Source organism: Dipodomys merriami, unplaced genomic scaffold (assembly GCF_024711535.1).
Source record: "Dipodomys merriami isolate MVZ:Mamm:240054 unplaced genomic scaffold, mDipMer1.0.p SCAF_37, whole genome shotgun sequence".
NCBI lineage: Eukaryota > Metazoa > Chordata > Mammalia > Rodentia > Heteromyidae > Dipodomys > Dipodomys merriami.
This window is the reverse complement of record NW_027205270.1, coordinates 1286800-2377314: the sequence shown is the minus strand read 5'-3', so window position 1 is coordinate 2377314 and position 1090515 is coordinate 1286800. Positions and strand designations below refer to the sequence as shown.

The window sequence follows — 1090515 nt, the reverse complement described above, 5'->3', positions numbered from 1 at the left end:
TTTATAACATTACTCCAGAGCTATACAAAACTATCAATACAAGCTAATGAGTATAGGCAAACAATGAGAAAAATCCCTTCCCATCATGTACCAAATGATTTTATGGGCCTTATAAGACCCCCAGGTCTAACATTCTCCACTAGGGCTTAAGGGAGTGAGTCTAGAACAGCACCACCATGATTGTTCTTGTATTCCTAATCTGTGGTCCTCTTGTTTTTTCCAAATCCTCTCAGAAAGTAGGATACTTGTCTTTGTCTGGGTCAATTACCTACCTACAAAACTTTAAGAGCTTTTAGGATCACAGACCCGGCTACTGACCTCCTACTTCTATGATTTGGAGGTGATTCTCAGACAAAGAGCCATTGTGAACTAAGCAACACCAGGCAATTCCCACCTATAGGTCTGTCATGAGCCAAATTTCTCAGCATCACCTCAGGAGACCTCTGGCTCAGAGGAGGCCAAACCAAACCTTATTCTCTCCTGTATATTACCCTACGCTTCTCTTGTATATTACCCTATACTTCCTTCCTGAAACAGGTTGACTAGAAAGAAAACAACCTTTTCATTGGTCAGCCTTGATGATGCCCAGCTTTAAGGATGATATAAATCATGTTCTTATTTTTTGCCTCATAGAGTCCTTCAGAGCAGCCTTTTATGTGGGAAAAGGCAAAACCCCTCTTCCTTGGCTGCTTCTCACTCCTTTGTTTTCCTCTTCTACCCTTACCCTACAGAATGTAGCTTCTGGGTTCCATTCTGACAAAGCCCCTTGTCAGTATCCTGACAACAATTCTCTCAAACACAGATGGTGGTGTGCACCTATAATCCCAGCTATTGAGGAAATGGAGGTGGTAGGATTGCGGTTTGAGGCCAGTCCAGGCAAACTAAGCAGGGAACCCTATCTGGAAAACAAACTAAAAGCAAAGGGACTGTTGGGTGGGGACTGTGGCTCAAGTGATAGAGTTTGACCAGAAAGTACGAGGCTCTGAGTTCAATCCAAAGTCTCTCTCTTTCTCTCTCTCTCTCTCTCTCTCTCTCTCTCTCTCTCTCTCTCTCTCTCTCTCTCTCACACACACACACACACACACACACGCACGCACGCACGCACGCACGCACACACACACGCACATACACACATATATGTACACAAACATCTACAAAATTTTATGTCTTGCAGATTTTCCACAGTAAAATGTCTGTAGATCAAACTGACTTTTAGCTCACTAATTCAAATCACTTCCCATAATTCATCTTTGTTCTCAGACACCTGTACCCAACAAAGGTAAAGGTAAAGGAAGGGGCTCCTTGATACATGTATCATTTTTTCCATCTCCATTTTCAGTCTGGGTGTGGATCTTACAACTCCAAGTCATTGTCTATAACTGCTCAGACACAAACTCAGTGTTGGGAGGAGTGACAAATGACAGCATGTGTCACCCACCCAGCAGCCACTCAATCATGAAACTAGAAGGGAAAACTGTCATCCAGAAGCCATTGTGTTCCACAGCAGAAGCTGAGGGAAAAACATTAATCAATATTGGAGAGGAGGTGGGCAAGGGCTGTCAGGTACATAATCACTTAGCTGCCCTGTACTATCCTGGAAGAGTTTCTAGAATATGGCAAAAGAAATTCTAGCCAACTTGGTGAGTGATAGATTCAAGATGAATAATGTCTCACCTCTATTTGTGATCCTATTAAACATAAAAAACTATACTACAAGAAATGCCACTTAATCTTAGTTTTATTCTCTGCCAAGTGAGGCTATGTAAGGATTGTTTAAAATGTTAAACCTGCTAATGTAGATTTTCCCTACTGGTCACAATCAGGGCAGAGGAGGTGACATCACAGGGCAGGAGGCAACTACAACCTGATTTGAATATAGCATAGAAAGTCACCTTGGGAGAGGGAAGGCATGGACACTGGACAAGGGACCACAAAGTTACATTTGGGTTATTCCAAAATTCTAGTTTTGTTTTGATTGGTGAGTTTATGGATGTTGATTACATTATTAAAATTAAGAAAATAAAACCCAGGTGCTGGTGGCTCATGCCTGTAATCCTAACTACTTGGGAGGCTGAGATCTGATGATAATGATTCAAAGCCAACTCCGGCAGGAAAAATTCATAAGACTCTTATCTCCAATTAACCACCAAAAAGCCTGAAATGGAATTGTGGCTCAAGTGGTAGAGTGGCCTTTGAACAAAAAGATCTTAGAAAAAGCACCTAGGTCCTGAGTTTAAGCCTCAGAATTACTGCAAAAATAAAAAAGTTAAGAAATAACAAGTGATGGCAAGAATGTGAAGAAAGAGGAATACGTACACTGCTGAGGGGAATGCAAATGAACAAAGTCATTATGAAAAATTTAAAGTGGAGGCTCTCCCAAAAATTAAAAATAGAATTACTTCATAATCTAGCAGTTCCACAGCTGGATATGTATTTGAAAGAAATGAAATCAGTACCTAAAAGAGATGCCTGAACTGCTATGTTTGTTGCCGGATTCTACAATAGCCAAAAATCAGAATCAACCTAAGTGTTGTAGACAAATGTATGAGGAACTGTGATTCACACACACACACACACACACACACACACACACACACACACACACTTACTTTACTCAGCTCTGAAAAGGAAAAAAATACTACCATTTGAACAAAAGGAATGTTTAGTGAAATAGATGAATGGATATACATGTTCAACATATATATTATTATTATTGTTTTTTTTTGAGTCCGGTCGTGGGGCCTGAACTCTGGGCCTGGGCACTGTCCCTCAGCTCTTCAGCTCAAGGCTAGCGCTCTACCATTTGAGCCACAGTGCCACTTCCGGCTTTTTTCTTTTTGCTTATGTGGTGCTGAGGAATCGAACCCAGGGTCTCATGCCTGCAAGGCAAGTGCTCTACCACTGAGCCATCTTCCCAGCCCCAACATATATATTATTATGTGTAAATAGATAATATATAATAAATATATATAAGTATATAATATATAACATAATAAAAATAAGTATATGAAATATGCTTATAAATATATGATAAATATATACAAATAACCATATGTATGTGTGAATGATAACTATAATATATAAATATATAATTTTTATAAAGAATTAAAGAAGAAAAGGGGATCGTTTTAATTCAGTTCAAGCAAAACTAAGATAAAGGGCATTTAATGGGTGATGAATATATCATAGGCCAAGAATAATCTGTACCTCCCTGTCAAGACATCCACAAAGCTAACACCCCAAAGATGAGTCTTGCCATGGCTGGTGCTCTGCTGCTCAGGCTCCAATGATCAAGGGACACAGGCTCTTGGCATCCAGTTACCAGACAGCCTAGAAGCAAAGGGAATGGCCATAGTCTATATATGCAGCTGCTGAGAAAGTAGCTGTTTCCAGGGTGAGCAGCAGAGTCCTGCAAGGAACAAATAGTTAATCACTCACATCAAGACAACAAAATATTTTCAAATACTACTGAGACAAGTCTAATAAGCAAACAAAATACCACTGTATATGTGGTATGTGTATATATATATATATATATATATATGTACATATGGGTATGTTTATGTATATTTATATATACTTAGGACAGGGACCCACTAGTAACTCAGTCTACCTTTGAATTCATGGTCCTCTTGCCTCAGCCTTCCAAGTGCTATGATTGCAAGGGTGAGCTACTATGTTCACCAAATCAAATATATTTATATATACACGTGTGTGTGTGTATGTGTGTGTGTGTGTGTTGTGTGTGTGTGTGTTTATGTGTGCTGGTCCTGGGGCTTGAGCTCAGGGTCAGGGCCTGGGCAATGTCTCTTTACCACTTAAGCAACAGCTCTGTTTCCAGTCCTTCTTTTGTTTGTTTTTGGTAGTTAATTGTAGGTCAGAGTCTCAAGTACTTTCCTGCATGGGCAGGCAAACCATGATCCTCAAATCTCAACTTCCTAAATAGTTAAGATTGCAGGTATGATCCACCAGAACCCAGCAATATTTTTGTTAATATATATATATATATATATATATATATATATATATATTTAAAGATGTTGAAAATGACCTATGTAACTTGTGGGCAGGGATAGGAGGAAGAAACTAGGGGAAAGCAAAGTAAGAGGTAACATTGTCCAAAAAAGAAAATGTACTCATTACCTGACTTAAGAAGTGCTGACCTGGGATGGGAAGGTGGCTCAGTGGTAGAGCGCTTGCCTTGCATGCATGAGGGCCTGGGTTCAATTCCTCAGCACCACATAAGCAAAAAGAAAAAAGCCGGAAATAGCACTGTGACTCAAGTGGTAGAGCGCTAGCCTTGAGCTGAAGAGCTGAGGGATAGTGCCCAGGCCCAGAGTTCAGGCCCACGACCGGATCCATAAAAAAAAGAAGTGATGATCTCTCTGTATAACACCTTATGAATAACAATACAATTATATTTTTAAAAAAGAAGAGTGTGATGGAATATTATGCAGCCATTAGAAAGGACAAAATAATGGTATTTGCAGGGAAATGGATGGAACTAGAGCAAATTATTTTGAGTGAAGTAAGCCAAGAACAAAGAGACAAATGGCACATGGTCTCCCTGATATGTGGATGCTAAAGCCAAAATGTAAAAAGATATGACAAAGTAAACAGGACTCAAGAAACAAAGGACAACCACTCATTTTGTCATATCACTACTAAATGACTCCATGTTCTTGACCATATATATGGTAGATATATGCACACAATGGAGGGAAGACAGGAAGAGGACACAGAATAAGTGGGAAATGGAACAACATACAACAAAGGGACCTATCAGCTGCACTGGACATGGAAGAAAAAGAACTAAGCAACCCAAAGACAGCAATGGGAAGGGAGGAATGAGAGGAAAAGAGGGATCAGCCTACACTAAGCAAAGGGAAAGAAATGTAAACATTACCCGATGTGGAAGAAATAATTTGTATTATCAAAGCTCATAGCAGTCACTGTATAGATCATGATGATGACAATGTGCCTTGTGAAGGTTAAAATGTGTTTGTGACTTTAACTAAGTAGCACTGTCCCACAATACTGTGAAATTTATGTAACCAAAAAAAGTGAGAGAAGGGATGGGTAAGGAGCGATGAGTGACAAGGTTGTCAGACACCTTATATTCATATACCGTTTTGTAGAATGGGAACTTCTTTGTACAACTACTTAAAGATAATTTAAAAAATTAAAAAAAGAAGAGAGTGAGGCTGGGAAGATGAGACCCTGGTTTTAATTCCTCAGCACCACATAAGCAGTAAAAGCCAGAAGTGGCACTGTTGCTCAAGTGGTAGAGTGCTAGCCTTGAGCTGAAGAGCTGAGCGACAGTGCCCAGAACCAGAGTTCAGGCCCCACAACTGAAAAAAAGAAGAAGAAGAGAGTAACATCGTCAAAAAGAAATCTACTCATTATCTGACATATAACTGTACACCACCTTTATAATAACAATTCTTTAGAAAAAAATGCTTTAAAATAAAAAGAGAGAAGGGAAATGGGGGACCAATTAGAAGGCAATTCTGGCTCTAGACAGGAGGAGTCCTCTTCAAAGGCCTTGTGCAGCCATAGTAGCCTTTAGGGCTACTGCTGCTAACCCTGCCAATATCACCCTGCTTTAGAGGTCCTGTCTTGACATGAGGTGTTAACCATTCCTTTTTGGGTTTCTTTTTGGTCCAAGACTCAGATTCAAAGCTGACACTTGTTTATTGACTAGCACTCTACCAGGTGAGTCATGCCTCCAAACCCAGCTGTTAACAGTTCTTATTCAATCTTTGTGTTTGTGCATGCTTCTCTTTCTAATTTTCAGACTTCTAGTCCTACTTTCTTTCTTAGATTTTTCCCTTTCCCTTCTATTCTATGTGTTACCTTTATCTTTTTTATTTTATATTGTAAAAGTAGTGTACAGAGGGGTTACAGCTATATAAGTGAGGTAGTGAGTACATTTCTTTTTGAACAGCCACCTCCTCACTCATTTTTTCCCAGATTTTCCCTTCTCAATCCCTTCCCCCCAGTTTATATAGTTCATAGTTATATAGTGTCAAGTATCACTGCTGAATTGGTTCACCCTTTGTCCCACCTTTCCCTCCTCAAATCAGATAAACATATAAAGACAAAGAGTACAGAATCAAAGACAATGACAAAATGGAAAAAAAAAAACAATAAAAGAAAAGAAAGAAAAAAGAACCACAAACAATAGAATTAAAAAAAAAAAAACAAATCTTGTTTCCATTACTTGGAGTTCAATTCAAGAAGTATTTTTTTTTTTTTTTTTTTTGGTCGGTCGTGGGGCTTGAACTCTGGGCCTGGGCGCTGTCCCTCAGCTCTTCAGCTCAAGGCGAGCGCTCTACCACTTGAGCTACAGCGCCACTTCCAGTTTTCTGGTGGTTTATTGGAGATAGGAGTCTCACAGTCTCTCCTGCCCGGGCTGGCTTTGAACCGCGATCCTCAGATCTCAGCCTCCTGAGTAGCTAGGATTACAGGCGTGAGCCACCAGCGCCCGGCTAATTCAAGAAGTATTTTATACGATCATATGTACATAGCTATTGAGTCCTTGTGATTGTTTCCTAAAAACATCCTCCTTTGGTCTCAGTATGTGAATGTTTGGAGTCCTGTTTAATTAATCGTGTCCAAGTGTATTTCTTTTTCTTTTTCTTTTGTTGATTGTGGGGCTTGAACTCAGGGTCTAGGTGCTGTCCCTGAGCCTCTTTGTGTTCCAGGCTAGCACTCTACCACTTGAGCCACAGCACCACTTTCAGTTTTTGAGTGGTTAATTGGAGATAAGCCCAGGCTGGCTTCGAACCACAATCATCAGATCTCAGCCTCCTGAGTAGCTAGGATTACAGGTGTGAGCTATCAGTGCCTGGCTCAGGTATAATTTTTTTTTTTTTGGTCTTTTACTATCCATTGGGTTTACTTGCAACCTTTATTCTTTAAAAAAAAAAAAAACTATTTGCTTCTATATATTGGATTTTTTTCAATAAAATAGCCTTTAAAACCTTTGACTTTGCCGGGTACCAGTGGCTCACACCTGTAATCCTAGCTACTCAGGAGGCTGAGATCTGAGGAGCGCGGGTCAAAGCCAGCCCAGGTAGGAAAGTCCATGAGACTCTTATCTCCAATTAGCCACCAGAAAACCAGAAGTGGTAGTGTGGCTCAAGTGGTAGAGTGATTGCCTTGAGCTGAAGTGCTGAGGGACTGTGCCCAGGTCTAGAGTTCAAGCCCCACAACTGACAAAAAAAAAGTTTGACTTTGCTTTTATTTTCTAGTATATGCCTTTAAAACATTGCTTGTTATTAATAGAGCACTAGCTTTGAACAAAATATAGCTCTTAAACAACTCCTAGGCCCTGACTTCAAACCCCAGGATTGGCACTAAATAAACTATTACTTGTTTAGATATTTAAAGATTTCATACTTTCTATTTAGTTCTAACCTACTTTTCTTAAGTTGCTTTTTAAAAATCTTTTTTATTTATTGTATTCATAATAGTTCAAGAAAGGAATGTGGCAGATTATGCTTCCTAAAATGGTTCCAGAATAAAAAAAATTCTTCCAAAATTTTGCTACTCTTCTATCAACAAGTGGCATCCAAGCCTCCTCCTCCTCTTACAACTGGATGTAACTGCCTTGAAAATATGACAGAAGTGATGCTATAGAACTTCTGAAGCTAAAAAATAATGGTGACTTTCTGTATCCTTTCTTTCCTCCCTCCATCTTTGGAATTCAGCCACTGTGCTGTGAAGAAGCCCATACTACAGGGATAAATCTGCTTGGATAGGAACTAAGTTGCTCTACTGACAGCCATCACCACTAGACCAGAGAGCCCTCTTGGGCTTTTTGGACTTTTTCTACCTTCAGTAGGGCCTCTCTGTTTTCTACAGCATAGAGCAAAGATGAGCCTTGCCTGCCAAGCCCTTCCAGAACTGTAAATTTATAAGCAAAATGGTATTTTAAGCTACACATTCTGAATATAATATAACTGAAATAAAGAAATATAAATGTGGATGAGGAAGATGAGCTGGGCGCTGATGGCTCATGTCTATACTCCTAGCTACTTGAGATCTAGGGATTTTGGTTCAAAGCCAGCCCAGGTGGGAAAATCTGTGAGACTCATCTCCAATTAATCACCAGCAAACTGTAAGTGGAGCTGTGGCTCAAAGTGGTAGAATGCTAGCCTTGAGGGGAAAAAAAAACAAAAACAAAAATAAAAAACTCAAGGACAGCGCCCAGGCCCTGACTTCAAGCCCCATAATCAACCTAAACAAGCAAGCAAGTAAATAAATAAATAAGACGTTTATTACAAGATATCAGGAACAAAATCTTTGGTGCAGTTGGGATGAATCTCAGAGAATGAAGATTAAGTTCAGAAACATAGTGTGGTAGATGCCCCTGCTGGCCAATGAAACTATATTTCAATCCCTAGGAAGCCAAGGAGTAGATGCTCAAAGATCACTGTGGGAAAATTTCATGTTCCTTGATGTGTCTGATGGCAGAAAAACAATAAAAAGTAGCAGAAAGATGACTTCTACTGTGTGTCACTTTCAAAATCACATGTAGCATTTCTACTCACTATAACCTTGTTTGCATTCAGAATTCTAGCTGCAAAGGATATTGAGGACCATAGCTTTCAGCTTTCCAGTCTCTGAAGGGAGACTTTGGAAGTAAGGTGAAAGGGAGAGTAAGAAAGGCAAAATAATCATGTCTATCTTCTGTTCATTCCTTTATGAACAAAGTGATGAAAAAACAAGGACAGATGTATCATACATGTATGATAAAGAGTATACATTATAAAACTTCCAGCTTACCGGGCGCTGGTGGCTCACGCCTGTAATCCTAGCTATTCAGGAGGCTGAGATCTGAGGATCACGGTTCAAAGCCAGCCCGGGCAGGAGAGACCGTGAGACTCCTATCTCCAATAAACCACCAGAAAACTGGAAGTGGCGCTGTAGCTCAAGTGGTAGAGCGCTCGCCTTGAGCTGAAGAGCTGAGGGACAGCGCCCAGGCCCAGAGTTCAAGCCTCACGACCGATAAAAAATAAAAAAAATAAATAAAACTTCCAGCCAACACTCTACTAAATGGGGGAAAAGAAACCATTTCCCCTAAAGTCAGGAACATAATAAAGGTACCCATTCTTATCTAATATAGTGCATTAATTCTTAACTAGATCAGTAAAGTAAGAGAAGGAAATCAAAGGGATGCAAATTGGAAAAGGAGTCACATGATCTCCATTTGCAGATGATATGATTCTATAAACAAACTCTCAGCTCTGAAAAATACTTTCAGCAAACTGGCAAGATACAAAATCCACATACAAAATTCAGTAGCTTTTCTATATATCAATAATGAGATGACCGAGAATATAATCAATAAAACAATCCCATTCATCAAAGCTCTTTAAAAATACCTTGGAATAAACTGAGATAAAAATACCTTGACCAAAAAAAATACCTTGACAATGAGAGGGAAGAGAACTATTCTCTGAATGTGAAGAGGCCACTAGCAGGAGGGAGGTTTGCTGGTACGGAGGGTAAAGAAGGTCGAATAGTTTAATTTGCATTTATTTTACTATTAATGAGGCTGAATATTTTTTAAATGTTATTGTTTGTATTACTTCTTTAGATTGTTGTCTCTTCTGGCTATTTTTCTATCAAGTTTACATTTCTAAACTTATTTATATGTACTCTTTTGATATTAAGCCATGTAAATTACATTAATATTGCCAAATATTAAATTTTTTTTCACAGCCTTTCTTCTGGGTTTTTTTTTATTTTTATTTTTTTGTCGGTCATGGGGCTTGAACTCTGGGCTTGGGCCCTGTCCCTCTGCTCTTCAACTCAAAGAGAGCGCTCTACCACTTGAGCTACAGCGCCACTTCCGGTTTTCTGGTGGTTTATTGGAGATAGGAGTCTCACAGTCTCTCCTGCCCGGGCTGGCTTTGAACCGTGATCCTCAGATCTCAGCCTCCTGAGTAGCTAGGATTACAGGCGTGAGCCACCAGCACCCGGCTTTCTTCTGGATTTTAAATAATGTTTCCAAAGGCTTTTCTTACCCCAAGAAAATAAAAGTAATCTCATATATTTCCTATATTATTATATTTTATTATTTAGACTATTTTTACACTTTTGCACATCGAAATTTCTTTTGAGCATTATACAATGTAACATTCATTCTACTTTTTCCCACTGATATTCTCTCAATACTACTTATTCAGTAACAAATATTTGCTACTGAGCTAGGTATGATGGCACATATTTGTAATCCCAGTACTCATATCAAGATCATATCAAAAAAGAAAAGAGGGTTGGGAAGGTGGCTCAGTGGTAGAGTGCTTGCCTCACATGCATGAGGCCCTGGGTTTGATTCCTCAGCACCACATATGCAGAAAAAGCTGGAAGTGGCGCTGTGGCTCAAATGGTAGACCGCTAGCTTTGAGCTGAAGAGCTGAGGGACAGCGCCCAGGCCCAGGATTCAAGCCCCAAGACTGACAAAAAAAAAAAGAAAAAGAAAATTTACCCCTATATTAACTTTATCATTCCAAATTACATGTGTATGTGGGTTGGTTTGTCAGCTCTGTTCCATTGGTGAATTTGATAGTCTAGCACCCTATTACCTTAATAAGTTTTGATATTTCATGGGGCAAGTGTCAACATTTCCAAAATTCTCAGTTACTTACAAAGTTTTCCAAACATACTTTAGAATTAATTTGTCAAATTGGGCACCAGGTCCCTAAAACCCCATGTTATTGGCATTGTTCGTGATGCTACATGGAAGCTGCAGATGATTAGGGAAGAACTGACTGTCACAACTCTGGAGGTTGGTAGCTCAGCCTCTCTTCAAAAGCTCACTGGACAGTTGCATGCAGTGTATTCACAGTTTCAGATGTCTAGTCAAGGCCAAGCTGTTTCCACAGAGGCCTCTACCACTGACTGGTTATGTCTTCCCAATGCAGGATTTTCCCAAAGGATAGGTTTGTTCTGAAATCACTACTGGCTGAGCCATTGCAGTCTGAAGCTTTCCTGCCCAATCTGGCTTTTATCTCTTGCATGCTTTAGTTCCAAATAAACCCCTTGCATCTCTCACTCCATCTCAATGTCTGCATCTCAGAAAATCCACCAACATTTACATACTGACATAGTGGAAAGATGTTTTCTTAGATGGGAAGATTCAATACTCTGCTTCTTTTTTTAAAGCTCTTTAGGAAAATGTTATACTTTTCTTCATAGTCATATTACAGATTCTGAAATTTATTTGTTGAAGAAAAAGACCTTTCTATTCACACTTTTTATTTATACATTTTAAAGCTATATTTAAGTCATAAGTATAACTGTGATATCGTCTTGTCATTCATTTCTAAATCATCTTCCTTTGGCTTCCTCAAAACTAACAAATATGAATGCAAACAATAACCATAACACTTACTTACTTTTATCAGAAGGAGAATAGACAAACTATTAGACAATAGAATATTAGTGACTTTAAAAAAGAACATGGCTTAGTGGTAGAGTGCTTGCCTAGCATCCGTGAAGCCCTGGGTTCGATTCCTCAGTACCACATATACAGAAAAAGCCAGAAGTGGCACTGTGGCTCAAGTGGTAGAATGCTAGTCTTGAGCAAAAGAAGCTCAGGGACAGTGCCCAGGCCCTGAGTTCAAGCCCCAGGACTGGCAAAAAAAAAAAAAAAAAAAAGATAATCCGGGCCTAGGGATTTGGCTCAAGTGCTGCCTAGCCAGCACAATGCTACCTGCCTAGCCAACTCATAGCCCTGAATTCAAACTCAAGTTCCAAATAAATAAATAAGATAAACTACTGATACATGAAAAATCATGGAGTGAGTAAATCTTACAGACTATGCTAGGCAAGAGCCAGGCACAAAAAGCAGTTATTTCATTTGTAGATGGTTCAAGAATAGACAAAACTAGCCGGGTGCTGGTAGCTCACACCTTTAATCCTAGCTACTCAGGAAGCTGGGACCTGAGGATCATGGTTCAAAGCCAGCCCAGGCAGAAAAGTCCGTGAGACTCTTATTTCCAATAAACTAACAGAAAACAGGAAGTAGTGCTGTGGGTCAAATAGTAGAGCACTAGCCTTGAACTTAAGAACTGAGGGACAGCTCCCAGGCCCAGAGTTCAAACCCCATGACTGACAACAACAACAACAACAAAAAAATAGACAAAACTAACCTACCATAACAGAACTGATAAAAATGGTTTCCTCATAAGGGTTATCTACTGACTAGAAAAGGGTGCAGGAAATTGGGGCTATTTATATCTCGATTTGGACAATGGTCCTCAAATCATGCATTTAATATTTGCTCCTTTTACTCTATGTAAATTATAGTTCCATGAAAAAAACTACAGTATGTGTGGGTAGAGCCTCTGCCTCTCCTGCCGATTATCCACCTAAATAAAGGCCTATCACACTGTCAAAATCAGAATCCAAGAGTTAGCCCTGATCCCTTCCTTTTCCCATCTATAGCAAATCACCCACATAAATCCATTATAGAAAAGCTGGGGTGTAGCTCAGTGACAGAGAGCTTGCCTAGCATGTGTGAGGACCAGGGTTTGATTCCAGCACCAAAAAGCAGAAGCAAAAGCAAAAGCAGAAGCAGGAGGCGAAGGAGAAGGTGAAGAAATAGTTCATACATGAATGTGACACTAAAGCTTCTTCTGATATCACCATATGGTTCAGGGCTCGGGACCTTTCACCTGGACCTCTCACCTGAACTGCCACTTAGCCTCCTACCTGATCTCTCTTCAAGATACCTTTTTTTTACTGTAAAGGTAAAACCTGTGTCACCTATAACTTAAACCTCTTCCATGGTATCATATTATCCTAATGATGAAGTCCAAATGCCTAAACAGGCTGAAAAGGTCCTCCATGATCCTGAGCTTTGCCTAGCTCTCCAGCTTGACCCATTTCTCCTCTTGGGCCTTGTTCACTTATGATATTCAACTTCGCGTCTCCACTTATATGTCATTTCCTTGGGGAGCCCTTCCATAAATATTCTGACTGTATAACCACCTCCTGCCTCATCTTAGGATCTCAAACCACTGTCCTAAGTATCACACTTTTCCTGTATTAAGTTGGTGGACTGGCTGAAATATTAAGTCCTCAATAAATATTTGAATTAATTAATTAATTAATGAGAGCAAGGACTGGAAGCAGTGACCAGTCCTACCCCTGTATGAGAATATTCCAGAAAGCACAGAACAAGTAGCAGAGTAGCAAGAGTTATTTCATTATTATGCACTCTTTCTTTTTTCTTTTTCTTTTTTTTTTTGTCTTTTCTTTTTTGGTACTGGGGATCGAACCCAGGACGTTGCACTTGCTAGGCAAGCGCTTTGCCACTGAGCTACATCCCAGCCCTATGCACTCTTTCTTAATTAGGTAAATTGTTCTTCATATCACCTAGTTCTAGCAAGTACTTAAGCTTCAACTAGTTAATATGTTTGTGTTCACTTGTAATCCCCAAGAACAGATAACATACTCCCATTCATAGGTGAGAAAATACAAGTACAGAAAAAGTGAGTCATTTGTTCAAGGTTACAGAACATGAAAATGGTGGCAGAACTGAATTAGAATCCATTTCCCTGACTCCTAGGCTTGAAGTCTTTATGCCATAGTTAGATTCCTTATATCTCCTATAGGCCATGTGTCCCTAACAAATGTAAAAGTCCCTGGGTTGGCTCTTGTGGGAACTAGTATTTAGAAGTCCTACTGAAGTTCTTTCCATTCTCTACCTATCCTGTTCCAGAAACCCGCTGCACATCATTGATAAACCCAGTTCTGTTCTGGGCCCCTGCTTGGTGCTGCCTAGGGAGGTGACCACCAAAGCCCTCCTTTTGTACCCTAACTGAATAAAGGTCTCTGCTGGAATCTACCAATGTCACACTGCATGAATGTGTGGGACCCACTGGTTGCCAAGCCAAATGTGGTTCCAGATTATTCTTGGAAACAAATAAATTGTTTTGCTCTGGATTGCAGGAATTTCTAATTAGGGATTTTTATTTCGGGCAGTGTTCCTTGGAGATGACAGACAGATGGAGTAGGCAACTTGCTCTAGGGGGCATTACTAAGTTTCAGGAATCATCATTTCTGCTCCTAGTTAAGAGACTTTGCCAAAGCCCCTTGCTGCCCAGCTCTTGCACTCAGGGACCAAGAAGGCCTCTTGGGAGGCTTCCTGACTCACAGTGACTTTCTCTTCTCTCAACATGGTCCTCAAAATATAACCAAAGCCTCTGGTATTGTTAGCTGTGTATTACCCTGAACACTAGCCAGAAAATCTGCTTCTTAGGAAGAAGAGCAGAAATTTTTCTTGGGATTTTCTGTCTGGAACCAAGAATAAGGCCTCCCATAGCACAACAGCAGATAGGTAGGGCACAGAATCTACTAATAGCTACATTTTCAGTTATTGGTGAGAGTGAAAAGGAAGAGTTAAGAACATTCTGAAAATACTCTGCCTCTGGTTCTACCAGCTTCTGACTCTCAGCTGAAGCCATGACCCCTTGAATGTTAGCTGACACTACCTTGGACCAATAAATTCCTTTGAGAGGAGAGTCTAAATAAATTCAGGGTTGCATTTCTGTCACTTGCAGCCAGAAGCAGTGGACCAGATTCAGAAATGTATAGAGGTACCCAGGTTCTGCCTCAATGGACCCAGCTGTGGATACAGCTTCTGGATATGTTAGAGTTATGTTGTCAGATCCCAACATAAAGACCAATTTACTATAAACAGACCAATTTACTTTAAAGAAAAAAAGCCTACCAAAAAAAATAGAGAAAGTGAAAAGCCAGTGAGATGATCTCAGAAGAGAGGAGGCAGGAGGAGGCCAGGTAGGGGGAAACATCCCAGGAAGGCTAGCAGGCTTGGTTCCAATCCCAGTTATACAGTTATAGACCTGTCTGCACTGTCAGCCTCCTTTTCATTTAGTCAGCACATGACTTGAAAGCCAATTTGAACACCATCATGTTATGATGATGATGATGATGATGATGATGATGATGATGATGATGATGATGATGATGATGATGGTGGTGGTGGTGGTGGCGGTGGTCCTGGGGCTTGAACTCAGGGTCTAAGCATTGTCGCTAAACCTCTTTGTGCTCATAGCTATTAGCTATAACTCTACTACTTGAGCCACAGGACCATGTCCAGCTTTTTTGAGTAGTTTATTGGAGATAAAAGTTTCATCAAGCAGGGTGCCGGTAGCTCACACCTATAATCCAAGCTACTCAGGAGGCTGAGATCTGAGGATTGCGGTTCAAAGCCAGCCCGGGCAGGAAAGTCTGTGAGACACTTATCTCCAATAAAAACCACTAGAAAACCGGAAGTGGCGCTGTGGCTCAAGTGGTAGAGTGATAGCTTTGAGCTGAAGAGCACAGGGACAGGGCCCAAGCCCAGAGTTCAAGGCCCACGACCGACCAAAAAAAAAAAAAGAGTCTCACCAAGACTTTTCTGCCTGGGCTAGCTTTGAACTGCAATCACGAATGCATGCACACATGCATGCAGAGAGAGAGAGAGAGTCTCAAAACTATTGTTGCCCATAAAGGAGGACCAAGTTTAAGTTCCAAGGGGTGGTAGGAAACTAGCTCCAAATATCAGAAGAGGAAGTAGTGGGGAAAAGTCATTGTGCCTGTTCCTCTGATCTTTCTCTGATCCATCTAGAATGCCTTCTAGTCATACCTCTTCCACAGTCATCCCCTCTCAATTCTATCTGACAGAATGGAAGATAGGAGAAAGAATAACCACCCTCTCTCCAATGGGAGAGAAGCTTAAGAGCCTCCTAATAAAAATTTGAGAAGGAGCTGGGAATGTGGCTTAGTGGAAGAGTGCTTGCCTAGTATCCATGAAACTCTGGGTTCAATTCCTCAGTACCACATAAACAGAAAAAGCCGGAAGTGACCCTGTGGCTCAGGTGGTAGAGTGCTAGTCTTGAGAAAAAGAAGCTCAGGGACATTGCCCAGGCTGAGTCCAAGCCCCATGACTGACAAAAAAAATCTGAGAGGGGGGAGGTGAAGAGTAAACAAAGGAGGAGGCTGCAATGCTTGGTAAGAAATGTATGCATTATCCTGCCCATGTAATTGTAGCCCCTCTGTACAGTATGTTCTCAAATAAAATAAAATAAAATTTAAAAAAAAATCTGAGAGGGATTTCCTAAATGGTTATAACTACTTTATTCTCTCCACTTCAGTTACCATCCAAAATAGAAAGAACGAAAGTAAGGAGAGAGCCAGGAATGGTAGCAAAGGCTAACAATCCTCAGCAGTCAGTTGAAGCAAGAGGATGACAAGTTCTAGGCTAGCCTTGTCTACATAGTAAGATCCTGTCTATAACTTAATTAAATAATTTAAAAGGAGGGATGGGATGAGGTAAGTTGTGGTGGGAAATTTTAAAAAAAGGAAGGAAGCCTCTACAAACCTTATTATTACCCAGTTCTTCTCTATCTTGTACCAGAAAACCTCACCCTCAGAGTCAACTGTGGGAACATGAGGAAGATCCCCATTCAAATATCTGCTCAAGACAGTTGCCCCTGGTTGGTGAGAAAAAAAATAACAAGGCCCTGTGAAAATATTTCCATCTTTACTGATAATGTTCACAATGCAAATTAAAACACTATTGGAATATCTCTTTCTGCTTAACATTTGACTGTTACATAACTCTGACCTCAAAATTGAAACCATCTTTTTAGAGGATGGTTTGCCAACACATAAAATGTTAAACATTTATATTTTTGACCTAAGACTTCTACTTCTCGGAATCTAGCCAATGGATGTACTATAGGTTTAAATGTTAGCACTTACTAATCTGGTATATTTGGGAAAAATCATTAACAATTCCATGCCTCAATATCCCCCAACTTTATCAGGATACTGTAAATAATAAATGATCAATGTATGTGAATCTACTAACACCTGACAAAGTGTCCAGGGTACATAGTATACCAATGTTAGCTAGCATACTGAAATTCAGACCATCAGTGCACAAAGTACACAGAAAATATTTGCAGCTTGAGTCTATATGATAGTACAAACAAGGAAAGTATAGTGTTAAAAACATGTAAGTTGAAAGCCAGGCACAGGTGGCTCACGCCTGTAATCCTACCTACTCAGGATGCTGAGATCTGAGGATCACAGTTCAAAGCCAGCCCATGCAGGAAACTCTGTGAGACTCCAATAAACCACTAGAAAACCGGAAGTGGTTCTGTGGCTCAAGCAGTAGAGCATTTGTATTGAGCTGAAGAGCGCAGGGACAGGGCCCAAGCCCAGAGTTCAAGCCCCACAACCAACAACAACAACAAAATGTAAGTTGATGAGCTGGAATACTCTAGAGAGATTGTTAACAAGAGATTGGTTTATACCAGGATGGGAAAAATAAACATAAAATGTACATTGTTAAATTAGTTAACAAAGGATGAATGGTATGATATCCTTGGTATAAATAATGATGAAGAGGATGAGGATGAAATTATTGAATAAGCAAATGTTTAATTTTTATTTTTATAGTCTTATAAAGGTGATATACAGAAGAGTTACAATTACATAAGTCAGGTAATGAGAATATGTTTTTTTAGACAATGTCACCCCATCCCTTGTTCTCTCCCAGGAAGAAGTGAATTTTGAATGAATTAAAAAGCTCTAGGATTAATCTGAAACTATTTATGTGTCTAAGTATATGTGTATGTGCATGTGTGAGTGAGTCAGGATTTTAAAGTATTCTCATTTAAGAAAGGATTATTCTAATATACAATATATGCATGTAAATATGCATGTATGCAAAATAGCACAGTGAAACCCCTTGGAACAATTTAATATACAATAAAAATGAATGACAGGATAGTAAAACAGGCTCTGTTGTGAAGTATGTATTAGCATGAGTGAGGAGGGTGAATGGAGAAGGTAAATATGGTCAAAGTACCTTATATGCATTATAAAAATGAAATCTGGTGAAATAATTTCAAGGGGGGAATAAGGAATATAATGAAAGGGGTAAGGCTGTATGTTGTATGTATATATAGAAATGTCACAATGACATCTCCCTTGTACAACTAATGTACGCTAATTTTTTTGTCAGTCATGGGGCTTGAATTCTGGGCCTGGGCGCTGTCCCTCAGCTCTTCAGCTCAAGGCGAGAGCTCTACCACTTGAGCCACAGTGCCACTTCCAGTTTTCTGGGGGTCAATTGTAGGTAAGAGTCTCATGGATTTTCCTGTTTGGGTTGGCTTTGAACCATGATCCTCAGATCTCAGCCATCTGAGTAGCTAGGATTACAGGTATAAACCACAGGTATGAGCCACTGACATGCAATTAGATCTAATTTTTAAAATATTTAACAAACAAAACCAGGTGCTGGTGGCTCAACCCTATGATTCTCACAATTCAGGAGGTTGAAATCTGAGGACAGAGTTCCAAAGCACACAGACAAATCCAAGAAACTCATCTCCAATTAATCAATTTAAAAAAAGCCAGAAGTGGAAGCATGGTTCAAGTGGTAGAGCACCAGCCATGAATGAAAACAAGCTAAGTAAAAGTACAAAGCCCTGAGTTCAAGCCCCATTACAGGCACTCCCCCCCCCCAAAAAAAGGAGAGTGTTCTCATTTTCTGCATTGTACTTTTAAACATATTGGCCATCTTCAAGTAAGCCTGTTACTTTAATGGACATTAAAAATCATAATCAGGGCTGGGGATGTAACTTGGTTGTAGAATACTTGCCCAGCATATGTGGCATCCTTAACACAGAAAGAAGAGAAGGAAGGAAGGAAGGAAGGAAGGAAGGAAGGAAGAGAGAGAGAGAGAGAGAGAGAGAGAGAGAGAGAGAGAGAGAGAGAGAAAGAAAGAAAGAAAGAAAGAAAGAAAGAAAGAAAGAAAGAAAGAAAGAAAGAAAGAAAGAAAGAAAGAGAAAGAAAGAAAGAAAGAACAGCAAGGAAGGAGATGGGGGGGGGTAAGGAGAGAAAGAGAAAGAATCATAATGACCTAAATGGTAACCAATGACTGAGCATGCTCAGGGCAGAGGGAGGGAACAAAGAAGGACCCTGGTAGTGGGGTCCCTTGCTTCAGGGTCAGATAATCAGATTCCTTTCACCCCAGTGGTCCCTGAAGCCTCGGGGCACTTGGGAGGCAAGCTGGACAGTGCAGAGGCGAGCTGGAGGTGAGCTTCATCTCTGTGGCAGCTTTGTGAACCTCCTTCCTTGTGCTTCTGAAGGCCCCACCCTGCCCCTATCCCTGCTTTTAAATAAATCCTTTAGGAAGAAGAAAGGGAATGGAGGAGTGGGGAGGGGAAGAGAGAAGAAAAGAGAGGAAGAGGGGAGAGATAAGAGAGAGAGAGAGAGAGAGAGAGAGAGAGAGAGAGAGAGAGAGAGAGAGGAGTGAGAAATGAATTGTCCCTACATCTCAGTGGCCCCAGGAAGTGGGATGCAAAACTGCTCTTCAGTTCTTGTCAGAAGTCGCCATGGTGACTGAACACTGGTCTCTTTTGATTAATACTCTCAGGCAGCTGTCTTCTTGGAGTCGTTTAAAATATATACACTATTATTTGAACACAATGATATTTAGAGCAGAAAGATCAAGGTGGAGTATGGAGGAAGAAACAGTAGCATTTGCCAGAGCTGAGGCAGTGGCTGGGTCCTTATCATCAGAGAAGGCAAGTGGCCATCCCTGCCCTCCCCTCCCAGACCATCCCCTGGATGCAGGGCTTCTAGTCTCAGACACTGCTGCATCCTTGCCCTCTGAAGAGCCTGCACAGGACCTAGCATAGTGCTGAGCTCAATGAATGCTTGGTGAATGAATGAATGAATGAATGAATGAAGCAAATATGCAGTGCTTGTCTAGAAAATAAACTCTTCTTACCTTACCTGGCCTTATGGAAATAATGAGATTCCCTCTCACTCTCCTGAAGGCCAGGCACAAACACACACACACACACACACACACACACACACACACACACACACACACACACACACACACACATCTAAAAATTACCAACAACTTCCACAACGCCAAAAGACCTTGTATGGCTCCTTCCTAGCATGCATCTATGTGACCCACTGAGGTCCTGTCCATGATAGTCACTCCAAAGAGTCTTCCCAGATAGTTGTTGTCCAGATTATGCTTGCATCTCACATCCTATTTGAAAAACTAGAGGATGCTCTTCCATCTAAAGATATCTGCGAATGAATCTTTTCATAAAATAATGATCTTTTCTTAAATTATCCACCACTCATACCCACACTAGTAGAAACGGGCCTTGGCAGCTCATTTAACCTTTCTGAGTCTTTTTCCTCATTTGTAAAGTGAATTTGCAATTCCTTATTCCAAGGACTTTCATGATTTTTTAAATGATGTGATGTGTGAGTGTGTGTGTTAAGTGCTCAGCATATGTGATTCCTTTTTTTCCTTTTTGTAAATGTGTGCTTTTATATTTGAATTCTGATTTAAACTGGAGCTCAGAGATCTAAGCCCCTCTCTCTTCTATCCCATTCCAACCAAAGACCTTTATCCCATCTGGGCCCAGAATGTTTTTGAAGTTGTTAAATGCTGGGAGGAGGGGAGAGGTTAGAGGGGCTGAGCTGGAAAAGAAATGTTCAGGATCCTAACCCACCCCCATCCTCTTCCCTATATTCAGTTAAGAAACGAAATTCAAGTGGAGCACTTGTATTTCTAGCTACTCAGGAGACTGAGAGCTGAGGATCATGGTTTGAAGTCAGCCCAGGAAGGAAAAGATATGAGACCCTTAACTCCAATTAATCACCAAAAAGCCAGAAGTAGCTTTTTGTAGTTCAAGTGGTAGAGTGTCAGCCTTGAGCATAAAAGCTCGGGGACAGTGCCCAGTCCCCCCTCAAAAGTGCATATGCAAATTACTCTCCAGAAGCTTCTGTTCTTGTGTGTGTATGTGTTTATCCACTGAAGTAGGACATTGTGATGTGCGTATGTCAGCTACACTCAGAGTGCAAATGATCTCCCCTACTTCTTTTCCTAAACATGCCTACTCCCTAGTCCTGCCTTCAGATCTGACCTCAACCAAGAGCAAATTAGGGTGACTTAGACCCTTGTGCTAGTTCAGACCTAGCCCAACAGTCCTTGGCAGAAAGCAGCAATGGCCTGGCACTTCACCACAGGACTAGAGGAATTATCCATGACTAAGGAGGAGGAGGAATGCTGTGGCAGAGGGAAGAACAGCAGAAGGATGAGCAACCTGGGGCTGGCCAATCTGGCCCGACGGGGTAACCTGGGGAGCCCTGGACACAGGCCCAGCCAAACTTCTCCCTCCCCCACCCTCCTAGGCAGCAAGATGCCAGAGTGGATTTGAGGCATGTGTGCCCCGCATGTCTGGTGTGGGCTCATCTGGCCTTGGCGATGCATTTGGATTAGAATCAAACCCCTAGGCTGAAATAAGAGTATTAAGAAAATAATGTTCTGTGTGTCTAATTCTTACAGACAAGTACTGGGTTTCTGGATTCCCACCAGCACATATATTGTTGCTAATACAGAACTATGTCTCTGGCCATTTACCAGGACACACTGCAGGTGGATTAGTAAAAAAAAAAAAAAAAGAAAAGAAAAGAAAAAGAAAAAGAAAACCCTTTGCATGCACAATTGCAGACTTGAGAAGATACATATAAATATGTCCACATGTATTTTTGAGGGCTTATGATTGTTGTGGTGGTGGTAGTGGGGATAATCTTGCTATAAAGCCACTACTGACTTCAAACTTACAACACTTGTAGCTCAGCTTCCTGAGTGTTGGGATTACAGGCATGTGCTGACGTGCCAGTTTACATTTTGCAGGTGACAGGACATGTGTGAACTCTTCCAGCATGGGGAAGTAAGAAGCTAAGGATAGAGGTGGACTTTTCCAGTATAGTAAAAATTAAAAGCTACTGGCAGGCACAAGCCCTTATGAAATGAATAGTGGGAAACTGAATGAATGGATAGGACTAAAAACTTGGTGGTGTTCAGGCATTCTTGAGCAGTCTCTTTTGAAAAGGAAAATGAGGTATGGTAGAAGAGGCTGGCAGATACATTTCCAATTACACCATAGCCCAACACCTGCACCTGGATTTGTTTCTATTCCAAAGACAATAGAAAGTGATCCTTATACCTGCTCTCCTCACTTGCCATCACCCAGAGTCCCAAGTGCAAAAAAGTGCAATTCCATGTACTATTCAATCCCCTCATTTGGTTGGCTCCCGAAAGGACTGCAATTAGCTAAGATAAAATAAAGATTTAATAAAAGAGAATATGAAATCGAGGTAAGTGTGGGGGGCAGGGGAACCACAGTAGAAGTAGGCAGGCAGATTGCTGGAATTGACTTTGATGCTTTTGCAGCCTTAGAAAAGAGCAACCGGGGGTTTCTATTCTGACATGATGAAGTCTCAGCTTTTTCAAAGGGGAAAATGTATTGCAGAAAAATGTGTATGCCGGCATATGCATCGTTTCTTTTTTCCTGGAAAAATGCCCAAGAAACTTAACGTGTGGCTACCTAGGAATAGAGACCTCCCCTCTTCCATTTAAAATGTACTCTTTTGTTGGGACTGAATCTTTCTCCTTCCCCTCCCATTATTATAAAGTGCTGGATTATGGTACTTTTTAGTTAAGCATGTTATTTTGTAGAGGGCACACATGGACATGCTATAAGAGAAAAAGTTATGTGCAAAAATCTTAAATTGATGCCAATACAGCTTATTGAGAGGGCCTAAAACTTCATGCTCTCGGTTTCTGTCCGCCAATAGATTGGTAGGTAAGGAAAAACTGGCATTAAGATGTATTAAATGTAGTAAGTGGCAAAGGGCGGGTTCGAACTTCACACTTGGTCATCTGGAGGTCCTCGCGATCCAACATCACTACCTCGCGGGCTAAGCCTCCGGGCGGGAAGCACGTGCACCGTGCTGCCCCACGCAGAACAACCCCAGCCGGGGGCTCCCCCGACCCCGACACTCCACTCCCGGGGCTCCACGCTCGGGGAATGCGCGCGCACGCAGCGGCGCGGGCCCGGCGGCGGCGGCGGCGGCGGCGACGTCACCGCCCGAGTTTTCCTTTTCGGGAGTCCCCGGCACACATCCTGTGTCCATATTTGGGCATTTACGTCACGACGGCAGGGCCGGGGCCTCCCAAAATGGCAGTGGCCCGGGGAGTCGGAAGCCCGGAGCCAACGCCGCCGCAGCTATATAAGTGGGGGTCTGTGGGTTGGGGGAGCCCGGCTGTGCTTTGAAAAGGCGAAGAGCCGCCGCCCGAGGCCGGTGCGGGCGGGCAGGGCGCTGCGGCCCCCGAACCCATTTCCCTGAGGTGAACGCCGAGAGCCAGAAGCTCGGGCGCCGGGGGGTCTGCGCGCCGCGGGGCGCCGCTACCGCCGGCCTCCCCACAACTGCGCGCCCCCAGCCCCGCGGGCGAGGCCTCGGGCGCCCCGCAGCCACCGCCGCGCCATGCTTCACCTGAGTGAGTTTTCCAGCCCCGACGCGCTCCTCGACAAGTCCACCGAAGGCTGTGGCGCCGAATCCGGCACCGAATCGTCCCGGCTGCCCGCCAGAGACGCACCCCCAGCCACCGGCTACACCGGAGGTAAGGAGTCCGGCCGCGAGTGCCGGGACGGGGACGCACGAAGCCCGAGAGCGAGCCGGGGCCGGGACGCTGGAACGGAGGGGCCGGGGGCGCTGGCAGGCGCGGGGGTCACGGGGGCGCACTCCCGTTCCCATCCCCCACTAGGCCGCCCGCGCCCCTGCCGGGGCCCGAGCGTGCGTTCGGGCGTCCCTGTGCCCGTGCACGTGTGTTTTGCGTGTGCATGTCGGTGTGCGCGCGGCTCGTCTGCCGGCCCCTGCTTGGGTTAGAATAAGCCATCGGCATCTGTCGGGGCGCGGCGGGGATTTCGTGGGTAGGGCTGCCGATGTCGAGGCGCGCCCGGCGGGGTGCTCCGAGGCTGACTCCTGCTCCCTCCTCGGCAGGTGACTTCTTGAGCTGGGCTCTGAGCAGCTGCGGCGTCGCGGGGGACTCGGCCGACTCCTGCCTCCTGGAGGGTCCGGCGCCCACGCCCCCTCCGGGCCTCAGCTACAGCGGTAGCTTCTTCATCCAAGCAGTCCCGGAGCACCCCCACGACCCCGAGGCCCTCTTCAACCTCATGTCGGGCATTTTAGGCCTGGCACCCTTCCCCGGACCCGAGGCGGCAGCATCTCGGTCCCCCCTAGATACTTCTTTTCCCTCGGGCCCCGACGCCCTCCTTCCGGGTCCTTCGGACCTCTACTCCCCGGATCTGAGCGCGGCCGCCTTCTCGGAGGCGTTTTGGGAGGCCTCGCCTTCTGCGGGCGTCCCCTCGCAGTGCCTGTACGAGCCTCAGCTCTCCCCGCCCGACGTCAAGCCCGGCCTGCGGGCGCCTCCGGCCTCTCCGGCTCTGGACGCGGCGGCGGCGGCGGCGGCGGCGGCCGCCTTCAAAAGTCCCTACGCTCCCTGGGAGCTGCTTTCTGTGGGGGCCCCAGGGCCCTGTGGGTCGCAGGGGAGCTACCCGGCCACCCCCGAGGCCCGTTTCCCTTCTCTAGGGACCAAGATTGAGGACTTGCTGTCCATCAGCTGCCCCGCAGAGCTGCCGACCGGCCAAGCCAACAGACTCTACCCTGCCGGGGCCTACGATGCTTTCGAGCTGGCCTCGGGTGAGCTGGGCGAGGGGGCCGAGGGCCTCCCAGCGCTCCTGACCCCTCCCGGCGGGGAGGGAGGGAGCGGCGGCGACGGCGGAGAGTTTCTGGCCCGTACGCAGCCTCAGCTTTCCCCGCTGAGCCTTCGCGGCACCGCCACGCCGGCGGACTTCCCCAAAGCCCTGGTGACCGACATCACCGGGAGCGGCGGCGTGGCGGCGCCCCTCGGGCCGCCGTCGGCCACCCCTTTCCCCCCGGCCAAGGCGCGGCGCAAAGGGCGCCGGGGCGGCAAGTGCAGCGCGCGGTGCTTCTGCCCGCGGCCGCACGCCAAAGCCTTTGCCTGTCCCGTGGAAAGCTGTGTGCGGAGCTTTGCGCGCTCCGACGAGCTCAACCGCCACCTGCGCATCCACACCGGCCACAAGCCCTTCCAGTGCCGCATCTGCCTCCGCAACTTCAGCCGCAGCGACCACCTCACCACGCACGTGCGCACCCACACGGGCGAGAAGCCCTTTGCCTGCGATGTGTGCGGCCGCCGCTTCGCCCGCAGCGACGAGAAGAAACGGCACAGCAAGGTGCACCTGAAGCAGAAGGCGCGCGCCGAGGAGCGGCTCAAGGGGCTCGGCTTTTACTCGCTGGGCCTCTCCTTTGCTGGACTGTGAGCGGGAGCTGGCTTGCGGATTGAGGCGCCGCCGCTCGGCGCACCCGAGATCTGGCCGGTTCCCGCTTCCCCGCTGTTCTTCCCGCCTCTCCCTCGCACGCCCTGGGGCCGGCCTGCAGTCCTGCTTCCAGTTTTCCTTGAAGCGCCCGATGCGCAAGCCCTGTTCAGCACCAGCTTCGTGGATAGCTCCTGCTGACTAGGCGCTGGCTTCTCAGCCATGCTCCGGGGCAAGTCCTCTTGGGGCACCCACAGTGTAGGCCCTTCCTTGGGACTGAAGAAAGTCATTTGTAACTGGCGCACGCCCCACGCCCTCCTCTATATCCCCCAGAGACAGGCTGGGGCTGCGCTGAGCAGGTCTCGCGCAGAACTTTGTACAGCATTGTCTTTCCAGCAGCCATTGGATGTAACGGTTTGGTTTGGTTTTGGTTTTGATTTTTGCTTTGGGGTTATTTCCTTTTTGTTGTTGTTAATTTTTTGTAAAGCAGACGCTACTCTCAAGCAGTTGACAAAACTGTTTATTTTTGCAATTAAAATTACTGTGCTAAAAGCTAACTGAATCGGCCTTGTCAGCTCCTGACCGTATCCTCCCTCCCCCCAACGCCTCAGGATCATGTGTGCATGGAGGCAAAGGAGATGCACAGGTTCAAAGGGTACAGGACTAAAACACAGCACACTCCTACTGACAAACACAGCTACCAGGTTCTATGACCCATAGTAGGCTTGCTATAAATGTGTGTTGAAGGAAATAATGGATTTGATTACGGTGGATCTAAAGACTGGGGATGTTTCTGGAACTGTAAAACATTTGAAAGGCATGAGTGCTAAACACTTTACATATGTTATTATCCTTAATTCTCAGTCTCAAGTGAAGCAGGCATAAACCCCATCTTAAAGATGAGGACTGGCAAAATGACTCAAATGGTAGGGCACTTACCTAGCAAATGACAAGTCCCTGAGTTCAAACCCTCACCACCTCCCAGACAACGACAAAAAATGATGAAGTAATGGTGATAACTTTCTGGGTGACTTGGCTGGAGACATATTGTCCAAATAGATATAACTCTAAAGCCCAATGCTTAGTTTCCAACCCTGGAATGGAAGTGCCCAAGCTTGGAATAGTTCTAATCAGACAGCGAGAAACAAGTTGGGCACTAGATGGAGCCTTAAGCAGTAGCAACAACAGTAAAAGGCTGCAGTAGTTCAAGTGCCAGTGTTTGCTGTCACAGAGGCCCCCTGGAGTTGCTTAACGGTCATATGCTTTCAGGACCAAAAGGGTTGTAGCATTCTTTTGGGCCAAACTTGTGAATGAGGAGCAGGCCTTGTGGTCACCTTAGTTCTTCCAAAGATCTACTTAACTATCTTTATACTTCCATAACCTATTCCTTCTTGGGGGAATTGGTAAGGGGTTGTGGGGATAGCATGATCCTATAAGGGAGAAGACAGGTCTCCTACTTTACTTTCTGAATTCTACCCACCTTGGACATGCATTGTAATCTAGAACATGTCATGTACTCCATCTCCCTGTTAAAGCAAAGAGTGGCCCGTGTAGGGGGACTTCCTTCTTTCCCTTCTGAGTTGAGCTGTTCTCAGCCTGGTAATGCCAAATCAACTCTGCTTCTGTTCCTCTGGCTTCTTCACCCCCTCTTCTCCCACAGTCCATTGACTAGAGACAAAATGTACTGTCAAAGAATTTTATCTTTTTCTCACCCCAGGTATTATTAAGTGCTTTCATAGAACCTGCAAATCTTTTATCTAATAAACTGATTTGTGGTAAATAACTTGATGTAGCCTCTTCTAGGGGAATTAACATTTTAGAAGACTAGCCTTCAGAGGGCAATATTTAACCCTTTGGAGATGCTCAAGTGACGAATTACTAGGCACTGTGATAGGTACATTGTAGATTGCAGAGACCCTTACTACTTTAAGCTGGGTTCTATTAAGTCCTCTTAGCTCTACTGTTCCCCATCTTGTCTCCACACCCCAATACTGGGCCTAGTATTGCTAATGAGAAAAACTCCAAGGAAGTGACTTAGTAGTAGCCCTGGCAACACAGTCAAGACTAGTTCTAGAACTCCCAGCCAAGAAGTTCCTCCTATGACCTCAGTCACTGGTGCTTTCTCCTAGAGATTTGGAGGGAAGAGGATGTTAGGCTAGCGACAGAGAAAATTTAAATTTAAAAATCAGAAAATCAAAGCAAAGGAAGAGATGACATTGTCCAAAAAATGTATTAATTGCCTGAGTTATGAAATGGTAACCCCTCTGTAAAATACCTAAATAGTAACAAATTATATTTAAAGAATGAAAAATCAGAAAATCAACCCAGGTGGGATATATCTCAGTAGTAGAATGTTTGGCTAACAAACTTGAAACCCTGGGTCTTCCTTACTAGCTGTTCTTTTTCATCTGGCTCTCAAAATGTGAGCATCTCCTACAGACTCAATTTTTAGCTCTCCTTTCCTATTTCTACTCTCCTTGAAGAGCACATTTATTGCCAGTCTTTTCAAACATCCTCCTTATAAAAATACTTTCTAAACCAGCCAGCCCAGAGTTCTGACTTGTAACCATTTCCATATGAGTATCCTATTGCCATTTCAAGTATAATCCACCTAAAACCTAATAATCCTTCCAGATACCCAATCCCCATTAATAGTGACAAGCTGGGTTTCAGTGGCTCATGCCTGTAATCCTAGCTACTCAGGAGGCTAAGATCTGAGGATCTAGGAAAGTCCATGAAACTTTTATCTCCAATTAACTACCAAAACGCAAAAGCCTCTGGGGCTCAAAGTGGTAGAGCACAAAAGCACAGGGACAGTGTTTAGGCCTTGAGGCCTCAGGACTGGTGTGTGTGCACGCACATGAGTGTATGTACACACACACACACACACACACACAGAAACACACAAAAATAGTGACAATCATTTCTTGGTTTCCTACAGTTCTGTGGAAGTCAACTTTGCTCCCTTGTTTCCCCACACACCTGATGAAACTTGCATTCTTCAATGACTTATTTTTTCTTATTCATGGTACATTATTTTCTTTATGTATTATAATTTTTAGCTTGTGAGATAAAATTTGTGGTTTTATCTGCTACTGGCTCTTGAACTTAGAGCTTGAGTTCTGACCTTGTCCCTCAGCTTTTAACACTTAAGGCTAGTACTCTATCATTTAGCCACACCTCTACTTGCAGCTTTTAGGTGTTTAATTGGAGGTAAGAGTTCACAGACTCTTCTGCCTGAGCTGGCTTTGAACCATACCCTTAGATCACAGCCTCCTGAGTAGCTAGAATTACAGGTATAAGCTATGGCTTTGTGTTTTCATCTTTAGCAGCAATATTCTGTGGTTTAGGTTGAAAATATGTTTGTCCTTGCAAGTTTGAGTTTGCAGGCTGGGAAGGTGGCTCAGTGGTAGAGCGCTTGCCTTGCATGCCTGAGGCCCTGGGTTTGATTCCTCAGCACCACATAAGCAAAAAGAAAAAAGCCAGAAGTGGCGCTGTGGCTCAAGTGGTAGAGTGCTAGTCTTGAGCTGAAGAGCTGAGGGACAGCGCCCAGGCCCAGAGTTCAGGCCCCACAACTGGACCCCCCCCCCCAAAACAAAACAAAACAAAACAAAACAAAACAAAAAAAAACAAGTTTGAGTTTGCTTCTGTGAGGCACTCCAAGAGTGTCATCTGATGGTAATTAATACTTTGCTCATTTCTTGGATTGGGAATACTGTATCATGCAAGTATGTGAATTAGAACTGAAATCCAGGGGCTGGGAAGGTGGCTCAGTGGTAGAGCGCTTGCCTTGCATGCATGAGGCCCTGGGTTCGTTCCTCAGCACCACATAAGCAGAAAAAAAAAAAAAAGCCAGAAGTGACACTGTGGCTCAAGTGGTAGAGCGCTAGCCTTGAGCTGAAGAGCTGAGGGACAGCGCCCAGGCCCAGAGTTCAGGCCCCATGACTGGACCCCAAAAAAACCCTGAAATCCAAGTGGTTATGATTTTTCAAAGGTAGCTTTCCCTTTCCCTATTCCAACCAGGTCCCTAGTCAGGACATAAAAGCAGTAGACTCCCCACCCATATCTTCTTTGGTTAGTTTTAACATATCTCATACTTAGGTTCTTGCTCTCAGTCTATTCTTTGTAGAGTTTGTAAAACAGTCCACATATTCTGTAGCAGTAGAGTCTTTGGGTTATCTAGTTATCAATATTGTTGAAAACTGAATCCAAGTGATATGAATTCTTCTACTAAAGTATTTCCCACATCTAAAATCTCTGTTGCCTTGCATGCATGAAGCCCTGGGTTTGGTTCCTCAGAACCACATACACAGAAAAGCCCAAAGTGGCACTGTGGCTCAAGTGGTAGAGCACTAGCCTTGAGCAAAAAGAAGCTCAGTGCCCAGGCCCTGAGTTCAAGCCTCAGTACTGGCAAAAAAAAAATAAGATATTCTGCCCCAAACCTTACTGTGTAGAAAGAACACTGAGGACCAAGAAGTTTGGGGATTTTCTCACATAGTAAGAGATTAAAGTAGGCTTGGACCTGAGCCTTCCAGTTTCAAGACCTGTGCATAACCATACAATGACTCAAATATTTATGGTAGACTGATGGCTCTGACATTTTTACTTTCATTTTTGTGTGTGTGTGTGTGTATGTGTGTGTGTGTGTGTGTGTGTGTGTGTGTGTGTGTGTGTGTGTGTGTGTGTGTGTGTGTGTGTGTGTATTCTAGGGCTTGAACTCAGGGTCTGGGTACTATCCCTGAGCTTTTTCACTCAAGGCAAGCATTGGACCACTTGAGCCACAGCTTCACTTCTAGCTTTTGGGATAGTTAATTGCAGATTAAGAGTCTCACAGCCTTTTCTGCACAGGCTGACTTCCAACCTTGATCCTCAGATCTCAGCTTCTTTTTTTTGGGGGGGGGGTCCGGTCATGGGACCTGAACTCTGGGCCTGGGCACTGTCCCTCAGCTCTTCAGCTCAAGGCTAGCACTCTACCACTTGAGCCACAGTGCCACTTCCGGCTTTTTTTATCTGCTTATGTGGTACTGAGGAATCGAACCCAGGGCTTCATGCATGCAAGGCAAGCGCTCTACCACTGAGCCACCTTCCCAGCCCCTGATCTCAGCTTCTTGAGTAGGGAGGATTACAGGTATGATACAGCCCAACCTTTTTACTTTCTAAAGTACCTGATGAACTCAGCACACAATTATCAGTCACAGAGACTTACTCAAGTCTGGATTCTCACGAGAGGGATGGGAAAGAAAAATAAGAACTTTAATGAGGGAAGATGTGGGGGAATCTGAAAAAGCAACTCCGATGTCTCCCCTTTCCTTTCACTCTATCCCTGTGCACTGTATGAGACAAGCTATGTATATCCCAAATTGCTGCATATTGTCCCTCTGTCTTATTGCCTTCTTTCCTACATTACACAACATTAATGATAAGGTTTTTGAACCACCATTCATGGCACAATAATTACTTATCCCAAACCAATCAAGGCTTGTAGTTTCCCACAAAAATATGTATACCATTGCAGTTAGAACATTTTATATCTGACCCTAATACATCTTCCAGCTGCCTCCATCATCTCTCCCTTAGTATTTGTCCTCTCCACCCAATTATCCTTCAAGGGCAGAAATGTTGTTTGTTCTATATTTACAAGCCCCATCTCACCAAATCTACTGCCCAGCACACTTAAGTACTTTATTTTTATATTTTTTGTTGGTCATGGGACCTGAAGTCTGGGCCTGGATGCTGTCCCTCAGCTCTTCAGCTCAAGGACACTCTCTACCTCTTGAGCCACAGTGCCACTTCTGGCTTTTTTCTGCTCATGTGGTACTGAGGAATCGAACCCAGGGCCTCATGCATGCAAGGCAAGTGTTCTACCACTAAGCCACCTTCCCAAACCTGAGTGCTTAATTTTTTTTAAAAAAGCCTCAAAGGAAAAGAATGAAAAGAAAAAGGGAAGCAGGAAATGAAGATGACTAAAGAACATGAAACGGAAAAAAAAAAAAAAAAGAAAAGGGAGAGAAAGGATCAGGAAATATAGGGGGATAAAGGCCCTAATCTATCTATGGGATCCCATGATTGGGACTATGCTCTTGCTTAACCATGTTTTTCCTCAACTCTGGGACTCTAGATGTATCTGTCACTGAGCATTTCTCCCCCCCCCCCCTTCATTCCCCCTCTCCTGGTTTCTCAAGCCCACATGAAATGGAATTCAGTTTTAACATTTTTAGAACTGTGGTTCCCATAACAACCAAGCAGGAACTGTTTTCTGTGAAATATAGCATGGGCACATGCACACATGCACACATGCTTACACATATACCTATACAAATAAACACGTATAAATACATGTGCTGGATTGGGAAAGTGGCTCAGTGGTAGAATGCTTGCCTTGCATGCGTGAGGCCCTGGGTTCAATTCCTCAGCAGAAAAAGCCGGAAGTGGCACTGTGGCTCAAGTGGTAGAGCGCTAGCCTTGAGCTGAAGAGCTGAGGGACAGTGCCCAGGCCCAGAATTCAGGCCCCACTACGGACAAAATAACAAAAACCATGTGCTTACACAACTATACACACCCTGAATACACACATGCACATACTCATGTATTTACATGTATGTCCACTTGTGTTGCATGCATATTTACAGGTGTCCATCTACATGCATATGTGTTTGTGTATATATACACATGCACACATGCAAAGTGTGAACCAAATTGTTTCCATACATCCACTGGAACCATAGAGTGAGGGCAAATGTCACAATACAGATGGAACCAAAAGGATATATTGATATTTTTGACTATGTACATAAACAGATGCTTCAGGAGGCTTTACTATACCAAAGGGATGGCAGGAGAGTGCTTTAGTGGTTGAGTATACATTGAAATTGAGTAACTTGTATTCAAATCCTAGTCATGCTATTTGTGGAACTCTGAACTTTAACTTCTCCATTTGCAAAGTGGGGATAATAATAGTGGCTACTCAACAGGCCTATTTGCAAGATAAAATGGTATGCATAAGCATAATGTTTGGCACTTGATTAACTGGCACTGTTATTTAAATCTCAGAAGTAATTTCTCTTTTGCTCAACTTGAAACAGACTTCAGGAGGAGGAAAGACATTTAGTGGTTAGGGGAAGGAAAAGAAGAGAGGGAGCTTGACCTGATTGGCCACATGCAATCTCCAGTTCTTTTTTTTTTTTCTTAATATATTTTTTTTATTGTAAAGGTACTGTACAGAGGGGTTACAGTTACATGAGCAAGGTTTTGAGTCCATTTCCTATCGAGCATTGTTACACCCTCCTTTATTTTTCTCTTACCATCCCTTTTCTCCCCCAATCTCCAGTTCTTACATTTCCCTTTCCTCAAAAGCCACCGGACAAATCTGTAGATTAACCTTCACGACAGCGAATCCTTCAATGCTTCTGCCTTCACTTTGGAAGTACGATGGAAGTCCACAACAGCCTTAGATTTACTGGTGTGTCCTGGAGCTAGGCTGAATTTCTCCTTAGGGACTATACCCCAGGGCCTTGTATGCAACCTGGCCCAAGCACTACCCTCCAGAGAAATACTACCTTCCTTTTTCCTCATCCAAGGCTCTGTTCAGTATTGAGACCCCTCTCAAAATCGTCTTTTATCCTCAGGCCCCACTACAGCCCTGCAGATTTCCTCCTAGCCCAAGGTGGCCAAATCGTGCCTGCCTTACCAGTTGAAAAGGCCTTAAGCAGAGGTGGAGTGCTCCAATCTCTGGAAACCTGGTCATTATCCTAGCTAAGTGGTGGTCTGGCTGTGAGAGAACCTGAGAGAGTTCCTAGGCCACACCCTAAGTGCTGGGTCGGGTTCAGAAACAAGACCGAACTGCCTCCACGAAAACTACCCTCTGACCCGAGGTTGTCGGGTGCATAGGCACACAGACCAAGAGGCTGTTTAAGGACCCTGGTGTGGAGCCCACGAGTAGCCCCCGCCTCCTTTCGGTCCACCGAACCGCCCACCTGCCCCCGAGTGGTAGCAGGCCCGAGCCACAGGGGTAGGGTTCTAGCGGACGAAAAGGCCCTGATTCCAGGTGGGTAGCCAGAGCCACAGCTGGAGGTGCCGGGAGAAAGGAGCGCACTGGGTGGCGCCGGGAGCCGGGAAGACCGCGCCCGCGAGCGGGTGCGGCGCGAGCCATCCAGCACCCCCAGGGCGGCGCCGCCGGCCCCTCCCCCACCCGGGCCACCGTCCGCGGAAAACGTGGGGTCCCGGCGCAGCCGCTTCGGGCCGCGTCTGCCGCTCCCCAGCTCGCGGGAGCGCCCGCCCCGGAGGAGGGGCTGGCTCTGCCCCACCCCCTCGCCGCCTCCCTCCCCCTTCCCTGGCTTTCCTCGGGCCGCGCGCCCCCTCCTCCCGGCCCTCTTCCCTCCCCTCCTCCTCCATCCTTTTCCCCCACCCAGTTTGGTGCGCCCCTCCCGCTGCGACTGGCTGGGAGGCTCGGCCGCCCCCGCCCCGAGAGGGAGGCGGGGGCGCTAGCCGCGGCGGCCACCGAGGCTGCCCGGGGGAACGGGATCCGAGGCCCCGCGGCGGCCCAGCGTCTGGACTCGGCACGCGGGGGGCTGCCTCTGCACCCCCAGCCCAGGGCCGCACTGCCTGGCCTCGCCGTGGGGTGGAGGAGGTAAGGGCGAGTCTCGGGCGCGCTGTGGGACTGCTCCTGGAGAGGCCCGGCTGGGAGGACCCCAGCCTCAGCCTCCTCCTCCCCTTCCGTCTCCCCCACTGCCCCCGGGAAGCCTGCGAGGCCGCCCTCCTTGGAGGGATCCTGAGCCCTCCAAGCTAAGGACGGGGAAGGGGTTAATCTAAGGAATTAAAATCAGAACGAGTTGAGACCGGGCTTCCCCTCCCCCCACCTGCCTGTCTGTCTCCTAGCCTGGTTGGGGGCGAGGGGCGGGCTCCCAAACCCCACTGAGACTCAAGACCTTGGAGTACTGAGGCCAAAGGGAAGAGGAAGGGGAGCGCTTTCGTACCCCAGCCCTCCCACCTGCTCCAGAGGACGTGGGGGAGGGGCTTGGTGCTAAGGCCTGGCTGGACACCTGTGCGGGTGTCCCTGCGTGCTGGTATGCACGTGTGGTAGTCTGGAGGTGTGCATGTGTGTACACACATGTTTCTGTCTCCTCACATCCCAGTGCTTGCGCGGGTGACTGTGTCCACAATGTCTCAAAATGTGTGGGCCCACTGCATTGCTTTGCATGAGTGTGTGTGACATGGTGTCTGTGTGCACTGGCCCACAGTCTGCCTTTGAGAAGGGGCCTGCTCTCTGCATTAGGTTGCGCCTGCATGGAGGGGCGCAGATGGTTTTCTGGGTGTGGGATCCAGGTGCTGGAGACTGTGTGTATGACCTTGGGAGGTTTGCAGGAAAAGGGATGCTTAGAACAGAAAGGCAGTGTCAGGGCTGCCAGGAAGCAGAGGACTGGCAGCATGATTCCTGTGGGTTTTCACCAGTCTGGAGTGACTGCTGCATGCAGGTACACATGTTGAGGCCACAGCTTGCAGGGCCAGTGCACAGCCCTCCTGGAGAACAGAAGGAACTAGGCAGGGGGCATTCCTTTTCTATCCCATGGGTTTAATGCCAGCACCCCCAGCTGCCTCCCCATACTCAGAAGACATAGCTCTACTTGCTGGCAGATGCCTCCTGAAACCACCTAGTTTACATCTTCATTTCTTTAGCTTCTAAATGCGTCTAATAACATCCAAACCTTCTCTCTCATTTTTTAATTATCTCATTCTCTATGTCTTTCTTGCATGTGGGCTTTATATGGAAAGAGGGCTGATGAGCTCTCAAAGCCAAGTGGGTAGGAGAGAAGATGTCATGTGCATGGCAGGGAGTTAGGAGCCTGGTACAGGGGGGAAAAAGACCATAAACAAAAAGATTCTGCTAACTTCTCTACTTTGCCTGATCCGAATTAAATAGGTGAAGGGAGAGTGGCAATGATGTCCACATTATTGTTTCTAGATTGCAGAATGCCTAGCTTGTTTTTATTTGAGAATATTTCTGGAGAAGTGGTGATGGTTGTTGAAAGGTAATTGCTATTCTGCCTTTGAATTCCCTGGACCTTCCTACCATTTTGCTAGATTCATTCATTCAACAAATACTTATTGGGTGCTACTTTGAATCCTCTTATGAACATTTCAGAGTTGATATAGCATTCAGTTCCCAAGCATGATAATGATTTTAATCCCACATAAGGGATGGGATTTGGAGTTAAGTACCTAGTTAGTACCTAGTTTCAGTTCTTCACTGTTATGTAAGAAACTACCCCAGGGGGCTGGGAAGGTGACTCAGTGGTAGAATGCTTGCCTTGCATGCATGAGGCCCTGGGTTCAATTCCTCAGCACCACATAAGCTGAAAAAGCCGGAAGTGGAGCTGTGGCTCAAGTGGTAGAGCGCTAGCCTTGAGCTGAAGAGCTAAGGGACAGCACCCAGGCCCAGAGTTCAGACCCCACAACTGACAAAAAGAAAGAAAGAAAGAATCCCAGAATCTGGAGACTTTGAATAATTATCTATCTATCTATCTATCTATCTATCTATCTATCTATCTATCATCTATCTATCTTACTAGAGATTGAACCTAGAGTCTCATGCATACTAGGCAGACATTAACTTTCCTAGTTAGTTCTTTTTTTGTTACTTTATTGTGAGTCATGGTCTCTCCAAGTTGACCTCAAACTTGTGATACTCCTGCACCAGCCTCTTGATTACTGGAATTACAGGCATACACCAGTACTCTTGGTTAATAGTTTATTCTTTCTTTCATTCTTTTTTTTTTTTTTTTTTTTGGTCGGTCATGGGGCCTGAACTCAGGGCCTGATCCCTCAGCTCTTTAACTCAAGGCTAGTGCTCTACTACTTGAGCCACAGTGCTACTTCCGGCTTTTTCTGCTATGTGGTGCTGAGGAATTGAACCCAGGGCCTTATGCATGAAAGCCAAGCACTCTACCACTGAGCCACCTTCCCAACCCCTGATTTATTATTCCTTATGGATCTGTTTGTCAGCTATGACTATGTCTATGGCTGTGCTGGTCTTACTTGGAATCTCTCACAGAGCCACATCAAGATGACCTCTTATACTCTAAAGTGTCTTTGTGCATAGTCTCTAATCAGTAGTCTAGCCCAATTGTTCTTGGCAGCTAGATTCCAAGAGATATTATTTCAGTAGTACAAATAGTAAGGTACAACTGCCTTCATTGGCCTTGCTAATGTCCTCGGGGTCAAGGAAAGACATGACCAAGTTCAGAGTCAACATGGGGGTGGGAGGGAAACCACATAGGGCAAGAGTACTGAGAGGCATTGTACATTGGGGGTCAACATGCAATGATCTGTTATAATCCTTACTGGCCTTGGCAAGTATTTGACCACTCAGCGCCTGTTGCCTAACTCTAGCATTATGACAGTCCCTCTACTTGGCAGAATTTTTGTGAGGACTAAATGAGTAGCGTGGGTCTGACCAGAATAATTAATAAATGGTAGGTTTGTTGTTTTGACTACTGTAAGCACCCTAAGATTACAGCTGTCATTCTGTTTAGTATACCTAGTGCCTGGTATATTGTGTTGGACATCTTTTGCTTTGTGGGTAAGATAGAATGAAGCAGACAAACTCCAAACCTTGAAGTTTAGCTAAAGCCTGCAACAATATTAAGGAGATACGCTAAGTAAGTTTTGACCTCTCAGTAAATGACTAGCAGAGTCTGGTTCTTGCATTAATTTAATTGTACACAGATTAATAAGTTTCATAAAGCAAAAATTGCTTTGACTACATGAAATCTATCAATTCACCTATTCAGTATGATTCCTAACATACTGATGTCTACTTTGCATGAAAAAGGTGTGTGGATGATTCAATTGTATTGTATCTATCTCTGGTGTATGTGAAGATAGGTCCATGATCATGGGTCCAGTGTACATGTTACCCTTGAAGAGCTATGGTAAAGAGTGACTCATGGAGCTGGGTCCTGGTGGATCAAACCTGTAATCCTAGCTACTTAGGAGGCTGAGATCTAAGGATCACGGTTCAAAGCCAACCCAGGCAGGAAAATCTATGAGCTTCTTATCTCCAACAAACTACTCAGAAAAAGTGGGAAGTGGCACTGTGGCTCAAGTGGTAGAGTGCTAGCCTTGAGTAAAAGGAGCTCAAGGACAGGGCCCAGGCCCTCAGTTCAAGTCCCAGGACCAGCACGCACACACACACACACACACACACACACACACACACACACACACACACACACACACACACACACACACACACACACACACACAGAATGACTCATGCTTCATTTGGATTTGTGCTGGAAGAGGGGTCTGGGAAAGCTTCATGGAAAAGGGGGCATTTGAGCTGGGCCTGCAGAACTTACCAAATGGGAAAAGAGAAGACGGACCAGCAGAAGCCTAAACTTGAGGGTGTGACAGCACCTAGTATTTCCCAGTGGAACAAAATCCCACAGAACTTACTGACAGTGTATGTGAGAGAGAAGAGAAAAGTTGAAGCTGGTAAAGCTGAGTGATAGTCAGATTAGAGCTAGCCTTGAAGGCAGGCATGGCAGATGTACTATACCTTTCAGGAGATAACCAACCTTCAAAGACTGTTTGAGAATAACAATGACATGACTGAATTCATATTTGCAGAAAGCTTTGAAAGCCATGCGAATTACAGTCTCCAGTTTGAGACAGTATCAATGGTCCAGATAGGTGAGGATATAAGTCTCAGTTGGACAGTGGCTATAGGAAAAGAAAGACATAGAATCACATATTTAAGAGTGTCATGGTATGTAGCCTGTCCTCCCAGCTACGAGGAAGGCCAGGAGGCTATAGCTATGTAAAAATGTGGTCTGAGGCCTATCTTAGGCTAAAACATAAGACCTTTCCTGAAAAAAAATTAAAGCAAAAAAAGGTTAGGAATGTGGTTCAAGTGCTAGACCAGCTGCCTAGCAAACACCAAAAAAAAAAAAAAAAAAAAAAAAAAAAGGGAGAATAGTGTGGGAATGGAGGACACTATATAAAAGGAAATGTACTCATAACCTGATTCATGTAACTGTAATTCACCTTTATAATGGTATTTAAGTAAATAGTTTTTTAGCAGTCCATCGCCTTAGCCACTCAGCCACCTCGTCTACACCTAAGTAAATAGTTTTTTAAAAAAGGAAACGAAAGAAGAAGGAGGAAGAGGAGGAGGAGGAAAGAAAGGGATCAAATATTTAGATGTGTAGTCAACAAACCGGGAGATGTGAGAAGGACTTTTGAGAATTCAGAGATGATTTAGGAGGGTTGCTATCCAGGGTACTGAGTAGGTGATAAGGATGGGAAATGAGAAAGAAGCCAGTTGGATGGTGGTTTTCTGTGGTATTACAAGTTCAGAATTAACTATGTTAAGTTTTAGGCTGCCAATACAGAACTGGAAGTCTTCTTATCCCTCCCTCCCTACTAGATTCTTGTTGTTGTTGTTGGTTGTGGTGGTGATCATGGGGCTTGAACTCTGGGCCTAGGCACTGTCCCTCAGCTCTTCAGCTCAAGGCTGGCACTCTACCACTTGAGCCACAGCACCACTTCCAGTTTTCTGGTGGTTTATTGGAGATAAGAGCCTCATGGAGGGACTGGGAACGTGGCTCAGTGGTAGAGTGCTTGCCTTGCATGCATGAGGCCCTGGGTTCAATTACTCAGCACCACATAAGCAGAAAAAGCCGGAAGTGGCCCTGTGGCTCCAGTGGTAGAGCGCTAGCCTTGACCTGAAGAGCTGAGGGACAGCACCCAGACCCAGAGTTCAGGCCCCATGACTCGCAAAAACAACAACAACAAGAGTCTCATGGACTTTCCTGCCTGGTCTGGCTTTGAACCACAATCCTCAGATCTCAGCCTTCAAAGTAGTAGAGCTAAAGCCTTGAGTGAAAATGGTCAGGGACAGTGCTTAGGCACTGAGTTCAAGCCCCATGACTGACAAAAAAAATGAGTTTAGAGACTGAAGTTGTAGCTCAAGTAGTAGACTGCTTACATACCAAGTGCAAGGTCCTAGGTCTAGCACCTCTTACCTACCTACAGAGAGAGAGAGGTGGGGTGGTGGTGGTGGTGGTCAATAAATAAACAAACAAATAAATAAAGAGCTTAGATGTTAAAACTTCTAGGGGCTTCCCAGTTCCCCAATTCCTCAAGTAAGGTCCAGTGTAGAGTCTTGTGCAAGCCTCATACATACTATTTGTCTTCTGACCATATCATCTGATTTTCAGTCTCCCTCAGAAGATCACAAGCTGGACCTTGTTTGTGTATGGGTAAGAGCAGATGTTCAGTAAGTGTACATAGAATGAATTTATGTTTGAATAGAGCTCAGATGAAAAATCTACACTAGAAATATAGATGTGGAGAACCTTACTTAAGACTCCTTATTGTGACAGAAATCTTACCCAAACCATTTTAAGTAAAAATGATCTTTTCCAATGTGTGTAACTGCAAAGAAGGGAGATGAGTTTGTCTTGGGTTTATTTGAACCCAGGTTCTCAACAGCCCTGAGCACTGTCTCCAGCTCTAGGCTCAGCTCATTTTGTGTTTGTGTATTTTTCCTCCACCCTGCATAGACTTTTTCTGTATGGTGGATGCAAGTTACTCAAGACCAGCAACAGCTTAATCATTCCAGCATGTGATCCCAGAAGAAAACGAGGTTCTCTGAATCTTTCATATAAGTTCTTGTGAATGACTCTGATGAGTTTGCTTAAGGAAAGTGCCCATCCTTGGGTCAATTACTGGCCAAGAAGGTAGAATATGTTGATTGGCCAGGCATGGATTATGTGTCCACATAGGACTGAGAGGCCTACCAAAGCCACATGGAATAGACAGGCAACTCACCAAAGAAAGAATGAGGTGTTGCTATTATCAGAATGAAATGAAAATAATAATGTCCACTGTAGAAATTATCAGTGTCCATGCTTGTAGTGAAAGTCACCGACAGGCAAGATTATCTGTTTCTGGCAGTGTCAACATGTGATAAGGTGACAGAAGATTGGACACACATCCTGTGAGAATGGATTTGATTGAAGAAGTGAGAAAATGCATCTGAAGCAGAGGGAGGGAGGGAAGAACAGATGGAAGGAAGAAGAAAAGAGAAAGAAAAAGAGGGAAGAAGGGAAAGAAATTTTTGAAAGAGAGAAAAAGAAAGGAAGAGCCAGGTGCTGGTGGCTCATGCCTGCAATCCTAGCTATATAGGAGGCTGAGATCCGAGGACCATGGTTTGAAATCAGCATGGACAGACAAACGGAGAGTTTTATCTTCAATTAACCCAAAAATCCAGACGTGGAGCTGTGGCTTAAGTGGTAGAACACCAGTCTTGAACAAAAAACTAAGGAACAGTACCCAGACCCTGAGTTCAAACTCAAGTAGTGGCACACTACTTGAGGAAAGGAGGGTAGGCCTCTCTGGTTAGTTCAGCCTATAGAATCAGATCCAAAGAAAACCCTGAGCTGGACTTGAAATGAACTATGTAGAGTTGACATAGGTGTTTCAAATGTGAGAAGGAACATAAAACAGCTGGGGATCACAAGGAGGCAAGCCAGTCTATGAAAGGTGGCAAGTCTTAGTGCTGCAGAGGTTGCTGATTGGGGAAAGTAGAATGCAAAGGAAAGCCTCTGACTGTTGTGCTATCACTGTGCTCAAAATAGAGAACTATGATGGAATTTGAGTAGACAATACTTCTGTTTTTCTTTTTCCTGATCTCTGTGCCACCCCCACCCTCTGTCTCTATCACCTTCTTACTTACAACCAGGCAAAGCTTCATGCTTATACTTAAGGGGTGTGTAAGTTGATAAAAAAAAATGAATAGAAAATGAGCTGGGCGCCAGTGACTCATGCCTGTAATCCTAGCTACTCAGAAGGCTGAGATCTGAGGATTGCAGTTTGAAGGATGTTGGGTCTTCGTCCGTCCCACAAAAGACGGACAGGGTCCGAGGAAAGGTAAGTGCGGCGCTCGCCCTTCCCTAGCCTCCCTCAGCCCAGGAGACAATCAGACACAGCGGGGAGCCAAATCCAGCAGGTAGAAAAACTCGTTTATTAACAGAGAGCAGCCCCTTTTTAAAGACAAAGAGGGTGGGTGGTATGGTAAGGGAGGAAGAGGAACCAATCACTGTCAAGGTCACACCCTATCATTCACCTGAGCCTTCACGGGCTGGTTAGGTACTGATCAGAAGATCAATTGGGGCCTGCCCACTCTACCCTCTCCCAGAGCCATCTTGGCTGGCCATGTGCTCTTCAGTAAATTAGGCTCTGCCCACTCAACCCCTTCCCAGCGCCATCTTTGCTGCCCATGTGCTCCACAGATTCCCCCTTTTTTTTTTTTGTTTTAATGACAGACCCACCTAGCACAGTAATAAACATCAGTCCCACCACAGTTAGAAATGTCCGAAGCAGTTCAATTAATTCCTGGGCACCTGGTGTCTTTAGTAAGCCAGTTCCTTGTATGTGCCTTTAAGCTAGCACAGTAGTCAAGTTGACCTTTGAGCTTTACTATCAGCTCCCAATTGCTCCCAACATCATCTCCCCCCCCCCCCCCCCCCCCCCCCCCGTCTTTGCTTAAAGAAGCGAACCCGCCTGTCTTAGGTTGGGTGGATCGCCTTGTCTGCCTTACCCGTCATCGGGAACTTCTTCAGAGCGAAGCTGAAGGCCCTGTCTTAGGTTGGTCAGACTGACACCCCCTCTTACCCGTCTCTGGCTGCGATTCCTCTGGGGGGGGGGGGAAATTCATTCATCTGGAGCTTGATAACTGGCTGGCTAAGCTCATAAGAGTTTTGCAGTGCACGTATAACGCAAGGAAGGCATAGAAAAACCATCAGCAAAAGCATTCCCAGGCCAGGAAATGTCACTACTAGTCCTTTAACCTTAGTGAAGGATGGGATAGCAGTCTTTGCCACTTCAGAGTCCAGAGGTGGGGATTGTTCTAATCCAGCTATTTGCCTGTGGGGTTGGACAAAAGCTAAGCTGGAAGCATAACAAAAGGTGGTTGTTTAACAATAAGTATGGATTCAATGCCGCTATACAAGCAATTAGTAAAAGGACAATTAAAGCAGGTAACATTAAAATAATTAACTCCTACAAAAATATTAAACAGTCCATAGGGTGGTGATCAAAATGAAGGCCAGGCAACCAGGTCGAAGGGACAGCTTCTCTTGTGGTGCTCCTGACGATTTCTTCATTGCCAGCGTTGATCACTGCCCAGGTCACTCGTTGAGGTTGATGCAGATTCCATAGGGCCATTCACAGGATCGGGAGAGTCAGGACAGCCAATATCTGGAGTATCACCATCTGCAATTGTTAGAGAACACAAGAGAGCTTCTCAAGGGCTGGTTGCCCTTGGGGATGGTTAATAATTGTCTTTCTGGCTTTTGTCTTTAGCTTATTCTTGGGCATCCTCCTGTATAGAGGAAATGGGTAAAAACTTAAGGTTCCTGGCAGGGATCCAAATGGGAGTGGACTCCCCTATGGGGAAAACGCATCCAAATCCCCTGCCCATAGTAACTAGGGGGTCAGGTCCTCTCCATTGTTGTGTCAGGGGGTCCTTCCACCTGACTTCCACTTGGGGCTTAGGGTTTAGTTGTCCCCAGTGCTTCTGAAATCTGGATTCAGTTGCCCCTTTTGAAAAATTTAAGATGTTAATGGTAAACAAAGCTATCTGTAACTGTACATGGGGGCTAACTCCCATTTTTTGTTTTATAGGCTATCAGAATACAAATTAAAGGGTTTTTGAATGTCCTGAAGGGCCATAATTATGGCCAGCATTTCCTTATATTGTAATTGTAGGGACAGAAACCCATGGCAACAGCCAGTTGATTTCCCCTAAAAGACTCTGAAGTTGGGTTAAGGTCAGAGAGGCTGGAATATCCAGCAAAGGCTTAAGGTGGCTGGCCTGAGTCAAGGTAAGGTGGGTCCCGAGCACCTTAAAAGGAGCTACCTTTTGAATTTTATTAAGGGCTATGGTAAAACCCCCCTTTTTTAATATGTCCAGAACCTGGGCCAGAAGGCCCTCCAGGCAGCTTGGGTCTCGGTGCCCCAGAATTATATCATCCATGTAGGCATAGGCAAGGGAGGTATCTGAACCCAGCACAGGCTCTAAAAGTGTGGCCAAGTATTGTTGGCAGAAGGCTGGGCTATTGGCCATACCCTGTGGCAGCACTGTCCATTCAAACCTCCGATCAGGCTGGGAAAAATTAAGAGAAGGTATAGAGAAAGCAAACTGCTCGCAGTCATCTGGATGCAGAGGGATAGAAAAACAACAATCTTTAATATCAATCACAACCAAAGTATATTCTGAAGGTATAGCAGGAGTCCAGGGCATGCCTCTTAGGGGCGTTCCTACTAGCTCCATCCTTTACCTTCCATAGATCTTGGAGCATCCGCCAAGCCCCTGAGGCTTTTTGAATAACAAATACGGGTGTGTTCCAAGGACTTAGAGAAGGGCGGATATGCCCTAGGCTTATCTGCTCCTCCACCAGAAGGTGGAGGGCTTCAAGTTTAGGTTTAGTCAACGGCCACTGCTCCACCCAGATTGGGCATCCCGGCTTCCACCTAATGGGAGGTACCCGGGGGGCAGTGGCCTTTAGGATTGGGGGTGCACCCGAGCGGGCCCCCTATGTTCTTCTCTGTAATTATGAAAGTTAAAAAAATCCCCTTCCTTAACCCCCTCTCCATCCTGTTTAAGCCTTTGTGCTTCTTCCCCATCCAGGATATCATCATAGGATGCTCGATGGTCTGTAGTGACCACGGCATCCATTTGTCTTAGCATATCTTGCCCTAGTAAATTGGCAGTGAGGTTCTTTGCCACTAAAGGGCGTATCTTTCCCTGTTCTCCATCTGGGCTAGTCCATGTCATAAGGGCAACCGTTTCTTTGGTCTGGGAGTTGCCCCCTACCCCCAATATCGGGGGCCCAGATGCAAGCTTCCAGTCCAAGGGCACTTCCTCCTCCCTGAGTATGGTTCGGTCTGCCCCGGTGTACTCATTTTAGGGCGGAGTCCGTCCACCAGGGGGATGGTCCAATGGACCTGGGCTGCCCTGCCATGAGGCTGCCTGGGCCTCACAGCAGAGGGAGTTCCTCCTTGAGTTAACGGGGCTGGAGGATGCCCCTCCCCAAGTTTAAAGACTTCCCCTCTAAATCAAACTTGTATCCCTCCATGCCCCTGGGGCAGGATGTAGGGGGCGGTTTGCCCTCAGGCCGGTTGGCAGGGGATTGTTGTAAACAGTCCCTCTTAAAGTGCCCCTCCTGCCTGCATTTAAAACAAGTCCCTCTTCCCGATAGTCTTGGGGTTTCTTGGCCCTGGGCTGCCAGCGCCTGAGTAATAGCCTCAGTCATTATAAACGCCTGAGCCTGTAAAGCTAAAGCTAGTGATTGGGACTGGTGATGTTGCATTCCCACATCCTGTGAGGCCACCACCCATCGGCTCAGGGAACTCTCTCTCAATCCCACGCAGGCCTTGAGGTGGTCTGCATTCATCCCTTCCCAGACCAGCAGCTTAGTAATAGGTATCACTGGTTGAGCCTGCCGGTTACTCTCTGCCCTCACTCTGCATTCCTCCTTAAAGAAAGCACACCATTTAATAAACTGAGAACTAGTAAGAATGGCTTTGGCCACATCCATCCAGTCCTTAGGGACACATGGGTGATAGGTAATGTCTTGTAATAGGGTCTGGGCCCAGGGAGAGTTTGGGCCATCCTCCGCCACCGCCTTGCGGAGCTCTTTAAGAGCCTTAGCTTCCCATGGATACCATTCCAAGGGCCTGTTAGCCCCTGATGCCACATTGACCGGATACGCTTGGGGAAGCGAATCCTGTGGCCAAGAGTCTGGGCTCTTGGGTGGCCCTTCCTTTCCAGAGGAGGTCTCTGAGGAGGTTACTTCCCCGGCCCTCGGCCCCTCCATAGAGGGGTCTGGGTCTTGCAAGTCCCTCTCGCAGGTCTCGTAGGGCGCCGTACCTCCCCTCCAATCAGGAGAATAGGGAGGGGGCCTAGGACCGTCAGTATCAGCTGGGTCAGAGGGGGTAATATCAGCTGGGTCAGAGGGGGTAATTTTTACCCTCGTTTTGACTTCTACTGTGCACGTCTCAGTGCGTTCTCGATTGGATTTGACCCTTTCCTTTTCCTTCTCACTTCCCACATCCTCCTGTACCCCTTCTACGCCTGATGTTGCCTCTTCCTCCTCCTTCTGTGATATAGCATTACCCATATTTAGGGTTTCACTTACCCCGAGAGACCGCTTAGCCTCGGCCGGTATCTTTTCCTTTCGTGCCCCACGTTGGGCGCCAGATGTTGGGTCTTCGTCCGTCCCACAAAAGACGGACGGGGTCCGAGGAAAGGTAAGTGCGGCGCTCGCCCTTCCCTAGCCTCCCTCAGCCCAGGAGACAATCAGACACAGCGGGGAGCCAAATCCAGCAGGTAGAAAAACTCGTTTATTAACAGAGAGCAGCCCCTTTTTAAAGACAAAGAGGGTGGGTGGTATGGTAAGGGAGGAAGAGGAACCAATCACTGTCAAGGTCACACCCTATCATTCACCTGAGCCTTCACGGGCTGGTTAGGTACTGATCAGAAGATCAATTGGGGCCTGCCCACTCTACCCTCTCCCAGAGCCATCTTGGCTGGCCATGTGCTCTTCAGTAAATTAGGCTCTGCCCACTCAACCCCTTCCCAGCGCCATCTTTGCTGCCCATGTGCTCCACAGAAGGAAGCCTAGGCAGCAAAGTCTGTGAGACTCTTAACTACAAAAAAGCTAGAAGTACACAAACTCAGAGGGAAACAGGAAAATAGAGCAGAAGGACCCATCAGCTGCACTGGACATTGATGAAAGTGAACTAAGCAACTGAAGGGCAGCAATGGGAGGGAGGAAATGAGAGAAAAGGGGAACAGCTTACACTAAGCAAAAGGAAATAAATGTACATTTCACCTAATGTGGAAAAAATAGTTGCAGTGTCATAGTTTGTAGAGTCCATAAGCCTTATAGACCATGATAATGACAATGCGCCTTGTGAAGGTTAAAAAGCGTTTGTGACTTTAAATATCACTATGCCACAATACTATGAATTTTGTGACATATGTATGTAATCACTTAATCTCAATAAAAAAAATAACTAGTTACATAATACAATAAAAGTAGTAAAAAAAAATCCAGAAGTAGCACTGTGGCTCAAGTGGTAGAGCGCCAGCCTACCACTTCCATGCAAACATGTATGCCCTGACACCAGGTTAACCATACATTACAGAATAACCTTGTTCTTGAACGTGTATGTGTGTGATAACTCTAATGTCTGTGGTCACATTCCCAACTTCTATTTAGGTTTCTATGTCTTCTTGGGCCAGTTTAATGATTTATATTTTCGAAGAAAAGCATTCAGTCTATCCAGATTTTCAAGAAATTAGGCCAAGAGTTATACCTGGTAGCACTTTAGTAATTTAAAAAAATATGCCAATGGCTGTATTCCTTTATTCCTTTATAATATTATATATACCATTCTCCCTTCCTTCCTCCCTCCCTTTCCTCTTCTCTTGGTTTTCTAGAGGGCTGTTAATTTTGCTTCTTTTCTTTCAGAGAACCATCTTTTAGATTTACTTCCACAGGTTACCTTTGGGATTTTAATTTACTTAAAGGAAGGCAACATTGAAGGAACAATTACCAAGGTTTTTTTGTTGTTGTTGTTGTTGTTGTTGTTTTCCTTCTGGTGCTGTGTGTTGAACCCAAGGCAAATGCTAGGCAAATGCTCTACCACTGAGCTACATCCCCAGCCATTGCTTTTATTTTTTTTTTCCACTTTTCATTTTGAAGTTACTTGTAGAGTTGCAAGATGTTGCAAAAATAGAACAAAATATTCAGCCATAAAGAATAATAAAAATTTGTGTCATTTATAGGAAAATGGAAATCATCATGTTAAGTGAAATAAACCAAACTCAGCAAAATATTGCATTGTCAAATATTGCTCATATGTACAGAGCCCTTGGTTTTTTTGTGTGTGTGTGTGTGTGTATGTGTGTGTGTGCACGTGTGTGTGTGTGCACTTGTGTGTTTTGTCAGTTGTGGGGCTTGAACTCTGGGCCTGGGTGCTGTCCCTGAGCTCTTCAGCTCAAGGTGAGTGCTCTACCACTTCAGCTACAACACTACTTCTGATTTTCTGGTGATTAATTAGAGAGAAGAGTCTCACAGACTTTCCTGCTCAGGTTGGCTTTGAACTTTGATCCTCAGATCTCAGCCTCCTGAGTAGTTAGGATTACAGAAATGAGCCACCAGCACACAGTGCCTTGTTGTTGTTGTTGTTGTTGTTGTTGTTTGTTTTTAATAGGGTATCTCATGTGACTGGCCCAAAATTCAGCATCCTCCCTGCCATTCACTTCTAAGATTCATGCCTGGGATTACAGGCATGTGCTGCCAGCGCCACCTAAGTATATATTGTTTAAGGAAGTTAAGACAAGCCAGTGGCTCACACCTGTAATCCTAGCTATTCAGAAAGCTGAGATCTGAGGATTGAGGTTCAAAGTCTGACTGAGCAGAAAAGTCTGTGAAACTCATCTCTAGTTAACTATCAAAAAGCTAGAAGTAAAGCTGTGGCTCAAGTGGTAGAGTGCCAGCCTTGAGTGGAAAAAACTAAAGGACAGCTCTCAGGCCCTGAGTTTAAGCCCAGTGAATATACTCTCTCCCTCTCCCCTACCTCTCCTTCTCTTTCTCTTTCTCCCTCTTTCTCTTTCTCTCTCTCTTTCTCTTTCTCTCTCTCTCTCTCTCTCTCTCTCTCTCTCTCTCTCTCACACACACACACACACACACACACACACACACAAAGTTAAAATCATCTCACAGATACTAAAGTACTTATAAATGAAATAATATAGGATTTGCTAAAATTTATCCAGTGTCAAGAATGGGGAAAGTGTGAAGCAGGGAGTAATGTTCAGATGAGTTTGACCACTTGTTGACAATTTTTTTAATATGGATACTGAATAAATAGGAGTTCACCATAACATTCTATTTTTAGAGCATGAAGAGAAATGTCCATGCTGAAAAGTTGTTCTTTTTAATGTATCTGAAAATGTAAACCAAAATTTCTAGATTTTGGAGGCATGGCTCAAAGTGGCAGAGCGCCAGTGGCTGACACCTGTAATCCTAGCTACTCAGGAGGCTGAGATCTGAGGATCATAGTTCAAAGCCAGTCTGAGCAGGAAAGTCTTGAGAGACTCTTCTCTCCAATAAACCACCAGAAAACTGGAAGTGGCTCTTTGACTCAAGTGATAGAGCACTTCCTTGAGCTGAAGAACTCAGAGACAGCATTCAGGCCCAGAGTTCAAGCCCCAAGACTAACAACAACAACAAAATGAACAAGAATGAGTCTCTTAATTTCAAGTCTTTGTACCAGTGCACACATGCACGTGCACACGTGCGCACATGCACACACACACACACACACACACACACACACACACACACACACACACACACCACACACTTCTAGATATTAAAAATCCTAATGTAAAAAAGGAACTCATACAGCCTGAAGTGTTTTCATACTTTTACAAGTCTGTGTCAGATTATTTTTTTTTTTTTTTTTTTTTTTTTTTTTTGTCGGTCGTGGGGCTTGAACTCTGGGCCTGAGTGCTATCCCTCAGCTCTTCAGCTCAAGGCGAGCGCTCTACCACTTGAGCTACAGCGCCACTTCCGGTTTTCTGGAGGTTTATTGGAGATAGGAGTCTCACGGTCTCTCCTGCCCGGGCTGGCTTTGAACCGCGATCCTCAGATCTCAGCCTCCTGAGTAGCTAGGATTACAGGCGTGAGCCACCAGCGCCCGGCTGTGTCAGATTATTGTTATCATGGGTATTTGTTTAAAGTCCTAATTTTAAAAATATTCTGGGGAAAATATTCTGGAATTTAACAAAATCAAATCACAGGTACTAAAAACATGTATGTAACTGTTTATAATGTTTGGATGAGAAGAGACTTCCTAAGCATGACAACAAAAACAGGAGTAAAGATTTTACTGAAGTATACTTTAAAACTTTCAGTATATCAATAAAAATCATAAACACAAGTAAAAGCCAATCATCATAGTTGAGAAAACTATTTGCAGTTATTATAAATGACAAAGATCAATATTACAAAAAGCCTTTGCAAATCAATAAAGACATACAAATGTATAAAAATGAGCAAAATTGGGCTGGGAATGTGGCTTAGTGGCAGAGTGCTTGCCTAGCATTCATAAAACCCTAGATTCGATTCCTCAGTACCACATAAATAGAAAAGGCCAGAAGTGGTGCTGTGGCTCAAGTGGTAGTGTGAGCAAAGGAAGCTCAGGGCCAATGCCTAGGCCCTAAGTTCAAGACCCAGGACTAGCAAAGACAGAGAGAGAGAGAGAGAGAGCAAAGTTGTGCACAAGCAAGTCAACAAAGAGAAAAGGCTGAAACAGGTCTAACCATGTTAATCAAATGACCAAGATTTCAGTGAGGCTGAGGCATTTAGCTGCAGTGAAGGAGCAAGGAGCCTTGGAAGGAGTTGTCACAGAAGTCATGGGCAGAAAGGATCTGGTGCTGTGTACAGAGTAGAAGAGAGGAAGCCTAGACACATAACACAAAGCTTGAGCTGAGAGAAGCAGTTGTGGTTTTTTTTTGTTTTTGTTTTTGGGTCCGGTCATGGGGCCTGAACTCTGGGCCTGGGCGCTGCCCCTGAGCTCTTCACCTCAAGGCCAATGCTCTACCACTTGAGCCACAGTACCACTTCTGGCTTTTTTTTCTTTTTGCTTATGTGGTGCTGAGGAATTGAACCCAGGGCCTCATGAATGCAAGGCAAGCGCTCTACCACTGAGTCACCTTCCCAGCCCAAGCAGTTGTGTTAATAAGACCATTGCAAAGAGAAATTCACCAAGTCCGGATGGTTAGCAGAGAGAAAAAACAATCAAGGTGGTCAGTGACTTAGCAAGGATGTGTTGAAGGAAACTGGGATCTTGGGAAATGGGTGAAGGAAAGTCCAGAATTTGTGAGGGTTACTGTGTTCATCTGGAGTCATTACTAGAAACTGGCTACCAACTCATTGGAATGATGTAATCTGCAAAAATACTTGCCATCTCTCATAAAGAACAAGTCCTGGATGAAGGCTTCAGGCACATCTGGAGGTAGCTGTTCAAGGGATATCCAGGAGTCTTTTTCTTCAAGGGTACCGCAGAGAGATCAGAAATAGGCCATCTGTGGGCTTATGTCTGTGCTGAGCACAGGTGCCAGGGTGCCTAGATTGGCTGGGATTGAGAAATGTGTGCATCACTGGGGCTCCTGCAGAACATATTGAGGTTACTTGGGCTTCCCTGGCCAGCTCTGTCCATTCAAAGCGGGGGAGACTGCGAGTCAGTCTACAAAGAGGGACTCAAGCTGAGAAGCAAAATCAATACATGTTTGCTAATGAACACTATGTTCTACCACTTGGCTATTCAAGAGCTATACAGACTCCCCCCTTCCTAATTTTTAGAAACGTTTATCTTGTTTATCATAATGCACCTATCCCTCACAAATCCTAAAACAATGATTGTCTAACCTTCATAAGGAGCCTTGGCACATTCTCACCCTGTTCAAGATCTTGGCAGTGGTCTGTCTGGTTAGGACTGTCTGAAGCTAGCCCTCAGGGTCTTTCAATTTGCTGCCAGACTACAAAGATGGGGGTGGGGGGCAGTGTTGAATGGTTGTGTGAACAATCCAATCCCTCCTCCTCTCCTGCCTGCCTAGTTGTAGAGGGGAGGGGAAGAGAAGCTCTGTGGGCCACACCCTTGATTGAGTGACACACAAGGAAGATTCCCTGGCGCCAACCAGCTGCTGAGATTTTGCAATCTGTGTCCTTAGTGCTGTTAGGTCACATGTGACAGGAGCACTAGGGGAAAGGAAGGGGTGACAGCTTTGGGAACTGAGTAGTCCTCACCTATATTTTCCAGGTTTCCTATAACTTTTTTTTTTTTTGTCGGTCATGGGGCCCGAACTCTGGGCCTGGGTGCTGTTCCTCTCAGTTCTTCAGCTCAAAGTTAGCATTCTACTACTTGAGCCATAGGGCCACTTCCAGCTTTTTCTGCTTATGTGGTGTTGAGGAATCGAACCCAGGGCCTCATGCATGAAAGGCAAGCACTCTTCCACTGAGCTACCTTCCCAGCCCTTTCTATAGCTTTTTAGCAACACAATTCCCTTAATTGATAGGAGGCCTTTCAGTTAGTTTGCATTTGTTCATCCCCAGCTAAAGCTAGAGACCTCATCCAAAGTTAGCATTGTTTTGGTTTGGTTTTGTCTTCATTTTTGTGGACCTATACTGGGGTTTGAATTCAGGGCTTTGTTCTCAATTGGCTTTCTTGGTCACTTGAGCTGGTGTTCTACCACTTGAGCTATATCTCCATTCTGGCATTTTACTGGTTAATTGGAGATAGTGTCTCAAGGACTATTCTTCCAGGCTGTTTTTGGTTATTTTTTTTGGGGGGGGTCCGGTCGTGGGGCCTGAACTCTGGGTCTGGGCGCTGTCCCTCAGCTCTTCAGCTCAAGGCTAGCGCTCTACCACTTGAGCCATAGTGCCACTTCCGGCTTTTTTCTTTTTGCTTATGTGGTGCTGAGGAATCGAACCCAGGGCCTCAGGCATGCAAGACAAGCGCTCTACCACTGAGCCACCTTCCCAGCCCTCTAGTCCAGGCTGTTTTTTGAATCTCAGTCTTCTGTCAGCCTCCTGAGTGTCTGGGATTTTAAGTGTGAGCCACGAGTGCCCAGCCATGATTGTGTTTTTTGAGACAGGACCTCCCTGTGTAACCCAGCCTGGCTTGGAACTTGTGATCTTTTGTTTCAGCCTCCTGTGAACTGGAATTACAGGCCTGTGCCACACACCTGGCCTGAAAGTTATAATTCTTGAATAGAGTCTCTAGGGATGGGGTGGGGAGGAGAAAACAGTTGTCTCTTAGCAACAGGCCCCAGTCCTTTGCACATCCTAGGCTTCTGAGGCTTCTAGCTGGACCCCTGCCACAGGGCAATGTAGACCCCTAGGCCTGGGGTAGGCAGAGCTCCTTTACCCGCTTCCTACCCAAGCTGTATCTTAACAAAAGGCTGCTTATAATGGAAGTCTCCTTAAAGCTGGGAGGACACAGCAGGGCCTGAGAAGTCAAGAGGCCTATGAGGCCTCAGGCTGGTCTCCCATTGTTTCCAGCCTCTTCTCTGCTTGAGTTGACTTTAGCTTGAAGCAGAGAACTGGCTCTTAATTATTTGACTCTCAGGCATATTGGATTATCCACCCCAGGCAGAAAGGGTGCTCCAGGCAAGCCATTTTCTTCCCTTGCTGGCAGATGGGTCTTTTTAGCCAGAAAGTATCTCTTGTTAGATCTGACTGAAAGCACATGAAAAAACTTTTCAGGCTGGTGGTGGCTCACACCTGTAATCCTAGCTACTTAGTAGGCTGAACTCTGAGGATCCAAGTTCAAAGCCAGCCCAGGCAGGAAAGTCCATGAGACTCTTATCTCCAGTAAACCACTAGAAAACCAGAAGAGGCGCTGTAGCTCAAGTGGTAGAGCACTTGTCTTGAGCTGAAGAGCTGAGGGACAGGGCCCAGGCCCAGAGTTAAAGCCCCACGACTGACAAAAAAAAAAAAAAAAAAAAAAAAAAAAAAGACCTTTCATTAACATCCTGATGTTCTTCTACTGATGCCCTGAAGTTCTAGTTTTGGTAGGTACATGGCCTCAGTCTCTGGGGCACAGATGTTTGTGGCTGTGTGATAAGGTCTCCGGAGAATGGTACTCTCTTATGCCCTGCCCCCTACTTCAGATAAATTCCTTTTTAGGGTCTGTTACTTTTGAAGGAAAAAAAAATCTACTTCTGGTTCTAATTTATTTTTCCGGGGCAAAAAACAAAGACTTAAGAAAAAAATTGATTGTTCATGAAATTGAATAGGCCAGAACCATATAGCTCCTGTGAGGAATCTCCATCTCAGTTCCATTTTCTGGGTTAGCTTCATTCTCAGCCAGTTCTTCGCAAAAGGAGATAAAGGTGGCCCTAGCAGCTCTGGCAAGAATCCCAAAAAGCAGTACTAGTAGTTTCAGAACAGTCTTGGGGTGTATTGACTTCCTTTGGCTCTCTGGGCCCATCTCAAGACTCAGATTAGCCAGGCCTATGTCTCATCCTCTAGGTGTTACTTATGGACTATGAAAGTGGTAGAGAAAGCCTGGTTCCCTCAGGTCAAAGCACAGTGCTGATACCAGAAGGACTGGGTTGCAAAGGGGGTATGTTTGTTATATAGAAATGGCAAATGGAGCTCAGGAGTGGATTAGGAAGGAGAGGCAGAACTGAGAGTCACAGCTGCAAGGTGGGAGTGAGTCAGCTTGCTTGGGTTATGATACCCTAGCGTAGGGAGGCAGCAAACACAAGAAATCACAGAATGCCAACATTGTGGCAGACTATGAAGTTAGACAGGTCAGGAGACCAGTTGGGTTAAGACCCTTAATGAGGGGCTGGGAAGGTAGCTCAGTGGTAGGGTGCTTGCCTTGCATGCATGAGGCCCTGGGTTCAATTCCTCAGCACCGCATACACAGAGGGAAAAAAAAGCTAGCAGTGGTGCTGTGGCTCAAGTGTAGAGAGCTAGCCTTGAGCTGAAGAGCTGAGAGACAGTAACCAAGCCCAGAGTTCAGGCCCCACGACCAACAAAAAACCAAACCAAACCAAACCAAAACCAAAAAAGACCCTTAATGACAACTGGATTAGTGTGTGGTCTATGACCCTGAGGAGCAGTGGATGGCTGAGGGATGAGTACAGGCATTTAGGAAAAAGAGAAGGGGTAGAGGACTCACAAAGCAGTGGATGAGTTACAGATGGGGAGATGGACAGCAGGAGTTGAAGGTGAGGACGTCAAATGTGTAGAGCTTGTTCCACAAAAGATGTGAGGCAGACAAGTAAGGGGTCCTTGGAGGAAAGGGAAGTTCAAGGACACTTACTGAAGGAACAAACAGTGACACACACGGGTATCATTAGGTATCATTGTGGTCATCATGATACCAGTGGTCCAGCCTGTATATTAGATACGATTTGCTTGAGATGAAACTTTGTTTTTTTCTATACCAGGTCTGGGGCTTGAACTCAGGGGCTTGTGCTCTTGCTTAGCTTTTTTACTTAAGGCTGGTGCTCTACTACTTAAGCCACATCTCCAGTCTGCAGCTTCTTTTTGAGACTTTTTAGATGCAATGAATATACTAAGGTACATACAAAACACTGATTTTCAGTGTATATTGATGGTTGTTTACATAGTTGTATACCTGTATAAGCACCATACAGATCAAGGCACATAACATTTTCAACCTTATATAAATAGGCTCCTTCCAATCCATAGAGTCCCCATGGATAGCCTCCATTTTGACTTCAGTCATTAGTTCCATCTGATCTTGAACTCCATCTCTGTAGAATCTTTCAGTATGCACTCGGGGCTGGCTTGTCCTGCAACATGGATTCATCTGTGTTGTACATCCTTTCCTTATTACAGAATAGTATGCCATTATAAATATAATAGACTTTCCCTTCTACTGTTGAGCACTTACGTTGTTTCCCGTTTGGAACTATTATGAATAAAACTAATTCCTTAAAAAAATTATTTTTTGGGGGGTCCGATCGTGAGGCCTGAACTCTGGGCCTGGGCGCTGTCCAGCAGCTCTTCAGCTCAAGGCTAGCGCTCCACCACTTGAGCCACAGCACCACTTCTGGCTTTTTTCTTTTTGCTTATGTGGTGCTGAGGAATCCAACCCAGGGCCTCAAGCATGCAAGGCAAGCGCTCCACCACTGAGCCACCTTCCCAGCCCTAAAAGGTTTTAAAATAGAGAATTCTCAAGTGGAGTGCGGTGGCACACACCTCCAATCCCCAGCACTCAGAGGATTTCTCACCAGTTCGGGCCCACCTGAGCTACATAGGGAAGCCCTGTTTCAAAGAGCCAAGAGCTGGGTGTATTATAGCTCCGTGGTCCATCCTTTGCCTCGGGCCCTAGGTTCCATCCTCCAGCCCTGCTCTGGAGATATTCTCACTGTCACACCTGTTTGGGCCCTGGGACGTGTACCATTGGCGTCCCCTGACGCTTGCATTCTGGGAAAGCTGATTTCTTCTGTAATGTGGGCGTGTCGGGGCACAGGGCCTGGGAGGAGTGAGTGGGACCAGGAATACCGTCCTCCTGAGACTTATCCTCTCTCTTCTAGCTTCCTGGGCCCTGGCTGCGGGTGTTTAGAACCTTCCTGATCCCGCCAAAGGGGCTGCCCGCAGCCCCCCCATGAGCGCGCCCGGCTGACGGGCGAGGTGGCCGCGGTGGAGCCAGCGCGCTGCGGGGACAGCGGGGCCATGGCCTCGCTGGACCTGCCGTATCGCTGCCCGCGCTGCGGGGAGCACAAGCGTTTCCGGAGCCTGTCGTCGCTGCGCGCGCACCTAGAGTACAGCCACACGTATGAGACGCTGTACATCCTCTCCAAGACCAACAGCATCTGCGACGGTGCTGCCGCCGCCGCCGCCGCCGCGGCCGCCGCCTCCGGGTTCCCGCTGGCTCCTGAGCCCGCCGCCCTGTTGGCAGTGCCCGGCGCCCGGCGCGAGGTCTTTGAGAGCACGTCTTTCCAGGGCAAGGAGCAGGCGGCCGGACCATCGCCGGCCACGCCACACCTGCTGCACCACCACCACCACCACGCGCCCCTGGCCCATTTCCCCGGCGACCTGGTGCCAGCCAGCCTGCCCTGCGAGGAGCTGGGCGAGCCGGGCCTTGTGCCCGCCGCTGCCGCGCGCTACGCACTGCGCGAGATCGAGATCCCGCTGGGAGAACTGTTCGCCCGCAAGTCGGTGGCGTCCTCGGCGTGCTCCACGCCACCGCCGGGGTCCGGCCCTGGCCCTTGCTCAGGGCCCGCCTCCGCCTCGCCCGCCTCCCCTTCCCCGGCCGATGTGGCCTATGAGGAGGGGCTGGCACGCCTCAAGATCCGCGCGCTGGAGAAGCTGGAGGTGGACCGGAGGCTGGAGCGGCTGAGCGAGGAGGTGGAGCAGAAGATCGCCGGCCAGGTGGGCCGGCTGCAGGCAGAGCTGGAGCGCAAAGCTGCCGAGCTGGAGACGGCGCGCCAGGAGAGCGCGCGGCTGGGGCGGGAGAAGGAGGAGCTGGAGGAGCGCGCGTCCGAGCTCTCGCGCCAGGTGGACGTGAGCGTGGAGCTGCTGGCATCGCTCAAACAGGACCTGGTGCACAAGGAACAGGAGCTGAGCCGCAAGCAGCAGTGAGTGGGCCCTGGGGCCCTGGTGGGTAGGTGTCCACGGGTGTCTCGGTGTGCCACCTCCACCAGAGTGTACGTGGTCGTGATTTTCTACCATGAGATCTAAGGTGGTGAGCATTAATAGTGATTTATGTGGGTCCAAGAATGTCATGACGGCTTGTGTTTGAGATCACGACTACAAGCCAACACATGCATTTGCCAGTAGATCCTCTTCCTTTTTGCCTACTCAAAGACATGCTCAATTCTCCCTTCTTCCTTTCCACGGTCAGATTTTCCCAGTTCATCAGTCCTGACAGCATGCAGACATGATGCTGTTTCTCTGGTATGCCATACTGCACTCCCCCTTTGCTACTACCTTCCCTTTTCTCTCTGCTTCTCACAGAAAAAAAATTACCTGAAAAATGTATTTATTTGCTTATATTTTGGACTGCTGTAACAATTCCATACTAATAATGTGATATTTCAACACATACATATAGCATGCACCAATCAAATCAAGGTAATTAGCATCCCCCTTTCCTTCACATTCATTTAGGATTGGAGGCCTCTAGTTCAGAAAAACCCTTAAAAGTGTTTCTTGTTTTGGTGCTGTCCTTTAACTTTTTCACTCAAGGCTGGTACTCTACTGCTTGAGCCACATTTCCACTTACAGGATTTTGCTAGTTAGTTGGAATAAGTCTCACTGACTTTCCTGGCTGGACTGGTTTTGAACTGGGACCCTCAGATCTCAGCCTCTTGAGTAGCTAAAATTAGAAGTGTGAACCACTAGTGAGTGCCCATACCACATTCTTTCTTGAACCCACTGTGATCAGTTTTCCATGACACCACAATCTTCCTGTCACTGGGAACATGTGGTCTTAACCCGTCAGAAGCAGCTAACACCACTGATGTTTGGAATACTTTCTCCACTTGGCTGCAGTCTTGGCTGCATTCATCTGGAATTTCCTTTATTTTTTTAGACAGGGGTTGTCTTGCTATGTTACTCAGTCTGGCCTCAGACTCCAGATACTCTTACCTTCCTTTCCTGCTAGTGCTAGGAGTACAGGTGTGATCACCACACTTGGCTTCCTTCCTTTTTTTTTTTTTGGTCGGCCGTGGGGCCTGAACTCTGGGCCTGGGTGCTGTCCCTCAGCTCTTCAGCTCAAGGCTAGCACTCTTCCACAGCACCACTTCCAGCTTTTTCTGCTTATGTGGTGCTGAGGAATCGAACCCAGGGCCTAATGCATGCAAGGTAAGCACTCTACCACTGAGCCATCTTCCCAGCCCCTCCCTTTTTCCTTTTTTTTGGTCAGTCCTGGGGCCTGAACTCTGGGCCTGGGTGCTGACCCTCAGCTCTTAAGTTCAAGGTTTGCACTCTACCACTTGAGCCTCAGCGCCACTTCTGGTTTTCTGGGGGTTAATTGGAGATAAGAATCTCACGGGACTTTCCTGCCCGGGCTGGCTTTGAACCAGGATCCTCAGATTTCAGCCTCCTGAGTAGTAGGATTACAGGCATGAGCCACTGGCGCCTGGCTTGCTTCCATCTTTTCATTTGTCCTTTCTCAGTCTTTGCTGGCTTCTCATTCCTGTGGTCTTTAAATATACGATTATGATGCTATAGATGTTATGCATCTGTCCATACTGCCATATAAGCTTCATGAAGGCAGGGTTTTTCTGTTTTTTGTTCACTATGTTTTCCTGATACCTAGAAAGCATCTGGCACTTAGAAAGTGCTCAGTAAATGTTAAATGGATAGTGAACAGTATTGTATGTTTGGAGCACATACTCAGTCAGCTCTGTAGGTATGCTGTGTGTTTGCTGTATGTTTATGCACTCCTGGCATTTGTTGCAAACCGTAAACTTGCTTCTGCATCTGAATATATTTCTCTGTACATTGCTGTAACTTAATGTATTTGTATGTGTGCATGTGTGTATGTGTGTGTGTGTGTGTGTGTGTGTGTGTGTCTATGTGAGAGAGTAGGCTGGTATTGAGACATTAATTCAGGTCCTTGGCACTGTTCTTTAGCTTTTTACTTTTTGCTCAAGGCTAGCTTTTGTATGCAAGGCTAGCACTCTACCACTTGAGACACAGCTCCACTTCTGGCTTTTTGGTGATTAATTGGAGATATGAGTCTCATGGACTTTCCTGCCTGGGCTGGTTTTGAATTGTGATCCTCAGATCTCAGCCTCCTGAGTAGCTGGTATTCAGATGTGAGCCTCTAGCGCCCAGCTACCAATGTACTTTTTAAAATGTTTATGCATGTTTCAGTGAGGGACTGTGCCTCCACAGAGTCTCAGACTCTACACTCATTCTTTTTTTTGCCAGTCCTGGGCTTGAACCCAGGCCTGAGCACTGTCCTTGAGCTTCTTTTAGAAAGTGCTCAGTAAATGTTAAATGGATAGTGAACAATATTGTATGTTTGGAGCACATACTCAGTCAGCTCTGTAGGTATGCTGTGTGCTAGCTCAAGGCTAGCACTCTATCACTTGAACCACAGAGCCACTTCTGGCTTTTTCTGTGTATGTGGTACTGAGGAATTGAACCCAGGGCTTCATGCATGCTAGGTGAACACTCTATCACTAAGCCACATTCCCACCCAGCCCTGTACACACGTTCTTAAGAATGAATGTGAAGGGCTGGGAATGTGGCTCAGTGGTAGAGCGCTTGCCTTGCATGCATGAGGTCCTGGGTTCGATTCCTCAGCACCACATAAGCAAAAAGAAAAAAGCCGGAAGTGGCGTTGTGGCTCAAGTGGTAGAGCGCTAGCCTTGAGCTGAAGAGCTGAGGGACAGCGCCCAGGCCCAGAGTTCAGGCCCCACGACCGGACCCAAAAAAAAAAAAAAAAAAAAAAAAAAGAATGAATGTGAAAATAAATACAAGGGACTGTATATTAGGCTGAGTGTGAGGTATATGTCCTTTGTAGAGAGGTAGTATATTAAGGCCACAGGTAGCTGGAAGAGTCTGTGTCCCTGTGTGAAGCTATGTCCAATTACAGTAATGGATGGCTGTGGCTGCAAATGGGTATATGCAGACCAGGTTTGTCTCTTGTGTAGCTTTTAGATGGAGTGTGTGAGACTTGGGTGTATACCTTCGTGTGTGTGTGTGTGTGTGTGTGTGTGTGTGTGTGTGTGTGTGTGCTTGCATGCCATTAGTAAGACACTACAAGCAGCCATGCTTCATGCCACCTATGGAAAGTTTACCCCCAGAGGGTGGTGGCAGCCAGGCTGAGGCCCTTGGGTAAGAGATTGCTCTGGGCCCAGGGAGGTGGTGCAGATCGACCAGTTCTTGAAGGAGACAGCAGCGCGGGAGGCCAGCGCCAAACTGCGGTTGCAGCAGTTCATTGAGGAGCTTCTGGAGCGGGCAGACCGTGCTGAGCGGCAGCTGCAGGTCATCAGCAGCAGCTGTGGCAGTACACCAAGCACCAGCCTGGGGCGTGGAGGTGGGGGCAGTGGTCCAGGGCCTGGGGCCCGGGGCCCAGGCAGAATGGTGAGTGTCCAGTTGCCCTACTTACTCCACTTGCTCATGTGGTCCCCACAGCCTTCCCTCACACATGGCCTTAGATCCTCTGGAACACTCTGGGCTTCCCTTCTTTGATTCTTAGACCATGAACTAACTCCAGACCTGAAGGAGAGGTACAGAAATAGGGACCCTCTGACTGGGCAGGGATGACAGTCCCCAAGAATGTAGCAGTAGCATGTGTTTCAGTGGCCTATCTCTGCCCATCTATACAAAAGAGAGTCTTGGAACCATAAGCCTGGGTCCGGAATGCTGGAGGTGGGATGGGGAGGGGACTGGTGGGCCTGCCTGTCTGGACTGTCTGTCTGTCCATTCGTCCATCTTTCCCAACTTTTTTCCCTCTTTTTTCTCCATCTTGTACCCACCCTCTCTCTCTTGCTTTTGCCTTCCCCTCCTCTTGCCTCCTCTTCCTTCCTCTTCCCACCCTTCCTTCCCTTCCTGCTCTGGGGGTCCACAGCGAGAACACCATGCGGGCCCGGCTGTGCCGAGTGCATATGCGGTGTCACGGCATGGCTCCTCTCCGAGCACAGGGTAAGCCTCGGAAGAGCCACTGGCTCATTGGGTGCTTGTCCCTCCTGTGCCCCCCTCCTGGGGTCATAATATTCAGAGGGCACTTTTGGGAAGTAGGGTGATGGGTTGCCCTGGCCTGAGGTGGGGACAGGGTGGGGAGTTTGGGTTATCTAGTGCCTCTTACCCCTCATCATCTGATCCACCCTGCCCCAGGGCCTCCAGTCGTGTGCCAGCTGCATCCCAGAGCTCAGGCTGCTATGACAGTGACAGCCTGGAGCTGCCCCGGCCAGAGGATGGGGCCCCTGAGGACAGTGGCCCTGGGGGACTGGGCACACGGGCCCAAACTGCCAACGGTGGCTCTGAGAGGTCCCAGCCCCCTCGCAGCTCAGGCCTGAGGCGCCAGGCTATCCAAAACTGGCAGCGCAGACCTCGCCGACACAGCACTGAGGGAGAAGAGGGGGATGTCTCAGATGTGGGCTCCCGAACCACCGAATCAGAGGCTGAAGGCCCCTCCGACACCCCTCGCTCTGGGCCAGCTATGGCTGGGCCACTCAACAGCTGCCGGCTCTCAGGTAAGTCCTGGGGAAATGGGCAGAGGTGGGGACTCCCCTGGGTTCTTCTGTCTCCCTTCCTCTTGCCCCAGACTCTCTTCATCCTCCTATACAGCACCCTTCAAGCCTAGCTCAGGACTTAAATGGCAGATCAGGGCTGCAGTGGCAGAAGAGAATTCAGGCGATTGTACAAGAATGCTAGATTTAAGGTGTGTGTGTGTGTGTGTGTGTGTGTGTGTGTGTGTGCGCGCGCGTGTGCGCGCACGCGCATATGCATATGCGTGCACAGGTGCATGCAGGTGGTGGGCTCAATCACAGGTATAGGAAAGTAGATGAATGCTGAGTCTGGACTCTGAAAGCCCTGGTACAGAGGGAGGAGCCTCTTGCATCTATCTGCCCGCTGGTCATGCACTTCTGTGGGAGGCTTAGGAGTGTTAGGCTCAGAGGTGACCCTTAAGAAAGTTTACATGAGGGGGCTGGGAAGGTGGCTCAATGGTAGAGTGCTTGCCTTGCATGCCTGAGGCCCTGGGTTTGATTCCTCAGCACCACATAAGCAAAAAGAAAAAAGCCAGAAGTGGCGCTGTGGCTCAAGTGGTAGAGCGCTAGCCTTGAGCTGAAGAGCTGAGGGACAGCGCCCAGGCCCAGAGTTCAGGCCCACGACTGGACCCCCCCCCAAAAAAAAGAAAGTTTACGTGAGGAAGGGGGACTTTTTCTAATTTGTAAAGTTAGGGATGGAGATAGTTGTAGAGGAGGGGGAAGCAGGAGCCCCCTTGCCTTTCCTCCCAAGGCACTGTTCCCTAGCATCTCTCATCCCCATTCCTCCTGTCCATTCCCAGCTCCTCACCCACATCTTTCCACTGGTCTTTGACCCTCTACTGTCTCCTTTGACTCCTGCTATTCTACAGCCCGAACTGAAGGAGGAGGCAGTGGGCGAGTCCGGCGAGCTGAGAGGGGTAGCCCCTCACGCTCCAACGAGGTCATCAGCCCAGAGATCCTCAAGATGCGAGCTGCCCTGTTCTGCATCTTTACCTACCTGGACACACGCACCCTGCTGCATGCTGCTGAGGTCTGCCGGGACTGGCGCTTCGTGGCCCGCCACCCCGCTGTATGGACGAGGGTGCTCCTTGAGAATGCCCGGGTCTGTTCCAAGGTGCCTACTCATGCCTTGCTGGGAACCCACTTTTCCTCTGGCAGAATCTGGCCCCTCGTGGCTGGTCTTTGCAATCCTCATAATACCCCAGCTTTACTTTGGCTCCCCAAAGTGTTCTCATGGGGTCTCTTACTCTGGTCTTGGCCCACCTCAACCAAGTTGAGATCTGTTTTCTCCAAATCACCTACTTTTCCCATAGTTCCTGGCAATGCTGGCTCAGTGGTGCACGCAGGCCCACTCTCTGACACTGCAGAACCTGAAGCCTCGACAGCGGGGAAAGAAGGAGAGCAAGGAAGAATATGCTAGGAGTACCCGGTGAGGACTGCGGGGGTTGGAGGGGCTGCCCTTGGGTTATAGACATGGAATTAACTGGGGATGCTTCTCAGAGGAAGTGGTGACCACAAGCAGCTCCCTGACTTCTTGGTAATCCCCAGGGGCTGCCTTGAAGCAGGGCTGGAGTCCCTGCTGAAGGCGGCTGGGGGGAACCTGCTGATCCTGCGCATTTCCCACTGTCCCAACATCCTCACCGACCGCTCACTCTGGCTGGCCAGCTGCTACTGCCGTGCCCTGCAGGCTGTCACCTACAGGTGGGTTCCCCACCAGAAGCAAGGTCCTCTCAGCCTTAGGCCACAAGGATCCCTAGATATTGCCTTCCCTCAGGCTCTAGGGAGATGTCTCTCATGAGCTCTATTACCCAAAGAGAGCCTTGGTAGCAGAGGCTACCAGGGCGGACCACTCCAGCTTTTGTGTTTTCAACAGGAGTGCCACAGACCCCGTAGGCCATGAGGTCATTTGGGCCCTGGGTGCAGGCTGCAGAGAGATCGTCTCCCTCCAGGTGGCACCACTTCACCCCTGGTGAGTCTATGTAGGGGTGGGTGGGGAGGAGCCATTTTTGGTCTAGTGTGGGGTCCAAGGACTGAGCAAATCTGAGTAGTCCATAGCTACTGGGGAGACTACTCACATAGTAATTCATGTACTGAGGCATGAGGAGCAGGCCTTTAAAAATAGGGCCTGGAGTCTTGTCCTTCCTTGCTGGCAGTGCCATTTGGGGCAGCCTTCCTCTCTTAGTTTCTCTACCTAACAAAGTGAAAGTGTTATTAGGAATCTATCAGCCTTATTAGGATTACTATGGTTGCCAATGAGATCATATCCACAGGGCTTGCAAGACCTGTAGTAAGGGTTCAGTAAACATTACATTAAAATAACCAGACACTGGCATATGACAAGCAGATCAAAGATGTCAGTATATATACTGTACAAAAGAAATGGGGTATGTCCCCCCTTTCCTTTTCAACCATGCTTTTCCACCATGCATGGTGGGGGCAGCAGTTCAGTAAATAAACTTCTTTTCCTGTCTGGAAAAAAAAAAGAAATGGGGTGTGGTGGCACATTCCCTGCTATCCTTGCACTAGAGAGTAAGAGAGCAGAAGGATTGCATGTCCCGAAGCCAGCCTGGAGCCGGGTGCCGGTGGCTCACGCCTGTAATCCTACCTACTCAGGAGGCTGAGATCTGAGGATCATAGTTCAAAGCCAGCCCATGCAGGAAACTCTGTGAGACTCCTATCTCCAATAAACCACTAGAAAACTGGAAGTGGCGCTGTGGCATAAGTGGTAGAGCGCTTGCCTTCAGCTGAAGAGCACACCAAAGTTTTCTGGTGGTTTATTGGAGATAGGAGTCTCACAGTCTCTCCTGCCCGAGCTGGCTTTGAACTGCGATCCTCAGATCTCAGCCTCCTGAGTAGCTAGGATTACAGGCATGAGCCACCAGCGCCCGGCGGAAATGGGCTTTTTTTTTTTTTTTTTTTTTTAAATTTTTTTTATTGTAGAGATACTATACAGAGGGTTACAGCTACATGAGTGAGGTAATGAGTACACTTCCACTTCCTCTTGAACATTGTTACCCCCTCCATTGTTTTCCCCCTACCATCCCCTCCCTCCCTCCCTTCCCCAAGGTTCTTTTTTTTTTTTTTTTTTTTGATCGTGATTAAGTGATTACTTAATTTCCGGAAATTCACAGTATTGTGGAATAATGATGCTCATTTAAAGTCACAAGTTCATTCTAACTTTCCTGGAGCAAATTGTCTATCACAGTCTGTAATATATAACGGTGCTCATATGTTATATACCATATATGTGATCAGCAGCATGGGGATATTTAGTAGTGGTTCAACCAGATGAGTGGGAGTTCTTTGTTTCTTAAGTCCTGTTAGTTTTGTCATATCACCTAACATTTTGGATTCATCATCCACTTATCAGGGAGACCATGTACTGTTTGTCTCTTCGTTCTTGGCTTACCTCGCTCAACATGATTCCTTCTAGCTCCATCCATTTCCCTGCAAATGCCATTATTTTGTCATTTCTAATGGCTGCATAATATTCCATTGTGTATAGATACCACAATTTTTGGATCCATTCATCTGTGGTGGGGCATCTAGGTTGTTTCCATATCCTAGCTATTGCGAACAGTGCTGCAATAAACATGGAGGTGCACGTGTCCTTGTATATTGGTTCCTGTTGTTCAGGGTAGATGCCTAGAAGTGGTATGACTGGGTCGTAAGGGAGGTCAATCTTTAGCTTTCTAAGGACCCTCCAGACTGCTTTCCAAAGTGGTTGTATGAGTGTACATTCCCACCAGCAGTGTAATAGCGTTCCTCGTTCTCCACATCCCCTCCAGCATTTGTCGTTGGCTGATTTGTGGATGTGGGACATTCTGACTGGGGTAAGGTGGTATCTCAGGGTTGTCTTTATTTGCATTTCCTTCACCACCAGGGATGATGAACATTTCCTCATGTGTTTCTTTGCCATTTTTATTTCTTCATTTGAGAAGTCCCTCTTTAGTTCCCTTGCCCATTTAGTAATTGGTGTGTTGGGTTTGGGAGGGATTAGTTTCTTGAGTTCCCTGTATATACAGGATGTTAACCCCTTGTCTGATATATTGCTGGTAAATATTTTTTCCCAATTAGTTGGCTGTCTTTCTAGCTTGGTTGCGATAGCTTTATCTGTGCAGAAGCTTTTTATTTTAAGGTAGTCCCATTTGTCGAGTCTCTCTCCAATTTGTTGTGACCCTGGGACTCTGTTCAGGAAGTTCCTTCCTGTGCCTATTAGTTCAAGTGTCTCTCCTACTCTGTCCTGCAGTAGTTTCAGAGATTCAGGTTTAATGTTAAGGTCTTTAATCCATTTTGAGTTGATGTTGGTGCATGGTGATAGGCTGGGGTCCACTTTTAGTTTTCTGCATGTGGCTGCCCAGTTTTCCCAGCACCAACGGTTGAAGAGGCTGTGTTTCTTCCATTGTATGTCTTTGGCTCCTTTGTCGAATATCAGCTGGCTGTAGGCCTGTGGATTTATTTCTGGATCTTCTATTCTGTTCCATTGGTCTTCGGGTCTGTTTTTGTGCCAGTACCATGCTGTCTTTGTTATTATAGCTCTGTAGTAGAGTTTGAAGTTCGGCATGGATAGCCCTCCCATATTGTCTTTATCCCCTAGAATTGTTTTGGCTATTCTAGGTCTTTTGTTGTTCCATATGAATTTTTGGACTGTTTTCTGTATTTCAGTGATGTACGTCATTGGGATTTTAATAGGAATTGCGTTGAATTTGTATATTAGTTTTGGAAGTATTACCATCTTTACTATATTAAGTCGGCCTATCCAGGAGCATGGGAGGTCTTTCCATTTCCTAGTGTCTTCTGCAATTTCTTTCTTTAACTTTTTATAGTTCTCATTAAATAGTTCTTTTACATCTTTGGTTAGGTTAATTCCTAAATATTTTATTTTTCGGGAGGTTATTGTGAATGGGGTTGCTCCCTTTATTTCCCTCTCTTCCTGTACATTATCAGTGTATAGGAAGGCAACTGATTTTTGTGGGTTTATTTTGTATCCTGCTATTTTGCCGAAGTGATTTATGATTTCTAAGAGTTTGGGGATGGAGTTTTTGGGATCGTGGAGGTATAGTATCATGTCGTCTGCAAAAAGGGATAGTTTAACTTCTTCTTTTCCTATGAGGATCCCTTTAATGTCTTTTTCTTGCCTTATTGCCCTGGCTAAGGGTTCTAGGACTATATTGAAGAGGAGTGGAGACAGTGGGCATCCTTGCCTTGTTCCTGATTTTAGGAGAATTGGTTGTAGCTTTTCCCCATTAAGTATAATATTGGCTATTGGTCTGTCATAAATGGCTTTTATTGTTTTTAGAAATGTTCCTTCTATTCCTATTTTCTCCAGAGCTTTTAGCATGAATGAATGTTGAATTTTGTCAAAGGCCTTTTCTGCATCTGTAGCGATAATCATGTGATTCTTGACCTTGGCTCTGTTGATATGTTGGATTACATTTATTGACTTACGTATGTTAAACCATCCCTGTGTCTCTGGGATGAAGCCTACCTGGTCATAGTGAATTATTTTTTTTATGTGTTTCTGGATTCTGTTAGCTAGAATCTTGTTAAGGATCTTTGCATCTGTGTTCATCAAGGAGATTGGCCTGTAATTCTCCTTTTTGGTTGGGTCTTTGCCTGGTTTGGGGATGAGTGTGATATTGGCTTCGTAGAATGAGTTTGGGATAGCTCCTTCCTTCTCTGTTTCTCTGAAGAGCTTGAGGAGTATGGGTATTAGTTCTTGTTTAAAGGTCTTATAGAATTCTGCTGTGAGTCCATCTGGTCCTGGGCTTTTTTTTGTTGGAAGACTTTTGATAGCTTCCTGTATCTCATTATAGGATATTGGCTTATTTAATTGGTTAACTTCTTCTTTGCTCAGTTTGGGCAACTTGTATTTCTCTAAAAATGCATCCATTTCTGCCCGATTTTCTTCCTTTAGAGAGTATAGCTTTTGAAAGTAGTCTGTTAGAATTGTTTGGATATCTTGGGTACGTGTGGTGATGTTTCCCGTGGCATCCCTAATCCTATTAATATGGGTTTCCTCTCTTCTTTTTTTAATTAATCTAGCCAATGGGCCATCAATTTTGTTTATTTTTTCAAAGAACCAGCTTTTTGTTTGGTTTATTTTGGTTATAGTTTTCTGATTTTCTAATTGGTTAATCTCTGCTTTTAATTTGGTTATCTGGCTTCTTCTAGTAGCTTTAGGTTCCATTTTTTCCTGTTTTTCTAGCTGTTTTAATTGCAACATGAGATTATTTACTTGGTCTGTCTCCATTCTCTTGATGTGGGCACTGAGGGCAATAAATTTGCCCCTCAGGACTGCTTTTGCTGTGTCCCACAAGTTTCTTTGTGAGGTGTTTTCATTTTCATTGAGTTGTAGGAAATGCTTTATTTCTTCTCTGATCTCTTCTGTTATCCAGGCATTGTTAAGGAGTGTGCTGTTCAATTTCCATGTATTGGAGAAATTTCTGCTGTATGCTTTGTTATTGAGAGCTAGCTTGATTCCACTGTGGTCAGATAGGATACAGGGGATTATGTCGATCCCTTTGTATTTGCTTAAGTTCCTTGCATGAACTATGATATGGTCTATTTTGGAGAAAGTTCCATGAGCTGCTGAGAAGAATGTGTACTGTGTTGTTTTAGGGTGAAATACTCGGTAGATGTCAGTTAATTCCGCTTGCAGTATGGCCTCTCTTAATTCGGTAGCTTCTTTGCCAATCCTCTGGTTGGTAGACCTGTCCTTTGGTGAGAGTGGTGTGTTAAAGTCTCCTAGTATTATCGTATTGGGATCTATTTTATTCTGTAAGTTTGAGAGCATTTGTTTGACATATCTAGGTGCACCAATATTTGGGGCATATAAGTTGATGATGGTTATATCCTCCTCTTGGATTGTTCCCTTTATTAATATGTAGTGTCCGTCCTTGTCTTTCTGTACTGATTTTAATGAAAAGTTTATTTTGTCAGATATCAGGATAGCTACACCTGCTTTCTTACTGGGGGCGTTTGATTGGTAGATCCTTTTCCACCCCTTCACTCTGAGTTTGTTTGTATGTTTGGCTGAGAGGTGGGTCTCCTGAAGGCAACAGATGGATGGGTCTTGTTTTCTTATCCAGTCCTCAGTTCGATTTCTTTTAATTGGCGAATTCAGCCCATTTATATTAAGAGAAAGTATAGAGAGATGCATTGTTGTCCCTGCCATTCCGTTTTCCTAAGTTTTTCTTTTTTCCTTTCCTCCTGTGCTTGCTCAGTTAGACTTTGAGTAATGCCTGTTTGGGGCAGGCCCCAGTTCCTGGCTGCTTTCTTCAGGTTGTGTCCCCCCTCTTAGAATTCTTTGTAATGCTGGCTTAATGTTTATGAATTCATTTAGTTTTTCTTTGCTATTAAAAGTTTTCAGTTCTCCATCAAATGTGAATGCTAGCTTTGCCGGGTAGATCAGTCTGGGTTGGCAGTTATTGGCTCTCAGGGCTCGTATGGTGCTTTCCCAGGCTTTTCTTGCATTCATTGTTTGTGTGGAGAGATCTGCAGTAATTCTTATTTTTTTCCCATTGTAGTATAGCTCCTTCTTCATTTTTGCTGCATGCAGGATTGTTTCCTTATTATTCAGATCTATCATTTTTACTATAATGTGTCTAGAAGTGTTTCTCCTGGGGTCTTGCTTGTTGGGTGTTCGATAAGCTTTTGTGATGTAGTTAAGATGGTCGTTTTTGAGGTGGGGAAAATTTTCATTGATTATCTTGTTAAATAGGTGTTGCATTCCCTTGCTCTGGAATTCCTCACCTTCGTCCACTCCAATTATGCGAAGGTTAAATTTTTTAGCATTATCTGCTTGCTCTTGAATATCCCTTTGGTTTAATTTGAGTAATTTTTCCATATCTGTCACTTTTTGGTCCAGTTGGTGTATTCTGTCTTCTGTATCTGACACTCGACCTTCCATTTCATTCACTCTGTTGACAGTGGCTTCTATTGTGGTTTGCATGGAGGAAATGGATCCCTTTATGGATTCAATGTTGGTTCTCAGAGTACTGATCTCACCTCTCAATGAGGTATGCATTACCTCTAATTTGGCGTTTATCTCACTTCTTATTGAGGTTTGTGCAGCTTCTATTTTTGCATGCATCTCTTGTTTGATACCCTGTATCTCTTTGGATAGTTCATCCTTGTGCTCTTTCAATTTCTGATAAATTTCTCGCTTTATTTCTTGAGTCATTGCCTCCAGCAACCCTTGGAAGTAGCCTTTGTCTTCCATTCCTGCTTTGCTCCCACTGGGGCTCTCCCCTGTGTGGCTGCTGGCTTTTGGGGTGAGCTTGCTGTCCTGGGTGGTAGTAAACCTTGTGATTTTTCTCTGTGATTTTCGCATGGAGGTTCAGGAGACTGCTCTTCAATTTTGTTTTGGTGTGTCTGTCTTTGCTTGGTTGCTGATTCTGTATTGGTAGAGAGAGTCTGTGCCTGATCTGGGTTCTGTTGGGAGCCTATTTCCAGCTGCTATTCTGACTTACTTAGGATTCTCAGCTCTCTGCTGTAGATTGCTGACAGTTCCTGCCTTTGGAAGGGTTGAGCAGCCTAGACTGCTTGTGTTTGCTCCTACGGGTGCTCTTGTGAAGAACAGATGCTCTGGATGCACTCTCCCAAATGCTGGAGTCTGCTATGGGCTCCTGATGTGTTTTTGTTTATTTGTTTTGGGCTGGTTGTGGGCTTGAACTCTAGGTTTGGGTGCTGTCCCTCAGCTTTTTCAGCTCAAGGCTGGCACCCTACCGTTTGAGCCACAGCACCACTTCTGACCCTTTTTGCTTTTGTGATGCTGAGGAATCAGATGCAGGGCCTCATACATCCAAGACTATCACTCTATTGCTGAGCCGCCTTAACAGTCTGAGCTCCTGCTTACTATCAGGTGCTGGCAGCCTGTGTTGCCCAATTCCCAGTCTAGGGTATATGGGTGGAGTTTTGGTGGGGTTTGGGCTTCTCTTGTCCTGGGCCTCCAGGTCTTTTGTTGTCACAGGCGTGCTTCCCGGGGGAGTGTTGTTTCCTGGTTTTCTCCCCTCTGTTGAGGCGTATGCTCAGCTTTTTACTTCAATTGGGAGGAGTTGGTTGTGTTGTTCAGGCGCCGGATCCCCGGGCTTGGTTCCGGCCCCAGCCTGGAGCGCGCTTGTTAGGCCTGTGCTGATGTGTATACCCCCTAGGTTATACAGCCTGGGGGACACAGTTCAAATTTCTTCTACTGTTGGTAGTCTTGACCCAGGGGCGCTGTTCCTGGCTTGGGCATTTAAGCTCCCTTCCAGGGGTGCTCTTGCTCTAGCCTGGCCAGCTGAGTGTGCTCCACGGGCTGGTGGAGCTCTCAAACAGTTCCCAGTTTTAGTGGGTCCTGTGGTCCGGGTGCTGGGGTAGGGAGTCTAGGTCAGGGTCTGGGGATTCCCTCCAGCTCTGGTCTCCCTTGAGGGATACACTTCCCCTGTGGGGTACTCACCCTGGAGCTGGTTGTTTCTGTGTGGTGTAGGTCGTCAGTTGTTGTTGCAATCCGGGCTGGGTTGGGCGGTGGTGGCTCTGTGTGATTCTTTTCTGTCTCTGCCTCTGTCGAAGCTGTTGGGTCAAGAGTGTCCACGCTCAGGCAGCTTCTTCTCGGTACCTCTGGGGCCCAAGTGACCCCGCCGGGTTGTTGCGATCGTGATCGGGCGGGCGGGTGGTCTGCAGACAGGACCCTTTGTCGCGCAGAGCCGCTTTGGCGGGATGGAACCTCTCTGCTCGGGTGGAGAGTGCTGGATCGTTGCGATCGCGAACAGGCGGGCCGGGTGGTCTGCAGCAGGTCCTTTTGTCACTCCGCTGATGCCGAGCGGCTTTGGCGGGATGGAGCCTCTCTGCTCGGGTGGAGAGTGAGGGGTGGGGGTGGGATCCTCGTGGAGACTCCCGGCTGGTAGGTTTCTCTGTTCCTGGCGATCTGCTGTTCTGCAAACCAGTACCTGATGTTCTGAAAGTGGCCCCCTGTGTCTCTGCTGTTTCTCTGGGGCTCCCACAGCCCCCGCCGGGCCGGCTGGCCGGCGGCTTGGCGCGCTGCCGCGCGGCCAGTAAAGGTTGGGGGAGGGGTCTTCGCTTTTCTCTGTTTTGAAATTCTTTTCCTCTTTCTTTTTTGTTATTCTCCGCCTCTGGTTTTTCTCTGAGTGTTCGTCTTTTTGTTGTTGTCGGTCTCTTGGGGAGATTAAGCGTTGGAACTCGAACTCTCTTTTTGGTTGGAGAGCGCTGTGGCGTTTCCCTACTGCCCCGTCGCCATCTTGGTCCCCCAGGAAAAGGAAATGGGCTTTTTTAAATAAAAAAAAGAAGGGGCCTGGATAAGGGGCTTAGGTTTTTGCATCTTATCTAGAAAGTAATGGGCAGCTATTGGGATATTTTAGTTTTTAAGAAGGGGATTAAGATCAGGCACTGGGGGGCTCATGCCTGTGATCCTAGATACTCAGGAGGGTGAGATTTGAGGATCGTGCCTTGAAGCCAGCCCAGGTAGGAAAGTCTGTGAGACTCATCTCCAATAAATTACTCAGAAAAAGCTGGAAGTAGCACTGTGGCTCAAGTGGTAGACATCGGCTAGCCTTGAGCAAAAAGAAGCTCAGAGATAGCACCCAAGCCTGGAGTTCAAGCCTCAGGACTAACATAAAAAAGTAGGGAGGGAGGGGGTATTAAAATCAGACTGCTAATGTTCTGTGCAGTACGAGAGCAAGGGACTTTGTATGTGCTATAACACTGCACCCTCAAGGCTTGGCACAGTTGTCTCAGCTGTAGCAGAGATAACTAACTTCTGAGTGACACCATGAGTAGCTGTAGGAATGGTGTCAGCAGTATGGAACAGGAGTTGGCAGGGGCTGGTAGCAATTTAGAATGCCAACGGTGCTCTGACCTGTTAGTCATGAGTTACTCAGAAATTGCATGAGGTGAGGAGGAAAGAGCCAAGGGGTGATTCCAGTTTTGATCTCATCAGCTAGGTAGTTGGCAGGGTATTTCCCTGAAGTGGGTATGGATCCCCAAGGAGGAACATGCTTGTAGTGTCAGGCATCCAGGTTTCTCTGACAGCCTCCCTCCTGTTTTTTGTTTTTTGTTTTTTTAACCAGCCAGCAGCCTACTCGCTTCAGTAACCGCTGCCTGCAGATGATCGGTCGATGTTGGCCTCACCTCCGGGCCCTGGGCGTTGGGGGTGCTGGCTGTGGGGTACAGGGCTTAGCATCACTTGGTAAGTGTTTCCTTGGGGCTGGGGTGGGAAGTAGTCTTGGATAACGCTATCCTGTGAATTTCCACAGGAGCAGGGGATCCAGGATGCTGAGTAGGGTTTGTCAGCAGAGCCTTTCTTCTTTTTCCTAGCAAGAAATTGCATGCGGCTGCAAGTTCTGGAGCTGGACCACGTGTCAGAGATCACTCAGGAGGTGGCGGCTGAGGTCTGCCGAGAAGGCCTGAAGGGACTGGAGATGCTGGTGCTCACGGCCACCCCTGTCACCCCCAAGGCACTGCTGCATTTCAACAGTAAGCAGTGGGGTACTGCAGAATGGGATATGGCAGTTAACTGTCTGTATACCATCAGCATGTAGCAAAAATATTTCCTGTCTGTCCTAATTGGCAAGCACCAGTACTGGGGGTAGACCAACAAGGTTCTAATTCTAGCTTTGCCACCAGTGCTTCTGAGGTTAGTATTGTATTCCAGGTCCACCAGCATCTGGTCTTAACAGCTCATTCCACAGACATGTGTTGCTCTGTAGAGCCAGGAGCTACATAGATCCATTGCAGAGGCACAGGCAGGCAGGTTCTGGAGCTGGACCTCGGGTGCAACTCTTGGATCTGTTAGGTGAATTTTTTTCTGCTACCAGGGTCTGAGCTCAGGACCTTATGCCTGCTAGGCTTTTTGCTGGTCTTTTGGGAGGTATCACATGGATTTTTCTACTCAGGCTAACTTTGAACTGCAATCCTTTGATTATCAGCCTGAGTAACTAGGATTACAGGGGTCACCATACCCACCTTTCTTGCCCTTTGTGACTTTGGACAAATTACCTGAATTCTGTACTACCATCTTCTGACTTTCTAGCTTTTTTTTTTGCGGGGGGGGGGGGGAGGGGGTCCGGTTGTGGGGCCTGAACTCTGGGCCTGGGCGCTGTCCCTCAGCTCTTCAACTCAAGGCTAGCGCTCTACCACTTGAGCCACAGCACCACTTCCGGCTTTTTTCTTTTTGCTTATGTGGTGCTGAGGAATTGAACCCAGGGCCTCATGCATGCAAAGCAAGCACTCTACCACTGAGCCACCTTCCCAGCCCATCTTCTGACTTTCTAGAATGGGAGGGAGATTAAAGGAGATAACGTATGTAGCCCTCAGAATATCTCTTGGAATGAGGCGTTTTCTCTCCTTGGACTCCAAATCATGGTTCCTCTGGCTCCCACCTCCCTCATGCCAACTCTTAAGTCACTCCTCTGACTTCACTAAGATATGCCTAGTCTGGGCTGTTCCTGCCCAAACAAGACCCCCATCTGGGACCATGTGGCACCTAGAAGGAACTTTTACTTTAGGAACTTTACTTAAAGGTCTCGACCTTATCACTGCCAAGACCCTCTTCCCCCTCTTTTAGCCTCATGGCCATGCCCTGCATGCTACCCCCAGAATGTACTGCTCAGCCTCCAAAACCCAGGCTCTCAGGGCCCCTCTCAGCCCAAGACCTTGCTCTGCTTCTCTTGGACTTGATGGCCCCAACTTAAACCCTCTGCTCCTACTTGGTTTGCTCCCTGTCTGTCCTGCTTTCACACTCCAGCCTCACCTCAACCACTTAGTTCCTTAAGTCACTTCCAGCTGCCAGGACATGATAAAAACCTATTCCCTCTGTCAGGGAAATTGCTAGAGCCCCTGAGCAGTTGTCATCCACTCATCTCCCCAGAGTGCCTTTGTCCACTTTGTTCTATCCAGTTGAGTCTCCAGCCAGCCTGCATCTGCTCTCTTCACATTTTGAGGCTAATCTTGGAATATTCTCAAGGTAGAGGAGGTCCGACTTGATTAAGTAGTGAAGAAAAGGCAACCACTACCCAGGCCACTTTTTTTTGCCCACTTTTTACCAGGCATTTGTCGAAACCTCAAATCCATTGTGGTCCAGATTGGGATTGCAGATTACTTCAAGGAACCCAGCAGCCCTGAGGCCCAGAAGCTATTTGAAGATATGGTGACAAAACTACAGGTGAGAGGCTGGGGCTGGTGGCCCGGCGGCTGAGTATGGTAGGTGGAGTTCACCTGTCTGCCTGGCTCTGAGGGACAACTAACCCAGGGCTCTGTCCACAGGCTCTACGGCGGAGGCCTGGCTTCTCCAAGATCCTGCACATCAAGGTGGAAGGCGGCTGCTAACCCGGGTAGGGGGGCGGCAGAGTCCCTGCCAGCCCCACACCAAGGCACTTTTTGGACCTCTGGGAACCTGGTTTGGTGAACTAGTCCTCTGGAGGCCAAGTGTTTATCCTCAGCTTCCAGGGAAGGGTTAAGTATCCTGCCCTCCTGGAACAGCGGGACAATGGGCCAGCCCGGGGCACTGTCTCCTCAAAGGCAGGGGTTTGGACAGAAGCTGCCCTCCAACTGTCATCCAACACCAAGCTGGAGCAGCCTTCTGGCACAGCCAGCAAGCAGTTGTCACTACCAGTACCTGGTACCATCGCCTGGAGGATCTGCAATAACCTCCCACCAGCCCCTCAGCTATTTCGGCAGGCCTCTCCTTCTCAAGGCCCTGCCTCCCAGTCAGGGGCCTGTCAGACCCCAGGCTAGAGTGGACTCCACATGGCAGCTCAGACTTAGCAGGGAGGGGCTCTTTGCCTCTCCTCTCCTGTCCCCGCTCTTTTTGGGGCAATCCCTTCAGCTAGCTCACCTAGGTTCTAGGCCCACATAATCTGAGGCTACAGTCCCAGCAGGCCTAGGGACCTGGGCATGTGGTCAGCTGAAAGCTGTGGAGGTGGCTACAGTGAGTTGAAAAGAGAAGTCCCTTAGAATTTCTTCACAGGATGAGACCAGACCACCCTCCTAAGGTGGCAGCAGAGGGAGGATGCCAGGTGGAGGAAATTTTTTGCTGAGATTTCTCCTCCCAACCACCACACTCCCCACCACACTCCAAGAGCTAAATTGAGAGCTGTAAGGTGCATGTTTCTATATCTCCTTCAATCTCCAGGGAACCAAGGGAGGGTCAAGATCCTAGCCCTGGGAAGCCAGCTACAGTGAGAAGGAAATTCCTCTTAACCCAGGTGCTTGGGTACTCTGGCCTTTGGGACACCAAAGTTGTTGGGGAGGAGGCACTGAGCTTCCCACTGTGCTGGAGCCTGGAGGAGGGTGGCTTACTTTGTTTCCTGATCTAATTAGCTTGTTGAAGCATGCAGCTTTAGGGAGCCAGCCCTGAGACCAAGGAAGAACATCTGAACAGACTCAACTCCCTCCTCTGTCACCAGGTTTCCATCAGTCATGAGCAGAGGCTACATTAGGGTCCTTCTCAGGACTCAGAAACCACAGAACGCTAGTGGAAGGTCTTCACCTTTTAGTTTCCAAAGGATGAGGTAGGTTCCAGCAAGCCTCTGAAGACTAAAATACCCCTAACTCTTCCTCTCAGAACTCCTGTGGGCTTGCAAAATCCACAGGCCTTGCAAAATCTTCATTTGGACGGCTCTTTCCTGTATCTAACCTAAGTCCATCTTAGGGTTTCCTTTACTCCCAGTTTAGACATTTGGTTGCTGGCCTAGCTGGGGTTGGAATCCTCTTGTTTCCCAATCTTCTCTTGGGATCTGGCTGTGCCACAAGTTAGTCTGATATCAAAGATAGCCTTGGATAATCTTCCAACAGTTCCTCTCCTGAGTTTCACCCTGGGGCTCAGCAATGCACTCAGCTCCTGGAGCGCTTCTGGCTCTGTCATCGCTCTGATTTTTCCTCCTGTGGTTTGTAAAGACCTAAAATGCCAAGGGTATCTTGTTGGCTACTCCATGTCCAGCCTTGCATAAAGCCTTGGATGTGTGGCACACCTACCCTAACCCTCATCAGCTGCCTCCATCTGCTTCCCACCTCCCCAGCCCTTTCCCCAGGAGTCACAAGAAACAGCAGCACACTTTTCTTGAGGGGTTAAGAAGAGGTGGAGGTCCACTTAGAGCCGGCTGCACTGTGTGAACTACCTTGCAAGCTGTACTCTTGTAGTCCTGCTCCCTGTGACCCTAGGACCAGAGGTGCTACCCTCCTTGACTCCTGGACAAAGCACAAAGGGATGCCTTGTTTGGCTTAAGCCTGCTAAACAGAAATGTTTTATATGCCCCAAGGAGCCCCCATCTCCAAACACAAGACTGAGCAGTTTCTCCCCAGTGATGTCCACTGGGGCACTGGCTGTCAACCCTGGTGGGGCTCAAGGTACATAGGCTGTGAACTGAGAGCTGAAAGGACTAACAGTTCATCAATCACTTTACAGCAGCCCTGTAGGGAATCAGACTCCTCCCTGGTGCATGACTGCCCTCAGACTGTTTCCAGGAAAGCCAGCAAGTTCTCACCGTGTATTTTCTAACTGTGAACAAAGGCTGTGTTCTCACTGCACAGGCCTGAGCTTTTGCCAACACAAGTAACAGGTCACAATGTGTCCCTTGTACACATACCCCTGGGCTGACAGCTCTGAATGCCCCGGCCTTTCTGCATGCCCTGAGAACCAGCAGCTTTGCAGCCCCCACCCCCACCTTCATTCTGTTCATTTGCTTTCTCCCAAGGGGATGAGCCCTGATGTCTAATGGGGTGCTTTTGCTTGCTGGGGTACCCTATTTACTTTCTTGGCCGCCACACACATGGGTTGCAGACAGGGAACCAGGTCAGGGGGCCTGGCTTCCTTAGGAGCATTTCACTCCATCTCTACCCCCTCAAAGGAGAGTTCTTCCTCCTGTCTCATTCCCAATAAGATGTAAAACAAGAAGCAAACCAAGGCAGGCTCTGTTCCAAGGGACCTGAGATCTATGGAGAGGCTCCAGGCTGGTGTCTACTTGGCATTCCTATCACTCTTACTGCCATATAGCCTGGCTGAAATGCCTGAAGTTTCAGCACATTTGTCTTGATTACTTCATGCTTTATTTAGGCTTTCCCCATGGCACTGGCAGGAAAAAGGCTCTCTCACACACACAGACACACGTGCGCGCGCGCGCACACACACGTGTGTGTGTGTGTGTGTGTGTGAGATGTATGTATTCACATATCTACTATCTCCAGCTTTCCACCAGCCAGGAGAGACCATCTTGAGACCAAGTCATTCATGTTTTCTTTGCCCTGAGACAGCAGAGGTTGAGCCGGTTCCTCAGGGATTGCTTAAAGGGGAAACGGGGGTGGGGGGAGAAAAAGCCTCTCTCCCAAGGCCTAGTGCACCAAGGTTTGGCTCTGCCCTTTGCTTTTGGGTCCTGTCTGTCTCCAAGGTCCCAATCCTTCTAAGGTGCAAAGTTGGGAAGAAACTTTCTGAGTGACAGTTGGTGCCAAAGACCTAGTTCCTGGCAAAATTGGAGTAGAAACAGTAGCAGTGAGTGGAGTATGGCTCAAGTGCCAGAGGAGTTAACCCACTGATGAGGTCAACTTTAGGATACCAGTCACTGATGAATATAACTTCCCTCCCAGGGGCCTGGCACTTCTACTGATGGCTATGCTTTCTCCTCCAGCCTTGTTCCAGGCCACATCTTTGTATATATTACTGTGTATTGTGTGTATGTGTTTATTCCTGGACAAGTGATCTGTAGGCCTTGCCTGAGGACTGGGTGAAGAATAGAATATCAGGGCCTCCCTCCCCAACTCCTCGGGACCTTTGTCAGTCCCAAGACTGCCCTGACAATCAGGCAGGCACCCCACCACAAGCCTACCCTCTGCCACTGCCAGCAGAGGCAGCTTTGCCCTGCAGGGGTCTTGTACCCAGAGGCAGAGGCCTGAAGTTTCCTAGACTTACTTTATGGCTAGTGCCAGTGGGTTTAGCTCTAGAGGGTGCTCCTGGTGGGACCTCCACAAATGGCCCTTAGGCCAGCCTTCCCGCACAGCCAGGTTGCACTAGCCTGCACTGTGTGAGATGGTATTTTCCTCTACCCCAAGCATATCTGGCAGAGGGTAGAGAGCAACTTAGTTTTACTTTTGTTTCTAAAGTGGTGCCTGTACCTCCAGCCCCCAGGGGGCCTTCCTTGGCCCCACTTCTCTGCTCCACCCAGGCAATGCCACCCCAGCACTTTGCTCAATGTTACCCATAGATGCCCTTGCAGAATGTACCTTGTGTATGTATTTAAAAGGACCCATGGGCATCAGAGAATTTATGACTCTGTATCCAATAAAAGATGGTGAAACTGGTATATGTGCACCAGAGAAGTGGCATGTGGCCATATTTGTCAGTCTCTCATCACAGCCTTTCTGTAGCTAATGTATACTGAAGCAGATCACCCAATCAGCACCAGTGGGGTCAATGAAGAATTAGGAAGACTAGTTTTAGGACTACAGAAAATGCTGGAGGAAGGCCATGCAGGTCTGTTCCTATCATAATCTAAATCCTGCTTCCAATGTCTGTATATCAACCCTGGGACAAGACGCTTCTTGACCCTTGGCTGGCAGAGGACATTTTCAAGGGCAAACTCGGCAAGCACAGTAGGAGCAGCAGACATCCTACCCCTAAAGTCATCTCCTCAGGAGGCTCTGGCCAGCCAGTTGGGCTTTAACTGCAGATCAGTTGCCACCAGATTTACTATGTTACAAAATGGGCTTGTGGTACTAATTTGACTACTAGGGTCCTAAAATCAAAAAAAAAAAAAAAAAAAAAGAACAGAAGCTTTGACTTAAACTTCACTTAGAATGAGCATTTAATCCCAGTAACTGTGAGCCAGATGTTCTTACCTTGCAGGTAAAACATTTGAGCTCAGAAAATAACCTAAAGACCACTATGTTACAGGAGGGGTGCTGGGTCTATGCACGGACTTGCGTACTATTTCATTCTCCTTCCAAGTCTAAATAACCCCAAGGTGCAGGTTTTTCCAAAATTGACTCAGCAAACCAAGGCAACAACCATTTATCACCAGCTTCACAAATAACCACAGCTTTAGCTGCAGGCTAGTTAGCAAGGCTAGTTACCTAGACCAGTTTAATGAGGTAGCTGGTAGATCCTGCTGGATTTTTCAGCCATTCCAAACTTCCACTGGGTCATTTAAGAAAGCAGAAGAAATCCAGAAGACCACCCTCTGGCAGCTAAAAAGACAAAGTAGGTAGGTATTCCTCCAGCTACCATCTCAATAGACTACAGAGGTCACCAGAGATCAAAGATTATGTGGTCTTCCCAATACATCCCTCCTAGAGTCAAATCCTGAGTAAGAAGGCTGAGCCAGAAATATATCTTCTCAAATCCATGAAGCCCTGGGCACAGAGCTCAGGCTACACAGAACCAAGTAAGATGTGACAGAACCACCATACATCTCCTAGCCACTTTCAGGACCAAAAAATGTAATCACGGTGAAACTTCCAGACAGGCACCATTCCAGAGGAGCTCACCCAGACCAGAAGAGAATTTTCTCCTACCCACTTGGTGAGTACAAGCAAAGCCTAAATTCTAAGAGGCAGTAGGTTATTTATGAGTAAAACTACTGTCCCAATAGGCTGGTGGCTGGCTCAGGTGGTAGGTAGGGTGTCTGTCTACCAAGTGTGAAGCCCTGATTTCAAACCCCATTACCACCACCACCACCACCAATAATACTGACAGTAATAAAGCAACTAGGAAAACAAACTATTGGGCCAAAACAACTTACAAAAGTTAATTCTAAGCATTCAATTTTATTTAAATAACCTTCAGTGAGTAGAGTGGACCCATTACTATCACTTCCTTTTACACCAATACATCAAGCCAGGGAGGGTGAGTAGACCCACAGCAGCCTGCCAGCCAGGAAGCGCTGCCTCTTAATGGACTCGGCCCCTGCCCCGGCCAGCCGCTGGAGGAGTGTCCACAGTGGAGCGGGGATTCTTGATGGTCTCATCGACAGACACAATAAGGCATGCAGCTTCAGAGGCTGCTGTCAGGGCATTGATCCGCACCATAGCTGGCTCCCACACGAAGGCCTGGAAGTTGTCTGCAATGTCCTCATTGTTGACATCCACCCCATACCACATGCCCCCCTGAAAGAGGAGGAAAAGAAAGGAAGCAATATGGAAACAGTCTCAATTTTCTTTTGTGTTCTTCAAAAGAGTACAATTGCCAGGAATCTCCACTCTGAACATGGTGTCACAACAAAAACCTGTCTGCCAACTATTTCTCTCCAACCCTGGGTATGCTGACAAAACAAAAACTAGGCCTTCTCTCATAAGCTATTTCGAGGCATGGCATCACGGTGTTCCCTGTGACTGAAAAGGAGGCAGGTACTTTGCAGTATTTAGTTCTAGCCATCAGCCATGTTGAATGTACACACCTTTAGTAAGGACAGTACAACACTCAGAACCCAACCCTATACACCCAATCCCTGCACCCTGATAAGGACCTACCTGGGCATGCCGAGCCCGCAGCTTGTTGAGAATGTTTGTGGCATCAAAACCAGCATTGTCACACAACTGGCGTGGGATAATCTCCAAAGCCTTGGCATAGGCCCCAATCAACAGCTGCTGCTTTCCTGGAATAGTCCTTGAATAATCTCGCAGGTACTTGGAGAGCTCCATCTCAATGGCCCCACCACCAGCCACCACTGAATCATTCTGTAGAAATCAGACCACTTTTTAATGCAAGCAGGCCTCTAGTCTAGTTCCAAGCTGGGTCATTCATTTCTTCTTCCACCCCTAGTCTCAGAAGCTCAGATATGGCTATCTAGCACATTCCAACTTCTATCTGTAGAAGAACTGGAAGTTTACCATCAAGGGTCACTATTTGGAGAACACTAGCATCATCACTAGGATAGTTGATACTAGGATAGTTGACTGCACGTTAATAACAATAACAAACTAGCATTTAGGACAGTGTGGCCCACTTTTGGGATGGAGGCTCAGTTTCTCCATGATTTGCGGGGAAAATCATGGCCCACTATGCCAGCGGAGAAGGGTACGTTATATAGAAAAGAGATCAACACAAAAATCCAAGGTCTGGTCAGCCAAAAGGAGGCCAACTAGCCCAGTACCTTGATGGCTCTTCTGACGATCATGATGGCATCATGAAGGGATCGCTCTGTCTCCTCCATGAACTGTTCAGCACCCCCACGGAGGATGAAGGTGCAAGTTTTGGCCTTGGGGCAGCCAGTGAAGAAATTGTACCTACATTCAGGAAATCATACACACGTGAACTCCTTCCTGTCATGTCTCTTCACTTGGCCAACCCCTCCCAACATTTAGCAATTGCTCTTCCGTTCTTTACTCAGGCTACTCAATCCCAGTCCTAAAAGGCATTTCTTTGGGAAGTCCGAGACTGTACCCCTGAGGATCAAAGACCACAGAATCAGACATAAGGTCCAACTAGATCTTTTCCCTCTCCTGTGTACTTGAGCTCTATATGTCCTCAAAAAGGTAGGACCCCCTCCCCCCCAAAAAAAAGGAACAATGAAAGCTACATGCCACATCCAGAGGATAATGCAGAGTTCTTATCAGCTGAGCCTACAGGTAGTCCAGATACACTTACTTACCTCTCCCCTCCAATCTGTGTCTCTTCAAACACCTGGCAATGACCCAACACATCTGGACTCAGAATATTCACACTGGTCTGGATTGAGCCTCCACAGGCCTAAGCAAGGAAAGTATGATAACACTGAAGACTCACAATAAGACTAGTTGGCTTCCTGCCACTGCAACATGGAGGCCTCTGATAAAGTACTTTTCCTTCTCTCTAGGCAACCCCCTCCCACTGCTACTCCCCTAGTAGAAAAAAAAACAGAATAAAACATGATAGAGAAGTACACCTGATTAAAGAAATAGGGACCAGGCACTGGTCACTCATGCTAAGCTACTCATTTAGCTACTCAGGAGACTGAGATCTAGAGAACGTGGACCCCTTTGCTTCAGTTTAAACTCCCCACCTGAAAGCAGGGTGCCTTAGGCCCAGCAAATGAACTCAGGGGTGATAATCTAGACCTAAAAGCATCACATATAAGATACTTAAAGGGAAAACATCAGGCATCACTAGTTGAGTTTGTCTAGCTGTTAAGAACATTATTGCTTGGTTCCATCACAAACCAGATTTACTTCCTGACTTGATAAAGAGTTATTACTAGGCACACAAACAGCAGCAAGTGGGAAACTAACAAACTGAAACTACTCCATTATACCAGGGGTAAAAAAACCCTCATGTTTATGAAATTTTAGTTACCATCATTGTCCTCTTCAGATCCTCCTCAGGCACGCGGCCGGCACAGAACATGTCCCTATCAGCAAAGTACTGCGTGGCCACATCTCCAATGGGAAGTTTAGACAAAATAACTTTGGCTCCAGACTGGTAAATCTTCTCTAATTTGTCATAGAGAATGTTCCATTCGGCATCGACAATTGCTTGATAATCCTGAAGAGATTCAGAAAATTATGAGTACACTTTAGATGAAGGTTGGCATGTATGATAGGCTAAAATATATATTCCACCCCCTGGCAAAAAAGTGCTGGTTCATCTGATCTATTTAATGGGTAGATTGACAATGGCCCTTAAATTGACAGGAACCACTTAATACTTTCAAACAAAATAAAAAAGCAGGCAGGCTTTGTAGCTGGAGAATGCCAGCCAACCCCATTCTCAGAGCCAAAGCATAGGAATTCAATGGGTCTTCCATATCCAGATCACCTCAGGTTCAGTCACTCAGAGAGAAAGTAATGGACCCAGCTTCTAAACACAGAAAAGGAGAAAGACCCACAAGAAGCTCAGAAGTAGAGGTGATATGAGCCAGCCAAAATACAAGGCCCTGGACCATAAATCTGCCTATTTCCACTAGCTCTGCAGGACTGGTGGAGATGCATACCTCTACTGTGTGGACTCTGATTTCAGCATTATCCTTCTCAGCTTTCAGCTCCAGCTCAACATTTAAAAGGGCAATCATGGGGTTTTTGTACTTCTTAGGTTGCATTTCAAACCCAGCATAAGAGAAAGTCTTCTTAAACGCAACACCAGCCACCAGCTGAGATTCCTGTTAAAGAAACAGCCCAACTGCTTGGTACTAACATTAAATCAAATCAAACTAGTATTTGTCCATTCCATGAACCTCGAAAGACCTAACCAATTTTTACTTCACTACTGTAACAAAGTCTTCCCATTACAATATTGGGGACAGATAATTTGTAAAAAAAAAAAAAAAAAAATAATAATAAAATAAAATAAAAATCCCAAATGTTTTATTGTCCCTTTAGTATGAGGGAAATTACTCAAATGTGCAAGCCTGTTTGCTGGCCTCTGAAGCACCTGGCAATGGATCACACTATATTCAAATATGATGAAGAACCAGGCATTAAAAGGCAGAAGTGCAATGCTTTTTCCTTCTCCCTCCAACCACCCACTCTCAAAGTCTCCTCCTACACATGTGCAAGCATACACAAATGCACACACGTATGCACATATACATATACCCCAAGCCTTTGTTCTACGGTCTAGATGTTTCCTCTTTCCAGAAGGCAAAGGTCATACAAATCAAAACCTCTCTGCCATTGTCATTGTGGCTCTTCATGTACCAATTTCTCCAGCCAGGAGATTCTACTGCTGTTCCTTAACAGAACTTCTTCCTCAACAGAACTTCCTATAGATTGGCTGCAAGATGTAACAGAAAGCATGTTGGAAAGCATGTTGCACTTGGTTCTGACTTAGGTTCAAATCCCAGCCTCTCTTTTTTACAAAATGACTGACATCTCCCATTCCATGAAAAAGAAATTCAGCCGGGTGCCGGTGTCTCACACCTATAATCTTACTCAGGAGGCTGAGATCTGAAGATCACGGGTTCAAAGGCAGCCCAGGCAGGAAAGTCCATGAGACTCTTATCTCCAATAAACCACCAGGCAACTGGAAGTGGTACTGTGGCTCAAGTGGTAAAGCGCTAGCTCGAGCTGAAGTTAAGGGACAGTACCCAGGCCCAGAGTTCAAGCCCCACGACTGACCAAAAAACAAACAAACAAAACAACTCAATGACCTTTAGGTTCTCTAACAGTGTAATTTTTAATACTAAAGCTTACTAGAGAATACTATCAACACCTAATTCCTGCATCTTTCAAATTCAGTCTCCTAAAGGAATGATGCCGAGGCTGAATTATGATGGACAAGCAAAATTAGTTAAATAGGAAAAGGATACGCCTAAGAGATTGAGGCAGTGTTACAGAATCAGTAAAGCCTTTTGAAAGCCAGGCACAGGTGTCTCACGCCTGTAATCCTAGCTACTCAAGAGTCTGAGATCTAAGGATTGCAGTTCAAAGCCAGCCTGGGCAGGAATGTCCATGAAACTCTTATCCCTAATTAATCACAGAAAAAGCTGAAGTGGCACTGTGGCCCAAGTGGTAGAGTGCTAGCCTTGAGCTAGGGAGTCCAGGGAAATCATTCAAGCCCAGAATGAGTTTAAGCACTAGGACTCCACACACACACCCTCCCTGCCCTGGCCAAAAAAAAGCCTTTTGAAGTTGAAATGTAAAATAGAGGGGGCAAGGACTGGGCAGTGAGAAGTACGGCAAGCAGAAGGGGCAGGGGACAGTGCAGACGAACTAAAGAACTAACGCAAGATTAAAGAAATAATTTACTGGGCTGGGAATGTGGCTTAGTGGTAGAGTGTTTGCCTAGCATGCATGAAGCCCTGGGTTCAATTCTTCAGTATCACATAAACAGATAAAGCCAGAAGTGGCACTGTGACTTACATGGTAGAGTGCTAGCTCTGAGCAAAAAGAAGCTCAGAGACAGTGCCCAGGCCCTGAGTTCAAACCTAGGGCTGGCCAAGAAAAAATAATAAATTTACAAATTAGTAGATAAACTAGCAACTGACAGGTTATGCCTAGTCTTCAAAGACGACCCTAATGTTCTAAGTGTCTAATATATCAACCATGCATGAACAAAGAATAGAGAAATGGTACTGGCTTGAAGGACCATGTGAGTTCATTAACAAGTAGAAACAGGAATTGAAGCTCAGGAAGGAGAAGGATGAGCTACAGATAGCAATTAGAAAGTCCTTAATTAACTCGGAGAATAATCACTTCCAGCATTTCCTGAATTCTTGGTCAGGTTTTAACTTTTTTACATAAAGTGAAGCATATTGTACACATCTATAACCTTAGCACTTCAGGTCAGCCTATACTACAGAGTAAGACCCTATCTCAAAATAACTAAAGGTGGTCTTCACATGTATTTAATGAGTGGGATTTTTGGGAAAATATGAGTGTGGGGCTGGGAAGGTGGCTTAGCGGTAGAGTGTTTGCCTTTCATGGCTGAGACCCTAGGTTCGATTCCTCAGCACCACATAAACAGATAAAGCTGGAAGTGGTGCTGTGGCTCCAGTGGTAGAGCACTAGTCTTGAGCTGAAGAGCTAAGGGACAGCGCCCAGACCCAGAGTTCAGGCCCCATGACCGGCAAAAAAAAAAAAAAAAAAGAAAAAGGAAAAGGAAAAAAAGAAAATACGAGTGTGGCTTAGTCTCTGGCTTCAAAGCTTATTCATTTTACAGATGGGCATGGTGGCAGTGGCACGTGGCGATAGTTCTAGCACTTGGGAGGCCAAGAAAGGATGATAGAGAACCTGTCCCAAAAACTAAGAAAAAAAGATGAAATAGAAAAAGTCAAAAATAATATGGGGATTGGTATGTGGTTCACATCTGCAAGCCAAACAACTTGAATAGGAGGAGTGAAATTTGAGGCCAGCTGGGGTTAAAAAACAAGAAGCCCGGGCTGGCTGGGTGCCGGTGGCTCATGCCTGTAATCCTAGCTACTCAGGAGGCTGAGATCTGAGGATCGTGGTTCAAAGCCAGCCTGGGCAGGATAGTCTGTAAGACTCTTATCGCCAATAAACCACTAGAAAACCAGAAGTGCACTGTGGCAAGTGGTAGAACACTAGCCTTGAGCTGAAGAGCTTAGGGACAGCACCCAGGCCCAGAGTTCAAGCCCCACGACCTACCAAAAAAAAAAAAAAAAAAAAGGAACCCCAGGCTGGGAAGGTGGCTCCATGGTAGAGTGCTTGCCTTGCATGCATGAGGCCCTGGGTTCAATTCCTCAGCACTACATAAGTAGAAAAACCCGGAGGAGGTACTGTGGCTCAAAGTGATAGAGTGCTAGCCTTGAGCTGAGAGCTGAGGGACAGCGCACAGGCTCAGAGTTCAGGCCCCACAATTGACCCCCCGCCAAAAGCAAGAACCCCTAGTGGGTGTCAGTGGCTCAGTCTGTAATCAGGAGGCTAAGATCTGAAGATCACGGTTCAAAGCCAGCCCGGGCAGGAAAGTCTGTTCCCACCAGAAGACCAGAAGTAGCACTGTGGCACAAGTGGTAGGGCACTAGCTTTGAGCTGAAGAGCTGAGGGACAGTGCCCAGGCCCAGAGTTCAAGCCCCACAACCAACAAAACAAACAAAAAACCCTGTCAAATCTGTAAGCTGGGCATAGTAGTGTGCCTCTCATCCTGGCTATGCTGGAGGCTAGTAAGCAGGATGGGACCAAGGCAAAAAGCAAGATCTCACTGTAAAAAGCACTCTAAAGCAAAAAGGCCTGGATGTATGGCTCCAGTGGCACAGCCACTTAGCAAGAAAAAGGCCCTACATTTTAGTATTAAACTTTTTTTAATTCTAGTATTGCTCAAACAAAGTAGCACAGGCACTAGCATCGAAGAATGTTACATCAGGGGCTGGGACTGTGGCTTGGGGTAGAGTGTTTACCTAGCATGCATAAAGCCCTAGGTTTGATTCCTCAGCACCACATAAACGGAAAAAGTCAGAAGTGCTGCTGTGGCTGAAGTGGCAGTGATAGCCGCGAGCAAAAGAGGCTCAGGGACAATGCTTAGGACCTGAGTTTAAGCCCCAGGACTGGCAAAAAAAGAAAAAAAAAAAAAAAAAGACTGTTACATCATAGTAAGCTACTGTGTTTTAAAAGTAAGGATTAATGGAAGTGGCGCTGTGGCTCAAAGCGGTAGAGGAGCTGAGGAGCCTTGAGCTGAGGAGCGCAGAGGCAGCACCCAAGCCCAGAGTTCAAGCCCCACGACCGACCAAAATAAATAAATAAATAAATAAATAAATAAATAAATAAATGAATGAATGAATAAATAAATAAAGTAAGGATTAAGGCTGTGCTATCCAAAAAGGTAGGTTTCAGCCACATTGTTATTTAAAATGAACTAAAAATCCAGCTCCTTAGTTGCAATTACTAGGATTTCAGGTGCTCAGATGTCACTGATATCGTCACTAAACTGGACAGCATAGTGCAGAGTTAAGAGCTCCACAGGATGATATGGACCAACTGCTAACATATAGTGTTTAGTGGATAAAATTGGTATAGCATACTATCAGAAGCAACTATTGTTTAAAGAATATTTGCGGGACTGGGAAGGTGGCTCAGTGATAGAGCTCTTGCCTTGCATGCAAGAGGCCCTGGGTTCAATTCCTCAGCACCACATAAGCAAAAAGAAAAAAGCCGGAAGTGGCACTGTGGCTCAAGTGGTAGAGCACTAGCTTTGAGCTGAAGAGCTGAGGGACAGTGCCCAGGCCCAGAGTTCAGGCCCCACGACTGGACCCAAAACAAAAAACAAAGAATATTTGCTTATATACTGCAATTGCATACAGTAGTTCTGAAGGGCTATTAACTGGAAACAGTAGCTGCATATAGGGCAGAGGTAGTATAAAGGACACTTTTTACTCTAGACTCTTCTATAGACAGTTTCATACATTTATTATCTACCCAAGATAAAGAAAAGGGAAAGCTTGATGGTATCACTTTGAAGAATGCAAAGTACCTTTCAAGTTGCTATCTCAGAGGGTCTAGGATAATGCACCTGCCCCTATTGACATAAAATAATACTCAAAGTCACAGCCTGTACTGGCATCTGGGAAGCACAGCCCAAGTCTGACCTCCTGTCCAATATGCATTCTCCCTCCACCCCTGTGAAGCTGTGCAGAGGGTCAGTGTGAATAGAAGACAGTAAGGGAGACCACAGTCATCTTACCTCTAGCGCTCCACCCTGGACCTTCTTGATTCCAATCATTTTAAGCTGCAGCAATTCATCCAGCATCATTACAGCATCAACCACCATTTTGGCGAAGAAGGCTTTCTGCTGGGAAATGAGCTTGGAGCTCAGAGCTGTCATGGCACACTTCTCTAGCAGCTTCCTCTGTTCCCTAGAACCCAAGGTTGAACTTGCATCAGGTCTTGAAAACCAATCTCCCTTACCTGATTCTACTGTGATGTAGAAGTGATGGTTTCTTTCCAGCCTCTAAACTCTGCTCCCTTCAATTTCAACTTCTGTTGAATCAGTGCTAGATAGCAGCTGTAGTAAAAGCCCTCATGTTTGACAGCTTTTTATTTTATTTTATTTATTTATTTATTTTTGGGTCCCGTTGTGGGCCTGAACTCTGGGCCTGGGCGCTGTCCCTCAGCTCTTCAGCTCAAGGCTAGCACTCTACCACTTGAGCCACAGTGCCACTTCCAGCTTTTTTCTTTTTGCTTATGTGTTGCTGAGGAATCAAACCCAGGGCCTCAGGCATGCAAGGCAAATGCTCTACCACTCAGCCACCTTCCCAGCCCATGACAGCTTTTTTAAAACTACAGTCTAGAACCTCCTTTGCAGTGTGCAAGTGGAGCACATCCCCAAGGGTCTATCAAGAGCCAAACAGCTGCAGGCCCATGTAGAAACTACAAATTGCTTCTCTATCCTTTGCCATGTAAGTCAAATCTCTAACAAGGCCCAGTGCCAACTTACACTTTATCTTCGTTCTTCACAGTCACAGCAATTTCTTTGATCTTGTTAACTGCCTGCCAAGAACAAAAGTTGAGTAAGCCTCTCATGCTAAAGACAAACTGGTAAAGTGGACCTAACCTTGCCAGTCCTAGCCTGTCTGCTCCCAAACCTTAACTACTTCTACTCCACAGCTTAAACAAAATTTCTAGATCCTTGAGCCATCTAGGAAAATAAACACACCTACCACAACTTTTACCACTTTATATCTAAATTATATGCCAATATATATCAAGCTTTTTAAAAATATTCTCCAAAGCATTCCTAATACATGATTTCATTTTATGTTATCTCTCAAAAAGAGAGCAGAGAGAGTAAGTCCTTGGAGATTAAGTAGCTTACCTGAGGTCACAAAATAAAGATAAAAAGCTAAGCAACAGCCAGTTCTCAAGGCATGCTTTGGGGCACTTGATAAAAATAAACCAGCTCCCTCTTAAGAGTCTATATCTAGCAAGGCGCTAGTGGCTCACACCTGTAATCCTAGTGACTCGGGAGGCTGAGATCTGAGGATCATGGTTCAATGCCAGCCTAGGCAGGAAAGTCCGTAAGCCTCTTATTTCCAATAAACCACCAGAAAACCAGAAGTGGCACTATGACTCAAGTGGTAGATCACTCGCCTTGAGCTGAAGGGCACAAGGACAGCACCCAATCCCAGAGTTCAAGCCCCACGACTGACCAAAAGAGTTTAGATCTAGCTCAGATTACCAGGCTGACTTGAACCGAGGCTTAATGCATCTCATCAAGTAGCTACTAAAATAGTAGACTTCAATTCCTAGGAAGAAGTTAAAAAATTCCCAAATAACTGTTCTGTAGTCTTTCCAAACCCCAGTGAAATTACTGTCCTCACTAAGAGAATCATAAGGTGTCTAGGCACAAGGCTAAATATATCAGTACTGCCATACCAACTGTGTGGCTGTGCGGAAAGCTCGGATGATGATCTGAGGGTGCAGACCTTCCTCCACATATGGTTTCACCTGCTTCAGAAACTCTGCAGCCAGCAGGGTCACGGAGGTAGTGCCATCACCAACCTAAAGATGACAGCAAATACATATTTTCTGATGATCAGACATCTAAGCCCTGAAACTGCATCTGCAGCGTTCTATTCAATGTTCTCCTCATAAATATAAAATTTTTTCAAGATATAAAATATGAACGGAGACCTTATTTATTATGTACAAAGCATTGTGAAGACAGTTATTGTTCTGCTTATATGACACCAATAATCATGTTACCAGGAAGCATGAGAGAAATAAAGAGTAAGAAGTCACAAAAAGCTAATTCAACCAAATCCCACTCACAGAACCAAAGATCTTGGCAAGTGTGCACGTGTGTACGCATGCACACACCAGTACCGCAGCTTGAACCCAGAACTCGGGGACTTATGCTCTATCACTTAAACCACACTTATACTTCCAGCTCTCCGTTGATTAACTGGAGGTAACAGTCTCACAGACTTACTTGCTTGGGCTAGTTCTGAACCAAAATCCTCAGATCTCAGCCTCCCGAGTAGCTAAGATTTTAGGTGTGGTGAGCCCCCAGGCTCAGCTCAGCCAAAAATTATTATATTTCAAAACCTATTTGGAGGCCAGGTATGGTGGTTTACACCTGTAATCCTAGCACTTGGGGGGCAGAAACAGGAGATTCACGAATTCAAGGCCAGCCTGGACTACATAGCAAATGTTACAACTAAGCTAAGAACCACTGGAGTTGTAAGAATAGACAGGAAAATAAAGAATTGTCTCAGCAAGGCAAATTTTACTTCTGCAGAAGAGTGCGCCATTAGCCAGAAATCTGGCAAGCAAGCACATAGAACAGGCAGGCTGCCCCTTATTTATCCCTAACACAGTAGGCCTTAACCCTCCTGCTCAGATTGGTTAAGCTTAGGTTCACAACCTGCTCTCAACTGGTTTCAACAGGGTAAAATGTATGACTCTGAATAAGATTAAGATTATAGCCTAGTACTGGTGGCTCACACCTGTAATACTATAATTACTCAGGAAGCTGAGATCTGAGATTGTGGTTCAAAGCCACCAGGCCAGTAAAGTCCATGAGACTCTTCTCTCCAATTAACCACCAGAAAACCAGAAGTGGAACTGTGGCCCAAAGTAGTAGAGTACTAGCCTTGAGCAAAAGAGCCCAGGGACAGTGTTGAGGCCTTGAGTTCAAGCCCCACGACCAAACAAAAAAAAAAAAATTCTGGGCTAGTTAGGTTATACCACAAGACTGTCTCAAAACAAACAAAAAAACCAACCAACAAAAAAACAACACACACACACACACACACAAAACATCTACCAAACAGATGACATTATTGGTCTGCTAATCTTTCTTACATGGTACTTCTATGATAGGGATCCAAACCCTTCCCCGCCCCCCCCCAGGACTAGGGTGTGAACTCATTTATGTATGTATGTGTCTCTCTGTGTGGCAGTCCTCCAAAATGCAAATCTGTCCCTCATCAAGACTCCAGTGTCAAAAATTGAGTTTTTCTATTATCACACACCAAGACTGGAAACCTCAGAGTTTTAACCCTATTTTATAAAGAGAATAAGTGAGGAGATTAAATTATTTACTTAGCAATTCACACATACACAGGAGAAAAACAAATGAGGGGATAACAATGCTTGACAACAAATGTACTTATTACCTTACTGTAACCCTTCTGTACAGCATCTTTACAATAAACTTAAATTAAAAAAAAAAAAGACCATTGCCACAATGTGTTAAGGGATAGGAAAAGCTACATACAATGGAATTATATAAAATTTTTAAAGATTCAGTTACATGTACAATTATAATCACAGACATAAAATAAAAAATCCTAAGACAGAAGAGCAAGGTAGCAAACAGGCACACATTCCAACTACCAGGGAAATACCTATGACTAGTTCTCCTACCTCCGCATCCTGGGATTTGGCAATGTCCACTAAAGTTTTTGCTGCAGGATGGACAACATCAAGAAGTTTCAGAATTGTCGCACCGTCATTAGAAATTGTTGCTTTGCCTTAAGAGAAACAAACAAAAATTTAAAAGCCCCTTTATTAAATTCTGTTGTATTTGGACCTACAATCAGAAGTACTTTTTTTGGTGGGTAAGAGAGGGAAGAGGACTGGGATTTGAATTCAGAGCCACACATTTGGTAGGCTATACCCTAGCCCTTTATATGATAGTTTATTTTTTAGATAGGGTCTCACTTTTCTTTCTTTCTTTCTTTTTTTTTTTTTTTGGGGGGGGGTTCCGGTCATGGGGCCTGAACTCTGGGCCTGGGCGCTGTCCCTCAGCTCTTCAGCTCAAGGCTAGCACTCTACCATTTGAGCCACAGCGCCACTTCTGGCTTTTTTCTTTTTGCTTATGTGGTGCTGAGGAATCAAACCCAGGGCCTCAGGCATGCAAGGCAAGCGCTCTACCACTGAGCCACCTTCCCAGCCCATTTTCTTTCTTCTTATATTCCTTTTGTCCACTGACTAGCTTTAGACCTCAATTCTCCTACCCCTGCCTCCTGTCTAGCCGGGATTAGCCTAGCTGAAATCACAAATGATGTAAACTTGGTAGTCTTGGTTTTGAGGTAAGGCCTGCCTAAATTTTTCCTTGCCTTCTTCTACCTCTGCTTCCCATAAAGCTGGGATAACAGGCATGTATCTTCATGCCTGACTGCATGTATATACTTTTTTTTTGTCAGTTGTGGGGCTTGAACTCTGGGCCTGGGTGCTGTCCCTCAGCTCTTCAGCTCAAGGAGAGTGAGTGCTCTGGGGCTGGGAAGGTGGCTCAGTGGTAGAGTGCTTGCCTTGCATGCATGAGGCCCTGGGTTCAATTCCTCAGTACCACATAAGCAGAAAAGGCCAGAAGTGGCACCATGGCTCAAGTGGTAGAGCACTAGTTTTGAGCTGAAGAGCTAAGGGACAGAGCCCAGATCCAGGGTTCAGGCCCCACAGCCAACCAAAAAAAAAAAAAAAAAAACAGAGAGAGCACTCTACCACTTGAGCCACAGCACCACTTCCAGTTTTCTGGTAGTTTATTGGAGATAAAGAGTCTCACAGACTTTCCTGCCTGGACTGGCTTTGAACTGCGATTCTCAGATCTCAGCCTCCTGAGTAGCTAGGATTACAGGCGTGAGCCACCAGCCCCACTACATATATATACTTCTTATTGGGATGAGACAGAGGGGAACATGGTAGTAATCCAAAGGAAAGATGCCAATCTTATGCTTTCCCCATGGTGTTTGTACAAAGAGCTAAAGTCACAAACTCTACCTATTTAGAGAGAAAAAAATTAACTAGAACAAAAAAGGTTTAAATGAGCCAGGTATAGTACATGCCTGTAATGCCAGCACTAGGGGGGCAGATGAAGTAGAATGTCAAGTCTGAGACAACCCTGGGCTATAGTAAAACCCTACTTCAATAAACAAATACATACATACATATATACATACATACATACATATACATACATAGACACTTACCTGGGCCATGTTTTCAGCCCATTTTTAGTTTCTTTCCTTTTATGTGGGGGAACACTATGGGCCACATGACAATTTTAACACAGCTAATACCCTAGTATTTCACATGTAAAATAATTGAAAGTATAAAGGGCAATTTTCTTCCATGTCTTGGCAGAGTGAGCACAGGAAACTCCCACTGTATCACATGTCACATTCATTAGAGATCTCACAAGCAGGGTGGCCTATGATGTCAACCTTTGCTAGTCCCAATAGTCCTCAGATGCCTTCCCTTTACACAGAACCCAGGAACTCGCATGCTTACCTCGGCCATCCACAATAAGCTTGTCCATGCCTCGGGGACCCAAAGTGGTTCTTACAGCCTCAGCAATCACCTGGCAGGCACTGATGTTACTCACAAGCTGGGGAATGCCTTGGGAGCTATCGGTCCCCTCTTTTAGCAGGATAACTGGTGTGGGCTAGAGAAGAAAGAACAATGAATGTTTTTAATCATCAATTACATGGGACAGGATGAGGATAGGACAGAAAATATACTCCCCATTCCTTTGTAATAGAATCACCTAGGGGCTTTTAAAGTGCATTCCCATACTATCCACACCCATTCTGCAACTGCCTCTCTCCTGGGGGCAGTAGGGGGTGGGGAGGGTGAAGTCAGCTCTGAAGGTGAAGGTATACCAGATAGAGTAATGAGTTGAGAAGTCCTGATCCAGTTTAAGAAAACAAATCCCATGTCATCCCTACTTAATGACCATGGCTTTTTCAACTTTTGACTTTATTCCCTATGCTAAAGAATCAAGTCATGGCATAGAAGGTAAGCAGGTCCTGTTCAGGACTCAATCCTTAGCAAACACTCCCACTTGCCTGTGTTGCAGCTTAATCTTAGAGCAGCAGATGTGACTAACAGCTTGAGATGCTATCTTGAAGATATCCAAGCAGGCAGCATTACCAGCTACCTCCAGCTGGAGTGTTGGAAAATAAGAATACAAAAAAGCATCTTGGTCCTGCCTCACAAAGTGACATGCCTACTTCATACAGTAACTTTTCCTTCTGTCATACTAGTTCCATAAAGCTTCCCTGTGACACCTCAGTGGAGATTCTCTTTCTCTACCACCAGAGCGGTCACTATCCAAGGCAATGGCTTTCTTGTAGACTTGCTTCGGAAACTCTGGGAAGACAGGGATGTAGCTTATTTCTGAGGGTCTCAGGTGGAAGGACCACAAATTCTAGACCAGCGGAAGGTAAGTTTAAGGATAGCACAGGCTGCATGGTGAGACCCTGTCTAATTCATACACATACATGTAGGTATATACCTGATGAGATTTGGGTGTGTATAGCATAACTCAGCTTTAAGAGATGCTGGCTATTAAGAGGTACAAGTGGCTAGACACAGGAACTAGTATAAAGACACATGCACCTCCATATTGCAGCACTGTTCACAATAGCCAAGATTTGGAAACAACCCAGATGCCCCACTACTGATGAGTGGATACAAAACTTGTGGTACCTACATACAATGGAGTATTATAAAGCCATTAGAAAGGACAAAATAATGGTATTTGCAGGGAAATGGATGGAACTAGAGCAAATCATTTTGAGCAAGGTAAGCCAAGAACAAAGAGACAAACAGCACATGGTCTCCCTGCTATGTGGATGCTAAAGCCAAAATGCAAGATATGACAAAGTAAACAGGACTCGAGAAACAAAGGACAACCACTCATTCTGTCATATCACTACTAAATGACTCCATGTTCTTGACCATATATATGGTAGATATATGCACACAATGGAGGGAAGACAGGAAGAGGACACAGAATGAGTGGAAAATGGAACAACATACAACAAGACCTATCAGCTGCATTGGACATAGAAGAAAAAGAACTAAGCAACCCAAAGACAGCGATGGGAAGGGAGGAATGAGAGGGAAAGAGGGAACAGCCTACACTAAGCAAAAGGAAATATAAATATCACCTGATGTGAAAAAAAATTTTGTATTGTCGAAGATCATATAATTCACAAACTATATAGACCATGATAGTGACATATGCCTTGTGAAGGTTAAAATGTGTTTGTGACTTTAAGTATCACTGTTCCACAATACTGTGAAATATGTGAAATTTATGTAGTCATCTAATCTCAATTTTTTAAAAAAAAGTGAGAGAAGGGATGGGTTAGGAGTGATGGGTGACAATGTTGTCAGACACCTTGTATTCATATACTGTTTTGTAGAATGGGATCTTCTTTCTACAACTACTTAAATATAATTATTTTTAAAAGAATTTTTTTAAGAGAAGAGGTTAGCCAGGTGCTGGTGGCTCATACCTATAATTCAGGAGGCTGAAATCTGAAGGATGGCAGTTCAAAGCCAGCCTAGGCAGAAAAGTCTAAGGAACTAGTCTAGCTAAGCAGCAAAATGGCAGATTGGAGGTGTGGCTCAAGTCAGACCACCAGTCTTGAGTAACAAAGCAAAGAGCAAATGAGCAAGCAAGCAAGCACATAAGAGCAAGAATGTGTCAAGTGAATCAGTTCTAGACTACAAAATAAGGCATCTTTTGTTTGGCTATGAGATAATAAAAGCATAAAGTCAAATTTTAAAAGAAAAAAAAAAAGCCACCTTTTCGTTTTTTACCAAAACCACTTTCTTACCACCAGGTGGGCATTCCCTCAAGCCCAAATTCTTCTGAATAACTGTTCTACTTCCCATTCAAAACTTTAACACACTACTTTAAAAGTATGAACTTGTCAAAGGTAAAGACAACAGTAACCTTGTGTATCGAGTACCAAAGCTACACACAAAGACTATTCTGCAGCTTTTCGTGCTATAATTCAATTGTTACTTAAAAGTGCTGACATAAATCATGAAATAATGATGCAGCACTGGCTTCTTGACCTTAAAAAAAAAAAAAAAGCCTGGTGCTGGTGGCTCATGCCTATAATCCTAGCTACTCAGGAGGCTGAGATCTGAGGATTGCGGTTCAAGCCAGCCCAGGCAGGAAAGTCCGTGAAACTGTTATCTCCAATAAACCACCAGAAAACCGGAAATGGCACCATAGCTCAAGTGGCAGAGCGCTCACCTTGAGCTGAAGAGCTGAGGGATAGCGCTCAGACCCAGAGTTCAAGCCCCACAACCGACAAAACAAAAAAAACCCACTGGCAATAAAGTAACAATGGTTTTGCTGAGACTTCTTTTTGTGTGTGTACATGCTGGTACTGGAGATTGAACTCAGGACCTTGTGCTCTTTCGCTCAGCTTTCTTGGAATCTTGACTTTTCTTCCCCAGGCTGACTGTGAATTGGGATCAGCCTCCTGAATAGCAAGGATTACAGGTATGAGACACTGGTGCCCAGGTTACTGAAAATTAAGTACAGTGCAAAGTATTTGGAAGCAACTGAGGATACATTCCCCAAGACCTGTGTTTTGCAGGCCCTAAAATGGCAGGCTGGGTGCCATTCAAAGCCCAGCCCGGCAGAAAAGTCTGTGAAACTCTTATCTCCATTTAACCACCAAAAAGCTGGAAATGGAGGTGTGGAAGAATGCTAGCCTTGATTGAAAAGGCAAGAGACAAAACCCAGGCCTAGAGTTCAAGCCCCAGTACTGGAAAAAGGAGAGAGGGGAGAGGGGGAAGAGGAAAAAAAGGAGAAAGGGAGAGACTAGGATAGAGGAAGAGAGAGGCAGGGGGGAGGAGGAGAGAGAGGGAGAGGGAGAACATGAAGTGGCAGGCAGGACAGGAGATCCTATGTGGTGTGCAGAGTGCCAGCACTGGAATTACCTATACCAGATCAAGCAGGGTGATTGTCTCCTCCCAGATTCCCAGGGAACAGGTACTGTAAGAGAAAGCTCAGTGTCTGTCCCTAAGTGACTTTCAATCTCACTTTTTTTTCTTCTTTATCTGCTAAGGAAATCACAAAAAGCTTAATTGGAGATTAACCAGCAGAAGTATGACTCCAGTGATCAGCCATGAGCAGAAAGGGGAAAAAGTTAAGCAAGACCATAATGCAGATAGGTGCTGGTGGCTCAAGACTGTAATCCTAGCTATTCTGGAGAATGAGATCTGAGGATTGAAGCCAGCCTAGACATGAAAATCCGTGAGACTCTTATCCCCAATTAACTACTGACAAGCCAGAAATGGAGGTGTGGCTCAAGTGCTAATCACTAGCTTTGGGCAACAAAAGCTAAGGGACAGCTACCTAGGTCCTGAGTGATCCAGGGGATAGCTCGAGGCCCCAGGTCAAGCCCCAGTACCAAAACCCCCTCTTTATTGCTTTTCCCTCTAAAACACCTAAGGATCAAAATTAAATAACACTAAAGTAATATTTGGCTCCACAGCCCTAAACCTCAACTGTTACATTATTCTGCTGCCTATGCACAAAGACAGTGGTGAATTCAAGAATAATTTGTCATTCTCACCCTAGAGATGACCCACTTTTAGTTTACTTAGTGTATTTCTTTCCTATAAAATTTACTATCACTACTTTTGCTTCTTGCCTAAATTCTCCTGCTGGACATCAGGATCAAGGCCGATTAGCTGGATTGACTTTCCAGTAACATTCTTGTTATATGCAATGCTTGATTCATGAATTACTCTTTGTTAAAATAAACTATTAAAGAAAAAAGAAAGGAAGGAGAGAAAAATAGGTACCTTTGGGAAGAAGAAAGGAGGGAAGTTTTGTTCTGAGATAAGGTCTTACTACGTAGCCCAGGAACTCATGATCCACCTGCCTCAGCTTCCCGAGTGCTGGGATTACAAGCACTCATTACCATGCCCAGCTAGGTACAGACAAAGTTGAAGAACTGAAAAAGGGCAGTGCTACGGCTACGAAGAGGAGAGGGAGCATGTAAGTGAGGGGAGGGAAAGTAGTCGACTAGAGAACCCTTCTCGGGACCATCGGCGCGCACGTATATACATTCATGTCACCGCAATCTGAACCCATGTCTGAAACTGTGTCCCCATCAGCCTGACCCATTCTCCCGGCTGAGGCTGCATCTCCAGCACGAAGCTGGGCACGGTACATTCAGGAGATTCTAAAAGCGGATGACGGCATTCAGATATAATTAAAGGAGCCTCTTAGCACGCAGCAGCGACGGGGCAGGGGGAAACAAGTGACCATACGGGAAAACCTTGGGCTCGGCTTGGCTCTAAAATAAAGTCCCCACGCTGCCTCTCTGCGCGTTCTAGAAGCTCACGCCTTTACATCCGCACTTCCCGGAGCACCCAGTGTTCAGCTGCCTAGAGAGTACACGCGGCCAGCCCCCGGTTTCAGACAAATCTCCACAGTGCTGTGGCAGTGGGGACGCGAGAAAAGGGGTCCCCGATGTAGGTTCTCGGTCCGAAGCACCCTGGGACCTATAGTCTGAGGATCGACCTTCCTCCGGGTGCTCCAGAGGTCCACGCCCCGGCCGAGGCAGGCCGAGGCGGGCTGGGCTGGCCCCGAGGCGGCGGGTGGCGACGAGTGCGGACACGGGAGGCCGGAGGGAGGTCTTTAGCGCGGTTCCCGGCCGAGCGGCGCCAGCCGCCCTCAAGATGGCAGCGGATGGCGACGGATGCGAGAGACTCCACTCACCATCATTTTGGAAGCTTATTCAGGGGCCCGCCACTCCTCCGCTGTCGGTGTCCGGGCCGCCCAGCAAGCCCACAATGCCCCTCGCCAAAGAGCTCCCCGGAAGCGTCTTCGGGCTGCTCTAGGAAGGGAAGGGAACAACTTCCGCAACTCTATGGTTAGCTACCACCGAATCGGCGCGGCTAGAAGGGCTAGAATCTGGGCTGTGGGCCAGGGCGCTCTCGAAGTCGTTGGTTATGCAGTGGGCCCCGGGTTCTCCCTGTGCTTCTTGTTCTTGAAGCAAGTAAGGTCTTTATTCGATCCGCGTCACCTACTAACCTCGATCGTATCTCCCTGTGTCCCCGAAGGCTAGATTAAGGGATGCAGTAAATGCTTTCATTGAACGCCGACTGGAACGGCCTTGTGCTAAGTAAGCACCTTACAAATGTGATCACCGGAAGGCTATTGTTTTACAGATAACGATGTTAGATCGGTTAAGAAAGATGTCCACGGTGACAAATGGACACAGCTAGTGGGAGAGAAGCGGGCGTGGCAAATCGCACCAGCCAGCGCCCCCTGGGGGGCGTCGCGCACCGAGCCACGGCCCCCGCACGGCCCCCGCACCCGCCGACTGTGAGCGCGCCGGCGGTGGTGGAACGGAGCCGGGAACCACCTGGGCGCTTGACAAATGCCTTTCCTTAAGAGGATTTGGAGAGGTGGGAAGCATCACCAGGAGAAGCCATGGCTGGTCTAGCCATTGCAAGAGCCAACGGCCAGACCTTTTGGCAGCTGAAGGGACCCCACCTAGCCGCCTACCGGCGCCCTAACCTCTCGGACCCGCCCACTACCAGTGAGGTCCCGGGGAGATAAATCTGTACTGGGAAACTCGGGGGCGGGGCTGCAATGGGGGCCAGCAGTTGCTGTTAGAGTTTGGACCAATCAGCCTTCGACTCCACTTCTCTTGGCCAGTAGGAAGTGGGTTAGGGCGCAGAGGCGGAAGGTGCGGCTACAAGAGCAGGCGTCAAAGCCAATCAGCTGTGGATGTGGTTCCTGTCTGCCAACCAGCAGGGAGAGCGGGTCTGTGGGCGGGAGGCCGGAGCAGCTGTCAGGCTAAAGTCCGGCGAGCTAAGCGCGGCGGGACGGCGGAGGAGACGCGGCGCCCGGCCGGGCCCTGGAGATGGTCCCCGGCGCCGCGGGCTGGTGGTGTCTCGTGCTCTGGCTCCCCGCGTGCGTCGCAGTCCACGGTGAGCGGCAACGGGCGGGGCTTCGGGGCGGGGTTGGCGGTCCAGCTTGCGAGTGTCTCGGGCCAGGGGTCCACAGGTCACCTTGGGGACCCCGCGAGTTCGGAGTGTGGCAGAGGTCGGGACGGGCAACTGGAGAGAGTGGATGACTCCCAGGTCCATGAGCTGGGCGCAGCCTGCGGCTGGGTTCTGAGCCCTCAGCTCCCCGTGTCGGAGCAGCTTCCCCCCAACCCCCTTCCTTTCCTTTAAGGACGACACGGGTGACTTGAGGTGCGCACAGGAGGCACAAGGGATAGATGGAGGTACACACTTGAGAACTATGAGCATTCACATACATATTCAGGAACACACATTCTTACAGTGGACTCATGCACAAGCACTCATTATACAACCTGCTTGCACCTACACAAGCACATAAACGTATACATCTAGACGCCTATGTGAATATACACAATACTCCCAATTTATATAGCTAGCTCATGCAAAGGCCAAGCAAGGGTGTGTGTATGAAGTTTTTTTTTTTTTTTTAAGTGAATTTAGCAAGACTTGGTGGAGATGTAGCTGTATTTGATGGCCGGTCCCCACACTCAGTACAAAAGGCTCTGTGCCACCTCTGTGGGGCTCTACATAGTAGTTGTGATTTGGGAAGTATACAAGGACAACTAAAGACATAACCAGCCCCAGCCTTGGCACACAGGGATAGTGGCTTGCTGGCTGGATGACAGACCTGTGGTAACAATTCATCCTTCAACATTCATCAATCCCCCTTGGGCTAAGGAGTCCACGGACTCAAGTCCCATAAAACACTAAACCTTTACGTTGAGAAGTTCCTATAACCCAGAAAAATCTGGTTGTTCCAGAAATTTTCTTGTTCAGAGCTTTGGAGGTGAACAGTTATTCATTCATTCATTCAATAACCTTTACTGAGTATTTACTATATCTTAGGCACCTGGGGTCCAGCACTGAATGAAGCTACAAACTTAGAATTCTCGCCCTAGTGCAAGAAGCAGACATTAGAAAATTAAAAGTACCATATAATTGTAAATTATATTGAAAGTGTCTTTTTTTTGAAAAAAAAAAGGAAGTACATTCTGAATAGGAAAGAAAAGGACAAATATGCAGGAGGCAGTTTTCTCAGAAAATGACAAGGAAGTTCTAATCTGAAAGATGACTAAGAGCAAGCCAAGTAAAGAAGTGGAAGTGGTTGCCAAGCACTCTTGGCTCTCGCCTGCAGTCCTACTCAGGATGCTGAGATCTGAGGATTGCAGTTTGAAGCCAGCTGGGGCAGGAAAGTCCATGAAACTTTTATCTCATGTTAACTACCAAAAAGCTGGACGTGGAGCTATGGCTCAAGTGATAGAGCACTAGCTTTGACCACAAAAGCTCAGGGATTGTGCCCTGATTTCAAGCCCCAGGACTGGCATCAAAACAAAGCAAAGCAAAAACAAACAGAAGTGGAAGTGTATTAAGAGTAGGGAGCTTTCTAGGGAGAGCGAAGACTCAGAAAAATGAAGACATGGGGCTGGGAAGGTGGCTCAGTGGTAGAGCACTTGCCTTGCATGCATGAGGCCCTAGGGTCGATTCCTCCGCACCACATAAGCAAAAAGAAAAAAGCCACTAGTGGCGCTGTGGCTCAAGTGGTAGAGCGCTAGCCTTGAACTGAAGAGCTGAGGGACAGCGCCCAGGCCCAGAGTTCAGGCCCCACGACCGGACCCCCCCCCCCAAAAAAAAAGAAAAGAAAAATGAAGACATTCAAAGTAGGCCAGTGAAACTTGAACATGGGAAGATACAGATCAAGAAGGCAGTGAAGAGAATTAGGAATAAAGGAGCTCACTGAAGTCTTGAAAGTGGCAAGATGATCATAATTACAAAGATCCCTGGTGATTGTTTGATGTAATGACCCTTAAGGAGCAAGAAGGATGACAGAGGCCAGGCACCAGTGGCTACTCAGGAGGCTGAAATATGAGGATTGTGGTTCAAAGCCAGCCCAGGCAGGAAAGTCCGTGAGACTCTTTATCTCTAATAAACCATCAGAAAAACGGAAATGGCGCTGTGGGTCAAGTGGTAGAGTGCTAGCCTTGAGCTGAAGAGCTGAGGGACAGCGCCCAGGCCCAGAGTTCAAGCCCCATGAATGACCAAAAAGAAATAAAGATGACAGACTGAAGGCTGAGGCAAAAGGACTGTCTGAATCTGGGAGTTGGAAACCAGCTTGGGCCACATAGCAAGACCCTAGCTCTAAATAAATGCCTGCATACATACATACATACATACATACATACATACATACATACATACATACCTGGGTCTAAGTGGCACACACCTGGATACTCAGCAGGCTGAGATATGAGGCTTAAGGTTTGAAGCCAGCCCAGGCAGGCAAATTCCATGATACTCTGATCTCCAATTAACAACCAAAAGCCAGAAGTGGAACTGTGGCTTAAGTGGTAAAGTGTCAGTCTTGAGTAAAAAATCTCAAGGACAGTGCCCAGACCCAGAGTTCAAGTCTCAGTGCCTGCATGTGTGTGTGTGCATGCACACACAAAATAGAGGTAGATAGGGCTAGAAATGTGGCATAGTGGTAGAGTGCTTGCCTAGCATGCATGAAACCCTGGGTTCCATTCCTCAGTACCACATAAACAGAAGAAACTGGAAGTGGTCCTGTGGCTTAAGTGTTAAAGTGCTAGCCTTGAGCACAGAGGCTCAGGGACAGAGTCCAGGCCCTGCCTGAGTTCAAGCCCCAGGTCCACCTTTCTACCCCCCAAAATATAGAGGTAGGTAGACAATTAAGAATCTCGAGGGGCTGGGAAGGTGGCTCATTGGTAGAGCCCTTGCCTTGCATGCATGAGGCCCTGGGTTTGATTCCTCAGCACCACATAAGCAAAAAAGAAAAAAGCCAGAAGTGGTGCTGTGGCTCCAGTGGTAGAGTGCTAGCCTTGAGGTGAAGAGCTGAGGGACAGCACCCAGGCCCAGAGTTTAGGCCCCACGACCGGACCCCCAAAAAAAAAAAAATCTCGAACACTAAGGACCAGAGATGATAGTACCAAACTCGATCTCACATTTCAGTAAGAAAATTTTTGTGTCAGGTCCACTTTATCTCCACTCTGAAACTCCCAGGTCCACTTCAGAACAAATGGGTATTAACCCAAGCATTCCAAGATTTTCTGGTCACCTGTGTAAGCAGTAGCAGACAAAAAAAAATCTCTATAGTTATTTTGTCTGCATTAACTTTTTTTTTTTTTTTTGGCCTGAACTCTGGGCCTAGGTGCTGTCCCTCAGCTCTTCAGCTCAAGGCTAGCACTCTACCACTTGAGCCACAGCGCCACTTCCGGCTTTTTTTTTTCCTGTTTATGTGGTGCTGAGGAATCAAACCCAGGGCCTCATGCATGCGAGGCAAGTGCTTTACCACGAGCCACCTTCCCAGCCCTGCATTAACTCTTCCCTCCTTAAGGTAAAAACCATCTCTCCCAACCTCCCTGGGAACCCAATTGGCTGAATTGGGCCTTTGGACCCAGATTATAGCCAGCCTAGTTTAATGCATGGAGTCTGTGATGTGGGTGATTTTTCATCTATACCCCCTTTTCCTTAGGCTTGCGAATCCATGATTATTTGTACTTCCAAGTGCTGAGTCCTGGGGACATTCGATACATCTTCACAGCCACACCTGCCAAGGATTTTGGTGGTATCTTTGTAAGTTCAAGTATGCATCTGATCTCTGACCTCAACTTGCCCCTTTCCTCATTGAACTGTGGTGACCTTTTCATCCTACCTGAGTGCTGAGCCAGAGAAGGGAACAATACAGAGCAATACAGGAGCCTCAATACAGAATTTTCTGCAGATGACTTCTCTGAGCATACCACAGAGCTAGGCATCTGGGAGGCACGAGCTATCTTATTGTGGGCCATGAAATAATGATAAAAAAAGGACATAGCTTGGTCAGCTCTACCTCTGGGTACCTATGTCTCTCTTCCTGAATTTATAATTAGCTCTCCTACCAATCTCACAGAAAGGCAGAGTGAAGTTGAACAACCAAACAGGCCTTTGTGAGAATTGAAAATGCTCAACAGCAACTTTGAATGCCCCCTACATTTTCTTCACTGTTTATAATGAGGCACCAGTAGGTGGGACTGTCACTGAGTCCCAATACAGATGTGCTTTCCTAACACTCACCTGTCCTAATGTCTAAACATTTTTCAGCACACAAGGTATGAGCAGATTCACCTTGTTCCTGCTGAACCTCCAGAGGCCTGCGGGGAACTCAGCAACGGTTTCTTTATCCAGGACCAGATCGCCCTGGTGGAAAGGGGGTAAGGAGTGGGGTAGGCATGGCAGTAGAGGGCAGTTCTAAGATCATGGCTGGTGGTAGTGACATGAAATAGCTGGTTTTGTTTTTTAAATAATCCCCTTTTAGGGTCTTTTAAGAAATGTTTTAGGAAGCTGGGTGCTGGGAACTTGTGCCTGTAACCTTAACTACTCAGGCTGAGATAGGAAGATCCCTGTTCAAAGCCAGCCTAATCAGGAAAGTCTGTGAAACTCTTATCTCAACAACTAAGTAGCAAAAAGCTCAAAGTGGAGCAAAAAGTTTCAAAGTGGAGAAAATTAAGCAGGAAAAGTTAGGGGTAGCACCCAGCCATGAGCTGAAGCCCCAGTTTTAACTGGCAAAAAAAAAAAAAAAAAAAAAAGGAATGTCTTAAAGGCCAGGCATGATGGCAGACATCTGTAACCACAGCTACTTGGAAAGCAGAGAAAGATCAAGAATTGGAGGCCAGCCCTGGTGAAGTTAGGGAGCTCCTGTCTCAGAAACAAAATACAAAATGGCTGGGAATGGGTTCAAGTGATATCAAGTACCTGTTTATTAGCATATGTGGGGGTCCTGGGTTCATTCTGCAGTACTGAAAAAAAAATGTCTTAAGATTGTCCATGCTTTTAACTATTTACTTAAAGAGCCTTTATAAACAAGTTCTCCATGGTCCTTTCATCCTCAGATGGTATAGGAGAGGGGTAGCTAGCACCTGCTGTTCTCTTGATTTTATCACCACCTCTTCCAGGGGTTGTTCCTTCCTCTCCAAGACGCGAGTTGTACAAGAGCATGGTGGTAGAGCCGTGATCATCAGTGACAATGCAGTTGACAACGACAGCTTCTATGTGGAGATGATCCAGGACAGTACCCAGCGGACAGCTGACATCCCTGCCCTCTTCCTGCTTGGCCGAGATGGGTGAGAGTTCTTTGTCTCTGTGCTGCACCTAGCGGGGTGCCATAACTTTGGGAAATCAAGGGTAATCAACAATGTATTCCCACAGGTCTTATCTTGGGGTACCTCAATTGGAGAGCAGAGTTCTTGCGCTCTGGAACTCCCAAAATGAAAGGGAAAGTTAAGGGAAGTTGGGGTGCTCAAAGTGACCATTTCTACTTCTCTTCATGCCCTCTCAGCTACATGATCCGCCGCTCCCTGGAACAGCATGGGCTGCCATGGGCCATCATCTCCATCCCAGTCAATGTCACCAGCATCCCCACCTTTGAGCTGCTGCAACCGCCCTGGACCTTCTGGTAGAAGAGTTACTCCTGTATTCCAGCTTGAAGTGACTCTGTGCTGGCGAAAGGAAACCCAGGAATTTTGCTATTTGGAGTTTGGGGGGTAGCATCTGAGGACAAGTGGAAGCCAGGCAGATGAAAGGAGACTTGGCCAGGCTGAGGAAGGAAGGAAGCCACACCACTCACTGGCTTTCCCTTCCCCAGGGCCTCCAAGGACATCTCATGCTAGAGACAGGCAAAAGCCAGGCCCCAGAGTCTTCTGGCTAGAATCAAGCAAAAGGAGCTAAAGGCAGCAGCCTGAATCAATCCGACACCTGTCATACCACCTGCTTCAGCCTCCCCAACCTAGGATCTCCTCACAGTGACCACAGCAACTGCCGGAGTTGTTTAAGGAACTGGTGTCTGGGAACTCAAACCCTCATTGACATTGTAGCAATAAAGTTTCTCAACAGGGTTGAGACTATGTCTAGAATAAGAACATATGGGAGGGTGAGGCCTCCAGATTGTCTTAAGGTAAGGCATGGAGGCTGAGAGACAATGACTTCCCAAGGTCCTTTGGTACTGACTTTTGTGGGGAGTCCCAACGTAGTACCTTGTTCAAGAGTTCAGCAAGCCCCAGAGAGTGGTAGTTGAACCCCTGTGAAGATTTATCTTGTAACCTAGTGCTGGGGACTGAGGTGGGACCCCAGGAAACTCATCCTGGCTTTAGTAACATTTGCACAGCATAGTGTGACCAAGGCCAAACATGAGCCCAAGCTGGGAAGCCTGGAACACACATGTTGCTGCCAATGACCAGTCTGTGTCCCTTTGCACTAACCTACATGACTACAGCATGCCGTGTGTGGCCTGACCAGCCATTCTCCACAAAGCATCGCTGCAGAGGCCTGACACCACTCATGTTTTATTGAGAACGGTGGGCAGGCAGGGTAGGAAGGGCTTGGCTGCTGTGCAGGAGTAAGAACCTGCTAGGTGAGGGCACCAGGCAGGCAGGTCCCATCTGTCCTCCCTTGGGTTCCTCAGTAGGCAGGCCCCTCAGGGAAGGCAAGCAGGAAGAAACTGGAAGTGATGGTTTAATTCCCACAGCACCCAACCGGAATGGTTCACCTGTGGCTAATCTCTTAAGTAGCCCAGCAACTTAGGCTTCTGGAAGACTTAAATATTCCCCAGTGGAGATTCTAAAGATGGACATTTGAAGCCAGACTCATTCTGGCCTCAGGGAAGAATAGAGCATCCTAAATTCAGGGGCAGACTCGTCCTCCAGGTCTCAGCCATACTGCTGGAGTCCTCAGTGGGAAGATGGGTTGAGAAATGGTGATGAGCCTCTGCACACCCCTCTTCCATACCTCATGGGCCAGCCACTGTGCCAGGGCCTGAGAAGCAAGGCACAGGTACAGGGATTCTGGAGTCTGGGGAGTTAAATATCCACTTCTCCCATGTACAAACAGTGGGAATGGTCCAGCATTCCCTGGTAGAGAGCCAGAAGTTCTGCTAGAGACCCAGACCCTCCTTCTGCTAGGCTAGCGGGCAGGTTACTGTCTTACAGCTACAGCTCCAAGGCAGAAGGTGAGATGGGAAGGAAGTAAGGAAGAAGGTGAAGTGCTACACCATTTTCCCTTTCTGCTTCAATGAAACCAATGTGTTCTTAGCTGTGCCACTCTGGTACCCCTGAAAATAAATCCACAGCTAGTTGATAGGGGACAAGCCTCAGGTGGATACGTGAGGGTGGGTCAAGGAACCAAGAAGAAACACTGATAAGCCCACGCCTCGTTCCAGCCCCTAACATCTACATGGAGTAACCTCAGTGGGAGGAGGCCAGTTCTAGAAGGCTCAGTGATGGCGCAGGGCCTGAGGCAACTCAGCAGCAGTGCTCAGGGCATGAGGTCTGGTGGGGGATGGGGGAATCCAGCCTGTCCTGCCCTCTGGCAGAGAGTGCTTGAAGGAGGAAAGCAGGCAATGGGAGTAGGGTATTCCTTCCAAGCCTCTTCTCTAAGGGAAGGGCCCCTTTTCTGGCAGGGTCTCGAGCAGTGCCCCATCTGGGTGGGGCAACATCACACATCAGTCATCTCATCCCCTAGCTCTGCATCTTCTGGCTCTCCTTCCTCTTCTTCTTCTTCCTCTTCCTCCTCTGAGGTCACATTGGGTTCATCAGCCTCTGCTAGGCATTTGGGGCAGGAACAGACAAATAGATAGTTCTCCCTGCAGATATGGAAGAGTGAGAAGTCAGGCAGCCACTGGGCTGGTGATCCCTAGAACCCAGCTATCCCATCACAACCCCAGCTGGCACCTGAGGATCTTGTGGCGGCTGTGGCGGCTGCGTTCCCGCTGACAGCAATCTAAGTAGCTGATACAGACTTCCTGTGGAGCAGAGGAGAGTGGGTCTAATAGTCCGTGCCTCCATTCAATAGGACTAAGACCTTCCCAAGGACTGCCCTGTCTCCAACCACTGCCCCTGCCCTTCCACAGGCTTTAGCAGGTGGTTATTACAAGGCTGCAACAATATGTCTGAGATAGAGGAAACTTTTACCAGGCCATGGTAAAAACCAGCCAGTGACCAACATCAGTAGGTGGGATCAAATGTTATCTTAGTGTGATGCTTTTGCACTTGAAGAAAATTCAGCTATGTTCTAGGCACTGCACTAACCACCAGTACTCCCAAAGTATATTAGCCTACTATGGCTCAAGCCACAAAGAGCTACCTACTGCTTTCTTAGAAGCTGCAGGTCTGTTGATCAAAAGGTGGCTGTAGACAAGAACCTGGGCACATAGTTGTCCCTCAAACACTGCTCTGAGGCAGTGTTATTTTTTGGACAATTGGGGTGGAGCTAGAACATACTCACAGGCCCTCAGGCATGGCAATCAGGTTTCAAGGCTTGTGAGGATCTGTCTGAAGGTATCTAAGCACTTGCGGCTCCCAATCTCTATGGAGAGCCCACTGCCCACCCTCACAGCACTGGTCCCCCTCACCTCTCCTGGCTTAATATCCTCCAGGGCAGTGACATGCAAAAGGAAGTTGTTTTCTGGGAAGGAGGTCTCTGCATTGGGGACACAGCTGTGGTTGCCTGGGTCACAAGAAGCAGGTAATGAGAACTGTTGCCTTAATAAAAACAAAACAAAAAAAAACCCCTGCAGAGCACTAGATCCCTTCCTTTGTTGCTCTGGAACTTAGCAGGACTGAGGAGGTATGAGGCTCCCAAGTTTCTTGCCTCCTCGCTAAAACCCTTGAAGACCATACTGCACAGGCACAATATACTCCCATTCTCTGCCTACTCCAGGTTCCTGAGACTGGCCAACTTCTCAGTTGTGTTCCACTGTCTCAATAAAAGAGGGACAGGGCTCTGAAGGGATGTCCATACTAGACCACTGAGCTCAGTTCTCTCTGCTACTAGAAAACTCAGCCTGGAAAAGGGTTGTATAGTGAGGATATAGGGGTGGGAAGCTGAGATTTGGAAGTCATCTGTCAGAGCTGACTCTGGTCCTCCCCAGCAAACCTGATGAGACTCCTAGCCTGGGCCTCCCAGGCTCTCCCATGGTCCCCTAACACATCTTCCAGGACAGTGATGGCACTCCGCTCATGCTTTCCTTTTCAGGCAGCATCACTCTGTGCTTTCCTTAGGTGGGGCCTATAAAGATCTTTGTACGTGTAAAATTTTACATATAAGCAGCTGTTAGCACAACAGAAATCTGAAGGGAATAGCTCAGTGGTATATTGCTCTGCCTATCATGTTGAGGCACTGGTTTTGATGCCTAGCACTGAAAAACCAAAAACCACAAAGAGTTGGATGGAATGGGTGAAAAATGATGAAGTAAAAGGTCCAACTCTGCTTCTAGACTTGACCTTGCCAGCCTAGAAAGGGCCAACTAAGAAAGATGATCTATGGCTCTGAGGCTACCTAACAAGGACAGTAATGTGTGGGTCTAGCCCTCCCCAGTGCCGTGACTCACAGCAGCTCTGAAGCACGAAGAGGCCAGATCCTTCACAGTTAAGAAACTCACCAGTTGCTGTAAGATAGTAACATATAGACATTGTTATACCCAGATTACAGGTGGATGAAGGAATCTAGGCTCTGCTGTCCCGCCACCCCACCATATAATATACCTAAGACCTACCATTTCACCTAAATTTGCTTCTCTGAGGCCAAGCCTTAATCTTCTGTCTGTAACATCACCCTATTTGTCTGGCATGCCCTTCTCCCCAGCATGGAGCCTCTGGATCGATTGCAGGGCCATTTCTTACCTGCATGTCTATAGACAGATCTGAAGGTCTCCACAGGCACAAAGGAATTACCTTTCCCCAACATTAATTTGGAGCTCCCAGGGGGAATGACTGTGTCTGCCATATCACTGAGAATATCAAGGTTCTGTGAGGCCACAGACCCATCTCACCAACCTGCTTCGATGTCCTTGTACAGCTGGTCAATGAAGGCATCTAGCTGCTCGCGATCCTGAGGCTTCAGCTCCAGAGCATCACAAGCATGGACCCACTGACTCAGGGAGCTGAGGGGGTCCCAAGTAGTCCACAGTTGGAGAGAAGGCCAAAGTCATAGGCTCTCCACCTCCAGGCAAGTTAAGTCCAGGCAGAAGGGTCTCCCATCCCACCCTGATTCTTTCTCCAGACCCTATGCTACCCAACAGAGCAAAACTGCTAAGAACAGATCTCATTGCCTCTTTCTGACTCCCAACCACCCTAGACAGGTATTCCCAACCCCTCCATCCATCTCCCACCTGAATCTGAAGGGAAAACTTAATAGCTCTAGAGCATTCTCTCCTAACCTGGTCCCAATTCCTTGGCCATTGGTTCCAACAAGAGCAAAGAGAGACCGGAATCCATCTGGAGTGAACCACTATGGGGAAGAAACAGAGACGAGTGCTGAAGTTACACTCACCTGCTTCCCCTCCAACCCCTAACCTGACTCTGCTCATCAAGACTTATGACAGCAAGGCCCATTCCAATTCCAGAAAACAAAGTTGACGGATGCTGACCTAGCTGTTCCTGGAAATCTGGAGTGACCTGCCCTCTCCATACTCACCTGACTCAGTGCTTCCTCATAGAGGGCCTCTGTAAAGAGCCTCCGCAGAAGTTCCAGTTGGCCCTGGTGTAGGGGAAGCAGAAGAGACTGTCACCCCTGGGAATGTCTCCTTAGCACCTAGGCAGGGCCCACATCAGGTAAGGAAAGAAAAGTAGTCAGCTCTGACTGAGGTTTTCCTGGAGGCAAAGAAAGGCCACAAATCCTTTTCTCTAAACAGATTTGGCAGCCCACTGCGCTACTCCCACACTGGGTGTAAATCCAAACTTTCTCCATATTCTAGAACTTGTACTGACCTGGCTTAGCCTTGTCCATCACCTCTTTTATGGCTCTCCTGACCTGGTCCAGCTCAGCTCTCCCCTCCTTTACTCTGAATTCAATGCAGAAGGGACCATGTCTCTTGCTGTGTACATCCTATCCATACAGCTGCCTCCACCCTCAGGCAGCTTCAGTGCCTCCTCAGTGAGTACCTGTGTTCTAGTTGGGAATGGGCACTTAGTATGCTGGCAGGTTCACACTACTCCCTGACTCTATGGACTCCTAGCCTTCCACTCTCCACCAAGCATGCTTTGCTCACTGCTTCCCTGAAAGTGTTCTTGCCTTCCCACACAATGTAAAGAGCACTGCAGGGCAGGCATCCAACCCTCTTTCCTGTCACCACCCCACTTTCCCACTTTGCAATTTTAGATCTGTATTATGTCATATAGCAAGTCATCTGAATTGATTTTTGGACCCTTTCTGTAGCTGGGAAAAGACCAATATGGAGTTAGCTTCCCACAGGAAGCACAGACTACTTGGGAAGGTATGAGGCAAAGACAGATCATGGGAGAAGACTAACCTTGAATTTGTCTCCCAAGAGTTTGTGGACAATTTCCTCTTCCTCATTGGCTGTTTTGTTGCAGAACTGGGAAAACAGCCTGATCCACCGATCCTTATCTTTAGCCTGCAGTGAACAAATACACATCAGAGACATTCACTGCCTTACTGGCATTCTGGCCATGTGAGACAGAAAGCCCCCCACACTCCCATAAGCAAGTGTCTCTCCAGCCAGAGATGGGCTAGCCAACTCCAAACACTTAGAAAAGTAGAGGAAGGACAAAATAGACTTTATGTGAGAGACAGGATCTTGAAAAAATGGTGCTTATAAACCAAATTTATAAACTGCTGCTGTATAAGACATCTCAAATCAAAGACTATAGGCAAAGTGAGTTCCCACTACCTGTGCCTGACTTCTGATTGGCTACATATCAGCTATCCTCCTCTGGGACACCAAAGGCAAATGCATCTAAGCTAGGACTCTAATATGAGGAGGAGACTGACACCAGGGCTGAACTAGGCCCATCAGCTCACCCTGGGAAGTCACCCTCGGACGTAGGTGGGCTCACCTGCTTCACTGTAGCCACCATCCGGGCCATCAGCATGATGCTTGCAGTCTCAGGGGGATAGTGAACACTCCTGGGGAAAGAGAAAAAAGTTTGGCCTAGAAATTCCTTTCCTAGTAGCTAAGTCCTGGAAAGCCCAGTTTGACCACTATATAGAAACTTTTTTACCAACTTCATTAATTACCAAGGAGAGAGCAGGGCTGAGGCAAAGTGCATTCCTAAGGGCTTAGTGAGTTTTTTTTCGGGGAATGAAAATGCTGACAACAGCAAGACAGGCTGCCCAGATTAAAGGCAAGGGCTTTTTCTTGCCTGAAAATGGAAGGAAAAAGTCTGGGGGATAGTATGCTAAGGAAGCTGGCAACAGCTGATGAGCCCAAACAGGTAGAAAAGCAGAGAGAGAATAAAGAGGGGAAAGAGACCTACCTCCATGCCTCCTGCAACTTATTGAGAGGATGCAGGGGGTCATCCTGGGAGGGGCCTGGGCACAGGACTCGGTGGTATTGCTCTGCAGCTGCCAGCCGACATTCTGCACTGCAGTACATCACCTGTTAGGTGGGGTGGAGGTCAGCACCCTAGGATCTGGCCATGGGGAAAAGGGGTAAGAGGCACAGATATCCCATGGAGTGCTCACCTCCTCTAATTGCATCCTGTCAACCGAAAGGACCCCTGAGTAGAGCTCAGAAGTATTAGGAGATGAGAAAACATAGGGTGCTCTGGGGGCATGTGGGAAGCACCTAACCTAAGCCTGTAAAACCATATTAAAGGGAAAAGGGTGGAAGGGAGAGGCCCTGTCAGGGTCCAGGGACAAAGGCACATTCACACTAAGCCTACTTTCTAAATCTAGGTGACATAACTGGAACATGGAGGATAAAAGTGGAACAATTACCAAGTCCTTTTAATGTCTTAGCCTGCATTGACCCTTGAGAGCCAGGACCCGGGATCTGATCTCTAGTCTCCCCAGTGAGGACTTTACCTAAGACTTCCCTTGCTCAGATCCTTTTAGGGATGCTCACCTGGCAGCTGGGGCAGTTCTGGTGGAGGTCTTTGCGCACAGTGCACAGCTCTGGGTGAGGCAGTACATGGCCTGGCTTCCCAGTCAGCCTCTGGGCATTCTCCTCTGCCTTCTCCAGTGCCCGAAGGCAATGGTCACAGGCTGTAGATGAAGCCAGACATGATAAATGTCTTAAGTGCAAGGACTGCATCTGTCCTTTTCACAGCACTGTTCCTGGGGCATGTGCCCTGGGCACAGGATAGCTGCTCCATGGAGGTTCAGGGAATGAACGGGACTAGAATATTAATGGGATGAATGATTGGATTTCACATGCATCCAAAGAGGGATAATCCCCTCTTACCTCTCAAAAACAGGCCCTCACCATTCCTCCTTCTGATTGGAGTCTGACTGATTCTGCAGCCAAATGGCCCTCCTCTCATGATTTGCCTCTAGCATCCCACTTGTTCTGACCCCTAACTCAGGGTCTTGCACTACTTTTCAGTACAAGGGATCCATTTTGGCACAAAGCCCTTCAGCACGATGTCCAGATTCTTATATTACAGAAGACTGTGTAACAGTCCAGGGAGCACATTGAAAGAACCTCCTACTACAGATGTAGAGCCCAAACCCCAAGAGGGGCCAGAGGTGTGGGTCTTCAACAGGGGGAGAACATTTCCTCCCAACATCCAGAATCCCAGAGTCATAAACCAGAATACATGGCACTCTCTTCCAAGTACAAAACTGACCAGGCGAGGGTGGGGAAGTGGCTCAGTGGTAGAGTGCTTGTCTTGCATGCATGAGGCCCTGGGTTCCATTCCTCAGCACCACATAAGCAGAAAAAGCCAGAAGTGATGCTATGGCTCAAGTGGTAGAGTGCTAGCCTTGAGCTGAAGAGCTGAGGAACAGTACCCAGACCCAGAGTTCAGGCCCCACGACCGACAAAAGAAAAAAAAACAAAACTGACCAGGCCAGTAGCCATAAGAAGCAGGCAAGATGTACTCACCTCGGTAGCGATAAAGTGCATTCCAGAGAAACTGTGCAGCCACCAGAGGCCTTTCTACGAAGATAGTTTCTCCCTTCCGGATCAGCTGTGTGGCAAACAATCCCTTTCCCTAAGAAGAGAGAGGAGAGACAGACCATAGCTCCAGAAGGTCATCCAGCTTCACTCTTAGCAGAGGCCTTTCCCCCTGAAGGCTAAGGAAGAGCCTCCAGAACTGCTTCCTTTGGAAAAGTATCTCTGACCTATTATCAGCTGCACCTCTTTCAGCCCATTTGGAGCAGAAAGCCTGGGCCAGAGGGAGTCAGTTACTCTGACTGTTCAGAGGAAAACCTTTAGTATGCCCAGGGAAGGGTCAAATACTCCGGAGGATTACAGGGAACCCTATACTCTGGGAGAGAGCAGCTTAGCTTGGGAAAGAACTGTCCTTTTTCTGGGTCAGCTGAGTACTCACAGAACCTAGCACAGAATCTAGCAAGTGCTCATTATATTGGAAGTAATGAGCTTCAACCCTAATGTTAACGTCCTGTGAAGCTTTGGAGTCAATTGCTCTACTTCTTTGCATTTGTTTCCCATGTGAGAAGTGAGTATTATAATGCTTGCCAGGTAGTTTCCAGGATGCAATGATACAGCACAAACGAATGTATCTCATGAACTCTACACCCTTACTAGTACATGTGAGGTATATAGATGTCAATAGGGGCATCATTTGGGACACTTTTAGAAATGCAGAATCTTGTGTGCTGGATGTTCATTTGACTACAGAGCCTGGAGGTTGTTGCTGCTACTGATGCGTAACATATTGGTATTATTGGGGTGTGTGTGTGTGTATGAATTTTTGGAAACTTTAGCTAGATGGTCAACTTTATAACCCAATTTATTGTGTTGAGTTGGCATTGTACAGAAATAGCCATATTGGTTTAGAAACATTAAACTTATTTCCCATTTGTACAGGAGGTAAATGCACCATATTAAATATGTAAGGTCTTGTCTGCATGGGTTTGACTACAGAAAGAAATAGAACACTCTCTAAATAATAATAATAAACAAAGAAATACAGAATGCCAGACCCTCCCCCATAACTGCTGAATCAGAATCTGCAAGATTCTGCAAGATGCAAAGGTCATTCCTAGTTTATCAAAGTTTGTGAAGTGCCAGTCTAACTTACTACATGATGAATCATGATAAAGAGTCAGAACATGGAATTGGAGGCATGGCTCAAGTGGTAAAGAGCCAGTTGTGAGCAAAAAAAGCCAGTGAAGAGTGTGAGGCTCTGAATTCAAGTTCCAACACCAAGAAAAGAGTGAGAATACAATCTCTGAACTGCCAACTCTGCATTCCAACTCTGGAATACATAAAATGACTCAGGAGGTAGCTTCAGAGCCCAGGCAGTTGTGGACCTGCTGGCATTTACTGACCTCTCACTTAAGAGAAGGGTGGTACCCTTGCCAACACTGCACTGCCATAACAAAGGGAAAAAAATAAGGCTTGGCACTGCAGGAAAATGTTCTGTCACACTGTTTTCTGAGTAGCTTCCTGTTTCTTTTAGCACTGGCATTCTGGTCAGAGGCAGCTCCTGCCAAACTCAGAATAGCAAAAGATGTGTAGTCCAAGACAGGCTCTGGTCACTCTAAAAGCCACAAATCTCAACCTTGTGAACAAGTCTGAGAACTCTACCAGTAGGACAGGACAGGTGATACAAAAGCAGGGGCAAAACCATGTGTGCAACTCTGACTGTCTTCCTGGAAGCCTCATCCCCCTGCCTTGTACCCCTGGGACTCAGTTTAGCAAAATAAAAACTTAGCCTCATGTCCTCTATAGGACAAAATAACACAAACAGGGACCCATTCTAATAATTTCAAATGCCAATATTGGATAAATAGAGATCTTCCTCTGCCTTTTTGGGAGGACCAAATACAGAAAATATATCAAAACTAAATTTGAGCCAAGTGTAGTTACTCAAACCTGTAACCTTAACAACTTGGGAGATGGAGATGGGAGAATCACACACTTAGAGGCTAGCCCAAGTGAAAAAATTGGAGATCCCATCTCAAACCAATGGCTGGGCTCAATGACATGCACTTGTTATCCCAGCTAGGGGGAAGGACAGCAGTTGGATGCAGTGGCAAGTGCCTGTCATCCCCAGCAACATGAGAAAGGATCACAGCTCATGCTGTGAAAATAACCAAGGTAAAAAGGGGCTGGAGGTGTGGTTCAGATGGTAGAGCATTTGCCTAGCAAGCGCAGGGCCCTGAATTTAATCCCTAGTACCACCACCCTCCCCCCAAATCCTAATTTGAATGAAATAGATCTCATTCCCATGACAGAATTATTTCAAGAAAAACAGCTCTAATCATAATATCATGTAGCACTGGATAGCCTGAAACCTGAAGAAAAGGGAGAGATCATATAACCATTTTGAAAAGGAAGTTTAGATTATACAGAATTCTAAGACCAGGGCTGGGAAGGTGGCTCAGTGGTAGAGTGCTTGCCTTGCATACATGAGGCCCTGGGTTCAATTCCTCCATACCATATAAGCAGAAAAAGCCAGAAGTGGTGCTGTAACTCAAGTGAGAGTTCACCATGAGCTGAAGAGCTGAGTCCCAGTGCCCAGGCCCAGAATTCAGGCCCCACGACCAAAGGGGAAAAAAGGCAAAAAACCGAAGCAGAATTCTAAGACCATGCAGCAAACTTTTGAAAGTCTTGATTAAATATTTTATTTTACCACACTACAGTAAAGAAAAAAATTCAAAAAGAAGGAAGCTCAGTCAGTTTACTAAACTAACAGGCTAGTGTTCACCAGGATGGCATTCCAATTGGCATTGATTAGATCTTGTAAGGTTTCTATTCCAACCGGTTGTGTCACTAGTATAACAGTTGGTAAATTTTTGAAAGCCACTTCTGTTTCACGGTATTCAGTATACACTGTGGAAAATAAACTATGCAATTTGTAGGCAGGGACAGGAGGGGGACACTGGAGAAAGCAATGGTGACACTATCCAGAAAGAAATGTACTCATTACCTGACCGACTTATGAAATGCCAACCCCTCTGCACAACACCTTAATAACAATAAAATTAAATACAAAAGAACCAATCCTGCTAATATCCATATAAGCAATAAAAAATAGTCAAAAACTACCCCACATGAGTAGGCCCTTCATCTACTTTTTTTCAATGAGACAGTTCTCTCAAGCTTTCAAATAAGTAATTCTCACTGTACCTTAAACCAGGCATAACCCTTATGTGGCAACCTGGGGAAAATGAAACAAAAAAAAGAAAAAAAAATCACAAAAATCCCAGGATGATAACCTGGTTATCTAACTGTCCAGCATCAGTGGATTAGTGACCACCTAGGACCTTGACAGAAGACTAAGACAGAACAACAGGGCAAGGAGAATGGCTGAAGTAGTAAAGGGAGGAAGACGTGGAGAAAAGAGAGGAGTGGAGGTGGTCATAAAAGTAAAGGTGATTCCCACTGCAAGCTACAAGTGATGAAACTGTGGGACATGGGGCTGGGAATGCGGCTTAGTGGTAGAGTGCTTACCTGGCATTCATGAAGCCCCACATTTGATTCTCCAGTACCACATAAACAGAAAAAGCCAGAAATGGCACTGTGGCTCAAGTGGTAGAGTGTTAGCCTTGAGCAAAAGAAGCTCAGGGCCAATGCCCAGGCCCTGAGTTGAAGTGCCAGGACTGGCAAAAAATAACAAACAAATAAACAAAAACAACAAACTGTTGGCCATCTAGGATACTAGAGGCTCTGGGAAATGGATGTGCAAGCAGCTAAAGACCAAGGATGTAGCCAAGGTACTTCCTATTGAGGGATAGGTGTACTCACAATGACTCTGGAGCAGAAAGAGGGAAAGGGAAACCTGGGCTGGGAAACTGAATCAATATGAAAATGCTGACAGCAAGACAGATGACTAGAGTGCTAACATTTGGGGCGAGGACCAATGATACACACAGCCACTACACATTATAAATTATTCAACCTATTACCCAAAGAAATGTAAATGAGAATAAAGCAATACAATTTTGGGCATGTCAACTGGCAAAGATATGAAGAAAGAAAACAGTGCTACTGAGAACAAAAGGCCGTCTGCACAAAAATTTAGCTCCAAAACCTCTGACCTCAGGGGTGATAAATAAAATACAACATTAGGGGTAGGGTGTGGCTCACGTGGGAGAGTGTATGTCTGATAAGCCCAAGGTCCTAAATCCAAACCCTAGAATTACCCAAAACACAAATGACAATACAAAGGGTCCATACATACTGGATTGTGTGAACTGTAACTCCCCTCTGAAACAACTATGGACTACTTTCAAAATCTACATGTGCAGTGATAGTCAAAGATGCTGCATCAAAAAAGTAGTGCCTAAAAATGATATACATGCACAAGTATAAAATTATGGGTGATTTATGTCTTTACTTTCCTCGCATGCATTTGTTGCTCTACAAGGAACTTCTAAAACACGACAACAGAAGCAAAATCATGTCACTCTCCAGCTTAAAACCTCTCAAATTGTCCCGAGACATTTGGGTTGTCCAGATGCCCTCGTGAAGAACCCTAGCCTCTCTTCTCATCTTCCCAACAGTGTGTGTCACTCGGAAAGGCCCCTGAGGACCCATGCTGTTTCCGGCTTCAGCTCTCCCTGCCCCTGCCCAGCACGTCCCCATCCCCACCGGTCTCCGGGCCCAAAGCAGCAATGCTCAGAGTCTGGACCACGAGGCCCCGCGCCCCCCAGCTCCGCGCGTGGCCCGGGTTCTGCTGGGAGGGCACGCACACACAGACCCCCGAGGCCGCGGTCCGCCGCGTAGCCACGAGAGGAGCGTGGGCCCGGGGACAAACACAGTCCAGGGACAAAAGGGGAGCCCAGGGCCGTGGGCTGGGGCTGGGCCGCAGCGGCCGGGCAGCAACGGAGCCCATAAGCATGGGGCCCCCAGGACTGTCTCCAAGGCGGGGAGGCGTCGGGACGCCCGGCGGCGTCCGATCTGGCCTCACCTTGGCACTGCTTACGAAACGGACTTCCACGGCGGCCCGGGCTCGGCCCGCCACGCCCACGCAGAAGGAGAACACGTCGCACATGGAGGCCGCCATCTTGGGCGCGCCTCCGCCGTCTGACCCTTGACCCCAACCCGACCCGGGAGGCCCCGCCTCCTTGGAAGCCCCGCCTGCCCGAGGCCCCACCTCTCCATCTCACTGTGGACCAGCATCGCCCGCGGGCTGCTGCTATTTTACATCAGTGCAGGTTGTCTCTGTGACTTCTTGGCTACTGTCAGAGTCCCTGTCTGCGTACTGAAGTTTTAATGTTATCTGAGTCCGAGATCATGTTAATGTGTCTGTGGTTGCCTCTGTCCACACTTAACTCCCCGGCTGCCAGGCAGACTATCCTCTAAAAGAGCGTTTGGATTCGGGCCCTTCTCGGATTCTCCAGGGACCTTGGAGCAGCCTGGGGTGGTGGGAACCGCCCACAGCAGGCATCCAGCCGGGACCCCTTACAGTGAATGCAGAAGTGGGTACAGATAGCTTGTTCTCAAAGTGGGAAAAGTGCCTTGTTTTGTTTCCTTGTCTCTCAGATGACTTGGTTTCCCTTGAAAAGGGTCCTGTGTATCTGGTATGGTCACATGCTGACATCTGAAGATTGATACAGCCCAGTAATTATTTTGATAGGTAACTGGCATTAATTTTTAGTTAAAAAGAGCCATTATTGGGCTGGGAAGTTGGCTCAGTGGTAGAGCGCTTGCCTTGCATGCCTGAAGCCCTGGGTTCGATTCCTCAGCACCACATAAGCAAAAAGAAAAAAAGCCGGAAGTGGCGCTGTGGCTCAAGTGGTAGAGCGCTAGCCTTGAGCTGAAGAGCTGAGGGACAGCGCCCAGGCCCAGAGTTCAGGCCCCATGACCGGACCAAAAAAAAAAAAAAAAAAAAAGAGCCATTATTTCCTAAAAGAGGCAGATGCAGCTGGATTTCTTTGATTACTAGAGTTGACTTTGGTACAGCCTTAGGAAGGATTTCTATGAAGATGGGAACAAGATTGGAACAAAAAAGACTGAGTCTGGGCCCTGGCCACCTCATGCCTTCTGCTTTGTGCTCAAAAGTTCACGCTGTGGGGCTGGGAAGGTGGCTCAGTGGTAGACTGCTTGCCTCACATGCATGAGGCCCTGGGTTCCATTCCTCAACACCACATAAGCAGAAAAAGCTGGAAGTGGTGCTGTGGCTCAAGTGGTAGAGTCCTAGCCTTGAGCTGAAGAGCTGAGGAGCTGAGGGACAGTGCCCAAGCCCAGCGTTCAGGCCCCATGACCGACAAAAAAAAAAAAATCACAATGTTTTTTCCAAGACTGTCTTAGCTCCTGGCCTTTCTTCCCTCCTGTTAGAAGTGCACAACGACTCTCTGGTGTCAGGAATGAATAGACACAAGAGATACAGATTCTGTCAAGCAATTTACTTTTGCTCAAAAGGCTGCAATGCCTTAATCTACCCAGAACTAGGCAGACATACTGGGCAGAGCAGTTTGGTAGGCTTTTATCATAGTTCAAACTGTCCCTCCTCCTTGTCAAGGAGTTAGGCTCACAATCTAAGTATAATTGATTACTAAAGTTAGAAAAGAGGCGATTCTTTATTTTTGTCAAAGGTTTACAGTTTTTTCCATCACAGCTGGCTCAGTAGGACTGAGAACAGAGTGGCTGGCAGATACAGTTGGAGGAGGCTGATGAGGTAGGTCAGTGGAAAGCTCCCACTCAAATGGGGTCTGTGTGTCTCCTTCCTTTTAATTCCATTGACAAGGATTTGTCTAACAAGCAGCATACTTAGTAGTTGAAGTTTCATTCTTTTAACTCCTTTGTTACCTCCCTAACTTGGCTAGCTGGTCACAAGCAGCACAGCTGGTAATTGCAGTTTTATTCTTTTAACTCCTTCGACACAAGATTCACATTCCTCACATGGCTGCTCGTCAGAAACAGCACAGATAATAATTACAGTTGAGGGGCTGGGAATGTGGCTCACTGGTAGAGTGTTTGCCTTGTATGCATGAGGCCCTGGGTTCAATTCCTCATCACCACACAAGCAGAAAAAGCCAGAAGTGTGGCGCTGTGGCTCAAGTGGTAGAGCACTAGCCTTGAGCTGAAGAGCTGAAGGACAGCACCCAGGCCCAGAGTTCAAGCCCCATGACTGACAAAAAAAAATTACAATTGAAATAAAAAAGTGAATAATTCCAGGAAATACCAATACCAAAAAAATTAATATACAAGACAAGCATTTTAGTTTGACAGAAAAAGACTACTTTTCCCTTACACTCTCCACCCCCTCACCCTCAGAAAAGGATGAGAGCAGCTAAGGACCTTGTCTCTCACCACCAGGTGGCAGTGCTGATCTCCTCACCTCAACCCTTGAAGCCCCTAAATACCCTGACTTAACAGAAACCAGCTCTGAAATTGGGGGTGAGGGGCACTGCCTTCACAGGAGTAGACAGTCAATAGGCTTCCTAGAGAGAAACCAAGCAGACTTTTGGGAGAAAAAACCCTGAATTAGGGTCATGCTTTTGGGGACTGCGGGTGGGACACCGATACATACCTGCCTTGTGAAAATATAGCAGAGTTTATGAAAAGTGAGGGTGAATGTTCTCTATTTAATAAAGAGGAGAAAAAGCAGATAGCTGGAAACAGATGCTGGTCAGGTACCTCTTTTGGTCCAAGAAGGCAACTGAGCCAGAGTTCTGAGAAAGGTAACAGAGCAAACAAAACTATGGGAAACAATGAGAAGTTGGCTCTACCATTTACCTTTCCCTCCTCCTTGCTCTCAACTCTACATCTCTAGTACAGAAGAATATTCTACACCCAGACACCAATTCAAGAAGATCCTTTTCCTCCACAGCCAGGCCAAGAAAGGACTAATTATTTCCTGAGAAGCCAGGGCAGGTATAGATACCACTTCCCTGAGGTGAGAGGGGCTTATAAGCCTTAACATTTACAGACCCTTACCGCTGAGTCTGAATGTTGTAAGTGCTTTACAGTCATCTCACCTCTGGGAGATGTACATTATTGAAATACCCATTGTACAGATGAAGCAACATTTCTCAGATTGACTTAGCCAAAGATATAGCAGAAGTCTGGCCCTAAGGGGTTGATACAGAAAAGGGGGCCCTTGCTTGACAGTTCAGATTCATCTGGTGCTCTCTGATCCAGACAAGGCATTCATTGATACATAAGAGCAGCTAGGACAAGAGGGTGTCCCAGGCTCATGCTTGCAGACAGCATGGGTAGGGCTTCTGTCTCCATCTTCAGCTGTCTGATCCTGACTCGGCATCTTCTCTCTGGATGCTGCTATCAGAGCTGCTGGTGGGTTCATCCAGGGAGGCAGCGATGGCAGATGTGGCTGGAAGTTTTAATTTTTGCTGCTTCTGATACTTGACCCTGCGGTTTTGGAACCAGATCCTCACCTATAATTGGGTGCAGTAGGCAGACATCAGACTTGACTAGTTGAGCCCGTTGTTCCCCCAATCCCAGAGTACTCATTCCCTGTCTAGTCAACATTTATTCTTCCTCCTAAGGGAAACACTTCCTTTAAAATACCCAGGCACCAAGGTGGCTCAGTGGTAGAGCGCTCGCCTTGCATGCCTGAGGCCCTGGGTTTGATTCCTCAGCACCACATAAGCAAAAAGAAAAAAGCCGGAAGTGGTGCTGTGGCTCAAGTGGTAGAGCGCTAGCCTTGAGCTGAAGAGCTGAGGGACAGCGCCCAGGCCCAGAGTTCAGGCCCCACGACCGGACCCAAAAAATAAAAATAAAATAAAATAAAATACCCAGGCACTGTCCATCTATCTGAATCATCTCTAATGAACTGCTATAACTTTCTGGAACTATCCGAAGCTGTAGTGACATAGTGGTGAACAATAGAGATATGGTCTTTGCCCTCAGTGAGCTTGTAGTCTAGCAGAAAGAGAATCCAAACAAATGAGAAATGTGTAAACACAAATGGTAGTACAAATCAGGTTTGGGACTGGAAGAATCTCTGAGAAACACACACTAAAATTCAGAGGATAGGAGCTCAGCCTAGTGAGGACAGATAGGAGCAGGCTAGATAAAGACAGACTGTAAGAAGTCTCTGACTTAGAACCAAACTAAGAATATATGAGGACCAGAAATGAGACAAGCTTAGCTACAAGTAAAAGGGGTGTGGGTAGGGGGGCAGGGAGAGAACAAGGTAGAGGAAATAGAAGTTAATGGAGACCAGAACACTCAGCACCTTTGAGGCTTCTGAGTGGCACATGACACAGTCCTATTACATCGTAAGTGAACTGCACACCTGGAAATGAAGAATGGATGAAGAGGCAGAAGCAGGAAGAGAGCTGAGGGGCTGCTGCAGTGATCCAGTGAGAGCCAAGGGTATAAATAGGAGCAAGGGCAAGAAAAAAACCAATTGTGTGTGCATCTTAGTGGAAGAGGTGTCATTGTGTGCTCTGGTTGGAAATGGGGATGGAGGAAGAAAAATATAGAATGACATCCAGAGAGCTGCAAAGAAAACAAAAAGTGTCTGGAAGCCAAGGGAAGAATCTGTTTCAGTAAAGGAAGGTGTGTTCAACCATACAGACAGCTCTGCTGAGTGGTGGTGCTGAGTTGAGAAAAGTAAAGCATCTGTTGATTTGGGTGACATGGAAGTCAGAGATTTTCCTGGGAAGTTTTGATGGAATGGGAGGAAAAGTAGTGAAATCGGAATGAGTTAAATAAAGATCTAGCATTCCATCTGGATGCTGGTGGCCCACTCCTGTAATCCTTGATATTCAGGAAGCTGAGATCTGAGGATTGTGATTCAAAGCCAGCCCGGGCAGGAAAGTCTCCAATAAACCACCAGAAAACTGAAGTGGCACTGTGGTTTAAGTGGTACAGTGCTTGCCTTGAGTTGAAGAGCTGAGGAACAGCGCTCAGGCCCAGAGTTCAAGCCCCATTACTGACCAAAAAAAAAAAAAAAGACCTAGCATTCCTCAGTACGACATCAACAGAAAACAGAAAAGGCTGTAAATGGCACTAGCCTAGAGAAAAAGAAGCTCAGGGATAGTGCCCAAGCTCTTAGTTCAAGTCCCAGGACTGGCAAGTGTCTCATGCATGAAATCCTAGCTACTCAGATCTGAGAACTGTGGTTCTGTGAGACTATTTTCAATAAGCTTAAAAAAAAAAAAAAAGCTGAAAGTGGAGCTGTAGCTCAAGTGATCATTAGCCTTGATTAAAAAGAAGCTCAGGGACAATGCCAAGGCCCTGAGTTCAATTCCCAGGTATGCGCATGGGCACACACACACACACACACACACACACACACACACACACACAAACACACACACACACACTCACACTCACACGAGTGAATGGGATGTCAAGGCCTCCCAAGTTCTTGAGAAGTTTACCTGGGAACTGAGTAGAAAAATGGTACAATTGCTGAGGTGAAACTTGAAGTTCAAGGATATATAGATAGATAGATAGATAGATAGATAGATAGATAGATAGATATGCATAAAATATTTAATACCTTAACTGAGCATCAGTGGCTTTCACCTGTAATCCTAGCTACACAGAGGCTGAGATCCAGAGGATCTAGCTTTGAGGCAGAAAAGTCCTTGATGCTCCACCTCGAAAATAACCAGCAAAAAAGCCAGGCTGGAGGCATAGCTCAGGTGGTAGAACACTAGCCTAGCAAGCAAGCTGAATTAGTGCAAGGCTGAGCACCACCACCACCAGCCAAAATAAATAAATAAAAGTAGTCTCGATTATGATTAATTTTGCTGATAGTTCCTTAGTCAGTATGGAAATACTTTATCACAAAGCTCTAGATAAATATAGGTTGTTTTCCATAATGTGACTCCAAACGGGACTACTTTCTCATTACATAGGTTATTACAAAAAGCTAGAGTGCCTATATCTCCCCAAGAGTCTCATACAGCAGAAGAAAGCCCATGTCCCTGCCCTCCCTTCTTATTTAGAGCCTTCCAGAGGTAGTATGAGTCCTGGTCCAGGCACAGCCCAGCCTCACAGGTGTTCCTGCTCCCACCTGGTTCTCCGTGAGGTGGAGCTTAGCGGCCAGCTGGGCTCTCTTCTTCCCCACTAGATTGTGATGTTTGGAAAACACTCTCTCCAGCTCTTGCAGCTGCTCCAAGTTAAACATAGTTCGAGCCCTCTTTGGGTGTCTCTCAGTTTCTTGAGGATCCTTGGTAGGTACCAAGTCCAGGGGGCTCCAGAGACCAGGAGAGTGAGCCAGCTCCAAGCCTAAATAGAAGCCATCATTAGGGGAGGGAGGGAGAGTTAGCCAGCAGCCCTGGCTCACCCCTCCTTGGGTAGAAGAGATACTGTCTTCTCTAAGTGACACAGTAAGAAGGCAAAGTAAAAAGCAACTGTGCAGAAATAATGCATAACAAATAAATACGAAAGAAGGGACAATGCCATGAGACTCCTATCTCCACTACTTTTCAGCTGAGTGGCTTGACTTCTGGCCCATAATAGGAGTTGTCAACCTTGACCCTCCTACTCCTGCTCTATTTCTTTGCTCCAGGAAACCCCATGAGATAGGCAGAGGAGAAACCTTCAGAGTTTTACACCCTTTTCATTCACTCAACAAATACTTTTTGAAAGTCCGTCATGTATCAATGTCTGTCATGTATCAAGCATGGAGTCAAAAGAAAATAGAAAATCCTAGGCACGAGTGAGGTATAAAATTCTTCCCACCTTTTTCTTTTTTCTTGTGATGGCAGTGGGGCTTGAACTCTGGGCACCTATCCCTTAGTATTTATTTTTCTCAAAGCTGGCTCCCTACCACTTGAGTCATGCCTTTACTTCTAGCTTTTTGCTGGTTAATTAGAAATGAGAGTCTCACAGGCTTTCCTTCCTAGGCTGGCTTCAAACCATCATCTTTACACCTCAGCCTCATGAGTAACTAGGATTCCAAGTATAAGCCACCAGCAGCTGCCTTCTTCCCAGTTTTTTTTTTTTTTTTTTTTTTGCCTGTTTTGGGACTTGAACTCAGGGTCAGGGCATTGTCCCTGAGCTTCTTTTTGCTCAAGGCTAGCACTCTACCACTTGAGCCACAGTGCCACTTCAGGCTTTTTCTATTTATGTGGTACTGAGGAATCAAATCCAGGGCTTCATGCATGCTAAGCAAGTACTCTACACTAAGCCAAATTCCCAGCCCATTCTTCCCAGTTTCTGAAAGCCAAATCATGCCTCCTAACATGACTGGAAAGAAATACCCTCTCTCTTTTTTTTGGCAGTACTAGGATTTGAACTTAGGGCTTTGTGCTAGGCAGGTGCTCTACCACTTAAGGTATGTCCCTAGCAAAATGCCCTTCTCTAAGGGACACAAACGCTCAACTCAGCTCACCATGCTGTGAGCCACTGAAGATACATCAACTAGGGTATAGAGTAAGGGGATGAAGGGAATGGGATTAGAGAGTGAACCATTGAGTTATGGGGAAGGAGAATGTTCTAGACAAAGGAATGACATGACAAGTTTATGAAGGTACTCATCTTCAACTAGCCTTGGGGAGGCCCTGAGGGCTGGCAATTAGATTACCCAGTGAAGGGAGTGAGTGCCAGGATTCCAAACACTGAGCCACATATCTGGTGCCTGCCTAATGGAGGATAAAAAGCCAAGAAAAAGCCCAGTAGGCACATAGTCTCAGCTACCTGGTCTCTCCTGCCTTACTTCAGATTTTGAAATAGTAGCTGGGTGCTCTGGTCACTCCCGCCTGTCATTTTAGCTACTCAGGAGGCTGAGATCTGTAAATTGCAGTTAGAAGCCAACCCAGGCTAGAAGACTCTTATCTCCATTTAATCAGCAAAAAGCAAGAAGTAGGGGTGTGGCTCATCAGCTAAAGCAGGCTTGATTGGAAAAATCTAATTGACAGCACGCAGGTCCTGAGTTCAAGCCCCAGTATAGGTCCAAAGAATAAAATAAAAATCTACATGCTGGGGAACAGTGGCTAATGCCTATAATCCTAGCTATTCAGGAAGTTGAGATCTGAGAATTATGGTTAGAAGCCAGCTGGGGTAGGAAAGTCCATGAGACTCTTACCTCCAATTAATCAAAAAGCCGGAAGTGGTGCTGTTACTCAAGTGGTAGAGGGCTAGCCTTGAGCAGAAGGAGCTCAATGACAGCATCCAGACCCAAAGTTCAAGCCCCAGGACAGGAATTTAAGAAAAAAAAATTCTATATGACAACAAAGTAATAATCCAAGTCGAAAGTCCGATGAATTGAGAAAAGTATTTGTGTCATTACAGACACAAAGGGCTAGTTTTCCCATTATTTAAAAAAAAAAAAAGAGCTACAAATGGATCATTTCAAATGTCCAAAGAGAAAAAAGTCCCCGGCCCCCACTCTCTATCCGTCTGCCCAGTAACCCTTCGTACCTGGGTTGCCAAAGCCCTGGATACCGCAAAAGTGCGCCATGTGCAGCTGGGGCACCGAGAACTGGGGGTACAGCGGGTAGACACCCACGTTCAGGCAGGTGGGCAGCCAACTCGCTGGCGCGGGGCAGGTCCAACGCAGAGCCGGCGCTGCGCACCCGGGAAGAGCGCTCCAGGGGCTCCAAGCCATGCACCGGGTGACTGGCGGCGGGGAGATGGCGTGCGCAGAGGGATCGGGCCTCGCTAGGATGGCCTCGATGGAGAAGGAGGACTCCAGGCGATCAGGAGCGCGGGGCGTGCTTAAACCCGACGGGCAGCCAGGGAGCCCTGGCGACGGGGACGCTGGAGAGCGGCCTGAACGCTGGGCTAGGACCTGAGCGTCCGCGGGATCGGACTGCTGGGGCGCTGGGCTGGGCATGATGTGACCCAGGGAGAGGAGCCCGGGGAGGGAGGGGAGTGTCCCCTACGCTGTGTAGGGAGAGTGCAAGGCGGGAGAGGAGACCCTAACCAGAGGACAAGCTGGACTTGTTCGCTGGGGCTATTTAAACCTGAAGGGGTGGGACAGGGTAAGGGCGAGGGCCCGCCCTTTCTTCCACGGACAGAGGCGGGTCTTCTGGGAACTTTGTTTGTTTGTTTGTTTGTGCCGGTCCAGGAGTTTTCACTCAGGGCCTGGGCGCTGTCCCTGAGCTTTTTTTTTTTCTTCTTCTCCAGGCCAGAACTCTACCACATGAGCCACAGCTCCACTTCAGCTTTTTGAATGATTAATTGGATATAAGTCTCAAGGACTTTCCTGCTCTGGCTGTTTTTTGGGGGGGGTGGGAGTGGGGGGTGGGGTCCTGTCGTGGGGCCTGAACTCTGGGCCTGGGCACTGTCCCTCAGCTCTTCAGCTCAAGGCTGGCGCTCTACCACTTGAGCCACAGCGCCACTTCCGGCTTTTTTTCTTTTTGCTTATGTAGTGCTGAGGAATCGAACCCAGGGCCTCAGGCATGCAAAGCAAGCGCTCTACCACTGAGCCACCTTCCCAGCCCCTCTGGCTGGTTTTTTTGTTTTTTGTTTTTGTTCGTTTTGGGTGGTCGTGGGGCTTGAACTCTGGGCCTGGGCGCTATCCCTGCGCTGCTCAGCTCTTCAGCTCAAGGCTAGGGCTCTATCACTTGAGACACAGCACCATTTTCAGTTTTCTGGTGGTTTATTGGAGATAAGAGTCATGAAAGCCAGGCGCCGGTGGCTCAGGCCTGTAATCCTAGCTACTCAAGAGGCTGAGATCTGAGAATCACGGTTCAAAGCCAACCTGGGCAGAAAAGTCCATGAGACTCTGATCTCCAATAAAACCACTAGAAAACCAGAAGTGGCGCTGTGTCTCAAGTGATAGAGCCGTATCCTTGAGCTGAAGAGTACAGGGACAGCGCCCTGAGTTCAAGAGGCCCAGAGTTCAAGCCCTACGACCGACAAAAAAAAAAAAGTCTCATGGACTTTACTTCCCCAGCTGGCTTTGAACCGAGATCCTCAGATCTCAGCCTCCTTAATAGCTAGGATTACAGGTATGAGCCACCGGCCTCTGGCCCTAGCTGGCTTTGAACAGTAATCCTAAAATCAAATCTCAGCCTTGTTATTATCTAGGATTACAGGCATGATGGCTTAATCATGATGTGTGTGTGTGTGTGTGTGTGTGTGTGTGTGTGTGTGTGTGTGTGTATGTGTATGTGTATTTATATTTTCTTTTTTGGTACTGGGGATCAAACCCAGGACATTGCACTTGCCCAGCAAGTGCACTTAAATGTGCTTCTGGTTAAACATATTTGTGAATTTTGTTGAGTGTATACCTAGGAATAGAATTGTGGGATCATAGGACATTCCTGTGTTTGATTTAAGTAAAAAGTGCACTTCATTTGCTGTGAAATGGTTTGATCAGAATAATGCCATGCTAGCAAATGAGGTATTCTATAAGCTTACAGATGGTAATTTTGAAGGGAGCTTTGTCAGTATGAAAGGCCAACTTAAATCACAGGGAACATATTTTCCAGTGAGATCAAAGCACTTTCCCCTTTCTATGTAACCATCAAGTGTTTGGTTGATTTCCATACTGTGTACTTAGTTTGTCTTTGCTGTTGGGGACTTACTGGTACTTTGTAGTCTGATTTTTTTTTTTTTTAGGTTGTCTTCAAACTTGCAATCCTCCTGTCTCAGTCTCTTAAATGTTAAAATTATATATATATATATATATATATATATATATATATATATATGTACTCAAATGTTAAGAATACACACTACTCAAATGTTAAGAACACACACACACACAAACACATGAATATACCCAACCTAGCTTTTCATCAGTTCTTTTATCCATATGTTGTTGGAATGAGTAAATGCACCTACTTTGTTTTGGGTGATTAAGTTGTATCACTTGGTCATCCAATCCTGGTACCTCATCAGTCCTGAGGCTTGAACTCAGGGCCTGGGCCCTGTCCCTGAACTTCTTTTTCTCTAGGCTAGTACTCTACTTGAGCCACAGCTCCACTTCCAGATTTTTTTTGTTTATGTGATAATGAGAAATCAAACCCAGGACTTCAGGCATGCTAGACAAGCACTCTACTACTAAGCCACGTTCCCAGCCCTTACAGAATTTTCTTAGTGGCTATGAAACACAATCATCTGGGTCTCATCCTTTTGAGCAGGTAGGATTACAGGTCAGAGCCCTAGCTTCTGACTGGTCTTGAACTATCTAAGCAAATGTTTGATTAACCAAAGCTTTGACTCCTATAAATACTTGATTACTCTTGTTTACAGATGATGGTTTAAGGGTTTTTTCCCCCTCCATTACTTAGTATGAAATACCAGTTATCTCTTTACCTTTGGTAACCTCTGCTGAGGTTCTTTCATATATTTAATTCTAATTAGATCACCGAATCCTCAGATAACCAGACCAAATTCACAAAACCCTTTTTATTATAAAAGACTCCTTATCAGTCATGATCTTGAAGAGCAGAAGAACTCTGAGTGACATAGATTAGGGGTTTATTAGGAGAATGTGGCCTTACATAATCTTGAGAACTAGTTGTTACATAGATTTTTTTGTTGTTTGCCAGTCCCGGGGCTTGAACTGAGCCTCTTTGTGCTCAAGGCTAGCATTCTACCACTTGAGCCAGAGCACACTTTTGGCTTTTTCTTAGTAGCTTATTGGAGTTAAGAGTCACAAGGGCTGGGAAAGTAGATCAGTGGTAGAGTGCTTGCCTCGCATGCATGAGGCTCTGGGTTCAATTCCTCAGCACCAAAAGCAGAAAAAAGCCAGAAGTGGCACTGTGGCTCAAATAGAAGAGTGTTAGCCTTGAGCTGAAGAGCTAAGGGACAGCACCCAGGCCCACAGTTCAGGTCCCATGACAGACAAATAAACAAACAAAAACATACTCAGATTGAAAATATTTGAAAACAAAAGCCAGTCACTAATGGATATATGCAGACTTTGGGGGGGGAGAGTTGTGGAGGTGGGAGGGAAGGGATGGTAGGGGAAAAACAAAGGAGGCAACAATGCTCAATATGAAATGTACTCATTACCTTGCTCATGTAACCTTAACCCCTCTGTACAGTATTTTTTTTTTTTTTTGGTCGCTCGTGGGGCTTGAACTCTGGGCCTGGGCGCTGTCCCTCAGCTCTTCAGCTCAAGGCAAGCGCTCTACCACTTGAGCTACAGTGCTACTTCTGGTTTTCTGGTGGTTTATTGGAGATAGGAGTCTCGGTCTTTCCTGCCTGGGCTGGCTTTGAACCATGATCCTCAGATCTCAGCCTCCTAAGTAGCTAGGATTACAGGTGTGAGCCAAAGGTGCCCAGCTGGTTACATAGTTTTTATGAAAGCATTACTTCTTTGGAGCTGGGACTGAAGGCTTCAGACAGGAGTTGGGATAGAAAGCTGGTTGTGAGGTAGGAAAAAGGAAGGATAAAGTGGAACCCAGAGGGAGGAATAAGAATAGACTGGAGCCAAGTTCTGAAGGCTCATGTCTGTTAAGTTTTTAAAAAGAGGTGACCGAGTAAGAACCATATCATGCACATGGTATTCAGGTAAGGGGTAGGTTTATTCAGTAGACCTGCTAGGACCAGGCTAGGTTGGCACTCCACGCGGCTGGGAAAGTCCTGGGAAAGACCTGGGAAAGAGAAAAGAAAGAGCTGAGAAAGAGCTAGAAAAGAGCTAGAAAAGAGAAGAGAGAGCTGGGAAAGAGGGCGTCTGGGCCTGGGCTAGGCCTTATCTAGGGTTTGGGCGGAGAAAGGTTTGGCCACATCAAATTGAGAAGTGACCTCAGTGGATGCAGATGTGACCTCTTCCAGGTGTCCCAGTTGCCTAGGTAACGCAGTTACTGGGTGGAGACTTTGCTGCGAGGAGGGTGGAGTGTGTTCGCCATCCAGGAGCTGACCTTACAATGTCTACTCAGGATACTGAGACAGGGAGGATCTTGATTTGAGGCCAGCCGGGATAGAAAAGTCGGCTGCAGGGTTGGGAAGGTGGCTCAGTGGTAGAGCGCTTGCCTTGCATGCCTGAGGCCCTGGGTTCGATTCCTCAGCACCCCATAAGCAAAAAGAAAAAAGCCGGAAGTGGTGCTGTGGCTCAAGTGGTAGAGCGCTAGCCTTGAGCTGAAGAGCTGAGAGACAGCGCCCAGGCCCATAGTTCAGGCCCCACGACCGGACCCCCTCCCTACCCAAAAAGTCAGCTGCAGCCAGCTGGGTGCTGGTGGCTCAAGCCTGTAATCCTAGCTACTCAGGAGGCTGAGATCTGAGGATCATGGTTCAAAGCCAGCCTGGGCAGGAAAGTCCATGAGACTATTCTCTCCAATTAGCCACCAGAAAACTGGAAGTGGCCTTGTGGCCACTAGCTTTGAGCTAAAGAGCTCAGGGACATTGCCCAAGCCCAGAGTCAAGCCCCATGACTGACAAAAAAAAGTCAGCTAGACTCCATCTCAAAAATGTAGGATTAGAGGCCTGGATCAAGTGGTAGAACACAAACTGATCTAGTACAAGGCCGTAAGTTCAAACCCCAGGCACCTCCTCCAAGTTCTCTATGTTGGTATAGGTGACCCCAAGACAATCAGAAGTCCTTCATGCTGGAACTAAGAACAAATACTTTTCTTAGGGAAATAAAAGAGGGTTGGGTGGAGCTGAAGGAGCTTGGAGCTCAGCAGTTTGCCAGGTTAAGCTACATGAGCTTCCAATAGACTTCTTGGTGGCCACCCTTGCCCAGAGCCTTGCTGGGAATAAAATTTTGAGGAATGTAGCTAAGTTGACACAACATAGAACCAACTCACCATAGATTAAAAGGTCAAATTAAGACAGAGATGAGTTCAGTGGTGAGAGAGGTGATAGTTGTGTATTGTTTTATTTCTTTACAGAAAACAACTGCACTAAAATGTTTGATAAAGCATTGGTGGTAGGATTATGGATGCTATTTTTATTTTATTTTTTAAAATTTATTTTGTGCCAGTCCTGGGGCTTGATCTCAGGGCCTAGGTGCTGTCCCTGGTCATTTTTTTTTGCTCAAGGCTAGTGCTCTACAAGGGCCGCAGCTCCCCTTAGGCTTTTTTAGTGGCTAATTGGAGATAAGAATCTCAGGGACTTTCCTGCCCTATCTGACAGATCTTGGTCTTCTCAGCAGCTAGGGTTATAGGCTTGACTCTGGCTTCTGGCTAAAAGTTTTAGTTTTTTAAAGGCAAAATACAACTTATCAAAGAAATATAATGTATATTAGTAATGTAACAGATGTTGAAGAAAAATAAGAACTGGTTCATAAACAAATTTCCCTAGTATAATGAAGTTTTTGCAAAGCCTGACATGGTGGCACATGCCTTTAATCTTAGCACTAGAAGAGCTAAAGTAAGTAGATAAAATATTCAGTCTTCTTTTTTTCTTTTGGCAAGTCCTGGGACTTGAATTCAGGGCCTGGGCACTGTCCTTGAGCTTTCTTTTTTTGGTCAAGGCTAGCACTCTACCACTTGAGCCACAGCATCACTTGTCCAGCTTTTTCTGTTTATATGGTACTGAGGAATCGAGCCCAGGGCTTCATGCATGCTAGGCAACCACTCTACCACCACTAAGCCACTTGCCCAGCTGCTCACCGTCTTACTTCTCAAGCAAGACCTTGCTTTAAAAAAAAAAAAAAAGAGTTCTTAGAAATCAATAAGGAAGGCGCTGGGAAGGTGGCTCAGTGGTAGAGTGCTTGCCTTGCATGCCTGAGGCCCTGGGTTCGATTCCTCAGCACCACATAAGCAAAAAGAAAAAAGCTGGAAGTGGCGCTGTGGCTCAAGTGGTAGAGCGCTAGCCTTGAGCTGAAGAGCTGAGGGACAGTGCCCAGGCCCAGAGTTCAGGCCCCAAGACAGGCCCCCCCCCCAAAAAAATAAAAATCAATAAGGAAAAGCCAGATTCACTGTAATCATACCTACTCAGGAGTCTGAAACTTGAGGATCACAGTTCAAAGCTATTGTGGATAGACAAATCTGAGAAACTCTTACTTCCACTTATCCATCAAAAAGCCAGAAGTAGAGGTGTGGCTCAAGTGGTAGAGCATCAGCCTTGAACAAAATAGTTAAAGTGTGAGGCCCTGAGTTCAAGCCCCAGAACCCTCACAAAAAAGAAAGTGTCTATAAGGGAAAGGGAAATAACCCAAGGGAAAATGAGCAAAATGTAATAAAAGGAGAAATATAAATTGACACTAATCATATTAAAAGATATTCAGTGAGGACTGGGAAGGTGGCTTAGTGGTAGAGTGCTTGCCTAGCATGCACATACAACGAAGCCCTGAGTTCAATTCCTCAGTACCACATAAACAGAAAAAGCCAGAAGTGGCCCTGTGGCTCAAGGGGTAGAGTGCTACCCTGGAGCAAAAGAAGTTCAGGGACAGTGCCCAGGCCCTGAGTTCAAGCTCCAGAGTTGGCCAAAAAAAAAAAAAAAAAAGCTCAATGATAGTAGTAGATATAAATAGTAGATATAATTATGATAAATGGTATATTTTTCATTATTAAAGGATTTTTTATTCAAGCAAGAATTTTATAATCCAAATTACATTTCCTTGTTTAGTTGTCAATTCTGTTACTTAGAACAGAAATGATGTTCTGAGCCATTTCAAAATTAAGGAAAAGAATGTACTTTGTTAAAACTTCTTTTCCTCAGGGACTATTCAACATTTATTTGCCAGAGGTATATAACTCAGTTGTAGAACACTTGCCTAGCATGCACAAGGCTCTGAGTTCAATCCTTACCATTGCTAGAAAAAAATTAATTTTTATATTTTACTTTGTGTTTTGTTGTGGTTGAGGATGATGATGATTTTAAATCAAGTAATCTAAGATTAGCATTATGTTTGGTACGTAGGGTTCAAAAGTTTCTTTTTAATTTATTTTATATTTTGTGATTTTTTTCTATGATATTTGTGTTTTGCTGTTTAGGTGGTTTTCTCTGATGAAATATGTTTCTTTTTTTTGTTGGTCGTGGGGCTTGAACTCTGGGCATGGGTGCTGTCCCTCAGCTCTTCAGCTCAAGGCAAGTGCTGTACCACTTGAGCCACAGTGCCACTGCCAGTTTTCTGGTGGTTTATTGGAGTTCCATGGACTTTCCTGCCCTGGCTGGCTTTGAATGGGGGTCCTCAGATCTCAACTTCCTGAGTAGCTAGGATTACATGGGTGCCCAGCCTTCTTTTGTAGTCCTTGATCTATTTTATTGCTTGTTTTTAAAATTAATTTATTCTTTTTTTAAAAAAACTATAAGATAGACAGACAGACAGACAGACAGACAGACAGACAGACAGACAGATAGATAGATAGATAGATAGATAGATAGATAGATAGATAGATAGAGTGATTGATTGATTGATTGATTGATTTTTGGTACTGGGGATTGAACCCAGGATGTTGCACTTGCAACATTGAGCTACATCACAGCCCTAATTTATTCATTTTCATGAGCATACATTAATTATACAGGGAGGAATGTTATTGTGAGATTTTTGTACATGTTTATAATGTATTCCACTTACTCTCTCTTCTTCTATCCTTGATCCATTTGTTATTTCATTTTTATCTTTTGTGTGCCATTATTGGGGCCTGAACTCAGGGCCTTTTGCTTGTGTTTGGCTTTTTTGCTTAAAGCTGGCACTCTACCACTTGAGCCACTGGTTAATTGGAAATGAGAGTTTCATAGACTCTTCTGCTTTGGCTGGATTCAAATGAAGATTCTCAGATCTCAGCTTCCTGAGTAGCCAAGAATACAGACATGAGTCACCAGTGTCTAGCCGTGATACATTTTTTAAACAGTTGGACAGCAGTGGCATTGTTAAAGCAGCCTGTCTAGCTTGGTAGGCTGTCAAGCTACAGCTACAACTTCATCCACCTTTCAGATTCAAGTGTATGAAGAACTTATGAATGATCAATGTGCAATAGTATCTAGCAAGTATACCAGCAAGAGGAGGTTGCAAAGCCTGACTAACATTTACTTTTGCTCTTAGGAGAGATGGATGCCAATAAGGAAGTCACCTTTTCCTTGAACCTCAGACCTCAGGCCTTTGCATGGTAACCTGCCATGAACTGGATACTGCTGAGGACTATGAACTCCTCCAGCATGTTTATGCCATGGAATGGTGGGATCAGTAGACTTAGCTGCAACAGCAGCCTCTGCAGCATGTGAGCCATTGTCTGTGTTTGTGACTCATGCAATTGGAATCTGGGCTCACAGCTAGACAGGGGTCTAGGAGTGGTTGGGCCCATAGCACAGCATATATTGGAATGCATGAGCTCTGGCATCCTGAGCAGTCTAGTAAGGACATGATAGTTTTTGAGCAGATTAGTGAATGGGATAGTATGAAGCCCAGTTCTAAGTCTGTGAACTGACCCGAAAGAGGGACTGGATGGTACAATGGATTATAGGGTTGGTCACAGCTGGTGCACTTGCCTTTCTCTGTATGGACTGGCTAGTAAAAGTGAGCCTCTTGGTGGTGAGCTAAAGCTACATATGGTGGTCTGGTGGTCACAGTGCTGCCTACCATTCATTTCTCAAGACTAAAATAATTGATAGACTGGGAATGTGGCTTAGTGGTAGAGTGCTTGCCTAGCATGCATGAAGCCCTGGGTTTGATTCCTCAGTATACCACATAAACAGAAAAAGCCAGAAGTGGCGCTGTGGCTCAAGTGGTAGAGCGCTAACCTTAAGCACAGAGAGACTCAGGAACAGAGCCCAGGCCCTGTGTTCAAGAAAAAAAAAAAAAAAAGAATTGATATTATTCAGTTTTGGTGAAACATAGGGAAGCAGGCACTAATGAAATACAAGTGTGTGTGTGTGTGTGTGTGTGTGTGTGTGTGTGTGTGTGTGTGTGTGTGTATGTGTGTTATATGTATGTATATCAACGTATACATGTGTACATAGGCATATACATTTATATATATTTATCACACAGGTACATAGATACATTCATGTGTTTCTATATCTAATGAACTTGTCCAGGAGCTCTCTTAGCTGTCCCTTAACCCAATTCCTCCCTTCTCCCCAATTTTCTCTCCCCTAAGGTCTCTTCCTCCAGTCTTAATCCATTAGCATGCAGATGAAGGGAGTAAAGAGGAAGAGGAAAGTATGGTAATAACAGTAAGAATGATAGCAGGCTCCACACTAGAGTATGTGATGGGAGTAAGGGACAAGTTTCTTCTCAGGATTGCAGAAAGGAACACAGATGCAGCCTGAGCTTTAGTCCTAGTGGAGCTCTCAGTGCATCCTTTGCCACCTTTCTCCTCAATACTCTGAATCCGTGTCACCTCTATTTTTTATTTTTGTGTAGGGCTTGAACTCAGGGCCTGGATGATATCTCTGAGCTCTTTTGCTCAAGGCTAGCACTCTACCACTGGAGCCACAGCTCCATTTCTGGGTTTTGAGTGGCTAATTGGACAGAAGAGTCTTATGGACTTTTCTGCTCAGGCTGGCTTCAAACCATGATCTTCAGATCTCAGCCTCCTAAGTAGTTTGGATAACAGGCATGAGGCACCAGAGCCAGATAGTTTTTTTTTTTTCTTCCTTCCTTCCTTCCTTCTTTTCTTTCTCTCTCTCTCTCTTTCTTTCTTTCATTCTTTCTTTTGTTCTTCTTTTTATTTTCTTTCTGATCCTCGTGTTGAACTCAGGGCCTGGGTGCTGTCCCTGAGCTTTTTTGTGCTCAAGGCTAGCACTCTACCACTTGAGCCATAGAACCACTTCCAGCTTTTCTGAGTAGTTTGTTAGAGATAAGAGTCTCACCAGGTCTTTCCTGTCCAGGCTGGCTTCGAACTGCAATCCTCAGATCTCAGCCTCCTGAGTAACTAGGATTACAGGCATGAACCTGGATGCCCAGCTACCTTCTCATATATTTTTTTTTTACTGTCCCTTTTATAGCACCTCTTCTTCCCTCCTCTCTTCTTCCCTCTCCTCTCTCATTTTTCCAAGGGAAGCCTTTTCATCCCAAAGAGAGGTGCTAGCTGTCTTAGGTGGTAGAGCTCCTGCCTGACTAGCAAAGGCAAAGCCCTGAGTTAAACACTCAGGACTACCAACACAACACAACACAAGACAGGCATTAGTGGCTTATATCTATGATCTTAGATACTGAGGAAGCTGAGATCTGAAGATCCAGGTTCAAAGCCAGTCAAAGCAGACAAATACAAACCAACATAAAGAAAAGCCAGAAGTAGAGATGTGGCTCAAGTGGTAGAGTCCTAGCCTTGAGCAAAACAGTCAAGTGGGAGAGCGTGGTGACTGGATTTCAAGCACTAGTATTGGCACAAGCAAAAACAAATAACAAAACCAAAACCAAAGAGATGCTAAATGGTGAAGTGCAGTTCTTTGGAGCTGAACTACAAGGTGACACTATCAGGTCTTAAGCAATGACTGCAAGGTAAGAGGGCCTAAGGCCCCATACTGCTTATTGTGCTTAGGCTGTCTCAGTTTCAACCTCTACATGGCCTCCTTCTCTGCTTCTCCTGCGAACCCCTGCACCTGACAGGCCTAGAGCAAACAAGGTTGTTTGTTCCTTTCTCCTTGGAATGCACAGAGTCAGCTAGGGGTGATGTATGCTAACACACATGGCACTTTGCAGTTACTTAGTGTTTCCGACCTCTTTTTTTTTTTTTTTTAATGTATGCTGCTTTGAAGACCCTCTCTGAAATCTATGCTCTCTAATTAGACTGAAGTTAACAAACACATATTTGTTTGAGAACTTTTCTGTGAGTTGTGTTTTATGAGAGTTACAAAGAGCAGTGGTGATTAGTTTCTACCCCAGGGTGCTTGGGTTGGGGTGGAGGGGGGAGGGAAGGGAGGGATTTCGTCCACAACTAAAAGGCAAAAAATAAAGTCAAACCAAAGGGGCCCATTTCTCTGGGAATCTGGATGGAGAAATTAATGAAAACTTTAGCAGTCCAGGCTCTCAGCAGGAGACTTTTCTCTGTAGATATTTTCAAAAAGAGAAAAGCCTGCCAGCCAGGGTACAAGAGCCAGTGAGATGCAGAAAGAAATAATACTAGTCTGGTCCTTTAGTGGTTGCCTACCTTTGAGGATGAGCAAGCCAGTGAAAAAACTTGATCAGAGAGGAAGAGCGAGCAACAGGGTGGGCAACACTTGGGTAGTGAAGAACTTTGGGGCTGGTTGAGGTCTTAGCAGCCAACCTGTCAGAGCCCTGTATACTAAACCAGATCTTCCCATGTCCCCTGCCACCTTTTTAGGGCCTACAAATGAGCTGCCATGATGGGAGCCTTTGCCATCTGCCCTAAGGTGGGAGGGTGAGTCCAGGAGGAGAGCAGGCTGTGAGAAGCCTTGCTGGTGGGGCCCTAGAAGTCCTGGGAGACCTCATTACCCAGGCCAGGTGCAGGGTCTGGCCACCTGCTGAGGGTCTCCAGGCTGGTGTTGAACCGAGCCCTCCCACTTGAAGTTCCTGTGAGGAAGTTTGTGTCCAGACTGAATTTGTTTGCTGTTCACACTTGCATGGAGAACTGCCCCTTGGAGTCCTCAAATGTGGGGGTGGTGTGGGAAGAGAGAGCATGGGCTGACCTCAGACCAATTCCCCCACCCCTGGCTTCCAGAGAATTTTCCAGGGAGGGTCACTGCTTCTGCAGAGAGCTTTGAACCCCACTGGAATAAGATATGGAGGGGCTCAGCCTGGCTCCCTCTTGTCCTGGGAGAAAAGCCAGTGAGGAGTGTAAGGGTTTGGAATTTAGCAGGGCTCCCCAGAGAGGAACAAATGATCAAAATGCTGGCATCCCATCTTTGAGATTTCGGCGTGTTTGGTTGAGTGTGTGGCCAGGGTGTTGGGAGTAGGAAAGGCTTCCTAGGTGATGCTACTGTGCAGCCAGCGCCAAGCATTGCAGCTCTACAGGCCCAACCTCCACCAGTCTGTGAGCTGCCTGCATTCTGCTGTAGCTCCAGCAGCACCTCTGGCTTGGGGTCTGCATCTGACCTGCTCCCAGGGGAGGCTAGTGCTCTGTCTTGGAGTCCTTAGGTTAAGCAGCAAATAAACTCTGTGTCTGCTTTGGCCTCACCAGTTAAGTTGTCCTCACTGCTTAGAGAGAATGTGACAAGGCCATGTCCCTAGGCTTCCTGTACCTGTTCACCTAGCCCACCTTTTCCCCATCACCCTACAATGATCCATAGACATCTCAGCCACTTTTGGCCAAGGCAAGTCCTTTAGGCTTCCTTGGAGTCCTGATCTGAAAAACAAACTAAATCAACGAAGGGTGGAGAGTGTGGTGGAGGGGCACAGGGCAGAAGGCGCTGTCACACTTCCTCTGATGAAGTCAGAGCTGCGAGGCAGATAGGACACAGACATCACATGGTAGGGTGTGTTTCCTAAGATGACTTCCCACATGCTTTGTGGCACAGTGGCCTTGCCATTTCTCCAGCCCTTTTTCTTGGCTCTACCCCACAACTCGTGCTCAATGGGAAGTGGACAAAGTAGTGCTCTGTAACTTCTGACCTTTGTGATCTGAGGTCCTGATCACTTCAGATCACTTTGTGATCTAGCTGATTGATCACTCTTGACTTTTGTGATCAGAGACCTGGCTTCACTGCATGGCATATTTGTTCTTGGGGTCCTGCTGCTATGTCATGAAACCCAATCTAGTCATGTGGAGAGAAACGATTGAGGTCCCAGCCAGACCCTAGATTTGTGAATGAATTTTTTCTGCGTGTTCCAGCCCCAGTCATCATGTGATGGCAGCCAAGACCAACTATATGATTTGTGAAGCCCTATGCTTGATATGAAGTTTGCTGTTCAAAAGCCATTCAGCAAAATGTGGAAACATGAGGATCATTGTTCAAAAGTCATTTAGAGCTGGGCGCTGGTGTCTCACGCCTGTAATCCTAGCTACTCAGGAGGCTGAGATCTGAGGATCATGGTTCAAAGCCAGCCCAGGTAGGAAAGTCTGTGAGACTCTTATCTAGAAAACTGGAAGTGGTGCTGTGGCTCAAGTGGTAGAGCGTTGGCCTTGAGCTGAAGAGCCGAGGAATAGCGCCCAAGCCCAGAGTTCAAGCCCTATGACCAACCAAACAAAAACAAAAACAAAAAACAAAGCAAAAGTCATTTAGAATTTAAAGATGATGATATCAGTGCATCAAACTAACTTCAAGGCCTCTTTGTTTGGGACTCTGTGAGCCTGCACAGCTTCACACCCATGAAGCTAGGGCTTTCTTCAACCTTGTAAGATCTCCTGATTAGGGAATCTGAATCTAGATCTGGAGTGCCCAGCCAGGTCTGTGGGGTGAGAGGGGGTCTTGTCAGACAATGAGGACAATTTTGAGGGCAATGACTTTGGTGATGTAGAGGAGAATGTAGGGCTAGATGACTTAGAGAATGACAAAGAGAAAGTTCAGAAGAATGCCAAAGTCCTCCTCTTGCCCCCATTCTCCCCCAGGAGTAACTACAGACCAACCAAAAACAAAGCACTACCCGTTATATGGCCAAACATGAATGATCTTGGGTGCTAGGCAGCCAGGCACTCCAGATCTCCATGGGTACCCTGGTGATGGTGGAGGAAACAGGTAAACACTCTACAGAAGGGCTTACTGGGTCTAGACACATGTAGGGGGCCCTTGCTACCTCTCTCCCGTCCTATTTGTTGTAGGTAACTCACTCCAAGTTCCCTAGGGCACTGTTCCAACAGCTCTGTGGAGGCTGAGAAAATGGGATCCTGTCTTCTAGGAAACTCAACCCCCAAAGCAGATATAGACCTGATTGGAAATGCAGGGAGTCGAGTCTGTGTGCTCATGTTTTTTGGGAGAGTAGCCTTGGTAGCCTTGGAAGCCTGGGCTCCAGTATTACTGAGATCTCACTTGAGAAGGGAGATGGTACTAAGGAAGCTTAGGAAAAGCCAGTGCTGGTGGCTCACACCTACAATCCTAGCTACTGAGGAGTCAGAGATCTGAGGCTAAGGGTTCAAAGCCAGCCTAGGCAGGAAAGTCTGTGAGACTCTTATCTCCAATAAATCATCAGAAAACTGGAAGTGGTGCTGTAGCTCAAGTAGTAGAATGCTAGCCTTGAGCTGAAATGCTGAGGGACAGTGCTCAGGACCAGAGTTCAGGCCTTACAACTGAAAAAAAAAAAAAAAGGTGAGGAACAGTTACATAAGTCAGGTATTGTGTACATTTCTTTCTTTCTTTCTTTCTTTCTTTCTTTCTTTTGTCGGTTGTGGGGCTTGAACTCTGGGCTTGGGCGCTAGCCCTCAGCTCTTCAGCTCAAGGCAAGCACTTGGCTTGAGCCACTTCTGGTCTTCTAGTGGTTTATTGGAGATAAGAGTCTCACAGACTTTCCTGCCTGGGCTGGCTTTGAACCGTGATCCTCAGATCTCAGCCTCCTGAGTAGTTAGTATTACAGGCATGAGCCACCAGCGCCCGGCATACATTTCTTTTTGAACAGTGTCACCCCCTCTCTAATTTTCTCTCAATTTTTCCTCTCTTGACCCTTGTGGTCCTCTCAGGACCACGGTCTTTAGGTCTCAACCTCTTGAGCAGCTAGGATTACAGACATGAGCCACAGGTACTCAGCTTCACTGGGTTTTTGAGTATTCACTTTTCTCTCCATGGATGCTCCCATGCACATAATACATTGATGCATATTCTGTTAATCAGCCTACCTTCTGTTTATTTTATTTTATTTTTTTTTGAGTCCGGTTGTGGGGCCTGAACTCTGGGCCTGGGCGCTGTCCCTCAGCTCTTCAGCTCAAGGCTAGCGCTCTACCACTTGAGCCACAGTGCCACTTCTGGCTTTTTTCCTTTTGCTTATGTGGTGCTGAGGAATCGAGCCCAGGGCCTCAGGCATGCAAGGCAAGCTCTACCACTGAGCCACCTTCCCAGCCCCCTTCTGTTTATTTTATAGGTTCAGTAATTTTGAGGTCTTGGGAGAGGCAGAGGAAAAGTTTTCCTTTCCTCATGGTAGTAGCTTCAGGTGGTACTGAGCCCAATACTAGATACAGTGAGATTTATATTTATTTTTTATTTTTTTAAAGTGCTGTACCTCCTATGCTATCTATGCAGGGACTTGAGAGCAGGGGGAAATATTTTGCTGCTTAGAACAAGGGCCAGGCACACATACAGTGTCATTCCTCTTGGAGAGCAGTAGAGGGCGCGCTCAGACCGTATGATGCAGCGCATGGCCTCCCCAGCAGAGATGGGCCCCTGGGTCTCAGCAAGTGAGGGAGAGCCAAGGGAGGGGGCTGTGCTGGGAGGGAAAGGCTCCTTTCACAGGAGCCTGGGGGGTGGGCTCCTCATGACCTACAGATCACCTCCAAAGCTTTGGTAATTATGCTGACCTGGGAGACAAGGCGCAGGGTACTTTGTCTCAAGAGCGAGAGCAGGGGATGCACAGGGAAGGAGAAAATCTGCTGTGTGTGGGGGGAGGGGAGGAATAAAGGGGAGGAGTGGGAGGAACCACTGCTTTCCAAAGGCATAGGAGAAACAAGCGCTCGCTGATCTCCTCCCAGGAGGAACATTATGCCTTTTCCAGGAGTTCTAGCAGCTCACTAAGGAATTTATAAAAGGATGAAGAGGAGAGGACACAGAGGGACTACGGAATTGTTTGGCCAGTTCAGAGGTGTCAATGGCTGAGGAAGGAACTTCTGAATCTCTCCAGGAAGAATGATTACATGTGACTTTGTTTCCCAAGGGGAATGTCACAGGAGCCAAAGTGGGGAAGTCCCCATGTAACTCCAGAGATAGGAGTCACTGGGGCACAGGGGCCCTAGGCCCCACCCAACCTACCATCCAACACTGGGGGGTGGAAGGGATGGCATTTGGAGAATACTATCCCCGGCCAAGCCCCCAGCCCAAACAGAACATGCAGCCTGTCTGAAGAAAAGGGAAGTCTGTTAAGGACCCACACAGGGGCCCTGACCATGTGATCAGATGCTAAGCTAAATTTGTTCACATCAGCTCTAGTAGAAGACATAGAGGGCTTCCTGCAGGAAAAGGCTGGGAGCTAACTATTCCTTGAGAGATGGGCAGAATTTGGGAGCAGCTGGGAAAAAGCTCAGCCAAGGGCTGCATAGGAATGATGATGATGATGATGATGATGATGATGATGATGATGATGATGATGATGATGATGATGATGGTGGTGGTGGTGGTGGTGGTGGTGGTGTATGTGTGTGTGTGTGTGTGCGTGTGTGCACACTCAGGATTGAGGCTAGAGTATAGTAGTACCCAGGCAGGGCAGGGAAAACTCTAGCCAGGAATGTGGCCCTGGAGAAGACATGAATGAGTCTAACAGAACTCAGGAGAGGAGGCTGGGACTGTCCTTCCCATCAATCTTAGGAGTTTTTTTCTAGGTCCAAGATGGGGACTCTAACCTGGCTGTTTTCACTCATTTGCTAGTGCTTTATCGACTGAGCCACACCCCCAATCCCATAATCTTGGGAGTTCGAGACAGACCTGTGCCTGGGGCTGCAGAAAACCTGCCAAAAGCTCAATGGTAAAACAACCAAGGAATCAGACCTGCATCATGACCAGTGCGGTCCATCTAGGCTGCCCAGCACTGAGGTGGCTGTACTGGGACACGGGTACCACGTGGGTGCTGGGCAGTCTAGTGCAGCCCAATTGCCAGTCCCCAAATGCACACACACCAGGAAGAAGGGGACCACGGTCCTTTGGGACCCTTGCCTTCCCCAGTCTGGCCAGATGCTCTCTCTGCCCTCACCTAGCAGATAGGGACCTAGGGGTGTGGGCAGGTGAAAGGCTAGAGTTAGAGCCAGGCCTGGGGACCGCGTGCCATGGAGTGTGGGAAGCTGGGATGAAAGGAAACCTCGTTCAAATGTCCTGTCGCCTTCCCTCGGCTTCCTCCGACCTGGCTTGTCCTTCTGACCTCTCTCCTTTCCTTTCTTCTCGCCTCTCTTCTGTGCTAATCCAGGTGTGAAGGATAGCAGGTCTTCCGATTGCACGATCTTTATAAGAAAGGTGTACCGCTGGGAAGAAAACCCATCGTGTCCCCTCCCCTCGGTGCCCCCCCTGTTTGGGGGCTCTCCCGGGGCGGGGTGCGCCCCTCCTCCCCGGCAGGTCGAGTCACGGCGGGGCGGGCGTCTCCGCGGGCGGAATCCAGGCCCGGGGATTGAGGCGGCCGGCGTGTTTGCCCCGCGGGTTCTAATCTGCGATACACTTGCGAGTTGGCTTGCTGCCCCCGGGCCCCGGCTCCGCGAGCAAACAGGCGGAGCGCGGCGCTGCATCTGAAATGAGGCATTTGGGGCCGCGCGGGCGGGCGCAGGAAAGCCGAGCGGCGACAGCCAGTAATTGCAGGTCCCGCTCCTAATCCCCGCACCCGGCCCCTCCCGCCGGCTGCGGCCCATTGATTAGCGCGGGGCCCAGCTCCCCTCTCCCCTCGGGGAGCTGCCCCCCTCCCCGCTGCGCCCGCGAGGCCCCCCACCGCCTCTGATAGCCAAGGTCTTTCCGGACACCAGGTCGCAGGTGTTCCCGGAAAGGCCATCGTGGCTGACAGGGAAAGATGGGGCTGGAGGAAGAGGGGAGCATCCATAACTCAGCCCATGCCCGGGGAGTGCTGGTGCTTAGTCCACGTTGCCCTTACCGTGATGAAGGACAGAGTGCAGAAGACCCTGGGGTGTGCCTGGGCTTGGCACCCTAGGACCTTAGCAAAGAACTGGGGAGGGGGTCCCCCAAAGATCCAAACCGAGTCCACCTCCAGACATGAGCTGATCCACAAGGGGTTCATGAGAGGTCACACAGACAAGGAGAGAGATGGGGTGCTATGGCTGCCATGGAGAGCAACCCACGACGCCTGGTTCACATGGACCAGACCCCTTCCCATCCCGGCTGACTTTCGTTTCAGGCCTCTCACCTTTGGGCTCCCCATCCAGGCCCAGAACCACACAGGGCTGCACCTTCCAGATTTATTGCCTCAGGCCAGGTAAACAGGGTCACTTCTCTGCATCTAGAACCACAGGTTTATATATCTCTATCTATCTATCTATCTATCTATCTATCTATCTATCTATCTATCTATCTATCTATCCATCCATCTATCTATCTGCCAGTCTTGAGGCTTGACTCAGGGTCTGAGCACTGTCCCTGAGCTTCTTTTTGCTCAAAGCTAGTATTCTACCACTTGAGCCACAAGGTCACTTCCAGCCTTTTCTGTTTATGTGATACTGAGGAATCGAAACCAGGGCTTCATGCATGGGAGGCAAGCACTCTACCACTAGGCCATATTTTTTTTAATTTTTAATACATTTTTAAATTGTAAACACACTGTACAGAGGGGTTACAGTTACATGAGCAAGGTAATGAGTACATTTCCTATAAAGCATTGTTACCTCCTCCTTTGTTTTTCTACTACCATCCCTTCCCTCCCACCTCCACAACTACATTCCCCCCCCCTTAAATCGTAAAGTTCATTTTTCAGCATAGTATCTTGTACATCTCATTGTTACAATGGGTCCACCTGTATCCCTATTTAAGCATTTGTTTTTTTCCCTTCCCCTCCCCAAGCTAGAGAAGTGTATATACAAGATGCAGGACACCTACATCAAATCCAGTGAAAACAGGGGAAGGGGGGTAGGAACATGCAAAAAAACAAAAAAAAATCACATGGTACATTATAAATATGTTAGGAACAACAGCAAAACCAAACAAAACAAAACACTTGTGTCCCTATCTTGGCATTCATTTCGCTTAACATCATCTTATCTGGTCATATGTACATAGTTTTTGACCTTTTCTGCTTGTCCCAGACATATACTAGTTATTGCAAATGAGGGAAACTGGGGGAGAGTAAGAGACATGGGAGAGACATGGGAGAGAAACCAAGGTTTGGGCTAAGCAAATAGACTTTCATACCTTCCCCATCATTCTGAACTGGCTAGACTATGGACAGCAAAGTGCCATAGGCATTTTTAGGGGACATGCCATGTCACCATCGCTAAGTATGAGGTTAATACCAGAGAGCAGTGAATGTTTCCCTAAATCAGGTACCCTGGGCACCTCCTTTCCTCAACACAGTCCCAGGCCTGCCCCCAGACTCTCCAGAGAGGTAGCTCCCACACTGCCTACTATCTGCAGATCTGATTCAGAGCCCCCACACCACCTTGCTCTCCACATGGGGCTGCAAAGCATCTCCCAGGTGGAACAACACAAGGCAGGGCCTCGCCTCACGCAGTCACTGTCCTCAGTCCTTGGTGGACAGTGAGAGCTGAATAAATCGCTAGTGAATGGATAACTACCTTCCCACCTACCTCCAGACCTTCCTTCTAGAAGTGGCTGGCTGCATGGCCACCCCTGGGTTGCTCACTTTGCATGATGACTGTGTGTTCTCCCATCCTCTCCTACCAATTCCTACTTTTCTCTCCAGCCAGACATGGAAAGGCAGGTCCCTAGAGGCAGAGACCTGAGAATCCTTATCTGTCCCCAGGGCACCTAGCAGAGGGTGGGCCCTATACACGCTGTATGGTACATCCTTGGCATCCTTGCCCTTTCTGGAGGCTTTGGTTAGACAAGTGCCCCAAATGCATTGTTTCTGATTGAGGAAAGGGTGACCGAGGTCATATGTCTGCAGTGACATATGAGCCAGCATCTTACCTCCCAGAAGCCTCTCTTTGAATGGGCTGTAGGACCTCTGCTTTGTACTCAGTGATCATGTTGGGCAAACCAGGAAGATGTAATTTCTGGGCTGGTGGAGGTTTGTTCTCACAGCAATGAGTTCAGTGAATGTGAGCAGACAGGAGTATATACAATTGCTCTGTGTGTGTGTGTGTGTGTGTGTGTGTGTGTGTGTGTGTGTGTGTGTGTTAGCAGAGGGTGTGCTATTGGATATGACTATAGACTTAGAGGGATTGACTGGGTATGGGTGGGGTATAGGCATATAGGTAGTGTCTCCTGATATGTGCCTGTATCTGTGGTGCTTGCTAAGGGTGAGGGTGTGTCTGTTGTGTGCATGGTGCTGGCTGGGACGCATGCGTGTTGTTTGTTCTGTATGAGTGAGCACAGGGGTGTCTGTGGGCTGCATTATGTTGCTGTAATGTGCCTGAGGAGATCTCCCTCACCACTGGCTCTTCTTCACCAGAGGCTGATGCCTCTTAAAGGGACTCAAGGAGTCTATTGTCTGAAAGGGACAGTAGTAACTATCATGACCAGGGTCTTGGGGACCTGGGCCATGACAGGTGCTAACTGCAATAGACAGAAAAAGACCAGTGCTTGGAGGCCTCAAATCTTGTTAAAACCAGATGATGCCAGGATCCATAGCACATGCCTATATTCCTAGCCCTGAGGAGCCTGAGGCAGGAGGATCAAATCTGAAGTCAATCTGGGCAACATAGGAGACCCTGACCAAATCAAATAACGAAAAAACAATAAATAATAAAACAAACAAAAATACCATGTAAACAGGGCTGGAAGGTGGCTTGTAAAGTGCTTGCCTTGCATGCATGAGGCCCAGTTCCTCAACACCACCTAAGCAGAAAAAGCCAGAAGTGGCACTGTGGCTCAAATGGTGGAGTGCTAGCCTTGAGCTGAAGAGCTGAGGGACAGCGCCCAGGCCCAGGGTTTAGGCCCCATGACTGAAGTCGGTACAGGTGGGAAAGAGAAGTAAGTCAGCTCTACAGTGCTAGGCTATTCCACATGGCATCCTCTAGTTGGGGAAAATGCATCTTGAGGCCAGTAGGCAGTATTCAATGTAGAAAACAAGAGCTCGAATCTCAGGTTATCCTCCCTGTCAGATGTTCCCGTGCAGTGTACATCCTGGCCAATCATACACAGTGACACTGGACCTTGGCCTAGGAATCTGTCCTCTTCTGCTTGAGCAGAACAAGGCATCTGCCTTACACTTTGGTTGAGCAGATGGCTGACTGGGAAGGTACTAGCTGTGGTAGGAAGATGGAGGTCTGTTGTCTGGGCATACTGTCTCCTGAGTCCTGGGCTGACCAGTATACCAAAGACAGGGCAGGGATCTCAGCTAGCCAGGGCCTTTCTGTTTCACAGAGCATCAGCCACCCACTGACCACAGGAGAACTATGAGATGGAGAAAGCAAAACAGTGAGGGAGGTTGGACCAGAGAGGGTGTTTGGAAGGAGTCTGAAAGGAAAGGCCAAATTCCCCAAACAACCCACTTTAACTGTGTAACTTCTAGCTACACACTGTCTTCCAGCTCTGGTTGAACAGTCTTGGAGAAAAGTGAATATATATATATATATATATATATATATATATAATTTATATATATATTATATATATAGTCAGTTGTGGGGCTTGAACTCTGGGCCTGGGCACTGTCCCTCCCTCAGCTCTTCAGTGTAAGGCTAGCACTCTACCACTTGAACCACAGCGCTACTTCCCGTTTTCTGAGTGGTTTATTGGAAATAAGAGTCTCACGGACTTTCCTGCTCTGGATGGCTTTGAACCATGATCCTCAGATCTCAGCTTCCTTAGTAGCTAGGATTACAGGTGTGAGCCACCAACTTAACCCCTACCCGCCCATTATCAATCAATCAATCAGTCAATCTATCTATCTATTTATCTATCTATCTCTCTATTTTTGGTCAAGGGGCTTGAACACGGGATCTAGGCGCTGCTCCTGACCTTTTTCACTCAAGGCTAGTGCTCTACCACAGCACCACTTCAACAAAGTGAATTTAAGACTCTTTTCCCTTGGACTATAGCCACAAGCAGAGCTAGACTGGACAAGGACTGTCCCAGGTTGCCCCCTCAAGCCCTATCCTCCTCACTCCCTAGGGAAGCTGGGCAGGAGTAGTAAGGAGCATGGATGGCTCGGTGTGGCCCATCCTCAGGCTGAACCCAACTTGCCATTCATAGCTTGCTGTCTGAAATACCATGCTCTTTTTGTTCTGCTATGGGGCTTTGACTCTGGGCTTGGGTGCTGTCCCTGAGCTTTTCTGCTCAAGCCTAGTACTCTACTAATTTGAGCCACAGCTCTACTTCCAGTTTTCTGGTGGTTAATTGGAGATAAGAGTCTCATGGGGCACTGGAAAGGTGGCTCAGTGGTAGAGTGCTTGCCTTGCATGCATGAAGCCCTGGGTTCCATTCCTCAGCACCACATAAGCAGAAAAAGCCGGAAGTGGGGCTTAGGCTCAAGTGGTAGACCATTGGTCTACAGCTGAAGAACTGGGGGACAGTGCCCAGGCCCAGATTTCAGGCCCCACAATCAAAAAAAATAAAGTCTCATGGATTTTCCTTCCCCAGCTGGCTTTGAACTGTTATCCTCAGATTTCAGCCTCCTGAGTAGCTAGGATAACAGGTGTGAGCCACCAGTGCCTGGCTATCATTGAGCTCTTTTGCTCAAAGCTGACACTCTACCACTTGGGCCATAGCTCTAATTCTGGTTTTGTTTTTTTTTATTATTATGGGTAGTTTATTGGAGATAAGATCTTGCAGATTTTCCTGCCAGGGCTGGGGGTTTGCTTAACACCTCTAACTGTGACTGACCCTCAGATCTCAGCCTCCTGAGTAGCTAGGATTGCAGACTTGAACCACCATTGTGCTCTTCTGTGAACACAAATGCAGGGTCACTTCCAGCTCCAAGGAGATCTGTGTCTTTCTCAATTCTCTAATCAAATTTGACCCAGCATGGTAAAACCATCTTATAATCTCAGCATTTGGGAGGCTAAAGAATGTAGCACAGGCCAGCCTGTGCTATATCATGAGAGTCTGTCAAAAAAAAAGGCAAATACAATCACACACATGTGCATACATACACATGCATATATACACATGCACACATACACATGCATATATACACGTGTATACATACACATGCATATATACACACGCACACAACCCAGAGGAGAAGGAGGAAGAGGAAAAGGAAGACTTAAACTTGGATCCCACATCTGGTCTTCCAGGACCGAAACTGGGAAATCTCATCAGACTCCAGAACTGATTCAAAGTAGCCCGGGACAATTTTTTCGGTCACTGAAATCTGGAGGACAGAAAAGGGCAAGAGGCAAAGAATTCCAGGCTTTTGGAGGTCACAGAGAAAGTGGAAGAGGAGGGAACTGGGGGCCTCTGCACAGAGCAGGGAGGGGGATATGCAAGATTTTTCACCTTCAGTAAAACAACAAAAAATTATTTCTATTTCCTTCCTTGAGATTAATGATAAACTCTCTATCCCCTAAAAGAAAATGATAAAGACTAATTTTACTTGGAGGCTTAGAAATGCCATTTCTACACAAAACAGGGAGCCCATAATCAGACTTGAGCGGGGCATAGCTTTGATAGAAAATGTTTTCCTCTCTCCCTCTATTTCTTCCCCTCCTAAACCAAGATGCCCGACAGCTAAGAACAATGCTCAATAAAGTGAAATAATATTTTAGTCAAAATAGGCTGAGACTGCTCCCAGCCAACTGTAAATTAGCATTTTGAGGGCAAATATGCAGACAATTTGAGATAATGAAGCCTGATTATTCAATCCAATGAATGTTAACTAGGGAGCAGGGGCTCTACTGCCTTATCTCACTCCCTTCGATTTATTTTTTTAATCGTTTCACATTTGAACTCTCTATTTGTTTCTCTTGTTGGTCCTCCCTCTGACACACACACACACACACACACACACACACACACACACACACACACACACACACATGCACACACACACCCTCTCTCCTCCTCCACTCCTGCCCAGGTTGCAGAAGATCAACCTGAGTCAGGCTCTCAGTGTGTCCACATTGCCTGGCTTCAGACTGGGGTCAGCAAGCTCTGTGGATCCTCACTGGGTACACTGCATGAGGGAGGGGAGGGAGATAAATGCACACTAAGTAGATATATGACACAGATTCTGCATCTCGGGGCTTAGCATGGAGCTGGGCACAGGACCTGGAAACCTATTGCATGTTTATAAAGACATGTGCTGGGTGTCTGTAGGGCTCAGAGATCAGTGGGTAGACGTGAATCTGAAACAATGGGAGAGATGACTTGAAGTCCTTCAGTCTCCCCTTCTTCAAGGCCCGCAAGGAGCGCCTCCTATCCCCAGAAGTCATAGACAATTTCCTTAAATTAATCTTAGGGTGGAGTTGGGAGGGATGGGGGAGAAGGATGAAAGGGGAGACGTTGATCAAGATACATTGTATTTGTAAGCTGGTTGGTTGAATGGTAACTCCTTTGCATAACTACTTAAAGATAATAAAAAATAGGGTCTGGGAAGGTGGCCCAGTGGTAGAGTGCTTGCCTTGCATGCATGAGGCCCTGGGTTCCATTCCTCAATACCACATAAGCAGAAAAACCTGGAAGTGGGGCTATGGCTCAAGTGGTAGAGTGCTCGCTTTGATTTGAAGAGCCGAGGGACAGTGCCCAGGCCCAGAGTTCAGGCCCCACAACTGACAATTTAAAAAAGATAATAAAAATATAATAACAAAAGAATTATTCTTGGCTTTGGCCGGTGCCTGTAAATCTTAACTACACAGAAGGATGAGATTTGAGGATCAAGGTTGAAAGCCAGTCTGGGCAGGAAAGTCTGTGAGACTCTTATTTCCAATTAACTACTAAAAAGGCAGAAGTGGAGCAATGGCTCAAGTGATAGAGCACTGGCAGCCTTAAACAAAAAAAGGGACAGGGCCTAGGCCCTGCGATCAAGCCATAGTGCTGGCACCAATAAATACATAAATAAACAAACCAAATAAATCTTGGTTCTAGGCAGGGCAGATTGCATACTTTGTGGGCTCTAGTACACAATGAAAATATGGAGGAACTTATTCAAATTTCAAGAGAATCATGACAGAATATGATGACAACAGGCCGGAGGACCTGTGTGCTTGGAAATGAAGACCTCATTTCCCAGATTCCCTTGCAGTGGAAGTGAGTTGGATCCCACTGATGAGTTATATTCATCGAATTGAGAAGGCAGATTTGAGGCTGAGGGTCTCTAATGGCGAGCAAGACTAGAAATAAAGCTGGGTGCCAGTGGCTCATGTCTATAATCTTGGTTCCTCAGGAGGCTGAGATCTGAGGATCCTGGTCAGGAAAAGGCAGTGAGAGTCTTACCACCAAAAAGCTGGAACTGGAGCTATAGCTCAAGTGGTAGAGTGTTAGCTTTGCATAGAAAAGCTGAAAGACATTGCTCAGACCCTGAGTTCAAGCCCCAACACCAGCACTCACAAAAAAGACTGTAGAAATACGGGGCTTGTGTGTTTTGTTTTGTTTTTATGCAGGAGATTCCTTTTGACTGTCCTCTGGTTTCTGGGTATCAAGAGGCAAAGGTGGGCTGACAGTGTTAGTAGTCACTTGATTCTGGATTCTTGATTTCTGTGTGATATCTGTATGACAGTGGTTTTTGAATCCATGGCTCAAGGAATGCTCTCCTGCTGTTCAGGCTCAAATCCATAATTGATCCAGTCCAACAATTTTGGAAGCATGTACTTCCCAGGGACAAAGGGTAAAAAAATGCAAAAGTGGTACTTACTAGACACTATGTTGTACATGAACTTTACAAGTTATGGGTAGGAATGGAAGGGAAAAACTGGGGGAGAGCAAGGGAAGGGATGACATTGTCCAAAAAGAAATGTACTCATGGCCAGGCTTATATAACTGTAACCCTCTCTGCATATCACCATTATAATAACAATAACATTTTTTGTGCCAGTCCTGAGGCTTGAACTCAGGGCCTGGGCACTGTCCCTGAGCTTCTTTTGCTCAAGGCTAGCACTCTACCATTTGAGCCACAGTGCCAGTTCCAGCCTTTTCTGTTTATGTGATACTGAGGGAATCGAACCCAGGGCTTCATGCATGCTAGGCAAGCACCCTACCACTAAGCCACATTCCCAGCCCCCAAAATAACAATTTTCTTTAAAAAAATTTATTTCTCTATGAAATCTCTCCTTGCTTAAAATCTTCAGAGGTTTTCTTCTCCCTTCCCCCCACTATACCTAGATAAGTACAGGTGCAAACCAGGCCACATTTTCCTCCTGCACACATATGGCACAACATTGACTCTGGGTCTTCCTTTCTCAAAGCAAGCCACTTCATGACTGCAGACCAACTCAACTCCATGCCCAGAGATTGTCTGGACTTCCTTTTTTACCTGCACAGGACATCTGCCAGGCTGCCTTGACCACAGTTTCCTGTTGATTTCAACCAATCGAAGGTGGGAGATGGGATGGAGGAGGAGAAGATGGATGCATTCTTGTTCTCTTCTCTGTTTCTAGAACCATCTATTCTTAGAGCCAGCTTTAGCACCCCAAATAGCTCCACTTTCCAGTTGCTAACCCCTGTACACGTGGGCTCCTGAGCTCAGCTAAGCACTGTCTACCTCTCTAGGGGATGCGACTTCCTGAAGTGACCTTTGAGTGACCATGCCTAGCCCCATTTACAGAAACATCTGCAAGAATCCTTTGGGTCCTTTGCCCAACTGGGGGGGTGGGGGGTGGGGGAGGAGCCAGAGTGAGTGGCAGCTTTCGCCAACACCTCACTCTTCTTGACATGTTTACTCACAGGCTGTCTGGGAAGTGAGAATCCTCCCTAATGGATGTTTCACCCAATTAAATAATTAACTCAGAGTGTTGCTAAGCATCCTCAGCTAATGTCTTCCAGTCCTGGAGGCTCCCTCCTGCCAGGCTGTGGCTGCTGCCAGCCAGGGCCTGGCCAATGCCAGGGGAGAGGCTGCTGGGAGGAGCCAGGAGGGTAGGAGGGTCCTTGTGCTCCTGGGAAGAATGAGGAGCTGGAAGGCATTAGGGAAAGAAGAGAAAGAGAAGAGTTTAGGGAATGGCTAGGGGGTGGAGGGTGGCTAAGAGTCACAGGAAGGGCAGCAGAGCTTTTCTCTCCCATTTTTACCAGATACCACTGCTGAGCTCTTATTCCTTCAGAGCAGACAAAGGAAGAGAAGAAGGTATCTATCTAAAGCTTGGCTTATGGGGGAGAGCTGAGCTGCTCTGTTCACAAAGTCCATCAGCTGAGGAATTTGCTGGGGAGAGGCTACATGCATCTGGTTCATTTATACTGTGGAATATCACTTAGCCCTTAAAAAGAACGAGATCCCTTGCTTGTATGGGCAGGAGAAGAACTCTAATATGTGGTAAAATGGGAAGAAAAATGCACACATCAGTCCATATAGTTTAAGTGCAAATAGTGCGCAAATGTAGTTGTACACTTGTCCTTCTCTGGAAGGAAGCTGAGAAGTAGGCGCTTAGGCCTTTCTTGGAGTGGCTTCTGTGCTTGGGAATGGGGGGAGGGGCAGAGCTCTGTTTATTCAGCATCCCTGAAATGCCTAGTGCTGACAAACATGTGTTCTCACATCACTGTTATAATTAAAACAAAAACACAAGGAAGAATAGTGTGTGTGTATGTGTGTATCTGTCAGAGAGAGGAGAGAAAGGGAGGGAGAGGGAGGGAGAGAGGAAAAAAGGAGGAAGAAAGGAAAGGAGAGAAGGAAAGATGGAAGGGAAAGGAAAAAAGGAAATGAGAAGAATGTAAGAGTTAGAATGACATGAAGAAAAAATATATAAATATTTATGCCAGTCTTGGGTCTTGAACTTAGGTCCTGGGCACTGTCTCTGAGTTTCTTTGCCCAAAGCTAGACCTCTACCACTTGAATCACAGCTCTTCTTGGCTTTTTTGCTCAAGGCTGGAGCTCTACCACTTGAGCCACAGCTCTATTTCCAAAAAATGGATTCTTAATCTGGGAGAGGTAAGGTTCTCCAATTAGTATTTTCATTCATTTTAGCTTCAATTCACAGTAAGTAGTTTGTTGTTAGATCCCAGGGCACAAGTACGTGATATATTAATGTCATTCTAAGACACTCCACAAAAGGTTTGGATTTAGCACAGTATCACTACCCCAGGAGTTCCTTTTTCTTTCTGTCTTTCTCTCTTTCCCCTCTTTCCTTTTTTCTGTTTTCCTTTTCTCTCTTCCTTCCTTCTTTCCTTTCTCTTCTTTCCTCCCTGCACTCCCTCCTCCCCCTCTCCCCTCCCTCCTTCCCTCCCTCCCTCCCTCCCTCCCTCCCTCCCTCCCTTCTTTCCTTCCTTCCTTCCTTCCTTCCTTCCTTCCTTCCTTCCTTCCTTCCTTCCTTCCTTCCTTCCTTCCTTCCTTCTTTTTTCTAAGATAGGTCTTTCTATGTAGACCAGGCTGGCCTCCCACCTTAGCCTTCCAAGTGCTAGAATCATAGGTATAAACCACCACACTCAGCTCACCTTGTTAATTTTTTGTCTGTTGTGGGGCTTGAATTCTGGGCCTGGGCACTGTCCCTCAGCTCTTCAGTTCAAGGCTAGCACTCTACCATTTGAGCCACAGAGCCACTTCTGGTTTTCTGGTAGTTTACTGAAGATAAGAGCCTCATAGACTTTCCTGCCTGGACTGCCTTTGAACTGTGATCCTCAGATCTCAGCCTCCTGAATAGCTAGGGTTACAGGCATGAACTACCAGCGCCTGACTCACCTTGTTATTTTAAAAAAAAGTTAGGGCTGGGAAGGTAGCTTAGTGGTAGAGTGTTTGCTTCGCATGCATGAGGCCCTGGGTTTGATCCCTCAGCACCACATAAGCAGAAAAAGCCAGAAGTGGCGTTGTGGCTCAAGTGGTAGAGCACTAGCCTTGAGCTGAAGAGCTCAGGGAGAGCACCCAGGCCCAGAGTTCAAGCCCCACGACTGACAAAAAAAAAGTAAGTTATTGTTATTAATAAAGTATTGTACACAGGGGTTTCTATTTGCTACTTCATAAATCAGGTAGTGGACATATTTCTTTTTTTTGACAGTCACTCTCACTCTGTTGTTGTTATTATTATTATTATTATTATTATTATTATTATTATTGTCAGCTGTGGAGCTTGAACTCTGTGCCTGGGCACTCTCCCTCAGCTCTTCAGCTCAAGGCTATCATTCTACCATGTTAGCCACAGTGCCACTTCCCACTTTTTCTGCTTATGTGGTGCTGAGAAATCAAACCCAGGGCCTCATGTATGCAAGGTAAGCACTCTATTACTGAGCCAGCTTCCCAGCCCACTCTGTTATTTTTAATAGTTTCTAATTTTCCCTTTAAAAGTACTTGATAGGAATTTAAAAATGTATTTCCTGAGTGTTCACAGATTCCAGTTAGCCCTGTAAAACGGCCTGAATGGATGGCTCTAGCCTCTTGGGAAAGCCTTGGCCATCAAGTCCTCTGGGACCACCCTGTCATCAGGAGAGAAACCCTGACTGGAGTGATACCATTTGAATCATACTTCAGCCCAGGTGAGAATCCATGTCCCTGCAGGATCAGGGAGTTGTCCTTCAGAACATGGCCGCTGGGTGGCAGCCATGGCTGCATTTGCCGCCAACATTTAAACCATCTAGGAACTAAAATTGAGCTTCTTGTGTATCTTCCAATCCCAGTTCAAGGAGCTCCTGAACTGAGAGGCAGAGTCAGAAAAAGAACCCACAACATCCCAGAAGAGGGGCCCAGATTCTCCCTTCCCCCCACTCCCAAACTGGTACAGCCTGGTAGGGAATGGAATCAAATGCTACTCAGGCTCAATACTAAAATCTGCCCTAGGGGCTGGGAAGGTGGCTCAGTGGTAGAGCGCTTGCCTTGCATGCCTGAGGCCCTGGGTTTGATTCCCCAGCAACACATAAGCAAAAAGAAAAAAGCCGGAAGTGGCGCTGTGGCTCAAGTGGTAGAGCACTAGCCTTGAGCTGAAGAGCTGAGGGACAGCGCCCAGGCCCAGAGTTCAGGCCCCACGACCGGACCCAAAAAATAATAATAATAAAATAAAATAAAATCTGCCCTAGCTGTGTGTCCTGGGACAAGTTCCTTAACTCCCCGGTGTTTGAGTCCCTCATCTATGAAATTGACACAAATATTATTATTATTATTATTATTATTATTCTAAGAGGCAGTTAAAGGGGAAAGTGAGTTTGTACAAACAGGCCAAGAACAGGGCAGGCAGGCAGTCTATTCATAAGCTGTTATAATGGCTTTCTTCTTCATTTCTTTCCTGGGGAGGTGCTGCGAAGTGTTTTATAGGCCAATTAACTGCAGAAATGAATGATAGCCTGGAGAGCCCATTTCCAGCAGTGGGCTGGAGCAGTGGGTGGGGGAGGTAGAGTGTGAGCACTGATCAGAGTGATAAGCCATGACTCTAGTTCCCTGATGCCAGCGGCCTGCAGCCTGCCTCCATTTCCTGCACACCAGCTCCAACTAGGCCTATCTCCATCATCACAGGCCCCCAAGCCAGGCCCACCCTTCTCCTGACCCCATAGACTTCAGGAACATGCCCTGGGAAAGTGGGGTGGCTCACAAAGCTTCTCTTTTCTGTACCTTCCCCAAGGTCAGCCTCCTCTCCCAGAAGCTCCCAACCCCTCTCTTCCCTTCCTCTCCCTGCTATCCTTTCTCAATGAAAAGCATCCTTAATGTAATGTGCCTCTTCTCAATATCCTCTACCCTGTCCAGATCGCTTCTTATTACCCAGAGGCATCTTCCACCCTCCATTTGTGTCCCCAGGCAAGTGTCTTCAAATTCCTAGTCTCCTATTAGAACATGACATCATCTATCTAAAAAAACCTCGATAAAACTTCCAAAATATGAACAGTACCCTTCAAAATGACTAGTTTCAGGACATGGTAGAGTAGCTCAAATGGTAGAGCACCTGCTTAGCAAGCATGAAGCCCTGAATTCAAACTCCACTACTGCAGGAGTAAGAAAAAGCGGATTTCTTCTTTTTGCTTGTGTGCTGGTCCTGAGGCTTGAACTCAGGGCTTGGGAACTATTCCTGAGCTTTTTGCTCAAGGTTACCACTCTATCATGTGAGCCACATTCTGCTTTCAGCTTTCTGGTGGTTAATTGAAGATAAGAAGCTCATGGACTTTCCTGCTCAGGCTGGCTTCAAACCTCAATCCTCAGATCTCTGCCTCCTGAATACCTAGGATTACAGATGTGAGCGACTGACCCACCTCACAGTTTCTTCTGTTTGGAATTGACTCAAATGATACAATTATTTAACTGTGACTACAGCATAAATTTACTTCTTTTTGTTTTTGTTTTTAAAATAAATATAGACAATGTTGTAATCGTCATTAAAACCAACATGTAGCCATATACCAGTGGCTCAGGCTTGTAATCCTAACTACTTAGGAAGCTGAAACAGGAGGATCACAGTTCAAAGCCAGCTTGGGTAGGAAAGTGTGTGAGAATCTTTCTTCAATTAACTAGCAAAAACAAAACAAAACAAAACAAAAAAAACCAACCCAAAAAACAAAACACAGAAATGGAGCTAGGCACTGGTGGTTCATGCTTGTAATCCTAGCTACTCAGGAGGCTGAGATCTGAGGATGGAAGTTCAAAGCTAGCCAGGGCAGGGAAGTCTGTGAGACTCTTTACCTCCAATTAACCACCAGAAAACCAGAAGTGGTGCTGTGGCTCAAATGGTAGCGTGCTAGCCTTGAACTGAAGGGTTGAGGGGCAGTGCCTAGGCCCAGAGTTCAAGCTCATGACTGACAAAAACAAACAAACAAAAAACAGAAATGGAGGTGTGGCTTAAATGACAGAGTACTATCTTTGAATGAAAAAAGGTAAGGGACAGACCTCAGGCCCTTAATTCAATCCCCGGTAACTGAAAAAAAAAAAAAAAAAGTACTTTGGGTCCCAAACAAATCTTATCTAACACATATATATCACACTCGACACAGCAGTATTCCTCTCAGGCCCAGTGATGTCTGACCATCTTAGTTTATGTAAGTGTGTTCTGTGATGTTTACATGTTAAAATCACCCAGGGATGCATTTGTCAGACTATATCCCTGTGGTTCAGCAACTCAGGGCTGTAGTTTCTCTGTCAGGCAATATGAGCCTCTGTGTGCTTAGAACACCAGACAGCATGTTATCACTATACTTGGAGGCCATTCTCTACAGTGAAATCACCAACAAAAAGCACAAAAATGTGGGGAAAAAATACGTGGCACTAAAGAGACTGCAAAAAGTATGGAGTAAGAGCGCCCAGACAGGAAAGCAGAGTGTCACCTTGTTCCACCCCAGCTGCAAATGTGTGCAGTGAGCACCTAAAATTCTTACTATTCTGTGTGTTTGTGAAAGGTTGTGTGAGTGCTTGCTGTGAGCACCAGCTTGGGGTGTGTGTGTGACAAAATGTAGAGGGTAGGATGAGGAAGGAACTTGTAAATACAGACTATATTTGTGGTAGTACACAAAAAATTGGAGTAATTTGTTATATCTTATAAGACAAATAATACACAGATACTAATATGCATACTGGGATTCCTCTCTTCCTTCTTATTTTTTTATTTTTTGCAGAATAATGAATGGACATAGGGATTTGGAAGCCAGGAGATGTTGGCTCACACCTGAAATCTTAGCTACTCAGGAAGCTGGGATCTGAGGACTGCAGTTTAAAGCCAGCTGGGGCAGGAAAATTCCTGAGACTCATAACTCTAGTTACCCAGCAAAAGCTGGAAGTGGAGCTGTGGCTCAAGTGGTAGAGCACTACCTTTGAGCAAAAAAGTTAAGAGACAGCGCCCAAATCCTGAGTTCAAGTCCCAGTAACACTCCCCATAACAAAAAAAAATGCTAGAAGGCTATGAGTGGATGGAATTATGATTTTGTTTGCTAATGTTTTCTGAATTTGTAGAAATTCAGAAAATAGGCAAATGAAGTGAGAAAAATGAAAGAAAATATTTAGCCAGGCATGGTACTTGTAATTCTAGTTCTCAGAAGCCTGAGGTGATATCACAAGTTCAAGGACACCTGTGGAAAGAAAGAATAAGAGAAAAAAAGATTAGAAATTGTATTGTTAGAACTGCCATAATGGTGCATGCTTGTAATCCCAGTACTTGGGAGATTGAGACAGGAGGAATCTGAGTTCCAGGCCAGCCTGTGCTACATAGCAAGACTGTCTGAAAAAGCCAAATGGATACACAAATAATAATGATTTTATTTATTTATTTATTTATTTTTTGGTCCGGTCGTGGGGCCTGAACTCTGGGCCTGGGTGCTGTCCCTCAGCTCTTCGGCTCAAGGCTAGCGCTCTACCACTTGAGCCACAATGCCACTTCCAGCTTTTTTCTTTTTGCTTATGGGGTGCTGAGGAATGGAACCCAGGGGCTCAGGCATGCAAGGCAAGCGCTCTACCACTGAGCCACCTCCCCAGCCCATAATAATGATTTTTAAAAGCCAGGGGGGAGAAATTTTTATATAATATGTATTTGTTTCCATTTTTGACAATTATTATTAGAGGTTTATTTGACCAAACTTATCCCCCATTAGACCATCTCAAACCAAATTAATTTTGACCAAATTGTTTTGGGCCCTGGTGTTATACAATCTTCTCAATTGTCTCCCTTTTCATTCTCATCTTCCCTTCAAGGTTCTTCCCTATCTGTATCTTTCTAATATCAAAACAAACCACACCCACTCCAAGGATGCCCCTGCCTTACCCCTAAACATTCTATCCACCTTTCCTAAATGCTGTAGTCCACTGCTGGCTGCAACCATTGTGATCTCCTTGGAGCGATAGCCTTGAGCTGAAGAGCTGAGGGACAGCGCCCAGGCCCAGAGTTCAGGCCCCATGACCGGACACAAAAAAAAAAAAAAAAAAAAAAGGAAGGGAAGACTGGCCTTGTGCCTAGAGAGCAGTAGGGACCATGCGGTTGGCTAGAAGCTGGGAAAGTAGAGATGGCCAGTTTTCTTACTTCTCATAGATCATCATAGGTGCACCTTCCCGGTGGAGACAAAGTGATTTTATTCTGTATAGAGACTCAAGTCAAAACGCCATTCTTTGCTGGGCACGGTAGCTCATGCCTGTAAGCCTAGCTATTCAAGAGGCTGAGATCTGAGGATGGTTCAAAGCCAGCCTAGGCAGGAAAGTCCCTGAGATTCATCTCTAATGAACCACCAACAAGCTGGAAGGGGAGCTGTAGCTCAAGTGGTAGACAAGCAGCCTTGATTGAAAAGGCTATGGGGCAATGTTCAAGCCTAAGTTCAAGCCCTAGTCCTAGCACCCTCCCAAAAGTCGCCCCACCCCCACAAATCACAAGATAACAACAAAAACTATTCCTGCTGTCAAATTTAGAAGTGTTCCCAAGAAAGAATTGGAGTTTTGCAAATTAGCAGCAGAGGGCGCCTTCAGTTCAGATAAGTCCAGAGCGTGCAAGACTCAAAACCAATCAAGAGGCTTTTGCCAAAGATCTACAAAGTGGTAAAAAGAGCAACAAAGGCCATGGCCTTAGCAGTGGACCCAGGACTTAGGAGTCAAGATGTGATAGTCAGGTTCCCTAAAGTGACTGAGTGGGGAGCAGGCATGCGGGCTAATTGAGTGACTTCCACAGGTTGTGCCCAGTGTCATCCAAATCAGGCAGAAACACAGGTGTGGAGCTCTGTGGTAGCAGTCAGGAAAGTGAGTGGGTTTTGAGCCTGTGGGATAAAATCTTAACAGACATCTATCTAGATGGATACTGTAGTCTCTATATGGTACTGGAGTCCATATACAACACCATAGTCTATATACTGTACTGTTTTGGAGCTCTGGAGAAAGTCGAGATTAAACGTGCTGATTTGGGATCAGCATTGAGATGTTCATAGATAGCAGAGAGGTATGGAATAACCAAGATAGGGTGTGGTGGATGCAGGATGAGAGAGTTTAAGATGGCCTGAGTATTTTTGTTAGTCCTCTAAAAACAAAACAAAACAAAACAAAGCACTTTGCTAGCCCAGTTGCAGACTCTTTTGAAGTATTGTCCAGAGACTGGAGGGAATATACTTTGTCAGGTTGAGAAACAAAGTTTACCATTACAATCCAAGCAGGCAGTGGAAGTGAGGGCACAAGTCTGTGGTCCCAGCTATTCTGGAGGTGGAGGTATTAGGATCACTGTCAGCAGATACGAATGGCTAAGTTAGCTTGAAATCCTATCTGAGAGATAAAAGGACTGGGACTGGGGATGTGGATGGATCAAGTGGTAACATGCATGGCACAGAGGTCCTGAGTTCAATCACAAGTACTGGGGAAAGGCATATTTGAGAAAGTAAATACATGGGTGGGGAGTGACTGCATTGAGAACTAATCATAATTTGAAGGATAGGGTCTGCATAACAGTTCCTGGGAAAAAGAGAATTGAGGGGAAGGGAGAATGCGTCTTAGAAAAAAAATGTGTCTTTCTAGTAGAATATAAATCAAGACTTTAAAATTTCTACTAGAAAGCCAGATAATTTATCTAAGCATATTTTTGTTAGCTTATATTAATTATACATCTCTACACTTTTGCACTGATTTCTAATCAGTCTTATTTCTTCATGGTTCTTCCTGATTCCAGGTGGGGGGGAATACCCAAGAAATTTCATTGTTCCACCTGGTACCAGTGGCTCATGCCTATAATCCTTGCTGTGCAGGAGGCTGAGATCTGCAGATTGAGGTTCAAAGCCAGCCAGGACAAGAAAGTTCAAGGCGAGCGCTCTACCACTTGAGCTACAGTGCCACTTCTGGTTTTCTGGTGGTTTATTGGAGATAGGAGCCTCACGGTCTTTCCTGCCTGGGCTGGCTTTGAACCGCGATCCTCAGATCTCAGCCTCCTGAGTAGCTAGGAATACAGGCGTGAGCCACCAGCACCCGGCTTCCATGAGACTCTTATCTCCAAATAATCACCTGGAAGTGGCGCTGTGGCTCAAAGTGGTAGAGCACTAACCTTGAGCAGAAGAGCTCAGAGACAGCACTCAGGCCCTGAGTTCAAGCCCCACAACTGACAACAACAACAAAAAAATTCATTGGGGATGGGAATGTGGCTCAGTGGTAGAGTGCTTGCCTTGCATGTATGAAGCCCTGGGTTTGATTCCTCAGCACCACATAAGCAGAAAAAGCCGGAAGTGGGGCTGTGGCTCAAGTGGTAGAGTGCTAGTCTACAGCTGAATAGCTGAATAGCTGAGGGACAGCACCCAGGCCCACGACCGACAAAAAAAAAAAAAAAAAAGAAAAGAAAAGAAAAGAAAAGAAAATTCATTGTTCCATGTTCAAGTTGCAAACCATCTATGTCAATCTTCTCCATCTCCTTGTTAGCCCAACCCCTGCCCGCAGTCCTGACCCACCAACAGTCTGTTTCTGTTTCCCCACCTCCACCTTCATTCTGATCAACTTTTATTGAGTTTCTCTATGCTGCCCTCCTGTATACTTGCACTGTGTTGCAATTATTCACCCTCTCCCCACCCCACCCCTTTCTCCTAAGTAGTCTATTTGTTGGATTCATGTGTTCTGTTTAACCACAGATAACCTATCTTTGAATGAGACTGCAGTGGTATTGAGCTTTTGTTAGAATTCCTTAAACTTTATCAATCTGAAATTAGAAACTGCTTCCTCAGAACAATAAAAAGAAACTTCTGGAAGTCAGTAGCTTATTTAAAAATTAAAAGCATTACCATAAAATTTCAGACCAACATACACATCTACTGTCATTCTATCATTTCACCCTACCCTGAAAGTAAGGTGACAAAAAAAAAAGGAAAATAGACATTTAGAGAGAAGAAATCAAAATTATTATTTGCAGACATTATTGTGTTCAATAACAAAAAAAGAGCTCACTAAAAATCTCTTGCAGCTAACAAGAGAATGAAGTGCCCATGAGCAAAATCAACACATGAAAGACAAAAGTTCTGTATACAAGTAATAAGTGACTAAAAAATGTGAAGGCCAAATGTTACTGGAAACACTAGTTTGCCTATGTCTATAGCAAAATTTTTTGCTTATCATTTCTTTTTGCCTCTTTTCTTTTCTTTTCTTTGCTTTTTCTTTTCTTTTCTGTTTTTTATTGTGAAAATACCATACAGAGGATTTACAATTACATGGGCAAGGTAATGAGTACATTTCTTATCAAGCATTGTAGCCTCCTCCTTTGTTTCCCCTTCCCATCCCTTTCCATCTCCACCCCCCCCCATTTCCCCTGCCTCTTCCTTTTCCTTTCCTTTCCTTTCCTTTCCTTTCCTTTCCTTTCCTTTCCTTTCCTTTCCTTTCCTTTCCTTTCCTTTCCTTTCCTTCTCTTCCCTTCCCTTCCCTTCCCTTCCCTTCCCTTTTCTTCACTTTTTTTTTTGGGGGGGGGGTCCCGTCATGTGGCCTGAACTCTGGGCCTGGGCACTGTCCCTCAGATCTTCAGCTCAAGGCTAGCACTCTACCACTTGAGCTACAGTGCCACTTCCAGCTTTTTTCTTTTTGCTTATGTGGTGCTGAGGAATCGAACTCAGGGCCTAAGGCATGCAAGGCAAGCGCTCTACCACTGAGCCACCTTCCCAGACCTCCTTTTCTTTTCTTTTCTTTTCTTTTCTTTTTTCTTTGTGTGCCAGTCCTAGGGCTTGAAGTTAGGGCCTGAGTGCTGTCCCTGAGCTTTTTTTGCTCAAGGCTAGCACTCTACCACTTATGCCACAGCTTTACTTCCAGCTTTTTTGGTAGTTAATTAGAGGTATGAGTCTCACAGATTTTCCTGCCCAGTATGGCTTTGAATCATTATCCTCATTATCTCAGCCGCTTGAATAGTTAGGATTAACAGGCATGAGTCATTGGTGTCTGGTGCTTTCTTTTTCTTTGTTCTGGTAATAGAGCCTTAGCCTTTTCACTCAAGGCTGATCTTCTACCACTTGAACCATAGCTCCACTTCTAGCTTTTTGCTGGTTAATTGGAGATCAGTGTCTCATGGACTAGACTTTCCTGCTCAGGCTGGCTTTAAACTTTGATCCTCAGATTTCAGCCTCCTAAGTAGCTAGGATTACAGATATGAGCCACTAGAGCCTGGCCTTTACCATTTCCTCTTGTACAATGAGTTGAAAAATCCCCAGGATACAGACTTCAAAATCAAATCTTGATTATAAGGAAATTTATTAGTAAAAGGAATTCATCAATAGCCAATTATAACCTTCAGTGACTATTCCTAAGTATTGGAAACCCAGAAGCAGACCCAAATAGTAACAAGCTGAGATGGGGGTGGGGAGTGGATGCCATGTAAATGGAATCTTTCCAACTCTCCTATGATTTGCAAGCCAGGCAAAATACAGAAACAGAATACAGAAGCTAAATATCTGGTTGTCAGAAAAAAAAAAGTAGGTGCCAGGCCCACCACTCAGAATAGAATCAGCTGCCCACAAACTACCTCCTGTCCTAAGTTCTTTTTAGGGGCTTTTGTGAGTTTGTCTAGCAGTTTCTTGCCATGGTTTCCAAGCATCATCACAACAAATGACCTAGCTTTCCAGCACTATCATGGCTCCTCTTTTTTTTTTCACACACACACACACACACACACACACACGCACACACACACACACACACACACACACATATAGTATATATACATATATATGTATATATAGTATATATTGTATATATGTTATATATTATACATATGTTGTAAAAATACTGTACAGAGAGAAGGGTTACAGTTACATGAGTAGGGTAATGAGTACATTTCCTTTCGAGCATTGTTACCTCCTCCGTTGTTTTTCCCCTACTATCATGGCTCCCCTTATGCTGCTGAGTGCCTCATTTTATTTACTTATTTCACTTGAATCTCTGATTTTACTCCCAGTATCATTTATTTACTTTCCTGAAGAACATTTCTTAGCAGGTTTTAGTACAAGTTTAGTGGATGCTAAGCTTAGTTTTTGTTTTCTGGATATGTCCTTAATTTACCTGATTCTTCAAAGTTGTTTTGTTGTTGAATGTGTAATCCTAGCATGACAGTTGTTTTCTTTTTGTCCGTTGAGTGCATTATTTTTTAAATGCTGTTCATTCTTGCTATTGAGAAATCTATCAATTCAATCGTTATTTGAACAATTTGATTTCCTTTCTAGTTGCCTTAAAAGACATCTTTTATTATGGAAAATGTCACATATATTCCAAAGTAAAGGGAAACATAATGAACTTCTATATTCCCAAAACCCAGCTTCAATCTTTTCCAACTGTTCATTTGGGTCTTCTTACCACAGGCTATTTATTTATTTATTTTTATTTATTTATTTATTTTCTGGTCCTGGGGCTTGAACTCTGGGCTGGGTGCTGTCCCTGAGCTTCTTTGGCTCAAGGCTAGCTCTCTACCACTTGAGCCACAGCACCAATTATGGCTTTTTCTGTGATTAATTGGAGATTAGAGTCTCACAGACTTTCTTTCCCAGGCTGGCTTTGAATCTCGATCCTCAGATTTCAGCCGCCGGAGTAGCTAGGATTATATGGGTGAGCCACCAGTGCCCGGATTCACAGGCATTTTTATTTTGCTTGAACATTTAAAGCAAATTCCAGATATATATGGGTCAGGTTGTACCTCATATATATAAGGACCTTTTGCTTTATTTATTTTTATTTTTTTATTCCTCTTCCTCCTCCTTCCCCCTCCTCCTCCCTCTCCTCTTCCCCCTCTTCCTTCCCCCCTTCCCCCTCCTCCTTCTCCTCCTCCTCCTCCTCCTCCTCCTCCTCCTCCTCCTCCTCCTCCTCCTCCTCCTCCTCCTCCTCCTCTTCCTCTTCCTCCTCCTCCTTTTCTTTTTCCTCTTCTTCCCCAGTCCTGGGGCTTGAACTCAGGGCCTGGACACTGTCCTTAAACTTCTTTTACTCAAGGCTAGCGTTCTACCCTTCAGCCACAGTGCCACTTCTGGCTTTTTCTGTTTATGTGGTACTGAGGAATTGGACCTAGACTTCATGCCTGTTAGGCAAGCACTCTACCACTAAGCCACATTCCCAGCCTTATTTTTATTTTTATTTTTTGGAGTCCAGTCGTGGGGCCTGAACTCTGGCCTGGGCGCTGTCCCTCAGCTCTTCAGCTCAAGGCTAGAGCCCTACTACTTGAGCCACAGCACCATTTCCAGCTTTTTTCTTTTTTGCTTATGTGGTGCTGAGGAATCGAACCCAGGGCCTCAGGCATGCAAGGCAAGCCCTCTACCACTGAGCCACCTTCCTAGCCCCTCCCAGCCTTATTTTTAATTTCTTAGTATCACTTAATTCCTTATACATACTCAAATTAATCTGATAGTTAAAAAAAAATTCCTGTGTGTGTGTGTGTGTGTGTGTGTGTGTGTGTGTGTGTGTGTGTGTGTGTATACCTGTACCGGGGGCTTGAACTCAGGGACTCACACTTTTACTTGTTTTTTTTTTTTTTCCTGCTTAAGGCTGGCACTCTACTACTTGAATAACACCGGTATTTCTGGCGTGTATGTATGTGTGGGGGTGAGTGGGGGTTGTAACAAAACCAAGGGAAAGTTTTCAGGACCTGAGTTCAAGCCCTAATACTGGCACACATATACAAAAAGAAAAGTTAGGTAAAATGTTTTACTATCCTTCATAAATAGGAAGTCAGCACAGGAGCTTTTCTTTTTTAAGATGGTGACAATATCTACTTTACAGTTATTGCAAGGATCTCAAAGGAATCACAATTTGAGAATCTTACCATTTCCTATGGCACTAAATATAACAGTAAAAAATGAATAAGGCTGACAGCATAAAATTATTCAGATGAAATTTAGGCTTTCTCTAATGGTGACCTTGGGAGGTTTTGTAAATGCTAATAAGGTATAGTCTAATAGAGATAATAGCTTTCTTTAGAAACTTAAACACATTTGATTATAGAAAAATTTCAAACATACTCAAAAAGTGAGAACAGCATGTTAGTCAGCTTTTCACTGCTGTGGCAAAACACCTGAGGAAATCAACATAAAGCAGATAAAGATTAATTTTGGCTAAAAGTGACCATGGTCCATGGTCACTGTCTCTGTCTCTGGCAGATGGTCATACTGGAGAGCAAGTCTGGAGCAAAGCTGCTCACTTAATGGTGGCCAGGAAGAAGAAAGAGAGGGAGGGGCTGGGGAGAACTTACAGTCCCCAAGGACACTTGCCATCTCACAAAGACTTCCTTCAACTAGGCTCCATCTCCTAAGTCTCCATCACCTCCCAATAACCCAGTAAATTATGACCCATCAATGGATTAAGCCATTGTTGAAGTTGGACACCTCATGATCCAATTACTTCATAATCAAACATAGCTGAACTGGAGCTGGAGTGTTCAATGCAGAGCCTATGGGGCATTTCAGTTCAAAGCCACAGTGTTTTAATGAATTCCCATATATCCATTATCAAGACTCAACGGTTATCAAAATGTCACATTTCTCCATTTTTTTCCTTGTGTGTGTTCTCACATGTACACACACACACACACACACACACACACACACACACACACACACACACACACACACACACACACACACATTTTTGCCAGTCCTGGAGCTTGAACTCAGGGCCTGGGCACTGTCCCTGAGCTTCTTTTGCTCAAGGCTAGCACTCCATAACACCACTTCTGGCTTTTTCTTTTTCTTTTCTTTTCTTTTTTTGTTTTTGGTCAGTTGTGGGTCTTGAACTCTGGGCCTGGGCTCTGGGCCTTAGCTCTTCAGCTCAAGGCTAGCACTCTACCACTTGAGCTACAGTGCTACTTCTGGTTTTTTGGTGGTTAATTGGAGAGAATAGTCTCATGGACTTTCTTGCCTGGACTAGCTTTGAACTGTGATCCTCAGATCTTGGCTTCCTGAGTAGCTAGGATTATAGGCATGAGCCACCAGTGCCCGGCTGTCTTTTTCTTTTTATGTGGTACTGAGGAATTGAACCCAGGGTTTTATGCACACTAGGCAAGCACTCTACCACTAAGCCACCTTCCCAAACCCACATGTATATTGTTTGAATTGTTGCTTTAAGTATTTTGAAACAAAGTTTAGACAGTGTATCTCTCAAATATGTGGACATTTTCTTACATGGATATAATGCTATTATTATATTTAACTAAATTAACAATAATTCCCTGGTATTCTCTAGTACTCAGCTATATTCACATTTTCCCAGTTGTTTCAAAAATGTGTGAATGTGAATGTGTGCGCACACACACACACACACACACACACACACTAGTGCTGGGGCTTTGGGGACTGGGCATTGTCATTGTGTGTTTGCTTTCATTTTCTTGTTTTTGCTCAAGGTTAGTGCTTGAGCACACAGCTCCACTTCTGGCTTTTTTTTTTTTTTCCCCAGTCCTGAGGTTTGAACTTAGGCCCTCGGGCACTGCCACTGAGCTTTTGTGCTCTAGTCTAGTGATCTACTACTTTCAGCCACAGCTCCATTTCTGGCTTTTTAGTAGTTAATTGAAGGTAAGAGTCTCAGGGGCTTTCTTGCCTAGGCTGGCTTTGAATCATGATTCCCTAGATCTCAGTAGCTAGGATTATAAACATGAGCCACCATTGCCTTTTTCTTTTCTTTTTCTTTTTGTGGATAATTGGAGACAAGCAGCTCAAGGACTTTCCTGCTGGAGCTGGCTTCCAATCATGATCCTCAGATCTCAGCCTCTGAGAAATAAGGATTATAGATGTGAGTCACCAGCCCCGTATCCCCATCCCCCCATCAAATATGTCCTTTTAATAGTCTTATTAGGCTCTGCATATGTCACCTGGTTATTGTGTCTTTTAAGTCTCTCTTATTCTAAAGCAATATTCCTTTTTTTTCTAGTTTTCTTTTTCTTCTTTTCTCTTGTGACACCAACATGTTGAGAAACTGATTGAGCACTGGAATGTCCCAGTTTCTGGTTTTGTTTCTTACCTTCCTCGTGGTACCATTTAACCTGCTTTCTCTTCCCTTACTGCTTATATCCTGGAACTCAGGTCTGAAGGCTTGATTAGATGTGCCACATAAGGCCGCTTTCCAGTTTATACTGTGTAATAGATAATACTCAGTTATTTCCTGTCCACTGGGTTTTTTTAAACAATTCCATTTTTATAGAATATTTTACTAGGTAATTTTGTAATTCCCTGCCCCCCCCCACCCCGCTCGCTCTCTCCATTTCATACAAAGGGTTTTCTCCCTGTCTCTATCTCAGTCTCTCTCTGCCAGCACTGGGGCTTGAAATCAGGGCTTCAGGCTCTTGCACAGCTTTCTTGCTCCTGGTTGGCACTCTACTACCTGAGTTAAGCCTCCACTTCCAATATTTGCTGGATAATTAGAAATAAGAGTCGCTCAGATTTGTCTGCCTGGGCTGGCTCTGAACTTGAATCCTCAGATCTCAGCCTCTGAATAGCTAGGATTAGAGTTAGGAGCTACTGACTGGTTCTTTTTGAAAGCATGTAAGACAGCATGTGTTGAGGTAAATAGGGGTACTCTCCAGAAAGAGTCTGCTTTTGCATCTGGAGGATACTGGACACAAAGGGTTCTTGCCTAAAGTAAGAGAAACAGGTCCAGATCCAGGCAGGTTTGAGCCTTGGGGAGTGAAGGAAGTTTCTTGGTATTTGCTCCAGGATTACTCTGTCAATTTCTATCATAAACCATCCTGATTTCAGCTCAAGGTTTTTGTTTGTTTGTTTTTGTTGTTTTATTTTTGTTGCTTGTAAAGCTTGAACTCAGAGCCTGGGTGCTGTCCTTGAGCCTCTTTGTGCTCAAGGCTAGCACTCTACCTCTTGAGCCACAGTGCCACTTCCAATTTTTGAGTAGTTAATTGAAGATAAGAGGCTGCCCAGGCTGGCTTTGAACTTTGATCCTCAGCTCTCAGCCCTGAGTAGCTAGGATTACAGCTGTGAGCCACTGGTGCCCAGATCAGCTCAAGGTTTTTTCTTTTTTTAAAATCACTTTTTATGGAAATGGTGTGTGGCTCAAGCGGTAGAGCACTCGCCTAGAGCTGAAGAGCACAGGGACAGTGCCCAAGCCCAGAGTTCAAGCCCCACGACCGACCAAAAAAAAAAAATCACTTTTTATTTTCTCTTTGAAGATTTTCTTGTTTCTAGCAAGTTCAGAAAAACATCATGTGTTGTTTATGTTCTGATCCTTTTATAGTGGGATGTCCTTTATGAGTATCAAGTAGATCAGACTTCTGAAATAGGAGCCTATACTACAATATATAGGATGAAAATGTAGAAACAGCCTAAATGTCCATCAGTAGGTCAAACATTAGTAAAGGATAGTGCATCAGCACCATAACACTGTGACATAGTTTAAATCAAGAAAACATGGAGTGAGTAGTAGACATGAACTCCTAGCTGTGTGAGAGGCTGATACAGGTAGATAACTTGCTTGTGCCTTGGAGTTTGGGTCAATTTTGGCAACATTCTAAGACTTCTCTCTTGAAATAAAAAAGAAAAAGAAAAAAGGATGAATAGATCTGTATTTTTGTGTGTACCAGCACTAGAGCTTGAAATCAAGGCCTTGGACTTTCAATTGGCTTTTTTCTGCTCAAGGCTGGCACTGTATCACTTGAGCCACAGACACACATCCATATCTTTGCTGGTTTTAATTGGAGATAAGAATCTCATGGAAAAAGCCAGAAGTGGCGCTGTGGCTCAAGTTGTAGAGTGCTAGCTTTGAGCTGAAGAGTTGAGGGGCAGCGCCCAGGCCCAGAGTTCAGGCCCCACGACCGGACCCCCCCCAAAAAAAAAAAAAAAAAAGAATCTCATGGACTTGCCTTTCCTGCTCCAGCTGTTTTCTAACTGTGATCTTATCCTCATATCTCAGTCTCCTGAGTAGCTAACATAATAGTTATGAGCCACCAGTGTCCAGTGTGTTTGTTGTTGTTGTTGTTTTTGCTAGTCCTGGAGCTTGAACTCAGGACCTGGGCACTGTCCTTGAGACTCTGTGCTCAAGGTTTAACACTCTACCACTTGATCCACAGTGCCACTTCCAGATTTTTCTTTATGTGGTACTGAGGAATCAAACCTAAGACTTCATGCATTCTAGGCAAGCACTCTACTACTAAGCCCTATTCCCAGTCCCTGTTTTTGTTTGTTTGTTTGTTTTGTTTGCTTTGTTTTTGTTTGTTTGTTGTGCTGGGTGCTGTCCCTCAGCTCTTCAGCTCAAGACTAGTGTCTACCACTTGAGCCACAGTGCCACTTCCGGCTTTTTTTGCTTATGTAGTCTTGAGGAATCAAACCCAGGGCCTCAGACATGCAAGGCAAGCACTCTACCACTGAGTCACCTTCCCCACCCCTGGGTTTTGTTTTTGATGACATGAGAAATCTGAAATGAAAAATCAAGCTAAGATCCTATGTGGCATGACAGATTTATATATCATTAAGAGCACAAATCAATAGAGAGAGAGAGAGAGAGAGAGAGAGAGAGAGAGAGAGAGAGAGAGAGAGAGAGAGAGAGAGGTGGTAAACTGAAAAAGGCTTTGAAGAGTCTATACAACAATCTGTAATAAATCTGTAATAGAAATAATATTTGTAACTTCTGGAACAAGAGAATGCCAAAGTTGTTGAGGGTGGCGCTAGACTGTTTTACTTTTTGCTTTCTAGAGATTTACATGCCTTATTGTCTTTCTTTCTCTCTTTCTTTTTTGTTATTGGTCGTGGGGCCTGAACTCTGGGCCTGGGTGCTGTCCCTCAGCTCTTTAGCTGTATACTAGCACTCTACCACTTGAACCTCAGCCCTACTTCTGACTTTTTCTGCTTATGTGGTGCTGAGGAATCGAACCGAGGGCCTCATTCATGCAAGGCAAGCACTCTACCACTGAGCCACCTTCCCAGCCCCCTTAATTTCTTTTTGTATCATGAAAATACACCAGCATTTATGTATGTATGTTTCTTTCTTTTCCACAAAGGAAATGATCTACAATGTCAATTGCCTCCCAGAAGCCAAAGGGACCACAAAAGTCCACTGGATGTGGGACCGTGGGGGATGCTGATTGCTTCAGGAAGAGTTGCTGGTGAGGTGGACATCAAACTGCAAAGGTGAGGAAGACTCAGAGGAGATCTGGTGATAGGAAGTTGCTGGAGGATGGAGGAAGAAGGGCAGGATAGACCTCAGATAGGAGCATGAGGCAAGGTAAGCCAAGGTACTTATAGGATGGAGTTTCAGAGCACAAATGGCAGCCAGAGCCAGATCTGAAGGATAGGATGGAACTGTAAGAAGACTACCAACCAGAAGTCAGAAGTCTAAAGAACAGGATCCCATTCATGGGAAGATGACCAGGATGATTTGTTCAGGAAGAAGGTGCTATTTCTCAAGGACACCTATGGATTGTTTCTTTGAGTATATGTGCTTGTGAGTTAGGTCAGGGGCGTTTTTGTTAGATGAAAGGAACCTTGCATAGCAGAATCTCTGAAACTGAAGTCCAGAATCTTGCTTGAGGTAGAGGTTGAGAGGTTAGGTTGAATGTTATGAGTGATAGTAAGGGGCACTCCTAGGAGTCCATTAGAATAAGGAAGGAAGTGAGGAAGGTGGCTAGTAGTGGAACTGACACATAGTAGATAATTAGTTGAATATCTCAAGGCAAGTGTTGCAAGACCATGAGTGTAGAAGATGAAGAGTTAGGGGTTGGTGCTAGAAAACAGAATGTTGAGAAGCTGAGACTTTTAGATATATGTTATGTGTGTTAGTACTGAGACTTGAACTCAAGGTCTTTTTTTAAATTAAGTTTTTTATTGTGAAAATACTATTACAAAGGGGTTACAGTTACATGAGCAAGGTAATGAATACAGTCGTGGGGCCTGAATTCTGGGCCTGGGCGCTGTCCCTCAGCTCTTCAGCTCAAGGCTAGTGCTCTACCACTTGAGCCACAGAGCCACTTCCGGCTTTTTTCTTTTTGCTTATGTGGTGCTGAGGAATCGAACCCAGGGCCTCAAGCATGCAAGGCAAGCGCTCTACCACTGAGCCACCTTCCCAGCCCATGAGTACATTTCTTATCCAGCATTGTTGCCTCCTCCTGAACTCAAGGTCTTATGCACTTGTTTGCCTTCTTCATCAAAGACTGACTCTCTAGCACTTGAGCCAAAATTTCTCCTCAAGATTTATTTATTTATTTATTTATTTATTTTGCTGGCTAATTGGAGATAAGAGTCTCATAGACTTTTCTGCTCATGCTGGCTTTGAACTGAGATTCTGAGATCTCAACCTCCTGAGTAGCTAGGATTACAAGCATGAGCTACCAATGCCCAGCTTGAAGCTGAGATTTTAAACAGTGAGATGGTTTGATCACGACATATTCCTGGCTATGGCTTAGTGAAGTAGGGTAGAAAATATCTTTCAGGGAAAATCACAGAACACTGAGAGTTTTACACAGCTAGAGATCTTAACACTTAGGATGCCAAATTCCCAGTGGTCTTAACTTCTCCAGCCTTTATTTGAGCCTTCCTATGCAGCTAGGAGTAGGTTTGGTTTTCAGAAAAATTACATTTTTATTATTTTTTAAGTAGTTGTACAAAGGGGTTACCATTCTACAAATTAGCTTATAAATATAATGAATCTTGATCACTGTTACCCCTTTCATAGGTGATTTTGGAGACCCTTTGGGTAAGGTCTGGGCTTTTGATTTCTTGAATCAGATACTTGCATTTTGTGGGTTCCCCCAAGTGAGCAAGTACATCAGGACTGATTCATAGTGGCCAACTTGAGAAGAGATTAATGTATAAACTAGACCACCATTTTTTTATTTACAGTCTCCTTCTCTCCGAGGTTGACTAAGAGGCAACCTTACACTGTTCTAGATCCTGGCAGGATGGGAAGTTGCCTGGGCTGCTGGCTCCTACCCCATGTAGGAAACGACAGCAGAGAAAAAGTCAATGCAGAGCTGATAGATAGACTGAAACCAGAGTGTGTGTTTGGGAGTGGGGCTGGGGGCTGCGGCCCAAGGCACAGGTGTCTGGTAAGGATACAAGAAAATACCTGATTCCACTCTTGTCTATCTTGCATCTGCACATTGGCCAGCCATTCCTTGCCCTCACAGCAGAACTGCAAAGGCTGTGGCTCAGATGGACGTCATGGCAGTGCCTCAGGGTAGCACAAAAGCCAGGCTAGGGGGAGGAAGTGAACAGGGTAACAACTATTATTTTTTGTGTTGTTGTTGTTGGTGGGGCTAGAACTCTGGGTGCAGTCCCTCAGCTCTTCAGCTCAAGGCTAATGATCTACCACTTGAGCCATAGCACCACTTCTGTTTTTTTGTGTGTGTGTGGTTTATTGGAGATAAGAGTCTCACACTATGTCCAAAAAATGAACTTGATAATTTAGGTGGGGTGGGGGGAGTGTAGTTGTGGAGCTGGGAGGGAAAGAATGGTAAGGGAAAAACAAAGGAGGCGGCAACAATGCTTGATAAGAAATGTACTTACTACCTTGCTCATGTAACTGTAACCCCTCTGTATAGTATTTTCACAATAAAAAACTTATTTAAAAATAAAGAATCTCAAAGACTTTCCTGCCCAGACTGGCTTTGAACTGTGACCCTCTCAGATCTCAGCCTCCTGAGTAGCTAAGATTACAGGTTTGCACCACCAGTGCCTGGCAACAACTGTTTTTGAGCAATCCCTCACTCTCCATTTTTTTTTGGGGGGGGGTGTCTGGTCATGGGGCCTGAACTCTGGGCCTGGGCACTGTCCCTCAGCTCTTTAGCTCAAGGCTAGCGCTCTACCACTTGAGCCACAGCGCCACTTCTGGCTTTTTTCTTTTTGCTTATGTGGTACTGGGGAATCGAACCCAGGGCCTCATGCATGCAAGGCAAGCACTCTACCACTGAGCCACCTTCCAAGCCCCCTCACTCTTCATTTTTTCCCCCTCTAAATCCCTAGGCTGGCCCACAACATGAGCGGAGAGAGCTGGGCACCAGTGGCTCATGCCTGTAATCTTAGCTACTCAGGAGTCTGAGATCTCAGGATCATGGTTCAAAGACAGACCAGCAAATAAATCTTTGAGACTCTTATTTCCAATTAACCAGCTAAAAAGCCAGAAGCAGAGGTGTGATTCAAGAGGTAGAGAACTAGCTTTGTGAGAGCACAAAGCTCTGATTTTAATTCTCAGTACCAGCACACACACACACACACACACACACACACACACACACACACAAATTGGTAGACAGAGCTTTCCTCCAACTACATGTAGAAAGGAAGAGGAAGCTGAAGGGTCCCTGAAGAGTTTCTGGGCCAGGTGAGGACAGGAGGGTACTGGCTATGACATTATGGAGACTGGAGTGCTCTGCTCCAGATGCAACTGCCTGGACTTTCTTTGAACTTAGCAGGTGGGCAGACACTAAGGGGTGTCCTTCTACCTTTCCCAAAAGGTACTCACTACTCACTACGTAGCCCAGGCTATATAGCAACTATCCCTAAACAATATGAACCAACAAACTAAAAAAAATGATAAATTCAAAAGGCAAAATTAAACCTCAATAAGTAGATAGATAAAATAATACAATACAGGGTATATAACACTAGAAGCAGTGGGACAGAAATGGCTCCACATTAATACAGAAAAAGAGACACAAACAATAAGACATTATCAATGCAGAGCACATATAAGAAAATAGTTGAAAGTACTCAATGAAATTATTAGGTATGAGGAGATAATAGTCAAAATAAATAAATAATGAATGTAAAACGAAGAGAATGATGGAGGATGTGGACCTGGAAAAGGGAGAAAAGGGAGAAGAGCCAGTGATTTCATTAGTGCTTATACAATGGAACCTCCATCAAAGCCCTGTATGTTGAGGTTTGGAGAGTTTCAGGCTTGATGAACATATCAAGGTGTCAGGAAGGTGGCATGCCTGGAAAGGACATGGAAGCCCTGCGTCCTTCATGCCATGGGCCACAGAAACTCTGTGTGCCTCTTTCCTTATACCTTTCCCTGTGATTTTTCTCTTTGGGTGTCCTGGAGTTGGAGCCTACCCTCTTTCTTTTTTTCTTCCCTTGAACTTGCAATCCTCCTGCCTTAGCCCCCCAAGTGCTAGAATTAATAAGCTTATTTTAAAATTAACATGGAAATGTCCAGGGTCCAGAATGTCCAAAACAAACCTGGAGAAAAATGAAACCATAGGACTCAACTACGAAATAACATCAAGTAGGTCTGGGAACGTGTCTCAGTAGTAGAGTGCTTGCCTAGCATGCATGAAGCCCTGGGTTCGATTCCTCAGTACCACATAAGCAGAAAAAGCCAGAAGTGGTGTTGTAGCTCTAGTGGTAGAGTGTTAGCCTTGAGCAAAAGAAAGTCAGGGACAGTGCCCAGGCCCTGAGTTCAAGCCCCAGGACTGGCAAAAACAAAAAACAAAAAACCCAAAGTGACAGCAAGGAAAACAATGGTATAAAGGATGGCTATAGACGGCTATAGACCAAAGCAATAGAAATGAGAGTTCAGAAATAAACACTGACATGTAAGGTTAATTTATTTTTGGCAAAGGTGCCAAAGCATTTCAGTGGGAAAAGGTATTTAATACAGTGTTGGCAAGAACATAGAGAAATCAGATCCTTGTACTTCCTGGGTGAAAAGTGAGATCCCCAACTGCAGCAAGCTGGGTATGGTGGTGTATCCCTGTTATCCCAGAAGTAGGGAGGAGGGCTGGGAAGGTGGCTCAGTGGTAGAGCGCTTGCCTTGCATGCATGTGGCCCTGGGTTCGATTCCTCAGCACCACATAAGCAAAAAGAAAAAAAGCTGGAAGTAGTGGTGTGGCTCAAGTGGTAGAGCGCTAGCCTTGAGCTGAAGAGCTGAGGGACAGTGCCCAGGCCCAGAGTTCAGGCCCCACGACCTGACCCAAAAAAAAAAAAAAAAAAAAAGAAGGAGGGAGGAGAATCACCATCTAAGGTTAGCCTTGAGGCAAACACCCACCTCCCCAAAAGAATAACCCCACCAAAAAACAAAAACAACAAAAAATAGCTTGCCAAAAATTAATTAAAGCAAAAAGAGTTCTCCAACGGTACAGTACCTGTCTAGCAAGCTGGAGCTCAAACCATAGGACTGACACAAATAATAGCTCAGGCCTGGTGGTACATGCCTATAATCTACTATTCAGAAGGCTGAGGCAGGAGGAATCTAGACCATGAGTCTGGCTTCTGACAGGAGGACTTTGTCACAAAACAAAACACTAGGGTAGGGATAGATCCAAGAGCTAGAGTGCTTGCCTAACAAGCACGAAGTCCTGAATTCAGACTCCAGTTCCACCAAAAACAAAGAACAAAGAAAACTGAAACCCACCATTATGGAGGGGGTAACAATGCTTGATAGGAAATGTTCTCCTTACCTTACTCATGGAACTGTAACCCCTGTGTACAGTATCTTCACAGTAAAATATTAAAAAAAAAAAAACCACCATTACAACACACATTGTTGTATGAGCCAATTTAGACAAAGTGGATAGGAATGTAAATCTTGACAGAGAGAAAAGGTACATCACTGATGTATGAGCTAGACCTGGGGTAGAAATTGCAAGGGAATCATTTGGGATGATGGAAACGTTCTAAATCTGGATTGCTGTACTGATTGCACAAGTACATAATCTTAATAAAACACTCAAACTATAAACTTATAATGGATTCAATGGATGCCATCCATGTTAAATGTCAATAAAGGTTTTTAGTTTGAAAAGGACCATAGGCTCATGGCACAAAGTAGTAAGGATGCTTTGGGTTTATTTTGGTAGGAAAATTCCATGCTAGCTGGGCCTTTGTGGAGGCCTCTCAGGAGGCTGAGACTTGAGGATTACAGTTCAAAGCCAGCCCCCAGCTGTGAGATAAGAGTCTCACAGAAGCCGGGCACTGGTGGCTCAGGCCTGTAATCCTAGCTACTCAGGAGGCTGAGATCTGAGGATCGTGGTTCAAAGCCAGCCGGGGCAGGAGAGACTGTGAGACTCCTATCTCCAATAAACCACCAGAAAACTGGAAGTGGAGCTGTAGCTCAAGTGATAGCGCGCTCGCCTTGAGCTGAAGAACTGAGGGACAGCGCCCAGTCCCACGACCAACGACAAAAAAAAAAAAAAAAAAAAAAAAGAGTCTCACAGACTCTTAAATAAGCACCAGGAAACCGGAAGTGGAGCAGTGGCTCAAAGTGGTAGTGCCTTGAGCAAAAAAGTTCAGGGTCAGCACCCAGGCCCCGAGCTCAAGCTTCATAACTGACCAAAAGAAAAAAAAAAGAGAAATATTTCATGCTGTTCGTAGTGTTCTGCTAGCAGAAATGTGTTGTGTTTTTTTTTTGTTTTTGTTTTTCCTTTACTTGGGCTTTAACTCAGGGCCTGGGCACTGTCCTTTGGCTTTTTCCCTCAAGGCGTGTGTTCTACCACTGTGCCACAGCTCCACTATCAGTTTTTAAATTGGAGATCAGAATCTTATTGACTTTCCTTCCTGGACTGGTTTTGCATCTTGATCTTCAGCCTCTTGAGTTGCTAGGATTATAGGTGTGAACTACCAGTGTCTGGCAGAAATGGTGGTTTCTTTCTTTGAAATATAGACCCTTCATTACCCTAGTTGTGAAATGGTAACTCCTCTGCATAACACCTTAATAATATCAATAACATTAAAAAAATAAAATGTAGACTCTTGCCATCACACCATTACCTTTAGCTATAGGCTCACATCTGAGGGCTATGTTCATCTCTATACCTCTGGTAGGTGGGAGAATGGCCTCCAGAGACACTCAGATTTCAAGATCTGAAACACTGTGTATAGTCTTATTTGGCAAAATAGATTCCACAGAATGTCTAAATGCAATGGGATTATTCTGTATTATCCCTAATGTAATCACAAGTATCTTTGGAGAGGGTAGCTGATGGAAATTTGACTAGGAGAATAAGAAGTAGGAGGAGGAAATCGGGTGGAAGAGGGTGGGAGCATAAGAAGGAGTCATGAGCCAAGCAATGCAGGGGCTTCTGAAGCTAGGGAGGACAAGGAAACAGATTTTCCCCATCCTCCAAGAGGAACCAGCCCTGCTGCCACATTGACTTGAATGAAATTTAAGTGATTTCAGACTTCAGACCTCCAGAACAGGAAGAATAAACTTTGTGTTATTTTAAGCCACCAAGTGTGTGATGATTTGTTATACTAATAATAGAAAATTAGTATAATATCCAACGTTAAATATGTTTGATGTATTTTATTTTTATGATGCAGGAGATCAAACCCAGGGTCTTGTGAACACTAGGTGAGTAGTCTACCACTGAGCTACATCCCCAGCCACATATATTTTATCATTTTCAAATTAGTTGAAAACATAAAAAATAAAAGTTTCACAGTTGAGTTTCAGTGTCTCACACCCATAATCTTAGCTACTCACAAGACTGAGGATGGAAATTCAAAGCCAGACTAGGTAGGAAAGTTTGTTGGTGCCAATCCTGGGACTTGAACTAAGGGCCTGGGCACTGTCCTTGAGCTTCTTTTGCTCAAGGCTAATACCCTACCACTTGGACCACAGCGCCACTTTGGGCTTTTTCTGTTTATGAGGTACTGAGGAATTGAACCCAGGGCTTCATGCATGCTAGGCAAGCACTCTACCACTAAGCCACATTCCCAGCACATGTTGAGATCTTTCTCTGTCTTTTTTCCTTTTCCTTCCTTCCTTTCTTTCTTCCTTCCTTCCTTTCTTTCTTTCTTTCTTTCTCTTTCCTTCATTCCTACCTTCCTTTCTTCTTTTCTTCCTTTCTTCTTTTCTTCCTTCCTTCCTTCCTTCCTTCCTTCCTTCCTTCCTTCCTTCCTTCCTTCCTTTCTTTCTTTCTTTCTTTCTTTCTTTCTTTCTTTCTTTCTTTCTTTCTTTCTTTCTTTCTTTCTTTCTTTCTTTCTTTCTCTTTTTTTTTTTTGCCAGTCCTAGGACTTGAACTCAGGGTCTGGGCATTGTCTCTGAGCTTCTTTTTGCCCAAGGCTAGCACTCTACCACTTGCACCACAGTGCCACTTCTGGCTTTTTCTGTTTATGTGGTACTGAGGAATCAAACCTAGGGCTTCAGGCATGCTAGGCAAGCACTCTACCACTAAGCCACATTCCCCACCCCCCATATTGAGATTCTTTGGATCCGGTCGTGGGGCCTGAACTCTGGGCCTGGGCACTGTCCCTCAGCTCTTCAGCTCAAGGTTAGCACTCTACCACTTGAGCCACAGCACCACTTCTGGCTTTTTTTTATTTTTTCTGCTTATGTGGTGCTGAGGAATCGAACCCAGGGCCTCATGCATGCAAGGCAAGCGCTCTACCACTGAGCCACCTTCCCAGCCCGATGTTGAGATTCTTTTTTTTTTTTTTTTTTTGGGTCCGGTCATGGGGCCTGAACTCTGGGCCTGGGCACTGTCCCTCAGCTCTTCAGCTCAAGGCTAGTGCTCTACCACTTGAGCCATAGCGCCACTTCCAGCTTTTTTCTTTTTGCTTATGTGGTGCTGAGGAATCGAACCCAGGGCCTCAGGCATGCAAGGCAAGCGCTCTACCACTGAGCCACCTTCCCAGCCCCCCAATGTTGAGATTCTTTTTTTTTTTTTTTTGGTCGGTCGTGGAGCTTGAACTCTGGGCCTGGGCGCTGTCCCTCAGCTCTTCAGCTCAAGGCGAGCGCTCTACCACTTGAGCTACAGCGCCACTTCCGGCTTTTTTTCGGGTGGTTTATTGGAGATAGGAGTCTCACGGTCTCTCCTGCCCGGGCTGGCTTTGAACCGCAATCCTCAGATCTCAGCCTCCTGAGTAGCTAGGATTACAGGCGTGAGCCACCAGCGCCCGGCTCGATGTTGAGATTCTTATATCCAGTTAACCACCAAGAAGTTAGAAATAGAAGTGTGGCTCAAGCCTTGAGTACAAAAGCTAAAGGACAGCACCCAGGTCTTGAGTTCAAATCCCAGTACTGACACACACACACACACACACACACACACACACACACATTTGAGTAAAATCTAGATTTATAGTTTTGTTGTTTTTCTGACTGGAAAATGAGGCAGTACAAATAGAGCTCTCATACCAATGTAGAAGTGGCAATTGCCTGGAGCTGAACAATGATGACCATTCCATTTTGTTGAGTGTAGGGTCTGGCTTGCTCCTCTGATGGCTGTCTGGTCCTGGGTACAAGAGTTTTCTGCAGCCATGTTTGCATCTGCTTCTGAGGACATGACCCAGCCACTTTGTATGGATGTCCTCCTAGACTGCACGGATTATATAATTGTCTGCTTTTCTAGAGGTCCTAAAAGGGAGCAGGAGGATTGCTTCTGAGGCTGCCTAATTATTTCTTCCTGAGTCATTGATACATCTTCTGGCTAAGAAACCCCTGCCCCTGTTACCACAGGGACTCGTTCCCCCTGTCCTGTTTCTGGTCTTTCTAGAATACTTGGAGGTTTGGAGTCCTTTGTGCACACTTTTCTATGGTTTCCACTTTGCCAACATGCTGATGAATTACTTTCTGGAGCTCCAGCAAAGACAGGAGCATAAAAAGATGTGGTCTCATCCTGGTACTGGTGGCTCAAGCCTATAATCCTAGCTACACAGAAGAGTGAGCTGTAAGGATCAAAGCCAGCCAGGACACACAAATCCAAAAGACTCCTGGAAGTGGTGCCGTGGCTCAAGTGGTAGAGCACTAGCCTTGATCTGAATACCTCAAGGACAGAGCCCACCCAGCCCAGAGTACAAGGCCCATGGCCTACAAAACAAACAAGCAAAAAACCCCAAAAGACTCTTAACTCCAGTTAACCAGCAAAATGCCAGGTGTGGAAGGGTGGCTAAGTGGTAAAACAGCTAGCTTTGACTAAAAAGGAGAACACGACGTCCTGAGTTCAAACCCCAGTAGCAGCACAAAGTGTTGTGTCTCGGGCATGAGCACACACCCATTAAAGTTCATTTTATCTCAGGTGGATTCATCTGGAGTGAATTACCATGCACAGAAAGGAAATCTTAAATGTCTACATGAGAATGTCCCAGCCCTCAAAGACCAAGTTCTACCCCTTGCATCCTTATTCTGTTCACTCCCACTCCTGTCTCTGGAAGAAATGATGCCTGTGCCTCAGCACCTCCCCCCACCCCTAGTCTTCTACCCCTTCCCAGAGGGAAGGTTTTTACAAAAATTACCAACTGACTGCATTTCACTCCCCATCCAAGAATACAGGAAGCTCAGCAGTGCACCCCAGTGTGTGCACTCACCCTCTACATCAGCAGTTTGTGCTCTGCCCACAGAGCCCCTCTAGATCTCCCTTCCCAGAGGAGGTTGGCCTGGAGTCCTGGGGCTTCTTCCTGTCTCTCTTCCTGTGGGTAACCACTGGGGCAGGACATCCCACACTGCAAGCACAGCCACAGAGACGACCAGGTCTGAATCAGAGGTTTAAAAGAAGCATTTTCCTAATCCTTAAATAAGTTAGAGTCATTCTTAGAAAAATCCCAAATTCAGGATGGGAACTAGCTGGAGCAGGGAAGTCAAAAGGAGTGGATAAGGAGGGGATGAATATGCTAGGCTTGGTATCACACCTGTAGTCTTAAACTACTCAGGAGGCTGAGATATGAGGATTGGGCTTCAAAGCCAACCCAGACAAAAAAGTCCATGAGATTCTGGTCTCCAATTAACCAATAAAAAACAAAAACAAAAACAAAAAAAATCTATCCAGGAGTGGAGCTGTGGCTCAAGCAGTAGAGTGCTCGCCTGGAGCAATTAAAGCTCAGGCCCTGAGTTCAAGCTCCAGCACTGGCACACATAACAGAAGGATGATATGATTAAATTACTTTATATATGTGTATGAAAACAGCATAATAAGACCTGTTAAAAAAATTTTAGGGCTGGGAAGTTGGCTCAGTGGTAGAGTGCTTGCCTCCCATGCATGGGGCCCTGGGTTCCATTCCTCAGCACCACATAAGCAGAAAAAAACCAGAAGTGGCGCTGTGGCTCAAGTGGTAGAGCGCTAGCCTTGAGCTGAAGAGCTGAGGGACAGCACCCAGGCCCAGAGTTCAGGCCCCATGACCGACAAAAAAAAAACAAAAAACAAGAATTTCAAAGGGAAGATGAGGGAAATAAGAAAATAGAAAGGAAGAATTTAACCAAAGTACAGTATAGGTACATATGGTAGTAAATCACAATCAAAGCGCTTTGTGCAATTAATAGATGATAATGATGACGATGATGATGATTAAAAATCCCAACTCCTTAAAGTAGTCCCCAAGGGCTCCTGCCTCCATTGCTGTCCCCATCTCTGCTCAGGCCACAACAGCCTCTTTATCATGTGGTACACATTCCCAGCTTTACCCTGTCTCTGGCCTTTGAACAAGTCCTCCCTCTCCATGCAAACTCAGTCCAGAAAGATTCCTTTCAGTCTCGTATCATTCTCTGTATTTTTTAGGTGGGGGCAGGGGGTGGGGTGGGGGATGGGGGGCAGTTCTGGGCTTCAAGTCAGACCCTGGGGTATTCTTTTAGCCTTTTTGTTCAAGACTGCACTCTACTTCTTGGGTCACAGCTCCACTTCTGGATTTTTGGTGTTTAATTGAAGCTAAACGTTTCACTCACATGGGACTTTCCTGCCTGGGCTGGCTTCAAACCTTGATCCTCAGATCTCAGCCTCCTGAGTAGCTAGGCCTACAGTAGAGAGGCCATTCTCTTTCTTACTTAATATTATTTTCTGGGGAAAACTTTTCCTACCCCCCAACTGAAAGCAAGTCCCTTATGTACCCCCTTCGCTGATCTTACTGACATTTGTAGTGTCTTTTTAAACACTAGTGTATTTCCATTTGTTTATTTACTTATAACAGTATTGGGATTGAACTCAAGGCTTCAAACTAATAGTCTTCCACTGGAGTCATGCCCCAGTTTTATCTTGTTGTTGTTTTGTTGGTATTGGGGGCTTAAACTCTGGGCCTGGGCACTATGCCTGAGCTCTTCAGCTCAAGGCCAGCACTCTACCACTTGAGCCACAGTGTCACTTCTGGTTTTCTGGTTTATTGGAGATAAGAGTCTCATGGACTTTGCTGCCCAAGCTGGCTTTAAACCATGATTCTCAGTTCTAAGCCTCCTAAGTAGCTAGGATTACAGGCGTGAGCCACTGGTACCCAGCTCTGTTGGTTTTTCATTTAGGGTTCCATACTAACTTTGTACTGATGTCTATGGATGTTGCTTCTTGTTCTACTTCTACCTTCTAACTAGCTGGGAACAGGGGTGTGTGCGGTTATGTCCAACCTAGATTGTGATATGTTGTTGAATTGATTCACAAAAAGATTGTGTTGTATTTATGTTCATGTGGAAGATGTCCTTCCCACCCCTCATTTTCGATGTAATAATTTGCAATTTAATACTAGTAGTGATGTGAAATATTTTTCTTTTTCTTTTTTCTTTTGCCAGTCCTGGGGCTTGAACTCAGTGCTTGGGCACTGTCTCTGAACTTCTTTTGCTCAAGGCTATGCTTTACCACTTGACCCACAGTACCACTTCCGGCTTTTTCTGTTTATATGATACTGGGGAATTGAACCCAGGGCTTCATGCATGCTAGGCAAGCACCCTACCTCTAAGCCACATTCCCAGCCCTGTGAAATATTTTTCATATGCTTGATTCTTCTTTGTATTTCATCTGTAACTCTTTATTCAAACTCAGTAAGCAGTTAAAAACAAATCCCAAATACAAAAAAATGAGACTTCAAAATTTGGTCCTATTACTTTAGTGGGGAATCTTTATTTTATCTGACATCTTTTTTTGAGTTGGGACTTAATTTTTGCTATTTGTTATTGTCCTTTTTAAATCCTTTTTTTTACAAGTTGAAAGTTGTCTTTTTTCCTATGTATTTGGGGCATTATTATGATTATTATTATTATTGTTGTTGCTATTATTATTAATTTTGAGATAGGTGGCTTCCTGCTCGAGCACTTGCTTGGATCTTGATTCAACTATTTTAGTCTTCCATTCATAGCTAGGATGACAGGCATGTCCTACCATAACAAGCTTCTTTCCACTGATATGGGGTCTTGTAAACTTTTCTGCCTGGGCTGGCCTGAAACTCTCCTCCTTTCCCTCATCTTAGCCTCCTACATAGCTAGAATGACAAGGGTGAGCCATTAGTACCCTTGACTAATGATCCTCTTTATTTCAGCCTCCTAAGCAGGTAGGCATTGGGCGTGAAATGCTATCTTTATCTGATTAAATTTTATTTGTGCAAAGACTGTAGACTTTTTTTTTTGAGACAGGCTTTCATTATGTAGCACAGGTTAGCTTGGATCTCACTATGGAGCCTGGGCTGGACTCTAACTTTTGGTGTGTGTATGTGTGTGTAATGTATGTATATGTGTCTGCATGTGTGTCCTGGGGCTTGAACTCAGGGCCTAGGCATTGTTCCTGAGTTATTTTGCTTAAGGATAGAACTTTACCACTTGAGTCACAGCTTCATGTCCATCTTTCTGGTGGTTAATTGGAAATCTGAGTCTTCTGAGCTTTCCTGCCTGGGTTAACTTTGGACCACAATCCTCACATCTCAGCCTCCTGAGTAGCTAGGATTACAAATGTGAGTCACTGGTGCCTGGCTAGCTTCTAACTTTTTGGTCCTTCTTCCTTTACCCCTCCTGTGCTGTGTTGCTATGCCAAACTGTTATTTATAGATTTTTTAGTTTGTTTCTGCTGATTCTTCTTATCTGTTTCTGGCTGTACTCCACACTGTTTTAATTTTTGCAGCTCTGTACCACAGCTGGTACCTATTAGGCATTTAACAAATATAAATGTACTCTCTGGAATATTTATTTTTCCGAGTTACTTTAAAACACATTGATATTTTTAATTTCTTTTGTTTTCAAGTTTCTTAGGAAATTACATTTTAGATATATTTTTCTTGATAACATGGCAATTAGAAAAACAATATCAAAATTACTTTTTTTTTTTTTTTTGGGTACGGTTGTGGGGCCTGAACTCTGGGCCTGGGCGCTGTCCCTCAGTTCTTCAGCTCAAGGCTAGTGCTCTATCACTTGAGCCACAGCGCCACTTCCGGCTTTTTTTTCTTTTTGCTTATGTGGTGCTGAGGAATCAAACCAGGTCCTCATGCATGCAAGGCAAGCGCTCTACCACTGAGCCACCTTCCCAGCCCCAGAGAAATGTTTAAATTAGCCATAATAGGAGTTGCAATAAATTTCACAGAATCAGTGTCGTATAGATCACATCATCTGAGCAGAGTACACTAAAATCAGACATAGATAGATATATAAGTGAGGCTGAAAAGCACCTGCCTCAGGCCATTTTGCCGACTCCAATGGGCCCCCTGATTTGTCCTACCTGTTCCTCCCTTCCAATTGTTGGACAGCTCTGAGAAACTGAAAATTCTCACTCTCCACAGCAATTCAGCTTCTCCAGCCACTTCTCCCAAACCTAACTGCAAACTCTCTCAGCTGTACCCTTCCAGGTGCTGAGCAGAAACAAAATAGTTTTCTTTCTTAGTTGCCAGGATTGCCCTCCTAAGACAATTTTACACTTCCGCACACATCCAGTATTTATTGACTTTCTACCCACAACTCCATGAAAAATGAGTCAGTGGTATTTGTTCTTCTGCTTTCCCTTTCTCACTCTAGTTTTGGATATGTTTCATGTGTTCTGCTTCTTTCTTAATTCAGCGTATACTCATTGAGCACCTATGGTATGTCAGGCTTGTTGTGTCGCTGAAGATCCAGAGGCCAATGGGTTGATATGGTTCCATGGAGTTTAGGCTCTATCAGGACAAGAGACACAAAAACAATAACCCAAGCCATGTATGGTGGCTTATGCCTGTAATTCCAGCACATGGGAAGCTGAGGAAGAAGGATCATGAGTTCCAGGCAGGCCCCTATCACAAACAAACAAACAAAAAAACAGTTGCGCCCTAGTAGCTCATGCCTGTAATTCTAGCTACTCAGGAGGATGAGGATCTGAGGAACAAGGTTTAAAGCCAACCAGGCAGCCAAATCTGTGAGACCAAGAAATAGCATCCATTTCATAGTGTCCCATGCCAGAGCAAACTGTGGTCCCAAACCATTGCCTGGCCTCGATCTGTGGGCTACAGGCACTGAAGGGGATTGTACAGAGGAAAAAAAAAAAAGAAATAGCACCCATTGGGCTGGGAAGCATGAGTGTTCACTCTGTACACCTGTGTACAGTCATGAGAGGTCATGACAATAGATTCCACTGTGACAGAAAAAAATTATTTGATAATTTTTTATTTACCAGTCCTGGGGCTTGAACTCAGTGCCTGAGCACTGTCCCTGAGCTTCTGATCTCTGAGCCTGAGTGCTATCCCTCAGCTCTTCAACTCAAGGCTAGCACTCTACCACTTGAGCCACAGCACCACTTCCAGCTTTTTCTGCTGATGTGGTGCTGAGGAATTGAACTCAGGGCCTCATGCAGGCAAGGCAAGCTCTCTACCACGGAGCCACCTTCCCAGCCCCACTGAGCTTCTTTTTGCTCAAGGCTAGTGCTCTACCACTTGAGCCACAGAGCTACTTCTGGCTTTTTCTGTTTATGTGGTACTGAGGAATCGAACCCAGGGTTTCATGCATGCTTGGCAAGCACTGTACCACTAAACCATGTTCCCAGCCCTCATTTGAAGATTTTTGCTAAAGGGTGGTAAGGAAAACTTTATTCAGGATGATGCTAGGGGTGCAGGGACCACTACAATGGGGTTTTTGCAGTGGGGCAGAGACTGGGCTCAACTCCAAATACTGCATGGTTGAGTAGGAATTTAGAGCCGAGGAGAAGGATGGGTGGCAGTGATGGGAACATAGAGCAGAGGTCAGAGGTAGGGAGGATTCTGGCTAAACTAACCTTACGGGATTCCTGCTGAAGTCAGTGTAGGGTAATAAGACATTACTGGGGGGACTGTTGGAGAATGAGAAACCCAAACTAATATGAAAGGTGATCAGATATGTGTGGGAGGAAGATCTTGCTAAGCTGACTTGGCTACATTCTTGTTAAAACCAGATTTTACAAGGAAGTAAACAAATGGGCCTAGCAGAAAATACAGAAGCCTCACCAAAGTTTTGTCAGGCAAAGTATCTTTATCAGTATTCAACTAAGGAGGCCGGGAAGGATGGACTGCTAGAAGGAGTCAGGAATAATATCAATAGAGATGTTATCTTAGCTAAATCAGGAAGGAAGAATGCATTAGGTGTAGGTACAAAGACCCAGTAGCAGAACCAATCAAGGGAAACATAAGAGACTGAAAGGAAACCAACTTGACTAGGCTCCTGTGAGGCAGGGAAAGGCTATAGGAATAGGCCAGCACCAGCTGGACAGGACCTTGCTGGCCAGGTTAAAAATGGCTGCCTTTTTTTCAAGAGCAGTGAGAAACCCTTATGATCTTTCTGGTGTTTTTGTTTTTGAGATTGTTAAATATAACACAAATTGACTAAGCCATGTGAATCAAATACTTCATTTAATGAGTAACTATATAAGTATCACAGATATAAGGAAAGCAAGAACATGATAATTAAATGCAACATGGGATCCTGTTATATGTTTTTTGAGCATGGATTTATTTTAATATAACTGGATTAAGGTGTGGAGAAGCAGAGAAAAAGGAAGATTTCCTGCTTCTCATGAAGGAAATGGGAATTTAAAACTCTGAGATTCTGGTATTTGTTCTTGGAACAGAAAAATAGTAATGGAAAACATAATAATGGTATTAAACCACTGTTGCCTGCCTGCCTGTCTTCCTTCCTGCCTTCCTGCCTTCCTGCCTTCCTCCCCTCCTCCCCTCCTTTCTTCCCTCCATCCCTTTCTTCTTTTTTTTTTTCCTTTTTTCTCTTCTTTTTTTTTTCTTTGGTGCCAGTATTAGGGCTTGAACTCAGGGCCTGGGTGTTGTCCCTTAGCTTTTTATGCTCAAGGCTGATGCTGTGATTCTTGAGCCATTTCTGCATTTCTGGCTTTTTGGTGGTTAATTGGAGATAGGATTTTCTCAGATTTGTCTGCCTAGGGTTGGTTTAAACCTTGTCCTCAGATCTCAGCATCCTGAGTAGCTAGAATTACAGGACTAGTCATCACTACCTGGCTTGTTGATTTCTTAATTTGGTTACAAAAAGAAAAAACCAAAAACATAGAAAAAGACCATACCAGTCAAATGTTAACATGACAGAAGCTGTAGGACGTGAATAGTAACTCTTTGGATTATCCTTGCACCTTCTTGTAAATCTAAAATGTCTTGAATATTTTAAGCTGACAAATATCAAAAGCATATTTAAATCCAGAAATAATGTGATTTTATTTATTTATTTATTTTGCCTGTCCTGAGGTTTGAACTCAGGGCCTGGGTGCTGTCTCTGAGCCTCTTTGTACTCAAGGCTAGTACTCTACCACTCAAGCCATGGCACCATTTCTGGTTTTCTGGTGGTTGGTTGGAGATAAGAGTCTCATAGCCTTTCCTGCCCAGACTGACTTCAAACCATAATCCTCAAATCTCAGCTTCCTGAGTAGCTAGGATTACAGGCATGAGCCTGTAATTGTAAAAAGTTAATTGTAAAAATTAACTTCCTAATGCATTTCTGTAATACTTTATCCCTACCTTTTTGTTTCATTTGATCATGTCTTCATATATCAATGGTTTTGCAATCTTTTTTTTTTTTTTTTTTTTTTTTTTTAGGGACTCAAACTCAGTGCCTAATGCCTTTGTTCATTGGCTGGCACTCTACCAACTGATCCAGGCCCCCAACCCCATTAAAGAAAAGAAAAGGAACAGATACTGGGCACTGGTAGCTCACACTTGTAAACTCAGCTACTCAGGTGGCTGAGGTCTGAGGTTTGTGGTTCAAAGCCAGCCTGGGCAGGAAAGTCTCGTGAAACTCTTATATCCAGTTAATTACAGAAAACAAAAGCTGGAAGTAAAGCTGTAGCTCAAGTGGTGGTGATCCAGCCTTGAGTGATAAAACTAAGTGACAGCACCTAGGCCCTTAGTCTAAGTCTTCGTACTCAAGTGTGAGGAGTACGTGCACGTGCACACACACATGCCTACAGACAGAAAGAACAGTGTATAGGAGCATGGTAGTGTACTCTTCTTGTAATCCCGGTACTTAGAACATGGAGGCAGAAGGATAGCAACTACGGGTCTAGCCAGAGCTACTTATTGAGACTCTGTCTAAAAAAAAGGGAAAGTAAAGAAAAAGAAAGGAAAAAAGAAAAGAAAAAGTAGGAGAAATAAAGAAGGGGCCTCGCCATAATAGCTCATGCCTCTAATCCCAGCTACTCAGGAAACTAAGACCAGAGGAATGCAATTTGAAGCCAGATTGGGGAAAAAGTATTTGAGAGAACCCTATCTCAACTAATAAAAGCCGGTACAGTAGCACACCTGTCATCCCAACTATGAGGGAAGCATAAATAGAATCATGGTCCAGGCCAGCTCCTGCATAAATAACTAAGGCAAAAGGACCAGGGAATGACTCAGGCAGTACAACACCTGCCTAGCAAGTGCAAGGCCCTGTATTCAAAGCTTAGTATGGGAGAGATAAGGGGGAGGTGGGGGGCGGGGGAAGGGGAGAGGAGGGCAGGGGAGGAGAGGAGAGGGGAGAGGGGAAGAGAGAAGAGGAAAGGGAAGCAAGCGAGGGGGAGGAGTGGGGAGAGGAGGGGAAGAGAAGAGAGGGAGAAAAGAGAAAAGAAATGAGGAATGAAGGAAGAAAGGAGGGAGGTAGTAAAGAGATTTTTTTAAAAGAGAAAGAAAGAAGGAAGGAAGAAAAAGAAGAAAACCTAAAAGGTAGCATTTAGGGGTCACATTTGTTCGATGTGTTAGGAAGCTAGTCATGTCTCCTTAGTGTCTTCCGGTCTGTGATGTGGATCTTAACCTTGACACTTCTGAAGAGTACAAATTGGGTGTCTTGAAGAATGGATTTGTTTCCGGTTTTCTCTTGATTGGGAAGCAGCTATAGGATTTGGGAAGGCACAGAGGGGAAGTACCCTTCTCATGTCATCCTGTCAGGGCTGCCTGCTATGGGCATGAGGTAGCGCAACTGATGTAACTCGGGATCAATTGACTAGGGTGCCCTCTACCACACTTTGCCATTGTCAAATTACTATGTCTCATTTTCTTTCTGTTCTTTGGACTTGAATCTGAGTCTATCCCACACATGAGGTGGGAGAATTAAGCCATATGTCTGGGAGGGGACAGTTTCTACATATGCCACTAAAAATTCTGTAAGGAAAAATTCATTTTCTTCCTCATTTACTGTGTTCATTCATGCATTCATGGTTTTTTTTTTGGGGGGGGGAGGGGTTAGTCAAGGTTTTTCTGTGTAGTCCAGGTAAGCCCAAACTTACTATGTAGCCAGGCGCTGGTGGCTCACGCCTGTAATCCTAGCTACTCAGGAGGCTGAGATCTGAGGATCGCGGTTCAAAGCCAGCCCGGGCAGGAGAGACCGTGAGACTCCTATCTCCAATAAACCACCAGAAAACCGGAAGCGGCGCTGTAGCTCAAGTGGTAGAGCGCTCGCCTTGAGCTGAAGAGCTGAGGGACAGCGCCCAGGCCCAGAGTTCAAGCCCCACGACTGACAAAAAAAAAAAAAAAAACTTACTATGTAGTCTAGGCTGGTCTTGAACTGTGTGTGTGTGTGTGTGTGTGTGTGTGTGTGTGCGCGCTAGTACTGAGGCTTGAATTTAGGGCCTTGTACTCTCACTAAGTTTTTTTTTTTGCCAATGGCTGCTACTCTATTACTTGAGCCACACCTCCAGTTCAGCACTTTGTTGTTCAATTGGAAATGGAATCTCACAAACTTTTCTGTCTGGGCTGGCTTCAAATCTTGATCCTCAGGTCTCATCCTTCTGAGTAGCTAGGATTATAGGTGTGAACTACTTATGCTTGGCTGGTCTTAAACTTAGCTTCCTGAATGCTTGAGGTTACAGGACACCATGCCAGGCTCCATTCAAACAATTATTGATATCACTATAGACTCATGGAGTTTTATAGGTTATGACTCAATAATATTGTAGTTAATTCTGATTCAGTGAGTCTCAGTTCTGGCCATTGGGAGCTCTTTCTGATTGGCTCCTGTCTCTTCTCCTCTCCTCTCCTTCCCTCCCTCTCTTCCTTCCTTTCCTTCCCTTCCCCTCCCTCCCTCCCTCCCTCTCTCCCTCCTTCCCTCCCTCCCTCCTTCCCTCCTTCCTTCCTTCCTTTCTTTCTTTCTTTCTTTCTTTCTTTCTTTCTTTCTTTCTTTCTTTCTTTCTTTCTTTCTTTCTTTCTTTCTTTCTTTCTTTCTTTTTGTTACAGGGCTTGAACTCGGCCTGGGTACTGTCCTTGAGCCATAGTGCCACTTCTAGTTTTCTGGTGGTTAATTGGACGTAATAGTCTCACAGATTTTTCCTGCCCAGGCTGGCTCTGAACTGCAATCCTCAGATCTCAGCCACCTGAGTAGCTAGGATTATAGGTGTGAGCCACCAGAGCACTGCTTCTTGTCTTCTTTTGCCGTACTGCAATCCCTAGCCTTTTGGTTCCCATAGGATTTTCCTTGCATTCAAGTACCATTAAAAAATTATCTAGGTTGGGCTGGGAAGGTGGCTCAGTGGTAGAGCGCTTGCCTTGCATGCCCGAGGTCCTGAGTTCTATTCCTTAGCACCACAAAAGCAAAAAGAAAAAAAGCCGAAAGTGGTGCTGTGGCTCAAATGGTAGAGCGCTAGCCTTGAGCTGAAGAGCTGAGGGACAGCGCCCAGGCCCAGAGTTCAGGCCCCACGACCTAGGCTCATCTTGTTTGTTCTGTGCTAGAATAGCTATTCTCTAGGGCTGCTATGGGTGGAGTGGGTGGTCTCATCTTCCAGGGCAGGGACTGTGCCTCTGGGTGGCTGAGACCTTACTAACTAGAGTTTCTGCTCTTTCCTGAGCAGCTGGCAGACCCACCCTTTCCTTCTAAGGCCAAGTGGCCAAAAGGGGAGTTCTGCTTGGCTGCACTGCCCTACAGCCACAATCCTGAGCCAGCAGGAAGTTTGAACTTGCCAGACTGCGTGGGCCAGGGCAAGAGGAAGGAGGAGGAGTAGCCCATTTGAGTTCTCTTTAGCCCTTTCCTGAAACCTTGCTACTGCATGGAGGAGGACGGCAGAGGGAGGTGGGAGCAGTAACAGAGGAGAGCAGGTAGACCCAAGGAAGTTTAAGTGACACACTGATTTTAGTTGAAGTTTAGTAAAGATACTTTCATTTGCAATGGCACAGCAGGGAATCTACTCTTTTTCTCCCCCTCCCTCTCCCTCTCCTTCTCCCCCTCCCCCTCCCCTCCTTATCCCCCCCCCCCTCTCTCTGTATGTGTGCCTGTACTGGGGCTTGAATTCAGGAATCAGTGCCGTCCCTAATCCTTTTTACTCAAGGCTGGTGCTCTATTATGTGAGCCACACCTGCAATTCTGGCTTTCTGGTGGTGGTTAAATGAAGAGTCTCAGCCCAGGCTGGGATTGTGACTCTCAGATCTCAGCCTCCTGAATAGCTAGTGTTACAGGCATAAGCTACAATGCTTGACACAGCTACTGTTTTTGCTCAGCAGCTGTGGTAGGAGTCATCATTCCCATTTTCTAGATGAAGAAATGAGAGGTTAGAGAGTTGGCTTCAATGTGGATCTGCAGGCAGATCTTGGGTAGCTGCAAACCTAGGTGCCACCTACAGGGATGTTAAATCATGCAGCATATACCCAGGACTCCCTATCCCAGAGTTCAGAGCATAAACTTGTGGTAGTTCTCCACTGCCAGGTCTGTGGGTTTCCCATATTCAAGTTCTTGGTAGAGAACTTGGCCTGGGAAGTAGAGAGTCAAGAAGTACTGTGGACACCTAGGAAGAATAAAGGCTTCTATTCAGGTTTCCAATAGAGGAACTAAAAGTAACATAATAGCTTAACTATACTAGATTGAGGGAAGTAGGTGTGAGCTAGCTGAAATCATATCTATCAGGGCAATAGATAATGGTCAGATAAATCCAGGTAATACTAGCAAAGCATTTTATGCAGCAATGTAAACTCACCCACTAGTCCTGGAAACACAAGTGGCTGAAGGGGTATCTCTTTTGAAGTTTTACTTTCCATCATAAAAGCTTCTGACCTCCTTGATATTCTTCTATTTGTGGATTACAATTTATTTAAAATTTATATTAAGGAAGTGGAGGTGTGGCTCAAGGGCCATCCTTGACCAAAAAAGCCAAGCAAGTACAGGAGTCTGTATGTTCAAACCTTAGTACCAACACACACATACACACACAATTATATTAGTTGGGCCAAAAAAATCTTCTGAGCTGCAATGTCATCTTCTGGAAAACAGGAAATTAAAGACCATATTCACATACAGGGTGGCTCTGAGGATACAATGAGGTAATGTCTATAAAGCACACAGTGTTGGCTGCAGTACAGCACCGTGATGATGAACCATTATCTTTATCAATAATGAACGCTTATAGCCAAGGCTGGGCACACAGTAGGCACTTAATAGGTGTGTGTAATTATTTAAAACCCTCCAGTCGTGACGCATGACCCACAGCACTGAGTGAATGCTTAAATATTGATGCAGTTACCATTTATTTATTCATCACCCTGCCCTCCGCTGCCGGGTCCTGTCCTGAGCCTGCTCTCTGGCATCCTAGGTCCCATCCCGCGTCGGGAGGACAGGACAGCAGCTCTCTGGCCTCCAGGTCCTGGATGCGGGGCTGTCAGAGGCGGAGCTGGAGTCGCTCTGGCTGTTCCAAGGGCATTTCCCCGGGGCGGGGCGCGGCGGGTGGGAACGTGGGAAGGCGTGTCCCGAGATGCAGGCCGGACGCTCAAGCATCACCCCACGTGCACGACCCCGGGGAGGGTGGGACTTCCCAGGAGGGGCGCGCCGGGACCATTTTAGGGCGAGGGCTTTCGGAGTCAGGGCATCTCGGAAGGGAGATTTGGGATTGGCTGGAAAGGGCCGAGCGGGTATTTCATACCAGGTGGAGGGGGACGTGCCGCGGGCGGGTTAGGCGCGGCAGCATCCGAGGCCCCCAGGCCGGGGCGGGGCCAGAGCGGGGCGGGGCCAGAACGGAAGCCCCGCCCACCCCTCTGCAGAGGCCGCGCCCCGCCCGGCTCGCTCTAGGCGGGTTTGCTGTGGCCGGGGCCGGAGCTGGGAGGCGCGCGCCCCCCCCCCTCCCCCCCAGCACTGCCGCACAGCCACGCGCGCCGGGGCGCGGGCCGCGAGGCGGGGCAGGGGGGCGGGGCGCTGACGTCGCAGCGCGGCCGGCTGCCCGGGAGGCGGGGAGGCGGCGGCCGGCTCGGCCCAGGCCAGCCCGCAGCTGCGGCGGCCGGGTGTGCGGGCCGAGGCTCTGGAAGCCGGCTCCTGACCGCCTGCCGCGCCTCCCTGTTTGTCACTAGGGCCGCGCGGCAGCGCCAGGCCCGGCCAGCCCTTGCCCTCCGCCGCTTCTCCCACCATGGCCCTGGTGCGGGAAGAGGAGCGGGCGGCGGGGCCCTCTCGCTGGCTACCCACGCACGTCCAGGTGACGGTGCTGAGGGCCCGCGGGCTGCGGGGCAAGAGCTCGGGCGCGGGCAGCACCAGCGACGCGTACACGGTGATCCAGGTGGGCCGCGAGAAGTACAGCACGTCGGTGGTGGAGAAGACTCAGGGCTGCCCTGAATGGCGCGAGGAATGCTCCTTCGAGCTGCCGCCCGGCGCCCTGGACAGCCTGCTGCGGGCTCAGGAGGCCGATGCGGGCCCCGCAGCCTGGGCCCCGGCCCCCGCCAGCGCCGCATGCGAGTTGGTGCTCACCACCATGCATCGCTCGCTCATCGGCGTCGACAAGTTCCTGGGCCAGGCCACCGTGGCGCTGGACGAGGTCTTCGGCGCAGGCCGCGCCCAGCACACGCAGTGAGTGGGGGTCGCGGGGTCGCAGAAACGGTTGGAGGCCTAACCGGGCGGGGCTGGTGGGGGATCCAGGACCCAGAACCTCGGCCCGTGAGCCTCTGGCCTCGCGCTCCAGGACGCAAACCGACAGACAAGTCGTGTGCATTTTGGGGTCTTCTTCTGGACTCCCGTTCGGGAGCGCTGGCGGGATTGGGTGTTAGTGAGCCCTGGGACATCTTGTGGAATTTGAGTAGTGGCCCAGGAAAGTTGGGAATGGGATCCTGAGGGTGTGGGAAATTAAGAAGGGCTTCTGGGGCTGTCTTCCTTTGCTCCAAGAAGATAATAAGGATGAAAACTGCAGACAAGGCTGGGTGCCCAGTCCATAGGGTCGTGCCTCACCCTGTGTGTATGTGAGTGAGTGTGAATTCCCCTAACTGGCTGAGATTGCAGGGAGGCACCCCAGCAAGCTTAGAGATCCCTCAGGGCATCTGTCTCTTGTGTATTGTGGAATGGCTATCATGGTCAGAGCATGCCCCCACTCTGTGTCCAGGGTCTCTGGGCTGTCGGCCAGACAACCTCCTAAGTAAAGGAAGGAGAGCCTTGAGCCAGTCAAATGGCCTGTCTATCCTTCCTGCCCTGTCTTAGGTGGAGACAAGAAGCAGTGGTTAATGTGCCCAAGTAGCTCTCCAAGACACTTCCCCTACAAGAACCAGTGGGTTTCATTCATTTATTTGGGTAGCATTTGGCCTCTCTTATGTTAAGATTAAGGCTTCAGACTTGGAGCATCAGAGTCTGGGTGGGATCTAGATGCCAGTCCCAGAGTTGATCACCTGCTGTGGATCTTCAAATAGGTACTTTGTGAGTGACCTGTTTGAAGGGAGCCAGATGTGTGTCCTAGTTGGTGAGAGGCCTGGGGAAGATTTGCCTGAAGGAATGACAGTCTCAGGTTCCTTAGAGGAGTGGAATAAGTCTTGAGTTTGATGCAGACCCAGATGAAAGAAGGATTTGGATAGTAAAGCGCCTGACCATGAACATTTTTCAAAATATAACTTGGGGAAGGGCTTTCCTGGCTGGCTGGCGGCTGGTGGCTGTGGCCTGGGGTAGGTTCAAGGCTGGGCTGTGACCTGATTTCACGTCTCCCACACTAGGCCTTCTCCTTCCTCATGACTTGCTGTTTGGTTGCTGGGTGTGGAATCATGTGGTATAGTTTGGCCCTTGTTTTGTTTTTTTCCTCCTGCTTTCTGTCCTCTGGTTCCTTCCTGGCTCAGGGAGCTCCAGGGGGTGGGGGTGGGGTAGAATGCTCCTCTCCCCTACATCTCTTCTTAGCCTTTTCTTTTTCAGAAGAGGTGCTTGTCCTATCATCCCAGCCTTTCTGCCTTCACCCTTACCCTCACCTGCTCTGACCTGGTATATGACAAATGTGGTGTGTGTGTGTGTGTGTGTGTGTGTGTGTGTGTGTGTGTGTGTGTGTGTGTGTGTGTGTGTGTGTGTGTGTGTGTGTGTGTGTGTGTGTGTGTGAGTGAGATGAGGATCTAGGAAAAAAAAAAATCTCTAACTTGCTTGGACGAGCTCCCCCCACCTCCTCAGTTCTTGCCTTTGCTTTCCTCTTGGCCACAGGATCTTTTTAGTTGAGTTGGCCTAGCCTGCAGGTCCAGGTGTGTCTGTTTTCAGTCAAGAGCAGGGTGTCTGGGAGAATTTGACTTACCACCCCTTGTTCTGAATAGGAGCCTTAATTTACTTTTAGAAGTCATCTTTTCCACAAGCATCACTCCATCACTCCACACCCACCTGGCTGCCTTTCTTCTGATGCATTGACCTGGGTTATTTATAGAGCCTGGAGGGGGCAGGAGTGGGTGGGGCAATTAGAGGGCAGAGGAAAAGTCTATGAAATCTGCCTGCTCCTCTCTCTCAGTGGGCCTTACAGCATGCCCACTGAGACTAGGGTGAAGCCTGCTGCCCTCCTCTAGTTCTTTCTCAGGCTGTAATGGTCGCTCCTGGTGGCATTCCCGGAGCACCCTGGCATGGGTGGCTGAGGCAGTGAGTGAGCACATTGCTGGATAGGGAGAGGGCCTCCTCCTCAGCTTTGGATAGAAGCTTGGATAGCTTTTGGTGGAAAAATGGTATTCACATATAACTTCAGGAGCCGGCTGTGGTTGTTTCAGGGAGGGTAGCTGATGGCCCTCCTGTCATCTAGAGAATTTGACTCAGGGATGACAGGCTATGGATAAGAGGAGGCTGTGGACTAGCATCAGACAGTCCTGATGTCTCTGTTTTCTCATCCTTAAAATGGGGATAACTGGGTTGTGGGGCCTAAAGCCCGAAATTCAAACCCCTACTAATACAGAAGAGGGGGGGAATAACACTCCTTCCCAGAGATGATATGAGAGATAAAATGCAAATATAAATGAAGGGTTAGTAGAGTTTCTGGGGATGGTTGGGGGTAGTGAACTGCAGCCCTCACCTGGAAGATATCTGTTGACTTTGAGCTTCTCACATGATGGGAGAGGTAGATGAGAACCTTAGTGTCTGGGAAAGCCTTAGGGCCATGGGTGGTGACTGGAATGTGAGAATTCCCTGGGAAATGAGTTGGCTCTTTGTGGCTTCTCTGCCATTTGCTCTGCTAGAAGCTGGAGAACCAGGGTTTCGACTGACCTGCAGCCAGGTCATCCTATGGCTCTGCAGCGCTCCTCCTTGGTGGCCTGCTTAGAGCTACTCCTTCCCCAGGGCAAAGCAGGAAAGCATATAGCTGGAAAACTTCCAGACTAGATGGGCTTTGGTTCCAGTACTAGCAATCAGGTTACTTAACCATTTTCCTGTTTCTGAAAGGGTCATGATGATAACCTTCTGTTACACAGGTTGAATACTATACCATCTATACCATTGCTACAGGTCTAGACAGATAGAAGCTTTCACAGTGGTAATTATTGGGGTTGCTCTGGGACTGCCAGCTTCATGGGTTGGTGGTGACCGAGATTCTAGGTGTTCCAGGAGCACCTGAAAGTCCCTTGTCTGTGGGACACTTTTTTTTTTTTGGTTGGTCGTGGGGCTTGAACCCTGGGCCTGGGCACTGTCCCTGAGCTCTTCAACTTAAGACTAGCACTCTGGATGTGAAGGCGATCTGGCTGCGACATCTGTCACCCCATTGATTGCCAGGGTTGATTCGGCTGATCTGGCTGGCTAGGTGGGTGTCCCCTTCCTCCCTTACCGCTCCATGTGCGTCCCTCCCGAAGCTGCGCGCTTGAAGAGGACGACCATCCCCGATAGAGGAGGACCGGTCTTCGGGCAAGGATAAGAGTAGCTGCGCTCCCCTGCTAGAACCTCCAAACAAGCTCTTAAGACTAGCACTGTATGACTTGAGTCACAGTGCCACTTCCAGCTTTCTGGTGGTTTATTGGAGATAAGAGTCTTATCGCCCAGGCCGCTATTGGCTCAGGCCTGTAATCCTAGCTACTCACGAGGCTGAGATCTGAGATTTGAGATCAAAGCCAGCCCTGGCAGGAAAGGCCATGAAACTCTTATCTCTAATAAATCACCAGAAAACTGGAAGTGGTGCTATGGCTCAAGTGGTAGAGGGCTAGCCTTGAGCTGAAGAGCTGAGGGACAGCGCCCAGGCCCAGAGCTCAAGCCCCATGCCTGACAAAAAAAAAAAAAGTCTCCTGGACTTTGGATCCTCAGATCTCAGCCTTCTGAGTAGCTAGGATTACAGGCATGGGCCACTGGCTCCCAGCTGTGGGACAGGCTTTGAGGTGAGGAATTGTACTGGAGGTTTCCAAATAGTTCTCAAAACAAAATTGAATGCAGCACACAATGGCACTTGATCAGAAACTTCCTCCCTCAGGATCAGAACCTTCTTCCCTCAGTGGAACCATGTCTGGTTCCTCATGGTTCCAGTGGGTCTGAAAATGCTCAGATGGTTTTCTGGAATTTATTTTCTGGTGGGTGTCTTAGTGTCCCCTCAGCAGTCCTCAGTGGGTGCTGGGTTTTCCTCTCTGGTTCCTAGGCAGAGCTGCTGCTGGTGGTGATTTGTTAGTTCTCTTGTGCCTAGTGGTGTCAGGTGGGTCATTTGGACCCATGGCCTTTTTACAGTTGATGTGGTTTCCACCCCTAGGAGAATGGCCCTGAGCACATGGGAATGTGGGGGGGGGGGGAGAAGGGAGTGGTGAGAGCAACAAGTTTGGGAGTGGGAAGTAGGAAATCTGCTATGAGACCATTTGGATTGGAGAGACCTGCTGTTGGTACTCTGGGGATGCATTTGGGGGAGGGTAGAGGAGGGAGGGTGCAGTCCTGCTGTGTGGAGCCCCTCATCTACCTTCTCCCTGAGGCCTAGAGTGTGGAGGCCTATTATAGGATCAATGGTTGGAAGCTGGTCCATTGGAAATGCCAAGGTTGAGGGTTTGGTGAGTTGCCATTTTTATTTTTATTTTTTTGGTGAGTTGTCTTTTTTTTTTTTTTTAAATCACAAAGAGGAAAACTGTTGTAACCACAGTCTTTCTACTAATTGTGAATCCTAAAGAGACTCAGCCCCTGCCCAGGCTCTGCCATTGGAGATTCTAGGGAGAAGGGAAGCTCAGGGGCCTGTGGCTGTGGAGGACACATAAGTCTAAGATTAGAGCTTCTGCTCAGCTGCTCAGGAGATTCAGAGTCCTGTTTAGCTAAGGTGGGGAGGGTCTCTGAGGGACCCTTTTCAACCCTGAGCCTTGGTGGGATGCATGACTCCAGCCTTTTCTCCTCTGCTTTCCAGGTGTGAGCTGCTCTTCAGGAAGCAGTCAAGACCTGTCAGGTCCCTAGCTCCGGCTCAAACTCCTGATCTAATCTGGGCCTGGAGTGGAAGGAAGCCTGTGGGGCTGCTGGGTGTGGCTGGGCAGCAGTCATTTGGTGGAAAATCTCTCTTGGTTATGAGGCCATTTTTATTTGGGGTTGTGTGAGCAACAGCATCTAGGAGCAAGAGGAGTGGTAGGAAGTGTGACTCCTTCCTAATGGTATGGCAGCTCCCCCTCCCCTCTGCATCTGCACGGGCCAAGTAGGAACCAGGTCACTAGGGGCCTGTGGTCAGCTCCATCTCTGCCCTGCTTCCCTCTCCCTGTGGGCAGTTGGGGACAAGATGCAACTCAGCAGAGCCACCATCCTGTGCGACCTTGAGAGCTGTCCTTTTCTTCCAGTGGCAGCTGCCCGCTGCTCTTGTTACTGCTGCCATTACAATGCTAGTTCCCCCTCTTCTTACTGCTAAACTGCTGGTCTGGCTTTGTCCAGATGTTTCCCTGCCCTCCCCACCCTGTGCCTGGACAGATGATTAACACAGTGACAGGATCTGTCCTCGCCCTGTGGAAATCAGTTCCCTTTTCTTTTCCTCTGCAGAATGCTGAGCCCCTCCTCATGCTAAGAAGTAGAATGGCATCCACAGCCTGAGTCCTCTGCGCACCTGACAGCCCTGCTAGGAAAAGCTGTCCCTGGTTTCTTTCTGAGCTAGCTTCAGGCTGTTTCTTCCCTCAGGAAGGAGAGGGGCTGGGCAGATGACCAGAGGCCCTGTGTGGGGCCAGGTGCAGCCTCTCCTCCAGCTGGAGCAGGGCTCCCAGGGTGGAGGAGCTGTGGGGGAGGGGGCCGGCCAGGGCTGCCTAGACCTTGGACCTTTGCTTCAACTGAGACTCCAGAATAGGAAGCACAGCCCTTACTCAGGGAATTCCAGCCTCCAGCTAGAGGAGGGCTTGTTTGGACTCCTGGAAGCTGAGGCTGGGGGAGGAGAGGACTGGACAGGCAGTCAGTGAAGGGTATGGTTCTGTGTGCCTTCTGTGAATCTGGCAGTGAAGAAGAGATGGCATTTGGGGTCCTGTGTGTATTTCAGGATGTGTGTGAAATGCCTGCAGGGTTTTAGGGAGTCAGGAGTCAGCTACTGCTGGGAAAGGAGAGGGGTCTGGCTTATCTGAGGCCTGGAGGGGTGGCCTCAGGGGAGGCCTTTCTGGAGTATTGAAAAAGGCCAAGTGTGGGCCTCTAGTGTGGCAGGATGACATAGCACAGAGGTGTCCCCTGCTGTGGAGGGGGCCTCAGCGAGGAGCTGAGTTTGGGGGTCTAGACAGGGAACGGGATGCACAGAGCAGACAGGTCCCCAGAGTTCTCTGGGTGAAGGCAGGCCTCTTTGAGGAGAGGAGAAGACCATTGGATCGCCACCAGCGAGCCCATCTGCTGCCCCAGCTTTTGGAATCCCTACCCCTAGAGCATGGTGCACTGTTCTGGTGAATGATTGTTTGCCTTGTTGGTCTGGGTATCATTATCTAGCCTTTCTAGATTCTGGTATTGACCTGAGGTCAGTACCTTGCTCCAAGCAAGGCCTTGAGGTGTAGATGCTAATGTTTTGGTGGTGCTGGTGTTTGAACTTGGGGACTTGCTGTACCATTTGACTTAGATTCTCAGCCCTCCTTGCTTTTAGATTCTTATACTTTTTGGCCACGGACCCGCCTTAGAAGCTGATCTTCCTAACTAAACTTCCTATGTATCTGGGATTACAGGCTCCTACCACTACTCTCAGCTTTGTTGAGATTGGGGTCTTTATAACTTTTTGCTCAGATAGGCTTTGAACCATGATCTTTTCATCCCTGTCTCCTCAGTAGCTGGGATTAGAGGTATGTATCACCACGCCTGGCCTATAAAGTGTCATTTCTAAAAGGTATACAGCACATGGCTAAGTATGTAAACCCAGACAGTCTGGCCTCAGAGTTTGTGTTCTTGACTATGCCCCACCTCTGTCTTCCCCCAGTTATTCTTTTTTTTGGGTCCGGTTGTGGGGCCTGAACTCTGGGCCTGGGCGCTGTCCCTCAGCTCTTCAGCTCAAGGCTAGCGCTCTACCACTTGAGCCACAGCACCACTTCCGGCTTTTTTTTCTTTTTGCTTATGTGGTGCTGAGGAATCGAACCCAGGGCCTCATGCATGCAAGGCAAGCACTCTACCACTGAGCCACCTTCCCAGCCCTTCCCCCAGTTATTCTGCTGCAATTCTATGTTGCAAAGAGGCTTCCTTTCCTTCCCTGACACCAGTTTGGAGGTTAGCCTTGGGGCTGAGTATGACCTGCTTGTTCAGGGTGAGCTCTGGGTTTATGGGGTAAGCACAGTTGCTCTGCATTCTGCCTGGCTGTGTCTGTCTGAGGGATGGGAATGTTGCCTGCCTACAGGTTCTTCCCAGGGATGGTTGAGGCCTGGGAAACTGGTTCCCAATACTCCCCAGTTGGATCAGCCAATCAATACAAAGATGTCACACACTTGCTTCACCTGACAATGCTGCTAGCCCTCATTTATTCCTCCATAGTAATGCGGCCGTTTACTCCTTGATTTTTGTTTTTGATTTTTGCTTCACTTTCAAGAAGCCATTATGAAGAGGTTGGAGGTATGGCTCAGTTGATAGAGTACCAGCCAATGGGAGAGAGCATCAGGTACCAAGTTGGAGTCCTAGTCTCAGACAGAAAAAGAAAAACAAAATAAAAGCCATTATGGGCAACCACCATAATCACTGTGTCTAGCCCAGTACTAAGGAGATGAGGAAAAGAAAACGGAAAACCCCCTTCTTAGATGAAAATGTGTTTGAGGAAGGATTTACACAGGAAGGATAATGACTCCATAAAGCAGTATATTAACAATCTGAAAAGAGAGAGAGAGAGACAGACAGACAGACAGACAGACAGAGGTGAGGAAAAGGGAAGCTCTCTAGGATTGGGATCAGGGTGGGCTTCCTGCAGGGAGTGGCCTTTAGTGGCAGGTGAGGCCTGATGGGACTGGTGACTTGGAGGCTGATAGACTTCCCTTCTAGAAGGGGAGGTGGTATGGTAGGAGGTGGTAGGCATAAGTAGCAGTGAGGGAAGTACATGTTGACCCTCCTTGAGTCACCCAGCTCCTCTCTTGAGAGGATGCCCATGTTACCAGATCTGTGTAACCTCTCAGTCTCTGTGTCCACAAGCAAACACACAAGGTACTTTCTTCCTTCTCTCTCTGTTTGCTCACATGCGGCATCCTCAATACAGGCCTATGATGGACCACACTTTACCACAGAGACAGGTATCATTTGTCTCCGTCTGTCAAGGGTCTGAACTGAGGCCCTGGAAGAGGGACACTACCATTTAGGTCTGGTACCTGTTTAGGGTGAACACGAGGTTAGGAGCACATGGGAGTGGGGGCTACTGGGGAGGGAGAAGGGCAGTTATGAAGATCCCCTGGGAGAGGCCACCTTCTGGTTCTCTCTGTCCTCCTGGGCAGGATTGGCCATTGCTGTTTTGGTCCTGGCCATCTTGCTCCCACAGGCTGATGACAGCTTGTAAAAGGCACCAAGCCCAGATCTTGATGTGTGGCTGGCCTACTTTTCCTAGAATCACCTCATTTTATTCTTCCCTGAGGGCAGCAGGGTGACCCCCATTTTTACAGACATGGAAACGGAGGTCTCAGGAGGTGGCCTGAGCTGTCCATGGCCACGTGGCTTGTTACCAGCAGATTCCTGACCTCTAAGCCTAGTGCATTCTTCCCTGCATTGTGCTGTGGGCCCTACACCTTACTGTGCTGTCTGTGGGGGTCACATTTGCCTCCTGCTATTCTTCCAGTTTGTTCTTTTGTAGATGAGCATGGGGTCCTTCCAAGGCAAGCTGACAAGGACAGACCTTTGGAGCCTATGACCAAGATAGACAGGTGATGATGGGATGGAGATTAGAGGAATTACTTATGCCCAGGGAGTGGGGGTGGGGCTGGACCTGGCTGGAGTATGAGGTGAGCTGAGCCAGCTGAATCATGACAGCAGGAGTAATGAGTGAGTGAGTGACAGTCTGTAAGGTCTCCAAGGATGGTTAGTGCTAGGCCTTGTGGTCTTTGGACCTGGTAAGAGGCCGTGCCATGCCCTTGTGTCTGGCTTGCAGCTTAACTGTGGAGACTAAGTCAAAGGATGGTCAGGTTGTGGATGTTGGAAAACAGTGTAGGCCTGAGATCCATATACCTCCTGTCTGATGCTGTGTGAGACATTCTTGGGATTGAGAAGAATGGAGGCCTAGAGTTGGAAGCCCAGGGAAAAGAGAAAAAAAGGCTTTCTAGTTGCCTCCCAAACTCTGAGGGTAACAGTTTTACTTGCGATTCTCTTTTTTATAACTTATTTTGCAGAGGCAGGATAACTGTGTGTGAGTGTGAGTATGTGTGTGTGTTACTGGAGTCTGAACTCCAGGCTTGCTTGTTAGGCAAGCACTCTACCACTAGAATCCCCCTCCCCCCCCCCCCCCCCCCGTGGCTTTTAAAGAGCCACTTGAGTCAGACATAGGACTAGAACAAGGTAACCTGTTTTCCAGTCCATTGGAGTTTGCCCACAATGTGCTGAAAAATCCTCCCCCCCAAATCTGGGCCTGTAATCTAGCTACTTAGGAGGCTGAGATCTAAGGATCACAGTTTGAAGACAGCTAGAGCAGAAAAGTTCATGGGACTCTTCAGTTTACCAGCAAAAAGCCAGGAATTGATCTGTGACTCAAGTGATAGAGTACCAGCAATGAGTGCAAAAGCTGAGGGACAGTGTTCAAACCCTGAATTTAAGCCAGCATACATTAAAAAATCATTTTTTCCAACTTCTTTCTGAGATTGAAGCCAATGCTATCTCATTTATTCACTGGGTAGTAGAGGATGGTTTTGTTGTTATTCATTTGCTTTGTTAGGTGGTGGATTTATTGTGGTTTATTTGTTTTGGAAGAGTCTGTGTTGTCCAGTCTGGCCTGGAATTCATGGGCTAGTAGGATCCTTATGTCTCAGCCTCCTGAATAACTAGGATTATAGGCATGTCCTGCCATGTTCATGTATATTTTCTCTATTTGGGATCCCATTGTAGTTAGCTTTTCCAGAAATCACAGTGACAAAATACTTGTGAGAAAACAGCTTCATGGAGGAAGAGGTTTGAGAGACTTCAGTCCAAGGTTGGCTGGCTCCAGTACTTTGGGCCTGTGTGAGGTAGAATATCATGGTGGCAGGGGCCTGTGGCAGAGGAGCATGCTTGCCTCATGACAGCCAGGAAGCAGAGAGAGGGACAGGAAGGGGCCAGGGATGAAATACCCTTGATTGCCTGCAGAGACCTATTTTTTCCAACTAGGCCCCACCTCTTGCCACTTTCCTATAATGCTTTTGAATTTTAAATCAATCAGTGGATTAAGCATTTAATGAAGCCAGAGTCCTCATGATCCAGTCACGATCCAATCCCAGGGGGTCCATAAATCATTTTGAACCTTTCTGGGAACACTTAATGTCTATACCATGACAGGTCCTGCCCTGGATTATGACAACTGAAAGGTGAGTATCTGTCCAAGCCTTGCTGTCAGTAGCAGGAAGAGAGGAATGGTCCAGGGTGGAGTGACTGTCACAGGGGCACAAAAAATGGGCCCCTGAGAGGACCCTTGGTGCTCCTACCTTCCCCACTGCTTCTGTCCTACTTCAGGTTGTTATTATTATTATTATTATTATTATAAGCAGTAGTATTTAGATAGGATCTCACTGAACTAGAACTCTGAATCTCTAGAGTACTTGGAATTTTTTTTGTCCCCGTCCTCCCTTCGTTAATACTAGGATTTGAACTCTGGCTCTACTGCTTGCTAGACAGGTGCTATCTTTATTTTACAGGTACTGGGCTTGAACTCAGGGCCTGGGCACTGTCCTTGAGCTCCTTTTGCTGAAGGCCAGCATTCTACCACTTCAGCCACAGCACCATTTCTGGCTTTGGTATTGGAGAGATAAGAGTCTCACAGACTTTTCTGCCTGGGCTGACTTTGAACTGCGATCCACAGATCTTGGCCTCCTGAGTAGCTAGGATTATAGGCAGCACCCAACTTAGACAGATATTCTTAAAAGCCCTGATTTTGCTTTTTATTTTTAAATTTTTGGTTGTATGTCTGAACTTAGGGCCTCAGACTTGCTCGGCTGGCACAATACTACTTAGCCATGCTACTGGCCCTTGCTCATTATTTTTGAGATATGGTCTCATTACCTGCCTTACATGCACCTGTGTTAGGCTTCCTGGTGGGGATAGCAGGCATATTGCAAAAGGGTCTTGTGGATATTTTTCTACTCAGACTAGTCTTGAACCATGATCCCAACAATCTCAGCCTCCTAAATAGCTAGGATTATAGGCATAAGTCACTGGTACCTACTTAGAAGGATTCTTTTTTTTTTTTTTTTTGGTTGTGGGGCTTGAACTCTGGGCCTGGGCACTGTCCCTCAGCTCTTCAGCTCAAGGTGAATGCTCTACCACTTGAGCCACAGCACCACTTCCAGAATTTATTTATTTTTTAAATAAATCCTCTGGACTATTTGTAACCGCTAAACACCTGCTTTTCTAACAAATCAGATTATTTTAATTAGTTTATGACCAGAAATAGCTGCTAAGGTATATGGAGTTGTTCAGGCAGCTTTGCTTGGGACTACCCTGGGTGTGCTGGCTCTGTGCTGTCCAGTCACTTCTCACTGCCCTGACGATCTTCATTCTTCCTACAATGAAGTATCCATCAGACTCCATCCTTGTGTTGAACCCTGTATGCTTTTCATTGCAGGAGCCAGAACAACATCACAGCTCCTTAGCTTGATGTTGGATTTCTACCTGGAGTGTCTCCCTGATCCCTTGATCCCTTGCTTACCTCTTTCCTACCCACTGTTAAGAGTGGGATGTCATGTGGGCTTCTGCCCAGGTCATTGCCACTCCCTGTCACCTTTCTGTGCACTTTATCTGTATGCTTTTGTGGCACTGATCTCCCTCTTTATTTGACTGTCTTATTTCCCCACCAAGGTGCAAGTTCTACAAGGATATTCTTTTTTTTTTTTTGGGTCCGGTTGTGGGGCCTGAACTCTGGGCCTGGGCGCTGTCCCTCAGCTCTTCAGCTCAAGGCTAGCGCTCTACCACTTGAGCCACAGCACCACTTCTGGCTTTTTTCTTTTTGTTTATGTGGTGCTGAGGAATCGAACCCAGGGCCTCATGCATGGAAGGCAAGCACTCTACCACTGAGCCAACTTCCCAGCCACTACAAGGATATTCTTGTTCCTGGCAAGTACTTGGGAAATACTTGAGGGGAGGCCTGGCTGAGAGGCCTCCTTCCCATGCCTAGGTGGGGTTTCACTGGAGAGAACCCCATACCTTTATGAAGAGATGGTGCTGGTGAGGGTGTGGGGCTGGACTGTCAGGATTCCATAGGGCTGGCCTGTACAAGGTAGAAGAGTTCACAGGTGAGCTCACAATACTGGAGACTCGAGACTTGGGGGACTAGGGAGCAGGACCCAGAGCTGGAGAAGTGATAGGACAAGGGGAGAAGGCCTGTGTCCTGGCCCAGGACTAACACCAACCTCTTGTAGTTCTGAGCCCAGCATTGGCCACTAATGGGATGACCAGCAGAGTGAGTGATTCAGGCTCTCCTAAATGCTCCGATTTTCAGAAGCTGTCTCCAGCAGATTGGTAAAAACATAGTTATAATGCCATTAGCATACAAAACCAGCAGTTCCATGGTAATCACCCCATATCAGTCCACATTCAGATTTCCTGAAATCAGAAATCTCTCTTTGTGGGTGGCTTGTTGAGCCAGGTTCCAAGTAGGCCAGACTGGTGTACCTCTCTCCCCATTTACCTGTCCCCTTCCTCTTTGTTTCCTACCATTACCCCTGAAAGAACTGGATTGTTTGACCTTGAGAATGTTATACACTCTCCCTCTGGAGATAGATTCCTCACTCTGGAGATTGATCCCTCACTCTGGAGATTGATTCCTCACTCTGGAGATAGATCCCTCACTCTGGAGATAGATCCCTCACTCTGGAGATTGATCCTTCACTCTGGAGATTGATTCCTCACTCTGGAGATTGCTTCCTCACTCTGGAGATAGATTCCTCACTCTGGAGATAGATTCCTCACTCTGGAGATAGATTCCTCACTCTGGAGGTTGATTCCTTGTGACTGCCTTCCCCGAAATTCTCAGTCCCACATATTAGATCTCCCTTCTCAGGTGGACTGAGCTATATCACATTAGGGAGGCAGAGATTCAACACTGGGTTCTGGACTGTTCCTATGACCCAGCTATATGGAAATTCCCCATCAATCCTTCTCCCATGGTTTTTGTACCTTTGAATGATTGTACTTGCATCTCCAGTTCTATCTTGTCTTTGAGCAGAAATCCTGGCAGAAGAAAGAGCTGCTACCTGAAGCTGCTGGGTCACTGTATCATAGGATTGGTAGGCTGATGCAACTCATTCAGGGCTGGCAGAAAGGACAAATCTGGGCCATGGTTTTTCAGTTTAGTGATGCCTTTTTTTTTTTTTTGCCAGCCCTGGGGCATGAACTCAGGGCTTGGGTACTGTCCCTGAGCTTTATTTGCTCAAGGCTAGCATTCTACCACTTGAGCCACAGTGCCACTTCCAGCCTCTTCTGATTATGTGGTGCTGAGGAATTGAACCTAAGGCCTCATGCATGCAAGGCAAGCACTGTATCACTAAGCCACTTTTCCCAGCCCTTAGTGATGACTTCTGAATGGAAATCTATCCTGCCTCAATATATTGCCCATGACAGTAGTCCTTGCAGACTGCAGGCCGTTGGAGAGCAAATGATTCCATGTCTACACTATCACTTAAAATGGCTCCTTGCTGACTGGAAGCAGCTGTCTGGAGCAAGCCATGTCATAGGCAGGTGTTTTGTAGGGCATGTTCCCTGATATCTGCTCATTTAGGTGTGTGCCTTCTCTACTCTGTTTATACTCCTGTAGGGAAGCTGGGTGGGAGGGTGAGGCTAGCAAAGGGGAATGGTGTCAGTGTTTTTCCTCTGTGTGCTGTAACTTTAGTTCCCCTGGAGACCCTCACAGCCACTCCTGGGTAGCACGGTTATGTTTACTAAGGGCACCTTGGCTTCCTCTGCCAGGGAGTGGGGTTGGGTCCTCCAGCTGTCAGCTTGCAGGCAGTTCACTAGCTGGGTTCAGATCTTTTTTAGAAGAGGTGGAGCAGTAGCTGCAACAAGGAAAAAAAAAGTTGTGGACTTGAGGCTAGGGCTTGGCTGAGGCCCAGCCTGGGGAGGTAAGTTGGAGTCTGGTGTGGGGGATGTGATCAGAATAGCTCCTGCTCCTGGAGTCACCTTCACTGGTATGCAGGGTGTTTGAGGGTCAGTGGAGCACTGTGGCGTGACTCTGGGAAGTCTGAGGGCCAGCTTTCTGCTGTTCCCTAGGCCCTGTGTGTCGCTGGGCAGGAAGTGGGAACAGAGCTATCTTCTGCTTGGAGACCAGGGCACCTGGCATTCTGCTGAGCTGGCTCCTCTCTGCTCTGTATAAACTGGGCGTTCTCAGTCCGTTGTGTGCCCTGGAGGATGTGGGCATCTGGTGAAGTCCATGGACTACTTAGATTTTGATCTCTAAATAGACAGGGCTACAAAATACACCAAGGAGACTTGTCAACATATTAAAACATTTATGGAAGAAACATGTTTTATCAAAATGCTTAAATAGGGATACAGGTTGACCCATTGTAACAATGAGATGCACAAGACACTATGTTGAAAAATGAACTTTACAATTTAGGCCAGGAGGCTGGGGGTGGGGGTGGGAGTGAGGGCGGAGTGTAGTTGTGGAGGTGGGAGGGAAGGGATGGTAGGGGAAAAACAAAGGAGGTGGTAACAATGCTTAATAGGAAATGTACTCATTACCTTGCTCATGTAACTGTAACGCCTCTGTACAGTATTTTTACAATAAAAAAGTATAAAAAAAGAGTGAACAAAAAAGATTTTCTTCTAGGAATGAAAAAGAAACATTTCATTACAGTATTAAATAATGTGATCTAGTGGTGATTCAGTAACTTAGCAGTTCAGAGGAATGTTAACCATAAGCATTTTGTGACATCTGCAACTGCTATAATTCTGAATGAAAAGATCTGGTTTCTCAGTGACAAACTTACAGGTCTGACTACTATACTGTGACCATTGCAAAAATGCATTATTGGAAGAAATTCTAAATTTCAGAGATTAGGGGAAATAGCTTTTTCAGTGGGCATAGTGGTACATGCCTGTAATTCCAGAATTCAAAGACAGGAGGACCAAGTCATTGGCCAGCCTGTGCTACATACATACTGAGATACTGTCTTGAATGAATGAATCAGGAAATAAATAAATACATAAAAGGCAGAGATGGTAACACACACCTACATGGGAGGTAGAGATTGAGAGGATTGTGGTTGAGGGCAACCTGAGCACAACGTTAAGGGGACTTCATCTCAGCAAATATTCTGGGCATAATGGAGTATGGCTGTTATAGCTATGCAGAAGACCATAGTAGGAGGATCTAAGTCTGAGGCTGGCCTGCGTTAAAAGCTTGAGAGTCCACCTGAAGAATAATTAATGCAAAATAGAGCTGGGGATGCAGCTCAACAGTTAGAGCACCTACTTAGCAAGCATGAGGTTCTAGACACACACACACACACACACACACACACACACACACACGCGCGCACGCGCACGCGCACGCGCACGCACCCACCCCTTGTGTATATGTGTTGCTTTGAATTCCTCCATTAGGCAGAGAAATGGGAGTTTCTGGGCCTGCGACTGAATGTGTGTTGTCCTTGTAAAGGGAAGCAGTGTAGTGTAGTGACCAAGGTCCAGAGCTCTGAGGCCTGAGATAAAATCCTGACTCTCCTACTACTTCTCAAGTAATGACCCACCCAGGAAACTTCTCTGTAACTCAGATGTGGACACATCTGTTCAATATGCTTATTTCCTCAGTCATCTATAGTCAGTGGTGGGTGTGGCATAACTCCAGGCAGCCTCACTCCTCTCTCTCAGTGTCTGCCTCCCATCCCCACCCCTAGGGTTGTTGAGGGAACAAAATCAGATGTAGCTTAGTCCACTGAGTGCACAGTATCTGCACAGCACACATTGAGTGCTGGTGGCTGTAGTTGTGTGGTGGTGATAATGCTAGTGGCCTCTCAGTGCCTGACTCCAGCTGAGTCTGGCATGTCACAGATCCGGTTGTGCGTCTTCTCTCAGAGGAGTTAATTGGCTTCTTAGCTTAGAGCTGGAGCTGCAGTGGAGTTCTGTTTAAAGAAGTGCCATTTTGGAATTCTCTACCCCTCAAGTCTGGTACTCATGTCTCCTGTCCTCTTGAAGCTTCTGCAGGGAGGGTGCTTTGATCTTTGGAGCCTCTGGCTCTCATAGGTGGAAATGGGTCTTTCATGCTAGAAAGAACATGGTGATATAGTCTTGTAATTCTAACACTTAGAAGATTGAGACAGGAGATTTGACAGTTCAAGGCCAACCTGGACTACAAAGCAAGACCCCATCTCAAATAGCTGTTTTTTTCCTGATAGTTTTTTTTTTTTTGTCGGTCGTGGGGCTTGAACTCTGGGCCTGGGCGCTGTCCCTCAGCTCTTCAGCTCAAGGCGAGTGCTCTACCACTTGAGCTACAGTGTCACTTCCGCTTTTCTGGTGGTTTATTGGAGATAGGAGTCTCACAGTCTTTCCTGCCCGGGCTGGCTTTGAACCGAGATCCTCAGATCTCAGCCTCCTGAGTAGCTAGGATTACAGGCGTGAGCCACCCGTGCCCGGCCCTGATAGTTTTTATAGACACAGCAAAAACTGATTACTAAAAGATAGGTTGCTAGATGTCAGTGGCTCATTCCTGTAATTCTGGGCTAAGAGCTGAGGCTGCAGTTTGAAGCCAGCCTGGGCAGGAAAGTCTGTGCAGCTCTTATCTCCCATTAACCACCAAAAAGTTGGAAGTGGAGCTATGGCTCAAGTGGTAGAGTGCTAGCTTTGAGCACAAAAGCTCAGGGACAGAACCCAGGCCCAGTTCAAGCTCCAGGACTGGCAAAAAAAAAATTTTTTTTAAAGCTACATTTCAGTTAGAGATTAGTGGAATAAAGATGTTTCCATTGGGCATGGTGGACATGCCTGTAATCCCATCACTCAAGAAGCAAAGGCAAGAAGATAAGGAAAAGGATGAATGGATGGAGCGAAGGCCAGAGAGCACTTGTGAACTGGGGCAAGCAAGTTCCTGTTAGATTTTTAGATTAATTTGTTGGTTTGCACGATCACTGTTTAAATGTTGGGGATGCAGAGATGAACAAGGAGGAAGATGATAAACAAGCTATGTGCTCATCCATCGTTTTGCTGTGTAGATGTGGATACATGGGCATGTACAATGAAGGAATAGAATAAGGTGAATGGGTGGTTGCAGTTGGGGGACTCAGGGAAGGCTCTGCAGGTTGGATTGAAGAAAGACCTGACCAGAGTGAGTGAGTGAGTGCTGTGAGCCCTGGCTGTATCTCAGAACAGCAGTGCAGTGGCCTTGAGGACTCTTCTTGGGCTCAGGGTAGTCTGAGGGGCAGGAGAACAAGAAATATAGAGATGCAAATGAAGCTGAGGATGGTCATGCATCTCTGATTACTAAGGAGGGTTAGTAAGTCAGGTGTGTCCAGGCCTATAGCTGCAGCTTTCGTGGTCCCCACCACCCCAATTGCTGACAGGATTGTCCTGGTGCTTGCACAGGTGTGTCTGGCCACTGCCATGCCAGGCCTCCCCAGGGGCTGAGCTTGCCCAGTTCTATGTGATATCTATTAGTCCCACTGCATTTGCTGATGAATGTCTCAGGCAAGGTGATGGGGGGGGGGTACGAGACATGGTGACCAAGTCCCAAGTCCACAGCAGGCCTCTGGACTTTGTCAGGCAGACAAGTTTGAGGAGGAGCTTCAGCCAAAAGAGGCCCTTGGAGACCTTTCTCATTCCCTCTTCCAGGAATTCTGGACCTTGTTGCTTAATGGGGCAGGCTGGACTGTTCTTGACGAGGTTTTTTTTTTTTTTGGGTACGGTCGTGGGGCCTGAATTCTGGGCCTGGGCGCTGTCCCTCAGCTCTTCAGCTCAGGTCTAGCGCTCTACCACTTGAGCCACCGCGCCACTTCTGGCATTTTTCTTTTTGCTTATGTGGTGCTGAGGAATCGAACCCAGGGCCTCAGGCATGCAAGGCAAGTGCTCTACCACTGAGTCACCTTCCCAGCCCTTGACAAGGTTTTTGAGTGGCTAAAACAAGACAGAACCCTGGTTCCTTTCTGACCTCTGTCCTTAGATCAAGTCCATTTTTTGTTTTGTTTTGTTTTTGATGGTAGTTTTGGAGCTTGAACTCCTGGGGACTGCCCCTACGCTTTTATGTATTTATTTATTTATTTTGCTGTAGGTTAGCACTCTGTCACTCAAGCCATAACTCCACTTCTGGCTTTTTGGTGGTTAATTGGAGATAAGCATCTCAAAGACTTGCCTATCTAAGCTAGCTTTGAACTATAATTCTCAAATCTCAGACTCTTGAGTAGGATTACAGGTTTTAGCCAACAGTGCTTGGCTTTTTAGAGCTGAATTTAATTTTTTTTTTTGTTTTTTTGGCGGGTGTGGGGCTTCAACTCTGGGCCTGGGTGCTGTCCCTCAGCTCTTCAGCTCAAGGCGAGCCCTCTACCACTTGAGCTACAGCGCCACTTCCAGTGCTTGGCTTTTTAATTATCACCATTATCAGAACCCTGTGCATTGAGCACATGCTGCCTGGCCTTGGAGAGTTGAGGAGTCAAGGTGGGTCCACGCAGGCAGAGCAGTTTGGTTACCATGGGTTGGCAATAACATGCTGTGGGCCTGGTAGGTATTAAGAGGATTGTTGGGTAGTTAGGTAGAATCACTGTCCTTCCTGCTGTCTTGATGAGAGTGTCATTTCAGGAGTCTTAGTTCATTTTAGCACTCTTAATTTATAGGAAGTGCTTGAGACCCACCCACCCTCACCTGTACATTCCTCAGGTTTCCTCTTGGGGAAGGATGGCATATCTAGAGTGAGTTAGCTTTCAAAAAAAGCATGTCCTGCCCGAGCCAGACACACAGTTAGACAGGATTCTTTTAGTTTCCACCTTTGCTCTTGAGGATGAAACCAGATGGAGGGAAATGGGACTCTGACTTGCATAGTGACATGAAGTCATCAAAAGACACTCATACAGTGATTCCCTTCTATCCTCTGTGAACGACCCTCAAATATCTATTAACCTTAGTGTTAAGTAGGTTTTTGGTAGTGTTTTACTAGCCCTAGATAGATTCATAGAGTCTCTGAGAATCCTGAACTGATCATGGCAGGTTGGGGCCCCACTGTAGAGTTCTGTCCTGTGAGCCACCATCAAGGTGTGTATCTTGAGGTCTTACTTGTATCCTGACTGATTCTGGCTGGATGTCAGCACTGGTGGGGGTGATAGGGCAGGTCTTAGATTGGGCCTAAGGGTGCCTAAGGTTATGACGGCGCCTGATGGTAGTCTGGAAGCCTTGGAGACTACCCCACTTTGAGGGAACAGAGACGCTATAGCCAAAGGCCAAGACAGGAGGCTGAAGCTTCTCCTTCAAGCCCCATCTCTCCTGTAGCCAGTCTCAGAGCTCAAGGAGTATTTGGACGTTTGCTAAAAGAGCACACACATTCTCTTGAAGACCAGATATAGTACTCAGAGTTATAGATCAAGAAACAACTACATAGCTGGGGGCTCATGCCTGTAATCCTAGCTACTCAGGAGGCTGAGATCTGAGGATCATGCTTGGAAGCCAGCAAGCAGGACAGTCTGTGAAACTCCATTAAACTATCAAAAAAAAAAAAAAATCCTCCATTAACCTACCAAAAAAAAAAAAGCCAGAGTGGACCTGTGGCTTAAGTGGTGGTATACTAGCTTTGAGAAAGAAAAAAAAAAAAAAAGCTCAGTGACAGAGCCCAAGCCCTGAAGTCAGGCCCCCCAGGACAACACACACACACACACACACACACACACACACACACACGAGAGAGAGAGAGAGAGAGAGAGAGAGAGAGAGAGAGAGAGAGACAGACAGACAGACAGACAGACAGACAAGTCTAGCTAGCTATGATAGAACATGCCTATAATCTTATACTCTGAAGGCTGAGGCAGGAAGAGCTCAGGTTTGAGATCAGACTCTGCCTTAAAATAGATAAATAAATAATTAAAAGGTCTAAGAATGTAGCTTAGTAATAGGGAGTTTGCTGTGTGCAAAGCCTTGGTTCAATCCCATCATCAGAAAGCAAAGCAAAACAAAACTTTGGAACTAGAGTCCTGGAGCTTATGGTTGTAGGGGATGACTAGGGGACTGTGGGAAGTGATGCTTGTGGCCACATTTTCAGGGAGGGAGCATGAGGAGCCTCAGTCTAGGAGGGGAGCTTCCCAGAACCCATTTGCTCTTGGGTCTGCCGGGTGTCCCTACCTGTGTCCACCCCAGTGATGGTTGATGTTTGTGGCTCCATTGCCACAAACCAGGTGCCACAGTGGCTGACAGATCTGTTGGAGGCTGTCTGGTTTCGGTAGGAAGAAGCAGGAGCTTTGCAAGGAAGGAACATGTCCTTGTCCTTGATTCAGGGCTGTTAGCTCGGTGACCATGCTCTCTCAGTCTGAGTGCATCCCCCTTCTTGGGTCAAGGCCTTGGGCTCCTGAAGTGCCTGAGAGGGTCCTGCTCAGTGCTTTGGGGCTGGCAGGCAAGTGGCTGATAGCCTCTGTAGGCAGCTCCTGGCCATTCCCAGCCTCATAGTGCTCTCAAGCACCAAGTTGCCTTAGTAATACTGAGCAAAGGCATTTTTCCTCTGGCCTTCTGTGAGATGCAGGTCTAGAGAGGCAGGGATTCATTCCCTAGGGAAGAGCAGGAGCGGGGAGGTGACCTTTCAGGGGAGAGAGGAAAGCTACCTATTCTATGGCCTGGAAAGCTGAACAGGAAGACAGGAGTTGAGGTTTCCTTTGTCTCTTTTTTCCTAATAGCAGTAATACATATTACAGGAGTAATAATGTGTGCACCTTATAAAAATTCAAACCAGACAAAAATAGCCAATGTCGGAAGCGATAGTTCCCTGCAGCGGCACAGCACAGAGATAACCACCATTACTTCTGCCTGTGGAATGCGGCCAACTGGGGACATGCACCCCTGACACCCCCTCCGCCCTGTCTGTGTTGCTAATTCCAGTATCTCAGGTGGGGCTTAGGTGGATTAGGCAGGAAACAATAAAGTTCCCTTTGCTTCACCTCTCAGGGTCCTGTTCTAAACAGAGCAAAGTCCAGGTTTGGGCAGTGACAAGTGATCTGTAAAGACTTAGGCCGAGTGGCACACATGCCTGTAATTCCAGTTACTTGGGAGGCAGAGACAGGGAAATTTGAAAACTCTATCTCAAAAATAAGCTGGGCTTGGTGCCATGACTGGGTCTCAGTTACTCGGGAAGCAGACAGTACAAGACTCTGTCTGCAAACCTGAAGCAGAGCGCCCAGCCAGGGTGGGCATTGATTAAGGAGATACAGGATACAGACGCAGATGCCGACTGCTTGGTTCTCCCACTCCTGTCCTCACACACTCCCTTCCTTCATCTTGTTTCTCTGCTCACTCTGCTGCCTTGCCTCTCCACCATCCCTCCTGCTGTCTTTCTCTTGGGAGAAAAATCCTGTACTCTAGCTCATTCTGCTCAGACCATCTCTGGCCAAGTTGAGCACCCATGACAGAAAGCTGTTGGAATTGCAACTGAATTAGCCATTTGATGGGAAGGGGGGGAAACAAAAAGAAACGAAAGCTACTGGCAGGAGTGGTGTCCCATACTTACAATGCCAGCACTTGGGAGACAGAGGCTGGAGGATTGTGACTTTTAAGCCAGTCTGAGCTATTGTTTGATGCCCATCAAACCACCACAACAAAACCAAACAACCCACCAACTATCACCAAGCCCTTGCAGTGCTTTTATCTCCTCTGCGGGCCTCTGAGCCTTTCAGCTACCGCCTTGACCTTCTTACCAGGTAGGCTTTCTTTTGCCTTCAAGCTTGTATGGCTGGGCCTACAACTCTTTGTGATGGAAGCTTTCCCCTAGGCACTTGTAGGCCTTACCCTGCTGTTGCTCATGGGGATGGATGCTGCTCTCACTCCTGTGAGGGCCTTCAGGGCTTTCCTTAAAAATTTGTTTTTAGTAGTAGCATTTGAATCCAGGGCCTTGGGTCTTCTAGCCAAAAACTTTAGCCAGGTACCAGTGGTTCATGCCTGTAATTGTAACTACACAAGAGGCTGAGATCTGAGGATCATGATTTGAAGCCAGCCAGGGTGTAAAAGTCCATGAGACTGTTATCTTCAACAACCAGGGGCGGGGGGGGGGGGGGGAAGCCACCAGTGGAGCTGTGACTCAAGTGGTGGAGTGCTAGCCTTGAGCAAAAGAGCTCAGGAGTAGCACCCAGGCCCTGAGTTCAAACCCTAGGACTGGTAACAATAATAAATAAAGTACTCTACACTTGAACCATATTCCAAGCTTTATATCTCTATCTATCTATCTATCTGTCTGTCTGTCTATCTGTCTGTCTGTCTGTCTGTCTGTCTGTCTGTCTATCTATCTATCTATCTAATCTATCTATTTTTTGCTGATCCTGGGGCTTGAACTCAGACCTGAGCACTGTCCCTGAGCTGCTTGCTCAAGGCTTGGACTCTTCTACCACTTGAGCCACAGTGCCACTTCCAGCTTTTTCTGTTTATGTGGTACTGAGGAATCAAACCCAGGGCTTCATACATGCTAGGCAAGCACTCTACCACTAAACCATGTTCCCAATCCCTGCTTTAGATACTTTTGAAAATGGATCTTGCATTGTTGCCCATGTTGGCCTGGACTGTGATCTTCCTGTTTATGCTTCCTACATACCTTGTATAAGAGGTGAGTACTACCACATCCAGCTGTATTGGTTGAGATGGGGTCTTACCAGCTTTTTGGTAGGCCTAGCCTTAAACTGTGATTCTCTCAGTTTCTACCTCCCAAGTGGCTGGGGTAACAGGAGTGAGTCACTGTGTCCAGTCTACATTTTCCTCCTTATGCCTGGTGTGTGGAAACTTCACAGTGGCGTCTGTAACTCTGTTCATTGTGCTGCATACTTGGAAATCTTCTGTTGCTAGCACTCAGGTCCTGAAGGAAATTCTTGTATTACTTTCTTTCCTAGTTTTTTATATTTATGTTTTCTTCTTTTCTTTTCTTTTTTTTTGGTCGGTCGTGGGGCTTGAACTCTGGGCTTGGGCTCTGTCCTTCAGCTCTTCAGCTCAAGGTGAGCGCTCTACCACTTGAGCCACAGCGCCACTTCTGGTTTTCTAGTGGTTTATTGGAGATAACAGTCTCACTGAGTTTCCTGCCCAGGCTGGCTTTGAACCTCGATCCTCAGATCTCAGCCTCCTGAGTAGCTAGGATTACAGGTGTGAGCCACCAGCGCCAGGCTCTTTTCTTTATAATACTATTAGACTCTTTTTAGACCAGTTATAGGTTTACAGAAAAGTGAACAGAAAGTATGAGTCTCCTTATGTCTCTTGGCCCTGCTAGTTTCCTCTGTTATTAACATCCTGCATTAGAGTGCACATTTGTTATAGCTGATGGGTGAACACCAATACATTGTTGTTAACTAGCCTGGGGTTTACGTGGGCCTCAACTCTTTGTATTGTATATTCTTTGCAGTTTTGATAACTGAAAAGATAGACACTACCTTTGTACTATCATACTGCCCTAAACAATGCTCTTCCTCTTCTGTTCTTGGCCCGTTTACTCTTTTCTCTCTCACTTTATTATTTATTTATTTAGTTAGTTTTTGTTTTGGTTGGTTGTGGGGCTTGACCTCTGGGCCTAGGTGCTGTCCTTGAGCTCTTCAGCTCAAGGTAAGTGCTCTACCACTTGAGCCACAGCACCACTTATTGTTTTCTTGTGGTTTGGAGCTAAGAGTCTCATGGACGTTTCTGCCTGGGCTGACTTTGAACTGCGATCCTCAGATCTCAGCCTCCTGAGTAGCTAGGATTACAGGCGTGAGCCACCAGCACCTGGCTTTCTCTGTCACTTTAAATTGCTGGTAACCATAGACATATATTTTCTTGACAGTTTTGTCCTTTTCAGAATGTTATATATTTGAATCATAAAATATGTAACATTTTCAGATTTTTTTTTACTTACATATTTAAAATATTTCATGTCTTTTCATGGCTTGATAGTCACTTTTTATCATTGCATAATATTTCACCATCTATACATTCACCTTTTGAAGGATGTCTTGGTAGCTTCCAAGTCTGGGCAGTTATAGAGTTGCTATATTACCCTTGAAGTTAAAGTTTCACCTATTTACTACTGTAATAAGATGAATACTAAGAAGCACAATTGTTTCTTGTATCAGAAGCTGTCAACCTAGGCAGTAGTATACCCACTTCTCAGTAGAGTGGACTCTGCTTGCCCTGTGCAGGAGCCTGTGTGTTAGGGATCTTGCTTCTTGCTGGGGAGTCTGCAGTGGGAAGAATATGGGCTTCAATGTGATGGGAACCTGTTTCTAAGTCTCCTCTCTCCTCTGTGCTTGTTCTTGGGTGAGTTACTTCCCCTGAACCTAACCCTGTGATCTGTATAACAGGACAGCATCTGCTGTGCTATGTGACATGGGAAACGTGGGGGAGAAGACATGGAGGAAGCAGAGGAGGACCCTTCTGTTGGCTATACCTATGTGGTACTCAGCATGGAGGAGCTCCTCCTCCTTCAAGAGTCTGTCTGTCTGTCTCTGTCGGTCATGGGGCTTGAACCCTGAGCTCTTCAGCTCAAGGTGAGCGCTCTACCACTTGAGCCACAGGACCACTTGTGGTTTTCTGGTGGTTAATTGGAGATAAGAGTCTCATGGATTTTCCTGCCTGGGCTGGCTTTGAGCTGCAATCCTCAGATCTCAGCCTCCTGAGCAGCTAGGATTACAGGCGTGAGCCACCAGTGCCAGGCTTTTCCTGGGTCTCTTGCTTCAAGTCTTAGCCATGTCTCACAGCTGTGTTCCTGGCAGGACTTGGGGTGAGTCATTGTGTGAGTAAGGTGTGTGTGTGTGTGTGTGTGTGTGTGTGTGTGTGTGTGTGTGTGTGTGTGTGTGTGTGTGTGTGTGTGTGTGTGTGTGTGTGTGTGTGTGTGTGTGTGTGTGTGTGTGTGTATGCACACATATACACTAGCATTCTTGAGTTTCTGGCCCTGGGCCTTTGTGTGAGCTGTTCTTTTTTGGTGGCTCAGAAATAGAGCTTCAGCTGAGATTGGCCAGAGTTGATGTGAACAGGGGAAAATGTAGGTAGGTGTGTCTATACCAGGAGCCTGGATATAGGTCTAGTTCCTCCCTGGTTTCTTCTTATCCCTTTGGGCCTCAGGGTTTCCGATATGGAGGCAAGGGCCTGGGATGGGGTCTCTGAGCTCCAGGGGAAGGTACTGCTGCGCTGTTGCACAGCACCTGCATAACTTTCCCCATCATGGAAAAGTGTTGGTTTCTCAGCTGTGCCTGTGGCTTGGAAGCCTGGGCTTATCTGCCAAAGTAGAAGCTCTTGGACAGAGGCTGTCAGTGGCCCCCAAAGCAGGGAGGGGATTTGGGGAGCTGGATACCCTTGGCTACGGTCAGAGCTCTGCCCATCCCCTCTTCTCACAGGTGGTACAAGCTACACTCCAAGGCAGGCAAGAAGGAGAAGGAGCGAGGAGAGATCCAAGTCACAATCCAGTTCACTCGCAACAATTTGAGTGCTAGCATGTTTGACCTGTCCATGAAGGACAAGCCAAGATCCCCCTTCAGCAAGCTCAAGGACAAGATGAAGGGCAAGAAGAAGTTTGAGCTGGAGTCTGCCTCTGCCATCCTCCCAAGCAGTGCTCTAGAGGATCCTGAGCTGGGCAGCCTGGGTAAGATGGGCAAAGCCAAAGGCTTCTTTCTTCGCCACAAGCTGCGCAGATCATCCTTGACCCAGTCCAACACCTCATTGGGCTCGGACAGCACCTTGTCCTCAACCAGCGGGAGTCTGGCCTACCAGGGCCCTGCCTCGGAGCTCCTTACCCGATCACCGAGCCGCAGCAGCTGGCTGTCCTCTGAAGGGGGTGAGTGAGCTAGAACTGCATGCCCTGGAGAGGGGAGTAGAGGGTGGGTGGGAGAGGAGGGGTGAGGAAGGCCTGGCTGGGCCCAAGAAATGGGGTCCTTATCCCCTGTGCTGACCCTACATGTGTCTCCTTTTCAGGCAAGGATTCTACACAGTCCCCCAAGTTGCTCACCCACAAGAGGACCTACAGTGATGAGGCCAGCCAGATGCGTGCAGGTCTTCCCCGGGGTCTTCATGACCTCCAGGGTCACGTGGATGCTGCCTCCCGCTCTTCCCTGTGTGTCAACGGAAGCCACATTTACAACGAGGAGCCCCAGGCCCCCTTGCGGCATCGCAGTTCCATCCTGGGCTCCTTCCCACCCTCTAGCTCCCTGCACAGTGTCTCTTCCCGGCCCTCTGAGGAGGGGCCTCCGACCTCCGATGACTCATGGGGCAGAGGCAGTCGTGGCACCAGCAGCTCAGACGTGGTACCCGGACAGGAGGAGCTGAGCACTCAGACCAAAGTGCTGGCTGTCGGGGCCGGCCGCTCTGGAGAGGAGGAGGGTTCCCGGCCTCCGGAGCCAAAGCCAGTGCAGGTTGCCACACCCATGGTGGCCTCCTCTGAGGCTGTGGTTGAGAAGGAGGGTGCACGGAAGGAAGAGCGGAAGCCTCGCATGGGCCTCTTCCACCATCACCACCAGGGGCTGAGTCGGAGCGAGATGGGGCGCCGAAGCTCTGTGGGGGAGAAGGGAGGTCCTGCCTCCCCCCACCACTCATCCGTTGGGGAGGAAAAGCCTAAAAGTAGCTGGTTTGGTCTGAGAGAATCCAAGGAGCCAACTTCGAAGCCCAGGTATGTACTTGGCCAGGCCAAGGAGGCCAGGTATTTGCTGCCTGGAACCTGGGGCAGGGAGCAGGCTGCTGGGGCTCTGGCTTTGCATGGATCAGAGGGGCACCTTGTGTTCCTATCCCAAGACTGCTTCTCTGCACATGGATACAGGTGAGTTGCCAGGGCACAGTGCTCTAAGAGTCCTGTGGGTAAAGGTTGTCTTGGGCCCTGCTAGGTGAGTTGGTCAGAGAAAGGCAAGGAGGGATCATTTGTGTGGGTCTTGGCTTTCTGATCTCTACCTCTTGCCCTTCTTTTGGCCTTAGGTAAGAAGCATTGGCAGGTGGTAGGATGGAGACCAGAGACAGGATGGCATGCTCAGAAGCCCCACCTGTGTGAAACAATTCCTCTCAGCTGGTCTGCTGGCCCTGGGCTCTTTTCCCTCTGAAGGACTCAAGTCAAATAATAGATGCTTTGTCCCTCCTCCTCATTCATTTACTACCTCGCCTGGCAAGAGGCTGGGCAGTACCCTCAGAATGTGTAACCCCCTCCTTGGGCCTCTGGCCTGCTCTCATGTCTCTTGGTGTTGGGGTACAGTAGTATTGGAAATGCTGATGACAGCTGTTCTGTTATGTTCTCACCCTGACCCTTCGCTACCTCCTCACTCGGAGCCAGAGAAAGCTGCTGCATTGCCTGGCAGGACCCTCCAGGGGTAGGTCACAGAAACCTGAATACGCCCTGCCCAAGTGCCTGGGTCCACCACGAGAGCGGCAGCATTGATGGCAACCCAACTGGTGGTGTTTATCTAGTCTCTTAGCAAGCCTTCCCCTTCCTCCCTCACTGCCCAGTGGATGCAGGGACAGGTGGAAGGCCCGGGGGGGGGTCCAGTAGACAGGAATCAAGAGATCAGTTAGGCTAGGTGCTTGATGGCTCACAGTTGTCATCCTAGCTACTCAAGAGGCTGAGATCTGAGAATCACAGTTTGAGGCCATCCCAGGCAGACAAGTCTGTGAGACTCACCTCCATTTAACCAGCAAAAATCCAGTAGGGGATGTATGGCTCAAGTAGTGGAGCACCAGCCTTGAGTAAAAAAGCCAAGTGAAAGCAGCAGGCTGAGTTCAATCCCCAGAACTGGTGTGTGTGTGTGTGTGTGTGCGTGTACGCATGCATATGCGCACACGCGCGCATCACACACACACCCATGCACGCCCACTCGCACGCACATACAGAACTCCACACCTATTCCCAGCAGAGGAATGTGCCAAAGTTTTTTTTCTTTTTCGCTGTGAAATGCTGAGTGCTGAGAGGTGGGAGATGTACCTGCTACCTTCTGGGGTGCTTACAGTCTCCATTTTCCTTCTGCTCCACAGCCTTTCAGTTTCCCAAGAATTTGGGATGAGTAGGCTAAAGGTGGGGTTTCTTGTTCTGATTTGCATTCTGAGCAGGCTGGAGGGTACCAGGGTACCAGTAGAAGCTGTAGGGAAGATCTAAGACTGGAGTAACTGAAGGTAGCTGCCAGGATCTCCAGCTGGGATGTGGGGATCCTGTCCATAGACCTAAGGGCTTAGGGGGGACCTGGAGCTACTGACGCAGATCCCTGGATGGTTCCAGCTAGCAAGGGCATCAGCGCCCTCTAGTGTCCCCATGTGGCACTAATGCCCTACAGCAATACCTGAAGCAGCAGTGTTGGATAATGGCTGACGGAAGGGCTGATTGCTGGAAGGACAGAGAAGATGGCCCTGATATGTACTGGTCTGCTGGTCCATGTTGTTAGACTAGGCTTCTATTCATATGGGGCAGAGGGGGAATAGGTAGAGACGCCAGCTCTGCTGTAGTGTGTTAGTGTGTGCTTGTGAATAGGAAAGCCCATACATGTGTGTGAGACCCACCAGTAACACAGAGGGCTGTTTTTGTGCCTGTCCCTTGTTCTCCTAGTTTTCTGCCCCTCTCCGTTACACTAACCAAAAATGTACAAAAATACATTTAACTGGGGGTAAATCTGATACGACAGAAAGGCAAGTACATCATTATGGTGGCCCTTAGCATCTCTGTATCTCCCTAGCTCTTCCCCTGGTAAGGTGGACAGCAGATCCCAGTGGGTCTGAGATTGTGCTGTGGTTTCAGAGAGAACAGCTACGTTCTAGCTGCTGTAAATGAGTTACTTCAGTGTATTCCCGGGCACTTAGAGTTAGTGCAGCTTTATGTCCTGTTTGTGACTATTTTCCTAGTATAGTTATATAGTTACCATATTAACAGTGTTCTGCTCTTCCTACTTAGAGTTCATAAGGCCCTTCTCTGTCACCGCATGGGCCCAGTTTCCTGACTTGTTTCCTGGGCATTGAAGTATATCTCAGGAGGTCACAAGAGGGTTGATGGCCAGAGGACACATTGGCTGGGGATTGGCTTGCCTGGGGGTCTGGCTTTGGCACTTTGGGAACTAACTAGTAGAGCGTCTGTGCAGATCCACTGCTGCCACCCTGGGGACTGATGTGTGGAGGAAGGACAGAGAGCTCACTCATCTCAGCCAAAGGAAACAGGCTAATGGTGGAACTTGCTACACTGGTGGCCTCAGGGAGTGGTGTTTAAGAAGGATGGGCGCACTGGAAATGAGGCTTAGCAGTAGAGCACTAGCCTAAGAAGGGTGGTAGGAATGAGCCGGTGATTCTTATTAAGTGCTTCAGAGTTCATAAAACTCTAAAATGGTTGTGTTTCTTTTGTGTATGTGTGTGTATGTGCACGTGCACGTGTGTGCACATGAGACTTGAACTCAGGGCTTGGGTGCTGTCCCTGAGCTTCTTTTTTTTTATGCTTAAGGCTACCAATCTACCACTTGAGCCATAGCTCCACTTCTGGCTTTTTGGTGGTTAATTGGAGATAAAAGAATCCCATAGACTTTCCTGCCTAAGTTGGCTTCAAAGCACAATCCTCATATTTCAGCTTCCTGAGTAGCTAGGATTACACATGTGAGCCACTGGTACTCGGCTGATGCCCTGAAGTTTTATTCCCCCAGGGTAAAATGGTAGTATGGATAGACAGTCTGGATAGGCGATTGGTCTTTCTCAACAATTGGCCCTAAAGGACAAGGCAACTCAGCATATGTGTGCTTGGTGGGAGGCTGTGCTAGGCTGGCATGATGAGTTCCAGGACACAGAGGTGTTTATAAAGTCTGCTGTCAGAGAACAGCCTTCAGAGGCGAGCACACAAGGGGACATGCTTCTGACCTGTGCCCAGAGGACTGGTGGAGAGGAAATGTTTTGTAGAGCTTTCAAGATCTGCCCTTGGTGTAGAGCAGGAAGAAGACAAAAGGTTGGGGGCAGGACATGGTGCTGAAGACCTGGATGGACAGGTTGCTCTCAGGCTGTGCCAGCTCTAGGAAGCCTGTTGGCTTTGCCACCCAGGGCTCCATCCTCCAGGGGAGGCTCTCTGCTGATTCCATACCAACGAGTTCTTGTGCATCTCTGGGGAGCCACCCTGGGGAAGGAGACTGCCAAGCTAAGCCTAGGACTCTACATCTACTTCCCTGGCACTCCTCTATCTGCAGGGCAGACTGCCTGTACTGTACTGCCAGCTTGTAAGGGTGAGTGTGGGGCTAGGCTGGACCTGAGATTTCTGCTGTTTAACACCAATGGGCTTTTCTCTCAGGCTACTCTGGAACTTATCGTGAAGGGGGCTTGGGGAAAGATGGAGTGCCCTAGCCCTGTTCCTGGGTTGGGGCTGAGGTTAGTATGGATCACTGATGAGGCTGAAAGTAGAGTTATAACCCATATGGTGGTGGTGGAGTATTCTTCTCACTCTTCTTGGTTCTTGTAACAGGCATGTTATCTGGCCCTTGGCCTGACTAGAATGAAGGAGCAGAGACATTTGCTGGAGTTAGGGATTCTGGGCCTATTGTTCTTCCTCTTTGAGTCTCCGCATGTCCTTAGAAACAGGAATTGGAGGTAGACAGAAATTTTTACCTCCCTATCCTCCCACCACTTGTCTAGGTGGTGGGGACAGGACAGAATCCTGTCTTGGATGGGGAATTTTTCTAGGGGAATAAAAGGTCACAGGAGTCCCCAGGAGCTGGACTTCCTTCTACAAGAAACCATGTGTTTAGTGCCTTCAGTGTGGCTCTGTCCTTCCATGTGCGATTTTCCCACTTCCTCTGTCCTGTCTCTGGGAGCAAACTGGACTCTGGGTTCCTGGAAGAATCTCGCAAGTTCTAAACAGCTCAGTCTTGTTCTATGGGTGCCCTCCTGCCCCACCCACATTTCTAATGGGTGGCTGGCAAAGCCTGGCGTCTGCCACCTCAGGGCTCACCACTCACATTTCCTGAGTAAGGAACTAACGGAGTGGAATAGATGGATGTGGAGATTTCCTTGGGTGTTCCACCTGGGAAGGCAGGGTCAAGGACTGGGGGCATCTCAGCTTGGAGAGACGGGGAGAAGACTGGCTGTGAGGAAGGAGACTGTTGGATAGCTGTGGGTGAGGCCATCAAGGCCTGGGCTCAGCTGCAGGCTACCTCCGGACCTTTAAAGCTAGAATGTTTGTCTGCTTTGCTTCAGCACTGTCTTCCATTCTTCTGTCTGTGTCTTAGGAAAGCAAAGGTTTTTGGTGCATTTCTGAAGTTTGTAGATGCTGCTCAGAGGTGCTCCTCCTGCAAGGTTCTGGGGGTGGGGTTACCTAGAGGCTGCAGGTTGTCTTTGTGTCTTTGGTATAGATAAAATTCACTAGGGATTTCTTGGGCGGACCTGCCCTGCCCTTGCCCCTAGGGGGAGCTAGAGATAAGAACACATTTTATTTCTTCCTTTCCCCTTCCCTTTTGTCTCCTCTTTTCTCTCATTCTCTCTCTCTCCCTCCCTCAATCCCTCCCTCCCTCACTCTCTCCCTCATTCCCTCTTTCTCTCTTTCCTCTGTCCTCTCTCTCCACCTCTTCTCTCCCTCTTTCCCTCTCCCCTTCCCTCCCTCCTCCCCTTCCTTCCCTCCCTCTCCTCCCTCTCTTCCTCTCCTAGTACTCAGGCTTGAACTCAAGGTCTGGGCATTGTCCCTGAACTATTTTGCTCAAGTCCAACAGACTTTTTTTCCTGGGCTGGCTTCAAGACATGATCCACAGATCTCAGCCCCCTGAGTAGCTAAGATTACAAGCATGAGCCACTTGCACCTGCCTTTGAAAGACATCTAGAGTACTTTACTTGGACTCTAGAAGGCTGCCACATTGCCAGCTTTTATTTCCTGAGGCTGGCCCATGAGGTAGGTGAGGTGAGGTGAGGTGAAGAGGCACTGTTTCTGTGGTTCTTTGCATTAGGCATCCTAGAAGTCTTGTCAACCTTGGCCAGTTAGATTAGCCCTTATAGATAACAGGGCAGATTCTCTTTGATTGGTGATATCCCCATCTTTACCTCATTCTTTGCCTGGGATCGTGAAGACTCATTGTGCTTTGGGCATCTGAACCAATTGTAGGTGCCTAGCTTGGCTCTCTCATGTTGGCTTTGTCCATCCACATACCTATGTTGGCCTTCCTTGTTCTGCTTTCTCTCCCTTCTCCAAGATAGTTCTCCCTCAGGTCTAAAATGAATGTCAGGAATTAAAAGTGTGAATCCAGTGTTCAACAGACCCTTCAGAATAGGATAGTGGAACAAACGCTGGGTTTAGATTTCGATCTTCCCTGTGAGCTAAGATTACTGTTGTCTGGGGCCCGGTGTGAGGATGATGTTCACTTTGCCCACCATCCTTTTCCTTGGATGGCACCTAGTAATATTATGTCTGTGGGGTCTTCTCTCTGTCACCTACCCATGTGTCTGCATATAGCCAATGTGGTCTCACAGCGCCCAGTGTCCAGGTGGGAGGCAGGGGTGTGGTATTCAGTAGGGCTTTTCTAGTCTCAGCATTAACCAGGAGGCTCATGGTTTTGTCTCCCTCCACAGCCTGGACGTGTCTCCTCAGGTAGAATCTGACCCAGCTGCTCCTCCTCACCACCTCCCCTGCTCCCCCTGGGCTTCGGCCCACCCCACTCCTGCTCCCACCGCTGCTCCTATGCTAAGCACTAACCTTTTTGCAGCTGCCTCTCCCGCTGCTGCCACTGCTGCTGCTGCCACCACAGCCCCCGAAGCCACCCCATCTGGATTCTTGGGTGTCACCAACCCGTTCCTCACCTCCTTGCAGAGCAACCCCTTCTTCGAGGAGCTCGTAGCGGACATAGCACTAAACTCTCCTTCACCTGCTCCCTCTCTCCCCAGTGCCTCGAGGGCCAGCCCCACCCCCCTGGCCTCCCCTGGGAAAGCCCTGCCTGAGTGGGACGACACCTTCAACATCTTTGCTGCTGGCAGGCTGCATCCAGAGGCCAGGAGCGAGATCCTGGCCCTTGCAGGAATGGGGCTGGAGGCAGCTGGGCTGCAGGACTCAGGCCATGAGGCCATGACAGTGAAGGCAGCAGAGCTCCAGGAAGACCCTGGGGGAGAAAAAGGTGGGAGCAGCATGTGGCTGGAGCCCAGGGCTCCTGTGGACTCAGGACTGGACCAGCAGAACATAAATGTGTCTGACCCTGGGCCCCTTGGGTCTGTGGGGACTGGGCTGTCCCCTTCAGCAGTCCAGTTGTACCTGAGCGCCTCGGTCTCAACACCAGACAGGGAGCCATCTGCCCCAGAAAGGGGTGCTGAGCCAAGTCCAGCAGACAGTGGGACATCTCTGTTCAGCTCCCCAGAAGTGCTCAGTATGTGGGAGAAGCTGCCTGGTCCAGATGATGCCCCTGAGGGCCAGAATGAGGAGACCCCCAGCAGTGAAAGCCAGCGTTTCCATGAGCTCAATATGGTGGATGATTCCTGGCCTTGGGATGTGGTCACCGTTTCTCCTACAGCAGAGACAGCTTCACCAGTCCCACAGGAAGAGTCTGATGAGCTGTCTGCTTCCCGAGCACAGCCCGAATCACCTAAGGAGAGTGAGGGGCTCCCCTCGCTGGAGCTGGAACCAGAGCCTGAGCCTGCATGGGAGCCAGATGAGGGGCTGCAATCCATCACACCACCTCCCAAGCCACCACGCCTCTTCACACCCTCAAATTCCCAGGTAGAAGTGGAGGAGGAGGAGGAGGCAGAGGAGGAGGAGGAGGAGGAGGAAGAGAAAGAGAAAGAGAAGACTTCAGGGGGGATGAGTAAGAGGGGGATAGGAACAGAAGACACTGCCCCAAGTGCATTGGTTGTTGGTCCCCAGGAAAACAAGGAAGAGAGTGAAAAGCTTGAGTCAGTAGAGTCTCCCAGAACCCTGTTGGGTGGGGCAGGCCTGGAAAAGCTGGTGGAAGATGCTGCCCCCCTTGAATCTGTGGCCTGTCCAACTGTGCCCACTATCTGCCCTGAGAGTCCTGTCCCCACAACCTGTTACTCAACAGGTTTGGCTCTTCCAAGTCAGCAGATCCTGGGACCTCCAGAGAGAGGAGAAGGCCCTGCGGCCCAGAGCCAGGGGTCAGTAGAAGAAAGGCTTGGGCTTCAATCAGCCACTTCCCAGGAGGCTGATTTGTGGGCCTTAGAGGAAGATGCCTTGAACCCCTTCTTATCTCAGGGAAGCCGAGATCCCCCCAGCCTCCCGTCCACATCCCCACCAGTGTCCAGGGAATCTTCCATCCACTCTGGCCCTGAAGAGCCACCTACACCCCCAGAGCCTGCCTTTCCACCGCCCCCTCTCCCACCCTGGGCAAGCCACCGCCGCGGGGGGCCTGGTCCTCCATGTTCTCCTGCGCTTGGAGCCTGGCCCCTCACCTCTTCCTCCCCATCCCCGGGGGAGCCAGCCTCATCCCCTGGCCCCCTTGAGCCCTCCCCTCCTGGAGGCTCCCCTGCCCCAAGCGGGGAGGACCACGCTGCAGCCACCCCAGCCTCCCCGCTTGTGCTTCTGCCCTTGGAGACACGACCAGCTGAGGAGCCACAGCCCAGTGCCAGGTGAGCGTCCATTCTGAAAACTCTTTCCAGGAGGACAGGGAGGAGGGGGTACAGCAATACTGGGGCTCCACATTTTAGCCTCATTCTTGCCTCAGGGCAAGTGAGGATTTCCTCCACCCCAGGATTAACGGGGGCTTTGAAGCCATGAGTTTTCTGTAGCATGGGACTATAGACAGTCAGGGTGGCCCCACAAACTAGGGGTTTGGAGAGGAGCCCTGACAAGGAACAGAGGTGAGCCTGCATGTGCTTGCAAGGGAGGCGATGACAGTGGTGCACACTGTGCAGGGGAGCTGTGGGCAGGGGAGGAGCTCATTGGAGGGTTGGTTCTTCTGCAGGTGGCAGTGGGATCCCAAGCAGTTTTCTGTCCAGAAAGAGTAAGGAAGCTGGCTGGGGAAGCAGAGAGCAAGAAAAGAAACCAGGACTTAGATTAGAGAAGAGGGTATAAACTCAGGGGAAAGAAAGGAATGCTCAAATGCACACACCTTCAGAAAGAGGGCTCTCCAGCCTTTGCAGTCACTTCACTGGCTTGCTTTCTCCATGGTTTTGAGCCTTTTGAGGGTGAGTTCCCAGCAGTTAAGATGCCTGTGTGATTGCTCACTGTGTCCCTGAGTTAAAGGAAGAACAATGAGATTGACTCCTCACTAAGTAAAGCAGTGAGTGGTGATCTGTAAAGTTGAAATTGGGGTATGCTGGGAGTGACTCAGCTGGGCAGCAGAATCGAGGGACAGCAGTGCTCTAGGAGGCCCAAGTGAAGGAGGGATGGGCAGAGAGGCTGCTGCTTCTAACAAGTAGGGCATGGGACTTAGGGGGCTGATCATACTCCACCACTGGCCTCCATGAAGCCCCCAGGCTGCTTGGGTACTTGCTGCTTCATATATTCAAGTCACCTAAGTTCACTGAGTATCTGCTTTATATCAAACCCAGTATTTCCCAGCCCAGTGGGGAAAATAGGGGCGATCTGTTCGTCCTTGTCTTCCTCCTTAGTTGTTGATACTGCTGGACTCCCTGTGGGGAATCTGGTAGCCCCATGGCTTCTTTTTTTGCTATTATGGGAGGATTTTGTTTTTGTTTTTTTGTTGTGTTTTTGTTTTTGCTTTTTGTTTTTATGGTCGTGGGGCTTGAACTCTGGGCTTGGGCATTGTCCTTGTGCTCTTCAGCTAAAGGCTAGTGCTCTACCACTTGAGCCACAGCACCACTTCCAGTTTTCTGGTGGTTATTTGGAGATGAGTCCCACGGACTTTCCTGTCGGGACTGGCTTTGAACCGTGATCCTCAAATCTCAGCCTTTTGAGTAGCTAGGATTACACGCGTGAGCCACCAGTGTGTGGCAGTTTTGCTCTTTTTTGAGTTGGCTTCACGTGCTTATATGGTGACATATAAGTCCACACAGATGTCCTTAGATGAAGGCTGCAGGCTCAGGGTCTTTCAGATATAGGCTGAGAGCCTAGGCCTACCAGCTGCTCATTGGAGGTACATGGTCCTTAGAGCTGTTTTCCCTACTGCAGTGCAAGACTCCTAGGTAGCAGTTAGGACTGAGATGCATCTTTTCCCTACTCTGCCCCTGGTAGGTGCTTGGCCCTACTCTGAATTTGAGTCTGAGTCTCAGCTCTGTCCCAAGAATCAGAGCTGTTTCTAGGTGTCTGCATGAGCCTGCTGCAGTGGCATTCAGGGCTGGAGTTCAGGACTAAGCTGTTTTGCTTCCTACTCTTCAACAGTGTGAAGCTTCTGTAGAGTGAGAGTAAATTTGTAAGAGGTCCCCTAGGGTGGGTTAGCTGATTTGTGGGCTGGACACTTACCGCTTATGTAACTGTGGTTGGTGTAGGGTACTGGGTTATCCCAGGGGAAGGGTATCCTAGCCTGGGAGAATCAAGAAGCTTCCTTGGAAGTGGAGCTGTGGCTCAAGTGATAAGAGCACCAGCCTTGAGTGAAAAGGCCAAGCATGAGCACAAGGCCTGGAGGTCAATTCCTAACACTGGAAAAAGAAGTCCTTTTGGACAAGGTGGTCTTGCACAGTTTTGAAACAGGAGTAGAAACGAGGCCACCGGGAAGAAGGGGTAGTACTCCATGCAGAGAAATAGCTTTTTAAGGTGGCTAAGTGATAGCACTTTCCACTGTGCCTGGAGTATGGAGAACACTGGGCCCAGATTGTATTAAGTGTTTTCGGTCAGGAGCCATTATAGTCTCCTGAACCCTGCAGGGAGCAGTTGGAGGTAGGCAAGACTTCATGGGAAGGCTGGTTAGCAGCAGTGATGGCTGCAGAGAAGATATAGCTAGCACTGCTTGGAGAGGAGGGCTGCCCTGACAGAGAGGGGGAAGGTGGCAGGGCATGATTGATTCAGGCTGAGCTGAAGGGCACAAGTCAGAGGGACTCTGAGGTTCTGACTGGCCCTGGAAGATTCCCTGTTGAGGGAGCACAGAAGAAATGACAGGTGTGAGAGGAGTGAGCCAGCCAGCTTGGAACTGTCCACACAGGTCCAGATCCTGGAAGTGAGGGCTGAGCGGGAGCGAGAGAAGTGGGGGGGGGGGGGGGGAGATGTCAAGGAAGAAGAGAGAAGCTGGAGGAGGCAACTAGTAGTTAAGACTGCGAAGAGGCTGGCAGAGGCTTAGTTGCCATCTGGAGGCCTTGAGGTAGAAGAGAAGAGAACAACCAAAGAAGAGAGTGGTACAAGTGTGGGCTCCACAGAGAGGTTAGGAAGGTGAGAAAGTGGGCTGGTGACTTCAGGTTTACTTATAGTGGGTATAGGGCCCAGGTTCTATTCTAATGGGTTGAGTAAACCAAAGGTAAGAAGTTAGGTGTGGAATGTAGTGTGTGCTGAGGGTGAGTTGGGAAGGAAGGATGACTTGTGAGAGTTAGAGCAAACACAAGATCACAAGAGATGTTTCACAGGCCTGTCTAAATAAATGTACATGGAAGCTACTAGTGGAGAGATGGGTGTCCAAGTATCTTAGTCTTTCCTGGTTTTAGCAGAATTGGGGAAACTGGGACAGTGGGAGGGCTGGGCATGATGCTGGAGAAAGTATAGAAGGGGAGGAAATGGTTGACGGGGATCATCCCTGGCCAAGACTGGGTCCAAGAGAAGATGTTTGTAGATACCTGTGTAAGGGACAGGTCATCAGGTCAGAGGGAGTGCAGTAGGCATGAATAGGAAGTCCATGGCCGAATGGGGATGAGCCATGCAGGGCGCAGCTGTCCAGCAGCCCGGGCGATGCTGCAGAGAAGGTGACCTGATAACCTACCACCATGTCTGTCTTTGCAGTCCTCACCCTGTGAAGCCTCTCAGTGCTGCCCCTGTGGAGAACAGCCCTGAGAAGAAACAGCCCCGCTCCAGTCTGAGCACAGCCCTGAGCAGTGGGCTGGAGAAACTCAAAACAGTCACCTCTGGCAGCATTCAGCCTGTGATCCCAGCACCCCAGCCTGGCCAGACTGTGGATACTAAGAGGCTGAAGGTGAGGCCCCGCAGGATGTCAGGGGGCATCTTGACAGAACAGGTGCTGTGGAGAGACCCATAGTGTCAGGGTAGGGTGTTGGAGAGGGTGGAGCACGAGCAGGTTGTTAGCCCCTTAATTGGAAGCCAGTTATTTAGGCCATCGCCAGCATGGGAGTCAGGCAGTTCCAGAGGCCTGTAACGGGGAAACAGGTGTTGGTGGGGAGGCTGGTGGTAGGCCTGGGGCTGTCCTGCTCACTTTCTTGCTGTCTGACCTCAGGATTCTGCTGTGTTGGACCAGTCAGCCAAGTACTACCACCTGACTCATGATGAGCTCATCGGCTTGCTCCTGCAGCGAGAGCGAGAGCTGAGCCAACGGGATGAACATGTGCAGGAGCTAGAGAGCTACATCGACCGGCTGCTAGTGCGAATTATGGAGACTTCACCCACACTGCTGCAGATTCCTCCTGATGCTCCCAAGTAGTCCCTCTCATCTCTGACACTGGAAGGCTGGCCAGGACCTGCTACCCAGATAGAGCCTATGTGCCCATATGCCTGCCTTTCCTCCCTCCTGCTGAACACAGTTTCGCCTGGGCAGGGTACAGCTTGTCCTCATGGTCACTTCCTGCCACCCTCTCCCTCCTGCTTCTGCTGGAGATGCTGGAAGGGGACCCTTTGGATTCCTATTGGAGGCATCATGGTCCATGTAAAGCTTGGTGACTCTGGGAACCCTGGGTCTTTCCCACCTGCCTATTTTCATTCCCCTTAGCTTTGGGGGCTCTAGGGAATGGGGAGAATAAAGTTAGCTTTCTAGATGGCTCGGGGTGATCTGTGGTTGGATGTGGTAATTGGGATGAAACTTGCTGGCAGATTTAATCATCCCTGAGAATAGTCATTTTCTTCCCACAGCTGATCCATCATCTCTGTATTTACCTTCAGTGTGTGGAGGGTCTTCTAGTATTACAGGGACCAAGCTGCCTGTATGTCTGTTGCAGATGGCCAGGGTATCTATTGTAGCCTCATACCCATCCCAAAGCAGAGAGCCTATATATTCTCATCAAGTCTCTGTCATGTCCTGAATGTTTCCACCTCAAGCTTTTTGCAGAACAAGTGTAGTATGGACAGAAGCAGTCAAGATGTGTGGCTTTAGCTGCCTCCTGCCCCTCTTCTGACCTTCCTACTGAGTGTCATGCTGACTGTGTGGAGGTAGTGCTGGGTAGGGGAAAGTTCTTCCTTGTTCTTTGGGTTCTCTCCTACCTGTGTTATGTGGGCCCCTCCAGGTTGAGGCTTTGGCTGCTTATGTTTTGCATTCAAGCCTCCATATCAGTTCTTGCCTGTCCAGATGCCAAAACTCTGCTGTGGTAGAGTTTGAACTTTTGGAAACCAATTAATATGTGCCTTTTGTTGGTGGGGTCAAGAGCCTCTGATGTAGACCTCTTCTGGGCTGTGGCATCCCCTCTCTCCTGCTGAGCACATGGAATGGCTCTGTTAGGGTCCTGGGAAGGGGGATACTAGCTGGGCTAGTCCTGATGTGTGCTCTTTCTTTGAAAATATATCAACAAGGGGTCTGCCAAGATTTTCCTGTTCCCTTCACCTTCCTGCTGCCTTCTTCTCTTCCCTCAAGCCTATTTTGGAAGATCATAGGATAAAAACCTATGGTGGGCAGTGGGCTTAGGTCATTAGGCCTCAGGTCTTATGATGCATCAATAGCCTGGTCCGTAGATGGGATGTTATACATCTTAAACACATGTACTTAGGAAAATGCTTTTGTTGCTCTCTCAACTGTTCACTAAGCTACTGACCCAGACTGCTCCATTACTTTGCTTGCCCTGGCCACAGTGCACTTTGAACCAAAGTATATGTTCTTTAGCTCAGGCCTTGGTTTGCTAGTAGAGAAGAGAACATGGCAGGCTTCCCCATGGCAAGGATCTCTTGGTAACTTCATAACTTGAGCATCCTGCATTACAAAAGATACGGGATGAGGTGAGGAGATGCTGAAAGAATAGGTTTTGGTCCAGTGATAAGGCAAGAACCCTCTGGGGCTGCCTCTTCTTCATGACAGGCTGGTAGTTTCACTCAGAATGTCTCAGGAGATATATTGTGATGGTGATGTCTTTTGCCAGCATGGAGGAGCCCCACACACAGGTAGTGGGGTTGGAGATTTGAGGAAGCCTCTGTAGAATTGTCAACTTTAGGATTATCGGAGCTAAGAAGTGTCCACGGGCGCCCAGACCTTCAGTCACATGTTCTGGGGCAGCTGGGGGTTGGAGAGTGAGGGAGTCAACCTACTAAGTGTTCCTCTGGGCTCTAGCCTGGTCTCTGATCTTCCACCTATCCTTAATGATGGGCCTCTCACAGGTCCAGGGCAGGGATGTCTTCAGGAGAGGTTTCAAATCAAAGCCCAGGGTTTTTCTTTGATGTTTCTGCTCCTGGCCACAAGTTGGAAGAGAGCTGGGGGGGGAGGGGGGGCAGGGAGCAGGCCCAGTTCTGCTTTGCTGTTTGTCTTCCTAGTTGTAACTTCGGTTTATAAAGAGCTTGTTCTTCATGTTTTGAGCACTTTATGAAGAATAAAAAGTTCACATACTGCAGGTGGTCTGTTGTGATTCTTGTGAAAGAGATTACTGGTGGAAGACATTAGCCTTACATCAAGGTGATGGGATTATTGGACAACATTGCTCCTATCTTGACTTTATAGGGCAGCAACATAGTGTTGCTCTGTGGTCTAGATTTGACTTTTTCCTACTCCTACAGTGTCTGCATTGGGTACCTATAATAGGCATATTTACTGGGTACTATGTGGGGAGGAAGGTACAAGGTTAATCTTGTTCTTAAGTACTTGCTGAGTTGAGTAGAAGAAGGTAAGATACAAATCCAAAAATACAAATTATTCTACCTGGCTAGCTAGGATTCTGCAGTTTCAGGAAAAATCTGTTTTTCATGGTTCAATCATTGGTGAGCAGATGAAAACTCAAGAATACAGCAGCTCATGCAGTGTCCAAAAAGACATGGGTAAGCTCAAGCCAGTCCTAGGCCTCACCATAAGATTGAGACCCGTATCTTGCCCATGTAATTGTAACCCCTGTGTACAGTATTTTCACAATAAAAAAAAAAAAGTAATGAGACCCTGGGCTGGGAAGGTGGCTCAGTGGTAGTGCTTGCCTTGCATGCATGAGGCCCTGCGTTCGATTCCTTAGCACCACATAAGCAGAAAAAGCCAGAAGTGGCGCTGTGGCTCAAGTGGTAGAGTGCTAGCCTTGAGCTGAAGAGCTGAGGAAGTACCCAGGCCCAGAGTTCAGGCCCATGATTGACCAAAAAAAAAAAAAAAAAAAAAAAAAAGAGACCCAAAGTGGGATCTTGGTTGAACAGGAAGGTTCCCCTCCTTCCTCTCTGGTTCATCATTCTGCAGGAATGTTCATTATCTGTCCAGGACTTGTGTCACAACCTGCAGGGCTCATTTAAAAGTTTTTTTGTGTGTGCTGAGCCTTGAACTCAGGACCTAGGTGCTGTCCCTGAGCCTCTTTTTGTTTCTGTTGGTTGCGGGGCTTGAACTCAGGGCTTGGGCTCTGTCCCTGTGCTCTTCAGCTCAAGGCGAGAGCTCTACTGTGTGAACCACAGTGTAAGCCACAGTGCCACTTCTGGTTTTCTAGTGGTTTATTGGAGATGAGTCTCACAGCCTTTCCTGCCCAGACTGGCTTTGAACCTTGATCCTCAGATCTCAGCCTCCTGAGTAGCTAGGATTACAGGCGTGAGCCACCGGCACCCAGCTTCCCTGAGCTTCTTTTGCTCAAGGTTAGTGCTCTACCATTTGAGCCATAGCTCCACTTCTAGTTTTTTCTGAGTAGTTTATTGGAGATCAGTCTCACAGACCTTCCTACCTGGGCGGGCTTGAAACCATGATCTTCAGATCTCAGCCTCCAGGGTAGCTAAGATTACAGGCATGAGCCATCAGTGCCAGGCTAAAGTTCTTACAGCTTGGTACCTGATAGATACTACTGAATCCTAATCCCTGATTACAGACAGCCTTCTTCCACCTAAGCTTTAGGCCTCCTTGGCTGGTGAGAAGAGACTAGGGCTATCAGGACGTTTAACTCCCAACACATTTATTTTAGTTTTGGGTGAGCCCTGCTATGCTGCACTGAAGACAGTAGTGAATTGAAGTCACAGCCTTTTCCTTGTGGAGCTTACAGTAGGAAAGACAAATAAGCACATCCATCAATAGTTACAAATCCAATGGCTGTGAAAAATAAATGGCTATATTTGTGTGTGTGTGTGTGTGTGTGTGTGTGTGTGTGTGTGTGTGTGTGTGAGAGAGAGAGAGAGAGAGAGAGAGAGAGAATTTTGTGAAAAGACAATGTGTAGTATGAGGCCAGAGAGCCAGCATCAGGTGAAGACATTCTTGAGTATAGAATGTTCAAGTGTCATGGCAGCCCAAGTCCAGCTTGTTCCAGGAAGTGAGTAGTAGCAGGAGGGAGGGTGGCAACAGGAGAAATGGCAGGAAAATCCCGCAATATACAGCTTGCGGAAAGCCTTCCAAATTAATCCCGCTTCGCCTAGAGTTCTGGCCCATTGGGTTCCAGGTCAGCCCGCTTGTGCAGGGCCCTTGTCCTGGGCTGCTGCTCCAAGGCCTAACGCTTATGGCCGCGGTCCAAAGTTCTCAGGGTAGGCAAAGACACGAGCGGTCGCCCCGTGCCCCACTTTTGGGACCAGGGCTGCACGAACACTTCCCCGACAGCCACCCCTGCCTTGCAGCCCTGGCGGGCGGCGGGAACCGAGAAGTAGTCTGCGTGGGTGCAACCCTCCGCAGTCTAGGGTTGTCAAGCATTGAGACGGGGGAAAAAAACCACATTCCCCACAAACCCTTGCGCGCCTGGCTTGCTGCGGTTGCTCGTAGCCAATCCGGAGAGGCAGCTGTGGCGGGGGCCGAGGAGGGACATTTTAAAAGGGCCGGGGATTGCGGGCGTCAGTGGCCATGGCGGATACAGCGACTACAACACCGGCGGCGGCGGCCAGTGCCGCTAACGCCTCGACAGATGCACCGCCTTTCCAGTTGGGCAAGCCCCGCTTCCAGCAGGTGAGGACGGGGCTGTGGTCTGAGGGTCTGTGAGTGGCTTAGGGAGGGCGAGCAAACTCCCCTCCCAAATCCCCTTCAATCCTAGGGTCTGCGACCCGCGGCCACCGGAGCTTGCAGCTGGTGCCTCGGGGACCTTGGCCACAGCCACTTTCTTCCCATTGGTCAGTAGGGCGAGCAAGGACTCCCACCTCGGCTTCCTATTGGCCGTTAGCACTGTCGCTTTCCGACTGCCCGCGCCCTCCAGCTATTCCCGCCTGAGGCGCTCTGTGATTGGCCACCGTGGGCCGCGGTCAGCTCTCCCTGGCACTAGGGTCCGAGAGGCTCTTGGCAGGGTCGCTCCAGTTTGTGCAAGAGGTTCGCCCCGGGCGCAAAGTTCGAGTCTGACCCTGGAAGAGAAGTTGGAGTGTCAGGGTTGCCTTCTAACTTTTCTCCCTGAGTAGGACTGAGATTCTTTCCAAGATGTTGGCTAAGTAGCATCTCTACTCCGCAGTCACATCCCATTCCCTCACCCGGAGAGGGGTCCACCATGCTCAGTGGGGTGGGCGCAGATACGGCGTGGGGGGTGGGGAGGGAGGGGTGCGGTGTTCCGACGACCTCCATCCGAGGCTGGGGATTCGCTGACGCAGCCAATCGGCTGGCAGGTGCCCTGCAGGGAAGAGGTTAGAATGTGCCGAAGTGGGGGTGAGGGGGAAACGCTGTGTCATCCCCTGGGGCCGCTGCCCTCACTGAGTCCATCGCCCCTGGAGCTCTCCCCTGCACCTCCCTTGTTGCGTCTTCCGTACCCGGGCCCTGGTGCAATGGAGCGCTTGCCTCTGTCCAGACCTATTTGGGCTCTCTGGGACTTGGTGACTGTGGTCCTTTCTTCCCGGGCCCCTGCCAGGGCATCGCTAACTCGGCCCCAGCCACGGAGCCTGAGATCAAGCCTGCAGCCGGGACATACTGACGAGGCCTTGGAACCAAGAGCCTGTGAGGGGCAGTTCCCACGCCGCAGACCCTGGGGTCCCTGCTGCCTCCAGAGGAGAAAACACACTTTATTAGGAAAAGGGCAAAGCGACTTGGCTGACATGAAATGAGGGTTTGCTAGAGCGGTGGGTGTCAGCCGAGGTACCAAAAAGAACTTTGAAGGAAGAAAGGAAATGATAAGAAGGTCAGATCGGTTTGGTGGTCTTTTTCTTTTCTTTTTGGTGGGAGTGGGCAGGAAGGTTGTTGAGATAGGATCAGGACTTAATCTAGTCCTGAGTTTCACTGATAATTAAAGAGCCGAATTCCTAAGTCTTGTGAGAAAATATCCCCAGGGACTTTAAATGGGACCTGATTCCTTTTTAAAATAGGCAGCATGTAGGTTCTGAGAAAAGACTGGTACCTTCCTGCTAGTGTTAAGATGACATCTATGTCCAGGCTGTTAGGGCTGCTCCTGTCTGGCTTTGGGTGATCCTTCCTCCTGCACCCTCCCACCCCCATTCTGCACATACTCTGCCAGGCTCAGATAGGCCCCTTTCATCAGGGAATACCCTTGTCTCCTTCTCTGGCACCATTATTCACTGGTTTTACCAAGATACTGACTCCTGCAGCCTCTTTGGCCATCTCCAGTGGATCTTTTAGCTCAGCCTTTCCTTACAGTCTTTCCTGTGTTTTTCTAATCCCATGGTCACTTGTTCTTCTTAAACCCATGTAGGCTCTTGGAGAGAAGGGGCTGATCTTGCTCGTCTCTGTCTCTTATTCACCCAGAATCAGGACTAAGGTTTTATATCATGTTGGGTAAAAACGCAGGGGTTGCTCTTTCCTCTGGTTCCTGTTATCTGGGTAGGGGTACTCAGGACATCCGGTTACCCAGCAGACTTTTATTCAATAACTATTAGTGGATTTAATCACTGGGCCATTTGCTGTAATCATTGCTGAAGCCATGAATTAATATTTGAGGTGATTGGGTCCCAGCAGCCATTCATTGTTGGTACCTCTTTTGGCAGTAAAGTGTTTGCAGTAATGCTATTGATTGCTCTCCAACAGCATAGTAGTCTGCATAAAGCACAGTGCATGGGCACATGTGATTCATCCATGTTAAGAACTTTTCTTTCTGCCACACCTGCTCCTCCCACACGGTTCCCTGGCTTGGCAAGCAGCTCAGCAAGCAGCTCAGCTTACCACCGAATGCTAGTCATAAACCTGGAGTTTGTCTATGTATTTCCTTTTCCTCACCTTCTAAATTCAAGCAGAGACCATGATCTCAGCTCTCATCTGCTATCTCCACTGTCCATCTGCACAACTAGATTCTTAAACTAGCCTTGCTCATTCATTTGTTGGGCCATTGTGGAAGCTTCTAAATAGGTCTCCTTGCTTCCATTCTGGCCTTGTTCCAATCCTTCCCTCTTCTTTATGGCCAAGTCCCAACAATGCAGGTCTGATCAAGTGACTCCTAAACACACACTTACCAACACCACTCTGTGATGACTTTGCTTGCTTCTAATGGAAAGCCCTCACCTCTGAAGAGGTTCAAAATTTTGAAGGGCCCACCCCTGCTAATTTCTACTTGAATCATACTACCTACTCATCCCTTATACCTCCTTCCCACCACTCTTGCTGATTTTCAACTTTGTACTATCTTGTTTCCTTCCACCCAGGGCCATCTACAGGAATATCACCTTTCCCTTGTCTTAACCTCTTGTCCCTATCTCCTCCTCTGTAATGTGTCCACTCCATCCCCAAGTGTGTTGTTGTAGTATTCTTGAGGTGCTGGGGATTAGACCTAGATCCTTGTACATGCTGGAAAAGCTTTTTTTTTTTTGGGGGGGGAGTCCAGTCGTGGGGCTTGAACTCTGGACCTGGGCGCTGTCCCTGAACTCTTCAGCTCAAAGCAAGTGCTCTACCGCTTGAACCACAGCACCACTTCCTGGAAAAGCTTTTTACCATTGAGTTTACATCCTAATACTTGGTTTTTAGAGACAGAGTCTTGCTATGTAACTCAGTCTGGCCTTGAACTCACTATGCAGACCAGACTGACCTTGGACTCAAGAAACTTCAGCCTCAACTTCCCAAGTGCAGAGTTGCAGGTATGCACCATCATGCCCAGCACAAATTTGAGTTTTTGATTATGTCCTTCCCTACTGCAAAGTACCTGCATCATTGTTTAGGGGTGATTATTTTATTAGCATCAGTGTCTCCCTCTTCCAAAAGTAGGCTTCATGGGATCAAGGATTATGGATACCTTGATTCTTTGTTGACTCAGCAGTGTCTTGATTTTAGGGGTGCTTTGTATAGATTTGTGAGTAAATGAACATGCTGAAGATACCACAGTGGTTTTTGTGGTCTTGAATTAAATTGCCATCAAGACTAGGCTAGTGGCTTACATCTATAATCCTAACTATTTAAGAGGCAGAGACCTGAGGGCTGAGGTTCAAAGTCAGCCCAGGCAGACAAATCCCTGAAGTTCTTATCTTCAGTAACTAACAAAAAGCTGAAAGTGGAGGTATGGCTCAAGTCGTAGAGCACTAGCTTTGAACAAAAAAGCCTAGCAAGGGCTGGGAATGTGCCTTAATGGTAGAGTGCTTGCCTCGCATGCATGAAGCCCTGGGTTCAATTCCTCAGCACCACATAAACAGAAAAAGCCAGAAGTGGTGCTGTGGCTCAAGTGGTAGAGTGCTAGTCTTGAGCAAAAATAAGCTCATGGACAGTGCCCAGGCCCTGAGTTCAAGCCCCAGGACTGGCCAAAAAAAAAAAGACAAGCAAGAGCTCTAGGTCCTGAGCAAAAACAAAACAGTACAAACTGTGGTTGGGAGAATGGGTCAACTTTTATCCACATTTTTCTTTAGGAATCTTGTAAGATTACAATGAAGTGGGGGGACATATTTAATGATGTAAGAATCTGAAGCCCTGAGGAGGTGAGTCTAAAGATGCAGTGGTCTGCGTTGGATATCTGACAGGTTTCTTCAGGTCTCAGCCATCTTTGTCTGAGTCCTGCCTGCATATTGGCATGTAGTAGGGGTCCAGTGAATGTGCATAGTACCCTGAGCTGAGACACCATTCTGATTCTCCAACTTGTCTTCTACTTTCTGAGGGGTTTGGAACAAGGGACTCCTTGTTCACAGGAGTCCCTTTAGAACTGCTGTTCCTTTCCTCCACCCAAAGGAGGTGAGTCTGTGGGGGTGGGGAAAGAATGAGTGCTGAGCAGTTTCAGGCAGTGGAGCAAGGCTAGGGTATGTGCTGTGGTCTGTGGCGAACTTTCCATAAAATGATGATGATGACTTGAGCATTGTTTTAATCCTTTCTTCCTATTGACTTAAAAAAATGTTCACAACCTGATGGGACAAATACAGTGACCTCTATTTACAGGCGAGAAAATTGCAGTACACAAGTTTTGAAATTGACTAAATAACTTCCTAGGGAGTTCTGGTTCCAGAGTCTATGTTTGTTTGTTTATTGTCTTTGTTGTTGTTGTTGTTGTTCTGGAGATTTTCAAACATACACAAAGTGGAAACAGTCATCATCAGACCATTGTGTACCCATCAGTCAGCTTCAATAACAAGTTAAGACCAGCCTTGTTTCAACCAGTGAGTTGTTTTTGAAGCAAAACCCAAACACACTGTCATTTCACTGACCTAATAGTAGGTTTATCTAAAAATAAAGACTCTTTTGGATTAAAAAAATAACTTTTAAATTGGAATACTTTTAGAGTTACAGAAATTGAAAACAAAACAAGCCAAATGCCAGTGGCTCATGTCTATAATCCTAGCAACTCAGGAAGTTGAGATCTGAGGATCATGGTTGGAAGGCAGCTGGGGCAGGAAAGTCTGTAAAACTCTTATCTCCAATTAATCACCAAAAAGCTGAAAGTGCAGTGCAGCAGTGGCTCAAGTGGTAGAGTGCTAGTCTTGAGCAAAAAACTCCCGGATACTATCCAGGCCCTGAGTTCAAGCTCCAGGACTGGCACAAAAACAAAACAAAATAATTCCTTCCTAGCCCTTACTTAGGATCTCTGCTGTCATCTTGTAGTATCATGGGTCATTTGTCAAGACTAAAAAATCAACTTGGTACATTGCCACTACCTACACTACAATCTCAATTAAATTTTACTGTCTTTTATGACAGTACCCCTTTTGTGCCAGGATTACACATTATAATTATCTTGCCTTCTTAGTCTTCCTCTGGTCTGACTTTCTCAGACTTTCCCTTGGCAGTTTTGGGAAGTGTTGACAGGGCATTTTGTAAAATGTCCCTCATTTTGGGTTTTCCTAATTACAGGTTGAGGGAATTCCACAGAGGTGAATGTCTTGCATCTATTTCATCATTAGTTTTATCTTAACCATAACAACACTCATGCAACAGCCTTACACTTGAAATAATTAGTTCTTAATATACTAAACCATTCACTATTAAAAGTTTCCTGATTGTCACCTCCTTTTTAAAATTGTTTGTTTTCTTGCATCAAACTCTCCATTCCTCCTCCTCCTCCTCCTCCTCCTCCTCCTCCTCCTCCTCCTCCTCCTCCTCCTCCTCCTCCTCCTCCTCCTCCTCTTCCTCCTCCTCCTCCCTTCCTCCTCCTCCTCCTCCTCCTCCTCCTCCATTTCCTTTTTGCCATTCTGGGGCTTGACTTCAGGGCCTGGGCACTGTCCCTGAGCTTCATTTTGCTTAAGGGTAGCACTCTACCACTTGAGCCACAGTGCCAGTGTTTATGTGGTACTGAGGAATCGAATCCAGGGCTTCATGCATGCTAAGCAAATACTCTACCAATAAGCCACATTCCAAACCCTATCTCCCTCTTGATTTCGTTGTATTTGTCTAGAAACTGGCTTGTTTGATTTGCAGAATCTTCCTCATTCTGAATGTGGTTGATGGCATCTCTGTGGTATTGTTTAACACTTTTCCTCTGTCCCTCCTTTTCTCCTGTTAGATACAGTAATGTACTTCCTTATCCCAACTACATGAAAAGGGTAAATAGAAGGACTACAGTTCAGGCTAGACTGGACAAAAAGGGAGAACCTATCTCAAAATTTAAAAAAGACAAAGTAAGGGCTGGGAAGGTGGCTCAGTGGTAGAGCGCTTGCCTTGCATGCATGAGGCCCTGGGTTCGATTCCTCAGCACCACATAAGCAGAAAAAAAAAAAAGCCAGAAGTGGCACTGTGGCTCAAGTGGTAGAGCGCTAGCCTTGAGCTGAAGAGCTGAGGGACAGCGCCCAGGCCCAGAGTTCAGGCCCCAGGACTGGATCCCCCCCCCAAAAAAAAGACAAAGTAAAAAGGGCTAGAGGAGTGGCTCAAATAGTAGGGTGCCCAAGTGGTAGGAATGGGCTATGTATGTGCAGGTTCCAAGATGGCCTAGGTGGGCTGGGTCTGTGCAGACAAGTTGCACAGGCTCCTTCTGGGATGGGGAGAGTCTCTAGCCAGGAAAATGTGCCCTTCACAAGGTTGAGAAGTGGGTGTGATCCTTGGGCAATTTTATTCCCTGAAATAAAATGATCTTGCCAATAGTTATATCTTTTAATCATTTACTTCTAGTAAGTGAGCTGCTCTTGAGAGCTGCTCTTGGTTTGTGCTTTAGAGAGAGGTCAACATTTTATTTTATTTTATTTATTTTTTTGTCAGTCATGGGGCTTGAACTCTGGCCTGAGTGCTGTCTTTGAGCTCTTCAGCTCAAGGCTACTGCTCTACCACTTGAGCCACAGTACCACTTCTGGTTTTCTGGTGGTTAATTGGAGGTAAGAGTCTCCAGACTTTTCCTGCCCAGGCTGGCTTTGAACAGTGATCTTCAGATCTCAGCCTCCTGAATAGCTAGGATTATAGCTACCAGTGCCCAGCTTCAACATTTTTTTTGTGTATAAAACCATTTTAATATGGTATTTTATATAAATAATATTTTTCTTAAAAATTTTTATTATTACAAAAATGATATACATACAGTTACATAAGTCAGGTAGTGAATACATTTCTTTTTAGACAATGTCAACCCTTTCCTCACGCTTTCCCAATTTTTCCATCCCCACCCACAAGTAGTATAGTTCATTTTTTTTTCTTTTTTTGTTAGTTGTGGGGTTTGAACTCTGGGCTTGGGCGCTGTCCCTGTGCTCTTCAGCTCAAGGTTACTGCTCTACCCGGCTTGAGCCATAGCGCCACTTACGGTTTTATAGTGGTTTATTGGAGATAAGAGTTTCATGGACTTTCCTGCCCTGCTGGCTTTGAACTGTGATCCTCATATCTCCTGAGTAGCTAGGATTACAGGTGTGAGCCACCAGCTCCCAGCATATAGTTCATCTTCAACGTAGTGTCTAGTGAGTATTGGTGAGGATTTTATTCCTTATTTCAATGACAGTGATTTTGAGTTGGAACAGAAGTGCTTCTTGGGCCTTTGCTGTCAGCTACTTCTCTGATGGCTTGCTTCTCCTCAGCCAGCCTGTACCTTTGGGGAGTGCAGACTGGGGCTGCAGGCCTATGGCCCTGCGGAGAATCACCTGACTCACCTTTCTTATGAAGGGAAAGGGAAAGAATCATGTGGTTGACTCATTCTTCCAGTAAAGACAAAGGGAAGAAAGAACTTATACTGTGTGATTGGATAAAGATGGGTCCATTGTGTTTGTGTGTGTGTTGGGGGCAAGGGGAAGTGACATATATTTTAAATTATTGAAAAATAAAAAGTTTGCCTGCAATTCATCAGTCAGGGAGAGAGATCAAGCTATTATCTCTGCAAAGAAACAATGTTTCTTGGGAAGACTTGCTCCAGCAGTAAAATATCCATGAGATCTTCTTGAGTAAGGCGTCTCACTGAGAATGGCATTCTCTAATGGTTGGCCAGAAACTCCCTGTTTAAGTCATGTTAGTAGGAATGAAATATGCATTCCACCTCCCCTCCCCCCCCTTCTTTTGCCTTGCTTGGGATGAAACCCAGGGCCTTTTGCATGCTAGGAAAGGACTGAGCTACACTCTCAGCCATATCTACCTCTTGATTGCCTGATCTCCACTTTGCCTCACAATCCACCCATGTGGTTAGCTTCAAATAGTTTCTGGTACCATCCATTCCACACTACTATTCTAAACTTTGTGGTCTCCAAAGAGACAAGACCCTATGTTTACTTCTCAGTCCAGACCTAGGTTGACCCCTATACATACAGCTGTCCTTTGCTGGGAGGGCTGATGGGCTGCTTCATTTCCATCTTATCCTACTTTTATCCAGCATTCTATGTTGAAGCAAACTTTCCTTTTGTCTCATTCTTTATTAACTTGTTGCATGTCAGTAGACCTGAGTGTGTCAGGCCGGCTGGATCTATGTGCTTAGTGTTCCAACTCAGAACCCTCTCATGAATCTTATGTCTACGTCTCCAAATGTTAAAGTTGCACCTAGAAAGCCCTTTAAGTATCTCACATGTACATGACCAATACAGCAATTTTATCTTCCTCTCCATTAAAGGTAGGCTTCTTATTTTCCTTATTTGGTCAGTAAGCACCAGAGTATAACTAAGAAATCCACAAAACATCCATGTTCCTCCTTTCTCTCCCATAGTCACCGAGCCTTGCTGTACTCCCCGGGCCTGGCACAGTGCTGCACACACAGTAGGTCCTCAGTAGCTAGTTGAATAGTGACTGTGTGAAGAGACTCCACACTTCCAAGCGGTTTTGGATTGCAGCTTCACACTGTTGTGTATATTCTCTGTTTTAGCAACTCATCCACTTCTGGGTCCTAACTCCTCTGGGATGTCTCCTTAACTCACTCTGGGAAGAAATAGGAAGAGATTTGAGTGTTTCCATTGTACTTTGTGATGCCTCATTTGAGCACCAATAACAACATTTTGTAGTTGTTTACTTATTGCTTATCTTTCTCCCTCTACCTCCCCCTCTCCTTCTTTCTCCTTCTCTCCCTCTCTGAGTTCTGGGGCTGGAACTCAGTGCTTTGCTTCCTTGCTTGGCTTGCTTGCTCATAGCTAATACTCTTACTTGAGCATGCTTCTAGCCTGCTTTTTTTTTTTTTTTTTCCTGTGCTAGTACTGGGGCTTAAACTCAGGGCTGTGAGCTCACACTTGGCTTTTTCGCTCAAGGCTGGTGCTCTACCAGTTGAGCCACAACTCCTAATTCCAGATTTGTGCTGTTAAATAGTGATAAGCATCTCTTAGATTTATCTTCCTGGGATGGCTTCAAACTGGGATCCTCAAGTGTCTTCCTGAGTAGCTAAGATTCCAGGTGTGGGCTGCTGACTGAACTGCTGACAACTGGCGAGTCTGGCTCCGCCCTCCCTCCCCACTCTTCCCTCCTTCCCCCCACGGTCATAGGCTTGAACTCTGGGCCTGGGCCCTGTCACTGAGCTCTTCAGCTCAAGGCCAGAGCTCTACCACTTGAGCCACAGCGCCACTTTCAGCTTTTTGGTGGTTAATTGGAGATAAGAGTCTCACAGACTTTCCTACCTAGGCTGGCTTTTATCCTCAGATCTCAGCCTCCTCAGTAGCTAGGATTACAGGCATGAGCCAGTGGTGCCTGGCTAAATAATTGTCTTTTTTTTTTTTTTTTTTGGTCAGTTGTGAGGCTTGAACTCTGGGCCTGGGGCTGTCAACTCAGCTCTTCAGCTCAAGGCTAGCTCTCTACCATTTGAGCCACAGTGCCACTTCTGAGTCTGGCTTTTTAAAAATTGTTAACTCCTTGGAACTTTTCTGCATAGTCTGAACCTTGATCCTCAGATCTCAGCCTCCTGATAGCTACAGGTACCCTGCTCAATTATTTGCTTCTTTTGATAACCTTGTTCACTGTGATATTCCTTGAGTCTTCCTTGCTCCATAGGATTCTGTAGAGGTCAATGAAGTAAAATGCTTTATCTAGAACCCTCCTCTTAGCCCAGTGAGCTCCCTTCTGATAGCTTAGCATGCTCCTTCCCCCTTCCACAGCTTGGCAAGTTCCCTTCCTAGGCAACACTAGGCCGATGTAGTAAAGGCAGTAAATAATCAGCCTCCAACCCCCTTTACCTTGAGATGGCACTTCTCTGGGACAACTACCACCAAATAAGGCAGCAAGAGTCCTTTAGAGTGACCTTCAGGTCTGGGCAGCTGCAGGGTCCCTTACCTACTACTTGGGCAGCAGCCATAAATCCTAAGTCTGCCATGATGAAGCCCCTGGCCCTCACATCCATACTGGGGTCTCTACCTCCTGGCCCCTTCTAGCCCCTCCTAGGTTATATAGGTCATCTCAGACAATAGTCAGCACTTCTTCTCACTTCTCACTTGTGAGAAGGGGTCTTGCTGGTCCCTTACTGGCAATAAACCTTTTCTTTGCTCTTTGTACCTGGATGTCTATGTGGTTTTCTGGCAAAGTCTAATATACTCTAACACCTCCCCCAGTGGTATTGGTAGAAAATGGCCCAGTAGAACTGGCAGGATTGGGACAGGATCAAAAGGACAGGCAAGTCAGAGGCTGAAGTGTCTGCTGGAGCATTTTCTAGAAGTTGTTACTCGTAGGTCATTCCCTGCAGGTGCTTACTTCCACCCCTTTACCCTCATCACTCTCAGACCACTAGTAGCCCAATTGTTATCCTTTTCTAGTCTTACCCTCCAAAGCCTGGCTCTGGCTCCACCTCCTTCAGGAAGCCTAAAAGCCATTGGAGGCTCTCAGCCCACTCATTCATTGCATGGTAGGTGTTTCTGTGGTCCTTGAGTGGATGTTTAAGGAGACTGGGAGCCAAAGAAGAAAGTTCAACAGCCCATTTCCTTCAGGAGTTTATTATTCAGTGTATTGGTTAGCATGCCACCTTGGACTTTAATTTACATACATGTTAAAATAGAATATTACTTCTATGTATTATACCTAATATTGGCTTTTCATTTTAAAAGCAATTTAAAAGATAGACAAATTAAATCATTAATAATCCTATTACCCAGAGGCAATCTTTGTAACATCATAATGTCCATTCTGAAAAATGCTGCTTGTAACTAACTTTGGAACACCATCAATCTTTTAGAAAAGTGGCCTTACAACTCTAGCCTTGCTAGGGCATGGGGAACTTCACACTATACATTTTCCCTGGATCTACCAGCTTTTAACATGTTTTTGAGTTTCCTTGTTATTCCCTTTGTCTAGAAAGCCTGGTAACAGAAAATATACCTGTCATAATTACAGGCATCTTTAATCTGTGAAAAAAATAGGTGCTGCTGGCTTACACCTGTAATCCTAGCTACTAAGGAGGCTGTGACCTGGAGAATCACAGTTCAGAGCCAGCCAGAAATGAGAATCCATCTCCAAAATAACCAGCAAAATCTAGATTGGAGGCATGGCTTAAGTGGTAGAAGACCAGCTGAGCAAGCAAGCCAAGCAAGGGAGAGTTCAAACCCCAGTACCAGCATAAAAAATAAAATAGTACCTACACTTAAAAATTTTATGACTGCTCTACATATTTACTCATGTTCTTTTTGCCCAGCCAGTTGAAAGTAAATTATATCAATTCATCCCATTGTACCTCAGTGACTTATCTCTTAAGATCAAGGACATTCTCTTCATAACCACAATACCATTACTACACTTAAGAAATTTAACATGGGGTGGGGCTGGGAAGGTGGCTCAGTGGTAGAGTGTTTGCCTTGCATGCATGAGGCCCTGGGTTTGATTCCTCAGCACCACATAAGAAAAAAGAAAAAAGCTGGAAGTGGCACTGTGGCTCAAGTGGTAGAGCACTAGCCTTGAGCTGAAGAGCTGAGGGACAGTGTCCAGGCCCAGAGTTCAGGCCCCATGACTGGACCCCGCCACAAAAAAAAAAAAAAAAGAAATTTAACATGGGGTTGGAAATGTGGCTTTGTGGTAGAATTCCTGGCTAGCTTGTATGAAGCCCTGGGATTAATTCTTCATATCACATAAACAGAAAAAGCTGGAAGTGGCACTATGGGTCAAGGGGTAGAGTGCTAGCCTTGAGCAAAAGAAGCTCAGGGACAGTGCTCAGGCCCTGCATTCAAAGCCCCAGGACTGGCAAAAAAGAAAAAAAGAAATTTAACATGGATAAAATTCTTTTTTAAAAAATTAATCTAGAGTCTATATTCCAAATTTGCCACATTTTAATAATGGCCTTGAAAATATTTCCCCTCTAATTCAGATTCTATCCCAAACCATACAAGCTAGTAAACTGATTCTTTTTAATGTAGATCCAGTTTTCAATCTTTGTCTTTATGACATGGACATTTTGATGAACAAGATCACTTGTTTTATGGAATGCTTCTCAATTTGGGTTCATCAGATGTTTTCTTGTGATTAGGTTAATTCCCTCCAGAATATCACAGTGGTGTTGCTCTGGACTTATTGAACTGTCACGTCTAAGGCACACAGTACCCATCATCCTCCCTTCAGTGGGTTTTGGGTTGTTTGCTTGTTTGATTGTTTTCTGAGTTAAGGTCTTGCTATGTAGCACAGGCAGGCTGGAACTTGCTATGTAACCAGGCTAGAATAGAACTTGCAATCCTCCTGCCTCAACCTTCTGAGTGCTGGAATTATAGGCTTGTGCCACTATGCCTGGCTGTCTAATAATCCTTTTGACATAGTCCTGTCACTTGTGTGTATGGTTGGGAGATGACACTTCATTACTTCCTAGTATAGCAAAGCCTAGAATCACAAATCCAACCCGGGAATCACTTCCCCAAGGAGCCTTAGTACCATTTAGTGGACTTGGATTTCAATATTATCTCCTCTTTTTGCTCTTCATTTAGCATTTATCTCTAGTTATTTTCTTACTTATTAAGTTCGTATAGGACTTGTAGTGTTTTACAAATTCATAAACATTTTTCATATCATAGCCGTTGTCTGAAAATGTGATTGCATAGTATTCAACCATATGAATGGACTATCCCTTATCTAACCAGCCATTCTTATAGATAACACAGCAGTAGACATCTTGAACATATACTTTTTTTGGGGGTGGGGCAGTACAGGCCTTGAACTCAGGCCTTGAGTACTGTCCCTTAGCTACTTTGCTCAAAGCACTCTACCTGCTTGAACCACTTCTCGCTTTTTGGTGGTTAATTAAAGATAAGTGTCTATGGGCCTTCCTGTCCAGGCTGGCTTTAAACTGTAATCCTCAAATCTCAGCCTCCTGAGATAAGCATGCCAACGTGGACTTTAATTTAGGATTCTAGGCATGAACTACTGGTGCTGGCCTGAACATGGACTTCTGACCACATCTCTGAATATTATTTCCTTAGACAAAATTCTGAGAGCTGAAGTTTTGCCAGGACAACAGTGTGAGCACCATTTTGTCATGGAGTGGTTTAGGCCATTTAAGCTGTGAGAGGTTAGGAAAGCAATTGTTTGGGTTAGGAATGGGGCTAAGGCTTGATTTGTCTCATTTGCCCCCAGAGTGGGATGGAAGTAGGGTGGGCTGTACAGGGGCTGCTAAGATGAGAAGAGAAATGGAGGTGAGATGTGAAGACAAACTTTGAGGTAACCTGTAAGCTGATTATAGGATCTATGCTGGAAGTAACAGGAAAGAGATTAATTACAGAAGCTGTTGCCCTTGTAAGCAAGAGGAGAGGATGCTGAGGTTTCCATTTCCTCCATTATGCAGAGAATGATGCTTGGGGAGCTATGGGGCTTTGGGGAGAAATTAGGGGCAGAATCTAGAGAGTAGTAAGTGAGGCCTGAAACCCTAGCATTTGGAACCTTCCCCCATTCCCAAGCTTGGCACCCTCTCTTTTTCCCTTGAGTTTGGCTTTGCCTAGCTGGCTTTATCCTTAGGCAGAAGGCCCCTCTGTAGCGTTGCTAGGTTTCTTTTCATTGTGCTCAAATGCCTGTGGCCTGCTTAGTACAAAGCCCTCCTTTTCCAGGACTCCTTCTCTGGGACAAGGCTGGGGGATGGGGGAGCTGCCCCTCATCCTGAGGCTCATCACATCTCCAGGGCTATGCATTGAAAGGAGGCCTCTGGGCTGTGAGCTTAGTGCTGCCATGCTTCATCTCTGCCTGGGGAGTAGAGCAGGACCCTGGAGAGGGCCCTGTGAGGGGCAGGGAAGCTGAGAGGTGGCTGGGGCCAGGTCTCACCTCCAGCCTGCAGTGATGATTGGGAGTGTCTGAGGATTCAGAATAGATGTTAGGACTATGGAAGAAAGGGAGGACAGTGAGAAGCACCTGGAAGGGAAGTTAAGCTACTCAGCCATCGAGTGTCTCAGTGGTCTCGCTCTCAGCCCAGAAAAGCTGCCCTCGAGTTCCCTGAATGACAAAAGGCTTCATGGGCCTTCATTACCCACAGTGTGGAGTCCTTCAGAGTGGGGGACCCATCTCACAATGATGAGTTTGGAATGGGGCTCCTCGTGTTCTGAGGATGGTGTACCACATCTGACCTCCTCTCCTCTCCTTTCCCACCTTCTTCTCCAGACGTCCTTCTATGGCCGCTTCAGGCACTTCTTGGACATCATTGACCCTCGCACACTCTTTGTCACTGAGGTGAGTCATGGCCACCATTCTCACTGGAGGACCTGGGGCTGCTGTACCTTGTCATTTGGGAATGTGCGGGTCATCTGAAGGACGGGGGGGTGGGGGGGACAAGGGAGGGGAGGAAAAGAAAGATAACATATCTAAATCTTTATCAACCAGAAAGAGTTCCCTTGCCCTTTGTTTGCTGTGTGCCTTTCCAGGGCATTTCATTTGCACCTCACAATGTTCTTTCAAGACAGGTGGCATTGTTATTACTATTTACAAGTGTAATGAAGCCAGGTATTGGTGGGTCACATCTGTAATCTTAGCTACTCAAGAGGCTGAGATCTGAGGATCACTGTTCGAAGCCAGTCCAGGTAAGAAATGTGTGAGACTCTTATCTCCAATTAACCACCAGAAAATGGGAAGTGGTGCTGTGACTCAAAGTGGTAGAGTGCTAGCCTTGAGCGGAAAAAGTTCAGGGACAGTGCCAAGGCCCTGAGTTCAAGCCCCATGACCAACTAAAAGTAAAAAAAAAAGAAAAAAGTAATGAATTTACTAGAACTACATGAATTATATGCTCATTACAAAAGGTTATACAAGACTGGAACTCCATTGTAGAAAGCTTGTCTATTATGCAAGAGTTCCTGGGTTTGATTCCAAGGACTTCACTGCAAAGAAAAAAACATACACAGAGAGACAGAGACAGAGAGAGAGGGGCAGGAGACAGAGAGGGAGAGGGAGCGAAATGAGACAGACATGAGAGAGATTCAAATAGGTGTTTTCTGTTTGTTTTGTTTTGGTTGTGGGATACCACTTTAAGCCATAGCTCCATTTCTGGTTTTCTGGTGGTTAGTTCAAAATAAGAGTCTAGTAAACTTTCCTGCCTGGGCTGGCTTGAACCTCAGTCCTCAGATCTCAGCCTCTTGAGTAACTAGGATTAGGTGTGAGCCAACAATGCCCATCTACAGAGTGTTTACATAGAATGAGAAGTTATCTTTCATTATCCTCCTTACCCAGTTCCTTCCTCTTTCAGGTAACAATTGACAATTGTTGATGGCTTTTAATATTAGGTCTTTTAAGACCTTTAAAAACTGCACAGTTCTATGATTTTTGACAAATATGTTCAGTCCTATCTCTACAACTACTGTCAAGATGTAATACATTTTCATCATCCTGTTTCTTTATAATCCATTTGCCCTTCCCACAGCCCCTGCGGCTACTCTTCTGCTTTCTGTTTTTATTGTTTTTTTATTCCCAGCCCATTGCATTAGTAGTCTCCTACAGCATGCCATCTTTTAACATAATGACTTGAGATCTGTCCATGTTGTTGCATGTATCAGTACTCATATCTTCTTATTGGTGAGTAGAGCTCCATAGAAAGGATGTTCCAGAATTTGTTTATCTATTCACTTGTTGAAGAACACTTCCACTTTTTCCAGTTTTGTGCTATTATGAATAAAACTGCTATGAATATTCTTTTTATGGATGTTTGCTTTATGTCTCTTGAATAAATAACTAAGAATGGGATTGATGGTTCATATGATAAGCATAATGAATACAATAGCTGACCTTACCAGAAACTGCTACACTGTTGTTCAAAGTGGTTGTTCATCTTACATTCCTATCAATGATCTTTAAAAGTTCTAGTAGTTCCACTTCCTCACCAACACTTGCTATTATCAAATTTTAAATTTTGGGGGAATACCATCCTAAGATGTGTATGTTTTTAAAAGCTTTTCATTTATATTTTCAACTGTGCAAGAATACAGGTACATATAAAATAGCAAGCATTTTATTTTTATTTTTATTTATTTTTTATTTCTTGTTGGCTGTGGGGCTTGAACTCAGAGCCTGAGTACTGTCCCTCAGCTCTTCAGCTCAAGGCTAGTGCTCTACCACTCGAGCCACAGAACTACTTCCAGTTTTTTGGTGGTTTGTTGGAGATAAGAGTCTCACAGACTTTCCTACCCAGGCTGGCTTTGAACTGCTCTTCTCAAATCTCAGCCTCCTGAGTAGCTAGGATTATAGGCGTGAGACACTGGTGCCCAGTGTTATTTTTATTTTTTATTTTATTTTACTTATTGTTATTTAAAGGTGATGTACAGAAGGGTTAAAGTTACATAAGTCAGGTAATGAGTACATTTCTTTTTGAGCAGTGTCACATCTTTCCTCATTTTCTTCTTCCCAACCCCCTTCCCCCACGTGCTGCAGCAAGCATTTATGAAATGCACTCTGAGCAAGGCAATTTGTAGGCAGTTTTCTCAAATTGACAGGAAATAATTATACATATTTGCAGGGTAGTGTTTCTGTGCACATATATTGTGTAATGTTCAAGTTCCCTATCAGTTCCCTAAAACATTGATAACTTCTTTGTGTTGAATTTGCAAGTATTTTACATGTTTGAGCTCATCAGATTAGCTCAAAGCCACCTTAGAAGGGGGATGCTATTATACATTCCATTTTACAGCTGAAGAAATAGAGACAGAAGTGTCATGTATATGGTGCTGGCTGGTGGTGGAGCCAGAGTATGAACCCAGGTAGGCTTGTTCTCAGAAAGTTTGCATTTCCTGTTCAGGTAATCTAAATTACCTGTTCAGGTTGTCCTGTTCAGGGAATTTATCTGGGATGACTTGGCTTGCAGAAGGCCTAACCACCTCATACCCTGAGGCAAGTCATTGAACCTTTAAGGTGACCAGCATTTCACTCACCTCTCTATGCTGAATACTGGCTTTGTGCAACCCTGGAGCTGACCAGTTCTGGGAGAGAAAGGCCATGGTGGAAGCACAAACTTGCTGCACCTGGGCTTAGAAGGATTCCCAGTGTAGCTGGGTGGCAGCCCAGTAACAGGAAGTATGGGAATTACCCAATATGTGGTTTCCTGCTACAGCTTAGCAAGGACGAGGAGTTGAGGTATGTTAGTACTCAGCCTTTTTTTTGCTCCTTAGAGCTTCCTACCCCCTCTTAAGGGTTCACTTCTGGATTTTGTCTGGAGTCATAATGAATATTATTATATAAAAATTGGAAGAAACCTTAAGAAACTATTGAGCCACTGGTGCCAGTGGCTCACGCCTATAATCCTAGCTGCTCAGGAGGCTTAGGTCTTAGGATCACAGTTTGAAGCCAGTCCAGGCAGAAAAAAATCGTGAAACTCTTATCTCTAATACACTACTCAGAGAAAGCTGGAAGTGGTGCTGTGGCTCAAGTGGTAGAGCACTTGCCTTGAACACAAAGAGGCTCAGGTACAGTGCCTAGGTCCCTGAATTCAAGCCCCGGGATTGGCAAAAAACAAAGGAAGGAAGGAAGGAAAGAAAGAAAGACAAAAGAAAAAAAGAAGGAAGGAAGGAAACAAGAAGGAAGGAAACTGTTGACCAAGCTTAGGTAATATGTCATCCTAGGAAGTTCTAGAACTATGCAAAACAAAATGCAATTGCAGTGAAATTCTAACATAAAGGCTATTTGCTTGGTGTCCTCAGTAGAGGCTTGTGCTAATGGTGGACTTCAAGGCATGGTGAGAAAAAGTAGAGAGGAACTTGGCAGGTGAGAAGGTATTTCAGATTGCCAGGACAGGCTGGAGTTTTGAGGATGGATGAGCCTCTTCAGGGCAGCTTGCCACAAGTACCATAAGACTCACACCTTTCTTCCAGTCCTCCTTCCTCTCACCTCAGATCATTTCATTGTATTCTTCTCTTCCTTGATCTACAGCGATGTTCTGCAAACTCTTACTTTTGTGTGTGTGTGTGTCATGGGGCTTGAACTCTGGGCTTGGGCGCTGTCCCTCAGCTCTTCAGCTCAAGGCTAATACTCTACCACTTGAGCCACAGTGCCACTTCCTGTTTTCTGGTGGTTTGTTGGAGATAAGAGTCTGACAGACTTTCCTGCCTGGGCTGGCTTTGAACCGTGATCCTCAGATCTCAGCCTCCTGAGTAGCTGGGATTATAGGTGTGAGCCACTGACACCTGGCTAAACTCTTACTTTTTGAAAGACCTTAACATTTATTTTTTATTTTTATTTTTGTCTGTCTTGGGGCTTGATCTCTGGGCCTGGGCGCTGTCCCTCAGCTCTTCAGCTCAAGGCTAGTGCTCTACCACTTGAGCCACAGAGCCACTTCTGGCTTTTCTGTTTATGTGGTGCTGAGGAATCAAACCGAGGGCCTCATGCATGAGGCAAGCGCTCTACCACTGAGCCACCTTCCCAGCCCCAGACCTTAACATTTTTATGTACGACAAAAACATGTTGACCTATTTCTCTTTATCAGTCAATAAAAAAATCATAGGCTTTTTTGCCCTCTCACTACTAGTTTAAATATAAAAGTAACAGTTGCCACCTAGAAAATAACAAGGCAATAGCAGTTTTAGAATAATTTTCAAATCTTTCCCTTTATCAGAGCTCTGATAGGTTTCCTAGAGAGAACTACCTCCCTTCCCTATCACACCTGAGTTAGGGATGGTTACCAGGGGCAACTGCCAGCCTGTGGGAAAATTTCTGCTCCCAGAAGATCTTATAGCCTCTACAAAGTCTGGAAGGGCCTTGAATGGGACCTGTAGGCCAGAAAGGTAGTAGCCTTCATCTTCACCATCTCCAGCTCAGGAATGCTGTTTGGCAAGATCATCTCTATTGATAGACACCATGAGAAATTACAGCCAGCAAGATGCATGTTTCTGATCTCAGCCCCATCCTTACCCCTGAGTCATGAGACACAGGCAGGCCAGGCTGTCCCCAACTGCTGGTTAGTCCACAGACTGTGGCTCATATTTTTAAAACACTGTCCAGGGCTCATAGCTGGACAGTGGACATCACAGGAAGTGGCCTTGGAAGCTGGACATCCTCAGGTGTAGAGATCCTGGCAGCCTGAATCATCTAATGACCTGGGTTTTAGGAGCAGTAGCTAAATCAATGGAGAGACTCATCTTCAGAGAGTTCTGCAGCTGCTTGTTTGCAATTTATAACTGACCAAGCTTTAAAAAGATTCCAACCCTTGTATGTGTAATGAGGCAGAGGAAATTTTATTCACAGTAATTTCTCTTAGGAAGAAGGCTGTCTTTGTTCTCAGAATGCCTTGAACAAGGCTTCAAAGGAGGAGGAGGAGGTTGTTCTGCTTGACAGAGAGGGAGAATTATGCTTTTTTGATCCTAAAAGGAGAGAGGATAGGGAAGGAAGAAGAGGAGGAAGCAGTGGGAAGGCACATCAGATGCCAGGATGAGCTGGAAGGCCCGCATCAGCACTGTCCCAGTGAGCGCATGCATAGGTCTCTTCTGAGGTTGTGTTGTGCTTATGAAAAATTGAAAACTGTGGTAGGTTCCTGTCTGTGGTCATTTGCAGGAAACAGAGGGCAAAGTCAGTCTGGTTCATGAACTTTATAAGATCAAATTATTTGGGGGACATGAAGGTTGGCGAGTTCCTGTCCTGGGTGCAGTATGTGCAGCATCAGGTCAGGGAAGTAAACCACCAGGAGCTTGCAAAGCCCTTATCATGAAGTAAGGACAGCCTCTAAGTAGCTGGGATTATAGGTCCAAGCCATCCATTTTATTTTTGTGATACTGAAAACTGAACCCATAGCCTTACACATGCTAGGCAATGTTTAAAAGTCACATTTTATGCATAAATAACCATCTCTGGTTAGGCTTTTAGATCTAATAGCTAGGTTGCTTCCCGTCTTTTGCTTCTTTGCAACAAACACTCTTGGACAGTTTGCTTTTAATTTTTGCTAATTTTTTTTTTGGTCGTGGTACTTGAACTCAGGGCCTGGGTGCTGTTCCTCAGCTCTTCAGCTCAAGGCAAGTGCTCTACCACTTGAGCAACAGTGTCACTTCCAGTTTTCTGGTGGTTTATTGGGGATAAAAGCTTCACGGACTTCCCTGCTCAGGCTGGCCTTGAACCGTGATCCTCAGATCTCAGCCTCCTGAGTAGCTAGGATTACAGGCATGAGCCACCTGCACCTGGCCTAACTTTGTTTTTTTAGAATAAACTCCAAAGAGTATAAACAAGCTGGTGATCATTACTGTTTGTGTGTATGAGTGAGAGAGAGAGAGAGAGAGAGAGAGAGAGAGAGAGAGAGAGCGTGTGTGTGTGTGTGTGTGTGTGTGTGTGTGTGTGTGTGTGTGTGTGTGTGTGTGCTACTAGTAGGCCTTGAACTCAGAGCCTGGGTGCTGACCCTGAGTTTTTTCTCTCAAGGCAAGCACTCTACCATTTGAGCCACAGTTCCACTTCTGGCTTTTTGGTGGTTAAGTGGAGATAAGAGCTTCACAAAGCCAGGCGTCAATGGATCACGTCTGTAATCCTAGCTACTTGGGAGGCTGATATCTGAGGATCCCAGTTCAAAGTCAGCAAGGCAGGAGTGCCTATGAGACTCTTATCTCCAATAAACCACTCAGAAAACCAGAAGTGGCTCTGTGGCTCAAGTGGTAGAGCACTAGCCTTGAGCTGAAAAGCTGAGGGACAGCGTCCAGACCCAAAATTCAAGTCCCATGACTGACAAAAAAAAAAAAAAAAGAATCTCACACACTGTCATGCCCCAGTTGGCTTTAAACTGCAATCCTCAGATCTCAGTCTCCTGAGTAGTTAGAATTATAAGCATGTGCCATTAGTGCCCAACTTGGTCATAATTTTTTTTAAAGCTCTTGGGATAGAGCTGATAGACTGATGTCCTGCCTTTACCTGGTGAGCTGGCAGAATGGCAGACTCCTAATGTGATTGAAGGTCAGCCACAGGGAAAATTGTCCTTGTTTTTCATTCCCTTGAGCCTTTAAGAGGGTAGCTTATGGTCCGTAGAAGCCAAGGACCTATCCCAGCAAATACAGGTATAACTTAGGGTATGGAGGAAATCTGGGACTGCCGGGAAGGACAAAGAACTTAGGATAGTGGTGGAGAACAAGAGAAGAGCCCATGTCCTACAGCTTTGAGGCCATACATAATTGTATGGTCAAGTCAGGGGAAGAAGATTACCCTGACCCCAAGCAGACGCAAGACTAGCCCAGGTGCTAGGGTCATAGCTCAAGTGGTAGAGTGCCTGTCTAAGCAAGCTCAAGTCCTTGAGTTCAAATCTCACACCACCAAAATAACAAAAACCCAAACAACCCCTTGAGAATGATAGGCTATTAAACAGTCAAGCCATGAAATGTACATAGCCTTCTGTCCTCCCTATTTCCTTCTCTACCCCACTCCCCAGCCCAACTCTTCCCTATCTCTCAACTCTCTTGTTCTTAGTTCTGTAAGTTTTGGGACTCCCAAACTCTCCACTGTACCTCAAACTCTTGTTTCCATTTTACCTACTTCCTCTAAACATTTTGGAAAAATTCCTCTTTTTTTTCCCCAGTATCAGCCTGGGCTCAGCTTTGAGTGACAGTAAAGAGGGCCTCTTTCTCTCTGTCCCCCTCTTGTCAGCTGTGGGACTTGAACTCAGGACCTGGGCTCTGTTCCTGAGCCCTTTCACTCAAGGCTAATGCTTTACCACTTTGAGCCACAGCACCACTTCTGTTTTTCTGGTGGTTAATTGGAGATGAATTTCATGGACTTTACTGCCTGGGCTGGCACCAAACTTCTATCTTTAACTCTCTGGATTACAGGCATGAGCCACTGACACCCTTTCCTTTTCTTACCTGGATACCTGCCCTGCGGCCATCAGCTTGGGAAGGCTCAGGCCTTGCTGTGGTTTCTTTGGGAGTCAGTTGCTGTTGTGAGTACTGCTCCTAGGCTGATGTCTAGTAGAACTGTAGAGTTGAGGGTTCCTGGGGTTTGTGGGTGACCTTCATCATTCTGTGAGACCTTAGACAAGGAAGTACCCTTTCCTCTTGGCTCTGAACTTCTCAGCAACATGATGGCCAGGATGGTTCTGTCATGCTGCACAGAGGGCTGATCTTTGCTATGTCCAAGTAAACAGGGAGCAATCTCTTGGAGTCCCAGAGTTCTGTGAGACCAACATCACTGCTGAGTGACTTTGGTTTTCTACACTAGAATCTCAACTTGTAACTCTGACCATGCCGTTCACTTTGCCTTAGCAACTCCAATCACTATTTCTGTTACATGTTCATGGCCCTGAGTTAGTGTTAGGTTAGAGAGGTTAGGTTAGGTACTGTGGTCCCGAAAGATTCCTGGAACTAGCTGCTCTGTGCATGTTATCATCTCTCACAGGTAAATTAGGCACATGGAAGATAAGTGGTCAGGGACCTCAAAGAGTTGTAAATGGAATCCTCTCTGTTTAGAGAAGAAAGCAACATCATTTCTGGAAGATTCCTAAAGAAGGTAGCATGAACCTTAAGGATAGATGGGACTGCTGATGGGTGGTTAAGGAGGATAGGCATTCTGGGGAAGGAAACAGAAGACAGGAGTATCTAAGTGCCACCCACAAGGTGAGTTTCTATATTGGAAGAGGGATGAAATACTTCTGGGTGTTACTTACCTCTTGACCAAGTGCTATCACTAGTTGTATTAAATAGACAAAATAGTATAATATGTTAAATATTTAGATTATATTGGCATCTTCCATTAGATGTAACTTGGGACTGTGTGTCCAGGAAAGATTAGCTTTGCGGGGCTGGGAAGGTGGCTCAGTGGTAGAGTGCTTGCCTTGCATGCATGAGGCCCTGGGTTTGATTCTTCAGCACCACATAAACAGAAAAAGCTGGAAGTGGCGCTGTGGCTCAAGTGGTAGAGTGCTAGCCTTGAGCTGAAGAGCTGAGGGACAGCGCCCAGGCCCAGAGTTCAATCCTCATGACCACCACCACCACCAACAAAGTCACTGCTTCTGAATTGCCTTTCCAGACATATGGGACTGCAGAGGACCTTCTAGAAATCACACTCCTGTCAAGGAGACTGTCATGGTGACATTTTACAGTGGGCTGGCCCAATAGAGGTGTTTGGAAGGCAGCAGTATGGGCTATCCTACGCTAGGCCTCAGGCAGAGTCATAGCTTTGCATCCTTGTCTTTGGACCAGCTGAGCTCCTCACAGCTTTTGCATTCAGGGACTGACTACTTTGTTCTTGTTAGAAAAGACTTCCTACAAAGTTCACCAGGCTCCAACCTCCCAGCATCTCTCCTCCTCAAAGACCTGGGCCTTTCTGCCAAGGTTCACAACCCAGCAGTGGGAGAGGATGGTGAAAACAGGGAGACCCTCCTCCTAGACCCCAAGTCTTTCCAAACTTGCCCCTTCCCAACCTCTGAAATAGCCAGGTCTCTCTGGACAGGTGGTCTGGGCCCACAGGGCCTGGAACCCTGGTCTCTTAAACTTGACAGAGGCCTAGGAAGACTGAGGCTAGCCTATAGCACCCAGAGTGAAGAGTCCCCATCCAGCTTTCTTCAATCCTAGGTCCACAGGCTTGTCTTTAGGAACTTTGGATTTAGTTCTCTTTCACTCACACCCTTTGCCAAGCTCAGAACTTATTGGAACTTATGCTTTTGGCAAGAGGGCTCCTTTTGATGACCGTGTCAAATGAGATGGAATCTGGCCAGGTTGTTATAGGAACTCAGGAGAATCCCTGGAGTGGGAGAAATAATGAGAGCACAGAGCCATTCACTATTCATCATTGGAAAGTAGAGCAAGCATTGTCCAGGTTTTGCAGAGGCCAAGGCAGCAGGAGGGAGCTGGCTGGGATAAGGGATCCTGGTGCAGCTCTAGGTTTTAAGAGTGTTGTGGGTAGGGGAAGTATATACAGAGCAAAGATCTGACTAAATTCTGGGTTCAAATGCTAAATTTCCCACTTACTATTTGTGTGACCTCAAACAAGTTGAAACAATCACTATTGCCAGGTACCAATAGCTGTAATCCTAGCTTCTAGGAGGCTGAGACTTGAGATCATGGTTCAAAGGCAGCCTGGGCAAGAAAGTCTGTGAAACTCTTATTTCTAATTAACCACAAAAAACCAAAAGTGGAGGAGTGCTCAAGTGGTAAACCACCAGCGTTGAGCCAAAAAAAACTAAACAGCAGCACTCAGACCCTGAGCCTAAGCTCCAATATTGGCAGGGTTGTGGATGTGTGTGCTCACATGCTCCCGTGCATGTGTGTGTTCGCATACACACACACACACACACACACACACACACACACACACACACACACACACACACACATACAAATTAAAATCTAGAAGGAACATCAGCCCCCTCTTTTGTTTTTGGTGGTGCTGGGGTTTACATTCAGAGTATTTTGCCACTTGAGCCATGCTACTACCTCTATTTGCTTTTGTTGTTGTTTTTTGTCCATTGTAGGGCTTGAACTCTGCGCCTGGGTACTTTCCCTGAGCTCTTCAGCTCAAGGTGAGTGCTACCACTTGAGCCACAGTACCACTTCTGGTTTTCTGGTGGTTAATTGGAGATAAGAGTCTCACAGACTTTCCTGCCTGGTCTGGCTTTGAACTGTGATCCTCAGGTCTCAGCTTCCTGAGTAGCTAGGATTACAGGTGTGAGCCACTGGCACCTGGCTGCTTTTGTTGTTTTTAAGATAAAGTCTTAGTTTTTACCAGGACCAGCCTTGGAATGTACTCCTTTTATCTCCACCTCTTTGTAGCCAGAATTATAGATGCATACTACTATACCTGACCCTCAACTTCATTTTTCCCATGGTTATATCAAGTAGTATTTGCAAAGGAGTTTTAAAATGACTTTTTTGTGCTTTATTATTTTTTTCTGACATTTTCTTTAAACAGAATGAATTGCTTATACAACTGGAGAAAAGGAAAAGGAGGAAGGAAGGAAGAGAAGGAAGGAAGAAAGAGAGAGAAAAAGAAAGAAAGAGAGAAAGAGAAAGAAAGAAAATCCCACAAAGCTATTTACTTTGGAAGTAAGAAGATTCCAGGAAAGGACTCTTTGGAATCTGGAAACTGACATCCATATATTTAAAAGAGGACAGACAGCTCTTGTCAGCCTTGAGGCTATTTCAAGAAAAGCTTTCCTGGTCCCCTGATTGCCAGATGTTTGGCTGTGGTCCAGGCTGGGGTTGCCAGCACTGGCCACATTTTGCTGTCCAGACAAGCTGATGGATGATGGACCTGGCTGTTAGTCTGGGTTGGCAGTGTTTCTTGCTGCAGTAGTGTAGCAGGTGGCTGAACAGCCACCTTGCTGTCAGCTAGCTCAGCACACCCTGTCTGCTGCTGAGTGTCCCTCTGGGTACTGCCCCCTTTCCTAGATCAAGGGACTAGTGTTGAGGTCTCTGTACTGCTGTTCCCAGCCAGTCTTGTCTTATAGACAAAGGGAAACAGCTGGTGTCACTGGGTTTCTTCCCCCATACTTGCCATCCTTGTGTCTAGAATCTTTAATACCTGGACATAAGCTACCCGTTATCACTGTTGTCTGTTTATTGTTCATTCTTTTAGGTATGCCACATATACATTAAAATGCATGATTTCTAAGCGTATGGTTTAATTAATTCTTACATCTGTTTATACCCATATAACCACCACAATCAAGACATGGAATAATTATGCCACAGGATTCTTTGTGTGCTTTTCCCAATCAGTACTGCCTCCAAGTTTAACATTGTAATAATTTCTACCGCCCTAAGCTAGTTTTGCCTGTTTCTGAACTGCATGTGTAGTCTATTGTGCCTGTTTTGTTATTTGCTTTGCTTTTTTTTTTTTTTGAGACTGGCTATGTAGCCCAGGCTGGCCTCAAATTCAATGTCCACCTGCCTCAGCCTTCCAAGTATTAGGCTTACAGGTATATGCCCTGTCTTTTCTCACTTACCATTATTTGCATTGGTTATGTGGCTATGTAACAAACTCTGCCACCACCCCTAAATTAGTGGCTTGAAACACCCAATAACATAATTACTTTGCTTATTGAGCTTCAATTTAGGTAGGGATTGGAGAGGGTGATTTGTCTTTGCCATATGGCAATGGCTAGGACAGCTGGGTGGACTAAGGAGCTGGAAGGGCCACTTAAAAATGGTTTGCTTGGGCTATGTGCTGTGAGGATCACAGTTTGAAGCCAGCCCAGGCAGGAAAGTCTATGAGACTCTTATCTCCAATTAATAGAAAACCAGAAGTGGATCTAATGCCCAAAGTGGTAGTGCACTAGTCTTGAGCACAAAAACTAAGGGACTGTGCCCAGACCCTGAGTTCAGGCCCCACAACTGACTAAAACAAAACAAAAAATCACAATGGTTTGTTCACATGGTAGAGAAATAGGTGCTTGCTGTTGACTGGTGCTTCAGTTGGAGCTGTGTGTCATTGCTTAGTTCTTATGCATGCAGATCTTTCCTGAGCTGTTTGGGCTCCCTTGCAGCATGGTTGCTAGATTCTAAGAGAGTATCCCTCTAGATAACAAGGTGAAAGAACAGGGCATTTTGTGATCTAACCTGAGGTCATATCATTTTCCTTCTGCCATTCTCTATATGTTGAGGCAGTGACAAAGCCCTATCTAGGCTCAAAGGGATAAAAACGGTTCTAGAAGATCACAGGAGATGAGGATATTGAGGTTGCCATCTTTGGAAAAATGCGTTCTTCCCTATAATGTCTGTGAGAGTTATCTACATTGTAGCATATATTTATAGTTTACTTTTTGAATTGTTGTGTAATATCTCTTTGTGTTTATATTGTGATTTACTTATCTACTCTCTTATTAATTACTTGCAGCATGGGGCTATATGAATCATGCTTCTATGAACTTTTTTTTTAACATTCTTATACACGTTTGTAAAGACTACCTTCTATCTGTTGCTCTCTCTTTATCTTTAAAGATTTTAAAAGTCATATGATTCAACTTTCTATTTGTTCTCTCTGTGTGTCAGTTATTGTACAAAATCTCTGCTAGTGCTTTTAAAATGTCGAAAGCATAGTATATTGCCTTATAAAAGCTTCTGACGTTACAAATGAGGTTAAAGTTCCTCCTGACATCCTATGCCAAGTCTAGGCCCTTTCTCCTACCTAGAAGTTCCTAACCCTGTCACCAGTGGGTCTCATCCCAGATCTTTTTGTTACACTTATACCCACAGATGTTCTCATAGAAAATATTGCTTTATCTCTGTGTGTGAATTGTCTGGTATAATGAACACATCATACTACTTGGCAATATGCTTTCTCACTCAACAAAATATGGAGATATGGCTTTGGAATACGTTCCTTACTTTTTGTTTAGGTGCTTGAACAGCCCTTATTTAGGTGCTTGAACAGCCTATACAATCAAAGTCCAGCCATTCCCTGTGGAAAGGCTTTTAGGTGGTATCCTTCTGATGTTTTGTGTGTTCTATGAACTGACGGCTGAGGTCTGATACCTGGTGGACACTGGCACTTTGGTTGATGCTGTACAGTTCCATGTGACTTTCAGGACCCTTGAACTCACACTCACATCTCTTTTCTTTTCTTCACAGAGACGTCTGAGAGAAGCCGTGCAACTACTAGAGGACTATAAGCATGGGACCCTGCGCCCGGGGGTCACCAATGAGCAGGTGACTGGGGGAGGGGAAGGAAGGACCCCTTTAATGAGTACAGAATCTAATGGTTAGTGTGCCAACGTTTTTATTTTTGTTTGTAAACTTCATTTCAGAATGATTAATTTCACACTTTTCAAAGCAACATGCACGAGTAGTTCAAAAGTATTAGAACACTTGTAATGAAAAACCAGCCTCTCTATTCCTGCTCTCCAGAAGCAACTACTTTCAGCTGTTTGAAATAGAAATATAGAAGTCTATGTTTCCAATGAATGTGCTTACCTATACTGATGTTTTTCATTTAGTTCTATTTTTCAGGTGAGATTTAGCTCTCTTACTATCTACCCTGAAAGTATACTTCTTCCTTCTGTTCCATTCCCCTTCCAAAAGAGTGATCATTGTCTGGATGGGTCTATAATTACTTAGTATTTGTGCTGTTACAAATTTTGTTGCAAATAACATTTGCTGGATAGTGAAGCTGATTGTATCATGATTATGTTTCTTCTCTTTTTCAACTTTATGTCTTATCTAGAGTTGATAATTGCTTCATTTTCCGCCACTGGTTTAGTTTCCTTTATATCATTTCTAACTCTTATTGCAAAGTCTAGCAAAATTTCAATATTTTTAGTGTCTTCTTTCAGTTTGGAGCTCCTGTCTTTCAGTTACACTTTTTTTTTTCCTTGAAAATTTCCTTTCTGGGGCCTACTACCAGTTCCATGTCTTTCTTTTTTTGTGGTTTCTACTGTAGTCTTGGTGAAATAAAAACCTCTTCCAGCAGCTCCTGGATACATGAAAGAAAAAAAAAAAAAACATTTGGAGTCTTTTTATGTCTGAACAAATTGTAATTCTGCACTCAGCCTTAATTGATAGTTTGACTGAGGAGAAAATCCTAGGTTGACAAAAGTATTGAAAACCATTGCTCTATTTTTTTCTGGTTTCCAATATTGTTATTGAAAAACAGATGCCATTTCATTCCTGTTTTCTTACCTTGAAGATATTCATGATCTTCTCTTTAACCTTAAATTTTGTTTCTGCAATCTCACAATGCCATCTCTTTTAAAATTCATAATTTTGTAATCTTTATGATCTCTTCAAATCTGAAGACTTCTGTCTTTTAGTTCTGGCAAAAATTATTACACTGTTTCTTTGATTATCACACTATTTCTTTGATAATTATTATACTGTTTCTTCTCATTCTAGAATCCCTGTGAATCAACTGTTGGACATCTTAAGCTGGCACTCAAGCTTTATTATCATTTTTCTCTTTTATATCAACACTACAGGGCAGATATGATACTAGGGCATGGGGATAGAACAATTGAGAAGCTATATGAGGTTCCTTCCTCACAGAACCCCAGAAAAAGACAGTGATGTGAAGATACAATGACACTGTGGGGGAGCCAAGGAAATAGTAACCTACCCAGCCTTGGGAGGTCTAGAAGGATGTTCTCGCCTGAAATTTGAAGGATGAGAAGATGGCTGGTGAGGAGGGGCTGGGGTAGGAGTGGTTTAGGCGGGGGAGGAGTGGTTCAATTGAGTCAGAGGTCAAGAGATCTAGCCCTGCCTAGGAAGAACAAGGCAGGTGTTAGATAGTAGCACTGCAAAGTAAATGGAGGACAAATGTGTGAATGGACATGGCACATTGGCTAGATTCCTTTGTGAAGAGCCCTGGGGAGTAATGAGACACAGTGCAGGGTGAGGTCATGAGGGGTCTGTGTGTCCTAAGGCAGTTGCTCTGTGGGCTGAGTGGTGGGCACCCCTCAGCAGGGAGAGCAGTGACACTTTGTTCTGGCACTGAGCCCTGAAGAACCTGGATGGCAGTGCTTGGTCCCAGAGTCTTCACACCTTGGTTATTCTTCTACTTGTCAGGGATGGGGCCTCTCCAAACCTTTCCTAGTGCTGCATCTCCTATCTCTTAGCCCAAGCTCTGCCCCCATTTTATGTCTTGAATTCAGAGCCTTGAACTTCATAGGCAGGCGCTTTACCACTTGAGCCACTCCTCCAGCCCTTTCTACTTCTATTATTTTTCAAGTAGGGTCTGACACTTTTTCCCAGGCTTGCCTTAGGCAACAGACCCTTTATCTCTACTTCCTATGTAGCTAGGATTACAAGTACTCGACTTGGCCCTCTCTGTCCTGTTCTTGTTGAGATTGGCTTTTGGGGAGCTCTTTTACATCCTAGAGTTAGGGAAACACAAAATCACATCTTCCCTCTTTGCTCAGCAGCTTCAAACTGCCTATCTTGTGTCCCAAACCTTCTTTGTTTTCTCTTCTGAAAGCCTCTGTGTGCCTCATGGAAGCAGAGTAGGAGGGAATTGGGGGCTGGCTTGGCATGGGTTGCCCTTCTTCATTCTGGTGCATGGTGGAGATACCTATAGGGTCCATCTGGTGGCTGGGTAGCACAGTGCTCTAGGTGTGAGCCTGCTGCTCTGGCTTTCTGGAAGCCACTCTTCCCTGTCTTTAGATCTTGAGGGTTGGACTGTACAAGGTTGCCACAGTGCCTCTCTCCCTGGACCATAGTCAGCAAGGAAAGCCACTCCTCTGGCTTCCACAGACAGCAGAACATGGGTTTGGGGAAGCCTCATCCACCTGGAATTAAGGACAGCCCCTAATCCTATTCCTAGCTCTGGCTGTCCATGCCTAAGGGTCACATCTGAAGAGGATAGTTCCTGATATCAGATAGGTAAGTGGCCTCCTCTGTACCTGTCCTGTTCTTTGGCAGGTGTGAGAGTCAGAATCCCTTGCCCTGAAGCCCTGAGCAGTGCTGGGTGCTGTGGGTGCACTCTTTGCTGTACCCAGCTGGCCATCTTAGCTGACAGTGACAGCACTTCAGAAGGTATGCACAGGAAACCAGCAGTGGCTCACCCCTGATGATCCTGCTTCACTCTTCCATTAGTGGGCAGCTGATATCTTCTCCAGAGACTGCTGTCTTCTGAAATGTTTGCTGTATCCGTGAATAGTAAATCCTGAAAAATAAGCACAACTAATCCTTTGGGCTTAGCAGGTAGACACTGGATGTGCTAGTCTTCAGTTAAACAACAAAACCACAATTGAGCAACAACATAGTCATAGGCATGACCAATAAGATTTGTGGATGTTGTATTCTGGGGTCTTGCTGGATGGTCTGCATGGATCAAGGTAGGTAGGGTTAAATGTAGAAGACCCCTCCCAGGTAAACCAGCACTCATTGCATTCTTACCAAGTACCAGTACCACACTAAGTGTTAGCACTTTATTTACTTATTTTGGGGGGGGGGCCCAGTCGTGGGGCCTGAACTCTGAGCCTGGGTGCTGTCCCTCAGCTCTTCAGCTCAAGGCTAGTGCTCTACCACTTGAGCCACAGCGCCACTTCTGGCTTTTTTCTTTTTGCTTATGTGGTGCTGAGGAATCGAACCCAGGGCCTCATGCATGCAAGGCAAGCGCTCTACCACTGAGCCGACTTCCCAGCCCCCAAGTGTTAGCACTTTATACCAATTATCTCAGTTAAGCTAATAGAAATCTATTTGGTGGGTACTTCTACCAACCCCATTTTATAGGCAAGAAAACTGCGACTCAGGGATCACATAGCCAGTATGTGGTGAGACAAGGATCTGAGACAGCCTATTGGATCCAGGGCAAGGGACATACCCTGTAAGTCACAGAAAAAAGCTGAGATATAGAATGCAGTGGGGGACATGTGGAAAGGGAGGGATAGAGACAGAGAAACAGAGATAAAGAGGTGGAATGATGAGCCGAGAGGAAGTAGACAAGTTGGAAGGTTACTGGGTAGATTGTGAAAGTCTTTCGAAGCCCCGTAGAGACACTGTTGCTGTGTCCTGTGGGGCAAGAGGGAACTATTTAGCGCTCTTGAGCAAAGGAGTAGTGTGGAGGTGGAGCCTGGTGGCAGTGCTGGGATGGGCTAGAAGAGGAAGCACAATTATAGAAACCAGCCTGGAAGCTACTGGAATAGCTTCCAGGAGTGGCAAGCATGTTTATGGGCACAATGTAGACTCGTGAGTGGGGTTCTTCCATCATTCCACATTCTGTAGAAGTGCTTTTGCCAGCTACCCATTTCTGTACCAGAGTAACACAGTAGCAGCTCAGAGCCCCCGTGGAGGATGGATTTTTGTCCACAGCCACCAAGAAAAAGGGGTGACTGCAATGGAAGAGATTTGACAAGTCTTCTCCCACTGGCAGAAAAAAAAAAAACAAAACTGGGGTCAGTTGAGTTTGGAAGTGGCAGAGCAAGTACAAGAGGCTTAAAAGTACTTGTACCCCAAATCTTCTGTGGGAGTCAGATTATTAGAAATGCCAGGCTTCAGGCTTTGGGATCCTTTGGGCCAGCCCCAGCTTGGAATTTCCAATTAACACAGAGGGGTGTTAGCCTACTAGCCGAGACATGCGTATGCAGTTTCAGGCATTGTGCTGGGTGCTCTAGACACATCTCTGGGCAGGGTCATGGTGGTGGCTTCCATTCTACCTGGATTTCTTTGTCCATTCCCAGTACAGTAGTCACAGTGACCTGTGAACACATATCATGCTGTTTGCCCTCTGCTCTAGGGTGCCCCACCCTTGGCACCATTGGCATTTGGAGCTGAGTACTTCTTTGCTGTGGGGCTGTCCTGTGCACTGCAGCTTGCATCTTTGTCTTCTACCCACTAGATGCCAATAACAAGCCCTCCCCAGACATGACAACTGGAAGTGTCTCTCTTGCCCAAAGTCCCCTCGGTAGAATGGGGAAGGACCCATTAAACCACACTGAGATTCTGTGTAGCAGAAACAATAGTGTCTGCTTTTCTACTCTGAGTAAAACCACAGTTCTCCACAGGCCTGTAAGTCCTCATTCTTCTCTGACCTGGTCTCCTACTCCTTTTTCCTTATTCAGTCTGCTCTGGCCACACCGCCTCCGGCTGTCTCTCAAACGTGTCAGGCAGGCTTACTTTTGCCTCATGGCCTTTGCCATGAACAATCTCCCACCAGATATTTTCAGGCCTCGCTACTTCCTTCAGTTCACCTGAGACTCACCCTAACCATCCAGGTGCTATAATTTCTGTCCATGCTGCCTCCACATACTCCTTGTTCTCTTACCCTGGCCTACTTTGCCATGTTTGCTGAAGTGTTTATCCTTCTAACATGTCAGAGAATTTACTTTTTATTATTTTCATTGCTTACTTAGCCCATATGCTCCACAAAAGCTTTTTGTCTCGTTTTTTTTTCTTTTTCCCACTGATGTTTCTTTATTGCCTAAAACAGTGCTTAACACATAGTGGATACTTAAGCAGTATTTGTTCACTAAATAATGAACTATTTTCACAATATTTATATCCTCATATTACAAATGAGGAGGTGAAAGCTCAGAAAGATTAAGTAAGTTGCCCCCAAGTCATAAGGCCACCAAGCAGGAGATTTGGAACTCAAACCTGGGTGCAGCTCTCACTAGAGAGGAGCTTCATGGATACTATCACAACTGCTACTGTATGCCATGCAGAGGCAGGTGACAATCCCCCCCTTTCTGATGGCTATAGAATTGGAGGGTGCCCTCACCCCATACAAACTGGTATAGGTACATATTACCTTGGCATCACCATGACAATAAAATTAATGTTAAGATATAATGCGATAAGCCCAACTGATAAATTAGGAAGTTTTTTGTTTGTTTGATGGAGGCATCCTTTTCCTTACAGAAGGATCCCCTTCAGGCTCTGTTTAATTACCTTCTGGAGGTTGTTTTAAATAGGCTCTGTCTTTGCTGCCTTAGGAGATTTGGAGAAGCAGCTTGGAAGGAGGAAGAGGGGAAGTGGAGGGAGCCAAACTGGGGGGAGGGGGCAGGGCCTGGGCAGTTGCTCTCCCTCTGGGTCCTGGGGTGGGTCCTGTCCCCTAGAAACCTGTGGGATCCAGTCCTCCCCCCATCTCCATACTGAAGTTCAGGCAGGTTCAGAGGGCAGCTCAATGGAGACACTGGCTGCTTTTGAAATCAGTGAACTCATGCATTATTCTAGTCATCGAACTGCCCTTTGTCCCCGTTCTCCAAGCTGGGAAATCGGGTAGAGTACACAGCCTTATAGCCCTACTGCTTTGTAGCTGGAGCCAGTTATTCCCGAGGGTCAGCCAGTACATTTTCACATTCAGCCAGGCAGGGAGGAAGCTGGTTGAGCCTAGACAAGTTAAGACATAAGTAGGATCTGTGGTTTGAAGTTGAGATGTTTCCCTGAGCTTTTGAGATGATGTGGAGGCTCCCTGGCCTGTGACAGGCCTTGCTACTAGGTCCCAATTTTTCTCGCATGTGAAGTTTTACAGTTCCGGGATGGGTTTTCTTTTTCACCTGTTTGCAGGACTGACTCTGAAATTTCAAACTAGCTGTTTTACTTGGACTTGGTGGAAGTCCCTGCTGACACTTCTACATCCAGCATTTAACTTGTGTGTCTAGGAAGTATCCCACCCCCAGGGAATCAGACCTAACTCCTTAACCCGGTCTTCCTATAAGCAGGGTCTGGCATGGTGGACTGTTAGACAGAAGGGGCCCTGGAGAGTCTTGCTTCCCACTTCCTTCCCTTTCTCCTTCTTCATTAATTTAAAAGCTATGCAAATCTAAGATGTGAGGGGACTTTCACAAGAAGACCAGGCTGTTTAGTAACTGAGTCAGGCACAAAGTTGTGACCCTGGCTGTTGTCACTGCAGTCTGGAGTCCAAACAAAATCAGGATGACAAAGAATTTTCATTGAAAATGGAGATGTTTTTAATCCTCCTCCACCCCTCTAAGGGCTAGCACACTGCCAGACACCAGAAGAAAAGACTCAGAAACCATTTTGACTGTTATTTCTTTCTCTTCCCCAGCAAGCCTTTCTGATATCATGGCTGACAGATTCCTGTATCCTAGCGTAATATTATTAGAGTTATCCTAGCTGCTATAGCTAAAAGATCTCCAAATACAACAGAAGTTCCTTTCCCTCTTGTGTAACAGTACAAGCTCCAGGTGATCGAATGGCTTTATTCCATAGGATCATTTGGGGACCCAGGCTCTTTCCATCATGCTTCCATTCCCTAGCCACATCCTTGCTCTAGTTTTCAGAAGTGGACAGAAAGCACAGAGTAAAAGGCACTGGAATGGAAAAGACACATCTCACCTAGCCTCTGATGCTATTTGGGGCTCAGTCACATGGAAAAACCTAACTGCAATGAAGGCTGGGAAATGCTGGTAGGAGGTTAGCCATGTGCCAGTTACCATTCCCTGGCTGTGGAAGAAGATGGCATAGATTTTGTTGCACAGTTAATGGTCTATGCCAGAAGAGTCATAGAAGGCTTAGATGTCATGCACCCAACTTCTGTTTTTCTAATGGTAACATTTATTTATTTAGTTAGTTAGTTCCCAGTTTAGTTTTTTTACTAGTTAGTTACTTAGTTAATTTGGAGTGCTGGGTCTCGTGCATGCTAGGCAAGTGCTCTACCACTGAGCTACCCACCTAGCCATACCTATAATTTTTACTTTTTGAGAAGGCAGTATATGAACAAAATGTAGACTTCTAGAGGTATAGAAAGAACAGTGGATAGCAAACAAATCTTCCTTATACCGCCCACAGTTGCTCACTTCCCCCCCAGAGATAGCATTGTTTCTTTGTATTGTGTCAGATACATTGGCATTATTGGCTAATTTTCTTTAAATACTTGTGACATAATAATGATAATGCCATCACTGGCATTGTTGAAGACATGTCAGCTTCTCTCTCTCTCTCTCTCTCTCTCTCTCTCTCTCTCTCTCTCTCTCTCTCCTCTCTCTCTCTCTCTCTCTCTCTCTCTCTCTCTCACACACACACACACACACACCACAAACTCTGATCACATGAGACACCTGGTAAAGTCAAATTCATAGATGTAGAAGGTATGACAGTGGTTGTCAGGCTCTAGGGACAGTGCAAATGGGGAGTATGTTCATGGTATGGAGTTTCTTTAGGGGAAGATGAAAGGTCTCAAGATGGATGATGGGGATGGTTGTATGGCAGTGTTCTCATTGACACCAAGCTACACATGTAACCGTGGTTGGTAAACTTCATAGCTATAGATATAGGTAGATAGTAGATATCTATCTATCCATCCAATCTATCTTACCACAGTCAAAAAAGATGGGAAATAGTCAAAAGTCTACCCATAAGGGCTGTTTATGTTTGTTACATACTTATTTATTTTTCAGTGCTAGAGATGGAACCCAGTGCTTCATGCATGCTGGGCAAGTACTCCACTGCTGAGTAACATCCTCAGCCAAGACAACTTATGATATATGAACTCCAATTTTCATTAAGGACATACTTCTCCATATACACTGATATGGAGAGATATTAAACATACCTGAGGACAGAGCTTGAGGACAGAGAGAGCATTGTGCAGGGGCGGGAAATAGCGTTTAGAAATAGGTACATATGGTGGATAACAGTGGGCACGTGCAGCCACACTTCCTGGGTTCAAATCTCTGCATTACTGTGGGACATTAAGAAAGTCATTGAGCATTCCTGTGCCTCACTTTCCACAACTATAAAATGGGAGAGTAGTTCTCTTAGGGTTGTCCAGAAGATTAAATAGGAGGTGTAGGCCAGGTGCGGGTGGCTTATGCCCATAATCCTAACTACTCAGGAGGTTGAGATCTGAGGATTGCAGTTTGAAGCCAACTCTTATCTCTAATTAACCACCAAAACAAATCCAGAATTAGAACTACATCTCAAGTGGTAGAGTACCAGCTTTGATCAAAAAATGCTTAGGCCCTGAATGCTAGCCCCTGGATAGCATATCACACACAAATTGTTGTTGTTGTTGTTAAAGAGGTATAAAACCCTTAGAAGAACATCTGGCTCGGAAAACTAAATGGGAATGAATAAGTGAGGATGAATAGGTAAATGGATGAGTCAGAGGTCACAGCTGATATTCTGTCCCTATATCTAGGAGTTCAGGCACTGCTCTAAGTGTTGCTTTTCTCATCTGTCTATGGAAACAGGTTTCCAAGCATAACAGTCAGTTCATGGGAAAGAAAATACTTGGCATAAATAAGAAAGCATGGAACTGATATGAAAGGCTCACCTGTCTGGGATCTTGGTAGTGTCCTATGTGGGCTGGGGACCTGTCTCACAGTGCCCTTCCTGTGGCCTTCCCTTCTGTACATCTGCTTTTGATGCTAAGCTAGCAGTTACCCCCAGATGCAGGTAGAGATGGTTGTTTTTGCCTCTGAGGTTCACAGTGCAGCGCTGGCTTCTCAGTGAGGTGCAATTTAGCTGGTCATGGGTGAGAGGGGAGAAGACACTGGCTAGGAGCATCTACTGCCAGGCTGCATGAGGTTCTAGGCTACTAAAACCTCAGAACAAGGCTAAGTACTCACTCTTTTTGAGCCTCAGGCCTGGTAGCCACCCTAGCTGATCTTAGACATTGATTCACCCCAGAGGATCCCCTGAAAACTAGAAGGAACAATCTAGAGGCCAGTATGCCTAGGGCCATGCTTTTATCTTGCTACTAGCCCCTTTGGCTCTGGCTGAGCTGCTAGTCTCTGAGATGAGTTATTCACTCACAGACATGCTGGGAGAATAAGACAAGTGAAGAAGTCATTTTGGAAGATGAGCATATCTTTTTAAAAATATGCTTAGTTGAATTGGTTCCCCTCTATATTAGGCAACCATACGAGTGAGCTCTGTGAGCTCAAACATTTTATATAGGCATACCTCATTTAACCCTCTGTAGCAGTCAGATTAAGTCAGGATCTGTAACAAACAAGCCCCAGATTTCAGGGACATACATAATAAGACCTGTTCCTCAGTCATGTCTGGGGTCTGGTCATGTGCTGTCATTCAAGAACCAGCTTCCTTTCACTTCAAGGCTCTACCATATTCTAGGGGCTTCCTGCCATCTACTGGCTTCTCAATGGAAGGCTTTGAGACCAGGCAAAGTGGTGATCTGTCATTAACCCCACCCATAGTCTGCCTGCCAGCACCCCAAGTCCAAGGAGCTCATAGGCTGCAGAAGTCTGGGAAGTATGTATATAGTTGTGCGCTGTTAGGGAAAGCAAACTGCTGAGACCCCAAGCTACAAACACCCAAGGGGAATGTATGTCTTAGTCTCTTAAGGTACCATAGTGTTTCTAACAGTTTCTTCAGTTCCTGTTTCTATTTTTGTTTGTTTGTTTGTTTGTTTTTGAGATAGGGTCTTATAGGATATCTCAGGCTGGCCCCGAGCTTGTAATCTCCTGCCTTGGACTCCCAAATACTAAGACTACAGGTATGTACCACCATTCCTAGCTATCCAGGATTCTTTTGTATTTAGGTTCCCCAAATATCAACTTATTTATAGGCTGAGATATTACATCATTTTCAGGGCCCAAAGGCAAAGGGAAAAATGCAGGACCCTACTCTGAAGAGTAGAAAAGCTTTTTCCTGTCTTCTGTGGGAACTCTCCTCTTTTCCTTCCCACCTCCATACCATCCTCCTCCTTCTACTCTCTCTTATCCATGTATATGTGCCTGGCAAGGTGATTCTTGTTTTTTGGGACAAGGGGTTGAGCTCAGGACTCATGCTTGCAAACAAGTGCTCTCCCAAGGAGTCATGCTCTTGATTCTTTTGCGTTTCATTTAATTTAGTTTTGTTTTTCAGACAGGGTCTCTCATACTTCTTTCCCAGGCTGCCTTTGAACCACCATCCTCCTATTTTCACCTCCTAAGTAGCTGGGATTACAGGCATAAAATAAATGCTTGGTACCAGGTGTTTTTTTTTAATTGCTATCTACTATCATAATACACTTGACCATGGAGACAATTATAGGTTAAGTGCAGACCCTTACAGGTACCCAGAGTTCTGCCTGCCCCTCAATGTATGGAACTTCCTTGTCCTGCCCCATTTTTGCTGCACTGAGCCCTCTGCTGAGAATAAAAGGTAGCACTGGTCATTAGGGAGGTGCTGAGAAGTGGATGGCCAGTGAAGTGGCAGGAGGTAATGGGACACAGGACTATGTGTGACCTGAGGCTGCAGACCTCCAGCATATACTCTGCTGTCCACCAGTCTTCACTCACACAAGTTCAAAGTCAAGAGAGCAATCACATGGGATATAGCTCAGTGACAGAGCGCTTGTCTAGCATGTGTGAGGCCCAGGGTTTCAGTCCCAGCACCACAAAACAAACAGTGGCAGCAATCAGAATACCAGATCTTCAGAACAGGGTGAGGGCCCAGCCTTGTTGCTGTCTGGGAACCTTTCTGTTTCCCCAGAGAAGAGGTCTGCATCCTCCTCTCTGCTACATCTTGGGGAGTCCCATGAGAACTATGTGTAGGACTCATCCCCTGTGCCTGTGAGCCTCAGTGGGCTGCTTTTATTCCTCCTCTGTAGAAGTTCCATCTCCTGAGCAGGGTTGTTAAGTCTCCCTGCTCTCTGGTCCCACCGTCCCTAGTCCTTCCCATTGAGTCCCATCTGCAGGTACAGGAGTACATTACTACCCTGTGTGGCACTGTCAACTGTTCCTTCATCAGCTGTCTACCCTCTAAAACTTTCACAGTCGATGCTGGTGACTCATGCCTGTAATCCTGCCTACTTAGGAGGCTGAGATTGAGGACTAAAGTTCAATACCAGCCTGGGAAGGAAAGTCTATGAGACTCTTCTCTTCAGTTAACCACCAAAAAGCCAGAAGTAGAGCTGTAGCTCAAGTGGTAGAGCACTAGCCTTGAGCACAAAAGCTCAGAGATGGTGGCCAGAGCCTGAGTTCAGGCCTGGGCACACACAAAAAATTGTGCCATCTTTCACCTGCTTCCATGTCCTTTCCTCCTCAACGCAAGTTTCAGCTGGTGTGCTTCTTTGCCGTGCTTTGACTGAGGGTTTGGAGGAAAGGGAGAGAAAACCGTGCTCCAGCATGGTTGACAAAGTCAGCTGAGTCTTAGGTATACATTTATGTTAGAAAATGCTATTCCTGCTGGGAAGGTGGCTCAGTGGTAGAGTGCTAGCCTTGAGCTGAAGGGCTGAGGGACAGCGCTTAGGCCCAGAGTTCAGGCCCCATGACTGACCAAAAAAAAAAAAAAAAAAAAAAGACACAGAAGATGCTATTCCTTCACCAAACACTTATCACATACCTACTGTGTGCCAAGTATTACGGGAGAGGGTACTGAAGTTCCTGCCTTCCTGGGGTGGGACTGAATCCAGAAGCGAGAGGATCTAGGTATGGAAGGCCGTGATGGAACAGAGGGTGGGGGTCTGGAGGCTGTGCTGGGACTGGGGTGACATGGGATAGAGCCTGGCTGGGCTTCAGGGAGACCTTTCCTGTGCAGAGGAAAGGACTGGTCTTTCCCCACTCTCCCTCTTTGCTGTAATGGTCTCACCTTTGTGCTCATAATGCTTCTGCACTTCATTTTTCTATTCTTGTCCCTCTTGCCCTATTCTTATTCCTCTTGTTCTTCTTCTTCTTGGTGATTACTAGAGTTTGAACCCAAGGCTTCATATTATCTATGTAGATGCTACCATTTTAGCCATTAGCCCCTTTTTGTATAAGTTAGTTTCAAGATAAGATTTTGATACCAAGGCTAGCCTGGACTGCAGTCTTCCTATTTGTGTTTCTCTTTATCACTGGATGACAACTGTATGTCACTACCCAGCCATTGTGTTTGGGATGCCAGGTGTGCACCACTGATCCCAGCCATGGGTTGAGATGGTCTCTCTTAAACTTTAAACTAGTTCTGGCCTTGAACCATGACCCTCTCATCTCTACCTGCCAAGTAGCAAGGGTTATATTTGAACCCTTGTACCTGGCTTCGTTCTCTATTATTATTGTTGTTGTTGTTTTTGCATCTACTGCTTCTATTATTGCCATTAATTTAATACTGCTTCTTATCTTCCTGGTTCTGGAGTAGCAGAAAATTAAGTTTGTTTGAAATATAGCTTAAAAAAGCATTAATTGGACTGTGAGTTAAGGTTTGAGAAATTCAGCTGTGAGCAAAATGTATCAACTGTATCAATTTTATAACTTCTATTTTTACTACCCAGTCATCTTCTTAACTGCTACAGCTTAATTTATATTCCAGATGACCAAGGTTGCCATATAAATGAAGCATAACAATGATACTGCTATAAAACTTGCAGCATCAGCTGCTGACAGCCTCTTCCTTCCAACCCTATACTGGTCTTGCCCCATTAAAAATGCAGTGGTCTTTTTTTGATTTGCTCACAAGGTTGATTTTTATTTATCATGTTTTCCTTTATTCAAAAAAGCCTATGTTGCCAGGTGCTGGTGCTGCATACCTGCAATCCTAGCTACTCAGAAGGCTGAGATCTGAGGATCAGAGTTTGAAGCTAGCCTAGGCAGAAAAGTCAAGATTCCATCTTCAAAATAACCAGAAAAAAAGCTAGGCTGGAGGTGTGGCTCAAATGGCAGAGCACGTATATCACAAGAGCACAGCTTTGAATTCAAATTCCAGTACCACAAAAAAAAACCCACACAAAACAAAACAAGATCTATCTCATTTTAGGAATATTAAAATGTGAGAACACAGGCCTCCATCACTTGAGGCATGTCTCTAGCCTGGCCTGCTTGGTCTGGTTTTGAACCTTGGTCCTCTAGGTCTTAGCCTCTTGAGTAGCTAAGATGACAGGAATGAGTTGCTTGTGCCAGACTACTTTGGTTATTTTATTCAATTCTTTATTTATTTGGTGCTGTACTGGGGCTTGAACTTAGGCCCTGCATACTTGCTTGGCTTTTTCTACTTATAGCTGGCACTCTACCATATGAACATCACCTCTTCTTATTGCTTAGTTGGAGATAAGATTCTTAGGGACTTGTCTATCTAGACTGGTTTCAAACTGTAGTTCTCAGACCTCAGTCTCCTGAGTTGCTAGGATAATAAGCATGACTCTCCAGTGCTCAGATACAATGCTTATTTGGATTTCAATTTTCAATTGGATTTCAATTTTCCTGATGTAGCATGGGTGACAGGCAACCACCACCACACTCAGCACCACCACTCTTAGCTTTTTCTGTTGAGATGAGGGTCTGGCAAACTTTTTGCTGGGCTAGATCTTGATCCTCTCAGCCCCCATATTCTGAGTAGCTAGGATTACTGGCATGATATCCAGTGGGATAGACCTTGTAATTGATGGGAGGTTTGGCATTAGGTCCAAGTTTTCTTTCTTATATAGCACACAGTAATATGTCTTAAAATCATGATGTTTTAAATTCAGTGAAATGTAATATTTTGAAATTGTTATATAGCCTCCCTCCTGCTTTTCCTCCCAACCCAGCTCTGCTGGAGTGATAACCTCATCACCTGTTTGAAAGCAACCTTTTCTCCCCACAACTCCTAGAATAGTAGCAATGAGAATAATAATATCAATAAAAGTAAGCCCTTACAAAGCACATACTATATGCTGTCACTGCTCTGAGCTCTGTGCAGAGGTAGCATGGATGCTACTTCTAGTTCTCAGATAAGGAGACTGTGGTACAGAGGTAGCAGTGGCAAAAATCAGGAATCCAGATAGTCAGTCTGTGAGAAGACTTATGCCAGAGACAACTAAAGGGTCTTCATTTTAATTAGGAGATCTTACCTGGCTCTACCTTAGACTCAAGTGGGAGCTTTAAGAAAACATGGAAAGAAATCTCCAAGCCACTCTAGCATGCAGACCAAGTACAGAGCCCCAAGTCATGTGCTGTTTGGGGTCTAGTACCACTTACCCCCTGATGTCACATCTTCTGTGTGGCTACCAAATTTGGGGGGGGGGGGAGTTCAAGGACAGCATGAGCCTCTTAAGTTTTTATGTTGGTTTCCTAGGTTAGAAACCATGGCTCTGAGAACTTCAACTAATTGATGCTCTCCATTTTTATTTCTTGCTTTCTCTCTCGTAGCTCTGGAGTGCACAGAAAATCAAGCAGGTAATTCCATTCTGGATTCCTTTTCTTTCTTTTTCCATAGTTCTCTCCTGGGTCATTTGGATCTAGTAGAAGCCTGTCCGCAGCTTTAGGGGCCCAGCTTCTTCTTTCCCAATTGCCCCTGGCTACCTCACTCCCTCCTTCCACTCCAGCACCAGAGGGCCTGAGCTTAGCCTGGAGCTTAGACCAGGCTGGCTGTCGCCCTCAATCTTTGTGTAGGAAAGGATTGGGCTGCACTGAGTCCTGATGAGATGTCCAGAGAGTGGTTGTAGTCCTGACCCTAGGGGCCTTTGACCCCCTGCATGCAACTTTGAGGATAAGATACTATATACAACCTGTATTTGAGTTTTCTCTTGTCCTGAATTATTTATAGAAAGGTCTGACCAGCCCAAAGGCACCATACCAACACTGGGGAAGCTGTCCTTTCCCTGTTTCCTGTCCTAACACCTCTCCTTGTCCCCTCCTCTTCCCTTTTCTCCTTTTCTCCTCCCCCCCCCCCCCCCCCCACCACTTGTGCTCTGTTCTGGCCTCTTGCCAGGCTATTCTACATCCGGACACCAATGAGAAGATCTTCATGCCTTTTAGAATGTCAGGTAAGATCCTTGGGACACCCCTCCCCTGCCCACACACTTTTCTTTTTTTGGTACTAGTACTGGGGCTTGAACTCAAGTCCTCCTGCTCTTGCTTGGCTTTCTTTTTTTAATATTTATTTGATGCTCTGCCACTTGAGCCATGCCTCCAGTCTGGATCTTTGCTAGTTAATTGGAGATGGGTCCTTAGACTTTTCTGCCAGGGCTGGCTTTGAACTATGCTCCTTCATGTCTCAGCCTCCTGTGTAGCTAGCATCATAGGGGTGAGCCACTGGCACTCTGCTCCTCAGACTCTTCTGTCCAGTCTATGGTGTTGACTCACAGCTCCAGGAATGTACACACACACACACACACACACACACACACACACACACACACACACACACACACACACACACACACACACACACACACACACACACACACACAGCATTCCGAGGAGGAACAGTTTGTCACACATGGGCCACGCTCACACCTGCATGTTCACCTTGGTTCAACTATGCAAGACACTGGCTAGGCTCAAGATCCCTAAAGCATTCATTCATTTGCCTTTTCTGTGGTTGGGGTGGAGTCCATGGGGTGGCCTCCATGGCCAATCTGGTCCTTGGCATCTACATGCCCCTTTCTTCTGAGACATGTACAATGTGTACTGTCCTTCCAAGGCCTGCTCCTTGCTCCCTTGCGACGGACCAGCTCGGCCGGAGCACTGGGACCGACGGGACAGGGATCTCGGGATAGGTGGGCAAAGGAGTCGGCGAAGTGACAAACAGACACAGACTCAAAAGAGTTGCATCTGAGTGTATCTTTATTGAGGAGAATTAACATTTTTATACAGTGTGTGATTGTGACATAGATTCTTTGTTTATTTAAGCACGTAATCAATTTTTTAAAAGGCAAAGCATTGATGAATTACATGAAAATTAATGACTATCCCACCAACTGTTTAAGCTAAGTGGTGCGAAACAAGTCTAGCATATTGTTTAATAGAATACGTCATCTATTCAGCCTTTTTTATGTTTAATAATTAACAAACCTAAGACAGGGCTGTACTTACATTATACTCTTTTTAATTTTATCCAACTAATTTCATCTTTATAAGCTCCTGTATAAGGAAATGGTTCTTGGTTGGTACAGGAAATATGTTACTAACTTTATATTTTGTGTAAAAACACCATCTATTCCCTATAATGTAAGTTGGACTAAACTTAATCATAACTGTTGGGAGAATCTTTCTTTTTCTTTTATAATCAGAGGTCCCTTCTTTTTAGAACTCTCTAAACTACTGGGATAACTCTTTCTAACTTAGTTTAGTTTATTGATTTTGTCTATTAGACATATCTAGAAATTTTAAGTCTTTATATTTACTATTCATGAGCTGTAAAACCGCTTGTGAAGTTGTAGGAGTTTCTGGAGGCAACGTCACATCAGATGATAGATTGATTGGGGGATTGCCCACATTTAATCTTTGGCCTTAGTCTTTATTACTTTAGAGAAGCCATCTCTATTGGACTGGAAAAATACAACATGCTCTGTTCACGGATCAATGGAAAAATAGCCAAAATGAGAATAAAGGCAACGAATGTACAGCCAAGAAGAATATAGTAAGAATAAAGGTAGAGGCTATAAAGGTGCAGCCAAGTGTATGGGAAGCCTTGAACCAACATCCCCTTCCTGGGGGCATGCTTCCTTGAAGCTCTTTGTCCAACACAATCTCTCACGCAGACTCCGCAGAAGGTGGGGTGGCACCCACTGGTCACAGAAAGATGTCCACTCAGCTGGAAATACCAGGAACCACTGGAAGTGAAGAAACTTAAGTGTTTGACCTTGTTTCTCTGGCCAGAGACTATTCATTGAACTTGCAGTCCCTTATTCTGTTGTCGAGGTCAAATCAGAAGCCATCTGTCCACCACAGGCAGCTTTATGGAAGTGCTCCGCCCACCTGCGCTGGCTTCTCTTTGCTGAACCCAGCTAAGGACTCCTTACAGACACATCTTCATGGCTGCTTTGCCTGCTGTGATCTCTGCTCCTTTCCAAATGCTTGCTTCGGCAGCTTCCTCTCCATTGTGCCTCTCGGACTGGGTTCCCATAGTGGTTGGATACTGAGCTGCTTGTTAGAGGAGGAAACAAGAGTTGTTGTATACAATGGCAGGCCTGAGTTGGCCTGGAGGCAGGACAGACGCTCTCCCAGGTGGGACTTGTCAGGGCACAGGGCAGGCATCCTGCCACTGGGCCCTGGGTCACTGTGGTGAGCAGCAGTCACACTGGAACTTCTCTTTCTCAGAGAACAACGGGTTAATTCTGACCAGATTGTCTTTTTTAGGGAATCCAGTTCTCCACCAACTCCTGGGGGATGCCTGGGGCTTGAGTCTATGCCAGGCTCCACTCCTGTCCAAAACCTTTCATTACAAATGTTTCAACCAAGTGTACGTGGCGTGGCACTCCCTTTTCTAGACTGTCAGTCTACAGATTAGCAATCCATCTTCTAATCCTGCTGTTAACTCTTGTTTGGGATGGATGGGCTCAGTTTACCTACAACTTAAGGAAAAGGTGAGATTCCTATCCTGTAGAGACCAGGTCCAGAGGCGGCTACAAGATCCCTGTCCCCCCCCCCCAGAACTAGAGGAACAGTTCTGTAAATCTAGGCCTTGGACTTAAGCTGTCTAGGGTGACAAGGTTGTTCTGCTCTTGGTTCTGAGAATTCCAGGCCCTGACCAGAGTCACACTGTAGAGGATCATACTCCGTGCAAGTGCAATGGGACATCTCATCCTGAGTTTATGACGGTGGCCTCCTGGAAGGCTGCTGCCTTCTGCCTTGGGAAGGCTTACACAGCTAAAGAAAGGAGGCTCCATCAGATGAGCTAGTCAGGGTCCCCGCCCCCCAGAAAGCCTGACTTCTTGGAGTAGTTAGGTTAAACAGTCAGGGGATGGAAAGTCACATACTACCCTGCAAACTGGGGTTATTTGTGCTGGGTAGCCTCCGATTCCAAGGTGGCCAAGCCTCTGAGCATCCTGGGGCTGTGGCTGTCATTGATCTAAGTTCTGGTCTGCTAGGACCATTCTGGTCCTAGCAGAATGGTCCTAGCAGACTCTCACTTCAGCCTAGCTTCCTTTGTAATTCTGAACCTTCCTGAGTCATACATTCTCTGAGGCCATAACCAAACTTGGAATCACTCCCCAGAGGGAGACAATAGGAGAGTGCTGGCTCCTGCATGCACAATTGTGCATGCTCGGGACATGACCTGTGGCTTTAGATGCAACTCAGATGAGCATGCTCTCAGCTGCTGGAGTCAGTGACTGCCACAAGTCAGATGCTGGGGACAGCAGTGGGGAAGCCTTGCCTGAGGGCCACAGCAGTGAGGAAAGAGGGCCCGGGCCCAGCTGTGCTTCACCTTGGCTGTCTGTTGCTCTATTGAGGCTATCCAGTGAGGACTTGAAAGACTGGCACTTAGGTGTGCATCTCAGGTAGGTAAGGAATTCTGCTCTAAAGAGGTGGTCATGATGTCAGAGAAGCAAAGAAAGATAGGTTAAAGACAGAAGGATGACACTCCAGGTGGCCAGGAAGATGACTGTGGTGAACGGGCCAAGAAGCATTATGCCCCTCAGTGGTCACAGGACCACTGGTAGTCATGAGTAGCAGGCAGCCCTGTCCGCAGGGACCCATCTGGGAGGGGAGGGAAAGCTGCCTGGCTGAAGAGGGACAGAGAGTAGGAGGCTGAGGATGCTGGGAAACCCTCTGTGGTGGGGGGGTGTGGGGAAGGCAGAGCTAGGAAAAGATCTGAGGGGCTGGAGGTAGGTACCTCCTGTTGAACTATCCTGAGCCCTTACCAGGGCCAAGGACCAGACCAAGCCCAGAGACTCCTGGATATCTCAGCTGAGAGTCATATGGATCATAAGACCTGATTCTTTTCTCTCCCCATTCACAGGTTACATTCCTTTTGGGACACCAATTGTAAGTATTACCTCCAAAAAAAAATGTGGGGCTTTTATTCTCAGACTTCTTTGGGGGGGTGGGGTGGGAGGTATTGGGGGCTTGAACTCAGCTTGCTAGGCTGGTGTGATATTTCTGAACCAGGCTTCTAGCCATCTAAAACAAAACTTTGAATGCGTAACTTGACATCATTGTCTATAGATATTTGACTAAGACAATGACTCAGTCTGACTTCCTGGAAGGAATGGTTGAGGAAAATGTATGGATTTCTCTTGCCTTTCCTTGTGGCACCTAGCGTCAGGCTCCTTTAGATAAAGGTCTACTGATTTTCAGCAAGCCAAGTTGCTGAATTAGGAAGTGCCTTTTGTCCCTACATGATTGTCAGGAAAAACAGGGAAGGTTTCCAAAGGAACTACAGAAAGGAATACAAGGGCGTCTTCTGAAAATTGAAGTTTAAAATGAATTCAGAACGGATTTTGGGTGTTCTTTTTTGTTCAGTTTTGGAATCAGGTTTAGCCCTTGTTCGTTATTTTCTTTCCTGTGTTGAGTGCTCCACTTTATGAATATGGATAAATCTCAAAAACAGTGTTCAATGAAAAAAATAGTCACAGAGTAGTAATACTCTCTGATGTCATTTATATCATGTTTAAAAATGTGCAAAGTGATAGTATATATAGTATATGGGTATGTTTTCAATGTATCTGTAAAAGCATTTATGGGAGCAAAAAGCAACAGATTCATGGTACTGTTCATCCTGGGAAGACAGAAGGTGATGGAATCTAGCATTGTGTTTGTACCACTTCGTCTTTTAGAAAAGACAAAGTTTTCACAAAAATTTGAGGAAGTGGTAAGCCTTAACAACACATGAATGTTCATTATTTTATTCTCTAGACTTCTTTGTAGGCCAGGAATATTTTATTGTCCATATGTTTATTTTTAATTTTTAAAAATAGTTGTTACTATTAAGCACTCAAGCTACACCTCTCCACAGCACTCCCCTTGATTACATTTTTGACTCTGTGGATGTGCACACATTCACACGTGGACACACGGGCACATGCACACATGCTAAGATGGAACCCAAGGCCTTAAGTCTGGTAGGCAAGCACTCTTCCACTAAGCTCTACTTCTAGTCCTTGGTGTTTTGAAGCAGAGTCTTGCTATGTAGCTCAAGCTGGCCACAAACTCATGGTCCTCCAGCTTCTACCTCCCAAGTACTGAGATTATAGTATATACTACCAGCATTTAGCTTAAATTTTTAAAAATTGTACATATATAGGAGGTATAATGTGATAATTTTTTTTGATACATGTAGACACTGTGTAATGATCAATTCAGGGTATTTAGCATCTCCATCTCCTTAAATGATGATCATTTCTTTTTGTTAGGAACCCTTAGGCTCCTCTTCTGTTTATTTATAAACTATATGATGAATTGTTTTCTACTGTAATCACCCTACTATGCTGTGGAACAACAGAACTAAGTCTTCCTAACTTTATACATACATTTTAATTATATAAAAATATATATGGAGAGAAGTATTATTTACATCCCCATACTTACACCATTTCCCTAAAACTATCACATAGTTCTGAAATATTCTAAGGAGGATTACAGATTTCTCACTGCAATTGTGTTTAATATCTTTGCATTTCTTATAGTTGTATATTCTTTGTGATAGTTTTATTGGCTTGATGTTTTCCTCTTTAACTTCTCTTTCATTCTCTTATACACTAAAAATATCTGTCTGAGTTGTGTTTACCTCATCACTGTTCCTATTCCTGCTTTGCTTTATCTATTTACCTCATATATCACCACCTATATTTCATGTCAATCATTTAATTCCATGTCATTTTGTGAGATAAATCTCTCTCCCTCCTGCCCCCCCCCATGCTTCTCTCTCTCTCTTTCTTGTGCCAGCCCTGGGACTTGAATTCAGGGCCTGGGTGCTATCCTTGAGCTTTTTTTGCTCAAGGCTAGAGCTCTACCACTTAAGCCACAGCATTACTTCTGGCTTTTTCTGTGATTTAATTGGAGATAAGAGTCTCCCAAACTTTCCTACCTGGGCTGGCTTCCAACTGTGATCCTCAGATCTCACCCTCCTGAATAGCTAGGATTACAGGCATGAGCATCTGGTGCCTAGCTAGGTAAGTCTCTTTGGGGGACAACATTTAGGTGAGTTTTACTTTTTTACTCAGTTTGAATGATAAATGGAACCCAGATATATTTATCTGCCACTGGCTGCTGAGATCACTTATCTCAGCTATCAAGGGTTTTTTTTTTCCTGGCTTGTTTATTGAGCTTTGTTATTATCTCTATTGTCTTTTATTTATTTTTAATTCTTTTAGCTTCTAAAGTAGTTTGAAAGAGGAGTATTGTAACTAATTCTCTGTAAATACTATCCCTCCGTATTATTGTACAGTACAGAGAGGTTGCATTTTCTGTACATACTTTACAAATATCAATACACTACCCTCAGCCCTATCCACACAAGAGACTATTAGTATGTCATCTTTACATTATTATTTTTATTTTCTTTGTGAACAAGGTCTCACTATTTAGCCCTGACTGGCCCCAAATTCTCTACCCTCCAGCTGTTACCTCCTGAGTGTTGGGTTAGCAGGCACATGTCACCATGTGCAGAGGTCGTTCTAGTCTTTATTTACCATTGTACCTCAAGACACTTGCCTCGTTTGTGAGAATAATCTGGAATCTCATCAGATTTATGAAGCTTGTATTAATAACTACATTAGATGTCAGCATTATTTATTTAGGCTTTGCACATTCAATGTTTGGCTAGGGGATTTGCTTAAATCACACTCAATTTGTGACAATACACTTTCTGTGTCCTTATAAGTCTGGGAGTCTTCTTTTTCTCTTTCATACATGAACAATAGTTGGTCTGATCCTCTTTTCCTTTGTATATTAGCTTCCCCCTTCCCCTGAAATCATTTGGTTTTTTTTTTCTCTTATCTCTGGAGTTCAAAAATATCTCTAGGATTAAAAAAAATCTTCTCCGTATATTTTATAAAATTATACAAGAAATATATGAATATGTTCTTGGAGATTCAAAAATACCACCAGGAATTTTTTATAAAGAATATATTAAAAGTTATAGAAGTAATACATGAATATCTCTTAGCCCAGAATTCAAACATTACAAACAAAAGTGAAAGACCTTCTACTGACCCTCCACCCATAGGCTTTGCCTAGAAGTAAGTTCTCTTAGAAGTTTGTGAGGGATTCTAGCTTTCTATTAGAAATATCACCTTCAGGCGATGGCTTACACCTGTAATCTTAGCTACCAAGGAGGCTAAGATCTGAGGATCGTGGTTCAAGACCAGCCTGGGCAGGAAAGTCCATGAGACTCTTATTGCCAATTAACCACAAGAAAACTGGAAGTGGTACTGTGGCTCAAGTGGTAGAGCACTGGCCTTGAGCTGAAGAGCTGAGGGATAGCACCCAGGCTCTGAGTTCAAGCCCCACACAAAAAAAAAATCTATCTATCTATCTATCTATCTATCTATCTATCTATCTATCTATCTATCTATCTATCTATCTATCTATCTCACCTTCAATGGTTCTTCTAGACCCAGGCACCTGTTTCTGTAGTCCCAGCTCCTCTGGAGGCTGAGGCAGAACTATGAGTCTAGCCTGGGGAACACAACAGGATCTATCTCAGAAACAAAGCCAGTGCTGTCACTCACTAATAGAAAATGTGTTTAGTATGCATACAGCCCCAGCATCCAGACTCTAGAGCCTTTCCCAGGACTAGCCTGGACTATGATCTTCCTACCTTAACCTTCCACATTGGTGGGATCACAGGAATGATAGACTACACTTGGTTTATTGATTGAGATAGGCTCTTGCTACTGTTTTGCTCCATTTGGCTTTGAATTGCTACCCTCTTAATCTGTACTTCCCAAGTAATCCAAGTAGCTGGGATTACAGGCATGTACCACCATGGCAGGTGACACACACACACACACACACACACACACACACACACACACACACACTTTTTTTTTTTTTCAGGCTTGAACTTAAGGCCTGAATGCTGTCTTTGAGCTTCTTTAGCTCAAGTCTAGAGCTCTACACACAGCCACAGCTCCATTTCTGGCGTTTGGTAGTTTATTGGAGATAAGCACTTGGCTGCACATTTTTATTTTTAATAGTGCTGACTTTTTCCTTATAAAACAATGTTTCAGGTAGGCATTGGTGACTCATGCCTGTAATCCTAGCTGCTCAGGAGCCTGAGATCTGAGGATCGTGGTTCAAAGCCAGCCCAGGCAGCAAAGTCCACAAGACTCTTATCTCTATATACCACCCAAAACCCAGAAGTGGCGCTGTGGACCCAGTGGTGGAACTCTAGCCTTGAACTGAAGAGCTCAGGGACAGCGCCCAGGCCCAGAGTTCAAGCTCCACAACCACCACCACTACCACCACCAACAACAAAAAAGCAATGTTTCCCCACACCTTTGTGACACTGGTGTTTTTTTGTTTTTTGTTTTTTTTTTTTTAACAATACAATAGGGGCAGGGATAGCTTCTCATGGTTTCAATTTTTATTTCTTTGAACACCAAAAAGTTTGTGCTTTTTAAAATGTATTTGTTGCCATTTCTTCTATGACTTGCCATTCATACCATTTCTCTAAGTATTTATTCACGAGGTTTTTTTCTAATTTATTGTGGGAGATATTTATATATTTTGGATATTAATCCTAAGAAGTATGTATATTATAAATCTCCTGCTTGGCTGTTTTTCTTTTGTTCTCTGACATTTATGTTATAGAAAAGTTTAAAGGGTTGATGTTTTAAAACATACTGCATGTGTGTGTGTGTGTGTGTGTGTGTGTGTGTGTGTGTGTGTGTGTGTGTGTGTGTGTGTGGGCGCACGTGTGTGCATGTGCACTGGTTCTGGGGCTTGAACTCATGGCCTTGTGCTCTTGCTTTTTACTTTAGGCGGATGTTCTAACATTTGAATCGCACCTCTGCTTTTTGCTGGTTAATTGGAGATAAGAGCCTCTTGGATTTGTCTTCCTGGGCTGGCTTTGTTGAAGCCTCATCCCCAGATCTTAGCCTCCTGAGTAGCTAGGATTACAGGCATGAGCCATTGGTGCTTGGCTAGAAGAACACATTTCAGTGTTTGGGTTTTTAAAAATATATTCTCTTGTTATTATCTAATAGATTTTCTTTGCTCTTCGGAATTTAGTGTTTTCTTGGTAACATAGGATGTGCTTATATCAATATGAATGGGATCGTCGGCCTTTAACAGAAACAAAATGACAGTGGCTTAAACAGAATAGTTTATTTCTCCCTTGTGTCAGAGAAATTTGGAGGTAAGGGGAACTCCACAATGACTTTAGGAACCCAATTTTCTATGCTTTTACCACCCATTCTCAGTGCCATTTTCTCTTATAAAAGTCATTTCATAGCCCATGACAGCTGCTGGAATCCCAGCCATCATATTCACATTCCAGAGAGCATAATGGAGAGTAGAAGGATGCATTTCTCAGCTGAGTCATCTCTCTTTAAGGTGTCTTCTTAGAAGTCTCACACAACAGTTCTGCTTGTAATTCATGTAGAAACTAGCTGGTATATAATTGGCCCTAATTATATAGAGATTTTATTAATAAGAAAGGGCAATAGTTCATAGATGGACAAACAAGAATCTGGCATAATAATATCTATTAATAAGATGTATTATTTAGCAGTATCATCTCTTTGCTAACCAGAGATCTAGGCATTTGATCTAGCAAGAGTAAATATAGAGTTCACTTCCCTTAACGGGGCAAGTGGGTTCTTGCAAAGGTAGTGGCTGCTACGAGGATGAAGCTGCTAGCTAGGTTAACAGAAGTTAGCTTAGATGTTGTCATGCAGGTTCGCCCTGTATATCAAGAGGGTGCAAGATAGTGCATCATAACAGATCGTGGGCCCTGTGGTGTCTGGGGGTCTTGGTGCTGATACACCTTTGCCCATCAGGGATGCAGTGCTGAAGCAGGTGCTGTGCTGACTTGTGTGAACTTGTCTGCACTGTCTGGAACACATGGGCCTCTGTGAGTCAATGAGTGTGGGATGGGCTCAGAGAGCCTGTATGACTTTGTGTTTGAGTTTGTGTGTGTCTGTGTGTATGCGCGTGCTGGGATTTGAACTCAGGGCCTCATGTTGTCACTTGTCTAGTGCTCTACTACTGAGCCACACCTCCACTGGCTCTTTCCTGGCTAGTTGGAGATAGAATTTAGAAGCTTTGTCTGCCCATGCTGGCTTTGAACCAAGAATCTCAGATCTCACTCTCCTGAATAACTAGAATTATAGGCATGAGCCACTGGGGCCTGGCCTCTGTGACTTTTTTGTAAATTTTATTTTTTATACTTTTTTATTGTAAAAATACTGTACAGAGGGGTTATAGTTATATGAGCAAGGTAATGAGTACATTTTCTATCAAGCATTGTTACCTCCTCCTTTGTTTTCTCCCTACCATCCCTTCCCTCCCACCTCCACAACTACTCCCCCCCCACCTAAATTGTAAAGTTCGTTTTTCAACATAGTATCTTGTGCATCTCATTGTTACAATGGCCCAACCTGTATCCCTATTTAAGCATTTTGTTTTTTATTTGTAATAACTAGTATATGTCTGGGACAAGCAGAAAATGTCAAAAAGTGTATACATATGACCAGATAAGATGATATTAAGTGAAATGAACCCCAAGATAGGGACACAAGTGTTTTTTTTTCTTTCTTGCTATTGTTTCTAACATATTTATAATGTACCATGTGATTTTTTTGTTTCTTTGTATGTTTCTCCCCCACAGTATAACCCCTGTTGTCACTGTATTTGATGTCGGTGCCCTGCATCTTGTATATACAGTTCTCTAATTTGGGGAGGAGAAGGGAAAAGACTTCTTGTTGTTGTTGTTGTTTTCTAATCCTAGGGCTTTAACTCTAGGACTGGGCTTCTTGTGTTCAAGGCTAGGGCTCTACTATTTGAGCCACAGCGCCATCTCCAGCTTTTTCTGAGTAGTTTATTGGAGATAAGAGTCTCATGAACTTTTCTGCCTGGGGTGGCTTTGAATCTCGGTCCTCAGATCTCATCCTCTTGAGTAGCTAGGATTATAGGTCCCGAGCTGCTCTGTGACTCTTGACTGAAACAAAGCAGACAACATGGCCTGGGACATGGCCCGGCAGACCTATGGAGCCGCTGGAGCCAAAATGATGATGCACACCTAGTTTCCTAGTCCCAAATATCTACGTCTCAAAATTCTGAACGGCTAGGCCAGGGACTAGTCCCCAGAGGAGCCATTGAACGTGGAGAGCCTGTGACCTTCCATCTTGACACATGAACATGGACAAGCAACATGGCTGCTCACTGGTCCCTGGTCCTGCTCTGACAGCACTAGGCCACCCTCTGACCTGGTATGCAGGGAACATTGTGGCTGTACCTGTACTTCCAACTGAAGCCGGGCACCCCATGGCCCCTTTAAGGCCTTGCTGTCGCTGGAGCTCCGAACCTTCAGCAATCACCTGGTCAGAAGTGGGAGTTGAGGTTCCCATCCACACCTTAAGGAAGCCCTGGTCAGGCAGAGTGGATAAGAAATACATGCATGCGGAAGCCACTAAAAATGCTCACTGAAATAGAAATGAGGGTGCCAGCGAATGTGCTAGGAACTGGGCCCCTGAGTGATGAAGGGAAGGGGTGAGGAAGGCTGGCAGGTACCTCAGTGGAGAAGCTTCTGGAAGCAACATCCAAGCTGCTTTCAACCCCAGGCGAACATCTGGGCTGGAGATTACCAGTGCCCTGTGTGGCTGAGAGTGGCCCTGCCCCATGCTCTCCCCAGGCCAGGGAGGAATGGGCTGGTTTTCTCCTTCCCAGGCGCCAGTGCCAGTTTAGTCAGCAGATTTCACAGATCCACTGGCACCCGTGTAGTGTCTTATTTTAAGCTTAACATTTAAAGATGGGAACTTTTTCCCCTTTAGTGTGTGGCAAAAAGATCCCAATTTATACATAAGTATGGTTGCTAGGCCCATATACCCAGGCCTCTCGGGGCTGCTGCAGTCCACCTCTGTCTTTCTTGGGGTCCAACCAGAAAAGCACCAGCAGCAGGGCTGCTTTTAATAAACCAGAACTCTGTTCCCCATTTTCCACCAATGGTGTGCAGTGCTGTTCTGTCTATCCACATGAGGCTAGGGGGAGGCAGGGTTACTTGCCCCCCCACACACATATACCCCAGAGGTCCATTCCTCCTACTACCTGTGCCCTGGGCCTTCCTTGGTCACTGAATGACTCAGAGAACTGGATCTCTCTCAGGCCTGAAGCTCTCCCTGGCAGCACTTGTGCCTACTTCTTCACCCCCAACTCCCCACCACACTGCTGCCCTCCCCATTAGGGACCAGATGCCATGCACCTAGCTAGAGGTGATGTGAGGAGAGCAGTGAGTTTGGTGGCCTTAGTTAACCAAAGCAGATTTTGCCTTTCTTGGGACATTAAAAGTGTGATTGTACTCTAAATTCTCACAGTGTAACATTATAGTTAGTCCATGGGTGTAGAAACCCCAAGCATTGAGCTAGGATGTGGCTTAAGCTCAAGGTCTTGGGTTCATCCACTGCAAGAGGAAAGAAAGAAAGAAAGAGGGGCCAGGAAGGTGGCTCAGTGGTAGAGTGCTTGCCTTGCATGCCTGAGGCCCTGGGTTCGATTCCTCAGCACCACATAAGCAAAAAGAAAAAAAGCTGTGGATCAAGTGGTAGAGAGCTAGCCTTGAGCTGAAGAGCTGAGGGACAGCGCCCAGGCCCAGAGTTCAGGCCCCATGACTGGACCCTGAGAAAGAGAGGGAGAGGGAGAGGGAGAGGGAAAGGGAGAGGGGGAAGGAGAGAGGGAGGGAGGGAGGGAGGGAGGGAGGGAGGGAGGGAGGGAGGGAGGGAGGGGAGGGAAGGGAAGGAAGGAAGGAAGAAAGAAAGAAAGGGAGGAAGGGAGGGAAGGAAGGAAGAGAGAGGAAGAAAGGGAGAAAGAAAAGGAAGAGAATGACAGAAGATAAGAGAGAAAGAAAGAAAGGAAAAAAGAAAGAGAAAGACAAGAAAAAGGCACAAAGGAAAAAAATGAAAGGAAGAAAGAGAGAAAGGAAAAAAGAAAGAAAACACATCAGCTCAAGTATCAGAAGGTACTAGTGAGAGTCAGTGGGGGACATGTAGGAAGGAACCACAAAGTGTTCATTTTATGTCAGGACTTGGCTCTGTCCCAAAGCCTTTCTGACATCCCCAACCGTACCATCCTAGACTCTTTTTCCCCGTATTCCAGTGCCAGTTCCAGTTCCAGTTTCCTCTCTGATTCACCTCAAGTGTGACCTGATACCAGTCCTTCTGACTTAGGTCTCATCTTGCAAGAGGTGTTGGTTCAGTTAAGCTAGAACAGACTAATCAGAGGTAGACGTTCATTTGACAAAAGATATTTTCTTGAGCTGGCTGGCATCCTTTAAATAGCAACACCCCTAATACATGGAAGTGTTGCTTTTCAGATCATTAACCACTTAAATCAGAAGATGGAGACAAAGTAGAAGGAAAATCCTGGCAAATCGTTGGGTACTAGGGCCCTGGGGAGGGCTGTCAGAGGAACTGGGAAGTGGATGCGTGAGGTGAGGAGGAGGAGGAGGACAGTCTCAAGAAATTATGCTTTTCCAGTGAGGACCCAGGTCTGTGAACAGCTTTGAACTCTCCCCACTCTACAACTGAAGGCATCTCTCCAGGAAGATAGACCACAAACAGGTACATCTAAGGTGGATACTGCAGAGAAGATAGCAGGTGCTGCAGAGTGGCCCTAACTATTTTGAGGGGGCTTCCTGGAGGAGGCAACAATTAGATTGAAGCCAGAAGGAAAGATTGGCAAAGTGGAAATGCTACTTTCTTGGCAACCATGATAATTTTGTACCTTGGTCTTCTCCTGGCGTAAGTCTCACCACCCAATTGTTTTCACATATACCCTATTTTCTTTCTAGGCTTCCCACACTTTAACAATCTTTCCATCACTGGATTCAGGCTTGTATAGGAGGTTGGCTCAGGACCGGGGGCTGTTCAGTTCTCTCTGAGGCCAGATATCATAGCTCACAAAGTTATGGCCTGTGGCCTTGCTTCTCTGCCCTTTTCTTCAACAGCCCCTGACCAGGAAGCCAGGAGTAATAGGGAATGGGCATGTCACTCTTATAGACTGACACTTATCTAATGTGCAGTGGTTAAGACTTGAAAGGAGGAGGCTGGCGTGAAGATGTGGCTTTTCTTCTTTTTCTTTATGCTTTTTGTCAGACATGGGGCTTAAACTTGGCTTGGGTGCCGTCCCTGAGCTTTTCTGCTCAAAGCTAGTGCTCTACCACTTTGAGCCACATCTCCACATGTGGCTGTTTGGTGGTTAATTGGAGATGAGAGTCTCACAGACTTTCCAGCCTGGGATGACTTTGAACCACAATTCTCAGATCTCAGCCTCCTGAGTAGCTAGGATTACAAGCATGAGCCTGACTGTCCCTTTGCCTGGTATGCTAAGTAGCCCCAGGGCTGGGCTAGGGGCCCTGCATAGGGAGGTGATGAGCAGCAGCACTAACGAAGATATAATGCAAGGAGCATTAGTCACCATACAAAATTTTAGACCAAGGACAGCAGAGTTAATCTCCATACATGATACCCCTAGCTCACTTAGCAAAGGCTGCTAGGGTGCTGTGTAAAAGAACATCCTCAGAATTTCAAGGGTGCTGTAAACACTCATTCTTAGGGACCCACAGTTGACCATGGTCAACCTGATGTAAATAAGTTTTGGCAGAGATGGTTCTGCTTGTCACTGCTCATCTGGGGGTCAGTTGGAGTTGGCAGACCTGCCTGGCCTCTGCTCCTCCTGTTGCTTAGTCTCCTTGGACCTTAGTCTCCAAAGCAGGTCAAATGGTCTGACAGAGTCACCAACAAAGAACACCCCCATCCTGAGAGGCAGTGGCAAAGGTTTTGGGGTGTCACTGGAGTCAGCACCACATATTCAATATGCCCTTCCCAAAGGCCCATGGTGACTGGAATGAGGACGCTATGGATGATGTATCATTGTCTCAGCCCAGCAGCGGTTTTTATCCTGGTCATGAAGTGTTCACTGTAGTTCACACTGAGGTAGCCATGTTCTTCCAGCCAAGCATGGATCCATCCCTGTGCCTATGCTTTAGGTGATAGGAGCCTTGATTCTGTCTATAGGGGTCAGCGTCCTTTCAAGTCCAAGACTTGTGTTCAAAGTTGATGCTTGGGTGTGTCATGCAGGTTGAGGTCTCAGACAGGGTAGCAAAAGCTGGAAAGGAAGAAGGCAAGGGTTGAGGAATGTTGCTCAAACTGCCTTACTTCCTTTCCTGATCATCTCCAGAGGCACCAGGACTATCCTCCATTGAACAGATAAAGAAACAGAGGCACAAAGAGAGCTCAAGTACTAGCCTTGGGTTGATACTGACACCAGCATTTGGTGATCAGAGCCTGAATGTTAGTCTGTAGGGTCCACAGACACTGTTGTGGATGGGGACCACAAAGGTGCATAGGGGACATGTGCATAGAGGACAGCCCTGAAGGGGCTGGAGCTGCAGAGGGGACTTCAGCCATGGTACGAACTATAAATGGGAGCAAAGATAGGATGTGCGATTTGGCCAAGGTCCTGCAGCAAGATAGGGTGGAGGCTGGGTAGAAATCCTAGCTATTGGCTCCTGCTTCCTTCTTCCACTTTCCCTGGTAGCAGCGCATTCTGGGCGCTCTCCACCGTCTGCGCGGCCACGCCTGCTGCGCTTCCCTCTTGGAAGAGGTGCGATCCACTGGCATTGGAGCCGGGTGGACTGGCTCCCTCTCTCTATCCATCTCTTTCTTCCCCCTGCCATGTTCTGGAAAGGGCAGCGGGAGGGAATGTGGGCAGGTTGCACCAGAGATATACATCTGAGAGCTGAAGGGAACATTTATTTTTAATGTAGACTTAAAAAGAAAAAGGAAGTTATAAAATATCTGCTCTTGCTCCTGGGATTGTGCAGATGGTACTGCATTTTGCCTAATAGGGAATGGGGCTGCCATCGCCTGCTGCTGGTGCCCGCCTGGCTGTATAGACCTGGAGGGCAGGTCCCCAGGGCCCCATTTGGACAACACGGTGGGGTGTTTGCTGCCCCCTAACTCACTCACTCTGCCTTCTGCTGGTTTCCCAGAATTCCTCCTGTCAGACCAGGATGTCTCTCACTGTCCCAGCATGCTCTCTGTCTGTCTGTCTGTCTGTCTGTCTGTCTGTCTGTCTGTCTGTCTGTCTGTCTGTTTGTCTGTCTGTCTCTCTCTCTCTCTCACACACACACACACACACACACACACACACACACACACACACACACCTCACCTCCTCTGAATTCTTTCTTTTTTTTCAGAAGACAGTCAGGGTCCACTGAGCTGTCCCTCCTGGACTATTTGAATGTTAGAATCAATCAACTTTGCACACACCTCATGCCTCCTTAAGCCATCTTGTCATTTTCCTAGCTATTATAAAAGACATTCTCAAACACCTCCTTGTGTGGTCTTTGTGTTTACTGTGATAGAGACCATCTAGCCATCTCCCCACTGTTCCCCACCAGAAGCCCAGTGTTCCTTCTCTCTCTCTCTCTCTCTCTCTCTCTCTCTCCCCCCCTCCATCTCTCTCTCTCTCTCTCCATCTCTCTCTCTCTCTCTCTCTCTCTCTCTCTCTCTCTCTCTCTCTCTCTCTCTCTCTCTCTCTCTCTCTCTCTCTTTCTCTTTTTGGTGCGGATATTGGGGCTTGAACTCAGAGCCTGGGTTCTGTCCCTAGGTGTTATTGCTCAGCTACTACTTGAGCCACAGCTTTACTTCTGGCTTTTTGATAGTTAATTGGAGATAAGAGTCTCACAGATTTTCCTGTCTGGGCTGGCTTTGAACCTTGATCCTCTAGTCTCAACCTCATGAGCATCTAGGATTATAGACATGAGCCACCAGCAGCCAGCTTGTTCTGACTTCTAACTAGATGCCAGCTAGGAGGTATATACATGGGTCTCTTATGGAGAGACCCATGTGGAACCTGTCACAGACAAGGGATTCTGAAACCCAAGATCCCATGGCTTTCAGTCCAAATCCCTCAGCTGCCACTGTAGAGAAGAACAAATAGAGATCTTATTCTGGGAGAGAAATCTCATAAGATAATTTCCCATTGGAGCTATGGAGTGGCTTTACATTATATAATTTTATTCAAACTGGTATGGGCCAATAAATAGAAATGTGCGTATGCATTTGCTGTTTTAAAACATTTTAATGTTTAAAACATGATTTACTAATGCTGCTGAGGATGTCTAGAATTTGATTTACTGCATAGTATTGAATGTTTATACTCGTTCTTTACAGAAATTCTTGCCAAAGAGCCATTTTATCTACAGGAATAATAAATACGTCAATATGTGGATGGTTGTGCACATTTTCCCCATATGCAGTGGTACTTGGTAGATGTTATTTTGCACACAAATACTCACTCACAAGATAAACTGGAGAGGCACACGTATGTCTCTGAAGGCCAATATGTGCCAGTATCAAGATCACACAATTAGTTTCAGCATAAAGCAAAAAGCAGTCAGTAAGTCTGGCCTTTGAGAATAACAAATCCACACCTTCATAATCATACTTAACTTGTGTGTGCTTTATTTATTTATTTATTCATTCATTCATTCTCTCACTCAACACCTACTTTTTAGACATTTTCATTCAATAGATTAAACATGGTATAAATTCTTGCTTCATGGAGTCAGAGATAACAGAAATTCTCCCAAATTCTATTTAGGAACCACTTAAAAACCTTTGATATAACTTGTATTTCATCCTCACAAAAATTTTATGGGACAGGCAGGGCATGAAGAAGTTCAGATTTCCTGAGTGGAAGTTCCTTTGGTTTGTTTGCTGCACGTTTACACACACACACACACACACACACACACACACACACACACACACACACACACACACACACACACACACACACACACACACACACACACACACACACACACACACACACACACACACACACACACACACACACACACACACACAAGCTGGGGGCTGGTAGCTCATGCTTGTAATTCTAGCTACTCAGGCAGTTGAGATCTGAGGATCATGGTTCAAGGACATCCTGGGTAGAAAAGTTTGTGAGACTCTTATCTCCAATGAACTACACAGTAAGGCTGGAAGTGGCACTGGGGCTCAAATGGTAGAGCCCCAGCCTTGAGTAAAAGAAGTTCAAGGACAGTACCCAGGGCCTGAGTTCAAGCTCCAGGACCAGCAAAGAAACAAAAACAAAAGTGTGGGTGTCTCTCTTGTCTTCTAAGCTCAGCCTTTGCCTTTCTCTCCCGGTCTCAGGTCGTGGGTCTTCTCTTGCCCAACCAGACGCTGGCATCCACTGTCTTCTGGCAGGTAAGAGTCTCTACAAGCAGAGGGCTCTTGAAGGAAGGGCTGAGCAGGTGCTGGTTAGAAACTCCCCATATGTCTCTGGCTCCATCCAGGCGCCTGGGTACAGTCAGCCCATAGCAGTGCTCCATCCCAGAAACAACAGGTGAAAAAACAGACTTTGATCCTCTGCAAAGGCTCCCAGCATCCCACGCTGACTGTGACTATAACCTTCAGAGGTGAATGGGGGCGATGTACTTTACCCTTGTTGGTGGCTGCCATTCTGCCCTTGGCTGCTCATCTGGTAGCCAGTTGAAACAAGGCACAACCTCCTTTTGACATTAGCCTCACACTCAACTTAATCTACCCCAACCCTGCATCAACGGACATCACATACCCTGGCTCTACCTGTGGAGACAGTGGGGTTGGGCCCCCTAAAACCAGAGGATGTTTTTGTACATGTCTGCACAGAGGAAGAGGGGCAGGAAGGAACACCTGCCTGTCTTCTGGGGGGAAATACCTAAGAGTTTTCCCTGAGCAGAATTGCCAAGTGGTAGTGGCAACTACAGGGCTGGGGGATTTTTGTTGTTGGTGGTGGTGGTGGTTGTAGGGCTTGAACTCTGGATTAGGCACTGTCCCTGAACTTTTGTGCTCAATACTATCACTCTATCACTTTAAGCCACAGCTCCATTTCTGGTTTTCTAGTGGTTAATTGGAGATAAGAGTCTCATGGATTGTCCTGCCCCAGCTGACTTCAAACAGCGATCTTCAGATCTCAGCCTCCTGAGTAGCTAGGATTACAAGCATGAGCCACCAGTGCCTGGCTGGGCTGGAGAATTTAAAAATTGTTATTATAAAGTTGAGATGTAGAGGGCGTTACAGTTACATAACTCAGGTAGAGTACATTTTTTTGGACAATGTTACCCCTTTCCTCACACTCTCCCAGTTTCCTCCTCCCATTGGGCTGGGGAATTTGTGAAAGAGGTGCGGGGTTGTCAATCATTCCATCTTCTCTCCAGCAAATACTATAAAATAAAAGTGATGTGGCAAAGGCTTGTTGGCCAGCATATATCCTGGTTTCAGCCAAGGGGACTGCTGGGATGAGCAGTAACTGCAACCTGTTCTACTCAGAATAGAAGGATTTTCTGAGACTCAGGATGTTGGGTATTAAAACCAGACCAGACATGAGCAAAGTGAGACAATTAGTTGGTCATGCTAACCAACAGGATGGAGGGAACCATCTATGCACTAGAGACAGTTATCTTTCTAGAGCTATGCCTTCCAGAAAAGTGACCAGGCCTTTCCTGACTTCTCTCCTCATTGCTTTTCAGTGGTTGAACCAGAGCCACAATGCTTGTGTTAACTATGCAAACCGCAATGCTACCAAGGTGAGTGTTGTTGCCCTTCACTTGTATGGATTCAGGGAGGGTGACCCAGGTGTAACATGCCACTATGATTGGCACCAAGCAGTACCCTACTTATGTACCTTATTTACACTGTCTTCCAGCCTTCACCTGCATCCAAGTTTATCCAGGGCTACCTAGGGGCTGTCATCAGTGCTGTCTCCATTGCTGTGAGTAACTTCTCTTCCCTCCTCTCCCCCAGATCAACACTGCAGGTGGACCCTTGTTTGAGAGCCAGCATGGGCAAGGGCATGGGGGATGGAATCTATGGACAGACTGCCTGGGAAGGCAGAGAAGAGGCTCTAGGAGCACCTAGGTCAGGATATCTACTCTTAAGGGGGGCCTGCCTGGACCTACCATGTTCCCCAGAACAGCTGGTCTTCACAGCCAGTAATGTAGCCCATGTAATGGGGGGTCCACAGACTCTCCACAAGCTGTATAAGAATGGAGAAGTTACTTATTAGGGGAGTGTTGTAGATTGACTGAATGAGCATAGGATGAATGGATGCTAGGTTTCCAGCATAAAGACAGAGGGCAGACTACCCAGCAATGGGCCTGGGCCAGAGCCAGTGGAGAATCAAGCCTCGGGGATCTTGTCCCACCCTTGATCCCATCTTGTACGATCCCCACTCAGGTAGCCTTCAGTAGCCAACTCTACAGAACAACGCATCTCTTCACAACTTTATCATTTCATACACGAATAACACTATGAAGACACAACATTGATTATTAGAAAATGCAAATCAAAACACATTCGCAGCTAGACACTTGTGCCTCATGCCTGTAATCCTAGCTACTTAGAAAGCTGGAAGATTGTGATTTGAAGCCAGCCTGAGCAGAAAAGTCTGTGATACTGATAAGAAATCTCATCCTAATAAGGTATCTCCTCCACTGATTCCTGTTTCTGTTTATAATTTTTTAGTAGGTAAATTTGTATTTATCAAACAAATTACTATTTTTCATAATGTTTCTTCTAGGTATTTATTGTCAAGGTGTGTTTATAATATTTTATAATAAAAGATACTGCAAGTAAAAAAAAAGTCTGTGAGACTCCATCTCCAATTAACCAGCAAAAGCCTGGTTGGAGGCATGGCTCAAGTGACAGAGCACCAATCAAGCAAGCAAGCAGAGCAAGCACAAGGCCCTGAGTTCAAACCCCAAGACAAAAAATATTTTAAACATATTCACATGTAATGAGAGAAGTTGCATGTACTAAGCCTTTGGTAAAAGTCCTTTCCTCATCTTTTCCATGCCATGAAATAAACACGAGTTCACTACTATGTAATAACCTATTATATCCTACACCATAATTAATGTGCTATCCTTCTAAAGCAGAGTTTTACAATTGTCCTGAAATGGCCTCATTTAGTTTATTCCCATATGGACTAAGTTATTTCCAAGTGGCTGTTATGGGTAGGGGGTGGGGGGGTGCCCCATCTCATGCGCCCAACTTCTCTTTCCTTCCCTAAATCCTTGTTTTACCACCAGTGAGAAGCCACATGTTTGCCAAACTTATTTAGATGGCTTTCTAACTTCTGCCACCTGGCTTGGGACTTTGAGGGTTCCTGAATCTGCACTGAGGCCAGGGCCCTTCTTTGCTTCTTAGGATGAAGGTGCTGAGGGTCTATCTAGCTCACAGCTTCAACAACCTCCTTTCCTTCCTGAGCTGTTGGGATGAGGCCACGTAAGAGCAAGGCTGAGCGGGGCTGGGGCAAGGCTCTAGTGAAGGGGATTACTGCCTTGGTGGGGCCTTCCCTGGCCTGGGTTTCCAGAAACAGGAGTTCAGCTTCTTTTAGTAGCTCTGGTCTCTCTATGTCCCAGTACTCATTGTTCCACCCTAGGTGGTTCAGCATTTCATCCCTGCATTTCCCAGGGCCAAGCTTTGTCCACAGTGGTGACTGGGGGTTCCCAAGACCAGGACCAGCAGTGTTACTCAGAATTGGAGGCCTCTACGGGCTCCCAAAGCTGGAGTCTCTACCTGGCAGGGACTCGGCCTCACATTGGGCTGTGCCCACACTAGGGACACCCTCTCTCTCCTCTCTGCCTAGACCCAGAGCCCCATAGATGAGGATCTTGCTGGCCCATGCTCCTCTCCTCTGACCCAAATCCTAGAAACTTCTGTTCTTCCTGTACTCAGTCATGCCTGTGTTCCTGTCTTCTCATTGTTCCTCAACACGAGCCTTGTTCCCCAGCTGGATTACAAGTTAACCAGGGACAGGCACCTGTCTCCTCCCCCACAGAGGGGAGCACAGAGCACTGCTCCATAAATACCTATTAATTAGGCTGCTGATTGATTGCTGGCCTCAGGAGGCCCCCTCCGCTCCCATCTACAAGCCTTAGAGGTGGCAGCGCCCCTCCGCCTGAAGTCTTCACGTCTTCACGCAGTGAGGGGCTCGCTTTGGCAGATGGAGCGGAGTTTCTGACTTGGAAAATCTGCAGCTTGCTTGCTTTTCTTTTGTGTGTGTAAATCACAAAACCTCTAAAGAAAGAGGCTTTATTTTATTTTCCTTTCTCTTGTTCTTTGGAACCCCAGGCCCCTCGGCCTCATTAACTGATCTCTGCTTCAATTAGTGACAAATCCCCTCCCAGAGTGAGCCTGTTAGGAGGAGATGACCTGCAAACAAGTGTCACGGCCCCAGTGGTTGGCCCAGCTCTGGCATTAATTAAAACGAGTCCCTACAAGCACACGGCCTGGATGGAGGCTGACAGGCTGAGAGCAGGTCCCTGAGACTGAGGGGAGCTAGGGTAGAGGCCAGCCTCCTCTCTGGGCCCTGGAGAGACCTCCCCTACTCCCAGAATTGCTCTTGGCCTTGTTAGCAGTCTCCCCCACCCCACCCCACCTGAATCAGGAACCCCCAAGTTTGCATGTCCCCTAATGAAGCTGAATCCAGGGCCACCGGGGTTCAGAGCCTCTTAGTGAACCTCCTAAATAGATTTGGCAATGTCTGCCTTCTTGCTTGGGAATAAAAAAGAAATTCCGTCTTAAGTTATTTTTGAAATCTAACAGTTTGCTGTCTTTTAACAAAGGAAGCCTCTCTCAGTCCTCATTGTGTTTTCATTCTGGAGTTTGGGGAGCACTTCTGTAGGCTGCTTCTCTGTGTTCAGGAGGTGAAGGCGCAGGCAAGACCCTGCTGACTTCCTGCAGAGTCTGTTTCTTGTCAGACACTTATCAGGGCCTGGGGACATCTACTGATGTGACCTTGGGGATGCCACAAAGGAAAGTGACAAAGACTGTGGCAGTCACAATCATGGTGACACTGACTTTCAGGCACCTATTTTACTGTCACCGGGCTGACTGATAGGACCTATGGAGAAGGCCAGAGGCCAGCAGGAATGGGTGTCCCAGAGAGAGGGTACCCCTCCCCCCCACAAACACACACACACACACACACACACACACACACACAAACACACACACACACACACACAGTGGCATGCAGGAGTTCAAAAACAGACTTAAACCCTGTTGGAAAATGTGTGTGGCTGCCATGCAGGAGTGACAGGAGGTGATGGTGATAGTGACAAAATAGAATAGTAGCAGAAGCTGTCATGACATGCTGGGGGACCTTGCTCAGTAGGTAGAGACCATATCAGGAACCCCAGCCCAGGCTTCGGGCCCTGGACATGGCAGGGACTCAGGCATCAGTGGACTGGGAAAATGGTCATGGATTGGCAGATCTCCCATACAGGGATACAGGCATCCAGGTTCCTAGGGTGAGGATGGGCATGGAACAGAGAAGACAGAGTTAAAGTCCTCCTTGACTCATAAGGAGCTGCCTGATAATGATACATTGGCTTTATGCCGATTCCCCAACTCCTCACCTTCAGTTAGGCCTTTGCTGGCTAAAGTTCTCTGCTGGGGCAATGTGAACCTCCATTGCTAAGGGTCTGGGTCTTTCTTTCATCCTTCCTAGGATGAATTTACTACCAGAAGGGGAGAGGAGCCCTGAGTAAACCCCAACACCTTGCAGTTCTCATTGTCCCCTTGATTGTCAGTCTAGCCAATAATCATAATAGTAACAATGGCTCATGGAGTGGCTACCCTATGCCAGCACCATTTAGGTGTAGGTCCATTTTACAGATGAAGGAAAAAGGCCTAGGGTAAAGTCAGTGACAGAGTCTACTCAGGCTTCCTCAAACATTTTTCTGCTTCCCCTCCTACCCCCCCTCTTATTTGTTTGTTTGTTTCCTGCTCCCCCAGTAGAATTAGGAAGTTAAAAAGCCACATAATGTGTTAGCTCCAGGCAAAAGAACTGTACCTTGCCTCTCTAGCCTGATTCCTCCCCAGGTGCTCTGAGAACAGCAGAAATGGGAAGAAAACTTTGGAGAGGCTTTTTAGACCCTCCATCCACTTTTGTTCTTGATTTCTGAGCCTCTGTCTTCTTGTTAGAGTCAAGTCAGCTGGATATATTTGTTCTTGGCTCCTGGAAGATAGGCCTGGCTGGCTCTGTAGTGATGGGGGAGGGAGGGTACCCAAGCTTTTCTGTTCTTCTCAGAGGATGAGGAGGTTTGGGGAACAGCAGCACCTGTGAAATAGGGACCAGACTATTGTCCCACTGCTTTTGCTACGAAGGGCCATTGCATGGACCCCACAACAGAATCTGAAGTGTTCAAGAAGCCTGCAGATGGTAATGCTGGCAATGGCAAGTCACACATGAAAAGTTGCTCCACATCTATTCTGGGGAGACAAGGTGCTGGCCCCTCCTACGTAGAGGGGTCTGATGTAATCGGTTTTCTGCTTAGTGGCAACTGGGCCCTGTGGGCACAGTCCAGAGGTCATGCATACCACTAGCACCCAAACAGTCCACTCAGCCACAGCTGGTGCTGACTGGAACTTTAGCCTATTTATAACCAGGTCCTGGGCACCTTTGCCCCTTTGCTCCTGATCCCATTGCCCAGCAACAGCCTGGCTGGGGCTGAAGGACAATTGACCTCCACAGAGGTCATCAGTCCACTTGGTATTCAAGTTTTTTTCTACAAAGAGTGCCCTCTGGTGGGTATTTGTGGTATTATATAAACAATTTGGCCCATCCCAGCCTGTAGGACCCACCTAATCCCCTGACCATTTAGTGTGTAAAAAAATTACCATCCAAGACTGGATCTAAATTCTGACCTCATGCTACCCCTGTCTCCTCTTCATCCTTCAGGACCACTCAGACCCCCATAGCACATGCAGTAAGGTTTGCAGATCCAGCTGCAGACTGTCTTCTGAACACTCTACAGAGGCAACTTGGTGTTTCCTGGCTCTGAACATCTCCTGAGCCCCCCTCCCCACTTCCCTTCCCTCCTAACCACCTCATACTCACTACTCACTCTTCAGAACTGTTAGGCAACCTTTATCTCTGAGGCCTGTCCTCCTGGGTCCTCCTCCTGGCTGAGAGGTGAAAAGATCCTCTCAGCAAGTCATTGATCTGGGCTGGGAGGTGTGGTTCTCAATGATTGCTAAGATGGATAGCAGTGCTTCACAAAGAAAATCTCTTGTTTGTTTTTCTTCCTATCTTTTGATATCTGACCATTCATTTTATTTATTCTAGAAGCTTAGGTTACAACCCCCCTCACCCCCACCCCACCACATTAATTTCAGCACTCACTTGGATGTCATGGAGGAATAAGAGAGATAAAAGCCCTGCGTCCCCATGCTTAGGGTTTGTTGGGAGCAAAAGATCATTAGTGAAGAGTCTGCAGGTAAAAAAAATTTCCTATACTATTCAATTTTTAATCAGATCCTTGTTTTTATCTTTATTTTTTATGGTATCGGTGTTTAAACTCAGGGCCTAGAACTTGCTTGGCTTGCTTGCTCACAAGCTGGAGCTCTGCCACTTGAGCCATTCCTCCAGCTCACTTTATACTGGTTATTTTAGAGATGGAGTTTCACAGACTTTTCTTACTGGATTGGCTTTGAACCATGATCCTCTAGATATCAGCTTGCTAAGTAGCTAGGATTATAGGCGTGAAGCACTGGTGTAATCCTAGCTACTCAAGAGGTTGATCTGAGGATCTGAGGAACGTAGTTTGAAGCCATCCCAGACAAGAAAGTCTGTGAGACTCTTATCTCCAATTAACCACCAAAAAAAAAAAAAAAAGCAAAACAACAACACACACACACACACACGCACACACACACACGCACACGCGCGCGCGCGCGCGCACACACACACACACACACACACACACACACACACACACACGGAAAAAGCCAGAAGTAGAGCAGAGGTGTGGTTCAAGTGGTTAAGGGCTATCCTTGAGTGAAGTAGCTCAGAGACACAGGCACTGCCCAGGCCCTACTTCCAGCCCCAGGACCACACACACACACACACACACACACACACACACACACACAAAAGTAAATAAATATGTACTTACTGTGATAGGTTCCAGGCTTTTCCAGAGACTAGAGTATCCAATGGACACCCTGAGGCAGGTGTTTAGGCTAAAAGTAAGGAGGTGAGGGAGAGCCAGGCTGGGAAAATTTTGTTTGTGGGAGGAGCCAAGAGGGGTGGAAATGGGGTGGCCATGGCCAGGTGACTGGAGCCTGCAAGCCATCATGGCCGAGTGATCACACAAGCGTCTTGGTGCCCTTCCGTGCAGTGATCAACCCTTAAGCAAGTCCAAATCCATTCTCAAAGACAACGTGGACTGGTGTGGGGAGGGGATGGGGCAGACGACAGAAGCAGGCAGGTGAAGGGAGAGTGGGAAGGCATCAAGTGTGGTATTCCCCCAGGCCGGCCACATGTGTGGCCAATGGAGGATGCAGCTGGGTGAGACATTACTCCAGTCCCACTGAATGTCTCCTCTACAGCCTTTCTGAAATCAGGCTGCTGTTGGCCTGAGGGATGTTGGTACTCAAGGATACAGTGACTGGCCCCATGACACTAGTTATGTTGTGAAGCCCCCACCCCACCTGTGTTTCTTGGTGCTGGCCAGCCTCTTTCCATTTTGTCAACACTACTGTTGTGATGCAGACCACCAGGGTGCAATGGCACTCAGACACTGAAGCACCACTCCTTACACAGCGCATAGGACATGGTTAAGAACCAAGCTTTTCTTTTCTTTTCTTTTCTTTTGTCTACCATGGGACTAGAACTCAGGGCCTGGGCACTGGCCTTGTGCCTCTTTGTGCTCAAGGCTAGCACTCTACCACTTGAGCCACAGTGCCACTTCTGGTTTTTGAGTGGTTAATTGGAGATAAAAGTCTCACAGAGATTTTTTTTGCCAGGGCTAGCTTTGAACTGCTAAGAGTGAAGCTTTAAGCCAAGCACCAGTAGCTCACCTCTGTAATCCTACCTACTCAGGAGGCTGGGATCTGAGGATCGCGATTTGATGCCAACCTGAACAGGGAAGTCTGTAAGACTATTATCGCCAATCAACCACCAAAAAAACAGAAGTGGCGCTCAAAAGCAGTAGAGGCTAACCCTGAGGTAAAAAGCTCAGGGACAGTGCCCAGGCAAGACCCATGAGCAACAACAACAAAAAGCACAAAGCTTTACAAATGGTGGGCCTTATGTGGATGGGGTGAGATTTAATGAAGTACTTGGATGTATCTGAGAGCAGGCCAACATACCCAAGCCTGGATTGAGACCACAAAGTGTGGAGAGGGCCTGGGCATAGTGGCGGGTTCACGAGGGGGCAGTGTGGTCATGATATCCACCCACCAGTGAGGGGCCCATAAGCAATGGGAACAAGTGGCCACTTACCCTAACTCTTCCTTACTGTCCCATACCTTGGACAGCCACCGCCTGGGAAGAAACCCAGTGTGGACTGCAGACTGGGGACTGGGAGCCCGTCTGTTCTGGTTTCTCAGGTCCCTTTGGCCTGGAACATTTGGTTGAGCCCATTAAAATTAAAAAGCCAAGTGGCTGGGAGCTTAGAATGCCAGCTCGTTTTCCCTGGCATGGTGGGTCCTGTTTAAGGGAACCAGCTGGCATTAATGGCACACAACTCATCATGAACAGCAGCTAGCGATCAGAAAAATCAGAGCTAATAATCAGGTTCAGGAAAGATAATGAGATACGGAACAATCACTGCTGAGGGTCCCCAGGGTCTGTTTTTAACAGCCTCCAAATAAGCTACAAAATAGAAATTAACCAAACAGGGGCTCCATTTGGGCAGAGGGGGAAAACAAACAAGGTACAGATTTTCCTAAGAATTCTTCATATGGCCAAATGTCAGTCCAGGGCCCATAGAGTTCAACAGGGCCTAAAAGAGGCAAGGGATCTTCTCTGACCACTTCTATCTAAGCTCAAACTACCAGCCAGTATGGGTGACAGGAAGCCAGAGGAAAAGGAAGAATGTCAAGCCAAGGCTCTGACCTCAGTGTCGGGGAGCAGAGGCTTCCATGCACTGCTACTGGTCTGGCCACATGCATCTTATTTGTACTCTCTCCACACTTTGCTCGTGTGCTTTTCCCCAAAAAAAGTTCTGGTGGCCTCACCTGCCTGCCTCTCCTCCAACAAGCCCTTTCTAGTCTGTACTGAGCTCTATCCCGTCATCATTTGTTGTCCAATGCACTTATTCTTCAACCATTAGCTAGTTGAGCATATACTACATGCCACTAGAGATGCTGGCCTGGTTGCTGGGCATACAACAATGAAAAAGGCATGTGATCCTGGTTTCATGAAGGCATCAGAGCCATGAGCAGCAGACTGAGTGCAGGGAAGGAGGTTCTGAGGATGTGGGAGGGTAATGTCATTTTCATTTTTATTACATGATAGCTGCATTTATTGAGTCTTCTTCCTCTCCTCCTCCTCCTCCTGTTCCTCCTCCTCCTCCTCCTCCTCCTCCTTCTCTTCCACTTCCTCCTCTTCCTCCTCCTCCTCCTCCTCGAGAGTGGGACTTGAACTCAGGGCCTGGGTGCTGTCCCTGAGCTCTTTTCCTCAAAGTACTCTACCACATTGAGCCACAGCTCCACTCCCAGTTTTCAGGTGGTTAATTACAGATAAGAGTCTCATGGACTTTCCTGCCCTGGCTAGCTTTGAACTGTGATCCTCAGATCTCAGTCTCCTTTGCAGTTTGTGTTACAGGCATGAGCCACCAGCACCTAGCTCATTGAGGCTTCTCATGTGCTAAGCTCATGCTTAACACTTTACATACATGGTTGTCACAGGTTGATGCCTCAGGTCAAATTGCTGGTAAGTGATTGTGGAGGTAGAACTCTGGGGTGAGCAGGAGATAATGGGTGTGGCCTGAATTGGGTGGAGCATCACAGGCCCAGAGACTAGGATTGACAAAGGCCCTACCTAGACCAGAAGACTCACCATAGCTTCTGAGCAAGCTTCTCCCCAGCTTCTAATGCAAGCTGGCTTTGCAGGGCTGTGCCTGGGGAGTGGGGAGGGAGGCTGAGAGGGGATTGTATCTTCTCAGGAAGGTTCACCTGAGGCCCTTGAAGAGGGGCAATGATCTTTTCTCCCTGCTTTTTCTCCAGTTCTAGTCCCTCCCTCCCATGATCCTCTGGGGCACCACCATGCACTTTTTGTTTTTGTTTTTGTTTTGAAGGTGGGCCTTAATGTCCTGGTTCAGAAAGCCAACAAGTTCACCCCAGCCACCCGCCTTCTTGTCCAGAGATTCGTGCCATTCCCTGCTGTAGGTAAGATGTACACAAAGCACAGACGCCATGGGAGTGCGGGGAGGGTGTTTGAGGTTCCTGTCAGCTGGATAGATGGCTCATCCACACCTCTCCTGATGCCTTTTGGCTCTGGGCTGGAGTATCTGGAGCAAGATATGTGCAGGTAGAAAAAGTATGGTTAGCTCTGTGTTTGAGATTCAGCTTTTAGTGCAGGGATTAGCGTATATATGTGAATATGCATGCATACACCAGCATTGTGGCTTGAACTCAGGGCCTATAAGCAGAACCTGTGGCTTTGTCACCAGTAGAAATCACTACTATTTTAATGTCACATGGTTATTACTTAGTGACCTTAAAATGTCATGGATGCTCAACACTAATCCAAAATGACTACTAAATCTCATTTATTAACTCATTAGCTAAAAGCTATATCTCAGCCGGGCACTGGTGGCTCATGCCTATAGTCCTAGCTACTCAGGAGGCTGAGATCTAAGGATCGTGATTTGAAGTCCTGGTAGAAAAGTCCCCTTGAGACTCTTATCTCTTACTAACCACCAGAAAATCGGAAGTGGTACTGTGGCTCAAAGTGGTAGAGTGCTAGCTAGCCTTGAGCAAAAATAGCTAGGGATAGCACTAGAGTTCAAGCCTCACAAGTGACAACAGAAAAAGGTACAACTCTTACTAAATCACAATTTAAATTTTTTTTGATAACTTGTTCCAATGAAATCCCTTAGTAATTCTTTGAATTAGTTTTATGCATTGTTCTGAGGGGGTCTGTCAGCTTCATGGGTCAAAGGATTCTGGCTCCAAAAAGGGTCAAGGCTTCCTCTGGCCTTTAGGATACCACAAAGAAACATACCTTGTTTGGACATAGACACTATGATAGATTTTTTTTTCAAAAGAAATGAACAACTAGTAGCCTAGCTACTCAGAAAATGGTTATCTAGAGTATCTTGGTTCAAAGCCAGCCCAGATCAAAATGTCTGTCAGATTCTGTCTCCAAAATAACTCTCAAAAGTCAAGCTAGATGCATGGTTCAAGTGGTAAGGGATGAACTGAGTGAGTAAGCCAGTGAGTGTAGGGCCCTGAGTAAAACCCAGTACTGGAGAAAAAAGAAAGGAAGAAGGAAAGAGAGAGAGAAAGAAAGGAAGAGAAAGAAAGAAAAGAAGAAAGAGAGAGAAAGGAAGATAAAAAGAAAGCAAGAAAGCAAGGGAAAGAGAGAGAAAAGAGGAAGGAAAGGAGGGAGGGAGGAAGGAAGGAAGGAAGGAAGGAAGGAAAGAAAGAAAGAAAGAAGGAAATGAGGCCACAGACCATATTCTATTGACAGAAAAGTGCTTTAGAGCACCAGTGAAGTCCCCTCGAGAAGGTGGGGGATGTGTATGGGCAATCTCACCTCTTCCATGGCCCAGAGGCTAATGAACCCCCCCCAAACCAACCACTCAGCCAACCCAGATAATTGCTATAGCAACTCCACACTTTTAATGAACTCTCAGCTATTTCTGTTATGGGCCATTAATGGAATAACTCTTTAGATCTAACTTCGTTAAGGGCCTAATTGAGCCAACGTGGCTGCCCAACTGGTGTTCATGGTTATTGGGCTAGAGGGTCAAAAACAGCCTGAGAAGGGGCAGCTCTTAGCTGCCCTGAACTGGATCTGGGACTCCACCAGATGTAATCTGTTCTTGAGCCAAGCTTCAGATAAGAACTTTGCCAGGGGCCTGTTCCAGCCCGGCTCTGCAGCCATCTTGCTGTGTGACCTTGAGGTGGTCTTAACTTCTCTGGGTCTCCTTCAGAGGACAGGCCCTTCTTTCCTTCTGAGCCTTTCTGCCGTGCCACTCTTTGCTCCAGCCTGATTTCCCTCCCATTGTTCCCTTCATACACAGCCTTCAGCCCCCTTACTCAAGTCCAGTATCTGCTGGGCTACTTGAGATTCTGTATATCCCAAGCCAGTTGCACAAGTTACATGCAGTGTGATTTGTTACCCTGACAGTTGTGGCTTGGCCAGGATCTTGAAAGAAGCTGCCCCTTTCTGCAGCTCAGACCCATCTGCAAATAGACACTTTCTAACTGCCCTGCTCTGTGCTGCCACAGTGCTGTGAGGCAAAAAGGGATGCCTCTCACTCACCAGGAGGTCAAAAGTCAGCGTCTTCTCACCACTTGACCTCCCTGTACCTTGTTCTCAGTTGCCATGGCCAGGATAGAGCATCACTGTGCCCCACTGCAGGCTAGCTGGGCTTCCATCCTCATCCTGCTTGGAGTATTCACCCCTGCTTGCCAGGCTAGACCAGCCTACCCTATTGGTAGATGCTTCTGAGAAGCATATTCAGGACATGCTTCACCTTGTAAAAGGATTATTTGTCCCTTTGTGATACTGACATGATAAGGATACAGGATTACATGGAGGAAGTAGAGGAGCAAGTAGAAGTGTTCATATTAAGTCTTGAGGTGTGTGTGTGTGTGTGTGTGTGTGTGTGTGTGTGTGTGTGTGTGTGTGTGTGTGTGTGTGTGTGTGTGTGTGTGTGTGTGTGTGTGTGTAAAAGGCTTCCAGAAAAAGTGCTTCTCCCCACTACTCTGCCCAGATCTTCTCAGGGTTCCTGCCCAGCTGTAAGCCTGGTTGATGAGAGAAGACATCTCTTCTCTGGGCTCTATGATGTTAAGAAAGACTTGTGATCCCCAGGGACAGGATGTCTGGTCCTTGGGTCTAACTTTGCTGCTCCCACCCTTCTCAGACCTCACTTGAGCCCCTTTCAGCTGGGGCCACCTCAGCAGATTTCTGCTGGCCTGATCTGGACCTCCTAGAGACCATATAACTCTCCTCTCTCTCCCTTCCCCACTACCCCCCCCTTCACAATGATCCTCATTTTGTGCTAGGAGGACCCCAAGACAAAGTGTGCCATGCTGGGCTGGGAAGGTGGCTCAGTGGTAGAGCGCTTGCCTTGCATGCCTGAGGCCCTGGGTTCGATTCCTCAGCACCACATAAGCAAAAAGAAAAAAGCCAGAAGTGGCGCTGTGGCTCAAGTGGTAGAGTGCTAGCCTTGAGCTGAAGAGCTGAAGGACAGCGCTCAGGCCCAGAATTCAGGCCCCACGACCGGACCCCCCCAAAAAACAAACAAACAAAGTGTGCCATGCTCATTTCCCAGAAGAATTAGCAAATTCAGACTGGCTGAAAGTTATACTTTGCTAGTCAAAGCCAGGCCTCCAAGGCCTCCTGCCATCAGTAACTGAGAAACAGGGATGTGTCCAGAGGTGGCAGGATCACACTCCCCCCAAGCTGGCCCTTAGCTTTTCAGCTGGAAGTGTGTGCTGTGTGTGTGTGTGTGTGTGTGCTTGTGTGTGTGTGTGTGTGAGTGTGTGTGTGAGTGCATGTGCACACGCACACATGCGCATGCACTGAGTTCATGGGAAGCCCTTGATCCCCCTGCAGCCCCCTCTCTCCCTCAAGGTGGTTTCAGAGCTCTCCATGCCCCTGGTCTAAAACAGCAATCACGTGAGAAATCTCAGTTTCTATTTATACATGGAGATGTTAGGAAAGACGGTGAGCCCAGGAGCATGTGTGCTGGCATCGGAATCGATTGGGGACTGGTAATTAATTTGTTTAGACCTTAATTAATTCTCCAGTTCTTTCTTATTTGTGGACTGTCACGCTTAATTGTGTTCAGGAGCTTGAGCTCAGAGCAGGCCCTCCATTAATTGACGGGAAGTTGCTGTGAGGTGGAAGTTAATGGTTTGGGAAGCTGGGCAAACAGTGTAATTAAAGGTCAATAGAGGAAGCATCGGAAAAATACACACCCCTAGGTCCAGCCACCGGTCTCCAGGAGCAGATGCCATTCTTGGGGAGGCAGTTCCCACAAACAGCCATTTTGTGAGGCCTTAAGGAAAGGCAGAGCCGGGGAAGGGAAAGGGACATCAGCAGGAGGGAAGGACACTGGCCGGGGGACTAGATAAGTAGCTGTCAGGACTGGGCAGGGGTTTGGGGGAAGTAGAGACCACAGAGGTCATCTCAGCACTTCTCTAGACTTGCTGCCCCAAGCTGTGTACATGGATGTAGGCAGGAAGCGCTGGAGGTCACCCTCAGCCTGCATGTGGAGAAGGTAATGGCAATGGATGTAGTCAGCTAATAAACACCTCCATTTGGGCCTAAGCTCCCCCGGTGGGGGAGGCCTGAGCCTCAGCCTCAGGCCTCGGCCAACTCCTTCCACAGAGCAACCTTCCCACATGGACCGGAAATACCAACCTCAGCATCCTCTGCTGGCAAATTGTTTCTTCCAGTGTCATTCCCCAGCAGTCCCTCTTGTGAAATGTCAAAATGTAGTTCATGGCCACAAAAAGATCTCTGTGCTCACTGGTGAGCCATTGAACAGGATATCCAGGCAGTCTTTGCAAGATCTGTTTGTATCGTACCCAGTGTCATCCCCCCACCCCCACCACCATGAGTACCCCTCCAGCCCCTTTCTGCCTCAGACTAAATGGGTCTTTGCCATCTCAATTGCCCTTTTCTCCAGGGATCTTTCTTTGTGTTGTTCAGGCCACCCTGCCTTCCTCATCCAGGAGGTAACTGCAGTGCTACCTGAGCCCCATCCACCCCCAATCAAACCACAGACCCCCAGGCTTGCTGCTCCTCCACTCCTCCTCCCCTGTGAGTAGCAGGCAGCAGTTATGCTGCGCCCTGGGACAGGTGCTTCCACCATGGCAGTTAGTGGCACGTTATGAGGCATTCATTGCCTTTGGGCTCCCCTCTTGGCTACTCATGCAGTGTTCTGGTTTTCATACAGGTTTTCACCATCACCCTTGTGCAGTCTTTTGGTCAGCGGTTGTAGTAGATGATTGGTGGCCCACCACTCATCACCTGATCCTAGCCATGTTACCCAACTTTTCAGGCCGTGGCTGCCCCAACTATAAAAAGGGGGTGCTTGTATCTCTAAAGCAGAGTGTTCATGGGGATCAAACATTGCCCTTCTCCCAACACATCACAAGTAAATTTTAGTCCCCCTCCACCTGCCTTAACCAAGGAGCATCTGCAGACTTGATTGGGGATCAAGGAGTGAGCAAATGCCCAAAACGGCACAAAAAGCAAATATTCCAGTGACAAGTACTATAAAGCTTCATAGAGGATGAAAGCCCTTAGACATAATTTCTAAGTCATCTTCCAGTACTTCCTACATTTTAGGAATCTAACATGAGCTGAATTATTTAGAGAGAATATTTGGAGAGAGAGAGAGAAGTACCCCATGGATTCTGAGGGGCCACTAAAGAGCCCTCATGACAGAATCTTTCTGGAAAAGTAAGTAGATCTAGAATTGAAAAAGTCTCAGAACCAGCATGAGTCTGCAGCTTGTGTCAGGCTTCTGAAGGACAAGACCAATGGGTCCAAATCAGCTGGATAAAATCTCTAGTGGTGACTAGCCATTATTTCATGGCTGCCTTTGATGAAGGAGGCCTATGGCTCTTGTTTAAGGAATGGAGCCACCAACCTGGCAGGGCTGTAAGTTCACCAGCAAGTGTAAAAAGACCGGTAGAGGTGCGCTGATATAAGATGTGCTGGTCTCCAAAATGTAACAGTACAATTGTTAATAGGGCACCAATACCTAACCTAGCTGAAGGACCTAGGATGAAGATCCTGGACAGAGGAGGGTTTCATGGGCTGGATGCTTAGAATGAGTTCACTGGATAGTGTGTATGCTCAGATGTCAACCGTGTTACTAAAAATAGGATGTCCAGCTGGGTGCTGGTGGCTCATGCCTGCAGTCCTAGCTACTCAGGACGCTGAATTTGGAGGATCATGGTTTGAAGCTAGCTAGGGTATGAAAGTCTGTGGGGGGCTGGGAAGGTGGCTCAGTGGTAGAACGCTTGCCTTGCATGCATGAGGCCCTGGGTTCGATTCCTTAGCACCACATAAGCAAAAAGAAAAAAGCCAGAAGTGGTGCTGTGGCTCAAGTGGTAGAGCGCTAGCCTTGAGCTGAAGAGCTGAGGGACAGCGCCCAGGCCCAGAGTTCAGGCCCCACGACTGGACCCAAAAAAAAAAAGAAAGAAAGTCTGTGGGACTCTTATCTCCAATAAACTAAAATTTAAAAAAAAAAAGCTGGAAATGAAGCTGTGGTTCAAGCAAAAAAGTACTAGAACCTTGAACAAAAGAAGTTCAGAGACAGTGTCCAGGCCCTGAGTTGAAGCCCCTAAGGACTAACACAAAATAGAAAGAGGAGGAGGAGGAAGAGGAGGAGGAAGAGAGATGACCATAATGAAGGAAGGAGTCTATAATCAGACTAGTCAAAGTATTTCTGATAAATGGGAGCCCAGCAAGGGTGGCAAGATCTCCTGATAAAATTAATTAATTAATTAAGAGCACAGTCTGTTATTAGAATGAGCTACATGGCCCCCTAGGTTTTAGGGAAGGGTCCAATGACCAGACAGGCCCAAAAATTATACAGGGATCTCATAGGTGTTTCAGAGAAGCTTGCCCAGGACCTGACATACAGTATTTCCTGAATAGAATGGCCTTCCAATTGAGCTTTTTTACCATTCCTAAAATTCAGAAAGCAGAGAAAGTCAGAAGGTTTGCGGCAGAGGGAGGGAGATGCACAAAGGAGGAAGAAGGGGTTTTGAGTATGTGATTTGGGCTTGAGCATTTATCTACAACCATAGGAAACCAATGCAGAGTGCAAAGCCAAGGACACAGCAATTCGGCAAGAGGAAGCTTTTCAGAAGAGGGATGCATTGTTAGTAGCAATCTTCCCTGAAGTCAGCCCACAGCTAGATTTACAGGCTGATTTTCCAGTCTAGAAATTCCTGGTCCTTGCTTGGTACTACAATATGGGTGTGACATGTCCCCAGATTCCCAAGCTATTGAAAAGAAAACCTGTGCCATTCAGCACTGCTTCTCAGATGAAGTAACAGGGACTGCGAGTATTTAGGTATTCATCATCATTTACTAAATGTCACTCCACTCTGCTGGGATTTGCATGTGAAGATGGTACATGCACGCTTGTAAATACACAGATCATCTGGGCAGGACATGAGAACCTAGCTACTGTCGCTGCCTCTGGGAAGGGGATCAAACTAAGGGTCAGGGCTGTGGGCAAACTCCCACCTTTTACCCAGTTGTAACTCTTTGCCCTGTGCAATGAAAGGAGGAGATACCTATTTTATATCATACACTAAAATAAATTCCATAGAGATTATAGGCCTTGGGGCTGGGAAGGTGGCTCAGTGGTAGAGTGCTTGCCTTGCATGCATGAGGTCCTGGGTTCGATTCCTCAGCACCACATAAAGCAAAAAGAAAAAAAAAGCCGGAAGTGGCGCTGTGGCTCAAGTGTGGCTAGCCTTGAGCTGAAGAGCTGAGGGAACTGAGGGACAGTGCCCAGGCCCAGAGTTCAGACTCCACAACCGGACCAAAAAAAAAAAAAGAGAGAGAGATTATAGGCCTAAATGTGAAAAGTAATAGTTTAATACTTTAAAAAATAAGCAGAGATGAACATTGAAGTATCAGTGGAATTTCTTTCTTTCTTTTAAACTGGTACTAGAGTTTAAACTGAGGTACTCACACTTGTTAGATAGGTGCTCTACAACTTCAACTATACCCCTCAGCCCTGAAATTTCTTCATTTTTTTTTATTTTTATTTTTGGGTCCAGTCGTGGGGCCTGAACTCTGGGCCTGGGTGCTGTCCCTCAGCTCTTCAGCTCAAGGCTAGCGCTCTACCACTTGAGCCACAGTGCCACTTCCAGCTTTTTTCTTTTTGCTTATGTGGTGCTGAGGAATCGAACCCAGGGCCTCATGCATGCAAGGCAAGCGCTCTATTGCTGAGCCACCTTCCCAGCCCAGCCCTGAAATTTCTTAATGATACCAAAAATACACAACAGAAAGGGAAAAGGTTTATTTGATATACTAAAATATGTATATTTGATATATTAAAATATATAACTATATAACAGAAGACACCACTAACAGAGTAAGGAAAACCAGTCAAAGGCTGGAAGTAGCCTTTTGTAAACCATTTAACCAATGAGGATTAGGTTCTGTTATGTATTTTTAAAAACTTTTGCAAATTGACTTTTTTCTTAGCTTCAGAAAGTTACCTTTGACCATTCATAAGAATGAGTTCATGGTTTTTTATCTTTATCTTTTTTTTTTTTTTTTTGTGGCTGGCCTCTGTGTAGACTAGGCTAGTCTAAAGCTTGTGATCCTCCTACTTCAGCCTCTATAGTGCTAGGATATCAGAGATGTGTCAATACTCCTTCACCAAATCTTTTTCTTAATAATGTTGAAGCTATTCGATTGTGAGTGTTTTTGCTGAAATAAGAAAAAAACCCTCCACTCCTTAAATAATATTTTTTTAAATGTGTTTTTTACAGACAGCTAGTTTCAGATGAGATCAGCAAGTCTCCCCTTCCTTTTTACTCTGCTTTGCTGTGGCCTAGTGGGCTTCTTCTTCAAGCTAGCTTCTTTTATGGTCATAAGACAACTAAAGCAATTCCAATCTTCCCAATTGTGTTGGGAGGACAAGAAGCTCTGTCTTTTATCTGCCCCTCACACGGGATGGGACCTTTCCCAGGATTCCCAGAAGACAGCCCTCATTCGCTAGGGTTGAGTCACCTGTCCCTTTCTACACCAATCGCTGGCAAAGGGAGAATTGTCGCTATTCATTTCAAATAATTTTTGGGGAATACCATAGTTATTGGGAATCAGTCACCACTGACCTCCATAGCTTAACATTATCATAGCTAATAAATATATTTTCCCAGTCTCATATTTCTAATAGAATGAAAACAGGACTGGTGTTATGACTCAGGTGGTAGAGCACTTGCCTAGCAAAGTGAAGCCCTGAGTTCAGTCACCAGCACCACCAAACAACAACAACAAATCTCTAAGATGTGTGTGTGTGTGTGTGTGTGTGTGTGTGTGTGTGTGTGTGTGCCAGTGCTTGAACTCACTGAGCTTTTGTGCTCAAGGCTAGTATTCTATCCCTTGAGCCACAGCTCCATTTACAGCTTTTTGGTAGGTTTTTGGAGATAAGAGTCTCACAGACTTTCCTGCCTAGGCTGGGTTTGAGCTCTTAACCTCCCAAATAGCTAGGATTATAGGTATAAGCCATCAGCACCTAAGTTGGCTTTAAAAGTTTGTATAGCATGATTACATTCACATTATAAAAATTCAAATAATATACAATCATTTAGTGTAAAAATGCAGAAGCCTCTAAATAACAGGCCCTAAGTCTCAAATTGAGTTCTTTGCTCCCAGGGCAGTGCTCTGTGAGACATGAGGTTCCAAAACATTACCTGTGGATTTATGCACACATATGCACGGGGATAGCAATTACAGGGTTTTTACATACAGTAAATCATCATGCATATACTCAGTAGCTTTTTTCACATAACAGTTTGTTTTGGAGATCTTCCCATGTGAGTTCCCTAATGGTGGACATTTAGGTTGTTTCTAATTATTTGCTCTTACAAACAGTGCTATAATTAACATCCTTGTAAATGTCTCTTTGTGCATATGGGCAAGCATTTCTTTAGGGTAGCTATCTATGGTTTGGCAATTTCTACTGCCTTTAATTGCATTGCCTGGTATCTGGCAGACAATCTTCTGCATGTACAATAACTTTTCATGTCCGTGCACCATTATAGTGTAAGTTTGAAAAAGATGTTTTAGGCAACAATTAGGAATCTAAGTTTAAGTTCAAATTCTGTGTGGATTGCTGTGGTCGGCTGAGGTGACAATTGAATGAAGAGATTCCTCTCCATGTGACAAAGTTCACACAGATAAAGGCAGTTATGGTGGCCTTGGCAGGTAAGATGTCCCCTCCCCCATGCCTTAGGACACAACATTGTTTTGTTCTTGTTGATTTTTGTGCCAGGACTAGGGCTTGAATTCTGGGCCTCACATTCTCCTTTAGCTTTTTTGCTCAAGGCTAGTGTCTATCATTTTTTGGTGATTAACTGGACTAAAGAGTCTCTTGGATTTGAACTTTGATTCTCAGATCTCAGCCTCCTCACCAGCTAGGATTATAGACTTGAGCCATTAGCACCTGGCTCACGTCATGATTTTCTAAACATTAAAATATGATAAAATGCAACTGGGCTCAGTGCCTCATACCCATAAGCCTAGCTACTGAGAGTAGGAGGATTGAGGTTCAAGATCAACCTGGACAAAAAGTTCAAGAGACCCCATTTTGATCAATAAATAGACCAGGCAGAGTGGTGTGCACCTGTCCACTACTCAGGAAGCATAAAAAGGAGAATCATAGTCCAGGCTGTCCTTGGCAAAAAGAGAGACCTTATTAGAAAAATAATGAAAGCAAAAAAAAAAAGCTAAGGGTGTGGTTCAAGTAGTAGATTGTCTGCCTAGCAACTGCTACGCCCTGGAGTTCAAATCTCCAGTACTGGTAGATAAACAGTAGATAGGCTGATGGTGATAGATAGATAGATAGATAGATAGATAGATAGATAGATAGATAGATAGATAGATAGATGTGGGGAACTAGATCTTAGAATTGAAGAGCTATGAAATCCTAATTTCTCAAAATCAATTGCCTATGGCTCTAGTGTTTGAATGATCCTTTCCCCAGTGAGTTGATAGAACTACTTTCCTACCAATCCATTTCCCACACAGGTATGTATGATGCTGGACTGCACTGTGTTGAGCTACTTTATTCTGTGCTGGCTACTGGGACAGACTTCCCTGAAGCCTTCGTACTGAGAATGTTCTTGCACATTTGTCTACTTCTCTTTCTTTTTTCCCCCATACTATGGCGTTTATACTGGGTGCTTCATTAGCTGTTCACAATCTTCATGACGTTACCTCACAATGGGTCAGATGTGAGAACATCTGCAGCAGTCAAGTGCGTTTTCCTCAGGACTTCACACTGAGCTTGCCATCAGTGTGAAGCAAGCGCTCTCCTTTCTCTCTCTCTCTTTTCATGACATTTCCAAGCATTGCTGCTCCAACATCAGTTATGTTGAGTCTTGAATGGTGTCAATCTGAGTTGAAAATGTGCCAGCTTTCTTAACATTATCTCTAACAGACTGCTTAATTAACCTGATGATACTGTCAATAGTATATTTTCCTGTGTTAGAAAAGAGACCTATGATTGCGCTACTCCTCTCCCCTCCCTTCCCCTTCCTTCCCTTTCCCTTCCCTTCATTTCCCTTCCCCTCCTTTTCCCTTTCCCTTCCCTTCCCTTCCTTTTCCCTTTCCTCCTCTCTTTTCCTCTCCTCCTCTCCTCTTCTCTCTTCTCTTCCACCCTATTCCTCCTCTCCCCTCCTTTCCCTCCTCTCTGGCATGTACCAGCCCTGTGTTCTTACTACTCACGACTAGGGATGTTGGAAGCATGCACATATACGAGTTCTGTGTAAATGGACAGAAGAGATTATAGGGCATGGCCATCCACATAGGCAGTAGTTACATGGAGTTACATAGGCCACTATTCCACTAGGGAGCTTTGGAGCAGCCATCATTCAGAAGTGGGCTGTAAGCTTTTTTTTTTTCCCTGTCTTTTTTTTCATCCATCTAGCTTAGATAGGGCCCCCAGTAGTGTCGTAGAGAGGCTGCCTGAGGGGAAAAAAAGGAGGCTGGCTTTTGACTTTGGTCTCATGTGGTTTTGTGTTTGAACCAAGCCCTTCTGTGCCCTGCTACCTCTATAGTCCACATCTGGGAATTATAGAGAGTAAGATGCCACCATGAACCTGGGGCTGGTCTACACCTCCAAGTTGACACACTCTCTTTTTCTGCCAGGCTTTCTCACACATATACATACAAAATAGGGACTGGAGACATTTTGACTGTCTTCAGCTTCCTCTGACCTGGTGTGGGTGCAGCCTGTGCTCAGAGATCACATAACTGTAATCTGGCTCTGCCTGAAGTGGTGGTGGCGGCAGTGGTGGTGTTGATGGTGGTGCTGGTGGCGGCAGTGGTGGAAGGTATTCTCAGGCGGCAGGGATCCAGGTCTCCCAGGGCAGAAAGCCCTTCTCCCCTCCAGTGATTTTCTTGGTTATTCTGGGAACCGAACCTAGCAGCCTCAACTTGGGGATGCAGAGCATAGCTCCAACCACTAGAGGGCGTGTCAGTAACATGCGGCCAGGTGCCAAGACCTTTTGGGGGCCCTTTTAGGGCCCTGGGTGTCCTAGGACACCTGGAAAAACATAAGAGTTAAGACTGACCCAAACCCAGATGGCCCCCCTCCTCCAGGTCATTCCCTGCTGCTCTTTCTTAATTCTCCTGCTGTGGCTGAGATAAGATTTTCTCAATGTGTGCACGGTTGACATATGAGAACCAATAATCTCTTGTGGAGCTGTCCTTGGAGCCAAGAGACCTTTAGCAGCTCTGGCCAGCCCATCTCCTATGCGCTAGTAGCACCTTCATCCGCACTTCCAGATCTTGGGAACCCAAAATGCCTCCAGACGTGGCCAAATGTCTCCCCAAATTGCCCCTGCTTGAAAGCCACTGTTGAGACAGGTGAGCATGTCTGCCGTGGGCCCGGAGGACGGGAGGCTTGAAGGGCCCGCTGTGGTTAGCATTCCACAGTGTGGAGACAGCAGAGATGACATATGTGCTCTAAATACATTTTAGAACTGTGTTTTGCTCTCCTGCTTTTCCTCTCCAAAGACTGCAAAGCCTCTCGGTCTTTGCCTTGGTTTATTCCACCTCCTCCCTTTATGGCAATAGAGACTGAGGTTCAGAGGGCCCAAGCTTTTAAGCCACCCCTCATCTCCAGAGGCCTTGTCCCCCAGCTGTGAGCACTCTGGACTGTGGGGCTCCCTAGCCATTGGCTTTGACCTCAGGAGCATCTGTGGGCTCCCTCCTACTCCTCCGGCACCCTGGGCCTTGCCACCCCTCCAGCTCCCCAAACCCAGTGCCCCCCCCCACCAGAGGGGGGGAAGCAGCAGGTGTTGATGCTAATCAGCGTTCACAGCCCAGAACTGCAGTCGCTCCCAGGCTCACACACTCCCCAAAATTAAACACTCATTATACAAAATTAATTGACATTAATTAGCAAAAATTAAAACTTTAAACACAGCAAGGCGCTTTGGGGGGAGGAATGGAGCAGGCGGGCTCTGCATTTGTCACCCCCCTACTTCCCACCCGCCTACTACCCCCAAGTCTCCCCACTTCCATCCTGAAGCAGGGCTGGAGGAGTTCAGTCCAGATCTGTACCAGCACCTCACAATCAGCCCAGTGAATCCCAGTTGAGGATGGCAAGAAGAGGTACCCTGTGCTAGTCACTAACTGATTCATGCCCCCCCCCCCCAGATTCCGCATCTAGTGCTTTACTAACAAGCCAGGAGCCTCCTCTCAGTCCAAGTCTCCATGAGCTCAGGGACAGGCGGGGCCAATTGAAGTGTCTGAACCACTCTGCCTGGCCCCACATACCTGCTCCTGGGTACCTAGAGGTTTAGACACTGTCGATTGTCTGCTCTGTCCCACTTCTCTGTGTGACCTCAGAGAAGTTCCCCCTCCCCTCTGAATCTCCATCTCCATCCATATGATGAGGGGGTGGTGCTGGGTGAGCACTGAGGTTCCTGCCTGCTCTGGCACCTGCTGTCAGGGATGCAAATCTCTGGGAATTTGATTCACTCTGAGCAGAGGCAGGAGGGGCTGAATATGGAACATGGGAACTAGCACTTCAAGAGAGCCCCGGATGGCCCAGGGAGCTGAGCTGCTGGTGATGGAACACCAGACCTCAAAGAGGAGGGTCTTGAGATCCTTCTAGATTAGAAGCTACTTCATCTGATTATAGGGCTTGCCCCAAAGGAAGGCAGCGACCTTGAGCTCCCTGAGCTTTGAATACTTTCCCCCTAACACCTGTTATTTTTACTTGCCCGGTGCCTGAGGGACTCCAGATCCCTCCCCCCGGCTAATAGGATGACAGAACCACATCCTCAGCACCCTTGTGGCCTGAGCAGGGAAGGAGCCAAGTTGAAAGCCATCCTCCACCTCACCCCTGCTTTTGCACCTCTCTCTCTCTTTCTTCAGCCAGTGCCAATATCTGCAACGTGGTCCTCATGCGGTACGGGGAGCTGGAGGAAGGGATTGATGTCCTGGATGCTGATGGCAACCTTGTGGGCTCCTCCAAGATTGCAGCCAGACATGTAAGTTGGCCGGGGGGAGGGGAGGGGGGGGCAGAGGCCCTGGGAAGGGATTGGTTTTCCCATAACATGTGCATCACCATAGTACGCTGTTTTTGTGCTCTGGATGTCTCCTCCTCACTGCGGCCTACCCCAGCCCCACTGTGTATGAGCCCTAGGCTTCACAGTCTGTTCCCAGTCAAATTTGTCCCCTCTAATGGTTCCTCACTTCAACCTCCCTCTCATCGACACTATGAAAGGTCTCCATTTCTTGTCTCAGCCCCTCAGGACCCAACTCCTCAGTTGAGGTGTTAATTGGTGAGGGCAGAGGAGAATCCCCAGGGCTTTTTCCCCAGTCCAAGGCACAGGACCCTGCCACCACCCTCCCTAGGCCTCCACATCCTCCTGGGTATGAACAGAAAGCCTGAGCAATGGCAGGTAGTGTGATTAGTGGGGACTTTAGCAGTGGGAGCCAGCACTGTGTGTGTAAGGATTTCAGGCTGATAGAGGCCACTGCATGGTTTGAAGAGTGTTCTCACAAGACCCTCATTTACCTATGGCTTCCCTGGTCCCATCCACTCTAGCACACGGGATTTAAAACCCATATCCTGTGCTTTCCCAGCCTTCATCCTGATGGTTGATGGCTCATCCTGCTACCCCAGGCTCTGGCCTGTGAGTGCTGGGGATGGAATAAGTAGTCAGCCATGAATGGACTGAGCGTTCACCTCTGCTCCAGCCCCTGTCTCTCAGCAGCTCCCACCTGAGGCCAGAGCCTTTCTCCTGTCCATGAGGCCTCTTCATAGCCATAGATCCTCCCTCACCACCAGTCTCAGGAAGTTCAGGACCCATCCAGGGCTTTGAAGGGAGAGAGGCTAGGGGTGCCATGCTAATAGTGCATCCTCTAGTCGGTGCCCTAGCTCTAAGGCCTTCCATCCTTTTCTCTACCTGGGACTAATCATGAAAAGTCCAAGTTCCTGAAAGAAACTTTCAGCCTTCCAACCATCATCAGAGTGGATTTAGCCTCAATTTTCTTTTTTCTTTCTTTCTTTTTTTTTTTTTTTTTTTTTTTGTCAGCTCTGGGGCTTGAACTCTGGGCTTGGGCACTATCCCTTAGCTCTTCAGTCAAGGAGAGCACTCTGCTGCTTGAGCCATAGCGCCACTTCCAGTTTTCTAGTGCTTTATTGGAGATAAGAGTCTCACGGACTTTCCTGCCCGGGCTGGCTTTGAACCGGGATCCTCAGATCTCAGCCTCCTGAGTAGCTAGGATTTCAGGCGTGAGCCACCAGCGCCTGGCTTAGCCTCAATTTTCTATGTGTTCCTAGCCTCCTTCTGCAACCAGCCCTTGTGAGAGAGGTCAGCCATAATTCCTCCGCACAGCCCAACCACAAGGCAAGCCAAGCTCCTGCAGCCCTGGGCTTCCTTCAGTCAGACTTGACCTCTTACTTGCTGCCTGGGGAAAAACTAGGGATTGGTGAGCTCTGAGCCATTCCTGGGGCCTCCACTGAGGATGGGAGCCATGGGGCTAAAGGGACTCCCCACAGTGACTGTCCAAACACAGAACTGCCCCTGAGTTGTGATCATGCTATGACCCTCAGGAATCCCATGGGTTCTCCAAGATCAAAGGCCTAGTCAGAGCCTACATAGAGACACTTCAGTTGCTTAGCAGAAGCTTTTCTCCAGAGCCAGGAGATGCCAGGACTTCTGAATCTCTAATAAGTACACCCACAACCTCTTCCCTCTCCTCAGTACCCAGCCTTCAGTGGCTCAGCTGGCTCTAGCTGTTTGTTCTGGCTCTTACAATGCCTGCTTTATTTTTTGGTATTATTGTTTTGTTGGTTGGCTGGTTGGTGATACTGGAGTGGAGTGCTTGCAAGCACCCTACCACTTGGGCCATGTCCCCATCCATGCTTTTATTATATTTCAAAATTAGGTCTCCAGCTTTTGCCCAGGCTGATAGGACCAAAAGCCTCCTACCTCTGCTTCCTGAGAAGCTGAGATTATAGGTGTTAACCACACCTTTGTGTGTGTGTGTGTGTGTGTGTGTGTGTGTGTACTGGAGCTTGAACTCAAGGTCTGGTACTCTTGCGAGGCTCTTTCACTGATGGCTAGTATTCTATCATTTGAGCCATGCTTCCAGTTCTAGCCTTTTGCTCTTTATCTTTTAGAGATAAAGAGTCAGATTTGTGTGCTTAGTTTGCCTTCAAATGGCAATCCTCAGCTTCCTAAGTGGCTAGTGCTATAGGCATGAGCCACCACATTGAGCCCTGCTTCTGCTTTGTTTTGAGAGTATCTCAGGTCCTCCATGGACCTCCTGAACACCAGTGCCTTCCTGGGATGCTTCTGTTACCACCTCTCCCTGCACATGGCAGGTGACAGGAATCTGCTCTTTTCAAATGTGTGTGGTAAGAAGATGAAGATGTGGGCTTTTTTTCCTGGTGTCTAGAATATAGTTAGTGAACTGTGCCATGAATAATTCCATGCTGCCAGATGTGCACACACACCTAAGGCTCCAGGGCAGCAGTTTACTGCCAGGTGGCTGTCCCTCACCCCCACCCCAACCCCTCTCACCACAACCTGTCTCCTCTCCCCCCTCCCCCCCGCAGGCCCTGCTGGAGACGGCACTGACGCGAGTGGTCCTGCCCATGCCCATCCTGGTGCTTCCCCCGATCGTCATGTCCATGCTGGAGAAGTGAGTTGGGCAGCAGGATGGAGGAGCTGTTGGGGAGGAGAGTGAGGAAGAGGAACCAGTGGGCCCAGAGCAAAGGAAGGGAGCTGCTGGCAGCTTGCTCGTTTTTGTTTCAAGGATGGAAAATATCCTGCTCCATTTTCAGACTCCCAGACAGTGAGGCTGCAATGGTTCCTTGAGAATTCATGGACTTATGCTATGCAGATCCCATGTGACTATCCACAGACTATCCCAGAGACAGTCTGTGAACAAGGCTGGCCCAGTTCTGAGGGGTTGGCAGTTTGAGGGAGTATCTGTGTGCCTGAGAGAGAGAAAGAGAAAGAGAGGGAGGGAGGGAGAAAGAGAGAGAAAGACAATGAGAGAGAGAATGTCTATACTCTACAAACAATGCGGGACCACTAAGCAACAGAGGTTGGGGATTATGATAAGAAGACTAGATTTGGGGTTAGCACTACCCCTTGAAAGCATCTACCATGAAGTAACTCAGCACCTTGATGAGACTTAGTTTCTTCTTACAAAACAGGAGAGATGTTCTCAGAGAGATATTCTAAGGATGCATATTTGTCATGACCATAAAGAATAAGTGAACATAGCTGGGTGTCTGTGGCTCACACCTGTAATCCTAGCTACTTAGGAGGCTGAGATCAGAAGATTGTGGTTTGAAGCCAGCCCAGGTAGGAAAGTCTGTAAGACTTTTATCTCTAATTAAACACCCCAAAACCAGAAGTGGAGCTGTGGCTCTAGTGGTATAGAGCACTAGCCTTGAACACAAAATCTCAAAGACAGCACCCAAGCCCAGGGTTCAAGCCTAAGGAACAGTGTGTGTGTGTGTGTGTGTGTGTGTGTGTGTGTGTGTGTGTGTGTGTGTGTGTGTGTGTGTGTGTGTGTGTGTGTGTGTGTGTGTGTGTGTGTGTGTGTTCAGTAATAGTTGAACAAATGAATGAACAAATGAATGAATGAGTGCTCTCATTTAATCCTCCTAACAAACAGTGTGAAGAGATATGATGACATCCCCATTTTGCAGATTTGGGAAAGAAAGCAAAGAGATGTGTGTCCTCTAATTATAGTCACACACTAGAGAATGGTAGAACTAGGATGGTCAAGGATGGTAGGCTAGCCTGGGCTCTTTCTATCACATTGGCTGCTCTCAGGTCTTAAGACCGTGTTAGATCATCAGCATGAATTTGGGTCCTGCCCTCCATTGGGTCTGACATCAGAAAGACAAGTATACCTTGTCAGCCACAGGTGAGACCAGGTAGAGTGTGATGAGGGCCAGATGAGGGCCAGGAGGCAGCACTATGGGCCCAGCAGCAAGGTGTTCTAGTCTCTGGAGAAGAGCCACACTGAGCCTGAGTGTAGGATAGGACTTTGAAGAAGAGTGGTCTTTCTGGGCAGGGTTTCTAGCTTGGAAGGGTCCAATCTGGCAGAAGCAAAGCATACTGGTGCTAAATGAGGGGCCCTGTGTGCCCAGCTGAGATGAACCCTCTCTTGTAGAAGAGGATGGAGCTTCTAGGTATTCCTGAGCAGGGGCATGTTAAGCACTGGAATTTAGGAAAATCTGGGACTGGATATGTAGCTCAGTGGCAGAGCACTTGCCTAACATGTTAAAGGCCCTGGGTTAGATCTTCAGAACTTCAAAATCATCATCATCATCATCATCATCTCATCATGTGGTATGGAAGTTTGCAAGTTTGCTGTGGCCCTTGTGTATATAGCCCCTCATAAACTGAGATTGTCCCCAAATACCAATAACTGAAAGTACTGGCAGAGACAAGGAGTGAATAAGGAAGGCAAGGCTTCTGTCTTCAGTTCAGCTGAATCCTGGACTTTGAAAATGTGAAATAGGTTTGTCATGCACTGGTAACCTAGCACTTGTACCAGTGTGGTAAGACAGAGCATTCACAGGACAGGTGAAACATCCTTATTCTCAAACAGGCACTGAAGGGCATTAGAAGCCTAGGATTTGTAGCAAGCTGATCTTCTGGGGCTCAGGAAAGCCGCTCAGGGAGATAGAGTCCCATCTGCCCATGGCTGGTGTCACACTGCTCTGAAGGACGGAATGTGGAAGCACTTGGCTGGCTGGGCTATCATGTTGCAGGACATCCTTTGTTCATCTGGGATATAGCCCTGCCCTATCTCACAGTATTGCATTCCCAGCCCAGTATACAGGTCTTGGGGGTACCCTGAGAACTAGAACTAGAACCAGGAGGAGGTAGAAAGTTGGTTCAGCTATCATTCACAGACCTGTCCATCAGCAAGAATGTGCAGAGTGGGGGGAGGGGGAGAGGACATGGTTTGTATTATTGCCTTTTCAGTCTGTATCTGAGCTGAATTTTTAGAAAGTGGAATGATGGTTAGTGTCTCTCGTTTCTTTGAGGACTTAAACTTTGATTTGGAAGCCTTAGGAGATGGTACTATGATTATTCTAGTTCTGAACCTTTCCAGCCTTGTGTCTGGGGTGACACATTGTCTGGATCTGTTTGGGCTCCAAAGAAGGCCTCTGAAGGGTAGTGAAAGGTTAGCTATTTGAGGCTCCTGGCAGTTTTGAAAGTGCTTGGTCCGTTCCTGGAGCTCCTGAGAGGTTCTCTGGGAAAAAGAAAGAGTCTAGGCCCAGAGTTCCCCAAAGAATAACAAAAGGAGGTCTAGTTCGTGTCTCAAAGACTTCCAGGGCTCACATATAGTGTGGAACCACAAGAGTGAGTGGAAGGAAAGGTGGGGTGAGCTGAGATTTCTAGTAGCAAATGAAATCTAGACTCTTGTTCAGCCACTTTCTGTCAGTGTGCTGTCGTCATGGAACTTTCCCCAGCCTCAGTTTCCCTGAAAACTATGGATACTTGCCCTCATCATCTTGCTTTTTGAGGCTTGTCATTTTGCATTCTTTGTAGGGCCTTCCCAAGTACCACATTTTCTTCTAGTGGGAGGGGACGTCCCCCCTTACCCCCACCCCCACCCTGTGCCCGGGTTGGGTGTGGGGGTCTGGACAGGCTGGGAGAAAAGACAAAAGAACACTTACAAAGCAGCCTACTTGCAAATTAATGGAGTGCAAACGAAAACTGCGCTCCAAGTGCTGAAGGAATGCACTGCACTGGGAGACCAGCTGTTGTGTGGTGGCTGGGGGAGGGGGGGAGTGCTGGGATTCAACTTGCTTGCCTCTGGCCTCAGTTTATCCTCTCCGGGAGCACTCAGAGCCAAGGAGCCTAGGCCTTCTGCTAGGATAAGATGGAAGTGAAGCTTAGCAAAGGTTTTCACTCCAGAGACATCCTCTGCCCCCACCATCCCTGCAGGTACAGGTTTCACACCCCAGGCCCTCCCCACAGCATCTACTAGCTGGGTTCAGACCCAGGGTTGGATGCTTCCTGTATGTAACCACCACCCAATACAGAGGCAGGTGCCTATGCCAGATCCAGAGGGCCACCGTTTACTCCCCTACACCTATAGCCCTGAGACAGGAAAAACACAACAGACTGGATCTAAGCAATGTGAGGGTCCAGGCAGCACCCACAGTGGGTCCCTGAATCCGCTCCCCCAGCTTCCTTCACTCTCTGGGATCCGGGTCTTTCCTTTCTCCAGGCATTCGCACATCTCTCCATCTGCATATTTTAACTCCCCCAGCTGCCTTTCCAATCCCTTCCTGCCATTTCCCTCTCCTCCTCCCCTCCCCCATCCTGCTGTGTTAGCTCCCTGCTCTGGGCTAAGGACTCTATTTTGCCTGCAGCCTGGGACCTCCATCCTGAGTTGGGAGCTTGGGCTGGGGTTGGGGGGGGGAGAAGGGGAGCTTCCTGAACCCTCACTTGCCCAGAAGGAGACTTCAGACAGACATCCTCTTGAGAGGAGTCAAGGTCACAACCCACTTGAAAGGAGTTCTGTCTGGTGTCCCCTTGGCCCTCAGTAAGAACCAAGGACTGAGCCCAGGTCCTGTCCCCACCTGCCTGGAAGAGTTTCATTCATTTTTCCTTACCCTGTCCTGCCTTCAGTGACCCTCCAAGTTGTGCCTCCAGGAGCTTCCTGTTCCCTGCCACTGCCACTGGAATAGAAAGGCAGCCTTACTTTAGCTAGGGAGTCAACTGTGTGCCCCACCTTCCAGGTTTGGCTTAGAAGTTGATCCCAGCTGGAAGCCCATTTAGGGCCAGTATCAGCCTCTCCCAGTCTCTCCATGCCTCCTGTAGAAGTCCAGGAGGAATGGGGCTAGCATGGATCAGAAGGAGAGATTGGGTATGAGCTTGCTGTAGGTTTCTTTGCCCTGTGGTTCATCTTTGGAAACTGCCTCTTCTCTAGTAGCTCCACTTTGGCTTCAACTCTGGCTGTTGGACAGCTGGCCACAGGGATCTTACCTCCTTCTCATTCATAATGTAGGCAATAACCACAACTATAATGGTAACATAATTACTGAACACTTACTTGGGGCCCAGCGCGGCTGACCCTTTTGTTTTCACAGGAGCGATGTGTAATTCTTTACTAATACCTGAGCGGGAGCATCCTGGCATGGGGTTCCTCAGAAGTAATCAAGGAATCATCAATTTAAGACTCATGATAAGGGTCTAAAACCTAGGATCTTATGGCTCAAGGGCCTCTAAGGAGTTTGTATTTTTAACCAGCCACGAGATCATTCTGGTGCACATGGAAGTGAGAACTACTGCTCCCAAGTTGGGGCTCTTGGGATAAGTGTTCTAAAAGGTAAGGGTGATACAGGAGTTTTGCCTGACCACACACCCACACACTGAGGCCCTGTTCCTTAAGGTAGCAGTTGTATAACAAATGCTTGAGATCATCAATTTATAAAGAGAAAAGATTTATTTGGCTCATAGGTTCCGAGCATTCTACCCATGATCTATTGGCCCTGTTGCTTTAGGCCTGTGGAAGGCAACTCAAACCCAACCTCCTGATGGACAGAAAGTGAAGAGAAAGGGGTGGTGTCTCATTCTTTCAGTGACCTGAAGATTTCCTATTAGGCCCTCCTTTTTCCTTCTTTCCTTCCTTCCTTCCTTCTTTTCTTCCTTCCTTCCTTCCTTTTCTTCCTTCCTTCCTTCCTTCCTTCTTTTTCTGTTGGTTGTGGGGCTTGAACTCACGGCCTAGGCTGTCCCTGAGCCTTTTCATGCTCAAGGTTAGCGCTTTATCACTTGAGCCACAGTTCCACTTCTGGTTTTTTAGTGGTTTATTGGAGATAAGAGTTTCACAGGGATTTTTCTGCCTAGGCTGGCTTCAAACCGCAATCCTCAGGTCTCAGCCTCCTGAGTAGCTAGGATTACAGGAGTGAGCCACTGGTGCCTAGCTTCAATAGCACCATGCTGAAGACTAAACCTTTAACACACATGGCCTTTGATGGACATTTAAGATCCAGAGATCTCTCAACTATGGTCAGGGCCAGGCCTACTTAAGTGGGGAAGGGACAGAGCCCCAACATGTCCCTTTTATACCAGGAGCTGGTCACATGTTTGTTGAGGTAACTATTAAGGTCAGACCTAGTGTCCATCTAATATCCTCTGGCACATAGTCCATATTCCTGGTACCCCTGGGCCTCCCAAGTGGCATGCCAAATAGCTCCTAGAGGTATTGTGCAGGTATGCTGGCTAGCCAGTGTGGCCTCTATTCTGTCTGAGGAACCTATTCCGTCCTGGAGATTAAGGACTTAAGGATCCTTGAAGGGGAGGAATCCCAACTCCAAAGACTGCTGTTATAAAGAGTGGGTACCAGCTGTGATATACTAAGGATGAAGCTGGCAAAGGGTCTTGAAGGTGAAAGCCAAGAGCAACTGTCTCTGGCAGATTTGGCCTTGGCCTTGGCCAGATCACTGTCCTTCTCCATGGCTCTTGAGTGGAAGCTGATAAGATGTTCAGTGGAAGGCCTTCTGCTCCCACTCGTAAGACAGGATCATCTCTTTTGGGGTTATGTGTGTGTGTGTGCCTGTGTGTGTAGGTATATGTGTGCTTTGTTCCCAACTCTACTCCCATGGACCCCCACCAACTCTGATTTGTTTGCTATTTAATTATGAAGTACCATTGAAGGTGATCAATGTGTGTGTCTGTCTAGGAGGAGGGCTGACAGACTTTCTCTTGTCTTCTTGGTGTGTGACCCTGATAGAGCCTGAATGAACACTGTGTGGGTCTCCTACAAGTGTCCATTTATGACTTGAGTAGCTGAAGGTACAGCAGTGTCTTTCATGTCCAGGCCTAGGGAAAGCAGTGATGATTGCAGAAGGACCCAAAGATGGAATTCCACTACATCTATTAGCTGCATGCAGGCACTGGCTACGCAGCCATGCTTCCCTGGTCCTAAGATGGAGTGGGACCCAGCATGGTGGCTAGCACCAGCTCACTCCTTCTTTGGGCCTCATAGGGCTCCTTCTTCTTCTCCTCAACAGGACAGCTCTCCTACAGGCGCGTCCAAGGCTGCTCCTGCCTGTGCAAAGCCTCGTGTGCCTGGCAGCCTTTGGCCTGGCCCTGCCGCTGGCCATCAGCCTCTTTCCACAGATGTCAGAGGTCAGTGGGGACTTCTTGGTAGTAAGGAGGGTGGGCAGATACCACAGTTGGGTCATTTGTTAACAAAGATTTATTCAGTGCTGAACCTTATTACTGTGTGAAGCACTATAGTTAGAAATGAGACTGGCCCAGGCTCTGACCCCTGAGTTGAAGGTTTAGGAATAAACACAATGATGAAACAGGGGATAGAACATGAAGTTCAAGGTTGGCACTGGTGGCTCACACCTGTAATTCTACCTACTCAGGAGGTTGAGATCCGAGGATCACAGTTTGAAGCTGACCGTGGCAGGAAAGTTCATGAGTTGCTTATCTCCAGTTTACCACCAAAAAGCTAGAAGTAGAGGTGTGGCTCAAGTGGTAGAGTCCTAGTCTGAAGCAAAAAAGCTAAAGGAAGCCAGGCAGTGGTGGCTCACACCTGTAATCCTAGTGACTCAGGAGGCTGAGATCTGAGGATCATGGTTTGAAGCCAGCCTAAGCAGGAAAGTGTGTGAGATCCTCATCTCCAATTAACCACCCCAGAAAACCAAAAGTGATGCTGTGGCTCAAAGTGGTAGAGTACTAGCCTTGAGTGAAAAAGCTTGGGGACAGTCCAGGCCCTGAGTTCAAGACCCCTGACTGACATTACACACACACACACACACACACACACACACACACACACACACACACACACACACACACACACACACACAAAGATTTTTTTTTTGTTGTTAAAAAGCTAAGGGACAGTGCTCAGGCCCTGAGTTCAAACCCTAGACTGGCAAAAGGAAGGAAGCAAAAAAGGAAGGAGGAAAAGAGAGAGAGAAAGGGAGGGAGAAAGAGAGAGGAAGGAAGAAAACGAAGGAAGGAAGGAAGGAAGGAAGGAAGGAAGGAAGGAAGGAAGGAAGGAAGGAAGGAAGGAAGGATGGAAGGAAGGAAGGAAGGAAAAAAAAATGAAGTTCAATGGGGTTAGGATGTATCCAGCTGGATACAGGAGAAAATAGCACACCAGAACCTGGAAGAAAAGGGAATGTGCCTGAGCCTGGAAGCTGGGCACATGGGCTAGGGACCAGTTGGTGTGAAGGTCCTGAGGTAAGGCAACATATGGCATGTCTCGAGAGCTGATTGAAGTCTTTATTGAGCATGGCGTGGAACCAGATGAGCTAGACCGGGTAAGGTGTACTAGGCTCAGGAGTGCAACTTGGAAGCTAAAGCAGAAAAAGGTAAATCTCATCCTAAAGACTATCCCAAGCAGAAGCACAGATTCCTGATTTTGAACAGGCCCTGTGGCTGCATCGTGAGGTTGGGTTGCAATTCTGGAGGAGAAGGGAACCATCAGGAGGTGGTGGCGGGTGTCCAAGCGAGCGATGATGGCGGCTTGGACCAGGCTGTTGGCAGTGGTCATGGAGAAGTGGGGCTTTTCAGGGAGAGTTGGGCGGCCGTTTCATGAGGATTTCATGAAGGACTGCATGTGGTGGGAGGAAAAGACAGCCAGCAGCATGTATGCTTTGCTTTCTGGTTTTGAAAGCAGAAGACAGATGTAGGTACTGCCTAACAAGATGGAGCCACATGGAGGTGGCAGGTTGAGGGAGGACAGCTCATGGGTACAAAGAGTCTCTGGAATTGCAAATGGAGATGTCCTGTGGGAAGCTGGTTCTGGGTTTGGAATCTGAAAAAGGGGCCTGGACTGTGGGGACAGGAGTAGAGAGTACCAGGCTTAAAAAAAAAAATCCTGGTAAGGGAAGCACTATGCAGAATGGTATTCGGGTGTTGGAGAATGTCCACTGTCCTTCAGGCAAGGAAGGCCTACTGTCTCTGGGGAACCCAGGTGAAAGGAAAAAGCTTTCCATGGAGAGGAAAAATGAGGAAGAAGCCCATATTGGTTCCAGCTGCAGGAATCTAGAGAGCTTTGTATCAATTCCTTTTTCCTTTTTGACATGTCCAGGTCTGGGGGGAGCTTGTATAAATGCAAAAGGGAAGTACCAGGTGGAAAACTGAGGACATGAGAGGGCAGGGAAAGCAAGAGAGGAAGGGCCCAGGGCATAGAAAGGACCAGCCTTGGCAAGGAAGAGCCTCCTGCCCACAGAGGCAGGCAGAAGAGGGGTTGGTAGCAGATATAGTTGGGGGAGGAGCGGTGCAAATGAATGTAAAGACGAAGGAGAAGGGAAGTCCAAGGAGGTAAAGAACCAGCATGGTGTTTGGGGTGTTCATGGGAATCTTGGGCTGTAGACAGAGAGGGGCATTTCTGAATGTGTGATTTCAGGACTGGTTCTGCCTCAGGAAGGCACCAAAAGAGATGATGGCATCAATCTCAATCAAAGTTGAGAAGGTGTCAATAAGAAGCTGGATGAGGATTAGAGGCCGAGGGCTGGAGAGCAAGAGATGGAGTCCCAGATCTGAAGGTTCTTGATGAGAGTCACTTCCCTCTACCAAACCCAGGAGTTCTGGGAGGAAACTTTGGGGGAGGAGGTGAGGCTCCTGTCTTAGAGTCGCTGTCCTGGCGCATGGTGGCTCTTGAGGGAGGTTCAGGGACATGGAGCTTCCCTGGTGTGTAACATGAGCCCAGCACGTTTAGGTTCTTAGTGATCAGCTTTGTCATGGGGACAAGGGACCTTTTCCCACCTCCAGGAAAGCTGAGAACTTCCAAAACCCAGTCTGCAGGTTGCCTAGAAATTCTGAAGACAAGACGGAGAGTACTCATGAAGATAGCCCTCTGTGGTGCCTGGCATCCAAATCTCCAAAGTTCTGAGCCTGGCATTCCTGGAAGTCACATAGCTCTGTCTGCCTGCATGGGGTGGGACCCAGGGCAAAGAAATCATCCCACATCACCAAACCAGGGACTGTCACAGCTGGAAAGACTACAGGGTCATCCAGTTCACCACTGCCCTGTCTCTATTGGGAAATGAAGGCCCCTAACAGGCATGGGACCAGTCCAAGATCAGAGAAACCAAGTTGCTGACATGATACAAACCCCTGGAGACCACACTCCCAGTGAAGAGAGGCGGTCCAAAGTCAACCTCACTAAGGCTTCACATTCAAGCTGAGGTTCCTGTTCCCTATGCCTATTCAAATAAGTGGTGCATTAATTCTTCTGAGTGTCTAACCAAAGTCCTCCTACGACAAGCCAAGCTTCTTCCTTCAAATTGGGAAGAATATGGTCATTGTGTAATAGGTCTTCATCCTGTGGGAAGGGAAGTTAGGAATATAATTTTTAGAGCTCCCCATTCAGTTGCATTGACCCCTGCAGGATGCAGGCTGACTTGGGTATTATGGGGTGTTTTGAGGCGTGTCTGTGACCCATGGCACCTAGGCTATCAGCCAATTGATTAAGAAAACCTCATTCCCGTATTCATCCTCCCAATTAATTCTAATGAGGTGCTTCTGCTGTACAGGGATCACATCTCACATCCCAGAAGCCAGTGGGATTTGCCACAATAAGTCTGGGCTTGCTTGGGCTGACCCAACTTTGCCAAAAGCCACCAAGGCTGTCAACAGAAGTAATCACTGAAACACTAATTAATTAATTAGGAGACTTGGAGATCAAGTTTAGGAACTGGTTCCTAGATTAGCTGGCCTGTAGTGATTGGTTTGATATTCAACTCACTAACCCCAGAAGTCAAGGGAAGAACTTTAATCCCCCTTTCAATTCCCGGAAGAGAGTTTTGTCTGCTCTTTTCAAATTAGTATTTCTGCCTACTAAAATAGCCCCAAGGGTCAAATTGCAAACAATAATACTGACCATCAACTAGCCAATAATAATTTGCTGATCATCTATTAGACCATTCAGTATGCTGGGAACTCAGCCTGCCTTGTATATTAAATCCTATTGCCATTCAACTCCACTGTATTATTGAATATCAAGTGATGTGACTTAGATGGTTAGAACTACGTATGCATGGCTCTGGAGAGATTTAGCTGGAAACATGCAACCTTCCAGAGCATGGGAGGAATTGAAACCAAGAGGAAATGACATCACTGTGGAAGAAATTCCATCAAGAAAGGACAGGAGCAGCCTGAAGCAGAGAGAAGATGCAGATGGAGTTGATGGAAGCAAGCTGATGAGGACATTTCAGAGGGGATGGACCTTCAGCAGAAGGAACCGATGAGATTTGGTAACTAGAGGACATAGATATACTGTCTAGGAAGTAAAATGGAGGTCAGCTTTCTTTCTTTGTTCAGAAAAGTGAGCTCAGGGATAGTGAGGGAATAGCAAAATTCACTCCCTGGGTGTTTGGTGGGAGGGGATCAGGAGCTTGAGAGAAGGTATTAATAGGAATAAAGTGACCATTGCCCAAGGTGGGAGGGCAGGGCTTTCGTGGTGAGAATAGAGCGGCGAGTCAGCTATGCTGAGAATCTAAGGGGTTCAGAATATGGCATCTTAGGCACAAATATTTCTTGTTTACAAATATGGAAACTAAGGCACTTTAAGGGTAAGCATCTTGTCTAAGATACACAGTGGTAATGATGGCGATGGCTCTGGACGAGGCAGGTATTTACAATTATTCCCAGCCTGCTACATCACTGTAATCAGAAGAGGCCCAAGTTGTATACTATAAACAGCTCACAGATAATTTATCAGTAGGAACACTTACCTTTTATGGGGAATTTGTGTACATTTTCAAAGAGACTTATGGAAGATAAGTCTTTGTTTTCTAACTCAGACTTGATCAATTTGTGGGAGGCAGGAGGGCTACTATGTGGAACTGGGAACCTTCTAGAACTTGGGTGTGAGAACTAAGGGACATGGTCTGATTTCCTGCTGGGCCTCAGTCCCATGGCCTGTGTAGAGCAGGGTTTCTCACTGTGACCTGGAGATTAAGGACAATTGCCAAGGCCCTCTTGGCCAGGCCTGTCCCTTAGGCATGCATGGGCCCATCAGCACCAAGAATCTGTTCCCAGTCCAAGTCCCCATACACATGGAGTTGCTTTCCCTTCTTGCAACTGGAATAGTCATACAGTGGGTCCTGGTTACAGGGAGGCTCCATCCTTGTAGCGTAAACATGAAGTCAATAAGTATCAGGTGAGGGTGAGGCTATGATGAGAGTTCAGCCGAGGACTGTGCTGGTGCTTGCCTCGAGGCCACTTTAGGTCAGGTAGGTTGTAGAACCTCCCTATATCCTGATGAGGCCCGGTTTATGGTGGTTTTTCTGGCCCTGCCCTCTCTAGAGATTGGGGTTATAAGTTCCCAGGCAAATATGATCACCTCTGTCCCTCTTCCATTTACACTGAGGCCTTGGATCCCTCTTGGGAGATGTCCACTCTCCAGGCTCATCAACTTGGCTGCCACCAGAGGCTGGACTGGGTGGTGATTGTCCCTCTAACTCGTACAGCCAGTGTTCCCTACCTGGGAGTGCTTCCAACCTCCGTTGATGAACCTCATGTCTCCAGGGAGCAAGAAGCAGTACCTTGGCCAAGGCCCATTCCTCTCACCCCTGCCTCTGTTTCTTCCTCTGTCTTTCTTTGTGCCTCTTTTCTCTCCTCCTTGATTCCTCTGGGGCTTTCCCTCCACCCCAGTCCCCTTCGTTTCCCCATGGCTGCTCCCCTGGGAGCTCAGGGGCTGGGGAATAGGGCTGCACATACAAGCCGGAGCCATTGTTCAACAATCTGTTTTTGTCCTCATCTTGTTGGCAGGCGGCAGGAGAGGAGCAAAAGGTTAATGAGGCACTGTGAACGGGCGGCGGCGGGCGGGCGAGCCAGCGTGGTGACAGGGAACTAATTAGGAGCAGTTTAACAGGAGGAAAAAGTGAAATCTCCTCTTCACCAACTGTCAATAATTAGCTGATTTGGTGAGGTTGAAATGTGTCCACAGAAGAAGGTGGGGCTTGTCTGGGGATGAGTGATGCCTAGGGAGTAGGGGGCAGCCAGGGGCTTGGCCTTGTCCCTAGGTGGTGGAGGAGATCAAGGGTCAGTCAGCCCATGGCCCCCAGACTTGGCCTCCACCCTTCTGGCTGGCATTCCACAGCCTCAGTCCTCAGTCCATGGATTGAGTCATGACCTCAAAGGCCTCAATCTCCCCAGTTATAAGATGGGGCATTGGAGCTAAGGTTCTTCCTGGCTCTACTCAGTGGGATTCTAGAAGTGAAAACACAAGACCACCCTGGTACTAAATCCTCTGGTGTCTGCCTCTCCTGTGGCATGGGTGTGCCATTGGAGCCACTACGAGCAGTGCCAAAGGGTGAATGTCTTTCCATCTGCTCACAGAGACCATAACAGGCTTGGGCCATGTGAACTGCTCGGCAGAGCTAGAATCCCTGAGTATGTTCTCCTCCCTGCCCTAGCCAGCTGTTGCTGGGGCCTCCAGGAGGCAAGGAGTCAGGTTCACAAGCCAGGAGAGTTTCCTGTTTGGCCTGTTTGCTCTGCTCTGTTGTCTTGCCCTTTGTTGGCCCCTGGCCTTTGACCTTTCTCAACACCTCAGCAAGGCCCCCCTCCCCTTCTCTGCCCTTCTAGTTTCTGCTGAGCACTTTAACTGGAAGAAAAGGCCCAAGAGCCCCTGGGCTTCCTGCTCTGAGCCCCCTCAGCCTTGCCATCCCCAGGCCGCTCCTGATCAGCCTAGCCCCTCCCCAGCTCAGCTTCCATGCCAGGAGGCAAGCTGGGAGGAAGACTAAGGCCCTGGATTTAGTACCAGCACCAACCATGTGCCATGCTTTGCCCTGGCTTTCAAGGTAGCTCCTAGTGGCTGTGCAGGCCCATGCTGTAGAACAGCCGCCCCTTCTCATTTTCCTATCCCTTATTTTTTCCTGCCGCACCCCCCCCCCCTTCAGTATTCAGAGTTAAGAAACAAAGAGAATACCCTCTCTGCTTAAGGAAAGAATTCAAGTACCCCCATGGGTATCAAAACCTCCACTCTCCACCTTTCCACCAGCCCTGAGAAACATGTTGGTTTTGATGAACCAGCTTGGCTAGGCAGCTGTGACCCACAGAGTCTTACCTAGTTATCTCTCTCTGAGAATGCATTTGAATCCCCAACGAAGAACAGGAAGAGCTGGAAATCAACTCTGGTTCAAGCTGTTCTACAAATGTCCCTCCCATGGGGAAGTCCTTCCTGATGTGCCAGGATTTGTCCCATATCTCTGGTCCTGTCTCTTGTCTTGCTCAGGACAACAGCCCTCCCTTCTTCTCTCCACAAGCACATACAGGGCATCCGTAAGTCTGAGAATTGCTGCTTTCCATCAATGCCTCGTATAGAATGGGGTTCATAAAGAACGGGGCTCATCTAGGTCTTGCTTCTCCTTCTCTCCCGGGGTTGATACAAGGCCAGAAACAAGATGGGGGATCAAGGGAGAGGTTGAATCTTTTCTGAGTCTGCAGTGGCTTTCACCACCCCCAGAGCAGGGGCCCCCTCCCCTCCACACTCAAATCCATCTCCTACTTTGCTTGGAGATGTTTGTTTGGGGTTTTTCTCATTTACTGGCTTAATCAGTCCCTACTGAACTCTGAAGCAGGCTATTTTTGCCGTCAGAAATCTGCTGCATTCCCCGCCCGCTGCTTTCTTGGAGTTTGCTCACAGGACCCCCCAGGAGAGACGAATAGGGATGGCAGAGCTGCAGCTTGGAGCCCAGGAACGCCAACGCCACCTGTCATGTTGCCTGTTCCCCACACCCCCATCCCAAACCCAAGCGTGCACACAGGCCCACACATGTGTACACGTGCCAATGTGCACACAATGGGCATGACACAATGGCAGGCCTTAGGAAGGCCATCTTTCAGCCTGCCCTTACCAGCTCTCCCTTCTAGGATCTTCTAGAATACCTCATTGAATTCAGGACAGGGAGGAGGCTTGGTGTACAAAGCTTCCCCTGCAGTGAACATTTAAGTGTTTTGAGCATACCTGGTCCACAGCAAGAACTCTATTCCCATTTGCTGAGTGAGCAGGCCATGGTGAGCAGGCTGCAGCCTCAGCATTGTGATGATCACAAGTCCTGCCTTCTCTATGGAGTACTGCATGGGTTTCTGGGCCTCAAAAGGGCTCTCCAAATCATTTCTAAGTATTATCTTCATCCTAGCCCTAACAGGTGGAAATTTTTCCCATTGTACACATGGGGAAACTGAGGCTGAAAGACTGATTCTAAGGTTGGACCACTAGAGGGCACCCAGGGGCAGTTTAAACTCTAAAATGGGGAGCGGTCTCTGAGCATGTGCTAGGTCCACAAAACACAAGGCAGATAGAAAAGTATAAGGCAGGAGTCCTGAGCTTGGGACTCTTCAGTTCAACTTGATTCTGCACTTATTGGGGCTCATGTGTACAGATACAAGGATGCTGAGTGGTTTTGAGTAGCTCCCAGCGGGGTTGGGAGGGGGTGTTGTATTCATCCCTTGCTTCCACTAGGGATTGGATGAAGATGAAAACACTGATGGGGTGTATGTGGGGGGAGCAGTTGATATAGTCTGGGAAAATCAGGTGAGGCTTCCAGAAGACAGCCTTAGAGAAATAGCATATAGCCTAGATTTAGGTCTCAATTATGCAGGAAATACAAAGCACCTATCAGATAAGGAACCTGGAGAAAGACTCAGAAGGTCTTGAGTGTACAGCCAAGGAATCTGATTTGTTGTTGTTGTTGTTTGTTTTTTGCTTTTTGAGACAGGGGTTCACTTTGTAGCCAGCTGCTGGCCTTGAAGTCACACTCTCGACTCTGCCTCTGGCATTTAAGCATATGATACCACTCCTAGCTGCAAGTCTGATCTTCATTGAGAAAGCAGTGGGAGACTACAACTCCTGACCCAAGAGTCCAAGGGTTCCGTGGTCCAGCCTCAGCCTTAGCTATTCTTAAGCCCCAGCCAAATATCCTAACTCTTCAAGGATGCTCAGGACAGAGTGTCCCCAAAGATGGGCCTGGATGGGGCACGATCTGAGAGGCCTGCTGAGACCTGATGAGAAAGGGATGATGTGGCTGCCCTTTAGACAAGCCAGGCCCATGCCACAGTCAGCCAGGTGCTCATATGGGCTTTGGGCCCCTGTGTAGTACTCTACCACCTGCCAAACTCCAGAGGCTCAGCCCCTTGCCAGGCTCAGGAAGTGGCCTCAAGCTATGTTACAGGGTCAGGCTGAATGCCCCACCCCACCCCCAGCCTTTCTCTTTGAAAATGAGGCAGAAAAGCCATAAGTAGAAAGGCAGGAGGATGAGGGCTTTGTAGTAGGTAAAAGCCCCTGAGAATGGGGCACGGCTGGGGGATCCAGTTTCCTGTTTATGTCTCTCTGTACCTTAGCTCCAGGTTCAAATATGTAAACTATCCACTGGCCCTGGCTGCAGGTGTGTATGCTCCCAGGCTGGAAGGCAGAGGTGGCCCCAAATGCATTCCTGACTCTGGCCCCCACTCCTAATGAGCCTGGTGACAGAGGTAAATAACTCAAGCTTAACCCTTCCCCAGCCACAAAAGAAGGTATGGTTCTGTTCTTAGGGTCCTGGAATTAGCTGGATCTTGAGGTGTTTGGAGGAGATACAGGACCTGGAACCTGTGCTCTGCATATAGAGGTATCTCCTGGGAGGGCTCACAGGGTCTGAGCTGGATTATGGGATGGAGAAGGGACTCAACAGGGAGGCTGGAAGAGCATTTGTAGGCCAACTATGCAGGGCTCTCTGGGGTCAGGGTGCAAGTTCTGCCTAAGTTGGGCAGTGTGCACTGCTTATTTCAGTTCTGGGTCTGGGGAAACCATCAGCCAGTACTGAGCAATACCTTCAACTTCTGTGGTTTCTGCAGCCCAGGCGGGGTCCTCATCCCAAACACCTCAGATCCACTGCCACTGGTTCCCAGGAGTTTAGGAGGAACCCACCCAGTGATGAGACACAGAGTTCTGCCTGCCCCCAGCTGTAGCCAGTGGTGGCACCGCTCCTTCTGAAGGCTGTTTCTTGCCCAGACTCCTCCCTCTTCATCCCCTTCTCTCCAGAGCAGACCTTTCACAGCTATGTTGTAGACACAATCAAGTCCCTACCTTCTCAACCCAGCGCCCAGGAGGCATTGATCTTCATGAGGCTGGTACTGCTGGTCCCTCCTTGGTGTGACCACTCCTCTTTGAGCCTTGGCACCTCCCTTCATCCCTCATAGTCACCATAGCATTTCCAGCATAGAAGTTGACTCTTGCTTCTTCTCCCTTAATCCCTCCCAGTAGCAGAGGACATCAGAGAAACACCTGCCCTTAGTTCTTGTGTCTTAGGACCTGAAGCTGGATAAGGCAGCTGGATGGAAGAGCCACAGTACCCAACCATACCCACCACACTCACCACTACATGTACAAAGGCCACTGTCAGGCAGGGCCCAGATATAATTCCCATGGAGGACCCTGCTCCCCCCCCCCGCCACACCCCTACAGAGATGATTTCCAAAAGAACACGATTATTGCTGAGAAGGGGGAAATAGCCGGTCTGATCACAAGCAGCACAGGAGTCCCTGTCCCAGCTATCCTTAGCTGAGCCCACTCAGAAGTCCCTTATACTACCTGAGGATGGCAGCCCATTGGCCATGGTCAGAGTATTAGAGGGATCCTCACAGATAATTGACCCAGGATGGTAGCAGGAGGCAATACCTAGTATCAGCACTATGTGCGGGACAGAGAAATCTGGACTCTAGGGGTCATCATAGCCCAGCTGCCAAGAGCAAAGTCCTCATCAGGACTACTCTCTGAAAAGTATTTGTCTGGCATCTGTGGCTGCTTGGTATCTGGATATCCCTGTTCCTGCTTCCGCTTCTCATGCTGGTCCCCTAAGGCCTCTGTCATGGGCTTGTTCCCTGCACCACCCCTCAAATGTGCCTGTTCCCCAGGCCCTGGCACCCGCCCCTCCATATGCTCTCCTGGGCAAGCTCCCCTGCTCTGGAGGCTGGCTATGCTCACACATCCGGCCTCCCTCCTGCCCAGAGCTGAGAACCATGGGCCCATCTGCCTCCCAGGCCTTTCCACCTGGAGAACCCAGAGGCACCCCAGACTCAGCGTGGCTGCCACTGAACCCACCCCTCAACCTGTCCCCCTCCTATATTCCTGCCTCTGAGAATGGCATTGCCAGCCACCCCAGCTCTGGAGCTAGAATTAGGAGTCATCCAACACACAGTCATTCTCAACACCTCCCTCTCTCACCCCCACATGGAATTGGTCATCAACTCCCATGGATGTCATGTTCAGAAAGGATCCTCAGCACACTCTACTATTCGCCTCCATGGGTAGCATCAGCAGGCAGGACCTAGCCCTTCTCAGATTCCTACAGCTGCTCCCCTGAGGCTCCCTACCCCCTCACGTACTCCCCAGTCCATCCTCCATACCACTTTCTAAAATTAGTCTGGGTATTGTCCTCTCCTGCCCAGTCCTTCCAATGCTCCTTCCTACCCTCAGATGAAAGGCTCATACCTACATGTAATCCACAAGGTTTTGCCTGTCCCAGATTCACCTCCATTTTCTGCCACATTTTTGATACATCCCAACATTACCCCATCATCAGACAACCCATATTAGCTAGCTAATGCTTCTTCCTTCACCAGCAAGTTTTGCCTATCCTTTCTCATTCCAATCCTCCATATTGTTTCTGGCCCACCTCCCTTGTTCCTTCATCAGTAAGTTGCAACCCCAGCCCCTCCCCAGTTTCCATGGCACTTTGCTTGTCTCTCTGGAATCCATCTGCTTCCATTGTCTGACTCCTCCCCTAGATGTGGAGCTTCTCAAGGGCAGTGAACTGATCTTGTACCTCTAAGTATGCCCAGCCCAGGTACATGGGGTTGGCAGCCATGAGCTGCTCCAGACTTGATGGTAGACTAAAATTAAAATGAAGGGGAGTCTGGAATAGCTCTGTCCCCTACCCCCTGCTCAAGAGCACCTCACCATACTGACTGCCTCTCTTCTTCTACCTGCTGCCCTCAGTTCAGTGGGGGCCCAGGGAGCCTGGCATGCCAGGAAGGGGAACTCTAGGTCTCCCTCAATGCCCCCCCCTCGCCACGCCTCTCCAGTGCCTGCACTTTCTGGGGAGTGGGCACTGTGGGCCTCGGCCCTGGGCCATGGTCCTCCGCCACGCGGTGAGCAGCCTCTCTGATTTTAATGTGGGCCTCAGTGCTTCAGTGAAAGCCGGCATGGGAAGTTGCTAATAATGGCACTAAAATAAAATATGCTACATCTGTTATGGGTAGCAGAACAAAATTAGCTGCTCACACCTCTGACATCCAAGATGTCTTAACTTAAAATACTCCTTGGCTTACTTTACATCATTTACTGATTATATTTAAAAGAAATACAATTTTGCAATTACTGTTCTTTCCAGTGTGATATCTATGCATCATTTTCCTTTTATGTTTATATATTTCTCCTTCATTAGTGCAGTCTGAAGGGTGATTAGGATTCTTCAAACATTTTACAGAGGTTAAACGTTGATTAAGATTTAATTATTACTGTAAATAGCTTGGAATGACATATGGTGCAAAAGCCTGACATATGTGCATTTGAATAAATGAAGTGCTATTTCCCAGGATGCCTCGGTAGCTGTTTAACAGCTTTCCCGAAGGGTTATGTTACACCTCATGGTAAGATTGCTGGGATGTTATATTTTGTTGGTTTTTGCAGCTGAAAGCTAAGAACAGTTTTCCAGTTTTTTAAAAACATTGAATATTTTAAATACCTAAATTGTTTTGCACAAATTTTTGCTAATTTGTCTAACTAGGTTAAACATTTTCAAAAGCATTTAGATTTTTAAGCGTGGGCGCTGTGCATTGTGTCAGTGGCAGCATGGGGACGAGGGGAGCTGGCGGGCTGGAGGGGACTCAGGGTAGAGAGGACTTGGGGTAGAAGGGCACCAGGGGTGGGGAGGAGACAGTGATTTCAGGAGAGGGGTGGGGATAGGGGCTGGGGCCTAGGCCTAGCTCTTGTCTTCTGGGCCATCTCAAATCGATAGTGCCTGAGTGTTGGAATATTAGAGAATACGTGGGGAAGGATCCTCCAGAATCCAGAGTCCCTACTAGTCCTCATCCCCCTTGTCTGGACCCTGACCTGCACAGTTTGGGCTTGACTGAGTTCCCTGATGTCCAGCTTAGTCTGTACCACCTTTTGCCTACTTCCTAGGGATGCTATGTCTTGATATACAGCAAGTCTCTGGACCAAGTCCAACTGAGCTAAATTACAAAGGCCTGATGCTCTCATGACTCTGCCCAGGGTTCCTGTCTGGTTGGTACCTCCTCACTGAGAGACCACTTCCCTTCCTAGCCCCCTTTGGTCTGGGAGCTTGTGTATCCCCTCTAGCTCAATCCCTGGAGCTGAAGATCAACATCTAGGCTGCTTTGGTGTCCATAAGGACATTATCCTCATAGTCACTGGTATCTTCTGTGTTCTCACATTAAGTCAGCACTTACAAACACTAGCACTGTGCTAGGTCTAAAGGACTCAAGAGTGAATGAGATCCCTACATCTACTGCCTCAGGGATGTGGAGAAGCGGAGGATGAATGAATGGTCAGCCCCAAGACATCATGGTATTACTTGAATATAAAAAGTATAGTGGTAAATCAGGGCCAGAGAGAGATGACCAGCCTGGAGGGTAGATGAGGGAAGATGTCTATGGTGAAGCTGTGCAAGCCAAAGAGGGGGGAATGGAATGAGGGCAAGAGTGGGGGTGGGAAGATGCCTCTGGCAGAGGGGACAGCTCAAAAACTTAGGGTGAAAGGGTTAGTGGGCCCGAGGAGCCCAAATACAGTACATGTGTCCTTTGTCTCTGGTATAAGTGAAAGAGTGGCAAAGTGTGGGCAGCAGGTGGGTGGTACCAGAGTTTGGATTTGGTTTCTGAGATCAGTGAGGACCCAGAAACATTTTAGAAGCTTAGAGTGTATGTATTTGAAAGATACCTTTAGAAAATGTAGCCATCAGGCAGTGGGTTGTGGGCCTAAGTCTCAGAGAAGAACTCTGGCTGGAGGCACTTCAGACATTGAAGTCACCCAGGAGCCCCAGCCAGACCAAACCCCAAGGACCCCAAGACTGTGAAATGAGGGATGGCAATGACCTAGGAAAGAAAGTGGTTTTTTTTTTGTTTTGTTTTAGGGTGTTTTTTTTTTTTTGGTGGAGTGGTAGGAAAAGAGGCCAAATTTGCTATGAGTTGAAAGTCAGTGGGAGGTGAGGAGGTGGACAAAACCAGGGTAAACAATTAAAAGAAATGACGCTTCCAGGGAGGAGAGAGTCCAAGCAGTAGTAGAGCCTGTCATGGAGGGGAGGGAGGGAAATTTCCTCAGACTGAGGTTCTTATCTTATGTGGAAGCCAGGGAGGAGGAAATGGAGCCAGGTAGGGTTCTAGCTCCCAAGAAACAAGACAGCGGCTGAGGGGCGCAGGTAGGAGGCATGGAGCCAGGGGTGGACCCAGATGGGCTGTGAGTTTGATGGTGGAAGTAGGGAGGTTCTCCCATGATGCCATCTGAGTTTTCCCTAGAAGTAAAAAGGCTAGTCAGCTCAGGTGGAGAGAGCTAAGTGTAGAGTGGAGCAGATAAGATTAAAGTGGCCTCTAAGGAGAGTGGAAGAAGTTAACCAGGCAGCAGGAGTGGGGAGTGAGGCTGCTATTGCCAACTGTTATGAGGTTCCAGCCAAGGTCAGGGGCATTCTAATAGCTGTCCAGATTCAAGTGGAGGCCTTCAAAGCAGTACTTCCCCCAGTCAGGATTGGAAGGACCCTCTGGGCTAGGGAGTAATAGGAGTAAACTATGGTCCTTGGAGTCCATGTTGCAGAGAATGATATGGAGACAGAGGTGGGGAACCTGGTGCCTGGGGTCAGAGCAGCAGACTATGAGGGCCAACAGGACAAAAGGGTGGGGTTTGGATTTAAGGAGTCTGGGTGGAGCAGCCCAGAGGGGTGAGTAGGTCCAGAGGTATCCTGAATAGATAGGGAAATGTGGGGACAAAAGTCAGAGGCCAGAGTAGGATATTCACCCCCATAGGTACACTAAGAAGGAAGAGGCTAGACTTGAGCTGGTAGGGATATGTGAGCCTCGGGTGGCCAGCAGTAAAGAAGGAACATATTGCCACTAAGTACATGTGGACCCTGGCTAAGGTACAGGGCATGCAGAGGGCAGAACTATGGACACTCGGTAGTCCTAGCTGTTATTCCAGCCTTTCCTTTTACCCCTTACCACCCTTTCTTTGTTTCTATTCTTTCTCCTCAGATCGAAACCTCCCAATTAGAGCCTGAGATTGCCCAGGCCACCAGCAGTCGAACAGTGGTGTACAACAAGGGACTGTGAGTGGTATCCGGCCAGCCTGGGGCCACAGCATCATCCAGGCCAGAGAGTTGGGGGCAGGGAAGAAATTTCATGGGCTGGACTTACAGGGAGGGGCAGGCTGAGCCCACCAGCCCTGGGCCATCCAGGGAGCAATAGTGAGACTAATTATTCACATTTTAACATAGGGGAGAAGAATTCTGACATATTTCCTATACAAAAGAATCAAGTGCATTTCTGGGCCTTATGTGGAGTTGTCAAAACTCCACTCAGCACAATTCTATGTGAAGCTGAAAAACTATAGAATGCCCATAGGGTAGCATTAGGATCCTTTTATACTTTGCTTTCTTGTGTTTTTTTTTTTTTAATTTGTATTTTTTTTTAAAAATCAGAATCAAGTCTGAGCCTTGGTTGCAGCTGACCAGAAGTGGCAGGTAGACAGGTAGTAGAAAGCAGAGCAGGCCTGGGAACTGGGTTGGGTTGATGGCCAGGATAATCAATTTAGGCAATGAGAGAGGCCAGGCCAGATGACTCCTTGGGCTGTAGTGAAGAAGAGAGAGGAAGTGATCGACACATGGCTGGATGAATGGCCATGACTGTTGTCCTCAGGAATTGGCCCAGGAAGTAGAGAAACACTAGGAAGCCCCTGGAAGATTCCATGAGTAGGCTCTGAATGTGGCCAGCTTCACCTATACTACAGCTACAAAATCAGTCTTTCTGAGTGAAGCCCAGTAACCCTAAGGTTGAGGCTACCCCTTGTGGAGCTCACTGATTCCAGGTCCCTAATAGTACCCCAGGCAGGGAGCTGCAAGATGATATTTGGCAAGAACTTATGGGTATGCACTGGCCACTGCAGGAAGTGAAGGCTAGGCATTGGGGCTGGGCTGGAGCTGGATCAACTGCTGCCCAGGGAGACTTCAGCCACCAAAGCTGCCTATGTAGAAAAGGCTCATGCCTTTGAGTGCCACAGCCAGATCCCTAACACCTACCTGAGAGGCATCATCCACCCAGGAACAACAGACCACAGACTCTGACTAAGCACTCCAGTCCCATCTCTGAGCCTCTGGAAGCAGAAGACTGGATCAAGGAGTTGATCTAGAAGACTGGATCAAGAGTTGCAGCACTTTTCAGCTCACCTTTGCCTGCTCAGCTCAGATGCCACTCGTTCCAGGCATATCCTCAAAGTAGATGCTGGACTGGAAGAAGAAGGCTGGTGCCAGCCGTTGGTCTCAGAAACTGCAACTTGTCCTTCTGTATGTGACCCTATCATCTGGGAGCACCTGATCTTTGCCAGTCACTTCTTAGTCTTGGAGAAGGAGGATGTGTGGAGGCCTGGGCCTGAGTGTGGCGCCACACCCGCATGCTGCCTTTTGCCTCTGAAAGCTCAGGGGTCCCTTTCTACTGACTCTGTCTCCATCTCTATCTCCTTTGCTTGCCAGTGAGGAAGAGAGAGTTCCCCGGGGAGAGGCCAGGCCTGGTGGGAGTGAGCAGAGTGACTCCTCATCTGAAAAGTCCACCAAAAGGAGAAGCAGTGGCTTTGAGGTGCCCCTTACCTGACCCTACAAGGACGGAAGCCCTTAGCATGCAGCCCTAGGCCTCCTTCCCCATGTGCCTCCACCTTCGGAGGGATCAGGGCTGGAAGTGAATTTGGGAATTCAGGACAAGAGCATGGACACAGGCGACCTGTCAGCGTCTTAGGGCAGATGTATCTGAGGTGTGGTGGGTCTGACACCTTATGCCCACTCAGAAGCCATGATACTTTTGTCTCTCAGCCATTCCTTGGTGCCCAGCAGTGCCTCTGCAGGACATTCTCCTGAGGTGCAGTTTTCCTGCTGCTCTTCAGCAAGGGGAGAAGATGTAGACCAGCTAGAAGATAGGACAACAGCAGAAAGACTGTAGGGTTGGAGGAACAGGTATTTCTGAGCCAATCCCACCATAATGTGAATGTGCCAATGACTGCTGGGCTGGAGGCCTGCAGGGCCTGGAGGTGGGGCATGTCTGGGTCCTCTTTTCAAAAGCTTACCTTGTCCCTACTTGTCATAGGGCCTTGTTCTTTGTGCACTTTATCTTGGGACCAAAACTGTTCCCCCAGCTCCACCCCTACTATTAGCATAGCAGAGACAGGGCCCTTCTAGGTCCCCTTAAACATACTTGCACTGGCTGCCCTGGCCCAGCCTTACCCCTGTGGCCTGAGCATCTCATCACCCATCTGCTCTGTCTCTGGATGATTTCTATCATGCTTTCAAATTCAGTCCCTGGCTTCTGTGAGGGAACAGTAGTAAAGAATCCTGATAGCTCAGGGTGATGGTAAAAGAGGACCAGTGGACCATGCTGCTAAGCCCTGAACTGGCTTCAGAAAACCCCATAACGGGGAATTTCCTGCCAAGCCCCTTCCCAACTCTTCTGAGGCCATAGTAGGAGAGGATTGATTTGTGCTTAGAGAGGAGGCCAAGGCTGGACCTAGAGTCAGGGTGAGGCTGGCCAGGTTGCCAGAATACAGGACACATCTGCAATTGATTGTCCAGCCCTGATATCCTCGTCCAACTCTCTTCTGGTCACTTTAAACATTCCCCCAGGCTCTGGGATGCTCTTCTGTCATTTCTAGAAAGCAATTTGAAAGTGCAAAAGCCAAAAGCCCAAGATATCAAGATTGCCAATAATTCCCTTTTCATTTCCTAATTGTGAGCTCACTTGTTTTCTGTTCAGAGCCTCTGGCCTGGGAGAAGGGTGGGGTCCTTAGGAGGAGAGAGCCAATGGAAGATCCCAGATGATCTTTCAGCCTTGGGTGGGTATGAGTGAGGCTTCAACACATGTGTCTCAGCATACCCCGGACTTTACAGTGTCTTTTTAACCTCAGAAAATTTCTCTGTGATTTATGTAATACTAATGAACTGTGGGCAATAAACATGGATTTAAAGCATCAGGGCATGGCTTTGTGAATTTTGGTGGGGTGGCTAGAGTATGGAAAGAGCAAGCAGAGGGTTGCAGAGAATTCTGTGGGAAGGCTCCTAAGGAAGGTGTGGTTCCAGAATAGCTCAGGACAGAGTGGAGGCCCATAAATGAGGGAAGAGGAAAGGCCAAAGACCATGTGAGGGCAGAAAGCTGGGCAAAGAGGGTGAGTTGAAACTGTAGAAGGAACCCTTTGCAGAGTGGGGAACTCAGTATCTGCTAAAGACTACACAAGATTTCAGTGGATCCTGGCTGTTTACATTCCTAGAGCTGAAGGAGTTAGCGTGGCCTTCCAAGACTGTCTGTGCCTCTGAAAAGTTACCAAGAGAGAAGGACTGAGTCAAGGGCAAAGAACTTGCTGATGTCTGCCATGTATGGCTTCTGCTCTGGAACTCTGTTCTTCCTAACACCTCCATAGACCAACCAGTACCTGGCTAATATGTGACTATCTTCTAATAACCCTGGCTCTTCTCTTCCAGGAAGATCCCCAGAGGTGATCAGGGAAAGAGACATGGCCTCTTTTCTAGGACTCCCCCCCTCCCCACACTCACACCAAGTATCTTCCAGTCCTACAGGAAGAAGCTGATGGGGGGGGGGGGCGGTGCAGACAAAAACATCATAGTTGGGGTCAGGCAAACCCTGGTTCAGCCCCAGTCTTGCCAATGTAGACACTTCTGTAAATGAGCCTTACTTACAAAATGCTGAGAACAGGGTCACTTGCTGGCCTGTTGGAAGGATGGAGAGACCAGGTAAAGAATTTACCCAGGTTACTTCTGGGAGGTACAGCCTATCCTGGGGCTCAGCTTCCCTTGGAGGGAGGGAAGGAAGGAAGGAAGATGGGAGGGAGGGAGGGGCTGGTGTCTGTTCTCTAAGAAATTCCTTGAGGTCAGGGGGCTTTTGGTCTCTAGGGAATTTCTTTACTAAAAGCCGCACAGGCCACAGCCCCTATCCGGTTGGAAATCCTTGACTCTCTAGACAGACACAAATTCCTCCTGGGAGCTGTTTGTTGTTTTTAGCTGGTTTGGGGGCTCAGCTCCTTCCAGCCCAGAGATCATTAACACTCCAGGAATGTAGCATCTCTTGCCTACCATCCCCACTGGCCTGACCTGGAAGAGAGGCCTCCCTCCTCCTCATGCAAAGGCTAGGAGAGTGACCCTTTCCTGAGGCCCTTTGGTCCCAGCCTCATTTTCACAATGGAGTCTCCCTCAGTCACCCAGGGCTGCCGGGGCTCTACCCATCTCACTCACCCCTGGGCCACTGGTAGACCCCAATAAAGTAGTATTTCATCCACTTCCCACAAGCCCTAACCCCACCTACCTGCCTTTGCCAGCAGCACCAGATGACTCTCAGGACAGTGACTTAGGAGTGGTCCTTCTCTATCCCTACATGGAAGCAATTGCTGGCAGGTTCATCTAAGGCCAGGCCTGCCTCCTTCCTAACAAGAACACCTCCTCAGTAAGAGCAAGAATTTGGTCCCACTGCACCTCCCTGCGGTCTATGGAGGGGTAGAAAGAGAGATGGAACAGAAAGGAGACAGTTAAAAGGAAGGAGCAGACCCCAAAAAATCTAGTGGTAGGGGGGCATTGCCATCAGTCCTGGGCCACTTGATGTTCACTCTCCTCTTTCTTTGCAAGCCTGGCAGAGGAAGGGACAATATGGAGGGCTCTGACTACTCCAGGGGTGAGCAACAAGCTCCAAGACCTAGGAGGAGCAAGGGGCCAGTTGCTGCAGGCCAAGGACAGTCGGAGCCATCAAGGCCTTAAGGAGGGAGGGGCTTCATTGATAGCAACTTGGGAGAGTAGACACAGGTGAGGTAGGGACCAGTCATAGTGGGGAAGATGGGCCCTGGACCATCATGATGGGGAGAGGATGGAATAAAGCAAAAGCACTCGTTGTGGCAGAGAAGAGCCAGATGACCCAGCATCCTGCTTGAAGGAAGTGTCCTGTTCTAGAACCTGGGAAGAAGAGAGAACAAATCTGCATGGGAACAATGACTATTTTGCAAGTTCTTAGAAGGTTCTCATAAGCTAACCAAGTGGAGATTTTAGGAGAAAGCAGGGCTGGCTGTACAAATTTGCATGTAGTCCTTGGATAGAGTGGCCCTAAGGGCTACAAAGACAAGAAGAGGAGAAGTCCTGTAGAACCTCACTGCTGCCACCCGTGCAGAGACAGGAAGCTGCCAAGAAGCTCAGCCAGGGAAAGCTTAATCTTGTCCTCAGACTTCATCTATTGAGGTTCCAAGCCCCAGTACTCCAAATGTGACCATAGTGGGAGAAAAGGTAATTAGGTTAAAACAAGGGCTTTAGGGTGGGTCCTAATCTAATATGTCTAGACATTAGAAGAAATCAGGACACAGACAGCTGAAGTGAGAAGGCAAGTGGAATGTGAAGTCTACAAGTCTGGTCCAGTGCCCTCCAAAGAAATCCATCCTGCCGTTTTCGCGGGTTGGGGCTAGTCTCCGGACCGGATTGGCGTCTAGTGCTAGGGATGACATGAGGTAAACCGTGTCACTTTTTTTTAGGCGACTAAAAGTAATAAAAGTTAATTATTAAGTATAAAAAAAAAAAAAAAAAAAAGCCGGGCGCTGGTGGCTCACGCCTGTAATCCTAGCTACTCAGGAGGCTGAGATCTGAGGATCGCGGTTCAAAGCCAGCCCGGGCAGGAGAGACCGTGAGACTCCTATCTCCAATAAACCACCAGAAAACCGGAAGTGGCGCTGTAGCTCAAGTGGTAGAGCGCTCGCTTTGAGCTGAAGAGCTGAGGGACAGCGCCCAAGCCCAGAGTTCAAGCCCCACGACCGACAAAAAAAAAAAAAAAAAGAAATCCATCCTGCCTTAGCTAGGCTGCAGTTCAGATGTGCAAGACCCTAGATTTGATCTCCAGCACCTCAACAATCAGAATAAAAATCCCTGCCAAGGGCTGGGAAAGTGGCTCAGTGGTAGAGCACTTGCCTTGCATGCATGAGGCCCTGGGTTCGATTCCTCAGCACCACATAAGCAAAAAGAAAAAAGCCGGAAATGGTGCTGTGGCTCAGTGGTAGAGCGCTAGCCTTGAGCTGAAGAGCTGAGGGACAGCGCCCAGGCCCAGAGTTCAGGCCCCACGACCGGACCAAAAAAAAAAAAAAAAACCCTGCCAATACCTGCTGTCTTACCCAGGCTGTGATGTTGTCATGGCTGTCCTAGTTCGTGAGTATGCAGGGCAAGAGGATGATGAGGAGATCCTACCATCTCAGAGAGACAAGAGATGAGAGTGCCATAATAGGACTTATCCCTGGTCTGAACTGGCATTGGGAGTCCAAGGAAGCTAAAGAGCAAGGCGGGGCCCTCGAGAGGACCTGGTAAGTGCAGTTGGGTACAAGCCAACTCACCATGGACTGGGAGTCAGTAGGCCTCCCTCACACTGCCAACAGAGAGAATTTTTTTTTGTTTTTTGGTTGGTTGTGGGGTTAACTCTGGGCTTAGGCGCTGTCCCCCAGCTCTTCAGCTCAAGGTTAGCGTTCTACCACTTGAGCCACAGTGCCACTTCCAGTTTTCTGGTGGTTTATTGGAGATAAGAGTCTCATGGACTTTCCTGCCCAGGCTGGCTTTGAACTGCGATCCTCCGATCTCAGCTTCCTGAATAGCAGAGAAAAAAATTTAAAGGTAAGCTATGAGTTGTGAGATATGGCAGTGGCAACAGCATGACACTAACTCAGAGAAGGCTTAGGCCTTTTTTCCTAGGTTCTCCAGAAGGAATATAAAGGTTATAGGTGGTAACAAGAGGCAGGTGGAGAAGATGGGCTGAAGTGTGGGGTGAAGATGAGGAGTCAAGGGTGGGACCCCTTCATCTACCCTGTACTCTTCTCCCCCTGCTCTCTGCTGATCGGTGGTTAGTCAGGCTTGTCAGACTTGATGTCCAACTTCTGCCATCAGGAGCCCCAAGCAGGAGACTGGAGGATTGGAGGAGCGGAACATGGGGAGAGGGGTAAGAATAGGACTTACCACCCCCACCCCCCCACCCCACTTCCTCTTGCTCTCTGTGGACTTCTGTGTAATACAGGCTACAGCTCCTATCTGGAGCACTACTGCTTGCTGTCGTCTTTGAATCTGGCCACTGCTCCCACCCTTTCAGTCCTAAAGGCCTCATTGTTGCTAGCCCTGGGACATTGCAACATCCCTTGTGGCTTTCCTGAATTTATTCACTGTTCCTTTACTAATGTCCCCCACCCCCCCTCCCCATTTGATGGCCTTGTTTGAAACTACCTTTTCTGACTCATGCCAAGGTGTTCTGTCCAAGGCTATCTTCTTTATCTCTGAAGACAGAAAGCATGTCCTCTTCTTAGAACAAGGGGAAAGACATTTGAGGAGAAAGGTGACGATGTGAGACTTCTCCTGTAGAGGGTGGGAGTGAACTTTTCAAATGAGGGTGAGGCTTCACTGAGACTGAAACCCATATGCAGAGGGTTGTCACCTCACACACTTGCCTGGTGTCCCCAAGGACAGACCAAGAAATGGGTCCAAGCAGGCTACAAACTTTTCCAGACAGGTGCCAACAAAGGCTACTGGGACAAGGGCATGTTGGGAGAGAGAACAGAGGAGAGACCACAGCCAGGAGGGAACTAATGCCTACTGATCTGGAGGGAAAGTGGGAAGCCAGTGTGAACAATCTGGTAGGAAAGGGCATCTTTTAGAGAAGGTGGTGAGGACAGTGGGGAAGGAGAGGTCAGGGAGCACAGTAGGTTATCCTTGCAGATCCCCAAGGTCTTGAGGGGTGGTAGGAAGACTATAAATTGCTAGCCACAGCCTTGGACAAATGAGTGCCGTGACCAGGACGAGCAGCCACACACTGTGCACGTGTACAGCACACACAGGCACAGCCGCACGCCCACACCCACCCACACAGTCACACTCTCACGCACGCCCACAGCCCTCACAGACACTCCAAACACCCTCACATGCACTCACCCTCACACGAACCCCAGACAGCAGATGGGGAGCTCGGGTAATTGGTTAAACCTGTTCTCGATGTCTGGCTCCGCCTTGGCAGTGCCGTCTGACAGGAAAGCTGGCTGGGCCTGCACTGCTCAGCCTGCTGGCCCCCTCCCCTCCCCCACCCCCCACGGCTGCCCTGGAACAGGGGTCTGGGAGAGGCCTGCGGGCCACCCGGCTCCTTCTGGACAGACCTTGGCTCACTCAGCTGAGGACTGTTCAAGATCTCATGGGGAAGCAATCACAGCACCTTTGAGGAAGGGATGGCCATAGAGCACACACCATGCTTCTGCGAAGGCCATGGGGACCAATCCCAGAAAGTTCCATAGACAAGAGGATGCGTAGAGATTGTTTCCCCTGAGGTACGTGTGTGGATTTGACCACAAGACTTAAGCATAACCTGTGCTTGCCCCATTCAACAACTTGGTATTCTTGCAGGTGCTCAGAAGAATTGACCTGTCCTTCTGCAGGCCCCTGGGAGGCCAGCCTACATGAGGGGAGATGGCCTAGCAGGTTCACTCAGGGGAGGCCTGATCCAGCAGCTCCCACGTGCACACTGAGGGGGTCAGAAGGCCAATTTCCCCTCAGCCTGACCATCTGCAGGCTCTGTTCTTCAGGCCGGAGGAGCCGTCCGGGGGAGGGAAGGGAGCAGGCCTATCTTCTCCCTTCTAGGCTGCATCTGCGTCTTTTCGAGAGAGACTTTGGTTTGTTCCCTGGAGAGGACCCAAAAACTCCCAAATTAGCAAACCTGGCAAGCCCACAGCTCAGAAAATAGTTCATCCTGATTCCATGTTTTTCAGGCTCACAGAAGCCTTTATTAATGAAGTCACAACACCAATATTTACCGTCTGCGGGAGAGGCACAACATGGGGGATGGATGGGACTCCCCGCCCGCCCCACAGGCCTGGCTGGGAAGATTGGCAGGTTTCCTTAGTCCTTTCCAGCCCTTTATCTTCAAGACTGGGTGCTCTGCTGCGATCTACTCAAACCCCTCCCCCACGGGGTGAGGCAGGATCTGGAGAAGAAGGGCTCTCCCCTTGCCCTGCCACCCACTGGGGCCAAATGGAGGCTTTTTCTGGCTCTCACGCTACCTGTGTGCGCATGCACTCCTGAGGTTATTCTACCTGCTTAGCAGACGCAGCCACCATAGGTTTAACCTCGACCCGTTCTTTGTTGGTGGTGGTAGTGGTTGTGGGGCCTGAGTGCTGTCCTTGAGCTTTTATGCTCAAGGCTAGCAATCTACTACTTTGGGCCACAGCTTCACTTCTGGTTTTCCATTGGAAGTAAGAGTCTCATAGACTTTCCTGCCCGAGCTGGCTTTGAACCACAATCCTCAAATCTCAGCCTCCTGAGTAGCCAGGTTTACAGGCGTGAGCCACCAGCATCCTGCTCTGGACCTGTCCTTTTTAAGATTCCAGGGACATATTCCTGGTTGTTGGAAGAAGGAAAAAAGGTCTAGGGACAGGACAGAGTCCTTTGGTTTCTAGCACTGACTGGGCAAAAGTAAGATGGGCAGAGGGAGTTAATGATAGACCCAGTGGGACCTAGTTCTGTTTTCTCAGCAAAATAACCTTCAGTCCCTGGATCTCTGTGTGTGGCCAAGGCAACAAGGCTGGGCCTTGAACATCTTCCCAATGTAGTCAACTTTGATCCAGCACCCACCAGGGTGCTGCCCAACAGTCCAGGAGGGAAGAACAGCATAAACAAAGGCACGACACAGCAAGCCATGGCTCATTCTGAGACAGGAATGAGTAAGACAGAAATGGAGGACACCAAGGACTAGTAGCAGAGGCTGAAGGTGGGAAAGAAGTTGGGGCAGAGTAGGGAGCTGAGGAAAGTTGCTATACCATCCTACTTAGGCAGGAGGAATAGATTCCTAGCCAGAGCATGGGTGGCTCCTTGGAAGTGGGTTTTACCCTTGACATTCACAGAAGTCACATGATATCCACCCTACCATTAGAGGAGCAGACCTGGGCCTAGAAGGTGGCAGGGACAGCTGAAAGGGGGTTCACTGAGATGTGGCTGAGGAGTCAGTCTGGACTGTATCATCTAGGAGGGAATGAATAAGGCATGGAAGAGGGAGGAAGCCTGAGGGAAATTTCCAGGTGTCCTCTGCATTGGGGAATGCTCCACAGGACTCTTCTATTTGCCATGGAAGACAATGCTAAAGCATAGCTAGTGTAGGGAGCATCCAGCTGTGACTAGGCTGAGTGCTGGCCATGGAATCCAGCAGGTGGCTGCCTGAGTCCCATACTCAGTAGACTTTAAACTCAGTTGGCTTAAAGAAACAGACCAGAGAACCAAAGAGAAGTCCTGGAAAAGCGACTTCTTCCAACAACCAGAAATATTCCCTGGAACCTAAAAAGGACAGTTCCAGAGCAGGGTCCTGGTGGCTTATGCCTGTAAACCTAGCTACTCAGGAGGCTGAGATCTGAGGATTGTGACTCAAATCCAGCCCAGGCAGGAAAGTTTGTGAGACTCTTATCTCCAATTAACACCAGAACCCCCCAGGAAGAGTGTGATGAGGAAGGAGGGTCCTTGGCAGACAAAACCCATAAAGGGGAGAAGAGGTATGAGGAGAGGAGATGTGAGAGATACAGAAATGATTATAGAGGGGTTGGGGGAATCAAGGAAGGCAAAGACAGTTCGGGGATCAGTTTGGGAGGCAATTGAATCTGGCCACAAGTCGGTGGCTGCTGACCATGGTTGGTGACTATCATTAACATGGGTAGAAAGTTAGAGCAGGTGATGGGAGCACATGGATGGTGAAGAAGTGGGGGTGTGGATGATGCCGAAGTGGGGGTTTGGATGTTGGACAGGAAAGACTTTAGGAACCCAGGTTATGCTTTTTCAAGATCAAGGAGACCTTAATACTGGACAAATAGGAAGGACAAATGAACAAACAAGGATATGTGGACAAAAAAGAGTTCAGCAGGTCTTGCCTTGACACTTTATTGGGTTAGGGAGACCATGAGTCCTTGGGGGACTGGTGTCTCTGAAGCTGTAACCTGCGCAGTGGTTCTCCATGGACATGAACATCCATGTGGGATTAGGACTTAGAGCTGGGAGTATCAGCCCCTTGTCTGGTGTCCCCATAACCCAGCCCAGTACTCCACCCCCCCCCCCATAGCCTTCTCCATTGGGGAAATCACCATTATGTAAGCATGGGGCTCCTCTCTTCTCCCTCTCCCACTGATGAGTTTGCAAAGACCCAGGCCTAGCCTCCCTCCAAACACAGGGTGGTCCTTCCCTATGTCTCACCATACTTTCTCCAACTGTGGAGCTGGCGTAGAGAGACCAGAGTTGACCAGAGTTGATCTCACCCCATCCAATGCCTCAGGATCCTGAACACATTTGCTCTACCAGCACCCACAGGGCCCAGAGCTGAAACTCACCACCCCAGGCTCTAGGGTTGGAGCTGGATGTCTTGTCATTAAGAGAGAAACTTTTATTATTCCCATAGGGAAGGGAGACACAAGGGGATCACTAAGAACTACAGCAGGTGCCTGGAAAATAAATTAAAACAGAAATGCATCGAAACAAAAAGGAGCTAAGAGAATTGGAGAGCAGCAGGAGGCTGCAGTAACAGGTGGCCCACCCTAGGCAGGCAGGCTCTCCACAGAGAAGGCCAAGCAGTGCCAGGCCTTAGCCAGCCATTTCTTGTCCCTCTGCCCATGATGGCCCCAGGCTCCGAGCCCTGTGGAGCTGTGACTGGAGGCCTCCCTGCAGCCTGGCCAGGGAGTGACCAGAGTCCAGCGTGGGCCCCTCAGGCCCTGGCCAGCAGCAAGCAGCACTCTGTCCTCAGGTTCCTGGATGTTCCCTTAGTCATTAGAGGTGACATCGATGTCCTCCCCGTTGGCCTGCTTCGTGGCAATGCGCCACCGGTTGATGTGGTGGGACCCCTTCTTCTTCTGCTCAGATTCGGGGCCTTCCTCCTCCAGCTTCTGCCGTTTGTACTTTGTCCTCCGGTTCTGGAACCACACCTTCACCTGCACCAGGGATGAGGGGCACAGATAAGAAACACCCAGGAGGTCTCCAGAGCAGCCACAGGGCCTCCAATTCTCCAGCTGAGCTGGGAGCCAGATGAGGAAACTGAGGCTACATGGGGTCAGGGCTCCCCTCAGCTAGTTGCCCCCTGCTGGATCTGGAAGACTGTTCTTCAGATTTAAGTGAAGTGGGACAGGAGGACAACACTGGACCAGGGGGAGGGAGCAAGGAAGGGGGATGGGGAACATCTGGTTTCAATAGCCCTTCCTCTAGCAAGCAGAGGTGAGAGAGCATAGCAGGCCTGGCTTCTACCAACTTCTAAATATGAGGTAATTATCCCTCCTGCACAGGGCCTAATGAATAGTAAAGGCAAGAACATATAAAGAGCCACCATTGGGAACCCAATGAGTTCCTGTTGGATTGGCTTTTTCTGCACAGAGGCAGAGCAGATGTGCCTTCATAATCAGAAGATGGTGTCCCTCATCAAGAGTAGGACCCTGGAGCAGCTAGAACACTGTTAGAGCCACTGAACCACCACTGAGGCTTAACCCTACATGCTACATGTAGGTCCCTTTATCAGGGGACACTTTCATAGCACTATGTGGAATTCTCCTCCCCCATGTAAGAGTTGGAGCTGGGTGGCATCGTTAGCCCTGGTCCCTCAGGAGCCAGCTCCTCGGGGTAATCTGAAAGCCTCCAGGGCGCCTTCATCCTCCTTGGACAGACAAAGACAGGAGTTGTGTTTGAGACCCCACCTCAGAGTACTGCTCTGCCCTCCAGAAGCAGTTCTGTACTTCCTGCCCCCACATCACTGGTCCCAGTGTCCAGATGGGACATGGGAGCAAGCAGGAGCCATCCTGAAGGACAGAAGCTTTTGCTTTTGTTTTGGCAGTTCTGGAGTTTGAACTCAAGGACTTGCATTTGCTAGGCATTTGCTAGGCAGGTGCTCTACCACTTGTATTACATCGCCAGCCCTTTTTTGCTTCAGGTTTTTCTTTTTTGTTTTTTCAGACAGGGTCTCTTACTTTTTGCCTGTGTCCAGACCTCTGACTGAGACCCTTCTACCTATGCTTCCCACAGACAAATACCACCATGCTTAGGTTGTTTGTTGAGAAGAAGGTCTCATAAACTTTTGCCTAGGATACCTCTAGCCTAGCTGAGATTACAGGTAGGAGCCACCTTGCCCAGTCATAAACTCCTATTTGAACACAGTAACCCCCTCCTCTGTGTCAGGCAGTGAGCGCCCAACAAGGGGAGAAGTGAAGTATAAACAAACAAGATAAGCAGCCTCTGTGGTGGGGAAGGGCAGGCCTATGATTCTAGGCATCTCCTCCAGAAAGCCTCCCAACTTAGTCCTATTTCCAATCATCCTTCGCCTCTCCTTCTCCAGTGTTTCCAATGTCCAGGACATAGCCTGAACATCTTTTCCTACATCACCCAGGAGCCACTATGGCTCCTTACACACTATGGAGAAAGCCATCCAGTCCTTAGCCGGACTCCATGGCACTGCACCGGCCAGACCTAAGCCCTCCTCAGAGTTGGCAGGAGAGGAATCTTGGCAACTACCTCATTAAGTCCCTTCCCCTCCCTGGGCTTAAATTCCTCATCCACAGGACAAAGGTGTTTTGGAACCCTGTATCTCCAAGGCACTTCCCAGATCTTTGTTCCACGGGGCTGCTGGGGAGGGGACCCAGGGAGGGCTAGTTGCAAGGTCCAAGGCTTACTGGAAATGGCAGCATGTTTAAAGCAAGTGGGTGCTACCCACTGCACGCTGGTGAGTGAGTGCCTCGTGTCGGCAGCAGCAACAGGGGCTGCTGTGGGTAGGACTGGAACCTTGGATAGGGCTGTGTCAGCCCCCAAAAGACTTTCCAGTTTAGCTTGAGAATAAGCATAGACCTAAGCCACAAAACAGGCCTGGCATCTTGGCCTGAAGGTGGTTTCAGTCCAGGATATACCTTCCTCTTACACCCTAGCTTTATCCCCTTCCCCTTCCAGATTCCCCCTAACAATCCCCAAAAGGGGTTCCACTGTGCCATCTGCCCTACCACTAGGTGAAGGCATGGCAGCCAGAGCTCAGTGCTCATGGAGAAATCCACCTAGGACAAAAAAAGACTGGCCCAGAAATTGTTGGACCTGGGGCTGGGAAGGTGGCTCAGTGGTAGAGCACTTGCCTTGCATGCCTGAGGCTCTGGGTTCAATTCCTCAGCACCACATAAGCAAAAAGAAAAAGGCCGGAAGTGGCGCTGTGGCTCAAGTGGTAGAGCACTAGCCTTGAGCTGAAGAGCTGAGGGACAGCGCCCAGGCCCAGAGTTCAGGCCCCATGACCAGACCCCCAAAAAAAAGGAAAAAGAAAAAGAAAAAAAGAAATTGTTGGATCTGACTTTGGTGAATGGAGTGAGGGCAGGAAGCTCCTTCCTTCATTTTTCAGTCTCTGTGTCTCTTCCTGGATAGATAGGAGAAGATGGCAGATGTTCTGGGTACAGGGCTCCTGGATTCCATGCCCACCTATCCTTGGGCACAAGGCTGCCTGAGCCCTGGATGGTTCTCAGTACAACCATTGGCTGCTAGCCCAGCCCCTGCCCTCCACCCCAGAACTCTCTGTGACTGTGCCAGCCAGTGGGTGGGTGAGCTCACCCTACCTCCTGTGAGTGACTCAGGGCTGCATGCAGTGTGTCATTTCTGAGAAATGACAAGTGGACCCATTGCTTGAGATCACCAGGTGATGGTGGACAATACCAGGGACAGAGAGTTGTTTCTGTGCCTTTCTCTCTCTCCCTGTCCCAGGTACACACTCCAAGCCTCCTTCTAGGAAGGAGATACTGTCTCACACTGGCCCATCATACTTCCCCACAGAGGGAAGCAGCACAGTACCCGCTTTCAGGCTATAGTAGGTCCTGACAGCAAGTAAAGGGAACCCTGTTTTCTCCATAAAAACAGGGAGGGCAAGGAGGCAGCTCTCTTGAAACAGGGATACAACCTTCTCCCTAAGCAGCCTAGCTGTCTTCTGCAGAGCAGCCTAGGGCTGAGTGTCCAGATGCTGTTTACAGAACATATAATAACAGGGCATTTATGACTTCATAATGTTAGAGCAAAAACCAGGATGCATAGCACTGGCACAATGTGGTCACAACCATGGAAAACAATATCTCTGCACAGACAAGAAGATGGGAATGGACTCAACAATGGGTGACTCTTCTTCCTTCTACTTTTCTGAATTTTCTCTAATATATTACTGATAACAAAAGTTCTATATTAGCCAGCCACTAGTGGCTCACACCTATGATCCCAGTTAGTAAGGAGGCTGAGATCTGAGGATCCTGGTTCAAAGCCAGCCAGGGCAGGAAAAATCCATGAGACTCTTATTTCAGTTAACCAACAAAAGAGCTGTGGCTCAAGTGGTACAGCAAAAAAGCTCAGGAACAATATCCAGGCCCTGAGTTCAAGACCCTAGATTAGCACATGTGCACGTGCACACACGTTACCAATTAATTGAAAAAAAAAAGGAACTGAACTACCAATGTAGTAGGAGATGATTGTGATCTTCTTAACCCAGTCATGCAACTATAGGGTCAACCAGAGCTCCTTCCCTAGAGGTTAGAAGACCTACAAGGAAAGCAGGTTTTGTGGTGACTCCTGGCACTAGGGAGTAGGCCTCATGAGGTTGTACCTTTTCTGCATGAGCCTCCTCCATCCAACACCAATATGCTACTCACCACTCAACCTCAAGGGTGCAGGTAAACATTGACTGGAAGATACCCTTGCTCAACTTAACCCTTTTGGGTCTGGGGAAATGTCTGTTGTGCTATCAAAGCTCTACTTCACCCAAGTGTTCCTCAGATTCTTCATGTAGCCAGACCCTTTCAAGACACTCTATTCTGGCCTGAATTACCTATCCTGAAACTCCCTTAGCTGTTAAGATATCCATCAAGTGTTCCTACACAGAATCTGAACTATCATCAGCCTGTACTTCCTTAGTACTTTTTCCTCATCTCAGTAACAGTGAACTCCAGCTATCGGCTTTTTTTCTCCAATCTCATCTCCCCACACATGAGAATCCAGAGAACCAAAGCAAGATGTTGCTAGATCCCAGAAAACCTGTTCCATGTGTGATCATCTAGCTGGACCAGTGAGATGACTAGCCCTGTGCTCTAGGCAAGAAGTATCAAGACCAAACCTGGAAAATAGAAAAATCAGTAGAAGAGGGACTGAAGACTAATCAGGAAAGTGGTTGGGGAGAAAGCAAGGGAAGGGATGACATTGTCCAAAAGAAAAAGTACTCTTTGCCTGCCTTTTTGTTTAGCATTTTTCAAATAAAAATAATTTAAGAAAAAAAGAAAAGTGGTTGGGAAAGTACAAAGTGTTGAAGAGATGGGATCCTTTTCTTTTTGGCTTAGTTTAATGGACACTTTTGCAAGAAGGTTAGTTCTTAATTCTCCACCTAATATACCACTTTTGACTCTTCAAATCCCCATAGTCTGGAGATTTACAATAGATTAGTACATAGCTAGGAAGATCACTGTTACTGAGGGAAGGAAAAAGTACTAAGGAACAGTCAGACTTAGGTGGCTCAAGACTATAATCCTATTTACTCAGGAGGCTGAGATATGAGGATCATGGATCAAAGCCAGCCCAGACTGGAAGAGTGGGTGAGACTCTTATCTCCAATGAACAACCAAAAGCAAGAAGTAGAGCTATGGCTTAAATGGTAGAGTACTAGTCTTTTTTTTTGGCCATGGGGCTTGAACTCTGGGCCTGGGCGCTGTCCCTCAGCTCTTCAGCTCAAGGCTAGTGCTCTACCACTTGAGCCACAGAACCACTTCCAGTTTTCTGAGTAGTTTATTGGAGATAAGAATCTCGCAAACGTGGGCTGGGAAGATGGCTCAGTGGTAGAGCGCTTGCCTTGCATGCCTGAGGCCCTGGGCCACATAAGCAAAAAGTAAAAAGCCGGAAATGGCGCTGTGGCTCAAGTGGTAGAGTGCTAGCCTTGAGCTAAGAGCTGAGGGACAGCGCCCAGGCCCAGAGTTCAGGCCCCACGACCAGACCCCCCCCCCCCAAAAAAAAAAAAGAATCTCACAGGCGTGCAGGTGCTGGTGGCTCCAGCCTGTAATCCTAGCTACTCAGGAGGCTGAGATCTGAGGATCCCAGTTTAAAGCCAGCACGGACACGAAAGACCGTGAGACTCTTATCTCCAATAAATCACTCAGAAAACCAGAAGTGGTACTGTGGCTCAAGTGGTATAATGCTAGGCTTGAGATGAAGAGTTAAGAGACAGTGCCCAGGGCCAGAGTTCAAGTCCCTGGACTGGTATGCGCATGCATGCACACACAAACATACTAAGGAAAAACAGAAGAGGGAATTTACCACCTCTGGGGGGAAGGTGATTGAGAGGAGCAAGGCTCAACCAGTAAGAAAAGAAGGAGATATGAAATCACTCTGGATGAATGAAGATATCAGTTCATTAAAGGACTGTTAAAGTATGCATTATGAATGAAGGTATGCCACATAAATACATGAATAAATAGACAAACTGTCAAATGAGCAAACTACAAACCCAGCCATTATTTCAGAGAAACTAATAATGTTCTTTGTATAATCTATTATTTTGAATGTTGGAGGTCTGATCCCTTCTTTTCCATTACTTCCCCCAACCTTTCCTATTGCCAATGGATGAGTCTGGCTCCAGGTGCCTGCACATGTTCTGGGGAGCACTAGTCCTGTCCTCAAGGACCTCAAGTATCCTTATCAAGATCTTAGGAATTAGGAAGTTCCTCCTTTTGCCCCACTGTTATCTCTTCTGCTTTAAACTTGTTGTCTTATTCTGTCATCCTAAGACACAGAAAATCCGCATAATAGATAGCAACTTGGAGATATCCCTTCCTTGCCCTCTTCCCTGAGGCTTCATTTCCTGTCATTTGCTCATGCTGTTTCCCTTCTTAGAACTAAGGCCACCTCCAACTTCATACTAACCATAGCTCTAATTCTTCCTAAGTCTTCTTGTGTCCCCCTCTTTCAACCCATTGTTGACCCTTACCCTCATGTAAGATATCACAACATCCACCTAGGGCTATGTCCCTTGTCCCAGCACCTCTGAGAACCCCTCCTATCTCCCGTATTTCCTCCACAAAGGACTCCTGGAATGTTAGAGGAGTGGGAATTCTTAGAAAAGAGCCAGAAGTTACAAGTCCACAGAGAGAACCACAAAGGGCTAGGGATAAAGATCTCTTGACTTTTCCCTAAAATTCATCTCACTAGGATATCTTTCTTATCCGTCCCCTAAAAGGGCAGAGCACTCTACAACAGACTGGGACCCATGAAAATCCCTTTCCATGTTTTTGTGAAGAAAACCCCATAGGGAGGTGACTGCATATTCTGATCTGCCAAAACCTCCCTCCCTATTTTTAGGCTCCAAGATGACAGCTAAAGTTTAATAGCTTGCTCTCTATCTTAACCTGCCCATCTCTAACTACTCCCTCCTTCCTTCCTTCCAATCTATAATTTTTCACTTCTGTCTCAGGCCTTCCAGGTCAAAGGCCTTCTAGGAGTCTTCTGCCTATTCAGGTTTTCCCTGAACCTGCTTAGCTCCTAGCTGTGACTCAGCCCCTAACTGCTCATCCTGTAGCATGCTCTATAAGTGTCCTCACTTTGAATTTAGGCTTCATCACTAAATGAGACTCTCCAAGGCCAAGGACCACATTTCTGTAGTTGTTTTTTCTTCCCCTCCCAGCTCAGCTAATGTCAAAGCCAGACAAGGTCAAATTATACCTCCTGATTTGTTCAGAGCAGGAGGGTAGCTGGCACACGGACCATCTGGTCATCTAGCAGCAAACAGGTGCTTTCATTCCTCTTAAAATTAATGGACCTGGAACTGGAGGTGTGGCTCAAGTGGTAGAATAACAGCCATGAGCAAAATAGTCAAACAAGAATGCTTGGTCCTGAGTTCAAAAACCAGTACTGGCACACACACACACACACACACACACACACACAAATAATAAACATATATACACAGAGCATGCAAATGGTCTTCATGTCATGTGACTACCAACTAGCAGTTGATGAACACCTGTGATATCACCTGAACTTTGGTCATTAATCACAGTATGCCATGTGTTCTACATTGTGGGCATGCATGTGTGAATGAAGCTCTGAACAGACCCAGGCCTAAGTCTGCCCAACCAGCCACTAGGACTAAAGCGTACATGTTCCCTTCCTGGTCAAATTCCAGACCACAGTGGGAGAAGCAAATAATGAGAACCAGAAGGAAGAACTGACCGGCTGTTGTCCATGGCTCCTCCTTCCACCTGCTGGGTTGATGCATGAGCATCAGTACAAATGCCCACCTAAACTATACAACCCTATGTCAACAAAGTGACAGAAGTTGCCACCTACCTCCTCTGGCTGAAGTTTTGTGAGTACTAAGCTCCCTCACACACCAATCTATTTAATCAAAAAAGTTAATGCATTTAAATAATGCACTTAATAATCAGCTATGAAAGTGCATGGGAAAGATAGAAGAGGAAGACAAGGAGGAACCCTAACAGCAGGCAACAAGAGAAATTACCAATAAAGTGTGTATGGAATCACAAGAAATTTGTCCATTCATTTAATACATGTTTATTGAGCATCTACTCCATGCAGGGCACTGAGTTTGGTCCTGTGTTAAATAGGTTTAGGTTTAGTCTCTGTTTCCCACAGTTCAGACCTATTATCAGAATCACCCAGAAAGCTTTTTTTATTTACTTTATGCCTGGCCCCCACCCTGGATCTCCTAGGACAATATCCTCAGCAAGACCTATGCATCTATTATTTATTTATTCTGTGTGTTTGTGTTTGTGTGTGTGTGTGTCTGTGTGTGTGTGTGTGTGTGCATGTGCCAGTACTAGGGCTTGAACTCAGGGCTTGAACCTTAGGGTTTTGTTGTAGTTGCTCAAGGTTGGCACTATACCACTTGAGCCACAGCTCCATTTCTGCCTTTTGGATGATTAATTGGAGATGAGTCTCATGGACTTTCCAAGTCCAGGCTGGCATCTAATTGTAATCCTCAGATCTTAGCCTCCTGGGAAGCAAGGATTATAGGTGTGAACCACCAGCACCAGCTGGATCTGTATTGTAAGACTATATAAGAGGTAGGATGCAGCTAATCTACAGACTGATGTCTGTGTATGACCATGACATAACAATGAGTAACAGTAAAGTTTGATGCATATTATGATAGGAAGGATATTTATTGTGAGCTCTGGGCATGTGTAAGGAATTTATACAAAAACACAGAAAAGGAAAACATATTATATGAGCCTCAGAAATTCAGGGCTAAAGAGAACCTTGGAGTTTCAGAGATGCAGCTGAAAGAGAAGACAAAGCCAGAATAGATAGGTAACAGACAGCCATTAGCTTCTGAATACATGGTCAGTTACTAATAGCTCTATATAACAGAAGTTTGAGATAGATGATAGACATACCAAAGATAAAAACTAAATAGATAATAAGGAGATAAGCAACAGATAGGTAATTAAGAGTTATTGATAAGAAGAACATGTACTAGAAAGTATAAATTAATCCATTTTGAGGGCAGTTAATGAGAACAGACTGTAGGTGGCTAGATTAAAAAAAAAAAAACAGCTATACACAGCTGGGCACAATGGCTCATATCAGTAATCCTAGCTACTCAGGAGGGAGAGAAATCTGAGGATCGTGGTTCAAAGCCAGTCCAGGCAGGAAAGTCTATGAGACTTTTATCTCCAATTAGCCACCAGAAAACAAAGTGTCCCTGTAGCTCAAACTGCTAGAGCACTAGCCTTGAGCCAAAGAGCTCAGGGACAGTAGTGCCCAGGCCCTGAGTTCAAGGCACTCCCCCCCACTCCAAAAAAACCAACAAACCGCAGCTATACATGAGGGACAGATTATACAGAGTCCTGGGTAGCAAATGTAAATAGTGACAGTAGAAATACGTATCAGGGAGCTCACGGTAATAACCAATGCTTGCCAAATAGTGGGTAGGTAAAAATGACAGGCAGGTTTGTCTGATAATGACTGAGAGGGGAATAATTAAGTAGCTTAGCTCCAAATGGTCATTTAGAAGGGTAACAAAAACATAGCTCAGATGGTGGAGATTGTGGCAGGAAGATTGCTGGTCTAAGGGAATCCAAGTTCAGACATTATTGTGACACTAATTTGACATAAACCCAGGGAAAAGAAGGGACTGGAATATTATTTGAGTTTATATTATATGCTTGAACAATCTGTTTTCTTGATGAAGAAACCAAAGCTGAGAGAGGTTGATCAACTTGGCCCAAGTCACATATTTGAAGTCATATTTACCTAACTGGGAGGCTCTGCCCAGCCCATCTCTCCACCTCGTCTCCAGGTAGATAAATACAAAGAGGACCTGTAGGCCTAAATTTCTCATAGTTCTATTGGGTTTTTCTTTATTCCATATGCAAAATGCTCATTTACAGAAAGTCCAAGATTAGCCACAAGTGATGCTGGAAAAATTCCATCATTCTATCTGTTTTTGTTCTAAATACATATCTGTGATAGTCTCATAATAAAACAAAGAAACAATCAGTCCGTTTACTAACTGGCATTGTTAGGAGCAAATATTGACAGGCAACTAGATTCAGCTTGAAAGTTAATTAAAAATGCTCTCACTGAGCTAAAAAAAATTGTAAGTTTTAAAACAATGACATTGTTTCAACAAGCACTAATCTGTGGGTGGTGGGATTATAAACTGTTTCTGCTTTCTTAACGTTTCTGCAATTAAGTTTTAATAAATATTACTTTTAAATGAAGTTAATTATAAACAGCGCTTAAGTTGACACTTTGTTTTAAACAATAATTTCAAAACACTGTTTGCCAAGAGGGGAAGGAGGTGTTATTTTATTAACTTATTTTTTTAAAACATAGCTTTCTTTAGAACATTTAAAAATTAAGTCCGTTGCATTGCAAGCTTTTTCTTTGCAATTTGGAACCGCCACTAGCAAATCTGAAAACCCCGCAGGTCCTGCGATAGAGCCGGGAATGATGCTGATGCGTTCATTGTTAATGAAGCACCAGCAGATACTGCGACAGCAATACCAGACCAGAGCCCAAGGTGAAAGGAACTGACTGGGCAGTTTCTGGTTCCCTCACTAGTCCAGCTTTCTACCCTAGTTGCTAATAGAAGGCTTCAAGCCGCCCCCCTCCCCCAACCTAAGCGGGGGAGTGCATTTCCTGGTCCTGGGCTGAGGAGCAGGTGTTTTGTGTAGGGGGAGACCAAGTATGTTGTAAAGAGCAGTGGAAGGTGAAATGTAGGCCTTCAAGGCTGTAAAGCAGAGTAGGCAGAGCGAGCTCACCTCTCATTTGCAAATCTGTTAAGTGGAAGGCCTGAAATGGTTTTTCCTTAAACTATCAATCACCCAAACATTACACAGCCATCGTAACTTCACCCAGTGCAAGCTGCCCCCTCCCCCACTCGGTGAGACAGAACACCACTTCCACCCCGCGCCCCATCGACTGTCCCACTTCCGAAGGCCTCGCAGAAACGCCCCGCGCACACTCCGTGCTTTCTGGAGCCCCAGCCGCCGGCCTGCGCGAGGATCGGGGACACCCTCAGACCCCAGGCGGGAGCTGGCACCTTTCCGGGCTCTCCTGATAGCCTGAAGACACCCAGACTCTCTTCCCAGACTACACATGCTGGCGGGCAGCATTGATCTCGCCAGCTTTGTCCGCGACCCGCAGCGCAGCGGGTGCGGGGAAGGCCCAGTCAAGGTCATCTCTTAACACTGCGGCGCCCTACCGCCGCGATGGGAGAGACAGGCTGGAGCAAGCCTGGGGCTCAGGTCGGTGCCCGCGGTCACAGCTCCCCGGCCCGCCATCTCCCGGGGAATCTGGGTCCTCCGCAGAGGCTGTGGGAATCGGCCTCCAAATACCCCGCGCATGGCTTGCATCTACGGTGCCCCCCCCAGCCCCCGCTGGGCCCGCACAAGGCCATCCAAGTCCGATGGCCTCAGCAGGCTAAGCACAGTCGGAGGGAAGGAGCTCTAGGACATGAGCTGCTAGCGCGCCCGCGCGCCTCCCCTCCCCGGGTTCTGGGACAGGCACCGCGCGCCGAGCGCAGGGCGGGCCATGGTTCCAGTGATTCTTACCTGTGTCTCTGAGAGACTGAGGCTGCCAGCCAACTGCTTCCGCTCGGCTCCTACCACGTAGTGGTTCTTCTCGAAGGCGCGCTCCAGTCGCAGCAGCTGCGAGGGCGAGAAGGCCGTGCGGATCCGCTTGGGCTTGCGCGCGAAGGGCCCGTGCAGAAGCAGCCCGTCCTGGGGTACGTCGCTCGCTGCGGGCCCACGGCAAAGGCAGCACACGCAGGTACAGACAGAAAGAAGGGACGCGGTGAGCCGCAGCCCAGCTGCGGCAGGGAGACTACCGAACCTGGCCTCCTGGACAGCCCGCCTCTGCTTCTTCCTTCTCTTTGATTGCCCAAGTCCACCCTCCTCTGCACACTAGAGAGCTATCCCGTGGGGACACAGAAATCCCAAGCAGTCAGACCACTTTTTTGGGCCAAGAAGCGAGCCAGATGCGAGCCCAGGCCTGATGAGACTGGCCCAGGGATTGGCTAAAGACTCTGGGCTTCACCCTTTCCCTTCCCAGGCCACAATAATTTGCTTTCAAGTAAATGGTCCTTCAGAAAGAAAGTTGAGGTGTTGGAAGGTTAAGCAGCTAGCCTGTTAGGCATGCTCATACTAAACACTCATTCAAGAATTAGAGGGTATCCAAGGATTCTCTCCTCACACCAACTTAAACTACTCTTGGAGTTAACCCATTGAAAACTTCTGCTAGGCTCTATCCTGTCTTGTAAAAGCAGACCAGGGGTAGCTAGCATGCAGGCAATCCCAGGAAATCTAAATTCAGATTTCTTTTCACCCTTCCCCACCTTTGACTCCCCAGGCTTTAGACTCTGTAGAAACATAGCATCCAGGAATAAAGCCTGTTCTCACAGGAGGCTCTTACTGCTTCTTGGTGGGAAAAGGTCCTCTCTGAATAGTTCCATGCTGAAGAAGCATGGGGATAAGTATCTGGATGCTATCTTTCTAACATACAGATATAGATGGTATAGATTTATTGGTTTCTATATGAGTGTGGTATAAACATAGGCTCTAGCCATCAGTAATACAGAAAAGAATCAGAAAATTCTTCCATTTGCTGTACAAGGTTTTCAGAGTGACTCTCCCTTGGGAAACTGGACATAGTGCCTGTAATCAAGAAGACTGGACACAGCTAGAGTGGTAGTCAAGAAATACAAAAGCACAACTGGCTTTTACCCTCCAACCCTCAGTGTACCCATAGGCCTTCATGAAATCTTTGTCTTAGTTGCACAGCCTAACAGAGCTGAAACAAGCCCTGACAGTATCACCCATAGATCCTCACACAGTGGCACTCAACAGTCATCTGACCCACCACCAACACAGAGCCTAGATGGAGTGTTTTGACAAGAGTTAGCTGCTTAGATTAACTGATCCAATTAATTTCCTCAGAGATGGCTATGGGTTTGACCTGTTCTTTGGCTCTTAAAACAATGATCTGGACAATTCAGTTGAGTTATGTTCCCATTTCTGGAAACATCTCTAAGTGAAACAGGCCATCATTGAGGTGCCCTTGTTAAAATTCTCCAGGTAAAAAAGTGTTGGTATCCTTTGCTAGTGGGAAATGCCTGGGCTTTGGAGACTTACACAGGCCAAGTTTAGTCCTAGGGCTTTCTTCACAATTGCCTCCGACTGAGGTGTTACTGCCTCAATCCCAGAGATAAACTCACAAACCTCTAGAATCCTTATCCATTTCAAGTGTCTGGGTCTGAGCTACTACCAAACAGGATGGAAAGACATCACAGGGACCGAAGCCTGACCATTGTGCCTTTGTTGGTGAAAGCAGACTTGGAAGTCCTCAGACCTGGCTGAAGGAAGTTTAAATTAGGATAGTGGAGGGTCAGATGGTCAGAAGTAGTCAAAGGAGAAAAATGAGGAGTCTGCTCTAGGAAAAATAGAAAAGAACCAATATGTTTCTACCAACATGGTAGACGAAAGAAGGATGGGAGAGGTGGTTGGGAAGGTTGTTTTTTTTTAATTAAAATGAAATGCTTAAAAAAATCCAACATCATTCTGATCCCAGGGGAAATCTCATCAGGGATTACCTCTCTGGACAAATAAACCGGAGAAGGAGAGAAAAAGCCTAGCTCACCCCAGTATTCAGAGTTTGGTCTCAACTGCTGGCTGGCCAGAACTGGTCAGAGTGAGGATGCAGCATGGAAAGACTTGAGAGAGTTGGATGCAGAGGCACAAAGTATGGAGCTGAGAAAGCCACACCGTGCTCTGCTGCAGTGTGTTTGCTTTAATGGTTGTTTGGTGATTTTCTTGTATGTCAGTCACCTGTGTGGCTAAATGTCACACTCTGTTTTGGGTTTTTTTTTTTTGTTTCGTTTTGTTTTAATAAAGCAAGCGTGCAAGATGGCAGCAACTCACTTTGGTCCTTCTGACCTGCATTCTCATTTGCTAGTTTCAGGGAAGGCTAGGTTGCTCCTAGTCTATTTCCTAAAAGAAAGGCCCCAGTGCATTGTAATGTTCTGGCATGTGGATTTGTATGTGCCCAATCTGTGTCCACATGCTTGTGCAGATACACAGAGCTCCTTCAAATCCAATCACTGGCTGGAAAAAAATATCCAAAATGCTGATAAGTGATGGTTATCTGATTCCAAAAGAAGCAGAACTTTTCCCAGTAAGAAAGAGGCTGGTTAATACAAAACTAAATCTCAAGACATTGATCAACTGCCACATATTTCTATAAGGACAAGGGAACTGTGTGCCTGGCCCCTTTCACACAGTCTGACCTGTGGACTGGGGTTCATCCTTAAGCCCTCCAGCCATCCCTACACGGCTTTGGTTTCCTTTGACTGTAATAAGAGGAACGAACAAGCGGGAGGCTGGAGTGCGGCCTGTTTGGAGGCAATAACTCCAATCGGTGATAAATGGGCTGTCAGACTAGGACAGGTGGGAAAGTAGAAAGGGCTGGCTCAGCCTCCCCTAGAGTTAGGAACTGAACCCACTTCGGTTTTCCTAAAGCCGCTTCAAGGAAGGCTGGAAACTAGCAATAGACACTCCCAGGAATGAGGCTGCCGGAAGCGGAGGCTAGGGATCCCGAAGCTCGGCAGGCTGGAGCTGCACCCAGGCTGGAGGGGCCCAAGCCCGCTGCGGGTGGAGGAACGAGTGACTGGGCGGAGTTGCCGGGGGGCAAGGACCTAGAGCGCCAAGCCAGCCTTGGTAGATAACCTCTGTCCTCCTGGCCAGCCTACGCAGCCTCCGTTCTCCCCTCGCTGCTGCCGGAACAAAGGCTCTCTTGAAAGCTTCAGCCCACAACTGCGGAGGGTCCCGCAGGGCTGGGTCGCCTAGAGTTCCCTCCCCGTGCCTTGTCCGCTGTCCTTAAATTTCCTGATCTCCGAAAAATAAGCACCGACCAAGAAAAGCAGTAGCCTCGGTCTCCGCGGTTTCTTCTCCCCGGGGCGGCCGGGTGCTTCTTGGGGGTCCCGACCAGCCTCGCTTTTCCTCTTCCTCCATCTCACTTAGCGGAAAAGCCACTTCCCGGCGAGCAGGGACCCCGCTGCCGGAGAGCGCTGAGCACGGGACGCAGACACTGCCTTTTCGTTCCTGTAGGGTTTCGTTTCTTGCATTCAAACCGGACTAAAATGAGCATCACAGAGACCCGGTTCTCTAGAAAACGCGGCGCCGGAGGGCCGGGGACCGCGCGGCTGCCAGACCCGAGGCTCGGCGGGGACCGAGGGGCACTTGGCCGCTGGGGCGCGCACAGGATCGCCACAGCAACGAGGGGCGCCGAGGCCACCGCCTCTCGGGGTTCGAAAAGTCCTTTAGAGCCCGTTAGATTTCCGGGTTTGAATTGGCTCCGTCTCCGCGCGTCCAGACACGGTTCTTAAAAGAAAAATCCGACCATTCGCGCAACTGCACCACGTACCCGCTAGGACCGCGGCTCGGGAAGTAGCGGCATTTTTGCTGAGAAATCATCTGGCCTCGCCTGGGTGGGGAGGTTCGGGTCTCCGGAAAGCATCTCTGGCAATGCTTCTCTAGCTCTCGGTGCCCTGGGTCTGTGCGGGCGAGGCCGAGGTGCGAAAGGAGGGTGCGAGGAGGGCGTGGGAGTCTGGATCCGAAACGGAAGAAGCTTCCGGGAGGCCACCTCTGGAGCAGCCACGCCGGGCCGCGGGGCAGGGCTCAGGACCCGCTAGTTCTAATGTCTTCACCACCCCTTTACCCTTCCGCCGCGGGCTCACGGGCAGCGGAGAATCAAACCCAGTGCTGGGCTCTTAAGTTTTGAGATCTAGAGCCAGCCCCCCCCCCCCCGCCTCCCGGTAGTTTGCTAAATATATATAAACAACAACAACTACGCCCAAACCCTCATTTTATAAGTAAGCATTTTTAAGTGGTCGGAACTCTTACCCCAAGCATCTAACACTCAAGACTTCTTCCCCCACCCACACCAGACTTAGATTTAGGCAAATCTTTGAAATCCTCGGAAGAGACAAGTCTGCCCACAAGAATTCTTGTTGAAGTAATTGCATTCTCTGGATCCGTGGGGTCTGCGGAGTAGGAATCTTATTGGTCAGGTGGGACAGATAATGGACTGACAAATCGAGACCCTGAAAAGCAGTTTTGTTTTGTTTTGTTTTCTGAGACAGTCACGCCGCTTTTTCCAAAACGTCAGGAGATCACCTTTCTTTTATTACCTAAACAATGATCCCAAACATCTATTTGACTTTGAGTTGGCTTACTGGCGGAAGCCAAAGCTCCAGCCTCGTGTTTTTCGTTGTTCCACTAAAAGCTGAATTACCTAGCTCCCTCTGGGCGATGGAACCTCACAAACCTGAAATCCAGACTACACTAACAAATTAAGTGGGACCTAAAGTAATTACTGGACAAATCAAGGCCAGTATATTTTTAATGAAGGAAAGAAAAAGTCCAACACATTCCAGAAAACGATCTTCAACAGATGAAACTGTTCTTTGAGTAACTCAGATGATTGAACTCTGTGTGTAAATGTGTGTGTGTGTGTAAATGTGTGTGTAAGGCCTGTGAGGAACATAATTAGCAAGCTGATTTGGGTTTAGACTGGGGGCTCGGACTAGACTGGACCTTAAAAGCCCTCTGCCTCTACTCCTTACTTCCTGCTAGGGAGGATTGTTGTGGGGCCCCTGCAACCAGGTGGGTTCGGGAGGCAGCCAGCCACCAAGGAAACCACTTTGTTCATTGCAAATCTTCCCATCTTAGATCCTAGAGGCACTGGTGACTTGGAAAAGCAGGGGCAAGGTTATGAGGAACAACCCCAGACAGTGGAGCACCCCACACTGAACATTAACTCTGCGGTTCAACCTCCCCCATGCCCCTTGCTTCCCACAGAGCCAGGGCAGCTGGATGGACTTTCGCCTGCCCAGATGCGCCAGCGAAGGATCCCTGGGAGTTGGTGGTGAACTTGAGCGCCAAGAATCACGCGGACTCAAAGCTGGGACCGAGAGAGGGAGCAGAAAGCCCCGCGCTCTCAGGGCTGGGACTGGCTTAGTCAGTCCAGAGGAAAGAGACGAGCCAAGAGAGGGCCAAAAGAGGTTCCCGTTGATGCTCCTGGACTTGGCATTCGAACCAGCCTTATTCCTGGGAAAGCATGGAGGTACCCACCTCACTCTCCGGATGGGATACCACAACAGAACACAGGTGGATCCGCAGGGCTGGGAGAATCCATCTCTGTGGACCCGCAGCCTTCTCCGCAACAACTTCCTAACAGCCCCGCGACACCCCTCCTTCCGCACCCTCCCCAGCGTTCGTCGCGGTGCGGACGCCGGCCAGCCCCGCACAGCGTGGGCACTCACCCTGGAAGCGGTGGCCGAAGAAGCGGTTCCTCAGCACCCAGGGGTAGAAGTGGAGAGGGTCCCGATGCTGGGCGCCGAAGAAAGAGTGCGGAGGCTGCAGCGGGGAGGCTCCCAGCTGGTGCGCCGGGTGCACCGTCAGCGCCGGGTGGTTCATGGCTTCGGGGAACACGAGCTCGGGCCCTCCGTAGAGCGAGCGGCCGGCACCCGCGGCGGCGGCGGCGGCGGCGGGGAAGCCGCTTACGAAGGCTGCCTCGGCCGCGCTGGGGTGAGGGTAGTTGAGTGCTGTGGGCCGGAGCGGTTCCTCTGAAGCGGCAGCCGCCAGGGGATGGGAGCCCGCGCCCCCGCTGCCAGTTCCGCCGCCGGTGCCACCATCCTTGGCCACCAAGGACTCTATGGTAAAGCCCCGCTTGGCCGCGGGCTGGAACATGGTCGTGGCTGCCGGAGTCGGGCGAGGCAGCGGGGCTCCAGGGAGCGCTGGGCGTCCTGGCTCTGCCGCCTTGCGGGGTGTGCACCCAGTCATGCACATGCACACACACACACACACACACACACACACACACACACACACACACACACCGCACCCCTCACCTCCCCCGCCCGCCCGCCTTCGCTCGGCCCTCGCTAGCGAGCCAGGCGCGGAGCGGTGAGGGGTGTGCGAGCCGAGCTAGCTCCGAGTCCAGCCACCGCGCACAGTCGGGAGCATGGGCTCCAGCGAGCGGCCAAGAGGGGACAAACGGGGCTCCGGGAGCCCCGTGCGGGCGCAGCCAGCCTGCGAGGCTAAGAGCTTGCTCTACCGCCCGAGGGCTGAGGCCAGTTCGTTCCCTTCCAAGTCACGCCACGACCGACCCCCGCCCGGGATCCTCTAAGCAGAGCCCCACCAGGCCTCGGCTGCTGCGCTCCGCCGCGCGAGTTAGCGGGCACCTGCCCCGCGCTCGCCCATTGGCCGCCACTCACCTGCCCCAAGGTGGGGGGCGGGGTGGGGCGGGGCGAGGGGCGGCGGGTGGGGAAAAGGAGTCGGCAGTCGGAGGCAAAAACCGGACTGGAGCCTGTGCGCGACGATCTAGTCGCTTGCCCCGCCCAGCCCATAGCCTCTGTTCGAGACTCCGCCCTTTAGTTGAGTCTGGTGGCCACCACCGCCGTCCGAAGCCCAGCGGAGGCCAAAGTGAGTACACGCAGAGCCTGGCGCTTGTGAAGAAAGTCCACGCCCGCTCCGTCAGTGGACCCTTCTCACCATACCTACCTAGCATGTCATTTTACTTCTTAGAAAACTTGGATCCGAGGTCGGGGGTGGGTGTTTAGCTAGGGGGTCCAACAAATAGGTTCTCAGGAGAACCAGCTCCCTGATCTCCTGACCTCCGGGACTGCCCGCTGGCCCGCCCTGGGTCTCCGGACCCGCCACCTGAAACCGCGGCCTGGGTTCTCAAGGGGACCCGGGTGATGCTGCGCGGGGAGCAGCCGCGGGATCCGTCATCCCGCAGCTCTCAAGCCGTGGCTCGAGGCGCTGGAGAGCAGCGGGCTGAACCCCGCCATGGCGCGGCGTCTGGCTCCACACCTACCGCCAGCCTCGAGCGCAGGGCCACCTGCTCTGATCGCGAGCTGAAGTATTTCCCTGGCCAGGGCCGTGTCCTCGAGGACACTGTGTCTTAAATTGTAGCTAGCCGTGCAGCAGCCCGCGCGTCCGGGGAAGGCAAGGGAAGCCCCCTGCGGCGAAGTTCACCCGCGACCTTGGAGCAGCGGACAGGTCTGCTCGGCCAGTTTTCACTCCTTGCACTAATCACTGAGGGTAAGAGGACGATTGACAAAGACAATCAATCTCGGGAAACTTTTTCATCGCAGCCTTCCAAGGCCGCCAGAAAACAGCATGCCCAGGCCTAGGAGGGCTCCAGGCTGCGGTGAGGGGGCGGGAGGGGGGATCCTGGACGCGGCCCTTGCCCGTTCACTTCGCAGAAGGAATGGAAGCGAATGCCGCTTTCCGGGAGCTGCTGGGGTCAGCTGAAGCCCAAGCGCGCAGATCTGGGCATGGGCTTCTGGCTGCCCCCGGGTCCAAAGGGTCTGGGAGTCGCACAACTCAGCGGGGACTCCAGGCCAGGTCTTGGCAGTGGCCCGTCTGAGCGCCCGGAGCCTGGGTGCAGGACAGCGCTCCGGGCGTCCTCGCAGCTACAAAGCGGGTTAAAGTCTATTTTCCACTCCACTGCTCCGTAAAGCCCGTGCGCGCCGACGCCGTTCCGGCCCCCTTGGGCAGGGAGGAGAGGGGGCGTCGAGAGGCGGAGGCGACCCGGAGGCCGCACCCTGCAGCCCTTTTCGTCCTGAGCTACCTAGCGCTCAAGCCAACACTGGGCTTCTCGATTAGGTCCCCCGAAATGCGATGGGAGGGAATCGTTTAGCAAATCAGCACCTAGCGCCATCAGCTCTTGTGGACCTCACGCGATCTTCTGGCTGTTGGTGTCAGCACTCTGTCCGGTTCTATTCCCTGTGTCACACACGCACACCCCACTTCTGCTTCATGGCCCCCCACAGCACCCTGTTTCTTCTCCTTCTCCTCCTCGTCCTCGGATCCATCCTTGGTAGAGGAAATGGGGAAGAGCGTGGGGGAAAGAACCGGGCCCATGGAGAGCTGGGCAGATGCACAAATGGAATGTTATGGCTAGGGGATTTTGTTAAAGCAAGTTCCCCGCTGACATGAGGGATTCATTTGGATAAATGGGCTCCAGTTCTGCGGGTGATAGACCAAGGACTGGGAAAATCGGGGCTGTAGCTATTTGGAGCCTGGCCCCTGGGCCTTGCTTCCCTACCCATTGGTGAAATCCTCTGGTCTAGCCGTAGATTTCTGCCTCTTATCCGCACCGGGAGGCTGCCATAACGGCCAAGAACTATTTAATCGGGCAGGTAAGAGGTCTTGTAATATACCCATCCATTCCTAAACTTGAATTGACAATGACCACAGTTACTTTCATCCACACCTCTTTGTATCTCAATAAATAGACCTTAAAAAGAAAACAAAATACCAAAAAATGTCATCTTCCCTTGTTATGCTTTTGAAAGGCTGACATCCAGATGTCTGTTCTTAACTCCATTTTACAGATGAAGAAGCAGAGCACAGATGATCCAGAGCAAGTCTGCTCACAGACTGGCTCAGCTGGGGCAGCCCAGTGTTCAGGCATGCCTCCTTTCCCCTCTGTTGGGGCTGCTGCAGCCCACTTTCTCCAGACCCTGGTCTGTGGTGTGCTGGTGCTGGCTTTCGCTGGTGCTGGGCTTCACTGAGCAACCTTCTCTCACTTTTCTTCCCATGCCTCTTTCTCTTATTGCCTTCACCATTAATTCTCCTTCCTTCCTTCCTTCCTTCCTTCCTTCCCTTCCATGTGCAGCTCCTTACCCCTTGCCAAGTTTGCTCTACTTCTGATCCCTTTAGATTCTCTTCCCTTTGGCTGTTTCCCTGTAGCAGATTAAGAAAAGAATTTGTCTCCTCAGGGTTCTCTAAGATGGCCATGGTGTAAGGTGGATTCATCACCACCATTGCCCTCCCTCCACTCCTCCCAGTTGCCCTCACTATCACCATCCTCCGCAGCTGATACTAGTATTTACTTTCAGCATTGTCTTCCTCAGTTCTCCAACCTTTCTCCATTTTTGCCTCCTGACTTGCTGAGCTCTGCCTGAGATGGAGGCTGACCAGGCACACTGGTGTCTCTCCCATCTCATACATCTTCTGGCTGCTTATCTTTCACTCTATATATGTCCTGACCCTCCTCTTCCCTGCTAGGGTTCCTCCCTCTCCCTGTCTTAGTGACACTTTTCTGCAGAGAAGCCTGATGCCTACTGTGCTGATGCAACCTGGACCATCTCTACCAATTCTGGTTCCACATCAGTATTTCTCCTCCCTCCTCCATCTCTGGGATAAACTGGGCTCAAATCCTGACCCTTCCATTTACTACTGATGAGATCCACAGCCAAGTTTGAATGTCTGTGAAATGACTGTGTTAACTCAACAAGGATTAAACATAATCATACAAGATGCCCAGGAGCAATGCCTGACTCCAAAGAAACGCTAGATTAAATTGACTGTTAACTATTTTTGCTTATACAGGAAACTAGGGAATCTTTCTCAAATATACCCCTTCTGCCGGAAAGCTGTGATGTATATCCTGGCCCTTCATGCAGGCCAGGCAATATCTCCACTAGAGCCTCTGGCTTTGTTAATTAATTAATTAATTAGTTAATTAAAAAATTTTAAAGTTTTTTTGGGGGGGGTCCAGTCGTGGGGCCTGAACTTTGGGCCTGGGCGCTGTCCCTCAGCTCTTCAGCTCAAGGCTAGCACTCTACCACTTAAGCCACAATGCCACTTCTGGCTTTTTTTCTTTTTGCTTATGTGGTGCTGGGGAATTGAACCCAGGGCCTCATGCATGCAAGGCAAGCGCTCTACCACTTCCCAGCCCCTAATTAACTATTTTTTTTGTGTGCCAGTCCTGAGGCTTGAACTCAGGGCCTCATGTTTCCTTGGCTTTTTCACTCAAGGCTGACACTTTACCACTTGAAAAATACCTTCACTTCTGACTTTTTCCTGTTTAATTGGAGTTAAGAGTCTCCTAGACTTTGATGTCAAGGCTGGCTTCTAATCATGAGCCTTAGATCTCAGCCTTCTGAAGAGCTAGGATTATAGATGTGAGCCAGCAGTGATCTCTGCAGTTGTAGAAAGCTTGGTTCAGGAATATCCTCAAACCTATCCTTTTGGGCTTTCATCTCCCTCCCTCTTCTTAAGATCACATTCATCAGGTCTCCCTACTGAACAAAAGATTTTTTATCCTCATGTTTTCCTCAATTTGTTAACTTTCACTACCACTATTTTGAGTAGTTTTAAGACCCTGCCCAACCTTTTCTCACTTCTCCTTCACTCAAGCCTGTACACCCCTCTTTGCATTAAGAAGTAGTTTGGAGCTGGTCCCAGTGGCTCAGGCCTGTAATCCTAGCTACTCAGGAGGCTGAGATTTGAGGATCATGGTTCAAAGCCAGCCCAGGCAGGAAAGTCCATGAGACTCTTATCTCTAATAAACCACTAGAAAACCAGAAGTGGCTTTGTGGCTCAAGTAGTAGAGTGCTCACCTTGAGCTAAAGAGTGAAAGGGCAGCTCCTAAACCCAGAGCTCAAGCCCCATGACCAAAAAAAAAAAAAAAAAAAAAAAAAGTAGTAGTTTGCAAAACTGTTATCATGATGTTACTGGAAAAGTAACATGTGCTTAAAATGTGCTTAATGGAGATGACAATAATTACAACCTCATAGAGTTTTTGTGAGAGTGAATGAATTACAATCTCCACTTGATGGATTTGAAGCAATGATCAGCATGGATCAACCCTTGATCAATGGTAGCTGCTTTTTTTTTTTTTAATACTTTTTGTAAAAAGTACTGGAATTTGAACTCAGTGCCTCAGTACCTTGGCTTGCTTGCTTGGTTCTCTACCATTTGAGCTACACTTCAACCCTGGCTTTCTGCTGGTTATTTTGGAAATTAAGTCCCTTGGGTTTTTCTGCCTAGGCCAGCTTCCCAACTTTTTGAGTAACTAGGATTACAGGTGTCCCATCAGAGTCTGGCTTGATACTATTTTATAGAGCTATCCAAAATCCACATGTACTTATTAGGTACAGGAAATATTGGTGACCCAGACTGAGATGCGCTGAAAATGTAAATATGCACTACATTTGAACATAAGGGAAAGGAGTTTAAATGCATACTACAGTTGGCATTAGACAGGCATACTGTTTAAAAAGTCCATTTTTTATACTGATTACAGGTCATAATGAATATAGCATAATAAGTATTTTCTGGTTTCCTTTTAACTTCTTAATGTAGTTACTAGAACATTTAAAATGTCACATTGTATTTCAGTTGGACAGATTTATTGTAGAAAATATAGTTTAAATGGGAAACAGCAAAAAGGTATAGGAAAAAGAAAATCAAATCTAATTATTGGATCTAACTACCAAGAAACAACTGTAAAGAAAGTCCATATATCCTTCTTAGTTTGTTTCTGTGTGTCTATGTTAGTACTGGGGCTTGAACTCAGTGTGGATTTCCCACTCCAGATCTGATATTGGAAGAAGATTTCTCCTTGCAGAGCTTCTGCCTGCTTGGAAGGGAAACTTGGGCATTTTGAACTTGGAGTCTACCCAGTACTAAGCTAAACTCTCGAGTGGGAATACTATAAATTAAAAGTTTCCAGTATGTCTGTATAAGATGTGTGATCTTCGGGCTGGAGATGTGGTTCAAGTGGTACCAGTGCTTGTCTAGAAAACATTAGGCCCTGAGTTTGAACCTTAGTAGAGGTTCAAACAAAAATAAATTCCAAAAACAAAACCAATTTGAGAAAATATCCCTTTCTTCTTGGAAGATCTTTCTAATGGATACCTAATAAATTCAAAGATAAACAAGACTTAATTTTCAAATAGATTGAAGATACCAAGTATTTTGTATAACAGCATATTTGCTTCTTAACAGAATATCATTGAATATTAATTTAAGTAAATGTTTCTATTTTCATATAATTTTATTGTTGTTATTAAGGTGTTGTACAGAGGGGCTACTCTTTTGTAAGTCAAGTGAAATGTTTCTGTTTTAAGCTGCTCTGTCCCTGAAAATTAAGACTCCCTCTTAGGAGGTGTATGCATTTGAGTTTCAATCTAGAAGGAATTTCCAGACTTTGGGAAATGTACTCTGGTCAGAACATTATGTCATAGTGAATTGGTAAGCTTCCAAGAAAGGCCAGGACTTAGAAGTTCTAGAATGGACATACTGTGGTGGACAGAAGGGGCTAGAAAGGGAAGACAATGTGATATTTTGGCTTAGAGCTAAAAGATAGTTTTCTTCCTTAAATCTGGAGAGACTGAGTAACTTATGACAGACGGAAGTAAAATCTTGGCATTACCTGAATGAAATTACCAACTAGCAGACATCTAGATCTCAATATCACGGCATTTAAACAGGCCCACTCCTACCTGAATATTGTTATTCTTTTGACATGCTCATGTTTGGGTAGTTCCTCACTGCCTACTCACAACTTCGCTTGTTCGTGTCTGGATCTGAACAGCTTTACATCACTCAGTACACACTTTTCTTACTCTTCCATTGTTGAACAATTTGGTCTAAGTCATTTAGATTCTTTCTTTTAAAATCACAATCATATGAATATGATGTCAATTTTTTTCTAGTAATATGGTAGACTAGATAGCCAAAGATCCTTTTCAGAATAAAAAAAAAAAAACTAAGAATCTATTTGATTTGATTTGACTTATACCTTGCCACCTAGATTTTATAATTTTTCCTTTTGCTTCATCCCTTTCTCTTGGAAGGGTTTTTTGTTTGTTTTTGTTGTTGTTTTGTACTGGTCCTAGGGCTTGAACATAGGGTCTAGATGCTGTCCCTGAACTTTTTTGCTCATGGCTAGTACTCTACTACTGGAGCCACAGCTCTACTTCTGGCTTTTTTGGTAGTTAATTGGACAGAAGCCTCAATTCAAAGCCCCAGTCCTCAGGAGGACCCTCGGTCCACAGATCTCAGCCTCCTGAGTTGCCAGGATTTCAGGCGTGAGCCATCAGCACCTAGCTCTTTGAAATATTTTAAGGTATATCCATCATGATGGCTCATCCTTAAGTATCTCATTATGAGGAATTTTTTTTATTTTTTATTTTTTATTTTTTTTTTTGTCAGTCGTGGGGCCTGAACTCTGGGCCTGGGCGCTGTCCCTCAGCTCATCAGCTGAAGGCTAGTGCTCTACCACTTGAGCCTCAGCCCCACTTCTGGCTTTTTCTGCTTATGTGGTGCTGAGGAATCGAACCCAGGGCCTCATACATGCAAGGCAAGCGCTCTACCACTGAGCCATCTTCCCAGCCCCATGAGGAATTTTTTTAAAATTTATAATTTCAAACACAATTTGTAAAGAGGACACTATAAAGAAGCCTCACATATTTACTTCTCAATTTAAGCCAGTGCTGGGGTTTGAACTCAAGGACTGGGCACTGTCCCTGAGCTTTTGTGCTCAAGGCTACTGCTCTACCACTTCTGGTCTTTTGCTACTTAATTGGAGATAAAAGTCTCATGGACTTTTCTGCCCAGGTTATCTTTGATTGTGATCTTTAGATCTCAGCCTCCTGAGTAGCTAGTATTACCAGGTGTGAGTTACTGGCACCTGGTTTATTTCCAAATTTTAATTAACAATTTTTGCCAGTCTTAAAAAAAAGCATCTTTTGAATGATGACTGAACTAGCACAAAACTAAGGAAAGATCCTTAAACTGTTCAGAAAGCTTGGATTGAAATAAGAAGGCGTGTTCTGAAAATAAGAAATGTGTTGGGACAAATTAATTCCTGGTGGACCAGAACTTTAACAGGCCTCAAAGGAGAGAGAAAGGGGATAAAGCTTAAATCAGAGATTCCTGAAAGGTGATACCTTTACTGAGTAAACAAAAGAAAATCTACCCTCACAAAGGGAGATGATAGGCATATGGAATGGCTAATCTTTGACTCTGGATAGAAGGGAAAATAAAAAGAAAACCTGATTTCCTAAGAACTCTTAACCACTCTATTTAAAATTGGGACCAATATTTTAGAAGGCCCTAAAAGACTCCAAGTTGAACCTGGAAAACATGTTTTCCACATAAAACAAACTATGAACAATATATTTAAAAGCTAAATTTCAAATATCTCCCACAGAGTACCTTCTAAGAAAGATAAACTCACAACCAAAAATCACAAAATATATACAGATAGGATTTCAGGCATGAGCCACCAGCACCTGGCTCTTTGAAATATTTTAAGGTATATCCATCATGATGGCTCATCCTTAAGTATCACATCATGCTATCATGAGAATCAGCAAAAACTGTAAACTGTAGAATCTGACTTCCAAAAAGACCACCTATGTTAGAATTGAAAGGGCTAGATGTCTAGCTCAGTGGTAGAATGCTTGCCTAGTATGGAGAGTCCCTGAGTTTATCTCCGACACTACACACACACACACACACACACACACACACACACACACACACACACACACACACACACACACACACACACACACACACACACACACACACACACACACACACACACACAGATCATAAAATAATCGTATTGAATGGTTTTTTTTTTTTGCAGGTTGTGGGGTTTGAACTCAGCCTGGGCACTGTCCCTCAGCTCTTCAGCTCAAGGCTAGCACTCTACCACTTGAGCCACAGTACCACTTCTGGCTTTTTGTGCTTATGTGGTGTTTAGGAATTGAACCTGGGGCCTCATGCATGCAAGGCAAGCTCTCTACCACTGAGCCACCTTCCCAGCCCCTTGTATTGAATGTTAAGAAAATAAAAGTATTAAGAAAAGGACTAAAAAATACCTAGTAGAGGAGTATAAATAGTATAGCTCTGGAAAATTATCTGATAGGGTTTTTGTGTGTATGCAGTCCTGGGGTTTGAACTCAGGGCTTGGGTACTCTCCCTGAGCTTTTTGTTCAAGTCTAGCTCTACCACTTGAGCCACAGCTCTACTTCTGCCTTTTGCTGGCAGTTAATTGGAGATAGGAGTCTCAGGGAAGACAAACACTAGTGGCTCACACCTGTAATCCTAGTTATTCAAGAGGCTGAGATCTGAGGATCATATTTCAAAGTCAGCCCTGCCAAGAAAGCCCGTAAGACCCTTATCTCCAATCAACTATCAAAAAAGTGGAAAGTGGAGCTGTGGTTCAGATGGTATAGTGCCAAACTTGAGCACAAAACTCAGGAACAGTGCCCAAGCCTTGAATTCAAGCCCAGGACTGGTACACCCAAATAAGAGTCTCATAGATTATCTTGCTTGGGCTGGCTTCTGAACCATAATCCTTAGATCTAATACTCCTGAGTAGCTAGGATTGGAGGTGTGAGCCATGAGCACCTGACTAGTTTTAAATAAAGTTAAATGTAAATCTATTCAGATTTTTTTACTCCTAGGTATCAACCCAAGAAAAAAATAATGTACATTTCCACAGACTTATCTATCTATCTATCTATCTATCTATCTATCTATCTATCTATCTATCTATCTATCTATCTATTTTTGTTGGTTATGGGGCTTGAACTCTGGGCCTGGTCACTGTCCCTGAGCTCTTCAGCTCAAGGCAGGTTCTCTACTACTTGAGCCACAGCACCACTTCCAGTTTTCTGTTGGTTAATTGGAGATAAGAGTCTCATGGCCGTTCCTGCCCAGGCTGGCTTTGCGCTCCAATCCTCAGATCTCAGCCTCCTGAGTAGCTAGGATTACAAGCGTGAGCCACCAGCACCTGGCCAAGACTTTATAATTGCCAAAAATCTTGAAATTATCTATATTCCCATTAACAGTAGATGAATAAGTTGTTAGGGTTATACAATTGAACTCAGTAGAAAAAAAAACACTGAACTATTGAGCCGGGCGCTGGTGGCTCATGCCTGTAATCCTAGCTACTCAGGAGGCTGAGATCTGAGGACTGTGGGTCAAAGCCAGCCCGGGCAGGAGAGACCATGAGACTCCTATCTCCAATAAACCACCAGAAAACCGGAAGTGGCGCTGTAGCTCAAGTGGTAGAGCGCTTGCCTTGAGCTGAAGAGCTGAAGGACAGCGCCCAGGCCCAGAGTTCAAGCCCCACGACCGACAAAAAAAGAAAAAGAAAAAAACACTGAACTATTGATATGTACAACATTAATAAACCACACTCTATTAGGTAAAAGAAATCAGGAAAATAGTATGCACTGTAAAGATTTCCATTTATAATGTACTATAAAATAGGCAAAGTTAATTGACACTAAGAGAAGTCAAAATAGTGTTTACTTTTGTGGGTTTGTTACCTATAAATTTGTACAATGGGACTTTCCAAGGTCTTGGTTATGTTCTATATTTTAATTCAGGTGATGTTAGGTGGATGTTAGGTGGAAAATTCATCAAGGAATACACTTAAGACAGTGTATTTTACAGTATTGAAATTTACTTCAGGGCAAACAAAAGGGCCCTGCTGATTTGGGAAAGTAGTAGTAAGAAAAGTTATATTCACTGAAGTTACACATTCATCTATAAAAAAAATTAGTAGATTAGGGAGACAGTGAATGGAGAGAGTAAAGGAGGATGAATATAATCGTATACTTTTTGTACAGATGTGAAAATGGAACTATGAAATTTGTTGAGATTGAGTTGGTAAGGAGGGAGAGCAGGATGTATATGCACATTGTATGTTATATGGACATGTCAAAATAAAATCCCCTTGTACAATGAATTGATGCTAATAAAAATGTGACAGGAGAAAATGAACAGATTCGATATAGCAGAGGAGAGATTTCATGAACTACAATTCAAGAGATGCAGCACTGAGGGAGTCATAGCTGTAAAATGCATTGATAAAGTTAAGAGACATAAGAGTTGTCAGATAGCTAATCTGGGTTCTAGAAGCAGGAAACCCTAGAGTAGGCTTCATTTGAAGCCAATAGCTAAGCTTCAAAAAATTGATGAATGACATTAATCCTTGGACTAGGAAGGCACATTGGGTTATGACCAAATAAATACATCTGTACATAAACAATATAATTACAGAATACCCAGTGAAAAGAGATCTTAAAAGTAGCAGAGAGAAAGATGGATGCTTAGAAAGTGGCGACAATTGGACTGAGAACTGACTCGCAACTGTGGATGCCAGGAGAGAGTGAGATGTATCATGAAGGCATTGAGTGAAAATAACTTATAAACTAGGATTGTATTTTTAGCAAAAAATGTCTTTGAAGAGTAAGAGTATTGACATTTCAGACAAATAAAAAGGAAAAATTCTACCAACCGAATCTCACTAGAGCAATTTTAGAAAGAAGGAAAATTAGTATGAAGAAAAGTGTGACATGAAAGGATGAAGGATGAGTAAAACTAATATAAATAAATTGGGCCACACAAGACCATAATGTTCTTATAGACTTATAGGACTAAAAATATGTAGAACTGAACATTCAACAATAAATTGGGTGGTGATTAAAAGTAAAGCATATTTGTGCTGAGTGCCAATGGCTCATGCTTATAATCCTAGCTACTCTGAGGATCACATTTCAAAGCCAGCCCAGGCAGGAAAGTCTGTGAGACTCTTATCTCCAATTAACCTCTGAAAAGCTGAAAGTAGAGGTGTGGCTTAAATGGTTGAGCACCAGCCTTGAGTGAAAAGCTAAGGGACAGTATACAGCTTCCAGGTTCAAGTCCCAGTACTGACGCACGCACGCACGTGCATGTGCACAACACAACACACACACACACAGTAAAGCACATTTTTCATTGCAGTTTTTGAAGGAAGGTAATAATGGTGATTAACGTTAAATTTGGGAATGTTAAATATGCCTCTATCTGAGTAACATCCAATGGAATAGTAATAGGGTATACTTCCAAATTAGTAAAAGAGGAAAAAATGAAATTAAAAAGCTAGTATGAGAGATAATGAAATAGCAAGTTCTAATAAAATAACAAGTCAGTAGAAAAACCTTCACTCCATGGTTTCTAGGCCATAGCAGCATAGTATGTCATCAGCCTGAAAGAGCCCCACTTTGGGACATTAATCTGGTTAGAAAATAACTGAGAAAACATGGAAAGCATCTTAACAAGAAGTGTTAGAGAATCTGTCATTGGCATTCTCTTCTTGTAGATGGAACACAATCGCTGAGCAATTCTAAATAAATACTTAAGTCACAGGAATCTAAAAATTTATGTCAAAACAAAAGTTTGAGTTTCTATTTTTCACAAAAATTTCTAAGAGTTTACCATCAAGTTATGATGCCAGTCTAGTAGTAGCAAGGAATAATCAAGTGCTTCATCATGGGGAGTAAATCAGGGTAGATGTGAGGGTGGGTACAGAGAGTAACACATTTTCAAACAAGGCTCAGCACATGGCTTGAAATAGGAAAGAGCTGGGTGCTGGTGGCTCACACCTGTAATCCTAGCTACTCAGGACATTGAGATCTAGGATTGCATTTCAAAGCCAGACAGGAGAGTCTGTGAGACTCCTGTCTCTAGCTGCCAAAAAGCCAGAAATGGATATATAGTTTAAGTGGCAGAGCATAAGCCTTGAGCAAAAAACCTATGCGAGAGCTGAAGACCTCAGTTCAAACCCCAGTACTAGCAAACCAAAACAAAGCAAAAACAATGAAAAACAGTACTGAACTTTATCAACCACAAGCTACCTTTAGTGTACAAAAGGTTAAAAGCAAATAAAAAATAAAATTTAAATCTTAATAACTTGATTCTTTTCATGAATGGAGTAAAGCATTATAAAGGATGTGCAGTTCTCTTACCCTTTCTGAGGAGTTCTGCTAAAGCAATTCAGGAATGAAAGAGCAATCATAACTTTGGAAACATTCCTGGAATTTTTCAGAACACCAGAAAAAAATAAGATGCATTTATAATTGGCTTGATTTGGTAATCATATGCTGGTTTTGTGTTTGGGTTTTTTTTTTTGTCCCATTGTCTTCTGTAAGTTATTACTTGATTAATTCAAACCGAATGAAGAAAGTAGGAGGCATCTGAGTTAAAAATATTTTATTACTGGGAAGAGTGTGTCTGTCGTGAACATAGCTAATCTAATTTGTGACAAAAGGCAAATGTTTTGAGTTGGAAGTCAAAGAGACACAAAGAGGATTTCCAACTAATTTAAGTTGGGTTTGGCAAATTGTTCCAACTTGCTGTAATGCTTGGACAAGTAACATATCAGTGCCAGTTTCTTTAACTAAAAATGGGGTTAAAACACAGAGTCTGTCCTGTAGATGATTGGGGGATTGAATGAGTAGATACCTATAAAGTACTTACAAATACTTCCTGGCATATTGCAAGCATTTAGAATTAATGAAATAATAAAGATGGGCATTGTTTCCACAGATTACTCATGAGATACAATGAGACAACTGCTTATCCAATGATGCCTACCTCCACCTGTGCAAAATCCCTGCACAAAATGTCTGAGGCTGCCTTAATTAGACCAGTATTCATGGGTTCTGGGTATGGATAAGATCACTGGGAGGTTTATTCCACCAGATTATAATGGAAGCTGAATTTTAATAAAACTCATGGCTCTGTCTACACTGGAGCTGCTTACACAAGTGGAAGATTTAATGGTGTTGCTACAACGTTTATGGAGGATGAGCCAAGAGCTTTATACACACATTGTCATGCACGTCTTGGGGATTTAATGGTGTTGAGGTTTGTCGGGATATGAAAGAACTCCAAAGTGATCTCAGTACTGTCAATTCTTTGTATGACACTATTCATGCATCTCTGAAAAGCTGGCAAATTTTCAAAACATTTGTAAGTGGAGTGAAGGCATAGCACACAGGAAACTCCAGGATTGTTGAAAACATGTTGGATTATTGGTTGTGATTGAGGGGCTTCTTGTAGATTGTTCAAACATGGGAAGTTGTATCAAGCTATTCTTGAAAAGCACAGGTGGCTGGTGCAGCAAGGGCTTGGCTGACTTTGGTTTCCAAACATGATTTCACCTTTTGTTTACAAATGTTAGCAAATTTTAAACATTGGGCTAAGCATTGCAGGCATTATTTTTTCCTAAAGAACTTCTAATGGAAGCTATTAACATCTCTCCCCCCCTTCTTTGCCATCCAAGATTGGAACAAAATTTCATGGTTTGTCATCTGAGAGAAGTGACAAATATTTCAAAACCATTTGGGACAGAACAGTGAAATCATATCATAAGCAATCCCCAAAGGTTTTAAAGTGGGAAAAAATTTTTCAAGGAAGAAAATGTTCATGATTATTCAGGTAATACAGTTCCCTTTATATATTATAAAGAATGATTTAGAATGAGTGTTTATTTCCAATAAAGAGTGGCCATAATTGTCACATTTGTGCTTTTCAAAACCTAGTGACAAAATTAAAGACATTTTAGGAACACTGACACACTATATTAAGTGGGGAAAATTGATTGGTATCCCTGTCTACTATGTTCCCATCTCTACATACTCCTTCACTGGTCCTGAATGAATCCCACAGCTTTCCTTCTGGCCACAGCCAATTGCATAGAGGCAATCCCTATAAGACTTACAAGTAAGCTTAATTTACAACTAAGTTCTCTCTTCCTAGGTAGTAGGCAGTGGGCAGAGGGTCAGCAATGAGTACCACAAACCAGAGAGGCAGGCCAGGGATGGAATTGCTAAGGACCAGTCCTTGGGGAACCTCAGGTTCCTGTAAAGAGGCCATCCTGACTTCAACCCTGTATCACCCTCTGGAAGGTGTTTCGTTCAAGGTCAGAAGCTATACTTTGCCAAAATGTGGCTTCTCTGTTTCTTGTGATTGAATTCCCATATAACACTATGGAGCTCCTCTTGAGGACAGCAGACCTTCTCAGGAAGCCTTTTTGGCTTCGTATACAATGCTCCAAAAGTTAATGTCCTCCAAGCCTATTGGTATAAAAGAACAGTTAGGAAGGCTGGCAGGATGAGACTCTTGGCTTTTTTTTTTTTGGTCAGTCATGGGGCTTGAACTCAGGGCCTGGGTCCTGTCCCTGAGATCTTTTTGTTCAAGGCTAATGCCCTACCACTTGGAGCCACAACTCCACTTGTGGTTTTCTGGTGGGTTACTGGAGATAAGAATTTCACCACTGTCCTGCCTGTGCTATTTTGAACCACAGTCCTCAGACTTCAGTCTCCTGAGTAGTTGGGATTACAGGCATGATCCACCATTGCCCAGTGACTCTTGGGATTACATGCATGATCTACCATTGCCCAGTGACTCTTCACTCTTAACTGGATCCCTGACCAATGCCACCAGTGAGTAATTGGGAAGAGGCCTGTGGGGAAGAGTATGAGAAGACTCAGGAGCCTGGTGTTGAGAATAGCCTGCTCTTGTAGATATTCACCCTCAGGAGATTAGCTCCACTTAAGCTCAGTTTCCTCCATCATTGCAATTCAAAGACATCTGTCACCGTCCGTCACTGAATCTTCTCTAACAGGCCATAGGCCAGCCAGTGATCTCCCTATCCCCATACCATGTCATACCCTACTCAGTGCTTTTGCTCTTGAGGTTTCTGCCAGGTAATGTGCCTTCCTCCTCCCTACAATGTCAAACCTGCTCAACCAGTGCTTCCTCTAGGTGGCCCTCTCATCCTCTTTTCTCAGAGCCTTGCCCTTTGAATTCTTGAGACCACCACCTGCATCTGTGTAACTCAGGAATGACATGGACAGCGACCTAGGACTCCTGGGACCAAGGCGTGAAAAGTAAAAGGCCACTACTGACCTTGGTTTTTATATCAACAAGTCCTCACATCCCTCCCCCTTTTAAATCAATTCCAAGAGAAAGGAAGGAGACAGAAGAGGTTCCATTTTGCTACATTTATGTCTAGGTTTCAGTACAAGCTTCAGAACCTCCCTCCAGAGACTCAATGGGTTCAGCCATTCTCTCACCTTCTGCTGCCATGAAGCACAGGGATGTTCCTCCAGTGGCAGCCACTCACTCACCTCTATCCAGCCCTGGGGTACCCCTATCTCTCCCTTCTGATGTACTGTCAGCCCAGGCTTCCAGCCCCAGCACCTTACCACCAACCACCCTTTAATTAGCATGTTAGCATTCAAGCCAGGTGAGCCCAGGAAGTCAAAGTGGCTTCTTGTTACTTTGATGGGCTGGCTGGCAGCCCTCCTCTTCTCCAGGGATGATAGCTCACAGATTTGTGTTCTCTCATCTGCACCAACAGTTCTGCCCTACCTCTCTTGTCTTACTGCTAGACACCAGTCTTTTTAAAATAAAATAAATAAAATGGTTTTATTAGCATATCCTAATCTTTAAAGGAAGTTTCATTGTGGTATTTCCATCCCTGAATATAATGTACATTGATCATGTTCACACCTTCTATTGCTCTTTTTATACCCACTTCACTTTTCTTCAAACAATGTTTAGCAGTTTCATCAGTTTTTCTTTTTTGACGCTAATAGGAATAGTTTTCCTACTTTCTTTTTTAACATGTTCATTATTGGTATATAGAAAATCTATGTTGATTTTTTTCTGTTCCTTTGCAGAAGATTTTTTTCTTTTCCCCCCATTTCTATACTTCTTTCTTTTTAAAATTAGTGTTAGTTTTATAAGCAAGTTTCCTCTTAACATGTTCACTTATGGATACAATGCATCTTGATCAGAATCACCCTATGCATTATTCTCTTTCCTTCCTTCTCATATGTAGATGGAAGACCTAAAATATAAGCAATCACATAAACATATATAACATCACACACACATACATATGTACAGTGGTCTGTGCATGCATAAGATTCCATGGTGAAACCCCTTTGAAAAATTAACATTTACTTAACAAAAATGAATATTAGGAAGTTGAAACCTATCTTGTCTGGGTATAGGTATGAGTGGGAGGAGGACAAGGGAGAATATAATCAGAATACTTTATGTACATGCATGAAAATGGAATAAGGAAACTTGTGCATGGACGTCAGTCTTGCCACCTCCCTCCTTGTGTAATCTGTGAACTGACTGCAGGCCTTGGCCTGATACCATATCCTCAGTCTAGACACTGGAGTTGCTCAGACAAGAACCACAAAACAGGCCAGAAAGTGCTGAGCCAAGCTTTCTCTCTTTGCCATGGAAGCATCAGCTCTCTTCCTTTAGTTCCAGTTGCTTTTCCTTCAGGAAGCCTATCTTGACCACACCAAGTCTAATTCACCAAAATCTTCCAGTCTTTACTAGAGAAGCCTATAAAATGAGTCTATTACCTGTGTTTGCTCCAAGCATCTTGAGTCCTTGATAAATAGAGTGGGAATATTACATGATGCATATATGAACAATACCCAATCAGGCACCTACTCTCTGCCACAGCCATAAGTAGAATGTGATTCCTCTTCCTGGAACTTAGCATAGAACATGTTGGCTGGAACAGAACAGGAGACTGGATATTGACAATATGCTGTTAATGATATGGAGGTGTTTGGGAGTACTTAGTAGAAGCATCATAGAGAAGCCATTTCTTGTTCAATCCAGATGCTTATCAGAGAAATCTCTAGCCCAGATAGATATATCCTGCACTGTGCAAATAGGACATCCTTCACCCCACCCCACCATAGTTGATCAGAACAATAATGGCACATGATCCTTGGAAGCTAATCCACAGTCTGAGTTTGCATTTATAGGTGGGGCTAAGGCCTCATGAACAGGGCTACATGTACACTAAAGTTACAGCAATAGAGGCAAAATGTGAGTAGATGAAGTGCTCTGAGCTGGGAGAGAGCAGGACTGAGTCCTGCGAACAAAGCTGGCACACCCGTTCGTGCTGGCCAGGCTTTCAGTAGTGAACCCCACAGTCCAAGGAGGAAAGAAGGCCCCCAAAAAGAGGCCTATATGTAAGTTAGTTGTGAGCAGGGAGCAGAGTCCCCTCAAGGAAGGGCTGAAGGTGAGAAGGATGAAGAAGACTGAGCTTAGAGTTTCCTAGAGGGGCGAATGTTTGTCAAGGTATATTAAGACCTCCAAGAAACATGGGCCATCCAATTGTCAACTGTGACTATCACCCTGAGAGTTCAATGGTGGGAACTGATATCTAACACAGTAAAACTACATTTGCTTTGGGCAGAATTCCCTCCCTTCTTACCTTCCTTCCTTCCTTCCTTTTTTTTTTTTCCTTCCTTCCTTCGTTCGTTCGTTCCTTCCTTCCTTCTCACTCTTCTTCCTAATTACATTATCTTTAAGCAAAGGCATATTCACTACAGAACAAAATGTCAAGAAAAAAATGCACAAAGAGATAAATAAAAATTCTTTAAAATCCTAATATCTAGAGACCATTAAAACCTTACTAATATTAATAAGTAACATATATTGAGCTCTTTTTTTCCTCTGGCCTGAGACTGTGATTCAAGTGGTAGAGTGCCTGTCTAACAAGTACAAGGCTCTGAGGGTTTTTTGTTTGTGTTTTTTTTAAACTGTTCCAAGACTTCCTATGACTTGTTTTATTGAATCCTCAGGACCCCTTGAGGTGAATATCAAACTAGCATGAAAAGTAGCAAAATGATAACTTGAATTTTTGTATGTTGACTCAGGTATTAACTCAGGAGGCTGAGATCTGAGGACTGAGGTTCAAAGCTAGCCCAGGCAGGAAAGTCTGTGAGACTCTTATTTCCAAGTAAGCAGCAATAAACCTGGAGGTGGAGGTGTGGTAGAGCAGTATCCCTGAGCAAAATATGAAAGGGACGGTGAGTTTTAGCTTTGAGTTCTAGCACTAGTATTGGGGGGGTAAGGAGAAGGGAAATCTCATAAGCTAAGCTTACAGGACTTTTTTTTTTTTTTTACAAAATATGTTTTGAAAAAATTTCAAAAGTATGTAGTCATGTTTCATATACCTTGTGTTGTTCAATAATATGTTTGTGCTAGAGAAAGTAAACAATAACAACAAAATACTTGATTTTACAGAGGATAACAAAAATCCTTTGTAATCCTCCCACCCCAAAGACAACTGTTGACGTGGCAGCATCTCTCGGGCATTGCTGGCGTGGATGTAGGTTTAGGAAAACAGATGCAATTCCTGAACTGGGAGCCTCACCCAGGGAGGCCGTCCATGAGCTAGAAATCACGTGGCCACTCAGCAGTTAGGTGTTCACCGAAGGATGTGAATTGAGTTTGAAACCAGATTGTTTATGTTAAATGTTGCACAAAGTCTTTACAAATTGTGTTGGCTACAGCAGAAAGAGATTTGGGCCCAGGGATCAACAAAGCTGCACACACTTCCCAAGCTGAGGGAAGTCACTTCCTGTCTAGGCCTCAGTTTCCTCATCTGTACAATGAGCTGTGCCAATTCTAGAAAGCAATGAATGAATGTCCAGGGAACTTCATTTCTGGATTATCTGTAGTATCTTGGACGATTCCTGACTCAATTCCCACCCTGCTCTGGCACTTGAAAAAGGAGTTCGGTAATATGAAAGCGCTGAGGTCAGGGCACACCAAAGGCTTAAAGACCCCCAAATGAGGGTGTGAGCGCTATTTTCTTGGAGGGCTGGGCCAGCCAAGCCGATTAGGGGCCCCTGAGCAGCTGTGGGCCGAGGGAGGCCTCTGAGAGTGAGGAGATTCAAACAGGCTCTTTCCCACCCTCTCCCCCAGCAGTCTGCTCTGTGTAAAAATTCCAAACTCCCAATCAAACCCCCTTCTCTTTTCTCCTTTCATTCACCTGCCCATCTTCCTCTCCTCTTCTCTCCTTTTCTATCCAAACTCATAATTAATCGCTCAAGGCAAAAGTAATGAATGTTAATTGGCCATCTGTAGGAAGACTAATTAAAATCTACCACGCTGGGGTTTCAAACATACCTATAGCAACGGAGTGAATCGGGAATGAGGCGAGGAGGGACTGAGGTAACAGCTGAAAGACTGCAAAACACCATTGGGCTTAGGTGTGAGGGAACGACGCCAGAGAGGGGCCGAGATGCTGGAGAGAGGGAGACATGGAGACAGGAAAAAAGCGTCCTTGCTTGCTGCTGCCCCTGCAGGGCCTGGCATTTTGTCACCGTTCTGTTCCGTGTTTAACCAACACACTTCCACATTGCCTTCTTGCTGGACAAGGCTTAAGGGGTGGCTGGAGTTTGTCAACACACAATGGTTGTCTGCCCCTCCCTCTGGTCATAGGCCTGAACACACTCATTTCTCCAGAGACTTCTGCTTCATGTCAAACGTGCGTGTGCACACGCCCCCCCCCCACGCAAACACACACACAACTTAAATTTTATGGATAGTTTTGCATGGACTCCTGCAAAAGTGGGTGTCGCCCTGCCATGTGTATACACACACAGCTCAGGTATGAACTGAGAGCAACCCAGGAACATGTGGTTACATGCAATCCTTCGTAGTCACATGGGTGCGCACAGTGGCTTGACGCATGTGGTTTAAACATAGTTAATCAAATACAACTATTGTAAACACATAGACATGATCAAAATTTCACTCATATTCACACAATAGGCTCACAGGTATGTGCACTCAGTGATATACCCAAACATATACAGGCATGCACACCTCACCATCTGGCAAGTTTTATATCAGAACACTTATACAAAGGGACACATACATAATGACCCCCCCCTCCATGCTTAAAGAAAGCTAAATGTTCAAGCCCCTACACAACTAATACTGAGGTGGAAAAGAGTTATACACATACACGTACACTCACATACACACATGCGGCTGGGGTACAGGTCAGGCCTATGTGTATGTATATGTGCATGTGTATGTGTATACTAATGATTATGCATATATATGCATGCGCATGTGTGTATACACGTATGCATGTATGTACATACATAGATAGGTATAAGGCTAGGCCAGGCCTTTGTGAGACTCACACATTTTGGTAAGCATCCATAGTGTGCACGCACCTGGGATGGTGGCATCTGGCCTCCCTGAAAGGATAGGCCTTGACACATAGACTCAAGATCCTTGGCCTCATCTCCTCCCTGAGAGGCCCCTGCTCTGATGACCTTAGACAGCCAAAGCCTGCTTCAGACTATCTAACCTTTGAGCAGGAAGGATGGTGGCTCTGAGGAGAGCCTTAGAGATGGCCTTAGGGGGACTTGGGCTCAGCCAAGACCTGTGAGCAAGATGGCAGGGACTTTGCACTCACATCTTGAAAGGGTCATTTCCATGGGTGGTGGGAGGCTTAAACCGGTGGGAAGAGCACTGTTATAGATAATGGGACATTTGGGCTGGGACTCCTCTTTCCTTTTACTTAGAGGGAAAAGGGTGCCCTTCCTCCTGGCTGCTTTCTGGGGCCTCCTGTACATTGTTGTAAATTTCTCAATGAGGAGCTTAGGTTAAAGCAGGAGGGAGGGCAAAGACACAGCAGAATGCCCTGACATTTGGGAGTGTGTAGGGGGGCAGTGGCGGTGGTAGAGGTTAAAGCCTGGAAAGGGTCACCAGGAGAACGCCATGTTCTGCCCAAGGATTCTTACAAGACGAAGCATTCCCACCCTCCAGGGGCTGCAATGGCCCTTTGTGTTCCTGGATGCTCCAAGGTCTCGGGAGCCACAGGCATTCTTTCAGAAGCCTCTGCTCACTATATATATATATCTCCAGCAAAGAAAGCAGGAGTGACATGCAGGCCAGTGCTCATCACCTCATCTCTGAGGCCCATGTGGCTGTGCTCTGGGGCACCCTTCTACCACAGGTGAGATCTGGTTGCTCCGAAGATAAGTGACTTCAAGGGCCACCTAGCTAAGAGGTTTGGCCAGATTGCTGCAGAAGTCAACAGGCGTGGGCTACGTCCTAACCCAGGCAGCCACTGGGCATCTGCCAGGGCAGGAGGTGCAGGAGCAGACCTGATTCCCCAAGTATGAACTTCCTGGACAGCCTTTGTGCCATCAGGGATCTTCCCTGCTCAGCTAAGGCCTCCAAATTCTCTGGGAGGAACAGGCCCACCCGTAACCGTGTGCACACATGCAAGTGCACACACATATAAGCTCTCACACTCGCACACACACACAACTCTATGACAGCTTCCACAGTTGGAGCTGACAGATGTGCAAGGTAACAGCTCCGTACCGCTGTGCAGCTGAGGCCCTGGTGTTGCGAACGGGATTATTTCCAGCAAGGCTCAGGGCGGCTGCGTGAGCACACGCTTGGGTGAGTTGTGTGTGTGTGTGTGTGTGTGTGTGAGAGAGAGAGAGAGGGGGAAGAGAGGGAAAGAGAGAGGCTTCTCCCACCATTATCACTGTCCCACTGTTTAAATCTGCCTCATTACATCTCAGGATCTTTTGGGGTGTTTTCCTCTCTGATTTCCTGTTTCTGACCCTTTCTGCATTGTGCTCCTGCTCATCCTCTCTCCATCCTGCATTCGCCCCCATTTCTGCATCTGTTTGCTTCAGAGAGAAGAGGGTGCACTCCTGCTCTCAAACTTCTCCCTTTCTTTCCCGGGTCCCTGTCTGTCTCACCCAGACAGGACACAAAGACAGGCTATTTAAAAAAAAAAAAAAAGTCAATTTTATTTCCCAAAGTGCTGCTGCTGCTCTTGCCATTTGCACAAGGTTCCTGCTTAGAGTTTATGAGGAAATTTATGTGTCTGGGATGTCCTAGAGCAGAGAAAACAGCGCCTCCCCCCCCCCCCAGCTTTCTTTTTACCAGGCTATTTAATTCTGACTTCCACCATTTATGGACAGATTAGCATTTTAAAAGCAGGCCTCCTGGGTCTCCCAAACCTTTCTTTTCTGTATCCTTCCCCTGAACCTAACCATGATCTTTGCTCTGGCCTCACTATAATTTTGATCCTGGATATATTTTGATCCCTGTTCCCTCTTCACCCCACTCCCCAATCTATGGGCCTGTGTCTTGTACTCAGGGACCTGGTGCTGTCCCTGAGCTTTTTTTGCTCAAGGCTAGAGCTCTACCATTTGACCTACAGTTCTACATCTGGCATTTTGGTGGTTAATTGGTGATAGAGTCTCATGGATTTTCCTGCCCAGGCTGGCTTTAAACCCATGATCTTCACATCTCAACCTCCTGCATAGCCAGGATTATAGGCATGAGCCACTGTGCCCAGCTTATATATTGACCCCAATCCTAACCCTGGCTATGTCCCATGAACTTTCCCTCTTAGGAGCCTTGAGGCTCTGGTTTCTACCAAGTACCATTGGGTACCTAAGATCATAGTTCTCTCTTTGATGCTCTGGAAAAAGTGGTTACACTTAATTAGAACCTAGTATAAAGGTTGAGCAATGGGTAATGTCTTTATTCTCCCCAAGTGATTCTGACATATCTTGGCCCCACCCACTCCCAGGGAAAACACAGGGCTTTCTTCTAAGGATGCTCCATGTAGGGGCTGGGTGAGGCCAGTTCAGCTGGGGCTTGTCTGAGCCACCAGTGGTGGCACCCAGTTCTTGTGCATGCTCTCCCACATACCATGGAAGCATCATTTGTTACATTGCTCCCTTGCTCATTCACTGTCACATTCATTCAGTCCTCAATGTGCTGGATCTGGTTAAAGGCTGTGGAATACACATGGGCTCTGGTGACTGAGGCCTTGGGTTCCTGGAAAAAGTTGAACCCCAGCCTCCATTTTAGCCAGAGTAGGAGGGCACTGGCAGCAGCTAAACTAAGACTTGAATGAGAGTGTGGGCCATATAGATTCCTGTGGCTATGAGGACTTTCCAGGTCCTCTTAGAGCAGGTGGTGAGAGCCAGCCCTTTCTCTTCCCTTGTCCTGAGGTCAGGATGGGGGAAGAAAGCCCTGGGACTACATTACTGATAGACAACTTTCAGCTTTCTTGGCTGAGGTACCACTGAACCTCTGGGCCAGTTGTGGGGAGGGCTCAACTGGTAGTGGTGGTGGTGGGTCCAAAGGAAGAAAAAGATTTCCTTCCTCTTTCCCTCACAACCTCAGTAAAAATAAAAGCCCAGGCTGTGCACTGTTGGCTTATACCTGTAATCATAGGTATTCACATGGCTGACATCTGAGGATCACAGTTTGAAGGTAGCCTGGGCAGGAAAGTCTGTGAGACTCTTATCTCCAATTAACCACCCAAAAGCAAGCAGTGGAGCTATAGCTCAAGTGGCTTAACAGAAAAAGCTAAGGGGTGGTGCCCAGGCCTTGAGTTCAAGCTCCAATACTATCATAAAATAAATTTAAAAAAAAAACCCTGAACAAATCAGAAACGTGGGTACTCCTAGCATATATTAAGACCAACTAGGCCTGAGGATGCCATTTTCTACCAGGGAAATGAAGAAAAAGGTAGGGGAGGAGGGTCTTGCTGAGAAATAACATTAACTCCTGGGGATGAGAGGAAAGGTGGGCTCTACTTAGAGACCCATTGTTCCTCCCTGCCACCAGCATGGCAGGTAGAAGACTCAGGACTGGGAAATAGGAGGCCAGGATAATTTGCTCCATTTTTAGTACCCCCCCCAGTGGTTAAGCCTTACTCAGCTGACCCCAGAAGCTCAGACTGACTTTTCAAATAAGTCCTCAGCACATTGTCTAATGCTAGTCTCCTCCTCCTCCTCCCCTGCAACCCAGGTAACTGAGAGATGGAAGGGGACTGGACAGACATCACACTGTTGGGTCTCCACTTTGGGCAACTGGAAATGCTCTTCATCCAATTCTCTAACCACATGGGATCCCCTGGGGAAGGAAGCATAGCTGAGCTATGGGTGTTCACACAGTTGCGCACATTTGCTGCATGCATCAGAACTGCTGCACACACACACACACACACACACACACGTGATCACATATGAGGCCATGAACTGTGGGGAAGTATGTGGGTAAGGGTGGTCAGAAGGGTAGTATGCAGGGCCCATCTCCCTAGGAGGAGACTTGGAAGACAGTAGAATAGAGCATGTCTTGGAGAAAATCATCCCAGTGGATAAATAGATGCTGACACCTCCAGGCTTGTACAATGGGTGTGGAGCATGTGTGCCTATTCATGGGACAGGAATTGGGAGGTGGGGGAAGCCCCTGACTAGCCAGATCCCAGCTGCTGATGCTCATGGACAGAAATGCCGGAGGCCCCTGGGGTGAGCCTGGAATATTCTCTTCACTCCCCAGCTCCCCATAGGCCAGCTGCTGGCCCCAGCTTAGGGGTATTAAAAAACAAAAACAAAAAACTACCCAGCTCCTTTACATCAAAGACAAAGAGAAACCTTGTTTGCCTTTTGGCTAATCTGTGGCCCTACTTGCTCCGGCAGCTGGGCTCTGGGCATGTACAGGCATGTATTTATGTGTCCTTGCATGTGCTCATGTGTGGGGTGGTCAAGGCTAGGATATGAACTCCAGGGATACAGATGGTTAGCCCCTAGAGGCTGGCACAAAAGCCCTTCTGCCCCAGTGATGGGGGTTTCAGGGAGACTAAGTCTGGAGCTGTGATCAAGGCCTGGGAAATCTCTGTAGGCAGAGACCATGGGACAAGGAAGAGGTTTTAGGATCTGCCGGAGATGGAGACTCTGGACCTTTCTGATCTCCCCCAGTTTTTTGAAAGCCCCCTGGAGTCTCAAATCCTGGAATGCAAGGACAGGCAGGCTTAGGGGGATTTCCAAGGCTCTTGAATCTCAGTGCTGGGAAGACAAACAGTAGACATGAGGACCTCGCCACCTTGTGGGAGCATGTGGTACTCCTCACTAAGTCCCTGGTCTGCTGGAGCTTAAGTGGCTGCTGATTACTCCACACTCATGGGAATGATGGGCCTGGGGAGGAAACCCACCCACCATTTACTAGGACAGAAGGAGCATCCCTGGCTGACCCATCATCTCCACCTGTACAGACTAAAATCGATGCCATACAACGCAGCCTAAATATGCTTGAAACATTTTAGATGGCTATAGGAAGGAACCCTAGAGTTCATTTGCCCTAAAGAAACAAGTTCTGGAAGGGAGCTGGGCCCTGTCCAAGACCTGCACTGAAAGTTCCCAACACTTAAGCTCATTTGTTCTCCTGTGAATAAAGACAAGCTGTCAAGTCAGAACTTCAGTCCTCTGAAGAGGCCTGCAATAGGGGCAGGGCAACAAGAATTCTTGCCATAGGTCAATAAGGATAGGATGTCTGGACCTTTGGAGAAGAGGCTGTTCAAAGGGTTCTAGGACCTGAAGCTTAAAAAATACAAATAGTTGGGCTGGGAAGGTGGCTCAGTGGTAGAGCACTTGCCTTGCATGCATGAGGCCCTGAGTTCGATTCCTCAGCACCACATAAGCAAAAAGAAAAAAGCCAGAAGTGGCGTTATGGTTCAAGTGGTAGAGCCCTAGCCTTGAGCTGAAGAGCTGAGGGACAGCGCCCAGGCCCAGAGTTCAGGCCCCACAACCGGACCCCCCCCCAAAAAAAAATAAAAGTGAACTCCGAGCCTGCATTTGCCAGTGGGTGCTCTATCACTGAAGTTACACCCTCACTCAGCCCTACAATCCATTTTTCAGGGACAAAAACTAAGTTCGGAACAGGGATCTGAGTCCAGCCATTTTAATTCTAATGAGGATGAGGCATTTGCTGGGCCAGGTTAAGTCAAAAATTGCTTGTTCCCACTTTGGGAATCCGGTACGTGCTGAATTCCTGCCTAGGATCTGCCCTCTAGCAAGGGTGTCTGCCACTTCTCCAGGAGGTGCTACCGCTTCTTCAGGAGGTACAGCCTTAGTGCGCCCTCTGCTGGGAACAAGGAGAAACAGACTGCATCCTACACATTGAAGTGCAAGAATCCTGACCTTAGCTGGCAGGGAACTATGTTCCCTCCTCCCAAATATGGGACATGAGCCATGGGCCAATAGCATGCTACCGCCACTGCAGAATGCCCAGTCCAGCCGAGGTCTATCAACCAGCAGGATTGGATTTCTCAGGGCTTCCATCTTGGAATCTTATCCATCTTCTCAGACTGCATGCTAGTTCCAAGCCTACCCCACTGAGGACCAGGACCATGGGCTTCATGAACAATGCCAACATGGATTGGGAAGGTGGCTCAGTGGTAGAGCGCTTGCCTTGCATGCATGAGGCCCTGGGTTCGATTCCTCAGCACTACATAAGCAAAAAGAAAAATGCCGGAAGTGGTGCTGTGGCTCAAGTGGTAGAGCGCTAGCCTTGAGCTGAAGAGCTGAGGGACAGTGCCCAGGCCCCACGACAGGACCCAAAAACAAACAATGCCAACAGGGTTCATCACAGGACATGGGATTTGTTTAGAGCACTGCCACGTGTGCAGTAGAATGAGGAATCCAAAGGAACAGCAGGTAAAGGGCACCTTGGAAGGGTTGTGGAGAGGCAGGCAGTATGCTGGGCTCAAAGAATAGATATTCTCTGAATAGTCTGAGAGAGGAAAGGGTAGTAAAGTTGGGTCAGTCAGTGTGGACAAAAGCACAAAGAACAGATGCCTTGGCATATCCACCCTGGACCACTTGGTTTGGATTTGTGCTTGCCACTAAGTAGGCCTCAGTGAGAGCAGCTATCCAGGAAATAAGGGCAGTATTAAAGTTTGGGTTAATTGCTTCAGTAACCTCAAGTTAATTAACATTAGGTTAATTGCTTAGTAAAGCTCAAGTTAGTCCTGGGATCTCAGGAAGTAGAGGAAGCAGGCGTTAATGAAGGACAGCCAATGTTCTGTTTGTATCTGCTTTTGCTATTTTCTTTCAGGAGCAGAAGGAAGGAAAGTGGGTTCTGAAAGATGAAGGCGTCAGAAGAATAAAAAGTTCAACAGAAGGCCCTTCTACCCTAAACACAGGCATCCAAGAGGGAAGCAACTTGCAGTCCTTCCTTCCCCCCATACACAGGCCCTCCAGTTGCACACTAGGTCACCCCACCTCTCTCTACAGACTAGTCAAAGGCAAGAGACCCAAACACCTCTCTTCTGTGCTCACTTCTTTTCCTGCTGCTCCAATCCCTAAAATTCTGTTCCTGGGGAAAGGGAGCTCCAATGCTTATAACCTCCCTTTCAACTCTGTTCAGAAGCTTCATTACCAGGCTGCACAACGGACTTCTAACTGGTAATGCCAGCCACTTCCAGCTGGCAGTGTCTGAGATAGGTCAGTATGCAGGAATGCTTATCTATGCAAGGCAGGATGGGGATGGCCACTGTGGCAGGACATGGGCAGTCACAGGCCACCTGTTCCGGTGGGGGGGGGGAATGCCTGAAAGCAGGAGAGAAAGGCCAGGAGACAAGACATGAGTTTATTTGTCATAGAAGTCCACATGAGCTCCAGACTGGAATGTGTCTGATTGGAGCAAGCTCAGCAGTTTCTGGGCTGATGTCTTGCAATCCACCAGCTCCCCCTTTGACTTCAGCTCCTGCAGACTTTTTCGCAAGTGTGGGTCCACAGAGGTCTCCCGGGCCAACTGCTGCATGTCTGTGTCTAGGGGACCTAGATGATGAAAAGCAGCATCATAAAAATGGCAGGTCATGGCTTCCTCACGGCCTGTGGAGGGCAGGGCTCAGTCAGGTCTGGCCAAAGGCAACTGAAGTCTGGTCTGTCTAAGAAGCTTTCCCACTTTTACCTGTATCTCCTTCCCACTTGCTAATATCTAAGTGACATTGAAAGGTCAATGTTCAGCTCAGCTACCTCTAATACCCTAGTCTTCCCTTGAATTTGTTCGGATTTTTTTTCTTTTTCTCCCATCTTGTCTTAAACTCAGGGGCTAAGCTTTTTTTTTTGGCCAGGGCTAGTGCTCTACCACTTGGGCTACAGCCCCACTTCTGGCTTTTTTGGTGATTAGTTGTAGATAAAAAGTCTCATGAACTTTCCTGCCTGGGCTGGCTGTGAACTAAGATTCACAGATCTAGGATTACAGGTGTGAGCCATGGGTACCTGGCCTGTTTTCTTTTTCTTTTCTTTTTTTTTTAAGATACTAGGGCCTAAACTTAGGGCTTCATGCTCTTACTTGTTTTTTGTTTGTTTTGCCCATGGCTGGCATTCTACTATTTGATCCACATCTCCAGTCCACAAAACCCCATCTTTTACAGTTTTCCTGTCACAAGAGGGTAGCAGACAATTATATACAGTGTGATAAGTTCCATATAGTAATTATTAGTGTTGCCATTAGAAGGTTCTTCAGTGCCATTTTCATATGTATGATCTCATTCAGTCCCCAACTACTCTGTGAGACAGGTACCACCTTACTCATTCACAAAGAGGAAAGATTCAGAAATCGAATTTTGCTCTTCTCTTTAATTCCTAATATGTCAGACTTCCTACCCCACTTTCTAGTCCAATCAACTCCTTACTCTTTCTCTACATCTCCTGTCAGCTCTAACTTCCATGGAGTCTTTATCTCTCTAAGGAGTGAGGAATACTTAGAGAAAATATGTTCTGTGGGTCCTTTCCTAAGGACACAGGCTAGGCCCTTTGGCTAACCAACCCAGAGGACCAATCAGGTCTAGAGGACAAGGATGGCAGTACCTCCCACCTACCTGGGGCATAGCTCAGCACCCTCACACTAGGTTCCTCAGAGGCCAGGACCTGGCACATCATGTTACGAGCAGCCTTTCCAGCACAATACAACGCCCAGCCCTTGAAGGGCTTCAGGGCACAGATGGAAGATATGTTAATCACAGTCCTTTTGAAGCCAGGGCTGTCAGGGAAGGCCTTCAGGATGCCAGCAGTCAGGCAGAGCATGGAGGTCAAGTTCAGAGCCCAGTAGCTGTTCACTTCAGTTGGGTCGTTTGCGTTCAGGAAGCCTTTGGAAACATCTCCTAGAGTAGCTGAAAAAGCAGACCGCAGAAATAATGAAGTTCAGGAGGATCTTTCTGCTCCCTCAGCACTCCCCAAATTCTGATCCAGACCGAGAGGGGGCATCTGCGAGCACTTTGCAAGGCTCTTCCCCCTTTCACCAACTGTGCAGATAGACCAGGGGACCACCAACCATCCTAGCTGCAGACTGAGAAGGCTCCTGGCCTTGCTGGCCAATCGGGGAGCTCCAGAGGCCTTTCGGGGAACTGCTGGGGGCCGCTATATCCCGACTCCGGACGCCGCTAGAGGGTGCTGCGGAGGCGGCTGGGAAAGTTCTACAGGTGATTTGGGGAACCAGGCCCCGACATCCGGGGACCTTCCTCTGCGACGCCCCTCCTCCGTCTGCCGCTCCCGCCGGGACCCCTAGGCGATGGCGATCGCCTCGCTGCGAGTGCGCGATCCGCGGAGAGTCCGCCTCCTCCCCACCCCCGGGTCGGGGGACGGGGACCGCGGACGGGGGGAGGGGGGTCTTACCTGCGTTGTTGATGAGCAGCAGCCGCTGCAGCCCCTCGGGCCTGGGGAGCTCGCGCACGGCGTCCAGCAGCCGCTGCAGGTCGGCCTCCGAGCCCAGGTCCGCCGGCACACTCAGCACGCGCAGGCCGGGCCGCTCGGCGCCCAGCTCGGCCTCCAGCTGCCGCAGCGCCTCGTCATTACGGGCGCTGAGGAGCAGCACCGACCCGGGCGACAGCAGCCGGGCCAGGAGCGGGGCCAGCGCGCGGCCGAAGCCGCGGGACGCCCCGGTCAGCACGCACAGGGCGCGGCCCAGGGCGCCCTCCTGGCGGCTGCCACCCTCCATGCCACCGACGGGGCCGCTCGCTGGCTGGGTTCCGGGAGCTGAGACCGGATCCGGGCGGCCGGAGGGGCAGGGGCGGGGCCCGAGCGTCCCGAGCGCCTGGCCGGGTGACCGACGTCTTCCAATCCGCAGTGGGGGGACGGAAGTGCGGGAGCGGATCGACCCGAATCGGCGCGAAAACGCAGGAAGTACCGCCCTGCCCTTCCCGCGTCATCGCCACGCTCACCCCGTGCTGGGGCACGTGCTCGCCTTTCCTCCCAGGTCTCCACGCGACTTCCTTCCCGGCGGACCTCCGCCAGGGCGGGAGGCCTCGCCCCGGCCCGGCTTCCCAGGCCCTGGCCCGGGACAGCCCTGGAGGGACCGGGCCCAAGTTAGGGCGTGGAACGCTTGGCCCTCTGGGTAGCTTTCTCCTGTGGGAGAGCCACAGTAAGCCGTTTCCCCTCCTCCTCTGCCAGTGGGGTCGGCTCACACCCTCATCCTGGCCGCTCAGGAGACTGAGATCTGGAGGATGGTGGTTCGAGGCCCAGTCTGTGCAGAAAAGATTCCAAGACTGCCCATCTCCAAAATAACCAGCAAAGAACAGGGGTGAAGCAGAGCCACAAGTGGTAGAGCCCTAGCGAACGAAGGCTAACCTCAGTACCACCGACAACCAAGACTTCACACCGTTCCCCACTGATTTGGCTGTGTTGTGCCCTTTCTCTCTACCTCTCTAGGGTTGCTGAGTCTTCTTTCACTAACGCATATTCTCTAGGATTCTGCACTAAGGGATTTTTAATTACCCACCCCCCTCAACTCTCCAGTTCTTAGAAGACAGGTTAGTGAAGGTTCCGTATCAGTCAGTGATTCCTTGGACAGTATTGAACTTCCTTCTGCCACGTGCCAGGCTTTGAAGTAAAAGGATAGCTAAAGAGGAGATGTGTCTCCTCTGAAGCTAGCTGCACCCATGGGGAGCCATTGGGGTACAGCCCAAATCACAGAGAGCCTGGGAAGTTCTTCCCTTCGGAAGAAGATGTTTATCCCCTCTAAGATGCCACACTGCCAGTCTTCAACATAGCCTGCACACGTCTTTTTACAACAGCAGAGTGGTTCACATATTGTCTGTATACTGGAGTCACTGAAGGAGTTCACAGACCGAGGTCTGACAAAGGAGGTAAGTAGAGAAATTGGCTACATTTGATTCAGGATCTGGAAGGCTAAGCCAGTATGGTGGAACACACCTATAATCTCAACATTGAGGAGACAGAGGCAGGAGAATTTTGTGTTCAAGGACAGACTGGGCTATCTAATGAGATGTTCTCAGAAAACTAAGGGCATGTAGTTTGGTGGTGGAGCACTTGCCTAGGGCTCTGGGTTCTCTCCCCAGCATCTGAAAGAAAAAAAAAATAGTCAGCAGGTTATTAATATTGTACTTTCCCCAGATTTTGACCAGTGAACTTGCTGTGTGAGGTTAATGATTAATATTGTAGCTTTCCCAGTTTTCCAGTGACCATGTTTTATAGAAGAGACATAGGGCATAAGAACATGTTATGTCAATGTTATGAGATACTTACCGAAGTATTTAGAAGCAAAAGAGCATCACATCTACCACATACTCTCAAATCCTTCAGAAAAGTGAATGAGTAAAATCAAGTATGGAAAAATTGTGAACATGTAGACCAACTGAATTATTACTGTGCAGTTCCTTATTCCTTCAATCTTTTCAAAGTCTGAAATTATTTTTAAATAACCAAGTTTTTAAAGTGAATCCTATTTACAAGTCAATAATAAAAGGACCAATACCCCACTAAAAAACAGGCATAGGATCTTCATAGACATTTCTCCAAAAAGCGTATACAAATGATAAGAGCATGAAGGCAGGTTCAAAATCTTTATTAACAGTCTCTGGAGGAATAGAATCTATAGGAGGGCATTCATTGGATTGGCTTGCACAGTTGATGGCTGGATAGACCCACAGTGGCAGTGTGCACATAGACAGCTAGAGAACCTGATAGATGCTTAGTCCAAGAAGCTGAAAGCCTCACAACTAGCGGCACCAATGATGCAGGTGTCCACTCCAAGACTGAAAGCCTTGAGAGCGGGGCTATCGTGTAATCCTAGCTACTAGCAAGTTTGAAATCTGAGCATTTTGGTTTGAAGCCAAATCTAAGAGAAACTTATCTCCAATTAACTATCAAAGAACTGAAAGTGAATGTGTGACTCACATGCCAGCCTTGATTGGGGGGGGGGGGAAGCTGAGCAATGCTGGGCACTTGTGGCTCATACCTTTAATCCTAGCTACTCAGGAGGGTAAGATCTGAGGATCGTGGTACAAAGCCAGCATAAGTAGGAAAGTCTATGAGACTCTTATCTCCAATTAACTACCAAAAAGTCAGAAGTAGAACTGTGGCTAAAGTGATAGAGTGCTGGCATTGAGCAAAAAATGCATACACACAAAACAAAACACCTCAGGGATAGTGCCAAGGCCATGAGTTCAAGCCCTAGGATCAGCACACTCACACACAAAAAGGCAAGCAAGAGTGTAAGGCCTGACTTCAAGCCTCAGCATCTACGCACACGTATACACACACACACACACACACACACACACACACACACACACACACAGACTGAAAGCCTGGAAGCTTTCTGGAGAGTTACCAATATGAGTCCTTAAAAGGCTGAAGAAGCTGGAGCCTCCTTTTCACAGGCAATGGTAGCAACAATTCTGAGCAAGATGAACTTGCTCAGAAAGAGTAGAGCTCTAGCCTCTAGCCAGCTTTCTCCTTTTTCCACTTGTATTCTGTTTGGCTCCCTCGCCTACTGGATGGTATTGCCCACATTCAGGGCAGGTCTTCTCCTCTTAGTTGCTGTCTCACCGGGCAGACTCTGGAAACACAGACAGACCCAGAAGTGCACGTTACTACCCTGTCAGGCATCTCTCATTCCAATCAAACTGGCAATACAGATTAACCATCACAGCATCATTAGCCATCAGAGAAATGCAAATCAAGCGCAAAATATCATTTCACATTCATTAGGACAGCTGTAAGATTAGAAAATAAAAGACAGTAACAAATGTTGGCAAGGGTGCAGAGGAATTAGAAACCTCATAAAATAATCAAGTTGCTTTAGTTGATGAGGAGTAAGTTTATTTTTAAAAATTCAGCTAACAAATGTAGAAGAAATGATAGTTTTAAATATCACCATTTTTGCAATTTGTAATGAAACAACTGATTGAGTCAAAGACTGATGATTCATTATGATTAGATGAAAAATTAATGGAGAGATTTACAACAAAGGGACAGGAATATGGAAAACTGAGTTTGTTAGTTTGGATATCTCAGAGTGAGCAAACCACACCTAACTAGTTTTTTTTTCTCCCCTCTGTTACTGGGGCTTAAACTCAGGGTCTAAGCACTGTCTCTTAGCTTTATGTTCAAGGCTGGTTGGTGATCCACCATATGAGCCACAGACCACTTCTGGATTTTGAAGACAAGAGTCTTACAGACTTTCCTTCTCAGGCTGGCTTTGAACCTTGATCCTCAGAACTCAGTTCCTAAGTAGCTAGAATTATAGGTGTGAGCCACCACCTCCCAGCTCATGTAGTTTTAAGGCCCTCTATTACATGCTTTTGGATGTGATACAATGCAATATCTATGATACTACTTGTAGAGTATTTGGATGGGGAGAAAAAATTAAGAAAACAGAAAAAAATCAGAACATGAGATTTTGTCAAAAGCATGCAAAAAAGGTGGGAGGGACTGTTTTGTATTAGGGACATAAGAGCTGAAAAGGGTCTTATTGGATTCTAATTCAACCAAACTGGTGTAAAAATACTTTTCTTCTCCCAGTGCTACGATAAAACCCAGGGCTTTGTGCATGCTAGTGAAGCACTGTACTAATGAGCTACATGCCAGCCTAATAATACTTTGTATAATGGGCTTTGTATGGCAACATGACACTGGAGCATAGATCGAGTGCTGCAGCCACTAGCCAAGGAGCTTCTGGAGCCACCAGAAGTGGAAGAGCCTAGAAATCAACCTCCTCTGGAATCTTTGGAGTGAGGTCAGCCCTGCGGATAGCAGGACCTTGGACTTTTATCCTCCAGAAACTGCCAGAAAATAAAATGATGTTTAGTTGACTAGTTTGGGAAAGGGATAATAGGAAGGGAAAATGATGGAGGGGTGAACCAGATCAAGATGCATTGTAGCACTGGTGGCTCACACCTGAAATCGTAGCTACTCAGAAGTCTGAGATCTCAGAATCTCAATTCAAAGCCAGCCTGGGTAGGAAAGTCCATGAGACTTTTATCTCTAATAAACTAACAAAAAACCAGAAATGGAGCTGTGGTTCAAGTGGTAGAGTGCTAGCCTTGAGTAAAAGAAGCTCAGATACACAGGCTCTGAGTTCAAGCCCCAGGACACACACACACACACTACATTGTATATATAAATGGACATATTAGATGAAATCCCATTGTATACCTAGTTGGTACTAATTAAGCTAAATAAAAATTGGTTAAGTTACCCATTTGGTGGTAATTTATTACAGCATCTCCATAAAACAAATAGGCATATTAGTGTATATACACACATACACACAAAGAGTAGTCAAACTATATGTAATTTATGTATTTTCACAATTTTTCCACAGTAGATATGTTGCTTTAAAATTTGGGCATGTAGAAGGTGGGCAAATTTCCTATCAGACATGATAAAATTTGAGCCCAAAGCTCAAAGTTCTCATGGTAATTCCCTCTGTGTACGCTAGCCGCTGTGGTGTGGGGCCTCTGCTCTTTCTCCCGTCTCCAGCTCCTGGCTTCACTTTACTTGGTGTCTGTGCTTTCTGGTTACACTGACCAGGAATCAGGTTTGCTCTTTTCTCTTACCATCTTGCTTCCTGCCCAGCCTGACCCCAGTTTGCCTCATCCTGGATCCCCACACCAGAGTAGCCCTACATTGTCCCAGAGCACAGAGGGAAGGATAATAAGAAACATGGGATGGAAACATGCTCACACCACTCCGAACGCAATGAGCGTTTTCCAGCCTTCAAGGGCTGGAGATTACAGTGTCGTTATTTGGATCTTCAACCACCTCGAAAGGCCCATAGACTAAAGGGGTGGTCTCCAGCCTGAGGCACTCTCTGAGCTGGTGGAGCCCCTAGAAGGTGGAATGTTGAGTATAAGGAAGTTAGGTCATGGAGTGGAGAGTCCTCCAAGGGGACATTGATCCTCTCGTCTCTTTTTCCCTTTCAATTTCCTGGCTGCTGTGAAATACCACCACAGGCCCCACCATTATGTTTTCTTGCCACAGGCCAGAAACAACAGAGCCAATTGATTCTAGACCCATGGACTGGCCCCTCTGGCACTGAACTGATCCAATCATTTCCTCTTTTTTTTTTTTTTTTTGGTTGGTTGTGAGGCTTGAGCCTAGGCGTGGGCGCTGTCCCTGGGCTCTTTTGCACAAGCCTAGCTCCATACCACTTTGAGCCACGACATCATTTCTGGTTTTCTGGTGGTTATTTGGAGATAAGAGTCACAGACTTTCCTGCCTGGGCTGGCTTCGAACCACAAATCCTCAGATCTCAGCCTCGAGTACTAGGATGACAGGCGTGAGCCACCAGTGCCCGGGCTTCATTTTCTCCTTTTAGTATGACGAGCTGTAACCATTTCCTCATATTGGTAAAGCAGGCATGGAATCTGGAAGTGGAAAGTGGGCCCAGCAAGGAAGGCATCGGACAATGGTGTCAGGGTTTTGGACAGACAGAGGACTCCTCCCCACAGCACTCTCCGCATCCCCAGCACGGTTTGCGCCGACGTCCTCAACCCGCCGCCAGGTGGCACCAAAGCGCAACGGAGACCTGGTGGATTGTCCACGAGTGGGTAGAGAGAGGCTGGGCGGGTGTCCTACTGCGTACCCTGGCTCTTCCCTGGGGATTGAAATTGCCCTGAAGACGTGAGAAAACTGCTTGTTAGGAATGCCAGAGCCAAAGTGGACATTTTACAGGGAGACTTTAAGCGTTGCCCAAATCAGGCCTGGGCAACCTGGTGAGGGAGTAGGGTTGTCCAAGGATTAGAAGAGTTGAGATAAACCCACATTTCCTGGGATCCTAGGTTAATCAGGGAGAATGCAAAGGTTTATCTTTGCCCAGGAGGAGCACAGGTGGCTGGAAGAGTCAAAGTGACCTTGAGTCTGGTCTCCCATGCGTGTGTCAAAACCTGGAAAGTATAGGAAAACCCACTAAACTCTTTCTTTCTTTTCTTTTTGGTCAGTAGTGGGGCCTGAACTCTGGTCCTGGGCTCTGTCCCTCAGCTCTTCAGCTCAAGGCTAGCGCTCTACCACTTGAGCCACAGCGCCACTTCCTATACTCTATCTGTAAAGCCTGCAGCAAACGATAAAAGGCCTGGATGCCACTTGCGTGGGCAATGAGGGTCAAAGACTCTCCCTTAAAGCTACAAATGCACCTACATCTTAGACACACCCCTGGGGAGAAGTAAGAAGGAAGAAACACTACTTGAGAAAAAAAATTGAAAGTAAAAACAAAACACATTTAGACATGACCAAACTTACCTGGTGGTGGTGGTGGTGGTGGTGGTGGTGGTAGTGGTGTGTTTTGTTTTGTTTTGAGTGGACATTTGGAATAATAGATACTTAAAGTAGAGGAAGAGTGTGTCATAGAGTAGAATGGAAAGTTACATGTTTTTACCAAACTTAAATCTGTGCTTGTGAAATGGATATTGGCTATAAAGTTTCATAAATAGTAATCACATAAGAACAAATTCTAAGAAGCAGAAATTATATAGATTGGATTCTCTAGCCACCAAAACACTATGGTTTATGATTGTCAAAACAAAGCAAAATCGTTTGAAAATTGGGATGATTAATCCATTTGCATTAAGGAGAAATCAGGATTATCTCATCAGATTCTGCAGAGAAAGAAAGAATAAGAAATACAGCATATAAGTCTAAGATACACGGACAGATCTAGATCTATATTTAGAGATATTCATTCTTAGACTTAAAATGAGTGACAGTGGCTTACTCCTTTAGTCATAAGTATTCAGGGGGTTGTGACCTGGAGGATAAGATTTGGTTGAAGGAGGGAAGAGTGAGAGACTTGCCCACTGGCACTCAGCCCAATGCCTCCTGCTCAGCTACATGTATAAAAGAGATGCGTATGGTTCCAACGGTGCTGGCTTTATAATTATCATATATTCTCCATATTTTCTCCTTCCTGCTGCATGCAGGGGGAAAAAGTACAGTAATATATATGCTCTTTTTGGGGGAGTGGGGGGGGGGTGTTGGCAGTGAGGGGACCAAAGCAGGAGCTCCACCACTGCATTGTAGTGAAAGTGCCACAAGGTGGCAGCAAAGTCTCAAGCTTTTCTGCTGATCCAAGTGACAGTAAGTAGCCTTCATCCTGAATCTGAAGGGGTGAAGCTACTCTCTTAGCTCTCTCCATATCCTTTGGCCCTCAGACTAGCTTTCTGTCATTCCATGCCTCTGTCTCCCACCAAACAAGCAACATGGCCCGGTTTTTCCTTAAACCACTACATTGGAAGTTCACATTGTGAACTCTACTCAGGTTCGACTCTAGATATAAACCACATCAAGCCACCACTTCATACTAGATAGTGAGGCAATTTTGTTTCATAAAAGATGTATTTCGATTTGTGAGTAAAATAAAGTTTCCTGAGTTGTCACTTCATTTCTTCCTTAGATTTTGGCATCTAGTCTTAAAAGAAATCCATGAGAGATGTCCCAAAGGTGAGGAGATTAACGTCAGATAGTGAGGCAGGAGCTGAACAAGGTAAAGTAGGGAATGAAAGGATGAGAAACTTTACTTATGATCGCAGTAGAGGATCATTAAACGGTTTGAAGCAGATTAGTAAGCTCATTGGATTTTTTAAAAACTTAAAATTTGTTGTTAATATTAAGGTGTTATACAGATAGGTTACGATTTCATAAGTCAAGTAATGAGTACATTTTTTGGGGGGGAGGGGGGAGACAATGTCATTCCTTCCTTCACTTCCCTCCAGTTCAGATTTGTGTTTTGAAAAATGCTTATAATCCTAGCTACTCAGGAGGTTAGGATCTGAGGATAATGACTCAGAGCCAGCCTGAGCAGAAAAGTCTGTAACACTCTTATCTCCAATTAACCACCAAAAAGCCAGAAGTGGATATATGCCTCAAGTAGTAGAGTGTTAGCTTTGAGCAGAAAAGCTAAGGGACAGCACCCAGGCCCTCCCTAAATTCAAGCTCTAGTGCTGGGGCAGTGGGGAGGAGGGAGGGGCAGGGGAAATCTGTAGTCAGATGTTGGTGATTCATGCCTATAATCCTAATACTCAGAAGCTTGAGATCTGAAGATGACTCAAGGCCAGCCAGCCAGGAAAGAGAAGTCCATGAGAATCTTATCTCCAATTTAATCACCAAAAAGCCAGAAGTGGAGCTATGGCTCAAATGGTAGAGCATGCCTGAAGTTAAAAAAAAAATAAAAAAATAAAAAAGCTCAGCTCAGAGACAGTGATCAGTCCCTGAGTTTAAGTCCCAGTACTGGCGCATTGGAGCGCTCGCGCACACACACACACACACACACACACACTCTGTAAAGTGAATTGGAGGAGGCTTAGCATGCTAGGAAAATAACGTTATAGTCTCAGGACAGGACCTCCTGGTGTTAGGGGTGGTGTCCAGGCAGCCATAGAGCCCAGTTTGGAATGTGGGGAGAAGGTAGGCAGGGAAGGAAGCCGTGCTTGTGCTCACCATTCAAGGATAAGACAGTTTTCCCATGTGCATGCGCAACTGCTCACCTCACATCTTCAGCTCCACCTTTCTGCTTCCTTCCTGTGCTATTGCACACCTGCAGGGAAACCAGTGGATGCAGGTCCACATCCTTGCTGAGAAGTTTGCTTTGTCACAGGGAACTCAGGGCTGGCTGGGCCTAGGTAGGAGATAACCCTGCAAAGGTTGAGATAAGTAGAGTGGCAGCCACTGGAGCTCAGAAAGTCTGTGACTTCAGCTAGCCAGGCCCTCCCTAGGAAAGCCTGGAGAAAAGCTACTGGCCGCTCCTCTGTAGACCCAGCTCCCTGGAGAAGCTGCACCAGAGTGCCATGGTGACAGCAGCCCCCCTCCATGCCCCAAGGACCAGCGCACTGCACCAGGGGGGAAGGAGGCTTGGGAGCAGGACCCCTGGGCTTTCTGCATGGCTACTTAGTTGTCTTGGTGACAGACACAGCTGGGCTGTGGTGTTTTCTCACTTCAGCCCTCCACAAAAGACTGGGCTCAGCCAGCCTAAAGGGAAGGGAGGAGGAATAGTAATCCAAAGGGGAGGAAATACCTGAGGCCTGAGTACAAGGAGCCAGGTACAGAGAGAGAAGGGAGTTGGGGATCTTCAAGCAACAAAATCAACAGGAAGAAGTGTAAACAAACAAACAAACAACAACAACAAAAAACAAAAAAAAACAACTCAAACCCCCAAACAGGAAGGGCACAGAAACCAACCTGAAGGAGCTCCCAATGGTCAATGCTAGGACAATGTGAGAAGACAAAGGAAAAGGTAATATCAGATTATTATCTCAAATATATATGTATGTCCACAGTGATAAAAAAGACATGCTCAACCTGGGTGCTGGTGGCTCACGCCTGTCATCCTAGTTACTCAGGAGGCTAAGATCTGAGGAGTGAGGTTTGAAGCCAGCTAGGGTTGGAAAGTCTGTAAACGTCTTATCTTCAATTAACCACCAAAAAGCCAGAAATGGAGCTGTGGCTCAAGTGGTTGAGCACTAGTCTTGAGTGAAAAAGCTAAGGGAAAGCACTCAGTCCCTGAGTTCAAGCCCCAGGACTAGCACCAAAAAAAGGTGGGGGAAATGGTTACATTACAGTGAAAAAATAAATTTGAGGGCTTAGGATGTGGTTCAGTGGTAGAGTGCTTGCCTAGCATGCATGAAGCCCTGGGTTTGATTCCTCAGTACCACATACACAGAAAAAGCCAGAATTGGTGCTGTGGCTCAAGTGGTCAAGGGCTAGCCTTGAGCAAAAGATGCTCAGGGATAGTACCCAAGCCCCAAGTTCAAGCCCTAGGACTGGCAAAAATAAAAATAAAAATTGGCCAATCTTTCTCTAACTGCATCATGTATAATCATCATTTTTGATGTCTATCATATATATATTTTCTGTTTGTTCCTTGGCTTCTCCCCCTCAAGGCTGGTACTCTATCATTTGAGCCATATTGCCATTTCTAGCTTTTTGCTGCTTAATTGAGATAAGAGTATCACAGACTTTCTTGCTCAGGCTAGCTTTAAACTGGGATCTTTATATCTCAGCTTCCTGAGTAGATAGGATTACAGGTGTGAACTATTGGTGCCCTGCTATCATGTGTGTTTGTCTGCTCATCATGCAACAGAAAAGCACCTTACCTCTTTGATTTCTTTCCCCAAATTCACAGTCCCAGTCAAGTTGTGATAAAAACATCAACTAGTATGGTCATGAGAAAAACATCAGCCAATTCCAGATAGAAGGATATAACATATATATACATATATGTATATATACATACATATATATACATATATGTGTGTATACATGTATATATAATCCCTGACAAGTACTACCCTGACTCTCAAAGTTGTAAAAGATGGTCACAGTTTAGGGGAGGCTAAGAGACATAAGAGACATGACAATGTAGAATCCTGGAACAGAAGTAAACACTGATGGGAAAACCCAGTAAAGTCTGCACTTTACTATAGAAATTCCAATATTGGTTTCTCAGTTTTGACAAGCTACTATTTAGTATAAAATGCTAATATCTTAAAAAACAAAACAAAACATCTGACACTGGACACAAGGTGCTCAGAAACTCTGTATTCCATTTCCACAAATGATCTCTGAATCTAAAATGATTCCACAGTCTAAAAAAAATTTACAGAAATATAATCAGGCACTGTACACAACTAATTCCAGCATTTGGTAGGCAGAGACAGGATGATAGCATATCCTACAATATGTAGCAACACCCAGTCTCAAAACAAGCAACAGCGAAAAGAAAAGCATGAAAACCAAAAACAAAGGTAGGTGCCAGTGGCTCATGTCTGTAATCCTAGCTACTCAGAGGCTGAGATCTGAGGATTGAAGTTCAAAGCCAGCCAGGGCAGGAAAGTTCAAGTCTCCAATTAACCACTAGAAAACTAGAAATGGTGTTGTGGCTCAAAGTGGTGGAGTGTTAGTCTTGAGTGAAAAAGCTCTGAGACAGCACCTAGGCCCTGAGTTCAAGCCCCACAACTCTCTCTGTCTGTCTGTCTGTCTGTCTGTCTGTCTGTCTCTCTCTCTCTCTCTCTCACACACACACACACACACACACACACCCCACCCCACCCCACCCCACATCACATCTAGAGCTCACAAAACCTGGTTACCCTAGAACTAGATTTATCAAAGTTCAGAGATAGGATATATCTTAGTTAGATTGCTAATATTTCAAAGTGTGGACAAGGTTTTAGGGCCTAGGCTGAATAATTTTATTTGTGTGTATGCACCAGTACTGATGCTTGAACCCAGGGCTTTGTACTGATGCTTGTTTTTTTTTTTCTCTCACCAATGGCACTCTAACTCTTGAGTCACACATCTCCAGTTCCACTTTCACTGGTTAACTGGAGATAAGAGTCCTTTGGATTAGTCTGCCTAGGCTGGCTTCCAACCTTGATCTTCAGATCTCATTCTTCTTAAGTAGCTAGGTTACAGGTATGAGCCACCAGAGTCTAGCCTGGTTGAGTTCTCACAGGTTGGAGAACTGGCTAGGACTTGACAGTTTAAAACAGCTTTGGATGGGCTGGAAGTGTAATTGTAAACAGTCATTTTAACTGATTCATGGTCTTATCTTACAGGAGCAGGAATTTCCTGGCGCATCCAGTTCTAAGTTATTGTCACTTGGTTTCAGTGTTTAACATGAGGACAGGAATTGTTCTAGTATTGTTTAATACAGGAAGAGAAATGTGCTGTTATCACTCTCACCCCCAAACCCTAGTTGTTATCTGGATTCTATCTTTTTACTTAAACTCTTTAGTCAAAAAGCCTTGACTCTCCTGTGTATGATTCATTCTCCCGTTTATCTGGATCATTCTCACCTTGCAAAAAGTAAAGTAAAATAAAAATCCTTCTACTGATGCTTTAACATCTGTCCATTTGAACCAAAAAAAAGTTCTCTTTTTTGGTCTTATTTATTTACAGTATTGATTTATTTTGTGATGGAGTCTAACTATGACGCTCAAAGCTAGCTTCAAACTCCCTTTTTTATTTGGTCAGTAAAAACTTAATTTTATTTATTTATTTACTTATTTATTTTGTGTGTGCCAGTGTCAGGGCTTGAACTGAGGGCCTCACATCCTCACGTGCCTTTTTCAGTCAAGGCTAGTGCTCTACCACATGAGCCATACCTGCACTTCCAACTTTTCGCCAGTTAACTGGAGATAAAAGTTGCATAAGTCTCAGGGACTTTTCTGTCCAAGCTGTCTTTAAATCTCAATCCTCTTGAGGAGCTAGTATTCCCAGTGTGAGCCATGAGGGCCCAACTCGAGCTTCATACTCTTCATCCCCCTGCCTCCATCTCCCAAGGTAACCTTACAGCATCATTATTCATGATTTTAAAAAGATCAAGTAGCCTATTCCTAATTGAAATTACTAGACATATTCTAAAAGTTTTTTTTTTTGGGGGGGGGGGGTCCGGTCTGGGCCTAGGCGCTGTCCCTCAGCTCTTCAGCTCAAGGCTAGTGCTCTACCACATGAGCCACATCGCCACTTCCAGCTTTTTTCTTTTTGCTTATGTGGTGCTGAGGAATCGAACCCAGGGCCTCATGCATGCAAGGCAAGCGCTCTACCACTGAGCCACCTTCCCAGCCCTTATTCTAAAAGTTTTTATCTTTATTTTTGGCCAACACATATTGTATATATTAATGGGGTTAAATATAAATTATATATATATATGTGTGTGTAGTGTCCACTAAAAATTAAATCCAACCCTGCTTTATCTACCCTCTGTGTCCAACCTCTATTAATCACTATTTTATATGCAGGCCAACTCTTTCTAGTTTAGACCTATGAGAGAACATGCAGTACTTGTCTTGAAAGAGCTGTTCATGGCTATCAAGTTCATGACTTCATCTTCCTTTCCAGCTGGCTCTCCTTTTGCCCTCTACAATCCCTCTACTCTGCGATTTTAGGCCCTGGAATACTCTGAGCATGTTTCTGCCTGAGGGCTTTGCATTCTCTCCACACTTTCCCTCGATCATTCCCCCCTACCCACTCTCTTCACAGGGTTGGATACTTCTTGTCAAGAAGCTGATCTCTGAATGATCATTTGTTGTAGGGTAAGCAACCAGAAGAGACCACACAAACACAGAGTACAGCCAATAGAAAGTCCTTATTACTGGCTGGGACTACACTGGGTGGTCAGGCGCCCAAAGTGCAGTCCTGTGTCCCCTTTCAGGGCTGCTTTCAAGCAAAAATTTACATACTTGCTTGCTCAGGGGTGGAAAAGTCCCTGATGGTTCTTTCCTGCAGGTGCAACTCAAGTGGGAAGTTATAGAAGCTAAACAATGCTGGAAGCAAGCATTGAGTGAGGACAGCATGACCAGTTTCTATGATTAGTCCCTAAGACCCGTTACTTAGTAACATAAATGGAACAGTGGATACATATATCTTTAAATGTCAAACCATAATGAACTAGTCTCATGGGTGAGGGTGCAGTCTTTTCTTTAAGATGGAGTCACAAAAGCAAAATGGAATTCAGAAACTAAGAGTAAACTCTAAGACAGTGAGTGTGACAAGCCCTATCACATGTTTTGGTTGTGGGGCTTGAACTCTGGGCCTGGGCGCTGTCCCTCAGCTCTTCAGCTCAAGGCTAGTGCTCTACCACTTGAGCTACAGAACCACTTCTAGTTTTCTGGTGGTTAATTGGAGATGAGAGTTTCATGGATTTTCCTGCCTGGGCTGGCTTTGAACTGTGATCCTCAGATCTCAGCCTCCTGAGTAGCTAGGATTACAGGCATGAGCCACCGGTGCCTTGCTATAATTAGTAATCTTAATGATTTGATGTCATTCTATCAGATACCTTGTCTGACTATCAACCTAGAAACTACTTGTGTAGGCTCTATGATATTACTCCATTTACAGAACATTTACTTTAATTATTATATATAACATATAGTTTTGCCATTTTTACTCACTTTTAAGTGTGTTCAATGGCATCCAGTATATTCACATCATTGTGCAACCATCCCACAATCCTCCCATATTGAAATTGTCTACCCATTAAACAACGATGCCAAGAGGAACACAGAGGTGCAATGCCTGTTACATTGATCATACAAAATAATATTTATGGAAATGAACTTTAGGAAATGGAAACAAGAGGTTTTTTTCTTTGTTATATTTTTGTTTTCCTTTCTTTTGATCTGGTTTATTCATTTATATGTTTTGGGGAGGGTAAGGGGAGGCATAGTAATGGAGGAACAAAGAGTGAACAAATGCAACAGTGGTACTCACTAGACATGTTGAACATGAACTGTACAACTTGTGGGTGGGAATGGGTGGGAAAAACTAGGAGAGAGCAAAGGAAGGGGTGACCTTGTTCAAAAAGAAATGTATTCTTGGGGCTGGGAAGGTGGCTCAGTGGTAGAGCACTTGCCTTGCATGCATGAGGCCCTGGGTTCGATTCCCCAGCACCACATAAGCAAAAAGGAAAAAAAGCCAGAAGTGGCGCTGTGGCTCAAGTGGTAGAACACTAGCCTTGAGCTGAAGATCTGAGGGACAGCGCCCAGGCCCAGAGTTCAGGCCCCAGGACCAGACCCCCCCCCAAAAAAAAAAATGTATTCTTGGTTGGGCATCGGTGGCTCATGCCTGTAATCCTAGCTACTCAGGAGGCTGAGATCTGAGGATCATGGGGTTCAAAGCCAGCCCAGGCAGGAAAGTCCATGAGACTCATCTCCAATAAACCACCAGAAAACTGGAAGTGGCTCTGTGGCTCAAGTGGTAGAGTGCTCACCTTGAGCTGAAGCGATGAGGGACAGCACCCAGGCCCAGAGTTGAAGCCCCACTACCAACCAAAACAAAACAAAACAAAAACAAAATGTATTCTTTACCTGAGTTATGTAACTGTAACCCCTCTGTATATCACCTTTATAATAACAATAAAAGTTTTCTTCATCCCCAAGCTCCTGGTAACCACTCTTCTACTTTCTGTGTCTATGAATTTTACTATTCTGAGTACCTTGTCTTCATTTGGCATGTCTTCAAATTTTACCCATGCTGTAGCCTTGATCAGAATCTCATTTCTTTTTTGTATGAAGAATAGGTATCTGCCACATTTTGTTTACCCATTTATCTGTCAATGGGCATTTGGGAGGGGCCTCCACCTTTTGGCCATTGTGGACTATAAACTAATGTAAACTTTGGGATACAACTACCTATTTGACTTGCTTCCTCCAATTCTTTAAGTATACATCCAGCATTGGAAATTGCTGGGTCATATAGTAGTTCTTAATGTGTTTTTATGATGATGCTGGCATTGAAACTCAGGGCCTCACACTTGCTAAACAGGCACTCTACCTCAGGCCATTCTTTATCATTACTTCTTAACTTTTTTTGTTTGTTTTTGTTTTTTGGGGTCCGGTTGTGGGGCCTGAACTCTGGGCCTGGGCGCTGTCCCTCAGCTCTTCAGCTCAAGGCTAGCGCTCTACCACTTGAGCCACAGCGCCACTTCCGGCTTTTTTCTTTTTGTTTATATGGTGCTGAGGAATCGAACCCAGGACCTCAGGCTTGCAAGGCAAGCGCTCTACCACTGAGCCACCTTCCCAGCCCCAACTTTTTTTTTGGGGGGTCCAGTCGTGAGGCCTGAACTCTGGGCCTGGGCGTTGTCCCTCAGCTCTTCAGCTCAAGGCTAGCGCTCTACCACTTGAGCCACAGCGCCACTTCTGGCTTTTTTCTTTTCTTTTTTTTTTTTTTTTGTCGGTCGTGGGGCTTGAACTTTGGGGCTTGAACTCTGGGCCTGGGCGCTGTCCCTCAGCTCTTCAGCTCAAGGCGAGCGCTCTACCACTTGAGCTACAGCGCCACTTCCGGTTTTCTGGTGGTTTATTGGAGATAGGAGTGTCACGGTCTCTCCTGCCCGGGCTGGCTTTGAACCGCGATCCTCAGATCTCAGCCTCCTGAGTAGCTAGGATTACAGGCGTGAGCCACCAGCGCCCGGCTTTACTTCTGGCTTTTTTCTTTTTTCTTATGTGGTGCTGAGGAATCGAACCCAGGGCCTCATGAGTGCAAGGCCAGCACTCTACCACTGAGCCACCTTCCCAGCCCTACTTCTTAACTTTTAAAGAATCTATTTATTTATTTATTTTTGTCAGTCATGGGGCTTGAACTCTGGGCCTGGGTGCTTTCCCTGCACTCTTCAGCTCAAGGTGAGTGCTCTACTGCTTGAGCCACAGCACCACTTCCAGTTTTCTAGTGGTTTATTGGAGATAAGAGTCTCATTGAGTTTCCTGCCTGGGCTGGCTTTGACGGTGATCCTCAGATTTCAGCCTCCTGAGTAGTTAGGATTACAGGCATGAGTCACTGGCACCCAGCTACTTCTTAACTTTTTGAGGACCTACCATAGTGGTTTCCATGGATGTGTACCACTTTATATTCTCACCAACTGTTCACAAGGATTCCAACTTCTCATCCTCACCAACATTTATTTATTTATTTATATTATTTATGAAGGTCCTGGGGCTTGAACTCAGGGCTTGGGCACTGTCCCTGAGCTTATTTTGCTCAAGGCTAGTGCTCTGCTACTTGAGCCACAGCTCCACTTCCAGCATTTTTATTGGAGATTTTATTGGATTTTATTGGAGATTAGAGTCTCATGGACTTTCCTGCCTAGGCTGGCTTTGAACCATGATTCTTAGATATCAGGCTTCTGAGTAGTAGGATTACAGGTATATGCCACAGGTACCTGGCACAATAGTGTCAGGTACGTGTTTTAGGATAATCATTCTAATGATAACAATCCACTATTTGTTGTTGTTGGTGGTGGTGGTGGTAGTGGTCGTGGGGCTTAAACTCTGAGGTGGGTGCTGTCCCTCAGCTCTTCAGCTCAAGGCAAGCACTACCACTACAGCCACAGCACTACTACTGGTTTTCTGGTGGTTTATTAGAGATAAGAGTCTCAAGGACTTTCCTGCCAGGGCTGGCTTTGAACCGAGATCCTCAGATCTCTGCCTCCTGAGTAGCTAGGATTACAGGCATGAGCCACCAACGCCTGGAAAATCGACTAATTTTTTTTAAAAACAGCTCCTACTGACTCTGAACTTTTGCATATAGATACACACACACACACACACACACACACACACACACACACACACACACACACACGGATATTTTTTTCTCCTCTAGCCATATTGTTAAGTCTCATAAGAACAGAGATCTTGTTACTTTGCCACTGTATTTCTAGCTTCTAAGAGTTCCCAACAAGTAGTAGCATCATCAACAATGATAACAATAGCTTCAACAAATAAAATCATGGCACTGAAATTTAATGTAAGGATTTTGCATTTGTTAGGTAAGAATTCTTCCCACTTAAGCCAAACCCCTAGTCCTTTTGCTTTTTTTTTTTTTTTTTTTTTTGGGTCCGGTCGTGGGGCCTGAACTCTGGACTTGGGCGCTGTCCCTCAGCTCTTCAGCTCAAGGCTAGCACTCTACCACTTGAGCCACAGTACCACTTCCGGCTTTTTTCTTATGTGGTGCTGAGGAATCGAACCCAGGGCCTCAAGCATGCAAGGCAAGTGCTCTACCACTGAGCTACCTTCCCAGCCCGTCCTTTTGCTTTTGTATTCAGACTTCCACAAAAACTTCAGGCTTTCTGCTGAAGTTGGCATCAGACTACTATGCTTCCACCTTTACCCCACCCCTGCCCCCTGTGCCTGGCTTTTGAGTTTTAATATTGTCTTTTTCTCCTGACTTATATCTTCCATTCCTAGGAAGGAGTCAGGCTTTAGATGTATTCTTTTGGTAGAGCCATTTGCATGATTGTCCGATAAGAAAGTAATCAGAAAGGATATGTTCCCTAGTGGACTGATGCTGCAGGATGGGAGGGGAGAGAGAGCCTGATAGTATATGAAGGGATAAGATTGAAATGGGGAGAGTACAGGGGAGGGATCAGTTTTCTCAGGTGGTGAAGGACAGGGGTCCCCAGACAGATGAGAACTGTAGCCTGCCTTCCACCCCAGAGGCTCCCTGGAGTGGTAAGATACTAGAAACTACCCAGTTTACTCTGTCTTAAGCCCACCATGCTTCCTTAGGAGAAGAGTCATCTGGAAGCTGAGAAATTTGTCATAGGACCATCCGAATTGGGAAGGAAAGAATCTTGTGTAGGGTATTCTTGAATGTTTTCCAGGAAAGCCACTAGAGTCTTTTCCCAACGCTGGACTGAGATTCTTGTTAACCCAGCAGATGAGAGTTTAGAGGTAGATTTTGATTTGGTGAGAATTAACGCAAAGCACTATCTCTCTCACATTCAATTTATAAGGCAAAAGTAACAGTTGCTTTCTCTGTGTGTTATACTTACCATTCATTTGGCCAAGAAATATTTATGGAGTGCTTACAATGAAGCAGTGATTTTAGATAGTAGATATACACTTAGCAATCATACATGGTCTCTGCTCCTCCAACTTGCACTTACAGCCTATGAGGGAGAAAAAAATAAAGAAGCAAACACATATATAATTTCACATTAGGAAGAGTGATATGAAGGGAAAGCTAAAATCTAAGGATTGTGGTTTGAAGCTAGTCTTGGCAGGAAAGTCTGCAAGACACTTATCTCCAATTAACCACCAAAAGTCAGAAGTGTCTCAAGTAGTAGAACACTAGCTTTGAATTAAAAAAACAAGTGAGAGCTCAGGGCCCTGAGTTCAAGCCCTCCGTATTGGTGCACATGTGTGTGCTCACATGTGTGCACACACACAGTTTATCTCAGAGTGCCAAGTACTGGTGTAAATAACTATTTGGTTATTTAATGCTTACTTGTTGAAAGCAAGAATGAAGGGAAAGAATGTATGGAGAAGCCTAAGACCAACAAGATAAAAATCCGAAGGTTTGGGGTTGAAACCTCAGAAAGAAAACTCAAACTTAGTTTCTAACACTATATTCTCACAACAGGATCTCTGACCCCAAGTGTGGGCTGTCATTCCACCCACCAAACAAGTAGCCAACATAGCCCTCCCCCTATTCAACTCAGTTCTAACACAGTCTACCTGGGGGTAGTGCCACATCCCATGTGCCACACAGTGAGGTCTTAGTCCTCAGGACTACCACCACACCCCCTTGAAAGGCCCATCATGGTCCCAGGTTTTTGGTTTTTTGTTGTTGTTGTTCTGTGTTTTGGTTTTTTTAAACTTATGCTTCTGATCCTCTAGCTATAAACTAACTCCTACAAGCCCTTCTCCTCAGCTTTCATTCACTTGCTTGAAGGCTCCCAGAATTCAGGGAAACACACCTACTAGTTGATGATAAAAGCTACAGATGAAGAGACGTATATGGCTAGGTATTGGGAAGGGGCACTGAGCTCCCAGGTCATCTCTAGACATGCCATCCTCCAGGGATCTCCATGTGTTCCATCCATGGGTGTGTGTGCCTGTATGTCTGTGTGTCTGTGTCTGGAAATGAGACATAAGTTCATAGCCTCATGCTCTTGCTTAGCTTTTTTTTGCTCAAGGCTGGTGCTCTATCACTTGAGCCACAGCTATACTTCTAGCTTCGTGTTGATTAATTAGAGACAGAAGTCTCCTGGACTTTTTTTACCCTGGTTGGCTTCAAATCTTGTTCCTCAGACTTTAGTCTCCTGAGGAGTTAAGGATTACAGGCATGAGTTACTATGTGCTCAACTTACTTTTAGATTTTTTTATGCAGGCTTCATTACATAATCATTGGCCACTGAAGACAAACTTAACCTTTGGCCTCCTCTTCTCTCCCCTTGGCATTGAGTTGAAAATGTCAACTCTCTAACACTACTTCGACCAGCTTGCATCCTGAATCTATACATGGGCTGCCAACCATCTCAACTGATTAGCATATCAAAAGCTACGTCACTAGATCTAAAATATCTTAGGAATTGTAAACCATGAAATGGGGGATAAAGACCAAATACGTATTTCACAATGTCACAAAGCCCATTCAGGTTTCTAACTACGCTAAAGTAGAGCAGTGCTAAGAAGGTCAAGCCTGGAGAAGTGGACAAGTTGTCCTAATTTCGTCTTGCTCAGCTTTTCCCTTTTATGGGTGTGACAAAAATCACTGGGGATCGTTATTTTATTTTATTTTTTGTAATCCCTTGTGGATCCCAATTTAGGTTGTTGTGTCAGAGATTCCAGACAGTTTATGAGTGGAACAAGGCTTACAATTTCAGAGGGCAGTTAACTTAGGGTGAGATATGGGAAGAGGTGTCTGAGCAAAAGAGGCAGACCCCCAAATCGCAGACATTGTTTCAGGCAAGGACCTGTGGATGAAACCCATGGAAACACAGTGATGTCAGATTGTGGGCTCAGGGGCCTGGCAGAATGGGAGGCTTACCTCACTGCCCAGGGGACCCAGTGAGCTCAGACTCCAGGGAGGGCTCTTCACAGCCCCCAACGATACTGGAGCAGCAAACACAGCCAAAAGGGCTCTGGAGACTGAGCTGCTTTCATCACTGTTCAATTAGTGTTCCACCCTTCTGCCAGCATGGATCCCTCTTGGGCACAGTAGAGAGAGCCAGAAGGAAGAGGTATGGACTTTGCACCCAGGAAACTTTAGGCCTTATTGGGAAACATACTTCTCCTTAAAAGAGCCATCTGCTGGGATAGACTCCTACTCTCAACAGCTCATAGGTGGAAAGGCAGCTTTGTAAACTTGAAGCTAGGCTATAACCACAATCTGTCACTTAATTACCAGCCATCTGACATTGTGCAAGTTACATGATCACACTGGAGATGCCTTTTCTTTGATCAGTATAATAGAGACAATACTTTTTGTGAAGAGTAAATTAGGAAAATCTTACATACCTAAAACCCAGCAGGTGTTAAATAACATTGGCTGCTATTACTGTCATTGCTTAATCACACAGTGCATCTGGGTACCTGTGCCTTATGCCTGTAATCCTAGCTACTGAGAAGGTTGAGAGCTGAGGATCACTGTTTGAAGCTGGCCTGAGCAAGAAAGTTTGTGAGACTCTTCTCTTTAATAAACTACCAAAAAGTCTGGATATGGAGCTGTGGCTCAAGTGGTAGAGTGCTAGCTTAAGCAAAAAAATGGTCAGGAACAGTGCCCAGGTCCTGAGTTCAAGCCCCAGGACACACATACACACACAGGGACAGGGACAATATAGAGTGACTGGCTGCCTGTAGTAAGAAGGGAAGATGTCTTTTCACAGACAGAGCTTACACAAGCTGGATCTGAAAAATGTACTTACCAAGTTGGCAAGGGAAGGAAAGGAAAAGTATTCCATAAAAAGGTGTATTTGAAGACCCAAAAAAAGCACAGAAGGAAGGAAGCAAGAGAGGGAAGAAGAGAAAAAGACAAGGAAGGAAAGAAGGAAGGAAGGGAAGGGTGAAGGGAGGCAGGAAGGGAGTAAAGAAGAAGGGAAGGAATAAAGAAAGGGAGGGAGGCAGGAATGGAAGGAAGAAGATAGCTCAATTCATTTCAGTTCAAGCTACATGAACTAAATAATTTGTCTTTTAGGTCAACTGCTAGTGGCTCATGCCTGTTATCCTAGCTACTCAGGGATCTAAGATCTGAGGATCACAGTTCAAAGCCAGTTCAAGTAAGAAAATCCATGAGATGTCTATCTCCAATTAACCATCAAAAAAACAGAAGTAGAATTTTGGTTCAAGTGGTAGAGCAGTATCCTTGAGTGAACAAGCTAAGGGACAGTGTATGCCAGGCCCTGAGTTTAAGCCCTAGTACTGGTACACACATACACAGGTGCACATACGTGCATGCACACACACACACACACACACACACACACACACACACACACACACACACACACCAATAACACCCCACTCCAAAAAAACCACACCAAAACCTTGTCTTCTAAGCTCTTTGCTAAAGTGCTGGAGCCACAAAAATGAATAACAGTATTAATTTTAACACCTTGAGTTCTTTGCATTTACTAATTCAATTTAAAACTACAAGGTAGGCACTGTTATCATCTCTAATATAATGGGTAAGGAACCTGAGCATAGAGACTAATAATTTGTCCATTTATACAACTAAAACTTACTAGAATCAATTTTAATCTATACTATTTGCCACCAGAGTCAGAGTTCTTAACTACTGTGCCCTAAGAGACAAGAGTCACCCTGGGGTAAGGCAGTGATGAAATCGTGTGGTAGCTCCAGGGATAGAGGTACACACAGGAAAACTGGGCCTAGAGAGGAGAATGAGATCATACAGCAAAGACTCCTTAGAGGAGAGCATGGCTTTGCAGGTAAGTCTGACATAATGAGAGAGTTGTTCCAGGTGGACTGAACATTAACAAAACAACGTGAAGAACAAGAGGCAAGGAGCCTGGTTCTACTAGAGCTGATGTGAGATGCAAGGAAATGGACTTGATAGGGTAGGGATCGATGGGATAAAGAAGAATAATCTGATGAGTAAATTAAGTGGGGCTCCCTCACTATTAGATGTAGGAGATGAGAGAAAGATCTAGATTCACTCCAAGGTTTCTGGTAAAAACACCTGGGAATCATTTATTAGCTGAGGGTGAGAAGAGAAAGAAATCAATTTCAAAAATACTGAATTTTATGTACCTGGGAGATATTTAAGAGTGGCTAACCACTCAACCAACCAGAGACTGTTATTTCACTTTTGCTCATGGACAGAGCTAGAAATAAGAAAACAAGATAAATAGCAGAAAACATTTTTCTCAAGGCCAATGGGATATATTCTATAAAAGACTGTATTCATTCATTTAAAAAGACTGAAATAATACCAAGTATGTTCTCTGTACCACAATGAAGTTGAATTAGAAACCAGTTTTGTTTTGCTTGTTTCTATCAGTAGTAGGGCTAGAACTCAGGGCCTTGTACTCTCCCTTGGCTTTTTCTCTCACAACTGGCACCTTGCCACTTGAGCCCTCCTACCTCTCTGGTCCAGTTTTTTTTTTTTTTTTGCTGTTTAATTGGAGAGTCTTGACTTTTTCTGCCTGGGTTCACATCAAACTTTAATGTTTATATCTCAGGTATTAGGATTACAGGTATGAGCCATTACCAGGAGATAATACTGGGATTTGGGTGGCCATGGGCTGTTGTCCTTGAGTTCAGGTCCCCCACCAAGGGAGTTCTGAGTCTGGCTCCACCATTGAGATAAATCAGAGATCCGTCTCTTCTTTGGACATGTTTATAAAATGGTTGAGACTTGAGTTTATTTTTTCTCATATTTCTCCACACTCTTGTTTGCTGAGTTGAACCTAATGTTTTTATTGAACTGCTGAATTTGCTATTTTTCCCACTTGAAAATATATAGGCAGTGGCGCTGTGGCTGAAGTGGTAGAGTGCTCACCTTGAGCTGAAGAGCTGAGGGACTGTGCCCAGGCGCAGAGTTCAAGCCTCACTACCGGCAAAAGCAAAAACAAAAACAAAAATATGGAGGCAAATTTATATCATTATCTTTGGTTTATTTCAATTTTGATCAGGTCACATTTTTATTCATTATTTAAAAAAATAAATCCAAAAATAATTTTAAAAGAATATTAGCAATCAGAATAGAAATAAATGGGAGTCATAAATATATGAATTCACAACATATTCCTAATAACCAGTATATTGAAAACTAAATCATAAGGGAAATTTGAAAATATTTTGAGATGATGGAACTGAAAATATAGCACTATGAGAGGCAGATAACGCAAGACCTAAAGGGGAATTTAAAGTATAAAATGCTACATTAAAAAAGAAGCAAGTTCTCAAGTCAATAATATCTTTCCCATTGAGAAATTAGAAAAAGAAAAGAAAAGTAAGGAATCATAAGGAAGGAAATAGATTAGAAAATATCAAAATAGAAAATGAAAAAAAAAGAAAAGAGCTGCTAAACAGAAAATAAAAACAAAATGGAAAACATTTAGCTAGCTTGACCAAGAAAAAAAAGTGATCAGACCCAAATATAAAAGAAGAAAATATTTAAAAATTTAATAAAAAGTGCAAAACTGAAATCTATAAAACATTGTTGAAAATCACTTCAAAGAAACCTAAAAAAATAACGCAATCCCATATTCATTGATTAGACTTTTTTTTTTGTTACAATGGCAATGTTTTACAACTAGAACTAACTGTAGGTTTACAAAATCTCTATCAAAAATATCCTAGCTCACAAAAATTGGCAAGCTTATCTTAAAACCATTTGGGAATATAGAAGCCTAGAATAGTCAAACAGCCTTAGGAAAGAAAAACAAAGTTGGATGGTTCAACCTTCAACCATGGACAGAGCCCAGGCCTTGAGTTTAAGCCTTAAGACTGGCATGCACATGTGCATGTGCATACACACACACACACACACACACACACACACACACACACACACATACAAAATAAGTTGACCCCCATCTCTAGTCAATGCATTAAAATTCATAGCTGAAAACATAGGGTGAATATTCTGTTGTATTGAGTTAGGCCATGATTATTTAGGTATGATAAAAAAAAGTCAAAAATAACAAGAGAAGAGACAGAAAAATTGGCATTACAAAGTTTTATATATTGCTACTGGGAAGGTAATGTTGCAGACATTTTGGACAATAGCTTACCTGTTCCTTAAAATATTAAACAAAATGTTACCATATTACCCAATAATTCTATTACTTTACTAAAAAATTGAAGACATATAAAAACCACACATGGAGAGTCATAGTGGTATTATTCATATGTTTCAAAGGAATATATGCTATAATGTACATAAACTGGATGCTAAATAAAAAAAATTAGAGATGAGCCGAGTGCTATTGGTGCATGCCTGTAATCCTAGCTACTAAGGAGGCTGAGATCTGAAGGTTGCCGTTCAAAGCCAGTTTGGGCAGCAAAGTCCGTGAGACTCTTATCTTCAATTAACCACCAAAAAACCAGACTGGTACTATGGCTGAAGTGGTAGCATGCTTGCCTTGAGCTGAAGAGCTGAGGGACAGTGCCCCGGCCCAAAGTTCAAGCTTTATGGCCAACCAAAAACAAAATTAGATATATTATTCCATTTATATAAAATGTTGAGTGTAAGTAAATCCATGGAGCTTGACAGTAGGTTACTAGTTGCTATAGCTGGGCAGGTTAGACATGTTCTAAAATTAGTTATGGTAAATCACTTTTGGGGAAAACATAGTAGTGTTGTAGTTATAGTAATTCCAGACTTCAAACTTTACTACAGAGCTGTGGTAAAAAAAAAAAAAAAATAGCTTGGTACTGATGCTGAAATTGACCCAATGACCAATAGAACAGAAGACCTAGAAAGAAACTCATAGAACTACAGCCATCTAATATTTGATAAGGGAACAACAACAACAACAACAACAAAAACTAGGATGGAAAAAAAGACAGCCTCTTTAACAAATGGCACTGAAAACATTGGATATCCACATGTAGAAAACTGAAACTGAGTGCCTGTTGCTCTGTATTAATATCAATTCAAAACGAATCGAAGACCTCAAAACTGTATAAGACCTGAAACTTTGAAACTACTAAAAGAAGGGGTAGGAGAAACATTACAACTTCTTGGCACAGGCAGAAACTTTCTGAGTAAAGTTCCAGGGGTTCAGCAAATCAAAGAGAGCATTAAAAAATGGGATTTCATGGCAAAGTATATGGTTAAAAGCTAACAAGACAGCCAACAGAATGGGAGTTTATCTTTGCCAGCTACACATCAGATCATAATCTAATATCCAGAATGTACAAAAAGCTCAAGAAACTAAACTCTCAAAAAACCACCAATCCAATAAATGGGTAAATGAGCTTCATAGACATTGTAGAAGACATGAAAATGGCCAAGACACATGAAGAAATGTCCAACATCTCTTGTCACAAAGGAAATGTAAATAAAAACAACGCTGAGATTCCATCTCATCTCAGAATGTCCATCATCAAGAATACAAACAACAGATGCTAGTGTGGATGTTGGAGAAAAGAAACTCTAATATACTGTTGATGAGAGTATAAACTTGCTCAACCACTGTAAAAAGCAGTTTGGAGATTCCTCAAAAACTAAATATGATCTAGCAATGCGACTCTTGGGAAATTATCCAAAAAATTACAAATCAGGAAACAGTAAAGCCACTTGCACAACTATGTTCACTGCTTCAGTATTCACCATAATCAGGGTGTGAGAACAGCCCAGATTTTCCTCAATGGACAACAAATGGATCAAGAAAATGTGGTATATAGACACTATGGAGTTTTACTCATTCATTGGGAAGAATCCTGTGAAAATCATTTGCAAAGAAATGGATGTACTGGGAAAAAATTATGTTAAGTGAAGTAAGTTAGATCCAGAGAGACAAAGGACACATGTTGTCTCCCATATGTGGAAGCTAGATTCAATGAGAAGATGGTAAAGGGGAAAAAAGTTGAGAATTTCATAAATGGATGGTGGTTTTGTCAATGAGGTGCATTAGCACAAATGTTAAGAATGAAAAGCAGCAGACCTAGCATCTTATGTAGAGAAGAAAGAGTTATAAATGGATGCTGTAAGCAGGAATGCAAGTCCAAGAGTGACTGGTTGTTTCTTATGGAAAAAACGATATTGAGCAGCATATGCTGTGGTGATAGTTGTCACAGTTATAGTTCCCCCCACCCCCACCACAATAGAAGGGAAAGAGGTTGGTAATGTGGCTATGGTGAAAGATTGTGTTAAAGGAGAATTCAACTTAGGGGTTCATGGGAATACATGTAGATAGCAGTTAAAATCTTGTAGAAAACCCTTTTTCTTCCTTCCTTCCTCCCTCCCTTCCTTCCTTCCTAGATGAGCTGGACTGGGAATCTCTTATTTTCCTTGCTAGGCTCATACCTCAAATGTGTCACAACATCAACAGACTTGTCTATATCTTTGGCCCACTGGTCAAAGAACCTCCTACAGATGTCACTCCCACCTTCTTGACAACTGGGGTGCTCAATACTTTGCGCCAAGCTGATTTTGAGGCTCATAACATCCTCAGGGAGTGTGGGTATGTTGGGAAAATCAGCCAGATGCCAGTGATTTTGACACCATTGCATTTTGATGGGGACCCACTCCAGAAGCAGCCTTCCTGCCAGATATCTGTGGTTATTCGGACTTCATTACAAGTGACTTCATGACTGATATACTGGCAACTCCTGGCAATGAGATCCCCGTGGAGGTGGTGCTAAAGATGGTCACTGAGATTAAGAAGGTTCCTGGTATTTCCCGAATTATGTATGACTTAACATCAAAACCCCAGGAACCACTGAATGGGGGTAATAAACTTGGTATTCTGTTAAAAACAAACAAACAGACAAGCAAAAAAACCCTATAGTTTGGGGAATCCATGTAATTTACCCCAAATCACATGATAATTGATGGAGAACCCAGAAATCAAACTTAGATCTTTTTGAATTGTAATTCTAGATAGAAGAAAGCCAAAGTTAGAAGAGGAAAATGCTAATAGTTACATGGAGACTGGCACAAACATCAGGATTTAAGTCAAAGTTCCATAGAAATTAGATAGAGTTAAAGGTGGAGGGGACAAGAATTGAGAGAGAGGGTTTTCATAGTTTGTAGCCTTTGGGGCAGAACAATGTTTATAGAATACATTTTTTGCAGTGCTGAGGTATTTATAGAATACTAAAGTAAAAGTGAGCTATGAACAAGTTGGTGGGGCTGCAGTCTGTCGAATGGATTATCCTTGCTGACTGTGAAGAATCACCCACAGATGATGGCAGAGAATTGAGTGAGGACCAAAACAACTATGTGGCAACATTTATTTTTCACTTTTATTTTTAGGGGAAAAGAAGCATATCTTTATCATTTATTTGTCCTAACATTAACATTTGGCTTCATCATGGAGTTGTTTTATTATGGAACAGATTCATTAAGGAATCAACTACTTCTGTCTGAAATAATTTCTGTATTAAAAAGATTTGAACTTGTTTGGATTGGATTTTCCTTCTGACAGTGCATTTTTGGAAATAAAATTAGAAATACCTTATCTCTAATACTTAAATTGCAAAGGAGTAGTGGAAAAGCCACTATTTCTAGAGTACCTGTCTACTTAAACCACTTTTTTTTTTCTAGGCCAAAGACAATGTCTATGTAACTGGCATGAGAAAAGGAAACATAAGAGGAAGAAAGAATACCGCCCCCCCCCAGCCCAATTCAGTCCCCTCCACTGGTTTTGTCAGAAACTAGGGAACTCTGTTGAGACTTGAGCTGACAGCATGAAGTAGCTGAGGTAGCCATCTATGGGACTTCAGAGGTACCTCCTTCTCCTTCCCCAAATTAAGCATACAAGGCCTGCTGTTCCACATCCAGGTCAAACTTTGTAATTTTTAGGAAACTCTAAACAAACCTTAAGTAAGCATTCTCTCAGAACCAGTAACTAAAAGCCATATATTGCAATGGGTTCTTTTATTTCCAATGGGCCAATATACCTGACTTAAGGCTTTCTCTTTCTTCCCTTTCTGTACAGTGATTGTCCTTCTCCAGAGAAGGCAACAAATCTGCCTCCAGCTTCATCTTCTTCAACCTTTTTCATCAGTGGATATGACTTTCTGATTAAAGTATTCCTACCAAGTTTAAATTCATAATTGGGAATTCCTCTTTTAATGTTTCTGAGTTTGATTGGGGAGGGAATGTGTTCCACTCCTTTCTTTTTTCCATCCAGTCTATTCCCTGAGCCAGAGAAGGCCGAAAGCCCAGCTCTCCAGCACACCACCGTGGTCAGCTTCATATTCTTACTGACTCCTGCTGAGGAATTTGTCTTTCGGGTTCTTTGTAGGCCAGGGGAGCATCAACGTCTACATTCATGTCAGGTTTGGTTTCCATCACACGCACGCAGTTCATAGATCTTCTCATTGTAGTTTATGACAATCCTATCTCCGGTAGTGAGACAGGCAAAGTTTCTCAATGCATTTTCTAATACTGCTTTGGGGTTGGTGATGTCCAAAAAGTCTTGTTTCTAAGGCTGGAATGTGTAATAGGTGGCCACTTGAAGGTTCATACTTCCCACCTGAACCAGGCTACCTTCTTCCAACAACAAATTTTGCATGATCCAGTGGGGGAGTTAAACTCCAGCACACCACAGTGCGTTATGCCGTCCGAATTCTTATCCAACAGCTTGAACAGCATGGGATAGGTAATGTTAAGACGGCAGAGTTGATCGAGGGCTGAGGGATCCGTAATAATCTTCCCTCCTTTCTCCACATCTGACCATCTAACCTGTCATTGGGCCCGGCTAGCACGGATATGGAGAAGCAGCGCTACTGGGGGGAGAAGCGATTCTGGAAGACCCTGCAAATGGGGTGGTCAAACATGTAGAAAGAGAGCATGATGGACATCGCTTTGCAGATGCCGCTTTTCTAGAGAACGTTAGGGGAGCAACCTCCAAATTCCTCCCGCAGCCGCGCTGCGCACTGATAGCTCCTATTTTTCACTTTTATGTTTTTTTGTTTTTTGTTTTGCCAGTCCTGGGGTTTGAACTCAGGGCCTGGGCTCTGTCTCCTGAGCCTCTTTGTGCTCAAAGGCTAGCACTCTACCACTTGAGCCTTACCACCATTTCTGGCTTTTTCTGAGTAGTTTATTGGAGATAAGAGACTGCCACATGGTTCAGGCAGAAAAGAGTTTATTGGAGGGAGAGCACACTGCCAGCCTGCACAAGATGGAGGAGTGCAGGGGTGCAAAGGATGTAGAGGAGGGGAAATGGAAGGAAGCGGGGAAGTGGGGCAAGGGACAAGGGATAGGTTGCAAGAAAACAAAAGCGGGGGAACTGTGATAGGGACTGATAGGAAGAGGCCAGAGGAGGTGTGGCCGCAGGGAAGACCTCAGAACCTGGGGACCTCCCACTACCCCCAGGTTCGCCAGTTACCTGGGTTACCAATGCTGGGCCTATGCTTCTAGGGAAGGAACCACATGTGCACCCAAGAAGAGCAAAGGGAAAGGGACCTTTTTCCTGGGCACACCTAACGCGGACTTTCCTGCTGGCTTCGAACAGCAAACCTCAGATCTCAGCCTCTTGAGCAGCTAGGATTACAGGTGTGAGCCACCGGCAGCCGGCCTCTTGTACTTTTTGAGCCAGAGTCATGCTCAGACTGGATTTAAACTTACCATCCCAGTGCCTCAGCCTCCTACGTGAAATTATATAGGCATGTGCCACTATTACTCATTATTCATGAATAATGAAGCTTCCAAGTGATAGAATTTTTGAGGAACACGAGTATTATGATAATTACAGTGTACTTGATGCCCCAGACCTCAAATGAGGAGAGTGTCAAAACCAGGCTCTTGGACCAACAGTTTATTGACAGAGGAGTGTGGGGAGGTTCCTGATTTAGTCATCTCCAGTGAAAGAGAAAATCAGTTGTTCTAAGTGAGTGAATGGAAGGGTGGGGTTCTGTGAAGAGATCGCCAAGGTGATGTGGAAGGGGGAAATAATACAAGCCATTTTACTCATGTGGAAACAGATGCAGAGAGGCAGAATGATTTGTTTAAGCTGGTGCAATAAACTCCAGACTGTGGTGGATGTGGGTGGGACAGACCAGACAAATGATCAAGAAATGAGCCTTGGAATCAGGTGGATCTGTCTGAATATCAGTTTCATTACTTACTGGATATCAGATCTGGGATACTACCTAAAATCTCAGCTTTCTCCTGTTTAAAGTGAGATACAAAGTATCAATTGTCAAGGAGCTTTGTTGTAAGGATTAAATGAAGTTGGCAGATATGAACTGCATCCTTTGTTTATTGTGCCTGGAAAGCTACCTTGGAGACTGTTTGTGAAGAGTCATAAATACAGGGCAATGAACATGTGCTTTATGCTAATGATTCCACTGATCCAAAGTCAACTGTATCAGAAGCATCTGGAAACTATACAGTTTATTTTAATTTTAAACATTACTTAATTATTTTTGCATTGTTGGGTATCAAACCCAAGGCCTATACATGTTAGGTAAGCACTGGACCACTGGAGACACATATTTAAATGTTTGGGTTAGAAATTCAATATAGACAAAAGGTCCTGCATCTGATACAATTGCTAGCTCCTAATGCTGGGAGTGAATCAAAGGGGCTCTGAGTGTGTGTGTGTGTGTGTGTGTGTGTGTGTGTGTGTGTGTGTGTGTGTGTGTGTGTGTGTGTGTGTGTGTGTGTGTGTGTATGCTGGTACTGGGGCTTGAAATCAGGGCTTGAGCACTGTGCTGTAGCTTTTTCACTCAAGGCTAGAATTCTACCACTTGAGCCACAGCTCCACTTCTGGCTTTTTTGGTGGTTAGAGGCAAGAGTCTAATAGACTCCTGCCTAGCCTGGCTTCAAAATGAAATCCTCAGACCTCAGCCTCCCAAGTAACTAGGATTACAGGCCTGAGCCACCTGGAACTGGCCGGGACTCTGATTCTTAGTCCAGTGTTCTCCAAGTTGCTCCATACTTACCTGCTATTTGTTCTATTTGAAGGGCATTAATTTTGGCAGTCCAAGTTCATCGGAACTTTCCTATGCCAGTCCTTCTGGACTCTTACATATTTATTGGTAAGAGTTGGGTCTTGTGTCCTTGGTAGTTAACAAACAAACAAAAACAACAGCAAAAAAACCCCACAAACAAACAAAAAAAGCAAAACAAAACCCCCCAAAACTGCCGATGTATGTCTGGTCTCTACACCAATCAGGCTCCTGTGATGGGTTGGAGTTTTTTGCTGAGTGAGATAATAAAATGGGTGCCTGAAGGGTCCTTTGTCATATATTTCAAGAGACCTTTAGAACTGTGAGAGGCAGGCTCTATATTCTCCTGACCCTTCCTACATCCATTTGAAATTGCTTTAGCATGAGTAATGGAATAAAATGAGGACACCTAGGGATTACTTAGAAACAGACAGGTTTAGCAACTTGCTCTGTTTCTGCAAACCAGGACTCGTCCTTTCTCTTCTTAGTTTATTTCTTTTAAAAAATTAAAAAAAATATTCTTAGTTGATTACTACTTTTATTAAGCAAGCAAAATATGTCCAAGGGTAACAAAATTACCTCCCTCCCCTTTCAGTCTTTCCCTTTCAGTCCTTCTCCTAACTGCCACTGTGATTAACAGCCTTTCAGAAATATTCTGTATCTGTAATATTTTATGTGCTTATATTAGAATATAGTATTATTCTTTAAAGTTTTTTGGGGGGCTGGGAAGTTGGCTCAGTGGTAGAGCGCTTGCCTTGCATGCCTGAGGCCCTGGGTTCGATTCCTCAGCACCACATAAGAAAAAAGCCAAAGTGGCGCTGTGGCTCAAGTGGTAGAGCGCTAGCCTTGAGCTGAAGAGCTGAGGGACAGCGCCCAGGCCCAGAGTTCAGGCCCCACGACCGGACCCCCCCCCCAAAAAAAAAGAAAAACTTTTTTTAGAGACATGATCCATTCACGTAGGCTAGGCTGGCCTTAGCCACTCATTCCTCTTTCCTAAGTATTCTGATTGCTGTGATTACGGTCATATACCACCAAACCCAGTTAAATATTTATTCTTTTATTTGATTTCATTTTATTTGTCAGTACTGAGGCTCGAACTCAAGGCTTGAGTGCTGTTCCTTAGCTTTTTTGCTCAATGCTGCCTCTACCACTTTTGGCATTTTGGTGGTTACCTGGAGATAAGAGTCATATTGACTTTCTTGCCCAAAATGGCTCAATCCTCAGGTGGCATGAGCCACGTGTTCCCATCTTGAATATCCTTTAAAATATTATTATGTTAAAATTATCTTTAAGTAGTTGTATCAAGGACTTGCCATCCAACAAACAGCTTATGAATACAATGCATCTTGATCAGTTTTACCCCTTTTGTCATTCTCCCCCATCCTTCCTGACCTCATCTCTTCTCTCAATTTTTGTAATTTTGTAGGATGTGCGTTGAAATTTATGACTGCATTCTCCCTCCTACTGTTCTTTAAATATTTATTCTTAAAAATGGAAACACAATCTATATATTGTTTCATGCTTTGTTTTTTTCCTACTCACTAGTGTAATTTAAAGACAGTTTTTTAATATGTTCTTTTCTTTGTTTAAAGATTGCATAATCATTCATACTATGGCTGCACCATTAGTTATTTAGTCTTGTTCTCACAGATCTTTTTCAGTTGATTACCACACTATTCTTTCAGTCACTTTGGTTCTAAACCTTAAGTACTTAACAATTTCCTCCTGGTATCCAGTAAAATCCTGACAATTCCCCTTTTACACTGTTATTCTTATCTGTCTGTTCTCTTTCATTCTCAAGGCTACTCCACTGGTTCAGGCTTTACCATTTCCTACCACATCTATCTCCATCTGCACATCTTGTGTACTTAAAATTGATCAAATTTCCTAAGGCTGTGAGATTCTGGTCAAATTACTCTCCACTTCTTTAAACAACAACAACAACAACAACAACAAACAAAACAAAACAAAACCTGGGTAGGTCTGGGAAGTTGGCTTAGTGGTAGAGTGCTTGCCTCACATGCATGAGACCCTTGGTTTGATTCCTCAGCACCACATAAGCATAAGAAAGCCGGAAGTGCTGCTGTGGCTCAAGTGGTAGTGCACTAGCCTTGAGCTGAGGAGCTAAGGGACAGGGTCCAGGCCCAGAGTTCAGCCCCTACGACTGACCAAAAAACAAAACAAAACAAAATAAAAACTATAATGATTTTCCATTCATTATGTTAGTAAAAATGTAAGCCACTTATCAATAACTTTTATTTTTAATTTGTATTCTGGGGGAGTTTATGACATGCAGATGACTAGACCAGAATCTCCAGATTGGACTTTTGTACTGAAAAAAAAAAATGTAGGTACTTCTGCTCTAGTTGGTTGCTGGATTGGTAGACCCACTAGAATAAAGTGCAAATTTATTTGCCTAGAATTTAAGGCTCTTCACATGTTTTCTCCAGTCTCATTTATTATGACTACTTCTTTACACAGTAGTGCAAATTAAATTCTTGCTGGCTGTCTGGGAGTAACTCGTAGTCACACCCTTTAACCTTCCAAGGAAGACCTGTATCAATGAAACATTCCGCACTGATCAATGTAAGCTATATTTCAGCCACGTTCTGCCTTAGACCATACTTCGGAATTCTGGAGCATTCCCTCCTGTAAGATACACTGTGAGATCTCTGTCATCTAGTTAATCCTTAAAAAAAAAAAATGCGTGAAGGGAGTCTTTTGCACTTCTCAAAAACGGCGATAAGCAAGGGTTTGCAGGTCTAGTGCCATTCACTGGCTTGATTATCCCCATATACAACGATGTCATTAAGCACTCCTGATTTATTGTGCGCTTTCAACAGGTATTTATGGATTCAATGAATAAATGAACGGAACCCAGCTCGCAGCTCTCGGGGAACTACAAATCCCAGCGAACATTGCGCGGGACGTCGCGAGCGTGATGACACCGGGGGCGTGCCGAGCCTGAGGGAGGGTTCATCCTGTGGGTTGCTGGCGGCTGGGGCGGCTGTGCAGCCTTGGGTGAGAGAGGTAGTGTGAGGGTGCGAAAGGTGATCCTGACTGAGGGAGGGGACGCTGTGCCGGGCGCCCCCATCCTATGGAGCGGAGTAAGATGGCGGAGGCGGAGAGCCTGGAGACGGCGGCAGAGCACGAGCGGATCCTGCGAGAGATCGAGAGCACCGACACGGCCTGCATCGGGCCCACGCTCAGGTACCCGGGTTACCGGGCCCTGGACGGGCGGGCACGGACAGGACCCGGGCGGGCTCCTCTGGACCGCAGTGTGAGCCGGCCCCCACAGGGCCGGCGCCGGCCACTCCCTGAGGAGAGAGACCCGCTGGCGACCTGCATCCTGCTCCGGGGCGGGTCTCTGCGCAGCCCGACGTGGGGTCCTCTCCTCACCGCCCGCGCTTCACCCCCTGGTTACTTAGGAGACTCCCTCTGCCTCCGTCGGCGGGGCAGCCTTGTTCTCCCTCCGAGGCTGGCCCCGAGCCGGGGAGCCAGGGAGATCGTCCGACAGATGGTGGCAGATCTTGCCCCTGGGGACATCCTCCTTCCCTATCCGATTCAAACCCCATTCTGCCGTAGCCCTGAGTCCCACTGTTGTGACCGAACAGCATTTCACTCCCCGGTCTGTTGCTCGAAATTTAACTCTTGCCTTCAAATCTTAACTACTTCTCGAGAAAGAGTCCTTGAAAATCTTAGGGCCTGAAAGGAAGTTTCCTTCCGCTAGTGCCTCGTTCCTGTAAACTGGTGCTCCCTAAACTCTGTCACATAGACCGCTCCTCAAGGTGCAACCCATTGTATTCTTATCGCGGAGTACAGTTTTCCCTCCTCACATCCCCTAGTTACTATTGCTTTGCATGTACACCTCCAATTTTATTTGGGGATGTACACATAAACCCTGACCTTCCTCAACTTGGCTTAAATAGCACATCTCTATCTCGGTCTGTCTATAGAGAGAAAGACATTGTGCTAAGTGATTTACAAATTAACACATCTATTAGGCTGGAACTATTATTACAGTACTTTTATTTTACAGATGAGTTATAGAGAGGTTAAGTGACTTGTCCATGGTCAGAGAGAGTAAAGTGGACTCCAAGATTCCTACTCAGGCAATCTGGATCCAACCATCCCTGTCCCCACCCCCTTTTCTTTCTTTCTTTCCTTTTCTTTTTTCCAGTGGTGGAGATGCAACCTAATGTTTTGCAGTATAATAGTCAGCACCCCATCACTGAGCTGTATCTCCATCCCACACACGGACAGCTGTTACTCTGCCTCAGTTGAGGGTTACATCTATTGTACTTCCTGTTGATACTTACTCACCAGGCCTAATTTTGAGCCACTTTTTCCTGTCTCTTCAGTTTCCTGGTGCTTTGGAACTATTTCACCCTCATCTTTTCTTTAATGCATTGTGAGCTCCATGTAGTTAATACATAGACAATTATCTTATTTTCCTTGTAAAGTTTGGGGCCACTGCTCCTGGTTTCACAAAGTACTTACTGTGGACTTTTTCATGGGGAGAGTTAGCTCAGGAAAGAGTGACTGAAGGAAGAACAGACTGAGGACCACTCTACATCTGCACAGCTTCCTTCTCTTGGGGCACAATGTTAGTAGTTTTCTTAGTGCTATCCTGAGTAGTTTGGCTTTTCCTGTGCCTCCCATCTGCTGGAAGGAACCCTGGGCATGCAAGCAAGGGCTGTACCATTGAGCTATATCCCCAACCCCTATTTAAAGTGACTTTCAGCTTTCTTTTTTTTTGAAGTCCTTCTATACACTTGCTTTTTTCCTTCATTGCGTTATGATCATGACTATTATATTACTCTCATTTCCCCTTATTGGGGTTTGAACTCAGGGCCTGGGCACTGTCCCTTGGCTTTTTCACTCTACCACTTGAGCCATACCTCTACTTCCTCATTTTCCATGTGCCTAATCTCTTAAAGGTCAGTGATTCTCATTCATAGACTAGTTTTATAATAAAGGTTTCTCACTAATATTCTCCCAAGTACATTATTAGTGGCTACTAATGCTTGTTTTTCATAAAAGCTAATGTTAGTAGTGTAACTGAGAAAGCTGTGTTCTGTTAAGAAATTTAACTGCTGAGCTTCATTGGCATTCTACCTAAGCTCCTACTGGAGCAATTGGTTTTACCAGAGTTTTTAGGAAACTTTCTCATATTCTTGTTTAATATGATGAATGACTTTAATGTAGTGTTATCTACTTACTTTATTGTAATTTATTTATTTATTTTTAACTGTCAACCAAATAGTAATGTGTATTTGTACCAGCTGAATTTTGACTTTGATTTTGTGGTATCTTGCTGGTGTGTGTGTGTGTGTGTGTGTGTGTGTGTGTGTGTGTGTGTGTGTGTGTGTGTGTGTGTGTGTGTGTGTGTGTGTGTGTGTGTGTGTGTGTGTGTGTGTGTGTGTGTGTGTTTTACTAAGGTTTGGATTCAGGGCTTTGTATTTGCTACAGTTCTACCAGTTAAGCCACATATCCAGCCCATAGTTTTTCTAGTATTTTGACTAAAATTGTCTAGTAAATTTCCCTCAAATTTTTGTCACTATCATCACTGAGTTCTTTTCCACTGGAACATTGGATTTTGTGAATCACTTAAGGTAGTTTTTTTATTTTTTTATTTTTTTAAATAGTCTGTCCTAGGGTTTAGACTCAAAAGACTTGTTTGCTCTCTCACTTTAGTCTCACCACCAAGCTTTTTTTTTTTTTTTTTTGGCTTTTGTGGGGCTTGAACCCCGGGCCTGGGCATTGTCTCTGAGCTCTTTTGTTCAATGCTAGCTAGCGCTCCACCACTTTGAGCGTTAGCATCACTTCTGGTTTTTTTGAGTAGTTAATTGGAGATGAGTCTCGCAAGCACTTTTCTGCCTGGGTTGGCTTTCTGCCTGGGTTGCCTGGCCAAACTTGCTTTTTTTTTTTTTTTTTGCAAGTTTTTGTTGGAGATAGACTGTCAGGGACTCTTCTGCCCTTGCTGGGTTTGAACTTCAGTCTTCCAGATCTCAGCCTTCTCAGTAGCTAGGATTACAGGCATGGGCCCAGTTTAAGGGATCTTTTGTCCTAAGGAGACTGTTTCTTTCTTTCTCTCTCTCTCTTTGTCTCTGTTTCTATCTGTTGGAAGAATCACTGCCAGCTTTAGTTGGCTTTCCTCACTCTTTGTATCTTTATTAGAGGATTTTGATTTATGGTTTCTTCTTTTCTTGAGAGATAACTGAATCTTAGCTCAGACGGAAAAAGTGCAATGACATAAATATCTGATGATACAAGTAGTACTGGTCTTTGTCTTTAGCTTGTCCCTGCCCATAGTCATCGGGAATGATCTCACCTTTTTCCTTAGGTCTTCCAGAGGCAACAGCATGCAAAGACTTGATGTTTAGAGCCCAGGCTTACTCTGATTGAGCCTCCATTGCCATTATCTCCTGTTTTTCCATGACCATCATGTAACTGCCTTTCTTCCATAATCTCCCACAACTCTACCTTTTAATCTCTACTTCTCTTTAGAGTATGTCTTTTCTATTTGTTTTATCTTTTCAGATAGTATTTTTATAGTAGATTCTTATATAGATTCTTTTATGGCATCAGATTCTATCCTGAATAGGTTTTTAAAAGAGAAACTATTGAGAAGTAGATATTAGATATTCCTCAAACTCTTAAGTCTTCAAAAAAAAAATCCATTTGGCTGTTACCTAACCCAACTCTTTCTATTGCCAACTATATTATTTGTGTATTATTGTTTGCTTTCTTTTCTTTTCTTTTTTTTTTTTTGTTTTTGTTTTTGGGTCTGGTCGTGGGGCCTGAACTCTGGGCCTGGGCTCTGTCCCTTAGCTCTTCAGCTTAAGGCTACCGCTCTACCATTTGAGCCACAGCACCGCTTCTGGCTTTTTTCTTTTTGCTTATATGGTGCTGAGGAATCGAACCCAGGGCCTCATGCATGCAAGGCAAGCGCTCTACCACTGAGCCACCTTCCCAGCCCTGTTTGCTTTCTTTTCTTGCTATAATACCAAGTTATTCTTCCAGTCTTTTTTTTTTTTTTTTGTCAGTTGTGGGGACTAAACTCTGGGTCTGGGCACTGTCCTTCAGCTCAGCTCTTCAGCTCAAGGTTAGCACTCTACCACTTGAGTCACAGCACCATTTCCAGCTTTTTCTACTTATGTGGTGCTGAGGAATCGAACTCGGCCTCATGAATACAAGGCAAGCACTCTACCGCTGAGCCACCTTCCCAGCCCTTATTCTTCCAGTCTTATCCTTTTATTTTGTTTGAGGAGTCATGGTAGCTTGACTTAAAAAAAAATATTGTTATTACAAAGGTGGTATACAGAGGGATTGCAATTACATGAGTCAGGTAATGAGTATGTTTCCTTTCATACAGTGTCTTCTGTTCTCTCATTCTCTCCCAGCTTTACTTTTTATGCAATAAGTATTCTTTTTTTCTTTGGTACTGGAACTTTGAACTCAGGCCTCAAGTTTACTCACACTACTTACTCTACTATCCTACTACTTGAACCATGCCTACTTGGTGCTCTACTACTTGCACCATGCTTCTAGCCTGGCTTAATTTTTTTTTCCGGTCGTGGGGCCTGAATACTGGGCCTGGGCCCTGCCCCTCAGCTCTTCAGCTCAAGGCTAGCACTCTTCCACTTGAACCACAGTGCCACGTCTGGCTTTTTCTGCTTATGTGGTGCTGTGGAATTGAACCCAGGGCCTCATGCATGCAAGGCAAGTACTCTACCACTGAGCCACCTTCCCAGCCCTGGCTTAATTTTTAAGTAGAATTTCTTGGACTTTTTTTGCTCAGGCTGGCTTCAAACCTTGATCCTTTGATCTTGGCCTTCTGAGTAGCCAGGATTAAAGGCATGAGCTATCATGCTTCAATAATTTTTAATATTGTAATATTGAAACATACATACTGCAAATGGTAGTAGATTCCCATATGTCATAAGGGAATCCTCTTTTTCCATGGTAGATCTGAAAGACTTATTTCCATACTTATAGATGCTGTTGCTAAGCAAATTCTTTTGAGAAAGCAGCCATCTTTTCCTTCTGTCTTCATTTAAAAAATTATTTTGTTAGCTGCAAGTCCATCTTTTTTCTTTCCTTTCTCTTTCTCTTTGATTTCCTTTTCCCTTTCCTTCTGTGTTTGAACCAGGGCCTGGCCCATGGTATGCAGGTGTTCTACTTCCTGAGCTTCTTGCTTGTCTCCCAGCTTAGCAAGTTCTACTTTTGTAGAGAAGTTCATGAGATGTTAGTGTTTGTCCTGTTTGTAAGTAGCATTGATTCCTGCTTTGTAGTAAAATTAAATTTTGATTGTAAATCACTCATGAACAATACCCCATATTTTCAATTTCCCCTTTCTCTCTCTCTTCTCTCCCTCCCTCCCTTCCTTCCTCTTTCCCTCCCCTTTTCTCTCTGTCTTTCTCTTCTCTCCTTCCTTCCTTCCTTCTTTCCTTCCTTCCTTCTTTCCTTCCTTCCTTCCTTCCTTTCTTCCTTCCTTCCTTCCTTCCTTCTTTCCTTCCTTCTCTCCCTTCTCTCCCTTCTTTCCCTTCTCTCCCTTCTCTCCCTTCTCTCCCTCCCTCCCTTTCTCCTTCTTTTCCTTCCTTTCTTTTATGCTGGTATGGTATGGAGCTTGAACTTAGCCTCATGCTATGCTTGGTCCTTTCTGCTCAAGGCTAGCAGTATTATAGGCATGAGCTACCTGCTCCCAGCTTTTTTTTTTTTTTTTTTTCTTTGAGACAAAATTTTACTTCCTATGTGGCCTCAGGCTGGCCTGGAACTTCTGAGTGCTGGGCTTCTGAGACTTATTCCAGCACACCTGGCTCCTGTTTTAATTTTTCAAATCCCATTTCTATTTTTATTTTGTAATATTTACCCAGTAGAAGTTATTTCCTCACTTTTCTTTTTGGATAATAGTGATTACCATTCAGTCTAATTACTAATTAATATTTTATTTTTAAAACTTTAAAAGTGAAATATATTGCCATTTAAACAATAGCTTTATTGAGATGTAATTCATATATTATGGAATCTACCCATTTAACATGTATAATTAAATGGCTTTTAGTATATTCAGAGAATTGTGCAACAATTACCACAATCTAATTTTAGGACATTTTCATCATTCCTAAAAGAAACCTAAACCCTTTAAAAGTCACTATTCTATTTTCTCTTCCTTTATGGATTTGCCTATTCTAGACCTGTGAACATTTGCTATAAATGGAATCATACAATATACTTTTGTAAGTTAGTATGTTTTCAAGGTTCATTCAATAGTAACATACCAGTTACATACTTAAAAATTATTCTTGTTATTATTTTCCTTGCTGAATAATATTCCATTGTGTGATATACCTAAGGCATAATTTCTTTCCCTTTTAGCTCATGCATAAATACAGTGTTCTATTTTAGGGCTGTTAAGAACAATGCTGAAACAAACTGAAATACTGAAACTAAAGAATACTGAAACTAAAAGAACAAACTAAAATGCTAAAAAAACCCACGAAAAATGTTAAAAACAAACCTTTTTTGACCTTTTTTTGGTGTAGAATGTGGTTTCATTTTTCTTAGGTATATATCTAGGAGTGAAACTTCTAGACTCATGTTTAATACTCTGAGGAACTGTCAGACTTTTACCTAGAGTCTGTACCACTTTACCTTCCCATAGCAATATATGATAGTTTCAGTTTCTCCATATCTTTAGCTATAATTCTTAGGATCTTTGTTATCTTAGCCATCCTAAAGAGTATGAACTTGAATCCTAGAGATCATGAACTTAATTTTTGTAATGCTGGGAATCTAACCCAGGGCATCATGCTAGGTAAGCATTCTACTGCTAAGTTACATCTCTAGCCTTTATCTCATACTCCAAATTTTAAATTTTGAGACAACTGCTCTCACACTCAAGATCCAGCTTAGCCTCCCCTGTGCTGAGATTACAGGTGTATGCCACCACATCTCATCTTTTTGTCAGTCGTGGGGCTTGAACTCTGGGCCTGGGCACTGTTCCTCAGCTCAAGGCGAGTGCTCTACCACTTGAGCCACAGCACCACTTACGGTTTTTTTGGTGGTTAATTGGAGATAAGTGTCTTATGGGACTTTCCTGCCCAGGCTGGCTTTGAACCTCCATCCTCAGATCTCAGACTCCTGAGTAGCTAGGAATTCCGGATTTGAGCTTTGGGCACCAGCTAATCTCATCTTTCTAATTGCTGAATATTGTATTTATGACTTAGAAAGCATAATTTAACAACACTAATGTCAGACTAATGTGTGTGTGTGTGTGTGTGTGTGTGTGTGTGTGTGTGTGTGTGTGTGTGTGTGTGTGTGTAGCTAGGCATGAATCACCAGCACACAGTTTTTTTTGTTTATTTTTGTGGTGGGGTCTTGCTCTGTAGCCTCATCTGGCCTTAAATTCATGATCTGCCAGCTCCAGGAGTGCTGAGATTACAAGCATGTGTCATTAGCCAAGATCACTATAGTTTTGATTTGTATTTTCCTAATTGTCATTCTTCTCTTGTAAAGTTATTGGTTGTTTATCTTTCTGGAAAACATTCAGTCTCTTTTCCTTTTTTTTTTTTTTTTGTCAGTTGCCCTTTTGTTTTTGAGTTGAAAGAGTTCTTTTCCTATTCTGAGTGTCTTCTAAGTGTGTTCTCAGATATTATTTTGCATATACTCTATCCTATTCTTTTTTGTGATGCTTACTTGAATGTTACTGTAGGGTCTGATTTAGCCCATACTCCTTGAGCCATGCGCCATTTGGAAGGACTGATTGATTGATTCTTCTCTGTCTTATCTTAAGGAAATATTTTGTGTCGTACTGCCCAGTTTTAAGATTAACATAAGATATATTAGAACCTTAGCTGTTAAATCTTTGTTGAAACATGATGTCAACATTGTAAGAAATTTGGAAATTAGAGTTAAAAAATACTTCCAATCCTCAAACGAAGTCCTTTGCTTTGGTGTATTTCTTTGTGGATTTTTGCCTTACGTATTTTGTTATTACAAAGCTGTATTCTCTTTGTTTTTACTTAAATTGTAAAAAAAAAAAAAAAAAAAAAAAAGGAAGCAAATTAGAGGATCCCTCTCCCCTTCCCATAACTTATTATATTTAAAGTCACTTGATAATTAAATACAAGGACCTGGCTCTGCTATTTTTTACATCTGTGCCTTTGGCCGCATCAATCCATATTTTGGGCTCTGCTCTGCTGCAAAGAGCAGTTAACAAACTATTAACTCAGTTTTGTAAAATCAGTTAGTCATAGTCCTTGGTACATAACACTCTCTCATTATTGGTTTATGGCCCTCTTTAATCAATTATTTTTACAAATAAGCAATCATTCAAGTAAGTGGCAAGCTTTTCCTCATCTGTAATATGTGATACTGCATAACTGTGGGAAGAATAGTAAAAAAAAAAAAAGAGAGATAAAACATCCATCTAGGAACTAGTCATTCACATAATGAGAGTCATCTACACTTTACTCTTGAATTTGCCATTTGGACCTATGCAGTTTGGTTTTGGACTTAGATTAGTTGGTTCTTATTGTATTTTGTCCTTTTTGCCCATATCTAAAGGCTATATACTCATCAGTAGCCCTGGAATACACGGTGGGTGAATGATAATGGAGGAGGAGAGATAGGAAACAGATTTATGATGTCTTTCAGGTCATGCTGTATATCCTTGGCAATCACTGAGAGGAAAGCCATTATCTCAGCCTTCTGAGTTTTAAATAATAGATCAGGCTAATTAGCATATGATAGTGCTTATTTGTATGTAGTTCCTTATGTGTAAGTCTTGCTTTTTAAATTAATATGTCACATACAGTTTTGCACAGCTTTCCATATTATGTGGCTGTATCACTTTAGTGGCTTTGTTTAGAAATAAATTTATTCATTAAGGTGTTCAGATATATATTGTGTGTCCAATACCTTTCAGGCCCTCAGGATCCTGTAGGGAAATATATATGGGTTTACCTTCTAGTGGGACACTCAGATTAAGTAAACAGATACCTGAGGTAATGCTGTTTCATGATTCAGATCATAGTGATAGGAATGTTGCTTTCAATTAGGCAGTTGCCATTCTGGCAAAAGTTTGAATAAAGAGACGAAACAAACCAAACTGTAGGCTTTTTTTTTTTTGTTTTTGTTTTTTTGTTTTTTAATACCTTTTATAAAGACCATAGCAAGTAGCCATGTGCTGAAGGGCTCACACCTGTAATCCTAGCTACTTAGGAGGCTCAGTCTGAGGATTGCGATTTGAAGCCAGCCTGGGCAGGAAAGTCCATGAGACTCTTATCTCCAATAAATTACTCAGAAAAAGCCAGAAGTGGCACTGTGGCTCAAGTGGTAGAATGCTAGCCTTGAATACAAAGAGGCTCAGGAGCAGTGCCCAGGCCCTGAGTTCAAGCCCTAGGATCAGCAAGAGAAGAGAACATAGCAAGTGCCAAAACCCCCCAGAAGAATAAGGGTTATTTAGGATCTAGGTCATATATATTAAGGGAGAAACTTTGACACACTGGTACTTTGGTTAAACAAGGAACATTCTGGCTGCTGTGTGGAGACAGAATGAGAGAGGAAACAGGGTAGCAGTACTGAGGAGCAAGAGATGTATATGGCATATAATAAGTTGTTAGGTACTAAGGTATGTAGTTGGTTTAGACTTTTTTTTTGGTGCCAGTCTTTGGGCTTGAACTCTGGGTCTAGGAGCTATCCTTTAGCTTTTTTGCTTAAGGCTGGTGCTTTATCGATTGAGCTACAGCATTACTTAATGGCTTTTTGGTGGATAATTGGAGATAAGAGTCTCACGGGCTGGCTTCCAACTTCAGACTTCAAATCTCAGCTTCCTAAATAGTTAGGATTACAGGTGTAAGCAATGAGTGCCTGGCTAAAATGTGACCTAATTTTTAAGAAAAATCAAAATTCTTTAAAATCTGGAAAGCATCACATGCTATACTAACTTAAAATCAGGAGATTTTCTTGGTTAATGCATTGATGCCATTTAACAATGCTGCTTCGTATGGTAAAAAATTCTTAGTAAACCAGGGACACTAACATTTTATTAAATTTCTTACTTTAAAATGTAATGGTATTGATTGGCAGCAGAGGCTCATGCCTTCAAATTTTGAGATTTGAACCCTGACAGGGTGGACAAATTGGAGCAATTCTTATCTTCCTGCAAAAAACTGGAAGTGGAGGTGTAGCTTAAATGGTAGAACCTCCAGCCTTGAGTGAAAGAGCTAAGCGAATGTAAATGGGTTCCAGCCCCAGTACTGGCTTTAAAAAAAAAAAAAAAAAAAAAAAAAAAGAGCAGTTAGAGGATTTGTATCTGGGAACTTGTGAATTTGACTCTAGATTGTCTAGCAGAGAGTATAAAAAAAAGAGGCATGCTTAATTAGTTTTTATTTGAGTTATGGTATTGGGAAATATAAAAGCAGTTTCTTAAGTTATTGTTGATTGTGAGTTTTTAAGGCCAAAACATTGTTTTTCCCATCTGTCTTGACAAAGAAGGCCATGGGGTGTCATTTCATTTCCATCTACTAAATACAGCAGTATGTGATGAGCTGTTTCTTATCTTCTGCTTTAGTGAAAGCATGTGGCATCACCAATATTTAATTAGTAAAAGCAATTTTTTAGACAGCCTAAGTAAAGTGGTTCAGAAATACAGTTCCCTGCTGTTCTTTGTCTAATGAATATAAAGATTTTATAATACTTAGAATGGAAGTCAGAAATGTATTACTCTTCTCTCTCTCTCTTAGTATCATTGAAAATTCTTGAGTCTCTTAGAGAAAGGCATATTGTGTTAACTTCTAATCTGAAAGAATATATGCATCGTGTATACATAATTAATTTTTCCTGGGCTGGGAAGGTGACTTAGTGGTAGAGTGCTTGCCTAGCATGCATGAAGCCATGGGTTTGATTCCTCAGTACGACATAAACAGGGGAAAAAAAAGCTGGAAATGCGTCTTGGCTCAAGTGGTAGAGCATTTGCCTTGAGCACAGAGGCTCAAGGATAGTGCCCAGGCCCAGAGTTCAAGCCCTACGACTGACCAAAAAAAAAAAAAAAAAAAAATTATTTCTTCCTAAGTACAACTTTTAGTAGTTAAGCTTTTTGCTAAAAGTATTGATGATCAGTGAATGTAAGGTTGTATTTTTTGCTTGTTCCCCAACTGATACAATCAACTGATACAAACTGATACTGCCTTTATTTGTTAAGTATAGAACAATACATGCTTTAGAAGTAAACCAACTTTGGGCAGGATTAGTATCTTATGGAGGTTGAAGAACCTGAATAAGCTACTTTATGTCTCCTTAAAAAGTAAGGGAGAGTACTGATGATCTGGCCAAAATTTCAGGTGTGTTCCAGCATTGAAATAAATGATATTCAAACTATAATGATTTTGTTTGCAACAGTTTTAAATTTGATGTTATCCCAATCCATCTATACCATTTAAAACACTGGCAATTAATACATAAATCATAGACATTAAGCTATGTAACATAAAGATATATTAGCTGGAAAAATGAATACCTTATTAAGCATGTAATTTACATAAAGCAACTAAACATACCCTATCCTGGAGTTGCAATTAAAAAAATATGTTAACGCCCAAGAAAAAATGATCAACAAATTAAATATGTAATATATATTTTCATATCTCTAATTTAGAGCTTTAAAATATGCATCACCCTGTGAAATATCTAAGTAAGAAAGAAGCATCCCAGACCTGGCACCCATGACTCACACTTGCAATCCAACCTACTCAAAAGGCTGAGACCTGAGGATTGTGGTTTAAAGTCTGCTTGGGAAGAAAAAGTCTATGAGAATTTGCTGGTGTGGCTAAAGTGGTAGAGTGCCCAGCCTTGAGTGAAAAAGCCAAGGGATAGTGCCCAGTCGGTTTAAGCCTCAGTATTGGACATTTCCACTCCCCTCCCAACAAAAAAAGGGAGAGAATTATCCCAGTGCAATCAAGTAGACTACCTTAGTGCTACTATGATGTATGCAAGGATATTGTTAAAATAACTGTCATGACAGTCTTGAAGATTAACCCATTAACATGCATCTTGCTCTGTATTGAGTATATCTTTCTTCATTTACTATTGTGAGTTATTAACCATATTAATCATTGGATAACCACCAAAGCAAAAACAATAATACATTTCTTTTTCAACAGTTTTAGCATTTGAGTATTTAGATGCCTCTAGTATGCAGAAATTCTAGTTATTCTAATGTTTGTTACATAAATAATGAAGGTGATTTTCCAAGCTGATGATTTGAATAAAAATATAAACTCTCTTGCTTTACATGGCTTTTGATTAAAAAGCTGCAGAGGTTTGACAATAGTTATTTCTTCCACATTGGGTGATATGTACATTTCTTTCCTTTTGCTTAGTGTCAGCTGTTCCTTCTGTAACGGTATTGTCAAAGCTTGTAGAATTCACAAACTTTGTAGACCACGATAAAGACAGTTTGCCCCATGGAAAAAAAAGCTGCAGAGGAACACAGGCTTTCAGTTTTTTATCAGCTTGGAACATGACAAACTCTGTGACTCAGTATTTCTTTGTCACTTCTTTTTTCATATCCCAGCCAAATGTCTTTCTTATTATTGTTCTCCATGTCTCTATTTTTAAAGCTTGGGCCTTTATGTTTTTCTCCCTTACAGATTGTGTCTTTGCTTGTTTCCGTACATGTTTGCATACCTTTGTATCTCCCTTATACTTCCTTTAATTTGTAAATTATAAACACACGTTGTTCAGTGAAACATCCAAACATGCAAGAATCATCACAATGCAACCAATTTTCATTTTCTGGGGAAGCTGTGGTGCTAGTACCTAATAAAATTCTAAAAGTATTGGTATGAAATATAATTTTATTGAGCTATATGAATGAATAAAAATAATAGACATTGGGCTTCACTGAATGTATGCTATCAAACCTTTTTAATATACAGTTTGATTTAGGGAAAGGTGTATTTATGGAGCACATTAAAATGAAGGAAAGTAGTATTGGAACTAGCCAACTATTTTGTTGCTGATGAAGTAAAAGAGTCCTAGCTGTTTGTGGGGAAGAACTGTATAATGAAAATCTTTTGCATCAGAGTAGAAAAAAAAAAATGAAGTGACATAAAAACACTTGAAATCCAAAGGAAAAAATAGGTTATTAAAAGCATTTAAGCCAGGTGCTGTTGGCTCATGCCTGTAACCCTAGTTACTCAGGAATCTGGAATCCGGAAGAATGTAATTCAAAGCTAGCTCAGTCAAGCAAGCTGAATAAGTATGAGTCCTGATTTTAAACCACAGTACCAACAACAACAACAACAACAACAAAAAATTTAAAAAAATTAAGGATAAATATGGACCTCATATAATATATTTGTTTTTGAAAATTAACCTGTTTTAAGGTAATTATAAATAATATTTATAATATAAATAATAAAGAGATACTCTGCACTATTTAGCCAGTTTCTCCCTACAGTAACATTTTGCAAAACTGTAGTAACAATGTCAGGACCAAGATACTGACATTGGACTTTGACAAGCAAGATACTGTACTACTGTTCCTCATTCCCTTTCCCTTTCTCTTCAAGATTTTATTAACATACATTATTTGTACATACATTAAGGATATTAACATATCATTGTAATGGCTTTTAAAATAAGATACCACTATTTATTTTATTTTATTGTTACTTATTTTGGGATGGTGTTGGCTATGTAGCCTAGGCTGGCCTTGAGATTATTTTTTTTTTAACTTTTCTTTTTTTTTTTTTTTTTGGTACTGGTGATCAGACTCAGGATGTTGTACTTGCTAGATAAGCACATTGCGACTAAGCTATTTTTTGTGTGGAAGTGGAGTTTGAATTCAAGTACTCAGACTTGCTGTTTCTTTGCTGGCTGGTACTCTCTCACTTGACTACTATTCTAGCCCTCATTTTTGCTGTTTAGTTTGGAGATAGCATCTCTGCCAGGCCTTTGTTTTGCATTGGATATTTTTGAGATAGGGTCTTGCTTTATGTCAGGCAAGCAGGTTTGGATGGACTGTGATCCTCCAGTCTGTGTAATCTCTGGGATGACAAATGCACCACTGCATCCAGCTATTGGTCAAGATTCAGCCTGAAGATTCTTTTTTTTTTTTTTTTTTGGGTCTGGTCGTGGGGCCTGAACTCTGGGCCTGGGTGCTGTCCTCAGCTCTTGAGCCACAGCGCCACTTCCGGCTTTTTTCTTTTTGCTTATGTGGTGCTGAGGAATCGAACCCAGGGCCTCAGGCATGAAAGGCAAGCGCTCTACCACTGAGTTACCTTCCTAGTCCCTGCCTCAAGATTCTTTTGTCCAGGAATTATGATCCCCACCAGTTTGGCTTTTTTTTTTTTTTGGTGCCGGTCCTAGGGCTTGAACTCAGGGCCTGGGTGCTGTCTCTGAGCATTTGTGCTTAAGGCTAGCTATCTACCACTTGAGCCACAGCTTTACTTTGGATTTGGGTGATTAATTGGAGATAAGAGTCTCATGGACTTTCCTGCTCTGGCTAGCTTTGTACTACCAGCCTCAGATCTCAGCCTCCTGAGCAGCTAGGATTGTAAGCCAGTGCCTGGCACAAGTGTGAACTTTCAAATTAGTTTTACAGAATGAGGAGGAATGTGTGATTATTACTTAGTCATAAAGTGAGCATTTTTTAACAAGTACATGAAAAAATGCTTGGCATAACTAAGCATCAGTGAAATAAAACTGAAATGAGATATCTCCTTATACATATTAGAAGAGCCATTTTATTAAAAAAAAAAAAAAGCAAGTATTTGTGAGCGTATTGAGAAAGGAAAGCCTTATACACCACTGGGTTGTAAATTGGTTCAGCCATTGTGGAAAACAGTATGGGATGGAAATCCCTTAAAAATTTAATTCAAAAATAAAAGAGAAAGCTAACGTGATCCCACTTTTGGATATATATGCAAAAGAAATGAGCTATATACATGTCTATGTTCATTGTAGCATTATTCACAATGGTCAAGATTTGAAGTCAACCTGAGTATCCATTGACATGTGAATGCATAGGAAAATGTGGTGTACATAGGTACACATATATGTGTACAGACATACTTCTAGTGGAAAACCTTGTTATTTGTGATAACATAGATATACTTGAAGGACATTATGCTAAATGAAATCAGCTTGGCACAAATGTTGCATGATCTGCTTTATAAGTGCAATCTAAAAAAATTGAACTCAAAGAAACCCATACAGGATAAGAATAGTGATTGTCCAAGGCTGAGAAAGAAGTCGAGGAGTTGGTAGAGAGGACAGTTTCATTTAAGATGAATATGTTCAGCGATCTGTTGTATAGCATAATTACTATAGTTAATAATAATGCATACTTGAAGACAGCTAAGAGAATGGATCTGAAATGATTTTAACAACAAAAAATTGATGTGTGGTCTGGGAATGTGGATTAGTGGTAGAGTGCTTGCCTAGTATGCATGAAGCCCTGGGTTCAATTCCTTAGTACCACATAAACAGCTAGAAGTGGCACTGTGGCTCAAATGGTAGAGTGCTAGCCTTGAGTAAAAGAAGCTCAGAGACAGTGACCAGGCCTTAGTTCAAGCCTCAGGACTGGCAAAAAAAAAAAAAAAAAAAAAAAGGTGTGAGGTGGCAGACACATTGTTAGTCATTTCATAATGTGTACTTACACCCAAACATATGCAATATCAAGTTATGAAATTATTTGTCAATTAGATCTTAATAAATCTGGATATTATAAAAACAATATTATGTATTACCATTAAAAAAGGAAACTGGTCTCTTTGTCAGTATAGAAAGTTTTGGAAAATTAGAAGCTGGGAAAATTAAGCTTCTAAATGTCTCTTAGATTTAGCCTGTCTTGATTATGGAATTTATGCTTTGGACAGCATGACCCAGAATTTACTCCTGCTATCATCAGACTTATTAAATGAGTCAGAAGTTTATTTTAGTCAATCCTAAAAAAAGAAAAAAACCCCCTCAGATGTCATCTTTGCTTTTTTTTTTTTTTTTTGCTGGGCCTTGAAGCCTGAGCCTCTTTGTGCTCAAGGCTAGTGCTCTACCACTTGTTCCACAGCACTACTTCCACCTGTAGTTTATTGTAGATAAGAGTCTCACAGGGACGGGTTAAAAAAAAAAAAAAAAAAGAGTTTCACAGACTTTTCTGCCCAGGCTGGCATTGAACTGCGATCCTCATATCTTAGCCTCCTGAGTGATAGTATTATAGGCGTGAGCCACTGGTGCTTGGCTCTTTGCATTTTTTTTTTTTTTTTTTTTTTTTTGTCGGTCGTGGGGCTTGAACTCTGGGCCTGGGTGCTGTCCTTCAGCTCTTCAGCTCAAGGCGAGCGCTCTACCACTTGAGCTACAGCGCCACTTCCGGTTTTCTGGTGGTTTATTTGAGATAGGAGTCTCACGGTCTCTCCTGCCCGGGCTGGCTTTGAACCGCGATCCTCAGATCTCAGCCTCCTGAGTAGCTAGGATTACAGGCGTGAGCCACCAGCGCCCGGCTATCTTTGCATTTTTTAAAGCCTTGGTCAGTATATAAACTTGGTCAGCAGTTTTATTTTTGCTGCCTAGTAACTTTTGAAAAACTAGGTTCAGAGAGGTAAATTCTCATGCTGTTTCAAGTCAGTTGTAAGTCCTAAGACTTTGTTGATAGGAAGATGAGAGAAATTTCTCAAGTTATTCAAGCTGGAGTCCTAGATTTTATTTCTTTGTTACAGGTTCCTGGAAAGGCTTTGAAATTCTTCTGTTTCTCCTTGTTTTTCTTAGCTTGGTTGTCTAAGGCAACTTATACATAGAGATGGTGTAAAGTGTAGCTCTTAGAAGTGTATATGAAAGCCAGGCCCAGCTACTCAGGAGGCTGAGATGTGAGGATTGGGGTTCGAAGCCAGTCTGGGCAAGAAAGTCTATGAGACTCTTATATCCATTAATCATCAGAAAAGCCAGAAGTGGAGCTGTGGCTCAAGTAGTAGACCACAAGTCTTGAGCAAAAAAGTGCCCAGGTCCTGAGTTCAAGCCCAGGACCAGCTTTGAGAGAAGGGGGAGGGAGGGAGGGAGAGAGAGAGATAAAAGAGAAAGAGAGAGTGTGTGAGAGAGACAGAGACAGAGAGATGGGGGGGTGGGGGGGGGCAGAGGAGAGAGAGACTGGATTGCTGAATACCTGAGTCCAAATACGTGTATTTTTTGGTAAATGTATTTTTGGTGCTATGATTTTATGCCATTAGATTTTGCTTATCAAATCAAATTTTCAGAGATAATTTCATTCAAGACAGTATGTGCCAGTAAAGTGATTTAGTCATAAAAAACCACTTACTTCTCCCTCCATTTGTTTTAGTCCCTTTTTTATTGTAGTATTCTTGTTCTCAGAGACATAGCATAAAAGTAGGCAGCCAGACCTACTCATTGATGGTCAAGAAAATGAAAATTAATTTCCTTTAGAAACGTTTGAAGAGCTGGGCATCAGTGGCTCACGCCTGTAAACCTAGCTACTCAGGAGGCTGAGATCTGAGGATCGAGGTTCGAAGCCAGCCCGGGCAGGAAAGTCTGTGAGACTCTTATCTCTAATAAACCATTCAGAAAACTGGAAGTGGCACTGTGGCTCAAGTGGTAGAGCGCTTGCCTTGAGCTGAAGAGCTGAGAGATAGCGCCCAGGCCCAGAGTTCAAGCCCCATGACCAAAAAACAAAACAAAACAAAACACCCCCCCCCCCCAAAACAACAACAACAACAAAAACGTTTGAAGAGTGAGTCTGTAGGAAAATACCTGAACTACTAGTTTTGCTTTCCTGTTTTTTTTAAATCTGTGGTCAATCTGGGCACTGGCGGTTCACAACTGTAATCCTAGCTACTCAGGAGGCTAAGATCTTAGGATCTTGGTTCAAAGCAAGCCTGGATAGAAAAGTCTATGAGACTCAAAAAGCCAAAAGTAGGGGTGTGACACAGCGGTAGAGTGCCAGCCTTGATCAAGAGAATGAGGCCAAGTTTAAGTCCCAGTACTGGTATATACACACAAAAGTCCATGGTCAGATCATCAACATCTTGTTTGACTGAAAGCCCAGTGTCAGAGAATAAATAGCCTGCTGTTTGTTATCAACGTGAAGCTGGAACAACAGCTCTACGTCTTTATCAGTAGTTTCTTGTAAAGATGAGGTTGTGGGCTGTGTGCATAATGGGAAGCTCCTGTCAGTCTAACCTCTATGATTCATGTAGTCAGATGTCCTAAAAGATTTCTAATCCAATGTGGTGGTTCAGATCTGGGCAAAATTAGGTTAATTCTTTTCTGTTTCTTGGGCTTAAGCATGCTAGGGTAAGCACTCTTCCAGTCTCAGGTTAATAATTCTTAAGTGTGGCTGATTTGTACTGTTGTCAGGTTGCGCATCTGTACTGTATCTCAAACGATGCCATTCATAGCTTAGTCAATATAGATTTCTACATTCATTAGGACAATTATCAAACATTTCAGTTCAAGTTTCTTCAACAGGGGACAAATGCATTGTATATTTGCCCTCTCTTTTGTGCTTTTGGTTTCTGCTTCATTTTCTTCATTTTAATGCTGATGGCATTTTTTTTCCTCCCCTGGAGAAATGAGCTTTTAAGTGAATTTGCTGGAAAATGTTTTGGGCTTTTATGTTTGATGTTTAGTTTAGTTTGTTCACTGTTAAGAAACTCTGAAGCTTTATTAAGGATGGTTTTGCTATGTTGAACTGACAATGCTAGGCTCCAGTTAATAGCTCCATTGTGTGTTGAATAAACCTCACATTTTTGCCAAAGATTTGCGTATTAGTCAGTTGTGTTTCTGTCATTGTGTAGTCAGCTGGAATTCCAAGTGTGTTTGTTATTGCTCAGAGTTTCCAGAAAGTTGCCCTGGCTAGGCTTTTGATATCGTTCATTATCTGGAGATGTTGTTTCTATAAATGGGTTTGGAAATTGTATTGGTTCTTTTCTGTGTCACAGTATGGGTGGGGTTATTGTTTTATTTCTGATATTTTGAATATTCTCCAGGTCTTTCTTACTTGAAGGTTATCAGCCAACAGCATCTTTTGGTGGGGACATTACCTACATTTGTTTAGCTTTTTTATATGGTGCCAACATAACAGAGGAGTTTAAATTGGCCTTTGAATCACCAGGTTATTTTTATTTGTTGTATTTTTTCCAGCACAGGCTGAGAAGCTGGATTGTATGCTAGGCAATGTTCTAGCACTAAGACACATCGCAAGACCAGGATTTAAATTTATTTTGAAAAGTGGTTTTCAGGGTTCTGCATGGTAGATCATGCCTGTAACCCCAACTATTTGGGAAGCATGGCTGATTTGAGGGTGTGGCTCAAGTGCTGTAATGGGTACTTAACAATGGTGAGGCCCTAAGTTCAAATCTCAATACTGCTCAAGGAGAAAGATGTTTTTTCAATGGACTGTTTTAGCATCAAGTGGAGGGAGGGCTTATTAATGCAAACTGCTGGCTCCACTCCTAGAGTATCTGATTCAGTAGATCTGGGAGAGAGCCTGAGAAGTGTACATTTTTATGTAGGTTTAGGTGATACCTCTGCACTGGCTTGGGCACTACACTTTGAGAACCAGGGCTCCAGGATAAAATTAGTGTATTCGTTTCTCTATCTATACTGTGTATGTAGCATCTAGCATGAAGGGAAGGTAGGTTTAGGTCTTGAGAAACCTATCAAAATCTTAGAATTTTTTTCTTTTGATGAATCAATGTTAACTAAAAAAATTCAGCCATATAGAAAAGCTTGACCAGTGAAAATTATTTAAACCTCATTATCATTACAGTAAATATTTTGGTAAATGTGATTCTAGTCAGCAGACTGTGGAATTCGATTATCTGGATTTAATTTCTGTTCTGATGCTTATTTGCTGTGTGACTTTGGGTAAGTTATTTGCCTATCTGGTGTTCAGGTTCTCCATCTGTGAAATGGTGCTGAAAGCATCATTATGAGAAAAGGTTTCTATTCTGAAGCATTTGCATTAGAATATATTTCAAACAATATTGAGCTTAGATCAAATGGCCACCTATAATAAATAAAATAAATAAATCCATTACTGTAAAACTATATTACTGTAAACTTTTTCTTGCTAGTTTATTCATGAATTTTCTAACTGTGTTACAAAATGTACGTTAAAATTTTTTTTTTTCTTTTGTTTGTGTGACTCATAGGGCTTGAACTCATTCAGGTCTTAGGCTCTGTCTTTGAGCTTCCTTTTTTTTTTTTTTTTTTTTTTTAAATCAAGGCTAGCACTCTACCACTTGAGCCACTGCTCTGCTTCTGGTGTTTTGGGTGACTAACTGGAGCTATGAGTCTCATGGACTTCGTTTTGAACCATTATCTTCAGATCTCAGCTTCCTGAGTAGCTAGGATTACAGATATGAGTCACCAGCATTGCCTGGCACAAAATAAATGTTACAAAAATGTTACAGTTTCATCTATATGTGTTCATGAATAGTGGTTACTGTATTGCTTTGCCTTTGTTCTTTATCTTTTATGGCTCAGTTTTAAAGATTGGAAGTAAAATTTTATATGATATAAAGATACTTTAATTATTATTTGCCAAAATAATGGCTTTTTGGAGTCATTGGGACTCAAGGCACCAAATATTTGAAAATGCCAAAGTTAAAAAATGCAAACACTTTGTATATGCTTTTTTTCCTGGAGAGTCTTACAACCTGGCTGGTTATCAATGACTAAAATGCCTTCTGCTTTACTAACATGCTGCAGGTAAGAACTTAACTTTTGAAGACTTTATTTAAGTTTTGTGCACTATGACGTGATCAGTTTGAATTTGGGTAAGGTGATTATGAGTTAGCAAGAAATGAAGAATTGTATATGAATGAATTGTAGAAATTAAGTATATTTCTTTGTTCTATATAATTAAAGTGAATTTACCTCATTTATGTCTGTTCTATTTATATTGGTAAGTTTGGGGTTGTAAAATGGTTACATTTACTATCCTCAGATGTCCTTTTCTATTACCTTTTTAGTTGATAAACATTTTTAAAATATCTACTGTGGCAATTACTGGGTTAGTCCCAACAAATATAAAGGCAAAAGTAGGGGCTGAGAAGGTGGCTCAGTGGTAGAGCGCTTGCCTTGCATGCCTGAGGCCCTGGGTTCAATTCCTCAGCACCACATAAGCAGAAAAATAAAGCCGGAAGTGGTGCTGTGGCTCAAGTGGTAGAGCGCTAGCCTTGAGCTGAAGAGCTGAGGGACAGCGCCCAGGCCCAGAGTTCAGGCCCCAAGACCAGACCCCCCCAAAAACAAACAAACAAACAAAAACAAACAAAAAAAACCCAAATATAAAGGCAAAAGTAATAGAACATAGTTTCTTGGGAGTGTCTTTGGCAGTATACTCAAGTTCTTAAAATGAGAAGTCATCTTTAAGTAATTTTTCCCTACTGTCAGATGTTTTCCTAAGGAAAATATTAGATGTACAAAATACTAGATATAGAGGAACTGAAATTTGTTGTAGCATCCTTTTTCATGAGTTGTTAGTTTTTTTCTGTTGGGAGTGGGGGTAGGGGTGAAACAAAATTCCCCATCTGTGGAGAATTATGGAAGCTGGATGACTGGTACATAGTAAAAGATCTAATTAATTTACACTTTAATTCAATGAAAGGTATTTGCCTCATTTATGTCTGTTCTATTTATATTGGTAAGTTTGGGGTTGTAAAATGGTTACATTTACTATCCTCAGATGTCCTTTTCTATTACCTTTTTAGTTGATAAACATTTTTTAAATATCTACTGTGGCAATTACTGGGTTAGTCCCAACAAATATAAAGGCAATCTTTATTTTATTTTAATCTTTTAATCTTTATTATAACAAGAGGGTTATTTTGCTCACATTTCTGCCCCATGTCAGGCGATAGCTCTCTTGGTGACAGTCCTACAGGGCATCACATTGACAGACAGGGAGGGCAACACCAGTCTCTGCCTTTATAAAACCATCAGTATCCAGGCATGAAGGTGCCACTGTAATGACCTCATCTCATTGTAATCAGCTCCCAAAGGTACCACCTGTAAACCCAACAGTTTGCATTAATTTTTTAAAGTAGTTGTGCTAAAGGCTTTCAATCCAACATTTCAGATTATGAGTACAATATATCTTGATGTCACCCTTACATAATTCTCCACCATCTTTCCCAATCCCATTCATAATCTTTGAGTCATGTGGTTCCATTTTCAAATACTCACTTTTCCATTTTCACATGTGACATAATGACTATATTGCTCACCATTTCTCTCCATTTGTCTTCCCCCCCTAAACAGCAACAACAACAAACAAACATGTTTCAGCTTCTTGCTATTATTTTTCTTGATTGTTTGGCAAATATCTTGCTATTTCTAGAAAATCAATTTGTGGTAAATTTACTTACTTACTTACTTATTTATTTACTGGTGCTTGGACTCAGAGCTTGTGCACTGCCCCTAAGCTTCTTTTTGCTCAAGGCTAGCACTCTACCACTTGAGCCCCAGCACTACTTCTGGCTTTTTCTGTTTATGTGGTATTGAGGGCTTCAAGCATGCTAGGCAAACACTCTACCATGAAGCCACATTCCCAGCATGTAAATTAATTCTTTATGATTTAATCTTGTGGCTCAGTAAAGGTACTTTTAATTGTAGACTGGATGACTATTGAGATAGAGTAATATTAAAAGCCAATATTGAAATAACATTTCTTATACTTAAGCATGCTTTCTTTTCTTTTTTAATACACAGAAAATATCAAAATTCATTCTGTGGTTTTTAGGTAATAAAATCTGAAGGCAGAACACTTGGTATTATGACTCCCCCATCATATAGTTATCATTTATGAACAATAAATGAAGGGTGAATTGTAAAAATGTTTAGTGAAGGAATGCAGGCTCTTTACTTGATGGCCTTATTTGTAGATCATAAAAGTAAGTGGAGCCATGTGCTGGTATCATGCTTGTAATCCTACCAACTCAGGAGGCTGAAATCTGAGGATATTGATTCAAAGCCAGCATGAGCAGACAAATCTGAAACTCTTACAGCAAAAAGCTGGAAGTGAAAGTATGGCCAGAATGATGGGTGCCAGTCTTGATGAGTAGGGGAAGTTAAGGGCCAGCACCCAGGCCCTGAGTTCTATCACAGAGAGAGAGAGAGAGAGAGAGAGAGAGAGAGAGAGAGAGAGAGAGAGAGAGAGAGAGAGAGAGAGAGAGAGAGAGAGAGAGAGACAGAGAGAGACAGAGAGACAGAGAGAGACAGAGAGACAGAGAGACAGAGAGACAGAGAGACAGAGAGACGGAGAGACGGAGAGAGGGAGAGAGGGAGGGAGAGAGGGAGAGAGGGCCAGTGAATAGTTTAAGAGCACTGACAAGGCTAGGGGTATGGTTCAAATTGTAAAGTGGAGTGTCTACCTAGCAAGCACAAGGTTCTGAGCTCAAACTCTCGTACTATATACACAATAACAACAATTCAGTCTAGAGAGCAGTTATTAAAGGCAGAGGGAGATGGTAGTATCCTTGAAATTTATTTCAAACTCCTCATTTCCTGTAAGAATAAATAGGCCCGAGAAGCATACACGAAATGAAAATTCTAGTTTGTTGGGGAGTTTGGATTTAAGCTAGATTATGACCTAAATCTGCTGTCTTTTCTCAGCACTGGCTGTTGTCAATCCATATTGTTTTGGGCATGTTATCTTTGGCTTCAGGTCTGCAAGACTTTTTCTTTTTTTATTCATTTAATTTTTTAAAATCAAAATTATTAAGTAGTTGTACAGAGAGGTTACAATTCCCTAAGTCAGACTATGAGTTACAGTGCTTTTTGATCAATGTCACCTTTTCCATCATTTTTTCCCATTTTTCTCCCTTCCATTTCTACCCTCAAGTTATATAGTTCAATTTTTATATAATGTACATTGAATGTAACCACTGTATTTGCTTACCCTTCCTGTATTCATCTGTCTTCCTTCATTGCCCTCCTCCCAAAACATAGGCAAAACTTTTTCCTAATGATGCTGTATGTCAGAATGATTTCTTGAGGGAATCCTTAATTGTGTGTTTGTGTGTGTGTGTGTGTGTGTGTGTGTGTGTACACATGCGCGTGTGTGTGCACACGTGTGTATGTTTCACTCTTACAGGGGTTTGAACTTGGGACCTCATGCTCTCACTTAGCAATCCATTCCCTAATAGCTGGTCTTCTACCACTTGAGCCATGCCTCCACCAGCTTTTTGCTAGTTAATTGGACTAAATATCTTGGATTTACTTGTCTGTCAAGAGCTGACTCAGAATCTTGTTTTTCAAATCTCAGGCCTCCTAGTAGCTAGATAATGGATGTGAGCTCTCTGTATTGGATTTAATTTTTTTCTTTTTCATTTTTACTTCTTCTTTTTCTTTTTTTTTACAATGTCCAAATTGTAGAACACTTCATCTTTACTTTTATATTCTTCTGTATAGAGATCTCTTTTCATTATCTCTTTTTCATACTGAACTGAAAAGAGTTCTTCTCATTGTCTGGAGTACCTTTTTTTCTGAGAGGATCCTCTAGTGAAGAGCAAGCAGAGGGCATGCTTTGTAAAACTCTTGTCTTACCTCTTCAGATAACTCTTCCTGTTGAGAATCTAGGAGAAATCCGTTTCTCCTTTAACTTGGATTTTACTACTCCTGTTCTTTTTATATGCAATCTACTTTGAGGCTGAGTGCCATGACTGTGACTCACTCAGGCCTGTAATTTCAGCTACTTGGGAGCATTGAGCTCTCAGTTTATCCTAGGTAGAAGCATGAGTCTCTATCGGAAAAACAAATGCAGTAAAAAAGCTGGGAACATGGCTCAAGTGTTAGAGCCATTGGCCCTAAGTTCAAAACCCTAGTACTGCAAAAAAATGGACATCTTCTTCTTTACTTAGAAGTCCTCTCAGAAGTCCAATTTACATTAGGCCTCTCCACCAGAGAAGTACTATAGCCTGAGATATTTTTGTGTGGCATTAATGCTGGCCCTTCGGGAAATGTACTTTGTAGTATATAACCTTGTTCCCTCTGGGTAAATTGTCTCCTGTGGCTTAAGAGCAATTGGTCTGTTTGCAGATTGAGTTGGTTGTTTCCTCTGGTGACAGGGCTAAGTAGGGAGGCCCAAATCATGACTTCTTGTACATAGAGAATAGTCAATGGCTTGTACCTTGCAAGTGTAAGCCTTGAGTTTATTATTGCCCCTTACAAAAACAACTGTCTTTAGGTAAGGAAGTGTACTCATTTTCTAAGGCTGCTGTAACAAAGTACCACAAACTTAGTAGAGTAAAACAAAACAGATAAAAAAATAGTTTTGTAATCCAGAAGTTTGGTTCTTGTATCATTGGGCTAAAATCAAGGTGTCAGCAAGTGTGTAATCCTTTCTGAAGAGTCTAGTAGATAATCCATTCCCTTGTTATTTCCACCTTTTTGGGACCCTATATATTCCTTGGCTCCTGGCCACCTCTCTCTGCATTCTAAGTGACCACACAGCATCTCTGATCCTGTTTCTGTCCAGCTTTCTCTCTCTTCTTTTGTCTTTCTCTACCATTTTTAAAAATGCTTGTGACTATATTTGGTCTCACCTGGATAATCAGGATAATTGCCCCAACTCACAGCTGGTTAGCAATTTTAATTCCTGCATCATTAATTTCTCTTTGTCATGTGACCTAATGTGTCCATAGGTTCTACTGATTAATGTGAACATTTTAGGGGAACCATCCTATAGCAGGAAATGATGGTTTTTATTTATATATTTATTATATATTTATTTATTTTTTATTTTTGGTTGGTCATAGGGCTTGAACTCTGGGCCTGGGCATTGTCCCTGAGCTCTTCACCTCAAGGCTAGCACTCTACCACTTGAGCCACAGCACCACTTCAGGTTTTTGGTGGTTAATTGGAGATAAGAGTCTCACAGACTTTCCTGCCCAGGCTGACTTTGAACCATGATCCTCAGATCTCAGCCTCCTTAGTAGCTAGCATTATAGGCATGAGCCACTGGCACCTGGCAAGATGGTTTTTATAATATTACCCTTTGGAAAAACTTTTTTTTTTTTTTTGTGACTGTACTGGGGCTTTAACTAAGTGTCAGCTCAGTTATCCTTGAGCTTTTTTTGCTCAAGGCTAGTACTATACCACTAAAACCAGCTCTATGTCTTGTTTTTTTGGTGGCTAATTGGAGATTAGAGTCTCTTGGACTTTCCTTTCCTGTGCTGGCTTCAAGTCATGATACTCAGATCTCAGCCTCTTAAGTCACTAAGATTCTAGGCATGGTCCATGGTGCTCTACAAAACTTTTTTTTTTTGCCAGTCCTGGGGCTTGAACTCTGGGCCTGAATACTATCCCTAAGCTTCTTTTGCTCAAGGCTAGTGCTCTACTACTTGACCTACAGCACTACTTCCACTTTTTTGAGTAGTTTTTTGGAGATAAGAGTAACGTGGACTTTCCTGCCTGGACTGGCTTTGAACCATGATCTTTAGATCTTTGCCTCCTGAGTAACTAGAATTATAGGCATGAGCCACCGGTGCCTGGCCAAAGCTTTAAAATAATTTTTATTTTGTGTTTTTATTGTTTGAAATGAGTTGTACTCTGTAGCCCAGGGTGGCCTGGAACTTCTGATCCTGCTGTCTTTACCTGAATATTCAGATCACAAGTATATACCACCACAGTTGGCAATTTGGTTGGTTTATTGCTTACAAAAGAGGCTGTTAATCTTTTGAGAAGCCAGAATTCAAAGTGTATAAGTCCATTTAGCAAAATGTTTACACAGAAATCTCAATTGTAGTTTTAGAATTACCCACTATAGGATGAATCTGGCTGATAAAGGCCTTTTAGAATGACAATTTTCCGAATCTCTGGCTCTCTTCTTCCTTCTCCTAATACCATCTCCCAGTCTTAGTATTGATCTATCGTGTATCTTATTTATTTTTTTGGTGCTGGTTCTGGTATTCTCCAGTATGAAAGATTAGTGTTTCATAGTGGAAATGTCCCTCCTGGAATGATACTTGCAGCAACTCTTGCTGGCACATCATGGCTTCAGTGGAAGATTGGGCTGCATTCAGAAGCATTCTTTTCCCTTCTGTTTTATTCCAATCTTTGCATATTACTGCTTTGTCATACTTGGTACTCTGGGTTAGCTTATTCTGTCATTATTTTTTCTGTGCACTGTCTTCTTTCTAGTTCATGTTTGTGACTTCCCAAAGGCAAAAGGAGTTTATTCTTCAAATTAAATTATCTTTCTTTAGTAGTTTTTCATGAAGCTCCACTCAACAACTTTTTTGTTTAGGCAGGTCATGGGGCTTGATCTTGGGGTCTGGGTGCTGTTCCTGAGCTCTTTTGCTTTACCACTTGGAGTCACAGCACCACTTCTGGTATTCTGATGGTTAAATGGAGATAAGAGTCTCATAGACTTTCCTGCCCAGGCTGGCTTTGAGCCATGATTCTCAGATTTTGGCCTCCTGAGTACAACATGAGCCACCAGCACCCAGCTTCAACAACTTCTTATGTCCATCTCATTAACCTGTTGTCAGTATATCCTTTCTACCATTTACCACCTAATATTGTGTTAGTCTTCAAGGCTCACTTCAAATGTCATCTCTTTTTTTTCCCCTAACACCTCCAGAGTCACATCAGCTACATCTTTTGGTGTTACCACTATTATATACCAGACTGGCTAGGTAATTTGTCCAGGTTTCTTTAGCTAGGAAGTGATAGAGCTAGGACTTGGTCCAAAAATTTTTATCTGTGTTGTTATTAATGTTATTTATTTATCTATGTTCAGTCAGTACTCAGATACTCTCTGAAGTATCTCACTGAGATAATTTCTGAGAAATTTCTATCAGAAAATATTAGGTTATATCTATTTCCAGAGAAAGGTCCAGTCTTGTATGGCTATACCACACATCTATTTTAACTAACCCTGTTTATTCCAGGCCTTTGGGATTAATTCTAATTCAACAGAATCTGGACTGAAGTGCTGAGAGTTGGTATTTTGGGAAATTATTTGGAATTTAAATTCTAGTGAAATCAAGATTATAGGCAGAGAAATTACATAGCTGGCTGCTGAGTTACATTTCACATTAGTTTTTGGATGTTCATTGCCTTTGCTGTTTTTTTTTTGTGGGGTGGCGAGACTAGATTTGATTCTTTGCATTTAGATTTGTGGTATACTCAAGGGAGTAAGACAATGACTTCATCAAAAATTGCTTGTTCACTATGTATTTAAGATCTAGATCCTTTGGGCATTGGCTTTTTCCTAGCTGTATTCTTGTGCACAGCATCACTTGTTAGTAAGCATTTATATTGCCCCTGATTTTGAATGTATTTTTGCTATTGTTGTTGGTCATGGGGCTTGAACTTAGAGCCCCCTCACTGTCCCTGAGTTCTTTTGCTCAAGGCTAGCACTCTACCACTTTGAGCCACGGTGTCACTTACATCAAATGTATTTTTAATTTTTTTCCCAGTCCTGGGGATTGAACTCAGGGCTTGGGCACTGTCTCTGAGCTTCTTGTGCTCAAGGCTAGCAATCTACCACTTGAGCCACAGCACTGCTTCTGGCTTTTTCTGTTTAAGTTGTACTGAGAAATTGAACCCAGAGCTTCATGCATGCTAGGCAAGCACTCTACCACTACGGTATGTTCCCAGCTCCAAATTCCAAATGTATTTTTGATAGCTGTACTTTTTTTTTTTTTTGGGTCGGTTGTGGGGCCTGAACTCTGGGACTGGGTGCTGTCCTTTGACTCTTCAGCTCAAGGCTAGTGCTCTACCCCTTGAGCCACAGCGCCACTTCCGGCCTTTTCTGCTTTTGTGGTGCTGAGGAATCGAACCCAGGGCCTCATGCATGCAAGGCAAGCACTATACCACTGAACCACTTTCCTAGCCCGAATAGATATACTTTTAATTCAGAGCAGTTTGTTAGTGGTGTTCTCAATTTTAGCATATATATAGAGCTAAGTGGCTTATTAAAAAATCACTCAGAATAGCTTGGGAAGGTCATGTATACCTATAATTCTTGCCTTCTTGGAGCCTCAGAAAGCTTGGGAAGGTCATGTATACCTATAATTCTTGCCTTCTTGGAGTCTGAGCTAGAAGGATTACAAATTTGAGGCCATCTGGACTATAAAGTGAGACCCTGTACACACACACACACACACACACACACACACACACACACACACACACACACACACACACACACACACACACACACACACACACACACACACACACACACACACACCAGCTATTCAATCTTGCTAATAGTAATAATCTCACACACACACACACACACACACACACACACACACACACACACACACACACACACACACACACACACACCAGCTATTCAATCTTGCTAATAGTAATAATCTAGCCTAATTTTTGAAGTTTTTATTTTGTTTTCTATGAGTTTTTTTGGGTTAAAATGGGCAACTTGTGTTTTCCCTTCTCTTTTACTTAAAAAAAAGAGATATCACCAGTTTGCTTACTCAATTTTGCTGTAAAATAGTAAGAGTCAGAGGAAGCTGAAACCATAGCTTTTTATGGGGCTGTTATAGGTTCCAGAAACTATTGAGAGATCAATTATTAAACTTTTTATTTTTTTTTCCTGGTCGTGGGGCCTGAACTCTGGGCCTGGGCGCTGTCCCTCAGCTCTTCAGCTCAAGGCTAGTACTCTATCACTTGAGCCTCAGTCCCACTTCTGGCTTTTTCTGCTTATGTGGTGCTGAGGAATCAAACCCAGGGCCTCATGCATGCAAGGCAAGCACTCTACCACTGAGCCACCTTCTCAGACCCCCCCAATTATTAAACTTTTAACAAAGATCTTATCTTCGTCTTTTTAAAATTGTCTCCTGTAGAAAACATATTGTATACTAGATATCCTTGCAGTTGAAATATTGATGGGATGCTAAATACACAATTTTTTTTTCTCATTCTGATTAACTCCTCTTTACTTAAAGTATAGTAAATACTTATACTTAAATACTCTATACTTAAATACTTATACTTAATATACTTATACTTATACTAAATATACTTATACTAAATATACTTAAATACTCTATACTTAAAGTATAGTAAATCTGCATTCATAGCTTCTGCCTTAATTTTATTTTTCTTGGTGTGTATTTAGTATTTTAAAGTTAAATTAAGTTAAATTATTGTAGTAAGAATTTGTACTGTTTCTTTAGGGTAGGTGTTTTTTGTGCTTTAGGCACAAAAAGGAATTCCCTTATCAGAGCAATCTATTTGATGTTGGCTTTATTGCAGCCAGATGGAAATTCCTTTTCCTAATCAACCAATACTTCCTTCCTCAACTTTTTCATGGTCCTCTGCATTTGGTAATGACACAGAAAGAGGAAAGATTGAAAAGAAATGTAGCATTTATTGCTTGGAGCTATATATATCATGCATATTAGGTCATTTAATCATAATGATTTTATTATAATAATAACAGTGAGCAGATATTAAGATGAATGTGTGTCCCTCTACATTTGTTTATTTGGTACTGATGTTTGAACTCATGCTTTGCACTTTCTAGGCACGTGCTCTATTACTTGAGTAATGTCTATAACCTGAATATCTATTAGAATTTTTTTATTTCTTATAATATCTTATATTATTTTTATGTCACTGTGAGGACAATACATTTGAATTAGAAGTCTTAGGTAAAGTATAATGTTTTCACTGTTTTGTAGTTGGGTAAGCTATTTAGGTGATAGTTGGGGTTTATCAACACTGCTTCTTAGAAGATGGTGGACAAAGGTTTAATTCCTAAGGGTTTGAGAATACAGAACATGTAAGTATAGAACATATACTTCTGCTTCACCTTTTTGATTATTTTAATAAAGAAATGGTGGAAAATGACAAGGTAAACAGCCAAAACACAGCTGAATCCTCCTACATCAGCATTCTCCTGGGAGATGGTGCCAAACATGGCACCACACCCGGAATCAGCCAGGCATAAGCCATGAAAGAACATCAATTAAGAATGCAGCAAGGAAGTTCTGACTCATCCCCAGATCTGGTGAAAAAAACCTACATGAGGCTCTAAAGAGAAAATGAAGCTATCAATAGGATCATAGCATGTTCAAGGTTGGTTAGTGGTAGCATTAGAAATGTAGAAATTCTTTTCCTCATATTCCTTGTGAGCATTACTAATTGAAATTGATTTTAGGTAATTTACTAGTTTCATGTTCAGGCTAAATGAGTAGACTTCTCATTTATTTTTACCTGTATTTGTAGTAGGTCCTTTTCTTTTCTGTCCCTGTCGCTTTCTCTTTTCTTTCTGTCCTTCAACAGAATCTTTGCTATGTAAGTCACACTGGCCTCAAACTTGTGATCCTCCTGTATCAGCCTCCTAACTGCTAGGATTTTAGGTGTGTGCCACCTTGATTGGCTGTACTAGTATTTTTTTAATAATAACAACCATTAACTTTTATTGAGTACTTACTTTGTGGTAGGCCCTAGTCTGTACATTTTTACATATTAACATATTTAATGCAACAACCCTGGGAAGTATAAGAAGAAACAGGAGAGATTAAATAAGGCACAGATCACACCTAGGCAAAGGAGCTGAGGTTTGAACATAACGAACCTTTATTCTTTGCTTTGTCAAAATTGTTGTGTTATGTCAGATAATAACACTATGAGGCGAGTATTATTTCATCTTTTTAATGAATAATTTCTTTGAAGTTGTGCTCATAGTAAAAATGTGAATAATTGCTATTTAAACAACATTTTATTCCTGTTTCTTATGTACCTTAGAGTGGTTTTCCTTTAGTCTGGTGAATGTATGTGTAATGCTACTATGTCTCAGAAATTAGCCCAGTAATCTCTTAAGTAGAATCTTCTAGAAACGTGTTATATTTAGAAGCAAATTCTTATAATCAACTCTCTTAAAACAGTCACTATGAAAATAAAAGAGAAAGCAAAGGAAAACTGGAAATTGAGGTGCCTTTTTATTTTTCTTTTTAGCCTTTTGAGATTGGGTCTTATGTAGCTCAGGCTGACCTTGAACTCTTGATTCTCCTGTCTTAGCCGTCCATGTGATATACCACAGCTGAGTGGAGGTGGCTTTTAAAAGACTTTCTGACTTGAATTCAGAGTACTAGTTGAAAGACTTACTTTCTAACAATATATTACTGTTAGTTATGTAGTAAAGTTTTCTTGTGACCAGATTGCATCATAGTCTGTCTGGCCATTTTTCCTAAGTTCCTAAGATGTATAAGTATGGTTTACTGTTTACTTACCTTGGTGGCATGATGTCATCTCCAGTTCCCTCATTCATGGGCTAATTTAGGTTCTTATTTCCCGCTTGGTCTTATTGGTGTTTGCTTCATTCATTTCAGTTTTCAGTAAATATGTGCTTAGTGAAGTTTACTACATGTGAGATGCTGTGTTCAGCCCTGTGTGTTCCAGCAAACTAGCTGACATGTACTGTCTTAGCAGAATCCATTTTCTATACCATTGCGGGTACTGCTTACAAAATTTCCATTAGATTTTCCTTGTTCTTTTTTCCTCTATTGTGCAGGCCTTTCATAGTCAGAAGGTGGTGGGGCTGACAATTTACCTCACTTTTTCAGTGAAACATCTTTTTTTTTTTAAATTTGAGACAGGGACTTGAGTTTGATATCTGATGCTTTTAGTCATTGGCTGGAGCTTTACTACCGGGGCCATGCCTCTATCCCCAACAGCCTGTTTTCTTAATCCTGGCTTCTAGAACTCTTCATAAAATCCTTACCTAAGTGCTAATCACACTGTATAATAGTTGTTCCCATCAGTCACCATTAGTAGTTTTTTTGGAGCAGGGATAATATTTTATTTATTACTGTTTTATTCTGGATAGAACATTTATTATTTGGAATCATAGTGCTAAGATATTTGCATGATGGTGTATTCTTACTACTTGCTACATACATCATCTCATGTATTATTATTGTTGTTGTTATTGTTTGTATACTTACACATGTAAATCCCAGCTACTCAGGAAGTTGATTGTGGAAGGGAAGTTGAGGGGAGTATTTGCATGATGGTGTATTTTTGAGATTTTTTTTTGAGGGGGGGTCCAGTCGTGGGGCCTGAACTCTGGGCCTGGGCGCTGTCCCTCAGCTCTTCAGCTCAAGGCTAGCACTCTACCACTTGAGCCACAGTGCCACTTCCGGCTTTTTTTTTCTGCTTATGTGGTACTGAGGAATCAAACCCAGGGCCTCATGCATGCAAAGCAAGCGCTCTACCACTGAGCCACCTTCCCAGCTCCAATGATGGTGTATTTTTGCTACTTACTACTCACTTAATCTCATGTATTATTATTACACTTGTTATTCTTTCAATATCTGCATACTGGCTTTGTTGATGAATAAAGCATTTCTTGTTTTGATAGATGTCTTCATTAAAAAAAAAAGTCCAAGGCTGGGAAGGTGGCTCAGTGGTAGAGTGCTTGCCTTGCATGTATGAGGCCCTAGGTTCGATTCCTAAGCACCACATAAACTGAAAAAGCCAGAAGTGGTGCTGTGGCTCAAGAGGTAGAGTACTAATCTTGAGCTAAAGTGCTGAGGGACAGTGTGCAGGCCCAGAGTTCAGGCCCTATGACCGACCAAAAAAAAAAAAAAAAAAAGTCCAACATGTGACATAAAGGGGTCATATTTAATTTCATGCCTAACCTAGATGACTGTGGATCTTATTGGTTCTATGACTAATAAAATGGATCTTGCTCCCTTTTTCTGTTTAGCAGCTAGAATGCCTCAAAGCTATAATGTGGTACACTTTTGAAAATAATATAATTTCTTGTTATGCATTTTGTAGATCATCTTCAAAGGCTGACTAAATTTATCTTAGGATGGGGCTCTTTGTAGTGATTGTTCTCCTGTTTAAAATTTTATTTAATATAGTAGTACTTGTATCTTCTAAGCTACTTCAAAGTTTTAAACAGATGAAATCAATGGGTATTGTCATTGATTGAGCTATGTGCTTACTTTTATATTGGCTACTATATATATACTACCACTCTAGGCAGTCTCAGTGGGCCTGGAACTCAAAATCCTCCGTTGTCAGCCTCCCAAGTATTAGAATTACAGCAATGACCAGCACACTTAACCCCAGTGACTGTTTGTTGAGTCTTTACTTGAGGTCCTTCTGTGGAATATATTAAGACAAATAATATTATATTTGTTTCTGGGATATTGAACTTGTTACTGCAGGGAAGAAACACTGATATATGATGATGAGAGGCAAAGCCTGGGAGATTGTGACATTTGACCTGAGTCTTGAGGACTAAGCTAGCATTTGGACTTGTAGAGCAAGCAGAAATGGACATTGTAGAGGAGATAGTAAGTGGTCAAGAAAATACATTTTGTGCTGTTACCATGATCCACTCACTATTTTCTCCTTCTAGGTATACATGATTGCATGCTCTTTCGCTTTGGATGTTGGGTGTGGTCATCTGAGTTGCTTTGGCCAGTGCTTTATGAGCTAAAGTGACATGTCATTTCCAAATAGAAGCCTAAAGTTTGTGCACTCATTGTGCTTTTTTTCTGCCAGTGACCTACATTTCTTTGATAAACTGTGGCATGTGGGTGAAATGTGTGTTACCTGTTTTTGTAAATAAAGTTTTATTGCAACTTGGCTAGCTGTATTTGCTTCTACTTTGTCTGTAAACACCTTTGTACCTTATAGTAGTTGTGACCGAGACCCTGTGTTCCACAAAGCTGAGAATATTTCTTTTCTTTTCTTTTTTTTTTTTTTTGCTGGTGGTGGAGCTTGAACTCTGGGCCTGGGCACTGTTCTGAGCTCTTCAGCTCAAGGCTAGCACTCTACCACTTGAGCCATAGCACCCACTTCCAGCTTTTTCTGTGTATGTGGTACTGAGGAATTGAATCCAGGGCCTCATGCATGCAAGGCAAGCACTCTACCACTGAGCCACCTTCCCAGCCCCCAAAGCTGAGAATATTTCTTATCTGGCTGTTTATTTACAGAAATAGATGCTGATTTATGCTCTAGATAATTGGTTGCTTCTTAGAGTGAGGGCATTATGGATCGGAGCCTTTTTATGACTCAAAATGAACATGTAATAACAGCTTTGTATGACTGTAATGTAGTACCTGAAGATATTAACTTATACAAAGAAAAAAATTTTTGGCCTACTGTTTGGGAGGTTTCAGTTGAAGATGGGCTTTGTTCTTTGGGCCTCTATAAGGGCAGCCTCATGGCAGGAATACATGGAGGAATGAAGTGCTTACATTATGAACCTGGAAGCAGACAGACAGGAAGAAGCTGTGGTTCTGTAATCCCTTCAGGGGCATGCCCAGTGATCTCAGGATCTCTCACTAAGCTCCATGTTCTAAAGGTGTTAATTTTTAGATAAGGTATGCTATTTGCTCACATCAGCTTTGGACTGAAATCCTACTTATGCTTTCCAAGTAGTTGAGATCACAGGTGTGGTCACCATGGCTAACATTTTTGCCCAGGCTGTCTTTGAACTATGATCCTCCATATTTCAGGTTTCTGAGTAGCTAGGATTACATATGTGTGCCAGTATACTTGGGCTACTATCTAATATTTTTGAGATAGGGGCCTTGGCCTCAAACTGATGATCCACCTGCCTTATCTTCTTGAATTCTAGGATTATAGGTGTTCACCATTTTGCTCAGTTAAGAATCTAATTCTGTGTTCTCTGGTATACCCAACTTGGATCCTAGGCTTATTTCTTTCAGTGTATGTCTGTGGCCTTGTGCCAGAAAGAACTGGTATGGGCAGTAGTGTGTGACCCAAGTAGTAACTGCTATAGTGACTTAATGATGGAAAGTAGGAATATTTATAAAAACTTAACATGCACTGTAACTTTTTTTTTTTGTTGGTCATGGGGCTTGAACTCTGGGCCTGAGTGCTGTCCCTCAGCTCTTCAGCTCTCTACAAGCACTCTACCACTTGAGCTACAGTGCCACTTCTGGTTTTCTGGTGGTTTTTATTGGAGATAAGTGTTTCATGGACTTTCCTGCCCGGGCCGGCTTTGAACCATGATTCTCAGATCTCAGCCTCTTGAGTAGCTAGAATTGCAAGAGTGAGCCACCGGTTCCCGGCTACACTGTAACTTCTAATAGTCACTTACACATTTTGTGTATTTGTTTGGCATTTAAAAAATTATCTACAATTGCAATAGGGTCACACCATGTAGTCTAGGCTGACATCTGATTCTCAGTCCTCCTGCCTCTGTCTCTTGAATGCTGGTATTACAGATATGTGCTACAATGCCAGCTCAAACATATTTTATTTGTATTTTCTTATATTATATTCATTATTTATTTTTTGTGCTTAGTATTGGGGCTTGTCCTTTTTTTACTCTCAGCTGTCACTCCAGTTTCATCAAAAATACTTTAATATTTAAAATACATATATTTTCTTTATAGTTAAAAACCACATGCATACATATTCAAATACATACAAATTAAATCTTGTATGTATATGAATCTTATGTACTTATAATGTTTTATATAAATTTTTTATGGAGGTAGCAAGCTTTGTGCGATTGTATAATTAATGTATGTATAGTGTATATTTATATAATGGCAAATAGAGAAATGGTTGAATATACTGCTCTTAGTTTGTATACTTTACATCCTAGTCATGTCTGTTATTTGGGCAAATAATTCTATTGACTGATATCATGGACATAGTTTTAAGGTTAGGTAAAATAACATAAAGAAGTTTCAAAGCAGTACTTTAGAAGCAGTAAACGTGGACTAAATAGCAGTTATGATAAATAATAAAATGCTTGTATCATACAACATGTTTGTGTATATATTCACTGCATGTATTGATCTTGTGTTATTTGGACAGGTTGACAACACACATATTTTGTATTCTGCTTTTTTTAATTTCCTGTGTTTCCCTTTCCTGAATTGATAGGATTACTGTGTAGCATCATCAGTCTGAAGATGAACCATGGCCTCCTTGACAGTAATATGAAATGCCACCTAGTGTAAGGCATGTTGGTTCCCACCTATTGTGGTACTAGTGAGCTGATTGTTTCTCTGAATCTAGTACATTATTCTAGAAGGAAGAAAGTGTAGAATACTGAATTGAATTCTGTTAATCTTTTTTTTTTTTTTTTTTGGGTCCGGTCGTGGGGCTTGAACTCTGGGCCTGGGCACTGTCCCTCAGCTCTTCAGCTCAAGGCTAGCACTCTACCACTTGAGCCATAGCGCCACTTCCAGCTTTTTTCTTTTTGTTTATGTGGTGCTGAGGAATCGAACCCAGGGCCTCAGGCATGCAAGGCAAGCACTCTACCACTGAGCCACCTTCCCAGCCCTAATCTTTGTTTTTTAATTGGAGACCTTATTCCATTTTCATTTGTTGTAATTACTAATAAAGAATGTCTTAGTTTTGTCCTTTCGGTATTTATTTTACATATCACATTTTGTTTGTTGTTGTTTCTTCTGTTTTTCTACCACTGTTTTATTTTTCTGTTCCCCCATTTCCCCACCCCGGTTGGGATTAGATCTTTTTTCTTGGGGGGGGGTGGGGGGGAGGCGGCGGTCGGTCATGGGGCCTGAACTCTGGGCCTGGGCGCTGTCCTTCAGCTCTTCAGCTCAAGGCTAGTGCTCTACCACTTGAGCCACTTCCGGCTTTTTTTCTTTTTTGCTTATGTGGTGCTGAGGAATTGAACCCAGGGCCTCAGGCATGCAAGGCAAGCGCTCTACCACTGAGCCACCTTCCCAGCCCCTGGGATTAGATTTTTTTTTTTCCACTAAGCTACTTTTTTGGAGTTCATATAAGTTGTAGCAGGAGTTTTATTCCTTTTTAATTGCTGAATGCTATTGCTCCATTCTATGATTACTATCATCTTATTTTGTTGTTTTTAAAAAAAGTATATATATATTTGCTATTATATATATTATATATAATATATATAAAATATGTTATATATAATATATTATATATATTATATATATATTATATATATATTTGCTATATATATTTGCTATTAACTAACATCTAGGTTGTTTCCAGTTTTTGGGCTGTGGATTAGAAGCAGTTGTATTTGCTTTCTGTTTCTGAAATTCCCTAAGGATAGGAGCATCTTTTATTATTCTGAAGAAGTCTGTTTTAGCCCTAATACTAAGGAGATGATTCCTGGTGGTTTTCCTAGATTGCTTCCAGGTCAGGGAGTTTCTGGTTATTTAGCTGGATTGCTTCCCCATTAGGGCTGGTGAATGGACAGAGTAAACCTTGATAAGAAGGTTCTGCTTTCAGAGCTGGGGACTCAAATGGTGGAAGGCCTGCCTAGCAAGTACAGAGGCCAAGTTTAAACCCCAGTAGTAACAATGGGAGGAGGGGAGGGGGTGAAGAGGGGAGGGGGTGAGGAGGGGAGGGGGCGAGAGAAGGTTCTACTTTCAGTTGCACTTCCCAGCCTCTGGACAGAGGCAAGGGACTAGAGACTGAGTTCAGTTGCCACTTGCCACTGATTGAATCATTCATGCTGTGTAATAGAATCTGAAAAAAATCTCTAAAAGATAGCATGTAGAAAGCTTCAGGTTGGTGAACATATGAGCTTTGGGAAAGGTTTCAGTCTGGAAGGCCATGGAAACTTGGTGCTGACTTACCTTCCTGTCACATTTGCTCTGTGCATCTCTTCATTTATTGATTTCTGAGATGTATACTTAATAAGTATTTAATAAATAAAACAATAATAAAGTGTTTTCCTGAATTCTGTGAATTATTGAATATAGTGGATGGAAGGAACACTTCAATTTGTAGTAGGCTGGCCAGGCATTGGATACATCCCCATTTGTGACTGGTGTCCAAGGTGGGGGACAGTCTGTGAGATGGAACACTTTACTTTTGGAGTCTGACATTGATCTCAGGAGATAATGTTAGAATTGAATTTTTTATTTTTATTTTTATTTTTTAATTTGGTGCTGGTCCTGGGCCTGAACTCAGGGCTTGGAGGGTGTTTTTGAACTGCTTTCTTTTATTTTTATCTTTTGGTCCATCATGGGGCTTGAACTCTGGGCCTGGGTGCTGTCTCTGAGTCCTTCAGCTCAAGGCTAGCGCTCTACCACTTGAGCCACAGGCCACTTTCGGTTTTCTGGTGGTTAATTGGAGATCAGAGTCACACAGACTTTCCTGCACTGGCTGGCTTTGAACCTCAAACCTCAGATCTCAGCCTCCTGAGTAGCTAGGATTACAGGTGTGAGCCACCAGCGCTGGCTCCTTGAACTGTTTTGCTCAAGCCTTGTACTTACTTGAGCACTTACTTGAGCCACAGCTTCACTTCTGTCTGGCTTTTTGGTGATAAATTGGAACTAAGAGTCTCATGGACTTTCCTATTTGGGGGGGCTTTGAATCTGATTCTCAGATCTCAGCCTCCTGAATACTTAGGATTACAGGTGTGATCAATTGATGTTTTACTGTACTTGTGAATGACTGAAATACTTGGAGCAGTTGACACACTGGCCATAGAAGTACATTTTAACCACTTTCAGAGGACATTTCTTGTGCTTTGCTGCCCCCCAGTGACTTTTGTGTTCATGAGCAATTTGTCATGCAAATACTGTAATAGGAACTTAGAGCACTAAATCTTCATTTGAATCTAATTCAGCATCAAAAGAAATGATTTCTTGTCAGTGGTGGTTGTTGGGAGGAGATACTACCATTAAGCTGCACTTCCTGGTTCCCTTTATTTTCCTTTAAGTTTCTCTTTCCCTACTCCTCTCCTTTGTTGTTAGAGGTTAAGCCTAAGGCACAATTTCTGCCACTGAACTATAGCTACAACCTATCTGGTTTTGGATGTTTTTAATATTTATTTATTTATTTAGTGCTGATACTGGGGCTTGAATTCAGGACTTGGGTGCTGTCCATTAGGTTTCTTGCTCAAGTCTGGCACTCTACCACTGGAGTCACAGCTTCACTTCTGGTTTTTAGCAATTAATTGGAAAGAAGAGTTTCACAGGTTTTCCTGCTCTGACTGGCCTTGCACTGTGATCCTGAGATCGCAGTCACCTGTTGTAGCTAGTATTAAAGATGTGAGCCACTGGCGCCTAGGTGAAATGAAAAAAATTGACTTATGATTTATTTTCCTGAGTATCTTTTCTTCTTTTGCTGTTCATTGTTAAGATAATGAAGTCTGATGTCTGCTCAATACTCCTGTTTCTCTTAAGGGCCTATTCCTTTTTTGACTATTGATTCTTCTTTTCCTTAACTCGGAGGAATTATCTAAGGATTTCAGCATACATCTCTAACTCACTGAAGCCTAAGGTAAATTAATGTGTTTTTCACTTTTATACTGCCTGGACCATATACTGAAATTCTTTTTCCGTTTACCCTTGCCTTCCTCTTAAGCTTTTGCTATCATGAATTTAAATTTTACGTGTAATTTACCGCCTACAAAACATCTTTATTATTTTTTGAAGTCAGCATTCACTTATGTTTCCCCTTTCATTTGGTTTTCATTTCTTCCTTCATGTTTGTGCATACTTCTGAGACTGCTTTGTTTTTGCTTGAGGAACTCCCTTTATTATTTATTTTTGTGCAGTCCTGCTGGCAAAGTCTCTATTTTTCTAATATGAAAAATGCTTTTATTTCACTTAGTTTTTTTTTGAATTATGGTAAAAATAAGCATAACATTGATTTACCATTTTTTTGTGCCAGTCCTGGGGTTTGCACTCAGGACTCAGCACTCAGGGTGCTGTCCTTGACCTTTTTCGCTCAAGTCTAGTGTTCTGCCACTTGAGCCAGTTCTATTTCCAACTTTTTGGTGCTTAATTGGAGATAAGAGTCTCACAGATCCTCTTGCTTGAACTGGCTTTGAACCATGATCCTCAGATCTTAGTTAGGATTATAGATGTGATCCTATCATGCCTGGCCATTTCAATTACTTTTAACTGTTCAGGTTAGTGATAGTAAATATATTTATATTTTTATATAAGAATCACCACCATTTATCATCAAAATGTTCTGTATCCCCCCCACCCCCACCCCAAAGATTAGCTCCTTCTTCCTCTTTTCAGCCCTTGGCAAATGCTACTCTACTTTCTATCTGGATAAATTTGAATGCTTAGGTAACTCATTATTTGAGTGAAATTAAAGGGCATAGTGGCAGAGTTGCTTGCCTTACATGCCAAGGACCTGGGTTAGATCCCTAGCACTGCAACAAAGAAAAAAAAGAAAAAGAAAAAAGACTAAATTGAATGGAAATGTGAAATATTTGTCCTTCCTTTTTTTTTAGTTTTTATTTTGTGAGTACCAGGGTTTTCAACTCAGGACCTTTAATTTGCTCATCTAATTTGGTTGGCTTTTGCTCTACTATTTAAGCTACACCTTCAGCTAGGCATTTTGCTGATTAATTGGAGATAATCTTGTGGATTTATCCCACTGGCTTTGAATTGTGATCCTCCAGATATCTGAGTAGCTATGTTTATAGACATGGACCATTGTTGTTAGGCTGAGAAATTCCTTTCTTTTTAAAGCTTGAATAGTACTCATTATATGTACATATGTAATTTCATCCATCTTTCTATCACCACATGGTTACTTCCCTCTTTTAGCTAAAAAGGAAGGAATATGGCAGTGCATAATACAGCTATGAAGATGAATGTATAACTATCTCTATGAATCCTTGCTTTTATTTATTTATTTATTTTTTGTTAGAAATTCAGAATTATATCATGGTAATTTTGTTTTCAGCAATAGTTAAACCTCATATTCTTTGCTCTATATTATTATTATTTATTAACTTTTATTTCTTATTATTTTTTTCTGTTAAACAGGTCTTGCTATTTAGCACAGGCTAGCCATGAGCTCATGGATCTTCTTACTTCAGTCTATAGGATGCTTTAATTTTTTAAAATATACTATATTAATGTTAGAATTCTATACTGGATCTCTCCTGCCTTCTCATTTTAAGGTATTAGTTGTTCTTTTATATGTCTTATATTATTTTTACCATTGTTCCTTTGAATAACAGTAGTTTTCTTCTGAGTGCTTAGTTTGTTTCTTTGTTTTTTTGTTTTCAGCAGTTTGGTGTATGTGGGTATCATTTTCTTTACATTTGTCTGCTTGCGGTTTATAGGGTTGCAACTATGTAGAATGATACAGTTTTGGGAAATTGTTGGCTATAATGTAATGTCCTTAAATATTGCTTCTTGTATCAGGTTACAAATATTTCCCCTTTGAGAGGACTCACAAATTCAAAACATTTATTTTTAAAAATAATAAGGTATTATTTGCTCTTTTTATTTTCACGTTCACAAAATACAGAAGAGTTTTCCTACATTGGGAGATATTATTTTAATGGTAAATGTCGCTTATGTTTTATATTCTTCGTGTGTGTGTGTGTGTGTGTGTGTGTGTGTGTGTGTGTGTGTGTGTGTGTGTGTGTGTGTGTGTCTGTCTGTCTGTCTGTCTGTCTGTTACTGGGGTTTTAACTCAGTGCCTTACATTTTCCCTTTGGCTTGACTTGATTTGGCTGGCACGCTACCACTTGAACTTTACCTCCAGCCTAATTTTTTTTTTTTTTTTTTTTACCAGTTATTTTTGTAGATGGAGAGTCTTAGGCTTTTCTTAGTGGGCTGTCTTTGAACTGTGATCCTTTGGATCTCAAACTCCTGAGTAGGTAGGAGCCACAGTCATGAACTTTGTATATTCTCTAATTTTTTTATTGTCTGATTTCTAATATGTCATTATCAACAAATATAGCCACATGTATCAGTTTTTCATTACTTGAAGAAAATATCCTGGAAAACAACTTAAAAGAGGATTTCTTTTTGGTTCATGGTTTCAAATGTTTCAATCTGTCATGACAGGGATGGTATGATGGTATGGAAAAGAGAAGCTGACATCATGGTGGTCAGGAAAGATTTGGTGAGGGGTCAGGAGAGAGAGGAGAGGAGGAGAGGAGAATGTTTATTCTAAGAACTTTCTTTTTCTTCTTTCATTCCATCTGGGTGCAGCCTATGGAAAGCTGCCTGTATTCAGAGAAGGTTTTCTTCCTTCCTCAGGTCATCCTGTCTGGAAATGCCCACAGTGATTCATTCAGATGTGTGTTTTACTAATGTTGGTGCTTCATAGTATAACTGTGTTGGAAAGATTATCATGACTTTGGAAATGTATTTTTTAGGAGTTTAAAAATATTTTGGGGTAGAGATTTAGCTCAGTGGAAGAATGTTTGCCTAGACCAAAAAGTATATATCCATATTTATCTATCCATCCATCTATGTATGTATATTTATATTAAAAAGTTTTGAGAATTGCCTGGTTAGGTCTCTTGACTGTCTCATATGTTTAATATCTTTCTGTTTCTCTGTACTTTACAGTCTTTCATCCTCTTTATGCTTTAATTTGTGTATTTTATGTTGACTTGTTTTAATTCTCTCTCCTAACAATTTTTTTTTTTTGGTTGTGAGGCTTGAATTCTGGGCTTGGGTGCTGTCCCTGCGCTCTTCAGCTCAAGGTGAGGGCTCTACTGCTTGAGCCACAGCACCACTCCGGTTTTCTAGTGGTTTATTGGAGATAAGAGTCTCACACTTTCCTGCCCGGGCTGGCTTTGAACCTCGATCCTCAGATCTCAGCCTACTCAGTAGCTAGGATTACAGGCGTGAGCCACCGGCACCTGGCTTCTCCCAACAATTTTAAGGAGTTCTTAAAACTATTTTTCTAAATTTATAATTTTTTAGTTGTAGTTTTTCTTCTAATTTTTTACACAGCATAAATTTCAAGCTTCTCATGGAATTCTCCATTGTTGCATTCTATTGTGCTCATCTCTTATTTTTCTTCTTCTTCTTTTTTTTGCCAGTCGTGGGGCCTGAACTCTAGGTCTGGGTGTAGTCCCTCAGCTCTTAAGCTCAAGGCTAGTGCTCTACCACTTGAGCCACAGCTCTACTTCCGGCCTTTTCTGATTATGTGGTGCTGAGGAATTGAACCCAGGGCCTCATTCATACAAGGCAAGCGCTCTACCACTGAGCCACCTTCCCAGCCCTTATTTTTCTTATCCTGTCAACAATAGCCATTTAAAAATCATTTTCTGGGTAGCTCAATACTTATATAATCTGTGTATTTTGGTTTTTAGTTATATATTTCTTTGTCTTAGTATGCCAAGTAGTTTTCTACAGGGACATACAAACAATATTGGAGATGCAAGATAGCATTTCACCTTTTATTATTGGTGCTACTGAGATTTGAACTTAGTGTCTCTTTTTTGGTAGGGTCAGTGCTCTGCCACTGAGCCACACCTTTTGCACTGATGTTTTACATCTCTCCAACTGATTTTTTTCTGTGTGTTTGTTTTTAAGATAGGGTCTCATTTCCTGTACAAGAGTGTGTGCCTGGACTGTAATCTGCCTATTTTAGGCAGCCTAGAATGTCAGGCTCCTGACACCAATTATCCCTAACTCCTTTCTGTGGAAAGGTTAAAGCTGAACTAGACCTGTGATCCTCCCAGTCTTAGCCTCTCACATAGTTTAAGATGACAGGTTTGTACCAGCTATGTGTTAAGAAAGGGTCTTAAGAACTGTTCTGCCTGGGTTGGCAGATCAAACCTTCATCCTTCTATTCTCAGGTCCCAAGTAGCTAGGATTACAGGTGCAAACTACTGGTATGTAATGGCATTTTCTTTCTTAAGTGATGGTTTACTTGTTTGTTTGTTGTGATCTCTTTCATCCAATCTGCAACTGAGCTGGCTAAATTTAGGATTTGGCTTTGGCAAAGCTATGACAGCCTTAAGTTCTTTGCTGCTTTGTTGTGTGGTTTTCCAGGCATTTTAAAGAGCATGGAGGAATGTTTAGGACACCTTCCCTCTATTTAATTCTGAATTTCATTGTTTACTTTGTCTTAAGACTCCCTAAAATGGTTCTGCTTCTTTGGGACTATTTGTTTATCTTCTTATTTTGTAGTTTAAGAATTAAGCAAATGTATTGAGGGAAAATTACAAGTATTTTCTTCTCCTTTTTCTTCTGCAGCATTTTAATCTCTTATGTCTCTAATTTAAATGACTTAAGTTCCATTAAACTGTCAAAAGCTGATTTCCCTCCCTTTTACTCATGGCCTTCTGGGTCCTTTTACTGAGGACTTAAGCCTATTTTTTACACAGATTTGGCAAATGCCTTGAGATGGAAAAAGTGACAGAAGAAGCTTGGCTCACCCATTTTTATTGTTTCCTTTTTCTGTAGTATTTTGTTCCCTTCATTTCTGGTTGCCTGAGTAGCTCTGTAAATTAACTAAGAAAGAACATCAGTAACAGATATCCAATCAGTTTAGATTGGAGTACAAGAAAGGAGGAGAGAGATTTCCAAAGATTCCAACAGGAAAAGAATGGCAATCTTAATAGACAGTTTGACCTATAAATGAAGAATATATATGTAAGCTAAAATAATGTGAATGTTGTTTTTAGTTCTCATAGTCAAAGTCTGAACAATCCATGAAAAAGAATTAGGATTATAGAACAGTGTAGTTCCTCTATAACCCTGTCAATATACAATTCATTTATGCAGTTAAGGGAGGGCAGGAAAAGAAATAAAAAGCTAATGCCTAATTTTACATAATTGGGAGTCAAGATATCCTGTTAATGTACAAGAAATAAAGGAATGAGTATATTACTAAAATTATAAAAGTGTTTTTAGAAAAATTAAAAATGATATAAATATATTAGAAGGAGAATAGGCAAAGGGATAAGAATGATTTGGTATGATGAGGTGAAATTAATTAGGCTTGATTTTATAGTAGGAAGTAGGCAATACCTAAAATTGACATAAAAGAAACTACAATATAACTATATTGATTAAGGATATGTTCTTACCTCCAGAAAATTAAAAACAGAAATAATTAAAGTGATTTTCTCTGGAAAACTTGAAAAGCTCTATAGCATTAACAGTTGTTAATGAGTACCTTTGAGGCTTAGGAGCTGGACTGGCAACCCAGAGACTTACCTTTATAAGTTTTGTGAGCCAGGGACCTCCATTCCATCCTTTAGAAGCCAGAGCATTATTGCTGTAGCCACTTAGATTGAAGACTTATTACCCTGGGCTTTGATTACCAGAAGCTTGGCACTTGACTCCAAGCAGCAGTGGGTAGGGGTGACTGATAGCAGGCTGTAGTAGCAGATGGAACCTTCTAGTGTTACAGCTGGCATACAGGCCTCAGGTGCTGGAGCTCAGTAATACAGAAACTAGTGTTAGAGCTGTCAACCAAGGGAAACCCTGCGTCTCAAGTCTTGGGAGTGTTTTGGAACTCTACTAGCTACCAGAGCCCACAGTTTATCTTCTTTAGCTTATTTTAGCTTTCGTTTTCCACCCTTTCTTTCCATATAATAGTTTAAATCTATAATCTTGCTACTTGTCTTTTACTTGTTCTCGTCTTTATTCATTACTTTCTCTTTTGATATTCTTCTTAACTGAGTTAGGATAACTGAATATTCTACTTTTGGCTCATTAGGTATATGTACTTCTGTCTGGATTCATTGTTTATTTTGTAGTGGTTGTTTAAGTTTTAGAATATTTATTTTTAACTTATCAAATGGCACCATGCCTTTTTCACATGTGATGTAAGATCCTTATAGCAATATATTTTTGTTTTCCCTATTGATCTTTGATTCATTATCAACATGCATTTTGCTTCTAAATGTAATGGATTGCATAGTTCATTGTTATTGTTTTTGTTAGTTATCTTTTAAAGAAATTAAGAATGGATAAAAATATATTTACTCATTTTTTATGTGCGTGTTAATTTCAACACATTTTTTTAAATAAGTTTTTTTTATTGTGAAAATACTGTATAGCAGGGTTACAGTTACATGAGCAAGGTAATAAGTACATATCTTTTCAAGCATTGTTGCCTCCTCCTTTGTTTTTCCCCTACCATCCCTTCCCTCCCACCTCCACAGATATCATATTCTTGTGACAATAGAATTTTCTTAGACATTTTTTATTCCAGGTTTGCTGGAATCAATTCTCTTAAAATATTGTCTTAAAAATTCTGTTTGCCCTTTCGTTTTGAAGGATATGTTTTCTGGATATAGAATTCTAGGCTTATCGTTTTGCCTCCAGCACTTTAAAGTTATATTTCCATTGGCTTCTTACTTTCATAGCTTGAACAAGAACTCTGTACTCATTCTTGTTTCTTATGTTTACTTTTGCTTTTAAGATTTAACTTTTTTCCTTTAATGATTTTTGGCAATTCCAACCAGACCTTTCTAACAAATCTTTTTCCTCATTGAACATTTTACATTTTGTATCACCTATATCCAGATTTAAGCCTTACATTAATTTCCATAAGACTAAAATACATGTACTTTTAATTGTGATTTATTGCATATTTCCTTACTAATTACAACATGAGCTCCATTAAAAGGTTTTCTTGTTTTTTTCTTTTTTTGTAAGTTTGCAGTATGTACTTATCAAATTTTTCTATGACAGGAAATATCCCACACCACTTAGCATTTTATTTAATTAGATTAGACTATTGACTTTATTTCATTATTTAATAGTTAAATTGTGCTTGCCTTTAAAAATGTTTATATTTTCTACTTTGGTATAACATTAAAAAGTATTTCCCTTATTTTCTGTAATTAAATAAATGATAAATGTTTCTTCATACAGTGGGGAACTAAAGATGGTAGTAATATATCATAGCTTTAGGAAATTGTCTTAAATATTATATTATATTATTATATTAGATCATCAGGGTTTTGAGGTTAGAGTTGATCTGTATAGGTTATCATATTCTCTGAAGAAAGTTGTATGACCCAAACAAGATTGATCTGGTTGTAATAGATGAATAATAAAAATATGCACTAGGCCAAAGGTAGATAGCTAACAACTTCTTTTTTGAAAGTTTTAGCAAAGATTTAATATAACAACATTAAAAGTAGGGATAAATAGAAAAAGAGAGAAACATTTCTTACCTCACATGCAGGAAATAGGAGTTAAATATTCCATACATTTTAATTATTTAATCAAAAGGAGTGCAATTTGCTTTCTAGTAGTTACCTGGTACGTTTTCTTATATCAAACCAAGTAATATGTTTTAAAATTTAAGCTTTATCCTAAGTTTATGTTTATATTATATTGTTGAATTACTTATAGAACTAGGTAATATTTATATTATTGAGTTATAGTTCCTTAATCTTTAAAAAATTATTTTCTTCTCAGTTATAGTATTTTATAAACTGAGCATTTTCTTTTTTTATGATTAACTTACTCCCCCATTAAAAACTGATAAAGTAGTGATCGCCCTAACAGTAAGAAACTGACAAAGTGCTCTTTGATCAAAATTTAATTTCTAAGTAATTCTTTTCTCAGCCTTTATTTTGTTGCTTGAGTTTTGTATATACCCATCCTATTAAATTTTGTTTCCAAATTTGTTAGAAATGGAGAAGGTTGATGACAAAAATAATTTTCCTAAAATGTCCCAAAAGACTGGAGAAATGGACTATAATTGTAATAGCTTGTAAGTTGAAGATTCATAGAACTAACTGAATGCATATAGTATAAATAAAAATAAAAATAAAATTATTTTAAGACTTTTTTCTTCCCAAGTAGATTCATATAGATATGCTCTTTGTACCAGGTTTTATTAGGTGTGTCAGAATATTCAAAATTAAATCAATTTGATGTCACTTGAGAAGACACTAAGATAATTTCTTGTAGACACAAAATGTGAAAGTTAGGCCTTAAACTAAGACTGTGGCCTCGAAACAATCCTATGGGGGAATGTAAAGGGCTGTATAGCAAAGCAGACTTTGATATGCTAGGGCAGATCGTTGGGTGTATCATGGAAATCATTGGATGCTAACATTTGAAAGTGATTTTTGATGGCGCATCTGTGACCTTTGAGTTATGAATTGTCTTAAAATTTCTTTTCAAGGAAAAGAACATATGAGAGGGAGGGTAAACAAAATATTTTGTTTATAATTTGCTGTAAAGATGATTTATTACAGTTTAATATTAACCAGCCCTGTAGGCATAAAATTTATCTCACTTGGTTCTAACTGGTGTTTCTCTCTGACAGATGGTGTGAATCAACTGTCCTTCCAACATGAAAGAGCAGAGAGTTCACTGACGCAATTCCTTTGTTCTGGGGAATTGTTTCCATTGTGTCTTCAAAAGGGAGGGACATTAAAAGCTTTGGCTCGTGGCAAACTCTTTCCAAGTTGAGCTCAGTTGGGGGGCTGAAAATTGGCTTAAAGAAGTGAGATTGGTGACTTCTTCTATTTCCTGGACTTTAAAAAAAAAAATGCTGAACATTAACTTTTCAAGTCTCATCTTGAATTTATGTGACTGACATCTATCTTTGTCCCTTAAAAAAATGGAACCCAGAACCAGTTTTTGTATGTTCATACTTTCCAGGATTCTCTTTTCTTAGATTGTAGAGTTGTTTCTTTAGTTTTCTGCCCTTGCCCATAATGAATTTTCTTCTGTGAAAATCTTCCTGTACCCATCTAATGAAGAGAAGCATGGAAATGAAAGGTTGAATGACCAAGTCATTGTTCTGAAAGGTCTCAAAAGACTGGAAAAATGAGCTATAATTAAAATAGTAAATGGTAGGTTCACAGTATCAACTGAATGCATATAGCAATATATAAAAAGAAAACATTTTATGTACCTTTAAGCTCAATTATATGGCTATTGAAAATAACTAACAAGGTTGTATGTGTTGGCTAACACCTACTTGGGAGGCAGAGATCATGGTTCCAGGCTATCTGGGCAAAAAGTTAGTAAAACCTTATAGGTTTAGGCCAATAATCTTAGCTGTGAGGGAGGGATAGGTAAGAGGAGTGCCTTCAGAGATTGGTGTGGGCAAAAATTTGAGATTCTGTCTGAAAGGTAGCATAAAAGCAAAAATGGCTGGAGGCATAGCTTAGTGGTAGATGCTTGCCTGGGGGTGGGAGTTAGGAGAATTAGTGTTAGGATGCTTTTAATAGAGGGCAAGCCAACAAGGTTAAAGGCCTTGTAGTTTGCTTGATTTAAAAATTGCTAGTGTTTTTAGAATGTATTCCATGTGCCAGCTGTTGTGAAAGCTTTTACTTCTATTATCTCCTTTAATTTTCACATGGTAGCTACATGAAGTAGTTGCTGTTATTATCTCCAATTTATAGATGTGGAATTTGAAGTATAAAGAATTTTAATAACTTGCCCAAAGCCATACAAATAATAAATTGGAGAAACAAGACTTTAATCCAGGAAATAGAAGAATCCAGAGGCTTTGCAGCATTGGACATGACCACTGTGCTACACTGGCTGTTTTGTTAAAATTAAGAATGGGTTACTGGAATATATCCAACGGGTAAAAACTTGAATTGAAAAGCACTTGAAATTGTTTAATCTGTAGAATGGAAAGAAGAATGGATCAAGGACTCATTCCTTGTGGTCCTTTGAGAGCAATAGTAAGACAAATGATGAAAATTATAAGAAAGCAACGTTGGTTTTAAGAACTTTGCAACAGCTGTTGTAATGGATTGGTTGCCTTGTAGTGAACTTTTTACTACAGATGTTCAGGAGAAGCTGGACTAACATTTTATAGAAATAGATGGGAAAAATGGTCATGTTTGTGAAATTGGACTGGATTATGCAGGAGGTTCCTTGTTTTTTTTAAATCCACATTTTTATGTTAAAAAGAGGTCCCTAAAATGGGTTGTTCTACATGCCCTCAAACAATGCATTTGTGAAAGGATGAGACAGTTATTGATTTCTAACAGAAATGGTTGTATGTGGGAGCTTTTTTTTCCATCTAAAACATGAAGAGCTGTAAGTAGTTCTATAATGTTGATATGGAATTATTTGCATGTCAAGAAAGTGGTCTTCTTTTGCAATTTACAAATCAAGCTACTTAGAATCCAAACCAGAGGCCCATCACAGTAATCATCTGGACTCTTCTTTTTCCTTTTATCTTTCTAAGTGATAATAACAATTAAATTCATTTGAGATCATGAGATCCCAAGAGGATTTTAGAATAGTGAAAAGACACTGAATTTATTTATTTATTTATTTATTTATTTATTTATTTATTTATTTATTTATTTATTTGTTGGTTGTGGGGCCTGGGCCTGGGCTCTGTCCCTCAGCTCTTCAGCTCAAGGCTGGAACCCTACCACTTGAGCCACAACACCACTTTAGCTTTTTCTGTTTATGTGGTGCTGAGGAATCCAACCGAGGGCCTCATGCATGCGAGGCAAGTACTCTACCACTGAGCCAACTTCCTAGCCCCCAAGACACTGAATTTTTTAAAAGATTTTCTTGTAGCAGATATAGAATAAAAAGAAATTCTTCCACATATTTTACATTTATTTGGATTGTTGTTAAAATTAGACTCTTAAGTTAACCTTACTAAGCATATATTATGAACCAATACTGTTTCAGATGATTTTTTTTTTTTTTTGGGTCCGGTCGTGGGGCCTGAACTCTGGGCCTGGGCGCTGTCCCTCAGCTCTTCAGCTTAAGGCTAGCGCTCTACCACTTGAGCAACAGTGCCACTTCCGACTTTTTTCTTTTTGCTTATATGGTTCTGAGGAATCGAACCCAGGGCCTCATGCATGCAAGGCAAGTGCTCTACCACTGAGCCACCTTCGTAGCCCTCAGATGATTTTTAATGTAAGAGGAGATTACATTTTTATATTTATGTTGAACTTTCTACTCAGCTTCAATTTTCTATTATAGTATTCATTATGCTTTAAAAGAATTGAGTAAAGCCTTTTGTGTATAAACTTAAAAACAAATGCATTTCTTTGTTTATTCATATAAGTAGTATTTATTTACATTATATATGAAATAATATAGATGTGGAAAGGAAAAGGTCAGCAATCTCATCATGCAAACATTGCCATTTGTATTATTTTGGGGTTCTCCTTGCTTTCCTTTTTTGTCCACATGGGATGTGAATCAAAATATTTGGACATACCTCCATATTGAATGTGTATTTGGTTTTGTATCTTGTTTTCTTTACCATTGTTAGCGAAATGAGCTCCCTTCCCATAGCTTAGCATACTCCTTCCCTTCTCCACAGCTTAGCATGCTCCCTTCCTAGGCAACTCTAGGCCCATTTAGTAAAGGCAGTAAATAATCAGCCTCCAACTCCCCTTACTTTGGGATGGCACTTCTCTGTGGCAACTACCACCATATAAGGCAACAGGAGCCCCTTAGTGACCTTCAGGTCTGGGCAGTTGCCGGACCCCTTACCTACTATTTGGACAGCAGCTATCAATCCTAGACTGCCATGATGAAGCCCCTGGCCCACATGCCCACCCCGGGGTCTTTGCTTCCTTGCCTCTTCTAGCTCCTCTTAAACCTCCTAGGTTGTAGAGGTCACCTCAGACAATAGCCATGCTTCTTCTCACTCCTCCCTTTTGAGAAGGGATCTTGTTGGTCCCTTTCTCAGCAATAAACCTTTCTTTGTTCTCTGTACCTGGATGTCTGCATGGTTCTCTGGCAAAGTCTAATTTTACCTTATCAACCTTGCTTTCCTTTCTTCTCTCTTCTTCCTCTTTTTCCATCTTTCCTTTCCTCCCTGTCATCTTTCTGCTTTCGTTGTGGCAACCTAGGAAAGGAAATGTACATGTGTACAGGCAACATTGGAAAGGTTGCTCCATGTGAAAAGTGCTGATAAAATAGTATCTCCAGTGGGATTACGTTTGAGGAATAATGGGTTATTGTCAGTCAAACAGTCAGCTGAGGGCTTGACATGGATTTTAAAAGTGCTTCCTTTATGGCCAATAGACATATGAAGAAATGTTCAACATCCCTAGCCATAAAAGAAATGCAAATCAAAACAACATTGAGATATCACCTCACTCCAGTTAGAATGGCAAAAATCAAGAACTCTAACAACAACAGATGCTGGAGGGGATGTGGACAGAAAGGAACCTTACTTCATTGTTGGTGGGAGTGTAAACTTGTTCAACCACTTTGGAAAGCAGTATGGAGGTTCCTCAAAAGACTTCACATAGAACTCCCCTATGACCCAGCAATCCCACTTTTGGGCATTTACCCAAATGTTTACAAACAAGACCACACTAAAGCTACCAGCAGACCTATGTTTATTGCAGCATTATTTACCATAGCTAAGATATGGAACCAACCCAGATGCCCCTCAGTAGATGAATGGATCAAGAAAATGTGGTATATATACACAATGGAATTCTATGCCTCCATCAGAAAGAATGACATTGCCCCATTTGTTAGGAAATGGAAAAACTTGGAAAAAATTATATTAAGTGAAGTAAGCCAGGCCCAAAGAAACATAGGTCCCATGGTTTCCCTTATTTGTAATATCTAGTATATGTATGAGTCAAGCGGAAAAGGTCAGATAATGTGATGTCAGGAAAATGAACCCTTAGATGTGTATTTTAATGTTTTTTTCTTTCATGCATGTGTTTCTAACGCATTTATAAGATTATCTCTTTGTTGCTTTGTATGTCCCTCCCCCACAGTATAACCCCTGCTTTCACTATATTTGATGTCAGTATAACTTGTGGAGGAGATGGGGAAAAACCAGTTGTTTAAGGATACAGGTGGACCTGTTGCAACAGTGAGAAGTACAAGTTGTCATGTCCAAAACGAGCTTTACAACGTCGGTGGGGGGGGGAAGGGGGGGAAGGAGAAGGATTGGGATTGGGGGGGAGGGGGGAGGCTGGGAAGGGATGTGAAGGGTAAACAAAGGAGGAGGCTGCAGTGCTTGGTAAGAAATGTACGCATTATCCTGCCCATGTAATTGTAACTCCTCTGTACAGTATGTTCACAAATAAAATAAAATTAAATTAAAAAAAAAGAATCTGAAGATGGAAAAAAAATAAAATAAAAATGCTTCCTTTTAGAGTCATTTAAAATTTTTGAGTTAGTTTATCTAGTTTTGGTCTCAGTGGTAGAGGTTTAGTAAGCAGATTTCTGGATGGACAGCTGATTAGTTTTTGTGTGTTTTGGGGATGGATAATAATGTAAGTTAACTTTGTGCACTCATGTTCTTGAGCTCTTATTACAAATTCAGACACTTGGGGCTGGGAAGGTGGCTCAGTGGTAGAGTGCTTGCCTTGTATGCATGAGGCCCTGGGTTCAATTCCTCAGTAGCACATAAGCAAAAGAAAAAAGCCGGAAGTGGCACTGTTGCTCAAGTGGTAGAGTGCTAGCCTTGAGCTGAAGAGCTGAGGGACAGTGCCCAGGCCCAGAGTTCAGGACACACGACTGGACCCCCCCAAAAAAAACAAACAAACAAACAAAAAAAACCAAATTCAGACACTTCAGAACATTTTTCAGAATCATGATGAGGTATAAATTGATCTAGCTTTCCCACATGGTATGTGGTAGGCCTCCCTACAAACTCTGTGATAACTCTTTCATGGAGTATTTTATCCAGGTCAAAATAAATTAATGATAATTTGCTAAATAACAGAACATTGAGGTTTGTCCTTTGTTCACCTTTTTATGACTGTATAGTCTAGTGTTCAGGGTTGTAGGAGACTGATGTTTATCATTATGATACAGAGTTCTTGGCTACTTTTACCTTCTACCAAATCTAAGCCTGTAACAAACTCCACCCTTCTTTCTCCCTTACAAACAAACAAAATAAAACTTTGCCAATAATTTTTGCTTTCCTTTAACTTGGTAATTTGGAGGATATAACCATGATGTTTGGAGATATCTGTTTCCATTGTTATAACCTGATTGTCTATGGTTTAATCATCAATAGTTATGAAGGAAAGCAAAAAACCAGACCATAAAAAATTCCCACCTGGAAGCAATTTTTTTTGCAAAAGCCCTGAGGGAATGGTGCCTCCTTTCTCCTTCAGTTGGCAGTGAGGTCCAGAACATCAGTTTTGTGTAGAGCCAGCTTCCATCTCCTAGAGATTCTCGAGAAGGATAGATGGGAGCTAGGGAAAGAACAGATCCTTCTCAGGCACTATTTTTTATCTTAACAATGTTTTCTATTTAGAATATCAGCTGAAGTAGAAATTGGAAGTTGAATTTACTTTTCAGTGAGAGTGTTTATTAACTCTAATGCCTGTCTGGGGAAAGTTGACATGTTGGGGTATTTTGGGGGCTCTGCTTCAGGCCCTTTGTTGCTTTATAACGTTTCTTCTATGAAAAGGTATTATTCCATACATAAGCTCAAGGAACTCATGGTCCTATGTGGGAGAATGTTACAGTATGTATTCATGCTATTCAATGTTGTGCCCTTTCAATGATATGAGCAAATAAACATGTCAAGGCAAAAAGATTTCAACCTGCCCATAGTTAATGTCCTCAGTGGTAATATCTTTCATAAGAACTTTAAGACAAAACAGGATGACAGTATATTGACAGTGTATTTGCCTCCAATTGCACACCATTTTAGAGGCTGAAGGCCAGTTCAGGTTTGTATAGAATTGAAATGAGGGTCATGTGGTAAATGATGATACCATGGCTGTTAAGGAGTAACTTGTCCTATATCCTTATCCTATTATCACACTTTACTTAGAAGAAGGTTGGATGTTTCAACAAATTTAGTTTATTTATTTTTTTCTGGTACTGGGGCTTGAACTAAGGGTTTTAAGATTTTGCTTGACATTTTTGCTTATAGCTGGTACTCTATCACTTGAGCCACTTTTGCCACTCCACTTTTGCCTCCTTTTTTTATTTTTCTGGTTAATTGGAGATAAGAGTCTCTGGGATTCATCACATGTCTATTCAAACTGCAGTGTTCATGTCTTCACCTCATGAGTAACTAGGATTGAGCCATCCAGCTCTTGTTTAATTCCTTCATGAATATAGACTTTAAAATATATTCCTTAAGAAACTGAACTATGGGGGCTGGGAAGGTGGCTCAGTGGTAGAGTGCTTGCCTTGCATGCCTGAGGCCTTGGGTTCTATTCCTTAGCACCACATAAGCAGAAAAAGCCAGAAGTGTAGCTATGGCTCAAGTGGTAGAGTGCTAGCCTTGAGCTGAAGAGCTGAGGGACAGCACCCAGGCCCAGAGTTCAGGCCCGTGACCAATCAAAAAAAAAAAAAAAAAAAAAAAAAAAAAGAGAAAGAAATTGCACTATTGCATACTGCATCAGATTTTTTTTTTTTTTTTTTGGGTCTGGTCGTGGGGCCTGAACTCTGGGCCTGGGTGCCGTCCCTCAGCTCTTCAGCTCAAGGCTAGTGTTCTACCACTTGAGCCACAGCGCCGCTTCTGGTTTTTTTTTTCTTTTTGGTTATGTGGTGCTGGGGAATCGAACCCAGGGCCTCATGCATGCAAGGCAAGCGCTCTACCACTGAGCCATCCTCCCAGCCCTGCATCAGATTTTTATTGTACATAGTATGAGCCTTTTTTGGGAAATGAGAGCTAATATTGGCACACCAACAAGTAGGAGCAAAATAGTCTTCAATTTGAATCTTCAAGGAATGAGTTTACTGTTTGGTTTAGTAAAAATGCTCTTTTGGCTTTTATGAATAGTTTCTCAGGTTCTGCCTTACTTGTAAGAATAGGGACACTTCAAATCATAGTAGCTGTGTTTAGTAGGGAGATTTCACAGAAGAGCTGAGTTCTGAGCTGAATCTTAAAGGATAAATAAGAATTTGCCAGATAAAGAGATAGTAGAGAAATTCCAGGCAAGGGAACTTTTATGGTACAGTTGAAGAACTTCAAGTAGATTGATAGACTGAATGTGGGGAACATTCAGAGATAAAGCTGGGTATAGAGGAGTCCACTTGAGACTTTGGACTTAATCCTGAGGCAGGACTTAATCTACAGTTTTGTGTATATGTATTTTTTGTAATCAAGGTCTCGTTTTAAAAATATTATTGTCCAAGAAGAATTGTTAGGGAAATAGGAGATGGAGGATGAAAATAGTTTAGATGAGAGATAAGGACACTCATGTCTTGTCTGTCTGGAGACAATAGTAGCAGTGGGGGGGGGGCAGGGAGAGGAGGAGACAAGCATAATAGAGACATGACAGTGATTGATTAGTTAGGGTAGGGTAGGTATGAGGTGGAGTCAGAAGTCAATATTTACTTACACATTTTTTGTTGGGTACTGGGGAGAAAGTGACATATTTAATTCAGATAGTGAATATAGGAGGGAAGTGTGAATTTTGAAGTTTGAGTTTAGAAAGCCAATTAATTCAGTTGACACACATAGTTCTTCATCTGTGATGTCATAATCCTTCTCTTCTTCCTTTTCCTTCTATTTTCCATTCCCCAATCTCTCCTCCTTTTCCTCCCTCTTAAAAAATTTTTTTTTGGTGTTAGTACTAACATTTGAACTCATGTTCAGGGTACTTTCCCTTAGCTTTTTCACTCAAAACTGGCATTGTGCTACTTGAGGCACAGCTTCACTTCCAGCTTTTTGGTGGTTAACTGGAAATAAGAGACTCATGAACTTTTTCCTGCTGAGGCTGGCTTTGAACTGCAGTCCTCATCCAGATCTCAGACTCTTGAGTAGCTAGGATTACAGGCGTGAGCCATTGGTGCCTGGCCTTCTCTTTTCTCTCCTCTTTTCTCTCTTCTTTTCTCCTTTTTTCTTTCCCCTTCTCTCCTCCTTCCCCTTTCTCCTTTCCTTCCCTCTCCTAGGAAGAGTGCTTCCCAAGCAAATCCATGGTTTTGGGTTCAATACCCAAGACTGTTTTTTGTTTTTTGTTTTTCCTTTTAAAAGAACTGAGGATGTAGCTCAATGACATAGCAGCACATACTTAACACATTTGACCTTGGGTTCAAGCCATAGGACAAACAGAAAAACAAAAAGTATATTCGCCACATTCATTGCTGATGAAACAGTCACATGACTGAGTTTTGACCAATACAATGTAAATAGATGCAATGTATTATCTCCAAAAAGTGGTTTTATAAGCCACTGACATTTCCTCCTTTCCTCTTCCTTCTTCCTATTGATGTAATGGTTGGAGCTCCAATAGCCATGTTTTTAAACTTTGTATTTATTTATTTTTCTGGTATCAGAGGTTGAACCCAGGGCCTTGTGCTTGTTTAGCTGGCACTCTACCACTTGAGTCACATCCTTAACCCTGCTTTTTGCTGATTATTTTGAGTCTAACAGATGTTAGCCAATCTATCCAGATTGGCTTTGAGTCCCAGTGCTTCAGGTTTTAGCTGCTTGAGTGACTAGGATTACAGACATGAGCCACCAGTGTCTTAACTCATTATCCATCTGGAACTATGAGGTAACTTTGAACATGAGAACTACATATAGATTTCTGATGCCTTTGTCTCTTTCCACTTATTAAGTCTCAAATCTCAGTTGTATGGTTTTTATTCTAAAACTTTGCTTAGTTTTAGACAGAATTTTTTTCTTTTTTTTATTGTGATTAAGTGATTACATAATTCCCCAAATTTCACAGTATTGTGGAATAATGATGCTCATTTAAAATCACAAGTTCATTCTAACTTTCCTGGAGCAAATTGTCTATCACAGTCTATAACATATAACGGTGTACACATATACACCATACATGTGATCAACAGCATGGGGTTATTTAGTAGTGGTTTGATCAGATGAGTGGAAGTTCTTTGTTTCTTAAGTCCTGTTAATTTTAGACAGAATTTTTTTGTTAATATGTAGTTGTACAAAAGAACGGATTTCATTATGACTTTTTCATATGTGCGTATAACGTACTTTGATCATGTTAGCTTTTATAGTTATATTGTATTTTCCCTAATTTTGGGGACTATTAACTATTGAATATTTTTAAAAACATACATATTTATTTTTAATTTTTTTCACATTCTAATTTTTTAAGCCCTAGCAAGCCTTATTTTGCTATTTATGTTTCTTTTAGTTGTTATGTTTTGTGTCCTGGTATGTTTTATTATAATTTTTAACATTTTTGGTAAGTTCCAATGTAAAGAAATGTTAGTTCTAAGAGGTATGGGTTAAAGTGATTTCTCTAGAGACATGCCTTCCTTCAGTTAGTTATGTTACCACTGGGATTGGGACCACTTTAAAAATAAATGCTGGGGCTGGGAAGGTGGCTCAGTGGTAGAGCACTTGCCTTGCATCCATGAGGCCCTGGGTTCGATTCCTCAACATCACATAAGCAAAAAGAAAAAAAGCTGGAAGTGGCACTGTGGCTCAAGTGGTAGAGCACTAGCCTTGAGCTGAAGAGCTGAGGGACAGCGCTCAGGCCAAGAGTTCAGGCCCCACGACTGGACCCCCCCCCAAAAAAAAATGCTTATTTTGAATTTTTTCAGACCATATAGATAATATTAATAGCATAAATATAGTCTAATATTCCTGTGGTTTAAGTAATTGTGAAGGTTTCCATCTTCCCTTAATCAGAATCTATACCAGAAGACGCAGGTTTCTTTGCAGACTTTAAGGGGAGTTTTTTTTTTTTTTTTTTTTAACTTGATCTTTCATTAAGCCTGTTGTCTCCAGATATTGGGGTTTATCCATGTAGAGGACTCTAATTTGGCTTTGGGCTGTAGTTTGTCTTTCTGTCTCTGTATCACCATAAAATGGAAACAATGATGTTTTAGGTAATTGGCACAATTTCTTTATTCCTGTCTGAAGATTTAAATAATTTTTTTTCTACTTAATCATGTGCTTAAAGTTCTACAAACTGCTCTTGCATTTTTAGGAATTTGATAGTAGAAACGTTTTCATAGTATCTGGTCATCTGTATTCATGGAACTTTATGCTACTTTGTGCTACTTTATGCTACTTTATGCTCACTTTCTTTTTGCTTGTGCCAGTCCTGGAGCTTGAACTCAGGGCCTGGATACTTTTTGACTCTAGGTTAGTGCTCTAGCATTTGACCTACAGCTCTGCTTCTGATGTTTTGTTGGTTAAGCCTCAGGGACTTTCCTGCCCAAGCTGTCTTAGAACTGCATTCCTCAGATCTCAGCCCTCTTGAGTAGCCAGGATTACAGGCTTGAGCCATTGGTGCCTGGCTCCTTCATCACTTTTTAGGGCAGAAATGATCCAGATACATCTCATTTATCTTTCAAGGTTTTCTTACATGTCCCGACCCGCAGGACTTCAACGAGGGCAATGAACCTAAGCGAGAAGGAATGAAGGGACAAGAGACACGAAGAATGACAGCAAGACAGGGATTCCGATCAAGCTGCTGCTGCTGCTGCTGCTAAATTTTATTTTTCACACAGCTGTATATATGTGCTTGGAATCATTGGCCGTTAAGGAAGCTTTTTCATTGGCCAAAGCAGCTGTAGGATGTTTGCTTAGGGCAAGGTGAAAAAGGTGGTGGTCTTTAGCAGCTGCAGGGTGTTCACTTAGGGTGTGGTGAAAAGGTGGTCTTTAGCAGCTGCAGGGTGTTTACTTAGGGAGTGGTGAAAAGGTAGGATTCTGTAAACTCAGCCTCAAGATGTTCCAGTGAGATAGTTAAGCCTATTGTTGAGAGACTCAACTTTTGGCTCCCAACACTTACAGTCTTACAGAGGTGGTTTTTTAAATTTTATTTTAATTTAATTAAATTTATTTTTTTTTTGTCATTGGGTTTAAACTCAGGGCCTAAGCTTTGTGCCTGAGCTCTTCTTGCTCAAAGCTACTGCTCTACCTCTTGGAACCACAGTACCACTTCTGGTTTTCTGCTGGTTAATTGGAGATAAGAGTCTCAAGGACTTTCCTGCCCAGGCTGGCTTCTAACTACAATATTCAACTCAGCTTTCTGAGTAGCTAGGATTACAGCCACCAATGCCCAGCTTTAAAGAATTTTATTGCAGTTTCTTTTAGCTTGGAGATGTCAGTAAACAAATATATAGGGTGAAATTACTCTTGGTAGGACTGATTCTTTTTCAGAAAATTTGAAAACTGTTTGTATGTACATATATATATATATATATATACGTGTTATATGTAGTTTATGTACTATATAATAAAATAGATACCGCTATGTATGCATATATGTTTACATAAATATAGTATACATAGCATACATATCTTTAACATTTATTAGCATTTTATTTAGTGTTTCTGGGAAACTGGGATGGACTGTTTTGTTGAGTCCACATTAAATCTACATATATAAATAGATAAGATAATTTGATATTTCGACCATGTCAGTGTTACAGTTGATTTTCTCCATTAATAGCTTTATGATTTCTGTTATTTGAACCATATTAGTAATTTTAAATATGGAGATTTTGAAGTGTTTCAGCCATTAATATCCAATCTCTTAATATTCATTTTTTCAGAGTGATTGTTTAAATTAATGCTTAGTATATTTTCTAAGAAATCTTGAGTAGTTTTGCCAACATACCATAGAATCAAACTCATTATGGTGATGATAGACATTAAGTATTTTCAGTTAGCTCCAATATTGCATGCTTACTCAACTAGACACATTGAATTCTATGCAATGAAGCTATAGTAACTGTATAGGTGCATTATAACTCTACTCCAGCTTCATTACTACTTTATCTTTACCAGTGTGCCAGGTTAAGTTCCCTAGGTATCATTAGCTTGTAGAAGCTCCCTTATTTCTTATAATTGACAGCAACATTCATGATCCAATTTTTAGCTGCCAGATATCACAATAATTCATAAAGGGTATAATGGAATAAATCTTTTTTACTTAATTTGGTAAAAGGACAAACTGAAGCCACTACTACCCTGTTGTGCCTTTGTATTTTCCCTTATTGATAATGATTAGTTGTTCTTACAGGGTGACATCATGGCACAGTATAGCAGTTTGTATATTCTTAATATGAAGTTTCTGTGCTTTCATTAGTCTATTTCTTGTTTTATTTATGTTGTTGATTTGATGTTTTGTGACAAATTCTCTTTCTCTGAAACCTTTCAGTTGCATTTAAACAAAACCAGCTTTTGGTCCTTTGGCTAGGTGCCTGTTGAAGCCTATCCACCTTTAAAAATTAATTTTTTTTCATTGTTTTATTGTTTGAGTCAGGGTCTTGCTGTATAACCCAGGCTGGCCTCACACTCTTTGATTTTTCTGCCTCAACCTCGGAAATGCTGTGGCTTCAACTCAGTTTCTATCTTTTTGACAAAGGCCATCCTTGGGTTCTTTTCCTCTGTTTTGGTAAAGATCTCCCTTCATTTGATTGCAAATGTTTTTTCCTTTGTTGGTCATGGGGCTTGAACTCTGGGCCTGGACGTTGTCCCTCTGCTCTTCAGCTCAAGATGAGTGCTCTACCACTTGAGGCACATCTCCACTTGCGGTTTTCTAGTGGTTTATTGGAGATAAGAGTCTCACAGACTTTCCTGTCTGGGCTTTGAACCTCGATCTTCAGATCTCAGCCTCTTGAGTAGCTAGGATTACAGGCTTGAGCCACTGGTGCCTGGTTTGCATATACTATTTTTTTTAGAAGTTGGTCGTGGAGCTTGAATTCTGGGCTTGGGTGCTGTCCCTGTGATCTTCAGCTCAAGGCAGTGCTCCACCCCTTGAGCCACAGCCCCACTTCCGGTTTTCTAGTGATTAATTGAAGATAAGAGTCTCACGGACTTTTCTGCCTTGGCTGGCTTTGAACTGTGATCCTCAGATCTCAGCCTCCTCAGTAGCTAGGATTACAGATGTGGGCCACCGGCACCCGGCTACATATACTATCTTAATGAAGCCATTTGGACATGTTGAGATCTCCCTGGGCACTGTCCCTGAGCTCTTCTTCAGCTCAAGGCTAGTGCTCTACCACTTGAGGCACAGTACCACTTCCAGCTTTTTCTGCTTATGTGGTGCTGAGGAATTGAACCCAGGGCCTAATGCATGCAAGGCAAGCGCTCTACCACTGAGCCACCTTCCCAGCCCCTTGCTTAGCTTTTTTATCTTTTACTTTTGTCACTCCTTCCTTCACTCTTTAACAGTTTTTGCCTCCTGTCCTCACTCACAAGCTTGCTTATTTTTTGCTCAAGTCTATCACTTGATAAACACTTCGATTTTCATCCTTTTGCTGTTTATTAGAGATAAAACTCTCCAATTTGGTTCTCCCAGTCTGGCTTTGAATTGAGATCCTCAGATAAGAGCCTCTGAATAGATGTAGTTAGTATTACAGATATGGGACACTAGAATCTGGCTTTTTAAATTATTATTATTTCTATTTTTTTATGCTAGTTTTGGGGCTTGAACTCAGTACTTGGGCATTGGGCATTGTCCCTGAAACTTCTTTTGCCCAAGGCTACCACTTAAGCCACAGTTCCACTAATGGCTTTTTGCGGGGAGGTAGTTTATTGGAGATAAGAGTAGGATAGATGGGGCTGGGAAAGGTGGCTCAGTGGTAGAGCACTTGCCTTGCTTGCCTGAGGCCCTGAGTTCGATTCCTCAGCACCACATAAGCAAAAAGAAAAAAGCCAAAGTGGCGCTGTGGCTCAAGTGGTAGAGCGGGAGCCTTGAGCTGAAGAGCTGAGGGACAGCGCCCAAGCCCAGAGTTCAGGCCCCAGGACCGGACCCCCCCCTCAAAAAAAAAAAAAAAAGTCTGATAGACTTTTCTGCCCAGGCTGGCTTCAAATCTTGATCCTCAGATCTCAGCTTCATTAGTACCTAGGATTACAGGCATGAGCCACTGGCGTCCAGCATCTACTTCATCTTTATGTGTTCTAAACATCCACATTATAATACTAAGGTCCGAATGAAAATGATAGTCTTACTGAAGTAAACTCTTTTTGACCTCTTGTAGTTTCTCTTTCAACATCATTTGCAAATCTGTTTTTCCACTTTATTTTTAACTTTTGGAAAAACAAATACAAATGATGCTTTTATGAAGCTTAATGAGAAGAAAATGTTTGAGGACTAAAACCATGACAAGTTAATATATACATACATGTAAAAGAAAAGACCAGAATAAACTCTGGACATTTTTTTTCTAAGAATAACCAAAAATCAAAACCAAAATGTTCTTTGTGTCTTGAAGTTCTCCCTGGTGCTAAGAACAAATATGTTTTATATCATGGATTACTCCTTTGTATTCACCTTTGAAACATTGGGCAGTTCACATCAGTTTGTTACCCTGTTCATGCTCTCTCTTTCTCTTTCTCTCTCTCACTCTTTCACTCTTTTTCTCTCTCTCCCTCCCTCCCCCTCTATGTCTCTATCATATACATGGACTCCTGTCCACTGAGGTTCTGTGATAGCTGCTGTAAATTAAATAATCAAGGCATAGTATTTGCTCAAAAGAAGATTAATGTTCAACTATCGAGAGATTGACAAATAAATGGGCAACCAGAACATAGCTTACTTCTGTGAAGGAGATAATCACAAAGGACGAATATGTACAGCAGTCTTGTGATCACAGAGGGTTCCCAGAAGAAGTAGGCTTAGATTTAAGAGGTGAATGGGAGTTATCATGAACTGAGTTAGAAGGAAAAGGGAACAATCTAGGCCCCAAGGGTCCAGCTTCCTTACCAATGTGTTGCGTTTAACTTACTGTTTCTTTTTGATTTGCCTGCTACCTCTGAAGGCTGAACAGAGTTCTGTCATGAGAAATATTTACCTTTGTAAATAGCAGACTATTGAAAGAAGTTGCCTAATCAATAGGAAAATTACTGTTATGTAGTATGACACCTGGAGATAGGATTGCTCAGAATTGCTTCACCAAGGGGTTCTACATCTTTTATTTTATTTTTGCTGTTTGCAGATTATTGGCAATATCTCCTCTTGTCTGTGGGTGGGTCCATTCTTTAGTATCATACTTTCATAGAAAAAAATTGGAAAGTAGTCTCCCCAACCCCCCAAATCCTTAGGAACAAAAGACATTTTCATTGACATTCACTAACAGTTTTTCCTTTCCAAGTCATTTGTGAGAGTTGTGTGATACACCCTTGCATTAATTGGTCCCTGATAAGGGAAATGGAATTACACAATTGGTTTGCACACTGATTACTGTTAACTTAAGCAATAGTGAGTGCAGAATCAGAGTGAATTTGGTGTCTTCCAATGGGAAGAAGGTATTGGCTGTTGTATAGGCACTAGCTGTTGGCGTCCAATTCATCTTGAAGTAGAAGTTTGAGTCTTGCTCTCTTTTAAACTACTTAGTTTTGTGTCTGGCTTCACATTGCATTACCTTTTTCTAATTATGTTTTCTTTGGGAGTGAATCCTAGCTGTATCAGTAACAAGCAATGTAATTTTGATTAAGGCATTTAACTTTCTTGGCCTCAGTTTACTTGAGTGTACAAAGAGAGCTTTGTATTCCAACTCCAAGACCTCTTTCAACTCTTAACATGTTGGGGGTCTATGTGATTTGCTTCTCCTGCTCTAATAGGAGAAAGATTGATATTCTCTAGAGGATACTTTCTAGCTGTGTGAACTTGGCAAGTTATTTCATCTTCTTGAATTTCAGGTTCCTATTTGTAAAATATGAGTGATATCTAATTTATAAGATGCATACATTTTAAATGATGTTATATATAACATTATTCTTCCTACCTCCCACCCCTGGCTTTTTTTTTTTTTTGGTAGTCCAGGCTGGCATGGAACTCTCAGTCCCCCTATTTCAGCCTCCAAGTGCTAGGATTACAGATATATGTCCCTAGGATTGGCTCCTTTCTCTTCTGAGAAGATTTGAGTTGATGTAGTTAAATTATATCTATTGAAATATAAAGGTTCAATGTAGAATGGTATTTATTGAATCAGTTCCTCAAATGACTTTTTTCTATTTTCATACATTTACGGGGTTCTTTATCCATATTTGTTCCCCCATTCACTCTTGTTTTTGCCCTGTTAACTTCTGCTTGTCCTTACATCATATGTTTAAATTTCTTCACTCATTTCTAAACACTAGATGTCAAGCACCAGAGAAAGAACAAATGGTATTAGATTTTCTCATTCTGGCTTATTTTTCCTAACTTGATTTCTAGTTCCATTTATTTTCCACAAATGAAATAATTTAATTTCTTTTTTTTGCAGCTGAATAATTCTCCTCCTGAATAATACTTCTTCCCCCCTTTCCCCCCACCTCCCAGTTTTGGGGCTTGAACTGAGAGCCAGGGCTCTGCCACTTAGCTTTTTTTACTCAAGCCTTGTACTCGGCCACTTGAGCCACAGCTCTACTTCTGGCATTTTGGTGGTTAATTGGGGATAAGAGTTTCATGGAGGGGCTGGGAAGGTGGCTCAGTGGTAGAGCGCTTGCCTTGCATGCATGAGGCCCTGGGTTCGATTCCCCAGCACCACATAAGCAAAAAGGAAAAAAACCGGAAGTGGTGCTGTGGCTCAAGTGATAGAGCGCTAGCCTTGAGCTGAAGAGCTGAGGGACAGTGCCCAGGCCCAGAGTTCAGGCCCACTACCGGACCCACAAAAAAAAAAGTTTCATGGACTTTTCTGCCCAGGCTAGCTGCAACCCTGATCCTCAGGTCTCAGCTTTCTGAGTAGCTAGGATTACAGGTGTGAGCCACCGGCACCTAGCTACAGCACATTTTCTTTATCCATTCATAAGTTGGTTGGTGCAGAGGTTGATTCTCTGTATTAGCTGTTGTGAATACTTCTGCTAAAAACATGAGTGTGTAGTAGGTATTTCTAATGTATGGGGAGTTACTTTCCTTCTGATATATGCCCAGGAGTGTTAGTTCTACTTAATTTTTTTTTGGGGGGGGGTTGGTCGTGGGGCCTGGACTCTGGGCCTGGGCACTGTCCCTCAGCTCTTCAGCTCAAGGCTAGCGCTCTACCACTTGAGCCACAGCGCCACTTCCGTCTTTTTTTTTTTTCTGCTTATGTGGTGCCGAGGAATCCAACCCAGGGTCTCAAGCATGCAAGGCAAGCGCTCTACCACTGAGCTACCTTCCCAGCCCCTCTACTTAATTTTTAAAGGTACCTATTTATTACTCTTCTAGTTAGATACTAATTCACCTACATGTTCACCAGAATTTGCTGTTTTCTTGATGTTTGCCCTTCTAACTGGACTAAGATGAAATCTCAGTGGTGGTATTTTTGGGGGGAAAGGTGAGCTAGTCCTGGGACTTAAACTCAGAGCCTGGGCAATGTCTCAGCAATTTTACTCAAGGCTAGCACTTTACCACTTGAACTATACCTCCATTTCCAGCTTTTTGATGGTTAATTGGAGATAAGAACCTCATGGACTTTATTGTCTTGGCTGGCTTTCAATTGCAGTCCTCAGATCTCAGCCTCCTGAGTAGTTCTGATTACAGCTATGAGCCCACCAGTACCCAGCCTTAGTGTGTTTGATTTGCATTTTTTTCATAGCTAAGGATGATGAACATTTCTTCATGTATTTCTTGGCTACTTTTACTTGTTTTGGCAACTGTTCAATTTGCACACTTATTGGATTATTCTTTGTGAGTGCTTAATTTTGGGGGCACTTTATATACTTTCCTTCTGATATATGCCCAGAAGTGATAGTTCTACTTAATCTTTTTTTGGGGGGGGCCGGTCATGGGGCCTGGATATTCTTTAGGCAGTGAAGATTTTCTCCCATTGATTCTGGAAATGATTTCCTTTGCTCTGCAGCAGATTTTTAATTTGATGCAGCCTAATTGTGCAATTTTGGTTTCTATTTTCTGAGCAATTGGAGTTCTACTCAGAAAAATGATACCTATGCTGATATCTTCAAGAGTTTTCTGTATGTTTTCTGACAGTGGTTTCAAACTTTTAGATGTACATTAAGATCTTTGATTCATTTGGAATTGAATTTTGAATTGGATGAGATACAGGGGTTGAGTTTCAGTTTTCTACATGTAGATACCCAGTATTTCTAGCACCATTTGATGAAAACACAAGTTCTTCCTTCACTGTAGATATTTTGTGCTCCATTGACATTCTATGTAAATTGAACCCCCCCCCCCCCCCCCCCCCCGCCGCGCGCCCTCTGTCTTTTGAGACAGGGTCTCACTATAGTTCTGGCTGGCCTTGAACTTGAGATCCTTCTGCTTCAGCCTCCTGAGTGTTGAGATTACAGGTATGAGTCAGTATGCCCACCTAAAATCTCTCTTTGAATACATACATGAAATATAGAAGTGGAAGAGAGATAGAACACCATTATAATGTATTGAAGAATGATCTATGGACTCTAGGATAAGTATTTTGTTCTTTGAAGAAATCTCTTTGTTTATTTGGGGTATTTTTGGATATAAGACCCCCTATACCAACACCTAATTTTAAGCCAAAGTTTACATATTGAAAATGATTAATTTCCAAGCATTTCTTGTTTGCTCCTTCCTTCTTGTAGTGATCATAAATGCAGTTTGCTCCATAAGTACTCTTGTTTAGCTGTTATGTATCTGGATGTGCCAGAAGTGCATGAACTTATTTTAAAGATCCTGGCTTTAGAAGGAGTGGAAATTTAAAAATTAGGGTATTTTATGTATCATTTAGTGAATTAGCTATAGGTCCTTGAACCTATAGCGGATATAACATTTTTGGATTTTTTTATGTTTTAATAAGGATTTATTTTAGAACAACAGGGATTAACGTAGAATAGCAAGAGAGAAAAAATTTCCTGTTCCCTCATGCAGGAAATGGGAGATAAAAACTTCTAATACTTAGGTTTTTTTCAGCAGTATCTGGCTATATCATGTTAACTTTTTTGCAATGTTAGAAATTGGCCATCAGTAGATGGCAGTCTTTCTCTACTTTAAATCATGTGCTCTAAAAGAAATCCCAGTAAGCTTCTTCACGTAAGTTGACTGCCAGTATTAGGTTAACTTGAGTTAGATTTTTGACTTTCCCAGAGTTTAAGACTTGTTTATTTTCAACTTTTTTTTTTTTTTTAAATCTTTTCCTTTTTGGTACTAGGGGATCGAATCCAGGACATTGTACTTGCTATGCAAGGGCTTTACCACTAAACTACATCCTAGCCCACTTGTTTATTTTTGTAAATCTCTTTTTTTCTTTCTAAAATGGACAGAGCTGTGCTTGAGTTATGTTGAGCTGTGCTTGAAATGCTGATTCAGAGTGAACTATTAGGTAGTGGTCAATTTACATTTGCCTGTTTCTGTGGTAGGTAATGTGAAATAAATGTTGAAGTAGTGCTTTTTAATGTTTGATAACTCTCTGGACATCATGTGCACTTCTTTATACACAAAATAATTCACAAAATCTAGGAATCATGGATTTCTTGAATGAGACCTACACAAGTCTACTGACTGTGGTCCTTATTTCTTGTTTTAAATGGGTATTTTAGGTCTTATTCCAACTTTTTATTCTTAGAATACTCTCAAGGCCTACTGAAACATTTCATGTTACTGAATATTCTAATTAGAGACAATATTAGATTCATAAGCATTCTAAACAGAAACAGGTGAGGGTACTGTTATGGAGATTAGAATTTCATTAATTTATTTGAACTACCTCCTAGTTATACTGTTCTGAAAAATGTATGATCTTTACATTATTGACTGAACTTGAAAGTGGAGGTGAATTGTAGGAACTTAAAGCTAAGCTAATACTTCAGAGACTTTGTAATTGATTGCTTCCTATTTTGTAAATGAGAAAGCTCTGAGGGTCAGAAAGATTAACTGAATTGGCCAAAGACTCATAGCTAATTACAGTGCTAAAATACCAAGGCCACACAATCAGGCAGCTAAAGTTTATGTTTCCTTTCTTTGATTTTTTGGATTTCTGTTTTGTTTAAAAGGAAGCTCAGGTTGTTTAGGGAGGCATTATTAAAATAAAATTTGAATTTCCTTGAGAGTTTTTTTCTCTCCAACTTGTTATTTGTAATTTTAACATTGGTCTTTGGAGGGAAATAAAATGAAGAAACTGGACTTGTTACTATTCTTAGAAGTCTTTCTTTCTTTCTTTCTTTTCTTTCTTTCTTTCTTTCTTTCTTTCTTTCTTTCTTTCTTTCTTTCTTTCTTTCTTTCTTTTCTTTCTTTCTTTCTTTCTTTTCTTTCTTTTTTTCTTTGCCAGTCCTGGGGCTTGAACTCAGGGCCTGGGCACTGTCCCTCAGGTTTTGCTCAAAGCTAGCATTCTACCATTTGAGCTACAGTGCCACTTCTGGCTTTTTCTGTTTATGTGGTACGGAGGAATTGAACCAGGGCTTCATGCATGCTAGGCAAGCACTCTACCACTAAGCCACATTCTCAGCCTTCTTAAAAGCCACCATGTGCTGGTGGCTCACGCCTGTAAACCTATCTGCTCAAGAGGCTGAGATCTGAGGATCGCGGTTCAAAGCTAGCCAGGGCAGGAAAGTTCGACAGACTCTTATCTCCAATTAACCGCCAGAAAAACCAAAGTGGTGCTGTGGCTCAAGTGGCAGAACGTTCACCTTGGGCTGAAGAGCTCAGGGATAGCGCCCAGGCCCAGAGTTCAGGCCCCATGATCGACAAAAAAAAAAAAAAAAAAAGGTATTTCTGAGTACAGCTGGACACAGTGGATATCTGGAGGATAGAGGCTTGAGGCTAGCCCAGGCAAAAAGTTTGAAAGACCTCTTCTCAACCAATAAATTCTTTGTTACTTAGAAGTGTAAAGAGGTATATTGCTGTCCAGGCTTTTCTTGAGCATGTATGTAAGACCTTGTTAAAAAAAAAATAACAAAGGCTGGGAAAGTGGCTCAGTGGTAGAGTGCTTGCCTTGCATGCATGAGGCCCTGGGTTCGATTCCTCAGCATCACATAAGCAAAAAGAAAAAAACCGGAAGTGGCGCTGTGGCTCAAGTGGTAGAGTGCTAGCCTTGAGCTGAAGAGCTGAGGGACAGCACCCAGGCCCAGAGTTCAGACCCCATGACTGGACCCAAAAAATAACAAAAGAAGAACTGAGATACATGGCCCAAGTGGTAGAGTGCCTGCCTAGTAAGCACAAGGCCCTGAGTTCAAACCCAGTGGCTCCACCCCGACAAAAAACAAAACCATTCAACCAAACAAAAAAGTATTGTTGGGTCAGAACATACCGAAATTCAAAATAAGAGGTGGTTTAGCATTTCAGAACAGCAATTTCTATTATACTTTTTAGCTTTCCCCTGCTCTTCCAGGGACAAGGAGTATGAATGGCTTTGCATAGAAAACTTTTGTTTTCCTTTCCATTTAAATGAGGCAAGTTAAGTTTGTTTCAGATTTGTTGAAATGTCAACTGTAGATTCTACTTTGTTATTCCAAATAATTTCTTCAGGCCAGAACAGTCATTTGAGGGACTGTTACTGAGTTTCCAGAAAAAGGGAAACTAATTTAGGTTGTCTTTTCTGAAGTAGGCATTTAGAATCCTTACTGGAAGCCAATCTTGTATGTGGTTTGAGTTGAATTTGGGACAGTGACACTAACTTGGTGAAGACAGTATGCTTTCTGATTATGGGATGCAGAGGAATGATTTGTGTAAGGTATATTAAGTATGTAGGTTTCATTAGGTAGCCCATGGAGAGAACACCATGCTGTAGGAAAAGTTTATTTACTAAACTGCGCCCGCCCCCCCCCCCCCCCCCCCCCCCCCCCCCGTGCCTGGTAGAACCAGGTGATCCACCCCTGGGCCAGGACTTATCTAGGCCTGGGACCTGTGGCCTGGTGGGGGAAAGGTGTGACCACACTGGATCTGGATGTGACCTCAGGGCCTGGGACCTTCTTATGGTCTGATGGAAGGCCTGACCTGGGGCCAGGACTTGACCTAGTAGGAGGGGGAGGTGACTGCTTCCATGTGTGCCAGTTACCTGGGTAACACAGATACTGCACAGAAACTTAGCTAAGAGGTAGCGGGGGTGTCTTTACAGGGCTTGCATGGCCTGGGGCAGAGCTTACAATCTGGTACCCATAAATGATGATAGAAATGAAAAACATTGGTAATGGAAATACACACACACACACACACACACACACACACACACACACACACACACACACACACACACACACACACACACACACACACACACACACACACACACACACACACACACACACACACATCCATATTTGTTGAATACATAGAGAATGAAGTTTTCTTTTTCTTTCTTTTTCTTTTTTTTTGTCAGTCATGGGGGCTGAACTCTGGGCCTGGGCTCTGTCCCTCAGCTCTTCTGCTCAAGACTAGTGCCTGACCTCTTGAGCCACAGGGACACTTCTGGCTAGACTGAAGTTTTCAAGATAATGTGTAGTCCTTAGTTGGTGGATGTTTACTTAACTGCCCACTACCTGACCTGCACTGTTCTAGACATGTATAGTGGTGAGTGGCAGAGTTCTTGCACTTGACCTTATATTCTACTTGGGGTAGGTTATAGGGAGAGATACATAATAAACCATGGAGGGTCATGATAATAGCTGATTCAGAAATATAGGAGATAAATATTACTAGTATGAGAACAGAAAAACAAAGCCTTGAGGCAGGAAATGACTTTTAAAAAGCCAGTGGAGTTGTTGCTTAAAGAATGGAGGAGGGTTAAAGATAAGAACTGGATAGGAAGACTAGATTATCTAGGTCAATACAAGCTTTGATAAATGTTTAATATTTTATTTTATTTTTTGCAAAGGGAAGCCATTAAGTGGAGGAGAGAGTATGGAAAATGTGTGAATCGTTGCTTTCAAAAGATCAATTAAGTGCTGTGCAGATGTCATTTGGGGCAGGGGATGAGAGAAAGGGGGAAGTGCAGGATGGAGTCTAGTAGGAGACCATTGCATTGGTTTTGTGTGGTGATGTTATGGATTTGGACTAGGATTTTAATAGTTAATGGTGAGATATTGTCAATTTTAAGGTGTGTTTTAGAGGTTAAATGATTGAAACTTATGAGTAGATTAGATAGACATTAGATGATCAGTTACTAAAACTGAGGAGAAAACATTTGAAGACAGGAGAAAGTAAAGCTCTCACATTTACATTTTTTTAAGTTTCAAAACAACATGTTTCCTGTTTTTTTGAGTTAAAAATTTTTTATTGTAAAGATGCTGTACAAAGGGGTTACAGTTACATGAATAAGGTAATGAGTACATTTCTTGTTGAGCATTGTTACCCACTCCTTTGTTGTACATTTAGACGTTTTGAAGAATATAAACTAACTTTTTTAAATTTAAGGGAGGAGAAGAGTTGTACATGTTTGAGCACATTTAATCTGAAAATTTAGAACTTTTGAGTGTCCTTATGGTAGATATCACAGTAGAAAACCTCACATTGATCTTAATGTGATGGGTTGCAGCTAAAACAAAAATGCACTGAAAATGTTGTATCAGATTACCATCAGTATGTGTATAAGTTGTATATGAAACATAAATGGATTTTGTGTTTCAATACACATTTTATCTTCAGTAAACCTCACTATGTATACCTTTTAAAATCTGAAAAAAATTGAATTCAGCAATACTGATAGTCCCAAGTATTTTGGATAAGGAATACTTAAGCTGCAATAGGTTTGTCTAGTGATATTGAATGCCTAATTTTGATTTGTAGCTCTATTGCTATTGTGTATCTAGCCAGATTGGCTATATAGTTTTCCTTCAACTGTGTTTAACTTCTTGGCTATAGTAATGGAGCGATTAGATAGTTAGGTTTAGCAAAATTGATCAAGAAAGGGACAAGGAAAGTATAAACTTAGGCCTTTAATCTTATGGTGAGAATTTTGTAATAAATATTGGCTGTTTTTTTTAAGTGAAAGAGAGCAAAAATCTGTATTAAAAAAATACTCCTTTGGGGCTGAGGCTATAGCTCAGTGGTAGAAAACCTGCCTAGAATGTTCAAGGCCCTAGGTCATTCCACTGACTGCAAGAAAAACAAGCAGAAAACTTCTTCCCCGAAATATTTATTTAGCATTGAGAAAAATGTTAATATTTTGTGGTTCATATCTCATTTCCTTAGAAATTTGCTTCTTGGTTTATAATTCTCTTTCTTTCTTGAAATACATGTGGTATAATTTATGCCATTTCTTTAAAGGTCTGTCTATGATGGTGAAGAACATGGACGATTCATGGAGAAGCTTGAAACTCGAATACGCAATCATGATCGCGAAATTGAGAAAATGTGCAACTTTCACTACCAGGGCTTTGTGGATTCTATTACTGAGCTGTTGAAAGTGAGAGGAGAAGCTCAGAAACTCAAAGTAAGGAGACTTACCAGCTACTTAATTCTCTTTACTATTCTGGGGTTCTAAGTAGCATGAAAACAGTAGGGATGACATTGGTAATAAAGATTTTTTTGTGTAATAGGAAGAATTTATATAGAAACTTAGATTATTGAGATTATAGCGTTTAGCTAAAAAGAGTACCCTTTGCCCCATGCCAGTAGCTCATGCTTGTAATCCTAGGTATTCAAGAAGCTGAGATATAAGGATCACAGTTTGAAACCAGTCCAGCTGTGATTTTCTTCAGTTAAGTATCAAAAAAAGCCCAAAGTAGAGCTGTGGCTTAAGTAGTAGAGCACTAGCCTTGAGCAACAGGGCTCAAGGATAATATTGGCCCAGGTCCTGAGTTCAAGCCCCAGGACTGGCACACACACAAAGAGAAAAAGAAAAAAGGAAAAAAAGACCCTTTCAAGTTAGAGTTTAATTGAGATACCTACATACGGATGTGGACAATGACTTTTCCTGTCATCTGTTAACTTGCTGGGTAAAAGCTGTCTCTATAGGATGACAAAATTTCAGGATATCGCTGTAGACTTATTTATAGCATGTCACCTAGGTTAAGGTAGAAAAAAGGTCTCTGGTAGCTGTGGAGTGTCTTCTATTGTGAAGATTCTTTCTGATGTGACAGATTCTATTTTAGGAAGTGGGCTAGTTACATTGGTCTGGTCCCCTGCTGTAGCAAATATACTTACCTTGGATAACTGACTTTATTTAGTGATCTTAACACTTAGCTCACTAAATTCTTCTGTTATGAAAAATAATTTCTTTTTAGATTTTTTGAGTTTTCTCTGTAAATAGTTCTCATATGAGCGATCTATCTATATCTATATCTTGAGTTTTTTGTGTAAATGCTTCTTATATGATCTATAAGTAATAAGAGTTACCATTTTTTCTAGTCCCTATACTTAAATTTTTTGTTGGAATTTGAATTTAAATGCAAAAATTATGATTTGGGGTGTGATTTGAACGTAAATACAGATATCATCTAAAATAATGGTAAGAAAAAAATAAACAATTTTATTTTGGGCAAAAATAGGCTGAATTATATTTTAGCGCTCTAAAATTATATTTTAAAATAGTTCAAAAATTCATTTGATAGTGAGGCGCTGTTAGCTCATGCCTTTAATCTTAGCTACTTAAGAGACTGAGATCTGAGCATCGTGATTCAAAGCCTGCCCTGGCAGGAAGGTAATGAGACTCTTAGCGTCAATTAAACAACAAAAGGTAGAAATGGAGCTGTGGTTCAAGTGGTAGAGTGCTAGCCTAAAGCAAAAATGGGATAGCATCCAGGCCAGTACCAGTACATACACATATACACACTAGAAAAAGTAAAAAGAAAAAAAATCATTTTGTTTGTCAAACATGACTTAGATAGGTAGGAAACTACTGATTTTCTTAATTTATTATCTTTGATGTGAATTTTTATATTTTGTCATGGGAATATTAATATGTTTGAGTTTGTGATGTTGTGGTAGTCTTTACTGGGAGATGTTGTGTTAATATACAATATGCTTTTATTATCTTTATAAAGTCTCCAGAATGCTAAAGTATAACCCTAAAACATCTTAGCTATAGACTTTTTAAACAGTTTCCAGACATCTCAAGAATAGAATATTGCCAACATGATTATGTCTGTCTTTTAGATCTCTTAGTTATTACTTCCTCTTCCTAGAGGTAACAAGTCTTTTGAATTTTTGCTTATGTGTTATTTGTCCTCATCTATAATTCTCAACTGCCCTTACTGTGGGCTGTCCTTTTTTTTTTTTTTTTGGTTGTTGGTTATGGGGCTTGAACTCATGGCCTAGACTGTCCCTAAGCCTCTTTGTGCTCAAGGCTAGCACTCTACCACTTGAGCCATAGTGCCACTTCTGATTTTCTGGTGGTGAATTGGAGTTGAGTCTCATGGACTTTCCTACCCAGGCTGGCTTTGAATCGTGATCCTCAGATCTCAGCCTCCTGAGTAGCTAGGAGTACAGGTGTGAGCCCCTAGAGCCTGGCCGGCTATTCTTTTTGATGTGCCTTGGACACCTTCTCCCACTTCTTTACACTTCTCCCACAGTTCCTGTAGCCCTGGTCCATGATGGGCCTCATGATATTGAGGTGTTCCTGCAGAGGAATATTTCCTTAGCCAGGTAGTTTTGAGAAAATTGACTGTAGAAGTTACTGACTGATGGTGTGGCTTGCTGATACCAATAATTGCATACTCGTGTACTCTCTTTTCTTTTTCTCTTCTTCTACCTTCAACTTCAGATTGCTCAGGTTGAAAAATATTTCATATTGGTTAAGATGCCTCTGAAGGAACCCCTGACCTACCTACTACTATTTTAGGATGTTAGTTCCTTTAAGCACTAGGGGCTTAATGTCGTAAGTGCACACCTCCTAAGGCTGTGCTCGAGGGAAACCCATTTAAAAGAATATATGAAATACATTTTTTGGAATTCTAGAAAAGAGTTTCAAATATGGAAAGGTTAAGTAGTAACCACTTTCAATACTATTTTAACACAATAATGAAAAGAAACTGTGCTAAGTACTAATTATTTCTGTTTATTCACAGCATACATATATGTTTATATATGTGTGTTTATGTATGCATATGCATATATGCATACTTTTATGCTTTCTAAATCAAAAGAAGTACCTTCTTTGAGGTCGATGTAGTGTAATTTTGATTATAATATGGTGAAATAACTACTGACTAGAATTGAATATTGGTTAGGCTTTGAGGGAATTTTTTTTTTCCTGGTCCTGAGGCTTGAACTCTGGGCTTGAGTGCTGTCCCTAAGCTTTTGTGCTCATTGCTAGCACTCTACTATGTGAGCCAGAGTTTCACTTATGAGTTTCTGTGGGTAATTGAAGATAAGAGTTTCATGTCCAACCTGGCTTCTAACTGTGATCCACAGATATTAGCCTTCTGAGTAGCAAGGGTTATGGGTGTGAACCACTGGCACCTGGCCAGGGGCATATTTTAGACCATAATTTGCATGCATTTAGTTTAGTGGGATTTGGTATTATTAACCAAAACAGAAATTAAATAGAATAGAAAATAAAAGTGTTATCACATATAGTATGGATAAAACAATGTATTAAAAATGTGTGTGTGTGTGTGTGTGTGTGTGTGTGTGTGTGTGTGTGTGTGTGTAAAATCCCTATACTTACATACTGGGTTCCAATGAATGTATTGTATAATGGAATTGAGATAAAATAGTGAGAAATGATGTATCCATAAGGAAAACAAGGCAACCTTAGTAGAAACAGTGATGCTGAGTTTAGTTTAGTGATGCTGAATTTATGGAGGACTTAATTTTAGATTCTGGTATGAGAGAGAAAAGTCTTATTTTGGTATCAAAAAACTATTTTGAGGGAATAGTACTCTGACTCAAAAGTCAACATTTTTTTATTATTATTTTGAGCTGTTTTCTTGTAGTAGCCATTTATTTATTTGAGTATTAAGCTTCGTTTTTAGAGACTCATCTTTCTTCTGCTGGCTCTTCAAGATATTTGAGGGCAGCCATTGTTCAGATAAGTTAGTTATAGAGTATAGTGTTATAGACATTGGACAAAAAAATCTTCCTCCCTTTTCTTTTCATATGGTTCACCTTTGGCCTTTTCCTCAAATCTGTTCATATTTACTCATGCTTCAGCTTGTCAATAGCCTTTGTAAAACATGGTGTCTGAATATAATTGTCATAGTTGGGTCTTAAGCCCAAACTATGCAGGTCAAATCCATATTGCTTTCTGTTTTTGTAAATAAAGTTTTATTGGAACACAGCTATACCTACTCTTTTACATATTGTTATCGCTATAGTGGCAGTGTTGAATAGTTACATGAGAGACTGTGTGGCCTGTAAAATCTAAAATGTGTACTATCTAACCTTTTATGGGAACAGATTGCTGACCTCTTTTTAAAAAATGCTTCTATTAATGCCTTAGGTCTGCATTTTGGGCAGCTACATCACACTCTTAATTCTATTGAGCCTGCAGTCCAATAAAACAACAAAGTGTTTCACATATGGTGTTATTAAGTAAATAATAAAGAGGTAATATGAGTGTTTCTTGCTTTTCTTTTTGATACTTTATAAAGGCTTTTTGGAGGAGATCAGATTTCATTTTTTCTTTGAAAGTAGTGGTGCTTGTGGTAGTTTCTGAAAATGTAGTCTAGGTAGTTAGAGCAACATTTTAAGAAAGTATGTTTTCTGAAAAACAACTTTCTTGAGATGATTTTGAGTGAAAAGGTGTTAAGTTAAATAACTCTGGAAAAGACCCCATATGATAGCCCTTTCTTTGATATTTATAGTGCATGTTGTACTGTGTGTGAGTGTGTGTGCACACATGTGTTAATAACATCAGTGAAATTTCTTGATACTCTAAAGGACATAATAGGAAATACTGGGCTGAGCTGGGGAATGCAGTAAAAATATAAAGAGTAGCTATTTTTATTAGTTGAAGACTAGACTGTATTACAAAAGTTTGGGAGGTTAATATTGCTTATATTTTGATAGTGTCTCAGATGATGGATGAAGAAACTACTGTTCTATGTACTTTTTTCTATGTATTTTTTTGCATCAGTGGACACATCAAAAATAGATGCTATTAAATTTGCATGCTATGCCTTCGAATTAGGAACTATAGATCATTTAAAGGCTTATTCATAGATTTTTAACTTTGATGGCAAAATTAATGGAAATATGGACATGTTGGGAGCTGTTAAACATTAATCATCAGCAAGAATTAAGATCAAATGGTTTCTAAAATTAGGGTAATAAGCAAAGAGTGAATACTGGACTTGAATTAAAAAGCTGAATTCCTATCTAGCCATTTCAGGAATACATTGATGAAGTGAGGAAATGTCTGTGACAAAAAGCTCTGTACAGGTTATTTTTTCTATTCTCTCTCTTTCTCTTTCTTTCTCTCTCTCTCCTTCCTTTCATTCTTTCCAAAGTTAAAGTGTGATCCTTAGTCATTTATATCTTAGGTTGAAATGTTCCAAACTAAACATAATCTTTCCATGATTTTTTTCTTCTTAGCACTACTCAAAAGGTCAAATATTCAGTAGAAGGTAGAGTTAACATTCAAGAGAATGCCATAGGACCAATGTGTGGTAGAATCCTGAAAATATCAGCTACCTAACCCCAATCTTTTCACATTGATCCTGATATTTACCCAAATATTCTCTAAATGTTTGTTTTTTATGAGTTTCAATTGTCTTCTCTCCACAGAACCAAGTGACGGATACTAATAGAAAACTACAGCATGAGGGAAAGGAAGTAAGACCAGTTTACTTTTTGAGAAAAAAACATTTCTGTTTTGTGGCATTCTCTTCTGATGACTGTTCTTCATATAGATGACTGTTCTTCATTCATATGTTGGAAGCAGTAGGATGTTATTGTTGCTTCTTGTAATGTTTATTTGAATTAAATGAACATAGCTACTTCAAAGTGTAAAGAAAGAAGATGTAGCTTGCCTTAGCTGTGTTTTAAAATCATTTGTTATCTATTAGTTATAATATGTACCTTCTCCCTGCCTTGAATGCTTGTTCCCCAAAAGTTAACCTACTTGAAATCTTTCCTCCAATATTACCTTCTTAATCACCTTATTTAAAATGGTAATCTCAACCTCATTTCCTATATTTGTTTTACTTCTTCCCACTGTTTTTCTCCATTGTACCTTGATACATGTTTTACTTACATGGGTTTTTTTTTTCCCTCCTCGTCTGCCTCCTTCCATTACATATTAAGCCCCATAGTGTCAGGAAGTGTCTTTCATTTTTTTCATTTGGGTATCCTTTTTTATCTTCCTGAACAGTGACTGACACATAATGATGCTCAACCAATATTTGTTTGAAGAATGAATCATTGATGTTATGTGATTTTATGATGTGCTTATTATTTAAACCTTTAGCAGTTTGCAGTGTTGTTTTATATCCATTTGCTTACTTAATCCTTAGGAGTAATTAATGACAAACTGAGGATAAAGTACTATCATTACTTTATTGATGGGGAAACTGGAACAGAGAAGATGTGTTACTAAAGCTAACATAATACTTGACAAAGCTGGGACTAAACTACAAATATTCTGGCTGATAGTCTGTTACTTTTTTCTGTATCATACATCTCCATATTCTTTTTTGCATGATATCTAACTAAATATCATTTTTAGATACAGTTTTGAGATAAATGCTGTGAAAGAATATGTAACTTTTGCTTTTTGGTATCACATATTCTAAATTCAGAGCATATAGAGTGATATGACTTCAGATAGAATTCTTTAAAATTGGAACTATGAGAAGAAAAATGACTTATTCTTCACTACACTGGATCTCTTAGAAAAACTACATTTTTTAGGTGTGTTATTTTTTACAACAGCCTAGTAGAAGATCATTTTCATGTGCTTTTGAAGCTCACTGGTGAAAGAAATATGAGATCTTCACATAAGACTGAGGAAACTATAAATCATAAGGAGTTAGACTAGGATTTGGAGAAAACATGCAAAATGTTTTCTCCTGGATAGCTTCTGTATTTTAGGATATCATTTTACCTACTTCTTTCTAGCAGAGTCTATATCTTGGGGAGAAGTGGGATACTATGCAGGAATATTTTACTGGTTGGGAAAGGCAGTTCCTTAGTCTACTTGGCAGGTCTTACTATGAAACTGTCTGGGATTTTCTGATGAATTGAATACAATGTGGAAAAATGAGACTGAAAGCTTTTTATTTACAGCTGTTGGCATAATTCAGTTTTTTTCCCTCTTGCCAAGCTGGTAATAGCGATGGAAGAGCTGAAGCAGTGTCGACTACAACAGAGAAATATTTCTGCCACTGTTGATAAATTAATGCTGTGTCTTCCAGGTGAGGAACTGGAAATGGAATAGGGCTCTTGTCACAATACCTTTAGCTTTAATTAGCCTTTCATGTTCTGTAAATAATACCCGTATGTTCTTTTCTTTCAAGTTCTAGAGATGTACAGCAAACTGAGGGAACAGATGAAAATGAAAAGGTAAGGTTTTTTTTTGCCGTTTTTATTTAAAATTTCTGTTAACTAGAATATTTTTAAGAATATCTTGTAGTCTAAAGTTGTCGAGACTTACTTACATGCATTAGTAGTCTTCTGTTATGTCAATAAAAATAATATTCATAGTTTGATTTTTAGAAGGCCCAATCTTCTAGGGGAGAAAAGCATATCATTCTTAGTGATAATTGATTTGGGAGACACATGTGGTTTAGTATTCTTACAGAAAAAATAATTCTGGCTCTATGCAGGAATGTATTCATCAGGATTCTCTAAAAACCAGTCAGTACTTCATATTACATATATGGGAAGAGAACAATGAAACTTCTTGATGTAAGTTTAAAAAGTAGAGGAGGCTGATATTAGCCAAAGAAAAGAAAGAGATGGGAGAGTAATAGGGTCAGTTGATTAGAGAACATTGTGTGATTGCGTGGAAATACCACAAGGAAGCCGACTACCTTGTACAACTAATATCTGCCCATGAAAATGTTTTCATAAAAACCAACCAAGAGGATACTGTATGTATGTGTGAGTATTTATCTGTTTGTCTGTGGAAGAATTTTTTTTAAGGAATTGGTTTGTACAATTAGGGAGGTTCACAAGTCTAAAATCTGCAAGTAGATAGACAAACTAGAGTTAACGTCACATGTTCAATCTACAAGCTGTTAATTTCATGGGATAGGAATGAGAATGGGGTTTAGAACTGTCTTCAGGTGTGATTGGTGATAGCCATCTACATTATGTATTAAGCAATCTTTACTTACAGTCTATTGATTTAAGTGTTAATTTTGTTTTATTCTTCTGCTGGTACGTGGGTTTGAGCTTAGGGCCTCAAGTTCTTGGATGGCTTTTTTTGCTCGAGACTGGTGCTCTACAACTTAAGCCATACTTCTACTTCCAGCTTTTTGGTGGCTAATTGGACATAAGAGTTTCACAGAGTTTTCTGCCCAGGTGGCTTTGAATTACAATGCTCAGATCTCAACCTCCTATCAATAGCTAGGATTATAGACAAGAGCTACTACCATGCCTCGCTTTTAAGTGTTAATCTTGTCTAAAATATACTTTCACAGAAATATCTAGAAAAATGTTTGACTAAAAGTCTGAGCACTGTAATCCTACCCAAGCTGACAAATAAGATTAACTCTGTCATACAGGACAAGGCCAGGGTTCAATTCTGAAGAGTCTTCTCCTATGTAGTATTTTCTTCCAGATGAATCTCTTGTGTCTTTTTCAGTGTTATTTCAAAAGAGAGTCAATGTTCCCACCTTCTGCTAGGAGCACTGTGCAGTATGAGGTGGTGCTTTATTTTGGTAAATAGTTGTTTGCAGTTTATTTGATAATTTTAGACTCCCTATTTTAAATTCTGCTAAGCCCACCTTCTTTCCAAGGGCAGTACACTTTACTGAGTAAGACTTAATCCCTTTATAATCTGCTATAAATAACTCAGCAGTTCTCAAGAACTCTTGATTTTGGCTAACAGAGTCCTGGTGTTTCTCTCTGCCTTGTCTGAGCTCCTCTAAGTATTCATCTCATCTCTCTCTGTTACTGTTTTCCTTTTCCCTTTCCTTTCTTCCTTTTTGTCTATCCATTAGACAATTTACTTTTCCTCCAATATAGTTCTCTGCAAAGACTCAAGGAAACTCCTTTGCAGATTTTTGCAGGTTTTTCTCCCATTGTTTCCTTCAAGTTGCCACAACCATCTTCTACTTTCATACTTATCTATCAGTGAATCTACTTGGTTCTGTTTTAAATTGAGTTTCTGTCTTTGTCTCTCTCTGTCTATCCGTCTCTCTCACACACATCACTCTTTCACTGTTTTCTGTTTTGTCTGATGTTCAGTGAATGAAAACAGTTGTTTTATATAGTTTAGTCAATATTCTACTTGTTTATAAAGTTGTTTTATATATTTTACTCAGTATATTGTTTGGGTATATTGTTTTATAGATTTTAGTCAATATTCTACTTGTTTATTAAGTAGGAGGTCATGTCTGTCTCTTGTTGTGCCTTCATGGCTGTAAGCGTAGATTTTTTTTTTTTTTGGAGCTGATTGTACTACAGGGTCTTAATAAGGAAAGATATCTGACCATCTTTCTCAAGCACATAGAAGGTCTTAACTATTTGTTTACGATGCTCTCTGATTAGGAAAGCACCTAATACTTTCCTGTGTCAAAGGCCTATATTTCACAATTTTGTCATATTCTGAATTGAAAAAATATTTATAGGTAGTTGTGATTTGCTTTCAAGGACCTCTTACTAGATTTGAAGAAATCATTATAATGGAATGGGAAGAAAATAACATAATTTTATTTGTCTGGAATCAATATTCTTCTCAAGATAGATTCAACCATATCAAGGTTATTGGAATTTTAGTTATCCAGGTATAATATTCAGACATTTTTGCCTTCTTTTTGTTTCATGCTTTATATTTCCTTCATTTCTGCTTATATTTTTATTTATTTTTTTTAATTTTTATTTATTTTTTATTGTGAAAATACTGTACTGAGGGGTTACAAGTAGATGGGCAAGATAATGAGTACATTTCTTATCAAGCATTGTAGCCTCCTCCTTTGTTTCCCCTTCCCATCCCTTCCCAGCCTCCCCCCTGCTTATATTTTTATTAAGGAGCCTGCTCTCGGGGAGAGGAGAGAGTGAACACACATATACATGAAATTTAGGAATTTGACTTTTGACTCAGTCAGTAATGTTTGGAGATTATCAAACAGTATGTCAAAAATCTGGTTTGGAATTTCCATGGCCACAGGAAATAGAATTTTTTCTTTTAGTACCTGTTATTGAGATATTTAATTGACTGTTATTATTTATCTGTCAGTGATCATGAAGTCCAGCAAAAATTTGAATAATCTATTTGATGTTGTAATTTGAACATGAGTATGCTAGGGGAGAAGAGATAATGGGGAAATAAGGTGATACTTTTTGTTGCCAGGAATCATTGAGTTTTATACTAATTAGCCTTGAAAAATGTGGATCTCTTTGACAGACCAGATGTTTTCTGCATGAGCCATGTGTTTCATCAGAGCCTGTGCCTGTGTCTGCAGGCAATATCCTTAGATTTTTCTCATTCTGTAAACAATGTTAGAAAATATAACTAAACCCCCAAATGTGTTTATCTTTTTGGCTTAATTTCTGGCTTTCTATCCATTCTAAAGTTTCTCTCTAGAGGAATTGCATTTTATTATACATAACTCTTTGTACCTAATTTGAGTATAAACACCATTGTGTTTACACTGAACCATGTGAATTGTACTGTTTTTGAGTCTGTAAAATTTTAATAAAACATTTATTTCAGTTTTAACTATATTTGTGCTTTCATTACTAAATTTAGGAGAAATAAACCTTTCTTCTCTCCATAAATTTGGAGTAAGAATTTTGACTCTTGGAACACATGAGAGTAGACATAAAAAAGAACTAAAACCAGTCTCTAGTCTTTAGTGTTTGTGGCACTAAGAGTATTAGAGCATGAAGAACTTAAGTATCTGCTATGAAAATTATTCTTTGTAGGGCTGGAAATGTGGCTTACTGGTAGAGTGCTTACCTAGCATGTATGAAGCCCTTGGGTTCGATTCCTCAGTACCACATAAACAGAAAAAGCTGAAAGTGGTGCTGTAGCTCAGTGGTAGAATATGAACATTGAGCAAAAGAGGCTCAGGGACAGTGCTCAGGCTCTGAGTTCAAGCTCCCCCCCCAAAAAAAAAAAATCTTTGCGTACAAAATAGATCTATAAGTCAGTTTACTTTATAGGGATAGAACTGAATATTTACTCATTATATCATGTGAAATGTGGAAATTAGGGAATTAAAAGCAGGTTGTTCACACCTGTAATTTTAGCTACTTAGAAGTTTGAGATCTGGAGTATCTCAGTTTGAGCCAGGGAGAAAAGTCCTTTAGACTCAATCTCTAGAATATCCTAGCAAGAAACCGGTGTTGGAGATGTGGCTCAATTGGTGGACTGTCATCTGAGGAAGGAAGCTGAGCAAGTGCAATGCTTTGAATTCAAACAGAAAAAAAAATTTAAAAAGCATAAAGAATAAAATTGTAACTCACAAGGTTTCTAAAGAAAAAAAGCTTAACATTTGTGTATTTTTCAGTTACTCTATACTTTTGTGTACATTCAATGATATTCATACACATAATTTATGCATGTGTGCCTATTTATAATTTCTAGAAATGTCAGATGTTATGAATATATTTGTAAAGTCTTCTTTATTTCTTCAACTGGTGCACCATTATTGTAGTTTGCTGTCTACCAGGCTTATGTGTGGAGTTGATGGAGCAAGTTCCCATTTCATTTCTCTGCTCTTAAAGCCTGTTTGATATATTGTTCTTGGATAAGGTGTGAGGATGGGAAACTAGTAAGAGCAAATACTTGATCTTAGTCAAAAGGCTGAAAGTGATAGATTTATTTTTTGAATGTAGCATGTGTTAGTTGTTCAGGAGGGGCATTTCATTGTGACATTTCCACAAATGTATGCAATGTATTCTAATCAGTTTTACCTCCTTTGTCATTCTTTCTTGGCTCTTCCCTTGATCTATTTCTTAAATTTACTATTAAGTAGTTGGACAAAGTGTTTCAATTCCATAAGTGAGGTTTTGAGTACAGTGCTTCTTGATCAGTATTATCCGCTTCCATCAATCTTTCCCATTTTCCCCTTTCTGTCCCTACCCTCACGTTTCATAGTTTTGTTTTTGTTTTTGTTTTTGTTTTTTTTTTGGTCAGTTGGTCATGAAGCTTGAGTTCTGGGCCTGGACTCTGTTCCTGAGCTCTTCAGCTCTAAGCTAGCTCTCTCCCACTTGAACCACAGTGCCACTTCTGGCTTTTTCTGTGTGGTGCTGAGGAATTGAATCCCAGGGTATGTGAGACAACCAGTAAGCTACCTTCCCAGCCCCAGTTAACTTTAATTTTTATTTTTTTACATAATATACTTGGAATATAATGACTCCATTTGCTCACTGTTTTGATTTTGTTTTTGTTTTCCTTTTAATTTTGCCAGTCCTGGGGCTTGAACTCAGGGCCTGCTCACTATCCCTGAACTACTTTTGCTCAAGGATGGCACTCCATCACTTGAGCCACAGTGCCACTACTCACTTTTTTTCTGTTTATGAGTTACTGAGGAATCGATCCCCAAAGCTTCATGTATGCTGGTCAAGCACTCTACCACTAAGCCACATTCCTAGCTCTTGCTCAGTGTCAAGTTATTTTTGACAGGCACCTGTGGCTCATACTTATTATACTAGCTAGATCTCAGGAGACTGAGATCTGAGGGAGTGTGGTTTGAAGCCAGCCTGGCAGGAAAGTCTGAGACTGTTATCTCCAATTAATCACCAAAAAAGCCAGAAATGGAGCTGTCACTTAAGTGGTAGAGGGCTAGCCTTGAGCAAAAAAGCTAAGGGACAACATCTATGCTCTTGAGTTCAAACCCTAGGACCAGCCCCCAAATTTTTCTTTTTCATCTGACAATATTGCAAACATGCTGTTTTATTATTTTGATGTTTGAGATAGGGATCTCATTATATAACCCATGCAGACCATGAATTCTTGATTCTTGTGCCTCTTCCTCAGTGCCTACAATCTAGCAGGTGTGTGTTCATTAGTAATGGTTATATCATAGTGTGTCTATCTAATTACTCATTATTAGGCATTTAGATTAGTTTTATTTTATTTTATTTTATTAGATTAGTTTTATTTGCTAACTGAAATAAATCAAGAAGCTCTATCTATCTATATCTTTTTGTATACCACTTGTTTTAATGACAATTATTTAGAATAATTTCTTTTGCTGAAGTTCTTTGTTGGAACTTATTTATCAGCAAATTGTGAATTCCTAATTATTAGAACTGTCAACAACAATACAAATGACCATTTAAGACATTTTTCATTTTTGTTTGAATGATGCTTCCCTCAGCCTCTCTCAGTCTGCTTTTTCATGCTCTAGTATTTGAGCCACACCTCAAGTTGGAACTTTTTGCTAGTTATTTGGAGTCTTATGACTCATGACTTAGCTTTGAACCAAAATTCTCAGATCTAAGCCTCCTGAGTGTCTAAGATTATAGGCATAAGCCACTAGTACCTTTGCAAAATTGTTTCATGTTTCAAAACTTATATTTTTGTACATAACAGGCCCCATTTAATTTTCTTCATATGTTGCTCCCTTTTGTTTTTTTAAAATTTTTTTCCTGGTAGGTTCAATGTAAGTACATTAGAAAGGTTTGAATTTATTTCCTGTTTGTATGTTCTTTTTATGAGAACATGTTTTGTTATTGAGTCAGCTTTATCCAACTTTATCCTTTTATGCTTATGAAACTATGTATCAAATAAACAGTATCTTTTTTGTTGCTATAAAATGGCCCTCTGAGTTATTTGTTTCTCAGCAATATTCATTGTCTTAAAATACTTTATTATATCTTATACTAGTATAGTCATTTCAGCTATTTTATGGCTACATTTCTGTGGCATATCATCTTTCATTTGTACTTTCAATCTATTTGTATCTTTGAGTCTAAAGTTTATTCATATAGACAAAATGTAGTTGGATTATGTCTTTTAAGTTCTGTTGGCGAATATTCACCTTTTAATTGGCATGTATATATAGTTCATTCACCCCTGATGTAATGACTGGTATGGTTGGAATTTGCTAGTTTTTCATTTCTTATTGTTTCTGTCCCACTTTTACTTCTTTTTTGTTAAAGTATTTTATAGTATACTATTTTAGTTTTTCTGTTGATTTTTTTTTTTTTTTTTTGGTCCAGTCGTGGGGCCTGAACTCTGGGCCTGGGCACTGTCCTTCAGCTCTTCAGCTCAAGGCTAGCACTCTACCACTTGAGCCACAGCACCACTTCCGGCTTTTTTCTTAATGTGGTGCTGAGGTATCGAACCCAGGGCCTCAGGCATGCAAGGCAAGCGCTCTACCACTAAGCCACCTTCCCAGCCCCTTTCTGTTGTTTTTTTTTTGTTATATCTTTAGGTTTATTTTTTTTGAGGTTACTCTGTGTGTTATAAAATGCATCTTAACACATTTTTTAGGTTTTTTAAATTAAAAAAATCGGTGTGTTTGGTAATAGTTTTGTTTCAACATAGTTTGCTTTTTCCTTTTTTGCCATTATTGTCATATATACGATAAACTCAATAATATAGGATTATCACTGCTTTCAATTTTTCATTTTTAAAAGATAAGTAGCAACACTTAAAATATTTTATTTAGCACATCTATATATCTATATCTATACATCTATCTATCTTATCTGTCTTCTGTCTATCTATCCATCTTTCTTATGCTTTTCACTTTTTTTCCTCCTGTGAATTTTCTGCCTGATATAATTTCCTTTCAGGTTTCCTTTGGTCTTTCTTTCTTAAAAAAAAAAAATATATATATATATATATATATATATAGTAAAGGTGATGTCCAGAGGGGTTACAGGTATTGAGTACATTTCTTTTTTTTTTTTTTAATTTATTTTTTATTGTGAAAATACTGTACAGAAGGGTTACAATTACATGGGCAAGATAATGAGTACATTTCTTATCAAGCATTGTAGCCTCCTCCTTTGTTTCCCCTTCCCATCTCTTCCCATCCTCCCCCCGCACCCCCAATCTCTCCCCCCCCACCCCCCCTCGCAACAAAGTTGTAAAGTTCGTTTTCGACATAACGACTTGTACCTCTCATTGTTGCAGTGGGTCCACCTGTATCCCTATTTAAATGATTTGTTTTTCCCCTTCCCCTCCACAAATTATACCGACATCAACTACAGTGAAAGCAGGGGTTATACTGTGGGAGAGGGACATACAAAGCAACAAAGAAATAATCTTATAAATGTGTTAGAAACAAGCGCATGAAAGAAAAAAAAACATTTGAATACATATCTTAGGGTTCATTTCCCTAACATCACCTTATCTGACCTTTTCTGCTTGACTCAGACATATACTAGATATTGCAAATAAGGGAAACCATGGGACCTATGTTTCTTTGGGCCTGGCTTACTTCATTTCTTTTTGAATAATGTCACTCTTTTGGTGTTTCCTAAAGGCAGATATGTGAGCAAGGAGTTTTCTGTTTTTGTTATCTCAGTGTATTTTTTCTTTTATTTTTAAAGAAAAATCATCAGGCTGGACTGCTGGTAGCTCATACTTGTAATCCTAGTTACTCAGAGGGTTGTGATCTAAGGATCGTGATTCAAAGCCAACCCAGGGAGGAAAGTTTGTGCGACTTTTTTATCTCCAATTAACTACCAGGAAACCAGAAGTAGCCCTGTGGCTCAAAGTGATAGAGCAGTAGCTTTGAGCAAAAAAGTTTAAGGACAATACCCAAGCCCTGAGTTTAAGCCCCCAAAGTGACCAAGGATGGGGGAGGGGAGAATAATTATCAACTAACAGCCAGATTTTGGGCTAAAACATAAAAGTCAGTAAGCTTTCTTCTTTTTTGCCAGTGGATTTGTACATGGGTTTGTACAAGCTTGTTGATTTCTTTTCTCCTCTTTCTTTCCTTATTCTCTTTCCTCCTCTTTCTCTCTTTCTTCCTTGGCTCTTCTCTCTATCCTTCCTCTCCCTTCATCTTCCTCTCCCTCTCTTTTCTCCTTTGTCTCCTTCCTTCTCCTTTCTCCCTCTCCCTCCCATCCTCTTCCCTCTCTCTTTCTTTCTCCCTTCCCTTCTCTCTTCTCCCCTCTCTCCTTCCTTCCCTCCTTTTCCTCTCTGTCCCCTTCCCATCTTCATCTCCCTCCAGTCTTCCCGCGCCCCTCGGTGCCCCTCTCCTCTGTCCCCTCCCCTCTCCCTTTTCCTCTCTGTCTCTCTCCCTTCATTTCATCTCTCCTTTCCCCCTTTCCTCTTTGTCACTATGTAGTCTAGGCTAACCTAGACTTACTCTGTATCCTAGATTGACATTGAACTCAGATTTGCCTGACTTGGCCTGAATGATGGGTTTATAGCCATTGTGCTGAGTTGAACTTTTACTTTATGCCAGATTTTGTTAACCCTCCTTTGTATAGTGAAGGGCAATTGGAGGTGTCCTCACATATGTGCATAGTCTCTTAGGTATGGATGTCCAGAGAGTTTAACAAAATTTCTGTATCTTTCTTGTTTTTATGAACTTCCTTGCTAAATTTCTGTTTGGTTCTTTACTCTTTCTTTGTCCCAATATTTTCACATATTTTCATGTTTACTTATTCATTTTTTGGGTTGGTTGTGGGTTTGAACTCTGGGCTTAGGCGCTATCCCTTTGCTCTTTAGCTCAAGGCGAGCGCTCTACTGCTTGAGCCACAGTGCCACTTCTGGTTTTCTAGTGGTTTATTAGAGATAAGAGTCTTATGGACTTTCCTGCCTGGACTGGCTTTGAATTGTGATTCTCAGATTTCAGCCTCCTGAGTAGCTAGGATTACAGGCATGAGCCACTGCACCTGGCTTTCATGTTTATTTTTTAAAATGAATTTTGCTATTTTTACTATCAGTGCTATTGATATGTGTCTCCACCCCTCGTTTTCCAAATCATCATTCTGAGTTACTGAGACTGTTATTTTTCTTTTTCTTTCTTTTTTTTGGGGGGGGGTCCGGTTGTGGGGCCTGAACTCTGGGCCTGGGCGCTGTCCCTCAGCTCTTCAGCTCAAGGCTAGTGCTCTACCACTTGAGCCACAGCGCCACTTCCGGCTTTTTTCTTTTTGCTTATGTGGTACTGAGGAATCGAACCCAGGGCCTCGAGCATGCAAGGCAAGCGCTCTACCACTGAGCCACCTTCCCAGCCCTATTTTTCTTGATTAGCTATTAGGAACAAGAGAATTCTTAGAGAGAGGTGGTGGTGGGAGAATGGTGGCAGTACCCCTAGAGTTGAGTGGGTTTTCATGGACAAACGTTTCTTGACTTATTCTCCTTTGGTCAGTTTTCAGAATCTTGGAAATGGTTGTTTGGGATAGGGTTTTGCTTTAGGTTTTTTTTTTTCCCCTTGGGAGGGTGGTTTAAGGAAACTGGGTCATGAGGTTATTAGGATAAAGAAAGGTCAGAAAGTGAACTCAACAGACCAACAGGCTTTATTTGGGAAATAAGCCTAGGAAGGGTGGACAAATGGCTTACCCTACACCCCCTTAAAACTTGGAGTCTTTAAATATTAGATGGAAAAAGTGAAGTTGGGGAGTGGGCCGATGAAAGTGGGATGAGATGGAGGTGAGATTGGTGACTAAGGAGTTTCAAGGTCTCAGCAGCCTCTGTGTTGATCAGGAGTGTCAGCATCAGATGTGGCCTTGGTTTCAGGCTCTCTTCCAAGACCACTGGCACACTTGTTCAAGGGGAAGGGGAGGAGAGAGACAATTCAGCAGCAATTCTAAGTTATGTCTGTCCAGGGGGAAGTAGGTGCTTTAGGTTAAGTCATTTTCCATGTTTTCCAGGCTCTTCCTTCTGCCATATTTCATTTTATAGTAAGAAAATTTTTAATTTTTAATACATTTTTATTGTGAAAATACCATACAGAGGGGTTATAATTACATGAGCAAGGTAATAAGTACATTTCTTATCAAGAATTATTGCCTCCTCCTTTGTTTTTCCCCCTACCATCCCTGCCCTCCCATCTCCACGACTACACTCCCCCCTCCCCCACCAAAGTTGTAAAGTTCATTTTTCAATATAGCATCTTGTACATCTCTAGTAAGAATTTTTTTGACATTTAGATTATTTGTTTACATTCATTATATAACTAATTTGTTGTTACATATTCTGGACTTTTTGCATTCTTGGGATAAAATCTTTTAAAATTTTGATTCATAAGTGGTAGTTTTTTAAAGTGTATGTTGATTTTTAATAACTTGAGGCTCTTCCATTGATGTTTTTATGAAGACTCAGTACTAGATTTGTCTTTATGTATAGTGAAAAATCAGGCTGAAAGTTTTTCTGAGTCACATATCTGTGATACTGCAAATTAGTAAGTTCAGCTAATGGTGATCAATTCCTTCTGTAGACATTATCCTGCACTGAAAACTCTGGAACACCTAGAGCATACCTATCTGCCTCAAGTAAGCCACTATCGATTCTGCAAAGTGATGCTGGACAATATCCCCAAGCTACGAGAAGAAATAAAGGATGTTTCTATGTCTGATCTCAAAGATTTCCTGGAGAGCATCCGCAAGCATTCAGACAAAATTGGAGAGACTGCAATGAAGCAAGTAGGTCTTGGGTTTACGATAGGTTGTTCAGTGGCTTTGCAAATATTCAGTTAAATATAGACATCTCTTTGCTAAGTGTCTTAAGTGTTTCTTATCATTTAAGGGAAGTTCTTCATGATTAAATTTTTTTTATCTTAATAGAGCAATGGACTACTATTGACTAGTATATTGTTTTGCTCTGTAAATGTTCCATAAATACTGACTGGTTGTGATGATTTATATTGGAGGTTGAAGGAAATTTAATGCAAAAAAAAATTTCACTTGACTTAGAAATATTTATCTATGATTTTGAAGCTTGTCTTTTAATGTTCTGATTCTAGTTACTGACTTAAATTATGTTGCATGTGCCTTTGCATGATTATTTACTATGTAAGTATGCTGTCTTATTTATACATGAATATTTCTGACAATAACTTTTTGTCATTGACTTGAGACATGCTGTGATTATTATCACAGATAGGGACTTATTTATAATTTATACATTAACAAATGTGGCAAAAATATTTAGGTTTGTTTTCCTTTAAATATCATCATGTCTAAGTCACTAAAGCCACAAAGAATGTTTGGCTTTCTTTTTCATCATGAATAAAAGACCAATAATGATTTGGAATAGTACTTTCTCTTTTAAAATTTAAGTAATATTGGTTTTATTAAAACTTTTCAAGGTGACTGATGATGTAGCCTACAACAATAAATAGATGATTTAGTTTATGAAGAGTCGTTTTAGTTTCTATAAACACCAAAGTTCTTGAATAGGTGATTTGTAGTTCTTACCATTCTGTGAGGAATGAGGCAATAAACTGTATTTGGAGTCATGTTTTAGTTTTCAACTAGCCTAGATAATTATAGTTCACATATCTGATCCTACGAAAGAGATTTGCCAACTACCGGTTTCTAAAGCAATGGAGATATTTTCCATCTTTTAAAGTGTTAAGTTTAAAAGTAGTTGATGAAAACATGACAGAAATAATCATAGCACATTTTTTTTTTACAGTGAAAAAACAAAAGTGGTTGGAGGTATGGCTCAGTTGGTGGAACACTAGTCTTATGAGCTAATCAGGGAGGGAAAGTTTCAGGTACTGAGTTCAAGTCCTGGTCTTTGGCCTATAAAACAAGTAACGAGAGTATAGTGGAATACATAGTATTTTTTGAGCTGGTAATGTACTTCACTGATAGATCACTTGCCTTACACACATGAGGTGTCCTGTGTTTGAACCCAACACTAATGTGTATATATGTAGTCTAGGAGACTCTTATCTCAAAAAGAAAGAGCAGGGTGTAGCGCAAATGGTAGAATCAATGTCTGCAAATGTGAGGTCCTAGTTTCAATCCCCAGTACTGCCACCTCCTTCCCAAATATACACACATGATACATACACACATAGTAGACAGACATATACACATATACCTTTGCATTGCTGTATATAGGGAGAAAGATACATTGCAAGACAAACCTTTACTATTGTGAGTAATTTCTGCTTTTTTATTTTAGGTATCAATTTTGGGAACACAGGGCCTTGTCCCTGAGCTGTTTTTGCTTGAGGCTAGCACTCAACCACTTGAGCTCCACTTTAGGCTTTTTGGTAGTTAATTGGAGATAAGAGTGTCATTGACTTTCTTGCTCAGGCTGAGTTTATGTCCCAGTATTAGCATATACGACGGACACACATATACATGTATGTTACATATATTTAATCTTCTGTAGTATCTGGAAAGTAAGGGTAATATGAGACTACTCCATATTTTGTGCATAGCAGATGTTTGTGTGCTTTTTAAAATTCATAGATATTAAAGGAGTGGTGATGCTTTATTTTTCATTTGTATAGAACCTCAAATAATGTTTCTGATTTGTGGGCTTTTCCCCCCCACAATGGTAATTTAGGGACTTAGACTCTTTCCTTTGTGTTGCTGTGCTATCTTTAGTGTATCTTCCAAGGAAATACCATTGAAGATGGGTGCCAGCTTCAGTTACTGGCTCATGCCAGTAATCCTGGCTACTCAGGAGGCTGAGATCTGAGGTTTGTGGTTCAAAGCCAGACTGGGCAGGAAAGTCTATGAAATGCTTATCTCCAATTAACTACCAGAAAACTGGAAGTGGCGCCTTGGCTCAAAGTGGTAGAGCGCTAGCCTTGAGTGAATAAGCTCAGGATCAGTGCCTTGGCCCTGAGGTGAAGCCCCACAACCAACCAAAAACAAAACAAAATAAAACAAAGAGAAAATACACTTGGAGGGGAAAGACCAAAGAGTATTGCATATGAGGTTGGGTTTTTTTTTTTTTTTTAGAGGCAGGTATGGAGACTACACATATTACTTGCATTCACATTTTATTGGTCAAAACTCAGTTACATAACCTCATCTACCTACAAGTACAACTAGAAAGTGTAGTGTTACACTGTCCCAAAAATGAGAATGTAAGTTTGGTGAATAGTAGCTAATAGTCATTAACTTTATCTTCCCAATCTATTCAAGCATAGAACACACTTCCCTCTTTTCTAAGGAAGGAAACCCAGAAGCTCATCTTGTTATTATAAAGAGTAGTATCTTCAGGGATGCTCACCTCTGTGCATCAGATTCAGTGTGGCTATCCATGGGCTGCTGACCACTCAACTAAAATGATAAGTTATCTGCACTGGTGTCAGCATGGCTGAAGGGGAAATGGCACACCCCCCTTACAACTAGTACTCTTTAAATATTAGATGGAAAAAGTGAAGTTGGGGAGTAGGCAGATTGAAGTGGGATGAGATGGAGGTGAGGTTGGTGAGTGGTCAGGGGTGTCAGCATCAGATGTAGCCTTGGTTTCAGGCCCCATACTTGTACCAAACCAAGTAGAGTGAGTTCACATGTAGATGGATCAAGAGGAAATTACAACAATGAGGACAACTAGTGCTGATAGTCTGCCTTCACATAATTAGTGGAGCTAAAGGCCTTGTGATTATTTCATTGGGAGCTTTAGCTTTCTCTTAATTTAAAAATAAACATGACCCACCATTATGAAGTTTTTCCTGAGTTGTTTGTACGCTAACTCAACTTCACTATAATATTCCTGGGGTTTTCTCTTCCCTCAAGTATCTTGAATAAATATATCACACTGATAGTAGAAATGAGATTCCATTCACTAAATTTACTTTTGACTTTGTCCTTGAAACTAATGCTGTATGGTATGAAATTGAAGTATATTTGTCTTTACATGAATTAAATGCTCCTCTATATGTTTTTTATTATATAGTCTAACCTTTAAAATATTTAAGAATATGAAAGTGGTTATTCAAAATGTTGCCTTAAACATAATATAAACAGTCTAAAAGCTTATATAGTATATACCGGGGGCCAAGAACGACCACAGGTCATTATCAGATATAGTAGATTTGGTCATGCACAATGGATCTGCCTTTTTAAAAGATGTATGGGAAAAATGTATTTTTTATATTATCATTGGAATAAACTTATGTTTCTTTAGTAGTTTCCTCTTATTACATGTCTAAAAAAGTTAGTTTTCTTATGTTTGTCTATATAGTTACTATCTTCCTTTGCTTGGGTATTAGTGGTATTTTCTCAAGTCAAACATAGCTGCATGATAGAAATACTAAATAGATTTTACTTCACTTTTACTTCTCATTTCTTTGCATGGTTAGTTTTTTTTAATTTCCTTTTTCTCTTTCTGTTGCTTCTTTTGGTTTTTCCTTCTGTATTTTTTTTTCTGTTCTCTTTCCTCTTCCTTTTTTCTCTTCTAGAAATCCTACTTTATAAGATGTGAGTTTTCAGTTTCTTTCTGAGTGTACTTTCATGTTGCCTACTCCAATTGGGAATATTTATTTTTTAAGCCCACCATAATATAAGTTTTAAAGGTACAATAAAATTTGTATCTATTTATACATATGTATGTGCATAGATACATAGGAACATACATATACATATTCAAAAGTATGGAGGGCATTTGGTGACGATCATATATACATGACATACAAATGTGAAAATGACTGACATGAATAAATCTATTATTTACTGTAACTATTATATGCTAATTAAATGAAAAAATAGAAATTTTGGAGTCAAGAAAGCAACAGCAAGATTTGGAACTCCAACAAATGGACTGGGCAAACTAATACAGACTTTATTTTCCTGCTTTGTTATTAATGGTAATAATATACAGTAATAAATATGACATTTTAAACTTTTTGTTTTGAGACATGTTATTTTCAGTGTTTATTTTGGGGTCTTGATAGTTTGGTATCAACTATTTGCCTTTTTATTATCTCATTAGGGAATGTATTAAGCAAACTGATTTAGGAAAGTATTTTGGAAGGGAAGTTTTTTTGTTTTAAAATTATTTTTGTTTTATTTAAATTCCAAAAGATCTTTATTATTATTTTCAGGTTTTAGTGTTAAGATTGTAATTTAAAGCAAGACAAAAACAACAATAAAAACAAATTATATTTTCAGTGAAGTCTTTAAATGACAATGAGAAATCAGTGCTAGGTCTCTTTGAATAGGTAATTGAGACCATAGAAAGTAAGACTTACGTTGATTGCTTTTGTTGCTGGGGATTTGATTTTGGGCTTTCAGCTGTTGTACAGTATCCTAATGTAGAGATGATATCTGATGTTTCATTTCACTTCTGATGTCTGTTTCATGTTTACTAGGTTGAGGTATGTACCAAGTTTCTCATCTTATATACATCTTGGTATAAAGAATTCATTTTATTGGTAGGCTGTAGTTTCTTTCAGCACCCCTAGATCTCTGCCACGTGTTTAGAATATTATGAAACTCAGCTTGAGGCTTGGAGCTACAGTGTTCCTCAGAGCCCCATGGTGTGCTTCTGACCTGGGTGATAACTCTTAATGGCCCTGAGGAAACCCAATTGAGAATTCCAAGGACTGTTCTGCTCTCAGCACGTGCTATAATCTTGTCCTCTGCCAGATGTTTTCTTTGCTGAGCTTGAAAGCACCATCAAAATAATGCTAAGGGAACTGATATGTGAGGAAATAAAAATAAAGGGAAGAAAAGAAATATTCAGCATGTTCAGAAGAGCTAGAGCAAGAGACCTCTGGATCATATACAAGAAAGGAGTCTTGCTAAGTTATATTTTCTCTTTTAAATCTCTGTAAATTTTAGCAATTATCCCTAATAAAAACTAATTATATCCAATTTTTTTGTATATACATAATTTTAAAAAGATTCATGAACTTACTAACAACTGCTATAAACAGAGTATTCTGTCATCTTCCAAGATTTCTTTGTGTTACCCTTTGAGGACAAACCTTCCCTCCATCCATAAACTCCCCTCTCCCTACAACTATTGATTTTGTTTTCTACTCTTACTTTTTGTTTTCCCAGTTATTGTGTAAGTTGGATAATATGAGGTAATAGAGCTGTTTAGTATCATCATTATGGTGAGAACTATACAATTCTATGTCCTTGTTGAAACTCATGGAACTGTACACTTACATTAAGGTGTATGATGTGTAAATTAATGTTTTCACCAGCTTACATTTCTGTTACTAAAGGGCCATGCTTGAATATGAAAATTCATGAATATTTTATCTTTCTTGCTTGAAGTCTTCTCAAGGAATTATCTAGAAGTGGTTCATTCATATGGGGAAGAAACAGTTTACCAGTAAAAACAAAACAAAACAAAACAAAAAAATCCCAAAAAACACAAAAGAAATATGTCCAATTAGGTGCCAGTGGCTACTCCTGTAACCTCAGCTGAGATCTGAGGAAAACTGTTCAAAGCCAGCCCAGGAAGAAAAGTCCCATGAATTTTATCTCCAATTAACCAGCAAAAAGATGGAAGTAGAGGTTTGGTTTAAGTTGTAGAGTGTTAACCTTCATTGAAAAAGCTAAAGGACAGTGCCCAGGCCCTGAATTCAAGCCCGAATACAGGATACAGATAGGTACATGTGTATACACATAGGCATGCACATGTACATACACACACACACACTCAAATTCATGTTCAGACAATAACTATATAGCATTTTCAAGATAACTTACTTGGATTTTATTCTTCTATTCTAATGGAGTTTGATTTATTCTTTCCATGTTTTTTTAAAAACCCCTTTGTTTATATCACCAGAGAAATGAATCTCTAATTTAAACAGAAAACTTTAAATTTTTGCAATTGAAAAGTGACAGATGGCCACCTAAATTGTTCTTTTTTTCTAGGTCTATGTGATCTTTAGGGTTGGAGACTTTGAGTAAGACTGTTTGGATAGATTCTTTGTTTTTGTTTTTGTTTTTTGTTCTTCATTAGAAGGCGAATGTATAAAGGACTGTACTTAGATGGTTAAGAACTGGCAAGAATGGCAAATGCTCAGGTAATTGGATTTGAATTTTTCACCCATAGATTATTATTTCTTTTGTGAGATGGCAACCAAACAAGGCATTCTCAAGTTTGTACTTTGGCCTGCAAGTTTTTAAATGACTATATTTTATTTGTTTTGAATGCTTGCAAAAAAGTTTTGTTGATAAGTTGAGGCTCTTATACTTTCCTGACATACTTTTCTAATTGCATACTTATGCTAAATTTAGAACAGCTTTCAGTTATTACAATTGTGTGCCTGTGTATATACATGCAGAGGTGAAAATTCCCTTCAGATTAGGGGTTTCAAAGCCTTTGTCAGATTTTAGTGTGTGTGTGTGTGTGTGTGTGTGAGAGAGAGAGAGAGAGAGAGAGAGAGAGAGAGAGAGAGAGAGAGAGAGAGAGAGAGAGAGAGAGAGAGAGAGAGAGAGAGAGAGAGAGTGAGAGAGAGAGAGAAATAGAAAGAGAGAGAATGAGATTTTGTGTATTTGCTTGAATTCAGTACTCAGCTAAACCTTTAAGTCTTTGATTTATTATTTTTATGTATTTGAAGATTTTTGAAAATAGGAAAAAGATTTCAGAAATCCAAGTGGCTTGTTATAGGAGATGATCACTTTCAGTCACAGTGAGAAATTAAAGAGATTGGGAGGAAAGTAGGGAATTTGAGAGCCCTTCTCTTTTATAACTGTCTTGGAATGCTGATGGTTAAGATATCTTCTGTGCTGTGGCCATAAAGAAAGTGAACTTGAACTTACAAGTGGCTTCAGAATACTAGATGTCAAAGGAAATCGGAGGTTGGGGTTTGGAAGAGGGGAGCTTGTAGCTAGAATAGACTCTAGGAAATATGGAACTAAAGATGAAAATCATTTACTGACAGTTTCTAGAAGATGTGTATCTGAATTGGTCTCATGTTTTGTTCCTACAGAATGTAGCACATTGTCTTGTACAAAAGAGGAGTTTGGGATTTTTTTAAATTAACACTTTCAGTATGTATGTATTTATATATGTATTTTGTGCTGGTATTGAGGCTTGGGCATGGTCCCTTAGCTTTTTCCAAGACTAGCACTCTTAATATTAGGCATATTATTATTGGTTAACAAATCATCCTCAAACTTAATGGCTTAGTAAATTATTAGTATTTCTTTGATTGTATAGATCAGCCCTACAATGCTTGGTGCAGCTAGAGAGTTTATCTGTTTGTTTCAGCTGGAATCATTCCACTTGGTCGCTGGCACTAGGTTGCCAGATGTTTAATAGGTTATCCTAGTTCCTTACATGGTTTCTCTCCTCCCAATAGGCTAGCCTGTGCTTCATCAGATTATAGTAGTCTTACTGAGAGAATTTAAACTGTCAGGCTCCTTTTGGCCTTTGCCAAAAGTTGGTAATTTTATCCAGTTTTTTTTTAAGCCAAAATAAGTTACAAAATCAACTGAGACCAAAGAAGATGGAGAAATCAGTGTCTTCTTCCTTTTGTTAGAAGTAGAAATGTTCTCAATGCAAATGGTCCTGGCACAGGATTGTGATATTCATTGGTGACCATTGTTACAATGCTGATTGCATACTTGCAAGAGGATAAATTTTACCCCTATTTTTTGGTTATTTACGTAGGGTAGTATTGTTAATATTCTATGCCAACCCAAGGAATATTTAAAACCATTTATTCATTTTATACAAGTCGACTATAAATGGACAATCTTACTATTTTTTTTTAAAAAAATACTGGTATTGTGACTTGAACTCAGGGCTTTGTGCTGTTTTTTGGCTTGCTTGCTCACAGCCAGTACTTTACCATGGTGCCTGGCTTTATGCTGGTTAATTGGAGATTGATTCTTGTAGACTTTTGAACTGAGATCCTCTTATCTCAGCCTCTTGAATAGCTAGAATTATAGATATGAGACACAAGTGCCCAGAAATTTTACCTAATTTTATTCAACTAAACACATATAACTTAAAATATATTAGAGTAAGCTGCAAGAAAATTACCAAACATTCTGCATTAGCATACTTAGAGTAGTATATCATGTGATACATAAATACATATGGAGAATAATGGTATTGGTGTAATTCCTTAAATCAAACCTTAGTAAAGCTTAGTTAAGATGAAAAATAAATATAAATACTGGTGGATTTTTTTTTTGGTAACCTTAGAAGTACCACTTCTTGGAGATATCCATCTAACTAGTATGGAGTATGTTGGTATTGATGTGTCTGTGTCCACAATGACAGATATAATTCAGTTTTATACTCTAATATACTGGACTGAACCTTAGAGTCCTTCTCAAAGCCAAGTTCTAGACTAGCCTTCACAAACAGATCATAAGCATCATATTAGATAAAATCCATTTGTTTTGCTGGTTATGAGAGACTAATTTTACTTATGGAAGAGGTAGGATGTTCATGTATTATAGATATTTTAGGAAAGTGTGTGTGTGTGTGTGTGTGTGTGTGTGTGTGTGTGTGTGTGTGTGTGTGTGTGTATGTGTGTGTGTTTAGGTACATGTGTACGGACAATGTATATGGAGGAGTTGGGAAGATTCTAGGTTACTATCTACATTTTAGAAAGTTTTCTCCTCAAAAGTTATTAATGGCAAAGTTCCTTTGGTTTCTATATCTAAGGAATAAGCTTAAGTGGCACATGCATATAAATTGTAGATACTCAGGAGGCTGAGATCTGAGAATTGCAGTTCAAAGCCAGCAGGAAAGTCTGTGACATTCTTTTTATTTTTTTATTTTATTTTATTATTTATTTTATCATTATTATTATTTTTTTAGGTCCAGTCATGGGGCCTGAACTCTGGGCCTGGACGCTGTCCCTCAGCTCTTCAGCTCAAGGTTAGCGCTCTACCACTTGAGCCACAGCGCCACTTCCGTCTTTTTTCTTTTTGCTTATGTGGTGCTGAGGAATTGAACCCAGGGCCTCAGGCATGCAAGGCAAGCACTCTACCACTGAGCCAACTTCCCAGCCCAAGTCTGTGACATTCTTATCTCTACCTAACCACCTAAAAGCCAGAGTAGAGCTGTAGCTCAAGTAGTTGTAGCTCAAAGTCTGGCCTTTACTTACAAAGTTAAGAGATAGTGCCCAAGCCCTGACTTCAAGCCCCAGTACTGGTGTGCTCGTGTGTTTATGTACATGCTCACACACACACAAATACACACAAATGTATATTCAACTTGTATATATGATGGGGAAGAAAAACAAATATTCCCAATATTTGCTTTAATCTTCTCCACAAAAAGTATAGTTTTTGTTATTTATAAATTTGCTAATCTACATGGAGGACCTATTGTATGACACATTTTTGCTTTCATTAAGTTTACTACTTGAAAAACCTTACTAAATTTTAGTGTACTCACAGGTACTTCTTTTATGGATATGTCTTTTCTTCATTCATTGACCAAAGAGAATGTTTCTTCCATGCAGCCAGTAGGATTAACAGATGGTCCAGCTGAACCCCAGAGCATCCTGCCTCCTTTCCTGTTTGACCCCATAACCTCTTCCCTGGTTGGCAATGTGCTGGTGTTGACAGTTCTTCTAGTTCAGCCAGAGGTGAAAGATAATTGCTTGTGGAGTAGCGGCTGGGATGGTATGTGTTTTTGCAGCAAGCATCCCCACCCCCGTCCCCAGGCAAAACTTTGGATCTGGTGCATATTTCAAAGCATGTGTTAAACTTTATGTGATACTGATTAAAATGGAGGGCTCCAGGGTGAATTGGCAGAGCCCCACAATTGCATCTGCCAAATGACATACAGAGAAATGTCTTGCTACAAGTGGAAGGGTTGAAATCTGTCTGTCTTAGCAATATGTAAGCCTGCAGAAAGAAAGGTAACTGGTTATTAGAGGCCTGTGGTGCATTCTGGATTTAGTAGCTCCTTTGTTACTATGCTATTTTCCTTTTTCACTTTCCTTTGTCCTTAAAAAAAAAATCCAGTGGCAGTTTATATTACTGTTTCTTTCAGCTCCCCTTTCCCACTGGACATTTGTTTAAAGCCTAACTTAAACTAAAGGCACAGAGGCTATTTTTATGGGTCAGTGAGATGAGACCTATGAGGTTCATTCTTGAAGGATGCACTCTTATTTTTCAAACTGATATGTTTGTATTCAGGTCTTTAGACTCAAGGTCTCCTCAGAATGTCCTTTAAGAACAAAGTTTGTATTTATATCATAAGCATAGTTCAATACTCCCTTGAAGGCAACATAAGCAATATTATTGTCTCACATCACATTTCCTTAGGCCTTTTGCTCTGTTTTTATCACAGAGTTAAGACACAAAAAAAATCATTTCTTTAAAGCAGAAAAGGTAAAGGAATTTGGAGGAGTTAGGAAAGCAGAAATGGTAAGCTATTTAAAATAATAAGAAAGGTGAATAGGTTGAGGTGGATTGTTGCGGCACAAGGTGGAGAGTTGAAGGCTAGCCTGGGCTATATAGTGAAACTGTCAAAAACATCAGCTGGGTGCCAGTGGCTCAAGCCTAGCTACTCAGGAGGCAGAGGCCTAAGGATTGTGGTTCAAAGCCAGCCCGGTTGGGAAAGCCTGTGAGACTCTATTTTCAATTAAATACCAAAAAACCAAAAATGGAACTGTACCTCAAATGGTAGAGTGCAAACCTTGAGCAAAAAAATCTTGGGGACAATGCCCAGGCTCTGAGTTCAAACAAACAACAACAACAAAACAACAACAAATACAACAAAAAAATACTCTCTTGAGGCTGAGGTTGTGGCTCATGGGTCCTGGTGTTCACCCTTGCAAAAAGAAAAGAAAAAAAGAAAGGTTGAAGAAATTGGTAGAGAGAAGATGGTGAATAAACAGGTAGGCCAGCCTTCTAAGATGAGCCATGGGAACAGATAAAAAATTAGGAATTTTGAAATAGACTAGTAGAAACTAAATATCAGTATGAAGTAGCCACAGTTAGAGTGATTTCTTTTTCTCTAGTCCTAGGGCTTGCCCTCAAGGCTTGGAGCTCTGGCTCTGCTTTTTTTTTTTTTTTTCAGCTCAAGGCTGGTGCTCATCTATAGCAGTTTATGGATTTAAATAATGCCACCAAATGTTGTATTCCATCCACTTCTCTGCTCCAGGATGTCCATTTGCAGACTAAAAAATGATTGGATCATGTGTGGTGTCCTTTGTTTTTCGGAATGGCTCCAAATGGCTTTGGTGACTCACTGTAGGACTTTGCTCATGGAGATTATAACTGATATAGGGAGCTTTAACATGAACAACTTCAGAGGCAAGGAGAGCCATAGTAAATATTGCTGGGAGAACAAATGCATTTTATTGTTCAGAACTTGCTTTTATAATTTCTCTTTAAAAAATTGCAAGACTTAAACATATGGAAATGTTCCAGACCATCAGTGTCTATTTTGCTTTTAAGTGTGTTCTGTGACTTTTATTTCTTTTTAAACTAAAATGGCTTCTTTTCTACCACCTTCTTTTCCTTCTCTTCTTTCTATTCTTTATTTTTAGTTCTCTTAAAATAGGGACAAAAAACATGCAAGGAACTGAAAAAGAAATGCTAGCTCTTTGCATTCCATTTTAGAGCTTTTATTTAATTTTGTACAATTTCTCCTTCATTTTTCTCTGGCATTAAAGCTCAATGTTTCAATCACAACTGTACTTATTCCTAAAGCATATTTTGACTTAACTTTTTAAAGTGTGGTTTGGGGTTGAGAGTGGATAATCTGTTTTTCTCTCTCCTAGTGTATGGGTTGGGTCAAATAGGACTTGTCCTGAGGATATTAGTATTGACTTCATGTAAAAGAAGTTTGAAACCTAAGATTCTACTTAGTCTCCTTTTCAGTGCTTTTGTAGAATATTTTGTGCAGAGAAATGCACATCTGGAATGTAGTTAGCCATTAATCCTAGTGAATGCTACTTCTTTCTAAAGATCATTTTAGGATTTCAAGAGGGTCGCTTACTAACTTGGAACTTCATTAATTGAAGCTTAATTAATTAATGAATTGATGATACAGAGGAAGATCCTATATACTTCTTTGTGGCAGTGAATAAAAGAAATAAAAATAGAATTTGGAATTTGTCCTCAATTACATAGTATTCATTCTAACACTTTTACCTCAGTAATCTGTTTTATATGTTAAGGATTGTTCTTTAGTAATAACTCTTAATTTGAATGCAATTTTAAAGAAATATCAGGATGAATTATTTTGATGATTTCTACTTCATTTATACTTCTAACTTACAAAATATCTCTTAAGTATATATTTCAAAAAGTATATCTGTCAGATGATGATATTTACTATGGAAAAATAAAGGAAGGATTAGTGTTTAGTTTGGCTGAGGTAAGATATTCAGTATTTTAGTATTCTTTAGCTAGATAATTAAAAATCAAATAGATGACATTTTTGAGATGGCCCCTTAACAGGCACTGAAACTCATCAGCCTATTAAGAGTTTAGGTCATCTTTGTGGACAGCAGTTGATGCTTTTGTCTTGCTTTTGGACAGATCATTCTGGCTATAAGTAAGCTTGTAGGCATTAAACTTTATCTTTGGTGTTTTTCATACTATCTTCAACTAATGCAATGGGAAATAAAGCAGTAGGTTACCAAATAGTGCTGTTTTTTTTTTTTTTTTTTCCCCTTGGGTCTGGTTGTGGGGCCTGAACTCTGGGCCTGGGTGCTGTCCCTCAGCTCTTCAGTTCAAGGCTAGTGCTCTACCACTTGAGCCACAGTGCCACTTCTGGCTTTTTCCTGTTTGCTTTTGTGGTGCTGAGGAATTGAACCCAGGGCTTCATGCATACAACGCAAGCGCTCTACCACTGAGACAGCTTCCCAGCCTCTAGTGCTGTATTTTTTAAAAAAATGAAAGTATTTGAAATTTTAAGATCTAAATGGATTGCATGCATTGTAACTGTATTATGTGAAAACAATTGATTTTCCTATTTTTGTTTCAGTTGAGGTTTTTGATAGGGTAACTCACTTTTTAGATAGGTTGAAATAACAGATACACTTGTGTACAGTTTTATTTTAGGTATGGAACGTCTTAGATCATTTAGTCTTTTGGTCAATACTTGAGTTTTGTTTTTTTATTTATTCTGAAATAATTCTTTTTATAAAAAAAAGTTTTTAACTCCATTAAACATTCCCCCCCGCCCCCCCCCCCCCAACCCCCAGTACTAGATTTTGAACTTAGAAGCTCATGCTGCTTGGATTGCATATTCACAGCTAGTACATTATCACTTGTGCTTCAAGCTTTTTTTTGTTTTTTGTTTTTTGGTTGGTCACAGGGCTTGAATTCTGGTCCTAGGTACTGTTCCTGAGTGCTTCAGCTCAAGGCTAGTGCTCTACCACTTTGAGCCACAGTGCCACTTCTTGTTTTCTGGTGATTAATTGGAGAAAGGAATCTCCCCCAGCTGGCTTTGAACAGTGATCCTCAGATCTCAGCCTCCTGAGTAACTAGGATTACAGGTGTGAGCCACCAGCATGGGCCTCAAGCATTTTTTAGAAGGGGGGGGGGGTCCATTGTGGGGCTTGAACTCTGGGCCTGGGCACTGTCCCTGCACTCTTCACTTCATGGTGAGTGCTCTACCACTTGAGTCACAGTGACACTTCTAGTGGTTTTCTAGTGGTTTATAGGAGATAAGAGTCTCATAGACTTTCCTGCCAGGCTGGCTTTGAACCACAATCTTCAGATCACCCTCCTGAGTAGCTAGAATTATAGGTGTGAGCCATTAGTGCCCGGCTGAAGCATGCTTTTTTTGATGGTTAGAGATAGAATCCCATGAACTTTCTTCCCAGGCTAGCTTTGAACCACAGTTCTCTGATCTCAAACTCCTGAGTAGCTAGGATTACAAGTATGAGCCATTATGCTTGGCTTCACTCCATTTTTTATTAGAATCAGTTAATATGTGGGGATTTCATTTAGATATATCCATATAGGCATGCAGTATATCTTGATTAGACTTACTCTCTGTTATTCTCCCTTATCCCTCTCCTTGAAGAAGGGTTTTTGAGATGGATTTGGTGGGCCTTGTGGAAGTGTTTTTCACATGCCGTCCTTATTTTGTGTATTTAATGTATTTGTATTTCTCATAGACTGCCATAGTTCTCTCAGTCAAGGTTTAGTGAGAATAGAGCTCATAGAGTGTTTAGTTCCTATAGTTGTAAAATGTTAAATCCTTAATCAGGACTATTGCTTTTGTTTTTCATGAGTTTGAAGTTCACAGGAGAGTGGCTGAAATGTAAAATGAATAGCAAAGAGGGAGAACCATGCATAGATAAGTTAGAACTCACATTTGTGAATTGCAACCTAGGAGGATGGATTGAAATCATTTTATTTCTTGCTGCTTCTGACCTTGATGATAGAACTTTCTGTAGGAAATTGAGGTTTAATCACTTTGATAGAGTTTTTGAATCAGTGACTTTAGCACATAATATGGTTAGAATAACCTGATAGGATACTCTAATTAATGGGCCTAGCGGACATTTAGGTTACACTTAACTTTCAGAAATTTACTGATGCTAGCCAGATACTGGTGGCTCATACTTGTAATTTTATCTACTCAGGAGGTTGAGATCTGAAGGATTTCAGTTTAAACTAAGTGTAACCTAAATAGACGGAAAAATCTATCAGACAGTATCTCCAAAATAATCAGCAAAAAGCTATGCTGGAGATGTGGCTTAAATGGTTGAGTGGCAGCTGAGCAAGCTAAGCTGAGCAAATTGGAAGGAGTTCCTGAGTTCAGATCTTGGAATCAACAACAACAACAAAATTTTAACTGTTGTATCCAGCCACAGAACTTTTAGTTTGGGTTACCATGTTAGCAGCAGAAAAAAATTAATAAACTTTCTTATTTGAAAATTTAAAGTAGGAATCAAGAGTTTACCTTTTCACTTATTCATTTCACTATTGGATGTAATGTATTCATTGGTTTGGCTCATTTTCTTATTGGTAAGTTGGCATAATTAATGTTTATCTGTAATGGAGTGGTAAGATTCTATTAATTACCTAAAATGATGTACAGCTAAGGCTAGATAATTTTGTGAAAATGATTGATAATGTTGGGACTCCATATCATTTACTACTAGGTTTTAGCTTTCTCAAAGACAGGAAAGAAAAGGATTCCAGAATGAATCAGTAAGAGGTAAATGTAAAGCTTTATGCTTAGCTCTTAAGGACACAAATTAGCTTAGTTTTCATGGTGGTCTTCACAGATTTGTATGCTATCAATTGTCCTGTTCATGTTTCTGTGGATCTTACTTTTAATTCTTCAGTTTTTCAGCAACTCTTTGCCTCAGGGCTTCCTGTGGAAGCCAGAAATGGGGAATTACTGCTGCTACTTCTTTCTATCTACTCCTTGCCCTAGTGAACCTCAATCAATAACTCACTTAAGTTGGCATTAAATACTAAAGCTCCCTTGCCTATCAAGTAGATTACCTGTCAATGAGGTATGGCAAGAAATCTATATTATTTCTGTTTCCTGTGGAATTAATTCCCTTTTAGTCTACTTGCTTGATAATATATCCTATTATTAACTATTAACTATTATTAACTATAAGTTAACTATTAGTAACTTCATTTACTCATGTCTTTACTGGAGTCCTTTCCCAAATGATTTCCTTGGACTCAACTCTGTGTTTCAAATCTACTTCTGCTTGAAGATAGTAGTCAATAACTCTGTATCTGTACATACTCAGTACTAAACATGAGTTTTTAAGAGAACATACTTGTATTCTACGTAGTTCTAATTCCCAGGAAAGTTATTCCCAGGGCTGTCCCCTCCACCCCCCTCACCTCTAGGTTAATTTGGACAGTTTCATTTTAGAGAACTTTCTTTGTCATAGTCTTTTGGTGGATTTGGAGGGCTGGTTAAATTATTTCAAGAAAAGACTTGTAGATGTTTTCTTGCCTGGCATCATTTTATTTTTTTATTTTTATTTTTTGTCAGTCATGGGGCTTGAACTCTGGGCCTGGGTGCTGTCCTTCAGCTCTTCAGCTCAAGGCTAGTGCTCTACCACTAGAGCCACAGTATCACTTTCGGCTTGCCATCATTTTAAGAAGGCTAAGTAAGGAAAAAGAATGAAGACCTCAGGATTCAGTTTGTAATTTTTTAAATGATTCCTTTTTTTCCCCCAGTTGTCCTTATAGTCTAGGGACATGCTTTTTTGTTTTTGTTTTTATCTTCCTTAAAAAATTAACCCCTAACCTTTTGCTCTAGCAAAATTTAAGCTAGCTTGGCTAGCTTGGCTAGATTAAATTAGGGAGGTAACTGCAGGTTCTGAATGATTTTTGAGCCGACTATCAGCTAAGCTCCTTTCAATATTTTTTTTTTCTTTTCCTTTCAGAGATTCTTTTTTTTTTGGTTGGTTGTGGGGCCTGAACTCTGGGTTTGGGTGCTGTCCCTGAGCTCTTCAGCTCAAGGCTAGGGCTCTACCACTTGAGCCATAGTGCCACTTATGGCTTTTTCTGTTTATGTGGTACTGAGGAATCAAACCCAGGACCTCATGCATGCAAGGCAAGCACTCTACCACTGCTACCTTCCCAGCCCCCTTTCAGAGATTCTTTTTTTTTTTTTTTTTGTTGGTCATGGGGCTTGAACTCTGGGCCTGGACACTGTCCCTCAGCTCTTCAGCTCAAGGCTAGCACTCTACCACTTGAGCCACAGAGCCACTTCAGGTTTTCTGAGTGGTTTATTGGAGCTAAGAGTCTCATGGACTTTGGTGCCTGGGCTGGCTTTGAACTGTGATCCTCAGATCTCCTCCTCCTGAGTGCTAGGATTACTGGTGTAAGCCACCGCACCCGGGTTTTCAGAGATTCTTAATGTTCCCAGTGTAATGCTGGGAACAAGACTGCCTCTTGACTTTTCTACTTGTTGCTTTTTCTGGTTACCAGCTAGGTCAAGCTTCCAAAATTTTGTTGCTGTTGGTTCTGCTATCATACTCTGATTTTGTAGAGTTTTTCCTTTAAAATAAAGCAACAAAAATGCCTGTATCATTGCTACTCAGGAGGCTGAGATCTGAGGATCACATTTCAAAGCCAACTTACTAAGGAAAGTCTGTGAGATTCTTATCTCTAATTAATCACCAAAAAGCTTGAAGTAGAGCTGTGGCTCACGTGGTAGAAGGATAGCATTGAGCATAAAAGCTCAGGGACATAGCCTAGACTCTGAGTTCAAGCCTCAAGACTGGCATCTAAAAATAAAAAATTAAATAAGGAAAGGAAAAAGAAAATAGGAAAACTATTTTTATTTTAATGGAGTTTTGAGGAAGGAGTTCAGTTGGGTGTACACATTCAATCTGTTAATTTTAACTTGAAGTCATAGAAGTTAGTACTTATCAAAGGAAACATAATAAAATAAGGCTATATAGGCAGGAGTATGAATAAATGATAGGTTGCATAATGGTTGACAATTTGCATATTTCTGAGCAGCTAGGAAAAATACTTAATGTTAATCTGCTGTCCCTACAAGAAATACCTGAGATAATCAGCTTATCAAAAGGAAAATCAAAAGGCTAAATATTTGGGTCTCATGCCTGTAATCTTAGCTACTTGGGAAGGAGAGATTGAGATTGCATTTCTAGGTCACCTATACATAAAAGTGTGATGTGTGTAGATATGTATAGATATTTGTTGTCTGTATATGTAGGATATTTTGTATTGAGTAGCATTGTTTGGTGTGTAAGTGCTGTTTATATGTATTTTACAGATTTGTCTCTTTTTTTTTCATAAGAATTCTTACTATTATGTGAGAAGATCAGGTTTTTATTGTTTTTTTTTTTTTTTTTTCTGTCGGTCATGGGGCTTGAACTCTGGGCCTGGGCACTGTCCCTCAGCTCTTCAGCTCAAGGCGAGCGCACTACCACTTGAGCTACAGCGCCACTTCCAGATCAAGTTTTTAAATATAAATAATGTAGGAATTTTGGCTTATTTTATTTATGGCATAAATAAAGGATTCAGAATCTAGCTTATGGTCATATTGAAGTCTCAAAATAAGAACACTGATTCTTTAACTCTGAAACTGAGACTGTTCCAGATACTATTTGACCCTTGCTAAAAACATCTGTAGGTCCTTTCTTAACTGTTTTGCTTTAGTAGGATTATTAGATTATAATTGTACATTCTAAGAATCTATGAAAATAGTTATCTATCTATCTATCTATCTATCTATCTATCTATCTATCTATCTATCTATCTATTGTGCTGGTACCAAGGGTTGAACTTTCAATATTTTTTTTTCTTTTCCTTTCAGAGATTCTTTTTTTTTTGGTTGGTTGTGGGGCCTGAACTCTGGGCTTGGGTGCTGTCCCTGAGCTCTTCAGCTCAAGGCTAGGGCTCTACCACTTGAGCCTGGATGCTGTCCCTTAGTATGTTTGTTCAAGACTAGTGCTGACTTGAGCCATAGTTCCACTTCTGTCTTTTTGATGGTTATTAGAGATTAGAGTCTCATGGACTTTCCTATCTGGGCTGGCTTTGAACTGTGATTCTCAGATCTCAGCTGCCTGAGTAGCTAGACATGAGCCACAGGTGCCTAGCTTAAAATAGTAATTCTTTTTAAGAGTGTTATTTCCTTCTCCCTACCCCTTAGGTCTACCTTAACAATGTAATAAATATGGCATGTTTGTTAAGGTATAAAATTCTGTGAGTAGTTTTCCTGTCATGACTCTTCTATTCTTCAGACTAAGGCTACCTAAGGACATTCTCTTCCACAAACTGCAGACAACTACAGACTTCATGTATGATGGAACTTGGAAAACTCTTGGCTGAGCCTGAATGTCAAGAACCAGCTAAGTGGCTTTCTCTGTCTGGAGAAAATTGGAAAAAGGGAGTTATTAAGTCCTACAAATGTAGTTGTTGATAGAAATGCTGACAGACTGGTCCTGCTTAGTGCCACTGTCATGAGAAAAGTCAGTCATTATTAGATGTATAATAAGAGCTGCTGCTTATTTACAAGTTATATGTTGTAGGCCTTGTCATATATAAATAAACCTCTTCAAAAAATGTTAAGTGATTTCCATAAAAAACATTTATTCTGTTCTCCTTCTTAAGCCAAATTCTTGTTGTTTATGGCTTCCTGTACCCAATAGTTCCTGATTGTCTCAAAAAGCAAAACATGTCCTGCGTGGCTTAAGCTGCTGAAATGCCTTTCAGGCATTGTTTATGAGTCTGCACTCTTTATTTTCAGAGAGAAAGCGAATGCTTTAATGTCTTCCATATTCCACAAATCTGTCCCATGCCACAATTCAAAGCTGTGTGTGTGTTTTCATTAGAGGTACTTCTGGTTGTACTTAGAGTAGAAAAACTGCCTAAGAATGTTAGTGAGTATTTGGGTGGCAGTGGCAAACTGCTGTATTGAGTGGAAGTGCTGTTGTTTTTTTTTTTTTTTATTCAAGAAAGGTGTTACCAAAGGTGCTCTTACACCTTGTAGTGGGGTAGCTGTTCTTTCACTGCTTTCCACTAGTGAGTTTCTTGTTTGGCTCATCCTTTGGGACCAGTATTCCCTCTGGGCAAAACTGCTAATTTACCACTTCTGACTGTTCTGCTAAGTAGTACGTGGAGTGTGTCAGTGTAGTGGTCAGAGTAGAGGGAAACTGACTCTTCTTGCCATAAAATAGGACTATTTCTGGAGACTGAGAAAAAGGAATTGGAGTTGCAGGTCAAAGTTCACTATTAAAAAAACATTTTTATTTTTAAAAAATCAAGTGTCTGGAAAAATAGGAAGAACTGAGATTCAATAATTAAAATCTTAGAATACTTACTTTATTTTATATCTACTCACCTATCAACCCATTACAACTTTTTTTATGCATTTCAAAGTAAATTTGAGACATCTGTATAATTTACCTCTAAACACTCCAGCTTAAACATTAGAGCTTAGTATTTGTTTGACTGTTTTTTTCTTTTAAGGTTAAATTTAAATAGTGAAATATGTATAAATCTGAAGTGTGTTTTTGACAGATATATAATACATATATATTACACACACACACACACACACACACACACACACACACACACACACACACTCACACCTGTTTAAGCTAAACCTAACACACAGAATGTTACCATAGCCCTAGAAAATTGTTCATTTTCTTCTCACTTCTCTCCCCAGTGGCAATCAGTGTTCTGATTTTTCCCCCACCATAGATTAATTTTGCCTATTATGGAATTTCAAATAAATGGAATCAAGTAACATATATATCCTTTTTATATAAGACCTCTTTCATTCAGCAAAATGATTTTGACGTGTATGTTGTACCTCAAAATGTTTCAATGATCTATTTTTCATCAGTGAATAATACTTCCTTTTATGAAGTTTTAAAAAATTCATTCTCTATCAACAGATACTCAGAATGTTTCACATTTTGGTTATTAGAGATGTATGCAAATCTTTTTGTGGACATATGTTTCTTTTCCCTCCCTTCCTCTCTCCCTTCCTTCGTTCCTTCCATCCTTCCTTCCATCCTTCTCTCTTCTTTCCCTTCCCTACGCTCTCCCTTCTTCCTCCCCCTCATTTTCCCTTCCCTTCATTTTGATTTATAAATAAAAATCTTTTTCTTCTTCCTTTTTTTGGTGAGTGTACCTATCAGTGGAATTCTGGGTCAGAATTTCATACGATACATTTTTACAAAGTAGGTCTACCATATTATACTTCTTCAACATTACATGAAAGTTGTTCTGCCTCCTTGAAAATACCTTTTGCTAATACTCTTGTCGTTATTCTGGTGACTGGTATTACTTTGATTAATATTTATTTCTGTTTTGGTGTGGAAAAGTGAATAAGAGATGGAGGGACATAAAAAGAAATTGCAGTAGCCAACATAGTATCCTCCTGTGAGACATGGGTGAAACAAAACATAAAGGTAGCAAAAGAAAATCAAGATCAGAAGATGGAATGATAAAACAAGTGACAAAGGAGCAAGTGAGTATCTGAGAGATAGCGGGGCTGAAGTCACTTCAGGGATTTGGGAAGAATTGTGGTTTTCCTAGAAAGTAAAATTGAGTTGACTTTCCCTTCTCAATCTGAAAGCATCATTATTGTTTTGATGTCGAGAAAGATTAATATTTTGTATTTAAAATTTTCATATACTCTAGAAAGGTAGTATAGGAATGGTAGACTGAGAACTTCACTGATAAACATTGTTAGATTTTGGAAAAAAGATTTCAGATTTTTATTTATGAATCAATGAAAATCATTAATTCATGCATGCCTGTCAGTATCTGTGTATTTTCAAAAATAGACTTGAGCCATACAAATTATAACCTCTTCATTTACAGCATAGGTATATTAATGTTAGCCACTTGTGAACATCTGTAGATGGCAACCTCTGTAGCAATGTAGGGACAGTAGAGAATCCAAAATGACAAAAACATTCTGGTTCCTCCTAGGTACAGTAAGAATTTCTAGAAACAGAGTTAGATGATAAAAGCTTTCAAAAGAAATATTCTTAGTAGGGCATATAGGAACTATGTGGTGGCTAATTCTAAGTCTCTTAAGTCAGACATAGTATGACTATTGTTGGCTTGCGTTTTGTCAGTATACCTGGCCAGCAAGATTACCTGATTTTAGTGGAGTTAGGTAATTTAAGAAGAAAAGTAAATTAGTTACAGTTGGGAATAGAAAACTGTTTTTCTGGCTTTCAAATGATGTTCCATGGAACTCTTAGAATTGCACAAGAGCTTACAAGATTTGTTGGAAAAAAAGAGAAATAATGTGTCTTTTCTAGTGCTTACATGAATCTCATAATAGGATATAAGGCCTAGTATTTAAAAGAATATCTTAGAAAAATAGATTCATAACTCTGTAAATGCATTTCATCCTTATGGCTTTCTTTTTAGTTAGATTTAAAAAACCATAATCAAGCTACCCAGCTACTCAGTAGGGTGAGATCTGAGAATCCTGGTTTGAAGCCAGCCTAGTCAGACATGTCAAAGAGATTATCTTCAGTTAACCAGTGAAAAGCAGGGACAAAAGATGTGGTTCATGTGCCAGATTTGAGTAAAAAAGCTAAGGAAGAGCATGAGACCTTAAATTCAAGCTCTGCCACACAAAAAAAATGAAATAAGTAAATAGAACTGAAAAAGGCCATAATCAAATAAATTCAAAAAGAACTACTTAGTAACTATCATCAACTTCATTGTTTTCTAATTATTTATGAAATAAATTGCTCTGCTTTTCACCTGTATTTTTCCTTCATCTCTTTAATTATTTACACCTATCATATTTCTTTAAAAATTCATTAAAAGATCATTTTAAAAATTCATTTTCTTTAAGAAGCTTCTTGGAGCCGGGCGCTGGTGGCTCAAGCCTGTAATCCTAGCTACTCAGGAGGCTGAGATCTGAGGATCGCAGTTCAAAGCCAGCCCGGACAGGAGAGACCGTGAGACTTCTATCTCCAATAAACCACCAGGAAACCGGAAGTGGCGCTGTAGCTCAAGTGGTAGTGCGCTCACCTTGAGCTGAAGAGCTGAGGGACAGTGCCCAGGCCCAGAGTTCAAGCCCCACGACCAACCAAAAAAAAAAAAAAGAAGCTTCTTGGAGAGTTTCCTTACAGAAGTGATAGCAACTATAAAAGATGAAAAGAGAAAGTAGAAAATATGTAAAATGAAAAAATTACCTAGTATTCAACACAATTTTAGTGTATCTGCCTTAAATTGTGATTCTTAACTTCGTGGATTTTGTTTTTTGAATGGAATAATATTCTTATATACATTTGTAAAAAAAGGAATCTTAAGGGGCTGGGAAGGTGGCTCAGTGGTAGAGTGCTTGCCTTGCATGCATGAGGCTCTGGGTTTGATTCCTAAGCATCACGTAAGCAGAAAAAGCCAGAAGTGGCACTGTGGCTCAAGTGGTAGAGCGTTAGTCTTGAGCTTAAGAGCTGAGGGACAGCGCCCAGGCCGAGTTCAGGCCCCAGGACTGACGAAAAAAAAAAAAAAAAAGGAATCTTAAGAAGAAAGAGCAGATGGTTAGAGCCATTGTGTTTCTTACCCAGCTGGAAAGTATACTATTTTCAAATTATTTCCATTGTGTTTAATATGGCTCTAGGTCCTTTTTCTAGCACCTTTTTATTTGGCCATGTGCTTTACCAAGTTTGTGGTTGGAAAGGGAACTCTGGTCAAGACTTTGATTCTAGGAATTCACCAGCTATTGTGATTGGCAAGATTAAAAGCCTTCTCAGACAGATTATATTAGTTGTGTGTGTGTATGTGTATGTGTGTGAGTACAAGTGCGCACACGTGCACACACACATGTGTGAGTGTTTTATGCTGTGGGTAGAAATAACTTTATGAACTGAAATTAGACCCTCTTTCTATTTCATGGCTAGTAGAGAGAAAGGACTTAGTAGAGTTGTTTTAGATGATGTATTCTGGCACCAATTGTGTGTGTGTGTGTGTGTATTTTGTGTGGATCCTAAGGCTTGAACTTAGGTCTGGGTGCTGTCCCTGAGCTTCTTTTTGCTCAAGGGTAGTGTTCACTTGATCCGCTGCTCCACTTTTGGCTTTTTTTTTTTTTTTTTTTTTTTTTTTTTAATGCTTAATTGGAGATAAAGGTCTCACAGATTTTCCTGTCTGAGCTAGCTTTGGATCATGATCCTCAGATATCACCCTCCTGAATAGCTTGGATTATAGACATGGGCCACCAACAACTGGCTATATTGTTTTTGTTTTTAAACAAACCAACACTATCATATCATTGTTACTGGTATCTTTTAAGAAATTGATGAATATGTGTTTAGGAGACTCCTTTCTTACATCTATCCTCATTTAATTTTTCTGAATACTTGAGGTGTAAGGCTATTTTTTGTAGTTTAATGTTTAAAATTGCTTGGATAGCGTTTTATATTCTTGCTCAAAAGTAAAGAGTTGGTTGAAGTGCTAACACTTTGCATTAGACAGATGCTTCCATTACTCAAGTTCTATGTGTATTCACATTAGAATTTTAGGAGTAGATTATGATATGGATAAGAACTGGTACTTGATATTGCTTTCTTGTCAAGAGATTAATTTACTCACTATTAATTGAAAGCTTGTATTGTATCAGGTTCTGTGTTTGGGATTCTGTAATTGGAATTTTAAGCCACAAGTCCAAACTCTCTGGGGTTGCACATGCTAGAACAGTGCATACTTCTCTAGTAGTTCATTTGAGGTGCAGAGGAAGGATATATTTGTGGAAGTATGTTGAGAGATGAAAGTAAAAAGGGATACTGCAACCGATTATGATATACCTTGCAATCTAAATTAAAGGAATTGGAATTTAATTTGTAAATGTAACATGGATGGTTTAAAGAAAGGCATGACTTATTAGAATTTTGTGTATAGAGTGCTATGTGCATGAAGATGGAAGATGGGAGGATAGGTTTAAGGAGGCATAACCTGGAGGCTTGGCACTCACACTGAGAATCATTGACCCCTAGGTAAAGATGCAGGACAAGTTTTGCCATTATTTGCTTGCTTTGGTTCCTTCTCCCTACATGATAGCATTTTTTCTTGATGGAGCACAGAGAGTGATGGGATAAAATGGGGAGGGGATGAGTTATGTTTGGAAGGGATTATCAGCAACAATATTGACAAAGATTGGAGTATTCCTTGCTTGTCCTTTACTTCTAAACATGTTTCTGAATTATTATTTTATTTTTTACGACAATTTGGACTACAACAATTTTTACCTCCATTTTATAAATGAGACCACTGACAAAGAGTGGTTAAAGAGTACTTGTCCCTTGTTATGTAGCTAATAAATGGCAGCACCAGGATTTGAACCTAGATTTCCACGCTCAGAGCATAACAGCAGCAACAACTACAACGTTTCTTGACATAATATCATACTACAGAAAAGTTGCAGAAACAGCATGAAATCTATATACATCCAGATTCCTGAAATGTTAATATTTTATCACATTTGTCTAATACTTTTAAAATTATTATTATAAAAGTGATGTACAAAGGGATATAGTTACATAAGTCCCTTTGTACATTACTTTTATAATAACAATTTAAAAAGAATTGGACAAATGTATATTTCTTTTTGGACAATGTCACCTCTTCCCTTGCTCTCTCCTGGTTTCCAATCATTTTTTTCATTTGTAATTATACACACACACACACACACACACACACACACACACACACACACACACACACACACACACACACACACACACACACACACACACACACACACATCTCCTAACATTCTTAGAGCTAGTTGTAGACACACATCCTTCTTTAAAAAATACATTATTTTATATAATCACATCGTTAGTATCAGGAAATTATTCACTCTTTTCTACTGTATAAACTTTATTAACATTTTTGTAAGAGGGGAAAAAAAAACTTTTTTAGTTCAAGACTCCATCCAGGATAGCTTGTTCAGAGTCATTGCTCTTAGTTTTTATTCTGTATAGCATCCTATGGGCCATAAGGGCTGCTAATACTATGGTAATTGTCTTTAGCCAGACAATGACTATATCCTATATCCTATATCCTATTTCTCTTTGCACTCTTCTGTTGCTATCTCTATCAGCTTCAAAAATTTTATAATTTTATATTTTTTTGCTATTCTGAGTTATTGACTTATAAATGCATACTTTACTTTCTTCCTGTTACTACTACTTCATTAATTTACAGCTTTATTGAGAAAAGGAGTAATTTACAAGGTTAATACCATCAATTAAATGCCATGAAATTGCCAATTGAAAAATTGTTATCTCTGCCAAATTTCCTTTCTTCTCTCACTTCTGAAAATACTCTTGAGGGGGCTGCTCAGTGGTAGAGTGCTTGCCTTGCATGCATGAGGTCCTGAGATCGATTCCTCAGCACCACATACGCAGAAAAACCCAGAGGTTGCATTGTGTCTCAAGTAGTAGAGCAGTAGCCATGAGCTGAAGAGCTGAGGGAGTTCAGGCCTCATGACAGACAAATACAATAACAAAAACAACAACAACAAAAAACACTCTTGAAAGATTATATCAGAGAGACCCACATTTCCTTTGTTTAATACAGATACACGCACATACACACACATACATACAGACACTAATGCACACACACACAGTTTTCTTAATGTAGGACCCAGTAAGTACAGGTCTGTTCAACCTTAAGAGAGTCCATATGTTTCAGTAGGGTTTCAAAGTGGTCGATAACCCACAATAATTTCAATGGCTACCCTGTTAATTTTTTTTTTTTTTTTTTTTTTTTTTTTTTTTTTTTGTGGTGAGAGGTTGCGGCTACAGGTATTTCCTGTGACTCATGAAATTAGTAGCCAACAAAATAACAGATCCTTGCAAATTTTAAGAGTATACCTGTGAGAACTCATTGTACATTAATTAACATGTATGCACACTAGCTAGTATATTTATTCTGTTAATTTAAACAGACTGTGGTTGTATGTATTTTAACTATCAGTCTGTTCTAATTTTTTTGTTTTTTGTTTTTTGTTTTTTGTTTTTTTTTTTGGGTCTGATCATGGGGCCTGGACTCTGGGCCTGAGCGCTGTCCCTCAGCTCTTCAGCTCAAGGCTAGCACTCTACCACTTGAGCCACATTGCTACTTCCGGCTTTTTTCTTTTTGCTTATGTGGTGCTGAGGAATCGAACTCAGGGCCTCATGCATGCAAGGCAAGCGCTCTACCACTGAGCCACCTTCTCAGCCCTGTTCTAATGTTTTAATCAATAGCTTTATCTCCTTTTGTGACCTCTTCCAGGGAATGAGTGCCAGTCCAGCCACATTGTTTCACTACAGGAAAGTGAAATCAGATTGTACACTAGCAGCAGCAGTATCTGTAGTCATTGAAACAGAAATTGGTAATTGTTACAAATGTTCAGCAAGCCACATTTCATGACCAGCTTTGCAAGAAAAAATTGAAAGTGTGAACAGCTGTTGGTGCATTACATTTGCATTTCTGAAGTTTCAAGTGAAGATAAAACATTAGCAGCTGGGCTAGATTCCTGCATTTGACCTAATGCCTCAGGGTGTGCAATACATTGATGTCATCATGCTGTCAGGGTCCTGGTGAGAACTGTGGAGAGAGGGAGAATCTGAGATGAGAACAGATTTGTTATTCTTTTAAGTTTTTGTTCTTTCTTTTCTTTTTCAATTAAAAAAATATAGATAGTCCTTTTGGAACCTAGGGAATACCATAGTCACTAACAGAGCCTTTGATTTAGGATTGCAATGGTTGATTGTCTTTTGACAAGGTATAATCTAAAAATATTAAAACAGTTAAGTCTCTCATGTTTTGATTTTATTAATTTTTTTAGTTATATACTGTTAACATATTTCAGTTCCACCTCATTGGGTTTCAATTTCCTACACTAATGCCACTGTTGAGTACTTTTTCAAGAGATCCAAATGCTTCATCATAGAGCTAAACTTTAAGTTCTCCTCTGGTAATATTTATTAATGAATTACATCCTGCCCCTCCCCCATTCTCTAGGAAAATGAAATAAACGGCCAAATAGTACAGTATTCTTTGACTTTCAGGCATAGTGAAGCTCAATGTAGAGTATTTCAGAGAATGTCTAGTTGAAAGTACTAAATAGGACCAAAATTGTAAAGAGTAGACTTGATGATGGTGTGTGTGTGATGCTGTAGAGAAAAGAGAGAACATGAAAGGAACAGTCTTCAAGGTTTTGAGCAGTTCTGTTGTATAAGCTTGAGGGTTCTCATTTCTTTATTGTCCTGCTCTCATTTTTCCCTTCTCTTCTGACTGCAGAAAAGGGAAGGTAATAATCAGATCTGAGACTAAGTGTGGATTCTGAAACACTGAGGTATATTCCATGAAGTAGCAAATTTTAGTTCACTAATATTAAAAAGAAAGGCAAATTAGGCCAGGGATATAACTCAATGCTAGACTGCTTGCCTACTTTTATGCTGCTCTGGATTCTCTTCTCAGCAAATTAATGTTTTATCTGGAATAGCTTTTGGAAGCCCCTTGAAAGACCTTCTAATCTAAGAGTGTATAAAAACATTCTGCTATTAAGTTTCAGTGGACTTTTTGATAAGAATGATATAGTCACCTGAGTTTTTCTTGGTTCTGGCTTGCTTAGGTCCAGAACATCACTGTTATGCTGTCATGTGAGTTTACTATAACTTTTGTTTTTTTCATTTTCTAGGAATCCTTTCCTACTTGAGACCAAACCAATTATGTGTCTGTAGTGTGGTGCTGTCTTCTAGGAAGTAGGAAAATCTTGTGATGTCAGTCACTTCATAAGAATAGGGTTGACATTGATTAGGTAGGGATGATTTCTCTTGCCTTCTTTAGTTAAAGTTATTGTCTCTGTGTAAGAAATGGTATTTGGGGGTTCCCTCTCCACTTTCAACCACTGGGCCCATTAATCTTACTGAAGAGTTCAGATTTTATATGCAGTCTGTGCAGGTAGCCAGATGCCATATGCTGTTAATTTCTGATCCTATGAAGGCCAGATCATACAGCTGGAAATGATTGAAAAGAAAAGCATATTCTTTTGTTTAACAAGACAAAGCCTATTGTGTATTCTGCTTCTGATGTTTAAAAGATGTATTTTTTTCTTACAGCATAGTATGTAGTGCTAAAAGTTTTGAACTCTTCACTTCAGAAATTACTTTTCCAGACAAAAGAGCAAAACAATGTTTGTTTAAATTGTTCTTTGGAACATGACTGATAGTGTTTACAACATTTCAATGACATTTTGATCCAGTGGGGAATACTTGGAGAGGCATTTAAAGTGCTTTTCACTAAATCAGATGCTTTGTAGTGCTTGAACCTTTTTAAACATCATTTGAAAGGTTGAAATTCAGAGCTGAGAAGCAGAAAATGGCCAGGCCATTCTTGAAAGACTGAGTTACTATAAGCAAAACTTAATGTTTTTCCCTCCAAATTTGAAAAGATACTTCTTTTATGAACTAGAACAAGATACACAGATAATGGTTCAGAGTTTTACTTATTCCTATTTATGCCATGTTCCTTCCTAAGAGCTGCTTCCCAAGATCAACTGAAAAAATTTTATTTTTAGTATTGGACCTGGGGCTTGAACTCAGTGCTTGGGTGCTATGTCTGAGCTTCTTTTGCTCAAGGCTAGCACTATGTCACTTGAGCCACATCTCTACTTCTAGCATTTTTTGGGTAGTTAGTTGGAGATAAGAGTCTCATGAACTTTCCTGACCTGGCTGGTTTCAAACCCTGATCTTCAGATCTCAGCTGCCAGTGCCTGGTTTTAAGAGTTAATGAAAAAAAGTTCTGCAGAGAAATCTATAGCTTAATTCAGATGGTAGGAAGTATTAGTAGAACCAAGAGGAAAACAAAACATAAGTACATTAAGCCACAATATGATTTACATAGAAAAATTTGTGTTTTGTGCATTCTTTTTTTCCTTTGGAGGCATTTAACTGCTTGAAGCCTACTCAGGGATTCTGAGAACCATAAAGGTTCCACAAGAAAAGAATTCAAGTAACTGACCCACTTTGCAGTCAATTACTTATAGAGGGTGCAAGTTTTTTTTTTTAAATTAGACTTTTCTTTTTTTTTTATTGTAAAGATACTATACAGAGGGTTACAGTTACATGAGTGAGGTAATGAGTACACTTCCTATTGAACATTGTTACCTCCTCCATTGTTTTCCTCCTACCATCCCTTCCCTCCCTACCTTCCCCGAGGTTCTTTTTTTTTTTTTTTATTTTTTTTTGATTGTGATTAAGTGATTACATAATTTCCGGAATTTCACAGTATTGTGGAATAATGATGCTCATTTAAAGTCACAAGTTCATTCTAACTTTCCTGGAGCAAATTGTCTATCACAGTCTACAACATATAACGGTGTTCACATATTATATACCATACATGTGATCAGCAGTATGGGGATATTTAGTAGTGGTTCGACCAGATGAGTGGGAGTTCTTTGTTTCTTAAGTCCTGTTAGTTTTGTCGTATCACCTAACATTTTGGATTTAGCATCCACTTATCAGGTAAATTAGACTTTTCAAGAGATTTTTTAAAAATGATATCACACTAAGAGAATGTTTACATGTTATCTTTTAACTGGGAGAGATCTTGTTCAGCTTTTTATGTGTGATATGTATCAGCTTATGCCAATTTGTATTACTGAGTTCCAAACAAAGAAGTCAACACAAAGTTCAAAGAACCACTTATGTGATATGACCTGATCTCACAGCATTTATCAATATCTTTCCTTTGGATTGTTCTGTATTGAACATACATCTTTACAAATCTTAGTGGTACTTGTTTTGAATAAAACGGCATGCAACCTGGTACATCTGTTAGTGTTAGTTTACAGATACAAAAGGAATATATTTAGAAAGCCAGTAAGCATTATTATTATACTCATTTATTATTGGATTACTTAGTTAAACTGATACTGTCTGTTCTCTAGTTATATGTAAGTCAGAAGAGATGAACAGTATCTCTTTAATATTATTTTCTAATTAGTTGCACGCACTGCCTTAAAAAGGGCATATGGATTTATACAAGTAATTGAAGTAAATGGACACATATAAAATGTCCCTTGTGTTCATGTGTGTAGTGGACAAAAGTGTGAAAAGAAAGTATGAAAAGAGAAGAGCATGAGTGGTCAGAATTTGCTAGTTCCAAGACCATTAACCAAAAATTGTTTTGTATAAGAGATGGGACTAGATTGAAAATATTACTGATCTGTAGAACATAATCATTTCTGGATGAGACTTTTGCATCATATGGCCAGACTCTAGAAAAATCTGAGGGATGGGTCATTAAAGGAAGATTGGAATTATACTTAGTTGGGTAGTGTTAGAGATCAGATGTTATATGTTCTCTAAAGGTCCATATGTGAAAAGCTGAATCCTAGGGGCAAATGAGAGGTGCTGTGGCTCTATGTGACTGAAGGCCTTATGGGTGATCCTTAGGTTAATAGAAGCATACCTGTAAAGGGAATTGCACAGTGATTCTGGCCCCTTTTCTTCCTCTTCTTGTTTTATTTCCTGACTGATGAGATGAGTACATTTGTTCTGCCAGGTGCTATTGCTGTTGCTATCTAGTACTCCCACCAGAGGTCAAGAGTAACAGACCTATAAAACTCCCTCCCTCCACCTCCCCTCCCTGACAATCACCTAGCTTTTTTTTTTTTCTGGTACTGGGTCTTGAACTCAGTGCATGGGCTCTGTCCCTTAGCTTTTTTGCTCATGGCTAGCATTCTACCAATTGAGCTACAGCTATACTTAACAGCTCTTTGGTAGTTAAGAGTCTCAAGAACTTTTCTGCCTGGGCTGTCTTCTGACTGTGATCAATGAGATCCCAGCCGCCTTAGTAACTGGGATTATAGGCATAAGCCAGTTCTGGGCTTAGAACTTTGTGGTTACTACACAAGTGCTCCAACAATTTGAACCATATCCTTATCCTTAGACATTATACTCTTAATGCTGTTGGTGTAATTGTGAAGAAAATAAATATATTATTTTTTTTCTCAGAAGTCTTAAACCGAGGGTTGATAGTGATGACACTAATTTTTTTTTTTTTTTTTTTTTTTTTTTTTGGGTCCAGTCGTGGGGCCTGAACTCTGGGCCTGGGCGCTGGCCCTCAGCTCTTCAACTCAAGGTTAGCGCTCTACCACTTGAGCTACAGCGCCACTTCTGGCTTTTTTCTTTTTGCATATGTGGTGCTGAGGAATCGAACCCAGGGCCTCATGCATGCAAGGCAAGCGCTCTACCACCTTCCCAGCTGACACTAATTTTTAATATGACATTTCTGAATTCAGAGCCTCAAACTTTCTAGGCAGGCACTCTATACCACTAGTTTTTCACTAAAAACCTAGTTTTAATGGATTTTGAAATTAACTATAGTTGTCCTTTGGTATCCATGGGAATTTGATTTTAAAGGACCCCTGTGGGCAACAAAAATCTATTACATTCTAAGTCTTATGTGTAGTATTTACACATAATCCACATACAGCTTGTATATATGAAACTATGTCTGTGTTACCAATAATACCTAATGTTAAGTGCCATGGAAATAATTGCTTGTTAGGAAATAATTGTTGTTTAGGAAATGACAAGCAGAAAATCTCAGTACAGATACAATTTCCCTTTCATTTTGAGGATTTAGGTTTTTACTGTCAACTCTATCAAATGTTAATAAACAATAGGAGGGGTATGCTCAGGTTGTGCTTTAGCAAGTCTTAGTGGAAAGCATTATGTGATTAAAAAGAAGGGACCAAATTACTACCAGACTTTAGGAACTATATCATCTATATCTGGCTCAACCCTATCTAACCTAATACTGCCTTTTATAAGGAATTGTTGGTATAATATATATAATTTCTAGAGTTGTACAGATTATATTAACTATAAATTTTACTTTGGGATTAAAATATATAATCTGTATAACTCTTGAAATTCCGTTTTAAGGAGAATCAAAGGAAAGTAATTGATAATAACATATATAAAATAACATATACTAATATACATATATTTTATATATGTATTATATATTATATATAACACACACATATGAGTCTGATACTTAAATGTTGGAGCTAACAGTGAGACTCATACCAGCCTGCTGCATGAATTGTACTTTAAACATAAGCAGCATTACCATTGATACCTAATTTTCCTTTTTTGGTAGAGTTCCAAACCAACCGCAAAATATAGTTTTTCCTTAATTCATATGGTTATTGCATTTCTGAAAGTTCACTTACCAAGGCTTCAGTTACACATGCTCTACTTTGTCATCTATACATGATTCTCCTTTGGATATATTTGTTGTGAAAAGGTTAGCCATACCCAACTTTTGTGCCATTCACCTCACTTCCTCCCCTCACACAGCAGTGTATCATAGTGCATCATCACAAAGAGGAGATGATGATGATGATGATGATGATGATGATGATGATGATGATGATGATGATGATGATGATGATGATGGTGATGATGATGATTAGCTGGACCTGGGGCTCTAACTATGGGCTTGGGCGCTGTCACTTAGCTCCATTTTGCTCAAGGATAGCACTCTACCGCTTGAGCAGCAGCACCACTTCCAGCTTTTTCTGTGATTAATTGGAGATAAGAGTCTCATGGACTTTCCTGCCCAGGCTGGTTTCAAACCTTGATTCTCAGATCTCAGCCTCCTGAGCAGCTAGGATTACAGGCATGAGCCACTGACTTCTGGCTGAGAATATAATATTTTATGAGAAAGAGAACAAATTCTCATAACTTCTATTAGAGCACATTACTATAAGCAATGTATTTTGTTATTACTTTTTATTGTTAAGTAATTATTGTTATTATCATTGATATGTATGTGCCAGCAAAAAGATTATATACAGTCAAGTGGTACATGTGTAGGTAGGTTTTTGAGACTGAGTTTCATTTAGTGAAATGCCTTTGCTATTCATCCAAATTATTGTATGTATTAATAGTACACATTTCCCTGACAGTTAGGAAGATCTTACACTTGCTAGTCTGGCACTCTGCCACTGAGCCATGCCTTGAGCCTAATAGTTTACTAATTTTTATTATCAAGTATTATTCCATGTATGGATATACCACAAGTTGTTTACCCAATAAGCTATTGAAGTACACTTGGAATTTGGGTAGTTCTAACTTATAAAGTTGTTGGAAACAATTATATTTTAAGTTTTTGCATGAAAATAAGTTTATCATAGGTAAATATCATGTACTGGAGATTTCTGGATCATAAGGTACAAATATATTTCACTTTTAAAGAAATGGTTAAACTCTTAAGTTGATACCTAATAAAGGAGGGATTTAATTTCACTGTCTGGAGTCAGATTGAGCTTGCTTTATCTATTACATTCTGTTTAACTATAGAGCCTGTACCATTCCATTTTAAACAATAAAATACCATTTGTAATGTTCAACAACAGCAAAAAGAAATGGCCAAACTATTTTCCAGAATAGCTTGTGGCATTTTGCATTCTCACTGTGGATATCTGAGAGTACCTCCAGCACTAGGAATTGTCAACATTCTTTCCCAAGTCTTGGGTGTGTTATCATGTTACTATGGTTTTCATGTGCATTTCTATAATGGCTAATGATCTGGAGCAACCCTCCATGTGTTTATTTTCCATCCAGTGTTCTCTTTGATGGAATGTCTGTTCAAATTTTTTGCCTATTTTTAATTTGCTTGTTTATTTTCTTGTTTTGGAAGTTGCCTGTGTATTCTAGATCCAAGTTCTTTGTCAAATATGACTTGCAGATATCTTCTCCACAGTCTTTGGCTTTTTTTTTTTTTCCTTTTCTTTAAAAAAAAAATTGTCCTAAGGCTGGGAAGTTGGCTCAGTGGTAGAGTGCTTCCCTCACATGCATGAGGCCCTGGGTTCAATTCCTCAGCACTACATAAGCAGAAAAAGCTGGAAGTTGCGCTGTGGCTCAAGTGGTAGAATGCTAGCCTTGAGCTGAAGAGCTGAGGGACAGCGCCTAGGCCCAGAGTTCAGCCTCCACGACTGGAAAAAAATTATCCTAACAGCATCTTTTATAGAGTAAAATAATGCTGATACAGTTCAATTTATTTTATTTATAGAAGTGATACAGCTCAATTTATTTATAAAAGTTTTCACAAAGCTGAGCACTGGTGGCTCATGCCTGTAATCCTAGCCATTTAGGAGGCTTGAGATCTGAGGATCGCAGTTCAAAGCCAGCCAGGGCAGGAAAATCCGTGAGACTCTCATCTCAAGTTAACCACAAGAAAACCAGAAGTGGCTCTGTGACTCAAGTGGAAGAGTGCTCACCTTGAGCTGAAGAGCTCAGGAACAAGTGCCCAGGCCCAGAGTTCAAGGCCCATAACCTCCCCCCACACAAAAAGTATTCATAATTTTGTTGTCTAAGAACACTGTCTTATACTAGGCCATGAAATTTTTTTTCTAAATATAATTATGCATTTAGATTATTTGGTCCATTTTCAGTTGATTTTTTCTATGAGGTATAAGATTCAGTTCAGGGAGGCTGATCCTCTTCTTCCTCTTTTCTTCTCTTTCCTTCTTCCTACTGCTTTCTTTTCCTCTTCTTCCCTTCCCCTTTTTCTTTCTACCTAGTGTTTCCTAGTTATCTAGCACTACTTGCGAAAAAGCTTATCCTTTCACTGTTGACTTATTTATGTGCCTTTGTCACAAAATAGCCATATTCGTGTGAGTCTATTTTTTGAATGTCAGTTTTATTCCAGTGAGGTCAGTGTCACTGATATCTCTATTTGAAGTATAGTTATTTTACTTTACTTGGAAGTATAGTTATTTTACTTTACTTGGAATTAGACTTTTTAAATGAAATATTAGAAAGATTGAGCGAATCTATTCTTTCTTGTATGTAAGTTAAGTAACCAGTGAGTGAATGGAATGAATTTATGATGTTGCCGTAGTTACAACTGAGGACTTTCTATGATAGGGTAATTACTAAGCAAATAGATTGGTAGAGACAAAGTTTTTAGGAGGCATGGAATCAGGATAGCATTTGTCCACTGCTCCTTAATGGAATTTATCAGGACATAATAGTTCTTTATCTGTGTCATTGGAAAGAGTTCTATTTGTGAGTGCTTTTAATATTAATTGCTGTGGGGCTGGGAAGGTGGCTCAGTGATAGAATGCCTGCCTTGCATGCATAAGGCCCTGGGTTCGATTCCTCAGCACCAAATAAGCACAAAAAAAGCATAAAGTGGTACTGTGGCTCAAATGGTAGAGCGCTAGCCTTGAGCTGAAGAGCTGAGGGACAGCTCCCAGGCCTAGAGTTCAGGCCACATGACTGTCAAAAAAATAAAAAAAAATTAATTGCTGAAATAAAAAAGGCAAATTATCTTAGAAATGAGAAAGGCAACGATTTCCTTCCTTTTTCTTTCTTTCTTTCTTTCTTTCTTTCTTTCTTTCTTTCTTTCTTTCTTTCTTTCTTTCTTTCTTTCTTTCTTTCTTCTTCCTCCTTCCTCCTTCCTTCCTTCCTTCTTCCTTCCTTCCTTCCTTTCTCTCTCTCTCTTTCTCTCTCTCTTCCTTTCTTTCTTTCTTCCTTCCTTTCTTTCTTATTGTGAAAATACCATACAGAGGGGTTACAATTACATGGGCAAGATAATGAGTACATTTCTTATCAAGCATTGTCCTTCTTTCCTTCCTCCCCTCCCTCTTCCCTCTCACTTTCCTTCCTTTCTTCCTTTCCTCCTTTCCTCTTCTTCCCTACCTCTCTCCTTCCTTTTTTGGGCTATGCTGTGGTTTGAATTCAGGATCTTGTGTTATTGCTCTGCCATTTGAGCTAGGGTTATTTCTTAACACTAATCTATGAATGCTGCTAGAAAAAAATATGTAGTAATTTTCACTATATTCAAGATAATTAAATTACCACAGGTTTAATTTTACATTTTTGATTTGAGTACCAGCATTGAGCAAAGTTTGAATATGAGGCCCTGAGTTCAAGCCCCAGTACTGGCAGACACAAAATTCACACACAAATGAGGATAGTACTGTTTATTGAATACTCAATCCTTCATTCTTACTATTAAAAATAACTAGTTTAATAAAGGAAGAGAATGGGATGGTGAGAGATACTCCTGTGAATTTATGCTGATTTTCTTATTTTGGGTTTTTTTCAGAACTGGTCTATGGAATAGATTTTTTTGTTGTTTCTAGATTGCCTGACCCTTTGATAAGCTAAGGCTTTTAACAGTTTAATATTAAAAAAATCATATACCTTAAGACCAGGCACTGGTGGCTCATGTCTATGATCTTAGCTACCTAGGAAGGTGATATCTGAAGACTGAGGTTCAGAGCTAGTCTGGGCAGACAAATTCAAGAGACTTATTTCTAGTTAAACAGTAAAATGTCAAAACTAGAGGTGTGGCTTAAGAGGTAGAGCACTGGCAGTAACAAAGTCAATTGAAAGTAAAAGGCCCTGAGTTCAAGCCCCAGTGCCAGCACAAAACAAAGCAAAAAAAAAAAATCCTTTAGATTTATTGGCATGTGCAGAACAAATGTGATTCAAACACAAAAGTGATTCTTTTAAGAATTTTATTTATTGATGTGGTCATGAAATACTACACCATTTACAATAGAGAGCTAAGTGGGATTTTTAGTATGTGGAGAAGTTGACGGCTTTCGAGTCCTGAACAAAATTCTGACTTTTGTAGGATAAAAGAAGATGTGTTCTTGAAATGATTATTTATAAATTATTTGAAATCTTGTTTCACTTCCAGTTCAGGAGCTGTTTGCCAGCATTGTGGTAAGTGCAATAGTGAATTTTGGAAGGAGGGAAGAAAAAAAAAAAGAAAAAAAAGCCCTGTTTGTAGTTTTTGCATTTGAATAACAAGAAAAAGAGCTCTTACTTAGTATGTGGGCTTGGGGAAAATACAGCTGCAACTGTAGTTTTTCAGCTTCCTTATGGTGAAATATTATAGATTGGAATAAAAATAGTAGGGATTCAGTGTGAAGTGAGCTATGGATAGGCAGAAAGGAATTTACCTGTTTATAATATACAGTGAATAAGAGATCAGTAGTCACTTGATTGAAGTACGGAGATCCTATGAAGAGAGACTTACTTCTTGCATGACTTTATTGCTTAGGACATAATAAAAACATTGCATTATTTTCACATTGTGTGTATTTGTTTACTATTTTTTAAAGAAATTTCTATCTGCTTCTAAAAACAAATTGAAGTACCTTCCAGGGAAAAGATAAACTTACAAAAATTAAGAGTTAAGGTAACAATGATATAATAACTGAAAATGAGATTATGAGGTATAAAGAGAAAAAGAAATGATAGTAGGAAACTGATCATCAGTCAATGTTAAGAAGGAAGATGAGTTGCAGGAGTTTCATCATTATTTGATAAAAAAGAAGTATGATTTATTTGTCCATTGCCAATTTCTAAAAAAATGAAAATGGGTCTTGAATTGTTTATTTGTACTGTTAAATATGACTTTAAATTATGGAAAAGAGGCACACAATAATTATGGTAAAAATAATAAAATCAATTTCTTTGGAAAATAATGAAGATGGACAGATATGGTGATACACACCTGTAATCCAAAGCTCTCAGGAGGCATAGACAGGAGAATCCTGAATTTGAGGTCCTATCTCCAAAAAAAACCAAAAACCAAAAAAACCCCATAAAATATGTCCACTTATGATTAAGTTTTTGATTTTCTTAGTTTTTCTGTTTCTTGTCAGCTGGCAGTGTAACATTCAAAGGACCAATTTTGTTATAAAAGCAAACAGAAGCCCTGTGTTGACTCTGTGCACAATATCAGGGAAGTAATAGCAGAGGAAATAGGGAATGGTGAAGGCAATTAGATGCATGGTAAAGGCATTTAGAACACTGCATCTGTAACTAAGCCTTTGCTTTTTTTTCCCCCCCCAGGTCCATTAAATATTTGCCAGAGTGAGAGCTTAGCCATGGAACTAATACAAATACCAATTATCTTAACAACCAGAAATACTTCGTGTACTTACTATTAAGAAATTTCCTTTGAATTTTGAGCTTTTATGATTTTACCCTGTTATTTTTCACTGTACCTTTTATTAGTTATTCATTTGCTGATTTTGCTTTTACTATAATATCATTACCTTTAATATCTTCCTTTCTCTACTCTTTCCTTTTATTCCAATTAACTTAGAATAGTTTGATCCTTTAAAGGCCAAAGGCATCTGGGCACTGGTGGCTCATGCCTGTAATCCTAGCTACTCAGGAGGCTGTGATCTGAGGATCATGTTTTGAAGCCATTTGGAGCAGGAAAGACTATGAGACTCTTATATCCAATTAACCACCAGAAAACTAGAAATGGCACTGTAGTTCAAGTGGTAGAGTGCTAGTCTTGAGCAAAAGCATTTAGGGATAGCACCCAGGCCCCAAGTTAAAGCCCCACCACTGACCAAAAATAAAAAGGTCAAAGGCATAGCTATATTGTTCTTTTGAAGATGTTTTTCTATTACCTTTATACTAGTTTTATGGTGAAAGAGCTGGATGGATAGTATATATTTTTTTGAATTTTATTTTCTGAGAACTTTTAGTTATATAGATATATTTCAATTGGAATAATTATTAATGTACAACATCTGAGGAACATAATATATAAATTTTAGAGCTGTCATTACTTTCATTGTAAGTAAATAATTCTCCATAGTAATGTTTGCGTGTGTATATATACACATATAGTATGTGTATATATATGTATATATGTGTATATATATGTATATACATATATATGTATATACACACACTATATATATTATTATATACACAAACTATATAAACTTAGGGGCCTCAAATTTGTGGGCAGGCACACTACCACTTTTGATCCACTCTGTCAACCTGATAGTTAATATTTACTGAGTGATTTATTTTTCTTGAACATAAAATTCTTGTGGCAGACCCTCCAAGCCTAATCAATGACTTGACAACAAAGTCATTAGAAACCTAGTCTTTTATCTGACTTGCTGCTCTGTTGTCTGTCAATGCTACCTGCAGGTCTAAGAAAACTATATAAAGTTCCATTCGTGCTAGCTATACTGTAGGTTAACAGGAGAAAAGTTTCCTCCATAGAGAAGGGTCTCATGTTAAGTGGTTGTGTTAATATGATTAGTAATTGATAAATATTGATATGGTGAGTAATTGATAAAATAATATTACTGATTTATTAATTAAAAAACAAAATCAAATAACAGACAATATATTTATATAGTTGTGTGTGTGTTTACACACACAAACTAATAGTTTTTTTTCTGGGTGGCACTAATAGTTTTTTTTCTGGGTGGCACTTATATGCATTTTTAGACAGCTCTATTGTGAATGAGAATTTTTGCCTTTTACTAGCAGTAACTTTATTATCTATGCTGCTGGTTGATTGTTCTTTTTTGTTTTTGTAAATAACCTCCTTCTTACTGCTTGGTTTATATTTTGTGACTAGTTTATTTTTTTGTGAACTGTCCTTTATTGTCCACTACATTGGTGTATGGTAGTTTTATATAGTCACATCTTTATGAACGTTTCCTCTGGTTTATTGCTTTGAACTTGTTTTCTAGTCCAAGATTAAATAGTTATTCTCATTTGTTTCCTCAAGTATGGTTGTTTTCGAATGAGACACAAGTCCCTTTCCCCCACCCCCCCCATACTTACAAATAACAACTGTCTTGAATATGGAGTTCTTATGCGACACATCTTGTTCTTTGCAGAATCTATTGGCTCATTGTTTCATTGGGTTTTTGATACAATTCTAGTGTCTACTTTTTTTTTAACATTATCCTTTAAAAATAAATTTATAAATTTAAAGACATTTAAAAAAGTTCATAATTGGAATTAAGCAGCACATTCATAATGTGTGCTTGTAATTACAAAAATTAACTTCTGTATACTTAAGCTGTTGAGGTAAATGATTGTAGTTATGCATATTTCTGCATTACCTCTACCATTTCTAGAATTGTGTAGGTAGTTACTAAAATATATTAATTTATTTGTAAATCATTCATTTATCCAGTAATCTGGACACTGAGTTTGAATGTGGGTAATATAAATATGGTTACTTTGTAAAACACGTATTTAGGTAATCTTTAGACTTGATTCTACATGGGCTACAAGTCTTAAAAAGATAAATATAAGTAAAAAGAATGAGTTAATTCTTTATTACTGCCTACATATGCTGTAATCTGTTTTCAGTTGGTACTGCTATCTCTTTTCTGAAAACAGTCTAAGATAGAGCTCAAGAAAATAGCCCAAAGAACTCAAGAAAACTTTTCTATTTAATAGTAAGATGAAAGTTAATAAATACTCGGGATGATATGAAGGAAGAGTCTAGTCCATGCACATTGTAGGTAGGAATGTTAAGTTAGTGTAGCCATTACAGAAAATAGAATGAGGGCTCATCCAAAAATTACAAAATGATTCCAGCAGTCCCACTTCTAATATCTATTTAAAAGGAATGAGAAAATATTTGAGTGAAAAAACTCTGGGACAGCACCCAGGCCCAGAGTTCAAACCCCATGACTGGCAAATTAAAAAAAATAAAATAGGGACTGTAAAGCTGGGAGTGCCAGTGGCTCATGCCTGTAATCCTAGCTACTCACGGGCTTTAAATCTGTAGATCACAGTTCAGAGCTAGCCTTAGCAGCAAAATCTGCAAGACACTTATCTCCAGTTAACCACCCAAAAGCCCAAGGTGGAATTGTAACTCAGGTGGTAGAGCTCTAGTCTTGAGCAAAAAACTAAGGAACAGTGCCCAGGCTTTGAGTTCCAGCCCAATATTGGCACAAAGAAGGTTGGGTAGGGACTGTAGATTGTTTTATAGCAATAACTGAAACATTTTTATCATTAACTTATTTCTAATAATTGTAATATTTCACCTGTTTATCAGGAAAAAAATGATAAGGATTGTTTTACTTTAGAATTTGTTAGTTTTACTGACTAGAAAAGTAACATTAGAATGGTTGCTGTTGAAGCTATTATGACTGATTTTTAAATAAAATAAATCTAGTCTTTTCTTACATAAATTAAGAAAAAAGTTATTTTGGCTGTACTGGGGTTTGAACTCAGGGTCTGACACATGTTAGGCAGGTGCTCTACCATTGAGCCACATTTCCAGTGCAAATAAAATCTCTTGAAAGTTAGAATTTTTGTGTTTTTCAGAACAAAAGTTAATAAGGTTTTCTGTGTTGTCAAGTGTTATCATATTTAATTTTTCCTCATTTCATTAAGAGTTTCAAGTGCTTGTTAGGCAGAACAAAGTTTACTAAGGAGTTGGTAATGATACTGATTATTAGGCTATTTTGTTGTTGTCTTGGATAAATGCAAATATCACATTGAAGAAGATGGGAGATCCATTACCAAACCATAGATTTTAGACTTCATGTAAGATTATTACACCTTTTGGACAGCCAAGTTCAACCCTTGTAAGATTAGAGAGAAAACAACATATGTAGACTAAAATAATATGTATATGTCATTGATGGATATGAATTCAGTGACTTTTGAAAATATTTTTAAATATTGGAATATAAATCTTTAATATTTTAAAGTAAGACAGTATGCTCCATATCAGTATCATCATTTAACTATTAATATAAATTAATTCAGTGTAAGAATATGAAGTGAATTATGCAAAAATTAAAGAACAGAATTATTTTTAACTTGTAGTATTATTTATGATATACATCAAAGAAATTCAATTGGAAAAATTTTACATTTAGACATAGAGATTAGTGACTGGCTACAAAAATCAAACTTCACAGGTGGGAAATAGAAAACTAAAGTGAAAAAGAGATTTTGTATAATACTTTAATAAGTGAAGAGACCATGTTGATGAATAGAAAATTATAAGGTTAACAAAACTCTAATGAAAAGTTCAATAAAATGAACATTTTGGAAGGTAAAAATTAAAAAAAACATTCAAGAATTTATTTGGAAGTGAAAGTTCAATTGTATTACTTAGTTTTTCTGGTATTTGTGATTTGGTGCTTACATATTAAAATGTACAGAGTAGTTAGCTGCAGTAGTGACAGAATAATAAGGTAGAATATTGAGTTTGTAAATCCTAGTATGTATTGACAAAAGCACTATTTTCAGTAAATAGTGAAAAGAATAAAGACTTTGCATACAAACACTGTATATTAAAGAGGAAAATTCAAATTTCTCAGGACACTGGACAATATGATTAGTTAGCTTAGTAATCTTGAGGTTAGTAGGAAGCTTTAAATAGAGGAAATATAGTAATTATTGGAAAAAATTGGTTAATTCAACTTAAAATAAACAACATCTTGTATTTTCGTTACCATAATTAGAAGTGACATTCAATCAAAAGTGACATTGCCCAGGCTGATACTTGACTTTTTTTTTTTTTTTTTTTATTCTGGTCGTGGGATCTGAACTCTGGGCCTGGGCACTGTCCCTCAGCTCTTCAGCTCAAGGCTAACTCTCTGCCACTTGTACCACAGCATCACTTCTGGCTTTTTCTGGTAATGTAGTGCTGAGGAATCAAACCAAAGCAATCTACCACTGAGCCACCTCACAGCCCAGTATTTCACTTTTGATAAGGTACTTGTATGCAAAATATACAAAGAACTCAAAAGCTCAATAAAACAGATTATCTGATTGAAAAATGAGCCAAAGTTCTGAATCTTTGGCATATCATCAAAAGAAGATATGCAGATGGAAAAGCTGTATGAATAGATGATAAATAGAATTGTAAACAAAGTCAAGGAGATACTGTTATACATACTAGAATGGCTAGCACCCAAAAATTGACAGTACCAAATGTTGAAGATAATATGAGCAACAGGAACTTTGATTCATTGTAGTAGGAATACAAAATGGTGTAGGCACTTTAGATGATAGTTTGACAGTTTCCTACACTGTCTTACCATATGATTGAACAGCTCTGCTTTTTGATAATTACCTAAGTTATGCCACATGCAAAAATCTGAGCTGGAATGTTTACGGAAACATTATGTATAACTGTCAAATGCTGGAAGCAGTCATGATGCCATTCAACAGGTATAGGGATAAATACTGATATAGCCATAAAGTAAAACATTAGAAAAAAGTAAAACTAGAAAGGGAACATCAAGCCATGAAAAAACATGGTGGAAGCATACATCTATATTATTATGAGAGCCAATTGGAAAAGGCAGTATATGTATAATTTTAACTATCTGATATTCTGGAAAAGGCAAAACTGTAGAGAAAGGAAAAAAAATGCCAGGGAATAGGGGATAGAGAAAGGTGAATAGGGTATTTTTAGGGCAATAAGATTACTCTTGTAATATTGTTAATGGGATACATTTGTCAAAGCCCACAGAAGTACAATACAAATAATCTTATTGTAGGCTATGAGTTTTAGTTATTTATAATCTGTCAATATTGTTTTATCACTTTATATTTATGAAGATATATACCACACCAATGCAAAATGTAGGCTTAAAATCATATTTAAAAAGTAAACAAAATATTTATATTATACAAATAAATAAATAACTCAAGTCTTTAGAAAGCACTAGTGTAAGTTTTATAAAATAGTAAAAGAACACCGATTGTGTATAAAACATTAGTAAAATAAGAGGAATATATTTTAAAGCTCCAATATGCTGTCATTTAGCATCTATGATGCTGGCAGAGTTTTTATAAAAGTGATAACATATGATGACTAAGACTGGAAAGAAACATCTGTTCTAGTACAATGGATTAGAGAATTAGGCCATAAAAGAAAATTTAAGAGCGTGCATTTAAGCTTTTAAGCTTTAACATAGAATTTCAAGTTTGAGAGTTTATTTCTGTTAAAATCATTAAGGATAATGATTATCTAGTTCTGGGGATATAACCTGGAGTATCTCACCAAAAACCAGAAACCACCTAAATGGTTAAGTTGTTAAGCCTTTAGAATGATTAAATAAATAATTATACCTTAATTAATAAGTAGATGCATGTGTTGCTATTAATGATGTTCTTCAGCAATGTTTTTCAATCTTAAGTGCATATTGGATCACTTGAGTCTTTGCCTTCAGAAATTCTACAGTTGGAGGCTAAAAACTTGTATATCTCATAAATTATGACCTGAGATCATGTTCTGAAAACTGCACGTTTTTAGAGAAATATATGGGGAAGAAATGCTGATCATAAAGTAATTTAGTATGTGGTTCTACTCTTATAAATGAAATAAATATGCATTTGTAAAAAATATACAGCAAAATGTTTATATGATTATCCTGTGTAACAGCAATAGGGTGATTTAAAATTTATGCTTTGTGTTCTTCTGTATTTTAAACATTTTCTGCAGTAAAGAGGCACTTTTTGTTTTTGTTGTTGGTCCTGGGGCTTGAATTCAGGACCTGGATGCTGTCCCTGAGCTTTTGTACTCAAGGATAATATTCTGCTACTTGAGCCTTAGCTTTACTTTGGGTTCTTTTGTTTTATTATTATTATTTTTAATTGGAGATGAGTCTCATGGACTTTCCTTCCTGGGCTGTCCTTGAACTGCTGTTCTCAGATATGAGCCTCTTGAGTAGCTAGGGTTACAGGCGTGAGCCACTAGTGCTTTGCTAAGATATACATGCTTAAATGAGGAGAAAAATGAAAACAATTTAAAAACCAAAAGATAAGATAGAAGACAATTACCCTTAGGTCTAGTATGAGAATTTAAAAATCTCAAGCTAATCATGGCCATTTTTCTCCTTTACTAGTATCTACAATTTCTTTTTGTGATGCTGGAAATTAAATGAGGAATCTTTAAAAAAATTGTATTCATCAAGTATTAGGAAGTTCATTGTGAAAATTCCATACAGTGTACTTTGAACAAGTTCATCTCTTTTTTAAAATGAATTTTATAATTATTATGCTTTTCTCTTCCAGTCTTACTGCTTGTTGATTAATTCTTTATACAACAGCTTGATTAATCTTTACAAAATTCGACTTGGAAACAGCAAAAGAAACGTTTCAAGTCACTTAATATGTCCTTCTTTCTCAGGATAAAATCCAGATTTGTGCCTTTCTAGCTTATCTTTCATAATTTTAAAGTTACCGTCTCCTTTCCACTTTTGCTCTTTTTACTTTAGGTTGTGTTAGATGCATTTTTGTTCCACAGCCATTCCTGAATAGTCTTTTTATTCTATGTGAGGGTTATCCTTCTTCATGCCTCACCTGGCTAACTCTTAATGACTTCAGCATAAATATAATTTCTTTGGATAGTTTTTATTTTCCCCATATCACTTCCTAATTCTAAGTTAAGCACCTTTCCTGTGTACCTATGGGGCACTTTTAACCTTATGTTATCCCATATCTGTTTTAGTTGCCTGTATTGTCCATTGGACTGTGATCTCTCAGAATGTAAGGATGAGTGCATAGCTTTCATTGGGAGCTTCAGAAGTAATTGCTGATGAGTGAATGAATAAATAAATAAAGAATGAAAAGGATGAAACATGGATGTGAAATAGTAGAGGCTGTTTGATATATGCCTTTAACTATGATTCAAGTAATCCACTCTGATTAGACTAGAATTCCCATTACTCTTTATATCTGGAATCTACCCGATAGTGCTTGGAAGGGATCTGGAAGAAACACATACTGGTTATTAAAGAGGTAGAAAGTAGTGAGGTAATGATAATAGAATTAAAAGGATATGAGCAGCCTAAAGTTAGCAGGATAGTTTAATAACTAAGTATATGATGCACATTTAATTTTCAAAGAATACTGATCAGCTGTTTTTCACCATTTCATGAAGCAATGGTATTTCAAATTCTAGAGCAGATTTAAAATAACATAGAAAAATTTCCTAACAGTTCATCATCCTGGAGTAAGTGCTAAATCAGGCAATGGGAAATGCTAAGTTTTGTTTTGTGGAAGATGGTCTTCAGCATTCTTGGGAAAATGTATTTACTTTGTTAGTAAAAAATATAAAGAAAATAAGTGTGATGTTGATGTTTATTTTGTCAGATGCAAAAATACATGTATTGATAGTGTCTCAGTACCCTGGAGATTTAAGACAAAAATTGCTTTTCTAAAAGAGCTATTCAGAATTGAATATTGTTGGTAGTGAATTATTTTCTAACTAATCTCTAGGTATCCTCAGCAATTTCCTCTCAAGATTTAAGAAATGTTATTCTTAATCTATGAAGAAAATACTAATGTCAAACCCTGAGATGTTAATAATCAATACATGAGAGCTATTTTTGGTGTAACATGAGCCTAACAATTTTGACTTGAATGAGCGATGTATATCCCATATAATCAACAGAATGTAAGGTTTTGCTTTCTGTGCAGCTGCAGGAGACATATTTAATTAATACTGAAGCAATTATCTTGACAAGAAAATCAAACTGAATTAGATCTCAATTAGAACACTAACATTTCCTCAAGTATTGTATGGTTGCCAGATGGTTATATTTTTCTTTATAGCCCTCTGCCTTTCTTTAAAGGGTTACTTTCCTGCTACTGTGTTTATTATTTGTAATCACTCATTTTTTTTCTAGTTTTGGAGAAAAACATTTTATACATTGTATTTTGTAATTCTTTTATTTAGTAGTATGTTTTTATGGAATTTGGAAAAGTAAAACATTGACTCATTTATAAAATTAATGTTTCAAACTAGAAATCATGGATCATTTAGGAAGAGATGTTTAGAAGGCATTTAATATCTTCCACACCAAAGGTAGGAAAAAATTTGAATAGATCTATGTATCATTGCATCTTACTTATATGCCTGCATAGATACTTTTAGGCTTATTAATATAGGTCTTCTAATCAAAAACTTATTTAATGTTAATTCATTAAATAGGAAATGATTGTAGCATCTATTAAAGCAATTGTGTTTTCATAGGTTTTCCTCTCAAGTACCTTTTAAAGGTTCTGACCACCTCATCTCAGTCTTAATTTCCTCCATTTTGTTTTTTCACAAATAAAGATGGAAACAGTATTAAATTAAGAAGACCTAAGGCTTTGTGGTTGGATTGCTTGAATTTGAGTCTTGGGTCTATTACTTCCTATCAGTAATGCTTGGATTGTGGAATTTAGCTTCCATAATCCACTGTTTTAAGGTAATAAACTTATCTCAAATGGTAGTTGATAAATTAAAACAGATAAAAAGTAGATGGAACTTGGTATAATTTTTTGCACAAAAATGCTCAGGATTGGCCATTTTTCTTAGTTAACTAGCTGATTCATCCATATTTTCAATCAGCACTTGAGTACAATTAGTCTTTGGGTAACCTTTATTGTAAAATTTCAGGATTGTGAAATTTGGATTTTATTGCTGACCAGCCATCTGATATTTTTCAGAAGAGATGAAATAGTCTCCTAAGTTATTTCCTTGCTTCTCTTTTGTTTACCTTTTTGTCTATTCTCCAAATACTCAGTATCAGCTGTTGGCATTGTGTGTGCATGTGTGTGTGTGTGTGTGTGTGTGTGTGTGTGTGTGTGTGTGTGTGTGTGTGTGTGTGTGCAAAAAATCATAGGATCTCCAGGAAAGTTAGAATGAACGTGTGACTTTAAATGAGCATCATTATTCCACAATACTGTGAATTTCCGGAAATTAAGTAATCACTTAATCACAATCAAAAAAAAAAAAAAAAAGAACCTTGGGGAAGGGAGGGAGGGAGGGGATGGTAGGGAGAAAACAATGGAGGGGGTAACAATGTTCAAGAGGAAGTGTACTCATTACCCCACTCATGTAACTGTAACCCTCTGTATAGAATCTTTACAATAAAAAAAATTACAAAAAAATCATAGGATTAATTAAATTGTAAAATAATTTATGTTTTGTTGACTACATACAGTGTCACCTTTTTTCTGATTTTTTTATTTGGGAGTAATTATAAGTTCATAGAAAATTGCAAAGGTAGTACAGAGAAGTACTGTATGCCCTTCACATAGTTTCCTCAATGTCTGTATATTCCATACAGGACAATATCAAAGCCAAGAAATTGATATGAGTACATTGTGTGTGCTTAGTTTTGATTAGGTATATGTATTACTACGAATCTGCTATAAAGATACAAAACTACTGCATAACCATGGAGTACTTTTCCACACCACTCCTTTATAGTCACACTTCTATCTCCTATCATTTCAAATCCTGGGTACCACTAATCTATTTCTATCTCTATAGTTTTATCATTTAATGAATGTCATATGAATAGACACGTACAGTATGGACATTTGGAGATTGGCTTTTTATGAATCAATAATCCATTTTTCTTTATTTCTGATTAGTATTTCAAAACTTAACAGTAAAAAAGCAAGCAATCCAGTTAGAATATAAGCAGTAGGCATGGTCAGACAGTTACCAAAGAGGGTAGATAGACAACAAATAAGCACCATAATACCTATTAGAATGGCTACCATGAAAACCAGTGACAAAATCAAATACTGCAGGGGATAAGCAGAAACAAGATTTTCCATAGATTGTTGATGGGAGTGAAAAATATTACATCTACTCTGGAAAACAGTTTTTCAATTTCTTAAGATAATAGATATATATTCAACATACAACCCAACTTTGCACTTTTGGACACTGATCCAAAAAATTTACATGTCCACGCAAAATCCTGCATATCCTTATTTCTAATAGTCAAAAAATACAAATAGGGGCTGGGAAGGTGGCTCAGTGGTAGAGCACTTGCCTTGCATGCCTGAGGCCCTGGGTTGGATTCCTCAGCACCACATAAGTAAAAAGAAAAAGGTCGGAAGTGGCGCTGTGGCTCAAGTGGTAGAGCGCTAGCCTTGAGCTGAAGAGCTGAGGGACAGCGCTCAGGCTCAGAGTTCAGGCCCCATGACTGGACCCCCCCCAAAAAAATACAAATAAAGTATTCCTTAATAGATGAACAGATAAATGAATATGTGATAAATTTCTAACAGAAAAGACTAAGAAGTAGAAAGATCAAAAGAATGTAATAAGACCACTGTGACTAAATTTTGTGCTTACTTTACTGTAGAGTTTTTGTCTTCTACAGCTGTATATTTTAAAATGCATTCTTAACCATGTTGTATATATAGTTATCTTATTTTACATGTTTGCATTTAAATATTTTTCAAATTATATATCCTATTTAAGCATCAGATTTGATGAAAAAATTTATTCATATGGAGAGTCAATGTTACTTTTTATTTTTTAAATGTTTATTTATTAATTTTTATTTTATTTGTTGTGTTGCTCAGGATTGAAGCCAGGGCACTGAGCATGCTGGACAAGACTCTACCACTAAGTAAAATATTATTTATTTATTTTTATTATCTTTAGGTAGTTGTACAAAGGAAATGCTATTTAACAAGCAGTTAACAACAAATGAGGGAAACCATGCAACCTATGTTTCTTTAGTTCTGGCTTACTTCACTTAATATAATTTTTCCAAGTCTTTCCATTTCCTTATAAATCGGGCAATATCAGTCTTTCTGATGGAAGTATAGAATTCCATTGGGTATATATACCATATTTTCTTTATCCATTTGTTCACTGAGGGGCTTCTGTGTTGATTCCATATCTTGGCTATGGTAAACAATGCTACAATAAACATGGTTGTGCTGGTAGGTTTCATATCTCTTTGTTTGTGGTCTATTGTATAAATGCTCAGGAGTGGAATTACTGAGTTATAGTGAAGCTCTAGAATGTGCCTATAAATCTACAAGTAAGCACATTGGTTGGTAAAAGACAGCAAATTACATTTAGACATGATAAATTATACAGGTCTGTAAACATTCATATAAAACAAAGGAGGATATTTTCAGGAGTGGATCACAAAAGCTTAGTAGCTATGTGCATATGATCATATAAAAAGATGCTTACTGAAATGAACTTCGAGAAACGGAAATGAGGTTTTTTGTTATTTTGCTTTTTTCCCCCTTCCTTTGTTGCTGTTTTTTAATTTCTGTACCTTTTGTCTTATATGTAAGTTTATCAGTTTTAGTGAGAGTATGGGGGGAGCACAGAAATGGTGGGACAAAGGGTAAACAAATGCAGCAGTGGCACTTGTTGAAAATGAACTATACAACTTGTGGGGGAAGGAGTCAGGAGGGAAAATCTGAGAGACAATGAGGGAAGAGTGACACTGTTCAAAAAGAAATGTACTCATTACCTGACTTATATACCCCCTCTGTACATCACCTTTACAATAACAATAAAAATTAAATAAAAAACAAAGCAGTTTATGAATGTATCTTTATCAGTGTCATCCCTTTCAACCATTCTTAACCATCCCTCCCCTCCTTACCCCTTCCCTTACTCTTCTTAATTTTGTAGGATACTTTTACTAAATTAGTTTAATTTTTGTGTTTTAAAAATATTAAAAGACCAATTTTGTAGCCAGGTGTTGGTAGCTCACTCGGAGTTTGAGATGTGAGGATCGCAGCCCAAAGCCAGCCCAAGCAGAAAAGTCCCTATGAACCTCTTATCTCTAATTAACCACTCCACCAGAAGTGGAGTTGGGGCTCAAAGTGGTAAAATGCTAACCTTGAGCAAAAGAGCTCAGGGACAGTACCCAGGCCCTGAGTTCAAGCCCCACAACCAAAAACAACAACAGAAGAAAAAAAAACCCAAACCACCACCTATGTGATTTAACTTCTTATGTATTTAAGATTATGTCTTTAAAATAGATTCTGAGACATTTCTTTAAATTATATTGTTGGATTAAGGAATATAAACATTGTTAAAGTTCTTATTGCCTGTTAAAAATTGTTTTCCACATTTATTTTTCATTTACGTTCTTACTGATATTTTCAGAATCTGTTTGTTGTACTCTTTTTTTTGTTTGTTTGTTTTGTTTTGTGTTTGGGTCCGGTCATGGGGCCTGAACTCTGGGCCTGAGTGCTGTCCCTCAGCTCTTCAGCTCAAGGCTAGAGCTCTACCACTTGAGCCACAGTGCCACTTCTGGCTTTTTTCTTTTTGCTTATGTGGTGCTGAGGAATCGAACCAAGAGCCTCATGCATGCAAGGCTCTACCATGAGCCACCTTCCCAGCCCCCTGTTTGTTGTACTCTTGACAGCCCGTATTAGTATTTTCTTCAGATCCTTAAAATTCCATGTGCTGTTTTTGCTGCATTTATCTAATCATTAGTTGACTAAACATTTTTACATGTTTATCCACTAGATATATTTCTCTTTTGTGAATTGTGCATTCATCTCCTTTGTTCATTCTTCTATTCCATTGGGAGGTTTTTTTAATTAGTTTTTAAAAAATTGTCATTTGTACTCACTGTCACAAATCTTATAGTGAGTCTCAAATGTTTTTATTTTTTTCATGTTCAAATATTTATACTATTTTTAGTGTACTATCATATTGTAATGCTAATATATGCTAGTATTTATGCTATTTGTGAAATGATTTGAATGCTTTTTCCCTTTAAGTATAATGCATCTGGAATTCGTGTATACTGTGACATAAATGTCCAACTTGCTTTCTATATTGGCTTTACTATGTAGTGTATAAATCTTATATTTGGTTATGAAATGTTGAGTATTTTCTCTGACAGGTTGGTGCCAGAATTATACATTATAATTGGATAGGGAGTAGAGGGGCTCCTGTATAACAACAAATATAAGATTATAGATAATTTTTAATTCATTGATTTAATTTTTACTTGGTTATATATACATATATATAGGTATACATGCACACTTCTATGGTACTGTTAAAGAGCATTGACTGTGCCATGATACATGTTTCTACACTCATAAAATCCTTTATAAATTGACTTGTAGGATGTTCTGATTAGTGGAGGTAATGCAAAGTCATGATGAATGCTATTAAGTAGTTTGCTATTTTAGAATATCACGTTGGGATTATTTAGTTTAGTTTGGTGGTTTGATATGATGCCAGTGTTTTTCCTTTAGGGTTGACTACTCTGGAGTTAGATTATTATTCACATTGCTATTTCCTCTAGAGATAATGCAGTTGAGCATTAGAAATTTTTTTCCAGGGCAAAAATGTAGTTAGTGTGCTTTAGGTTGGCCATTTCTCCAACTGTAATTGTTTAATTAACTACCTCAGGAGTTCCTCTCTCTTTCTCTCTCTCTCTTTTTTTTTTTTAAAGATGATCCTATATTTCCTAACCTCATGGCATTATTATTTCAAAAATGTAAGCTGCTTTATTTACTTACTTAGGAAAAAACATGTTGATTGTACTGTTGTAGCATATATAGGATGGGTAAGAAAAGAAGTCTTGGACATGCATAGGAGTAAATTACATTGGGGCCTAATGTTGTATATTCAATTTATTTTGGGGATTAAACAGCTATGTAAATGAGTGTACTGAGGATTATGCAGTCTAAGGGGGTTTGCTGTTCTTCAGCTGCAGCTGATTTTTTTCCTCTGGTGCAGTGTATACTTAGTGTTACCAGATCCTTCCTTGACCCCCAATAAATACTAGAAACCTGGCTTTTTGTGTGAATTCTCTTCTAAATCTTGGCTGATACATATTTGTGATCACACAGTTCGGAGACCTAGTGGGCGTGTGGGATAGCAGCCCTGGGGGGGTGATGGATGATTAGAAGGTTAGACTTCAGTCTGGAGGTAGATGGATTTGAGTAAAGATGGAGTCAGTTCTCTCTATCCTAAGAAATGATGGGTAACTAGATCTTTTGTTGTTGTCCTGAACGTTTCCTTAAGGCTTGGCCAGATGTAATGTTGCTTACTACATTGATGGCCCCCAAGGCTTGTAATCTGGTGAATGTTAATGTAAAAAAACAGAATAAATACAGAATAATTCTGAATTCCACAAGAAGTATATCTAATTGAGATTTGGGTGATCAAAGAATTGTTTCATAAAAAACGATATATTAGCTGAGACAAAGAAGTTTGATGTAGGTCAAATGCTGGTGGGGGTAGGGATTTGTGGGTAGATAATAAAGCTACAAAGCCTGAAAGCACGAGAGAATATGATATAAAACATTTTTGACATAATTCTATTTATCATTGCTATCTTAGTTTTTATAGGAAGTCAGCATTTATACAATGTGAATAAATATGAATTGAATAAAAAACCAATCATAAGACAACTGGTTGAATAATGCAGTACAATGATAGTTGAATGTGTAAGAACAGAAGTTTGCTACACTTGTGTAATAGACTCCTTTCTGTTCAATATTGACTTTCCCATTATTATGAAGATGTTAAGATGTTGCCATGCTTTTTATTTGTAGCAAATGAATTGATGAGTAACAGGATCAAAAAATTGAAGGATCAGTGGTAAATCATGCTGCAGTAAACATAGTTGTGCTGGTAGCTTTAGTATGGTCTTGTTTGTGATCATTCAGGTAAATGCCCAAAAGTGGAATTGCTGGGTCATAGGGGAGCTCTATGTGGAGTCTTTTGAGGAACCTTCATACTACTTTCCAAAGTGGTTGAACAAGTTTACACTCCCACCAACAATGCAGTAAGGTTCCCTTCTGTCCACATCCCCTCCAATCCCCTCCAGCATCTGTTGTTATTAGATTTCTTGATTATAGCCATTCTAACTGGGGTGAGGTGGTATCTCAATGTTGTTTTGATTTGCATTTCTTTTATGGCTAGAGAGGTTGAGCATTTCTTCATGTTTCTATTGGCCATCCTTCTTTCCTCTTCAGAGAATTTTCTCTGTAAGTCTTTAGCCCACTTATTTATTGGGCAGTTGTTTCTTTGAGGATTTGTTGTTGGGGGACTTAATTTTTTGAGTTTGAGGTATATTTTAGATATGAGACCCTTGTCCATTGTATGGCTAGTGAAGATCTTCTCCCAATCCATGGGCTTTCTATAACATGTTTATAAGATATTTCTTTGTTGCTTTGTATGTCCCTCCCCCATGATATAACCCCTGTTTTCACAGTATTTGATGTTGGTATAATTTGTGGAGGGGAAGGGAAAAAACAAATTGTTTAAATAGGGATACAGGTGGACCCATTGCAACAATGAGATGTACAAGACGTTATGTTGAAAAATGAACTTTACAACTTTGGCGGGGCAGGGATGGGGTGGGGAGATGGGAAGGGATGGTAAGGGGAAACAAAGGAGGAGGCAACAATGCTTGATAAGAAATGTACTCATTACCTTGCTCATGTAATTGTAACCCCGCTGTATGTTATTTTTACAATAAAAAAATTGAAGGATTTTTACAATAAAAAAAATTGAAGGATCTGTCTTCATCTAATCTAATTAAATCAACTTTATCTTGAGTTAATATGGAATTTTGCTCTTAAATTTCAAATAGTTCTGAGTAGAGTGAAAATAGTTTATTAGCAATTCATGTGGAAGGGAAAAGGCAGAGGCAATGTGGTCATTTCAGATGTCAAGACTGCAGAGAAATTTAGCTCTTAGTCTCTGCATGAGGTTTTATAGTCCCATTTTGATCTGTTTGAAATCCACCTAGAATGCTAGTTAGCATGTAACACTTTCATAGTATTGTAAGTGAAGTAGAATATCTTCATGGGAAAGAAAATAGCTAACAAAACACCATTGCACATGGAAGACTAATGTTTGTAAGCTGGAAAAGAGAACTTTAAGACATAAGATGAATTCATATTTTAAAAGGGTCCAACACAGAAAATTGTTTAGAATTGTAATATTTTGGCCCTAAGAGAATAAACATATTAGGTGATAAATAGAGGCTTTCAGAATGAGTTAATATTAGGATACAGGGAAAAAAGTAAAGTGATGATTTTGAGTACATACTATATGTGAATTCATTCTTTCTTTGTTTTTGTTTTTGTTTTGTCAGTTGTGGGGCTTGAACTTTGGGTCTGCATGCTGACCCTGAGCTCTTTAGCATAAGGCCAGTGCTTTACCACTTTGAGCCACAGTGCCACATCTGGTTTTCTGGTGGTTAATTAGAGATAAGAGTCTCATGGACTTTCCTGCTGGGGCTGGCTTTAAACTGAGATCCTCAGATCTCAGCCTCCTGAGTAGCTAGGATTACAGATTGGAGCCACTAGTTCAAGGCTTTGGTTTGTTTGTTTGTTTTTGTCAGGGTCTTGCTATATAATTCAGACTGTCCTTAAATTTGCAAACACTCTGCCTCTATCTCTTAAGTGCTGGGATGATGGGCATGCTGCTCTGCTCTGCTGACATAAGCATGCTTTATTATATATTTTTCTACTCTAACCATTTGAGCTGCTATGCTTTGTCAAAGTATCATCAATGTATAACAACAGAAATTTATTTCTCACAGTTTTGGGGGTTGGAAGTCTGAGATCAGGGAACCAACATAGTGAGGACTCTTTTCAGTTATAGATTAACATATTCTCACTGTACCCTCACATGGCCAAAAGAGAGGAAAGATCAATCTGTGGTTCCTATAAGAGCACTGATTCTGTTCATGAGTCCAATCACCTCAAGAGGCCTCTCTTGCTAATTCCATCATATTACTGGTGAGGATTTATAATTTCAGACGAACTCAAATATTTAATCTTTAGCACACTGTCTTATATGATCCCTATAACACTCGATTCATTAAATAATCTCTAAAATTACTAGGGTCTTACACTTGGTAGGCAAGTACTCTGCCATTTGAGCCACCTCAGCCTTTTTTTTTCCAGATTCAGTCTCACACTTTTGCCCAGGCCAACTTAAGATGGAGATCTTTTTTATCTATGCCTCCCTAGTACCTCAGATTACGGGCATAAGCCACCATGCCCATCTTCTTTGTTGGGATGGGGTCTTGGTAACTTCTTATCTGGGCTGGCCTCAAGTTATGATGCTCCTGGTATCTGCCTCCTGTAGCTGGAATTGCAGATGTGAGTCATTGTACATACACCCTAAAGATTTATTTTTAAGTTAATTATGCTGTCTACAAAATATTGACCTTTTATAATTATTAAAGTTTGCTAATTCTTTAGTTTTCTTTTCTTTTCTTTTCTTTTATTTGAGAACATACTGTACAGAGGGGTTACAATTACATGGGCAGGATAATGCATACATTTCTTACCAAGCATTGCAGCCTCCTCCTTTGTTTACCCTTCACCTCCCTTCCCAGCCTCCCCCCTTCCCCCCACCCAATCATACCCCCTCCCCCCCCACACACCGACATTGTAAAGCTGGTTTTGACATGACATTTTGTACTTCTCATTGTTGCAACAGGTCCACCTGAATCCTTAAACGACTTGTTTGTCCCCATCTCCTCCACATGTTATACTGACATCAAATAGCGGGGGTTACACTGTGGGGGAGGGACATACAAAGCAACAAAGAAATAATCTTATAAATGCGTTAGAAACACATACATGAAAGAAACGAAAACATCTTTAGTTTTCTTAAAACTACATTTAAAAAGCCAGTCTTACACTTCAGATAGCTTCTGTATTTTGCTCTTACAAAACTAGTTAATAACAACAAATATACCATGAAAACTTATAGACCAGAAAAATAGGAGAGCCCAAATGAGAAATTAAAGAACCTTAACCATTTGTATACTAAATTTTAGTGTTCTTGACAGTGTTTTCATCTTTGGTATTTTCTGATTATAAGGACCTAATAATGTACTAGGGGCACAGTAAATTATCTTCTCTTTAAAGACAGTTTAGGTGGAAAAGATAGACTTCTTCTAAGCCAAATTATTTGTGCAGTTGATTAAGTTTAGAAGAAATAGCCAATACTTTCGTCAGCAACTCATATAAAAGCTGCCATTTTCAACTTTATTGATTATTTCTTTAAGTATAGAAAGATAATATTTTTTATTCAAAGTTAACTCCATGTAAAAAGCTTTGCCATCCCAGGAATTCTTTCTGAGGATAGAACACTGGTTGCCTAAGATTCTGTGCAAAGTAGTTTACTAAATTACAAAGGCTCTGCTATACTGGCAAGTAATTCTCCAGCTGGGTAATGGTCTCTGATATGGCAGCAGGAGAGGACAACTGCTGAAATGCAGAATATTTTTAATTTGTACATTTAAAGTGCCTTAGACTCAATCAGAGAAGGAATTTGGCTTGTAGTTTGCTCTGATTCTCAGTAACCTGAGAAGCAGAGATGGAGAGAGGAACAATTTTGCACAACAAAATCGAGTAGCAGTCAAAACAAAGACAAGATACTAGTTCTCTATTTTGCATACCAGAGGTCTGTGCATAAATTCTGACCCCATTGTTTATCTTCCTAATAACTCTGAAAGTTGTCTGTCCTTCCTCATCTACAGACCATATCACATTTATCTATTGCTGCTCTCTTCTCTAAATCTTCATCTAGTTTACCTTTTGCAGTATAATATTCAACCAGCCTCATTAAATAGGAGAGTTGCATCTGAGTACCAACATCAATCTAATGAGTCATAGACCACAGTCATCTTAAATTAAATTTTCTTTTACTTAAGTAGTTCTTGGGTTACTAAAGAGGGGGAAAGCTCTTCCTTCTTATACTTGCCAATATTTAATAGTACTTATAAAATATGAAGTCAGATGCCCCAACTATTAAAAGGTCATGATTTTTGTCCTTTTTATGGAGTCTGTCTGAGAAGATAAACTAATATACATAGAATAAAACTAACACAGTAATATCTAAATAGGAAGTAAGCATCACAGGCAGTATTTAGCCAAGGTGATCAGAAGGAAATCGGAGATCACTGTTGGTAAAGGGGTCAGGAAAAAATATACAAGAGAATTCACAGCATCTCACAGCTTGAAGGGGGTTCCAGAATCAGAATCATTTGAATTGATAACCCATTTAAGGATTTATCAATCTACAGAAGATAATTGTGAGTTACAGTCTCCCATCTTTACCTGAAATGATGAATTCTAAATTCTTCAGGGTTATTGTTATTCCTGTTGGCCAGGTAGTATTCATTCTCGTAAGTCTAGACAGTTAAATGTTGAAAGAGCCATTCATTTCTGTTGTTGAATGTGAGTTCATCTAAAGAGATGGCCTTAGAGTGGTCTTATATTTCATTTCTTTATATTCTTTATGTAAAAATGTGGTTTGGAATTCTCAAGTTCTTTTTTTTATTAGAGGTAAACTTTTCTGGGAGGTAGAGGAAACCATTGCTTTAAGTTATTTGATTTATGCATTAGTCCTGATTTGGGATAAGAAGGGCTACTGTTAAGTTCTGAATGAGGGTGAATTCAGAAGGGGAGGGGCCATTAGTAGAAAGAAACTTTGAAGGATAGCCAAAACATATAAGCCTAGTGTCTTTAAACCATGGAAAAGTTGCAGTTTTGTAAAAACAAAAACAAAACAAAACAAAACAAAAAACCCAAAACCCACAGTAAATTCACTTGAAAACCATTGCTAGTGTAAATGATGACCAAATGTGAATTGGAGGTAAGAGTATTACTGAAGATAGGTTTGTAATGGGTCTGCTATGGTGGTCTTGTAACAATGGAAGGAGAACAGAAATATTCCTCTGATATTTATGCAATTCAGTAAAAGACTAACATTCTCAAGGGAATGCATGACATTTGGGATCTTGAACAAGAGTGTAGGAATTTGAGGTAATTGGTATAGCCTGGAGCCTTTCTTGGCATATGCTAGCAAATTTTGGAAGCAAAGTTCTTTTTCCAGATGTGTTACATGGGAAAGTTTCTTGTGAGCTGCTGGAATAAAGACAATAGGGAAAAACAAGAAACTGATGTTTCCTTGCCATCTTCATGGACAGGAGAAGGGCCAGAGAGCTAGAGCCTGGTGGTAAATTTTGTGTTAAGGACAACTGAATGGTTGTCTTTAAGGATTTTGGACATGTATCTGACTATATAATTGTAGTCAAATATAAAAAGACTTTCAGTCTCATTTGAAGTTTCATGAGTGCACAAATATTAAATAGCTCTTTCAAAGAAAATCTTTTTATGTTTCTTTTTATTAGGAGAAAAAAATTCTTTATGCTCTTGAGTATGGGAAAAGGTATGGAAAGACAGACCACCAGGCTCCTAACCACCCATTAGGATGAGGAGAGTCTGGCGGTTAACATTGAATGGACACTGTAGCCAATGATCTGTTTCAAATCTCAACTTGGTCAAATAATTTGTGTGACCTTTTAACAAGATACATAACCTGCTGGTGTCTGTTCTTTTTCCTCTTTTATAGAGGTGATAGAAAATTAAATAAGGCAATACATGTAAAGTACTTAGAACTTGTGGTACCTGGCAAATGGTAGGTACTGATTAAAGATTTTAAAAATAAAATACAGTAAAATGGGATTTAAAAATTTTCACCTGTAGGAAAATTAAAGTGGCTTTTTATATCTTGACCTTTTAATTCAATTTCATTTTTGAGGACTAAGAACAATATTAAGTTCTCATATAGTATGTAGTTTTTGGTTATCTGCTATAGAAGAAGCCAAGACAGATATGGTAAGCATTAGCACATACTGTTGGGACAGTGTTGAGGTTGACTCATTGGTATCTGGCTGGAGTTGGCTAGGAAATTATTCATTTGTCCACATGGAGATCACAGGAAAACTGTATATATAATTTTGTAATGTCACTATTTGACTTGGAGTTGAAATTCCATGATGGGTTGTCTCCATTCTCTCTATTCCACCTTGATGAGAAGGAATTCTATTTAGTAACTTTAGGGAGAGGATTTTGCCCAGTGGTTTTCCATTTTTCTTCTTTTCTTCTGTAGTTTGAACTTAGTACTTCACACTTGTTCCTGGTCTATAGCTGAGTCACTCCTCCTGCCCCATTTTTTTTGCTGGTTATTTTTAAGACAATCTCTTTTCCTCCTTGAACCTGCACCACAATATGCCTATTTTGGGCTTCCTGTAATTGCTCTGATCATAGACCCTTACCATTGAATCCATCTTCCTTCCTTTGAGAGGTGATTTCTTGGACTTTTTTTCCTGGAACCTCCATTTTCCCAGTGTTTCCCTTCCATATCAGTTAGATTGACAGGCTCATGCCACTGTTCCCAATTACGGATTGAGAAAAGGGGTATTGTGAATTTTTCTACTGGCCTTAAATTTGAGTCTTCCCATTCTTAGCTTTCCAACTAGGTAGGGTTACAGAAGTAAAACAAATTTCAAAAATTTTTTAACATAGTTTAGTTATTCTTCTTCTTATTAAGGTATTATACAGAGGGTTACTGTCATGAGTCAGGTAATGAGTACACTTCTTTTTTGGACAATGTCACCCCTTCTTTGCTTTCCCCCATTTCTCCCTTCTATTCCTGCTCACAAGTTACACAGTTTATTTTCTACATAGTGTATATTGAATAAAATGATTGTGTTTGTTCATCCTTTCTCCTTTTTTTTTTTTACACCCTACTCCTATGGCTCCCTCTAAAAAAACACAAAGCAAAAACACATATACTACCACCACCACCACCAAAAAAACCCTCCATGTTTCCATTTCCTACAATTCTTTTTTTTTTTTTGGTCGGTAGTGGGACTTGAACTCTGGGCCTGGGCTCTGTCCCTCAGCTCTTCAGCTCAAGGCGAGCGCTCTACCACTTGAGCTACAGCGCCACTTCCGGTTTTCTTGTGGTTTATTGGAGATAGGAGTCTCACAGTCTCTCCTGCCCGGTCTGGCTTTGAACCACGATCCTCAGATCTCAGCCTCCTGAGTAGCTAGGATTACAGGCGTGAGCCACCAGCGCCCGGCTACAATTCTTTTTTTTAAATAAGTTTTTTATTGTGAAAATACCGTACAGAGGGGTTACGATTATATGAGCAACGTAATGAGTACATTTCTTACAAACATTGTTGATTCCTCTTTTTTTTTCCCCTATCATCCCTGCCCTCCCATCTCCACGACTACACTCCCCCCAGAATTCTTTTTGTTAAACAGTATTAATTATTTGACAGTTAAAAAAGTAAAAGTTATGATCATGAAATGAATATTTTAATTAATTAATTAATTAAGCTGGTCCTGGGGCTTGAATTCAGGCCTTGGGCACACTCCCTGAGCTCTTTGCTTAAGACTAGTGCTTTACCACTTGAGCCACAGCTCCTCTAGCTCTTTAGTGTTTAATTGGAGATAAGAGTCTCATGGACTTTCCTGCTCAGCTGGCTTTGAACTTTTATCCTCAGATCTCAGCTTCCTGAGTAGCTAGGATTACAGATGTGAACCATTGGCACCTGCCTAATTTTATTTATTTATTTTTTAAAGCTTATATTAGTGATTCAACGGGGGATTTCATTGTTACATCTCAACATATGTTTATAATGTGTTCCAATCAATCTTACCTCCTTTATCTAAAATAATTTTAATTTATTAAATTGACAAAAGTTCTTTTAGCTTTCATTATATGACATTTTTTATTAGTATTTTTAAGGAAAAGATATGGAGAGCAATCTTGTGTTTGGTTTGATATTTTTCAGTGTAACAAAGATCTGCTAACAAGTTTTCATTTTACTTATTTATTTATGAGTGTCATATCTGGGTAGAATGGGTTGTTTATAAAATAATAAATAATTAAATAATAAATAGTAAAATAATACCACTCCTTTTTTCCCCATCATTGTGCAGAGATTTTTGTCTGTTGTTTTGAGTCTTATATCCTTCTACGACCAGAGTATATGCCCTGGCAACTAACTAGTAAATATCGAGTAAAATATTTGTTAAATGAATGATTGAAGCCCCTGTTCATTATTTTCACAATATACATTTCTCAGCCATTTTCCTTCCTTCCATTTATTTATTTATTTATTTATTTATTTATTTATTTATTTATTTATTTATTTATTTATTTATTTATTGTGCTGATCCTGGGGCTTGAACTCAGTGCCTGGGCACTGTCTCTGAGCTTTTGTACTCAAGGTTAGCACTCTTCCACTTGGTCTGCAACTCCAGTTTTGTCTTTTTGGTGCTTAATTGTAGATCAGAATCTCACAGACTTTCTTGCCTGGGCTTGCTTTTAACTGAGATCCTTAGTAGCAAGGATGACAGGTGTGAGCCACCTATACACAGCCCTTCTTCCATTTTATAAAGAGCATTATAGGGATACATTTCACAGTCAGTTGTGCTCTTGAATATTAATATAGGTTGTTAACTATGTATGTATGTATGTACATACATACGTATGTATGTATGTATGTATGTATGTATGTATGTATGTATGTATGTATGTATGTATGTATGTATGTATTTTGTCAGTCATGGGGCTTGAACTCTGGGCCTGGGCACTGTCTCTGAGTTCTTCAGCTCAAGGCGAATGCTCTACTTTTTGAGAGACAGCTCCACTTCTGGTTTTTTGGTGGTTTATTGGAGATAAGAGTCCCACAGACTTTCCTGCCTGGGCTGGCTTTGAACCACAATCCTCAAATCTTAGTCTCCTGAGTAGCCACCAGCGCCTGGCTAACATTTTTATTATAAAGTGAATACATTATTATTATGGAAAATTTAGACAGTGTTATATAATTTTATTACCCAAAGATATCTCCTCACATTATTTTGTATCTCACATTTTTTTATTTTCTTTAAACAATACTTTTAAAATAATGGATTACACAGTGTCTATATTGTTTTGTTTGTTTAAACTAATTTTTTTATTGTGAAAATACTGTACAGAGGGGTTACAATTACATGAGGAAGGTAATGAGTACATCTCTTTTCAAGCATTGTTTTTCCCCTACCATCCCTCCCCTCCCTTCTCCACAACTACATTTCCCTCCCTCCCACCTCCGCCACTCCTTAAATTGTAAAGTTCGTTTTTCGACATAGCTTCTTGTACATCTCATTGTTGCAGTGGTCAACCTGTATCCCTATTTATACAGTTTGTTTTTTCCCTTCCCCTCCCCAAATTATACCAACATCAAATACAGTGAAAATGGGTTATACCATAGGGGAGGGACATACAAAGCATCAAAAAAATCACATGGTACCTTATAAATACATTAGACACAACAGCAAGAAAGAAAAAAACACACTTATGTCCTTATCTTGGGGTTCATTTCGCTTAACATCATCTTACCTAATTTGTATAAAGGGGTATTCCTTTATTCTGTATTTCTTTATATTTATATACTCTTTATATTTTCTTTATTCTGTATTTTTTATATTACTAAATATTTATTTGAGACCATTTTGAGTGATTATTTTATCATATGGATATGTCAGAGTATATTTACTACTGGATACTTACATGATTTTCAATCTTAATATCAATCCAAATGGCAACTCTTTAAAGATCTAGTCTCTATTATGAAGCACCAAATGTCTTAATCAAATATCCATGCTAGGTTATTTTTAACTCAAACATTTTTAATTCAAAAATTTTTTCTGTTCTATTTTTCTGTTCTATTTTTCTGTTCTATTAATTAAAAATTGGGGGTTCAAGCATAACATACTGCCTATGTGGTTTTGACAAACCTGTCAGCCCCCTGAGAACTGGACTCACAGGCATGTCCTACTAAGCTTGGCTGATAATAAGATTTATAATTTTTTTCCAACTGTTTATTTATTGAGATTACATGACTACATAAATGTCACAATACTGTGGCATTGTTATACTTAGCTAAAGTCACAAACACCTTTTAATCTTCACAATGATAGTCATCATTATCTTAATCTACATTGTTTATGAGCTCTAAAACAATAAAACTTTTTACAAATCAGGTGATATGTACAGTTCTTTCCTTTCGCATAGTCTCAGCTGTGCCCTCTTTCTCATTCCCTCGCTCTCATCACCGCCCTTGAGTTGCTTACTTCACTTTCGTCAATGTCCAGTGCAGATGATGAGCCCCTCTGCTGTATTTTTTCAATGATTTTTTTTGTGTATGTGTGCCTGTCCTGGGCTTGAACTCAGGGCCTGGGCACTATCCTTGACCTTCTTTTGCTCAAGGCTAGCACTCTACTACTTGAAACACAGTGCCACTTCTGGCTTTTTCAGTTTATGTGATACTGAGGAATCAAACCCAGGGCTTCATGCATACTAGGCAAGCACTCTACCACTAAGTCACATTCCCAGTCCTTTAAATTAATGTTTAATTTCCTATACCACATTTGATCTTTGATTTGGTTAGCTGCATAATCCAACTAATATTTTTTTTACTAGCCTCAATTAGTAGGAGAAAGAAAAGAGAAAGGAAGAAGAGGGGAAATTGGTATAGTCTATATCTTAAGTGCATGGCATGACATCTCACCATATTACTCAGAATGGCATGTGATTTAAATCATGTCACTTGTTCATTTCTAGAATTTTCTGTTAAATTTTTTGGATTGTAATTGACCTTGAGTAAATGAAACTAGGGAAAATGAACGTGCAGATCAGTTTTATCCTCTGATTTGTCTTAGGATTTCATTGGAGTAATTTTAACCTTTCAGATGTGTGTGTGTGTGTGTGTGTGTGTGTGTGTGTGTGTGTGTGTGATTTGAGTAGTTGTACCAGAGTTGCATTTAACAAAACATTTTTTATTTTTTCAACCACCACTTGTGGATTTTACCTGGAAGGAAACAAGAGCTGCCAACAGAACCAACTGTGCTGAAAATACTTACTAAATACTTTGAAAGTATGAGGAATTAATTAGCTGATCTTTTAGATCCTTTAGCAATAGTATATACTTAGCTACTCTTCGAAGACCCACAATTAAATTTGCATTGCATTTGCATTTTTTCCTTCTTAGTCTTTATGCTTGACTTACTTTTTTTTCCCAGCTACACCCTGCTTCTTTAAGAAGTATTTAAAATACTTCAAAAAGTATTTTAAAGTATTTTAAATACTTTATTTTAAATTTCTTCTGTGATTTCGTAGTGTCTCATAATTGTGAGACTATAAAATATTTCAGGGATAAAGAGAAGGATGACAGGATACCAATCTGTTTTTCACCTTTTATCTTTTGAGAATGCTTCAACTGTCCAAGTTACTTACCTGTTTGCTTACTTCTTTTTTGTCCTGCATTAAAATGACCTGTTTAGGTAACATCTGTACACAGTTAATTATCAGTTCACACAATATGCTTTTGGGCCATATGTTTTTGCTTTAATCATCAACAGAAGTAAAAGTTGAGAACATATTTTTCTACATGCAATTTTCACTTATGCATATTTGGAATAGTTTGCTACCCACATCTTTTAGTTTTTGATGTAACTCTTGGCTTGAGAGCTCTGTGACCATTACAGTATTCTGCCATTTTTTTTTGCGTGGCTCCAGAGGCTACATTATTGGGACTATACTTATGTAAAACATTAAAGTGTTGTTGTTTTTATTTTTTAAATTACAACCACATTTTTTAGAATGAAAATCAGTTGTGACAATAAGCCCAGAAATTTTCTTAACATTTGCCTGGAGCTATTATTTCTATTTTTAATCTAATTGAGACTAGCTTCCCTCCCTGATGATTTAAGTTAATATATATATATATATATATATATATATATATATATATATATATATCCATTTAAAAGAGTTTCAAAAACACTAAAAGGTACAATGGAGAAAATATACATCATGAATCCTATGTCACTCAGAGATATTAATTGTTTCATCAATAAGTATTCACTTTTTTTTAATAAAGTAGTCAATGTATTCAGATACATAATATACAGGAAACTAAAACAAGTATCTTTGTATGACTGCCTGCTTAAGTAGATGTTAATTGCTTTGAGGCCCCTCCAAGTTGCTCCAACTTCCTCATCTCCCTACTTTTCTCCCTCACCAGAAACATCTTTTGTTGTTGTTTTTGTATTTATGTGCATGTTCATACACAATATATTATTTAATCTTTTCTTGTTTTGATCTTGATAAAAAGGGTCACATATTTAGGGATGACATTTTACAGCCAGTATCATGTTTCTATAAATGATTGTCTTTGTATTGCACTAATTTTCATTGTACTAGGAAAATATTGTGTACTTATTTATTCAAATGAAGATGGCTCTTTGGGGATGGCACTGACCTAGATTAAATGAGAGAAGGTAATGCACATTTAATGGCCTGAAACTCTAGTATGCTTTGGCATATAATATTATATCTATAATAGTTATGCTTATATACATTATATTATGGTCCTTACTATTGCTTTTATTTTATTTTTTATTGGAGCTTTGTTATTAGGTTTTATGTCTTGTAAGATGATTTCTATCTCTAAATGACCTAATGATTTTTCTTGATATAATATATATTATTTAAATAGTTAGCATTTTTTGGTTAGGATTTTATGCTCTATTTTTGCTCATTTTTTTAGATGTGTTTCTAGTAAAGAGTGTAAGGCTGGACTTATAAACCAAAGCAGTGAGACTATATTCACAAAGTATTCAGTCCATTTGCACTAATGGTGCTCTGAAGTATTTGAATTAATATTACTCATCTTTGAGCTTTGCATTTTTGGTTCTTCTGACTCTTCATCTCCCTTTTATTTCTTATTTTTGGATTGATTTAAAAAATGATTTCATCCCCTATCCACTTACCCCTTTAATCATTTTGAAAGTTATATATACTTTCTGTTGTTTGAATGGTTACCCTAGAACTTAAAATACCCTTTAACTGGTGAAATTCTAGTTTTAAACAAAACTATTAACCCTCTTTGTGAATAAGGACCTTACAACACCTAAATCCAGTTATGCTTATCTGATTTATTAAGGGCAAAAAGCAAATGGGGAATGTAAGCTGAGCTGAGTCCTATTTTAAGGACATTTTGGAAAGCTCACTTAAGAATTTTTGCATACATCTCCAAATGTAGGTTTTTTTTGTTTTTTGTTTTAAACCAAGGCACACTCCTACCTCTAACAAGTTTAAAATTCTGTTAGTGAATGGGCAAGCATTGACATCTACTTTGGTTAGATGGTATTTATATAGAAAACATAAAAGAGAGGACACATAGAAATATTTTTCTCCCCTTTCATTTAAAGTATTGTGATGATCATTTGGTGAATTTTAAAACCAGTATGTGAAAAATTTATATTTAAACTTTTTGTTCTTTTTAAAGCATAGTTGTATGTACATTTTATACAGATTAAAATCATACTATTTGTACTGTTTCTATTTTTACCTTTAAAATGTTCTGTAGTAATTTTTTAACCTAGCATTAAAATTGTTTTAAGCCTCTTCATTGAGTCCCTGTGCCTGGTATATAGGAGGTGCTCAATAAATGCATAGAGGCTTGGGCCCATTTTGTCCTTGTTGAAGAGGCAAATTCAGTGTGAAAGAAAAAGCATGGAGTGGACATAAAAATTTTTTTGAAGGATTTACACAGTATCACATAGTTTATTTATCGACTCTTCTGCTGTTAAATGTTCAGTTAGGTTATTTATTTATGTAATGATAATTTAGAAGGAGTAATTTTAGATTTACCAAAAGTTTCAAAAACAATAAAGAGAGTTCTTGTATATTCCTTATGCAGCCCTCTGGTGTTTACATCTTACAGTTACATTTGCTGAAACTCCAAAACCACTATTGGCACAGTACTATTAACTTTAATCATTCTTTGTGGTTCACCCGTTTTTCCACTAATGTCCTTTTTCTGTTCCAGGATCCAATCCAGGGTACACGTTGCTTAGCTGTCATGTCTCTTCATTCTCCTCTGGTCTGGGTCAGTTTCTAATAACTCCTTGTTTTTCATGATTTTGACAATCTTGAGATTGTATTGGTGCATGCCCCCTATCCAATTTTTTCTAATGCTTTTCTTATGACTAGACTGGCACCAAGATTTATGGTAATGATACCAAAAAATGAGATGCCCCTTACTTTTTTTTTTAAAGTCACATTGTCTGGCAGATTGTGATAGGCAGATTGTGATAGTTGCATAACATCCCTGGTGGAATCACCATTGGTGCCACTTGAGAATCGTAGTGTCTGCTAGGGTTTTTCACTGAACAGTTTTCCTATTTTTCTTCTCTTCTTTGAAATCAGGTGACTAAATACAGCTTGTACTTATGGTAGTATCATGGGACAAAATGAAAGAAGGAGCTAAATTTACCTTTTGGGAATAGTATTTTATATAAATTATTTGACATAATTTTTTTTTTTTTGTCAGTCGTGGGTCTTGAACTCTGGGCCTAGGCATGGTCCCTCAGCTCTTCAGCTGAAGGCTAGCGCTTTACCACTTGAACCACAGTGCCACTTCCAGTTTTCTGAGTGGTTTATTGGAGATAAGAGTCTCATGGAGTTTCCTGCCTTGGCTGGCTTTGAACTTCAATCCTCAGATCTCAGCCTCCTGAGTAGCTAGAATTACAAGTGTGAGCCACCACCGCCTGGCTATAATAATCTTCCATAAGGAAGCCTTGTCTCTTCTAACTTCACCCTACTTTCCAGTAATTTATTGATTTTTTTGTTTATATTAATATGGACTTAGGTATATACTATACTTGGATTTTAATGAAATACTTTGGTATTTGTTTTGCTGCTCAAATTGTTCCGGTTTAAGCCAGTCTAAGTTCCTTTAGTGTACGCCTGTCTTTTTATTTTTAGAGCCATTTCTTAATTTCTGCTACCACTGGAAGATGAGAATAACTACTTTTGTGTTGCGGACTTTTCTACATTCCTGTCCTCAAATCAGCATAACAGCATTCAAGATTTCACTAGCTTCACTTTTTTCCCCCCAATGATGTTTCTGTTTTTCTTTTTCTTTTCTGTGCTGGTCTTGGGGCTTGAACTCAGGGCCTGGATGCTGTACTGGAGATTTTTTGCCCACAGCTAGTCTTTGCCACTTGAGACACGCTCTACTTCCTGCTTTTTGGTGGTTAATTGGAGAGAAAAGTCTCACAGACTTTCTTGCTTGGGTTGCCTTTGAATCATGATCTTCAGATTTCAATTTCCTGAAAGCTAGGATTGTAGGCATGAGCCACTTCTGTTTAGCACAACAAGCTTCTTCATTTGTGAGAGATTTACTCCTCTACCTCCCAGTAACTCAGATGTAATATTTTTCAACAGTCATTTTTAGTGGATATGAGTTTCGACTGACCAAGGTTTGACTCATCTCACTCTACCCATCTACATTTCTTCTGCATACCCTTATCTTTTTTCCTCTTTCTTTCTTTCTTTCTTTCTTTCTTTCTTTCTTTCTTTCTTTCTTTCTTTCTTTCTTTCTTTCTTTCTTTCCTTCCTTCTTTTCTTTCTTTCTTTCTTTCTTTCTTTCTTTCTTTCTTTCTTTCTTTCTTTCTTTCTTTCTTTCTTTCTTTCTTTCTTTCTTTCTCCTTCCTTCCTTCCCCTCCCTCCCTCCCTCCCTCTCTTTCTTTCTTTCTTTCCTTTCTTTCTTTCTTTCTTTCTTTCTTTCTTTCTTTCTTTCTTTCTTTCTTTCTTTCTTTCTTTCTTTCTTTTTTTCTTTCTTTCTTTCCCTCCTCCTTTCTTTCTTTCTTTCTTTCTTTCTTTCTTTCTTTCTTTCTTTTTTTGTCCTTCCTTCCTTCCCATCCCTCCCTCCCTCCCTCCCTCCCTCCCTCCCTCCCTCCCTCTTTCTTTCTTTCTTTCTTTCTTTCTTTCTTTCTTTCTTTCTTTCTTTCTTTCTTTCTTTCTTTCTTTCTTTCTTTCTCTCTCTCTCTCTCTTTCTTCCCTCCCTCCGTTCTTTCTTCCTCCCTCTCTCCCTCCCTCTCCCTTTCCTTCCTTCCTTCCTTCCTTCCTTCCTTCCTTCCTTCCTTCCTTCCTTCCTTCCTTCCTCCTCCTCCTCCTCCTCCTTCTTCCTTCCTTCCTTTCTTTCCTTCTTCCCTCCCTCCTTCCCTTTCTTTCTTTCTTTCTTTCTTTCTTCTTTCTTTCTTTCTTTCTTTCTTTTCTCCTCCCTCCCTCCCTCCCCCCTCCCTCCCTCCCTCCCTTCTTCCTTCCTTCCTTCCTTCCTTCCTTCCTTCCTTCCTTCCTTCCTTCTTCCTTCCTTCCTTTCTTTCTTTCTTTCTTTCTTTCTTTCTTTCTTTCTTTCTTTCTTTCTTTTCTTTCTTTCTTTCTTTTTCTTTCTTTCTTTCTTTCTTTCTTTCTTTCTTTCTTTCTTTCTTTCTCTCTTTCTCTCTTTCTTTCTCTCTCTCTCTCTCTTTCTTTCTTTCTTTCTTTCTTTCTTTCTTTCTTTCTTTCTTCTTTCTTTCTTTCTTTCTTTCTTTCTTTCTTTCTTTCTTTCTTTCTTTCTTTCTTTCTTTCTTTCTTTCTTTCTTTCTTTCTTTCTTCTTTCCTTTCTTTTTCTTTCTTTCTTTTATGGGGCTTGAACTCTGGGCTGGGCACTGTCCCTCAGCTCTTCAGCTCAAGGCAAGTGCCCTACCAGTTGAACTACAGCACCACTTCCAGTTTTCTGGTGGTTAATTTGAGATGAATCTTGAAGACTTTCCTGTCTGGCTCAGAATTCAGCCTCCCGAGTAGCTAGGATTACAGGCGTGTGCCACCAGCGTCCTGCTACCCTTATCTTCTTTGAAGTTAGTTTTTAAAATTTTGTTTTAACATTGTCATGAACATGAAGGGAAATTAGCTCCAGATCTTAAGATTGCTATGTTTGTATAAACAATAAAAGCTAGTTATTAAGAACTTTACTTCAATAATGCTTATAGCTATATGGTAATTATCAGGAGGGCAGATGAGTTTGAGTTTATTGGGAAGAATTTGGGTATAGAAGACTATTTGAACTGAGGAATACTTTTCTTTTTAATTACTGTTAAAATTTTAGTGATTTTTTTCATTCTAGGCTTGAACATACTTAGTATCCTAAAATCTTACTAAAATTTATTGTTTTCTCCCATTTTCTGCTTTTTAAATTTGCTTCCTTTGAGATCTTCTGTGTGATATGTGATAATATAGAGCATCGTTTTCTTTTTTTTTATTGTGAAAATACTGTACAGAGGGGTTACAATTACATGGGCAAGATAATGAGTACATTTCTTATCAAGCATTGTAGCCTCCTCCTTTGTTTCCCCTTCCCATCCCTTCCCATCCACCCCCGCCCTCCCCATCATCCCCCCCCCCCCGCATCAAAGTTGTAAAGTTCGTTTTCAACGTAATGACTTGTACATCTCATTGTTGCAATGGGTCCACCTGTATCCCTATTTAGACAATTTGCTTTTCCCCTTCCCCTCCACAAATTATACCAACATCCAGGGGTTATACCATGGGGGAGGGTCATACAAAGCAACAAAGAAATAATCTTATAAATGTGTTAGAAACAATCGCATGAAAGAAAAAAAATTTAAATATACACATCTTAGGGTTCATTTCCCTAACATCAACTTATCTGACCTTTTCTGCTTGAGTCAGACATATACTAATAAGGGGAACCATGGGACCTATGTTTCTTTGGGCCTGGCTTACTTCACTTAATACAATTTTTTCCAAGCCTTTCCATTTCCTAACAAGTGGGGCAATGTCATTCTTTCTGATGGAGGCATAGAATTCCATTGTGTATATATACCACATTTTCTCGATCCATTCATCTACTGAGGGGCATCTGGGTTGGTTCCATATCTTAGTAAATAATGCTGCAATAAACATAGTCATGCTGGTAGCTTTAGTGTGGTATTGTTTGTGAACATTTGGGTAAATACCCGAAAGTGGGATTGCTGGGTCATAGGGGAGCTCTATGTGGAGTCTTTTGAGGAACCTCCATACTGCTTTCCAAAGTGGTTGAACAAGTTTACACTCCCACCAACAAGAGCATCGTCTTCTTAATGACCTTTCCAAGTTCCTTGAAACTTTATCTTTTGCCACCTATATATTAATTTTGAGATCCATGAAGCTCAAAGGAGAGAGAATTCTTAGAATCTCAGATGTTTTATTCTGTTTTCATTTATTAATTTTGTAGATTCAGGTTTAAACAGTGTTGTGTAGCCAATTATATTTATGTTCAGGGCTTACCTTCTTTCATGCTTGCTGACTATGTCAGACCATATGCCTGTCAATAATATGCAATTTGTTCTGTCCTGTTTCTTATAATTTTCTTAATGTCTTTTTGTTCTTTGTCATTTGGAATTTGTTCACTGTCATTTTGTTTCCATTTAGTATCATTATCATACTTAATTTTTCCATTATGCAAATAAATATGAAAATTTAGATTGGCCTTTCACCACTCACTAGAAAAATCTTATTAGGGTGTTTATGAAACTTGGATAAGTAGAAAATAAAGTATTTTGGGTTAGAGTGTGTTTGTTCCCCTTTTAAATTTGTACATCTCGGCTGGGAAGGTGGCTCAGTGGTAGAGCGCTTGCTTTACATGCATGAGGACCTGGGTTCGACTCCTCAGTACCACATAAGCAAAAAGAAAGAGACCTGGAAGTGGCGCTGTGGCTCAAGTGGTAGAGCGCTAGCTTTGAGCTGAAGAGCTGAGGGACAGCACCCAGGCCCAGAGTTCAGGCCCCACGACTGGACCCCCCCCCCCAAAAAAAAAATTAAATTTATACATCTCTTTCTTTACACTGGGTATTTAATTGATGTAGTATGTTTTATAGAACACAAAATTTATTTATTTTTAATCTTAAAATTATATTGTTAATTATCATATTAACCCCATTAAAACAGAGGTCTATTTTTTATGTGAATGACTTGCTGTATCCTGCATTACCTTGAAGTACATTTTTAAAAACCATTCACCCAGTGACTTGATTTAAGATTTAAGCATTATATAGTGTTTGTATATCAATTATCAGTATGAGATTCAGAAATTTTTGATTGTGAAAAAGTTGGGTAGGTAAGGCTATATATTAAGTGACATTTCTATGTGTCAGACTATCCTAATAACCTAATAACCAAGAGAAATAACTTGAGTTACTGAACTAGATTATGTTCAAATCTAACCTTATTTGGGACATTAAAAAATATTGTAATTTGCCACTCCCTCCCCTTTTTGTGCTTGTCCCCTGAGCTTTTTATGCTCAAGGCTAGAGTTCTACTTCTTGATCCTCAGCTCAACTTCTTGATTTTTGTTAGTTCATTGGAGGTAAAAGTCTCACAGGCTTTCCTGCTACAAATGACTTTGAACTGAATCCTCAGATTTCAGCCTTCTGAATTGTTAGGATTACAGGCTTGAGCCACCAGAGCCCAACATCTTTCATCTTTTCCTCCTCCCCCTCCTTCTTTCTCCTTTTTCCTTCTTTCTCCTTCCTTCTTTCTTCTTTCTTCTTTTTAAAAACTGCATCTTCTATCCATCCTGTTCCTGACTCTTCATTTTTTGCTGTTAGGAGAATGGAAATGTGTTTAAAATACTGTGAGTTTTAACAGGAATACCTTTTTATTGAAATACATTTTTTCTTCTGCTCTTGCATTACATTAGCCACAAGGTAAGTTTGATATTTGGAATATTTTATACATTAAATTTTGATAACATTAGGTTGAGAGAATGTGAATGTACTATATTTGTATTTGTGGAAAGTTATTATTTTTTAAATTTTATGTTAGATTCATCACATGTCTAGAATATTTTGTTACTGTTTTTTTTTTTTTTTTTCTTTTTCTTTTTGGTCTGTCACAGGGGCCTGGGCGCTGTCCCTCAGCTCTTCAGCCCAAGGTGAGCGCGCTCTACCACTTGAGCCACAGCACCACTTATCTAGAATATTTTGAACTAGAGATAGGTGAAAGTTGTTACTAATATGCCGGGAGCCTTTTATGTTGTAGACAGCATAGACAGACAGACAGACAGATAGTATGTGCATATATAGTATGGTTGTATACATAAATCTTAAAAAAAATTAGTACATTGAAGGCTTGATAAATGACCTTAGTGGACGCTTTGAAAGGCTTCATTTAAAGACATAGGAGAATGTAAAATATTTGAAATTCATTTACGCTGAAAATGAAAGTAATTATGATTGATATCTGAAAAAGAAACTGTATTAATGCAAGTATGTTTGAGAAATCTTTAGCTCTCTGATTTATCTCACTGGTGGCCTGTAGAGGGCATTACATGTATGGTAAATACAGCTTTTTCATTTCATATTTTAGGTAGTCTTTCAGTTATTTTATTCAAAGTCATATAAGGCAAAATAGGTTCTGAGTTTTACTCAAATGTTTGGTGATATGGTTTAAAATATCAAAATTGTTATTTTTGTGGATGTTAGGTTGAGGTAAAAGACACTTATAAACTAATTGTAATGAAGTTTTTTTTTTTTTTAATCACATTTTCTTTAACTGTCTTTTTCTTCTAGAGGAAGAGAATAGGTTGAGAGGTGCTTCCAGAAGATATAAATAATCTTTCCTGGGAGTTGTTTTCCTGGAGTGGATTAGTTAATGAAGTTAATTTATTGGTGGTAGTCTTATCTTTCCCGGGATTCTGCCACTTGACTGTATAAAAGATTAGAAATTCTTAATTATAACCATTAGAAGTTATATTTTGTTTTCAGATTTTACAGAATTACAGATAAAAGAGAAGCTTGTAGTTTCATATGCATTCAGCTGACTAATTAAGTAAAGGAGCAATAATTTTTATTTTCTTGGTCCTGGGGCTTGAACTCAAGGCCTGAGTGCTGTCCCTGAGGCTTTAGCTCAGTGCTAGCACTCTTAACACTTGAGCCACAGCACCACTTCTGGCTTTTTCTGAGTAGTTTATTGGAGATAAGAGGTTCAGACTTTACTGCCTGGACTTGCTTGGAACCATGATCCTCAGATCTCAACCTCCTGAGTAGCTAGGATTACAGGTGGGAGCCACCTGACCTTGGCTCATAATTGTGTTTAATGGTGTTTGTCAGTACGGGAGGGGGTGGACTGAATAAATGGATAATTCATTCTGAAGAAATGAACAAGTTAGCCTTTATAGGAAGTGATTTCTTCCTCAAGAAGAATTTCTTTTTTCTGTGACGAGACAACATGATAAATTCCAAGTCAGATGTAGGGGAACACACTTGTTCTAGCACTTGCCAGGCTGAGGTAGGAGGATTGCTTGAGCCTAGAAGTTTGAGACTTGCCTGGACAGCATAGTAAGATTCTAGGGGGGAAGATGTGTGTGTGTGTGTGTGTGTGTGTGTGTGTGTGTGTGTGTGTGTGTGTGTGTGTGTGTGTGTCTGTCTGTCTGTCTGTCTGTCTGTCTGTCTGTCTTGTGTACATGTATGAATCAGACTCAGAATTAAATGATTTTGATATAAGATAATGTGGATATGATCCATGAGAGCAATTGTTATGCATTGGAGGATGCAAATGTATATTTTAAGAATGCACTTACTTTCATTAGTAGTCTTCAAATCTTGTTCTTCCACTCTCTGGGATTTGTAACTTATGGTGATGTAAAACACCTCTCTGATCTCCAACTTCTTCTCCTCTAAAGTGGGAATAACAAAAGTATGTACTTTCTCAAAATATTTAGGTAAAATAATCCACATTATAGTGACTGGTGCATAAAGAATTTCACAAGTATGATTGCTAGTGTTAATGGGATTACATTTTGTAAATGGAATCAAAAGAATTTTATAATTTTCTCATTTTAAGAGTAAAAGTGAAAATTCCAAAGTATTTTTGAGGAACTTGAAACCAGGATTTATCTACATGTTTCCCTTTTTCTTCCTTCGTTTCCTCCTTTCTTTTCTTTTCTTTTCTTTTCTTTTCTTTTCTTTTCTTTTCTTTTCTTTTCTTTTCTTTTCTTTTCTTTTCTTTTCTTTTCTTTTCTCTTCTCCTCTCTCCTCTCCTCTCCTCTCCTCTCCTCTCCTCTCCTCTCCTCGCCTCTCCTCTCCTCGCCTCTCCTCGCCTCGCCTCGCCTCGCCTTGCCTTGCCTGCTTCTCCTCTTCTCTCCTCTCCTCTCCTTTCCTCTCCTCTCTTCTGCTCTCCTCTCCTCTCCTCTCTTTCCTTCTCGTTTTTCCTCTTTTCTTCTCTTTCCTGATGGTTTAAGATTATGAATAACAGTACTCTCAGGGGGAAACCTCTAGGCATCTCTGAGATTTATTTCAATAACACTGACTTTGGATTTTATATTATACTTCTTGTGGTGGTTAGAGCCTCTAAATTATTTGGGAGGAATCTAGATCTGTGTGACAGAAACTTCCATCAGCCTCAAGTGACTAGAGACTAATAAATGTAAGGTTTTTTTTTTTTTTTCTGACACAGTTAATAATCATCCAGAAACAATTTTGATGCAATATATAAATAGGGGAAAAAAACCCTATTCTAACCAACTTGAGATTCCAGTCTTGATACTAAAGGTGATGGCATAAACGAAAAATGTGGTGAATAGGGGATGTTCCTGAAAAGTTGTTAAACTTGGATAAGGGAAATACCAATATCTCTGTGGTCTTTCAGAAACAAAAAAACATCTTTTGCAGAAGGCTTAGAGCTTGAGCTAAGCTATAAAGTGACCTTCTTGGCTGGCTGGCTCAACCTCCAGGTTCCTAGGGAGAGCCCATTAGCATTTCTTCAGTGCTTGTCAGTGGGCAGCAGAACACTTAACAGTGGGAAGTAAGGAAATGATGGTTGAAGGGAGGAATGACTGTTATTTTTCACCAGCAGATAGGTACACAGCTCTTACTGAAATGATTCAGCAGTTTAAAGTTGAGAGCTGTGAGACCTAGTGGGTTGCACGCGGGGAGCAGAGGACCCAGGAGGGTCACCTCGGTTGGAATACTTCTGAGATTGTTCTATTCCCTCTTGCTCTCAATCTCAAGTAAATGTATGTCTTTCCTTCCTCTTCCTCCTCCTCCTTCTTTTGCATACCTAATCTATGCCCAAAGTTTCTGAACTATCTTTACGATTATTCTAAACTGTATCAGGTAAAAATTCCATCTTTTGGGGGGCCAGGGGAAAGGAGGGAAGAAGATGCAAAGGTGTTCCATCTGCCCCATCAATGCCTACGGTGATTTCATCCTTTAAAACTGAAGCTATTCTATTCCACTCTCTCCCTGGAGGGGGGCGGGGCAGACAGGTCTCTTGTCTGGATCTTTTCCTTTTAATGATTTCCATGAAAAGGCTTTTACCCAGGCTCTGACATGACTGTCAGAACACACATTTAAATTCGAGACTGCTTAAAAGGCTATTGATATTCCCAGGTGGAAATGAAAGTGCTTTAGAAAACCCATCTGTCCATATACAAGTGGACTTTCTTTTTTCCCCTCCTCTTCTCAGACCCTCTTTTCTTCTTTCCCTTCTCTCCTTCTCCCCTCTCTTTTTCTTAGAGAAAGTCTAACCCCAACATGATTTACATGGCCCCCTCCTCTAAAGCTGTTATTTTTCTGCATTGATAGATCTCATTAATTTAGGTATATTGAAGAGAGAAGAAATATTAATTTTGGTGGTGGGTGGGCAGATGGGGGGGGATGATTACTGTGATTTGAACTCAGGACTTTGTGCTTGCCAGGCAGGTACTCCACATCTGTCCCCATGCCTCCAGTCCTCTTTTGCAGTGGTTATTTACTTTTGAGATAAGTTCACATTTTGCCTAACTGCCTAGCCTGGACTGCAATCCACCTATTTTATGCTTCCTGTTGTAGATGGGAGGACATTTGAATGACACCAAGCCCAGATTCTTTCATTGAGATGGAGTGTTGAAAACTTTGGCCTGGGCTGGCTTGCAACTGCAATCTTCCTGATCTCAGCTTCCCATGTATCACTGTGCTATAGCTACTGGTTAGGAAGGGGTCTGTAGTATTTTTCCTGGCTGATCTTGAACCTTGATCATGGCCTTCCAAACAGCCAGAATTATAGATGTGAGCCATTGGTAACCAGCTAAAATATTAATTTTGATCTAAGGCTGCTGTTCCTTGTCACTATGCTGCTTCTTTTGAATCTGGTACTGTTTTTTTTTTTTTTTTAATGTATCTTGATATGTTAACAGAAGCAAGTAATTGGTGTGATAAAATGATGATAATGATATATATATATATATATATACACATATACACACACACAAATAGGAATTACACATAGTATTTATGATTAAATTAAGAAGTACATTTTGGCATAAATTAATGAAGTATTAGTGGGAATTAAACTTCATGTCAGAGTGTTGTACTTTTATAAACAATTGGTTATAAAAATGGTTCAGAAATACAACAAGTTCATGAACTCAGGAGTTAAACAATGGTGGAAGCAATTAAACCTGAGTTTTTAATATATGCAAGAATGGAAATGTCACAGAAACCCCCCATATTATGTACAATTTAATGTATATCAATTTTTTAAAAGAAACAATTAAAAAGGCCTGTGAATGAACAGGGACAGTTTCAAAAAAAAAGAAATAAAACAAGTACTTGATACATTTTTAATTAATTGATAGGCATATGAAATAGAATTGTGAACATGGCTGATCTGTTCTTGTGGTAAGAGAATAGTATATCTACTAACCATTAACTACTATGTTCACTATTGCTGTCTCTTACATGATGTATGATTGTTTTATTGAACAAGCAAGAGATATAAGCAGTAGAACTCATAATAAGAAAATAGTATTGCTACTGAGAATTAAACCCATTCCTGGCAAGAGTAATATAATCATCCTGATTTTGTACACTATATTCATTCTACCTCAACTCACCAAGACAATCATGACTATTCACAAATACTTGTCATCACACAAATCCTAATTACTTTCTCTGGAGCAACGATTACAGTCTTTCCTCATGTTATTCAGTCTCTCAGATTTACCTTTTGTGTGCATTTCAGCAGAGGTCCTTTTACCTCACTAGGCAGAAGCAATCTAGGCCTTTTAGAATAATATTTTCAAATTCCTTTTTTAAAAAGTCCCACTCCCTAGGTCATCACCCTTCCTTTCAGAGACATAAGTATATGGCTTCTTTCATAGCTACAAACATTTTTGATCATGATTTTCTAAAACTTTGATTCACTAGTAATTCCCTCTCTTATCTGTTCAGTCTTCCCCTAAATTTGGTCTTATACCTTAAAATAACAATAAAACAATAGAAAAGAAAGTTCTCCTTGCTATACTTTCCTCTCAAATGAAGCTGTAGCTTTGTAGTTCTTTTAGGTTGCTTTACAGTTTTTTATAGTTCTTTACCAGTCATTCCTTTGATGCTTTCTAGTTCAGTTCATTATTTACTGAGGACTATATTTTCTGAACACAAAGGCAAATCAAGCATAGTGTCTGTATTCTAACAGTTCTTATATATTTTAGTTTGGTAAAAATTAGATCCACTCAATTTCAAATGTTGAAGTTCTAATTCCCAAGTTGATGTATTGGGGGAGGGGGGAGGGAGACTTTTGGAAGGTGATTAGTTCTTTGGAGTAGAATTCCTACCAACAGGATTAATAATCTTAGAAGAAGCCAAAGAGAGAACCCTGTTCTCTTCTACCACACGAAGAGAGAAGCTGTCTTCCGAAGCAGTACGTATTCCCTCATTAGTAAATCTTCTAGCACTTTGATCTTGGACTTCTCATCTCCAGAATTCTGAGATATAGACTGTTAATAAGCTGCCTGCTTTATGGTATTTTGATACAGTAATCTAAACAGCCTAACACATATGCTTTAGTAGAGATTTGATCTTGGTGCTATACGAATCTGTACTGCCATTCACAGTGTGCTCTCCATGTGCCTTCCTTGTTTTTTCACCTATCTCTTACTGATGTCTGACCTTCCCAATGAAGGGTAATTGTATTATTTCTGTTTTTACATATTCTTGCCAGTATTTACTGTAGTCAGTCATTTGAGTTGTAGCCATAACACATTTGTAATGTGCCTCCTAGTTTTTATTAGCAATGCTTTTAATAGCAGATGATGTTATTATATTGTCTGTTTTGTGGGGTTGTATATTGAGGTCTGTTGCCCATTTTTAAATGGTGGTGTTCTTCCATATTTTGTTCTGCTATGCAGACTGTGGGTTGTCTTTTAGTGCTCTTAATAATGTTCTTTTCAAAAAAGATTAATTTGTTTTTTTGTGAATTCCCACTTACCATTTTTTTTTCTTTAAAGGAAAGTGCTTTTGTTGTTATTTATAAAAATAATTATAGCTGGGCCCCAGTAGGCTCATGCCTGTAATCCTAGTCACTTGGGAGGCTGTTCAAAGCCAGGCTGGGCAGAAAAAGTCTGAGACTCTAATCTCCAATTAACCACAAAAAGTGGGAAGTAGAGCTATTACTCAAGTGGTAAAGTGCTACCCTTGAGCAAAAAAGTCAGGGACAGTACCCAGGCCCTGAGTTCAAACCCTAGTACCTGCACACACACAAAAAATAATTACGGAACCCAAAGTCATCCAGATTTTCTCTAATGGTCTAGAAATTGTGTTTTACATATAGGTTTAGGTTCCATTCGGAGATTTTTTTGTTTGTTTGTTTTGTTTTTGTTTTTGTCGGTTGTGGGGTTTGAACTCTGGGCCTGGGCACTGTCCTTCAGCTTTAGTTCAAGGCTAGTTCTCTACCACTTGAGCCATAGCACCACTTCTGGTTTTCTGGTAGTTAATTGGAGATAAGAGTTGCATGGACTTTCCTGCCTGGGCTGGCTTTGAACCTCAGATCTCAGCCTTCTGAGTAGCTAGCATTATAGGTGTGAGCCACCAGCTGCAGTTATTTAGTGAATTGTATTAAAGTTAGTATCACAATTTATTTTATTTCATGTGACTACGTGTTGAAGTTCCTATCCTTTATTCTTTGTTTTTGTTTTCTAGTCAAAAGATGAGTTGACATTGTGTACCTGGATCTGATGCTAGATTCTCTTTATTTGTTCAACTTGTTTATATGTATCTTCATATCTATATTGTCAATACCAGATAGCTTTAAAGTAAGTTGGACATTTGTCAGTCCTCTGAAGTTTCTTTCCTTTCAGTATTTACTTAACTATTCTATATTTCGTGATCCCCCTTTTTAGGTATAATAATTTATTATAATGGCTTACAGAACTCAGGGATACACTTTAGAACCAACAGCTTATTTGAAAAGATTCAACTTGAGAGTAGACAAATGGAAGATAGGCCATAGATCAAGATTGGAAGTTGGAGTTGAATGAAGGTGTTTTCAGACCACACTCTCAGCACCTTCATATATTCATCAACCTGGAAGCTTTCAAATCAATCTCTTTTGTTTAGTTGAGTTTTTATGGAAGTTTCATTTCATAGGCATCTCTGCCCTTTCTCTGCCCTTTCTGTCTTCCTTCGATGTCAGGGAATGGTGCTGAAGAGAGAAATCTTGTAACCATGTGGTTGATTTGATAGCCATCCTCTGTCCTCTAAGAGTCACTTCACTAACACAAACTCCCTGTATAGTTGAAAGGAACTTAATACAAATAACAAAGGATACTCTGTGCTGGGAACTGGGAACAAAACCGCAATACCTCTATTTTCAGGAAATTAGGATTTTAAAGCCCTACACTAGGTATTGGAGATGAAGATCAAATACCATTTCTTGTTATATCATAACACAATGCACTGTTGTTCCTAAACTGGATTAAAGTCTAGGATGAAGACTTTTTTCCCCTTTTGGTGGTAGCCATGTTTGTTTTTAATCAACCACCAGTAGTATTATTCTCGGATACTGGGGGATACTGGTACCATACCATCACTCCAATCTTGTTTGGTGTTTACTGAGTCCCTTCAGGAGCCCATCTAATCCTGGTGTACTCTTGTCATAGGTTCCAATCCATGATACAGGTCTATTAAGGACAGGTATTCCTGATGGAATTTACTTTTATGCCTGTTTTTTATTCCTTTATCATTGTCAAAAGTATTCATTAGCTGCTATACAAGAAAGAGTACCTATAAATGTTCTCTTTTGTCTCTGCATGCTACTTACATTTCATGGATATTGACTGGATGAGGATGAGCTTTCACTGTCTTGTTAGTTGTCTGGTTAGTTGTCATTGTCAAAATGAATATCCATGTAGAATTGCTTATATTCATATCTGTTTAATAAAATTTTATTGTATATATGTTATATGTTGATTTTAAAATTTATTAATACTTTTCCATGTTACTAAATACTATTTCAAGATATACTTTTTAAAGTTAATTAATATTTCTTTATATTTATGTCATATATTTGCTCATTCTTTTTCCTAATTTGTGAAATTGAGAGTTCCCTTTATATTTCTAGAGTCAAAATTGTTTACAGACTGTATTTTATACATTTATGTAAGCATGGTTATTCTTACTGGACTAGATACCTGCTGTGATAACAAAATTAAATTTTACTAGGATGATGAATAGGAATCTTTAATATCACATGAAGCACCTGGCTTTTAAGTTCAAACTGGAAACAGAAGCTTGTGTGAGTGTATAGTTTTACACCTAGCAATAGGAGAACACATGTCCATCTGATCTTAGGAAGATTTTATAAGTTTCAAATGGGTCTTTGGCCCTGAGCCATTCTTACTGTCATTTTTTATTAACTCTGTTCTCTTTTTTCTTTTTATAGAAAGCTTGCATTTTGTAATATTATTTTTTAAAGAATATGATAGTATTCAAAACCATATTGTAAGCAGTGTCTCTAAATTATGTGTTCATTAAAAGACTCATAAAACATCCTAACAAGACACAGTAGGCAGACCACAGAGTGCCATTCAGACCACAGAGTGCAGCCGTCTTCTACCTCTGTTTCATAATTAGCTTCCAGTGACCTCCCTGGTGCAGCAAATTAATTGTTTTTCTTCACAGAGAAAATTTTGCTAACTTATTTGGTGGATAAGGACATGCCAGTTTAAAATCACATCCATAGGCAGTCTGAATTGGAGGTGGTTTGTTTTTTTTTAAATTGTGCCACTTCTGGGGCTTGAACCTTGGGCCTAGACACTATGCCTGAGCTTTTTTGCTCAATGCTGTAGCACTGGAGCCTTAGCTCAAGATGCCACTTCTGGCACTTTGGTGGTTAATTGGAGATTAGAGTCTCTGACTTTCCTGCCTAGTCTGCCTTTGAACCACAACCCTCAGATCTCTCAGCCTCCAGAGTAGCTAGGTTTACAGGCCATTGCCCAACTCAAATTGGAAATCTTAAGAACTTCATTTTGATGTAACCTCAGCTTATTCCTTTTATGAGATATTTATCAGCATTTTTACATATTTTCATGGACAAGATCTTATTTGTATTGTTTCATCTTTAATAGATTGGCTATATTGCAAGTTTTGCCATTCTTTTTTATAAGGTACTTTTTTTTAGGAGTGGGTAGTTATTTTCTGATGTTTTTCCTATTTATCTACCATGGTTCTTAAATTCATTTTTTATAGATAATTTAGCCAATAAATTGACTAAATTTGATTCATTTTAAGTTTTGCAGGTGTGCCATTTCATTTTTTTTTTTTATAAGTTATAGAATGTTTTTCTGTTAGGCTTTTCATTGATTGGGCTAACGTTCAATTATACTTTATCATTTCAGGTTTCAGTGTTATTTCCATCAAACTCTTCCTTCTTTTATCTCCTCCATTCCAACACAGTTTAATCAGATTTCATTGTTCTATTTTTATGCATGTATATAGAATACTTGCATCATATTTAACCCTTCACTCTGTCACTGTTTAAAGGAATAGGTAATAGAAAGATGATCTCCCTCTTCTGATACTCTCTTACCTGTCTTTCTGGTGTCATATGGGAAAAATACACCTTGCTTGTTAACAGAAACTACTGATAAAATCAGGAAACATTATATTATGGGAAGAAAATGTCTACTTTTGTGCCAGTTAAGAGAATTAGGCACTCACAAATGAAATGAAGTGAAAGATTATTTTTGGATCTCCCTTTCCTCCTCCCCTTGCCTTCCTTCCTCTCCTTTTTCCTTCCCTTCTCTTTCCTTGCTCCCTTTGTCCTCCTCTCCCCCTATCCTTTTCTTTACCTCTTTTCCTTTCACCCTTTCTTTTCTGTCCTGTTTTTCTTTCTTTTCAAGTAGTCTTGGAATGAACTGCAGCCTGTCTAGAACTTTCTTTGTAGTCCATGCTGGCTTCAGACTCACCATCTTCCTGCCAGCATTTTGCATAGTACTGGAATTATAGGTGTGTACCACACCATGCCTGTCTTTTAACATTTGATAGAAACTTTCATTTGAACATTTGATAAAAATTTTCAGTGTGGATAACCTAAGTTTTGAAGTCCATTTTTTGCAGTGGTTTCTTTGTTATTTATGAATTAAGATAGGAACTGAATACAGTGTTACAAGTTACATTATTATTGATATTTCTATTCTCTATAGATTGAGTATCCATATAGTTTTTCTTTAGACATACTATGTGTTAGAATGTAGACGTAAGGTTTGAATTTCGGTAACTTTTTAACGTATATTTATAAAACTATATGGTATCTGAGTTATTTTTTTGGATTGGCCTTGTTACCAGTAGCTTATACAATGGATGAATGGGCCATAATCAAATTCTTCTTTGTATGGAATCTATACACATTTGAATTTCCCCATCTTTGGTATCATTTTTAACCTACATGACCAATGACATATACAGCAACTTTGCTGGAATCTGAAGATTATGCCCCATAATCAAGGTAATTTACAGGGAGAAGTGCTTTTCTAGTAAACTGCACACTAAAGGTATCTGTTTCCTCTGCCAAAAATTGGTTTCTATCATCATTCTCCCTCTTCAGAGGGCAGTTTGGAGTATTGCCCTTCACTTTGATGTGGTTTTTGAATTTCTTCTCTCTATTGGACTTCTTACAGAAGCCTTTATTTGAAACAGAATGTTTAAATCCAAATATGGCATTTTAGCACATCATTTTTTTTCATTCAATGTCATGTGAAGAAAGTTATGTCAGATCTGCTGTCATTTTCTTTTGGTGTATACACATTAAAAATGAAAAAAAGTGGATTCAGTGTCCATGCTTGTAACATCATCTTGTTTTCCAAGTCTCCTTAATTTTGTTAGGGGAAAACTAATTTTCAGGTACATATAAGATCATAGTAGATCATTTGGAGCCATAGAAATTAACATATAAAAATGAATATATTGCTCCTTGAGAAAATGCAAAGATTTTAAAAAATAGAATATGTACCTGTTTTGAGTTTTTTTAATATGCTACTAGATATTTTACCTTCTGAAAATAGTTAAAAAATTCAGAATACTTTGTAACCACCATTGAAGATGGTAGAAGGAAGAAAAAAATTGCTTTTCATTTTGAACTACATTGTTACTTATACTGAAATAGTGTGGAGATTAATTATTATAGGAGCTGTCAAGTTTGCATTTCCATTCCGAGTTATAGTACTCAAAAATTCAAGTCCTGGGGCTTGAATTCAGGGCCTGGGCACTGTCCTTGAGCTTCTTTTGCTCAAAGCTAGCACTCTACCACTTAAGCCACAGCACCACTTCTGGCTTTTTCTGTGTATGTGCTATTGAACCCAAGGTATCATGCATACTAGGCAAGTACTCTACACTAAACCACATTACCAGCTCTAAAGAGTCTTTAAAACAGTTTTGAAGTGTGAGAATCAAGTTTGGACTTTTTAAAAATGGAGTTCATATTATTTTAGCAATCTAAATGGGTAATATAATTTTCCCTTGGTGTTCATGCAGAATTGGTTCCAGGATCTCTTAGATACCAAAAAGTACTGCTTAAATCCTTTATATAAAAATACCATAATATTTGCATGCAGTTGTCACATATTTTCCTTCACACTTTAAGTCTTGTCTAGATTACTTTCAATATAGTACTATTGTAAATGATATGTATAATGTTGTTATATTGTTTTGTTTAGGGGATTGTAAGAAATTATAAGATCTAAGAAAACATGTTTAGTAGAGCTGCAGTAGTCTAAAGCTTAACTTCTTAATACATGCCAACAACAATGTCAACATTTTCCACCTAGAGTTGAATCTTCAGAAGCCAAAAGATTGGATACAGAAGGCAAAGGTATATGGAATTTAAGGCTAGAATATTTTAAGAGGCTTGAGTAGATTTTTTTTCAACACATAAACTAAAAGCACAGGTAATACACATGTACAACTACATAGATGTTGTTAGAACTACAAATTAGACCTCATGTCTCCCTTTCCACTGCTCTTTCTTTCTGGCATAACGCCTTATTATTTTATCATAGCAATTTCATTTTTAACTTCTCTATGAAGATATATCCTAACAGAAAATTCTAAACTTGAGGCTAATTTCTAATCCTTTTCTTATGATTATTTCAGAGAAAACCTAACTGCTTTCAAAAGGAAGTATAATGTAAGATTGTAAACTTCAATATAATACTGTTAGGATTTAAAACATTTCTTTGGGGCTATTAGTAGTGATCTTCGGAGGTTTATTTTCCTTTAGGATTTACCTGACATAGTAATTTTCTTCTTAGTTCTTCATCTTTCTCAGTTCTTCAGCTCCTTTCTGTAAGATTTTGCCAAAAGGAACTATCACGTTGTGCAGGCAGAAAAGAGTTTATTATCTGAACTGCCAGCCCACACAGTGGAGGGTTCGTGGAAAGGGGTTGACATCTGTCTGGCTGGATTGGAGTTAAAGAGGGAGGGAAGGATGTGTGGCCACAGTGGATGCGGATGTGACCTAAACATCTGGGAACCTGCCATGGTTGGTAGGAGGCGTGATGAGGCAGGTCCATGATATGACCTCAGAGAAAAGGGAGGTAACTGCCCCCCAGGTTTGCCAGTTACCTTGCTTTTGGAGTGCTGGGTGAGGGCTTCTAGGGAAGGGGCCAGTGTGCACCCAGGAAGAACAATGGGGAAAGGGCCATTTTTCCCAGGCACACCAAACATTTTCATTTCCACTCATACAAATAGAATGGTGAGTTTGGAAGGGATGAGGAAATTTTGTAACAGCCCTTGACTTGGATAAATGACTGTTCTAATGATACTTGAGATTCTGGCCTTTGGTATGCCTGCATTCTAGAAAATTACATACTTTCAATATACAGTGGCAGAGAGTAAAAATTGCTATTCCCAAAGGGAGGAATAAAAGAAGAGCAATGAGGGACCTTGCATTCTGCATGCCTGTGAAACCAGTATCACGTGGATAATGCCAATATCCACTCAGCTGCCAAGCCGAGTAGTAGCCAGGCACCCTTAGACTCCAGTAGCCTCTCAGTGCTTGGACAGCTAAATTCAGGAAACATCTCCTTAGGCAAACCTGTGTAAGTAGGATGATCTCATAGTTCTTTCTATGGAAAGTCTTTCAAATAAGTTCACAGTTTTATACCTGAGAGCCTGATATAGTTGGGGGTCAGGCCAATTCCTGAGATACTCTTAAGGCACAGTGCTTGGCTTCTATTGATGTCCCTATTCAGTTTAATAGATATATCTTTTGCCACAACTTTCAACTCACTCCTTTTCTAGCCACTTTTCTTATCTTCCTATTCATTCTTTCTGGTTTGCCTTTTGCTCCTGATTCTCACTGTAAATCTGGCTAAAAACAGCCAGTAATAGCCATGTCACATCCAGAATGCCATGTTGTCTTGGAATTTCCTCTGCCCGATTAACTAATTAGTCTTTTACTTTAAATTCAGCCTTACTCAGTGTTATCAGTACATGGACACAATGTAGACACATTCTTTTGCTAGAATGCAACACAAATGGCCTCTACTCCAATGTCCAGTAGGGTCCTTGTTCCCATCTGACATCTCATGAACCTGTCCTTGACTGTTTAAATTCCTTTTCATTTTCTCTTGCTCACACCAGAATTTTCCCATTATGGTCCATTTAAAGCAGTTAAAGCTTTTTCAAGACTTGCTTTTCCAAACTTTTCAGAACTCTTCCAAATCTTTCTCACAAACAAGTTCCAAAGGCTTAAGTATCACCTGGTCAGATTTAGTCACAGCAAGAAGTCCACTGTAAGCACTAATTCTCTGTATTAGTTACTTTTCCCATTGCTGTGTCAGAATGCCTCACACAAACAGTATAAAGGAGGAATTACTGATTTGGCTCATGGTTTAATGGGTGTCAGACATCATGAAGGGCCATGAATAAAGTTGTTCACTCTGGATAAGAAGCAATAAAAGGGTATACAGGAAGGGGGTAGGTTATAAGCACCCAAGGGCTTGTACCCCGTGACCATTTTTCTTCAACTAGGTTCTACTTCCTACTTTTTTTTTTTGTCAGTCATGGGTCTTGAACTCTGGGCCTGGGCACTGACTGAGCTCTTCAGCTCAAGGTGAGCTCTCTATTGCTTGAGCCACAGTACCACTTCTGCCTTTTTCTGCTTATGTGGTGCTAAGGAATTGAACCCAGGACCTCATGCATGCAAGGCAAGCACTCTACCACTCTTTCTGGCCCCCTAATTCCTACTTTTTACCACTTCCTAAGAATGTCTTGATATTGAGAATCCATTAAAGAATTAATCCTTTCATTAGATTAGAGTTCTTATAATCTATTAATCTCTGGGAATTATAGGTACTTCAAGGAGTGTGAAGTACTAATCTCTTAGTTTCTCTTAATCCAATCAAGTTACCTGACAAGATTAACCTTCACAGCAAATGATATTGGACATCTTTTTATATGCTTGTTGGCCACTAGTATATATTTTTTGCAGAAGTTCTGTTCAAATCTTTTGCTATTTTTACCCACATATATTATTTATACAAAGTGAGGTGTTTCATTGTGATAATTCCACACAGCATATAATGTACATTGATCACATTTATTCCCTTCTCTAACTCTATCCTAACCCCTTTTCTGCCCTTTAAACTCTTGCTCTCTTTCATTTCTTATTTATTGGATAGGATCTAGGATTTCACTTTTTCTCCAGGCTGGTCTGGACCATCATCCTCTTACTTGCACTTCCTACAAAGCTGAGATGACAGACACATGCCATCACATCCAACTTTTTATTGGCTGAAATGAGGTCTCCAAAATTTTTTCCATAATGACTTTAAACTACAGTCCTCCTGATCTCAGCCTATTGAATAACAGAAATTACAAGTGTGAACTTGTAATATGTTTTACAGGTTTCTTTCCCCTTCCCCTTCCCCTTCCCCTTCCCCTTCCCCTTCCCCTTCCCCTTCCTTCCCCTTCCCCTTTCCCTTCCCTCTCCCTCCCTCCCTTCCTCCCTCCCTCCCTCCCTCCCTCCTTACCCCCCCCTCTTTTGGTAATGGGGCTTGAACTCAGGGCCTGGGTGCTGTCTCTGAGCTCTTTTGCTCAAGGCTAGCACTCTACCTCTTTGAGCCACAATGGTTTTCTGGTGGTTAATTGGAGGTAAGAGTCTCACAGACTTTCCTGTCAGGGCTGGCTTTAAACTTCAGATCTGAGCCCCCTGAGTAAGCTAGGATTACAGGCGTGAGCCACCAGTGCCCAACTGCTTATAGATTTTTAAATATGGGTTTTATTATAACCTTTTCTGATGTTCATATAATGTGCTTGGATCAAATTCTCTCCTAACCTCCTTTTTCTTTTCACCTTCCTCTGGTTCCTGCTGTTTGTCACCCATTTATATGCCGTTCTTCTTCCTTCTCCTTTTCAAAGATCTAAATTCTGAATATAAAATTAAATGTGGTATTTATCTTCTTGATTCTCTCTTATTTTGCTTTCCCTGATAATGTCTAGCTTTATCTACGCTCCAAGACATGGTCTGCAGGTTTCTCTGTTGTATATGGTGATACTTTCCTTCAAGTTTAGGCCTAAGAGTAATATAGTAGGATAATATGGGAAATCTGCTTTTAGTTTTTTTTTTTGAGAAACCTAGATACTGATTTCCATAATGGGCAGACTAATTTACATTTCTATCAACAATGTAAGGGCTCCCACATTCTTGCCCGCATTTGTTGTTGTTTGTTTTCTTGATGATAGACATTCTGACTGGGATGATATGGATTCTTAATATTTCTTTGAGTGACATTTCTTTTATGGCTAAAGGTGTTGAACATTTCTTCATTTATTTATTAGCTATTTGTACTAGTTCATTTGAAAACTGTTTAAGGCATCTGTCCATTCATTGGGTTATTTATTTTTTTTTTGGTATTTAATTTTTCTGAGAGCATTATATATTCTGGATATTGGTCTTTTGTCAGATGAATAACTGACAAATATTTTCTCCCACTCTATAGTCTGTTTACTCTGAAAATTGTTTTCTTTGGTGTGTAAAAGTTTTTAAATCTGCCATTACTTACTGTCAATTCTTGCTATTATTCCTAATCTCTCCTTTGCTTATTTTTTATTGCTATTTTGATGTATTTTGATGTTGGGCTGCAAGAATTCATAAGGAATTATGTATATTAGTTCTTTATCATATATATGATTTGCAGGTATTTCTCTCACTCTCTATTGAATGTTTTCTTTGGTGCTCATGTACTAATTTTGAAGGTGATGCAGTCATCACTTCTATTGATGGAAATCCTTTGAGACTTGATGAAGTTATGAAGACAGTATGTCTCTTTATTCATGCTTTAAAATAACACCAAAATGCACACACACATATACAAGGAAACATACTTCTGTGGACAATAATATACAACTTTTTGAGATCATTTTGATATGTTCTTTTGTCTTCATTTTCAGTTACTATATTTTGAATTACTATCAGATTTGTTTGACTATAATGTTGGAGTTAGTTGCCAGAACAAGTTATAGAAGAAGCTCTTGGTACTGAAAGCATCTCTAAATATCTTTCAGTTTGAAGTCTTCATATGTGTTTTTTTTCCATTTAATTTTGTAGTTATCCATTAGGATTCAAAAACAATAGGTCACAATTCTTTCACTGTATTATGTAGGGTATTATTTTAGCTTTGGTTTCTCTGAGGAGACTGTATAAGTGATGTGAATTAGTTTATTCAGTAGTGAAACAGGGATAAAGGTTCGAAGAGGTAAAAGAAAAGGTATATAAGTCAATGCAATGACAGAAGCTGGTAGTCTGGAGCCTTAATCCATGGAAGTTCTGCAAAGCTTTTTGGAATGACAATTGGAGGACAAAGAAGGTACTTATTCATCTCTCAGATCCATTTTAAGGGTTGTTTCACTTCTTGAGTTATGGATCTTGAGTTATTTCTTGTGAGAGTCTATGTTGTGGTATTAGAAAACATCTTGGCCAGGAAGCTTGAGGGTACAGTTCTGAGCTGGTGTTAGGTTACATGATGAGTTGTTCAACAGTGATTGTCAATTGTAGCCAAAATAGGTGAGGATGAGAGGATCTATAGTAATGTTCCATAGATCCATACTATGTGAAGTATACACATGTGTGAAATTAATGGCAATGTATAGTAATATTGGATGACTTTAATAATTTTATATCTAAATATTGCTAGGTCTCCAATTCTTTCATTTCCCAATGTATATTGTTTAACAAGATTTCTATCTAATTTTCAGATCGAATGTTATTTTTTAATGTTGTTTTTGATGTTTTTGTTTAAATTGAAAATACTTCATATTCACTACCTTATTTAATCCTTATGGCACTTCTGGATTAGATTTAATTTATGTTTTGTAATGGATGGGAATATCGCACAGAGATCCATGTTATGTTATCACTGAACTGAAGAATTTAGATTTAAAGGCCTATCTTATTCTACAGAACTCCCCCCCCCCCCATAACAGCATTCTATGTATAATATTTATATTAGGTCTAAAACCTATAAATCTAAAGCTCTGATTTATTTCAGATTCTAAAGGTCATTTGTATATAATTCCTCTAATCCACTAGAGGTCAGTATTGGGTTTATAAACACCAGACTCTTGGCTTTGATTCTCATTTGAACTTGGGAATTGCATTCCACAATAAACATTTATTCAATGACAGGTGTAGAATGCAGAATAGACTATTCTTTGGCAGTTTTAAAAGTGCAAATAGTGACTTTTAGGCTAGTAGTTCAGATTAAGCAGTGCTTATGGCTATTCTCACTTTTTTTTTTTTTTTTTTGCTGGTCCTGGGGCTTGAACTAAGAGCCTGGGTGTTGTCCCTGAGCCTCTTTGTAAGACTAGTGCTCTACCACTTGAGCCACAGCACCATTTCTGGCCTTTTCTGAGTAATTTATTGAAGGTTAGAGTTCATGGACTTTTCTGCCTGGGCTGGCTTCCTCAGATCTCAGCCTCCTGAGTAGTTAGGGTAAGGTCTGAGCTACTGGTGCCCCGCCTACCAAATCTTTTAATAGGTAACACCAAAGTCAGCTTGCCACTTCTTTTAATAGGTAACACCAAAGTCATTTGTTTTGTAGATACCCCTTTCTTTGCTATGGGTCACGTATAATTTTTACGTGGGTTACTTTTGTCATCATTTACCTTTATGTAATAAATATGTATGTAAATTAACTATATGTGAGTCACTGTGTCTGGATTTGAGGGATTCCCAGAATGGTAAAATATTTCCTCTTCTCAAAGAGAGTCTCAGTGTCATTTTAACCAGGATATCCAACAGATTTACTCAATTGTCTATCCATCTATCTCTATTAGAAAAAAATTAGGGGCTGGGAAGGTGGCTCAGTGGTAGAGTGCTTGCTTTGCATACATGAGGCCCTGGGTTTGATTCCTCACCACATAAGCAGAAAAAGCCAGAAATAGCACTGTGGCTTAAGTAGTAGAGCACTAGCCTTGAGCTGAAGAGCGGAGGGACAGTACCCAGGCCCAGAGTTCACAACCGACTAAAAAGAAAAGAAAAAGAAAAAGAAGAAATCGTATTCATTTTGTAAGAGCACCTTTTGGAATCTACTCTTTATGAATCTTCCCTGCAGCCTCTCCAAGCAGATTTGATCTGTTTCTCCTTTGTGCAATCAGAGACATTATCCTTTTTTCTTAATATACCCAGTGTGTGGCACAGTGTCTTGTACCAAGAAAACATTTGATGCATGTTTGACTAAAAGTAGTAACATAATGTACCATGTGAGGTAGGCAGTAAGATAAGGTTTTCTAAAGGAATAAGACTTTTAGTTGGGTTTTGGAGGAAAGAGTTTCAGGGAGGAAGAGATTGATGGATATGGAAAGGAGATAAGTAAAGATATAGTAGTGGAAATATACTTAATATTTTAGGAGGTAGAGTCTGGTTCAATGTACTGATTAGCACATTGGAAAATTAGGTTTGGCTTCCATTATGGTAGAATCTAAGAGTTAAGTTATAGAATTTGAACTTGTATTTGTTTAATTCTTTCCCTTTCTCTAAATTCACTCATGCTTAATTTGCATATTGAAGATTATTTTGTTGTTTGTTTTGTTTTTCCCTTGCAGTACTAGGGTTTGAACAACTAGTTTATTTGTCTGGTTCTTTACTATTTGATCCATCTTTCCAGCCCTACTTTTTGCTTGCTATTTTGGAGATGGAGTCTTATAGACTTTTTTACTTGGATAGGTTTTGAGCACTGATCCTCAGCCTCCTAAGTAGTTAGGATTATAGGTCTGAGCCACCAGTGCTTCACTAAAATTGTGTTTTAAGAAGAATTTGGCCATCTTCAGGGTCATTGTAGTGGGAAGATAATATGTTGGAAGTGAGATGATGGTAGAAAACACAGGAATACTAATGTGTTTCTGGAACTAGGAGAGTGAAAAGACTAGTGACAGAGGACTTGAGCGCCAGTCCCTGCTCAATTTCAATGTGTTAAGGGATCAGAAAAGAATATATATGAATGTGACAAAATGTGTATGAACTTTTTACAAAGAGGCTAAACAACAAGGAAAATAAAACTTTCAATACCTTCTTATAGTCTAGGTGCTACACTTATATATGCCTTTGTGCTCTTCTGTCTCTAATCCAACCCATTCAGCAGAAATCAGCTGCCTCTTTGGCACATTAATAAGAGTTATCTTTTAGACATAGAATAAGTGGTCTTGGTCAAACAGCTTAACATGGTAGGGAAAGAGGGAAGGGTTTTATTGGATTTTTTTTCATGAACTTTAATATCACATTTTTTCCTTACAATCTATATTTTATGTATTTACATCTACATTTTATCTTTATTACTTCTTGCCAATCTCCTAAAAAATATTTTGAATACATGGTAATTTGCTCCAAAAATAGTAATAGCTGAGTATTTGTTTTCTTGTTTTATCTGAAATTTGGTGTTTCCACCTGGCCAATTTCTGCTTGGTGGATCTTCTCTGAATAATCTGTCGTTTGGAGAAGTATTCATAGTTCTGTGAGACCCCAGGTTCTGACTGAGCTTTGGTTGCAATTAGAAACAATAGATTTCTTTTTTTTTTTTTTATTGTGAAAATACTGTACAGAGGGGTTACAATTACATGGGCAAGATAATGAACACATTTCTTATCAAGCATTGTAGCCTCCTCCTTTGTTTCCCCATCCCATCCCCTCCTTCCCCCATCCCTCTTACCCAACCCTCCCCCCCCACCAAAGTTGTAAAGTTCATTTTCCATATAACGACTTATACATCTCATTGTTGCAATGGGTCCACCTGTATCCCTGTTTAAAAGATTTGTTTTATCCCTTCCCCTCCACAAATTATAACAACATCAAATACAGTGAAAGCAGGGGTTATACTGTGGGGGAGGGACATACAAAGCAACAAAGAAATAATCTTATAAATGAGAAACACTAGATTTCTAGCAAAGGATTCACTGCATCAATTTGCTGACATTGTTCAATTACTGTTCACTCCTCTGAATTGATGAGGAAATCAGAGGCTAAGTAAAAATTAAGAAAATGTAGATCTAAAATTACTTTCATGATATACTTTTCAGATTTGTATCATTTGAAACTTAAATGATAATATCAGTGTGGCTCCTTTTTTTAAACTTTTGATACATTGGCAGTATTTCAGTGATTGTGAAAGAGAAATATTTAACACTGGATTTTAATAAGACAGGTTTTGGTGTTGGTGTACCAAGAGAAAGTAGATAGGAGAGAATAAGTAATTGTGGTCTAGTTGAGGGCTTACTTTTTGAAGTAAGAAAGCCTCAGAAGTTCGCCCGTCCTTTTTGCTTCTCCAGAGACCTTGGCTCCTTGCTTCTGTGGTTTGCATGAATGTAAGTGTGGAAAAACATCTTACTTTTGAGAGGAATTAAAGAATCTTCTATTGAATTTGGGATCATAAAAGCTTGGAGGTTATATGCATTTTCTGTACAAACTTAAAGTAAACTGGTTTTGGGTGCCTGCTCTATCTCAGTTTGTTACCGAAGCTGTGTATTTAATGTAAGACAAACCAAAATATCAATAGATAATATGCAGAGAAACGAGTTTGTCCATTGATTCAAATCTCTGGAATGTAGATTCTTTTCATTTTCTTGGCAGAAACTGGCTCACATAGTTCAAGTTTTTCTCTGTCTTGTTATAATTTGTTCATTTGACCAGGCCCTGAACTAACTCCTTACACTGAAGATTAATCTTGAATTCTTTAATATCATTCAGAAGATTTGAAAACAGATTTTTTTTCTCCTGTACTAATTTTGACTTGTCACCAAGGAGGCAATATATTGATTAAGGAATGTATGTTCTGAGAGGCTATATGGTCAAGTTTTATGTTTTGACATGATACTAAGTGTTGCATTAAGTTTAACCAAATTCATCAAGTTAAAATAGTACGACTCCCGACTTTGAATCTGTTAATGTGCATTGCATTTCTACAGTAAGGCTACATGATATGCAGTGTTTCCCATTGATTTTTGACACAGAATCTTTATTTGGGAAAACATTTTTGTCATGCTTTGAGGGACTGTTGGTGCAGTGGAAAGATCAGTGATCTGGAATCCAGATCACACTCTGAGCTTCTGACTTACCATTCACTGGCCTTGTGACCTCAAACAAATCTTTTGTCTTTCAGCCTCAGTTTCCTGAGTGGTGACTAAGGTCACTCCCGCTGTGACACTGTGTAGTTTAATGCTTCCATTGTTGTCTGTGTATGGCCATGTTTTCTTCCTTTTTATATTTATTAAAACTATGCTGTAATTTCAGTTAGTTTTGTAAAGCAAAAACAATTACACTTTAAAATTCATTAGATCTTGGTAAATTGTAAGACCCTGTTAGGTTAGCTAGTTGAAAACACTGAAAAAAATACTCTCAAGATAATTCATCCTCATGATTACATTTTATTGGACTTATAACTATATAATCATTTTTTAAGGATCCCCTATACTTAAATGTTTTAAAAATTAATTTCAAGCTTTGTTCCTATACCCTTCATCTTTCAACTATATGGTTTCAGAATGGCTTTTTCTTGTAAGAGATATCTATTATATATTTGTACTAATCTTTTAGGTACTCAGGGTAAAATGAGTAGATGTCTTATTGTGGTGATATATATTAGAAAAATTTTGTGCTCCGGAAGTGAAGTGCGGACTTGGCCTGAGGGCTTCCGGAAAGCAAAGTGGGTTTGCGTTTCTGATCTCAAGCCTTGGACAATGGTGTGCATTCCTTGTATCGTCATTCCAGTTCTGCTCTGGATCTTCAAAAAATTCCTGGAACCATACTTATACCCTCTGGTCTCCCCCTTTTGTTGGCCATATATGGCCTAGAAAAGCTGTACAAGAAGCCAACAATAAAAATAAAGGCATAGTAGGCTGCAAGACTGCAGACACAAATGGATTACCAACAAAAGGACCAACAGAAATCTCTGATAAAAAGAAAGACTAATGTGATTTCTCCAAAGGATCTCAGTTGTTTGAAAAATTGACCCGATGATATGAAGCACCTTCTTTGTAGCTGTATCTGACCTTTTTCTCTAAGACCAGAATTCTGGATAGACAATTTAGATATTACCTGGTACTAATCAGGAAATACATGGTATTTATATTTTTTTTAAAAAAGGAAAATTTTGTGATAATATCAACTGATTATGTTTTTTCCTTTTTTTTTCTTTTTTTTTTCTTATTTTTGGTTGGTCGTGGGGCTTGAACTCTGGGCTTGGGCTCTGTCTCTCAGCTCTAGGCGAGCACTCTATCGCTTGAGCCACAGCGCCACTTCCTGATTATGTTTTTTCTGTGTTAACTTGGAAAATGAGTTATGATAGGATAACTTCAGTATTAAAATGTATACATTAATATATTTTATTTCATTTCTGGGTCTAAAATTTTATATATTAAAGAGTTTTGTTGTATTTTCTTTAATATAATGAATTTTTTCAAAAGTAGTTAATTTAAAACTATTTCTCTCCTCTCCCTCCTCCCACCTTTTATCTTTCCCTTTCCCTCCCTATATTTCTCCCTTCTTTTTTCAAATCCTAGGCTCAACAGCAAAGAAATTTGGATAACATTGTCTTGCAGCAACCCAGGATAGGTAGTAAGAGAAAATCTAAGAAAGATGCATACACAATCTTTGATGCAGAAATGGAAAGCACTAGCCCTAAGTCTGAACAGGATTCAGGAATTCTCGATGTGGAAGATGAGGAAGATGATGAAGAGGTAACTAGCATTTGATCTGGGGAAGTGTAGCTTTTAAAGTTTGTAGTATGTTTGAGATATAAGTTTATATAATAATTACCTTCTGGATATTAAATACAATTCAAATTCAGATTCAATTTCAAGAATTGTTTCTTTTAAATTGAAAGTAACGAAAGGTACATGAAGATAAGCTGTTCTAATTCTTTTCAGAATTTTAAACTTACAGTAAACCCAATCTTATTTGTAGTTTTACTACTTACAGTTTTGACCAAATATAGTCAATCTTGACTGTATTTAAATTTAAGTTATGTTTAAATCCTTGTGTGATCTACTGTATGTTTCCTTGCCCTTCTATTTGTGAAAATGTCTTTCCAAAAGCAAATGGACATGATATTCATAAAACAAGGTAAGAGTGATTGTGCTTAATTTCAGTGATAAAGTGAAAATTTTAGATCCATTGAAAGGTGGCATGTCGTTAGTGGAAGTTGGATTATAACAAAAATGAATCAAGCATCTTCAGTTCAGTACTAAATTCTGTGCATCTTGAGAATTCAGTTTTTCCACTAGAGAAGTCTCCATGGAACCGTATACCCATGATACCAAAGGTTTTACTATATTCCTTAGTTTTTGAAACAATTCAGGTTTTTGTTTCTGTGCTAACTGGGTACTATATCAGGATCAGAGTAAAATATATTAGACTTAGAGACCAAGAGTCTAAGGAACCTTCACTGACATTGGAATAGTTTCTTTCTTTCTTTTCTTTTCTTTCTTTTTTTTTTTTTTTGTTGTTGTTGTTTTGTTTTTGTTTTTGGTTAGTCATAGGCCCTGAACTCTGGCCCTGGGCACTGTCCCTCAGCTCTTCAGCTCAAGGCTAGCGCCCTACCACTTGAGCCACAGCGCCACTTCTGGCCTTTTCTGTTTATTGTGGTGCTGAGGAATTGAACCCAGGGCCTCATGCATGCAAGGCAAGTACTCTACCACTGAGCCACCTTCCCAGCCCCTGGAATAGTTTCTTGAGACTAATAAAAGATATTACTTTTAAAAGTGAGGAATAGATTTTTTTGTCTTGAAAAATGGTTGAGATTTAAAATAATATATTTCCCAAGGCTGAGAAAACATTTCTGGAGGAAATAAACATATGAGTGATCATGGAGTATTTGAGAATTTTGGAACGTATCTATAACTTTTTAGTTAGTTCTGTGGCACTCTCAGGCTAAGAATGAGATTAACTAATACATATTTATATATTATTTGTTATTGGAAGTATAGTATGTTTTATTTAAAAAAAATTAAAGACTATATTTTTGTTATATTTAAATAGTTGTACAAATAGGTTTACCATTCAACATGTCCATTTATGAACGTAACAGATTTTGAACAATATCACCCATTTCATTTTTCTCCCTTAGTATAATATGTTTTGAAAAATAAATTTATTGTGACATTTGAGGTTTATTGTTAAAATATTCAAGTTATTTTTGAGATATTTTTCTTTTGAGTACAAGTGTTTGGGAGCATGAGCCAAATTTTATTTTCTTTAAAAAATAGTCAAAAACTTTTCATTTTCTTTAAAAGTGACTGTTGAAATGTATGAGAAAACTTGTTTCTATACTCGGTAACCTGCTCTGACTTCAATTGCTTGTCTTCTTTTCATTGTTTTATATCTCTGGATAAAATTAGACTCACGTTTTTGTTTTTTTTTTTTTCCTCTTCCATCTTTGTCCCTTTTTTTTTTTTTTTTTTTGTGCCAGTCCTTGGGTTTGAACTCAGGGCCTGGTCACTGCCCCTGAGCTTTTCTGCTCAAGGCTGGAGCTTTACCACTTAAACTCTACTTCTAGCCTTTTGGTGGTTAATTGATAGCAAGAGTCTCATGGAGGGCTGGGAAGGTGGCTCAGTGGTAGAGTGCTTGCCTTGCATGCATGAGGCCCTGGGTTCGATTCCTCAGCACCACATAAGCAGAAAAAGGCAGAAGTGGTGCTATGGTTCAAGTGGTAGAATGCTCGCCTTGAGCTGAATAGCTTAGGGATAACACCCAGCCCCGAGTTCAAGCCCCATGACCGGCCCAAAAAAAAAAAAGTCTCATGGAGTTTCTTACCTGTGCTGTCTTTGAACCATGATCCTTATATCTCAGCTTCCTGAGTAGCTAAAATTACAGGCATAAGCCTCTGGTACTTGGCTCCTTATCCCTATATTATCCTTTTTTTTTACCCTTTATACCAAAACCTTTACCCAAGAGCAGGAAGCTCATGATTTTCCTAAATATTTTGTAGTATTCACTCTGTCATTAATGATTGATATGTTTTGGATATAGATCTACCTTGGAGACCTGACCGTTTAATATTAGACTCATCAGCAATGACCAGTCACAATAGTGGCATCACACAGCATCAGTCTCAAGAAAGACAATTACACATTATGTGTATATCTCAGGGACATTGAATTTGTGCCCCTGAATAATACATATCCTGAAGAGATGATTAGATGATAATGTTAATAGGCCAGGTGCTGGTGGCTTATGCCTGTAATCCTAGTTATTGAAGAAGCTAAAATCAGAGGATTGTGCTTAGAAGCCAGCTTAGGAGCCAATCTCCAAATACACTGAAGTAGAGCTGTATCTCAAGTTGTAGAGTACTAGCATTGTGCACAAAAGTTCAGGGGCAGTGCCCAGACTCTGAATTCAAACCCCAGGATCAGAACCAAAATAAAATAAATAAAAAGATGACACAGACACAGACACACAGACACACAGACACAGACACAGACAGATAGACAGACAGACAGACAGACACACACACACACACACACACACACACACACACACACACACAGTTTGTATAGAATATATATGATACTCTGCTTTATTCCATGAGGTCCAGAGAAGATGAAGAAGATAAGCCTGGTAAAATATGTCAGGGTTCTTCATAATGAAGTATGTTAAGAATGTAGTTGGAAGTTAATATTTTAAAATGGTCTTGTATCCCAAATCAGAGAATTCCTATTGGAGATTTGCTGATGGAGCTCTTAACAACAACAAGAATTCAGCACTTTACTGTCATCTAATGGCATCCCATCTTAAAAAAAATCCTACCTTATATTTATTTACTTCACAGTTTGAATCTTCTTCAAGTGCACATTCTTAATCTCAAACCTCATGTAGAGAATTATTTATTTAGATGTCTCCAAACTGGTTTCTTGGCATAATTCTTGCATGGTGTGAATAAATTCTTCAGATAAGGTCTTTCGTGACCCACTGTGACGTTCTGACCTTCATTCTTGTCATTCTTGCACAGACCTTGTTGAGAGCAGCACAGTTTTGGGAGTATCAGGAGTTTTAACTTTTCAGCAGGGCAAATGTAGCCTAAAAGCCTACAAAGCAGTGGTTCTTTATCTATATTGGTTATATATGGTTTTTGAGAATTTCATAAAAATATATAAAATCCTTTTCCAGTATAGTATATGAATATAAAATTCACTTGTGGAACATTCTACATGAATGTTCAAGGATTCATGCAATTTGTTTTATTCTTTAGGGCCAGCTTAAGAATCTATGTTACAGAACAAATGTGCATAGGAATCATCTGGAAATCATATTAATATTCAGATTCTGCTTCTGCAGATTAGGGATGAGTCTGAGAGTCTACATTTTTTTAACAAGGTTCTAGGTAAGGGTGACATGTTTGATCTCTGAAGCACATTTTGAGTAGGACCTTTAGGAAGCTTTAGTAGTACACAAATAAAACCAACTTATGATATGTTGTATTTACTTGTTTGTTTTTTGTCAGTTGTGGGGATTGAACTCAGGACCTGGGTACTGTCCCTGTGCTCTTTTGCTCAAGGCTAGTGCTCTATCACTTTGAGCCACAGCGCTACTTCCTTATGATATGTTTTATATAAAATGATCTTGATTGCTGAGCAATATTGCAAGGTAAAGTATTTCTAGTAAAATTTTTATTTTGATTAAGCGAATTAAAGGCTCACAATTAAGATGTATATTTGTTCAAGTAAGTATATTTAATATGTAACTATTTCTGAAGAACAATGCATCCAAATTTAGTTGATGTTTACTGGAAATATGTATGTTGTAGGGCTTTGTTTTGAACTTCTTTAATATATTATGCTATATGTAGATATTAATATTTTCTTATAAAGGTCTTGATTGTACTAAATTGGTTTTTGAGTTAGGAATGTATTTATACCTCCAAATTCAATAGTAATACCAATTTTGAGATAGAATCATTTGAGTCCTCAAGCTGACATTATTTGTGAAAAGGTGGACCCTCATATTTCTACTGAAGGTAGGGTTGTTGTGAGGATTGTGGGATATACTGGAAAAGGAGTTTATATATTTTTATGAAATTCTCAATATTTTTATTACTGCTGGTACTTACAGTGCTGTGAGTATATCATAATTAATATTAAAACAATTATTTTTAAAATGAGAAATAATTTGACCCAGTTTTGGTAAAATACATATTTATAATATCTGATAAATACTATCTAATATAAACAACAAAAAGTCTGCTGAAATAAAGTAATATTACATAACAAATAGTTTGAAAAGGATTAGGATTTTTTTAATGTTTAGGTTACTTTAGAACTTCTGTGGTCTTACAGAACTTTTCTAGTATAACACTTAATGATTTATCTCATATTCTAGTTCATATCCCTCTTAATTTACTCATAAATTATTGAGGATCAATGGCTGCTATGCCATCTACACCAATTAGGGTAGAATGTGTGTTAAGTGAATGTTGGATGAATAAATGGTTCATGTTAGGTTTAGCCGTTCAGATTTTCATACCTCTTTTGGAATGTACAATTAACAGAAAAGAATTGCTAAGTTACATTAAAGTGACATGTAATAGAGAATTTTTCGTAATGTTTTGATTGTGATAATATTCTTTTGGTTTTTTTTTTTTTTTTTGGTCGGCTGTAGGACCTGAACTCTAGGCCTAGGCACTGTCCCTCAGCTCTTCAGCTCAAGGCTAGCGCTCTACCACTTGAGCCACAGTGGCACTTCTGGCTTTTTTTTTTTTTTTTTTTTCTGCTTATGTGGTACTGAGGAGTCAAACCCAGAGCCTCATGCATGTGAGGCAAGTACTCTACCAAAGAGCCAACTTCCCAGCCCAAGGGTTTGAGTTTTTTTACTTATGTTCTTACCGTCATCATTTCCCACCCCCCTCCCCAGTAAATATGGATAATTACAAATGTTTTTCACTTCTTCATAGCAGAGAATCATACTGTGATTTTATTTCTGCACTTAATGTATTAAAAAACATACATATTGAAAAGAAAAGTAGGTGCCTGTATACATTGAATCAGGTGCCAAAAGAACAATTTAGAAAACTAAATGAAAATATTATGATATGTATTCTGTTTTGGTTGTTTATTTACATTCTCTGAGGTTTGTCAGTGCAGATATATTGTGGCTTACATTGATTTATGGTCTTTTAAATTAATTTTATTGTAGTAGTATAGTGTTGAAATTATTTGCCTCAATTGTAAGCTTCTATCCAGTTTTTCAGTTCTCGTTTAATTTTTTCCTATGGTCTCATTGTTTACCTCTTTCACTTTGTGCTAAATGATTAATAAGTCCATTCTTGGAATGTACTCCTTTTTCCTCTTCTTTTCTAAATATCCTATACTACTTTTCTCAGAAAAACCAGCTTCATTTTACCTTAAAAAAAATTATTGGCTAGAGATGTAGCTCAGTGTAAGAGCACTGGCCTAGCACACAGAAATATCTGGGTTTGATCCCTGGCACTGCAGAAAATTATATTTCTTTCTTTTGAAGAATTTGAACTCTTTAGAAAAGTTACATGTATGGTATCCAAATATATTATTTAAATACTTTTCCTCTCTTAATTTATTTAGAAAAAAATCAGGAATATGCACAGATTCTGATTATGAATGATTACAGATATTTCCCCTCCTCAAACTCAGCCATTTTAAAAAGAAATTTCATCACATTTTAACTTTACTGTACTCAGTGTTTCTTGACAATTGTAATTTTTTTATGTCACCATAATACAGTGGGTACTGAGGGAATTTGACATTGACAAAACTATCAGTATAGAAGGAATGTATAAATTTCCCAGTTGTCTCTGTATTTATAGATTTTTTCCATTGATTTCTTTTCCATGCAATTACTACAGGCAATATCATAAATTACATTTAATTTTTATGTATGTTTAGTCTGTTTAGAATTATTTTAGGATTCTCCTATCCTTAATAATTTAATTTTTTTGAAAATATAAATGTGAACATGGCTAGCTACACATAAACACAATGTAAGAATATGTAGGGTGAAATCCCATTCTCATACTTATCTTCCCCCACAGTCAGCTTTGGAAAGTAGTTTGAAAGTTTATTATAAAGTTAACATATAATTGCTTACCATATGGCCTGCCAATTCTACTTATATATTCCAGTTTTAATCATATATTGTCAAAACTCGAATCATCCTGAATACCCTTCAGTGGATGAAGGGATAAATGAGCTTCAGTCTATCCCTAATTGATATGTCACTCTGAAATAAAAAGGAATGAATACAGGTATGTGAAACAAGCAGCAGCATAGACAAACCTGAAATGCATTATGTGTAATGAAAGAAGCCAGAATTAAAAGGCTACATACTGCATGAGTCTATGTAATTCTCCTAAAAAGACAAAACTCCAGGGACAGAAAATGGATCAGTGTTTGCCAAAGGCTAGGCATCAGGGAACAATTTAACTACAGAGGGGCATGAGCGAATTTGGGGGTGGTGGTGGTGGAACTATTTCTTTTCATCTTAAGATGATGAGTATAGGACTATATGCATTTGTAAGACCTTAAGATATTGTTCACAAGAAAAGGTTGTATTTTACCATATGTAAACCTTTATTAAATTTAAAAAAATTGAGCCAAACTGGAGGATTGTTTTTCTATATAGTTGGAGATGTATCCTCAGGGTAGGTTTCCAGAACTGGGATTGTTAAGGGATACATGCACACATAGTTTTATTATGATAGTGTCAAATTTCTCTCCCTAAATGTTGTATCATTATGTGTAGCCCATCACTACCCCAACAATGTATGGGGTGCATAATTCCTTTTTATTTAAGATAGCATTTTTAAGCTTTTAATTCCCCCTGCCACACTAGCTCAGGCTCATATAGTTTATATTTGGATTTCTATTACTATGAGTAAACTTGGGTGGTAAGTTGAACTTATTGTGTGTGTGTGTGTGTGTGTGTGTGTGTGTGTGTGTGTGTGTGAATATACTTTAGCTCACTTAAAATTTTCATTTTTCTTTGACCTTTTATATTTACTGTCATATTCAGTGCATTTTTTTTTTTTGGCCTAAAAGTCTAGAGTATCTAGACTGGAGCCATGTTAAAGACCAATTAGACATTGATTTTACAAGTGTTAAGTCTTAGGTGGATAACTTTGGAGGGACTATCTTTTTATTTTGGGCATAGATTTTTGTTGTTGTTGTTGTTAGTGCAATGCCCTCATAAGAAGTAATGTTGTCCAACATACCTTTTTTTGCTTAGTGATAAAACTGAAGTGAAATTAATAGCAATCTCCCAAGAGATCCTAATAATTTGTGGAAAATTCTCTGTTTTTTAGTATTCTTATGTTCTTACAGGCTTTTAATATCATTAAGAGTTTTGCTAATTCTAGTTATGTAGAATCAGAGACCTTCAGTTTGTTGGTATGTCTGTGGTATTTAGTCTACCTCTATGAAAGCTTATGTCCAAATGAATTTTATCCTTCTTTTCTCTGAATTTTTGGAAGCAAAGTATTCAGAAAAGCACCCTGGTGAAAAATGTTTGCCAGGTATTTCCTGGCTTCCAGACATAATTTGAACAGTCTCAATTGCTCCTTTGAATGCAAAGGCTATTCCTCTTCAGGTAATCATTTCTTGTTTTCTCCCAACAGAAAAATGCCTGGTACATTTTAATGACTGCAGATCCAACTAATGCTCAGAAAGGAGCACCAAGTCCCTACATTTATTTAGCAATACCAAGAAACTGTTTTGTGTAAAGTGGTAATCACAAGTATTTCCATAGTGGAGAATGGCTGAAATAATTAGTGAGAAACATATCTAAATTCCTTTCAAACCTCTCATATTCTCTTTGGATGATCCATCTACTTTGAAAGATTTCTTAAGAGAAAAATTAATGGAGTATATGAATGAGAGAGAAAGGGCTAAAACACATTTGTACATGTATATATGTCTTCAGGATAGACGTGTGAACAGCTAGGCTAGAGTGGTACTAATAGTGTGTTTGTGTTTTCATGCAGTATGTTTATCAGCCACATACGGCAATCTCTCATAGTACATTTTCTGTTCTTCTTGAGTGGAGGAAGTCAAGCAAGTTTTCCTTGTATCTTCTTCCCCTTTTTAACATTATGCTTATCCATCAGTAAAAGCAGGTACATGCATCAGGTCACTACCTAAAATTTTTCCCCCAGTCTTCCTTCTTTAGTGAATCTTTATTTGTTTATTTTTTTGTCGTTCATAGGGCTTGAACTGTGAGCCTGGGCGCTATCACTCAGCTCTTCAGCTCAAGACTAGCGCTCTACCACTTGAGCCACTGCACCACTTCCAGTTTTCTGAGTGTTTTATTGGAGATAAGAGTCTCATGGACTTTCTTGCCTGGGCTGGCTTTCAACCGTGGTCCTCAGATCTCCACCTCCTGAGTAGCTAGGGTTACAGGCATGGGCTACCAGGTGCCCGGCTAGTGACTCTTTTAAGATAAGCAGTAGAAATAGCTACTAACTTCTGACTCCTTTCGAAAAAAGTAGATAATGATAAAAATATTTTAAAAAATCTGTTAAAATGTGAATAGTATCACTTATTTTAAAACTGAAATGTCCTTTTTTATTGTAATTTATAATAATAATTTTAATGGTTAAAACAAAGGAGATTTTTGTCTTCTATTTTCAAAGTTTCTCACCAAGCTGTATTAGAAAAAGTAAAAGATATTGTAAAAATTAGATTCTGAAGTTTTATAGAAATTTTCACAATCAGAGATGTTTGTGTTTCTGACCACCTAAGATTCTTAGGTCTACTTAGAATCTTCAAATCTATAGTCAATATTGTGTTCAGAGGTGCGTAAGACCATTTCTCAGGTGTCTCTTGTTAAACCTATTTATAAATTTGTTTTTACTTACTTTATAGTCTCCTCTGTCTCCAGACTCATTTTGGTCATGTATATAGAAGCTTCATGTGGTAGCAAATAACTTGTGTTTAACAATACTCCAGAAGCAAAATTAGGGAATACAATACTCCAAAAGCAAAATTAGGAAGTATTGCTTTGAGGAGTTGTTAATATTTCTCATACAATTGTAGTCATGATATTGAAAAGATAGATATTATTGGTATCTTGTGGATACAGTCCTGAATATTTTCATTAATGTAAAACAGTGGAAGAATGTAATTCTTATGCCCCTATTTATTCCCGATCTTGGTTACTTAGCAGCTCTTCTCCCTCCTCTAACCCTTCCCCCCTCCCACGACCCCCCCACAATGTTCTGGGCCCTGTCCCTTACAATTTTTTTGCCCAAAACTGGCACTTTATCACTTGAACTACAGCTCTACTTCTTGGCTTTTTGAAGTTATTTGGGTTAGTTGGAGATAAATGTCTCACAGACTTTTCTGTACTGGCTAACTTTGAACCGTGATCCTTAGCTCACAGCCTCCTAAGTAAGTAGGATTACAGGCAAGAGTCACTTGCTCTTAAACTCAGTTCTTTTAATAGGCTGTCATTTATCTGTTATTTTAATACATATATTTATATTATATGATATATATGTATAATGTAACACACACAAACTCTCTTGACTTATATAAAATAACATCTGTGGCACAGATCTTAGTTGTAGAACCTAAACTCTTATATCCTACCAAAAATGGTAAGCTTTGGGCTGGCAAAAGGCACTAATGCTCTCCATTCAGAAACTATAAGGAATTAGCTGCTGTCCTTGGTGATGAAGTTATTTCATGTGTATTCTTAAGGAAAATAACTAGTTAAAAAAAGCAAAATAATCTTGCATGTACTGTTTATGGCCACAGTTGGTGTCTTCACAGATCTATTTGAACTTCTGGAAATACAGACTCTAGTATCTTAAAGTCTTGAGTTCCTGACTGCCAGGCAGAGGAAATGTTTAACTATTTTAATCATGTTGCTGTATCTGGGAAAGAAAGCCCTTATGAGAGGAAATGACAAGGTCCTACCACAAAGTTATCTCTTATCAGTTATAACCTCAGTCGATAATGATTTGTCAAATTTGGACATGGGTAAAATGCAGAGGGCTGTGTTATTTACTTTGGAAAGGAAAAATTAGATGAAGCTGATAAAGGAGTCATGGCCTTTGTTAGGAGACAGAAACCATTAGAGACAGTCATTGTTAGCTTAGGAAAGTGTCCTTGGACCCCTCCCTTGAAACCTAAGCCTGTTTGAATCATTCTTTGCCACTGGTGGGGAGGGAGTGACAAAGGGGGTGGAAACTGGAAGACAACCTTGACAGACAGCATTTAAAATGGAGGGCAAAATAAGGACTTTTAACAGACCTATTTCTGTGAGTCAGGAAAAAACTGCCTTTTGTTCTGGACTCTTCCCCACCCCCATGTATTTAGATTTTGGGAACTTGGTCTTCTTTCCTTGTGAAAACGTGTAGCATTCCTTCACGTACAGTGTGTGCTGCTCTTCTCTCTTTGCCTTCCTGTAGATGTAAGTGATTCTTTTTCATTAGTGGAAGCAGAGAAAACACATCTAGCTGGAAGCAACATGAGTCAGTGCATACTTTGCATACCTTTATCCTCACAGCACTTTTCTGGGTCCCTGGCGGGGTGTTCATTCCTAGTGCTTCTCACAGAGGGGAGCTGAGAGGAAAAATGATTTCTAAATATTAGGCTGTTTGGGGACTAGAAGTTAAGATTGTGAGCTGAAGCCCCATCTTGCTCATTTGTTTTTTGCCTAAATTTCTCTGTAGTACTTTCAAAGCAGGCAGACATGTACTTGGGAGAACTTAAGTAGATGATAGTTCTAGAAGCTAAGAAATAGTAGAGCCAATATTTACCAGTCAGTGCTTTACCCAGTTTGTAGCTGATAGAATGATGTCAAAGAGTCTCATAGAGAGAAGTTTGGTGTAAATGTTTGTTGGTGATGATAGAAAAGATCTTTGTAACCTCTCAAGATGTATCTTTTTTTTTTTTAAGTTTACATAAACTAATGATAACGCAATAGTGACTAGATATTTTTCTTTGGTAAGGGCCTGTTAGTTTATTTATTACAGATTTCTAGGCAAATGTCCTTTAATGTGCTAGTTTGTTCCCAGGATGGGTGTGATGTGAAAGCGCCCAGACTTAGTCTAAAGAATGGCCAACAGCAGTTTCCCTTGAGAGAAAGTCTGGCTCTGACACAAAGTAAAACAAAATAAACTGCTTGAAGAAGAACATATAAAACAAAATTATGATTGCATTTCCGATTCAAAATTGGGAAGATTTCTTCAGCCTTTTTATAAATATAAATTAGTGACTTAATCCTAGAGAACAGAATTTTCATTTTCTATACAGATTAAATCTTTTTATAAAATTACATATTTTCTTATCTATTTTATATGCATACTTAGTTTCAAGTAGCTTAAATATATTTTTACGTGGCTTTTAAAATGTAACTTAAATACTGAGCTGAAATATTTAAAATGATATATTTTATATAACAAATACTATATATTTTTAGGGAGCTTAAATACTATATTTAAAATACTATGTTTAAAATTGTCAATATAATTTTTTAAGTTTCTCTTTTGAGATTATGGTTTGCTTAGCTGTAGGCTCAAGTTTTCTGACTAAGAAAAAAAATCCCGTTTTTAACAATATAAAATAGGCTCTGGTTTTCTGGCAAGATAAGTTTCCTTCAAATGTCCATTTTGCTATAACAAAGGGGTAACTCTGAAGATGTTTTAATGTGGTCATTTCAAATAAGACTGCCTAAAATGATTATAAGTTAATTCTTTTAAGTATAATTATTCTTCAGCTATAACATCTTGAATTCTTTGCCATGTCTTTACGTTCACATAAAAGTTTGTATTGCTTTGCTTGCTTACAACATATCTAACTATGAGGTGTTTAAATATAGAGATTTAATCTTTGTCCTCATGAGTATGAAGCATGTGAGTAGAGCAGTCAATAGATCAGAACTTATAAACAGAAATATAATAATATTGAAGGAAAAAGAGAGTAAATACAGTGAATAGTGTATATTGTAAATATAGTGAATATTGTTGAATTGTACAGTGGGTAGATTACATTAAGGAAAGCATCTTGGTTAGAGAAGCTATGACCTAAATAAATGATGATGACCTTGGAATTAGGAATAAGTCTAACTCCATTTAGATGTGCCTCCTGCTTACATTCTGATGAATCATACTAGTGTTACAGTAAAATCTTCAGCTAAGTCTTTCTTTAGATTATTTCTTTATTTCTTTCTATTTCTTTAGTTTTTTTTCCCCCTGGTTCGCTGTGGACCTAGGCCTGGGCACTGTCCCTGAGCTTTTCAGCTCAGAGCGAGCACTCCACCACTTGAGCCACATCCCACTTCCGGTTTTCTTGTGGTTTATTGGAGATCAGAGTCTCACAGACTTTCTAGCCTGGGCTGGTTTTGAACTGGAATTCTCAGATCTCAGCCTCCTGAGGAGCTAGGATTACAGGTGTGAGCCACTGGCGCCTCCTGTTTTTTTTTTTTTTTTTTTTTGTTTTGTTCAATGTGTCCTTTCAATATCTCCTTTTATTCTTGTTGAATCTCTATATGTTAGCAGGTAATTTATTTTCTCCTTTTTTTTTTTTAGTGCCAGTCATTTCATTTTTTAGTTGAGGAAATCCAGGCTAATCTAGATTGTGACATATTTATTACTAGGTTGCATAACAGACTAATTTAGGCGTCAAGACATGACTCCAGCTCTTACCTTTTTTTCTTTTCCTATTTAGTTTAATCAACATATGTTACTTACTTTATAATATTCTGGAATTGTTTCTAGATGTGACTTTTTTTACTTTTTTAAAAAATGTGATCTCCCCTCTTCTAGTATATACTGTATTTTAATTGTATGATGATTTACTTGTTCACTAATTTTTGTATCTTTCAGAACTTGTCTGTTAGGCCATCTAATTCATCTTGTATGGCAAGTTTTGGTGTTTAGGATCAAACACTGATCATTGAAACTTATTTTTATACGTACACACAAAAATTTCCCACTTTTGTTAGAACTGTCACTCATTGTTTTTAAATTACTTAACTAGTAAGAATAAATACATTTGTTCTTAATTGTTTTAATTGAACTTTTTTGTGATAATCTTGTGTTTGCAGGTACCTGGGGCCCAAGATTTGGTGGACTTCTCTCCTGTTTATCGATGTCTACATATATATTCTGTCTTGGTAAGTCTTTACTTGGCTTTGCCTATAAAAGACGAATATTGAATTCAAACCTTTCATTTCTTGGATTTGGTAGTTGTTCTGTTTGTTACTAAGTACAAGGAATGAAAACTGGTACTGTTTAAGGAATACTAATTTAAGAAAATAACATATTCTGCTCTTGATTCTTGAATCTTAATTAAAAAATTTATTTATTATTATTATAAAGGTAACAAATAGAGCAGTTACAGTTATGTAAGTCAGATAATGAATACATTTCTTTTTGGGCAATATCATCCCTTCTTTCACTCTCTCCTAGTGAATTTCTTTTTTTATACTTGTCATGTAATATGTGATAGCTAGTGACATTTCTATCAGTAATCAACTGATTAGTAAGTTATCTCTAAGCATAGTAACATATTCAGATTTCTGTTTTAAATCTAATAATGTAATTACTTACATTGCAATAGCCTGCTATTATACATTAAAATAGTATTTGTGAACACTATTTACCTTTTCATTCCTGATGCAATTATTCCTTTGTCCTATAAAGCACATGGAAAAAATGCAAAGTATTTTCCCCTCTTATTCTAGAATAAGAGGGGAAAATACTACTTTAGGAAATGATCCCTTTTTCCATCTTGGTAGCACATCTACATCCAGACACATAAGTATAAGCAAAGTTAATAAAAAAATTAAACTATTGTATTAACAAACAGATGAGAGAAGTCCTTTGAATTTTAATAAAGCTTATATGTTTTTAATGTGTTCAAGTATGTTTTAATGAGCATATATATTTTATTTCTGCATATGTTTAACACCATGTCACTTAGTCATGTGGAACACTGGTCTGGGGACTTTAATGGCCTGAAGTATTTTGTGATAGAACTTGATTAGTTCTTCCACTTTCTAATGTTTCCCTATCCCACCTCAGTTTTCTTACCACTTCATTCTATTCTCATCTCTTTTCTTTCCCCTCTCCTCTGTACCTCTGCTTTCCTCTTTTTTCCCTCATTTTTATTATATAATAAAATGAAGTCAGGTGTCTATGGAATTGAATCAAGGCTTTTAAAATAATATGTCATGCATAGAGAATTAGATCATATTTATCTTAGATTGTGACACATTTGTTATCATTTTAATATAAGATTTCCTTTTATATTTTATTTCGTTATTATTTGATCATTAATTACCTATGTACAGCCTACATATCTCTGCTTCAGAAGTATAGTGTTTAAATGGTTACTATATGGTTATGGATATGTCTGTGTTCTTGAGAAAAGTATAGTGAGTTTTGTATATGTTTGTGTTTTTAATTTACTCAAGTAATATGATGTGCCTGTGTATAGTTCTATTGTTTGTATCATTTTTTGTTCAGCATTTTTATAGTCTGTATATCTAGTTCATTTTCTTTTACTAATACATGAAATTAATGTCTTACATTTGCTATGTTTTAATTATGTATTGACACTTAAATTGCCTCTGGGATCCTGCTAACAAATAGTACTTTTGTGTGGACTTGTATGAGTTTTTGTGGTTTCTATTCCTATGAGTAGAATTGTTAGGTTATAAGTTTTTAATACTTCATTGATTTCTAATGATTTCTAACCTGATGGATATTGAATGGAATCTCTGTTTTAAGTTGTATTTCTTGGGCTACTGGTAAAATTTTGAATCTTTATAGATTTGCTGATCATTTACTGTCTACTTTTTATTTTTCTTCATTTTGAAAATATTTTATATGATCATACTATTGTCTATTTTTTAATCTTAGTGTTCATATTGGGTATCTTTTTGTTTTTTTTTTCTTATTCTTTTGGCTGAAAAGAGAAATTTTAGAAATCTATATCTTGTAGATATAGATATAGTTTAGAGTATTGCAAATGTATCTTTTTCTACCTTGTCACTAGGTTCTAAATTATATTTAGATTTATTTGGTTCTTAATGTAATTCGAATACAATCAAGCCCATCAAGTTTGTATTTCATGCATTTTGAATTGTATTAAAAAATCCTATTTCAAGGCCACAGAATATTGTCCTTACTGTTTTTCACATTTTATTGGGATAAATCTTATTATCCATTTACATTTTCAATATGTAGTTTTTTTGTATGAAATAGATTTGGAGAGGCAAGAATCAATCAATAATTTATATTTTAAAATGATTACAGTACACCAGGAGAAACATTATGTTTTCTGAGTATTTATAATATCAAAGCACTATATCTTATCTTCATGTATATGCTAGTTTTTATAAGCTTTTTATAGGTCTTATTGTGTAAAAATACATTTGTTTCAAGTGAGAATTCTATGATAGTGATTCATAAGAGTATTACATTTAATAATCTAAATAATTTAAATGACGTTTAGTGGTTTTATGATGTTAGAGTAACATTTCTCATACATGAAATAGGATAAAACTACACTTAATTGTGTAGTTATAGCTGTTTTTCAGGTAGCACCTAATTTAGTCTTTGGAAAGCAAGTGGTATTCAGTAAGTGATAGTTTTATTAAAGGTGAGAGTTATATTATCTCTTGTGAATATTTTGACATAGTAATAGTATGAGTTTTAATAAAGATGAGAGTTATATTATCTCCTATGAATGTTTTGACATAGTAATAATTGTATGATATCTAATTTCCTTTCCACATACAAATGAATCCATTCTTAATTGTGTAATGGATTTATAGTGCTAAGCTATTTGTAATTCTTTAGCAAAGTAATGCTCCAGAAAAGAAAGACATTAAGTTGTCATTTGAAAACTTTTACACGTTAGCATCGTGTAATATTGAAATATTTGATATTCATAAATTTCTATAGTAAGTTGTAATATAATGATTTGTAATTTCTATAAGAATTTGCCATATCATTTATGTGGCAAAAACTAGTCTTTCCTCTCATTCATGATGTTCTCTAGCTTTGAAAATGTACACTAAATGGCAGAAATTTGGCTCTGTTACTTTTGGAATATAGGTTTGTGTTTTAGACATTACTGTTGCAGACTTACAAGGACTTTGCCAACTTTGCTAAAGGATAGTCCAGAATTTGTATAACATCTAGTGTCAACTTCATACTGAGGGGGGTTGTAATTTTTTTTTTTCTTTTTGGTGTGTCATGGGGCATGAACTCTGGGCCTGTGCTCTTCAAGGCCAGTGCACTACCACTTGAGCCAGAGCACCACTTCCAGTTTTCTGGTTTATTGGAGATAAGAGTCTCACAGACTTTCCTGCCTGGGCTGGCTTTGAACCGTGATCCTCAGATTTCAGTCTCCTGAGTAGCTAGGATTACAAGCGTGAGCCACTGGAGCCTGGCCGGGTTGTAATTTTTTACTTATTTGTTTCCCCATTCTCAAATCACTAACTTATATTACTGTATGATAAAGGATTTCTTCTTATGAAACAATAGTATTTTTAAATGGCTTACTCAATATATTTATATAGTTAATATCAATGTTCAACTTTAAGCAAAGAGGTTTTGGGAATAGAACAATCGAGACAGAAAAAAATCAACAATGTTTTTCTCATTTATTTCCATCCCAATTCTTAGTTCTGCTTCTTTATTTATCATTTTTTCATCAATCCAGTGATATATTTATATCACTACTTTGAATCTGTATCTCACTGAGCCTTCTGACTTCGTCTTTGTTGTTCATTTTCTCTTTTTAATTCTTACTCTATTGTATTCCTTTACAATATGTTGCCTGTTTTGGTCTCTGTGGGCTCTGCTTCTTGGAATCTTTCACTATTCTCAGGGTTTTACCTATGTTCCTCTTCTCTTTGTTTCTTGTCTTACTTAAAAGATAAGTGATAAGAACTTTTAGTCCTGTATTTTCATTCCTCAGTTTTTCATTTAGTTTCATCCTTGCATATACAATCTACTGGGGCTGGGCTATAGCTCAGTGGTAGAGCATGTGTTTAGCATTCATGAGACTCCTAAGATCAATCTCCAGCATCCCTTCCCTAACCCAGAAAAAGAAAAAAAGTTATGGAACCTAGCCTTTGTAGATTTCACTGGCAGTCGAAAAATCTCACTTTATTTTTCTAAAGTAACTCACTGTCTCGTGCTTCCCCACTCCGGCTTAATCTGCTTCTGAATTTTCAGTGGTCTCAGATTGTAGTAGCATCATCTGTCTAGTTACTAGCCAGAAACCTAAACTGTTGTTTTTTTCTTACTATCATGAATTAGTTGAGTTTCAGCTTATCCTCCCTTATCCTAAAACTAACTTCAAATTCTTATCAGAATTATAAAAACTGTCTTCTTAACTGTTTTCTCTAATTTTTATTTGAAACCCTTAACTTAGTTTTTACTATTAGTTCTAATAATATATCTAATATACAAATCAGATATAGGTGTTATCTGCTTAAAATTCTCTAATAGGTTGTTTGTAAAGTAAAATATACAAGTCTAAAAGGCCTTCCATATTTACTGCTGTTTCCACTTTGCTCTTATATACAGAAATACTTCTGATTTTTTAATGCACAGTGCTCTTTTGTGCCTCTTATTCTTTCTCCATGCTAACTATTCTGTTTGAATTTCTGTTCCCACTTTTTTTATTTAGTGGTATTTATTTATTTATATGGTGTCCTCAAGCAAATTTTCCTGACATTCCAGGTTGAGCTCAGTGATTCCCTTCTCCTTCATGCTTGCTTAGAACACAGTGCATATTTGTGGTAGTGCATACTGTATTATATCACCATATTCTTAACTATGTTCTTTTCCTTAATAGATTGTAAGCTCTTTTAGGGCAAGTATAATGTTTATTTTCTTTTATTTTTTTAGCCTTGACACTTAGCACTTAGTATTAGTAGTATGTAATACTGAATAAATATTTGTTTTTGATTTTGAGAGATAACTACCCTCCTTTGACCTGCAGTGAATTGTACTCTCAGACACTGTTACACAATATCAGGGCAGGGACTTATACAAGGGAAAACAGTTCTATTGGTGTCCAACGGAAGGATCATAACATAAGTAACAAAAAGTTCTAATATTTTGTCATTTACAATAGTGTTTATCTGAACTTTTGGCCTGGAGCATAACAAGGCACACTTTGAATAAACATGGCAATATTTATTATTTTTAGTGAAACCGACCTTCCATTCACCCCCCTTTTATGGCTGTGCTGCTTATAAATTCCCAAAGGATTATTTGAAAAATCCTACTTATATCTGCCAGCCTTATCAGTAGGGCAGGAGTTCACGTATTGTAACAGGAGGTCAGATTTCGGTCATGGTCTTATAGATGGGGCCAAGCACCTGTAAATTCTTCCTTTGGTGACTAAAGTGAAGTACAATATCAAACAGTCAGTGAGACTTTTCTAGGAAGTGCTGAACTTTGACAGGAAGGGCAAACTTTGGAGGGTGGGGTGGGGGGGGGAAGAAAGTGAACAGGGTCAGATAGTGGTTAATTGACTTGGTCCTTGATATAATAATGCAATGGAAGCATGCAGGGCAAAGGTAGGTGCATTTTATGGAATTGTTTTAAACAATTTTGTGGTTTAAGTCATCATATACAGTAATAGTTAGGAAGGTAAGGAGAAGCAGACTGTAAAACATCATCCTTAAAGAAAAAACATCATCTTTAAAGGGAAACAGCATGAACTAAATGTTTTACTGTTAGAGTTAGCACTGAATAACAGTAACTGAAGTTCTTTTACAATGTGTAGTTATTAAGTGTACAGACAACTTTCTAGTAAATACAGAAATGAATCTGTCTTGCCTAATTTTAAAACTTAGTGATGTATGCCATTCTTATAGGTTCCAATACTAGACCCTAGCTCAATTTGGTAATGATTTGCATGTACTATAATTTCTTTATACAAAGAAACATCTTTCTGAATGTGCATCAAGTTCATAGCTCCCTTATTCTTGAGTACATATCCCATAATAAGCAATGTGGGTATCACTAAGAGAGAAGAGAAGACCATACCCGAAGTTTGTGAGTTTTGTGATCCTGTCTTGGATTATCTTGGTTATGAACTATCTGTATCATCTAAACACATCTCATTAATGATTTAAATTCCTACATTACAAATGTTGTCAAAATGTGTTTGTATATTTTTTACATGTATCTTATATTATAATACATGTTTTAAAAAGTTTTCTGATATTTTGGGTCCAGGGTTAGCAACTATGCTATGGTGTATGTGTGTATAATTTAAGTAAGCCACAAACCTCCAGGATTAGATGAATCACAAAGACCTAGTTTTGTCTACTATTTCTCTAATTACTAAAAGTGACTATAAAATAGTCTACAATATAAGCATTGTTGTACAGGGACTTACTCTAACAATCACAATATTTCTTTAAAAATTGTCTTAGGCAGCCAGGCACCAGTGGCTCACGCCTGTAATCCTAGCTCCTCAGGAAGCTGAGATCTGAGGATCATGGTTCAAAGCCAGCCTGGGCAGGAAAGTCTGTGAGACTCTTACCTCCAATAAACAACTAGAAAACCAGAAGTTGTGCTGTGGCTCAAGTGGTAGAGTGCTCGCCTTGAACTGAAGAGTCCAAGCCCAGAGTTCCAAGCCCCACGACTGACCCAAAAAAAAAAAAAAAAGTATTAGGCAAGCAGCTTCCAAGAATTATCTGAAAATTATGGACCTCTTACCCATAGAAAATATGCATATGTGTAAGTAATTTTGGTATAAGTAGTATTTGTTTTATTTTGTTTGCTTTCAGGGTGTCATTATGTAGCCCAGTGTGGCCTAGAACTTGTGATCTTCCTACCTCATCCCCTAAGTGCTGGATTATAGGTTCATACCACTATATGACAGCTGTACATGCAGTATGGGACTAGAGTTTCAGAGGATTTCTCATGTCCCTGAATCTTATCTATAGATGGAGAATGAACGTCCTCTAAAGGGAAGTACAGGCTAACTTACATTTCAGGTATCTGTTGAATATAGGCCTGTGCCCCAGAGTAACTTACCTCAAAGCTCTTTGACTACTCCCTGTAATAAGTCTCCTAACAATTTTATACTATTTTGCCTATTTCTTAGAGTTGGAAAACTTGCTAAAAATCTAAATGTAAAAGCATCTTTCAAAGTGACCTTGTTTCTCTGTCATAAATCTTTATTCCCTAGGTAGCCATTATAATATAATAAGCTGGTGACCTGTTTTTCTTATTAGAAATAAGTTAGCCTTTGAGCCAAGCTAAGTTTTGTCCCTTGAATTCTTTAGTTAGAAAGGTTCAGAACAGAGATTTAGAAATAATTATAGGAACTGTTAGTAATTGATCTCTGTAATCAATCAAATTTAGAATACTGTACTTATTTGCTTTTTAGGAACTCTACTGTAATTAGAAGTGAATAGGCTACAGAGCTAATATTTAACCAGTGTCTATTCACAATACTTAATGGCCACTGGCAGCAGCCAAGGATGGAGTAGGCTGGGCAGGAATCTTTCTGGAACATGTTTCTCCCACTCTTAATCTGAGGATTTCTACTAGTATGGTCTGTAGTGGCATCTGGGAGAAACTACAAAAACCATGGTCATGTAACTATAGATAATGGCAAGAAAAGGATTTGCAGAGTAGAAAAAGAAACAAAAATAAATCATTCTAAGCATATTTTTTAAGGTGTTAGGTCTTAGATCATTTACTATATACCTCTGATAGAAAATCAGGCCAGTGAGAAATACATGGAAAATTCTAGGTATTTAGAAATTATGAATAATCATTTTCTTATTTTATCTTTCCAAAGATGAGGGTGGGGGAGATGCAGAGAGAGAGAGAGAGAGAGAGAGAGAGAGAGAGAGAGAGAGAGAGAGAGAGAGACAGACAGACAGACAGACAGACAGACAGACAGACAGACAGACAGACAGACAGACAGACAGACAGACAGACAGCGACAGAGACAACATTGTGTTAGTGGTTAAGAAATTGGAAATTGTGAATTGTGGGTCTAAAGCTCTAACATTGCCAGAGACATCTAACTCAGTGATCCAGATGTTCTGAAAGTTGTTTCTGGAGATGTATTTTTCAGGAATGCTAGTCTCATCATCCATCTATTAAAATATAAATAAGAGTTCTTGCTGAAACACTGTCTTAATACATTTGGCTTTTTACATCAGTGATTAATATATTCTAAGATTTTTTCCCCAGAGGTTAAACTTTACTACAGCAGCCAGCATAACATGTCTGACTGATACAATGAGAGATGCAAAGATGATCAGATAACCTATTCTCAAAAAGCTTATCACTTAGTGAAACTAAAGAAAAGCTGCTTTGTAAGAGACCTGGAGAAATAGTAGTATAAAAATCTGCCATATTTATTTGAAATACATGGATCTTATTTGGGAAATAAGTTGAGAACATCAAACTTTTAATGGAAAAGCTTTCCTGAGAACAGTAATTTGAATTCATTAGGCACCATTTTCAAACCTTTTGGGATAGCATTGGTTTTCAGATATTTGTATGCTTGCAATTTATTTTTAAGAACTTTAGAAGCTGGTATTTAGATACGATCCCTTTTGGTTCTTTTTATTTTTAATTTTTTATATTTTAAATAAAGTAGGATGTGATTATATATTTTTGGAAACTTTTTTAACAAACTGTATCTTAGAGGAAAGTTACCATTACTAAATTAGGCATGCATGCCTACTTAAGTCTATATAGGTACCTTTTGGTTCTTTTTGTAATTACTGTCTTATTTTAATTTTAAATGACTTATTTCCCTTTTCAGGATATTAAGACAAATACAAATTTTACCTTTAAGGAGCCAACATGTCCTGTTAGAAACAAAGCTTTCTGGTTTGGTTCCTTGGTGATCTTGATTACTGAGCAATAAGAATGTATTCTAACTATTTTCTTTAGAGATACACTTTTTAATGTGGAAAGTTTTTGTCCTGAAGTATTTGGTGACTCGTAGTCTATTTCTGACACTTACCAGGTTGTCTCATCACTCTCCTGCCATATCTCACTGTCTCCTAGCGTCATTGACCCACTAGTGCCTGGTGGGGTTAGATAGGCATAAACACTGCATAGATCATAGAGAAAAAGCTGAGGGTGAGGTACTTTGTGCACTGCATTGATAAGGACACAGGAAAAGCCATTTATAGTGATAACTTTCCTGCAATGTAGGCTAATGGGCCCTGGTTTGTAGTAGCTGTAATCTAACTTCTTATAATTGTCATATTGCTCTTTTAACCTGGTGACCTTCTTATCGGTGGGCATATGTATCATTTGGCTTTGAATTAAACAAGAAGCAAAAAGCAAGCAAGCAAGCAGTGAGTTATTTAAAAAAATCTTTGTAGACATGTTTGCATTTGTTTTTCAAAATGCTTCCTTTAAAACTATTGAACTTCTCAATAATTTTAAACACAAATCTCACCTAAACAGCTTTAGCACCAGAGTAGCATAATTACTTCTTTTCAAGCTATGACAAAGTAAACAAGCAATTTGTTTTCCATATAGCACTAGTAATTCTGAAATTATAGAGACTGTGCTTAAAATCTGAAGTGTGTCACTATTTTAGGAAAAATGAGTTTCTTAATGTAGTCTGAATATGCCTTCCTCTCTCTTTATGCTGATCCTGTGCTTGAATTCAGGGCCTGGGCACTATCCTTGAATGTTTTGGCTTAAGATTTGTGCTCTAACACTTGAGCCACAGATTTACTGTTTTTGTTTTGTTTTATTTTGTTGGTGGTAATTGGAGATAATAATCTCATAGACTTTTCTTCCAAAACTGGCTTCACCCATGATCCTCAGATCTTAGCCTCCTGAGTAGCTAGGACTACATGTGTGAGCCTCCTGGGCCCAGCTGTATTATTCTGTTCTTGTTTATCTCTCTCACCTAACTTGTATTTGTGCTTTTTCTCCTACTCGTTTGCACCCTATGCTGATGCTAGCTTTTCTGAATGGATTCTGCCTTTGCTTAATTTCTTTTGATAACTGGTCAAAGTTATGCCAAATTTCTTCTAATTCTGAGACATTTTATAATTCTCTCTCCCTCATCTCAGATATCCAGTGAGATCTTTTACTAATTTCTTTCTTACATTATGCATTTTTCTTCCTATCACCTATTCTGGTTATCCAGTCAAAATCCTACTCAAAGAAAATTTTTAGTTTTGTGCTGCAAAGATGCCTCGGGTAATATATTGTCCTAATAATTTTTAGTATATAGAGGGGACATAGTGACTGAGGCCAATCTTATAGGGAGCAAAGTATCCTTTTGTTTTATGGGATAATTTACTCATTTAGATAGTTACATGAGTGGCATATACCAAAATGATCTTTGTACAGAAGCATATATTTATTTATGATTGCTTGTAGCAGGTGTAATGAAGAGAGTGTTTTTTCACTCTTCTTCTAAACTTAAGAATTCAAGTTTGAAAAAAAAAAAGAATTCAAGTTTGAGTGGTGGGTTTTGAGTGTAAGGCTTTGAGTTCAAACCCTAGTACCACAAAAACAAAACAAATTAAAACAACCTCTAAACCTTATGAATAGAATGGTTTTATTTTAAAGTCTAGTGATTTGAAAAATATGACGTTGAGACTGTGGTAGATTTGCTACTTTTTCAGATATTATATATATATATATATATATATATATATATATATATATATGTTGGTGCATTATTGGTTGAATGCACAGAGGAAAACCTGTAATGTGGAGGATCAACTAATATCGCTTGTAACTATTTGGAAATATATTAAATATATCAGATTGTCTTATAAGTACTTTAGGAATTTCCTGAGAATAAAGATATCTTAGCTATCCATAGAATAGGTTCCAATTTCAGAAAAATTAATATTTCTTACAAAATTATTCACAGTCAAATTTTGTCAATGCACTAAAAATGCCCTTTATACCCTATTTTTTCCCCATGTAGAGGATTTTAATCTATAGTAGAGATTAGCACACTATGGTCAGTGGGTCCAGGTAGAATAAATGAGTAAATGAATATGAAAAATACTTCATCATGGTACATTATTAATATCAGGGACTAATCAAATAAACTTGAATCTAATCTTGAGCTGTGTACATTACTTAAAACTTCCTTTCCCTCAACTGAACTGTGTACATTACTTAAAAGTTTCTTACCCTCAACTTACTAATTTTAGGAATGAGAGTAATAGTTTAATCTCCAATATTTCTATGAGAATCAGATGAAAAAATGTTTTCAATAAGACATGGTACTTGGAATATATTAAATCTAGTATGTGGACTATACTGATTCTTAAACATTTCTTTCAGTTTACACATACTCTACTCATCTCTCAGTCACTAAATTATATTTCAGTTACAGAAAGGATTTTAAGGAGTGCCACAAAGAAGGAATAGGGAATAGGAATTGGACTAGTGTATATATAGAAATAAATGCATAAATATTAGAAATAATTCAAGGAAAATGGTATACTTCTTCCTCAAACATGTTCCCATTTCATGTTACTGTTATGAAAATCCTAACCTAGGGATTAAAAATTATGAAATCAGAATTATATTAAGTGAAGTAAGCCAGGCCCCAAAGAAACATAGGTCCTATCGTTTTCCTTATTTGCAATAACCAGTATATGTCTGGGACAAACAGAAAAGCTCAAAAGCTATGTACATATGACCAGATAAGATGACATTAAGCAAAATGAACTCCAAGATAGGGACACAAGTGGTTTTTTCTTTCTTGCTATTGTTCCTAACAATATAATATAATATAATACAATATAATATATAATATAATATTTATATTGTATATTTATAATGTACCATGTGATTTTTTTGTTTCTTTGTATGTTCCTCTCCCAGGGTATAACCCCTGTTTTCGTCATATTTGATATTGATGCCCTTCATCTTATATATACACTTCTCTAGCTTGGGGGGAGGGGAAGGGAAAAAACAAAATGCTTAAATAGGGATACAGGTTGACCCATTGTAACAGTGAGATGTACAAGACACTATGTTGAAAAACGAACTTTATAATTTAGGCTGGATGGGGGGGGAAGGTAGGGTGAGGCGGGAAGGTAGAGGAAAAACAAAGGCGGAGGTAACAATGCTTGACAATGCTCACGTAACTGTAACCCCTCTGTACAATATTTTTACAATAAAAATGTATTTTAAAAATTATGAAATCAGGAGAAGAAGGGCTTTTGTTTGTCCTGTCTTTTAGTCATCTCTTTTTAGAGAAGAGTCTTAAGGCAATAAAATTACTGACCTAAAGCCATACAGATGGTGAATAATGTAAGTAGAACTTACAGCTGGGTATAAACTCTCTGTTTTGGGTACCTCATCAATTGTCATGATCAAAACAGCAAAACCTCATGCGCTTCATGTGAAGATCTATTCTGTGTATTTTGCAAGTGTTAATTTATCCAGAAAATGAATGAAGTATGCACTAAATAAACTTAGTTAGCCATGTCTTTTCTTCTACCACAAGTCAGGGACTTAGTTTCCCGTGAACAATGCCTGGGAATAGGGATGAGTGTCAGAATGCTTTTTTATACTTTTTAAGGTTACCTTTTAAAAAAATCTTTTCTCTTTAAGAGTTGACCATACTTTTTTTTTTTTTTTTTTTGTCGGTCGTGGGGCTTGAACTCTGGGCCTGGGAGCTGTCCCTCAGCTCTTCAGCTCAAGGCGAGCGCTCTACCACTTGAGCTACAGCGCCACTTCCGGTTTTCTGGTGGTTTAGGTTTATTGGAGATAGGAGTCTCACGGTCTCTCCTGCCCGGGCTGGCTTTGAACCGCGATCCTCAGATCTCAGCCTCCTGAGTAGCTAGGATTACAGGCGTGAGCCACCAGCGCCCGGCTAAGAGTTGACCATACTTTAAAAAATATGATTTTATTATTATTAAAGTGTTGTATAGAGGGATTACCATTTTGTAAGTAAGGTTACAAATATATTTTTTTATTGGATAATGTCACCTGCCCATACTTTTAACAATTCTGTTCATTCGTGTTTTAGTGACAGTGTTTGAACATTTTTGCTTAGGGAGGGAAAGTGGGAGAAAGTAGAGGGAGGGGCTAACACTTTCAGAAGAAATGTACTCATTACCTGACTTATGTAACTGTAACCCCTCTCCGTACATCATCATTTACAATTAAATTAAAATTTTAAAAAAGTTTGCTTAAGTTGTCCACACCATTTTGTAGGGATGCCTAATGACTGTAGTCACTATGGGAAAATGGCCTGATAGTCCTTTCAAGATTATAACATCAAATTATATTCTTATATGAAAATTAGTCTGTGTGTTTAGTCTGCACCATTAAAGCCAGTATTGAATATGGGAATGTTTTACAGTGTTTTATAGTAGGAGTTATACTTTTGTCGTTATTCAAGTTTTTCAAAGAGGATTGAGGATACTTTTTTTGTTTAGTTGTATTTAGACAATTGCTTTCTTAGATTTTCCTTCATTGTTCTTACTGGAAAATGCAAAACTTAGCAAAGTTCATGAATATGAGGGTTGGAGAAAACCTAGAAAAACATGAGTTATTGTAATAACCAGAGGGCCCCGATAATTAGTGGGGACCCCATAACAGCTTGGTCCAAGGCTCGGCCTGCTGACGGGGTATCGAGAGGCTGACATCACCGCCCATGGGGTGTGCAGCCAGATGGGGTTGTCATATGGTTGGCTACTGGAGGGGGGGTGGGGCATTGAGCCCCACATGGGGAGCTGTCAAGAACTGATTGGACATTGGGCAGCTTAGGGAGGGGCATGAATGGCAGTTGGAAACCATTATGCAGATGAAACCGTAAGACCTGTTGGAGTGGGGGAGGGGCACAGCCTGTATATAGGCTGCATGTTCTGAGGCTCCGGGAGTAGGGTAGAGATCAGAGAAGAGAGTAGAGGGATGAGTGGAGAGAGAGACAGCAGGAGGGGAAAGCAGGCAATAGGCACCTACCAGAGCAGAGCAGGGCAGGTCTGTGGAGGGCAGGGCAAGTCTCCTCAAGGGGCCATTTGGGACCTTCCTCTAGAGAGGCCTGTGGAGTGGCGCCTCTCGGAGCAGAGCAGGGCAGGCCCGTGGAGAGTGGAGAGGAAAGAAAGAAAAGGAAAAGCCTTCCCCTTTGGAGGTTTGGAGCTTTGGAGCTTTGAAGTCTGAGGTTTGGAGGTTTTTAGAACAACTAATAAAGGTTGGGCTGCCAGTTGGAGGCTTGGAGGTTTGTTGGTCGAGGCTGCTCTTGGTTCTGGGTATCTAGCCCAGGACAAAGTAGTCACAGGAAGTCTTTTCTGTTGTAAATAGTGTAAATAAATTTGTTTGTTATCTTTAACCGTGCCTTGATGGATTGCCTTGCTCTTTAGAGGTCATAATTGTACATATTACTAATAAGCAGAATATGACCAAATGGGGAAGGACATGACTTACTCATGGTAGAGTGGTGAATATTAACTATCAGGAGACGATTCTCTATGGACTTATTGCATGTATGTACATCTTGTAGGGAGAGACACTTTGTATTTTTTCCTTGTCATTTTTGTGTTTGTATAGCCAATAGCCAATGACTTGAAAGTAGAAATATTTCCCATTTCAGAAAAAAAAAAAGCAATTTAGCTATTAGTCTTGGATAGTAGCAAGCTGACCAGTAGTTTTAGGAACTGACCAATAGTTTTAGTATAGCAGGATTATATGATCTTATTTTATATTTTTAAAGGAATCTCCATATTGATTTCCATAGTGGTTGTACTAAGACATTTCAGCCAGCTGTGAATTCTCCACTATCCCTAATAACATATTACTTGTTTTCTTGATGGTGCCATGGTGACTAGGGTAAGGTGGAAGCTCAATGTAATTTTAGTTTGCATTTTCCTGATGGCTAAAGATATATAACAACTTTTTCATGTGTTTATTGGCCATTTTCACCTTTTCATTTCAAAAGAGTCTATTCAGTTCATATTCCATTTATTGATTTGGTTATTCATACTTTTGGTGCTTAATTTTTAAATTTCTTAATATATTCTAGACATTAATCCCCTGTCAGGTAAGTATATAACAAAGATCATTCATATGGTTCATCATTTTTTTTAAATCTTCCTTTCAAATTTGCATGAACCTAATAAAATTTTAAGCTGGAATAGTAGCATGCATCCATAATCAGAGCTCCCTGGAGACTGAGGCAGGAATGTATAAGTAATGTCTTTCTGGGCTATAGAGGGAGACTCCTATCTATAAGAAAATCAGGAAAAGAATGAGAGAGAGGGACAGAAAGAAAGAGAAAGATGTTACTTGAATATCACAATTGAGAATCAGATCAGCATCCTATGCTTCAGAGAGAGATGCTCAGAAAAGGTTTTTTGTATGTTCCAATGTAGAATACCTCACTTGAATCTAATTTATGAGGAAGCATTACAGAAATCACAAATGGTATTGTATTATAAAAGAAACATTTTTTGGTAATGTTAATCAGAAGAGGTAAAGAAAATTAAGGAGCTATTTCAGAGTAAAGGAAGCTAAAGAGACTTGAGAACTTAATGCAGTACATTTTCTTAAAATAGCAGTTAACAATTATTTTTCTGTGAAGGCCCTGGTAGTATTATTTTAGGCTTTTCATGTCATTGGCTCTCTTTAAAATTTTTTTTTAAATTTAAATTTTTAAAATTTTTATTTATTGTAAAGATGACGAACAGCGGCATTATAATTACATGAGTAAGGTAATGCGTGTGTGTGTATGTATATTTTTTTAAATAATTATTTTGTTGATCATCGGGCTTGAACTCTGGGCCTGGGCACTGCCCCTGAACTCTTTAGCTCAAGGCTAGCATTCTACTATGTGAGCCACAGCACCATTTCCGGTTTTCTGGTAGTTAACTGGAGATAAGAATCTCACAGACTTTTCTGCCTGGGTAGGCTTTGAACAGGATCCTCACATCTCAGCCTCCTGAGTAGCTAGGATTACAGGCATGAGCCACTGGCACCCTGCAGTATATTTCTTGTAGAACACTTGTTACCCCCTCCCTCATTTTTCCTACTTTTCCCTCTACAGTTTCCTCCCTCATGAGTTGTAACATTCATTTCCAACATAGTATCTAATAAGTAGCATTGTTGCATTGGTTCTACATTTGGCCTGCTGTTCCTGTGGTTCCTTGAGTACAAAAACTAAAACAGAAAGAATTGAAAACAGTACATAATAAAAACCTCTTGTTTCTAATTCTTGGAGTTCATTTTAGCACACTTCATTATATATGGTCCTATGCACTTAGCGACTGGGCTATTGTGATCCTCTACTAAGAATATCATAGACATAGTCTGGTTATAACAAATGAGGGAAATCATACAACCTGTGTTTCTTTGGGCCTGGTTTCACTTAATATAATTTTTTCCAGGTCTTTCCATTTCGTTATGAATGGGGCAATGTCATTCTTTCTGATGAAAGTATAGAACTCCATTGGGTATTTATACCAAATTTTCTTAATCCATTCATCTACTGAGGAGCATCTGGGTTGGCTCCATATCTTAGCTATGGCAATAAATGTGATTGTGTGGTGACTTTAGTATGGTTTTGTTTGTGGTCATTTGGGTAAATGCCCAGGAGTGACACTGCTGGGTCACGGGTGAGCTCTATGTTTAGTCTATTGAGGAACCTCCATACTGCTTTCCAGAGTAGTTGAACAAGTTTACACGCCCAACAGCAGTGTAGTAGTGTTTCCTTTTGGCCACATCCCTGACAGCATCTCTTATTATTAGATTTCTTGATAATATCCATTGTAACTGGGGTGAGGTGTAATCTCAATGTAGTTTTGATTTCCATTTCTTTTATGGTCAGAAATGTTGAACATTTCTTCCTGTGTCATTGACTATTCTTATTTCCTTTCCAGAGAAGTCTCTAAGTCTCTTAAGTCTTTAGCCCATTTGTTAATGATGTCGTTTCTTTGAGGGGATTTAATTTTTTGAGCTCTATATTTTAGAAATGAGCCCCTTGCCTATTGTATGGCTAGTGAAGATCTTCTCCCAATCTGTGGGTTTTCTGTTTATCTTGCTAGTTATGTCCTTTGCCATACAGAAGCTCTGTAGTTTCATGCAATCCCATTTATCCAACCTTTCTTTGATTTGTTGTATTTCTGCATCTTTATTAAGAAAGTTTTGACCTGTGCCAAAGAGCCCTAGTGTTTCTCCTATTCCTTCCTGTAGTATTTTCAGGGTATCAGATTGTACAGTGAGGTCTTTGATCTATTTGAAGTTGATTCTGGTGCAGGATGGTATATACAGATCCAGCTTCAATTTTCTTCATGTGTATAGCCAATTCTGTTGAAGAGGCTGGCTTTTTTCCTTCCATCCTGTTGTTTTGGCTATGAGTTTGTTTCTGGACCTTTGATTCTATTCCATTGGTCCTTAGGCCTTTCATGTGCCAATACCAAGCTGTTTTTATTACTGTGACTTTGTAATAGAGTTTGAAGTTTGGTATTGATATTCCTCTAGCACTGTTCTTCCTGCTAAGGATTGCTTTTTCTATTTAGGGTCTTCTATTATGCCATATGAATTTTTGATTGCTTCTTCTATTTCATTAAAGAATGATGGTAGATCCCTATCTTAGGGTTCACAGTGCCTTTTTCTTTCTTGCTGTTGTTGCTAATGTATTTATAATGTACCATGTGATTTTTTGTTGCTTTGTATGTTCCTCCCCCATGGTATAACTCCTGTTTTCACTGTATTTGATGTTGGTATAATTTGAGGAGGGGAAGGGAAAACACAAAATGTTTAAATAGGGATATAGGTTGACCCATTGTAACAATGAGATGTACAAGACAATATGTTGAAAAATGAACTTCACAATTTAGGTGAAGGGGGGTGTGGTAGGGAGGGGGGAGTGTAGTTGTGGAGGTGGGAGGGAAGGGATGATGGGGAAAAACAAAGAAGGAGCCAACAAGCTTGATAAGAAATGGACTCATTACCTTGCTCATGTAACTGTAACCCTCTGTACAGTATTTTCACAATAAAAAACTTATTAAAAAATAAAAAAAGGTCTCACGAACTTTTGCCCAGAAAAAAAAAGAATGGTGGTGGGATATTGATGGATATCGCATTGAATTGTAGATAACTTTTGGTGTATTGCCATTTTCACCATGTTAATCTTCCCTATTCAGGAGCATAGGGAAATTTTCTACTTCCTTTAATTTCCTTTTTCAGGTTTTTAAAGTTTTCATCATAGAGGTCCTTCATTTCTTTAGTTAATTCCTAGTTTTTGTTTTTGTTTTTTAAGCACTTACAAAAGGAGCTGCTTTCCTGATTCAGCGTCCATGTTGTTCTTATTGTTGTTACTCAGATATTGGTTCTCTTTACAACCAATCAGTTTATTGTTACAGTTCAAGGGCACTTAGACATGATATGTAAATGAGTCAATGACTATATTTCAGTTAAACAATTTACAGAATAGGCAATGGAAAAGATATGAACCCGTGGGTCTTGGTGTGCTGAATTGTGGAAAAACTGGCTATAAAGGACACTATTGAGTGCATGGGCAAAACTGGAATATGATGATCCAGTACTATAAGAAAATGTTAAACTTCCTGAAATTGGTAACTATTCTGTGGATACCTTTATTCTCAGTGAAAGTTGTATGAAATATTTAGGAATAGGAATATGTGATGTAACATCTTAGTTTTTTTTAGAAATCCATAATTTAGCAATGATATTCAGTAGATGCTATGTTGAAAATGAACTATACATCTTGGGGGAAAGAAGACTGGGAAGGAAAAAAGCTGGGAGAAGACAAGGTAAGAAGTGACATTGTACCTGACCTATGTAGCTATAACCCTTCTGTGTGTCACCTTTACAATAAAAAATTTAAAAATCCATATTTTGGGTTCTATATTAGTGAATTTTGTGGGTTCTACATTAGTGAATTTAACCAAACAGAGATTAGAAATATGCTATAAAGATGGGCTCAGTAGCTTATGCATATTATTCTAGCTACTCAGGGGACCAGGCCAGGCAAATGTTTGCTAGACTTCTATCTTGACAGAATTGAATAGAGTGGTATATGCCTTTCATTCCAGCCATGGTAGAAAGTATAAACAGGAGGATAGTAGGCCTGGCTATTCTGCTTAAAAAAAGAGAGAGAATGTCAACAATAAGCAAAAGAAAAAAGTGAATACTGACCCCCAAATTGTGAATTATGTAGATGCTTTCCCCCTTGCCTTCCTCTAAACAATATAGGCTATCAACTATATTATATTATGTATTACAAGTAATATGGTGATCAGTTAAAGTATGTGGGAGTATATGTGCAGGTCACTTGCAAATACTGTGTCAGTAACTATAAGGAAGGTGAGTGTCATGAAGTTTGATGTACATAAAGAGTCCTGGAACCAATCTTGCGTTAATACTGAGACACATCTCTGCTGGAGATGATTTATGCATGGTAAATCAACATATCAACAGTAGCTGAATATAGGTAATAGATACATGGGTCTTTTGGTATTATTAATTGTAGGTTTCTGTAAATCGAAATTTTCAAATGAAAGGTTAATCTGGGCTCTAGTGACCCATGCCTATAATCTTAGCTACTCAGGATGCTGAGATCTGAGGATCACAGTTTGAAGCCAGCCCAGGCAGGAAACTCTATGAGCCTTATCTCCAAAACCACCAGAAAACAGGAAGTAGAGCTGTGGAGCACTAGTCTTGAATGAGAAAGCTCAGGAATAGTGCCTGGGTCTTGAGTTCAAGTCCCAGGACCTGTGCATGTGCAAACACATATATTTATAAATTAAATATGTATATACCTAATAATAGAGAGGAAAAATCTTGAAAAATTTGTAGTTCCCTTAGACACTCTTGATAGATAACTATAAATAAGAAAAATTAAGCAAAATATAAGTTGAGAGTGAAAAATCTGTGATTGATATGATAAGGGAAGGCAAGCAGACATCATCATCCTTGGACTAATCTGAGTGCATTTAGTTACCAAGAGGCTGTAGTCTTGGGGCCAGAAGTTTTAGTGAAGTCTAAAAATGATGTTGAGAGCCACATTTTCCAGACTGTGAAACACAGGGTACCTTGTTTAGTCAGCACAAGTTTAGGTCAAATGTGGTTATGAAAAACAGATGAATTCTGGTGATCAAGTTGTACTTTGACAAATATCCCATTGTTTGAACATGCAGTAATTTCTGAAAAATGTGAAGCAGCTTGGACTGCAGAGATTGAGTTCTCTCTTCTTAACTCCCTTGCCTACTCACAAAGGTCTTGTCATCATGGGGAGTAGAAATAACAGGGCAAAGTATGTTAGATGTTCCCTTCCCCCTTCCTTTTTGTTCCTTTTCTTATTGGCAAATCAAGTTCTGGGCAGGCTGCTTTGTCAGCTGGAGGTCTTGTACTACTCCTGGCTTTGGAGATGGCTTTTATGCTTCAGTCTTTGGATAGTGGTATGTTCTAGTGAATTACTTTGAGTTTATCCCATTGATTGAAAATGGCACTTAAGGTTAGCGAGGCATTGTTAAATTTTACGGACTCCTCTGGCCTTAACTCTTTTAGCCAATGCCTATTCTTACCACTAGAGGCTCATTCATAGACTTTCTGTTCTGGTAACTTAAGTAATGCGGTAATAAAACATTTGATACAGAGGATTGTATCACATAGACTCAACATCTATTTGTTTGATGGATGACTTCTTTCATTATATGCTTGTATTGTATTAATTTTGTTGCTACAGAATTTTGTGCCCCTTTATTCCTCTGTTTATTACATATTCCTTATATACGTAGATTATGTAGAGCATATGGACCATTCTTGATTAATTGCGCAGAATTTCTGTTAAGAGACAGTCTGAATTGATATATGCTGTAAGATACTAGATTTTGAATACACATACTAAAAAGAAGGAATGTAAAATACTTCATTAATAATGTTTATATCGATTGCATATTTATATGATAATATTTTTCTGTATTAGGTCAAATAAAATACTACTGAATTTAATATCACCATTTGTAAGCTTTTTGTTGTAATTATGAGAAACCTTACAATTATATTTATAATGTGTTTTGTACTTCTGTTGAACATTTCTGCTTATCAGATAGGAATTAGTATATATGAATGTTGGTGTTCACTTCCCCTTCTCATAGAGAAGGATTTCCCAGTCATTTCTAGTGTTAAAATGTTTAACATACTTTTTCGTTTTTGTTTTTTGTTTGTGGGGCTTGAACTCAAGGCCTGAGAGCTGTCCCTGAGCCTCTTTGTGCTCAAAGCTAGTGCTCTACCACTTGTGCTACAGCACCACTTCCAGTTTTTGAGTAGTTAATTGGAGATAAGAGTCTCAGAGGGATTTTCTGCCCAGGCTGGTTTTGAACCATGATCCTCAGATCTCAGCTTCCTGAGTAACTATTATTACAGGCATAGCCACCTGACTCTAGCACAAAGACTGCCTTTTCTGAGCAGAATATATGGAGGATAAAACTATTTTCACCTGGAAATGGTGGTTCTTTAATGCCATGGGAAAGTAGTCATGATGTGTTTCAGTTCCTTGCCAATTATTTTATTTTCTGTATACCTGAAGCTAAGTCTTTATTGCTTATGTTACATTATTTGCACACAAATGTTATCCTTTAGAAATAGTGGTGATAATTTTAATATGTTTTATAATCATAGTCCCATAATTTAGATTAGTTTATTTTTCTTTAAATGGCTAATACATGATACTACTAGCATATATAAATTTGGGAATGTTTATTCATTGCTCTAAGTTTCTACTGTAGAGGGACTTTTAGGGCCATAAGATTTCAGTGACTTGAGAACCTAAGAGGAAGCTTTTTTTGGGGGGGGGCGGGGAGGGTCCGGTCATGGGGCCTGAACTCTGGGCCTGGGCGCTGTCCCTCAGCTCTTCAGCTCAAGGCTAGTGCTCTACCACTTGAGCCATAGCGCCACTTCCGGCTTTTTTCTTTTTGCTATGTGGTGCTGAGGAACCCAGGGCCTCAAGCATGCAAGGCAAGCGCTCTACCACTGAGCCACCTTCCCAGCCCCAAGAAGAAGCTTTTTTAAATGAGATTATTGGCAACTTTAAAAGGATAGAGAAGAGAAGCTGACTTGCAATAGAGATGATTATGCAAAGGGTAGAAACATGATTTTTAGCTAAGAACATATATTCCTGGACAAGGCTGGCTCTTTTTTGTTGTTGTGAGACTGGGACTCAAATTCAGTACCTGATGCTTTGCTCATTGGCTTGAGCATTACCAACTGAGCCATGCCTCCAGCCCCTAGGCAAGCACTATAAAAGGAAGCTAAAGTGGTAAATATTTTCTTCTTCTTCCTCCCTCTCCTCTTCCCTCCCCCCCCGTTTTTTTTTAGGATTTTTTTTTTAGTTTTTAGTTTTTAGAGACAAGATCTCACACTATGGAAGCAGGTTGGCCTTTTACTTTAGATCCTCCTGTCTTAGTACCAGTGTCCCATGTGTGTGCTGGGACCACAAGTGTGCACCGTCATGTCTCAGGTGTTGTTTTTTTTTTTTTTTTTTTTTTTTTTTTTTTACAATGGTGCAAATATGTATAACATACACAGTATAATTTCTGCAAATCAATTTATATTAATCAAGGGAGTATGATTGGAAATAAGCTTTTTAATGGGTCACAAATCACTTAACCTAACAATGTATGATGAAGAATTTAAAATTCTGTTAAAGGACACCAAGAATGAGAGAATTCTTTTTAAAAGCATGTTGTCTTGTAAGAGAGTACTAGAGGTGGTGAGGCCAGTGGAATGGATCATATACATGTAGAGACATCACATGTGTACATTATCCTTCTTCTATGCTACAAAAAACAATTTTTAAAAAATCTTAAGAAAAAATGGGTTTTCTGAACTCTATGAAATTGTCAGTTTCTTATGAATTGACCTTATAACATCAGAAATTCAAATAGAAATTCCAATTAGAAGATTGTGGTAAATTTGTTATTTATTCTGATTCATCTAATGTTGCTTGCTGTCAAACAGGAGGTTGCACAGTGCCCCAAAGAAGTTTTCTAATATTCTACAGGCAAAACATTTGTTTTGCATTGTTTTTGTCTTGGGCTAGCCTTTGATCATGATCCTCCTCCCTGTGCCTCCTATGTATCTGATAAAACAAGTATGAACCACCACACCTAGTTTATACTTTCAGATAGCATCTTACTTTTTGCCTGGCTGGCTTTGTACTGTAATCCTCCTGATGTCTGATTCTCAAGCAGCTGGGAGCATGGGCAGGCACTGCCATACCTGGCCACTATCTGCTTTTTAAACCTATAGCATAAAATATTTTCAATTTTTATCTTGCTATTTCAAATAATAAAAGGTAATTATTTAAAATATTAAAAATAATTAAAAATATTTCCTGCAACCTCTGTGAAATATTCTTAGGAACATGTAAAACACAGAAAATGTAGTATAATTTTTACTTTGATGTCTAACTCTTTCTCAAAAAAACCTTTGACAGGGGGCTGGGAAGGTGGCTCAGTGGTAGAGCGCTTGCCTTGCATGCCTGAGGCCCTGGGTTTGATTCCTCAGCACCACATAAGCAAAAAGAAAAAAAAAAAGCCACAAGTGGTGCTGTGGCTCAAGTGGTAGAGTGTTAGCCTTGAGCTGAAGAGCTGAGGAACAGCACCCAGGCCCAGAGTTCAGGCCCCACGACCGGACCCCCTCCCCCCCCCAAAAAAAAAACCTTTGACAGGAACAAAGTGGAAAAAATGTTACAGTGCTCTTGAAGAAGGATAGTTTTATATTCTTTCTTGCCCATTTGACAGTTGTAGCCCTAAGGTATTTTACATTGAAACATTGTAAAATGTGAAGTGATTTGTACTTTTCTATGGAACTTTTACACATACTTTATCTCATTTAAACCTCATGATCCTTTCTTGCAATATACAGGTTTTATAGGGATTTACATTGCCTTAATGGTTGAGAGGATGAACACTCATTGAGATGAATTGATCTGTTCAATGAATCACACAGATCTAGTGGTTGGCAAAAGTTGGATCCAAGCCTGAACATCAGAATCATATTTGAAACCTACTTTTACTTTACTCTGTTACTGATACTGCTTTTCAAATGCAAATTGCTTTACAGTAAGTAAATGGACTTTTTCCATAATGGTACATGCTAATAGTATTTCTAAAAAATACATAATATTGTTTTGCATTGATTCTGGTCTGCAACGTTTGAGAAGAAAGTTGCTTATTAAAATTTTAATACAAATAAAACTCTTGCAGTTTCTGGAAAAACTGTGTTAAAAATAGCAATAGTGTCCTACCTTCTCATATTGGCAAAGACTTAGAAATCAGATGTAAGAACCTGGAGAAAGACATTCCAATAAACCACATTGGTTTTGGCTTAGAAAAATGACTGGGTAGAGAGAGATGCTGACCAAAATCTGTTTAATCGTTTGCTCCAAAAATTGGGGGTTTTGCCTCATGAGAAACTCTAATAATGTGTTAGTGTCGTCATATAAAGCCTCTCTGGGTTTGTCAAGGTTTTTTTTTTTTTTTTTTTTAAATGAGAAATTACTCTTTGCTTCAACTCTAGACCTGGCTTGGGAAAATCAAGAGGGGAGGGGCAGGTGCTAATACTGCTGTTTTAAAAGGATCACTGCCAATCCCAAGTTAGGCAGAGCCAAACTCATTTTGGACTGGTCTTCGATCATCCTTCCTTGAATTGCCTAATAGCCCTTTATAATGCCAGGTTATAGTGCAGTTTGTTCCAGGGTAAGGCTTCATTTGGGCCCTCCCATTGAGAAAAGAGCAAAAATTTCCCTTCCTTTTAGGCATAACTTTATTACTTTTTAAGGGAGACCTTCAGATATTTGGCTAATACAAAAGACCTTTTGTGGGAAGTTTCCATGAATATATCTTCTGATGCCTGAAGTCATCCCATATAATATATCCACATTGCATATTTGGTATTTTCTGAGTCTGCCTTCTGATGCCTGCAGTCATCCCATATATTATACCAGCATTGCATATTTGGTATTTTCTGAGTGAGGGATGCCAGCAGATAGCCAGTACCATGTCTGTAGTGACAGGTAGTGGATGATCTCAGGGTCAAAAAAGTGTTGGTTTATAGTCATCTGTTGGTACCAGGACAGTGAGTTCGTTACCACTATATGAGTGTTAGCATTGTTAACTCTACCCATGCCAATTCTAAGGCGTAGCACAAGAAACACTTTTATTCCTCCCACTTACCATCTTCAGGAAAGCATTTTATTTCCTCTTCCTATTTTATTTTTATCTTGGCAACTGGCTATTTCTATACAAACCATTCTGCTCTAGGCTCCTTCCATTGTTCTAGTCTCTTTGTATCCTGGACTCGTGAGATTGGTCAGTGGACATGGTAGATGCTTCTGTTACTTTTTGTTTCTTTAAGAAAAGGTAACTAAGGAAATAACTTAATGTGTTTTCTAAATGTCATTGCTCCCTATTTTATGCTAGTTTTTGAAACATGATGATGATGATGATGGTGGTGATGATGATGATAGTACTGTTACCATTTCTTGAATATGTAACTACATCCTAGATACCAAATTGTTTGATTTGCATAAATTATCTTATTTAATCCTCAGAACTACCTGACAAGCATACAGGAATATACCTATTTGCATGGGCAGCAATTGTGGTGACTTAGATTAAGTTGCTTAAGATCACATAGTTAGGGCTGAGAAGGTGGCTCAGTGGTAGAATGCTTGCCTTGCATGCATGAGGCCTTGGGTTTGATTCCTCAACACCACATAAGCAAAAAAGCCAGAAGTGGTGCTGTGGCTCAAATGGTAGAGTGCTAGCCTTGCGCTGAAGAGCTGAGGGACAGTGCCCTGAGTTCAAGCCCCATGACTGACGGGGGGGGGGGGGGGAGGGAAACCAGAAAACTTATTCTGTACTTGTTCAAGTGTGACATTTTGATTTGCAAGTACTTTTTGCTTTGGGTTTAACAGTATGTGGAGAATATATTGAAGATAATTAGATTATACATAGAGGGTGGTAAACACTTAAAAGGAAGTAAGGTCACTATATTTCCCTTAAATATAGTATTGGTACATGATAGCATCCTGTGTTGATATAGATGACATATATGTACATATACACATATATCCTAGAATAATCACTAAAATTTTTATTCAAAGAGATGTGCTAAAAATGTTACAAATAAATGGGGATTTTAACTAATATTCGGATGGTTCATAGAAGTTAAGAAAAAGCAAACAAAAACTATGATAAAGAGAATAACCATACAATAAAACATAAAATGGCCAACATAAACTCTGAATATAAATTATCAAAACATAGCAATAGTAAGATATTGACAGAGCTGACCAAGAAATTTTGCCAGTTGTGTGCAGTGTTATACCTGTGGTTGCAGTGACTCAGGAGGCCAAGGCAGGAGGATTATGAGTGAATGACAACAACTGGATGTTATATTTAAGAAAATTAATTCAGATGTAATTATAAGCAGGTTGAAAATAAAAAGAATGCTGAGAATTGTATCATATAAGTATTGATTAAAAAGAATTTATATTTATATCAAGCAAATAAAAAATTTTCAGAGAGAAAGGTACATTATATAATGATTATAGGATCAGTTAATGATGATGACATAAATCCAAAATATAGAACGATAGCCCCAAAACAGAGCTGCAAAATATATTATCTTAAAACTGATATAACTAAAAGGAGAAATGGAAAAAAATCACAATTATAGTTGGAGATATCAAAACTAGTGTTTATAGAGCATTCTATATAACAGTAGTATAAATATATACTCATTCCTTTCAAGCATCCAAGAAACACCAAGTTAACGCCTATTCTGAGTGATGACGTTTCAGCAGTTTGAAATCACACATATCCTTCAGACTAGAAACCAGTAAGAGAAACCGAACAAGAAAATCTTCAGCTACTGTGTGTGTGTGTGTGTGTGTGTGTGTGTGTGTGTGTGTGTGTGTGTGTGTGTGTGTGTGTGTGTGTGTGTGTGTGTGCGTGCGTGCGTGTGCGCACGCGCGCGCTGGTCCTGGGGCTTGAACTCCGTGTTTGGTGCTGTCCTAGAGCTTTTTTGCTCAAGGCTAGCGCTCTACTGTGAGACACAGCTCCACTTCTAGCTTTTTGATGGCTAATTGGAGATAAGTCTCATGGACTTTCCTGCCAGAGCTGGCTCCAAACTGCCATCATCAGATCTCAGCCTTTTGAGTAGCTAGGATTACAAGTATGAGCCATTGTTGCCCAGCTCAAGGTACTTTTGAACTAAATAATATACTTCTATATAATGCCTGGATGTACGAGGAAGTCTCAAAATTAATATAATTATATGCTAAGTGGAGTGAAAATAAGTTTTGGGGACACAGGCAATATTAAGAATGAAATTTATAGCATTAATTATTTAGATAAAAAGAAAGAAAAACCTATTAATACTGTAAGCTCTTAATGTAGGAACCTATACTCCCAAGGTAAAGTACTTCCAAAGCAAGCAGAATAAGAGGAATAATGGTAAGTGCAAAAATCAATTAAAAGCAGAAAGCTCTGTAGAAAATCAGTGAAAGAAATGTTTTTCTGTTGGAAGATTTATAAAATGGACAAACATTTCAAATGACTGGCAAAGAAAAGAAAAAAAATACTAGGAATAAAACTAGCTATTACCACAGAATGTATAGCTATCAAAAGTATGATAAGAATTTTTGAATAATTCTGCATAGATAAATCTGAAGGTCTATAAAACATTGATGAAGTTTTTTGAAAAACTATCACAATTCATCTAAATATGACATTGGTAATTTAAATAGCCCCATGATCACAAGAGAAATGAAAATAATAATTTTCTAAATCATTATTATGATAGTTTCTAATAATCCAGGCTCAGATAGTTTCACTGAAAATTCTAGGAAATATTAATTTTATATAATCTCTTACATAAAATAGAAGTAATGAGAATACTACCTAATTTCTCTTATGAAGCTAGTAGAAACCTGAACACAAAAATGACAGTGTGAAGAGAAAAGCACAGACTAACATCCTTCATAAATGATGTAAAATTTCTTAGCAAAATATTAGGTAATGCTCAATATTTAAGGAGAATATATGACAAAACAAAGTTATTTCATGATATCATTTGTGAAAACTGAAGTGATCATATTCATTTATAGAGTATTTAACAAAATCTAAAGCATGTTCATATTTTAAAACAGTAATACCTATGGGTTCTGGACCTTTCCTATAATCCCAGGACTTCCTATATTCCTAGTACTTGGAGGCTGAGGCAAGAGGATCATGAATTTGAGGCTAGCAACTACACAGGGAGTTCATTGCTATTCTTAGCTACTTAGCAAAACTCTGTCTAAAAATACCAGAGGCTGAGGATGATGGTTCTGTAGTAGACCACTTGACTTGCATGCACAAGGCCCCAGGTTTGAATCCCATTCCTGTAAATAACACAAAACCAAGGAGAACAAAACTTCCTCAACTGGGTTAAGAGCATATGCAGAAACTTACATCTGATTTATACATAGACATGAAAAAATTCCTCTAAGGTCAGGAACAAAGCAAACATCTGCTGTTACCACTCTTTTTAATCTTTTAAACAATAGGGATTTATTTCTCATTGTTCTAGAGGCTTGAAGTCAATAGAAGAAAGTTTCCAGCAATCTTCTCCATAGTGGAAAGAGAAAACTCTGTTCTTTTCAACATTGTGTGACACTAATTGCTTTCATGTAGGTGCTACTGTCATGACCTAATCTCATTCCCACAGCCCTTTCTCCTAATACCAACACATTGGAGAATGTTTTGTTGTGAAATTTGAAGGGAATGGAAATATTTAGGCCATAGAAATCATATGCCATTTAGTCCTGTAGTTGAATAAGTTTAGGAATAGCTGATTGAGATCTTATTTCTATTTATTTTGTGTGTGTGTGTGTGTGTGTGTGTGTGTGTGTATGTGTGTGTGTTTAGTTGTGCAAAGGAGTTACCTTTGAACACAGCAGTTACCACTCTCAATCAGTGTACTGCAAGGAATTCTGTCCAGAGCAACAAGACAAAGGACAAATAAATTGACAAAGAAGAGAAGACTGTAGCTGTTCCTGTTTTCAACTTTGTTCTAACTTGAAAAACCCAAAGAACCAAAGAAAAAATAGCTAATATTCATGACTATAACAAGGTGGAAGAGTGAACTTATAGCTACCAAAATTAGAAGAACTTCATTAAGATTTTTGTGGTAAAGTCAAGATTCTTCTAAAATTTGTAAGGGAAAGCAAAAAATAAAGTAAAATATTTCCTTGATTTCTCTCCTTGAAGTGAGAGAAATGAATCTAGGTAATAGCAAGTCTTATAAACTAACACTGATGAATGGTAATCTAATAAAATTTTTAGTACAAAATATTGTAGAAGAACAGTGTATTTAAATATAGAACATAGTAATAAAGTTTTAAAAATTAAAATGTCTTATAAACCTACAGTTATCAAGACTAATTGGTATTAATAGAGGGATAGGCATGTTAATCAATGGATGAGAATAGAGTGCAGAAATAGACCTGCAAAAAATTTGACAAAATAACAAAAACGATTGAGAAGTTGGCTTTGTGTTAAGTAAATATCCGTAGACCACCCTCCACAAAAAGAAAAAGGAGATTTTGAGTTGTCACCTTTGTTATGAAAATTGTCGTTGTATTTTATATGGAGTACACTATGTAGTTAAATGTAGATCTATAAACCTTAGAAAAAAATAGGGAAAAGTTTTTACAGTCTATGGGTAGGCAGAGAGTACTTAGATGGTAACCATAGAAGGAAAAGGTTATTAACTGGATTGCATCAGAATTTCACACTTGCACTGTGATAAAGATCTTTATGAAAACACATAAAGATAGAGTGAGAGAAACATTTCAAACCACACATCTAACAAAGGAGTATAATGAGAATACATACCTTTTAAAACTGAGTGGTTAAAACGTCCCCAAGCAGTACAATGAGGAATTTAGCAAAACAAGTCTGGAGAAACAATTAGGCATATATACACCTGGCAAATAAGTAGATGAAATGATATTCAATATAATTCTGTATTCATTGGAGAAATCACATTAAAGCTACACTGAGCTAAATGTATACACATTTCACAATAGTGACGTTGCAAAAGGCTAGCCCATATTCTAGTGGCTTGTGAAATGTAGAATGCTATTAACCACGCATTTGATAGTTTCCTAAAGATTAAGCATGTGTCTTCCATGTAACTTAGCAAAGTATTATTACTGGCCAATTTATTTCAGAGAAATGAAAACTGAGGTGAGTAAATAAACAGTGAGATATTGGCAAATATAGAATCCTGAATGCATCTTCAGTGGTTTATATTGAGTGAAATAAGGGAACCTGAGAAGGTAACCTACTAAATAATTTCATTTTGTAATGTTCTTAACCTGACAAAATTGTAGAAGTAGAGAGAAGATTAGTGGTTATCAGTGCATCTTGATTCTTACAATATCTGTATCCTGTATCCTCTTATCCAATACCTGTGATATTCAATACCATTTCCTAAATATACCATTGGTAAACTAGGTGAAAGGCACGTGAGATTTTTCTGTATTTTAGTTGATAATAGTATGTGGATGTTTAATTCTTTTTTTTTTTTTTTTGTTGGTCGTGGGGCTTGAACTCTGGGCCTGAGCGCTGTCCCTCAGCTCTTCAGCTCAAGGCTAGCTCTCTACCACTTGAGCTACAGTGCCACTTACGGTTTTCTGGTGGTTTTATTGGAGATTAGCATTTCATGAACTTTCCTGCCCGGGCTGGCTTTGAACCAGTCTCAGTCTCCTGAGTATCTAGGATTACAGGCGTGAGCCACCTGCTAATTCTTTCATAATAAATAATAGTAGATGATGCAGCAACGATTTTATCCCATTTTTGTTGTTTGTTTTTGTCTTATGTTATTATTTGTCAGGTGTAGACCTAATATTACTAGTTGTTTTAAAATATTCTGCCTGTTTTTCTGAATATCTAAATTGCAGTAAGTCAGAATAATTTATTCTTAGATTCTATTTTTTTTTGTTTCTGTACAGCATCTGTTATGGGGGCTGGAAATAGATTTGTTTATATAAAATTTCCCCAATCCTTTCTTAAATATACAAAGATGGCTGTGTTTGTGTGTGTGTGTGTGTGTGTGTGTGTGTGTGTGCACACATGTCTCACGCGAATTGAGTTCATTGGTATGTGTGAGTTCATTTGTGTATGTGTGCATTTCTATTAGTTTATATGTGTGCATATGCATTTGTGTACCATACACATGTATATGGTAAATGTGACTTTGAACTGTAGAGAGGAACCATGTGTCTTTAATAAAATATTTACTACATACATTTATGTACTATAAAAAATAACTTGTATAAGTCAGTTTATAAAGTATTTCAGCTGAACCTCTGATTTTTGTGTTTTTATAGCATTAACTTCCTTGTATACATGGGAAGTCACTTAGAAGCTGTATGCCTAGAATGTTTTCTACAAAATGCTTACACTATTCCTTCCTCTAGGTCCCTATCTTTCATTCTGAGGACAACAATCTTTCATTGTCTGCATCAATTTGTAAGATGATGCATTATTTTTATTTATGTTTTTCAAAGCCACATTTCCCTATTAGCTCTTTAATCATTGTTCAGAGACCTATCCATTTTGGCAGTATGAAACAGATTGGAGAATTATCTGGGAAACTGAACTTTCAAATAGTGAAATGCCTTAGCTATTTAGAAGATCGTCAGTTCTAAGTTAGGTTCTAGGAAACGTTCCTCAAAAATTGTCAGTATGAAGCCGGGCGCTGGTGGCTCACGCCTGTAATCCTAGCTACTCAGGAGGCTGAGATCTGAGGATCGCGGTTCAAAGCCAGCCCAGGCAGGAGAGACCGTGAGACTCCTTTCTCCAATAAACCACCAGAAAACCGGAAGTGGCGCTGTAGCTCAAGTGGTAGAGCGCTCGCCTTGAGTTGAAGAGCTGAGGGACAGCGCCCAGGCCCAGAGTTCAAGCCCCACGACCGACAAAAAAAAAAAAAAAAAAAAAAAAAAAAAAAAAAAATTGTCAGTATGAAATAGGGCATTTGAATAGTAACTTTGGAGAGCTAGCAACTTGGGGAATAGTCCTTAGTAGAAAATGCAGAAAGTCCCAATTTTCTTAACTCTACTTAAAGAAATGACTGTCGTTGTTTATCATGTGTAGGCAATTCTCTCAATAATTTTTGGTGTCTCTCATAGCTGGACAAGTAATTTGACTTACTTCCTTGTCACAATCCCTTAGTAGTCCCTGGTACGTTAGATATCACTGAATGGAGCAATGGAATTTGGGAGGTGTATATTTTAAATTATGGTTTTTTAGTACCATAATTTGTCTTTTAATTATGTTAAGAGTTAGGTTATGTTAAAATTTTCTTGTTAATGACTACAAATTTATTGAATTGCATTCTTTAAATAATCAGTGTAAAAGGTTCACAGATTATTTGGGGGTAATGTTTCTCTAACAAAAGGACACTTATCTTAAAAAGTGAAATTCAAATCTTTCCCTGATCAATTGCCCTAATCATAGAGGAAGTCTGCGTTTTTGTCCTAGCCAAGTAAGTAAGTTGTAATTTTAAACAGTTTGGTTTACTAAGCATGATTAAGACACCATTCCCTTTGAGGTTTACCCTTTCACTTTAAGGTACAACTGTTTATCATCTTGGGTCAAAGGTTATAAAAAGTAGTCATCAATTAAAGCTTTATTGCTTGTAATTGCTAATGCTATGAAAGGAGCCAGCTGAACTGGATCTGATAATAAAAGACTCTTTGTTAAAATATTTAATAAATTAACACTCTGTCTTGGAAGCGGGAAGCTAATTACAAAGGCCAAGATTGTTAATCATAATGTTTACTTTCTTCAAAAGCACAGACTCAACTGCTCCATAATCATTAGACATCAGATTTCTTTCTTGCTCTGATTTTCAGTCCTACACACTGTGTCAGTCCCCGGAGGGGATGCTCTTCTATAGTTCATGCTTGGGTATGGCAGGCGGAGGAAATGCCAAGACAAACACAGGTTATAGGGCCATCTTCAAAATAAACAGGACTCTGTTGGAACGTCAGACTGCCTCTGCTCTTTTCAAAAAAGGTCAGAAGTTTATGTAGATTCATTGTGGTAGGCTAATTGAGTGAAACCAAGAATTGGGGGCATTGGGAAGTAGTGATATTTTTTGATAATAAATTACTAGTTCAATTATTCTTCCCACAGATAGTTTATTCTTCAAAGTATTTTAACAATGTTGTGGTCCTTGAAATGCAGACACTTTGCACAGCTCTAATATGTAGGTAGTGGGGCTGTATACATACCTCCATGACTCCCAAATGACCTTACAATGGGAACTCTGAATGGGTGTTTGCATCTGGGAATTGAATGTTTCTAGATTTAAGCAATAGGGGGCATCCTGGGATTGTTCTTTACACATGTTTCTGCATTCTGATCTTTAGGGCAGCTCTAATGAAAGAAAGTCCTGCTTTGGGCCTGCTGTGCAAATTAGCCATATGGTGAAGTGTAATATCCCGCTGAACATCATTATGGGGCCCTGTGAAAAGTACTACCCTTTACACATGGAAGCAAATTAAAATAGCCCTTTCAGTTTTTTCTTTTAAACTCTGAATAAACCTGTCTTCACTTGGGTACTGTGATAGTTAAAAGGTAGTTCCAGCTGCAGTCAGGGTGGTGAAATTACAGACTTCATCCAAGACCAAATGGAAATATTGCTTCCTGTAGGCAAAGCCGGAAGAACAATAGTGTGTGCTTCCCTTTTTCCATTGCCCTCCCTAGTTCTTTGTCTACATGTTCTCTACTTCACAATCTAAGGTTATTTTCTGCCTTGTGGTCAGTGAGAAGGACTCAGCACATTCTCCTATAGACCACATACCAATCAATATCTGCCAGGAAAGAAGTACTATGAAGATCTGTTGAGCCAGATAATGGCATTATAAATACTTCATGGAGAGGATGTAAAGTTTGTCCTTTGTCTGCTGTGTAGATGTATGGCCCTTATGCGGAAGCATCCTGATGTAAATTTTGTTTTTCTCTGCATAACAAGGCATGAAGATGCCAATAATGTTTAGAGATACAAGACTTAGTAATCATATGGTGGATTCAGAGTGTGTGTGCTGTCCCTTTGGATCTTCGGGGATTGCTTCCAGGGATGGTTGAAACCAGTCTGAATGCTTAGGTTCCATACATAACAGGGCATAGAATTTGCATGTAATCTGCACACATCCTCCGTAATTTTAAATCATTTCTAGATTAGTTTTCAAGGAGTGAAATGTTTTATAAGGGAGCACACTAAAAATTGTTACTCTCTTCAAGTGATGTGATTATGAATTGCTTTTATATTTTCTTTGCTCGGTTACAGCTTACATATTTGACTTTTGTAATACCTTAAAAGGAGAAAAAGTCATGGGAGACAGCCACTAGCAAAAGATTAAAAATTTTTTTTTCTCTCTAAAGCTCACATTTGTAATACTCAAAAGGCTGAGATCTGAAGACTATGGTTTGAAGCCAGCCAGGAAAGTCTGCATGAAACTCTATTTCTAATTAACTAGCAAAAAAGCTGGAAGTGGAACTATGACTCAATTGCTAGAGCACTAGCCTTGAGTAAAAAAGCTCAGAGGCAACACCCAAGCCCCAAGTTCAAGACCCAGGACTGTCACCACATTATTTCAAGCATATTGTATAGTATAGTATAGTATAGTATAGGGTTGAGACTAATGATTAGATTTAGGATATGATCACTGACATTCTTTCTTAAGTTTATCATTGAAATGATATAACAATGCATATTCAAATAAAATACAAATTTTGTAAATAAAGTACTCAGTGAATTGAAGAAGAATATTTTTCTCTTGTTTATACAAATTTCTCTATACCTACATGATAAGAAGGTTTTTTGAGCTATGTTTATTATAATACAGACAAGTTAAATAAAATATTTAGATTCGATTTTGGGTGGGATGTACACATTTAAGTCATCCTTAACTTTTACCAAAATGCATTAGCTGCATAAAAATATGAATGCTTGTAATATTGTTAAATAAGAATGATAATTAACCTTTTGTTTCTGTTGGATGAGTTGAATAGATTAAAAAATCTGTTTTTTTGAGTGATATATCTTTTGCTATGTTCTATGAACAAACTTTATGAGACAGAATGCACTGTATCTGGCTTGAACATGTAAGTCTGAATTGATGAATATGTGACTGAGTATCATAGTCCATTTGTATTGTTATAACAACATAAATCACAGACTGCATAATTTATTTCTCATGGGTCTGGAACCTGGGTAGTGCAAGGTCCAGGCCATGGCAGGTTCAGTTGATGATGAGCAAGGTTTTTTTGTTTTTGTTTTGGCTACATCTTCCAGAGAAGAGTGCTGTGTTCTGTGGAGGCAACAGAGCTGTAAGGAGGCAAACTCACTCCAAGCTCTTTTAGGAGTTAATCCAATCTTTCAGGGCTCTTCTCTCATTACCTAATCATTTTTATGGTTACGCTTCAATATTTGCATTTTGAGGGACTCATTCTGATTACAACATTTGGGAATCTCTGGTGGCTCATTGATTTTCCTTTCCAAATCTGCTAGAGTATGGGGCTAGAGGAAAAGGGTGCTGCTGGTGGCAGCACATGCTCTAGGAAGTCACTGTGAACCTTGAGTTTGTGAATACTGAATCATTGCTAGAGGAAATGTATGGTCGGTTTCCTTTGAGTTTCTGGTCACATTTTCCATTAAGCAATTATGTGTTTATGTTTACAATATTTTATTTAATATATTGTTGACTTATTAACACGGAACTTAGCCAACAGGACTCTACTAAACTTTGCAGCTCATGTAACACAGAATTTTTCTGTAAGTCACATCACAAACCTTTTTGAACTTAGGAGCACTGGGTAGCATTTTAGTGCTATAGTTGGGGTCTATTTTAAGTAGCAAAATCAACAAAAAGCACAAAAATGTAAAAAACGTGGTATTGGGTAGACTGAAAATGATACTTGTTTGCAGTGTGAAAATAAGCAAGACAGAGGGTTGCCTTGCTTGACCTTAATTGGGAATGAGTATATTGGACAACTTAAAAGTTTTGAAATTCTGCACATCTGTGAATGACTGAAAGAATGTTCAGTATTGATTTTAGAGTTACAAATAGCTGTTAGAAAGTAGACAAATTTGTAAATACAGTTTGTGAATAATGCAGATCAACTGTATATCTTTCCCTTGTGTTTCCTTTCTCATTAAATGATACCATAAAATTATTTACTCACATTAGCAACAGTGCGTATGCTTCTTTCCTTTCTATATCTTATATCTATATTCCATCAGTTACCAGGAAGTAACTGTCTCAGTCTCATTGATACTTTTGAACCTAATTTTTTTCTTTCTGTATTCTATTTGCTGTTTTATAATGTCTAAAATGTCTAAAACTCTTGTCCTTAGAACAGATGACTAAATAATTTACAAAGTCTTTCAGTCTTATTATGATTATTCTTGTTATCCCTGTACTTCAACTTCACACCCTGAAATTTCATCAATGGGAACGCCTTTTAATTCTAGAATATGTAATCTTTTTCCTTGGAATCTGTTTGTCTCTTCTAGGAGTGTTCTTTCCCTTTCTCTCTGCTCAGTTGATTCTTCTGACTTATTTTACATTTAAGGGTTTAAATGCTATCTCTTTTTCCTGAAAAGCTTTTCTGATGTCTGTTCAGTCAGTGAACACCTCCTCACCCATGGATCCTATACCAATCCATAGGATTTTGTAGCTCATTGTATTATAGTTATTCATTATAGTATATATTGCTGGTTTACTTATTAGTCTTTAACTCTTAAGTAAAATTGAATCTTAAATGATATTAAATTTGTTGAATTTGGTCTTAAGTGGTGAGTAAAACAAACTTTCATTTGCCTATTGTTTTATATTTATATCTTCAGCACTTTTTATTCTAATATTAATGATGTGGGTGATTGAAGTCTAGCCTCTCTGTTTCATCTGTTTTTCTTTTTTTGTTTACTATTTATTTATTTTTTGTGCTGGTCCTGGCATTTGAACTCCGGGCCTAGGCACTGTTCTTGAGCTTTGTTACTCAAAGCTAGTACTCTACCATTTGAGCCACAGCTCCACCTCTAGGTTTTTGGTAATTAAATGCAGATAAGAGTCCCATGGACTTTCTTGCCTAGACTGGCTTTGAACTGTGATCCTCAGATCTCAGCCTCCTGAGTAGCTAGGCCCAACAGTGCCTGGCAATTACCCTGATCAAAATGTTTGCTTCTCAAATTCTGTCTTTATGCCTCTATTCTACAAAATTGGCAGAGGGACTAGAATAATCAAAGGTTAATTTATTTAGTAGACCCAAGGGGAAATCCAACTTGGTTTTGTAAATGTGGAAGCCAGACTTATTAGATAATTTTGTCCTTGCTTTTGTATTTATTCTATTGAAGGAATACTTGAACAGCAAAACTATTTCCAGGTTAGAATTAAGGTTTATGACTTGGTTTTTATACAGAATTTTGTCTTATATATTTTCTATCATTTACAACAACAACAACAAAAATAGTATCTTAAGGTCTAATTAGAAAGAAGACCTTCCCTAAACTCTCAGGTAAGTGTATCTTGGCTACAAACCATGTTGAACATGTAATATCACACTATAATAATAAAGGTCCTTTAGGACTGTTAACCTAAAATGAAAAGCCCTTCAGTGTGTACAGAATGTACTTGACATTTAATAATACCACTATGTTTTGAAATAGTGACAAGTGTGGAATATCTTTAACAAACCAAATAAAGGTTTCCATGTATTGCTTAAATAGAATCATTTACTTCCTCATTAATGTATGGGTGAAGAAAGACCTGAAAGACCTGTCCTACTATTTTGATTTCCTCTTATATGCAGAAAAATGTGTATACAATTATAATCTTTTTTTTTCTTTGCATTTTAAGACTTCTGTTTTTAAACTGCTCTAGGGCCTAACAATCCATGAACTATGGATAAAAGTCTTAACATGCTGCTTGTGTTGTCAGGCTGACCTCTAAACTAAAACTGGTTTTACCTTTTTAAAACTTAAAAAGAATATTTTATGACAGGTGAAAATTATATGAAATTTGAAATTCAGTTTCTACAAATAAGGTTTATTGGAACACAGCCATACTCACTCATTTTATATATTGTTGGCTTTTGCATCACAGCAACAGAGTAGACTAGCTGCCCACCAACCTAAAGTTTACTACACTTTACCAGTTCTTGAGATGTATTAGTGTGTTTGCAAGATTTAGTACCTTAAGCCAATTTTCTCATTTGAAAGCCAATTTAGTAATGTAACAAAGACTTCACTTGAAGTGAAGTGGAAGAAATTGAACTAGATTACTACATGAGCTAGATTCTGCTAGTGGTGGACAGCACTTTCATTTTTATCATTGATTTCATTTTATAAGATAAATACTTGCAAAATGCTTATCATTTACCAGATAGATATTTCTCTGGCAGCTTAAGAAATCCTGTAAATCCTTAGAACAACCATATGAAGTTGCATCTCTACAAATGAGAAAACCACAGCACCAGTATAAGTGAAAGTTAAACAAATAGTGGGACTTAAATTAGTGGAAGGGAATTTATATACAGTTATTTTTAGCAGTTATAAGGGACAAAGTCACAATTTGAATGTATTTGTTTGATTCCCAAACCCCAGTGCTTTAACCTCTGTGTTATGCTGTGTTTCCTTTTTGCTTATGAAGATCATTTAATCTTAACCAGGGTATGCTATTTTACATTTTAGAGCTAGTATTAGTGTTGTACAGCTACTATACCAAAGCACTACAAACAACATGTCTTTAAAAAACAAATTAATGTGTCCCAGTTCTGGAGTTTTAGGGCTTTAACTCAGGGCCTAGAATTGGTCCCTTAGGGTTTTTTGCTCAAGGCTAGCATTCTACCATTTGAGCTACAACTTCACTTTCAGTGTTTGATGGTTAATTGGAGGTAAGAATCTCACCAACTTGCCTACCCAGGCTCACTTTGAACCAGGATTACAAGATCTCAGCTTCCTGAGTAGCTATGATTATAAGTATGAACCACTGGTACTCAGCTCTAGTTCTAGAGTCTTGAAATTCAAATTCAGGGTGCCAGAAAAACAATGCTCCCCTCAAAACTGAGTAGACTCCTTCTTTATCTCTTTGTGATTTGTCTTAGTGACTAGTAATCCTTGGTTTTCTTTGGCTTGCAGTCTCTGCCTCCATCATGTGGTCTTCTCCTTGTATGTGTCTGTCTTTGAGTCTTTTTTTCTCTTCTTTTACTAAAGGATACAAGTGACACTCTATTAATGTACACCTGTCACTAGGTAATTAGCCTGCAGTGGTGCTATTTTCATTTTAGGTTACTTAACTCATCTGGGAAGAACATGAATTTTGGGGAGATATTTTGACTATAATGCTCTTGAGTTTTGAATTTATCAGCCTGATACTGTTCTCTGAGCGTCTTTCATACTGGTCTCATAAACCTTATTCTGTAGGCAGAATATGAAGGAATCTGTTTCTTGTTTTTGGAGTTTAGTTCTGTCCCAGACATCTAGAAAGATGGATCCCGCTTTGTTCCTGCTTCCCTCCCCCCGCCTCCCCCCCCCTGCCATTTTCTATTGGCCCTTTCCTTATGATTCATTTGAAGCCTGGTTTTCATCCTGGCAATTTTCTTCTGCAGTATTCTACAATATTTTAAGGAAAATTTTCTGTTACAATAACCTATAGGATGGTTGTATGCCTTCATCTTTCTGAATTTGTGATAACTGATTCAGGATATAGCTTTGTGGAGCTAGTGATTAAGGTCTGATAATTTCTTCACAAAGAATTTATATATCCTTCCTTATGATGTTTGTAATGTCCAGTAAGTGGTAGCAATTATTTTTATTTTCTATTATTATTGTTATTATTATTAAAACAATGGATTTTTGTTTTTGCCAGTCCTGGAACTTGAACTCAAGGCCTGGGTACTGTTGCTGAACAACATTTGCTCAAGCCTAGCTATTTTGGGCCACAATGTCACTTCCAATTTATTCAGTGATTTGTTGGAGATAAGAGTCTTACCATCTTTCCTGCTGATCTGTCTTAAAACTCAAATCTCAGCTTCCTTAGTAACTAGGATTATAGGCATGGGCTAACAGTGCTTGGCTATACCAGTGGATTTTAAGAAATCTGATAGTCCCTTGAATTCCAGACTAAGAACCATCTTTTTTCCTTTGAATTACAAAAAGAATTGGTCCAATTGTGTCAACTTATATCCTTTTGCTTATAGGGTGCCCGAGAAACATTTGAGAACTATTACCGAAAACAGAGGCGAAAACAGGCTCGTTTGGTACTCCAGCCTCCATCTAACATGGTAGGATTGTAGTCTACCCTTGCTTCACATTTTATTTTTCCCTCCTTCTCTTCTTTTTGTTTTTGGGAGTAATAGTGATTAAATTAAAGGCCTTTGCCTATAATTAGAGGGGTTTGCTTCATAGCTGGTGCTCTGTCACTTGAGCTGTGCCTGTAACCCAGTCTGGAATCATTAGTTTTCAGTATGTGTGTTTACTGACCTTCTTGGGCAAATTTTGGTGGATGTGCATTTCAGTAAGAATAGCAACTAGTATTTATTAATTGTTAAATGTCAGCCATTGTAAGAACTAATAAACTGTTTAAATCTCTTATAAGATAGGTACTATTATTCTTACATTATAATGTAGGGAATTAAGTTTAGGTTAAATAAGCAACTTGGTTTAAGGTAAAAAATAATTTTCTGTGTTTCATTGTAGCATGAAACTTTAGATGGCTACAGGAAGTATTTTAATCAAATTGTAGGGTAAGTATATATAAATAAACATATATTTACATTTATATGCTTTCAATACATGGACTTGTGAAACTTGGAAAAATCAGATTTTGCTTAAATTCTTTTTGTTCTTAAGATTTATTTTTATTATTTTATGATTTAAAGTAAATAACCTATTGGTTTCAACATTATATACATGGAGGATTTGTGTGTGTGTGTGTGTGTGTGTGTGTGTGTGTGTGTGTGTGTATGTGTGTCTTAAGAGAAAAGAACACTGATTTGTAATTTTACACTTGATGTTTTGTTTCTCTATTCTAGGTTATACTATGGAGCCAAATATCAAACATTGGCAAACATTTTCTAAGAGTGTCAGGGTAGTAAAATATTTTTGACTTAGGAGGCCACACAGACTCTCAATTTTTCAGCTGTTGTAGTCTGAAAGCAGCTATATATAATAAAAAAGTGACTACGTATGGCTGTGTGCCAAGCAAACAATCAGGCAATGGGCCAGATTTGTCCCATTGGCTCTCCTTTGCCATCTTCTCATAGAAGCTATATCTATATCTCTCTGTATTCTATATATATTTGCTATACATGCTACTGTATATATTCTGTACATAGTACTATATATTCTATACACACTACTATATATATACACACACATACATACATATATACATAAACACATATATACATACAGTATGTATAGAATTAGAATTCCCACATAAACATCCAAAATGCAGGCAGCTTGTTTTAATTAAAAATGATAGCTGCAGTTATAAAAAAGGAAATAAGTAGGATTTTTTTTTCTTTTTAAAATCAGCTTAAAATTCTTTTAGTATAATTAATCATTTTGATTTAAATGTACCATATATAGACTTAATTAGAATGAACATTTAGGCACCAATGGTTCTTTTTAAATGCATAACAAAAGGTTCTTTTTAAATGCATAATTACAAAAAGCCATAATAAGGATGTTGAAAAATAAGTATGTTTTTTTTCTTTAAAAAACTTCCATAAGGTAAATTTTTCTTACTTTGTTGTGGAAATCTGCATGAGAGAAATTATTTTATTATGTTGTATGTCAGGTTGCTAAAAACATGTTTCAGTCTTGATTATCTGTTTAAAACCAATTACTTTTGGAAAGTATTGACCATCTGTTTCTAACAATATTTTGAAATTAGCCTTCATTAGCTGTATACATTTATTTCCCTTTCAATTTTCTTGATAACATAGTTAACATTTCATAGAAATGTAACTCCATTATTTTTAGAAGTGTGTAAGAAAATATGATCATGCATATAATTATTTGTCTAAGTAATCATTTTGTTTATGATATAGAATAGCTTTTTAAAAGAAATATGAATATTAACTTCAAATTTAATGGCAGCTCTTAAGTAAAAACTCAGTGATAGTAATCAAACTTTAATTTCTGAAAGTTGTGCTTTCTTTTTTCCTCAATCTTAGCTTTTTTGTGGTTGAAGATCACATCTTGCATACAACACAGGGCTTAGTAAATAGAGCCTACATTGATGAACTATGGGAAATGGCACTTTCAAAAACCATCGCAGCACTCCGTACCCACTCGGTATGTAAGAAGCCTAGAGAAGTTGTTAGTGCTGATATATATATATATATATATATATATTGTCTGGTGTTTCACTGCTTTAAAATCAACAAAATTTTGCCTTTGATTGACGATTTGGAAATACTGTATGTCCTTCAGAGACATGTGGAAGAAGCTTGCTTAAATTACTCTGTCCTCCAACACTGAACTCACTTCGGTGGCTGTTTTTAGTAAAAATAGTTCTATTAATGATCTCTATGTATCAGACACTATATTGTGTATCTCATGTTTTCTGCTTTATTTTATCTTCACTGCCTCAATATTAAGACAAGCATTATTATTGTCTTTAGGTTGTCTATAATATAGAATACTTAGTGCAGAGAAATTAGCATTATGTCAGAGATGGAACCCAGATTCAAATCAAGATAGAGCCCATGTTCTTAGCTATTACTTCATATTATTTTCTAATGCCTATTAATATTATGAACACTGATTTGGCATTCACAATTTTATTGTTATTTTTTGAAAAAGAGTTTATTATCATGTGGCCTAATTAGCAGTTCCCATATTGTTACTGGTGTACTTTATTATAGCATGAATTTTAGTTCACTTGTCCTAGAGAATGCTGCCTCTAAATTATTTATTCAATTAAAATTATTTAATAAATCATTTATAATGCTAAATTTTCTTATTATTGACTTCTCACTATTATTTACTGATAACTTTATATGTAGTAGATCATGCACTGCTGTTCCTTAAGCTTAAATGATCTTTCATTATCTTTGCATAAATAGTAAATTCCTTAATCTAACAGTTTAATTTATTGCCAATCAAATTCTCAATAGTCTATTATTGTGTGGGTGGGCACCTTTCTATCAGATTTATACTTTTTGTTTTTTTCCTGGAGCTCTTCAGCTCAAGGCAAGTGCTCTACCACTTGATCCACAACACCACTTCCAGTTTTCTGGTAGTTAATTGGAGATTAGAGTCTCATGGACTTTCCTGCCTGGCTGGCTTTGAACCTTGATCCTCAGATCTCAGCCTCCTGAGTAGCTAGGATTACAGGCAAGAGCCACTGGTGACCAGACATATTTATACTATTTTTAGCCCAGAGTAAAAGCCAGAGCACTTACGTATTTAAAAATTGCTCTCAAAATTAAAGCTTCTTAATTAAAAAATATAAACAATTACAAACTATAACAAACGATTCTGGTGGTTCATACCAATAGTCTTTTCTACTCAGGAATCTGAGATTTGGAATATAGTTGTCTGAAGGCAGTCCAAATTGAAAAGTCTGTAAGACTGCACTTCCAATTAACCAACACAAAGTCAGACTGGATATGTGCCTCAAGTTGGAGAGTGCTAGCCATGAGCAAGAAAGCAAAGGAAGGAAGGAAAGAAGAAAGCAAGGAAGGAAAATAGGAAGGAAGGAAGGAAGGAAGGAAGGAAGGAAAGGAAGGAAGGGCACAGAGTTGATTATTATCAAAGCCAGAATGTTTTTTCCTGATTAAAGAAAGATGGCGCTGTAATTGGAGCTTCTGAGGCATGCAGTTTCATTGAACAATGAAATTGTAGATGTAGGTTTTATTAATTTCTGTTGATATATACTACATTTATAAATTTAAGAAGCCTAGCAAGGAAATGATATTAGCCCACCCAAAGAAAGTTGATTGCAGTATAAAAAGTGGTCTTCTTGAAAATTTGTGACTATTAGAAAATTTTGATGCAGAGAGTATACAAATAGGATTTCATATCATTTTTGTTATCGAGAAGTTCAAATTCATTGTATAACTAATACAGAGCAAAGCCACAAAAGAGAAAATATTAAAGAAAAGGTAGGAAGTATGAGTATTGGTGTATTCTTTTGGATATATTGAATGTAAAAGGAAAAGGCTGTGTCAAGTTAGAGAATTATAATTTCCCTGCAGTGAAAACAAGATCAAACAATTTTTAAAGTTGAAAGGATATATTCATTGAGTGTCAAGCAGGATAAATGACAGGCAACAAAGTTTTTATAACTGAACTTTTGTATTTTACTTTGAGGTCAAAAGAAAAGTATTTCCAAGTGTTTGAGGATTCAAAGTTTACTCTTTTTAAATTATATTTTTATTATATTTAAAAAGTTATATAGAGGGGCTTACCATTTAACAAATCAGTCACCCCTTCCATCATTCTCCAAGGTGTATTCTTTACGCATTCTATCTTTGAAAGATTCTTATTGATCTTCTCTACAAAAGGAGAAAGAAATGTAAGATAGAATTAGGTTAAATAAAATGCCTGCAAAAAATGTGGACTATTCACAGATAAGAAAATTTTCCTTTTGTTTTTTCTTTAGTCTTACTGCTCTGATCCAAACCTTGTGTTAGACTTGAAGAACCTCATTGTGCTTTTTGCTGATACACTTCAGGTATGTGTGTCCCGTTTATATTTGCTCATCTGAAGTAGTATTTCATTGGCTCTAAATCTTTATGTTGTCTACATAAGCTTGTATATCTACCTTGTAGTTTTTATTGTTTGTCTTGAGATACATCTTTTCTATCCATATACAATATTTCCAGGAATTCACCCTGATTAGGACTTATTAGTTTCCTCCCTCTTTTTTTTCTCTTATATCAAATCAATTAATTGAAGGTTTTGCTACAGTAGGTATGACATTTAAGTAATCTGGCTGCTTAAGCATGATTTGGCTGTTTAAACAATGATTGGCTCTTTCAACTATGTATTATGTTCAATTGAGTAGCATTGATATGGGTGAGACTGGCAACTGCTTTATTTGTCTCCCTACTTAGAAGGTTGCTGTAGCAGTAAGTTACTGGAGGAGCTGGAGGGAGAACTTAGCTGACAGTATTTGTTGATTTTTTTCATGTTTTTTTTTTTTTTTCTCTGACAGATCTGGCATTCTGGTCTGTATCTTTTAATTTTTGAATACTAAGTATTAGGTGTGAATCAGTGATTCTCGTCATGTTTTCATGTATTGTCCAAAGAAACAAAATGTTTTACCTAATCTATCTGGTTATAAAAAGTCACTTTAGAAAATGAAACTACTCTCTTATTTCTTACAGGTATATGGTTTTCCTGTAAACCAACTTTTTGACATGCTGTTAGAAATCAGAGATCAGTATAGTGAAACTCTGCTGAAGAAGTGGGCAGGTATTTTCAGGTAAGAACCTGTACTTTTGTGTATGTATGCCTGTGTGTACAATGCTTTCTTTTTCAGTTGTAACAAGCAGCAAGAATATATGGCTTATATATTTGTATTTCTTTCCAGCTACACTAAGTTATGATCTAGAATCCAACTGAATTATAATGACCTTCAAAAGGATGTTCCCATAATACCCAAACTCACTTTATTAGTGTCTGTACTTGGAAAGTCCCCATACTCTATTTTGCATTTTTATTTCCTTGAATAGTGTCAGATTCATGAGTTCATACTATCCAGATCATCTTGTGACTTCTTTATTTTTTTTTCCTCTGAGTATCATAGCTAGTTCATGACCCACTTATTTGGCAGTGTCCCTTGAGTCAGTATGAATAATTTAGGCTTGGCAAATCTTTTTTGAGGACTCACTCATCTTTCTTCCTCATGCTCAGAAAATATAGTTTAGTATTTGAAGTACACTATTTAAATAGTCATAGCAACATGAATACAAGAAATAATGAAAGAGATATTCTATTACAGTTCCCTCTTTGGACTCTATATTTTGCACATAACCCATGTCAGTCCTCTCTCCTTCCCTCCTCCCTCCCTCTCTCCCATCCCCCCCTCCTTCTCTCTCTCTTTCCACCACTTGAGCCATACTTTTTGCTGGTTGTTTTTGAGATAGAATCTCATGAACTTTTCTGCCTGGGTTGGCCTTTTACTCTCAGCCTTCTGAGTAGCTAGGATTATAGGCTTGATCCACTGGTGCCTGACTGAGTTACTTCTTTTTACACTTTTACTCTTGAACCTTAAGTGATCTTCCTACCTGCTACATGATGTCTTCCTCCATCAATTTATAGGACCTGTCCATGAAAAATAATTCATGGTTGGTTTTGAACAGTAGATGAAGTAAATGAATATAGTTTGGAGTTATTATAGCTGTTGTTTTTATCTGCTTTTTCAAAAACTAGAACAATTATCTTGTACAGGATTATATATAGGATTATAAAACAATTATAATAAAATATATCTTATTAAAACAAACAGAAACAACTTCTTTGTCTTCTCTAGAGGACATGTTCCTTCTTTGTCTATTTCTCACTTGCCTAAAAATTTTCTGTCCCATTTATAAATCTCAAATATTAGGTGATCATGTTTTGATCATGTCTTCTTTGTTTCAGAGCATACTTTTCTGTAAAAGATGGCCTTTAAACCCTGATGGCTCTATTGTAGAGGAATGTAGTAGGAACAGGGAAATGGTCATTTGAACTTGAGCTACATATGTAACTATTAGAGTTAATCAGAAAATCTGGGGGTTTAACACATTTTCCCTCTCTCCCTCCCTTCTTCTTCCATCCTTCCCTGCTTCCCATTATTATTATTTTTTCCAATAGGAACATACTTGATTCAGACAACTATAGTCCCATACCAGTAACATCTGAAGAGATGTATAAAAAGGTGGTAGGACAGTTCCCATTCCAAGATACAGAGCTGGAAAAGGTAAGGAATTTTTAAAATAAACTTCTGGTTGTTTTAACATTCTTTAGAATCACTTTCATTAGGACTCTTTTTGGGACTCAGAAGAATGTAATGTCCCAATTTGGCAATCAGCAGATAGATTTGGGGCACAATACTCTGAAAGAATTAGAAAATTTATGGGAGTATTCCACATTAGTTTACATTTTGATATACTTGCTTTTATTTAACGCTTAAGACAATTTCTCCCCCAAAACACAGTGAATGTTACTTCTTGGGATATGTCTTTCTATAAGTTTGACAATGCATTGAGCCATGTGTCTATAGAGATAGAGAATAATTCCACCATCCCCCGAATTTTTTTTCTTTTTCTTTTTTTTTTTTTTTTGCTGCTTCTCCAGTCCTTCCCCTTATCCTCAGCCCCTAGAAACCAATCTAGTTTGTATTATCTACTTTAACTTTTCTACAATAGTATATAAATAGGTTCATACACTGTGTAACCTTTTGATACTGACTGCTTTGGCTGTCATAATGTTTATAAGATTCATCCAAGTTATTAGATCAGTAGTTCCTTCTTTTTTTAAATCACTGAATACATATCGTTTATTTAGCTCCTACTGTTTAATTTAAATTTATGACCTATTCTTTTTAATATCAATTTTTGGAGACATTTTCTTAAATTGGAGTTTATCATGCACATGAACAGAAAGTTTCTTTTGCAATATTTTCTTTTCATATATATATTTACATAATACACATGAGTTTTAAGTAGTAGCACAAAGAAGTTGCCATTCAACAAAGCAGTTTATGAATATAATACATCTGATTATTTTCACCCCTTTCAACATTTCTTTTGCATTTTTGTGCAAAGATAATTTATACATATCTTCAATGTATGTTTGTAACTTGCTTTTATTAATTCTTTTATTTGCAGCAACCATTCCCGAAAAAGTTTCCTTTCTCTGAATTTGTGCCAAAAGTTTACAACCAGATTAAAGAATTTATCTATGCATGTCTGAAGTTTTCCGAAGATCTTCATCTAAGGTATAATATAAAATAGCATCAATGAAACAAATGCTAAGACTTGATTCAATAAATAAATATTAGAAAACTTTTTTCTTTCATAGTTCTAAGGTTTGAATCCAATGCCTCATGCCTGCTTAGGTGAATACTCTACTTCTTGTGCCATAACCCTAACATTTATGTTTGTACTTTGTTTCTGAGATAAGATGTTGTTAACTTTGCTCAGGCTAGCCTTGAACTCACGGTCTTCTTGTCTCCACTTCCTGAGTAGCTGGCAATACTACTGTACCTGTTATGTGTATACTGGTACTAGGGCCTGGGCCCTATCCCTTAGCTTTTCACTGAAGGCTGGAGCTTACCACTTGAGTCACTGCTCCACTTCTGGCTTTTTGCTATTAATTGGAGATAGAGTCTCACAGACTTTTCTGCCCAGACTACCTTCATATCATGATCTTTAGATCTCAACCCACTAAGAGGCCAGGATTATAGGTGTAAGCCACTGGCACACCCAGTTCTGGCAAACTTTTAATATTCCCAGAGCATTGATTTAAAAAGTCTCACTATTAGTCCTTTACTGAATGATACTGGTTTATTGTTATAATTACAATGAAAGGGAAATATTTACTTTTTAAAAAATGTAATATTTGTATCTAATGCTGTAGTTTTGTTCATAGATTTATATTTTTACAGTGTCTATTAATAAGAACTTACTGGAAAATAGTAACTTAATATATTAATCTTTAACACTTTGCTTGGTGGTATTTTATGGCCACTAGGGGTTATCCGACAAACTCCTTGGGAAATATTGTTCCACTTGTGTATGTGTATATATATATATATATATATATATATATATATATATATATATATATATATATATACACACACACATACATATATATATATGTATAATATATATATGTATATATACACACACACATATATATATATTTCTGTAGGTGCTATTTATTGCTTTACTTAGCATATGTTAAGGATAATTTATTATTTGTTAGATCTTGCTTGGTAATCAAGACATTATATACAAAAAATGCTGTGTACCTTCAAGGAGTATCTAATTTGAGGAACTTAGTATTTAATGGTAAATGTGGAAATATACAGGACCTATATGGTAACCAGTCCTGAAAAGATTTCTCATGGATAAATGACACATTTATCCATCAGCTCAGTATCTTCTGCATCCAACTCAATATATTTATAAAACATGAATAAATGAACAAATGATTGGAAAGTGTTATATTCTAGGCTACCCTGAAGATAAACATAATAAAGAACTAGTTGGAATCACCACTTTGATTACTCTTACTGTGAAAAAAAATCAAACATATTTTTGTATAATTTTATTGTTTTTCTTTGAAAATGAGACTGATTTCATAGAAAACTTCTCTTGAAGAGGAGATTCTTTGAAAGGTAACCAGCAAATTATTTTTTCCCAGGGTTTCTATCAACACCTGTTTCCCCTACCCGTTAACTCTATTGGCAAAGTGACCTCAGCACTGAATGGTCTAGAGGATATTGTTAGATAACTTACTGTAGATAAATTGCCTTTTGTAATTGATTTCTTGGGGATAATGTGGTAAAGAGATAGGAGCCAATTGTTCAGATACCCTTTTCTAGTTTGAATATATTAAGTTTTTGCTAAAAAATATCCCTTTGATGTGTTTCAAATAGACAATCTAAATTAAACTTTTAGCTTAGGAAAATTTTACAGCTGGTTTTTACTCTTTGGTTGACATCCTTATCCTAGAGTGCATTTATCTTGTAATTTGGGATGAACAGAGATTAGTTTGTCAATCATAGTTGTTTAAGGATGAGGTTAACATGGCATATGAGACAATAGGTATAAAAAGAACTAGCTTTCCTAATCTAGGAACTCTCAAAACAACGTAAATACTGGCTTGAGATTTCTGTGTAGACTTATCGGTAATACTCTTAGATAAAATTTAAAAGTTCCCTTTTGTATAATGTTCTTTTTCTTTGGATAAAAGATCCTATAATAATTTTAAACAATTATGTACCTGTGTGAAATATTTTGTTGTTGTTGGTTATGGGGTTTGAACTCTGAGCCTGGGCGCTGTCCCTGAGCTCTTCGGCTCAAGGCTAGTGCTTTACCACTTTGAGCCACAGTGCCATTTCCTAATTGTATGAATTCTAAAGATATTAAGTCCAGTAAATAAGTGGTATGCTGATGATAACATAATGTTCTAACATTTGCACTTGACTTTAAAAAATAGAGTACACGTGTAGATTTTTTTAAAATAACATTATGAACCAATGTCCTTTTAAATGATTTTGGGGATATAAACTAACACAAGAAAGTATAATGTAAAAGTCTCCAAAATGTATTACAAAGCAGTTATACTCTTTATATATGGTAGTCTCTCTCTGTCTCTGTCTCTCTGTCTTTTGTGTACAGTCATGACATGGAAACACTTAAAAAGTAGATTTCTGTGAGAGATACATTTCTGCTTAAGCTGTAAAGAGTATTGGTTACTCTCTAGCTATAAGAAAAAAGTAAGCTGAAAAATTTAAACTTTTCTAGGACCTATCAGTGCACTGAAACAACAAGGCTTTGAAGTACTCTAAGCAGACAATGGGACTGGCCCCCTTAAGGAGAGGCAGAATGCAGTCTCCTTGACCTGTGGCAGGTCAAAGTAAGAAGGGGATAAATGCCATGTCAGTGAGAAAGGGCAAATCTACTGAATTCTTAATGGGTTGTTAACATCCTATAGTTCTATAGTATAGAACTCCTAGTTAGAAGTCCCAGATCCAGGAGTCATTTATACTTACTCATGTTCTTTTACATGAACCTCCACTGGATGCTCATGAGAATGATTGTGAGCTGTGTGATAGCTCAGCAAAAACTACTGATGATGTTGCATGCATGGGGCAGTGGTTGTATTACTATCAAGAAAAAGTCAGGAAGCTCCTCTTCCTCCCTGATTTAATCTTTCATTCGTATAGACCAAACCTTTGGTGACGATGGCAAGTATACCTATCTCCATAGGTAACAGGTAAAAGACACCATTACTGCTTGCTGGGAGAAGCAAAAAGAGATTTTGTATTCCTTAAAGAAGAGGAACAGAAAATACCCCTGTACTCAAGAGATCTTCTACAAATAGAAAGGCAGATACACCCCTGAACATCTGGCATAGAGGATATACCAAGACTTAGACTGTCCTCATTCTTATGAAGCTGTAAGCTTCACAAGTAACAAGTGGCAGCAGTATATATATTACTGGTAATGGTCAAGAACACACACACAGACACACACACACAGTTCTCTTTCATATTGGATGCATAAGGGTATAGCTGCAAGCTGTGGATGGTAGAGAGCATTGTGGGTTAACAACTCTGTGGGACTATAGCACCACATTTTCCACCCCTTAAAGGAATTGAAATTTTGGAGGCTCTGAAGGTAAACAATAAAACTCAAGCTCAAGTTCTCAATTTCTGTCTAAACTGATTTAGTCCCCAGGCTAATACCCTAAAAGGAGGAGAGAGAGAAAGAATCCTTTCCAAGTAGAGATCATTTCAGCTTGTTCTGGTTTTCATATGGTCTCTAACCTTCATTAAAAAATATGAGCTATATTATAAAAACAACTAAAATACTTCATTGTAAAGATAATGTAAAATTAATAGAACCAGACTGGTTGATAATCAGATGACTAGACTTTTAGCAGAAATTACAGAAAAGAAACAAATAACAATTTTAGGGATAAAGAATTCCTTTGAGGGGCTTCATCAATAGCTTTAACAAGTCTCAGGAAACAATCAGTGAACTTTAAGACAGTCAATAGTAGTTACCTAAACTTTAATTCAAAGTGTTCTCACAAGTTCTTAACTTTGGTTAAGGCTAAGGTGTAGCTCAGTGGTAAAGCACTTACTTCTGTGGAAGTAGTTGAGTATAATATATGTATAGAATATATGTAGAAATATATATATTTACAGACAGTGGCTGTTTCTTAAAGATCACTACTGTAGAGATCTATTAGACTTCATTAACAAGACAGTTTTCCTGCTTAAATGACATTAGTATCCACTATAATCCTAGAATATACTAAAAAATAATGAAAGACATCAAATCAGAGACTGAAGCTTTTGAAAACCCCACTCTATATTAGCAATAGTAACAAAACCAAAAGCACTTAAAGACATCATAGTTAAAATGGTGAAAAATATAAGGTAAAGAGAATATTTAGAAAGTACTCAGAAAAATAAATATTATAAACTCTGAAACTATACAAGATAGAGAAAATGAAATAAAATCTTTGAAGCATATAGTGACAAAAAAGAATATGTTGAATTGTAACCCTTTTGGACAAATATTTATAATAAAATTATAATAAAAGGAAAAATAAGTAAATAAAACCTAGGCAGAACGACTTGCCCCCACCCCCACCCCCCATAGGGATACAGGTGGACCCATTGCAACAATGAGAAGTACAAGTCGTTATGTCGAAAACAAACTTTACAACTTTGGTGAGGGGCGGGGAGGATTAGATGGGGGGGGCAGGGGAAGGGTGGGAAGGGATGGGAAGGGGAAACAAAGGAGGAGGCTACAATGCTTGATAAGAAATGTACTCATTATCTTGCCCATGTAATTGTAACCCCTCTGTACAGTATTTTCACAATAAAAAATAAATAAAAGTTAAAAAAAAGAAAAAAAATCTAGGCAAAAGTCTCTTACCAGCAAAATAACTTTCAAAAATGAAACAAAATCTGAATGAATTTGTACTCAGGATGCCTTCTGACTTACAGTAAAAATCTACTAGCCCTTTGTTACACTACTGAGTTCTGTTATTTAGAAACACTGGTATCCTGTTTTCTACAATAGGACTGACTCTTGGCACTTCCTTTTCAGCTCCACTGAAGTTGATGACATGATTCGTAAATCTACAAACCTGCTGCTGACTAGGACTCTGAGCAACTGTCTGCAAAATGTCATTAAAAGGAAGAATATTGGGCTTACTGAGGTAAAGCTTTTAATGAAGGCAGATAAGCCTATGTGAGAACAGATATCCAAAGCTCAGGGCTTTACATGTGAATTAATTATAGCTTTGTTTTTTTTTTTTTGGGTGGTCATGGGGCTTGAAATCTGGGCCTAGGTGTTGTCCCTGAGCTCTTTGCTCTACTACTTGAGCTACAGTGCCACTTCTGGTTTTCTGGTGGTTAATTGGAGATAAGAATCTCACTGACTCTCCTGCCCTAGCTGGCTTTGAACTGGGCTCCTCAGATCTTAGCCTCCTGTGTAGCTAGGATTACAGGTGTGAGCCATTGGTGCCCAGCCAATTATAGCTTTTTACATGGTCTTCCCTGGTCTTTCTCATAGCCTCTTCATAGTAAAAGTGCAAAATGCAATCACTTCTTTTTTGATGACTTTTAAGAAATCCATTATTTTTTTTTCTTGCCTTATTACTCTGGCTAGGAATTCCAGTATTGTATTGAAAAGGAGTGGGGTAAGGGGGCATTCCTGTTTCTTTCCTGATTATAAAAGGAAATAACTTTATATTTTTCCCACTTAGTATGATATTCATTATAGGTTTTATAATATTTAGCTTTTTAAAAATCTTGATGCACATTACTTCTATTCATACTTTCTTTAGAGCTTTTGTTATAAAGGATGTTACATTTTGTCAAAGGCCTTTTCTACATTCATTGAGATGATTATATGATACTTGTCTTTTTTTATACATGGAGTGAAACCAACTTGATCATGAACTCAGGGTTTTGTGTTTCCTGGGACTATAATACTACCAATTGAGCCACACCTTCTGATCTTTTTCATCGATTACTTTTGAGATTAGGTCTTTTTTCTGCACGAGTGCACTCTACTACATCAAACTGTGGATTGAGAAGGGTTCTTGAGAATTTTTGCCAGGGCTGGCTTGAATTATAGTCCTCCCCTCTCAGCCTCCCAAGCAGCTATGATTACAGGTGTAAGCTATTGAAACCTGGCTGTGGTGTAAAATATTTTTTCTCACTCTTTCATTGTTTTCAGTAGATTAATTGGTTGTCCTTTCTGATGTTCTTGAGATGAATTTGAGTTATTACTTGCCATTGGTCATATAAAAAGAGGTTTGTTTGGTTGTGGAATGTAGTTGACATCAAATACCTATCCAAATGAGTTGAGAGTGTTTATAACCTAAAACACAAAATCACATTTTGCCTGAATCAGTTATTGAAGTTCTGGGTATTGGTACACACTTCTTGGTTAGTTTTATTTCTATTACATCTCATATATATAAATTACTATTGTATCATATATTCCATTTTGTAAAAGAACTGGGGATTTGTGATTGAGAAAATTTGAGAGAAATGCAATAGTTTATATAATCTCATAAAGGGAGAAAGGATCTTGCATTTACTTTGAAAATAGTAAAAACTGAAAATTGACCCATTCATGTAAAGTCCTAATGTTTAGGAAAATAGTTTTTCTCTTAGAAACCCAGAATTGTATGTTAGGCTGTTGGCTGTCTGGTTTACCTACAGAAGTGATGTAGTTTCAATGTCAGTTGCTCTAGGAAAATTTGAAATTTAAAAATAGATACTGTCAACGATTATGTGGAAGTTTAGCAACTGGTTAATAAGGCTGACCCATTGGTAAAGACATCTGGAAAGCAAATGAACAACTATTTCTGATTTTAATGTGACTTTTCCTTGTTTTGTATTAAGATTTTAAAATATTATTTAGTGAGACATTAAAAATATTATGAAGTGAGTTCTACTTATAAAAAACTTTTAAAAAATTGAATATAGATATGATTGGGTATAATGTTGATTCCCTCAATAATTTTTAGTGTCTTTTCTATTACTTAGAATAGAAATATCATGTGTCAGTTTTATATTGTTTTTCTTTTCTGAATTCCCAATTCTTCCCCATAATGGTGTTGTGGAACCTACACAAGCTGTTTCTCTTGTTAAGAAAACTTTCTGCCCCTTAGCCCATATAACTCGATATAAAAAAACAACTGTTTTTGCCCTTCCCCTCCACAAATTATATCAACATCAAATACAATGAAAGCAGGGGTTATACCGTGGGGGAGGGACATACAAAGCAACAAAGAAATCATCTTATGAATATGTTAGAAACAATCACATGAAAGAAAAAAACATTTGAATTCTTATCTTGGGGTTCATTTCACTTAACATCAACTTATCTGATCTTTTCTGCTTGTCTCAGACATATACTAGTTATTGCAAATAAGGGAAACCATGGGACTTATATTTTTTTGGGCCTGGCTTACTTCACTTAATAATTTTTTTCCAAGTCTTTCCATTTCCTAAGAAATGGGGCAATGTCATTCTTTCTGATGGAGGCATAGAATTCCATTGTGTATATATACCACATAGGAATACAGGTGGACCCATTGTAACAATGAGATGTACAAGTCATAATGTTGAAAAACGAACTGTACAAATTTGGCCAAGCTGGGGGGGTGGGAAGGTGTGAGATGGGAAGGGATGGGAAGGGGAAACAAAGGAGGAGGCAACAATGCCCATGTAATTGTAACCCCTCTGTACGGTATTTTCACAATAAAAAATTAAAACAAAAAAAAACAAAAACAACAACTGTTTATATGTAATTCAATTTTGCAATCTCTTAAAAACTGTTGAAACAAGCAAGGTAGCAAGGATATAGTATGATACAAATAGCTTTGACCCCAGAAAACTTCAGTTAGTTGTGGCTATGCTTTTGGTTTACTGTGACCTCTTAGGAGAAAGACCTGATTTTTTTTTTCTTTCCTGAATTTGTTGTTCTTTCTGAGGGCCCTGTTAAAATCGATAAGAACGACCTGGAAATTACCAAAGAAAAACCTCACCATAATATAATAATTCTTAGCATTCTTTTATGGAATGTTAACTGTCACTCTGAAGTCACTGGGTATTTGGGGACAAAGGGACATTATTGTCTTTCTATAGAAATGATTCATATGTATTTATTTCTTTTGGCTATTACGATAATGTGTCCATGTATAGACACAGGAAAGCATTTTCCTCATCAATCAGAAAATCTGCTTATCTCTGGGAGGAGTAGACATTGTGTTTTTTTGTAAGTAACTAAAGTGAGTTCATATCTGGAATCATCTTCATAATAGGTAACACTTGTTAGGCAGTATATATTCTTCAAAGCCCACTCACAAATACAGTTTCATTTAGTATAGTGACATTTGAAGCAGGCTTTGCGTATGTTATTTTTCCCATTTTATAGAAGGCATAAAGTTCAGGGAGCTTTCCCAAGTCAGCTAACATAATAGTATACATGAGTCATAAATCTGTTTTTTTCAAAACTTATTTACATTACTATATTATCTTTCATGTTTATTTAATTACTTCATCTGACAAAGTTAGTGATTTTATGGGAAGTCCACAGTAAAATATAAATTGTTTTTGTTACAATGTATGGAAGAAAAAAATCTACTCCAATAGGTAAATTATTAATACTATGCAAAACTCAAAGAGTTGTATTTCAGAATGACATAATTTTTGTAGGACTTAAAAGTTCCTATATGCTAATGTTTGCTTATCTCCTAACTTGCCTGAGGTTAGATGATATTGTTGCTTTTTCTGTTTGTATGTTCTTTGTATTGACTTTCTGCTTGTTGTTGTTGTTCAGTAGTCATAGCTTTTTTTCTAGGGCTGTTTCTTCCCTGTCTGTAGAAAGAGCAGTTGAGTTAATGTTTGAGAGTGCATGTCCCATGCCAGACTGTTAGCTTTCATTTCTGGCTCCTGAATAGCTTTGTCCTTGGGTGAATTACTTTGCTCTTTCCTCCTCCTCCTCCTCCTCCTCCTCCTCCTCCTCCTCCTCCTCCTCCTCCTCCTCCTCCTCCTCCTCCTCCTCCTCCTCCTCCTCCTCCTCCTCCTCCTCCTCCTCCTCCTCCTCCTCCTCCTCCTCCTCCTCCTCCTCCTCCTCCTCCTCCTCCTCCTCCTCCTCCTCCTCCTCCTCCTCCTCCTCCTCCTCCTCCTCCTCCTCCTCCTCCTCCTCCTCCTCCTCCCCTCCCCCCCTCCTCCTCCTCCTCCTCCTCCCCTCCCCCCCTCCTCCTCCTCCTCCTCCTCCTCCTGTAAAATGGAGATAATAGCATGCATTTGATAGGATTGTTTTGAAGATTAAACAAGCATCTAAGTTCTTAGGATAGTATGTGGGGAATAGTGAATAATCAATAATTATTGGTTATTATTAAGAGGTCTGGGCAGGTACAGTGTGGTTGTCAGGTCTAGTACAAAACAAATGGAGTTCTTCAATTAAAAGAAGTCAAAAAACAGAATGTCTTATTAAGATGTAACAAATTAGTCCATGTCAGGTCAGGAATTTGATATCTCATACCCGATGCTTTATTGTTGATACTATTATGTTTAATTATATAGAATGCATTTACTGTTGATTTAGCCTAGCATTCATTTCTCAGTTTTAAGATGATAAAAACATCAAATTGGATAACTTTAAGACTTAACTAGTAAGTAGTTTGAAATAAGCTTTGACATGTTCACAAGAAGATTTAAATAATTTTTCTTTTCCCTCTTCATTAATGTAAAAATATCAGTATCATAGAGGGACAGACAAATGAGGACAAAGTGGGGGAGAGTGCAGTTAAGAATTAAGTGTATATCCTACAGAGTTGAAAAAAGTGAGTATGGGAAGGATGGGTGAGAATGTTAAAAGAGGTGATATAAATATCAATATCATGAAGAGAAAGGAAACAAAATAGTTTTAATCTCAAAATATTAAAACAATAGTTATATTTGAAGGTTTTAACAAGAATCAAAGGAAATCCTACTTTGTGAACAGTGTATTAATAGAAATTATTAAGATGTAAATTAGATAAAAATAGTGTATGTAAAGCATATCATGAATGATATATTTTAGTCTCTACTGAAATATCAGATTCTTTCAATATCCTTACTTGACTATCCTATTTCAAAATATCTTAGAAATATCATTACCATGTAGGTCTTATCCTTCTATAGTTTGTTATAGTATTAATGTTACATTACATGTTCAGATGTATATATATTACTATAATCTTCATAAAGCTTGGTAATTTGTTTACCAAGGAGGTTTCCTTGGCACATAGGAGGTGGTACTTCATTAATAAACTGATTAATAAAAAAAGAGAGAGACGATGGAAAAGAAAAATAAAGGTAGCTGAGTTCTTAAAGAAGTTCATTTTTCTATGAATACCATATTGAGTGTTTATATTTTTATTTTTATAAAATAAAAATTAGTCACCTGTCAAGGTGACTAATATTTTGTGTTTATCTTTTGTTTCATTATGTTTCGATTGATGACCGGATAACCCTATCCTCTTATTTATGTCTCATAACGATTTACCTCCAGCCTTCAAATGCTAACAGCCATTATATTTCTCACATAGTGTTAAAAACAGTTTATACTCAAATCTGGTTAAATTAAAACTTGCATTAAACCCTGGAATTTGGAGGCAGTGGTTACTGATATCTTAGTAAGTTGGGCGGTTTAATCTCAGAGATCATATGAATAGTTGACATAGTTTTTTGTTTTGTGGCTGGGATGAGAAGAAGTCAATACTTCTTGAAGTCTTAACCCAAGTAGGACGATAACAGTGCAGGCTGATTTGGAATAAAGCTAAAACTTGAGTGCTTCAGAACGTTTTCTTTTTCTGGATAATTCTCATAGGACTTTATATGAGAAATAAGCAATATCCAATCTGTTGATAATTCTGTGTCCTTGAAACAATGTCATGCATCATTTAGATTGGGAATTGGGAGGTAATAATTATTAAAGCTTAAACTGTGATGAGAGTTGATACAGTTTGGTTGCTTTATTTAACCTGTAAGTTCAAAATTATCCCTCAAAGCATCTGGCTTTGTAAATGCCCTTGTAAGGATTTTGGTAGCTGTCATTCAGGAGTAGAGATCCATTAGACCTTGTTAACAGACAATAGTCCCTCTGAAAATGACATGGTATCTACTGTCATCCTAAAGTGTTTTATTAGTCTGTTCTGTGCTCAGCCCTGAAACATTTCAAAAGTGACTGACAGCCAATTGATGCAATTCATGATGATCTTTTGTGTTGACAGATATTTAAAAGCCTGGGAAATTACTACTGAATGCAGTGAAGCTACCTCCTTTTTTTTTTTTTTTTTTAAACTGCCAGTATCCTGTAAAACAGGACAATTTTCTTTTTAACTGCCACTATTTTTTAAAATTTCTATAACATAACATGATTTTCTCCTTATTATTAGAATTTGTTTGATAGATGAAATGAGTTCCCTATAGGTTATACTGCTTGTAAAATAGAAATTCTCCAGATCTCTAAATTAGCTGTCTTGTGTGAATTCCAGATGAAGACAGCATTGCTGGTAGCCACCTTTCTACATAGAAAGAAGACTGATTTTCTGCAGATGGTTTAAATATTTAAAAATGATTTTAGCACTCCATAAAGGAGGAACATTGTGAAAGAAAGAGGTGATAGAATTGTTTATTTTGATGGGTACTTTTTCCTAGAGCACTATGAAATTAAACGACTGATATTTTGGGTAATTTTAACAGGAAACAGGAGTCTTATATCCACAACCCAAAGTCTCTAAATGTATACTTCTGATGAATGTAAACTTGTCTGATGAGTTCTAGGAAACACTATAGAGATCTAATCCCAGTGTTGTCCTAAATTTTAATCTAAAAAATTGTTAGAACTCCATCTCTGCCTTTTCATGTTTTCCTTCAAGTCAATTGTTAGTGGAACAGGAGGTACATTTTTTTCCCTTTCTTGACCAATTACCAAAGTAATTTCTATGGCTTAACTTGTATAGTTGAGTATACATGAAGAATGAACTGCATTTTTTTTGGTTTTTTGTTTTTTTTTTTTGTTGGTCATGGGGCTTGAACTCTGGGCCTGGGCACTGTCCCTCAGCTCTTCAGCTTGAGGCTGAAGGAGTCTCATGGTCTTCTTGCCTGGGCTGGCTTTGAACCGTGATCCTCAGATCTCAGCCTCCTGAGTAGTTAGGATTACAGGCATGAGCCACTGGTGCCTGGCTTGAACTTCATGTTTTAATCCTGTGCTAGGTATGATAGAGAAGGTAAAAATGTTCTTGAGTATAGACCTCCTCATTTTATTTAGTATTCCACAACATGATACAGTGATTCTTAATTAAGTATAATTTAATTTTTTTGAGCACTGTTTCAAAATAACTTTCTGTCTAGGCTGGCTCTCAAAGCTTGATCTTTCCAATCTCCACCAATAAAATGCTGACATGGTAATTTATACCTGTCATCTCAGCTATGTGGGAACATAAACAGTAGGATGGTAGTCAAGGCTGGCCCATATATAACTTGATACCTGCCTCAAAAATTATCAAAGCAGTGGGCATCAGTGGCTCACGCCTGTAATCCTAGCTACTCTGGAGGCTGAGATCTGAGGATCGCGTTTCAAAGCCAGCCCAAGCAGAATGTCTGTGAGACTCTTATCTCCAATTAACCACCAGAAAACCAGAAGTGGTGCTGTGGCTCAAGTGGTAGAGCTCTCACCTTTAGATGAAGAGCTGAGGGATAGCACCCAGGCCCAGAGTTCAAGTCCCCTGACCTTCAAAAGAAATTGACAAAGCAAAAAGAGTTGTGAGTGTGACTCAAGTGGTAGAGAGCCTGTCTAACAAGAATAAGGCCCTTTGCAGAATATGGATGGACTCAAAGATAATGCTGTTTATGTGTGTGGGATCTGCAGATTGATATTGAGAAATTCATCCTGGGTAACCAATGACAGTTACTTGTTCTTGTTGTTTTCTAGCTTGTTCAGATTATTATCAACACAACACACCTGGAGAAATCCTGTAAATACTTGGAAGAATTCATCACAAATATCACTAATGTGCTTCCAGAAACAGTCCACACCACCAAGCTTTATGGCACAACTACTTTTAAGGTAAGAAGCCCCATAGGTGTAGAGATGCTTTTTGTTGGTTTGTGTTTATGGTTTGTTTCTATAAGATGACTTCTAACATGATCTTAGGAATAAGTAGTTAGAATTTTCTGTCTTCTTAGGAAACAAATACAGGTACTAGTTTTGTGTGTTTAAGCTCACAAAAATAAATCTAAAAGTTCATTTTCTATATACTTTATTTTTTACATGTGAAAGTGACCACCATTTTCTAAATTGAAGTTCATCACAGTCAAAAGTTCTAAAGTGGTCAGATACAGTGGCTTTTGCATGACCTGGGATTTCTTTTACTTATGAGGCAGAAATTGGAAAGATCCAGTTTTGTGGCCAACTCGGACAAAAAGTTAATGTGAACCCATCTCAACCAACAAACTGGATGTGGTGGTGCACACACTTGTCAACACTGTTAGGCTGGATATATAGGGTGGAAGATTGTGATCCTGAGCTAGATCCTAGACACCTTATCCTGAAAAAGTAAAAGTGACTGGAGCATGTCTCAAATCCTAGAGCATCTGGTTAGCAAATATGAGGCCCTGAGTTCAAATCCCAGTAGTAAAATAGTTTTAAAATATGAGTGTGATTGTTTGTTGAAGACTGATACCAGCATCACTATAATATAAACATCATGTCGGAATGTATTTGACCTTCTCTAAGAAAGTATACATATCCTCCCTCCCCCAGGAAATGTCTACTGCTAGGTATATGCTCTGTTGCTTAGCTCTATTCCCTTGTCCATATTTTTCTAAAATAGAAAACTAGACAAAATGTACTGCACCTAAAAATCATTTATTGGATGTATTCTCGTGCTATCCAATAGCAATGCAACTTGTAGTAACATTGAAAAGGAAAATATAATAAATGGAAGCAAAAAAGGCTGACACTAATATTAACAGAAATTACTTTTAATAATACCTTCCTCTCTATGTTCAACATTTTAAATCTTAACTTTAGTGAGGAATCTTTTACTATTATAGTTAGTGATTTTTATAATTATCTTATCATAACACTATTTTTGACTTAGTTTAAGATCAAATTGTAACCTGACTTTTCTAGAGCAAAAAAAAAAAAAAGTAGTTGACATTCTGGAGAAGAAATCCCTTAATAAGGAGTCTTAATAAATTTCTTTACATTGCTCTGTGAGCTTTAGACATTAAACAGAAGTAGTAGTTACATCTTAAACATTAAATGGAAAATTATAACATAAAGACTAACCTACATTTTTGTTATTGTTGTTTTACCTGAAACTTATTCCGTGTTACTCTAGTGAAATCCAACAACTGATGTTAATTAGATACACAGAAATAGAGTAGAAGCACTGCTTATGTTCTCTAATGTCTACTTTTTCTATCCTTTCTCCTCCGAATTTATTGGTGTTATCTCTTGAGAGCAACATAGAAAAAGAAATCATTTTGCTGTTAGAATCTAAGATTCATATTGATGTTAGAATCTATCAGACAAAAATATTGGAAATACTACTTCCTGTGAAAAAACTGCAATGTTGGTTAAACTACAAAATATTGTTTATATAGTTCTGTGATTAGTTTAAGTGCTAGACTGAGTTACATGTTTATTAGATGACCAGTGATTTCAAATTAGCAATAAACTTACTTAAAACAAATTCATTATATATTATTTTAGGCTAATGTTTTTCCTTTCAAATTTAGTGGTATCTTATTTATAGCTAATCCCTGGTATCCAGAGAGATTGGGTCCAGGAACCCTAATGGATGTTAAATTTTGCAGATATAGAAATTTCGTATATAAAATAGTACTAGTGTTTGTATTTAACTTACGTTAAAGGATGTCCATAGTACTTTTAACAGTTTATTTAATACAAATACTATTGTAATGGAACTATATGATTTAGAGAGTAATGACAAGGAAAAAATTGTGTACACATTCAATAGAAAGATTTTTTAGCTGAATATTTTAAAAAAATGTGGTTGAGTCCTAGGATGCGAAGCCTGCAGATATAGAGGTCCAACAATAATATTAATATTAATGGTAATGCTCTTTTAATGAGGAAAATTAGGGCCTTTAAAAATAAGCCCAAATTTGCTAGGTGCCAGTGGCTTACATCTGTAATCCTAGCTACTCAGGAGGCTGAGATCTGAGGATTGCAGTTCAAAGCCAGCCCAAGCAGGAAAGTCTGTGAGACTGTTATCTCCAATAAACCACCAGAAAACCAGAAGTGGCACTGTGGCTCAAGTGGTAGAGTGCTCGCCTTGAGCTGAAGAGCTGAGGGACAGCACCCAGGCCCAGAGTTCAAGCCCCATGACCGACAAAAAAAAAAGGCCCAAATTTAATTATTATAAATTAGTATGCCTATGTAATGAGATGTTTAAGACTTTAAGTGGATGTAGGCATTTTAGTAAGAATAATTACTAATATTAATTATTACTCAATTATTAGTATTACTACAGAATGTGGATATCAGCTTTACTAAAAATATTTTTATTTTCTCTACTCTGGAAACAAAAACTTCTCCACAAAGAATATGTGTAAGGAACTATTATTTCAGTGTTAAGCAGAGAATAGAGATTTCTGAAATTAGAGTGTGAGTTTCATTTATACCTATTTATCATACAGGTATAGGGTCATACCTACTGATGGTATTTCCCTAACCTGTCTCAATTGTGTTTTTAATTTTAATGACTTTTAATATAATAGTGAGAAATTTTTCCAACGTATACTTGTTTATTTTGTTGTTGCTCCAGCATTTCAAATGCAGGAGAAAATCAGACGCAGACAGGAAACCATAGGAGTTGTGCAGCTAGTTAAATACTTAGTAATGGAGAAATTCTGGAGACCCCTAAAAGTCATATTGAGAGTGCTTATTGGAAACACAGATTGCTTAAAACATACTGAAATATTTATTTTTACCAGGGTTCTTTCAGATGAGCTAACCATGAACTCAAGATAAATATAGCAATTATAACTGCTACATATTGTGTATTTTCTTAAGCTACTGTTTCCAGAAAACCTGCCCTTGCAGATGGAAACCTTTATGATGGAGAGGAGAACAAATTCAGGATATTTTCTTTCAGGTTTCCCTCTTGTTTCAGCCATATCTGACACAATGATTCTGGTATTATTAGCTTTCCTTTTTCAAGGAAATGCTTTACTTAAACAAAAGAGAATGAACATTTTATTAACTTAATTATAAATATCACAAAATTTATTGCATATCTACAATGTGGCAATTGGTAGATTTTTGGAAAAGAGAGAAAATTCCTTACTTCTTGGCCTTTAGAGTTTATGATCTACAGAGAAGATACACACTGTGACTTCCATAAGGAATTATGCAAGCTAGGTGCTAGTGATTCAGGCTTAAGGAGGCTGAGATCTGAAAATCTCAGTTCTAAACTAGCCCTGGCAGGAGAGTCCATGAGACATTTATTTTCAGTTAATCACCCAAAAGCCAAAAGTGGAACTGTAGCTTAAGTTGTAGATAGAGTACCAGCATTGAGCAACAAAGTTAAGAGACAGTATCCTGGCTTGAGCTCAAGCTCTCCAGTATTGGCACAAAGAAAAAGAACTGTGTGAAAGTGCTGTAATAATACATTAAATGCCTGCAAGCTCTTAATCAATTCAACAACGTTTTATTAAATATCTGCTACACACCAAGCAATATTATAAAATGAAGAAAATAAATCCGTTTATTGACTTTACCATGCTCCTGTTGAACTGAATTGATAGATGATAAAGAAATATATCAGGTAGTGGTAAAAACTGGAGAGGGAATAAACCAAATTATATGACATATTGAACCATTTGGAATTCTGGTAGATGTCCATTCCAGTCAAAGGGAAAGGTACAGCAGGAGGTTTATCAATGATGTGTCATTCACCTGTGGAAGTGTAATGAGATGAAGTAATAAGTCAGATGATTTGTCAACTTCTAGCATATAGAGAATACTTTAAATATTATTCTTGAAATAGATTTTAAGTCATTAGAAGATTGGAAGGTTGTAATCTAATTCATTTTTCATGGGCAATTGTCATGGTTGTCATGTAGAAAATAAATAAACTTTAAATGAGTAAAATGGAAGAAGAGAATTCAATTCGGACACTGTTGAAGTACATCAGGTAGGAGCTAGTAGTCATTTGGATTAGAGTAGTAGAATTACAAGTGGTATGAAATATTTTTGGAGTTAGCATTCTGGGGTACATGGATATTTTAAGAGAAAGAAGTCAAGGATTATTTTTTTAACTGAGAAAATTGGATGAATGGTTGTCCTATTTGCTGAGATGAGGAACAGCTGTTCTTCAAGAGAATGGTTGATTTGGGTAATGAAGATAGAATCAAGACTCATTTTCACTTACTACGCTTGAATTTGAAATAAAAAATATTACCATTTATATTAACACCCAAAAGTAAAAGTAAAATGCCCTAAATATGACTCTTAACAAAATTCCTGCAGGAATTTTCTGAGGAAAATCACAAAACTCTGGTGAACAAAATCAGAAGAAATTAATGGAATTATTTTTCATGTTTATAAATAGGAGTAGTTAATGTTTACAACTCTCAGTTTCTCCCAACTTGATGTCTGAATTTACTCATTCTCATTGAAAATCTCTTCAAATTATTTTGTATATGTAATAGCAAAACACTCAAAAGTAGCCAGATACCAAGAACATGTTGGGGGGCTCACACTATTTGAGGTATAAATATAGTATAAATGAAGCTACAGAAATGAGGTATTGTGGTGTTGACAAGAGAATTGATAGATGAGTGATACGGATTGTTGAGATTAGACATAATCCTTAAGAAGTGTAGTTAGCAAATATTTATAAGAATCAAAGGCAGTATGGAGAATGTAGTTCTTTTTTCAAACACCTTTTTTGAAACACCTGCACAGACCCTAAGTCGTTCACCAACTTTTACTGAAAATATGAACTCTGAATGTAAAATGCAAAACACATACCCAAATAAACAGAATCAGAGATGACAATGGAAAAATCACCACAGAAACAAGCAAGATTCAGAATATAATAGGGGAATGCTTTGTAAACTTTTTTTTATTATTTTTTTTATTTATTATTTTTTATTTTTGGGTCCAGTCGTGGGGCCTGAACTCTGGGCCTGGGCGCTGTCCCTCAGCTCTTCAGCTCAAGGCTAGCGCTCTACCACTTGAGCCACAGCGCCACTTCCGGCTTTTTTCTTTTTGCTTATGTGGTGCTAAGGAATCGAACCCAGGGCCTCAGGCATGCAAGGCAAGTGCTCTACCACTGAGCCACCTTCCCAGCCCTGTAAACTTTTTTTCTTTGTTGGTCGTGGGACTTGAACTCTGGTCTTGGGCACTGTCCCTCTAGCTCTTCAGGCCAAGGCTATCACTCTGCCACTTGAGCCACAGCACCACTTCCGGTTTTCTGGTGGTTAATTGGAGATAAGAGTCTCACAGACTTTCTTGCCCGGGCTGGCTTTGAACTGTGATCCTCAGATCTCAGCCTCCTGAGTAGCTAGGATTTCAGGTGTGACCTACTGGTTCCCGGCTTTACTTTGCAAATTTTTAAGCTAACAAATTTGAGAACCTAGAAGAAATGGATTAATTTCTAGCAAATATTGATATGCTTAAACTAAACCAAGAAGATTTACACCAACTAAATAGTCCCATATCAACTAATGAAATAGAATTGTCAATAAGACACCTCCCATTCAAGAAAAGCCCAGGACCAGATGGATTCATAGAGGATTTCTATAAGGCCTTAAAAGGAAAACTCACCCCAATACTACTTAAACTCTTCAATGAAATTGAAAGTGAAAGTTCACTACCAAACTCATAACCCTCATCTCAAAATCAGAAGGGATTCATCAAAAAAAAAGAACTATAGGCCCATTATTTTGATGAACATTGATGCAAAACTTCTCAATAAAATTCTGGCCAACTGACTTCAACAACCATCAAAAAAATCATACACTGTGATCAAACAGGATTCATTCCAGAGATGAAAAGCTGGTTCAATATATGCAAGCCAATTAGTGTAATTCAACACATTGGTAGAAGCAAGGACAAGAACTATGTGTTCATCTCAATAGATGCAGTAAAAGCATTTGACAAGGTCCAACACCCCTTTATGGTGAAGAGACTAGGAATCCATGGAACATTCTTCAATATAATAAAGTCTGTATATGACAAACCTACAGCTAGCATTATGCTAAATGGTGAAACATTAAGGTTATTTCCTCTAAAAACAGGAATGAGACAAGGATGTCCATTCTTTCCACTCCTCTTCAATATAGTATTAGAATTCCTAGCTAAAGCAATAAGGCAAGAGGCAAACATAAAGGAGATACAAATAGAGAAAGATGAAGTAAAACTCTCCCTCTTTGCAGATGACATGATCCTGTATTTAAAGAACCCCATAGACTCCACTCCCAAGTGATTCCAGCTGATCTAAAACTTTTGCAAAGTAGCAGAGTATAAAATTGATCCAAAAAATCAATTATTTTTCTGTATGCCAAAGTGAGAAAAGTGAGGCTGAAATCAGGAAAGCAACTCCTTTTATAAGAGCTTCTAAAAACAAAAACAAAACAAAAGCAAAAACACCTAAGAATTAACCAAAGAAGTGAAGGACCTCTATAATGAAAACGTTAAAAACCTGAAAAAAAGGAAATTAAAGCAGATCTAAGGAAGTGGGAGAACCTCCCATATTCCTGGATTGGGAGGATTAACATTGTGAAAATGGCAATACTGCCAAAGGCCATCTACAAACTCAGTGCAATGCCCATCAATATCCCAATGTCATTCGAAATAGAAGAAGCAATCCAAAAATTCATACAGAATAAGGAAGACCCTGAATAGCAAAACAGTCCTTAGCAGGAAGAACAGCACTGGAATATCAACACCAAATTTCAGACTCTACTACAAAGCCATAGTAATAAAATCAGCTTGGCACTGGCACATGAACAGACCTAAGGACCAATGGAATAGAATTAAAGACCTAGAAATAAACCACAAACCTATGTCCACCTAATCTTTGATAAGTGAGCCACCCCTCCCCCCCCCAAAAAAAAAAAAAACCCAGGATGAAAGAAAGACAGCCTCTTCCAAATGGTGCTGGCAGAATTGGCTATACACATGTAGAAAACTGAAGTTAGTTTCGTATATATCACCTTGCACCAGAATCAATTCCAAATAGACAAGAGACCTTAAGGTAAAAGCAGATATCCTAAAAATATTACAGGAAGGAATAGGGGAAACATTAGAGGTCCTTGGCCCAGGTCAAAACTTTCTTAATAAAGATGCAAAAACACAACAAATCAAAGAAAAGTTGGATAAATGGGATTGCATGAAACTGCAGAGTTTCTGCATGGCAAGGGACATAGCTAGCAAGATAAATAGAAAACCACAGATTGGGAGAAGATCTTCACCAGCCATACAATAGGCAAGGGGCTCATTTCTAAAATATAGAGCTCAAAAAATTAAATCCCCCAAAAACAAATCCTCAAAGAAACAACGACACCATTAACAAGTGGGCTAAAGACTTAATGAAAGACTTCTCTGGAGAGGAAATAAGAATGGCTAATGACACAGGAAGAAATGTTCCAACATTTCTGGCCATAAAAGAAATGGAAATCAAAACTACATTGAGATTCTACCTCACCCCAGTTAGAATGGCTATTATCAAGGAATCTAATAATAAGAGATGTTGGCAGGAATGTGGCCAAAAGGAAACAGTACTACACTGCTGTTGGGCATGTAAACTTGTTCAACCACTCTGGAAAGCAGTATGGAGGTTCCTCAATAGACTAAACATAGAGCTCACCCGTGACCCAGTAGTGTCACTCCTGGGCATTTACCCAAATGACCACAAACAAAACCATACTAAAGTTACCACACAATCATGTTCATTGCAATATTATTTACCATAGCTAAGATAGGGAGCCAACCCAGATGCCGCTTAGTAGATGAATGGATTAAGAAAATTTGGTATAAATACCCAATAGAGTTCTATACTTTCATCAGCAAGAATGACATTGCCCCGTTCATAAGGAAATGGAAAGACCTGGAAAAAATTATATTAAGTGAAGTAAGCCAGGCCCAAAGAAACATAGGTTGCATGATTTCCCTCATTTGCTATAACTAGAATATGTCTATGATATTCTTAGTAGGGGATCACAATAGCCCAGGACCATATATAATGAAGTGTGCCAAAATTAATTGGCACACTCCAAGAATTGGAAACAAGAGGTTTTTATTCTTCCTTCCTTCTTTCCTTCCTTCCTTCCTTCGTTCGTTCATTCGTTCGTTCGTTCGTTCCTTCCTTCCTTCCTTCTTTCCTTCCTTCCTTCCTTCCTTCCTTCCTTCCTTCCTTCCTTCCTTCCTTCCTTCCTTCCTTTCTTTCTCTTTCTTTCTTTCTTTCTTTCTCTCTTTCTTTCTTTCTTTTCTAGTTTTCTGTACCTTTTGTCTTGCATATAAGCTTATCTGATCCATGGAAGGGAAAGGGAACCACAGAAACAGCAGGACAAAGGATGAACCAATGCAACAAAGATATTTGCTAGACACTATTTTGGAAATGAATGTTACAACTTGTAGGGGAGGGGAGTGGAGAGTGGTAAGTGGGAGAAAATGAAGGAGGGGGTAACAGTGTTTATCTGTAATCCCTCTGTTCATCATCTTTACAATAAATTATAAAACAAAACAAAACAAAACTAGTACTTCTAGAAGATGTTACAAGAGAAGATCTATGTGGCTTTAGGTTTGATAGTGACTAAGATACAAAGCAGAAGCAAGCAGAAGTGTAGTGTATGAAAAAAAACTTTGATAAGTTGGACTTTGTTAAAAATAAAAACTTGTCCGTGAAAGATGCTTTTAGAGAAAGAAAGATAATATACACTTTCACAAAATATTTGGAAAATGTATTTCTGATAAAAATACTTCTATCCAAAGTATACAAGGAACTAAGCAAACAACAATTAAATAATAAAGCAATTAAAGATGAACAGAAGTTCTAAATAATAACTTACCATACAGATATACAGAAGGCATATATGAATATGAATAGATATTCCATGTCATATTTCAATAGGAAACTGCAAATTAAAAACCATGAAATAGAACCAGGTGCCAGTGTCTCGCGCCTGTAATCCTAGCTACTCTGGAGGCTGAGATTTGAGGATCATGGTTCGAAACCAGCCTAGCCATGAAAGTTTTTGAGACTCTTATCTGTAATTAGCTAGCAAAAAGCCAGAAGTAGAGCTGTGGCTCAACTGGTAGAGTGCTATCCTTGAGAATGAGGAAAAAATGCTCAGGGCCAGCACCTTAGCCATGAGTTAAAACCCCAGGACTCGCACACACACATATAAAAATCCAAATAAACAAAAAAACAAAACAAAACAATGAATTACCATCACATACTCTTTAGAATGGCTGAAATCCACAACACGGACAGTACCAAACAATTGTTCAGGCTGGTATAAAATGTTACAACCACTCAGGGATTGTGTTCATTCAACATACTTATCCATCTGGTACCCTGTTATTGAGCCACACCTCTAGCCAGGCTTTCTAGTGATTAGTTTGGATATGGAAAGTTATGGACTTTTCTACTTTGGCTGGCTAGCTTTGAACTTTGATCCTCCATATCTCAACCTCCTGACTAGGTAGAATTACAAGTATAAGCAGTCAACAACTGTAGTTTTCATTGTTTTATGAAGGTAAACGTAGTCTTAATGTGTTGTGCTTCTTATAACTATCTGAGTGGGTTGAATACTCATGTCCATATAAAAATCTATGTATAAATGCTTATAGCCATTTTCTGTTTGACTACCAAAACATGGAAGGAATCAGAATATGCCTTAATATGTGAATAAACTTCAGTAGAGTTAGTTGATAAAATACTACTCAGCAATAAAAAGAGATGAACTTTCCAGGCTTGAACTGATAATCTGATAAGGTTACACATTATGTTTCTAACTCTGATATCCTGAAATGGCAAAATAAAAAAGACAAAGTATTAGTAGCTGGGAAGATTTGAGGGATCTATGGATGATTTGTGGTGCAGAGACTATACCATACAAACTTGTGTATGATATTGTATTGGTAAATATTTAATGTGTGTTTTTCAATACCTAGAGAACAGAAAGGATAAACCCTAATGTAAATTACAGACTTTCATTAGTAGTAAAATTCTAATACTGAGTCATTACTTGTAAAAGTTTACACACTAATGCAAGGGGTAATAGCATGTGTTGAAGGGAAAGGCTGTACTTCCTGCTAACTTTTTTTCAAACTCAAAATGTTCACAAATTGTCTTCTAATGAAAAAAAGCCTAGTAAAATAGTAATTCATGGTTAATTTAAGATTAGCATAAAAGCAATGTAACAATATAAGCATGAAGTCTTTGTAGGTGAAAGACCTGTTAAATATTATAAAACATTGATGAAAAAAATTGTGTAAGACACAAATAAATAAGGACATTATTTTCCTGGATTAGAAGAATTAATATTAAAATGATGGCTACATATAGTTGTTTGCTTCTGTAATCCCAGCTACTAGGCTGAAGCAGGGATCACTTGAGCACAGGAATTTGAGGGTAACATAGTGAGACTTTATTATATTTTTTTAAAAACTCCATGCTACCCACATTGATTCACATATTTAATACAGTCTTTAGCAAAATTTCAATTGTACAGTGATAGATCAAGCAATCCTATGACATATTAAAAGACAAATGATTTTCATAGTCAAACTTATCATGACCAAGAAGATAAAAGCTAGAGATATCCCAGTACTACTTGGTTTCAAAATCATGTCTGGGGGCTAGTGGTAGAGTGCTTGTCTAGCATGCATGAAGCCCCAGATTAGATTCTTCAGGATCACATAAACAATAAAAGCCGGACGTGATGCTGTGGCTGGAGTAGTAGAGTGATGGCCTTGTGTAAAAGCAGCTCAGGTGCATCCCATGCCCTGAGGTGAAGCCCCAGGACTGACAAAAATTAATTAATTCATTAATAAAATAAAATAATTAAATTAATTAATCACACAGAAGGCTGAGATCTGGAGGATTATGGTTCAAAACATCCCAGGCAGAATAACCTCCAATTAACCATGGCTCAAGTGGTAGAGCACCAGCCTAGCAAGTGCAAGGTCCTGAATTCAATCTCCACTACCTCTAAAAATAGCACCAATAAAACCTCAAATGGTATTGTCCTAAAAACAGACACACAGCTTAATGGAACTACAAAAAGGAGAGCCTAGAAATCCAAATAAAAGGGCATACTGTTTAAGAAGTATGACTGGGAATTCTGATTAGCTGCATGTCCAAGAATTAAATTTGAGAGAGGTGTGGAAGAACACCTAACTACTCTGGAGGCAGAAAAAGGATGATGATGGTCTAAGACTAGTTCCTGCTCCCACCCCTCAAAAGAAAAACAATTTAGATGCAATCTCAATAAGTAAGCTGGAAGTGGTGGTACAAATCTTTAATCCCTGCTGCTCAGGAGGCAGAGGTAGGAGGATTACAGTTTGAGGTGGATCTAGGGCAAAAAAGTACAAGACTATGTCATTGCGTGGTAAAGGACTCAAGAGTAGAAGACTTTTCTAGCATACATAAAGGCCTTGGGTTTGTTTAATCCTCATTCTTGAAGGTGGAGGGAGGAGAAAAACTTATCCATCACTTCACACAATATTAAAAAATCAATTCCAGGTGAATTAGAGATAGAAATCTTAGGCCTCAGATGCTAGAAGAAGACAATAAAAAAAAAAAGCTCAATGTCATTGGCCTGGGCAATGATTTTTCTTTTTTATATGACTATTGAAGTACAGGTGACAAAAGTAACAGTGAACGGATTACCTCCAACTAAAAAGGGTCTGTACAACAACAGACAGTCAATGAGGACACATGTCAGACTTCAGAATGGGAGAACACATCTGAAAGCCATGTAGATCTGATAAAGGATCAATTTCCAAAATTTCTTATAAATGCTTACAGCTCTATAGTAATAAAACAAGTAGCACTATTAAACAAGAGCAAAGGACCTTAGAAGACATTTCTTAACTACTGCATACCAGTGGCCAAAGCTATGTGAATAATGCTCAACTTTCCTAATTGTGAGACAAATGTAAATTAAGATCAAAGTGAAAAGTCACCTTATACCTGGTAGAATGGCTACCAGCAGTAAGGCAGATGCTGAGAAATGATGAGAAGGATGTGAAGAAAAGTGCACCTGTTTGGGAAGTTGTAAATTAGCACAGTAAATTATGGGAAATACTCGATACATAACAGCAAATGAAATCAATATGTTGGGATGACACATGCACTCCCATACTCATTGTGGCCGATCCCCAGTAGCCAACAAGTCAACTTATGTGTTTGTCACCATATTGAAGTGTGGAATGGAGTGTGGAGAATACTCACAATAGAATTTATTGAGCCTCAGGAATTGCCAGGTGTTGGTTGCTCACTTCTGTAATCCTAGTTATTCAGGAAATTGAAATCTGAGGCTTGCAGTTCCAAGCTAGCCCAAGCAGGAAAGGTCTTGAAGGTCTTGAGACCTTTCAAACTACACAGAAATAGCTGGAAGTGGTGCTGTGGCTCAAGTGGTGGCGTGCCAGCCTTGAGCACAAAGAGACTCAGGGGTAGTGCCCAAGCCCTGAGTTCAAGCCCTAGCACTTGTGGGGTGGGAATGGGAGTGGGCGTGTGGGAAGGGAAAGAATGAAGGAATTCCTGTTCTTCTGTGACAACTTGGCTGAACCTGGAGGGCATTATGTTACTTGACGTTAGGCAGACACCACGAGACAGATGTCACATGATCTCTATTAAGATCACTTGTGGAATCTAAAAACATTGAACTCAGATGTGGAGAGCAGAAGCACAGTCACATGGGCTGGGTGTGGAGTTGGGGACAGGGCTTGTGTAGTTTTGGTCAACGGCACCTAATTTGAATTGGGCATTATTTTCAGAGGACTTCTTCAACATGGTGACTGTAATTAATATGTTGTGCTCTTGAAAATTTCTTTGCAAGTAGGTTTCAAGGGTTTTCATCACAGAAGTTATACATATTCAATGTGATTTATGATGTAATTAGCGTGTTATTTATATTTGTTAGTTCAATATGTTCCACAATATATACACATATATGGTCTATATATGTAATTTGTAAAAACAATGATTTTTGCTAGGCTCACACCTGTAATCCTATGTACTCAGGAGGCTGAGATCTGAGGATCTCGGTTCTGGGCAGAAAAGTCCATGAGACTCTTATCTCCAATTAACTGCCAGAAAACCGGAAGTGGCGCTGTAGCTCAAGCAGTAGAGTGCTTGCCCCAGAGTTGAAGACCCACGACTGATCAAAAAAAAATTTTTTTTAATAAATTGCAATTACTTTAAAAACATTTATATAGTCATGAACTACATTAAAGTATGCAAATATAAAGTTATGCTGAATTTAAACACGTGGAAGTTTCTCTATATCCTTTAGCTCTTTTGCATTGCTTATAAATATTCTTAGGTTTTACCATGTCTGTTCTCACTAGTTAATGTTAACTAGTCAGTTATTTTTACAGGTTAAAGAAATTTAGGAATTTATAGAATTTACTGTCAAGTGAATGAAAGAATGGAATCTAATCTGTTCCTTAGTCTTCTTCCTAGGTCTGAATGAACATGTGAACAATATAGAATATAATGAGCTGAGACCTCCACCATTCCATTCTAAATTTTCTAGAGGATAAAGGTATCCATAAGCAGCCAAGTACCTGGTGCTTGAAGGAGAATATATTTTTCATAGATCCATTAAATGCTACATTATTTGCATAACAAATCATTCAGGATAAATGAGAAGTCTTGAGTCTAGAGAAGGAGATGAAAAGTCAGGAGTACACTTTATCATTAAGGCCATGAAAAGACACCATTTTATGTAGAGGATGTTTAATAGACATTAAGAACACACTGAAAAATGAATGTGGGATATGGTAGCAAGTTATTGATGATGGGTGAGCATGAACTCATCCATGTTGTTTGTCCTGAAAATATTTTTCCTAGGAAAATAAATCCAGTAATACTTCTTAGAACCTTTGATATGCTTGTGTTTATCATGTATCTTTTATTAACTCCTTTGATCTTGGGACTCTTTGCTATTGTCTTAGCAACTTGCAGGATGGGTGTTGTGTAGTCACAATTTTAGCAAACCTCAGTATATGTCAGTCCTTCAGAAAAGTTGATGATAAAGAAACCAGAAAGCTATGACAGTAACTAGTGAGTAGAGATAAGATTAAGTGGATATATGAGGATACTTCTAAACTGTATGATGGAAGCAGAGGGTATAGAGAACTTGTTTTTGGCAGGAATGAGCTGCTTGTAGTTCCTAGAGTAGAAAAGGAATAGGATTCCAAGAGTAACTTAGTTTTGAACAGAGATAAAATTAAAGTGATAAAGATTACTAAGTGTCGTGAAGCTAGTTGTCCCATTCAGTGCAACAAAATAATAGGATTTCTTGCTGAGAAAAAAACAAGCAAAACTCCCCACACAAAGCTAGAAATGACTGCAGCATGCTTTTAGTCAAAAGGAAGGAAACATGATTCAGTATTCTTACTGTGTTACTAAATGGATATAAATGTGAGCTCATGCCAAGTTGCTAAAACTTCTGTCTTGATTTTTTTTTTTTTTTTTTTTTTTTGGATCATGGGGATTGAAGCTGGGCCTGAGCACTGTCCCTCAGCTCTTCAGCTCAAGGCTAGCACTCTACCACTTGAGCTACAGCGCCACTTCTGGTTTTCTGGTTTATTAGAGATAAGAGTTTCACGGACTTTCTTCCCCGGGCTGGCTTTGAACTGTGATCCTCAGATCTCAGCCTCCTGAGTAGCTAGGATTCCAGGCATGAGCCACTGGCACCCGGCTGACTTCTGTCTTTTTATACTGGAAGTATATATGATTTTTCAAATTTCATATTATTTCACAGGATGCTAGGCATGCAGCTGAAGAAGAGATTTATACCAATTTAAATCAGAAGATTGATCAGTTTCTACAGCTAGCAGACTACGACTGGATGACAGGAGACTTACACAACAAAGCAAGTGATTACCTAGTAGACCTCATTGCCTTCTTGCGCAGCACCTTTGCTGTATTCACACACCTTCCTGTAAGTGACAGTTGCTCTTATTTTGCCTTTTAATAAGAGAGAAAAAAAATGTGTTGAACTATAACCTGGTGAAAATGTTACCTTCTGGCAAACCTAACCAGACAACTCTTTGGGTTTTGTTTGTTTTTTGTTTTGTTTTTTGTTTTTGTAGGTCATGGGGCTTGAACTCTGGGCTTGGGCGCTGTCTTGCTCCCTTCAGCTCAAGGTGAGCATCCTATCACTTGAGCCACAGTGCCAGTTCCAGTTTTCTAGTGGTTTATTGGAGATAAGAGTCTCACAGACTTTTCCTGCCTGTGGGCTGGCTTTGAATCGTGATCCTCAGATCTCAGTCTCCTGAGTAGCTAGGGTTACAGGTGCGAGCCACCGGTTGCCTGCCTGAAGTCTTTAGTTTATAAAATCTCATGCTCCATTTATCAGTACTGACATCTAGAATCATTTTTTTAATCATTTTTATTAACTTTTGCATTTTGTTTCTTTTTATTGTGGTCCCTACCATTGTGTCTTCTATTAGCTTCAAGGAAATTAGTATAAAGACATAATGAGGGGCTGGGAAGGTGGCTCTATGGTGGAGTGCTTGCCTTGCATGCCTGAGGTCCTGGGTTCGATTCCCCAGCACCACATAAGCAAAAAGAAAAAAAGCCTGAAGTGGCGCTGTGGCTCAAGTGGTGGAGCACTAGCCTTGAGCTGAAGAACTGAGGGACAGTGCCCAGGCCCAGAGTTCAGGCCCCACGACCAGACCCCCCCCCCAAAAAAAAGACATAATGAATGCCTTGGTAGGAAAATGAAAGAGATCTAGTAGTTAGAACTTCAGGTTGGAGATATTTAGTTCTGAGGTCTCGGTCTCGGTCTCGGTCTCGGTCTCGGTCTCGGTCTCGGTCTCGGTCTCTCTCTCTCTCTCTCTCTCTCTCTCTCTCTCTCTCTCTCTCTCTCTATTAGGGCCTTGCACTTGCTAGGAGGGGCTCTACGATTTGAGCCACACCCTGAGTTGTTTTATGCATTAATTATTTTTTGGTAGGTTCTCATTTTTTTTTTTTTGCCTGAGCCTGCCTGATCCTCAACTTTCCTATTTGTGCCTCCTATGTAGTCAGGGTGATCCATTTGTGCCACCATTCCCATCTTCCTGAATATCTGGGATTGCAAATTGAAATTCTTGGCTGGAACTCTTTATTTTCAAATTTTTAATTTGTCTCTATTTTATTTGAGCATATTAGTAACAATCATTTAAAGTCACCATTTATTGAAGTCATCATTTATTGACATTTATTATTTACCTACCTATTGATGGTTTTGTTTCATGACTTTTTTCCAGTCATATAATTTTGTCTCTTCTTATTGATTTTTTTGTTGATAGACATTGTCTTTAAAATGCATAGAAATTCCTCGGGATATTTATCTCCTACCAATAAAGGGGTATCTTTTACTGAGCAAGAAGAATAAGTAGCTGACTGTGGTTTGAGGTTCTAAGTACCTTAGTCCCATCATGGCCTGATCTGGGTCAGGCGTGGGTTGCAGTCATAGTGTATTGGGGGTATCCCTGTGGCCAGATATGTTTTTTTCAGGGTGTTTGTAGGAGTCTAAGGTGTCATCAACTCTTCCATACCAACAAGGACTGTAGAATTTTGTTTTCTAAGAAATATCAGCTATTTAGCATCTTTTAGAATTGTGCAATTTTTTTCTTTGGGTTTTTGTTGTTTTTCTTGTTGTTGTTGTTGGTTTTATTGGTTTTAGGGCTTGAACTCTGAGCCTGGGCATTGTCCCTGAGTTTCTTTTGCTTAAGGCTAACATTCTGCCACTTGAGCCACAGTGCTGCTTCCAGCTTTTTTGTTTATGTGGTACTGATGAATCAACCCAGGGCTTCCTGCATGCTAGGCAAGCACTTTACCACTAAGCCACATTCCTATCCTCTGTGCAAATGTTTTGAGAAGAACTCAGCACTACTCAGATCAGAAATTACCAAAAAAAATTTTTTTTAAAGACGTGGAAAAAAAATAAGTTGCTAGTGTCTTTTTACTACTTTCTCCAGAACTTTCAGCTCTGTCTATAGTCTGAATATTTGTCTAGAATTTGTATGTTGAATCTAATTTGAAATAAAGTGATGTACTAGGGGGAGGAAAGTACGTGGCAGGAAACTGGAACTTAAAGAACTAAACCTATGCAATGGAAATGTAGCACTGAGAAGTAGCTAGTCAGTGGAATAGTATGTAGTCATATCTGGGATAAAATTTGCTTTCTGCTTTAAGGGTATATAGGGCAAATCTCCTTTGTTCTTGAGGCTGAGTGGATTGGACAAGAATCTGCTGAGTCTGTGCCTAAACAGGTAAATGTTGCTTCTTGAAAAGCCATGGTTTAATTTTTTGAGTTCCAAGTATATTTTAGATATGAGACCCTTGTCCGTTGTATGGCTAGTAAAGATCTTCTCCCAATCCGTGGGCTTTCTATTGATCTTGCTAGCTATGTCATTTGCCCTGCAGAAGCTCTGCAACTTTATGCAATCCCATTTGTCCAACCTTTCTTTGATTTGTTGTGTTTCCGGGTCTCTATTCAAAAAATTTTGGCCTGAACCAAGGAGACCTAGGGTTTCTCCTTTTCCATCCTGTAATGTTTTCAGAGTGTCTGCTTTGACTTCAAGGTCTTTGATCCATTTGGAGTTGATTCTGGTGCAGGGTGATATATAAGGATCTAGCTTTAGTTTTCTACATGTAGTTAACCAATTTTGCCAGCACCATTTACTGAAGAGGCTGTCTTTCTTCCATTCTATTGTTTTAGCGCCCTTATCGAAGATTAGATGGCTATAGACATGGCCCCATTTGTTAGGAAATGGAAAAACTTGGAAAAAATTATATTAAGTGAAGTAAGCCAGGCCCAAAGAAACATAGGTCCCATGGTTTCCCTTATTTGCAATATCTAGTATATGTCAAGCGGAAAAGGTCAGATAATGTAAGGTCAGGAAAATGAACCCTTAGATATGTATTTTAATGTTTTTTTTCTTTCATGCATGTGTTTCTAACGCATTTATAAGATTATCTCTTTGTTGCTTTGTATGTCCCTCCCCAACATTATAACCCCTGCTTTCACTATATTTGATGTCAGTATAACTTGTGGAGGAGATGGGGAAAAACCAGTTGTTTAAGGATACAGGTGGACCTGTTGCAACAATGAGAAGTACAAGTTGTCATGTCCAAAACGAGCTTTACAACGTCGGTGCGGGGGGGGGGGGGAAGGGGGGGGAAGGAGAAGAATTGGGATTGGGGGGTGGGAGGAGGCTGGGAAGGGATGTGAAGGGTAAACCAAAGGAGGAGGGTGCAATGCATGGTAAGAAATGTACGCATTATCTTGCCCATGTAATTGTAACTCCTCTGTACAGTATGTTCACAAATAAAATTAAATTAAATTAAAAAAAAAAAAAGAAAAGCCATGGTTTCCCAACTCCCTGTCTGAGTATCCCTCGACAGTGATAGCTTTCAATATGCACAAAAAATTTCTGGTGATAGATATTCTGATACACAATTGTAGATAGCCTTTGTTTTTTCACTGTCTCAGAATCTTCTTAAAATCTGCTTACCTTTTCCATGGTTAAAATATTAACAATGAAATCATCATAGCTCTGTTATAAAATTCATATAGAATTATGATTGGTAAAATGTTACATTTTTTATAGTGAAGAATTAATATAAATTAGGAGTAGAATGAGCAATTATGTCAGTCAACTATTTTAAATAGTCATAAAATTTGATTTCATTATTTCTTATAGTAAAGATACTGTACAAAGGTGTTACATTTACATGAGTAAGGTAATGAGTACATTTCCTATTGAGCATTGTTACCCCTCCTTTGATTTTCTCCTACCATCTCTTCCCTTCCAACCTCCCCAACTTCTCCCTTGCCCCTTCTCCCAACCCCCACCCCAAAGCTGTAAAGTTTGTTTTCAACATAGTGTCTTATATATCTCATTGTTACAGTGGGTCAACCTGTATCCTTCTTTCAGCATTTTGTTATTTCCCTTCCCCTTCCTAAATTAGAAAAATGTATATACAAGTTGCAGGGCACCAGAATCAAATACAGTAAAAATAGGGATTATACCATGAGGGAAGAACATACAAAAGAAACAGAAAAAATCACACACTACATTATAAGAACATTAAAAACAACAGCAACAAAGTTATCACCTTTTGTTTCCCTATCTTGGGGTTCATTTCACTTAGCATCATCTTATATGGTCAAATGTACATAGGTTTTGACCTTTTCTCCTTGTCCTAGACATATACTAGTTATTGCACATAAGGGAAAGCATGGAACCTATGTTTCTTTGGGCCTGGCTTACTTCACTTAATAGAATTTTTTCCAAGTCTTTCTATTTCCTAACAAATGGGGTGATGTCATTCTTTCTGATGAAGGCATAGAATTCCATTGTATATATATGTACCACATTTTCTTGATCCATTAATCTACTGAGGGGCATCTGGGTTGGTTCCATATCTTAGCTATGGTAAATAAACATAGTTGTGCTGGTAGCTTTTGTATGGCCTTGTTTGTAATCATTTGGGTAAATGCCCCAAAGTGGGATTGCTGGGTCATAGGGGAGTTCTATGTGTAGTCTTTTGAGGAACCTCTATACCTGCCTTCAAAAGTGGTTGATCAAGTATACACTCTCACCAACCATATAATAGGGTTTCCCTTTTGGCACATCCCCTCCTGTTGTTATTAGATTTCTTGATTATAGCCGTTCTAACTGGGGTGAGGTAGAATCTCATTGTTGTTTTGTTTTGCATTTCTTTTAGCGCTAGAGAAGTTGAGCATTTCTTCATATTGGCCATTCTGATTTCCTTTCAGAGAAGTCTCTCTTTAAGTCGTTTAGCCCACTTTTTAATCTGTTTCTTTGAAGATTGGTTGTTGGGGGATTTAATTTTTTGAGTTGTAAGTATACTTTAGATATGAGGTCCTTGTCTGTTGCATGGCTAGTGAAGATCTTCTCTCAATTCGTTGGTTTTCTATTGATCGCGCTAGCTATGTCCTTTGCCATGCAGAAGCTCTGCAATTTCATGCAATCCCATTTGTCCAACCTTTCTTTGATTTGTTGTGCTTCTGTGTCTTTTTTAAGAAAATTTTAGCCTGTGCCAGGGAGCCCTAGAGTTTCCCCTGCTCCTTCCTGTAATTTTTTTCAGGGTGTCTACTTTGATTTGGAGATCTTTTTTTCATTTGCAGTTGATTCTGGTAAAGGGTGATATATAAGGATCTACCTTTAGTTTTCTACAGATGTTTAACCAATTTTGCCAGCACCATTTACTGAAGAGGCTGTCTTTCTTCTATTCTATTTTTTTTAGCTCCCTTATCGAGGATTAGATGGCTATTGGTTTGTGGGTTCATTTCTGGATCTTCAGTTCTATTCCATTGGTCCTCAGGTCTGTTCTTGTGCCAGTACCAAGCTGTTTTGATTACTGTAGCTTTGTAGTAGAGTTTGAAATTTGGTATTTGATATTCCTTGTATTTCTGCTAAGGATTTTTTTGTTATTTGAGGTCCTTTATTGTTTCATATGAATTTTGGGATTGCTTCTATTTCATCAATGAATGAGGTTGGAATATTGATAGGTATCGCATTGAATTTGTAGATAGCCTTGGGAAGTATTGCCATTTTCATGATGTTGATCCTCCCAATCCAGGAGCATGGGAGGTTTTTCCACTTCCTTAGTTCTGCTTTAATTTCCATTTTCCCGTGTTTAAAGTTTTCATCATAGAGGTCCTTCAATTCTTTAGTTAATTCCTAAGTATTTTATTTTTTTGTGGGGTTATTGAGTTGCTGTTCTGATTTCAACCACACTCTTCTCATTGTTGGTAAACAAAATAGGCATTGAATTTTGAGGGTTAATTTTATACCCTGCTACTTTGCCAAAATTTTGAATCAGTGTGAGTAATTTGGGAGTGGAGTCCGTGCGATTCTTTAAATACAAGATCATGTCATCTGCAAAGAGGGAGAGTTTTACTTCATCTTTCCCTATTTGGATCCCCTTTACATTTGCATCTTGTCTTATTGTTGTAGCTAGGTGTTCTAATACTAAATTGAAGAGAAGTGGCGTGAACATCCTTGTCTCATCCCTTAGTTAAGAGGAAACAGCTTTAGTTTTTCTCCATTAAGTATAATGCTGGCTGTAGGTTTGTCATATACAGCCTTTATTGTATTGAGGAATGTTCCATGGATTCCTAGTTTTTCTAGAGCCTTCATCATAAAGGGGTGTTAGATCTTGTCAAATGCTTTTTCTGCATCTATAACTATGTGTTTCTTATCCTTGTTCTTGTTGATGTGATGAATTATATTGATTTGCATATATAGAACCAGCTTTGCATCCCTGAAATGAATCCTGTTTGATCATGGTATATGATTTTTTGGATGAATCGTTGAAGTCGATTGGCAAAAATTTTGTTGAGAAGTTTTGCATCCATGTTCATCAAAGAAATGGGTCTATAGTTCTCTTTCTTTGATTAGTCCCTGCCTGGTTTTGGGATGAGGGTTACCATGGCTTCACAGAAAGAGTTCAGTAGTGAACTTTCTCTTTCAATTTCATTGAAGAGTTGGAGGAGTATTGGTATGAGTTCTGCTTTGAAGGCCTTATGGAATTCTGCTGTAAATCCATTGGGTCCTGGCCTTTTCTACATGGGAGGTCTCTTATTTTTGTTTCTAAATAGACCTTTCTTTGTTGTGTTTTGTTTTGGTCGGTTGTGAGCCTTGAACTCTGGGCCTGGGCGCTGTCCCTCAGCTCTTCAGCTCTAGGTGAGCACTCTACCACTTGAGCCACAGTGCCATTTCTTTTTTGGGGGGGGGGGTCCGGTTGTGGGGCCTGAACTCTGGGCCTGGCCGCTGTCCCTCAGCTCTTCAGTTCAAGGCTAGCGCTCTACCGCTTGAGCCACAGCGCCACTTCCCGCTTTTTTCTTTTTGCTTATGTGGTGCTGAGGAATCGAACCCAGGGCCTCAAGCATGCAAGGCAAGTGCTCTACCACTGAGCCACCTTCCCAGCCCTGCCACTTCCTCTTATTGCTGTTTCTGTTTCAATGCTTGATATGGGTCTGTTAAGTTGATTTAACTCATCTTGGTTTAGTTTTGGCATGTCAGTATTTGCTAGGAAATCGTCCATTTCTTCCAGATTCTCAAACTTATTATTATAGAGATTTGAGAAGTATTGCCTTTTAATGTTCTAAATGTTGGTAGTTTCTGTGGTGATGTTTCCATTCTCATCTCTGAGTTTCTTTATTTGGGTGTGTTCTTTTTCTGATAAGATTTGTTAAGGGTCTGTCAATTTTGTTAAGTTTTTTTGAAGAACCAACTCTTTTGTTTTGTTGATTTTTTTTCTATTTTTTAATTCTAATTCATTTAATTCTGATTTAATTTGAATTATTTCTTTCCATCTACTGGATTGGGGTTTTATTTGCTGCTCTGTTTCAAGGAGGTTTAGATGTCTTGTTAAATTGTTGGTTCCAGATCTCTCCAATTTGTTGAGGTAGGAACTCAGAGCTATAAACTTGCCTCTGAATACTGCCTTTTCTGTGTCCCAGAGGAGCTGGTAATTTATGTGTTCATTTTTGTTGAATAGCATGAACATTTGAATTTCCTTTCTAATCTGTTCCATGACCCAGTTGGTGATTTAACAGTGTGTTGTTCAGCCTCTTTGTATTATAGGACTTCCTTTTCTTTCTTTTTTTTTTTTGGGGGGGGGTCCGGTCGTGGGGCCTGAACTCTGGGCCTGGGCACTGTCCCTCAGCTCTTCAGCTCAAGACTAGCACTCTACCACTTGAGCCACAGTGTCACTTCTGGCTTTTTTCTTTTTGCTTATGTGGTGCTGAGGAATCGAACCCAGGGCCTCGAGCATGCAAGGCAAGCACTCTACCACCGAGCCACCTTCCCAGCCCCTGTTATAGGACTTTCTTTGGTGGCTTTTGGTGTTGAGTTGTAATTTTATTCCCTTGTGGTCTGAGAGAATGCAGGGCATAACTTCAATGTTTCTGAATTTGACAAGTTTGCTTTGTGACCTAAAATATGGTCTATTTTGGAGAATGTTCCTTGTGCTGCTGAGAACATGTATTCTGATGCTGCTGAGTGAAATATTCAGTAGATGTCTGTTAAATCTAGTTGATCTATGCAGTTGTTTAGATCTGCAGTTTTTATGTAGAGTTTTTGCCGAGTTGATCTATCTAGTGGGGATAGTGGTGTGTTCAAGTTCCCAACAATTAATGTCTTCGGAGGTATGTGAAATCTGAGAGAAAGCAGTGTTTCTTGGTGAAAGTAGTGTTTCTTCTCCATTGTTTAGTGAATAGATATTTAGAAATGTAATATCCTCCTGAAGGAGAGCTCTCTTAATTACCATATAGCAGCCTTCTTTATCTCTTCTCACTAATTTTAATTTGAAATTTATTTTATCTGATACTAGGATTGCAACTCCCACCTGTTTATGGGGCTGTTTGCTTGGTAGATTTTATTCCAGTCGTTCACTTCCAGAATATGTTTGTTTTTGTGGGGAAGGTGTATCTCTTGAAGGCAGCAGATAGAAGGATTTTGCTTTTTGATCTCACTAGACAATCTGCGTTGCTTAATTGGAGAGTTAAGTCCATTAATGTTGAGAGTTAGGAATGAGAGGTGTTTGGTGGTTTCTGCCATGTTATCAACCTTCTTGGGGGCTGTGCCAACTGGGTTCTTCCTGATTCTTGGATTCTCTGTTGGAAGCTATTTCCTGGCCTTTATCGTGCTCTTCTTGGTTTATTATGTTTAAAACATCTTTAAATATCTTTTGTAGGTCTGGTTTGGTGGAGATATATTGTTTCAATTTTTCTTTGTGGTGGAAGGTTTTTATTTGGCCTTCCATTATGGATGAGAGTTTAGCTGGGTACAGTATTCTTGGTTGATTGTTGTTTGTCTTAAGATGTGGCATATATCATTCCAGGCTCTTCTTGCTTTTATTGTCTCTGCTGAGAAATCTGAAGTTATTCTGATTTGTTTACCTTTATAGGTGATTGATATTTTCTCCCTAACAGCTTTATGGATCCTTTCCTTGTTCTCAATGGATCCTGTGATGGTGGGATGTCCTGTTTTGGTTTGGTCTATTTGGGGTTCTAAAGGTTTCTTGGATCTGAATAGGCCTATGTTTTTGCATGTTTGGGAAGTTCTTTGCTAGGATCCTTTTAAATACTTTTCCCAGACCTTTAATTCTGTCTCTAAGCTCTCCTCTACACCCATTAGCCTTAAATTAGGCCTTCTGATTGTGTCTTTTAAATGTTGAATCGATCTATCATATTTCTTGGATTTGTCTTGAAAACTTGTCTGTTCTTTCTTTTTAGTGTCTAAGGTGTCTTCAATCCCAGAGATTCCATCTTCTTCATAGTCTAACCTACTGTCAAGACTTTCTACTTTGATTATTTCCTTTCCTTCTAAATGGTCAGATTTAATGCCTTTAAATTTTTTGTTGAATCTTTGTTTTAGATCTTGTATGGACTTCTTTACCTCCTTTATTTGTTTTTCAGTGTTCATTCTCAGATACTTTAGTTGATTGGTTATAGTTTCATTGGACTCCACTAGCTTCTGTTGGTCTTCATTCAGGATTGCCTTTATAGTCTCCATGGATTCCTGCAGCTTTCTGTTTATAGACTCCATGATGCCTCTATTAATCTTTGTTTATTCTCTTGCAATTCCTCTATTAATCTTTGATTAGCCTCCTCATGCTCCTGAAAGTCCTGTATTAAATCTTTGCTTAAGCTCCATCACACAGATTTCCCTAAAAACTCACACAGAGTTCTTTGTAGGCTTTTAGTTTTTCATTCAGCATGCTTACGAGTAGTGTTCATAGAGCATTTTTGGAACTCTCCTCTGGATTATACATTAACTGCTCTGTTGCCTGATTATCATGAGTGGGAGTTGATACCTGGACTTGCCATTTTTCTTATGTTTCTCTGGCTTGTTCTGCCCATTTGGGTATGAAAGTAAAACAAATTCTGCGTTAGAACACTACTTTCAGACAAGCATCAACCAGAGTTCTGTAGTTGCAAAGATTGTTTGATGTAGTCAAGATGAATACATGTATGATCTCGTTCAATGGATACAATCTAGCTCAACAACAAACAACTAGGGATCATTGGACTAAGAAAATCAAAGAAGGAGTCTGCAGACCAGAAATTAATAGATTTAGGGAGAATTATGAAGTGAAAATAAGATTAGAGGAATGTGGGGAGAGAAAGGGAGAAAGGGAATATAACCAAGACCTAAATTCAGAGAGAGGAAATGGGTAGAAGGAAAGAAGAATGATAAAAAGGAAAAAGGAAAAATAAAAAATTGAAAAATGAAACTTAAAAATTTATGTAAGTAGAAAGAAGTAATACAACGATTAAGGGAGTTATGGCAGAGAGTTTGTGAATTAAGTAATCAATATCTGAATTAAGTATGCACGCAATTAAGAATAAGATCTAATAATATAAGACGGTATATGTCTGGGGATGAACAGAACATCAATTAAGTAAAGCAAAATACCCCAAAAAGGACCAAAAGGAGAAAGAGTAAAAAGAGAATTAAAAAATAAAAATGAACTTAAAAATGATGAAAAAAGTAGAAAATAATTAAATTTTTTTTAATTAGGTAGAAAAAGAGTTCTTTGATTTTTTTTTTGGGGGGGGGGGTAGAGAGATCTTGTGTTTTCCCTGTGTCCCTAACCAGTCCATTGGTGGAGTCTCTGGTTTGTTTGGGGTGTCTGGTTTTTCTGTGGCTCAACTGGTTTCTTTAATCAGTTTGAGCAGGTAGAATGAAGCTCTGCCTTATGGGGACTCCTCCCAGGATAGTTCAGAGGGAGGGTCATCTGCTTTGAGTAGCACAAAAGTGGGGAATGGCTATTTTCTCTAGTTTGAGTTGCTGTAAGGGGGCTAGGTTGTGGGTAGGGTTGAGGCCTATCAGCAATCAATAGTTTTTCCCAGAGGGGCTAGCTCCTGAGACACTCACACAGCCCAGCCTGGAGCCATTCTCAGGATTTATGTTTACTAATTTCCAATTGATTTTCTTTTACCCTCCAGCAACTGGGTTTGCTGCTGTGCTACAGTTGGGTGGGGCTGCCTCTGGCTCTGTTTACCCAGTAAAGATAGTCACTCTTCCAGGGGCAGAGCTTCCTCTGGGAAGGGCAACTTTCTCCTAGGGTGGAGCTGAGCCCCACAGGTCAGGGTCCTTTGACCTGTTGAATGGCTCCTATTCTTCTGAGGCCTGAGCCAAGGGCTAGCTTGTTTGGCCATGTCTTTGTCAGTATCAAAGATGGAGTTCTTCTTTGGTGGTAGAGAAGGGGCTACCTTCCCACCACTGCTCTGTAAAAAGGAATGAGGATGTTGTGTGTGTTACTTATGCCTTTCCCTTGGTTTTTGGACCATCTATTGTCTGACACTGTTTGTGGTCAGCAGGATGAAGACTTCTGCTCCTTGTCAGTTTCTGCTGGTGGTGAATAGAATCTGCTTGCACACCCTCTCTGGCACCTGGGCTCTGTCTGTTGATATGGTGGCTGCAGAAGCAGCTGCCACTGCCCCCACCACAGACACCAGTGGGTGCTAGAATCTGTTTCCTTAACCAAGCTGCCTGAGTTTTTCCTCTCTGGGCAAACTCCCTGTACTATACTTGGTGTGCCTCTCTAGCCTTGGACTTTTCAGTGGAACACTAAAACTAGTTTCTACGCAAGAGCTTGTTTAGCCCCCGGCTTCTCCTCTGCTATCTTCCTCCATTCTCCATTTTATTATTTCATTAATGCAAATGTATATTTATTTAAAACATATTCATTATTTCAAATTGGAAAATAATTTACAAAATTATCTGTACAATTCTAATATACATGTACACACATTATCACTTACGTATAATGAGAGTCAAAAACTATATAGTTCCTGGTTTAATGTGTTTATTTATTTGGAAGTTTAGCTTTTCCTTTTTATTTGTGTTTCAGAAGTTTTTTTCTGTCATGAAAAACTTGCTGCTTTTTCAATCCTGGTGGCTGATACTTTAAAGTTACATCCTTAAGAATTTTTCTCTTTGAAAACTAATTTATCCCATTTAAATTTATATATAGAAGAAACATTTTACAAATATATGTAATATTTTTGGTAATAAAATTATGAGTGACAGTCTAACTATATCCCTTAGCCTTGTGCAGTGATTTGAATTAGAGAATCATAAGAAAAAACAAACAATAGTTGAATGTTTAGACGATACTAGATGGGTGTTCTCTATGTTGTCGTCGTTATTTCTCCTGTTCCTCTTCTTTCTCTTCTTCTTCCCCTTTACCACCTCTTCCTGCTTTTTCTGTTTAAAAATTAAAACTCTATATGAAATTGTAAAGTGTTACAGTTTATATCTTATTGGTAATTCAGTGGTTCTTTATTTTTTTTTAATTTTTATTTATTTTTTTGTTGGTCATAGGGCTTGAACTCTGGGCCTGAGTGATGTCCCTCAGCTCTTCAGCTCAAGGCTAGCACTCCGCCACTTGAGCTACAGCGCCACTTCCAGTGGTTCTTTATGCAATAGCAAGTCAACACTATAGTCTCCTTCCTTTAACCTCCAGGTCATTTAGAACCATTAATGTGAATCTGACTTGTTTAATTCAGAGTGCATGCTTTCTGCACCTGTGCAATGCCACCTTCCCTGAGGTTTTGCACTTCTTGTTTATTCTATGCTATCACTAACACCTAAATATTTTGTAATCTCATAATGTATATTGAATTGCTCTTGTTATTCAAACTACAGAAATTCTTTACCATGGTTCATACAGAATCAAGGTAAGGGATAATTGAAATGCCTAACTCTTTGTAAAGTTTCCATAAATGCCATGCCTCTCTTGTTTAAAAGAGAGATCTTTCATTCTTTATGCCACACTTCCAAAACTGTTACTGCTAAAGCATTGTACTTCATAGAATGAGATGTGTAACTTCCAAAACTGCATCTTCTGGATTTCCACAGATAATTATTATTTTATCCATCACTGTGTCTATATTCTCCAAGGGTGCTAGAGAATATTGATGTGCTTTAGCATCAAGATAGAGCTGTGGCTAATGTTTGCTTTGTGTTTACTAGAGAAAGTAGATTATTAGGAATTTTTTTTCTGAGAATAACTCCAGATCATTTGTTTTTTATTTATTATGAATATTTTCTCTTCATATTTGAAATTCCCAAGCAGGAGTGGCTGTCACAAGGGTTTGAATGATAGGAAATACGTAATTGTAGAGAACTAAAAAGAAAAATGCAAAGACTTCTCTTACATTTTGAAATTCCTATTTCCTCCTTCTCCTCCTCCTCCTCCTCCACCTTCTTCTTTTTCTCTACTAGTTCTGGGGCTTGAACTCAGAGCCTGCGTGCTGTCCCTGAGCTTCTTTTGCTCAAGGCTAACCACAGCACCACTTCTGGTCTTTCCTAAGTAATTTACTTGAGATAAGGGTCTTGTGGACTTTATCTTGGATAGGCTTTGAACTGTGATCCTCAGATCTCAGCCTCCTGAATTGCAAAGATTACAGGCATGAGCCACTAGGACTTAGTGAAATTCCTATTTCTTTTCTTTCTTTTTTGTCAGTTATGGTGCTTGTACTCAGGCTTGGGTACTGTCCTTGGGTTCCTTTGCTTAAAGTTGGCGCTTTATCACTTTGAACCACAGTACCTCTTCTGATGTTTGGGTTGTTAATTGGAGATAAGTCTGGTTGGGACTTTTCTGCCTGGGCTGGCTTCAAACCAAGATCCTCTAATCTCAGCCTCCTAAGCAGCTAGCTAGGATTAAAGGCATGAGTTACCAGTGCCCAGGTCAAAATTCCTATTTCTTAGTGATATTTTGCTCCCACATTACAGCTGTAGCATGGCCAAGGGGATAGGTCAGCATCATACAGTGGCGGGGGGAGGGAGGAGGGCAGAAACTGTCCTAGTTTATACTCATTATTAGACAGCGATAGTTCAGGGGAAAAATTATTGAATTTTATAATTATTTCCCTTGAGTTTTGATGACCAAGATGGATTACCTGTTTAAGAGTCTCATTAATTACCCTGAGACTCTAAGAAATAAATATAATAAGGTTTTCCACAGTTTTAAGAATTTTAAAATGTTATGATGTCCTCTGATTCAACAGATGAGGTAAGTCCACAAGCATTTATCTCAGGCTCCAATTGTATAATTTACAATTGCATGCATACTTACTCATTTTGCATGCTCAGCATAAGAGCATATTTTTGAGAAGTTATCTTTGCTATCCTGATAATTATCTTTCAGAAATACTTGAGATAAGAAATAACTGTCTCAAGTAACAGACATAGAAGAGAGAAGTGTGAGTTTGTTTTCTCTGTCTGATGTTAATATTAATTTGTATGACCCAGGGCAAGAGCTCTCATAACCCACCTTGGTTTGTGGATTAAATGTGGAAATTTTCTTAGTTTCTTTGTCTAAGAATACAGTGATCCCTATCTTTGCCTGTACCAACTGGGTTACAGGCCATCTCTAAAGGAAACTAATTGTACAAGAGTCTAAAGTTTTTCTCATCTAAATCTCCTCTAAAACTGACATTTTTCTCATGATTCCATTTACTTCTATGAACTGTTCCATCTCACACTTACAAATGATTTTGGTACTGTGAAATTGTCAGTATTTTCTATTAAGCATGAAGTCTCCTCTGCAAATATAATGACTTTCCAAAATTGGGTCTCAAATTACCTTTTTGTCTGTATTGTTGTCCTTTTTTTCTGTTTACCATAGTTCTCTCAGTTTAAGTAATAGTCAACCTATTCCTATTCTGTGTCTTTCTAGCATGCTTTAATTGTCCACTTGTATGCTTCTGCCCAGTAACTATATGTATTCAAAATTTTTATAGCCTTTGAGGCTCATTTCAAACAACCCATTTTCTATAAAACCTTTTCTAGTTCTAACCAGATGAAACATCTTGCTTTTTTTTTGAACCTGAAAAGGATACTTTTTATGTGGCATTTGCTTATTTTTACCTTGGGTAGTTATGTAATTCACTTGCATCTTTGATTCAGGGAAAAGAAGGGTATTAATCAAGAAATTTACCATATTGCAGATGCTTTGGGTATGATATGTCATCTCATTGAATGAATACTCAAAATATCCCAATTAGAAAGTGATATTGTTACATTTTACTAATGGGAACATGAATTCAAGAAGGATATGTGTTTTCTAAAGGATTCAGAAATGTAAAGATTTTAAATAATACCAGTATTTAGAAAGACTTACTTGACTTACAAGTTATTCCACTGTACTATCATAATTAATTGTTTACTGTGAACCTTATATTGTTCATTCCTATTTCTGTATGGTACAGAAGTTTTCCTGCAAGGGTGCACAGTATGGTTTTGTGAATTTTATTTGTTTTGAATAATAAAGAAAGTGAATTTTAGCCTGAGGATTGAAAACTCCTTTCTAGGAATCTAGTGTGTGTGTGCCGCTACTATTGCTTGAACACTGGTCCCGGGTAATATCCTTAGCCTTTATGCTCAAGGCTAGAGTTCTCCCACTTGAACCGCAGCTCCACATCAGATTTTGGCTGGTTAATTGGAGATAAGAGTCTCATGGACTTTCCTGACTGACTTGGCTTTGAACTGGGATACTCAAATCTCAAATTGCTGAGTAGCTAGTATTATAAGTGTGACCCACCAGCATCCAGTGCTATCTAATTATTAAAAAAGAGAAACCACAACTACTGTTCTGAACTGTTTGGGCTAAAATTTGAATTGTTCTTTCCCCTTACATATTTCCTTATATTTCGCCAAATTTAAAGTATTATTTTTTCAAATAACAGAAATTTTGTTATAAAAATTCCTTCCATCTGTAACACTTGGTCATACTCAAAGTTTTAAATTTTCATCATTTTTGATTTTTATGAAAATAGCCTCTAAGACCTATGGGCTGTTAACAGTTTTTCCATTTGATAAATGTGGAAACTGCGGTCTCAAGTGGTTTTTTCCAAGGCAAAAATAAAATTAATAGTCTTTTTACCTTGGGTATTTGCTACCACCTTTAGATTTTTTTTTTATCAGGTTCCAGGTTAATATGTGAAGTATCTTTTGCTCTATTTCTTTTTCCTCTTTTGTTCTGTCTTTGTGTGTGTGTGTGTGTGTGTGTGTGTGTGTGTGTGTGTGTGTGTGTGTGTGTGTGTGTGTGTGTGTGTGTGTGTGTGTGTTCATTTAGTCCTTGGAACAAATTTTCAAAGGAATAAATAGGTATTATTGTCCTATATTACAGATGAATGATAAAGTGGAGAATTTACTAATGGGTTAAAAGTTACTTACAGACCGGGTGCTGTTGGCTCATGCCTGTAATTCTAGCTACTCAGGAGGCTGAGATCTGAGGATCACAGTTCAAAGCCAGCCTGGGCAAGAAACTCCATGAGACTCATGAGACTCTTATCTCCAGTAAACTACTAAGAAAACCAGAAGTAGCACTGTGGCTCAAGAGGTAGAGCACTCACCTTGAGCTCATCATGACTGACCAAAAAAAAAAAAGTTACTATTTTACCTACATATATTGGATCTTTTTAATAATATGACTTCAAAGCCCACATTCTGTACCACCAGTCTATACTACCTCAAAGCTGTGCATGAGGAACTTCAGGCTATATATTAGGAAGTCATCATTTAAATGCCTTTTCTTTCCTTAATTTTTTCTTAATATATATCTTTCATTGTAAAGATACTGTACAGAAGGGTTACAATTACATGAGCAAAGTAATGAGTCCATTTCCTATTGAGCATTGTTACACTCTCCTTTATTTTCCCCTACCATCCTTTCCCTCCCCAAATCCTCCTCCCCCTCCCCGCCTCCCACAAAGGTGTAATGTTCATTTTTAACATACTGTCTTGTACGTCTCATTGTTACAATGGGTCATCCTGTATCTTTATTTCAGCATTTTGTTATTTCCCTTCCCCTCCCCAAATTAGTTTCAGGGCACCAGAATCAAAAACAGTGAAAACAGGGCTTATACCATGGGGGAAGAACACCTAAAAGAAACAACAACAAAAAAATCACATTATAAGAACATTCTCTTGTGATTTTTTCCTTTTTTTCCCCCCCCAACAGCGTATAAAATTTTAGTAGTGACCAGAACATCTCCCACTAGGGAAATAAACTATGATGATGTCTTCATAAAGTAGCAAGTGTCTCAGGTAATAGAAAGGACACTAGCAAGTAGCTTGCCTATTTGTAACTTAATCCTAATTCCCTTATTCAATATATTTTGTCGACATTCTTTCTTCTGGCACTAATCACCTTCTAAGTCAGCCTATTCCCTATGTCTTTCTCTGGAAAAAATTTAGGGAAGGCTCAGTTGTGACCAAGGGACCCCAAGCATAAGACTCTTCAGGATACAACCAAATTTAACAGATTTGCTGATATCTCTGTTTACCAAGAAATTATTTTCTGTTTCCTATTTCCTATTTTTAAGTGTTAAATGCTTTTAACATAGGTTATTTGCATTACCTAGATTTAACAACAATGTAGATTTAACAACAAATTAGCTCTTTATTAGAATGGTACTGAGGTTTTCCTTAATCACTTAAATCCTTTAGCAGTTTTGAATTCGTTTGCAGATCTTTGTTCATTGAGCTATGAGCACTTTCCTTCCATTGAAACTTACTATTATCAGTAGCCACAACTTTTTCATTGTCCTAGATCTTCCTAGTCAGCAATCATTTGCCTTTTTTAATGGTACTGACTTTTGAATTATCTACTGTTCTTCCAATTAGTAAATAAAGATTATTTGACTATAAATATTAAGACCCATTCATCTTTAATTATGGTTTTGGTGGTGAGAGAAGGTAGTAAAAAAGCAGAACTTATAATTTAAAGGACTATATAATCCCCTCACTATAAATCTTATAGGACAAAATAGTTATTGTCACATTTCTTATATGAGAAAATAATGTATAGCCTTACTTTGTAGCAGTGTGTAAATAGTTATATATTGTTCAATTGAAATATTACTTATTTGTTAAAATTCATATCAAATTTATTAAGTTGTACAAAGAAGTTACAATTCCATAAATGAGATTATGAGTACAATGCATCATAATCTGTGTCACTCTGAAGATGAACTTATTTTCTTGCAAAATACCTATGCAATTGCAATGAAAGAAGCAAAATGATCGGGTACTAGTGGTTCATGTCTGTAATCCTAGCTACTCAAGAGGCTGAGATCTGAGGATTGTGCTTCAAAGCCAGCCCAGGCAGGAAAGTGTGAGACTCATCTCCAATAAACCACCAGAAAACCAGAAGTGGCATTGTGGCTCAAGTGGTAGAGCACTTGCCTTGAGCTGAAGAGCTGAGGGATAGCGCACTGGCCCAGAGTTCAAGCCCCTCAACTGACCAAAAAAAAAAAAAAAAAAAAAAGAAAGAAAGAAGCAAAATGAAAATATCATAAACAAAGTGATTCCAAGGGTATAATAACTGTAAACACATGTTTATGGTTAGTTTTTAAAAGTTCATGAAGAGTGATAAGAGAATAGTGTTGGTGTTATGATTTCTTGTTTTTCTTAAATTGTATAAATTTTTGGTTGGTCTTGGCTCTCATTTAAAGTTTACTTATCTTCAAAAAGTATATTAGAGAAGACATGTACCAGTGGCTCACACCTGTAATCTTAGCTACTGAGGAGGCTGAGATTTGAGGATGGCAGTTAAATGCTAGCCCAGAGATATAAGTGTGTGAGACTCTTATCTTCAGCTAAACACAAAAAGCCAGAAGCAGAGCTATGACTCAAATGGTAGATGTCTATCTTTAAGCTAAAATGCTAAGTGACAGCACAAACCTTGACTTCAAGCCCTGGTGCTGGCACATACAAAAAGTATTATGCTAGTGAAAATATATCCATTTTCATACATTCTCATGCCAGTCTCCTTTATTTCCACCTGTAAAATAATCCTTCTTGTTTTGGTACTTGTTGAAAAAAATGTTGCTTAAAATCACATCAACAATATATTGTGCAAGCATGATTCAAATCAAGGCCTCTGGTTCCAAAGGCCATACTCTTTTTTCTGTTGCAAATGAATTGCTTTTCTCTAAAATTTAAAGTTTCACAGGAAGCTTCCTGCAGGATGTATGGATGTCTTGGAGTAGGGCTTTTCTAGGGAAGTTCAAACCAAAGGGACTGAGAAACCTGCTCAAAATTAGATTAGGGAAAATAAATCACCTCTGAGGAAAAGTCAGGGAATGTGGTCAGCATAAAAAGTTCTAAGGAAGAAGACAATTTCTCCTTAGATCACTTTATTTCCATATGTGCATTCTTAGAACACTGGTTTTTATGTTGTTCTCTCTGTTCTGAAAGTTTGAATGATTCCCACTACTTCAAGTGTAACTCCTATCCACATTAAATACATTTCTTGTCATTCCCTCACATAAAGTTGTGACTTCAGCCAAGTATATCTCTTCATTGTTTCTGAAAATACTGTGCTTATTTTTGGCTGCAGAAACTTGTTAATAATTTTCCTTATTAGAATAACTTGTCACATCATTTTCAAATCTTTCTTTTTTAAAAAAATCATTCAAGATGCATTTTATGAAGTCTTTTAATATTGGCTGCTCTCTTCTCTGCAATTTATACATCCAAAGTCTTGACTTTATCTCTTTTATTTTCTACTTGAAACTTGAGATGCAGTATCTTAATTTTTTTTTCTGTGTATTCCTTTTGTCATTAAGTAAGGTCACAAGTTCTAACACCAAAAAGGAATCCAGTGAATGTTAGGTCTAACAGGAAACAGCCAGTTTACATCCCATGACACTTTCTATTCTTATCACAATTCTTTACGGTTAGATTGGCTTTCCAATTTTATTTTGGTGAGAATGAAATTGAGGAGCAGCAAAATGGAAGAAAGTATTTGCTTTGATCAATATTGGGATAAGATCATTCCACGTGAAAATTTTACTTCTTCCAGGATAGCAAATTTGAGCATGCAAGTTGGTGTTAGCATGTTCCATCGTGTATGTATGACATGCTGCAGGTTGCAGAGTATACCAATTAAAGAGGTCCACACCACTGTTCAGCAATATTTTCATGGTGGTTTATAGCTGCAGTTTCAATATAGTATAGTAAGTGCTTAAATTTCTCCAAACAAATAACACACACATTATTGGAAATCTGACACAGTGCCTACTTGCCTCTGGGGACTCCTTTCTTTGAATTAGCAGTTGTTTGCTTATTTGTTCTTTAGCTTCTTGGCGGTAGATGAAATACATACTTTTCCTTGGGAAAAATTACCTTGTTAAAAATTGATTGAGAGCAGAGATGAGTGGGGTGAGAGAATTTTTTACCTTTCCATGCTTTCCTAAATGCATTGCATTTTACTAAAAGGTTTCTAGTAAGATATTTAGATGTTATTTTTATTACAGGTAAGATAAAAATTTGACTGCTATCACAAGATTTCATCAAATGAATGAGTGCTGTCTTTAGCTTCCAAACTGATAAAATATGGAAGTTTTATATTGTGTTTTCCTCTGTGGCTTCATATTGTGTGGCTTACTCTTTTTTAAGTTTTCTTATACCTTTGGAAGGTAGTCTTAGGAAAAAAGAGGTGACAAGGAAAATGCACAGCTGTCTTTCACCAAATAGGCCCTAGTTCCATTTTCTCATCAAATTTAAGTGATATTTAAATATCATTTCTTTTGTACTTGTTTTTCCTAAATATAATATGGATTCCAGCTGGAACTGTGTGAAACCTCAGAGTTCATTTTTGGAATTATATCACTTTTTCTATATGCTATATTGACAATGTGTATTTTTCTGCTGTTGTCCAGCATGTTGGAATACTCATCCCATAAATTGTTTCAATTATTATTACTTTTACAAAATAATAAATTAATTAATAATTTTTGTGGTACTGGAGTTTGTACTAAGGGCTTTGAACTTGCTCAGGTGTTATTCTGCCATTTGATCATGTTTCTAGCCTCTTTTTGGTAGTTATTTTGTAGGTAAAGTCTAGCAGAGTTTTCTTCCTGGGCTGGCCTCATTCTGGGCTGGCCTGTGATTCTCTAGATCTTAACCTTCTGAGAAATTAGGATTATAGGCATGAGCCCATGGCACTCAGCTTTGAAAAAAAGTTATTTAAGCAATCTGTCCTTTAAAAAAAGATTTACTAATATGACTGAAGTATAGCAAACATACAAAAAGGAAAACCTTAGGTATATAGTCTTAATAAATTTTTACAATGTGAGCATACCTGTGTTGCCAGCACTAAGGCAAAGGAACCAGAACACTGATACTTTTTTAGAAGACACTTTTCTCTCTTCCCCTTTCCTGCCTCAAAACTTTACCTTTGTCCTCAGGGAATCATTTTCTGCACTAATACTATAGCTTGGTTTTTGCTGTTGTGGAATGATAATTCATAGTGTTATTAGGCCCAACATTATATGCTAATGAGATTCATCAATTACATGAAGAAGCTGTTTCTTGATTCTAATTATTCCATTATATGAACATGGTATATGAACACACCATAGGATATTATCAGTTCTAGAGTTGTTTCCAATTATGGTTATTAAGAATACTGTTGCTTTGAAACTTATGGTATTTAGTGAACATTTGTTTTGAGTGTATACTTTGAAGTGGAATTGCTATGTTGTAGGGTATGAACAATCCTGTCATATTCTACGTTCTATATTCTTTCAAGTAGATATGAGAGTTTCAGTTTGTCTATATTTTTAGTACTTTCTATTTATCTGTTCTTTTTCTTTTTTTTGATTTAATTTTATTTTGTATCTTTTTTTCTTTTTAATGCTAGTATTGGACATACAAATGGTATTACATTGGCATTCTAATTACCATTTTTTCCTGAGGCTGATGAAGCAACATTTCACATGCTTATTGGTTATTTGTCTGTACTCTTTTGTGAACTATCTTTTCAAATTTGTTTTTTCTTAATTTAAAAATGACCAATATTTAATGAGCCCAGTAGTTGCCATAGAATAATGTCCTAGTTGTTATACAGCAATGGTTTCTCAAATATATTGACGTTCTAAATTACACATACTATAAATATATTACAGAACAAGAGACTTGGAGGACATAATCAAGTTAAGGGTCTGGAGACAGGGAGATTATCCTGTATTACCTTTTAAGAGGAAAATAGGAGAAATGGAGGTCTCAGTGAGATAGCCAGGATCCAAGGAATGTAAGCAGCCTTGAGAAACTGAAAAATAGATTTCTCTCAAACTGGACACTGGTGGCTCACTCCTGTACTCCTAGATCCTCAGGAGACTGAGATCTGAGGACCGCTGTTGGAAGCCAACCTGGGTAAGAACCTTTTTTTGTTGTTGTTGTTGGTCATGGGGCCCAAGCGCTGTCCCTCAGTTCTTCAGCTCAAGGCTAGCACTCTACCACTTGAACCACTGTGCCACTTCTGCGTTTTCTATTTAAGTGGTACTGAGGAATCGAACCCAGGGCCTCATGCATGCAAGGCAAGCACTCTACCATTGAGCCACCTTCCCAGCCCCCTTCTAGAACCTTTTTAAGAAACACTGCCTTTGATATTAGCTATATGAACCTCATTTTAGACTTCTGACTCATAGAACTGTATGAGTCAATCTATGTATTTTTCCTTTTTTTCCACTTAATTTTTTCTCTGTTCTTTGAAACTGCTAATTTTATAGTATTGTATCACAGCAGATATATGGAGCCAACACAGCTGTATTCAAACTTTTCTTTATTTCTTATTTTTGATTGTTTAAAGAACACATACATGCAGTTGAGGAGCCTAGACAACTTTTGTTTACTTTGGTTATATTTTTCAATATTTACTCTATTAGTCATTAACAATGTAATAGTCTTAAAATGTTTAAATAAATAAATTTAAATAACATGAGTGCACACATTATTAATGAACAAGAGAATTAAAGAAAATTATGGTTGGGAGCTGGGGAGGTAGCTCAGTGGTAGAGCACTTGCCTTGCATGCTTGAGGCCCTGGGTTCGATTCCTCAGCACCACATAAGCAAAAAGAAAAAAGCCAGAAGTGGCGCTGTGGCTAAAGTGGCAGAGCGCTAGCCTTGAGCTGAAGAGCTGAGGGACAGCGCCCAAGCCCAGAGTTCAGGCCCCACGACTGGACCCAAAAAAAAAAAGAAAAGAAAAGAAAAGAAAATTATGGTTGCCTAAACAAAGGGAATTCACGTAAGAAAAGTAACTTGTGTTATTATATATAATATATTAATATCTATTATATATGATATAATATATTATTATATATAATAACATTATATAAATCTATTTTCATATTTTTCTCAGTACAAGATGACTATCTCAAATTTGTTTCTTTGTTAAGCATTATGGTCTAGACTCTCCAGGACAGTAATGCAAGATCATACCCCAAAAGGTACTGGGCCATGACTCAAATGGTACAGGGTATACACAGTGCAACATCAACAACAAAAAGAAATAATTTTAAAAATATTTTTATAGCTTCTTTCATAGATCAGTTAAAAATATTGATTTTTTCTGAGCTATGTAGATCTTGGAAATTTTGCTTAGTTTTTGCAATAATGTTTTAAAATCACATTCTTTTAATACTACCACTGACTTAATTAAAAAGTGTTAGTATGCATATTTACTGTTTAGTGCAGATAGCAGCTTTTCAGAATTCTGAATGTTGACTGAAAGGTTGAATTTTGACCTACAACCAATCCTATCAGTTGTTTTCTTCAAGTGACAGTCTTTTCTTTTATCATCAAGATAATGCCAGTCAAATACCTGAGTATTTGAATAATCATAGTTGGTCTCTTGACTATTATTTCAAGTAAAAATTATACTTTATGAAAAAAGTAGCTATTTCATCTTGCAACTCAATCATACAAATGCTTTTGAAAGAATCCTTATCTTTCAGTTTGTGTCTAGAGTGTTTTCTGTGCACTTCTCATTTTGTCATACAGAATAAAAAAAGACATGTACTAGAAGATTCAGATTTAATAAAAATTAATAGCTCTTGTTGCTTTTATCAAGCACATTTGTACATGCCTGTCTTCCTATAAATGCCCCCCTGTGAAAAAAAAATGATTACCAGGTTAGGTGCCATGATGTTAATTCAGTCTAAGCCATCAGTAGTTTTGCCCAGCATTGCTTTGATACTATCCCTGAAAATATTAACACAGTAAAAAATTAAATGACATATTAGCGTTTTACAAATACTACTTTGATCTTGTAGACCACTTGAAGCAGGTGAAAGGAAATGTAGGCATCTGTAGACCACGCTTTGGAAACTGCTGTTCTACTTAGGATGTCTTTCTGGGATATATCAATTGAAAATACTTTCTTATCCTTTGTGACTTGTCTTTTCATTCTTTTTATGGTGTCAGTTGAGGGATTATCTTTATGAAGTACAGATTTCACTTGAGAGCTGAGGGAAGAGGATTATGAGTTTGAGTTTCATGCTTGCTTGGTCTACATAGCAAGACCTTACCTCAAAAAAGTTATCAATTTATTTTCAAATAGAACTTTTGAAATTAAAACTTATCTTTTTCTCTTTAAGGAACTGTAATATTTGTCTTAAAGACTTGGTTATATTATCATTACCCCATTCTTCTTTTCAGTGACATATACTGAGTTCCCAGTCTATTTGTTTCCTAGCCTATAGAGATGTACTTTCTACATGTTTGTGCATGTGGGTTCTTTTTTCAGCATGATTGTCTTTAAATAGACATATGCAGCAGCATCTCCTTTGTTTTCCTAACATTACTGTTAAATGTAAGCATATGAGTGGAGAGCTAAAGACAAATATTAAAAAAGTAAATCTTAAATACTTTTATGAGGTTAAAGGTTTTTCTACATGCAGGTACAGTCTCATTAATGGTTGTTTACTTATATTTTCAAGAAATAAGTGTTTAAGAGAATTTAAAACTAATAAAACTTTATATTGCTAAATGATAATGTTGGCTAACATAGCAAGCATTTAATATAGGCTGTAATATTTAAAATATATAATAGTACAACTTATTTAATAGATACAATGTATTTTAAAAGTTAAGACTCAGAGTAGAATGAAGCTCAGTGGTAAAGTGTTTGCATAGACCCAACATTACCATACCCCCCCTCAAAAAAAAACCTTAAATATTCTTTTTGGTAGGGGGAAAACAATGGAGGGGGTAAAAAAAAAAACCTTAAAGATTCTTTTTGAGTATATGTAAGACATCAATCATTTTGACTTGGTTGAAGGAACTGTGTGAAATGCTACAGTGCCAGTGGTAAAGGAAATAGAAGGTATGCATTCCTGAGAGGACATTTAATTGCAATATTTCTTTAGCGTTTCCCTTTCCTTTAGCAGCAGTCCATGGGGATCCTTCCAGTGTTTTTTGTTTATCTCTTCATCTTCTTGATGGAACCTGGCTCCCAAGTGTAGAGCAGGGAGTGAGTCTAATGAGCATAAGCTTTATAGCTTCAGAAGTGATATGTAAAAAGCAGTTCTTGTCCAACTCTTCTGTTAGCTTGTAACTCTAGTCTACTACAAATGATGTGGTGGCAGGTAACCTTAATGCCTAGTCTTTTCTCTTGAGAGAAGATTATTGGACCTGGTACAGTTGTATTATGCAAGTTAATTGTAGAAATTCAAGAGGAATTTCTAGAGATCTTATGTTTGATTCAATGCATTCCTCTAATTGTCATATATAAACCTACTTTTAATTATAAATCACTATTACCTCCCAAAAGTTCTAAATTACAATGTCTTTATGAGTAATTTTGAATATTTATTTGTCTTAGGACTTGTTCTGATCCTTTAGTTAAGAAGTGACCTCTCTTACTATTTAATTCCTTTACTTAAAATGTGAAAAGTCATGTGTTAACATTTTGTGAGGTAACATTTTTTTTTAATTTGTTTGTTTGTTTATTTTTGTGCCAGTCTTGGGGTTTGAATTTGGGACCTGGGCACTGTCCTTGAAGTTGGTTTTGCTCAAGGCTAGCACTGTACCACTTGAACCACATCCCCACTTCTGGCTATTCTGGTGCTTGATTGATGATGAGTCTCCTGGACTTTCCTATCTTGGCTGGCTTTGAATAGCAATCATCAGATCTCAGCTTCCTGATTAGCTAGGACTGCAGGCGTGAGCCATTGGCACCAGGGTAAAAAGCTATTCATTTTTGATTTTGAGATACGGTTTCACACTTATGATTCAAGCAGATGTCTGCTTTGATTACACCTTCAGCAAAACTGTTATTTAACTGATAGAAAAAAACTTAGAGTTGTATTACTTTTGTCTCTTGAGAACTTGATATGGCTTCATGTCTACTTTGTAGAATGTTTAAATCAGTTGAAGTATCTATCTCCTCAAAATTTATTATTTTCTTATGATTAAATAATTCAGAATCCTTTTATTTTAGCTTTTAGAATTGATACATTTTATATCTACAGACACTCTACAATGCACTAGCATACTACAACTTCTCCTAATCATATCTTAGCATCTACTGATCAACATTTCCCATTTTCATCCTCCCATGCTCCCCAGTAATGTGTCTTTATCTTGCACAGTAAGGGATCTCTATCTTTTATGCTACTCTAAAAAACTTGCCAGTCAGTCTCTGATTTCATGGAATTTCAGCAGATTATTTGGCTTCAGTGCTTTAAATCCAAAAGCCCAAGAGATAGTCTGAGAAAGTGATCTTGTCCAAATGCAAGAGTTTAGCATTGCGTCCCCCCACCCCCAGATCTCCTTGCAGGTCATTTTTCTATCATCATTACATTTATAGAATATGGAAATCATGAGAACCTGCCATACTTTTCTAGAATACTGATTTTTATCTGTTTATTAGTTTTTGCTACCATATTATTATGATAGCATAATAGAATTTAAAGCCAGTTGCTATGAGTATTGCTCCTAACAGTTACCACTGATTTCTATCTTTTTTTTAAAAGAAAGATTTGAATATGCAATGCTTGTTGGATTTTTCTTCTGGAAATGAGGCCAATACTGAAAGGGTGTTGCTTGAAAGATGGATTAGACCTGGTATGAATGGATGAAAGAAGCTAGAGAGAATTCTTTTAAAAATATATAATTTTATTGTTATTATTAAGGTGTTGTATGGAGATGTTACCATTTCATAAGTCAGGTAATGAGTACATTTTCTTTTTTGGACAATGTCACTTTTTGCTTTCTCCCATTTCCCCCTCCCATCGCTGCCCACAAGTTACATATGTCATTTCCTATATAGTATATACTGAATAGAATGATGCCATTTGTTCATTTTTCCTCCCTCCCTTTCTGTGCTCCCCAACTTTGCCCTCCCTAAAAGAAAAATAAAAAGAAACAAAAACATATATCTCCACCACTACCAACAGCAACAATAGCAACAACAACAAAAGCATGTTTCCATTTACTGGAATTTGTTTTGATAAATAGTATTTTAAATGTTCTGAGAAATTACACCTTTAAGTTCCTCCGCTAAGAGTATCCCCCTTTAGCTGTCTATTCATGTTTGAATACCTAGACATCTGTATAGGTTATTATGTCTAGTAATATTTTAGTTCTCAAGAGCTCTATTTTTTCAAAGCAATGCAGCAAAGATAATCACTTCATGTATAGGACAGGGTAGATAAGAGTACTCAGGCCTCTGACCTGAGATTCCGGTGCGTCAGCCTCTATGTACTAGAACTACATGTAAAGAATATTTAATGAATAGTTGGTAAGTAATAAGAAATCATTATAGTATGTATATCATGGTTAGAGGTCACTAACATGGTAAATGTTAAAGCATATTAGGATGGATGAATTTTAAGGAATCTTAACCTTTCATTTCTTGGACTATTAATCATTAAAAGGCTAAGTGTGGTTATGAAACTTTACTGGGATTACTTCTAAAATTTCATTATAATTTTATACTTCAGTAACCTTAGTGGGAAAATAATAATGTTAAAAGACAAATTGGAAAATAAAATTAGGCATATAAACTTCAAAGGTAAATTGCTTAAAATAAATGTATAGTTTACTGCTCTGGTTACAATTTCTAAAAGCTTTAAATATAAGTGGATATGTGTTTTCGTTTTACATTTAAGTGAACCAATAGGCTTGCAATTATGTGCTTTTCTCTTATTTCCCAATCTTATACTATAGAATCTCCTGACTCTTTCTAACTTCTGAGGATATGAAAGAATGCTGATGACACTGTAACTTCCTGAAGGACTCAGACATCTTTCTAGATAAAATCTTGACAATAGTTTTCTGTCTAGTTGTTGTGAAAGGTGTGCTATACTCAATATTTATAGAGAGCTTAGACCATTTAGATTGGAACATTTTGATTCAGCCAGATCCTCTAAACTATTATTTTTCAGTCTCATACAATTTTTCTATTTTTTATCTTCTACTTTCATTTTATATAGAATCTGTTATATTGATTGTCAAGTGGTGTATTTATTAGTGAATTAATTTATTTCATGCATCTAAAGTAGTAAGTTTTGTTATTTGGCAGACAATAGTAGTAGGTATGGGAAATTCTCTAACAGAATTTATTGTTATAAGTACAGAAGTCTCCCCTTGTGTATAGTTTTACTATCTATAGTTTGAGTTATGTAAGAGTCCTCTGTGATTTGAAACATTAAATGAAAACTTCTAGAAATAGACAGTTTATAAATTTTAAATTGTGGATCATTTTGAGTTGTGTCATGGAATCTCATACTGTTTCACTCTGTCTAGGCCAGAATATGAGTCAATCCTTTTTCCAGTGTATCTGTGTTATACATTCACAGCCCACCCAGTAGTCAGTTGGTAGTCATCTAGGTTATCAGAGCCATTATTGCCCATCAAGTGTATGTGTTCAAGTATTCTTTGTAAGGTCAATGTTTGTTTAGGTCATTCATCTCACTTCTTGTTCATAAAGTTTGGGTCATATAGAGTTATAAAATGGATGAATATAGAAAATAAGTTCTTTTGATAGAGAAAGGGAAAGAGACTTCATATTCACAAAATTTTATAACAGTATATAGTTACACTTTTTTGACTTATTACTAATTATTGTTAAACTCATAGTAATTGATAAACGTTATCACATGGATATATTATAGAGAAAAGTGTATATATAGAGAGAGCCAGTCCTATCCAGTTTCAGGCATCTACTTAGATCTTAGAATATACTTATTTTTGATAAGAGAAGACTATTATATACTGTGTGCTTCTGAGTTGAATTTTACCTATATCTTCATAGGTTGATTTTGCAAATAGTTCCTTAATCATGTACCTTGAGTACCATTTATTTGAATGGAAGAATGAGATGTGCTTCTCTAGGTAGAGATATATAATCATTTTTCAGAAAGATGAAGAAGTAAGTTATATAATAGTTTGATAGATCCTATATAATAGAAGAAAAAAAGAAAAGATAGGCAAAAGTATAGTGAAGGTAACAAAATAGATAATATTAATCTTGGAACTTTTAGAAATTGTAAAAGAGTGTGTGTTGAGATTTTGTAGAATAAGAGATTAGGAATTTAGGTCCCTGAACATGAAGAACTTTAAATATTTCATTTAGGAAATAGGGCTCTATACTAAAGATGGTATAAAAACCTTAAATGAATAGGTAATTACGAATTTGTATTTAAGGACAATAGCTTTGCACTTTACTGAGTGAAGTATAGAAATAATGGTGGAAGAGAAATCATTTAGCAAATATTCTAATATTTCTGGTGAATGATAATAGCAGTCTATATTGTGTCATTGGTCATTTGATTTTAGAAAAGAGAACAGTCGACATTAAATACAAACTGTTGGTATGTCCATAACAATCTACAAGTCCACCTACAGGAGGATACATCTTAGCATTGTATTTTGTAATTGAAATTTGAGGAGGGTTAAAGAGTCAATACATGTCAGTAATGAAACACAGAATTCACATGAAGAATTAATGATCAGGGTGATTGGAAATTTTGAACATAGAAGTACAAAGACTCTAGGAAGCATACTGTCTACACATATGTCAAGTACAAGAGGGGCCCTATTTTTTATTTCATTATAAGGTAATTAAAATTTTTTTCAGAAAATTCTATTTAGCAAACAATTCTTAAGTAGAGACCTGGCACTATATTAAGTTTTATAGATACTAAAGTGAAATAGACATGGTCCTTTTAAGAGAAACAAATTTCTAAAAGTAGTCTTGTTTATATAGAAGTTGTAAAAAAATTTAATGAGTTTAATAATACATAGATTGATTGCTTACACAGTTTCTTATGATCTTAAATTCTGTCTGTGGTCTTGACAGCAGTTTGTTTGTTTATTTTATTTCCCTATGAAACTTCTAAGGAAAAATGCTATGGAAATATATTTTCTGAAGAGTTGTTTTATATTTTCTGAAGAGTGGTTTTTTCTTTCAAGATGTGGTCAAATATGGCTTTAGCACATTTTGTAAAATGTATATTAGCAAATATGTCAAATCTTTGTTCTTAAGCTTTAGGCTATAAGATACAAAGGAATCCAATGCAGAAAGTGAAGGCAGTATGCTAGGGAATTGAGCACACTTTAGGTTTTACCTAACAGGTAACATTTTAAAGTATTTGTTTTTGTTTCAAAAGGTTTTAGACCCCTTCAGGAACAGGCCTCCTACTCAACCATGAATATTTTTATGGTCTTTTTTTTTTTTTTTTTTTTTTTTTTGCTTCTTCGTGGCAATTACCAAGTAAGTAAAGAGAAACCATTGCATTGCAACTACTGGAAGCAATAAAAAATTGCTTCTTTTTTATTTTTATTTTTTCAAATTCTTTATTGGGATTAAATGATTACATAATTTCCCAAATTTCACGGTATTGAGGAATAGTGATGCTTAAAGTCACAAACACATCCTAACTTTCATGGAGCAAATTGTCTATTGTGATCTATAACATTTATGAATTCTATGAGCTTTGACAATACAGTTATTTCTTCCACATCAGGTGATATGTACATTTCTTTTGTTTTGCATAGTGTCAGCTGTTCCCTCCCTCGGATTTGTTCCCTCCCTCGGACTTGTTCCCTCCCTCCCATCACTGCCATTGAGTTGCCTAGTTTGTTTTGATCAATGTCCAGTGCAGCTGATGGGTCCTGCTGTTGTATGTTTTTCCCTGATTCCCTCTAGTTCTGTGTCCTCCTCCTGGTTTCCCTCTGGTGTGCACATATATACCACATATGTGATGAACAGCATGGGTTATTTAGTAGTGATTCGACCAGATGAGTGGAAGTCCTTTGTTTCTTAAGCCTTGTTAACTTTGCCATATCACCTTATCTTTTGGATTTAACATCTACTTATCACGGAGACCATGTGCCATTTGTCTCTTTGCTCTTGGCTTACCTCACTCAACATGATTTCTTCTAGTTCCACCCATTCCCTGTAAATGCTATTATTTTGGCTGCATAATGTTCCATTGTGTATAGATACCACAATTTTTGGATTCATTCATCTGTGGTGGGACATCTGGGTTGTTTCCATATCCTGGCTGTTGTAAACAGTCCTTCAATAAACATGAAGATACATGTGTCCTTGTATACTGGTTCCTGTTGTTCAGGATAGATGCCTGGAAGTGGTATGGCTGGGTCATAGGGGAGGTCAATGTTTAGCTTTCTGAGGACCCTCCAGACCGCTTTCCAAAGTGGTTGTGTAAGTGTACATTCCCAGCAGTGTAATAGGGTTCCTCTTTCTCTGCATCCCCTCCAGCATTTGTGGTTGGCTGACTTTAGGATGTGGGCCATTCTGACTGGGGTAAGGTAGTATCTCAGGGTTGTCTTTATTTGCATTTTCTTTACAACCAGGGATGATGAACATTTCCTCATGTGTTTCTTTGCCATCTTTATATCTCGTCTTCTGAGAAGTCTCCCTTTAGTTCCCTTGCCCATTTAATTAGTAATTGGTTTGTTAGGTTTGGGAGGGATTCGCTTCTTGAGTTCTCTGCATATATTGGATATTAACCCCTTGTCTGATATATTGCTGGTTAATATTTTTTCCCAATTAGTTGGCTGCCTTTCTAATTTGGTTGCTATTTCTTTAGCTATACAGAAGCTTTTTTATTTTAAGATATTCCCATTTACTGAGTCTTTCTCCAATTTTTTGTGACCCTGGGACTCTGTTCAGGAAGTTTGTACCTGTCCCTATAAGTTCAAGTGTCTCTCCTACTCTGTCTTGCAGTAGTTTCAGAGATTCAGGTTTGATGTTAAAGTCTTTAATCCCCTTTGAGTTGATGTTGGTGCATGATGATAGGCTGGGGTCCACTTTTAGTTTTCTTCATGTGGCTGCCCAGTTTTCCCAGCACCAGTAGTTGAAGAGGCTTTGTTTCTTCCACTGTATGTCTTTGTCTCCTTTGTCAAATATCAGCTGACTGTAGGTGTGTGGTTTTATTTCTAGATGTATTCTATTCCATTGGTCTTTAGGTCTGTTTTTGTGCCAGTACCAGGCTGTCTTTGTTATTATGGCTCTATAGTAGAGTTTGAAGTCCAGCATCAAGATCCCTCCCATATTGTCTTTTTTGCCTAGAACTGTTTTGGCTATTCTAGGTCTTTTGTTGTGCCATATGAATTTTTGGGCAGTTTTCTGTATTTCAGAAATGTATGTCATTGGGATTTTAATAGGAATTGCACTGAATTTGTATATTAATTTTGGCAGTATGGCCATTTTCATTAAATTAAGTCTGCCTATCCAAGAGCATGGAAGGACTTTCCATTACCTGGTGTCCTCTGTAATTTCTTTAAGTTTTTATAGTTTTCATTAAATAGTTCTTTTACATCTTTGGTTAGGTTAATTCCTAAATATTTTATTTGGGGGGGGGTTATTGTGAATGGGGTTGCTTCCTTAATTTCCCTTTCTGCTTGTACATTGTCGGTGTACAGGAAGGCGACTGATTTATTTTGTATCCTGCTACATTACTGAAGTGGTTTATAAGTTCTAAGAGTTCCCAGTTTTAGTGGGTCCTGTAGACCAGGTGTTGGGATAGGGGGTCTGGGTCAAGATTTGGGGGTTCCCCCCAGCTCTGGTCTCCCTTGAGGAGGGATACACTGTTCCCTGCAGGGTACTTACCCTGGAGCTAGTTGTTGTTTCTGTGTGATGTAGGTTGCTGGTTGCCGCTGCAGTCAGTGTTCAGTTGAGATGCTTGTGGGCAGGGCCAGGTGGCTCTTTGTCAGTGTTTCTCCTCTGTCTCTGCCTCTGTTGATGATGTCCCAGTTGGTGCCACTGGCTGTGTGATGTGGGCTAGCGGTGCGGGCAAGTGGCACAGCTCGACGCAGGCAATGTGGGCAGGCTGAGTGCTGCGGGCTGGGTTGGCTGGGTTGCGTGATGGGCTGGGCAGGGTGGTCTGTCTCTGCCTCTGTTGATGCTATTCGGGTTGGCACAGGGGGATGGGCAGTGCCATGGGTGACCTGCAGGCTGGCCTCTGCCCAAGGGGTGGGGAAGGGGTCTCTGTGCAGGTTCTGAGCACTGAGGTTTGTTTAAGTTTGCGCTTTCTGGATCAGTACCAGTACCTTGCAGGTCTTCTGTACTGGCATTCTGTGGGAGACCAGTGTACTTCTGGGGTTCCAGCCATGGGGTCCAGTGGCTTTGGCGGGATGGAGCCCCTCTGCTCAGAGAGTGAGGGGTGGATGAAGGGGTCTTCATTCAGGCTTGCGGCTCTGTTTCTCTGTGTGCCACGATCAGCAGGTCTGACACTGGTACCTCAGGGGTCTTCTGTGCGGGTGATCTGTGACTCCAGTGAGCCCTCATTGGGCCGGGCTGGCTGCAGCTTGGTGCGTTGCTGCACAGTCAATAAAGGTTGGGGGAGGGGGTCTTCATGCTTCTCTGTTCTGAAATTCTTCCTTTTCTTTCTTTCTTGGGTTTTTTTTCCCTGCCTCCTGTTTTTCTCTGGGTGTTCATCTTTTTGTTGTTGTGGATCTCTTGGGGAAATTAAACATTGGAACTTGAACTCTCTTTTTGGTTGGAGAGAACTGTGGTGTTTCCCTACTGTCCCATTGCCATCTTGGTCCCCCCTTAAAAACTGCTTCTTTTAAAATGTTTTTCTTATTTGCTATGGGCTTAATTCATACAAAAAATAAGGATCTATTGGAGAACATATTTGCAGGTCAAGTAACTGATATAGAAATAATATCCAAAATATATAAAGAACTATTTCAACTCAATAGTAAGAATGGGCAAAAAGATCTGAACAATTATTTCTCTAGAGAAGATATATAATAAAAGGTGTTGGGAAAATGCAAATCAAAACCATGAAATATTATTTTATACTGATGAAGATGGTTATACTCCAAATGATAATAACAGAAATTGGTTTGTATGTGAAGACATTAAAACCCTTGGGAATATAAAATACTATAATCACGTTTGAAAACAATCTGACTGTTTCTTAAATTGTTATGACATTGACATATAACCTAGCAATTGCTCTTCTGGGTAAAATATAAGAGAATTGAAAACACATTTGTAGTAGTCCATAGTAGAAATAACACAAATGTCTGCCATGTGATGAATAGATATATAAACAATGCCAAATCTCCATAATTAGATAATATTTGGCTATAAAGAAGTTGAAGTTAAAATGCTGAAATATAAATAAATGTTAAAAATATTTTGGTTAGTGAAAAAATCCAGACACATATGAATCAATTTCCATATAATGTCTACAACTGAGAAATCTATATTGTAAAAAAACAACACCTCAATCAGTGTTTGCTGATGCTTGTGGAGGACTAGACATTGAAAGAGTGACTTAATTTGCCAATAGTGTTGATTTCTTCACCATCATATGAACACACTAAAATGGTTTGTGCACTTTAAAATGGTAAGTTTTAGCACATTAATTAATGTTTAAAAAATAATATAGTCTATTAAATTACTTAAGAAAGTGGATTTTAGGGAAGTGCCAAATTCGGTTCATTTTGGGTTCTAAGTTAAGAGTCTTTTTGTAACAGTATTATCATCCCTATAATCTACTATAATTTAACATTTTTGAAGTAATATGTTAGGGTTAAAAAAAGTCTGGATTACTTAGGTTTTTGGTGTAGTATGGCAGCTACTTTTTATATAGACATTCTCTTTTTCCAATGGAAAGAATATAACTCCCAACTTAAGAGAATTCCAAGCTTAAAAAAACAAGTACCATGAAAATGTACCACTCCTTTAAAATGCTGATGGCAGTTTAATCCTAGTATTTGTTGATAATTTCTGTGGAAATAATTTTTTATTTATTTCTAAAAATTTAGATAAAGAGCAAAAAAAAAAAACCCTACATTCTATACAGTTTCTAAAACTAGGGTTTTACTCATGTTAACTCCTGCTAGTAGACTCTCAGTGTGATATTGGAATGGTAACTTCAGAATATTTCACTTCTTTTTTATTATTGTTTTTTTATTATTAGTGCAAGTTATATAATTTTTATAGATTATTTTATTTTATTTTTATTTTATTGTAAAGCTGCTGTACAGAAGGGTTACAGTTACATGAGTAAGGCAATGAGTACTTTACTTGTTGATCATTGTTACCCCTTCCCTTGTTGTTGTCCCACTATGCTTTCCCTCCCCCACCTCCAACATTCCTCCCCCCTTCCCTACCCCCCACCCGAAGTTGTAAAGTTTGTTTCTAATATACTGTCCTGTGGTTATCCTTGTTGTAATGGGTCATCCTGTGTCCTTGTTTCAGCATTTTGTTATTCCCCTGGAAATTATTCAGATAAATTCTAAAGCCCCTACTCTGAAAAGAACATCCCTCTAGTATTAATAATTCAGATATAGTCAGTGTTGACACAGAGATACAGGTAAAGTATAATAGATAACCCCCAAAGAGAAGAGATTTCTGGGATGTTTATTTATTTATTTTATTTTAATTTAATTTTTTGCCAGTCCTGGGGCTTGAACACAGGGCCTGAGCACTGTCCCTGAGCTTCTTTTGCTCAAGGCTAGCACCCTACCATTTGATCCAGAGAACCACTTCTGGCTTTTTCTCTTTATGTGGTACTGAAGAATCAAACCTAGGGCATCATGCATGCTAGCCAAGAACTCTACCACTAAGCCACACTCCCAGCATGAGATATGTAGGATATTTAGAGAGGGTTTTTTAAAGAAAATATTATCTTCTGCTGTTTTGAAGAATATTTATGGATGTTTATTTTAAATAGTACCAGGGTTTGAACTTAGGGCCTTGTAGTTACTGAGTAGATGCTCTACTTCTTGAGCTTCTTTGCTAGCCCCCTTTTGTGCTGATTATTTCTGAGGTAGGATCACATATTATGCCTGGACTAGCCTGGGCTGTGATTGCTCTAGTAGTGCTTCTCTTTGTCATTAGGATTACAGATATGTGCCACTGAACCTTTCTGTTGTGCTTCTCTTGTAGATTGAGAGGACAAACTGCAAACTCAGAAAGACAAAATTAATTGCCCTTAACTTGGAAATAGTTCTAAAGGTATAAGTAACAAATTTAAATCGCCATCAAATCTTCAATATTTAGGATACATAATGATAGGGAGATGATCTAATATAGGGTCATGCTATACCTTCTTTATTTTTTTTAAATTCTGATTTAATACTCTGGAAAAATCCTTGTATTTGTGCTGCTGTTTCTGTAATGGTAATGGCTAAAATCTAAGGAAACTGTACTCCAGAGACTTCATGGTCTCAAGACAAAAGAATCATTGTACTTGATAGAAAAATATTTGAAGACCATAAGTGTGTTACTCTGTTTCCCCTTTCCAGAGCACCTGAAGCTATGAGTTGGTCTTATATCTAATTATTTGTCTTCCACCTGCTTGAAGGAAGGATTTGATAAGCACAAAAATCCAAACTATACTAATCAAAGGGAATAACAGATATAATCAAATGGATCTTTAGATCAGTATATAATTAATGCCTCCAAATAAATAAGATACATGAGGTCAAAAATGCTAAAAAAAAAAAATTCACACATAATGCAATGAGAAAAAGAAGTAAAACAAAAAATTATTGGTGGAAATACTGTTCATATCAGAGGTAAAATAGGCCTAACCTGAAGACCTCCATCTAAAGATTGAAAAAAAATACTAAATAGCAAGAAAAACAGTAAAAATTCAGACTTCATGGTAAAAAGAAGCCTGGCACCAGTGGCTCACTTATGTTATCCTAGCTTCTCAGGAGGCTGAGATCTGAGGATCAGAATTCAAAGCCAGCCCGGGCAGCAAAGTCTGTGAGACTCTTATCTGCAATTAACCACCAGAAGACTGGAAATGGTGCTGTGGGTCAAGTGGTAGAACTCTTGCCTTGAGCTGAAAAGTTCGGGGCCAGCACGGAGGCCCAGAGTTCAAACCCTACGACTGACAAAAAAAAAAAAAAGAAAGAAAAAAGGTAAAAAGAACCCCCCCCTTTTTTTTTTTAAATCTCCAGCAAGGGCTCATTTATTTCCTGCTTGCAGGAGTGAAGGGTCCAAGGATGCCTAGGCTCAGCACAGAAGCCGGAGAGCAGCAGGAGGCCGGCTTTCCCTGCCCTGCACGGGGGAGGGGGGGGGGGGGCGAGAGACACAACACAACAGTGGACTTTGACATTCATCTCCAAACTATAAATAGATCTGCTCTCTATGAATACAGTCCAGGTGATGAGGTCCACTTCCCGGAGGCCATGCTGGCTCTCAGCTAGGCCAGCAGAACTCACCCCCCGCCCTTCACTGCATGGTCCAACATGGCTCCCGGCACAGCATGGGCAGGCTCTAGCTTCAGAGGGAAGGGCAAGGCCAGGAACCCCGGCACACTGCAGGGTCCTGCCCTGCGACTCCCAGGCCCGGGCTCCGGGCAGGGCGACCTCTCTGCCAGCTCTGAGCTGCTGGGTGTCGGGGTCTCGAAGGCTGCGGCAGCAGGGGCTTGGGTCCTCGCCTGGGCCACAAAGTATTCTCCCTCCTCCGTGTCCTCATCCTGCTGGCTGCTCCTCAGCAGTAGCTCCAGGTCCGGGCTGGACACCAGGCCCTTCGGGGGCTCAGGGTCACCGTCCCCGTGGGACTGACAGTCCAGTGACCCGTGCAGCCAGGGTGCATGTCCTCTCCAGGGGACCCGTGCCCCCCCCCCCCCAGAGCTGGTGGCAGGCCGGCAGCCAGGGGAAGGGGGCCGGCTGCCCAGCAGGGTGGAAGGGCAACCGGAGGTACTCAGTGTCAGGGAAGGGGGCTGACATGGGAAAGCTGAGGCTTCTGGAAGGCAGGGCTTTCAAGGCCACATACAGGGATATTCCAGAGAGGCAGAGGTTAAGCGGCTGATTTGATCGCCCAGTAGGTGAGCCGCCAGCAGCAGGGTACAGACTTTACAGACTTCCTTAAAGATGCCAGCTATGGACAGAGTGAGGCTGGAGTTCTGGAGACTAGGAGGAACTCAGAGAAGCCAAAACCAAAGGCAAGAATCCCGCAAGGAAGAGGCTCCCGAGCACGCTCAGGAGCAGCTCTGTGTCCTGAAAACGGAAGATTTTCTCAGATGTGGACAAATGGAGACCTTCAAATATGGCAAAGAGAGGGAAGAGCCCCAGAAACATGAGAGGCTGCAGGTGGAACATGGTGTCGATGGGGTTTTGAAGGCCCAGCTCAGCCTTCTGCAGAAGTATCTGGGTGAGGGTCTAGCGGATGCCCCAGATGAACGAGGCCCCCAGCACCAAAGCGAAGCCCTCCACATTGAACTGAGTGGACTTGTAGGTGAACATGAAGAGCCCCCCAGGCGATGAGGACCACCAGGACCAGGGCTGCACGCAGCTCCTCCAGCTTGAAGATCAAAGAGAAGATCAAGATGAACAGCACGGCAGAGGATTTGGTCATTGTGTACAGGGACACGGTGATGTAGAGGAAGTTCCAGTTGGACAAGCCCACATCAAGTGCTGTTGCCAGTGCTGTGGGGGCCACTCTCCTGAGGTAGTCAGTCCAGCTCAGCACCACGCGGGCCCTGCGGCTGGACCAGCGCCCTTTGTCAGCCATTTGTTGTAGAAGGTGATGCCGATGGAGAAGCAGTAGTAGAGCAGGACCAGCCCCAGGGTCAACACGCCTTCCACACGAAGGACAGGTCCAGGGCCCACCTCCCCATCGGTGGGGGCTGCGGCACCTCAGCTCCGGCGCTCAGAGGCAGCCCACAGCCCGAGCTGGTGCAGCTGGACGGCGACTTTCAAAGCCCTGCAGCCTGGGCCAGCAGAGCCCTCTTCACTGCCATCACTGGGAATGGTGGGTGGAGCCCCAGGCTGGGGCTTCAGCCCACTTGCTCCATGGTTGGCAGGACACAGGGCTCACAGATCCCTAGCTCTGCTGCTGCTCCCCAGAGCTCTGGGCAAGTATCCTCCTGCTGGAAGTAAAAACAAACTTTACAGCTTTGACGGGGGAGGGGGATGGGGGCTGGGGAAGATGGGAAGGGATGGTAGAGGAAACAAAGAAGGAGGCAACAATGCTTCATAAGAAATGTACTCATTACCTTGCTCATGTTATTGTAACCCCTCCGTTCGGCATTTTCACAATAATAAAAAGAAAAGAAAAGAAAAAGAAAAAAAGGTAAACGAAAATAAGCATAAGTAAGTAGTCTAAGAAAAAGTTTACCTTTGAAGTTTTTCTTTCTCCTCTGAATGTATTACTTTATAAGTTAAAAAAATTTTAAACCCCACAGTAATTTTTTTATGACACTGAAATGCTTACTAGGTATTGAAAAATTAAAATTAAGAATTTGGAACATTTATGAACTTTTTCTAAAATCTTACAAAAAAGATGACTCACAAGAAGGAATTCATATGTGTCAAAATAAAGTCTAGTGACAGCCAGGTGACTGAAGCTCATGCTTATAATCCTAGCTGCTTAGAAATCTAAGATCTGGAGGATTGCATGTAGAAGCCAGTCTAAGCAGAAAAGTCTGTAAAACTCTGCCTCCAATTATCCAGCAAAATGCTAGACCAGAGGTATGTCTCAAGTTGTAAGGCCTCAAATATGAACATGAAAGCCAAATGAGAGTTTCAGGCTCTGAGTTCAAGCCCAGGTACTCTCATGAAACAAAAATAGAAATAGAAGTAAAAAAAAAAACCAAATTAATTAATAGGTCTAGTATAGATGTTAAACATGAACTAGTAAATTAGGAAAAGGAATGTAATATTCAAGTTCTTAAATGGAAGATACCTAATTTGGAAATATGAATTTGATGGTAGTTAAGTGGGATAAAATATTCAGAAAGAACCATCAATATTGTTCTACAGAACATTGTTATATCTTAAGCAATACAGTATAAGAGCTATTTATATTGCATTTATTTGTATTGAGTTGATTGAAAGTGTGTGGCAGGAGAGGAATATACTATATGTAAATATTAAGTAATTTTGTAAAAGAGATTTGTGTATCTATTACTTTAGTTATTTATAACAGATCCTGAAACTAATCCCACATAGATACAAAGGTTGGATTTTATAGGACTTGATATTGTTTGCAGTGTCAACATCCATTGGGAGTCTTAGAAGAAATCGGTTGTAGATTAATGTAGAAGCTGGGTCATTTATTCTCTAGCTAACTACAACTTGAGTGTTGGAGACTTTGACTTGTGCCACCAAAACTAGAACATGGAAGAAAAATAATATGCATGACTTATGTGTACATAGGAATAAATTTCTATTTGGAATATTAGATAGTTTCTGAGAACTACATCATAGGTACCATGAAGTTACATGTCCATCTTAATTTGCTGTTTCTATTCCTTCATACCACTGCAGAGATATTATCACAGATTTTTTTTCTCCTTTGCCATTATATAAGTAGTCTCGATTCTTAAAGGGACTTAAAATCTTAAAGGAAAATATGGAGAAATTTAAGGAAATAATATCTGAAAAAATAAGGAACTACCAATAGAGAGGAAAGAAAGGAAACAAAATAAATTCTAAAGCTGAAGAATACAATATATGAAATCAAAAATTTATTAGAAGGATTCAGTGACAGATTTGAATAGGAAAAAGAATTAATAAGTTTGAAGAGAGGAAAATGGAAACCATTGAATTTCAAGAATTAAAGTCATTCACTTGGAGAAAACTGAACAGGAGTAAAGGGCCTATGAGACACGCTAAGTAGACTATATTTACATTGTAGAAATCTCAGAAGGATGAGAAAGGTGAAAAGAATATTAGAAGAATTAATGTTTAATTTTGCTTAAATTGATAAAAACATGAGTATAAATATCCAAGACATAGAACGAACCCCAAATTAAATGTAACAATAGAAAATTGTCACATGCATGGAATCTTCAATAATACTAGTAGATTTCTCAGAAAATTTTGTGGCCAGAATGTCAACAACAAGGTGAAAGCTCAGTGATATCTTCTCAGATCTTTCATATGGACACAATTAACCATGTAGTTATTCTCATATCAAACCTCATAGAGAAGAATTAAGGAAGTTAATTTTGGTGGCAGAGTAGATTTGATGGCACCGACATTCCTGAACATGAACATGCCAGCAGTTGCTGTACTCAGTCTGTTTTGATAAATTGTCTTAGTAGATTTTACTCTTCTCAGTTATCTAGCCGTGTGTGTGTGTGTGTGTGTGTGTGTGTGTGTGTGAGAGAGAGAGAGAGAGAGAGAGAGAGAGAGAGAGAGAGAGAGAGAGAGAGAGAGAGACTTGGCTATATGACTTGCTTATTTTAGTGAAATGGAAATAAAAGGGGCTTTTTTTTTGTTACTTTTCAGAAGATGCTTTAAGGCATTCTGTGGTTCTTCCATTACTGTGTCTCTCTTCTACCTTATAGAATATCCCAAAAAGGAGTTTTACTTTTCTAATTAAGTTCAATAATTAAAATGTCATGAAACAGAATACCTGATTCCTAGCAAACAACAATTTAAGTAAGGATTATACCTGTTTTATAAGCCACTGAAGTTTAGAAGTTGTTTATTATTTATGATAAAGCTGACTCATACAGAAATCAATAGGAAATTAATGATATTTTAATAAACATGCATACAAAAGATACCTAAGATACATGATATAGACTTTAGAGCTTGCCAGAAGTATTTTTCATAACTTTTGATGGTATTATACCTGAAGTAACTAGAAAGCAGATAAGGTAACAAATGAGTATGTAGCCTCCAGCAGAAATTTGACAAATATTGCCAAGATTATTTATTTTATTACTATTGATCTCACTTGATTTGACATTACAATCTGATTGGGTGTTTCAATCAAAATAAATAATCTGAGAAAAGAATTTGCAGGATATAAAGGAACTGATCTAGGCATATTCAGACTTGATGGATAAAATATGCAACCTTTTCTAATTTCAACTGGCAAATATATAATTAAAATTTTATTTGAATGTACAGAAACCCATTGTATTTTAGCCATCTATCCCAAACAACATCAGGGTTAAAATTTTGTTAGTACCCAATATATCCTATCATTTGAATGAAATGGCTCAGAAAGGAAAAGAAGAAAGTAAATTTTTTGTACCTCCTAGAACTTGAAGCTAAATCTGAAGTAAATCACATGTCTCAAAAATATTTGTTGATATAATCATTGGATTCATAACATGACTGCAATCAAATAAGTAAAGTCACCTAGATCTGGATCTAGCCTACAGAGAGTCATGGTCCAAGGCTGGCCACAGGGCACAGTGTGAACCCTGTCTGAAAACTTAACTAGTGTAGAAAAAAGGGGGTGGGAAGAATTTTTTAAAAAAATTTTAAAGATGGGGCTGAAGTCACATCTGGTACAGCTTCCTCCTACCAAAAAAAAAGTCAACTAACCTTTTTAGATAGCTATATATTACCTAAAGAACCGGTCAGTTTGAATATAAAGAAATATGAATGTGTGCCTATGACCTTTTTGAATAGGAAATAGCCTAAGAAAACTGCTCAGTAGCCAAGGTGGCAGAAATGTACATGTGTGTTTGTATGTCTGTGTACACATGTGCACGTGCCTTAATTTATTCTCATATTCTATAATGTCTTATTTGTAGATACAAGGAAGATCAAGACAAGGGCAAAGCCATACTTTCAGGAAACTAAACAACTGAAAGTTTCTGTCAGACCTAGTTAAAAAATGTTCCCTGCTCCTTGGGCAAGCAGCAGCTCATGCAACTTCTGCACAGCAGAATTTCAGAATTCCCAGAAGTCATTTCAGTGTTTCCCATTCTTTCCATTTTCTTACAATAATATGGTGGGTATTTGAGAGAGACATCTAACTTGTCCTCTTAGCTTAAAAGTTGCTAAAAATGTCACATCTGGGTTTTAAATTGATGGTATCACAAGACCTATGCATTATGCATTTATTGTCAAAATTGGATTGGAGTTTAGAATTATTTCCTCTGAAGAGCAGTATATTGGCTCTTTGTGTGTGTGTGTGTGTGTGTGTGTGTGTGTGTGTGTGTGTGTGTGTGTGTGTGTGTACTATAAAAAATTTTAGGGGCTAGGAAGGTGGCTCAGTGGTAGAGTGCTTGCCTTGCATGCCTGAGGCCCTGGGTTCGATTCCTCAGCACCACGTTAAGCAAAAAGAAAAAAGCTGGAAGTGGCGCTGTGGCTCAAGTGGTAGAGCGCTAGCCTTGAGCTGAAGAGCTGAGGGACAGTGCCCAGGCCCAGAGTTCAGGCCCCACGACCGGACCCAAAAAAAAAAAAAAAAAAAAAAATTTTAGGAATGAACTACTTTAATCTCTGAGAAATTCTAGTTCAATTTTTGTATTCATTTGTTAAATACTAAAAATGATGAATCTCTCTAGTCTTTACAAATTACTTTGCACCTATAGTTTACTAAGGAACCATGTTTAATAAAACCATTATTACTTGGAACTCTTCCAGATGGGCCCAATATTCAGGGTATATTGAAATCTTAATTGCTTTGTTACCAGCTCCAGTGAACTAGTCAGAAATTTTATATTTGGCTTCCCATTCCTTCTGTCCAAAGTCTTGGGTCTTACTTTTTCTTACTTGGTTATGCATAGAGACAGTGAATTATAACGTATTTATAATTGATTATATTGCCAAAAAGTCATTTAATGTTTTACTCACTCTAGTATTAACATAGTTTAAAGAGTTTTCAGGATGCTTTTCAAATGTAGATTTCTGGGTTTTGTTTGTTTAAACTAAAAAGACTGTGCTTTCCTGCATTACTTTTTTTGTTATAGCTACATGATTCAGCCTTTATTTGGTGTTAAGACTCACACCAAGTTCACTATTTTTCCTGTGTGAAAAATTCGATGGAACTCTATAGGTACATAAACCTAGTTAAAAAATGTTCTTTACTCCTTGGGTAAGCAGCAGCTCATGCAGCTTCTGCACAGCTTCTTTTTTTTTTTTTTTTTTTTGTCGGTCGTGGGGCTTGAACTCTGGGCCTGGGAGCTGTCCCTCAGCTCTTCAGCTCAAAGCGAGCGCTCTACCACTTGAGCTACAGCGCCACTTCCGGTTTTCTGGTGGTTTATTGGAGATAGGAGTCTCATGGTCTCTCCTGCCGGGGCTGGCTTTGAACCGCGATCCTCAGATCTCAGCCTCCTGAGTAGCTAGGATTACAGGCGTGAGCCACCAGCGCCCGGCTGCACAGCTTCTTTAATTTAGCGGAACATAGAACCTTAAGGCTTACTATCTTTCTTGACTTGAAAATTCCAATGAATATTTAGGTCTTACAGATTTTTTAGGGTTGTTATAGTGAGTATAGTTCTTAAAAGAAAGATAAATAAAGGTGCATTATGTTCATAGCATTTAGCATAAATATTCTTACCCAAGTTGTGGTAGATGAGTTCTTATTAACAACATAGGTAAGGCAAAAAAAAAAGAGAAGAAATAGCATAGAGTAGTTATAATCTATCAATTATCTGGTTCTTGAGCCTCTGCTATCCAAAACATCTTGAATTAGATAAGTCTGAGCAGAGTTAGGTCCACTGAATAAGCTGGTAAATTTATGTAGAGTTGAGGATTGTACTCTTGGAATGTATCTTAACTCTGTCAAACTGTCTTGAACTTTGATGCCCAAGAAAGTTGGCAGTAAAGAAATGACTAAGCAAAGCTAGTGAAGGTCATTAATTTCTAAAGTCTAGCTGATTGACATTGAGTGAATCTGTTCTTTCAAAAGCTGTTCTCTTAGCATATTAATATCCCTGCACAGAGGGCCTCTGTCCATGTTTTGTGAAAATGGAAGAGCTCTTTGTCCTCTTGTCACATTAGCTAACTGAAGTCAACCACTGAAACTTGAAACTTTTATTTTCAGTTCTGGATAAGTGTTTATAAAACTGGGTTTTTGGACATCAAGTAATTGGACAATTAGATAAGCCATTGATATAAGTGAGAAAGAATTAATGGTTATTTTCAAGGGCTTTTTAAAAGCATCAAGAGGCTGATTAAATATTTTGTTGTTGTTTTTTCTGTCATCCTTTGCAATTGTGCTGTTGTTATGGAATCTTAGAAAATAATTTGTAGAATACTCAGTGTGAAGCCTCAGAAATTTCTTAATGGCAAGGAAAGGACACCAAGCGATCTAAAAAACTGGCTCACTTGTAAATTAAGAGATGAGAGATATCTGGAACTCCTTTCATCTTTGAATTAAAGCTAACACATAAAGAATAATATTCTTGTTCCTATATGAATATGTGAATGATGTAATACACATAACAATTTTTGTTGATTTTTTAAATGTGTTAGAAAATGATAAATGAGACTGCTAAGTAGATTATTAAATTAATGTGCTTGTATAAAAGCCTTGGGAATATGAATTGACTGTTCATTAAGTTTTAGTCAGTAGGGTCAGAAGTATGTCAAAAAGCTGAATAGATTATTTATTGTTTCATGAAAGAATGTTACCTAAAATATTTGTAGTCTTTGGAATAATAGTGTTAGTATCACCAGAGAACTTGCTGGAAATGCAAAAACTCAGGCCTAATACACCTTCTAAATAAAAAGTTTGGGACTTTGGCTCAGGTGTCTGTGTTTTAATGAGTTCCTCTTGTGATCCTGATGCATGCCTAAGTTTAAGAATAAAATCCTCTTTTATTTTATTCTGGTTAGAGCACATTTAGACTAGTTATTTTGCTCTTATCCTAGAATCTATAAATTAGGATGACAAACTAGAGTGCTTCCAAAAGAAATTTCTGGATTATAAACTGACCTAAAAATAAATTCAATGGGAGATATTTGAAAGAAATTGACTAGAAGCTATATGAAGAATTGGAAGGAATTTGCTTTATATAGTCTAGGTTAAAAGATAAAGGAGGGGGGCACGCCGGTGGCTCACACCTCTAAACTCAGGAAGTTGAGATCTGAGGATCTCGGTTCAAAGCCAGCCTGGGCAGGAAAGTCCATGAAATTCTTATCTCCAATAAACCACCAGAAAACTGGAAGTGGTGCTGTGGTTTAAGTGGTAGAGCACTCGCTTTGAGCTGAAGAACTGAGGGACAGACTGAGGCCCAGAGTTCAAGCCCCATGACTTGGGGGGCGGGGGAAGGGGGGGAGAAAGATAAAGGACTAAGGCCTGTAATGATTGCCTTTGCTTACCTAAAGTGCTGCCATAACTCCAAAATATAGAGCTAAGGACTTTCTTTCTTGTATTAGTATGTATTAATTGTACAGAGGGATTTCACTATGATATGTCCATATATGAATATACTTTACTTTGCTTATATTTATCCCCTCTATTAGTTGTTTTCATTCTTCTTTCCTATCCTGTTTCTTACAGTTTTGAATAGCTTTTAGATTTGTATTTTAATACACAGAGTGTACTTCAATCATATTCACCCCATGATACTCTGCTTTCACCTTACCACTCCTACTGTATCTCTCCACCCAAAATAGTCTCCATTTTTGTTTATGTCATGTTGTAAAGTCTACATTCCACATATTAGAGAAAACACCCATCTGTCTTTCAGTTATATTCTGCTTAAAATGATGATCTCCATTTCCATCCATCTTTCTGTAAATGGCACTTCATTAATGTTTATGTCTAATACTCCATTGTGCTATACCATATTTTGAAAAATGTACTCCCTGGTTGAAAGATACCAAAACATTTTCCAAAACATGGGTATTGTAAATACAAGTATAGTTATTATGGATGTGCATTTATCTTTATTGTATATTGACTTACATTTCTTCAAATATCTGCTTGGGAATACCATAACAGAAACAGATACCAAAACATTTTCCATAGCTTGGGTATTATAATACAGGTATAATATTATGGGTGTATACTTATCTGTATTATATATTGCATATCATATTTCTTCAAATATTTTCTTGGGAATACTATAACAGGAACATACAGTAGTTCTGTTTTTAGTGTTTTGAAAAACTTTTATACTGATATTCTTAGTGAAACTACTAATTTTCATTCTCACCAACTTGTAAGAGTTCTTTTTCTACTACATTTTTACCAGCATTTGTTGTTTTCTTGATGATAGCCATTCTACTGAGGTGAGATGGAATCTCAGTGTTGTGATTTTCATTTCCTTATTGAATAAGAGTGGAGTGGTTTTTAATCCTGTCTCAATTTTTACATCAGTGGAAATACTGTCAATTTTCTCTCCATTCAATATGATGTTAGCTATAGATTTGTCCTGTAATACTTTTGTTGTGCTCAATATATTCCCTCTAGTCATAGTTTCCTTCCGGCTTCTATCATGAAGGGGGTTGAATTTTCAGTGGCTTTTTCATCATGTATTGAGATGATGATGTGATTTTTCATCCTTTTTTCTATTTATGTGATATATTACATTTATGGATTCACACCATCTTTCCTTGCACCCCTGGAATGAAACTAGCTTCTTTATTGTATATGATCTTTTAAAAATATGTTGGCTTAAAAATATGATGGTTCCTGTTTCATTATAATATTCTGTTTTCAAGTATTTTATCAAGCATTTGTCGATATTCTTCAAGAAAATTTGTAAATTTTTGTGTGTGTATGTGCATGTGTGTGCATGTGTGGTATGTGTATGTATGTATGTGTGTGTGTATGTGTGTTTGACTTTATCCAGTTTTAAGTATCAGGCTTCACAGAATAAATACATTTGGTAGCATTCTTTACAGTTCTATTTTATAGAATAATTTAAGGATCTTTGATGTTAGTTCTTCTGTAAAGATCTGGTAGAATTCAGAACCTGTCTAGTAATGGGCATTTCTGTTTTGAATGACTTCTTAATTATTTTTTCAGTCTCATTGTTCATTATATGTTTAAGTTGTTAATGTTCTCTTGGCATTTTGTATATATCTAATATTTGTCAATTTCTTGTAGGCTTTGCAATTTATTTCGAATATATCTTTCAAGCTATTCCCAAATGATCCTCTAAATTTCAAGGAAATTTCTTTGATATTTGTTATATGCTTTTCTTCATCTTTAACTTTATGAGTTTGGTTGCTTGTCAAAACTTCAGAAAGTAAAGGTTTAGCAGCCAAATGAGTATTCATTTACGATAAAGGTAGTTTGGAAATGGTGTGGAATTACTTGGCCTTGCCCCAGACTATACTCCTTATTTAATCCTTAATCTATTCTGAAACACCCTAAAAGACACACCAGAGTTATGCTTTATTAATACAGCTGCTTTTCCATCCAATTGTCAGTCTTGATTAATCATCACATCTCTTTACTGAACCTTTCAGACAGTATCTTTACTGACTACGTACTTGTCAGCATACAAGTTAAGCAGCCAACTCTTGACATTACTATTCTTTTTGTGCTTAAAAGATTTGATTCCTGATTTCATGTAGATACCCATTATCACTAGTAACAGAGAACCAACTCCAAATGGTGTGAACACAGAAGACTGTATGTTCTCATACATTAAGAACTTCAAAGGGCTGCAGGCTTAGCTGAAGTACCTACCTAGAACACTCCTGGGTTGATTTCAAACTCTTGAAATAGTATCAATTCAGAGAACAAAGCCTGTTAGTGATTGGAGGCTTGTTATTCTTTAAACCTCTCTCAAAGTTTTAAAAAACCTGCCCGGGGCTGGGAAGATGGCTCGGTGGCAGAGTGCTTGCTTTGCATGCATGAGGCCCTGGGTTTGATTCCTTGGCACCACATAAGCAGAAAAAGCTGGAAGTGGTGTTGTGGCTCAAGTGGTAGAGCACTAGCCTTGAGCTGAAGAGCTGAGAGACAGTGTCAGGCCCAGAGTTCAGGCCCCACGACCAACACACACACACACACACACACACACACACACACACACAAACACACACACACACATGCACACACACTCACACACACACATACACACACACACAACCTACCAGATTTCCTGACCTCATGTCTATATTCAAAGCAGAAGGAAAAAGGAAATAGGGAGAGGCAGAAGTGAAAAGATTTCTTCAGATGTTGCCTTTGGTAGCTGATGACTGCCTGAGAATGAGAATTTTTGTAACTTCATATTGCTATGGATTATTTTTGTTGAGGAAAAGAGAGCATGGATGATGAGTAAGCATCTAATATATTCTGAACAGACATTCTTCTCTCAGTTGAGATCTCTTCTTCCTCACCAGTGACTTGGACTCTGAAAATGTTTTAAAACTATTGAGTATGATGCAAATAAAACTTTTCTAGCACTTCCTGGTATAAAGAACCTTACATTTCTGTTCTTAGAGCACTGGGCTCTTCAGTGAATCTCAAATGATGCTCACCTTTTGGGTCTGCATATTTAAGTAAGAGAAGTTGATGGCAGGGAACAGATTAGACATTCAAATAAGAATAACTGTATTCTAACTTAATGACTAGGAGCAGTAAATTACACAACCTATTCTCTATGATACTTTGCCCAGGGTCTTTACAAATAGTGGACAGTCCTTAGAGGGCTTTGGAAACATGTTTGCTGTCTCATATTCTCAATTCCAGGTAGCTTTTCCTCAAATTGGCTCCTGCTTTCTACTTAGGAACACTTCATTTCTGGTTTTGTTAATCCTTGTTTTTAGCATTGAATGGCTTTTCCTCCTTTTCTTGGTCTTTATTATTGTCATTATTGGGAAGAAGCTATATTAGGTGACTGTTAGCCAGACAAATTTTTTTCCTGTGGGTATTTATTTTAATAGCCATTTGGTTTCATTACCTTGTAATGAGTTCTTTGATAGCCAGTTCCTTAATTAACAAGGCAGTCTTTCAGGTTTCCTCTTCTCTAATTGTTAACATATTTTGGCGCTTTTGCCTAAATACACTGTGATGAAGTTTCCTCTTTTACAGATCCTTTTAAGGACATTCAGAAGGGATGAAGAAAGGAATGGAGGAAAATATACTGACATAAATGATTTAAGAATACACCACCTTTATAATATCAACAAAGTAAATTTAAAGAAAAAAGAGTATTTCTCTTCCTAAACTGTGAAAACTTCACATTTCTAGTTTTGTTTCCTACAACAAAATTAAGTCAATGGATTAGTAATTATAAGAAAGTTGAATATCAATGAATCTGGCTCATGTTAACGTTATGTTGAATTTTCCTATAACAATTTTTCAAGAGATGTGGAATATTTGATTCTGCCTGGGAAACTCATAAAACTTCATTTTAAATTTTCCTAAAGGTATGGTATGCACAATTTCTATTGTGCAAAAGAAAGGAGCATTTTATAATAAAGTAGCTACTATTCATGAAGTACCTACAGGACTTTATATAACATTAATTATGTATTGCAAATAGTCTCCTAAGACTGGTGTTTATGTCTACCTTTTATTTTTGAGGATGCTCATATTAACCAAGATCAGATTAGATGAAGTCTTCAAAGTCATGTAAGTGAAAGGGTCACCATTTGGTGAAACAAAGTCTTTGCCTTTTTTTCTTTTTTCTCTGGTCAGTTCTGTCTTATTTTTACCACCATTTTCTATAAAGTGGACATGATAGTTCATGAACTGTTCTCCCACAGTGAGATTAATTAGAGATCTATTTAAATTCTTATAAATAAGATCTTAAATAATTTTCCTTAGAGAAACCTAAGGTTTTAAATATTGTGAAATGAAGCATTTGTTATTGGCAGAGAATAATGAACCAAAGCACCTACAGGATACATTAGCTCCAAAAAGCAAAAAAGAAACCCAAGCTAATGAGGTGTTTGGGAGGAGACATGCTCTTATTTAGGATATTGACCAGTTAGGAGCTGAGTAATAAGTTGTACATGGAAGTTAAGAGGGACTGGCTGGCAGACAGTCAGGCGTCTGTACCATTGTGTTTTGTAAACTTTCTCCTATGGCTGTGGTGTGTTTTTTTCCAAGCCCACTTAATTTTTTATGAGGTTTGTAAAGGTCTTGAATAAACAATTGAGATTATACAGGTTTTCCTGGAAGCTTTGGTTAATATTTTAATATGTTCTGCTTTGTCACATTATTAAATTGCTTATTGGAAAGTTTGAAAGAGAGGGGTTTCCTCTCCCTTTTTTTCCTTTTTCTGATCTAGTAGTTAAATACCAAAATTGTATCCATTTTTTATTTCCTTTTCCCCTTTTAATTTTAACTTAAGATCTCTACAGATCACACTTTGGATTGGGGATTTGGCATCTTGGTGTCCTCCACTTAAAATGCACTTCAAGTAAAATTACAGTTTAGAAGGTGTGTCTTGAAATTTAGCCAGTGATTGCAAATGTATGTAGTAAGAAAGGGCAGGGGGAATTGGATAGGGTCAGAAAACAGGAACTAATAGACCCTTGGAGATTACCTCATCATGACCTTTTGCTCATTAATATTTGAATCTGATTTGTTGGCATCTTGGTTGCAGTCTGGTGAAATGTCAGGCATGGCAAAGACTGAATACCTTCAAAGACATTTCTCTGTTAATGGGATGACTTGATGAAATTGACCTGTAACCTAAACAGGAGTTGAGGAAGGAGAAAGGAAGTTTTAATTTTTCCTTGAGAAGACTTCTTTTGTAGAGGTTTGCTTATACAGCAGTAAAGGTTACTATTTGTAGAGCATTTTATATTATGCCTATTTGAATTGTAAGCCAGTTGAAGAAATTTCCACGTTGCTGTCATGGTTAGGATGTAAGGAGGATCACCCAGCAAGACTCACTGCTTTTGTGAAGCCTTGTGTAATGGTTTTGGCCTCATAACCTTTTCTTCTAAGATCACATTGGACTACGAGTTTATTCTGTTTAATTAGTACTTACTGGCTCATTTGCTTCAGATAGGAAGTGCACTTCTCCTTTCTTACCCAGACAGAATTATTTGATTAAAATGAAAAAATCAAATGACTATAAAAGACATAAATAGTAAAATACATTGTACTCATAAAATACATCTTAAACCCATATACCCAATATATTTTCCAACAGTTTTCCTATATTTAGGATCATAGGAACAGAAATTATAAATGTACATTTCAGAGAACTTATGCTAAGCCAAGTACTGTACTACATAGCATTTATCTTTAACTACTAAAACAGTCATATTTTGCAGTTGATAAAACTGAGGCAGCAATTAAAGTCAGTGTTCAGGCTATCACATGTAAAGCACATGTTTGTTTTCATTAATTCATTAATTCATTCATATATCTATAATTTATTTGCCTATATGTATGTATGTGTATATATATATATATATATATATATATATATATTTCCTTTTGCTTTGACACTCTTATTGACACATGGCAAATGATCTTTTACATTTTTACTAGTAGTGTTTTTGCTGTTTGATATGAGCCTATACTAATGATGCCTCTTTGTCCATTTAAAATATGTGTGAGCTGAGCGCCAGTGGCTCATGCCTATAATCCTAGCTACTTAGGAGGCTGAGATCTGAGGATTGCGGTTCAAAGCTAGCCTGGGCAGAAAAGCCCATGAGACTCTTATCTCGTTAACCACCAGAAAACCAGAAGTGGCTCTGTGGCTCAGGTGATAGAGCACTGGCCTTAAGCCGAGCTCAGGGACAGCACCTAGGCCCAGAGTTCAAGCCCCATGACCAAACAAAAAAAATATGTGTGTACTTCTTAAGATTTGACTGATTGTTATCCACTTGTCCTATATATTTCTTAACTCAAGTCCCAGAGCAATCAAAAACAATAGCAGTTATCTGTCACAGGGCCCTTTTCTGTCCAAGGAAGGATAAAAAAAATCAGGAATCTTTTCAGTCTGACAGGATTGGATTCAAATCCCAACTTTACTATTTAAAGCCCATTAAAAAATACCTTTCTCTGCCTTTATCTATAAGTTAAAGATTAAATATTTCACAGGGTTCTTGTTGGGATTAGATGAGATAACATTCTCTAAACATGTGATCCATGGCCCAGGTTAGTAAATAGAAGTAGCTTCTATGGGGTGGTTGGTAGTGGTGCTGATGAAAGCAGTGTCATTGCTGAGTAGTGATGCTGCTACTCACTTGCGCTTAGTACTGTGACATAGTACTTAATACTGTGTAATAGAAGTATGGAGTAATAGAAAATAATGAGCTTAGTCTTTTATATGCCTTTAAAAGAATTATTGAAGATCTCTACACATTCATTTTAATCTAGTTTACTTATGTCTTTGGCTGAGAAACACTGGATGTTATCTTTATTCAGAAGAAAATCGTATCCCTAAAATAAAAGATAACAGCTTTTGGTTTCTTTTGCTCAGGCTTGAACTATATCATTCATTTAGGCTACTAAAAGAGAAAAAAAGCCAATTTCTTTGCTCACAAACCATAGGCTGTTTTTCAGTGCTGGTGTTTGAACTCAACACCTCCTTGTGCGTAGGAGGCAAGTGTACTGTCACTTATGCCATACTACTGGCCTATGGAAACTTTTTAATGAAATATCACATTTGCACGAAAAGTAAGCAAATCCAAAATGTAAAGCTGGTTGTAGTTTCAAAAATGTACCATTCAAGTAAGCAGAATGCAGAGAGTATTAGACAGAAGTACCATGGCCTCTTTGAGTAGCCTTTCTTTTTCATGGAATGGAAGAGACTTTTTTAAGCAGGGGCATAATGTGTCTTGAACATAGTTCTTTGCCTTTGTAAAGTGTGGTACAAATGGAGTTATGCAACACATTTGATTTTGTATCTGGCTTCTTGACTCAAAATAGTTGTAAGAATCATTTCCTGGTACCAGCGACTCATCCCTGTAATCCTAGCTTCTCAGGAGGTTGAGATACGAGGTTTTCAATTCAATACCAGTCAGGGTAGAAAAGTTCCTGAGATTCTTTCAATTAATTAATCAATTATGAGATTTTCAGTTAATCAATTAAGTGGAGGTATGGCTCAAGTGGAAGAGTTCCAGCCTTCAGTAAAAATACTAAGAAATAGAACCCAGTATCTGAGTTCAAGCCTCAGTACCAACCCCAACTGAAAAGAACTCTCCATACTATTCCTTGTAGTACTAGTTTGTTCATTCCTCTTTTTTTTAGTTGTGTGCAAAATGATATCTTAACATGTATACATGGCTAAATTGATCTATTACTTCCATTACCTTACATCTTAAGCATTTTATTGGTGAGAACACTTAAAGTTTCAGCACACTTCAAGTATATAGTATAAGGCTGAATTATATTCTGGTACATACATATCACATTTTCTTTATAGATTTATCCACTGATGACCATGTAAGTTGATTTGACACTTTGGCTATTCTGAATAAAACTTGGATAAACATGAGTGTGTAGATACTTCAATGACATACTGATTTTTATACTTTCTCTGGATATAGTCAGCACTCAGATTACTGAATGTATGGTAGATCTATCTTCAGTTTCCATATACTTCAGTGTATTTTCCATAGTAGCTATACTAATTTTCATTTTGCACCCACAGTGTACAAGTATTCCACATTCTTGCCAGTATTTGGTATCTTTCATCTTTGTGACAATAGCTATTCTAATAGTCATTATAAGTATGTGGTGGTATCTAATTGTGGTTTTAATTTGCGTTTCCCTGATGATTAGTGGTTTTGAGCATTTTTTTCCAAATAACCTGTCTTTTTTGAAATATCTTTTTAGGTCCTTTGCTCACTTTTTAATTGGTTTATCAGATGTAGAAATTAAAAGAAAGTACATTATTCTACTCATTTTGTTGACATTTTCTTCTCTGTAGAGGAGCCCCTTCATTTGAAATAAATTTTATTTGTCTGACTTTGCTTTTGTTACCTATGCTTTTATGGTCATTTACAAAATATCACAGTTCAGATGAGAGACATGAATTTTACTTGTTGGTATTTTGCTAAATACTTTTGCATTTATATTTATTAGAGATATGCCCTGCTTTCTAATTTTTTACATTGTAAGTGTCCTTCCTTGTTTGACTTTGATTCCATAGTAATTCTGAGTTCAGAAAATGATTTTGGAAGTATTAATCTATCTTCAGTTTTTTGGAAAAGTTTCAGGATTAGTATTCACTCTTTGAATGTAGGATAGGAATCACCAGTAAAGCCATTAATTAGGTCCTTGGCTTTTCTTTAGCAGATGCTTTTAAAATTATTGATTCAATCTGTTGACGCATTATTAGTCAATCCATATTTTTTCTTTATTTATAATTTAATCTTGGTGGATGGTATGTGTAGGAATTTATCCATTTCTTTTAGGTTATCAAATATGTTGGTGATTAATTGTTCAGAGCAGTCTCTTATGAGCCTTTGTATTTCCATTAGTTATAATGTTTCCATTTTAATTTCTGATTTTATTTAGTTATTTATCTATTTTAGTCTAGGTAAAGGTTCATTAATTTTGCTTTTTCAAAAAATACAAATCTCAGTTATAATTATTGAAAATATTTTTCTATTCTCTATTTCTGTTCTCATCTTTGTTTCCTTCCTTCTATTCATTTTGAACTTACTGTGTTCTCATTCCTTAATATATTTTGTTAAGTTGTTGCTTTGTAATTTCCTTTGCTATAAGTTTGCCTCTTAGAAAAGCTTTTTTTTTTGAGCCCTCCAAATTTTGGTATATTTCCATTTTCATTAGTGTCTAAGTAAGTAAATTCAGGTAATGCACATGCATGAATGACAGTGTAGTGTATCTTCTAGTGCAATGTGTTACGTGATATAAGTAGCATACTAAATGAGGAATGCCTAGGAAGTAAAGGAAAACAGAATTAGGGAACATGAATATGTATATATTTTTGATGGAAATGACCTACATGGTGAAAAGTAAAACAAGAATTTTCACTTCTCTCCCTATGAAAATAATGCCTGACTTTAAATGAATGTAATAAGCTTTCACCAGTTACTCCCAAAACTTAGAAAAATGCATCTAGACTGAGAAATAGTATGAATCATTCAGTTGCTTGGTAGTTGATTTCCAGTTTACATAGTTGATGTATATTATGTGTCTTGTAGTATATAAATATTGCAAATGCATGTAGAGGCAGCATGCAAGTTGTAAGAAACGTACTCATTACCCTACTCACTGTACAGTATTTTTACAATAAAAAATATATATATAAAAGCAAGTTATAAAAGGAGGTAATATAGAAAATTTAAAAGCATATGAAATAATACAGTATATTGCTCTGAGAGCACACTTGTCATAATAGTACTTGTTTTTCTGGTGTTAATGAATTGAATCTTGGGCCTTTCACATGCTAGGCAAGCACTCTATCACCCTCAGCCGTACTTTTATTATACAAAAAGATTATGTAATGGCAAAATGATCACTTCTGAGAAGAGGTAGAAAAATGACTAATGAAGTCATCAAGGAGCTTAACTGCATATAATGTTTAGGGAATACATCTTGGTTATGTGTATATGTTTCTGTTTGTTGAAACATTTCATAATTTCCAAACAGAATTCACTGACTAATTTGGGAACCAAGACTTTAAAACATATATGTACTTTTTTTTTCAGAGTAATTGATAAATTAAATATATATGTATTTCCATGTATATATTATTTCTACATGTATATTTCCATATATATGTATATATATGGAAAAAGTGCCTTATTTTTCTATAATGTGTAACATGGGTCTAGGACTAAGATTTAATACATAAACTAACTGTAAAGTACTTTGAATTCTTCAATGAAGACATTTAATTTTAAAGTTCATATTTTAAAAATGAAGAATTTAGCTGGGAACCAGTGGTTTACACCTGTAATATTTGTTACTTAAGAGATTGAGATCTCAGGATCATGGCTTGGAGCCTGCCTGGGCAGAGAAATGTATGAGACTGTTATCTCCAATAAACCAGCAAAGAGTTGGAAGTAAAACGGTGGTTTAAGTAGTGTGCCAGCCTTGAGAAATAAAGCTAAGGGACAGCACCCAGTACTGACACAATAAACAAACAAATAAATAAAAGATTTTGCAGTAATAGTTTTGAATATTTTCTTTCTTTCCTCATCTTTTTTTTTTTTTTTTTTTTTTTTTGCTGATCATGGGACTTGAACTCTGGGCCTGGGTTCTGTCCCTGAGCTCTTTAGCTCAAGGCGAGTACTCTACCACTTGAGCCATAGCGCCACTTCAATTTTTCTGGTGGTTAATTAGAGATAAGAGTCTCATGGACTTTCCTGCCTGGGCTGGCTTTGAACCTCAGTCTTCAGATCTCAGCCCTCTGAGTAGCTAGGATTACAGACATGCCACTGGCCCCTAGCTTGAATATTTTCTAATACAGTTAATTCTTTTAATTACTTTGTACTATTTTGCTTTTAATTATTTTTACATGTGATAAAGCATAAAATAGTAAATGCTGATTTGTAGATAAGATACTGTTATTTATTTATTTAAAAAAAATTTTTTTTGGGGGGTCCGGTTGTGGGGCCTGAACTCTGGGCCTGGGCACTGACCCTCAGCTCTTCAGCTCAAGGCTAGCGCTCTACCACTTGAGCCACAGCACCACTTCTGGCTTTTTTTCATTTTGCTTATGTGGTGCTGAGGAATCAAACCCAGGGCCTCAGGCATGCAAGGCAAGCGCTCTACCACTGAGCCATCTTCCCGGCCCAAGATACTGTTATTTATGTTTATATTTTAAGAATTCTTCCTGGAAGAGACTTTTTTTTTTTTTGTTTTGGTCCGGTTGTGGGGCCTGAACTCTGGGCCTGAGCACTGTCCCTCAGCTCTTCAGCTCAAGGCCAGTGCTCTACCACTTGAGCCACAGCGCCACTTCCGGCTTTTTTCTTTTTGCTTATGTGGTGCTGAGGAATCGAACCCAGGGCCTCAGGCATGCAAGGCAAGCGCTCTACCACTGAGCCAACTTCCCAGCCCCCTGGAAGAGACTTTTTGAAGTTTATTCTCTGGAATATATTTTTTTTTTTGCATTTTACTTAAGATTTTAAATTATCATTTGTCTCTTGTCAAATGTTTTAAAAGTGTGTCTTGACTACATATCTCCTGTCACCAAAGGTGATGGAATAGGTAGTTAATAAGATTAATCTTAGATGTTTTCATTCCAGTATTGTTTGGATACATAATGATATATCCCAGTGGTACCAGTATTATATTCTAGTACTGGCACAAAAAATGCTTTAAAATTTGTTTGCATTTTATTTTAATCCAGTGACCTGATGGCTTACATTCTTGTATTTTAGGGAAAAGTGGCACAGACTGCATGTATGTCAGCTTGCAAACATTTAGCCACATCCTTGATGCAACTTTTGCTGGAAGCTGAAGTAAGGCAACTCACCTTGGGAGCATTACAGCAGTTCAACCTGGATGTCAGTGAATGTGAACGTAAGACACTGAACTATCTCTTTACTTTTCTTACTTGGATTCTTTCCAGTGTGAAAAAGACATTTAGGTCTATGGTGTCCTTGCTTCTAATGATGGCAAGAAATTTCTGGATGAGAGATAATTTATAGGGCCTATTAGTGAGCTAATTTGTGTGCCCCAAATGGCCTAGACCATATTTAGAACTAAGAAGATCCCTGACCATAGGAAAGGTGACAATTTCTAGAGGGGTATAAGGCAGGTATTCATTTAATAGACACCATTAAATACTTGTTTGGTTTAGAGAAATCAAAAAATGCAGTCCCCAACTACTTTCTTGTATTTTAAAACTAGCTATATCTTATCTGCAAATTCTTACTCTAAAGTACAAAATAGTGTCCGCATTTATTAGTCTTCAAAAATATTTTTCTGTTATGGAGAACATAACTTTATACAAAATGGCTTAAAATGTAAGGTTTGATTTCCTCAAAAGGTAATCAGTTGCTGTTAGTTGTACTGTGACATCATTTTGGAACTGGGCTCCTTTGTTTTTTCTCTGTTATATTTAGAGTATTGATTTTTATTCTTATATTTATTATATTCAAAAATAGCTACATTCAAAACACTAAAAACTGAGTAGCTTTACCTCTTCCTTCTATTACATAAATAAAAATCTACTATGGCACAAACAATATAAATGAGAACGTTTCTCAATGCATATACCAGGTGTGGTGGGGCACATCTGTAATGCTAGCTACATGAAAAGCATAGTTAGGAAGATTGCAGTCTTAAACCTCAGTCATAAACACTAGACACTATCTGACAAATAACTAAAGGCAAAAAGAGTTGGGGGCATAGCTAAAGTAGTAAAGCACCTCCTTGGCAAGCTTTAAGTCCTGACTTCAAACCCTACTATTGACAAACATTCTTTAATATCACCACTATAATCCACACAGTTTTGATATGTTATTTTTAATTTTTATTTAGTATTTTGAAATTGGTCTTACATTTTCTTCTTTGATCTTTTTTGCTATTTAGGATGTTTACTTCCCAAACACTTAGAACTTTTTTATAGATATTGTCTTATTCTACATTTCTGACTTACTTTTTTTGTGGTTAGAGAACATATTTTATATAATTTTAATTATGATAAATTTGTTTTATGACCTAGACTTGTTTTTATGGCCCATAAATTTTTTTATTTATTTTTGTTGTTATTATAAAGGTGATAAATGGAGGGGTTACAGTTACATAAGTCAGATAAAGAGTACATTTCTTTTTGGACAATGCCACTCCTTCCTCTGCTCTCTCCCAGTTTTTCCCTCTTGTTCCTGCTTACAAATTGTATAGTTCATTTTCAACATACTGTCTAGTGAGTACCACTGTTGCATTTGATTAACCTTTGTTCAGTCATTTCTGTGTCCCCCTTACTTATTTACATGACCCATAAATTTCTTGGGACTTTTAAATTTTAATGTATATTTTTTATTGTAAAGATACTATACAGAGGGGTTACAGTTGCATGAGTAAGGTAATGAGTGTATTTCCTACGGACCATTCTTACCCCCTCCTTTGTGTTTCCCCTATAATCCCTTCCCTCCCCAACTCCTCCTTCCCTGAAGTTGTAAAGTTCGTTTTCAGAATAGTATCTTGTAAGTCTCATTGTTACAATAGGTCAGCCTGTATCCTTATTTCAGCATTTTGTTATTTCCCTTTCCCTCTCCAAATTAGAAAAATGTATATACAAGATGCAAGGTACCGGAATCAAATACAGTGAAAACAGGGCTGATACCATGGGGGAAGAACATGCAAGAGAAACAAACAAAAAAAATCACATAGTACATTATAAGTACATTAAAAAGAACAGCAACGAAGATAAAAACCTCTTGTGTCCCTGTCTTGGGGTTCATTTCACTTAGCATCATCTTTTTGGGGGGGGGTCGTGGGGCTTGAACTCTGGGCTGGGGCGCTGTCCCACAGCTCTTCAGCTCAAGGCAAGCACTCTACCACTTAAGCCATAGCACTACTTCCAGTTTTCTAGTGGTTTATTGGAGGTAAGAGTCTCACAGACTTTCCTGCCTGGGCTTTGAACCGCGATCCTCAGATCTCAGTCTCCTGAGTAGCTAGGATTACAGGCATGAGCCACCGGCGCCCAGCCTTTAGCATCATCTTATATGGTCATATGTTCATAGCTTTTGACCTTTTCTGCCTGTCCTAGACATATACTAGTTTTTGGAAATAAGGGAAACCATGGGACCTATGTTTCTTTGGGCCTGGTTTACTTCACTTAATATAAAGTTTTCCAAGTCTTTCCATTTCCTAACAAATTGGGTGATGTCATTCTTTCTGATGGAGGCATAGAATTCCATTGTGTGTGTGTGTGTGTGTGTGTGTGTGTGTGTCTGTGTGTGTGTCTGTGTGTGTGGATGTGGATATATTTATATATATATTGCATATATATATAGTATATATAGATATATATATAGATATAGATATCGAGCACAATTTCTTGGTTTATTCATCTACTGAGGGGCATCTTGGCTGGTTCCATATCTTAGGTATGGTAAATAATGCTGTAATCAACATAGTTGTGCTGGTAGCTTTAGTATGGGCTTGTTTGTGATCATTTGGGTAAATGCCCAAAAGTGGGATTACTGGATCATAGGGGAGCTCTATGTGGAGTCTTTTGAGGAACCTCCATACTGCTTTCCAAAGTGGTTGAACAAGTTTACACTCCTACCAACAATGCAGTAGGGTTCCCTTCTGTCCACATCCCCTCCAGGATCTGTTGTTATTAGATTTCTTGATTTCTAAGTGGGGTGAGGTGGAATCTCAATGTTGTTTTGATTTGCATTTCTTTTATGGCTAGAGAAGTTGAGTATTTATTCATCTGTCTATTGGCCATTCTTACTTCATTTCAAAGAAGTCTCTCTTTAAGTCTTTAGCCCACTTATTAATCGGACCATTGTTTCTTTGAGGATTTGTTATTAGGGGATTTAATTTTTTTGTTTTAAGTATAATTTAGATATGAGACCCTTGTCTGTTGTATGGCTAGTGAAGATCTTCTCCCCATTCGTGGGCTTTCTGTTGATCTTGGTAGCTATGTCCTTTGCTATGCAGAAGCTCTGCAGTTTCATGCAATCCCATTTGACCAACCTTTGTTTGATTTGTTGTGTTTCTGGGTCTTTATTTAGAAAATTTCAGCCGGTGCCAAGGAGCCCTAGAGTTTCTCCTATTCCTTCCTATAATTCTTGGGACTTTTTTAAAAAGCAGTTTAATAAATGCTTCATTTGCATTTGGGAAAAATACATCTTTTGTTGTCACTATGTGGTCATGTGCTAGTCAACTAATAACCCTGTTCAGGCTTTCTATATTGTTACTGGTTCCCTCTGCATATTCTACCACTTGTTGAGAATACTTGAAATCCTTGTTTATGTTCATAGATTTCAATTGCTTAGATTCATTTCTATTAGGTTCATTTATTTTTAGGTCCTGTAAATATATACAGGTACACATAGGACTTTCAATCTTCATGATACCTTGACAACATTATTATTATATAATAGTCCTCTTTATCCCTAAATAGTCTTTCTTTTTAAAAAGTAACTTACTTTCTGTTATTTCAATATAGTCCTGCCTAAATTTCTTATGTTTTGTTTTTACATAAGAATATTATTTTCTTTCCTAACAAAAATTTTAAAAGCATAATTATGGGTATAATTTAAGATCTTGAGAGATTCAAGAGTATTACAAGTTTGAGGCCATCTTGGACTACATAGTAAGGCTGTCTCAAAAACAGCAACTATTTACACAGCACATAATTCTCCAGCATTTCTTTTCAATTCAATATGACAATCTGGTTTCAGCTAGGTTTATTTGACCCTTTGTATGGGAGTTTCAATCTACCACTTGTTTTCTAGCTTGTCCCATGGTTCTTCTTTCATTGTTTTCCTTTAAATTAATCATATTTTTTTCATTTTATATGATTTATGTAACTCTAACACTGAAATTTGTTTACTATTAGATCTGTACTGCACATCTTATTTAACAAGGAATATCTTAAATAATATTATACTATTTTGCAGTAATGTAATAATCTTACAGAAGTATACTTATAGAAGTATAGCTTTCTTTCCCTCTCCCTTATTCTTTGGGCTGTTATCAGACATATTACACTAGACACCTATCTCATAAATATGTCCAGAAGTGACTAAAAGCCTATTTTATAATTATTATTTACTATATCCCCATTCTTCAGACATTCGTGTAGATGTAGATTTGCATCTGATATCATCTTTGTTTTGTAGGAACCTCCTTCAATGTATATCATAATGCAATTTTCTTGTTAAATTTCAAAAATTATTTTTCTTACTGTATTTTTATTTTTTCTTTCTATTGGAAAGGTACTTTCTTTGGACAAAGAATTCTAACAGTTTTTTTTTCTTTTGAATACTTTGAAGATTTCTTTTTTAAAATTGTGTTTTATTTTCTTTTAGTTGGTATACAAAGGAGATACAATTTCACACATGAGTTTATAAACACAATGCATCTTGATGGATTTCTTTACTTTTTACTGTAGCATTGTTCATCACTGTTTTGCAGCAATTTCTTTATAGTGTGCTTTTTGTGGTATTATTTTCAGGTTAAATATAGAATTTATTGAGCTGGGATACTTTTCATTAAATTTTATTCAGTATTTTAACCATTACCATATCTTCAAGTAAAAATTTCTTTCTCTCTCTCCTTTTTTTTTGCTAGTCGTGGGGCTTGAAATCTAGGCGCAGGTAGTGTCCCTGAGTTCTTCAGCTCAAGGCTAGCACTCTGCCACTTGAGCCACGGTACTACTTCCAGTTTTCTTGTGACTAATTGGAGATAAGAGTCTCACAGACTTACCTGCCTGGGCTAGCTTTGAATCACGATCCTCAGATCTCAGCCTCCTGAGCAGCTAGGATTACAGGCATGAGCCACCGGCACCCAGCTTCTTTCTCTCTTCTGAAAGTCCCTTTGCAGTTATATTTTTAGACCAGGTCACATCATCTTCTAGTTACTATTGGTCTATTCAGTGTACTTTGTTTTGAGTGGTAGAAAACATATCTTCAAATATCATGAAGAAAAACTTAGAGAGGAATAGGTTTTCTTCTTTAAAGAAAGAAAACCAATCTCTTCTGCATGTATTTCCAAGTCCGTGGTTCTAATGCTTTCTCTCTGTATGTACCATGAAGTCAATGGGTTCTTGTTAACTTAAAAACCGAGTCATAGATGGGCACTGGTCTGTAATCCTAGCTACTCAGGAGACTAAGATCTCAGGATCTCAGTTCAAAGCCAGCTCAGATAGGAAAGTCTGTGAGACTTATCTCCAATAAACCACCAGAAAACATGAAGTGGCACTGTGGCTCAAGTGGTAGAGTACTAGCTGTGAGCTGAAGAGCTGAACAGAGTCATAAATCTAATCTATTCCTAATTTATTTTAATTAATTTTTTTAGTATCATTCAATTGCCTTCTCATGGTGCTCATTTCCTCTACCTTTTGACATACAGAATGTTACTATAGTAGCTATTTTAAGAGTTCTATTCTACCATTGCTGGGACCAATGCATTTTTAGGTCTAGTTCCATGATTTATTTTTTCTCTGGTTATGGGTGGTATTTTCCTATTTATTTGCATTTCTTGACTTTGTCTTTCAATTCCTGACACTTAAAATGTTGATATTCAGTGTTGTATTTTACTGTGTCCTTTTTATATTTTTAGATTTTTGCTTTTATATGCATTTAATTTACTTGGAATTAGTTTGATACATTTGAAGGTCTTGTTAAGCTTATAATAGCAGCCTTTTATCTAGGTCTCATTTAACCTCAGTGTTAAAGGAAAGCCTTTTGGAATATTCTTTCAACTCTCACTAGTGGGAACACCATGTGCCCAGACCTATAAGAGGTTCAGAGTATTTGTTTCAGTAATTATAGCCTTAGACTTAGGAAATTTCTTCCCAAACAAGTGCATATATGTTATTATGCCATCAAATGTCCCATGGGACCCTTCTGTACTTTTCCTTTGTGTTCAGTTTTGCAGTATCTTCTTCTTTAGTACTGTCCTGCAAATTGTCTTCTTCTTTAGTACTGTCCTGCAAATTGTCTTGGTCTCCTGGACTCTATGTAGCCTTTACCTTTTCAAATCAGTAGGACAGCCATATTCTGGGGTTTCTCTCTTTTCATGCTTTATATTATAGAATAGAAAAATCCCTGCAAAGTATTACTGAATTTGTTGTCTGTCTCTCAGGACTATAGTTGTGGGATTGCCTCTGTCCAAGGTCTAAAAATATTCTTTTCAATGCCTGGTTTAGTTCCAAGATTTTTACCATTGAGAAGAGTCTAGGATAGCTAGTAGCAAAATCAAGTATCTTGTTTTTAAGGCTTTTTTTTAGATTTCCATTTCTCATTACAGAGATAATAAGGGAAAAAGAAAAGTGTAAAAATAAACACACTGTAATGTCACCACTTAGAAACAGGCAAAATGTCAGAGGTTTTCCTTAGGCAGGATAAAACACCTTAGTAACAGAACAGCTTCTACAAGCAGTCTACTAGATTCCTTGCATCTGATTACTATAGTTTCACATTCTTCTGTCTTAACCAGTCATTTACTGGGAGAAAGAAAACAGTAATTGGCTTGGTCACTTTTAATAGCACTGAGTATATTGAGTATAAAGGTATCCTTTCTAGAGGTGAAGAAAAAGTAGAACCTGGTTCTGTTATAAAGAAATGGAACAAGGATATTTACAGGGATAGACATCTATTAAATAGCAGTAGTAAATCAGTAAGATCTGATGAATGATTGAAAATGACTGTGACTAGGTGACTTCATTTTTTTTTTATATATAAAGCTGAGATGAAGTAGGATGAAATGATGCTCCTTGAACAGGAATGATTATCTGAGAACAGTGAAAAGAGAGAAAAATGTCCATCTTATGGCCTAATACTGAAGTGTATTTTATTTAAAAGAATAAACTCCTGCCAAATGCAGTGGTACTATAATCCTAGCTACACAGGAGCCTAAAATCTGAGGATCACGGTTTGAGATCAACCTGGGCAAGAAAGTCCCTGAGACTCCTATCTCCAAGGGACCACAAAACAAACAAACAAACAAAACCAGTGGAATAGAGCTGTGGCTCTAGTGGTAGAATACTACCCTTGAGAAAAAGGTTCAGGAACAGTGCCTGGGCCCTGAGCTCAAGCTCCAGGACTGGTATGTTCCCCCAACTCAAAAAAAAGAATGAACAGAACCACGGCATTTATGGGGAAGAACTAGCTTTTAGTAAAGGCTAAGAGATAGAGAGATCATTTAATGAATAAATAGAAGCATAAACATGCTGGACACATGTAACTATTTTGAGGGGGTTTCAGAGAAACATTTTATTTATTTATTTATTTATATTATTTATTATTATCTGAAAGGCCACTTGGTCTTTGAATAGCATTCAGACTTAACTTGAAGATAACAGTCTAACAGTTGAAGTGCCTGACAGTACCACCAATAACAATTATATCAGCAGTAAAAATTATCTTTTCCATATATTGTAAAGCCCTCAGGTTCATTGATTTAGAATTTAATGTTTCATTTCTGATTGGCAGTAATTTGTCTGTCAAGAAACTTTCTATGGACATTCATTTCACTTCAAAAGAAAGAACTCTATTCTGTGTCTTTCTCTATACCACCCCCCTCTTTATTTTCTTTAAATGCTCAATGGTCTATAAAAGAAAGTTAAAGAAATGATACATAAAATTCAAGTAGCTATACAGAGGCGTACAAAAGCAACCTTAAGTGACAAGATAATTAACACTTTCATCTTTCCACCCAGTGGTGTGTATGAGATATTTTTTTCTCTTTTTGCCTGTAAGTCCTTGGAAGAACTGCATAGGTCCTGAAATAAATCAAATTCTGGACAAGATAAAATGTGAATGTACCTTGAATATGTGACTCTGAGGCTGGGCTGCCACTTGTGCAGAGGATTTTATATAATCTACCCTGAGTTTGTGACATTTGCCTGGAATAGTCATTGAGAACACTGTTTTTTTAGACTCAGTTTCACAGAATAGATTCCAGCCATCACTTACTTTTTTTTCTTTTTTTCTTTTTTTTATGTTTATCATGGGGCTTGAACTCTGGGCTTGGATGCTATCCCTCAGCTCTTCAGCTCAAGGCAAGTGCTCGAGTGCTCTACGGCTTGAGCCATAGCGCCACTTCTGGTTTTCTAGTGGTTTATTGGAGATAAGAATCTCAAGGAGGGCTGGGAAGGTGGCTCAGTGGTAGAGCACTTGCCTTGCATGCTCGAGGCCCTGGGTTCAATTCCTCAGCACCACATAAGCAAAAAGAAAAAAGCCAGAAGTGGCGCTGTGGCTCAAGTGGTAGAGCGCTAGCCTTGAGCTGAAGAGCTGAGGGACAGTGCCCAGGCCCAGAGTTCAGGCCCCACGACCGGACCCAAAAAAAAAAAAAAAAAAAAGAATCTCAAGGACTTTCCTGCCTGGGCTGACTTTGAGCCCTGATCCTCAGATCTCAGTCTCCTGAGTAGCTAGGATTAAAGGTGTGAGCCACTGGCGCCCAGCTCATCACTTACTTTTCATTGGCAAATTATTTAGCCCTTTATACCCCTACTGATAAAATAGGATGATAACAATTCCTAATATTGTAGATAACATTAGAATTCAAATAACTAATGAAAACATGTATTTCATTGACTGATAAATATGCATTAATGCTTTCATTCCATTATCAGAGCAGTAGTAGTAGGTAATATATATCTAGCAACTCTCAGCAAGTCTGTTGCAGACTACTAGAACTTTTATCTATAGTTTGGGAATGTTAAGTTTGACAATACTCTTTAATTTGTAAACTTGCTTTGTAGTAGTTTTTTTGTAAACCTTGTGTGGTTTCTCTAAAAGGTATAATCCCAAACTGATATTTTTCTCTCAGCTTGTTGCTTTTGTAAGAAATTAATCAGTTAGCTTAACTGTTCTGTAAAGATGGAACTACCACAAAAGATATCATTATCTAACAGGAATGTTGTTAAATAATTCTCACTGACTGGCTACCAATCTAAGAAGTAGAAGTTACTTGAGAGGCATAAAGAAATTATCCTTTTAAAAATTGACAGTGAACTCTAGGTTCTTTTACTTTATCAGAATTTCATTTTATATCTCCATTTGTTTATATTTTATATTTGATTTTGATTATTGAAACACTGCATCTCTATAAGAAAACTGGGTTTTAATCACCAGAAGATCTTGATTGCTGAATATTTATTTCCTTGATTAAATCTTTAAGGTAGTATGATGTTCAGTTTATGTTCAAAATTTTCTGAGTTTTCTTTTAATTATACTTAAGGAAATCTAGATTTATATTCCTACTCAATTTCTTATTATTATCAGTTAGTAATCTTTTCATTTACTCAACAAATAAAGATAGTGCTCTTACTCTGCAGAATATCTTCCTGGACAGTGGAAATTAAGTGGGTTATAATGAGGTGGGCACTGGAGGCTCAAGCCTGTAACCCTACTTACTTGGGTGGATGAACAAAAAGATTGCAATTTAAGGCCAGCCTTAGGAGAACTGTTTATAAGACTTTTCAAAAAAAAAAAAAGTAAAATAAGGCTGGAGCAATGGCTGAAGTACCAGCCTAGTAGGCACAGGGCTCTGAGTTCAAATCGTAGTATCACAAAAAGGGGGAATGTATATCATGAATTTTAACTAAGAAAGTAACTTTATTTGTATTTTCAAAGGAACTCTGCATTTATTTGGGAGCCTTAGAGAATAAGATTTAGAATAGATGACACATGCTGTTATCCATAATAGACATGATTTGGGAATTTCAGAATATATCTACATGAATCCATAGGAGTAAAAGAATTAACAATTAATTTAACTCCCTCTAGTGATATACTAGAAGTGCTAATCCTTTTCATTTTTTGTAGTGTTGTTATAAAATCTAATGATGTGATACATGTAAATGAATTGGAATTAATTTTATTATGTTCATTTCTTTATCTATCTGCCTTCATTTGTTTTCTTAATTTCTTTTCTGCATTCACTTTACTGATTGGCTATCAAATCAAGTATGGCTTATAGTAATTTCAGTTTCAGTTATCTCATTAACACCCTAAATTATTCAGAAGCTTAGTACATTAGAAATATAACAAGGCAAAAACAGAGCATATGTGCTTGTAAGGAAAAAGGTAATTTTCAATATCATTGTTCAGGCCTATGGATCTTTTGCATAGAAGAAGCTGGGTTACTGCACAGAACGTAATTATCCAGTTTTCTTTGTTCTTTGTTGGTTGGTTAAACTGGGCTTTGATTTACTATTGCTAAAGGGACAAGGATCTCTAAATTTCCATATTTCAATTCTTTTTTTGTGTGTGTCAGTCGTGGGACTTGAACTCTGGGCCTTGAATTTGAACTCTGGGCCCGGGCACTGTCCCTCAGCTCTTCAACTCAAGGTGAGTGCTCTACCACTTGATTCAGTGCCACTTCCGGTTTTCTGAGTGGGTTGTGGGAGATAAGAGTCTCATGTATTTTTCCTGCCCAGGCTGGCTTTGAACTGTGATCCTCAGATCTCAGCCTCCTGAGTAGCTAGGATTATAGGCTTGAGCTCCCAAAGCCTGGCTTATATCACAATTCTTATCATGATAGCTTTAGTCTACAAATCAGTAAACAAATATGGAGAATCTTCCTAGAACTTTGGAAAACACAATCAAAGTACTTTCATGGTCTGTCTCAGCGTGCATGATATAAAATAATGACAATTTGTCACTTAACTTTCTAGTCCTGATTGAAAGACTAGGTTTTTCTTTTTCCTGCCTTCCTGAAAAATTTTATATGTATGTCAGCACCTAAGATCTACTGAGAAATTTGAACATTTCTAGCTCTTTGTACATATTCTCTAAAATTATTGGCTAGCTGCAAGTCTCTTTGTGGTATAGTTGGCTCTTAGTGTATATTAATCAGGAAACCTTAATAGACTTGCTTGTAGTCTTTCCATTGGGACTTGTAAACTAGGATTCTTTATTGAGAGATCCCATTGAATCCCTGGTAGCAGGTCCAAATAATTACTGCTTACACTATGCACTTTCTCCAAAACCTGAGCCCTCCTATCTTTGCCCTTGTAATTCTATGTAGCAATTGGCTGTGTTCAGTCACTCTCCACAAGTCTCTCTTTAGGCTTTGGGCTCTAGACATTCCCAGTGTTAAAGAGAAAGAAGAAAGAATTCTTAGGATTCTGAAAAGAAATAAGAAAGCATATGTACATTTGATCTACATTTCCATTTTTGTTTTAAATACAACCAAGCCACAGCTAAAACTATGTCAGCCTTGGTCAACCAAGCAAACTGTGAAAGTGACTGCTAGCTAGTGCATTCAATCAAGTGAGATGCCCCATAGTAATTAAATTGTCAGTCAAAATTATGTTTAGCCGTCCTTGAGCAAGTAGTGCAAAATGCTATCCACCCAGATTTCTCTGATTTTGCTGAGGTTCTCTAGAAACTGACTGCATTTGTTCCATACATAATTCCTTCTTCATTACTCTTACTTTGCTTTCACCTTCACACCTGTTTTATGTTTATATACCTGTCACAGGGCAATTCAGTAAGAGAGGGAGCAAGGCAGGACACATTTCTTTTCTCTGACCAGAAGCCACAAAGGAAGGCCCTCTGGGGAAGACCAAAAGGATAAAAATTCCATAATTTCTCTCAGTACCTTTGTATTTATCAAGGATATATGATGAGATTAAGAAGACAAAGGAACTTTGAAAGATCAGTTTATGCACTTAATATTGAACCCACTCAGCCAGCTGCACACAGAAAAGGGAATCACTGCCACAGAGCTTCATTATATATAGTGGATTCTCAAGCTGAACATTATAGGAAGAAACAGAATTTGTTTTCATGTATAAGTTTTCCTATGTTGTTAAAAAAGAATCAAATTGCTCATATTTCTCAATCTCTTTAAATCATAAAATGATGACCTCCTGGTCCTCTAAAGGTTCATCCTTCTTAGGAACATATTCCCAGGTGACTTACAATGCTACCTTAATTATGAGCTTGGCTGCCATATTCAGCATGCTGTTAAGCTTTCCATCATGGAGTGAGAAGTCTCAATGATCTTTTCTCTACCATCATCTACTAATTATTCAAAACATTCATTTTATTTTTAGCATCTCATTCTTTAATAATAATTGGGGAAAAGAGTCCACCACTCAGACAGCCTCATGTAAAAAGGGGAAGTGGATAGCTGACTGGCCAGGGATGCAGCACAGTCTCAGGAGCCAAAACTGCAACCTCAAATGGCCCACAAGCTAGGGTTTTTAAAGGCAAAATCCATGCAGTCAAGCCTGGTTACACACAGGTGACCAGTGGGTTCCCAATACATATAAAATATTGCATAGTCATATTAGGCCACATGCAGGTGGCCAATGGAGTTACATCTGTCTTATAGTAGTTTAAACTATCCTATCATTTTTATTTGAATTGGTGCATGAATTTGGCTGGCAAAAGACGGGATTTACAGTAAGCAGGTGGTATTGCTAGTTGAGCAAGATTACAACCTATCTACTTTATTAGTCAGTCTTTAACTGAACAATCTAGGGTGAGTTAGGTTGTTAAAGGGAGGGGGACCAGATGGTTTGTTTTTTTTTTTTCATTCCTGGAACTAGGCCTGTTGAAGCTAAGATGTGGCCTTGTGATTAAAGTTGTTTTTCTAGTTGAACATTGTTTAAAGGTTTTTAGTAACCAAAAATGGAGTCTAAAATCCCTAAAACAAAGGCAAAGCTCAAAATGGAATCATACCAGCTTGGGCCCCATCTCAGGGTCCACTTCAATAATCTATATAATAATAACGTAACAATAACATACTTCATGTATATTTATTTATGTTTATTTACAATTATCTTAGGCTATTTGTCCTACTGAATTAAAAGATCTGAATTGTTTACAAAGAATACAAATGTTCCACCACAATTCTAGAAGCTAGAGATCCAAGATAAAGGCACCAGAAAGATTGGAGTTTAGTGACAGACTCTGGATATATATTTTTTTTATTTTATTTGTGAACATACTGTACAGAGGGGTTACAATTACATGGGCAGGATAATGCATACATTTCTTACCAAGCATTGCAGCCTCCTCCTTTTGTTTACCCTTCACGTCCCTTCCCAGCCTCCCCCCTCCCCCCCAATCCCAATCCTTCTCCTTCCCCCCCATTCCCCCCCCCCCCCCGCACTGACGTTGTAAAGCTCGTTTTGGACATGACAACTTGTACTTCTCATTGTTGCAACAGGTCCACCTGTATCCTTAAACAACTGGTTTTTCCCCATCTCCTCCTCAAGTTATACTGACATCAAATATAGTGAAAGCAGGGGTTGTACTGTGGGGGAGGGACATACAAAGCAACAAAGAGATAATCTTATAAATGCGTTAGAAACACATGCATGAAAGAAAAAAAACATTAAAATACATATCTAAGGGTTCATTTTCCTGACATCACATTATCTGACCTTTTCCGCTTGACTCATGCATATACTAGATATTGGAAATAAGGGAAACCATGGGACCTATGTTTCTTTGGGCCTGGCTTACTTCACTTAATATAATTTTTTCCAAGTTTTTCCATTTCCTAACAAATGGTGCAATGTCATTCTTTCTGATGGAGGCATAGAATTCCATTGTGTATATATACCACATTTTCTTGATCCATTCATCTACTGAGGGGCATCTGGGTTGGTTCCATATCTTAGCTATGGTAAATAATGCTGCAATAAACATTGTTGTGCTGGTAGCTTTAGTGTGGTCTTGTTTGTAAACATTTGGGTAAATGCCCAAAAGTGGGATTGCTGGGTCATAGGGGAGTTCTATGTGAATTCTTTTGAGGAACCTCCATACTGCTTTCCAAAGTGGTTGAACAAGTTTACATTCCCACCAACAATGAAGTAAGGTTCCTTTCTGTCCACATCCCCTCCAGCATCTGTTGTTGTTAGAGTTCTTGATTTTTGCCGTTCTAACTGGGGTGAGGTGATATCTCAATGTTGTTTTGATTTGCAAGACTCTGGATATATTAAACATGTCTTCATAAAAGTAGTCTCATTGTATACCAGAAGGCCAAAAAGAGCAGACCTAGTATACTCTAACCCTCTTCAAAAGTTTCTGCCTTTATACCTAAAGGTGTAGCCCTCATAGACTAATCACCTCTAAAGGCTATGTACACTTTGTGTGTGTGTGTGTGTGTGTGTGTGTGTGTGTCTTTGTGTATCTTGTCTGTGTCTGTGTGTCTGTCTGTCTGTCCATCCATCCTAGAGCTTTAACTCAAGGCCTGGATGCTATCCTTGAGTTTTTTTGGTCAAGGCTAATGTTCTACTATAGCTCCAGTTCTGGCTCTTTGGTGATTAATTGGAGATAATAGTCTCACAGATTGTACTATCAAGGCTGGCTTCAAACTACAATCCTCAGATCTTAGTCTCCTGAATAGCCAGGAGTACAGGTGTAAGCCACTGGCACCTGGCAAAAGGTATATACTCTAATACTCTTTCAGTGAGGATTCAATTTTAACATAAATTTGAAGGGACACAAATGTTTAAACCATAAGTTCAAGAAACAAAAATGCATTAAAACTGGTTCAAGAATAAAAGGATGCTTATTTTAATTACAAGTATTTCATATTCTAATGAAAAAATAATCTGTTCATTATTTAGGGCAAAAATCATGTCTGCTGTGCGTAGTCCATGCCCTTTAGTACCTAGCATAGTGTCGCCCATGTGGTACTTGCTTGGTAAATATATGCATACATACATACATATATATGTATGTATTTTTAAAATTTATTTTTTTGCTGCTCCTGAAGCTTGAACTCAGGGCCAGAGCTCTGTCCCTGAGTCTCTCTATACTCAAGGCTAGTGCTCTGCCACTTGAGCCACAGTACCACTGTTATACTGGAATTTGGGGACCCCCAGAAGACCACCAGAGACCACGATCAATGTAAGCAACAAAGAGCCGATTTATTGCAAGCTTGAGCTTGGTCCTCCACGCACACGGTAACCGGTGACGCTAAGAGGCCCTGAGAATCAGCACAGTTTTTATAGTATTGAACAAACAACTTTAAGGAACTTTTACATAAGAAATTACATGATTGGTTAACATTTAAAGCAAGCTAAGCTGAGCAAATATGATTGGTTGACCTTTACAGAAAAATGTCCTTGGTCCATAGCTTGACCGAAAAAAACGGTTATGAGTCACACCCGGACCAACAGAATGCATGGCATGTCTCGCCCTGGGCTCTGAAGGACTGGTTGGTTAGAAACTCTTAGTCCTAGGTGGCTGGGGGGCAACACCATTTGGGGACTAACACCTGCCTTAAGCAAACGCCATCTATGGCTCCAAGAATTGTGCATGGCTTTCTGTCATAAATTCCTAGCATTGGGGCTAAAGTGGATCACGAGTCAAGTCGCAGAACTGAGATGGAGTGTTAAACAAAAATGGAGTTGCTTAGGTTTCTTAAAACATTATATTTCTTCCCTAGGGCCTTACTGCCCCGGCCTCAGGGAAGGGCGTTGCAGCTGTGGGGATAATTCTGAAGACTTTGCACCCTTGGTCAAGGCTGTAAACCCTTTGAAGTGTTTTACTAAGCAACTCTAGGCTCCCAGGCTGACATTCCACTTCTGAGTTACTAAAACCAGTCACAGTTAAAATCATACAAAAACCATAAAATCATCTAGCACACAGCAATTCGTACAGCAGCAAAAATGAGTGGTTAGTAATCATAACTTCTAATTTCTAATACATTAAGCATTAATCTTACTCCATGCCTTTTAATAAATTCATTCAGGGGGTGCTTGCCTACTTTGATGAGGGCAGTCCAGTTTTCTGCCTCTTTCACTCCACTCCTCAAGGTTTTAGCAGAGTTTTTAGCAAGAAAAGGTACAGAAGCGAAAATGGCTGTTAGGTGCTGTCTATATATTTTTACATTCTTCACCACTTCCTGCTGAAATATTTTAAATGACACAGTTAGCAACTATTTCAGCTTTTGGATCTCTTCATTTAGCTCTGAGATTAGGAGTTAGTAAAGGCAGGATAGCTCAAATGGGATCTATGCTACATGAATAAGACAAATGGGTGAGGTTGGAATCCAGGTAATACTCTTAACAAGGGATGAGACAAGAAACAATGGCAATTTTAGTGCACATATTCTGTCACTTTCTTTGGGTTGCAAAGGGCTTTTTTTTTTTTTTGCCACTATCAGTGAATTCTCACTGTTTTATACGTAATCCATAAAGAAAATTCTAGATGATGAATCCTCAGTTTACTCCTTTGTAAGAATGGATTTATAATTGTTCCTATCTCATAGACTTGTGATAACTAAATAATTACTATTGTGAAGAGGAATAACTATCGTAGTCATCACACTGTTACTATTATTAATACAAAGAGAACTTGTCTAGAAATTGCATTGTAAGTTCAGTTTTGCCACCAAATATGTATATGGTCATGGGTATTCACCAAGGTATTGGGGCTTGGAGCATTTTTTTTTCTAAAATGAGAAAAATCCAGCCAGATTACTTCTAAATTTCTATTTAGTTCCAAAATATCAATATTTATTAAAAGAAGGTAGATTGTGTAGTCACTTTTCCCATATAGACATTCATTATAAGGATCAAATGGCATAATACGTGGGAAATACTTTATACATTCAAGTAAATCAATGTTTGAAAGTACTAAATAAATATTAAATGTACTTACTTAAGTTCTCAGTATAGTTATATATGAAGTCATGTTCTCCAAGTAATTTATATTCAGAGTGTGATGGATTTAGAATGCAAGTTTTGAGGGACTTCAGGGGCTCTTAATTTCAGTGGACATTGGCAAACAGTCAAAATTTTTCAAGAAAGCTTACATATTATTTGTCAAAGCAAGATTGCTTCAAAGACTACATTATACTATTTGCTTTGGACAATGTTGGCTAAAAAAAAGTCAGTCAATCTAGTCAAGAAAGAAAGCACTATACGGTAGTGACCTGGTAGAGATGTTGATATGGTTGTGGGTGAAATCAGAATTGCCATAAAGAAATATGTTAGATAAGCAGTTCCTAACCTAAGAAGATTAAAGAGCATGAGTATATTTCTTTTGGAAACTTGAGTGTCTGGACATGAATACAAGTACAAATGGATTTCAAAATAAGAAGTTAGCTCTCTTTGAAATTAGTAAATCGGGGGAAATGTCCAGTCATTGTAGTAAACAGCACTATTTCATACTAAGTGATTCTTTTTTTTTTTTTTGTCGGTCGTGGGGCTTGAACTCTGGGCCTGAGCGCTGTCCCTCAGCTCTTCAGCTCAAGGCGAGCACTCTACCACTTGAGCTACAGCGCCACTTCTGGTTTTTTTTCTGGTGGTTTATTGGAGATAGGAGTCTCACGGTCTCTCCTGCCCGGGCTGGCTTTGAACCGCGATCCTCAGATCTCAGCCTCCTGAGTAGCTAGGATTACAGGCGTGAGCCACCAGCGCCCAGCTCCTAAGAGACTCTTATGATGTTTTAAATTTACTTCTTTTCTGATCTAAATAAAATTTAAATACTTTACCCAAGGCTTGTTTTTCAAGTTCTATAATAGGTGATTGTTACCACTTCAAAATCTGAAAAGAGAGCAATCTTAAGAATGTAAGGTTTGAAGATAGACAATTGGAAGAAGCTTGAGGGCACTAAGAGTCATATCTAGACCTGATTAGTTAAACAGCAATCTAAACATTCACAGTGAGAGCAAATGAGGATATTCAAAGGAAAGCCTTGTAAAACCTCAACAGCTATGTGCATATGATCATATAAAATGATGCTTATCAAAATACACTCCAAGAAATGGAAGCAAGAGATTTTTGTGTTTTTTCTTTTTTGTACTGTTTTCAGTTCTATTTTTTCTTTTTCTTTCCGTTTTTCCTTGGTTTATTCCCTTCTGTCACTGTTTTTGATTTCTATATGCTTTGTCTTGCATATAAATTTATCTGAATTGGGGGGTGGGGAGAAGCACAGTAATGGTGGAACAAAAGGTAAACCAATTCAGCAGTGAAAGCCGCTAGACACTATGTTGGAAATGAACTATACAACTTGGTGAGTGTAAGGTATATTAAATAGGCAGGTGTTAGGTTTTTAAAAAGAGGTTGCTGAGTAAGAATCACACTACGCATGTGGTATTCAGGTAAGGGGTAGGTTTATTCATCGTTCCAAGTTGGCACTCCACGCAGCTGGGAAAGGCCTGGGAAAGAGCTGAGAAAGAGAGCATCTGGGCCTGGGCTAGGCCTTATCTAGGGTACGAGCGGAGAAAGGTGTGGCCACATCAAATTCAGATGTGACTTCTTCCAGGTGTGCCAGTTGCCTAGGTAATGCAGGTACTGGGTAGAGAGACTTTGCTGCAAGGAGGGTGGAGTCTACTTTCCATCCAGGAGCGGACCGTACAGTAGGTTTCATTAGGTAGCCGATGAAGAGAACACCACGTGCTATTCAGGCAGGAGAAGTTTATTTACCCAACTGCTGCCACTGTCATGCATTGTAGAGAAGCATGGCTGAAAAGGAAAGGGGGAAGGGCAACCCACTCCTGGGCCAGGACTTATCTAGGCAAGGAACAGGAAAGGTGTGGCCAGGTGGGGGAAAGGTGTGGCCACAGTGGGTCTGGATGTGACCAGAAGTGGCCCAGGATGTGACCAGAGGTGGCCCAGGATGTGACCTAGCAGGAGGGGAAGGAGACTGCTTCCAGGTCTGCCAGTTACCTAGGTAACAGATACAGGGCGGAGACTTAGGGAAGAGGTAGGGAGATGTCCCTGTGCAGACCTTACAGTGAGTAGGGAAGTTGGAGAAAAACTGGGAGGGGTTAACACTGTTCAGAAGGAAATGCACTTGTTACCTGGTTTATGTAACTGTAACCCCTATGTTCATCACCTTTACAATAAGAACTTAAAAATCTAAAAAAAAATTAAACTTCATCTAAACAGAATAAAATAAGGTATTAAGCTTGGTGTTAGTGGTTCATGCCTGTAACTGTAAACCTAGCTACTCAGGAGGCTGACATTTAAAGATTATGGTTCAAAGCCAGCCTGTACAGGAAAGACTGTGAGAGCCTTATCTCCAATTAACCACTAGAAATTCAGAAGTGGAGCTGTGGCTCAATTGGTAGAATGATAGCTTTGAGCAAAAAATCTCAAGGACAGCCTGGCACCTGTGGCTCAGGCATGTAATCCTAGCTACTCATGAGGCTGAGATCTGAGGATTGTGATTCAAAGCCAGCCCAGGCAGGAAAGGCCATGAGACTCTTATCTCCAATAAACCACCAGAAAACCATAAGTGGTGCTATAGAGTGCTAGCATTGAGCTGAAGAGCTGAGGAACAGTGCTCAGGCCCGGAATTCAAGCCCCACAACCACCACCACTACCAACAACAACAACAAAAAAACCCCAAGCCGGGCGCTGGTGGCTCACGCCTGTAATCCTAGCTACTCAGGAGGCTGAGATCTGAGGATCGCGGTTCAAAGCCAGCCCGGGCAGGAGAGACCGTGAGACTCCTATCTCCAATAAACCACCAGAAAAAAAACCAGAAGTGGCGCTGTAGCTCAAGTGGTAGAGCGCTCGCCTTGAGCTGAAGAGCTGAGGGACAGCGCCCAGGCCCAGAGTTCAAGCCCCACTGCCGACAAAAAAAAAACAAAAAAACAAAAAAACCCAAACCTCAAGAACAGTAGTGCTGTTGTAAGGTAAATCATCCTAGTAGCCACACTTTAAAATAGAGAATATTGGAGTCCTTACTATACAGTTAACAGGTTGCAGGCCGCCAGTCATTACAAAGGCCTGTAACACGCAAAAACACACAACACAGCTAGGAAACATGCTAAAGAAATAACAAGAACAATACCAACAAGCCAATTCAGCTCAAATGGAGAGCTGAATTTGGACTCCGTGATGACTGGAGACGAGCCCGGAGGCAGGACACAGGACATGATCACAGAGACACTATGTGGCATGGAGTTCATAGGCGAGGCTGGTCTGGGCCTAAATAGGTCGGCACAGGGGGCAGATCCTCAGGAAATTCCCAGTCCCAGACACTAGACTGATAGATTCAGTAACCTATCAGCCAAGTGCCTGCCCCTGCCTCGAGGGGTCCGGGCACGCCCATTACCTGGGAGGCAAGTGATGGGGGGGTGGCAGGGGTGGGGTCCCTTCCCCCAGCCTGAAGACAAGAAGCCAGACCCTACCATCCACCATGTGGTCAATATGGCGCAGGCCAGACCTGGCCTCCTTACTTCAGTGCCCAGGCCCTAGGTAAAGAATATACACTACTTGAAGAATAGACACTGCTTGAAGATGAAGATGCAAATTTCTTAGAGATAGTATAGGGATGAATATTGTGTGTTTCAGTATCATTAAATTCATATCCCTTAACTGTTATCCTTAGCTTTATCCTTCTCAATTATAATTTTAAAACAAGCTTTCCCTTTCTGCTCTCTTCTATCTGAAAAACATTAAGGTTAGATGATTGATGATATACTTAAGTTTGTATGCAGAAAAATAAAGTTGTTTTATATAATTTGTGGTGTTCTGCACATGTGGAAAATCTCAGGATAATTAGTTGTTATTGCTTTAGTGTGATGAAGACAATAACTTGCTGCATGTGAAAATCTCCATGGCTAATAAATTTTGTCTTTAGGTTGATTGACTGGTTAATGGAATCAGAAAAGTGTTTTATGTCATTTTTTACAATAATGTTTTCATGCTCTAGTGAAAATAAATGTAAGGATTTGAGTAGCTAGTCTTTGTTAGTTTTCTTTATTTTAGTGTTTTGCTCTTTTTTCTCCTTTTTTCTGTATTCTTAATTTTTATTTTAAGATTTGCAGTGAAACAGGTTTTTAGGAGAATCATTAAGTTGGCAAATATATGTGTATCTAGTATTCAGCAGTAAAGCAACTTTATTGAGAAGGTTCCTACACTGACCAGCCAGGGCCACAGCACAGGCTCGGGAGCTGATACTGTGACCACAAGCAGCCCCTTCTTTGGTTTTTAAAGGCAAAATCCATGAGGTTGAGCCTGGTCACACGCAGGTGACCAGTGGGATCATAACACACACAAAGGGTTGTACAGTCATACCGACCACACACAGGTGGCCAATGAGGTTACAGTTTGGAATGGCTGTTTAAACCAGTCTATCACCTTGGTTTAAAATGGCACACAAATTTAGTGGGTAAGGCGAGGTCTACCATTTGGTGGGCAAAAGGCAGAGTTTAAGGTAAGCATGTGCAAAAGGCAGGGTTTACTGTAAGCAAGTGGTGTTGCCAGTGGGTGGGTTGAGGGGAGGGGGACCAGATGCATTTTTTTCATTTGGGAAACTAGGCCCATGGAGTCTAAAATCCCTAAAACAAAGGCAAAGCTCAAAATGGAATCTTACCAGCTTGGACCCCATCTCAGGGTCCACTTCACTAGCATATTGGATATTTTGTACAAGATATCAGCCTTCAAACTCAATTGCAGTAGATATTTGTAGGGTAAAAATAGGCACATGATAGTCCAATATCATTTTCTTAGACATACAATTTTCACTCAATGTATGCAAAAGCTTCTTGGGAAACTTATAAATTGTTTGACCTGTTTGTCCTCCACCTTTCAGACCTTTACTAGTTCTTTTTTATTTTCTTTGTGACAGTCCTGGTGCTTTATTTGACGCAGGGCTTGGGCACTGTCCCTGGGCTTTTTTGCTAAAGGCTTTCCTGCCCTGCCTGGCTTCAAACTGTAATTCTTAGATCTCAGCACCTGAATAGCTAGGATTATAGGTGTGAGCCACTTGAACCCGGACTCTACCAGTTCTTTTTTTCTTTTTTCATTTTGTATTTTTAAAGTGTAACTTTTTTTATTGTTATTATAAAGGTGATATGCAGAGGGGTTATAGTTACACAAGTCAGGTAAAGAGTACATTTCTTTTTGGACAATGTCACTATTTTTCTTGCTCTCTCCCAGTTTTTCCCTCCTATCCCCCAACCACAAGTTGTATAGTTTTTTTTCAACATAGTATCCTGTGAGTACCACTGCTACATTTGTTCTCCTTTGTCTCTCCATTTTCTACCAGTTCTTTTTGAAAGCAAGATTGAGCTTGGATTCTCAGATATAAAATAATGTGGGAATAAATATCTTACACTCAACAAAAGTCTAACTTTTGTCTTCCCACATGTAAAAGGCTTGTCAGACTAGGGGCAGTACTTTTATGATGTGCCTTTCTTAGAAATGGAGAGCCCAGATAGAAACTCTTGCCATTTTAAAATGGCACTGTCACTTCTCTTTGATTATAGGTGATGGACTCTATGTTCTTTGACAGGACAAGTCTTAGACATGGGTCAGTAGATATTTTGGTTTATAGTCTAAGGTTCCTTGCGCTATCGAAGATAAGTCAGCCATTGTTTCTCTGATCTCTTTGCCGTCATTTGCCAGTAAATGCTAGTAGACAATGCCAACCTGTGCAGTGAGAACATGCAACCTACACCTCACCACGGCTTGAGATGCCACCCTTGTCAAGCAAATGGAGATGGATCATGCTGCTCTAACCTTGTTATATATCACTGTCAAACCCTGCTACTGATTTCCAACACTGACAAAGTACCTTGAATTGTTTGTGGGGCATATTAGTGAGGAGGAAGCACGTGAAGGATAATTCTCAGTGACGTTTTTCTGTAACAAATTCTCCCAATACCCTGCGATTCTGTCTGGCTATTTGGTTGAGGTGGGCTTTGTCTCATCTCTAAGGACAGTGGCTTGTTCTTTGAAATTGTTTAAACCTTTTTATATTCCTGTTTTAGTTAAATATTTATCAAAGAAGATGAGTTAGGGCAGTAGAGACTGAACTTATTCCCCTATAGTTTCTTTTTTTTTTTTTCCTATATGCTTTTGAATGCGCAAACTGGATGTTTTAAATAATGGTTATACCTAGCTTGATGCTCTTTCCTTCTTTCTCTGTACTTCCCATTAAAGATGTTTTAGGATCCGCTCATATTTTCCCAGCTCTGAGACTTTATGTACATTAGAAGTTCTAGGGAGCAGAAAGATTAATGTCTTTTCAGAAAAGAAAAGAAAAAGCATATTTTTTTTCTACTTCAGTATCACTTGACCCTCAGTCTGAACATATTTTTTTATTTAAAGAAAGTATAAAACAATAATAATTCTTTTTTTGCTGTGTTATTAGAATATTTTAATAATTATTGAAAAACTTTATGAATCCTCATAATTTGCTTAGAAATACTCAAGCATTTTCAGCAAGTTAGTAAAGTGATAGTTCATCCTAATCATTTCAAACTAGAGACCACACCATTGTCCCAAGAGCAATGAATAGCTATCTCCTTCTGTAGATATATCTCCTTTTGTAGATATATCATCTCAAGTGAAATGTTGTTATGTCTTTAGCACTTCTGGTACTTCCACCAAGCTGATGATCCCTTCCTTTTGCTCACATAGTCAAAAATCTTTTTTTTTTTTCTCTGTCTGTTGTGGGGCTTGAACTCAGGGCCTGGGCACTATCCCTGAGATAACTCAAAGCTATCACTCTACCACTTTGAGCCACAGCTATACTTCCAGTTTTCTGGTGGTTAATTGGAGATAAGAGTCTCACAGACTCTCCTGCCCAGGCTATCTTTGAATTCTAAGCCTCAGGTCTCAGCCTCCTGAGTAGCTAGGGTTATAGGCATGAGCCACCAGTGCCCAGCACCCAAAACCTTAATGTTTGTGAAAAGCCAGTCTCTCTCAAGAATTTCTGATGTAATTATTGTTTTTGCTACTGTCCAAAACAAAATATAGCGGAATGTTTATACCTTTTGTATTTTCTTTCTTTCTTTTTTTTTTTTGGTCGGTCATGGGGCTTGATCTCTGGGCCTGGGTGCTACCCCTCAACTCTTCAGCTAAAGGCGATCGCTCTACCACTTGAGCCACGGCACCATTTCTGGTTTTCTAGTAGTTTATTGGAGATAGGAGTCTCATGGACTTTCCTGTCTGGACTGGCTTTGAGCTGCAATCCTCAGATCTCAGCCTCCTGAGTAGCTAAGGTTACAGGTATGGGGCACCGGTGCCCAGCTCAGTAAACCATTTTAATTGGACCATTTCATAAGAAATTAGCTGGGACCATACAAAATACCATGTCTTTGAAAATATTATTGTAAGAGATTTTGAAAGAAGAAATATTCTATGCTTTGCCATAACTACCTGTTTTCCAGGTGCTAGTGGCTATCATCCTAGCTACTCAGGAAGTTGAGATGTGAGGATCACAGTTCAAAGGTAGCTTAGGCAGATAAATCCCAGCTTGGGCAGACAAAACTTTGTGACTCATCCTCAGTTAACCAGCAAGAAAGCTGGAAGTAGAAGTGTGGCTCAAGTGTTAGAGTATTATCCTTGAGTGACAAGTTTAAGCAAGAGCACCCTAGTGCTAGCATCTAAAACTACACGCACACACACACACACACACACACACACACAGGTACACACACATGCACTCACAGGTGTGCACACACTCGCGCACATGCATGCACACACACAACTAATCTCATGTGTCTAAGGTTAGTATTTAGAAAGTGTAAAAAAAAAAATCATTGCCAACACTTCCATTTAGAAAACTGAAATTTTTAGATACTTGTAGGCCAATGTCTAGAATTTTAAAGTCGCGCCCATAGTTCCTTGTAATGCTTAGTGATCTCTTCTCTACCTCTATGTTCTACTTTCCCAAGAATAAAGATGACTCTGTGGTGGAGTCACTGCTTGAATGTGTGAACTGAGGCCCGGGTTTTGTCTTTTTGTAATCACTAAATAGGAAAATGTGAATTTGTATAACTCATCTTTCCCTTTACTCTTTTATCCTTTTGATTTATGTCAGTGGATTGAAATAAAATATAGAATTGTTGATGAATAAGGGTTAACCGTTTATGTGAAATATGGTAGGTAGTATGTCTAGACAAAGGCAGAAGTATGTACAAATTCTGAGAGGGCATAAAGAGCATGGCATACTTGATAAAGTTCATTGTAACTGAAGAATGGGATGGAATTAAGTGGTATGGTCAAAGGAAGTGATGTAAATATAAGTCATCATTAGGTTCTGGACACCTTATTAAGAAGTGCATATTTTATTCTAAGAACCCTGATAGCTGTTTATACAGTTTAATGTGAGAATAACATGATAATCCTCTGCCTTAAAAAAATCATTAGGTGTGGTGGTTATATGCTTGTAATCACAGCTTCTTGAGAGACAGAGAAAGGTAGCATCCTTGATTCAAGGCCACTGTGGGCAAAAAAAATCCCAAGACCCTATCTGAAAAATAACTAAGGCATAACGTGCTGGCTCAAGTGGCGCTTGAGAAAATTGCATAGAAGAGTGATAAGACTACATGTGGATCAAGTAAGACTACATTCAGAATTAGAGTTACCAGATAAGAAGCAGGATGCCCAGAATTCAGGCTTGGGAGGCAGAGATAAGAAGATGGAGAGTTTGAGACCAGACCAGGAAAACTTAGCAACATATTACTTCATGTAAGTAAGAATGTAGCTCCAGTGGTAGAGTATTTCCCTAGCACGTGCAATGCTTTGGATTTCATCCTCATTACTACAAAGAAAACAAGATGCTCAGTTAAATTTCCCTTGTCTGAAATAAAGTGTAAGGTTTTAGGTGAGGAAGAACATGCAGGAGGAGGTAAAGGTGAAGAAAGAAAAGTTTATTGGGGTGCGCTCCCAGACGAACTCCCTGGTTGGGATCAGAGAGGCCACTCAGAATCTGGTTGTAGCTGTTAGGTTTTTAAAAAGAGGTAGCCGAGTAAGAACAGCACCATGCACAGGGTATTCAGGTAAGGGGTAGGTTTATTCAGTAGACCTGCTGGGACCAGGCAAGATTGGCACTCCACGAGGCTGGCAAAAGAGAGCATCTGGCCCCGGGTTAGGCCTTATATAGGGTAGGGGGGTGGGGGGTGAGGAAGGTGTGTCCAGGTAAAGGGAAGTGGGATTAGGTGGGAGAAAGGTGTGGCCACATCAGATTAAGATGTGACCTCAGTGGATGCAGATGTGACCTCTTCCAGATGTCCCAGTTGCCTAGGTAAGTAATGCAGGTACTGGGAGAGGTCTGTTCCAGGAATGGACCTTACAGTAGCAGGGTTTATATGGCGGGGTCAGCAGGAACTTTTAGCAGGTAACTTGTCTTGTGAGTTTGAAAAGTTTTGGGCTAGTGCCCCGGAAGGACAGGACGATTGGGACAGGTGGTGTATAAATGGGACAGGTGGTATTATAAGGAAGTGGCTTTTCTCAGCTCACTCTGCCCTCCTTCGGCCTGTCAACAACCAAAACGGTATCAGATTTTGAGGTTGCTTTGGCTTTAGATATGTCTACATAAACTTAATAAGATGTCTTAGAGATGAGACCTAAGTCTAAATTCATTTGTATTTCATATGTACCTCTGAGCCATTGCCTACAGGATATCTTATACGATATTTTTATTGTACCTGAATTTTTTTACTGCAACTTGTCATGTGAAGCCACATATGGACTTTTCCACATTATCATGATGACACTCAAAAACTTTATTTTCTTAGCATTTGTAATTTCAGATCTTCTAATTAAAGATAGTCAATCTATATAATATGTCCCTAGTATTGTAGAGTGCATGCAAAGAGACATAAAAATTTTACTTTAGTAAAATGGAGAGCAAGAAGGTTTGAGAAAGAAATTTTATTGGGAGTGGTAGAGCAGATTCTAGAGAGTTAAATTAATGTAAAATAAACACCTTGCACCAATATTTATAAGCACCTAATTAAGAAATTGATTTTGAAAGAGAGGGAAGAATAGGTGTATTTCACAGCCTCTGAAAATCGAAGTGTTTTGTTTTAATGTTGTCGTTAAACCTAATGACTTTGAACAACTACTTTGTAAAAACACCAAATACCTTATATAACGTGACTAAAAGTAAAAAAGAAATCACTTTTTTTTTTTTTGTAACAGCAGTAAAAGTTGCCTTTCTCTTCTCTCTGTTTTTTTGTTTTGTTTTATTTTCCTGTTTTTTGTTTTTCTGAATAAAGTGCCTTTCTGGAACAAGTCTGGGCTTCCTGAATCAGACTGTTATGGCTTGCTCTTTGCTTTGACTCACTGGAATCTCTTTGTCAAATGTCTTCCTGTTAATGGATGAAAACAAGGTGTAGCATAATCCTCTGGTTAGGCAATTAACCTGAGAAAAGGGCAAGGTTCTCTGCTCTTCTCTACAAAAGCATTTTTGAGGGCCTTTGCAACAGGATCATTTTCAAGACAAGAGAGTCTTTATTATTTGAAATACCCAGTACCTCCTAGTAGTAAAGACATTTCTTAAAATGCAGCAGTTTAAGCCAGGTGCAGGTGGCTCATACCTGTAATACTAGCTACTCAGGAGGCTGAGGTTTGAGGATCACCGTTCAAAGTCAGCTCAGGCAGGAAAGTCCCTGACACTCATCTCCAATTAACCACCAGAATATTGGAAGTAGTGCTGTGGCTCAAGTGGTAGAGTGCTCACCTTGAGCTGAATTGCCCAGGGACAGTGCCCAGGCCCAGAGTTCAAGCCCTGGACCAACAACAACAATAAAACAAATGCAGGGCTGGGAAGGTGGCTCAGTGGTAGAGCGCTTGCCTTGCATGCTCAAGGCCCTGGGTTCGATTCCTCAGCACCACATAAGCAAAAAGAAAAAAGCCGGAAGTGGCGCTGTGGCTCAAGTGGTAGAGCACTAGCCTTGAGCTGAAGAGCTGAGGGACAGTGCCCAGGCCCAGAGTTCAGGCCCCACGACCGGACCCAAAAAAAAAAAAAAAAAAAAAAAAAACAAATGCAGCGGTCTAGCTGGGGACCAGGGACTCACACCTGTAATCCTAGCCATTCAGAAGGCTGAGATCTGAGGATCACAGTTCAAAGGCAGCCCAGGCAGAAAAGGCCTTGAGTCTCATCTCTCATCCACCAAACAGTTAGAAATGGAGCTGTGGATCAAATAGTAGAGAACTGAGCATAATAGCTCAGAGACAGCATCCAGCTCTTGAGTTGAAGGCCCAGGATGTGGGAAGAGTCTATCATGTAAAGAAATTGCTTATATACCTTTTTCTTCAAATGAAATGCCTTTTAAATACCAATCTCCTTCATTTTTAGTAGTCCTCTGGAGTCCTAATTTGCCTAATGTTTCCTTAGAGTGTATGCCAGACCCAGGTCTTGGGGACCATTAGCAGAGATTCTCTTTTTCTGCTTTTGTTTGTTTGATTTAGGAAGAAAATGGAAAACATAACCCCAAACTCAGCTCTGAGTGAAGTAAGGAGACCAGGTCTGGTTGGCACCATATTGGCCACATGGTGGATGGTAGAGTCTAGCATCTTGTCTTCATGCTGGGGGAAGGAAACCCCTCCCCCCTGCCCTCCTCCTCAGACTCCCAGGTAATGAGCTTGCTGGGACCCCTGGAGGCAGGGGGAGGCACTTGGCTGATAGGTTACTGAATCTGTCAGTCTAGTGCTTGGGACTGGGAATTTCCTGAGGATCTGTCCCCTGCACGGACCTATTTAGGCCCCGACCAGCCTAGCCTCTGGGCTCCATGCTGTGTGTCTGTGCGATCATGTCCTGTGTCCTGTCTTCTGGCTAGTCTCCAGTCATCATGGAGTCCCAGTTCAGCTCTCCATTGGAGCCGAATTGGTTTGTTGGTATTGTTTTTGTTATCTCTTTCCTCTTTAGCATGATTCCTAGCTGTGTATTTGTGTGCTGCAGGCCTTTGTAACAACTGGCGGCCTGCAGCCTGTTAAAGGTATAATAAAGACTCCAATATTCTTTATTTTAAAATGTGACTTCTGGGACGATTTACTTTACAACATTAGTGTCAAGCTTACATGCTCTAGTAAGAATTATCCTAGTCAGGTAGCTCCTGACTTCTGAAAATAAAGTCATTACCCTTTGTAAATAGCATGGCATACTAATATTTATGTTGATACTGATATATTGCAGCCATTTAATTTGTGTATCGCATCAAATTCCATTTGTGAGGCTATGAGGAATAAGAGTCCATTAATACAGAACAAATCCATGATCAAAGAAGGAAAACCAGAAGTATATTAGACCTGAAGTTAGTATTCTTGATACCTTTTTTTTTTTGTCATGGAGCTTGCACTCAGGGCCTGGGCACTGTCCCTGAGCTCTTTAATCTCAAGGCTAGTGCTCTACGACTTTGAGCCACAACTCCACTTCTAGGTTTTTGAGTGGTTAATTGCAGACTTTCCTGCTAGGGCTGACTTTGAACCATGATCCTCAGATCTCAGCCACCTCATGAGCTAGGATTACAGGCATGAGACAATGATGCCTGGCTTGATCTTTCTTTTTAATCTTCATTATTTATTTTATTTTTTTATACTTGTGGAACATTTTGCAGTGGCACATTATTAGTGTCATTCTTAGCTAGGAAATAACTCCTTTAAAATTTTTTTTCCCACAAAATGATTTAAGACTTTTCAATAGAACAAATTGAAAAAAATCAGATATTACTAAGCAAAATGGGCTGAAGAGACTTTTGGAAGGATTATTAGAGAGGTAACAGAAATTTACTGACAAGTGCGTTGAAGAATGTGTGAATCCCATACCTCTGTCATACAGTAATTAATTTTCAGGTGTTAAGATGAACTTCTCAGAACTAGAACTGGACTACCATAGTCTTGAATGTTTGTGTCTCTCCCAAGTTCAGAAATATAATAGTATTAGGAAATAGGGCCTTTGGGACATGATTAGATGATGAGGAATGATGAAGAGGAGGATTTGTATTCTTCTAAAAGTGACCCCAGTGAGATTCCTTACCTCTTTTACCCTTTGAACACAGAGTGAGAAAGTGCTGCCTATGAACCAGAAAACAAGCCCTTGCTAGCTATTGAACCTGTTAGTGCTTATTGCCGGACTGCATTAGTGAGGAGCCTTTCTTGTCATTTTAAAATATTATCATTCTGCACACACCTCCATTTTGTTTGCATTCATTATAAGCAGCAGCATCTAGAGCTATGTTATGCACCCTTTTATCATCCAGCCATAAATAGCTATTGAGCACTTAAAATGTGGCTAGTCAGAAATGACACGTACTATAAGGTAAAATATATACAAAATTTTAGAAAATATATAAATGTTTCAAAAGTTTTGAAAATACTAATTTCATGCTTGGATATATTGAGTTAGACAAGATATTTCATTGATTTTAAAGTAAATTTTCACTTGTTTCTGCTTTTAATATGTCTATTTGAAGTTGCAAAAATCACTAGAGGCTTACATTTCTATATAGACAGTACTTTCCTATAGAATTACCTTCCCTATAGCATTACATATGCAACAGAATTCTTCTCAGGGTAAAACTTTAGAGATCTGTTGGTTTGAAAATATATTTGTACAGCAGAATAGTCAGTACTGAACAAACACATGGATAAAATTAAGTCCCTAAAAGCATAGTAAAAATATCAAGGAGATACAGTTACTACTTTAGAACTCAGCTTTTCTCATCTCTCTGGAACCTCATTCCTTTCATGGCAGATCTTCAACTTTCCTAAGATTATACACAGAAGCACTGCTGATTACTGACTTAGGCTTCTTTCTCTGTGATTTTAAAAGGACTATTGTAAAATTGGTCTACATTTTTTTCCCCTAAATTATAAGCATTCAGAAACTTTAGAGGAAAGTTATGTTTTGACACAGATCTATGTATTTTTTTTATGATTTCATTGTTTTCTTACTAAGTGGAAAAGAATATGCAACATGCATATAAAAGAAAAAGTGAAGTAAATATTTGTTTTTGGTATTCGAGGGTAGAAGATACATATTGAAATAATAGACAGACTTAGAGGGATTAGAGTTTAACTGCTTCACTGATTTAACCTTTTTGGCCTTATTTTTCTTTCTGTTGAAGTTCTCAGTAATTACAAGTGCTCTTTTCAACTTTGGGATTCTAGGGTTTTAGGTTTGAGTCCTAGACATCTTTGGTAACCCTGGCTGTTATTTGTCTGTGGAATACTAAAGGTATTAAGGGGAAATCCAATGCCTTGTGGCAGCATACTTCTGCCACTTGTTATAGTCTTTAACTTCCCTTAATCTTTATTCCACTACATGGAATAATGCAAGGCAGTACTCACGCTGATAATTAGTTAATGTAAATGAAAATGTTCTTATCCACAAATTAGAATAATACCTGCCCAGACAAAGAACCACACGTTGATTTTAGTAAAGGATCCAGTATTTCTGGACTTTATAAACTTGGAGGAGCTTATTTTTCATTTCTCCTTTAAGTCTTAGGGAAAATTATTTTTTCCTAGTTAATACTAGGTAAAATGTTAAAAACACCATCTTGTCTTTTTCTAGATATTCCTTTTAATACAGTTTCTCCTTGCAGGTGCATATGTACTGTCAGTGACATCAATCACTATAGTGTCTTACCTTTCGTTTTCTCTCACTGTACTGTACATGCCGCAGTCTAATGGAGATTCATTGTCTTATTTACTTAGAAGCAGCATGAGTAACCCTTCATGCATGTAATACCTGCCTAGATCATAGAGCAGTACATCTTTATTAATTAAAAACCTGCTTATTTCTGTACTAGTATTTTTTTTTTAGCAAAAGAAACTTGGAGAGTTGAACTTTAGGTTTCATAAATCTCTTTAGCATTTATGAATCATATTTCCTGAAACAAACCTTAAAATAAAATAGAGTTTGCCTTTACCTTTTCTTTTTAAAATAAAAAATTTAGGAGACATTTTTCTGGGTAGTTTCAGTTTACAGCAAAACTGAGAGGACAGTACAGAAAGTCTAGTCTACTCTTTGTCCTCTATACACATAGTTCATTCCAATTTTAACATTCTACACTAGGGTAGTCCATTTGTTACAATCAGTGTACCTACAAAACACACTCTTATTCCACAGAGTTCATGCTTTAGAGTTAATTCTTAGTGTTATACATTCTGTGAGTGTGGACAAATTTATAACATATACTCACCTTTATAATTTCATATAGTTTCACTTCCCTAAAACTTCCTAAACTAGGGCTGGGAATGTGGCTTAGTGGTAGAGTGCTCGCCTAGCATGCATGAATCTCTGGATTCGATTCCTCAGTACTACGTAAGAAGAAAAGCTGGAAGTGATGTTATGGCTCAAGTGGCAGAGTGCTAGCCTTGAGCAAAAGAAACTCAGGAACAGTGCCCAGGCCCTGAATTCAAGCCCCAGGACTGGAAAAGAAAACATTCCTGAGCTAGGCCAGGTGTGGTAATCCTACTATTCAGGAAGCTGAGATCTGAAGATCATGGTTCAAAGCTAACCCAGGCAAGAAAGTCTAAGAGACTCTTATCTCCAATAAACTACTGAAAAAAAAAAAAAAAGCCAGAAATGGAGCTGTCACCCAAGTGTTAGAGTACAGCCTTAGCTTTTTGCCCAATAGCTCAGGGACAGCATGTCTGGCAAGTTCAAGTCCAAGAATTTCCGCTGCGCGCGCACACACACACACACACACACACACACACACACACACACTTCTTCCTTTGCATTCCTCATGGCTCTCTGTGCTCTCTCTAACTCTGATCTGTTATTTTCTTTATACCTGTCCTTTATCCAGAATGTTACATAATTTGAATCACATAGTATATAACCTTTTAACATCGTCTTCTTTCATTTAGTAATGAGCACTTAAAATTTCTTCATTTCTTTTTATAGCTTGGTGACCCATTTCTTTTTAATACCATATGACATTCTATTGTCTGGTGTAGCACAGTTTATCTAGTTTATTACATTCAACTAGTTTCCAAAAAGTTATAAGAGCTTCAAAAAACAGGGCTGGGAAGGTGGCTCAGTGGTAGAGCGCTTGCCTTGCATGCTCAAGGCCCTGGGTTTGATTCCTCAGCACCACATAAGCAAAAAATAAAAAGCCAGAAGTGGCGCCGTGGCTCAAGTGGTAGAGCGCTAGCCTTGAGCTGAAGAGCTGAGGCACAGCGCCCAGGCCCAGAGTTCAGGCCCTACAACCGGACCCCCCCAAAAAAAAAAGAGCTTCAAAGAACAAAAAAAATATTGTCTGCCTAAAGCACAGAAATTGCTGTCACTGAAAAAGACCTAATAATAAATATTCTAAAATAACTTTTAAAGATACTCAGGCAAGCAAAAGAGGATATACAAGAAAGTAAATATATATATGTGTGTTTATATGTCTGTTTATGTTTATATATATACACATACATATAAACACACACATATGAGCAAAATGGAATTATTACTACAGAGATAGAAAGGTAAAGAAAAAAAACAAAAGATTTTCAAGAGCTGCAAAATACAATAAATAAAATAATAATTCACTAAAGGGGATTGACAGATTTGCCCTGAAAGAATCAATGAATGTGCCGACAGAATAATAGAGGTTAATGAGTATGAAAGCAACAGAAAGAAAAATAACTGAAGAAGAGTGATCAAAGCCAAAGAGTCACATGCTCCTAGAAATTTCATAAAATACTTATTTCTCTGATGTCATTTGTAATGTCTCCTCTAATAATTTATCTGAATACTTTCTCTGTTTTTAGCCTTTCTAAGGATTGTCTTTGTCTTCAAATACAAACAACAGCTGTTAATATTATTGATCTATTTTAACATCAGTATCTTTTCTTATTTTTCTTCCTTTTTAAATTCCTCTGGGCTTTATTTTTCTAGTTCTTCTGGTGCAATTTTGCTTTGTTTAGAAGAAGTCTTTTATGTCTAAGTGTGACTAGTATTGCTCTATTGTAGTTAGAATTTTTATGGTGTATCTTTTTGTATTGCTTTACTTTTAGTTCATTTATATAATTGAAGCTACCATGATTCTTGTTAAAAAATCCATTTGTTTGGAGCATTTGATGTGTTTATACATAAAGCAATTCTTGGTATTTAAGTACTTAACATTTGCTATTTTGTTCAGTATTTACTGACTTTTGTAGCTCATCTATTTGTTTCTTCTAATTTCATTGGTTTCCTTGGTAAGCCATTAAAACTTTATGGTGGTATCTTTCCTATATCTCTTTTTGAAAAATTAACATTAATTAGTTGTAAAGGGTGTTTCATATTAACAATTCCATTAATACATACAATGCTGTTTGATTATTATCATCCCTCTGACTCCCAATTCTCAAGCCAGTTTCTAAACCAATCTTATCAAGTATGTGTGTTTATATGTAGTATTCATACATATACACATGTGTAGATAGGCATAGATAACTTCAATCTCATATAAAAATGCTCTACACTTTTACATCCTTTTGCATCCAGTTTTCAATTTTTATATCTTCTATATCTATTAACAAATTATTGGAGGAATGTTGCCACAACATTAAAGATTAGCAACAGCAATTGTTTTTGGAGGTCTATGGAAGAGTCAGGTACACAAGAGAAATTATATTCTGAAGAGAGAAATGTTGCAACCTGCCGTTGCCCTTTAACCCACCATGACCTGGAGCAAGGCAGTAACTGAGACCAGACTGTGGAATTGATTTTTGGGGTACCAAGGGTACTGTAGCCTCCCTCCAGCTTCTGATCCCAAGGTTCCACTCACCAAGGTTTTTATTGGGATTTTTTGGGGGGGAGGGTCCGGTCCTGGGGCCTGAACTCTGGGCCTGGGCGTTGTCCCTCAGCTCTTCAGCTCAAGGCTAGCACTCTACCACTTGAGCCACAGTGCCACTTCCAGCTTTTTTCTTTTTGCTTATGTGGTGCTGAGGAATCAAACTCAGGGCCTCTGGCATGCAAGGCAAGCGCTCTACCACTGAGCCACCTCCCAGCCCTTTATTGGTTTTATATAAGGAAGTATGTGCAGAAGGGTACAAACATCAACATGTAACTATATTTTTATACAAGTGGTGGATGACTTCCTTATCCTGGGAATGAGAGCTAAACAGTGAACAGCTTACAATTTGCATAAACCTTAGTCTACCCCCAGGCTCCCAGGCAGTTTCAGGTAGAATTAGCCAGCCCATACCCTGGATAGAAATCTGGTTTCCCTTTAAGCTAGGATTGATTGACCTTTCCAGGAAACTCTCAGCTTTCTCAGAGAATGTTGGGAGAAGGCCTTCCAAATTCCCAATCCTTTTGGGTCTCACAGCTAGGCTTTTCGGGCTCTCACAGAGAAAAATCATTGGGATTCACAGAAGTAATAGGACAGATGGAAAGCATGGAGTAACAGGTAACATAAAAGCTGCAAAGAGTTTCAAGGCTAAAGATGGAGTCACATGGGAAACCCAGCAGGCCTCACGACTAGAAATTTTAGTCACAGGATAATCTCAAACCTTTCTGCAAGCTTTAAACTCAGTGCAGAAATTTGATGAAACAAAGAAGAAGGCAAGCCTCAATGAAGAAAGACTTTCTGTTGCTCTCATCTTTGACTTAGTAAAGTATCTTGAAGATATGCCTAAGTTTGAATTATTCTGGAAGCTTGAAAAGAAGGAACAATCAAATGTGGAGTCTTGGGCTACCTTGACATGGTGATTGTATGAGCAGTGATTGTGGAGAAGACAGTGTCCTATAGTCTTGAGATCTCCAGGAGGAAAGGATGTGGTGGTTACAGACTAGGTACTCCCTGTTGTGGAAGAAATACCATTACCTAAGGCCAAGGAACTAAAGCAGGAAGTCTAAGGCTTGATGTATTCTGTCTCCAGGGTCTTCTAGCTGTGTGTGTGTGTGTGTGTGTGTGTGTGTGTGTGTGTGTGTGTGTGTGTGTGTGTGTGTGTGTGTGTGTGTGTGTGTGTGTGTGTGTGTGTGTGTGGTATGTGTGTGTGTGTGTGTGTGTGTGTGTGTGTGTGTGTTGGCTTCTAGGTGGGTTTGAGTGCTTCGGCCAGATCCTCCAAATCACATGATATCTCAGTGTGAACTGCTGTATACGGACCCTCTTAATCCTGATTTTTCACAGCCTTTTCTCACTTGGCTTTGTATGTGCAAATCGCAGCACAGAAACAAGGACTGTGAAAAAATAAGGCAGGATGACTTCTCAAAAACTGCACAACTTCACAGTAACAAGCACTAATGATAATGATGTGGATGAAATCTCAAAGACTTCAACAAAAATGATCATAAGAATTTCAATGAAATTAAAGAGGACATGAATGAATTACATACAAGAAAACTCAAATAAAAAACCAAACAAAATAAGGAAGACAATGTGTGTAGGACATGAGAGAAGCAAAAAATAAAGCTGTAGAAATTCAGAAAAAGAAAGATCAAATTGAAATTCAACTTGAGACAGAATAGTAGGGCTGGAATACATAGTAGATATAACATGGAAATGAAGATAGAGGAAATAAAACTAAAGAACTTGTTGGGTGGGAGACCTGGGGGGGGAGGGCAGAAAATGGGAGAAAAAACGAGGGAGGGGGTAACAATGTTTGATAAGAAATGTACTCTTTATTTATGTAACTATAACCCCTCTGTACATCACCTTTATAATAAAATATAATAATTTTTAAAAAAACAATTGGAACATTCAGTGTCTGTTGAAAAGACAAAGCCATGAATGATTGGCAAAGTGAAGGAGAAATGTTACCAGCTAAGGTCATATAAAATTCAGCAAAGTGGGGTTGGGAATGTGGCTTAGTGGTAAAGTGCTTACCTAGCATACATGAAGAATTCCTCAGTACCACATGAAAAGAAAAAGCCACAAGTGGTGCTGCAGCTCAAGTGGTAGAGTGCTAGCCTTGAGCAAAAGAAGCTCAGAACACTGCCCAGGCCCTGAGTTCAAGCCCCAAGTCTAGCCCAATAAAAAATCCCAATAAAGTTATAGCAGAAAGCTTCCCAAATCTTGAAAATGAAGCAGCCATTCAGGTTCAAGAGGGTTTTTTGTTGTTGTCTTTAAATTTTATTGTAAAGGTGATGTACAAAGGGGTTACTGTGACATAAGTCAGGTAATGAACACTGTTCCTTTTGAACAGTGTCACCCCCTCCCTCATTCTCTCCCAGTTTTTTCCCTCCCAACTCCCCCTCGCCAAGTTGTAGAATACATTTCCAGCATACTGTCTAATGGGTTTCACTACTGAATTGGTTCACCCTTTGTCCCACCGTTTCTGTGGGACAGAGCCATACAAGTCATACAAACTTATATACAAGACAAAAGGTACAGAAAACAAAAACAGTGACAGAAGGGAATAAATCCAAGACAGAAAGAAAAGAAAGAAAAAAGGACCAGAAACAATAAGATAAAAACCTCTCTTGCTTCTATTTCTTGGAGTTCAATAAGCATCATTTTGTATGATCATGTGCACCTAGCTATTCAGACCTTGTGATAGGTTCAGGAGGTTTTAAGGATTCTTAACCAGCAGGACCAAAATAATCCCCATGTTATATGATTATTAAAACATTAAATATACATAACAGGGAAAGAATATTGAAGCAGCAATGCAAAACCAAGTCACCTATGAGGCTAAACTCTCAGCAAGTTTCTCCATAGCAAGTTTTTTCACAGATGCTTTAAGATCAAGGAGTGCATGTGAATGATGTATTTTCAACCCCAAAAGAAAATAACTGGTAACCTAGATTACTGTACTCATTAGAGCTATCCTTCATAATTGAAGGGAAATTAAAATTTTCTATTAATAAACAACAAAAAAATGACGAATTCATGACCACCAAAATAATACTGCGATGCTTAAAGGAATCCTGCACCTAAAAGAAGATAATTACAACAAAGGAAATATTGGGAAGAATATTTTGCACTAGATGAATATATGAAGAGTATGGAAGAATCAAACAGCACAAAATCACTACAATAGCAGAAATTACTGCATACCTTTCAATAACAGCTCTGAATATCCATTTTGTAACACATAAACTGGCAGACTAAATTTTAAAAACAAGATCCAACCATTTACTGCCTACAAGAAATGCACATCACTGGCCAAACAAAACAAAACAAAACAAAACAAAAGCAAACAAACAAAAAACCAACTTAGCTCATCCAGACTAAAAACTTGAGGAAATTAAATGTCACTAGATATATAGCAAAAGGACTTAATAGACAGCTGCAGAATATTCTAGCCAACAACTGAAGAGCACACTTCTTAGCATCCCTTGGCACTTTCTCAAAAATAGATCATATCTGAGGACATAAAGCAAATTGTAACAAAGTTGCTTCTTGTATTTATCAATGTCTAGTGGATAAAACTAGAAATCAATAACAAGAGAAACTACAGAAAATGCCAAAATATGTGGCAATTGAACAATTTACTTATGTGTAATCAGAGGGTCATCAAAGAAGTAATGTGAGGAAATAAAACCGTTCCTAGAATCAAATGAAAATGAAAATATGCTTACTTGAACATTTTTCACATGCAAACATAGTAATTAAGAGGGAAATTTATAAAGCTGAGTGACTTAAAAGAAAAAATAAGAAAGAAATCAGACATTCCATAAATATCTATTTAAGCTCTTAGAAAAACAAGAACCAAACACAATAGTAGATGGACACAAATAATAAAGATCATGGCAGAAATTAATGAAATGGAAATTAAAAGAAAATGAGGAATCAATGAAACAAAAAGTTCAATCTTTTAAAAATTACAAAAAAGATTTGCAAGCATTTTAGCAAAACTAAAAAATGAGTATGAAGACCCAAATTTATAACATTAGATATGAGAAAGGGATTAGCACAGTCAACACTATGAAATTCAGAGGATCATTAGAGAATATTTCAAAAATTTATAATCTAATAAACTAGAAATTCTCAAATAATGGATTGGTTTCTAGATGTACATTACCTTCTGAAAATGAACCAAAAGAATATAAATAACCTAAGGATGTATCTATAACAAGAATGACTTTGAAACTATAATAACATCTTATTTAGAAATGCCCAGGACTGGATAGATTTATTGCTGCCACCAAACCTTTAAATAAGTAACACCAATGCTTATCAAACTATTCCATAAAATAGAAAGAGAGGGAATGCTTCTAAACTAATTCTATGAAGCCAGTATCCGCTTCCATGATGACACCTTCATGCTATGTCTTTTGGAGGGGAATCATTTTAGTCTCATTTTGGAGAAGATAGAAGGGCAAACTTTCCTTCTCAAAAGGGCACTCAATCCTTTATATTTATGAACAGAACCCTTATGATGCACCATCACTTTAAATTAATTTATTAATTTATTTATCTACTAATTCATTCATGCTAGGGATTAACTTCGTGCATCATGCATATTTAGCATGTACATTACCACTATCACCTTTTAAGGCTACACCTGTCAATACTGTTGTATTAGGAATTGAGTCTTAACATGGATTTGAGGGTAATGGAAGCAAGAACCACAGCAGACACCTTGCTGATAGAATTGCCTCCAGGTAAGAATTGAGTGGAGCTGGAGCTGATTACATGGCTACTTTTGAGTGTACAGCAGGAAGCACATACCAGTCCTGGATACTGTCTAGTCCCATGGTGTCATTGACTGCCTTAAGTATACTTAGTCCATAAGATGCAGTTTTGTGGGGATAAGTTTTTAAGTCCAGAGATGTCAGACCTTTTCCTGTGTATGCTGATTGATGTGAATTTCTCTAATTCACTGAGTAGACTCCTAGGACTTACTTAATGTCTGGTGTTCTGGCTCCCAGCAGTAACTGAGAAGGCTTAGAACTCAGTCACAGTACTGCTCTAGAGTCTGCATTATTCTAAGACCAAGGTCTGCAGGCATGCACCTATGGTCAGAGCTGGGTATGTCTCCCCTTTTTGTGTTTTCATTTAGTCTTGCTCTAAGACATATCTGGATTCAATGTCTGGCTCTTTTTAGGATATGCTGTGGTACTGTAATCAACAGGTCTACCCTCATGCCTCAGACTAGCATGTATGTCCCTTGTGTGTCTCTGAGGATATAACTGTTTCAGACGGTAGCTTATATATATATCTCCACATCTACGGCCAACAGTCACGTCAGTTCACTCAAGTGCACAAATAGGCATAATTCTCCAAGGTTCCTTTGGTAGATGGTTGGTTTTGACAGCAGGATCAACTAGTGTCAGATGGGATAATATCTGAAGCACCAGAAATTTGGGGTCATTTCTGGGTCTGGAGCCAGAAATTTGATTGGCAAGTCTGCCACCTGGGCACAAGTCTGCCCTTTCAAAGGGCACTGTTCTTTCTTGGCCTCTCACAGGGTTTCATAGCCTCTTACTGCATCTCAGTGCTCCTGAAAAATTCCTTTTATTCATGAATTAAGAAAAATTGTTATTCTGTCCAGATAAAAATGAGTAATTCTCTATTCCCCATTAGCTGATATATTTTCAGTGTCTACTGTATCTGTTTTCATGGGTATTGTTATCACATAATTGAGTTACTGAATCACTCTATATTCTAGATACACAAGTTCTATATCAGACATAATTTTTGGACATTTTATATCAGTGACTTAGTATTATTTTCTATGTATTTATCTTTATTTTCTTTTTGACAGTTTAAACTCAATGGCTTTTACTTGTATTCTGACACTTATGACATGTACTGCATCCTTTTTTGTTTGTTTTAGTTATTTTTTTGGATAGGGTCTTGGTGATTTTGCTCAAGTCAGCCTTGGACTATAATCCTCCTACCTATTTCCTCTGTGTAACTAGGATTATAGGTATGTGCCATCATGTTTGTTCTATTCATTTATTATTATTGTGGTAGGAATACAAACATGAGATCTACTCTTCTAATCAATTTATGTGTATAATATAGTATTGTCAACGGTTGGGCCAATGTTCTATAATCCTCTCCCTTCTAAGTGAATTATAACCCTGAAGAGTCCCCTACATACCTCTTTTTTTTTTTTAACTGTCTCGACATTATTCTCTTTGGTTCTCACTTCTTATGATCTGGCTGACCTTCTTCTGGCCAGCAGCATCTAGATTCCCTGTGGAGTCCATCAACTCCTCTCTGTAATTAGCTTAGTGGAGCCACTCTGAAGTGATGCAAGAAGGCGTTAGCTTCCCCAGAGCCACACTTCATAATCTAGCACACCCCTTATCTGTTGCTCCAGGGAGCCAGAAACCAGGAAACCATTATGTTAATACAGCAACAACAGCTCTTATTTTTTCAATCCCACAAAAAACACAAGTGACCTGACATGATCTTAAGATACAAACAAGCACTCAGAATACTTTAGGCTCTGGGACACTGAGTATCTAGCCTTTGGGGCAAAACTATGTCCTTAACACATCCATCAAGAGCTATCTTGTCCATTGTTTAAACTAACTGAAAGTTTACGGGGAACAGCAGTATGTAATCCAGTGACTTCTTGTTACCATTTTGTAAATTTGTCTTTTCACATTCCTTTTATTTAACAAATTGTTTTCCTGACATAATTTTACCTGTTTGCCAGATATTCTACTAATTTTGCTTTTCTGAAATATATTTTACCTTGTTGGTCTTTTTTTTTTAAGACTGCTTTTGTTCTATAGAAAGTACATCAAGAAGGATTAGTTTTATAGTGATTTTTCACTTGTTTTTGATCAGCTTCCAAATGTCCTATGTAGATGTACATGTTACAGACTAATGCAGTCTTTGTGACTTCTCAAAGCCTCTTGAACTTTAATTCTAATATTTTGTTTTTGTTTAGTATTATGTGCCTTTTAAATGTATTTTCTTCAGCCAATTGTGAATGTAGCAGACATAGTTTAAAACAATTTTTCTTTTCCCTCTAAGTTAAAATGATTAATTTTTAAGATTTGCTAGTAAGATATCTAGACTACATATTGAAATCAGTGAAATTCCATTCTTTCATCATTTAGTAACTTTATCATATCTTGAAGATAACTTGAATTATAAATTCAGGTTATTAAGAAATAACACTGCTTTTTAAAGTGATTCCCATGTCTCATAGTTTTGTGGGTATATGAGAAAGATTAGATACTTGATAAGCAAAAACTCATTTTCTTTCTCCTCTGTGCTTTTATTTAAAGCAAATCTTCTTTCTTAAAACATTGTGCTAAATTATTTTAATTAAAATTTTTTTCTACAAACTTCAGAGGGTGGATTGGATAGTTGTCTCTTTGAAAGATTTTTCATATTTGCAAATTGGATCCTGGAGTGAGCTCCTGATACCATTGAGTCCCTCCTTTGATTGGACAGGGAAGACGAGCTAATTTCTCTGTAGAATTAGTTGGTGTTGATCAAAGTCAACCTTAATTTTCCTTCCAAGATGAAGCGATCTTGCAATCACACTGGAATTTTGGCCCATTCCCCTTGTGTTAAGTGGCTCACGGTTATCAATTTCCCTAGAGTGCTAAGGCTGTACTGCAGAAATCCAAACTTTCAAAACTTTCATGGGGGCATAAGTTAGAGACTGAAAACCCACTGTCTGTAGGCACTGACTGATTTGTTGTATCCGTGCATCCACTTGGTTGTAATTATATGTATGTACCCCTTTTTATGATACCAAAGACGGAAGGTTTCCATTGTTAACTCTAAAGGACCTCTCATGTCATCAATTTGTACATGTATCAGCATGTGTTACAGTGGGCTCTGGGCTTCTAATGCCACCCTCATCCTTCCTCTTTCTGTAAAGCAGCCTTTTGAATTTGGATGTGCAGCCCAATCCCAGGTGCCTTAAATTCTAATTCTTGTATAAATTATATATCTTGTTACTAAAGAAATTATTACTAAATTAGTACTGCTACCAAGTGTGTGCATGTGTGTATACACACGTGTTTGCCTTTTCCTCATCTTTGGATATGAAAGTGGTCATTGAAAAAAAAAAGAAAGTAGTCATTGATTTTTAAGTGTTTATAAACTATAAAGAAGAACTCAGGATTGGAATCATGGCTTAGTTGGTTGAGCACTAGCCAGTGAGCAAAAGTATCAGGTACCGAGTTTGAGTCCCCATCTTAGACCAAAAACAAAAAGAACTCCATTGCAGCTTTGGTAGATAATATAGAATGTTAACTGTCATGAGTGTGTGTGTGTGTGTGTGTGTGTGTGTGTGTGTGTGTGTGTGTGTGTGTGTGTGTGTGTGTGTGTGTGTGTGTGTGTGTGTGTGTCTCTCTCTCTCTCTCTCGCTATATATATATGTATATATATATATATACATATATATATATAAATTGGGATCCAGTTATATGTGAATTTCAATTTCTTTTAAAAAATATTTATACTTGTTATAAATATTTTTCATATATTAAAAATGACTTGGAGAAGATAGTCATGTTTCTGAGAGTAGATAGAGTAAAAAAATTACAGATTTGTTTTATACATTTATCAAATTTCATAGTTCTAATAATAATTAATCATATGAAACAATGATATATTTGCCTATAAATACATTTGCAATGCCAACTCAGTAATTGCATCACTGAATGGTAGCTGAATTGCTTCTGATATATTTTATTCTTGATATTGAACACCATTTCTTAAATGAATCCTCTTAGAATTCAGTAGAAGCTATGAAGGTTCTTTGCAGATAAATGCATAGTCACACAGAGAACTAACTATAATGATAATCAAATTATGATATTCCAGGCATTCTGCCAACGGCTTTACATATGTCATTTCACTTATTCCTCATCACTGCTCTATAAGGAAGGCTCTGTTATTGTCTTACATTTTACAGTAAAGATTTTGAAATGTAAGGGGCTAAGTAATCGCTATAAAAAAATCAAGGATCAAATTCTGATTTTTATCTCCCCAAAGTCCTTGTGATTTTAAAGAACTCATTAATTCCTATGGTCTATTTACTGATACTGAAGTTAAAGATAATTTGCTTATGATAAGAAATGTTTATTGGCAGTGATGAATATATATGGTTAATTAAACTTACTATTTATACAACTTTTAAAATTGTGTCATGATATTTGTTGAACATCTACTATTTTGGATACTTGGTTAGGGATTGGGATATGGCCTTTTTCCCTAAAGCGTTTACTGGGTCTGGAGGTAGTGTGCTTGTCTAGCATACACAAAGTCCTGGGTTCAGTCTCTAGCACAGCAAGAAGAAACGGTATATTTTTAAAAAGTATGTGCATGAACCTATGAGAAAAAAGAAGAAATTGTATATACAATAATTAGACATTAAGCTATATGTGAAAATTGAACTCTTCACTTTGTCCTGTTTAGGACAATTATCATTCTCTGGTTGCCTGATTTATTAAAGGGTAAATCAAAAGCCACATTATCCTTTGGGACTCTGAAGATTCAGTGTGTCATAAAAATTATGTCCATAAAGTGACTCTGAGAACTAAATATGCATCACCTTCAGATTCCTGAGAGGTTTCATCAGCTTCATAGATAGGTTAGCCCTAGGGAACATGCTCAATAAGGAGATTCAGGAATGTGAAGCCAGTTCTCAGACATTCAAGCTATGTGTCACAGGGTAATTCTGTTGAATTGTATGTATATAGGACAGCAGAACATCTTGACAATTGCTGTACTTTGGCTTAGGTAGGATTCCTACTGACAGGGAGGAGTTTATATTTCAAATAGTGCAACATAAACTTTCATGATGCAAAAGAAGTAGTAATTAATTGCCAATCTTGGAATAAACCCTCTAGCGTGGGAAGCTTATTTAAGTGACCACTTAAAATCAAGTGCTTGCCTTGTATGCATGAGGCCCTGGGTTTGATTCCTCAGCACCACATAAGCAGAAAAAGCCAGAAGTGTGGCTGAGGCTCAAGTGGTAGGGAACTAGCCTTCAGCTGAAAAGCTGAAGGACAGCACCCAGGACCAGAGTTCAGGCACCACGACCAGCAAAAAAAAAAAAAAAAGACTCTCAAAAGAGTAACAGTAGCTATCGTGTAATCCCTGCTGCTTTAAACAGGAACAGAATATAAGACAGTTGTACATTTGAGTTGAATAGTTACAGTATAAATAGTTGTCACAGATTATGGTCACTGTTGATATAAAGAATAGATGATATCAAGCTTTCTGATAGCATGGTTTTCAAGTATTTGTGTAGCTTTAGAGTTTTACTTTATTAAAACTACTATAACTTAAGCTACATACATAATGGAATTATTTCTGAATGACGTGAATTTTCTCAAAGCAAATAGGAACTTGACTGCTGCTAATAGTTTATGCCCTTCCATTCATTCATTCTGTTTATTTGAAATGTCAATATTTTGTGTAATACAAACATTGTGTATTACATTTGTGATATATTTTAATTAGATTAATACCTTGATTTATATTTCACTTCACAGTGTTCCCATATCCCTACACTATGTCATTGAAATTATTTTTAAAAATAGAGCAAGTATAAAAACCTATTAGGTTTAAGAAACTAAAGAACAGAAATTCCAGTAATTGTTCAGTAATTTTCCCAATGTCTATGCAAATGTCTTAATAAATTTTATTTATTTTCAAAAGAAAAGTATAGGAGCAAATATATTTCTTAAATTCAGTCTTGGGAAATACATTTGAAAAGAAAAAATTTGCAACTTGAGTTGTTTTGATGTACATAGTTGATTAATATTAGATGTCCATCACACTGTCTTCACCTAAGAATTGAAGACATAGTAACTGTCCAGTTTTGAATTTACTGTGTGTAGGGGGAACTTAAGACCTTTTGATTTACTAATAGGCAGGCCTCAGGGACAATAAAACTTGACATTCTTAACTGTTACTAGTATTTCTCCCTATAGCCAGTGCAGTTCTCTTTTTAATGACTTGGAAGCCAGAGTCATAAACCGAGTATGCACCCAAGGCGCTACTGGAAATTGCAAATAACACTCCTGTGCTCTCTGCCACCTAAGCAGAAATTTTGGTGGAAGGAAGATACAGAAGAGTTTTGACAATAGAATGAACAGAGAACGATAAAGGATGCATGGAAAGACAGACATGTGCAAATGTTTCTTATGTTTTGTAATGGGGTTTATTCAGATGGACACTTTCATATCTACAAATACTCTTTCTCAAAAGCCCAACACTGGATTGGGGCAGCCTCTGTTGTGTGTGTGGAGGGGTGGGAGGAGGGGTATTGGCACTCATGAGATAATACAAATAATCAGTGAGGGAATAATTAATGATGTGGCAGAGAATATTTTTTGATAAATGCTTAGGGTATGAGGTGACAAGCGTGAAATTAGAAAATTCCTTCAGCAATCTAAAATATAAATAGCTTTTGGAACTGAAAAGAGTTTCACAGCTGAAGATTTTATTGTGTTGAGAGGAAAAACTTTTTTCTCTCCCCCACTCCCTCCTCCTTTGCAAGTTGTTTGTCCATTCACAAAACAAATACTCTGAAGCCCAGCGCAGCTCATGGGAATAAATTTCAGGTCGAATTAGTACAGTTTCCTTGCTGTCAGGATGCTGGAATTAATGGTGTTTTGATGACACGAATTTTGAAGGGCAAACAAAGAAGCTGAAGGGAGAGAGACATGACTCCTTAGAAGCTTGGTCCTCCTCTCCCCCAGCCTCTCTTGTCTTTCCTGTCATCCGTCTGCCAATCTCCCTGTCCATGGTTAGTTAAAGGCGCTTTTTATCCTCTTTTCTTTCCCACAGAGTTTGCCAGATCCGGCCCGGTGCCTGGGTTCCAGGAGGACACGCTGCAGTTGGCCTTCATCGACTTGAGACAAGTAAGTCTTTGTGTTTTTGTTTTTTGTTTTTCTTTTAAGATGTGTGACTGAAGACCATCAGGTCTTAAGGAAAAGGGGAGGAGTGGGGGATTGGCATTGGCGATTCACACTGGAGACCTAAGGGGTTTTCCCTGTATTTGAGGCCACCTCTTTTATTTAGCTATCTGGGATCCTTAGCTCTGGTGGAGTTAAAGGTTTTGTGGGTAGAAGGGAAGGCAGGGGGTGGGAGGAGGGATCCAGAGAGTAGAGAGACTCAAGTGACCCTCAAGTGATGCGACCCATTGTGTTGTAGTTGACTTCTGCAGACACAGCGAAAAGATAACTCAACACACCAATGCTAAGCAGGTGCACTGATGCAGAGACTGTCTGCCTGGACAACTTTTGTCTAGAGATAATGTGGCCAGCCACATTTAAGGAAAATGAAATATTTGTTATTCTGGATATTTGTTATATCTGTTATTGTAGATTTGGTTTGTTGGCTTTAGACTTCCCGTTGCCTCCTTGGTAGAATGTGGTGTCCCGTAAGTAACTAGTCATTTTTGGAGTTGATTAGCAAAGACTCTTAACTGGTCATGTTAACCGGACAAGTAGCCTTATGAAAGTAATGTGATGAAAGTTAGTGCTTAGACATACCTGAGCTTTGGCAAGCTCATTAGATAGAAAGAGTTGCTCTAAGGCTATTTCTTGCAAATCAAAGTGGATGGGTTGGTAGACCTTGGCAGTTTGGATGTAGTGGAACAGGATGGGTGGGGGCCCCAAAAGGGAGAGAGTTAACTGTGCTCTGTCATCTCTTCACTCTGAAGATGGATGGGGTTGGATTGAAAGTGTGAATGAAGTAAGAATCAATGACTGATGCTTCTTTCCTATTAAAACAATCTTTTTTTTTTGTTGTCTGTTTTTAAAAGGGGGCTGGCTTTGTTTCTCCTGCCATAATGATGCAGTGCCTCTTGTTTTCAGAGCTGACATAGTTTGCATTTTGAAAACTTTTAGATGCCCAGGGTATTTCTTAAAGCTGTAGGACCCCTTGTATTGGTAGTCTCCTTACCACTGTGACTTGATTCATGCTGGAACAGCTTTTAACCCATAATGGATAGCCTGAACTACTCCTGAATCCTGTGGATGGGCAGTATAATCTGTCATCTGATGACAATTCTGGAAAGCTCTGTTGAGCAGAAAACAAAATTGTGTGTCTGTAGACCCGCCAAAGTTTGAGGATTCAGGCTGTGTCCCAGAAACGTGTATCAACTTAATATCTGGGGGCTGGGTAGCTGGGTGGAGGTTTTCTTATAACCAGCATGGTTATAAATGGAACTATCTCTTCCCACACTTAAGACCTGAATCTACCTGTGCATGCTGTAACTCAAACAAGACACTCAAGTCTCTCTCTCTCTCTCTCTCTCTCTCTCTCTCTCTCTCTCTCTCTCTCTCTCTCTCTCTCTCTCTCTCTCTCTCTCTCTCTCTCTCGTTGGTCGTGGGGCCTGAACTCTGGGCCTGGGCGCTGTCCCTCAGCTCTTCTGCTCAAGGCTAGCGCTCTACCACTTGAGCCACAGTGCCACTTCCAGCCATTTCTGTTTATGTGGTGTCGAGGAATCGAACCCAGGTCCTCATGCATGCAAGGCAAGCACTCTACCACTGAGCCACCTTCCCAGACTGACACTCAACTCTTAATCCTTTGATACATGTTGGAATGACTAAAATTTTGCAGGGTGGAATCTGGGCACTAACCCCACCCCTGTTTATTTCAGAAACTTCTAAGCCAATTGGCTTTTCTTGGAAAGCAAAAATTGAATTTTGTTAGAGGAACATATCTAAGAAAACTTTTTCCTTTCTGACTATTCATGAGAAGGAAATGTGGTTGTTTTCTCTAGTTTGTGGTTTTGGTCCCTATGGGAAACAACTAGTGTTCACAGAAAATATTAACTAAGCAGATAAATTACAAAATACATCCAAAATAGGGTGGATCCGAGTCAGGGATGAATGCTCAAGTATGTGAGCTCTCAGTGAGCTGTGATGTTGTTTCTGCTTAAGTTCCTATTTGCTATTACATTTCTTTTACCAGAGTTCCTTCTATAAAATTTTGAGGGTAGAAACAAAATTATGAAATTTTACTGATAATAAAAGATTCCTTCTCCTGTTGAGTCTATTATCTAAATTTTACTTATGCCTGTATCTATTAAAGCATATTGAAAGGGATATATTTCCATCCTAGATGATCTGAACAACTTCTTTAGCTCTGAGGCAGTATTACATTAGCAGGCTCAGGTAAATTGACTACTTGTGAGGGGAGAAAAATGGTCCTTTTGTATTCTTTGTAAGAACATTTTTATCTCTTTGCGATTCATCTTAGTCATTTTCAAGACTTACTTAAAGTGAGCATCTTTTTAAAAAGGCTTCTGAATGATAGAAATATTTAAATCACAAATAGAAATACTGGCATATATTCCCAAAGAAGATGCCTTGACATGAAGTGAGGCATAATGAATATCCTGTTCAGGTACTTTTCAAAATCCTTCTATGGAATTTTTAAGTTTCACAATGGAGGCTTCTCTTAAAAATCAGATAAGATAGCCTTTGTTTTGAAGTTCAAATCCCCCCTCCCCCTACACAGCACCCCAGACTGTGTCAGTTTCCTCCTTGAGAACTCTGTCCCCAAAAGCGTGTTCTCCTTTAGAGCATGTGATTATTAGAAAGCTGTTTCATCAGGTGGCTAAAATCTATCTTACATTAGTCCTTCACTCTTCTTTTTTTTACATTAGTCCTTCACTCTTCTTTTTTTTAATTAATGTATCCTTAATTGGCAGAGACAAGCTTTCTATGCCTGATTTATTGAACTTCATATTTGTAATTGGGTGTTTTTTACGTGTAGCATTGTTAATTTGTTCCTGGGCTAGTCTTTATATGGTTGGTTTTAATGGACCAAAATTGGAGGCTTTCTTCTCACCGACCCACAATTTTTCTTGTAGGAATATTATTAGTGACACAGATTATATTACTATTGCATGTCCTATCTGAAATTCCAAATTCCATTCTCTAGTCTATTAACTGATTAATCATAATGCCTTTTTTTTTTTTTTTTTTTTTGTCGGCTGTGGGGCTTGAACTCTGGGCCTGGACGCTGTCCCTCAGCTCTTCAGCTCAAGGCGAGCGCTCTACCACTTGAGCTACAGCGCCACTTCCGGTTTTCTGGTGGTTTATTGGAGATAGGAGTCTCACGGTCTCTCCTGCCGGGGCTGGCTTTGAACCACGATCCTCAGATCTCAGCCTCCTGAGTAGCTAGGATTACAGGCGTGAGCCACCAGCGCCCGGCTCATAATGCCTTTTATAAGTCAAGGATACAAAAAACATTACGTAGGAACAGCAGAAGGTAAAGGAAGAAGTTGAAGTTGAGAGAGGACATAGAGTATGTACCAACATAAGACCTTCCCCAGTGCAGTTCAGCAAGGGAATTCTGGCACTGTCACTGACAGCATTTGCCTCACTGCTTTCTGAGTGTGTTCATTTTGCTCATGTTCTTGTATTTTCTTGCATTAGAATTTCCTACACTATCAAGTGAATAACAATTTTTAAAATATTGAAAACAGGGCTGAGAAGTTGGCTCAGTGGTAGAGTGCTTGCCTCTCGTGTGTGAGGCCCTGGGTTCGATTCCTCAGCACCACATAAGCAGGAAAAGCTGGAAGTGATGCTGTGGCTCAAGTAGTAGGGTGCTCACCTTGAGCTAAAGAGCTGAGGGACAGCACCCAGGCCCAGAGTTCAAGCCCCACAACTGACAAAAAAAAAATTGAAAACATGGATTCACTGTCATAGAGTGTCATTTCTAGGAAAGCAAAATGGATGTAAGCTAGAAATACTGTTCATCCCTTTTCACTTGTTCTAATACCACTTGTCTACTTTCTATAGAAAAAACTGAAATGGCATTTTGGATATACAAGCTTTCATAATATTTTACATTTGTATAGCCCTTCACAATTAAAGTACATTAACATACATTTGTCATTTGTCAGATTTCTAGCTTTAGACAACCCACTATTGATAATAATGTGAATTAGACAGCACAAATTAAAAGTTGCCTTCTTTTTTTTTCTGCCAGTCCTGGGGCTTCCTGGGCACTGTCCCCGAGCTTTTTTTTGCAAGGCTAGCATTCTACCACTTGAGCCACAGTGCCAGTTCTGGCTTCTTCTGATTATGTGGTACTGAGTAATCGAACCCATGGCTTCATGTATGCTAGGCAAGTACTCAACCACCAAGCCCAAAATTTGTCCTCTTTAACATTTTGTTTTCTCTGTTTGTAAGTTCATAAAAGTAGGATTACGGTACAACTTTAAATATAAAATATATGTATTTTAAATCAAAATTCAGATTTGTATGCATGTTAAAAGTTCAGGACAAATTAAGACCTCATTTAATTAGCTGTTTTAAAAGGGGCATGTAAAGTGGTATCTGCACACTACAATAATGTTGGCCTGCTATGATTTATAATAAGATATTATACAAGGCCAATAGTGGATTATTAATAGATATTTAACTCTTTTTTTTCTTTTTTTCTTGTAAAGGTACTGTACAGAGGGGTTACAGTTACATGAATAAGGTAATGAGTACATTTCCTACCGAACATTGTTAGATATTTAACTCTTTAAGCCTAGTTTAAACCAGGTGCCAGTGGCTGGCATATATAATCCTAGCTACTCAGCAGGCTGAGCTCTGAGGATTGCGGTTCAAAGCCAGTTTAGGCAGGAAAGTCTGTGAGATTCTTATCCCCAGTTGGCTACCAAAAAGCCAAAAGTTGAGCTGTGGCTCAAGTGGTATAATACCAGTCTTGAGTGAAAATAAGGGACAGTACCCAGGCTCTTAGTTTGAGCCACAGTGCTAGTACCCCCTCCCATTAAAAAAAAAAAAAAAGAGTACTTTACCTAAACATTAAATAGACAGTGCTGATGTATACCAGAGTTTGAATTTTATTTTTGTTTATTTCATCAAATTCTGGATGCCTGCAATGTGTGAAACCCAAGATAATGGTATGGAAATGCACAATTCATATAATGTAATTTTTGCCCTCCAGGAGCAAATGGAAGATCAGCAAATATTTGATTCATTTTTTTAGTATCTTTTGTTGCATAATAAGCTGCACCCATACAAATTGGCTTAAAGTAACAACCTTTTATTATTATTTAGCAATTTAGCTTAGGTTCAATAGGGATCACTCATACTTAGAAATCAGCTGCTAGATTGGAAAAGGACTGACTACTACATTTAATCTCACATCCAGGAGCAGCCTAATCCAGATTTACAGGTAGCTGATAGTTCCAAGAAAGTAAGAGGAAGTATGCAAACTACTGCTAGCTGACTTGAAAGTAGGAGAGCATTCACTCCCACTGTCTCCTAGCCTAGAGCTAGTTAAGAGTCAGCCCAAATTCAAGAAATGGAAAACAAACTCCAATGTGTATTCTGAGACTTAAGACCTAGCTAATCAGTGCAAATCAAGGATAAGAATGACAAGAGAAAAACAAGGTAGGGGTAACCATGTTCAAAAGAAATGTGCTCATTACCTTAGATATGTAATTGTAATCCCTCTTTACATCACCTTTACAATAAAAATTAAAAAAAGAAAGACGGGTTTTTTTTGGTATTGTTTGAAGTTCTTTCTTTTTTCTTTGGTTTATTATCTTTTGTTGCTGCATTTGATTTCTATACCCTTTGCCTTGTATATAAACCTGATTTGGGGAGGGCAAAGGGAAGCACAGAAATGGTGGGACAAAGGGTGAACTAATACAGCAATGATATTCACTAGATACTAAGTTGGAATGAACTATTGAACTTGAGAGGAAGGGAAGACTGGGGAAAAACGAAGAGAATGAGGGAGTTGGTGACACTGTTCAAAAGGAAATACACTCAATACCTGACTTATGTAACTATAACCCTTTTATACATCACCTTTACAATAACATTTTAAAAATTAATGAGGCTATAAATGCAAAAAGAAGTTGTGAAGAGATTTTTTTTTTTTTTTTGATTGTGGAGCTTGAACTTTGGATCTGGGCACTGTCCGTGAGCTCTTCAGCTCATGGCGAGTGCTCTACCACTTGAACCACAGTGCCACTTCTGTGGTTATTGGAGATAAGAATCTCATGGACTTTCCTGTTTGGGCTGGCTTTGAACGGTGATCCTCAGAGATCTCAGCCTCCTGAGTAGCTAGGATTACAGGCCTGAGTCACCTGCACCTGGATGTGAAGAGATTTTTGTGAGCATCAGGGGCAAAATAGAGAATTAAACTGAAAAAGAATTAAACATTAAGAAAAGAAGGAAAAAATTCTACTATCAAAGATGAAAAAATATAATTTGTGTTTGTAACTAGGATCTAGACTTCTCCTTTAGTTATTGTAATCTCTCTGGTTTCTTGTTTTCTGCTATTAAGTTTCCTTGTGTATTCTTTTCTTTAATATGCTGTTTATCCTCCTCTTCCCCAAATACTTCTGAATGTGGACTAAGTGAAACATTTTATATATGTTATTCATGTTAATTGTTAGGATATTTTTCACTATTTATTTAAATTATAGCAGTTCATCTTACATTTTGACCAGCAAGAAAAGACTTTAGTGTGTTCTGTTCCTTAATAACATCATATTCTCTATCATTCCTTGGGCCCAACAGTTATTTACTTCTGATGTATATAAGTTTTAATAAAGCTGAATGAACTAGATTGTGACATTGCATCAGACCTTCTGAATGGAGCTTGTTGGCAACAACTCCTTTACAGTAAACCATCCCAAGATATCTAGGGCTTTTTTTAGATCGTGCTGTTGATATTCCCTCTAGGCCAGTTATTCCCTAATTTCTAACCTACTGTCTAAAGTAAACACAGTGCATTTCCATTGCAGACACTTAACCTGTCTTAAAAACAACTGAAAGGCCTAAGAGAAATAATTGCATATTGCTTTGGGAATGTTGAACAAATTCTCATCCTATTGCTGCCAGAGGTATAGAGGTAAAACAGTAAGTTCAGTTAGTCCACACCAGTTAGGGAAATCATAGAGCAACTCAACAACCTATGTCAAACTTTAACTCCTTTTGCCATTTTTATCTTGATTCTGTTTAATAAATTGTCTATTTTTAATGAACATTGTGCTTTTCTTAGGAGAAAAATTCTGCCTTTGCTTGCCTGCTGTTGTTTCCACCACCACTCAGATGGAAACATCTTAACTTTGTTTAATAGTTATATGGTAACCTCTGTAGGAAACATGTTTCTATCAAAAGATGATTGTGTATGATGTAGCACATATCAAAATGTTATATGATCCATAGGATCTTTTCTTAATATTTCACTTTAACCATTCTAAATTATCCCCCTACCTTGGGCTTTTCAGAGCTTTTTGAAGTCTTCTTAAGTATTTACTGGGAAGCATCAAGTAATCTTGATGGATAAGAAAAGTGTGGAGGTAGCAGTAAACAGTAGTAGAAAGTTTTTATGAAAGCGATAATCTTGGTGTAGAAAAATTTGAAGAAATCCTTTTATTATTGAATTGTATGGACCAGTAGATACACTCTCCCACCAATGTGCAACCAAAATACTCTATTAACTTTCAGATTTTTTATTAACCTGAATTTATGGCCTATAAATTTAGGAATCATCCACCAGAGTCAAAAATCAAATAACTTGATATGTTATGGAAAGGAATGATGCCTTTACCAATGATAAGTCAGTAGTGGGATTGGGAGAAATTATTTTGACCATCAAGCTTTATCTTAGTAAAAATTATCTTGTATTATTATATATACACAAACACTCACGTATATGTAGGGATGGTAGATCAGAAATGAAATCCAGATTCACTATATCCTAAAGGAATTTGCTAATTAGAAGATTTTATATATATATATATATGTGTGTGTATGTGTGCGTATACACATAGACATGTATACATGTGTATGTACGTATGTACATACATATGTATATGTATTCATACACACACTTATACGTATATATGCATACAAATATGCATATAATGAGCACAGAACTCTCCTCTGCTGTGTAACTACTAAAAGTTTCTGTAAGTGGTATTTCATGTTTTATAATATGTACAGCAGGACATATTTGTATATCGGTGTAAACTTCCCCAGGCATAAAGTACTTATTCATCAGTATGCCAAGTAAATAAAGCATGGTTCCTACCTTACATTCTTACATTCTTCTATAATTGCTCATACTTGTGAATCAAGCCTTATTAGCCCACTGTGCTTCCTATACTTGCTCTTCAGGTAATCCTGTCCTTCAAAGGGATGCAACTTTATCTAGAATTTGGGTGTTTGTTTGATTTTTTTTTTTATTGCCACTACATTTTTTAGTTTTAAGGACAGCTGCAGAGTCTTCTGGCAAGATACCCAGAGCAAGGCAAAGACTGCTTCTTTGATACCCAGGCTTTCATAAAAAGACTTTAGTTATGATTTGACAGCCTGGCATCAATAAGATCTTTAACTTCAAAACATAAACTTTTGGTTTTTGGAAGCAGTGTTTTCTGGTTGTTTTGATAAGATTATTTTGCCAATGCTGTTTTGACAGGCACCTGTAATCCTCAGGATTATACCTCTAACATCAAAGGAAGCTCTGACAGGAAATAACTCCTGTTCCTAACTAGGGGAGAGCTAATATCATCTGTGCCTAGTTCTGTGGAAGGTCTAGATAAAAACATTCTGGGAATACTCCTCAGCAGGCTTGACCTTTGGCTTTATATAAGCCATTACTAGATCATTACATGCAAAGACAGGGTGCAGGTGAGTGTAGTTGACAGTTCCTGGAATGCTGCAGCAGCCCCTTACTAACCAGAGGTATCCCTTTACCTTACTTGGGCCTTTAGTAACTGGAACCATCAGGGAAAATGACTTGGAAGTAACATGTAACTAACTGAGACTTTTCAATATCTGAGACTATGGTTTCTTTTTCTTTTCTCTTTTTTTCTTTTTTTAAATTGTTGGTCTTGGGGCTTGAACTCTGGGCCTGGGCACTATCCCTGAGCTCTTCAGCTCAAGGCAAGCACTCTACTATTTGAGTCATGGAGCCACTTCCAGTTTTCTGAGTGGTTTATTGGAGATAAAAGTTTCATGAACTTTCCTGCCTGGGCTGGCTTTGAACTGCGATACTCAGATCTCAGCCTCCTCAGTAGCTAGAATTATAGGTGTGAGCCACCAGTGCCCAGCTAGAGACTATGGTTTCTTAACTGAGGAGAAGGTGAAGTCAGAAATTCTACCTTCTCAGGCCGGGTGCTGGTGGCTCACGCCTGTAATCCTAGCTACTCAGGAGGCTGAGATCTGAGGATCGCGGTTCAAAGCCAGCCCCGGCAGGAGAGACCGAGAGACTCCTATCTCCAATAAACCACCAGAAAACCGGAAGTGGCGCTGTAGCTCAAGTGGTAGAGCGCTCGCCTTGAGCTGAAGCGCTGAGGGACAGCGCCCAGGCCCAGAGTTCAAGCCCCCACGACTGACCAAAAAAAAAAAAAAAAGAAATTCTACCTTCTCAGGACCTTTTTGTTGTTGTTGTTCTTTTGTTTATTACAGATTCCTTTTTTTTTTGTCGGTCGTTTGCTTGAACTCTGGTGTGAGCCATTGTATCAGAGGTTGTGTGTTAGTATGGGTTGAACGAAAGCTGCTATGTTCTGAACAATGACTTTAGCTCTATTAACTCTACTATTCAGTGTCCTACTTAAGTATACTCCGTGTAAGGAAAGGGCGGCAGAGCCAAGTCTTGGAATTGGTATCACACTACTACATCCTACTAATAGCCGCTGGAGGGCAGCAGAGAGTGACAGCACAGGTCCAGATTTAGGATTGGGGCATATTTCACTTTGCCCCTTAGCTGTGAGAGGATTAGCTACCTGGTAACCACAATTACAAGCATTGGCCCTTGGGAAATAATGGCAAAAAGAGAATTCCAAACCCTAATCTACAGTTTAAAACACTTCCTTATAGGCAAGCTCGAAAATCAGTAGTAGGAAAAGGGATGAAGTAGGACCAGATGGGAAAGGGTAAGAAAACACCTAAGTGAAGGGACAGTCTAAAATGTCAAATCCTATGGGCACAGGCAGAGATGAAACAGGAGCCCAAATGAAAAACAAACAAAAATAAAACAATAGAACTACACGTTGGAATGAATAAGCAGAGAAGGGAAAGAAAGGAACATGGAAGAAAGGTTGGTTCACTAAGACATTTTTACCCTGGCAGAAGCATTTTATGGGATGAATGTCAACAAGTGGAGGATTTGCAGAGAGAGAGCAGTTTCAGACATAACAAACACTCTATCTGTGGGGTGGGTGTCTCATCTCTTAAAGTAGCTCCTTATTGATTAACTAAGATCATTTTGTTCTTTGTCTGCTGATTTCAAGGGTAAAATAATACATTGAGGATGTAGAGAGAGAAGAAGAGATGATAGAACATGCTAAGATTCAATTAAACAATTCTTATTAATGAAATGAACATGGACTTGGGCATTGACACATTTGTGGATAACATTTACTTGAAAGGACAATTCTTTCTTCAGCCAGCTTCTGTTGTTTGTTTCCTTTGTATTTTAGACTGGAACAATTGCAAAGAATATCCTGTAGAAGATGAAAACTTGACTCTTGGTGTCTAACTCATGATCTAGTAAAATAAGATCTCAGTCAGTTCAGTGACCTGGGATCTGTTCTCTAGAATTCAGCAGAAAACTGGAATCATTTTAAGATGCTCAATATTCAGTAGTCTTCCTGGGTTCTAAATACAAGTGTAGTAAGACTTCCAAATGATGGTGTTAATTTTTCCTTCCCTTATAATATCTGAGAGAACTGAGTAAAAAGTGGTAGTTTTCTCCTACCTTCCTGTGTCTCTGTAAATATCTCTTCTTTCGCTGTGTGCTTGGATAACATAATAGTAAAAAGAAACAGTTAAATTGATGGGAGGTAATGATAAGAAGCATGGAGGTAGTTAAATTTATGTTGTTTTTATGAAGTATGAAGGTCTTTTCTTCTCTTCATCTGTAGTTTTTTTTTTTTTTTTTTTGTCGGTCGTGGGGCTTGAACTCTGGGCCTGGGCGCTGTCCCTCAGCTCTTCAGCTCAAGGCGAGCGCTCTACCACTTGAGCTACAGCGCCACTTCCGGTTTTCTGGTGGTTTTATTGGAGATAGGAGTCTCGCGGTCTTTCCTGCCCGGGCTGGCTTTGAACCGCGATCCTCAGATCTCAGCCTCCTGAGTAGCTAGGATTACAGGCGTGAGCAACCAGCGCCCGGCTCATCTGTAGTTTTTGACTAAAGTTGAGACTTGAATTCTGCTGTACTACCCCGCTGCGACTGGGCTTTGAACTCACAGCCTGGTCCTAACATGGCTTATTTGCTCTGCTGGTTGCTCTGCCTCTTGAGCACATACCTCCAGTCTATTTTGTTGGTTATTTTGGGGATGGAGTCTCTTGGATTTTTCTGCCTCAGTTGGCTTCAAACAGTGATCTCTTGTTTCAGCCTCCTTAGTAGGATTACAAGTGTGAGCTACTGACACCCATCTCTGCCACATATTTATTTATTTATTTATTTATTTTTGGATCAAGTCGTGGGGCCTGAACTCTGGGCCTGGGCGCTGTCCCTCAGCTTTTCATCTGAAGGCTAGTGCTCTACCACTTGAGCCATAGCACCACTTCTGGCTTTTTTTTCTTTTTGCTTATGTGGTGCTGAGGAATCAAACCCAGGGCCTCATGCATGCAAGGCAAGCACTCTATCACTGAGCCACCTTCCCAGCCCCCTGCCACATATTATTTTTAAACATAATGTGTGTCATTTACATACATAGAAATAATCTTGAGCTCTCTATTTCCCAAACATTAAAGGACTAATCCCTAGCAAAGCAGTTCTAGTCCCAGTTTGTCTCTCTAGTCTCCTCCCCCTATCATTCTTCACCCATGTAAACTCTGCCCAGACATATTTCTAACACTTCTCTTAATTCTCAAACTGGGTGCAATTTAGTATCTGTCTGCCTTCACAGCTTGGCTCAAATGTCATCTCCTTTATAAATCCTTCCCAACATCTTCAGTCAGATTTAATTGTTCCCCCTTTGGGTCTCTGACATTTTGTATGTCCCTTCATTATAAATGTTTTTATAATTGCTTGTTTAATCTTCTTTCTTCACCATTAGATTGTGAGTTCACCAGGTTTTGTTTCTCCCTGAATTCTCCCTCCCTCAGTGAGAAACATAGTTTCTATTATATATTTTTCATAATCTCTTGCTAGAATGCATTGACTTAATATTATTTTGGGACTCGATTAAATTTCTGAATAATATTTGTACTCAAAAGTTCTAAATGAATAGATTGCCCATTTTCCTCTGACTCTGTGCTCTTCATTCTCATTAACTTTAATCTGGTTAAATGAAGTGCACAGGTCACAGCCATGGGCAGGGCAGGACTGAATATGAGGAAAGGGAACTCATGAAGACTTACTCTCATGACTGCCATGAGGGAGGGCTACCAAGGAAGATGATTCATCTGTAAAGGCAAATTGCTCCTAATGCTCCACACAAAAATGTCTTTTCTGATGAAACCCTTAGTCCCTGCCTTATTGAGCACTGTAGTTGAGGATCAGGTATTGCCTTTTTATTCATCTTCAACAGTGGGAAACTATTTTTTCCCAGTGCCAATATGCCTTTAGAGTTCATCCGAAATTTCATTCTTGTTATACCTCTCCTAAGATACCTGTGGCCAGATTATTTGAACTCCAGAATTAAGCCAAAATGCTAATCCAGACTCCTCAACCAGTTCAAGATGTGGAAATCTTCCTAGGAATGACTTCTAAAGTATACTTCACAAATAATTCCTGCTGAGCAGTGAGAGGTTATGAGTGAAAGTGATTAATGTATCAGACATGTAACATAGCCTTATTCTCTCTGCCAGAAATACACTTATCATCATGTACAATAATAAAATACTGGTAGTGTGTTACATTCTTTTGTAGCATAAATATTCTAAAATTAGCTTCTTGCTTTTCCCTTATTGCTTTCATAATAGTTTGTTTCTTCTCCATACTTTGCTTCTAGGAATAGAAACCTCAAAATCATCCTTGGCTCCTGTTTTCCTCCCATTCCTACATCTAGTTTGACAGAATACTGTGCTTTATCTCTTAAATATATATCCAGGAACCCTTCTGGTTTGCGTAATCATTTCTCTGTGTTTTCTTGTAATATACATTTTTTTTATGAATGAGTTTTTTTATTGTGAAAATACCATACAGAGGGGTTGCAATTACATGAACAAGGTAATGAGTACATTTCTTATCAAGCATTGTGGCTTCCTCCTTTGTTTCCCCTTACCATCCCTACCCCCCCCCCCGCCAGCCCCCGCTGCCAAAGTTGTAAAGTTCCTTTTTTGACATAACATCTTGTACATCTCATTGTTGCAATGGATCTACCTGTATCCCTATTTAAACAATTTGTTTTTTCCTTCCCCTCCCCGAATTATACCAAGATCAAATACAGTGAAAACAGGGGTTATACCATGGGGGAGGGACATACAAAGCAACAAAGAAATAATCTTATTAATATGTTAGAAACAATCGAAAGAAAGAAAGAACATTTGAGTCCTTCTCTTAAGGGTCCATTTCACCTAACATCAACTTATCTGACCGTTTCTGCTTCTTTCAGACATATACTAGTTATTGCAATTAAGGGAAACCATGGGACCTATGTTTCTCTGGGCCTGGCTTACTTCACTTAATATAATTTTTTCCAAGCCTTTCCATTTCCTAACAAATGGGGCAATGTCATTCTTTCTGATGGAGGCATAGAATTCCATTGTGTGTGTGTGTGTGTGTATATATATACCACATTTTCTTGATCCATTCATTTACTGAGGGGCATATCTGGGTTGGTTCCATATCTTAGCTATGGTAAATAATGCTGCAATAAACGTAGTAGTGCTGGTAGCTTTAGTGTGGTTTTGTTTGTGATCATTTGGGTAAATGCCCAAAAGTGGGATTGCTGGGTCATAGGGGAGCTCTATGTGGAGTCTTTTGAGGAACCTCCTCACTTACTTCCAAAGTAGGTGAACAAGTTTACACTCCCACCAACAATGCAGTAGGGTTCCCTTCTGTCCACATCCCCTCCAGCATCTGTTGTTATTAGAGTTCTTGATTATACACATTCTAACTGGGGTGAGGTGGTATCTCAATGTTGTTTTGATTTGCATTTCTTTTATGGCTAGAGAGGTTGAGCATTTCTTCATGTGTCTATTGGCCATCCTTCTTTCCTCTTCAGAGAAGTTTCTCTTTAAGTCTTTAGCCCACTTATTTATTGGGCAGGATTTGTTGTTGGGGGATTTAATTTTTTGAGTTCCAGGTATATTTTAGATATGAGACCCTTGTCCATTGTATGGCTAGTGAAAATCTTTTCCCAATCCATGGGCTTTCTATTGATCTTGCTAGCAATGTCCTTTGCCATGCAGAAGCTCTGCAATTTCATGCAATCTCATTTGTCCAACCTTTCTTTGATTTGTTGTATTTCTGGGTCTCTATTAAGATTTCAGCCTGTGCCAAGGAGACCTAGGATTTCTCCTATTCGGTCCTGTAATGTTTTCAGGGTGTCTGCTTTGACTCTGAGGTCTTTGATCCATTTGGAGTTGATTCTGGTGCAGGGTGATAAATAAGGATCTAGCTTTAGTTTTCTACAAGTGATTAACCAATGTTGCCAGCACCATTTACTGAAGAGGCTGTCTTTTTTCCATTCTAGTTTTTTAGCTCCCTTATCGAAGATTAGATGGCTATATATCTGTGGGTTCATTTCTGAGTTTTCAATTCTATTCCATTGGTCCTGAGGTCTCTTCTTGTGCCAGTACCAAGCTGTTTTGATTACTATGGCTTTGTAGTAGAGTTTGAAATTTGGTATTGATATTCCTCCAGCACTGTGCTTTATGTTAAAGATCGTTTTTGCTATTCGGGGTCTTTTATTGTTCCATATAAATTTTTGGATCGCCTCTTCTATTTCTATTGAAGAATGAGGTTGGAATATTAATAAGTATCGCATTGAATTTGTAGATTGCCTTGGGAAGTATTGTCATTTTCACAATGTTGATCCTTCCAATCCAGGAGCATGGCAGGTTTTGCCATTTTCTAAGTTCTGTTTTGATTTCCTTTTTCAGGTTTTTTAAAGTTTTCATCATAGAGGTCCTTCATTTCTTTGGTTAAGTTAATTCCTAGGTATTTTATTTTTTCATGGGGCTATTACAAATGGAGTTGCTTTCCTGATTTCAGCTGTGCTCTTCTGATTGTTGGAATACAGAAAGCCATTGAATTTTGAGGGTTAATTTTATACCCTGCTATTTTGCCAAAGTTTTGAATCAGCTTGAGTAATTTGGGAGTTGAGTCTGTGCGATTCTTTAAATAGAAAAACATGTCATCTGCAAAGAGGGAGAGTTTTACTTCATCTTTCCCTATTTGGATCCCTTTTATGTTTGCATCTTGTCTTATTGCTGTAGCTAGGCATTCTAATACTAGATTGAAGAGAAGTGGAAAGAGTGGACATCCTGTCTCATTCCTGAGTTAAGAGGAAATGGCTTTAGTTTTTCACCATTAAGTGTAATGCTAGCTGTAGGTTTGTCATATACAGCCTTTATTGTATTGAGGAATGCTCCATGGATTCCTAGTTTTTCTAGAGCCTTCATCATAAAGGGGTGTTGGATCTTTTCAAATGTTTTTTTCTGCATCTATTGAGATAACCATGTGGTTCTTCTCCTTGTTCTTGTTGATGTGGTGAATTATATTAATTTATTTACGTATATTGAACCAGCTTTGCATCCCTGAAATGAATCCTGTTTGATTGTGGTGTATGATTTTTTTGGATGAATTGTTGAAGTCGATTGGCCAAAATTTTGTTGAGAAGTTTTGCATCAATGTTCATCAAAGAAATGGGTTTGTAGTTCTCTTTCTTTGATGAGTCCCTGCCTGGTTTGGGGATGAGCATTATGATGGCTTCATAGAATGAGTTTGGTAGTGAACTTTCTTTTTCAATTTCTTTGAAGAGTTTGAGGAGTATTAGTGTGAGCTCTGCTTTTGAAGGCCTTGTAGAATTCTGCTGTAAATCCATCAGGTCCTGGGTTTTTCTTAGATGGGAGGTCTCTTATTGCTGTCTATTTCAGTGCTTGAAATGGGCCTGTTAAGTTGGTTTAACTCAGCTTGGTTTAGTTTTGGCATGTCGATATTTGCTAGGAAAAGGTCCATTTCTTCCAGGTTCTCAAACTTATTAGCATAAAGGTTTGAGAGGTATTCCCTTATAATGTTCTGAATCTTGGTTGTTTCTGTAGTGATGTTTCCATTCTCATCTCTGAGTTTGTTTGTTTGGGTGAATTCAATCTTTTGCTGATAAGATTTGGTAAGAGTCTGTCAATTTTGTTAATTTTTTCGAAGAGCCAACTCTTTTTTTCATTGATTCTTTCTACTTTTTTTTGTTTGTTTCTAATTCATTTAATTCTGATTTAATTTTAATTATTTCTTTCCATCTACTGGATTGGGATGCAATAGAAATTTTTAATTAGTATTCATGAATCTACCTTTACTGTTCTACAGGTTACTCTGTGACAACCATCATGAAAAAGTTAAAAGATCACATCACTCCCTACCTAAAGTTCAACAGGGGCTTTCTGCTTTACCTAAAGCAAAAACCAGAGTCCTTTTAATGTTCTGCAAGGTCCTGTAAAGTACACACAAAACACACACACACAGCTATGTGCACATGCACAGTATGACTTAGACCTCAGTTCTGTTGATTTTTCCTTCTGCAATGCTCTGATGCTGATAGTTTTCTTTTTTTCACAGCCATGCTAGGTACACTCCCATCTCAGAGCCTTTGCATCTGATAGGATTGCACCTTGATACCTCAGTTGATATTCCTCATCTTTGTCAGGTCTTCATTTAAATCACATTAAGTTCATTTCATTGAGTCTTTTTCTGTGTAACATTGTAACTTCCTTCTTCTACCACCACCTTCCCAAACTAAAATCAAAACAAAACTTTCTGTCCTTTTTCCTGCTTCATTGTTCTCTGAAGAGTTTTCCATCTTCTAGGATAACTTACATTCTATATATCTTCATTAAGTTGTTCTTCCAACATTAAAAAGTTTTCATTAGAGCAGAAATTTTGCCCATTTTGTGAACAACTTGATTCTTAGTGCCAAGAACAAGCCCCTAGCTCATGGCAGGTTTTCAGTAAATATTTATTGAAGGGGGAAAAAGAAAGGAATTTCTACATTTTTTACTTTTAATAATCTAGTAGTTAGAGAAATTTTTTCTACAGAGACAAATGATACATCATTTGAAAATATGGATTTCAGACACTTAGTGGCCTACAAAAAGTTTGTGGTATGTATTTTAAATAAACTATATACTATACTTTTCAATGCAGTAACAAGAGTATATTTCCAAAACTTTTTTCTGATTGTGAATTTCTTTGCTTTACAATATAGATGAACACATACCTAGTAGTAAATGTCCCTCCCTAATCACATTTCATCCAGGATGATGATGATGATGATGATGATGATGATGATGATGATGATGATGATGATGATGATGATGATGATGATGATCTGGTGATATTTAGTATGGAGAGAATACCTACAAACCAGATGCCAAAGGCTCTTACTCTAAGTTGGCAAGGACAGTTAAGAAAACCATCCTAACCAAGAATTGCAGAAGTTACTTGAAAATACTCTAAAGTAGCTTGACAGAACATGTTTGAAAGCAATGTTTTCAGAAATGAAAATCAACTCCTGATTGGAAAAAGTGTGCTGTGAGTTTTAATATTACATAGGGACAGAATAACTTCTTTTCTCATCTGTGTGTAGTGCAATGTAAGAAGACCTGGAAAATGGGGAAAATCAAAAGATGCCAAATAATTATAACAGACTGGAATAATGAATGTCAGAAGGGAGAGGCAGAAGTCTTCTCTGTATTTGTGATTGTTTAGGATATTTAAAAAATAATGATAACTATAAATATTTAAACTGTACTCTCTAAAAATTTCATAGCTGATTCTGAGATGTGGCAGAGAAAGCTGGATAAAGTTGTTTAGGCACTGTCTGTTGTTTTCCCCTTGTCTTTTCTCTTCATCCCTTTCTCAATATGAACTCATAATTGTCATTATCAGTGTCCTGGAGGGCTTCTTTCAGGTCCACAAAGCCCCAGAGAATAAAGAATGATCAGTAGAGGGTCTAGCCTGCTGAAATTTCCCACTACTTTTATAGAGGGCATCTGGCAACTGCTCACTATAGTTGCTAACTATAAGTGGTTAACTGTATCAATGCTAGAGTTGGGAGGCTCAGAAAGGCCCATTGATTCCTTGAAACATTGATTTCTTTTTAATTTAAATTTTAGTCTGGAACTGAATAAAATATCTGTGGTTTATGTTAGTTATGTCTCATCATACTCTGGAAGCATAGGTTTCATAGAATTCTTTACTTTGGCTTCTGCTTTTTTATGAGGTAATACAGCATTAAAACTCTTGGCAAAAAATCAGATGTGTTGGGAGTGAAACCATTAACCCTTTTTCCTTTTTTTTTTTTAGAATCCAGTGGTAATTTTAAACACACGTGCATGCTACACACTTACACAAACACACACACTTTTCTACCCTCCTAAAGCCTCTTAGGCAGAGCTAGCCAATCTTGAGTTGTGTACAATTTGTGGTCTTCTACATACATTGAGTCCTCAGAAAGAATCAGAGGTCTTTTTAAAGTCATCTCCCATTACTTTTGGAAAGATGATGTTCCTTGACTTTCTAGTTGAGCTGAGGCTGGCACTACAGGTAGTGGCAATAGTTGGCATGATTTTATCACATTTTTGTCCCTTATTGAGGCTCCAGAATAAAATAGCCAAGAGATTAGAATCCACTTAACAACAGTAGAATATCTTCCTCTTATGGATCACTCAAGGACCTAGATCATTGAAGAGAAAGTCAGGATGCCTATGATGTTGCCAAGAACTAGATATTTTCTAGTTGCCACTTTGTTATATTTTGATTTCTTCAATATAAAATGAAAAAAGTAAACTGAATAGGTTATATAATCTTCTTGGTCTTTTACATTGATCACATGAGCTTTAGGCTCAATTTCTTTAAGGAAGGACTCTCTCTTAATTTTGTATTTGTGCTTGCTAAGAATTCCCATGTTCTATGTTTTAAAACCTGATATTTATTTAGTAGGGTTTTTTTTTTAGCTTTTATGTTACCCAGAATTCACGTAAATATTTTAGCTAGATCAGTACTTTTCAATCCATTAGTGTATATCTCAGAGAACTCCCTTGACTCAGCTGGGAAAAAGAACACTGACAACAGGAGATGGTCTACTTGGTCTCTCCTTTTGAAAACCTGAGGTAAGAGTGCTGTTTTTCTGCAGAGGAACCTGCATCTAGGTATTAGAAGCTCTCCCCAACTACTTTGCTTTAGGGAATTCTTGTGATGATTTTATTCTGTTGCCTAAAGCAAGATGTTCCTGGAAGAGAGACCCCTGAATGTCAGCCAAATTAGCAACTCATTGGCTGTGTGTTCTGAGACATTTCAGGGTATTATGTGCAAAACTGAAAATTATGTGGTCACTGTCCAGGAACCAATATCATTAAAGATGATTGGACCATGAGTTCAAAGACTAGGAAAAAGAGCTGTGAGAAAGTTATTTCTAAGTTTATAAAAGGCAGTCATTAAGTCCCAAATAGACAAAACACAAGAATCTTCAAAATTAGTATACTTTTAAATCTAGTCCAGGCCTGCCTCTCTGGCTTTTTCTAGTATCTTTTTGTGGTGCTCCTTTTCTCTATTCTTCCCATAAAAATATATTTCAGAGTTCTATTTTTAGTCCTCTTTCTTCACTCACTTTCTGTCTTCCACCAGACTGAAAATATATGCATGTGTTTATGTATATTATAGCCAAATAATGCCCTACCGCCCCCCCCACACACAATGTGTCTGCATCTTAATTCCTAAGGTTTATAGCATCATACATAACAAAAGACATTTTGAAGATGTGCTTTTAAAGACACCGAACTGGGAAGAATATTGTGGATTATCTAGAGTATCTGGATATCCAGGCCAAATCTAATCCTATAAGTCCTTGAACAGAAGAAAGAGGTAGAAAAGAATATAGGTGGTTGCTAGAGTCTAAAAATGATACTCAGCTGACAACATGCAAGGAATTGTAGATATGAGTCATATAACAACAAGGAACCGAATTCTGCCAACAACCCAAATGGGCAAAACTCTTCCCTAAAGCCTCCAGAAAAGAATGCGGTGCTGCCAATACTTGATTTTAGCCTTCTGACAACCATGTTGACCTTCTAATCCATGGAATTGTGTAGTTTAAATGGCCAAAATTGTACTAATCTATATGAAAATAATAGAAAGTTTATATATCATAAATTCCATTTTTCCAACTTAATGTTACCAACTTTATATTATACTATTCAATAGGGAGAGCAGTGTGGTAAAGAAAAAAAGAGTGTAGTCTAGTGCAATTGGAGAGCTGGGTTTGACCTGACTACATTACATCCTAACTCAGTGATGAGAAAATAATCCTTTTGAGCTTGTTTTTTTTTTCCTCTAGATAATGGCTATAATACTAAAATACTCTCTCTGAGTATATGTGTGTGCACACATGCTCATTTGTGTCTGTTAAATTAAGTAACATTTTCAAATGTCTAGCATAGTGTTTCAGTTGTGGTAGTGAATTTTTCTAATAAAAATTAGAGCTAAATGTACATATCTTTTATGTATCCAAGGAAACATCATAGTTAAGTATGATATCAGAAAAGCAAGCGACAAAAGAATAGATAAATTTAAACTTCATAAAAACTAAAAACATTTTGTTTGAAAAAGTGCTACCAATCACACTTTCCTAAACATTAGGAAAGAATACTTAAAGTTATATCACTTATAAGGGATATTTTGCAAATGTATAAAGAGCTCTCACAAATCCAACAATAAGAAATACAAAATTAAAAACAGTCAAATTTCTTCAAATAAGTTGAACTAATAAGATACTATCAGTAGTCATTAGGGAGATGCAAATCACAATCACAATGAGATACCAATTCATACTTGGTAGGATGGTTATCATCATAAAATGGAAATAACAAGTGTTAGCAAGGAAGTAGAAAAAGTATAACCTTTTTACATTGCTCATAGGGTGTTAAATGTATTCTCTCTGTGGAAATTAGTTAGCAGTTCAAGAAGTTAAACACATTTGCCATATGATCCAGCAATTCCATTCCTGAGCATATACCCCAAATAACTGAAACAAGGATTAAAGCAAAAACTTGTGTATGAATGGTCATAGAGTACTATGCACCATAGCCCAAAGGTAAAAACAATCTAAATGTCCATTAACTCATGAATGGATGTACCAAATGTGGTACACCCCTATAAAGTAATACTATTCATCAGAAGGAATAGAGCAATAACACATGCACATCATAGATGAACCTTGAAAACATTGTGTTAAGTAAAAGAAAGCCAGATATTGTATAATTCTTTCAATCTGAAATAACCAGAATAATCAAATACATAGTGGTTGTCAGGCAATGAGGATTGGCTGCTTAAAAGGTATAGGGTTTCCTTTTGGGAAGATAAATTTCCACATAATACTATTGGTTATACCACACTGTGAATGTAAATAATGCCACTGAATTATGCAATTTAAAAGAATTAAAGGGATAAAATATATTCTGTGTGTGTGTGTGTGTGTGTGTGTGTGTGTGTGTGTGTGTGTGAACTAGGATCAATAAGTGGAAGTCTTTGAGTAGGCAAGATTGCTATGGAGATTGAAATAACAATGGGTAAAGACTTCTTGGCCCTAGGAAATAACATCATCATAAGATTTTTAAAAGACAGTAAAGTATCTAACTTATAATATTTAACATATATCCCATAATGTCCTATTGTTTTTATTTAAAGGATCTCAGAATAGTCAGGACCTGAAACTTCAGGGATTCCTATTCAGCCTAATTTTCAGTAATTTCACATTTTAATATAATTTTGAGGGCAGTGATTAGAAATATTTATCATTAACTTGGCACCAGATTTTGTCAGCCAGATGGAGCCCCTCTAGTAGGCAAATACTTCTTCCAAGTTGTCCTCCTCATCTACATATTTCTCCTGTCTCTCTTTCCTCCTATAAAAGTCACTATGTAGCTACTTAGGTTCAATCACTGACAAGAAAAATTGAAGCAGGAAATTTCAGGACAAGTTTGTATTGGTGCAGAAAGCAGTATTGCTCTTTGGATTCAGACTTGCTCTTTTATCTCTCAATATGTCTTGAGGTGATTTATTTTCTAAGATTTTAAATTACTCTTATTTCTTTATCAGATTTGTCATGTTGCAGTATACATTTTTATGACAATAAAGCAATTTGGTCTAAGTATTTCTTTCCCTGTTCATTTATATAGTTAACACAACACGTTTCCTACTATTAAAATATAAGAATATAATTTTTTTCTATTTTGTGATAACAAAGAAATTGCTTGCCTATTAAGATGAAGAAAGTAATAGTGTTGGAATAACACATGTACACTGTGGAGACAGTCATCATTCTTGAATAAACTCAGAGGTTGCTTCTTTGCCAAGGTGACCATTGTTTTTATTTATATAACTCATAAGTTCCAGCTGTTAAATGAGCAGTGATTAAAATAATAATATGGAAGAAACTTTTCTTATTAAATAAATATGTATTAACTTACTTAAGCTTTGAAGCACCTCTGTGAGACAGATACTACTGTTATTCTCGTTTTACAGATGTCCTATTAGTAGTGAAGTGAATCACCTGTTGTAACAGTTGTTTTATTTTGGTGTGATATGTTCCTTCTCACTTGTCTATTCTATAGCCATTTCATCCTTTGTTCATTTTATAGCTGTCCCTTCTCCACCTTTCTTGGTGTCTTGGGCTAGGCTTTCAGTGCATCTACTGTACACAGTGACATCAGATGGCATTCAGGGATAAGGCATTTAAAGATGTGACCACTGTCATGGAGAAGAAGTAGGATTTGCAGCTGGTAGTTTGTCTGGTCGTATTCAATGGACACCTGGATTTCTGAGAGATTTTAGAATTATTTGCACCTAATGAGAAAAATGGGAAAGAACAAAGCATGCTGAGCATTGGGGGTGTTTTATAGATTATTCTTTGGAAGTCCCTGAAAGGAGATTTTTTTTATTTCATTGAAGTGTTAGAAAGAGTTAACCTATTCAATTATATGAAGTTTTCAAATGAGTTAAATGTTTTAATCAGTTCTGAGTAAGTTTATCAGTGGACTTTGAAAGTCAATAGGGCTACTATGCTTTTGTGATTGAAGATTGTCTTATTTCACATGAAAACTTTTCCACATACAGACTTTATTAAGTTTACTTTTTGTATTACTCTGCTGGAGTAGTTGCTCCTATAATTTCATCAAATGTTTATGAATGCAAAGAACTGTATTAAACTTTGAGTGGGAGAGATGTGTAAGAACAGGTTATTTACCTTAAGTTATAGTCTAGTATAGAGACAAGTATGGATATCTTAAACCCCTGAAGCAAAGAATGATTGCTTACCTACACCCTGAAAGAAAAGGTCTTTGTAATACAAACTTAATTTTTCAGAAAGATTAGACATTGAATAAGAAAATTTGAATAAAGTCAGCTGGATCGTAAAAGCCAATAAATGATGCTAGTATTGCTCAAGGATAGGTCAGTACAATTTAGCAGGAAGAGGAAGTGGAAGCCCTGTGGTGAGTATATTTGAAGACTCTAATGAGGCAGAATGTTGAGGGAATGCAAGTCCTGATGATCCAGAATCATATAAATCAAGATAGTGTTAAAAGTCATGGGAAGCCATGACATCATTGTATATTTTATGGAAGGGTTGTGGTAAAACTTGAATATTTAAAATATTATTCTGATTATAATATGAAGAGAGATTGGAGGATGGTTTTCACAGACCTTGACAAACTTGGAAGTTCCTTAGTTTCTCATAGAAGCTATCTTAATTCTGGTTAAACTGAGTAGAAGATGCATGTCAGAACATCTCTGTAGATGTATGCTAAAGTGAGCATCCAAAAAAGCAATAGGAAGTACTCTCACTTAAAATTACACATGCAAATGCCTTAAGTAAAATATAATTATTGAGAAATTCATAACTCATATGTGGGAATTATTATCATATTTTCCTAGAATTTTGGAAGTTGAGAGCATATGTGAAGAACAGACAAGGATTTTGGGAAATGTAGACCCAGACATAATTGAGTAAATTGACTATATATAGCTGTATATAGTTATAAAAATAAACCTTTATAAAATTACACAGAGAGGGTAAAGGATAAATACTACAGAAGATGTCTATAATCCTTCCATCATTATTTAAATAAAGAAATAGAAGAACTAGCATGGATATCTAACAATTGGCAAGAGCCAAACAATTTCATATTAGTTATAATTGAATCTTACTATTAAAACGACAAATTTGTAGAGCCAGGAAAATACATTTAAGGTGTATAATGTGTGTGTGTGTGTGTGTGTGTGTGTGTGTGTGTGTGTGTGTGTGTGTGTGTAATTACAACATTGTAATGTTTTGAAAAATTCAGAAAATAGTATATCAATAATACATGTTGTGTATCCATGATGACATTAATAATACCTATTATATGTATTTTAATATATGTGGTTGGGTCTAAATACAGTATCCATACGATGAAATTATATAAAAGTTTTTTAAATGTTAAGGACAGAAAGCACTTTGTTATTTGAGGAATCATTTAAGAAGAGGTTATGGTTGTCTCTTGGACTCAGTTTTGTCAACTACAAATGAGAAACGTAATCTGATTTTATTTTTATTTTAATTCTGATCCATGAGTAATTTAGCCCACTTTTCATAAACATGTTTAATGAGACATGTGAACATGTGCTGAGACATGTCTTAATATGAGTCAACTTACTGGGGAAGGAGCACCCCTCTTTTCCCTCCCCAACTGGGCAGTGTGTTCAGGATTCACAAGGCTCTGGCACCAAGCTGCTTGCTCCCTTTTTTGGAGTAGGAGAACAAGACAGAAGGCCCAGTTACGTGCTACAGTAAGTAAAATCAGAACTTCTAGAATTATAACCTTTTTATTACACTGACTTCTTGGGATAACTAAGAATCTAATCAGTGTTCACAGTTTTAACCAAAATAATAGTCATCTGAGGTGCTAATAAAGATTAATTTTCAAATGAATAACCAGCTAGTATTCACAGTTTTAACAAACAAATGTAATCTGAGTAATGCTAGAGATTAGATTTCTAAAACTCTGAAGCATAATAATATACTGAACTTGTTGGTTTGGGAAACCTACAAGAAATTTGGTACAGCACATTCCAATGATATTTTATATAGCTATTTGCTGAATTGTCTTATATAGGTTTCATGTAGAATACAGGATATATTTTATAATTCTAGTCTACTTCGCAGGCTGAGCTGGATAATTGTATTATATAATTTTAATATTTAGATGTCCTAATAACTTTTGTTATTTCCTCCTTCACATAGTGTAGGAGGAACAATTAAATAAGCATATAATTGGTCAAACATTGGGAAAATACACACACACATTTTAAACTTAATTTGCTTAGCATTCCCATAAAATAGTTTTCCTACGAGCCACAGAACTAATCTAACTATTCACCTACATAAGGTCATGTGTAATGAGCCTGAAAAGGCTCACAACCTTTCTATACCTCAGTTTCTTCACTCACATACTATAGAAGACAATAACAATCTCATGCATTTCTTGTCATTATGGATAATCTACTGATGCAAAATACTTAGCATATTACACATCAACAAATGCTTATAAATGGTAGTTGATTTGATTAAATAACTGTGAAACTTTCTTCATCTTTTAATTGTACACATACTTGAGATGTAATAAACAAAACATGTGATGCATCTGCTCCCAACTCCTGAACTGGAGCCTTTGGGTTCTTGCATTTCTAGAGAAACTCTCTCAATCACAAATTGCCTGATACTAGACTAAATAACCTGGTCTTAATTTTCCTGAATTTGCTCCAGATTTTCTAGGAGGTTTTGCAGCTTTGAGGCTGTCAGGTTCCCAATAGCACTTTGTCAATTCGGGTAGAGGAATTATTAATAATGGAATTGGTATGACCATCACTGAGGGCTGTAATGAATGCAGTATGGCTACCCTTTTCATATAGAAAGTATTTGAGTTTTATACATTATTATATTAGAATACCATTACAGTTTCTCAATGTTGAGGGATGATTGGTGAATCAGTTCCCTAGTTTGGTGTTATAGTCTTATTCTCTGAGGAAACATCTCTGAGACCCATTTGATATCTGCTTGATTATTATGTGTTCCTGTAAGGAAGCAATCTTTTGCCATAAAGAAAATACTAAGGGAAGAATAAAAGCCACTACTCCCTTGGCTCCTTGGCTTTTCTAGAATAGTATGTGTTGACAGCTTCTCCCACTGAGAGGTAGGTAAATCCCCAGCTTTTAGCTATTTTAAAATATGGCTTTTATTTTATTCCTGGTATAAAAGAGAAAAGAATTTTTCTCTGCCCTTTATATTCAGTGTGTAGGGCCTGTGCAGTAAAAGACAGGTTAACAGGAGAAAATTCACACAGATTTTAATATTTTATGTGCATGGGGGCTTTACAGAATAGTAGTGAAAAACAAAGCAATATGTAGACCCATGGGTTTTTATACCATATTTTTTAAGGGTAGTAAATTGTGGAGAAGTGACAGGAAAGGGAGGTTAGACTCTTAGGAGTGGTAAATGGTGGGTGGTTAACTTGGAAATGTATGGTGGATAGGGGCTTTTCCTAAGGTTTCTTACGTAGACTCATCTGGTGCTGTTGACGATCTTTCTGGTTTGATGGAGATGATACTTTTAATCTATGCTCTACTTTTTGGTGGAAAGGGAATGACAGAAAGCTCTTCCTGCACCTGTTGTTTTCCAGTTACCTTCAGGACAAAACAATCCTTGTCCCAATATGACATCTTGTCTTGAATGCCTTTACTAGAAATCATGGTCCTAAGATGTTTTCATCTCTTCTTTGAATGCTAGGAATTCTTACAAGTTTTTTTTTAATTACTTTCTGTATTTTATGAGACTTTTAATGGGAAGCTGAGGAAGGGCAAATTGGACATTGTTAATATTCCCATCATTGCTGGAGATGTACTCAGTATAAAAATACAAGAGCCTGATGGCCATTTCAGAGAATACTATGTGAAAAAATCCTCACTGAATGGAAGATTGCATGAACAATCTTTGAGGTTTTTCCCATCTGAGCATATTATGATTTGGTAATCATTCTGTTGTATGTAATTCCATTTATATTATATCTCCCTAACATGGAATCCTGTGAACATTTATAAAGGTATAGATTCTGCTGACCATTTAGCTGTAAACATTTTAGTTTACAATTGTGGCTATCTTAGATTGGTCTTGGTCCTCTTTTAATCACATAAGTTGTTAAATCATTCCTGGTATTCATATTTGTCTTATTAATTTATACATGTTACCTTATTTTACATCTCCATGAGGTTATTAGTCTTGATTCTTGAAGTTGAACTAAAAGGTAACCAAATAGATTAGCAACTGAACTAAAAGGTAACCAAATAGATTAGCAACTTGTTTAATATAATTTAGCTGATGATTGAAGAGCCTCAATTATTTATTGGCTGGTGACCTTCTCAAGTGACTAACCTCTTTGTGTTTCAGTATCCTTGTTTGTAAAGATCATGGTTACACCTTAACAAGTCCTTCTGACGATTGAATGTGACACTGTATGTCAAAGCTTCTCGTGTAGTGTCAAATGCTCATTAACTGTTCACTTTGTTCCTTTTCTCCATTTGTGGTTTTCCAGGCACATCTTCTACCTTCCTTCTGGATCACATATCTTTACTCCCTCTTCTATCTTCTCCACTAATCTCAATTTATTAGGAATATACTCATTTAATGTAGACTGAGGAAATAGTCTCACAAATGCAAACTGGACTATACAAAGAAGTTTTGTTTATACTATTGTTTATAATGACAAAAATTTAGAGCAATTAGATTAAAATTTTAATTTATCCAAATCAAAATTTTATTTCACCTGATTAATTATAGTAAATGATTAATATTTATAAATTGCTTGACAGTGTCTAGTATGTAGCATATAGGTTATAATCACTGTACTTTCCAAAAATGATTTGTTTATACAACAGAATATAATGTACTTATTAAAATGATAATAACTCTACACTTATTAACATTCAAATTGGTTACAAAGTATTTTTCAAAATATCACTATACTATCAGTAGAGAAAGATCTGAAAGGATGTACTGAAAATCTTTTTTTTTTTTTTTGTCAATGTTGGGCCTTGAACTCTGGGTCTGGGCATTGTCCCTGAGCTCTTCAGCTCAAGGCTAGTGCTCTACCACTTGAGCCACAGTGCCACTTCCAGTTTTCTGGTGGTTAATTGTAGATAAGAGTCTCATGGACTTTCCAGCTCGGGCTGGCTTTGAGCCGTGATCCTCAGATCTCAGCCTCCTGAGTAGCTAGGATTATAGGCATGAGCCACATGTGCCCGGCTAAATTTTTTAGTTTTGTTTTTACTTTTAAGTAGTTGTATGAAGCAATTATCATTCAACTACAGTGAATCTTGACCAATGTCACCCATTTTGTCACTTTCCCTTACCCATCCCTCCCATTGAAATCAGAGGAGATTTTTATGGAGTTTTTAATTATTATTATTCTAAGTAACTAAGAGTGAGATTCTAGGATCCAAACTAAGTGTGCCTACTTACTTGGAAATTAAGGCACTTTGTAGGCAATAAAGCACATGCCAATTTGCTCATTTTACCTTGAGTGGGGTGTTTTGTATAAAAGGTTACAAGCTTCCTTAAAAGGAAAACAATCAGAACCATTTAACTGTAAAAATTCCAGTTATCCTTTATTGGATTTTGATATTTAAATAAATTAATAGCCCGAAAGCATTTGGAAGAGTGTACATTGCATGTGTTTCTTATTATTTTTGTTTTTGTTTGAGCCATATAGTATCTAAGTGGAGTGAACGTTTTAAGTGAAATGACTACTGTCATTCAACTAAAAGACGGAGGAAGTGGCATTTTTTCTAGTAGAGTTTGTTTTTTAAGCAAAATACAAAAAAATTAGAAAAGACACAAAGGTGACATTATTAACAGATTATATAATTATCAGCCTAAAATTTCTAGTGAATAAGAACATGCCAATCCAAGGAAGTCAAACGTAAGAATAATTATATATATATATATATATATATATATATATATATCTTTCCTGTATGCCATCAAATAACTAATAGAAGAAAAAGGATCTCATCTATAATAAGAACAGAATTTTGAAAAGACATGATAAGCCTAACTAGAAATGTACAGCATCTCTAGGAAGAAAATTATACAACTTTGCTGAAGAACATAAAAGGGTCTCATGCTTGCTATGTAGGTTCTCCACTACTGAGCCATGTCTCCAGCCCCTTAGATAAATCATCTTAAAGGAGGAAGGGTATATTACTATTTCAGAGTTTCAGTCCATAGTCATTTGGTTCTGTTGCTTTGGGCCTGTGGGAGGTAGCACAGTATAATCACAGCAGAAGTACATGACAGAAGAATCCTATTCATCTCCTGATGGGGTGGAAATTCTGCTCATTTCATGTTGGCCAGGAAATAAATAAAGAGAGAGGGGGTACCTAGTATCTCTCCTAAGTCTATGTTCCTCAATGGCCTAACTTCCTTGCACTGGGCCCCAGCCTTTAGTAGTGCCACAAGCTAGAAACCAAGCTTTCAAAACATGGGCTTGTTGGGAAATTTAAGATCTACATGGTAACTATGTGTATATAATAATGTAAATATAAAGTGTCCATTATAGTATGTATTGTGTGTAAAACATTCAAACAGATCTATTAGTAGAAGAATGGCTAAACTATGGACCAATAATACCATGGAATTGTCTCAGACCATTGAAAAGATTAATCAGTTATAGACACTGACCTGAAAAGACTTCCCAGGCATACTAGGTTTTAAAAATGTATGTGACAATATGATGTAAAATACTACCTAAACCCAAGAATCTGTCGTATTGGGAGTGTGTGTGTGTGTGTGTGTGTGTGTGTGTGTGTGTGTGTGTGTGTGTGTGTGTGTGTGTGTGTGTGTAACAGCTGGATGATCCTTCCAGCTTGAAGAAGTAATGGATTTTCAGAAAGGAAAAAAGAAAAGTTTCAATTTTTACTTTTATATTGGGTTAATGTTTAAGAATGTGCTCATATATTAATTGCTTGCATTTTCAAAATATAGAAAATTATAGAGGATAAAATGAGAAGTACTAGAAAACTACTTTTAGAAAATTTTGTTCATTCTCTTTCTTTCTTAGTTCCAAATTTTAGCCACTGTATAATAGTACAAAAAGAATACTTGGTTCTAACTAATCTTTCTCAAAGAGTTTAGTTCATAAGTAGAAATTGAGGTGGGGGGACCAGAAAAGTCTTCTGTTTATTCTACATTTTCCTCTGCTTAATTTCATCCCATTACACCTAGTTAGTTTTAGTCTCCAGAGATGTTTCCCTCTTCTTGATAGTCACGTTCATTAACTACCTAGAGAATACTCATGTTCATGTCCTTTTTGTTTCCATTCTAAAAGCATTATTGCATGCATATGTTTATAATGAAACATCTAGAACACTTTTACACTTTTTAAGAAGAAAATAATCCTAATAAATCATGACATCTGACTAGTCTACTCTGCCTGCACTTGACCCTTAGTAAATACTGAATGGATTACTTTCTCTAAATATTTAGAGGGCTGTGTCTAGGATTATAGCTCAGTTAAAAAGTGCTTGCCTGGTGTGCACAAGGCTGGGTCCTAAGTTAGCACACACACCACACACTCACACACACACACACACACACACACACACACACACACACACACACACACACACACACACCTTCCTTGTTCATGTTTTCTATGAAGAAAACAGTGGAATTGTCATTAGAAAGGCCAAGAAGAGCAGAAAACATGAAGCTGTGCCACTCATTTCAGATAGTATTATTTATATTAGGAAGGATTGATCTCAATTAGCCTGGTCCCAACCCTTTGCCTACAAGAAGTCTCAGTAAACAGCAGTAAGCCTGCTGCTGTTTTATAAAGTTTTATGAGAGTACTTGCCTATTATCTATAACTGCCTTTGCCCTGTAATTCTTGAGTTAAATACTTCAATAGAGAGTAAATTGTAGTCTTCAAAACCAAAACATTTACTATCTGGCTCTTTTAAAAAAAAAGAAAGAAATTTACCAACCCATGTTGTCCAGCATGAAAGTAAGAAAACGAAAGTACATTGTACTTACAAACTGATATGTTGAATTGAAACTCCTTTGTACACTTAGTGAAGGAAAAATTTTAAATTAAAAAATTAGGGCTGGAAAGGTGGCTCAGTGGTAGAGGGCTTGCCTCACATGCATGAGGCCCTCCGTTTGATTCCTCAGCACCACATAAGCAGTAAAAGCCAAAAGTAGCGCTGTGACTGTTGTGGTAGAGTGCTAGCCTTGAGCTGAAGAGCTGAGAGACAGTGCCCAGGCCCAGAGTTCAGGCCCCACCGCAGACCAAAAAAAAAATTTAAGACAATAATTTTAAAGCATATTGAAACTGAAGTGATTCTTGAAACATTTTAATTTTCAAAAATATTTAACACCTTTTATATGTGAATTTTTTAAATACTTGGAACAAGTAATTAGGTTTGAAATATCTACTTATATCAATCAAATGCAAGAAGTGTAGTATAAATGGATCTTCATTTATTCTTCATGCTGATAATTATATACTCATATTTTAAAATTTCAATCAAACCAGGTGCCAGTGGGTCACACCTATAATCTTAAATACTTAGGAAAGTAAGATCTAAAAGACTGAGATTAAAGCCATCCCATTCAGAAAAGTTATTGAATTTCCAGTTAACGAACAAAAAAGTAGTGGCTCAATTGATAGAGTGCCAGTTGAGCAAAGTAGGAGGCCCTGATTTCAAAACCTGGAACTGGAAAAAATAAATTGAATCAATACTATTTATATACAGAGTTAATTATTAGCAAAAACAAAATCAAAGAAAACATACCTATGCATCTAAATGAGCAAAAACAACAAAGATGAACACAAAGCAAAAAGTATAAAAACAACAGAATACAAACATATATATATATATGACGATAAACACAAATAGACTTCATCCTACTGAAAGACACAGATTTACTTGAATCTAGGTTTTAAAAAGTAATTAAACACTTGTAACCCCTAGTAATGGAGAGACAGAGACAGAATTACCAAGTTTAAGGGCAGCGACAAAGAGGACACTGTTTCAGCGCACACACACGCACACACACTCTTCACACACACAGTGATTCTGAAGCTAAGTATGCTTGTTCATACCTATAATCTCAGTTCTTGGAAGGTTGTAGCAGGAGGATGGCATGTTTGAGGCCGCTGGATATATAGCAACATTAGTCTGAAAAACACAAAGAGTGTTTCTAAAATGTTGACAAACAGCCCAGTGCCAGTGGCTCATGCCTGTAAACCTAGCTACTCAGGAGGCTGAGATCTGAATCATGGTTCAAAACCAGCCCAGGCAGGAACATCCATGACACTCTTATCTCCAATAAATGACCAGAAAACTGGAAGTGGTTGCTGTGGCTCAAATGGTAGAGTACTCACATTGAGCTGAAGAGCTGAGGGACAACACCCAGGCCCAGAGTTCAAGCCCCATAACTGACCAAAAAAAAAAAAATTGTTGACAAACAAAGACAAAACTTTAAAGCTAATGCAATTTAAAGGGAAGTGAGGTCTGTAGTATTCAACTGGTGATCATATTAAAAGTTAGTATATTGATTTCTACTTGAGATTGAACTGCACCTGCATTTAATTTCATCAGACATTATGTTTTCGAGTTATTGATCAAGTATGTCATTCATGCTTGTCATTATGGAAAACATACATATTCTCTGGAACATATATATATATATATATATATATATATATATATATATATATTCTCTATAACATTACACACACGTGAGTGAATGAAAGGAAAAGAAAATCTGCTTCAGAGCACAGAACATATTCATGTTTCTGAGGAAAGACACTCAAATGGAATGATGGTTGCTTGTCCTCGTGTGTGCTTTATTAATTCTGAGTATTTGAAATTAGAGTCACATTGGTCAAAATTTTACAGCTAATCAATTCTATCAGATTCTTGATGGTCTGGTTCTGATGCAAAGAAATCAAATTGAGAACAGAGAGTAGAATGGTATAATAAATGTTAATTTGGGATATTTATTCAATTCTTAAGTCTTTTCTTCCCAAACAAACCATCTTTTCTATTTATCCTTTTTTTTAAAATTTAAGAATGATTCTGGAATTCATTCAGGATACTTGTACTTGCTAAATTGCTGAAGTTGTGATCATTACCAACTTTTAGTGTTTATTAAATTCCAGTACTGCTTGTTTTTTTCATTGTTTCCACTATCTCCCTTATCATGACAACTTTCATTGTAGACTTTTCCCCTTGCATCATATTGAGATTTTTTTTTAAATTTCCTTCTGGTTTCTATATTAAGTCTTTTCAGAAATAATTTTTTTAACTTTTAAGGATAATAGTATTTTTAAACTTAGATTATTTTTCTGAAATAATTTTTGCCCCGCTTGTTCATTTTAGAAAGGAACATTCAAATGCATTGTGAATTTCAACCAGCAGGATATGGAGTTCACCATGGATTTTGTTTACATAGATTTGTTTGCGATGTCATTTCAGAAAAGGAAGTTCATTCTTTTTTATGAACCAAGTGAGGAGTTAGCATACTCATATGTTTTAAAAGTCTAGAAAATTAGCAGGAATGTTGGTCAATAAGTTCCATCAAAACATGTATTGATTTCCAGCCCCCAAACTCCAATATCAGAATTTCCTGTTTAAAAGCCAGGTACATACCTGTGAAGCTTTTTTTGAGTGTTTATGATACAACTCACCTCCACAATTGGAGAATGCCCAATTCCTATCCCGATGTCTAACCTTTAATGCAACTTTAGTGGCTATTCCTTTCTCTGATATTGACCAGTGCAATAAATGCAATTTTTTTACCCCAACACATTCTTTTCCTGGGATCTTCTAATCTCCACCCACATTGTGTCTGTAATGCTTTGAATCAACCTCCAGTCCTCTTGGCTTCTAGGTGGGGTAAGTACTCGGTAGAAATTGTAAAGTCTGCTTTGTGTTCCTCAAACAACAACATCAGATAAGCCACTGCTTGTGATGTGTGTTATCATCCTATACCACCACTACACAGACCTTTTTAAAATTAATTAATTAATTTTTTTTATTTTTGGGGGGGGTCTGGTTGTGGGGCCTGAGCTCTGGGCCTGGGTGCTGTCCCTCAGCTCTTCAGCTAAAGGCAAGCGCTCTACCACTTGAGCCACAGCGCCACTTCTGGCTTTTTTCTTTTTTCTTATGTGGTGCTGAGGAATCGAACCCAGGGCCTCATGCATGCAAGGCAAGTACTCTACCACTGAGACACCTTCTCAGCCCCTACACAGACCTTTTGAATCAGGTCTTTAGAAACTTCACTAAGGAATATGAATTGTCAGAAATTGCCTAAAGCCTAAATTGCCTAAAATACATTTGAGTACCTGATATCTTAGCCAGGGGTGGAAGTGAAGAAAACTAATTCATCTGCTCTGTATGGACCCTTAACTGTGATTTGCAATTCTGTTCCAGTCTTGTTAGTGTGATGACTCTTCTGAATTCCATTAGTAAACCACATTGAGATTTCAGCATTTGTTATCTGCTTTTCCCTATTTTTTTTTCTTTAGTTTTCATAGCTATTGTGGTGGGAAGTTTCTGGAGCTACTACTAGTCAGTTGCCAGTTTTAAAAAGAAGCAGGGCAACTGTGCTCCTCTAGATGGATCTGTCATTACCTCATTCCCATGTGAGTGATAACTTGATTCCAGATTTGCAGTATGACTGCAGAGTTCTACTTCCCTTGATCAGTTTTACACATTGATGAGGTGTCATCATAAATCACATTTCTCCCAAAACTGGCTAGTGAGTGGAAGACAGCCAAGACACACCACAGTGAAGACATCAGTTAGGAAAATTACATGCTAGCCTAAAAGCGTTGTCCCTGAAGTTTTTGTTTATGAAACTTGGAAATGCTCTCCCCTCTCAGCCACTGACATTTCTAATTGATTGTTTCTCTGCTGAAAATTATCCAAAGATGTTTTCAGACATTAGCTAGAGAAAGCCAACTCTATTAAGGGGTAGGGATGTAACGAGCCTTCGTATTTATGAATCACTCTGTCAGACACTGTATCCTTTTCATAGCTTCAGTTGACCAGGTTTTATGCACATGAAAAAATCAATGTGGAACTACGAATATGACCCCTAATGCTAGGCAGAAAAGATATTCTGTGGTGCAAAGAACATTGGACCAACAATCAGAAAATGTGAATGTTTACCCTGACTCTGCCAGTAACTTAAAAACGGGCCCTTTATCCAATTGCCCAACTGCCTTGGTCCTCAGTTCCCTTGTCTATAAAAGCTAGGGATATAGTTTTGACTGGTAAGCATTTTCGAACAGTTGTACAATTTACTGTAAACAAATTCTCATGATGACCTTCAGAACTTAAAAATAATATTTTACCTGACCTATGATAAAAAAGAAATATTGTGATTGTGCATAGTTTAGTCATTAGGAGCTTAATTTCAATATAATTTTCAATGTATCCATTTAAAAACTTCACTTTTCCTCATACAAAAGATATACATAAGCCAGGTGCCAATGGCTCATGCCGGTAATCCTAGCTCAGGAGGCTGAGATCTAAGGATCACTTCAAAGGCAGCCTGGGCAGGAAAGTTGGTGAGACTCTTATCTCCAATAAACCACTCAGAAAACCGGAAGTGGCACTGTTGCTCAAGTAGTAGAGTACTAGCCTTGAGCTGAAGAGCTGAGGGACAGTGCCCAGGCCCAGAGTTCAAGCCCCACGACCGACCAAAAAAAAATGTACACAGCATTTAATTTGTCTTAAATGCTACATAAGAGAAAGCATAATTATTGACTATAATCCAACTGAAATGTGTTATCAAATTGTTTTGAGATCAAATGTATATTAAACTGTGGACACAAAGAATCAAATTAACTTTTATGACCTAATGTTGAGGTTATTCTATTAAGAAATAACTTCATAATTTTGTAATTTTTTAAATTTAATTTAATTTTATTTGTGAACATACTGTACAGAGGGGTTACAATTACATGGGCAGGATAATGCATACATTTCTTACCAAGCATTGCAGCCTCCTCCTTTGGTTTACCCTTCACATCCCTCCCAGCCTCCCCCCTCCCTCCCAATCCCAATCCTTCTCCTTCCCCCCCCCCCCACCGACGTTGTAAAGCTCGTTTTGGACATGACAACTTGTACTTCTCATTGTTGCAACAGGTCCGCCTGTATCCTTAAACAACTGGTTTTTCCCCATCTCAGACAAGGATGCCCACTCTCTCCACTTCTCTTCAATCTAGTATTAGAATGCCTAGCTACAGCAATAAGACAAGATGCAGACATAAAGGGGATCCAAATAGGGAAAGAAGAAATAAAACTCTCCCTCTTTGCAGATGACATGATCTTGTATTTAAAGAATCCCATAGACTCCACTCCCAAATTACTCAAGCTGATTCAAAACTTTGGCAAAGTAGCAGGTTATAAAATTAATCCCCCAAAATCAATGGCTTTTCTGTATACCAACAATGAGAAAAGTATGGCTGAAATTAGGAAAGCAACTCCATTTGTAATAGCCCCACAAAAAATAAAATACCTAGGTCGGGCGCTGGTGGCTCACGCCTGTAATCCTAGCTACTCAGGAGGCTGAGATCTGAGGATGGCGGTTCAAAGCCAGCCCGGGCAGGAAAGAGAGACCGTGAGACTCCTATCTCCAATAAACCACCAGAAAACCGGAAGTGGCGCTGTAGCTCAAGTGGTAGAGCGCTCACCTTGAGCTGAAGAGCTGAGGGACAACGCCCAGGCCCAGAGTTCAAGCCCCACCGACCAAAAAAAAAAAAAAAAAAAACCTAGGAATTAACTAAAGAAGTGAAGGACCTCTATGATGAAAACTTTAAAATCTTGAAAAAGGAAATCAACACAGAACTAAAAAAATGGCAAACCCTCCTATGCTCCTTGATTGGAAAGATTAACATCGTGAAAATGGCAATACTTCCCAAGGCTATCTACAAATTCAACGCAATACCTATCAAAATTCCAACCTCATTCTTCAAGGAAATAGAAGAGGCAATCCAAAAATTCATATGGAACAATAAAAGACCCCGAATAGCAAAAACGCTCCTCAATGGAAAGAACACTGCTGGAGGAATATCAATACCAAATTTCAAACTCTACTTTAAAGCCATAGTAATCAAAACAGCTTGGTATTGGCATAAGAACAGACCTCAGGACCAATGGAATAGAATTGAAAACCCAGAAATGAACCTACAGACCTATAGCCATCTAATCTTCAATAAGGGAGCTAAAACAATAGAATGGAAGAAAGACAGCCTCTTCAGTAAATGGTGCTGGCAAAATTGGTTAACTACATGTAGAAAACTAAAGCTAGATCCTTATATATCACCCTGCACCAGAACCAACTCCAAATGGATCAAAGACCTCAGAGTCAAAGCAGACACTCTGAAAACATTACAGGATGAAATAGGAGAAACCCTAGGTCTCCTTGGCTCAGGCCGAAATTTTTTGAATAGAGACCCAGAAACACAACAAATCAAAGAAAGGTTGGACAAATGGGATTGCATAAAGTTGCAGAGCTTCTGCAGGGCAAATGACATAGCTAGCAAGATCAATAGAAAGCCCACGAATTGGGAGAAGATCTTCACTAGCCATACAATGGACAAGGGTCTCATATCTAAAATATACTTGGAACTCAAAAAATTAACCCCCCCAACAACAAATCCTCAAAGAAACAACTGCCCAATAAATAAGTGGGCGAAAGACTTAAAGAGAAACTTCTCTGAAGAAGAAAGAAGGATGGCCAATAGACACATAATTTTGTAATTTTTAAGTTTTGTTTCTATGTAAAAGATGAAATGAGCCAGGTGCCAGTGGCTCACATCTGTAACCTAGCTATTCAGAAGGCTGAGATTTGAGGATCACAGTTCAAAGCCAACCAAGGCAGAAAAGTCTTTGAGACCCTTATCTCCAATTAACTACAAAAAAAGAAAAAGAAAAACAGAAGTAGAGCTGTAGCTCAAGTTATCGAGTTCTAGCTTTGAGGAAATAAAAAAAAAGTTCAACGACAGAGCCTAGGCCCTTAATTCAAGCCCTGGTACTGGTGCATGTGTGTACACATAGACACGTGCATGCACACACACACATACACACGCATAAACACATACACACACAAGAAAAATAAGAATAAAAAGCGGCAGTACATCAAGTGTGTGATGGAAGAAAACTGCTCACTTAATTGCAGCCAGGAGATGGAAAAGAAGTAAGGGCCAAGGCAGCAATATGAACCCTAACATTTCCTTCCTGTCCCAATAATGCTTTCAACTTAATAATCTATCAGTAAATTAATTAATTCATTAAGTCAGAGCTTTCATGATTCAATCACTTCCCAAAAGCCAGTCAGTTGGCAACCCAGCCCCCAATACATGAGTCTCTAGATGACATTGCTTGTTTAAATGGTAACAGTGGAATAACCCAAGAAACTGAACCATAAGAATGCTCTTCTGAATTCTATTGGTTAGCACTCATTTCTTACTCTCTATTTAGAGGACTCAAACAATACAGATTAGAAAGGATAACGTGTATATTTCTAGTTATGGTATTTCATTTTTTAAATTTCCCTTAGACTGATAATTTAAATCGACAATTTTGATATCTTTTTTGGTAGTATGCCATTTGAAACCTTTTACTAATTGTCAACTTTCAAATTGAGGCATTTTTCAATTTTCCTTTCTTATAATTGCCTTTCCAACTTTTGATATCTAATAAAAGTAAGTTGCAAAGGATTATCTAATTTTATTTCTAAGGAAGTTTATGTAAAATTTGTGTTACTTCATCAGTGTTGAGAAGACTTCACAAGTGAAGTCATAGGGAACAGGAAGTTTCTTTGCAGAAAACCTTTTAATTATAGACTTAATCTTCTATCACTGACTGGTCAGATGTTCTACTTTTCTGTCCATCTTGGTAAATTGTGTTTGTCTTGAAATTTGTCTAAATCATCTAAATTTTCTAACCTATATCATATATTTGTTGTATTTTCAATGTCAGTAAGATCTGCAGTCATGTGCCCATTTTCCATTTTTAGTATTGGTAATTTGCACTTTTGTTTCTATTATGATAAAATATCAGTTTTTACTTGACCTTTCAGGTTACTTTTTCATTTTGTGGATTTCACTTGACATTTGCATTTTGTTTCTCTGATATAGCTATTAGTGGTAGCAGCAATAGCAGCAACATAATGCTGTCTTTTATTTTTTTAAGATAAATACCTAGATCACCATTCTTCTTCAGTATTTCTAATATATAAATTTAGATATACATTTAGGACAATACATGTCCTGAAACACAGTAGTAGCTTCATCCCATAGGTGTGTGTGTGTGTGTGCCCACGCGTGTGTGTGCCCACGCGTGTGCACTATAGGACTTAAACTTTCCCTGAGCTTTTTTTCTCAAGGCTAGTGCTCTACCACTTGAGCCATAGCTATATTTCTAGCTTTTTGGTGGTTAATTGGAGATAAGAGCCTTATGGATGTTCCTGCTCAGGCTAGCCTCAACCTGAGATCCTCAGATGTCAGCCTCTAGATTACAGGCATCATCTGGGATTACAGGCTTCTGCCACTGGTGCCTGTCCAACCCATAGATTTTAATGTGTCATACTTTTCTTGGTATTCAGCTTAAAATATTTTCTAATTTCCATCTTTCTTTCTATTCTTTTCCCTTTTTAGATTTTCTAGTTCTCTTTTTAAAAAAGACATTTTTAGAGTAATTTTAGGTTCACAGCAAAACTGAAAGGAAGATAGATAATGTATATTCCCTACACTCCAACATGCATATCAAAGTCCCATTTTCAAAATCACTCACCAGAATAATACTTTTGTTATAAGTGATAAACTTACTCACCATTATCACAAGGTTTAGAGTTCACTCTTGTTGCATATTCTATAGAATTGACAAACATATAATAAGAAATATTTTCTATTTCAGTGTCATGCATACTATTTTCAATGCCCTGAAAACCCACTATATCATTTCACATTCATGTCAAGAATAAATGAGAATTCCTATTGCTCCACATTCTTAGTAGCATTTGGTGTTCTGTGAGTATAGTGAATTTTGGCCATCCTAAGAGGTGTGTAGGAGTATTATATTAATTTTCTTGATAATATAATGTAGAATATCATTTAATATGCTTGAGATCTGCATATCTTCTTGGTGAGATTTCTATTAAAATATTTGATCTATTTTTTGATCAGATTGTTTATATTGTTCAGTTTTAAGAGCACATTGTGTGTTTTGGGTAAAAGTCCTTCATTAGTATTTTACAAATACATTCTTCTAGTCTATAGCTTATCTTTTCATTCTTTTGAGTATCGTTCACAGAGCAAATTTTTTAAAATTTTACCAAGCTTATAAACTCTTCCATGGGTCATGCTTTTGGTGTTAAACCTAAAAGGCCATTGCCAAATCCAAGTTCATCTATATTTCCACCTATGTTATCTTCTGCAAGTTTTACTGTTCTCCATTTTATGTTTAGATCTGTGATTATTTTTAATTTGCTCTCATGACAAATATAAGTATATCTATATTTTTAATGTAGGTGTACAGTTACTATGGCACTGTTTTTTAAAAATAAATCTTTACACCATTATTATGCCTTTGCTCCTTTGTCAATGATCTGTGGGCCTATTTCTGGGATTTCTACCATGTTCTAGTGGTATATTTGCCTTTTCTTTTTCCAATACTATACTGTCTTGATACTGTAACTTTGTACTTGAGGAAGTATTAGCCCTCTTCTCCTTTGATATTATGCTTACTATTCTGGGTGTTGTGCCTCTTTGTATGAACTTCAGAATGAGTTTGTTAGCACTCATAAAACAACTTACTGGTATTTTGACTGGGATTTCACTGAATCTATAGATCAAGTTGGAAAAAACTGGTATCTTGACAATATGGAGTCTTATTATCAATGAATATGAATAGATCCCCATTTACTTAGTTTCTTTCATCAGAGTTTTATATTCCTTAGGTCAATCTTGTATATATATTTTGTTAAATTTATAGTAAACCTTTGATCTATTGGTATATGGTTCCAAAGAGGCCAATCTTGAGAAAAGCATGAATACCCAGAATGCAGAGTTCTAGTACTACGGCTGTTTGATTCATATTTTCCACAGCACTGCACAACTTCTGATAAGAACATATACCTTTCAACAAATCTAAAACTTTCATTTGTCACTTAGATTAAGCACATTTACTTTTACTTTGTCTTTTGGGAACCATTTGCTTTTGGAGAAGATATATTAAGGACAAGGAAGCGTTCGGGAAATATAACGATTTAAACATCACCGACAATAATGCAGGACTAAGAGCTTTTCCATATAAACTATATGCTGGATATTAAAAGTTTTTGCTTTTGATATTTCTTTTTTACTTTTTAAATTGCACTTCGTCAAAACAATGTATATAAATCTATGAATTAGATGGGCTTACTGTATAATTATTTCATGTTAAGTCATAAACACAGACGATATTGTATCTTTGACTTCCTATCCCATCAGTGTAATGTATCCTGCAAAATTGATCTTATTAACAATTAGTTCCATAATTTTCAATCAATGTTTGTAGATTAATCAAATAATTAATCTACAAAAAAAAAACTAAGCACACCTTTTAGGTCTGTGTCTTGTCTTATTTAGTTAGCTGGCATTGCTAGTAAAATGTTGAAAAGTAGTAGAGGAGATATCCTTGCATTGTTTTTGATCTTAGTGGGAAAGCTTCTGGTTCTTCTTGTTAAGGATAGTAGCCTTTTGTAAATGATCTTTATCAAGTTGAGTAAATACACTTTATTTCCTTAGTTTTCTGAGAGAGTTTTTGTTTTTTTTTTTTTTTAACATAAATTGATATTAGAGTGGGACATGGTATCACATGCTTTTAATTGAGCACTTGAGAGGCTGAAGCAGGAGGATCATGGGTTTATACCAAGGATAGATAATAAAATCCTGTCTTTAAAAAAAAAAACTCAATCAATGACTCAATGGGAGTTAGAGTTTGTCTAATGACATGAAAATTTTTTAGCATGTTGATATTATATTAATTAATTTATAAAGATTATTATTAATTAATTGATTTCTGCCTCTAGAGTTAAAATAGTGAAAAGTATCACTATGCCATGACTGAGATCCCCTGGAACATTTTACTCTTATTAGGCTTTCCAATGCCTAATTTTCATTCATATTTTTCTCCCCCTACTTAGATTCTAGTGGAAGTTTCTGTTGGGATTTTGTCTGTTTCTCTCTCCAGTTTTGGTTGGGAGGAGCAGCTATTTTACTGTGTGATCTCCCTTCTTTTATATAGCTAAGAACAATTAAGAAGTATTAGTATGCCGGGCACTGGTGGCTCACACCTATAATCCCAGCTACTCAGGAGCTGAAATCTGAGGATCGTGGTTCAAAGCCAGCCCAGGCAGGAAAGACTGTGAGACTCCTATCTCTAATAAACCACCAGAAAACTGGAAGTGGCTCTGTAGCTCAAGTGGTGGAGCGCTCACCTTGAGCTGAAGAGCTGAGGGACAGAGCCCAGGCCCAGAGTTCAAGCCCCATGACTGACCAAAAAAAAAAAAAAGAAGTATTAGTAGAAGTGGTGCTGTGACTCAAAGTGGTACAGCCTTGAGCAAAAGAACTCAGTGACAGTGCCCAGCCTCCAAGTTCAAGCCCTGTGGGGAAGGGGGAAGGAAAGGGAGAGGGGGAGGTTGACACTTGTTTTTCGGCTTAGCTTATGATCAATTTTAATGAATATTTTGTGTGATCTTTGAAGGATGTTTCCTGCAGTTATTAGGTACAGTGTTCTAGCAATATGGATTTGTTTATCACAATGGACAAATCTTCTATATCTCCACTGATTTTTAAGTTTTTTTTTTTCCCAATTTTTTGTTCTCTCAGTTACTTAGAAAAATATAGAGTTCTTCAGTTATGATTTTGGAATCCCGAATTTCTTCTGTTAGGACTACTAATTTTTTCTTTATCTACTGAAGATATTATTTGTTACATATGAATCTAGTATTATTTCATCTTCCTATTAGATCAGTTCTTTTAACATTATGAAATGTCCTCGTTTCATGCTTCTCATCTTAAAATCAACTACTTTAATATTAATAGAGCCACACTAGTATTTGCATGGTATTTTTTTCATTATTTTAATTTTTCAAGGTTTTTATATCTAAAGTATGCTATAATGAGCCAAATGTAAAGTGCTTGCTTCTATCTCCTAGTAAGGTCTGCTCTGTAATTAAATCATTTAATTAATTTTCATTTAAATTAATTACTAATGTTGAACTTTGCTTATATAATTATGCTTTTATATTCTATTTTGACCAATTTTCTTTGATTTTTACTTTTTCCTCTTTACCTACTTTTTAGTAAAGTTATTGCATAATTTTATTTTGCCATTTATTTCTTTATTGGGTCTTATAACATTGCTTTTTAATTATACTTTATTATCTTTAGTTGTAGACAGGGGTTATTATTCAACATGTCAGTTGATTTTGATTAATATCTTGATATTGAATATTACTCCTTTCATCCTTCTCCCCTATAACTTGTTTTTTGTTTGTTTGTTTTGTTCTTTTTGAGCTTTTTATACGATGCTTAGGCTTGAGCGCAGGGTCCTGTACTCTCATTTACCTTTTTCTGCCCAAGACTACTGTTCTACTACTTGAGCCATGCCTCCACTTCTCATTACTTGTCAATTATACAGTTAGCTATTTTTGTGCCTACTCAAAACTTTGTGGTAATTTAAGCCCAGAGTCCTGGGTTCTTTCTTGTACCCATCCCGTAAGAGAAGGCAGTCACAGAAGGCCACATATTTTTACAAAATGTCTAAAATAGACAAGTAAGTAGAAAATGGAAGTAGCTTAGTTGTTGTCCAGGTGGAATAAGAGAAACAGCTAAGAAATGGGAAATGATTGCTAATGAGAATGCTGTCCCGTGACTTTAATCCCCTTCAGTTTATGTTGTACCCCTAAGTCCTGTGGGTATGAAAATACTAATTGCTGGGACTTGTCATACAAATTGTGACCATGGATTAGCAAAGCCATCAATGCATTTCTTTAATATTTCTCCTTTGATTACTAATTTTTATTCTAAACTATGAAGTCTTTCCCTCTCTCAGACTATAAAACCTATGTCAAGACCAACTACCAGCTGACTATTAAAAGAGAATTTTATTCTTGCTCAAGAATAAGAAAAATGGGGCCAATCGACTTCAACAATTCATCCAAAAATATCATAAACCACGAACAAACAGGATTCATTTCAGGGATGCAAAGCGGGTTCAATATACATAAATCAATATAATTCATCACATCAACAAGAGCAAGTATAAGAACCAAATGGTTATCTCAATAGATGCAGAAAAAACATTTGACAAGATCCAACACCCCTTTATGATGAAGGCTCTAGAAAAACTAGGAATCCATGGAACATTCCTCAATACAATAAAGGCTGTATATGACAAACCTACAGCCAGCATTATACTTAATGGTGAAAAACTAAAGCCATTTCCTCTTAACTCAGGAATGAGACACTGATGTCCATTCTCTCCACTTCTCTTCAATCTAGTATTAGAATGTCTAGCTACAGCAATAAGACAAGATGCAAACATAAAAGGGATCCAAATAGGGAAAGATGAAGTAAAACTCTCCCTCTTTGTAGATGACATGATCTTGTATTTAAAGAATCACAAGGACTCCACTCCCAAATTACTCAAGCTGATTCAAAACTTTGGCAAAATAGCAGGGTATAAAATTAACCCTCAAAATTCAATGGCTTTCTGTATGCCAACAATGAGAAGAACACAGCTGAAGTCAGGAAAGCAACTCCATTTGTAATAGCCCCATGAAAAAATAAAATACCTAGGAATTAACTTAACCAAAGAAATGAAGGACCTCTATGATGAAAACTTTAAAAAGGAAATCAAAACAGAACTTAGAAAGTGACAAAACCTGCCATGCTCCTGGATTGGAAGGATCAACATTGTGAAAATGACAATACTTCCCAAGGCAATCTACAAATTCAATGCGATACTTATCAATATTCCAACCTCATTCTTCAAGGAAATAGAAGAGGCAATCCAAAAATTCATATGGAAAAATAAAAGACCCCAAATAGCAAAAATAATCCTTAACAGAAAGCACAGTGCTGGAGAAGTATGAATACCAAATTTCAAACTCTACTACAAAGCCATAGTAATCAAAACAGCTTGGTACTGGCACAAGAAGAGACCTCAGGACCAATGGAATAGAATAGAAAACCCAGAAATGAACCCACAGACCTATAGCCATCTAATCTTCGATAAGGGAGCTTAAAAAAATAGAATGGAAAAAAGACAGCCTCTTCAGTAAATGGTGCTGGCAAAATTGGTTAATCACTTGAAAAAAAAACTAAAACTAGATCCTTATATATCACCCTGCACCAGAACCAACTCCAAATGGATCAAAGACCTCAGAGTCAAAGCAGACACCCTGAAAACATTACAGGACCGAATAGGAGAAATCCTAGGTCTCCTTGGCACAGGCTGAAATTTTCTTAATAGAGACCCAGAAACACAACAAATCAAAGAAAGGTTGGACAAATGGGATTGCATGAAGCTGCAGAGCTTCTGCATGGCAAAGGGCATAGCTAGCAAGATCAATAGAAAGCCCATGGATTGGGAGAAGATCTTCACTAGCCATACAATGGACAAGAGTCTCATATCTAAAATATACCTGGAACTCAAAAAATTAAACCCCCCAACAACAAATCTTCAAAGAAACAACTGCCTAATAAATAAGTGGCCTAAAGACTTACAGAGAAACTTCTCTGAAGAGGAAAGAAGGATGGCCAATAGACACATGAAGAAATGCTCAACCTCTCTAGCCATAAAAGAAATGCAAATCAAAACAACATTGAGATACCACCTCACCCCAGTTAGAATGGCTATAATCAAGAAATCTAATAACAACAGATACTAGAGGGGATGTGGACAGAAGGGAACCTTACTGCATTGTTGGTGGGAGTGTAAACTTGTTCAACCACTTTGGAAAGTAGTATGGAGGTTCCTCAAAAGACTCCTCATAGAGCTCCCCTATGACCCAGCAATCCCACTTTTGGTTATTTACCCAAATGATCACAAACAAGGGTATACTACAGCTACCAACACAACTATGTTTATTGCAGCATTATTTACCATAGCTAAGATGTGGAACCAACCCAGATGTCCCTTAGTAGATGAATGGATCAAGAAAATGTGATGTGATGTGTGTGTGTGTGTCTGTCTGTGTGTGTGTGTGTGTCTGTGTGTGTGTGTGTGTGTGTGTGTGTGTGTGCCTCCACTAGAAAGAATAACATTGCCCCATTTGTTAGGAAATGGAAAGACTTGGAAAAAATTATATTAAGTGAAGTAAGCCAGGCCCAGAGAAACATAGGTCCCATGGTTTCCCTTAATTGCAATAACTAGTATATGTCTGAGACAAGCACAAAAGGTCAGATTAGTTGTTAGTTGAAATGAACCCCAAGATAAATAATCAAATGTTTTTTTTTTCTTGTGATTGTTTCCAACATATTTATAAGATGATTTCTTTGTTGCTTTTTATGTCCCTCCCCCACGGTATAACTTGTGGAGGGGAAGGGAAAAAACAAATCGTTTAAATAGGGATAGAGATGGACCCATTGCAACAGTGAGATGTGCAAGTCGTTATGTCTAAAAAGGAACTTTACAACTTTGGCTGGGGGTGAGGGAGGGTGAGTGGGAGATGGCAAGAGATGGGAAGGGGAAACAAAGTAGGAGGCAACAATGCTTGATAAGAAAAGTACTCATTACATTGTTCATGTAATTGTAACCCCTCTGTATGGTATTTTCACAATAATAAAAAAAGAATAAGAAAAATGGGAGATAAATTTAAAAATCAACCTATAGACATACTGGGGATAAAGAAGTGTATTAGTGAGCTGGGAAGGGTGGCTCAGTTGTAGAGCTCTTGCCTTGCATGCATGAGGCCCTGGGTTCGATTCCTCAGCACTGCATAAGCAAAAACAAAATAGCCGGAAGTGGTGCTGTGGCTCAAGTGGTAGAGTGCTAGCCTTGAGCTGAAGAGCTGAGGGACAGCGCCCAGGCCGAGTTCAGGCCCCACAACTGGATCCCCCCAAAAAAGTGTATTAGTTTCCTTTGAAGGGACAAAATACCTGATGAAAACAATTTTCAGAAGTTTCAGTCCATGGTCTATTAGTTCTCTTGCTTTGGGCCTAAGATAAGGCAGAACATCATGACAATAGAAGCATGTAGCAAAGGAGGCTGTTCACCTGTTGATGTCAAAAAGAGAAGAAAGGATCAGAGGCAAAGTTTATCCTTCAAAGGCATGTTCCTAGTAATGCACTTCCTTTCACTGGGCCCTAACTGCTAGTAGTCCATTCATCTATGAATTTATCATTGGATTAATCCATTTATATAGTTAGACACCCTCATGATCCAATCACCTATGAACATTACTATGGGTTCATGACTTCAGCATAAGCCTTTGGGCCCAAATTAGAATAAGAAGTTACAGATACAAAGATAAAAGAAGTGAAGGGTATACATAGGTTAATTAAGGGGAAAAATATTCTATTTTTCTGGGAAGTAATAGAGATTTTATGGGAATTCAGACATCCCTTCTTTTAGCATTCCCTGTAGTTTCGGTCATGGCAATTGTCAAATGCCATGGCACTGGTGGTGTATGTCATTTATCATATAGATAGGATCATAATGAAATTAGAGGTTGTCTGATGGTCATTCTGGCACCCATGTTAGATCTAACCAGATTCAGCTTACCCAAAGAGGCATTTCTAGCCTTCCAACATTCTATCCTCAAATATAAACAAGATTTGGGTAGGGTAGATTTTTAGCTAGGTCAAGTAGGAAGCACAGAATTTCAGCCAGGAATATTTGTCCCTTAAAATACCGGGTTCTCTGAATTAAATATGCATCAGGATTAATATTAGACATTTTATAAATCTTATCTTTTTAAACTCAAAGATAATCTTGTGAGGTGACAATTAGTATTCTATTTACGGAGATGAGAAAACAGGTACTCAAGATCTCTAAGCTGTAGCCTACAGCCATGAGTCCTAAATTTAGGCACAAGTATTCTGATTTCAAGTGAGAACTTTAGATTCATTATTTGGATTCCAAATAATACTGATGAATACTTAGTTGGCTGTTCCCTGAGAAGGAACATATCTTCTTTTTTTTAAAATTTTATTTTTTTTATTTTATTTTATTTGTGAACATACTGTACAGAGGGGTTACAATTACATGGGCAGGATAATGCGTACATTTCTTACCAAGCATTGCAGCCTCCTCCTTTTGTTTACCCTTCACATCCCTTCCCAGCCTCCCTCCTCCCCCCCAATCCCAATCCTTCTCCTTCCCCCCTATTCCCCCCCCCCCCCCCGCACCGACGTTGTAAAGCTCGTTTTGGACATGACAACTTGTACTTCTCATTGTTGCAACAGGTCCACCTGTATCCTTAAACAACTGGTTTTTCCCCATCTCCTCCTCAAGTTATACTGACATCAAATATAGTGAAAGCAGGGGTTATACTGTAGGGGAAGGACATACAAAGCAACAAAGAGATAATCTTATAAATGCATTAGAAACACATGCATGAAAGAAAAAAAAATTAAAATACATATCTAAGGGTTCATTTTCCTGACCTCACATTATCTGACCTTTTCCGCTTGACTCATGCATATACTAGATATTGCAAACAAGGGAAACCATGGGACCTATGTTTCTTTGGGCCTGGCTTACTTCACTTAATATAATTTTTTCCAAGTTTTTTTTTTTTGGGGGGGGGTCCGGTCGTGGGGCCTGAACTCTGGGCCTGGGTGTTGTCTCTCACCTCTTCAGCTCAAGGCTAGTGCTCTACCACTTGAGCCACAACACCACTTCCGACTTTTTTCTTTTTGCTTATGTGGTGCTGAGGAATCGAACCCAGAGCCTCATGTATGCAAGGCAAGCGCTCTACCACTGAGCCACCTTCCCAGCCCTAAGGAACACATCTTCTAAAATGAATCTCAAACTTTAAATGATTTCTTTGTCTTGGTTTGACACTCAAACCTCCTTTTGAGTGTCACAAAAAGGAAACGATCAGTTTAATTTTGTTGCCACTTGTAAATGGGAAAGTAGAGTCAAAAGTTTTATTGAAGCATATTTCAATTATCATTCTTAATTTCTCACTAAGGAAAGTTGAGCTGCATAGAGGGTGTCACCTTGTTGAGTGAGATGGAGTATTTCTGTGATGAAGTGTCTGATGTGGTGACTAGAGGTTTCTGGGTGACTAAGGAGCAAGGAAGAGGAGAGTTCATTCCTTCTCCCCTTAAAAGGACAAATTCAGCATTGAAAGTAATTTCCATTCTGAATCTGAGGCAGATAATGTTTTTCTTGAGTTTAAAGTAACAAAATACTTGGTATGAGTAGTTATTCTGGAAAACTCTTGACTTTAAAAGAGATGACTTTGTTATTGTCTGGGTTTGATTTCTCCCCTGCCCCCATGGCATTCCACATGCTAGGCAAGTCATGATAATTAGTGAAGAAATTAACACGCATGAGAAATCATATAGTTCAAAGTCTGGAGAATTAATTTGCTGCTCAAAGGAAATTTTGATTAATATCAACATGTATTTTTCACTGGGTTTATTAAGGCTGTGCTGCATGAAAGTTAGTGGTTCCTTTGAGTTTCTTTGGATGTGATTCTATGCAGTAGGGTATACAATGGAGGAATGTAAGGTAGAAGGACTACTGATTGGTAGATCTCTGAATGTCTTTTCCTAAATTTGCCTTTGATATTGTGTGCTTTATATATTGAGCTTCTTTATAAAATTCACTTGGAGGAGGAAAATGGCTCTTCAACTAAAAACTTCCTATCACTGGATTATGTAACACTAACAAAACATCCAGACTTTATGTGTGGGGCACTCAAATGCTTTGTGGTCCTGCAGCAACCAGAAATTACCTCCCTGATTTGAAAAGTACTATTGAGATAATGTGTGGTTAACTTTTGAAAGAGTTGTTATAACACCCACATGTTCGCCAAGAAAAGGATCCTCTGAAGAAGGAATGAGTGAGCATTATAGAAATTGTTATTTTGTCAAAAAGGATTGACAGGTGAAATTCAGTAATTAAAAAAAAAAAAAAGCAGTCTCAGCCCAACAAAAATTAATCTAAAAGCCAGCAAACACTTTTCCTCAGCAAGTTGTTTCAAGGTGAATTGATGGACAGTTCACCCCACAATGTGGTCTATATTTGTTTTCTGGCTCTTTATGTTAACTTTGTAAAATGAACAATTTAATACTTTGAGCTGATGAGTTATGTACATTATGTAGGAAAAAATTAAAACAAAATTTAAGTATGTTCTAAGCAATAGAGAATGAGACTTTCATATAGAGAGTAGTGAATTATGGCAGAAAGCATAATTGTTTGGAGCCACTTGTTTGGGGTTTGGGGTTTAAGTGAGAAAATAGGTCAGTTGGTCCTAGAAAACATTCCCACAGTACTCTGTCATGTGACATAATACAGGCAGCAGTAAAATCCTATCTGAAATGACTCTTCACATTGATGTTACCTGAGGTCTATTAGAATGATAGATCAGAGAAAGAGCCCTTGACTGAAAATATGCCAGCCTCTTTGAGAACTTCCTTTTCTGTTCCTACTTGCTGAAAAAGTGGAAGAAAATGAGCTTTTTTCCCACGTACCTATCATGGAGAATCAAGTCACTTCAGATGATAGCAGGAGGCTGCTTTGAGTCAGGTTTGTTTCAGGAAAGGATTAGTCTCAGTTATCTAGACTGTCCATAAAACTCTATCTACCCCATAACTCAGCATGTTAAGAGTCAGCTCAGTAAGGTGGCCATTGGTAATGAACCCCTTCAAAACTTCAAAAGCCAGGAGTTGTGTCTCTCTTTCCCTTTGCCACCCTTCTATTTCCAATCCTTTTTCTTCTCTGTCCCCTACTCTCTACCTCTTTCATAGCATTCTTCTCTGGAATGTTTGAAGGTGTGGATTTAGGTCTGGGTAACCTGTTAAAAATATGAATTGTTACCATGAACTCTGAGTGGCCTTTCAGCCTTGCTGACAGAAATTTACTCCATGAAGACCCCAAAAAAATTAAGCAGGTAAGGTCATTTGGAGTTGAAACAAGCATGCAGTCGGTGTGTTTGAAAATGAAATTATAATTAACCTGCTGATAGCTGTGAGGTGTTACCTTGAACTCTGTGTGGCCTCTTGGCACAGCGGCTGAACTTGCTTTATTGAATACCCAGAGACCTGAACAGGTGAAATCAGGATATGTCCGGGGCCAATTGTACTTTTAGAAAGAAGATTATATCCCTTTTAGTGTCAATTGTAAGAGAGTTGAGGATTCATTGAGCAGCACTAATCAGAAAATAAAAATGAATTTTGACCACCCGTGTCCATGTGAGGCATAACATTTGTTAAAATGACTATGGAAAATGACTTTACATTTTGTGAATTGATTCCTGAAGTGAAAAGAGGTTTCCAGGTCTGATAGTGGCCTAAGATCATTACAATTTGGAAATCAAATAACCTTGACATGTTTAGGAAAATATTGTAATTACCAACTGACAGCTATGAAATTTTGCTTGAACTCATAAGTGGTCCATTAACACATGGGTTAGACAACTTTATGGAACTAATCAAAATGAGATAGGTAAAACCATACATCAGTTAAAGTAGCAAAGTTGCTAGACAATGAGAGGTGGGAAGGCCATTTATGTGTAGAATGAATGTATTTCAGCCAAATTTTAACTCTCTTGTTCATAAAATATTACTTTAAAATAAATGTATAGCATACTGCCCCATGCAATCAACAAATGTGAATAATGGTGCTTGAGTTCTCCAGTGAATAACAGACAATGTATTATGAGAGTCACTCTGACACCTTGTCAGTGTTAAAGACTGGCTTTGTCACACTGAATCTATCTCATGCTTCATCACATTGAATTCTTTTAAGGAACTCTTTATTATTCTGTTACTTCTATCAAGGTATCTCTCTAATTATGTAATATCATTCCATGGCAAATCATATTTTATAAAAGCAAAAATTTTGGGTCCCTCCTTGTTTTGGCTGAGAACATCTATTGTTAGACTAAACAAACTGTTTCATTTCACTGTGTGCTTTTGACAGTCTGGCTAGGGTGAATACTCCTGTTGGTCTAGTAAACAAAGACTAATAGGGCAAAATGAGGTTTATTGCCAGGTAAAATTACTCTATTCATTGGATTGGAATGATCTAATTGTTCACATCTCTGCCTAGTTTAAGCTTTATGTGTTTAGGTCACATTGAGATTTTCCTGTTTCAAAAGAAGTTGTGGTTAGGACATATATACACCAACTCTTTGCCTTCCCTGCTCCTCCTTTACTAGTGCAGCAGTCTGGGTTGTACACTCTTCTTTCTTTTGTATTTGTATTTTGACATGCACAATAGATGGTTATTCCTTCCTCCCATCGCAATTCTTATTTCTTGTAAAGCACTTAAATGAAGAGGAAGCTGCACGAAGTTAAAACCTCCGCAAGCAACCCAGGCTTTTGCTTAAGTCATTGTCATTTCACTTTGTTGGGGATTAAGATCCAACATTATTAATAGATCAGAAGAATATATGGCTTTTTGGAAGAACTTTTCCCCAGTCTGTTTCATCTCAATCAAATACACAGGTTTAGGAATGGACTAGACACTACAGCAGTCAATGTACTGCCATGATCAGATCAATTGACAGGAACTGTCAATTCTACTTAAGGGTACTGTGTAGATTTTGGTACACTCCTGTAAAGCTTGGAAAAGCTATGCAACTATAATTTTATTTCCCTTTCTTATTCCATCAGTCTGATATTCTCTAGTAACAGACATTCCATACAATTAGAAACGTCCCTTAATTTGTACTGTCTCTAAACACTGGGCAGCTTCATCTGTTCTAGCCCAAATTGTTTCTCAGTTCCTGCTTACCTTCTCTATAAAGCCTTCTCTTAACTTTTCATTCCAAATTCTCAACTCCTACATTAAATTGTCTATAGCCGCATATGAAGGTGTATATATGACAGTGTTTATACTGGTATCCACATTAGTATCAGTAATTGTCATAAACTTCATTGTTGCTATTTTTGTGTATTTCATCAGAATTAGTACCTTGAATGTACCTTGACCCTGGGGACCTTGACATGAAAAGCACTTCTCGTCTGGCTGGAAGTGATTATTGCAGCTCAGGTTGGCTACATGTAGATTTTAAAGGATGTTAAATAGATGTGAGGACAACTGAATGTGGCCACAAGAACAGTCTTTAATCTCATCTTATACTTTCTCTGAAATCCAGTGTGCCTTTCAGAAATGGAACACTTTTCCTTTCCTCAGTGTTCTGTACATTTGTCTAGAGTCTTAATAAGGGATTATTCAATACTTTTAGTTTGTATTTTTAGTTATTATCCAGTAAGAGAAATGGCCAATCCTATGAAAAATAGCATAGAAGAACACTGCCATTAACATCCTATTAAGGGCCACCCATCAGGCTGGCTCCCCCTGACAGTCAACCTCATCTCCCAGATCCAGAAGCACAATTTCTGAAATTTAATCTTGTGTTTCTCTTCCTGTCACTGAGACTTAGTTGTCCTACTCTCCAGGGCTCTCTAAACAGGTAACAGAAGCAATTTAGAAATAAATAGTGAGGACTGCCATTTTATAGGCCTGCCAAGGTTAAGTGCTGTGTGAGATGATGTTTGGTAGGTTCAGGGACAGGTCAGTGCAGTGGTGAGGAAAGCACCAGGTATTCTTGCCAGACAGTTTCTCTGCTAAACACCCAGCCCTTTCATCCTGAGTATTTGTGCCAGTGATCCCAAGAATTTTCTCAATGAATTGCCATAATTGGATTTCACTCAGGAAAGGGATGTTTCCTATACACACCAAGCAAGCTTGAATACTTCTGGATACTGGATTCTTTTGCCTAATCAACACGGAGGAAGAAACCCAACAGGAAATACATCTTAGCAAATTAGAAGAGTTGATGAGCTGAGTCCTGCCAACATTGGGCACTTATCCAATATGACCTCCTACTGACCTGCTGGTACCTTGGCTCACCTCAGTGTACTTCACAGCCAGAAGCTTACCAGGTGAATTCACTTTTACCTCCTGATAAGGCAGCTGGACCCTGCCACACCCAGACTCACATCCAGTCTCCTTTCCTGCTTCCCCTGCTCACATGTCTGATAAACTCCAGGGTGATAATGCTATTGAGGTAACACAGGCTGTAAACCATATCAGTGTGTACATAGGTAGAGGGAGGAGTGAGGGGGAGGAAAAAGCAAAAAGGCTAAATGGAGAGTTCAGCTTTACCTCGACATGACCTTGGCAGCATATGAACCAGGAGAGAAATTGCCAGGAACTTTCAGCCATTTCTTTTTTTAAAGTATTGTTTGGACTTGGCTTTTCTGCAGAGCAACTTTTTGGGACTAGGGCAGGTGCACTTTCAGTGTTAGATATGTGCAAACCTAAAAGTACCCATCAAGATGAAAATGTGGTTTTTCTGTATAGGTATCCAAGCTACATTCCAATATCATCTCTCTTCCTTGTTTTTTTTTTTTTCTTTTCTTACCTCCTTCCCTTCATTAGTCCCTGTCTCTGTCTCTCCCTCTTTCACTTGCTCCTTTCTCTGCTTCTACCTTTTATAGACATGCTTCACCCACTTCTCCTGACAAACCACCTCTGACCCTCAAAGCACCCTCCTTGGGAGTCTTGGCACAATGTGTCAGATTCACCTAAGTACTCAGTGACAGGCCAAGATGTTCAAGAGGCAGAGATTTTAACTGCTACTCCCAACTAGTTAGAACATTCCCTCTGATCTCCATCTACTTGATTTAAACTTTTGAGAGAACACAGACCAGTATACAGAAAGAACATATCCCAACAATTCAAAGGGGAAGCATTTTAAAACCTTTACTCCTGGCCTCAAGCATGTCACTTAATCCCTCCCACCATCTGTTTCCTCATTTTGTGAACGTAATAGGAAACATATCGAAGCACCTAACTGCTAAACTGATAGGCAATGTCTCTGGACTGAGAGGCACATCTGGAGAGAGTATTGCTTAAGCAGTTTTATACTTGAGAACTGTTAACCAACATTGTTTGAGTTGCTCTTCTTCCCAAACAATTCAGCACATGTAAAGAAAATTCAGAGAGCAGAAGAAACATTTAGATTTCACTTAGAAATGCTTCATCAACTTACCATCAGTGGGAAAAACCATGTGCTTCAACTTAATACAAAGGAATGTCAGATTTTTTCATTTGTTTGACCATCCTGAAGATGACAATTTATAAGTAGGGGAAATTGATACCTGCTACTGATAAGTTTTGATCAAATTTTAGTAGTTGGTAGCAAATATTGATGAGGAATAAAACAGCTTAGATAAGCAGTACTATCACATTGTCAACAGAGACTTATTATAATGATCTCTGGTTAGCATGGGGAGGAAGATGAGGGAAGCAGACAGGTGGATTGCTAGACTCCATTAAAGGGTTCTTCAGTCAGTGGTTTAATATGTCTGAATAGTTCACATTTTCATCATTCTGAACACTTATCGATATTTGGAAGAAAGGAATATACATAAGCATTGTTCTATGCAGAGCGGAGATGAGACTTGGAATGGGCAAATAGTGTAGGACAACCTGTTGGCCTTTGTGTAAGATCTTGCTCACTGCTTCAGAGTAGAGTCCCTGAGACAACAATATTTCCAGGCTGCTTAGAATGAAGAGTTGTTGCAGTTACCTTCTGATACTTCAGAATTTTGTCTACTCAAGGCTTTTAACTACTACCGACAGGAAGCCCCAATTGCTCCAATCTCTGGGACTTAGGCTTCTGGAGGGAGCAGTGGCCAGAACTTGCCTCTAGCAGCTCCAGTTCTGGAAGCCTAAAACACTCAGCCCTTGGTTCTTTTCCACTAGAACACTGATGAAGGGATGGCAAGGAAGTTGGAACACCCAGGAAGCTTCCTGTTCCTGGTACCACCTCACATCTTGTGCCTGTTCACCACTTTAAAACCCCTCACTGTTACGGGAACAGGACAGAACTAAGTAGCATATTTGTACATTATCACAGGTAATTCTCCAACGTCCATGTGAGATAAAATTGTTTCTACTGAAACTCAAAGACTTTAAGCATCTTAGTCAAAGTCACACTAAGTGGCTGGACAAGAAATTGAACTTAGATTGGAGAGGGGATGGGAAAAACCAAAATGCTTAAGTAGGGATATAGGTTGACCCATTGTAACAGTGAGATGTACAAGACACTGTGTTGAAAATGAACTTTACAACTTTGGCTGTCGGGAAAGAGGGCAGTTGTGGAGGTGGGAGGGAAGGGATGGTAGGGGAAAATATAAAGGAGGAGGCAACAATAGGATAGGAAATGTACTCATTACCTTGCTCATGTAACTGTAACCCCTCTGTACAGTATTTTTACAATAAAAAAATACAAAAAATTGAACTTAGACTTCTGATGTCTAAGGTACTGTTTATGCTGTTTCTCTCCAGTGACCTTGGTTAAAGCCAATGTAGCTAAATGGGTAGCTTATGTCTGGAATAGTACACATTCATTCAGATAGCAAGAACTTTCTGTTGGTAACAATGCTGTCTTTAGTTATGTTTAGAATTCCTTACACTCAATAGACACATTTCTTCATATTTTAAAACAAATGCAGTCAAATAAATTAGGTCTAATTTATTTGGTCAGTTCTAGGGCTTAAATGGACAGAATTCCTCCTGTTCTTGATTGGCTTTCTTGCTCATGGGTGGCACTTGAGCCATGCCTCTGGTCCTCCAGCTTTTTGCTAGTTAATTGGAGATAGACTTTCACAGACCTTTCTGCTGAGGCTGGTTTTCAATTGAGATCCTCTAGTTCTCACCCTTCTTAGTAACTAGGGTGGTGTGAACCACTGGTGCTAGGCTAAACCTATTTAAATAAGAAATACTACATTGTCGCTGGGCACTGGTGGCTCACACCTGTAATCCTAGATCTCAGGAGGCTGAGATCTGAGTATTGTGGTTCAAAGCCAGCCCGGGCAGGAAAGTCTGTGAGACTCTTATCTCCAATAAACTACTAGAAAACCGGAAGTGGTGCTGTGGCTCAAGCGGTAGAGCGCTCGCCTTTAGTTGAAGAGCTGAGGGACAGCGCCCAAACCCAGAGTTCAAGCCTCACGACCGACCCCCCCTCCCCAAAAAAAGAAAAAAAATACTACATTGTCATCACCCATACTTGAAAATTAACATTTTTATATGTTTCATCTCTAAAAGTCAGAAGCCAGAGGAAATATAAAAAGAAAAGAAATAATCCACATATTTAGCATATGTAATATCCTACTCCCCCAAGGCTAGGCTAAGTCCATCCTTGCCATGAATTTGTTGTTATCCTTTCAGGCTTTTAAATACTTTCAGGCCATCCATGAATAATATTTATTGTTGTTTTATGTGGTTTCTCAATTTATGTATGTGTACCACACCATGTATCGTTCTGTGCATTTTTCCTTAAATATGATTGTGAGATTTATCCGTGTAAGTAATGTGAACTAATATGTTCCTTTTATTGTTGTAAACTTTTTCATTGCATCAATTTACCACACTTTGCTATTCTTTGTTCTACTGATGAAATGTTGAAATTGTTTCCATCTTCATTGTTGTTACAAATAGCACTTCATGGAACATTCTTAAGCTTGTCTTGTGCATAGAAGAATTTTTTTAGAAGTTTTTAAGCTAAAAGTATACTTAGGAATGGAGTTATTTGCTTATAAAATTGCTTTTTTTGATATGTAAGATTTTTATTTGGTGGAATTAAAAAGTGGAACTGTAAGATTATGTGTACAGTAGAAGAAAAGAGTGAAGGCATAGTGTTAATTAAAGTATAGAAATAAGAGATGCTGGGTACTATGACTCTAACAGTGTTCCCATTCAACAAACAGAGCAGCAGTCTTTCATTCCATAGGAACAAGAAAGTGGAGTATAAATGGCACTTGTTCTTTATTTGGTACATTATCCTTTTCCTCATACATGTGGGGATAGGCCCATTCTTTAATTCAGAAAAAAGAAATAAAATAGCTCATGCCTAGATTCAAACACCAGCCAACTCTGGTATTCTAAGCAAACTGCTTTCAGGATCTTCCTAGCATTCTGACTGTCAAAATGCTTTACTGTGATGCCTGTAGCAGAACCTGAAAGAGAGAATTTTCTTTTGCAGGAGTGGCTGAGAACAGCGAGACTGTGCATTGTCTGGGCATTCTGCTGTATGTATGAAGTGTTTATTTACTTTATTTAGTGGCGGTGGCTGTGACTTTATCTTCGTCTAGCTCATTTTCCAGTGTAACAGGATAAGACCACTCCTGCCATTATGATTTACCATGCAGTAAACAATGAAGGCTTTTGGATTGCATTTTATAGAATTGCTTTATTCAGCCTCTCCTTCCAACCCTTTTGGGAAAGAATTGACAATTGATATTTCTCTTTTGGACTTCTCGGTGAATTCAGCATTCCTAGATTTGGTTTCTGTTTGTTATTTGGCTTGTAAAATCCATTGCTTTGGGGATAAGACTGGCTGGTGTCCAGTGTAATAGTTTTCCATTTACTAGTCTACCCAGTGGCAGGAGGGGAAAGACAATGTGGCTTGCTCCGGCCCTCAGTTGCTTTTTCCATATTCTATTCCAAACAAAGCATTGTCCCTGTCCCAAACTATTAAAGATTAAGTATCATTTTTGACCATGGAGCATACAGCCTTTACCCAACAATCCATCTTAAGTCATGGTAAATTTAGGTACATTGAAGCCAAGGTGCTAACCAGAGATGGGTTGTTTAGGTTTGCCACTGGCTGCTATCCTGTTATTAACCTGACAGATGGTTATCCAGTTAATTATCATTCTAGGAGTCAGTTAACTTCATAGGGAAAGTTTATTTCATCAGCAGATGAGGACAGAATTTCTGGAGACTGTGTTGTGAGGCTCTCATGGAGTTTTCAATCCACTATCAAATGTAACTTCATTCCAATTCTAAATTGCATCTTACTTAAATCTAGGTCTGTTTATATTCTGTGAATCCATTTTCTTTTTTTATCAGTGTGCCTTATTTACTGTCTGCATGTTTGTCATATTAACTTTAGTTACTTAGTTCCTCTAAGGCAAGCCTTGTTCTCCTTTTACCCCCTTGGTGAATTTCAATGCTCAATGCCTTTGTCTTGCTGATTTTCAGTAAGTATATATTGAATTAATTCCATATGTCTTTGGAGAGATGAATTCAGAACTTTTAAAAAGCAGGAAAGATACACATTGAAAGCATCTAAGCCAAATTTCAATCCGTATGCAACCAGAATGCTATTTTGCCAGTGTTCTCAAATTTAATTTCAACTTAAATAGCAGAAGTAATGCATGTCACTTCATTGTGCACTTTGCTACATACATTTTATATTTAAAATCTTCCTGATTAAACAGGAAGATTATTTATAAGCCAGAGCTTCTAATAACTTATCCCACTCCCAGACCAATGTTTAATCGTTTCGTCTTTTTTTCTTTTTTTAAGTATGTGTACACCGAACTCAGAGGATTCTGTTGCCTGACTAAGTGTTAGGATTTCATGTAGGAGGTTCAGGGAACCTCACCTTCTAAACAAAGACTACCAGCTGCCTATAAGCTTTGATCTGCTTACTAGATTCTATACAATTTTAGCTCAAGAGGTTACCCAAGAATGCATTTTGCTTCCCTTTGTAAGCAAGAGTGAAGACCCAAGAAGGGAAAAATGCCAAAGTTCTTGATCCTAAAATTCATTGTTCATTCATTCTTTTTTTTCTCCCAAAACACTGTTATGTTGAAGAAACATACTCTGATTTTCCTAACCAGCAAGTTATCTCCTGAAGGTATAGGGAAAGAATAAAGACTGGCAAACAACAAATCTATTTCTATATCTGTAGCTACCTGCTTGTGTGAGGGTAAGCAACTAATCTAACCTTTCTGGCATCTCTTACATCCATAGTAATTGGAGGTAGTCATAATATTCAGTGCAAATCCTATGAAATTAAGAAACTTGCGAGAGAGGTCGGGTTAGGAAGGATAGGGAGATTGATGAAAAGGGTGACATTAAGTAAGATGCATTGTATTCATAAACTGATTTGTTGAATGGTAACTCCTTTGTACAAGGACTTAAAGATAATAAAATATAATTTTAAAAACCGAGCCAAAAACATTGCATTTCATGGGGGAGGGCATATTTTAAGAAGAATGCTGATGAATAACATTTAGAAGAATAAGCTAACTGGGCTCATAAGGGGTCTGGAAATTTTATTTAAAGGACTGTGGGTATTTCTTGGTAAAGAAAACTGGAAGATTCGTAATATCTAGCTTCAAATATATGGAAGTCAAGTTTATAGAGAGAATTATATTTACTTCTGTGTTGCTAAGTAGGATCGGTGACTGGAAGTTTAGGGAAAGCAGATTGCCTCAATATAAAAGATGGTCCATAGCTAGAGGTCTCAAAACTTCAAGCAGCCTACCTTTCCTATAACTAGAAGCATGTGAGCAGAAAACAGAGCCACATTTATTAAAGGTGTTTTAGATTGGATAGCAAATTATATTAAATGATTCCCAAGGTCTTTTTCAAAGCTAAAATTTTCTGATTTTGTGACTAGACTAACTCAGCTCCTTTCAGCTCTCACTTCTACAATCCTACAAAATCTATACATTGTAGCAAAATTGTCTTAAACTCCTAAGTACAAGAAGACTAGATAAGGTGAATAGCTCTATTCTCATTGTGGCAGAACATCTTAGTCTCTGATATGAACCCACATTCCCCGAGAGGGGGTGCTCCAAGCATTTTCTTATTTTGCTATTCTCCCTCCTTCAAACACATCTGCCACTTTTTTTCCCTTCTTTTTCTTCTTCTTGGTGATTTTTTTTTTTATTTCTTTGAATCTTTACAGGTGGTAGCAATTTTGGTTCATCTGACTTGATGGTATGAAATTCTAAATAGTTGGGGGTCATTTGGAATGATTACTTTTTTCTTTGTATTCTAGGAGCCTGAGGGAGTGTGTTTGGAGCTGCTTAGTTTATAGTCCTTGTCAACATAAACTCTATTCATCTTCTCATCTCCAAAGAACAGACAGCAGAGGGTTCATATCACAGATGCCATGTAGCAGACACACACAAAGTTACATAGAATTAGAGTAGTCTCTAAACTGGATAAAGTTAGTAGGTTGTTTTTTTTTTTGTTTCTAACTCAGTGGTTTAGGGAAAAATAATTCTATAGATTGTCACCAGCTAGAAAAATAAGACCTCAGTTTTGTTGAACAGTCTGCAATAGGAAAGCTCTTGGAATATGCTCTTGCATGTGGGAATATCTTCACCTCACCATCCCCCCCCAAGGATTAAGTTACAGAGAATTGCAGCTATTACAAGGAAATTGCCAAGATCTTCTCTGTTCTCTTATCAAATGATCTGGATGGCTCTTTTTTACTTCCCCCCATTCCCCTTGCTGAAATCTGCTGGAGCCTATGTTGTATATGAGATTCTTTTCCATTACACTTTCAGGGTGTTTGAAATCCTGTCTAGATTATTGGCTATGGGACAGAGAAAAGGAATCTTTGAACTTGATATGTGTGGTGACATTTTTAAAGCAATCTCCTCCAGCTTCACAGAGGTTGTGTTAGTGACCCTCTGTTCCTAATTGTTGTTTACACAATCAAAACTGGATGTAACTTGTTTTCCTATGAGCTGGTTCCAAAGTATGAATTTTTAAAAGTAGATTGCCATACAGGGGGGTTACAGTTACATGAATAAAGAAATTAGTACATTTCCTATCTAGCATTGTTACCCCCTCCTTTGTTTTTCCTCTACTGTCCCTTCCCTCCTCACCTCCCCAACTCCACCCCACCTCAAGTTGTAAAGCTTGTTTTCAACATACTGTCTTGTATATCTTGACAGTGAGTCAACCTGTATCCTTATTTCAGCATTTTGTTATTTCCCTTCCCCTCCCCAAATTAGAAAAATGTATATATAAGATGCAGGACACTGGAATCAAATACATTGAAAATAGGGGTTATACCATGTAGGAAGAACATACAAAAGAAACAAAAAAAAATCTCATAGTACATTATAAGTACATTAAAAACAACAGCAAGAAAGATAAAACCCGGGGGGGGAGAGGGGGGAGGCTGGGAAGGGATGTGAAGGGTAAACAAAGGAGGAGGCTGCAATGCTTGGTAAGAAATGTACGCATTATCCTGCCCATGTAATTGTAACTCCTCTGTACAGTATGTTCACAAATAAAATTAAATTAAATTTAAAAAAAAAAGAAAGATAAAACCTCTTGTGTCTCTATCTTGGGGTTCATTTTGCTTAGAATCATCTTATATGGTCACATGTACACAGCTTTTGACCTTTTCTGCTTGCCCCAGACATATACTAGTTATTGCAAATAAGGGAAACTATGAGACCCATGTTTCTTTGGGCCTGGTTTACTTCACTTAATATAATTTTTTCCAAGTCTTTCCATTTCCTAACAAATGAGGCAATGTCATTCTGATAGAGGCATAGAATTCAGATATCTATATCTATATCTATATCTATGTCTATCTATCTATCTGTCTGTCTATCTATCTATCACATTTTTTTGATCTGTTCATCTACTGAGGGACATCTGGGTTGGTTCCATATCTTAGCTATGGTAAATAATGCTGCAATAAACATAGTTGTGCTGGTAGCTGTAGTATACCCTTGTTTGTGATCAGTTGAGTAAATGCCTAAAAGTGGGATTGCTGGGTCATAGGAGAGCTCTATGTGTAATCTTTTGAGGAACCTCCATAGTGCCTTCCAAAGTGGTTGAACAAGTTTACACTCCCACCAACAATGCAGTAGGGTTCCTTTTGGCCACATCCCCTCCAGCATCTGTTATTAGATTTCTTGATTATAGACATTCTAACTGGGGTGAGGTGGAATCTCAATGTTGTTTTGTTTTGCATTTTTTTATGGCTAGAGAGGTTGAGCATTTCTTCATGTGTCTATTGGTCATTCTTATTTCCTCTTTAGAGAAGTCTCTCTTTAAGTCGTTTAGCCCACTTATTAATCAGGCGGTTGTTTCTTTGAAGATTGGTTGTTGGGGGATTTAATTTTTCAAGTTCCAGGCATATTTGAGATATGTGACCCTTGTCTGTTGTATGGCTAGTGAAGATCTTCACCCATCTGTGGGCTTTCTATTGATCTTGCTATTTCCTTTACCATGCAGAATCTCTGCAGTTGTCCCAACTCCCATTTGTCCAACCTTTCTTTGATTTGTTGTGTTTCTGGGTCTTTATTAAGAAAATTTTGGCCTGTGCCAAGGAGACCTAGAATTTCCCCTATTCCTTCCTGTAATCTTCTCAGGTATCTGCTTTGACTTCAAGGTCTTGATCCATTTGGAGTTGATTCTGGTGCAGGGTGATATATAAGGATTTAGCTTTAGTTTTCTACAGGTGTTTAATCAATTTTGCCAGCACCATTTACTGAAGAGGCTGTCTTTCTTCCATTCTATTTTTTTTAGCTCCCTTATCAAAGATTAGGTGAGTATAGGTCTGTGGGTTCATTTCTGGATCTTCAGTTCTATTCCAGGTCTGTTCTTGTGCCAGTACCAAGCTGTTTTGATTACTATGGCTTTGTATTAGAGTTTGAAGTTTGGTATTGTTACTTCGTCAGCACTGTTCTTTCTGCTAAGGATTATTTTTGCTCTTTGGGGTCTTTTATTGTTCCATAGGAATTTTGGAGTTGCTTCTTCTATTTCATTGAAGAATGAGGTTGGGATATTAACAAGTATTGCATTGAATTTGTAGATAGCCTTTGGCATTATTGCCATTTTCACGATGTTAATCCTCCCAATCCAGGAACATGGGAGGTTTTTGCCATTCTTTCTTAATGCCCTAATCAACTGCACCTCATCCTGTGAAATCAAAGTACAATAGCTTCATAGCATTCCTCTTAGATTCATGCTTGTGCTTGCATATGTGCATGCGCCCACGCGCCCACACGCACACACAATCCTTCATATATCCATATTTCTCTGTGTGATTGAAGTGATTGATTTACTCTTGAATCTTAACTTTATTATATATAAACCAAAGGACAATGCTTAATTTGTACTACTGCTTTTCAAGGCAAAGAATCCAGAATGGTATTTTAGGTGAAACCAGCAACAGCTAATGTGATGAGAGCAACCAGAGTACTCCTACACTATTAACAAGAGTGGAAAGTGATACAACTACTATGGAAAATTGTTTAGCAATTTCTTAAAAGTGAGCGTACTCTTGCATAATAACTCAGCCATTTTGGTTCTTTATCTAATATAAAAATAAATCTACAAAAGACTTATAATGTTCATCACTACTGACTGTATTTATAATTCTAAAAAATGGAAATATTCTAAGAGTCCACCAATAGGAGACTATAATAACAAATTATAGTATATGCACAAAATGGAGTACTATTCAAGACAAACACTCTACCACTGAGCCACCTTCCCAGCCCATGGAGTAACTATTCAATAGAAGAGAAATAATTATTGATGCATTCATGTAACACCAGTATAGCTGTATCTCTAAAACACAGAAGAACATATTGTGTGCTTATGTTTATGTTAAATTTTGCAACAAGTGACTGTCTCCAATATTTGTGAATTAAGAAAAACTAATGTAGATAAAGAAAAATAAAAAAATAAAGCCTCTGAGGATTGGCAAGTTGGTGTTAGGAATGCCCTATTTTAATGGGAATTTTGGGTTATACCAGTTCATGAATTTGTCAGAACTTACCTAATTGTACACTTAAGATCTATGCATTTCATCATATTGAAATGCTGCCCCTAAATAAAAGTAGAAGTATAAGCACATAATATGCATAATGAAATTTTCTACAACTTACTTTGAAATAAATCTAAAAAGTAATAATTAATGAATGTATGTGTATAATAAGACAAACAGTAAAATGTGAATTGTAGAATTTAGGTGCTGACATATGGATATTTGCTGTTAAATTTCTTTAACTTTTCTGAATGTTTGAAAATTGTATAAAATCTTGAGGAATGGTTAGGAAGCAGTAACAGCTACAATGACAAGAAAAGCAAAACTTAAAATCCTCAGTGGATCAATTACTTTCTCTTCTTGTATGTGTGAGGCCTTCTGATACCTTTTAATATTAGTATTATTTACTCATTCACTTGGTCATTAAGTATTCTTTTTTACTAACATATATTAGTTGTGCAAAAGGGTTTTCATTGTGACATTCCCATACATGTATGCAATGTAGTCAATCAAACCCAACCCCTATCACTCTCCCTTACCATTTTGCTTCTTTCTTAAAACAATTTCAACAAGTTTCATTATGAAAACAAACTACTTTGGCCATATTTATCTCCATTAACCCTCTCCTTTTCCATTGGCACCTACCCAATGAAGCCTATATTACTTTTCTTATCACACTTTTTAAGTGTGTATTAATTATACTCAGGGACATTAAGCATTCTTAGGGCCGTGCTTCTGTGTCAGCCCTAGTCTCCATGCTGGGAACATCAAGTAAACATTAATCATGTCACTAAGGATCTCACAGTCTAATGGTGAAGGTATGTCCGTGCTCTTGTTGCTTGAATTTCCATAAAGAATGACAGCACTGTTTTCTCACTGTCTTTGTTTTAATAGTCTGGGAATTTTTTAAGTACCTGAGAGAATTCAGGACCATGTAGGTTTAAGCAGCATGTAAGTATCCGATCATAACTAGCCAGTGTTGAAGTTACTGAAAGACTCTGAGACTTTAAGAGATTGAACCAGCTTCCTCCTGAAAACTAAAGGATGGAAGTTTCTAGATAATGTCCTATGGGAAATGACCCAAATGCTTGGTTAAAATATTTCCATGTCTATTTAACTGCAGCTCTTCAAAGGCCTTGTATTTTAGGAACTGGAAGACTGTGTAAGACCATGGGACTGCCCTCCCCGCCCCCTACCGCCCCCTGTCTCCCCCCATGCCACCTCCTCATCAGCCTTGTACTACCTTGTGACTAGCCCTTCCCTGGGAATTTGGAGTGAACAGGAGAACTAACTACTGCTTTGATCTTTTTCAAGATAAGGAGGCATCAGTGTTTCATTGCTCTTTCTAAATCTTCCTAATTCTACAGACTTCACAAATCCTGCCTCCATCAGGATCTTCTAGTAGATGACAGACATGTAACTCAAGCTTTATGTGTTAACAGGCCTTGTTAACACACTGCATTCAGCTAATGGTAAACATCAGAATAATATGTTGCCTTTAGTATTGATTTAATGACCAGAGATTGATAGTAGTTTTTTGGTTTTGCAAAGATTGGTTTACTGAAGATCAACTAATTTTAATGATGAAATTTTGGCTCCAAAACAAATGTAATTTATCCAATTCTAACATTGTCAAAGATGAAATTTAGGGGAAAAAAGGTTTAATCAGAGAGCCAAGAACATAATTCAAGCCTGGGTTTAAAAATGAAAACAACTTGTTTAGTCAAACGTTGCCTTTCTTAAGAAAGAAGATGTGTTTTATTAATTTATTCTTTAAAGCTGTGTGACTTCTGAAAGATGGAAAAGATTTTGCGAATATTATTTTCAGATGTGGCAAATCCATGTTGGCAGGACTAGCTTATATGCAGACATTTTGAATAATACCTATTTCACCTGGCCTGCCTCCTGTCACATGTGTGTTTTCCTTTGTGGGGAGAAAACACTTTGCACTGTCATTTTTATTCTAGTACATGATGAGATGGGGCAGGAGGGAGTCAGCCCAGGGACAATGACTACTTACACAAAACAAAGGATGGTAAGGATTGTTTTAGGCCCAAATTCCATGCCCTGGAACCTGGAATAAATAAGTTCCAGATACTCACTTTTATCCGCAGCCTCTTTTATTCATAGATACATGCAAAGTACCATGCAGATACTTAAGTGCTAAAAACTATGGAATAAGTCTGTAATCTCAAATAGAAAATTTGACACTAGAAGAGATGTAGTAATCATCCAACCCTGTGATTTATAGATTTAGTTCATCTTGAAGTACCTGGAAGCTTCTTAAAATTAGGTGGATTTCAGGGCCATAATGATTCTACTCTACTATAGTTTAAGCAACCCACATGTTCAGATGATCAGCCAGTTGTGAATGACACAGTATCATACTCACCATCCTTAATCTTAGCTTTACAGATATAGTAGTTAGTGCCTGGAGAAGTGTGTTATGCCTATAGTCACTCAACTAAAGCCAGAGTTGAACCCCAGTCTTTTATTTCCCATTCCAGGGCCTTTTCATTACCTTGAAGGAACTGTTGCAGAGATCAACTATGTCATGCCTTTTCTACGAACTAAATCACTTAAATTCCCTAAACTTTAGTTACTTTATCTGCAAAATGATTTGATAATATCTCTGTTGTTATGTTCATGGCGCCATAACAAATTACCATCAATGTTGTGTCTTAAAACAACAAATTATTTTCTAACAGTTCTGGATCAAAATCAAGATATCAGAAGGGCTGTGCTTCCTCCAAAGCTGCTGAGGGAAAATCTGTCCTGTTCTCTGCCAGTATCTGGTGGCTCCAGAGGTTCCTTGGCTTATATATACCTTCTCTAACTCCAGTCTCTGCTTTGATCTTTATATGACCTTCTCTATTCCCTGTGTCATCTATCTCTTATAAGGACATATTTTGTTCAACTTAGGGCCAGCTTGGTTGAAAGGTTTTGAGATTCTTAACTAAATTACACCTGTAAAGATCCTATTTCAAAACTAGAGTTGGGAAGGAAGAACTCGCATTCACAGATACTGGAGGTACTTGGGATAGGCTTTTTAGAATCACCATTGGACCCACTGTAATCTACCATCTGGCCTTCAAAAGTTCACATACATCTCATGTCCAAAACACAATTACCCCTTTCCAACATCTGCAACATCTTCAACCTATTGTGGTCATAACTTTAAGGTCTCATCTGAATATCACCTGCCCAAATCTTATCAACTAGATAAATATAGGTAAGGCTCTGAGTATGGTCTATTCTGAGGCAAAAGTTTTCTCTGTGAACCAGTAAGCCCAGAAAACAAATTTATCTTCTTCCAAAATACAACCCTGAGACAGAAGTATGGTAGATATTTCCATTTCAAATGGGAGAAATTGAGAATACAAAGGGGTTACCTGTTCTAAGTGGGTTGGAATCCAGCAAGGAACATGCCATTAAGTTTCAAGGCCTGGGACTAATCCTTTGTGGCTGCTTTCTTAACATTCTGGGCTCATAGCTCTGCCTTTCATCTCTATGATTACTCCAATAGCAGAACTTCTGTATCCATGTCTTTGCCCCAGAACTCATTTTTTTCCCTTCTCTTGAATGCTAATATGTAAATATGCAAAGTGACTCCATTAGCCTATTTTCGGTGTGTAGAATACACACACACACACACACACACACACACACACACACACACACACACACACACACACACACACACACACACACACACACACACACACACACACACACACACACACACACACACACACATTGCACTGGTCCTGTGGATTGAACTCAGGGCTTTTTCCCTTTTTTCTCAAGGATAGTACTCTACCATTTGAGCTACAGCTCCATTCTTAAGGCTTTTTGGTGGTTAATTGGAGATAAGATTCTCATCATCTTCCCTGCCTGAGGCTGATTTCAAAGAACAATCCTCAGATCTTAGCCTCCTGAGTAGCTAGGATTTCAGGCATGAGCCAGTAACACTCAAGCTGATTGTTGAATTTTTTTAATCCAACAGCTCTTCTTTACTTCCACCTGCATTTTCCCAAGGTAGCAGTGTTTCTTCTGATACACACTATTTAAAAGCTGGTAGGCATTATCTTGTATGTGTCACAGGGCTCTATAATATGAGACAAAAAGGCCCTCTATAGAGCTTTCCTAGAATGCCACATCTCTGATACTGATTCTTGACTTCTGCTGAGCTTGTTGAGAGAATTAGTAAGTCACATACCATTATCTAACCCAAAAGGTTATCTAGCCATGTCTTTGGCTCTATCTCCTAACCATACTTTTTGGTGTCTGGATAAACCAAAAATCTAAATCATTAAGTGCTGTTTCCTTTCCTATTATTATCTCTCTTCTCTCAAATTTCACTATAAGTAATGAAGAGAAGTCAAATGACAGTTACAACATTTTATGTGGAGATTTCCTCCACTAAATACACAAATACATTTCTTGCAAGGTCTGTTGTCCAATCAATTGTAAAACACAATTTAGCCAAGTTTTCTAACACTATATAATAGCATCACTTTCCTACAGTTTTCAATAACATGATCCTCATTTTCTTGTGAGACTTCATCTGAAGCATTTTTATATTTGTATATTTCTACCCACCATTCTGGTCAAGATTATATGTATATTTCCTATACTCTTTCCTATATTCCTTAGTTATATCTGAGCCTGCCTTAGAATTATGCTAATATTTCTACCAACAATGTTTTTTCTGTCATTAACCTCCAAATTTTGCCATCCTCTTCCCATTACCTAATTTCATTGACACATCTACACTTTTAGGTATTTGTTATACTACTATTCATCTTCCAGGTACCAAAATCTGTATTAGCTTCCTGGGGCTATTGGAATAAAATTACCATAAGTTTAGTGGCTTAAAACAACAAAAATTATTTCTTTACAGTTTTGGGATTCAGAAATCTTAAAAGGTTTGAACAGACCCTCTGAAGGTTCTAGGGGAGAATCCTTTCCTTACATTTTTGGCTTCTAATGGCTCTAAGCATTCCTTGGCCTATGACTTATATAACTTGAGTCTTTATCTCTGTGTTCTCCTTTTTTAATCTTACAGGAAACTTGTCATTGATTTTTGGATCTACCCAGTAATCCTGAATGATTTTAAATACCTTTTCCCAAATAAGATCCCAAGTCTGTCAGATACCAAAACTGAAGCTTGTATTCTTTACAAAATATTGTCTCCCAAGATGTTCTTTTTTTTTAGAATAGAAGTTACATGAACAGTATATCACACCTATCACAATAGCAGACGATAAGGAGGCATATTCCATCAGCCTTCTTCCAACACATACAGAGAGAAAGGGTGGTTATGATACCCAATGATCAACACATTAATGTCTTTTCTCTGTAGGAAGACATAATATGGGCAAATGTGTATGTGACTCTGGGTGCCTGAAGTACTATTGAAGCCATAACTTCAATAGTATATGGCTTCAGACTTCATGTCATTGCCTATGTAGAAAATTAAAATTAAATGCTATTCTAAATCCCTCTAATCTCTTAGCACATCTATCTTGTAAATGCATGCCTTCATTTTCAGGGGGAGTCATAATGAGGATGAATTTGATTTATTATCTTTTCTTACCTCTGGAACAATAACCCAGTCATCATGCATGTGACAGCAGTGTGTCATCTTCATACCTACTGCTTCCTGATAAGGCATTTACAATTATTCCTCCCTTGAAGTAGTAGTGTCTGATGGGAAACAAGTTGTCTTACCTAAAACATAAACTCCTGTGTATACTTGGAACATGTAAGTGCCTCAAAAATCTATTTTATGAGATGATTTGTTATGAATGGTGTAGATTCTAAGTAGAAAGAGTTCATCAAAGAAAGATTTTAGACAAGCTTGTTAAATAATTAAAGTAGACCTTTTTTTAAAAAACTATGGAAACGTTACCAATATCAAATAGAAAATAACTAAATGAAATTATAAAGACCTTTGCTGCTTTGATTTTTAGAAAAATTGAAAAAAAATTGAAAATTGTGTTTTCAGCAAGTGGTGAAAGGAAAAGGAACTATAAATTATTCAAAAAAAAGTTCATAATAGATTTGAAGCCAAGCAAATTTATTAGCTTACAGAAATCTAAATTTTGCCAAGTATGTGCATGTCTAGACATTGCTATCAGGATAAAAAAGATACTGTCCAGTTTGATCCAATATAATGGGGGCTTTAACTGGACAACATATTATGACTTTAGGGCCATGTTATAAAAAAAATGTTGTCTTCATCTCAGGAATTATGAAAGTAATTGAAACTCGATCATGTCTCCCTCTGTGGTTTTCAAGCCCTTTATTAGTTTCTGAAAGAAAGATATACTTAAAGTAACTCAGGGAATATGTATTTTTGTCAACAATCACCATGTGGCAGATACTATGAAGTCATCAAAAAACAATATAAGCTAAGTCACTACATTTGAATAGGTAGTTCTAGATAATGCAAGTCAAAATTGAGTTTATTTAACCTTAATAGCTGATAAGGTTATTACATTATGTTGAATCGTATGAAACTATCAATATTCAACAGGAATAACAATTTGATGCAATTAGATGGATGGCTCCTAAGATGATGACTTTTTTCTTGTATCATTGGCATCACTTTGTTATAATAAATCAGAAATCATCATAAGAAGCAAGTAAAGTCATTGGCTAGTAGGTTTTATTGCATACTTGACTCACTTGCCTATTAACAAGCATTTATTGACTACAGTCTCTTTGCCAAGTGTTTGTCCCCAGTCACTTTACATGTGATGAGATCAGACAAGAAATAAATATCCATACAAGTAAAAAGTAAATTACATATAGTGATAAACATTATGAAGAAAATAAGCTATATATGTTTCACTTTTGTAAATGCTATATTAAAACTACCCATTTAAAAGAAACTTTATTTCTGGGTTTTCTATTCTATTTCAATTCTATTCCTTTGGTCCTCAGGTCTGTGCCAGTACCAAGCTGTTTTGATTACTATGGCTTTGTAGTAGAGTTTGAAATTTGGTATTGATATTCCTCACACTATTCTTTCTGTTAATGAACCCACAGACCTATAGCCACCTAATCTTTGATAAGTGAGCTAAAAAAAAATAGAATGGAAGAAAGACAGCCTCTTCAGTAAATGGTGCTGGCAAAATTAGTTAAATACCTGTAGAAAACTAAAGTTAGATCTTTATATATCACCCTGCACCTTAATCAACTCCAAATGGATCAAAGACCTCAAAGTCAAAGCAGACACCTTGAAAACATTACATAATAGAAGGAATAGGGGAAACTCTAGGGCTCCTTGGCACAGGCCAAAATTTTCTTAATAAAGACCCAGAAACACAACAATTCAAAGAAAGGTTGGACAAATGGGATTGCATGAAGCTGCAGAGCTTCTTCATGGCAAAGGGCATAGCTAGCAAGATCAATAGAAAGCCCATGGATTGGGAGAAGATCTTCACTAGCCATACAATGGACAAGGGTCTCATATCTAAAATATACTTGGAACTCAAAAAATTAAATCCCCCAACAACAAATCCTCAAAGAAACAACTGCCCAATAAATAAGTGGGCTAAAGACTTACAGAGAAAATAATCTGAAGAGGAAAGAAGGATGGCCAATAGACACATGAAGAAATGCGCAACCTCTCTAGCCATAAAAGAAGTGCAAATCAAAACAACATTGAGATACCACCTCACCCCAGTTAGAATTACTATAATCAAGAAAGCTAATAACAACAGATGCTGGAGGGGATGTGGCCAGAAGGGAACCCTACTGCATTGTTGGTGGGAGTGTAAACTTGTTCAACCACTTTGGAAAGTAGTATGGAGGTTCCTCAAAAGACTCTACATAGAGCTCCCCTATGACCCAGCAATCCCACTTTTGGGCATTTACCCAAATGATCACAAACAAGACCATACTAAAGCTACCAGCACAACTATGTTTATTGCAGCATTATTTCCATAGCTAAGATATGGAACCAGCCCAGATGCCCCTCAGAAGATGAATGGATCAAGAAAATGTATTTATACACAGTAGAATTCTGTGCCTCCATCAGAAAGAATGACATTGCCCCATTTGTTAGGAAATGGAAAAACTTATATTTTGGAAAAAATTATATTAAGTGAAGTAAACCAGGCCCAAAGATGTATAGGTCCTGTTGTTTCCCTTATTTGCAATAACTAGTATATGTCTGGGACAAGCAGAAAAGGTCAAAAGGTATGTACATATGACCAGATAAGATGATGTTAAGCGAAATGAACCCCAAGATAGGGACACAAGTGTTTTTTTTCTTTCATGCTATTGTTCCTAACGTATTTATAATGTGCCATGTGATTTTTTGTTTGTTTGTTTCTCTGTATGTTCCTCCCCCATGGTATAATCCCTGTTTTCACTGTATTTGATGTCGGTGCTCTGCATCTTTTATATATACTTCTCTAACTTGGGGAGGGGAAAAAACAAAATGTTTGAATAGGGATCCAGGTTAACACATTGTAACAATGAGATGTACAAGACACTATGTTGAAAAAAACAAACTTTACAATTTAGGGGGGGAGGGGAGAGGGAGTGTAGTTGTGGAGGTGGGAGGGAAGGGATGGTAGGGGAAAAACAAAGGAGGAGGTAACAATGCTTGATAGGAAATGTACTCATTACCATACTCATGTAACTGTAACCCCTCTGTACAGTATTTTTTCAGTAAGAGACGTATTTAAAAAAAATAAAAGACACTTTATGTATCTTTTACAGAGTTAAAAATAAAATCCCTGGCTAGATGTCCTGGTTCACTCCTATAATCCAAACACTTAAGAACTCTAGGCAGGCAGAGATAAGTTCAAGGCTAGACTGGGCTTTAGAGCAAGACTTCGTCTCCAAAAATATTTTTAAAAGGATACAAATCCTCTGTGTGTGTGTCTGTGTGTGTGTCTTTGTGTATGTTTCTGTGTGTGTGTTGTTATCCACCATCCACAGATAGAAAACATTTTTTTTTAGGATTTAGTCCAGGAAAATGTTTGCCTCTTTACATGAACTTCATTGAAATTAGAAATATAATGTATTTCTCTTTATGTTTAGATGCCAAAAAAAGCCAGTAAAACTACATTTAGTGCTCTAATACAGTAATAAATTCATCCAAAGTCTGATTTATCTATCTTTCTTGTCTTTTTCTGTGTTTTTCTATTTACCTTAAATTTTTTTTGATAGTGGGCAAAGTATGAATAACAATTTTTGTTAATATACCACTAATTTATCTTACAAATATTTTTTGAGTATTGACTCCTGGGCACAGAGAGGTAAAGCAATCAACATGACAGGTGTGTAGAAGGCAATTTTATCTGAAAATGAACTTTTATTGTTCTCTGAGAAATAAACAGCTGTTATTATTCAGCTCAATGTTTTGATGGAAAACTGGATATTCATATAGCTGGTAATAGTCTCTGAATTAACCTACATTGCATATAGCATGTGACAAAAATTGAGATAAGTTCAAGCCAGAATTCCTCCTCTGCCTATAAAACCTTATAGTTCTACAAATTTGTTAAATACTATTATTTTTAAGAATCTTTACTAAGTGCTACATATAATACCCATATCCTATCTTTCAAGACCTTCAATCAACTGGTAAATAAGAACACAAATTGAAGACCCCAGGACTTCAAGTGCAATTGCAGGTCTTATACATGAGACATGAAATTAAAATAATGAAAAAATTGAACACATTTAGTTGTTGTCATTATCAATTTTTTCTATTCTCTGTGTAGTTCATATTCTGTCAGCAGAAGACAGGTTATGTGGAGAACAATTTCTAGTGAACGGATAAGAATCCCAGGACCACTGACCAGTATAACTATCACCAGAATCATTCTGAGATTTGCTTGTATATTATTGTAGAATATTTGGTGAAAGGTTCCTTAGAGACAACTAGCCTATCTTCTCCCTACACCATAAAAGATTGATGACAACCTTTCTAATTCTCTGCAATTCTTAAAAACAAAGTCCAAGTTCACAGCATCATAATATGCCTTCTAAACTTCTTCATAAGCTGAATCAAAGCAAATTGTTAAAGAACCGAAGTATTCACTTTGAAAAAAAAAAAAAAACGTACCAACTTCCCTTACTCTTCTCCTTGCCCCACCCCCCACCAAAAAATACTAGCTGTTGGTCAATCATTCTATTATAATAAATTTGCAAATTTCCTATGCTTGCTTTCCAAGACAGCTGAAGAGTTTACATAAAGTAGTTGCACTTGGAGACTTTAGCCTGCCAAAAAGTGTCATAATTTCATAGCAAATCTAAAAGGGAGGACTTTTGACATCTGGATAGACTTGGAAAAGTCAGGAATACACCATCAGGTCATCACAGTGTGTTATCCTTGGGAAACCCTGGAAAAGCCAAAAGAAAATTCATCAGTTTTTCAAAGGCACTAAGCAAACAATTGCATCTATATAACAATGACAGCAAGTCCAGTATCTTTTTGGTCTCAACTAGTAGTCTTTGCTGAGTTGTTGCCTGACTACGTTAAGTGTTCTATTGCCAGGAATTGCAGGGAAACAATGAAAATTGCAGGCCCTGCCTCTTGGAGTTTGTACTTTAGAAAATAAGCCAGGCAGCACACAATGTAAGAATGAGTGATTCTATGAAAGAGGAAGTACAAAGAATTGTTGAGCATAATTTATAGAGAGCCAACCTAATTTGTAGAAGCTAGGGACTTTTTGAGGGAAAGTAACATTTAAAGTAAGAGTTGAAGAATAAAGGAGAGTGCCAGTGGCTCATATCTGTAATCCTAGCTACTGAGCAGGATGAGATTTGAGGACTGCAGTTTGAACAAAGCTAGCCTGGGCAGGAAATATCATGAAACTCTTACCTCCAGTTAACCAATAAAAAGCCAGAAGTAGAGCTGTGGCTGTAGGCACTAGCCTTGAACTAAAAAGCTCAGGGATAGCTCTCAGATCCTGAATTCAAACCTGATGATTGGCACAAAATTTAAAAAAAAAAAAAAGAGTAATGACAAGAACTGGTACAGATGAAAAATTGAAAGAGTTAAGAATCTTTAGAGTTTTGAGAAATGAACAAATAGTCATTGTGATTAAAAAAAAAAAAACAGATCTCGGTTCCATAGCCATATTAGATTTTTTAGTTTTTTTTTAATTCAAAAACAATTAGCCATCAATAGTATTTAAGCAAGACACTTACATAATCAGCCTTTTTTTTTCAGTCACAGTGATTATAAGTTGGAATCAAAGATTTATTGTAAGAGACTTTTTACAGTCATTCTAGAAAAGATTTAAGGGACTGTGAGCATAGTTCCTTGATTATTCAGGCCTAATTATTAAAAAGATCCATGGTATATCTAATGTGGAAATGTCACATTTTTTAAAGTAATAGATTTTTTATAACAGTTTAAAATTCATAGATGAGTTAATCAAAGAGTAGAGTTCTACATACCTGCTCATTTCCTATCCTTGCTATAGCTTCTTGTATTGTGTAAATGTAGTATTAGTGTGGTACATTTGTTAAAATTGATGAATGAATATTGATATTAACTAAATAACATAATTAACATTAGGCTCTGCTCTTTATAGTATACATTCTATGGGTTTTGGCAAATGTATAGTATCATACATTTGCCTTGTGTATCATATATATGCCCTACCTCTTCTTCCCTTCCTAGTTCCTCATGCCCAGATCCCTGATAACTACTGATCTTTTTATTGCTTTCACAATTTTGTTTTGTTTTGTTTTGTTTTTTGTCAGTCATGGGGCTTGAACTCTGGGCTTGGGTGCCATCCCTCAGCTCTTCAGTTCAAGGCGAGCGCTCTACCACTTGAACCACAGTGCCACTTCCATGCTTTCACAAATTTTATCTTTCTAGAATATCCTATGGTTGAAGTCATACAGCATACAGCTTTAGATTAGCGTTTTTCCTAGTAATTTGCTTTTTAAATTGCTCCAAATTTTTTCATGGCTTGATAACTTATTTCTTTTTTTAATCATTGAACAATGTGTTTATCCATTCATCCATTGAAAAACATCTTGGTTGCTTCCAACTTTAAGAAAAGCCACTTAACATATATGCAGGCTTCCAATTTATTCAAGCAAACACCAATTACTGAATTAATTATATGCTAACAATAAGTTTAGTTTTATAAGAACTAGACATAATACCTTCTAAGTGGTGATAATGTTTTGCATTCCTACAAGCAGTGAATGAGAGTTCCTGTTGCTTCACAGCCTCAATAGCTTTTAATGCCAGTGTTTGGGTTTTAACCATTGTGGTAAGTATGTAGTGCTTTCTCATTTTTGTTTAAGTTGCAATTCCTGGTGGCATACAGTGATATTGTAGACTCCTATGGATAGTTCCTATTTCTCCAATAATCAATATGGAAACTACCCCCTTTTAATGTTGCATTATATAATATATTTTAATAGATATTTAATTAGAATTAGTTTCTGTTTAGGGTTTAACATCCTGGATATTTAAGTGCATTTTTCCTTTGTATATATTGTGTTTTTATGTTTTCTCTTCTTAAAGCATCAAACTTGGAAGAAAAAAAAGTTCTCTATGATTAAGAACAATATAAGGATGTCTACTCTCATTATGTCTAGTAAACAGTATAATAGAGATGGTAGCTGGGCAATTAGACAAGAAAAGAAAATAAATGGCCTTCAAATTAGAAAGACAGAAGTAACACTTTGGGTTGTTTGGTACTGGAATTTGAACTGGAGTTGTATTGCATGTGTGTACCTGCAGATAGGCAGATGCTCTATCACTGAGCCATGTCCCTAGTCCTTTTGCTTTTGGTTTGTTTTCAGACAAGCAGTGGTCTCTCACACTATTGCCCCAAACCTTAATCTTTCCCCTGCTGCCTCTTGAGTTGCTCAAATACAGGTATTGTACATTTGTGCCGTGATGCCTAGCCCAGAAGTAACACAATCTTTAATTGAAGATGACATGATAATATATATAGAAAATCCTAAATCCACTAAATTCAGCAGGGTTGCAGCATACAACCTTGTACTTGTATATCATATTCATCATACACAAATACATTGTATTTCTATAATACCAATGTGCAAAAAATGAAATTAAGTAGAACAACTTATTATCATTTCAAAAAGTGAAATACTCAGTGATAAATTTAACAAATCAAGTAAAACTCATACCTATATAAACTACAAAACATGGTTGAAAGAAATTAAAGAACTGTTATTCTACACTAATCAAGACTGTGTTGGGTACTGTGTTCAGGGTAGACATGTAGATCACCAGGACAGAATTTAAAGTTGGGGAGGAGAGGAACTCTTGTATTGATGGACAATTAAATTTTGACAACTGTGTAGACAATTAACTGAGGGAAGGACTATGTGTTCAACAAATACTATTTTGACAACTGGATCTCTAGAGACAAAAGTATGACAGTAGGCCTTTTGACATAATACACTACTAAGACATTTTTGTCACTCATTGTGAAAAAACACATGACGCAAATAACTGTGGGAGGATATAGTTATTTTAGCTTATAGATTCCAAGGTTTCCAGCTATCATAGTGGGAAGAGCATGATAGGACAAAGCAGCTCACTTTGAGGTGCCAGGAAGCAGAGTCCGTGCTCTGGGATTTCTCCTCTCCCTCCCCACCCCCATATTCTGTCTAAGCTCACAGAGCAGAAAGCAAAATGTGGCCTACTTTCAGGTCAGTGGATTCTCCTTCCCTCTAGAAATACCTTATCAAGTTGATAGTCAGAATTAACCATCACATACATCATGCACAAAAACGAACTGAAAATCTATCAAAGACTTAATATAAGACCTGAACTTACAGTTCTACAGAAGTAGCATGAGAGTAAACCATCTGATGCCCTTAAGTTAGGCAGCAATACCATTTTAGATTAAAAAAAAAATATATGAGAAGTAAAAAAACGATTTGCAATGCCATCAAGAAAGTGAAAAGGCAAGTAAGAATGAGAGAAAAGTTAACAAGTCATAATGCCTGAGAGAAGAGACTTATGGTCAAAATATGAAGTATTTCTTAATACTTAATAGAATTTAATAATAAAGATAAAAATCTCAAATTTTAAAATAAAAAAATTTGAATAGAGATTTCTACAAAGAAAACAAACAAATAGCTAATAAGTACCTAAAAATGGTAACATCTTTAATCATTAGGGAACTTTAAAACTATAAGAGATAAAATTATACCCACTAGAATAACTATAGTTAGACAGACAGACAGCTAAAACTGTAGATGATAGGAAGGAATCAAACTTTTCCTGTCTGGCTGGGATGAACGTAAGTTGATGCAGCCACTTTGGAAAACAAGCTGATACTTCTCAAGTTAACTATGGTGTCACTGTACAACCCAGCGATTCCATTACTAAGTGTATGCTTAAAAGTACACTTAAAGTATGCTTAAAAGTAATCTTTTCTTTTTTCCTACAGAGCACTGAGTTAGAGGATGGGGAGAGGGGGAGAAAAACAATGAGAGACAGACAGAAGCAAAAAAAGAAATAAAAGAGAGAGAAAGACAGAAGAGCGGAAGTACGAAGAGAGGGAAGGGGGAAAGAAAATGCTTTCCCAGCCCCAAAATGAGAGATGTTTCTTTTCCTCTTTCATCCCAGTCTTGGCTCTTTCCTGCCTCTTCTCCACCCACACTTCAAGTCAACAGTCTCCCAGGAGCACTCAGTTTACAGCCCCTACTGCCGCAATGTCAAACTCCTTATACAGTGCAGAAATCCAAAAGTCATAGTATGTGGAGTCACACACAAACTGGCAATTACACAGAGATTCAGAGGTCAGGAAGGGGGTGAGGGTAAGAAGAACAGAGTTGACTCTGGGATACATTTAATTTCTTTTGCCATGGAGCTTGCTTCTGTTGTCAGCAAGAGGCTTTACTTTTGTTTATACTCCATTTTCTAGCATTTTGTTTAACGTCTATGCGTTGGTTTCTTTGCATATTTCCTTCTGTAAATGCGTTGGCACTTTGTTCCCTGAAGCACTTGCCTTCTTCCTTTATGAAAAAATGTTTAATTTGAAATCTGCACATTTTCTACTTCCTGATTCGATTCTCAGAAAAGTATATTAGGTCAATGATAAATAGCATTGATCAGAAGTAGAGATGGGTATTTGTCACAAAGCACGCATGCCTTCCTAGCTTGGATATAGTTCTATCTTAGTGATATATTAAGCTTTAGTAGTTTAATATTTTGTATTTCCCACTGCTTTATATAATACCTTTTAATTTATGCTCTATGAATGTTGATAAGTGAGTGGATGCATGAATGGGCTACCTGGATCAGCTCTACCTGATTCTGGAGCTTTTGCTCTTTTCTATTATTTTTAAAATAATTTTTATTATCTTTAAGTAGTTGTACAAGGAGGTTTCAATTCACCGTATTACTTTTTTTGTTGGTGGTGGTCATGGGGCTTGAACTCTGGGCCTGAGTGCTGTCCCTGAGCCCTTCAGTTCAATGCTAGCACTCTACCACTTGAGCCACAGCGCCGCTTCTGGTTTCCTGGTGGTTTATTGTACATAAGAGTTTCACAGCTTTTCCTGCCCGGTCTGACTTTGAACCATGACCCTCAGATCTCAGCCTCCTGAGTAGCTAGGATTACAGGCATGAGCCACCAGCGCCCAGCTAATTCAATGTATTACTTTATGAATAAATCGGCCACTATGTTTTTCTTTTCCAAGCCTATCTTTCCTCCTGATGTTTCAGCAAGTATTAACCCTTGTAATATTTAGAACCAGATCATCTTTTCCCTTGCAAGTAGAAAATCATTCCATAAGAGAGAAGAACATGACTACTACTCTGCTGTGGTTCATAGGGGATCACCTGAGACTGTGGAGGAGAAACTAACACTGCTCAGAGTCTCCAGAATTTTGATATTCCTCGTTGAGTGTTTCAAGTAGATCTGTGAACTATAATTCAGAAATTTAATTAATTCAGAAATTAGTTAATTCAGAAATTTAGTTAATTCAGCAATTTCGAAGTTAAAAAGCCAAACCCATGTCTTTCAAGATTCTTCTGCTGACCTCAGAAATCCCAACCCCTTTGCCTATCGGATAGCATTGCCAATAGGTCAAATTATCTTGGTCCAAATATGTCAAAACAATTCACAGACAGGAACAGTGTTGGCTGGTGTGAGGTTTCCAGGGGATTCTGAAAAAATCTAAAAATACTTAAATTTACTAATAGATAATTTGCAGAAGAGTGTACAGTATTATACTGTATTTGAAACCCAAAATTTTAATAATTTGGAGCCTAAATTGAAGATAGTACTGAAAAACACCAATTCTAGTATGTAATTTTACTTCTCATTGCCCAAATAGAAATGTATCTAGGTGGTTATCTTCCAAGTTTGGAGAAAAATCAAGGTTCAATATATTTCAAACCATTTGTTCTCCTGTGGTATATTAGTGGCCTAAGGTTACAATCTTGTTCTCCAGCTACCATGCACCTGCAAGCTTGCATCAGCACCAACTATACTGGTAAGAATCCAATGTTACTGAAGGGATTTTGTACTTGGATTTACCAAGAGTGTATCTGTTCTACCTTTGTGTTTGTCACTTCCATTGCAATTCACTTTGGTTGCACTCAAATATCTAATAGAACTAAGTTAACTCTTCTAGATGTCAGGTTTTGCTTTCATAAAATGTGAGTTAGGGACTAGAAATATGGATCAACTGATATAGAGAGGCTAGGTAGAAATCACAAAGCCTAAATTCAAACTCTAGTATCACCAGAAGAAAAAGTTATTAAGAATCTTTTCTTCTTGGAAGTGACCTAAATGATTAGTACAGCATTAATTTAAGCTCCATTGTCAATTGACATCTGTTAAGCAGTTTTGCATGACTGTGTAGCCTTGCAGAGTTCAAGGTTTACTTGAATGATGATGAGAGACGTACACCTATAATAAGATAAGTCCCAATAGTAAGTGGTATATGTTAAATGCCAAATAGTGGTACAGTAGTGGAAAGAAGAGGTGGGGCAGAGGATGCAATAGTATGGAAGTCTGTTGGAGAGGCCAGTCATGCAGCAGAGGGGAAGATAGGCAGCACCACATGGAAGGAACATAGCAGCTCCTGTGGACCATAGCTGAGAAAGTGGTCTAGAGGAAGGAAGCCATAAAGGGAACCCCTGGGCACCTGTGAGATGCGATTCTTGGGTTTCAGTCAGTTTCTAGACAGTACCTCTTGTAATCTGTAGTTGTCAATTCTGTCTAAATTTCCTCATCCCTTGTGTTTAATTAGTCATGATCTCAGTTATGTGATCTTTTGAAATTCTTGGTTTCCTCAGTAACTTTTTGAAGGATATCATATTTAGAAGGGTTTCTTTTCCTAATAATAAAAGTGAAACATTTTCTTATGAAAAAGTTGAAACATATGGAAAATTATAAATTTGAAAGTTACTTGAGTTATTATTTATGTAAATTTGTATCTTGTTTTCCCAAAATATTATCTTATGAACATATTATTACAAACTATGGAAACATTTTTATAGTCTACCTTATGGAGTGTAATTAACTATTTTTCTGTGGCTGTGCATGTAGATTATTTTTAGTTATTCCTTAGTATAAAGCATTATGAAATCTTGTGTGTTATCTAGATTAGTTCATTAGTTCCTTAGGATTAAGTTATGTGATTAAGGCAAACCATGTCATATGAACATATCACTTTTGATTAGCAATTATTTTCTTGAAATATCGTATCTATATATTTTCATATATAATCGATGAAAGAGCTCATATATTACTCTCACTATGACCAGTATTAAATGTTGCATTTTTAATTGTTTTTATTTGATAGGCAAAAGGTACTTCATTATTTTTAATTGCCATTTCTTTGTTTTTGAAGCTAAATATTCTTTAATGCTTATTATCCATTTATATTTCTCTATCTGTGAAGCATATAAATGTCCCTTGTGTTGGTCCATGTTTCATAGGTGTATTAAATTCTTAGCAATAGTAGCTCTTCATATAGTAAAGGTATGATTATTTACCTTGTGTTTCTGGGTTTAATATGACCAAGTTTTTGTATGCTTGTTTTTTGTGCCAGTCCTTAGGCATGAATTCAGGGCCTGGGTGCTGTCACTGAGCTCTACCACTTGAGCCACAGTTCCACTTTCTGCTTTTTTGATGGTTAATTGCAGATAAGAGTCTTACAGACTTTTCTGCCCAGGCTGGTACCAAATTGTGATCCTCTATCTTAGCTTCCTGAGTAGCTAGAATTATAGCTGTGAGCCACTGGCAGCCAACTGTATAATTGTTTTAAATTTCTATTTAATCAAGTATGTAATTTTCCTTTGTGATTTGTCATATTTCTTTTACTCTAAAATGCTTCCACATTCAAAAATAAAGCTAATACCTCCACCTCCTCATTAATAGTTCTATTTAAAAATATTTAGGTTACAAATGCACCTAGAATCCATTTTGGACTAATTGAAAATGAAAACTTTTTTTCATAGTCTAGGTGCTGTTGCTATTAAGAAAGACAGGAGAGAGATAGCATGTATAAAAAGAAATTGAGAAAAATAATTTATCAGTCAGTTTTCAGTTGCTATGACAAGTACCTGAGCAAAAACAATTTTGAAAAAGTTTTAGAACTTTTAATCCATCCATGCTCCACTGGGCTTGCTGAAAGAGAACATCATCACAGAAGGGCATCGTTGGGCAAAGTTGTGGCCAGAAAGGAAAATAGGAAGAGAATAGGGACAAGTTTTTCTTTCCAAGGTATGCTACCTGACCTATTTTCCCCAGTGAGGTCCCGCTTGTTACTTCCTACCTCCTTCCAATAATTCTGTCATGTTATTTATCCATCAATGAGATGATTCATGTGTTAGGTCATATCTCTAACAATCCAGTCAGCTTTCAATGATTACATTCACTAACTGGAGACCAAATCCTCCATCACATGCACCTACTTCATATACAAACCATAACTATCTTCCACTCTGTTTAACTGTACTTAGATTGTATTTTCAGAGGGACCTTTAAGTCTAATATTCAATGGGTTTGGTTTTTTTCAAATCAATGTTAATTGCCTTATTTAGTCCTTGTTTTTATTGATAGAAAACCATTTTAACTGTGGTTTTTTTTTTTAAATTGACTCCCCCTTTTGGGGAAGGAGCAGTACTAGGGTTTGAACTCAGGAATCCATACTTGCTAGGCCCATACTCTAGGACTGGGAGCTTGTAGTCAATATTTTCCAACACACACCTGTATAAGCCTATTTCTTCACCTTTAGTAATATATCATTTTCATTACTGCTTTTATTCTATTTCTTGCCTAAAATATCCTCTATCTGATAATCTCCTGCAGTCTTTTAATGCCAGACTAAGTCATAATTCCTCCAGCTAGCTTTCATTCATATTTTTGTTTTCTGAATTCTAACTCTGATAGTTTCTGTATAACAGTTGAACACTTAAATTTGTTTTGTCCTATGTGTAAATCTTATTTCACCAGAAACTGTTTCTCTTCAGAGAAAATTATGGATAGGATCATTAGTCAAAATGTTAAAATAATGTGGGGATCCAATGTTATATATGTATAACCTTCATTACTAACATCTCATGCAACTAGTCTAAGGGACTATGAAACACATGAAATAAATCATTATCCAAATTAGACATAAGAATTGCACTGCTATAAAATAAAATGATATGTCTTCAATATTTAAATACATTATACATAAGTCAGACCTCCCAAGTTTGGTTTTACCTTTACTACTAATTTTCCCTTTCTAGAGATACTTTGTTTTAAATTAATTTTTTTAGCCAAAATCCAGTGGCTCATACCTATAATCTTAACTATTTGGCAGGCTGAGGATGAAGAAGATTGAGGTTTGAGGCCATTCTGAGAAGAAAAAGAAAAATTCTCAAGACCATTTTCATCCTATAGCTGGATACAGTGGCATGTGCCTGTCATCTTACCTAAGTGGGAGGTTGATATTACTCAGATTGAGATCCTAGGCCACTCAACACAAAAAGTTGAAGAGATTCAGCTCAATAAAGGAAACTGAGTGTGATGGTACAAACTTGCCATACCAGCTATGAAGGAAAGCCTACAAAAATGGATCATGGTTCAGGCACGGAACTAATACATTATATATACTAGCACAAAATAGCCAGCACAAAAATGAGCTGGAGATGTAGCTTAGCAGTGGAGCACCTGCCTAGCAAGTATCATGCCCTGAGTTTAAACCTCAGCAAAAGAAAAAACAATGCTTTTAAATTTAGTTCTAATTTCTCCAAATATGTTCCACAGAATCATAGCATGCTAATAAATAATCTGTAGTGCAAAAATTTAATCCTTAGTAAGTTTGAGACATACTGAGTTAAATGTTCTGTTAAACATAACTAACAAAACTAATTGCCTGAAGAGTTCAATTCTTTTGCAGAGTCTGTTTTAGGAAATAATGCAGTTCTATACCTTTACTATTGCTTCCATCCCTGTTTTTTTCCCCCTTCTTTTGTTCTGCTAGGATACATTGTTCAGTAAAGTGATCCTGCCTTCTTAAATGCTTTGAAATGGGAATATCTGTCTGAAAGAATCCTATGTCTAGATATAATTACATCCAGTACTACCAAGGAAAAAAGGCCAAAGCATTTTCAATAGTGTAAATTATAAAGAAACTTTTAAAGTAGCATGTGGTACCTATTTCTCACACATAGGCAAAGTTTCTGAGAGAATTATTTTGGGTTCATGTGTTATAATTTACCAATTTGAATCTGTGTTACCATTTAGATTACATCCATTTTTACCTTTGCATATTAACTCTGTAATGCACATGTTCATGCTATGTGGACAATTAAGGAATGAAAGTGGAACATTTTTGAATATTCTCCTTTCTATTGTGGGATGTTCCAAAGTATTGCTTGTCTCTTTCTGACACTATCTGAGCTCTTTCAGATCTGAAAAGTGATGTCTTTCTTATTGTTATAATAATAAATAATAATAATACAATATAATAATATATATTATATAATATATATATTATATATAAAATATAATAATAAATAATAATAAATTATTACAATATGATACAATATAATAATAAATTATTATTATTAGTCAAAGACTAAACTTGTTCTAAAATTCTTTTGAAGCAAGAATTCAAGTTGATTTCAGCCACTATGAATATTTCTGTCCTCTTATCTCCTCCTGCTTCCTCTAGCTTCCTAATGCTTCCTCTGAATGCTCCATCACTGTGAGATCAGTTAGATCCTCTTATCCCACCAGGACCTGAAATGTAGCATGTCTTGAACCCTGCTTTATTTTTGCTCCTCTCCTACCACCTTCTCATTTTCTCTATTCCCTTTCCCTATTGTGAAAGCATCCTTATCCAGTAAGGCACTCAAACTAAGAAACATTGTATGTGTCCTTAATTCCTCTTTTTCTACCACTCAGTTCATTCCCCTGGACATATCATCAAGTCACATCAACGCCAGGCCCTTACTATTCTTCATCATTCCCACACTGAGATACTTTTGATACCTCTTTGCATGATGACATACACAAAACTTTCTTTTCCTGGATAAAATTCAGGCTTCCTGATTCCAATCTACCTTTCCACTCTCTTTTTCTACTTGTTTCTTCCTCACCTTATATTCAGTATGCCATCTTCTCCTACCCCGGTTGCCTTTGTCTTTCATAACCTTTAACCTCCTAGCCCAACAAATTATCATTAGTGAGCCACATCATTGTGTTAAGAGTAAAACAAAACCATCCTCCTTAGTTTCTTTGCCCCTACAGAGTTGTTTTTTAAGTTGAATATATATATCAGTGTTTCAAATTTAATGATTGTACTATTCAAATCTCCACTTTGCTACTTTTAAGTCTTCTTTTTATAGGTTAAAATTTTCCTCCATGATTGTGGTATATCAATTTATTCTTTTTTTTTTTGTTTGGGTTTTTTTAACTGTATTTTTTTTTGTCTTTTCTTTTTTGGTACTGGGGATCGAACCCAGGACGTTGCACTTGCTAGGCAAGCGCTTTGCCACTGAGCTACATCCCAGCCCTCAATTTATTCTTACAAGCACTCTACCACTGAGCCACCTTCCCAGCCCTACCAATGCTTTTTTATGTTATAATTCATACTGTACTAGTTTGTCTCTCTGTATCTGTCTCTCTTTCTCCTTCTCTCTCCTCTTTACCCTCTTTGCCTCCCTCCCCCTTCCCACCTCTCTCACTCTTTTTCCCAGGATATCTTTTTTTATTGCTTGACTTTAAACTTTCTGTGTCTTCTTGATTATATTTTAGATTCACCTATTCCAAACAGCAGATAGTTGGATTTTGTTATTAATTCACACTGATAAATTTAGATCAACCATTGTTATTATCTCTTTGTTTCTGACATCTTATTTGCTCAAATTACACTGACACTTGTTTTTTCTTTGTTTTTATCTTTATCTTTTCCAACCTCTTATTTTTCATATTTAGTTTATTTTAAACTTTGACTTTAAAGTTACCATCCAAACATGAATGCAGAGAATACAGATATATTTTTAGAGTATTTTATACCATAAATTACTTTCAGTCTTTGGCATACATATAAAGGATTAATTCTTTTGATTCACTGGAGTGGTTGTCAGTTCCATTGCTTCCCATTTACTTGATAAATGTTCAATTTGCTTCTGGTTAAAAAGGCAGAAACTATATTGTCAAATTTTTCAAAACATTTTTTTATTTGTTTTTAAGTTAATTTGTCATTGAACTGATTAACGGAGATGTCAAACTTTAATACATAATCACCACTTCTTGGCTGTTCACATACCTTAGAAACCGATTAACTGACATGCCAAATCTAATGACTTACTGAGAGAAATGAAGTTAGTCTACCAGAATGACAGCACTTCAGCAATGGTATTAAGACCATGCCAATGCAAACATAAAACCTAATTTTACACTTTGTCTTTTAAATATCATAACCCAAGTAAATTTAGGTCAATAATTTTTTTAAGGAAATGGCAGGAATAAAAGGAATAATTAAACAACTCACACACTCAGAAACACAACTTTTCTCTTACTTGACACTAAACAGTGTTGATTTTTGAATGGATAATACTATCACACATACACACACACACACACACACACACACACACACACACTCACCTGTGAACACTTTTCCTATTCCCTTTTCTTTTTTAAGTATAATTTTAGATTTATTTTTTTAACTTGCATAATACATAATCTGTATTATCACCTACTTTCTTCTGAAGTATATATGACTTTTAATACGTAGTGACTTAGAAATGAATAATGGTCCATTACTGGTAACTGAATGTAGCCTTTATTTTAATCTCACCTGTCTTTTGACTGGTATCATTTTTCTGTACCAGAATCTCATCTAAGATACCTGACAGCATTTTGTCTTCCTGTTTTCTTAGTTTCTCTTCCTTCCATTTAATCATTTTGTATTGATTTTTAGTTGCCTTTTCTTCTTTTACCATTAGTATGGTGGCTGGTTTTTTGGTTGTTGTTGTTTTTTATTTTTCATTCTATTTCTGTTCTTTTACCTACATGCCATGTTTCCTAAGATAGGAAGAGATAGTCACATATAACACTTTCCTTGGTATTCTCAGTTGACACAGCTTCTAGGGAGAGAATATAATACACATATCTTTTAAAATATATTTTTAATAGTAAAGATACTATACATAGGGGTTACAATTACATGAGTAAGGTAATGCATACATTTCTTATTGAGCATTGTTACCCCCTCCTTTGTTTTTCCTCTACCATCCCTTTCCTCCCCCCACAACTTTTCCCTCACCGCCCCCCTATGCCTGAAGTTGTAAAGTTCGTTTTCAACATAGTATACATCTCATTGTTGCAGTGGGGCAACCTGTATCCCTATTTAAGCATTTTGTTTTTTCCCTTCCCCTCTCCAAATTAGAAAAATGTATATACAAGAAGCAGGTTATACCGTGGGGGGAGGAACGTACCAAAGGAAAAAAAAAAAACAGAAAAATCACATAGCACATTATAAATACATTAAAAACAATAGCAAGAAAAAAAACACCTTTGTCCCTATCTTGGGGTTCATTTTGTTTAACACCATCTTATATGGTCATATGTACATAGCTTTTGACCTATTCTGCTTTTCCTAGACATATACTAGTTATTGCAAATAAGGGAAACCATGGGACCTATACACATATCTTTTGATAGAACAGTTCCCTTCTAGGGACTCAGTCCTACAGATTTATGTCCTAGCACACAAAACAACAGGCTATTCATGACATCCTTTATAGTTGACTGATAGGATACTAAAAAAGAAATATTTTACATATGCATATGAAATAATCCCCAGTATATTGTTAAATGGTAGGCAGATTAGGAGAGCAAAATAAAGAGCTATAATGAATAGATATTTTTATTGCCTCCCTGTGTCATGATTACATTTGCTTTCTGGTCTGTCCTTTCACAAAAGTTCAGCTCTTGAAAGATCTTGTTTTTAACAGGAATTTCGATCCTAACCCTGCTCCATAGACAAGTCTAAGTCCTTGCGTCCTTAACCAGGGAGGCTTGAAACCTATGTCTTAGATGCTGCCCTCTAAAACGAAAATTTTAGTTACTCTGTTCTTATGATTTTTAATCAATGAAAAATATTCCAACACTTGTACCACCTAAGAATATGAAATTAAAAAAAGAATGTATACAAAGAACTTAGCCTGATATGTGACAAAGAGCTCAGTAAATTCCTAACTCTTGTCTTTGTTGAGTTGTTTTGTGGTAATATTTAGATGTTTACTTCTTAAACTTTCATTACTCACACCTGTATTTATTTTATGAATGTATGTATGTATGTTTGTGTGAATGTGCATATGTTTGTGTGTACGTGTTGATTTTTTTTTTGAGATAGGTTCTTGTTGTGTAGGCCAGGCTAGTCTCAAGCTTGTGATCATCCTTCTTCAGTTTCTTCAGTGCTGATTTACATGTATGTACTGCCATGTGTGGTTCGTTCCTCTTTTTAGTGAACGCTGAAAATATTTATCTTCTTAATAAGTATTATTTAAATTATTGAATAAAGCTTTATGGTTGTGGGAGGAGGACGGTTCTAAGGCTTGAACTTAGGGCCTAGCCACAGTCCCTGAGCTTTTGTGCTCTACCACTTTGAACCACTTTGCACCACAGCTCCATTTCTGGCCTTTTTGGTAGTTAATTGGAGATAAGAGTATCACAGAATTAACTGCCTGGGCTAGCTTTGAACTATGATCTCAGCCTCCTGGGTAGCTAGGATTACAGGTATGAGCTACCAGCTTCTAGCCTGAATAAAACATGTTAATTTCATTTTTGTTTAAGAAAAAGGTACTTCTTCACTACTTGAGATGATTGATTTAGCTTGTCATTTTAATTGTTTTATTTCTTCTATTTTTTTTTAAATTCTGAGAACTCGGTAGCATTCAATTTTGTGTACATACCATTTTAGTGTCACAAAATATTTTCCTCAGGTAAATTTCTGCAAGTAGAATCAGTATTCTAGGAGAGAAATATATTTTTGTGATCTCAGGCAGTATTACTTCATAAATGATTTGTCACCTTATAGTTCTGTTTTCAGTGCATGGATACAATGATTTTACCAAAGCCTTACAGACGTACTCTTATTTTCTTTTTCTGGTACTAGAGCTTGAACTCAGGGACTTACACTTCTTTCCCTTAGTTTTTTCTACTCAACACTAGCACTAGAGTACCAGTCTACCCTTTCAGCCATAGCTCTACTTCTGGCTTTTTGCTTGTTGATTGAAGACACATGTCTCTCAGATTTATCTCCTCCTACCTAGGCTGACTTTGAACTACAATCCTCAGATCTCAGCCTCCTGAGTAGCTGGGATTAAGGGTGTGAGCCCCTGGCATCTGGCTGTGACATAGTATATTTAATCTACTTGCTAATACTAAAGTATAAAATAACCTCTCATTGCTCGAATCCATATCATTGGTTACTAGTGAATGTAACCTAGATGTTTGTGCATCATACATTTCTGGTCTCTTTTATACTCAAATGCATATAGCCAGGCATTAATCTAAAAAAAAAAAAAAAAGGAAAAGATCCTGGCTCTTACTCTCTGAAAATATTTGGAGCTTACACCAAACAAAGAGAAAATTAAACTAGAAAGTGGTTGTGTTTATAAACAAGAAGTTTGAAACACAAGATCATTGTGATAATTGAAATGGTCTGTATTTGGGAATGTCTTACTTAATAGATGCCAAGTTCACCGTCTAGCTGAGGAAAGACAGAGTGGTATGTTTACCCCTAAGGTGGTAACACAAGGCAAATGTGAATTCCTAAGCTCTACAACTACTCTTTACCCCAGAAAAGATTATACCCATCCATCTGACTATTTGCATTAAGGATTTTATCCTTCTGAAGTTTGCTTAAAACAAACAAACAAACAAAAATAAAAACAGACTTCTGCTAGTTCTAAGAACTTTTTCTCTTTCTGTAAATGTATTTAATAATAAAACTGAAACACATGTCCTTTTTTCCCCAAATACCATGCTAATTAAAAAAAGACCTTTCATTATATACATACATACATACATACAGGCTACGGATTATACAGGCAAAAAATTAAGTGGTAAACTGTACAAGGATGCCTAGGAGAAAATCTTAAGAGGGGTAGCAATCAAAGATGTTAACTCTCCTGGCTTTCTCTGTTTGTGATCTAACATTCCTAGGGAGTACTGTGGAGGGAGAGCCCAAACTGGTTTCATAATCTGGAACCACAAAGGGATAACTCAGACTTTTATCTTTTCTAAACTGCACTCATAACTTAGTACTTTATTGACTTTCCCAAGTACAAGTGTTTTTGGACCAGTGATTTGAAACAAGCTGAAGAAGTTTTTGTGTTGTTTTATCCTACTGCATTTTCTGAATAGTAGACTCCCAATTTTTGTTAGTTATTCAAATCTGTTAACTCTCATAACTTCATCTCCCTTTGGATCGTATTCTACCTTTGAGTAAATTAGAATACAGCCTAGTGACCAAAACACCTAACAGTGATTTCTGGGTAGAACTCAGGGAACAGAGCAAAAACAATGGAAAGACTTGGAAAAAATTAAGTGAAGTAAGCCAGGCCCAAAGAAACATAGGTTCTATGGTTTCTCTTATTTGCAATAGCTAGTACATGTGTAGGACAAGCAGAAAAGGCCAAAAGCTATGTACATATGACTATATAAGATGATGTTAAGGGAAATGAACTCCAAGATAGGGACACAAATACCTTTTTTTCTTTCGTGCTATTGTTTCTAACATATTTATAATGTACCATCTGATTTTGTTGTTGCTTTGTATGTTCCTCCCCCACGCTGTAACTTCTATTTTCATTGTATTTGATGTTGGTGCCCTGCATCTTGTATATACACTTCTCTAATTCAAGTGGGGAAGGGAAAAACAAAATGTTTCAATAAGGATACAGGTTGACCCATTTTAACAATGAATGTACAAAACACTATGTTGAAAATGAACTTTACAACTTCAACAAGGGTTGTGGGTAGTTTTGGAGGTGGGAGGGAACGGATGGTAGGGGGAAAACAAAGGAGGAGGTAACAATGCTCAACAGGAAGTGTACTCATTACCTTGCTCATGTAACTGTAACCCCTCTATACAGCATTTTTACAATAAAAAACGTACAAAAAAAAAGATACACCAAACATACGGTGCAGTTGCAGTGCTAGTGACTCACATATAAAGCCGCTCACTCTGAAGACAGAGTGAGTGTATTGTGAGCCTTCCATGAAAGTACATGTCTCCACTTCTGCTCTTAGTGTCTGAGCCATCAGCCTCACCTTATCGCTTCATTGCTAAATAATTATGAAGACATGAGGAGATCCCTGGTATGAGCACTTTCTCTTGCCCAGTTAGGGTTCAAAGTAGCTTGTGGTGAGTTATTTGAAGTGTGAGGGATATGTTAAGTGATATATACCACTTATTGTTCAATAATAGCATTTTCCAGGAAAATTACCTGTATAACCCAGCCAGCCACATGACCTGTCTTCAACACAAAGCAGTATCACATACTTCCTGAGAATGGTACCAGTGTCCCCATAAGGACCTAATTATGAAACACTTATATGTATATCACAAGAAAAAAGGCTATGAGTTCTCTGCAGCTGATAATCAGCTTAGGTTCTAGCCCAAGGCCTTCTGTTCCTTTTTGACATTATCTATAACTAGGTACAAGTATGTAATACAAACAAAACAGCTTGTATACTGAACAAATGATTTAAAAGTTTGCTATATGGATTACCCTTATGATCACTACCTATAGAAACATAATTATTACCTACTGTTCTGTGTCTATACAGTGTTTTTTCTGCCTCACTTTAAGGCCTACCTATAGTAATTCTCAGGGAAATTCTGAACACTAAGATAACTCTGTGAGCCTTTTTCCAAGTTGTACTCACCTACAGCAGTGAATAGCTGTTAGTCTACTTGGAATAGCACTTGCCTCTCTTATAGATATGATTTTGTTTCTCCATTGCAGCCATAGTATTACTATGTCTTACTGGACTCACTATCCAAGTACCTAGTAATGAGATCCAGACAATAGGACAAACAAAAAGACTTTAGTAAAATGATCAAAAGGCTCCATCTTCTCTGGCTGTTTTATTAGTGAGTCTCCCAGGTTCCATGAGGCTCTCACTGACTCGTCTTAGTAAGCACTCTGTTTCTCAGTTACCCTGAATCTGTGGTCACTCCATCTCCTGGCTTTTCTTTTGTATCCCTTACCTTTACCCTGCTCACATTTCCCAACTTGACTAATCCACAAGGTCCTCAAGCAAAAGAAGACATATGAAAGCCTCAGATTTTTTTCATACACATCAATCAAATTTAAAATATCTCCTGAGTCTAAAGCCCAGACTTAATTATAGTAACCATTCTTGAGAAATTAGCTTCTGCCCTGAGGTTATTTAAAAGTTACTCATTCCCTAGAAGGTCATTCATTTAATTTGTTCATTCCTTCATCAGCCTCTGCTATATTCCAGGCACATGTGATATATCAACAAACAAAACAGGACAAAATTCCTGGCTTCATGTAGAATATGATTTAGATGAGAGAAATGAGGAAATAGAAAAATAAAAAGCATACTCAATAAAGATCTGTGATTGTAGCTAGAAGAAGCTGGGTGCGGTGGTTCACGTGTGTAATCCTAGCTACTCAGGAGGCTGAGATCTGAGGATCATGATTCAAAGCAGGAACATCCATGAGACCCTTATTTCCAATTAACCACCAGAAAACTGGAAGTGGTGCTGTGGCTCAACTGGTAGAGTACTAGCCTTGAGCTGAAGAGTTCAGGGACAGTGCCTCGGCCGAGTTCAAGACCCACAACCAAAAAAAAAAAAAATGTTGAAGGAGTAAGAAAACAGAACAGAGAAAGGGTTTTAAGAGAGGGTATTGGGAAGAAAGACTTTGGTATTAAAGTTAGGTCAAGTATGCCTCTTTGAGGTGAGATGTGATCAACACTTTGATGTAGATGATATAAGTAATCAAGCAAAGATGTCTGAGAGAAGAGCCCCATCCTAGGTGAGGAGAAAGCTATGGCTTATCATTTAAAGTTTATAGGCATTCTTAACTTTAGAAACTTGATGGGGATTGTTTGATTCTTACTTTCCTTTTTTTTTGTTTTTTTTTTTATTCTTACTTTTCAAATGAAGAAACTGATATACCAGCTGAGTATCAGTCCAAGCTTAAAATGACTTTCAATTGAAGCAGATTTTAGTCAGAAGCAGTTTGTTTACGTTTTCCCTTAACAGAAAGGAAAGGAATCTCTTTAGGGTTATACAAGTGAAAATCCTTGCCTTCAAGAATTTCTTATAAAGGAATTTGATTTCAGATATCATCTTTGGCATAAAATTAAATTGTCACCAATTTTCCTATGTCATATAATGTCTTGAAACTTGGTTATGATAAAGCATGTTAGGTCAATTTCAATAAAGGGGGGGAAATATAGCCCAGAGACTTTAGATGTAAGTCTATATCATGTATTAGTAGCCAGCAGTAAACTGTACATGTTTGAATGCCCTAAAAAATTTTAGCAATAATTTCTAGAGAGTGCCTATCTGGAGAATCTCGAAGAGACATGCTCGTGATCATCTTCACTGTTCCAGGGGACATAAACATGAACCAGTTCGCCTATTTTTTATTAATATTGTTCTTTTTTTCCTTCCTTCTTTCCTTTTTTCCTTCCTTCTTTTCTCTCTCTCTCCTTCCTTCTTTCTCTCTTTCTTCTTTCCTTTCTTTTTTGATGGTACTACGGTTTGCTAGTACTACTTTAGCTATGCCTTCAGTCCAGCTTTTTCCTGGTTATTTTAGAGATAGTATCTAGCAAATGATCACCTAGACCTCAGCTTCCTGAGTAGCTAGGACTAAAAGCATGTTAGTGATGCCTGGCTTCCTTTTTTTATTTTTCTAAGAATCGTGGGCAAGATAGGGAGAATTCTGTCTGCTTGGATTAAAATGGAGAGCCAGCAGAGACAGAACTCAAGTAGCAGGGCCAACACCTAGGAACACGTTAGAGAGATTCAGGCATATGCCTTAAACTAGCTTAATCTAGTTTGTATACTCTCCAGGCCCTGGAAAAAAATAAAACTGACAGATGAATTCACCCAATTTCCACCTATGGATACCTAATAGAGCCTTAATATTAAAAGCTTATTAAACCATTTATGTTGCATTTGGTATTTCCAAATCCCTTTATAATTATTTTTTGGCTCTTTAAATCTCTTTATCTTCACTGGGTAGCAAGTTGATACTTTTATCCCATTTAGACACAAATAGGTTAAGTGACTTACCTGAGGCTGTTCTGTGAGTCAGGTCCTCAAGAACTCCAGAGTCCATGACCCAGTATTCCACTGGGCCTGTACCAACCCAGATCACTTAATCTGTGTAATCCTTCACTTTCTTCACGTATACTTGAGATTCTAATCATCTTAGAATGAGACAAACAAAAAGTGCTATAATGCTTATATAACTAAGTAACGGATTAAAACAGAAAAGCATCGCAGACTCATTATTTGATATTTAGGGAATGCTACTTGTTTGGGGCCAGAGACGATAGATACATAGATACATAGATAGATAAAGACAACCTGTTGCTTACTCTCTAACAAAACTAACTCCTTCTTCTTCATTGACTCAGTGTAGGTTAGAATAGGAAAAAGAAGGAAAGCAAAGAACATTTCCCCCTAGACAGGTAGGGATTGCAGTTTTCCCCTTAAACTGATATAGTTATTCTTGGTTACCAAAATATTCATGTAGCTTTTGGATTCTGAATTAGTGAATTCAAACATTTGGAAAAGGATGACACATACCATATAATTTCAGTTACCTAAAAGGGATTGGTATGTGTACATGGAGGATCTAGAGAGTCGTGTCTACAGAACTGCTTGTGGCTGTGATGACTTCAGTCTTGGCTTTTTATGTATGTTTCTTGTAAGACACCTGTTAAATAAAGGTGATTAAAACAACAGTAAACTAAAGTGTAAAAAAATGAGGAATGTTAGGAAGAGAAAAATAAAAAGTGGCTAAAAAAAAATTGTTGGCCAAGAGCTTATGGCTCATGTCTGTAATCCTAGCTACTTAGGAGACTAAGACCTGAGAATCATGAATCGAAGCTAGCCCAGGCAGGAAAGACTATGAGACTTTTATCTCCAAGATACTGCCTGCTTTTTTGGCCAGAAATGGAGCTATGGGTCTAGTCATAGAATAATAGACTTAAGCAACTAAACTAAGAGGCAGTGCCCAGGTCTTGAGGTCAACCCTCAGTACTGGCATACACACGTACACAAAAAGTGACTCTTCAGTACTAACACATTATTATAAATGATAACTTGGCATAAAGATCATATGAACTCAAAATGGTATGATAGCATAGAGAGACAGGCTTAAAAGTCAAGAGTAGAGCTTGTTCTAGATAATCTAGAGTGGTTAAGACTCTGCTGTCCCAACCAGTCTGTGTTATTCAATATCATGTGGACCTGTACTCTTCCCCTCCCCCAGCCTCTTTTTCCTGTCATTGTCTGAGCCAAGCTTTAGAAAATGATACCAGTAACTGGTTTGTCAGTGACTGGACACTGGCTGGCTACTTGATTTCATCTGGTGTTTCCTCAGCCTTCCCTGGCCTTGAGAATTCCAGACCACTTTATCTCTGCTGAATGCAGTATCTCTTGTTGCTCTTATTGCCTGGAAATTAAGGCCTCTAAGACAGAAAATCACAGGGGTAATCTGGTAACCAAGATATTCACCCTTTTCATTTTTTTTCTGCTTTTTTTTCTTAAAAAAAAAAAAAAACACCTGAAGATATCGGCATAGAATTGAAAGATCAAGGAAATAGGAAAACAAGTAGGCAGTAAGGGCCAGAGGCAAAAGAAGAGGTCCTAGGAACCAGTAAAGATAGCAAGGTAAGGAACACCATTAGAGGACCATGGTTGATTACTGTGATTAATAACATATATGTGCACACATTTTGTATAAATATATACACACATAAATACTATTCTGAGACCCTTATGAGGTATCTTTCATATTTTAGGTCTAATCCTAAGAAACTAAAGCAGAAAAGAGAATTCATAAACATTAAACTGTAAAATTATCTTATATTTAGGATTAAAGTCTCAACATTGCATAATGATTTTTTAATCCATAACTTCTCCTGACCTGAAAATATTAGTATTGAGGGTGGGTCTGCAGTGGGAAAAATAAGGCGTAAGATGAGATTCTATGGGAAGCATTCAATATAATCCATGTTTTTAATCCACAAAGCTAGGAGAAGAAAAAAATTATTTGATAGGCCAGCTTCTTTTCTTAACCTCTCTTACTATAGCTTTTCTTGGTGACATCCCTGCTGCCACTCTAAGTGTCTGCTGAGTCATTCTCCAGATTATGGCACATAAAAGTCATCTTCTTCCTCTTAAAGATCCTACAACCATTACTGTTTTATGACATATACTGCTTTCTATCATGCATATAGAACTGGTGCATATATCCCGTCTTTGCTATATTAGAATGATACAAGATCATTTGCTGTCTTTTAGTCAGATAAGGGTGTAAGACAGTTTGGGGAAATAATGTGAAGCATGAGGTATATCTGCTTTGGCCTTTCTGGTTACTGGGCAGTGTTAGGATTGTAATTCAATGGGATATGTTGGAACTTATGCCCAGCCCAAGGCAATTCAGAGTAGAACATTTCTCCTCCCTAAGATCCAAGAGCCATGAAACAACAAGACTCTCAAAAGAAAATGTTTTCTTCCTATGTTTAGCCAGCCTATGTTCTTAAACAGGCAAGTGAGAAAGATGACATTATTTGACTTTCTTTTACTATTTAGCAGGAGGAGAAATAGGCCTCATGAATAGTTCTTGCTCCCCATTTCCAGTGTATGCCAGACTCTTGATTAATGAAAAAGGGCATTCACTTGCACTTTTAAAAGATGGATCATTGTGAAAAGGCCCAACCCTGTTTGTTTCCTCCCTAAAAGCAATCTTGACAGAAGCTATGCAAGTCATCCTGTCCCATTAACAATGATCTCAACTGTTTGTTTTAAAGAGTTCACAACCCCAAAGCAACATTTTCACATACAAAAAGATAGTATTGACCAAACCTTTTGGGAAAGATTCTTCTGAGTTCACAGTTTGTACTTCTGTTCATAAAATCAAATTAATCTGTTTATGATAAGTGGAGATCTCCCAACCACTTGAAGGAGGAAGCCTATAAGTGGCAACCTCTTCACAGGCTTGATGCGTTCAAAATGAAAATGAACTGATGGAAAAAGGGAGGGAAATAGAAGAGATGATTCCACAGAAGCCTGGTGCTTGGCTGGGGAACTCTAGCCATATGAGACAGTGAAAAGGGGATTGGATTACCTTAGCCACGGGAAAAGTACTCAAGAGCATGATCCAGGCCCCTATACCAGTAATAATTCCAATAAAATTAAATAGTAATATGAGCAGAAATGAAACCTTCTTGACTTGGTTTCCCATAGAACAAAGGAGCTTTAGTGGACAAAAGCACTTTATTGAAGCCCTTAACTAAGCAAGAGTAGTTACTGTTCTAAGAGCTACACAACCTGTATAGAAAAACCAATTTCTCCTGGCCTTGGTCCATTCAGACTGCTATATCAAAATAGCACAATCTGATAGTTTACAAATAACAAAAATTTATTCCTCACAGTGGTGGAAGCTGGGAACTAGAAGATCAAGACAGAGTTAGTGTCTGGTAGAGGGAGGTCCAATTCTGGTGGAGGTCCACCTCCAGCTTAGAACATTTTTTCTGTATTTTTACTATGTCCTCACAAGAAAGAAGGGGAAGAATCTCTCTCTGGTTTCTTCAAAAAGAACACTCATCCTATTTGTCTCCATAACCTGAACACCCTACCTCCATAACCTGAGCCTTTAATTCATCACTTTCAGGGCTAGGTTTCCAACATATGAATTTGGGGGAGATAGTATATTCATACCAGCACAAGAATTCTAGTAAAAATTCTAGTAAAACTTACTATTGAGGTTCTAAGGCAATGTATTCTTCTACTTTATCCCAATGCAGTAGATTGTTAAAATCAGAATGATTAGTTAGAGACTTCAAGCTATTTCTGCGTAAGTTTCCTAAACAAATCTAACTCGATCCAATAATTTATATAGGAGTATTTCCAGCTGTTTTTTATTATCATTTGCTGTATTGGCACGATAACCCTCAATGCTAAAGATTTTGATAAACAACAGGTTTTTTGGTACACAATTCTGTAGTTCAATTTGGACAGAGGTCAACTATATAGTTTTACTTACTATTAGGTTGAGTCTCCTATAAGGTTGCAATCAGATGCAGCAGGGACTGGAATACTAGGATGGATGGCTTCACTCTAGAACTGTGGTAGGGTTGGCCAGGAAGCTAAGATCTCTCTATACCTTTGCAGGTGACTAGTTTGTTAGTCTTCCTTCCTTGGTAGCGGGAATCCAAAATTTACTATTACAAGTGGAAAAGCAAAAGCTACAAGCTCTTAAGGCCCAGCTTTAAATATAATGTCTCTTTTACCATAGTCTCTTGATGAAAACAAATTCTGGAGCTAACTCAGATTCAAAGGGAGGGGAAACAGATGCCACCTCTTGATGGAGATATGGCAAGGTTCATTTGCAAAAGAAGGATGGAAAATACTGTTACAACTATGTTTGGAATCATAATCTACTATATCATCTAAATGCTTTCTGTCAGTACTTCTGTGTGTATGTGTGTGTGTGTGTGTGTGTGTGAGAGAGAGAGAGAGAGAGAGAGAGAGAGAGAGAGAGAGAGAGAGAGAGAGAGAGAGAGAGAGAGAGAGAGAGAGAGAGAGAGAGAGAGAGAGAATGTGTTTGTGTGTAAATGAGTGAGTGAAAGTCCTGGGGCCCTTGAACTCAAGGCCTGGGTGCTGTCCCTGAGCTTTTTTTGCTCAAGGCTAATGCTCTACCACTTGAGCCACAGTTCCACTTCCAGCTTTCTGATAGTTAATTGGAGGTAAGAGTCTCACAGACTTTCCTGCCCAGACCTGACTTCGAACTGCAGTCCTCAAATCTCAGCCTCCTGAGTAGTAGGATTATAGGCTTGAGCCATAAGTACCAGTCTCTCCCAGTACATATTGAGTGGCTCTGGTGAAATCTAGTTTGTATTGAACTGGAGCATTATGTGCCATATTTACCATGTCTTTTTGTTCACATTATGGTGCAGTTGGCTAACAAGTGAGTATCATCCTCCGTACATATGCTCCTGAAAGGTGGAGTATCCCATAGGCCTGCGCTCTACTTCTCTCAAGATAAGAAATTATAAGGAAAAATCTGGAGGGAGATAAGATACAAATCCTTGATCTGGTTCCCCTATTATTATCATAGTCAAATGCATTTTTATTATTATTAAATAGAAGGTGTTTTATCATCCACACAGGAATTTTCAGTTCAGTTAATATGCTTGATACTGACATTTAATTTTTTTTATTGCTGCTCTTTTATCCCTTCTCAGGATTGGCAACTCCAAGTCTTCTTTTATAGGGCTGTTATTTTCTAGGGTTATTCTGTTCCTGTGTGCGTTGGAAACTCAGTTTTATCTCTATGATATGTTAGTAATTAAAGCAAATCTCTGCAAGTCATAAAAGAAGCTGTCCTGCTCCCGTCACTGGAACTGTGAAGAAACTAAGAACTGAGTTAGGCGAAGATAAAATCTTCTTTGGTTGCTTCCCTGAAAACATAGTTATTATTCTCTGTATCTAGACATGCTTCAGGTCCCGTGAGGACAAAAGTGTCACTTTCCTACAGAAAGAGGCACCAACCTGACCTCTGGGGCAGCCCCATGTCAACCATCTTGAAACTCATTTTAACACATGATTCTCCAGCAAAGGAAGACATGCACTTAGCATATTCCACAGCTGTGGAGCCTTTCTCTTTTTTTCCACTTCAACATACCTGAGGGATTCCACACACTCCTATCAGTGTCAGAGCTCATGGCTCATTAGGGCATTGATAGTCTTGGGGAGTGCTATGTGGTTTGGAAAGAGTTCACGGTGAGAATCCCTGGGATAAAACTTTAAAGACATAAGGTAACACTGGGTAACAGAAAAAGCCCTAGCAAAGCACTAGAAAAACCACACTGATATGTAGCCTCCTAAATCCTTCACACTGCCTCTAAGATTGATAAAACAAAACATACTCTTATCCAAAACTCTCATGGATTTCATAGTAATCCAAGATTACACTTGACCACATACCAGATTTACAGTGGGAAATGGGGAGATGAATGATTAAAATCCACTCATAATTCTGCATATCATCAAACTCAGTTTATGGCAGGTATGGTATAATATTCCATCTTAAGCAGGGACAATGTCTTTGTTACTATTATGGCTTCACACTGTTGGGGGTGCATTGTAGACATTCCTTCAGTGGTGAATGAGTAAATAAATGCATGTGCAGAAATAACAGGGCCCAACCTCAGTCCTGAGCATTTGCCAGACTCCTCCAAAGGCATTTCTTTCCTGACAATGCAGATCTAGCAGAAGAGGGGGAGGGCTCTTTTTCCTGCCCCTGTCTCATTGGAGAATATGACACACTTAGAGATTAAGTTTCAGGGCTAGAAAAAGGCCCTTGGAAATCAATTAGCTCCCTAACTTCATTTTATTAGAGAAATTGATTCCAGAAATATTATGACTTTTTCCAAAATCACCTGTCTACATCTGTAACTGACTCCTGAAAGGGGACATATAAACTGATCCACTGAGGAATGAGTCTTAGAAGTTGCAGGTGCCCAGGCAGTTGGTGTGGAAAGGACACATTTCAGGTGGAGAGAGGGGGGGAGTAAATCTTCTAATATTTTCCTGGGTCAACTGTGCCTAAAGGAGTCTGTGGCAGCCTGGAGAGAACAGGAGATGGTATTTTCATCTAATATGGATCCATTGGGCCCAGCCTAATCAGGTCTTCAAATATGTACTAACCGAAAGTATTTTGAGGGAATGCCTTTGAAAACAAGTGCTCTCTTACAACCCAGCCATAATGTCCAGGAGTCCCGGTTGGGTTCCCTTCTGGAATATATGCCTACTTTGCTAGAAAGAAAGGAAATTCCAAGTTTTCTGACTCAATACTGAAGACCTGTATTCCCACCTTCCTGCTTCCCACCACCCACAAAAAGAAAAAATATTGCAAGTGCAAATGCAGCTCCCATGGGCAGTATCCCCAGAGAAGCAGCACACAATGACTTGTTACTTGAGGCTTAGCCCCCTCTGGGATGGCTGCCAGAAAACTGTACAACCTTATGGAAATTGTAATGATTCAGGGGCCCTTTGGGGAAGGTAGGTATCCTGGAAAACACCTGGTGTCTAAGCTTTGAAATAGATGGCAGATGAGGAGAGGGGGGAATTCATTCTATAAATATTTATTGGGTGTCTATTGTGTCAGGCACTGTGCTAGGAACTAGGCAACCAGTATGAGAGAAATCTTACTGTTGTCTACTACTCTTCCTTCTAAACTTTCTGTAGTGATCCCTGTCTGACTTCACATTGACTTATTCATTTAATTTAACATGCATGGAACATTAATAATATCTTGTCCATAGAACTTGTGTTTTGGTTGACTTAGATATGTGTATCTGGTTCCTCAGTTAAATTGTAAACCCCCTGAGGGCAGAGGTTAGGATATATCCTTTTTTAGTAGGCCTCACAGCATTTAACAAGATGGTAAATGCAGAGAAAATATTTGATACAGATTGACTATCACTCTGCCTAAAAATATCTGAAAGTATACCAGGAGGATTAGGAAGGAAGATGGTTGGAAGCAAACCTTTGTTTTGTATATTACTCAAAAGGACAGTATACCTTACAGATGGCAGATACTGATACTTAGCAAAAGAAAGTCTTACTACTTACCATAATATTTTAAAATCACTGCATGCATGATCCATGTATTAGCAGCATTATTACATTATATTTTAATATGAGGAGCTACAACATAAAAATGATATTGCTGAAGACTAAAATCAAATGTCATATATATTTAAATAAGTGAATCTATCTAGAGTATGGTCTTTAGTAAGTAAACTGCATTCAGATTGTATTCAAACTGTGTTCATCTGACAAAGGTTATACCAATAAGTATCTAATATAGATGTAAACCTTTACTTCAGTAAATGCTCAGGGATCAGAAATATGATTTCAGGCTAGTGTTTGTGCAGGTACTGGAATTTTGACTCAAGACTTTATACTCTCACTTGGCTTTTTCCACTTAAGGCTAGTGCTCTACCAGTTTTACTTCTGGCTTTTTGCTTGTTAATTACCAATAAGAGTTTCACAGACTTTTTTTTTTTTTTGCCAAGGCTGCCTTCAAACTGTAATCCTCAGATCTCTGCCTCCTGAGTAACTAGATTACAGGTATGGGCCACTAGTATCCAGCTATATCCCCATTTTAAAATGAGACTAGTATTTTTCTTCAGTGAGCACAGATCTTCATGGAGTCATTTGCTGGCACACATCTAGTTCCTCTATGGAATAGAATCTTCATACTTCCTAATAGCAACAAAAGTTGCTGAGAAGAGAATTTGGGGAAGTCATATAGGCACCAGACTTTGATTCTTTAGAAACCTGAAAAGGTCTATTGCAGTAGAGAACAGTGTGATAGATACCGCTAAGGAATTTTACCTAAATCCTAGTAAATGCTCATAGTTCATAAAAAGAGCAACAATTAAGTAGATAAATTATTTCAACTACCTTAGGGAACAAAACTATAATGCTTTGTCTATGTGTTTATTTGATACATGAGAGTTTCTAGAGTAGAGAAACAAAGGTGTGGTTGTATAGTTAAAATCATATAAATGATGCTGTTAAGCATCATTTGTAACCTAATTATCCCCTTACTTGTTCCTTTTGGAAAGTGAATTTTCATAGTCAGTAACAAAAAAAAAAACCCTCTCTCCAATGTGCTTCAATCTGTTCTCGAGTGTCATTATATTTATATAATTTGCAAGGAAGCACATGATTTTATGGTAGAAAAGGACTATTGAGCTCATAAATCTAAAACTTTCTTTTTAGTAAGATAGTCCCTCTAGTATTTCTGACAGATGTTCATCTAGGTTCTGTTCAGATATTTCTACTCAAAAACACACTTGATCCCTACTAATGGGAATGTAAATTAATACACCATTCTAGAGGGAAGCTTATCAATGGACACTGCAAGATCTGACATAGAATACAGCTTCGAGGAATTTATTATTGTCATGATTGGTAACATTTGCTTAGCATGCACTGAGTAGAAGGCACTGTTCCAAATGATTTGCTTGAATTAACTTGTACAATCCTGCATAGAAACCCTATAATGTATATACTATTATCCCTAGCATATAGAAGATGAGACTAGAAAAGTTAGATAACTTTCTTGGTGTGTGTCACAGGCCTTTTAAGATTGAATCAGGTGGAGTGCAAATTCAAGGTCAGCCTAGTCTACATAGTAAGTTCAAATCTGGGCTACAGAGTCTCAATAAAAAGGAAAGAGAGAAAGTTAGAAAACTTACCCAAGGCCACAAGTTGATATATGGAAAAGCTACAAATTTTAACTCCTGCTGTAGAGAAAACACTTAACCATTGTGCTATATTGAAAATATAGTGATTACAAGGAACACTTGAAGAAATGTAAAAGATGTATTTCAAAATGTTTTCATTAAGGTATTTAGAAAAAAGGACAAGATGGGGAAAACCACAAAGTATCTATTAAGAAGGAATTTATTCAACTAAGTCTAATATAGGCATTAAACATAAATATGAATGAGTACTGGTAGCTCATGCCTATAATCCTTGCTTCTTAGAAGACTGAGTCTGGGATCGTGGTTTGAGGTCAACCTAGACAGAATAGTTTCCAAGACTACTTCCCAACCCAGAGTTGGATACAGTGATTTATCCCTGTCACCCTAAACTAGATGGGTAGCTGAAATTAGGAGGATTATAGTTCTAAGTTAATTCAGGAAAAAACAACCTGTTAGACCCCATCTCAATGAAGAGAAGCTAGACACAATGGCATGCACTTCTCATCCCACCAGTGACAGGAAGTCTCACATAGGCCTAAAACAGCCTATCCAGGCATATGTCTAGGCAGGATTTGAGACCCTGTCTCAAAATGGTGCAAAAGTATTCATTATCTTGCCCATGTAATTGTAACTCCTCTGTACAGTATTTTCACAATAAAAAAATTAATTAATTAAAAAAAGATTTTTCACGTAAACTCAAAAAAAAGAGACTGTGAAGTCCTGAAAAATTGTGTATGTAATTGTTGTCTGATGTGTACTAGTAGGCAGAATTAACATAGTGAAAATGGCTACACTGCCAAAATCAATATACACATTCAATGCAATTTCCATTAAAATCCCAATGATGTACTTTACTGAAATAGAGAAAACAGTCCAAAAAGTCATATGGAACAACAAAAGATCTAGAATAGCCAAAGCAATTCTAGGCAAAAGAAACAATGCAGGAGGGGATCATGATACCAAATTTCAAGTTCTACTATAGAGCCATAATAACAAAGACAGCTTGGTACTGGTACATAAAGAGACCCAAAGACCAATGGGACAGACTAAAGGACCCAGAAATAAAGCCACATATGTACAGTCAGTTGATATTTGACAAAGGAGCCAAAGACATACAGTGGAAGAATCATAACCTCTACAACTACTGGTCCTGGGAAAACTGGGTGGCCACATGCAGAAAAATGAAAGTGTACCCTAGCCTACCATCATGCACTAACATCAACTCAAAATGGATTAAAGACCTTAACATCAAACCTGATACTCTGAAACTACTGCAGGACAGAGTTGGAGAGACACTTGAACTTATAGGCACAGGCAGGAACTTCCTGAACAGAGTCCCAGGGTCACAACAAATTGGAGAGAGACTGGACAAATGGGACTACCTTAAAATAAAAAGTTTCTGCACAGACAAAGAAATAGCAACCAAACTAGAAAGACAGCCAACTAATTGGGAAAAAATATTTACCAACAAATTATCAGACAAGGGTCTAATATCCATTATATACAGGGAACTCAAGAAACTAACCCCTCACAAATTTAACAAACCAGTCATGAAATGGGCAAGGAAACTAAAGAGAGACTTCTCAGAAGAAAAGATAAAAATGGCAAAGAAATGAGGAAATGTTCATCATCCCTGGTTGTAAAGGAAATGCAAATAAAGACAACCCTGAGATGCCACCTTACCCCAGTCAGAATGGCCCACATCCTAAAGTCAGCCAAGGACAAATGCTGGAGGGGATGCAGAGAAAGAGGAACTCTACTGCATTGCTGGTGGGAATGTATACTAATACAACCACTTTGGAAAGCAGTCTGGAGGTACCTCAGAAAGGTAAATATAGACCTCCTTTATGACCCAGCCATACTACTCCTAGGCATCTAACCCAAGCTACAGAAACCAGTATACAAAGACACATGCACCTCCATGTTTATTGCAGCACTGTTCACAATAGCCAAGATTTGGAAACAACCCAGATGCCCCACTACTGATGAATGGATCCAAAAATTGTGGTACCTATATACAATGGAATATTATGCAGCCAATAGAAAGGACAAAATAATGGGATTTGCAGGGAAATGGATGGAACTAGAGCAGATTATTTTGAGCTAAGTAAGGCAAGAACAAAGAGACAAATGACGCATGGTCTCCCTGATATGTGGATACTAAAGCCAAAATACAAGAAGATATGGCAGACAGGACTCAAGAAACAAAGGGCAGCCACCCATTTTGTCATATCATTGCTAAATGACTCCATGTTCTAGACCATATATATGGTAGATATATACATGCAATAGAGGGAAGCCAGGAGGAGGAACAGAATAAGTGGGAACAGCCTACACTAAGCAAAAGGAAAGAAATGTAAACATCACCTGATGTGTAAAAAATAACTTGTAATGTCAAAGCTCATAGAATTCACAAACTGTATAGACCATGATAATGATAATTTGTCTTGTGAAAGTTAAAATGTGTTTGTGACTCTAACTAGTATCACTATCCCACAATACTGTAAAATATGTGAAATTTATGTAATCACCTAATCTCAATTAAAGAAAAAAAACAGAGAAGGGATGGGTTAAGAGAAATGGATGACAATGTTGTCAGACACTTTGTATTCATATACTGTTTTATAGAATGGGAACTTCTTTGTACAACTACTTAAAGATACTAAAAAAAAAAGAATCTATATAGGGGAAAAACAAAGGAGGGGGTAACAAAGCTCGAGAGGAAATGTACTCATTACCTTACTCATGTAACTGTAATCCCTCTGCACAGTATCTTTACAATAAAAAATATATACTGAATAAAAAAAGAAAGGGAAAAATCTAAGAAAAAGAAAGAGTCAGCGTTTGACAGTAAGGATAATTTGCTCTATTTTTGGCTAAAAAATGCTTCAAGGCCAAATACCAAATTATTGACATTTATTGTCCCTGGATAAGATTGTGTATAATAGTTTCCCATAAAGCTTTTTTGAGGAGAAGATATTATTTTCTGAAGACTTATTTTTGCAATAAAAGCATATGTTGTTTTATAGCTATGCATGGCAAAGCTACATAATTTAGGTTAAACATATGCAAAAGTAGTATAACTTGTTCCACTTTACTACTAATGAACAGTTCTTTCAAGTTTTCCTTATTTTGTTCATCAAGAGCTTTCTGTTAGGGGCTGGGAAGATGGCTCAGTGGTAGAGCGCTTGCCTTGCATGCCTGAGGCCCAGGGTTCGATTCCTTAGCACCACATAAGCAAAAAGAAAAAAGCCGGAAGTGGCGCTGTGGCTCAAGTGGTAGAGCGCTAGCCTTGAGCTGAAGAGCTGAGGGACAGCGCCCAGAACCAGAGTTCAGGCCCCACGACCGGACCAAAAAAAAAAAGAGCTTTCTGTTAGTTTCTAGGAGGCTTAGTCATAATATATTGAGGTCCCACTATGTGCTTCTCAGGTCTCAAAGAATTGATTTTCTGTTATGAGAGATAGAAAAATGTAAAACATTTGGGTTTCTCTCTTTGTCAACATCTGGTTTACTGATATAACTGACTATTCACTTGTGAAGGATAAACAGTGGGAAAATAGAAAAATATAGGATATAGTACTTCCTGTTGATCATAACCAGAAAGTACAGAGTTCACAGAAAGGATAAATCTCAGAAGCTGATAGTCATATTCAAGAAGGTTTCCTAGAAGAGATTGGGACTTAAGCAGTCGGAAATTTTAGTCAGACTGGTATGAAATTTTATATTTCCTTAATTCTTTTTCCAAAATTCTATTCTCATATTTAAAAATGCATTGAGTCAGAGAGACTTGAATTATAATTGTTGCTTAAATTGTTCTATACCTCATTTCATCTTATACATAAAATAAGCATGATAATGGTATGTTTCTCTTAGTATTATATTAAACGAGACTATACCAAAAAAGCATTTAATGTATTACCTGGCCCACAGTTAGCACCTATGTATTGCATGATTATCTGCCTAACTTTGGACAACTTAACTGTAGAGCTCTGCTTACTGTCTCTGGCTCCTCTTGATTTGCCTGATCCAGTCTCTACATGTTCATTCTTGTGTTGACCATCCAACAGAACTCACAATGAAGAGCAAGAACCCATTCTCCTTTTCCCCCTCAGGTCCAGACCAGAGATTTGTATGCAGGTAACTACTAGGACTAGAGTTGACCTCAGAACTTCTATGCCAAACTTAAAGACCACATACTTCTTTGGTGCCATGGCATTTTCACTTCACATTGCAGCTCTGTGCATCACAGGTAGTACCTTGAGTGTTTCCAAGGCCTATTTCTGACTCTTGGCTGATTCTCACAAGCAGCAAGAGATCTCTCTGAGAGTCAGTGCTGAGCTAAGCCATCAGCTGCCTTCCTCATGTGGACAGACCCTGGTCTTTGCTGCTTTAATAGACAAGGATTTGCCAACTGTAGAAACAATGAGTCTCTTTAGCACCATGTCATTGCCATAGAGTAACTAGAGACAGAAGAACTTCTTTCCAAAGGTGACTTTTCTGGCCAGCACCTATCACCTCCATCTGGGCTTCCTAACCACTTTTTACAATTCTTTTGGATCAAACAGAGCACTGCCTGGCCTTTTCTGGTTATAGAGGTCTCATTGTTTCATGGTCAGTCCAGGCCTTGTACAGGCAATTCTTGGCTTTGTAATCCTAGAGAGTTTAGCAAACTTTAGTGGAATATCCATTTTTTCTATTATGTATAAAACAGTGAATCATAGAAATAAATGTTCTTAGGTCATCTGGTCAGTCTCCTGGGTACAGCTTCAGGGTGTTTCCCTTAGAACATGGTCGAATTTTCGTCCAGTCTGGGTTTAAATGTCCCAGATGTTGGGGCTTCCTCATCTCTCAAAGCAGCTCAGAGAACAAAATGAACTGTGTTTTCTGTTCCCTTGTTGCCTGCTCTGTCACTTGTAAAACTTAAAGGCAGGTGTCAGTCACTCTTAGGGATCTCTTTAAGACAAACAGGAGCAAGGACAGACCAGGTTAGTGCTTCACCTGTGACTGTACCAATCGATTGTCTAGAAACAGAACCATGAGCATCACAGTTCTTCTGCTGTGTAGGCTTTTTGCAGACTTCTAGAATTCTCATTGCTCTCACAGGGCCCAATTTCTTTCCCGTTCTTTCTGAGAACCTATGCAACCTTTTCTCTTTTGCTTAGAACTGTGAAAAGGAACTGTTTGTTTGACTATGGGTTTCCCTTATTCTTTTTTTTTAACTTCCCTCCACCCCAAACCCATTGCTCTCTTCCTTTCCCAAAGAAGAAAGAGGAAAGCAAGCCACAATAATACTTCTGTAAATTTATGGCCACTCTGTAATGTTTAATCACGGGCTACGTGACTGGGGGCTTCAGAGCAGGCATACAAGTTCAGCGCAAGGTGAATCTTGTCTGAGATAATCTGAAAGTTCATTCAGAGGTGAGGGCAGCAGCCTCTTGCAGACGGAGGAGGTTAACAGGAGGTCACCTGCTTTTTTTTTTCTTCTTCTGGTCTTCTCCCCTGTAACGTGTAAACAAAGGGAAAATGTAACTTCCAATGAACTTGGCATATGTTGTGCTCATGCTAATCTTGGCTTGGCCAACTGTAAACAGTCCAATATCCTGTGGCTGAGCCTTTCCACCCATTCTTCGCCTTTTGGAAAGCATGAAGAAATACCAACAGAAAGCAGAGACTAGCACCGTGTGTAGCCAGACCCTAAAACTAGTCTCAAAATTCAGTGGTAGGACAAGGAGGGGAGAGATGTTTGCCCCAATATGCTCAGGGCCTTGCCAAGACATTGCCTCCAGTCATTAACAGGCCTTTTTATTCCCCTTTTCTCCCTGCCACATACTACAGAACACTAAGAAGATAAAAATGGACAAGTTCAAAGTTGCTCACAGGCAGAAAGGCAAGAGCACCTGTGATCTAGCTTAGAGGTAGATGGATTAAGAAGGACTTCGATGCCATTCAGAGAAAGCATAGGACTAACAGTTCTGTTGGAAATTCCCTCCATCGTAGGACTGGGCTCTAGTGTCCAGCCTATTTGCAGAAATACCTCTCTTGGCCAGAGAATTCCAGCAACATACAGAAGTAGTATATATTAACGTGGAGGTCAGTAGGCCAAAACTCTCAATAATTTACGGAATAGCAATGGCTTCTTGATGATTTCTGATCAGCTCTTATTTGCAATGAACACATTACTTGGCAATCCAGAATAAAGCATGTGGGAGTATGCCTGGACTTACCTGAGCCATCTTCTTGGAAGTATAATTGGTATCCCAATTCCTAGAGCAGATGATCTCTTAAGGAGTGACATCTGAAAAGTATTAAACCAGGATACCTCTAGAACTCTTTACTCATTGAGGGGTATTCAGAAAACGTAGATTTTCACCATTGTGTTAGTAATCTATTAACTAGGAAGACACCCCATTAGCTGTGAGATTTTTCTTTTTATTGTTCATTGTACCACCTTGTAACCAGCATATAAGAATCCCCTTGATTATCCTTCATTCCAAATATTTCATGGCCTAGACCTATGCTAAGTACAAGCAGAGAAAAAAAATTCTCCTCCCTGCAGAGGCAAGACAAAAGAAATAGTAACTTAAGATAGATTGTGATACTACCAAAATGAAATATTGTGCCCAGGGTATGATTGAAAAAGACTTCCTAAGGGTCTCTTCATAATGAGAAGGACCTGGGTAGGATGGAGAAGGAAAAGGAGCTTTCTATTTTTAAAAAGTTTTTTAATTGTGAAAATACCATACAGAGGGGTTACAATTACATGGGCAAGATAACGAATACATTTCTTATCAAGCATTGTTGCCTCCTCCTTTGTTTCCCCTTCCTATTCCTTCCCGTGCCTCCCCCCTGCCTGTTCCTCCCCCGACCACCAAAGTTGCAAAGTTCGTTTTTCGACATAACGACTTGTACATCTCATTGTTGCAATGGATCCACCTGTATCCCTATTTAAATGATTTGTTTTTTCCCTTCCCCTCTACAAATTATACCAACATCAAATACAGTAAAAGCAGGGGTTATACCGTGGGGGAGGGACATACAAAGCAACAAAGAAATCATCTTATTAATATGTTAGAAACAATTGCATGAAAGAAAAAAAAACATTTGAATCCTTATCTTGGGGTTCATTTTACCTAACATCAACTTATCTGACCTTTTCTGCTTGACATGCACTGGTTATTGCAAATAAGGGAAACCATGGGACCTATGTTTCTTTGGGCCTGGCTTTCTTCACTTAATATAAATTTTTCCAAGTCTTTTCATTTCCTAACAAATGGGGCAATGTCATTTTTTTTCTGATGGAGGCATAGAATTCCATTGTGTATATATACCACATTTTCTTGATCCATTCATCTTCTGAGGGGCATCTGGGTTGGTTCCATATCTTAGCTATGGTAAATAATGATGTAATAAATACAGTAGTGCTGGTAGCTTTAGTGTGGTCTTGTTTGTGATAATTTGGGTAAATGCCCAAAAGTGGGATTGCTGGGTCATGGGGGAGCTCTATGTAGAGTCTTTTGAGGAACCTCCATACTGCTTTCCAAAGTGGCTGAACAAGTTTACACTCCTACCAACAATGTAGTAAGGTTCCCTTCTGTCCACATTCCCTCCAACATCTGTTGTTATTAGAGTTCTTGATTATAGCCATTCTAACTGGGGTGAGGTGGTATCTCAATGTTGTTTTGATTTGCATTTCTTTTATGGCTAGAGAGGTTGAGCATTTCTTCATGTTTCTATTGGCATCGTTCTTTCTTCTTCAGAGAAGTTTCTCTTTAAGTCATTAGCGCACTTATTTATTGGGCAGTTGTTTCTTTGAGGATTTGTTGTTGGGGGATTTAATTTTTTGAGTTCCAGGTATATTTTAGATATGAGACTCTTGTCCGTTGTATGGCTAGTGAAGATCTTCTCCCAATCCGTGGGTTTTCTATTGATCTTGCTAGCTATGTCCTTTGCCATGCAGAAGCTCTGCAATTTTATGCAATCCCATTTGTCCAACCTTTCTTTGATTTGTTGTGTTTCTGGGTCTCTATTCAGAAAATTTCGGCCTGAGCCAAGGAGACCTAGGGTTTCTCCTATTCCATCCTGTAATGTTTTCAGAGTGTCTGCTTTGACTTCAAGGTCTTTGATCCATTTGGAGTTGATTCTGGTGCAGGGTGATATATAAGGATCTAGCTTTACTTTTTACAAGTAGTTAACCAATTTTGCCAGCACCATTTACTGAAGAGGCTGTCTTTCTTCAATTCTATTTTTTTACCTCCATTATCAAAGATTAGATGGCTGTCGGTCTTTAGGTTCATTTCTGGGTTTTCAATTCCATTGGTCCTGAGGTCTGTTCTTGTGCCAGTACCAAGCTGTTTTGATTACTATGGCTTTGTAGTAGAGTTTGAAATTTGGTATTGCTATTCCTCCAGCACTGTTCTTTCTGTTAAGGATCAATTTTGCTATTCGGGGTCTTTTATTGTTCCATATGAATTTTTGGATTGCCTCTTCTATTTCCTTGAAGAATGAGGTTGCAATATTGATAGGCATCGCATTGAATTTGTAGATAGCCTTGGAAAGTATTGCCATTTTCACAATGTTGATCTTTCCAATCCAGGAGCATGGGAGTTTTTGCCACATTCTAAGTTCTGTTTTGATTTGGAAAAGGAGCTTTCTAAACCAAAGCAACATAAATGAGGGATGAGATATGAAAGTAGGAATAAGCATTTCATCTTGACTGTCATCATCACTATCACTGAGTCAGTATTATTTTCTATGTGGAAGGAATCAAGTTAAGCATTGCTTCTACTTTAAAGACAGGTTAGTAACTTGTCCCAGAGCACGTAAGTAAAAAGTGAAAATCCTAAACTGACTGCAGTAATAGACAGAATGACTTGGATTTGTCTCTACACCATTTCTCACTATAACTTCTAAGATTTCTTAGCCAGTCTCCCAATCCTCATCCTCAGTTCAGTGTTGTAAAATGTTTGCTGTGAGATCCATAAAGAGAACAGGAGATCAAAAAATGTAAGACATTTTAGCTGATAAGAACAACATCTTTCATTCAAGGATTTTCACTATATAAGATGATACAAGAGGGCTGCTTTAAACAACAAGATGACAGTTTTTCCAGTGTCATCTTGGTATGTACTTTTGGGTGATTTTCATATTGACATGGAAAAGAGCACAAGTCAAAAGATAGATTGTTCTTCATCCAGCTTGATGGTGGTAAAACTGTGGGTGGTCCCTTCCAAAAATAAGGAAAAATACCTCTGCTTATAATCTGACCCTTGTAAGGTCTTGAAGAAACCCTGTTTGCAGGGAATAAGCCACATGGACAAATGCTACTTTGGAGAATATCCATCTGGCCCTGTCTCACAGAAAATATGGACATGGTGGCTCTGGGGTTAGGATAAAGGAGTTGTAATTTGAATGAGAGCCAGGGACTCAGGTCTACATTATATTGAAGCAAAAGTCACAATTCCTGATACTATAAAGTTCACAAAGGACAGTATTTAGTTGTATTTTTAAAAAATACCTGAATAATTGTAGATATACTTTTTACTATAACAACAATGTAAAGTTTTAAGGTACTTTCACTTATTATTCCTCATTTCATATCCTCATTTAATAAATGGGAACTCAGAAACATAACAATATGCTTAAGACACTATCACAGACCATGCTAAAGCACAGAGATAGTAAACTCAAGGATATCATGTTAGATAAAGACTTCCATGCCAAGACTAAAGACCTTACTGCTCTAGTCACACATGAAGTTTGAAGAGAGAGCCTGTACATGCAGACTAAGGGAAGAGATCTCCTTAGTCTCCCACAAGACCTTTTTGTCTCCTGCCCACCCAACTCTACATTGGCTAATGGCATTTGGATGCCTCTTGGAGAATTTTAGAGATGCTCTGATCAATGATAATAGCAATGAATGCAGAATTTGTACCTATCTACCCCTCCAGATCAGCCTTAGATACATTTGAAAATCCCATAGAGACTTAATAATCCATCCTAAGGACTCAGAAACGGGAACATAACATCCAAATTTGACAATTTGCCAGAGCAGAAATCTTTGATGTTTGTCTTGATTCCGGTCAAATTGAGCTTTATTGTGCCTTTTTTCTTTATTTCTATCTGTATTCTCTTCTAAGAAAAGATGTATTTCCTTGCATCTAGAATAGTCTTCTGAGTTTTCTCTTTGCTTTGGGGTCAAATTCTAGGAGTACTTAGGTTGGTCCAGTAAAGGGCCTGTCCTTTGTAGTTATCTCATATATAATGGTAGAAATGGCTGCTAATTCCTTTGCACCATACTCACCTAACATGGTCTGCTGTGCTCTGGGTATGGATAAACATCTCATACTCTCACCAGCCAGAAATGCAAATATACCACCTCTCATTATGAGTTGATAAATAAATTGTAGTATATTTAAACATTCTTTTACACTGAGGAATACTACTTGACAGTTTAAATGAATGAACTATCAGTTTATACGGATTGATAATTAGAAAAATAACTTTGAATAAAATAATCAAGTTGTAGAACCTTACATATAACGTTTCATATATATATATACATATGTAGACACATATATACATAAATGTTATAAAACATGTAGTACATACAAAACCAAATTATCCTAAGTGTTCTCAGGAAGGAAAGAGATTACACCTTTATTTAAAAAAATAATGTTTTATTCCTTTCAAAGAAAGGGAGGATCTGAAGTAAATTACGCATAGATTTTATAGATTTAGTTATATAGATTTCTTCTTGAGACGGGGACTGGCCTGGAATTTGTAGTCCTCCCACCTCAGTCTCTCCAATATTGGGATTCTAAGTATATGCCACCATTACCAGCATACATTTTTATTTCTTAATTTACAAAAACAAAGTAAACTGATTTCACTCTCCATCACCTCTCTAGGCATCTGCTCAAAAATTTTGGTTCTCCATTAGCTCGTTAAATTGTGGTATGCTGTAGAAATAAAAGTGAGCTAGAAGTCAGAGACTCAGGTGCCAGCGGCATTAATAGCCTTGCCATGGTGAGTGTTCATGGACCTCAGCTTTCTGCTCTCTTTCTGTGGAAGGGGGTACAGTAGAGATGTAGTTCTCTCTGCAGTTCCTTATAGTTTCATTCTTACTAGGTAACAAGAGCCTACTCCCTTTACTTCTTTTAAGGAAAATATTAGGTTTAGGATATTAGAACTGGAAGGGACATTAAATAATCTAAGATTTCAGAGGAACCTTCTGTCTTTAAACTACTCATGGCAAATGCAAGGCTACAATGCTGGTTTTCTTTTTCCTATTTGAGGATCTAGATATGTTTCAAAAGCCACAGGAACCATGTAAGGCTGGCAAAGGAACACAGTATGACTAAAAAGATGTTCACTAATAGACAGGTAATCCAGAACTGAGAAGATTTGGAGTCCAAGATGTTTAAAACTATGCCAGGCAGAATTTAAGCACAGAATGTTCCATGTAGGACTCATCATCTCTCAGAGGAGAATTCTGAGAAGTAATATTGTGACAGTTTCTGGCATGGGTACAATTTCAGAAGACGATTCTGATAGAAAAGGAAAGATACTCAGGGAAATGAGGGTGGAATGAGTGGAAAGGTGGCTATTTGTCCTTGGATTTAGATCATTTCTAAAACTTTATTGTTTCCTTGTACCATGACTACCTTTGGTCCTTGAAACCTGCCACAGACCCCCTGGCCAGCCTTACTCTCTCTGCCTGTGAAAAATCAAGGTTTTTCTTCACTGTCTCCAGCACATATTTCTGAATAGTCTACTCCAAAATTTGTCACATAGACTTGGCCAAGACTGTTTACAAACACCTACCTTCTGGGCCTACCTGTAGACATGCCTTGAAGGTCTTGGCATTGTGTGTGGTGTAGAGCAAAGGTATATGGTAATCTTACCTTTCAAATTAATTGTCTGATAAAATCAGCTAAAATTTTTAACTTGAAATTTCTGTCTCCCCTGGGGGGCATCTCAGTATTGCTCCCTAGTCATTGTCAAAAGTCACTGAGTCACTGAGCCTTACTTGCCAGCTGAGGGTGGGACTTTTTTAGGTCTTCATTTGAATCCCCACACTTGTAGCACCATGCTTCTTTCATGTGGTTCTTGCAATGGACTTTATTGCTTCCTGAATGTCTCCAAGTTTCTGCTTTGCCCATCTTGGCAACTTAAAGTAAGGTTCTACCTCATAAGTGAAGGCTAGGCAAGCCAGGTGTCTATCCAGCCCTTACCACGTTTCACTGTTGCCTCATATTAGGATATAAACATAGTCCCAAGTGTGCACTTCCCTAGCTCAAATACCCTGGTTTTGTTAGAATATGATTTCATTGTTATTGTTGACATAGCTTAAGCAAAATACAGATATAAAAGAACTTGGAGATGTATTGATTTATCTGCTTTTGTTTGGAATGAGAACAGTTCAGAGGAATAGTGAAGATCTCTACTCTTGACATCATTTCATCATTCAGAAGTAACTTGGTTTATAGAATGGTATAGCTTTGGAGTTAAAGAGACTTAAATTCAGATCTAAGACCTGTTATTGACTAAGTTTATCTTAGGCAGATTCCTTAAACTATCTCTTTTTCATATCTATAATAATGGACCAATAATATTAATCTCAAGGAATTTTGTGAATAATCCAGTAAAAATGTTGGACACCTTCCTAGCTACTCAAGAGGCTGAGATCTGAGGATTGAGGTTCAGAGCCACCCTTGGTAAGAAGGTTCATGAGATTCTACAGTTATCTACAGCTAACCAGCAAAAAGCTATAACTAGAGGTGTGGCTTAAGGAGTAGCATACTAGCCTTGAGCAAATAAAGCTCAGGGACAGTGCCCAGACCCTGAGTTCAAGCCCCAGGACTAGTGTGCACGTGTGTGTGCCCCCCACACAGAACCCAATAAAATTATCTATGTAAAGCCTGTACTGAGATGACACTTGTGGTTCTTTTAAGACTGGTCTTTTAAGGCCAGTAGCCTTGTCTCCCTCTGCCTTAAGGGTTGATATCACCTCATCTGAGAAGTTCTTTACAAAATGAGCCCTGCTAGTAGAGAAAGTAAGAAAGAGGAAGGAGAAAAAGGAGAAAACAGCTCTGTTCTATGGAAAGCAGGCCCTGGCTGGGTTGTTTTTGGAGGCAGCAGTTCATTTAGAAATTGTCTGCTCTCATAAGGGCCATTGGTTTAGCTCCTGCCACAAAGCCTGGTGTTCTGAGCAGCCTTGACAACATTGGCTGGAAATTGAAACACTTTCCCCAGCACACATTGGCTTTATTTCCTTTTTGTGCACCAGGCATGTTATCAACTAGTGGATAGAAGACAGGACTGATAATGACCTTCCTGGATTAACTTGGTATATCCTAATAAAAGGAAAGGATGTAAGCTACGGGAACATGAAAGGTACATTTGGAAATACCTAAGTCTCCTTTTTTGTCTGCTCCATGTTCTTCTATCCAGCTTCAAAACCTAAGATGTTGCAAGCTGATTGCCTACAAAGTGACTGGATTTGGATGATTTTAGGGAGATAGTGTCCTCCACAGTTTTTCATGATCTTCGCCACTCACTATGATATTTCCCCTGCCTGATTTATTCATTTGTATTACTAGTTGGTCTCTGCGGGCAGCTGATTTTGAAATATTTTCGATGTATATATTTTGGTGTATACATTTTTGATGAAATATATTTGATGTATAAATGAATTTTCAGTCTTCCCTATCCTTCCCTAACACTCAGTCAGCTTTCAAGTCCTCCTGTTAGACATTTATTCCACTCCATCCTATCCTCACTGCCTCAGATCCTGCCTGAAAAATTTCTGGCCAACTTCACCTGTGTTGTACTGCCAACTTTGTCGTACTTAATAAACTGCTACTGAAATTGTACCATCCCCATGGAATGTTTTCTCTTTTAATCCTTAGACTTGGAGTCAGGACCTTCCATACTCCAACTCTACCTGACTCATCTGCAGCCTTTCCACTGTTTTTCCTTTATATGCCACATCTTGGACTTAACCAATAAGCTCTTGTCAGAGCCTGAAAGGGAACAGAAGAAAAAAAAATGAGTTTGAGAGTCAGACTGATTATCCTGGGTTCAAGTCCTGACTGTGTCACTTATAGGATAATTTTGTTTCAGTCTGGATTTTGTTGGTGGTGGTAATGTTTGTTGTTGTTGTTGTTGTTGTTTAATTGTTGTTGCTGTTTTTGTTTTGCTGATCCTGGGGCTTGAACTCAGGGCCTGAGTGCTGTCCCTGAGCGTTTTTGTTCAAGGGTCACACTCTACCACTTAGTCACAGGTAGATTTCTGGCTTTGGAGTAGTTAATTGGAGATAATAGTCTTTTGGACTTTCCTTCCCCAAATGGCTTAAACTATGATCCTCAGATCTCAGCCTCCTGAATAGCTAGGATTACAGGCATAAGCCAGATCTATTTGTTCTTTTATCCTTTGGGGGAATTCATTTTTTTTTTCATTGGTGAAATGGAGATACTTACTGTTAATTTTCCTGGGGATTAATTACAATAGATACATAAAATAGATACATAAGAGCATTTTATAATAAAAATGTACAAAAAAGATTAGTGTCTGTCAAATAGTATATGGTCAAGAAATGTCCATTTTCTTTTTCACTTGAACACTCTTAGCTGCTTCTATTTCTGCTCCTTGGCTTCCACTAGTCCATTTGCTTGATATTCTCCATCTTTGTTAACCTAAAATGTGCCTGTATTTTTACAAGAGTGGAACAGTAAAATTTTGAGCCTCTGATTTTTTTCCTTGCTTTGAACTTATGAAAGACTCAAAGGCTGCTGTTGTGCCATTAATACTTTCTATCAGATTTCGTTGCTTCCACAACGAGCATTAAGCATTTTTAGCATTAAAATGACACATAAAATATAACTAGCAAATAAAATTAAAAGAAAGGAAAGACATTTAAGGAAAATGAGATAGAATACATACCAGCTACCTGAGCCTTCTTGGGAACTAGTACAGTCTTAGAGCTGGAAAGCCCTTTTGAAAGTTTGAGTGTGTGGAGGTAAGACATCAAACAAAAAGGATCTTTTTCTGAACTACTTATTATCTAATGCTTCTATTAATCCATTGGTTAGTTCCAAAATTGGAAAATGAAATACAGAGTTACAATTTTACTTAAACTTCAGTCTCTGAAATAAGTAAACAAAATAGAATTCAAATCAACTTGAACTAAGGGTCTGAAGAAGTTAGTCATATGGTGCTGTCTTTCTTAGACCACTGAGTTTCTAGCTCACTCTAAACTTATCCAGGATATAAGGACATTCCTTGCTTTATTATCTGTTTTCTTATGCCTATCATAAAATAATTGGGTTATAATTTGTAATCACAACCCACATAAGGCAAGAGGTAATTTTCTACAAGGTTTCCTGATTTATGTATTTTTTTAAAGGACTCAAACAGTTTTTGTTATGGCTTTTGTGTTAGTTTTATTTTAGTTTGGTTCATTTGGTTTGTTTTTTGGCACTAGGTCTTGCTGTGGAGCCCAGACTGCCTCCAAACTCACAGTCTTCCTCTCTCAGCCTCAAAGTGGCTTGGACCACTATATATAGCTATGATAACTTTCCCTGCAAATTCCAGCCAATGTGCCCAAGGTTTTTGATTGAGCACTACTGTTGGTAAAAATAAATCATGAGAACTTACCCCTCATGTTTGTGTATAATAAATTTTAATTTGATATTGAATAATACAAAAAGATATTTCTATTAACATCTTCCTCCCCACTTCAGTTTAAGAAAGAACAGTATCATTACCTTTGAAAGTCTGCCCTGTGTGCTTACACATACATATGTGCATAAAATAGTAATCCCATTAACATTTTAAGACTATATATGTATATGTATATATATATATACACATGCTCAGAAATTACATTAGTCATAATAGTGGATATAAATCATATTCCAAATAGCTTTTCTCATTATTTCAAGTTTAGGGAACTGACTTTTCAAATGTAAGTAACTTGTTGCTAACTTTGCTGTCTGACATGAAGATTACATAAGCTGTGCTATGATCAAGATTTTTGAGTCTGACATTTTGTACATTGTTAGTCTTTTCATTGGTCCATCATCTCTTTTCTGGAATGTCTCTAACCAGTTTAATGAACAATTTTGTAAGATAGTACCAAACTCTGATAACCTAAGAGTCTTTCACAAATCACAACATACTGAAGGAAAACACTTAACCATGGCCCCTGATTCCTCTTCTTATGGCATCTATCCACTGATCTGGAAACAAACAAACAAAAAACAAACAAACAGGGAGCAGCCTTAATACGAACAAGTAAAGAAGCCTGCCAACTAAAAGTTAGTCTCCTTAACTTAGCATATGGGCCTACTTATCCCTTGCTTCATTAGGCCTACTTATGCCCAAGTACTATGGAGAAACCCAGCCATGACAAATTCCTTGCCTGAACATTCTCACCCTTGTCAATTCCCATCTATGTGTCTCAGACTTAAGGTAAAACTTTCTTTTGAACTTGGTTTGTACTCTGTGAAAGTATCTCTTAGAGTGCTCATGTCCCTCTGCATCTGTTTATTTGCCAGACTGAATTCCACAAAACTGGAATTGGTGTCTTAATCATCTTTTTCCATGCAGTGGATCAGAATACCTGATAACATTGTTGATAGCCAGTTTATAGTTGCTAAAGTCCAGGTTCCTACTGTTTGCCCAGATTTCTGTTTCAAGAAACATTTTTGAGGACATGGGGGAGGTAAGCAAATGCTCTTTGAATCAGAGTAGACCAGTCCCAAGATTTTGGGGTCAGGGGAAATCTCAGGCAGAGAACACAGTGGATCACCAATTAGTTCTATGCTTTTTAGAGAACTTTTTATAGGCATTCTCTTCTTCCCTTAGCTACCAATAGAAGCTTTTGTGATTCCAATCTGAAAAATAGAACTGGTGGCATTACTGGGATCACATGGTCAATCAGGACACCCTTAGCCTGTGACTGCTGATTCTACTGCCTCTTAAAAAGGTACCTATGGTTCATAGGATTATGAAAAATCACCTAGATGCTGTGAGTAGGTTCACCAATATCAAGAATGGACAAAAACTTCTGGCTTAGTGTCCCCTGTTACTATTCTCTTGAGTAAGCAGACTGTACTTTTATGTAGTGGTCATGTTCTGAAGAGGTACTATAGTTGTACTCTTGCTGGATTATATGTTAATATACTCTTGCTGGATTATATGTTAAGTATCCTAGAGAAACATGTTATTGTTACTTGAAGTCATTTTGTCCTCAATCCTGTTTATCATGACAATATTTGGATGTCTATAAAGTACAAATTCAGTTTCCTTAAAGGACAAACCCAGTTTGGGAGCACAATTTGCTACAGGATTCAGTGTGTCCATTCAGGAAAAATCAGGTAAAGAAAATCACCTCTAGAGGAAGCAGGGTGCAGCTGGTGTCAGTGTGTCTTCTTTATCTGCTTCTGACTGAGCCTGTATTAGTTCTTGGCATCCTCTGTTCCCCATGGGATCTTTGTAGCCATTTTGGGAAGAAGAGGATTCCTAAATATGAGGTGGGCCCTGTGTTGAACAGTAGAGCCAGCTTAGACATGACTAAACATGTGCTAGGCTACTCTTCACTACTCATAGGTATCTTTCCTTGGAACCTTCAAGTTAAGTATCTACAATGTAGACTCTTCCTCACCTGCCATAGGTAGCATCTCTCCTGTTTGATGTTTTCTTATTCCTTCTAAAACTTCCCTCTGGTACTGCTCCAGGGGACGCTAGGTTTGACCCATTTGAGATACTTGTTGTGAGGAACAAATGATTTGTCTGGCAACCATCTAACATATTGTTGTTACAAAATGTTAACTCCCATAGCTCCATTTAATATGTGTTTGCTAACTAACTATGTACTGAGAATCTAGCTCTCTACTCGGCCATGCTATGGAGGAATCATACAAACAAAACATAATTCTCTCATCTTTGGAGAGATCCCAATCTTCCTAGGAGATGAGGTATAAATCTCAAAGTTTAGCAATGGAAGGTCAGCATATTGGATATGTCTGTAATCCCAGCAAAAAAAAGAGAATCTTGAGTTTGAGGCTGGTCCAGAAAAAGTAAGCCAGACCCTGTCCCAAAAATCAAATATAACCAAAAGGGCTGGGGACATAGCTCAAATAGTTAAGTACTTGCCTAGCATGCACAAGGTCCTTAATTCAATCCGCAATAACACACACTCACACACACTCACACACACTCACACACACACACACACACACAAAAATAAATAAATAATTATTAATGAAGACAATATGTTTCCAACAATTCTCTATACTCGTGATTAGGCATGATATGAAGTGGTATAGTAGCCAACAGAAGTTAGTGAATATGCATCTTCCACTATGCTTTTCACCTTTACTATCTGAGTTCTTTGAGTAGTATTTCCTAACCTAGAGGTATTAGGACATCTTCACAAGAGATTGCTTGAATATTAGCCTATATGTTTTACTTGAAGATTTCCTTCTTCTGCTTCAGCTATGAGCAACTCATATATCTAATTATTTGTATATTTTCTACTAGAAATGTTGCATTTTAATATACACTACCAAAGAGCCACAGAGTCCTACTTTATGTTAAATGATATCTCTTCCTGAAAGTCTTTCTTGGAATTTTGCATTTGTTATGCTATTATAAATGAAGGAAATAAAAAAGTATGGCTATTTACAGAAGGACGTATGGGTAAATGTTAGGGCTAATTTGATCAAAAGCAAACTCAACCAGTCGTTAAAGCTTTCATCTCAAACACAGACTTGTGTAATGACTGGTTATGTTTGCTTTTGATCAAATTAGCTCTAACAACATCCTTCTGTAAATAGCCACACTCTCTTATTCCCTTAGTTGAACAATGAAGTGCCTCCAAAATATAGTATCTCGTCTGTCTGTTGAAAATGACTTCTTATCTAGTTTTTAAAAAATAGATGGAGGTATGGCTCAACAGTAGAATGTATACCTAGCAAATGCATGACTCTGAGTTTAAACCCCAGTACCACCACAAAAAATCCACAATCGTATGAATAAATTGAGAATATGATCACTAATGAATAGGCTTCTAGAGGAAGAGTTATGAGATATGCTATTATGTGGGAAAAATGCAAAAGAGTAGCTATAAGATGCTCTTCAAGTGAGAAAGAGGAAGCTATGAGAGGGGGGAAAGCCACATGTATCTACTCATTTGTGCAAAATGAATAAAAGGTAGGTAATTTAAACTAGATTGTTTACCTGCCAGAAGAAAATGAGAAAGATGTAGAAAGAAGCCAGGGAAGGGAAATGAGTTAGTTAATATGAAGAGAAAGTGATGTTTCTTTCTGTATTCTTGTTATATATCTGCCTCTAAATTAAAATTAACCAGAATGTGGGGAATCCAAGTGAAACAAAAATAGTGAAAAATGAACGTTTCTAAGTTGAAAAGGCTTTGAAAAAGAACCTTATTTTGCCTAGAATCTGTAAAGATAATGGGAAAAATGAATAGCATATTCTAGTTAACAAATTTATTTCTTGAAGTGATTCAAGTTAGCAACTGAGAAACTACTTTCTACTAGGATTCACCAGTCAACTATATCTAGAGTTGTTTTTTTTTTTTACTGTCAGTGAAAGAAAGGATAAGTAAAGAAAAAATCAAGAGGCCAGAATTAACCCTCTACCCTGCATTGCATTGAAGATACCAGTATGAATTCATGATTTTAATATGCATGTACAATAGATTCAAAAATAAATATAAATGTAAGCAAGACTTAGTATACATATGTATTTTCTTTAGTTCTATCCATTCAGAGGACCTGACTGCATACTACGTAGTAGAAACGAGCATGCTAAGTGCTAAGATCTTGTTTTTTTGTATGTGAGCATGCATCAATACATGCTGGTACTGGCACTTAGGACCTCATATTCTTATTTAGCTTTTTCACTGAGTTGGCATTCAACCACTTGAGCTGATTAATTGGAAATAAAAAAGTCTTGGATTTGTCTGCTTCAGGTCCTCAGATCTCAGCCTCCTGAGTAGCTAGGATTACAGGCGTAAGCCACTGGCACCCTGCTTCAGATCTTGTTTTCCAAATATCTTTGTCTAATTGAAAGAACCAAGGTACCTTGGATAAATTATTCATTCCAAATCTTTGACAGAGAATGATGAAAGATAATTTGGAGCATCTTCTTGTACCAGAAAGGAAGGACATATTAAAAAAAACAAAAAAACAAAAAAACAAGGATAGAAGCAGGTCAAAAATACAAAGGAGATTCAATCTTAGGAATTCATAATAACCAACACTGGAATATCTTGAAAACAAAATAAGTAATGATTGTATTGGACTATAACCAGGAAATAAAATAAATATCCAGAAGATGATACTGATATAAATAATTAGATAAATGGAGGAGAAGAAGGAACAGTGGTTTTCCTCACAGAAGAATTTGAATTAATGACTACAGAAAGAATGAGGGGAAATAGAAAATACTGTGGTCAGACACCACAGTAAATATTGTTGCAGACAAGGTCCACTCATAGATGCTAAAATTGGCATACAAAAGTTTGAGGAGAAACAGGATGTTTGCATAGTCTGAAACAATATCTCCTCTAAGAAATGAATTAATTACAAAGAGGAAAATAATGACTTTACCGTGGGGAAACACCATCAACTACCACCTGAACCAAATGACCAAGGGTAATATGACTAGCAATGGAGACATAGACATGATTTGATACATTTGAATGCATAATAAAGCTTCTGTGATATTTTTACAAAAATTGAATAACCTCAATCCAGGGTCTCTTAACCTTTGAACCTCACTCAGTACCTTTGAGCCAAAGTAATTCTTTATTGTAGGAACTACCCTTTGCACAATAAGATGGTTTACAGAATCCCTGTCCCTAGCTGCTAGAAACTAATGCAACCACTACCACTGCCCCAACCTTGTACTAATCAGAAATTCCCCCTGTGCCCTCTAGAAGACAAAATCTCCCCCTGCTTGATAACTTCTGTCTCAACCTAATCATGAGAAGATACCCAAATTGAGGGACATTTAACAAAATAAACATTTAAATATATCATAAATACTGAGGGTTGTTTTGTTGTTTTGGTGTAAGGTGTGTGTGTGTGTGTGTGTGTGTGTGTGTGTGTGTGTGTGTGTGTGTGTGTGTGTGTGTGTGTGTGTGTGTGTGTGTGTGTGTGTGTGTGTGTGTGTGTGTGTGTGTGTGTGTGTGTGTGTGTCTGCCAGTGTTAGGGCTTGGGCCAAGAAGCTTTTCCTTAGCTTTTTTTGCCCAAGGATGGTACTCTTATCATTTGAGCCACACCTCCACTTCTGGCTTTTTTCTGGTAAGAGTTTCATAGATGTTTCTGCCCAAGCTGGCTTCAGATCTCAGCCTATCCTCAATAGGATCCTGAATAGCTAGGATTATAAGTATGAGCCACCAATACCTCAGCTACCAATGTCAGGAAAATGAACCCTTAGATATGTATTTTAATGTTTTTTTCTTTCATGCATGTGTTTCTAACGCATTTATAAGATTATCTCTTTGTTGCTTTGTATGTCCCTTCCCCACAGTATAACCCCTGCTTTCACTATATTTGATGTCAGTATAACTTGTGGAGGAGATGGGGAAAAACCAGTTGTTTAAGGATACAGGTGGACCTGTTGCAACAATGAAAAGTACAAATTGTCATGTCCAAAACGAGCTTTACAACGTCAGTGCGGGGGGGGGGGGAGAGAAGGGGGGGAAGGAGAAGGATTGGGATTGGGGGGAAGGGGGGCGGCTGGGAAGGGATGTGAAGGGTAAACAAAGGAGGAGGCTGCAATGCTTGGTAAGAAATGTATGCATTATCCTGCCCATGTAATTGTAACCCCTCTGTACAGTATGTTCACAAATAAAATAAAATTAAATCAAAAAAATTTAAATGACATGTACAAGTGAGGGCAAAAGGGGACGAGGTGGGGCAGAGTGGGGGGTAAATGAGGGAAGGGTGACACTGTTCAAAAAGAAGTGTACTGAATACCTGACTTAGGTAACTGTAACCCCTCTGTGTATCAGATTTACAATCACATTTTTAAAAATACTTAAATGAACTGTTGAATGAATGAATACCAGGAATTGGAAAAGGAAAGGGCAATAACAGAGGGGACATGAATGGAAGGAGTAAAGATGAGTAAAATGCATCCATTATATTCAATATTTACAATTACGTAAAAATTGAACTACATAACTTCAGGGGAGGGATGGGGGATGGAAATTGGGGAAACAATGAATGAAAGGGATGGCATTGTTCATAAAGCATTGTACTTATAACTTGACTTTTGGAATTGTAAGCTCCTCGTGCAATTACTTAATAACAACAAAACAACAATAAAGATAAGACTGAAGTGGTGTAGCAGCTTAGAAGACATTGAGAAAGCATTTTAACTAAATATAATGTATAAGATGTGATTGGATTCCAGAAATGAAACAAACTACATTAATTGGAAAATATGGTGAACTTAGAATAAAGTTGTAATTTGATAATATTATACCAATGTTAATTTCCTAATTCAGACAATTATACCATAGCAATGTAAGTCATGAACATAAAGAATCCAGGTAATAGGTATAGAGAAATGCTGTACATTTTTGTAACTTTTATGTCAGTCTGCAGTTATTTCAAAGTAAAAAAATTTTTAAGAAAACAAAATCTGTTACCAATATTAACAAAATGGAGGACTGGTCCAAGTGGTTTCCAAATACTGTATTTGGCACATGTGTGATCTTCCCCTTCAGAGGGAGAATTATGAACAGATCTTGAACTGATTTTTTTTGTAACATTGTGTTATTGGAGAATCAGGGGTTTTATAGTGGTATGTGCAAATAATTCTGAAACCATGGTCAAGATAACTGGCTCATGCCCGCATACTCAGTTTCTTTCTTTGAGATGGAGACCAATGGACTTACATTTTTAGGCCCCAGCTGGCCTCAAACTAATGTCCTCCTGGTTTCAGCCTTTGAAAGTAGCTAGGATTAGAGGCATGAGCCACTGGCACATGGCTGGATCCATGACTTTTAAAATATATGTGCGTATATGTGTATTCATATGTACATTTTTCCTAGCTTATCTGCTAAAAGGATTATGTTCCCTTCAAACTATCACCCAATGGTGAATAAAGACACTCCAATAACATACTACTAGAAGAATCTACTAAGAAATTGCTGGCTATAGAGCTGGGGCAGAGTAAATGTGCGATGAGCCTATAGTTCTTAAGTATCCCAGAAAGTTATCCTGTTTGAAAGGCCAAATATAGGATAATTTGAGTACCAGAACAGTAGTCATAGTAATGAGTATAAGCCATAAAAAGATTGGGAATCCATGAGTCCAAACCAGTAATGCATGTTTAAATATATCTATAGGGGGGAGAGCACTTCCTTGCAATATAATGAATGATAACTGATAAATGTGGACAGAATATAGAATCTCATAAGTTTGTAACGATTATTGTAAAGCCAGGATCCAGCAAAAATCATTATTGGATGCCTAATATGAGAGATTTTAATCAGGAGTACTGTATTTGTATGTATCCAAAAAGATCACATACATACACAATCAAACTGAGTATGGTGTATGCAGGGATGGGTTTCCATGGTATAAACCTTTAAAAAATTAACAGACAGTTTAACAAAATAAATAACAGGAAGCTAGTTTGCAACTAGTAAGCTTCTCCAGGTGCTGATCAAAGATCAATTAAGTTTGTCTGTGATGTATAGATGGACATTGTATGTGTCCATTTGTGACACTGAGGAGGTTACAGCACCACTTAACGAGCTGCTTTGGACAGGAATGCATAGCATGAACCTTTGTAGAAAGCTTCAGACAAACCTAAACTAAAGTGAAAAGTGGAGGAGGTGATACTAAATGTATTTTAAAATGTTTATCGAATGGACAAAGAAGCAAAACAGACATTTCTCAGAAGTACAGATGGCCAGTAAATGTATGAAGAAATGCTCAACATCCTTGGCTATAAAGGAAATGCGAATCAAAACAGTACTGAGATTCCTTCTCACTTCACTCAGAATAACTATCATCAAGAATATCAACAATAAATGCTGGGGAGAATGCAAGGAAAAAGAGGAGTCCTGACACATTTTTGGTGGGAATGTGAATTAGAACAACCACTGTGGAAGTCAGTGTAGAGATTCCTCAAAAAAAAAAAAACAAAAACAGAACTAGCCTATGATGCAGGAAGACTACTCTTGGGCACTTTATCCAGAAGATTGTAAGTCAGGATACAAAAAAGGCACCTGTATACCCATGTTCACTGTAGCATTATTCATAATAGTGAAGTTATGGAAACGGCCCAGGTGCCCTACAACCAACAAATAGATCAAGTGAATGTGTGTGTGTGAGTGTGTGTGTGGGGAGAGGGTTATATTTAATTAAATTGTGTTCATTAGGAACAATAATATGTCATTTGTGGGGAAATGGATGACCTAGAAAAAAATCGTATTGTGTGAAATAAGTCAGGGTTAGAGACAATTAACAGACAGTTTAACAAAGTGAATACCAGGGAGTTGAAATATGTCTTATCTTGGAGGACAGGGACTAAGGGGCAGTATGCAGGTGAATGGAGAGAGGAATGGTGAATACTGGTATAATATTCAAGAGTACATAGCGGAAAATGAAACGAGATAAATGGGGTTGGGATAGATGCAGGGAGAATGATAGAAGGGGTGACAATGACCAAGAGGTATACATAAATGGGCATGTTTAATTGAAACCACTTTGTACAGCTATAATAAACATAATAAACATAATAAAATGAATAAATAATGAGCTGTAATTTTTTTGTCCTTCAAATTTTTTTTAATTGTGAAAATACCATACAGAGGAATTACTATTACATGGGCAAGATAATGATGACATTTCTTACCAAGCATTGTTGCCTCCTCCTTTGTTTCCCCTTCCCATCCCTTCCCATCTCCCATGAGCTGTAATTTAGTATGTCAGTATCATTTTTTAAAAAAGAAAAAGAGGGGTTGGGAAGGTGGCTCAGTGGTAGATTGCTTGCCTTGCATGCATGAGGCCCTGGGTTCAATTCATCAGCACCACATAAACAGAAAATGCTGGAAATGGTGCTGTGGCTCAAGTGGTAGCGCTAGCCTTGAGCTGAAGAGCTGAGGGGTAGTACCTAGGCCCAGAGTTCAGGCACCACAACGGACAGAAAAAGAAAGAAGGGAGGGAGGAAGGGAGGGAGGGAGGGAGCGAGGGAGGGAGGGAGGAAGGAAGGAAGGAAGGAAGGAAGGAAGGAAGGAAGGAAGGAAGGAAGGAAGGAAGGAAGGAAGGAAGGAAGGAAGGAAGGAAGTAAAAAGGCTGCAGAAATATTTCCTGTTGAAGGAAAGTGGAAACCTGACAACTAAATGTATTACCTGATCCTAAACTGCATCTTGTGATGGAGTAACAACAAAAAGGCTATAAAGGATATTGGGTTGACCAACAATATGGGAACATGAACAATTGTTAGTATTAAATTAGCTGATGTTGAAAATTTTACTGCAGCACTGGACTATATAACCACCTTTATTTGCTCATTGTTGAAACCTCATCTCCTAGAGTGGGGCTTGGCATAGGGAAGGCATTTGACAAGCATTTGTGAAATTAATAATGAGTGATGAGTATGAGAGTTCTGCCCTTGGGATCAATCCAGTTTTGTTTTTTTACAGTTTTTCTCTGAGAGCTCATGTCTGACATGTAGTCCTAGCAATGGCACTGTGCTTATGACAGAGCTTATTGTTTACTACCAATTTGTTTTGTTAGTTGCACCATATTCGATAGCCATTCTTTTTATTTTTTTGCTAGTCCTAGGGCTTGAATTCAGAGCCTGGGCACTGTCCCTGAGCTTCTTTTGCTCAAGGCTAGCACTCTACCACTAAAGCCACAGCACCACTTCCAGCTTTTTATGTTTATGTGGTACTGAGGAATCGAACCTAGGGCTTCATGTATGCTAGGCAAGCACTCTACCACTAAGCCACATTCCAGTCCATTGATAGCCATTTTTCTCCTTATATCATCTTCTACTTTCTAGATAGATTATCTACTTGGTAAAAAGGAATGTTGGGATCACTAGTATCCTGGTTTTACCTGTCTCTTTTACTAATCTCTGATATGGGGATTTGGCTATTTTACAGCTTTTGGATCTTTTCATTCAATGGGATTGGTCAACCTACCTTGCTGACTATGGGCAGCCCAACTGCAAGTACCTCCGTGTAAATCCAGTAACAGCTCTGACCCTGCTTGAGAAGTGAGTACCTAGTCCAGTGGTTGGTGTTGGGAGCTGGGGAGTTGGGGGTGGAGCAGAGGGTATAAGAAGAAAAATTTTCTGTTTCTGATGCCTTGAGATACATCCTTGTTCTTGAAGTTACCATAGGTCCTATCAGCCATTCTAGTCATTGCACTTAACAGGCAACATTTCCTCTTCTTGTTTTTTGTGCTCCAACAAGCTAGGTCAAGTACAGGTCAGAACTGAACATTACCTGTTAGTCTAATGAGGTAGCTAAAGAAGACAAAGAAAAGAAGATAGTCTAGTTGAGATCAAGCTAGCTTAGTAAGCTGAATAGGCTGGCTCCACTAGTTTATGATATGTTGGTAGATAAAGCTGTACCACAGAGAAGTAGTCTCACTGAATCCCAGCAGAGGATTCATGAGAGTTATTGATACTTCCATCTGCCCAAACTCTGCCAGAATGAGCTTTGTTATACTGACTGTCCCAAAAATGCTATGTTAGGGTGTCTGATTCTTGCCTAAAAGCTGTCACTGGACAGCAAAGGTTGCTTTGCACAACTTCTCTGGAATTAGGTTACCCACCTCTAGAGCATCTGAGTGCTAACCAATATATTGCCTAGAAGCTGGAATCTGCTATATATTGCAGCCTGGCTATAGCTTTTGCTAATCTAGCTGAGAGCTAGAAAGTCAGAGATCAACCCCAATATATAAAAGGATAGCTTTCTCTTGCAATTGGAAAGACTAGTCTAAAAGTCAGTTAAAAAAAAAAAAGTCTACATGTATGGCTAGTCAAGCATGTCTCAAATCCTAGGAAGCAAGACCTAGAGTGTATGGGATCCAAAGGAAGACTTTCTCTTTCTCTAAGGGTCAGAAGGAGTCCTTCTTACTATGCTTACTATGATCAAGGGAGAGAAGATAGAGATGAAGGATAAGCTATGGAGGGTAAACAGGACACAGGAAAATGTAATTGAAGCTAAGATGTAGACATCATAGCAAAGACTGTTGCTTCTATTTTAACGTTCTTTCCCATGGTTCTCTCTCCCAATAACTTTCCTTTCTAGGATATCTAGAGAGTAAGTATATTATTTACTTGGGCCTTTTCCACCACTTCGAGGCAAGTCCTTCTAGTTTCCTCACTGACACTAATGACTACACTAAAATCCCTATCCTGTACATCATCTTTACCCTGACAAACTAATCTACTAAACCAGCCTTGTGCCAACTGGCTGGATGCCTCTTCCTTAGAGTGACCCTTGACTCACCAATTCCTTTGGGGCTGGGAGTAGTGGTGGTAGGGATTTTTCCCTATCAGTATCAGATAAAGGATTATTCCAACTCAGCTTCCTGGCATACTCAATGCTTTCTGGTGTGGGGCCTGAAATTCAACTCTGACAAGAAGAGAGCTCCTCATCAATGTGCCGATTTCTTGGTAGTGGTGAGGCCCATGGCTCTGGGATCTGCAGTCTACGACTCCAGGAAGATTCCTTGCTAAAGCCAAGCCCTAATCACAAAGTTCTTATGTTAACCTTTGAGTTGGTAACTAAATGGTCCAAATGGCCTCTGAGATTCTCTCAGCCCATAACTTCTCTCAGGAGTCCTTTACCTCTTCATTCCTGAGAATCTCTTGGTCTGGAAAGTTCTGGCTCGCCAATGTCTTGTATATCAACACTAGGCTAAAATAATTGTCCTGACCAGCCTATAACAAAGCTATATGTTTAGCCCTAGCAGGGTTTAACAGTTTCATTCCCAACACAGCAGGGAAAAAGCCCATCCATAGCACTAAGATCCATATCTTCCAGCCTTGTAGGGATTTACCTGACCCATTCCTATTTCCTCACATAAGTTGTATCACTTGAGCTTGACAATCTTTCCTTTTCAAGTTGGGCCATCTTAGCAAAGTAGACATAGGAAGACGCAAATACCTGTTGAAAACATTCAGCATGAAAAGGAGACCCCTGTGTCATTGAGAGGTACCATAGCTAGAGTAGAACAGAATCCTGGGCTTGCACAAGGGATAGGAGGTGGGAAGTTCACTTTTAGTTTGAGAACATTCCTGGGTATGACCAGCTTTCCACCATCAGCCTTCAGGGCATTTTAGTTTATTTTTACAGTGTCTAATTCCAATTCTTAATGGCCAATTCTTAATGGCCAAGAACTCCTAGCCTCTAGGACTCAGAGATTGCCCTCTTCTTTACCTTCTCCTACATAGTACAGAGCCTCCCTGTGGGAGCTGAAAGCCAGCTCTGGCTGTCTGTCCCTGGACTGCTTCAAGGAGTCATAAAGTTAACCATAGCAGAGGGCATTAAACTACATGTCCTGTGAATGCAGAAAATGTTTCTCTTCATTTCCTCTTTCTGTTTGTTTTGTGTTTTGTTGTTTAGATTTATAGCATACCCAGCAGAGGAAAGGGAATCCTTGTCTGGGATGATCTAAAAATAAAGCCAGTTCTACAGACAGCTCTAAGAAACAAAATGCAGTGAGGACTCTTATGCATCTTTTCAACCAAACCCTGTCAATTCTCTTCCTTCTTCCCAGCCAAGTACAAGCCTCCACATGTGGGTGGTGGCTCTGAGTGTGTTTGATGAGTAATTCCAGCCTGAAAAAAATTATTTGGAGCTTAGACCAGGGAGAAAAATCTCAGTTAGTTTTGGCTGTTACAGTCAGCCATAGTTATACAGCTGTGGTTCTCATCAGCACCTCCTTGCCACATAGAATGTCTTTATGGAATATATATATATATATATTCTATATTTGTGTATATGTGTACATAAATATATGTTGATGGTGTGTGTGCACACACATGCGCTCACAGACAAATATACATGCCATACATACCAGATATAAATGCCCAGTGGGATCTCAGTTCTTGTGCTTAGCTGGACATCTGCCAGTAGGCAAAAGGATTGCCCATAGTGAGGATAGAGGGAGAGACCCACGGTTGGCCAGAGGCCTCTGGAAATATACCTTGGAGTACTTTATACCCCAGTGCCAGGCTCCTTCCCTTCCCTCTTCTAGCCTGTCTGTATAGCCCAGAAAGTAGTGAAGTCAGAGAGCTAGGCCAGCTCCTAAGCAAGGACAGTAAAGATTGGTCTAGGGCTGGGAAGGTGGCTCAGTGGTAGAGCGCTTGCCTTGCATGCATGAGGCCCTGGGTTCGATTCCTCAACACCACATAAGCAGAAAAAAAAGCCAGAAGTGGTGCTATGGCTCAAGTGGTAAAGCGCTAGCCTTGAGCTGAAATGCTGAGGGACAGCGCCCAGGCCCAGAGTTCAGGCCCCACGACCAGACCAAAAAAAAAAAAAAAAAAAGATTGGTCTATTCTAATCTGAAAGAAACTGGTCTGCATACTCTTCATAATTCTCCTAACACTGGAGATAGCCATTGGCAGAGGTCTGGTTTGCAATGAGCCATAGATGCAAAGGGGTTATGAGCTTTCTTTTTTAATGCTTTTATTATTACAGAGGGGTTACAGTTACATAACTCAGGCAAGTAGTGCATTTCTTTTTAGACAGTGTCACCCCTATGGGCCATATAATAGGAATAACAGTTTACTGGATTCTGTCACAGTGGCTTAGTTAGATTTGGAAGTTCAGTGACCATCTCAGTCTAATCTTGACTTTCTTAATCCATACTCCCAGTTAGGGCTTTCCATCTTACAACACCATTGGCCAGAACTGCCCATTATTTTTGCTTTAGGAATATATCATCTGTGAAGCATTACCATGATTCAAAGGTCAAAGATTTGAGAATACAGCCAACTTTTGAGAATTCAAAGACTTCTCTTATTTAAAAGCCCTGGTTTATCAAGTAAGAGGATGGCCTTGCCAAAAGCAAGGCTGCTGTCTTTACTGCCTATTAGTCCTTACCCTGAGACAACACACACACACACACACAATTTTTTTTAGTCAAGTAACTGGCTAGACTGGTAAGAAATACACGGTGGCAACATAGTGATAGTGGGGGTGAAAAGTGATCGGAACATATTATAAACGTGGAAATGTAACTGTGACATCTTCCTTTGTATAATGTAAGCTAGCAAAAAAAAAAAGATGGGCTGTCAGTTATTTATGTTGTCTTGGAACTGCTTCTTTTAAGAGCATTTTTTTCTGCTTCACCTTCCAATACCATTTTTAAGGACCCAACAGACTCCTGTAATTTTGATTGGACCATAGACGTTCTGTAAGAGTCCCTTGACTTAACAGAACTGCAGCGTGTCTGAGTCCTGTAGCAGATGCGTACCTGGAACAAAAAGGGTTTAAGTAGGGAAGGTAAGAGTGAGAAATAAGTAGGTTAGGTCCTTTGTAAAGCTGGTCTTGATTGTTGGTACCTGAAGTTGGGAGGGCTGTGGGTGCCAGAGGGACAATTCCCTAATTAGTGGGTAAGTTCAGGTCTGACAGTGGAAATAGTCTGAACTGTTCCATTCTGGGTAGAGGTTAAGAGACATCATTCCATCTTACCTCTTGCAAGTTCTCCTTCCAATATTGCCTCAAATATCTTTCCTTCTTTTTTTTTCTTCTCTGTTTAGGATGAAGGATACTAGCCGCAAGAACAATGTGTTTGCCCAGTTTCGGAAAAATGAACGAGACAAGCAGAAATTGATTGACACTGTGGCCAGGCAGCTCCGAGGACTCATCAGCAGCCACCACTCGTGAAGGCTGGCCTCAGGCCCACAGAGGCCTGCACTTCCTCAGTCTAGGATCCAGCCCAGGCTGCTCCTGCATTTGTGCATTCTTCCTCAAAAGAGAGCATATTATTTTTTTATTAACCCCTGTACAGTATTCACATAGCCTTTCCCTACTGTAAAAGAGGCATAAGAATAAGCAAATACACAAGATGTTGCTAGGCAGGGACTCAGGGGAAGTGATTACAACACTATCTGTATTATCCTAGGAGGGTGGCATCATCATTCTCAATGTGGTGAACCACTTTTCATCCATCTGTGGCTCTAGAGTTTAGATCTGGAGCCCAGGAGTTACACAAACTGAGAAGGTAATTGGGCTGGGAAAGTGAGGTGAGTAAGCAAAAAGATAATGAAATATATCCTGGCTCTTGGGTGTCCCATTCACCATATAGATGAGGAAGCTGATCCTTCCTGGCACCAAAGGACCTGGGAAACATTACTGTTTAATGACACTAAAGACCACACAATTCTACATGTCCATCTCCTCTGTCTTCTGACTTTCACTAGGTGGTAAACAAGCAGGGCGTATGGCAAGATGACAGATTCACTCCAGCCCCCCAAGGATGACAGTTTCTTTAACCCAGATCTAACTCAAGACCTCTAATGCTTATTTTTCTGGGTCACCATAGCTGAATAGGAAGCAATCAAACTTGGACTCCATGGTGAACTGCAGGTTGTTTTCATGCTGGGAGTGTTGAGTTTCACTCTGCCTAGAGCATTTGTCTGGATCTCGAGAGCCAGTTTGAATCAGAGCCCTGGCTCCTCCTCATTCATCTCCTTCCCTTCTGTCATGGTGAGAGCACTTGATTCACAGGTCAACAGTTACTGCCATAAGTTCTCACAGAGAGTGTTAGACTTGCCTCCTCCAGCAACATCACTGAAATCAATTGAGTCTCTTATGCCTGAAAATAACCCTTTACACTTTGAGAAAATCTGAGACTTACTTTGGATTGTTCATTCACGTTTTCAAAACAGCATTTTTCCCACCATCTGTAACAGAAATGTGACTAGCTCTACACCGTAGGGGCAGCCATGGCTAGACTAGATATCTGGAGTGGTGGATCCACCACCACCAAGAAGTGAGATGGCCAACTATGGCTCACAGCTCGTTGCTTCTGGCCAAACCAATGTTTACTGAGTTATATGCTGGATACGAAGCTCTTCCTGCTCAAGCTCAAGGCTTCCATCCTTTTCTGAGAGCCCCAAAGCCATCTTTTGTCCTCGTCTGAGAACAGTTGCCTGTAATCCTATCCCCCAAACTCTGGAGCCTGGGCTTAGCTTGGAGGCTATAATAATTGTTGCAGATGGACTCCTGAGACTTCATGCAAGGACTTTCCCTTGAGGTCAGTCTGAGGAACCTACATACTAAGACACTGCAGGAAGATGTAACCAAGGCAACTGGGAAGAATATCAATGAGCTTCAGCAAGCAGAGACAAGCATACAATTATTTCCACTTTGGATTACTGGGAGGAGAGATTCATCCACAGAAGTCTTCACTACCTTTCTTGGCTACTGAGTTGCTTCTGGAGAAAGCAGAACTTCCTTTTATGTTCCTACTCCTGTCCACATCATATCCTACCACAATTTGACAACCACTGGGGAAGAGAATGTGCACATAGTTGTATAACCTCCTCGATATGACAACAAATGTGTTCCTGTAGAATCTTGCCAAGATTCATTCTGGCCCAGAGTTTTAGGATGAGGGTCACAGAACAGCAGTGCCACTCAAAACTTGATACCATTTTGGTAACATGACAAGATGGTATCTCCCAGCCATGAATTTTGTTGAAAAGGATAAGATATATTTACACTAACTTGAAGTCCTATTGCTTGAGAAAGAACTAAGATCCCCTCCTTCACTAGTATTCAGTTTGCAGCAAATCTCTTCAGCTTTCAATGCTCTGGAGAGAATGGAAAGAATATCAAGCTTGTCTTTTTCAAGGTATTATGGCTGCATTGCTCTTCAACCTCTACCTTCAAAGAACCATACTGTTTAGGAAAAGGGAATAGGGTGGAGGAATAGAGGCTACTCTGCCTTCTGCACAAAAGTCCTGCTAAAGAGAATGCTTATTCAAGTTCAAGACTCATATGACTGTGCTTTTTTGGGGTATCTGCTCTTCTCTCTCAGTATGCCTCTATTCTAACAAAACAAACAAAAAACACAACATGCTGCTTTTGAGTGGTATTAGAGTTATAACTGTTGGGGAGTCCTGGAAGATAAAAAGAATAGGGTCCATGTATGTCAATGTTTTTTGACTCAATGAAGTGGGAAATTTTTAGTTTTATCTGTAGGGCCATAGCCGAGTTAACAGCTAAGAGGACTTGTGCCTATGCCCCTCAGACTCCTCATATCTGGCCTCAAATGCCTACATACCTAGAAGTGCCCTGGAGGACCTTAGTAAAGGGGTGGGAATATGGATGTCTTCTGATCATCATGAACCTTTGGTCAAGTTGCTGGGAAAAGAAGGTCCATGTTCCTGAGGACTCTGAGACCCCGCTGGACTTCAGTGATAATAGAGGCAGCTTGCTTAGTTTTAGCATTCATAGGAAAATCTCTTTGAGAAGACTAGGTGAAGCTGTTGAAATATAGACAAACACGACCTGAATATTAGAATGAGCAGAATCCCTTTAGGCAAAGGGGATGTATACAGCTTCCATGGAGTGTGCCCCAGGAATTTCATTGCATAATAGGCCTTACAGTCTCCCGATCCTCAGAATTGTTCTAGATTCTCTACATACTTGCTCAGCAAGTCCCAGACCTGGGGGAGTATTGGCACATGTCTCTGAGTGCATGCCCTGGGTCAGGCTTCAGAAGCCCCCTCCCTGAGCCTCCCCTCTGGGATTCTCTCTCTGTTTCCACTGCTTCTTTCTTTCTTCTCTCCTCCTTCTCCCTCCCTCCCTCCTTGCCCAGCTTTCTTCTTTTTCTCCTTTGCTTTTCTTTGCCTGCATTTGTAATTACTTTCCACTGTTGTGTCAGAAATGGCCTTTTATTTTGCACAAAGTTACATTTATGGGGAGGATTTAGTAAAGTCCATTTTTAACTGTAAAGGGAGCTTTTTCTCTAAAAACTCAGTAGTAAAGCTACTGCAACAGATGGGCCGCATGGTGAGGGATAGCTCCTCTGTGGAAAGAGCATGTTTGTTCTTCTTGTATATTTTCCTCCTTTAACTGCTATTAAACAAAAGAGCCTACATACCTGTTTCAAAAGCCAGTGTTGTCTCATGGGTGTTTTGTTCTTTCATCCCTTTACACAGTGTAGCTGTGGTTGGTGACAGACAGTAGATGGCAGACATTGTGTCCCCACTCAGCTGGACTGAGGACTAGAGCAGGCTAGAGCCTAGTGTAGAGAAGAATTCCTGCTGCCACACAGGACAAGGAGCCATGCTTGTGGCCTTAGAAATATCCCTAGCCACAGGATTAGGTTTTACTGTTTGTATCATTGACACTGGCACCATCATCATCACAGGACTAACTTGTGAAATGTCTGATCTGCATAGTATTGGGCTGGGAAATATGGGGTCCAAAGTGTTTTGAATGCCAGCCCTGTGTGGAAAGGTTCCCGGTGAAGATGGAATGATGTAGTATTATCTAGAGTAAAGCCAGCCTACAGCAGGCAGAGAGATTTGCCTGTTTAAAAGCTCAGTGCAAGAGCAGCAGACATCCCAGATTAGGGAAGGCAGCACAGAGAAAGCAGGGTGTTCATTAGCTAGGCCTTGAATAAATTATATGGTTATGGGTGTATTTGCCATGCAGGTAGCTTTAGTAGGCAAGGTTGGCTCAAGCCTGGGCTGTGCTGAGAGAATAGTGAGACTGCACATCTGGAACCATGGTTAGAAATGTCCTAGTAGCAATGGCCAGCCTGCTTGGCCCCTCAGGCTGAAAGGAATGTCTTCAGTAACAAGCCTGACTCCTGCAGTGGTGTCTGCTGCCAGAGTGACCTGGAGTTTCATTGCTGCAGTGCTGCCGCAGTGCTAGATGACCTGGAACAATTAGCTAACTCCCTAAATCTTGGGATCCTCATCAGTGAAAGTAGAATTCCAGTCCCTACTTTACAGAAATGTTGTAAAATGTCAGGAAAAGTTGAAATGCTTAGCCAGTCCTAAACCATAGCACATGGCACTGTTAGAGGGCTCTTCCCTCCAGTTCTAAAACACACCATCACTGAATATTGGGCAGGTGTGTCCAGAACTGCCCTGCCTTCTGGCTTCCATACCCCAAAGCCAGTGCAGAATTGTCAGGACAGTGCTCCTCAAACCACTGAATAAGAAAACAGGGACAACCCTTCCCAGTCAGACTGCCAGCTTCCTCTCTCTGAGTAAAGCCAGTCCTCTGAGGAGAACTTGCCCCTCAGCACACCAAGGAGCCTCCTTATACCTCCTAGAATTCAGAAATTCTTAACCAGGGCACAGAAACCCTTAAAATGTGGGCATGTATATTATACATATGTACACACAGGCTTTCATTCACCCATTTTTTTTTCTGGAAAGATTTTTGGCTTTCATCAATGCCTACAGAAGATCTGTGTCTAAAATACTGACTGAAATACTTCTTTGACATGTAGCTCCTCCTATGAAGAAGAGACAAGTTCTGAAAATATACCTCCTTTTCCAGCCTCCTATGGTTCAAGTAGATTTTCAAAATCCATTACTCTGTCACCCACCTTTTCTAGGAGACCCCACTGGAAACCCAGGTCATACCAAAAGACCAGTACAGCTACTGCTCCTTGCAGGAACTCTGCACTCCTGAAATACAGAGGAGTTTATCTTAGCTCTTTGGGGAGATGACAAATGAGAGTCAGTACAGACCAGTTTCCAGCCTTTGAACACAGCCTGCCACAACTTCTACTCCAAGGTCTTATAACCAGACAAGGTGGTTTAGCAGTTCCTGTGGTGTGCTCAGAAGGGAAACACAACCCCAGGAAAGGATGAGAAGCAGTCATCAGCTGGTCTCTTTTCTCACAGCCGAGTTTCTTATCTGCTTACCTGGCAGGTGAGGGTGGGGAATAGTGCCTGGGAGATAAGAGGAGACAGAGAGAAAATGCCAGACCCTTTCCCCAGAGTCCTCATTTTGGGTTTAATGGGCAGCATTCTGTGGGGAATGAGAGAGCCTCTAAGCCCAAGGGACCAGAAGACAAAGGCTCTTGAGGAAGTGCTAGGAGGAGGAGGAGAGAAGTGAGGGCCAGGGCATTGTGTGGGAGAGTTCCCCCTCTATCTGTTTCAATCGCTGCTGGGGTTAGGGTTACCCAGCATTTGGGGCCCCAGCTGCTTTGTGGGGTCTGACATCAGCGTTGTGATGGTAATGGGGGCCTCTCCAGGGGCACCCCTTCCATTGCCAGCCCACAGCAGCTTCCAGACAGGAGTGAAGCTCCTGTTCCCTCAGGGTGGGGGCAGGCTTGTGGGCCCAGAATTGGATCCAAGACACTGGCCCCCTCCCAGTCTGAACCCACTACTAAGTGTACCTTCCAGGCCCAAGCCATGACCTTCCTCTCTCCAGAGCTCCAGAAAAGGAATGGAATCTGAACATTGAGATGCTTTTCTGGCCCGAAACAATCCTCCCATTCTCTAGGCTCAATGATGGGTCTATTCCCTCCTCTAAATGGGTCTCGCAATCTTCAACTTTTACCTTTGCTTCTAAGGGTAATTAATTGGCTCTCCTCTTGTTCTCCCCACACTCTCTCCTCTCTATTACAAGGCTCAGGTTAAGCTGGGTGGATGGCTCTTTTTTTCTTTCTATTCCACGAGGTGCATATTTTTAAAGCTGGTGGAGCAAGGCACAGCCCTCCCCAGTGAACTTCTTCCCCAGAGAGCCTGCTAAGGAAACCTCTTCCGGAAAGGGCCCATAGCTACAGCTACACCAGCTAAAGGCTTCGCAGGCCTCTAATCCCAATTGGCCAGTCCACATGTTTTTCCTAGATATGTTTCCAAGGTTTTTGGAAAGAAGAGGTACGAGACTCAGGAGCAAAGTGGATGTTAAATGTGAACTAGACATTGGAGGAAGATGCAAGGATGGACATGGGAAAGATTAACTCTCAAAAATCAGGAGCCTTCTTTTTTCTTCTCTTTTAGGGAGCCAAGGTGAGGAAAAGTAGTAAGGCTTCAGGTGCAGGACAACATGAGGGCAACAGAGAAAGAGAATAAAGCTAGGGAGGTGGATCAAACAAGCAGGAAGTTGAGCCTGAGACCCTGGGAATTTCTGGTTACCTGTGACCTTGTCTGATGTTTAGATAATGAGTTCTTCAAAGGTAGGAGCAACACACTCCTGTCTGAATCCTCTGTAGCACCTGGCCAAGCAAGTGTCCTGGCCACTCATGACCAAATGAATCTCCAGGTAGAGACAGTTTCATAGCAAGATAAGGGATGCTGAGAGCAGCAATCCCTCTGGGATGGATATTCTATCACTGGTATTATTATTAATTTGTTGGTTATCAGGCCTGGTCAATGTCCCTGAGCTTTTTTACACAAAGCTAACTATACCACTTTGAGCCACAGCTTCAATCCTGGTTATATTTTTTTTAATTATGGATTAACTGGAAATAAGAGTCTCACAGTCTTTCCTGCCTGGGTTGGCTTCAAACCATGATTCTCAAATCTCAGCCTCCTGAGTAGCGAGGATTATAGGTGTGAGCCACCAGTGCCTGACTTCACTGGTGTTATTAAGATTACAACATATATGGGTCTGGGAAGGTGGCTCAGTGGTGGAGAGCTTGCCTTGCATGCATGAGACCCTGGGTTTGATTTCTCAGCACCGCATAAGCAGAAAAAGCTGGAAGTGGCACTGTGGCTCAAGTGGTAGAATGATAGCCTTGAGCTGAAGAACTGAGGGACAGTGCCCAAGTCCAGAGTTCAGGCCCCATGACCAAAAAAAAAAAAAGCTTATATCATATGGTATGTAATAAGTAAACCAACTTTTACTGACTTTGGCTATGGTTTTAGAATTCTCTACAAACATGTGCTACCCTAGTCTAGTTATGACACTAAGGAGCTAGCAGTCTTAGGTAAAAGGAAAAAAGAAAGATACCAGTTTAATTCCTGATGGACAGGATGTGTGGTCTTAGTGGCAGTAGCTGTGTTTATACGTGTGTGTGTGTGTGTGTGTGTGTGTGTGTGTGTGTGTGTGTGTGTATGTACTGTGTCCAGAAGTAGCTGACAGAGTTGGGGCTTTCTCAACAGAGTTGAGCTCTAATCCCATTTCCCACATAACCACTGTTAACAGTATACTGATATAAATCTTTCAGATTATTTTACTTTATAGACTAGCAAAAGATTATAATCAGTACATTATACTACAGTTTTGTTTTTTCATTCAGTGCATCTTAAATATTCTTTCACTGGCAATATATATCATTTCTTTGTCCTTTATGAATCATATAAAGTATTTTCATTTCATGAACAGACCATGAATTTACTTAGCCAATTCTTAATTGACTATTTAGAATGTTTTGTTTTTTACTATTAGAAACGATATTATAAGATATTTGTCTGTATCTTTGTTTACTGGCTTAGATATTTCTGAGAAGATATTGTAGAAGAATGTATTGGATAACTGGCTATCAACTGTAAATAGAAATGTTAATGGAGTTTTTAAAGTCATCTTTCTTTATAATGAGCTCAAGCATCTATTTATAGTCTTAGTTAGTCATTTGTATTTCTTCTAGTATGAACTGGCTACCCAGATATCTACCTTTTTAGAAAACATTAGACTATTTCCAATATTGATTTGCAGCACTTCATATGAGATATTTTAACTGTTTGTTGACTACATTGAAAATATTTTTCCTGCTCTATCTGGGTTCATACATGGTCTGTGTTAGTTAGAACTTTATTTTGCAGGTAACAAAAAACCCAACTCATAAATGGAGATTTATTGACTCAAGGTCCAGAGGTAATTCAGGATTAATTTGATTCAGTGACTGAAACATGTCAAAGTCCTGTTTTCTTTCTTTCTCTCAGCTCTGACTGTTGTTGTAACAAGGCCATCCCAGTCTAGAAAGCTGGTGCTTGGCTGGGCTTCACATCCCCACATCACACTGTGCAGAACCTCACTTCCAGTGGCCCTCTTAGGAGAGAAACATTGGATCCCATAAGCCCCAGCATTGACATCTCTAAATTGGAGTATATGTGCTTTGATCAGGATCATGGTGTGGGTTTATTGCTTTGACCAAGGTTACCAAACCCACCATTGAGGCAAGGGCAGAAAGGATACTGATGAGTAAGGAGGTATGCACCCTCCCTAAACTGCATGGGGGATAAAGGTAGAAAGAATAGAGGCGGCCACAAACATTCATGACATGGTGTTTGCTTCTTGTTTTGTCATGTTGGTTTTTGTTTACCCCCCCCCTTGTTTTTGCCAGTCCTGGATCTTGAACTCAGGGCCTGGGCACTGTCCCTGAGTTTCTTTGTACTCAAGGCTAGCACTCTATCATTTGAGCCATAGGACCACTTCCAGCTTTTTATGTTTATATGGTATTGAGGAATCAAACTCAGGGCTTTGTGCATGCTAGACAAGCACTCCACCACTAAGCCACATTCCCAGCCCCACAGACTTCTTTATTTATGATAATTAGATTTCATGACATTTTTATGTACTTCCAACATTGTAGGAGCATTGGTTTGTACTTTTTCTGACACTTCTTTTTAAATATATTGCTTATCGATTGTTTAGTAGTCATAACATTATTGAATCACAGGTTCTTAGGTCTATTTCTGGACTGTCATTCTGTTCCTGAGCCATTGCCACATCTTAATTGTGATATCCTTGTAACCTGTTTTGATATCTAGTTGTATTTTGGGTAGATTAAAAAAGTTGTCATACATTTAGCACACATTATATGTGTTTCTTTCAGAATGTTCCTGGATATGTATTCTTCCAGAATAATCTCATCGTTTTTTACATTTTCAAAATTCTGTTGTGAAGTTGGGCACTGGTAGCTCACTTCTATAATCCTAGATACTTGAGAGACTGAGATCTGAGGATCATGGCTCAAAGTCAGCCTGGGCAGTGTTGTCTGTGAGACTCTTATTGCCAATAAAGTACCAAAAGAGCCAGAAGTAGAGCTGTGGCTCAAATGGTAAAGCACTAGACTTGGAGCAAAAGAAGCTCAGGGATGGCACACAGGCCCAGCCCCAGCACCAGAAAAAAATTCTATTGGGATTTTGAATAAACGTTGCATTGAATTTATAAAATAAATTAAAGATAGATGGCATGTTGAAGCTGGTAAGGGACAGTGATAGAGGGAGTGAGCTTGATCTGAGTACATGTCTATAAGTGTGGAAATGTCACAATGACTACCTCTTTCTATTACTCATGTATGCTAATAAATATTTTACAAAGATAAATAGCATCTTTGTAACAGAAAGCCCATCCACGTAATAATGAAGAAATTTAGATTTCTTAGCAGCTTTAACATTTCCTGCCGTGGGATTTTCCCCATTTCCTATTTAGTAAAATTGTAGATGTTTCTTTTCTTTTCTTTCCTTTTTGTTACTGTGATAAGTGAGTTCTCTCCTTCCATGTTGTGCATTTCCTCTTTGTTTTCATTGAACAAGTGAAATGTCCACATGAATAAGATTGACAAATATCTGCAAGTTTAATGTTACTGGGTCTGAATAAGGATGTGGAGGAATACAATCCCAACGGAAAGGATAAATTAATTCAACCACTTTAAACAGCAATTTGGTGGTGAAGATCCAGATGCTTGTCTGTAATTCAGAAATCCAGGAGGCTCTGAAAACTCAAAGTTCTTTCTTAATTCCAAGGTACACATACATAAACATACACATATGTATATACGTGTCATGTACACATATAGACACATTTATATATAATATATACATTTATATACACACATATAAATATGTTATATATACTGTATATGTATCCATATAGAGAGTTCATATTTTATAGACAATGCTACTTTATAAAAGACTATACTAGTTTATACTCAAACAACACAGGAGGGAGTGGCCATTTCTGCCTACTCCTGATAGTCTAGTAAGCTGGAATGGAGAGAACTAGCATCCTCATTTGCAAATTTGAGTTAGGTGGAATCACTATTCCTCACTAGCCATTATAGTTATTTCATCTAATTTCCTATTGATATTTTCACCAGTTAGATGTGTATTCAGCTACAAGTAGTTAAAAGAGGACTACTACTGCCGTTAGTAATAAAGAAGGATTTTATCATTGTTGAGTTTCAGGGGTGATCTTTTGGTTTTTGACATGAGAAAAAATCTGAAAGCTTAAGCATAAACAATACAAAATAAAAGCTACTGAGCAAGGGCAAGTCACAAGCATTTCTTTTCTTTTCTATCATATTTTATTAGTTTTCTGTCCTGTTGGTTATGGTTGTTCTTTCCTAGGCAAGGAAAGCTGCTTCCTGTCCAGATCCCAATTCCAGATGGAAGGAAGAGGGAAATGCAAAAGGACAAGGAAATGCAGGAGCTGCATACCCTACTTTTAGAAGTCATGATATCCGTCTTCCTTTAAGTTTGTATATTCATTTCTCTAAAATTATGTTTTCAATATTATTTAAATTTAATCTAGAATTATCTCTTTACCTCCTCTTACATCTTCTTGGCCAGAACTGGATCACAGGGCCACCTGCAACCCAATCACAGACAAAGAGAGTGAGGTCATCCTGTCTGCTCCCTTCAAGCCCCACAAGAGTGGGAAGTTTTGTTCTTAACTGTATCCCCAATGACACAAGAAGTTTTGATGCATAGTTCAGTGTTGCCAAGTGAGCTACAAGAATGAGAGGCTACTTGGAGTGGGAATGGAGCAGAGAAAGGAACTTAGTGTGTGTGCTCTCTGCAGAGAAGCACGGGTCATGATTGTTGTTAAGAGATAGGGTTTGTCACAATATTCTCAACCCACTGATTCTATTAATGCTAATTATCTGTTGTCATATACAGAAATTATTTTTCCCAGTCTTTCACCTACCTATTTGTTTTGTTTTGTTTTGTTTTTGAGGCAGGGTCTCAGTAGCTAGTCCAGTCTGACCTCAAACTGACAATCTTCCTGCCTCTACCTCCTGAATGCTGGGATTATGGGAAGCCTGGCTGTGATTAGTGTTTTGAAAGAATGATTGGTGTTTTAAGAAAGGATACAGTAGACCCTTGGGATGCACGGGTGTGAGGTTCCTAAGAGACCACTGTTAAAAAAAAACCACAAGTGCTCAGAATGCATAGTTTGGTACTACAAACTACTTGATTTATTTTTCCCATAACATTAGCCAGTTTTCACTAAAGTCATTCCACCTTTCAATGAATCTAACATTTTTTTCTTTATCACTTAAATTAAGTCCATTAACTTTTACCTTATTGGCGGGGGAGGTGGAGAGGAAGGAAGATGACCATAAAATTAATGGCAGTAAAATAGCAGATTACATAACAACTTAAACACAATTGCCTATAACACAGGACTCACTGAGAGTTTCTCTACCTCAACTGAGCTGCGTGATGCAGGTCCAGAGTTTGAAATTTTTTGTCTTTTGAAATTTCTCTTGTTTATTTATCATTGTGTTTTACTACCCTTGGCCAATACTGGGTGTAATGGATCTGCAGTTACGGTGGCTTGCTGTACTCCAAGGGTGAAGTACATTCCTTATGATGCATCAAAGGTGATTCAACACCCTGTGACACCGCTGCTAACATGACACTTACTATCACTTGTCAAGGCCATGTTGCCAGGTCTCCCCATCACAAAGCTACTACTTTTTCCTTTCTAATCTCTATTACCAACTCACTCTTGCAGTCTACGCTTAAGCAGCTAAAGGGAGGAGGGCTACGATTTCCCTCCTACCAAAACTATGGCCATAAATTATTCTTCTGTAAAGAAGACATGTCACTTTGACCTCATTATTTGTTCATTTACTTAATCATTCACTTAAATCATAGTACCCCATTTGTGAACCAAGCCTTCAGCATATAAGCCTTTAGGAGAGGATATTTCATATTCAATGCATAGTATCTCCGTCCTCTTGTTTACAGAACATCTTCTTTCAGGATGCTTATTTTATGCTTTTCCTATCTCGGCTCTGGAATCAATCAGTTCTTCATGAATTCCTGGTTCCTTACATTAGAGAATGATACTTTAAAACTAAGATCTGGATCCTGGCTGCATTCATTGCTACTGAGATATTATTACCTTACTTATGTTCTCTAGTGTGCATGATGAGCCATGCACATACAGATAATCTCTAAATGTCCCCTATCTCTCCCTCTCTCTGTGCATGTATGTACATCCACGTATGTTAAAAGGTATACCATAACATGACTTCAGACTGATGTCCTCAACTCTAAACACTATCAGGATCATTCTAGTCTCTCCCTATTACTTGTCTCTCTCCAAGAGGGAGATCTGGTCTTGAACCATCCATCAGCTATGTACTTAATCAATCTTGGTATACAATTTCAGAAGTGTGTGTGTGTGTGTGTGTGTGTGTGTGTGTGTGTGTGTGTGTGTCTACCAGGGCATGGGGAGTCCTGGAGCTTGAACTTAGGGCCTGGGTGCTGTCACTGAGCTTCTTTTGTTCAAGGATAGTACTCTACCACTTAAGCCAGAGTTCCATGTCTGGATTTTGGGGGGATGGGTAGTTTTTTGGAAATAAGAGTCTCATGGACTCTCCTTCCCAGACTATCTTCAAACTGCAATCCTCAGATCTCAGGCTCCTGAGTAGCTAGGATAGCATACATGAGGCCATCAGATATAACCTTTTTATCAAATGGTTATTCTAGACACCCATTTTTATCAGCTGTCTCTTTCTTCTATGAGTTGCAGCACCTGGGTTTGTTTCTTGAGTCTTCTAATTGTCAACATCTATACAATACAGACATTTAAATTTTTGTAACAAAATGATACTTAATTGGGATAGTTATTGAACTGTTTTCTTTTTTTAAATATGTGTTTTTATTGCAAAGATACTGTACAGAGGAGTTATAGTTACAGTTACATGAGCAAGGTAATGAGTCCATTTCCTATCGAGCATTGTTGCCCCCTCTTTGTTTTTCCTCTACCATTCTTCCTCTACCTTTCTTCCCTACTTCCCCAACTCATCCTTCCCCCAAACAAAAAAAAGTTTGTTTTCAACATAGTGTCTTGTACATCTCATTGTTGCAATGGGTCATCTGTATCCTTATTTCAGCATTTTGTTATTTCCCTTCCCCTCCCCAAATTAGAAAAATGTATATACAAGATGCAGGACACCAGAATCAAATAGAGTAACAACAGGGGTTATACCAAGGGGGAAGACATACAAAGAAACAATAAAAAGCACATAGTACCTTATAAGTACATTAAAAAGAACAAGAAAGATAAAAATCTCTTGTGTCCCTCTTGGGATTCATTTCGCTTAGCATCAGGTTATATGGTCATATGTACATAGCTTTTGACCTCTTCTTCTTGTCCTAGACATATACTAGTTATTGCAGGAGTTTTAAGAAATGTTTAATAAAACATGGGACCTATGTTTCTTTGAGCCTGGCTTATTTCACTTAATATAATTTTTTCCAAATCTTTCCATTTCCTAACAAATGGGGCGATGTCATTCTTTCTGATGGTATACATATAACTCATTTTCTGAGGGGCATCTAGGTTGGTTCCATATCTTAGCTATGGTAAATAATGTTGCGATAAACATAGTGCTGGTAATTTTAGTATAGCCTTGTTTGTGATCGGTTGGGTAAATGCCCAAAAGTGGGATTTCTGAGTCATAGGGGAGCTCTATGTGTAGTCTTTTGAGGAACCTCCATCCTGCTTTCCAAAGTGGTTGAACAAGTTTACATTCCCACCAACAATGCAGTCAGGTTCCCTTTTGGCCACATCCCCTCCAGCAGCTGTTGTTATTAGATTTCTTGATTATAGCTTTTCTAACTGAGGTAAAGTGGTATTTCAATGTTGTTTTGATTTGCATTTCTTTTTTAATAAGTTTTTTATTGTAAAAATACTGTACAGAGGGGTTACAGTTACATGAACAAGGTAATGAGTACATTTTTTATCAAGGATTGTTATCCCTCCTTTGTTTTTCCCCTACCATCCCTTCCCTCCCACTTCCACAACTACACTCTCCCTCCATCCCCCGGCCTAAATTGTAAAATTCATTGTTCAACAGTGTCTTGTGAATCTCATTGTTACAATGGGTCTACCTGTATCCCTATTTAAACATTTTGATTTTTCCCTTCCCCTCCCCAAATTATACCAACATCAAATATAGTGAAAACAGGGGTTATACCGTGGGGTAGGAACATACAAAGCAACAAAAAAAATCACCTGATACCTTATAAATAGATTAGAAACAATAGCAAGAAAGAAAAAGCCACTTGTGTCCCTATCTTAGGGTTAATTTTGCTTAACATCATCTTTTCTAGTCGTATGTACATAGCTTTTGACCTTTTCTGCTTGTCCCAGACATATACTAGTTATTGCAAATAAGGGAAATCACAGGACCTATGTTTCTTTGGGCCTGGCTTACTTCACTTAATATAATTTTCTCCAAGTCTCTCCATTTCCTAATAAGTGGGCAATATCATTCTTTCTGATGGAGGCCTAGAATTCCATTGAATATATATATATACCACATTTTCTTGATCCATTCATCTTCTGAGGGGCATCTGGTTGATTCCATATGTTAGCTATAGTAAATAATGCTGAGATTAACATAGCTGTGCTGGTAGCTTTAGTATGGTCTTGTTTGTGCTCATTTGGGTAAATGCCAAAAAGAGGGATTGCTGGGTCATAGGGGAGCTCTATGTGGAGTCTTTTGAGGAACCTCCATACTACATTCCAAAGTGGGTGAACAAGTTTACACTCCCACCAACAATGCAGTAGGGTTCCCTTCTGGCCACATCCCCTACAGCATCTGTTGTCATTAGAGTTCTTGATTTTTGCCATTCTAAGTGGGGTGAGGTGGAATCTCAATGTTGTTTTGATTTGCATTTCTTTTATGGCTGGAGAGGTTGAGCAGTTCTTCATGTGTCTATTGGCCATGCTTATTTCCTCTTCAGAGAAGTTTCTCTGTAAGTCTTTAGCCTAGTTATTAATGGGGTGGTTGTTTCTTTGAGGATTTGTTGTTGGGGGATTTAATTTTTTGAGTTCCAGGTGTATTTTAGATATGTGACCCTTGTCTGTTGTATGGCTAGTGAAGATCTTCTCCCAATCTGTGGGCTTTCTGTGGATCTTGCTATTTCCCTTACCATGCAGAAGCTCTGCGGTTGTCCCAACTCCCATTTGTCCAACTTTTCTTTGATTTGTTGTGTTTCTGGGTCTCTATTAAGAAATTTTCAGTCTGTGCCAAGGAGCCCTAGAGTTTCCCCCATTCCTTCCTGTAATCTTTTCAGGTGTCTGCTTTGTCTTTGATCCATCTGGAGTTGATTCTGGTGCAGGGTGATATATAAGGATTTAGCTTTAGTTTTCTACAGGTGTTTAATCAATTTTGCCAGTACCATTTACTGAAGAGGCTGTCTTTCTTCCATTCTATTTTTTTTAGCTCCCTTATCAAGGGTTAGGTGGCTATACGTATGTTCTATAGGGTTCTATAGGGTTCATTTCTGGGTCTTCAGTTTTATTCCATTGGTCCAAATGACCTGTTTTCTTAAACATTTCTTAAATCTCCTTATATGCTGAGTTCCACAGGCAAGCTTTAGGATTAGTTTGTGAAGGTGGGTTTTTCAAATGCCTTGGGGATTTGAATGGGGATTACATTAAATTTATTCAATTTGGGAAAAATTGACATCACAACATGGTAAGTCGCTAGGTCTTCTTTTATGTCTTTCATAAACTTTTATGTTTTTATCCCATAATAAGTCTTGCATTATTCATGAATTCACTTTACTCATCTGAATTCACATAAATATTCACATTATCTGTTGCATGTTTTAAATTGCATTTTCAAATTTTTATTGCTAACGTATAAGAAAGTTATTGATTATATTTGTCATGTTATCTGAACAAGTTGCCTAATGCATTTTATTAGAGCTGGGAGGCTTTCAGTTCATGCCCTAGAAAACTCCATTTTAGATAGCGCTGTTATCTGTGGAAAATGACAATCCTATATTCTTTTCTGAGTCAAAGAGTTGGTTATTAGTAGAGTGATTTAAAAAAAGGCCAGCCACTAAGCAAACCTAATCAAGGAAAAGAAATAAGAAAAAATACAAATACTTTTCAGATTCCTAAACAAAACTCAGAATAAGAAAATGATAATTTAAATATAAATAGTGTTGAGGATATTTTGTGCAACTTTGTGGAAATTAATCTGTAAGGTTAAATGCTTCTAAAATTATATGCTCAATGAAAATTGAAGCAGAAATACAAATTAAGCCTCTAAAACCTTCATGAAAAATATTGAGAAAGTGTCTATAGAATTTTTTCTCTTGCATTTCTGACATTTAGAAAATTTTTTTCTTGACAGAAACAGATTGTGTTGTATAGTAGTGAACCTGATCAGAATTGTTCTTCCCTTGCTTTAATGTGTCTCCAATAATGTTCATTGTGAATTGTAAGTTTTTTTTTTATGTTTATCAAGTTTAGGGAGTCTTTCACTTCTGGTAAATTGTACATTTTTGTTAAGATTTAATATTGAATTTTATCAGATATGCTTTTCAGCATCATTTGAAAGTATCAAATTGTTTCTTTTTGAAATAGAGTGTCATAACCCAGACTGGCCTGAAATTCTATAGTGCAGGCTGACTTGGAATTCACATCCCTTCAGCTTCCTCCCCTCATGTATTGCAATTAGAGGCATGCACCTCACACAAGTGGAATGATACATTTTTAAAACCTGGCAATGTAGTAAAGTTCTAACCTTGAAACATATTTTAGTTCATTTATGGGTTTAACCCAACTTGATCAAGGTGTGTTACTATTTTATAGGTGAACTTTTGGATTTTACTTGGTACCATTTAATCTAGGATTTTTGTGTAAATATTTATAAGTAAGATTTGCTTGTATTTTGTGCCACCATTGGAAGATCTTGTTTTGACATGCAAGAAGAGATTTCAAACAATCTTGCCTTTTAGTATGTCAAAAGTCCTTTGTTCCTTGCCATTGCTTATAAAGCTTATTACCTAGGGAGCAGAAGAGGGGGACTTCTGATTGTTGATGGTTTGGAATTCCTATAAACCATCAGATGAGTATAATTGTTGAGGATGCAGTGAAGGTAGAATTTAATCTAAGAAAGCCCATTAGCAGCAGGCTTAATGAGTCTACATTGCCTCTAAACAAACTCCTATCTGATCTCAAGATTCCTTTAGTTGGAGGTCAGTGGCAATGAGGATGAAGATGAAGGTTGCATTCAAGAATCAGCACAAAAGGTGAATTAATAGAATTTTGGTTAACTAGAAGACAAGATGTACAAAAGTTACAGGGTTACTAGAAGAAGCAAAACAATCTAGAGATGTGTTGGTTTGAAAGAAGGTGATGAATTCTACTTGTGAAATAAGAAGAATTCAATTTTGAATGTGTTTTTGATATTACTAAGAGTCTGGATGAAGGAAAGAGGTTAATATCCTCACAACTAGTCCTACTTCCATTGTGCAGACAGCAAACTCAGAAGCCTAGAAATGCTGAGCCAGTTTCCCAAGGTGGCTCTGTTCTGCTTACTATGCTCTTTCCACGGTGTCTTTCCTTCATGAGATATCAATTCCAGAACTGTCATTAAAGAAGAGTCTTTTCAGGCTATGAGAGATCTTGGCATGGCTATAGGAAGAAGAGAAGGACTGAGAAATAACTAGGATGAAAATACTTGAGATAGTTTCTTGAATGAGGTCCTAAAGTATGCAAGAGAGAGCACAGGTACTAAAGAACACACAATTTCTGTACTTGAAGTCCTTTTCATGCATCAATAGAGAGGAACATATAATTAACTGCCTAACTTTAGCTCCCACCTATACAACCTACTCCATTCTGTTCCTCCCTCACCTTCTTCCCTTCTACTCCCCCACAGTTCCATGTGGAAGAAAACACATCTGCCTTAGATCCCAAGGTGGAGGGTAGAGTGTGAATAAGAAGGGATTAGAGTAACACAAGTGCTCAGATGGTCTGTACAGAGGTTGTACAGAGTACCAGGAAAGGGACAATGAACAGGAAAGTCACAAAGGCTGTGGTGTGGGTGTGGGTCTGAGTGTGGGTGTGGGTATGGGTGTGTGCACGTGCACACACACACTAAGGCTTGAATTCAGGACTGTGCAACTCTTGCTTACCACTCAAATCTGGAGCTCTACCACTTGAGCCATACCTTTACTTCTGTTTTATTTTTTGCCGATGAGTTGGAGATAAGACTCTCCTCAATTTGGGGCTGGGAAGGTGGCTCAGTGGTAGAGTGCTTGCCTTGCATGCCTGAGGCCCTGGGTTCGATTCCTCAGCACCACATAAGAAAAAAGAAAAAAGCCAGAAGTGGTGCTGTGGCTCAAGTGGTAGGGTGCTAGCCTTGAGCTGAAGAGCTGAGGGACAGCGCCCAGGCCCAGAGTTCAAGCCCCACGACCGACAAAAAAAAAAAAAAAGAAATGTACTCATGGGGCTGGGAAGGTGGCTCCGTGGTCTTAGAGTGCTTGCCTTGCATGTTTGAGGCCCTGGGTTCGATTCCTCAGCACCACATAAGAAAAAAGAAAAAAGCCAGAAGTGGTGCTGTGGCTCAAGTGGTAGGGTGCTAGCCTTGAGCTAAAGAGCTGAGGGACAGCGCCCAGGCCCAGAGTTCAGGCCCCATGACTGGATCCAAAAAAAATCTCCTCAATTTGTCTACTTGGGCTAGTTTTGAACCTTGATTCTCTGCTTTCAACCACTAGAGTAGCTAGGATTACAGATGTGAGCCACCAGTGTCCAGCTTGTGATATTATTTTGAAACAAGGAAAGGAGGATATTTAAAGCTGAACAATAAAAGGAAATATTAAAAGGAAAGCTTTCAAAGCAGTTGATGGTTGGTATATATAAAAGCTTAGGCCACAGTACACCCATTCAACTGGCAAAACGAAGTGAAATAATGCAAGTTGGGGATTCAGGGAGCCAGTACCAATGCACTATGTTGTGGGCTAGTGCTGCCCCTCTGGAGCATCACTCAGCAGAACTTAATTTGAGTATTCACATCCCCTAGGGCCCTGTAAACTCACTCTTGGTTAAATACTCAGAGAAAATGTCACTTACTACACACTGGGGTGACAGAGTTGGAGGCAATCTGGGCATCTATCACTAGAGTAAAAGTAGTGGGTGCATACTTTGCAGTCGTTTGCCTTAGAAGTAATGAACTACAAATACATAAAAGAACATGAAAAGGTCTCAAAAACTGTTAAAAATAACTATAAAAATGAATTCTAGAGTGCCATATTATTTATGTAAGTTCAACATACATGCATACATAAGACATACTGTCAAAGGTAGGTATCTGTTGGTGTTTTCCAACCCAGTGTGGTGTGTGTCGAGGGGCAAGGGAGAAGATTAAGCACAGGACTAGCAATTGAACAAGACAAAAGAACTAAGAATGAACCCTGACTGATTGAAATATCCATGAACCGAGGAGTATGATGACCGATTTCCTGCCCAAGGTCCAATTAAAGAACCCAGAAGCATTGATCTTTCCCCACAGAAGAGGCTGGGTGGGCTACAAGATGCCCAGAGCTGAGGCTGGGAGAGGCTGGAGTTGACTGCCAGCCTGGAGTGGTGGCCCTCATCCTGAGATCAACGGAGAGCTGCTGACAGCTTTTAAGCAGAAAAGCACATTGTGTTTGAAAGATCTTCTCTGGTGACCCAGAGGAGAAGGAAAGACAGAGACAATGTAGTGTTTGGGAGTCTGCTTTTTAAATGACAGTGATCAGAACTAGTGCAGGGAGCTAGGGCAACATGGTGGGTGGTCTAGAGTGGGTGCCATCTAAGGCTAGGGCAGGAAGCCATAGAAAGCCACCTCCTTTTAGGCGATGGCCATTAGCTTTAGCCATGTGAATAGACTCTTGCATACTATGAAGGCATTCAGCAATATAGAGGGTAGAGTGACAGGCTCTCTCCTCCTAATGTTATTCTCTCCTCCATGACTAGGTAGCTTTGCACAGAAAGCTGGAGACTTGGGTTCTAATTCCAGCTCTTTCTTCTGGTTCCAAGGTGACCTTGGACAGGTCATTCTTTCTCTCTAGGCCTCAACTTCCTTTCTCTTTCTAGTATGCATTCTTCTTGGCACTATATTATTGTATTTCCCTAATAATAGTCCTCCCCCAATGGGGAAATTTCCCCCCTCCCCAACTTCCCCCAGGTGACTCTAAAATCTTGACATCCTCCTTAATCTTCCAGCGCCACTGCCCCACCTTGGTGAGGAAGAGCAACAAATTGGTAACGTAATGGCCCTGCTGATTGCATTATGGGTGTCTAATGCAATATGCCCTCATGAGGACCATCCATCAGCAGAGAGCCCCTCCCCAAGACCCTGCCACCCCAGTCACATTAGTCAGGCAGCCCATTCATCACTACCACACACCTCCACGGAGACTGGCCTAGACAGATGAGAGGCCAAATCAGATTTATGAGGAGGAATCCTGGAAAAAAATCAGGCCCATCCATCTCCCAGACACGGAGGAGGGGAACCTGTGTCATCCTCCCTTCTGAGGCTCCTTAGGGAGACTGGTGCTAATGAGGCCAGCCAAGTTGCTTTTGTTTTCCTGAGGCCCATTCCTGAGCCCCTGTGTTGCCTAGCAAGCCTTAGAACTGCTTCTTAAAAGTTTGTGATTTGGGGAACAAATATATCCTGTTAGGACCAGGATATAGTGTCCAGACTTAGTCCCAATGTCTAAGGATCCCAGGATGTGACTCTAAACAAGTTTCTGGGTTGGGTTGACTACTATAAGCAGAGGATAGGGAGAAAGAAGCAGCAAGCCCAGCTCAGGAATGAGACCAGTGCTGAGGCCAGCTTCACAGGAAGAGAGGTTTCACTCAGGCCCACCATTTGGACCGAGGCCTCCCTGGCAACTGCCCCTCTGTAGATAGGGGAGACAGAGGGGATTGAGAATGTGGTAGGATGCTAGGGCGAACAATTAACTATCTTTTAGGTGTGAGGACTTGTGGGTCCTAAAGCCTGCATGACTCCAGGAACCTTGTATAAGGAAAAATCATATAAAATCTGACCTGCTAGGGATTTAAAAGGAGCCCATAGAAGCAAGGGGCCCTAGAGCTTTCGCTTTCTCCACTTCCCCATGAATCTGTTTCTGTGGCATACCTGGTACTGTGCCAACTGTTTTAAACACATCATCTAAATAAAATAAAATAAAATAAAATAAAATCTCTTCACACTGCCAGTTGCCTAGCAAGGCAAAACTTACATTCTCCATTTTAATAGGAAGATTGAACTTCGGAGAGATAAAGTGACCTGGCTAAGACAACTATGTAGTTGGTGACAGAATGATGACTGGGACCAAGTTCATCTGACCCCCAGCTAGTGCTCATTCCACTGCTCCTTTGCCTGAGCTGAGTTGCCTGGTTATGTGGAGGGCTAGGAGGAGGTCTCTGACCAAATGTTCTCTTTCCAAATCCTCCTCAATCTGTGTCCAAAGGAATCTCTTCTCTGTAATTGCTCTATATCAATGCCATGGCTTCCCTGGGGTCTGAGAGAGACCAGGTAGAGGCAGAAATGTGGATAAAAATGTGGATAGGGCCCTACAGTCATGAGGCTCATGATGGGTGTGTTAACCTTAGGGCCTCCCTTGCCTTATAATGCTTATTTGCCCCCCCCAACTGACCATTGTTTCATCTGAACTGAGTCCTGAATGACCAGCCCAAGAATTGAGAAGAGCTGGAAACCCATAACTGGGGCTCAGGTCAAGGGCCACGCAGGTTCTTCTTTGCATCAGTGTAGATGTCTCAGAAGTCCCCCCCTCCTCCCCCCCTCCCCGGCCTCTTCTCTACCCCATCAGGCTTTCCTCTGTCAGTCCCTGCTCTCGGGGAAGTTTGACAGCCAAGCCAGTTACTTCTTATCAAGAGGGTGGGGGATAGAGGTGCTGAGAGAGATGGGTGGCCCCCTCTTCTCGCCAGGCAAGAATCTCAGCACCATGATGCACCAGCTCATGGGCAGTGGGAAGGGGTCTTGCCAGGCATAGTGCCACAGAAGATGTGGAAGCTCTATAATCAGGTGTCAGAACACCTGTGAGAACAAGAGCGTGAACATTGGAGAAGCATCTCAAACTTTCCCCTCTTCCTCAAAGGTCTCCCTTCGATGGTTCTACCACTATCTTCTCCATAGTTTCCACTTCCCCTGAGGACAATGTCTTGACTCTCCCTAGATGGCTTGCCAGCCTGAGGCTGGCACTTGAACAGCTAGCATCATCTGTAGAGGCCTTGCCAAAGCATCCCTGCCTCTTCCGTACTGGTTTCTTGGCCTCCTCTCCCTTTCTACTCCAGGCCTGTGTCTCCTTGTCTTTAAATGACAAGACTCTCCTCGCTCCTGACTTCTCCAACACAGGGGTGCTCACACAGTGAGTGAAGGGAAGGATTTCCATTCCACCTCCCCTCATTGCCTGATTTTCTTCCCACACAAGATTTTGAACTCACTGGGTACTCATATTCCCTGTTCCCTTGGGTCCTTTTGCTGTCTCAGCCCTCAGCATAAAGCAGAAGGCCATACGTCAGGGTGTATTCCTCAGGTGAGCACAGCCTGCTGGAGGCCACAATGCAGTGCTGATGACAAAAATGACATGGCCTGGATGCAGTCTCAATCTCAGAGCAGACAGAACCCATGCCCATGTAGGAAGTGCCCCTAAAGGGGTGTGTGCTGCTGCATGACATAGAGAAGCCCAGGGGAGACACATAGTTTTATGTACAAATACAAGGTGCCAACATTAAACACTAAAGAAGAGGCATCTGGCTGGAGAATGCTACAAATGCAAGTCCATGGGCCAGGAAGGTTTGTGTATCTAGATGCGTCTTTCTATGTCTGTGTCTATCTGTATGTCTCTTGTTCTCGTGTGTGTGTGTGTGGGGGGGGTGTGTTGGGGTCCCTAGGTCAGAAAGAGGCTGAGATTGCTCACCAATGAGTTCCTTGAGAACTTGAGTTTCTAAGTGCTGAGGGGAGACAAACAAAAGGAATAATCAGTTTCAAGTGAAGTGAGTTAGGACAAATGTTGGCAAAGACAGAGGTCCCTCTTTCCCAGACTCTTTCCTCTCCTGTGCCTTCCATGTGAATGTTCCTTGGGGTTCTCCTAGCCCACTTCTCCATCTGTACAGGCTTCTCCATTCGCAGGTCTTCCCTAAGCAACCAAACACACGGATGATGACGATCTTTCTCCAGCCCAGATCTGTCTTTTAGACTGTAGACCTTCTGCGCTCCAGCAGAAGGGCTCCACGTACGCTCCTAGAGCATATCCAGGTTCAAACCACGTTCATCATTTTGCCAAGTTTCATCCTTCTGAGACCCCAGCTCAGTCTGTCTCATCACCATACGCCCAGTTCCCCACCCTCACCTCCCATTACAGTTGCCAAGTATGCCCCCTTTTGGACTCAAAGTATAAATCCTTCTGGACTCTTCACTTTGCACTGTCTTCGCTGCTACTAGTTGGCCTTGGTCTTTAGTGAGCTGCGCTGTAGGCTCAGCCTCTAGAGAAGACACTTGGGTCTGAGCTCAGAGGAGATGCTATTTCACTCCCAAAGTGTAGCTCCAGCCACTTGGATATGTTGTTGAACCATAAGACACCCCCAATCCTCCCTCTGTAAATTAAAGATAACAGAGCCTGTGCCCAGCACACAGGCCAGCGTTGTGGGTACCACTATTACTATCAGCACCATCCAAGTTGTCATCACAGTTTCCCATCAGGGAAATGACCTCAACTCTCAACTTCATCTTTTCCACTCACCATATTGGAAAAGCAACTAATCCAGTTCGGAGATGTCTGCTGCTCAAACTAGTAAGTGGAGAAGCAGATTCTGAGCCTAGGTCTATTCTAAATGACTTCAGAGTCCTTGTTGTCTCTGCTAATCCTCTTGCCTGTTTGCAAGCATGAGGATGAATGGATCTGGAACAACAACAGAGTGAGGAAGGAATGAAAGCAATGGAGGGACAATTTTCAAGAGCATCCAAGGTGCTCCAGATTTTACAGTGGCAATCTCATTGAGGGGCAGATGGAGAGGAAGCATAGAGTTTGCAGTGGAGTGGGGGTGGTATTGCTGGGGAGAATGAGTTAAAAGGACTAGAATCCAAAGAACCTCTTAAAGACTGCAGAATGGAGACCAGGTGAAATCACAGGTATCTGTGTGAGGCTGCTGTGGGTCATCAGAACAGTCAGGATGGGGTACAGGGGGTAGTTCTTATCTTTGGCCCCCATAGCAGTATCTGGAGAGGGAACTAGCTACAACTATAGCATCTGGAACTCAGGTGAACTTGGAGCTGTGGTGTGGTGTCAGTGTGGTAGGAAAATAGTGAGTACTTGGATGGACAGCTGCATGGCCTCTGGGCTCTGCCCTCTCCAACGTCTGCAAAGGAGTCTTCAAGCAAGAGGAAGTGAGTTGGTAGCATTTTTTTTTTGTTGGTCCCAGGCTTGAACTCAGGGTCTGGGTACTGTCCCTGTCTGAGCTTTTTGCTCAAGGCTAGTACTCTACCACGTTGAGCCACAGCTCCACTTCCACTTTTGAGGTGGTTAATTGGAGATACAAAGACTTTCCTGCTCAGGCTAATTTCAGTCTTTGATCCACAGATCTCAGCCTCTACAGTGGCTAGGATTAGGGATATAAGCCACCAGCACCTGGTGCTGGCAGCACTATTGACTCAGGGTACAGAGTCCTGCCAACTTGATTCTCCAGTCAGCTCTGAGCAAGGCTGTTGTCAGCCAGCCGGCTTGCCTGCTGGGGCCTTCACAACAAAAGCCAGAATAGGAAGGCAGGATGGGCTTGTTTCTGGCATTGTCTGCAAGATCTGGATGAGGGGTTATTTTTCCTTTCAAGCTTATTCTTCTGCATCTGAAGTTGATCACTTAGGTGGCTACTTTGTCCTCTGTCCCCAAAGAATGGTAGCTTTTAAAACAAGCAGTCTAGTGCACCCTGAGTACTCTCCTTCAAGCACAAACCTGCCCAGCCAGTCCATCCTTCTCCATCTAGCCATCCTCTGATTCAAGTGCAGGACAGAACTTTGATTGGCAGGGAGAAGTCAACCCCATTCCTGACCCAACTTTGCCTGGCTGGACAGGCCAAAATAAGGGCCTGTAGCTCTGTGAACGACATCTCTGAGCAGCCTTCCCTGGTGAGGAAGGCGGCTGGGAAAAGGGACCTAGGCTCCTGAAAGCACTAGAGAAAGTAGGCTACACTCCAGTTTGTCTGATTTTGCTCAGGCAAAAATGAAAAGTGTTCCTTTTCAAAAACCAACAATCTTGCAATTTCATGGGAATTTTGCGCTTGAGTGGGAGGTGGGGGCAGCAAGTTTTTAACACCAAGCAACATGAAGGCAAATTTACTTAAAGCCACCCGGCCACATCCCCAGCTTTTCACAATGGTGGGGGTTTTACCTTCCACAAAAGCTCTGGGTTCTCTGTCATGCCTTTCTTTTTTTCTTCCTGGATCCCAATTGTCAAGCCTTCAAGAAAATGCACTTCAGTCCTTTGTTGTTGAGTGTAATCTGATAAACTGAGCAGAAACACACTGCTCTCCCCACCCTTTCAAAAACTGTTACTGCCAGAGAAAAAGGATGAAGGAAAAGAGATCTGAGGTCTTTGAATGGACATTTAAGCACGAGCGCACGCACGCACGCACGCATGCACACACACACACACACACACACACACACACACACACACACACACACACATGCCTCACATACATACCAGGACATAGAATTGCCTGGGGTGGGAGGAGGTTGAATCCCAGACTCTTGCATGGGGGCCTGGCCCTGGGGTCCTGGGACGGATGCCCTCCCAGCTCCAAGCGACTCCCCTACTTGCAGGCCCTTACTGCAACCGCCCAGTGGGCGGTGCCAGGGCAGGTTTCGGGCTATAAAGGGCTCTTGGCTCCCTGGGCCTGAGAGAGCGCCATCTCTGCAGCAGTGTCACTGCCAGCCACAGCCAGCTTGGGGCACTGCTTGTGCCCCAGTGCCACCGAGCACACTACCCTTTCGCAGGCGTTGCTGATTTGGACCAAGCTGTCAGCTTTCTTCCTCCTACCTTCCATTGGCAAGTCCTTTTTTTCGATTGCTTTGGGCTGAGTTGGGTATGGGGTGGGAGAAGAACTTTGACTGGGAGGATATGGAATATTGTCATGTCGTTTCAAAAATCCCTTCTGAGGCAAGTATCTGGAGCTGAGATTCCCAGATGCGGCATGTGATAAGACTTGCTCCATATTCAGGCAATGGAGAAAGCAACAAAAGTTGTTTCCCCACCCCCACCCCAAGAGTCATCCTCCCCCCCCACTTCCAGAAAACTGTAGAGGGTGGGCAAGGGGCTTTCTCTAAGCTGGTTTGGTCGGAGGGGCTGGGAGTAACTATTCAGGTCATACCCCCTGGGAAAGGGTGGTGATCAAAAACAAAGCTGAAAAACAGAAAAAGAAAGAAAGATAAAGTACCTGGGAGTGGGGTACAGGGATAGGGGAGCCTCGCTAAGGGGGGGGGGGGAAACTGAAGGAGTGAAACATCGAATCAGAAATCCAGCTTTGATCTGATAGCATTGCCAATAGCAGGATGGCATATCCAAAGAAGTGGGAGGGCTGAGTGGGTTTCTGGCAGGCGGTGGTTTTGAGGGAGGTCAGTAACATCAGCCCCAGAATCCTTGATGATGCAGGGGTGAGGGTGGGAAGAAGAGTTGGAGAGTTTACCCCTGCAGGCAGAAAGCCACAATCTAGGGCATGTGGAGATTTCCACAATGAGCCTGGACAGCAGGGATCCAGCCCCTCAAAACAGCCAGGGCACAATCTGAATGTCCTCTAAACTGTCCTTGAAGACTGGGCACTGGAGGGTTATAGCCAGCACGATGGCTGGTCTTACAGCATCTATTCTGGAAGGAGGACAGGGAAAGGAGAACGGCAGGCAAACAGGCCTGGGACCACAAGCTGAAACAGCCCTCCTTACCTACTAGAGGAGCAGTTTGTGCTTCAGCTCTGGAAAAGGGTCTGGACAGGACCTGCTGTCTCAGGAGTTTTGCAGGAAAGAGGCTCCGCCAGGATACACACAGGGGAGAGAGGGGCCTGAGAATGGAAAGGGAACTGCCTGTGGCCCTAGGGAGGATAAGAAAGAGTTGTGAGCTGAGTTTTCCAAGGGCTCTATGGTGCCAGGGAGGCTGAACAGGGCTGAGAGCAGAAAGAATGCTCTGAGGTGAAATCTTCAGAGGTTTCCCCCCCCCCCCCCCCGAGTTCACTGTCCATCAGGGAGGCCCTGTGCAATTTCAAATGAAAAAATCCAGGGCCCAAACAATGCAAAATCAAATGTAAAATTAAACGTTTCTTCTGTTGTCGGCTTCAGTGGTCAGAAGCATAGACATTAAACAAAGGAGCTCTTGGTTCTTGGGGACTGGCTGAAGTTGGTGGGAGAGAGAATAGAATAAAACAATGAAGTGGTTGAGGCTGGACCGGCCTCCAGTTTTCTCATCAGTACAAGAAGTGATAGATAAATGTGATTATCTAAGAACAGTGTTGCCTCGATGTTGTGTGGAGATGAAATCAGAGAATAGCTAGGGAAGAGATTTGTTGGCTTTACAGGAGTGCGCCCATGGGAGGGGCAATGTATTTACTGCTTTGGGTGGAGAAAGCCTAGGACAGACAGCAATCCAGGCAGCTTTGTGCCTGGGTGAGGAGAGTTTTAGCCAGACCAGACCAGTACAGGGAAGCTTTCTTTCTCTCTCTCTCTCTCTCTCTCTCTCTCTCTCTCTCTCTCTCTCTCTCTCTCCTCTGTGTGTGTGTGTGTGTGTGTGTGTGTGTGCGCGCGCGCGCGCGCTCGTGCTTTGCTCCCCATATTCTGCCTCTTCTGCCAAGCGCTGTGAATTTCCTCCAGGTAGAACTCCACTTGAGCCAGCAGTGCCCTTCCCTCCCATTGACTGGTGTCCCATTCTACCCTCACTGATTTCAAAGTGGGTGTAGGACCACAGGCAAGCCCTGAGATGTGCCTGTGGCCATGCAAAGTGCTTCATGAGAGATACCAGTGGTCAGGAATTCCTGTGCTTGGCTACAGGGAGACTGGGTAGAAAGGGATTCTTATGGGGGACCAGCATATCATTCGAAGGCCAGAAATAAAAGAAATATTCTGACCTAGAGCCTATTTCTGCTCACAGAATCTTTTGAGTTGAATTAAACCCCAGCTTTGGTACAGTTCATGAGGGAGTAGCCATAATCCTTTAGGACAGGGTTATAAATCAGACTGAAGTCTGGGTCAGACTTCAGGCTGGAATCAGAGTACAAAGTCCTCTCTTATATTGACCAAGATGCACTGTATTCATAAACTGCATTGTTGAATCCTTTGTACAACTACTTAGAGGTAATTTTTTTAATCCTGGGATGATAAGAAACAAAAGAAATTTTACCTACAAGGAACAGAAAAAACAAGTCCCCTTTAGGCTGAAATAATGTTCTCTGAGGGGAACTGACTGGCAAAGATGGCCATCAGCTTTCCTTTGTGCCAGCCTTTTATTTTCCTTTCTGCTTTTATTTTTGGACACAGGATCTCACTATGTGGCCCAGACTGGCCTCATTCTCTACACTACCCTCCTGCCTTAGTCTCTCAAGTCATGGGATTACAAGCACGCATCATCACGTGTGGCTCTAGTCACTCTCTTAACAAGCTTACTCTTACAGTTCTAGCATTCTCACTCCATACAACTTCCTCCAGGAAGTCTTACAGGATTAGAATAGCATGGCTTTCCTTACCCTTCCTCTCCCCTCCCAGTACTCTTTTGGAGTTGAACAGAGATAAGGCTCCAATTAGGAAACATAGCAACTATTGCTGTGGGACTATGTCTCCATGGACATTGCCTGGGAACCCACTTGGTAGCTGGACAATGTCAAAGGACTTAGAATTTATCTCCAGGTCCCCTCCCCATTCCTTCTCTGACCTGAACAGGATTGGGAGGGGGAAATTGGTCACAGCCCCCAAGGAGCAGGGGATTAGGGAAAAGGCAATTGGAGACTTCTTATTCACAGAGTAGATACTTCTGTGGGCTCAGGTTGGTAGCTGGGAGTAGGGCTTTGCTATTCTGTAGACAGGGTCATTAGGTGCCTTTGTGGGAACTCAGTGCCTGCTGGTGCATATATTTGAATCCTGCTCAGCTATGTTCAGGTCCTCTTGGATTCCCCAAGATCATCATAGGGATTTTACCACCAGTAGAGGAACACTGAGATTCTTATGGTTCTTCAAGACAGCCAGACATCAACAACTGAGCCTTTTAACCCAGCCTCAATCCTCTTAACAGGGAATGGGCTAGTGGTGACCTAACTGTTCCTGGGCTACCTACCAAGTTCAGATTTAATAGTCCTGCAAAAAACAAAACAAAACAAAACAAAAAAAAAACAACCCTTCCTATAGTGGGCACTTCCCAGCTCAGGGACCACACTTCCCAGAGGTGGGAAGTTCTTTGGAACAGATCTCCCACTAGGAGAGGCAGTCAGGGAAGAAGTGAGAATTGTTTCCCGAGGAGCTGTAGTACTATAACTGTCCACCAGGTGGGGTTCCAGGGCAGAGAGAGAAAATGAGAGTGAATCTAGATGACCCGAAGCTTGCAGCAACGTCCAGCGTCTCCTAGCTGGCCGCATCAACCTCGGAAGCGCTCACCCAGCCAGAGACAACACTTACGCGTGCATCTTAGACGCGCATTCTTTTCTAGTGAGTTCTGAAGCAGAATCTGTGCTGGGCGCACCGGAGGTGTTAAAAGAGGAATCTGGTTTCATTTACGCGTACATCTCTCCCAAGTAAAGGCAGAATGTCTAGTTCATTGCTCCAGGAGTGCAGGTGAACCAGAGATTAGAGGGGCTGGGGAAAACGAGGGTGCAGGAGACAAGAGAGCTGCGCACTAGCCAGGCAGATGTTAGTGTGCCCAGCTCCAACTCAGCCTCTTAGAGGAGACCATACGACACACATACGTGAGTGCGCGCGCGCGCGCACACACACATACACACACACACACACACACACACACACACACACACACACAGCTCCAGAGAGAACACAAAAACCTGTAGACAGCCACCTCTATCCACGGACGTCGGGCTGCACACAGGCGCGCACACACAGGTGCGGCCTGGGGCCACATGCGCGCCACTGGCAGGCACGCGCCCAGGCCCTCTGCGGCAGCGCTGGGAAGGTGGCCGCGCTCACCCGGCATGTTTATTTACTCATTTGTATCAATGAACGTTTGTACCCGACTCCTCCCGCCTCGGAGCGCTGGGGCTGCAGCTTTTGTCCCCGGTGCGTTGTGCTGGGCCAGCATCGGGCCTCCTCCGACTCTGCTGGCGGGCGTCGGACATGGGATATGAAATACGTGTGTGGGGGGGGGGGTGTCTGGAAGGTGTCGCAGAGTGGGGGGAGGGGAAGTTGTGGTGTCTGCAGCCCGGGACTCCTGGAAACCTCCAGATCTGTAGGTCAGGAGTCAGATGAGGGGAGGGGGACCTTGGCACACCTGAGATTTGGGGATGTAGGGATCAAGGATGGAGACTCGGGCTAGAGGGAATTAGGAGGTAAGAGCCCACACCGACCCCATTCTATGGGGCTCCTGGACCCTAGACACAATCTTAGGGGCTGCTGACGTCCACCCCCTCCCCAGTTGTCCCCCGCACAGGAGTGCGGAGACTACGGTACACACAGGATTGTCTGGAGCTAGAGAAGGGGGCCGGGGGACCCCGGAGGGAGGAAAAGTGGGAGGGAAGTAGCCTAGCAGCCAAGCGGGCACCAAGCGAGTGCGCACGGTGTGTGTGTGTGTGTGTGTGTGTGTGTGTGCGAGTGCGCGCGCGTGTCTTCTATCGTCCGTCTGTAGGTGCCGGGCTCCGAGAGACGCTGGCGAGGAGGAAGAGGAGGCGAGAGGTGATCTGAGTTTGATCCAGCGGCGGCTACAAGTGGGTCGGGGCGGACGGCGGGACGGCGGGACGGCGGGACGGCGGGACGGCGGGACGGCGGGGCGGGGCGGGAGGCCGGCGGGCGCTCACACGCTCCGGCCGCGGGCCGGGCCTCTCACCACGCCTCCCGCTTTGTGGGCGCGCGGAGGGGGGCGCTGGCTGGCGGGGCGCCCACGGCGCAGCCTCCCGCCTCTATATAAATACACGCACCGCCTCGCTTTGGACGCAAATCACATTGAGAGACGCTTTTCAAACCATCAGCCCTGAAATCCTTCCTCCTGCCTTACCCCTCTTTCATTCCTTTTACCTTCTTCTTTTTTTTCTTCTTCTCCCCTCTTCCTTCCCCAACAGCAACTCCAGAGCCAGCCGAGAGACCGCGTCCCGGGACGGACTGCCTTTTCTTAATTGATACAATAGCCCAGCTCCCCGTTTCCACCTCCTTCCCCCAACCCCACCCCACCTCACCCCTCCCGCCCGCCAGCCCGCCCGCCCGCCCGCCGCCGCCGCCGCCGCCCCAGCGCCCGCCCGGGGCTCTGTCGCCGGCTTCGTCCTGTCCCGTCCCGGCCGCGGCCCGCCAGCTCCGCACCCGCGCTCGGGGCCCGCAGCATCCGCCTCGTCACCTCACCCTCCACGCCCGCCTCCGGGTGCCGCGGCGACTCGGGGGCCTCCGCCGGGGTCAGCCTCGAGACGGTGCGCTCGGGCCTCGCCACTCGCCTCAACTAGGGAGTCTTCTCTCACGCCCCCCAAATTTCTGGGTTCGTTGGAATTTTTGAATTCAGAATTTTTTTTCTTTTCCAAGTAGGAATTTGGGGGAGATTCTTTGGACAAATTGATTGCACTTTCCGCTAGCTCTCGCCCCCCCCCCCGCCTTCTCCTCTCCCGAGCCAGGGGAAGGGGCTTTACGAGAGAGGGGGCTCCTGCTGGACAAAGTTTTCCAAAGTTTCCCGCGTGTGATGGTTGCGGGGACAGCAAATCCCCCAGCTTGATTCAAGGCTTCACCTCACCGCCCCCTGAGCAGCCCCCACGCCCGCTGTAAAGGAACAAACAAACAAACAAACAAACAAAGTTACACCTCCAGTCTCCTTCTGTCTCCCCCCTCCCACCCCACCCCCGCTCTCTCTCTTCCTTTTGGCAGTCTCCCCACTCACCCCTCCGATCCCTTTCCCCGCAGCCCCAGCCTCCTTCCCCGTAGCGGCTGGAGGTGCCTGGACCCCTGGCCACAGCCTCCCCTCCCTCGCCACCCTAGGCCGGCCCTCCCCTCCCCCGCCGAGGCCGGCACAGCCAATCCCCCGAGCGGCCGCCAACATGCTCTTTGAGGGCTTGGAGCTGGTGTCGGCGCTGGCCACCCTCGCCGCGTGCCTGGTGTCCGTGACGCTGTTGCTGGCCGTCTCGCAGCAGCTGTGGCAGCTGCGCTGGGCTGCTACCCGCGACAAGAGCTGCAAGCTGCCCATCCCCAAGGGCTCCATGGGCTTCCCGCTCATCGGAGAGACCGGCCACTGGCTGCTCCAGGTAAGGGCGCGCTCGCTCCGCTGCTCTCCGGGGTCCGCTAACTGCGAGCGCCCGAGCGGACGGAGCGGCGGACCGGCCAGGGGGCGCCGGGAGCTTGAAAGCACCGGTCCCCGCCCCGCCCCTTCCCTTCTCGCAGCTTGGGTTGCCCGGGTTTCCCCTGCCCGCCTGCGGCGGGGCTCAGAAACCGCAGGCGCCTGGTGCGCGGGCTCACAGGGCTGCTAAGAGGGATTCCCGGACCGGAGGGGACTCCCAGGATTGAAGTGCCTCGGTGGAGGGCGACCCAGCGGGGCTGCGTGGAAGAAAGAGCCCCGGGGATTCCTTGCGCAGAGCGAGTCCGAAGGGGCGTCCTGTTCAGAGCCGGGTTTTTTTGCCCCCTCTTTGCCCTGCAGGCCCCCAAGTCACCTCCAGCGTCCTGGGTTGTAACGGGGGCGCTGGGAGTCAAAAACTCTCCACAGAATTGGACCCGGGAGGGCGGCTAGTGGCAGCTTGAATCGCCCTCTTTAAGAGCAGAGCTGCATTCCGGCTGTGTAGCCGTCTGCGCCAGGTTCAGATGCCGTGGTCCGCGGTCCGCGCAAGTGTGTGTTTTGTGGCGGGAGAGGAAGAAGTTAACCCAAGGAAAATGAGAAGCAAGAGACCTGAGGGCTCTCAGGTTTCGGGGTGGGGGGGAGAGGCTCTATTTACTTATTGGGTGGGGATAGTTTAGCAGAAAAGAGAACTTGGGAGATGTGTGTGGGAGATGCAGTGCATGTGTGTGTGTGTGTGCACGCGTGTTATTAGACGCCATACGACCCTACTGTGTTGGAGATACTGGGAGTCGGGCGTGTTAAGGGCCAGACCCAGGTAACAGCAGATGAACCTGGAGTTAACCTCATCAAAGGCTAGACAATCGCTTTTGCCATTTGATACACACCGGATTTTTCCGGGGGGGGGGTGGCACCTCTGGGGGTGATCACGGGAAGTGTGTTTGGGCATACGTGTGTGCGCACATTTGTCCAGTGGGTGGCAGTTAGCAAAAGCCTGGAAACAAGACAACCCGGACACGGGAAAGGTGATGTGAAAGGTGAGCGCTGGGACCTGTGGGTTTAGAGGTATGGAAGCTTGGCTTGAAATTAACAGACGCGTGCAATCCGTGCGCGCGCTCACACTCATCCCGCCCCGCCCCGTCCCGCCCCGCCCCGCAGGAGGCCAAGTGACAGCCCGGCGAGGGCGAGAAGGGGGACTCGACGTTCCTCTACCCTGTGGTCTTTCCAGGTCACAGAGTTGATCCATCTCTTTGGGGGGTTGTTTGTCCAATGGGGTGGGGTTCACTTCAACCAATCGGACTGTGCCCTCGCAAATGAATCTCTAGAATTTCTCCCTGGCCACCACATTTAAAGGGTTAACTGCGGGGTGGTCTAGGCTTTCGGCCGAGAATTTAGAAAATAAAATAATTCACACTGGCAAGGGCTCCCGCTTGGTGAGAGCTGAACTGCGGAATCTGCGGTCGGTTAATGCCCCCACCCCATCCCGTTGCCTGACCTTTCTCCGATCCCCCGCCCCAAGTCTCCTTGACCTTCTTCCCCGTCCCCTCCCCCCCCCAACCAATCCCACTAGGACGTCTGGAGTGTCTGCGTCCAGCCCGCACCGAGGTGGTGGAAGCGCCCGGTGCCGCCCCGTCCGTGCGCCCCGGGGCACTCTGGATCCTGCGGCGGGAGTAGTGGGCCGTGGGGGAGGGGGAGGGGTGCGGGTGGAGGGGGCGGAGGGGGTTAACGCTAGCCCTCTGAATCCCAGCGTTATTTTTTTCGGAGTCATTTATCAGATTTTACGGGGGGACCTCCAAGGGCTCTCCGTTTCCACTGAGCGCCATCTAAACAGAGCCCAGGGCTAAAAATACAACATTTTTGTATAAATTGGACTCTCGGCCCGAGCGGCCGCCCCTATGAAAGTCCTCTTTGTGAAGACTGTGGAAACGGCGGACAAATAACTCTTTATTAATGCCACAAAAAACGCACTTTAATTATAGTTAGGCAGATCAGAGGCGGGGGTGGGGGGGGCGAGGCGGTGGCGACCTCGGAAAATTCACAACCCAACTTTTGTGTCGAAAGAAAAGAAAAACAGAGGAAAAGGAGAGGAGAGACGGAGAGTCAGACGGAGCGAGGGAGACGGTGAAGCAGACGGAAGGGAACCCCGTTCCTCAATCCGCGCCCCCCACCCTCCGTCGCACCCCACCTCTGCCTTGCTTTTTCTTAAAGGAATAGGCGCCGTCTGCCAGGGCGTCGCGGCGGGGCAGGCCCGGCAGTGGGGCGAGTCCCCGCGGCCCGGCCCCCCTCTCGTCGGCGCGGGAGTTCCCGGCTCGCTCCGGGTCGCGCGCTGGGGCCGGAGGCGCATGTGGAAAAGCGATTATAGGAATCCGGGTTCTGTAGAGTCACTTTTCGCTGGGCTGGGTGAGGTGTGCACATTATCTAGCTGCAGAATAGTTTTCCGTGGAAAGTGAGCAAGGGGACCGATCCAGGAAAGGGGGAGCCGAGTTGTTCACTGGGGGACCACCACCCCGGTCCTTAGGTCCGGTTCTTAAGGCTGCACAGGTGGCGCCCCTCCCCTTCTCACCGGTCCAGCCTGGGCAGGAGAAGGGTTAACCTGGGCTGGGGTGGCCAATGCCGACGTCAAAGGGGAGCGAGACGCCCCCGCCCCTCTGAGGTCCCCTCGGTTTCCGGTACCGACGCTCGGCGGGCTCCGCCAGCGCTTTAGGGCTCAGGGCTCCGGCCTGGGCCCCGCGATCCTCGGCCCGCGCGGGCCGCCGCGGACGTCGGGGAATCCTGTTACCTGTGCGGGGCACCCCGCCGGGTCCCACCCGCCCCGCGGGAAGCGCCTGCCGCCTCGCTCCCGTTCCAAACGTGCAGGCGGTGACGAAAGTCCGTCTCAGTGATTTCCAGGGCAAAATACGTTAGGAAAGTTGAGGCTCTCCGTCCTCGGCCCCTCCCTGCAGAGCCCTTGGAGGGCCGCGGGGGGTACCCACGCGGGCCACACCGGAGAACAGAGGAAACTCCACTCCCCCGTCTCTAGTGACCGTCTCTGGGCACGGACCACTCACCGCTATAAATAATCCTTGGCCTGCGGCCACCCCGCGGGGTCTCGCCAGCCCAGGCATGGCCTGGAGCCTGGAAATATTTATTCCGAGAGGCTGCGGAGCGCGTGGGGGAGGGGAGAGGTGGGAGACGGCGGCTTTAGCTCCAGGTCGAGCGGGCAAGACACCTTCGCCTTCCCTAAAGTCATGACTTAAGAACCGCGTTCCCTGGGTGTCCTCGGGGCTCGCATTGTTTATTGTCCTCAAGGCCCCACTTCCCAGTTCTGTGCCCACTAGGGAAAAATAAAACCCACGTGAGTGAGTGTCTGTGTGCGTGTGTGTTGGGGGGAGGGGAGGTGACCGGCGTCGGTGTCCCGGCCTCGCCGGCCCGGCGTGAGCCCTGAGAGAGCAGATTGTCTTGTGTGTGGCTCCCGCAGGGCTCCGGCTTCCAATCGTCCAGGAGGGAGAAGTATGGCAACGTGTTCAAGACCCACTTGCTGGGGCGGCCGCTGATCCGAGTGACGGGCGCCGAGAACGTGCGAAAGATCCTCATGGGCGAGCATCACCTCGTGAGCACCGAGTGGCCGCGCAGCGCGCGCATGCTGCTGGGCCCCAACACGGTGTCCAACTCCATCGGCGACATCCACCGCAACAAGCGCAAGGTAAGGGCTCGGGACTCTTTGGGGCCATGCAGCTCCCGTCTGGGTAAGTTGTTCACCGAGACCAGGGAAGCCCCCCAGCCCCCTTTGCGCTCCAAGCCTAGAGACTCCTCGGTCTCCCCTCGCCTAGACGGCTTCGGCCGGAATCCCCGGCCTGCAGAGGCCTCCCCCGGGGCTACCCTCTCGCTGGCCAACCACACGGCGGGCATCACCAGGCCCCTGGGCGTCCCGATTGGAGATGGCTGGCTGGGACAAAGTGTAAACGCGCGGGGTCTGCCCACGCTGGTCCTGGCAGTGTGTCACCGAACTGGAAAAAGAACGGGCGGGGCGGGACAGTTGGCCCGCGCTCCCCTTTTCGCCACGTTACACCCCGGGAATTGGGAGGGCTGAGCTTTTTCTAAAATAAAACCTGGACCTCCTGCCACAGGTGGCTTTGGAGGCAACGCAGGCGTGTGCGGGGGGGGGGAGCAGGGGACACCGCGTGGGCAGCAGTTGAGGGGGGGGCTTGCCTGGGAGAGGTGTGGTGAGCTTTGGGGTCCGGCGCCCACCGGCAGGGCCGTGGGGGTGCGCACGGAGATCACGGCGCACCTACCTCTCCTGAAAGAGGAAGCGAAAGTGGGTGTTTATCCCGTGGATTTCCCGAGCGACTGCAAGAACCACGGCGGAGGCGGCGAGCCGGCGCGCTCGGCGCGGTTCTCCCCGCCCCCTCCCTGCGCTGCGCAGCGGCCGCGGGCGGCGCGGAGCGCGGGCGGCACGTGCTGTTTGAACTGCAGTAACCCGAAAGCTGAGCCGGCGGGCGGGGCTCCGGCCTGCGGGCTTGAAGCCGCCAGAAGGGAGGCTGCACAGCTTCTCCACTCAGTTTTTTCCACTGGGTCAGAGCACTCACTCTTCCTTTCCTAAGAAAGAGCTGGGGGCCTCTCACCTCCCAGAGGAGTGAGCGCAGGGCCGGGGGAGGGGAGGGGCAACGGGGGCGGGGAACACCTAGAGGTGTACTAGAGGTGTGTTCACAAAAGCATCTCCTCCTACCCCCGAGCCACCCTGGAAGGGTAATAAGTCTCTGTGGTAGACAAAAGAAGGAAAAATCACACAGGAATCTGGTATGCATGTCACCCCCAGGAATCTCCTGATAAAGCAGGTATTTCAGAAACTGGAAGGCAGCTCCCAGAGGCCTCTCTCTCTTCAGTCTCACTCAGAGCTGGAAGCAGTTACCGCAGCATCCTCAAGTTGTATTCACTGGGTGGGGGGAAGGAGGCAGAGGGGGGAAGAGTACAAGATTGGAGACTGTAGGGAGCTTGGACAGAGATTTTTCTTTTCCCGCCTTATTCCCTGGGACTCCACCATTTGGAATGATCTAAAGAGTGAATGATCTAAAGATTCAGGAAGCCAGCTCCAAACCAAGTGATTACTTTCCATTTTGTTCCTACAGAAGCTTTCAAACTGAAAGGGACACTGAGGTTTAGGTTGAGTGAGACTTGAATAGGTCAGGCATCTAAGAAAAGATCCTGGGATGGGAGTGAGGTGCTCGGAAGGAAAAGAAGGCTTAGCCAGGACCACTTGAGACACCCCCCCACCCCCCACCCCCCACCCCCCTCCAGGGGGACAGCAGTGTGCAGTAGGCTTTAGAGTGAGGCTATTTGCTTTGGAGTCTCACCCTGCCTTCAGATCATCTATGTGATCTGAAGCCAGGGATTTGGCTTATACTATGCATTTGGAGGTGAGGGGGTAGAATAGATGAACAGTGCCAGAGAAATACACAGGGTGAGAAGAGATGGAGTCAGGGGTGAGACCAGAAACTGAGAACAGGAGAGAGGAATCCATAGCTTCCCCTTCTGAGCTCCTGGCTCGAGCGTCTTTGAGTTGAAAAATCACCAGGAGCCAGTTCATCCTGCCTGAGGGCAAGAAACAAGTGCAGAGCCCCTTCTGTGTTGTGCCATTGCTGGGTGTGTGGGTCATCTGAGTAGTCAACTGGACAGAGGACCTTTCCCCCATCACATATCTCCCTAAGTGATGACCTATAATTCTGAGTTTACTGGTGTACGTAGAGGACCTTGCATTACAGGCAAGCAGGAAAGTTGATCTTTGCCTTCAAGAAGTAGAACCTGGCAAGAAGATAGGTAAAGGATACACAGAGACCTTGTTTCTGAATATCCATATGGTCCTGGAGAAAATAGCCATTCTTTGGACCCAAGGCCAGCACTATGTAACCAGGGTTTGGGGCTGCTGGGTACCATGCACATTGTAGTTCACCCTGCAATCAGGACCTAGCTGGAGAATGTGCTGCGGGGCCAGACCCCAGCCCAGTTTGGATGTATGTGCAGGAAACAGGCCCAGGTGTGCAGGGGCCTTGGCTGGCCAGGAACTAGAAACGTCAGTGTTTCCATTGGGGCTGGTGACCCACCCCTTCTCTGGGAGGTCTGACCAGATGTGTAGGGAGGGGGCTCCTCACTGCCATCACTGCACTCCAGGTGTTTGCCCTGGCTGCCCTGGTGGTCTACAGCCAGAAGGGGTGGGGTTGCCAGGCAAAAATCCAGAAAGTCATGCCCAGTTTCATAGTATCACTTACGGAAAACCAGGCCTATGTCCCTACAGCCAGGGCCTCCTGCTTCCTCTCCTCTCCCTCATTTGCAGTGGCGAGTCCTGTCTGTGAAGAAGCATATAGCGACATTGGAATGTTGCCCTAGAAGAGCCGATGTACTCTGCTTTGGAAGAGGGTTGGCAGAGACTTTGGGAAGGGAGAAGGGGGTACTTCTGGAAGTCTCAGATGCCAGTTTAGGGCAGAATTGGGTGTTTCCTCTTTTTATGAAGATAGACCTTTGCATTAAGATGAACAGCTTCAATATACTCCAGACCCAAAGACTATCTCAGGAACATCTCAAGTGTTGTATTTAGCCTTGGAGTGGCTAGAAGGTGAAGTGGACAGGCTTTGGCAGTAGCAATCAAGAAGCCCACCTACTCACTTGCTGTCCTTTACTAACCTGGCCGTAGGCGTCCATCCTGGAGTGGGGATGAGGCTCAGGGTCACTTCACTTCTCTTAGAAACCCAGTGGATACTAGGCTTTATGTAAGGATATAGATGCCATGAGATACCCCAGCAGAAGGGCAAAGCCAGGAGTACCCATGATTAAATAGAAACCCATACCTGACTCTAAAGGTCCTTTGCATCCAATTCATATAAGCCTCTGTCTGCACAGTCATATCCAACAGGCTCAGTTCAGGGCAGAAGCTCCAAGCTGATAAGGTGGGAAGGTGTGTGGCATGGATGGCAGCCCAGTCACTAGGAGCTCAGCTCCAGGACAGTCTTTGTTCTATCAGCCCAAGTCCTTCAATCAAAAGTTACTGTAGCACCAGTAAGTGAATCTAGTGGATGCTGGGGTGGGGGTGTGCAGGAGCGGATCTCCCTGAAGGTCAGCTGGGGGAGGAAGCTCAGTCAATTGCCAGGGTATCTGGGAGTGAGCCTCTTGCTGGGCTTGCCTTTGCGCCAGCCAGCAGGCTGGTGGGAGGGTTAGGCGTGGGGGGACCCTCCTCCTGTTTTCTTTCCTTTTTGTGTTCTTCTCCCAGAATGGGGTGGGGTCCAAGGCTGAAGTGATGATGTGTTTGCTCGCTTTCCCAGACTTGGAAGGCAAATATGGCCATGGCTGATATTGAGGAGGCTTGCTGGGGTCTACTCTTGTCCTTAGCTGCCCCCCTACCCCCTACCCCCCCTCTCCTGTGCCAGTCATTGCATGCATTCTGAACTCCAGGGACCTAAGAAATGCTAACAAACTGGAATAGCTAGAAGAGATGGCCTTACCCTTAAAAGCAACATAGAGGAGCAGCCCCTCAAGTTTTGGATAAATTCAGAGCCCATGAGGACTGGCTAGCAGTGCCACAGGGTTTGGAGTGGTGGGAGTTTCAAAGATGCTACCAAGTGTGGCCAGTCATGACTGGCCTCTGGAACCTCAGCAGGGCCCTTTCCCCTCTGGTTTTTGCTTTCTAAGGGGATTTTCTTGTGGCTGAAAAACAGCTAGGTAACCTTTTTCTAAGTGGGGGTGGGGGGGCCAAGCAAGTATTTGCAAATACTGCCTCACCTTTTCTACCATCTGCTTTGACAGCCTCATGTGGAGGACTGGAGCAGTGGGGGTGGCATTCAGCTCCAATAGACTTAGGGAAGGGACAAGCACAGGCTGGATAAAGGGACTGTCTGAGTCCTGCCCTCCCAAGGAGAAGTGAAGCCATGGCCCAGTGGAAATGCAGGCAGCTGGATGGATGACGTCCTCACTTGTCTCCCTCCTTATTTGAGTATAAAGTACACACACCTTGGCGTCACCCCTGTGTGGATGGATGGCTGCCTGCCTTCTGTTATTCTTTCCACTCCACAGGCCGAAGCTCCGGTGGCCTGCCCAGGCTCCCATCCCTCTTGGGCAGCTTCTTCCATTCCTCCCAGTCTGAGTCACTGGCCAAGCAGTGGGCTCCCTCTCAGCCTTTGCCCGCTCTTGCGGCTGCCCATCCATTTGTCTATCCCTCCACAGCTGCCAGCAGACAGTGGGAGGTTATCTGACCACAGGGGCTGTGGTGGCTTACAGAGAGGCTCCCAGCTCCCAGAGGCACGGCACAAGCAATAAGAAGGCAGAAAGGCCTGGTTGGGGGAGAAAACATTTTTAGGGGAAAAAAATGATAGCTTAGGGGGTGCTCCTAGACCCTTGCTGTGGACTTAGCTCTCATTCTAGAGAGTGTGAGAACGGGGCTGTGGGCTCTGGGAGAAAACTGTGGAGGATGAAGAGTCCTTCAAGACAGATGTCCTTCAAGACAGGAGCCCATCCTCTCTTGTCCTTGCCCTTGTCCCTGTGACTCCCACAAAGTCCCCTGGAAGACCCTCCACTCTCTCCCTCCCCCAGCACCAACTCTGGTACAAAGTCCATACCTTCACTTCCCTCTGCAGGGCTTTGCTTGGGTCTGGACTGGTTCCCAATGACCTTTGTCTGGTATTCTTGGCTCACTTTTGGGAATTCCAGGGAAGCCCCAGAGGGAAACAAAGCAATCCAGGCTCTTGTGATGTCTGTGGTCAGGGCAGCAGCTCTGGGGGCTGGAACTCTTCCTCTCTTCACACAGAGCCACTCCCAGGCACCTTCCCAGCGTGCCCTAGTCCTGACCCCAGCAGGCAATGGCATCAGACCCAGCACACCCTGACACAGCCCTGGGCCTCCCTCTGCCCTGGCCGGCACCTCCGCCTCTGCCTGTCCTTTGTGGTGGGCGGTGGTTTCTGGGCTGCCCAGCTTGGGGAAGTGCCCTCGTTGTTAACCCTGGGCACAGACCCAAAGATGATGTCCTGGAGACTTCCCAGTGCCTGGGAGGCCCTGATGCCTGTAGAACAGCTGGGCTGGAGTCAGGAGCATGGAGTTGGTGGCCTTAGCAAGGTCGATACTCTGTCACCTGCCTTTCTTTGGCTTCTCATTTGGGGGGTAATTTTTCCACCTTAGGAGGATTCTGTGGAGAAACGGGGGACAGGCAAATAGAAAGAGACCTCAGAACCCCCTCATGAGACCTGTTGGGAAATTCAGCCCTAGAGAGGCAATGACCTGCTGGCAGTCTCTTGGCAAGTCCCTGGTCTGGCTAAGCGCCCTAGTCTTGTCTTTGGTTTTCTTTTGAAGAGCCACAGCCCAAAGTCCTGCAGGTTCAGAGTGGCAATGTGTGCCTGGTCTTGCTTAGGACCCCTTCCTGCCAGAGGGCCAAGTAAAGGCTTTCTGGCTTGGAGTGCTTTCTTAGTTCCAGGTCCTCCTGGATCCTCTGCCTTCCCAGGTTGTCCCTGTCCTCCTTGGCCCCTAAACCAGGATTGTGATTTAGCCAGCAATCGCTAGAGGGCGCAGGGAGTGCAACCTGTGGGGCAGGCAGGGCTTGTCAGTGTCCTGCATGGGCCACTCCTCGGAGTTGGAAGGCCCTGGTATGCTCCCATTCACGACTCTGATATGGCCCTTTCTGGGACCCTATAGCCAGGGTGGGTTGTCAGTATGGAGAACTGGCAGTCACTCTCTAGATTTCATGTGCTTTTCTGGGTACTGGCTATTTTGGAGGGGGTCAGTATCTCCTTGGAAAAAGTGTTCAGGTGCTCTGTGGGTTGAAAGGAATCCCAGAGGTTACTTGGTTCAAGCTCATTATTTTTTATAGATTAAACTCAGGGATAGGGGACTAGGCCATGGTCACACAGTTAATTAATGGAAGATCCCTGGTTCAAACTCAAGTCTCTAAGTGCCCAGTCTATCCTTTGTTTGGCTTTGACTCCAGTTGGTCTTTGTGAGTATGGCCACTGCACTGTACCCCATCTATGTATACATCTTTGGGCTGAGGTCCCCTGTGCACTGGCAACCTTGTCTCTTCCAGGAGAGTACCTCTGGTACCTTGCACTGGGCTGGCCAGTTCTGGGCTAGGGTAGCCTGCTTATACTCTCCTGCTCCACCATCAGCCTCCCTGCTGAGGCCTGGTCCCACCTCCCTGCCTTGTTTCTTGCTATGCCGGCTGAGCCCCCATGGAGCACTTTGCACTGGCCTCCTGCTCACTTTGCTGTTTTGTAAAGGCCCCTAGTTGGCTGGGTTCCACTCCTTCTCCTTAAGACCGCCTGATCAGGGGCTGATTCTAGAATCCTAAAGGTACCATAGTAAGGGGCTGAGGCACCCAGCACTGCCTTTATGATATCCTTCTGATGGGAAATGGCAGCTGAAGTCCACCTAGAAATATTCTGAGACAGGCACCCCCACCCCCAAAACAAAACAAAACAAAACAAAAAACTGGGCAAAGTGTGATTGATTCTTCCAGGCCTGAGTTGATCTAGGGACCCTTCTGTCACCACCCTTCTACCTTTCAGCTGTCCCTTTGTGGCAAAAGTGGCCCCAACAGAACAGTGTGGGAGTCTCTGCCCCTCACTGGCCTCCCTCCCCCTCTCTGCCCACCGGGAATTTCGGAATGAAAGTGCTATTGTGTGAGTCTGGCTGGGCCACTGAAGGGCCAGCACTGTTATTCCTTCTAACCAGCCCTCCCATTAGCCATGCAGTGCCCAGGCCAGGAAAATGTTACCTTTTCCTCCTCAAGCTGACTGCAGGGGAAATTCTCACATTTACAGTTTGTGTGCAGGTTGTTTTTGGGGGGGCAGGCTGGGAGGGCGGGCGCGTGTATGTTGTTTGTACAGGGCCGGTGGGGGCTCTCTCCTCTGCACTGCCCCGCCTCTCTCTGCCTTCCCTCCGTGACCTTTTCCTTGGCTACAGTGTGGGGGTTGGACACCTCTGATTGCTCTGGACCCTGTGGGGAACGGAGGCTGTTGGTTATTATAAGTGAGACCCAAAAGCTGTCAGTAAATAAACTAACATTCTCCCTCCCCTCTACATGGAAGGTAGCAGTGTGAAAAACATGTGCAGGGAATAGGGGGAAAGGGATGTGGAGCCAATCAGGAGGGCTTGAGGCAGGGAGGTGGAAACAGGGATTCCTTGGGCATTAAGATGGCCCTGGAAGATTAAAACAGCTTCTGTTTGTGTTTGCAATCTTTGGGTGTGGAAAGCCACTGCCTTCATCCCCCTGCCTCCAGACTTAACTGCACTGAAGACATTTTAATTGCACAGCTGTTGAACCCCCTAGAATCGCCACCTCAGTGTTGTTTCACAAGGCGTGAGGACAGTTTTGGTTCCCAGAAAGTCCTGCTTGTGCACTAGCCTTCCCACCAATGGAACAGAAGGAAAGCCACTTCCTGCTTTCTCACCTCTTCCCTGTCCACTTAATCTATACCTCACTATTGACATTTCTACCTGGGTTCTGGAATGGATCCCTTCATCAGAAGGGATGCTAGTCCCAAGTCAAACTCCTGTAGGACTCCCTGTAGGGTGGGATAGCTATAACCCCTGTGACTCAGTGGCAGCTGGACCTTGTAGTTCGTTCCCGAGACTTTGCCATTGTGTGCAGACACACCCTTCTGGGGGCTGAGAAGGAAGATGCCAGCTCAGGCCACCCTGCGAATTACAAGACGAGGTCTGACCTTGAGTAAAAATGCTTGAATCATGTTCTAACCATGTCCTTCTCTGCGTTCCTTTCAGACCCAGGGAGTAGGACAGGGGTTTAAAATAGGGGGCCCTTCCTGGAAACCTCTGGTGGGAGGAGTTGAAGATGGAATGGTTCCCAGGCTGCAGTCATGGGATTCATACGTCACTGCCAATGTCTCTGCTTTCCAGGTCTTCTCCAAGATCTTCAGCCATGAGGCCCTGGAGAGCTACCTGCCCAAGATCCAGCTGGTGATCCAGGACACTCTACGTGCCTGGAGTAGCCAGCCGGAGGCCATCAACGTGTACCAGGAGGCACAGAAGCTTACCTTCCGCATGGCCATCCGGGTACTGCTGGGTTTCAGCATCCCTGAGGAGGAATTGGGACACCTCTTCGAGGTCTACCAGCAATTTGTGGAGAATGTCTTTTCCTTGCCTGTGGATTTGCCCTTCAGCGGCTACCGACGGGTGAGCAGTCAGGACCTAGGAGGAGAAGGAATGGGCTTTCCACAAGCCCACCCTCGGGGAAGGGGTGCTGACTGCAGAGATGGGCAGACAGAACAGCAGCACGTCAGCAGAGGGGAGACATGTCAGTCGGGGGGGGGGGATGGTGGTGGTGCAGACAAGAGCTTTCTCCAGGCAATCCCCAGGCTCAGATGGGAGCCCACCCATAGCTGGATGGCTGACAGTCCCGTCTTTCCTCAGGGCATTCAGGCTCGTCAGATCCTACAGAAGAGCCTGGAAAAGGCCATCCGGGAGAAGCTGCAGTGCACCCAGGGCAAGGACTACTCAGATGCACTGGACATCCTCATTGAGAGCAGCAAGGAGCATGGGAAGGAGATGACCATGCAGGAGTTGAAGGTTGGTGGGGTCACTCCTGTTGTGCCCACACTTTGTTCTGGAGCTTTCTTTGGGGTGGAGGGGTGTCTGGCCATTTCCACCTGCTCTGGTCTACCTGTGAAGATGCATGGAACCACCTTCCTCTACCCATAGCAGGAGACATCTCAGGACTGTACACACCACAGTGGCCAGGCTATAAATATGCACTTGGTCTTGCCCACAGCTGTGTCTATTGTTTTTAATAAGATGCTGGAAATTGGTCCTTGGCTCTCTGAGCAGGCTGTGTCAGTGACTTGCTGACAACTTTGCCCTTGAAGCTTCTCCCCAAAGTTCACCTCTCAGTCTATTTCATAGCCCTAATAACCCTGGAAGATTACTTAAGGAAAGGCAGGCCCACAAGGAAGCCACTTGCTTGAGGTCAGCCCTAGCCCTGGGAAAAGTTAGACCTAGCTCAAGCCCCTCCTCTAACTCCCCAGCCTTTTCCAGTTGGTAATACTTCATGTGCCCAGCCTAGCTTGGCTTCAGTCACCTGGATCACTTATACTGGGCTCAAGCAGTATTCCCTTCCACCTTGTCTGGCTTCCCTTCCAGCTGGCTTTCCAGGTGTTCACAGAGTCTCCCTATAAATGATGCCTTACCAGAGGCCTCACATCCCCATGGTCTTTACTTTCCCATACCTCAGTTCTAGCGCCCCCGCCTCCCCCCCCCCGCCCCGTCTTTGGACTGGGCAGCCAGAAAGGCTGGGGCAACTTCCATTTTATAAGAAGTCTCAGTGTCATGACAAGTAAGGGACCCAGGCCCTTTTATCCTCTCTCTGGATTGAGCACATAAATTTGAAAAATGCAGGGATTAAAATGAGGTAACCCACCAGGGCCTTTCCATGGAGCCCTAGGGCCCAGTGTGCTGCTTTCTAGCTAAATCTGAAGGATCCTCTGAGTTCTCCAGGGCCACCTCCCCATAACTTACTCACTGTAGTCTTCAAGGCATTCATAGCTATGATCCTGGGCTGCTCCATTCTCTGCCTACCCCTCTAATAGTGTACTCCTGGGGATAGAAGAGGGAGTTGGGGCTAGGCTGGAATTTAGAGTCCATTAGCCACTGCTCATGCCCACATAGCTCTCCTGTAATTGGTCTCTTTTCTCCCATGAGCTCACTATACTCGGTGGGGCTGTCCGGGAATCAAGCAGTGAATGAGAAGGAGCTCTACATAAAAAACTAACAGCCTAGTGATTCTGCCCATAGCAGTGTGTTTCCTGCCTAGCCCGTGGGTCTGACGGTGCCCCTTGGGTCCACAGTAATGCCAGAGCTCCAGCATGTGAGACTCAGAGGAGCAGAACTGGCCACAGGAAGCAGAGAGACTCTCTTTCTCACTTGGCCGTGGCCCTGGGGACACCAGCAGAATGGGCTGTCCTGATTGGCTGTCTCAGATGGCTAATAACATCTCACCTCTCTGCCGTGGCAGGATGGGACCTTGGAGCTGATCTTTGCAGCCTATGCCACCACGGCCAGCGCCAGCACCTCGCTTATCATGCAGCTGCTGAAGCACCCAGCGGTGTTGGAGAAGCTGCGTGAAGAGCTGCGGACCCAGGGCATCCTCCACAGTGGCGGCTGTGCTTGCGAAGGCACCCTGCGCTTGGACACACTCAGTGGGCTGCGCTACCTGGACTGTGTAATAAAGGAAGTCATGCGCCTTTTCACTCCTGTCTCCGGTGGCTACCGCACTGTGCTGCAGACCTTCGAGCTTGATGTGAGTTTGGGCCCCATGGGGCTGGGGTTGAGAGGATCTGATCTATGAGAAAGACGCCCCTTGGGTACCATGCTGTGACAGAGAGAGACAGTGCTCGATTGCAGGGAGCGTAAAGCCCAATGGGAAAGAAGTAACTCCAATGAAGAGTGGGATGAAGCCAGCCTCCATTCATATGTGAAGTTACATGTGACATGCATACACAGGAGGCTGGACTAGCATGCGGAGAGGCTGACTATATCTAGGGGTCACTGTGGAGTACCTCTAGGGAGAGCAGTCTTGACAGTCTGGGGACTGGAACAGACAGGTGGGTCTGGGCCCTCTCCTGGTCTCCTTTGGTTCTCACCTCTCCATTCCCTGGCCCTCCTCATCTTCTTCCAGGGTTTCCAGATCCCCAAAGGATGGAGTGTCATGTACAGCATCCGGGATACCCATGACACAGCACCGGTGTTCAAAGACGTGAATGTGTTTGACCCTGACCGCTTCAGCCAGGCACGGAGTGAAGATAAAGATGGCCGCTTCCATTATCTCCCATTTGGTGGCGGTGTCCGAACCTGCCTGGGCAAGCACCTGGCCAAGCTGTTCCTGAAGGTTCTGGCAGTGGAACTGGCCAGCACTAGCCGCTTTGAGCTGGCCACCCGGACCTTCCCTCGCATTACCTTGGTCCCTGTCCTCCACCCAGTGGATGGCCTCAGCGTCAAGTTCTTTGGCCTGGACTCCAACCAGAATAAGATTCTGCCAGAGACGGAGGCCATGCTGAGTGCCACAGTGTAGCTGGGCTCAGGGCCTCGCCCTGCCTCAGCCCAGCCTAGCAGATGTGGGTGACAGAGGTAGAAACCTGTGTGTGGGAGGGGCTGGAAGAGGAGGGCAAGTATCCCCATACTTGCTCTCCTCTGCCCCCTACCCTGGCAAATCCTCCCCAAAGCCAAAAGGGTCCCATCTTTCCCAGAAGCGGGCCCTCCTCTTGACGTCTGCTCTCTCCAGAGTCTCCCCACTTCCTTCCCTTCTTCCCCAGCTTAGCTCCCCGAATAGGGCCTGGCTGGGGCTCTGCATGCCCGTGACAGTGTTAGTGCCAGTTGGCTTGCTGCAGTGTGTGCTTGTGATGTTCTGAACAGTCCCTTCTGTCCCTTGTGTTGTCCTTGGTGGCCAGGTGATTGTACTGGGGAAGGAGAGAGCACCCCCCCCAACTTTCTTTAGCACCCTTGCCACTCCCTTTTGCTATGGCTCAGTCAGTGCCCACCTGCTGTGGCTGCCGAAAGCACAGCATGCTGGGTAATCCAACAACACAGGCAAATCTGGGCGGGGAAGGGGTTGCCACTCGTCTGGAGAGCACCCCTACCTAGAGCTGCCAGTTTGGACATTCAAAATTGTCTATTGCTGCTACTTGTTCTCTCCTTTGGGGTTCAGGAGCCCCAGATGTGTTCCCCAGCATCTTCCCCAGTGGCCTGGGAAAGCACGCTGCCATCCCCATCTCACCCCCAGGAGAGACCCTCTCCTAGGGGGCCACTTCCTATAGGGACCCAATGACATCCCTGGCTCATGCTCCCCCCAGCCCATATTTATTCACTGATCTTGGCCAACCTGAGGTCTGAAGCAAACACCTTTTCCGTCCCCTAGCTTCCATTCTAGCATCACCAGAAGGACTTCTGGGAATGAAAAGGAGGGGATCTCTGGTCAAACACCTGAGACCCCCCTGGCCCAGACCTCGTGGGCTCTAGACAAATGATTTTGTTTAAACCTAAAAGCTGAAATGCAGCATCTCTGCCTGGTGTCCCCTGGTGGAGTTAGGGTAATCATCCATTGCCTCCTCCCTGTCCTGGTAAAGCCCTGTTCATGTGGATTTGGAGACTGCCATAATTTCTGGCTGGGCCACTGTTTTACCCAGTGCCCTTTATGCCACTCATGAAGATGGGGAAGGATACGGGTTCATTCTGATGGGGCTTGAAGACCTCCATCTTCCTTTCCTTAGTCTTACCCTTTGCCCCTAGACCTAGGAAAGATTTTGTCCTTGAAGCCCCTCCACCTCTATGCCACTGTCTGCCAAAGCCCAGCTCAGGGGAATGGGGAGGAGATGAAAGCAGGGGGAGGTAAGGTAGAGACAGCCCCCATCAGAGCTGCCTCGGGCCCTGTGTGGTCTGTAGACACTGTGGGAGGGAGGCTGCAGGAGGAGCTTGGAGGAGTATGTGGGATTTGTCAGAAGTGATTTGGTTGCAGATGGGCCAGTCAGGATGACTGGGTGAAAGAGGAGTAGCTCCTGCCCCTGGCATTTGAACGTTGGCAATTTGGAATGCCTCCAGGTAATTATTTTGGGGGGGGGGGTCCTTTGGTGAGTCTCTAAGCAATTTTGTCTGTTTTTAGATTTTTTTCTTTGCTTTCTGGGTTTCTCCATTCATCTTTTAATATGATTAATGCAATGAATTGTTTTTACAAGAAAAATGAATCACATATGGAGTAACTCAGCACATGGAGTATCGCATAAGGAGGAACTCAGTAACATGCCAGTGTGGAGCAGCGCTCTGCTGTCTCAGTGTCGTCTCCTCCACCAAGGGGGGACTTTATAGGAATGAGGGCTCATTGTCCACAATGTCCTATCACTCTAACTCCTAAAGGTTTTTCCTCCTCCTTTTCTTCACCCTCCTCTTGAACTCAAGGCCTGAGCATTGTCCCTTAGCTTTTTCATTAAAGGTGGGTGCTCTACCACTTGAACCACACCTCCACTCTTGACTCCGTGCATGGTTAATGGGAGATAAGACTCTTACAGACTTTCCTTCTCAAGCTGGCTTCAAATAGTGATCCTTAGATCTCAGCCTTTCGAGGAGTTAAGATGACTGGCATGAGCATTTACTTGCTTCCTTCTTTTTTTCACTACTAAAACAGTATAGAACAAATATTACCGGCAAAAAATAGCTTGGAATTTTAAAGGAATTAGTGAAACCCCTTAAGCTCCCCCCCAATTCTGAAAAACAGACCAAATTATGTGAAGACTCAACAAAGCACACAAAATAGCTGTAGGGTTCTCTAGAATTCGTTACCCCCCAAAAGTCCCTTTTTCCTTAAGCTGATTCCACTTGCCCTGAACCAACTGTTGCAGACTGAGTGTGCAGTGAGGCTGGCCTTGCTGAGGGGCAGGGGGCTGTAGGGGTGGGAAGTCCCTGTGGTCTTTCCTTGGGAGCAGGCAGCTTTTGGGAGAGGGCAGAGAAGGAAGAGCTGAGGAAGATCCCTGTGAAGGAGGGAAGAAAGGTTAGTTTGCCCAGCTGGGTCTCAAAGGCAACCAGAGAAAGGAGTAAAAGCTCTTGCCTGGCTGGCAGGATTTCATTGTTTTAATGTCTCCATTGATCTTCTGCCTTGGGTTCCAGTCTTGGTGTTCGTGTGTGTGTGTGTGTGTGTGTGTGTGTGTGTGTGTGTGTGGTTTCTAGTGGTAGCATTAGTTGGATGATGTTTGCTCACTTGCGTTTCCTAACTATTGTAACTTGATATTAAAAAAGAAAAAAGATGAAACACCCACAAAACTCCTCCTGGCGGGCTTGCAGAATGAAGCACTTTCGATGTTGGGCGCTGGCGTTTATGTTCTGGGCACCATCCTGACCCTGCCCAGATTGCTCTAATATTATTTTATACACAAAACTTTTTTTTCCCCATAAATGTTATAATTTTTGTGTCTGTCTTTATAAACTATTATAAGTACTATTTTTGTTATAATTTCAAAATAGATATTTAGTATAAAGTTTTTGCTGTTAAATATTTGTTATTTAGTAAAGTATGAATTTTTCTCTATTGTAAACATGGTTCAAAATATTAATATGTTTTTATCACAGTTGTTTTAATATTGAAAAAGCACTTGTGTGTTTTGTTTTGATATGAACTGGTGCCGTGTGAGTGTTTTGGCTGTCATGTGGTTTTAATCTGTATATAATATTCCATGTTGCATATTAAAAATAAGAATGTTGTGCATTTTGTGATTTTGGAAATACTCACTGTGGCTCTTTTATAGACATCCATAATAAACCATGGGGACTCACTCTTGTTTCCTTTGCCTCTGTGGTCTCTGCCTTTTAGTATCGCTAAAAGGGCCTTTCCAGGCCACCCAAATTCATGTCCCATACAACCATGAGGAAGTTCTTCCATAAATCCTGTGTTGTGAGAAGCAGCCCACTTGTTCTGGAATTAAACGCACAGAAAAGGCTATGGCTGGGTCTTGGCGAGAGTTAGTTCCCTGGGGAGAGAAAGGTGTCAGAGACTGGCTTGTTGGGGAGATGGAGCAGTTAGAAGGATACTCCCCAGTTACCTCTGGTGGAGTATAGCCATGACTAGCTACCTAGGCCAGATATCTCTAGGCTAAACCCAGTGACCTGGAACTTTAAGGGCCTGTCCTCAGAGCTCATCTAATTTGAGCAAGGGCACTCACGTGCCCTTGACAGCTAGAGGATGTATGATAGATGACCACTAGAGGACCAAGATCTTTCCAGCCTCAACCACCATGTTGTCATCTCTCAAAGTCGGTTTCATGGCTGTTGTGGGATCAAGTAGATACCATGGTCATATAAATTTTAGAAAAAGGTTAAACTACTATTGGAGCATGCCTATAATTCTAGCTACTCAGGAGACTGAGATCAGGGCATCCTGGTTCAAAGTTAGTTGGGTCTGGAAAATCCATGAGTCATCTCAAATTAACAATAAAAAAAAGAAGAAAAAACCCAAACAAAACAAAAGTGGAGCTGTGGATCAAGACGTGGGGTGCTAGACTTGGGAAAAATTAGGTCAGGAACAGTGCTCAGGCCCAAAGTTCATGCCCTAGGACCAGCAAAGAAACCGAAACTCAAATCAAAAACAATATAGGCAATTTCTATATTTGCAGGAATTGGAGGTCTTGAACCCTAGGATAGTATAGCCTAGGGAGCAGTACTCTGCTATGGGTTGTGGTATTCTGTAAGTCCATTTGATGATCAAAACCTTGTCATGGTTTGAGAGATGAAGCCTCACTTCCCACCCTCCCTCCAAGCTGTACACTAGGAATCAGGAGCCTCAGACACCCAGGATGCTCCTAGCTTCTGCCTCCCCTGGTCATTTTCCCACTGCCAGGGAGGAATAATAGTCCATGCCTGAGCTGCCTGTTTGTGGCTACAGAACTTCTTTTCTACACAGTCAGACTCAACTCAGCTCACAGCACAGTGGCCCAAACACATCCTTGTCAGCCCAAGTCACGGAACCTGACCATTCAGACATTTAACAATGTTTGTCTACTCTGAGCCCTTTCTGCTCCCTGCTTCCCCATCCTAACCTTAACCATGTCTTCCACAGGGCATGGAGGAGCAGGAGGAATCCCCTATTTTCCATAAAAGCAGAGTTTTAGTGGCATCAATGAAGCCAGGGGGAGTCTTGTGTCCTGTCCACTGCCCCTGGCCCATGGTGGAGCTCCTTTGGCAGCGAAAAGCCCAGAATACAAGGGAATCTGGCCAGGGAAGGTAGTAGTTTCTCAGAGTGGAATGTCCTGTGTGGTGTAGGAAGCATGGCCCTGTGCTGCCCTTGGTCTGACCACCCTGCCATGGGGCTGGCGGGCTGGTGGGTGGCAGGCCCGTCATTACTCGTCTGCCCCTGTCTTTCCCCAAGGGGCTCGATGGGTCAGTGACGTCTGCCTGCCTGCCTGCTGTCTTCCAGCCAGACGCTTGCCCCGGGATCTCCTGGCCTGGCTAGGGGAACACGGCCCCAGTGGACAGGCAAACACTGACACTGTTTGTACAGGGATTGAGGCGCCAGCTTGGAGGGAACTAGAAGACCGCACATTCGCACATTGTGCCACCTCCCAGCATTTTTCCAAAACAGCCTGGCCTTAACTGAGCCTGGCAGTCCAGGGTGGCAGGGGCTGGGAGCCAGGGACAGGGCAGGGACAAGTGGGGCCTCCAGGTCATCAAGGGGAAGTGACAGGGGCTGGGATTAGGGTGTAGGTCAGAGACAAGACTCTGCCAGTTCTGTTTAGCTTGCCTGGGGGGGGGGGAGCAGTTAAGGAGGGAAAAGAGAGAGACAGAGAGATAGAGATCCACAGTGCAAATAAAAAAGAGGAGGAGGAAGAAGGTGGGAAATAAGAGAGAAGCTCAGAGAGAGGGAGGAGAGACCCTGCAATGATATCTTGTGTTTGAGGCACAAAGAACAAATTTTGTATTGCCTTAGGGTTTTAGGCAGACCTAGCCAAACTCCATTTCTGATAAGGACTCTGGGACCCTGGCATGGTATAGGGGACAGTGATGGACAACAGGCTGGGCTTTTGATTCATTCCCCCATCTCTCACCCAACCTGTTTCCCTAGAAGAGGTTGATCTGGCTCAGGGTTTGACTTCCATTGGACTTGCCCATTCTCAGACTGTGGCTCCCTGGGACCCTTTCCCCAAGCTCTGTAGCTTTGACCTGCTGCTGCAAAGGGACTCTGTTCTGCTCAGCAATCCCTGGTGCTGTAAGTCTCTGGCCCCTTCTAATGGGTTTTACATTCTGTACAGCCAGGAAGTGACAGGGAGATCAGGAAGGCTTCCATGAAATGAGATATGGTGACCCCACGCCCATATGGAGCTGACTCTGCTCCAGGAGCTGTTTGAGGCAGAATGGAGGCCCTTTAGGGGAGAATGTGGTAGTCTGTGGAGCAAGGGTGCTCCTTGGGGTGCTGCTTGGCTGTGGCTCTTCCATCCTGGCTGGTCTGTGGCCACAAAAGCCCTTCTTGCATTGACTGGTGTAGACTTGACATGTTGCTCTTTCTCACAGCTTCTTCTTCTGGACTTCTGCTTTGATTTCCCCCTGCATGAAATGTTAGACCCCTGAGTGGTACCCCTAGGGGATGTGTTTTGGAGGTCTCCCACTCTGAGCCCAGAAATACAGAGACCCCAGAATCACCCCCTACAAAGACTCAGATTATCCCTATTTGTGTCACATGCTTGTTTCTGGCCAGGAAGATGATTCCCTCTGTTCACTTAGTGTCGGGGAGATCAGCAATCCAATATAGAGTTGGAAGGCAGTGTTGGAGAGAGAACAAGGGGAATTGAAATTTTTTTCAGTTAAAGTGGGAGGGGAAAGAAAGTAATCATGTGTAGGGAGTACAAAGGAGGCAGGTGGGCAGTGAGTGTCATTTGACAGTGGAGAAGCTCTAAATGAAGGCCCTGCTGTTTCATGTGTGGTGGTGTGTATCATTATGCTAACCCCTGCATCAAAATATAGCCTGCCATGCTCTCAAAGGCTCTCTCTCCCTCCCTCCCTCCCTCTTTCTCTCTCTCTCTCTCCTTTTTAATTTGAAATCATTATAGATCCACAAATTAAAAAGATAGTGCAATGGGCTGGGAAGGTGGCTCAGTAGTAGAGCACTTGCCTCGCATGCATGAGGCCCTGGGTTCAATTCCTCAGGACCACCTAAGCAGAAAAATGGTGGAAGTGGTGCTATGGCTCAAGTGGTAGGGCACTAGCTTTGAACTGAATTGCTGAGGGACAGTACCCAGGCCCAGAGTTCAGCCCCAAGACTGGTCTCACAATATATAGAGATCCAATGTACTCCTCATCCAGCTCCCCACAATGACCTGACTTCATACATCATTATAGTACAGTATCAAAACAAGGAAACGGATATTGGTACAAGGGGCATTTTATCACACTTATAGATTCATGGAACCCTGTTCCATCACCACAGCTTCCAGCATTCACTCACCCTCTATTCAGAAACTACTACTGATCTATTCTCCATATCTATAATCTTGTCATTTCAAGAAGGCCATGTAAATGCAATCATACAATATGTTGTGATTTGACATTGGTTTTTTCCCACACAGCATAACATCATAATGCTTTTAAGAACCATCCAAATGGTTTATTTAGCAGTAGTTTGATGCTGAATGGATATATACCACAGTTCATTTAACCAGTCACTCACTGATGGACATTTGGATAGTTTACAGCACTGGGTATTACACATAGATTTCTTGAACAAATCTTTGTGGGACAATTTTTATTTCTTTGGGTTAAAGTCAAAGAGTGCAATGACTACTTATGCCGTTACATGTTTTGTTTTGTAAGAAATTACTAGACTGTGTTTTGTGTTCCCGCCAGAAATGTTTGAGAGATCCAGTTTCTACATATCTTTAATCAATATTGTCACTAGTTTTAGTTTCAACAATTTTCACAGTTTCATAGTAACATAGCGTGGCTTAATCTTTTTTTTAATGGCTAGTAGAGTCAAGCATCTTTTCATGTGCTTATATGATATCTGTAAATCATTGTGGGCCATGTTAGACAGCTTTCCATTACTCTATCTAAATGCCAGAAACAATCAACTTAGAAGATGGAAAGGTTAATTTGGGCTCAAGTTTCAGACCTGTGGTGACTTAGTCCTATTGCTTTGCTTTTGTACTACGGTGATACAGCATATCATGGTGTGTGATATCAGTATATGATGGAAGCAAAGTCAGGAAAGAGGAGGAGCCAGAGTCTCAATCACAGGATCTGTGTTTCCGGGATGCTTTTGCATCCCTACTGGTGCCTTCTTAGAAGTGAGAAGTCAGAGCTTCCATAGCTTGGGAACTTAGGGTTGGAAACATGGCTCAGTTGATATAGTGCTAACCAGTGAGCACAAGTGGCAGGTGCTGAATTTGTCCCCATCTCAGACACAAAAAAAAGAAAGAAAAAGAAAAACGAAATAATCAACCCATAACTTGAGAACTTAATGATACCAACTCTGCCCATTAAATAATTGAAAGGCAGGTAATATTTAAGGTAAATAGAGAAAACTTATTTTTTTGGGGGGGGGCTTGAACTCTAGGCTTGGGCGCTGTCCCTGCACTCTTCAGCTCAAAGTCAATGCTCTACCACTTGAGCCACAGCTCCACTTCTGGTTTTTGAGTGGTTTCTTGGAGATAAGAGTCTCACAGACTTTCCTGCCCAGGCTGGCTTTGAACCGTGATCCTCAGCTCTCAGCCTCCTGAGTAGCTAGGATTACAGTCGTGAGCCATGGGTGCCCGGCGAGAAAACTTATTTGAAAGTGAAATAAAAGCAGTAAAACAAAGTAGTGAGATTCTTTATCCAAAGAGAGATCTAAAGAGGAGTCCAATGGAGTCCTCTCTGAGGGTGGTTTATATAGGACAAGGCTCTTCCCATATCTACTTTCTGGGCTTTGTATTGGTTGGCTGGTTGATGGCTTATGTATTCACTGCCCTAGCTCTTTTCATTCTTCCAGTGAGCTTCCAGAGCATTGTGAGAAGAAAAAAAAAATTTGAGTGGAAACCCACAGTATTATGGGAAGAAGATTTGAGCAGTAACCCGAGGCATTCTGGGTACAAAGTGTTATGTCCACCAGTTTTTATTTCTCTCTACTTAATACTCACCCTTTCATTAAGAAGCAATGCCCTACATTTAGGTCAGAAATGGTAAAATTGTAAGAGATAACTTTTTTTCACTATTCCTTTATGTTCTGCACCCTATTGTCCTTTGGTACAGATGAAGATACTGAGGCTCCGAGTGCTAATAACTTGCTCAGGGTCCCGCACGCAGCTAGAAAGTGAGCCCTCCCTCATCTCCAGGCTGACTCTTGACAGGAGTCAGAGAGGGCCAGGTGTGCAAGCAAGCAGGAAAGCCTGGGCTCAGATAGCAGAGAGATGGAATGGGGGTGGCTAGTCCCTTAAGATGGGGTTCATTTCCTTCCAGGTTGGGTAGGAAGCTGTCATTGTGGAGGCTCACCCTTACCCTTCTGAAAGGCAGGCGGAGGTTAAAGAAAGGGGCCAATCAGGCCACAATTCCCTCGAACACTCCTAATTCAGGGAAGGAAGAACTGCTGTAAGCAATCCCCAGGAGCTGTTCTCTGGGTTTAGATGGCCCTGGGGTGGGGATATTGGGACACTCCTGGGCAGGGCCAGGCTGGGAGCTATGCCTTGGGGGCTGGGAGGTATGATGAGAGCAGAGAGAGGAGTCGGGCATGTGTGGGCTCACACTGGAGGTGTGTCCTGAGGGGCCAAACTGGCAGTATTAATATAGGGTGGGGGAAGCTGATGAGCCATCCAGGCTTAAGAAAATGACCTGGGGGTCAGAGCTGGCCTCCAGCCGCCAGGAACAGCACCAACAGAGAACTGGTTGCAGGGTGGGGCCATGACTGGGTGAGGAAGGCATGAGGGCCAGGAAGTGAGCTTTCCTCAGTCCTCTAGGTCCACCCCACCCTCACGGAGGGCCTGGTCTCTGTAGGGCTGGATAGTGTCTGTCCTGGAGAAAGGGGAGGCTGGCTGCTTCCAAGCTGATGACTGGAAAGTGCCCCTCTCTGCCCAAAGGCTCTTACACCCCGGCTTCTAATCTTCTTGCATAAAAAACTTTTGAGTTATGTTATTTATATTTATTTATTTACTTATGTATAGGGTAATGTACAGAGGGGTTAGAGTTACATAAGTCAGGTAATAAGTACATACCAGTTTTTTCCTCCCGGCCTCCCTCCCCCACAAGCTGCATAGTTCCTTTTCATTGTGAGTTATGTGAGTATCACTGCTGCATTTGTTCACCCTTTGTCCCAACATTTCTGTGCTCCTTTTCTTCCCCCCACCCCCCACAAAAAAAAAACAGATAAACTTACATACAAGACAAAAGGTAAAAAATAAAACATCCATTTAGAGCTAGTGATGGTACCGAGAAGAGTATTAGGAAACAAAACCTCTGTAAACCATGGCACAAAAATTAACGTATTTTTCAATATTCTTGTGGGATTCAAGAGTGAGGGGGCCTATGAAATGAAGTTCTGTGTGGCTTGGAGAAGTCTATAGGTTTTTGTTGTTTTTTGATGCTGGTTCTGGGGCTTAATAAACTCCAGACCTGGGCTGGGTCCTTAAATTTCTCTGCTCAAGGCTAGCACTCTATCACTTGAACCACAGCTCCACTTTCAGCTTTTTGATGGTTAATTGGAGAAAAAAGTCTCATGGACTTTCCTGCCTGGGCTGGCTTTGAACCATAACCCTCAGATCTCAGCCTCCTGAGTAGCTAGGATTACAGGCATGAGCTATCAGCCCATTGGCTTGAGGTGTAATTCTGAGCAGGTGGTGAGTGGACTTGATCTTTCAGTCATGCTGTGCCCAGCACTTCAACAAGCTTCCTGCTGGCCTGTGGACAGGAAGGAGGCAGAAGCAGGTGGTTGAGGCCCAAGTGCAGGAGACCAGCCTGCCCATGGGAGAGGCACAGTGGCTCTATGGAGGGGCCCTCCATGAGAGAGCTCCCCCAGCTCTCAGTCCCTATGCCTGTTGTGACAGGGAGGAGTTGGGGCTGGGGAAACCAGTCAGCCACTGTGAGTCAGTCTCTGGCAGGCTGCTCCCAGCCCTAGGGTACCTCTGACTCAGCTGATGACTGACGGACAGGGGACACACAGACAGTGAAAGTGCTGGGAAAGGGTGGCACTGTGGGCAACCAAGATTTTTGCTTCCCAGGAGATCCAGTGTGAGGCTTCATCTCAGGCTGGTTGTTGGGAGGCCTCTGTATCTGGTACAGCTGTCCTCCTCCTCCTCTTCTTCCTCCCCCTCCCTCCCCCCTCCCCTTTAATGCTCCTGTGAGCTTTCTGAACCTCCCCGACCCCTGGGGGGAGAGGTGGCAAGGAATTAGCTTTGTTACTGGGTCAGTACTTTCCTGTCACAGCTAAACAGAGCCAGAGCTATAACCAAAGCTGCAGGCCACATGTACTGGAAGAGCTGGCACAGCTCCCTGGCTTCCCTATTTTCTTCCTGGTCCTTGAGGAACTAGTAGTTCACTCCAAGTACTTATGGTGGTGGCTTCCTCTCCCATTACCCCACAGGGCAGGAAGTTGATTACACTAGACAACCAGGAAGCCCAGGCCTTTTGTTCAGACAATCATTGTCTTCCTTGGAATTTCTAGAAGCTTTCTTATGGGGTGGGAGTGGGTAAGGTACATGCATGAGACCACACTCTGGGACCTGAGGGGACAGAGGTGGGAGATGGGAAGAAAGAGTATCTGGATAAGAAAGATTTCAACAGAATTTAGATCAGGTAACACTTTCCAGGGGAATGTCTTTTCCTTGGTGTTGGACCAAAAAAAAAAAACACATGATAATGACCCAGCTGTGGACACACACACACACACACACACACACAAACACACACTCACACACACACACACACACACACACACACACACCAGTATTGGGTGCAAACGCAGGGCTTCATGTTCCTGTTTAGCTTTTTCACTCAAGTCTAGTGCTCTACCACTTGAGCCATGCTTCCACTTTCAGATTTTTGCTGGTTAAATAGAGATAAGAGTCTCACAGCTTTCTCTGTCATGGCTGGCTTTGAAGCATTATCCTTAGGTCTTAGCTAGGATTTCTGACGTGCGCTACCAGTGCCAGACTAACTGGGTCTTTTGAGGTGTTTGGTTATAGGGACCTTCCAGAGATGGGGTAACAAGTCTGTGTGGGTCCTTACTATCAATGTCATTGGCAGAAGGGAGACACACAGGGATCCATTAGGACCAGGTATCAGAGTCTGGGGGAAAGTTCAAAGTGGGCTTCCTAATAAAGTCTTTAGGCTGCCTAATTAGGAATCACCCATTTGTGCCCACATGGCAAGGCCAGGCTACTAGTTCTTCATTATGGCAGGGCTACTCCATCCCTCTCTTTCTGCCAGAACTGGTTGTTCTGAGCATTGGTTTGTTTTCAGGGGAACTGTGAAGAAGGAGGGAAGTTAGCTCATCTCCCATTTCCTTCTCTTGACTTAGCCATAAATCATCCATCTTGTACCAACCATCATACAAACCAGTTGAAGGGATAAAGTTTGGGGGGGGGGGTGATCTGAAATTGAGCAGCCAGTGATCCCTGCATTGGGCTCTGTTAATTCACTGTTTGGGGGAGGGGATAGAGGCTTGATGTTAGGACATTTTGGAGCTTTGTCCACAGCCTTTTGGGAAGAGTAACCTTAACTCTTTACCTAGCAGCATGCTTTATCAACTCCTCGACTGCAGAGCTCTACATGTGTCCCTATTCCCCACAGGCCTGATTTGGAACTCAGCCTGCTTGTGGGCTTCTATGTCAGGTTGCTCCAGTCTAGCTTCTTCCATAACCCATCTATAGAACCAGCTAAGCCTTCCAGTCCTGAGCCAAAAATTGGCTCGGTGAAACTTCTGTGAATGCACAGCTAGCAATCCATGTGGGTCTTGGGGACATACCTGCTGCCCCCATAATCCTTGAGTGTGCCCAGGTCCAGCCTCTGTGAATCACATCACAGTGCCTGTGTGAGGGAGTTTAATTCTCAAACCGACCTCCTCTTTCATTCACTGATTATTATTCATTTCTGATTATTTGCTGTGTGTGGCTGTACCTTCCTGGGGCGGGGGTGGGGGGTGGGGGGAGGGGGGACGATGACACTGTCTTGCTGTCCTCCACAGTCCCCCTCACACTGAAGGCATTATGATTAGGAACAGCAGAATTAAAATGGATAAGAACTTCATTTGATTCAAACTTCCCATTTAACAGATTATATGACTTTAGTTCTAGGAAGAAAAAGAGACCTTCCTATAACCAGCTGGCTTGTTGGGGCTAGCACTGGCTGTGGAACCTGGCTCTCTTGACCCTAGGTGAATGAACATGTGCCCATTTCCCCATGCTGCTCTGAGTTTTGACTCAGTAAGTTCAGTCTCCTCCTCTGGAGCCAGCTACCTTCCAGGATGTAGGTAAGATTCTCAGACTTGCTTACACATGCTAGGATAGGCTTTGTGTCCTTGGAGAGATGCTTACTAAACAAACCCTCCTGTATCCTTCAGTAGTCTTCTAGTTGCACATGACAAAATCTCCACTCAAGGAAAAGAAGGAATTTTATACTTCATATCCAAGGTGCTCCAGGAAGACTTGGCTTCAGGCCCGACAGCTGTCAGTCTGGTGCTAGCCTGGCTGAACACAGGGGCTTTCTGAGACCAGATAGCATGGGGTCCCTGGGAAAGAGGTAGGGTTTTTGTCAACACAAGGAAGGACTACTGCCTTGAGACTCAAAAAGGAGGGGTAGTTGAAGTTTAGACTAGAGGACATATTACTGTAAAGACTGGAGTAAAAAGCTGCTTAAAATCTTTTCAGTCTGTGAATTACTTCTTATACTCAGAAAGTTATGTATAGAGTATGTGTACAAAGCTGGGTGCCAGTGGCTTTTGCTTGTAACCCTAAATAAAGATTCAAGAGGCTAAAATTTAGAGGACTGTGGCTCAGGACCAGTCTGGGCAGAAGAATCTGTGAGATCAGCAAATTACCAGCAAAATGTAGGGCTAGAGATGTGACTTAAGTATAGAGTGACAGGGCTGGGAAGGTGGCTCAGTGGTAGAGTGCTTGTTTTGCATGCATGAGGCCCTGGGTTCGATTCCTCAGCACCACATAAGCAGAAAAAGCTGGAAGTGGTGCTGTGGCTCAAGTGGTAGAGTACTACCCAGGCCCAGCGTTCAGGCCCCATGGCTGACAAAAATAAAATAAAATAAAAAGTATAGAGTGACAGTCTAACAAGGAAGTTGAGCAAGTAGGAGGCCCTGAATTAAAACCCTAGTACTACAAAAAGAAAAGCATGTATTCAAGTTAAAGAGTGACAATAAAACAAATACCATAAAACTTCACTCAGGATGAGAAGAGAACTCTGTCAGGCCTTGCCTCAACTCCAGAGAAAGTTACCTCAGTCACAGATTTATCATTCCATTTTCCATGTGGGAACACACTAAACAAAAATGCCTTACCACCCATTCTATAAATGGACCCATTCTTTCACTCCCCATGTGCAATTCCTTCATGATGTGTGGAGTTGTAGTTCATTTTTCACTACTGTATAACAGTCTATTACACATAATAAACATACTTTGATTTATCTATCTATACAGCTGAAGAAATTTGGTTACTTCCAGTTTTTCCTACTATAAACAGCATAGCCATGAACATTCTTATCTCCTGAGGAGCAAATTCGTAAGTTTCTTCAAAAGTAAATTGTTGGATCTGTTGTGTGTGAGTGCTTGATGATATAAGAGGAAATCAAACCATTTCCCAGAGTTTGTTATTCCTTTCTGGTAATTGTTTCTAGTACTTCCCAATCTCCAGTCAAGAATATATCTCAAAGCAGGGTGTGGGTGACTCCTGCCTATAATCCTAACTGTGCAGGAGGCTGAGATCTGAGGATTGCCATTCAAATCAGGCCTGGGCAGGAAAGTCTGTGAGAGTCGTATCTTCATTTAAACAGCAGAAAGCTGGAAGTATAGCTGTGACTCAAGTGGTAGAGTCCTAGCTTTGAGCACAAAAGCTCAAAGACAGCTCCCAGGTCCTGAGTTCAAGACTCAGGACCAAGACCATACACAAATAAGAACATATCTCAAACTCTGTGGTCTGGAGAGTTCATTGGATAAAATGGATAGGCTTCAGTGAAAGAAACAGGACATTTAGCTCTTGTATGCTCTAGAATGGGAAATCACTGAAGCCTGGGAGAGTCAGTACAGGCTCCAAGAAGACTGATACAAGCAAGAAAGGTCAATATTGTGGTCGAACAACTAGCAGAGAAAGGGCAGAGATGGAATCATAGCGGCCACTGGATCTGATGAGCTTAACTTCTGATCTGTAGCTGGCAGAGTCTGCTACTGTGGGTATTCAATCTTCCCTTCAGGAAAGCCTTCCCCTGGCACCAGGGCCTCCAGGAATCTCTGCTCACTGCATGCACACAGATCTCAGACAGGTAAGGCCATGGGACAGCTCAACCTTTCTCTTCTTGGAGGATGACACAGCCAGGTTTAATGCAAAGAATGGAACACACATTCCCCTGGAGAGAGGAGATAATGCTCAAGATAAGAAAAAATCAAAAAGAATAAAATGGAGTAAGATACCACACTTTTCTACGTTGCTAAAAGACTTATTGTGCTTATGAAATGGAACAATCTCAATTAGAAAACTTACTTTTGCATAAAAAATCCACTATTAGAGGGGCTGGGAGGTGGCTCAGTGGTAGAGTGCTTGTTTTGCATGCATCAGGCCCTGGGTTCTATTCCTCAGCACCACATAAGCAGAAAAAGCCAGAAATGGCGTTGTGGCTCAAGTGATAGGGCGCTAGCCTTGAACTGAAGAGCTGAGGGACAGAGCCCAGGCCCAGAGTTCAGGCCCATGACTGAAAAAAATCACTATTAAAAATTTTTAAAATGTAATCTGTGAATAGAGTTAAATCAAACACAATTAGAAACCTAGCTTGAAACCTTCTAGGGAAATATAAATACATGAAAAAACTTGAGAGGTAGGAATACCTAGAGAATACATCTCTCCTTCCTTCCTTCCTTCTTTTCTTCCTTCTTTCCTTCCTTCTTTCCTTCCTTCTTTCTTTCCTTCCTTCTTTCTTTCCTTCCTTCCTTCCTTCCTCCTTCTCCTTCCTTCCTTCTTTCTTTCTTTCTTTCTTTCTTTCTTTCTTTCTTTCTTTCTTTCTTTCTTTCTTTCTTCCTTCCTTCCTTCCTTCCTTCCTTCCTTCCTTTCTTTCTTTCTTTCTTTCTTTCTTTCTTTCTTTCTTTCTTTCTTTCTTTCTTTCCTTTCTTTTAAATTAGCTTACATTATTTTATATGCTCAGATGCACATTATACTCTATTTCCATAATCAAAGAAATAATAGAAGAAAATTTCTTAGATATAAAAAGAAAAAAGTATAAGGAGAAAATTGATAGAAAAGAGCTCATACCTTCTCAGAGCTTTGTAAAATCTTATTCTTCCAGGATGAAGGAAAAGTGTTTTTAGTATCTAGGCAGGAAAGAAACATGTTACCCACAGAGAAAAAAAGTGGCTCCTCCTGGACTTCACTTATGCAACTTCAAATGTCAGAAGACAATGAAGCATGGTCTGCTGAATTTTGAGGGTCACCAAAAATCTAAAGAATTCTGCACATAGTTATGATGTCAGTCATATGTAGGTCAAGAAAGAGAGACATTCCCAGACATGTAACAACTTACGTAAACTGCCTGAAAAACAATGCCCTGAAAGGGCCACCAGTGAACCAAGAAGTGAGTCAAATCAAGAACCTAAGAAAGGAAGATGTGGTAGAGAAGAAACAAGCATGAGTAATTAAGCCAGTAAAGAATGGTTAATGTCTAAATCATTGTTTGGGACATGGTTATGAAACCAAATGCAAACATCAAATATAATACTTGAAGAAAAAGTGAATTCTAAACACACAATTATTCTGACAAATATTTAAGATGAGGGAAAGATTTAAAAAAAACAAGCAAAAGGTAAAACTATTCTGGTGGGAAGCAAGACCTTACTCTAAAAATGAGTGAAAAACAGGGCTGGAGGTATGGCTCAGCATTACAGTATCAACCTAGCAAGTAGGAGGCCTGAAGCGTAAGCTCCAGTTTTGTACAGAAGGAAAAAAGAAAGAAAAAGGAAGAAAGAGAAAGGAAGCAGATGAGCAGTATTAGTAGTATATGAGAGCGTGTGTGTGTGTGTGTGTGTGTGTGTGTGTGTGTGTGTGTGTGTGTGTGTGTGTGTGTGTGTTTCCTTTAATACAGAGATTTGAGTTCAGGTCTGCACACTTGTTAGGCAAATAATCTATCACTTAAGCCATTCCCCCAGCATGTTTTTCAAGTAGTTTCGCTAACTTTATGCCTTGGCTAGCAAAAAAGACTTTTCTGTCTTCATTTCTAGGATAGCTGAAAGACTGAATTACAGGCATGAGCTATCATTCCCAGCCTGAAAGCAGTGTTATTATATTAATCAAAATGAAAATCCACAGAAAAATCCATGTATCATAAACTCTGAACTAAATACCACCTCACCAAAAATAGCAAAAACTATTATAAATAAAAGAAGAAATCCACAAAGCTATTACTTTAGTGAATGTTTTAAACATATAGATACTTGAATTTGACAAAACTCCCACAAATCCCTATAAAAAGTCACCAGGGATGGTGATGCATGCTTGGAATCTGAACTATTTGGGAGGCAGAGTTCTGGAGTATCATGGTGCAAGGCCAGCCTCAGAAAAAAGTTCAGACCCAGTTTTAACACATAAACCAGTCATATGTCAACCATTCCAGCTGCCAAGGAGGAACAAATAGAAGGATTGTGATCCAAGGCCATTTTCTGGGTAAAATGCTTGAGGTTCTGTTGGAAAAAACCTAAAGCATGGCTGAAGGTGTGACTCAAGTGGTAGAGCACCTGTCAAGCAAGCCTGCAGCCTTGAGTTCAAGCCTAGTACCACAAAAAAGAAGCCTACTAAGAGAAATTGTCTGGCATGTCTGTAACAATAGAGAAAGAGTGGAGATGTCAAAGTTCCAAATGAACAGGGCAGAATCACCTTCTTAGCCTACACAGCTCTCTTCAGTCTGTTGGTGGAGAAAGGAACAACTGTTCATCACCCTCAGTTGACCCTACAGTTTGGCTATGGTATTAAAGCACACTTTCACACAGGGCCTTTGTACCAGCTCCTTCAGCCAGTAATCTGCCTTCACTATGTAGTCACCTGACTCACCTACATTTTATCTTCCAGCCCAAGAGGTTTTCCAAAGAGGCCTTTCCTGCTGGCTTACTCCCACTCAGGCCACCACTATTCTACTGGTTTACTTTAGTTTTTGCATATCATAATGACTACTTGATGTTATATTATACAAACATTTGGCTTTCTCACCTTTGTATATCCAGTGCTGGAACTCTGCTTAGCACACCATAGGGGTTTGAAAGCATTATTCATAAACAAACACTAGTTAAAATATGAACAATTGCAGATTTCCCAAAATTCTTCATGTGGTTCTAATCAGCAAGGGTGATACCAGTAATTGGGGGATATTTGGCAATGCCTGGAAACATTTTTGGTTGTCATAAATATTGCTACAGGAGCAGGGTGCTGGTGGCTCATGCCTGTAATTCTAGACACTCAAGAGGCTGAGATCAGAGCATCATAGTTCAAAGCCAGCCTGGTCAGACAAATATGAAAAGCTCTTATTTCTACTTAGCTGGCAAAAAGTCAGAAGTGAAGCTGTGGCTCAAGTGGCTGAATGCTAGCCTTGAGTGGAAAAGCCAAGTGAGAGTGTGAGGTTTTCTTCAAGCCCAAGTAAGGGCACAAAAGCAAAAATAAAAACATTGCTATAGAAGATGGCTAGGGGCAGTCGTTGGGCAAAGACTGGAAACCCAGCAGGTCACCCTACAACTTCCAGAGGAGTCCACAAATGCTATCCGTGGAGGGGGACTTAACTGGTCTTCTCTTGGGATTTTAGAAGTTGTAAGTGACAAATATGATTCTAAGAAAAGTTTTCAGACTCCAGGAGTTCAATGGAGGGGCCAATCAGCAAAGTGCAAAGGGATTTAAGGCAGCCACTATCACGTGGCATTCATGTCATCGCCTAAGTGACAGACTCATAGGATGTGCTACAACAAGAGTGAGCCTTAACAGAATTTATGGACTTGGGGTGATCATGAGGTGCCATTGCTCATTCACTAGCTACAACAAATACACTGTGGAAACGGGCTATACAGGAGCTTTCTGTAGTGTCTGCACAGTTTTGTTAGGAAGCTGAAACAGCACTTAAAAAAGCATAAGTTAATTAATTTATATCATTACTTGAGGCTTGAACTCTGGGTGCTGTCTGCTCTTTTTTGCTCAAGGCTAGCACTCTACCACTTGAGCCACAGCTCTTCTTGCTTTTCGATGGCTCACTGGGAATAAGAATCGCATGGACTTTTCTCTCTGAGATGGCTTTGAATTGTGATCCTCAGATCTCAGCCTCCTGAGTAGTTAGGATTACAGAGGCGAGCCATTGTTGCTTGGCTATATTTTTCTTTATTTTTTATTGTTATTGTAAAAATCATATACAGAGGAGATACAGGCATTAAATAAGTCAGGTAATGAGTACATTTCTTTTTGGACACTGTTTCCCCTTCCCTCTCTCTCTTCCAGTTTTTCCCTCCTGTCCACACCCATAAGTTGTGTAGTTAATTTTCAACATAGTGTCTAGTGACAACAAATACTATTGTATTTGTTCATTCTTTGTCCTTCCATTTCTGTGGCCCCCTTACCTGCTCAAATACAGATAAACAAACAAAACAAAAAAGAAAAGAAAACAAAACAGCCACCAAATTAAAAAACCCTCTTTTCCATTTCCTGCAGTGCATGTCCATAAATTTTATTTTATATGGTCAGTTGCACCTTTGTGTTCTATTTTTTCTTTTTAAAGTCAGAATTTTGCAAGGCATGTAGATATTCAAGTGGATGGTACTAAAAGTAACGCAGAGCTTAGAAATTCAGTCTTCTTATACTGGTTATTGACGAAAAGCCCCAAGTTTAATAACAGTGTGGGAACTTCACACACGCACGTCAAGTCTGAGGACACAGTTCTCATTCTCAGCTGCTTTTCCAAACCATCTAGCGTGGGATTTCAAATTCCAAGGCCCAGGCTGCACCTGGACCAATGAAAGGGGAAGGTGATGGCTGGGATTGGGACAATACTATGTTTAATGCACTGAAATTGGGAAGCATGGTTTAACACCATTTGCAGAGGTAACAGCAGAGTTGGTGAAGAGAGTGGATCGCTTGCTCTTGGGCCCTGTACTACAGTGAAGGTACAAGCTCTGGTTTGAGAAACTGATTGTTGGTGTTATTAGAGAGAATCTGAGAAGAATCTCTAGACAGTGAGAGTGCGCCCAGTCTCCTGCTCACCTGAGGCCTACTGGAAGTCCCTGAAAGAGGGAGGGACACTGTGGGCTGCTGGGTGGCCCCTGCCCTAGGAAGAGGCTGTGCCAGGCAGAGGGAGCTTGGCTTCTGAGTGATGGCGATCTGCTTCTGCTGAGGATTGGCGTGGATATACCTGCTTCACATGGCCAGAGAAGGCCATGTGGAATGAGAACTCGGGAACTAAACCAGAGCTGCTAAAAATCCTGCCCAGAGCACCTTCTGAGAGGGTTCAGGGACCTTGGGTCAGTGCAGAAACAGACAAGGGTCTGAACCTGTGAAGATTGCATGAATGAGCACCATGAGAGGTCATGGGTCTGTTTGTACTCAGCAGGCAGAGCCAAGCCAAATCAGACGTGATCTTCCAGGTGAGAACCTGCCTGTCCCCTTGTTTATCCTCTCCTTCCTCCCAAGGCCCCAACCCTGGAGGGGTCAGATGACAGCAGGGGAAGGTAGAGAAATGCCAGGCAGGGAAAGAGGGAAACAGACTTACACCCATGCCACGTTGCCTGGTTGCTCCTACCCACCCCCTGAACCGCCCTCCCCTCCCCACTTTAAGTGGCCACTTGCTCGGACAGGGGAGAAAAGAAGAATCAAGTCTGAAAACTTTGTCATCAAATAGGCCTGGGTATTTTTAATTTTTATTATCCAAAAATGAGAGCAAAAACAAAAATAATGTTCTTATTTTCTATCCAAGAGCTTGGAAATGGTATCTTCAAATAAAATTTTAAGAAGGAGTGATGGTGGGTGCAATTGCTTGAGTGCTGGTGTCCCCCACAAATCTCTTGTTGAAACCTGATTCCCAGTGCAATAGCACTTATGGAAGTGACCAGGTTCTATCTGAACAGGCCCTTGTGGAAAGGGCGGAGAGAGTCTGGTAGTCCCTTTTGTCATGTCATGTCATGTCATGTCAGGACAGAGCAACAAGGGCCATCCATGAAGTGAGATCAGGAGCTCTCACCAGACACTGAGTCTGCTGGCTTTGGATCTTTTACAGCCTCTGGAAGTATGAGCAATAAGTTTGCATTATTGATAAATCACCCAGTCTAATGAATTTTTGTTACAGCAGCAGTTAGGGACTGAGACAGTAGGAAAAGCAAAAGAACCTGATGGTGATATCCTACCAGTTCTTAGTCAATGGCAGGCTACCCAGAAAAAGCCTAGGGCTTAGTCTGCAAAGTGGAAGATTTGGGAAAGATAGCCAAGTTCCTCTCCATGACCAAGTCCTTTCTGTCTAGGAGGGGTCTAAGATGGGAGCTACAGAAGAGCAAGAATTGGGTCAAGAGACTGGAAGTACAGTGAAGGGCCAGAAGGCTGGTTCCAGAGAGCAGAGATCTGGGGGCTTCTGTGGTGGTGCATGGCCATGGTTGGAAGAGGTTAGGATGTGAGAGAGACTCTCCTTCTTAGAGTTCACCAGGAACCATCCTGTCCTGTCTGCCCTGCCCTCTCATACAAAGCACCTTTCGTTTCTTGTATTGTGTTACTTCCACTGTGTCTTTTTCTGAAACCCAGGCTTTGATCCTACAGCAGTTAGTCTGTCTTTTCTCTGAGATGGTGTAGGACTCCATCCCTTCTTCCCCACAGCCCAATTCTGACATCAACACCCTGAGGAAGAAGCCTGCTGCTTCACTGAAGGGCAGGTCTGTCCTCAGCAGGGATGAGGGAGTGTGGGATTGCGAGGGAAAGGTGGTTAGGATGATATTTCCCATTCAAATATGAAATAGGGACCTTAAGCACTCAGATGATGCTCCTGGAAGGAGCCTTCCTTACCCAATGCTTGCCACAGCATCCCACAGGAGAGCTCCAGATCACCCTCAGATCCTGTCACCACATGATAGGACAGCATGGGCCAGTGTCACCATTAAACTGTGTACCTTTGCTATCCAAGGAGCCCCATCCGTTAGTCCTATTTTCTCTTCTGTCCTTTCCTTCTTGGGTGTTGAGAGGGTTTATCCTGGCTGGTCTGTGGTTTAGTGACATGGGGTCATCTGTCCCTCCTTTTGGCTTACTCATGGGTCACATGAGAGCTCAATACACAGGAAAAGTGTATTCTTTACAGTCACTGTTGAGACCATTTTCAAAAGGTGTGATTATACCAGGTCATTAAGAGGTTATCAATAGCCTATATGATGTACAAAGTATGCAGACACCTCCTCTATCTAGAACTCAAAAAAAGCAGAAATGAAAACACAAAGGATAAGCATAGAACAAAAGCATGGAGCATGTGGGAGTTTGCATTTCCTCTCTAAGTGACGCCTGCGTCTTGTGAGGAGCGATTGTGGACATCAAAAACCTCATTATGCTAATGAGGGCAACACAGAAAAATAAATGAGCCAAATGCTTATTTCCAGATGTCAGAAAAAGAGAAAGGCCAGTCACCACCATGAACACAAACCAAGGAAACAAAGAGAAGCTAATCATGAAACCCCCTAGAAATTAATGGATTAGAAAATGGGAAACATAACTTGATAAATAAAACTAGGGTCTGGCTTTTGCAAAAGTCCAAGAAATGACAGAAAGCATTGGCAGACCTAATCAAGAGAAAGAGAAAACAAGAGTATGTAGAAATGAGAAATGATAGCAGTTAAATGAAAAAATACAAAGAAATAGGCTTCATAACTTTATGCTAATAAACTTAAAATCTCAATGAAGTGGAGAGTTTTCTACGAAAATAGAAATTACTAAATTTGACTGAAGTAGGAGGAAACGTGAACAGACTAATAATATTCCAGACCAAGCTGAAAAAGTTGTCAAAAAAGTAATAAACCCAGACTGTTTGGGAAAGCAATTTCTTTTTCTCTCTCAAAACTCTTCAGTGCTATTGAAATATGTTAGTGCTAGGCAAGATGGTGTTTTTCAAAGCTAGTATTGCTGGATCCTGAAGCCAACCAGCCAGATGGGCAGAAGAAACTGTAGCTCATCCTCATAAACACAGATTCACAGCATTAGAAAATTGAGCACAGACATATGTTTCAAACAATGCACAATGGATGAGCAGGACCGATGCTAGCAAAGCAGATGTTCCGTATTTATCAATTATGTGATATGATCACTAGATTAAGGTAGAAAGGTACATTATCACTGTCATGGAGCGTTAAGAGCTCAGATTCTGAGCTGGGTGCTGGTGGTTTACATCTGTAATCCAAATTACTCAGTGGGCTGAGATTTGAGGATCTGAGGAAAGTCTGTGAGATTCTTGTCTCCAATTAACTAGCAGAATGCTGTACCCAGGTCCTGAGTTCAAGCTCTAGTATCAGCACCCTGCCTGCCCCATCCCCCGACTTCCCAAGAGCTAAGGTTCTGAAATCAGAAAATCTGAGTTTAAATCCTGTCTTAACTTAACTTTTCAGCTAATCTGTTTTCCTCTATTACAATTTGGAAGATGAGACCTAACAGTCTGGGTCATATGAAAAGTCAGTTCAATAATGAAGACAAAACTCTTGGCACAGAACTGGGCACAGAATCAGAGCTTAGTAAATCAGAGTCGTAGAAAAATTCCAAGATGTTACCATCCATCCAAGGCGATGCTTTTGTAAATAGAAGAATTGAAGAACATTCCTTTAACATTGCAAAGATAATCTCTCTCAACCCAACACAACATCAGCATTAACTGTGAAAACAATAGTGACATCACAATGAAGTTCAGGAACAGAATAGGGTACCTCTATGTACACAATTGTTTATTAATGGTCTGAAAATTCCAGCTGTGAAATGAAACAGGATGAGGAAACAATTACCATAAGTATTCCTGAGGAGAGCTTAGTATCATTATTTGCAGGGGAAATGATTTTGTATTTTGATCTAAAAAAATGTCATGCAATTGACAAATGAGTTCTGTTAACTATACATAATTAAAGTTATAAAAACCAATATCTTTCCTATGATAATGAAGAAGCTGGTAAGGCATAGTATGAAGATACATTGCATTGACTCCTTCAACAAAACTCATGGGTGTAAACCTAACAAGATATATAAAACATTTATGTAAAGAAAAGGGAAAGATTTTACAGAGGAACCCCAGAAGAGTAGAAAATTAAAAAAGCACCCAGTAATCTAAGATTCTAATTGTTTCAATTAATTTGTAGATGTTAAAATTCCAATTAGCAGCTCAAAAAGTCTTGGCAAAACTTTTGTAAGCTTCTTGAAAAAATAGATGTATGGAGAAGAAAACATCGAATAACAGCAGGACCAACACAGGCTTGTCCTTCCATGTAATTAACATATTGCAGACTCCACAGGTGAAAAGAGACTCAACAGAGAGAAAGCAAGACTAGGAAGACTAAGAAGGCAGGAATGGATCCAAGTATGTGGGAGAATTTATCGATTATAAGGTAGTCTGTATAGGTGGAAGATAACTAGTCAATAAACTAGGTCGAAGTTCAAGTCCTTTTTTAAAAGGACTTTTAAAATGAATCTTAATTTCTTTTCTTTTCTTTGTGGTACTGGAATTTCAACTCATGGATTCCTATTTGTTGGGCAGAGGATCTGTCCCTTGAGACATGCCCCTAAGACCTTTCTTTTCCTTTCCCTTCCCCTTCTCCCCTTTCTTTCCCCTCCTGTCCCCTCCTTTCCCTTTCCCCTTTCTCTCCCCTTTTGTCCCCTCTCCTCCCCTCCCTTCCTTTCTTCTTTCCTTTTAGATAATGTCTTATCCTGTATTCCAGGCTGCCCTAGAGCTTGTGATAACTCTGCTTCAGGCCTCTGAATGCTAACATTAGAGCATGAATTACCATACCTGGCTCAAACCTTAGCTTTTAATTATGTATATTTTTAGTCTTAACTACTTGCTTTAAAAAATTTCAAATTTATAGGAAAGTGTAAGAATAGTACAATGAATCCTATCATTTCTTCAACAAAGATTCACTAATTATTAATGTTTCACAATTGCTTTCTTATACCAACATATTCATGCATGCATCTAAGTATATAATGTACTATGTAAGTATATATAAGTACATTCTATAAGTATAGAATGTATAATGTTCATTTATGCATTACATATATACATGCATATACGTGCATCTGCATGTATATATTCATGCATGTATATACATACATGCATGTATATATTTCTGTAACATTTGAAACTAAGTTGTAGAGAATGTAGATTCTTTATTCTGAAACATTTCAGTGAGATTTTCTAAAGAACCAGAGCCTTATCTTGTGTAACCACAATACAATGACCATTAAATATTTGCAATATTAGCATAATAGTATTATATAATGCTTAGTCCATATTTAAATACTATAAAGTTTCCTAATAATAATAATATCCTTTATAGGCACTTTCCTCATCCAATCTATGATCATTCACTGTGTAGTTGTCAAACTGATCATTTCTTTTAACCCACCATGTTCCCTCTGTCTTTTCTCTTTTGCATCAGTGATATATTTGAAATATGCAAGCCCATCATTTTGGAGACTGTCCACAGAGTTCAAGCCCCACAACTGACAAAAAAAAGACTGTCCAGCAGTTTGTGTATATTTGGTATTTCTTTTAATTAGAACCATGATGTGCACTTTTGTAGGAACTCAAGATAAGGAATATCATGTCCTTTGTAGTGTATCATCCTGGGAGGAACCTACAAAGGTTCCTTCCATTATTAGTGGTTAATTTTAATTTCTTTGTAAGTAGTATTTGATAGGTTACTCTGCTGTGAAGTTGTTCTGTTTTGTGATTATTAAAAAATCTTGGGGGAGTGCTTTCAGGCTGTGTGATCATTCTGTTTGTTATTATTGCCTAGCCTAATTGTTAATAGGATTGGTGTTGGATGATAGTTTTTGAACTCTACAAGCCCTTCTATGCTTACTAGTTGGCATTTCATTATAATAAGCAATTTTCTCTCCTTCCCTCTTTCTCTCCTTTCTTTTCCTTTCTTGTCACTATGGATTCATGGATCTTTGTGTTACTCAAAGTCTATCATCCAGTGCTGTATTCATGTTGAGGCTCACATTTTCCCAGATTTGTTGAGTGAGGCCTGTGCCCTTTTGATCTGCCATTTTTGGATCATTCCTTTGTTTTCTGGCACAACAAAATGTCCAGATTTATTTTGTACTCTCCTTGCCCCAGATTTGGAGTCAGCCAGTTCTCTAAGGAACTCTGGTTCCTTTGATTTGGAAATTAAGAAATGAAGATCTGAACATAATTAAATATAACAATTGCATCATAAAAGAACCATAGATGAATACTTATATATCACTGGATGAGGACATATTTCTTAATAAACCATCAAAGATGGAAATCTATACATTTAATTATTTCCACTTCTTTAGGAAGTCACAGTAATCACAATGTTGAGAGGTTCCAGGGCTCATTCCCTCAATTTCTTCTTTTCTCTGTCCGTATCTTCTCTTTTGGTGATATCATCTGATAGTTTGGCTTTAAGGGCTGTCTCTGTTCTGGGGATTAACAAATCCACATTTCCAGCTGAGACCTTTCTTTAGGACTCTTGCCATGTATGTCAACAGCTCAGCATCTCCATTAGCTTGTCTCAAACTATCTCCACAATGCCTTTTTCTAAGCTGAATCTCCCCCCAATGGCTTTCTCTATACAATTTATAGTAAATCCAACCAATAAACCAAGTTGAGAGTGGAACTCAGTGATGGAACTCTTGAAGTCCTATGGTTACCACTTAGCGCCAAAATATAAATAGGAAAGGGGTAGAAGATAGGAAGGAAAAAACAAAAGACAAAGAAAGAGAGAGAAAAAAGGAAGGAAAGCAAGCAAGAAAGAAATAGAGCAAGGTATGGGAATATTTTATTTTTTATGGGAATATTTTAATAATTAAAAATATATCCAACTATGCCAGGTGCCAGTAGCTCATGCCTGTAATCCAAGATACTCAGGAGGCTGAGATCTGAGGATCACGGTGGAAAACCAGCCTGGGCAGAGAAGTCTGTGAGACTTTTACCTACAATTAACCACCAGAAAAGCCAAAGTGGTGCTTGACTCAAAGTGGTAGAGTCCTAACCTTGAGCAAAAAGATCTGATGGATAACACACAGGCCCTGAGTTTAAGCCCCACAACTGATAAAATAACCCTCAAAACCAAAACAAAACAAATACACACATATTCTTTGGAAGATATGTGAACAGCCAATATGCATATGATGAGATGCTTGGCCTCATTTTTCCTGCTGAAGTACATATTAAAACAACAATGAGCTATCACTATAATCTGAATTATTTACACAATTGTACTATTACATATTGAGGACAAGTAACAGGACAGTTGGCATCCTACTTGGGAATGTAAGCTAGGACACCATCATGGAAAACGGTATGGTTTGCACTTAACATACAACCAAACAATCTCGCTCCTAGTATTTGCCCACTCAGATACTTATAGATAAATATTTGTACCAGTTTCAAATGTTCCAAACCAGAAACAATCTATGTCTCTGATCTGGTGCTGAGGCATAAACCCAGGGCCTCATGCATGCTAAGCATGCACTCTACCACTGAGCTATACTTTGTTGACTTAGTGATTTGCATATACTAATACTCCATAATAAAAATAGCAAAACATTGATACACACAACAATATGCACAAATCTCAAAATGAAAGAGGTAACACATAAAAGTCTCCATACTGTGTGATATCATAATATGAAACTCTAGAAGAAGCAAAGTTATGCGACAGAAACTAGATTGACAGGTTGTCTGCGAATGGGGCAGCCAAAGGAGGAGACACAGGGAAATATTTTAAGAAAAGAATGTTTTATATTTTTATTGTTATGATGATTTCATGACAGTATACAAATACTAATTCACTCCGCAAATAATACATTTTTAAAAGGAACCATTTAAATATGTATAATTTATACCTCAGTGAAGCTTATTATTTGGAAACAATGTAATAAGATCATAGAAATAATAGAATATTCAAAGCCAAACAAACTTACAGAAACAATTTCCTGCTTGTCCTCATGGTTTAAAGTGGGAGTGAGTGGCCAAGTCCTGAGGGGATAGTGAGCCCATGACAGAGGACATAGGGATTTGGGTGAGAATGTGGTTATAGTATAATGCTGATGCTATTGGTGGCCTGACTCACTCCTTCACAGTCCCCATAAATCTTATAAAAAGTGCTTACCTAGACATAAATTCTCCTATTGCAAGTTAAATAATAAGCAGAGGGAAACTACAAGAAAATTGTTTCAACAGAGAAAAAAGAAGACACCTGATGAAAAACTGATGAAAAGTGTATATCAATAAAAGAATCATGTTAGGAAACAGAGGAAAAATTTCAGAAAAAATATCCTGTTCCTCACCTCAAAGGAATATATGAAAACATGAATTCCTAAGAAGGAAAGGAAGAACTCAGAAGAAACTCAAGAGATTTAAGAAGTGGCAAGAAAAGAATGTGTAGAGGTGAAGGGACAGATAACAAACTGGAGAAATGTGAGATGATAATACCAAGACACTAACCTTACTGGCAATCGTAAGAGTGGAAGAGAGTTTTGAAAGACGAGTGAGATGCATAGTAGATAAGCCTGAAAAAAATCTCATAAAATGAAACAGAGAAGAATAAAGGTAGAAAAACATAGGTGGATGTTCAATGCAGATGAAAGAAATCCAGCTTAAGTTCAATTGTTTCACTAGTAGACAGAACAAGTAGAGCAGACAAAATTTAAAAGGAAAAGAAAATTGTTTTATAAAGGAAAACTGAATGCATAATTTGAAGCAGCTCTTTATGTTACAAAAAGAGCATCGTTATAAAGTAAGCATTAAATAAATGTAAAGAATGTGTAGCCGTACAGGTAGAGTCACTCAGAGGGAGAAAATAATGTCAACTGGCCTCAGGCATATTCCCAGTGACACTCAATTGCAATAAGTAGTGGGGTATTGTCTGTAGAACTTCTAGAGAAGAATGAGCCAACGACTTCCCAATCTGTCAAGTTGTCACTCAAGTCTAAAGCACTAGTCATTCACAAATGCTGGGGCTGTTGCACCCATAAATATTTTTGAAAAAGTACTTACTGATGGTAAGAGCACGTAAAGAGCCTGGTTAGACAATCAGGGCAAAGGCTCCTCTATAAAGGTTCTGCATCTTTTATCATGACTTTAAGCAATCCTATGTGCAGTCTATAGATATCACATCAACATGTCCTTGAGAAGTCACACAAGGAGGCTCCTGGCTATCATCATGGCCCATTGCCTCTGGAAGACTTGCACAAGAACAGTGGTGTTCACTAGAACTAACACTAAGTCAAAGGGGCAAAACAATGCACAGATCCTGCTGGCTTTAGTTGCAAGTGACAAGGCTACAAATAATGAAGATTTGCAGGCTTAGTGTATAGAAATGTTCAGCAGTGTAGTGAGCTTAAGGCAACTTAATTTAGAAAAGCCTATTTTGTTTCCTTGGTATTAGCCTCTTCCTACAGCTGACTCCCCTTGTCTTTGCAAGATGTCTACTTCTAGTTCCCAGGATGATACACCCAGCAGGTGAGAAAGACTACTAAATAAAAAAAAAATAAACTTGGAATTTTATTCAAATTCAACCATTTTAGCACATATGTCCCAAACTAGCTAGTATCAGTAGAAAGGAATGTTATTATAGAAAGGATTTAGACCATTGGTACTTAACCAGAGGTAATTGAACATTCCAGTAGACATTTGGCAATATCTGAAACGATGTCATAAGGGATATGTATGTGTGTACCTGGCATCTCAAAAGGATAAAGGACATCGATACTGCTAAACATATTACAAAGTACAGGACAGTCCTACCCCCACCTCCACCTGGCCTAAAATGTCAATAGTACTGAGGTTGGGAAACCCTGGATCAAGCCAATCAGGATGCTCCATCAGAGTTGAAATAGGGACAGGACCCTACACTACTTTAGCTGCCACCTAACAAGCAAGGCAGAAATGGGTGCCAGGAAGGCAACATTGGGCACTTGCCAAGTGCTCAGCAGACCACTAGGTGGCAACTGGACTTGTTTGTGGACAGAAGTGACATACTTTTGAGGTCTTCTCGAAACCCTTGGAGTAGAGATTGTAAAATGCCAAATTCTTGAATGACGTGTATCAAATAAATGTAGGTGGTCATCAAGAGAATGTCCTCACTTGTTTCCAGAGGCTGAGGAAGCATGGGCCAACCAAGTTACACAATGATAGGATTTTAGAAGAAGACCTGGAGGCTTGGCATATCATCACTTGCTTGAGGAATTAAAACAGACGTGGATGGATTAGCTAAGGGTGAGAACTGGTGCAGGACAAGCAGTGTGAAGGCGAGCAGCCTACAATGTAAAGGCTACAGGCCTGGCCTGTGATGGGGCTTGCCTTTACAAAGGTCATAGGATATCACCTGGAGATATTTTTAAAGTAGGAATAACACATCTGATGATAATATCATCATTTTGTGAAAATTACTCCAGTACAGAGGATAAGTTGAAATAAGGCTAAAGAAGGGAGTGGGTAGGGAAGCGGAAGACCAATAAGATCAGTTAGGAGAGTACTCAGTGTCCTGGTGAGGTGAGAAGAACGTATTTAAGGAGGAGCTGGAGAGGTTGATAAGCTCTAGAGGCGGCGGCAATTAAAGCATTGGAGATAGGTTGAATGAGGGAGGTAAAGGAAAGAGAGGGATCCAGTTTATCACCCAGTTTCTGGACCAAGAGGCTGGTTGGAGTGTGGAACCACTAGCAGAAATGAGCATCAGGGATGGAGGGGCTGGGGCAATGGCATGTGGGGAAGATATAACGGGTTGGATTTTGAACCTGTTGGGCTTCAGGTACTTGCTGGAGTTGGATCTGAAGTCAAGATGGTTATGAGTTAATCAATGGAATTGAACCTGTGAGAGGGCAGCAAAAAAGAGAGAGAGTGCCAGTAGGTGACATAATACTTTTTAAAATTATTGGCTCACACCTATAATTTTAGCTTCTAAGGAAGTGAGATTTGAGGACCATGGTTCCAAGCCAGTCCATCGGAAAAGTCTATGAGACTCTTATCTCCCAACTAATCACCCAAAAGTCAAAAGTAGAGCTGTGGCTCAAGTGGTAAAACACTGGCCTTGAGCAAAGAAGCTCAGGGACAGCACCCAAGCCTCAGGACTAGCACACATGCACATATGTGTGTGCACACGCACGCGCACGCGCACGCACACACACACACACACACACAATGACATAAAAACTAAAACAAAATAAGAAAGGGTGCTTAGGAGAGAGCAAAAGATTCTTGAGGAGGAGGCAGTTAAAGGATTGGAAATAGGTTGAATGAGGAAGGTAAAGGAAAGAGAGGGATCTAACTTATCACCCAATTTCTGGACCCAGAAACTGGATGGAGTGTGGAAGTTTGGGAAGGAGAGAGACTGAAGGAGGCCTGTGAGGGACATCTAAGAAGTAACTGGGAATTGAAAGAAGAGAACCTTGGGAGAAGTAGCAGAAAGTTGCTGAGTATGAAACACTAAAGAAGTCACATACAGAAGGCCTGACACTAATATTAATCTGATCACTTGATCTACTGGTGACTTTGGCCAACAGTCTTCATGGGGTAATAGAAGCAGGGTTTTACTGCCAAGCACTGTGGAGAAATGGGAGGGAAGTAAGTGGAGGTGGTAAGCCAGCTAGACTTGTCTATGGAGAATGTTTGGGAATGGGAACAAAAAGAGATGGTAACAGGAAGAAGGGTGAGAGGAATTAACAAACAAGTAATAGAGATGAGTTTGATCAAAGAAACTTTTTCTATAATTAATATGTATGAACATGAAGAGAGACAATGAGAAAATGAGAGAGGAGAGATGAAGGGAGGGAGGAGGAGGAAGGAAAAATAGACTGAGCTGAGATTCAAGAGTTTGGAAAGCTACTTATAATGATTTTTTAAATGATAAGGAAAGCTGATAGACATTTATCTAGACGATTTATAAAGGACTTCTGATGAAAACATAAGGAAATATAAATATAAACTCAAAATTTGAATGCTTTTGATGCTAAATTTTTGACTTTGTTTTAGTAATGTTGATATTTTCTTATTATAAAAGTATGTACTACTTAAAACTTAAATAACAGGATATAAATACACCATGTCATATTAAATATTTATTGATATAATAAAAAATCTGAATCAAATCATCTTATCATTTACTTAACCTTTAACCCTTTTGTTGAAATTATTTTCATTTTAGTTACTGGAACTTTCATGTTTGTAGAAGGAAAGCTGATGGACCAGGGAGAATGAGATGCCTACTCTAAGTTCATGGTCTTTCTAGAACCTTCACATCTCCTGCTTCCAGCCTGGACACTTGATTTCCAGCATGTGTGGAGGGAAGAGATGAAAGATTCCAGTTGACTCACCAGACTTCTCCAACACCCAAGTTCTCCTGAATTTCAATGAAATAAATATTTTTCCAGTATCTTATCACTACTGGCTTATGTGCATGTTTCAAAATATACAGTAGTGATACACTGAAGACTGCTGTTTACTGTAGAGTCATTTCCTCATATGAAGCTGAGAAGTTTGGACGGTCCTTGCAAAATGAGTGAGGAATTGGCTCATATGCTAATCACCCCCTAGAGCCTTCCTTTACTGCAAACCAGAGCTGCATCTGTTGCCCTAGGCTGACTGTAACCTCCCCACAGGTGAACCATTCAAAATCCATGCAGATGTTCAGTTCCATGACTGCCTTTCTTATGACTCAGATAGTAACCAATCATGGCCCCAAGACATTCAGTCAATCTTCTGATATCCTGCTGGTAGGTTGTAGGTCTGGGTTGGCAGGCCTGGAAAGCATTGTACAATTGTATAGTGTGAAGCCTTCATGGAACCTGGAATAGGGTCAGAAATGCCTGAGTGTATGAGGCATTCTGAAAACTGGACAAGAAATAGATCATGATACAATATACCAAACTCAAGTGGGATCTTTGACTGGGTGCATTAAGAATGCAGATTGTGGATCTATATAAAGAACAATGGCCAGGGTGCCATTTTACAGGCTCATATCTATAATCCTAGCTACTCAGGAGGCTGAGCTCTGAGGGACATGGTTTAAAACCTAGACTGGCTATACAAATCTGAGATACCTTTTTCTCCAATTAACCAGGAGGAAGTATGGCTCAAGTGGTAGAGCACCAGCCTTGAGTGGAAAAAGCCAAGCTAGTGCACAAGTCTCTGAGTTCAAGTCCACACACATGCACAAAAACTAGAAAAGAAAAATGGACATCAATAAGAACCAAACTAGTTCAGTTTCACAGACCTATGACATCCTTTTATGTTCAATCCTAAGGACTCATAAATTAGGAGGTAGGAGTGGAGGTAAGGGCAGCAGTATGTGTTTCATCCAAAATATTTGGAGTCACCCATGGAGGACCTAATCAACATCCATGGCTGGGATGACCTCACCCTTCTCTGACCCTCCTTCCTCCTCTACAGCCAAGGTCAGGCTGCTGTCCAGATATCTAGTTAGTTGATTCAGGAATAAATCCACATAAGAGCTGTGGGAGATGTAAGAAGATAGATCTGTAATTGGACAAGTCAGGGCTATATTCTGTGATCTTCAGCCTTGCTATGTCCTAATACCCCAGCTCCAGAGATGAGCACTGTCCTCAATCCTTGCTGGGCCTAGATATCCTGCCTGGGTGCTTCCAGGAACTCTAGTCCATCCAGGCGTTGGTCTGTTTCTTGTATGTACCAGTTCAATGCATACTCCCCTCCCTTTCAGGGAGGGAACCCAGGCTGCTGCTGGGTTGCACCTGGCTGCTTGGCCTGCCAGGATGCCTGCAGACACCCATCGCTAAACTCTCCTTTACTCTTTGTTGCCAAGTCTCTCCTGGCTGGCTCTTCTTGGGCAGTATCCAATGCAGTCTTCTTTCTTCACATTTCCTGCTCATGATAACAGCTGGCTGTGCCTCCAGTAAACAGATGCGCCAGAGTCATGTCTATTACCATATCCTAGCTCCTCACATTGTCTACCAGTCCCAAGTCCCTGTGTTCACAGGGTAAGTGCCAACAATGCTGCTTTTTGTGACTTGATCACTTCCAGAACTCTATGGAGTTCTTCTCCTTTGATCACACTGACTGGCCAGGAAACACAGTCCAGGGAAGTTGTCTATTGACTGGAGGTGAGCTGCTCATGAGCCACCCTAGTGATAGGATTTCTGTAGCATGGGTATTCCATATTAAGTGGTTACTAGATGGCCCAAACTGATCTTCTGTGTAGGAATTTTGAAAGTGAGGTAACTCATAGAAGTCAAGTAGGAGAAAAGAGAAACAGGCAGAGGAAGGGGGCAGAGACATGTCTGCTTCTGCAATGAGTGAGGGACAGAGATCCACACCATGTTGAGTCATCCTGGGGGGCTTATATTAGTTTGTTCCTCAGTTCATTCCCAATATGCTTTGGTGAACCACTACTGAGGCAGTTTCCTCCTGTCGCATCTCCTGAAATTGCCTGTAGGAAGATTGTTCCTACTCAACTCTAGGGATGAATATCTGCACTCAAAAGGAATTGGAAGAAATGACCTAGGTCAGATGGAGGGAATTTCTTTAGATATTTGGGCTTATCTAATAGTTCTAGTAGCTTTGGAAATGAAGACTTAGATGACATACCTATCAAACAAGAGCATGGCCTGGAACAGAAAAGGCTTACTAAGGATCAAGGTCAAAGGTCAAAGAGATCTTGTTAGGCTGGAAAGATGGGCCAAATTAAATGTGATGACACCCAAAATAGACAAATGGAAAATAACATTCTCTCCACCCTGATTGCAGCATCCTGCCACACTACAGTTCTTTTGAAAAAAAAAAAAATCTTGGCTTGTATCATTAGCTACAGGAAAATAGTTCATATGGTGAGGGCGTTGTTCTAAAGGAAAGAAGCCAACATACTTAAATCCTGTACTATTTGGAGTATGGTCTCTATTTCAACTTTCACCAATGGCTTGCGACTAAGTTATACCTATGATATGCCATATGGTCACTCTAGTAGCCAATGGGACTTTCCAAGGGAGGAGTAAAGCATTATTCTAGTCTTTCTATTTCCCTTCCTCTTTTTTCCTCCTTCCTTCATTAAACACGCATTGAACACCTCTCATCTAGCACCATGTTAGGTGTTTGTCCTAACAGAAGTGATAATAAGGATGTAAAAAAAATTCACAGAGAAGTTTGGGTCTGAACAAGAGGAGTTTCATCTTATCAGGCTGTTTTGGGGTAAAGGGTGGGCATTCTGGTATTTCCTGGCTGGAGGTGGGGACAGGAAGAGAGGTTCTGATAACACAGTGGAAGGTATTGAGTGTCATTCCAAGCTTGATGGCCTGTTTTCTGAGGTTGATTGTTAAAATTTTTGAGCAGGGACCAACACATCAACTCTGAGATTAGATACAGCTCTGCCATCAGGATAGTGGATAGACTGGAAAGGAAAAAGGCAAGGCCAGTCAATCCAGTTAGTCAAAAACAACCTCCCTGCTCCTGTTGGCACAAACTACCTCTGAATAAGGGCTGAAAATGGTCAACTTTACAGCCTCCTTTGAAGCTAGGTTGTGACATGAGACCTGAATTAGCTGATTGAATCTGCAAGTATTGCACTGTGGTGGGGTTTAAAGGAAATAAAAGTAACTTCCAGTTAGAAAGAGAAAAATGGAAAAGAAAAGAGGAAAATATCTTCAATTCTTTTTGATTTGCAAATACTCTTCTTTCTTCAAGCAATCTCTTATTTCTTTTACCCTTGGATTTCTTATAGTACAAAATAGACCATCCTTAGAAGCCCTTGGAAGGCTTCTAATTTTACTCAGTTTGAGTCTTCTGGATGTCCCAAGGCAATTTCTTTATGCAGCAAGCAGTAGCTGATTATAAAGTGGCCAAAAAGAATCACTAATTTTGACACAGAGACCATATGAAGCATCAAGCATTCGACTTATAATAATCTCTAATATTTCATGTGGTGCTATCAGCTATGCAGTTCATTGTTGAAAATATTTATCATTTTAACAGAGAAAAATGTAGATACTCAAGAGTTTGTCCTTAACTTCTTTTCTATTAAGCATTTTAGTTTGCAGCTCATTTAAGATTCTTGATTCAGAAAATGTCACAATCTGATTTTTCAATCCACTGTGGAATTCATTAAAAGATTCCATTATTTGTTGCTGTTCATCTAACCACTGTTGCTCTAAGTCTTCCTTCAACTCTTCATTCTTTGACTGATGGTACTGTTTCAAGATCATGTCTTCTAGATGTTATCAGAATGTCTTCAGTGAGGGGAATTATAGCAGGCATTTCTTTATGCATTGAATTCAGTGCTGAAACAGTGTGTGTGTGTGTGTGTGTGTGTGTGTGTGTGTGTGTGTGTGTGTGTGTGTGTGTGTGTGTGTGTGTGTGTGTTTTGTTTCTATGGCTTTGACTCAGGGCTCCATGCTCTCGTTTGATTTTCTTGAGTCCTGCTTCTAGCTCAGCTTTTCACTGGTTAGTTTGGAGATGGATTCTCATAGACTTTTCTGCCTGAGCTGAGCATTTGACTTAGTGTCTCAGTTCCAACAAGTGTCCATTTCTTCTGACATTCTTCTATATCTTTCCACATTTCTCCACTGTGTCTATTGCAACTTCTATAGCTATGACAATATCTGGATGTGTGGCTTGCTAAACCACTAAAATGCTCTTGTGATTTTCTAAGCCTTATAGGAAAAAAACACACAAAAGCTTTGGTATTTTAGACAAGTCACTTAAACTCTCTGTATCTCAGTTTCCTTACCATCAAACAGCCTTAGGCAGAACATTTCTAGATGCATCAGTCTTTAGGTCCCTATAGTGTTGTGTACTTCAAATAGCTTCCTTTCTATGTTTAGGCTTTGCTTATGGAGCATGTGATAAGAGCATGGCGGTTGTCTGAATGCTTAGGGAAAATCCAAGTGAATCAAAGTGAGACTGAAATGGGTGACCAAGCTACCAGACCCAGGGTACTGCCTGCTGCTTACCTACCCTGTAGTAGTGGCTAACACAGAGTGCTGTTCCAACCCTATGAGGTTGTTAAGAAGTGTAAAGACTCAACACATGTTTTTTCTTTCTTTTTTTTTTTTTTTTTTTTGCCAGTCGTGAGGCTTGAACTTAGGGCCTGGGCACTGTCCCTGAGCTTCTTTTGCTCAAGGCTAGTAGTCTACCACTTAAACCACAGTGCCACTTCTGGCCTCTCTGTTTATGCAGTACTGAGGAATCAAATCCAGGGCTTCTTGTTTCCAAGGCAAGCACTCTACTACTAAGCCACATTCCCAATCCAACCATGTATTATCTATATATCTAATATGTATTTCATATTAACAATGCCTATTGTATATGATATATACTTTAAATAGATATAGACTATTTAAGTTTTGTTTTGAATAGTATCAGAGGGATGATGAGCCACAACTAGTGTCTTGTCTTTTTGATCTAGGCTGGCCTTGACCATAATCTTCCTGGGTAACTGGGATGACTCATGGGAACCACCACCATACCCAGCTACTGATTGAGATGGGGTATTTTTAATTAATTTGCCTTGAAACAAAATCTTTTAGGAATCTGCTTTCTGAATAGCTGGGGTTATACAGACATGAGCCACTGCACCTGACTGTTTTGGTCTTTTGAAACAAATTCTCATATTATAGTCCAAGCTAGCTTGTAATTTGTTTTATAGTCCAGGATGGCAGAAAACTCTCTACCCTTCTGTCTCAGACTTGTGAGCACTGGGATTATAAGCATAGACTATTACACTTGGCTTCTATTCAAGTTTATTTATTTATTTATTTATTTATTTATTTATTTGGGTCCAGTCGTGGGGCCTGAACTCTGGGCCTGGGCACTGTCCCTCAGCTCTTCAGCTCAAGGCTAGTACTCTACCACTTGAGCCCCCATGCCACTTCTGGCTTTTATCTTTTTGCTTATGGGGTGCTGAGGAATCAAACCCAGGGCCTCATGCATGCAAGGCAAGCGCTCTACCACTGAGCCACCTTCCCAGCCCCAAGTTTTTTTTTAATCTGTACTTTGCAGATTTAAAAACAAAAGCATAGAGAATGACTGTGACTTGGGTTCAAAGACTAACCAAGGTTTATAGGACTCATCATTGGAAGGAGTTATCAGTATTGGGTAACCTCCTTGATAAGCTTCTGTTGGCTGAGCACCCTTGTAACTGACCGCTGCAGGCAACTTTCTAAGAAATATTTTTATGGCTATTATAAAGGTGATATACAGAGGGGTTACAGTTATATAAGTCAAGTAAAAGTACATTTCTTTTTGGACAATATCACCCCTTCCCTTGTTCTTTCTCTCTCTCTAGCTGAAGGCCTCTTGACTGATGAAAGAGGCTGCTGCTGTGGTCTGGGAAGGAGATAATCAAGTCCTGAAGTAGGGCCTTGGCCCCACAGGGGGAAGAAGAGATAGCTAGACATTTTAGAGACAGGCCTGTTCAGCCTTGGTGTCCTGCTGACCACAAGAGGCATGCAAGAGGCAGGAGAAGAGAGTGACTTCAGAGTGTGGTGAGGTTGTGGAGGTGGCAGGGATGGAGAAGGTCTTGAGAGGAAGATGAGTTTGGTTTAAATGTGTTATTTGGAATTGTTACATGGCTCTGGCAGGCTAGTGGCCCTTGGAAGGTTATTAAGTGGGAGAGAGACTGGAGTCCAAGTGTTGGAAACGTTTTGAATAGACAAGGATCCAGAGTAGGCAGTTAGATGAGGTGACATAGGCTGGGTGAGGAGGAAAATGATGGAGACTGCACAATGGGGGTTGGTGAGTCTAGACAGGGAACAGAGGGGAGGTCTACAGGGGAAGGAGCTCTCATGGAGGGGGAGAAATCAGGGCAGACAACCACAGGCAACTTTGAGGATTTGGTGGCTCTAGAGCAGATCCAGGGAGGAGCAGGTCAGGGATCTGGAAGATGAGAGACCCCTGAGAAAGGATGCCAAGCGGGCACATAAAGTGGACCCTCCGTTTACACTGTTTGCAAGGACATAGAGGGGTTAAGACAGGAAGAAGGTCCTGGGGAGGAGGGAACATTCTTTGGAAGATGGACTTCTGAGTATTTTTTCAGTCTGTTTTCAGTCTGCGGGAAGGAGCCAGGAACAGACATAGGGAGGAAAGAGAGAGTCATTGGCTGGCCAAGTTGCGAGGAGTAGCCTGAAGTACAGGCAGACATAAAGGAGACAGGAAGCTGTGGTGTCTGGACCCACTGTCTCTTTGACTTAGGTGTTGGTCACCTGCTGAATAAGGGGCAGGATAGGACTGTGGTCACAGGGGAGGGAAGGGTGGTAGAACTGAGAGTTTGCCATGGCATAGTTGCTGGAGATGGTGAAAACCTTTCACCACCTCCCTAGCTAAGCGACTTCTTCTCTCTCCATTTGTTTTCTAGCTGGGGCAGGACAGCTTGGGCTCCAGAGACTAAAAGAGCAGCCAGCTCGTGGTATTCTTAGGAGTTAGAAGCCTCTGGAAACAGAGCCCAGAGCTGTTGGAGACATCCAGTATCAATCAGAAGGTTGCTTCTCTGAGCTTCTTCCCAGGTGGGTGGAGAGCTGTGGGTTCCCACACACCTTGTAGCTTGAGGAGTGGCTGCTTACAGGAACCTACTTCCACTTTTCCATACTTGGCCCTATCAGCCCTTGCTATTTACTCATGACTGCTTATTCTAGCCTTGGCATTTCTGGACCACGTGGGTGTCTGTCTGGATTCTTTACCCAACAAGATTAAGGTTCTCCATTTGTGGCTCACTACTGAGCCCTGAACTCCATACACTGGAGCAGAGGTAAGGCTGGGAAATTGTAGAGTCTTATCAGCTTCCAGGAGTTTTCTGGAGTTCAAGGGTAGAGTCCTGAGACTAAGAACAAGTGATACACCCTTCCCGATCCTGGCTTCTGCCTCTGCAAACTGAGGTTGCGCAGGGCCCTATGTCCTGGAAGCTATCCTGGATGCAGTGAGAAGATGGATTCCCAGAGTCCTGGATACTCCATGGTATTGGGAGGCATAGCTCAGTTGGTAGAGTGCTAGCCAATGAATGAAAGCTGCAGGTACCGAGTTCGAGTCCCAGTCTCTCTCCAACCTTAAAAAAGAAAAGAAAGAAAAAGAAAAACAGAAAAGAAAAGAAATAGCCAGAGTCCTGGCTACTCCACTCTGTAAGGAGGAACCTGCCCTGGGGACCCTCATGAATGAGGCAGGACAGATTGCCCAGCTCTAGAGCTTCCTGCTTCTTATATCTTCTTTTAAGGGAAGATAAGTTCCTTGGAGCCACATCTTTCTCTGAGCAGAAACACCTCATGCAGAAAGACTATTTATGACCCAATGGCTGGGGTAACGGTTTTTGAGCCAGACTGTTTGGTTCTTGGGTTCAAATGCTAGCTGAATACTCAGGGGCATGTTCTAAATATCTAAATTTCCACTTCCATTTGTAAAATGGGGCTGCTAGGGGCTGGGAAGGTGGCTCAGTGGTAGAGCACTTGCCTTGCACGCATGAGGCCCTGGGTTCGATTCCTCAGCACCACATAAGCAAAGAGAAAAAAGCCAGAAGTGGCGCTGTGGCTCAAATGGTAGAGCACTAGCCTTGAGCTGAAGAGCTGAGGGACAGCGCTCAGGCCCAGAGTTCAGGCCCCACGACCGGACCCAAAAAAAAAAATGGGGCTGCTAATTGGATGAATGACATGGGATTGTCTGGAGGATTTCAATGAATTGATCCAGGAGCTGGCACATGAATGTCTCCAGAATGGTCCCCAATAGGTTCTTGCTGCTTCTGGCAGACAGCCCCCAGTCTGCACGGGACACCCTCCATCCTGGGGCTGTCTAAGGAGCAGACAGACAGGAGACAGCACATCCCTGGACTCTCCCCAGGCTGAGGGAGGAATGTGCGTGTGTTCAAGTGGAGATGATCCGTGAAGCAGTCCCTGGAATGCATTGCGCTCATCTGCTGAATCCCAAATGGAAACAAATACAAATACTCTTTATAAACAAAGGCAGTGCCTTAAAAAGAGAACAAACCAATGAGCCAGTCTGAACTAGAACCAAAGCTCTGGGTTTTCTGATGATTTTCTTTCAATCTAAACAGAGTTCCCCCCCCCACCCCCCCTCATCCTCACCCCCAGAAACCTGACTCTCCTCCAGGCTGGATGCTGGTGGTTGCCTGCACCTCCCTGTAGCACAGCCCTGCCACGTGCCAGGCCTTATCCAGCTGTGGGGATATCTTCCAGCTGCCAGCAGGCTTCTCTTGAGATGCCAATCTGTGATTGAGAGGAGTCTGCCCAGTCCTTGCCATTTGTAAGGTATGGAGTTTAGCAGACAGGCGCATTTCCCCCAGATCCAGGACATGTGAGCCTGCCAGGATTGGATATTGGGGCACAACAGGGGGTCCCCTGAAGATCCCAGTGAAGGGCGGACATTACACATACCTGCAGCTTCACAGGAAGGCTGGGGATTCCCACACCCTACCCTTCCTGTGTTCCCAAGATCTGGGGTAGAGGTCATCTTGGTTGGAGAAGCAAAGTATCATTTTCTTCTGATCTAATTAGGCTCCATTTCTAGTTTGATGCTACCTTGCTCCCCTGGGTCAGTATATGGGTAATTACAGTCCTTGACTTCATTCCAACTCTCAAGGCCTGCACTTCTTCCTTTCCAAATTGTGCCACCATGTGTTTCCTGTCCTCCCTATTTTGCTGGCCTTCCCCAGCCCATTCCTGATGTCCCCCTCCCCCACCCCCCCCCCCCGCCCCGCCCAGGACCCTCATATCTCAACTGCAGGAGCCCTGCTAGGCAGAAACTCCTTTGAGCTACAAATATTGGATATTCCTAAGATCTAGGTAGTCTCCTAAGAAAATCAGATAACTCCTGGTCCTGTCCTGGGAAGCAGCTGGGCTGGTACATGTGTCTCTTGCTCCTTCCCTCTACCTGGCTCCTTTTCTTGCTCCTACTCTCTGTAAGTCCCTGCCTAACAGCTATGTCACCATATTGTTCTCCTCTGCTGACAGGGAAATCCAGGTTCATTGGCAGTCTTCACAGTCTCCCTAATTTTAGTTCTTTTTTTTTTTTAATTGTGAAAATACTGTACAGAGGGGTTACAATTACATGGGCAAGATAATGAGTACACTTCTTATCAAGCATTGTAGCCTCCTCCTTTGTTTCCCCTTCCCATCCCTTCCCATTATCCCCCTCCCCCGCCCCCCTCAACCCTCCCCCCCCACCAAAGTTGTAAAGTTCGTCTTCAGCATAACGACTTGTACATCTCGTTGTTGCAATGGGTCCACCTGTATCCCTAGTTAAGCGATTTGTTCGTAACTCCTGCCTCCTTGTATCCTATCATCAACCTTCCAACCTCGGCACACATCCTCCTGCCACCATCCAGTTTCCCCAGCAGCCGTGGCCATCAATCACTGCTCCCGAATCTTACACACTTACACCGAAACTTATACACCTGCTTCAGCTTGCATTTCCAGGTTCGGTCTTTCCCTTCCCCTGCCTGCCCAAGAAAGGCAGATTGGGGAGTACACGCAGGACTGTTGTCTCAGAATCTCTGAAAATGAGAAGTCATTGAAAATCAGCTGTTTGAATGGTGGAGGTGGCGTTTGCTAACTTTTGGAAAGCCCTGGAATATACTGGGGATAACTGTATGGAGTCTAAGGGTATTTGTCTGCCTGCCTTTCTCTTTCCTGCTTTCACTCCTCTTGCAAAGAAAGTGCTAACCATGCTCCACCTTAATATTTCAATGTAGGGTGGTCCTGGCTGCAGATGGGTGTGTTCAACTCCATAGTGATTATGGATGGGTAGAAAGAAGGGATTTCAAAACTTTGGTTTCCTTCTTTGAAGGAAGTCTGTGGGGTGGTGAGAAGTGGACAAGAGGTGTCTAGGGCAAGATTCATGCTGAGACGTTTGCCCTGATGGGAAAAAGAGATAGTCTTTTACCTAGATGTGCAGAATGGAAAACATGCCTGAAAACTAGTTTTTCTGTTTTTTGTTTTTCTGAGAAGGTGGCCTGGGGATGCCTCAGGAGTATAATGATGCCTGGGGCCATCATGACCGTGGCTGATTTGTCCTCTGAGTCAAGTTTCATTTCCTGTGAGCAGGTAACATTGAACCTCCATGGTGCACACTATACACATGTGGGGTGACTCTTTGTTTCAGGTGGGGAGGAGTTGAAGCAGGAAGAGATGCCTGGTGTGGCCTTCTACCTCCATGCTCATCAAAGCCAATGGCAAGCAGGACTGGCTTCCTGTCCTTCCAGTTGTTTCTGAGGTCCAGGCGCAGTCTGCCACTCTAAAGCCCCTCTACCATGAGGCCCAGCTGACTCTCATCCTGTCGGCACTAGTCACAGCCAGAACCAGTATGGTTGTTGGCAGCATGGGAGCAGCAAAAAACCAAACCAAACCAACCAACCAAACAAAAATCCCCAACAACAATGTGTGATTCAGTTCTCCACGATTCTGTTATGGGTTCTAATTTTAGGCCATTGTTCCAGTTGGCCAAGATGGAAACCAAGACAGGGTGTGGTGGGGCTGGGGAGAGAAGGGCAGGACTCAGGTGCTTGCTCAGTAGGCTAGGTGGAATGGGCTAGCTTTCAAAATTTCAGAAAACTGACCCTTAAGATAAGGGTCTCTGCTATTCTCCAGAGTTGCCAGAGCATGGGAAATGGGTGCTTTCATCCTTGTAACTCCTCTGGTTACTCGACTATGTCATTTGAGCTATAGGGAAGAAGATCTAGAAGATCTAGAAGCTCCACAACTGAGTCACTTGGGTACACAGGAAGGGAACAAGTTGCTAAGAGATAGGGGCCTGAGAGCTGGTACGTGAGGGCTAGTGTGTGCGTGTCCCCCTGCTTGTGGCTCAGTGATTGGAGTGAGAGGTGGAGAGCTTTCCCAGGACTCCAGAGTCATCCTGCATCATCCTTCAGACAACCTGCAACTACTCACTTCATGTGTAGTCTAAACATGAGGGTAGACATTCTGTGACTAGAGTCATCAGGCCAGAAATCTTTCCAGGTACTTCTTCTGCTCTTTGTCATCATGGTCTAAGAACGTTGGGCAGAGGGTTATTTATGAAGTTCTACTGTCTGGGTCTTGGTGGTCATATGGATCTGGAAGGTTCCTCAGAGCCCACATTCTCTTGGAGCAGAGCATGATGTGTGAGTCATATCTCTTTTCAAGCTGACACTTGTGCTTGTGTGTGTATGTGCGTGCGTGCATGTGTGCACACAATAATAGATGAATTAAGCTCCCTCCCTGCATTGTGAATAACAGTTCCCGGGCTATGGTCCTGCCTGAAACCAGTTTTGAGTTGGGATGGGAAGCACCTGCCCTCCTTGCCTTTCCTCCATTTCCCTTTCTTTCCTCTCTCTTTCCTGGAGGTGGTTCCTCAGGTACAGCTTTACAGAAAAAAGAAAAGTGGGAATTAAAGAGCCCTAGTGCTCTGGTTCTAGCTGCATACTGATTGTATAGGCCTGGCCAGTTTCTGGTTTTCTCTGAACCTTATTTTCCTAGGAAGCTGGTTTGTCTTTTCTTACTCAGAGCCCTCAGAGGGCAGAAGAGATCTGAAGGCAGCAGGGCCCCTGACGTGGTTCTTGGTTCTGAGAGGTTTCTCTGTAGATGAAGAAAGCAGCTCCTTGTTTGACTTAAGCAGAGGAACAGAGAAGGCTGGGGGCCTCAGAATCCCACAAGGACTCATGGGATGGTGCCCCCTTCGCCTCCTTCCTGGCTTCCTTCCCCAAGTCCTTTGTCCCTTCCTTCCCTTCTTTCAGAGATGCTCTGTTGGTTATCAGTGCCTTTCTCAGCCTCTTTTCCCAACCATATAGCTCTTTTTCTCCCAAGTTAGATCCTTATGGTCTGTCCCCTATCTTCTTCCATACAAATCAGACACTTTACTCTCCATCTCCTTTCATGAAAGTTACCTGTAGCCCACTAATGTCAACACAAACCATATCTCCATTCCTTCTTGCCCATGACATCTTTTACTTTTATTTTGTATTAACTTATATTATTGTACAGGGGGCTTCACTGTTATACATATACCCATGTTCACACGGCATTCCAATCCATCTCACCCTCTCTATCACACGCCTTGACTCCTTCCACTCCCACAAAAGCCCATGAAGTTTTGCATGTGTCCTGGCTCAAATGTTCTCTCCCAGATTTTTATTGTGTTGTAGCAAACTTCCCTAATACTTCAGGTGTCTTAAAATGCCCGCCATTTTATTGTATCTCAGAACTTCGTGGGACAGGAACTTGACAGGGCTTAGCTAGACACTTCTGTGCCTCATAGTGCCCACTAAAGTTACTCAGTGTACTTCAGTTGGCAAAAAGACTGGTCTGGAAGGTTTAGAGTGGCTTAATTTCTATGTTGGATGTTCTTGGCTTACTTATCCCAGAGAAAGGATTGCAGAGGCCTGGATGTAAGCTGCCAGGCTAGTCTTAGTTTAGCTTTTCAACTAGAGTGCTTGTAGTGGTCTTTCTAGCATGATGGTTTCAGGGTAGACTTCTGATCCATAGCTTCAAGTGAGCCAGCCTACATTCAAGAGGAGAAAATTATCTCCCATAGGAAGATAGCCAAGATTTTCAGATGTTTTGTTTATCTACTACACCCTGTTCAAGGTCTTGAACAGAAGCCTGGCATTTTGCCCTAGAAAATGTGCTTTTATTTTATGACTCTTTCTAGGTCTCGATGGCTTTGGTTTTCCCAGGTATCTGTGTATTTTCTTATGAAGTGAAGAGATGGAGGTGTTAGCCAAGTGGTACAGACCAAAGGTCATATTCAGCAGATGTAGGTGCTTGACAAAACCCACAAGAGCAGCTCCTGAGAACTGGAATGGAAATTTTGTAGGTCACACATAATGTTGATGATGTGTCATCCATGAACTGTTCTTTAATCCCAGGTATAATCCTGAGACTGTGAAATCTCAGCTCAGGGGCCTTGCCAAGAAGTAGCCATGTGGATGAGGTAACAGCCACTTGGTCAAAGTGGGCAGGGTATAGATGTCTTGATGACTATGATTTTTCATTCATGGTTCTGGGCCACTGAGGGGTTGAAGAGAACAGACTGGTCAGATTGAATTTTCTAATCTCCCACCTGCTCAGTACCTGGGACAATGCACAAACTCTGGGGTCCAAGTGGCATTCCAACTCTGATTGAGTGCTTGCTATTATGCAGCCTTGATGAAGTTACAGAATTTTCTCGAATTTTATGTTCTTTTTCTTTAAGAAAGAACAGAAAGCACCATCTATCTGTGCTATTGAAAGTATTAAACAAGATAATAAAGATTGACGACTGTCATTACTGTCAAGATTGTCCTCAATCATGAAGACCCAATCAAGAGGATTGGGAACAAGAAGGAGAAAGAAGAAATTCAGAAAGACTAATAATTGCAGAGAGATATACCCTCAATTTAAAATTCAGAGAAAAAGAATTCATGACAATTTATGTGGCTGTAGAACAAATCAGTTTAAAAGACGCCTTCACAAACTTCACCTTATTTTAACAAGTATATTATTTTGACAAAGTTTCATATGTGCATAGTTTCAGAAGTCTAATAATTCTACCCTTTATCTCCCCGGTGTCACACTTCCTAGAGGCAGCCTCTTTCAACTCTTTCTGTGACATTGGCTTCCATATTTTTAGCTATCATTGCTCGTACTACCTTTTTTGGTAGATAGAAATTTCTATTAGTTTCCATCTATGGCAAGTAAGTTTTTTTTCCTACCATACCCTCCCCAGCATACATATGTCCTCACCATCTGTCTAGCCTTCTAATAGAATCATGTATTTTTGATTGGACTAGTGTTTAGTCATGACATTACGGCCATATAATGCATACTCCATACCTAAGCCATCTAGTGAACTATGATGACCTTTCTTTTCTTGTAAAACTTCTATTTCCCCTGGGATTAATAATTATCCATTTTTTGGTTGCTCAATTTCTATGCCTCTCATGAATTAATCCCTTAACTCTCCAGGGAAGTTAAAACTCCTCTGAACATGTTTGGACTTACTATAGTTAATACCAGTGATCAATAAACTCCATTTTATTTCTGTCAACACTCTTCATCTTATGTTGGCAATCTTTGGCTGTCTGCTCATCTTTTAAGAGTGGAACAGTCAACATCTATTGGGAAACTCTATGAATAGATGAAGGATTTCAACTACGGGTAGCATTCTAGGGAAGTCTGGTTGAGATGATCTTTTGGAGTACCACTGAATGTCAGTGTCTGTAGGTCTTTTCTCCTGCATCATTGGTTTAATCAGAGAGGGATCCACTGACTCCTGCCTAGGGTAGGGGTGGTGTATAATTCCTGTTGTATAGGACCTGGGTGATGGGTGAGGCCTTCTCCTTTTACTTAATGTTCCCTTTACAGTGTAGGATGCCCATCCTCTACCCTCATCCTCAGAGCTGCTCAATTCAGAGCTCCTCAATTTCAATTTCTTTAGTGAGGGGAACGCTAATCTTCTGCCAAGGTGGAAGAGAGCATTAAGGGTCTACCTCTCAGAAAGACACATTCAACCAAACCTTCTATTTTTAGTTCTATGTATATCTTCTCTTTCAGGGGTGCCTGGTTCTTCTAGTTATTAAACTTTTTGATTTAACAAGTAACCTATCTTTTGGTCTTCCCCAATTGTTTGGCTTTCAGCTTTCCTTAGTATGTTGATACCCTGTAAGATTCCATCTGGCTATTACTTACCACTTACTAATATTTTGTGAGTGTTTATTCATATTCTATTGGTCCCTTTGCATTAGTGCTAGTGGGACTTCCACTAAATATGGCTTCAGTCAGCCATATTTAAATGGAAGTCACAGGGGAATTATTTAGGTACTTTCTAGTGAGGAAACTCAAACTTACAGGATGTGAATTGTGCAGACACATAGGTAAAGAAGCTCAAAACCAGATCAGGTTCTAAATCTCATGCCATTTTACATTTGCTTGACTCATACTGCAGTCATTTTCACAGTGCAGCACAATTTAATGAAGGTTCAGGGGATAATGGAATAAGAGTGACATCACGTTGGGTATCAGATTCTTTTTTTCTTATTTTTAAATGATCATGAAATAGTTATAAAAGGAGTTTCAATTCAACATCAGTTTATGAGTAGAATACATCTTGAACAATGTTGCCCTTTTCGGTATTCTCCATCTCTTTCAATGCCATATACCTCCTCAATTCTTTAACACTTATTTCTACCATTAGGAATGTATTAGTTGGATCTTCATTTCTCTTCGTATATTTCTCCCTACATTCTGAGTGTTCTCATTCTCCATCTCCCAAGCTTCCTATGAAAATGAAAAGTTTCATAATTGTCTGCAGAACAATTGAGTTCTTTATTCTGTAGTTCTTCTATACCGTGGAAATGGCAGGAGGATGAGGCTGAAGAGGAATTGATTTTTGGAAAAATGTCCAAATAAAATTATTGAAAATAATGTATTTATGTCATAGAAGGGGAGTTAGTGAAGGTTTCCATAACAGCCCAATCATTCATGGAACCAGGCTGATGGCAATTTGCCAGCTTGTGCATTGGCTTCCAAGAATGCTCCTGCACAAGCCATCACAGTCAGCTGAAGGAAAATGGAGGGAGGGGGATGAGTTGAGTCAGAGGTCAGGTTGGTAGGAGTGTATATCACTGATGTTCACATTCTATCATGAGAACATGTGGCCTTGCCTTGGGGGGAAAATGACTGTTCAGTGTAGCTCTGCTTCCCAGAGAGAATTCTCAATATGGAGCAAAGAGAGATAGTATTTTGGTGGATAATGAATACTTTTTGCCACTCTCTATATATTATTAGACCCAAATGGAAAATATCTTCCTAAATGGAATGTTGCCTACTGGAAGGCAAGGTGGCAAACTATATTCAACTGTATTTGCACTCTGGAAATATTATTTTTCTTCATGAAAGTTTTATGTGTCCATTCTCTAATTATCCTTCTAGCTATCCATTATTTATACATCTTCACTAGTTGTAAAAACATAGGAAGAGAAATGACATGTTATTGCTTCAGGTAAGAACAGAAATGTTACTGCATGGATCTCTTGACCCTCCCCAACCATACTTCTACCCTTTCTAGGAGAAGAAAGCACAGAACATATTTTATTTGAGTCTACATAGTTTCAATAGGAGCCACCACATAAACAATTATTGATAGATTCTATTATAAATCTTTTTCCTGGATTAATAGATATGTTTTATATATATATATATATATATATATATATATATATATATATATGGCAAACCAAAGTTATCAGGTACACAAACTAATTTAGCAACTCCAAGGACTCTATTCAGAGAAATAAGAAAAAAATGTGAACCTATGAAAGAAATATGCTTTATTGATCTCAATTTAAAGAAAAGGCATACTCTACATGCATATTCTCAATGACATGAAGGAGTTATAATCTAAAATCAGAAGATTTTTGAGAGTTTGAGTAAATAAGTTTTCTGTCAGAACCCAGGTAACTTTTTTCCTGTCACTTTTCAGTTCAGTCACCAAAAGTGACTCACATTGTTAATGTGTTAATATATGAGTTATTTATATCTTAGATCTTCATTAAAATTATTTTATTTTTATTGTTTTGGTGGTACTTGGTTTAAACTCAGGTTCTAGTATTTGGTAGGCCAATGGTCTGCCACTTGACTCATACCATCAGTCCCTTCTTGTGCTAGCTATTTTTAAGATATAGTCTTTTATGGCTGGTTTGACTGTGACTGAGATTCTATTTGTGCTTCCCCAAGTTGCACAGGTGTACCCTAGTGTACTCAGACATTGGTGGAGATGGAGTCTTGTGAACTTACTTATACCTGAGATAGACTTGGACACTAATCCCCTCATCTCCGCTTTTCATATATAGAGGATTACAGGCTTGAGCCACCATGCCCAGTTTGATTAAAAGTTTTAAATTGTAAAAACTTAACATAGTGACAGAAGATAAAAGCATAAAGCCCGGAGTTTATGCATGAATTATAGTAATGTAGCTAGAAATGCAATAAAGTAAAAAACAAGCTCTTTGGTTAACCAGTTAAGGCAAAAATAAATATGTGGTAATAAGCTAGACTAAACTTTTTTCTTATCCAGTGAAAATCCTCAGATTCAGTTATGTCAGGAAAGGAGAGAATAGGAACAAACTGAAGTTTGTGAGGACAACTGGGAACCCCTGTCTATTGCTCAGACTTGCAGTGAGTTGGCTGAAGAGGCACAGGTAACAGGACCAGAAATTCTGAGAAGCAAGAGACACAATGGGAGCTGCCATTGTGTGAGCAGCCTGGCTGCTGCTGCCCACCACAAGGTCGGCCAAAGGTGCTGGACAGTTTCTGAACTGTAGTAGTACCTGTCCCTCCACTGACCTTTGGTTTAAACAAATGACTAGGCCTTCACTCTTGTCTTCCAAACCCCATGTCAATTTCCCTTGGGGTTAAGTCTAACTCACAACTATATAAGGAAGGAAATTCTATGTAATGTAGTTCTTTCAGCTTAGTTAAGTGGTTACAGTACAAAGCCATCACAATAATTAAATAAGAGAGAATGAAAGGAAACCATCTTCAACGGTTAAAAAAAAATGTAGAGCACAGCAAAATAAACTTAATGAAAGCAAAGGGAAAAATTGGTTAAGTACAAAAGCAAAACTTAACAAATTAGGAAATGAAGATTTAATAAACTTATTAAATAAACCAAAGTATTTATTTGTATAAAGGCTAATAAAATGAGAAAGCTTTTAGCAGTGTTCATAGAACAGAAAAATTCTTACAACTTATTATAAGTAAGAAGCAACACAAAATCCTAGAAAGAGCAATTTCAGCAGTAAAAGAAAGCAATAATTGGAAACTGCAATGTAAAATACCAGTTTCAAGAGCATTATAACCTTAATAAACAAGGATAAATATAACTTATGTACAATACATGTACACTGAAAATTACAAAATATTGCTAAAAGAAATGAAATACAAAATAAATAGAAAGACATACTATGTTCATGAATTAGAAGAATCAATATTAAAATTTCAAATGTCCTTGAAATATCTGTACATTCAAAGTGCTGCAAATCAAAACCCAAGCAGGGTTCTGACTTTTGGGGAAGGAACATGGGGTAGAAACTGACAAGTTGATTTCAAAATATATATGGAAATGCCAAAGATCTACTATAACCAAAAACCACTTTGTAAAACAGATTAAAGTTAAACTATTTAGTTTCAAGACTACAAAGGTATAACAACCAGAACAGTGTGAGACTGATGTTAGGATGTATGGAATGTATGTGGCCAGTGGACTTCCTAGAAAGATTTCAAGGTGATTCAATAGGAATTCTCTTTCAACATATGGAACTGGAACAAACTGGATATCTAGATGCCAAAAAAGTGAACTTTTATCCTTAATTCACACCACAACAATTACTATGATTATGGTCAAGATGTAAATAATAGCTAAAATTATAAACCTTCTAAAAGAGATAAAATCTTTGTGAATTCAGCAGATTTTTCCTTTCTTTAAAAACATTTTAAACCCCTCTGTATAGTATTTTCACAATAAAAAACTTATTTAAAATATTTTAAAAATCACCATAGCTAATTTGTACAGTGGGGTTTTATTATGGCAATTCCATAGATCAGTGCAGTGTACTCTGAACAAGTTCACTCCCTCTTCTATATTGCCTTCTCTTCCCCTTTTCAGAGAGTATTTAGTGGGTTTCATTAAGCCATCTCCACATACATGTATGTTTCTTTGATCCTCTTTACTCCCTCCCACCCAATACCTTCTCCTTTGCACACCTCCTATTGATCTCCACCAACAACCTCCTTTTAGATTCATGGCTCATCATTTTCATCATTATTACCATTACCACTATCATCATGTTAGGTGTAGATTCTACGTAAGATAAAAAACATGAAATATACAACTTTTTGAGCTTGGCTTATCTCACTTAATGTGATAATCTCCAGTTCCACCTAGTTTCCTTAGGTTTCTTAGAGCACAGAAAGCATAAAGTGTAAAAGGAAAAAATTAACAAATTGGAGTTTATCAAAATTAAATCTTGCTATTTGACATGACTAAGAAATTGAACACTTCATTGAAGATGTATGAATGACAAAAACACATGTTTAAAGAAGATGTTCAGGGGCTGGGAAGGTGGCTCAGTGGTAGAGTGCTTGCCTTGCATGCATGAGGCCCTGGGTTCGATTCCTCAGCACCACATAAGCAGAAAAAGCCAGAAGTGGTGCTGTGGTTCAAGTGGTAGAGTGCTTGCCTTGAGCTGAAGAGCTGAGGGACAGTGCCCAGACCTAGAGTTCAAGCCCAGGACTGGCAAAAAAAAAAAAAAAGAAGATGTTCAGTGGTGGATCACACCTGTAATCCTAGCTACTCAGGAGGCTGAGATCTGAGGATCATGGTTCAAAGCCAGCCCAGGCAGGAAAGTTCCTAAGACTCTTATCTCCAATAAATCACAATAAAACTGGAAGTGGTGCTGTGGCTCAAGTGGTGGAGCACCAGCCTTGAGCTAAAGAGCTGAGGGGCAGCATCCAGGCCCAGAGTTCAAGCCCCACAACCGACAAAAAAAAAAAAAGATGTTCAATATCATTAGTAACCAGTGATATAAAAATTTAAATCACAGGGCTGGGAAGGTGGCTCAGTGGTAGAGTACTTGTCTTGCATGCATGAGGCCCTGGGTCCAATTCCCCAGCACCACATAAGCAAAAAGAAAAAAGCCGGAAGTGGTGCTGTGGCTCAAGTGGTAGAGTGCTAGCCTTGAGCTGAAGAGCTGAGGGACAGCGTCCAGGCCCAGAGTTCAGGCCCCACGACCGGACCCCCCCCCAAAAAATTTAAATCACAATGAGCTATTACTATATACATACTAGAATGAATAAAATTTAAAAAGACAATCATAACAAATATTGGTACAAATACCTAATACTACAACTCTCACACATTGATCAAAGGAATGCAAAATTTACAGCTATGTAGGAGAAATCAATGTTTTCTAAGTTTAAATAATCTCATTCCTACTAAGACAAATGAACACTAGGACCACACATAGTCTTATATAAAAGGTTTATGGCAACTTTATTAGTAATAACCTCTGGATTAATTTTCTGAGGCTGCTACAACAACCCCTCACATACTTTGTTGTTTAAGACAGCATAAATTTATTCTCTCAGAGTTCTGGAGGCCAGAAGGCAAAAATTAGTTTATGTCTAAAATTAAAGTCTAAAATTAAGGTTCTGGTATGACCATGGTTCTTGCTGAAGTTTTAGTTCCTTACCTCTTCTATAGTATAGAAATGAGCCATCAGGGCTGGGCTGAGATTCATCTTTGAAGGATAAGACGACAATGGTGTTGCTGCCAGTTGTCTTCAGGTTAATTCATAGATCTCACATAATTTCCAAACAAAATCACAATAGATTTTTTTCTAGTTAAGGTCTTATTTTGTAGCCTAGACTCGCTACAAACCCTCTGCTCTCTGTAGGCCTGGCTAGTATAAAATTTGTGATCCTTCTGCCTTTACATTTCAAGTGCTGGGATTACAGGTGTGTATTACCACACTTACCTTCTTTGCCTATTGGGAAATCATTAAAACGTTGTATGTCACAGTGAAGGGTTGAGAATACTGAGAATGGTTCTGTAAAAGAAGATGAGAGGAGGACATTTATGAAACGTGTGTCATGTGTTTTGCAGCTAAAACAATTAGAGCAGTATGATCTTGGAGCCTAATGAACAGAATAGAGCTGGGGACTGGTGGCTCACTTCTGTAATCCTACCTACTCAAGAGGTTTAAATTTGGAAGTTCATAGTTTGAAGCCAGTTTGGGTAAAAAAAAAAAACCTTCAGGACTCTATCTTCATTGATCAGCAAAATGCCAGACTAGAGGCATGGCTCAAGTTGTAGAGCACCAGCTAGGTAAGCATAAGGCCCTGAATTCAATTTTCAGCATTTGGAAAAGCTAAACTAAACTATTGGAAAAGAACAGAGAGTCCAATCCCAATCCTAGACATATGAAGAATTTGGTACCAGAGGGTCATGACATCAGATTAGCAAAGGAGTCAGTACAACTAGAAAGCAATGTTTACCTATCTAGAAAATGTATAAGTTTAGATGCAGGTTGCTATAAAGATCCAGACTCTTGGTTTGGGTAATGGTTTCATGAATGGTTAATGAATTTCTTTTTGGCCAGTCGTGGGGCCTGTACTCTGGGCCTGGGAGCTATTACTCAGCTCCTCAGCTCCTCAGCTCAAGGCTAGCACTCTACCACTTGAGCCATTGTGCACGTCCGGCTTTTTCCTCCTATATGGTGCTGAGGAATCAAACCCAGGGCCTCATGCATGCAAGGCAAGCACTCTACCACTGAGCTACCTTCTTAGCCCCTGGTTAAGGAACTATTAACATTAACTAAAACTGTCTGTTTTAATTATTTGTGACTGTAACATGCTTAATGGCTTAAAATAACTTCTGTTATTTTACTTCATAGTTATTTGTTTATAGAGATGCTCCTCTTTGTTCTACAATGACTAGGGTTACAGCTAGATAAGTCTAACATCTGGAGGCTGTAACAATTGTCCTTCTGCTTTTACAGAGCTTTCTTAGATTCCTCACAACATGGCAGCCTTCAGGTAGATGAGCTTCTTACTTGGTGTTCAAGACTCTAAGGGTGATTGACTGATTGAGGCCCAGGTGAAGCTACAAGGCCTTACAAATGAATACAAGGGGAAACACAGATTGTATTTCCCGAAGGTTGAAAGATATGCAATAGAAATAAGGGAGGGTTAATGGTAAATGTCTCAGAGACAAGCTACCACATGATCTACCTAACTAAATAAATGAATACATAAATGCAGATCATGCATGGACCCATGAGAGTGAGTCATAGGCCCATGTTTATGATTAGTCAATTTCTCCCCACCCGAGTTACACTGAAAAATAGAAAAACAAACCTAAAAAACAATATCCTGAGTACTAATATAGTAAAACATGTGCGACTGTAGTTTCAGGTGGGTCAAAATATGGTCAAATATAAGCACTTTTTACAATTTGGTCCAGTAGTAATATTTGTAAAAATGAATATCACAATTAATTTCTTTAAGGGAAGACTGTAACCTCCTTCAATAAATCCATTAACTGAATATAATTGCTGCCCAAATGCAATGATTTTTTTGGTCAGTCATAGGGCCTAAACTCTGGGCCTGAGCTCTTCAGCTCAAGGTTAGCACTCTACCACTTGAGCCACAGCTCCACTTCTAGGGTTTTCTGCATATGTGGTGCTGAGGAATTGAACCTAGGGCCTTATGCATGTGAGGCAAGCACTGCACCACTGAGCCACCTTCCCAGCCTTAAATGATATTTTAATCTGCAGAAGAAAGAAGTTTATGCGAAGATTTAATATGAAAAACAGTTAATAAAACTTTGAAAAAGACAAGATTCTTGCTCTGCCAGATAATAACATTGATTTTAAAACAATAATTATTAATAGAGTGTAGCACCAACATTAGGATATGTAAATGTAAAATCAGAAGTAAATAGAAGATTCAAACTATGACAGCTGTTTTGTAAGGATTACAAAGGTAAAGGTAAGCTTTCTATGTAGTGGCACTTGCATAATTGGCTTCTTTAAAAAATATATAGCTGGGTTCTCTGTGGTTACTCCTTACAAAAATAATTTTCAACTCTGGAAAGTGGTATGGAGGTTCCTCCAAAGACTAAACATAGAGCTCACTTATGACCCAACAATCCTACTCCTGGGCATTTACCCAAATGATCACAAACAAGGTCACACTAATGCTACCAGCACAACTATGTTCATTGCAGCGTTATTTACCATAGCTAAGATATGGAACCAATCCAGATGCCCCTCAGTAGATAAGGGATCAAGAAAATATGGTATATATACACAATGGAACTCTATGTTTCCATTAGAAAGAATGACATCACCCCATTTGTAAGGAAATATAAAGACTTGGTAAAAATAATATTAAGTGAAGTAAGCAAGAACCGAAGAAGCAGGCTCCATGGATTCCATCATTTGTAATAATTAGTATGTCTAGGATAGTCCTAGCAGAGGATCACAATAGCTCAATAGCTATGTACTTATGACCATATAAAATGATGCTAATCAAAATGAACTCCAAGATATGGAAACAAGAAGGTTTTTGTTTTTGTTTTGTGTAAGTATTGTGTGAAGTTATTTCTTTTTTTCTTTAGTTTTTTTTTTCTTTTGGTTTATCCCTTGTTATCACTGTTTTTTTTTTTTTTAATTTTGGTACCCTGTGTCTTGTATATACATTTATCTGATTTGAGGAAGGAAAGGGGAATAACAAAATGATGAGGAAAAAGGCCAAAGGGTGAACCCATGCAGCATCAGTACTCACAAGACACTGTGTTGGAAATGAACTTTACAGCTTGGGGAAGGGGGATAGGGGAGGAGGGAAAGCGGGAAAGACACTAGGGAAGGAGTAGCACTGTTCAACACGAAATGCACTCATTGCCGCACTTATGTAACTGTAACCCCTCTGTGCATCACCTGGACAATAAAATCAAATAAAATTGCAAAAGTAAGTTTCAAATTGATTATGTATTTCAACAAAATTATGTCATTAATATGTTAAAAATATTGGACATCCAGTACTGGATGGTGAATCCTTTTAACTCGACATCAGAGTCAAAACAATAAATTAGGCTACTGATAAATTTGACTCTATAAAAAGTACAAAAATCATACTGAGAAAATTATTATGAGGAAAAAAATTAAGAGATAAAAATACCAAAGAGTGATTTTTTTTGTATGTTACCTCTTCTTTTTTTTTTTTTTAATTGTGAAAATACTGTACAGAGGAGTTACAATTAATGGGCAAGATAATGAGTACATTTCTTATCAAGCATTGTTGCCTCCTCCTTTGTTTCCCCTTCCTATCCCTTCCCATCTCCCAGCCCCTCCCTCCCTTCCCCCCTTCCCCCCCACCACCAAAGTTGTAAAGTTCCTTTTCAACATAAGGACTTGTACATTGTTGCAATGTGTCCACCTGTATCCCTATTTAAACGATTTGTTTTTTCTTTCCCCTCCTCAAATTATAACAACATCAAATACAGTGAAAGCAGGGGTTATACTGTGGGGGAGGGACATACAAAGCAACAAAGAAATCATCTTACAAATATGTTAGAAATAATCACATGAAAGAAAAACCATTTGAGTCCTTATCTTGGGGTTCATTTTGCCTAACATCAACTAACCTGACCTTTTCTGCTTTTCTCAGACACATACTAGTTATTGCAAATAAGGAAAACCATGAGGCCTATGTTTCTTTGGGCCTGGCTTACTTCACTTAATATAATTTTTTCCAAGTCTTTCCATTTCCTAACAAATGGGGTGATGTCATTCTTTCTGATGGAGGCATAGAATTCCATTGAATATATATACCACATTTTCTTGATCCATTCATCTACTGAGGGGCATCTGGGTTGGTTCCATATCTTAACTATGGTAAATAATGCTGCAATAAACATAGTTGTGCTGGTAGCTTTAGTATGGTCTTGTTTGTGATCATTTGGGTAAATGCCCAAAAGTGGGATTGCTGGGTCATAGGGGAGCTCAATGTGGAGTCTTTGGAGGAACCTCCATACTGCTTTCCAAAATGGTTGAACAAGTTTACACTCCCACCAACAATGCAGTAAGGTTCCCTTCTATCCACATCCCCTCCAGCATCTGTTGTTATTAGAGTTCTTGATTAAAGCCATTCTAACTGGGGTGAGGTGGTATCTCAATGTTGTTTTGATTTGCATTTCTTTTATGGCTAGAGAGGCTGAGCATGTGTCTATTGGCTATCCTTCTTTCTTCTTCAGAGAAGTTTCTCTTTAAGCCAAAGAGTGATTTTTGAGCTCAGTGTTGGTGGCTCATACCTATAATCCTAGCTACTCCTGAGGCTGAGATCTAGAGAACCATATTTTGAAACCAGATTGGGAAGAAAAGTAGCAAAGTGCAGAACTGGAGATTTGTTTCAAGTGGTAGAGCACCAGCCTAGCAAATATGAGGTCCTTAGTTCAAACTCAAGTACTTGCCAAGAGGAAAAAAAAAAACAGAAATTAGTTCCCTGTATATAAAGTGCTTTTGAGAAACAGCAAGGAAGTGAGTAACCTAATTGGCAAAAAATGGGAAATTTCAGAAGTAATTTTTGACACAAAAATCCAGTAACTGCATCAAAAACAAAGATAACTGGGCAGTAAAATGAAATGTCTTTTCCCTCTTAGTAGACCAAGATTAAAATGAAGAATTCTGTACAACGCTTGTTGTGGATGTAGAGAACCTGACACTTGCACAACCCATTAATACAGTCTTCCTGAGGGCTACTTGACTGTCTCTATCAAAAGTCTTAAAATTGTGCAAGCTCTTTGATGCAGTAATTCCACTTCTGGGAAGGAAATACATCCTAAGGAAATAATTGGAAAGCTTTGAGTTAAACATGATAGATTGAATACATGTCTTTTTCTCTGTTCCCTCTAAAACCCACTAAACTGACATGGAGTTAAAAGAGAAGTATAAACTAACAAGGAGTTGACAACGGAATAGACTTGTCAACACAGCTTTGGAAGTTGAAAAGCAGATGCGTGAGCAGAGAATGGCAAATTGAACACATGCATCTAATTTTGCTTCCCCCACTCCCCAAATCCCACTAACACTACAGTAAAGAAATTGTTTAAAAAGGCCTGAAGCCACTGGGCACGGAGGACATGTCTGTAATCCCATTATTTGGGAGACAGAGGCAGGAAGATCTTGAGCTCAAGGGCAGTCTGTGCTATATAGCACAGTGTTTGTAAGCCAAACAAAATAAAAAGCACGGAACCTAAAAGATTGGGGAGAAGAGGGGAAGAGAAAGGAACAACGTAAGTGTGTAAACTGTAAAGTCATGGGATGAGACACAGTTTTTAAACTGAGAAACAGGACTCATCTAGATCATTCTCAGAATCTTCCAAAGATTCAAAGAGTTGTGGATCTCTGGAAAGAGGTGAGGAGTGGAATGTGTGTGGCTAACACAGGAAGCATTGTTTGAAAGTTGTTGAAGGGTAGGCTCTTTCTCCAAATCTGTGCTTCCTCCTGACTTCCTCTCTTGTGGTCTCTGTGCTCTGCAGAGAGCTGTTGACACTCACTGATCTGTGGTCATCCCCAACATGTCCCTGCCTCTGCTGTGTCATCTCCCTATGCCCTCTATTTGAAGGACTTTGTGATGGAAGTCAGGATCCTTCCAGTTTATCCAGGACAATCCACTCACCTCAGAATCCTTCATTTAAAGTCATTTGTAAAGACCCTTTTCCAAACACACATAAATGCATAGGTTCTAGGAATTAGGACATAAGTGTCTTGAGTTGGAGAGTGATTCCTCAGCCTGTAACACACTCCAGATTACAGTTATTGATTTCAGAATGTTAAGCCAACCTTACATTCCTGAGATAAACCCCATTTGATTATGGTGTGTAGTTCTTTTTTGGGGGGTCTGGTCGTGGGGCCTGAACTCTGGGCCTGGGCACTGTCCCTCAGCTCTTCAGCTTAAGGCTAGCACTCTACCACTTGAGCCACAGCACCACTTCCGGCTTTTTTCTTTTTGCTTATGTGGTGCTGAGGAATCGAACCCAAGGCCTCATGCATGCAAAGCAAGTGCTCTACCACTGAGCCACCTTCCCAGCCCCTGTATAATTCTTTTAAGAGATATTCTTTTAAGTATATTGCTGGATTCAATTTGCTCAAAAATTTAAAGGATTTTGGTCTAACATAAATATCATGGAAGACATTTTCCATAGTTGTTAGGTTTGGATATCATATCCTGGCTTTGGTAGTCAACTCAAGTATTCTGAAGAAGTAATTTTGGTGTCCTTGGTTTTTCTTTCTTTCTTTTCTTTTCTTTCTCTCCCCCCCTCCCCCCATTTTCCCTTTAAAAACTGTTTTCTGTTGTTATCACTTTTCTTCTCTTTTCTCATGTTGAGGTAACTTTCTTTTTACTTATTTTCTTCAATTTCTTAAGGTAAAAATTTAAAGCCATCTGTGTGCAAACTTCGTTGGTCATTAAGTTTGATTTTAGTTTTTATTATGATTTCCTTTTTGCGCTATTAATTAGAAATATATTTCTATAACAACCACATTTTTGTTATTGAATTCTAATAAACAACATGACAGCCAGAGATTGTTGTTTGAAATTGTAGCAACTTTGAGTTGTAATAAGGCTGTTTAGGTGTGTAATCAATTTTTGTAAATCTTTCATGTGTGGTTATGAAGTATACACATTTACTGGTTATGAATGCTGAGTTTTCTAGAAATAGCCATTAAATTATGCTCAAGGTTTGTATATCTTTATTGTTTTTATTTTCCTTTAGCCATAAATGATTGAGAAGTGTTCAAAGTGCTCTCGGTGGTGGGCATTTGTGTCCTTTTCCTGAGGCTTTCACCAATTCTAAGAGATCTAAACAAGTTTGCAATTAGTTTATCTTCCCAGTACCTTAAACTTCTCATTATGAAGTGACTTTTCATTTTTAACCATGTTTCTCATCTTACAGTTTTTGAATGATATAGTTGTCTGGAAATATTTTCTTTGTACTTACAATATCTTTTGTCTTCCTTTTACTTCCTGTCTTGCTGTCTTCTTGCTTTATGTCTGACATTGTACAAAGGTCTCCTGTAATCTGAGCTTATTTATCACTTAACAAATGAGTTTAGCATATTTATCTCTAGCATGATTATTGATGTAATCTACCCTATGATTTATGGTTTTTATCTTCTTTTTACCTTCCCCCATTAAAAAAATCAAGTTTGATTGTTGATTTATTTACTTTTCTGTCCTAGTGATTATATTGGTGTTTGACTTCAGGGCATTTTTTTAAAGTCATCTTTGTTTATCTTTCATCTCTTCTATTTTTCTCTTTTGTTTTTTTTCACCCCCAGATTGTTTCTGTTTGCTTTTGGATTTTTTTAAACCTAAAGGTAGATTTTTGTTTTATTTTAAAATCCCTAAGAATTATGACTCAGTGTATCTGAGGGAAGCAATGAGCAGTTTGTGTTAATACAAAACAAAACAAAAGCTGTCAACTGACTCTGACACATAACCATAGTTAAAGCCACTGGATTAGAGAAAATATGTATTCCTTTTACTTTTAATTATTTTCCTTAGTCAGTGATGAGGAGTTAAAAAAAATCTGTAACTGGATTGAAAGATGTCAGTACAACCCATAGAGTCAATGCAATCTTCATCAAAATCACAATGGCATTTATATAGAACCTTTTCATCACAAATTCTATATGGAATCTCAAGGAAGCAATTAAAATAATCTTGAAAAAGAAAGTACCAAGTCTATTCAACAATATTTCTAATTTTACTTATAAGTAAAATTATAACTTTCTTAGCTACCTGACATTCAGTTTGCCAGTGCATTTTTTTGAATGATACTCTGAATAGAGGGAATAAAATAAAAAATAAATAAGCTGGATTTCATCAAAACAAGAACCTGTTATACATCAAAGGACATGATCAATGGAGCAAAAAGGAAACTCTTGGGACAAGAGAAAATAATGTCTAAGCATATCTCTGGTAGGAGATTAGTATCCGGAATACATAAAAGAACTCAGGATTCAATAAAAATCAGACAATTTTATTTAGAAACAAGTACCAGATTGAAATGGACATTTCTGCAAAGAAGATATATAAATGATCAATAAGCACGTAAGAAGATGCTCAACATTATTAATTTTTTTTGTTGCCAATACTGGCAAAAAAATATTCAGAGCCTGGAGCTTTTATTTGGCATTTTGCTCACAACCGCTGCTTTACCCCATTTGAACTACACCTTCAGTCCAGCTTTTTGTTGGTTATTTTTACAGTTTCACAGATTTTTCTGCCACAGCTGGCTTTGAACCATGACCTTCCATGTCTCAGCTCTTCTGAGTAGTTAGAATTATAAGTGAACTATTCAAGAGTCAATCCATGGATGAAAGTAAATGGAGAAAGTACATGAGGTATATATAAACACAGAATGCAATATTGTTTTGCCTTAAAAAGAAAAGAAACTATGATATTTGCTACCATTATGTTAAATGAAATATTCTAGTTACAAAAGGACCAATGCCTCCTGATTCCACTTATTTTTTTTTTTCACCTCACCCACACATAGGGTTTTTTTTTTTCCTTCAGTCCTGGGGCTTGAACTCAGGGCCTGGGCATTGTCCCTGAGCTTCTTTTGCTCAAGGCTAGCACTTTACCACTTGAGCCACAGCACCACTTCTGGCTTTTTCTGTTTATGTGGTACTAAGGAATTGAACCCAGAGCTTCATGCATGCTAGGCAAGCACTCTACCACTAAGCCACATTCCCAGCCCCCTGATTCCACTTATATGCTAAATCTCTATGGGAGTCACGTATAGAGAGACAGAAAGAACAACGGTGGCTAAGGGCTGTGGATAAGAAATTGACAGTGTTTAATGAGGTTAGATGAACTCAGAGCTTCACTCTCTTAGCTTTTTCACTCAAGGCTGATGCTTTATCACTTGAGCCCCACCTCCATATCTGGCTTTGTGTTACATAATTGAGATAAGAGTCTCTCCAACTTGTCTGGTCAGGTTGGGTTCAAATCATGATTTCCATATCTCAGCCTCCTGAGTAACTGGAATTGTAGGTATAAGAGACCTGCAATTTTCAATTTTCTTTTTTTTTTTTTTAACATTTTTTAAAATTGTGAAAATACTGTACAGAGGGGTTACAATTACATGGGCAAGATAGTGAGTACATTTCTTATCAAGCATTGTAGCCTCCTCCTTTGTTTACCCTTCCTATCCCTTCCCATCCTCCCTCTCCCATCCCTTCCCATCCTCCCTCGCAATTTTCAATTTTCAAAGATGAAATATTGCTGGTAGTGATGATTATACAACAGTGTGATGTGCTCAAAGCCTCTGAGCTAGAATGGTTATGATGGCACATTTTATGTTATGTATATAACAATATTATTATATACACATTATATTACATGTAATATAATTATATGTTGTATGCATATGCATAACAATAAGTATTATTTTAAAAAGCATATTCTATATGACCAGAAGTTTCTGTGGCACATACACATGTAGACTCTATCCCTTCCTTCATTTCAACCCAATGAAATCATATTTGAAAGTAAAAACATTTTTAAAGCACAGGTGATTCTAAGGGAAAGCCATGTTGGGAATACCTGACAAGTTATAGAACTGAATGATCTATAGCTTTTTTAAAAATTCCCTTTATGTTTTATGCATAGGCTATACAATAGAAATCATGTTTAAGGTAATTTTTCTATGATCGGATTATAGTTTAGTGGTAGAATCTTAGAAGTTTAAGAATTTAGAAGGATCCAACTTGAGGGTAGAATCAAAGTATCTTCAAACATCTAACCCCTTCCCCCATTATATCTTCTATTCTTTCTCAAGAAATGACAGGGAAGTTGTTTCCCAAAAAAATGTGAGAATAAAATAAGAATCTGAAAACAAGGGAGCTAAGAAGCTATGCAAAATAGAAGGCAGGTGAATTCACAACATGCTTAAGGAAGGAAGGGCATGGTATAATGGGTATTGCCAAAGCACTAGACCAGATGGGAGCCACAGCTCTGCAGCTACTGCCATAGTGCCATAAGGAAATTCTCAAGAAAAAGGAAAACAAGAGGACTTGAGATGCTGGTCTTATTTACAGAAGTTCCGTGGTCTGTCAGAGCGTTTGTGAATTGAGAAAGCTAGGTAAATAAAACATGTCTGTTATTGACTCAAGGAAGGAATTAAAATTGTGCAGAAAAGGAAATGTAATCCTAGAATACTACTCAGCTCAGATTTGGAAATGTAATTCAACTGTAGTAAAAGAGTAGGTAGAGGGAAAGGCTGGTTTGTGGAAGTGCAATACTCCCTTTTCATCTTCCATAATAGAAAGCTGAGAGATGATGTTTAAATGTCCAGAAAGCAGAGTATAAGCAAATTATTTATATGTATGCAGTTAAACTGCTAAAGAAATGGCAACTGTGTCAGGAAAGTTTTTTTTGAAAATTTAAAAAGTATAGAATTGCATAAAGATATATTATAAAAATGTTCATTTGCAGTGTTGTTTTTGACTGAAAAATTACTACTTGTTGTGGGGGGGATACTTCGAATATGTATCTTATAGTATAATCATTTAATGTTGGTTTACACCTGTAATTCTAGCTATTCAGGATAATGAGATCCAAGAATCATGGTTCAAAGCCATCCTCAGCAGATAAATTGGAGAGAGTTAGCTAACAAAAAGCCAGAAGTAGAGCTGTGGCTCAAGTGGAAGAACACCAGCTTTGAGTGAAAAAGCCAAGCAAGAGCACAACAATGCCCTGGGTTTAAGTCCCAGTAGTGGCAGACAGGTACACAAAATTAACAGTGTGTGTGTGTGTGTGTGTGTGTGTGTGTGTGTGTGTGTGTGTGTGTGTGTGTGTGTGTGTGTGTGCGCGTGTGCATGCGTGAATCGGTTCCAGGGCTTGAACTCAGGGTCTGGGTGCTATCCCTGAGCTTTTTGCTCAAGGCTCGTACCTTACCACTTGAGCCACAGCTCCACTTCTGCCTTTTTTTGGTGGTTAATTGGCGATAAGGGTCTCATGGACTTTCCTACCTGGTCTGCCTTTGAATACCAATCCTTAGATCTCAGCCTCCTGAGTAAGATTACAGGTGTGACCCACTTGCACCCGGCTACAAAATAATAGTTTAAGAAGAGAATAGAATGAATTTTTATGATTAATGGCTAAGTGGGGTGGGGTGGGGGGTTGGACAGAGAGGGAATATTAACTCGGGCTGCAAGAGGAATTCTGGGGAAGGTTAGGACATTCGAACTGAGATTACTTAGAGAGAGACATTGAAGGTTGGACTTGGCTTGTAAGATTTGGCTCAGGGTGATTTGAAGCTGGGATAGGGTGTCTTAGTTTTGTGTTGTGACAACAGAACTGATATCAGCCAAATGTATCTAGCAAAAAAAAGTTACTGAGCTTAGAGTTCTGGTGACTGGAAAGGGCAAGTGGCGTTGTGCTGCCATCTGGCTGTGTTATGTAAGGGAAAAGTGAGTAAGCTGGTAAACTGGTGGTGGGATAGACAACCATTCTGTGCAGGACTCATAGTAGGCTTTGAAAAAAAATCAAGGGCCTTAAATGCTCTTGCAACTATTCTAACGTGCCATGTCATCTGCTGTATGCTTTGTGCTGATGGTGGAGCTCTGTAGAATATCTGTGTGCTCTTTTCCTGTGTCATTTGGAGTAGAGATAGTTTTTAGGTGGCCAGTGGCCTTGGTTAGGTTCAGGGTAGCTGGGATAGTTGGGATTAGGGATGAGACTGACACGTATAGCAATGAGTCTGTGGCTAGGGTTAAAGTTTAGTCTAGGTCCAGTCTTAGAGTTCAGTTTGTTATGAAAATTCAGATTAGTTAGCACATGCTGTTTTCTGAGTGGATTCCGTTTTATTTCTGTGTCAGTAGGTGTTGGTTAAATGCACAAATGAATAGCAAAGTTTGGCTAGCTGGTCAACCCTCAGTCCCTATCTTTCTTAGGCCTTGTTTTTCTTGGTCCCTTCTTCCTCAACTTCCTGTCTCCCTGTCTCCTCACCACACAAATGGGATTCTTTCCTAGATGTCCCCTAAGTCCTAATTTGCCTCTACCATTTCCTTCTTTCCTTCCTTCCTTCCTTCCTTCCTTCTTTCCTTCCTTCCTTCCTCCTTTCCTCCCTTCCTCCCTTCTTTTCTTCCTTCCTCCCTCCCTCCCTCATTCCCATCTTTCCTTCCTTCCTTCCTTCCTTCCTTCCTTCCTTCCTTCCTTCCTTCCTTCCTCCCTCCCTCCCTCCCTCCTTCCCTCCCTCTCATCCTTCTTCCTTCCTTCCTTTCTTTCTTTCTTTCTTCCTTCTTTCCTTCCTCCCTCCCTCCCTCCCTCGTTCCCCCTCTCTCTTTCTTTCTTTCTTCTTTTCTTTTTCTCTCTCTTCTATTTGCTTTCCCTCCTTATCATCCTCTTCCTTCTTCTTTGAGGTAGGATCTCCCCATGTAACCCAGGCTAACTTTGAATGTACAATCATCCTTCCCCCACTTCCTAAGTGCTCTCATCCTGTTCTTACTAGCTAGGATCTGAGCCCTTAGGTGATGGGTGCCTGGCCTGGGCTGTGAGAAAGGGGCTATATGGTGAGAGGAGGGGTGAACTCCTGCAAGGGGTGGCTGGGCACTCAGCCCCCTTCCCACTCCACACTAACCAGTGGCCAGTGCTCTTCCCCCTCATCCATGCAGGGATAGCTGCCTTACTCAGCACCCAGGAATCCTGGCACACACAATGCCTGGGCACTTTCAAGGCAGGTTACTGAAACTTTAATCCCAGCTTTCCTTTGGTTCCTGATCCCCCTCAGCCACCATGGTCTCAGCTGGGCCACTCCCTTTCCTTGTCCCCAGCCAGCACCTGAGTCAAGCCTTGGAGAAGGACTGGACATCCAGCCAGGTTCAGCCAACCAGGTATGAGAAGTTGTGCCTCAGCTCAGATGGGTGTGTGATGTTGGTGACCATAAAATAGGCAATGTGTCCTTGTCTCTGCCCCTTCCTGAGTGCACACCTCCCTGGCAACTGGTCCTCGGCTGCCTTCCAACTAGGCTGTCTTCCTTCCAGCCTTCATGCCCCAACACGAAAGAGTTTCAGGAGTTGCTCTGAGGATGCAGAGCCCAGCCTGACTGGGAGGCAGCTGGGGAGGGAGGGGTTCTCCCCCCAGAGTCCCTTTCTGTTGGTCTCTCTGTCTCTCTCTGTCACTGTTTCTGGCTCTGGCTCTTTCTCTCTGGGTCTCTGTCTCCCCCTCTCTCCTCTCTGGTTGCTCATCTCTTGGGTGTCTGACTGTCTTTGCTTGCCCCTGTTTTCTTCCTCTTTCTTTGGCTCTGTTTTGTTTGTCCCTTTCTCTACCTTGTGATATTGCTACATCTCTTCCTTTATCCTTGCCTGCCTTGTATCATCCATCCCATGTCCTTTCTTGAGGTAAGTTTCATTATATAGCCCATTCTGCCCTGGAACTTTTTTGATCTACCTGCCATAGCATCCTGAGTGCTGAGATTACAGGGTATACACCACCATATGTGTCTCCATGTATCTAATTGCTTATCTATTACTGTTTGCTGTTTGCATCTCTTGCTTGCATCTTTCATTCCATTACCTCAGATTGGAGAAGCAAATCTTTCCTCCATTACTTTGCAGCAAATACATATAACAAATATCTATTGATATAATAATTGATGGTAATAATTTGAGAGAAGGACTCTTCTTTCAACTTCCCCCAATCAAATTTCCTCTGCATAGAACAATTTACCACTGAGTCACATCTTGGAGCTAAGGCAATTCAAAAACCACACCAATGTTCTTTGAAGTCCAACCAGGCAGGTGCCAGCACCATACTAAGTGCTGGGAATGTGTGAGTAAGACAGGTCTCCATCCTCTAGTTTACAATAGGGTGGAGGTGAGCGGCAAGAACATAGTGCTGAAAAGGTGAGTAACAATACAGAGGAAAATTATCATCTAAGGTAAAAACTGGAGACTGATTGAGGGGTGTGTGCAGCTCTTTATGGAGCTTGTGAGAGGAGCAGCTATTCAGAGATTGGGGAACTTGAGATGAAGTGAGGGCCTCTGAGGTGTGGGGCTCCATTTCAGGCTGGAGACCTCGCATAGACAATGGTATCAACGTGGGAATGTCTATGTCAAGCATCCTGTGAAGTTAGCTTGCTGGGACTTTGGTGTTGGTGTTTGTGAGCAAAGGGGAAAAGGCCAAGGATCTACTAGAACCCAGATGATAGATGCAGGGAAGCCATGGCAGATTGTGGAGCATGGGAAAAGATGGGTTCAAGAAGAAATTCCAGCCTGTGCTGTGCTTCTTGTTTTATTCCCTGATGTCCAAGCACTAGAGGACTTAAATTAGGGATAGTGTTCATGAACACAATCAGCTGTGCAGATTCGGTCTCCACTGAATTAAAAAAACTCAAGGTACTATAATAGGAAGCCTCTGGGAATGAGGCTCGTTGGTCCTATGCTCAGCGGATCAGGGAGAGGAAGACTGGAGGTGGCTGTGTTTGAACCTTTTAATGGCTCCTCATGTGCCTGCATATAATAGGATAAAGCTTAGAATCTACTTTGAGGGGTGTGGCTGGGTGCTTGCCTTGGCCATCTCCCTGTACTCCTACTTAGCCTCTTCCTTCCCACCCTGGGGGGGGACTGAGTGGGGACGTCCCTATCCATGCCCAGGGCTGATGAGGCATGGTCCTGCCCTTGTGTCACACATAGTAGCCCTGGCTGCGTGGCAGGCACCTGGGGTGGGGCGCTTGGCAGCTAATTGGTGCCTGTAAAGCACTTAGCAGCATAAAGGATGACAGCAGTGAGGAATTCAACTGTTAATCCCATCTCTTGACTCAGAGGAGGAGCTGGGAAGGGGACAGCCTGGGGAAGCTCCTGGACCTGAGCTCCCTTCCTAATCTGGGGAGATCCACCCCTTCATAGTCTGTGCCTCCTTCTCCCCCCCCCTGCCCCCACCCTGAGTTTCCCAGAGGCCCACTTCCAGGAAGCTCTCCCTAGAGAGTGACCTACCTGGTACTTGGGTTTCTCAAGATTGGATGAGCCAAGGACCCAGTGGAATCTGGAGAGACCTGGGCTCTGATTTCTGCAGTAACAATCATCTGGATAGACATCGTGGCAACGAGTCAATGAAGGTCTGTCTCAGAGAAGCTTCAACAGGATGGGTTAATCGTCTCATATGCTCACACTGTAGAGTTTCCTGGCCCAGGTTGGTCCTCAGGCTGAGAGACCTAGCAGGGACCTTCCATTCTTCCTCTAAGACAGTGTCTTCTTGAAACTGGAATAAGACTGAATGTCATCTATCCAGCAAGAGGAAGGTTCCCTCCCTTCTCAATTATGAAAAAACTGTCCCTAAACTCCCCCTCTCCTCCTCTAGGCCCACTGACCAAGACTGAGTAGCATACATGGGAGATTCTGTTCCCAGCTCACACCACTGGCTCACTGGGGAGTATTGTTGGCATATTTCCGTGGCCATGATGAAGAGGGTACCATGGTATTTGGAAGTGGCAAGGGGAAGGGTGTGTGAATGTCATGCAAAGTATGGGATGGTTTGTCCTCTCCATGACCTCTAAGATCTTACCTGTCAATCATGGAGGTGAAAAACCTGCTTTTTATTATCCAAGCCCAAGCTTTAACTCCCCTTTATAGGAATGTCCTTGCCTGAGATTTACTAGGTAAATTGAGGGAATATACTCCAGTGGTTTCTCTTTGGAACGTGATTGAGAACCACCCACCACTTCTGAAGGCTTGGAAGCCTCAGTGGAGCAGCTCCTGTGGGTGGGAGACCATAGTGCCTGAGCTTGGGCTGCATCTGCCCCGGTCACAGCACGGCCTTGGGTGCCACCCTGCCTGGCCATTACACCACACACGCCTCAGTAGAAACCACTTCTCTTGTCTCCTCCTTCTTCACCTTTGATGAGGTGTTTTTTTTTTTTTCCTTTGAAAGTATAATATCCATGAATTTCACTTCAGATAGTAAAGAAGATGGCTCAGAATATTAACCAAGAGGGTATAAGGCAAGAGCTCAATCCTTAGTTGATAGAGTTAGGTCAGGGGCAGAGTATATGGGATGATGACCATCAGGACAAAATGAGCAAATGAGAAGAATTTGGGCCATGTTGTCTAGGAAGACAACAATGCATCTGCCACACTTATCCTGTGGACACAACTTGCTCATTGGGGAAATAGTGGCTGGGCTCAGTTCTGGCTACCTCAGTCCATGAGACTGATTATTGTGTGTAACAGAGAAAGTGCCTAGAATGGGAAAGTTTCTGATCTAAGGCAAGGTCCTTGTGTCCTGCAACTGTGTGTACTCCCCGGGGTTCCCATATCTGACTGTCCTGCATGTTGGCTCCAGCTGTTCTCACACCAAGGTGAAGTGCAGCAGCCAGAGCTTACCCTCTCTTCCCCCAAATGTGGTATTTCTCATCCCTACCTCCCAGGAAGCCAGTGCATCCAATCAGGTCAGCTGTGCACCCAATGGCCTGGGTTCAACAGAAGAAAAAAAACCAATGGAGATGGTGGAATTTTAGGGATTGAGAGAAATAGAAATTATATTAATGCTGTCTGGAGGCCACCTAGCTCTAGCAACTGACTTGTGCCATCTGGAGTTCTACCCACAGACTGAGCCCTGGCTTAAACACCCTTTAGCAGTGGTGCAGGGAGACCCTTGATACTGTCTTGGCCTCCTTGAGTGGGCTGGGACTGGGGAGTTAGCTTTGGTCTTGCTCTTACATCTCAAAGAACAAAGCCAGGGGTTGGTGGTTAATGCCTGTAATCTTGGCTACTCAGGAGGCTGAGATCAAAGGATTGAGGTATGAAGCCAGACTAGACAGGAAAGTCTGTGAGACTCTTATCTATAATTACCTAGCAAAACCCCAGAAGTGGAAGTATGGCTCAAGTGGTAGAGTACCAGCCTTGAGTAAATAAGGTAAGGGATAGCTAGCACTCAAGCCCCGAGTTCAAGCCTCAGTACTGGCAGGTGTGTGCACGTGCACATCCCCCACCCCCATCCACACCCACACTCACTCACCCACAAAAAGGGGGCTGGCTACTTGGGCTTAAAACTATTGCCTAGATTTAAGTGCCAGAGCTCCATATTTAACTATGCTGTACCTCAGTGTCCTCATCTATCACACATTATTGGACTAAAAGAAACAGGGCTTAGTACATGCTTAAGGCTCCATATGTTTCAACCATTTATTTGAATCTTCATTGTAGATACACGAGGAGGTTCTGGAGCTGATAGCAACATGCTGGGGTACCCCAATCCTCGACTGGGGCCAGTAGCCACACTCCCAGGGCTCATGACTCACAAGTACTCTGGGGGAGCCGCCTTGGAACCTCTGCCTCCCCTCCCAGGCCTGCGGTGGCTGGGCCCATGGAATGATCTCAGCTGGGAAGAATGAGGGGCGCGGAGGCTATAGAGCTGGGTGCAGGCCCCTGCCTATCCCTAGGGCCTTCCCAGCCCCACCTTGCACCTGATCCCTAGCAGGTGACCCACAGGCACCAGGGTGCCAGAGGTCACTCCAAGAGTCATTCCAGTGACTCAGTGGGCCTCTTCATCCAGACTTAGGGCATGGCACCTCCAAGCTGCTCCCCTAGTACAGTCCACTGCTTCGTGGCTGATTCCCAGCCCCAGTCTCTAGCTGAGGTCTCAGGCCACCCTCTGATCGATGCATGACCTTGACCTTCAGTTGACCTTTGATCTAGCCTCTGATCTGACTGGTGCTGGTCCTGGTCTCAGATGAACTCATTTCAAAGATGTGGAAGGTACTCAAAAGATTTCCAGATTAACATCTCTCTGCATATGTCCTTCTCTTTTCTGGTCCACTTGCCTGGCAGTCCAAGTCCTTGAAAGAAAAGGGTAACTATTTGTTCCCCCTTGCCAGGAGTGGTCTGCCTAGAGATAGGAGAGGACCTTAAGCTTAGAAGAGATGCTGGGGCACTATTGTATTTACTTCTTTGGCCCACTTCTTTTTAAAATATTTATTATTATTATTATTATCTTTAAGTAGTTGTACAAAGGAGTTGCCATTCAACAAAGCTGTTATGACTACATTTGATCAGTACCACCTCACTCTCTGGGTGCTGCCCCTTAGCATTTCTCTCAAGGTTGGTGCTCTACCATGTCTTCCACACCTCAATGTTTGGCTTTTTGCTGATTTATTGGAAATACTATCTCCCAGATTTGTGTGCCTGGGTTGGCTTTGAATTGGGATTCTCAGATCTCAGCCTTCTGAGTAGTTAGGATTACAGGTGTGAGCCAGCAGTGCCCATCTTTGGCCCACTTCTTGATGATTTCTGCCAATCAGCATCTTTTCTTCTTCTCTTTCTGTTTGTAGCTTTCAAATGTTAGAGACCACTCAACCCTTGTCATTAATCAAGGCTCCATCAAAGCAGTGATTGGGGTCTTCAGTTGGACCAGGTTTCTTAAGGACAGACATATCTCTTTTGCTTTGGACATGGGTGATCCTAGGAGCAGGGGCTGTGTCTCAAGTCACTGAACTGTAGTCTCTGAGGAGTGGATAATAACAACGTAGGTGCTGGAGTTGAGAAAATGTAGATTCAAATCTTGGCTCCATATTTTTTTTTTTACCAGTGATGTGCCTTTGGGACAGTCTCTTAACCTTTCTGAGCTCAGTTTCCTCACCTGCAAAATGGGACCAGTACCATAACTCATGGAGCTGGGTGAATTAGATAGGATACACTATAGGAAGCACCAAGCAAAGTGGTCCTTTGCCAGTACTCAGCAGACATCAGTGGTCAAGGGGACACCATGTCTTTCCTATCAGGGTTTCCTCAGGGCAGGCAACTCAGTGAGGCTGAGGTCTCTACCTTGGAAGAACCAGGGATTACTCAATGGAAGAAGGACATCTTTGTGTCTGTGCTTTGCAGGGATTCTAGTCTGGGACCTCTCTAGTAGGTTCCTCTCTACCCTTCACTGTTAGAAAACCTCTCCTCCTGGTCTCAACTTCCTATGCCTGCACATTCTTCCTGGATTGCCTGACCTGGTTCACCCCTGTTGAGGAAGCTTCCCGGGTTGGCATCTGTCAGGGCCTGGTGTTCTGCGGCTAAATCACAAAGCCTGGGCTGATCCTCCACCGTGGATGGCCTTGCTGTGATCCCTGGCTGCCGGCTCTTTTGAGACAATGGAGTTTCTCCCTCGGAGACCTGGGTGTGGGTGGATGGGATGAGTCCCCTGAATCCGACTCACCGTGCTGGAGGCTGGTAACCCAAACAGGCACTCAAACTGCCTTCAGAAGGGCCTGGTTTCCTTTCTTTTCTTTTCAGTAAATTAAATCAGTTAAGTCATTTTGAATCACTCTAGCTGGCCACTTGTGGCTTTTTCCTTAGTGAGGCCTGACTCATTAGAGAAGATACCAGCATTAGCCAAAATTGTGATCTGGGACACTTCCTGTGGGTGGGCTGGGGTTTTGCCCATGGACCATTACTTGTGGGGAGGGAGGGAAGCAAGTGCAAGCCAGTATGGCCCAGGCTGGCCTCTGGGGACAGATGATGAAAATAAGGATGTGTCTCTTCATGGGGTCACTAGGCCAAAGCAAAGTGTTGACTAAGGCTGGTCAGGAGATGGGGCACTCTGGCTTCCAATCAGTCTTAAAGAGCTAGATGCCAGGTACCAGGGGAAAATGAGAAGCTGTTTTGGTGCCTTCTGGAGACTTCCTTTCTGCTTCAGCAATGGAAGCATTGAACCCTTTGGTTCAATGATCTGGGTCAGTCCCTGTGTTTGGCTTATTTGGGTCTTTCTCCTCTTGAGTTTGTACTTATTCCTTGGTTAGTAGCTGTACATTTATGCTTTTTGCTGTTAGGTGCTTTGTGTCATCTTTGTAAGTAGGTAGCATTGAAATCAAGTCCAACACTAGGGGCCGGAAGCTCTCAATGACCTCCAAGGGGAAAGCCAGCAGTTTTCTTCTTGGTTTGGGAACACACCAGGCCTCAAAGGGTGGAATAGCCTGCCTTCCAGGGCTGAAGATGGACAGACAAGCTGCAGCTGCAGGCTCCTGTTGGGAGAAAGGGTTCATGCCACCCTTGGCCCATATATGGCTCTGTGTGGAGGGAAAGGGGTCTGACCTGGGGATGCAAGCCCTGACTTCAGGTCCCAGTTTCACCTCTCCCTGACAGTGGAGGATCTTGTTGCCTCTAGGGTGCAGTGAGAATGTGATATTGACCCTCTTGAGGCTCAGGCTCTTCTGAGCAAAGGGCTAATGTTAATAGTTTCTCTGATCAGTGCTTGTTCTTACCACTGGGAAGAACTGGGAGGGTTCACTCAGACTCCAGGTTGGAAAGGTTATCTACTCCTAGAAGAGGAATTTATATATTGTATTATTTTTTCATTTTATGTGCCATCACTGGGGGCTTGAACTCAGGGTGGAGTCTTTGCTCAAGGCTGGATCTCTACCACTTGAGCTCCACTTCTGACTTTTTTGCTGATTAATTAGAGATAAGAGTTTCTCATGGACTTTTCTGCCCAAGATGTCTTCAAATTGTCAAGCTCAAATCTCAGCCTCCTGAGTAGCTAGGATTTTGGGTGTAAACCACTAGCACTGGGCAAAATTTACTCAATTTTTTTTAAAGACAGTAGCAGGAATTGATCTCAGGGTCTTCATACTTACTATACACTTGATCCACACCTTTAACCTCTATGTATTTTATAAAGCACTGTGAATCCTACTTCCGATCTAAAGCTCTCCAGCTTCTCCATTATTCCTTCTTAGCAGCATCTGAGTTGGCTTAAACTCCCTGGAAGCCAGGGCCTATTCTGTAGTGTGATGGGAAGGGGATTGGGGATTTCCAAGGGTGTGATCTGACCTGGAAATGTGTTTGGTGGGTCTTGACCCACCTGCTTCCCAGTGACACTTACAGATGGTGTCATGGTCACAACCAGCATTTATGTACTCCATCTCAACCCACACAACAACCTCATGAGTCAGTTCCCATTATTAGCTTAACTTCACAAATAAAGAGACTGAGGCAGGAAGATATGACATCACACAACTAGAAAATGGAAGACAACCGGAATTCCCTTAATTACTGTCATCTACAGACTCTCACTCATTTAGTCATTCATTTGTTCACTTCTCAAGTTTTTATTGGGTGCATACTACAGGCCTGGTGTCATGGAGCTATATGGAGTAACCATAACAAAGAACTCTACCCACCAAAAACTGGTATTCCAGAGGGAGGAGAAAGGTGATAACCAATAAACAGAGTAGACAAGGAAAGGGTTGAGTGTGTTAGAAGATACTAAGTGGTATGGGTAAAAAAATAAGGGACAACAAAGTAGATTGGACGGTATTGCAACTTCAGTGGGTTAGTCCACATGGCGGCCTGGGAGGTAGGCATGCACAGGGCCTGGGTTAGAGACCAGGCATATCTAAAGACAGGGGCACTAGTGAACAGAGAGGGTCTTGAAGGCATGACTACTGAGAGGTAAAGGAGATCAGCATATATAGTACCATGTAAGGACTTCCAGATATTGCTCCAAAGCAAAAGTAGTTTTAGCATAAGAACAGGAGAAATGCTGAGTCACCAGAGTTTTAGTTTTACCCCTAGGTAGCCTCTGCAGAGTGCTCAGCATAGAAGGATGTGATCTGACTTTGTGTGTATGAGGAACGCACTGGCTGCAGTAGAAATGCTGATAGGAGCTAGGGGTGTGGTTGAGACCCATGAGTGGCGCCCATGGTGGTCCAGGCGACCACCTCCAGTGAAGGAGGAGAGGTGGGTAAGAAACAGGGGACTCTGGATCTATTGTGAAATTAGTGCCAGATGATTTGCGGTGAGATTGGATGTAAAGTGGGAAAGAAAGAGGACTCAACATTGTTTTTGGCCTAAAAGGATGGAGTTGCCTTTTGCTGAAATCCAAGATGGAGAAGATTGTGGTGTCTAAAGGGTGGTCATAGGTAAAAGATCAATGTCAAGTTTGAACTTGGGGACCAGCTGGGCTCTCTGGACTCTTGAGTACAGAGAGAAGTCTCTTTGTAGGCCCTGACTGTGGGATCTGCTGAGCAGTAAAGCAAGGACTTTAGGGTACAGAGAGGTGGGGCCATACAATTTGTGAATAATGGTGTCGTGACTTCAAACCTGCTGTTTCCCAGGTGCTTTTATGTCCTGTGTCCACTGTCTCCACAGGCCAGTAGAGTCCCTTATTCCCTTCAGCAGAGAAGGAAACTGAGGCCCATAGATAGTATGGTCCTCACTGAGGACAAGCTGCAGAGCTAGAACTCAGGCCTCCTTGACTGTGGCTTCAGAGACTTTGCATGACAAGATAGCATTGGGAAGGCGCCCCAACAGGTCTGGAATGTGGGAGTGAAGGTGAGGGTGATTACTAGTGTGCCCCATTGGCTGGCCAGAATTGCCCTCTTCCCTAGTAAGCACTGGGGAAGGCTCATGCTTTTCCTGCTGGGAGAGGTACAAGCCCCTGGGTGGGGGCCCCACACTCAGTCCTTGCCTCCCTGATTCATGTCAGCTCTCTTGGAAGTCTGAGTCACTTTCTTTCCAGGCTAGAGCTGCTTGTTTGGCAAATCCTTGGATTCTGGGGTGGGGGGAGAGGAATAGGAACTCCTGCCCAGTGTTGGTCTTGTGCATAGGTGAGGCAGGCAACCACCCACACCTGCCCCAAATCCCTGCCCTGGCCTGGAATTCATTGTCTTGTCTCTCTATTCATCCAGCCAGCAATTCCTGACCACAAACCTCTGTTCAAATGTTCGGTGTTTTGTAGATTACAGGCTATTTCAAATAGTTTAATCTTGCAGACGAATGGACTGGGGCTTAGAGAAGGGGACATGCTGGTTCAAGAATGCCATCGAGGAAATAGGAAAGCCTTGTCTGTTACCAGGAACTAGTCCGTTGACACTTGCTTTTGTACCCATGCTTGACTGCCATTTTATAACCAATTGTTCCAATTCTCTGCTTTAGGTAGCTGAAGTCTTAAGCAAATTTGTTGATTCCCTTGAAAGTGGGAAGACACGGAAAGACAACCTGGGGGCAGGGGGGTAAACAGTGTGTCTAGTAATGCAAATAGCTGTGGAGAGGTCTTGGGTAGGCTGAGTGCTTAGCAGTAGCTCTGTGAAAACAATCAGATTCCCTAGAAGCATGTGGGTAACAAGATATTGTGGGTAGGAAATAGCCAGAGGAATAGAATGAGCTCATAGTCAGTGGCCAAGAACATAGGATAAGGAGGTAAGTTGGATTGCAGAAGTTTCTGAATGCATATGGAATGTTCTAGGCTGTTCTGGTGAGGGCCTCAGGGTTGCTATCTTTTCTTCAGGAAACCTTCCTGCACTAACTCCTCTGGTTCCTCAGCCCTGGCTGGCTCTTCTTCCCCAACAGAACCTGTACATCAGAAGGAAAGCTCTAGACTTCCTGGGTCTTGCCCATTCTCTAAGAGAATGGGGCATGGGATGACTCACAGGTTATCTATGCTACTGATAGACCACAGTTGCTCAGGAAGCCCAGAGCCTTTCTCAAGGAGAATCAGGGCTCTGAAGGAGGTTCAACCTCACAAATAGGGGACTATATATTACTCAACATGCATGTGGAAGTCTGCTCTTCAAAGAGGCCCTGGCTATATCTTGTGGAGTCTGGAATTGAGCAGAGGTGATTCATTCTTTTGGGCCTGGATACATCCCCTTATTTCAGGCAAATTTCCCTAGGAGGATCATGGATGCATCCATAACTCTGAATGCCATGACCAAATGCATTCTTCTGGGGTGTGGCAGAGAAGAGAAGGGTGATCTGAATACCTCAAGGGTAGACTGGGGAGCAGAGCCTCCTTGGGCCACCTCATATCTATACTATAGAGCAACTGTGTGAACTTGGAAGCTGCTTAATAATCCCTCCATACACTTGGCCAGTGTTCCAATAGCTAAGTCAACTTTACTCTCTCAGTAAGAATCCACATGAGTATTCTCAAAGAGGTGGAGGGGCAGGTTTAAGGGGACCCTGAGAGTGGAAAGACTATCATTTAGGGGAAATGACTCTGGCACGTACCGAGTAGTCAGTCTTTCAAGGGTGCAAAAAACATAAATCTGGTGCCGCCTAACTCAGGTTTCTACCTGCATCTCATTCATAACTGACAAAATGCAAATGAACTCCAGTCCCTTTGAAGTAAACAGTGCCCTCAAGTAAAAATTTAAAAGCATTTTGCCAACCTACCTTGTGCATTTCTGCAAGAAGCATGTACTTGTTGTACAACATGACTGCATGGCATATCTCTCAGTTGAGGCCCAGAGTCAAAGTTGTAATCAACCAAAGTCCTGCCACCAAACCATGCATGGTACATCCAGCACCATTTACTAGGAAGGAGTTAGTCTTATAGCTAAGTTATGTAAACTAATGCCCTATGAACAATGAATGGATGAAGAAATTTCTGTGTTTGCGTGCGTGCATGCGTGTGCATGCACACACAAATTGCATTCATTCATCATTTGAACCTAGGGTTGATTATCCCACAACGTAATCTCTATGAACAATGAATAGAAAACCTAACTAAATGAATACTATGAAGCTGAAGCACGTTTTAAAGAGAAGGATGGAGCTTTGGAGCAGATGAGGAATGGGGGGCAAATATAGTCATAATATTTAGTGGACATATGTGAAAATAGAATCAGGAAACTTGA

The 1090515-nt window shown here is 41.5% G+C and overlaps 13 protein-coding genes, 1 non-coding gene and 4 pseudogenes across 23 annotated transcripts; 9 read left to right on the top strand and 9 right to left on the bottom strand.

Annotated features, from left to right (window-relative positions):
- The first annotated feature begins 23145 nt into the window (after positions 1–23145).
- On the top strand, positions 23146–25262 carry Egr4 (early growth response 4). Its single transcript, XM_069988887.1, has 2 exons — positions 23146–23542; positions 23923–25262. The coding sequence occupies exons 1-2, from the start codon at positions 23407–23409 to the stop codon at positions 25260–25262; spliced, it is 1476 nt and encodes a 491-aa protein (XP_069844988.1). The 5' UTR covers positions 23146–23406.
- An 8413-nt stretch (positions 25263–33675) lies between these two features.
- On the top strand, positions 33676–79548 carry Fbxo41 (F-box protein 41). 2 transcript variants are annotated; one of them, XM_069988973.1, is made up of 13 exons: positions 33676–33882; positions 55417–56460; positions 59698–59923; positions 60411–60484; positions 60677–61035; positions 61920–62164; positions 62364–62479; positions 62599–62751; positions 62924–63019; positions 72117–72235; positions 72364–72522; positions 74094–74209; positions 74311–79547. In XM_069988973.1, the coding sequence occupies exons 2-13, from the start codon at positions 55556–55558 to the stop codon at positions 74371–74373; spliced, it is 2631 nt and encodes an 876-aa protein (XP_069845074.1). In that variant the 5' UTR covers positions 33676–33882; positions 55417–55555; the 3' UTR covers positions 74374–79547. The 2 variants fall into 2 exon arrangements, with proteins under 2 accessions (XP_069845074.1, XP_069845075.1); XM_069988974.1 differs by lacking the exon at positions 62599–62751 and having other exon boundaries at positions 74311–79548.
- Positions 79549–79780: 232 nt separating this feature from the next.
- On the bottom strand, positions 79781–98991 carry Cct7 (chaperonin containing TCP1 subunit 7). Its single transcript, XM_069988975.1, has 12 exons — positions 98885–98991; positions 93631–93784; positions 91768–91874; positions 89773–89898; positions 88835–88887; positions 88082–88253; positions 82941–83105; positions 82304–82492; positions 81624–81721; positions 81126–81258; positions 80503–80709; positions 79781–80139 (listed from the first exon to the last, which is right to left on the bottom strand). Exons 1-12 carry the CDS (start codon positions 98888–98890, stop codon positions 79924–79926), a joined length of 1626 nt encoding a protein of 541 aa, XP_069845076.1. The 5' UTR covers positions 98891–98991; the 3' UTR covers positions 79781–79923.
- A 577-nt stretch (positions 98992–99568) lies between these two features.
- On the top strand, positions 99569–106094 carry Pradc1 (protease associated domain containing 1). The gene is made up of 5 exons (XM_069988978.1): positions 99569–100104; positions 103688–103788; positions 104296–104405; positions 105147–105314; positions 105530–106094. The coding sequence occupies exons 1-5, from the start codon at positions 100038–100040 to the stop codon at positions 105648–105650; spliced, it is 567 nt and encodes a 188-aa protein (XP_069845079.1). The 5' UTR covers positions 99569–100037; the 3' UTR covers positions 105651–106094.
- Positions 104923–119138, bottom strand: Smyd5 (SMYD family member 5). Its single transcript, XM_069988976.1, has 13 exons — positions 119031–119138; positions 114032–114140; positions 113051–113190; positions 112461–112582; positions 112041–112110; positions 111494–111598; positions 110659–110721; positions 110402–110472; positions 110019–110125; positions 109574–109630; positions 108596–108690; positions 107916–107986; positions 104923–107827 (listed from the first exon to the last, which is right to left on the bottom strand). The coding sequence occupies exons 1-13, from the start codon at positions 119124–119126 to the stop codon at positions 107680–107682; spliced, it is 1254 nt and encodes a 417-aa protein (XP_069845077.1). The 5' UTR covers positions 119127–119138; the 3' UTR covers positions 104923–107679.
- Positions 119139–122301: 3163 nt separating this feature from the next.
- Positions 122302–127823, bottom strand: Noto (notochord homeobox). Its single transcript, XM_069988911.1, has 3 exons — positions 127409–127823; positions 125058–125272; positions 122302–122460 (listed from the first exon to the last, which is right to left on the bottom strand). The coding sequence occupies exons 1-3, from the start codon at positions 127821–127823 to the stop codon at positions 122302–122304; spliced, it is 789 nt and encodes a 262-aa protein (XP_069845012.1).
- A 60551-nt stretch (positions 127824–188374) lies between these two features.
- LOC138804732 (small nucleolar RNA SNORA42/SNORA80 family) lies at positions 188375–188475 on the top strand (annotated as a pseudogene).
- Positions 188476–196589: 8114 nt separating this feature from the next.
- Positions 196590–237758, top strand: Rab11fip5 (RAB11 family interacting protein 5). 2 transcript variants are annotated; one of them, XM_069988967.1, is made up of 6 exons: positions 196590–197210; positions 222608–223044; positions 223182–223872; positions 229749–231746; positions 235003–235192; positions 235451–237758. In XM_069988967.1, exons 1-6 carry the CDS (start codon positions 196777–196779, stop codon positions 235652–235654), a joined length of 3954 nt encoding a protein of 1317 aa, XP_069845068.1. In that variant the 5' UTR covers positions 196590–196776; the 3' UTR covers positions 235655–237758. The 2 variants fall into 2 exon arrangements, with proteins under 2 accessions (XP_069845068.1, XP_069845069.1); XM_069988968.1 differs by having other exon boundaries at positions 196591–197210; positions 230061–231746.
- Positions 237759–240123: 2365 nt separating this feature from the next.
- On the top strand, positions 240124–370324 carry Sfxn5 (sideroflexin 5). 4 transcript variants are annotated; one of them, XM_069988962.1, is made up of 14 exons: positions 240124–240241; positions 254546–254614; positions 267886–267963; positions 282762–282788; positions 283324–283378; positions 287299–287324; positions 301682–301735; positions 303040–303096; positions 303216–303281; positions 312604–312694; positions 326640–326755; positions 329335–329420; positions 335776–335893; positions 370157–370324. In XM_069988962.1, the coding sequence occupies exons 1-14, from the start codon at positions 240140–240142 to the stop codon at positions 370301–370303; spliced, it is 1092 nt and encodes a 363-aa protein (XP_069845063.1). In that variant the 5' UTR covers positions 240124–240139; the 3' UTR covers positions 370304–370324. The 4 variants fall into 4 exon arrangements, with proteins under 4 accessions (XP_069845063.1, XP_069845065.1, XP_069845064.1 ...); XM_069988964.1 differs by lacking the exon at positions 370157–370324 and adding an exon at positions 359383–359531; XM_069988963.1 differs by lacking the exon at positions 370157–370324 and adding an exon at positions 350975–353948.
- On the bottom strand, positions 362370–380761 carry Emx1 (empty spiracles homeobox 1). Its single transcript, XM_069988966.1, has 3 exons — positions 379820–380761; positions 374055–374239; positions 362370–362933 (listed from the first exon to the last, which is right to left on the bottom strand). Exons 1-3 carry the CDS (start codon positions 380343–380345, stop codon positions 362766–362768), a joined length of 879 nt encoding a protein of 292 aa, XP_069845067.1. The 5' UTR covers positions 380346–380761; the 3' UTR covers positions 362370–362765.
- A 27636-nt stretch (positions 380762–408397) lies between these two features.
- On the bottom strand, positions 408398–410925 carry Spr (sepiapterin reductase). The gene is made up of 3 exons (XM_069988961.1): positions 410447–410925; positions 409654–409944; positions 408398–408607 (listed from the first exon to the last, which is right to left on the bottom strand). The coding sequence occupies exons 1-3, from the start codon at positions 410766–410768 to the stop codon at positions 408417–408419; spliced, it is 804 nt and encodes a 267-aa protein (XP_069845062.1). The 5' UTR covers positions 410769–410925; the 3' UTR covers positions 408398–408416.
- A 28463-nt stretch (positions 410926–439388) lies between these two features.
- On the bottom strand, positions 439389–440280 carry LOC138804597 (ubiquitin recognition factor in ER-associated degradation protein 1 pseudogene; annotated as a pseudogene).
- A 5080-nt stretch (positions 440281–445360) lies between these two features.
- On the top strand, positions 445361–968246 carry Exoc6b (exocyst complex component 6B). Of its 4 annotated transcripts, XR_011365308.1 has the most exons (23): positions 445361–445590; positions 519008–519173; positions 524411–524458; positions 525948–526038; positions 526141–526186; positions 537145–537349; positions 634615–634791; positions 648128–648196; positions 688322–688405; positions 688821–688867; positions 690305–690425; positions 692740–692811; positions 693467–693564; positions 694938–695043; positions 695954–696063; positions 700925–701036; positions 708821–708955; positions 723871–724050; positions 782307–782448; positions 828880–828953; positions 887531–887576; positions 960263–960375; positions 964879–964966. XR_011365308.1 is itself a non-coding variant. In XM_069988970.1 (22 exons), exons 1-22 carry the CDS (start codon positions 445478–445480, stop codon positions 965003–965005), a joined length of 2436 nt encoding a protein of 811 aa, XP_069845071.1. In that variant the 5' UTR covers positions 445361–445477; the 3' UTR covers positions 965006–968246. The 4 variants fall into 4 exon arrangements, 3 of the variants coding, with proteins under 3 accessions (XP_069845071.1, XP_069845072.1, XP_069845073.1); XM_069988970.1 differs by lacking the exon at positions 887531–887576 and having other exon boundaries at positions 964879–968246; XM_069988971.1 differs by lacking the exons at positions 782307–782448; positions 828880–828953; positions 887531–887576; positions 960263–960375; positions 964879–964966 and adding an exon at positions 760318–760405.
- On the bottom strand, positions 501509–501582 carry Trnaa-ugc (transfer RNA alanine (anticodon UGC)). The gene has a single exon. It is a non-coding gene; the product is annotated as a tRNA-Ala (tRNA).
- On the top strand, positions 633793–634026 carry LOC138804630 (UPF0729 protein C18orf32 homolog; annotated as a pseudogene).
- LOC138804589 (solute carrier family 35 member C2 pseudogene) lies at positions 761600–763003 on the bottom strand (annotated as a pseudogene). The gene is made up of 2 exons (XR_011365305.1): positions 762129–763003; positions 761600–761938 (listed from the first exon to the last, which is right to left on the bottom strand). The product of XR_011365305.1 is annotated as a solute carrier family 35 member C2 pseudogene (transcript).
- Positions 968247–996237: 27991 nt separating the features above from the next.
- On the top strand, positions 996238–1015019 carry Cyp26b1 (cytochrome P450 family 26 subfamily B member 1). The gene is made up of 6 exons (XM_069988959.1): positions 996238–997507; positions 1000988–1001212; positions 1009396–1009671; positions 1009909–1010064; positions 1011506–1011790; positions 1012169–1015019. The coding sequence occupies exons 1-6, from the start codon at positions 997304–997306 to the stop codon at positions 1012559–1012561; spliced, it is 1539 nt and encodes a 512-aa protein (XP_069845060.1). The 5' UTR covers positions 996238–997303; the 3' UTR covers positions 1012562–1015019.
- A 33321-nt stretch (positions 1015020–1048340) lies between these two features.
- Positions 1048341–1048930, bottom strand: LOC138804596 (centromere protein K-like). The gene is made up of 2 exons (XM_069988910.1): positions 1048852–1048930; positions 1048341–1048582 (listed from the first exon to the last, which is right to left on the bottom strand). Exons 1-2 carry the CDS (start codon positions 1048928–1048930, stop codon positions 1048341–1048343), a joined length of 321 nt encoding a protein of 106 aa, XP_069845011.1.
- Between the last annotated feature and the right edge of the window lie 41585 nt (positions 1048931–1090515).

Excerpts from the sequence above, each read along its gene's own strand:
- Egr4 (XM_069988887.1), top strand. The coding sequence starts at position 23,407 with ATGCTTCACCTGAGTGAGTTTTCCAGCCCCGACGCGCTCCTCGACAAG. Across the intron at positions 23,543-23,922 it reads AGCCACCGGCTACACCGGAG|GTGACTTCTTGAGCTGGGCT; the intron begins GTAAGGAGTCCG and ends CCTCCTCGGCAG.
- Smyd5 (XM_069988976.1), bottom strand. The coding sequence starts at position 119,126 with ATGGCGGCCTCCATGTGCGACGTGTTCTCCTTCTGCGTGGGCGTGGCG. Across the intron at positions 113,191-114,031 it reads TGCACTTTATCGCTACCGAG|CCTGTGACCATTGCCTTCGG; the intron begins GTGAGTACATCT and ends CTTCATCTACAG. Across the intron at positions 112,111-112,460 it reads AAGTTGCAGGAGGCATGGAG|GAGTGTTCACTATCCCCCTG; the intron begins GTAGGTCTCTTT and ends CTCTTTCCCCAG.
- Pradc1 (XM_069988978.1), top strand. The coding sequence starts at position 100,038 with ATGGTCCCCGGCGCCGCGGGCTGGTGGTGTCTCGTGCTCTGGCTCCCC. Across the intron at positions 104,406-105,146 it reads ATCGCCCTGGTGGAAAGGGG|GGGTTGTTCCTTCCTCTCCA; the intron begins GTAAGGAGTGGG and ends CACCTCTTCCAG. Across the intron at positions 105,315-105,529 it reads TTCCTGCTTGGCCGAGATGG|CTACATGATCCGCCGCTCCC; the intron begins GTGAGAGTTCTT and ends ATGCCCTCTCAG.
- Fbxo41 (XM_069988973.1), top strand. The coding sequence starts at position 55,556 with ATGGCCTCGCTGGACCTGCCGTATCGCTGCCCGCGCTGCGGGGAGCAC. Across the intron at positions 61,036-61,919 it reads CAACAGCTGCCGGCTCTCAG|CCCGAACTGAAGGAGGAGGC; the intron begins GTAAGTCCTGGG and ends GCTATTCTACAG. Across the intron at positions 62,165-62,363 it reads ATGCCCGGGTCTGTTCCAAG|TTCCTGGCAATGCTGGCTCA; the intron begins GTGCCTACTCAT and ends CTTTTCCCATAG.
- Emx1 (XM_069988966.1), bottom strand. The coding sequence starts at position 380,345 with ATGTGCATGACTGGGTGCACACCCCGCAAGGCGGCAGAGCCAGGACGC. Across the intron at positions 374,240-379,819 it reads CTTCGGCCACCGCTTCCAGG|CGAGCGACGTACCCCAGGAC; the intron begins GTGAGTGCCCAC and ends GTGGGCCCGCAG. Across the intron at positions 362,934-374,054 it reads TCAGTCTCTCAGAGACACAG|GTGAAGGTGTGGTTCCAGAA; the intron begins GTAAGAATCACT and ends TCCCTGGTGCAG.
- Spr (XM_069988961.1), bottom strand. The coding sequence starts at position 410,768 with ATGGAGGGTGGCAGCCGCCAGGAGGGCGCCCTGGGCCGCGCCCTGTGC. Across the intron at positions 409,945-410,446 it reads GCTGCTCATCAACAACGCAG|CTACTCTAGGAGATGTTTCC; the intron begins GTAAGACCCCCC and ends CTGCTTTTTCAG. Across the intron at positions 408,608-409,653 it reads GGTGCTGAGCTATGCCCCAG|GTCCCCTAGACACAGACATG; the intron begins GTAGGTGGGAGG and ends TTCATCATCTAG.
- Sfxn5 (XM_069988962.1), top strand. The coding sequence starts at position 240,140 with ATGGCGGATACAGCGACTACAACACCGGCGGCGGCGGCCAGTGCCGCT. Across the intron at positions 282,789-283,323 it reads GTGCACAGAAAATCAAGCAG|GCTATTCTACATCCGGACAC; the intron begins GTAATTCCATTC and ends GCCTCTTGCCAG. Across the intron at positions 301,736-303,039 it reads CATCCACTGTCTTCTGGCAG|TGGTTGAACCAGAGCCACAA; the intron begins GTAAGAGTCTCT and ends ATTGCTTTTCAG.
- Rab11fip5 (XM_069988967.1), top strand. The coding sequence starts at position 196,777 with ATGGCCCTGGTGCGGGAAGAGGAGCGGGCGGCGGGGCCCTCTCGCTGG. Across the intron at positions 223,045-223,181 it reads CTGGCTGTCCTCTGAAGGGG|GCAAGGATTCTACACAGTCC; the intron begins GTGAGTGAGCTA and ends TCTCCTTTTCAG. Across the intron at positions 231,747-235,002 it reads GAGCCACAGCCCAGTGCCAG|TCCTCACCCTGTGAAGCCTC; the intron begins GTGAGCGTCCAT and ends CTGTCTTTGCAG.
- Cyp26b1 (XM_069988959.1), top strand. The coding sequence starts at position 997,304 with ATGCTCTTTGAGGGCTTGGAGCTGGTGTCGGCGCTGGCCACCCTCGCC. Across the intron at positions 997,508-1,000,987 it reads CCGGCCACTGGCTGCTCCAG|GGCTCCGGCTTCCAATCGTC; the intron begins GTAAGGGCGCGC and ends TGGCTCCCGCAG. Across the intron at positions 1,009,672-1,009,908 it reads CCTTCAGCGGCTACCGACGG|GGCATTCAGGCTCGTCAGAT; the intron begins GTGAGCAGTCAG and ends GTCTTTCCTCAG.
- Exoc6b (XM_069988970.1), top strand. The coding sequence starts at position 445,478 with ATGGAGCGGAGTAAGATGGCGGAGGCGGAGAGCCTGGAGACGGCGGCA. Across the intron at positions 708,956-723,870 it reads ATGGCACAACTACTTTTAAG|GATGCTAGGCATGCAGCTGA; the intron begins GTAAGAAGCCCC and ends ATTATTTCACAG. Across the intron at positions 960,376-964,878 it reads GCTCTGACCCTGCTTGAGAA|GATGAAGGATACTAGCCGCA; the intron begins GTGAGTACCTAG and ends TTCTCTGTTTAG.
- LOC138804596 (XM_069988910.1), bottom strand. The coding sequence starts at position 1,048,930 with ATGTGGAAAGATATAGAAGAATGTCAGAAGAAATGGACACTTGTTGGA. Across the intron at positions 1,048,583-1,048,851 it reads AAGTCAAATGCTCAGCTCAG|AAGACATGATCTTGAAACAG; the intron begins GCAGAAAAGTCT and ends GATAACATCTAG.
- Cct7 (XM_069988975.1), bottom strand. Across the intron at positions 88,888-89,772 it reads TCCGCACAGCCACACAGTTG|GCAGTTAACAAGATCAAAGA; the intron begins GTATGGCAGTAC and ends TGTTCTTGGCAG. Across the intron at positions 83,106-88,081 it reads TCCAGGGTGGAGCGCTAGAG|GAATCTCAGCTGGTGGCTGG; the intron begins GTAAGATGACTG and ends TTTCTTTAACAG.
- Noto (XM_069988911.1), bottom strand. The coding sequence starts at position 127,823 with ATGCCCAGCCCAGCGCCCCAGCAGTCCGATCCCGCGGACGCTCAGGTC. Across the intron at positions 125,273-127,408 it reads CCAGGGCTTTGGCAACCCAG|GCTTGGAGCTGGCTCACTCT; the intron begins GTACGAAGGGTT and ends GCTTCTATTTAG. Across the intron at positions 122,461-125,057 it reads TCCACCTCACGGAGAACCAG|GTGAGGATCTGGTTCCAAAA; the intron begins GTGGGAGCAGGA and ends ACCCAATTATAG.